At 34.7% G+C, this 848,004-nt stretch overlaps 8 protein-coding genes, 6 long non-coding RNA genes and 1 pseudogene across 42 annotated transcripts; 7 read left to right on the top strand and 8 right to left on the bottom strand.

Moving 5' to 3' along the window:
• Positions 1-4,476: 4,476 nt before the first annotated feature.
• LOC143250933 (uncharacterized) lies at positions 4,477-27,786 on the top strand. The gene is made up of 2 exons (XR_013028441.1): positions 4,477-5,049; positions 14,267-27,786. It is a non-coding gene; the product is annotated as an uncharacterized LOC143250933 (long non-coding RNA).
• A 156-nt stretch (positions 27,787-27,942) lies between these two features.
• LOC143250932 (uncharacterized) lies at positions 27,943-96,163 on the bottom strand. Of its 6 annotated transcripts, none has more exons than XM_076502140.1 (5): positions 96,039-96,115; positions 92,551-92,657; positions 71,373-72,113; positions 42,467-42,751; positions 27,943-40,418 (listed from the first exon to the last, which is right to left on the bottom strand). In XM_076502140.1, the coding sequence occupies exons 2-5, from the start codon at positions 92,579-92,581 to the stop codon at positions 40,201-40,203; spliced, it is 1,275 nt and encodes a 424-aa protein (XP_076358255.1). In that variant the 5' UTR covers positions 92,582-92,657; positions 96,039-96,115; the 3' UTR covers positions 27,943-40,200. The 6 variants fall into 6 exon arrangements, with proteins under 6 accessions (XP_076358255.1, XP_076358253.1, XP_076358249.1 ...); XM_076502138.1 differs by lacking the exon at positions 92,551-92,657 and adding an exon at positions 82,722-82,860 and having other exon boundaries at positions 96,039-96,098; XM_076502134.1 differs by lacking the exons at positions 92,551-92,657; positions 96,039-96,115 and adding exons at positions 77,839-77,921; positions 92,301-92,534.
• Positions 96,164-104,694: 8,531 nt separating this feature from the next.
• On the top strand, positions 104,695-114,274 carry LOC143250931 (ubiquitin-conjugating enzyme E2 variant 2-like). Its single transcript, XM_076502133.1, has 4 exons — positions 104,695-104,825; positions 108,671-108,819; positions 110,917-111,042; positions 113,132-114,274. Exons 1-4 carry the CDS (start codon positions 104,801-104,803, stop codon positions 113,270-113,272), a joined length of 441 nt encoding a protein of 146 aa, XP_076358248.1. The 5' UTR covers positions 104,695-104,800; the 3' UTR covers positions 113,273-114,274.
• A 6,470-nt stretch (positions 114,275-120,744) lies between these two features.
• On the top strand, positions 120,745-180,324 carry LOC143250930 (septin-7-like). Of its 9 annotated transcripts, none has more exons than XM_076502124.1 (14): positions 120,745-121,045; positions 122,115-122,146; positions 145,980-146,265; positions 163,960-164,066; positions 164,396-164,496; positions 164,709-164,843; positions 165,185-165,302; positions 167,046-167,138; positions 167,693-167,789; positions 169,447-169,498; positions 170,041-170,154; positions 172,528-172,663; positions 172,907-173,064; positions 178,672-180,324. In XM_076502124.1, exons 1-14 carry the CDS (start codon positions 121,033-121,035, stop codon positions 178,721-178,723), a joined length of 1,494 nt encoding a protein of 497 aa, XP_076358239.1. In that variant the 5' UTR covers positions 120,745-121,032; the 3' UTR covers positions 178,724-180,324. The 9 variants fall into 9 exon arrangements, with proteins under 9 accessions (XP_076358239.1, XP_076358246.1, XP_076358242.1 ...); XM_076502132.1 differs by lacking the exons at positions 120,745-121,045; positions 122,115-122,146 and adding exons at positions 126,413-126,676; positions 146,612-146,798; XM_076502129.1 differs by lacking the exons at positions 120,745-121,045; positions 122,115-122,146 and adding exons at positions 126,486-126,538; positions 126,678-126,885.
• A 3,032-nt stretch (positions 180,325-183,356) lies between these two features.
• Positions 183,357-200,631, bottom strand: LOC143250929 (uncharacterized). The gene is made up of 2 exons (XM_076502122.1): positions 200,469-200,631; positions 183,357-188,107 (listed from the first exon to the last, which is right to left on the bottom strand). Exon 2 carries the CDS (start codon positions 187,928-187,930, stop codon positions 184,958-184,960), a length of 2,973 nt encoding a protein of 990 aa, XP_076358237.1. The 5' UTR covers positions 187,931-188,107; positions 200,469-200,631; the 3' UTR covers positions 183,357-184,957.
• Positions 200,632-213,848: 13,217 nt separating this feature from the next.
• Positions 213,849-639,901, bottom strand: MESR6 (misexpression suppressor of ras 6). Of its 7 annotated transcripts, XM_076502108.1 has the most exons (8): positions 639,763-639,901; positions 631,283-631,428; positions 617,301-617,450; positions 419,582-420,590; positions 403,518-403,630; positions 271,600-271,818; positions 232,096-232,217; positions 213,849-214,199 (listed from the first exon to the last, which is right to left on the bottom strand). In XM_076502108.1, exons 1-8 carry the CDS (start codon positions 639,838-639,840, stop codon positions 214,189-214,191), a joined length of 1,848 nt encoding a protein of 615 aa, XP_076358223.1. In that variant the 5' UTR covers positions 639,841-639,901; the 3' UTR covers positions 213,849-214,188. The 7 variants fall into 7 exon arrangements, with proteins under 7 accessions (XP_076358223.1, XP_076358226.1, XP_076358227.1 ...); XM_076502111.1 differs by lacking the exon at positions 271,600-271,818; XM_076502110.1 differs by lacking the exon at positions 213,849-214,199 and having other exon boundaries at positions 232,095-232,217; positions 271,552-271,818.
• Positions 414,246-440,937, top strand: LOC143250928 (uncharacterized). Its single transcript, XR_013028439.1, has 2 exons — positions 414,246-414,718; positions 439,870-440,937. It is a non-coding gene; the product is annotated as an uncharacterized LOC143250928 (long non-coding RNA).
• On the top strand, positions 441,607-451,197 carry LOC143250924 (uncharacterized). Of its 2 annotated transcripts, XR_013028436.1 has the most exons (3): positions 441,607-442,013; positions 448,232-448,363; positions 450,760-451,197. It is a non-coding gene; the product is annotated as an uncharacterized LOC143250924 (long non-coding RNA). The 2 variants fall into 2 exon arrangements; XR_013028437.1 differs by lacking the exon at positions 448,232-448,363.
• On the top strand, positions 541,133-557,433 carry LOC143250926 (uncharacterized). The gene is made up of 2 exons (XR_013028438.1): positions 541,133-541,596; positions 556,101-557,433. It is a non-coding gene; the product is annotated as an uncharacterized LOC143250926 (long non-coding RNA).
• Positions 576,850-614,491, top strand: LOC143250922 (uncharacterized). The gene is made up of 3 exons (XR_013028434.1): positions 576,850-577,077; positions 604,824-604,951; positions 614,035-614,491. It is a non-coding gene; the product is annotated as an uncharacterized LOC143250922 (long non-coding RNA).
• A 2,490-nt stretch (positions 639,902-642,391) lies between the features above and the next one.
• Positions 642,392-643,024, bottom strand: LOC143250925 (uncharacterized). The gene has a single exon (XM_076502121.1). The coding sequence runs from the start codon at positions 642,881-642,883 to the stop codon at positions 642,392-642,394; it is 492 nt and encodes a 163-aa protein (XP_076358236.1). The 5' UTR covers positions 642,884-643,024.
• LOC143250923 (uncharacterized) lies at positions 643,024-644,518 on the bottom strand. The gene is made up of 2 exons (XR_013028435.1): positions 643,832-644,518; positions 643,024-643,365 (listed from the first exon to the last, which is right to left on the bottom strand). It is a non-coding gene; the product is annotated as an uncharacterized LOC143250923 (long non-coding RNA).
• A 185-nt stretch (positions 644,519-644,703) lies between these two features.
• Positions 644,704-657,965, bottom strand: LOC143250921 (uncharacterized protein KIAA0513). 5 transcript variants are annotated; one of them, XM_076502118.1, is made up of 8 exons: positions 657,815-657,965; positions 654,813-655,628; positions 652,624-652,717; positions 651,964-652,108; positions 651,006-651,150; positions 650,299-650,379; positions 648,765-648,859; positions 644,704-648,388 (listed from the first exon to the last, which is right to left on the bottom strand). In XM_076502118.1, exons 2-8 carry the CDS (start codon positions 655,517-655,519, stop codon positions 648,330-648,332), a joined length of 1,326 nt encoding a protein of 441 aa, XP_076358233.1. In that variant the 5' UTR covers positions 655,520-655,628; positions 657,815-657,965; the 3' UTR covers positions 644,704-648,329. The 5 variants fall into 5 exon arrangements, with proteins under 5 accessions (XP_076358233.1, XP_076358230.1, XP_076358235.1 ...); XM_076502115.1 differs by having other exon boundaries at positions 657,749-657,918; XM_076502120.1 differs by lacking the exon at positions 657,815-657,965 and adding an exon at positions 657,520-657,650.
• A 6,730-nt stretch (positions 657,966-664,695) lies between these two features.
• LOC143250329 (testis-specific serine/threonine-protein kinase 4 pseudogene) lies at positions 664,696-675,954 on the bottom strand (annotated as a pseudogene).
• An 11,915-nt stretch (positions 675,955-687,869) lies between these two features.
• Positions 687,870-846,885, bottom strand: LOC143250919 (CD109 antigen-like). Of its 5 annotated transcripts, none has more exons than XM_076502105.1 (35): positions 846,842-846,885; positions 749,934-750,055; positions 743,789-743,969; positions 742,979-743,147; positions 737,436-737,558; positions 736,229-736,302; positions 735,005-735,044; positions 729,729-729,813; positions 728,052-728,172; positions 726,962-727,186; positions 724,901-725,131; positions 722,124-722,237; positions 721,476-721,538; positions 718,829-719,017; positions 718,292-718,438; positions 715,949-716,089; positions 714,033-714,081; positions 712,663-712,776; positions 708,944-709,049; positions 708,627-708,744; positions 707,683-707,796; positions 706,011-706,094; positions 704,128-704,256; positions 703,568-703,736; positions 702,988-703,176; positions 701,234-701,312; positions 697,579-697,759; positions 696,819-696,911; positions 696,034-696,220; positions 695,007-695,236; positions 694,184-694,345; positions 693,869-694,062; positions 693,396-693,570; positions 692,383-692,488; positions 687,870-689,523 (listed from the first exon to the last, which is right to left on the bottom strand). In XM_076502105.1, the coding sequence occupies exons 2-35, from the start codon at positions 750,038-750,040 to the stop codon at positions 689,330-689,332; spliced, it is 4,683 nt and encodes a 1,560-aa protein (XP_076358220.1). In that variant the 5' UTR covers positions 750,041-750,055; positions 846,842-846,885; the 3' UTR covers positions 687,870-689,329. The 5 variants fall into 5 exon arrangements, with proteins under 5 accessions (XP_076358220.1, XP_076358219.1, XP_076358218.1 ...); XM_076502104.1 differs by lacking the exon at positions 846,842-846,885 and adding an exon at positions 819,173-819,301; XM_076502103.1 differs by lacking the exon at positions 846,842-846,885 and adding an exon at positions 776,725-776,863.
• Positions 846,886-848,004: the final 1,119 nt, after the last annotated feature.

Here is an 848,004-nt window from a genome sequence, read left to right as displayed (position 1 = left end):
CTGTATTGAAAATATGGTTAGTTATGATATATGTAGATAGTTTACTTCGAACAGAAGTTAATACCGTATTAATTTCTTATCATTTTATGAGCCTAAGTGCTTCTATAGCTATAGCACATTATACACTAACAATATAATTTCTCAATGCACAACTCTGTTTCCTCGGAACAGTTCACTAACATTTGAGTTTGCGTATGTAAGAAACGCGCTATTTGAAGTTTGATTGTTTGTTTTTTTGGAATTTCGCGCAAAACTACACGAGGGCGATCTGCGCTAGCCATCCTTAATTTAGTCGTGTAAGACTAGAGGGAAGGCAGCTAGTCATCACCACCCACCGCCAACTCTTGGACTACTCTTTTACCAACGAATAGTGGGATTGACCGAAACATTATAAAACTCTCACGGCTGAAAGAGTGAGCATGTTTGGTGTTTGAAGTAATTTTTTTATATAAAGGAGCAAACGATGCTTTCGCAAGTTGAAACAAAATTAGTTGAGAAGATATTTCGTCCAAACCTTTATTAGAGCGTTTGTAAAACAGCCCGGCATGGCCAGGTGAGTTAAGGCGTTCGACTGGTAATCTGAGGGTCACTGGTTCGAGTCTCCGTCGCATCAAATATGCCCTTTCAGTCGTGGGAGCGTTATAAAGTGACGGTCAGTCCCACTATTCATTGATAAAATAGTAGCCCAAGAGTTGGCGGTGGGTGGTGATGACTAGCTGCCTTCCCTTTAAATTTACACTGCTAAATTAGAGACGGTTAGTGCAGATAGCCCTCGAGTAGCTTTGCACGAAATTCAAAAACAAACGTTTGTAAAACAAATATAGTGATTTTAATTTTATACAATATATTTCAAATATGATATCTTTTTCAAATTAATCAAAATTTTCAAAGAACTGGAGTTATTTTTAACAATAATGTATTAAAATTTCAGACATTTTGATAATAAACTAAATATCGCACCAACTATGTTGGGGGATCTAAATACTTTTACAACATAAGATTATAATATATGATGAGAACATAACAATAGTAAAGGCTTAAGAGTGTATCATTGTTTTTAATTTTCTTCACAACTTTCCATAAAATACTGTCTTTATAACCAGTGGCAGCGACAGGGGGGCTTGACCACCCAAAATGAGCCAAGCCCCCTTAATATTGTTACCTACATATATTTATAAAATATGGAAAACACAATCGTCGTTGTTGCTTAACAATTAACATCAAAGAGACATAGATCTGTAGAGCTCAACGTCTTCATCAAGACGGAAGTGTGTGTCATGCGTCTCATAGCAACGTACTGAATGCACTGAGACTCATGCGCTGTATTGCCGCTCCCTGTGTAATGCCATTCTATCTTGAGCTTTGACGAAGATTAGATAACCACGTTGATTTCAAGTTACAACAGAACAGGCGCACTGTTTTAAAGTAATATTGACTATAAACACAACAGGATGAGAGATAGTTAGCCTTACTTTTCCTCAGAGTGTTTTAACTTCACATGGGATAATTCGTTTTTGCTATGTAAACTATGTATTTATGTTATATTTCTTTTGATTTGTGGCTTTACTCTTAATGATATATTAAATGTTCAATCTCAGCTAATCTTGATTTTCTTTATTATTATGTATTACCTTAGGTGGAATTTAGGTGAGCTTCCTCTTTTACATATACGCATATTTTCATAAACAGATTATTTCTAATTTGTAATAATGAATTATTAATCAGAGTATGAGTTTCCAATGAAAACGCAGTTTAAAATAGCACACCTTTTGAAATGTACCTTGGTATTTACAGTATTATAATTTGGTCTGTAATTTATAGTTACAGTTTGGTCTGTTGAATTGTTTTATTGCATCACAGGCCTACAAATTGTGTGTTTGTTCTTGTGATTCTCGTGTTCTTACCAATCGAATTACATAATTAGGCCTAGATGTAGGCTTTTTCAGTAGCCGAAATGTACATCTTTTATATAGGCGTGCTTCTAAGCTTTTCGATCTAAGCGATAGTTCGTAAGTATCAGTCAGTAGGCCTAAGTATACATGCAAGTATCGTGGCAACAAGATCACTCTGTGACTGCATGTTTACAGCTTTCAGGTTCACGTAATCAGAGATTACCAATTTGCAAACTGAACAGTCCACATAAGTGGTTGCAAAAATCATTCCCCCCCCCTATCGGGTGTCAAAAATCTACGCCCCTGATAATTTACCATCTATACTTCATATTAATGGCATTTTGGGAAGCCCCTCCACAGTTTACCTTAGCCTCCCCCCAACGAAAATATCCTTGCGCCGCCACTGTTAATAACGTGAAAGGAATCTTGAGGGGTAAATGTATAGATTTGTTATTATGGATACATTTTATTTGTTGAATATTTGCGCAAAGCTACTTGAGAGCTATATGTGCTAGCCGTTCCTAATTTTGTAGTGAAAAATAAGAGAGAAAACAGCCAGTTAACAGTATCAACTGTCAATATTGGGCTATTTTTTTTATCAAGGAATAGTGAGATCAAGCTTCACATTATAACACGAGTATGCTTTGCAATGGATTTCAAACATGCGAATCCCAATTGCGAGTTAAGCATCCTAACCACCAGTTGACAGATAAGTTTTAACCGTAGCTCCAGAATTGCTCTGATTTTTCAAAGTAATTTCCCACCCGTCTTCTTTGTCACTTATCTCCAGATTGATTTTATTATTTAATAAATTACAATTTTCACTGTCTTGTAACTTTTATTTCTTTGTTAGTTATCACAAACACTCATTTTCAAGAGATAAAAGTCCTTAAATGTATCACTTATTTTCTCACAAGTTGATGTGTAATAATTAACCAGCAGTTATATTTTTTTTTACTCTCATTCGAAAGAATCAGTTTTGTTCATAAAATGAGCTCTCTCTATAACATATTTTATGTATTACTTATCTTCATGAAAATAGGCCTTTTCTTGTTTTATTACCTGGACGTTATACTCTTTTGATTTCTTTTCTCAATAGCTGTGTCAACTGCTTTTCTTCATGGCCTAGCGCGTTAAGGCGTGCTCTTCGTAATCTGAGGGTCGCGGAGTCGCGCCAAACATGCTCGCCCTCCCAGCCGTGGGGGCGTTATAATGTTACGATCAATCCCACTATTCGTTGGTAAAAGAGTAGCCCAAGAGTTGGCAGTGGGTGGTGATGACTAGCTGCCTTCCCTCTAGTCTTTCACTACTAAATTAGGGACGGTTAGCACAAATAGCCCTCGAGTAGCTTTGTGCGAAATTTCAAAACAAACAAGCTTTTCTTCATTTTTTCTATTAATTCGGTCATGTTAACAAAATATTTCACCTTAACAAAAAACTTATATCATAATTCAATTTGCTAATATCTTGTTCACTTTTTTATTAGTTCGTGGTTTCAAGACGATTCGAAAACACAAGAAACAAACGATATTCCAGTTTATCTAAAAGGCCTGGCATGGCCTAGCGCGTTAAGGCGTGCACTTCGTAATCTGAGGGTCGCGGATTCGCGCCCGAGTCGCGCCAAACATGCTCGCCCTCCCAGCCGTGGGGGCGTTATAATGTGACGGTCAATCCCACTATTCATTGGTAAAAGAGTAGCCCAAGAGTTGGCGGTGGGTGGTGATGACTAGCTGCCTTCCCTCTGGTCTTACACTGCTAAATTAGGGACGGCTAGCACAGATAGCCCTCGAGTGGCTTTGTGCGAAATTCCAAAACAAACAAACAAACAAAAGTTTATCTAAAATAAATGCTATTAAATAGAGATCGTGATGAAACAAAATGTCGGCCTTAACAATCGACTGTTTAAAACTACTTTTAAAATACCTAAATATTAACAATAACTATTTCACAACATTTCTTGAGTAAACATAAAGCTTATTTTCGTCATAAAGCCGTCTAAATCGCTATATACGTACAGGTTTATAAAGTGAATCAAAATTTCAATATTTTAGCGAATTTTCACTAAGTGACTATTCCAGACAAGTATACAGAAAAAATAGGAAAGTTATTGCTCTAGTTCTCTCACAGAACTCTTTCTTCTAGAGTCTCAAAGATTTCTTTCTTGTATCGAAACGGATTCTATTATACATACATACATACATACATACATATACACACACACACACCACACATAATTGAAATGTGTCACTTCGGGCATATAATTATATTTGAGGTTAGGTTAGTAGAGATCCTCATGAGAAATAACATTGAATCGGGTATTCGCGCACCTCACAGTTGGTATTTCTGGTGCACAAAAATATAGCTGACGAAAAGAAAAAACGAAATATAATAAAATTATTTTAAATTTTATAAATACAAGTGGGGATCAATATACACGTAACCTAGTCACCAGTAGTGATATAGAAAGTTTCCATGTTACAAAAGGTATTGAAACATAAAGTAAAAACTACAAAATTGAATTACAGAAAAGTGAAAAAAATATTATATCCCTACTTTTGCTCAGTCTAATGCTTGTTTGTTTTTGAATTTCGCGCAAAGCTACACAAGGGCTATCTGCGCTAGCCGTCCCTAATTTAGTAGTGTAAGACTAGAGGGAAGGGAGCTAGACATCACCACCCACCGCCAACTCTTGGGCTACTCTTTTACCAACGAATAATGGGATTGACCGTCACATTATACAGCCTCCACGGCTGAAAGGGCGAGCATGTTTGGTGCGACAGGGATTCCAACCCGCGATCGTCAAATTACGAGTCGAACGCCTTAACCCACCTGGCCATGCCAGGCCTGAGGCTAATGCAATTGTTATGATTTGCTAAAGTAAGTGTTTTAAATTTTAAGTAACTCAGTTTTCTAGTTTTGATTTTCTTGTACAATAAATAATTACATATTTATTTAGACCCTTCAGGAGACAAAACAACTATAATTTTGTTTACAAATTACAATTTAAAAATTCAAATGTTTGTAACAATTTTAGTTTTAAAAAATAAATTTATTAAATAACACAAAATTATCCGTACACCGAGGTCAAAATCAATCTAAGTTTCGTAGCTCGAAGTTAGATTTCTATTATTTCTTCACACTTAGAAGTTGAAAAAAGGTAAGTTATTAAATTATGAAGTTATATAATTAAATTTAAAACTAAAATTTTGGTAACAAATGAAATAAGTAAAACGAACTTGAGGTAAACTTTTAGTTCGTAATAAAAAGTTTTTTGTCTTTTGTTTAAATATATTACAAATAATCTTAATTTGCAGCTTTTCATTGCGTTACATTTAGGTAAAGAATGGAATTGAAAGATACATTTTTTGAGAAATATAAATATTATATCAAAATCCGTATTCAAGTTAAAAATTAAAGAACTAATATACAGTCATGTGAAAAAATTAGGACACCCTATGAAAGCCTGTGTATTTTTGTAAAAATTGTAGATATATGGATATTTAATCTAAGTTGTAACAATACTGAGAGATTAAAGTAATATAACTAAACAATTAAAACTGAAGAAAAGACTTTTCAAGATCTGTAAAATGTAATTCTACAAAAATGCATATTCTAACTGAGGAAACAGTTAGGACACCCCCACATTTATTCCCACTTAAAATGGCTCAACTCATACACAGGTGTATCACACCAGGTGCACGTGATTAGAAGATCGTTTCTTAGCATTGTGAGTTAGGCTTGCCCTATTTAAACCTCAGACATTTAATTTGGTGTGCTCCTGACTGTTGAAATGAGAGCAAAAGAGCTGTCTGAGGCTTTCAGAAAGAAAATTGTAGCAGCTTATGAGTCTGGTAAGGGATTTGAAAAGATCCCAAAAAATTTTGAAATCAGTCATTCCACTGTTCAGAAAATAGTTAACAAGTGGAGGGCTTTCAAAACAACTGCCAACATCCCCAGGTCTGGTTGTCCAAGCAAGTTCATCTCAAGAGCAGACTGCAATATGCTAAAAGAGGTCTCCAAACACCCTAACATGTCATCACGGGACATACAGCAGGCTCTGGCTACTGTTGATGTGAAAGTACATGCTTCTACAATCAGAAAGAGACTGCACAAGTGTAACTTGCATGGGAGGTGTGCAAGGAAGAAACCTTTGCTCTCTAAGAGAAACATCAAGGCCAGACTGAAGTTTGCCAGAGAGAATGTAGACAAAGACCAGGACTTCTGGAATAATATTCTTTGGACAGATGAGTCCAAAATTTAATTATTTGGACACCAGATCAGAGGACATGTTTGGCATAAACCAAATACAGCATTCCAGGAAAACAATATCATACCAACTGTGAAGCATGGAGGTGGAAGTGTTATGGTTTGGGGCTGCTTTGCTGCAGCAGGACCTGGACAGCTCACAATCATAGAATCCACCGTGAATTCTACTGTGTATCAGAGGGTGCCTGAGGAACATGCGAGTCCATCTGTTAGAAAATTAAAGCTGAAGCAGAACTGGACCCTGCAACACGACAGTGACCCAAAATACACCAGTAAATCCACCAAGGACTGGCTGAAAACTAAGAAATGGAGAGTCCTGTAATGGCCGAGTCAAAGCCCAGATCTTAAACCCATTGAGATGCTGTGCGGTGACTTGAAACGGGCTGTACATGCAAGAAATCCCTCAAACATCTCACAGCTGACAGAATTCTGCATTGAGGAGTGGGGCAAACTTTCTTCAGACCAATGTCAGAGACTGGTAGATGGCTACAAGAAGCATCTCTCTGCAATTATTTCAGCCATTATTATTATTATTATTATTATGGTTATTAGGGGGTAGGGTGTCCTAACTTTTTCCTCAGTTAGAATATGCATTTTTGTAGAATTACATTTACAGAAGATCTTGAAAACTCTTTTTTTCAGTTTTAATTGTTTAGTTATATTCCTATAATCTCTCAGTATTGTTAAAATTGAGATTAAATATCTATATATCCAAAAATGTTACAAAAATACACAGGCTCTCATAGGGTGTCCTAATTTTTTCACATGACTGTGGGCTTAAACAAATTCTGACAGGAGCAGAGGTCATGGAGATCAGAAAACTATATTTTCAATTAACAATATTTGAAATTTTTATTTAGAAATTGTATAAATAATTCATTTTTCTTTACTACAGTGTTGTTGGCTTCTTACCTTAAATATCTTTCTTAGGAAAACATAAATGTTTTTACACTCATTACACCTACGAGAGCCCTTTTTTGTGTGGTATAATTGTAAAGCAACTTTTATTTGCACAGATTGAAATTATTATATTTATTGTATTTAGCTATTCCTGACATTTTGTTATAACTTTTGTTTGAGTGATAATAAATTACAATTACATAATTATTATGCTCTTTCAGGTGATGTTGCTTTTAGTGTAAAGTAATTGCTAATAATTATTAGAAAAACAAATTTTGAAAAAAATAACTATGATGTAAGAATGGAAATGCCTAAAAGTACAGAAACAAGTCGGGATGAATACACAAAATCATACAAAATCCCAATATAAGTAGTCACATTTTTCCAAGAACAATTTTTATCTACAACTAAATGTTGAATTCCTTTCATTTGCATGAATTCAGGTTTCAAGAAGAGCATTTAAACTTAATAATGCTATAGAGTCTTACAATGGCTAATTACCATAAGCTTGTTTGTTTGTTTTTAATTTTGCGCATAGCTACTCGAGGGCTATCTGTGCTAGCCGTCCCTAATTTAGCAGTGTAAGACTAGAGGGAAGGCAGCTAGTCATCACCACCCACCGCCAACTCTTGGGCTACTCTTTTACCAACGAATAGTGGGATTGACCGTCACATTATAACACCCCCACAGCTGAAAGGGCAAGCATGTTTGGTGTGACCTGGATTCAAACCCGCGACCGTCAAATTACGAGTCGAATGCCTTAACCCACCTGGCCATGCCAGGCCTGAGGCTAATGCAATTGTAATGATTTGCTAAAGTAAGTGTTTTAAATTTTAAGTAACTCAGTTTTCTGGTTTTGATTTTCTTGTATAATAAATAATTACATATTTATTTAGACCCTTCAGGAGACAAAACAACTATAATTTTGTTTACAAATTACAATTTAAACATTCACATGTTTGTAACAATTTCAGTTTAACACCTTAACGTGCTTGGCCAGGCCGGGCCCACCATAAGCTTGTAACATTGACTCAGTGGCTACTAATATAGGCATTTTTATATGGTTTTATGTAATCATCCCTACCTTGTTTCTGTAGCTTTTTGTACTGCCATTCGTACATCATTATTTCTTTCAAAAATTAATTTTACTTGTTTCCCCTCTTCTTCTTTTTTTCAAACAATACCAGTGAATATTAAAGGTGGAATGAAAACATTGTAAATGCATATTTGAATATACAGATATAAATTTAAACTTTAGAAGGGTAGATCCCAAAGTATTTTGCTGCTAGTTATAAACTTGCTGATTTCTGATGTATACTGTTATTTTAAATTATCTTAAGCATTAATTGAATAAATCTATGTTTGAAATATTATAAAAAAAAAAATACAAGTTAAAATTAAGTTACTTAAAACTGCCAGCTGTCATTTTCAAGTGTTTCAGATATTACCCTGTGATTATATACTGATTTAATTTTTTCAAGTTAAATGTTTTGGGACCACATGGGATCTATTGGTTCACCTTGACTGTTTCACACGCTAACCTTAATTAACTTAAAGAAAGCCTTTAAAGCCAGCCCTTATAATTCATATACTTATCAATCTATATATTAAACTCATTTAAATTTACTGCCTCTACAACACCTGAAGGCATCCCATTCCAAAATTCAACCACCCTGTTACAAAAATAAAACTTTTAACTGAGGATGGCTCCTACCCTGTCAAAATTTATATTTGTGTCCCATAGTCCTACTGTTCTCATTGTTAGAAAAAAACAAAAAACATAAACACTATAATTTCTCTATACAATCTTAAACATCTCAATCATATCCCCTTTCCTAACTCTTCTTTCAAAAGAAAACAGTTTGGGAAATTTCACCTTCTCATATGACAATCCCTCCATCCAAGGCACTGTTCTAGTACCCCTTCTATGAACCCTTTTCAACAATTTGATGTCTTTCTTAGGGTAAGAAGCCCATGACAGAACACAGTATTCTAAATGTGGCCTAACCATTGACCTCTTGAGTGAAATTATAACATCTTGAGACTTGTATTCAATACTTCTTTAGATACAATCTAAAATCCTGTTTGCCATACCACTAGCAACAGAACACTGCTTGAATGGCTTTAAAGACATCATTATTACACCAAGATTCTTTTTTTTTTCATAACATTGTTAAGATTATTCCCATCTATATTATACTTACAGATCAAAACATAATAACCTATATACATTATCTTGCATTTATTACTATTAAATCACATCACCCATTTGTTTGCTGAACTCAATAAATGATGTAAATCCTTTCATAAATCAGCAGCATCCTCTGTACAGTCAGCAATACCTGAAACTTTAACACCATCTAAACATTTAACTAATTTATTGACTATTTCTTTATCTGTCATTGATGTAAATCAAAAGAGCAGTATTCCAAAGACTGAACCCTAAGGTACCCCACTTGTGACATTAATCCAGTTTGACTGAACTCCATTTGTAACAACCCTCTGCTTTCTTTCATCCAGTCACTTTTCTATGTAATTTGCTAACTCATCTTCCATACCCACAGAGACAATTTTTATCACAAGCCTTTTATGTGGCACCTTGTCAAATGCTTTCTGGAAATTCAGATAAACCACATCTACACCCTTACCATCATCTGGACAGCAGTAACCTATTCAAAGAATATCAAAAGATTTGTAAGGCAGCATTTTCCCTAAGTAAAGCCATGTTGACTATTCAATAAATACTAAACTTTGTTAAATGACTTTGCAAAGCATCTTTTAACAGACTTTCCAACACCTTTCCTACAACCTATGTGAGACTAATGGGTCTGTGATTACTGGGATAATTTTTATTACCTCCATTAGAAAGAAGAGTTGCATTAGCTAACTTCCAATCTTCTAGTACCTGCCCACTATTAAAGGACTGAAAAAAAACCTTTCTCTGCCTCATTCTTTTTGCATTTAGGTTTTCTTGGCTCTAACCACTATCTAATTCTAGTTTGTTAATAGTCCTAGCAAACAAACCAGCCCCTACTATATTTAAATGTAAGCTATTCATTCCAAAAAAAAAAATTTTTTTTTCCCCACTGAACTGATCCTACAAGGCCAAGCCTAGCATTTAGCTCTAGTGACCTACTTATAACTTCATCTCTACAGTTAATTTTGGACAGTATCCCTGACAATATTAAGTTATTTCCTTTTTCTTTAAATGCATTTATCAACCCTTTGTTCTTATCAGTTAGCCCTTCTGATCTACCTTTCTCCACATCATCAGCCACTACATGCACCACAAAAACTACATTTCTGCTCACCCCCTTTATTATATCTTCTGCTCTGTCAGTTATTTTCTATACCTGTACCTCTGGGTAGCATAATCCAATTTTTTTTCTACTTATTTACCTCACAGACTATTCTGTCTACATGCCTTATCTAAGAAATAACTGGTAACTATAACCTCTGTGTCTTCCACATCCTTCTCTGACACCTTTGTCTTCCTTCCCTCCAATAATTCCTCATTTGTAGAATCCAAAGGGTGAAATTTGTTGCTCAGTGGAATAGGCTTATTATAATCAGATTCATTACTTTTTACTCTAATAGTACTTTTCTAATTTCCTGATAGGCATTGTTAGCTAATGTAACCCTTGCATGTAAAAGCTCAAATTTCTCTTGGAATCCTGCTTCCATTTCCCACAGTCTACACTTCTCTTTATTTATTGCCTCTACTTCAATTAATATTTCTCATCCATCTTGCAAACTATAAAATTGCACATGTGTATTACTAGCTTCCTTAAAAGTACATGTCAGTCCTGAGTTCCTAAATAAAACCAACTCATTTGTACCCATTACACCTAATAAACTTTGAATGCTTAACTGCTATAATAGTCTTAACAGTTCTCAAATAAAACCAACTCAATACACCTAATAAATCATGAATGCTTAACTTTACAATGTTGTCCTTCACCAATTATGCCCTCTAAAAATGCATTGGTATCTAAATTTTTATTGAATGTAGCCTAGTCAATTACTTCATAATTTTCAAATGCAAAGATTTGTAACTGCCTTATAGTGTTTGACAATAGACTTCTAATTACCTACCTGTACGAATTATTAACTTGTGAAGGTAACTTTTGATAGGCCAGATAGCTTTCTGTCATGTTGATCTTTCTTTTAAACGTATAGAATAGTTGATAATTACTATAAGAACATAAGTAAATATTTTTCAGATTATTATAACTACCTTTAATAACGGCATTTGAACATTAAATTTTGGAACATGAGTTATCAAATATACTTTACTTAGTGCACCATAACATAAGTTTACTACATTTCAGATTTTTTGTTTAATATTCTTAATTTCTCACCAATTTTCAAACTATTTATTAAGTACCAAAATTAAATGTTCTGATGTCAATCGATAAAGGTAATAAAAAAAGGGCTGAGAAAAACTAAATTTAAATTTTAAATGCAATAGACTTCTAATTCCAGACCTACCTGTATTTGTTTGCCCAGTAATTACTTGTTATTTTGGCTCATATTAACTTGTGAAGGTAACTTTTGATAGGCCAGATAGCTTTCTGTCATGTTGATCATTTTTTCATTAATGATTAAAGTTAATTTTAAAGTGGGTGTTTGTATAGAATAGTTGATAATTACTATAAGAACATAAGTAAATATCCTTGAATCAGTGATGATCAATGGGATAAAATAATTGTGCAACATTTCCCAATCTTTTGAAACTCCACTTGTTGAGTAACAGTCTGAATTTATATGTTATCAACAAAATGGCGGCTGGTTTGGGCTGAGAAATAAAAATACATTTATTTACAAGTAAGCCTGGTATGCCTCCAATGGTACTTTTCCATCACTGTTTGTTTCTCAATTGGGTAAGGATGGAGAATTGACAACGTAATTGTCCACAAAGGCCCCTTCTTCAGAACAGGTATATACAAATAAGTCATCGTCAGGTTCACAAAGAAAGATGGCTGGTTTAATTTGTTTTCTACATGTTTCATTCTGTCATTGTTATTGGTTTCTTTCTCTACTTCATGCTTTTTTTTTATTTCTTCAGTTTTGGAAGCAAGTCAAATAAACACAACATAACCATAGAAAACACTCAAATACTAAATAAAGAAACAAACATAAACAAATGCAAAATTAAAGAAGCCTTACTTATACAACAACTTAAACCCAAAATAAACCAATATAAAGGAATGCCTTTATACCTATATTAATAAAATAAATAAAATTATATATTCAAACATCTAATACCGCCCTCTACATTTCGACACACAGTTACACAACCCCTTTCAAACATGTGGTCAGCTTCCGGTCAGTTACCTCTTTCTTTGTGAACCTGACGATGACCGAAGAAGGTAGGTGCACTTATCAGACAAAGAATATGTTGGAAAGGAATCCAGCTTTCATCTTTATGTGATCTTGCAGGCCATGCGAACAGTTCGTTTCTTGATTTCTTCATAAATAACACCAACACATCGGAATGTTCATCTGATCTATCTTTTATGTTTCCCACATACCATTCATGATTGTATATGCATGCCACATATTTTCCTGTCTGATAATAGTCATTGCTATCATTAGACCCTATTTGAGCTGCTGCAGCATCACTTTCACTGCTACTACCAACAGTTACAACTGTGTACACATCATCATTTGATAACCTGCTCATATAGAATTTGTTGGTAGAATAAAGTTATGATGTGACCTAATACCTGTCACAGTTTTGTATTTTTCATAGCACTCAAGTAGATCAAACTTTACACAATTCTGCAGGACTGATTCCTGATTGACAAGAAAGAAATGAATGCCCTGAATGTGGTCCTTTGCCCAATAGTACATATCAGAGACACTTATAATTTGATTATTTATAGGCAACTGAAGGCTTGCATGAGCCACCAGCCTCTTCACTGTACCCCCAACTCCATCGCATGGACTTTTCCCATGACTGGTGGCAAAAAATGCCATTCAGCAGACAACTGATAATCTTCAAAATGATCGCAAAGTTTTTAAAATTTGTGTATTGCGAAGCTGCACCATCGCTGTAATAAATTATCATTTCTGTGTTTGGATATTTCTGTTTAACATGGTTTAGTACTGTGGTAAAGAAAGCATGAACAGCTACTGTGTCATGTTTCAGACAATCTCACAGAACACACATGCTAACAACACTGATATCTTCTGAATTTGATTCTCTGAAGTACATTACAAAAGAGTGTAGTGTTGCCTGAGAATTATCCCAGTAGTGCCCCTGCACAGCATCCTGAACTATAAAGCTATAGTTTTCAGCATAGTCTAATAACGTTATAGCTGTGTTAGGACTGAGGTCATTTTTCAAGTAAAAACGTATGGTCAGAGGATACTTTAAAAAAAATTATAACTCAAAAAGTAGGTTGAACACCATCTTGATTTTTTTGTAGATCATATTCAGAAATATAAGAATATATGGCGAAAAGGCTGAATAACTGGTGACATGGTCAAACTGTAGCCTAAAGTAGGGCTATTTTTAGCTAAATCTTAAAAAGTTGCATGCAACTACATTGTTTTACAGGAGATCTAACAGACTTTTAATTACAACAATTGCTGATTTATCAACTAAGTTATAGGAAATTTGAAAAGAAAATTCAGCTTTGTATCATATTAAGTCTTAGAGTTATGGCTAATTAAACAAACCAATGTTTTTTATGATTTTGGGTTTTCAGGTGATTTTACAGCCTTACTGTGCAAATTCTAAGAGAGATAAACTTGGTTTGAGACCATTTTTGAATTCTGCGAGATAAATTCAGTCAGTGTAGCAAATTTCAGCCTTCTACCACCATTACTCTTGCAGCTTTAAGCAGCCAAAGTTGCCCAAAAATGAAAAAAAAATTAACTAAATTTTACAGGGTTGTAAATCACAAACTATTACAGATTTTGATCTAATACTTAGCAATTTTTCATTATATGGGTAGATGAGCACATGTGAATTTTTTCAAGGCATTTTGTGGAGGTCACCTGCAGCCTCCTGGATGATTTGACATGGAATGATCCTTTGTTGATCTTGTCTTAGTCATATTTATTTAATATATAATTTATTTAAAAACTACATCTATTAAACTGCCTTCTTTTACTTTCCAGTCTCTTTCTTAGTGATTTTTATAAATTTCTACTTCTGTAAAATTTTTACTTAATTTTCCATTTATTCACTATTTCAGTAACTCCAGTAAATTTCTGATATTGTTTCACGAGGTCATCTCAAAGGTCATCTTTTTCCATGTCTATTTTCTTCAAAATAACCCCACTTTTGATGCAAGTATTGTATACATTTTTCTTTTGGTAGGGGAATTTTAAAATTATCTTGTGAAAATAATTCAATGTTTAAGTACATGTAACAATAACAAGTTAGTTTTATATATATGTGAAAAATGGATTGATATGAGAAGAGAATGCACTGTGTAGAAGAGCAAACGACGTTCGCTCCTCTACACAGTGCTTTCTCTACCCATACCAAGCAATTTTTACATATTTTTCTCTACAAGTGGGTTTTCTCATCATCACAGATTAAATTGGTTTTATTTTCTCTTTAACAATCCTTTACCAGCTTATGCACTTTGTAACTTGAGTCAGTTGTATTATTGTAACCAAGGATTTCATAAACTTAAGTAACATTTACACACAGTGATCTAAAATGAAATTATCAGCATTGCAAGTATAATTGCTCGTTCCTGTGGAAAGCTATTGGGCCTGCAAAATTTTCTGGAACTGTATGACAGTTCTACAGTGATATATTCATACTCGACATTTAGTAACATTCACCATCCATGAGTAAAAGGATTTCATTGAAATTTTAGTTTAAAAATAAACTATCACAGCTTTGATTTTCTATTGCAATGCTCATGAGATTTTCACTAAAGATAAATTATTTTTTAAATATGTTTTTCAGTTTTTGTTTTTATTAAACTATTTTTGTAATTTTTATTAGTTAAACCTGAAACATTTTTTGAAAATTTCAATTCTTTTATTTATTGCTCAGCTATAAAACTGCATACTTATAAAAATTGCCCATTCATGATTGGTGATGGTTGGTGCAATAGTTTGAGATTCAATTGTTGTACATATACCTTGCAAGCTCCATCACAATATTAATTTCATTATCAAGTGATGTAAAATTGCAGTATATGCTGTACAAAATTTCATGAGATAATGAATAATTTGGATAAAGTGTTGGAAATCTGAGAAACCACTTTTAAACAATACAGTACAATTTCTACATCTACAGCACACTTGCCAAGAGAATAAGTCCAGAGTAAGGCCTGCATTTTAATTTAAAGAAGGTTCATGAGAAAACGTATCTCCATACTGCAAATACTAAAAAATAACACCAATGTCACACACAATAAAAAAAAAAAAGATTATTAATATGAAATGCTTGTAGTCTTCTTTGTGAACAGGAAATTTTATTTTAAAAAATCTAATAATTGCCATAATTAATTATATATGTATTTTACAAGGGCACACTTGTTAGTACAAGTTTATAAAAATAAAACTACTAACATTTCTGATTCTAATAGCAAAGTGCTTTAATTGTTCAGGTAGTTGTATTTGTCCATTCAATCAACATCTCAATTTAAAGATGAGGAAATTAACACAATGGTTCAGAGTTCAACTACTGTGATAGCAAGTGCAGGTTTCTTTATTGCCTGATAAAGTGATATGTAATCACTGTATTGTTAAAAATAAAAGGACTACCTTAAAATAGTTTTTTAGGGTGAGTCAAAACTGATAACTCTGGAAATTTAAAAATGTAGTTAACCTTTCCAAATAAAGATGCTTCATGAAAGTGGAGCAATTTGAATACACAGTAATTACTAAACGTGATTAGGTAATTTGTCATTGTAAGTCAAGTATTGTACAGAGTTCAACCACTATGATGCTTGATAAAAATAGTGATATATTAATATGTGCATTGTTTAAAAAAAAAAGATAAAATGACTACCCAGACAATAATTCTTTTATACAGTGAGTCAAAACTGATAACTCTAGCAACTTACAAAAGGTATTGCATAAGTTATTGTTGGCCATTCCAAATAAAGATGTCATACAAATGGAACTATTTGGATATACTAGGATGAATTAGGTAATTTGGAAAAGTAAGCCAAATATAACAATGATTTTTTATAGATTAATTACTGAATATTTTACATTTGCACCAGATGCTACTTATTACACAATCATGTTACGGCAGATACAACAAATTTAAAAAACACACACCTTTGTTAGTAACAATAGATATCAAAAATAATTAATTTACATTGACCACTATATAAATAAAAGTATCCATTACATATATGAAGATTACCAAAACTCCCCCCCACCCATTTTAACATGGGATAGTTTGTCGTTTTTTTAAAGTAAAAGGTTCAGCGATTAATCAACAAATAAATTGTAGGTGGAAGGTTGTGCTATTTTAAAAAAGAAAATTTGTTTATTTACTTCAACTGTATGATCAACACAAGAGTTTACTTGCATATAATATTTTTTGTAAAATAAAAGAGTAATTTAACAATACAATCAATTTCTAATCTACACTGATCTTTACCAATTATACTAAACTATAAAACATTTCCTGAGTTACAAACATAAAGTATATTTTCAAATTAAAAAACAAAAAACATGAACATGTAATTATGAACAAATAAAATTATCATGAACTCCAGAAAATCTTTCAATGTTTATTTCAGCAAATAGAGATTGTTTTTTTAAAAAAGAAAGTTTTGAAAGATTCTCTGGAATTTTAGTCATTACATTTATCCATAATATTTGCATGATATTGCAGCAAACATTATATAATGGGAGGGATACATGCTCCATTTCAGCCTTTACATTTAGAAGAATATTTACCCATAACCTTCATCAACTCCACATAAAAAGTAATATTGATATGTTACATTTTCAAATTGTTGATAAAATTTCCATACACTAATATACAAATTTGGCACCATGCCCATACTCACTACCTGAAACAGTTAAAATATATAAAATCAAAATAAAAAGCTCAATTTCATTGTCTTTTGAAATTTCTAATATTTATAAAAATATTTTCATTTGGATAGAAGACGTGAAAAGTGGACAAATGTCTGTCCATGTTGATCAGTTATAATTTGTGGAGTATTCCTTGTCTTATTACAATAAGGTGATGCATTACTTCGTTATTAACCATTTGATTCAAGCCTAAATTTACCAAGATTTCATCACAACATCTGTGACTCAGCATCACTAAAGTGAGGAGTTCTGCTCAGCATTGTAAAATGATACTTAAAATATCTTTGGATTTAACAGAACAAGGATACATTAACTATATTTTAAAGTAGGCCCTCATACTGATTACATTCAATATACATTTTTATTTATTGGGATTGTTAGATCTAATAGATAATTAATGAGATTCTGTTTTTTACTTCATATTAAAATAACAATATTTTAGATAAAATTAAACGAACAGAAATCATCATAAATATTATTTATAATACAATAAAAAGTTAACTGGTAATTTTGTTACTTTTTAGGTCAGAAAAAAGTATGAACAGTAATACCTTCTCACCCTATGTTATTCATAATCGGTTCTGAAAATTTAAGATTGGGAAACAACTGGGGTCGTGGAGTATTTGGACTTAGTTCAGACAAGCAGGACCTATGAATATTGCTTTGTCTCTGAAGCTCAGAATTCATTCATTGCTGTTTATATTGTAATTGTCAAATTGAACATTCAACTTTGGAAGCTATTATGCCCTCCCTTTCAAACAATTTATTTTTAGCCTTACATTTTTCCCTTCACAATAATTTTACTTTACAGAACAATATTTCTTTCTTCAGATCTTTGCTTATTCAACTTATGCATATCAGTATTACAGGTTATGATATTTTAATATGGGTTATCAAGTTTAATGTATTTTTTTAATACTAGGATATAAAGAAAAATTCAACTGTATGAAGAACAAGGCTATATTTTCATTTCTTTAGCTGTCATGTCATGGAATGACACAATGTTCATTGTTGACAAAGTTTAGTAGTTAGGATAAAACATTTTTCATCATGTTTATGTGAAACGAAAGTACAAGTTTATGCTTATTTCACCAAAATGTCATTCGAGACGTTTTTCTTTCAACCGTTGGTTAGTCAATATACAAATTATAAAATCACATAAATTTCATGATGAGAAAGTTCTTTGAGACAAAAGTTTAAAAATGTATAATGGTAACCATTTTGAAACATTGTACACTTGTTACTGGTTTAAAACCTATAATTTTTCTTCATTACTCCTTCAAACTATTATATTTTAGTTTTTAAATAATTAATATTAATAGGTTTGATACTACAGTTTTATTAGGTTGTTACAGTAAATAGTGATTCAATATAAAAACTTACTTAGGAAAATGTGTATATACATTCTTTATTGAGCCTATTTCTAGTTAAAATAATTTTCCTTAATTATACTTAAGATCTTTTCCTAATAAAAATTAAAATTATTGATGTTAATGCAAACACACAAGATCTTTGTTGTTATTTGGTATAATTTATGTTCATTCAATTATATAAAATTAACTTTATTAGTCACCATATATATTTTTCCATAGTTGCTTTGCATCAACCAGGTAGATAACTTGTTTCGTTGAGTTCGTAAGGTTCCAAGCATTATTAGTGTAAATCAATACTTTCTTAGATACTGCTATACGAAGTTCCCTTGATCATATTGACAGAGCACAAGTGGGGGAAGTTGATTCCCTTCAGCAAAAACTCTGTCACCGATTCCAGATTTTTGATACAGGGTGTGAAAACTATTAAAAGTATGTACCAGCCAGCACAAAATCCAGCCACAAAGAAGGATACGAAGATCAAGACGATAAACCAAATAATTGACCACAAGAAGTTGCCTCCTTCACCAGAACCCATCTGCGAAACAAAGAAAATGTAATACGTAGTGTATAAATCATTCTACTTTACTGGTTTGGTAGTTGTTTCGTGAATTCAGAATTATAATTATGGTTTCAAAAGCCACCAATATAAGAGATAGCTCTAATAAATTAATATCTCTAAATTAAGCTCTTATGGTAATAATAAATTATTGGTTACTCATAATAGTCTACGACAAACTTCAAGATTTCAACTGAGTACTATGTATTAGGATTAATTATGGGATTTGGAATGAGATTTGAAATGGGGTCACGTTAATCGCAACGCAAGTACATATAATGATTAAACTTTGTAGAACATTGCATTGTCTAAAACATCTGATGAAGAAAACCCCGTATAACATTACATTTAAAATGTCTTCTTTACTGTTAGTAGTACTATTAATTATATAAAGTTGATAAGTATTGGAGTTTTAATTCGAATGTTAAGTAGCTTATCAAAATTTCCAGTTAAGAAATATAACTCTTGGTATATGAAAATGAAATGTTTTAAAACGTAACTTACGTAGGTCTAAGCGTAACTATGTGAATATGTAACACTCACCGTATATGCCTTTATTTTTCTTGTTAGTACTTAAATCGCAAATCCCGTAGTGATGCGTTTGACTTCACTAAAAGTTTTATGTGTTTAATAAAAATCACGTGAGAATGACAGCCCATGTGGATACAACGTCACATGATGTGCGTGCGTTTAATACCAACAGATTCCAAGGTCAACGCCTTTTTGTAATCAGTTTTGTCGAGTTTTATAACAGGTAATACTAATCACGTTGATTGCTTCAGTAAAACAAAATATGGAGCATATGGACCCAAATATTTCATTAGTAAATAACTTACTAAATTACCTTGGAACTTTCGACTTCAGCAGACACAAAAATTTCTCAAAATATTATGTAGTATATCGCTTCATCCTTATCAATACATAGTAAAATATGAAATATTAAAACTTGAAAAAATGAATTTTTAAAAGTAAACAATTTGAATAATAAGATGACGATGGTATTGTTCCTGATAAGAAACCTTGTATTTAGTTGTATCTCAAGACTGCTGGTATTAAAACTTTTATTAAAATAAAGTAGAGAACAACGTTTCAACCTTATCAGATCGTCTTTAAGTTAACCTGAAGATGACCTGAGAAGATTGAAACGTTGTTCTTTACTTTATTTTAATAAAAGTTTTAATACCCAAACCAGCCGTCTGAAGATATATTTTTATTTAAAGTGGGTTTCTCGTCATCACGAATTACTCGTATATAATTTTACTTCTTTTATATTGAATGAGCTACCTAGACAAATAGTTTACATGGGATTTTTGATAAGTTATTAAGGCGTTAGCGATTATATATTGAAAATAAAAATTATAGTAAAATTAAAAATAAATAAATATTACACCCAAGAAAAAAAAAGTTCAACCATGTCCAGAGGTCGTATAGAAGACGGCGGAGATCTCTCTCTATTATAGGTGTTTGGGTATTGATGTTTATATATCCAGGAGGGTCAGGTTTCGTCTACCTCTTCCTCCTTCCTTTAAATTTTGTCTTGCAATTGTCAAGTGTATTTATACATTGTACACGAGGCCGGAGTAACCTGAGTAAGTGCCCTTTCAGGACAATGTCCATACACCATCTACACATACACTTGGTGTAAATAAATCATTTCTCTTTATAGTTCCATAATTATTTGCACTTTCATAAGTTAGGTATTAATTATAAAGCATTTACATAAAAACCCTTTCAGTGTTTAGTAATGAACCCCTATACTAATGTGGAGTCTAGTTTATAGGTGGCCTTTTTTCTCTTTTTTAAAGTATATTTATTTAGAAAATATATATTCACTGGGGAAAGGTGTTTAGGTCTGTCCTCATCATGTATACGGTACCTGTCGAGCTCACTTACTAGTTCATTTTTTCTCCATTTTTTGTCAAAATAGTTTATTGTACTATGTAGGAGTTTATTTGCAATTGTTTCTATATGTGCGTATTTATATATGAATTCAGATGATGTTGTTCTGGGTACTTTATAAGCTGTTGTGAGTAATGTATTTTGAATTGTTTGTAGTTTTGTTTGAGGTAGTTTTTTACTCGCATTTATCCATGCAGGGGCTGCATAGTCAATGACGGGTCTAATGTAAGTTTTATATATTTTTATGTTAGATGCCGTTGCTCCACTATTTTTACCAGTTAGACTCCTAGCATTGTTTGTTCTTCGCCATATATTTGTTCTAATATTATTTATGTGGTTTGTCCACGTTAGTTTTGAGTCGAATGTAAGTCCTAGAAATTTTGCAGATGTAGCAGTCTGAAGAAGTGCTCCATTCATTTAGATCTGTGGTTGTGCTTTTTTTATGTTTAGTTAACTTAGTGAATACTACTAGTTGTGTTTATTTTGATTCTATATTTTTGACAATATTCACTTATTCTGTTTAGTTGTGGTTGTATGTTTGTGGCTGCTATTGCTAGTATCGGTGCACTTTTCCAGACTGCCACATCGTCTGCGAACTGTGAAGAGTATACATTATTTGGATCTTTTAGAGGAATATTAGTCACGTGCATGATGAATAGGATAGGGCTAACCACCCCTCCTTGAGGAACACCATTTTCTGGGGTGAAACACTGAGAAGGTTCCTTCAACGTTAACTCTACATATTCTGTTTTCCAGAAAGTTAGATAGCCAGTAAATAGTTCCCCGCGGTAGTCACATTTCTTGCATTCGGAACCGGAGGCCGTGATACCATACAGTGTCGAATGCCTTCTCTAAATATCGAGAAAGCAAGCGACAGTGCATTCTAGTTTATTAAAGCTATCAATAATTGCTTCGGTTAATTTAACTAAATGGTCCATAGTTTGTCTGAATTTTCTGAAACCGTTTTGTTCTTCTTGTAATTTTGATGTTATCTCCAAGAATGTGTAGTCTGTTACTGATAATTTTTTCAAGAATTTTGCCTACACAGTTGGTCAGGCTGATTGGTTGGTAGCTATTTGGGTTATTAGCTGGCTTTCCTTCTTTATGGAATATTAATATGTTTGGATGCTTCCAAGAAACCGGGATATAACCAGAGTATAATGATAAATTAAAATTGCTGTGAATGTTCAAATAATTTCAGAGTGCCTTTTTTTTTTAGAAAGATAGCTTGTATACCATCTTCTCCTAGAGATTTATTTTTAATATTTGTTATTGCTTCTATGAGTTCTTGTACGGAAATTGTGTTTGTTAGTATTGTGTATTCGTTTGTGTTGTTGATTTGATAGTTATTTAAGTTCACCGGGAAAATTGGTTCAAATAGTTCACTGTTGTTTGTTATAAAAGTATACGTTCATGTCTTGTGTGTTTTAAACGTGTTTTGAAGTTGTTGTTTGAATATTTCGACTTTTTCTTTATTTGTATGTGCTGTAATATTATGTTCTATCGGTGGGTATTTTCTTCTTGCTGTGTCTCCATTTGCGAGTCTTTTTAGGTGTGTCCAAAATTGTTTCAGATCTGTTTTTTCATCAAGTTGAGATCTGGTAAAGAAAGTTAGTTTTGAATTTCGCGCAAAGCCACACGAGGGCTATCTGCAGTAGCCGTACCTACGTTGAATCAAAACGCAAACACGTGCTACGTTTTCAGATATAGAACCAGGGACTCTAAAAAGTTAATAAACCAGGTCGGAAGTAATATCTACATTATTTTCTTAAGCTGCGAATTCCTATTTTAGTGCTTGAATGGCTTCAAAGAGAAATTTGGCAACTAACAATTAAAAAAGTGATAAAATATCTCAAACTATTCCAATAATTAACATGAAAATAGTCCTATAAAGTGTGCGGGAGTTTGTGTTGTTGTTTTTAATAGGATTGCTAAGATGTGAATAAAATATTCGTAGCCTTCCCCCCCCCCTGTAGGGTTGTGAATACTAGTAACATGAACAACTGTATTAATTTCGTCTAAAAATATGAAAGTCAACGTTTTTGCCATTAGAAGTATTTTAGTAGCCTTAGCCGTTGAGCGAGGAGTTATGCTTTTATGTTTGTTTGTTTTGGAATTTCACATTATAACGCCCCCACTGCTGGGAGGGCGAGCATGTTTAGGGCGACGCGGATGCGAACCCGCGACCCTCAGGTTACGAGTCGCACGCCTTAACGCGCTTGGCCATGCCGGGCCTGCTTTTATGTTCTTTTAAAATGTGAAATTAATGGGAAAAAACCCTATAATGAACTACTGTCGTAACTTGTGATTAATTCAAGTTAAAAATAATAAGTAACCGGTCTTAAAAATTTAATAAATAGATGATATATTATTAAGGCAGACAATTCACTTTTTGGCATAAATTTGAAACTATCTTGAGGAATGACTAAAATGGTAACACTTCACATAACTGTGTTGCCTCTATCGGCAGTGAAAATGAAAAAAAAAAAAAAATTGTTGGTGAATGTTTCAAAAATACCTTTACTACTCCTAACCTAGATATATCTGTCTACTTTAATTAGCCTTAATTAATGACACATAACCTCCAACCACCTTGATTATACACCAGTGTTTCCCGCTGTAATCTCAAACGAAATTTCTGATCCTTCTCACGACAACACAAACAGGCCATTTATGAATTCAAGAATTAATATATTCCTCAAAATTTTCTAAAACTATCCTCTGGCGAAGACCTCACCAGGATCCCTTCCATAGCAGCACTCCTGAACAGCGTATTGTTTTAATTGTGTTACCTTTTTTTTTTTAACCTTTTTCTTTCTTTCTGGTATTACTCCCTTACAAGGAAATTAGCTGTTAACTGTTATCCCCAAGAAAGAAACCATGTCACCATGCATTTGCGAGTTTCTTACCTTATGCTTACTAAACTTATTAATAAACTCCCGAAGAAAAACAAATATCCACAGAATTGGTATGGCATCTAGGAAACAATAATTCAATAACCTTATTTAAAACAAGCCGCGACCCGCAAAACATTTGCACAATTTTTCATCTCCTCCCTGAACCTTCCATGTTCTATCATTTTCGCAAACGCCATTTAAGCTGTGCTTTCTTGCGAGCATTATCTGTTAAATCGGTAAATGCTGGTCTGTTTGAAAAAAATTACGCGGTCATATGAACAAATTCACGTAGACCAAACTCTATTCAACAAAATTACACGTAAACACAGCAAATTTATAAATGTACATAATATGACACGGTTTTAAGAATTGAAACAAAGAAACTCACAAAAACGAAGAATAAGACCTGCAGTAAAAAAAAAAAAAAGTTGCTAAAAGGTGTTTATAGCAGTGTATGAAGGGAACAAAATCTAAATTATTGCAATGCAAAGTTGTAATGAAAGCAAACTCAGCTGATTATGTAGAGACGTCTGAATGACGTTAGAGTGATAAGTTCATCCAAACCATATACTTATTTAGACCTAAATAAGTCGTGAAAGCTCATACCAATCGTATTTAGTGTATGTTCGTCTTTTTAGGTAATTACACACGACTTAAGTGTTGTTTGTGTGGAATACTTTGCAAAACAAAGTTGAAGTCGAAGCCATCAATGTCGGTCAGTCATGCACCGTACTCATAACACCAAAAGTTTGACTAAGCAAAGAACAGGTAAAGTGATTTTGAATGAAAAATCCAATATGCAATCCTGACTACTCAGACAAAGACTTTTTTTAACAATATGAGATTTGTATCGTTTGATCGCGAAATTTGCAAGAAAAATTTTGGACAGACAAACGCAACCATATTATTAATGTAGATATTCAAACTATGGACCATGAATACAGACGAACCGTAGATAATGTGAACAGTTTAACCGAAACGGTTTTTATTTTTGTAAGTTAATTATAACACTGTTGTTTTCTGAGATGTCGAAAAAAGCTTTTGACTCTCCCTGGCTTGGCAGACTTAAAAACCTACAAGATGCCACCCATGTTTCTGAGGAGGATCTCAAGTTTCGTAACAAATCACTCTACCAAAGTGTGCATTAACAACCCTCTTGGAAGTTCTTCTCATTTAACGCCAAAGCCCCACAAAGATCAGTGTTAAGCTCCTTGTTATAAATATAATGTACTTGTTAACGACATCCCACTCCCTCTGACCGCCAACTCCTGCATCTCAGTAGGGTGATGATGTAATGGTTTGGAGCGCTTCTCGCGACCTCAGATTTGCAGCTAACAGTTTGATTTCTCTCAACCAAATTACACTGTAGTGTAGCAAGTAAGTTTCTCAATACTTCAAAAACGTAAGTCGTTTCTCATAAATGTTTAAATACAGTCAAGTTAAAGCTATGCGACACAATCAAGCTTCTCTATATTAACGAAAATTTAAAAAAATATGCATAATAGGACAAATTAAGAACATATATACATATGCGCACAAACACCATACTAACGAAAACACATAGATTATATGGATAGAAATACAACATTACACTCATCGGAATGACGAGTCTATACGCATAGAGTTATTGTGACCCTGCTAATAAAATACGAATGATGATAACTCTCAAAATTTTTAATCATATTTTTCGTAAACTGCAAAAACTACAGAAGCTCATATAATTCCTCACCTTCATTTCTACATGCTACGCTGATAGTTTTATGCTTTGTTTTGAATTTCGTGCAAAGCTAGTCGAGGGTTATCAGTGCTAGCCGTCCCTAATTTAGCAGAGTAAGACTAGAGGGAAGACCCATCGCGAATTCTTGGGCTACTCTTTTTCCCCACGAATAATGGGATTGACCATAACATTATAACGCCCCCTGGGGCTGAAAGGGCGAGCATGTTTGGTGCGACCGGGATTCGAACCCGCGACTCTCAGATTACGAGTCGAGTGCGTTATCCACCTGGCCATGCCGCACACTGATAGTTTCAATTATCTTCCCAGTTAAATAAGACTGATGAAATTAGCTGCAGAATTTTAATAGAAAATTTGAGAAGAGAAATTTTCCTTCTGCACAGTTTTCTATCATAGCAGTCATTTCCATCTAATATTAATATATACTCCCCTTTTAACTTATTAAATAAAAGCTAATATTTAATTATCTAGCGTGTTGTCAGTTTTAAACTGACTTTACGTATTTTTCACTTAAAAGTACAAATATCTCTGTTGTTTTTCTTAAAAAAAGTTGCTTTAGAGCACTGGGCTTGTAAGACTTTTCAACCAGAAAAACAAACCCATCTTCTCCACTTTCTATTTAACACACACACAACAATGGTTTGATATTGTATTTACCTATGTCGACTAGATTTATCTTCACTTCTAGTGGCACAGAGATATCTGCGGACTTACGACACTAGAAACCGAGTTTTGATGGTGAGGATGGGAATAACACACAGATAGCCCTTTGTGTAGCTTTGTGCTTAACTACAAACACTAATTATTATTTTAGAAAGACTAAATTAATAATGTATTAATGTTGTAATATACTTATACCGCGAGCAGGGCAATAGAAAATTGTAAATTTTAAAACACCCTGTGTGCTAATTCCGGAATTTCTGCCAAGTTGGATAGTTATGCATATTGCATCCCATCTAGATTGATAAGTGTTGGTGTTGTATGAAAGGCCTTTCACAGAATGTGAGAGACATACTATTATATATTGTTCTTTTCTTTAATTCGTAAGTTCTTAAAATTGTAAAACATGCTCGAAAAAATTGTTCTACCGTTAACTTGTAAACGAGTCTGGTAGTTAAGGTGTTGATATCCAGCTTCGAACATGCTTGTCCATTTAGCTGTGAGGATGTTATTTCTCATCAGTTTCAGCTGTTTTCAGTAAATAATGGCCTAAGAGTTGGTGATGGGTGCCACTGTCCTATTGCCATATCTGTAGTAGACAGTTCACAGTTGAGGACGGCAACAAATAGCCTTACAAGTTCTGACATGAACGAACAAACAAAACTTATAAATAGTAGGCAACTTTCTGCCACTCATATTTATTTATTTTTGTATTAACTCACGTTTGGGAGGTTACAGCACACTAGTCAAATTAATAGGTATCACAAAGGCACATATAAAGTGAAATGTAGTAAGCTTGAGTAACCAGGCTTTCATGAACTTGCAGTAATAGACATTATTTTGTAAAATTGTATTTTCAGCTATTTAATACAAATAAACTTTTAATTGGTTTCATATTTACTAGTTAAATTCTTTTTGTGTCTTAAAGAAACACGATGTAGTACTTGACTTCGGTTTCCTGTGACTCATCTAATTTCTGAGTAATAAATATTTTGCACATTCCCCCTGGACAGTGTGTTTATTGGAAATTAGGCACAAAGCTACAGTGATACACACCATGCATTTTTGTTATATTAACAGTTTTATTCTACGTATATCGGTTTCCACCCAACAAATTGTCAAGAAAACTCAAATTATTTTAGCTACCTTTGTCATTCCTTGTATCTGACATGTCCTTGGATAGTACAGTGATAATACTGCATTCTGTGTAAGGATATAAAGAGTTTTGTTTTGTAATGTAGTTCAAGTGATATCTTGAGATTAGAATCTCTTTTTGTTTTGATGGAATTGGCCAATAGTGACATAAGACTAGTGAAAAGGATAGTGTTATATAATTTGGCATATAACACAATGATTTTTCTTTCCAAAATCTGTTTGGTAAGTGACTTATAAATGTTTGCTTTTTAAACAGTAACACTTTCTAAAGTTTTTAACCTGTAACATTAACTAATTCTTATGAAACATCTTAGGTTCTTAGAAGAGTTTAGAGCTAACTGTTTAGTAAAGTCTAATGGATACATTATTTTGATTGTTGTTGAGTTTCAATAAAAATATGTTTTCACTGTATGTTTTACATTTTGTCCAGTCTTTCTTTTTCATACCCAAAGTCAAATAACTCAAAATTACTTTATAATACACATTTTGTTCAATCTACTGTTATTCTTTGGACCTATTCCATTGCTCTAAGGGAAATCAGTGTGTTCTGAAAGAAAACACAACAGGGACCCACTTTTTTGATAGTTAATATGTTTAATGAGTCAAAACATTTAAGACTACAATTTGTGAATCTATTTAGTTACTAAGAGTGAAACATAAAAACTTAACTTACACTTCACCACTTAAGCTTAATTACAATGAATGTAAACCATTTCTGTAACAAGAGAATGTATAAAGCTTGAATAGCTTTCATTATTATTATTTCGTTACTAACTTACATACAGCAATTATCTTTTTTATGTATTCAAATACATGAGTCTAAATATTTGAACTTTTGTTTCAAAAATTATACTGAAATACCTAATCTGGCTCAAGAACCAATTTCTCCTTTTTTATTTTTATTATAATGGTTACACAATTTTACAAACATATATTACAGAAGCATTTAATTTCTTTAAAAAATGAAATCTTATAACTTTAAGCCTGTGACTTTATTCATCAAGTAATCATTCTGTGGTAATCAAAACATGTTTAATACAATAATTTATAGAATATACAGCTCATTGTGTGCAGTAACACTCCATTTTGTATTTAATAGTGATATGTTGGCAACTGTGTATTCCCTTTCATCATAAAGATACTTCTTAACTTTCCACACATTGACATGCTTAGGGTTGCAAACTGTACCCTTGAAGCTTGTTACTACCAAGTGTGAAATGGAAGCATCGATTCCTTGTTTATTTTTTATATCCCTAAACAACATTAACTTTCTTGAAGATATCTTTCCAACAAACTCTCTTGAAAGTTGTATATCATTGTAAATAGTTTATAGTTCTTAAAACGTTCTGTTTGGGTGTGACAAATGGATCACTTAACAAATTAGATAAATTTCTTCAACATTTATTTTACAGAAGTTCTTCTAATGCAAAGACAGGCATTATGCACCCCTTAAGCACATTACAGATATGTGGTTTTGTTTTTACCCAAGGAAACATTTTCTAACTACAATTTAGATGACAGCAAAAAGTGCAAGAGGTTAGGAAACAAAATTCTCTGATCATGGAATGTCTGGGGGGGGGGAGACTTCATTCCTGGTACCTTTTGTATAGGGGTTCAGCTCCTAAACCCCACTGGGAGTGACACCCCCAGACTCTCTAAGTGCATAGTTATTTATTTTCAGCCAGTGTTCTGAACAAACAAAAACATTAGCCTTTAAATGCATGGCATAATAGGTATAATATTGCCTAATCTAACACCAAACTTACAAGACTAAAAGAATGAAAAAACACAGATTTATATTAAAACATGCATATATATATATATTTTTAAACGTTTTGTACAGAGAAAAATTTCAGAATATGTAGCTAAAATTCACACTATATTTTAATAACAGCTTTTTTTTTCCTGTATTATAAAACTGCTACTTTATGTATGTGACCATACAACTCTTTTGTGCTTTTTGGGTGTTGGCAGTCACAACATTTATCTAAAGGACCATAATTATCTTCTAATTCAAGAAAATCTTAAATATAGATGTATTTAATTACTTTTTACTAAATGCTCAACAATAAATATATATATATATATAAACACAATTAGTATTACGATATATTATAAAAGATACAAGCTACACCATATTACCTTTACTATATTTTATCAAGGAACAAGCATAAATTGCACATAAAAATATTTTTATACTAATGCAGATTATCTGCTAAAATTGTTTAATCTTTCATGTCTATCACAAAATATTTAATTTTGTAAGATATGCAAAACCTTTCTCTGTCCAATTCAAACCATATTTTCTTCAATTCTTTTTTATGGCCACATATTGAACTAACTATAACATATTTCAGTCAAGAAAGCATACTGATGGAATAATGTTTGCCTGCAATAAACATATCATGTTAAGTTTTATAATGTCACAGTTCTTATATGGATGTTTTATTCACTAAAAATAAAATGCTGTGTTTAATTTTGAGGTTATAAGTCATATAATTAAAAACTTTCCAGTTGTGTTTCCAAATGTTTTGGTTATTCACCACAGAATCTCAATAAGTGGAAAGATACATTTCAGCAAAAATAAATTTTTCTTAACATATTCATTTTAGGTCAGTTTTAAAACCAATAAATTAACTTTTCTAGACTGAAATTGCAATTATAAAGTTCTAATGGCTCTAATAAAAAAAAACAAAAAAAAATGAAGTTTAAAACTAACACACAACAGATTTTAAGTTTCATGATGTTTTTAATATAACATTTAAAGAGTCAGAAAGAGAGTCTCTTATATTTACAATTAAAAGGAATGTAATGTTTAAAATCATTGCACAATAAATAGTTATTATGTCCTAAAAAATATGCTACACATGTTTTGGTATTCTATAACCATCTTCAGGAGTCACAGTAAAGGTATTGTTGGAATTTGTATACTCACATAATTACTTACATTCCTATAATGCCACCTAGACTTAAGCTATTCAGAGTTACAAAACATTTGTTCAGTACTTTTATTATTTCTAGACCTGGACAAGCTTCCTTGTTTAATACAATATCTTTGTTTTTTCAAATCTCTCAGTACCCTTTAGATATTTTTCACTACACTACAAGGAAATATTCATTCCATTTCTTATGAGGTTTACTTTACTACATGAGCATCACCATATTTAACCTAATTTTTTACAATCAAATATTACACATTTACCTCAGAGGTTGGTTTTTGGAATTTCGCACAAAGCTACTCGAGGACTATCTGTGCTAGCCGTCCCTAATTTAGCAGTGTAAGACTAGAGGGAAGGCAGCTAGTCATCACCACCCACCGCCAACTCTTGGGTTACTCTTTTACCAACGAATAGTGGGATTAACCGTAACATTATAACGCCCCCACGGCTGGGAGGGCGAGCATATTTGGCACGACTTGGGCGCAAACCCGCGTCCCTCAGATTACAAAGAGCACACCTTAACGTGCTAGGCCATGCTAGGCCCTTACCTCAGAGATAAATGGAACAGATAATTATACATGCAAGCTTCTCAAATATTAGGTTTGGACCAGCTGTACACTCTGAAAGGTGCAACTGAATTTTGGAAACTTAGAGTAATATTTGTATTGCATGTTTTACTTTTTTTTTTAGAAAGAAAAACAATATAAAAAGTGGATTTTGAAAGAGTTCTATACTGAGGAAAATGCTTAGAGGTCTGTAAATACTTCCTTACTCACCAAAGGGATACAACTTTGGTGAACTGTCAACATTCATATATCATCTTGAGTACAAGCACAATATGAAGACTGTCCTCATCACCATTTCTGCACTTTCTCTTTCCACATTTGGTGACACCCAAACTCCAGTGCTGTCCTACTTTCAATAAGCCAGCCAAACTTCTGCAGAAATTAGTGCCTGCCAACTTGACTACAGTAGATTACATTCCCTTTGCCACCCTGACTAATAGCATAGAAATAAAGAATGGGTGGAAAGCCCAAATATTGAAGATGTCTGAAACAGGAAAATACATCAAAGCAAAGGTCATTTTGTTTATAGAACAGCTTCAAGAAGATATGAAGCTTAAATGCAATCAAAAGAGAGATGCAAGTGAGAGATTCTCCTCATCATTGATGAATGATCCTATAAATGAAACAGAAGATTTGTGTGCCTTAACATTCATGCTGTAGGCAAAACATGTATAGACTTGGCATGACTGGAGTTAATGGTAGCATGCCAGTTACTAAGGCAGTTGGCATTGTTACCAACACTGATGGTATTTCCACAATGAAGAAGATAGGTCAATTGATGGGTGTGAACCTCTTGTTTTACCACAGCCATGAATTCATCTGGCTGTTGTTAATGCCCTCTGTAAAAGAAATACATGTTTTTTGTAGAATAAATGCAAGGCTTTCTGAACCTAACAATGGTAATTTTGTGGGATTATTTCAGATAAATATAGATAATTGATAAATTTGATTATCCAATGCAAGAGCATGATTGATGCATGAAAAATGAAGAAAACTATGACCACTATTTTGGACCTCATATTTAGAATTAGTTAATCTCAGAGTTAGCATTGCAGATAAAGAAAAAAATCCAGAAGAAAGTAAAGACAGTAAAATACTTTGTGATCATTCTTGATTGTACCCTTTATTTGAGTCACCAATAGCAAATATTCTCTCTCTTGTGCTCTGTTGATGTAATTTCTGAAGAAATGAAGGTTATGGTGAATTTTATTGACTTTCATTCTGTCCAGGGAGCAAGCAAACAATGACTACCAAAATCTTTCATAGCTGCACTGAATGGAATCAGCCTTAATATTACTGATTGTAGAAGACAAGGCTATGATAATGGTGTAAATATGAAAGGTCAGAACCAAGATGTACAGGCATGCATCTTCCAGATAAACCCCTGAGACATTTTTACTATATGTGGTTGCCTCAAATTAAATCTTATGCTGGGAGATATGCCAACTGATGCAATTCTGTTCAAACTGGTATAGAGAACTGAAAGAATATCATGGGTGATAAACCTGCACATCACAAATAAGTACACACAGCTAACTAACTGTGATAGAAGTCCATTCTTTTGTCATGAAAGCTTTGAAGAGTGTCATTAGAAATGAATAAACAAGCTTTTCATTTGTTACGTATGAGAAATATTTTTTTGAATTCATTTTTATAATTGAATTTGAACTCAAAACACACATGTAAAACAAAAATGCAGGGTGCTTTAATTTGATAAAATAATATCGTTTGTATTTCAAAATCTAATGCTTTGTAAATATTCATGAGTAAAAATAAAATAATATTGAATAACAACCTCCTTATTCATTTTTCCTTACCAATATATATAATAGTCATGTATCATATTGGTCCCACAGACCCATAAAACATAAACCATATATGAAAACTTATAAGAACATGTATGGTAGGCCACATGCAAAACTGTAATGTTTTAATCGAAAACCATAAGGAGTGTGGACTCGCACTGCAAAAAACCTAGTTTCAATACCCGTGGTGAGCAAAGCACAGATAGCCTCTTGTGTAGCTTTGTGCTTAATTCCAAACAAACTAAACCATAAGGAGTGTAAGAACTCAACTCCATTCCCTTAATTAATTTTCCATGTTTGCTGGCTAGTTTAATATCAGCGTTTGGATTTTTGTCCGAGAGGTGGGATATCCTCAACACATTTGAAAACTATTACAACTGGCATCATCTGCCATGACATTAAAAGTGACACCTAGGACTGACAATTAAATCTTCACCAATATCTGTAATGCTTATTTTATATTGTATTATAGTGCTGATTTTAATTGCCTATTAACAATTAATATAATTAACTGTATATATATATATTGAAGCTATTTATTTAATTTATACATACATATATATACAAACACGTATATACAAAATTTAAAACTACTAAAATGGCTACTGCTTCACAATCCATGAAAGCTTTAGAACTGGTTTAAAGAAATCCTCAGTTGTTAACTACGAAAGAATTTTCATCATACAAGAAATGGATGAAGAAAACAAGTGTACAAATAACTATAAAGATGATGATTATTTAACGACAAAATTTTCTTTTTATCAACCAAATTTATAAACCCTTAAATCTGTAAAATGCTTATGTACTTTGGTGAAAAGGATAAACATGTAGTTCCAATGATTAAAACAGATGAATACTGTGGCTAGGAATATTAGTAGTTAGAACAAAATGCTTTGACATATAAGGAATGAGAAACTGTGTTCAAACTCAACTGGAAAGATTTATTTTTTTCTAATTTGTTACACTTTATTTTTTGTAAGTACACTTGGCCTTGCTATAACAGTCCACTATAAATGAACACCATTTTTCTCTGTATAAATACAGGCCAAATTTAGGATAGGGCCACCTGTATTTGTACTGATACACATACAACAATCATACCACTGAAGCATGAAAGAGAAAATATTATACCATTGCTAAGAAGTTGAAAATCATCAGCAAAAGCAAGGAAAGTGTTGCTTAAGTATCCTTTCCAGAAATAACGTGAATTGCTGAATCCACACTTTTTAAGGTGACTTAAAGATGAAGAGAAGTTGAGAAAGGTGTCAACTGAAATGGATGAAGGTGGCCAAGTAAGCAAAATCTCCAAAAATGCTGAAAATGCAACTCTTGACAGTCATATATATGTGGTTCATCCAGCAGAGAGGTGAAGGTGTACCTGTATCTAGTCCTATTATTATAGTTCAGACTAAGATTTGCCAACAGATAAAGGAAAATATCAGCATCTCTCAGTAGGTTGAAGCCAGCACATGATGGCTAGCAAGATTCAAGAATTGGGATGGCATTTTATGGCTACTCTATGACAAAAATGACGGTCTGCAGATGATCTAGCTGTAACATCATTTCCCACTGAATCAAAGAAGATTACTGAAAGAAGAGGACACACTGAAGAAAGAACCTACAACCTGATGAGGTGTTTCTGTACTATAAAATGTTACTGGAGAAGACATTAGTAACAAGAAATGAAAAACAAAATATCTAAATTTAAACAGATAATAACAAGGTTGACATTCTTGTTATACTGCAAGAAAATTGGTAAAAACAAGCTGACTTCAATCATCAATGGAAAATTTACTGAATCATGCTGCTTCCATTGTCTGAAATTAAAATCACTAATATGCTAATACTCAAATAGCATCAAACGCTGGATAATTTATTCAATTTTTTGAAAACTTCTTTCATCACAAATTCATATTAAATGTTAGAAAACATCTTAGACAGAGCAAACTACTAAAGAAGATCATCTTGCTACTTGGCAACTGCCCTGCACATCCATCCCCAGAGAACTTGGCAAAACGGATGAAAAATCAAAGGTGTCTATCTATCTGTTGAAAAACACAATTCTGAAAACTCAACCCCTTCACCAAAGTATCATATGGACCTTCAAACATAGCTACAGAAGAGAACTGATCAAAGAATGGTGGATGGTAAGGATGACAGATGATGAGATATTGGCCAGTGTAACAGATCCAAACCCTCAAGACGACCATCAAGCTGAAGAGGATAAGACTGAGCCACTACCATAATCCCATATAGTCATTCACCACCTAGAAAAACCATTAAGATGATTGGAAACCAACAAAATATCAACTGTTGCAAATGTGACACAGCTTTGGAACAATTTGTATGTAGCAAAGGCAGAAACAAGGAATTTATGTAAACAGTTACAAATTACCTATTTCTTCAACATGTGTTTATCCATTCAATAAATAGACTACAATTCTGTCAATTGTGTACTTTTCAAAATATTTTTCTGTAATCTCTACAACTCAGAGATGACTGTCTGAGGATTTAAATAGTGTGATTACATACCATTATTCATTGTTATTACCAAAAGAAATACAATTTAATTTATTGAAATAGATTGTTTTCATATTGTTACCAGAAGTCTGTTTATATCAGATGATTTATCTTTTTATTTGTAGTTCTACATTATTCCAGATATTGGTGGTCTGGGGCTTTCAGAAAGACCTTGTTATAAGATGTTCTCACAATATAGACCCTGTAGATCACATTATAGCTGAGCCCTAGTGTATTACTTAACTTGATAGTTTTCAAAATCTAGAAAAATTATACACATCTTTTTTCCAGTACATATAAAGTAAGCAAGCTACTAAATGCTAGTAATATTGTTCAGCTGTAAGAACTTGAAGAGTAACAACACAAGTTGTACTAATCTTTCAATTTTAAGAGCTAAGCATTGTGTACTGCAAGATGATGTCTAACTGTAATATACTTATATGTACAAAGACCAAATAAAGAAAGAAAATGCAGGCTTTTGTTTGTTGTTAAACACCAACTTGTATTATGAACTATCTGTGCTATGCCCACTGCAAAATGTTAGCATTATAAACCTTTATGGTTACCACCAAACTACGGGAGGAAAAATAAGCAAGCATTGCAGTCAGATGAAAGTACCGTTTGTTGAAGAGTGTGAGTTACTGTTTCAAAACAAGAAGTTAAAGAAAAGTTGAGCAGTTCTTGTGGTGAGACTTCTAATACACTATAAATAGCTTTAGTTATGAAGGTAAAGTAATAATAACAAATAGACTTAAGAAACGAAAACCTAACTGACGTTTGTCGTTTCTGTTACCTTTCAAACTAGTGTGTATATGTTTGTTTTTTAATTAAAAACAATGAGGAAACAAATAATATAATTTATAAATATATAGTACTTATCAACTAATAACACAAACAGTAAAGTTTCATATGACATAACCATAAATTATCTTTAAATACTAGCATCTTCATACCTATACTGTAAGTGAAGGCAACCTTAAAAACAATAAAATTTTTACTTATTTAACATTTAAATCTGTATTCAACCAAATAACAAAGTTTAAACAAGTAAGGGTCTTTCTAAGATACTAAAACAACAGTTATTTGTTGATATCATGTGAATATTTAAAAGAGAAAAGTGAAAGTTAATGTTTTCCTAATATAAAATATACTTCTGATAGATACCTGTATTCCTCATGCTACTGATCAAGAGACTTGGATGCTACTAGTCTTGAGCTAACTTCCACTTAAATTCGTGTGTTTAATGTAACAGGCAGTGGTGAATGATAATGATATGATGTGACAGTATCCCTTCATAAATAGGATGGTGATACACCCTCCACATACAGTAACTTCACATAAGCATTTGTATTTGAGGTAATTTCATTCTTAGATAAGGCAAGAAAAAAAAAAGGTATACCAGAAGGGGAGAGGTGAATATCAATTGGAAATACATTTTAAAATTAGGGAAGCATTAACTTCTGAGACAACACCTCACTTCTACACACAGAACAGCTAGAATCTGTTAAATGTGGATGAGCTCCCTAAAAAAGTGCCCAAATGGGAAACCCATGGAGTAAGACATCTAATGGAAGTGGTTCCATAAGGTTGCAGCTGTGGGATATCAACTATGTCTTGTATTAAACAGAGTACACTCGTTGCCAGGAATGTGAAGGGGGGAATAAGCAAAATAGCCTTAAGTGACACAGGAATGGGTAGAATATAAAAATGGCCAACTGAGCACCTGCACAAGCAGTCAGCAAGTCAATAAGTGTAATGTAGTTAGGATGTGAACAAACAGTATGAGGGATACTTATCTTGACTTTACTGGACAGACTAGCTGCAGGAGGAGGGCACATGAACTGTACTATACTAAGCCCAACAAGAGAGGAATTCTTCAAGATTTACCACCCAAAAAAAGTGGCGAGGAACTGTTAAGCGACAAGGATCTCTCATGCTCCACTGGAAGAAAACTTGCAGTGAAATGACTGGAGAAGTGCCCAGCCTCATGATCCACTTTGAGGTTGGAAAAGACAAGAAACCAGGGAAGATAAGTTGCTTCAGCCCAGGTCTCCAGTAAATCAGGAACATTACCAAAAATGTCTGAGCAAAGAAAGAGAGCTGGACTAAATCATGAACATAAAAATATGTAGGCATACATTAATAAGGAATATATCCCACCCCATCAAGCCCCAACAGCAAAGGAGTCAACTAAAGACAGACAGAGCATGATGAAGCACCTCTGACAAAGGGTAAAAAGGAAAAGGTGATATATAATGGTAGTGAGACAAAGACAAAGCTGTGAAAACTTGGCACTAGAAAATGAAACAAGGAGTATTTTCTCCAAGCAGGAAAAAGGTGATCCCAAAGATTGGAAATCTAAAAATAAAGAAGGAAGAAAAGCTGTAAGACAGAATACAAGAATCAAAAAGATAAGATGATGAGGCAAGGGTGCAAACTTATCCAAAAAAAGAATCAACACGAACCTTAATATCAGACAAGGAAGGAAATAATAAATAGTCCTGAATATTAGCTTTGTGGAGTAAAGTATGAAAAGAATTATAACACACAAGGAAAAAGATAAAAAGGAACATACTTGAGATATATCCTGAAACAAAGTGAAAGGTGGAGGATTATCATTGATTGATAAGGCTGTACCCAAAGCAAAATCAAGTGGAGGGAATGGTAGATCAAATTTGTCTTCCTCCTGGTCATTTTGAAACTGAGAGGAGGAGTTGGTTGGCTGGTTAGTTGATTTAGTGTTTTATGGCACAAAGCAGCATCTGCACCAAACATCTGGTAAAATGGTAAAAGTAAAGTAAGTTGTAGTAAAATTCATAAAAGGAAATGAAGGTAAAACAAAACAGAGTTTAAAAACATAAATAGCATAAAACCAATGTTGACATCTAGTCTACAATGTTAAGAGAGAAATTACAGTAAGAGAAGTTGTAAAGGACTTTCAGTAACATAATGGTAATTATCATAACCCACCAGGAAGACTAACAGGTAAGTACAAGAACCACCATCAGTCACCCGAAGTTGGCCTTTCCAGTCCTGGTTCCGAGTTATGTGTCATTATGGCCATTTTCAAAAAGTGAAGTAATAAAAATGTTAAAAGAAGTGTAGCAAAATTTTAATAATAACTCGCCAGAATGACTAACAGGTAGTTCAAGCAGCAGCAAGATGATGAATGGGATCCAGCATCTTTAAGGCCAAGGGTCTGGCAGAGCCATAGGCCAGTGATCCATAGTTGAGTTTCGATCAAATAAGAGCACGATATATCTTTAGCATAGAACATCAATCTGCTCCCCAAGTGGTGGTAGAGAGGACACAGAGGATGTTTAGTGCTCTTGTGCATTTGACCCGTAGCTGTTTAATGTGTAGTATAAAGGTCAGCTTATGGTCAAAGATAAGCCCCAAGAACTTGGTCTCAGGGACCACAGGCAGTGCAACTTCACTGATACAGAGTTCAGGATCAGGGTAAATACCCCATTGGTGGCAAAAGTGCATGCAAACAGTTTTAGAGAAAGAGAAATTAAAGCCATTTGCCATGGTCCACTTCAATACACGATTGAGGGCAGTTTGTAGCTTCCGCTTAATATATCTCACGTTTGACGACTGACATGAGATATGAAAGTCGTCGACATCGAGCTCCTTTTGCAACAGTAAGAGGGAGTTGTTCAGTGATGGCATTAATCTTTATAGTGAAAAGTGTGACACTCAAAACACAGCCCTGAGGGACTCCACGTTCCTGTAGAAAAGAACGGGAAAGTGTTGAACCCACTTGAACTTGGAATCTCCTGTCCATTGAAAAAATGTTTTAATAAAAATGGGCAAATGGCCACGTAACCCATATATATGGAGGTCTCGCAAAATGCCATACCTCCATGTTGTGTGATAAGCCTTCTCAATGTCAAAGAATATTGATACAAGATGTCGTTTGAGAAAGACTTCTCTGATTGAAGTTTCAAGTCAAATCAGGTGGTCCAAGGTAGAGTGCTGTCGTCGGAACCCACACTGGGTGGGCTGAGGGGAAGAGATGGTGGCTGAAGGCCTAATAGCACGAGGAGTCTCACAACAAGCTGGCAATGGCTGTAATTGTGTAAACAGTTAACAAGTCTCCAGAAACCACAGTAACTTCATCACTTTCACAGGCTAAAATAGATGTTATCATCACTTGAGAAGTCATGAAAAATTCAGTGCTTTTGCAACTAAAGCTAGTTTAAAATGAAAAATAAAGTTCACATATGCTTGCTAATCTGGGAAAATTTAGCAAAAATGAAAAACATTTAAGAGCTATTGTCACATGTGAAATTAAGTGGGAGTTAGCTCAAGGCGAGTTACATAGCTCTCTTGAGCAGATCCACGAGGAATATAGGAGTGCTATTTGCATATTTTGAAGTATAGTCTTGGAAAGGAAAAACTTGACTCATTGTCAACTTTAAAAACATGGTACAAGGGTACCCATACAAAATACTACACTAAAACAGCAACAATAACATTATTAATGTGCATAAAATATTATAAATAGCACTGGCACAACAGGTATAAAATAACTGAAAGTCATAAAAACACCTTACTAATTAATGTATATATAAACATCAGTTTGAGCCTAAAGTTTTAAGGCTGACAACAGTTATAGATTTATTTTCAGATATATTTCATTTTTCCATATTTAACTTTTAAATTTTTATTTTTCTTAAATTTCATACATTTACACTAAAATTTAGCTGACTGAGAATGCACATCTTTGAAAAACAAGCAATACCTCCACTAAGTATTGACACAAAAAAATGCATGTGAATATTTTCGTGCTGTATTGCTTTGTATTCATACATTACTTCCATATAGCACAGTGCAGTCTCAGATTTACTGGACTAATAAAATAATTTTTATAGTCATTACACATGGTTTTCACACAGAACCTGTGTCTCATTCAGTACTGGACTTAAAGAAATTCTAGGAATTCAAACATGCCCTGTGTTTCATTTTAGTCACTGATACTGTAATAAGATTAACCTTCTTAAATAACTCCTGGTGAAGGACTTTGCCATTCAGGTTTGAAAGAATTAGAAGCAGGCTGCAGGCTAAGTTTCATAGGGTTATTATTGTTGCTTGGTTGTGAGACCTTTGTATTGGTGCTTGGAGCATTATTGGACACACTAAAACCAGCGGTACTGGGAATGTTTAAATTGCTATTAGGTACCACATCTCGTTGCTGTCTCCCAGAACCTGTGGGAGCTGAAATTGTTGAGAGATGTTAAATCAGTTATGGTACACAAAATATCATTTTTCACAGAGTATTTTAATGTGATAATCCAACAAAAGTTGCAGTAGTAATTCCTAAAGGCAACCCATATGCTAACAAAATAAAAGGTTTTTGATTCTGCATAAATTTAATTTCTTTTCATCACAGTATTAATTTTAAAATACTAAATACAACAGTGAAGATAAACTTTCATATTACCTTAAAATGGGAATTGCTGATGATTCTTCATTGTTAAACAATAAAAAGTGTGTTATAAACTGAAGTTAAAAACAAGTAAAGTATAAACTTTGCATCACAAAAATGTTTTTCTCTTACAAATGAATTTTATACAACAATATAAAATTGAGCAATATTTGACAGTCATTAACTCTCTAAAAGACTAACTGGAAAAATCAGTTCTTATGAAAAGTATCTAAATCACATCAAAGGAAAAGTAAACTGATACTTCAGAAATACAATTATTACATTATCCATAACTTTAAATGCGAGAAATTATATTTGTGTGACAACATACAGTTAGACCTCCATACACTGATCATAACTGTAGTGACCTGTGACTTCGATTTAATATCCTGTTCAAGTAGCTGTTTTGTATAAGTTCGTTACAAACTATAAAACTACAAATTCACAGAAATGATAGGACTCTTTAAGATTCCTTCTCTTACTTTTTTTAAAAATTATGTGCAATTAAATATGAAACAACCTTGTTTATTAAGGAATGTTTATACTAAAAGATAATTTTGAATTATCTTAACAGTGTTGCTAAATAAAAAAAATTGCCAGTTGATAATATTTTTGTTTCAATTCTTATGTAAATGGTAGTTGTTATTATATTCAGATTAATAACAATGATGTTTTCCATCACTCTGTGCGACACTTCATTACATTTCACTAAAGTTACAACAGGTCATAGTCAAGAGTCAATCTCTGTCTATTCCCAGGTGGTACCTAGGATTTGATGCAGAACTCCAGTTTAATGGGCACAAGTCAATAAGAATGGTGACAAGGTGCCAGAAAATCACAGGTTAACTTCTCACTAATAATCGATACTCATCAGACAGCTGGATAAACAGAAACAATTAGGGTGGAGTATTTTGTTCAATGACACAACAGCACAATTCAAGCCAGCTTCGAACTCACAACCATTTCATTACAAGTCTAAAGTATGAAACCATTTTGCACACCAGTTATTAAAATACAAAACTGTTATCAATCACCCTGTGCTACACTCAACCACATTAGATTCTTAGTTACAACAGGTGAAATTTTCAACTTTTATTTCAATTTACAAGAGTTTGTTCATTTATTTGGAAAAGAAATGAGTGCTACAATTCATTATAATCTCATGACTATAAGACTGATTGTTCTGTGCTTGTTTCTTTTGATGAACTATATTTTGTATGAAGGAGGTCCCAGGATGAAAACATAATGTTTGCATTGACTAACCCCTTTTATTCTTTAACATTTCTCCTTCTGTTACCATATTTAGCATATTCCTTATTTCTAAATGTCTTTTCTGTTTTGATTTTAACCAAAGTTATTTCCAGTTTCACATGTACCTTCTTATTACATATGCTCTCAAAATTTTTTTTAGTTATTTCACACATTTCCACTAACCTTCTACTTGAAAACATGATTTGTCTTACTCTTTGAAAATAACATATTCACTAATGATATCATAGTTGTTTCCATGGGTTTAGAATATAATTTTTTTAGTGAAAAAGACAAGACTTAGTGAAATATACAAGTGTTGTTGTTTTTAAATGTTTTACATTAAAGTTATTTTATTCAGTCACACAAGTTTCTAACTAATTAATAAACTATAACTGCGTGCCAACAGCTGGTCAATTCTATAATTTAATTTTCAAAGCAGTGCTGGAATAGATTTTTATTTTGAAATTTTGAAAATGCTGGGCACATACCAAGCTTAAAGAACCACAATACTGTAAGGAAGTGTGGAATTATTAGGAGATAATCTAAAATTAAATTATGCAACTAGTAGACTTAGAACAATTCTCACCTGTGTGAATGCGTTTGTGCCGAGACAGCTTGTCCTTCCTGTAGAAACCTCGTCCACAAAAGTCGCACGTGTAAGGACGTTCTCCAGTGTGGATCATGGAGTGGCGAGTCAAATGGTTCTTCTGGGAAAAACCTTTCCCACAAATATCACAATGGAATGGTTTTTCTCCAGTGTGGGTCTTCATATGGTCCAGTAGCTTGCAATGGTAGCTTAACCCATTACCACAGACTTCACAGGAACAGTTCTTTCCTGCCTGTGTTGAAGGTGTATGAATTCCCAAACTTCCTATCAAAATAAAATCAGAAAATTAACATAAGCTGCAATTTTAAGTACGCATAAACAATGTATATAATACTGTGTCTCAACAACAGTGTTAAGTATTTTTACAGAAACACTAATAACACAGTCTGAAATGGCTAAAGTTTTCTTCTTCAATCTTTATTCTCTGTGACCTTCCTCATCATTTCCTCAGCTTATCTTTACTAAGTAATACAAATGCTTATTGATAAATACTGATATACAATCTCACGACATATACTTTCCAGAAGCACTTGTTAACAATGAACATTTGAAGTTTGAATATCTGTTGATATAAACAATATTATACATTTTGATCTCCATTTTAAGTCGTATTCCTTGAAAAAGCAGTACAGGTTTCATAGTTTGTATACACCATAAAAAAGGAATAACAATAAAAATGCAGCCCTTTTAGAGGTGTTTACTTAACAGCTATTAAAATGAAATTCTCTTTAAACTTTGATGGTCCAATAACATAATATTTCAAGCATCTCAATTCATTGAAATCTAGGAATTTGAAATTGCCAAAACTAAATTTGCTATATATACTTGGGGATAAAGAGATGTGCATCTCTTTAGCCTTCAAAGCCAAATGTAACTAAACAGGGTATTGGTATTATTCACAACTGTTATTTATAAGGAAGTTTTATATAATTTTCTAAAGTACATGCAGTTAGAAGTCCCAAGTCTCTAATGAAAATACTGAAAATTCAAATTATTTAGATCCATTATTTTTTTCCCTATACTATGAATCAAACCACAATGGTTTAACCGTGAGAAAGGTACAAGGCAAACTATCAAAAATTCTGATCATATTTTACAAATAAAAAAACATGCCAGTGGAAAAAAGTACATTGTTTAATGAGAAAAATATATTTTGTGCTAGTATAATTTACATTATTTATAGGATGCATTCTATCGTGATTAAAAAACAATAAAAAGATGTACGTGGTTAAACATATAAAACACAAACTAAAAGCAGAATATCTACTTTCAGTTCCCTGTTACATGGTTTCTTTGATACACCACAAATTATCTTTTGATTCTGAGTCATTTATTTAAAATAAAAGACATTTCAAGAACTTACTGGAATAATATTCTAAATAAGTACATTTTGGATGGTATTACTTTTGTAAATAAAAATAAATATTTTCAAGTTATACTTGAGTATATGTTTTTTTAGTTGTGTTAAATAAAAACAATAAAGTTAAAGCACAAATTAAAAGTTTTGAATCCTTAAAAATATTTTAATAAAAATCATGCTTTCTACATAAAAAATTCATGAATACTGAACTAAAACATATCTTTCCTTATTCATACATATTAGTTTTTTAAAAGTAATTACATGCGATGATTAATTATTAAATATCTTACTTAGGATATCTAAAACACTTTTGTCCATATTTAAATTATTTTACTAATATATGTTTCTGTATATGTATAAAACTGGTACAATACTAGTAGAAAAACATCTGTGTTTCTAGTTGAGAAAAACTTCAACAATTTTGATATGAACTTTTTAGTATTCAGCTTGAATGAAAAGAATGCTACAATGATTTCTGTGGATAAATGAACTCCATATTTTTAAAAAAAGTTCATAAATTTTATATAAAATGCTTTTTTTCAATCAGCTAAGAAATTAAATAAACATCAAGAATTTTGTAAAGTGTTTTTATTTAAAAGGGGCAATTCATTAGAGTGGTAGTCAGAAATTCTTTCTGAATTATTCAATATCCACAAATTTTCAGTTATGAAAAAAGAAAGCTTTTCATATGAGATGTAACTTTTTCAACACATATTTAACATTTTTCAGAAATAGTTTACAGGTAAAAACTGCTGGATGAATATTTCCTTCACTATTATTATTTGTTACAAGTAGTGGAATAAAAGTTAAATTTTAGATATTACAACACATAAAATTAAAATTTCATTATTTGTTTTTCTTGTTTATCTACTTGTTAATTTATTTCTATGCTTACACAACTATACCATGCTTAGAGAGATCTGACCAAATAATGTTGTTTAAACAAAATTAGAGCATTTGGAGTGGCTAAAATTATTTATAGTACATAAATTTTAAAGATAGATATATTTGACTGTGAGAAATGAAGCTCTCCAACAAACTGTAAATAAGGATGCCATAAGATGTGTGTATTAGGTGTACTTGGAAGTTTATGTTAAGACAAGAATCATTGGCAGTTTAAACACAATATAAAAAAACTCATGTTTTTACAACATCAGTATATCACTTATGATAGTTCTTGGCACACTGCATACTTGAACGTAGTAATCCTAAAGACTCAAATTGTGAGGGGGCAGCTTGTGCAAAAGAAACAAAATTACTGACAAGACACAAAGATTGTTGTACTAATCTTATAATGTTTACTTCCAATACAAAACATCCTGCTGTCATACAGGATTACAAATATTACCACGATAACAGCCAAAACAAGTATTTATCATGCACAAATTTCTATATATATTATGTAAACATTAATAAACTTCATTTGCAGCAAGACCACTAAAGGCTTAAAAAAACTATATTGAACTTAGCTACCACATGAAGTGTCTGTTAGTTATTTGTACAATTGCTAATGTATTTTTGCAACATCCTAATGCTACAAATATTGCAGTGAAAAATTGCTTCTATACATATTTAGTTAATAGTTACACAAATGTTTACCCATGACAAAAACAGCTACTTGAAATTTAAGTGAAATGCAAGCATATAAATCAGTCACTTTCTTTTACAACAATATTGGATATACCATTATCTTTTTCATAATTTTAAATCATGTAGTATATATCCAGATTCTTCATAAACATAATAAATAAAATGACTGTGTGAGATTTTACCATGCAAATTTTTAAACATAGAATAAAATATATATGGTAAGATACTATTAAGTTCTACATTTTCATTTTAGAGCCGTTGACAAATCTTTAACAGTGATGTATTACAACTATTACAATAAAAACTAACGTATCTGGAAAATTGCACTTTTAGACACTCTTAACAGCCTTGTCTCTCCAGAAAATTAAAACATAAAAAGACAAAAATATAATGTAAACTCAAAGACAGACTGTTTGATATGAACTTTAGTTGTTTTAAAATTTCCACACCTTTTCAAGTACTGCAGTCTAAAACTGTACAGTGTAACTGAATATAAACAAAATCGTCTTGTGCTATCACTTTAGTTTATCAGAAACAAACTATTTATTTTATCTTGGAGACCTCGACTACTTTTTACACATTTATAGTTGACAGCAACAACTTTTACTGGTTTCTGTTTCAAGTTATTTCATGAAAAGAAATGAATTTATTTTATGAATGCTAAAATTTGTGAACATAATAAATTAATTATAAGTCTATTACTACAACAAAAAATATTTATTTAAGTATCAACAGTGGTAGTTATTCATTCATTAGTTTTTAATATTAAGCATTTTCAAAATACCCATTCTTGATATTAAAATATCTACATAACAGAGTTCTTTATATATATATATATGTATAGTCCCAAATGAATTTATAAATTTCTTTTCTATGTTCCTTCTTCAAAAAAGAAATAGCTTAGATTCCATTTTTTATTTTACAATCAAAAACTTTCAAATGAAAAATAAAAACAACAACTTACAATTAAAATAACCAATTTTAGTTTTCACAAAGAAATGAAATACACTTTTGGATTATTTTACTGATGTAGTTTTCAAAAATGCATGATATTTTACCAAAATATAAACCATTTTCAGTGGGTAGGTATGGCCAAGTGATTCACTTCAAAAGTAATAAGACCAAATTCAGGCAGAGCATTGCTCTGGAGTGATCCAACCTGATATATATATTTTTTCTTTTAGATAACTATTTTCCAAGTTATCATACTCTTGTTACCAATACATGGAACAGAAAGTTTCTTTATTTTATACATTTTATAGGATATACAATATATTTTAATCTTGTATCCTCAGTTATTTTTTTTTTGCTATTTCAAACTTCAAAAGTGGGTTACACAAAACTCATTCATCACTTTGTACTCAGTATTTTCACTCCTTTGACAATCCATCTCATTACTCTTACTCTATAATGATGTTATGACATCTTAAAAGGGTGAACCTGATTCAATATAAAAATGATTCACAAGTTTTCAACACTTTATTCCCAACACCACAACTTGTATAAGACTTTGTGAAAATTCTTAAAAAGTGGGTAAACAAAAGCACATATGAAATGTATAAAATATTCTTATCCTATTCCATTTATCATACCCATTCTTTCACTTTTCATTGGCCATTCTAGGAAGTTAGGTAAACTATACAACAAATAACTTTGTAACTCTTACATCATCTCATTGTCTTTGAAAAATGCTATGCAGATTTATAATGTATTATATTATAGTTCAAAGTCAAATAACAATCAAAAAGTATCTGTTCTTCTCAGCAGTTTTTAAATTTGAGCTTTTTAACATTAAACTTGCTTCTAACATTTAATGGTAACAAGCATGAAAGCAATGTCTGCACTGTATCGATACTAGAGACTTGTAAACTATAACATGTTCGTACTGATACACATGTTGGTCAGCAAGCTAAAAATTCTACACTCATCAAAATATCAAATTTAAGTCACCATTTTCTCTGACACGTCTTTTCTTGTAATCTCAGTTTAGTAATGGAGAAAACATACGATGCTAAAATAGTAATCATAAACCTGAGATTTGTCTTTTTAACAGTTTACTTTCAAAGTACATTCATAACTATGTACTGAAACACAATATGCAGCTACAAAGTTAAGCCTTATCTTCATTTACCAAGCCATGCAGGAACCCATGGGTAGAATACTAGATATCAATTGCAAAACTAATAAGGCAAAAATAGTAGGAGATTTTCTTACTTGTACTAACTATTAAAGTGTCTTTTAATTTAAATTAGTAAACTCTGAGTTTGTGATAATAATATTTATGGAATAAAGTTTTTAATATGAATAGCTATAAACTGTTACTTATTATTGAGAAAGAAGCTTTACAGTTCTGTATGTTTGTAATTATTGTAGAAATACAAATGCAGCTTTTAAATTTCATTCTTTATAGAGGAAGTTTCTGGGAAAAAGTACCTATATTTCAAGCCTGATATAACTTTTAACATGGACATGTACACAAACCTTGCATTACATATATTTTCAGAAATTTATCTGGTGTACATATGAGAGCAGAATAAATTTACTTCAAGAAAACCACATATTAAGTAAATAAAATACACTGTCATTGATGCCACTGGTTGAAGGTTTTTAAGTAAAAACAAGAAAAAAATTGAATTGAGCTGAAATTTTTCTGACAAAGTATGACTTTAAACAAATACATCTCAATGAGATAATATTTTAAAAACTGTAAATAAATTCTGTTTACACTAACTGTCCCTGTGTGGCAGCCTGATAATTTAAGTCCACAAATGTAGTAAATCCAGACATTGAGGTTAAGTGAGTAGAAGAAGTGATTCCATTAATAAGTTTACTGTGTCCTCCTTCATGTTTTGATAGGCTTATAAAATTTGATGGATTTTGTAAGGCGGCAATAATAAAATACTAGACGTGCCTTAGATAAAATAAGGTATTAATCCATAACAAATTAGACCTAGACTTACTTCTGAAAGCAACACGAAGAAATGGTTTCCCATACCTTACAGAGTTTGCTTGTTTCAAGTTTCAAATAATATTAAAACAAGTGTTTTTCTATTTTCTGTTATTTTTCATATAAAATTAAACCTAGTATATGGAAGATTGTTTATAAACTGCCACTGACAAAAATTAACAACTCTAGTTCTGTATCTTATAAAAACAACAAAAATCTTTTTTCTGTTTCTGTACTTCATATAATCAAAGTAATTTTTTTTGTTGTTTTATAAACAATATTTTGTTGTAAAGAGGAGGTCTTAGGAAACATGAAACAAAAACAAAGTGGACATCCATTATGAACACAACTAAACTAGAACATCTGCAAATCAATGAGCAAGAAAAGGGATTTCAAAGAAGGTGGTACAATAAACATGAAGACAAACATTTGAAAGAAGAATGGGTAAGTGCATGTAGGACCACAATGAGATTCCAACCATGGAGTGAAGCAGGGGGAAAATGCTGGGAAACATGAAAGAAATAGAACAATATGGACAAGACTGATGATCAGAAGACATGAACCTATTTCTATTCTTAAAACGTGGCTAATAAAGCCACTCAATAACCTGCAATAGAGAAAACAAAAAGGTATCTGTTAAAAATAGATGCCAAATAAGGAACATTAGGTTGAGAAGGATAATAACCACATCAGACAAACCAACAACAGGATATGTACTACTGACAAGGAGGAAGGATGGGAAGTTAAGGTAGCTACATGATGTGAAAATCTGGCTCTTCTGGTGATGGAATGGTCAAGAGCCACAAGTAAAGATGGAACGTAAGAATGGTACATGCCTGAATAAGGCTGACATGGGAGCATTAGAGTTAAAGGAAGGAGGCAAAACTAAAAGCCAGTGCAGCAGTGAAAATTGCATTTGAGCCAGCTAATATGGAAAACACCTTCCAAACATAATATGGAATGATATGATTGTTTTTATTTTGTTTTTGAATTTTGCACAAAGCTACACAAGGGCTATCTGCATTAGCCGTCCCTAATTTAGCAGCATAAGACTAGACAGAAGGCAGCTAATCATCACTACCCACTGCCAATTCTTGGGCTATTCTTTTATCAATGAATAGTGGGATCCACCATTATATTATAATGCCCTCATGGTAAAAAGAGTGAGCATGTTTGTTGGAATGGGGATTTGAACCCACAACCCTCAGATTACAAGTCAAATGCCTTAACCACCTTGCCATGCCGATAAATTATGGCAAGGACATAAGATAGGAGGCAAATAGGAAGATAAGCACATAGGTACTAACTTGAACAATCCAGACTAAGAGCATCAGCTGACCCACCCAAACTGGGGAAGCTGTGTAATGAAACGAGTGGCAACAGTTTCAAAATCTGGAACACTCCACAGAGTACACAAACTCTGAAAAACCTGAGGATCTAAAACCCACTCTGTAGGTAAAATATAGTCAGGGCAGAATGTCTGATCCATGACAAGATTCAGGGCATCCAGATGAAGACATGCCAACAAAGTGACATGATGCCTGTGGGCTCAATGTAGAAGATATAACATTTGAAAAACAGGTCTTGCAACTGAGTGTCCCCTAACCTGGAGATGTACAATACTACTATAGAATTTACGGAGTGCATCCTCACCAATAGGTCCTGAAGAGCCAACAGGAAGTGAACTAATGCTAGAAGAATCACAAGGAGTTGCCTCTCCCAAACCAGAAAAAAGAAGCATCTATAAAAACGTGACATTCCAGACATGGGAAAAGAGTGTTGTCCTTATCAAACTACCAGGTACAGCCAATCTGGAAGTATTTGTCAAGACAGTTTGACACAAGAAAGTAAGGTTAACAGTGGTTCTTGCATGTTTGGCTGACAAATTTTCAAATGGTGTTGTACATGTGCAACTGAAAGGTTGGATGGATGAAAGCAGTAAGAAATTGTGGATACAAAAATTTTGGAATGAGAAGCCTGGTGGCACTAAACAGAGAAAAAATAAGACTTCTTTTGTGGGATTCTTTCAGCACACACATCTTGTTGATTCTGTTAAGCACTGTGTATGTACTGAATGCAATACAGTTTTGGCTATGATACCAGGTAGTCAAACAGACAAGTCTTTCAATGACGAAAGACAGACACTGTGAGTGCTCGAAAAGGAACGTAAATTCACTGTGACAGGAAATGGTAGTTCATTGGGTCAAATCATCATGTCCATGTTATAGAAAGACAATTCAAATTAGATGGGACAGAGAATGACATAATACAAGTTAACAAAAAAGAGAGAGACTGGTAACAGAAGTATTGGTACTATCAATGACATAGCTGATGAATACAAAGATAATGTCTACAATGATGACATTATATATGATATCAAATAAATAGTTAATTATTTAGTAGTTTAAATGAAAATGAGGAAACATTTTATGGATCTCAAATAAAATTCAAGACACTGTACTGAATTTATAATTACATTTCTGCTTATGATGACGAGAAATCTACTTGAAGCAAAAATGAATCTCAAGATGGCTGGTATGGGTATAAAAACTTTTATTAAAATAGAGAACAATGTTTGGACCTTCTCAGATCATCTTCAGGTTAATAAAGAGAGTTTTCAAACTATCACAGTTTCCTTAATGAGTATTGTTATTAATTATTTAACAGATTATTAAATAATGGTTATGAAAGGGCACAGACACTGGCAAAAGAATTAGCTGCAGAACTGTAGGTAGAACATATTTTTTAAAAGTTCAAGTGTGAGGTGCAAGAAAAGACAATTTAAGTATGAGAATGAGTGTTGGTGAAATTCCTAATGCAGAAAATCGAGAAAGCCTGCTCAAAAACCATGTGTTTAACATAAAAGTAGACATAGCCATAATTTCTTTATAAAAAAAACTGAACAGCTACAAAAGTTAAGTAATTCATGGGGATCTTTAAGTAACCTAAACAATTTACCAGGTTAAAAAACAAAAATTAACATGCAAGTCAAAATGTGGAGGATGAGTTATAAAGAATTAAGCAATGTTAACTGTTGCAACTTACTACCTGAATTAGACATTGCAAATGCAGTATTTCTCAGAGACCAAAAGTCCCTAAAAAACAGATTTATCAACACTAACAAGTTTCAGAACATTAGGCAAAATTTAAGGCTTGCATTATGGATAAAGCTAACAATGCGAATAACTGTGCCCATGGGAGAAGGAAGCTTTAGCATGCTAAAACTTATAAAGACATACTTAAGGTTTTCCATGACACAAGAAAGGTTGAGTTCTTCACCAATTTTGTCAATGGAAAATGAGCTTGTCAAAAATATAACTATTGAAAGTGCAATACAAAATTTGCAAACTAAAATTGATAAAAAAATATCATAATTAGGATAATGTACAGATTTGAATATTTGTTGTTACATTTAATTTTCCATTTATTTGCAGTAAATTATTTATTCTCACTCTAGTTATTTATAATCATTTAAAAAACACTGAAATGCTAAAAGTCTCAAGTTTCAGTTGAGATTGTATATGGATTTGAATGTCTGTTGTTAATTTTTTTTAAGTGCTTAAGTGCTTAATTTTTTATATTTGTCTTTTTCAAAAGTATTAAGCTTTGTCCCTTCATCATTAATCAATCATTCACAAAATTTCACATTCCAATTTTATTCACATGATTTCACACAATTAATAGTTCTAAACAGCAACATTAATAGCCACCCTCCCAAAATCAAGTACAATACATTAAACCAACATGATGCAGAAAATTATGCTACAAAAAATCTCTAATGCTATAATTCAAGCAATAAAAGCAACAGCTCCCAACAAAACTATTAACTAAAATCTTCTTCTTTGAAAATAACCCCCAACACTCACAAATTAATTATGGATAGAAGATAACTTTGATACAACATCAGTAGAACACACAATATGTTTTTTAAAACATTATTAAGAAAAATAATAAGATGAAGAAAATAATAAGAATCCAACAACTTTCTGTACATCTATTAACAAATCCAGACCTAACTCTACATTTTTTGGGGATAAATGCAAATCCGTTTTTAATGACAAACTTGTTAATACAAGTTCAAACATCAAAAATAACAGCAGCCCAGCCACAAGTAATACAAATAGTATGTTGAATATCACAAAAATACCTTTGTAAACCCAAACTTAACGTAATTCAACTCACAACATTTTGCATACATAAACTCTCCTGTAAACAAAAACAACAAAAATATATCTATTTCCCACACTTCCCTGTGACTTAAACCAACCCAGAAAACAATGATATCTGTACAGACTCATTTTCCTCTCAGAAATTAAAATAAACATTATAAAACTTAAGTGCACCATGCCCTGGAAGGATGGTATGAACAATAAGAATTATTGTTATTTTCTAAAAATAATATCTTAAAAACTGAGTGACAACTCCATCATGTGGAAATCAGCTATAATTAAAGTTACACTGAAGAAAAGCAATGAATTAAAACACCCAAGCAACTACAGATCCATAAGTTTACATAATACAGTCTCAGTGAACTTATGGGAAAAGAAAAAATCCAACCAAATACTTAGTTTCCTTGAAAATAATAATATCCTTAAAAATATTCAAAATGCCAGCCAATGAAAAAGATTCAACACAAACCACTAAGTATGACTAATGAAATATATTTTTCAAAGATTCAATAAAAAACACCCCACTGTAACTATATTTCTCAATGTCAACAAAACCTTTGGCAGCAGTAAAAGTACAAAAGTCACTCGATCAAGTATCCCTATGGTGTGACAGGTGGTTTGTCACTTTAAACCTCACCAAAACCCAAGTAATAATATTCCATCACAAAATAGGTAGAAAGCGTAAGCAGCTAAACAAGGTTAAGCTTCAATTATACAAAAACTTCAATTGGATTTTCAAAAACCATTAATTATTTAATTATAATTCTCAATCAACAATTAATCTGGACCAATTGTTTCAAATAATTCTCCCAAAATGTTAACAAGAAAACAGCCTACCTCAGCTGTAATAGTAATTCAATTATAACTATATACAAATCCTTTATTAGGTCTAACATTATACCATAAAATTCAGGGCTACCTGACCATGGAAAACTATTTACATAAACTCCCATACACATTAAAATTCTCCAAATCATCAGCAACCTCAGCTTCATGGCAAAAATACATTTCCTCCAATAATATGATAGCCAACACTTAAAACTACCTCTTGTTTATAGTGTAATGTTCCCATATAACTCATAACAGTTTTGCTATTTTCATCTCATATTGTCATATATGCCAATAACCATACTATTTTTTACCTTCCAGCAGCAGAGCCAGGTCATGGTCAAGTAGAAAATTTGGAACATAACTATGAAAGTGGGTCTGAGGTATTCAGGTACCTCCATTATATTGGCCTAGGCTAGCCAGCAGCACTACAAGGTAACTACAGTGTTTTGGGGGGAAGGGTGGGGGCTAATTCAGGTCCACACATGGGGTACATGCCACAGAATACGCTGATGCTGCAACCATATGGGCTTCATACAGGGCAACAGGAATGAAGCATCTGCTTCACTTATGGGCTGCTATAAACTTGCGAGAGCAATGTTCATACCTTGCTAAGCAGCAAAGATGGTAGGGCTGTCATTTCAAGCTCATAGCTTGATAGATGTCAACCATCCCATGTTACCAGTATTTTTCCAAGCAGCAAAGTAATCAGTGCCAGGCAATGGCTCAGCAGATCAAGGATAGTAAACAATAAGTGGTCAGCCTCTCTCTCTCAGAACTGAGCAGAGTACATATACCTGTGACAGTATAAAGGGGATAGGTTGAATTCCTGGATCAACAGAAGCAGGAACTATAGTGTACCCTGCTATCTTTCAAGCTTTCAAAGTAAGACCCACTACTACAGCCAGTGAATACCAACTTCATTCTTTCAAATTGCAATAGATTAAGTATTAAAGAAGTAGATCTCTAGTTCTGTTTAAGAAATGTTCCTTAGTGAATATAATTTTCTCTGACTCTGAATGTGGCATCCTTGGGATAGACATATTGTGGAAGTTATCCATCAATTTTTTGCCTGTGTTAAAGTCAAGCTGATGATCTGATGGAGTCATCCAATGTTGGTAGATCAAACTCAAGAAGAGTGGATTTCATAAATGTTTATTGCTGGGGAAATAACAGTACCTACATATACAGAATTGTGTTCTTTGTTTTATTTTGGACATTCTATTGTGTCAGTACCACATACTACAATAATAGAAGTCGGGGAAGAAATACAGTTTGCCTGTCCAGAAAACAAGCAACATTAACTTAAATAGTCATCACTTCAACAAGAGATAACATCTCAGGGTTGTTTTGAAATGATATGCAGTTGAATATCTGGTAGGATATAGATATAGTAAGCAAAATGGAAGTAACCAACATTAGTGGTAACATTAAAGACTGTATTTAATGCAACATGGCTGCATACAAGTATTTGGCTACCACTACATTTAAGTTGTTGGTTGAGGACTGGTTGAGACAACCTAGACCCACTACATAAAAGCAACTCAGTTTTTTTTGTTAGTTGAATATGGTAATTTATTTGTGAGATAAGATGTTGATTGGAAGAAACAGTGGCTCAGCACCACACAAATATTGGCAATGCACATCTAATAAGGCATCTGCCATATCAGTTTCTTTGGAACACAAGGGTGGAGGCCAATGTTAAAATACAGCAGAGATTGTAAGAAAGTGTCACACAACAGTTGGGAAGTGCTTGGTTACCTCCAGTAGTCTCAAAATAAAGATATGGCAAAGATGTGTTGATTTTAGATGAGTGAATGTTGTAGCCCTCATTAATGTGTTTCTTTTACCATGAACAGATAATATCAAGAAACATTATGATTTTCCACTTTATTCAAGTATTTTAATTTGGCTTCTTATACAGAAAAGTTAAGCTGGATAACAAGAGCAGGTCTGAACCTTTTTTTTAATACAAGAGGAGGCTTGAATAAATTCTACATCGTACCATTCATTCTGTGTAAAGTTATCTGCTACTTTTTGAGAGGCTAATAGAATTTACAATGGAACTAAACTGCAACGAGAAATATATTTGATCTATGTAATTTTAGTGTTTGGTTGCATTTTAAAATCTGAGAACTTAGAAATGGTGTTTCATTTATACTATAGGTAACATAACCTATAAAACAGCAAAGATGGCTACAGTGATAGATTGGCCTCAAGGTGTGACATTGAGAAGTCTGCAGTTTCTTTAATTTATTGTCTCATTACCAACATTTTGTGGTCAACTTCTTCAAGACAACAGCACCGTTTACTGTCACAAGAACTGAGATACACTTTGGATGGAATAAAAAATGTGACCAAGCATTTCAATCCCTAAAGCTATAATAAGCCAACAATAATGAAATCATAGTGTTGTCACAGTTGTAGGAAAATAAAAATGTGTAATCACATATGCTTGTTGTATGCTCCTAAATAGAAACTGTACAATGAAGAAAGTACTGTCTACAGTTTTGATTTTTATTAAAAACACTATTGCCATGATTTTTGTGGAAGAAGATTTGCAATCCAGGTGGATTTTGCTGAAATGATTAATAAACTAAAAATCTGGTAAAAATATGGACAACAGCACACTGGATCATACTTCTATAAATATATGACTTTGTTACAGTGCATCACCTGATTCAGCAATACAAAAATAGGAATGGATTATCTCACTGTACAGTGAGACCTTGTCCATTTGTGGAATGTCCAGATCTTCAGTACTGTGTGGGAGTCAAAATGATAGCTACTTCCACTACAGCACAGACAAGCTAATGAAGAATGAGATTCTAGTGGCTGATAAATCCCAAAATCAACACTCCAGGAGCTCTTCGCTGTGCAGCAGTGTGAAGCCCAATGTGTAATAATAGAGGAGCACAGCACAAATGCATGTAATTTGTGGTACATGTACAGTCAATTGCAAGTTCAGGAAAGTGAGCTGTATCATTGCTTTAAATCAACAAGACATGATTTATAGACTGATGCAGCAGGTGGTTTTTAGATATCTATGGCAAAATCACTCCAGATTTTGCTCAACAGAAAAGTTGGAGGGCACAAATTATTGACCTGCATTTGTCCTAACATTTGATAGTAGGTCTTCTGTCATATGGAAATTGAGGTGTTCAGCACTGAATACTCTATGTGTAGCACAGAGAAAGAACTGAACAAGACAAGGCAAACTTCAAGTGGGAATTACTGAATCTTCTCTGCAGATCATAGCCACAGATATCAATATTCCATTCTTGGAGGCTGGAAATTTATTGACAAATATTCACTGTATTTACTTCTCAAAGTAGGCCAAGGCTTAAGCATTGATTAATATATTAGCAAAATTCACAGCTAATGTTTTGACAGAGGACTGGAAAAAATGGTTCAAAGTACTACAAAAAATAAAAATAAAATAATAATAAAATAAATAAAAATCCACATAGACCACAGAGCTAATTTCAACAGCCAACTGTTAGCACACTTACCTTATCAGCCCTGCCTTATAGTTTAGATAGAATAATGGGTAATACAGACTTTATAACAGATGTTTGCAGAGATGCCAACTATTTCAAATGACTGAGCCCAGACAGAGCCCTTTATCATTTGCAGCTACTAGGCCTGACCAATGTCTCTAAGCTGTTTATTATTATTATTATTATAACTATTATTATTTATTACTACTATAGATTGTTCATTTATGACTGTTTTGTGTATTTAATAAATAAATTTTAAAAAATTATTTTGAAATTCTTTTTCATATTCTGAATTCTTACTCATAAATGTTGTTATCTGCACCATTTTTGTCTACACCTCAGCATTTTGTTGGTGAGATGCTGATTTAGTATGTCTGGAACAATCGTATATCTGCCATGCGCCACAGAAAAATCAATGTGACAAACTGTACAAAACGCATGACTGTCACTGACTTTTAATGCAATGACTGGATATTTTGCACTATACTCTATCCTAAGTTTCTGATTCACAGTTTTAGTCCTTTTAGATTTGCCAGAAACAAGACAATCTGGTGAACGAGGCCTCTTTTCAATGTGAGCGGTGCACTGGTGTTTCTAAGCCGCTTAGAAAACAAGAAATACCCATCTACACGAGCACTGATTGTTAGACAAGCACTGATGATGTAACTATGGATTCCCCCACGTACCCAGTATGAAGAAGTACCGCACTCAAAATATTGGTAGACGTCGGAGATACAAATATTTTTTTTATTTCAAGCACAAACATGATTATTGCAAGTAGCCATTTGGACTATGGCTTTTATTTATTATCAAAATTTATTTGTATCTCACTAGAAATTTTCTTTTCACCCCTTTCAAGCCTTGGGGGAACAATTTATCACTTTATTGTATAGGCCTATATAATATGTAATAATTTGGGAGTTGCAACAAGTTGTAATATTTGTCTGTATGAGCATATAGTCGTAATGTATACACCAAAATCGTAATGATTATGCTCAAATCGTAATGGGTGGCATCTCTGTGTTTGCAAAATATGTTATTCCTGACAGGACCACCTGGAATGAACACTTGCCATCCATGATGACAGCATACAGAGCAACAGAATAAAGCTCTACAGTCCATTTGCCAAATATTATCATGTGCAAACAGGAAATACTATTCCATGTTCTTCTTCATCACAAGAAAATGCCCCATAACATCTGCAGGGAAGTACATCAGATTTACAAGCTACAAGGAAACTGTGTTTCCTCTGAATGTGTATTTCTGACTAATCTGACCTTTGATTAATAAATGTTCATTTTTCCAAATTTTGTGAGTAATTACTTATATGGTGAAGCCTGAAAAATAAATAAGTAGAGTTTTGCAATCCCTATATGATACTAATAAAAGTACCAAGTGTAGCTTCACAGGGTAACCCAAGTGTTACAACAGAGATTCATGTGGTAGCCACAGATAATTTATTATAAATTACTCTAATACTTGACACACATGAGAGCAGAATATATATAGAGCAATGCATGTATATAAATAAATACATGTGGTCCAATGTGCACGTATGAACATTACCTAAAGTCATCTATAAGTGTTTTATAAACACTGACAAATCAATTATACAAATAGTCAACAAACAGGTGGGACACAAAGGTATTGATTGTGGCATTACGAACTGATGAATGTAAAGTTAACTAAGGTAACTGAACTGAAGAGTATTATTGGGAAAATACAGTGCATTTATTGTTTCATTAATATTGGTAAGGGAATGTTTCAATTTTGATGTTGAATTATTTGACAGGTAATGAATTTTCATGGAGGATATAAAAAATAAATCAAACCATAGGACTGAAAGAAAGTTTTACCTGGGGCTTTAAAGGAACATAGTTTTACTCACATTTCTCTATAAAGTGTGGTGCAGAAGTTATTTCAAGTGGCTCAATTTGAAATATTCCTAAGCATGTGATATATCAGAAGTAAATGAAATTCACAGACAGTAGTTTAGATATCATGACAAATATGAACATGTATGCAGTATTTTATTTGGTTGTGATACGAATATTTTTAGCCATGCAGAACATTTTTAAAAAGCACATGGTTAACATATTTTCTTAATGCTGCTTTATCACAAGATGCAGTATTAGACTGAAAATGTAGGCTAAGCCTGCATTAAGGTACTTTGCAGCCCCTTGAATAGGATACAAGCATATTTAAAGTTAATTAAAACATATTCCAGTAATTACACAATATGAATTAATTATTCAATGTTAATTAGAATATGATACACCTAACTTTTAAGTATGTAAAATAGTAGGGCCAACTAGTATCTAAAAACCTAAAACAAACTTTTAGGCAAGATAAGGTTAAATTAAGTAATATAATGATAATAATAACAAATTTTTTTCTACAAGATACACTTGCTAGGACTGACAGTTCATGAACAGCACGTTTTATGTAGTTTGGTTAGTATAACATTTAATTCATGTTACCTCACATTTTGACACTTCTAATGGTGGAAATTTTAAAAATCATGGTCTAAAAGGCAATCAAACAATAACATTTAATTATGAACTGATTGTATAAGGTTAAAAAGCTTTAAACTATTTAGTGTAAAGAAATGTTTCCTACAACAATACGAAGTAATTGTAGAAAGAATAAATGAGAATTTTGTGTTTTGTATGGTGGTTATGAGGTTGGTAAAACTGTTACTCAATATTGAGTAACAACAGAACAAATAACAGATAAAATATAAAGATTTATCAAAAAGGAGAGAGTTAAACTGATGGTCTGGATCATCAGTAGAGCCCCTCATCACTTGTGGCCCTGATGTAGACTGTAACTGTACTAAGAGAAGACAGAAAGTAACACTCACATGATGAAAAGACCTAAAACTATTACACAACTTGTAAATGGAAGGAAGACCCTTTGAAAAGTCATTGAAAATACTTGCAAAAGTTAATGATCAAAGGTTAATGGTTAGTGTTACCCAACTTGAATATGTAAGAACCAGATGCAATCTTGACCTCCATTTTTTTCTACTGGAATCACTTGCTACCTGATGAGGCCAGTGTCAGATTAACAGAAATAAAAGAAGGAAGAATAGCTAGAAGCCATTTAAATGGAAACTTGTTAAAGCCTTTGTAACTGATAGTTTTCATTTTTGAGGACACGTGTTCTGCTAGCAACATAATGCAGAAGTACGTGCAAAGTCCATGATGTGTTGTTCAATCAATACAACATCACAGTTTATGATCATAATTGTATATTATGATTCCCGTTACACTTCACTCTTGCCTGAACTTTTGATCAATTATAAGTCACTCAATATTACACTTAAATGTGGACTTTCAGTGTGTAAGGTCAGTCTTAGGCAATTTCTTTTTGACTAGTCAGTGACTTTTCAACCTTTTTGATAATTTATTGTTGCAGTTTACTCTCCCTTTTTTATTGTACTTAATGATGGATCTATCTGTACTGTCATTCTTCAAAGCCTCTGAATTTCTCCAGGTTACTCAGGACTTCTCTCTTAGCAAAAGGACTGATGGTACTGACAAACTTAGAACCTTATGTACTGAGTTGATGCTTACTGTGACTGTGTCAATGGATGAAGATATGTTGGATATAGGAAAGCTTGCCGTGTTTGTTGTCAGGCTTGCCCTGAGATTATCAGGAGCCATACCATCCCTTCACCAGCTAAAGACAAACTGAAGGTTGTCCCCATCATTTACACTTTACATTTCATCAACTCCTGAAGAGCCAATCCTACAGACAGCTCAACAGCCTTCAACATTGCTGCTTTCAATGCCAACAAATGAAAGAAGTGGAATCTGAAAAGATGCAGGATCCAGTGATATGTCCCTTCAGAGGATGCACCATCACATCCATAAATGATGGAACCAAATGTGCTCACACAGTCCTTCCAAAGGCCCAGAAAATCTTCCCAACTCTTAGATCACCTTGAGGGTTGACCAAGTCTCAGAATGAAAAGAGCAAGATAAGTTCCCAGAAGGCACAGAAGCCATGACCATCCAGTTTTACTTTCCTTCCATGACCATAACACCAAGAGGCATTCAGACAAGTCAATCAGCTTGGCCATCACTATCATCACAGACAAGAAGCTTCTTGATTAATGAGGGTGTGCCAACATCATGGGCAAGATATTACTAGTAAAGAAGCCTTGGAAATAATCCTATAGAATGCAGAGACTAAAATACCTAACAAGGACATTCAAGGCAATCAAACACCATCCTATGCTAGAGAATATCTCAATGCTCAAAAGCACTACATGACAATTGACAATGACTGGAAAAAGGCATAAGCCCTCTACACCTGAGGAAGAATTGAATGAGGCAGAGGGCAATACTTCTGAGAAGATATGGGAGGGAAATGTAGTGGCTGCAAGTTAGGTTAATCAACAATGATAGAGTCATTAAATAGTCTCAGAATGATCTAAAGGCCTTAGTGGCAACTAGCCACAAAACTACAACTGCTCTAGAAAATCTAATAGTAGGGTTAAAGTGATGGGAAGAAAAACTTCAACTACCTCTGGGCAAGTTATGTGCAATGTATATGTTGTAGTACAATTTAAGAGTGCCTTCTGTCTTTTGCATATGTGTGTGTGTGTGTATATATACACACACACACCCCACACACATTTATAGAATGTTTTGCAATAAGCTCTTATTCTTTCAAACATACATATATGAAAAAATGGTTTTAAAAATTTTGCAATTTTATTCTATGTGTATTTTTCTACATGCATGTATAACAAGTCCTTATCTGCTTACAAACGCAAATATGCACGAGCAAGAAGTGGCTATTTTAATTTTTTTTATTATCATACTTCACTTTATGAATAAAAGTTTAATAGTAAATGGAAATTAAAGGGCTGTCTTTTATTGTTGTTTGTTACATATTGTATCAGATTTTATTTTCAGGAGTATGTGTGTGTTTTTCTTACAGCAAAGCTACATCAGGCTATCTGTTGTGTCCACTGAAGGCAATCAAACCCCTGATTTTAGTGTCTGAAGTCTGGGGACTTTTCAGGTGTAAAATTAGTCCTCCTTCACTAACTTATGTATTATTTCATCAGTTTATACTAATTTTAAACTAAAGTCAATAAAAACAGTTTTCTTCTTTTCACTGCATTTCATTTTCAAAATATAGTTAAAAGATTATTGTTAATATATTACCCAGTATTTTGAATCTTAGTTAAAGGGATATTTTATATTGAAGGGCTTTAATATGTCACATCATCCCTTCTTAGAGTTTTACTTTATGAGGTAGTTATTTATACATTACATTTCTCTGTTAAAGGATATTTTCATGGATTTCTTTGTATTATGTTCAACGTCAGTGTTTTTGTATAGTATTATGTTGTATTTTAGACTGAGTTACAGGGTGTTTCTTTTGTTATGTATTACGTTGATTTAAAATTATATTTCAATGATTTTGTTTTAATTCACAAATTATTAAACTATTTGTTATTGTGAAAACAAATTTGGTTATTTAATTCAGCTGTAATTCTTTGCTAAAGGTTTGTGTTGTTCATGTGGTATTTAATCATTCTTTGGAACACAGGAAAGTAAAGATGTTTCTTTGCCATGTTGCTAGTTTATAGTTCATTGGATTTAGTTTAATTATCTATGAAGCCAAACACCCATTTTTCTTTTCACAAAAGCTGACATGGGCTGTTGTTAAAGGTTTTGATAAATATATCTATAAAAGAGCAAGATTCAAAAAAGATGCTGGAAAACTGAAAAATTACCCTAAACAAATTACTCATCTTATTTTCAAACTGCTTAATTTTTGCAGTCAAATCATGTTGGTACATAATTATAATTTCAATTTGTATGTTAATTGTGTACATAATGCAATACATATATTTTATATTACACCACTACGCTCAACTTGTAGAAATTGTGTTGTTCAGTCTATTTGCACAGGCCCTTAGATGTTATGGCTTTTCAGAGACAATGAAGGGTGTATCAACAATATGAATATTTAAGGATTGACCTTTCATTTTACAGATTGGAATTATGATAACTAAATATATAATTAAGCAAGCATGCATTTGACAATATGACAACCAACACAATGAATATTTGAAGTAATATATTTTTCATTTTCTGGTGAAGGAAACATCAAGTCTTCCATGGCCCCAAAATGTTCATCAAATGTAGCATTGCCTTTTTACAGAGAGGAATGACAAAAATTAAATGATTGTACAATGGACTATACTGGGTGCATAATTTATCAAGACACTAACAATAAGGGACTATACAATATACAAACATGGACATCTGTAAGTCTTTGGTTGGCCCTTGATGCTGGACAAAACAAAATAGCACTCTAACTACACCCAGGCACAGTAAAGACAGATGGATTACTAGTTATCATCCAAGATGGCATACCAATAGTCAGAATTGGAATGTGAATAAAAAATGTTACAAGCTCAAGGAAAGAAAAGCAACATGCAGCAAAGAATCAATACAAAAACAGTACCAAGAACCATACCTTTGATCACATGCAGGACCTTATGATGCAAAGACTTCCAGTGTAATATGTTGTTGGCACTCATACTGTGGAAAAGCTGTGCTGTGTAAAGTGGCCCCTAAAAACAAACAGCAGTTGATTAAAGAACACAGAACACATACTCAGGAGAGTAGTTGTCCCTGAACACAGCATTACAGTAAATGATATCTCCTATCACATTCCATGCATCAATACCTTCAAAGCACTACGAGCCACTAATCTCATAGCCAATTCACTAAATATTTTTGACAGAGCACTTACAACTCTGGTGAAGCAACTGGAAGTCAGTCTTCTTCAAGATCTAAGAGGCTTTTTAACCAAATCTTTGACAGATCAATATTTGCAATTTCTGAATGAGTTGGGGGAACAAAATTCAAACAACTACCAATCAAGTACCTTGAAAGTTAAACACTTTGTTTATGTACGTGTTTCCTTTCTGGACCAAACTCATATATCAGTTTTCACATACGCATCTACAGTACGTCTTGATGATTCATTAAAAATACCTTGACAATAGCAGGCATTCAGCAAGGTGTATAACAAACAAGAAACTCTGCAAAGAGCAGCCAAAATTCTGAGAGAAGAGGCCAAGTCATGCAAAAGAATGTTGCAACAAGATCATATGAATTTATTATTCAATTCTACAGCCATTTTGATATCAGGTTCCATATGTGTGCCTTCACTAAATGTAGCAGAGTTACAGTTGATGATACAACTACCAAGAAAAGTTTGGTGGTGTCATAGCAGCTTCTTAAAAATACCTCAGGTTTGTAACACCTTCAGCAGTTAGCACATCTTATCACTTGCACAATAAAAAACACAGTAAGGAGCTTATTGTCCTGAAAAAAAGCTTTGGGCAGGGTATCAACTATAACAGCTTACAAAGACAACTCACATATCACACTGTAGAAATACTTTAGCAAGTAGAAGAAGATGGCATTTACATTCCAGAAAACAGGTCGTATGATAGCAAAATTTTTTAGTCTTTTGCCATGGATAACTTGGATTATCAGAATAAGACACTGGAAGAAGATAGCTTTCATGCAACTACCACAATCATCAATGAACAACCTGAAACTGACTCAGCATGTAAAGCTTCATCTGTTGTTAGCATCCCTTGCTGTACTGATCAAAACAGGACTCGTCAAACTACGTGAATCTTCCATGTTTACTTGTTACTCAACAGCAAAAGACAGACAAAGAGGTAGATTGCTCAGTAACATTCCAGCTATTGATGACTTTGGAACTTCAAGTGAGACCACCACAGTTGACCTGTTTATGTGGCATATTAGACATGTTCCTTTTCAATCACTACAAATAGCAGATGATATTCTGGAAGGAGAAGAATGCCTACATGGGTTTCATTTAATGCCTTCTCCCCCTATGGATTTTGTAGTTTTAAAGGATGAGATGATACAGCTGGTGAAGATGTCTACCAAACTTGGCAACAAGCAGACAGTTAGTTATCAGTGGTGATCAGGCTATGTATGAACTGATCATGATTCTCAAAGTAAAGAATCCAGATACCTTTGGGAGGTGACTTTGCTGCTGGGGGATTTCATTAAGCCCACATCTACATGAAAGTAATTTTTAAAAAATTATGCATGGGAGTGAAGCAGATAAGTTATTGATTCATGTCAAGTTTGTTCATGAAGGAATAGTTAAAAAATATTTAGGGAGAAAGCAAAATACTACTAGTCTCTTCAAGCATTATGGGTCATGAGTGAACATTGTGGCATATCTTCTAGGAAGAGTTTGAAAAGTGGTTTGAAAAACAAAACAGTTATGAGTAAATGATATCACATGATATGCTGAAAGTCTGCTTGAGAACAAGCCAGAAGAAAGTCAGAAACTCAATTTAATATAAGAAACACAACCAACATTAATGGACTCAGAAAAAAAAGGAAATTTCAAAGAGACATTGGAAAACACTCTTGGAATGCATGATATATTCTTTTGATTCATATATTTGCAGCATCAAGGCAATTGGATAAGCCACTTGAGTGAATCCAACAAGATGTTTTCATATTTAGTAGCAGCTGGCCATTACAAGCATGGACAACAATTGCTGCCCATTATGTGAACAATATGAAACACCTGACAAAAATAAGCCCTGATGTTCATGAATAGAGCTTCATGAGGGAAAAGGGTTGATGGACACCACAACACTACACCATTAAGACATGCTCTTGAAACATACATACAAATATACAAATGTTAAAGAAGAAAGTAAACTCAGTAGAATAACATTGAACATTGTAGCTCATAACAATATGCCTGCACAAAATCAATAACTGCATCAGTGAGCACATAGATCAAGGAAATGCTTAACACTTCATCCCTCAAAATACAAATCATCACCACGAAACAGGTCAAACAAGGATTGAAAATATTCTGACATGGTGTTAAATGTAATTGCTGTCACAAAAGTGAATCCTTTCACATCAAAATCTATGTAACTGATATACATTGTAAGTGAACAACACACACACCTGAAAGTTAAATGACTTCACTGATATCAAAGCCAGTCAACAGACCAAAACATCTACAGTGAAGCTCATAATATTTCATAAACAGAATAACTCCAAACCACCAGCAAGAAAATCTTCAAATTCAAGTAAAAGCAATGGCATTATCACACTAATATGAATGACACAAGTCCTTACCAGTAGTGGTAATACTGACATGGTGGTTTACTTCCAACCATGAGTGCAGCAATACACTGTAGGCACTATTCCATGATGACTACACCTTGACGAATGGAAACAAGACTAGCATGGTGAAAGTTCTCAAAGAGGACACATAGACAGAAAGCCAGTCTGAAAGCTGATGTAGTTATCAATGTCATGTACGTGATACATCATAGGTTATTCCAGAAAAACTGAATTTGAAGCTGCTGCTGATAAATATAAATAGCAACTTCATCATGATGTACCAGAAGAAACAAATGTCATTCACTTTTGTTGTGATACCTATAAAGAACCAAGCATAAAATCAGGAGTCAGACAAGTGAGATCCCATCCTGTCAAACATGCAAAGCTAACAACCACTTCATGACTCCTGATTACACTGATTTCTTTACTGAATCTGCATATAAATTTGGTTTATTGAACTATTTGTGCACAAAGTGGAGCAGTAATGATGTTCATGGTTGTACCATGGGTACTACCTGACTCTATTTGGGCAACAGCTTTGATGATGAGACCACATCTGTACTCTTCACAGATGGACCAGTCTTCTCAGTTCCAGATTTGGAAGCAACCCAAGAGGAAGACAATGCACAAATCATTCTGCACACAATATACAGTGTACAGACTGAAGAGATAAAACCTGTGGTAGTCTATGCTTATGACACTGATGTCATGGTCTTATGTTTCAACATTGTTAAGACAACTCAATGTATTGTAGGTTTGAACCAGCCAAGACAATTACTTGTTTGTTCATGACACTGCACAATGTATGAAAATATCATAATGCAAACTTAGTGGGATGAATAAGGCAAGTTTCCCATACTTCACAAGTAAAAACACAAGTTAAAAACTTGAAAGAGGAGACACCTTGAAGATTTTGCTGAAAATGAAGACCAATGTACTTTAACAGACAACATTACAAATACAGCCAGAAATCTTCTCATTGAAATGTCAACAAAGAAGAAAGATATGCCGATACACACTCTTGTAGAAATAACAGCCAATAAATTCCTGAACAACAATTCAACCTTGCTCAAGTTACTTACAGTAAAATCTCTTTCCTCTTACACCTCAAAACAGCCTTCCTCTGCATTTATAGATAAATGAGTTCATGTTGCCTAACCAGTCATACCTCCTCTTAGAAACTAAAAATGGACATTTGGTAAAGAAAGCATTGTTCCAATAATGATAACAGCAATGCTATGACCAGACCAAGTAACACAGTCTATATCATATAAATGTTTGAAAGGATAAAACTGAACCTGTTTGTGTGAAGATAAACAAGTGCAATGCTACACTGAGCATAGGTGCACGAGGCCATGGAGAAATATTCTCATGTCAAGTACTTCCAATAAATCCCCTCCTCAGCAGCGAGTCAGATAACTGAATGGAAGTTTTAGGGGCTTGTGAATCAATAAGTGCTTTTCAGAATATAACACACTATTAAGATTGCCTTAAAAGGAATGCCAGTAAGTTATTTTACTTTCTTTAATGTATCATTTTTTCATATAGCTCTCCTCTACTATACAAAATATATGTACTTTAATATAATGCTGTGTGATGTAGTCTACACCATTTCAGATCAAATTTGATAATAAATAGCTATGTAAAATATTTTTCATTCTTGTATTATCAATATGTAAGAAGCGTATATCTGTTCATTTGTTAAAACGATATGACAGCAATCTCTATTTTTAGTTCTTTTTAACATTTAGTGAATGATTAAATAAACCATACATATTTTGCAAAGAGAAACACTCATTTTTTTTTCTTGTTATACTACTTGATATAAAATGCTCTCAAACATTTCCAGTAACTGATCCCTAAATGTTATTCACCTAAAATGTGTCATATAGGGGTAACAGAAGAGGTTGAGCACCAACGTTTCACAACACCCCACTTCCATTGGACCCCCTTGGCTCCCTGGCTAAATATTAATTGTCAGTTTGAACTCAAGCAAGAAACAGAGAGGATAGAAAAAAGTGTGATATGTTTACATATCATATGGCTTTTTATTATGGTATGTAATACAGACATTTTAAAATTTTTCATTTAGCTTGTTACAATGCAGTTCTGGCATGAACACATGTTCCATAACACTATTGAACTTTGTTTTAGCTGCCTGTGTTTCTTTACTTCACAGCAGATAGCACAAACTTTAACTGCAAAAATGTTGCAATATCCTTTCACTGGTTGGGTGGATATCTGCATGTTCCAGCTGATAAATGCTGTAACAAAATAACCAGCAACTTGGTGACACTATAACAAAAAACCATATGAGATTTCTTAACAGATCAGGATCTATGTCTTTTCTCACTTCTATCTGATTGTTATCATGTTTAATACTGTAGGAATTCATCTTAAATGATCCAGTAAAAGTGACTGCCTAAGTGTCTACACAAAAATGCTCACTGTTTCCTTGCTTTGTAATGAATATTGTTTTCACTTTCCATCAAATGTATCCAACATGTTTGCTTCTCACACAGCTTAAAGCTCATATGATTTTGAAATTTAGATTATTCTCAAAATTTCCTGTTTTATCCTCCCAGTATTATTTTGACATCTCTGATACTTGCATAGAAATCAGTTTATGTGAGAATACCACACAGGTACTTACTCTGAAATTATCACTGCAACAACAGCTTTCAGTAACATCTAATTTATGGTGGGAAAGCAGAACTTATGTAAGGTCCCTTATAACCTGCACAATAAGACGTGAAGAATTATCGATCAGTGATGCATATATAAAAGACATAAGAATATTTTAAGTTGCATATATTGTTCGCAACAGAAATTACAATTTAACAAGGAAAGATTTTTCAAGATTTAAGATGCAAGTTTTTTTTTGTTTATTGTTAAGTATAAAACTACACAATGGAATACCCTTACAGTGTCTACCCAATTTTTTCTGTTATAAGCTATCAAACTTACTACTGAGCCACTGGGGTCTTCAGATAAGTACCTGTTTAAAATTCATTTTAATTCTAAAAATGTAAAAATTTGATGATTTTAACTATTTTATACTTATGTCTATCTTTTGGAGAATCAGGATTATAAGTAAAATGTCTTCCATGGCTTAAAAAAATCTTTAAAAGTGGAGAGAAACTTCTCAATCACCATGTAACCCACAGCAAAATACAAGACTAAGTACAGAATAATCCCTCAGAGTCCTAAGATACTTGTCTTCGTCTATTTTTACTGGTAAAGTTTGATTCAATAAGGTTAAGTATAAATTGGTAAAATGGATTCCTCATGAAGTAATGTTTTCAAATTTCAGATTACAAAAAATTTTAACTTCAGTCTGAATAGCCTGAGGAGCAATTGCTAACTCTGTATGTTATTCTTTTGTATCAACTTAATTTTCAGTCTCAGATATACAATTCTTGAAAAAAATGTTTTGTAATATCTGAAAATACAAATTGCACATTTTATGTCAAATAATCTTTTCATGCAAAATGAATTTCTAAAAGAAGAAAGCAAGAAATCATACTGGATCCTTGTTGCCTATTTTAAATAAGCACAAATTTATACAATCACCCTAAACAAAATACACAATTTTTTTCACAACCTTATGCTATATAACTAGCAGCTTATGTATACATACAAGCAGATATTAGGTTGAGGAATAATTCGTGAGCGTTTTTAAATAATTTCATTCAAGCATTACATGCAAGACTATACAATACTTCAATGCATGAACACATTACACCCAAGACATTTATTATGATACTTTATTACATGTAATACCTAGGTATATAGTATGCATTGTTGTAAACAAAATTGCAAGAAATTAAATGCGAAAAGCAGATGGTGTCGAAAATGTTCGATTTTGTCCACTTGACATTCCATTTAATGAGCTGAAATGAAAGCAAAAATTAAAGACATATGAAAATTAAACACACCATCTATTAGAGCAAAAAAATATCTACCAAATGACATGAAATAATTTGCGAAAGCGTTTCATTTATGAATATATTTTTTTAACTTGAAAAAACGCTCACGAATTATTCCTCAACCCAATACTTTACAGTCAGTGCAACCTAACAATCCAATCCCCTTTGAAAAAAGATCTTTTCTTTGAAATTAAACAGCAAATGAGGTTACTTCATAAAGAGCACGTGTCTTTGGATGTCTTTGTGACATACATACATATACAGGGTGTTCGGAAAGTCACTGTGCAGTTGTGTAATCATATTTTATTCAGTCTATTTCAAGCCAGCAACTGATAGTGGTATTTAGAAACAAAATAAGAAGGATCCAGGCCTGTATTGATGCCAACAAGGGTCACTTTCAACATTGTTTATAGTTGTCATTCATATTTACCTCCTGTATTCTATATTGAAACATGCATGTTAATAAATATACAAGTGCATAGTGACTTTCCAAACACCCTGTGTATGGCATGGTGAGGAAAACCTTGTAAAAAGTTTAAGATGTATCATAAAGCAGTTATAACGTTAATCATTATGGAGAAAAAAGTATATTACCAGGTATTTTTGACAGAAAACAATACTTTAAAACTTGTACGTTTTGTTTTTTTAAAACATATATGTATATAGGAGACAGCAACGATGACAAATGTTAAAACAAATTCAAATTTCTAAAGATGTAAAGTTACATAAATGTTTCTTTATAACTATTTCTGTGAGATCACTTTCTTAAAATGATAGTTGTTGCTAAATAAGCAAGTTTACAAACTATCTCATTAAAATAACATGTATTGTCATTACATTAAAATAGGGACTAAAAACTAATAGATATATACATATAATTCAAGGTCAGATCTATTCAGCTCCAATCATGATAAAAGGATAATTTGAAAACAAAGGGAATGCAAGCCTGCCTGAGCTTGAAGCTATTCATCATTGACCTTCAAAGGTTGAAGTTGTTCAGTTAGCTTCTAGTGGAAAACTTTTGCATTTATGTTTGAAGGGAAAGGTTCTGAAAAATTTGAGGATGACCTGGGGATTGGGCTTCACAGAGTTGCTGCTGATGGTGAGATTGGGCTGCAAGTGTTGGATGCTGGTGTTGTTGGTTCTCAGGAAGCTGTTGGGTCCCAGAGCTTGGTGCTGTTGACTGGTTCTTGTTGGAAGTGTAACTATGTAAATGGCGAGAGGAGCATTTATGTCTCTTCAAATCTCTTTCTTCAATAAACCTCTTTCCACAAATGGAACACGTAAAAGGCTTTTCCCCACTGTGCATTTTAAAGTGTCGAGTCAACTTATCTCTGCGATAGAATGCCTTACCACAGGCTAAACATATATAAGGCTTCTCACCTGTGTGAATACGTCTGTGCCGAGACAGCTTGTCCTTCCTGTAGAAACCTCGTCCACAAAAGTCACATGGGTAGGGACGTTCTCCAGTGTGGATCATGGAGTGGCGAGTTAGGTGATTCTTCTGAGAAAAGCTCTTTCCGCAAACATCGCAGTGGAATGGTTTGTCCCCAGTGTGGGTCCGCATGTGGTCCATTAATTTACATCGATAACTAAAACCGCTGCCACAAATTTCACAAGAACATGACTTTTCTCCATGAGCTGAACGCATGTGAACTCGAACCCTTTCTGCTGACACAAATAGCTTACCACAGACTTCACAAGGAACTGTTCTTTCACCTTTGGTGTGATGAGAGAGATGGGCTTGAAGTTCATAGGCTGTCTTAAAAGGGACTTTGCATGCTGGACAGGGCCAAAGTCTGTCTTTCATGTCCTCCTGCTTCTCTACAGCAGCAACTATTGCTGCAGCCTGAGCTGCTGCAGCAGAAACCATCTTGGTTGGGTCTACTCCTGGAAAAGCAGAAGTTGTAGAAATACCAGTAGCAGCAACGAGTAAATTTCGACTACTTGTGCCATAATCATTATTAGCCAAAAATGAGTGTGTTTTAACACCCGAAGTACGGTTTCCAGTATTAGAAGTCTTTGGCTTCTGAACATCTTCTTGTGGTTGTAATGGTGTAGTTGAAGTGGTTGGGGTTCCCGTGTTGGGGTGAAAATTTGGCAGGTGTGAACGAGGGTCAAAACCTAAAAAGAAATAATGAAATGGTTTAAAATGAATGCTCAGTGCAGTACAGCAGTTTTGTTGTTTTTTAAAAGACTGAAAAGGCAAAATAAAAATTCAAAGGAAAATATGACAAAAAACAATTTTGGCATTCAAACAAATGTATTCCATTTGACACAAAATTGATTATAATTCAAACAATATTTTAAAATTAAAATCTACAAGTAAATTCAATGATAAAAATGTTTTCAATATATATGAAAACAAGAGGCAGATATTCTTCTTTCCTTTCTTTCATGAAGGAATACCATCTCATCCTACCTACTCAGAATCCACACAAAATTAGACAATTGTTGTTACTCTATTGTAATGTAAAACTAACTATCAATAAAGGATCTCTAAATGCATAAATAAGTTCCAAAACAATAGCACTTTATTTTGGTATGCCCCATTATATGTTTATTCATTACCACCAACAGACTGAGTAATTTTATATCAGATTTGTTTATTCACATTTTTACATCTTTTATGACTGCAAGTGTGTAAGACAGTTCCCAATGAAATCACGAACCAATTATTTCAATACTAGCAAAAGTACCTGGCTTTTCTAAAGTTATTGAATTCTTATATTCAACATGATTATATCAATGTGTTTTAAAATACCAAAACTATTTTAGTACAGGAGATTAAAAATATTTTAAATATATTTCAAGTTCCCAGAAACAAAAAAAAAAAATTGGTAAAAGTGTGATGATAATAAAATTATTATAGATAATTATAGCTGCCACTTTATGTTATGTGACCTAACCTATTTTATAAGCCAGTGTGTGTTATTACCTCACACTTGGTTTCTCAAAATAAGAAGAGTTATAAAAGCCAAAATGCATTTATTCAGATAGAATAGTTCATTTAACATCTGCCAATTATGGTTTTAGTGACAAGGGTGCAAGGGGGTTATAAAGTGGGTTGCCATGAAATCTTTTATGTTTAGTGAACATTGGAATGACTTAAAGAAATTAATAAATATGTCTAAAGTAAAGACAGTTTGAGATAACCTAGCCTAAAGCCAAGTGCATAAAATATAAAAGGTAAATAAAAATATTGACCTAATTTAACCTTAAATCGTTTATGAATTTAACCACCTGAGACTTTAACAAATCAACAAATTTTATTTTCAATTTTGTAGTTTATACATTTCATTTTATACTTTCAGTACCTAGACTAACAACAATATTAGGTTATACTTCTGTTGTTAAGCAACATGACAGAAAAGTCATTGTTGGAACACATTGTTACCATATATCAGAAGTTGTTATACAAGGTACCACATCTTTTCCGTGTGGTTTTTTTGCAAGCTTGTCTGATTAAAAGGGATGTATGATTGTATGTCTTTGATTTGTATTTGCAACATAATAAACCACTTCATTGCTATGTGGTTTTTACTAGCTTGCCTCATAAAAAGATGTGCACATGCAAGCATGTGTTTAAAAAGTAATAAAAATAATACCCAAATGCTCACCCTCAGAGTCCACTCTGTGTAGATGCAAAATTTGAGGTTTATAGGTTTTTCTTATTGGGGCTACAGCAGTTACACAAACACACATATCTGGGTATGATATCAAATAAAACTTCACACTTGATTTATTCTTCTAAATAAAAAATGGAGCTTTACAATAAATAGATGCTCAATAAAAAAAATGAACATTGAATGTAATTTGGCCAACAGAATGAGTGAACACTAACTACTGATCAAAACAAAATCATTAATAGTGTCTATGATGCTCATTTAGCAATGATGAAAGGTATTTTTTTAATTAGATAGAAGCTAAAAAAACAAGTAAACTATAATGTTTATCCATATAAAAGGAACATCTGAAATCATTTAGCTCTTTAATTATGCAATTCAAAATAATACTTTAATTTTGAATATGCAACAACTATTTAACAGGCTATCTGTGCTGGGGGGAGAGAGAGAGAGGCACAATGAAAATATAAGCAGTTAAGTCCACTATCAATACTAACTTGTAGCCAATGACAAGTGTCAGTGTGATCATATAAGAATACCATATTTAGGCATACTATTACAGCCAGTAAATCATATTAGTTTACAATGGTTCAAGATATAACACAGGGGAATAGAATAATGCTGTTTTCATTTGCAGTTAACAGATAACTAACAAGTAGAACTAAGAGATAAATATGTAATGTAATTATTTTGCTTTCCTCATTTACAATGAAAACTAAATATACTAAACAAGGTCCAGTTTTACAGATAACTGTTCAGAGGTCATCAGTTCCCAGTGCACGAAAAGTTGAGGTACACTAAACTGTAAATGCAAAAAATACCTTTTTCATTACATTGGAGAATGTGTATGTCAAAAATATGAGAATGAAGTTGAATGGTCAAATAAATAAGATGGAGAAGCTTCATATAAATAAATACTATGTATGAAAAACATAGAATACCAAATCACTTATGTTTTCCCTGTAATGCATTTTTGTAATACAATGGTGTGAATAAATTACCTTGAATATAAAGATGACAGGACTTTATTGAAGCCTTTCATTGAAGGTATTGATGCTTAATAAATTGAATTCATGCCACCAGGAAGTAATTTGTATAACACTGATAGTTTGCATCTTTCACAAAACCCAAATAAATTCAGCCAAAATCTAAACTATCTTTTTTTCTTTTTTGATTTGTAAGAAAACTATTAGAATTGTTCCAAAACATACATAACTTAGAATTATGGAAGGAAAACAAGTTTCATATTTTGCTTTTTATTTTGTAAATTTCTCAAAAAACAAATATTTGGTAACCTAGATTTTTGGATTAGGCAAATCAGCATAAAAAACGGTTATAAACTGTTACTCAAAACATGTAAACTGGTAAAAATTTGACAAGTTAGTGAATAAACTTTGTCTTCATAAGTATATTAACTAGTGTTTGTCTTAAACTCTGAGAAAAACACTGAACCCTTTTCAGCTACCTTACTTATTCATGCAGAGCAGTAGTTTCCATATTGTGTGTTGTGACACACTAGTGTTATAGCAGGTTACTAGGGGTGTCATCAAATGAAGAATAATTAAGACCATAAAATAGAACTCTAAAAAAAAAAAAAAAATGCATGGGACAGCAGGGGTGCCATGCAAATCAAGGTGAGTTAGGGTACTGTCAGTAAAAAGTTTGAAATTGTTGTCAAAGATGTTCTTTTCACAGTAATTACAAGTTAACAGTTTTTTTTTTAAATTATTGTTCTGAAAAATGAATAGAGAAACATTCAACTAGAAGCATCAACTTACGACTATTAATGAATACGTTAGATTTGATCTTGTTAAATTAAAAGATTGTTTAACTCTGTTTTCTAAAACAAAAAGATTAAGTATTTATAAATTTTTTTGTGTGAATGAACAATTTGCTTCAGGAAAATGTCATTACCAACAGCCAATCAACAATACATTTTAGTGATTCACCATTTGGACATTAGCCATGGTCTATTAAATTAAGACCAGCATGATAACCACAAGGCCACACACTCAGCCACTATATCTAATGACAAAATTCATTGGTAACACATTAAAAGTTATTTCACACAATACATTCATCTTTATAAAGTGAAGATTATTTTCTTGTGCAAATTTAAAAATTCATAGATTTCAGGACAATATTAAACTATCTATTTTGCAAAATAAAGATGCACAGACACATACACTCAAACTATTTCACAGTAAAAAATTATAAAAACACTGCTTTTTCCCAGTACATACTTTAATGTATCAGTTGATAGCTTTTCAGTGATGTTGAGTATCAATTTGGGATTTACGAGTCATCACAATAATACATGTTTCCAAAACAGGGCGTTCCTCAGATCAAATTAAAACAATCATATTTCTTCCATATACATATATATCTATAAATAAAGCAAGCTTCACACCAGATAAAAACAACTGTATTGCTTGCTTGGAGGTGGGTTGGCTGACTGAAAGCAGGAGATAAATGATGTATAAAAATCTGTCAAACAATCTTCTCAAACTATAAAATTTCTATCAAATATTAAAATACCACTGAATGTTGAAAATTCAGCTACACCTACTATCACTTAGCATTTTCAAAGCATGTCATCTTATCATTTTGAATAGTAGTGATCAAAATATACTTTATCTAAGTTTGTGATGTGAATATTTTTGTTTCTTCATTTCTTGTGGTTAGTTCACAATAAATTTCAATCCTACCATTATTCCAATTGAAAATCAAGGTTAAAATAATTTGTTACCAATTACAAATATGAATGATGTATTTACTATTACATAATGGTATTCTGAGGAATGTGCATATTTTCAAAGGTTAAGACAAACCAAAAATATTAAGCTTGCATTATAAGTTATTAATGTTACATTGTATGAAATGATAATAAGCAAATTATTTAATGTTAAAAATCAAAGTTTCAACCACTTTCACCTGACTTAATATAAACATTTTTGTTTAAAGGTTCTGGATTAACATGCATTGTTAAAAGAGCTAATATTGAGGATATGTTTGTTGTTTATTTTAATTGTTGTTTTCATCCCCATGGCTGAAAGGGCGAGTATGTTTGGTGTGACGGAGATTCGAACCTGTGGCCCTTGGATTACAAGTCAAGTGCCTTAGCCACCTGGCCATACCAGGCCTTTAAGGATGTGAAATTTGATTGTAGGCTAAACCAGAAATTAGAGACCATGGTAGAATTGCTGGGGTTGAGAAAGAAAATTGTCGGTACTGGCAGTTGGGCTCAGATAGGATCCTGAGCATGAATTTCAGGAAGATAAAAAAGGTAGCAGGACAAAAAGTTTTAGAACAATACATTTAGGGATAGTGAGCACATTTCATTAAGTAATACATTTCAGCCATAAGCTAACAAAGAAACCATTCAGACAGTACAGTATAATTCTGCCAAGTTTATAGAGGTCATACTTGTCAGTGATTCTTTGGTAAGGCATGTGAACAGAATATCCTCTGAGCACACAGAAGAAATACAGTAATACTGTGCTATCCAGGAGCAAGTGTGAAGGACATATTGACAGAGAGAGTGAGATAATAAATGGAGTTAGCAGTGATGCAGTCTTTGTTGTGTACATATTGCCTAATTATATAGGAAAGTTAGGTCAGAGTAGCTAACTGATAAGTAGAGGGATGGGATGAGGGATTGATAAATGCACATGAAAAAAGGCCTGTACCCAATTTTTTAGAGCTACTGCCATATTTAAATTGTGGAGATGGTATACTAGGTTAATCACAAGGGCCAAATGTTACACTTAGGTTAGTGTGAAATGAAGAGAAAATTAGCTGGTTAGAGTTTCAGAAAAAGGAGTTTATAGAATGGATGGCTTACACTTAAATATGGCAGATGCTAGTTTGTTTGTTGTTTTTCTTTTTTTGTTTTTTGAATTAAGCACAAAGCTACACAATGGGCTATCTGTACTTTGCTCACCACAGGTATCGAAACCTGGATTTTAGCGTTGTAAGTCTTTAGACATACCGCTGAGCCACTGGGAGGCTAGTTTGTTTGCAAGGGCTGTTAACTCAACTGTAAGGGCATTTTTAAACAAGGTCTCGACAATGGTGAGAGCTAAGATAAACTAACACAAAAAATCAAGATATTGGGAAAGGTGTTTTGTGGAAATAAATTACAAACATAACATATAGATAAGGTAAGGTATTATTGTTGTAATGCTAGAAGTACAACAATAAAATAAAATAAATGACCTTACAGCACTCGCCTGAATGGAGGATTTTGACATCATGAAATAACTTCAATGTGGATACAGACAGTTTTGATGACTTGCTTTCATGTCTTGCAATAAATAACAATATTAAAGGACAGAAAATGATAATAAAAAATTAAAATTATATGTGAAAATGCAAAGACATACAATTAAAAATAAACAGAAGACAATGTTTTAAGATAATTTGTCAAAATTTAAAAGGTATGTAAATTTTTTCTATTTCTTAATTTTAAACATTTCATTGTATTTATACTCCACTAATGATAATGATTACCATTAATAATTTCATACAGAAAATGAAAAAAAGACATATTTACCTTAAAAACTGTGATATTAACTTACAAGATTCTAGGGGTTATACAAATAAAATTTGAAACTTCAAGATAGAAAATAACATTTTTGTATTCATGTTTTGTTAATTAAACAAGCAGATAGACCCATATACTTATAGTTAAGAGACTTGCATGCATATATTCTTGAGCAACTTCCACTTACATTCACATATGTTAATGTGAAATGTGTTGGTACATGACAGCATCATCTTATGATAAAAGTATTTCACTAACAGTGCATAGGGAGAGATGCTGCATTTGTAGATTCTGTCACCCTCCAAGTTCATGAGGCACCAATTCAGTTCATGATAAAACATGATATTAAGTAGGAGTTACCTCAAGGCAAGTAGCATACAAGTCTCTTAAGCACATAAACAATGAAGATAGTTAAAACTGTGTGGAGAAGCGAGTTATTTCAGAATATATATATTATCAATTATACTGCATATGAAAATTAACATTTACACTTGCTGATGCCTATGTGGTAGCTGTATTGTTTCAAAATGGCCACTAGTGAGAGTATCAATTCTCCAATATCTGAAGTTCCAAGCCACTGAGGGCACTAATTTTGCTAACTGAAATTACAATATCAAACAAATGCCCACAAGTATTTGTATAAAAGATATCAGGCATGTCATACAACCACATTGACAAAAGTTAAACAGATAAAGTACCAATTCAAAAGCAAATTTAACTGAAAGCAGGTAATTAGCAAATATAGATACAAAGAAGGGTTTGTTAAACACCTAGGTTAAACTTGCTAACTGGATTTACAATATTGTAATGTGCCACCATCAAATGCATTTGCTTAAAATGACCTAAAAGTCCTTTTAAAGATATTACTATGCTCATTGGTAAAGGTGAATGATATCACTGATGAATGGAAATCTTATAAAATGTCATATAGTTACAAAATGTTACATTGCACTTAATAAATATAAGAAAAACAAAAACTTTCAGCACATTATTAAATTGAAGTAACAGCTCTTTGTCAAAGTTAAGCTTATATATTCAAATCATAACTTATGGTAGGCTTTATTATCAAAAAAATAGCTGTAATGTTAGTAATACAATTCTCATACATTCAACTAGTATTCAGTCATTTTTACACATTAGCACCTATTTAACAGCTGAATAATTGACATTTTTTTATCATTCAGCAGGAGCAGTTCATCTTAAAATGTATTACAGAAAGTAGGAAATTATGTAAAATGGAAGTGATAACTTCATTACTGTAAAATAGTAATAACACTAATAATTGTGATTCATGATGACGAGAAACCCACATGTGGTGAAAATGTATTCTCAAGATGGCTGGTATGGGTATCAGCACTTTAATTAACACAAAGAAAGACACAAAATATCATGCACTCAAAGTACCAATGAGCCAGAGGCAGCTGATCCAAGCTGCCCTCATGAGAAGCCAACAGAGTAAAGGTGCTGCTGAAAAAAAAAAATCATATTAAATTCTCACAAGAATCTCCAGAACTGCCTACAAGTGTAGCTTCAGAGCTCCCCAGAGTAACACCACCACACCAAATATATGTCTCAATCTCACTTCAGATAAGGTCACAGACAGCCTCAAGCAAGAATGCCCCTCTACTTCATGAGCAATACCAGATATCAGAGGTGGGATTGAAAAGACCTGATTTTGAGTAAACAAGAAAAAAGTCACACCAATGCTTAGGTGGCCAAAAGAAAAGAAAAAAACCCTAGCAGTTGAGTACTAGCTACAGTGTGAGAAGAGACATGTTTTGGAAATTCACAAACACAACAGATAAACTTATTAAAAAGTCATTTCTACCCACACACTAACAGCACTACAATAGTATCTTTCTCAAATCATGCACAATGTGTGTGTGTGAAATACTAGCAAACAACCAGAGCACATGTACTGCACGTGCCTGAAAGAAAAGTGTCTTACTGCTGCTATTTTCAATCATCAAGCCTTAACCTGGCAATGGATTTTAAAGTTGTTTTCAAATATTTACAATACTAAAACAAGCAAAATTAAAATATACAATAAAAAAAATGAAATCTACATAAATAGGGGATTTATTATTTCATTTTCACCAATACCCAATTCATTACATTTTTTTAGATTAGATCCCTAACTAGAGACAAAAATATATGAGCCAACATATATAAAAAAATCATTAAACAGTTTAAACCTATGCAAACAGGCTCAGTTCACTGGACCTAGTCGGTACGGAAATATTAACAATTACTATAACTCCAAATTTACTTTGTGTATTGTCAAGAAATTTAATAATCTTTTGGTATGTTGTAAAAAACAAAATCAGATTTTTTAATAAAGTACTTATGAAGTATTCTAGCTTGTCAATACATGAAGTTTGAGTTTTTGATAGTTAAATAATGTGGACATTGCATGGTACAAGTAATAAATTTAGTGTAAATTGAACAATTTATAATGCACGTTTTTAATATTCTGAGTTAAGAAACTTGAGCTTATATAATATTCAAAGTTGATTTATTAACTATATTTTTATGCTAAGTTTACTGATATACATTGATAAAAAAGTCATGATATGCATTTTAATCCTACCTATGTACCTAAAGTTGTATCTCAGTTATTCTTTTAATGGAATTTTTTCATTTAAAAATTATGAAAGGTAAATGCCCTTTATTTTATTTTGAAAAAAGTGAAAAAAGAAAGAATATACATTATAAACAAAATAATATTTAACTAAACATATGAAAAACAAAGGAAGCAAACCATTTTTAGTCACATGCATGACAACTTAAAACAGTGCAAAACATACTGACCTTGTCTGATGTATAAGTTACTATCTTTGTTATCTGAGAGAGTTGAGGGAATTACACTACTCATCAGTAATTGTTCTGTGCATGCTTAAAAAACACAATACAGTGTGTATTGTCAAGTTTGACTTTTGTCCTTAATGTTAAGCAGGATAAAAAAAACATCAGATTTAACTATCAGAATATCTTCCTACACAAATAGTACAAATCTGAACTCATTCAAAACCTGCTGCTTAACACTTGAATACACATTTCAATGCTAGACATTCAGAGATTTGCCATAATTAAACATTCATCTCCCAAAATAATATATATATGTTATATATCCAACTTACACAAGCCCTGCTGCTTAACCCTCTAACAAAGAGAGAATAAGACAAACCCAAAGGCAAAGCATTTTGAGCTCTGCAATAATTAGCCATCTTCCTAAACTGTATATGTATATATCTGGATTCATCCAAACTCTGCTACTTACCTTTCTAACAAAAACAAATGTTCCTTACATAAATGCTAGACACTTAGAGCTTTGTCATGATTAACTCTCCATATGTGGGCTCTGTCATTTTGATTCACTTTTTAACCACCATGTAACCATGAAACTATACACAAGTTTTAACAAATTAAGTAATTCATGAAATCTGGCAAGCTCTTACTGAGCATTACAAACCTTCTGTAAACAAGTAATCAGATTTTTTTGTCAAATACTTTTATTGAAGATCTTTATTTGAACCTATGGAGTTATAATCTGATTTAGATTGTGATAGAACTGAATATAAGATGATTTTTACATTTTAAGCATGCATATCTTGCTGAAATTTTTTATCTGACCTAACAAGTTTCTAATTTTTACATTTCAGTTACTACTTTGTAACAGTAAATAAGAAATTTAACAATCATGTGTATATATCTTGTACTTTATGTAGTAAAAGTTATCCCTAAATTTTGTTATGGTTAATGTTAGTGCTTTACTGAATTTTTATTTAACTTATGAGTCATTCCATGTCAAATCATCCAGGGGTTGCAGGTGACCTCCACAAAATGCCTTGACAAAATTCACATGTGCTCATCTACCCATATAATGAAAAATTGCTAAGTATTAGATCAATATCTCTAATAGTTTGTGGTTTACAACCCTGTAAAATTTAGTTAATTTTTTTTATTATTTTTGGCAAATTCATTTTTGGGCAACTTTGGCTGCTTAAAGCTGCAAGAGTAATGGTGGTAGAAGGCTGAAATTTGCTACACTAACTGAATTAATCTCACAGAATCCAAAAATGGTCTCAAACCAAGTTTATCTCTCGTAGGATTTGCACAGTGAGGCTGTAAAGTCACCTGAAAACCCAAAATTGTAAAGAACATTGGTTTATGTAATAAGCCATAGCTCTAAGACGTAATATGATACAAAGCTGATTTTTTTTTCTAATTTCCAATAACATATCAGTTGATAAATCAGCAATTGTTGTAATTAAAAGTCTATAAGATTTCCTGTAAAATAATGTAGTTGCATGCAATGTTTTATAACTTAGCTAAAAATAGCCCTACTTCAGGCCACAGTTTGACAATGTCACCAGTTATTCAGCATTTTCAGATTTTTACCATATATTCTTACATCTCTGAATATGATCTACAAAAAAAATCAGGATGGTGTTCAACCTACTTTTTGAGTTATAATTTTTTTAAAGTATCCTCTGACCATACATTTTTTATTTAAAAAACAATTCAGTTCAGGTGTGTGAAATATTGTAGATAACTCACAGGAATTATTTGGGTCCCAATCAGACAGACAAGGTCTCATGTCTCATCACTGGAAATACAGGGTTGTGGACCCAAAGCTAGATCCAAGGCAAAGTGATTAAGGCAGAAGGACAACAGTGGGACATTAATGGATCGCAACCTGAAAGTTATAGAATGTTTTATATTGAGCCACTGGAATTACAAAGAGAAAGCAAGCAACACAAATGTATACAAACCCTTGCCCAAATCTAAAAAAGCACAAAATGCAACAAACCAAACACAGAATTGCAGGAACTTTCTCATCTAACTCAACTTTAAAAAACATTACCTGGCATGGAATTATGAATAAAAATCCTATTTCCCTCACTGAGAGATAAGTCAACATTTCCTACCCCCAGAATTACAAGGAGGATGTAGAACAAACTAAGTCAGAATTACAAGCAGTTGAGGACCCTCTTTTATGATTATACAAATGAAGATAACTACCAAAAAAGAAAGGACACACTCAACCAGATAGCTAAGTGTTACCTCTAAGCTAGAATTAGAAAGAGATTCCCACATAAAATGGTCCTGCTTATGATACATTGTGGAAAAAAATAACCATCCAGGGTTATTGGCTGAAGTGGAATAATGAGTTCAAGTGTCATTCAGAAGAAACAGACCTCTGTCCACCTCTCTCTATTGAGTGGAACCTGGGAATGGTAAGGGCTCTCATGCTCCACTAGAAGAAATGGGGAATGATAACTCATGCTGGGGAGTCCCAAGGAATAATGCTCTGGAGATTGCACTAGATGAACCATGTTCTCCATTTTGAAAAGTAAACTAAGCTCAATTTATGCATTCCAGGGGTTAGCAGGGGCAGACAAAAATCCCCTTACACTGCACTTATGATAGTCCACAAATAGTTGTCCAGTAGTGAATATAATTGTTTACCACCTGGAAAGTTGCAAGGTGGTCTTGCAGAACAACATTCCATCTCACAGAACTCAATGCTCACTGGAATTTTTTTAAATTGGTCTATGGATAATTAGTGTGGATTTGGAAGGAAGCATATCTGAGTGGGATCCAAATTAAAATGATGAAAGTTCCTGACAAAGAATAGAAATAAATGGAAAAAAAAGTGTTGTTCATCTCTATCACAATTTCATTACTGAGTGGAAAATAGCACTGGGAGTAGCCAAAAATTATCCAAGAAAGCAACTGCCAAATGATGTAAATAATGAGATATAAATGTATTAGTCATAGTCTACATACCAGCATGTAAAATCTCCTCCAGCAAACAAAGAAACTGAGCCACCAGGGACATTGAATCATATTGAACTTGATGAGATAGCATCCAAAGAAGTCTCTGCTCCTCCAATGAAAGCCCAGATTGACTAATACAAACTGACTGACAAACCCAACCTGTCAAAGTGACAGGAGATAAGAAGAGTCCCAATGGAGAAACAAATGATACGTGAACCGTTAAGCTATTCAGTATGTACAACATAACTACAGAGAGCCTGAAATTAGCATAAAAAAATGAGCTGGATCTGAGCAGCTGTAGAAATGAGAAACAGAGGGAAGATTAACAGGAGAGAAAGTGTTATCCCCCTTTCTTGCTGCTGAAGTTTTGGGTAGAAAGGACCTATCTCCTATCAGAACGTAAGTGAAACAGTAAAGAGACCTGTGAACACAAATCACAAACATATCAATGTCTACTAGCCAACAACATAAAAAATAAGTCTCAAGAGAAAAGTGATTAAGGGAATATGATGCCAAAGGTTCAAGGGGTGGATGGAATAAAACATGCAAAACCACTGTGAGATTCCAACTGGGAATCTAAAAGGACGTTGAAGACAGATAACCCACAATGATTTCAGAATAAAGGAGAAGACTGGAGACTAAAAACCTTTACATTTTCCATTACAACAAAAAGTAGATAATAGAGTTGCTTTATACAAAGAAATGGATAAAAGCACCAAACCTTTGTTATAAACAATGTCATAAATAAATAAACATGCTGCACAGTGGGACAAGAAGGATTAAACTTGTGTCTGAAAGACTACTGACAATAAGTAAACCATTTCAGTTGATAAATGGCAAAGAAAAATACCTAATGAACTGCATTACTAAAGATGCCACCCAACAAGTGAATCCCTGATGTTATGCAATGGACCACATAGAAACCAGACATTAAGTCAGAGAATGCTGATCACTGGATGAAAAATGTCCAACTGAGGTTGATGTAAGAGAGATGACCAGAGTGGAGGCAGGAGTTAGTAGATGCAAAGTTAAAGGTAAAATAGTTCATGTGAAGTTCTACCAAGTGGTGGGAAGAAGCTAGAAGCCAGTCATCCATATAAGGGTGAGTGTTAATTCCAAATGAGTGAAGATGACATAAACAATGTGACTCTCCAACAAAACACAAATAGGGTGGATGCAAGGCAAAATGGTAGAGCATAGAATTTAAATTTAAATGTATTTTTACTCATAAGATTTTTTAAAGTACTCTTGTAACTTTACAGTTACAAGAAAATCACCATTGCCAGTCAAATATAAACAATTCCCCTGTACAATAGCAAAATTTACTTTTTTAATTGTAAAAGATCTCAACTATTGGTCCTTGTGTAAATCTGTGGGTCCCATCTCATTTTTTGATCATCTAAGTAGCATAACCATAGAGAAACACACTAACATACAAGATCGGCAAACCTCGATTTTATGAGCTTGTACTTCTCAACTTTGTTGAAAATCCTCACTATGCCAGATACTTAAAATACATAGTTATTATTTGTATGGCAAAATCTAACTAATAACTTCGATTTCACAGAAACTAAAGTGAGAGTTAACTTTTTGTGTCACATTTCAGTAGACACTTTTTTTTTTTAGTTATTCTCTCTCAAAAGCTAACTTCAGTTATAGGGAAAGTAACACACAATAGCAAGACCATAATAATATATTTTGTCATAATCACTTTTGACCATATAGTTTTAAAGTAGTCTAGATAAGTCAAATTTAAAAAAATAACATTTTGTAAATTATTAACTTGTTTATTTATAGTCCAGCAACTTCAAATTATATTTTTATATCTAGCAATTTCATTGATATAAAAATTAAAATGGTTGAAAATAAACATTTCAAATTTTTAGAGTTATAATTCTTTATCACTGTATTTAGAAAAACAATTATAACTTTAGTTAACAGAATGCTCATTTTCAAATTTTGTTAAAAAGCCATTACTTACACAGTCATACCATCTGCACTTTCACTTATTTTAGATGTAAGCAGTATGAAAAATATCCTTCTCAGAAAAATTCTAGCTTTCAAACATTATAAACTGATTCTTTAACAAGTCTGTCATAAAAGCTAAGTATGTCTCAAACAAAACCAGTTTTAAGGAAAAACAAATCCAGAGATGCCAACTATTTCAAATGACTGAGCATAATGATTATAGACAAAGCCCTTTCACAGTTTTAGTCCTTTTAGATTTGCCAGAAACAAGACAATCTGGTGAATGACGCCTCTTTCTTTCCATCTTGTGAACGATCTCATTGATATTTCTATGCTGCTTAGAAAACGAGAAATACCCATCTATGCGAGCGCTGATTGGCTGACAAGCACTGATGATGAAACTATGGATTCCCCGATGTACCCAATATGGAAAAGCACCACACACAAACTGTTGGTAGACATCAGAGATACAAATATTTTTTTATTATTTCAACCACAAACATGATTATTGCAAGTAGCCATTTAGACTGTCTTTTATTTATTATCAAAATTTATTTGTATCTCACTAGAAATTTTCTTTTCACCCCTTTCAAGCTCTGGGGGAATAATTTATCATTTTCTTGTATAGGCCTATATAATATAATAATTTGGGAGTTGCAAGAAGTCATAATATTTGTCTGTATTAGCATATAGTTGTAATGTATACACTACAACCATAATGATTATACTCAAATCTTAATGGTTGATGTCTCTGCAAATCTCTTAAATTTTATACACACTGTTTGTGTATGGAAATGCCAAGACACCAAAGTTTACCAATAAGATTTAACAGTTGTTTATATTGTCGTATTATCTCAGAAATAATCAGTTATTGGCTGAGACCTTTTCTGTACTACTTTTGACTTCAATTATATTGATTTCAGAAACTCTCCAATAGGCTTTTATGGTAATCAACAGCTTAATAAAAACATTCACATCTAATATTTATTTTTTTATACTATAAGGGCCTCTGCCTTTTTTTTAATTAATTCCTGGATAAATGTTTGGGTGGTTGATCCCCTTAGATCTTCACCAAATTATACAACATTATTAGCTATTAATCTTTAAAAATATGGATGTAGGGGATTTGGCCCATTTGACCCTCTATCATAAATCCAAACCTGCCTTTACATTAAATAGGACAGTTATTAATTACAGAACCTTCTAAGACCCTCTCCTAGTTCTGTATCTGTTTAAACACAATTAAATAAGTTATTAATATATGAAATAAAAAAAAAAGGTGGAGAGAGTAATCCACTCTTGACCTATCCCCTAAATTGTACTTGCTTATTTAACATTAAAGAATAGATATAGTAATTTCTGAAAAACATGGAGCATGGTCTTAACCCACTACACTTCCTTCCCCAGATCCGTGACTGTCCATATGGCATTAATAAAGAACATAGTTACACAATAAAGTAGCTGGAGAGTTGACAGTGGGTACTGTCAACCAGTAGTTGTTTCTCTTGTCAGCAATTGAAAATTACTGACAGCAGCAAAACAAATATACTAGCTCTTCAATAACAAAGACAGAGATAGCAAGTTTAGCATCAATGATAATTCAGCCCTGAACTCTCAAATCATGAGGCATTCCTCCCATTATGTAGCTTTGTACTTAATAATAAAAGAAAATAATGGCAATATTTTGATTAGTTATTTCCATGGTAACCATTACGAATTGTAGTTTTGATTAATCACTTGCTGGAATAATCAAAAGCAGTAATAACCAAAGCATCTAATTTCAGTTAGTTGATCATTTTTTTGTGACAATTTAATCTTCATTTAATAAATTGTTGGAGTAATAAAAAACATTAAAAACCTGAATCATTAATTTTGATGAGTTTATTATATTTGTGGCATTATTTGTAGTTCTGATTAACCTATTAGTTCTTTTGACACTAACTGATGTAAGTTCTTCTTCTAGGTAATTGATTTAATTGTCCAGCTTTACTCACAGGTAACACTGCACAACAAAGTTTTTGCTTCTTGAACAATGTTGGGTGTTCCTTATAGATTTTTGGCCGCTGATCACGAAAATAACATCCAAATTTGCTCATTATGTACCATTTCATCGAAATCTTCAGTTTTGCTACATTGGAAAAACGATATCAGGGCAACTGGAATCCATCAATGCTTGCTGACTACTGTTGGACACTGCAACGTGATGCACCGGAAATTGAATACAAATGAAAATCAGGAGCAAAACAATTTTAATTATGTTGAACTTGATAACATTTTAGAAACATAAAGGCAGTTAAATATGTTATTGCGAGTAAACAGTTAAATGACTATTTCTCAGAGTTCCCACTTGATGAAGCCAAACCAAAACTATATTTGTACATACCCACCAGGTACCTGTCACAATCAGCAAAAACTTTTCAAAAACCTGTTGTGCAGTGTAATCAATTAATACAGTTATCACCAAATTCTGCTCCTAGAAGTAAACAAACACAACTTAAAAAACAATGCAAAAATTTAAAGATATTCCCCTCTACTAGCACTCAAACTGCTAGTTTGTTTTAATTGCTGTAAAGCAAAAAATGCTGACTTGTACAAATGTTAATCTAAAAACATGTCCATTGCCTTTCTTTATATGTTTGGGTATCCTCTGTGAACTATTCCAAAGTTCCCAAGAGATTTTGACTTGAATCCAGTTTTAAGAGTTTTATCACCAGATTGATAGATAAGAAGTAATGCTACCATCAAATGGATTTCTGAATCAATTTCTATTCTTAAACTGGTTTTACCACAGAACAAGTAAGCCAAAGAAACATTTCAAAGTTTCTATTCTTAAACTGGTTTTGCTACAGAACAAGTAAGCCAAAGAAACATTTCAAAGTTTCTATTCTTAAACTGGTTTTGCCACAGAACAAGTAAGCCAAAGAAACATTTCAAAGTTTCTATTCTTAAACTGGTTTTGCCACAGAACAAGTAAGCCAAAAAACCATTTCAAAGTTTTTATTCTTAAACTGGTTTTACCACAGAACAAGTAAGCCAAGGAAACATTTCAAAATTTCTATTCTTAAACTGGTTTAATCACAGAACAAGTTTTCTTGCAAAATGCATACATTATGTCACCGAGTTGCAAAATATTCTAATTTTGACCTTGCAAAAACAAGGTCATTGAATTTATAGCAATATCAGTCAGGTAGCACAGTAATAGAAACCACTTTTCATCTATAATATACACTGTTAGTGTTAAGCTGCATTCTAACAAAAAATATGAAGTTTATCTTTCAGTTACAAAATGGAATTTAGTACTTTCCTGGAAGACAATTGGTCCACCTCTGTATGTAGCAAGAATTTGTATGTAGATCCAGTTTCTGCACATACTGGTAAACAGCCTGCTTTTCAAAGCTCTTGATTTAAAAAAAAAAAAAAAAGTTAACATTTTCTTACTCTGAAAATGTATTTTCAATAGGTACTAGCCTTCTCTAACACAAAGTTATCTTGATTTTCTTTCTGCCCTCTAAGAACTGCTGCAAGTATTTTCATGCTATGCACACTAGTCTATATACTGCACCAATTGTGCACCACAATTGAAAATGTACATATGTGATAATTCACCACCAATAGTATTGCACCAGTTGTACTGATGCAGTTAACTCCCTCTGGTATTCCTACTTAATCCTCACTTTTTTTAGAACTGGTAAGCTCTAAAAAATAAACAGTGGTAGTGAGAAGGAAGGATAAGAAGTGATAAGTAACTGTCAAAAATACATTTTCAGTGTAAGAAAATGTTGACTTCCAATACAGTCTTACTCCTCTCACACAAAGCTGGAATCACACACTGGAAAGATAGAGAGGCCAGTGCAGGTGCTCAGCATTCAAACCAAGTAGAAAGCAACTACCCAAAATGCATCAGTGTGCTCTCAGATGAATCCAAAGCCTGTAATTAATCTAATACAAGTTAAAAAATAAAAGGATGTGCAAAAGTGCTATTTGTTCAGAGAGGTGCAATTTCTAGTAAAATACAAACTGAATGAACTATGTATATAACCAACCTCAACCAGACAGCAATGCTCCACAACTCATTCTCCGCATTAAGTTTGGTTTTGTTTGAATTTCACGCTTAGCTACACAAGAGCTATCTACACTAGCCTTCCCTAATTTAGCAATGTGAGATTAGAGGGAAGGCAGATTGTCATCACCACCAACTGCCAACTTGTGGGCTACTCTTTTACCAATGAATAGTGAGATTGATCATCACATTATAATGCACCCCATGGCTGAAAGGGCGAGCATGTTTGGTGTGATGGAAATTCAAACCCGTGACCCCGAGATTATGAGTCGAGTGCCTTAACCACTTGGCCATGCTGAGCCCTCAGCATTAGGAGGTTGATGATCCAACCAGATAAAAACAAATATAGTGTAACATTAATATGGTGACTAGGACACATGAGCCATGTTGCACATGCTCATCAATCCCAACCATAAGTAAACAGCATGTTATACATGAAGGAAAGGAATTATGAAGAAGTTAGCAGTTGGCCTAAATTCAACAAACTTATACAATCATGACAGGATCAAGAAGTACAACAAACTGCCTCTAGCATTACTGGGCCTTGGTGATGTCTCAACTCAACCTTAAGGACAAGGTGGTATCTCTAAATGGTATTACCAGTAGAAATAATAACTCACCCAACCATAAATGTAGGGAAGAAACATGCTGCATCTAGTATAATAAGGAGGACATAGACCATTCACTCAAACATAGGAATAGCATATGTACTTGCCTTTACTTGCATAATGAGACAGATGAAATCCCCCAAACACAACTTCAGAACCAATGAAAGAACTTCCTGCAGCTGGAATTAATGAGAAGAGGGGCCTGTACTACATACAACCATAGGAACAGGGCAGTGTCATCTCAAACCCAGTATTATGAGGAGAATCCCTCATACGTTGGTCTTGTTCCAACCAACAGCTGCTCATCTGGAAAGAGCATCCATGGGAAATGAGCAAAAAATCATGATTCTGTATTATAACGTAAAATAATGCAATGCACTCAGCAAATGGGAAGTAATGATAACACCCTTCTTCCTCTGGGAAAAGAGAGGGAGAAGTAAATGTGATGGGGAGTCTGAAGGAACATCACACCCAAGAAATTGCAAGTTGTGTCTGCAAGTCTCTATTTTAGAAAGCAAATTGATCCCAATTTATTCAATCTAAGGGTTGACAGGGATGGACAGAAATCTATTCTCCTTTACTCATGAAATCCACGAGTGATGGTCCACCAATGAGTGAAACTTACTGATACCTAGAAACATGTCTGTACAACACTGGGTATTCCACCAGTGGTTTTGTGCAAGACCCCATCTCTACAAAGAGCACTATAACATAATCAGTAAATAGTGCTGGTTTGAGGCAAGATCCACCACAAACTGGGATTCTGTTATCAGTGGTAAAAAACAAACAAAGGAGGGTCTCTGAAAAGAAAACTTATGCAAAGGGAGTGAAAGACCCCAGTCAAATGCAAACAGACAAGTGAGAGGGATTATATCCATCTGAGGAAGATACAGCCAGCTTGTGCAGATAATGAGTGAGAAAGTATTTGGAAACAATCTACATTCCAGCCTGTATGATCTTTTCCAATGGATGGTGAAGGCAATCAACCAGACATGATAAGATAACAAATTTGATAAGAAATGTTGTGGAAATATCGAACTTTCATAGATAAGTCTAAAAGGAGGCAGTACACGACACCTAATACTGTTAAGAGAAAAATGAACAAAGATGCTGATCAGGATTGGAATAAAAGTATGAGTGAAAGATGAAAGGTAAGGAAATTAGTGTGAAAGCCAAATTTCCTTCAAAGGCAGCATAAGTATTGGGGAGAAAGGACCAATCAGGATGCATGATGCAAAAGAGGAATGGGAGAGGAAGCAACTAACATTAATGACAATTTCTGATCAATGACATGGACAAGCAAGGAGCAGAAGAAAATAGGTCCTGAGAGAGAAAGATAGCACATGTAACACATAGACACAGATTCAAAAGGAGGATGGCAAAGGGCACATAGAAGACCACGATGAGATCCCAATCAGGAAAATCAAAGGAGCACAGAGGATGTATGACTTGAAAGGAGTGAAAAATATAATCCATATTTTTTATTAGCTTAGCTTTCATTTAGTTTCAAAAATAAAAATTCTAAAAAAACTGTCAATCTTCACTTGTCATGTAAAACACCTTTCAATTTGTTTTTCTCTTTCCTCTTATGGGTTTCAGTAACCAACCAATTAGAAACATAAATAACACAAACTGACACTAGAATATAAAATGCAAACCTCTCACCAGAATAGCAAAATAAAAATAAATTTATTAAGCAATATGTGAAACTTCACCCACCTCATAGTTCTAAATAAATCCATCTTTACTGTGTCCTTTTTTCACGGGCATGTTTATAACCAATACAAACAGCATCTTTCTGGCTAGTACAATTTTATCATGGTTGTTTCTTTTTGTGGGCAATCTAGACAACTTGACTAAAATGGCTCATGTGTGATCATTATTCTTCAATTCTGGGCAACTAACAAATTTTTAAAACTATTTATAAATTAATTAGAAAGTCATTTACAAAATTACAGTTTGCACTCACAAAGATCCAATGGGTCATGCACTTTGATCATGGCATTTATATGCTAAGCACCAACAACTGTAGTCAACTGGTGTTTGATAGAAGAATCACAGGCTCAAATGGGTAAACTACAGCAATAAACCCATACAATTTAAAAAAACAGATGTGAAATGGTTAACAGTAACAACTGTAAATAAAAGGTCATTAAAACAACATAATGATCTAATCAAAGAAGGTAAATCTATTATTTTATTTCATATTTTTCCAATTTTACATTTCATTGTCCATCGATGCTTTCAATACAGTTTGTGTCAGAGTAAATTAACCCTTTCATGATGGGTCAGGGGTCAAAGGCCATGTCATCGTGATTGTTCACTCGCATTCAAATTTTACTGAAATACTATTTTAGGAATTTATATTAAGAAGTTTGTTAACAAGTTATAGATTATATTTCAAACTTTAATATTATATAGAAGTTAATTTCTTAATTTAAAAGTGTATATTAAAAACACACTTAAATATTGATTTCTGTGGGTCACGTAATGAATGCAGCACTGGTTAAAATGAGATGTTTGCAATGTCAAAATGCAGTCTGCAGTTTTCTATGAACTACAAACTTAAATAACCAATACTGACAAGGTAGAATATCAAATCAAAACCTTGTATCTTTTATTTTGCTGAGATATGGCTTATATACTGAATCAAACACATGCTCTGTTCATATGTTTCCATACACTTACTTCGATATGTGACGTGAATAAACAATCAACAGCTTAGAATTTTCCCCTCATGGTTTGCTCAGCCATTTTAATCTGCCTAAAGGCTACCATGTTCTTTTGAAACAAGATTTAAAGGAAGTAGGTTGCATCTTTAATCTGCTACAAGTTTCATTTTTTAGACCTAATTACATCAATAGTTATTAAGCTTGATAAATTACAGTGAATTCTATGGTATTGATAGAGCAATTTATGATTTTTTGCTTATTCAACTGTTTATATAAAAACCCTAAAAATTTTTGTTTAATATCCTGCACATGCAAAGTTTTAAAAGGCTTATCAGCCTACATACAGCAGCAACTGATTTCAAAGGGTGTAGCTAGAAGACATAATTGTTTGCTTTATTTATTATTTGTTCTATATTTTAAGAAAAATAAGTAACTTACTTCTAAATAGAAATAATCTATATACATATATGATGTATAATAATTGAAATGTGACTATATATTACAAAATACTGAAATACGGGCAAAACAAGGTCAGTTTGAAAAGAATAAAGTAATAAGTGCACATACATCTCATAAGTACAAGCTATATAATGTCAGCCAAATACAACCAGAAGGTCAATATAATAAAAAATAAATATATAATGTTGTGAGACAAACTACTCAAACTATACATTTGTATTTTTGTATTACAATCTACAGTCATTCTGGCACAAAATAAGCCTAATGTATATTCATTTCTTCTTTTTTTTTTGATGGTTATGAGATTGGTCAAATTGAGAGATCCCACATAGTTAGAGTAGAGAAAATAAGAGTTACTGAAAATAAATATTTGAAATGTAGTTAGGATGTTTTAGAGATTACATAAATTATATTTGAGATCTTTAAAACAAAAATATTTTCTTAATCATAACATGAAATCACTTCACACTCAAACTAATAATGAAACAGACTCAAAATTTCACAAACAAATTAATAGAAATACTTCATTAATAAATCTTTCTTCGTGTACAAAAAACTTGTAATCATTACTAAACATCTGCCAGATTTTGTGAAGATACATATGCTGTATCAAAAATTATAGTATAAATATTTAATGTGGGCAAATGTGTATATGAACTTGTGTATATTTTACTGAGCCCATTGTGAAAGGGTTAAACAACAGATAAAATGTAAATCTTTACAATTTTTTTTATATCTATTTACAGAATTCTAGTGGTCATGTAAATATAAAATGTAACAAAGGAAAAATATATTTATTCTTTCTATGAAAATCACCTTTCACCCATGCTTTCTCAGTAAATGCTTTGTAAATTACTAAATAAGTTTCTGGTACAAATACAAACACTTTATTAAGAAACCTGATTTTGTGTATAACAGATTTATACCAACTTATATAAACTCACCAAAATTTGTGAAGATAAACTCAGTCTATTCAGAGTTACGTATAGTTTCACAATTACAAGGTAGTGTCAAGGTGGATCATATCAACCAACATTGTATGGACACAGTTATATTTCTATACCATATTATATAGTATAATATTCATTGTATGTAACATACACTAAACTTCAATAAACAAACATAAATGCAAAAACTTGTGTGTAAACAACATCAGGTTTAGACTGGATTTTTCAAAATACTTAAAACATTATTAATAATTCTCCACATCAATCAGTTGTTTTTATATAGGTCTCTGTTGATGTGATTTTGTTTTCTCAATATTTTTTTGAAAATTCATAAATACTTTAAATAAAAATATATTTCCTTAAAATATTCACTTTAATTTTATATAAATTTGGTCAATATTCTTTTTAATTACATTACATAAAAGAGAAAAGTAATTTCAGTTAGACAAGTTGCCAGTTAGGCACATTTGGAATGTTATGAATACCCTTAGTGTCCTTATCTAAAAAATAAATTATTGGAAATAATTCAAAGGAAAGCTACTGGGATTAATCCAGGGATGGAAAGTTATTTCTAGTATTAATTAAAGAACTGGTACATCAACAAAGTAAAGGCCTATAATTTCTTTATGGTGTATTATGAAGACATTGGCAACATGGGAAACAAATTTCAGATTTGGAAAAAAGAAAGCTTAAGATTCAATTTTAAAGTTTTATTTTAATAACAGGGTGTGTGGCTTGTGGAATGAGTTTTGCCATTACTGGCATTTGTAGTAGTGAAGGCTAGCACTTGGCAAGAATTTACGAGAAAAATAAATGGTTTCCCGAAAAATAACGGGTGTGTTTACAACGACTGTTTATCAGAACCAAATGGTTCATCATAATATTTAATGCCAAAGACGAGTAAATTTCTAAGTCAACAGTTCAATAAAGTGGACTTAACTGACAAAATGAAATTGCCAATTTTAAATTATACACATTTACGTTCGACTAAATCCTCCCCAAAAATTTTACCTTAAATTGCAGTTTTTTATGTGTAAAATTCAACATCAAATTCAACTGACATCGAAGGGCAATGATATTGATAGGCTTAGTTGTAGTGTAATTTTTACACTAAGAGACTAATTAAATTTTAAAAACTAAGTCTCAGGGTATAAATAGAGATAACTGTTACTAAGGTAGTAGTGTTACCCACTCTATATTTATAATTAATTAAATACGATAAAAAAAACTCGATCTAGTACCAATGACAGTGCCATAACATATTCAAATACCAACAATGACAATTCAATCATCAAATTTTCTGAAAAACTTAAATTATCGCGTGTATGTATATTGAGTAACAAATACAATACGTAAATTGAATGTTCAGTAATTCTTACCCGGAAAAGCCGCTTGAAAAACAAATGTAGGTGTACATACAACCTGCTCCGGAGGAGAAGCCATTTTGCAATCGAAAATAGTTAAAATTATTCTGATGCTCCCCAAAGTGAAGAGACGCTAGGTTACACTATTGAGGCATTTCTGTTATATGTAAACCGTTTACAAATTACATTTTTAATTCGTAATTCTTTCATTCATTATAGTTATTAAGCTGCTTCAAGAGTCAGTCATGTGAAATCCATATTGTGTTTTTTTCAATAAGCTTCAAATGATGTATGTAAATATAATTGTTTTGTTTGATTATTAGTAACTTAGCAAAAAACTATTTGTGCTGTGCTTTTACCGATAAGTTTTGAAACTTGCTCGGCCAAAATTCGGAATTCAGGTAGTCCAGTGTGTATTTTTCTAAAACAAAAACAAAAAATGCTGTTCCCAACAAGTTAAATCTTGTTTTTAGTGTTATAAGTCCGCTTATATTACGCTGTATTATTGGAGGTGAAGCGGGTGTTTTGTTACTCACTTTAGTTCAATTTGAAAAATATTGTTTATAACTGAAGGCGCAATCCCTAGTAAAATACAAACTGAATGAACTATGTAGATAACCAACCTCAACCAGACAGCAAAGCTCCACAACTCAATCTCAGCATTAGGTTTGGTTTGTTTTGAATTTCGCATAAAGCTACACGAGAGCTATCTGCGCTAGCCATCTCTAATTTAGCAGTGTAAGACTAGAGGGAAGGCAGATAGTTATCACCACCCACTGCCAACTCGTGGGCAACTCTTTTACCAACGAATAGTGTGATTGACTGTTACATTATGACAGTTCCACGGCTGAAAGGGCGAGCATGTTTGGTGCAACAGAGATTCGAACTCGCGACCCTCAGATTACGAGCCGAACGCCTTAACCTACCTGGCCATGCCGGGCCCTATCAGCATGGAAATAAATATTTATATTAACTGAAATATACACAAAGGCAACATTATATTTGGAATTCACATAACATTCATAACATTTTTTATTGACAAATGAATGTTTTAGAATTCAACGCTTCTTGTTTGTTTGTTTGTACTTAAGGACAAAACTATACAGTGGGCTATCTGTGATCTGTCCACCACCGGTATCGAAACCTGGATTCTAGCGTTGTAAGTTCGCAGAGATATCGTTGTGGCAGAACTGAACAGAGAAATTTCTACAAAAGTGAAAATAATCATTTTATTATGAAACTTTTGGATTGTACTTAACCCATCTTCAAAAAAATTATTTAAAAAAATTATTAATAGATTAAATTATATATTTTAAAGCTGTCGTATTTTGGTAAACATTCAAATAAACTGACAAAATACAAATACAAATCTCTTTATAGAAACATAAGAGTTGAAAATATATAAATACGAAAAATATAATAAAAATAATTTTATAAAAATAAAGATATATAGGTAATTTAGATAGTTATAGTAATATAGAGAAAGTTAATGTTACAAAAAGCATTGTAACAAGAAAGTTAAAACTAAAAAAAAAACTGAGTTACTTAGGTGTGTGTGTTGTTGTTTTTTTATAGCAAAGCCACATCGAGCTATTTGCTGTGGGCCTGGCATGGCCAAACGCGTAAGGCGTGCGACTCGTAATTCGCGGGTTCGCGCCCGCGTCGCGCCAAACATACTCGCCCTCCCAACCGTGGGGGCGTATAATGTGACGGTCAATCCCACTATTCGTTGGTAAAAAAGTAGCCCAAGAGTTGGCGGTGGGTGGTGATGACTAGCTGCCTTCCCTCTAGTCTTACACTGCTAAATTAGGGACGGCTAGCACAGATAGTCCTCGAGTAGCTTTGTGCGAAATTCCAAAAACAACAACTATTTGCTGTGTCCCCCGAGGGGAATCGAAATCCTGATTTTGGCGTTGTAAATCTGAAGACATATCGCTGTTCTTTTGGGAAACGAGTTACTTAAACATAATATATATATATATTCCTATATTGGCAGACCATTATATTAGTCTGAGCCAAAGTATAGATACAATTTTGAAAATTTTAAACAACACAGTTTCTGTAATTTTGAATTTTTTGTTTTAATACTTTTTATAGCACTAAACTTTCTACATTACTGTGCCTAGTTAGGTTATGTATGCATTAACCTCTACTTGTCTTTATAAAATTAAAATATATATATTTTATTATGCTTGTTCGTTTCCTTTTTATTAGCTACAATTTTGTACGTTAAAAGTACCGAATGTGGAACGTGGGACTATTATCCTTTTACTATTGGAAAGGAATTACCTGGACCCTACATGGAAAAGATACGTGAAATAATTAGGTAAGTTTCATCATTTTTTCTTTATGCTTGTCTGGAGAAGTAACTTACTTTTATGAATCTTCTTTGAAACAGTAAAATTCTTATTCACTCTATAAACACATATATAGCAACTTAGGCAGCTGTATTAGTACAACAATTATTGTTAAATATGTAATGCAAAAGTCTCGCCTATTCTTTAAATTTGTAGAAGATTCTCGAGTGTAAAATTAACAATGTACAATGTATGTATGTAAAATACTAGTGATTGCATGTACTATTGCCAAATGAATTTTCGAGAACCTTGCCTAATGATTATAAAACATAGCTTTCGCAACATGCGAAGAGACAGTATAATATTGTTGGTTTATTACAGTTAGTACGCTATATACTTCGAAAGCTATAATTGTGATTAATGCATATTAATCGGAAAAGATTTCGAACATTATAAACCGTTTAAATTCAAACAATTCACTTCGGACGTTGGTATTTCAACAAGACATTAGATATCTTTGTTGGAGAAACGGTTGTTTGTTGCTTGTAAACGGTGTAAGGCCTGTCAAGAATAGATAGCTAGCTTGTTTATCAACTTAGAATTAATTCGCTCATCGTAAACCGTCGCTAAAATATTCAGTTTCAGACCAGGTAGAAGACTTAATACTATTTGTATATTTGTAAAACTTTTGTATATAAATCATTATTTGTAATAATCGTTATTATAAATTGTATTGTTATTGGTATATTAAAATATATTTGTGTTAAGAAAGAAAATTCTGTGTATTAACCTTGTTTGCAAACATGAATTTAATACGTATTGACATTCAATTAACTTTTAAATTAAAATAAAAATTTTCAGTTTTTGAAATCTTAATACGTAACACAATAAATCGTGAGCTCATCCGATATAAATTATAACATGTAAGAAGGTGTTTTGTTACTGTCTTACGACTTTCCCGCTTGCATATTTGTGCCGCATGTGTGCGTTAGTGTAAAGTTTAATTATTACTATTTTGTTGGCTTTCCCTGTTGAATATCTGTGCTACAGTTAAGGTTTTTGAAAATAATATGTTGGCTTTCTCGATTGCATATATATTCTGCATTGAGGTTTTTGCTTTTACTTTTGTTGGCTTCCCTGCCAATACGTGTCTCCTGCAGTGAAGCTTTTATTGATGATTGTCGGTTTACCTGCCTGCATATGTGTACTACAATGAAACTTTTCGTTAATACTTTGTTGGCTTTCCTTTTCGTACGTGTGTGCTTCAGTGAAGCTTCTTTAATACACATTTTTTTGACTTCTCTTACACAAGTGTATTGTAATTATATTCGTTATCACTAATTTGTTGAGTTCCCGTTTGCATATATGTCACAAAGTTAAGCTTTTTACTTTTACTTTATTGGCTTTCTCGCTTACATATGGGTACTACAGTGATACTTTGTTGGCTTACCCACTTATGTATACTGCAATGAAGCTTTTTGATATTACTTTGTTACCCCTCCTGGTTGCATATCTGTACTACATTGAAACATTTTTATTTCTAATTGGTCGGCTTCCTCATTGTACATGTGCACTAAAATTAAGGTTGTTTCTTAATAATTTGTTGGCTTTACTTCTTGCACATGTCTACTGCAGTGAGATTTTTGCTTACTTTTGTTGGTTTCCCTGCTTGCTTGTATGTACTACAGTGAATCGTTTTTGTTAATAATATTATGGCTTCCTATTGCGCCTAATAAATAATCTGGCCCTGCTTATATTTATATATATTGTGGTGAAGTTTTAATTGGTTTCTGTGTTTTCGTATGTGTACAGCGATAAAGCTTCTATTACTATTATTGGTTCCCGACTCGCATATCTATACCAAAATGAAGCCTTTATTACTAACTATTGGCTCTGCTGCTTGCATATATGTGTACTGCAATGACTCGTTTCATTACTACTTTGTTGATTTTTGCGCTTGCATATGTTTATTTCAGTGAAGTTTTGTTGTTTTTGGCTTCTCTGCTTGCTTATATATACTGCAATGATTCCTTGTTTTTTAATTTCGCACAAAGCTACTCGAGAGCTATCTGTGCTAGCCGTCCCTAATTTAGTAGTGTAAGACTAGAGAGAAGGCAGCTAGTCATCATCACCCACCGCCAGCTCTTGGGCTACTCTTTTACCAACGAATTGTGGGATTGACCGTAACATTATAACGCCCCCACGGCTGAAAGGGCGACCATGTTTGGCGCGACGGAGATGCGAACCCATGACCCTCGGATTACGAGTCGCACGCCTTAATACGCTTGGCCATGCCGGGCCCTATACTGCAATAAAGCGTTTTTATTACATTATTGTTATTACTGCTGTCATATATGTATATACTGTAGAAAAAATTTTCTTTGTTGGAAATTAATTTTCTTTCTTTCCTCCATACGTGTACTGCAATGAAGTTTTCACTACTATGTGTTTGAATATGTGTATTACAGAGAAGCTTTTTGTTACTACTCTGTTGACTTCCCTGCTTGTTTTCATGTTCTAAAGTGTAGCTTTTTCTTAGTACTTTTTTGTTGACGCTTGTGTTAGTGTATTGCAGAGAAGTGTTATAGTTTGTTGTTTTTTTGTTGTTGGTTCCTCCACTTGTGTAGATGCACTGCAGGGAGTCTTGTATGGAGTGTTTTACAAAAAGTCCTTAATGGAAAAGAGGACTTCAAAAATTTGTGGTAAAAACTTGCTAGTTTTAAGATTGGAATGCAGTCAGTTCTTCAATCTGTTTTGGGATAAATCATTTGTAGTTTCCTTTAACTTATAGTTTGATAAGGAGCATGAGCTACTTGAATCTAAAAGTATTCTCAGAATTTAATTTTTGCGTAAAACGTTTGCTCGTTGCAGGCAGAGTAGAATAAAGAAACCGTGATACTATTCTCAGATTTTTTTCATGGCATTCCTGGAATCACCTGATCCAAGAGGCTGTATACTTCAGAGAGTGAAAAACAGAATAGATACTTTATATTTCTATCTTATGTCAGGCAACAGTTTGCGTTTTTTGTTTTGTTTTAATTTCGCTCAAAGCTACTCGAGGGCTATCTGCGTTAGCCGTCCCCAGTTTAGCAGTGTAAGACTAGAAGGAAGGCAGCTAGTCATCACCACTCACCACCAACTCTTGGGATACGCTTTTACCAACGAAGAGTGGGATTGACTGTGACATTATTTCGCCCTCACGACTGAAAGGGCAAGCACGTTTGGTGCGACGGGGATTCGAACCCACGACCTTCAGATTACGAGGCGAACGCCTTAACCCACCTGGCCATGCTGAGCCTGTCAAGCAATAGACATTGGAAATATTGCAAAACTTTCCTTTCTTTGTCTCATAGTGTTGAGAGGATCTTTTTTGTATATAAACAGTATAATACATTGAACGAACAAAACAGGTCTCTTAATACTAGGATAGCCATAAATGATCACATTAGACATGCTCGAGGACATTTTCAGGGACTTCTAATCAAGAACGGGGAAAAGGTTTTTACCCTTGAATGACAGAATTGTAGTTACTTTCTGTAGCTCATCCACGTCTTCTGGTGAGACTCATGACTATTCTATGGACTACAAACATCACTAGGTTTTACCCATTGTCTCATTTGCTGTTGAAGCTGTCAAACAAATAGAAGCTGTCCGCTGGTGTCTTCCTCCTTTCTTAATTTATCATAAGTAACAATGACCAAAGTCAGGATTAGGTTATTCAGGTTGTTGAAAGTCTGGAAGTTCTAAAGAGTCCATTCCATTCTTGGATTTACTAGAGTACACACAACCTGTAATGATTCTCAGTAATTTTTTGTCCAGTTATTCTTTACGAGTCTGTATCTGTAATAAAATCAAATTACAGACCTTTGTGTCGTTGGTGAAAGTCTGACATTTTAGAAAGGACTTATTTGTGTTTTGACATCTCTCTTTGACAGTCATTTAACCTCAAAGACTGATTCTTCTTTTAGGTCATAAGTCCTTTAAATCGTGTAAAATTTTATTTCCGAAGTGCAGTATTTTAATTTAATCAAACAAAAACAGATCATACGGTCATATCATCAAATTTCTCTTTTCTACCTGTTCTGTGGTATTCAGAAATACAAAATTCCTTTTAAAATAATTTGATAAAAGCAACAAAACAACGGGAGGATTTGACAGAAAATGTGCCATAGTGAATTAAAATTTTCTTACCTTGATTGATTTTGGAACAAAGAAAGAAATTGGACACAATGTACAGGACAGTGAAACAATTTTTGTTTATAACTAAAAAGCAATCAAAGGAATACAAGTGTTTTAGTGGCATTATTGCTGTAAAACTCTCAGATGGATCTTAAATTTACTTGTTTTTAAAATATTGTATCAATATCTGTTCTAGACTGAGAAAACATGACATTACTTATATATATGAAAAAAGTAACATCATTCCTCTCAAAGTGCAGGTGCACCCCTGTTATAAAATGAGGGAGTTTGTATCCTCAAGATATTGTCTAATCTTCCAACGAAAAAAAAAAATCATGTTCTATTTTTGTATAATATACTCCACTTACAAGAACGTTTTTGAACGTGAAAGTGCATGTGATGCTAATTGAATGTGTAAATTCAGTGTAATCAGGATGAAAGGAACATGGTGACTTCTTTGAAAGACATTTTATATTATGACTACATGCGCAATATGTAAATATATTTAGAAAACTGATATCTCAAATAAGGGAGCGGTAAACATATAGTATGTCTATATACCATACTCACAACGAAAACTGCAAAAAAAAGAACACACAATTATTGTGGAGTAATGTTACTGTGTCTTCTAGAAGTCATACAATCAAACCCAGGCTGATATAATGTTGATAAAGCATGGCCAATTCCAGAATCATCAGATGGTGCTGTGACGCAGCGGTGGTTATCATTCCAACCAAAGTAAATTTTACACACTAAACAACAAACATGCCGATGACGATAAGCTATCACAATCATTTTAAGGTATTTTTATCTCTCTTGAAAAAAACACACTAAAGTACGTGAGAGTAACCGTTAACAGAAAATGCAACATTCTTATCAAACGTTAGCCAGATATACAAAAAGGGATCAAAACACTAAAGGCTGCAAAAGGGAAAAGAACGGAAGACATCACGTGCTTATGCTGTGCTAGTATTTTACTACTGAATACAATTACATATAAAATATCTCAGCAGCATCATAAAACACCACCAGTGCTTCGAAACAGATTTCTACACTAGGATTTTGCATTCCATTACTGAACCACTTCCATTTTCAATTAGAGAATTCTATTTCCACGATGAAATTGCTTAAAAGGCATCTCAGGAGAAAGTTATGAGTATAAATTATCGTACAGTCACCTCTGAGATAATTCGTCATCACCAAATTTCAGGTGTTCCCTTGTAAAAAAATACCTGATGCCACTGTGATCTGTAGAAATCAGCGTAGAGAGATAATGTAGAGATTAAATAGAGTCAAATAAAAACACATCAACATTTATTTAAAGATTATGGTGTACAATCACTTCTTATCATAGTTATTCAATAACTTAAGTGCCATCTCTGGGCTACTTTTTTACGAACGAATAGTGAGATTCATTGTGACATTATAATGCTTTAATGGCTGAAAAGGTGAAAATGCTAAGTGACAGGGAATTGAACCCGCAATCCTCAGATTAGGAGTCAAGCGCCCCAGCCATAAGTTAATTAAACGTCAATAAACAGATACAAGTAATTAAGCAGCACAAAACTGTTATGAACATAACATACGACAGAAACGTATAAAGTGAGTTTTATTGGTGGTACTTTATAATAAGTCGTGTATTTTATATGTAGTATTTCACCATTAAAAATAAAGTTGTTACATAATGTTAATTTTTCCGCATTTTCAAGTACTGATTTACGATTTAACCACATTTTTCAATTATAATTACCTTAATTGTTTTTATCAATATCACATTATATTATTTTAGTGCGCTCTAGACAAGTTTATTTGTTTGTTTGTTTTTGAATTTCGCGTAAAGCTACACAAGGGCTATCTGTGTTAGCCGTTCCTAATTCAACAGTGTAAGACTAGAGTGAAGGCAACTAGTCATCACCACCCACCGCCAACTGTTTGGCTACTCTTTTACCAACGAATAGTGGGATTGACCGTCACTTATAACACCCCCACGGCTGAAAAGGCGAGCATCTTTGGTGCGACAGGGATTCGAACCCACCACCTTCAGATTACGAGTCGAACGCCTTATCCCATTTATCTTGCTAATCGTTTGAGTTAACATTTATAGAATTAATATGTAGCTTTTTTCTTACAGTATATTCGTTTTGTTAGAAAATATTATTTTGTAGTATATATAATTGAGTTAATATGATATTTGTATGCGTTTAAACAACAAGAGAAGTATATATATATATATATATATATATATATATAAACCAATTGGACGCAACTTATCCGCATACTACTTTAAAATACAATTACAACATGGCGAACTGTGCTGGCGGTTTAGGTATTTTCACAAGTTCTACCGTTTTGAATACTAAATGAAACTAAATTTTTGCAATTCAGTTATTCTTTAATATTAATTGTAATTTGTTTGAAATTATATATTTATGCATACAGAGTTGTTATAATTCTGTGGAGTTTATGTTTGTCGATTTTATTGCTTATAATAAGTTATACACTAATATTAATAATACAGTACTAAGTATTATATTGTACAATACTATTGATACTGTGTTGTGTAATAACTAGTAATAAAGTAAATAATTTATAGGAGTATTATTCTGATAAGTATATGTTTAAAAATTCGAGCTGTGATTAGTGATTATTGAGGCATAACGGTCGTAGTTTAAAAATTCAATGTTTGCTTACGCGTGTGAAAGATTAACTTCTGCGAGAACAGTATATGACCATTAAGATGAGACTATAACTCAAAAAAAGATATTAAATAATTTTTTAGACACCAAAACAACGTTAAATAATAATCTCAGTGAAATGTGATCATAATGATCAGGTTTTACCAGTTAAAAAAAATGAAAGTGTAAATTATGTTGGAACGTCTTTAATTAGATAGTGTTATTTAAGTTACGATGAAAGTTGAAATCGCAAAGTATGTTAGTACAAAATTATACTATTTATGTCATAAGAATTAGTTTTAGCTAATTTTTTAAAATAATGGTTGAATTTTAAATTTCTCTGGAGAAGCTTTAGTTTATGAGTAAACATGTCTATGCACATAAACAAAATTAAATGAGATTGTATGATTTTACCAAGACATAAAGATCACAGATAGAGTTAGTGTGAAAGTGTTTATATTATTTGAAATATGTAGAATTACATAATTGATCTTGGAACTTGGAAAACGTATTAATTTTGCACAACAAACACTGGCATTGTTGAGAAGAATTGATATGTGTGTAATTTTTAAAGTTGATGGGAAAACTTAAAGTATTTCATTTTTCAAAATGATTCTGAAAATAATATAAAAATGTACTTTCTACATTCCTAAAAATAATTACTGTAAATTTATAAAAATATAAGAATAAACATATAGCTAACTTTTAACAACTCTCTAAAAGTTATAATCTTCAAAGTAATTTTGTAAAACCTTTTTCAAACAGAATAATATATAAGAACTGCTTTATTCAATCCCAGAAATAATCAACTCCTTTTACATGTCTTAAACCTGTAAGTTTAAATTCATCATTAAGTTTAAATGTTTTTTTGTTGTTTTTTTTTTTTTTTACAAGTAAAGGAATTGCAAAATTATTGCCTTTTACTAGTTGTTTTATGTATGTAACTGATAAAAAGTTTTGTTCACTGTGGAAGGATCATGGTCTTCAGTTGTATTAAATAACAAAATTACTACCACAGTTTATAAAAAAAAAGTTAAAAACATATTTTAGATAATGTTAACTTGTAATTAAGTGATGCATGGCCAAAACTTCATAATGAAATTTCTTAATCTCAAGATACATGCACAAATGCACATAGTTAATATAAAGGCTACAAAATGGAATATAAGAAAAAAAGAACAATCTAATTTGCAAGATAATTCATAATAATAATATTGAACACTTCTCCAAAAAATATTGTTAATTCACAAATAAGGTGGTACCTTTTAATAATAATAATTTTAAACAAATCTCTAATCTAACATCAGATGTTCTTCCTCAACAATCTAACATTGAATTGTAAGGCTCTTTTTTAATAGTTGAGTGACTTGGAAATGAAGAAGGTTTGCTCTAAAGTAATATTAGTATTTTTAGCTTACTTCCTGTATAATTAATAGAATTGGGAATGAATTCATTCAGATTTTCCAAGTTTGAGTTTAAGATAGTTAAAAACTAGGTTAACTTTGTATTGAAAGTATTTAAATCTTTATTAATGACTGTTAACTAAGACATTAATAACCAACATTTGTGTATTCAAGATTATCATTTTTGGTACTAAATAAAAGTAGCATAATTTATTTGTTTGTGAAAAGTTGTGATGTCCAAGAGAGAATAAAAACAAGAGTTTGTGTTTGTGTATCACTTTAGGTAGTTCATTAAGTATCCCTTCATAAAGAAAAAGATTAATTGTATCATCTGAAATGAGAAGTGTAGTAACAGATTTTATTTAAGAAAAATTCCTGCATCAAGATTTTTTAACTTTATGATTATTACTTAATATTGAGATCACTGTTATCATTTTGATTTTTTTCAAGCTACATAATATAATTACAGTGAAATTGGGTTTTAAACTGCTAAAAGTATTTAATTAGGCTATGCTTTCCATTGAAAACCATACTAGAATAATTGTAATTTTATTAGTGAATTTCAGTATTTAGTTCTCTGCTTTTTTTGTAAATCTTGCACATTTTAATAAGTATTTTATTTTGGTTTTGTTTTTAAAGTTGTATTTATTTTTTCTAATTAAATTGTTCAAGGAGAAAAGTTTTTTTTTTATACAGAATAATCAATAAAAGATCAGTTAGGGTTGTCAACACAAGTGAAATTCTAGAATGCTTTTAGTTTAAAATTGTGGATTATGGAGTGAGGCTTAAGCACACAAATTTATTTTTTTAATATAAGAAAGCTAAGGGAAGCAGTTTTGATTCAGGTGTTTCACAATGATTAGGGGATTTAAAATTCCTAACTAATAAAATATGTTGTTTCAGGAAAGTTAAAATTAATGTTGAATGTAAATATTTATCTTTATTTATTACATCACATTATCTGAAATAATTTATTTTTATTCTAATACCACATTAAAGCATATGGTATTATAGTGAAAAATTATAGTTTTGTCTTTATATTCTAATTTGTTTTTGAAATAGGTAATTAATACATCAGTTGTGTTAAGAAACATAAGTAACATGCAGATGTCACCTATGTTTCTGGTTATGTTTGAAACACTCTTTTTATTTCACTTAAAATAGTCTAAACTTAGAGTGGATGTGAATGTTGTTATCTGAATTTGAACAAATTAAAAAAAAAATTGTTTGAAAAACTGAGAATTTGCTCTGAACTTCAAAAAAAGTTTTTCATATGTGATAGACTTGTAATAATTGACTGTATTTGTATGTAATAGTTCTTTTTTTTTCAACATTATAAGTACACCAGTTGTGCAGCTACATGAATATTATATAAATTTTTAATATAATAATATATATACAAATCTAAAAAGAAGAGCTTTAAAGCAGCTTCTTGCATTTAATTTGAATAGGCCTCACTTGAAATACTGTGTTCAGGACTGGCACCCTTACAAAAGAAGATATTTTGGAAAGAATGTATATTGAGCTGCTTTCTACATCTTAAAAATAATGACCTAACAAGTAGTTAAGTGTAGGTTAATTAATTTTAAAGGCATTGATAATACATTTTGTAAGGTTTCTTTTTCTTGAATTAAAAGTACCAATTGTGGTATGAATATGAGTACATGGTTTAGAAATGTATACTGACAAGTTTTTTTTTGAAAATAGAATTATTTCTTTACTGCAATTGTTAACAGGTAGAGTAATTTGATTATTTGGATTGTCATAGCATTTTAATGTAGAGGATGTAGATGTTAGATTTAAATAAATTACTGTTTGTATTTTTGGTTCAGAGATATGGATATAGTCAATGAGTGATAAAACTTTGCTATTTCTTTGTTTCTAAATTTATAAATAAAGATTTATAAGTGAAATTAACAAGATTTTAAAAATAATTTTATATACTTGTTTTGCATTCATCTTTATAACCTGTCTTACTAAAATCTTTTTTGTTATTTTTATAATAGTCTTCACATAAGGCACTTTCATGTGCCATACTTTCTAAGAGAAATTTGTTAGACTTGTATTTTTAATTAATTTTTTTTTTTAATTAGGCGTTGTAGTTCCTCGGAACTTTCGCTTGCTCGAAGAATTGGAACAGGGCCAGAAAGGTGTTGGAGATGGCACTATTAGCTGGGGGTTAGAAGATGACAGTGATATGAGTCTTACATATTGGACAGGCATGATTATAGGTCCACCTAGAGTAAGTTATTAAAATGTAGAGGAAGGTTAGAAGATGAGAGTGATATGAATCTTACACATTGCAAAAACAACTACTGTGGACTTTTAGTTAATAAAGCATCAGCAGGCCTGTACACAAGAGGATTTTAATTTATGAAATTGAAATCCAACAAATAATCATGCTTGTACTTCAGGGGTTTTTTGGGGGCATATGACTGGTTCAAGCTGTAAAATGCTAATGTTTCATCAGAAGAACATTGAAAATGTTAAGTACCTTAAGCAGCTGCACTATAACTACATAAGAATAATTATTTTCATCACAAAAATGGGAAACATTTGAGACCATTCAAAAGTTCTAATTAATTAATTTATAAATCTACTCGCAGTTTAAAATTCTTGAATAAGAAAAATCATTTCTTGACAAGGCTTTCTTATAATAAATTTTGAATATTCCAAAACATTTTCACTGTATGGTAACAAATTGCAGTGCTAATAATGAAGTTAACTTTTTAACAGATAATTTGGTTGCTTTAGCATGGTGAACTTCAAATCACACAACAACAGAACAGTAGAAATGATTCTTAATGTTGTTTACAAATAGGTTTTTTTTCAGGTGTATTACTAAAGAAAAACCAACTGGGAAATAAACTTTTACTTGTACCCTGAAATCATAGTAATATATTTCTGTACATTTGATTAAAATGCTTGAGTAAAGCTAGTGATGACAATTTGTCAGTTATGATGAAAAACTTTCCTTGTCATTTTTTAATGCCACATTACTACCGATGGTTATCAAACACAGATACTGAGAAACATTATACTTAACAAAAGTCACTAAACTTGCAGCAAACATTACAAGACAGAGAAAACTGATGTGCGATGTATAAAGTAGGTAAGTGTAGGGTTTAACTTTGCACATGAATCGGTTGGCTAAACACACTGATACCTATCTCAGTCAGTGACGTTAGCTCCACAGTAGCTCATAGGCCCTTGAATATCAGTTTTATCATTCTTTTCTATATTAGTGTTATCAGTCTTTCCTAAATTTGTTTGTTTCAGATTAAAATTTTGATTAAATTTGTTTTTGAGTTTATTCTTCATATGAAAAATGTGAGCTACAAGTTCCAACCCTTCATTTTTAGTCTGTGACACAGAATTATTCTGTTATATAGCTTTACACATGCAGTATTTGATATTTAAGTATATTTGCTTCTTGCACTGTTTTATTTAGGATTTAATTCACAAATGGGAGATTCTCATCATGCATATTTTAGTAAAAGTAACATTCTCTTGTCTGAAACTTTTGTCAAAATTTTGCCATTTTCTTTTGTTGAATGACCAATAGTTATGTCCAAATGTTTTTAGGTAATTTTGAAATAAGATGAGAATAATTGGTGTTATTTTGTGTCATAAATGCAGTAATGTTTGTCAAGCCAGAACAATGTATTTAAATTAAATCTGTGTAGCGTGAAATTTTATGATGCAGCACAGATTTTTCTTGTACTGAATTAATTATATTTGCTTTTCATACCTTAAACAAAAAATATGTCCATGTAATTCCATTAAAATTGGTAAGCCTCCCTCAAATAATGGTTAGGTAAAAGGATAATTAACAATGGTTTTATAATTGTCCACAGAAAGTTCACTGTAGAAAATTAAGTTAAGTTACTATTAAAACTCTTTACTTTAGATATAAAATATGTGGATGTAATAAAGAGATCTGTAATACGTTTTGAAATTTTGTTGAATTTGTGTACATTGACACACTAATCCAACAGTCTTAATGAACTGTAAAACATTCTATTGTAAGCAAATAAAGTAAAATCTAATTAAGTTGTATGCATCAAATCTATCAAACATAAAACCTCTGAGGCTACAAATTGTGATGAAATGCTGCAGTGAGAGTGAAAATAATTTCATTGCATAGTTTTTTTAGCTGGCTTTGTGTATTTAATATATCTGTAGTTAGAAAAGCATTTGAATAATGTTTCAAGTACTGAATGAAGAGTTGCTGTCATGTTGTGTGTAAGAGAGTTGCGAGTTTATTATACCTTGAAGATTGTGTTTTAGGACATTTTCCAAGAGTGTAAGCTTGTATTTATAAAGGTTTTCTTTTCAGACTCCATATGAAAATAGAATTTACAGTTTAAAAATAGAATGTGGCCAGCATTATCCCGAAGAACCACCTTCTTGTAGGTTTTTAACAAAGATAAAGATCAATGGAGTAAATGAAAGTACTGGCTTGGTAAGTAGCTTAACATTTATTTTATACAGTTTTTAAAATTTTTCAGTGACAACACTTGTGGAGTTATCAGGTTTCTTTTATGGATTTTGTATTCTTTTAAACACTGATGCAAGTTACGTGCGTATCTAGGTGTGTGTTTTCAGTTTTTCACTCTCTCTTTTTTGTGTGTTTGTTCTTTACCTTTTATCACACGTGGGAATATTTGAACTCTTTTAGTGATATATTTCATTCATGATCTCAGTTTCTTTATTTTCTCTGTTTAAGAGAGCCCTGCATGGCCAAGTGGGTTAAGGCATTTGACTTGTAATCTGAAGGTCATTGGTTCAAATCCCTGTCACACCAAACAAGCTCACCCTTTCAGCCGTGGGGACATTATAATGTTCAGTCAATCCCACTCTTCATTAGTAAAAGAGTAGCCCAAGAGTTGGCAGTGAGTGGTGATGACTAGCTGCCTTCCCTCTAGTCTTACGCTGCTAAATTAGGGAAGGTTAGTGCAGATAGCCCTCATGTAGCTTTGTGTGAAATTCAAAAACAAACAAACTTTTTGTGAGAAAATGGTTACGATTAAAAGTTAACTAGATGTTTTATAAAGCATCTTCATAATTACTTCTCATTTTCTTGTGTTAGTGATTATGTAATCACTTTATAACAACAAAGACATTTCCCTTATTGTATTTAAGTGATGTTCCTTTGAAGTAATTGTTTGTTTCTTTTTTTGAATTTCATGCAAAGCTACATGAGGGCCATCTGCACTAGCTGTCCCTAATTTAGCAGGGTAAGACTAAAGGAAGGTAGCTAGTCATCACCACCCACCATCAACTCTTGGGCTACTCTTTTGCCAATGAATAGTGGAATTGACCATAACATTATAATGCCCCCATGGCTGAAAGAGTAAGCATGTTTGGTGCGACAGGGATTCAAACACGCGACTCTCAGATTTCTATTCGAACACCTTAACCCACCTGGCTGTGCTGAGCCTTTTTTCAGCATTGGTACCTTTGTGAATTTTTGTTACACTTTTAATGTTTATTATCTTAATAAAAAATATAGAAGCATAATTTCCTATCCCTTGTGATAGACTAGTTTTTACTTCACCCATCCAGGGTACGGGTACACCAGCTAGTCAGATATAAAAGTAGTTAGATTATCATAAACATTGTATTGCTGTTCTCTTTGTCAGTTGTTATGACGGGGATTCAAACCTGTGACCCTCAGATTATTATTCGGACGCCTTAACCCACCTGGTTTTGCCGGGCCGGGCTTTGAAGTAGTCATTGGTTTATTTTGTATAGTAGAAAGCTGTTCAATTACATGATGTGTTTCATATGGACACTAGATAATCACTTGCACATTCAAATTGTGCCAGAAAAAGGTGTTATATACCATGCAACATGTCCTTCAAGCAAATGAATCGAGTGCTGTTTTCACTAAGGTTTCAGGTGTTGTAACGTAACCATTCTTGTGAGACTTGGTATTAGGCACAGGATATTGTTGGTATTAGCCTATATAATAAATACTTTTATTTGCATTTCTTTCTGGAAATTATGTCATGAATGATGCAAGTTAGTTTAAGTTTTTCAGTATACCACAATTATTACCATTATTTCAACTAAAAGATTTTAGTGCTGCCCCCTTGATTTTATACATCATAAAACATGTTTTGGTATTTTTTGTCTGAAATTTTTCAAGGAATTTGAGTTTGTTGTTCTTATCTTCTAGTTTATCTGAGCACTAAACAATAATGTTTGTATTTTTATCTTATTTGGCAAAAAAAAAAAGGTAAATTAATATTTGAAGAGAATTGTTATTAATATATGAAGGCACTAAATAGGTCAGTGTGGGAAAGCTAATATAAAATTGTGTTTTTATTATAGTTATTATTACTAATGATGTAAAAAACACTTCAACTAAACATTATGCAGTTTTGTAATATAATTATTTATTTTCTTCCTACATAATCATAATTTTTTAACATACACAGTTGCACGAAAAACATTTTTTACATGTTTTTTTTTATATACATAGCATTACATTTATTAAACTTTCTATGTACAGCATATATATATCATGTTTAAATTTTTTTCAACAGGTTGATAGAAGGTCAAGTACAGTACTTAGTCGTTGGCAAAGAACATATTCAATTAAGACCATTCTTCAAGAACTTCGTAGAGTCATGACATTGAAAGAAAATCAGAGACATAGTCAGCCACCAGAAGGCTCCACATTTTAGTAAAACTGGATATGTTGAAACTGGTTACAGTTAACAGATTGTAAAATCATACAAGAACTTCGTAGTCTTTGTACTACAATGAATGAGTGGATGTATACAAACTGACATCGACTGAGTAGAGTTCCATTTATGTCAGTTTGAAATGTGGACCACTTTTATTTCAGTAATTAGAGTTTTGTATGTTTTCAGTATCACACTAAACTAATCATAACGTTATGATGAAAGTGTAATTTGTACCCTTAAGTCTCGATGACTGCAAATAATAGGTCACAGCATCATCTTGGACAAAGTGAACCAAGAAGCCCTAATTTATGTTTCTTAAGTAATTGATGCTAAAATAATATCCCTATAAGATCATTTGTATTTCCAGGTGACTGATGGATCTCAGAGAAAGAAATTATATTTTATGAAAGGAAGATAAGACTTTATATTTTGCTGCAGCAGTGTGGTTTTTATATAAGAAAACCATTAAACATAGGCTACAGTGATCAACAGTTAAAATGTGCCTGTCTTGTGTAATTGAACACATTTTCAATTACTGAGATGATTTGCTTAATTGTTTTTGTAATAACCAACACTGCTGTAGATGCAGTTTCTTCTTCTTTTTCTTATAAAATGCTAGTAATTTATTTTTTCAATATCAACTGTTGCTTTATTAATATAGAACCCTGAAAAAATGGGCATTGTCACTAGTTTGTTTGTTAAGTGATTTTGATTTATAGGTTCTAAGCTTCTTTCTTTGGTCATTTTTATAAAAGTAAGAATTTGAGTTGTAAACAGAAATTATATGAAGTAAAAGAAATGTAAGTCCCATTCCATCTATTCATTTCTACCCTTTGTCTGATTTTATTTGTTGTTTCAAAATGTTTCTAGCTTTATAAAAATAAAGAATCGGGTAAAAATATCCATGTTTTGGATTTTGGAAAACTCAAAGAAAAGAGTTTTAACCACTATGTATGTGAGACAGCAGTCATAAGACAATAAAAATGCTTCAACCTTTAAGCATAGTTTCATTTTTCATCACAATTGACTGTATAGCACAGAGAATCAGTAGCCGTCTTGTCAAACAAAACAAAAAAAGAATCATTTCATATAGACCTTTGCTCATAAAATTTGAAGACAAAAAATTGACATCACATGTAACTTAGCTTTTTGTTGAATTATCAGCCATTTAACAATATCTAGAAATGACCAATTTATTTATTTTTTGAAACAAGCTTGAACTGAAGGCATCATTCACCACATACAAGTCCCCACTGAAGTGTAGTTTATCAGAAAACTAATAGCAAGATAGAAAACTTGACATAAGTATAATGGTTGAAACGGGTTTTGTATCATTCAATTGGAATTTTTTTTATTTTCACAGGAAAAAAACATTAAGAATATATGACATTATTACACACACACACATAAAATACACACACACACACATACGTACATATACACGTATATATATATATATGTGTGTGTGTTTATTTTAAAGTACACTTGTTAATAGTAAAACGTTCAGACATTCATTTTTCCAAAAATTTCAAACTTGGTAGGGTGATCTATTGTGCACTGTACCAGAAGTACAAAATGTTTAGTTTTACAAAACAATTTGTGTTCAGGTTGAGGAGAACAATGGTGATAAGTTAATTTCCAGAGTAGTTTGATGTACAGTATGTATATAAAGAAAAACAAAATCCAATAGTTTAATTTTACAATCTTTAAAAAATAGCTAAAGAAGTGATAAAACTGTCAAAATAGTCTAATGATGAAATGACATATCTTGTAGGCTTGAAAATATTTTTGAAGTTTTCAATGACAAATTAATTTGTCAAGACTGCTGTATGTTTTATAATGTCACTTTTTTTTTTGTGGCATGATTTTTTGATTTGACCAAATTTGAAACAACACGTCAAATTTGGAAGGACTGAATACCAAAAATATATGTAAAAACGGCTCATTTGGGTTGATAAAATATTTTACGTGGAGGAGTGAACAATGTTTCAACCTTCATCGGTCATCGTCAGGTTCACCAAAGAAGGTCGAAACGTTGTTCACTCCTCTACGTAAAATATTTTATCAACCCAAACGAGCCGTTTTTACGTATATATATATTTCTCTACAAGTGGGTTTTCTCGACATCACTGAATACCAAAAATGTGAAACTACAAATCTTGATGAAAGTAAACTTTGCTTTCTTTTGTAAGAGCAAATAGAATAAAAACTAAATTTATTATCACAGTGAATTATTAATGGAAAGTACCAAGAAAGAGGTTGGGTATTTGTGTAAGGATACTTAAAGGCTAAAAAATGTTCTGGTTTGAACATCACACAAAGCTGCACAAGGGCTATTTGTGCTAGCCATCTCTAATTTAGTAATGTAAGACTAGAGGGAAGGTAGCTAGTCATCACCACCCACTGCCAACTCTTGGGCTACTCTTTCACTAACGAATACTGGGACTGACTGTGACATTATAATGCTCCTACAGCTGAAAGGGTGAGTGAATTTGGTGTGACTGGGAGTCAAAACCAATGACCCTCAGATTATGAGTTGAGTACCATAATCATCTGGCCATGCTGGGACTTCTGTATATGTTAGCTGCCATTAATTTTGAACTAATTTACTATATAAGGAAGACATTTAGTCAATAACACCTGCTGCTAACTCTTGTACTCCTCTTATTTGATCATCTAGTGATGTTTTGTCATCATCCATATAAAGAAATCATGGTCACAAAGTACAAGTGTAATTTTTTTAAAATTGTTTTAGCAGTAAAAAAACTTGAATGCTAGACCTGCAGATCATTGCTGCTCTAATCACTGTGGTATATTTTCTTCAAATGTGATTCGTTATTTTATTTTTGATGTAACATTTTAAACAGAGGTAATGATTTACTATCATCAAATAGAATAAGAAACACAAACATTTTGTCATCATGAAAAGCCCACAGAAAATCTGCTAATATTTCATTAGTGAAAAGAATTAGGAGTCTCAACTGAAAATGAATAAACAACAGGTACGTAAAATTTGAGATTGACAGAACAAGAGATGGAAAATTGATTATCTGTGTGATATATAGACATAACTGTGCATTTTCAGTTTTCTCATTTGATCTAGAATATATCAAAATTTTCACTTATTCTAGGTATATGCTGTTTTTATATAATACATAGTGAAGAACGTTATTAGAATGAGGTTGTTCCAGCTGCCTTTGTTCTTTTGAATTCTCTTGGTAGTAATGGTTGGTCTGACTGATAACATTTACAGCTGTAAGTTTTCACCTTGTGCCCGAAGGTTGACATCAGTGTTGTCCAATGTTTGAATGGGAATTAATAGTTGTGGGTAGCACTATCTGTTCTGGGTAAGTATGACAGTACTGATTCAAGTAAGCAAGGCAAGATTTGGTCTGCCTAAAACATCATCTTGAGTTAATTGGTCAAGATGGAAATACGTTTTTAAGATCTGATTTAACATGATAAGTTCACAACTTTTGTTGAGGCAGTTGTTTAATATGCAAGGAAAGTACATGCATTGTGTTTGAACAAAGATAATTTTCCTTGAAAATCTCACTTTATTACCAGTTCAATTGGTACTTAATGCAGATTTTTTTAAATAGAATTCAGTATCACTTCATAATTTATCTAGTACAGTCTCCCATTTTATAGTAGACCTACCTAATTTACATTTCATGAATTCAATTTATCTTAAGGTACCATGGAGTAGGTAAAAAGGAGATATTTTGGTGCAACGACTACAGGATACTACTGTGGAACAAAGGTTGCTAGAACTAAATCAACACCTTTATGGAGGCATGTAATGTGATTATTGAATAAATTTAGAATGAACCAACGTATTTTAAAATTGTATATTAAGATATTAGTAAATGCGTGTTATGCCTGAATACTATAATTTTTAGGTTTTTTCAGCCATCAGTGAAATTTAACTCGACAATTAAGTAATTTTACACGCACAATGTTGTCAAGGAGAGGGTTAACTTTCTCTTGCCACTATAAACATAAGATGAATAATGCAACCAAAAAAGACATACAATTTAAAAATTAATACCATTTAAGAATGAAAAACACAGTTTATAGTTAAGTCATATGATGATAAGAAAACCTTTAGTGATTCAATAACATATAAAAATTGACCCTTTAAAAAGAAATCCCCCTTTAGCAAAGATGTGAGTACACACACATAAATAAAAAAAATTCTATAATGGTAATCAGTATGTAACATGTACATATTGTTAGACGATAATCGTGAAACAAACCCTTTCAGTATAGCACAAGAAACAACATGTAAGAGTAAAATTAAGACAGAGCAAATCACCTTCCCTGAGTTACAAGACATTATATACATATACATATATATTTGACACAAAAAGGAAATAGTACATTTGAAGTGAGAAATAAAACAACACTGTCAGGGAGTAGATGGCACAAGGTGATGCTGGTTACTATAGAAAGAAAGCAAGTTGATGTTTGGAATCCAGGTGCTTTATTTGTATCAGTTACAAATAGAGTTTGAAGAGAAAAGACCTTTTAGAGTATATTTAGCATTTAGTGTTGAGGTAATCTACCTTGTGAGAAGGAAAAATTCAATACTGACTATTGCATAACTTGGAGTGAGGACTGTCTGTTGTTGCACATGGTTATGGATTTTACCTTTTCTTTTTTCCTGGATAAATATTTTTATTTTTTTACCAATAGTTTGTCTGACCTATTCATTTTTCACACAAAATGATCATTTATTTTAAATACTTTTAATCACAAGAAGTATCATAATTTGTCAAGTCAGATTTGGTTGTTATTGTAGATAATTCTTCCTGGTACATGTCAGGAAATAGGTTTTAACTGAAAGTACCACATACTGCAAGGGATTTACTCTACTTTTGAAGCTCTGTCTGGATCAATATGGTTTTCAACATTGGATCTGAAGAGTGGATATTGGCAAATGCAAATCAACAGAGCAAGTAAAGAAAAGACAGCCTTTACCAAAGCAAATGGATTGTGGCAATTTGTCATGCTACAATTTGGATCATGTAATGCTCCTGCTGAATTTCAGTGACTAATGAAGCGTATTCTATCTGAGCCATCATGAGACACTCTCCTCATCTACTTATTAATAATGATTATAAAATGGCTGGGGAATATTATAAGTTGGTTGATAAAAGATAATTTGAAGCTGAATCCAAAGAAGTATGAAGTATTCCATAAACAAGTGAATTTCTTGGAACACACATCCAACGTAAGTGTATACAAATCCACTGAAGACTGGCTCAGTCCAGAATTGTAAAACACCAAATAACCAGCAGAAGGTGATAGGATTTATTGAACTATGCTATTACTACCATAATTTTATAAAATCTTTATGTGGCATATTTCATCCTCTACACAAATTGCTTGTGAAACTGAATATGTTTTGTTGGGCTGTTGATTGTGAAAACACATTCAACAAATTGAAGAAGGAATTGATCACTACTCTGGTATTGACATATTCAATTTTAGAGAATTATTTCATTTTGGATACAGATGCCAATGACTTTGCAGTGGGAGAAGTTTTGTCACAATTACAATACAGAGAAGAACACGTGATTACGTTCTACGTAAAGGTGGTTTGTTTTGGATCTGAGTCACTTCCTTCGATATCTGTATAAGTACAAGTGCATACTCCAGACAGATCACGTAGCTATGAGTTAGCTAGTGGATTATTGTAATTCAGAGGGCCAATTAACAAGATGGCTTCAAAAACTTGAGAGGCAGAAATTAAACATTTTGCATAACCACAGAAAGGACCATGGAAATGCTGATTCATTAACCTGAAGGCCATGAATTATTGATAAGAGTAAACACTGAAAAAAGGAAAGCATGTGTTTTCTTACAGCAAAGCTACATTGGGCTATCTGCTGAGTCCACCGAGGGGAATTAAACTCCTGATTTTATTTTGGTAAATCCATAGACTTACCGCTGTACCAGAGGGGGGCAAAAGGAAAGCAAAGTATAATGAAATGCAGCATTCACAAGTGGCGATGAGGAATTCATGTGGTCCAACACCAAAGTGGAAGCTGCTCAAGCAATACATACGAATTTGAAACCAATTATTCAGTGGCCAAAGTATGGTGTTTAAATGCTGTAATGATTAACAGTCAATCCATAAAATCCAAAAACAAATATGTATTAGCCACAGTAAGATTTCTTATGCCTATTAGAGAGATTTTTATGCCAGAAATAGGAAGATATCAGTGGAAAGAAAAACTACTTGAATTGGTACTTCCTTAGTCTCTACATTCTGAAAATCTCTAAAATTTCCAAAACATTCCAATAAATGAATACTCGTTATCAGAAAAACACTGGAACAAGTAAGAGAATGATTCTACCGGGTTGAGTGCTTAGGGTCTGGGGATAATTAGTGTAAAACACACGAGTTCTGCTGTGAGTGAATAGGTCCACAAAAAACAACAAAAACAGCATAAGCAGCCACAGCAGTATTGTGTTGGAGCACCGCTTGAGGGAGATGTTGGCGTACTTGGCTCTCTGCTACAGAGAAGCAATAGTAACAGATACGTTATAGTTGTGATGGGCTATTTCACGAAATTGCCAAAACCATATATTCCATTCTTGACCAGGAAGCAAAAAACTCTCATAAAGAAATTTGCCTCAAATTTGACACGTCTATGGAACTTTGAATTAGATTTGTTTGGAGAAATGTGTCGGATGATCTTTGGGATTAAAATAACTGTCGCATGTCTCAATGTTTCTTTCATTTCAGCAAATAGAATATTGTTTGCATTAATACAATTGGCCCGGCATGGCGAGGTGGGTTAAGGCGTGCGACTCGTAATCTGAGGGTCGCGGGTTCGCATCCCCGCCGCACCAAACATGCTCGCCTTTTCAGCCGTGGGGGCGTTATAATGTAACGATCAATCCCACTATTCGTTAGTAAAAAAGTAGCCCAAGAGTTGGCGATGGGTGGTGATGACTAGCTGCCTTCCCTCTAGTCTTCAACTACTAAATTAGGGACGGCTAGCACAGATAGCCCTCGAGTAGCTTTGTGCGAAATTCCAAAACAAACAAGCTAGCACAGATAGCCCTCGAGTAGCTTTGTGCGAAATTCCCCCCAAAAAAGTATAACTTTTTATTTCTTTTTACACAGATAATGTTTTGAAGAGGTAAATACTCTAGAATAATCTTTCTAAGCTGTCGACCTATGAATACATTTTATACTTAAAAGTGCCTTGTGTATTTTCATTCACAGATTTTTCTATCACATACTTAAAGTTTGAATATAGTGGGTTAACAAATATTTATTCTTTGAATTCATAGATGACGCAACCAGATCAATCTATTATTGAAATAATTGTGTTCGCACTGTGGTCAGAGCATTGTGTAGAATAATTAATAGTTTTTTTTTATTTAATGTTTACTTTTTTCAGGTTTTGCGAAACATTATTATAATTCTCAATATATTTCTTTTACACGTTTGCAGAATAAATATGGAGAGCATTGTAAACAAAACTACGTGATAATCGGAAGTAGCCTCCTTGCTCTACCCACGCACCTAAAGTCCTAGAACTGTCACATGTCTTGCTTTCATTGCTAAGCAACTGTGAAGAGCTTATTGATTTTATTCCATTCGGACGGGATCACAAACATGACTCACACCTTCTTTGGTGTGTACGGTTTAGGTGTAGTCTTAAAGTGTTGTTAATAATGTAGCCTTATTTAATATTATTAATATTAGGTTGACAATCAACATTTAGATTAGAATCATGCATAAAAGTGGTAAGTTATTTTTTTAATTTAAGGTAACAATTTTAACGGTATAGATATGTAAATAGTAAAATAGTTATAAGTTCCTGGACTGTATTGTATTCTGACACTGTAACAATGGCAGTATAACATTTTTAAGTTCCAATGCACGGTAACACTGGCTAGAAAGCGCTATCCGCCGGTCCATCTTGGATTAAGTATTGTATAGAATGTGTAATTCCAAATGTTAGTCACTGTAATTTTTGAAGGTATTGTTTTAAATATTAGTGAATTCATTTTTAATACCATTGCATGCTTTCTAATACGGACAGTCATCACAATTTCCTTAATGATCTAACAAATTAATAAAAACTAATACTGTTGTTACTAATCATCCTTAGGTTTTAGGCTATAAGCTTATGAAAACTAACACGCATTACATTTATATGTATGTGATCTTATTTTAATAAACCAAAACATCAGTGAGGTAATGAACCCTGTCTTGATGAAATCACGCTAACTTGCTTTAATGACTCATTTATAAATGGTTGAGTAATAGGTTCTATAACACTTGCTTACAACACACTGAAATTTCCGGACTTAACTTTTTGGAGTGCTCTTTGAACCATTAACAGAAATAGGTGACAAACTATTAGGAAATTTTATTTGTCTACATTCTACATGTTATGTATAGCCCTCTGTTTTCCAACTTAGTTGAATTTCGTTTGACTTTTTGAAATTAATACTTTGTTTTCCAACTTTTCTATCTTAGGAATTTATCAATTTCCAATAAATTAAAGGTTGAAATTTTCTGTTCTACCTACAATGTATAAGGATTGAAAACTTGCACTATTCTGATTTTTGTAAAGTCCTCAAAATCTGTGATTATTATAATAATTTTACAAGAGAAAGAGATGATTTCATGAAGAATAGATTACATCTTTTTCAAGGTTACTTTGTTGTTAATCACAATATCAATACTTGATACAATACTGCTTAATGGTCACTTGTTTCTACAGCTTTCTTTTTTCAGTACTAATAAATAATCTTTTACCATCTTTGACATGTCATTCTTCTAACTATTTTTGTTTTATAATTTCAGAATATTCCAGTTACTCATCCAGTAGGCATTTTGGTGAGTACTTGAACTTAAAATGGTGCATAAACTTCTTTATGTTCACTAAACCACAATGATAGAAACAATAAAATATTTGCATTTTTACATCAAAAAACTTGTGTGCATGTGTAACAATGTGAGGCTGGTGGGAGGAAGGGGTGTTATAATAAACCTAACATAGTCTTTAATATATTTTAGTGGCTTATATTTGTTTTAAATATAAACTAGAAATGTAATAAGTGTCATATCTTCTTGTCAAAAGTAATGGCAGAAGTTAACTTTTTTTTAATGTTTTATAATACCACAAAATTTGTTTTTAGCTAAGCTTGAATGTACTGCAGCAGTTTGGTGTTAAAATTTTGAAACATTTTCTACAGAATTATCTGTGGGGATAAAAAAAAATTAAAAAAAGGGTGGTTTTTTTAGTTTGTCCTGCAGAAATTGTGAAGTAAGTATGTTTCATGTGGTATAATACTTAAATATTTGTGTCTGCCTAGTATTATGTAAGAATTTTATAACAGAACATTTCTTTAGCTTTGTAAAGTATTATGTTTGTGTGAATATCAGATTATAAATTTGGCAAATTTTGAAACATCTTCTTTATATATTTCTCCAAAATATTTTAAAGCAAATGTTGATTTGTGTACTTGCACTTCATACACTGATATACACATTGTGTGATAGTAATTTTTACCTAACTTTTGTGTTGGTAGAATGAAATTGTATAGAATGGTAAACACATTATGTGATGGTAACTTTAAGGCTAACTTTTGTGTTGGTAGAATGAAGTCATGTGGACTAATAAAGATGCTGAAATTTTTATTTACCCATTATTCAAGGGATACTAAAAAGAGCTGTGTTGCATGCTTTTATAACCAATATTTAATATACTACCATGCATTAGTTGAATTTCTCAAGAAAACACATTGTTCATGTGCATTGCAAATGAGTTTATTGCTAACTTTAAAACACTGGTGGATTTTTGCTGCACATGTGAAAACATATAATGGTATTATTTAAGATGTGGGTATATTAATATCAGTTTTTTAGCCCCACAATTAATCCTTTTGCATATGTAGCCAAATCAATTGAAAATAAGAATACTACCCAGAAATCTTTCTGGTGACATGCATGTTGTAACAATGACTTTCAGAGGCTAATCCACTGAATCTGTCAACCTAACAAAACACCAATTACAAATGCAGCATTCCATCCATTGTAATTACACATAAAGATTAACTCTTCTGATCAAACTAAATCTAACAGTTATTGTTTCCAACATTCAAGTATAAAGCTCCATATAGATGCTACACTATTTCATAAATAGATATAAGAATGCTTTTTTGAAATCTGTTATTTATATTTATGTAGACTGGGTAATTAACTCAATTAATTGATATAATCAGTTAACTATGAGCATTAGTTGTAACAAAAATAAAGTAATCAAATTTCTAGAGGTAAACACAAACTTGTATGTGAACACAGGTTACAACATTTTAGATATTTTATAACTTGAACTATTTGTTTTTAACTTCTATCCTTTTATTAAAAATGTAATTTACAACTGCTGTTACAATGAATGCTAATTTTTCCAGGTATGGCACCATGGTTAATTCTGCAAAATGCCCCTTATAATAATTTCTTAAGTTCTCAGTTTTAAATGTTGCACATTAAAGTTTGCTTATGATACTCTTAAGCAGTTGTCACTAAGTATTTTCGTTGTTATCAAGCAGTAAATTAAGTTATATTAATACAATCTGCTATTTTTAAATAATGAATAATATATGATGTTACATGTTTATAAATTCTACCAATAAAAATATTCTATAGCAAATACAAACAATACCATTTTATGTAGTGTGCACAAAGTGAAGTAATCTATCTTTTTTGTTGGTTTTTGTTATTTGAATAAACAAAACTAAAAAATTAGGTTTTTTTCAAATAGTTGATCAGATGTATGGAAGGTTAAGAATTTTGTTTTGCCAAAAGGGCTCCAGCTTAAGGTGCATTGAAAATAAAATCTTTATAAAACTTATTTAATATTTTTACATATATATATATAAAAAAAATTATTGCCTTCACAATATCCAAAGACAACTCATTCCAGAAGCTAACCACCATTATAGAAAAACAAAACTGCCTTAGGTGCAGATGATTCCTGTTCTGTCAAAACACTATTCCTCTAAAGTTCACAGTGATCTTCTAAAAATGCCAGTTGATATTAGTGAAATAAAATTGTGATTAACCTGGAATTTTTAGTGAATTTACAGAATAACACTATTTTAGTTGTTGCAGACCTACATCAACTACATCTCATGAGTGTTTGTTTAATAAAATACACTCTGAATTTTAGAGCACTATATGTACTTTACTGTTAAAACCCAATCTTCTGAACTGTTTCAAATAATGATACTGAGGAATATTGAACTATTAGAGGTCATCTTAAAAACTTCATAGGATATTGTACACTAGTTGGTTGTTTTTGGAGAACATTTTGATATATGTGAAAATACTCCTTAGATCAGAAATATATTTTGTACAGTTTTATTGAACTTATTCAGCTGCTACTAAACATACTGGCCACATATTTATCAAATTGGATAGTATGAAGTTCCTTCTTACAAGCTCAGATTCTTATTTCTTAGATCACATCACAAGAAATGGCTTCAGCCTACCATGATAACAAGTAGACTTGTTGTAGCTATTCATTTTATACAATTTTAGTGTAACCATTATGAAAAACATTGTACTTTTTTACTGTTTTAGTTACTAAATATTTAAATGATTATTTCCTAATGAGGGAAGGTTGACAAATTTTAAATATTTTCATTTTCAAAATAATTGGTGTTTTTCAGTGAAAGTTTATTTGTCATGTAATAAATGAAGTTAATTGAAATAACAATCTTGTGCATAGAAAACATCAAGAAATATCTTATTGTAAATAGTTATAATTTCCTACTTTTAAGTATAATGTTTACTTCTATTTCATATGTTTTATTTTAATCTACTTTATAGAATGTAAAGAAGCAATCTTATGTGTAACAGCTTTTCATGAGAGATTTTGCTATTTGATTTCATTATTTAAAACAAATACTACACAAGACAGAATTATTTCATATTATTAGTAATATTGTCGTTTGTAACTTTTGTGTGGCACTTGTCGTTAATTGACTAGGGGTAGAAAATTAGATTTTGGAAATTAAGTTTCCAAAAGTTTTAATGCATTAGTAAATACATCCTTAGTATGTCAGGGAAAAAGTAATTTGTTTGGTCAGTCAATTCAGAATAGTGTGTGTGAAGCACATTTTGGCATACAAAACATGCCAGTGCTAGGGGAGTCTGGGGGCATGATCCCCAGGAAAACATTGAAAAATGGGTTTCTGGTATTTAGTCTTGTATTAGTTTTTATTATAATTTATTGAACATATTAATTACTTACAACCATTTTATGATTCACAAGTATATGCTCACTGGCACTTATATTAACTATAGTTATAAGCAAGCACAAACAGATTACACGTAATTTATTATGCTTTGTCATACTCATTAAAACATGCTACTAAAGTCTATATATATTAACTTAGAAACAATTTTTGAGGGGCAAGCTATAGTTTAAAAAGTTTTACAGTTACTGTGACAAAATGTTGGTCCAACTGCTGCCTAGTCTTCTGGACCTGCTCAGGCACACATGTGTATGAATTTTCACTTAAACATGTACACGACTATGTACATGGCCTAACCTAGCTTAAACCCCTTTAAAATTGAACTGAGTAATGACTTTCTTTGTCAGAATATTATTAACTACCAATATGAGAACTAAAACGCACAACAAAGATATTAAAGAATGTTAAAATGGAGAAATGCTGCCTTACCCATTTTTGTATATATTGACCGCAGTATCAACAATGTATTTTAATTAAGGTATGCAACAGTGTAAAAGATTCGTTTGATTACAAGTGGTTGTTTACCCACGTTTCTATAGCTTTTGTAATAATAACTTAATGAGCTTGTGAAGTTGTCAAAATTAAAAAAACAAACAAACTAGTAACCTGAAACCTGATGTTATTTGATCAATTTAATTGTTATTCAGGATATTTCGAAATATTTCACTTTATATGGATATTTAGGTTTTATAGAATAACTTTGTTTTACGTACATATGATGTGTCGTATGCTCATGGCACAATTTGAAATGGAAGTTTGCTTTTTGTTTTTCGCAAGCAGTATGTTTGTTTTTGTAAGATAACGATTGGTTACAAGTAACTGCCTTAACGTTATATTAACATCCTTAGGGGTGGAGTTGGAAGTACATAGTACGCTGTAGTGGCAGATGTGTGTGGTTTCCGCTTGTACCAGAGCTGTTTCTTTACATGTGTGGGTAAATCGCTTTACAAGCACAGTAACCTTTTTGTATGTATGTTACGTTGTGAATTTTTATAGTATTTATTGTACAGATTATCATAGAGGTTTTGTTGTTAAATTTTGTACCTTTTTTTACCTTTCTTCCACATGTCATCACCCGTTGTGAATATTGGACTCCATCAAACAGTAAGTGAAAATATTTATTATAAACAGTATTTTGCATACAGTTATTAATATTGTAAATGCTACCCATTTTGAAGGGTTTACTGTAGTTTATGGTTCAAACGGTTTAATTCTTTAAAATGGTTATTTTCAATAACTCGTGATAAAAGTAGAGAATCGTAACTGAACTTTGACCTAGGAATAATTGGCCTAATTTGACATATCATCTTAAAGTATGCGTTATCAGTTGTATGTATATATATATTTAGTATGATTTAAAATGTATGGATTCTTCATTTGGATATCTCGATGTTATCGATCCGCTACTAACAAGACTTGTAATTATTTAAGTTGTATAACTCTGTTTCAGTTTTTGGTAAAAAGTCATTGGGAGTTTAGAGCATTAACGGGTGGGCTGCTTACGACAATAAAACGTCACAACAATTGTATATGGAACACACAAATTTGTGAACCAATTTACTTCTGTGTTTGAGCCGTTTACAATGTATTGCTGAATATCAGACAAATTTTTGTTCTTCAAATGTATTTCGAACGTATGAAAATTTCCAGTCTGGATTTTTCCTTATTGTACTTATTCATGTTTCAATGGACTTTAAGTATTATTGCGGCATTTTTCTAGGTTTCTGTTGTCAGATGGCGCTACGTTAGGTCATTTGTTTTCTTATTAACATAGCTTTGTTTAAGCGCACAGCTATACAATGGAATAGTTTCCCAATGGTTTGTTTTTTTTTTTTTTTTTTTGGAATTTCGCACAAAGCTACTCGAGGGCTATCTGTGCTAGCCGTCCCTAATTTAGCAGTGTAAGACTAGAGGGAAGGCAGCTAGTCATCACCACCCACCGCCAACTCTTGGGCTACTCTTTTACCAACGAATAGTGGGATTGACCGTCACATTATACACCCCCATGGCTGGGAGGGCGAGCATGTTTAGCGCGACGGGGGCGCGAACCCGCGACCCTCGGATTACGAGTCGCACGCCTTACGCGCTAGGCCATGCCGGGCCGTTTCCCAATGGCCCAGCGGTATGTCAGTGGACTGGCACCGCTAGAAATCGGGTTTTGATACCTGTGGAGGGCAGAGTACAAATAGCCCATTTAAAAAGTATGAATTTTTAAAAGGAATGAAACTTTATGTATTTCATGTTTTATTTCTTAAATAAAAGTTTAGAAAATAACGCCAGGATGCGCACAGATCCCTGTTTTTTGCATAGTTTTTTTTTCTTATTGAAATATTAAGAAATTGTAAAGCAGATAAACCTCACAAGTTATTGTACATATGGACTGTAGGGGATAGTTTCGTTTCAGATAAAATTCTTTGTTAGAGATGTTTTCCTACTAAGTTCAGAAAATAATCTAAAAGGTGTGTAGCTTTCAGTACCAGATGTTCATAATTTAAAATAATAGTAATAACATGACAAGTACAAACATCATAGATCCGGCATGACCAGGTGGTTAGGGTGCTCGACTTGTCATCTGAGAGTCACGGGTTCGAATCTTCGTCACACCAAACATGTTCTTTCAGCCGTGGGGGCGTTATAATGTACAGTCAATCCTACTATTCGTTGATAAAAGAGTAGTACATGAGTTGACGGTGGACGGTAATGACTAGCTGCCTTCGCTTTAGTCTCACACTGCTAAATCAGACGGTTAGCGCAGATGGTTGCGCGAAATTCGAAAACAAACCTAATTATTTGCGAATTGGCCCTCAGCCTAATGTTTGTTTGTATACTAATTACCTAAATAAATGTTGTGCTTTTTTTTTCTCAAAAATAATATTAGTTCATCGCGAAAATAGTATCGATAAGGATATTTGCCTTTTCACGTGGTAAGAGGTTCGTTTGGTCAGATCTTGGTTTTTGAAGATAATTTCATTTTGTGCGTAAACTCGTACAGTAAATAGTCGTACAGTAATTAGACGTACAGCTAAATTTCCCTGAATAGTGGGTTATATCTAGTTGATTATTTGTTCTAAGTGTGTGTGTAAACGCATACACGCACTCGTATATATTTATTTCACTTACATGAAACTGAAAATGTATTTTATATAAAATTAAAAAACAAATTTCATTGCCCAACGTTGGATGCATAAAACAATCATGTGTCGGTATCATACTGTTTTCCTAAGTAATCATTACTATAACAATATTACATTCTATAATTATACACATAACGTCGGTGGTATTCCAGAGATTTAAAATTTAGTTGATGTCATATAGTAATTTTATTGCTAATATTTATTGAAAATCAGAGGTGTAGGTTGAACGTGTGTGTGTTGCACGCACTAATCTTAATGATCACCTCAAATCACCACATTAGAAGTTGGGACATCAAAATAGGAAAACATAACTACCTTTGCTCTTCATGTCCGAGTAACTATTTTGGAAAGGTGGAGCCGGTGTAACTAATTCTGTGTGAAATTGGCAAAGTTCCCTCGAGTTAGCTTTCGAACCATATATATTTGTGAAACAGTAAACTTTGTTATTGTAACACTATTCAGCTGCCACGTTTTCCCGGGGCTATTCTGTTAAATGTACACCTAAACAGCGACTTTGTCACAGAAGTTCCTATTCACTGAACAGTTGTGGTCGTATATCTGTCAGCATTGGCAACACGGACACTCGAGTATTACCTCGAATATCGGACTAACACAGCAATCTCGCTTTACTCGTCAGAAGTCGGTTCACAGAAATTTGATCGTTTTTAGTGACGAGAAGTTTTCGCTATGTTAGGTTTTACTTTTTTTAAACTTAAAAAATGGGGGTATTGCTTTCATTCTGTATAAAGTAGTTTTAACTTTATAGTTTTTCTTGATCAATTTAGACATACAACGTCCAGACAGTTTTGAAGTTATAGGCGTTAAGCTACATCCAAAGATGCATATAAGAAACGTATGTTGATGGGGTTCAAGTCTGTAACATTTGTTTACATTTTCTGTGCGATTAGTACATATCTATTGGGCCAGATGGTTAAGGCACTCTGCTTGCAATCTGCGGGATGCAGGTTCGAATCCCTGTACCACCATACATGCTCGCTTTTTCAGCCGTGAGGGCATTATAATGTAACAGTCAATCCCACTGTTCGTTGGTAAAATAGTAGTAGTGACGACTAGCTACCCGTCCCTCCAGTCTTACACTGCTAAATTAGTAACATCTAACGCAAATGGTCCTAGTCTGGCTTTGCGTGAATTCATAACAAACCATATCTATTTCTTCATTCTCTCATGATCAAAAGTGCAACTTTGATAATGATAGAACGTGAGTAAAATTCAACTCGGATTCTATGCATGTAAAGTAGTTCACGTAAATAGTTCGCTCGAAGAACCTGTTTTGATGTATTAATGCCTTTAGTATATGATCCATCATCTTAGTCTGATAATCTATCTTCAGGTCATAACTGTTATTAACAAAATGTATATGCGTAGAATGAAGAATTATTCTGGTTTCATATACTATGAATTATAAGAATCTGCATCTACTCTAGTTTTTTGAGAATCGCATACGGCTGGACATTCTCTATTCAAAACTTTTAAATTGCTGACGAGTCGTCGACCGAGAAGTGGCTCGTTGACAGATTTTTATTCATGATGACGAGAAACTCACTTGAATTAAAAACTTATAAAGACGGTTGGTATGGATATTAAAACTTTAAAATAAAATACAGAAAAACGTTCCGACCTTCTTAGGTCATCTTTAGGTTAAGAGTTTCTAACTAACCGTTGCTGGGCGCATATCTTAGGCACGAGAATGTTAACCTGAAGATGCCCTAAGAAGGTCGGAACGTTGTTCTGTACTTTATTGTAATTAAAGTTTTAATATCCATACCACTTATCTTTAGAGTAAAAATAAATTATTCAAAGCTTTAACAAGTCTGTATATGATACTTTAATTCGCAATAACTAAGATTTTTTGATGTAGTGTAATTCGTAGTGGTAAGTGTTAGGCATGAAAATTCTTAAATACAGAACTTTATTACATTCTTATGTGAATAAGTTAATGCAACAATGCAGCCCATAGATCTGCTGTTTAGCAAGTCAGACGCCCTTTTCTCTAAAGGTGGACACAATGTGACCATCGTGATTTATTTTTACAAATTTCCTCAATTAAAGAAGCTAAATGTTAGCAAAAGTATTGCCCCCCGCTGGTAGTCAGGATTTCTCTCGGTGGACACAGCAGATAGCCTGATATGGCTTTGCTATAAGAAACCACACACACACACACACACACACACACACACACACACACACACACACACACACACACACACACACAGTTAAAGTATTATTTTTCATTGTAAAACAATATAATCAAAATTAACATGGCGAAAATGTGGACAGAGATCAACTCATTTGAATTTATTTTTACACTTTTTCTCACGCGGCTTTGGCTCATTGGTGGAACTTGGAAGGACACTGGCAGGATCAGGGACTTAAAGTCGTTACATTTAATATAAATGAAAGCTGTGTAATGAAAACATTTTCAATAGGCCAAATTCACCTCTTATTCACTGTACGGAATCATTTTGTTTCCATGGGTATTTCTTACCTTTTAATCTCGTGGTTTAATCCCTTCTTCACAATATTTTGATATGTTGTGAAGTACTTTATGACAATGTTTTTTTTTGTTAAAACTAGTTCGAACACTGACATCTGGGGATTTGGCATTATGGTACATGATGAGCTAATACCAGAGTTTAATTTATTCTTTTCAGTTGATTTAAAAAGAATAATCACATGAAAAATTGAAAATATTAAAATAAAATTAAGGTCTTTCTTAAATTATCTTAGAATAGTCAAACATACTTAAGTGGCTTGTGATAATCGTATTTGCGTACGTAAAACCATTTTTTAAATATTCATAACAGCATACTCCAGACAAAATAAATAGTCCAGTGTTTGTCCTTTAACCTTATTGAACTAAAATTGGTGTAAGGTTTTCGTTAATAAGATAATTAATTGAATTAGAAATAAACTTTACCTCCTTGTTTCAAATGATGAATGTAGTTTAAGATACAAGAGTGTGAGGTAAGACGGTAAAATGATCACTCCTATATTGTATCAGTTATGGCATCTAGAATAAATTTTATGTGACCAACCGATGCTAACGTGACCACGTTTATAAACACACTGATGGACAGGTACAAATGTAAATTATCAAAATGTGACTCGTTTTTTTTTTTTAGAAGAGCTTTGATCTAAGGTAAGTCCTTATAGTTTTTATGGTCTTGATGTAGATGTTTCGGGGAATTTCAACAATGAGGAATTATGGGGAATCTAGTATGATGTAAAAGAAACAACTGTTCAAGTTCGTTAGTTTCTTTATAACATGCTATTGCTCTTTGAGTGGCTTAGGATAAGATGCCTCCTCAACTCTTGGGGGGGCTTGGTATGGCTAGGTGGTTAAGGCGCTCGACTCGTAATCTGAGGGTCGCGGGTTCGAATCCCTATCACACCAAACATGCTCGCCCTATCAGCTGTAGGGACGTTAGCATGTGACGGTCAATCTCATTATTCGATGGTAAAAGAATAGCCCAAGAAATTAAAAAATAGACAGCTCACGGGGCCGTCTTACCTCACACTAATAACATGTATTTCCACCGCAGGTTTTGACCACAATATAGTTATTACCACACCTTAGTACTCATTAAGTACATAGTTTATGTGATAATGTCATGACCTTCCAGATCCCTGCCGAAGCATTTAAATGATGTCTTAATTAATTTAAACGCAGCGTTTATTTTAATTTTTAGTTTTAAAAATTAGATGGGGATATTTTGCCCAATATTTGGGGTCCGTTTTATCCTATTTTATAGGTAAAACTGATCCAAACCATTAAAAATATGTATTTTGTAATATATAAGAAAAGGTTTGTGCAAAATCTTTTATTTTAGCAAAAGATGGCGTTCAGTTTAATTAGTGAAAACATAAAACATGAAAATGGCCGTCTTGCTCCACCTTCCCCGAGTTATAATTACTTTTGCTTTTATATTTATGTGAATATTTTTTGATTTAAATAACTGAATCATTGAGTGGCGCTGTTGTATTGCTTACTGAGTTGACAGTCGGATAAAAAGCATCTATTAACTGGAGTTACTGTGATAGTTGAAGTGCCTAGGGATATATTTATACTGGATGTGAATAGAACTCAAAACAACTGTGTGTTTGTATATTTTTTAAGTCCCTGCTACTAACAGCATACATTGTTATTACGGCATATTTTATTGTTTATCGTTTTGTGTTCTACACTCAGAATTACCTCTTTAAAGAAAAACAGAACTTGGTCATGGCCGAAAAGAAAAAAAACAGCAAAAGTTTGTTTGAATTTTTAGTTTATAACAATATTGTAAATGTTTTAACATTCCACAGTGCTCGCTGTCGTACGTAAAATTTAAAATCTCATCGCAATAACTTATATTATTATAATAAATTGAGTTGCAACCACAGGTAAGAAAAGATCGATCTGCTATATTTGAAACAGTGAAATTATAACATCTTACATAAATTTTTGTTTTTATTGTGAGGTTTAGAGAAGTAGTTTGAATATCATATGCACAGTCGTAATTGTTTTCTGCCGTGCAAAAATAAGTCGCGAAACGTAAGTATTCAGTAATTTGTATATAAAAGACAAACGAAAATTTATCATTTATATGACGTATAATTTAAATGGAAGGTGAGTAAACAAACAACTGTTTATTTTATATTAGTGTAAGGCTGGTAAATTGAATACTTCATTTACAAGAAAATAATTGCTTTACAGTTGAGTCGTACATTGCGACAGTGCATTAAATGTCGTCTAAGAATGATACGAGTCAAACGTGCCCTAAGCCTACTTTGCGCTCATTAATATGGTGTAGCATATTTAAGTTGCAACTCAACTTTGTGCGTGCTTTTTCTAGCAATCAAAATTTATCTTTTTTTAATGTATTCAAATATATGTACGTGCAATTCCATAATTCACTGATGAAACTAGTCGCGTAATTTCTGTTGACGAAACAATAACATCAAACTCTTAAGACATACGATAAACTATGATCAGACTGACCTTAGTTTTAATTTATTAAATGCTACAACACCAATTTTACAAACTTGAAGATGTGTTTGTTTACTTGAAAGCATGCAAGTGGCCAAATTTTATCTACAATATATATATATCCGTCGGACTAGCATTGGCGTTTAGGCTTAATAATCTTTCACAGAAAACACTGGAAACACGGCCAATAAAATTAGAATAAGTGTTCTCTTGGAAGAAAAATGCAAATTTGACTCAAGCCGGCCTCAATGAACATCTAACTGGCATTTTTGTTTCTTCTCAAACAGTTTTGAAACAGTAGAATTTTATAAGAGTAAGACAATATAATACGTAACCTTAAGAGCAGTGGTTTTCAACTGGGTGAATGGTTCATCCAAGGAATAAGGAAATCGGAATCGGGGGGAATAACAGGTTGAGTATTATCCAGTTTATCAATATAAAGTAATTATTATAATTTATTTTAGGTGTAGTTTGATAAATACATTTATTTTTGTTTATTTTATGTCGTAATCATTCAAATTGTAGAATGATGTACATTTAAATTATAGCAAATAATTTTGCTTGTTAATTGAATAAATTTTTGTATTTTTTTCGAACTGTTGTGAAAAACTTGCAGGGGGTGCATGGTATTGGAAAAGGTTAAGAAGCTCCTTAAAGGATGCTTATTATGACAAGTTTAAATTACTTTCCTCTCTTTATGGAAGCGGGTTGGACCTGTGTTATGATGGTTGCTTTCCATAGTTCAGACAGACTTTACTATATATACAGATATCGTCATTTCATAGACGTGTCTATAGTATGCGTAATTTTAGAGTAGCACCGGTTCAGTGCTTATTTTGTATTCAGTTGAATCCGTACAAGTAGTTTATTATATGGAATATACTTTCAAGTTTTTCTTCTTTCATTTCATTTTCGTACTCATTAGTCATCTCTCTCTACATTGTAACCAGTTCTGGATGTGTATGGAGACAAAGGTTATGCTGTTTGTGTGGTCAACATACTCATGTTGTTAATTAAGGAGGTTTACGAACATGACTTATGTTGAGTCAGTCATTTTACGTCTTATAGTTGTCCCAGGCCATAACGTAAGTATGGCATTTTTTGAACAACACTGATATGATACACAAGCTATAATATAGAAACTTAAACATTGTATCTAAGAACGGCTGGTATGGGTATTAACACTTTTATTGATCAGCAGAGAACAACGTTTCGACCTTCCTAAGTCATTTGCATGTTAACCGTTCTTAGATACATTTTTATTTCAAGTGGGTTTTTCTTTATCAAGAACTACTTAAACATGCTGTGCCTACTTTTGTGTCACATATAGAGTCGTGAATACCAGGTGACTGAATAAAAAAAAAACAATTAACAGCTCTAGATGCAAAATACATGTCTGTGATGTTTTAAAAAGGACAGCTGTTGGGAGGAGTGAATGAGTCATCAGAGCCTAGTTGGTTACTTGAATGATACACGACTGGAAGAGGGTGATATATGTAACATTTGGCTTGCAAGAAAAATTGAGGATCTGCCCTGAAAGAAGCTGATACTACGTGAAGTTCAACTATATGAATAATGTGTTTCGTTTGTGTGAACTCTGAGTGAATAAGTTACTATTATACATGTCAAAGTTCATTTTGTTACCATTACATTACATCAGATACTAGGGATTCATTGTTAGGTAAACTTAGCTATTCACCACGCTTTATATTGAACCATTCACCAGATATGTTTATAATAAAAACAACACTTATTTACCTTTGTTTACTCGTATTTCAAGCATAGTGTTAGTGAAAGGTTATCTAAATCGTAATTTATTTTCTTTGTTTTCACCAGTACATGAAATTGTGAAATCACTTACTGCTGAAAAATTATGGATAATTAATTGCGACTGTCACATGTTATCCAAACACCCTAAGTATTGTAGTCTGTTGGTGATGAGTAAGAAAACTGTATATCTAACCAAAATAATTAATTTACATTTCAGTTCTACATAGGGCTTGTTTTATTTTCTTTGCTCTTTTGTGGTGGTTAGGGCGCTCGATTCGTAATCCGAGGGTCTCGGGTCCGAATCCCTGTCGCACCGAACATGCTCCCCCTTTCAGCTGTGGGGTTGTTATAATGTGTCGGTCAATCCCACTATTCGTTGTCAAGAGTAGCCCAAGGGTTGGCCTTAGGTGGCGGTGATGACTAGTTTTATACTGTTAAATTAGTGAAGGCTAGCGCAGATCTCGTATAGCTTTGCTCGAAATTCAAAACAAACAGACAAACACTCTTCTAAGCAATACTAATGAACCGTGAATTCGGTGAAACTACTCTGTTGCAGCGGTAAGAGTGATTCAAAACATATATTAGGCCTTTACATAATATTTTCTTCACTAAAATTAAAGGTTTGGTGAAATAAACATATTTCGCTGAATAATAATGAATAATTAATTATGAATGTATGTTAGATATTATTCAATCGTCTAAAGTGTTTTAGCTCGTTAGTAGTGAATAAAGGACTACACATCTTAACCAAACAAAATATTTTATTAGAAGTAGTTTTGAGAGCTGAGATATTTTACCACGTGGGGTTGAACGAAAGTTTCGTTGCGACAAGACCTTATATAGGTTATCTTCTCTTGACGATAACCTTCTTAAGACTTGAGACGTTTATACTAGAAAGAACTTCAGAAGTGACGTTAATATTAATCCAAGACGGGGGTCATCTTAACTCTGGTCGGGATAAGAGTTTTGAAGATCTGGAGAAAAGCCAAAATTTTAGTGAACTTGCCAAACTTAACATGTGATGCATTTGATCACACTTCAGAATGGAACCGAAGAAACGAGTGCATTGCAGTTTTCTTAAGCTTAAAATGGCTTAAGCCTACTTTCTACTTTTGATCTGGTGTCATGTCTCAATGCATAACATAATAAGTAATTGTTATTTATTTAATGTTCTCATGAGGAAAAAAAAACAATTTTATTGTTTTTAATTTAGTTTGGGACGTGAATAATTAAACGTTTTACAAGTATAAGTTAATTTCTGTCAACACATAAGGCGCCCTCTTTGAAAGTTTGACCACAACTGAGTGACGTATTTTCTTTCATTTTCTAAGCTTATTTATTTAGCAGTTATAACTGACTTGTTCGAAACACTTCTGTACTAAAAAACCTATACCTTTTGTCAAGAAGTAAGAAAACGGTGACACGATGCACTAAGCGTACTTACACACGAGTTTTTTTTCAATCAAAATGCATCAAGTGTATTCCATTATGTAGTAAACATTTGAAACCTTAAGTTTATTATTCAAAAGGACTTTCGAAGTGATGTAATTAGTGTCATTGAAAGAACATTCAAGAGGAATTTTAGTTTCCATCGTGATTTAATAACTTCATGCTTGAATTTTTTTTTTCCAAAACAACGCAGTTTAGTCTTTAATTGTAACTTGATTAGCTTCGTTGTAATACATTTATTTTGAGATACATTTAAGTTGAAAACTACGTACTTGTGTGTTTCTGTCTTAGGTAAGTAGTCATACTTTAAATACAAGCAGTTCTTTAAGTGTTTAAAAGCATTTCAAAAACGTCTTTATTTTTTATCACATGACTATTTAATAGAATCTTGTAAAATAAGTAAGCAGTAACAAAAGCATTTATATAAAATTTATATTTTGGTGTGTTTGAAACAATAACAAGCTCTTTGAATGGGTGCTCTGTAAAATATTAGGAAGTAGGTGTTTCGCGCAAAATAATCAATTCGAACATGAATGACAAAGCGCATATAGCATTGTATTTTTCTTTGCACGTTGTGTAGCTGTATGTCTGCGGACTCGCGCTGTTAGAAAACGAGTTTCGATACCCGTAATACAGGTAGTCCATTGTGTAGCTTTATGCTTAATTACAATCAAATAAATTTTCTACATGTTAATATTATCATCCGTATACTGTTTCGTTTATGTATATTTATAAGGACATAATAACAAAGTAAAACATAATTGGTATCATGACATTATTTAAGATTAATTATTGACGTAGCTTGTACTTTTGATCAATAAGGTGTAAACATGTAGTTACCATCGATTTTTAAATAAATACTACCAAAAAGACAATTTATTTTACAGACCTGTAAAAACTGTTTGATTTCGAGTAGTGATGATTCTAGACCATGGTATTTATCTAATTACAGGGTAAGCTCGACGACTTCTATATTCGTCACTGATATTTGTTAGTAGTTTGATCATCAGTAGCTCCATGTTCTTTTAATACCTTCTCATTGTTATAACCTCTTAACGAATGTTTTGTAACTGATTCATAACAAATTAAAGTGGCTAAAGTTCGAAGGCAGAGTGCAACATGTCTCCGACATGTAATCCTAACAAGGCCAATTTTGACACCAGAAAAATCCTGAAAATCAAAATATTTCTATATCATTGTTTGGGACTTACAAGGTCTTTATACCAAATCCCATGTTAAAGTGTGGCCGAGTAATTTATCAAAACCGCACAAATTATGCTTTTTCTGGAAGTTCTAATCCCTCAAAAATACTCAAAACGGGAAAATCCAACTTTTTACATATACCAATCTGTTGGGCGCAACAAAATTTAAATATGTGGTAACTATCACTTTGATTATAATAGATATGACCGCACCGGAGCCCAAATTATGCATTTAGGGGTTGTTTGATATTAGCCCCATAAAATCTTTTGAAAAAGCCTAAATCAAAAACAAACATGTTTTGGGCATATTGGACCAAGGTATAACCCTACCAAGTTTCAACTTAATTCACCAAAAACTGAAGGAATGACGGTCAGTTGTAAACTATTTAGAATAAGAAAAAAAAAAAGAACAATTGTAATTCAGTGAAGCGGACAGTTTGTTCTGCTACATCATCCTATAATGAAACTTTCTTGAATGATACTAGAAAAACCCTTTTATAACGTGATGTGCAACCTCCAACTTCGTGAAATTTTTATCCTTTGCGCGTGTAGATTTGCGATAGGGGTCACGATTTTCCCGTTTTACCTCCGTTTCCTGTCTGGGTTCATAAATAACGTCATGAATACATCACATGCAGCTCTTATGCGCTGGCGCCATCCATATTACTGTCTGTTGTATGTCCATGTAAATACTTCGCAGGGTGTGGATGGATCTTCAACAAAATTGGTATGGAGGCTCATGGAGAAATACACGCATTTTCAATTTTGCATTTTTCGGTTTTTACGAGTGTTTTGTGTTTGTTAACTACTACTTCGGCCCTTTTTGACAGATCACCAAATTTACAATGAAGGTTTGTTGGGTCTTTGAGAAGATATACGCAAAGTTACAATTTCCTATTTTGTGTTTTGCTATTTTTATATGGATGTTTTTGGTTGTTTTTTTTTCTTAAATTATATTTAAAGGAAACAACTTTTATGTCCTAAGATAGCCTTTCATTAATCATGAATGTGCATAACTTTTGACCATGGTACGGGTACCCCAGCTAGTCTTTTTAATCGTTAACCGAGACTTCTGTAAATCCCTTTCTCTCTCTCTCTCGTTCACTGTTTTTTACTGCCTGACGAAGAACGTCTGTTCGAAACGTCGCACAAAATAAAAGTAGAAAATGTTTTAATTTAGATGCATAAATTTATTCTTTATTATTTTTTATCCAATTTTCTTGCATCTCGCGGAAGAACAATATTACAATATTTCACACTAGTGTTTCCAGTAGTCTTCTATTTCTTCAACACCTTTACTAAATTTGTTATATATAGGTGGACTGAAAATTTTCGTGTATATGTTTCGCACAACAGTCCCTAATGAAATGCACATGTAACTTCAGTGGGAATAAACCTATTTTTGTATACAGAAGGGTCTTCAGTATGGTATTCTTAACCACACCTCTGACGTAAGACTGGCAGATAACAGGAGACTTGTTCAGGAAGTGATTCACACAGTAAATATGAATTTTGAATTCGACTGAGTTTAAATAAGAAAGAGATAGAATACCGTGTGATAAAGTAAAAATCTGTTAGTTACAAGAGCACCGAACAGTTGTATATCAGTGTAGCTGTTGATTTGTACATCTGTCTTATGTCTACAATTTTCTTGTTCAGAGTGAGAGAACATAGTATTTTACAGAAGACTATAATACCTTTTTCTCTCGATTCGCACGTGTTACCATATCACTGATGGTTATTTCCGTAGAAAAATAAGGGAGAATATCACCTGAACTTCCAATGGAGAAGACCGCTATTTGCCTTGATGTGATGTATCCTAATTTACAGCAATCATTCCCACGAGAATGTTAACGTGACACCAAAAAGTTACGGTGTCCAACACGATCGCCACTAGCCACATGTAGTAAAACTGCTATTGACCGGTGCCTTATTGGTGCTTTATTGTTATTATCTGTGTTTTTAAATATAATTACTTCCAGCAATAAATAATTGAAAACATTATTGTGTCTGTTCCTGCACCTTCTATATGTATAAAAATACAGTTAATTTGTTTCTTGTCATGTGGTGAAGTACCCTGCTGGTACAGCGGTAAGTTTACGAATTTGCAACGCAAAAAGCAGGGGTTCGATTGCCCTCGATGAACTCAGCAGATAGCCCGATGTGGGTTTATTGTAAGAAAATACGTACACTCTCTTTCTCTGTTAATACATTCTTCAGTTTTGGTGATTATGAAAAAAAAAAAAAACTGTTGGACACCGCTACCATAGGATAATAATCCAGAACAATAGGTTACTATATATGTCGAAGGGAACTTAGCCACATTATTTTACTAACGTTCTGTTGTTAAAGCTACACACCTCGCTAGAATTTTGAATGAGCAAAAAAAATTGTTGAATTTAACTTTTTGACCAAATAATGTATGAAACTTGTTACACGTTTGCTGACCACACCAGTAACATGATTTACACGTGCATGATAAATTAGAAACTCTTTACAACTGACAAATTGGTCCGCCATGGCCAGGTGATTAAGGCGTTCGACTCGTAATTTGAGGGTCGCGGGTTCGAATCCCCGTCGCACCAAACATGCTCCTCCGTCCAGTCGTGGGGGCGTTATAAAGTTACGGCCAATCCCTCTTCTTTAGTAAAAGAGTATCCCAAGAGTTGGCAGTGGGTGGTGATAACTAGCTGCCTTCCCTCTAGTTTTACACTGCTAAATTAGGGACGGCTAGGGCAGGTAGCCCTCGTGTACTTTGCGCAAAGTTCAAAACCACCTGCTAATACTTCAGTTGTTTGTTTTAAGGTAACAGGAAAGGTTTACCAAATGTTGCTCTTCCAATGCTCTAGTACTGAAACGACACTGTACTAGTTACAAATACACACCCCTTACTACAGGAAAATTTCTCATTAGGAGAGGAAGAGACCAATATTTGAAGAAAAAATACGTGGTATTTTGTTGATGATCACTTCATCCCAGGTCCATTAACATGCACGATTTTCACTTCAAGCTAATGCTCTGTTAATATCCCCCACCACACCTCCATACATAAGTGATTCGCTTTTGTTATTACTGTCTTGAGTTGCTATCATCAACCGCACGTTTTCCTCCCCCCCCCAAATAATATTAAACCCATTTTCAACCCCTAGAAGTTTCGTAGATTAATACGTGGATGGCATTTATACTAAGCCTGTGATGGTTCTTGCACACAAGTAAAAGTTTTAGTGTACCAACTAGTCGTGAGAGAATAGGTATGAGGAATAGGAAAATGGCTATATTTTGGGTACGCAGTTAGATGAAGAAATGTCCCTCGCTAGGTGGAGTAGTGGTAAGTCTGAACTTGAAATGCGAAAATTCCTGGTTCGATTCTCCGCGGTGCAAACAGGAGATAGTTGTTAAACAAACGAACAAAATGAGAATATTTGTGGTTCAGCGTTAATTCTGAAAGTATTTGACGCTAAAAACCAGGTTAGGCCTGCTAGCTGGGGCACTGGACTCGTGATATGAGGGTTCCTTTTACCGAACATATTTGCCCTTTTAGCCGTTGGGGCGTTATGATGTGATGAATGATTAATCATTCTATTCGTTGGTACAAAAGTAGCACAGTAGTTGGCGGTGGGTGGTATTGACTATCATTGGTAAATTACAAACCTTACAGCGTTAATTCTGAAAGTATTTGACGCTAAAAACCAGGTTAGGCCTGCTAGCTGGGGCACTGGACTCGTGATATGAGGGTTCCTTTTACCGAACATATTTGCCCTTTTAGCCGTTGGGGCGTTATGATGTGATGAATGATTAATCATTCTATTCGTTGGTACAAAAGTAGCACAGTAGTTGGCGGTGGGTGGTATTGACTATCATTGGTAAATTACAAACACTAACGCAGATAAGTCTCGGTTTGCCTTTGGGCGAAATGCAAGACAAAACAAATCATGAAACCGGGTTTTAATAGCTGTAGTTATTACAGCACATAACATCCATTGTATAGCTGTGTACTTAATGAACAAATAAACGAGGAAATATTGATAATAGCAATATTCAGTCTGCATGTACGTTCTTCACGTTTTATGCACGTAATGTTAACCTTAAATATTTTAAAAACACCGGTTGTAGCTAAAGATAAAGAAGTGAGTGTATATTTATGGTTATAACTCATGCGTTATTATAAGGAAGACAGTTAAGTTTCTCTTTCAGAATTAAGATGGAGACTGAGAAAGCTGGGTAATTCAAGTAATCTTTGTGGATGAGGCACTGTGATGGGTGCTTTTAGTCTGGAATATTTCAGTAAAAGCTCCGGTGCTGACATGTTTAAACTGTCATATGCTCTCACAATTTAATCTCGTGCTCTTAGAATTTAAGGCTCTCGCATTTAATGAAGAAAAATAAGAGACTTCGAACCTACGTTATAAGTCGTTCAGTGTTTCTTGGTAGCAGCGTCATATAACCGGATATAATGGCTCGATAGCGGCTTTCTAAAAATAACCTTTTTCAGTGCGAAGCTCCACTGAAATTGCAGTATTGTAATTATAAGAAGAAACGTCATAAACTGTGCACGTCTTAAACTGCTATGGATGAACAAGTTTTGTCGCAGCTATAAGTGTTTTAAGCCTTCTCAAAAGATAACTTTCCTTTAACGTACCACAGGTGTCATTTTCTTAGTTCCATTTTCATTAAGTTAACAGTGGATTGTTTGACATCGTTAAAGGCCATTGATTGATAGTAGTTATTCCAAATCTTCAGCCAAGATGTTTGAGTTGCAATTACTTTGATTTCATCATCATCAACTATTGCCATCTTTATTCAATGTTGCTTTTCATTCGAAATATGTATATTTATTTTTTTTAAATCTCAGCATGATATTTTCATAATATCTTGAAGATTATCTGCCTGCAACGTTAGACTAAAGGCTATTCAAAAAAAAAAAAAATCTGTTCTTAGTTTACTTGATATATGGCTAAATTCTATATAATAATTAAATTAGATTGTTAGGTCCGTTTCAATTACAATTCGTGTCTCTTTGTCAAATCAAATGTACACGTTCTGCTGCTAAATAAACGTGAATGGCACTTTATACGCACATTGGCTACTCAGCAAAGTCGGAGACTTCTAGGATTTTAGCCATAGCCGTTCCCAATTTTAGGGTATAGAACAGAGAAAAGGCAGCTGCACAGCAGCACCCGCACTGCAAGGTCTTTATCCTGCTTTGAACTGATAACTGATAGGATTAATTGTTATTCTTAACAATACGACCACAGCTGAAAGTGTGTAGCATGTTTATCAGTATCGCGGAGCGAATGTCAGCGCTTTCACTGTGTGACCTGGACGGCTAATCAACAGACCATATCTGGATAAAAAATATAAACAATTGGAAGATAGTTACATTCTTACAGTGTAGTTCACTCAATGGTTTATTTGATATTAATAGAAGTAGAATGAAGTTGATAATAACCTTATGGTTTCAAGTTTATTAACCCTTATATTTGGGAAACTAGTGTAATAACAAGTTTTATCTTTGAGGACTTGGGATTAAATCTGTTTGAAATTATTGAGGACGATCTTTCGTTTCCAAACATCCCCATCTCTCATCGATAATATATCTAAATCATATGATATAATCAACGCTAAACATTTCAGATTTTTAAAAAATTCTGATCAGTAGCATTTAAAGTAAAAATCTCCGATTCTCAAAATATTTTTAATATATTAAATTTATGTTTTGAATATATGAAAGTATACTTTCTAACAAATATTATTGTATGTGAAAAAAAACGAAAGTGAAAAGAAACTGCAAGACTGGGGCTAGAACCCATGACCTTTGACAATTGAGCTATCCAAGAGTAAAGTCGTTTCTTTCAATTCGCTCCTAATATTTTCTACCTATGAGTGTGAAACGTCGTACTGATTCGTCTCTGCTTTCTGTAGAGAAAAGTTAGCAATAGAAAATAATGAATTATATTTGTAATTAAATCCTACTCTTTTGACGCTTTGGTCAACAAAAGCAATGAAATTTGTGTGTAGGATAATGTTATTTGCAAACAAACGTAGATATGTCGACAAAGAAATTAGATAAAAATATCCTCTTTTTAGTGCAGTAACGTTTTAAGCAGTCAGTTGAAACCTGTGTGTTTCGATACCCATGGTGGGCAGAGCACAGATAACTCATTGTGTAGCTTTATGCTTAACCAGAAAGAAACATTATTTTGATAAATCTCGTGCAAAGCAACTTGAGGACTATCTGCGCTAGTCGTCCCTATTTCTAAGCAACAAATGAAAGGGAAGGCAACTCGTTAATACCATCCACCGCCATATCTTGGGCTACTCTTATCGAATAGTGGGATTAGATCGACATTCGTAAGGTGCGGAGCGCAATTTTTTTTTGTTTTTCTTTCGCTAACCACAGATCTTTATATCCGCATACCGGCACGCTATCTACTGGACCATGCTCTCCCGACTTGTATATACAAATAATATAAACTAATTGACAATGTGACAAATACAATTATATAACGTGTCCTGTAAGAAGTTGACATATTGAAAGAAATTTTGCTATTCTTTTTTTATAATGATTCGTGTTCAGAAACAATAGTATCTGTTCGTAGTTCGATCCCTCTAGTGGGTACAACATAAATGGTTCATTGTGTAGCTTTGCGCTGAAGCAGACAAGTTTTGACTCTTACATTTTTACGTTGTCTTTTCAGAAGTCAAAGGTGTTTTGCTAGAGAATATTCTGTTGTTGTCGTCGGAGTGGCCCTTATATATCGTGATAGTATTTTTAACTTTGTTCGTTAACACATCCAGTTCTTAAAGTATAACGTACTATCGTAACAGATTGTTCATTACGGAATAACCAAACGTGCGCACGCATGACGTTAAAACTTCTTACATTTGATTCTGGTATGAAGTCTAAACGGAAATAATTTTTATATGCAAAAACGGCTCGTTTGGGTTGAAAATATTTTACATAGAAGGTCGAAACGTTGTTCGCTCTTCTATGTAAAATAGTTTCTCAACCCAAACGAGCCGTTTTTGTATATAAATTTCTAAACAAGTGGGTTTCTCGACATCACGGAAATAATTTTTATTTTTCATTGGCGGTTATCAGTATTAAGTTTGTTTTGTAACTAAAAGACGTGACACAGTTTATTGGTTTCATTATATCGAATTTTAATAGTGTTTTATAATCACTTGCACAGAATAAGATTCTGACGGGTGTCTTTGTGTTGTAAATGTCATGAATTAGTAATTTTGAAGTGGAATATTTTTTTTTTAGTGTGTTTAATTGTATGCTTATGTTCTACCATGAACGAACTAGAAGTTCATACATGCACAAGTTATTGTTGCCTTCACATTGTGATAGGCTTCTATGACCAGCAGAGACGTCAAACAACCAAATAATTCGTGTCGCATCGTAGGTTTATTATTTGTTCTTTTAATTATTGGAGGAATCTGTTCTGTACCTGCAGCGTATCTGTTCTGAGCTGTTTCAGGTTAATTCCCCGAAATGTGTATTAACTGTCAATCTGTCGCATAAGGGACGTTATAAATTTGCACTGTCGTGACGTCAGTAACACGTGAACATGCCATGAATCACGAGAAGAATTATGCACTTACACATGAACTTCAAAAGCAAGAAATAAACGTATTTTTACTCTTAATTTTGGTTTTATTTAGTCTTGAAACAGAACACTTTGGAGACCCATCGCAAATGCATCTAATGCATTTTAATGGATTAGGGAATTATTTTGAGGGTCAGTTTTAAAAATGACAGCTTATATAGCGGTTATACGGAATTTAAAGTATTGTCCATAAGGGTGAACATATAAATAAGTTATGTATATTAGACTTTTGCTTTGATTTTGTAGACCTCCAATAAGCGAGAACTATTCTCCCGACAAGATGGACTTACGTCTATGACTTCCAATACGTTGTCCAATTTTTCCACTACCAGCACGTCCGGAATGACTAGCTCAGGCAAAGAAATTTTCTTGAACAAGGAGAAACGAAACGGTACAAAGGAGAAAGACAAAGAAAAGGAGTCAGCTACATCATCTAACGACGTTCAGGGTTATGTTGGTTTCGCCAACTTACCGAATCAGGTGTATCGAAAGGCCGTTAAGCGGGGCTTCGATTTTACATTAATGGTTGTCGGTAGGTAAAATACCACATACCTTGATACTAGTGTGTAAAATTATTTCTTTAACTCCATGTGTCTGTAGATAACTAAACTAGTAAATTGTAAGGATGATAATGAAGTTCTAAAAGTGAAACTATTTACTGGAATACCGATCGTGTATCGTTTTTAATTTTTGGACTTTTTTTTTTTTACACTTTGCTACAACTGCGATACAGTTTTTATATTTGGTTTTATGTGTACGGTATTAAATATTAGTACTGTAACTGTAGAAATGAGACGGTGATAATCATGCTTTATATAAAATAAATTTTGGAGACAGCTTGACTTGGTAATAAAACTTAATGAATAACGTTTCGACAGGATTGTACCACATCAAACAAATCAAATCCTGGGAAGAAAGAAACATTCACGTGTCAAAGTTATATAACTCAAAGTTCTGAAACGTCGACGTAGCGGCTGAATTATCATGTCACTGGTGTCCTTGGTGTCGTGAATATCATTGAATCTTTAACACCTTTACTTCACAAAGCCACCATGTGGTACAGCGGTATGTTAGCACAGATAGCTCATTGTGTAGCTTTGTGCTTAAATACAAATAAACACATTAGTAATGTGATGAGTATTAACACATTATTCAGTTAAAGCAGACGAGAAAATAAATGATCGATTAGCAATTATTGATTTACCAATTAAATTCTAAAAATACAAAAATCAAATTCAATTAATTTCTAGTAAAATTCACAGTGTAAGGAATTAGGTGTATATTTATTACATTCGTAAAAACATTTAATTTTGAATGGTGAAGAATGACAAACATCAACACATGTTTTTAGTATTTTGTCTGTGCTCAAAAGTAGTTGTTAGGTTCATCCTTCAGTCAGTTAATTAAAAATATTTAGTGTGAAAATTGTGATCTCCTAACTAGCTGGTTCACTAGAAACGATGTTTGAGGCTCTAGTGTTATATACACAATTGAGTATCGTGTTTTCGTTAGTTAATAACCGAGTACTTTAAGAATGTTTGTTTTTTACCCTAGTATTACCAAGTTCGATTGATTGATCACACCTCAGTATCCAATTAAAAAAAAAAATTGAATCCTAGAATTACCGAGTTTTGAATGCCTAACAACACTAGTATTTTATCAAAAATAATTCCAACCCAGAATTACCGAATTTTGAATGAAAAATATCATTGAAAATTTAATAAATTTTTCAACCATGAATTTTCAAGTTTCAATTGATTAATATAATTTTGATTATTTCATCAGAAAGGATCTAAAGGGCTTTGTCTACAAGTGTGGAACATGTTTGATAACCACGTTTTGTTTCGTAGGTCTTCACTGAATATCTCGTCTAGCGTTCCGAAGCAATGCTTTTAAATAAGTTACAAAGAATTTAAACCATTTACGTTAACAAAATTCCTTTGATGGATGTTTTCTTTCAAACAATGAAAGAGGAATTTGTATGCGACAAGTACAAAAAGTAGTTTTCCCTTTGAGGAAGAGATGAGTTGTTCGAAACTGCAACGCGCTAACTGATGTTCACTGTATAAAGAAAACTAATTTTACTGTAATACAGGATGTTCGGAAAGTCACTGTGCACTTGTATATTTATTAACAGACATGTTTCAATATAGAATACAGGAGGTAAATACGAATGGCATTTATAAACAATGTTGAAAGTGACCCTGTTGGCATCAATACAGGCCTGGATCCTTCTTATTTTGTTTCTAAACACTGCTATCAGTTGCTCGCTTGAAACAGACTGAATAAAATATGATTACAAAATTGCACAGTGACTTTCCGAACACCTTGTATTAATAAGGGTACATTGTGATATCAAAATCGAACTTTGTCTTATGCACAGTGACTTTTCGAACACCCTGTATTAATAAGGGTACATTGTGATATCAAAATCGAACTTTATCTTATCATACATTATGCTTTCATCAAATTAATTTTAGCATTACTCTGTATATTATTCTTTTGAAGTGTGCAGACAAGAATAACGTTACAATAATGTACGTTCTTTGATAAAATTAAAAGCATCAATACATCTTGTGTAATAAATCTTTACCGATCTACTCATACTATATTTTTTATTCATTTTATCAATTATTTTTATGACTTTGGTTGAATTACTTGATAATGTACTGTAAAATTCCTATTAAAGTCGTGGTAATTTGATTTCTTAAAGTATTTGATTATGTTGTATAAAATGCAATGAGGCCAGGTAGTTAGGACGCTCGACTCGTAATTTGAAGGTACCGGGTTCGAATTCCCGTCACACCAAAGATACTCGACCTTTTAGCCGTGAGAACGTTATAATGTTCGGTCAATCCCACTGTTCAAAAGGCCCGGCATGGCCAGGTGTTTAAGGCACTCGACTCGAAATCCGAGGGTCGCGGGTTCCAATCCCCGTCGCACCAAACATATTCGCCCTTTCAAACGTGGGGGCGCTATAATGTTTCGGTCAATCCCACATTTAGTTGGTAAGAGTAGCCCAAGAGTTGGCGGTGGGTGGCGATGATTAGCTGCCTTTACTCTAGTCTTACACTGCCAAATTAGGGACGGCTAGCGCAGATAGTCCTCGTGTAGGTTTGTGTGAAATTAAACAAAATAAAACAATGGCATGTTATTAATTGTTTATGTATGAATCTCCTGTTCTTATTCCTTTTGTAAATATTACAAAAACAACACTTAGAACGTGATAAAAAGATGTATATTTGAGAGCGGATGGTATTAATGTAGAAAACAAATATATTAACTTTTTCATCACTACGTTTGTAGATAAACAATTTTTTCAGCGCCAAGTTTATTTTTAGATGCACAATAGAAAAGATATCCAGACCTTTTTAATATTTCATTACTTATTTAAAACTGGTAAACGTTGGGTAATTTTTATTTAATATGTATGTCTTTGCATATGGTTGTACAAAGCTCTAAACTCGCGTGACAGTGATCCATAGGGGTTATAAACGTCATAATGACAGGTTATGTATATTATAAGATGTTTTCTTTTAAAAAGGTTAAACAAGATAAGGATTAAAAATAATCTGCGTTTTGTCCTATTCACCTGATGATATTTAGTGAACTAGTTGTACTTGAACGATTTAAATTAATAAATTTTGAGTTGTATGTGACACTTTATAGTTTGGATGTTGTGCTTAACAAACACTTGGCAAATAAAGAACTGATGTGAACACGTGGTCGAAGTTTGAAAATGAGGGTTAAGATATTTTTGAATTTGTGCTTACTGAACAGATATCGAACAAAAACAGCCAACCTTAGGTAATTGTCTTGAACTGTTGCCACTTGTGTCTTCATATTTGTTTGTTTTAGCCGTACAAAACTAAATATTACTTTGTTACACAGGCGATTGTCGTACTTGAGTACATTTGTTTGATGGTGTACTAAGTATTTTTTGCATCTCACGATTAATACTATGATTAACAAACGAGAAAGTTGTAACTTTAAGTGTTACCTTTTATTAATAAGCTTAGACTTTTTCGGTAAATCATAGATAAGCTCGACTTTGTTTTATAACAGGAAATAAACGCATGTTTAGAAATAGTTCCCTCCTTTTTGACTAATGTTGTTTCGAATGTATAATCACGAAAAAGGAAAGATCGTGTGGCATATGAGGTATTGCAAATTTTAGTTTTAGAACCTTTAGTTTTAAGTGCATTCATTGTCCAAACCGTAAACAATTAATTCTTTAAACAAGAATAAACTTAAAAAGGCCCGACATGGCCAAGCGTGTTAAGGCGTGTGACTCGTAATCTGAGGGTCGCGGGTTCGCATCCCCGTCGCGCCAAACATGCTCGCCCTTTCAGCCGTGGGGGCGTTATAATGTGACGGTCAATCCCACTATTCGTTGGTAAAAAAAAGTAGCCCAAGAGTTGGCGGTTAGTAGTGATGACTAGCTGCCTTCCCTCTAGTCTTACGCTGCTAAATTAGGGACGGCTAGCACAGATAGCCCTCGTGTAGCTTTGTGCGAAATTCAAAACCAATTTTGTTTTCTTGTATGTCAAGCAAATTTCAGAATAAAAGTTAATTGCCTAGTAAAAGTATTCCAAAATAAAATCATACTAAAGTATTTTTGATTTGAGCAAAAGCACAATTTGATAGGGGGACGGTTACCCAAAAGCTAAATCCAACACACGTACGGAATAGTACGACAACTGATTTTTTTGTTTTACAAAATATAACTTAATATGTTTGTTTGAAATATTTTGTATATTTCTTTGGTGTACTGATTATAATCGCCGTATTTCAAGGTGAAAACATAATCAATTTTATCGTTTCATTAAATAATATAAACAAGGAGCGATTAAATTATACAACGTTAGGGTACTCCTACAAGTTAAAAAAAAGTGGTGTCTATAAATTTTTATTATATTGAAATTGTTTTATTATTATTATGATATGTGTATTATTAAAAAGAAATAGACATTTTGAATTGGATATAAACTACTGTTACACAACATATTGACAAGGGGTGACTTGGTGGATCTGGTTATCAAAATCTTCGCTTATCAGTAAACGTGCAATATTTTTTTCAACACGGTTACCTATGATGTTTGGTGTGTGTCTCTAAGTGTCGGCTTTAGCATGTATTGGGGGCCATAAGCCGTAGGATGGTTGGGACATAGGCACACTAGCATGTTACTGGTCGCGCGCTTTGACAGATTGCGGTGGATTTGTTGCACGCACTGCTTAATTGTGTTTGATTAATTATGAGGTATTAAAATACAGAACACGAGATAATTAGTTGGTATGGGATATCGTAAGGTCTCCTGGAAGTGAAAGGATTAGGGCTACTACTGGTCTTGTATATATTAGCCCTTGTGTATAATGTTAGAATAATATACAATGTTAGAATCAATACACAATGTTTTGACGTGAAAAACGCCATCTTCGGGAGTGAAGTTGCGAGCCATGAATTTCTCATTTTATATTTTTTTTGAAATATAACCTAACCTGTCCATACTATAGCATTTGTTAATAAATATCAGAACATGTCTCGACACATTGTTAGATATAATCCGGACCTTCATCTATTTAATTATTATTTTTAAGTTTCATTCTTTCCAGTGATTCACGAGTATTAGTTGCTATAATACCTTTAGGCTATTGCAATACAGTTGTTTTTTCCCTCATAATATGCTATATTGGATTTTACTTGCATGTTCTGCTATAGCCCAATTTTCTGTTTTATTATTTGTCATTTTTTATATAACTCTTACGTTATTTTGAATTACGTTTTGTTTGTCCAATATAGATACACACACATTCGCATTCAGTTAATGGTACATCGTCTTTACTGTTGCGCCAAATTTCTTTTATCTTGATTATCGATTTGAATATGTTTGTTCTGTTTTTGAATTTCGCACAAAGTTGCTCGAGGGCTATCTGCGCTAGCCGTCTCTAATTTAGCGGTGTAAGGCTAGAGGGAAGAGAGCTAGTCATCACCAACCACCGCCAACTCTTGCACTGCTCTTTTACCAACGAATAGTGGGATTGACCGTTACATTATAACGCCCCCCACGGCTGAAAGGGCGAGTATATTTGGTGCGACCGGAATGCGAACCGGCGACCCTTGGATTACGAGTCGCACGCCTTAACCCACCTGGCCATGCCGGGCCGAGACTCCTCTTACGCGGAATATCATTGCTTTCATATTCCTCACTTAGTGGTTCAGCGGTTAGTTTACAAGCGATTCGAACGCCTTAAGCGACCTGGTCATGCCGGGCACGATTTAAATATAGAGCGAAACGTTTGGATATTTTGTATATTCTGTTAATGCCCCAATACCGCATTTTCACACTATTGATCTTGCGTTAAATGGCCGTCACTGGTCCCTGACTCATTTGATATTATCAGTACATGATACTGGTGTGGCTATACTTTAGAATTATACTGAATAATAATTCTAAAAACCCTTGAGTGATCCAAAGATAATTATTTTAATAAGCTGTCAGTCACATCCACCATACCAGCCAGTGCCAAAGCGGTCTTTCGTAAGTACCAGAACGCATTATGCCGTATTTTATACAATAGATGTGGTGGAACTACAGGCGCTGTACATGCACGCGCATTTATATATATTCCCAGCTCTTATAAACTGTACATGTTATGGTTTGAAACAGATTAAGAAACTGAAATGTAATTATTATGGACTTCATCACTCGAAAATGTGATATGCAGATACCTTAACGATAATGAGAGAGATAAATGTTTTGAATTAACTACTGCGTATTAAATGTATTTTAAGATGGTATAATTTAAAATACGTGTAACTTCGTAGCACGAGCTTTTAATTAGCGTGTGCTATAAAATGTTTTTTTGAAAACATCAACCAACTCACACGTTTGTGGTACTTTGGAATAAACATAAGTAATACTTGTATTTGTTTGTGTTTTAAGATTTTGTACAGGTATTTTTCGAAAATGGTTAACCTATGTCTTTTCATAAACGAAACAAAAACTCTTTCCAGAGGAAGGCGTAATAACTGAGTTCTTTTTTCAGTTGTATGTAAAATGGAGCAGGAGTTGGTTGGAAACACCCAGCTGCTTGTGTTGCATAGTATACCGGTTAGGGCGCTTTACTCGTAATCAGAGGGTCGCAGGTTCGAATCCCCGTCGCACCAAACGTACTCGCCCTTTCAGCCGTGGGGGCGTTATAATTGACAGTCAAGCCCACTGTTCGTTGGTAATAGTGTAAGCCCAAGAATTGGTGGTGTGTGGTGATAGTTGCCTTTCTTGTATCTTACACTGCTAAACTAGGGACGGATAGCGCAAATAGCCTTCGTGTAGCTTTGCGCGAAATTCTAAACAAACCATGAATTAACAAAAAGTAACATACCGAAGTTGATTCAAATCGACTTACCAAGCGAAAGTATTCCGGTTAGATTTTCTTCTACCACTATAAGCCTGTAAATGCATGTTGTGACATATAAATTTTTCGGCAAAGAAAACAAGTATAATATTGTTAAATTGAATGTTTTATTCCCATCAGTTTGTGTTTTTCTGGTTACTCTTGATGTAATAACATAGATAGTTCTAGAAGTTAATCAGATCACCCTTTTACTTTTATTGGTTTATACATGTTTCAGACATTTCATAAATTTTATCATTGGTATTCCTATAAAAATCACAATAAAAGTCCTTATTTAATAACATTGTGACAAACTTCTCTACACAAATCCTGAAAGATTCAAGATTGTTCTGACACAAGTGACGAAATGTCTGAGAACTATCATGAGGAACATTTCCACATGGTGGTGGAACATTTCAACGTCAACCACTAAAGGCTGGGTTGAGACATGTCTAAACATTAACATGGATGCGAAGCAAACGTGGCAAACGTATTTCAACATCTACAGGAGTGTGAAACGTCTCAGGACAATAACACAAGACTGCTTTATCTAAAGAATGCCCTTTCGACGTTTTCCGTTACTTGTGACAGGTACGATGAACTTCAAAGAACCTTCCTGTCGGATATCGCATGTTCAGCGTGTCACTCGAAAGTTGTTACCAAAGAAAAAGTAAAATTCAGAAAAATCAAAACAAAAAACAATTAATAAACAGTTGCTGTAATGAATCTTAGTGACGCTGGGTAAACTTTTGCTTATGGTTTCGCGGAAGTAGAGGTGGAGGCAAGGGGGGACTGTTTCCGGCGATAATCCAAAAGGCCGCATTTTGTTTGTCAGGAAGTTTATCATCATCGTATAGTCAAAGTAACATCTGGAACTCTAGCAAAAATGCGCATGCGCCGCTAAGAGAGAATTGAACCAAGAAAGTAAAAATTGTATGGACTTGGTGAAGTTCAGTGATAAACATGAAGACCCCATCCTCTTTACTCTTCGCATAACCATTATTAACAGTTGGTACAATGAATGCTTAAGTTATAAAGGTTTTAATATTTATCTGTTCATCAAATGGATTTTGGCTTGTATTTTGGTTCTGATTATCAATTTTCCGCGTTGATTAAGGATATTGTAAAAGTAATATAAAGGTAAAGAGCTAACGGGGTTCTGGAAGGTTTTCTGCTACAAAAAAATCATGCAAAAGTTATTTCCACTCACTAAGGCTTCAGTCAGGAAGGTTTCGTTTGTTGTTTGTTTTGTAAATTTCGCGCAAAGCTACACGAGGGCTTTCTGCGCCAGCCATCCTTAATTTAGCAATGTAAGACCAGAGGGAAGACAACTAGTCATCACCACCCACTCCCAACTATTGGGCTGCTCTTTTACTAACGAGTAGTGGGAATGATTGTAACATTATAACGCCTACGCGAGTGAAAGGGCGGGCATTTTTGGTGTTAAGGAGATTCGAACCCGTGACCCACAAATTACGAAGAAAATAATGACTAATTTGATAATTAGAACCTATACTTTAGAAACTAATTTTTTTCACATCAGTTTTTAGAAAAGCACTTACAAAAAAAACAAAAAAACATTTAATAGATGGAAAACGGGCAATTTTGATTCGGACCATCAGTTATTTTCATATAACTTCTGCACATTGATGTAGTTAAATTTCATATAATTTATCAAAAATTCGTGGAAAGATTACCAAGCTGCCTGAAAACCCCTAAATCATTCACTATATATTAACAAAGTAGGCTTAATACAACTCTGTGTATGTTTTATAGTTTGTATACTTGGTTCTTCAAAGAAACAACCTTGGAATTAGTCGCAAAATAAAGTAAAATGAACCCAACTTAACCGTCAGAAGTTGGTGTTTATCTGAAATCAAAGACTGTTCTAGTCCTCATCAGGTTCCATCTGCACAGTAATATAAACATACTGAGCTAACTGTAATAAACATACGATGTTTAATTGAGATAAAACAATCAAAATGTATTTTGATGTTTAGTATACGTGTTTCTATCACGTTACGTGGTGTGTTCAGAATGATAGAAGTAATTTAGTTCTCAAAACGATTATGCAAGAATAAGCGCGAATTGCACGAGCAGTAACTTGGCAACGATAAAACCATCAGGTCAGAGGTTGTGACGTGTTACGAGTTGGACTGTGTCTCTCTGTATACTTTGATACTACCTAGTTCAAATAGATAGTTATGTTGAGGCTAGTAGGAATCGTACTGCAATTTGGGTTTTGCAATTCTCGTAATGATATCCCTGAAATTCCATCTCATAATTAGCCCCCTAAAATCCCAGCATACACGAGTCTAGGCTCGTGTTTGTGATGGTGAGCATATCTTGAAGGTTCTGTGTATCGTGGAGAGTTTGCTTTGAAGGAAAAGGTCCAAGCAGAAATATAACCCAAAATAAGTATTGGTGAGTAAGTCAGACCCTGATTAGTTGTTTGTACAAACTTGACACCATGGATCGAACAACAAACATGGTTTTACGTTTTATATCTACTATAGTTTCGTTTGTGAAGCTTGTAATTTAGTAAGTGATGTTCACCGAAAACAATGTATCGCGAAATTATGTTACTTAACTGGCTTAATATGCCTCCATTCTGTTTTGGGTTTCAGAGTCTCTCTCCTTATTCAAAGGCTTCGATGTATCGATCAGTCTCCCCGAAAACAAACCGCGTTTGGTCCCACTAATTTGTGGGTGAAGGTATGAATAGTTTCCAACGAGATTCGATCAGGATCCGAGAAAAGGGCAGTAAATAACATATAATCCAATGTCGTATTTGGGTTCAGCAATCCTTAAAACCTGTTCCTTACCCCTCCACTCCCACGTACATAACGCCTGTGTGACCCATCCGGCGTGTTTTAGCCTACCTTGATTAAACCTAGAAGGAAGGCTTAGTTATATAGATAAGGACCGATTTTGCCATCCGGCCACTCCAGTTTGTTTGCCAAGTGTAGTCCTGCTTGTCCCCCAACTGTGAGAGGATTTCGCGAACAAATTCACACACGCAACATAATATAGGATGATCCATGAAATGTGAACGTTGTTTGTTTAATCTGTTAGCTATCATCTTAAATTATTACAGATCTGTCACTCACATGAAGGAGAACTTGTTCTACAAAGGAAAAGTATATCTTTTAAAACCGAGTTATGTGTCTACTTTATAAACGATATCTGATCGAACCAGACCTCTACGGTGTTCACCACCACCAGAACTGAGAAGAATCAAAAGACACATTACTTTTTTTTTTTTTTGAAGTTGGAGAAATGTTTACTGAACTTTGCCACAGTTCATGTTACTGTAATATGTGTATATTTATAATCTTAAAGTATGCATTAAGTTTGTTTAAATTTCTTTGTCTGAGATGACTGCGGGTTGATATCTCGAAGTCGATATTGTAAAGGAATACATCAGGATAATTTACTACATAGTGACCAAACATGAATAGTTTTGGTTTAACAACAACTGTTTACAGAGAACGGGATAAACTTAATAATGGTGTTAATCAAGCACTGAAGTTAGTGGTGGTTATAATAATGATAAAAACCGTGATGAAGAACTTTATGGTTTGTCGAAGAAAAATAACGAGATTACAATTTGGAGCTAAATTGTTAAAGCTTGAATTGATCGATTACTGGACATCTAGCCATGGATAAAGTGAGATAGATAACCACTTAAGACTACTATGTCCATAGAAAATGCCACAGCAGAAGACCTTTAAGATCAAGTTCTACAGATTCTTGTATTTTATTTCAACTTTCCCAAGCTCGTGTGGACCATAATTTATTACCAAAACACTACAAAGTTGGTGCAGTTGCTCAGAGATTCATCGTTAAGTGAATCTAAATGTGTTATATAAAATTGTAAAAATCTACAGGTGAAAACAATGAAAAATATGCGATAATATGACAACACGCGACATCTACCATATCTAGACGACAGTTTGCTTGTACAATAAAATGTACCAATGAAAAAGAGAAAAACGTAGCAAAACCATTTAGTGATCAGCGTCTTGACCAATCATTCGTGGTTCTGTTTTCAAGTTTTATGAATCGGCTATTTTAGAATGTTGTAACATTGCATGTTTTGAGTGTTGTAGAAAATCGAGGTTAAAAGTTAGACGTAGAGCAAGAGGGTTACGTTTGAAACCTTAGTTCATAATACTGAAGTAACGAAACATTGCTTTCATATTTAGGATAACTTAAGACTGACAATAATTTTAGTCAAGCTTAATAATAACCTCACCAGCTAACCTCATAATCACTTTATCTACTTACTTAATAATCATTTGGTTAATTAACCTGCTACATGTCACAGCTGGCCTGAAGAACCCCAGTATTAGTAAAAGGCCTCATTAGTTTCAGATGTATCAAATATAGGGTGGGTGACACGTTACATATTTTCCTTTGTTTTCACTCGTGAGTTATTAGAATTAACACTCATCACATCAGTTAACTTCATAATCACTTCATCAAATTGCTTAATAATCAGATTATTAAGTAGCTTAATAACCAACTCATTAACTAATTTAGTAATGAACGAGTTCTCACAAAAAAGCGTAGGTATGGTAAGTTATCGTTTATTGCTGAAATCGTTTAAAATGTACATTTATTTAAATGGTAATTATTCGTTTGGTTTGTTTTGAATTTCGCGCAAAGCTACATCAGGGCTATCTGCGCTAGCCGTACCTAATTTATCAGTGTAAGACTAGAGAGAAGGTACCTAGTCATCACCACCCACCGCCAACTCTTGGGCTACTCTTTTACCAACGAATAGTGGGATTGCCCGTCACATTATAACGCCCCCACGGCTGAAAGAGCGAGCATGTTTGATGTAATGGGGATTCGAACCCTCGGATTACGTGTCGAACGCCTTAGCCCACCTGGTCATGCCGGGCCGTAATTATTTGTATAGTTAAACATATTCATTAGTTTATCGCGGAAGCTCTGTAGATAAAGTTTAAAATTGTGTCCATTGACGTGTGTGGAGTTAGTTTGGTTTTGGAAAAGAGTATTTATATTTGTAATTAATATCGGAACTTCATTATTAAACATAACACAATCATAAGAACGTAAACTCGATTGAACTTTAACCTTTTACCCTTTTGTGTGTTTCTGGTCATCACTGATAGTTTCTCGATTGTTGCAAACAGGCAATACCAAATAATATTTTATGATATGCGTCTCATTGTCGTTTTTAAAAACAAAAATTTCATTGATTATATGTTTCTATGTACTCTAAAACCCCATACTTTAGGCCTGGCATGGCCTAATTGCGACTCAGTCCTCGCGAGTTCGCGTCCGCGTCGCGCTAAACATGCTCGCCCTCCCAGCCGTGGGGTGTATAATGTGACGGTCAATCCCACTATTCGTTGGTAAAAGAGTAGCCCAAGAGTTGGCGGTGGGTGTGATGACTAACCCCTAGTCTTACACTGCTAAATTAGGGACGGCTAGCACAGATAGCCCTCGAGTAGCTTTGTGCGAAATTCTCAAACAAACAAAAACAAAATCCATACTTTATCGACTGGTGCCTAATCACTGAGTGACGTCAATGATCATCAGAATGTTCCAGAATCTTTAAGTGTTCGTTGTGATGCTGTTTGTCACCTGCTGGAACGTGGCAGGTCAATACTTTAAAACGGCTTTCAGAATCTAACTTTAATATTTATTTATTCGAAAAAATATAATTAAATATCATACTAAAACAGCTGTTTAGAAGAGTTCTCGGAAATCGTGAAGCATTTTTAATGACGTGTTTTCAATCCTGGTTGGTCCATCTTATGTCATGCAAAGCATTAGGGTCGCAACACACTGATCCGACGAATAACGAAATATGTCAGTTGGCTGCGTAGTTTTCGAGTTTTCGATCGCATGATTCAAGCCACAATTTTGATTACGTATTGAATGAACGCTGTATGGATCTGTAGTCCGATAGTAAATAATATTATAATGTATTGGCTCAATTTTTAGGCACTGGGTCAATTCGACTACGCTTTGAATTGAGGCAATATGTTACGGCTCTAGGCTACTAACCTCAAGATGACCTAAGAAGGTCGAAACGTTGTTCTCTGCTTTGTTAGTAAAAGTGTCAATACCCATACTAGCCGTCTTAAGATACCCTTTTACTTCAAGTGGATTTGTTGTCATAACATGTTGAATATATTCGGCTACAAGTTAGATCAACGACTTTGTTTTATGTGGTTTGTCGTGGACCGTGTAAACAGTCGTAAACCACACGAGCAAAAATGTGGCTTTATTAGTTTAGAAACGTGTTTAAAAAGTAAATGGTACCTCTATGAAACCCATACTAGTACCAGAAATACGTAACAGGTCCAAGTTAATTCTGAACAAACTAGTATACACAATGTTCATGTTTTAGTATTTAAAATAAATGTTTAAAAATTTATCTTATCCAGCGAAAAAAGTTGTTTGTAATTATTGTTTTAAAGTTAGAAAGAACACGGGATAAAAAATGTTTAGCAGGATCCGAGGGCAAATTCTGAAACTAGCAACACAGAAATACATAAATATCAAAATATATTCAAACATACCGAAGTCCGTCTGTGGTCTATCGCCTTCCTCAAGGCCGTATCACACGTGTCATCTCGAAGAATTCACAGTTATGTAGAAACACGTGAGCGCCATTGTATAAATTACATTTACGTGTACGTTTAATAATGATGCTAAGAACACAATTCTTAAGATGTGCAGTAATAATATTATAGATAATAGTAAGTGTTAGAAATAATAAAACAAATACATATTTATTCCAAATATAACAAAGGAAGATTTTTTTTCTACTTTCTGTAGGATAACTAGAAAAAAAATGTTCGTACACACGTACAAAATTAAGTAAGGGGTGATGTATTTTATGAAATATTAATCCCACCACTGTCACTGTTTGTTTTTTAATACTAAAATGTAAAATGAGCAACTGAAATTACGAAAACGCCGTATTTTGTAACTAGCCTTCTATCTAAGTTCAAAGGTTAATTTCGGTAAAGTCTGAAACCTTCCTGCCAAAACAAATTTTATACGGTCATTATTATGTATATTAATATCCACCTATATGCATATTTGTATGCCAGTAGTTATAGTTTGTGCCTGCTTTCAAGGAATTCGAGCCCGGACATAATTCTGTCATCGTCATGCGATATGCCGCCGAATACGCTTCGAAGACTTTTCATTGTTCAGCAGTATGGCTGCGGGTGTCTTTAGATGGTTCTATGTTGCTTGGTTGGTAGTTCTAAATTCAGATTGGCGATGCCTGAACAGCCCATATGTCGTATGGTAGTGCATACGAATGTTTTCAACAAAGTTTCTCAAGAAAGAAACTGATTATTCGGATTTAACATCGTGATGACTATTTGTATATTCATGTGGAGAAGTATGCTCAGTTATAGAAGATTTGCCCCTTGTTGTAGTTCATGTATATCTTACTTGTAGTGAAATACTGTTACCCTAGGAGCGCACGTGCTTCACCGTCTTAGAATGACATACAATGTGACGTCTGAGAATCCGTGAAATGCCCTTACTCTGAAAATAACCATGTTTTCACCAGCTTTGGTATAACATTAACTCAGTGTAACGTCTAACAATAAGTGAAGCATAACCAGCCTCTGTAAAAATGACCACATTTCGCTATATTCAACGCGATGCATGGTTTTGATTAATTAATTAATCAGTGTTTAGAATTTAATCATTGATCGACAAAAATATTTTAGAAAAAAGAAAGATTAAAACTTAAACTCGTGCACTTCGTCAATCAGCTTGGGTTTTAGTATCATAAAAAAGTATAGGATAGATTTCATCCTAAGAATTATTGAAATAATTAAGTGGTTAAGGCACTCGACACCTCACTTGAGGGTTGCGGGTTCGAATCCCCGTCACAAGCTGTGGGGAAGTTATATAGTTATGGTCAATCCCACTGTTCGTCGGTAAGAGTTGGCGGTGGGTGGTGATGACTAGCTGTCTTCCCTCTAGTCTTACACTGCTAAATTGGGGACGGCTAGCGCAGAGAGCCCTCGTGTAGCTTTGCGCGAAATTAAAACGAAAAACGAATTAAATTGTATAAGAAATAAAGTATAGAGAGCAATGAATGTGATTATTTTTTTTAAAATCACATATAGAAAATGAAACTCCAATGGTAAATGGAACTATTCTTGACAAATGTGACACACACAGTGTTCTGTTATGTTAGCTGTGTATAATAAAATAGAATGGCATTGAGACTTAGTTGTGGATTTTCAAATGGAACACTTAATTTTGTTATTGCCTTATTAATGACCATATTGCACAGCACCATCTAGCGGAGTAAACTAAAAAAATGCCAGTGCATAACTGTGTAGCAGCAGTGTCAAGGCCCAGTGGATTGGGCGCATAACTCGTAATATGAGGGTCGCAGGTTTGAATCCCTGTCACACCAAACATGCTCGCCTTTTAAGTCTGGAGGGCATTATAATGTCGCGGTCAATCCCACTATATGTTGGTAAAAGAGTAGCCCAAAGGTAGGCGGTGGTTGGTGATAATTAGCTGCCTTCCTTCTAGTCTTACACTGCTATAATAGAGACCGCTAGCGCAGATAGCTCTCGTGTAGCTTTGCGCGAAATTTTAAACAAACAAACAGCGTCAATTGTTTTCTATTTACACTGACAAATGCTTCGTATTATCAGTTATTTTTTTTTGGGACGTGACCGCTGTAGTGGGTCACGTCATTTACGAGAGAGTGGAACTGTCAGTAACGTTCTAGAATATTGTACTATGAGATTCTGTTAACCTAACATCCAGTCTTCTGATGTAACAACTTTTGCCGTGTCGTTTGGTTCCCTAATTACAACACCACGTGGCATTATTCTCCCACGACCACTTCGGAAGAGATTAAGGAGCTGATATAAATGCAAGTCGCTGTAGAAACTTTTATGCTACTTGACTTTCTTTCTGGCAAACGTAGACGTCACTGTCAAAACAAGTTAAACTTTGCACACTTAAATGCAATTAAACATTTATAACATCTGTCGGATAAAGGTATTGTATGATGATTATCAGTAATTAATTTCGTACCAGGCAACAATTGTATTTGTTGATAGCGTATAAAAGGATTGATATTCATCAGTACATGCAATAGAAAAATAACGGCTTTGAATAAAATATATCAAGAAGGAACTTTCAGTAGTGAATCTTAAATTAATTTTGACTTGTCTCATTTTATCACATTAGTATTTTAAATTAACAATGCTGTCTTAATACATTTAAATTTATTAGTTTGCTAGTTCATGCACATTTTTGGTGCTAAAAGTTATTTCTATGACATTGATAAAATCAAATAATGCTGACTGAAAGTGTGAAGGCAGTATTTTAGTTTTCGGAGCTAATTTTTAGTGGATAATATATTTGCATCTCTGTTTAATATGATTTGAGTAATCCATGATTGAAACATCGCTTTTAAGAAGTCATCTACTTTGTCTAATATGGTGCTCAAAGCCATATTTGGCCATCACTTTGAAACTAGTGAAGTGGTTCCCATTAATTCTCAACGTTTATGGCTGGTAATTAAGATTCCAGTTGCTGACAAACTTTATTCAAAGTAAAATGAACTTTGCATTCATGGAATATGCATGATATCTCAACCCTATCAAAACACCTACGCTGACGTATAGCATGCTATTCATACCTCGTATACGATGATCCTTCTTATGTATATTTGCTACAAAAAGTATATTTGACTTTTTAAAACAATATTAACAATTGATACTTGTTAGTACTTTTGGCTGACCCGAGCGATAGGTTGAATGGCTACATGTACAGTACATCATGCATGACTGAACTTTGGATTTATTACATTTTGTGGTTTTTCCATCCTCATAGCAATCTATAATTTTTTCTGTCTGAATTTCATAAAATTTATTATTTTTGCTATCTTGTATGCACTGCTACCGTATTATTGCTAATCTGCTTTCCTGATATCTTTATGATTACAGTTTTCTTTCAAAGCTTTATACTTATAACAACAAACTGTTTGTGTTAGTATAGTAATTTTCAAAGTTTATTTATGTAGGCATGTACAATGTGAACATAACACTTTGTGAAGAAGGTTGTTTAATTTCTTTTGCCCTATCTACTTATTGTTATGTGTCATTCACCTAGAGTTGCATCTTTTTTCTTCCAATGCAAAAGATAGTTGCATGGTGATTTATCGTATGTGAAGTTAGACAGCTGTCTTTTCTGCTGGCAGTCAGGTGATCTCTTAAGGTAATGACCTATCACATGTTACATCAAGAATCACATGTAGCATAGATAGTACTAATTACCCTGAATAAGTCTGTTTTCAAAGATTTAAGCCACATGAAATTTCTTCAGTCTGGAACAAGAGATCACCAATGTTAGCTGAAATAGAACATCTTCAAACCTAATTCTCCAGTAGAGGCATTGTGAACAAGTAGAATGTATATTTTCACTGTGTTGTTTGATTTAATGTAAGATTGATTGTATGCTTGTGTTCAGTTTCCCTTTATTTCTTATTAGATATTGTGACAAATCTCCTTACTTAATAGACTTGTTTTGTCACTCCTATTAGAAATTGGTTTTAACCTGAAAATACCACATGTTCAGTGTGTCTCTGGGTAATTTTGACAGGAGAAATGTATCTGTAAAGACTAATGTTTTAGAATACATAAAAACCTCGGTAAGATAAAAGTACTTATAAAGGTTAGTGTTTTACAATGCATGAAAACCTCTGTATCATAAGTGTACTTATTATGATTAATGGTTCAGATGAAATGGTAGCAGTTTATTAATTGTTTATTCGTTTATCTTCTCACAGGAGAATCGGGCCTTGGGAAGTCAACTCTAATTAACTCCATGTTTCTGACTGATATTTATTCAACTGAATACCCTGGTCCATCCCATAGGGTGAAGAAAACAGTAGAAGTAAAAAAGCTAAATTAAATATTTAAATTTCAAACCTGTTTGATAAAAAATTTTTTTCAGTATCAAATTTATTATATATATTTGTATTGCTATATAGATCTCCATTTTGAAAAAGATATGATTTCTATGCTGACTTTTTGCACATACAATACTGAAAAATATAAGGATTATTTGGGATGTAATACAGTATATTATTATTATTTTTTGCACAAGCTTGTGTTTGAAGAATAATGTCTCCCAACATAAATATTTAACAATGAAACCATCAATGAAAGATATAAGAAAAAAAAAAGAATAATTTCCATATGTTTTTACTCTCTCTCTTTCAGGTTGAAACAACAAAGGTCCTCCTTAAAGAAAATGGTGTGAACTTAAGCCTCACAATTGTGGACACACCAGGGTTTGGTGATGCTGTAGACAACAGTGATTGGTAGGTTTCAGTAAATTAAACTAAAAAAAATGTTAACAGTAGGAAGTGTTTATTTATTAGCTTAGTTTAAGTAGAACTGCGAAAGAAATTGAAAAAGTATATTGAAAATGAAATGGGTACGAATTTGCAATAATGTTAGCAATAAATCGACATTAAACTGTATGTTATATCTTATAACATTTAAAATTCTGTGATATTTTTCTTTTTCACAGCTGGCAACCAATAATAAATTACATTGAAAGTAAGTATCAGGAATACTTGAATGCAGAATCCATGGTTCATCGTGGAAGTATAGAAGACTCTAGAATACAGTGCTGTCTCTATTTCATTGCACCGTCTGGTCACGGGTTAGTATTATTAGTAGTTCATTACAAAAAGTCTATTTTTGGAAATTTTCTAATGCAGTTTCACTGTTTTTTCTGGGGTGTTTTTTTTTTTACAATAAGCTACCCTGTTGTTAATTGCAATATTGTGTAATTTTTGTTTGTAATATTACTGGAAAAGTAACTTATTTATAATTAATATTAGTTACTGGTTAGTTTTGAAGAGCTGTTATTTAGGACAAACAAGGCTTCAATTTCTACTTTGTGCTGAAAGTAAAATGTTATTAAAAATATTGGTATGTATGCTTTATGTCAAGTTGTAGTGTAGGAGTTTGTTTTAATACTTTAACTTCTAACCACTACAGGTTAAAAACTCTTGATATTGAGTTTATGAAAAGAATACATGACAAAGTCAACATCATTCCTTTGATAGCCAAAGCTGACACAATGACATCAGAAGAGTGTGCCCTCTTCAAAAGGACGGTAAGTCGGTTACCAGTTTTAAGGTTTTATTTTAGTAATTTTATAAACAGTGTTATAACATTTTGGTTTTGTACAATATTTTGAGCAAAATATCACTGGTGTATTAACTTTGGTGTTACCTTTTGTTTTTACATTAAAAACACTGTATAAGATTGAAATGTACAAGGAAAAGGAACTTTTTGTGAACACCCAAGTTATTACTGAGGTAGAAGTAAATAAATGTTATTTCTTGATGAAAAATTTCTCTTAGACATGGAATAATGAAACTGACCTGATGCCATCTGACATAACTTAGTGTTTAGGTTTCACATCTATATATACTGTAGGTGTGTTTGATGATCTAAATGCTAATCAAGCTTTTCTAAGCTTAAATAATCAATAGTATTATTGGAATCTCCCATTTTTAGACATTAGGATATTTCTAAATTAATGGATAAACTTTTAATTTTTCTGTATGTAGGTTAAGTGGATATGTTAGAGTAAAATGAATGTTTAAAAGAGAAAATACATGGTAACAACAATAACAAATAAGAAACACACTTCATTCTGCAGAGTGTATTTTAAAAACTTAAGTTACTGGAACTCTATATTTTCAGTACTGTTTGAAGAAATTTTTACAATATAAGTACTTTATTAGTAAACGAAAATATTATGTATAGAAACTTAAAACATGTTTAAATTGTATAAACACTAGCAGACAACTGTAAAATATTTGTGGTTAAGTTAGTATCTTCATGAAACACTACTTCAATAGATACAGGATTTCTAAAATAATACAAGAGAATTATTGTTAGACACTAAAACTTACAAGTCCACTTGTTCTAGGCCTAATACCAATTAAGCCTTTATGAAGTATGACCTATTTTCAATGAAGAGATAAATTAATGCTGTAACTCGTATTAGTTTAGCTTGGATTAAATTTTACCACGCTTAATACTATCAAAACAAACAAATAATCTTATGTTATCCTATAACCTATCATTAGACTTTAAAAAAAAACAACTTTGTTAACCATTTCATATCCAAAATATGTGCAAAATTATATTTATACCCTCCTTTGGTTTACATCTATTAAAATGGAGGGTGCAAACCTGAGTGCTTAGATAGCAAGGTACATGTGCATTTTTACGACAAGCAAAAACTTAGAATTATTATAACAGATGTTTTGCAGAAAATACACAGATCTGGTGAAGACCTAAGTACAAAACACCACAATGTTATTTATCTAAGTGGTCTTCAGGCAGATATAGTTTGCAGATGCATTGAAACCAATATTCTACTTTCCTTAATCTGTTCTTTAGGCATGACCTACACTTGTGAAATTGTCAAGTTATTTCATTGTGCAATGTTACTATGTTGTGATTGCTGTAATTGTAAATTTGTTTAAATATTGAAATTTCTTAATTTATGATAAAATATGAGAAATATACTTTTAAAGAATGTTCTGGTTGTATAAACAGTATCTTATTAATCAGATTTAATGTACTTACCCTTAATCTTAATACAATATTTATTTTATATATTTGACAAAATGTTTTTGGTTAAGAAATTAAGACTTGTTTAATCAGTGGAATTATTCTAAGTGTGAATAGTTGGTTTGTTTTATTATCAATGCATTTATTGTTCATTTCTCTATTACTCATTTGTATTATCACAGTTGAAATAAAATGACTCCATTGTTAATACAATATTTTTATGCATGAGATTTCACGTAATGAAATAAATTTAAATAAATACTTTCAGATACTTAATGAGATAGCACAAAATAAAATAAAGATTTATGAATTTCCTGACTGTGATGACGAAGAAGAAAAAAAGTCGCACAAGCTCATGAAAGTAAGTTCAGTTATAAGTTTGTTCATTCATAACTTCATTGTAAGAAAACAAAAGTTTGATTGTCAGTGTTATCAATGTCCAGGAACACTTAAAATAATCTTTTAAATGCATACATTGGTTGTAAAGCAATATGTTTTTTTTCATTTATGTACGTTTCACCATATGGTTCTTTATTTATGGAAGGAGTTCTTTGAAATGCTGAAGAGAGTATTTCTTTTGGATTTTTTCTGAGTATTTAGCATGTTTACATTTCAAATTGTATCCAGAATTGGGATATATTTGTTAAATTTCATGTCATATTGACTTTATTCAATATCAGGCAGATTGAATAGGCTGTGAATTGATAAAATACTGTTTCTTTAGATTGAATTTTTTTTCTTGTTAAATATTAGAAGTAAATACAAAATCTCATAATAAACTCAACCATATATTTAATAGCATTGTAAAATTATAAAATGAATGTCATTAGTAGTTAGTTTTACTCATTGCTTAGCCAGTTCATGTTTAGTAGTTTCTTAAATATGAACAGTGAAAAGTTCCCATTTTTTAATTAGGCTCGAGTACCATTTGCAGTGGTAGGAAGTAACACTTTAATTGAAGTAAATGGGAAGAAGATACGAGGAAGAAGATATCCCTGGGGAATAGTAGAAGGTAAACGTATTATGTCAATAATTATTGATTTTCTTCTCTGTTATATTCTACTCACTTTTAGTACAAAATCTTCTAAAATAGTATGTCTCTCATAAAATTGTAATAATAATAATAAAGATACTATCTTAACTTAGGGAAATTGTCCAGATTGTGAGTAACTAGTATTTTCTGTTATGAGATATTGTGTTGTTTCTCTGTTAATAATATCAGAGTCACCAGGTGCTGTTAACTGTATTTATTTCTTAAACAACGAGTTAAATTTATAAATATAATTAAAAAAAATAAATAGAAGTTATGATAAGAAAATCCATTTTATGGTCATTTACATAAAATATCGATCATTTGTAGCTCTAATTTTTCATGTTTTAACTATCTTTGTAGGAAATTTTCTTAAAATGTTAAAGTTCTTGAAATTAGCTGATGAATTAATAATAATCTACATTTCTGTAAAATTAGGCTTGCATAGGCTTATACTTGTGTCTCTTACACTTAGTGCAAGCAAACTAGTATTTTTTTTATTTGTAAATAAAATATATTAAGAAACAAGCTGAATACCTGTCAAATGACAAGAAATAATGATTCGTTTTTCTTTTCAAAATTATATCCAAATGTTTCAGGAACATGTTTTTCTAAACATTAATTATAATCTTGTAACAATGTGTATGGAGAGGGACTGTTATACAAACATTTTTTAAGTGATGCTTGATTAGAATTCTGATTTTTCAAAGACATATTCCTACTTTGTCAATTGTATGACCATGCAAATTAACTGTGATGGAAAGGCAGTAAATTTATTATGAATTTTGGGATCTTCTCTTCAAACTCATTCCTGGTTTGGGCACTGTTAGCCTGCTGAACTAAAGAAGCACACTTTACTTTAGGTGTTTTCAAAATTGAAATGTGCTGTGGATAAGACATATAGGTTTATTATAGAGTTGTAGCCAAGTGTTTTGATTAGACAAAATTTGGTGATGTTGCATCAGTGTATCTCCTTGATAACCAAGCAAATGTAATGGGAAATTTTAGTCTGTTATTATTTGTTTGTAATTTTAAACATGTAGTGGTTCAGTGTTATTATTTACCATGATCTTTCTCAACCTATTCTCAAGTCTAGTTATACACCCAAAGTAGCACATCATTTTATGTACATAGTTAGCTGGAAGAATTTTAAAAATACAAACTTACTTTTTCATGACAGAAAGCACTTTCATTCTGTGTAACTTGTGAGTCGGTTGGCACTGTAATGGTCAAGATATCAGTGCAACAGGTGGACAGACAGATTTTTGTCCTTGTATGTTTAGAAAATAGAGTGATAAATGATGAAACTTGTTCACAGTTTCAATAGAGTGGCCACTGATCATTTATTTGTTTGCTAAAATATTCAACAAAGTGTATTCTTTTGAAGAATATTTTTAATCTGTTGTATTTTTTACAGCCTTTATTTTTCAATAATATTTTATCCTTATTTTAGGTTATTTAGTAGCTTTTGATTATTGTTATCCAGATAAGAATTACCAGAAATAATTCTTAAGTATATGTAACATGAAAGTTAACTAAATAAAACAAACCTTTTGTAAAGTGCATCATTCTAGTTACATGTTGAAATTTGTAGTTTAATGAACAAAAATCTTATTGATAGTTTTTGTTTTTTTAATAGTGGAGAATTTGGAACATTGTGATTTTATTGCTTTGAGAAACATGCTGATCAGGTGAGTCGTGTAATTTGATTTGAAGATGAGCTTTAGACAAAATGTCAGTTTTTGTTGATTTTTTTTCTTTCCATTTTATGTTTATGTTCACATCTAACTAAAGTTATAGGACGGTCACTTAGTTGTGTCAACCTATTGCAGTTTATATTTATTTATGATTTGTATTTTACAAAACTTGAATCCTTTAATGAAACTTAATATAATATAGTGTGATATTTACATAAATAAAAAATAGTTTGACTATTGTTGTACTGTGATGTTTTTGAACATTATCAATAGTTTAATTGGCTTTTCAAAATACCAAACAGCTCAGAACATAATGCATACTGGTGTAGTAAATGTGTGTTGTTTCTTTCATAATTTTACTTTAATTTTCAAGAGACATTATAGTGTGCATTTATTACTGGATTTATCATTTCATGAGAAATAGATAATGCCAAGAAATAAAATGTAAAGTTAAAAATATCTTTGGTGCATTTCTTGTTAAATTAATGTAGTTAGTGTTTGAATCAGAATTAATTGAAATCATTCCTCTGCTGTAGGACCCACATGCAAGATCTGAAAGATGTTACTAATAATGTTCATTATGAAAACTACAGATGTCTTAACCTTGCAGGTGTTGGAGCTGATGGAACTTCAAATGCTATACCAAACAAGTTAGTCTTTCAGATTGTGTTCGTTGTTATATATTTGTCTCATAATAGCTGCTTTCAAGATTTATGAAAATCTAGGCAATAACTTTCTTTAAAATTCCTGAAAAAGTTCAGTCTGAAAGTTAAAAAATGAAGTTATGAATAAGGGAAGTAAAACTATTCTTCAGCATGTGTTCTAAACATTTAACTTTGCCACATAAGAAAGTTTTGGATTTTTACTGTTGTGCTATTTTATAAATTAGTTATATATAGTTGATCTTGAATTCTGTAAGAAGTGCTTGATAGACAGCAAAACGTTCTTATATACAGGACAGTTTTGCCAGTACTACTATGTCATTGTAAAGAACAAACTATGATCGCTTTTAGTGGGTGACATTTTCCCATTTATTTACTAGGTTTGAAATAATAACCACTGAATTACAATCAACATTTTATTAGTGATTGTGTTTTTTAAGGTTTCAACTAAAACCACATTAAAATTTACTTCATTTTATGATACCATAGGTGTGAAAAAGTGTTAGGACAATGTCAATAATTAGATTTCAGGCTACTTTAAAAGAATAATGGAAGATAAATCATTGTGAAATGCAAGATTCTATTAATTTTCATATTTAGTACAACAGAAGCTCAGTGAAAGTGCTTGAGTTCAGCAAACAGTTAATATTTTGTGTGTGTCCCTTTTGCTTTAAGTCCAGACAATCTTTTAGGCATTGTTGCAATGTATGTAACCAAAGTGTCCTTTGGAATTTTACTCCAAATGTCTCCTATACACTCCAAATAATTTATTAGGAAGTTACTTTTGATTTGTCAGGTTTTTGATCTATCAAATCCCAGATTTGATCTGCTCAACTAGGTTTGGATCAGGGCTCTATGGGAGTCAGTGCATCATTTTGAATGATTCCAGCAGCTTTTCTCTAAAGTAATTTTTACATGGGTTGGGTGAGTGTTTGGAGACAATGTCTTCTTGATGGTAGAATCCTTTACTGACAATACACAAACCACTGGATTATCATTTAATTGTACTTCTGCTGGTCCATTATTTCATCTATTTTGCAAATATCTCCTGTTGACTCAGCAGAAGCAAGCAACCCCCAAACCATCACACAGTCCCCCCCATGCTTTGTTGAAGATGCTATGCAATGAGGTAAGTATATTTCATCTTTCTTCTGTCAACTGTACAACCTACACTTAGAACCAGATGTTTCAAACTTGGACTCATCTGTCCATAACACCCTTTTCCATTTAGCAAAGTTTAGCTTCTTGACAATATTGAGAGATCGAAGTAAAGGTTTTGTAATTGCTACATGATCAAATCTTCTATTCTTTGAGTTTTCTTGACACTGTAGGTTTGGACACTTTTCTGTCATTTGGCGCGTGGTCGTTTATCTCATGCTTGAGATCAGTGGCAGTCTTCCTTCTATCCTACAAGCTGCACAAACGTAGGTACTTAACATCAGTATCATGGAGTTTAAATGTTCTGCCTCTTCCTTTCCTATTTTCAAATTTACTTGTCTTGGTCTCACAATTTAGGGTGTACTTAACAGTGTATGGGGATCATTTCAAGTTTTTAGCAATTTATCAGAAAGTCCAACCAGCAACATGTAAAGCTTTTATGTGAACTCTCTGCTCTACTTACAGTTCTCTATGCTTTTTGTGCTGTGGCATGACAACAAAACTTAATATATAGTGTTAAACACTGTTTTTATCAAAGTTTATTTGTGGAGTGCTATTAAATTGATTTCTTCTGGCATACACCAACACCATATGCTAGCTTCTTTCTATATAGTCAAGACACTGCATGGGGTACCATGACAGTTATTTCAGACTCCAATATTTGATCAGTGTGTTCATTCAAGCAAAACCCTTATGACATGTCTTCATTACAAGTAAACAGGAATTCTAAAGAATAAGCATTCTCACCCTGACTCATTCAGTTGTCAACATGGATCAGTAAAACATTATCATAATTTTGAAATTTAAATTCTGTAATGGCATGGGAAAATTAGTCCCATAAAATGGAAAAAATAGCAAAATATTCTCTTGTCCTAACACTTTTGGCACAGTACTGAACACATGATTCTACTCTTCATTCTAAATTTGGGTGTGAAAGCTATAGAGGTTTAAGACTTACCTGAAGATGTTTTATAAAGAAATTTAGGTTGATTATTATTAAATAAAAACAGTAATGATCATAAATCAGATACAAACCACAAACTCTAAAAGATTCTTATAAAGTAGTGCAGAGGACAATTTAAATGAAGATGTTTACTTTTCATAATGTTGAATAAAAACATACATTTAATTTCCCTTCTGACATTTTATCATTTCAAATCATTCTTGTTAATTGTATGTTTAAATTTTTATTTTACCTACAAGAAATCCTCTTTCACAATTGGAAGAAGAAAAGAAGGAACACGAATTAAAAATGAAGAAAATGGAGAAGGAAATGGAACAAGTTTTTGAAGTAAAAGTGAAAGAGAAAATGCAGAAGTTGAAGGATTCTGAAGCAGACGTAAGTAAAAAATATAATAATTTGACAAATGTGTTTTTTATACATAGGATATTTTAACCCCGTATGATAATCTATATTACCTACTCTCTTTATATTTTGATTATTTCTGAAAATCTTTATTTTTTTTTTTTGCTTCCTAAGCATTCTGTGTTTCTCATCTCAGGATATATTTGTTTTAAGTGATAGTTTCAACAGCTCTGTGTGTTATAATGAAATATAATCATCTCTTTCATTCAATAACAGCTCCAGTGTAGACATGAACAAATGATTAAGACCTTACAGCAGCAGAAGAATGAGATAGAAGAAAAAAGAAAACAATTTGAAAAAGAAAAAGCAGCATTTGAAAGTTCTAATGGAGATACTACTATTCACAAGATACATGTGGATTCCAACTCAAAAGAGTAAGTCTCTTTTCTTAAATGTTAATATATTGGGATATGACTTTTTCTAATTTCGCCATCAAGGCTTAGCATAGATTAATATATGAAAAGACCAAGCTGTAAAACATAAAACAGTCAGCTTTGTAATGTTATTCCTGATAGGGGATCTGCCTAGTATGATGTGAGGAAACATTCCAGATTTATGGCTGTGGTTCACATGAGACATATACCATAAAAATCATAACCTAGCACATAATTATTAGAATTAAAATTAATTTGAATGAAAATGTCGTAAACGTTTAATTCACAGATCAAAAATCGGTTCATTTCTGCACAAAATTTACCTTGGTTATATTTAGTTATACCTTTTTAAGTGTATGACAATGAAAATGTATTTAGTAAACACTATTTTACAGCACTACATTTTGATGTTTAAATGTGCAATCAGTGTGCAACATAGTTACTACAGTATTAAATGAAAGAAATATCAGAGCTAGGGTATCTGTTTAGGGTAAAAAATAGTTAAATACTTATTCTGCAATATTTGTTTAAACTTCTTTTTAATTCCATATGTGAAATACATGAATTATACAAGACTAATTATTTTGTTCTAAAAATGCTTACAAAAATATTCATGGTATGTTACACCAATCATGGTTTGTAAAATATTGAAATTTTAGTTTTTTATATTTTATTTTCTCACAGGTAAGATCTTGTTTGCTGAAGTGGTTATGGTAATGAAATTGTTTTTTTTTTTTTTGTTGTTGAAGCATCACAGGTTTATTGGAGTTGAGCTTTGGAAACTTCTTATTTGTTTGTATAGAACATATAAAAATCCATTGTATTATATTTGTAATATCTGTAGTGGATAAAAGTTTCTTTTGTTAGGTATTTTGAAAGACTTGTATAATCAATATGATTGCTTGAATGTTTTCTTGAAACATTCATAGGCCTGTGGGTGGAATAAAGATCGACACTTCCTCACTTACCAACTTATCACAGTCTGTGTCTGCTTGTTGCTGCCTTATGTAAAATGGCACTCAGCTCTGTATTGGTACAGTCCGTGGCTTGCTAGAATCAAATAGTGTTTACTGCAATTACCTTATATTCTGCTCTTCTTGTATGCAATTTTATAAATGTGTTTCCAGTTATCAAGTTGAGTATAAGTAAGGAGAAATGCAAATTCAGTAAAGATTACTTGGCTGTTTGTAACATCAGCCCTCAATAGGTGCTTATTTCAGCCAAAATAACTGTTGCTGAGTTGGATCATAAAAATAGGTCATACATATATAATATATATAAATAAAGAAATTTCTACTAGAATCCAACTGTGATAAAATTCAGTAAAACTAAAAATAAGGTTGTTGGAGAATGATTGTACATCAGCAAATGTTTAGGTTGACATTGAGTACATTTTGCTTTAACATTTAGCTGAGCCAATGTATTTTACAACACAAAGGGATATTAAGAGTTCTATTTTGTTACAAGCTGTGATGAACAAACTAATTTAATATTTATTATGCAGCATATTTCCTGACAAATTCGATAAACATATGTTATCAACTCTAGTCTGAGATAACCGTAAAAATGCTGATTTAAATACTTTTACAACATGTCACAAATGTTTAAAACAAAACACCTCAGTTGAAATATATAGTAAATTAAATTCAGAATGGAATTTATATGAAAAGGTAGACAGAATGAATCACACAAATTGGCATACAGGAGATGTCTGAACAACAAAAAAAAATTTTTTTTTATATATTGAATGTAATCACAAACTTGTTAACATGATATAAATGTAAGATATAGTTAACAATTTTATGCTTTGTTTGAAATTTCAAGGTATAACTTTTTGAAATTGTTCATATAAACATTTCGTTACAGACTCTCATTTAACTATCTACATACACAGTACTATTCTATAGATAAAATAGTGTATCAATGACTTTTTAAATTCTACAGGTCATCTTATTTTCTCTGAAAGGCTAGTAACTTCTATGATGATAACACCCAATTAATTCGCTCTAGTCTCTTAACTGTCAGTGATGATAAGGAACAAAATTTTTTATATTTCATTAACATCTGGCTTTAAGTTTACAAAAAAAATGTATTTTTTCATAAAATTTTATTATTAAACATGTACAACTTTAATTAAATATCCTGTGAAACAATAAAAACAATATTTTGGTAATTCAATGAGAGAGATATTCCTCTTTACATGCCCTCAGCTATCTTATTCGAACATTTAAAATTTTCCATAATTTGTGACGGTTTTGTCAGACACCATGAGCATTATTGAGATATTTGTTGTAATCATATTTGAATTGTAATCATATTTGCTTAGACTGAATAACAGTTCTCTTACTGTAAGCAACAAGAACTAGGCTATTTGAGCTGTCTAGTGACAGCGGACATCTTGTATATTACACAATGTACATTATCAGTTGAAAACATTCTGAGTAGTAATTTTACGTGGAAAGTTAAATACTTTCAACAGTCTTAAGATCTGACAGGTTTAAAAAGTTGTGTTTTAATAACATACACATCAATAAGTAATGTGGCATGTGTGATTTTCACTAGCTAACTATTAATAATTAAATAACAAGGTGTGTTACAGAAACTTCAAGATTTGTTCTTTATTTACCATTATATTTCCTTTTTGGTATCTTCCCTGTAGTCTGGATATTTTTTGTGGATGCCTTTCAAGAAAGGTTTGTATGTAAAGTTATAAAGCAATATGGTTGTGATATATGTTTGTGTGTTTTGATTTCTCAAAACAACAATACACTAACAATATCAGCTTTACCATATTCTGTTTAACTTAGCATTTAAACGAAGTATTTTTTTTTACACGTTATAGTTTTTAATTGCTTTATTGTCAAACATTGCCACTATAATTTTAGCATTTATTTATGTACTCATTGTATGGAATTAAAAAATGCAGTGTGAAAAGATTCGACAAGTAGCTGGTAAAAATCTAGAAGGGGTAACTTGGCATTGTTTTGTAATCAAGACCAACACATTGTTATTTAATTATCTTTTAAATGTGAAACTAAATATTTCTATCTTATTTTTATCGGGTAGGACTGTTTTATACTTTTAAACTTTAAAGAGAAAAAAAAATACTTCAGTGATGCATACTTTACAAATGTGGGTAGAATTTGGAAATAAGTCAATATTTATGCATTTTGTACTTCAAGAACATTTTATTACGTTTTGAAAATTTTTTTCTTATATTTAACTGTTGTGCAAGTTTTTATTTGTAGTATAGCATTCAATTCATAATGATTTATTAACCTCAAATGTAGGTTAATGTTTATATAAGTTAAGTTTCCAGTCACATGGAATTGTTGTTTTTAGGTAATTAATATTATAAACAGTTGTTACTAGGTCTAAAAATATATAAAGAAAGGCTAATTTTATATACATTAATAACTAAAACTTAAACAACTAAAGCAACAAATTATTCACGTGTTTATGCAGTGTTGGAACTCAATATTAAGGAAAAATTCATTTGCTATTGGGTGAATTAAACAAAGAATTGCATTGTTTACTGGGTGAAATATATCTACACTATTATTTATTGTTCTGGGACATTTCTAGTGTAATGTAACATTCCAGGAATCCTTATCTCTTCCACTACTTCCTTACAGTCATGAGTTACAAAATATATTTCCTGTGAAGACATAAAACTTGTATTAAATACCTGAGGTGAACTATAGATGCATTAACATTTATTTAAGTAAAAAAAAAAAAAAAGAGAGCAGATTGTTAAGCATGGTATTTGGGGGTACTTGTAGGAAGTTTGCACAAGCATGCTCAATATAAATAACTTTTTGCAGTAGTGAGATAAATGATTATCCATGTGTCATTGAATTTCACACAACTTAATATAAAAGGAAAGGAAACTTGTATATCAAAAGTAATACAGTTGTAGTCTTCATTTTTGACCAATTTTTAAACAAGTGCAAGGGTTATAGTATTCTTATAAGTGAACTATCTTGTTCCATATATATTTTTTTAAATGTAATAATCCTCATTCTAGTTTACACTACAGCAACTAATGCTTGATTTGACATTATATCCTTTATTTTGTTGAAAAACTAAATCCTAAGCATAATTTAACAAGTCCAATCTCATATTTATGTAACTGAAATATTTACATCAAACCAGTGTTGAAGACATGTTAAATTAAAAATCCAGTTTCTGTTTTTGTCTTATTCATCACCTAGGTTATGCTTTTCATTAACATTAAAAAGATTTAATGAATCTAAAATAGAATGAAATAATGTAAGAAACCAAACTGATTTTGTGGTGGTATTCAAGCTATTTCATTTTTAAATTTAAGTGAAGCTCACTTCCTCTGGACATATCTTGCAATCTAGAATTCTTTAGTACAGTTAGCTTGTGGAACTGTTTTGTGATCTTTAAAGCATATTAAGTTTTTTTTCTACTGTAATTGTCTCTAAAAGATTGCAAGTAGTCACACTGGGGAGGCAAATCATTAGATATCACTGAAACAATCTAGCACAAAGTGCTAGGAAGCTCAAATCTCTCATGCAGTTTGTGAGATCATACAACTTGCCTGAAACTTCTGTGAAGAAATTATTATTATATTGTTATTTTTTTTGCCAAGTTTTTAATGTAATATTTGTTAGTTACTAACATCTGTGTATGTAATTCAAAATATTTTTGAGGTTTTTGTAGATGCATCACTAATTGCTTGCTTGAAAAAGGTAAAAATAAAAACAAGTATATTTGATGTATTCAGTTTACTTGTTGAAGTGTCGTAATTCTACATTTGGTACGGGTGCTGTAATTTCTGTGTTTTCATAACATTTGTATTTCATTACCTCCTATTATAAAAACCCAAGACCTGTCACATGCCAGGTAAACATTCTGTCAACTAAACTAAATGGTTAACCCTATTATACTTGATAGTATGCCTCTTTCTAATAACTCAGCCTACTGCTGTTCTTTCACTCTCAGACAGAAGTCTTATCCTAGTTCATTGTTTCAGGATCATGAGATGCCCCATATCTGACACCAATGTGGTAATTTCTATCTCTTCACAATACAGGCAAGACAAGCGACCTACTATCCTAACTACAAGGTTAACCCTTCATATTTACACGCAAACCACTTTCTAACACCTTGTACTCCTACATGTGCGTGCTATATTTAACTTTTACTAAAGCTTGTATATTTCATCCATAACTGGAATTTCACCTTACATTTACAGAGATGATTAAAAGACATCATTACAGGAACATGAAAAATATTTATAGAGGATTTAAAAAATATACACATCTAGCAGCCTCTCAGTAGTTTTATTTATCACTAAAAACATTACGAAGTTGAGAGCATTTCTTCTATACTCAAGTAAAAACTTTACACTATTTGGTGATTGTGGTAGTGAAAATATGTTATTGAATTAAACTGCTGTTAGTTATCTTTCATCAGCATCAATGTTTAATCCACTACTCTGTATCATACAAATCAAACAAATTGCTTTGAAATACAAAAATAGCTAGAAACAAATGTTTTATCATTTTCATACCTCTTGGTAATTTTGGCTGTTTATAAATAACCATTGTTGAAAGCTGTGTTATGTTTGTGTTACAGGCATTTGGAATGCAAAGAGAAGAAAAAGGAAAAGAAGAAAGGCCTATTTTAACTGTTTTTTCAAAACATGTACATTCTTTGACCACAGCTACCATCTTGTCTCACATTTCATCCAGATTATGACTTATCTTAGGGATTCCCCCCTCCATTCCTGTCATCTCAAGGACCTAAATGTTGCATGTCTGAAGCTAACCTTTGTTGTGGAACAGTGCATATAAACACAGCCTGTGTGTGTGTGTGTGTATTATTTTAACTTTAGGTTTAGTTGCTAATATCCATGCCTTCATGTGTAAAAATACCTTTTGTATTGTCTTGAATTTTCAGATGCTAATATCTGAACTTGCCATATTACATTTTCACAAAAATGGGGTACAATAAACTATTTTAAATCACTACAGATCAATATTTTTGTAAGAACAAGTAGCACCCTTACACATTTCAGTAATTGTTGCTAAGTATGTGAGTTTTAAAGTGTAATGGGTTTATTTTCTTATAGAGTAGTTTAAAGTTTCTAACAGTTTTAACCTTGTAACCAAATGTACTGTGGTTGTGCACAGTTGTATGAAAAACCTGTATTTATGTAATAAACAAGGTACATTTTTTTTTTATATTAGAATTCTTACAAGTTATAAAAGCATTTAAAAAGAAACTAAGTTCTCCACTTATCTTTCAAGAAGAGGCTAGAACAGGTTCTAGCCATTTTATCATGCTTTAAGTTGTGGAAGTTACAATTGAAATTGTTTGCTATTTAGTTAGTATTATGAAATCAAGACAATTATGGAGAAACTAGTGCTCTTAGTTTCAGTGCAAAATAAAAAAAAAAAAATAATCTTAAAACACTGTACCAACAGGACTACATATATACATAGTTTAATATGTATAACCATCTCCTAATGTGAATACATAAATATAGTTTGTTACAAACTATTATAGTTCATCCCACATGAAAACTTTTCATATCACTAGTACATTCAAGAAATTAAACAGTTTCAGAACATAATCTACTTATCTATCCAACTCAAATGCTAACAACGCTCTTGACTTTTGTTTTATGCTAAGGTACTTTTATATACCAAGGTTTGGTATCATTTTTTAAATTGCCTCTCATTTTGATATATCCCCTACATTTTACATAAATCATAGGAAAATGTTTTTGATGTAGAAGATTGAAAATCTCCAGCCACTTGTCAATACATAGAATTTCTCATAATATTGAATATTTTAGAGGTTAAGTTGTAGCAATAGTTGGGTGAAGGGAATGATAGTAAACTACCTGTATAATCAAGTGTGAATAACATACTGTCTTGTGGTGTGTTATATAAAACTGAAGCATATGCACACAAGGAAGTCTAAAGTTGTGTGTACATTGCAGTACAGTTGGACATTTGTTCCTTCTGTCTTCCTTGATATAATGCACTGAACTGCGACATATAAATTGTTTTCAAAGTACATAGCAATAAAATAGGTACAACTTACTTTTAGATATTTGTCTTTTGTTTTACACTTCCAGTGTTATGATACAATGGGATATAAAAATTTGTAGTATGTACTTAATGGAACTGTGTGATGTAATACTTCTTACCTTGTAATGTTGTACAATTTTTCCTTTTATAATTTTTATTTAATGGAATAAATTTAAGACTGTCAATTTAATTTAAGCCTAGTCTTTCCTTTTTTATAAAAAAAAATCATGGAGCATAGTTTTCATATTAGGGTGTGATATTTTACACTACGTAATAAATGTTCTCAAGTGGCTCAGTGATGAACGTAAGGATTTTAAACATTACAAAGCCACTTGAAGGCATTTATTACTCACATTAGAACTGAATTAAAGGGCTACTATCATCACACTTGTACTGAATCATATTTATTCTCTTTTGTATTGAAATTAGTGCTTTTCCTTCCAAAAACACATTTCTAATATCTTTGTCATCTGAATTATTTCTTACAAGTAAGTGTAATAACTAACTATAAAGAACTACAACTTCCACATACAAAAATATTAGACTACAACTCTAGCAAGTATCTTAATGATATTACACAATTCAAACTTTAATTTAAACAAAACAGGAAAGAAAAAAGCAAAATAAAATGTTGGTCTGTTCTGATAATTTTGTGTAATAGGCTTCCTTTATTTTATTTATAAATGAAAGCTGGAAGAATTTGGGTTACTATTTATTAATTTTTCTTAATTAGTTAATGGGGTTTTTAATAAATCAGTTTGTTTTTTCACAAAATGTTTTAAAAATTAAAACTACAGGTAACATTAAACAAATTAATTCATGAGTTTTAAAGAGATAAAGCAGTATGAATTCAATAAATAGTCTTAATCCTACAGTAACAGCCAGCTTTTAAGAAAAAATCAGCTATACATTCCTTTACTTTATCAAAAAGTAAGACACTTTGAAAAATGAAAGTTTTAATTGCACTAAAGTTAGTTTTTGTGTAAAGGCATGCTTCACAAAGGAAAATATAAACCATTTCTAGGGGTGCTTACACATCATTTGATATTTTAAGATAAAATGCATATCACAAGCTCAAAGTTTTAAGGAAGTTATACATTTTTCTTAATGTTTTGCATAGCCCTGAGAAGAGGTGAAAAAGTAACAAACTTCTTAATGGTCTTTTTCTTAGTCTAATAGTAAATGTTAATTAACACCGGATTATTGCACAAAAAGCCAAATGATAAAAAACAAATCTCCATTGAAGATTTACTGATTCCTACAAAGTAAACTGAGAAAAACTCACAAGAAACAGGTAAATTGTTTTGATATTGCGTCTTTCAAAGAGAAGTTCTACATGCAAATATAGAAAATTTTTGTCCCTAAGAAACAAATGTTTCCTCCTCCCCCAACTGAATTTTAAACAAGCTTGGAAGACATTTTTCAGAATTTTGTCTGTTTATAGTTAAGCACAAAGCTCCACAATAGGCTATCTGTACTCTACCAACCATGGGTATCAAAACCTGGTTTGATCATTGTAAGATCACAGATATGCCACTGGGGGGCATAGGAAAGGGTATTTATATTCTGCACTTCAAACAAACTAATTCTATATTATTAAAGAACAAAAATACAAGTAACTTCCATCTTTCATCAGATTTTAGCTCTAAGTTAACAGGCATATCATTGTAGGGTAATAATTTGGGTCAAATATTTTCTCTTAGCATCATGAGGAAACTTCATTGGCATCTTCTATACAAGTAAACACACTTTAATTTCCCCCTCTTTGAAAGACAATTGTAGGTCCTCCTTTTCTTTTAGCTCTAAATGAATTTAATCTTACTTCTGGTTCCTATAATAATGACATCTTTCAATTAAAATAATGACCCACTTTATTTTTTTGCATCTCTATGAATATTTTTGTGTGGGTCTCTATTTTAACTACATGAAACATAGATGGGTTGCATATAGTTTAATGAGAAGAAGATAAGCAAGGGATACACATTTATTTTTCATAGTTATTTTACTTTTTACAAATAGTACAAGTCAGTCTTTAAAAAACACCATTAAAAATTGTTTAACAATTGCTACATCACAGCTGATCTTTAGGTTTGAAAGTTGCCTTGGTAGTGTTTTAGGACTAAGTTATCAGGTAATTAATTTGTGTTCTCAAATCTTCTTTTTCAAACATACTATTTATCAGAAACCTAATATAGCATGTAAAGTTACAAGAAAGCATTTCAAGGTGACTCGACAAGACACTCCAATCTTGTACCTCTGAAAACAAAAAACTTAACCCCACCCACACACGTGACCAATCTTTCTTGTTCCAAAGAGCATGAAAGATGCACATTGGTAAGTGACAACTTTAGCCTAATTAGTAGCTGGTAAAAAAAAAGTATTTTATCCTTTAAAATATAAAAGATTCAATTATGACTTATGGAAACAGTGACTCAATGTGCTTGTACTTTAAGATGGAGAACTGTTGGAAATTTCTAATAACTTACTAACATGCCACAGTAAAAATCAAGACAAGGAAACAAGTCTTGCAGACAATGTAGAATACACATTACCTAAAAGTTAAGGCACAATAGACTTTACGTAACATACATCATCCATACTGTCAGGTTGATTTTGTTAATGTAGACATTTGGGTTCTAAAGTATTTCCAACATTATGTTACAAACTTCAAGAACATCCACCTGTTACTCTCTACGAATACTTTAAAATCTCATCAGCTAGGTTGCACAAAATGCACAGGTATCAAAACTCAGATGTTATATAATCCTCATCAATACAATCAAAATTTATTATTATTATAGAGAACATTCAGCAATTTTATGTTTCTTTACCAATGAATAATGTATTCTGTCCAAAATATTACAAATACCCTTCACAAATTTTAGAGCTTAAATAAGTTACTACAAACCTGATAATTTTGTTTTCTTAACATCAGTAACAGAATGTAGAGTTCTGTTATAAATTACTATATTACTTTAAATGGCACTTAAAAAGATAAAAGGAAAATATTAATTAATACCTCCAAATTTTGACAAGTGACAGTCATAGTACCTTGAAATGAACAGAAATTCAATCTTGATAAACTATAAATGAAATAAAGAATACACACCAGTAAGACAAACAACACTCAATGATACTCAGCAATAAATTTGCTGTTTTTTCTGAATAAAGAAGACTGATATTCCATAGCCAGGAATTTTCTACTGCACTTTCAAATGTATATTATTTCAATTAAAGTCATTATTTATTACAAACAACAGATTTTATGTACATAAAATATATTTTTGCAAAAATGTTTGACTTTCTACAGTTTATAAACAAATACAAAGCATAAACATAGGTGATATAAATTTCTTAGTGACTTTGCTAATTTTATGTGAATCAAAAAACATCTACAGGATTATAATGATAAAAAGGAATAAAAGGTTGAGGTTTTGAAAAATCAGTTACACAACTATGGATTCCTGGGAAACTCTCATCATTCACCTGTAGCTTCTGGTTTTATAAAAACTGTACATGTGTGTGTGTGTGTGTACACCACAAAATATATGTATGTATATAGATATATGTTACAGAATTTCTAAACATACTGTTCTATTGATATCACAAAGTGTCTTATCACATCAAGACCTGTTCTGTTACAGGGCAATTACATTTGTATTTTAATAAAAGTACAAGAAAATTGCATTTTTGCATCCATTTTTCAATCAGAAATTATTTTTCTCCAGTAATTATTGGTGGACCTATATGTGTTAAGTATATTAAAACATCGAATAGACCTCATCTTTTCTCTGAACCTCGCGACATTCGTCTATTAGAAACTTGTGCAAATTACACTAAACGTGAAAAATGAAAAGTAAAATACTTTTTTCTGAAACAACAACAAACCAAGGACCAAGTAATAATAAAGTAATATTTTTTGCATAGGCTTCTGCTATTCTGTCATTTGTAATTTAAATTGTAACTAAACTTTATATACATGGACTTCTCTTTGGTGACCAAGAGACTGTCAGTTTTATGTTAAATTGTTTAATCTATCACCTAAAGGTAACTTTCAACTGTAAAACAAAAACATATTTTTATACTGGCTTTAAGGCATTTTTTAAAACAAAAGAAAACAATTATTTTCAAACAATCAGATTAATCAGCTAAACACTTTCATAACTTGATATTACCCAACTTAAAATAGGTGCTATAACTGTACTATATGTTAATGAAATGCATGACATAGAAAGTGTGAAACAGAAAAAGACCTTCAAAGTATTAACAGTGATGACAAATGAAATTTATGATCTTAAGCCAATGATCTACCTCTGAAGGCACTTTACCCACTTTGTATGTTACTAACCATAAGAGGACATACTTTTGAAACTATATATTTCCATAGTAAACTGACAGTTTTAGTGCTAGATAAACAATGAATGAGAGTGGGTTTTCACCACAAATATTTTTCCTTTGACTTAATTAGTGATAACCAATTTTATCACTTACTTAAAAAAAGGTCTAAACATGTATATCAATTATACATCCATGAGAACAAAAAGAAACAGTCATGCCTATTACAAAATTTCTTCACTTATCCTAAGCTTACCATAAAAGTTTGAATTTATTATTTTTTGTGGTATTTCATTATGTAGGCTAGCTTTCTAATATTTCTTAAATGTTGAATCTAAGATTTTTAGTTTTTGTTTGTGAAACTAAATTGCTTTCAAACATTACTTTAAATATACATTTTTCTGTTTTTACTTTACTTGTCCCTCACACTTGGCATTCCAACAGAATTTATGAAATCCATAACATAGATCTTATTTGTCCGACTGTAATTATGTGTCTGCAGTGTTTTTCTTGATAGTTCCAATATGAGCAGAATAAACATGAGTTTGAAACTGTCCATAAAAGTTGAAATGTGCTGAACACACTGTACACTTGTAAGACAGATTTGCTGGTTTCAGTTTTATTTTATGCTTTTGACTCATATGTACTAACAACTGGCTAAAATAAACACGGCCACAGATGGTGCATGTACCGCCATCCATTTTCTTCTTTGCTAATTCTTGCAAATTTGTTGTGACTAATCCATGAGCTCCAAGAAGATGTCTCTCAAGCCCTTGATCTGTGAAGAACCTCCACTGACACTTTTGACAATTCAGAGGAGGTCGATTTTGAAGGATCTTTGGTTGGATTTCTACTTTATGAATCAAATACATATGACTTCGTAAATGTCCTAGTTGTTTCACATATCCATCACATATTTCACAAATCACAAATGTATTTTTTAGACTAGGAAATATTTCACTGTTTGCTTTTTCACCAGAAATATGCTTGGGCATCTCAGTCAAATGTGGTCCTTGAAGCCTTGTTGGGACTATATTTGAGGAGTTTGTTTTTACAAATTCTGTTTTTTCTGAAATATTGTCAATCCTTGATGGATTTGGAGTACTGTTATCTACAACCAGTCTAGTACCACTTGAATTAGACACCAAAGTGTATTGTGGAGCATATAAGTTAGAGAAGCAGCTGTTGCCACTTTCCACAGGAATAATTTTTCCAGTATCACTTATTAATTGATAAATTTGATTGGCAGGGAAGGGGATGTGAATTGATGGTGAATTCTCTGAATTTGCATCTGTACCACTGTTACAAGAAGATGTACAAGAATTATCAACACTATATGAAAGTGGTCTAATATTACTAGATGGGTAAGGGTTCAAGTACAAATTATTTGATGTAGGGCACCAGGTACCCGTAGGCCTAACACGTTGTTGGTACAAATCACAATGACCACCAGCAGCATAACAAACACTTTGTGGCCTGCTAACTACTTTCTGGAAAGGTATTGCACAACATTTCTGGTTACATGGTGGGACCTTCTTAGGACTTTGTGATATGCCAGAATAATGGGTTGATTCTTTTCTACATGATAAAAGATACTTTTCATAGTCTTTGATATCATCCATAGTTGTCAGCATTGAAGACTTTGCAGGAGTATCTTGGACAGATAAGTAATATCCATGACGTTGTTTCTGACATTTGTTTAAATGGCGTTTAAAGTTTTTTTTGTTATTTGTTTCAAATGGACAATGTGTGCAGAAATAAATACTTGAAGAGCTATCTATCTTTCCTTTTCTGTTATGCAGTGCTTCTATATGAAACAAAAGAGCTTTGGAGTCTTTTGTGCAGAAGCCACAAAAGTGACATTTATATTCTTTGCGTAACAATGAATCCACTGTTGTGCAATGTTCTTCTAAAGCATGTACAGATTCTGTCTTAAAATCACAAAACTCACATTTCTTTAGAGGGAACACAAATGGTGCATTAGCACTTCTGACTTCTTTGAGCATTTTCTCATATAGCTCAAGATCTTTTGCAATCTTTTGCATCATTCCTTTCTTCCTGATCTGTCTTTTTTTGTATTTTATTTGATGTTTTAAACACCATTCTTGAGCCTGGCTTAAGCCTATGCCCAATAAAAACTTACACGAACTACTACTTAAGAAATCCACTGGAGAGTTTTTTTTTGTGAATTTTTCAATTAAGTGATAATCATTTTCATCCTGCTTGTCATTTTCATTACAAGATGCAGAACCTGACATTTCATAAGAACATTTTTGTGTAGGAAACTTGTCTGCCTTTTTCAATAAGAGTGGTGTAATCATTGTAGGACATTGCAGTAGGGCTTCATTTTTACGTAGTTTAAAATGCTTTTGTTTAGGTAGTCGTACTGGAATGTATTTTCCAATGACAACCTTGTCTTGAAAAACTGCTGGAAATCCAGCCTTTCTTATCATTTCGTTGAATGCCTCATCAGTAACTAAATTTTCGTAACATGTATCAATGTATGAACATTCTTGATCTGAGGTGCTTGCTGATATGTTGTCTTTTCCTTCACAGCTTAAAACCAAAGAATCATTTTTACCAGTTTTTAACAATACAGAAATTTGACTATCTGAAACATCATTATTACTGGGTAACTTCTCCTGGGTGGTGACGTCACCCAGAACCATAGGTTTACCATTTCTAGTTGTTTCTGTACCTTCCTTTATTGTTTGTTTCTTATTTTCTTGTACTTCATCATTACATGGTAACTTTTCTGACAAAGACACTCCTTGTGTTGGTAGTTTTAGCCCTTGTGAGAAATTATCAATATCTTTATTCCTATTTGACTTAATGCCTTGGTATTCTTGACAAGAAATGGACTGGACATTTTGACAATTTAAAATGTTAGATTTTATTGTATTTGATGTATCAAAAAACTTTTCTTCGTATCCATCCAAGTTACTAACAAGAGCAGGAGTTGTATTTTTAGTCTGAAAACCTTCCATAACTTTAGAAACTGTTTTTAGTTCACATTGTTCAACATTAACCTTCAAATTACAATTACTGTTCCACTTTTTGCTATTCTTCAAAGCTGTAACTTTCCAAACTTCAGAATTTGAGTTCACAGAGGTTTTTACACTTTCATTTGTCTTTGAGAAATTCTTTTGTAATTTGGCAAAACTTTCAGGGCTATTTCTTTTCAGGACATTATGTGAAACTGGTGAAATTTGTCCTTCTTTCCTCATTACAAAAATATCTTGTTTGCTTCTGGTATACATACATGTCTGATCAAATTTATGTTCAGTCTCTTCAGATGGCACAACTGGTTTTTCACACATACAGGAATCTGTGTTCAAGTGTGAATCTGTTCCTACCACAGCAGTTACAATGCATGTCTGGAGGTTACTGTTAGAAGGACTCCCTTTCAATGACAGCTTACTTCCCACAAAACTGTCTATTAAACCATCCATGTTAGCCATTTTTATGTGTATATACAACTGGGATCATGTACTATATCCAGATTTCTTGTGTTCTTCCCTGGGTTCAAAAGTTTCAACCGTTTTTGTTGGGTTTTTTTTTCCCCTAAGGGAAGGGAAGAGTATGTGGAAAACAACAAATACCCAGGTTGGTAAACTATTTTCCAAATCTTGATGAATCTATGTGAAAGTATGAGACACCAGTTTTAATTTATGAACATAAAAGTTAAAACATGACAAACATTTCTATACAACACATAGGCAATATATACAGGGGTATGAACTAATGATTTAATTTAAAACTGAACACATCTTCACTGATATAAAATCAAATTGTAGGAACACAAATAACATACTAAGATATAAATAGAAGTATAATTTCATATTCATAATTATAGTTGTACATTTCCAAAACTCTACACTGCCAAAAACATCCTTGAAACACCTTAATATGGTGAACTAAAAACCATATCAGTCTTTATACATACAAAAACAGAATATTATTTAATTTAATACTGAAATATTTTGTTGAATATCAGTTAAGTAAAGTTATAAATATAAAAATGATTAACTGAAGTATTTCAGACCAACTGAATTAAAGGCTTAGCCACATATACTGTAAACTTAAAAGACAATGATGTAGAGTAGGCCTATTATCTCAATTAACTGATTACTTATGAACATCAATTAAAGTTTATTAGTATCAGAAATATAACTGATTATTCAAATTTATGATTAAATTAATCAACTAATCAAAATATTGAGATTAGTATTTCTTATAATAATTTTGATTAATTCAAGGTTTTGCAGCTAAACTGATTAGTCATAATCCAAAATAACTAAATGAAATTAGTGTTTTCAACTATTAAAACTGTCTTCGATTATTCCAATTATCCAATTCTCATGAAAAAAAAGTCGACTGGAACATAATTGATTAACATGTTCACTGCCAAGGATGTAAATGTACACTTACAGCATTCATTTGCTTTTGCTTATGACACATGCATCTACAACTAGTTCATATCCCTAACTGTCATTTTAAATGCCTACCAACAAACACACTGTGTGGCAGTGGGCTCTAAGTATAGGTGTCCCATTTAATATTTTCATGTACATATGAGTGGAATTGATGGACATGATGTCATTGTATTAACCTTACTCAAAAACCATAAGATGGTCTAAAAAAATTTGTATTCATATTACAAGTGATTCTACTAAACTCTTATTTGTATAATTAATACTCTTGAAACAAAATGACACTGAATGATTTTTGTCACCAAAAGATAAAGATAATGAAACATTAGCCAACAAAATGCAAAATTTATTCAAGCAGAAAATGCAAAGATTCAGTTTAAAACTGTGAAGTGTATCCAGAATCACCTGGGCTTTGTTTGGATACATGTTTTGGTTATACCATCATCCATGTTACAATGGATTGTTCTGTCTAATCACAAACTGTATATCAGTGGTAGAAACTGAAAGTATTTCATTGGCCAATCAATAATATTATGCTGTGATACTCACTTAAAGGTTACTGTAAAATACGACTTTTAAATAAGAGAGGATACATAAACACTAATGGTGAAGTAGTAAAATGGTTTGTGTCAAAGTTACTTAAGTGAAACAAGCAGTAAGTACCTTTACCTATTGCTTATAAGTTGAAAGTTATAAACCTTTGCTTGTGTCTAGGTTGAAAAAATTAAAAATGCTGTTTACTCACAAGTGATGCTGAACGTAAGGGAGAAAATTAGTGTGACAGTACAGTAAACAGTAAGCCTACTTTAACTAACCTACCATAAGCTAGGCTAGCCTAGGTATATTCTGTGAATATGAATGCTTTGCTTCATTTTTCATAATTTTTTGTAAACCATTTTTCTTAATCATGCTAAAAAAACATAGTCCAATTTTCAAATTAAAATCTTAAATAGAGTTAAAAAGATCAATGGCCCTTAAAAATTTAAAAACAACTGAGGTGGACAGTGTCACTATTGCCAATGATACTGTCCAATGTCAAGGGTGAACCCATGGTAAAAATGTTTAAAATAGTGCCATCACTCTCAATTGTAATGACAGAATGACAGTATAATGTGGGCTATTGTGACCTGAGTGTCACACAGACCACACATTGGTGCATCAGTACCAGATAAAAAAAAGTGATGAGTTAAAAAAACCTGTGACAAATGTGTAGCCCAGCCAGAACAACTTCCTCCTTATGATCCTTAAGAAAGCAATACAACAAAAAGCAATAGAAGGTTTGACTTGTTATTTTGTCGCTCACTCCAAGTCAACTGCCAACTGGTGTGGAGCCGAGCCTTGAATACAGGACCATAGTCCATGTATGGGACAGGCACAGCTGTAATAGTGCCAGAGCAGACAGACTTTTCTGCAATGTCAGTATGCTCGTTCTCTCTATCACCCACTTCTATCCAGCTTTTCCAGATACCAGGCCAAGTTGATTTTGAATATCGATGAGAATAGGGTGAGAACTAATGTGAAGTGATTCCAGGAACAACAGAGAGCGAAGCAAGTCAGTATAAATAAAACAGTTCACGTACTGCATAGCTTCTATGTGATCCAGGGTGAGAAAAATGGCATACAATTCAGCAGTGAACTCAGAAGTTGTAGAAGGGATTCTGTGTGCAAAAATCAAATCACAACACACCATGGCAGAGTCCACAAAGTCACTTGTTTTTGAACTATCTGTATAAATGGAAATGGAAGTATGGTTGGAAAGATGTTTAACAAATAGAAGACAATACTTTCAATTGGGAGTATCTGCCTTCTTCAGATGACTCACAGAAAGGTCACATCTGGGGATGGTAATAATCCATGGTGGGGTGGGCTGGTCAATGGATACAGCTATACTATCCAAAGACAGACTCAATTCATTCAACTGCACCTGGATATGAAGGCCAAACCAAAAGGAACAATGGTGGACCTTCTATCCTGAAAATGCATGACCCACTGAGGAAGTAAAACAGCCCCAGGTGGGATGCTGTGGTAAGGATAGAAGTTTTGAAGCATACAGTAAAGACAGTTGCAAATGGAAAAGGTATGGAGGAGGTTCATGAAACTAAGTGTACAAACTCTGGACTGGAGAAGTAAGGAAGCCCTTTGTGCAGAGCCACAGCTACTGAGGGTGAACAGGGTCTAACACCTTCAAGGCCAAGGTCATGGCAGAGCCATACACCAGAGACCCATAGCCCAGTTTTGATTGAATTAGGACATTGATCCACTACCCAAGAGGTGGAAGAAAATGTTCATTGCCCTTGTACACTTGACATGTAGCTGCTTGATGTGTGGAATAAAGTTCAACTTACTGACATGAAATGTGGAAGTCATTGACATAGAGACCATTTGCAACTGTAGGGAAGTGAACTGTTCACTGATGGCATTAATCTTTATAATGAAAAGCATAATACGTAACACTCAAGACACAGTTCTGAGGGGCTCCACATTCCTGTTGGAAAGAACAAGAAAGTGTCAAACCCACATGGACTTGGAATCTCTGGTTCATTAAAAAAATGTTTAATAAAAATGGGTATATGGTCATGCAACCTGTATGAGTGGAGGTCTCTAAAAATGGCATACCCACACATTGTATTATAAGCTTTCTCAAGATAAAAAATACAGAAACAAGTTGTCACTTGAAAAAGTTGAATCAAGTGGTCAATTGTGGAGCTCTGTTGTTGGAACCCACACTGAGTGGACAAGAGAAGGTTGTATGATTTAAGGAACCAAACAACATGAGCATTAACCATCCTCTCTAAGATCTTACAGAGACAGCTCGTTAAAGCAACTGGATGGTAGTTTGAAGGAATCTTGGGATCCTTCCCAGTCTTAGGAAAAAGGAGTACAATAGCATGGCACCAAGCATCAGGAAAAACAACCTTCTGCTGGATCTGGTTAAAAACAGCAAGAAGGACAAGAGAGAGAGATGACACAGCTTCTTGTAATGAATATCATCAGGTCCGACTGATATACTACCAGACTACTAAAGAGCAAGCTTGAGTTTCACCAGCATAAAGAGGCAATTATAGTCCTTCTTACAATCAGCCCAAAAGGAAATATGAAATCACTGCCAGTATTTTGATGGCTAATAATGTGGGAGATGAAGCAGAAGTGCTAGATGCATGGGAAAAGCTTTCACCAAGAGTATTGGCAATGCTCAGGGCATCAGCAATTTCTTGGCTATCAGGGAGTATAACTGAAAGGGGCAGAAGTACAGTGCCAACTAACCTTTTGAATTGTGTCCTATATGACTTTGGAACTGGTGGTAGAAGAGATGCTAGAGGTGGAGTTAATTCAAGATTCCTTCTGGTTTTGATATCTGCCTTGCCAAGCATGTGCATGGGCCTGTTGAAATGCAATGTTGTTTAAAAGTGCAGGATACTTAATTTTTTAGCTTTCCTTGCCATGTGGCAGGCAGGATTTCACCTGGGATGGGGATACTGTGGGAGATGTGTTGAGGTTTTAGGAATACACTAAGCAGCTGCCTAGATGATAAAGTCAGCCACTGCTGCCACACAGATTGACTAGGAACATGAAAATCAGTATAAGAACCAGTAGTGAAGAGAGATAGGTTGTGATCCAAGAGCATATGTTCTATGGAATGACCCCTCCCATCAAAAGCAGTACCACCCCATAGGGGATTATGCCCACTAAAATACCCTAGGATTAAAAAGGGAGATAGTAACTGCTCAACAAGAGCATCAAGGTCTGACTGATCATAGTTCTCTTCAAAAGCTGGGTAGAGAACAAATAATGATGGTATGACCCAAGGAAGTATGGGTGGCTACAGCCTCCAATGGTGTATCAAGTGGGTACATGTTGATCAGCTAGCAATGCCACCCCACCATGCACTCATCCATCATATAACCTGTCATTTCTGTGCATAGAGAACTACCAAAGTGTAACTGTATTTACAGGTTTCAGAAATGTTTCCTGCAAGGAAAGACACAATGGATGGTAAGAATCAATCAAGTCCTTCCTGTCATCTATATCTGAACGAAAACCCCGACAGTTCCACTGGATCAGAGTAACCATTTTTATTTATGTGGAGGAGAACATGGTGGGGAGCCCTTCTGTTTTTTACCATGTTTGTTTTCTTTATTGGGGGAAGGTCTATTGATCTCCATGGATCCTGCCCTGGGTTGATTGGATAGGTCTCTATCTATGGAAAAAGATTCCAGCAACTGAGAGCATGAACGGAATTGTCATTTCACTTCTCAAAGCTGCAGAAGAAGATGGACCCAAGGAAATACCTGAACCCAAAGCCAAAGGAAGTGGAACTTGGTAGTCACTGGAAGGAGTGGGAGGGACAGAAATGGAAGAAGACAGTTTTATCAACTCTTTTAATCATAGAAGACAAAAGATTCTTCAATCATAAACTTACTTGCTGTTGATTCAATGTTTACATACCAATCAGTGACATTTACTTCAATAAAATGATACTTGTATTTAGTCATTCCACTTTCTTGTTAACTATCATCATAAATAAATGGAACAATACTGATATTTTTAGTTAAAATAACCTTCATGGCAGGTTGGTTGGTTGTTTTATGATGCAAAGCAACTACATTATCTGTGCCAAACATCCAGTAAAAAGTTAAAAGTCTAGTTTTGATCGAATAAGAGCCAGATATATCCTTAGCACAGAACATCGATCTGCTCCCCAAGTGGCGTTAAAGAGGACACGGGGGATGTTTAGTGCTATTGTACATTTGACCTGTAGCTCTTTGATGTGCGGTATAAAAGTCAGCTTCTGGTCAAAGATAAACCCCAAGAACTTGTCTCAGGGGCCACAGGCAGCACAACTTCACTGATACAGAGTTCAGAATCAGAGTGAATACCCTGTTGGCAGCAAAAGTGGATGCAAACGGTTTTAAAGAGAGAGAGGAGAAGTTAAAGCAATTTGTTGTGGTCCACTTCAGTAAACAATCGAGGGCAGTCTGTAGCTGCCGCTCAATATACCTCACGTTCAATGACTGACATGAGATGTGAAAGTCGTCAATATATAGAGCTCATTTCTAACAGTTCAGTGATGGTATTAATCTTTATACTGAAAAGTGCAACACTCAAAACACAGCCCTGAGGGACTCCAAGTTCCTGTAGAAAAGAACAGGAAAGTTTCAAACCCACCTGAACTTGGAACCTCCTGTTCATTAAAAAATTAATAAAAATTGTCAAATGGCCATGTAACCCACACATATGGAGGTCTTACTAAATGCCATACCACCATATTGTACCATAAGCCTTCTTAATGTCAAAGAATATTGATACAAGATGTTGTCATTTGAGAAAGGCTTCTCTGATTGATGTTAAAAGTTGAATCAAGTGGTCCATGATGAAGCGCTATCATCAGAACCCATACTGGGTGGGCGAAAGGAGGATGTTTGATTCACGGAACAAAACAAGAGGAGCATTAACCATCTTCTCTAAGGTCTTACAGAGACAGCTCGTCATAGCAATTGGATGGTAGTTTGAAGGAATTTTGGGATCCTTCCCAGGCTTAGAGAAAGGTAGGACAATAGCCTGGCACCAGGCATCATGAAAAACATTCTCCTGTCAGATACAGTTAAACAATCAGAAGAATAGCAAGAGAAGCAGGAGATAGATGGCACAGCATTTCATAGTGTATATCATCAGATCTGACCAATGAAGAGCCAGTGTAAGTTCCACCAGTGTAAAGGGATGATTATAGTCACAAAAAAAAAAATCAACTCAAAAGGAAAGAGGTGATCACTCTGCCCAAGTCTTGATAGCTAAACAGGTGGAGGAAGAAGCAGAAGTGCCAGATATCTGGAAAAAGCTTTTACCTAGAGTATCAGTGATGCTCCAGGTATGAGCTACTTCCTGGCCATCAGAGAGCACGATCGAGAGAGGGGGACAGGATTATACTGTCCACCAACCTTTCACATTTTGTGCCATATGACTTTGAAACCAGTGAAAGAAGATATGCTGGTTGTGAACTTAATCCAAGAGTCCTTCTAGCTTTGACATCTTACTCACTGAGCACATGCACAGGCCTGCTGGAAAGCGATGCAGTGTGAGAGTGTGGAATACCTACAAAAAGTATCCCAGGCCCATTTGTGAGCCTTTCATGCCATGTGGTAGGCAGGATTCCATCATGGATGAGGATATCGTGGAAAATGTATCAAGGTTTTAGGAATACATTGAGCAGCTGCCTGTATAATGCAGTCAGTTAGTGCTGCCATACAGTCATCTACTGATGACTTACAGATGATGGCAGGATCAAGTTCTGCAAGAACAGTGAAAGAGGGCCAGTTTGCTTGATCCAGCTTCCACCAGGGCACACAGGTCAGATGGCATTGACCACAACCAGTTTCTCTTAGAAATATAGGAAAATGATCACTGCCTCATGGATTATTGTCAACCCTCCATGAAAAGTGAAGGGGAGCAAACTGAGAGATCAATATCAGTAAAGGACAGACTAGGTGCATGAAAATAAGTATAAGAACCACTATTGAAAAAAGAATGGTTATGATCAGGGAGATGGCAACTGTTCAATGAGAGCATGATATGTCTCTCCAAATGACAGGTACAGAGAACAAACATTGATGGTATGACCCACGGAAACACGGATGGCTACAGCCTCCAAGGGTGTGTCGAGTGGCAAAGACAGGATGGACACATGTTGATCAACCAACAATGCTACTCCTCCATGCACTCATCCATCACACAGCCTGTCATTTCTGTACAATGAAATCTGCCAAAAAGTGACTGTATTGGCAGGTTCCAGAAATGTTTCCTGCAAGGAAAGGCATACAGGATGGTAGGAAGCAGTCAGTATTTTGGTGTCATCCAGATTAGAATGTAAACCTCAACAGTTCCATTGTATCAAGGTGGCCATTTTTATTTATGTGTAGGCAAACTGGGTGGAGAGCCCTTCTGTTTGTGACGTCTTTTTTCTTTGTCTTTACTTGATGGAATGTCTGTTGACTTCCATGGATCCTGCCTTGAGTCGGTTGGGTAGTTCTTTGCTATTGGAAGATGATTCCAGCAACTGAGGAAGTGAACAAATGATCATTTTGCATCTTGAGATGGGAGATGAAGATGTACTCAAGAAAATATCCATACCTGGAACCAAAGGAAGTGGATCTTGGGGTTTGCTGAAATGTATGTTAGGGACAGAGATGGGTGTTGAGGTTGATTCATCAACTTTTTAACCATGGAGGTCAAAATACTTTTCATTTGGTTTGATAACAATTCTTCTGGAGGCACAGAGAGATCCCTCTGCACTCTCACTGTAGTAGTGGAATGAAGTGCAGCAGCATACATCTGAGAAGTGGTGAACAGCAACTTTCAAGCCTCAGGGTAAGTATTATTTTGAACTGTTTTCAAATTCTGCAACTCTTTTTTTTTTTCCAACCATTTAGGGCAAGAACTAAAGTAGGATGGATAGGAGCCATCGCAATTGACCCGATGAGGGTCTCTTTCACACTCATAGGCATCGTGGTCCTTGCCACCTCAACAAGCACACGTCAAGGAACCACAACATGATGTCTTTGAGTGACTAAACCTCTAACACTGAGAGAGTTTGGAATGTATGGCTATGCCTTGCAATTAAGATAACCTGCCCTGATGGTGGCAGGTCAACATGTTGATGTAAATGTCAGAATGAGGACATTGATCAGCATCGTAATTCCATCTTTGTGAGTGGAGATATGCTTCACTGCAAAAATTCCTTGGGTGGAGAAATCAGCGAGAAACTCTGACTCGGGGACGTTCTTCAAACCCCTCTCAACAATAACTCCTTGTGATTAATTCAAAGTAGAATGAGGCATAACCTCAATAGGCATATCCCGAATTGCCTTTGAATGCGAGAGGAGTTCACTGTGTTGAGATGTGGATGTTTCCACCAATATGTCACCAGAACATAGCTTCTTTACTGACTTTGGAGAACCAGAAAATCCCTCTAGTCCCTTATGAATGAAAAAGGGAGACATCTGCCCTAAAGGTTTGTCTGAAAGAGAATGTAATATAAGAAAATGAGGTACAGATGTTGAAGATTGCTGCTCAGAATCTTCAAGATGTGGTTGTTTACCTATGGACTGTTTTTCATTATTTTATTTAAGTTTTCATTTTGAGAATTTATAATAAAAAAAGAATATTTCAGTGCCCACTGACCCAACCCACCACGGAGCCCTATGAGTGGATAAATTACAATACCAAACAAGGACACTACAGCAACACCAGGGTTTTGTGAGCACTAAAGCCAAACACCAGCATCAGATACAATGTCCAAAACACCTGTTGAGAACATCCAATACTAGTACTTGGTTGACCCTAGCCCAAGTGAACCAACTTATATGATCCTAGGGGTGCCACCCCAAGGCTGCCCGTCTGCAGGACTTCAAGGCCAAAGTGGTGTGTTAGGGTTGGACTCCTCAACCACCAGGATCCTATCCTCCCCTTCATGGGTCACCATATATGGCAAAAACGTGAGTGGATGTTTAGATCCCACAGGAGGTAAACTGAAAAAACAGAACCTTCCCCGGGATGTCCCCTCACCACATACAAAAATTCGTACTGAAGGGCTTTCAGGGCAGAAATATTACTTCCTATAATTTAATGAACATCACCAACACACATAATTTAAAAATGAAATGACTATCTTTCACTAAGTTAGTATTTTACAACTGAAAGAGTTCAATCATGCTTCCATGTTTCTGCTGTAGAGCTAAACAAAAATATATCCTGGCCAATGATAACCATCATACAGAACTAATAACAAATTTGATTCTCCTTTGCCTAATTTTAAAGACAATGGTTAACCAGTTTCAAGAAAGTTTGGCAACTGCATACATTCTAAAAACTAAACTTGAGACATATGGTAACTAAAAGTGATAGATATACAAACACATCTAATACTAAAATCTATCTAATTATCTACTACAACACTAAGGTAATTACACTGGCCTGCAGTCGTTTTATTGTACTGAAATTTTTTTTTACACAATCTACATTAATTCCTGTACACTAAATCTGAAAATCATATAATTTTCTCCATGACGTACAGATTTTTCACCAAACATCATATGTACTTTTACATAAGTGAATAATTTTCACTGAGAGTGCATCACATTTTGTTATGATTAAAACACTGACAACCAATGGCTATAGATTTATCTAGACCAATTGAGACGTGATTTCTATCTATCATTCTAGAACCTATGAGAAACATACCGATATCATAAAAAGCATCATTTCTAGATAGCATTTATTTGTGCTTCCACTCTAATATTATTTTTTTCTTTTCAATATTTATTTTCATTATGGCACCAAAAAGTTGTGTAAATGACCCAAACATTCTCTATTAGTGGTAACTTTGTTGTAAATAAAAATGCAAAATTTAACAGAATTCATTTAAAAAGTGTATTATGCATATTTTGGACATAAAATGGAGATAAAGACACATCAAGGGTTAGGCACAAAGTAAGTGTCAGAGCTGAGACAATGGACTAAAAGTAAGACAAAGTCTTTGTCTTTTGGAATTCTAATGGTTTGACATGAACCTACAAACCATATGAATGACTTATTTCTGCTTATATAACGTGCAAGACTACAACACTCAAAATAAAAAGGACATTTCTTATCCAAACCTTCAACCTGCTGTGAGATCTCTTGCTCACAGACCTGATGTACCTGTACCTATTCCAACAGAGAATCCTGATATAGTTTCATTTCATCCTGCATCTGATGTCAAAAGGCATCATGATACAGATTGTTTTCAATTTGAATTGTTTGTTTAACCACAACTTCTCACACAAGGTAAACTTAGTGATTTCAGAAAAGATGTGGGTCTTTTAAAGGATTCTTCAAAGAATTTTGTGATTTGAGAAAAGATGTGGGTCTTTTAAAGGATTCTTCAAAGAATTTTGGGTCCACACTTCAGGCTGAGAACTTACTTTCTCAAGGAATACCAATTTAATGGTACAGACATTGTGAGAAAAAAATTTATACAAATTTTTTTGCAAGAAAGTTCACTGGTTTATCACAACAATATTGTTAAATTAATACCAACGCTAGGAGCTGCAGTCTGTGTACCAAGCGAGTGTTGATTGTTCATTGGTTCCTCCAAAAGTAGCTTAAAAGGTGTTCTCCTTTACAATGGTAACACATATGTATCTATTCCCTTTATTCATTCAGTTCACTCAAAGGAAACATAAAAAAATTCAACCTTGTTCTTAAGTAAAGGTCAAACACAAATAACCTGTTTGACTACTTGTGGAGACTTAAAGGTCCTTTGTATTTTGTTGGGTCAACAATCTGGTTACACAAGTGTCCATGTTTTTGTGTGAATGAGACAGCAGAGCACAAAATCAACACTGGATAAAGAACTAATACCTGTGCAGAGTCAATCTGATACCAGGATAAAAAAACATTGACTGTGAAAGTTTGGTTTCAATAAAGAAAGTCATATTACCTCCATTTTACATAAAACTAGGCTTGATGAAACAGTTTGTAAAGGCTTTACACACAGATAATAACAGTTTCAAGCATATATGTAGAAAGTTCCTAACTCTTCCAGAAACAAAACTTAAAGAAGAAATTCTTGTTGGGCCTCAAATTAGGATAAACAGTTTGAAATGACAAGGAATGTTGAAAGAGAAGCATGGATTGCTCTTAAAGGTGTTATTGGAAAATGTTTTGAGAACAAGGACCCAAATTACAAAAATATTATCAATAAGGTGCTCAATAAATTTAAAGAGTTGGGTTGTAATATGCACTCAAAAATTCATTTCTTATGCTTGTGTATTAACAATCCCAGTGTCATAAGTAAAGAACAAGGGAAAAGGTTTCACCAAGATATCAATGGAGAGGAGATATCAAGGAATATTGAACAAAAATATAAACAGGATGAATGAGGTTATATTTTCATTTGACATCAGTGTTCTTTCTTTACCTTCAGTTTGTTTGTGTTTTTGTTAACAAACATAATAATAAAAAATGTTCACTGTGGTAAATGGAATAGTAATTTGACCAGAGTTTCTTTCTTAGTAATTTATAAAAAGTCCTTACTTGATAGAACAAGTCAATACTATTTTTGAAATCTGCATAGTTTAATTATGTTAAACAAAACAACTTTTGTGAAGTTTACATTTGTGGGCTTGTGCTACAACTTCTAAACAGGTAAATATTAACATAGTTTGAAATTACAACCCTGGAATAAATTAAACCTGCACAGACTTTAGTAAATAGTACTGGAATTTGATCTTTGAAACTGAAGTGCATTCTGCACTTACGTGAATTTTGCTCGGTTCTAACACAGCTTTATATATTATACTTACAAGCCAAGGAATCTAAAAGTAAAGAGTACTACTATAACACTTCACACTTTCTTAGTAACTTACGCTAAGGCTTAGTAAGTAGTCTAGAATCCAGAGACCTGGAAATTTATCGTTAATACAACTGTTAGGCTTCGTAACTATACAGTTAGTTAGTTAGTTAGTACATCATCTAATCCCTTCCTATTTTTAGTGTAGGTTCCTTTATTTGAACTTGAAGCTTCACTTACCTTTCAAAATTGTCTACGATTTGGAAACTTTTGTTTGATGAGCATATGATACTTAAATTAATTAAAACAAACAGCTGATAATAAGAAAAAATAAAATGATTCTAAATATACAACTCGAACTTATAAATTTCACGTTTCTTCTTAAACTGACATGGTCTAGTAGGGTCCTCTAACGTAGAAATATTTTCGACGAAAATAAATAATAAATTTCTTAGTGCTTTTTAGCACTTTATTCCTTATTTTTAAGCTTAAATACGGCATAAGTTACTTGAAGAATATAAATAAATAATACAAGCCAAACCAAAACATAAAGAACTGATGTTTTATATATTGAAAGCCCACTTGTTATCTTTTAGGTTTTTATAAACAAAATTAGGCATTATTTCTTAATGTGTGTATTTGTATATAGCTAAATGACTGGTCAAATTGACAAATCTCCAGGTGGCCAGTAATGATAAAAATCGAGTTTTGATATGCGCAGTGAACAGAGCACAAAATAGGCCCTTGCATAACTTTGTGCTTAACAAAAAAGAAGTTGACTGTTTAATTACTTTGTGTTTTATGGCATTTATACGAAGTTTTTCCTTAACCATCACTTTTATTTATGTCGATTTGCTGTTTTTCTGCTCAATTGATAGATTAAAAGGTAACAAACCTTCAGCTTTATTCAGTCTATTTTAGTTGCATATCGTTTTTTGTTTGTTTGTTTTTGAATTTCGCACAAAGCTACTCGAGGGCTATCTGTGCCAGCCGTCTCTAATTTAGTAGTGTAAGACTAGAGGGAAGGCAGCTAGTCATCACCATCCACCGCCAACTCTTGGGCTACTCTTTTACCAACGAATAGTGGGATTGACCGTAACCTTATAACGCCCCCACGGCTGAAAGGGCGAGCATGTTTGGCGCGACAGGGATGCGAACCCGCGACCCTCAGATTACGAGTCGCACGTCTTAACACGCTTGGCCATGCCGGGCCGCATATCGTTTTTACAAGAACAAAATTATCTTACAGGTAAATATTTTTTGTTTCTCGTGCACTTGGCTTATCATTGTTTAACTACTGCAATGCTGTCTAAATTAATATCATATGACAAAAACAACAACAACAACAGTCAAATAAAAAATTCAGTTTAATTCCGCATTACAGTTTTCGCCGTTCCAGCTAAAGATCAGTTTAATTATGCGTTATAGTTTTTTTGCCACTTCAGGTTAATATTATAAAACTATTAAACGTTTTAGTGATGTAACCTGATGCGAAATATTTGCACAAAAAACTGCTGATGGTATTTCATCTGGTAATATTTGTTGGCATTAACTTCCTATGTGGGAAAATATAACTAATGAAATTAAAGAACTAAGTTTTCAGTATTTCAATTCGTTTTTTAGGAAGCGGATATACCGTTAAGAAATTCTAGAACTAGCGATGTTTTGTAGATTGAATTTGTTGTCGGAAAAGGTGAGGCACGTGTTAATTGGGTGGGGTTCAGAAGACAGGTCAACCTGAAATATATGTGCTCTTCGCAACCTAACTTCGCCCATGAAGATAATTTTGATTTAGCTCTATTATATGTCACACTGTCCCACCTTCCACAATTAAGAAACTTTGGAATTTTTTGAGAAGGATTTGAGAAGGGTCCGGCCTGAAATGATCCAGTAATTTTGTGATTATTATTGCAAGCTTTATGACAAATTTGACGTAAACTCTCACACAAACGAAAAAGAGAGAATCAAATGTTTCATTTTTGGGCGGAGTTGTTACTATTGTTTTTATTGGTTGTTCTAAGTATTGTCCATATTCTGAGTTAACAAAAGGATTAAAGGGCACAAAATAATGGTTGGCTATCCATCAAAAGTCAAAATTTGTTTTCTTCTATGGCTAAATATTTTTTAGATTTTGTTATGTTGAACAATACTGTAGTTAACTCCTGAATGGTGTCAAGAAAACACGTAGCTATAAAAATTAAAGATGAAAATACGTAGCTCTGTGGGTCGCGGGTTCGCATCCCGGTCGCACCAAACATGCTCGCCCTTTCAGCCGTGGTGGCGTTATAATGTGACGGTCAATCCCACTATTCGTTGGTAAAAGAGTAGCCCAAGAGATGGCGGTGGGTGGTGATGTCTAGCTGCCTTCCCTCTAGTCTTACACTGCTAAATTAGGGACGGCTCGCATAGATAGCCCTCGAGTAGCTTTGTGCGAAATTCAAAAACAAACAAAAGGTATAACTCGAGAGCTTTTAAAAAGGTGAGGTGACGTCATAGTAAAACCACAATTATACACGGGATTGTTTTGATTGGCTTTCAAACAATTTTGGCAGGTGTGACTTTTCCTGTTTAATACGACAGGAAACGAGAACGTTAGATGAAAACGTTTGTTAGAAACGTGAAATATTACACTGGGGAACACTCATTTTGTTGCATTTAAAAAAAGACCTTTCTATAGTCAATTCGAGTGTGTTGATTTCAAATCTGAAGTCGGTTTTTGTCTGCAAGCTACAGATTTTATGCAATTTGACATTTTTATTTATTTTTTAAGGCAGACCATTGCGTTTTCCTTTGGTCCAGTCTCGAAGCATTTCCTCACAATTGTGGCACACAACATGAGGAGCCCATTGCTTGTCTTCATCACCAAGATGAACTTCAAAATAAGCCTTGTAGGCACGCTTGACGAACGAGGATATGTTACGTCTCTGACGATTGAGTGTGTAGCATCCACATATGTAGCAGAAGGCCTCAGGCTTGTTTCTGCAATGATATCTATTTTTGGAAGCTATGTTTGATCTGAAACAAAAGAAGAATGATCAAAATATTAGAAGCTATCTATATATATGGACGTGAAAATGCTTATACATGGTTTACGCAAGTTCACATTTGTACAATTTCATTAACCTCAAATTGCATACAAACTAGAGCTTGTAGAGAAAAACTAATTTCAGATTTGAAATCAGCGCCTAAAACTCCTTCAGAATCAGTTAAAATATCCAATGCAACTCAAAGTTACTGAAAAAGTGTTCCCCAGTGTTATTAACAAAGTAAAATAAAGATGCGATATAAAAATCGATTAACAAGAAAAGGGTAAGTCGATAAGCCTAAAGAGAAGAACATAAATATTAAGAAAGATAAATAAATCGTGAGAAAAATATAAAAAAGCAAACAAAAGAAACTTTTATTTTCAGACAAGCAACTAATGAATGGTCATACATAACTGTTTTTAGGATCTATATTGATTTATTCTCAGGTTGAACGGTATTTAAATTGGTAATCTAATAGCTGATTTTACGGTGTTATTCTTAACAACTACGATAAAAAGAACATGGTAAGAAATATAAAAAACGCATAAATTTCCAATTGTGGGTAAATTCACTTTTGATTAGGAAAAAGGTTGAATGGAGTACTACAAAATGCAATAAAAGCAAATGTAATCTAGAAAGTTGTTGTTTTAATTAAGCACAAAGCTACACAATGGGCTATCTGTGCTCTGCCCACCACGGGTATCAGAACCCGGTTTTTAGTGGTGGAAGTCCGCAGACACGCCGCTGAGCCACTGCGGGCAATCTAGAAAGAGAAAATTAAAAGTGTAGAAGGTAGGTTTCTTTTTTTGTTTTGGAATTTCGCACAAAGCTACTCGAGGGCTATCTGTGCTAGCCGTCCCTAATTTTACAGTGTAAGACTAGAGGGAAGGCAGCTAGTCATCACCACCCACCGCCAACTATTGGGCTACTCTTTTACCAACGAATAGTGGGATTGACCGTAACATTATACCGCCCCCACGGCTGGGAAGGCAAGCATGTTTGGCGCGACGCGGGCTCGAACCCGCGATCCTCGGATTACGAGTCGCACGCCTTACGCGCTAGGCCATGCCAGACCGTAGAAAGTAGGAAGTGTAAAAGTATATATAGGGGAGACCGGAACGAATTTAAATACAATAATAACGGATATCGATGTGATACATTATATTGTGCGTCAACTTTTTGAAGATACTGAACATTGTAGCAAAAATAAAATTGTTAAACTGATTTGCTTTGAACCTAATGTTAATAAAATAATACAGACCTATTATAAATAACATGTAACTAAGTTCATATTTGTGCCAATGTTATATTTATGACGTCACCTTTAGGCTTGGCCCAGCATGGCCAAGTGATTAAGGTATTCAACTCGTAATCCAAGGGTAGCAGATTCAAATCCCCGTCGCACTAAACATGCTCGCTCTTTCAGCCATTAGGGGGTTATAATGCTCGATCAATCCCACTATTCGTTGGTAGAAGAGTAGCCCTAGAGTTGGCGTTGGGTGGTGATAACTAGCTGTCTTCCATTTACTCTTACACTGCTAAATTAGGGACGGCTAGCGCAGATAGCCTTCGTGTAACCTTGCGCGAAATTCAAAACAAACCAAACTGAAGTGGTGGGTGTCAGGGTTCGTGTCCCTGTTCGGGTGATGTTAAGTTTTCCTAAACTCATTTATTTAAGAATAAACAGAATTAAGAGTTCAATTCTGCAGAGAAGGCAGATGTTGTTAATACAAGTTGCTACTTATCCTTGAAATTGGATGAAAAACGAATTAATATGCGAACTAGATTGGTACATCATACATGATGAAGTTAGTCCTAAACATCTCTCTCCGGTCAATATATATTTTAAATGTAAAAAAATAAATATATAATAAAAATGTATGTATATATATGTGTACATACAGTGAACTTAAAAAATAATAATATAATAAAAAAGTGCCACCAACAATCTTAGCATCTTGCTGATAGGGCAAAATACCGAGAGAGAGAGAGAGAGCGGCGTACGTCATGATGAAGATCGTCCTGAACATCTTTTCTCGACCAACACATATTTTAAACACAAAAACAAATTAAAAATAAAAATGAATAAATAAACAAATATAAAATGGAGGAAAAAAAGGCCACCATCAAACTAGACTTCCAACTGATAGGGCAAAATAATATCGATAAATGTACGAAACTAGTACATGGACATTGCCCTGAGAAGGGTCAGAATAAACTCTGGCCCTAAAGCAATATTTATACCAACCCACAACGCATGATCACGAAAGTGAATGAAGGAGGAAGAGGTCAAAGTGTACCTGACTCTCCAGGGTACATAAGATCACTCAAATCCCGAGAAAGAGAGAGAGCGGCACACGTACACTCGTATTACAGTATCCATTAGTATAAAACTTACCTTTTGTCTTTATAAAGTGACCTGTCTTGTTTGAGCCGTAGTCGACTAGTATTTGGTAGTATATAATAACATTTCAGTTATTATACATTATATAAGTGTATAGATTATTACTATTTACGAATAAGTTATTAAACGCTTTTTTAAACATAGAACAATAAATAAATAAGTAGAGCAAATAATTATATCTTCTAGATACAAAGACCTTTGTACCAGTTTTCTGTTTGCAAAACCTTTTTAAGGTTTGTACATGAAGGATGTTAAAAGAAATACTTTCTTTTTAGGTTTTATACACACATCAGAAATAACCAAAAAATTGTATCTTCTAGATACAAAGACCTTTGTACCAGTTTTCTGTTTGCAAAACCTTTTTAAGGTTTGTACATGAAGGATGTTAAAAGAAATACTTTCTTTTTAGGTTTTATACACACATCAGAAATAACCAAAAAAATCGATACCACAGAATTTTGTCACAATTTATCGAGCTTAGTAACTAAGTATTATTTTATTTAAAAATATGTAATTTCGAGCAGACTAATGACGCAATATACTTGTATTCTTGGTTCGAAAGAACAACGTTTCGACCTTCCTAGGTAATCTTCAGGTTAAGAAAGAGTGAGTTTGCAAGGGACTGTTGCCGGACACATCTTAGGGACGAGAGTATAAACGGATATGGGATTGTAGAGGCGCTGCAGTTGGATGTTAGGTTATTAATTAGTATAGGTATAAAGGTATTTCTTTATATTGCTTTAATTTTGTATAAGTTCGGCTTCTTTGATTTTGCGTTTGTTTATATTTGTTTCCCTATTTAATATCTGGGTGTTTTCTATGGTTATGTTGTGTTTATTTGATTTGTAGTGTTCAAAAACGTGTGAAGGTGTTTTTTGAATCTAGTTTCCATTTTTCTGCTTGTTTCTCCAATATAGAAGTCGTGGCAGTTGTTGCATTGTATTTTATAAATTTTGTTGGTGTTGTGTTTGTCAGTGTAATTTTTACACAATATAGACTTTAGTTTTGTACTTGGCTTTTGAATAAATTTGGTTTATCCTGGAATGTTGCGTTTTGTTATATATATTTTCCAGATGTTGGTTATTTTTTCGCTGATATCGGGAACGTATGGTATGCAGCAGTTAAAGTTACGACAGAAAGTGTTCGTACCCCTGCGTCTTGAGTAGTTTTTCCTCATAACTTAAAAAGTATCACGATTAGGATAATGAAAGTATAGTGTATTATAAATATTATACTAACACACATCTACATAAATTTTTTATGTAAGTTGAAGGACAAATAAACTGTTTATAAATAAATAACCAAACAGTGGCAGAAAGTGTTTGTGCGTCTACTTTAATGGTCAGTTGTGTAGCCTTTCAGGTGAGTTACTTGGAGCAATCTCTTCTCAAGCCCTCCATGATCGTTTGATAGTACTCGACTGGTATTTTCTTCCATTCTTCTTTGCAGAAGGCCTCCAACTCTTGCAAGTTTTTCGGATGACGCTGATGAACCCTGGTCTTCAACTCATGCCAAACGTTTTCAATTGGGCTGAGATCGGTTGACTACGATGACCACTCCAGAACGCTTATATGATTCCTCTGCAACCAGAATTGCATATATTTCGATGTGTGCTTAGGGTCATTGTCGTGCTGGAAGATCCAATGATGCCCAAGCCGAGCATCATTCTTGATATAAGTGCCTAATATATCAACGCACTCTTCTTTTTTCATGATTCCGTTGACGCGGTGAAGGCTGCTTACACCAGAAGAGCTGAAGAAACCCCATAGCATGATCAAGCCACCTCCGTGTTTAACTGTAGGGACAGTGTTCTTTGGAAGATTTCGTTCCCCCTTCTTACGGAAAATATAGCGAACATCATTGAGGCCAAAAAGCTCGATTTTAGTCTCGTCTGACCAAAGAATAGTCTTCCAATAGGTAAAGGGTTTATGTACATGCTTTCTTGCACACGTCAATCGTGCTTCTAAATGAACAGGCTTTAAATATGAAGTTCTACGAGGACGGCTTGCTTTGAACCCAGAAGAGCGTAACATGTTCGTAGCTGTAGAGGTGCTTACTTCAACCTCAATTTCCTTTACCAGTTTCTGTAGGTTATTACGTGTCAAACGAGGGTTCCTACTAATTTCTCCGAGAACCTTCCTCTTGGTTCTCTCTGGAATTTTGGTGGGGCGTCCGGAACGAGGAAGGTTAGCAGTTGATCCTGTAAGCTTAAACTTGAACAGTAGATTTCGGCACATTAAGTTGTGTAGCAATACAGGAAAGAGACACACGAGACATGTATTTTACAATAATTCGGTTTTTTAAATCACTGGACAGTTGTTTCCTGTTCGCCATGATGAGATGGCGCTAAATTGCCGGAAGTACATTTTTTGCTGGCTAAATTCCAATAATTATGAACCCAGTGTCTAGTTCTAGAATGGTATAATGTAGTTTATTCGCCAAACTAAACAACATTTTTACGGGAATATCAGTTTTTTCACACGTTCTGAACTGTACGAACACTTTCTGCTCCTCCTATTTTTGGTTATTTGTTTATAAACAGTTCATTTGTCGTTCAATTTACGTAAAATTTATGTAGATGTGTCTTAGTATGATATTTATAATATAATATACTTTCATTATCCTAATTGTGATACTTTTTAAGTTATGAGCAAAAAACTACTCGGGACGCAGGGGAACGAACACTTTCTGTCGTAACTGTAAGGTTTGTAGATTGTTGTATCTTGGGATTTATTATTGTTTATATTGTCGGTCTAGGTGTGTGAGTATAATTTTTTCAACGGTGTTTTGAGAAAATTTGTTGATGTTGATGAAGTGTTGTTTTATTTCCTTGATTTCACCGCTAATTTTATCTGGTGAACATAGTTTTGTGGCTGTGTTTATTTGTTTTTTAATATATTGAGTTTTCGTTTTGTTTCATGTGCTGAGTCCCAGGAAATGTATAATCCAGTATGGGTGATTTTTCTCTAGATTTATGTTTACAATGTGTATCGGTTCTAGCGATCTTGAGGTTAAGAAATAATATTTGGTTAGTTTTTTTCCTGTTCATAGGTGAACTTAATGTTGGGCTGTTTTGAGTTAACGTGACTGAAAAAAAAACCTAAGTGTGTGTTCTGTAGATTTGAATCGAGAAATTGTATCGTCAACATACCTGTACCAGTATAGTGGTGGGTGTGAGGCTGAACTGATCGCTTGTGATTCAATCTGTATCATAAAAATGTTGGCTAGAACTGGTGACACGGGATTCCCCATACTTAGGCCATTTGTTTGTAGGTTATTCAACATAAAATTAGAGCCTGAAAATTTAATTAGAATCTTAAACCAAATAGATGATACACTTCCTGAATCCCCAATGAACGTATATTTACTTATGATTCATTCATCCGAAGAGTAAGTGTGAACATAAATGATGAAACATCTGTGACATTTGATCCTGTACTATCAGTTATACTTGGGTTTAGTATAATCACACGATAACGGTGCCGACTATAGTATTATATGCTGATAATACGCATGGTGGATTTTATTAACTCTATGTTTACTTAGATATTGTGGAACCTAGTATTGTTCGTGATGCATACGTGCCACTGATATAAATCATTCAAGTTAAAGGCCAGGAGGAAGACATGATCACTAAAACATTTACAAATTGTCAATACAGACAAGTCTCTCAAACAAAAGTTTCAAGCTATATAGATTGATAAAAATGATACTGGTCAACCTATCTCATGTGAAGAAGGAAGAGTGATCATAAGAGGTCTTTACAACCAAGAACCAGACGTCTATGAAGCATATTACAATTATCAAGTGGAAAACGGTTTACTTTAATATACTGGTAGTCAGTGGTAACGGAGACACGGACTGAGAGACTTTGTAAGTAAACTATTTCGTTCTATTATTCCATTTCTGAGAAAAGGATCATTAGTCTTAGGAAAACAAACAGTTAAATCAGGTATTAATTTAGAATCTGATGTCATATAAGGAAAACCTTTGTCAATACTGGAAAATGACAAGCGATAGAAGAAGCTCAGAATATGGTTAGAAAAATTCTACATAATGAAAAGAAGAAAGAAAGAAGTCTCATGTCCAGAACTAAGAGATGAAGAACACTGACAAGTAATCATGACTCTTACTACCACATGAAAAGTCCTGTCAGTGTACAAAGTCTAAACTAGACTTATTTTATTTCCCTCATACACAAACAGTGATTGATAAAAGTCAGTGGACTGAATAACATTCTCTATCTTGAGTGACTGACAGAGGACCTATAGAATTTTCTATATTGAGATTAGATCCAGCCAAATCGTATGTTCATGTAAAGACAAAGATTATCAACCCTGATGGTGCGGATATAAAAAAGGATGAAGACACTTCTGCACCTGCCAATTTGTTACTTCATTTTCTGTTTTTTCAAGTAGATGTATAACTTAATGATAAACAAATTTCTTCATATCATAATCTTTATGCATGTAAGGCCTACATAGAAACTTTACTGAGTTATAATGGTGAAGCTGAGAGAAGTCATTTGCCAACGTGGATAAAACATACAGAAAGCAATTTTGATGATGGCAGGAAAGATACAATCAGAGGTAGACAGATAAATAAACAACATGATCAGCCATTTACATTCAGATATATATTTACATTACAACTTCTTCCCTAATTGTGTAAGTTTAAAACCTGACTCACACAATGTTGAGAATCATTTTGTATTATATCAAATGATAGATCGGAATTCAAGATTGTGTTACATGTTTGTTTCTATGCAAGAAAAGTTAAGATCAGCCTGTTATTCACACTGTCACATGGTAAGGTGTTTCAGAAAGGGAGAGCTAAATATCCTATGAAATATATAATGCGTAAATCATTTTCGATTCCCAGGAAACTTACAATCATCTTTTGATAATGTTTTATTAGGTCAAGTACCAACACTTCTTTTTATAGGATGTGTTGATAACGACGTATTTAATGGATTTAGGAAGAAAAACCCATACATTTTCAAACATTATGATATTAATTTCATGGCAATCAATATGGATGGAAAATAGCTATCCACCCGACTTTTACAACCAGATTTTGAAGCTGAACTGTATGCACGAAGCTATGAAACATTATTTAGTGGAACTGGAAAACATTTTACAGATCAAGGAGTCGATATGGTGTATGATGAATATTTGGAAGGATATACATTCTTTGATCTTTCACCAGATCTACCTGCTGAAGATTGTCACGATAACTTGGTGAAACAGGGAAATGAAATGCGTTTTGGTAGTGTTTTACCTAACACTATAGATGTTACAGAACATGCAGAATTTCAATCAGTTTTAGAAATCGATCAGTTTAGAAACATTATAACCAATATATAATAAAACCTAAGTCGATTAGAAATTTATTAAATACTCTCGTGGGATTTGTCCAGTGAGTTTGGAGGTGTGTTTGCTAGTGATTAACAATATGCAGAGAAATAGTTATGGATCGTCGGCCTGTATCCAGTAGCCATGAATCTGTTTTTATTTAGGTCGAAATGAAAACGATTTGTTTAAAATTAAGCACAAAGCTACACAATGGGCTACATGTGTTTTGCCCACCACGAGTATCGAAAAAAGAAAATATTTTGATTAATTAGAACTACTTCCACGTAATTTTAATATGAGAAAATTCATCAAGAACTGTCCAACGTAAACATACAACCAAAACTTACTGCAAGGACCACATTCCTCTGTGTGTAGACAATATTATATATATTATGTTTATTGTCATTGTCAACATGTGTCAAAATGAAGACTCCTATCTACATTTGGGTCTCCAAAAGATAGTAATGATATATTTGTTCAGGATATTGTTGTAAAACGTTTTCGTGTAAATAACTTCTTGACAGATGTACCTTTTTATGTCAATCAGATTGAAAACTCTTTATTGTGAGAAAAGAAAATATTAAAAAATATATTGCGTCCAGATTTTGTATTATAATAATATTACTGAATTAATAAACTTTTGTTAAGGCATGTCTCGGACTCGTGGTACATTTACGCAATCACTCAATATAACATCAGCTATATGTTGTGACAACTCTTCAAATTATGATACAATAAAGAAATACATTCTCTACTTTGTAACGTAATCATCCATCATGGTCGCTTGTCATGGTGACCTAACAACACACTCTCTAGTAATACATTGTTCAACTATGACATTATGGTCACCTGTCAGAGCGGTCTAGCAGCGCGTCCCTGACGGCACGTTCTCTGGTGGTAAAACTGGAACTATGATATTGTCGTCTTTAATGACATCACCCCCTCTCCCGTAAGGCAGCTAATTAGTGTGAAGTGGCATCCACTGGGAAGTAAAGTGCCATTCTAACTACTACCATCAAATGGGACCCTGGATGCAAAAAGTATTAGTTTGATATACAATACTGTGCAAAAGTATTACGACAAAGTCAGAAATTAGATTTCAGGCTACTTTCAAAGAACATTGGTGGAACATCAAAATGTTACTAATCTTCATATTAATTACAACAAATACCCAGTGGAAATGCTTGAATTCAACAAACAGTTAATATTTTGTGTGTCCCTTTTTATTTTAATAACTGTAGACAGTCTATCTGGCATTGTTACAATACATTTAATCAAAATGTCCTTTGAGATTTTATTCCAAATGTTTCTAATATATTCCCACAAACTTATTTGGACGTAGTTTTTGATTTGTCAAGCTTCAAGCTATCAAATCGCAGATCTTCTCAACTGGGTTGAGATCGGGGTTCTGTGGGGGCCACTGCATCATCCGAATGACTCCAGTAGCTTTTTCTTAATTAAGTAATTTCTGCACAGGTTGGATGAGTGTTTTGTGTCATTATCATCTTGGTAGTAGAATCCTTTATCGATAATACGCAAACCACTGGGTATACCATGATAGATCAGTATCTGGTGGTACTTGTGCTGGTCCATTAGTCCATCTATGTTGCAAATATCTTCTTCAGCAGAAGCAAGTAACCCCCCAAACCATCACACTGCCTCCCCCATTCTTTATGGTAGATGCTATGCATTGAGCTAAGTACCTTTCATTTTTTTTCTCTGTCAACTGTACAACCTACACTTAGAACCAGATGTTTCAAACTTGGACTCATCTGTCCATAATACCTTTTTCCAATGATCAACACTTCAACTTTTATTCCATTTAGCAAAGTTTAGCCTCTTGACAATATTGAGAGATCGAAGTAAAGGTTTTGTAAATGCTACATGATCAAAGCTTCTATTCTCTTTGAGTTTTCTTGACACTGTAGGTTTGGACACTTTTCTGTCATTTGGCACGTGGTCGTTTATCTCATGCTTGAGATCAGTGGCAGTCTTCCTTCTATCCTACAAGCTGCACAAACGAAGGTACTTAACATCAGTATCATGGAGTTTAAATGTTCTGCCTCTTCCTTTCCTATTTTCAAATTTACTTGTCTTGGTCTCACAATTTAGGGTGTACTTAACAGTGTATGGGGATCATTTCAAGTTTTTAGCAATTTATCAGAGAGTCCAACAGGCAACATGTAAAGCTTTTATGTGAACTCTCTGCTCTACTTACAGTTCTCTATGCTTTTTGTGCTGTGGCATGACAACAAAACTTAATATATATAGTGTTAAACACTGTTTTTATCAAAATGTATTTGTGGAGTGCTATTAAAATTGATTTCTTCTAGCATACACCAACACCATATGCTAACTTCTTTCTATATAGTCAAGACACTGCATGGGGTACCATGAGAGTTATTTCAGACTCCAATATTTGATCAGTGTGTTCATTCAAGCAAAACCCTTATGACATGTCTTCATTACAAGTAAATGGGAATTCTAAAGAATAAGCATTCTCAGTTGTCAACAGGGATCAGTGAAACATTACTACAGTGCTGAAATGTACATTATGCAATGGTATGGAAGAATTAGCCCCATAAAACCGAAAGAAAGCAAAACATTCTCTTGTGTAAACATTGTGCTCACTACTGTAATTTACAAGTGGACCTTTCAAGATGTGAGTCACGCAGCTGTCAGTTGTCCAATCTTTATGTTGCCAGCAAGTTGTCTTCACTCTTGTCAACAGTTAAAAATTAGTGAAACTGGCAGAGAGCCTTAATATCTTTGTTATGAGAAAGATTGGGCGAATACTTGTACAACTGAAATAATTGAAAATGATAATAAGCGGAAACTGCAATTTCAATTGGTTTATTGTTATTATCATGATAATCGAGTTAATGATAATTTCAATTACTCGATTGTTGGAGTAATAAGAAAAAACAACAACACTAATAATTGGAAACACCAGCTACGATTAATCGATTTAATAGTAATTTCGATTATTCAGTTAGTTTACGTAATTGTTGCTCATAGATAATTGATTAAATTTGCGAACACTAAGTCAGATGTAATAGTAATGTCGGTTTTGCACATTTCGAGAAATGGGTTTTGTAGAACTTTTTTAAAACTTGTATCACTTCTGGAAATGTCTGGTTTTTCTGGTACTGCACTCCAACTCAGTTTTCTTGGTGTCATTTTTGTCCTAGAAACATAAGAAACTAAATTAATTTCACCAGTTTTGGTTTAGTTTGTTTTGAATTTCGCGCAAAGCTACACGAGGGCTATCTGCGCTAGCCGTCCCCAATTTAGCAGTGTAAGACTAGAGAGAAGGCAGCTAGTCATCACCACCCACTGCCAACTTGTGGGCTACTCTTTTACCAATGAATATTGGGATTAACCATCACATTATAATGCCTCACATGGCTGAAAGGGCGAACATGTTTGGTGTGACAGGGATTCGAACCCGGGACTCTCAGATTACGAGTCGAGCCCACCACTTTTGGAAACTTCATATTCATTGAACCTCATTCTCTTGCAACAACCAGAAACATATACACTTACACTGCTCAGTTATTAAGATATTATCCATACTTACATAAAAAAAATACACGTCACTTTGAAACATTTCTGATTTACATATAACTTAAACATTTTTAGGCTTTTGTTGGACAATTTTGTTGTTACTGCTAAGTTAACTATGAAGTTCAGTATTCTTTTATGGCATTATGTAATATTATACAGCTGGTAATATTTTACTAAACTACATCAAAGTTAAACGCATATCAATATTACTTTACTTTATTACAAAATATAAATTTTGGAAATATCAATATGAATTTATAAACATACAGCCTATTTGTGTAGTCACTGTTGTCTAATTTGGTGTTGATTTATAAACATACAGATTATTTGTGTAGTCACTGTTGTCTAATTTGGTGTTGATTTACAAACATACAGATTATTTGTGTAGTCACTGTTGTCTAATTTGGTGTTGATTTATAAACATACAGATTATTTGTGTAGTCACTGTTGTCTAATTTGGTGTTGATTTATAAACATACAGATTATTTGTGTAGTCACTGTTGTCTAATTTGGTGTTGATTTACAAACATACAGATTATTTGTGTAGTCACTGTTGTCTAATTTGGTGTTGATTTACAAACATACAGATTATTCGTGTAGTCACTGTTGTCTAATTTGGTGTTGATTTATAAACATACAGATTATTGGTGTAGTCACTGTTGTCTAATTTGGTGTTGATTTACAAACATACAGCTTATTCGTGTAGTCACTGTTGTCTAATTTGGTGTTGATTTATAAACATACAGATTATTTGTGTAGTCACTGTTGTCTAATTTGGTGTTGATTTACAAACATACAGATTATTTGTGTAGTCACTGTTGTCTAATTTGGTGTTGATTTACAAACATACAGATTACTTGTGTAGTCACTGTTGTCTAATTTGGTGTTGATGTATAAACATACAGATTATTCGTGTAGTCACTGTTGTCTAATTTGGTGTTGATTTATAAACATACAGATTATTTGTGTAGTCACTGTTGTCTAATTTGGTGTTGATTTACAAACATACAGCTTATTCGTGTAGTCACTGTTGTCTAATTTGGTGTTGATTTATAAACATACAGATTATTTGTGTAGTCACTGTTGTCTAATTTGGTGTTGATTTACAAACATACAGATTATTTGTGTAGTCACTGTTGTCTAATTTGGTGTTGATTTACAAACATACAGATTATTTGTGTAGTCACTGTTGTCTAATTTGGTGTTGATTTATAAACATACAGATTATTTGTGTAGTCACTGTTGTCTAATTTGGTGTTGATTTATAAACATACAGATTATTAGTGTAGTCACTGTTGTCTAATTTGGTGTTGATTTATAAACATACAGATTATTAGTGTAGTCACTGTTGTCTAATTTTGTGTTGATTTATAAACATACAGATTATTTGTGTAGTCATTGTTGTCTAATTTGGTGTTGATTTATAAACATACAGATTATTTGTGTAGTCACTGTTGTCTAATTTGGTGTTGATTTATAAACATACAGATTATTTGTGTAGTCACTGTTGTCTAATTTGGTGTTGATTTATAAACATACAGATTATTCGTGTAGTCACTGTTGTCTAATTTGGTGTTGATTTATAAACATACAGATTACTTGTGTAGTCACTGTTGTCTAATTTGGTGTTGATTTATAAACATACAGATTATTCGTGTAGTCACTGTTGTCTAATTTGGTGTTGATTTATAAACATACAGATTATTCGTGTAGTCACTGTTGTCTAATTTGGTGTTGATGTATAAACATACAGATTATTTGTGTAGTCACTGTTGTCTAATTTGGTGTTGATTTATAAACATACAGATTATTTGTGTAGTCACTGTTGTCTAATTTGGTGTTGATTTATAAACATACAGATTATTTGTGTAGTCACTGTTGTCTAATTTGGTGTTGATTTATAAACATACAGATTACTTGTGTAGTCACTGTTGTCTAATTTGGTGTTGATTTATAAACATACAGATTACTTGTGTAGTCACTGTTGTCTAATTTGGTGTTGATTTATAAACATACAGATTATTTGTGTAGTCACTGTTGTCTAATTTGGTGTTGATTCGTAAGTACCTTAAATGGTGTCGAGTAAACAAGGAAATGCATACAGTTTTAATCTTGTATTTTTATTATTACCTACAAGACTGTTTAACTGGAAATTTAATATTTCAGTGTGTTTGTGAGGAAGCTTTAAATTTGGATAAGAGATGGCAGCACATAAGTAGAACGAAAACCGCATAAACGCTAAACGATAGCAAGTTTTTTTTAATCAATCAGAATTATCTTCGAAATTGAAAATATATCTTACGTAGTGCTGTAAATTACTATTATAATTCCCTAGTTAATATTTCAACGATACATTTTTAGCCAAACACTTCACATCACGCACCAAGATTATTTTTTGCACTTGTATTTTATATTCATAAGTTCTTCACAATTTCGTGATGAGAAACCCACTTGAAGTAAATTTTTATCTCAGAACGGCTGGTATGGGTATTAGTACTATTACTGATAAAGCAGAGAACAAACAATGTTTAGACCTTTTCACCTCATCTTCAGCAGACCGTAATCTGAGAGACGCGGGTTCGAATCCCCGTCACACCAAACATGCTCGCCCTTTCAACCGTGGGAACGTTATAATGTGACGGTCAATCCCACTATTCGTTGGTAAAAGAGTAGCCCAAGAGTTGGCGGTGGGTGGTGATGACTAGCTGCCTTCCCTCTAGTCTTACACTGCTAAATTAGGGACGGCTAGCACAGATAGCCCTCGAGTAGCTTTGTGCGAAATTCCAAAACAAACAAACAAACAGGCTTTCCATCATTTCTAGACCGATGATAAACCTAGTCCTTTAATAACCTTAACATGTTCCAACACTTCGAAACTGTATCGACTTGGTCCTTTTATCATCTCAATGTTTTCCAACAGTTTGAAATAGAATCACACTAATTTCCTGTTTTATATCCAAGATGTAAGTCATTTTTAACACCAATACCATTCTGGTGATAATAAATACGTATAGCTTTCCCAGGGAACTTAAGAATCACAACATATATATGAGTACTGTGTAAGGATGTAAACAGAGATAGAGAAATAAATACTTTGAGTTAAATACTATTAGTAGAAACTCTAATGAGCAAACGCAACGCTGTTAATAAGTTGAACTAGAGTATGATCTGGTTTCTGTTAAGAATATCAACATCTTTTTGACATTTTGGACAAAGAATGCAGTTTTGAAGACACAATGCTCAAATCATAACGGTTTAGTTTTGAATTTCGCGCAAAGCTACCCGATGGCTATCTGCGCTAGCCTTCCCTAATTTGGCAGTTAAAGACTAGAGGGAAGGTAGCTAGTCATCACCATCCACCGCCAACTCTTGGGCTACTCTTTTACCAACGAATAGTTGGATTGGTCGTTACATTATAACGACGCCCCCACAGCTGAAAGGGCGAACATGTTTGGTGTGACGGGGATTTGAACACGCGACCGTCAGATTATGAGTCAAGTGCCTTAACCACCTAACCATGCCGGGCCGAGTTGAAATGTGTTTTTTTTGTTATTTCTTATTTAATGTTTTTCAATTTACATGTACGTATTATAAATATTATTAAAAATCATTTATAACGATTTGTTTCTATCAGTGATGTCGAGAAAACCCACTTGTAGAGAAATATATATGCAAAAACGTCTCGTTTGGGTTAAGAAAATATTTTACATAGAAGAGCGAACAACGTTTCGACCTTCTTCGGTTATCGTCAGGTTCACATGTTGCGATGGGTGCTGCTGGCTGTTTTTCTTTAGTCAGTAGTTCAAAACTAGGAACCGTAATATCTCAGCTTTAGGGATTTCGTACCCGAGAGTCGCGGGTTCGAATCTCCGTCACACCAAACATGCTTACCGTTTCAGCCGTGGGGGCATTATAACGTGACGGTCAATCCCACTATTCGTTGGTAAAATAGTACCCCAAGAGTTGGCGGTGGCTGGTGATGACTAGCTTCCTTCCCTCTAGTCTTTCACTGATAAATTAGGGACGGCTAGTGCAGATAGCCTTCATGTAGCTTTGCGCGAAATTCAAAAACAAACAAACAAACACATCTCAAGTAAAAAAAAAAAAAAAAGCAACGTATCACAATCTTTTGTGATATTTTGTGTTTTATGAACTTGGCCAAAAACAAATGACACAGTGCCTGGCTAAAGAAATATGGGTGTAAACTACAGAGTGGAAACGGTAAAATGTATTTATGTGTGTGTGGTTTCTTATAGCAAAGCCACATTGGACTATCTGCTGAATCCACCGAAGGGAATCGAATCCCTGATTTTAGCGTTGTAAGTCCGTAGAGACTTACCGCTGTACCGGCGGGGGAAAAATGCATTTGTCAAATCACTTCACAAGTAAAATCAGTCATAATAAATGGACCAGTCATATAAAGAAGTAATACTATACAATAAAAGCGGACAGTATACATAAAATGCCAAGCTCTTAAAACATGTAATCTACAATAACAGCCCAGTTATCTGAAGACGTATAATTATGTACAGATCCCACACTGTTTGTAGTGGAATTCTTGGGATCCTACAGGTTCAGGTTGATTTGTCCTCTTTCTCCTTCCTTTGCTGATGGGTTGTTGTCTTCGTAAGGCGATCGTTGCGCCATCTGTGTAGATATTTAACGTTTACGCCGGAACATTAATTAAACAAGGTCCAACTGGGACACAGCTGTCCCCGACTTTTATCATTCATGTTGCTCTTAGTTCTTGTTACAATTAAGAAAACAAAAAGTGGAACTGTTGGGACAAGTCAATATCACTTATTAAAATTGTGGGTGACTGACTATACCAGTACTAAGAAGGTATAAGAAAGGCCTGGAGTGTGTTTTCATTTCTCACTTGAGTCCCAGCTCAAACGCCCTCTCGAAGTCCACACCGTTGCTTAATACACACATTTTTATGCAGTTTAGTTTTGTGAATGAGTAATTTTGCAAAATTATAGCTGACACTGATTATTATTTTTTTAATTTTTGCAAATTTCAGAAGAAAGTGTTGGCTTTCGTCACCCCAGGGAAAAACGCAGTACACGTTCAGTATGCTTACGATCGTCGCTATTCCAAGAAACATTCAGAAAACAGAGCTATTTCCTCGCTCTAATAGACGTAAAAAAAACTAAACTTCATTTCTCAGCAACTTACACCCTCGCTTCTGTGTCCCACCCGCGTAAAATGTACACAGGATTTAGTGGACCGAGGATGTGTGGAACAGGTGGCAACCACAGTATACATCTTGCCAGTAATTGCTTATTACTACAGACCTATTTTTAATGTAAATTTGGTGATTTTTTTTTTCGATCGAGACAGGAAGTGTAGTAATAATAATAAAAACAACAAACGGGCGAGATTCCTTGTCGAGAGTTGTATATTAACCCGACTTAAGAAAAGCCAACAACTTTTCTATTACACTTCATAGGGCTGGGTTTTTACAGACGCACGACATCCGGCAAATCACTATATACTTACACTCCCAGGGGCGGGACAGATTTGAAGAAAGGTCTGCCATGACCTAATCCCACGTTTCTTTATGAATGGGTTGTTCAATATTGTTTGTCAGATGGGAAGTGCGGATGAAACAAGCGTTATCACACACATTATTTTAGACATAAAATAATAAGACGAAAGCCAGTCATACAGGTCAACATAATACCATTGAAAACAAAAGTCTGTAATTAAGCGGACGTGAAAAAATCGCGAAACCTTAAAGTGTGTGAATTAAGATGCAGTAAATGGAAGCAAACACGATTAACTTTATTTTTTGCCGATAGGTGTCTTCTCTATTTCCTTTTTACATCATTCAAGGTGTTTTCGTTTTGTTTTGTTTCTGAACTTCACCAAAACTGTCTGTTCATACCCGTCTCTAATTTTCAGTTGATAGACTATGTGGTCAACAGCACTCATCGCCAACTCTTAGGAATCTCTTTTCTGATTGGATAATGGAATTTGACCATTAATCTCATAGCGCATTTGCAGCCTCAAAAGTGCGGAACGTGTTGTAGTGGTAACGAGTCGCGAACCAGGGATCCCTCGACTCACGTCATGGTTACGCTAACCAATCAATGACGCCTAGCTCATAAAGAGTGGCAGCAACAAAAATACCATACAAGTTACAAGTTTTCCTCACCTGAACCTGTATAAGGACACTTAAATTGTATGTTTATATAAAATTGTAATAATAAACGAGTTCCTTATTAGAATCCCTAACTGTAATAATTATCTTGTGTTAATCTGTTTTGTATGATTGTAAGTCCTTGTAGACATGTTACAAGGATATTAATGAAACTCACATTGTCTCTTAAAATCAATGGAAACAAATACGGCGCGACTTTTTGTGTTGACTTCTTCATATTGCGATATATAGTATAGAACAAATCAAACAGGCCCGACATGGCCAGGTGGTTAAGGCACTCGACTCGTAATCTGAGAGTTAAGAGTTCGAATCCCCGTCACACCAAACATGCTCGCCTTTTCAGCTATGAGGGCGTTATAATATGACGGTCAATCCAACTATTAATTGGTATAAGAGTAGCCCAATCTGCACTAGCCTTCCCTAATTTAGCAGTGTAAGACTAGAGGGAAGGCAGCTAGTCATCACCACCCACTGCCAACTCTTGGACTACTCTTTTACCAACGAATAGTGGGATTGACCGCCACATTATAACGCACCACAGCTGAAAGGGCGAGCATATTTGGTGTGACGAGGACACATTGAATATAAACTAGAAATACCAGTGTACAGTATTGAATAGTGGGATTGACTGTAACATTATAACGCCCCCACATGGCTGAAAGGGCGAGCATGTTTGGTGTGAAGAGGATACGAACCCGCGACCCTCAAATTACGAGTAGAGCGCCCTAACCACCTGGCCATGTCGGGTCGGCACTACAAATAGCTAAGGTGCTTGTCACAGCGCTTCAGAATCGTTTTACCGATAAATAATTTGTATTTGAGGGTATACTTGTCTCCTACTCTCAAGTGAATAAAACAGCTCACCAGTTCAATACAAATTGTAAAACTTTGTGAGGAACACACACGATGTTTGAAAGATTTGTGAGACAAGGTTACAAAGCGTCACCTAACACTGTCGTTTTTTTCGGGTTACTCTTTGTATCAGCATATATTACTTATGAAACACGAAGAGATATGATAATGTAATGCCTGGAGAGGTAGGCAAGATGAGGGAGGTGATATGCCACTTGCATTAATGCTTTCTGTCATACATTGTATACATCACTACTAAGTTATTGAGTTTCACCGTCAAACTTGGAAAGTTTATATCTTCCACCTACTGCACAGAATCACAAAGAGCTACCAAGCTGTGAAGTCTTCCGCTAGAGGTCACCATCTACGCAAAGCCTATTTATGGGGTTTTTTAGGACGATTGATCAGTGAGACCTTGCGAATAAAAAAGGGGTGGGCTACTTTAATGAATGATTGAAGAGGGTAAAAAGTTCGTACACCGTGCATGTTTAATTTTAATTATTAACCAGGAAGAGTGAGCAGAAATTGGTTTCCAGGTTTTGTTGAAATAATCCAATGAAAGTATTTCTAAGCTAAGTAAACTCCAAACGTATGAACCAAGTTAATTAGAAAACACTGCGACATAAAATATTAAAAAAAGAACAGAGCAAACTATGATTGACCCTCAAGTGGTAAGTTTACGAACTTGAAACCCTAAAATTTAAAGCTCGATTCTCCGCAGAGAACACAACGTATAGTGGATTTGCGTTATTAAATAAGTAAATAAAAATATGAACTCAGGTTACAGTTAAGGTACGACCAGCTATTTTTTTACCCTGTTGTTTGTTTTATAAAAGACAAAAACCGGACTTAAAGAAAATAAACTGAAACCCTCAAACAAATTAATAAGTTTTGTATGTTTTTGAATTTCGTGCAAAGCTGCACGAGGGCTATCTGCGCTAGGCATCCTTAATTTATAGGAAAGACAGCTAGTCATCACCACCCATCGCCAACTCTTGGGCAACTCTTTTACTAACGACAGTAGGACTGACCATCTGGTTATAACGCCCCCACGGCTGAAAGGGCGAGCACATTTGGTGTGACGGGGATTCGAACCCGTGAACCTAAGATTACGAATCGAGTACCCTAACCAGGCCATGAGTGAACACACAGAGAAAATTATAAACACGTACAAAATATTTTTACTTGAGGGCATTGTATTCAAGCCATTAAATAAATAATGAATGAGCAGACATGAGAAAAATCGCCTATTTATCCTTTACCTTAATTCTAAAAGAAATCTCACTTTGTTAAATAATTCTCGATATCAGTCCAATCCACTAAAATGTTTCCTTATTTTCGTTTTTTTTACCAACAAATAGTGGGATTGATCGTACATTATAATGTCCCCGCGGCTGAAAGGGCGAGCATGTTTGGTGTGACGGGTATTCGAGCACGTGACTCTCAGATAACGAGTCGAGTGCCTTAACCACCTGGCCGTGCTGTTAATTAGTAGTATAATTTATACAACAATAACAATATAATCCGTCAGTTTTTTAGTGTTATAATTTATACAACACAATCTTACATATTATTTTGAAATGACTTTATATTTACGACTCCTTCATTTTTCATATTATTTTCATAAAAATTGACGGAGAAAAAATTGTTTTAATGATTATTAATTATTGGTTCGGGAATTATCTCATGTAATAAATATATTTAATTTATCGTGATTTCAAAACCTATTTTACTTAACTCTTCTTCCAATAATTCTAACCTTGTTATACCGGACAAGCACTAACTGCTAGGCCCGGCATGGCCTCGTGGATCAGGTACTCGACTCGCAATCCGAGGGTTGCGGGTTCGAATCTCCGTCACACCAAACATGTTCGTCCTTTCAGCCGTAAAGGCGTTATAATGTGACGGTATATCCCATTATTAGTTAGTAAAAGAGTAGCCCAAGAGTTGGCGATGGGTGGTGATGACTAGCTGCCTTCCCTCTAGTCTTACAGTGCTAAATTAGGGACGGCTCGCGCTGATAGCCCTCGTGTAGCTTTGGGCAAAATTCAAAAACAAAACAAACAAAACTAACTACTAAGGGAACTCCGATAAAAAGCAGGTATGCTTATAAAGTATCACTAAAGAAAATGTGGAATCAACTATAAAGAAATTGTTCCTTCTCAAATGACTCATAAAAATGTCAAGTGTGTATGTGTTTTTTATAGCAAAGTCGCCTATCTGCTGTGTCTACTGAGGGAAATCGAGTCCCCCTGATTTTAGCGTTGTAAAAGCCGTAGACTTACCGCTGTCCCAACGGGGAACATGTGTTTGGTGGTTAAAAAGAAAGGAGTTAAATGCCTACTTACGTCACTGGTTGGCTTCTACCAGTCTTAACAGTAGGAGGGGCACGGATCTTGCTTTATACCCTTATCATCGTGAATTTCTAGGGCTTGCGCAACAAGATGGAGATAGATTGAAGCAAGAGTTGTATAATTTATCAAAGTTTTATACAAACACGAAAGGTCAAACCTTCCATTTGCAGGCTAAACTAAGCAATACGAGACAGGGCCTGCAAATATCTAGGGTTAACTTGCAGTCATTACCTTCAGTGGACTTTGACTTCTTCGTGACTCGGAGGTTATAATAATCTTAATAACGAAAAAAAAATCAAATTACCATTATACTGCACATGAGCAATCATTATTCAAGGGTAACCTCCTTCTCATGTTTTTTTTTCATAATTATTGCTTCAATGATAAAAAAATTAAAAGATTTGGGAACCATCTAATCGATAGGTGTGTTATACAAGATAGAAAAGCACGTTAAGATGTCGCTGAAAAATCAGTTCACGCTGCACCCGGTAGATCACGAGATCCAACAGCACCTTGAAATAAATAATAATGTAACATTCTCATCCAAATCACACAGTAAGTTTGTTTACTAACTCAACCTATGACAACACTGAAAATAAAATAATACACTTCTACACGTGTAAATATATTTAATCAATATTAAAAAAAAAACACATCACGATAAATGAATAATAACGTATCTGGTCAGATTGGTTGTTTGTAATTAAACACAAAGCTACCCAATGGGTTATCTGCGCTCAATCCGCCTTGAGTATCGTAACCCGGTTTCTAGTGTTGGAAGTCTGCAGACATACCCGCTGTGTCGCTTAGGAGAGGCGTATCTGGTCAGACATAAGTATTACTATCACAGTGTTGTTTGGGAAAGAAGTAATCTAACTAATGCACAAAAAGTTGAACTTTTGTGGCATTTTTCAACTATTATATTATATATAGCCTTATTTCAACAAAATTATAGAGGGAAATTCATTAATAAGCTTAATATTATATTTTAATATTTTTAAATTTTACTCAGGCCCAAATAATGAATAATTTGTACGAATGTTGTGCGAGGTTTGGCATGGCCGAGTGGTTAAGGCGCCAAGCTCGTAATCTGAGGTTCGTGGATTCGGATCCTCGTGACCGAATACGACCCACTGTCATCACTAGGGTTCCTTTTTACGAATGAATAGTGGGATTTACCGTGAAATTACGACTGAAAGAGCGAGCGTATTCGGCCTTTTTATTTTCATTTGGCTATAATCGGGCTACAAATTTGCAGTTAATAAACATTAAAGGCAGATAAAACGACATACTTGATGGTAAAATAAGTTGAGCTGGTTCTTTTTCTGGAAATAAAGCTATATTCTACTTTTATAAACGCAGCTTTTGTAAATAACTATTATTGTTTGTTTGTTTTTGAAGTTCGCACACAGCTACTCGAGGGTTATCTGTGCTAGCCGTCCCTTGGTTTAGCAGTGTAAGACTCTTGGGCTACTCTTTTAAACAACGTATAGGGGGAGTAACCGTCACATTATAACGCCCCCACGGCTGAAAGGACGAGCCTGTTTGGCGCCTTAACACGCTTGCCCATGCTGGGCCTAAATAAATAACTATTATTAGGATATTTCTCCATTATGTTCCAAGCATGCGATTAAAAAACAACAATAAAAATTTCTATCTCTTTGTTGTCGGTTGGAGTTTGTCAAAGCCCCTCACAATCTACTGATATAAATCGTAAGTTTATAACCGAAAAACAAGCCATGATAAATATTATTCCGATCGTCTGCTCTTCTGACCAGCTGTTCAACGGATTTTTATCACGCTTGGAACGATTTTAATTTACGTTTTTATTACACTATCAAATTAAATATCTTGACAAACTCAGATCCAGTGTAAGCACGTGCATAAGACGTTTTCCAGTTGAAGAGTTTTAGAGAATACAACTTATTACTCATCTGAGCCATTTTAACAGAAAAAGTTAAACGTAAATGTTTTATCAGGTTTAACAGCCATTTATATATTTTTCTATGTGGTAAGTAACTTTATTAATTCCAAGGTCTATATTAATAGCAATGGGCTTAACCATTTCTAGCTTAAAACATAAATTAAGATATCGTACTGACGAAGGGAGCGACAGCTGCACGTGCATAATTTATATATTTTAAACATATCAGTTGAATTACCCCTGGATTAAGTTTTTTTTTTCTCTGTGAGATAACTTGGTGTTTGCAATTAAATAATTTTACAACTATAAAGTTCTTGTGACGATATTTTGTACATATTCACACCGCAAGGTTGTTTGCTTGTATGGGCTTGGTTTGTTTTGAATTTCGCGCAAACCTACACGAGGGTTATCTGCGCTAGGCGTCCCTAATTTAGCAGTGTAAGACTAGAGGGAAGGCAACAAGTCATCACCACCCACCGCCAACTCCTAGATTACTCTTTTGCCAACGAATAGTGGGATTGCCTATCATATAATAATATCCACACGGCTGGTGAGACAAGGATTCGAACCCTCGACACTCAGATGGCGAGTCGAGTGCTTAACCAGCTAGCTATGCGGGGTCTTTATTCATTTTAATGGAGTTTTTACGTTACAAGCTGCTGCATTTAAAAACCATTTTGCGAATTGTATCTATTACCAACACCTATAGCCTTAAATCTAGCAACACCCTCCCCACCTCACACCTGGTGGCTCAGTGTTGTAAAATGGCATTATAGATTGTTTTCAGTTAGCTGAAACATACAGTAAAACCTGTCTAAGCCAGAAACTGCATAGAACGAAAAACTGGGCAAGCCGAAAATATCAAAATTTTGTAGCAATACCTTAAGATTTCTCTTATAAAACGCCCTCTATATGACGGAACCTGCATAATCTTTCACCTACCTCATCTATCGTGATACAAGTAGGATTAGAACCTGGGTATGGCGGAAAAAACTGTTTTTGATTAAATATTAATTTCTTATTTAATTAATAATTTCTTTATAAATATTAACAAATTCTTGTTTAATTAATAATTCATTTAAACATTAATAAATTCTCGGACATTTTGTTACAGTAAATATTGGTTAAATATATTATGTTCTTTTTTCTGCCGTCATTATTCCGTAGGTCGCTATCTGAAAGAACGATTGACTGTACTTTTGGTCGCATTTGCTGATGTAAAACGAGAGAAACCATGGGTAATAGGTAAAAGTGAAAATCCGCGTTGTTTCAAAAATTTAAGAAAGAATCAACTTCATGTGTAATGGAAAGCGAATAATAAAGTGTGGATGACAAGTGCCATATTCGAGGAATTTTTAAATCAATTAAACAACAGGATGGAACAAGAAAATAGGAATATTCTACTTTCCCTAGATAATGCAACCTGTCACCCAAAAGTTCAACTTTCAAATGTTCGTTTAGTCTTTCTACACCCATGTACGACGTCAGTTCTACAGCCACTAGATAATGGAATTATGCAGTGTATAAAATTGAAACACAGAAAACTGATGCTTCAGCATATTGTTGCAAACATGGACGACTATAAGACAGCATCTGAAATGACCATGAAAATTGATGAGTTGGATGCAACAGCACTTTTAAGTCATTCAATCAAATTCGTCAAAGATGAATGCGTAATAAAGTGCTTCTGAAACTGTGAATTTATTCTTGATAATGGCGGAAATTGTGGAGAGATTGTTTGTTATGACGATTCTAGTGAAACCCAAACTCTGATTGAGAAGATTGAGGTATATGGTTCTGTGTACGTTGAGAAGAATGTTTTAACAGAAAGTGATGAAATTGATTTAAAATCCATAATAGAACCGCAAGATGGTTACAATGTGAGAGATTCAGAAGATGAACAAATGGAAAAGATGGTGAGGAAATAGAAATTCCAACTTCATCGCAAGTGTTAACTTATATTAACGTTATCAAATTGCGCGCAAAAATGAAGGAAGAAAATAAAGTTTCATGAAAAGGTCCTAAAATTGGCGTTATTTTTAACCGGATGAAAAAGCCCATTGAAAACGAAACACTTTAAATTGGACACTTTCGTCAAATAAATTTGATTAAGATTTTGTGTAGTTATGTATATTTTGAATGTCTATTTTTGCTCTTATTCTAATAAATATAGCATAAACAGTATAATAACTTGATTCACAAACGTCTTACACCCCTAGAGATAAGCAAGTGTAACGTTCCGCTCAAAAATTATGTATAATTAAGGGAATACATGTTCACACTGTCTAAGCCGGAAATTTCACTCGGTTTCGTGCGATTTAACTGTATATTAAATGACTAACATTTTCCACTTTATTTGTGGAGACATTATCTCAGATATGACAATATGGTTATGGCGTTCGACTCGTAATTCGAGGGTCGCGGGTTCGAACCCGCGTCACATTAAACATGCTCGTGGGTGCCATGGGTGCGCTATATTGTGACAGTTAATCCCACTATTCGTTGGTAAAAGAGTAGCCCAAGCGTTGACGGTGGATGGTAATGACTAGCTGCCTTCCCTCTAGTTTTACACTGCTCAATTAGGGACGGCTGGCGTTGGGTCTAGTTTAGCTTTGTGCGAAATTCATAAAATAGAAAAACATATTTTATAAAATTTTGCGGTGGGTCGTTAAAAATTTCTTGAAGTTCAAGCTAATCTGGACACATTTTTGTCGCGATCAAAAAAAAATTCTATGAAATTTTCTCATTAATCTGCGGTAGTTTTGCGGGCGAATGTAAATTTGAAAATTTTGGCACGTTTAAAATCTGATGAAAAAATTACGTATGTTTTGAAATACATGAATAACTTATAAACCCGGCACTAACGACAGCGTTTAGACTTTAGTAGAAATGTTTTTGAAATGCATTCATTACTTATAGGACATTTTTATTTACGTATGCAAATTCGAGTACGTTCAAGCGTTGAGCAACACTCACCGGACCATATTTACATATGCAAATAAAGTGCTTCACAAGCTGAAAACTCAACAATCTTCCACAGATGGCGAGTGGGCACAGGCAAACTCAAGTGTCGGGGTGCAAACAAAGTATACCCTGCTTTCGTCACCCCAGAAGTAAAAACGATACGGCCACTTTTGGTATTTTTTCTGTACAATTAGTTAGGGATTTAAACGTCAGCGAACTGCCAGACTGCGATGTCGTATTTCTGAGAGGCTAGAACGGGAAATAGATTACACGAGAAACTAAAAGAGGCTAAATAAGCTTGAAAATTAGTATTTGCATGACAGTCAAGCTATGATTTCATAACTTTTAGGCTCCGGCATGGCCAGGTGGGTTAAGGCGTTCGACTCGTTATCTGAGTATCGCGGGTTCGAATCCCCGTCGCACCAAACATCTACAACGCCCTTTCAGCAGTGGGGGCGTTATAATGTTACGGTCAATCCCACTATTCGTTGGTAAAAGTGTAGCCCAAGAGTTGGCGGTGGGTGGTGATGACTAGTTGCCTTCCTTCTTGTCTTACACTGCTAAATTATGGACAGCTAGCGCAGATAGCCCTCGTGTAGCCTTGCGCGAAATTCCAAAGAAACAAACAAAACAATCATAACTTTTAAGATGATTGTAAGATAAGGCAATCTAAATGAAAAAGATATTTATTGCGACAGCTTAATTTTAAAAAAGCGTAAATTTGTTGTTTGGACCATTCTTAAACAAAGTGAGCAACACCACGAAAAATGTATTTTAAGCAGCTTCCAACAAAATTATGATCAATCATTGATTTGTTGGTTGAAAATAAGCAGAAAGGTATACAATGGGCTAGCTGTACTCTGTTCACCACTGGTATCGAAACCCGGTTTCTAGGGGTGTGAGTCCAAAGACATACCGCTGTACCACTAGGGTGCACGATTAATCAATATCTATATTTTATTGAAGCATTCTTGAGGCAATAATTCCACATCTGGAGATATCCCTTAAAGTTGGGTGATTATTATGATACAAAACGGTTTAAAATAGGATATAAAAGATACGTTTGGTGTTTTATGGCGCAACGAACAATAGATTTTTGGAACAGGGTTGCCAATATCAAGCCGAATGTTTTTTTTTTTTTTTGGGGAGAGCAAATGGCTGTATCTGATCCGCGGACTGCAGATCGAAGCTCCGCCTACCCGTCCCAACTGAAATGTTTTTTTTTAAGTAGTCAAATACTGGATATATCATTGAAAAAAGTATGTCTGCAGCTGTGTTACTATTACAAAAGCAATTTTAGTTGTTTTATTATTTGTTGAATTTCGCGCAAAACTAAACGAAGGCTATCTGCGCTAGCCGTCCATAATTTAGCAGTGTAAGACTAGAGGGAAGATAGTTAGACATCACCATCCACCGCCAACTCTTGGGCTACTGTTTTACCAACGAACAGTGGAATTGATCGAAACGTTATCGTGCCCCCACGACTGACAGGGCAAGCACGCTTGGTGTGACGGGGATTAGAACCCCTGACTCTCAGATTACGAGTCGAGCGCCTTAGCCTCCAAGGATGGTCATGCCGGGCCTCCTTTCATTATAGGGCTCTAACGTTGTAATTTTTCGTTGCTATGTTCTTACATCTGATACTTTCACAGATATTCGTTCGGAAGTACTTTATTTTCTATCCACCCATCACTCGTGTGTTGCTCAAACTGTATATAATAAACACTACAGAGTCGTGTTTGACTTATTTATGAAGTTCAGGTCTGAGGCCCCTTCTATAAAATTATCCAGTCCCAAGTCAACATCCTACGAATGTGTTTTAATCGCCTAACAACTAAACCATAATTTTGTTGTTTTAAAAAGTTTCAGGATAATATAGTTAAGACCCCAGAGGGCAGGTTTTTAACAAATCACGACTTTGTCAGTCGAAGCGTAAAAAAAAATAACAACAACAAACTACAAGGTCACGATTTTCTTGACCAAAGTATGAAACTTTTTAATTAAGGTAACAGCAAATACAGTGGTTGAAGTGAAAATTGATTAAATAAAACTATAATTCCCCGAGTGGCATTACACGTTTTGTTTCAAGAAATCGTCGGTAAAATAATCTTAAGGTATTTATTATTATAAAAAGAGAGACATCGTGAAGCAGCCATTTGACAGCAATTCTATTCATTTAGCATTTTTTTGGAAAACAAGCCTCTTGTTATAGCCAGTGAATTATAATTTTCTAGCAACAGAAGGTTACATAATTTCGTATTAGTTAATGAATGAAAAAGACATAAGAACCCTGAAGGGGGGGGGGTAATATAGAAGATAAGATATAAACGACAACCTTATATGTTATTGCCTGAAGTACGCATGCCAGGTTTGGTGGTTTGGTTTGTTTTGAATTCCGCACAAAGCTACTCGAGGGCTATTTGCGCTAGCTGTTCGTAATTTAACAGTATAACACTAGAGGGAAAGTAGCTAGTCACCACCCACCACCAACTCTTGGGCTACTCTTTTACCAACGAATAGTGGGATTAATAGACACATTATAACGCCCCCACGGCTGGAAGGGCGAGCATGTTTGATGTGACGAAGATTCGAACCCGCGACCCCCGGATTACGAGTCGAGTGCCTTAACCACCTGGTCATCCCGGGCCTCCAGGTTTAGGGAGAATTAGTCTAGTAGTTCGACAGTTATAAATAGTCAACCACACAGAGGAATGTTCAAAAGCATTGTATATAAAGACTTATCTACGAATATGTTATCGTGTTACTTGGTGGACAATCATATTAAACAGAACCATTTTAAACATTTCATAATAAAATTACAGGTTTTTGTGGTTAAAATAAAAGGTGGATATACTTATGTGGAAATTATATGAAATTTTTTGTTTTTATTTCACTATCTCCCATGGGTTACAATGTACAGAAAGCTTGTTAATATGGGTTTGTATACCCCGCTTGTACAGCGGTAAGTCAACGGATTTAAACCAGTAAAATCAAGGGTTCGATTCCCCTCGGTGGGCTCAGCAGATAGCCTGATGCGGCTTTGCTATATGAACACACACTCACACTATTGTGATGGGCTGTGTAGATCACGTGACTAAATTAGTTGTAAAAACTTGAATAACACTAACACGATTGTGTGGAAAATCCTTGCAGTCAGTAAAGTATCGTCACGCATATATAAAATAAACTCTTAACATCATTTGAAACACGAAATGTTTCAAGTACGCATGCTTTGTAAGTAGAAATGGAACCTCACCATCGTTCACTGTGTAGTCTAAAGTCACGTTCAGTGTTCCATAGAGCTCCTCTATCATGTGGAGAACTTCCTCTTGAATAAAATCTACGTCACCAGGTGGACAGTAGTCATCGTGACTTGACCTGTAGAAATTATTATTATTACTATTCAAACCACTAAACAAAATATTATCTTAATAATAAAATAATACACATTCATTTATACTTTCAATTAATCCAAAACGAAACACACTTTTCCTTATTTTGAGTAAATAAGATTGCCTTTAATTACAGTTTCATAGATGTTAGTTTCGTATTTTCGCGTAAAGCTACAAAAGGACTATTTGTGCATAGACGTCTTTAATTTTAAGCTGAAAACGGAAGTAAAGGCAAACAGGCAACATAATATATAGCCAACTTTCGGGTCACTCTCGTCTGAGAGTTTTTTGTTGTTTTTTTTTTAATTTCGCGCAAAGCTACTCGAGGGCTATCTGTGCTAGCCGTCCCTAATTTAACAGTGTAAGATTAGAGGGAAGACAGCTAGTCATCACCACCCACAGCCAACTCTTGAGCAACTCTTACCAACGGGATTGACCGTCATATTACAATGCCCCCACGGCTGAAAAGGCGAGCATGTTTGGTGCGACGGGGATGCGAACCCGCGACCTTCAGATTACGAGTCGCACGCCTTAACCCACCTGGCCATAACGGGTCTCGTCTGAGAGAATAGGTCTCCCGGAGGAACAGCGGTAAGTCTTTGGGATTTATAATGCCAAAATCAGAGGCTCAATCCCCCTTGGTAGACACGGTAGACACCTCGATGTGGATTTGTTATAAGAAAAACACACTGCCAAAATAGATTTGACCGTCACTCTTATAGCACATCCATAATCCCAAAGAGTGGATAGGGTTTTCACAAGATAACAGAAATTGTGAACCCCTGGATACACTAATCACTGTGCCACGCTAGTTGACACATACAACAAAACAACACCAGCTAAACCTAAACATCGCAATTCTTGAGTTACATAGGATGCGAAAATGAAGCATATTTTATTATTTCTTTGCTGTTACTTTCGCTGACAGTAATGGTCAGAATGTCTAATAAATCTAATTTTATTACTTTTAATTCTTAGTTTTATTATTATCATATTATTATAGAGGTCGTTTTACAACTATGGTAATCAACTGTGTGATGAACATGTGTTTATACGATTGACTGCTTTTAATACATTATTGTAAAACAGGTGGACTGTGTGCTCTTTGTTTATTGTTGAAATTTATCGCCAACAATTCATCACAGACACCTACTGTAACAAATATTGCCCACACATTTACACCTAAAATTTGACGCTCCAAATAGGTAACTTTCAACGATCGAAAATTAATAATAAACAAACGAAGTTGAAGCTAATAATAACTATGTTTGATTAGCACCTGAAAGCTGGGATTTAACGTTGAGTGATAAAAGAGAATTGCATTTTAATAAACGTTTAGTGAGAATCTAGAGAGTTACATGGGTTGCTATTTGTTATTAAATACAAAACTACACAAAGGGCTATTTGTGCTCTGGCCACAACGGGTATTCAAACACGGTTTCTAGCATTATAATTCCGCAGACATACCACCGTGCCACTAGGTGGCAGATTATATAGGACTGATTATAAAGTGAGAGGATCACTGTAATAAAGTGTTGAGTGTGAGCTTGTGAAGGGGGAGTGAGGTTTGCAGATGAAACAGCTATTGAATGCTAATAATGAGAAATTTTAAACATGTACGGTGAAGCTGTTCAGATGGAAAGCAGTCAACCAGAAGCCCCCCCTCCCCAATGCTTTGTCCGACACTTTGAATCGAATAACGAGATTTACTATTTGTTTTTATTGCAAAGCCACATTGGGTTACTTATTGTATTCCCCGCGGGGAATGAAACCCTGGAATATTAACGTTGTAAGTCCGGGAACTTAACGTCATCCCACCGTGGGATCAAGATTTATTGTTATTTTTATAATGCGCCCACAGTTGAAATCTACAGAAACTACACCCAACTCGTCTGAGAGAAATTATATAAGTTTATATTGATAATTCCGTAAGAAAACATACACACCACATATGCTATGTTTACGCAATATTAGTATTATTCAGTGCGTACTTGAACCTCTTCCGGAAAAGCTACATTTAGCTTCTGGGAATTTTGTTCCCTGCGCTTGAAAAATGTTACTTATTTGAACAAAATTAAACGAAACAAAAACACCAACTTTTAAAAAACCAGATATATGAAGATCATGTTTACCGACAAGTTGAACCAGGACTAAAACTATGAGTGATTTAATGTGCAGAAAGAAACAGACTTACAAACTCAGGAGAGGCAGATGTAACTGACAACCGGAAGTCATAAAATTGCGTTTTGTTTTCGTTTAATTTTGGATTCTCGAACTACAGTAACAATTCCGTAATTTAAAATATTGATAGTTCACATTTTTGTCTGAAAACAACAAAATATTGGCAGTTCATTCTTCACACAAACAGGTAACAATGTCTTCAAATAAAATATCAGTTATAGTCTTCTTTTCCAACATCGATATTAATGTTAAATAAAATAGCTTTTGTTCATCTAAAGATTAGGACTTCGAATTAACCGGTTAGGTTCCGTTTATAAGTTACTTGCAATATTATAAAAGGTGAGCTATAGTTCAGCATGAAGAACTACCAAGCACATAAACAAATTAGTTCGGTTTGCTTGGAATTTCGTGCAAAGTGAAAGACTAGAGGGAAGGCAGTCATCACCACCCACCGTCAACTCTTCGGCTTTTCTTTTACCAACGAATAGTGGGATTGACTCTCACATTATAACGCCTCCACGCCTTAAAGGGCGAGCATGTTTGGTGTGATGGGGATTCGAACCGTGATCCTCAGATTACGAGTCGAACGCCTTAACCACCTGGCAATGCACATGAAGAAAGTGGACTGTAGTTCAACATTAAGATCATGGAAGCACATCAAAAATGAGGAGTGTATTTCAGTATGATCGATGAGAAATAAAATAAGGATCACCTTTAAGTACTAAGAAAGGAAACAATCGAAAAAGGATTGGTTTGTTTGGCTTGTTTTGAATTACGCGAAAAGCTACACGATGGCTATCTGCGCTAGCCGTCCTTAATTTAGCAGTGTAAGATCAGAGGGAAGGCAGCTAGTCATCACCACCCACAGCCAACTGTTGGGCTACTCTTTTACCAACGAATAGTTGGTTTGACCGTCACATTATTACGTCCCCACGGCTGAAAGGACGAGCACGTTTGGTGTGATACAATTGGAAAAGGAAAACTATATTGCAATATGTGGAATAAGGGACACATTTACAAACGTACGTGGAGTACATTTCCTGAATGTGGTAGCACATTTTTTAATATTGATATCTAGCTTTTCTGAATTGCTACTCAAAATTAAAAAGAAAAACGTATTTAGGACAAATAACCAATTTCTCCAAAAAACAACAACAAAACAAACATTTCAAATATATTTCAATTAATTAGAAACAAACAGAAAAAAAATCAAACGTTAAAATTATAAACTCCTCTTTTTTTTTTCTCGGAACACAAACTTATACAAATGAGTGTGAAAGTTCAATTTCCATTTCCGTGGAAATTCAATTTCCATTTCCATTGAAAGTTCAATAACTGATTAAAAAATCAACAAACACCTACCGAACTTTGATTCGCAATGTGGATAATTGAAAATTGAACTCATCCAAGATTAAAACTATTATTATTAGAGTTGTTACCATGAACAAAGTATACGATTCTTGTTGTCAAAACGAAATAAAAATAACAACAGTAATATTTATTATTGCAATCATATTCCACAATAACTTCAGTTAAGATCTGTCTGTAATATACAATAACTGCTTACAGAACTTTATCCTGAAGAGGCTAATTGTGCTACTTTTGGTATTCAGCGGATATTACATCACAGACACCAGAAGGTAGAATTGTTTGTTTGTTTGATTTTGGAATTACGCACAAAGCTACTCGAGGGCTATCTGTGCTAGTCGTCCCTAATTTTGCAGTGTAAGACTAGAGGGAAGGCAGCTAGTCATCACCACCCACCGCCAACTCTTGGGCTACTCTTGTACCAACGAATAGTGGGATTGACCGTCACATTATAACGCCCCCACGGCTGAGAGGGCGAGCATGTTTGGCGCGACTCGGGCGCGAACCCGCGATCCTCAGATTACAAAGCGCACGCCTTAACGCGCTAGGCCATGCCGGGCCTCCAGAAGGTTGAAAACGGAATGTTTAACCAAAGCTAAACAACTGGATACTGAGTCTTGATGTTGTTGTTTGTTATGAAGTACAAAATATCTCATGATGACGAGAGACTCGCTTCAAGTTAAAACGTATTCTAAAGACGACTGGTATGGGTATCAAAATTATAATTAAAATAAAGTATAGAACAACATTTTGACCTTCTTAGGTCATCTTTAGGTTAACAACTGACCATTGCCCGGCAGTTGTCTTACTCTCGTCCCTAAAACATGTGCCCGGCAACGGTCAGTTGTTAACCTGAAGATGACCTAAGAAGGTCGAAATGTTGTTCTGTACTTTATTTTAATTAAAGCTTTTAACACCCATATCAGCCGTCTTTTTAATATAATGGGCTATATACACTCTACTCATTACGGGTATCAAAACTCGGTTTCTACCATTGTAATTCCGAAGACAATACCGTTGTGCCACTATAGGGGGTACAGGACTTGTAGTTGCTCTAAGGCCTTTTTTCTTGCCGATAAGCGAAATCACGTTTAAAGATGAAAGAAAAAATAATTCAAGTACAAGATAAAACTTATGGCCACCTGGGGGTTCTTAATAATTTTTACTCGCTCGTCACTATTTAGTTGGAGTTTCGCGCAAAGCTATACTAGGACTATCTGCGTTAGCTGTACCTAATTTAGCAGTGTAAGAACGTGAATGAAAATAATGCTTTTTGACATTGCAAACTAACGAGATTAATTTTTAAACATTATATTATGATTCTTTTCCCCATACGTATTTTAATACAGTTCTTTCTTTTTCTCCCGGCTAGGCGATGAGGGCGCTCGACTCGTAATCTGAGGATCGCTGGTTCGAATCCTCGTCACACCAAACATGCCCGCCCTTTCAGCCGAAAGACAGACAATCCCACCGTTCGTTGTAAATGAGTATCCCGAGAGTTGGCGGTCGGTGGTGATGATAAGTTACTTTCCCTCTAGTCTTACACTGCTAAATTAGGGAGGGCTAGTGCAGATAGCCCTTGGCTTCCAGTGTCTGCGAACTTATGCTGATAAAAACTGTGATTTGATACTCGTGGTGGGCAGAGGACAGACAGTGTAGATTTGTGCTTAATAACAAACGAACAACAAACAGATAGTTCCCGTGTAGCTTTGCGCGAAATTTCAAACACACACACACACACACACACAAAAGTTTCTTCCACCATCGTGAAACGCCTATCAGAATCACTAACAGTTAATGCGTATGTTATTGAATTCACAGGACAGAATGATAGGCTTAGCCTAACGCAAATTTAATTGCGTTATCATCGGAAGTTTATTTACCTATTGCTTAAAGAAGAGGGTGTGAAGGTAACTTTTAAAACAGTCTTAAAATGCCAAGGATTCCAAGAGACATCCTTAATCATACACTAAAGGATTCCAAGAGACATCCTTGATCATACACTAAAGAAGTACGCGGAGGCAAAGTATGGTTTTTTTTTTATATAAAAAGCTACTGTGACGCAGAAGGCACAGTCCTTCAAGATTCTAATGATGCAATCCTTCAGAATGATTTTATTTTGCAGTAAAATACAAGATTCTTTTTTATAGCTGAACGATACAGAAAACTAATCTTTATCAAGCTGTAAGAAATATTAGCAACAACTACAGTAAATGTATTTATAGTTTTCTGGTTCATCTCTCACTTTGTGAACAGAAAAAGCAAGGCCAGGTATCACATATTAACGTCAGCTACTACTAATCTAATTGTGTTTGCAAATAAATCAAATAATAATTTGTTACTTTAGCTAACTGATTTTTTTGCCTTACCTTTTATATAATTAATTTATGTCATTCTAGTCATTTTAGGGTCAAACATTTACTTTAAGCCTAACTAAGAAGAATAAAAGAAGAGGTATCCCTAACTGTTATTAAGTATTAATCGAACACACTACAAAAGCAGATAAAAGCACATATAATTTCATGACTTACATCAATCTATCAATTTTTTTCACACAGCTGACGAATTCATAACGTAAGGAAGTCAGAAAAATTACTTCGTAAATTTGGAAAAAATATATTTATTTTTTGTTAAGTACAAAGCGCTCTACAATGGGCTACCTGTATCGTACCAACCTCAAGTATCGAAACCCGATCTTTATTGTTATAAGTCGTCAGATATTAGCATACGGCCCAGCAACTGCGGGGAGGGGAGACGAGAAAAAAGGGGCCTGAAAGATCTGAGAAATTTAAGAATTACCGACAATGGTATTAAATGTAGGGAACAGAGTTATTTTTTATGGCGGAGGATTTTTGTAGTTACGCCACTCTTCTCAAATTTACCACCGACTCACCGAGAGACTTTAAACTAGATGTCAGTACAACAGTTTCTATTTTGATATATTTACTTTAATACTCAACATATATATATATTAAAGTGTTCAAGTTCCCTACTAGATTCTTTTCCTTGGAGTCTCAAACCACAAAACATTCTATTAACAAAGGTTGTCCTTCGACTGGTAGGATTTTTATTTTTAAATTTTAAGACACTTCACAGTTACCAAGATGAAGCTTTATTTATATGCTTTTGATAACAAAATTGAACCTCATGTTTCATTTTTAACATATACATACATTTTGTTTAAACTTCGTGTAAAATAAACACTAGGAAGAACCTAATTCTGAAACCTGTAAATCATAGGTGGCGCGACTGGAGCGCATAGAAATTGGGTGTGAGTGTTAAGCCACATGAAATTATAAAATATCCTAAAGGAGCGAAATAGTCCAGTTTAAACATATCTATGTGATGAACTTGCGCTTCGGTGTCTGCGGATTACAGCCACGAGTGTTAATCCCTCGAAATGTATGTCTCATCGAATAGTCGCATAATATAATACCAGCTAATGCAGAAGGAAATTAGCTCTCGAACCGAATGTTAACATATTCAATAATGCAATGAAACTCTTCAAATACACCAGGCTTAAAATTCTTTATTTTCTTCGCTATAAAAAGTTATTACTGTTTCTGTTTTTTTCCTTGTAAAAGACCAACCCCATATGTACGTACGGTACAGGCCTTGATGGGCTCAAGTGTAGGGGCATGTTCATACAGATACTAGTACAGCGGCAGAGATAGTTGAAAAAAAAAAAGTTATTTCACGGATTTTAACGCGTTTTATCGCCTGCTATGTCACTTTTTATCTGCCGATTAATGCTGGAGAAACAGTTCAGAAATAGGCAAGTAAAAACTAATGAAACACTTGAAGCATTACGACCAAGTCACTCGAGGGGTTGCCTACTCAATTCATGTATGAAGATTATAGGACTAATTATAACTCGTTACATTCCCGGTAATTCTACATCATGTCACTGGGATGGTGTAGACAAAATAATTACGTTTACTACAAATAATAAAAAAATAAAATTGACATCTATTAACTGCATTACTTTATTACAACTGAACAAAAACACAAATACTACAACAATAAAAAATATTTGATTTTTTATAAATAAACGGCTTTTTAGCGTGTGCTTTAAGTACTTCTATATTTTTAACCTGGTTATATCAATTCTCCATCCATCTATCCATGAAGTTCTGGACGCAAACAATAACCGTTTTACCTCTTCTTGAGTTATGGTTTTGTTTTGAATTTCGCGCAAAACTACACGAGGACTACCTACGCTAGCCGTCCCTAATTTAGCAGTGTAAGACTAGAGGAAAGGCAACTATTTTACCAACGAATAGTGGGATTGACCGTCCCATTGTAACACCCCCACGACTGAAAGGCGAGCATGTTTGGTGTGACGGGGACTCGTACTCACAGCTCTCAGATTACAAGTCGAGTGCTTGAACCACCTAGCCATGCCGGGCCTTTTATTGAGTTATGCACTCTACAGTTAAAAACCGCTGAACGCAAATGGCCCTTGAGTAGTTTTGCGCGAAATTAAAAAAAACAAAACATAAAAAAGCAAACACAAATCGCTGACTGATAATTTAACTTACTCAATAGTAACATTTCTAACGAGAGACGGCTAACTTAGTCAGAAAATAACGCAACATTTGGAGCACCTTCTTGTGTTTTGTACATCAGTTAAGTTCACAAATTTATTTCTTTAAACTATATAACTCATTATGAAAAGCTTGTAGCCAGTAAAGACTAGTTCTACTATTACTTTATTTTTCCATTTCCAAGACATAAACTGAAGATGAGAAAACGGACTTTACAAAATAACTTAAAAGTACATTTAATACATGAAACAATATTTTTGTCACATAGTATTCTGCAATAAGTTTTATTTACCTTAGAACACAATTCAATTTCAGCAAAAGCTTTCGAAGATAACTACTAGATGCCGCGAGCATCGTTAACACAACGCAATACTTGTCACCCCCACAAGTGTGTCATGTGTGTTATGTTTCCAATTCTTTTTCGACACTACGTTGTTACACTGAAAATCCTAACTGACAGAACAGATAAATGTTTTCTGTTTGTATTTTTCAACATATCATGAACAATTAGTAATTCACATCTCGCTTGAAATTCGAATCACGTATTTGAGGAATGCAGGATAGTTCGAAGATAATAACAAAGTAAAAATGACTTTAGTTCTAAGTAGTTTATTTCTGAAGTGTTATGTATGTGGAAGGTGGGGTGAACCACGGAACACATTTAATAAAAATTAATCGAACCTGGCTAACAACATAATAAAGAAAGTAAATATATCAGAAAAAAATTTATTAATTTAAACCCTCTATTTTATATAACACATTCTATGTAGCAGAAAATCACGAATATTCGAATATTTTGTTGATTGTTTGTTTGTTTCGAATTTCGTGCAAAGCTACTCAAAGGCTTGCTGCGCTACTCGTCCCTAAGTTAGCAGTGTAAGCCTAGAGAGAAGGCAGCTAGTCATCACTACCCACCGCCAACTCTTGGGCTACATTTTTACGAACGAATAGTGGGATTGACCGTCACATTATAACGCTCCAGGGCCGAAAGGGCAGGCATGTTTGGTGTGATAGGGATTTGAACCCACGACACTCAGATTACGAGTCGAGTGCCTTAATCACCTGGCCATGCCAGGCAGTATTTTGTTAAAGTCTTTAAATTAATGTAAATTATCAGATTAATATGAGATTAATGGTCTAACCTTATCACTTTGTGAACCTGACGATGACCGAAGAAGGTCGAAACGTTGTTCGCTCTTCTATGTAAAATATTTTCTCAACCCAAACGAGTCGTTTTTACATATAAACTTATCATTTACGATTTCCTGACAAGAAAATCTTTAAGGTGGGTCTATATTATTGAAGTTTATTTTTATGGTTACAATTATTATTAAAAATAAATTAGTATCGAAAAGACATACTAAACGTATTTATTTTTACGTACACTAGTAGGAGGTAATTTTATCGCGAAAATAACACTTCAAACAGACCGACGAAAAACATACGTTTTGTTATAAAACGTGCGTGAGAAATATAGGTAAAGGTAAATATAGATAAATGAATAACATGGCGAAGGTGTGCGACAAACACTGGATGTTACACTTGGAGACAGAAACTGACTGGTAGCTAGACATGTGTCAGCTAGAAATACAACTGCAGTTAAGTGAAAGTATTTTAGGACTGGTAACTGGTGTAAGGAGACAGACGTCGACACACAACTCAGGACTGGTAACTGTTGTAAGGAGACAGACGGCGACACACAACTGTGGAAAGGAAAACGTTGAGACACGCGTCATCCGCTGTACGAACCTTACAGACAGGAAGGAGGCTGAACAAAAGTAAGATCTTAACAGTAATCAGGGTAATGTGTAGACCCCTTCCTTCCAGTGGTGTTGTGATCCTTTCAGGTCGACACCGGTAAATGTCAAACGTCTTATAACTGATGATTCTGTAAAGTCAATGTCATAATTATATTATCCCTTTCAGGTCCATTGTCCATTTATGTTCGACGTTTAGTACCAACACAAGGAATTGGGTTTGTTCTGAATTTCGTGCAAAGCTACTCGAGGACTATCTGCGTTAGCCGTCCCTAATATTAGCAGTGATAAACTAGACAAAAGGTATTTAGTCAACACCACCCACTACCAACTCTTGGGTTACTCTTTTTGTTTGTTTGTTTTTGATTTTCGCACAAAGCTACTCGAGGGCTATCTGTGCTAGCCGTCCCTAATTTAGTAGTGTAAGACTAGAGGGTAGGCAGCTAGTCATCACCACCCACCGCCAACTCTTGGGCTACTCTTTTACCGACGAATAGTGGGGTTGGTCGTCACATTATAACGCCCCCACGGCTGAAAGGGCGAGCATGTTTGGCGCGACGGGTATGCGAACCTGCGCCCCTCAGATTACGAGTCGCACGCCTTAACACGCTTGGCCATGCCGGGCCTGGTTACTCGTTTTCCAACAAATAATGGGTTGACCGTTATATTATAACGCCCTCATGACTGAAAGGTGACGGTGATTCGAATCCGCGACCTGCAAATCGCGAGTCCATCGCCCTCGCCACTAGGATAATTCTTCCCAACTGGACGAATGGTCCACCCAGGGTTGAGTGAGATCAGAATCAGGGTTTTAAAGAGAATGATGGGGCGAATAAGCATCTTTAATTATACAACAAGTTCGAGAACAAAGAAGTCGTTATTTATTCTAATTATGGTTTGATAACACGTTTATTTTTGTTTTATTTATTCTCGTTTTCATGTGATGAATATTTACGTCATAATAAATAAATTTGCCTTTTAATTTAGTACTTTTTGCTTGTTTTTTCAAACTGCGGTGAGTGAGTAAGAAAACTACAGGGTTAAATCATATTGATAAAGGTTGAGAAGCACTTAACTGGATTATGACAGGTTTTTGCATCGAGACACTGGTAATTAAAGAGAAAGAAAACAGATCAAAATATAAGTGTATCTTGACACGAAACCCAAAGAGAATAATTATATATTCATATCAATACTAATGGGAGGAAAGATAGTTATTTACATGCTATCAAAAGGGAAGTGATATATACTTTTACATGCAACCAAGAGTTGTTAAGTAACTCAATATTCGGACACAACTTTAAGAGAAAATGTAAACAAGAATGGACGGATTAGGTCTACAAATTCTAAGACAGAAATTTACAGAAATTTTAAACAGAAGAATGGGTAGGTATAGACTTACAAAATCATAGACATATATTTACAAAAAATGTAAACAGAAGACTGGATAGTTGCAGGTCTGCAAAATGGTAGACACAGATTTACAGAAAAGATAAACAGAACAAAGTTTGCAGGTTTATCAAATCATAGACAAGAAGGAAAAATATTTGTTTTACCTGTTGAACTTCGCGCAAAACTACGTGAGAGTATCTCGTTAGCCGTCTGTTATTTTCAAGTGATAGACGAAAGGAAAGGCAGTTATTCAACATCACCCACCGCCAACGTTTTAGCTACTCCTGCCAAAACGAAAATGTGATTTCACCATCACTTTTATAACGCATCTACGGCCCCGTGTGTGAATCACTATTTATTTCAATTTCTTTTGGCTCTAATGGGACATGAACCACGGACCCTGAGTTATTCAGTCGGTTACACACACCATCGGACCGCGCGCGATCATAGACAGAGAAATATGAAGTATTGAAAACCGTAGAAGTTAATTACTTCAGACAAAAAATTATAACACAGTTGATTTGGAATATTTGCAGAAGGCAAAAGCAACTAACAAGTTGATTGAGATGATTATAGACAAAGATTTAAACATACTAAAGAATTAGAAAAAAAAAGGAAAAAAAAAGACCCCAGCACAACCCCTATTATTACCCCCCCCCCCCTTTCAGAGTCAAACATTCCAAAACCGCCCCTTTTTTTCAAGGACTGCCACGTGCAGCGAACCAACAGATTACTATGGTGAATTACAAAAATAAAGGTGTTGTTACAACAAAAGAATTTCGTAAGTACTTCCACGCAAAATCCACACAAGGTTCTTAAATTCGCTCGCATTCGGTGTAATTTTATTACTCAGAAAAAGTGAGTTTAGATTGATAGATGAAAACGTTTCATTGTGTGTACCTTTGCAACTCGTACATTATCCCAGAGAATAATTGTGCCTTTCGACCTACAGAAATACCAAAAACTCATTCACGCCACTCGTATAAAAAAGACAAAATACTTTGGACTCTTAGGTCATAACACGACAGCAGAATTCGCGTATAACGGTCTGTTACAAGACATGTGTAGGAATTGCGAGGGAAGAAGTAATTGATAAAAGTCTGAGAACTGATAGGGATGGAGTAATTGGTAAAAAACGGGCCAGAGAACTGCGAGGGATGAAGTAGTATTGGGTTTCACCAAACTGTAATGTATGTTATACAAGCTTTGTTTTGCGTAACTGTTACAACTAGATTACGCAGTCGTAAACTTGAGGCTGTTATGCGTTGAACTGAATAAATGAGCCACAAATAATCACGAAACCATTCATGCCTAAATTTTAAAAAAAATATTTGATGAAGATTAACTCGTTATTATTACTGGTATGAATATCGAAGCACAGAACTACCCATCGGATTTTTAAATTTTCACAAACTACTGGGCCATCAAATTGGTTACAAAGTTCATTACATCTCTGATGTAGTCTCGCCTCGCCGGTGGCTCAGTGGTATGTCTGAGAGTTTATAATAACAAAAATCGAGAATCAATATCCACGATGAGCACAGCACTGACTGTTTGGTGTGACAGGGATTCGAACCCATGACCATCAGATTATGAGTCGAGCGCGCTAATCATCTGACCATGCTGGACCCACAACACAGTTACTTCACTGTGTAACTTTGTGCTGAATAACAAACACATACGTCACGTACAAATCAAAACACCAATACTGCTATTAATCCTATAAATTAGTCCTCATCAGACCTCCTATACATTTTGTAGAAAATGAGATAATTCACCCATTTTTTTTTTGCCAACTATTTAACTGCTCATTAGTTATGGGCCATACTGTCTGATACGTAAATAAGTGTTGTTATTTGTGATTAATCACAACTTAGTTTTCGTAGTATTTTAAATTATTCAAAATAAAAACTACGAAAGTTTCTATCACTCTATTCAATGTTGGAAGGAGTGTAATACAATATGCGTAGACTACAAACAATGAGATTCATGTCTGACGAAACCATAACGAGAGGAACAGCTATGTAAAGATTAGCTACAAAGCCAATGTTGCGTACAAGAACAAATACCCCTGGTTTATGACATATGTGAATGTATAAAACGCGTCCTGTTACCGCCAAAATAAAAGTCGTGTTTTGAACTTTGGGTCTTAGATACTTTAGAAATGTGAAATTCACTATTCGGGAAGACGGCTATCACTTAAGAGTTGAAGATTGGTGTCTTTCCTCTTTAGTCTATCAATTCAAAATCAGCGACGGCTGGCGCAAACACTGAGTAGAGTTTTGTAAACATTCGTACACAAAAATTTCCGCTGTAGCTGTGTAAAACCTCTGTACTATTTATTCTCACATCTATGTATCGATTATTTGTTCACAGTGCAAAACTGCATAATTGACTTTCTACACGCAAGTATTTAACTCTAAAAATTTTTATGAGCCATCACTCAAGCTGACGACTGGCCCAGTACTCATTTATTGAGAAGGATTGTTGAGACAGCGAGTTCGCCTACCTGATCCCGGAGCGAGTGAAGCGCCCACAACAGGAGAGAACTATTACCATAGTTATAAGACACCAAAGTCACATACAAATTAAAACAACAAACAGAAGAAATCTATCAATACTGTTATTAATCCCGCTAATACCCGCTGGAGGTTCTTCTGTTTATTGTACATAGATATCAAGTGATTTCACTCATCCAATTAGTCCAGTTCTTTAGAGATAAAAGCATGAAATAAAACAGAAGGTAGGTAATACGTCGTCCGTATACAGATAGTACTCGGAATAGAAAACATGTAGGTAAATTGAAGATTAAATATTTTCCAAACTCACAAGGTGCTCTTTAAAAAAAAAAATAGCCACGATTTCTTTAATCATGAACACGAAATAAAAAACAAAACAACTACACACATGCTCCGTGATTTTTTTGTATAACCGCATGTTGTAGGCTCACTCTTGACTCTCAGTATAACCTGGTCAGGAATCGTTTACAGTTTGCACAGTAATATGTATTCTTCCGAAAAAAAAAAAATTACACATCTGAACTTTACTTTGTGTAATTTGGAACAGATGTTCCTGACTTGTGTGCCCTTTACTGTTGTTTTTCTTTTAGAATATCAGAGCTATCATGGAAAAAATACTTAGAAAATGAAGTTTGAAACTGGTACAAAATTCGATATTTTATAGGAATCATTTATTTCAGATTATACTCCTGACTGTTATATCTGGCCTGTCTTAGTGACTATACTCCTGACTGTTATATCTGGCCTGTCTTAGTGATTATACTCCTGACTGTTATATCTGGCCTGTCTTAGTGATTATACTCCTGACTGTTATATCTGGCCTGTCTTAGTGATTATACTCCTGACTGTTATATCTGGCCTGTCTTAGTGATTATACTCCTGACTGTTATATCTGGCCTGTCTTAGTGATTATATCTGACTGTTATATCTGGCCTGTCTTAGTGATTATACTCCTGACTGTTATATCTGGCCTGTCTTAGTGATTATACTCCTGACTGTTATATCTGGCCTGTCTTAGTGATTATACTCCTGACTGTTATACCTGGCCTGTCTTAGTGATTATACTCCTGACTGTTATATCTGGCCTGTCTTAGTGATTATACTCCTGACTGTTATATCTGGCCTGTCTTAGTGATTATACTCCTGACTGTTATATCTGGCCTGTCTTAGTGACAGCCGATCTACTTTTCCTTCTTCTTATTATTTCCGCTAATAGTGCTGCTCAGATGAAACTTTTGAACGAGCCCCTAGTGGCACAGCGGGGTATGTCTGCGGGACTTACAACGCTATAAACCGGGTTTCGATACCCGTGGTGAGTAAAGCACAGAGAGCTCATTGTGTAGCTCTGTGCGTCACTACAATCAAAACTTTTGAAAGCTGCCGATAAAACACAGTCACATGACTTGTTCTTAGCTGGCGGAAATTCTCAACCAACGGCGTTTCAGTAACACACGTGCAAGCCTTTTGATACACGTGAGTAAAGTTTTTTTTTGTTTTAACTTGGCATTCCTTTGAAATGCTGTTTAACACACAACGGATTTAACTTTCCTGTTGTCACAAATTTTAAAATTGTGATCAGATGAAAAACTGTTATTCATATGTAGATACTGAAGATTTTAATGGCGGGTATCGTATTGGGGTACGGGTACTTTATTAGCGGTGGCGTATGGAGGTACACAGTTCGGGATTGGGTCATACATGAAGCAATATCCACATTATGGGACGTGTTGTGATTAATTATCCCATACTGCCAATCAGAAATCAAAATATCCAACATAAATCTGATCTCAGCCGTTTCTTAAGACGATGAAACTCAAAACTAAAAAAAATAAAAAATATTCTCTCTATTGTGTGTTGCTAAGAGAGAGAGAGAGAGAGAGAGAAAGAAAAACCTCTTTGACATTATTTGTTATGGGTACAAAACCATTGACATACATACAGTGTTACGGCTGGAGTAAATTCACCAACAGAATAGCGTAGGCGATGACTTACTTTCTTTGGGGTTATAATAATATTTGATATTTCCTTCTGCCATTGCGCATGCATCCTGTCAGTACAAAACACAAACTAGGAACCGTGAAACGGGTTTTTACACTATTATTTTACCGCTTTTAAAGCTAAACTTTAACCGGCTTTTTTTCGTTTCTCTCTCTCTTTAACTTCTGTGTACTGTTTGCGCTAGGCTACATTAAAATCAGAGGGGCCTCAAGAGGAAGGCAACATGCCAGGCTAATGAACCGAGATCTGACGCGGCGTACTTCGGTTCTCAAACACACCAGGGGAAAGGTTTGTAATTTTGACGGGGCGAGATGTAATAAGATCCGGACTAACCTCGAGCGTCTCGCCGGTTTTTGATGAGGAACGTTGCTTCACGAACGCGCTATACGGGAGTTTGTCAATTACCCCAACTAGCAACAATGGGACCCATATTTTACTTTAAAGAAATAGCTGTGCTACTTTATTTGGATATTTTAACAAGAACAGAAGAAATATTTACTAATAAGGTAAAAGAGCAGTGTTTTACAATGACAGAGCAGCCTATTTCAGTCAATGAGAAGAAAGATAGTAAAATCCGTGTGTTTTATTTTAACAAGACTAGTTATATACATAAAGTAATACGTCACATTAACTTAATGAAACTGAAATGCTCGAGCAAAAAAATCAAAAAAATCTCACCATGCCACGAGGGGATATATATAAAGAAACCAATGTCTGCCCATTACTTCAAGTGCACATACCAACTGTATGGATATTAAAGAAACGAGTTGAGCTCTGTTGCAAGATTACCCACGAGAGAAACGTGAAATTTCAAGCTGTGAAGAGGACGATCGATTAAACTTCGGGTTCATAATTACCAGCGTGGCCAGGTGGTTAAGGCATTCGACTCGTAATATGAAGATCGCGGGTTCGAATCCCAGTCACACAAAACATGCTCGCCCTTTTAGCCGTGGAGGCATTATAATATAACGGTCAATCTCACTATTCGTTGGTAAAAGAGTAGCCCAAGAGTTGGCAGTGGGTAGTGATGACTGGCTGCTTTCCCTCTAGTCTTACACTGCTAAATTAGGGACGGCTAGCGCAGATAACCCTCGTGAGTCCAATGTAATTAAAAATTAAGTTTTATATATTAAACCGGTAGATTCTCGTTGTATTTTTCGTCGTTTACAAAAACTCGTAAAAGTAATTATCCCATTAGGCAAAATAATTCTGATACATGCACTTACAATAGGAAACTTTTAGATTTGTTGTTTGAACAGTTTTCTTTATTTAAAGCATTAGAAAAAAAAAGAAATTAATATACCTATAATGAGAAATAGTTTGAGATCTTAGAACAACAGTAATATGTAGACGTGACGAACAAATTTTGACGTGTTCTGTACACCAATATTCCTTTGCAAGATTGGTTTTATTGAATTTCGCGCTAGCAACCCCTAATTTAGCAGTGTAAGACTAGAGGGAAGGCAAATAGTCATACCACCCACCACCAACTGTTGGACTACTCTTTTACCAATGAATAGTGGGACTGACCGTCACATTAAAACGCATGTTTAGTGCGACCGGGATTCGAGCCTGTGACCCTCAGATTACGAGTCGAATGTTTTAACCCACCTGGCTATGCCGGGCTGAGAGGAGGGAAGATGTCTCTTCCCGAAAATCAAATCAGATCTTTTCCTTAAAGTTTTCGGACAAAGTCTGAGAAATCCACCCTACTCCTCTGATAAAAACTACGGACGATTTTTATCTTCTCAGTTCTTTACATTGGATATGTGCGTAACACGTGTGTACGTGCTGTTGATGGAACGTACGTTGATGATTTATGTCAACAAAATTATTATTTATTTGAAACAACAACAATAAAACCAGTGTTAACGCTGAGTTTCCACACACACGTATTTCAGGTCATGTAAGAACAGTGACTTCCTACAACGAATGAGGTTTGGTGTAATACATACACATGTAGCTTAATATAAGAAATATATTGAAGCGCCAATTGTTGTTGGTCTTTTTCCCTTTCCGATGTTCTATCCACTGACTCGCTGTGAAATCTATATCCTTGGAAATGAAGTGCACTCGCACCTAACTTTACCGCCGATTTGAGAGCAACAACTAATAAAGTTAAGCCCGTATACAACTTAATAGCGTACAGCATGGATCTCACAGTTAAGCCCGTATACAACTTAGTAGCTTACAGCATGGATCTCACAGTTAAGCCCGTATACAACTTAGTAACGTACAGCATGGATCTCACAGTTAAGCCCGTATACAACTTAGTAGCGTACAGCAAGGACCTCACAGTTAAGCCCGTATACAACTTAGTAACGTACAGCATGGATCTCACAGTTAAGCCCGGAAACAACTTAGTAACGTACAGCATGGATCTCACAGTTACATTTCAATAGATACACATTACTGAGATGTACTGTCGTTGTTACTTAAGTTGAAGGAAAATCTCTTACATCTGTCTTAGCCACAAGTTCTAGCTCCTTAGAACAACTAGTTTATAAAAAACAACAGGCACGTATAACCGCTGGCTATCATATATCATTACTTCAGTCGTTTAATTTTAAGATGATTGTTCTTGTTACTGGGGTATCTATACGATATATTCACCATCACGTGCAATTAACATCTTATGCGAATAGATGCAAAAGTAAAAGTTGTAAAAAATTGCTTTTTTACACATAGTTTTCCACACTTTATGCACAGGCAAAATTTTTGTAAAATTACAAAGAGAGAGAGAAAACATTTTGATTGTATAACCCGAACAAAACATCTAATGTTACACTCCGAACAAGACTTTCATCTCAGAGTAATGTCAATAAGACAAGTATGTTATATTTACTGTACTATAGAAATCACCAATGTTACTAGACAAGTAAACGTCATTCTATACGTAACTCGTCTACACGTAGATAAAAAGCCACTTCCTATGCATAAATAACTTGCATTATATATTTTTTCAGGTGAAAAACTTGTCCCAAAGACAGTGACCTTCTCTGATCTGTAAAATGTACAAGCGACAACAACTTTAAATGCTGAAAACATACTAAGCCTATATGTACCATTGTAACTAGTGTGACTGGCTTCCAAACAACGGGCGTTAACAATATAAAATGAATATTCTGAGTTTATTTCAGTGAAAGGAAAGGACAGACTAGAAAACTGAAGGATTAACAAAATATTCACTTCTTAGTTATATATATGTACATCTGTGGAGATTCAATAGTTTTTTTAAAAAATGCATTACGTGACACACGACTCTTGTGAGATTGAGTTGTTAATGTTGTCAGACTGACTTCCTGAAGCAGTATTTTAGATCCCTTTACTGACTTTTTAAGAGTAGATGAAATAAAAAGTTTCAGATGGAGAGTTTCTTTTAACTCTGTGTTCACAGTTGTGTAATGTGTTTAAATGTTGGAAAAGTTTCCTTCACCCAGTTGTTACAGTTAATGCATTGTGTTTAACTTGTTGACTGCCAGGTATTTCAGCTGCTACAATACAACTCTAATGCTTCTTCATTTTATAACTTTTTCGTGACGCTATTTTTGATCGAAAGTGAAACAATTTGTAAGTAGGTCAATGCATGTATGTTGCTGACATCTAGCGTTGAATCCTACGGTTAATCCTACTATTCGTTGGTAAAAGAGTAGTCCAAGAGTTGGCGGTGGGTGGTGATGACTAGCTGCCTTCCCTCTAGTCTTACGCTGCAAAATTAGGGACGACTAGCGCATATAGCCCTAGTGTAGCTTTGCGCGAAATTCAAAACAAACCAAACCTTATTATGCATATAACCTCTAACACAAATCCCCACATCAATATAACCATACATTAGGTAAACTGCGATTAAAGAACCTATTGTACAATATTTTACATTAGCACGGGTCAACAATTAGAAAATGTGCTTTTACAATCCCTCTAACACCACTTAACACTATAATGCTAAACTTTGTGTTTTAAAATTTTTGCACAAAGCTATTCATAAGTTACAGGGTGTTCAGAAAGTCACTGTGCAGTTTTGTAATCATATTTTATTCATTCTATTTCAAGCCAGCAACTGATAGTGGTATTTAGAAACAAAATAAGAAGGATCCATGCCTGTATTGATGCCAACGGGGGTCACTTTCAACATTGTTTATAATTGTCATTCATATTTACCTCCTGTATTCTATACTGAAACATGTCTGTTAATAAATATACAAGTGCACAGTGACTTTCGGAACACCCTGTTTTGCTGAGTTTGAAATGGATACATAGCTACTTTGTAATCATTAGTGAATTGTTCCGTATAAAATATGGGTCAATTAATTACACAAATTAGCTTCAATTCATTGGCTGGTTACATTTCATTAAAAACAATGCTAAGACTGGGGATATTTCATTTTTTTCTCCAAAGCTAAAACACTGAAATCCTACATAAGCTCCATTCCTCACGTGTCTCACGGAATGAATGTTTCCTGTAGATTGACTGAACCTGTAAAAAAGTAGCATCTCTCATTTAAGGTCAATGCACCCCTCGTATGGTTCGAAAAATAATACATGATATTAAGCCACAACGTTTATAACTATGTAAAGAAGGCATATTTAGTTATTTTTAGGTTACGTCGATATATCGGTGAGAAACAGACATACGCAAATGTTTTCTGTTTTGTTTTTTTCACAGCGCGGGAAGTTTTTCGTGTGTCTGTAACAGTGTGTTATCCTAAGCAGTTAAGTGCAAGCAAGAAGCGCTCGGACAGCTGCACGAAGTGCTCGTAAAAGCTATGTTCTCAACTGCTTACGTAACACAGGCTCTGAATATTTCCTCGATACATCACAGTTCTAGTGTAAAATGACACAGTGATATTGGTTGGTATGAAGCAACCCTTCATTATTTAGTTTCTTCTCGTGATGTTAACTTGATAGAATAAAAAGAATACTGTATTCTACATAACCGTTTCTTATTGGTTTAATTATAACTTACGACTTACCCGTTTAACAAAATCGGTCACTCTCTAATCCCAATATTCTTATTTAGTCTTTAATAAACAAGCTTAAAGAGAATAAATATTGGTAACAGTAACTTCATTTAACATTGTACTGTCACATTAGTTATATAAAACTGAAGAATATTCACATTGAGAAACAAACACACGCTTTAAGTAAAGTGGACGTTATTCATCTAATATTTAATAGCATCTTAAGAACTAATTTCAGGTATTCTACACTAAAAAAAATAAAATAACATTAAATGAGAGGTTTCAACCCATAGTTACAGTAGGACAACATTAATAACGAATTGGCATTGAATATATCAGTGTTTATTGTTTGTATACTTAGTTAAAACTGAATATCTCAGTGTTTATTGTTTGTATACTTAGTTAAAACTGAATATCTCAGTGTTTATTGTTTGTATACTTAGTTAAAACTGAATATCTCAGTGTTTATTGTTTGTATACTTAGTTAAAACTGAATATCTGTGTTTATTGTTTGTATACTTAGTTAAAACTGAATATCTCAGTGTTTATTGTTTGTATACTTAGTTAAAACTGAATATCTTCAGTGTTTATTGTTTGTATACTTAGTTAAAACTGAATATCTTCAGTGTTTATTGTTTGTATACTTAGCTAAAACTGAATATCTCAGTGTTTATTGTTTGTATACTTAGTTAAAGCTGAATATATTCAGTGTTTATTGTTTGTATACTTAGTTAAAACTTAACTGCATTAAATAAAATTCCATCAAATTTAATTTCTTTAAGTCTTAAGGAAAAGAAATCTTATGTCTGTCTTATCTGTATTTAATTTAAATTTGGTGGAGTTCTGACGTAAAAGGCCTGATAAGATTACCATCTGGACATCCCAGAATGATGTTATAGTCAACTTATATAACGTGGATTCTACTGCATGCCCACACACACACACACACACTTCACGTGGGAGCAACCTTCATGTCACGACTGAGAAATCGACATTAAATAATTTGTGCAAAAGATGACGAAGCAAAGGTTATGAACGACAAAGAAAAAGCCTAATGAAAATAATAAAGAAATCGTATAAAAAAGAACAACAATAAAAGCAAATAGTATATATACAGCAAGATAATCGAACTTTACAGTTTCGAAGTCTCATTAACAGAGGTTCTACGAAAGCTGAACTCGAGTAGCTCTAATGTTTATTTCAATTTTGAGACTTAAATCAAACTATGACCTCGGTTGTTACTTTGTTTTGATTTTTATAAAATACAACAAAGGCTGACGAGCGACAGGGGAGATGGCGGCGATTCTCTCTCTTTCTCTTGCAATATGAGAAGCTTCGAATCTAGACTGAACGAACGTCCATTAATTAATAACCCTTTCTCTACTAAACTGTGCTGCATTCTGTTCAGCTCTTGCTATCTCCCCATTGATTCGAAAGTTATCTACTTAGCCGAGAATATTCTCCGTGCAACACATGGTCATGTGAAGCATGCGAATTTTTTTATATTTTTGTTTTGTCAGAGTGCAGCATGCATTGGCGTTTCCACGGATGTTGTAGTTGATAATGGTCGCCAGATGGCATGCCGCAAAAAACAAAACAAACACCAGTGTATAGTATATAAAAATAGTCATTCCTACGGTAAGGTAAACACTGGATATTTAGACATATGTTATAAAAGCTACAACATCTTAAACAATCAACAGGAGAAAGGCAATTAAAAGTTTCTTTTAAAACTTAGGGTTGTTGCAGCTAATCAAACCTTCAAGTAACTGGTGATATTTAAATTTGAAACAATAGTAACTGCAGAGTTGTTACTAACCAAGAAAACACACACAAAGAGAAAAAAACACACTCTAAACGTATATACATGATAGAAACTGCTAACTTAAGCATTGATTGATTCAGTTCCAAAGCAATATAATACATTTTATACATATTTCTATTTACGAAAGAGCTACTAAGACTATTTTGTATCACTGATCAGTAGCATAACACCATCTACACTAATGAACTGACTATCACTCTTACAACAGTTTATGGTACGGAGAATACTTTATAGCATCGCACCCGACTCGGCAGCTCCGATATCCAGAGCTCTGACACACGGGGCCACATATGTTATATAGCCGATTCTCCGTATAGGGATAAATTAGTAGACAATTCTAGAGTTCAGTAATGAACCAAATTTCAGTTAATTTCGTGTTTGAAAGCAGAAAGAAAAAGAGTATATTTAGCCATATTGAACTTGATGATCGCCATAAAGGACATATATGGTCAGATTGGCCCTGGTGGTTACTCGTGGGCAGTATATCTCACTATACTTGTCATACTCCTGTTGACTGGTTTCACTGATGCTACCCTTAATAAACAAAATATCTTCGAAAACTAAGAGAAGTTACTAATTTGCGTAAGTTATTTATAAAGCCTTTCAAAGGTAGCACTCAAATGTATGAAAGTCATTATAAACATCTTTCAGAGTTTCTTGTTTGTTTGTTTGTTTTTAATAACAGACACAATACAACATTTTCATTAAGCCTAACAGTTGTGATTATAATTATGATCGGTTTTAGATGTTTTTCTTTCAAAATCTCTCAAGTTCGGTTGGTTGCTGGTTTGAAATCAGAAATGCGTAAATACCGCATTTTAGATCATTCACAAGTTTGTCACAAGTCACTGCACAATAGGCCGTTCGTACGATACCAGAACTCGTCAGCTGAAAGTGGTCTGTGAGAGCTAAAAACCTACCTGAAATGAATTTCATTACTTTATCAGCTTCGGCGTTTTGGACCATAAAGGCTATTGAGTTTTAGTTTTGTTTTTCAATTTTCTTTTCCAGTCACGTAAAAAAAAAACGCCAGGGTATTTTTGGCGTCACAAGAAAATCATTATTGCTCTTTGAGTAATGTGGTTTTTGTTTGTTAGACACGATAGGTTACGTGTGCTCTGCCTACCCCAGGTATCAAATCTCGATTTTTAGCTTTATAATTCCTCAGACCAATAAGGCACCAAGAGGAGAGAATAGTGTGATGTATAAGCCTTTCTTTTTCCTGTTTCTTATAGGACATCACACTATTTGAGCTCGAGTTTAAATGATGTAATAAAATCAAAAATGGTCTGAAAACTTTGCTAAACGAGAGGAGGTTAGTAAACATATTACAATGTTTGTTTGTTTTTTGAATTTCCCGCAAAACTACACGAGGGCTATTTGCGCTAGCAGTTTCTAATTTAGCAGTGTAAGACTAGAAGGAAGGCAGCTAGTCATCACCACCCACCGCCAACTCTTGGACTACTCTTTTACCAACGAATAGCGGGATTGACCCTCACATTATAACGTCCCCACGGCTGAAAGGGCGAGCATGTTGGGTGCGACCGGGAGTCGAACTCGCGACCCTCAGATTACGAGTTGAGTGCCTTAACCACCTGGCCATGCCGGGCCTATGAAAAAGTAAAATACTTCACAAACAGGGAAGTGTGTGTGTGTGTTTCTTATAGAAGGTTTCGAAGTAATCTACCAACTAACTAACACACATAAAAGTGTGTGTTCTTCTAGAAGAGCCATGTAGGGCCATCTACTGTGTCCACCGAGGGGAATCGAACCCCTGATTTTAGCATTGTAAATCCGAAGAGACCGCTGTCCCACCTAGGGACAAGCAGGAAAGTATATTAAAAGAGCAAATATTTTGTATTAAAATACATGTTTGTTTATATAGTTAACTGTCAGACGTATTTGTTTTGTCGATGGAATTATATCACACTAGACGTTTGAATAATCTTTTATTTTCTTATAAAAACAACTGCTCATTAGGGCAGTAAATTGAATTTCACTTTAATTCTCACGTACTTGTTCCATTATTACAAAAACTCAAGACAAACCAATGTTGCCATGCCTCACTAAGACTATGTAATTACATTTCTCAAGGTAAAATATACACTTTACTTTGTTATTTTTAATGCAAGAATAGCGCAAAGGGGAAGACAAAAATTCCTAGAGGTGGATGAGACTAAACATTTTAAAACTTTCGTAAAGGTCTTGCATTGTTATACGCATAATAATTGATCAAACGCAATTTTATAAATAAAGCACCCTATATGTGGCCAATTATAAACTACCTAACAATCTCGACAATGTGTTTAAAAATGATTAAACAAGGCATATTCATAGCCACCACTTCTTTATACAAGAAGAAGTAAACAAACAAAGACAGATAAAAAGAAATTTCCTTATTGTGTTGAATAATTGAATATTAGATAGAATGAAAAATTGAGATAATAGAATAAAATGTTGAAGCTTTTAATACTGAAGTAAAAATAAGCCTGTGTTTTTCTGTGTAAACGTTGTATGTCTACTTTGGTTGAAGGTTTTACGTTCACGAGATCGTGGTAGGCTATTTAATAAAACCCTGAGGACGCATTTCTGTAAATTTTGAAAGCAGTCTACCATTTGAATTTTTTTAAACCACATCTTGTATTTATTTGGTGACATATGGAAAATGTCTACGACTATACGAAGTCAGTGATACGAAAGAAAACAAGCGATTATGCAATGCACGTGACATTTGGTTTACTACAGTAATTGTTACAAAGCACAATGCCAAATTCTAGAGACGTCACTGAACAAATAGAAGCTCTGTCCACTACGTGTATCGAAACCCGGTTTTTAGAGTTGTAAGTCCTCAGACATACTGCTGAGCTACTGGCGTGCGAAACAGCCTGGTAAGTATACAGTTGTGGACAACTATCTAGATGAAAAAAGAACGTAAACGCACACGTACAATTTATAGAACATGTGGATAAAAATAGATAAAAAAACATGAAATTAATATGTAGTTAGCACAAGATCAAATATCCAAATGTTTTTATTCTAGGTTTTACTCTTCATAATAATAAGTGTATATATTTCAGCAAAATAATTGAGATAATTGTTCTCGTATTATAGATGTCACTATCAATCAAGGAGGAGTTGATACGTTTTGTTCCCACGAAACACCAAACAAGAGTTCATTCTTGTCTCATATCCACTGAAAATTAAACAAACTGATCCATATATTACATCCGCTAAAGATTAAAGAAAAACTGATCCACGTATAACATAAACCGCGTATTACAAGAATTAAACAAAAAACGTATTACTGACTGAAGGTTCACGTATTATATCCACTGAAGGTTAAACAAAACCTGATCCACGTATTATATCCGCTAAAGTTTAAACAAAAACTGATTCACGTATTACATCCACTAAAAATTAAACAAAAACTGATTCACGTATTACATCCACTAAAGATTAAACAAAAACTGATTCACGTATTACATCCACTGAAGGTTAAACAAAACCTGATCCACGTATTATATCCACTAAAAATTAAACAAAAACTGATTCACGTATTACATCCACTGAAGGTTAAACAAAACCTGATCACGTATTACATCCAAAGATTAAACAAAAACTGATTCATGTATTATATCCGCTAAAGATTAAACAAAAATTCACGTATTTCACGTCACGTATTATATCCACTAAAATTAAACAAAATTGATTCACGTATTACATCCACTGAAGGTTAAACAAAACTGATTCACGTATTATATCCACTAAAGATTAAACAAAAACTGATTCACGTATTATATCCGCTAAAGATTAAACAAAAACTGATTCACGTATTATATCCGCTAAAGATAAACAAAACTGATCCACATCTTCAATCCAATAAAGATTAAACAAAAGCTGATCCATATCTTATATCCACTACAGATTAAACAAGAGCTGATCTACATCTTATATCCACTAAAGATTAAATAAAAGTATTAAAACTCAATTGCTCCCAATGGCACAATAGCATGTCTGCAGACTTACAACGCTAGAAACAGCGTTTCGATACTCGTGTTGGGAAGAATACAAATAGCACATTGTGTAGCTTTGTGATTAACTACAAACAAAAATCAAGTTTTAGCGATATAAGATTTCAGTTTACCACTGAGCCACCAGAGGGCTCATAACATGTTTTAATATGACAGAAACTAATATCCATAAAGTTATTATACTTTCAACGTTTTAAAAAAAATAATAATACGATATATTTGTTTGTTTGTTTTAAATTTCGCGCAAAGCTACATGAGAGCTATCTGTGCTAGCCGTCCCTAATTTAGCAGTGTAAGGCCAGAGGGAAGACAGCTAGTCATCACTACCCATCGTCAACTCTTGGACTACTCTTTCACCAAATAATAGCGGAATTGATCGTTCATTGTGACGGCCACACGGCTGAAAGGGTAAGCACATTTGATGTGACGGACATTCGAACCCGCGACCCTCAGAATTGCAAAGAAAATTTATTTTAAAATGTTTTAGAAGTAATACCAATTAAATATAACCGACGACAATTAGATTTATATAAATGAGCAACAATCAGCCAGAGCAACATTTTCAAACTTTAAGACAAATGACCGGCACTATGCGATGATTTACCCTCTACCGGGACAAATTCTGTGGGCACTCATGTCTAGATCTTTGGAGGGATATAAAATGTGGATCAGTTCTTGTTTAATCTTTAGCGGATATAAGATATGGATCAGTTTTTATTTAATCTTTAGCGGATGTAATACGTGAATCAGTTTTTGTTTAATCTTTAGTGGATATAATACGTGGATCAGGTTTTGTTTAACCTTCAGTAGATATAATACGTGGATCAGTTTTTATTTAATCTTTAGCGGATATAATACGTGAATCAGTTTTTGTTTAAACTTTAGCGGATATAATACGTGAATCAGTTTTTGTTTAATCTTTAGTGGATATAATACGTGGATCAGGTTTTGTTTAACCTTCAGTAGATATAATACGTGGATCAGTTTTTATTTAATCTTTAGCGGATATAATACGTGAATCAGTTTTTGTTTAATCTTTAGCGGATATAATACGTGAATCAGTTTTGTTTAATCTTTAGTGGATATAATACGTGGATCAGGTTTTGTTTAATCTTTAGCGGATATAATACGTGGATCAGTTTTTATTTAATCTTTAGCGGATATAATACGTGGATCAATTTTTGTTTAATCTTGAGTGATATAATACGTGGATCAGGTTTTGTTTCAGGTTTTTGTTTAATCTTCAGTGGATATAATACGTGATCAGGTTTTGTTTAACCTTCAGTAGATATAATACGTGGATCAGTTTTTATTTAATCTTTAGCGGATATAATACGTGAATCAGGTTTTGTTTAATCTTTAGCGGATATAATACGTGAATCAGTTTTTGTTTAATCTTCAGTGGATATAATACGTGGATCAGGTTTTGTTTAATCTTCAGTGGATATAATACGTGGATCAGTTTTTATTTAATCTTTAGCGGATATAATACGTGGATCAGTTTATATTTAATCTTTAGCGGATATAATACGTGGATCAATTTTTGTTTAATCTTTAGCGTATATAATACGTGGAACCAGGTTTCGTTTAATCTTTAGCGGATATAATACGTGGATCAGTTTTTGTTTAATATTTAGCGGATTTAATATATGGATCAGTTTGTTTAATTTTCAGTGGATACGAGACAAGAATGAACTCTTGTTTAGTGTTTCATGGGTACAAAACGTATCAACTCCTCCTTGATTGATAGTGACATCTATAATACGAGAACAATTATCTCAATTATTTTGCTGAAATATATACACTTCTTATTATGAAGAATAAATAAAAACCTAGAATAAAAACATTTGGATATTTGATCTTGCGCTAACTACATATTAATTTCATATTTTTTATCTGTTTTTATCCGCATGTTCTATAAATTGTACGTGTAACTATAAATTATAATCAGTAACTTCTCTAGAATTTGGCAATGTGCTTTGTAACAATTACTGCAGTAAACCTAATGTCACGTGCGTTGCATAATCGCTTGTTTTCTTTTGTATTACTGACTTCGTATAGTCATAGACATTTTCCATATGTCACCAAATAAATACAAGATGTGGTTTAAAAAATATTCAAATGGTAGACTGCTTTCAAAATTTACAGAAATGCGTCCTCAGGGTTTTATTAAATAGCCTACCACGATCTCGTGAACGTAAATCCTTTAACCAAAGTAGACATACAACTTGTACAGAGAAAAAAACAGGCTGATTTTTACTTCTGTACTAAAAATGTCTAACATCCAGTAAGGACTTTTTTTCTCCCTGGTGATCGTGACATTGGTATGGCTTATTCTCACAAGCACCATCAATCATGCTTGATTCTTATATTGAATACAGTCAATTAGTGTCTTGTTTGATAAATGAATCTTGCCGATAGAGGGGTGTCGTGTACATATCGGGCCTACTTTATGAAAAACTAGGCTGTTGATCTACGAGCGTTGAACCTACATTCTTTCTTCGCTACCTTTGTGATAATTAATGTTGGAAAACATATGAAATAAGAAGGTTGTTTTAACTATCGTTCATTTTATTTATATTGTTAAGTCTTTGTCTCGAAGAATTTGACGTATTAGTGTAGAATCTCAAGGTGAAATTGTGCAACGATTTTACCAACATTCTTATTTAATTATTCATGTAAAATAAAGTATGCTGTGACTCATTGTTTGTATTAAAAAGTCTGCGAAATGATACACTAGAAATAACTTCATGAAGCCATCCTTAATGTTAAAGTGACATGCTACGGAGGAAGGTAGATCAGCACGACAGCAATCCCTTGTTTGGCTGAATGGTGGGATTTGATAGTTGCTTTTATAGTGGATCCAAAGTAGGGATGGCATTTTTATGGCAACAGGATGAAAAATACTATCATTCGGATTAACAGTTCGGGGATGCCAAACTAAGAGCATGCCTAAACCTGTACTTCTCATTTCTGTGATGCTAACGAATGTGAACACTAAACCTAGATATAAGAAATACAGTGATGCTAACAAATGTGAACACTAAACCTAGATATAAGGAATACAGTGATGCTAACAAATGTGCACACTAAACCTAGATATAAGGAATACAGTGATGCTAATAAATGTGAACACTAAACCTAGATATAAGAAATACAGTGATGCTAACAAATGTGAACACTAAACCTAGATATAAGAAATACAGTGATGCTAACAAATGTGGACACTAAACCTAGATGTAACAAATATAGTGATGCTAACAAATGTGAACAATAAACCTAGATGTAACAAATACAGTGATGCTAACAAATGTGAACACTAAACCCAGATATAATAAATATAGTGATGTTAACAAATGTGTTTGGTTTGTTTTAGGAATTCGTGCAAAGCTACATGAGGGTTATCTGCGCTAGCTGTCCCTAATTGAGTAGTGTAAGACTAGAAGGAAGGCAATTATCATCACCACCCACCGTCAACTCTTGGGTTACTTTTACCAACAAATAGTGGGATTGAGAGTCACATTATAATGTCCCCACGGCTGAAAGGGTGAACATGTTTGGTGTGACGGGGATTGAAACCCGCGATCCTCAGATTATGAGTCGGGCGCCCTAACCGCCTGGCTATTCCGGGCCTAACGAACGTGAACACTAAAACTAAGTATATTAAATATAGTAATGTTAACATACTGTTCTACATTCTTGTCTATTTCCATTATTAAATTCGAACAAACATTTGCTACGTACACCACGGGAATAGGACTACAGATTTTAGAGTTGTAAGTCTATACACTTACACCTGCCCCACCGAAAAACAACGGTATTCAAAATCATATAAAGATATTAGATATCTTTGTTCTAACGACGAAACTGAGACTTTCTCGCCATATTTGCGTGTCGTCAGTTAATAAGTTCAAATTGAGGTGCAAGTGATAAAGTGGAAGTTGCATATTATTATGTTGGGTAAGTAAACATATTGAGAAGCAACAAATACACAAGTAAATGGTTTCGTTTTTACGATGAAACAAAACAATAAATACAGGTTTAGAAGTAGATTTTTGCTTCAAATAGAAACTGAAAGTCAGCTGCCCTTCAGACGTGACAATAAACTCTTCCGCCAATCACGAGACGACTGTTGAAACGAATGTTTTACTGTTCTTATTTTCACAGTTGTTTAGGTATTTTCCACAAAAAAACACACCGTAAATAATAAGTTAACGCTCCTTATGCTTTAAATGGGCCTTGGTAACCTATTTCGAAATTAAATAGATATATGACACAACAGTTACCCACTGTCGAAGTAATTAACATATATAAAAAATACAGTCTTTCTTTGCAATTAAGTACAAAGCTACACGATAGGCAAGGGTATCGAGATCTGTATTCTAGCGTTGTAAGTCCGAAAAATATAGACGAAGTTAAGATATAACTTGAAATGTGCCTGAATAATAGACATATATTTTAAGCACATGGGATAATCATTTTGGTCTTTTATTTCGTTATATGTGTATTTTGAACACGTAAAATGGTTTACGTGGTTCATATTATTTTCCGACTTGTTTAAATGTAAACCAGAATCCACAATGCTAATAAAATACCTGTTTTAAAAGTAGAATTCTTAATTCAAAACACTTATTTTATCACTTTTAAATGTAAAGTTCGAAGTAGTAAGATGGAAATTTGGTGTTGTTTGTTATTAGGCACAAAGCTGCGCAAAGAGCTATCTCTACTCTGTCCACCATGGGTATCAAAACCCGGTTTTTAGCAGTATATATCTGCAGACATACCGCTGTGCCACTTGGGACAAGATGGAAATAATTTTAATAGAGAACACAAGAGGATCGGTTATTTTCGGTATGTGGATTTTGGTCTTAGAGACCTGTAAAGGTCAGGTGCGTGATTGACCTCTTCTTCCCTCCTTGATTTTACTTTAACTGAGACCTCTAATCTTTTTATTTTCTGTTTATCCTGTACCTTTCAGGACCATGTTCCATGAACTTTATCATATAGCCGGTGTGGGTGAAGCTCTGTTGTGGGGCGACTCATTTTTACTTGGTTTTAGATGTTTTGTTTCTTGGGCTTAAAAATAAGTGTGTAATGTGTGGAATAATAGGTATAAGGTGGTGTTTAGCTATTTCTATTAAAAGTGTGAAACTGTCTTTACTGTATTGTACTGTTATATGAATTCTAAGAATGTATTTTTAATTGCTTCATAGATGGGATTTTCTCGGTTTCAAGTATGTTTGTTGGTTGAGTTCCGTGATTTGATTTTTGTTTCGTTGTACATGTGAACTGTTTTGTTAGCATTAGCGTTTCTTGATTTAGTGGTTGTGATTACGCTCTACCTCAGTAAGTGTAAAGAGGACTGGTTATCATGTTCATCATTTCTCTCATCGGGATTTAGGTCCTGGAGGCCTGGGAGGACCAGATGCTAGTTCCATTACATCTTCCCTCCTGAAATATTGTTAATTGTTTGCTGGTGACAGAAGTTATTGTTTATGTTTGCATTTCGCGCAAAGCTACTCGAGGTCTATCTGCGCTAGCGGTCCACAGTTTAGAAGTTACAGACTAGAAGGAAAGCAGCTAGTCAATACCACCCAGTTCTTGGGCGATAAACAGTGGCAGTAACCGTCATATTAAAACGCCTCCATGGTTGAATGGGCGAGAATTTTTAAGGATGGGTTCGAATCCACAACCTTCAGATTGTGAGTCGAGGGCCCTACCTAGCAGGTCACGTCAGACCTCGACATGACATAACAGTTCTTGTACACGCAACACATGCTTGACGTTTGTTAATGTATTAGAGTTACTGATGAAGTCCATGTCTTTATTGGCTTTTTAACCACATTATTTCTGAACTATTTATGTACCAATTTACTATGTCTTTGTTGGTTGCACGTTCCCTATAAACACAAAAACAAACAGAAAAATGAAACAATATAGCATCATTTTTGTTATTAACCTTGCTAATTAGTGGTGGAGTTCCCCTATGTTTTATGCAGGTGGTTATGCTTTTTATCTTATTGTTTGTCAATTTTTATAACGAGTATCATGACAGGAAAAAAAATTACTTAATTTGAAGCCAGATGTTTATCCCAACAGTAGCGTAACGTGTGCAAATAAGTCACTTATTCAAGGGACAAGCAAGATCATTTTGTTATTGTTAGACTCAAATGCCAGTCCTGACTTGTGTGAAGTTATTTTTTTTAAATCTACAAAAGGCTTGCATCAGTTGCAGTAGGACAAATGGTAATAGCAGTAGAAACAGTAGTTAACAAGGCACGTCAAATGCCTATATTCGAAGAAATGTTTGTTTGTTTTCGAATTTCGAGCAAAACTACACGAGAGCTATCTGTGCTAGCCGTCCCTAATTTAGCAGTGTAAGACTAGAGGGAAGGCAGATAGTCATCACCACCCACTGCCAACTCTTCGGCTATTCTTTTACCAACGAATAGTGGGATTGACCGTACCATAATAACGCCCCCAAGGCTGAAAGGACGAGCATGTTTGGTGTGACGAAGAAATGTAAGCTGTAAAGCAAGTAGGTCTTACACTTAAGCATCCGAAACCTCGAGTTTGTTGACCGCTGGAATTTTTTAAAATACCTTTTTTTAAATGACAGAGAGAAAGGTAAAACCGTATAATTTGTTGTCGTCTTTGTTTGAAATCACAAACAAATGTTGAGCAGCTCAATGGACAAGATGTGTGAAATTTACATTATTTTTGCATTTTAAATTTGATGATCTAAAATCGTACAAGTTTTTTGGGTTAACGGATAGCATTTTGCAACGAACTATTCAAAAGCATGAACCAAGTTCACGAACTCTTAAGGGTATGTATGAGCTAAGCTTCTTGAACCTTGTTACCAGATGAGTAGCTGGATAACCATGAAAAAACGCATATCCCACCGAATGATGTACACAAAACTCACTTGTGAGAAAAGCCATTTTTATATAACTGTTCTCTTCAATAGTCCGGTCACAAAAAATAAAAAAAAACTTTTATGAAATACTTTAGAATATATTAAAAATGTATGAAAACATTTAATGTTTATTTATTATACATTTTGATAACATAACACTATAAATCAAAGTCCTGTTTTTTTTTTTTATATTATTGTAAATTTACACAGACATTTTAAGTGACCAGAGCATTATATAAACCCAATACGTGAAGTTAACTGTGTAAATTATTCCGTGATTTAGCTTTCAATTAGTTTAAACACTTAAGCAACTGCAAGTTATTAAGAGCTACTTGTGGCTTGGGTCTTTTGAAAATATTAATGCTCAGTCACTTAATATCAGTCTGGTTTTCAAATTATCAACTACAGATGAAGAACCCTCTTGAATATTCTTCAAGGATGAACTCGACTACTCGAATGACGTTTCTTACAGACTTTCTTTTATACAAATAGAAGTTATTGAATTTCATTGTTAACGTGTAAAAAATAAAATAATTGACACTGTTAAGGTAGAATACACTTGGGTCAGAAAGATATGTTCAGGTCTGGGATTTATAGTTTCCAAGAAAGAAATACATCTTGTTATTAATAACATTGAAAAAAAAAAGAATATTGATAGCTTTAAGGCACCTGAACCATCCAGAAACAGACTTGCAACAAGTCACACCTCAGTTGTAGTAACGGAGAGAGGGGGAGTTCACAAACACAAAGATTAGTGGAAAAAGCTGTCCACGTGGCCTAGGCAACAGTACATAACATAATCAAGAAGTAAAATGGACACAATTCACATGTACACAATACTAATGTCTAATGACAAACAAATTAGTTATAATGATGCTTCGCTAGCTTTAAAACGGTCCCCTGGTGAAACAGCGGTAAGTCTACGGATTTTCAACGCTAAGATCAGGGGTTGGATTCCCCTTGGCGTACACAGCAGATAGCTCGAAGTGGCCTTGCTACAAGAAAAACACAAATAAGCTTTAAAGAGGCGTTCCCATATAACAACTGTTGTTCTAACAAATAAGTTATAAGAATAGTGTTACGACCACTACTGTGTTTGTGTTCAGCCTATCTGATGTGTTTGGATTCAGTGAAACACGTCGTCAGCAATAGATATGGATATTGAAAAAATATTATAAGCCTAATACTAATATCTACCGACAAATAATTTCGTTATACCGTAAATATCTCCATTCCTCCAAAAGACACATCAACATTAAAATACAAAAATGTAGAGACAAGAGTTTTATTACGAGAGTGAAATTCTTTTATTCTACTAGTAATAATTTACGATAGAGACGTCTTAGTTTTGATAATGCTGTTCATACAAGTTTGTAGTTATTTTGTGGATTAGAACTCCAACTTGAGGAGATTCGTTTTATTAATAGTCTGACTCAATTTTTTTACCAATTTTCTTTTGATTTTCTCCTTCATTAGAAGTAACTATTTTACCATTAGTGACGTAACACAGTGAGTGGTGATTTTCGAAATGTGGTACATTGTGAGATTGAGAACTCAAACCTGACATTGTTAACTCTTGGATATTTTTCTTGTCGTTTCATATAAAAAGCTTACGAATTTACGTCTACCAAGTAGATGTGCAACTTATCGAGATGCTTCTCTTACCAGGGTATACTACTTTACTATACCAGTCCCAGATTGTAATTTTTTTTATACTGTGGTTTTGCCACCACAGCGATGCCTTTTGTTTTTGTCCTTGTCGTCTGAAACTCTGTTTACGCACACAAACACATGCATCACACCACGCATGTGCGGTTAGCTCTAACGAAAATCCTACAAATAGATATGGCCGAAACAAGCGCTAAATTAGTTGTAAGTAACGTTGTTTTTAGCATAAAGATACAATTGGCTATTTGTGTTCTGTCCACCGCGGGTAATCGAACCCTAAATTTTAGTGTTGTAAGCGCATAAACTTACCTCTGACCCACAGAGAGGGGCCGAAAATGACGTAATATTTACCAAACGAAAAGAAAACGCAGATATAATAATGTAACAATCTAATATTCCCTTTCCACGTGGAATTCATATTGGTTGAAATTGATTTAAATAAAAACCGAACAATCAAAACGTAGTAATTAGCAGTGTTACACTAGTCACTTCCCGATTGTTAGACGTAGACTGTTGGCCTTGCTAACCAGCTTCTTATGATTTATAAGACGCTGAGTTTGGTCTACAGAATTACACTGTCACCGGATGACGTCTTTGTAAGCGATCGTAAATTAAAGCCTAGACAGACAAACAAGAATGACTCGACAGTATGCTCTTCATAAATCATTACATGATACAGCTGAGGCCTTAAAACTACATTCGTAATGTCTTGTTTAAGGGTGAAAACTACAAATCATGCTATTCCTTGAGCAATCTGGACTGAGTGGAAATTCTCTTTGAACTTCAAAAATAATTTAACTCGTTAATTTTAACAGCGTTTTAAGAATATCAGCTGTCACTTAAGCCAATTAAATTATACACTAAGACATATTGATATTTGTTAAAAACAACACAAAACGTGTAATTACAGACGAGCAGACGTTCTGATTTTGGATTAGAACAAGTTAACTAGAGCTGCTAGCGGAAGGAAGGGGACATGTTGGGCAAAAACATGAACTTTTCCACTAATAAAATTTACCCCAAATAATAATATTTTGGTAGGATATATTGACACAATTACTTCATATTTTATGTTTATTTAATATTTTAACAATATTTTGCCTCAATATCGTTCATCCGAAAATCAATTATTTCAAACATACTTGTTTATTTTGAATTTTGCGCAAAGCTACTCAAGGGCTATCTGCGCTAGCCGTCTCTAATTTAGCAGTGTAAGACTAGAGGGAAGGCAGCTAGTCATCACCACCCACCGCTAAACTCTTGGACTACTCTTTTACCAACTAATAGGGGATTGACCGTCACTTATAACGTCCCCACGGCTGAAAGGGCGAACATATTTGGTGCGAGGAGGATTCGAATCCTTGACCCTCAGATTACATTCAAGCATACTAAGCAATAAATAATTAATATTATGTAACTTTAAAATTTCCATTCAACTCATTGCTCCTTCACAGGAGTGCTAGGGGTAATGTAGGGAAATTTTAATGTAAATTTGAAAGACACCGGTTGTTGAAATATCGCCCCCAAAAATAGCCCAAATGTCGCGTGTGGAACGTTACCTTTCTATACAATTATATAATGCAATCCTGGCAGTCCAGAGTTTTATTAGCTACGTTAAACGTATTTGTTATCCTTTTCCGATAGTGGAATTGTTGATAAAAACTGCAATTGCTCTGGTTTCTCTCTCTGATACTCACAAATACCTGTATATATGCAGGTTTTACTCACTTTCTCTTCTTACACTTGATTTGCGATTCCACAGATCGGCTGGACTTTGTGTGCGATCTGACACAAGTGAAAGTCTTAAGTGTCCTTTGAACGTCACAGGTACTGGAGATGTACCTGAAATATTTCCCGGACAATGTAAAACGTTTCGGAAAACTGTATGATTTGTTGATTCCGGTAGATTTGGGGGTGAATAGAAATGTCGATGCTTTCGTACAAAATAAAACGAGACTACACACACAGCAACAAATTTAGTACAAGTTGGAAAGAGATTTGAAGAAGAGGGAGAGAGAAGAAAGTAACGAACAAGACGAAACGACATACGAAACGTCGAGTACTGGACAGTAATCTTGTGTTAATATAGGAAGACCATCTTCACGAGTTTAAGACTTTTAATGTTAATGAAAATGTCCGATATATAGTCATAGAATTACAATACGTGGATCTGCTGGCTAAAATGGATGGGCATACAATTACAATATGTGGATCTGTTGGCTAAAATAGACGGTCATACAGTTACAACGTATGAATCTGTTGGTTAAATTGGACGGCGATGATCTCATTGCACTGGAAAAAAATCATCTTTATGGATGCCAACACAACTTAGGAATCGCCATTGATCCAGGAAGTGGAAAATTCATTACATCCAAAAGGAGAAACAATTATTCAAGCTCAGGTCTTTGTAAACCTAATTCCTCACATAGAAAGTTTTGTTGATAATGGAATGTTCTGCTTTAAGTTTTCAGAGCTAGTCAGTTATGTGAACAGCGTCTCCACTCATATTGCATTTTAAAAGGGGCTAACAATAACCACTTTTCTCAAGTTATGTCTGTAACAAGGCCAGATGGAATTGTACAACACTGTGTAGCTACGACTATCTCAGACCTGCACATTATACTGTGTTTTTGCAGCACACGACACATTTTCATTTTCTGTAACAGATTTGGCTTACCTCTCCACGTGTGAAACAAAGAAAGGGACAAGCCATATAACAGCATCTGGTCGTTCTGTCTTTGTCAAATACAAATAACAGTAATGTAAATAAACATGGCATGAATTATTATCATATAAACTCACACGTTGGTCAGATTTTGTTTCAGTTCGTAATTATTTTTTTATTTCCTAAGTATACTTTTGTTCATGTAAATAGTTCTTCTATTGATCATTGTTACAGTTTTAGGGGTTTCCTTTGCGGTTTTAAGGTTCTAACGTTAAATGGATGGAAGCCATGAGAAACTCCACCTTGGCTTCTACATATGATTTTCAACCTCCGACCTCTTACTGACAAAACTGGGCTTCAACCATTTAGATTTTGGTGAATCCAACAGTTTAGGAGAAGTGGTTTTTGGGAAATCGTCGAGTTCCTCAAGAGATAAGGTGAACGATGTTACCCTTGTTCAAACCTCAGAACCGAGACGATTTCTTTGGCACCACTTACCGGTTGGGGTGACCAGTGGTTTAGAAGGAGCTAGGAGACACAAAGAAACTCACACATACACTTAATCTTATTATTTTGGCAAGACACTACGTTCTCCGAAACAAACTCAGATGAATACTGTCTATCCTCACACACCTAGAACGTTTGTATTTCTTGGATTATGATTTTTATGCTTCAAATAAATCTTTGATTAAAGTAATGTTTCAGAGTATTGTAGACGGATTATTAAAATTTTGAATAATGGTATCTCATTCATTGACCAGATGACATTGGAGACTTTGATATTCTGCAACAAGGATTTGACAAAAAGTCCTGTACCTATCACGGATAGAAATGACAAACTTCAGTCGAGGTTTTGACAAAAGATCAATGCCTAGTATATTTAGAAATAATAAAATTCCAGTACATATAGTTAGGATTAGGCAGGAAAATATTGTGCTTGTTAGGATCAGAAATGACAGGACTCTAGTATATCTAATACAGGTTTTGAGTGGTTTCGTTTGTTTTGAATTTCGCGCAAGGCTACACGAGGGCTATCTGCACTAGCCGTCCCTAATTTAGCAGAGGAGCCGGCGCTGAGCTCCAGTTTCAATGGCAACACATTCCTCCTCGGCGGGATGCCACTCCATTGCGAGTTAACTCCCAGCTAGTATTCATTGTAGAATTGGGTTGACTAAAGTAGTTGTACTAAAATGTCTTATGCAAGGACAAAACAACATGGGGCTCGTGAATGAGTCTCGAACCTACAACCATTCCGAACCCTTAACTTCGTAGCCAAGTCAGTTTTTCACAACTTACGCCTTGCTATATGTGTCTTCAGTTCTTTAAAAACAAACAGAAACGCAGTAAAAGATGCACCTTAAATATACACTGTTGTGTGGAAAAAACATATCAACGTACTGTATATTTATACCTCTATTTAGTTTCCTTCATAAATTGACATTTGAATAGCTGAAATGTGATTACTATAAATGTTTTTTAAAACTTTACTCAGAAATGGGGACTGTGTTGAAGTCAGTTGAAAATATCAAGTGAGACTGACCGTGCTATCGTCACTAGTGACGGTCTGGGAAGTCTTTTTAAAAAATCAGTTGTTTTCTCCACTAGATGGCGAATTTCCTCTCTACTACTGACGTGATGTGGTAGTTCGGTATCGTCACATGTTAAGCCAGCATCGTGGAGTAGCTCCAAGTCAATAGGTGGTGTCTCATGTGGCACACCAAATCCCAGCTCTTCCAATAAGTGGCGCATTTCATCTTTACTGCATCAAAAAGAAAAAGAAGAGGTTCAAATAGTGGACATAAAGTCTACGTTTAATAAGAGGACAAAGCTTAGGGTTTCCATTATGCGAAAATGTCTTGAGACATAAACTCATGTGACCCAGCTACCTGCGTAAACAGTCAGAAGATACATGTCTTGCAAAATATATTGTAAAACATGTCTCACAGATAAATCAAAATATACTTATTTTTATTGTTAACATTTGAATTTTCACGCTAAGTTACGTAAGAGCCATCTATGCTTAGCCGTTCCTAATTTTCAACTGATACATAGCAGCTAGCCAACAGCAGCCACCCCCAAATAATAGGTGGAATTTGACAGTCATTGTTATAGCGCATCCACGACCGGTCGAAAATCCATATTTTTAAAATATTTTAAATACAATGTTAAAACAACAAAACATTTTTTCCTATTATTCTGCCTTCTGGGTATACAAATCAGCGTTGTTAGCTTGACGTAACATTCCATATGCGTTTAGCTTTTATGTAATTAACATGAGGGCTCGGCATGACCAAGTAATTTGGGCGCTAGAGTTGCAATCTGAAGGTCACGGGTTCGAATCCCCGTCACACCGAAGATGCTCGCCCTTTAAGCTGTGGGAGTGGGCGTTATAATGTGACGGTCAATCCCACTATTCGTTGGTAAAAGAGTAGCCCAAGAATTGGCGTTGGGTGGTGATGACTAGCTTCCTTCCCTCTAGTCTTACACTGCTAAATTAGGGACGGCCAGCACAGATAGGCCTCGTGTAGCTTTGCGCGAAATTTCTTTAATTTTTAACTTATTGCTCACCAGTCAGTCTGCGTAGGTGTGTCCTTTTCTTAAGTGTCTGTAAAAGAATTACCGTATTTCCCAGTGCACCCCCATTTTCATTAGTTAAATTTTGATAAAAGATAAACATAAGAATAAGGGCACAGCACTTCCATCAATCGTACCAAGATGTTTCGTGAATTGTTTTGTGACTTACGGTAGTACATGAATCTTCATACCCATTTCTTGATTTATGTAAGCTATATATTTATCATTTCTACCTTAAAAAGTGTATCCCTTATATTACCACTGGTTCGTTTTTCTTATAGCAAAAGCCACATCGGGCTATCTGCTGAGTCTCCGATGGGAATCGAACCCCTGATATTACCATTGAAATAGCTTTATTATTACCAGTAATAAAGTTATTCTAAGCCTATTCAAGGAGTGCCATTTTTAATTTTTTGTAGAAGCCATAACATGGACTGTGTTAAAGAGGTTTGATTTAGTTGAACTGTTACAGATGAATCCTACCGAGAACAGGTCTGTGTTTGAAATCGTTACACAACCAACAGCTGATCAGAATGGTCTAAAGGGGACCAAAACAAACAAATTTTGCAAATAGCTGCCGTTACTGGGTTGTGTTTCCGCAATTTGACTTTTCATATGCTTTTATGATGCTGCCTTAATATCATGGTCGTAAAAATGTCATTATTTGACGAAAAACAAACAAATTAGATCTCGACTGGTTTACCATAGCCTCATACAGAAGTGTCAATGAATTTTGGGATCATTTATGATTATCTTGTTTATTTATTTGTTATTACGTAAGTTATGCATTTCATTCTGGGTCATATAGAGGAGCTTGGATTACTGTGTAGTATCTTAACGCTTCCTCTAGAGCAGGGGTTCTTAACCAGGTGCCCGCACCCCTAGGGGGTGCGAAGATGATTCCCAAGGGGTGCGAGGATGCCCATGAATAATTAAAGCAAATCTATATTTTTACATAAGAGTATGCTTTATATTTCTCCTAAGAAGAAACATTGAAATTAATTTTTTCATTATGTACCCTGAATTTTTGTCTTGGTATGCTGTATGTATGAAGATTAAAAAAATTTTTTGAATACATCAACTTTGTATTTTTAGCTTTTTTTATATTTAAGTTTCCAGGGGGGGTGAGAAATGATTACTGATTTGAAAGGGGTGCAAACACTGAAAAAGGTTAAGAACCACTGCTCTAGAGTGAGGTTTAGGCCTACGTGCAACGTAACCTTCGGCCTGGAAGGCACAGGAAAAATTTTTGACACTTATTTTGGGGGAAAAAATAGCGTCTTCGGCGCCGAGAAATGGGTAACTTTTCGCTGTCTGAAAAAAATTTAGACAGTAACTTATTTATATTTCACATTTATTAATTTTACATAAAATATCTCGATAGAAGTGAAAACAAACAATAACTTACTTTTTAGATATCGAAATAATAATGTGTAACTTAAGGTTTAGTCTCACACTAAACAACTTTCCAACGAATTTTAGATTCAAAATACGTTAACTACCAGTTATTATCGAAATATTCACGCGTCTTTTATAAGTTAACGAATGTTCGATGGGGTCCATCGTGAAATTAATTCCTGGATGAAAAATTACGCCCAATTTCTTCTTAAGTATTAATACGTTTTTAACAGTACAGACCTCGTTTTTAAAAACAGCTTTAACCTTGGTATACAAAAACAACAAACGTACAAGTTAGCAGAATAAGATTCTTACTCTAAATATTGTCGCATCTGATCTATAGAATCATGTAATAAATTCCACATTCTATTCTAAGGTATAAGTAGAAGTTAGTAACACACATCGCATTCTATCCACAGGTGCGTACAGAAGAGAGTAGTTAGTATACACCATATCTTATTCACTGGTATGTATAGAAAAGAGCAGTATACACCACATTCTATTCTCTGGTATGTATAGAAAAGAGCAGTATACACCACATTCTATTCTCTGGTATGTATAGAAAAGAGCAGTATACACCACATTCTATTCTCTGGTATGTATAGAAAAGAGCAGTATACACCACATTCTATTCTCTGGTATGTATAGAAAAGAGCAGTATACACCACATTCTATTCTCTGGTATGTATAGAAAAGAGCAGTATACACCACATTCTATTCTCTGGTATGTATAGAAAAGAGCAGTATACACCACATTCTATTCTCTGGTATGTATAGAAAAGAGCAGTATACACCACATTCTATTCTCTGGTATGTATAGAAAAGAGCAGTATACACCACATTCTATTCTGAGGTGTGTACAATAAAGAGCAGTATACACCACATTCTATTCTGAGGTGTGTACAATAAAGAGTAGTATACACCACATTCTATTCTGAGGTGTGTATAGAAAAGAGCAGTATACACCACATTCTATTCTCTGGTATGTATAGAAAAGAGCAGTATACACCACATTCTATTCTCTGGTATGTATAGAAAAGAGCAGTATACACCACATTCTATTCTCTGGTATGTATAGAAAAGAGCAGTATACACCACATTCTATTCTCTGGTATGTATAGAAAAGAGCAGTATACACCACATTCTATTCTGAGGTGTGTACAATAAAGAGCAGTATACACCACATTCTATTCTGAGGTGTGTACAATAAAGAGTAGTATACACCACATTCTATTCTGAGGTGTGTATAGAAAAGAGCAGTATACACCACATTCTATTCTGAGGTATGTATAGAAAAGAGCAGTATACACCACATTCTATTCTGAGGTGTGTACAATAAAGAGCAGTATACACCACATTCTATTCTGAGGTGTGTACAATAAAGAGTAGTATACACCACATTCTATTCTGAGGTGTGTACAATAAAGAGCAAAATATATCATATTCTATAGAAAATATAGAAAAATATATAGAACATATATAGAAAATAGTATATACTAGACTCTTGTCAAGTGTGTATGGAAAAGAGTGGAATATATCACACTCTCTTCTTAAGAATGTATTGAAAAGAGTAGAATGTTCGACATTCTATTCTTAAGTATGTATAGAAGAGTTTATTATATACTACATTCTATTGTGAGGCATGTATAGTAGAGAGTAGAATATACCGCACTATATTCTCAGAACTGAGAGATCGTGTTTAAAATTATCTCTTCGAAGCCAATAGTTCAGATGTGCGTATAAAACCCTATATTATTTAGAGAATTACCCGGATTCAAACTTCTTTTAAGCAAAAAACAACAGACTTGGTCTTACCACTCTCAGTAGCCTCCATCGTCCCGTTTCCCCTGGTCGTAAACAGTTTAAAAGTTTTAATTTCTTTATGTCACGTTAGTGTATCGTAGTCCATTCTACGAACAGATAAGTAAGTATTCTTAGAAACCAAATCTTAACAAATAACGCTCATTATAAGATAATATGTTTCCTTTTTTTAATGAGAAATTCAGTAATAGAGTTGAAAACGATTTCATTAATTGTTTGAAAATTCCTAAAAACAAAATCCTGAATAAACAGCCTTCTCCAGTCCAACGGATGAGAAAGGAAAACCTATACGACTTATATACATGTTATTTGTAGTATGTTTGTTTTTTTTGAATTTCGCGCAAAACTACACGAGGGCTATCTGCGCTAGCCGTCCCTAATTTAGCAGTGTAAGACTAGAGGGAAGGCAGCTAGTCATCACCACCCACCGCCAACGCTTGAGCTACTCCTTTACCAACGAAGAGTGGGATTGACCGTAACATTATAACGCCCCCACGGCTGGGAGGGCGAGCATTTTTGGCGCGACAGGGATGCGAACCCGCGACCCTCAGATTACGAGACGCACGCCTTAACACGCTTGGCCATGCCGGACCAATAAACATCATATTACGAAGCTGCTTCCACAGCTACAAAACTTTAAATATTTTAATAAAAGAAATCTTTACAGGTAAGTAGCTGTTTACATTCTGTTTGATTTGGCGCGCTCATCGTTTGTTTGTATCAAGTTCACAGATTTACCAGTAGGTACTTGTTAAAAGTGCATTAATGTAAGATATTTCACTCACGCCTGTTTAGGTCTTTTGGTGAAGCTCTGGATTTGTTATAAGAGTGACAAATACTTCCTTACCGTGGTTAGTGGATGGTAGGATATCGCTAACTGGTTGTCTTTCCTCTGGTCAGTACTACAAAATGACGGACGTCGTCAGATAGCTTCAGAAGCTTTGACGTAAATATAACACAAATATCGCTTTTCCTCAAAACAATCTCTGTGCGCGTTGAAGCGGATATTCAGGTATCGTACGTGAAATTCTAAAGCTACCCCTTCAAACCAAGGTCAATAAGAAATAATTCAATTGGTGTGCAAGATATGTGAGCTATAGGTTAGGGAACTTCTTAAATAAAAACAAAGTTATCTTTAGTAACATTACGTACTTTATGTGTAGAAACCTGAGCACGTTATAAAAGGCTACATTGTCTCGTGTTTTTTTTTTATGGTAATATTTTTGGACCACTCCTACTTACACTAAGTATCTGAATGTTCGAAAGTTCAGTTAAATAAATTTCTACGGTTAGAAATCACAACAATCTTAAATTTTAAAGAACAAACTACATCAAAACCAGTAGCTTGGAGACCACACAAAAATATAAAAATGGAGAAATATGTTATAACAATGGAATACCGTTTCATTGGAAATATGTTATAATGGAATACCGTTTCATTGGAAATATGTTATAACAATGGAATACCGTTTCATTGAAGAATAAAACTACGAGAGAATATTACTCATAATTTTTCACTTATCATCCAAGCCATCTTAACCTCAGTAGTTGGGGTTAATTGTTCCTGACATCTGTATGTCACAAGGATTATCCATAAAAATTAATTGATAATATCCTAAAAAGTATCTAAATGGAAGAGTTCCTCACATAAGTAATTAGCACGTATTCTACGAAACCGTGTGGTTATTTATATCAGTGGTTGTTTTGATTATTTCATTGAGCGCAAAACAATAATTCAAGTTATAAATGTCATTTTTTTTTGAGTAACGTCGACTAAAAGCAAATAAAATTAGGACAATAATCAAGCTTATGGCTACCGCTGTACTTTCTGTATAAATATGTCAAGGTTAACATGTATAATGTATTCTACGTGAATAACATTTCAAACGAAGCATCTTAACACACACACACACAGATTCATTTATTTGTAACCTAGTTTTCAATAATTTTGTTTCCCTTTTTTTTTGTATACCGGTTTCGTAGCCTAACCACCTCCAGTAAAATACGTAAAATAAATACGATATCATGCCATATTATGTACGTAGAAAAACGCAACATGAAATTTTGGCTGTCCACATTCCGAGCTGTAAGTAATTCAACCATAAAAATGTCAAAACGTAGATATTATAATAAAAACATATCGAAAGACTTTGATAACATTTGTAATTGCTCGTGCAAAGGAACTATGATGTTTATGCTGAATCCCCATGAAAGTCTAACATAATACTGTTCATAATATATCTAGAATGTGTGTTTGTAAGTCATCAGTTTATGGTATGTGATTTTAATCACTATACACTTCTATATATTACAGGATAGTTTGTTTTGAATTTTGCGCAAAGCTACTTTAGGACTATCTGCGCTAGTCTTCCCTAATTTAGTAGTGTAAAACTAGAGGAAAACGCAGCTAGTCATCACCACCCACCGCCAACTCTTGGGCTACTCTTTTACCGACGAATAGTGGGATTGAATATAATATTATAACGCCCTCACGGCTGAAAGGGCAAGCATGTTTGGTGTGACGAGGATTCGAACCACGACCCTCGAATCACGAGTCGAGTGCCTTAACCGCCTGGCCATGCTGCGCCATTAGGGGATAATATAACTTTCATAAAAACCGAAACAATATATGAAGTTTCATACGAGTGATGATCTGTTGTCTAGGGTTGTATTTTGGAAAATGAATTTGCGTTCTTGTTATTTTCAAGTAAGTTGCGAATATTCATTTCATTTAGAAATCATTACGTTTTAGTGATGTTACTTACGTACCTTAAGTTGAATTGATCATTCTTATAAACAATCCATCTAAAAAGCGTTATACTGACTTTTACCACACCTTTTGTGTTAAGGATGCCTTAGTATTATCAAAACATTTTGAAGTATGCGATAAGGAGGTGATATCTTTTAATTACTGGCTTTTAAACTGAACTGTTGGTGGTTAGAGAAACCAATTCTTTTTCTTTTCTCGTGACAATAAGATATATTCAAATTGTAGTCCACTAGGAAGAAATCTATATAGGAAATACGAGTTATTAAACCGATTTTTATGTTTACAATTTCACGTATTTTTTATTTTTGGTGTTTTGTTTCGTAAAATATTAAAAATAACATTTATACACACTTTATTCATTTGTATAGGGGAGACAGGTAGAAATTCAAGTACTAGAACAGTAGAATATAGACATTTTTCCGTTACATGTCTACCAGCAGTTTAAAGACACAGAACATTGTAATGAAAATAAAACTGTTACAATTATTTGTCGAGAACCTAATATTAATAAAGATAAAATAAAAGAATCTGTTTCAATAAAGGGATAAACACTTTTAATATATAAAACACAAGAAGTAAGTTTATATTTATGCTAACTCAAGATTGTATAGTGGATGTCACCAATTGGGTGTACTTAAGTGTCGTGTACAATTGTGCTGAAAACCTGAGATGATGCACGTTAACAGTAAAGAATGTTGTTTATTAAATGATGCATTTCTATCCCATTTTAGCTGTATCTGAATTTTAAGTTTTACAATTTGCAGATGGATTATTCTTTTTTAGGTTTAAACGAAAGTCCTTACACGTTTGTTTTGTGTGTACGCACGTATTAAACTAGTAGATAGAGGTTACATCTAAAAACGAACGCTACTTTTTTAGACATCTCTGCTACAAAGATACTCTCTACCATTCCCACTCTAGGATGTGTTAGTGCATTTCCTTTGTTTGTACTGTGACGTTTTAATTTTTGAATATGTTTATTGACTCTTGAAACATGTATGAATTTTGTGTGTGTGTGTGACTTTCTTTGTGCGACGAGGCCGAGGAATTGAGCCCTAAAAGTATATCCGAAGATAGCTTGTCATATCAAACAGATTTAAAAAGGTATACATGGAACAATTAGTGGGTAAGGGGAAACTTATTATATAAAAAAAAAAATCCACCCGAAGGAAAACATTGGAGTTAAGTACTGCCCTTTCCAAGTCAGGAAACAACTCCAATCAACGTTCACGATTTACTAGCTAATTATGTCGGTGACTTAGATGTTATATAGAAATATATCTCCCTGGGGGTGATATAGGAAATGGAAAATGGGAATAGTCAGTATTACTTTCAGTTATAACGATAACTGTGAAGTTAGAGGCAAACGGAAGCTGTAATTGAAATTCTTTGATGCATGCAGACAACTCCATGTTGATAACTATTGTACATTGTACGACCTCTCGCGCTTTTCAAGGATACGAACTTAAACAAATGTAAGAGAGGACAAACAATAGACGAGATATGCGATCTTCTGCCTATAAGATATATCCTGGCTTACTCCACGTTGGATCTCAGTGATGAGACTGAGACCTTATAACACTAAAAAGTGGGTTTCGATGCTTACGGTAGGCAGAGCACACATAGTCCATTGTATAGCTTTGTGCTCAACAACAAACAATCATAATGTGGCTTATCTCCAATAACTGTAGTAGTGATTTTTTATGACAATTTTCATGCAGAGCTAAACAAAGCAACGTATAATTCTAAATTGACAAACTACAAAGTAACTTTTCTCAACTCATGGGTTGCAACCCAAAATTAGGCCGTCGGAATGTGTGAAATAGTGTTTCTTTTTTTTTACTAGGCTAGATATTGTTTGCACTAAAGTTGCTTACTAAGACCGTCAATGTCTACAAATGGGTCCTGAGACAAAAAGGTTGAGAATCAATGAACTCAGGGTAGAGACAGCTGGTGAACAGAGTCCACACTTAAATATTGACTTACTTTTCGTTGATCGAACTGGGTTTTTGTTTGTTTGTCTTTTGAATTTCGCGCAAAGCTACACGACGGCTATCTGAGCTAGCCGTCCCTAATTTATTAGCGGAAGACTTGAGGGAAGGCAGCTAGTCAACACCACCTATCGCTAATTCTTGGGCTACTCTTTTACCAACAAGTAGTGGGATTGACCGTCACATCATAACGCACCCAAGACTGAAAAGGCGAGCATGTTTGGAGTGATGGGGATTTGAACTCGCGACCCTCAAATTACTAGTCAAGTGTCTTAACCACTGGCCATGCCGGACCATCATATAGAAAGAGAGAGATAAAATAGAACGAGGATAACCGAGTGCTTCGGGTGAATACTGATATAACATACAAAACACACATGCCCAGAATAAAGGTTACAAATATACATATATATATTTAAAAGACACGATAAAATCTAATTAACTGAAAACTCCCTGTCTGTCCTGAAAAGGACGAGATTAGCACTGGTGAATTCTCTGGTCAGCACGTTTTTTCATGAAAAACCATAAACACTTTTCACAACAGAATTTAAAGGCAATTTGTGACCTTTCACCTCAATATTGAGGTTAAAGTCATGCTATATTGTAGCCTGTTATTTCACGACTGAATTTCAAGTCAGGTTGTAACCTTTCATTTCACGATTCAAACTACCGAGGTTCAACACTTTCACTGCACGACGGAAGACACAATGCAACCTCACATGTCAGTCAGGACGTAGGTCAAACTTAGATTGCCCTCTAGTTTCACTGTTACAGAACTTTTGTGCTCAGATCACGCGTTTCGTGTAAAAGTGCCGTTAGACCACTATTCTTATACAAGCTTTATACATCACCCTTCGAACCTTGACCCTAAATAAATGACATTTTAGAAATACGTAAGTACAGCAATGAGAACAAAACATAAACAGTCCTTAATGTTTAGTTATTTATGAAACGATCGTGGACAACCATCCAATCATTTTAGAGAATAGAAAATACAAAATTTTGAAACTCGTGCGAACCTAAACTGGTTTGTTTTTTAAAAAATTAAGTTCTCAAACAATATGAGATGTCAAAGTAGGCAGGATAGAAGAATAGTCTATACCATCGAGTATTTCCTTTGTGTGCCTTTTAACCCGCCTCGCTTAAACCCCTGCCAATAGCAGCCCAGCACTGTGAATAGGTTCGACGGAGAAGCCAATTTCGATTGTTGCTATTGGGAAACAAGTTGACGTTGTCGAAAGGAGATTCACGCTAGCCCTGACGAACGTACGCTACTCTATTGGCATATTACCATTCATTGAGAATGAGGCGGAGAAAAGAGAGATGTGCATACATATTAAAGGTACAACTAATAATTTTGACACGTTAACAATCTTGTCACCCTTGTTATGCGTTATTCCAGTCAAGCACCACTCAATGAAATTCACAAAACACGTCACTTTACTAGATCGATGACTGACTAGAAAAGCATCTGAGGTTTATAGTGTTATATTACAACCACTTGCGAACGTAACATACTCTGCGAAAGGTTTCTTACATCATTCTCTGCAGATCCTAATATGAGCAGGACGTCTTATTCTATATTTGACAATAACTGATTTTTTTAAATAATAAATATATCGCTATACTGGAGTCTTTGTGGCTAGACTGATAAATGTTTTTCAACTGAAGTCGGTGATCACACACACACAAACATATCAACTAGAATTATGTTACTTTCTCACAAAATAAACCTATATCTATACACACGCTGAATATCCAACACTTGTTCATGCGTGGCTTTTCTTAAACGTTTGAAGTTAATACAACAATTACATGAGTACAGACAAATGAATTTTCGAAACGATCATTTTGTTATTGGTAAAAACTCACCATTCACACACGTTATTTCACACTCATAATTCATGTGTCATCCTGGACTTGACAGTCTTGGATCTTCATAGATTCTTATTTCTTCTAACATGTTACAGTCTCGTATACTAAGCCGTCATAAAATGTCCAGATACTCACTGATTTGTCTTCCTTTCTTGTAACATGTCCCAGTCTTGTGAACCAAACCGTCATAAAATGTTCAGATACTCACTGATTTGTCTTCCTTTCTTGTAACATGTCCCAGTCTTGTGAACCAAACCGTCATAAAATGTTCAGATAGTTACTGATTTGTCTTCCTTTCTTGTAACATGTCCCAGTCTTGTGAACCAAACCGTCATAAAATGTCCAGATACTCACTGATTTGTCTTCCTTTCTTGTAACATGTCCCAGTCTTGTGAACCAAACCGTCATAAAATGTCCAGATACTCACTGATTTGTCTTCCTTTCTTGTAACATGTCCCAGTCGTGTGAACCAAACCGTCATAAAATGTTCAGATACTTACTGATTTGTCTGAATGCTGGAGATACTCCAAACTTTAAATTATATTTTTTGTTGTCGTTAAACGTCGTATATTTATTCCCATTTATTGACCTCATTCGTTATAAGAAAATTACACAGTAGTAACAATGCAATCTGAAGATGAAAACTGGAATTTTTATTATCCAGTTAATAAACCAATCTATATGTTGTATATTGTCAAAATGTAGATTCATATCACAAACTGACGACAGATTACAGTAGTAACGCTGTCTTGAAAAGCATTTAATACACTATCAAATAGTGGATTTGTATCATACACTGACGGCAGATTATAGCAGTACCACTGTCTTAAAAAAACATTTCTTACACTATCAAATAGTGGATTTATATCATACACTGACGAGAGATTACACAGTGGTTACAATTCCTTTAAAAACAGTCGATGTAGTTTCAAACGTGGATTCATATTCTAAACTGACGACAGACTACACAAAGGTAAAACTATCCTCATAAATGAAAATCACTTAATATACTAATGACCTTTCTATGCTCACAGTTTGGTTTAATGTACAGTTAAATTTTAGGTTCTTAAGTCTTTCATTTTGATATGAGAACAATAACACGACTATACAATTGTGGTTCAGTTGGCAAAACACTATAAAAAATAAAAATAATTTTTATTGCGAGTGGATGAAGCGAGGGTTAGGTTTCTAATGAGTCGTGTTATTGAGATCAAACATATCCCCGCAATTGTGACAACTCGTAAAATATTCCTGTCCTTAACTGTCACGTTTGTCCACACAATGAAACAATAAAAAACACACGCATGTAAATTATACTTACGTGCACGTGGACGTTTTTTTAAAGTTCAGTTTTGTTCAATCACTCCGTTGTTGCGTGGCAAACACTTGTGTTATGAAAATATTCATACTTAGAATTGAGAAGTATCATTCGTGTTTAATGGCATCGCCTCTTTCGTTCATTACTGAAATACAAGCAGCAGTAACAGTCCACATCTCAAGATCGTCTGTAACTTTACATATGCGTTAATCACCAGCTGTCGTGAGAAACTGCCTAGCTTGGTAAGATTTATCCAGCTATCTTGCAAATAGAAATGTCAGGAGCTACGCCGAATGACTGCGCACACATACACATATATACCTATTAATTACTTACGTTAATATATTCAAGGTTCAGCAGTCAAACCAAATCAATATTATGAGACCCATGACTACAGGAAGCGCAGTAAATCATCTCATTGCTAATGAATGACCTAAGCTCCCTATATTAACTGAAATATAAAAGCAATACTGAACAAGATAAAGATTAAACAAGTTATTTTAATTATGCTTTATATACACACAAGCCTTTGTCGAGGTCAAGGTTCAAGATCATTTACAAAGAAGAAGGGCCCGGCATGACCAAATGGTTAAGGCACTCGACTCGTTATCTGAGGGCCGCGGGTTCGAATCCCCGTCACACCAAACATGCTCGCCCTTTCAGCCGTGGGGACGTTATAATGTGACGGTCAATCCCACTATTCGTTGATAAAAGAGTAGCCCAAGAGTTGACGGCGGGTGGTGATGACTAGCTGTCTTCCCTCTAGTCTTACACTGCTAAATTAGGGACGGCTAGAACAGATAGCCCTCAAGTAGCTTTGTGCGAAATTCAAAAACAAACAAACAAAATAACCAAAGTTTTAACAAAATTATGTTCACCATCGTAAGTTTGAGTCAAGCAGATAATCCTGTTCTGATAAGACAGATTGTGTTGTGTTTTTTTTTTAACTATTTAAAACACTCTTAAGCCTAAACGTCAGAAAATAAGACTTTCGATGAGCTATATCAGATATTTCTGTTTGGTGGTTAAGGTCAGAACGAATATCAGGTAAAACAGGCTAATGGCTCATGTGATAAAGTTTCTGGAGCAAATGGAATATCCGATATGAACGCCTTAAAATCACTACACTGTTTCTTAATTATGAAAACAACAACACCCATGTTTAGGTTTCAAGTGTATCTTAATTTACTTTTTTGCCAAAACTACAGATAATGGTTCATATACAATACAGATTGGTATGGAGAGTAAAAAACGGTGAGATGTTCGTATTAGGGTAACACCGAGGTGAGTCAAGCATGACCTAGTGAGTGGATATAAACTTCCACTGGTCCATTACAGCAGCCCAAGAGATGACGATGGGTGCTGAATACAAGCTGTCTTTCCTCTTATCTATAGTTGAGAATGAAGGACGGCTATCAGAGACAGCTCTTACGTAATATGGCGAGAATATCCGAAGCAAGTAATTAACCAACGATGTTAACTTTGTTACAACAGAAAACTGCATTTTATGCACGCTGTTTTTATGTTTTCCATTTATAATGTTTCATGATGTTTTTAGTGTCCAAAGTTCTCTAAAATGGCTCACTTTTTTTAAAAATGATTTTAATATTAAGCAAAATTAGAAACTGAAATATGCTCTTGACAACTGCCCACAGGAAGCTAATGTTTTTAAGCATTATGAATATCATACTTAAGTGGACAAAAAAGTACCTCAACTTGGTCCAAAGTCACTCCATTATTCTGTAGTGTTCTGTATAACCCAACAAAAATGCCTGAATATTTTTATACTACTTCCCTACAATTGAAGGAGACAAATGTAAAATTCCTTTACTACCTTCAGTTTGTTCAATTTATCACAAACGACGACAATGGTAAACATAAAACTGCGATGAAACCAGCCATAGTTATAGTTTCCGGTTTTGTCAGTCTAGATCAGTACTGTTTCCGCCTTCTTCCCATCCAATTACGGTCATAGGTTGTGTCTTTGATATTTCAATTTAGATGTTTCGTGCTATTTACCAGAGTGAGTTTTGGCAGGATGTACATTAAACCTTTCGGGCAATTTAATTATATGTTAAAAGCGACATGGGAACTGTCATACAGACATACGTAAAACCCACGGCTGACAAACCGTACTTTCCAGTAAATATTATAAAGTAATACTTAAAATAGTTTGGATTCCCAAATTACACGAAATAACACACTAATTAATACAGATTTATTGACGAAGATACAAAAGTTACGACGAAGAATTGTTCAATTGTAAACGTAACGGTCTGAATTTTTTTTAAATACGTTAAAGAGCAATTAAACACTTACTGTAATATTACACCATGTAACAAAATTTTTACTTTTTCTTGTTCCTGTGCAGAAAGTGTTATTTCCCAACTGCTTATGCCTAAAGTAAATGGAAAATACCTATTTTTCTCTCGAAACTTTGCTTTTGTGACCTGGGAGCGTATAACGAAAACATAAACATGATGGGAGACTATATTTGGGGTTGATACATGAAAGTGATTTACATTACAGTCAAAAAATCTCGAAAAACTACTCACTTCTAAACATTTTTGTATAATTTTAGTAGGAATTGTTTGTTTGTTTTTTGAGTTTCGCGTAAAGTTATATGAGAGGCTATGTGCGCTAGCTATACCTAATTTAACAATGTAAGACTAGAGAAGGTAGGTAGTCATCACCACCATCCGCCAACTCTTGGGCTACTCTTTTACTAACGAAGAGTGGGATTGATCGTCACATTATAACGCCCCCACGGCTGAAAGGGCGAGCATGTTTGGTGCGACGGGGATCCGAACCCGCGACCCTCAGATTACAAGTCGAACGCCTTAATCCACTTGGCTATGCCAGGCCCTTTAGTATAAATACATGTAAATCTTGATTCATATGTTGTATTATTCAGACGTTTTTTTTTATATAAGAAAATGTGCAAAGTTGCCCGTTTTTACATAGAAAATAGGTTCATTTCTAAATTTCGTTATCCAGGTCACAAAAGCAAAGTTTGAAGGGAATAACGGTCATTTTCTGTACTTTTATATCATAAGCAATCAAAAAATAACACATACTATCCAGGAACAAAATTTGTATTACATAGTGTTATGAAACAAAACTAAAGGGTTTTACTTAAGTTAGTTTGTTTTTTTATTTTCGCGCACTAGCCGTCCCTAATTTAGCAGTGTAAGACTAGAGGAAAGGCGGCTAGTCATCACCACCCACCGCCAACTCTTGTGCTACTCTTTTACCAACGAATAGTGGGATTAAACGCAACTTTATAACCAACTCTCCATGCCGGGCCTGGTTTGAAAAGCAAAGCAACAGAAAGTTTTGGCTTCAGTAACCTGTATACTAGCTTTCCTATTGATAATATTAAAAACACCTTTCACTGATAATATTTAAGCCTGGCATGGACAGGTAATTAAGGCGCTCGACTCGTAATCTGAGGGTTGTAGGTTTGAATCCCCGTCACACCACACCAAACAACCTTGCCCTTTCATATAAAGTACCATTGTTGCACGTTAAAAGGATTTTTGTAGTGCACTTACCGTTATTTTTTGAAAACATATTTGTGAAATTTAGTTAACCAGTAGTAAAGTAACGAATTTAAACTGATGGTATATGTTACTATCACTTGCGGACTCATACGTGTCCAAACTTAAATCTTCCAACATAACAAATCTCAGTAATAAACACGATAGTATAGCTTTGTACACCAGTTGATAACTAATTATCAAAATTTCTTGACAAGGCCGAACAAATTTATTTTCCAGAGCTCACTCCTCTAAAAACAAACAAGTTGAGAAACAACCTAAGAACTAAAACTCTGATTATTAGCCCTCTTCTGATAAACCAGGAACGGCGAAACCATAATTGAAGTAAAAAATAAGATCAATAAATACCAAGTAAAAGTTATTTTTTTTCTAATGTTATTGTCAAAATGTCTTAATCTCTCCAGCATGCATAATGAATTCTGAACAATATCAAAATGTTTGTTGGTATGCTTTTGAATTTCGCGCAATCTATCGTGGTTTAATCATTGGCTGGGATTGTTTTGAAGGCTACCCGAGGGCTATCTGCACTAGCAGTCCCTAATTTAGCAGTTAGTCATCACCACCCACCGCCAGCTCTTGGGCTATTCCTTTAACAACGAATAATGGGAATGACTGTCACATTATAACACCCCCACGGCTGAAAATGCAATTATCTTTGGTGTGATGGGGATTATGAAAACGTTAGTTTTTGTTATTTACTTTAACTGCCATATACACAACTGTTGGAACTCTGCTTTCTCAGTCTTATCAATGCCATTGAACTTTGTCTAATCTTATCGCGTTCACTTCCGACTTTTCACAAATGAATGAACTTCATCTAATACTTCCTGTTCCACGTGTTTTGTTAAGTGACAGAAGACAGATGACGTACGATTAGTCGCGCTTAAATACACCTCATAGCAATTTAATATATAATAGTTTTATTAGTTTTTTCTGGATTGTTCAAGATAATTTAGAAGAAGGAGGCAGTGGTGTTGTTGACTGTGTTTTTCCATATTTTAAACTAAACGATTGATTTTTGGAAATACAAGCTTTGGTATGACCTAATGTGGATGTGTGACTCCCACCATAAATTTCTTGAGTGTAAATATTTGACGTGAAATGCGTCAGTTTCGAATTTTCTGGACTTGAATAAACTAAGAGAAATTTTCATAGCTAAGTTACTTAAATTTTATTTATGAGTTGAGCATATGAAAGAATGTAACCTGAAAAGCGTTATCGAAGAAATAAACAACTATAAAGAAATAAGCTGATTGGAATTTGCATTATTTTTTACCAAATAATAATATCATAAAAGCGCCCAACAATAAAAATAATTGTAACATGATATTTACATACAAAACATTTTAAAATAGTGGAAGTTCTGTTAATGGGAATGTCCGTGCTGATCTGGATTGTTCTGAATTTCATGCTAAGCTACATAAAGGCTATCTGCGCTAGCTGTCCCTAATTTAACAGTGAAAGACAAGAGGGACAGCAGCTAATCATCACAATCCACCATCAACTCTTGGGCTATTCTTTTACGAAAGAATAGTGGAATTGACCGTCACATTATAACGCACCCACGAATGAAGGGGGCGAACATGTTTGGTGGGAAGGGGATTGGAGCCCACAACCCCCAGACTGTGGCCTATTTATATAACTACAGCTGTTCCATTCGTTCTATGATGCACGTGAAGCGTAAAGTATGTTATTTGCAAGAGACCATTATTTCTAAAAATTCCGATTTATACAAATAAGAAGTAAGTGATTCTAACTTTAGCCGCATGTACATAGATTCTCGAATCACTGGAGTATTTTTGTTTCTTATAAGATTTGAGTGGCTTCCCGTTTATTGGAAAAAATAAAATAAATATTTTACATCTATGCGACCAACAGTCTGGGAAACTTTGATCTAAGTTATAAAAACAAAAGAGGTCCTCATGGAGGTTTTGAGCAGTGATACAGATTTTTTATTCTACTGGCTTTTATGATGTTTGTGAGGTGGTGTTTCAACCACCAGTCAGACATACAGTAACTGAACCTTACGGGTTCGAATCCCTGTCACACTAAACATGCTCGCCATTTCAGCAGAGGTGTTATAATGTTAGGGTCAATCCCACTATTCGTTGGTAAAAGAGTAGCCCAAGAGTTGGCAGTAGGTGGTGATGACCAGCTGCCTTCCCTCTAGTCTTACACTGCTAAATTAGGAACGGCGAGCGCAGATACTCCACGTTTAGCTTTACGCGAAATTCAAAAGCAAACTAAACTTTATATGTTTATTTATATAGTATAAACCCAAATACAAGGTCAAAGATAAGCTAAAAGTTCGAACGTTGAACCGAATTTATATTCGCTACAGATCACTCATGGGATTTAAATAAAAGCTTCATAAGTTCATAAACAAGTAAAAACCCTAGTCAGCTAATTACCTTTCGAATATGAGAAAACATGAAAAGTTTGAAAGTTTAAATTTGTGGTTCATCAAGAATCACGAAATTGAGAGTAAAATCTTTGAACAATTTGTTGTTGGAAAAGTTTTAACTCTTTCAAAGACAACTCGGGAAACCTCCACGAATAATAATAAAAAAATTCTCCTATTTAATCCGAGCAAACCGTTTCTTGCCGTATTTTTAATTTTTTGCCCTAATTTATTCTTACGCTGTCATGTATCACAATAGGTTATCAGAAAGATAAATAAAACTTCCCATTTTTGAACTTACTTCAGGAAAACGTAACACGGAAAGGGGTAGTGTATATATATATATTTTAGCAGTGTAACACTAGAGGGAAGGCAGCTAGCCATCACCACCAACCGCCAACTCTTGGGCAATTCTTTTACCAATGAATAGTGGGATTGACCGTACATTATAACGGCCCCATGACTGAAAGGGCGAGCATGTTCGGTATGAGGGGGATTCGAACCCGCGACCCTCGGATTATAAACCGAGTACCTTAACTACCTGGCCATGTCGGGCCCTGACGAGGGGAAAAGCACCCCGTGAGCACCACCTTATAAGTTATAATATATATAACTTATATATATTAAAGGAGTGATCGCCATTTTTATAACGCGCCAACAGCTTAAAGTGCGAAAAATATTTTATGGTGTGATACTGATTTAAACCTGTTTGACGCTCTAGAGCACTAGACTGTTCCTGGGTTTGTTGTACGTTTTAGTTGTAAAATAAAATGTGTAAATTTAAATAGTTGTTAAGTTCTTGATACGTCAGTGAGCCAGCTGTGATTTGTCCACCGTGTGGAATCGAACACCAAACTTCAGTACTGTATGTCCAGTAACTTAGCGTTCACATATTTTGAGATACCTGGTTGCAATGCTCCCCTAACTGTATGCAGAATATCTTGCAGTTCGTAAATTTATTTTATAATTTCACGCAGAGTTACACGAAGGTTATCTGCGATAACCATCTCTAATTGAGAGGGAAAGCAGTTAGTCTTCATCACCCACAGCTAACTCTTGGGCTACTCTTTTACTAACAAATAGTGTGATTGACCATAATACTATGGTCGTAAAAACTCGTAAGAGTAAATTGTACGACTAGGCAAAATAATTCTGATACATGCACTTGTAATAGGAAACTTTTAGGTTTGTTTGAACACTTTTCTTTATTTAAAGCATTAGGTTTTTTTTTTTTTTTTAATTTCGCGCAAAGCTACTCGAGAGCTATTTGCGATAGCCATCCCTAATTTTGCAGTGTAAGACTAGAGGGAAGGCAGCTAGTCATCACCACCCACCGCCAACTCTTGGGCTACTCTTTTTACCAACGAATAGTAGGATTGACCGTCACATTATAACGCCCCCAGGGCTGAAAAGGCGAGCATGTTTGGTGCGACGGAGATTCGAACCCGCGACCCTCAGATTACGAGTCGCACGCTTTAACCCACCTGGCCATGGCGGGCCACAAAGCATTTGGGAAAAACAACAACAAAAAAACCTATAATTAGAAATAGTTTGAGATCTTAGAACGACAGTAATATGTAAGACGTGACGAACAAGTTTTGACAAGTTCTGTACACCAATAAACTTTTGCAGGATTGGTTTGTATTGCATTTCGCGCAAAGCTACACGTGGGCTATCTGCGCTAGTCGAGATTACGAGTTGAGTACCTTAACTACCTGGCCATACCGGGCCTTCCTTTGTAGGAAGTATTTTTGTTTTTTGAAAATGAGAACTATATATAAGGGCTGAGAGAAATCGGTTTTTATTGAGCTATTAAACTCTGCTATTAAGAAATGTCATTTAAATTTTAACACTGTACTTACAATCAAACAGATGCTGTTGCTATTGGTTCAGAATTAGCACGTTATTAGAAAACTTTTTTGTGTATGTACATTATAATAAAGACAAGCAATGCCGAAATAAATAATTGTCCATAGGATTTGAAACCTGTTAGACATCACAGGTATGCTGATGATACCCTTGTATTTTAAGGAAAATATAATATGCAAATTATTCTTAGAATATTTTAGCCAAATAATTTCCTTGTGCCAAGTTTACAGTAGTAGAAGAAAACAGATTAAATGTCTTTTTTTAATTTTATATTCTCATCTTTGGTGGATTTATCATAAACCTAGACATTCGCAGTGAAAATAACTATTGAGTCGACATGAATACCACAATCTCTTGTTTTCTCACTCGAACTGCTTATATCCTAAATTACTTGTGGATTTACATAACATACAAGTCACACGCAAAGAAAAAAACAAATGTAGTTTCACAATCGCTAACTGCTTCTGGGGTTACCTACTTATTTTACATTGAACAATGAGTGACTAAAGACATTGTTGTTGCTTTGTTTACACCGAGTGTGTAGTGAGACGGGTAAAAACATGATGTATGTCAAGATAACACAATAGTTAGAACGTATAGAAAGTGGGGGAAGGAAAAATAAGCCAATAATTTGATTTTTATTTGTGAGGAAAAGAACTACTATTTCACCTTCAGTTTCACAACTATTATAAAACCTTTATGTTGATGTAATGTCCATTTACCTCAAGGAACTATCCAAGTCAACAAAATGGTGAACAACTGTGTGTTTCAGGAAACTAAAAGTCAGCGACATGGTCTATACACTTGCGTGTGTTTCAGTGAATCCATGGTCAGCGACAGATCTATACACTTATGTGTGTTTCAGGAAATTAAGGTCAGCGACATGGTCTATACACTTGCGTGTGTTTCAGAAATCCATGGTCAGTGACAGATCTATACACCTATGTATGTTTCAGGAAATTAAGGTCAGTGACATGGTCTATAGACCCGTACATGTTTCAAAAAACTGAGGTCAGTGACAGATCTATACACCTATGTATGTTTCAGGAATTAAGGTCAGCGACATGGTCTATACACCCGTACATGTTTCAAAAAACTGAGGTCAGTGACAGATCTATACACCTATGTATGTTTCAGGAAATTAAGGTCAGCGACATGGTCTATGCACCCTTAATTGTTTAAGAAAAGTAACGTCAGCGACATGGTGTGTACCAATGGTTCTCAAATGGGTACATGGTTCACCCAGAAGGTTAATGAGAATGATAGGGGTGAGTGGATAAGTATTACCGATTATACAACACACTTAAAGAGCAAAAAACAATATTTATTATAATTTATTCTAGTTGTAGTTTAATAAATACATTTATGTTGTATTCATCCTAATTGTAGTGTGATGTATATTTAAGTCATGAAAACTAGGTCTGCTTGCTTATTAGTTTAGTAGTTTTTTGTTTTTTGTACACGAAATATATTTATGGCAAGAACCCACAAACTACTACTCAAAACTACTTGTATACCGTAACATCAAAATGTCTAATGTTATGACCACTGTTAGTTACAGAAATTACTCTATTGTGTTTCAGAATATTTAGTCTACACTGAAGTGGTTTAGACATTCTGGCAACAAAGTTAAAAAATAAAGACTTTCACGTCACAGGTAATAACTAGAAACGTTTGTTTTCAGCCAACGTTTCGCCATTGCTGCTTCATCAGGTCTAGTGTATATAAAATAATTTTGTTATTGTTTTACTCTTATGCAAATAAGGGATTATTACTCTAGCACTATACAGACCTTGATATTGATAAGAATGTGTAGTTGTATAAGTAATTTGACTATTAACCAAAAAATCTGTGAACTATAGTGTATATGATGATCCAGTTAGTTTGTTAAACTATAATGTATATGATGATCCGGTTAGTTTGTTAAACTATAATGTAAAATCAGTTGTTTGAACTATAGTGTATATGATGATCCAGTTAGTTTGTTAAACTATAATGTATATGATGATCCGGTTAGTTTGTTAAACTGTAGTGTATATGATGATCCAGTTAGTTTGTTAAACTGTAGTGTATATGATGATCCAGTTAGTTTGTTAAACTGTAATGTATATGATGATCCGGTTAGTTTGTTAAACTGTAGTGTATATGATGATCCAGTTAGTTTGTTAAACTGTAGTGTATATGATGATCCAGTTAGTTTGTTAAACTGTAATGTATATGATGATCCGGTTAGTTTGTTACACTGTAGTGTATATGATGATCCGGTTAGTTTGCTAAACTGTAGTGTATATGATGATCCAGTTAGTTTGTTAAACTGTAGTGTATATGATGATCCGGTTAGTTTGTTAAACTATAGTGTATATGATGATCCGATTAGTTTGTTAAACTGTAGTGTATATGATGATCCAGTTAGTTTGTTAATCTATAGTGTACACAATGATCCATTTAGTTTGTTAAACTATAGTGTACACAATGATCCATTTAGTTTGTTAAACTATAGTGTACACAATGATCCATTTAGTTTGTCACTGAAATACGAGTCGCGAGTTGATCATACGGTACAGTTCTGGATTTCTTAGCTGGAGGGCTGAGTTAGGAGTTGTGCGATACCGCACTATATTCTACGCTCTTTACGGTTTATTTTGAATTACGCGCAAAGGTACTCGAGATCTATCTGCATTAGTGGTCCCTAATTTAGCAGTGTAAGACTAGAGGGAAGGCAGCTAGTCATCACCACCCACGGCCAACTCTTGGGCTACTCTTTTACCAACGAACAGTGGGATTGATCGTCACCTTATAACGCCCCCACGGCTGAGAAAGCGAGCATGTTTGGTGTGACGGGGATTCGAACCCGCAAGCCTCAGATTCTGAGTCGAGTGCCTTAACCCCTTCGCCATGCCGGTCCCGCTCTTTACGAAGGGGGTAAGTTAATAAGAGTGACAGAAAATCTCTTAGCGCGGATAGTGAGTGGTAGCTGCTGTTGACTGACTCCCTTCCCTCTGATAGGTATATCAGAATCAGGGAGAGTGGAAGTTACTTGTTAGAATCAGGGACAGTGGTAGTTATCTTACAAGGTTTGCCATAAATATAAATAGACGTCGTAAAATTGTTATTTTCAGTGCAAAGCTACACATGGATTATGTGCGCATTGTTCACCGCAAGGAATCGAACCTTAGAATTTTAACGTTGTAAGTCTATAAACTCACCGTCGACTACTCAAAGGACCACTATAAAATACTTTATATCTAGAAGGTAACCAACCGGGTGGATTGTCAACTGGTTTTATTTGTCTGAAAAGTATCCCACCTCAAGCGACTTACAAGTTAAATGACGAAAAGAAAGTGCGAGTTAACCGTTTATATCAATTTAAATATTTTAGCGTACGAAAAAATTATGTTTAATTCACTCTACGTTTAGATATCTTATTCCGTGGAGAGTTTGAAGAGTTCCCTGGAAATATACGAGATAAACTGGTTTCTGTTCACAGACATGAGTGCCAGTCAGAATTCGATACATATAAACAGTATCAGGAAGCTACAACAAACCCTGAGCATAAATACACACATGACTGTATTATCTTACAGTAATTACAGTGGAGTGCAAAAACCAAGTGAATTATTGATGACGGTCAATAGATTCTTACTTACGAGTTTTACATTTAATCTCGAAACTGTCCGTGAAATCGATAAACGTTTTCACGAGCTATGGAACAACATTATTCAACCCGTTAACGTTCCCCATAAAATCAATTTTTTTAAAAAAAGAGAGAAAAGACAGACACATTTAAAAACAGACACGCGTCTGTAAACCACTTAACACAGTTCAACAAGGTTGGCATGGCAACAACTTAAAAATTAAAAGCAATGTATTTGACAGAGGTATTCTATGTGGTAAAAAATTGATTTATTTTGCGAGATAATCGACACTATTTGCTGCACAATTACACTCTGATTTTATAGCCTGTGACGTGTTTCTACATACGTAACATTCGTTCATCGTTATTTCACTAGTGTAGTTTTCAAAGCTATTAATTTAATCCGTAAGCTTGTTTGTTTTTGTTTGTTTATGGAATTTCGCACAAAACTACTCGAGGGCTATCTGTGCTAGCCGTCCCTAATTTAAAAGTGCAAGACCAGAGGGAAGGCAGCTAGTCATCATAACCCACCGCCAACTCTTGGGCTACTCTTTTACCAACGAATAGTGGGATTGACCGTCACATTATAACGCCCCCACGGCTGAAAGGGCGAGCATGTTTGGCGCGACCGGGATGCGAACCCGCGACCCTCAGATTACGAGTCGCACGCCTTAACACGCTTGGCCATGCCAGGCCAATCCGTAAGCATTGTGAGTATAGAAAACCAAGAAGAAATTCCAATCGATTCCCCTTTAATATTATTTCACTGAAACCTGTATTATACACATGATTTACTTTCAAGGCTACAAAATGACTTTTCCAATTTTTTCCCTATGGTCAAAATTTTGTGATTCTGTCAAGTCAACTTGTTTGTAAAGTTGTACGGCAACTGAAGGTTCCAGTTTTAATGTGATACAAATAAATAGGTGCGAGCGCTGTTTTACGGTAAGACTTGTCTGTGCGATAATAGTTGGTGTGTGTGTTTTTCGTACAGCAAAGCCATAAAGGGCTATCTGCTCAGCCCACCGAGGGGAATCGAACCCCTGATTTTAGCGTTGTAAATCCGGAGACATACCGCTGTACTAGCGGGGGGCGTAATAGTTTGTTATAAGAATATACAAACCGATTTGAAATGTTTTAAAAATCCGGTGGAATTTAAGAACGAAACATAAGATTCTGTTTGTTTCCCCCCCCCAAAAAAAAAGGACCGTTGGCTATTAGGTCCAAATGTTTTGCAAATTTAAAATAGTAATAATAATATTAATTTAAAAGAAAAAACGTTATGGAAGTAATTATAATTCTAAGAGCGTTTAATCTTTGTTTAAGAGCTTGGATCGAGCCCCAAATTTCTGAATAATAACTTTTCAAGTTTAGCGCTGAGCTACCGGAGGAAGGGTTTGTTTACTTGTTTGGAAATGATAACAAAGATACCTCTGCTCTATCCACCACGGGTATCGAAACCTTGTTTCTAGCGTTTTAAGTCCGCAGGCATATCGCTGTGCCACTGGGGAGTCCGGAGGAAAAGACGTTTGTATTCTGCGCTTGAGACAAAAAAGCTATTACGGAATAATTCTATATTATCATTTCGGTTATGGTTTTTGTATTTCGCGCGAAGCTACACGAGGGCCACCTGCGCTAGTCGTTCCTAATTTAGTAGTGTAAGACTAGAGGGAAGGGAGCTAGTCATCACCACTCATCACCAACGTTTGGACTACTCTTTTACCAACGAAAAGTGGGATTGACCGTCACAATATAACGCCCCCACGGCTGGAAGGGCGAGCATGTTTGGTACGACGGGGATTCGAGTCGAGTGCCTTAACCGTCGGGCCGATACTAAAAGGTGGAAGTCAGTTAAATTCTCGTTGTCTGATAATATAGGGCCCGGTATGGCCAGGTGGTTAAGGCACTCGACTCGTAACCTGAGGGTCGTGGGTTCGAATCCTCGTCACCCAAACATGCTCGCCCTTTCAGCCGTGGGTACGTTATAATGCTACGGTCAACTCCACTATTCGTTGGTAAAAGAGTAGCCCAAGAGTTGGCAGTGGGTGGTGATGACTAACTGCCTTCCTTTAGTCTTACACTGCTAAATTAAGGACGGCTACCGCAGATAGCCCTCGTGTAGCCCTCATATTGCGAGTCGAGCGCCTTAACCACCTGGCCATGCCGGGCCATTTATTTGTTAACATAGACCTTTCTTAAGATAAGCAAATTGTAATTTACAATAATTCTAATCAATACTAAAGTGGTACTTGGATTGATGTAAAACTCCATTTTTGGGATCCATTTTGATATCAAGACCAGGAGCGCTAATGGCTTGAATCCTCACGAGGCGGTTCTTATTCCTAACCCACCCACCCCAAATTTTAACCCTTGAATTATTGTTTGTTTTTTTTAAATAAAAGAGAGTAAAGTAATATGACTTAACTGTACAGTTTATTGTTTTCATACCTGTTGACTATATTAATGAAAACAATGAAATGACTAAAAACACTCAAATACAGATAAACGAAACTGTATTACACTTTATATTGTTTCTCGATGAAGATACTGGTAAGAAGGCAAAAAAACTCACAATAAAAGAAAATTACTATTTGATTTAGAGAACAATACGTTGTATTTTTTACAAGTACATCGAACACGACGTATTCAACTTAGAAAACATTACGTTTTACTTTTTACAAGTACACTGAACGTTACTTCAAAATAACCCACTACCCAGTATGAAAATGGATTAAACTGTTGTGACGTTTGATATCCTAGTCATTATGTGCTCCGAGCGAATGATGGTATTAGTTTCAGAGTCGGAGCACCTTTTGGTAAAAGGAACTAATTTATATAGTGTAGTACATGTTAGTGTGAAACGGCTGATAGTTATCTTGTTGATGTAGATCTAATTTGTCTTGAAAGCTGCAAGCACGAATGGCCACAAGAAAAACACTTTCAACATGTTGCACATTTAACAAACCATGTGAAACTTCAACTTTTCCTCGTAATTCAACTTAACTTCACATTACTTTGTAATTTTGTTATAAAAATAAGAAAACTTAAGAACACACCCAAATAACATAAAACAATTAACTTATATATAATAAAATTTTGTATTTTGTTTTTGAAAGAAAACGTATTTGATCTCAATTGTCAAATATAATTAATTAAATAATACACGATAACGTAGTGTCTGAGCCAATCTTGCATAACTAACTAGACACCACGGTCTTCGTTCAAGTGTAGGTTCCAAACAGAATTCCGAGCAACATAAATATGTAAGTAAGCAAACTATATTTTTCTGAAATTTTAATGTGAATTTCATTAATAATAGGCCCGGGATGACCAGGTGTGTTAAGGCGTTCGACTCGTAATCTGAGAGTCGCGGGGTCGAATTCCCGTTGCATCAAACATGATCGCCCTTTCAGTTGTGGGGGCGTTATAATGTGACGGTCAGTCCCACTATTCATTGGTAAAAGAGTAACCCAAGAGTTGGCGGTGGGTGATGATGACTAACTCTGCCTTCCCTCTAGTCTTACACTGCTAAATTAGAGACGGTTAGCGCAGAATGCTCTCGAGTTACTATGCGCGAAATTCAAAAACAAATATTAACAATATTTTTAGTTTCTACCATACATTTATTACCGTGAGAATTATTTTGCGTGGTTGGCTTAATATCTAAATTTAGGACTAGTCTTAATCTCACAAACTAACTAAATATCATGAGATATTATTGGAATTATGGTTGAAAACACCACACAGAGAGGGTGATGAACTAATGAACTACTTTCATTACTGATTGACATTTCAGTTCTAATCTTTACGAGTTACTTCATTTGTTCAGACGTTCATAATAAACACATGAACCTTGTTCATATTCAGGTATTGATATACTAGTGTTTCTGAAACGTTTTGACAAGCATTGTAAAAGTTCCGTGAAACAGAGACTAACATAACTGTAACCAGGGAGGATCCCCAGTTTGATACGTTTACTCAGTCTGGTTTAGAACCAGAATAAATCATTCAAATACGGTACCTACCTTTCATAGTTATTGATAACATTACTTCTTTAATACGATTAAAGAGCTCGAAAGTCGTACTCTGGTGAAATAACGAAAACAATAAACATGAAACGTAATAACTAAAACTAGTCATCCAAATTTATTTCGTGTTTGTGTTTTCTGATATGTTCATGAAGTGCAACGCACACACATAAAAACACGTTTTTTGTTTGCTTCCTGATGTCAAGCAAAAAGGACACTTAATATTGGTTGAAGAATTTAACCTATTATAACTGTGGCTACTGGCCTGTTTTGTCACGTTGCAAATCTACGGTGATTTTAACTGGATACAACTTGCTACGTGGACAGTCTTTAAAGATAGTGTTTTCACAGCTAATTTCTTTCACTACTTCTCTATGTATTGGTCAATGCTGTTTGAAAGAATTAAAACTCTAACTAAGATGTGTGAACAACAACAAAACATCCGAGTGCAAAGTAGAATCTATTAGATATTTTTCGCGATTCGTAGATCTTATTTTTATCCAGTGCAAAATTACTTTGTACTGGAGATAGGTGAAAAACTTGAAGAAAAAAAATCATTAAAAAAACTAGGTTAAGTCTTGCACATTTTTAAGATACATAATTTAACATGCCGTTTTTTCCCTATGTTTCAGCCTTTCCGATTTATATACAGGGTGTTGGGAAAGTCACTGTGCATTTTTGAAAGCAGCGATAACAGTATTCATTCAGTCTATTTCAAACCAGCAACTGATAGCGGTGTTTAGAAACAAAATAAGAAGAATCCAGGCCTGTATTGATGCCAACAGGGTCACTTTCAACATTGTTTATAATTGTCATTTATATTTACCTCCTGTATTCTGTATTGAAACATGTCTGTTAATAAATATATAAGTGCACAGTGACTTTACCAACACCCTGTACAATGCGACGGAAGGAGTGTACTACACAGCAGATATTCCATATATTTTGTCCAGACTGTGAACAGAATTATCACTACACAGCAGATATTCCATATATTTTGTCCAGGCTGTGAACAGAATTATCACTACACAGCAGATCTTCCATATATTTTGTCCAGGCTGTGTACAGAATCATCACTACACAGTAGATCTTCCATATATTTTATCCTGGCTGTGAACAGAATTATTACTACATGGTAGATATTCCATATATTTTATTCTGGCTGTGTTCAGAATGTTTACTACAAAATATAACTTCATATATAAAAACGGCTGGTATGGGTAGAGAAAACTCTATGAAGAGAAGCGAACAACGTTTCCACCTTCTTCGGTCATCGTCAGGTTCACAAACCTTGTTGTTTTTCAAATTCATACATTTTAGTTACAGTTTTAATCCTGACGATGACCGAAGGTCGAAACGTTCTTCGCTCCTCTACATAGAGTTTTCTCTACCCATACCAGCCGTTTTTACATATATATTTTTCTCTACTAGTGGGTTTTATCGTCATCACGGAAAGTAAAACTTCCATATATTTTATCCTGGCTGTGTACAAAATGCTTACTACACAGAAGAACTTCCATATATTTTATCCTGGCTGTGTACAAAATGTTTACTACACAGAAGAACTTCCATATATACTTTATTATGGCATCGTACAAAATGTATATTACTTATAGTGTAGACGAGTGATTAATCAAGGATAATAAATATTTACTAATGTAGAAAAAATACTGGTGACCTGTTTGACTAAGCTTCAAATAATGTTCAGCTTTCTTCAATACTGGCCATTAAATACAGGGTTTGTGACCGAAACTACCTCTTTATAATATATAGTTTTTCTCGACCTGTTTCTTACTCAGTTCTCAGTTACAGATGTAAATGAACAACCCTTCATTACATGTGGTTTAACGACAGCGTTAAATACAAAGGGTGATATAGGTGTGGGGCGTTGTGGGCTTGAGCACCCACATCTCGCTCTCCTAATTTCTATTTCTATATCTATTGCTACACTTTTATTTCTTATGTGAGACTGGCGAATGGAGGTGAAGACTGATAGACAGTGTATCCATACCCGCAATGTGGGTCCTACTTCAGCAGTCACCTCCAACACCTAGGTACATTTTATAATCATACATTATAGTTTGTATCCTGGGATATATTTGTTTTTAATTACTGCAGCGTTTGTTTGTTTAATTTATTTTTGTTTCGGCTTGTTTTTTTAAGTTATAACAAACTGATATATATAGATTGATACACACACTTTTGAACAAAAAATAATTAATATCACGTAGCACCGGTGAAAATTGCAATCTACAAATACGTTCTACAAAAACAATAAATCGTGTAAAATGCCGCATAAGCGCACAAAACGTTACTACATCGAAATGAAAACATAAATAAAATTTATATTTGCATTGTTTGGTTCATAATTTTTGCACAAGGCTTAACAAAGAGCTATCAACACACAGCCGTCCCAGATTTTGAGCTGATAGACGAGACTGAGGGCAAGCAGAAAAAAGACACTTACTACCAGCAATTTTGAGACCGAATGGTAAGATTTGACTGTCTCTCTTATCAAGCATCCACAGCCCTAAGAAGGAGCTCGATATGTCACTTTTTTTATAACACGACACGAACAACGTGTTTATTATCAGTAATCCGTGATTCAACGTTTGTTTCAGCTGATTAGAATGCTTCTTCCCGAATTTTCCAATTAAATGAGAATTTAAACTTCAGGAGATGATGGCTACTTATAATCTCCTTAAAACAAGTTAATTTAGACTGACAGATGGGCGGGCTAATCACCTGGAACCTGTAATTAATGTTATTATCCGAAGAGATAATCTCTTTGGTTTATATCAGTTAAACAGATCAAAACGTGGACACCAGTGTGTAAGAACCATGTCTTCACAAGTTGTGTTTGAACTTGTTCCATCACCTGAGTGCGTGAGGTTTGTAACAGTTGATATCTTCATGTTTATTTACGTAAGATATATAATTGTTAAACCTTATTCACGAAAACATCTGGTAAGTAAAAAATAATTATTAAATACTGTTGATGAACAGATATGAATTAAACGACATCCTGGGCTGTCTCTAAAATGTTTTTTTTTTCTTTTGAGGGGGTTAAAAGGTTTGTCTGGGGTCAAAGGTTTATATCTGGGTTCAGTGAATTTAGTCCCACTTATCTGTACATCAAAAATGGTTTATTATAACAGGATAACTGCTCTGGTTGTGACAAACATACGCCCTTCTTGGAAGAGTCCACATCCATTGTTCAAAATTCCAGACAACCTGTTGACTTGCTTTACGCATCAGATGTGGACATGACAAAGTTCGAGGATTTTCATTGGCTAGAAGTTACTACTTTTAAAGGTATATTGATATTTTAGAAGGTTTATCTGAAATACAAAGATTAAGTTTTTCAGTGGGGATGAATGTTGTTATAATTATCGAGATAGGCAGCTAATATTCCAGTGTCTATTATGTTGAATCTCTTTTATAACTTCTGTTTTTGTTAATTATCTATTCTATATTCTATTCTTTTGATGGACAGTTTTATTGAATTTGATAAAATAAAGTTAGGTACCATCTCTAGATGAATATTGGAACAATAACTTATATGATGTTTTACCATGAAATACTAAGATATTGATAAACCCAGAAAATATCTGTGCAATTCCCTACCGCGATATATTTGCAATTAGTAAACTTAGAAGTGTTCCATGTGGTATTATACCTAGATAAGATGTTAGAAAGCTATACGATATTTTACCTTGGCAGGACGATATTGGTAAGCCAAAAATTACTCATTTGATATTTTACTGTGGTAGGCCTTTGTTTGTAAACTCGGTAATTCTTTAAATGATATTTTATTTTTGTAATACAAGAGTCCTTTTGGTGAATGTAAAAATTATCCACACGATATTCTGCTTTGGTAAGATGAAACTGGTAGACCCAAAAATTATTCTACGTTAATACTACCATTCTGGTAAGCTCGAAAAAAACAAACTGATTTGATTTGTTTTGGAATTTCGCGCAAAGCTACTCGAGGGCCACCTATGTTAGACGTTCCTAATTTAGCAGTGATAGACTAGAGGGAAAGCAGCTAGTCAACAACCCATCTTCAACTCTTGGGCTACTCTTTTTAACCAAAGAACAGTGGAAACGTCCGCCACATCTTAATGCCCCCCTGGCTAAAAGGGGGAGCATGTTCGATTAACCATTTGGTCCCGGTAATAGTTTAAACGTATTGATTTTTAAAATACTGTTTATAAAGTTTATGCATTTAATTCTGGTTCTCATATCAAGTATAGGTCTTCTATCAAGTGGAATTTGTTTCTAATGTTTCATTATTTGAAAGTGTAAACAATATACACAATAAATACTGCAATAATTAAAACCTCTTCTTCACGAGTCACATAAATTGTTTATCTCGATTATTTGAACATTTATTTGAAAGAACTGGAATCAAGCACCCGAATAAGTTTCCTTTAATAAGCTGACATATATATGTGTATGCATGTCTCTAATCTCACAGAGTTACTGTTCACAGAAGTTCAGAGACACATGGAATAATTTGTTTTAAATAACGCTTCAGAAACTCAATTTATAGAAGAAAAACAACACCAATGTGCATGCTATTACCTTACTTGATATGAAAATGATTTTTTCTCTCTGTACTGTGTCCACATTTCACTGTCAGTGTATTAATAAAAAAAATTTGTTGGTACACGTTTTACACACAAACAAGTACAATTTTACTACAAACTAAAGTGAATTACAGAAAGCTAGTGGAAGCTAGTTTTTAAATCCCAAACAAACGTAAACCTAACATTAACGACTGAATCATAAATCAGAACGAAGAGACGTTACGTGCGTGTGAAGTTGAGGGCTTTTCATGACAATCATAATTCAAATTATACTGAAAATATCTTTGATCTGTCATAAAGTGGAAGTAGAACCTATAATAAAAGTAATAATCAGACGTTGAACAAAAAAAAAGTTTGTTAAGCAGCTGGAAACATGATAAAAACTGGAAGAAGTTCATGATTACAATAAAAAAAGGTTAAACTATGTAATAAAAGGAAGTGGAATAGATTCGTGAGTTCTGTAAGAATTGTAATGTATGATAAAAAACCGGAATACTTCGTAAGTGTTTTAAAAATTGACATAAGATATAACAAATACAGTAGACACAAGTCTGTTGTAAGAGCCAGTAAAATACGATCTGAAAAAAGCGTTGAAACATTTTCTAACTGCTATGAAATCGCAACATCTTTTGTTGTTTTAGGGCAAAGCTAAACAGTGGGTTATATGTGCTCTGTCTACAATGGAAATCAAACATCGAATTGCAGCGTTGTAAGTTCGTAACACTTACCGACGAACTGGTTTGTTTTGAATTTCGTGCAAAGCTACTCGAGGGCTATCTGCGCTAGCTGTCCTTAATTTAGCAGTGAAAGACTAGAGGGAAGGCAGATAGTCATTACCGCCAACTCTTGAGCTACTCTTTTACCAACGAATAGTGGGATTGACCGTCACATTTTAACGCCCTCACGGCTGAAAGGGCAAGCATGTTTGGTTTGACGGGGATTCGAACCCGCGACCCTCAGATTACTTGTCGAATACCTTAACGTCCTGGCCATGTCGGACCATGAGGTACTGTTACATGTGATAAAGAAACTTGTATAAATTCGCGACTAACGTAAACAATATAAATATATGATAAACTAGAAAAAGTAGGTAATTACTTTGAAAATCACCACGAGATATATAATGAACTGGTAAAGGCTCTTGTCTACTTTGAAAATCGCCATGAGATACACAACAAACTGGTGAAGGCTCTTGACTATTGTAAAAATCGCCATGAGATATATAATAAACTAGAAAGTGCTACTGACAACTGTGAAAATTGCAATATAAGATAAATTAAAAATTACTGGTGATAATTATAATAATTACACCGTTTCAAATAGGTTGCTCCTCTATAGACAAAACACCAACAAAACAAGTATTTCGTTAAGGTACATCTGTCCATACGCATGGCACGTATCTAACCTTGGAATTACCATTACAAGCTCCCAAGCTTATCTGTGAGTATCAGACGTGAGAGTCTAGTTTGGTTTGTTTTGAATTTTTGAATTGTGAATAGCTGCTATAACCTTATCATATTTTGTACAATCTTCTAGAAAAATAGTGGCATAAGCTTCTTGTGCTTTGTAATAATAATGACCATTTTTCGGTGGGCCATTTCATGGTTCAGGCAACCTTCTCAAAATGTTGCAAACAGCTATCAACTTTATTTTCATTGAATGATGGTACTTTAACATATCGATCAAGTGCAAAGTTGTCATTTTGCCTTAGTCAATTGGATTTCAGTCTAGTTTCCATTTTTTTTAGCTTAAAGTTCTTTTTTGGCCACGAGAAGTTTATTTCCTCTTTCAGTTTCGATACGAGCTTGTTCTATTTCGGCGTCGACACGAGATTGTTCTTTCCTGGCATAAACACGAGCTTATTCAAGCTCGATTCCTTTTAGCTCTAGCTGAATCTCTAAGTTATTTTTATCACTCAAACCCGATTGGCCATTTGGAATACTAAAATATTCTCCTAATACTTCATCAGAGAAGAAATCATCGACTAATACCTCAATAATACGCTTCTTAGTTCGTTTCTCATTGATTTCTGAATTTCTAGTTCTAAAACTTTGTCAATTTTGAGCAATTCACTTTTGTTATATTTTTCTAGTTGTTCGAAAGAGGGTGATTCAAAAAAATCTTAATAATCAGGTATGATCAAATCATGTTGACACTGATAAATAAAAATTGAATTGAATTATTATTCGAGTTTTAAATTAGATGGAATTTTATCTTTGATTCAAATCGCGGACGACCCCTCGATTTATTATGTTACGCATTACAATTTAAAATAGCCTGAAACTGCTTTAAATCGTAATTTAGAAGTTACATAAATGTCGATGTGTGATAATTACCAACAAGACTGATACATACAGTTTGTTTAATACAAAATGCTCGGCATGGCCAGGTGGTAAAAGCCCTCGACTTGTAATCAGGGAGTCGCGGGTTCGAATCCCGGTCGCACATGCATGCTCGTCCTTTCAGCCGTGGGGTGTTATAATGTAACAGTCAATTCCACTATTCGTTGGTAAAAGCGTAGCCCAAGAGTTGGCAGTGGATGGTGATGACTAGCTGCCTTCTCTCTAGTCTTAAACTATTAAATTAGGGGCAGATAGCCCTCGTCTAGTTTTGCGCGAAATTCAAAAGAAATCAAAATTTAATATAAACATATTTTATACAACTATACAAATAATAAAACAATTTACAATAACGGTTATTACAAATAATGATTGATATACAAGAGTTTTATAATTGAGTCCTCTATCTGGTCTGGAACTTCCTTGGTATATTATGGAGGGTTCATGATGACCAAATTAATCAGTGATATAGATGCAACTCACTTAACGGGGAGCTAGCTAGCTCTGCGTTCTTCGTTGATCACATACCAAGATTTTCACCGCTGAAGTTATATAATATCTATACAAAAATACCAATGTACGATATGAATCCACTGAAGTTAAATGGTTTGTAATGTTCGAAATCTGTAAACGTTCCTACTCAAATATTTAAAGTTTCCCGATTAATAAGCTTTAATTACGGCTGTAGCTTCCGAGGTTTACAGTGCGCCAACTATATATAGCAAAGTAATAACATGGGCTGTCTCTTGGAGCGTTGCGTTGGTTAAATTTGTGGGCGTGAAGAGAGTTTCTAGAAATTTCAGCCTGCACAACAATACAGACGATACACTAATGTTTACGTATACATATATATTGTTGATTCTTACATTCGAGATATAACAGTATAAGTTATGTACATTTCTAAATATAAATTTAACTTAAACAAACTTCAATATTAAAACAGATATATGATAGTAAATCCGTGAGAAAATGAAAGGAGTGCAACCTTTACGTATCTCTAATATTTATTGTATAATCCTATGAAACTGGTATATTTATATACAATAATGTATTTTCCTCGTGTATTGAAAGTAACACAATCGCCACGTAATTGTATGGATTACTCCATTATTTTATAAAAAATCGTTGATTTTATAAACGATTACGTATTTCTCTATTGAAACTGAAAATAGTATAACCATTACGTAGTTGAAATAACTAACCCATGTCTCTTTGGTGATGGAGGTCTGTTTAAACCACAGTGTAACGCTGTAATATAACTTCGATCAACATAACAGTCACGTATTTGTAATAACTACTCAATAATGTTAAAAAATTAGAAGCTATTTAAAAATAAAGAACTTTAGTTTCTTTTATTATCTGGGAGGTGATGTAGATGCAATTCACTTAATAGTGAGCTAGCAAGCTCTGCGTTCTTCGTTGATCATACATCGAGTTTTTCACCGCTGAAGTTATTTATAAACACGGCAGATTCTTTAAATGATTACGTATTTCTCCACTAAAAACAGTATAGCCATTACGTATAGTAGTATTAATTAACCCATGATTCTTCAGAGGTGGACGGGTTTTGACTGCTGTAGTATAACTTTGATTAGTATAGCCATCACGTAGTTGAAATAATTAACCCATGATTTTATGGCTACGTTTTGCGGTGAATACGGCGACAACTTAGAACTTACTGTTGATACTGCAGCGACAGTTCTCTTCCTACGACCCCAATAGCCTACAGTGGCTCAATCCACTTCGGATGGCATTTACACACGTGAAGACTTTGAACATAAAGGGTTAAAGAAAATTTTGCTGGTGTAACCTTTGTGTCGCTTTGAAACTATTATAACATCTCTGGGCATTTGGATTCTTTCTTTGGGTAAACTAAAACGTGTAGCGGAGTATCATGCGTATTATACGCCTAACATTATACCTGGGGATGTCATGTTTTAATTATTGTCGCTGATTTGGATCCACCATGTTATGAAATCACATTTAAAAAAAAATATAATGTTTGAAATAGATTACATTCTATCCATGTATTAATGGCCTTTTGTAAAACAAAACAATATTTTAATTTCGAAATAATCAAAAAATATTCCCTCGACATAAAAAGCAACATGAAATTACTTCACCAACAAGTGAACGTTGATCGGTTACTTTATTGAAAGTACGGAGGAGGGAACAGCCACTATACTATACCTCACAGGCACGCTGTTGGTACCGTTTTGCGACCATTACGGCGACAACTTACAACTTACCGTTGATGCGACAGCGACAGTTCTCTTCCCACGACCCCGACAGCCTACAGTGGCTCAATCCGGGATAGTATTTATGCACGTGAAGACATAGAACATAAAGGGTTGAAGAAAGTTTTGCCCGTGTTACCTTTGTGTCGCCTTGGAACTATTATAACATGTCTAGGCAGCTGGATGCTTTCTTTGCGTAAACTGAAGCGTGTAGCGGAATATCATGCGTATTTTAGGCTTACAAAATACTCGATCTCAGCAAAGAAGTATAGAGTTTACACCGCACAGATGACTCGGCTACACAGAGAAAGGAACCACAGGAGTATATTTGAAATGATTATTGTACGCCAGGCTGCACACCTCCAATAAATAAATAAATAATTGTCGTTGTTTCTACTGGATGAGGTGAAATACTGTTCAAAAACGTTGGCCGGTCCTACACCACGCTGTAATGCTAGGACAGACCCTGTAGCATAAAGGTCGTTGGTATCATCTCTACTTCCAAAAAACTAGCTTGGACAACTGCGCTTGCTTTAAAGTAGAACTCTACTCAAAGTGTACGAGGTTAAGTTTTTTGGCTGTATTATCTTCAACCAGAGTAAAAGCGAGAGTTTTTGTTTTTGTTTTTAAAAAGAAGACACTACTTAGTTGTGTTAGAGGACTGGTTGGACAACACGGCGGGAATTCAGCGACTTGCCGATCACAGCCTTTTGATTTATGTTGAAAACTTCTTTTAAACAGGAAAAGAAGATTTGTGTTTATCGGAAATGACGTAAGAAATAATGAAAACAAGTAGTGCATTTTCTGTATGCTGCCAACTCGCCATCTTATTTAAAACTGACATTTTAGAAATCATTGGTGATTAGCATAGGTAGGTTAGGCCACCACTGGAAGCTACCCATAAAGATTAGATATAATAGATATGCACAAATTATTCATAGTTATTTATTTCTGGTCTGTGACATAAGAAATACTTTCTGTTAACTTGACAATGTGCAATGCTAAATTCCAAAGACGTACAATGCATGGCGGTTCTTGTTAAAATAACAATGCATTGTTACGCGAGTTCTAAACATCACAATTATAGTGTATGACATATCATTTTAAAGAAACAATGTACAGAAACCTGTTAGGGTGAATTATAAACATTACATTCGTATAATGTAATAATTAAACCATGATTCTATAGCGGTGGAAGGTCATTTAAACGATAATGCACTGCTGTAGTGTAACTTGGATCAGTATAAACGTCACGTAGTTGTAATAATTTTACAAGACTAGACGTTGTTTAAAAAACAAAAATGTTATAATATATTTTATTATACACTGACCTCTAACATCATAATTGTGCATTGTTTGGCAGTTTCTGTTAAAGTACAAGAATAGTTTAAGGAGAGCCATAAATATTAAATATCGTTTACAGTTTTTATTAGGGTAACGGTATACTATACACTCTAAGCACTTGAATTTCAGAGCATTTTCTGTTCAAATGGTGAAGTATGGTTATTCTAAGATTGGTTTGGTTTATTTTGAATTTCACGCAAAGCTACACGAGGGCTATCTGCGCTAGCCGTCCCTAATTTAGCAGTGTAAGACTAGAGGGAAGATAGCTAGTCATCATTATCCCCTGCCAACTCTTGGGCTACTATTTTACTTACAAATAGCGGGATTGACCGTCACATTATAACGCCCCCACCGCTGAAAGGGCGAGAGTGTTCGGTGTGACAGGGATTCGAACCCGCGACCCTCAGATTAGTTATTCTAAGAACTGAATATAATGATACTGTAATATTTTGACAGCACACAAAAAATAATTGTTTTCTGGAATGTTCTTCGTTCATGAAACGTTAAGCCTTCCATTAGAAGAAAGACTGTAATAAGCTGGAATGTTAACTTCTGAACCAATGGTGTATAGATTAGTTCACTGTCTATATATAGACTACAAATTAGATACAGTTGTACATATGGTGCTCTTCTTCTTCATCTAATGAATAACAATAGATTTTGTTTCATTTGTTTGGTCTTAAACATAGAACTATACAATGGGTTATTTACGTCGAAGCCGCTGAAGGGATAGACCTTTTAATACTAGTGTTATAAGTTATAACGTTTGTCAATGAGCTGCTTTTTTACAAAATACTCGAAATAAATAAGCGGCTAAAAATGTAGACAAGTCAGGTTATTGTTCTTTAAGCCTTAAACGGATGGGAGTTTAACCGTCATGGAAATATATACACGCTCGCTCACACTATTTGTCATTCACAGCATTATAGAGCACGTGTTTTATAATTCTAATCTGAGGAAACTTGGAACTTTGAACGTGAGTATTTCGCTGTACCCCGCTCTCAAATTATGTTTTTTAAGCACATAAGCTGGTTCAAGAGTACTGGGAAATTTCGCCATTAACAACGAAGATTTGCAACTTTCGAGTAGTAGTCACTTAGTCGGCTAAATCACACTTCGATAGACATAATCGCTGTTCGAACTTCGATCTCAACTTTAATTTCTTAAAAAAAAAACAACAACCCCAAACTGAAATTTGAAACAGATATCACTACATCATCAGCATTTAATATCACTTTAAATTGGGATTTTGTCTAGAATATTCCAACGAGACGGAGACTAGATAAAGATTAGCTTATACTGTAAACCACATGGTTGTATGAATGATTTTTGTTCCTATCGTTTTTTAACTGTAGTATGAGGTAGTGAGGTATCATCAAGTGTATTGTTATATTCTGTGTTTTAGGAAGTTTACTGTATTTCAAGTACGCTCTTTCAATTCTGTTTTTACTATACAGTCCATCCAAGCAAAGGGCCACAAGACAGTGAATTAGTAAACAAGGTTTAGTGGTTGTTATTTCATACTTCAATCCATTCTTCTATCGTAACACACAAATTAAAATAACCTTTAGCAGCACATGCAGAAATCTTGCTCACCAGTCTGAGTTTACTCCACGTTTGTAGTTTCGTTTGAAACTAAAGGGGGATATAACAATATCTTCTGAATTAGTTTGCAAAGACAGAAAATTATCTTCCCAGTTGTTGTTTTTAGTGTCAACACAAAAACCGTAAACATTATTTTCTTAGGTACAAAGATAATAAACTTGAATACAACTATCTTATCACTGACGATGTGTGTGTCATATTCTACAAAACACGTAGTACATCAACTATGTTTGTGTTTTATGAGCGTTCAATGCTGGTTGAACGTACATATTTTGTATTCTCTGCCACATTAATAACATCCAGTTATCTCTTTCTCATTAAATACCATTCAGACCTTAAAGTATGAAACCAAACGTGATTGTCTTTGATAAGGTAACGATTTCTTTTTCAGCAGATAGTTCCAATACAAAAATATATTTAGTATATTATCTTGAACCAGACGTATTGTACGGGTTTTGTTTGATTATACGTTCAAGTTTATGGTGATTAGAAGAAACAGAAGGTTTTTGACTTCAGATTTATTGGAACATTCTACAAAACACTTATTTCCATTATATATATATACATATATCGAACACTATTTATTGTACTAATTCATTAGGCGGTTTATGAAATCAATTTATTACAGAATCGTTTTCATAAAATAAGGTGTTATATAACACTGTCAGCTTTCAGGACTATATATTTTGGGCTTTTCCTTCATAATTATATGATATGTAGGTAGGCTATACTTATTCCACTGAATTGTCTATGTTCTGGTTTTTAAAATGTCGTACATAACGTAACTCGATTACCGACAACACTGTAAACCTCTAATGGCTGTTAGCGCGCTTATCTTGCAATCTGGGGGTGGCGGGTTCGAATCATCAACACTGAACATGTTCGCTTCTAGTCATGGGGGCATTATAATATAATGATCAATTCCACTATTCGTTGATAAAAGAATAGCCCAAAAGATGGTGATGGGTGGTGTTGACTGGCCGTCTTCTCTTTATTCTTTCGCTGCTAAACTGGGAATGACAAACGCAGATGGCGATCGTGTACGTTTGAGCAAAATTCAGAACAAACCAAGTATATCTGTAAACAAAGAAAGTAGCCGTAAGCACCTATCTCTCTGACTACAACCGTAAATAGGAGAGGTTGTTGCTCTTTCTGTGTTCATTGTACTCAACGGAGAGACTTATAATTGATGCGATATGTGTTTTATAATATCTGATGTTTTTTAGCTGATACATCGTTAGCGATAAGATAGTGATATACGGTTAAGTTACTTCAGCACATATAAATACGTTAACTTACACGTGCTTTCACTTTTGTAAAAAAACCTTTTTGTGTGTTCGTTCCACTTGACTTAACTTCCATCTATTCAACCAACCTTAGCTGAAAGGACATTTGACACGCTTTATGTTTCTCAAAAATGACTGCTTTCGAAAGTGTTGACAGTGTAAATACATGTAATTAATATTTGGCACAACTGTCGCTTTTTTAATATTATTTTACATTTTAAACTGTTTCAAACTTTCTACTGTTTTGTGATTTCTACACAAATAAAAAATACGTGAAACTATTTTTTACCTCGAACAAAGATCGCTCTTAAACATTATTAAGTAACGAAGTTTAAAGTAATTTTCCAATGAGAACTCTACTTAAATAAGAGCAAATGTTCCACTATAGTTATTGTCTTCGTCTCTCTAACAGAAACTGTGTACAGAAACTATAAACGTGTGAATTTGATAAACATACCAACAAAGTGATAACATCTTCCAGAAATAAGCTTTTCTATTTATCGTCAAAGCTCTAAAATATGTGATTTGTTTTGTTTTCGCGCAAAGCTTCACGTGGGCGATCTGATCTCTAAAATATTTCACTGTAATATCAAGGGATATCTATTTACATATAACACGTTTTTTGTTTGCTTCACGATAAAATTACAAATTTACTATTTGGTATTTTCCAATTTGTAAACCTACTTATAGCAAATGAAATTTCAGCGGTGTATTTCATGTCAATGTTAATGTTTCTTTATCTTCTTTCTGATAATAGCAATGATAAAAACTTAGGTCTTCATAAACGTAATTCTGCTCTAGAACATTAACCATTCATCACCTTTCAAGAGAAGACTCGTTCTTCAACTTCTACTGTGGACCCGGCATGGCCAGGTGGGTTAAGGCGTTCGACTCGTAATTCGAGGGTCGCAGGTTCAAATCCCTGTCGCACCAAACATGCTCGCCCTTTCAGCCGTGGGAGCGTTATAATATTTCTGTCAATCCCACTATTCGTTGGTAAAAGAGTAAACCAAGAGTTGGCGGTGGGTGGTGATGACTAGCTGCCTTCTCTCCGGACTTACACTGATAAATTAGGGATGGCTAGCCTAGATAACCCTCGTGTAGCTTTGCGCGAAATTAAAAAAAAAAAAAGCAATTATACTGTTTACTCGTATTATACAGCGTATTTGAAAAATACCTTTACCTATATTGATCTTTCTGTTGTACGTGGTACAGTAAATATTAGATTAATGAAGTTATCAGAAAAAGGAAAACAAAAAGTTTGTGCAAAGTAATGAGAGAAGTGTGAACCTTGGACTATTATGTTTGTTTGTGTTTTGAATTTCACTCAAAGCTACACGAGAGCTATCTGCACTAGCCGTACTAATTTAGCAGCGTATGACTAGAAGAAAGGCAGCTAGTCATTACCGCCCACCGCCAACTTTTGGGCTACTCTTTTATCAACGAAAAGTGAGATTAACTGTCATATTACAACGTCCCCATGGCTGAAAGGGCGAGTTTGTTTGGTGCGACAGGGACTTGAACCCGCCACCCTCGGATTACGAGTCGAGTGCCTTAACCACCTGGTCATTCCGGGCCTTTCACTGTGTGTATGTACTGGGATCATACATATCTATATCTGTGTGTATATATACATATGTATATAGAATAAATCGAAAGTCCAACTACACAAGTATGAATACTCTAGATTTGACGAAACTTTGCACTCGAAAATGTTGCTTTCGGTTACATGTTATATTGATATTTAATAATACATCACGAAGGTTATACTATGAAACAAAATTTTTACTTTTTCTTGTTCCTGGGCAGAAAGTGTTATTTCCCAATTGCTTAAGCCTAAGGTAAATGGAAAAGACCTATTTTTCTCTTCAAACTTTGTTTTTGTGACGTGGGAGCGTATAACGAAAACATGATGAGAAACTATATTTGGGGCTGATACGTGGAAGTGATTTACATTACAGTCACAAATCTCGAAAAACTACCTACTTCTAAACATTTTTGTATAACTTTAGTACAAATACATGTAAATCTTGGTTCATATGTTGTTTTATTCAGATATTATGTAAATGAAAATGTGCAAATTTGCCCATTTTTACATAAAAAATAGGTTAATTTCTATATTTCATTATCCAGATCACAAAAGCAAAGTTTCAAGGGAATAATGGTCATTTTTTGTACTTTTACAACATAGTTAGTTAGTTATCACCATTAGATTCCATCAGGGAACATAGGGCCGCAATCGCTTGCGGATTCTTCAACAGGTATTTAAGTGAGTAGGTTGTCAGACCACCGCACCGAGCCATCCCTAAATTAGCAGTGTAAGACTAGAGGGAAGGTAGCTAGTCATCACCACCCACCGCCAACTCTTGGGCTACTCTTTAACCAACGAATAGTGGGATTGACCGTCACATTATAACGCCCCCACGGCTGGAAGGGTGAGCATGTTTGGCGCGACGCGGGCGCGAACCCGCGACCCTCGGATTATGAGTCGCACACCTTACGCGCTAGGCCATGCCAGGCCAACCTTTACAACATAAGCAATTAACAAATAACACGTACTATCCAGGAACAAAATTTGTGTTACCATAGTGTAATTTGTTTACTTCATATATTCGAGTAAAACTATAGAAAGGGAATCTGCATCTTACATTCTTACCTTTGACCTGTCAGACAAAGAGAAGACAGCTAGTCAAACCAATCTACCGCCGACTCTTGGGCTATTATTATAAGTGAATAGTCAGATTTGGCCATCACTCTTATAACTTACCTAGAGCCCAATACGATAACGCGCCATTTTTCTGTTGTGGTAACCGAACGTAAACCATGACCTCTCTGCTCCATAGTAAAGCAAGCAAACACCAGGTCATATTTGATGCATATTAAGAAATAAAATATCGTTTTGAAACACAATAAATTAGATAATTGCCTTTTCTGCTACAAGTAACCACGTGAAGGCATGGACACTGCAGTATTTCCTTATTATTTAAGTTCCTTCAAAGTTACAGCAGAGTTGTTGATCCACAAATTTACTTCGGTTAGATCAAAAGAAGAATGTTTTCGAAATTAACCTCACGAAATTCAAAGCAACGACCAATAATTAAACAAATTAAACAATAATTATACGTGGTTCTTTGAGAAATGCAAAAAGAACCCAGACGATATAACAACACAGTTTCATAATGTCATCTATTCTATCTTAAACTCTTATAGCAATAAAACAAAAAAAGGCGTCCTCGTCACCACGTCTCTGCATACAACTCTCCAGTATTTCAGAAAGGTTCAGTCCTTGTTTTATCAACCCAGAACACATTAATGGGTCTGTTGTCAACTTTTGTTTTCTTTAGACAATTAAACAAATAGCACGTTTACACGTGAAATATGTAGTTCTTTGGCTAGAACATTGCCATCTACACCACTCTTTTTACAACCATTTTCAAACAATCCTCCTGTTAATTATAGTTACAGGCTTAGTACATTTCGTATTTCTATGATCTTTGAAGAACACCCATGAAAACAACCATTTTCTAACAATACACTTTAACTTTTTATTGAGTGTATAGATATATTTGGTCTAATTTTACTACTTCATTCTAAATTAATATTCTAAATCATGGCTAATTGAGAAGTTTACAGTCTTTGTATAATGTTATCATCTTACAGGATATTCACTAAATAAACTCCACTGAAACAACAAGGCTTGGTAATTTAAAAAGGTATGAAAAATAAAAGTACCATTACGAAAACAAGCATCAAACATGCTTAAGCTACATTTAATCATAGTACAACTAAAGCAGTTAAAACTGCTTTGTTTATAATTACAAAATAGTATGTGTCTATACATACATATGTGTAAACTTGAATAAATATGACACACGTAACCCAATACTATATTGAACGATATGATATTAAACTTATATAAAGTCCCGTAGTGACACGGCAGCATGTCTGCGCACAATGCTAGAAACAGGTTTCGATACCTGTGGTGGGCAGAATACAGACAGCCCAGCGTGTAGCTTTTTTCTTAACTACAAACAAACAAACTTTTTATGGGTCGTACAAAATGCAATCTGAAAAGGGTACTAAATCATATTGACCTGAATACCATGGGCAAACATTGAATACCATGGGCAAACAAGTTGAACGGTACTGAAGATAACATGCATAACAGGAACGAAAAGGTTGGACCAGACTGAATATAACATGAAAAACAGGAACAAAAAAGCTGAACTAGACTGAAGATAACATGCATAACAGGAACGAAAAAGCTGAACTAGACTGAAGATAACATGCATAACAGGAACGAAAAAGCTGAACTAGACTGAAGTTAACATGCATAACAGGAACGAAAAAGCTGAACTAGACTGAAGATAACATGAAACACAGGAACAAAAATGCTGAACTAGACTGAAGATAACATGAAAACAGGAACAAAAAGGTTGGACCAGACTGAAGATAACATGAAAAACAGGAACAAAAAGGTTGGACTAGACTGAAGATAACATGAAAAACAGGAACAAAAATGCTGAACTAGACTGAAGATAACATGAAAAATAGGAACAAAAACGTTGGACTAGACTGAAGATAACATGAATAACAGGAACAAAAATGCTGAACTAGACTGAAGATAACATGAAAAACAGGAACAAAAAGGTTGGTCGGGACTAAAGATAAGATTAATAAAATGTATTACATTGGTTTATGGTTTGGTATGAATTTCGCGCAAGAATACACGAGGGCTATTTGTGTTAGCCGTCCCTATGATACTAGTGAAATACTATAGGGAAGGCAGTGAGTCATCATCACCCACCGCTATTGTTTGCGGTTAGTTTGTTTTAATAGTTAGTTAGTCATACGTTGTTGTTTGTGGTTAGTTGGTTTTAATGTTATTTATCCATTATTGTTTTATGGTTTAGTTTGTTTTATTGGTTTTTCGTCCATTATTGTTTGATTTGTTTTGAATTTCGTGCAAAACTACACGAGGGCTATCTGTGCTAGCCGGCCCTAATTTAGCAGTGCAAGACTAGAGAGAAGGCAGCTAGTCATCACCACCCATTGCCAACGCTTGAGTTACTCCTTTACTAAAGAAGAGTGGGATTGATTGTCACATCATAACGCCCCCACGACTAAAAGGGCAAGCATGTTTGGCGTGACGGGGATTCGAACCCGCGACCCTCGGATTACGAGTCGAGTGCCTTAACTACCTGGCCATGCCGGGCCTGTTGTTTGGAAAAAGGTCGTTAATAGAAACTTAATTTTACCTTCAGGAGATTTAAACTTAAATAACTGTTAGTACTTAGGTAGGAATTTCTGTGTGAAGGCATTAAACAGCCACCTGGAAGTTTAAAATAAATGAAGAGGAATAACATACCTTTAGTGCACAGTGAAATGTTTAACAGAAGTTGATACAGTTTTATCACATTTAAAATATTAAACTGTTTTAATGTGGGTTTTCGTAAGGCAAAGCACATCGAGCTGTCTGCTGTGTCCACCGAGAGGAAACGAACCGGGAACAAGCTATTTTAGCAGAAGCTACTTTAGCTTTGTTATGATCAAAATGTTAAACTTTGAAAGTACGGGGGGTGCTGTTAGCTGTCTGTGTTCCCTCTGGTAAATTGATCAAAATTAGGGAAAGCAACTTAATATTGGATGAGAAGAGAGATGCGATGGTAGGGGATCAAGTGCCATTCACGTTAAAAATCCTAATTTGTCTTCCTCACAGTCAGGATGACATATTGGAGTCAGTTATTTTGTTTTTATAGTTTTTGCGCAAAAATACATAAAGGGCTACGTGTGTGAACCTGTTCTTTTTTTTTTTTAACCTAGTCAACAGAACTAACCACTTGGTCAATAACTCTAGCTACGAATTCTTGGATTACTACTGTCTGGTCAAACAGTGGGACTTATTACTGAGCCACACCTGGCTCTCAGACTATAAAAAAGTACCTTTTTCCTATATTAAACATTCACATTTTAAATAACATTGGAACATTAAAACAATAATAAAAACTAGCGAGATAATGCTTAACTGGACACGATCCTCTTATGAGTCTTTTTTCTACCTTTAAAAGAAGACCGAGTGACGTAAATACAAAAACGTTTAATGACCTAAAACTGAAAACTGATTTGTCTGAAGTGCACTATGAAACTCGTAAAACTCCAAGTTCTATTATGCATACTATTTCTGCGAGATTAAAGCTGATACCGTGATGCATTACAAACTCTATTTTAAAAGATTTTTCACTAAATTATCCAAACGCTAAGAGCATCAAATACGCCCTAAACTTGCACGGAAGCTACACAGACCGGCTTGACATTCAAGTGCGATGAAAGCTTTAGGGCAAAAACGCTTTTACAGACAGAGATGACAACTTGTGTTTCAATTAACGAGTTTATGATCTGAAACAACCACTATTAATATATCGCGATTTTTGCTTGTTCTTCTTGAGGTTTATTTGACCAGTTTAACGTTTTCTTAATAAATGTAGTCTTTCTTCTGGTGAAAATCTGCAAAACTAAAATACTAAACATATAACCAAACTGGTAACCAAGACTTCCGTTATGATTCAGTTAAACTTCTCTAACTTTGATCACCAAAAATAAATATGAACTATGTAAAACAAATTACATTTAATCTAATTTTGTGAGTGATTTATCATTGTTAAGAATACGATACTAATAAGAGGTTTATGCTGATGTAATTACTAAACAGTTTTAACAGGTTATCTTAATAAATGTAGTAACTTTGTAAGAAATTCGTTCTTGATAAATGTGAAAATCTGCAAAACTAGCGAAATACTATCAATAACACTTATGTACATCAAACTGGTAAGTCTGGCCTTAAAGATACTGACTTCCGTTATGATTCATAATAGGTAATAAACTGATTTATAATTTTACATAATAAATAGTAAGGTATGTCGGGGAACTACATACACAGTGATTGGTCTAATTTTACTTGTGAACTCCAAACACATTGACTGACCTATAATTTTAAATAATAGGTTATAAGGTATGTCAAGGAACTCCATAGACATTGACTGACTATAATTTTAAATAATAAGTTATAAGGTATGTCAGGGAACTAGATACACAGTGACTGATCTATAATTTTAAATAATAGATAATAAGGTATGTTAAGGAACTCCATACACATTGATTGACCTATAATTTCACATAATAAATAACATGGAATGTCAGGGAACTATATACACAGTGACTGATCTATAGTTTCACATAATAAATAATAGGGAATGTCAGGGAACCATATACACAGTGACCGATCCACTATACACAGTGATTGACCTATAATTTTACATGATAGCTAATAAGTTATGTTACACACAAAGTGACTAATCTGTAATTTTACATAATAGGTAATAAGGTATGTCAGAGAAATGCATACACAGTGACTGATCTATAATTTTATATAATAAATAATATGGTATGTCAGGGAACTACACAGAGTGACTGACCTATAATTTTACAAAATAAGTAATATTTGGTATGCCTGGCTTTAACTATCCACAGTATGATTGTTGTTATTATTGTGTTATTTTAGAGGAAAGCTACACAAAGGGTTACCTATGTTCTGTACATTTCGGGGAATCAAACCTCATATTTTAATGCTGTAAGTTTAGATAATTATCACTGAACCTATGACTTTACAGGATAGGTTTATGAAATGAACACAACAGTCATAAAGAAAGAACTTAAGACTTAATCCACTTAAAGTAACGTAAAACTGATTTAAAGATTCAAATTACAATTGCTCAGATTTTCTTCTTCATTATAAGCCCTGAGTTAGAAAGATTTATGCCAGTATCATAGTTACACACTATAGTGCTTTTATTACGTGTTGCTTCCAGTCAGACACACTATAAATAACAAAACAGACACCAAGTTTAACTTGCATCTATAAACTCATTGTGACGTCATAGTTCGGTTTCTGTAAAATACTTTATTATTCTGTACAAAAAACATTGAACACAGGTTTATTAACCAGATGTTTTTAATTTTTATAAAATCCTGTATAAAATGGTTTTGATACATTTATTCAGCACATTTGAAGAAATAACTTTATTCTTCTTGAGATGGCACAAGAGCAGCTTACAAATGTTGAACATTTCAAAAGTTTTACTCCAATGTGAAACCCACTCCCATTTATTTTTTTATCTCTGTTTACGCCATAATTCAGTCAAAATCAGACAAAACTGGTTGCTTTTCCCGACTACTATACGAGTTTGGAATTAGAGAAATCCAACAGTGCGCTAGCCGTCCCTAAATTAGCAGTGTAAGAATAAACAGAAGGCAGCTAGTCATTACCACCAACCGCCAATTCTTGGACTACTCTTTTACCACCGAATAATGGGATCGACCGCACACTATAACGTTCCCACGGCTAAAAGGGCGAGCATGTGTGGTGCGACAGGAATTCGAACCCACGACCCTTAGATTACGAGTCGAGTGCCTTAACCACCTGACCATGCCGGACTTGTCGCTGTTGTAACGCATGTGCGGTTTCAAAGTTCGAAGCGCAGGTTTTTATATTGTTTTAACGGTATGGGCATGCGAACCACCTAACCTTAGATACACAGTCTGTCACTCGAACCGCTGGAGCTCGTGGTTTGTCCCCTCAGCTGGAGAGCATAACAACAACATTATACAATACATTATCCAATAAAACATGTTTCTTCCTAACACCAGTGATTATTTTCGAACGAGACCAATGACAAGAAACGGTTTATCCGCGCTGTTTCTTCCCCGGTTAAACATGTATATACACACACACAAATACAATTAATAAAAACCTAAAAGAAAAAAAACCTCTTGGTGATTTTTCATTTTATTTTGTAAATAAAAAAAAACAAACCCAAACTTTTCTTTTATAAAACGTACAGATCTCCAACCACAGTAACTTTGAAATATCCAATAAATGCATCCAAATAGTGTCAAGCAAATGTATTCATGTTACTTTGTACATGATTGTACAACCCATTGTAACCATTGTACGATTGTGGGCAACTGGAGAGTGAGTATGCTTTGCTTTCTTTAAATTTTGTACATTTTGCTATATTTAACTTGTGTACTGTGTTTTGAATTTTTACTTTTGTACAATTTTGCTTTGCTTTTAATTTCTGCTTGCTTTTTGTACAGTTCACATGTTTATTAAAATTGTATCTGTTTAACTTTAATCTACTTTGTTTAATTTTTGTACATTTTTGCTTTGTCTGTGTTTTTTTCACTTGTATAATTTTGATGTGTTTTTCTACTTTTGTATAATTTTGCTGTGTTTTATTTACTTTGTATATTTTTGATTTTTGTTTTGTAATTTCTGTACACTTTTCTCACTGTCACCATTTTTGTCATTATTTCATTGTACATTTTGCTTTTTGTACAGTTCCTTGTTTTGCTTTTGTACATTTCCTTGTTTTTTCAATAAACACAAATGGGCAACTGCAGAATGAGTGTAAGGTGGACATTGTGGAAGAAAGGTCATACCAGATTTTCAGTTTTCTAAGTGGTGCAGCAGAAACTCATTATAAAGTTACAACGTTTCCGGTATCCTAAAATAAAAAAGCAAGTTCCATACCATGATATTTCATATGTCATGGACATAACTGGGCAACCTATTAAGAGCTGATATTTTGAGAAATGTTCGTAATTCTCAGCCAAAAATGGCGCTGGTTTTCTTACCTCATGTGATATCGTGCTTATTATTACAACGTAAATACATCTACTTTTATTTATACAAAAAGAAAAATCGTGTGATTCACTCTAGTCTTTTAATCACACACAACAACCATATTATGCTGTTTTGCAACTACTTTACACTATACACATTTAAAATACTAGATTATACAAAAATATTTAATAATTTAAGCTACTAATAACACAATTCTGCGATGGTTTTATTGTCTTGAAATGTTTACATGTTTCGTTGAATACGAAAATAATATCCATTCTCCTCCATCACGTAGGCCTGGCATGGCCAGGTGGGTTAAGGCGTTCGACTCGTAATCTAAGAGTCGCGGGTTCGAATCCCCGTCGCATCAAACATGCTCGCTCTTTCAGCCGTGAAGGCGTTATAATGTGACGGTTAATCCCACCATTTGTTGATAAAAGAGTAGCCCAAGAGTTGACGGTGGGTGGTGATGACTAGCTGCCTAGTCTTACACTGCTAAATTAGGGACGGCTAGAGCAAATAGCCCTTGTGTAGCCTTGAGCGAAATTCAAAACAAACCACCATCACGTACAGAGTTTTCAAAAAATGTCATAACGCAATATACAAAAGAAAGAAAACAACACGTAATTTTCAAACTAAAACACGAAGGTTTCATTTACACACACACAAATCAAGATGGATGAAGATACATCTTCATTTGGCATCAATGTTCTTCCAATTTCTTCAGTTTTCATGTATTTTTGTTAACAAACATAACAATGAAAAATGTTAATTGTGGTAAACGAAACAATAATTTGATCTAAGTAAGAATTTTTCTTCGCGATTTGTAAGATATCCTTACGTGGTACAAGCAAATGAATATTATTTTCGAAATCTGCGTATCTGAATTATGTCAAATCCGTTATTAAAAGCAAAACAAATTTTATTAAATGTAAATTAGTAGATTTGTGTAATTATACATAAAATACATTCTAAACAAAAATACGTTTAATTTCTGAAGGAACTAAAATAAGGGTTAATGAAATCAAAAGGTTTTTTCTTTCTTGAACAACACTAACCAATACAATGTTAAGTAATTTTGTCGTAATATCTAATTAATTAAATCACTCACGTGTTAAAAACTGGCTGATACATGGATCTTACTAATCAATATAAAGTTATTCAAGTATTATTAATAAACTACCATCCATTGTTCTAATTAATGTGAGATATCCGTGTATTATTAAAACACTTGTCAATACAGTGTTCAAATTATTGTAAGCGATCCAAACATTATTAGTAAACAAAAAGTAATGTTCTAGTTATTGTGAAAGATCTACATATTATAAAAAAACAATGTTCAAATTACTGTAAGTGACCCACATCTTGTCTCAAATCACTAAATCTACGTTTTATGTATCTCACCGTCTTTCGAATATAACATCTGATTCATGAAAACGACACAAGAGTGAAATCGATAGACTGAAAGAAAGACACCTTGTCAAGACGAATCAGTGTGTACTTTTATGCACACACTAACTCATAGAAATGGAAACAAAGAACATTCGTCACCCGTTACTGGATTATAAACTAGTTTCAGGTAAATAAATTTCACTAGTCTGTCTGTCTGTCTTTTTTGTCTTAAATTACTCAATCTATGTTTGGAAAGGACAAGATAGATTACAATGTAAGATTTAAATATACATCTTGGAAGTGGGAATCCCGAGATAGCGACGTAAACGAATCCTACATCATCACCATCAGTAATTCAACCTGATTTGTTTATTTTTGTTATTTGTAACAACCTTCCTGATACTGATAGTTTTCATACAGACTTGATACTCAGTGATAAAAGGAGAAAACAAAATATAAGCTTCTTTGTATTTTCCACATTATAAATATCTTATTCTTGCTAATAAATGACAGCTAAAGTTCTGGTTTTGGTAAGCTATTTCTGAGGCCAGGTAGTTAAGGCACTCGAATCGTAATTTGAGGGCCATGGGTTCGAATCCCCGTCACATCCAAACATGCTCGCACTTTCAAATGTGGGGGAGTTATAATGTGACAGTCAATTCAACTATACGTTTACAAAAGTGTAGCCCAAGAGTTGGCGGTGATGGTGATGACTAGCTAGCTGCCTTTCCTCTAGTCTTACACTGCTAAATTAAGAAAGGCTGACGCAGATAGCCCTTGTCTAGCTTTGCGCAAAATTGAAAACAAACCAAACACACTAGAGTATTTCTAAGAGCTAGTTCAACCACTTGACTCCTGCATAATGTCAATCAAGACTATTGGTGTGGCAACTGCGAACTAGTTAGTATTCGATTCTGTCTTTTCACAGCTGCATTAACGTTTTCGCGTGGCGTCCGTTTCACGTGCGTTCGTTCGTACAAGTCTTTCGTTTTTTTTTGTTCATCTTGTAACGTTCCACATTTATAAATGCATGTGTGTGTTACTGCAAAAGCCATCAAAGAGAAATCTACGAAAATAAAAGATCTTACAAAGGATTATTTCTAAAGTTAAGCGGAGATAGGTTGGAAAAGACAGGTGTACAGGAGCTGTGAATTTTCAAGGTTTAGAACAAGTTGTACCTTTAACTGAAATACCAAGAAGACATCTGTAAGTACGACGTTTAAGTTTTCATACTAATGCTTTTCTAACATTTCACACCTTGAGATCTGAAAATGTTTGTTTTCTTTCCAGACAAAAGAGAAAGGATACACAAATTTTCAGTGTAAAGTATTCTTATCTGGAGATAACTTCAGATTAAAATATCTGCGTTTTGTGAAAATGTGTGCAAAATTCTTTGGATTCAAATATTTCCTGTGTATGAAGAGTTGTGATAACGTTTTACATTTTGAAGATTTATCAACACTGTGCGATCTTAAACACCTGCATTTTGGATATTTATTAACATCTCATAACATGAAACAGCTATCTGACTTTTACATAAATGTATTAGTATTCTGTAGAATCAATTATTTTCGCTCAGAGAATTTTTTTTTTTATATTCCTCAATAAATATGGTTACTATAGTTACCCCAACAAGCGCAAAGCAGTCATCTCTACTGTTATAGTACAGTTGTAGGTTTCCAAAAACAAACTCGTAACATAACAATGAACGAGGCATCAGTTGTATACGGTAGCGCACATGTTATCATCAATATTTTTTTACCTTATCCCAAAAGTTTTCCATTGTTTAAATGCTATGTTAATGTGTTTCCATTCCCACAAGCAAGCCCGGCACCACCAGGTGGTTAGTTAGAGCATTCGACTCGTAATCTGAGGGTCGCGGGTTCGAATCCCCGTCGCACCAAACATGCTCGTCCTTTCAACCGTGAGAAAGTTTTAATGTGACGGTCAATCCCACTATTCGTTGGTAAAAGCAGCCCAAGAATTGGCGTTGGGTGGTGATGACTAGCTGCTTTCCCTCTCATTTTACACTGCTAAATTAGGGACGGCTAGCGCAGATGGCTCTCGTGTAGCTTTGCGCGAAATTCAAAACAAACAAACAAATTCCTGCAGGCGACCTGTTGCAATTATGAAATGTCTCTTTATATTATTGTTTGTCGGATGTGTTACCCGAAGCGTCATTGGATGAGGTAGTAGTCCATCAACAATTTTGATGAATAAAGGACTATTTTTCACTTCCAAGCGTTTTTTTCATAATGTAACGATTCAGAAAACACTCGGCACAAGGCACTATAATGGGAGAAAATTTAGTTTTCGTGACTAACTGATTTATTTTCAAAATGTAAAGTTTTATCATGAATGCCATTTGAAATTCCACATTCATCACAATGGATTTCAATGTAATTTACCGGTCTTAATACTAATTAATATACACGAGGTTTAGAACTGAAACAAATGTAACTTATATCTCAGAACGGCTAGTATGGGTATTAACAATTTTACTGATAAGGTTTGTTTTGTTTTTTTTAGAATTTCGCACAAAGCTACTCGAGGGCTATCTGCGCTAGCCGTCCCTAATTTAGCAGTGTAAGACTAGAGGGAAGGCAGCTAGTCATCACCACCCACCGCCAACTCTTGGGCTACTCTTTTACCAACGAATAGTGGGATTCACCGTAACATTATACGCCCCCGGCTGGGAGGGCGAGCATGTTTGGCACGAACCCGCGACCCTCGGATTAGGTCGCACGCCTTGCGCTTCATCCTTTGATAAGGAGAGAATAACGTTTCGACCATAACCTGAAGATGGCCTAGGAAGGTCAAAACGTTGTTCTCTCCTTATCAGTAAGTGTTAATACCCATACCAGCCATTCTGAGATACATTTTTTATTTCTACTGGGTTTCTTGCTGTCAAGAAATGTAACTTTTATTCGATAATTTTCAAGAAAGATAAACGTAATATTCGTTATGGACTTAAAGAAGCTTTGTCATTTTATATCAAATGTTTTGTTCCTTAGTTGTTTTACTTTTAGTATTGTCTTGAACAAATCAGAAGTAAGCTGAAATTAAAATTTAAGTTTTAGGTCTAAAAAAGCCTCAAATTTCATATTACAGCATCTTAGCTCTCCCCCCCCTCTTCCAGGAAATCAAGCAGCCCCTGGACCTCCGCTTATTTTCAAAACTAACACCACCACCGTATGGATGAAGTAACCATACGCTAATAAATATACTAAAGATGAACAAAACTGAGAAGAAACAGTGATTATACAATCGTTTTGAATCGTTACAAAAGTGTTTTACCAGCTTTAGTAGTGGTTCATGGAGAGTGTTGTGGCGTGCGAGAGATATAAGGATGGATCTCGGTATGAAAATGATATATTAAAAGTGTTAAGAACGCCGCACACGTACATATATGGGTATGTGTGAATTGTTTTGCCAGTAATTACATATCCACGAATTATTCACACAACTGTTTCGTGCTAATCTCGCTATATTTCGACATAAAAACCATCAGCAAAACAAACCAGTCACGTTGTCGTGCACTTATAAATTTCCTCTTGGTTAATGAGGTATTTTAAAATGTGTGGTAAAACTAAAACCCACCCACTTACGACCGATGGGATGTCTTCTCATCAGTAGCATTGATGTGGACAGTGGCCTTAGATTAGAAAAGTAGGAAGAGATACAACTTTGATCGTGTTAGAGCACTTCACTTGTGCACGTGTGAATCGCAAGAGAAAAGATACTTTCAGCCTACTGGATAAGACACTGATTAGAAACTTACCGTGAATTACCGTAGAACATAAGTATGCACTGATTATATCACTGTTTTCAGCCTTTGTTTTAGTAACATAAAACGCTTACTCAACTAATTTCTTAAACTTTATACGAACAGAACAGCTTTAGTGACCTCTTGAACTTTATTCTTATGAAGAGACAAATCTGCAGTAACGTTTTGAACTTTATTCTTATGAACGGACAACACTTTACTGATCCCTTGAACTTTATTTATGTTAATACTATTAACATAGCTTCGGTCATGCTAACCAACAACACTTCCACAATTTCTACATCTTTAGTTATGTACTCGGAGATTGGCCTCACCTATTTGTAACTAATCATTATGTATGATCGTAATGAAACTAAACTGTCAGAGAATTTACTCACTCCTGTCTTAAACATTTGTTATCATTTTGTAACCTAGTTAAGTCTATTTTCATTGCATAAGCTGAACATCTACCCATTCTACCCTTCTAGTTACCTAGTTAAGTCTATTTTCATTGCATAAGCTGAACATCTACCCATTCTACCCTTCTAGTTACCTAGTTAAGTCTATTTTCATTGCATAAGCTGAACATTTACCCATTCTACCCTTCTAGTTCAACCCAATCAGTAGTGAACACGAGCTGTTGGTACAATGATAAGTCACTGCATTTTGCTTGTAGACAGACACTGCTTTCGTATTTCCAACGAGAAAACTAAGACTTAAAGACTGAAATAAATATAGCAGACAACATCTCAACCGTTCTTCTTCTTAGCTTACGTCACACATCTAACTGTGTTTATTTGTGTAAGAAATGTCACTTCCTACTATTTGCTATAATCGAAACAACAGGGATAATATTTCAACTCTAAATAAATCAAATATAAGCAATTAAAAAGTCATTCAAGTGCAGCATTTACAACAACATGGTGGAACTCGTGTCCTTGTATGAAATAGCTAGAACTGGCGCGATGGAAACGAATAATTACTAAAAGAAACGAAGAAGGTGAGAAAGAGGATCTTCTGACCCTTCAATGAATAGTTAATACCAATTACAGACTAATCAATTACTTTTTATTGCTACAAATACGACTATGTACAATAAGAAGTTGAAATATGTACATTGACTTGACGACAGTAAAGAGGATAAAGTCGTATCACGTACGACTTCACAACGAGATGAGTTAGTTTTTAGTTACGTATTAGGCCCAATCCTGTATTGTTATGTATACTGAGGGATGAGTACGGGTACTGTGTGTCCGTTTAATTTCACAATTTATTTAGGTATTTGTTACATAACCCATCTCGTAACCCGAGCGTTGTGGGTTTGAATACCTGTCTCACCAAACATACTCGCCCTTTCAGCCGTGGGGTCATTATTGCGTGACGGTCGATCCCACTATTTGTTGGTACAAGACCTGGCGGTGGATGGTGATGACTAGTTGACTTCCCTCTAGTCTTACACTGCTAAATTAGGGACGGCTAGCGCAGATAGTCCTCGAGTAGATTTTCGCGAAATTCAAAACAAACAAAAACAATACATAACCCAAAAATTGGATGAGTAATAATAGTTTTATGAATATAAAACAACATTAAGAGTTTAGCAGCTTTCATTTGACTATAAAATGTTGTAACTGTTACAAATCCACACGTCCATCACCAGGTGATGTTTTTATTATTATTACTAAGCATAACGCTTCTCAATGAGTTGTCTATGCAGTGCCTTCGCGGGTATCGATGTCGTAATTTTAGCGTTATGAGCCTTCAGATGTACTACTACGAACCACGTTTTGAAGACTGACAATGCATATGCAAAGACTTTTAAGTACACGACGTTCTTTAATCTTAAAAGCAAATGATTTGTGATTGATAAAACCGAAGTTTTGTTAACCAACGATGTTACAGCAACGTAAACAAACGGATTAGGGAGACGGCATGTACTGTTTTATAAAATATATTGGAGTTTTATACCTAGCCTCACCAGAAGTCACATGAACTCACTAGTATTTATTAGTCTTTCAAGAACTCCCCCTGTGCCATTTGAAATTGTTGGCAAATAGAAACATTTAATTTTCTCTGCATGCGACCCGGAGATACGTAGTGAATGTACCCGAGATGCTGTCTCGGACGAGCTTTAGTAGCTAGCCTACGTAGTCACATAGCCTGAAACTTAACAAATACGTATGGTTTGAGTATTGTAGCTAAACTACAGAAGTGGGGTCTGAAATATGAAGTGGGTTCAAACTAACAGCTAGAGTACAAATTGAAGAATCCAGGTGTTTGTTAAAAGGTCAAGAAATGGTGAACTTTTCAGCCAGGAGTCCAATAAACCATATTGAAACGGGTCGTGATGGTAGGCCCTGTGAATATCGACGAACATGGGTCACAGTAACTTATATCATACAATCCCAGCCCTTAATAAAAAACAAACAAACAGGAGTTTCGAAATTGTCCTCCATCTGACTTCCCTAAATCACAACAAACAACAGGCTGTGATATTAGCCAATCCTGATGCACTAGGACTCGTTCTGACAAACCTGCTTGCAACGTTTCTCAACAAGATATTAATTAATTCTTTCTGCGTACTTTACTGCAGAGTTTATTAGTTCGTTTGTTTTCGAGCAAAGTTACATTTGTCTGTCTTCTGTGTCCACCGCGGGGAATCTAATCTAGGACTTCAGTATTGTAAGTTAATAAGATTAACTAATGTCTCATCGGGAGGCATCTTGCAATGTAAATATATTTAAAAAATAACAGTAGTAGCCATACAGTGGAATTTTGGATGTCTTAGTGGTTTTAATTTCTTACTTGGTAACAGCTGTATATTGCACGTATTACTTGCTAACAAACGTACATTGCACATCTTACTCGGCAACGGCCGTATATAACATGTATTACTTAGTAACAGCCATTCATTAAACATCTTGCTTAGTAACAGCTGCATATTACATCTCGTACTTGGTTACAGCAGTAAATTGAACTTTTTTACTCTTATACTGAACGTTTTGTAACAGCAATTTACTGAACATATCACTTGGTAACGTTCATATATCGGACGGTTTATTGGGAACCATTACAGTATACTCAGCAGCTGAACACTAAATATCGGAGTATTATTTTTCCAAATAATCCCTTAATCCATTCATCTTCACCTTCATCTTGTTTACATACCCACCGATCTTCATCCATCATCTAATTATTCGCCTCCTGGTGGTATACTGGTAAGTCTGCAGTTTACGACGCTAAAAATCAGGTTTAGATACCCGTACTTAATAAAAACTAAACCAAAATCTAACTATTCACTCTGTCCATCTGCTCATTTACATATAACCTCTATCTAAACATTCAACCCACCCGTTACCCACTGATCTCATCAGTGTATCCATTCACTCCATGCACTCACCTCTTCAATCACTTATTATATTACCTGAAAATGAAAAATAATAGCATTTACAAGTAAAAATACATATACAAATAATGTATAGTAAAATAACATAGACAATTGTTTGTATTAGTGAGAATACTACGGTCGCTACTGTGGTTAAAGTTAACGTGGTAAGTAATATTATGTTAAATGAAGGTGAAATGTCTCTGCTTTTAACAACACCAAACAAGTTTGTAGTTAAGCACAAAGCTAAACAATGAGTTATCTCTGCTGGGTCCACTACGAATGTCGAAATCTGGTTTCTAGCGTCGTAAGTCAGCAGAGACTTTTACTTCGATACTTTTACTTGTCCTCTTCAGTTGGGCTAAAGTGAAGACGTGTAAGTATGGAAACCTGTATCCTTATAAATTGTTTGTTGTACAATAACAGCGGATCCAAACATTATTTTATATTAATTTACACGGGATCTTGTACTTACCTACTATTATTTGTTGTTTTAGAACAAAGCCACCTAACAGGCTATCTCCGTTCTGTTTATCGTGGGGTTAAAACCCCGAACTTTAGCACTACAGATGAGCAAGTATCAGAAACACGTGTAGATTATTAGGTTTGTTTTGGAATTTCGCGCAAAGCTATACGAGGGCTACCTGCGTTAGCCGCCCCTAATTTAGCAGTGTAATACTAAAGGAAAGGCAGCGCGTCATCACCGCCCACAGCCAACTCTTGAGCTACTTTTTTACCCACGAATAGTGAGATTGACCATAACATTATAACGCCCGCACGGCTAAAAGGGCAAGCATGTTTTGTGTGACGGGGATTCGAACCCGCAACCCTCAGATTACGAGTCGAATGCCTTAAACACCTGGCCATGCCGAGTCCCGTGTGCCTCAATCTTATTGGCAAATATCATAAATGTGATACATATTGACATTCAATTAACTTATAAAATCAGATTAAAATTTCCGACTATTTGAAATCATAATAATGACAATTTATATTTGATAACTCAAGTGTATGTTTGAAATAATTCTACCTTCAGCTATATGTCACCTAGATCATACCTATTTTCGCTGTTAACAACAACCTGTTGTTAATTCCAGTAAGTGGTACAATGACTTAAGAGTGGTTTCATAGTTTCTACTTTACAAAAAAGCCCTCGGCACACACGTGTGAACCATTGCACTATGTAACAAAAATTTTGTTCCTGGATAGTATATGCTATTTCTTAATTGCTTATGTTGTAAAAGTACAGAAAATGACCATTATTCCCTTCAGACTTTACTTTTGTGACCTGGATAATGAAATTTAGAAATGAGCCCATTTTCTATGTAAAAACGGTCAAATTTGCGCATTTTCATTTACAAAAGGTCTGAGAAAAACAACATATGAATCAAGATTTACATGTATTTATACCAAAGTTATACAAAAATGAACAAAAATGTTTATAAGTAAGTAGTTTTTCGAGATTTGCAAGTGTAATGTAAATCACTTTCACGTATCAGCCCCCAAATATAGTCTCCCATCATGTTTTCGTTATACGCTCCCACGTCACAAAAGCAAAGTTTGAAGAGAAAAATAGGTCTTTTCCATTTAATTTAGGTATAAGCAATTGGGAAATAACACTTTCTGCACAGGAACAAGAAAAAAGTAAAAATTTTGTTACATAGTGTAATACGTAACGTACGTAACATGATAAATTGGAGACTCGTTTGAAATAAATTAACATACGTAACAAGTGTCACAGCGAATATTAATGTAAAATCAAGTCCTAGCCTTGTTTGAGTTTTTATTTTAGACAAAGGGTCGCAGTTGTAGTGCCGGACAACATGTCACAAGGTTTAACGATAGCGTCGTTATGATACCGAATAACCAACGCAATTTCAAGTGTGACAGCCAATTCTGTTAGTAAGTTCAAAGTTGGACAAAGGTTATTGTGCCCGCAGGTGCTGTTAATTGTCAATTTCGGTCAGTGATTCAAAATTAGGAATGATTGTATTCTAAGGGTCTCTAACCTGGCTATTTGACCCACATTGCGCACATTTACATGGCATTATCTTTATCATGCATAGATACCCCAAATACCCGACCTGACATGTGGGAAGAACAGTTCAATTTCACTATATTATTTAAGAAAAGTAAATAAATTTAAGTGAAACTCAAAAAGCTAGTTTTAAACTATGTATTTGTACTGACATACAAACTTCTTCATTTATTTACTCTAGTTTGCCATGTGAAATGTAAACTACTTATACAGTTACTACATAAAATTTGAACAAGAATTCATTACAAAACTGAAGGAAAGGTAGAAATTCAAATATCAACCCTTACAGCTTGAGGATAACATACATAATAATGAAGCTAGGAACCAACACAGAGTTGTTTAATATGATAAACAGGTATCCTCTGGTGAAACTCAATAAAAGTTGGTGTAAAGAAACATATTCAATGTTTAAAGAAGATGACACCAAGAAGCGAAAATTTAAGAAAATAATATTATCTAATGACGAAAGTAGGTAAAACCAATGAACTCTTATCTAAACAAAAGTGTATGGGTTTACTTATAACTTACAAACTTACATGTACCCTTACGGCTCCGGAAAAGTGACAAAGGGAAGGTCGAATTCGAATCTGATTTCTTCTATGCCGTCATCGAGGAATATTATGTTTTTCCCTCGCGTGTTGACGTCAACTAATTAAATATAAAAATCAAACATTTCGAAATAAAACTGAATACATTTTGTATTTATGGCAAAGCTACTACAGCTATCTGCTATCGTACCCAATTTTGAGCTACTGACCAGAAGAAAGGAAGCCAATTAACAGCACCTTGCCATCCACACTAAGGAATTGTCTCACAATTTGTTTGTTTGTTTTTTAACTTCGTGCAAAGGTAGACGAGGGCTATCTACGCTAGCCGTCCCTAATTTAGCAGTGTAAATCTGGAGGGAATGCAGCTAGTCATCACCACCCACCGCCAACTCTTGGGCTACTCTTTTACCAACGAATAGTGAGATTCACCGTCACATTATAACACCCCCACGGCTGAAAGGGCGAGCATGTTTGGTGCGACGGGGATTCGAACCCGCGACCCTCAAATTCCGAGTCGATCGCCATAACCAACCTGGCCATGCCAAGCCCACTCACAATTTAAAGTGCAGGAAATATTTTATTGGATCACATACCTCGCCTGCTTCTAAATCCAGAGTTCCACAACATGAACAACCTGCACTTAAACTTGAACGAAACAATCTACACTTAATTAGAAAATACAATAAAAGAGGAGGACCATGATCCAGCTGAAAGACAACAACAGAATTTAATCATGGGAGAGAAACCAACAACATTCTAAACAAGACCAGCAGAAACAGGTAGTTTATATTCTATATTTAAATCAACAGAGGGAAAGGAAAACATTCAAAAGGAGACAGATATTATTCTATATCTAAATTAAAAGAGGAAACAGTCTGAATAAAATTAAAGTTTTGTTTTGTTTTTAAATTTCGCGAAAATCTAGAAGAGAGCTATCTGCGTTAGCCGTCCCTAATTTAGCATTAAAGAAAAGACAGTCAATAGTCACCCACCGTCAACTTTTCACCTACTCTTTCACCAACGAACATTTGAAGTGACAGTCACATTATATGTGTGTTTTATTTAGAGCAAAGCCACATCAGGCTATCTGCTGAGCCCACCGAGGGGAATCGAACCCCTGATTTTAGCGTTGTAAATCCGGAGAAATACCACTGTACTAGCGGGGGGCGTCACATTATAACACCCCATGCTTGAAAAAACGAGCATGCTTAGTGGGTTGATGATTCGAACTCGTCCCCCTCAGATTGGTAGTCGAGTGCCCAAATCTGTCAGGGCAAATGTCTAGAGAGAATATGAAAGATTCCTAACCGGGGCGGCTTAGTGACTATTGTAATGGGATGTGGATCAGAAGGTCCAAGGCTCGAGTCCGCAATATACTGCTGAACTTGTTATGTATTTTCTATCAGCCAGTCAATACTCTCCGGTGGAAAAAACGCCACCATGTAAGGCCTGAAACAAGACGAAACAGACATCTTATAACTTCGTATATTTCAGAAAAAAAGGTTTGTTTGCAATTGAGCACGAAGCTACCAAATGGGTTACCTGATCATCAGGGGTGTCGAAACACAGTGTATAGCGTTGTGAGACATACCACTGTGCCACAGGGGACAAACACACACAAAAAGGGAATGAAGCAGCAGCACTAAGTTAAATTGTGACGTTTCATTAAAGAAATCTTCATATTATAGAGTATTTAATAGACAATAGATTGAGGTGTATCTAAGTGAGAAATACAGTTAAGAAATACATGTCGCGATAACGCTTGGTAAGAAAACAAAGACAACTGTTTTCAACTGTTAAATAACACCGGTTCCTTCACAGAAATAAGTTGACTGTTGGATCAGACATATTCCAATTGACTTTGAAATATTTGTTTGGTATTAAGCACAAAAGTACATAATGTACCTTTTGGGAAATGTCCGCCGCGTGTAACTCAACCCTACATTTTAGCAAGTCTGGAAGTTTATTTGTTTATATAAAACAAAACAAACAAATAAAAATAAAAACCGTATAAGTGTGTCTCATGCACAGATGCTGATAGATATTCTGTTCTGTACTATATACGTAACGTATGTTCTGTAAACAACGATCTATATACTGTACATATTTGGTTATCTTGCTACAAGAACGGTACGGAATCATATGGACAGAAATGATGAAGAAAAGCTAGATTACCATAAACATAACTGACGCACAGAAGAACGTATTCATGTGTTTGTACGATGTGAATAAAAGCGAGTTATAGTTTCAAATATAGCTAAAGGTAACTACTGTGAACATCTGTGTGATGTGATTAACGTAACAAGAACAATCATATACCACGTGTCTGTTTAAAATAAACCAGCCCTTGTAGGTTTGCTAGCAGAGTCCTGTTATATCTTTCACTTTAACATATAAAGTTATTGTTTTGTTGCCTTCGTGCATCATACAGTTGATTGGTTTGTTTGTGTGTTTGTTTTTATGAATTTCGCGCAAAACTACACGAAGGCTATCTGCGCTAGCCGTCTCTAATTTTGTAATGTAAGACTAGAGGGAAGGCAGCTAGTTATCATCACCCACCGCCGACTCTTGAGCTACTCTTTTACCAACGAATATTTGGATTGACCGTTACATTATAACGCCCCCACGGCTGAAAGGGCGAGCATGTTTGGTGCGACGGGGATTCGAACCCGTCTAAAGCCCAAAGTGATGTACTGGGGTTGGACTCCTCAATCACCAGGATCCTCTCCTCCCCTTCACGGGTTGCCACACACGGCAAATAGGTGGTGGATGTTTAGATCCCAGAGGAGGTAAACTGTAAGTACAGAAACTGCTCTGGGAGGTCCCCTCACCTTGTGCAGGAATCCACTTCGAGAGGTGTGATTATACACGTAAAGTCTATAAAATAAATCTAAATAAATATAATAGTGCTGTCTGTTGTCTGTCCATGTAACTACTTTGGAGTTTGGTATGGAGGTTCCTGGGGTCCATGGGTAGATACATACATACAGCCTATTTCACAGTTGGTGTTTTGCAGTTTTTAAAGGCTTTTTTTTTCATACAGTTACATATAAGGAAAGCAACTTTCCGAGTCCTCAGAAGATAACCTTTACTAATCATGAAGTTACATAACTTCTGACTAGGGAACGGGTACTCCAGCTGGTAAGACAATAAAATAAATCGCCAAAGAAATAAAGAACTGATTATCGTTTCCCCTACTGCTTGAAATTTAACTGTCATGACAAATTATATGATAATGTCAGGTTTCTCTTTTTTTTTTATACAAACTACTAATATACATATGTATAAAATTTTATCATCAACTTATTATATATTCTGGTTTTTGTTTTAGTAAGGAAGATTGTTTGTTTGTTTTTGAATTTCGCACAAAGCTACTCGAGGGATTTCTGCGCTAACCGTCCCTAATTTAGCAGTGTAAGACTAGAGGGAAGGCAGCTAGTCATCACCACCCACCGTCAACTCTTGGACTACTCTTTTATCAACGAATAGTGGGATTGACCGTCACATTATAATGCTCCCACGGCTGGGAGGGCGAGCATGTTTGGCGCGACGGGGATGCAAACCCGCGACCCTCAGATTACGAGTCGCACGCCTTAACACGTTTAGCCATGCCGAGCCGAAATAAGGAAGAAGAAGTATTTATTTTTTCTGTTGCATTAATGATGAAACCATACTGTTATTAACCAGTTATGAAATTTTAATATGATTCAATGAAACGAACCAACACAGCTAAAACGAGTTGTAGGCGGCAACTAGAATTAATTCACTTTTAAATAGTTTGCATGTTTGTTTGTTTGGTTTTGAATTTCGCACAAAGCTACTCGAGGGCTATCTGTGCTAGCCGTCCCTAATTTAGCAGTGTAAGACTAGAGGGAAGGCAGCTAGTCATCACCACCCACTTTTAAATAGAGACTATCATGTGAATTAATTATATGCCAACAATGAGCTTCATTGTTTTATATAAATAAGCACAAAAGTTCTCCTGTAAATATAACTAGGTGTAATAATAAAATATTTGCTTCGTTATCAAGTTAATTTGTGACTTTGTGTTTTATGATACTATTCATGTCAATATTTGATACACAAGTACCATTAGATTTTTTCTACAACTGCAATATGTATATATAGTGGTTATTCGTGCACAAGACCATATGTTCCTGAAACAGACCAATTTGATACAAAATGATCTAAGGATAAATTAGCTTAATTGTGAAGTGTGTTGTTTTTTTTTAATTTCGCGCAAAGCTACATTGGGCTATCTGCGTTAATTGTCCCTAATTTAGCAGTGTAAGTCATCGCCACCCACCGCAAACACTTGGGCTACCCTTTTACCAACGAATAGTGGAATTGACCGTAACTTTATAACGCCTCCACGGCTGAAAAGGCGAGCATGTTTGGTGCGACGGGGATGCGAATCCCTGAAGTGTTACTCTGAATGTAGGACTATCTGTTGATGACTAACGATTAATTAGTGTTTCCAACTGAATTTGATTACCAGGACTGTAGGACCACCTGTTGATAACGTGCGATTAATTCACGTCTCCAAATATCACAAGGCGCTGTGCCAAATTGACTGTATTTGTTAGTTTTATTTCACACAAAACTATTCGAGGGCTATCAGCGTTAGACCTTCAGTTTAGACTACAGGGAAGACAGCTAGTTAACACTTACCTATTGTCAGCTCTTAGTTAATCTTTTAGACCCAACAGTTTGATTTGACAGTTACTGTTATAAGAGTAGCAGGACACAAACCATGTAACACCAGCTGTACAATCCGTCACATTAAGCATTTGGTCACGCTTGATTCTATAAGAAGGACTGATAACTTCTCTTAATGCATATTGGACTCGGATATCTTAAGTAGTTATTGGTTGGTGAAACGGACGATGTAATTGGTTATGAACAAACAGATCGAACTATAACGCTGTACAAAAGTGTTAGAACAAAGTCGAAAAGTAGACTTACGATAACTTTCAAACAATAATGGATTGTAAATCACAGGTGAAATATCCAAAATGTATTAATCTTCATATTTGAAGCAACAGAAACTCAGTGGAAGTGCTAGAGCAAACAGTTAACATTTTGTGTGTCTGGTTTGTTTTGAACTTCGCGCAAGAGTAGAGGGAAGATAGCTAGTCATCACCACCTACCACCAACTCTTGGGCTACTATTTTACCACCGAATAGTGGGATTGACCGTCACATTATAACGCCCCGACGGCTAAAAGGGCGAGCATTTTGGTGCGACAGGGATTCGAACCCGCGACTCTCAGATTACAAGTCGAACGCCTTAACCCACCTGGCCATGCCGGACCTAACATCAGAGAAGTTATACGATAAGTTATAATTTTGTTAATTAAAGTACCACCTATGATTTAAATACGTAATTTGTGAAAATCTATGCTATTTTCCGTATGAAAAGGTTACCTCAATTAGGAGTTTGGCATATTATTACAAATACTAACAAATGTCTGTCTCATATCATACGCACCCTTAGAGGTGTCACTTCAGCTGTCTGTTTTATTCTTTACACACTAAGAAACTACATCAGACTTGGACTCTTACGTCTGTAACACCCTTCTCCAATCATCAACAGTCCAGATTTTGTACTTTTTAATAAATTTTAATCTATAAACAATATTTATAGATCAAAGTAAAGTTTGTTTAACTGCTACACAACCAATTATTCCACTCTGGTTGAGTCTTCTTAATACTGTAGATCTGAACACTTTTCTGTCATTTGACAATGGTTGTTTATCTCGTGCTTGAGATCAGTGGCTGTTTTCCTTTTCTTTCGAAGGCTGCGTAAACGAAGATACTTTACATCAGTATAATTCAGTTTAGGTGTTCCATCTTTTCCTTTTCTATTTTAAAATTTGCCTGTCTCAGTCTCACAATCTAGGGTGTACTTGACAGTGTTTGGGGAGCATTTAAAGTCTGTAGCAATTTGTGAGAGAGTCCAACCAGCATCATGCAAAGCTTTCACGCGAACTATCTGCTCCACTGACAATTCTCTAAATTGTTTTGGACTGTGACATCACAACAAAACTTAATATATAGTGTTTAACACTGTTTTTTTATCAAAGTTTATTTGTGGAGTGCTATTAAATTGATTTCTTCCAGCATATACCGATACCATATACTAGCACCTTGCTAACTTATTTCTATACAGTACATTTGATCGATATGTTCGTTCATGCAGAACGTTTATGATAAGCCCTTAGTACAAGTATACAGAACTTCTAAAAATAAGTTTTCTCACCCTGACTCATTAATTTGTCAACAGGATCAGTGAAGCATAATTTTATTTTTCAGACAGAATACACTTACAACAGATACACCAATGTAATGTTACTTTCCAAAATCACACAAGGTAACACAAATTTTGTTCCTGGATAATACGTGTTATTTGTTAATTGCTTATGTTGTAAAAGTACAGAAAATGACCCTTATTCCCTTCAGACTTTACTTTTGTGACCTGGATAATGAAATTTAGAAATGAGCCTATTTCCTACGTAAAAACGGTCAAATTTGCGCATTTTCATTTACATAAGGTCTGAGAAAAACAACATATGAATCAAGATTTACATGTATTTATACCAAAGTTATACAAAAATGAACAAAAACGTTTAGAAGTGAGTAGTTTTTCGAGATTTGCAAGTGTAATGTAAATCACTTTCACGTATCAGCCCCCAAATATAGTCTCCCATCATGTTTTCGTTATACGCTTCCAGGTCACAAAAGCAAAGTTTGAAGAGAAAATAGGCATTTTCCATTTACTTTAGGCATAATCAATCGTGAAATAACACTTTCTGTCCAGGAACATGAAAAATTAAAATTTTTGTTATATTGTGTAATACAAAAGAAAATGGTTCGTTTGTTTTTAAGGATATTACATAATATTGTCATCCTGTAAAACTGCAAGCACAAGGAACAAAGTAATATTTTAAGACTGTAGGCAGACCAAAATAATGTTATATTCCAAGGTATCATATCGGCCAAAATACAGGCTAGATAAAAGTAAAGAAACATACTAAAACAATGTAATATTCCAATGTGAAGTAATGTAATGTTTCAAGACAGCTGGTATACCATGTTATTGTAATATTCCATGATTACATTCATGTCACAGTACTTATAAAAGAAACACACCAAGCATAACTGAATAATGTAAAATTATGGTGATTTAACTGCTCCTGTTGTGGTCATACATGAACATACCCAGATAAGAGGATTGTGTACATTGTGGTCATATGTAAACATGTCCCATGTGTGAGATCTGTGTAGACTGTGACCACATACATGTATGAAATCTGTGGTATGGCTAATATACTGGTGGAAGTATTCTGCACACTGTACACGCATCCTTGGGTATCTACAGGTTTAGTTACTTGGTTAAGAGTCACATATAACTATCCTTAATTCAGAACAGTTAATCAGTGGGAGGACAATCAGTCAGTTGCATCAACAGCCTGGTGTGCAGTTGTTCTTAAACGAAGAGCGGTATTTACCGCTGCAGTTATGATTCCAAATGAAAACGCAGAGTGTGTTCAGGAGCACATCGCGACTCGAACCTTAGACTTTTCGAAACGAAGTTACTTCAGTCTCTGCATTTCTAAATGCCCAAGGATATTACAATATACCAAATAAGTATACTCCACGGACAACGCCAGAATTCTTTGATCAACAAATCAACACGGTGTTCTAGCAAGGTGACAGTTGCTTCTTTGAAAAATGAATGACTTGTGTGTGGTTACAAAGTGGCAATATTAACGTCTTGGAATGGTAGGCCTAGGACCTAAGAGCTAACACAGTAAAAACTACCGAAACAGGTCAAGTAGGTCACAATTTTAAGCAGTCATCATCTTGGCAAACTAGAAATACATATGGAAGTACTTTTGCAGTGTGGTGCGGGTATCGTTAACAGAATTAGAGATAATAAATACGCTAATAAAACTCACTGTTCATAACGATTTTTTTTTTAAACATACTTCACTGTCTCTAGAAACACGAGGTTTATTCATCGGTATATTTCGCCTTGATTGAATATACGCCAATTTAGTTAAACGAAGTCACTGTAGGTTACATTTAATTTGCGATGATAATCAGTAAAGTTAGCATTTTTAGTGATACAACAAGACAATGTGTATGAGTAGGGTTTGGCATTATTTGTAATCAGACAATTAAATATTCTTCCGTTACATTGTAAAGTGAACTGGGAAAAAACTCACGTCGGATTGTTACTTTTTAGTGCAAGGTTACATAATGGGACATATCCATTCTGTGCATGACGGGAAATAGAACATCGGAGTTTAGCATCGTCACATAGGAAACTTAGCGATTAGCCATCTGAGGATGAACTCATCAAAAGATTGCAATACAGAAAGCACGAATTTAAATAATTAATAGCGAGAGAAACTTGTGGTATAAAATGTTTAACATCGCAGACACAAATACAGACTGATATAAGTAACAGAAATGTTTGATATTTATAGTAGATTATTATAATTATTTTGTACTATCTATATATGTAGCGCATAAACCTACTTAGTCCAGTTGTACAGTTCTATTTTTAACCTATTTTTCCGTACTCTAGGGCCGTAAGAGCGCCACGAATTGGCGGTGATTATTGTTGGCTAGCAGCTGCCTTCCCTCTAATATGTTACTTCACAATTCGGGACGGTTAAAGCAGACAGGTACTGGGTAGCTTTACACGAATATCTGAAATCAATCAAAAAAAAAAAAAAAGAAACCTATTGAAATACAGATAATAAAACATAAATGCATTAACGTTTTATCAGAATCTAAACTCAATTAATCGTGGCGCAAGACAAAGACATATGGTTATTATTAAGTTTTCAACGGAAGTATTTCGTGAAGTTCTCAACCTTGTAATAATAACCGTTGTATCATCACAGCGTCTTGAACGGGAACTAATTATCATGTTCTTTTCTCCAGATGCACGGTTAATGAAGAGACTCAAACTGTGACTTTTATTAGGATAAGATAATTACAATTAATTTTCCTTCTCACATCAAATCGTTTTTTATTGGGAGATTAACATTGATTTGCGATTCGATGCTATCGGTGCTGAGTCGAGTACAGGAAACCACCTGTTTATTCAACGTCTTAAAACCTTTAAGTCGTCATCTTACGAGCTTAACGACTTAAACAATAAGATGCTTTTAACACGCAACCCGCCAACTGGAGATCGTAACTTACAATTATCACGTCCATCACAGTTCAGTTCAATGTTCCATTTTCTTGGTCTGGTACTCTTAATTATTTCCTGTGGGCGTAAACATTGCGTGGGAAGTACAATTACTAAACTACTATTGTTCGAGCTATATTATACAAACAAGCAGCAAAGCGATATTAAAATATTCTGTCGAAAGAAACGGCAAAGAAACGTAATTTATGTGAAGTATCATCACAAGTTCATCTCTTTACAGTTTTGTACGTGATTAATACAAAACTGATATTGAAAAACAACATAAAAATGCTTGTTTTCACTTACCTCTTAGCTCCTCGTTTAATACAACCAACAGCCGTTTTCTATCACGATTACAGAATACTGGAATAATTACTAAATGCTGAGAAACTATAAACTACACGCAAAAACAGCTCGATTGGTCATATTTGAAGTTAAGCACAAAGCTACACATTGGGGTTTCTGTGTTCTGGGTATCGAAACCCAGTTTCTAGCTTTGTAACAGATTGTTTAGTCATGTTTGAGAGATTGAAGCAAAATTATTTATTGTTTAATTTAGTTTTTATGAAACTACGTCCATGCTTATAATGTAACAATAATGGACGTAGCGTGTACATGTGTATCTACATACGTGATCAAAATAATAAACACAAAGAAATATATTAAAAATAATTTCACACTTTGGGTATTCAAGATTCAGACAATTAAATATAACAGTGGTATGTGCAAGAACCATTTCTTTATAACATAACACAGTTTTATATAAAGGTACATAATGAGAACATGACTTTCACTAGAACTGTACGTGAGGGTTTGATAATATATTTATTGAAGTGGTTTAAATACAGTACTAAAAATTAAGTTCTTAGAAAAGTGTGTTTTCTTCAGTAAACGATAGCACTTTTAATATATGCAACACAGTGCAGTTCACATCAGCACAATCAACACTTTACCCGTAAAGCACTTCTCACAAAAACCTTTCTCTTTTAAATGTCCACTTTTTCTAAATTTTTCAATGAGTTATGAACACTGCTAGCACTTATAATTTTCATGGCTTGATATTTGATTTTATCATTATAAGGATATTTTACTTTTTTTAACATCAACGCACATGTCACTACCTTAAAAAAAACACAACAACAAAAACAAGTTACTTTAAACACACATTTAATAGAACGTACATTACTTTTATAGGTTAGGGAATACAACATAAAGCAAAAAAGAGGCACAATGTGCTGCATGTAATGTGTTTACCATATGAATCGAACCCTGACTTACATAATAACGAGAAATCCATCTGAATTGAAAATGTATTCTAAAGAACGACTGGTATGGGTATTAAAACTTTAATTAAAATAAAGTATAGAACAACGTTTCGGCCTTCTTAGGTCAGTTGTTACCTGAAGGTGACCTAAGAAGGTCGAAACTTGTTCTTTACTTTATTTTAAAGTTTTAGATACCCCTATCAGCCGTCTTCAGCACACTGAATTTTAGTTTTATAAATCATCAGACATACTGCTGATGATTTGGTGTATAATTAATAACATAACATGAGCCACTTAGGGTATAATTAAAAACATAACATGAGCCACTTGGGGTATAATTAACAACATAATATGAGCCACTTGGGTTATAATTAATAACATAGCATGAGCCACTTGGGGTATAATTAAAAACATAACATGAGCCACTTGGGGTATAGTTAACAACATAACAGTAGTGGTATTCTTAATCTATTGTGTAAAGTGTGAACTGTATGTTTGATATAAGTTTGATTTTTCCTTTGAGTTATGCCCTTTTTGTGTAAAATAAGTGAAGTTTTGCTTGTTGGCTCTGCTTTGAATTAATTTGCCATTTTTATATATTTATTTAGGTTTTAAAATTTAGTGTTCTGTATTCACTTGAACTGAGCCTCCAAGGACTGAATGTTCGAACATTTTATAACATTGTATTAGACCATATCGAACGATGTATATTGATTGATCTGCAGGTTAAATGTATTGAGTCACAGAAGTTTTGACGTTTATAGTACCGAAGCCCTCACTTCGAGCAGCGCCCGGCATAGCCAGGTGGTTAAGACCCTCGATTCGTAATCTGAGGGTCGCGGGCTCGAATTCCCGTCACACCAAACGTGCTTGCTCTTTCAGTCGTGGGGGTGTTATAATGTGACAGTCAATCCCACTATGCGTTGGTAAAAGAATAGCCCAAGAGTTGGCAGTGGGCGGTGATAACTAGCTGCCTTCCCTCTAGTCTTACACTGCTAAATTAGGGACGGCTAGCGCAGATAGCCCTCGTGTAGCTTTGCGCAAAATTCAAACCAAACCAAACCAGTACTTACAGTTGTATACCTCGGTACGTCGCACATTTATTGAAGAAGTAGAAATATCATATGTTGATGATGGATGTGATTCAGTAGGTCAGGTGTACACTACGGTGATACGTGATTGGTTGTAGTTAGTTTAGCAAATTTACTGAGAGCAGTAGGCGTTATTTTTTTGTTTAAAGGCTTTGTTTTCTGTGCAAACGTGATTTTTAAGGTAAATTTGACACCCAAAATTTGCTGTGTGATGTTCATCCTACACTTAAGACCTCATTCAAAAAATATACACTGGGGGTTATTCACAAAATAGAAACTGGGAAGCTATTCATCAACTAGAAATCGAGAGATTGTTTATCAAATAAAATCTGAGACACAATTCTTAACGTACAAAACAAGAGACTATTCATCAAGTAGAAACAGAGCAATTAATCAACAATTATAAACCACTTAATAAACAAAAACTAGAAGACTATTGAACATACAGAAACTGAAAGACTATTCAGGAATCAAATAAAATCTGGGACACAATTCTTAACGTACAAAACAAGAGACTATTCATCAAGTAGAAACAGAGCAATTAATCAACAATTATAAACCACTTAATAAACACAAACTAGAAGACTATTGAACATACAGAAACTGAAAGACTATTCACGAATCAAATAAAATCTGGGACACAATTCTTAACGTACAAAACAAGAGACTATTCATCAAGTAGAAACAGAGCAATTAATCAACAATTATAAGCCACTTAATAAACAAAAACTAGAAGACTATTGAACATACAGAAACTGAAAGACTATTCACGAATCAAATAAAATCTGGGACACAATTCTTAACGTACAAAGCAAGAGACTATTCATCAAGTTTGAATTGAGAAATTACTCATCAAGTGGAGACTAAACACACCAAATACAAATCTATTAAAAAACATGGTTTATGTTAATTTCCCGATTTGATTGTGATTTTTAAATAATAAAGTATTGTTCGAAAATTTGACAAATTAATCGCTGTTCAATGATTCATATTATGATAAAAATATCTGGTCATTGTCATACCAAGTTATGAATTTCATAGGACGTAGCTGAAAAACATCTTAATAAACGAAATATGAGTTACACTGCGGTTGGGCACTCGTACGTAACAGAAATAAACTGTACTATACAGATTAATTTAACTATTATTCGTTTTATAAGAAATGATTATGAAAACAAAAGTGATCAGCGAGGACACCTATGGTGAATTTATTAATGGTGCGAAACATTACTACAAATGAGAAGATGCACTATTATCCTGCATGTGAATTCTCTGATTTATTATACACTATATCTCCGTTCTGCCACTTAGTACTTTGTTTCCAAATGACCAGGACCTGGCATGGCCAGGTGGGTTAAGGCGATGACTCGTAATCTGAGGGTCGCAGGTTCGAATCCCCGTTGCACCAAACATGCTCGCCCCTTCAGCTGTAGGGGCGTTATAATGTGACGGTAAAATCCCACTGTTCATTGGTAAAAGAGTAGCCCAAGAGTTGGCGGTAGGTGGTGATGACTAGTTGCCTTCCCTCTAGTTTTACACTACTAAATTACAGAGGACTAGCACAGATAGCCCTCGTGTAACTTTGCGCGAAATTAAAAAAAAAACAATAAAAAAAACCAAATGACCTGCCTGTCATACTTACGACAATTCTGTCAAGCTGTCTAATCACCGTTTGATTATCTTAAGTTTTAGATAAACTAGAGACTGAAGAAAATCTATACCGTAAGTTTGTATACGAAAAGTCCTGGTAATAAGTTTTTCCATTAGCTTCATCGCTGGTCAAGATATCATTTCGCCACATTTGCTGTGTGCTTGGGGCCACTGCCTGGTTGGTAGATGAATTGCAGTCGTAATGGGAATGGAAAACGGATGAGAGTTTGCTCGTTTTTTCCAGCAGTCAAGGATTCATAAGTTTTGTGTACATCACCGACACCGCTTGGTGAGATGCAACAAAAAACTTGTACTGGTCCAGGACCATGTTTTACTACAGATATCGTGCATTGACTGTGACGTCATTCCCATTTTCGTCGTCGAACAAACTATCTTCAACTGCCACTGAACACTTTTATCTTTGATTCATCTGTAAATAGCACAAGCCTCCAACTTTGTTCATCTCGCTACATGTCGTCCGATAGCCATTCCTACCTCTTCTCAGCAACGGTTTTCGAGCAGGTACACGCCCGGTGACACCACTTTGTCTTTACGTGTATCGTAATGTCCCTGAGGTTAATATTCACATCTGTATTTACATATGGGCAAGATCTACGTCGACTACCACGTACGAAAACATGACCTGAAACTCTTGGAAAATTTCGGATTTCCACCCAGACTACATTATTATTAACGTATCCTCATGAGCTCCTACCCTGCTGTGATTTTTCGCACTGGTCATGCAGTTTTTCTGTCCTAGAAACCACGACTGGCTTCTCATTATTATTACAATGTGTAGATATTCTTAATTTTATAAAATATCAGCTAGGAGTACTTACTTGATATATTTAAAATAGTTAATACCAAGGTTTGTTTTTCTTTATTGTTTATTCGACATAGATCCTGAAGTAACAGTTATGTGAAATACTACGCAATGAACACGTTTTCATATGAAATCATTCATGTTTTCACAATATTACAAAGAAATACAAAACCAGTTATAATTTCTAAAATACATCTCTGGTGTATTACACAGCTTTAATGTGCGTGCGTGCGTTTATGAAAATATATTCAAAGTACTTAGATTGCTATTTTCAATGAAAACTGTCCTTTATACGACATATGTATTCAACCGTCAGGCCAGAGACTCTTCCCAGAGTTAACGTTCCCAAGTTTTGAATATTGACCAAAGGTCGTAAGAGCTTTGTCATGTTTGATAACGAAACATACTGTTACTCTTATAACGTAACCACAACTATAAGAGTAGAGGGTATTCAGTGAAATCGCGGTGGGAATCTCGAAACTTTCGATCCACAGTAGGACGTACTAGCTTTTAGGCCACGCCTGACCAACATATTTAAATTTACAAACCGTCTAACAAATCCAACATTAGCAGTATCTGCTACATTATCTATTTAACGTGTAAAAACATTACTGTTTAAAAATGTGGCCGACTAAATGAACAAAACGTTTCTTAAAACGGCCTGGCATGGCCAAGAGCGTAAAGCGTGCGACTCGTAATCCGAGGGTCGCGGGTTCGCGCCCGCGTCGCGCTAAACATGCTCGCCCTCCCAGCCGTGGGGGCGTATAATGTGACGGTCAATCCCACTATTCGTTGGTAAAAGAGTAGCCCAAGATTTGGCGGTGGGTGGTGATGACTAGCTGCCTTCCCTCTAGTCTTACACTGCTAAATTAGGGACGGCTAGCACAGATAGCCCTCTAGTAGCTTTGTGCGAAATTCCAAAAACAAACAGTTTCTTGAAACACATTGAAAGGTTTCTTGGCACTTCTGTCAGCTATTTTGTTCTTTTTTTCTTGTCATCCAAACTAAATAAAACTATGACTTCATCTTCCTGAGATATACAGGTTTTGGTTGTTTTGTAGCAACATCATTTATGTCACGGAATTAACTCGATATAAACCACCCTATGTGGCGGTTACCATTGGTATTACTCGCTAAAACAAGTGGTGTACTCTGCAAAGAACACACACCAAAACACCCACGTGTAAAACAAATCAATTCCATTTGGTGGAAGGTAAATTTCATGTGTTTATTTAATATTGGTGGCACCGTTAATAGTTCGTTTCTCTTACATTAAACATACGTCTTTCGGACCCTCCTGTAATATCACAACTCAAAACTCGATTTTGACAATTCTAATGGAATATGAATTTTATTTTGTTAGAATTTAAGCATAGAATGACAAGTGAATAGCCCGGCATGGCCAGGTAGGTGATTAAGGCACTCGACTCGTAATTCGAGGGTCGCGGGTTTGAATCCCCGTCACACCAACGATGCTCGCCCTTTCAGCCATAGGGGTGTTGTAATATGACTGTCAATCCTACTAATCGTTAGTAAAAAAGAAGCCCAAGAGTTGGCGGTGGGTGGTGATGACTAGCTGCCTTCCTTCTAGTCCTACGTTGCTGAATTAGGGACGGTTAGCGCAGATAGTCGTCACGTAGCTTTGCGAGAAATTAAAAAAAGAAACAAGTGGATAGTATTAATTTTTGAACAGAGATGATTTTGAGTTCTTTTTGTCAATCAGAACAATATGATTAGTGCAGTTTAAAGCCTACATTTATGGATCCTTTCGACAGTTAACTGGATGATTCAAGCCTAGTATTATTCGTATTTTGAGATCGTTGGTGTGGAAAGACAAATCATTTGTTACTTCACGAATATGAGACCCATACTTCAGTAAAAATATAATATTTTCCAAACACACCATTAGTTCGGGTAGATTAACGACAAAAGTCCATCCAACATTTTTCATCAGAAAAAAAAAAAAAAAAGAGAACGTATTGCCTTCACAAAAACAATGATTTACTTAATTGTAAAGTAAGATGTCAATTTCACATCCAGAAGTTAAACATTACAGAATAAGTGATGAAAGATATTTAAATGAATATTTTCTGAAATATTGAGGCGTAACAATGAAATAACTATCCACAACTTTAACATTCATATCCGGATAAATACAAAATTTTATTTAAAAAAAAATACTACTATTATTATTCGTTAGTCAAAAATATAAGTGGTACATTGTGAGAGAAAACTATTAACACGCATTTTTGAATCTTTAGTAGCAATATATATATATATATATACACACACCGATCTTTCAAATTAATAATGTAGTAACGGACATTTCTTGCAAAATAATTGTTTATGGTAAATTAAACTATTTTCTGTTAATGACTTTTAAACTGATAGTTTCTAATCTGTTCATCATGTTTCAAGATGTTAGGAAAACACATGGGTTCAAGAATTCAGTTTAATGTTGTTGTTTGTTTTTTAATTTCGCGCGCAAAGCTACTCGAGGGCTATCTGAGCTAGCCGTCCCTAATTTAGCAGTGTAAGACTAGAGGGAAGGCAGCTAGTCATCACCGCCCATCGCCAACTCTTGGGCTACTCTTTTACTAACGAATAGTGGGATTGACCGACACATAATAACGCCCTCACGGCTTGGAGGACGAGCATGTTTGGTGCGACCGGGATTCAACCCGCGACCCTCGGATTACGAGTCGAACGCCTTAACACGCTTGGCCATGCCGGGATTACTCAATTTAATGTAAAGATACATAATCCCATAACTCAAGCGCTTTCGAAAGACGAACCTTTCTTTTTCGGGGTCAAACTTATTGTTGTAAAATCCATTTCTTGTCCCTGCAATTTTGTGCACACTATTTACAATATTATGAAAAGAACAAAACATGGCCAGGTGGCTGCAGGTTTGAATCCCGTCCCACCAAAAATGTACGTCCTTTTAGCCATGGTGGCGTAATAATAATCGATCAATCCCACTCTTCTTCTGTAAAAGAGTAGCCCATGCGTTTGCCGGTAGGTGGCTTTCTTCTAGTGCTTTAGCACCCCTCCCCAGTTGCACAGTGATAGGTCTCCGGACTTACAAAGCTAGAAACCGAGTTTCGATACTCGTGGTGGACAGAGCACAGAGTACCATTTGTGTAGCTTTGTGCTTAATTCCAAACAAACAAGTAAAGTCTGGTCCTGTAGTGGTAAATTAGGGATAGCTAGCGCAAATAGTCCTCGTTCAGATTTACGCAAAATTCCAAACAAACCTATCGAAATACGATATATCCAGATGACTTGCAACAACTACACAAGAAAACACTGATTCACTAGTCGACTTTTCATCGCTCTGAGTAAAATACGACCAGTCGAAAAGATATGGTTGGTGTTGTTTAGACAATAAGTGTAACGTTAAGGCTCTTACCTTTAAAATATACTTTCTTTGTCTTGTTTAGTATATTTTAAAATGCTGTTCAGTTATTGGCTCTTACGAGTAACTGACTAATTTATATGCGAGTTTCAATTCCTTAAGATTACGCCAGTAGGAAATCATCATAAATCTTCATAAACTACGTTCAGTACAGCCCAGAAATTTCATGTTTTTTGGTGGTTTTTTTTTAAATTTCAATTTATCATAAAACTTATTAGCTGTTCACTTTTTCCTCCTGAGAATAATAAGCAACTGATACGCATTTAATGCCTATATATCTCGCGGCTAAGGAAAGTTACAGGTACCAATCACATATTTTCCAACATTTTTTTACATGAATATAGTAGTGTAATTAAAAGCTAAGCCTAACTTGATGATGAAAGTGTTCTTTATGTAATATATAGCAATGCCATAACAAAATCAACTACGCTCATAAGTACAGTTGTACTTAGTCATGATATTTTACACCTACACCATGCCTCATAAGACACATAGGATAAACCAACAGGTCACGTGTTCCAGTTATTCAGACATAACTATCCATGATGCTGAACTGTTGACAAGGGGGAGGCAATAGTCAGCAGGACCCACCGCCTACACTGCTGCTCGTAACCGGTAGTTAAATTGAAAGCTGCTTTATAACGCACCCCTGCAGTTGAAAATACGGAACGTATTCGGCAAAATACTTAAGGCTTGAACCTTAGATCTTATGATCCTTTGCCCAACCCCAAATTGCTCAGGTGTACAAATACACAGGTTACAGAACGCTTGAAACACTGAGGTTAGGTGATACTACCATTTTATGTCAAGAAAACATTTGTCTCCTTTAGACAGTGCGTTTCGTGTATCATACGATATACATTCTTATCATATACTACAAGTACCCGTTTCACTTTCCGGCTGCTTGAGGTATACAGAGTACATTTTTGTGAAAAGGGGCCGCGAAACACGAACCATATAAACTAACCATTAAGCCACACCACATCGCCCATGGGTAAAATTGTTCTAGTAGATACTACCAGAAGACTGAAGTTGAACTTGATATGCGAGCAAACAAATTATAACTATATTTCTCACCGGAGAAAATTACAGAATGCTTGGTCTTAGACGTTATGGTACAATACGGTGTTTCAGTGGAACATCTACCTGCGAAAGGAAGTTCTGACTGAACGTTTTGTTTGGAGAACAGGAAATGAGATGCAGGAATGTTGTAAAATCGAAGGTGGAATAAGAAAGTTGTGAACTTTTGACACAGTTGCCTTTAGGTGTGTTTATATATCATACAGTGTTGATTAGGTGTGTTTATGTATCATATTGTGTTGAGAATAAAAACAAGAATAAGAATGATACTTTTATAATTTATTATTATTAAAAAGTACATGAATATTTTTTATCATTAGTAGCGCAAGTTTTTGATTTGATAACTTATGTACAAACTTATATATTAATTTGATATATAATTTTTATATACTGCTATTTGGTAAGCGAAGCACAAGTGCTTGCAAAATCACTAAGGAAGGATGAAATATGTCACTTTGTTTTTTTTTAATTTCGCGTAAAGCTACATGAGAAATATCTGCGAGAGCCGTCCCTAATTTAGCAGTGTAAGACTAGAGGAAAGGCAGCTTGTCATCACCACCCACCGCCAACTCTTGGGCTATTCTTTTACCAACGAATAGTGGATTGACTGTCACTTTATAACGCCCCCATGACTGAAAGGGCGAGCATTTTTGGTGTGACAGGAATTCGAACCCGCGACTCTCAGATTATGGGCCGGAGATATGTCAGATCGAACCATTTATTAAGAACCAATGTGTTCCTAAATTCGAATGACTTGAGGTAATAAAGACTTCTTAAGGTTGACAACAGAAAATCGAATAGTACATTTAGACTGCGAAGGTTACGTGGCAGTTATATATATATTAATTTGTTATAAACAAAAACAAGCCAAAACAAAAATAAAAACGCTGCTCTAATTATGAATTACTCTCACATTATAGCGTGTACCCTGAGAGTCTCTCAGTTAGTACAACTTTTCTATTTATTTATGTTTCGGATTGGTTTTAGTTATAACAGACTAATATAAATAGTCAGAGGTTCGGATTTGCTCTTTTTAACGCAGTTCTTCCTTTTGATTTTGTATACTTAACTCTATTAATATTAATTTACTCTAAATATATATACACACTGAATCCCCCACTAATCTTCAGGAGAATCGACGAGTAATGAATAACTAATAACATTGATAAAGATCTCTTGTTAAAACGTAGTTCAACTGGTTTACGTTTTACATACGAAGCAGACCATTTACTTATAGCCTCATACATGAATATAGTTCCCATGTTTTATCAGGGAAGGTGAAGTGTTAGGTAACGGCCTCGTACAAATAGGTATATTGTTTTTATCAAAGTAGGTAAAGTCTTGGATTATGGCTTTTTGTGTCAATCACTCTCTGTATACGCTGTTTATTTATTTATGTTTTAAGATATAAAACTTAGATAGAATATAAAACTTCACGATAAGACATAAACAAACGAGTTATAATAATTGTCATTTTGTCAGTAAATCAAACGAGTCCTTCTATAGCTGGTGATATTTAAATATTATGGCGAGTTGAGACTTGTATCTCTTATTTAAACATTTGAGCTTATTCCATGACGTGTTTATAGATGTCAGTTAGATCCGGAATTAGTGAATTACAAAGAGACCAAAACTTTGATCTATTACTGTTACATGCCAACAGTAATCCAAACTGATGTTGTTAGTTGGAGGGGCGGGGTTAGTAGCATTCCATAAATACCCCCCAATTACCAGTTTTTAATACAAGAGGTATAATCCGTTCAAGTGATATATCTACAAAAAGAGCAACAACATATGATGTGTGATTCATTTGACAAACTAAAGAGTAAAGACACTCGAAAACAATAACAAAACATACGTTACAAAAAGCAGGGTCATACATACACGTATGATAAAAGTAAGTAAAAAAACAGCTTATATTTTATGAGATTTACAAAGAGACCATGACTTTCAAAGCAGCAGCATGGTTTTAAAAAATATTAAAATGAAAAGGAAAACAACAGAAAGGAAGCCCACTTGGTTCATTTGGTAAACTAGTGGAAGTAAAAAGGTAAGAGAAGCGCTTTATTTGAAGTTAAACACAGAGCTTCCCAATGGGTTATCTGTACACTCCCCTACCACGGGTATCAAAACCCGTATTTTATCGTTGTAAGTCCGCAGAGATTCCGCTGGGGGGGTATTTGGTAAAATAATAGCAGTAAAAAGGGAGAGGGAAGTGGTTTATTTGGTGAAAGGGTGGAAGCAAAGAGAGAGAGAGGTGGTTTATTTGGTGAATTGGTGGAAGTAAACAGGGGAGAGAGAGGTGGTTTATTTAGTGAATTGGTGGAAGTAAACAGGGGAGAGAGAGGTAGTTTATTTGGTGAATTGATGGAAGTAAACAGGGGAGAGAGTAGTTATTTAGTGAAGTGGTGGAAATAAACAGGAGAGAGAGGTAGTTTATTAGTGAATTGGTGGAAATAAACAGAGAGAAAGAAAGTTTAAGTGATAAGTGGAAATAAACGGAGAGAGAGTAGTTTATTTAGTGAATCAAGTGGAATAAACAGGAGAGAGAGAAGTAGTTTATTTGGTGAATTGGTGGAAGTAAACAGGGGAGAGAGAGGTAGTTTATTTGGTGAATTGGTGGAAGTAAACAGGGAGAGAGAGGTGGTTTATTTGGTGAATTGGTGGAAGTAAACAGGGGAGAGAGAGGTGGTTTATTTGGTGAATTGGTGGAAGTAAAGGGAGAGAAAGAGAGACGGTTTATTTGGTAAAATAGTGGAAGTAAAGGAGAGGGAAAAGTGGTTTATTTGTTAAAATGATGAAGTGTGAGAAGTGTTATTCAACTATTTTGTATCAATAATAAGAATTTTGTAAAACTGCCGAAATATAAACGTCATTGTTCCATGAGGTAGCGTAAATATCAATTTTTCCCAGAAAATTCAAACGGTTTCTAAGAGAAATATTGATTCTACGAACAGGGAGCATCATCCCTTATACTGTTGCAAACAGTCTCGGCTCTTGCTATTCCTAGAAGGTTTTTGGGTAAAAGGAGTAAAAAAATTGATTTTTGCAAAAGTTCATACAGTAAAAGTGCCCATATATGTGTTTCTTCATTCGTCTTCCCAGACTACGTGTGTGTAAGAGGAAATATAATTTTTCATTTTACTGAACGAGGAAAACCAGAGTTTGATGTTCACGATAAAAATAATCAGCGAAATCAGCATCTTGTAGCCTGTATACAGTAGAACAAATTCATTATAGAAAAACTACACAGAGAAGTCTTTTCAGTCACTTTTCAACTACGTAACCTACAAATATAGGTCTTATCTGTTTGGTGTTATCGCTTTATCAGGTCACTTCTCAATTACGTAGCCTACAAAGACAGGTCTTATCAGTCTGGTAGTGTCATTTTATCAGGTCACTTCTCAACTAAGTAACATACAATGACAGGATTTATCAGCCTGGTGGTATCACTTTATCAAGTCACTTCTCGACTAAGTAATCTACAAAGACAAGTCTTATCACTCTGGTGGTATCACTTTATTAAGTAACTTACAAAGACAGATCTTATCAGACTGGTGGTATCACGTTATCGAGTTGCTTCTCAACTAAGTAACCTATAAACGTTTTATCAGTTCGGTGGTGTCATTTTATCAAGTCACTCCTCGGCTAAGTAATCTAAAAAACAAGTCTTATCAATATGGTGGTATCACTTTATCAGCTCACTTCTCAACTAAGTAACTTATAAAGACAGAATTTATCAGTCTGGTAGTGTCATTTTATCGAGTTGCTTAACTAAGAATCCTACAAAGACAGGTTTTATCAGTCTGGTGGTATCACTTTATTAAATAGCTTACAAAGACAGGTTTTATCAGTCTGGTGGTGTCACTTTATTAAATAACTTACAAAGACAGGTTTTATCAGTCTGGTAGTGTCACTTTATTAAATAACTTACAAAGACCGGTTTTTATCAGTCTGGTGGTATCACTTTATCATGTCACTTCTCAACTAAGTTAAGAAGTTAAATAAAAGTAAAATGTTCGAGAGATGTTCCTTGCTTGATGACGTATTCTTAAAAAAATAATTTATAATATGTTATTTTACCGGGAAATATATATTTCTGTTCTGCCTGCTTTCTCTCTCTCTCTTTGATTAAAAAAATGTTTAGTGGAAAAATGTTATTATTATATGCATATACATATATGCATAAAACTAACTACTCATGACCAAAAAGAATAAAAAAGGTGTCGTTGGTTTACTCAAATAAATAACGTTAAGTTTTACTAATACAAGAAAAGCATTACAGCTGTTACTGTTTATAAACAGACGGACATTTAAGTAACTGGTAAGTAAAATGCCCAACAAAATATATTTTCCATACATTTATTATCAAACGAAAGATGTTCTTGAAAAGAAGTGAAATAACACAATAAATATTCTTGAAAGAAGAAACAAATGGTTATTTTGCTTAAAACTGCACAACGGACTATCTGCGTTGTGCCCACCGCAGGGATCCGTACACGAATTTTAGCGTTAGTAGTCATCAAGCTTAACGTTGATATACCGCAGCGCTATTTACAATGAAGAGTTTCACATCACCAAAAGTTTCGTTTGTTTTGAATTTCGCGCAAAACTACACGAGGGCTATATGCGCTAACTGTCCCTAATTTGGCAGTGTAAGACTAGAGGAAAGGCAGCTAGTCATCACCACCCACCGCCGACTCTTGGGCTACTCTTTTCCCAACGAACAGTAGGATTGACAGTCACATTATAACGCCCCCACGGCTGAAAAAGCGAGAATGTTTCGTGTGACGGAGATTCAAACCCGCGACCCTCGGATTACTTGGTCATGCCGGGCCCATAACCAAAAGAACGAGAGAGTCAACTTACTCTCTATATCTCCCGAGTTGGCACACTCAGCTGTTTATTAATGAATTGGATAACGTATGCTTAAGTGGTAAATTCAAATATCTTACTCTTTTTATATATCTCATGTTAACACACCCAAGTATTTATTATTAAAATCGATAAGGTATTCTTAAGTGGTAAACTCAAATTCTTGCTCTTCTATATATCCCATCTGGTTAGCACACTTAACTGAAGACGATAACATATGTTTGTGTGAAAAATTCAAATTCTTACTCTTCTGTATACACTGCTGGCCAAAATCTTAAGGCCAATGAACATAAAGAATATATATCCATTTTGCGTTGTTAGAGTCAACCACTTATTTGAGTAGAGCTTCGAAAGATGAAAATAAGAAAAGGGAAAACGTTTTTAGCATTTAATAGGAAAAATGTGAACACTGTGTAATTAGCCTAAATACTAGCTGGTCAAAAGTTTATGACCACACTGAAACGAAGCGTTAATCGGTAAACACGTAACGAAATTTAGTCATTTGTGTTCAAGTATTAGCGTTGTCAACATCTACCACTGATATCTCCTGTGTTACATTGGGTAAAAACATGGCAAAGTCTAAAAAGTTGACACAGTTTGAACGTGGCAGAATTGTCGAGCTGCAAAAGCAAGGTCTCTCTCAACGAGTCATCGCTGATGAAATTGGGCGTAGTAAAACTGCTGTTGCAAATTTCTTAAAAGATCCTGAAGGATACGGAACGAGAATTTCAAGTGGTCGGTCCAAGAAAATTTCGCCGGCGTTGAGCAGGAGGATTCGACGGGTTGTCCGGCAAGACACCAGCCGATCGTCGAACCAGATTAAGGCCCTGACGGACGCAGAATGCAGCTCAAGAACAATAAGACAGCCTTTAAATACCGTAAACGTCTTCAAAGGCCCGCCTCTTTGCACACCACGAAACAGCTCGGTTCAACTTTGCTGAGAAGCACCAAAGATGGGACGTAGGAAAATGGAAGAAGGTTTTGTTCTCTGATGAGAAAATATTTAAGCTGGATGGTCCAGATGGCTTCCAACGTTACTGGCACAATAAGGATATCCCACCGGAGACATTTTCTGTATGACACAGTGGAGGAGGTTCCATCATGATCTGGGGTTCTTTCTCCTTTCATGAAACAATGGAGCTTCAAGTTATACAGATGTGTCAAACAGCAGTTGGCTACATTGGCATGTTGGAGAGAGCATCCTTATTGACTGAAATCCCTCGCTTGTGTGGAAATGACTGAATCTTTCAGCAGGACAACGCTGCAGTCCACAATGCCCGCAGAACAAAGGACTTTTTCATGGCGAGTTACGTGATTCTTTTGGACCATCCAGCGTGTTCGCCCGAACTGAACACCATTGAAAATGTTTTGGGGTGAATGGCAAGGGAAGTCTATGGAAATGGACGTAAATTCCAAACAGTGCAAGATCTTCGTGAAGCCATCTTCACCACTTGGAATAACATTCCAGCCAGCCTTCTGCAAACGCTTATATCGACCATGCCAAAGGAAATGTTTGCAGATATTCGCAATGACGGCCGTGCTACTCACTACTGAGACCACTTGTTGGGAATTTCCTACCCTGTTTAGGACGTCTTTTTGGTATGGGTTTAAACTTTTGACCAGCTAGTATTTAGGCTAATTTCATAGTGTTCACATTTTCCCTATTAAATGCTGAAAAAGTTTTTTATTTTTATTTTCCCTTTTCTTATTTTCATCTTTCGAAGCTCTACTCAAATAAGTGGTTGACTCTAACAACGCAAAATGCATATTTTTTCTTTATCTCACTGGCCTTAAAATTTTGGCCACCAGTGTATCTTATGTTAGCACACAGAAGTATTTATTATAGAAACTGATAACATATGCTTTAGTGGTATATTCAAATTCTTATTCTTTTGTATATCTCGTGTTAGCACACCCAAATGTATATTACTAAAGATGATAAAATATGCTTAAGTGGAAAAAGAAATTCATACTCTTCTATGTATCTCATGTTAGCACATAGAAGTATTTATTACTGAAATGGATAAGGTATGCTTAAGTGCTAAATTCAAATTCTTACTCTTCTATATATCTGATGTTAGCACACCCAAGTATTTATTTATAAAGATGATAACATATGCTTGAAACTGACGTTTGCCCGAATAGAACAGATTTATAGCAGCTTTACCGAATTAAATGGTAAATATTCAGTAATTACACTGAACTTATAATAAACAGGAGTTTAGCATAAATAACTTGTGTTAAGTTAGAAAAATTATAGTTGCAAAACAAAGATATGTCACTTGCACTAAGATTAATTTTCGTAAACAGTTCGTGTTTTTCTTAAACATCAATTATAACCATAAAAATGATTTAATGTACATACAGTTTTCTGCCTTTACTTTTCTTTCTCGAAGACGTTAAATTCATGAACTGTATTACTTATATGTAAATCTCACAACTGGTCATCTCATAAAATCACGCACCTTAATAGTTAAAATAATAAAGCAATAAAAAAAAAAAGATTTAGAATATTTGGTGCACGTTGTAGTTATCCATTAGCGAGAAGACAATAACAAATAAATACTTGATAACTTGTGATTGTGAATGTGGAAAGTGGCGCCAAATAAGAAAAGAATGTAAAATATAATGACACAGACAGGAAATAACTGAGCTTCAGCGAAGGCCATGAAAGAAAGCTAAATACGTGAGTTGGAATGCAGAGAGAGGGTTATTATTTTAGAAAGAAAAATCATTCTCTTAATGATTTTTAACGTGCAAATTCAAAATAACTGCTTGAAAACAGCGTTCATTAATTCAGAAATATATGGTGAAACATGCAACAAAACTAGTTTTTTTTTTCAAAGACGTAATTATACGAAATAAAACAACGTGGCTTTAAACGTGGCAAGAAATTATTTTTGAAAAACCAGTTTATGTAGGAATGACTGCTTGACAAGTGAACTGGCGAATGTTTTCATGATAGATTATAAGACACTTTAAATGAACGATATAAGCAAACTCAAACAAATGTTATGAAATAAATTACAAATGAACACCATAGGCAAAATTAAACGTGTTTAAAAAAACATTTTTGAACAGTATAAGCGACCTGACACTTGTGTGAAACATTCATTAACCTTATTGTTTATAAATAATTTGGGGAACTTATGAATAAACGCAGTCACATAATATGTTAATGCTGTTTGTTATTTAGTAGTCAAAAGGAAGGTTTCACTTATTCATATACTAAAAACGCAATGAATATTAAAAGCTCTGGTTTAGTGTCTTTTCTCTGACAAGATGCCTCATGTTAGTCTGCGTGAATACAACAATTAACGCTGGTATGAAATGCAGTCTGCTCAATCAACACTCCACACCAAGTACTATTCAAAATTTCCCAAGATTCATTCACTCAGTGTTTGTTTACTGTTTGTTTGAATTTCGCGCAAAGCAACTCGAAGGCTATCTGCACTTGTCGTCCCTAATGTAGCAGTGAAAGTCAAGAGGAAAGACAGCTAGTCATCACCACCCACTGTCAACTTTTGGGCTACTCTTTTACGAACGAAAAGTGGAATTGTCTGTCACATTAAAACGTCCCACGGCTGAAATGTTGGACATGCTCGGTGTGAGGGGGACTTGAACCCGCGACATTCAAATTGCGAGTCGAGCGTCTTGACCACCTGGCCATCTTGGGCCTCATTCACTCAGTAATTAATTAAAAAGATCCCCTCTTTCATTCTTCATCAACCTCTCTTTCACACAATACATACTGTTTCGTCCTAACGCTTCACAACTCCTCAAAAACCTAAGTAATACGAACTCATAATTCATACGTGAATAATGATAGCAAAATTTATTTATCATTCTATTTACCCAAATATTGTGGTTTTCTCGACATTTTTTATCCATATAAACTATCATGATACTTAAACCCTTTCATTAGACAAAGTTAAACGTCAGGTAAATTTTACTTCTGTGAAAAACAAAACACTGTGTTAGAAGTCTTCCATTTTTTTTTACATCCAGTTGAGGAATATATCCGGAAAGGTTTTTAAATATGTATTAAAACCAGATTAATTCTATCGGTGCCATGTTATTTTCCAGGTACCATTGACAAAAGGGAAGCGCTCTCTCTCTCTCTCGAATTAGAGACATATGAGGAAGCTGTTATTCTCAACAAGGGGAATTTCTAGAAGGATCAAAGCAAGAATGAAATTTTCATTATAGAATATAGTTTGTTATGTTCTTTTTCAAAATAACTTTCATATTAGATAGTGTTACTAGTAGCTTTACCACAATACCCTTCATGTGTAAGAAATACGTGCCAATTTCTGGTTCGTTGATAGTTTTTAAACAATATTACTCCACCAGTATCAACTATGGTGGCACATACGTACTTATCCAAGTAACAAACAGTAATAATATATATATGCACTAATACCGTGTTTCTCATCCACTGGTTTGTCACTATCACCTTGTCGGTCAGTGGGAGTTTATGAAATAAAAACTGATAAAATATCCATATATATACACACATCGTAATGGTGATTGTTGTACTTAATTTGAGCGATCCGCGACAGTTTAAGGAGGCAACAAGTCGATTCCTGGAAATCGAAAATATTGAGAAACGCAGCAGCAGTAAATAACATGCAGACATATAATATACACGCCTTCCCATTACAGGTATGTACATACACACTAACTTACTGATCCGAAAGAAATCATTCTAAAACATTGAGATATATGAGTCTATTTCACTTTAAATATTTCAGACTCGATAACATCTTCATCTGTTAGCAAACTTTGGTTCTCACACTCGGTGGTTTGCGTTTCGTTGACACTAAAAAACAAATAAAAAAAATCGCGCTCAGCATTTTGGGGCCCTTGGTTGCCAAAATATCGTCAAATAACATTATTCGGTCTAACAAGAGCAGCCCAACAGTTATTCATAACTTATGATATTCATTATTTCCAAGGGTAATTCTAATGGTCATTATGTAAAGCCATGTATATACCAATTCACGAACAGAGATAGCAAGCAATTTGGGATAATAACTGGAAATGACTTTTTGTTGCAAACGTCTTTCGAAAGTTTCAGAGGAAAGACTGACAATAATATATTATGCAAATCACAAACGGTGTGACGTTAACAAAGTACACGTGTGAGAAACGTGACGTTAGAGCAGTCTGTACTTGTCAGTCGGTACACTGATTCCGACACTCACCAAATACAATTCTAAAATGTGTTATATCTATGTCAGCTTTCTTAACTGTGTTATATCTATGTCAGCTTTCTTAACTGTGTTATATCTATGCCAGATTTCTTAACTGTGTTATATCTATGCCAGCTTTCTTAACTGTGTTATATCTATGCCAGCTTTCTTGACTGTGTTATATCTATGTCAGCCATCTTAACCGTGTTATATCTGTGTCAGCTTTCTTAACTGTGTTATATCTATGCCAGCTTTCTTAACTGTGTTATATCTATGCCAGCTTTCTTAACTGTGTTATATCTATGCCAGCTTTCTTAACTGTGTTATATCTATGCCAGCTTTCTTAACTGTGTTATATCTATGTCAGCCATCTTAACCGTGTTATATCTATGTCAGCCATCTTAACCGTCTTATATCTATGCCAGCTTTCTTAACTGTGTTATATCTATGTCAGCCATCTTAACCGTGTTATACCTGTGTCAGCCATCTTAACCGTGTTATACCTGTGTCAGCCATCTTGACCGTGTTATATCTGTATCAGCCATCTTAACCGTGTTATATCTGTGTCAGCTTTCTTAACTGTGTTATATCTATGCCAGCTTTCTTAACTGTGTTATATCTATGTCAGCCATCTTAACCGTGTTATATCTATGTCAGCTTTCTTAACTGTGTTATATCTATGTCAGCTTTCTTAACTGTGTTATATCTATGCCAGCTTTCTTAACTGTGTTATATCTATGCCAGCTTTCTTAACGATTGTTATATCTATGCCGGCTTTCTTGACTGTGTTATATCTATGTCAGCCATCTTAACCGTGTTATATCTGTGTCAGCTTTCTTAACTGTGTTATATCTATGCCAGCTTTCTTAACTGTGTTATATCTATGCCAGCTTTCTTAACTGTGTTATATCTATGCCAGCTTTCTTAACTGTGTTATATCTATGTCAGCCATCTTAACCGTGTTATATCTATGTCAGCCATCTTAACCGTCTTATATCTATGCCAGCTTTCTTAACTGTGTTATATCTATGTCAGCCATCTTAAATGTGTTATATCTATGTCAGCCATCTTAACCGTGTTATACCTGTGTCAGCCATCTTAACCGTGTTATATCTGTATCAGCCATCTTAACCGTGTTATATCTGTGTCAGCTTTCTTAACTGTGTTATATCTATGCCAGCTTTCTTAACTGTGTTATATCTATGTCAGCCATCTTAACCGTGTTATATCTATGTCAGCTTTCTTAACTGTGTTATATCTATGTCAGCTTTATTAACTGTGTTATATCTATGTCAGCTTTCTTAATTGTGTTATATCTATGCCAGCCATATTAACCGTGCTATATCTATGCCAGCTTTCTTAACTGTGTTATATCTATGTCAGCTTTCTTAACTGTGTTATATCTATGCCAGCTTTTTTAATTGTGTTATATCTATGCCAGCTTTCTTAACTGTGTTATATCTATGCCAGCTTTCTTAACTGTGATATATCTATGTCAGCTTTCTTAACTCTTATCCGCATCTCTATCCCTGTAAGGGTGCGGTACTGTTTGTTGGTGAAAAACCAGCTACAGATGTCAGTTAGTTGCTTTCAGCAAGATTATTAAGTTAAAAACAAAAAGCACAGAACTGATCTATTAATATCTTATAAATAGAAATTTCACAACCGCTTCGAATATGTTTTCGTTCTAATTCCATTTGTTCGAGTGAGTGTAAGTCAATAAGTCATTCAAGCATTTCAGTCTACAGAGGCAAACAAAGTAATATAACTGTTAAATCATCCTTTAAAATTCCAACTTTTATTAGCAGATTATGATATAATATTAACAATGTTTATCTGCCATGAAAGAAGAAACGGTTATTTTGCATACATAGAATAAACTGAAAGAATAAACAGTTATTTTCTGTACATAGAAAAAGTAGAAGGAAGAAACAAACAGTTATTTTGTATACATAGAACAAGTTGAGAGATTTTGATTTGCTTTGTTTGGAATTTCGCGCAAAGTTAGACGAGGGCTATCTGCGCTAGCCGTCCCTAATTTAGCAGTGTAAGCTTAGAGGGAAGGCAGCTAGTCATCATCACCCACCGCCAACTCTTGGACTACACTTTTACCAACGAAAAGTGGGATTGACCGTCACATTATAACGCCCCCACGGCTGAAATGGCGAGCATGTTTGGTGTGACGGGAATTCAAACCCGCGACACTCGGATTACGAGTCGAGTGCCTAAACCACCTGGCCATGTCGGGCTTTTCTGTAGAAAGTATCATTAACGTTCAGGTTAAACAACCTCCATGGGGAACAACAGTTGCTTTCACAGCTTTACATTTGGTAACAATGACAAGTGCATAGAGTGCATTTATAAAATTCCGTTTTTTTTGTAGTCGTTTTACGCTAAGCAAACAACGCGGTGGGTAATACTGTAAGTACATTCACCATAGCAATAAATACATAATTTAGCAATATAAAATAGCGAAGGTTGATTGGAAACTCCTAAAGCTTACTAACCATTATTAAGTGAATCACGTGTTGAAACTTCCTTCTGTCAAGAAGACAAGGAAGTAATAATATTTTCCACACATTCACTTAACCCCACAACACTTAACAAACAACCTAGATAAGATTAAATTTGATATGCCACTTTATATTTGATAACTCAAATGTATGTTTGAAATAATTCTACCTTCAGCTATATGTCACCTAGATCATACCTATTCTCGCTGTTAACAACAACCTGTTGTTAATTCCAGTAAGTGGTACAATGACTTAAGAGTGGTTTCATAGTTTCTACTTTACAAGAAAGCCCTCTGCACACACATGAGAACCATTACACTATGTAACACAAATTTTGTTCCGAGATAGTATATGTTATTTCTTAATTGCTTATGTTGTAAAAGTACAGAAAATGACCATTATTCCCTTCAAACTTTGTTTTCGTGACCTGGATAATGATATTTAGAAATTAACCTATTTTCTATGTAAAAACGGGCAAATTTGCACATTTTCATTTACATAAGGTCTGAATGAAACAACATATGAATCAAGATTTACGTGTATTTGTACTAAAGTTATACAAAAATGTTTAGAAATGAGTAGTTTTTTTAGATTTAGGACTTTCACGTATCAGCCCCCAAATATAGTCTCCCATCATGTTTTCGTTATACGCTCCTTGGTAGCGGCGTTCAAAGTCTAGTATATCTTGGAGGAAACGCTCGCCTTGCTCCTCTGAGTATGCTCTCATGTACTCCTTGAATTTATCAAGATGAGCGTCAAGGATATGGACTATCAGGGACATCCTGCAGCCCATTTTGTTGTAGTTCTTCATCACATCCTAAACCAGTTCCACATAATGTTTGGCCTTGTGATTGCCCAAGAAGCCCCAAACCACTGCGATAAAGCTGCCCCAAGCTTTTTTTTCCTTCCTACTGAGCTTCTTGGGGAATTCTGTGCACTCCAGGATCTTCCTTATTTGTGATCCAACGAAGACACCAGCTTTGAGCTTTGCCTCAGACAGCTTAGGGAAGAAGTCTCGAAGGTACTTGAAGGCTGCAGAGTCCTTATCAAGAGCTGTGACAAATTGTTTCATAAGACCCAATATTATGTGCAATGGTGGGAGCAACACCTTCTGGAGGTCCACTAGTGGCTCACACTTGACATTGTGCCTTCCCACAGAGAACTCAGTCCGTTGTGGCCAGTGCTTCCTCTTGTAGTGCGCTGCGGTGTCCCTGCTGTCTCAAAGGCAAAGACAACAGGAAAACTTGGTAAAGCCTCCTTGGAGACCCACCAGGAATGCCACCATTTTGAAGTCTCCGATAACCTCCCAGCCATACTCATCATACTTCCAGGCTTCTAGCAAGGTCTTGACTCTGTTGTATTCCTCTTTGAAGTGCACCGAATAAGCCAGGGGAAGAGAAGGATACTTATTCCCGTTATGGAGCAATACAGCTTTGAGGTTTCTGGATGAACTATCAATGAAGAGGCGCCACTCGTTCGGGTTACAGGCAATTCCAATTGCCTCGCACAGACTGAACACATTGTGGCAGAGCCCATCTTAACGAGTGAAGAAGCTTGCAAAATGTCGGTGACGCTTCCTCTGACTTGCGCACTTTCATCTAACAAAGCCCACTCCTTGAGCCTAGATGTCAAAAGCTCGGCATTCAACTTTGTAAGACCAAGATCTCTGATCAAGTCATTGAGGTCTCTTTGATTGGGGTAGTACGGGTTTGTCTCACTAGCTGCACCTCTGAAATATTAATCTGGATCTTCAACGTCTACCTCCTCTTCTGATTTGTTGTTCTCTTCTGAGGATGGCTGCTTTCTCTCTGGCGAAGTGAGTACAGGGAGCTCAGGGCAGTGTGGCTCTGGGGCGATGGATGATGGAAGGTCGGGATACATGATACTAAATTCATTCTTGTCAGCCCGACATTTGGAAGGGTCCACCGTGCAGAAATAGAAACTGCTTGAGTGATCAAGTGGGTTCACGCCAAATTCTTGAAATAGCGAACTTCATGGCTCTCTTCCCTCTATGTACCATCCTGCAAAAGAGCAAAATAAAATTATTATGAAGAATAAACTTATTTCATCCACAACTAATGTGTAAGAGGTTCATGCAAAATATTTTATGTGTGATATTTTTCTATACTATTAAACATTAAAAAAATTAAATTTTAAATGGTCTAAAATTTGTGTAATATAAAATCTTACTTTTAAGCAAGCAAAAATTGTCCGTCTTACCTTCTGGAGTTTTTTTTGCAGTGCTCGCAGGTAAAATGAGGTGCCCAGGATTTGTTTTGATCCCCGACAAGCATGCCGAAATATGTCTTGTAGGCTTCAAACATTTTACCAGATACTGTCACAGAATACTTTTTCTCTCTTGTCTTGATACATTGGCCACATACACAGCAAAATGCGTCTGGAGAATGCTTGCAGCTTCTTGATGCCATCTCTGATAAAATCAGATAGGTCTTTGTGTTCACTTAGGCAGTTAGAACTAAATTGGAGTGGTGAGCCCCTGTATATATATATTACTATAGAAAATTTTAAAAGGTTTTTGAAAATTCTCGTGTATTCTACAACATTCTAGAAAATTTTTGTAAGTTCTGCAACATTCTAGAAAGTTCTTGAAAATTTTTGTAAGTTCGAGAAAATTCTTTATCACTACTCAGCACTGAATCTACCTGGAATGTTCTGGAAAATGGATAAATTTGAACATTTCATGACCCAGGTCACAAAAGCAAAATTTGAAAAGAAAAATAGGTCTTTTCCATTTACTTTAGGCATAAGAAATTGGGAATTAACACTTTCTGCCCAGGAACAAGAAAAAGTATAAATTTTGTTACACAGTGTTATCGTCAATTTTAAGGTTTTATGATATGTCTCAAAACAAAAACTACGAATGCTTTGTTAGATGAACGGGTCCATTTAAAGGCTTCATTTATTACAAACTTTAAAGAGAAATAAAGAGAAAAAGCATCACAATGACTCCTTTTCCGTCCTCTCACTTGAGTCACAATGCCCCTTTCCAGTCCTTTCATTTGAATCAGAGTAGCCCTTTTCCAGTTCTCTTATTTGAGTTACAATAGGCCTTTTTCAGTCCTCTTACTTGAGTCACAATAACTCCTTTTCCGTCCTCTCACTTGAGTCACAATGCCCTTTCCAGTCCTTTCATTTGAATCAGAGTAGCCCTTTTCCAGTTCTCTTATTTGAGTTACAATAGGCCTTTTTCAGTCCTCTTACTTGAGTCACAATAACTCCTTTTCCGTCCTCTCACTTGAGTCACAATGCCCCTTTCCAGTCCTTTCATTTGAATCAGAGTAGCCCTTTTCCAGTTCTCTTATTTGAGTTACAATAGGCCTTTTTCAGTCCTCTTACTTGAGTCACAATATCCCTTTTCAGTCCTTTTGTTTGAGTCAGAGTAGCCCTTTTTCAGTTCTCTTATTTGAGTTACAATAGGCCTTTTACATTCCTCTCACTGGAGTCACAACACCTTATTAAGTCACAATGGCACTTTTTCAGTCCTCATAATTTTAAAACACCAAAACACACTATATTAAACTTTTTATGTATTTCTAGCAGAGTACGTTCTGAATTCAAGAAACATTTATAATTAAACATAAACACTCATCACTGTAAATAAAATTTTAAAAATTGTATCTTAAATTTATAGCAAGATTATCTTACAAACTTATGGAAACAAAACAATAGAACAATCCAAGTCAAGTGACAGCGATACGCTCCGGATAAACTTGGGTTACTGTTTTATTAAACCTATAAAGCGAATAAAAAAACAATGTGCTTATGTATCAATAGGGCTAGCAATTAATATAAAATATAGAGAGATAGCAAAATATATTTTTGGTGTGGTTGTAATAAGAGAGGAAAGTATATGCTACAGTTATAAACATTGAACGATATTTTATATAACTTGCGTGTACAGACTCAAGTAGGTGTAATGTGAAAGTTCAAATATTTGTAGGAAATACCTTAAAAGTCAGATCATCTCTAGAAATGAACATTCTGCAAAGTTGTGCTATTTAAAAAGGTTAATAAAAGTTGTCAGATGCCTTATTATCAGAGTATTTCAGCGAAACTCATTTGAAAAGTCCGATTTTTAGCACGTGTAAGTGACACGATTTCACCAAATGATTCGTTTGTTTTTAAGCGCAAAGCAACAACTATCGATGTTGTTCTCACCGCAGGGAGCGAACCACAAATGTTTACTTTATAAGATTTCAAACGTAGTTCTAAACCACAGAGATTCAAAATACAAGTAGTCTATACACTTACCTGTCATGACGTTTACACATCTAAATATATTTTATTTTTAAATATTAAATATTACAAATTATACTACATAAGGTTGAATTATTAAAATCAAATAAAAAGTTTCTCTACTCCGACAAAAAGATATATATATAAAGCTTCTCTGAGTCACCACAATTTTGAATAATTAAAGTTGGAACTTGAATACTTTGTTCATGGTTTGGTCTAAGGCAGCTAACATTTAGTTCATTTGTTTCAAATATTCGCACAAAGAATCCACGAGGGCCATCTGCGCAAAGCATCCGTAATTTTGCATTAAGTCAGAGGAAAGAGAGCTGGTCACCACTACCTATCAATCAACTCTTGAGCTATTCTAACTAATTACTGGGATTTGACCTTCAGTCCTATAAAAATCCCTGGCCCGAAAGTGTGAAACGCAATTTCTGGACAAAAGAATACCAAACCATGAATTCTCGAATTCACAATTTCGCACACTTAATTTTAGTAAGCCACACTTAGCCCCTAACATTAAGTGGAACAAATTATCCTCGTTCGAGTGACAATTTCCTGTTGTTCTATTTTACTACCCTCGCACTTTACAAAACACATCAGATAGAAAGAAAAAGGCTACCACGTTTTGCTGGTCAAATGCCCTTCAGTAGAGGAACATACCCACAAAGTGTTGCGAGTACTGTAACATAATTTACGAGAATATTTATTATTAAAAGAGAGAGAGAGAGAGAAGAAGAAATGAAGCAACATCATGATGTTAGCGCTGACTTTTTTTAAAAAATTGACCTTCCGAACTTTTTTATTATTATTTCAAACGTAACTTACATGTGTTTACGGCCTAAGATGTATCGAAAGTGTCAGCATATCATACAGACGAATAAAGTGTTTATTGATAACGTCATGAAGTGAAGAACAGAGAATGTTTACGCGAATTTTGATTACTCTCTCTCGGGTTTTGGGTATCATATATACCCTTTGATCTCTTCCTCTACTTATATAGTCATGCAGCGTTGGTTGGTGCTAGTTACTGCTTTAGGGTCAGAGTGGGCTAAATTGCTTCGACCCTTTTCAGGGTAATGTCCATATACTGGTATAAATTTACAGATATTATTTTGCCCTATCAGTGTGAAGTCTAGGTTAATGGTGGCCTTACCCCCCCTCTTTCCATATATATATGTATATTTATTAGTATTTTATTTTACTATTATTTTTTTCATTTATTTATTTTTATGTTTAAAATATATGTTGATCGGGGATAGATGTATAGGACTATCTTCATCGTGTATGAGGTACCTGTCTAGTTCGCATAATTATTTTTCATCCAATTTTTATCAAAATACGTTATTGTACTATGTATGAGTCTATCTGGTATGGTTGGTATGTTTGAATATTTGTGTATGAATTTAGATGATGTTGCTCTGGGAACTCTGTATGCTGTTGTGAGGAGTGTGTTTTGTATTGTTTGTAGCTTGGTTTTAATTGTTTTGTGACTTACAGTTATCCATACTGGGGCGAACCACAAATGTTTACTTTATAAGACTTCAAAGTACTTCTAAACCACAGATCTTCAAAATACAAGTAGTCCTTACTGGTGTCACTGATCAAATGTATGTTTTGTAAATTTTTAGTATATTGTCAGTTGATGCTCCACTATTCTTGCCAGTTGGACTCCTAACATAGTTGGTTATTCGTCAGACTTTAATTTTCGTTTAATTTACATGGTTAATCCATGTTAATTTTGAATCATAGGTGAGACCTAAAAATTTTGCCGATGTGGCAGTTGGAAGTAATGTTCTATTCATATATATTTCAGACTGTAGTTTTTTGTTTTGTTAGCTTTGTAAAGACGACAAGTTGTGTTTTTGATGTGTTTATTTTTATTCTATATTTTTGACAATATTCGCTTATTCTATTTAGTTGTGGTTGGATGTTTCTGGCTGCTATTGTGGGTATTGCGGCACTTTTCCAGGCTGCCACATCATCTGCGAACTGTGAAGAGAATCCATGATTTGGATCTTTCAATAGCATATTGTTTACATAGATGATGAAGAGTACAGGGCTAACCACCCCTTCCTAAGGGACGCCAACTTCTGGAGTAAAGTAATCAGAAAAAGTTCCCTCTACATTTTCTATTTTCCAAAAAGTTAGATAACTAGCGAATAATTCCATGTGGTAGTCCCATTTCATTTATACGGAACCGTAGACCATTGTGCCATACAGTGTCAAATGTTTTCTCAACGTCAAGAAAGCAGGCAACACTGCATTGTTTTTTGTTAAAGCTATCTATCATCTCTTCAGTTAGTCTGATTAAGTGGTTAGTTTCTGAATCCATTCTGTTCTTCTGGTAATTTTGATGTTATCTCTAAAAATGTGTAGTCTGTTACTGATTATTCTCTCAAGAATTTTGCCTACAAAGCTGGTCAGGCTGATTGGTCGGCAGCTATTAGGTTTATTTGCTGGCTTTCCTTCCTTATGGAACATTAATATATTAGCGTGCTTCCAAGAAACTGGTATGTATCCTGAGAATAGTGATAAGTTAAAAAGTGCTTTTTGGTGGTCAAACAATATCGAAGGATATTTTTTAGGATTTTTTAGGAGGATGGCTTGTGTCTCATCTTGACCCTTGAGATTTTTTTTATTGCTTCAAGAAGTTCATGCATGGATATTTCTTTTGTTAGGTTCGTGTCTTCGTAGTTTGTTATGTGTCTTGTGTTTGGGAAAATTGGTTCAAATTGTTCATTGTTTAGTATTTTGACTTTGTTGTAGAAATAAGCATTCATATCTAGATCAGTATGCGTTTTAAATGTATTCTGTAGTTGGTCTTTGAAAGCTTCGGTTTTTGCTTTATTTGTGTATGATATTGCATTATTTTGTTCAAGTGTAGAATATTTCTTTGCGGTTGAATTGACGTCGTTGAGTCGTCTAAGGTGTGTCCAGAATTTTCTCGGATCAGTTTTGTCATTTAATTTTGAGCAGAAACTATCCCATTTATCTTGTTTTTGTTGTTTTATTTGTGCTATAATCTGATTTCTTATATTGTTTATTTGTGTTTTGGTTTCTCTATCTCTTGTTATCATGAATTATTCTCTTAATTGTCTTCGTTTTTTGATTAGGTTTATTATTTAGGAATTTTGTTTCCATGTGTTATTTGTTATTTTTGTTTCGGTATTGTTTTATTGACCGCTTTCTGAAGACACTCCGTTATTGTTTGACAGTAGTTATACAATTCAGTATAGTTTTTTACTTCTTCTATAATAGTGGTTCTTAACCTTGTTGGAGGTACTGAACCCCGGAAGTTTCGTACATGCATTCTCATGATTTTTTTTTTCAAATTCGAAACATAAGTAGATATTTTATTAGTGCACAAAATGAACCATGCATCAGTTGCACACAATATCACTGTGTTCAAAGAACAAAACCAACAAAACATGAATTTCACACAAAAACAAAAATATAACTCAATGAATATTTACTGCAAATCAATGTGACTTTTGCTGTTGCCTTTCAGAGACAAGTTCAGAAATGCGCGGCTTCACCTTGGCAAATGTCACTCTCATATTATTTTCGCAACAAAGTCTGTTCCTTTACTTCGTTTTTATGTCTACCATCATCGAAAATGATTGCTCGTAAAGATACATTGTAAGAAACGGTATAAGTATCTCAAGGGCTTTCTCAGCAATAAGAGAGTACGCTACGATTTGGTGACATCAAAACGTTGAGAGTGTTGTTGTTCTGAAAAGTTACTGTTGAACCTGGCTCTGCTGAAGTTCAATGATTTTGTCGAGGTATTCATGATTGACATCTGCTGGCGCAACACTAAACGTGAACGGCTGTCTCACCCATGCTGGATATGACTCTCTGGTGGTGAAGTATCCATCGAGAGACTTTGCGAGCTTATCTAAGTGCATGGCAATTACTTGCTTCAGTTCCCCGGCTACAGAAATGTTTCCGATTTCAGACACATCTTCGATCTTACTTACATAGTCGTCCAGCAGAGGAAAGTTTGCAAAGTTATCATTCTCTGTTCGTCGTTTCCATAACGGTAGATTTTTTTGAAAAGCCTTCAGGTTTTCTTCTGCTTCAATGATGTTGATTCCACCGCCCTGCATCTGTTGATTGAGATGATTCAGAGTATTGAAGATATCGGCCATGTACGTCAAAACGAGAATGAACTCAAATTTTTCGAAGCAATCTGCATGACAATGTTGGTGCTCTCGCAAAAATATGGCTAATTCCACACGCATGGCAAAAACACGATTCAGCATCTTTCTCCGGGATAACCACCGAATGTTAGAATGGTACAGAAGTACCTCGAATTCAGAGCCCATTTCATTACACAGCTATTTGAAGATGCGGTGCTTCAGGGCACTATTTCACACAAAGTTCATCCATTCCACTACAATTTTTAATACTTCTGCCAGTTTTGAAGGCAAAGGTTTTGTTGCCAATGCATGCCTATGCATAACACAGTGCATTACAATGATGTGTGTTGCATCGGCTTTCACCAGCGCACCAAAACCAGAGTTTCGTCCCAGCATGACTGGAACTCCGTCCGAACAAACTGCAAAAACCATATCCCACGAAAGATCATTGTGTCTGAAGAAGTCATCCACAAGTTTCTTCACGTCGGTTGCCTTAGTTGTTGTTGTAAGAGGTTTACAAAATAAAAAATCTTCTTTTATCTCGTCGTTCTTCTCACAGCGCACGAATACAAGCTGACTTAGATTGGAAACGTCGGTTGTCTCGTCGAGTTGAAGACTGAATTTTGCTGAGCTTGAAATCAGATCTGACATTACTTGAGCCAAGATGTCATCTATTCTGCTGCTGATGGTGTCACTTGAAAGAGGAATTTGGGATAACTTATTTTCAGCAGCTTTTCCCAGCATGATATTTGCCATCTTCAATGCAGCTGGTTTTACATGTGTTTCACCAATGGTGTGTGATTTGCCCTGCTTTGCGATCAAGTACGCAACTTCGTACGATGCTGTGAGGATCGGTTTATCGATGGGTACAAAGCCGAGTATACGCAAATTTACCTTTTCATCGAACCTAGCTCTCTTTACCTTGAATTCAGCAACCGTTGTGTTCTTATATTTCCCATCTCCATGCAGCTTTAGGGAGTGTTCTCTTAGTTTTGCCGGTGCTAGACTAGAATTGCTCAACTTGGCATTGCAAATCATGCATTGAGACGACTGACTCTCATCATGTTCTGTTATATACGTGAATCCATATTGTTCGTATTCGTCCGACCGTTTTATATTTTTGCTCGACATAGTTAGTATGAAGAGAATGAAAGATTAAGAAAAAAAATCACAAATGACGCACGATTACTACAGTCACAGGTCGACTACTAAGCGCACGAAGTTCCCTGCAGTACAGATATTAAGGTCAAGTGATGTGACGTGATCAGCCGCAGCCAATGATGGCCAAGTGGAGAATAACGTCACGAATCATACGACTGGAGTGAACGGATACACACACACACAGTGTGTGTATCTTGACCTCCGCCGAACACCTGAGACTGACTCACCGAACCCCTGGGGTTCGATTGAACCCAGGTTAAGAACCTATAACGTTATTAGGTAACTGATTGTCTAATTCCTTTTGATAGTCTTGCTAATTTGTTTTATTATAATCGAATTTTTCTTTTCTGTAGGTTGTATTTTTATGGGGAGCGAGATCGAAGACACAACATATTGGTGATTGGTCACTATCAACATCTCTTCTCACTTGAAATGTTATTAGCTTTTGGCTCATATTGTACGTGCTAAGACACAGATCTAGTGTGCCACTGGTGTTAGTGGCATACGCTGTGTGAGTGGGGGTGTTATCACATAGTGGGACCATATTATCCTCATCTATAAACTGTAAGAGACTTCTTTCATTACTGTTTGTATAGTTGCATCCAAAGTTAACATTTTTACTGTTGAGATCTCCAATGACTATAAAGTTATGGTTGTGGAAAAAGATGTTCTTGAGTAATGCTGTGTCTAGTTGCTTATGGGGTGAACAGTATATTCCTGCTATTGTCACTCTTGTTTTGTTTGTTTGCAAAATATCCACAGTAATATGTTCGTTGATACTGCTCATACTGATTTCTGTGACTGATAGATCTGTTTTATATAGCATTATTATGCCTCTATTTTCATCGTTTTTGTTTATTCTGTCTTTTCTTACTGAAAATTTGTTTGTTTTTGAATTTCGCGCGAAGCTAAAAGAGGACTATCTGCGCTAGCCGGCCCTAATTTAGCAGTGTAAGACTAGAGGGAAGACAGGTAGTCATCACCACCCACCGCCAGCTCTTGGGCTATTCTTTTACCAACAAATAGTGGGATTGACCGTCTCATTATAACGCCCCCACGGCTGAAAGGGAGAGCATGTTTTGTGTGATGGGGATTCGAACCTGCGATTACGAGTCGAATGCCTTAACCACATGGCCATGCCGGACTCATTGAAAACTTACGATGAACTCATGGTAACAATAACAATAATATCGTGACATATTGCGCGCGCACACACACACACACACGTAGAGAAAGACAGATGACCCTTTATTCAAAATTGTTTTGCAAAGGTATAACACTTATCACGAACACCATGTGTCAAAAAGCATGTAATGATAAATAATCAATTTCAAAATGCTTAAAACTAAATATTATAACGTGTATAATAAATTGTGTCTGTCTTGGGAAGAGGGGTACACTATTCTCATTACTATATACTCTGCACTTTTGGGAGATGACGGCGTTACCAGAGTAACTGTCAAATACACTCATCATTCGATTAGAGTAGCTCAAGAGTTGGTAGTGGGTGCTGTTGACTGACTATTTTCTTCTAACCTGCCAGTGAAACTAAAAACAGACAAAGTAAATTTACGCAACTGTACGTAACAAACCAGACCAAACCTCAATACAGAAGATAGGAAAACAAGATTGTTACAGCTAAAAAAAAGCCACAATCATTAAAAAACGGATGGAAGATAAAGAATAATAGAATATAATTAAAGTACAGTGGTTACTTAAACCTTATTGTGTAGTACTGTTATTAAAAGTTCTAGATTTCTATTATCATCTCAACTGGCACGTAAGTATCAAGACAACTGTGACGAATCTCAGACTTCCTTTAACACAACTTGGGAGTTTTGTAAGAACGATACTATTCTGAATTAAAAACAGGTTTTCAAGCTTGCGTCGACTGTCTCGCATGAATGATCGAGATTTGAACGGTTATATTTTTCAAGCATGCCAAATTAACGAAAACTGGTAGAAAAACGTCGCGTTTCCTCATCAGTTTGATTATGGGTTCTTCAGGTTTTCTTTTTATCAGCGCAAACCTACACAACTGGTTATCCGTCCTCTGTCCATCGTGGGGAAGAGAACAAGGAATATTAGCACTGTAATTCTGTAAATTTACCGCTAACTCACTAGGAGGAACGTTTCTTATAAATACTGCGGACTATTTCGCAGCTCCCAGAATTTATTTCCAGGGTTTTTATCAATAATTGACGACACAAAGTTTTAAACAAATCTACAGAGTTCAACTCGTCTTGACATTATGCCTACTTCATTTGTAGTAGACTATGTCATGCTAAGCAGCATTTGAGCTCCATCGGCTTATCGCATATACGTCAAAGTCGCGAAAATATTGTAATATCTCTTGCAGAAAGCTCCTAGAATGTAATATGAATGTAATATCTACTAAAATAGTTGATGATACACAGTCTCCATCGCAGTTAGTAACTACCGATAAAAAACTCGTATTATTATTGTAAAATAGCAGCAGGTATAGAACTATTTCATGCGGAAGGCTATTAGGCCTGCGGCCTTTTCTGGAATCGTCCGACAATTCTACAATAATTTACTCATACTTGATATTCAACAATGTTTATCATCCATGAGAAAAAGGATTTTATTGAAATTTTAAATTAAAAATGAGCTATCATCACAGAGTAGATATTTTATTAATGTGTTTCTTTGTAGATGGTTACCAATAAAGGAGCCTTTTTTCCTGTTGCAACACTCACGAGATTTTCACTAAAGAAACACAAATATTTTTTGAAGTTTTTGTTATTGTTTTATATTTAAAACTTGCTTCTTTTATAATTTTTATTGCTTAAATCTAAACATATCATATTTGTTGAAATTTATAATGAGTGATTTCTTTATCAGCTATAAAAATATTAACCAGTTTTGATTATCAGTTTTTTTGTTTTGTTTTGAATTTCGTGCAAAGCTACATGAGGGCCAGCTGCGCTAGCCGTCCCTAATTTAGCAGTGTAAGACTAGAAAGAAGGCAGCTAGTCATCACCATCCACCGCCAGCTCTTGAGCTACTCTTTTACCAAACGAAGAGTGGGATTGACCGTCACATTTTAACGCCCCCACGGCTGAAAGGGCGAGCATGTTTGGTGTGATGGGGATTCGAACCCGCGACCCTCGGATTATGAGTCGAGAACCTTAATCACCTGGCCATGCCGGGCCTTGATTATCAGTGCAGTAGTTTCCGAAATCTGAGTTTTGGACTTTGCTTTTTTATCAATTTCGAGCAAAGATATATAGGGGGATATCTGCGCTAGCCATTCCTAATTTAGCAGTGTAAGACTAGAGGGAAGGTAGCTAGTCCTTATCACCCACCGCCAACTGTTGGGCTACTCTTTTACCAACAAATAGTGGGATTGATCGAACTTTATTAAGCCCATACGAGTATTTTTGGTGGGATGGAGATTCGAACCCGCAACCCTCAGTTTTGGACGTACACATCAGAAGTTCCATTATAATAATATGCAGTATTCACCCCATGAGGCATGAGTACTCATTTTGTTTTCTGTAATGTGAACTTTTTTTACTGGGTCCGAATCTACAAAAGTCTTCCGCTAGTTTAGCGTTAAGCTGGAAGGCTTATAACGTTAAAATTTTCGGGTTTCGATCTGCGTGGCGAGCACAACATAAATACCATTTTAAACCGTTTTGTTGTTGTCTATTATATTTCATCAAAGATATAATAAATAAATCAACATAGCTATAAGGCAATATATATATATATATATATATATGACACTTAAATCAAAACCAAAATATTCATGGCCAGGCAGTTACTGCTATTGACTCGCAATCTGAAAATCATTCTTTGGAATGCCCGTTCCACCAGACATGCTCGCCCTTTCGGCTGCAGCAGCGTTATAACCTTACGGTCAATCCCACTATTCGTTGGTAAAAGAATATCCCAAGAGTTGGCGGTAGGTGGTGATGACTAGCTGCCTTTTCTCTAGTCTTTCACTGCGACATGAGGGACGGTCAGCGCAGACTACCTTCGTGTAACTTTGCACAAAATTCAAAACCAAACCAACAAAATTATTTTATTCCAAATTTCAAATATTAGTTAGATTTTTTAAAAAAAGTTTATAGATGTTTATCTCGAAATATTAGTTACTATTACTTTGTTACCCAAACAAGTTAGTTATAACTAATGATAGAACTGTTTTGCTTTCATTGTATCAAAAAACGTCAGTTTCTGTGTCATCCCTCATAGGTTGGTTTGTTCAGAAATGATCTCAAAGTTAAACAAGGACAGGCAGCGCTAACCATCCCTAAGTGTAAACTGCTCTAAAGGGAAGCATCTAATAAACAGCTACTCTTGGGCTATTGTAATAGAAAATTCGTAGTTGGTTGTCACTATTATAACGTATCCACAGTCTCAAACTATGTTGTGCGATCTTCTTATTTTCCCGCCAATGCGAGGCACAGGGTCTCAGATCGAAAGTCCAGTACGCTACCCACGCAGCCACACCTGGCTCAGGTAAGAACTAACAAGCTATCTTAAAATAACTCTCCATCGCTCTGAGTATACACGTACAATTCAATGATAAGAATGTATTGTGTGCTGAACTCTGTGCACGATTAGTCGATATGATTATGAAAATTTACAAGTAATAACATAATTCAGAGAACATACATATACGTATACATACTTATTTCTACGCGCAGCATGTAACCATGTGCTCAAAAACTGAAGCGTGTTTGAGAGTATAAATGAGTACTTTATTCTTTTTCTGTACTTCCACAAAGGAATAACAATTAAAACTTCCATCGCAGGGATTTTTTTTCAGATTGGATTATCTGCTCTCACCATCGTGATGAATCGAAGCTCAGAATTTTAGTGTTGTAAGTCCATAAACTTTCCGCTTACCCATCGGGAACTATAGTATCGCATTGAAACAACGTATTTGACCATTTGGTTTTTGTTAACAAGCAACAGCTATCGCTTATTTTTTAAACCAAAACCAAAATACAACAACTTTTGTAAGGAAAATATTCCCATGTCTTCTTTTTTCAGCATCTTAAAGATGCATAGTTTAAATAATCTTGTTTGTTTGTTTTCTGTAATCACAATTTATTCTAACAACCGCCTTCTTGGTCCTTCTATGAACTAACCTATTGCGAAACCTTGACAAAGAAACCAAGCAGGAAACCAAAAAATATACAAGAGTTTAGAAGACATCGAGAGGTTATCAAGTGGTTCTATCAATCGGACAAAGTACAGCGTTCAAGCATGCTCGTTTACCTTGGCCGTGTATAATTAGGATATTATAATCTTCTAGGTTCTCTTTAATATAACTGAAATGCATTTCTTGGATAAACTTACCAATGCAAGAGCTCAGGCTGTCGTTTATTGGCAAGAATACAATACGCATATTTTATTGTCTAGCAAAGAGAAAGGAAATTGTATTTTACTGTTTTGCTTTCTTTTTATCACTGAATACCAAGTCTGTAAGAATGTTAATAATTACAAAACTGTGTGTACGAATTGCAAGACTAAAACGGTTCAAATGGCTTTACTGGCGGTAAAAATTCGTCCATGGTATAACTTCGCTATCCAAAGACTCCCCTTCCAAAATGCAGGTGATATACGTTATATAGGCATAATTAAAAGTTTTGTATATTTAATACCCCCAAAACAACCTGCTTTGTTTTATAATGTTTCTTTGGATCTAATTTATCCGAAGCAAAATATTACAATAAAAAATTCCAATAACACTCTAGCGCTTTCAACAGGAGGACTGGTTTTCTTCGAAGGTAAAGGAATTTTAGTTAGAAAATGTTTTTGAACCAGGATGCCTTTTATCATTAACGTAGTTTCTGATAACATAACACGCTACCAGCAACTACAAGATTCCATGTTCAATTTCATTCACATCGTAATCATGAGAGACCTGAAAATGGAAGCAATATACGAAGTAACAATATTGTATATCTACCCACTAAGAAAATGTGCTCGATCTTGAAATAATAGTAGGAAATCAGACATATTTATAATTCCCAGTAACAATGACATTTACCGCAATGTACTTTGTTCCACTCACTTTTAGTCTTCTAATGATGAAGGATGCTTTCGGTATTTAAACTTCTGTAAACAGACATCCAATCAGCTAAGTGTATTCTTTTTGAGTCTTTGAACTAACGTATTTGCATGATGCTAGCTTTTCCACAAACATTTCTTCCTGCAGCTAGTATGTACAAGTGTCATTTCGCGAGACAACACGACCTAATGGTCACTTTGCCACGCTACGTGTTAGTTTGGTTTTGGTTTGTTTTGAATTTCGCGCAAAGCTACACGAGGGCTATTTGCGCTAATTTAGTAGTGTAAGACTAGAGAGAAGGCAGCTAGTCATCATCATCACCACCACCCACCGCCAACTCTTGGGCTACTCTTTTACCAACGAATAGTGGAATTGACCGTCACATTATAATGCCCCCACGGCTGAAAGGGCGAGCATGTTTGGTGTGACGGTGAGCTACGTTTTAGAAGTCCAAGGTTCGAAGCATTACCTACCGCTGAGCTATCTTTCCACTTTCAGCTGAGGTCGTTATGACTGTGACTGTAATTACAGCAATACGATTTGCTGATGGTTGCTACTCGCTGGTGAAGTAAGAGGAAGATAATTTACACTTAGTTATTTTTTAAAATAAGAACACGGACATTTTTAACTTTTTGTCCTTCAGTTCTTTTTATTGGATGCATTGAAAAAAAACTGAATTAATTGAATGCAGGTCAAGTGAGTAGGGAAATAAAGATTTATCCTACTTTGAGATGAAAATTAGTTTTATTTTTGTCATGGAGACAGTAATTTTCTTACCAAGTGCAAGAATAAAACCAAAAGCATATATTACAATAACTAGCAGAAATACCCGCCCTCCGGGCAGGTAAAACAGTATGTTCCTGTGGAAGGCTATGGGACCTGAGGCCTTTTCTAGAATTGTCTGATAATTCTAGAACAATTTACTCATAATTGGCATTCAACAATGTTTACCATTCATGAAAAAATGATTTTATTTAAATTTTACGTTTAAAATGAACTATAATTACAGCGTTGCATCACAGAGTAGATATTTTATTGAAGTATTTCTTTATAGACGCAGTTATCAATGAAAGAGCCATGGTTTCCTGTCGCAAAACTCACGAGATTTTCACTAAATAAACACAACTATTTTTTAAATTTGTTTTTGTTCGTAATTTTTATTGGTTAAATCTTAAACACGTCATTTTTGTGGAATTTTCTATTGGTTTATTTATTGCTCAATTATGGAAATACTGTTTAACTATCGTGATTATTCATGATTGATGTGGTAGTTTCCGAGATTCGAGTTTTGAACATATACATTGCAAGTTCCATTACAATAAGAAAAACTAAATACAAGATATAGCAGATATTACAGTAATACCCAAAACACAAGAGAGAGTGAGTGTTTTCTTATAGCAAAGCCACATCAAGCTATCTGCTGAAAATAAAAGAGATAACAGATCTAACCAATAAAAGAGCTAGTGTGTATCACGTGATGTTACGAGTGATTTCTCGAAACAGGAATTGTAAAAGCAAAATGCATTTATCCAAAGAAAATAGTTCGAATACTGCTTGTCCATTTCGATTTTTATTCATTAAAGTGCAAGAAAGCCGTAATGGTGGGAGACCGTTTTGAAACCTTGTAAGTGTAGTGAGTGTTGTATAATAAACCTAAAGTAAAAATGTAGTGAAGCATCACATGGCCTAGAGCCAAGTACATAAAATTTATCATGAAAGCAAAAATATCGATTCAATTTCAAACTTAAATATTTTCTGAATTAAGTTATATTTTGTTATATCACCAACGTTTTTAATAAAAACAAACCTCTTTAATTAATGGAGACCCTAAATTAAGAAATTAATAAATATTTATCCAGTTTTGTTGGGTATTTTTTCATCTTTCAGTATACAGACTGACAACAATATCAGGTTATACTTTTGTTGATAAGGAACATGACATAAAACCCACTGTTGGAATGTAGTGTTACAAAAACGCACTGATCCCTCGATATATTAGATGTTAATCTAACTGATTTTTATAAGTAATTATTCTATGAACTACCTGGCTCAGAAATGAGTTTGACTGTCTCTACTGCACTTTTCTGTCTTTTTGTTGATAAAGTTTAATTTCACAAAATTTATTTTTTTCAGTTAGCTATGAAATGTGAGGTTAAGATATATATATACTATTTGAACCGTCATTTTTGACGGGATATGCGTTTGTTTTTTGTTTTTGAATTTTGCGCAAAGCTACACGAGGGCTATCTGAGATAACCGTCCCTAATTTAGCAGTGTAAGAGTAAAAGGAAAGCAGCTCGTCATCACCACCCACCGCCAACTCTTGAGCTACTCTTTTACCAACGAATAGTGGGATTGACCATCACGTTATAACGCCCCCACGGCTGAAAGGACGATGATTCGAATCCTTGAACTTCAGATTACGAGTGGTGCGCACTAACTACCTGGCCATGCTGGATTTGTTCGTTTGTTTAATTTTCGCGCAAAGCTACACGAGGGCTATCTACGATAGCCGTCCCTAATTTAGCAGTGTAAGACTAGAAGGTACAACGCTAAAATCAGGGGTTCGATTCCCCTCGGTGGGCTGAGCAGATAGCCCGATGTGGCTTTGCTATAAGAAAAACACAAAACACACAAGATGAGGAAGGTAGGTAGCTAGTCATCACCACCCACCGCCAACTCTTGGGCTACTCTTTTGCCAACGAATAGTGGGACTGGTCGTCACTTACAACGCCCCTACGGCTCAAAGGGCTAGCATGTTTGGTGCGAAACGGATTCGATCCCGCGACTCTCAGATTACGATTCGAGCGCTCTAACCACCTGGCCATGCCAGGCCGAGATATACTCTAGTATTACAACAATACACTAAACACAAGATGTAGCAGATATTTAAAAAATAGACAAAATATAAGATAAAGCAGATGTTACAATAATACAGTAAATATAAGATATAGCAGATACTGCAATAATGGACTACATACAAGATTGTTTGTGTTTTTTCGTATAGCAAAGCCACATCGGATTATCTGGCGAGTCCACCGAGGGGAATCGAGCCCCTGATTTTAGCATTGTAAATCCGTAGACATACCGCTATACCAGCGGGGGACAAATACAAGATATAACAATTATGATAATAATAAACTTAATACAACATATAGTAGATATTATAATAATACATCAAATATAAGATAAACACATATTGCAATAATACACCAAGTACAAGATACAGCAGATATTAGAGTAAAATATTAAATAGAAGATATATATTACAATAATACATGAAGTACAAGATGTAACAGGTATTACAATAATGGACTAAAAACAAGATATGGAAGTGTTCTGAAAGTCGTTAAGCCTAAAAAGTTTTATTACTTAGAAGTCATATTAAATAAGATTTTGTAACAAGTTCAACCTTGGAGTTTATCAAGAATGTTTATGATTGGATAGTCCAATAACTACGGCTTAAGTTCATCAGTACAACAGAGCACAACGAAACTTGTAATAAAGTCACGAGAAATCTTTATTGGTGTGCGTACTACAGCTGTAAAGATTTATCTTGATTCCAAAGTTCTGACCAGTAATGCTATAGAAGTCTCTCTCCCTCTGACAAGTAAAAACAGTAAAGCCACAAAGATCTAGATCGACTAGATTAGTGAGCTGTAAAGATGAAGATATATCTTGGTTTGATCAATAGAGTTCTAAAAAATCTGTATTGATATGGTAAGTAAAGTCGTAAAGATCTCTCCTGATCCAATCAGCAATGCTATGAAAATTCTACCTTGGCCTAAGAAGTAAAGTAATAAAGTACTATACTGGGCTAATAGTAAGGTAATATTCTGGTCCCAATGCTCAAATTAATAAAGTTATAAATATTTATAGGTCTGATGCTGCCAATTTCATTTTATAAAGAACCACGGAAACGTGTATTGTTATAATTACTATATTCCAAACGAAATGACAGCTTAGGAAACGTTAACAGTAAAAAGGAACGTTGAGCGACATAAAACCTAAATGATGAAGCTTCTTAACTTGCGATTGGAGAAACATCATTATTTTTTTCAATTTCAATCTAAAGTTATCAAAGCTCACCTGATCTCCAATATAAATCAGGTAGAGGTAAAAAATCTAAACATGTTCAAGTAAATGTTTTGAAAGACTGAGCAATATTTTCCAGTATTTGTTTACCCTTTACTTTTCACTTACTAATACCACGTTCTGATGCCTTTCTTTTAGTTTTGTTTTAAATTTCCGCTCAAAGCTACAAGAGGGCTATCTGCGCTATCCATCCCAAATTTAGCAGTGTAAGACTAGAGGGAAGGCGGCTAGTCATCACCACCCACTGCCAACTCTTGGGCTATTCTTTTACCAACGAATAGTGGGATTGACGGTCACATTATAATGCCCCCACGGCTGAGAGGGCGAGCATGTTTTGTGTGACGGGGATTCGAACCCGCAACCCTCGGATCACGAGTCGAGTGTCTTAACCACCTGGCCATGTCGAGTCTCGGATTTCTTATCGATCTCACACTTTTGTGTTACGTAGGTGAATGTGTATTACACGTAAAAATGAAAGGTTAATCACTGAGTTGCATGGACTTGGAAATATTTTAGCTACCTCACTGCACACGTATATAACACTTACTTGAGCAGCTCATTGGTTGTTTGTTTTCTGATACTCGCGCAAACTTACATAACGTCTATTTGAGCTAACCGTGCCTCATCTTGAACTGTAAAACTTGAGGGAAAGCAGCTTGTTAGCAGCACCTATCGCCTGCCCTATTCTAAATAATGGAATTTCACCATTACTCTTATAACCCACACACTGTCCTGAAGTGCGAATCGCAATTTAAGGTAAGTGGTCGCGATTCGCGGATTCTCGGTTCTTGACGTTGTTAAGTCGTGACAGACTCGTTCCTGTTGTAGCTTTGCGACTGATTTGAGTGAAGCGACTAAAATTGATGTTGGTTACCGTTGTCGCTATGTGATAACTGATGGTAGGGCGATTAAAACTGATGTTGGTTACCGTTGTTGTTATGTGACGACTGAGAATGGGGCGGTTAAAACTGATGTTGGTTCCCATTGTTGCTATGCGATGTCTGATTTCATGTTGGTTACAACTTACCACAGACGGGCAATAAGAGCTGATACCGAGTTGAAGTTTGAATAGTTTATGGCTGACGTCAGGTTCGGAGTGTTTGCATCTTCAACATACATGGAAATAAACTCATGTTGGTAACCTTCATGTTAGAAACCATTGAGTTTCAACCGTTCAAAATTTATTTTTCGCTTCTATTTAGGCCCGGCATGGCCAAGCGTGTTAAGGCGTGCGACTCGTAATCTGAAGGTCGCGGGTTTGCATCCCCGTCGCGCCAAACATGTTCGCCCTTTCAGCCGTGGGGGCGTTATAACGTTACGGTCAATCCCATTATTCGTTGGTAAAAGAGTAGCCCAAGAGTTGGCGGTGGGTGGTGATGACTAGCTGCCTTCCCTCTAGTCTTAAACTGCTAAATTAGGGACGGCTAGCACAGATAGCCCTCGAGTAGCTTTGTGCGAAATTCAAAACAAACAAACAATCGCTTCTATTTTTTTCTATTTTACTCTTTGCTGTGTATTTGCAGATGAATAACGTACAGTAAAATTACAATGCATACACGAACAGTTAGCAATTGAGCTGAAGCATATGGTAGGCTAGCCTATATCGTTAACAAAAAGACATATCCTGTTCAAATGCATAAATATATGATACATGACGTTGTAGAAAGGAAAAAAAAAAAAATTACCGTTACTATCAGCGATTCTCGTCCTGCCCTCTCACCAGATGCAGAGCCCTCTATTCGTTGGTGAAGATCAATTGTACTAAGACCCCGCCCACTTCAACACTACTTTAGTACAGCTTCACCCGCAGGAGGCGGGAAACGAACTTATTATACGTAAATATTTTGGATGCATGCAACTTGCGTCGAAGAAGATCATAGTTTCCTGTGTAGCAGTTAAGCAATTCCAAACGTGGTTCTTCGCGAATCAGCTCTTTTTACAAACGTAAATAGTTTACGTTTTAGTTTTATAAATAAATCAAATGTTGGTTATTTTTTATTTTGTTTTTTTAGTTTACTTTAGATATACGCATGTGTTAACGTGACTTATACAAATAACTTAAGAAAATACCAAAACTTGTCCTTTCAAATTACCTACATAAATCTGTAATCGTGAAATGTATCTTGTGATGTCAGAAGTACGGAAAACGCAAAGCAAATATGGACTACCAACTGATGTACAAGCTCTTCAATGACCCATTATATTTTAGGTTTGGTTTATTTTGAATTTCACATAAAGCTCACGAGGGCTATCTGCGCTAGCTATCTCTAATTTAGCAATGTAAGGCTAAAAGGAAGGCAGGTAGTCATCTCCATCCACCGTCAACTCTTGGGCTACTCTTTTATTAACGAGTAGTGGGATTGACCGTCACGTTAGAACGCTCCCACGGCTGATAGGGCGAGCATGTTTGGTATGATGAGGATTCGACTCGCAAGTCTCAGAATGCGAGTCGAGCGCTCTAATCACGTGGCCACTGAACAACAGAGAATCAGTAATTTAAAAAGAAACCCAGAAAAAAAATCGTAAGTGATTTTACACGTGACAAATAAATAAACTTACTAGTCCTTTCTTCATTTACTTTGACCTGCTATTTGGTTTGGTTTGTTTTGAATTTCGCGCAAAGCTACACCAGTACTATCTGTGCTAGCCGTCCCTAATTTTGCAGTGTAACGCTGGAGGGAAGGCAGCTAGTCATCACCACCCACCGCCAACTCTTGGGCTACTCTTTTGCTAACGAATAGTGGGATTGATCGTTACGTTAAAACGTCCCCATGGCTGATAGGGCGAGCATGTTTGGTGCGACGGGGATTCAAAACCGCGACCTTCGGATTACGAGTCGAGTGCCTTAACCACCTGGCCACGTCGAGCCATTATTTTGAGGAATGTTAGTTTAGTATAAGAATATTTTTATCTTCCCGTATAAATATGATTTAGTATCACATATAATCTTTCCTACATTAAACATTTCTCTGCAACAGAAGTTCCACTTTTGTTACTTTTGTCCAATTATGCCGCTAATGTTATATGTTTATAAACTATAAGTTAATAGAAAGACGAAGCGCATCCAGTAAATAACGTGCCTGATTGTTCAGCCGAGAATCCCTGGTTTATGTTCTGTTTATGGAAAAAAAAAGTTAAAAAACGCGCTCCGCAAATTGAGACTGTGGGTGAATTTACAACAGTGGTGGTCAGATTCTACATCTCGATCATAGTGGCCCAAATGTTGGCGGTATATGCTGTTGATTAGTTGCTTTCCTCTTAATTTTTAGTTCAAATTTGGGAATGGTTATCTGACCCTGATAGTCCTTGTGTAATGTAGTGCTATATTTCGAACCAACCAACATTCAGGGGCGAATATAATTGTGTAGTCAAGTGAAAAACTAAAAACAAGTTGCTGAATTATTTTACTGAATTACGAAACAGGTTTGTTTGTTTTTTAATTTCGCAAAGCTACTCGAGGGCTATCTGTGCTAGCTGTCCATAATTTAGCAGTGTAAGACTACAGAGAAGGCAGCTAGTCATCACCACCCACCACCAACTCTTGGGCTACTCTTTTACCAACGAATAGTGGGATGTTAACATGTGATGTTAACATGTGAAATTGCAACACATAATTACAAGAAATTCATACAGTAATTACTGTGTGAAATAGTTTCAAATAAATAACGCAATATGAATAATCGTTTATGAAATATGTTTTTGTTCCATACATGTATTAGGCTTAGATCATCGTTTTCAATGTACCAACACAGGCAATGCATCAGGGTAGTATTAAAAAGTAATTAACTCAACAGGGTAATATTAAAAAGTCATTTAACTCATCAAAGTGGTATTAAAAATTCATTTAACTCATCACAGTAGTATTTAAAAATTCATTTAACTCATCAGGATAGTATTAAAAAGTCATTTAACTCATCACAGTAGTATTTAAAAATTCATTTAACTCATCAGGGTAGTATTAAAAAGTCATTTAACTCATCACAGTAGTATTTAAAAATTCATTTAACTCATCAGGGTAGTATTAAAAAGTCATTTAAATCCTTAGGGCAGTATTAAAAATAATTAAACTCACCAGTGTAGTATTATAAAGTCATGTAACTCACCAGGACAGTATTACAAAGTCATGTAACTCATCAGGGTAGTGTTGCAAAGGTATTTAAATCATCAGGGTTAGTATTACAAAGAAAGTGTGCTAAAATGAATCTCAAGAACAGAACAGTGTGTAATTAGGTGTCTCAAAAAACATACCACACATAATTAAACAGATATCACGAGGTATATTTCAGAAACAACAAAAAGAATATCAGGGATCACATGAAGTTACAGGACACAACAAAACACTATAAGGTATATCAGGATCTTATCAATTATACCCCACAACAAAACACCATAAGGTACATCAGAATCTTACCAATTATACCACACAGCAAAACATCATAAGGTATATCAGGATCTTACCAATATACCACACAACAAAACATCATAAGGCATATCAGGATCTTATCAATTATACCACAACACAAAACACCATAAGGTACATCAGAATCTTACCAATTATACCTCACAAGAAAACACCATAAGGTACACCAAGATCTTACCAATTATACCACACAACAAAATACAGCAGGTCAAATTACATCGACTAATTATAAATCGTTTCGACTTAGTTCTAACCGTTCATTGAAGTATATACTAATGATCTGTGTTTTACTTTGGGTCAATATTACTACTGACACTAAAAGAGTTTATTACAAGTATATGAACGTATTTGGTGGTAGGGGATGAATCATCCCCCCTCCTTTCATAGCAACAATCTCTCCAGATTCTCCCAATATTTGTCTCGCATAATACTGGTTCATCTGGTTTATCTGTAGACCGAAATCCGTATTTTTTATCATTATCCTTCCCTTTTTATCCTTAATTTTTATAATAACGACTGACCTTTTGACAGACAAGTGTGAAAATGATTGCAGAATAATTAGTGAAGAAGGAAGGATTGCAAATCACCAAAAAAATATTTTAAAATATCGGCAATATTTAGTTGCCAATGTTTAGTTATCGGCCACTTCTTAACTGTTGATAGTTAAATGTTTAGTACTGTACACACTTCTGAACTGTTGAAAGATAAATGTTTAGCATTGTTCACATTTCTGAACTGTTGAATGTTAAATGTTTAGTACTGTACACACTTCTGAACTGTTGAAAGTTAAATGTTTAGTATTGTTCACACTTCTGAACTGTTGAAAGTTAAATGTTTAGTATTGTTCACACTTCTGAACTGTTGAAAGTTAAATGTTTAGTATTGTTCACACTTCTGAACTGTTGATAGTTAGTTATATGTTTAGAATTGTTCACACTACTGAATTGTTGATAGTTAAATGTTTAGTATCGTTCACACTACTGAATTGTTGATAGTTAAATGTTTAGTATCGTTCACACTACTGAATTGTTGACAGTTAAATGTTTAGTATTGTTCACACTACTGAATTGTTGATAGTTTAATGTTTAGTATTGTTCACACTACTGAACTGTTGAAAGTTAAATGTTTAGTATTGTTCACACTACTGAACTGTTGAAAGTTAAATGTTTAGTATTGTTCACACTACTGAACTGTTGAAAGTTAAATGTTTAGTATTGTTCACACGACTAAACTCTCGATATTTAAATGTTTAGTATTGTTAACAGTGGAATGATTAGTACTGTTCACACTACCGAACTGCTGATGTATGTGCAAGAGTTTGTATGTATTCCTTTATAGCAAAGCACATCGGGCTATCTTCTGAGTCCACCGAGGGAAATCGAGCCCCTGATGTTAGCATTGTAAATTCGTAGAATTACCGCTGTACCAGCGAGGACAAACTGTTGATAGTTAAATGTATAGTACTATTCACACTACTAAACTGTTGAAAGTTAAATGTTTAGTATCGTTCACAATACTGAACTGTTGATAGTTAAATGTTTAGTATTGTTCACACTACTGAACTGTTGACAAGTAAATGTTTAGTATTGTTCACACTACTGAACTGTTGATAGGTAAATGTTTAGTATTGTTCACACTACTGAACTGTTGATAGTGAAATGTTTAGTATTGTTCACACTACTGAACTGTTGATAGTGAAATGTTTAGTATTGTTCACACTACTGAACTGTTGACAGGTAAATGTTTAATATTGTTCACACTACTGAACTGTTGACAGGTAAATGTTTAGTATTGTTTAGTATTGTTCACACTACTGAACTGTTGACAGGTAAATGTTTAGTATTGTTCACACTACTGAACTGTTGACAGGTAAATGTTTAGTATTGTTCACACTACTGAACTGTTGACAGGTAAATGTTTAGTATTGTTCACACTACTGAACTGTTGATAGGTAAATGTTTAGTATTGTTCACACTACTGAACTATTGACAGTAAAATTAATGATTAGTCACATGCAGAAAACAATATATTATTATATTCGTCAAATTAATAAACTTAGAAGAAATAGACAGTTTACACATTTAGTTTCTTGTACTTTCGCACCAATGGAAAAAAATAGCAACAACAACAACTTTGTTTTGTAACAGTTTTAACAAGAAGAAACTTTCGGATACAATTTCATGAAATGATTGACCCCGTTTTGACACGGCCTGATATCTTCGTGTGTACGCTATACTATATATTACGAACATTACTGAAGTACAAACTCTGGTGTTCGTCTAACTAAAATATTTATAATATGGCCATGTAAAATCTCTCAACTAAAACCTTTATAATGGGGCCACGTGAAACGCTAACTAAAACCACTATAACGTGGCCACGTAAAACTGTCTAATTGAAACCATTATAGCGTGGTCACGTAAAACTCTGCCTAACTAACTAAAACCTTTATAACGTGGCTGTGTAAAACTGTTTACTTAAATCTTTATAACGTAGCCAAGTAAAAGTCTATCTGGAACCATTATAGCGTAGTTATGTAAAACTCTGTCTAACAAAATCTTTATAACGTAGCCAGGTAGAAGCCTACCTAACTGAAATATTTATAAAGTGGCCATGTAACTCTCCGTCTAACTAAAACCTTTATTGGCCAAGTAAAACAAAGTGTAACTAAATAAAATCATTGTGAGGTGGCCACGTGAAACTCCTTGTCTGTTTGTGTGTATTCCACTTTTTTTCATATTGTTTCAAGCTTGACTTGCAGCTCAAAAATTGTACAGGTAATATTTCATCTCACTGAATGTTAAAAACTCGCAAGTTTCCTGGGGACTCTAACCCTGGACTCTATTGGAACCCCTTTCTCCCGGTCTAAAACGATCCACCGCTGCGGATTAAATATGTACATACGTATGATCACGTGACTTTACTACTGGTGCTAAAACTTACCGAAAGGCCGTGGGGTGTATAATGTGACGCTGTTTGCTGGTATTCGGTGGGTGGTGATGAACACTACAATTTGCGAAATTTCCAAACAAACAAACAAACAAAATTCTCATATCTTGCCATTAAGATTTCTGCGCATTATCGTTTTATGCAAAAAAAAGAATACCGCTTTTACTACCCTACGGCCGAATGGATCAGCCCAGAAATACATTTACGTTTAGCCGTAAGTATTTCTAATGTGTGTTTTTCTTATAGCAAAGCCACGTCGGACTATCTGCTGAGCCTACCGAGGAAAGGCTGCTAGTTATTACCACCCACTGCTGACTCTCGTACCAACGAAGTAGGATTGACCGTCACGTTATAATGTCCTCATGGCTGGAAGGGCCTGCATGTTTGGTGGGACGAGGATTCGAACTCGCGACACGCACCTTGCGAGTCGAGCGCTCTAATCACCTGGCCATTCCAGCGAGAGGGAATCTAGCCCCTGATTTTAACGTTGTAAATTCGTAGACTTACCGCTGTCCCACTGGGAGACTCAAGAACTCACAATATTGATGCAACTAATTTATTCTTATGACTTATTCAGCCAAACTAGCTGTTTAAAATACTAAACAAAAAATGTGAAACTCAATAGCCCGGATTAGGGGAATTCCGCCCCAAATCAATAACCTCGTAGAAGGATTGAATAATTTACAATCATAAATTATTACTATCAATGGTACGCATTATAAAAACCCTCTATAAATGCAGGATCAGTGTGCGAATAACAGACATTTCCAAACACCACCAGTAATATAATACTGTAAAACCAGTCTTGTATGGAAGAATTAAAGGGGTAAATGAACTTCATGAAAAGGCCGTAGAATTGGAGTTCACTTTTAACCGCATGAGAAAGCCCATTGAAAAAATGAAACAGTTGAAACTGGACACTTTCTTCAAATAAATTTAAGATTTTGTGTAGTTATGTATATTCTGAATGTCTATTTTGTTCTTATTCTAATAAATATAGCATAAACAGTACAATAACTTCATTCACAAACGTCTTTCTTCCCTTGAGTCAAGACAATATAACGTTCCGCTCAAAAATTATGTATAATTAAGGAAATGCATGTTCACTGTTTAAGTCGGAAATTTTAATCGGTCCAGTGCGATTCCGCCTCAGACAGGTTTTACTGTGTATACTCCACTATTACACGAAGCCTAGTCCTATCCTATCGATTTCCCCTTCCCCGGGATTACTAATGAGGGGTGGAATTTCCGAAACAGGTATAAATCATTGATATTTGGTAAGATGAACGATATTTCATATTTATTTATTCATTTATTTGGTGGAGGGTGGAGGAACACTTAAGGGTAGGTTGATATTTATTATTTCAAAACCACTGTTGACTGCTACTTATATATGCATACGTTTTAAAAATTGTCCCCTTTGGGCTTTTGTTTCACTGCTTGAATATCTTCAAAAATATATGGTATATGGTGGACTTACTTGTCTCTAAGATACCACATGTACTGTCCACAGGTAACAGATTTATTGATTTATATTTTTTTTCTTACACTTTACCATCATAAATAATTATTGCTGAAAATATTTATAATGCCATCCAAATTATAAATTAACAGTGATAACCACTAAACAGAGAGTAAATCGTAAATGCATTCTGTGAAGACTGTTTGTTTTGGAATTTTGCACAAAGCTACACGAGGACTATCTGCGCAAGCCGTCCCTAATTTAGCAGTGTAAGACTAGAGGGAAGACAGCTAGTCATCACGACCCACGGCCAACTCTTGGGCTACTCTTTTACCAATGAATAGTGGGATTGATCGTCACATTATAACGCCCCCACTGCTGAAAGGGTGAGCATGTTAGGTGCGACGGGGATGCGAACCATATGTACTGTTTTCAAAGTGTCAGTTCAGTTTTGTGAAAAAAATATAACACCGTGTCTTAAAGCATCCAAACACGCTATACATATTTGTTATTAAGCTGTTTGTTGCACAAATTTTATGTCTTAATGTCCCTGGTGGCACAGGGATTCGAACCCGCGCCGCTCAGGTTGTAAGTCGAACGTCTTAACCCACCTGGCCATGCTGGGCCGCTGTGAAGATAATTATCACTGTCTATTTTATGCATAAAAAAGGCTGAAATTGAATTGTTCCTAACAAAGAAAATTATTTGCATATTTTACGAACTTAAACAAGTGAAGGCTTTAGAGCAGACTTGAACAAATTATAGTGAGTGTTCCATAACTTAGTGGAATACAAACCGAGGACGAAGTGATTCATGATGACAAGAAACCCACTTGAAGTAAACATTTATTTTAAAGACGGCTTTAATTAAAATAATATGCAGAACAACATGTCGACCTTTTCAGGTCATATTCAGGTTAACAAACAGAGTTTACAACTGACTCTTTCCGGGCCTATGTCTTAGGGATGAGAGTATTAACCTAAAGATGACCTAAGAAGGTCGAAATGTTGTTCTGTACTTTATTTTAATTAAAGTTTTAATAAGCACACCAACTGTTATTATAATACAAATCGAAGGCGAGACCGGAACAGTGGTAGTTAGAGAAAATAACAGACCGGTTATTTGTTGAAAACCATAAAGTCACACATGGAACTAAGTGTGCGCTACCCACCACGGGTATCGAAACCCGATTTTAGCGTTGTCATAATTACTGTTGAGCCACAAGTAACAGAACAATAACTGTAACATAGATGCTGTCAAAACAAAAGTTTTGGTTACAAAATGAATAATAAAGATGCATAGGGATGGCTGTCATAGGTGTGTAATAATTAGAAAAGTTAAAATCTTCGTTGCAGAAATAAAAAAAAATGTAGAAAAAAACTGTACTACAGTAGCGTATATCAAAATATGCAAATTACGATCTTTTTATATATATTACATATCTATATGGGCCCGGCAGGGCCAAGCGTGTTAAGGCGTTCGACTCGTAATCCGAGAGTCGCGAGTTCGAACCCCAGTCGCATAAAAAAAAAAAAACATGCTCCCCTTTCAGTCGTGGGGGCGTTATAATGTGACGGTCAATCCCATTATTCGTCGGTAAAAGAGTAGCCCAGGAGATGGCGGTGGGTGGTGTTGACTAGTTGCCTTCCCTCTAGTCTCACAATGCTAAATTAGGGACGGCTAGTGCAGATAACCCTCGTGTAGCTTTGCGCGAAAATCAAAAACAAACACACACATATATATATATTTAAAACGTACGAAGCGAAAAGTTCTTAAAATAAAAATAAATTAAAAGACACAACTTATTATAAATAATGTTTCAAAACTGTTCTGTATATGTCAAACGTTCAGTCCTAATCTGTCGTCTTTTCATGTTATTTGAAAAAATCCGCTTTAAATGAAAACAAACACTAAATGATACCGATAATACCTCTTTTGTTCCAATAATTGCCGAAATATAAACTGTAAAGTTTTACAAGCACTTTTACAAAGTATCCTATAAGCAAATATTGTGGTCACAAAATAAATTCGTCTTAAGAGCTCTTGAGAAAAAAAAAAACACACACAAATAATAAACACGTAAACTACCACTTACGTTAGAAGGTATAAACCACTATACTAACAGTTACAAAAAGAAGGAGTACATTGTAATAAAATGACTTTATAGCTTCAACACGTCGTTATAGTCTGTGTCTCCATACAGTTTCCATTGCAAAAGGATCCGTCGTTAGGACGTCACGTTTGAGTCATAGTACTCCTTCCTTGTTGCTTTGTATAGTCCAACAAATGTAAGAGTTTCCTAACGCTCTTGGTCCGGCATGGCCAGGTGGGTTAAGGCGTTCGACTAGTAATCTGATGGTTGCGGGTTCGAATCCCCGTCGCACCGAATATGCTCGCCCTTTCAGCAGTGAGGGCGTTATAATGTGAAGGTCAGTCTCACTATTCGCTGGTAAAAGAGTAGCCCAAGAGTTGGCGGTGGGTGATGATGACTAGCTGCCTCCTCTCTAGTTTTTCACTGCTAAATTAGGGACGGATAGCGCAGATAGCCCTCGTGTAGCTTTGCGCGAAATTCCAAAAAACAAACCTAATGCTCTTTCTACAGCTCAATCGCATAGAAATCAATAGGCTACTTGACTAGTATGTCTTCGAATCAAATAGCAAGAATATACATTTCATTCTCCACCTGCTTGAGGTTGAATGGATATGTCGTGAAAGTAATTTATGCCATTTTTCCAGACTGGAATCTTTGACTATGTCCTGTAATATTGCCTAGAAAACGTGCACATCTTTAAACACTCACCCTTGTGTTTGTGGATTCTCATTTATTACAAGACATTGCACTTTTCTAACTACGGCTTCGATACGACTTCTTTTTGCAAGTATCTTTCTTGATGGCCTTAGTTCCCTTCGTTGATCAATATTTCTCTGTTTTTCAGTACAGATAAGCATAATGAATATCCCCAGTTTGGCAATTCTAAATCCTCGATCTAAACATAGCCCTACAGTTGAGTGTATGAATATTTTGTTATTACATACCGTTTCCCAAAGCGATAAAGTTTCACTTGCATTACATTACCTACACAATGACAAACAATATTTCTAATACGACCTGTTTCACCTTGACTTTATATCGGCTGTGTTCTCAAGTGACTTGCTAGTTTGCACATTCTAAATCAGTTTAATATAACAAACTCAGTCTTCTGTATTTAGAGGCGTACTAAATGCATAACATTATATTACTATACACAAAACAAAAGTTGTCTGATGTTGGGTTCTTCGGAGAAACACCACACAAGCACACAAAGAAGGACTTCATATTATCAACAAACTAACATATTCTACAACTTTAAACAATAGCAACAGAATAAACCGTTATTCTGTATCTCAGAATGGCTGGTATGGGTATTACCACTTTTATTGATAAGCAGAGAACAACGTTTCGACTTTGAGAGTCATCTTCAGCTCATCCTGAAACCTCGTCATCAAGAAATCCTTATTCTGCTGAAGATCTACAACAAAAATGATATCATCTGGCATTATTAAAATTCACTATTAGAAAGTGTGCTGGGAGTATTGCCTGAATTAGAAAGTGTGCTGGGAGTATTGCCTGATTCGCACACATATAAAGATCGTAACATAAAAAGGATTTTTAACTAGGATCATATTAATAAAACAGATTTTGGTGTGGATATAATTTGTACAAAGTCGATAGAAACGTAAATGACGTTTTTCAATGCAATGAATTATTTTTCGTTTAGCGCAACGTTACTAAATGGACTCTCTGTACGCCGCTAAGATCGAACCTCAAATTCTCGTTTATTAGCCTTGTATGAAGTGTTTCATTGAGCCACTCATATTGTAACTCCACTGGCAACACAAACACGTGTATAATTTGTACTGAAGTGACTCTTAGAAAACAACAAGTACAATGTTCGATACGTAGATTTGTGAACCATAAATATATGAGTGTTTGTGTGTAAATATATACATAGGTCATTGGTAGTTAATGGACAGATATGAACCTGAAATATGCCAGGCCACAAAGAAATTAATTATCAGTTTCCTTTCCAGATGTTCAAAGTAAAACCTATAGGCACGATGGTAAACTGGTGCAGTAGATACACTTGAACTTTGAACATTGTAAAACACGGCAGTTTTGGTGTAATTGGGAACAAAAATGGGATTAAGTGATAGCAAACAAAAAGAATACATGTATTTTGTACAACATAAACATAACTTGTTGATGACGTAATCAAACGAATGTCAACAAACAAACAAATATATATAAAACACCTGTTCCCCCCTTGGCCATTCTCGCCTCCATGTTTTCTTACCTACCTCGTGCACGTGCGAGCCTTGACAGGTTCAAAGAGACCTTCAGGGTTCTACCTACTAATTAACCTTCAAAGGGCGTAAACGTGGACAGCAAATTATAGTCTTATTCAATACATTGATACAGCGTTGAGTGAAGGTTGTGATTCAAACCATTGCTCGGTATGCGCGTTTGAAATATTTAATAGAAGCTTTGTTTGTTTTAAGCCTAACTTTAATGCTTTCTATTTAAACAAATAAGACTCTCCTGTTATAATAAATTATAACTTTATGTTCTGCAATGATATGTTTTATTCTTTAATATTAATAGACGAAACAAACAGGACTGCAGACAACAGACCATTCGCAACGTTCAAGAACAGGTTCTATGCGATACCCGCAACTGCAACACCTCTGTTTTGATATTTTGGCCCTTTATTAATAATTAACATTTAATTAATTATTTCTCAATTATGTAAAAAAATCAAACAAACAAAAATTTCACAAACCTGTGCCTCCAACGCTGACTTAGCGAGGCTGATGGGCAGACCTGCATTACCAATGCATACATAAAAACTTCTTGGTTCGGTTTAGTTTTGTTTTGAATTTCGCGCAAAGCTACACGAGGGCTATCTGCGCTAGCCGTCCTTAATGTAGCAGGGAAGGCAGCTAGCCTTTACTACCGACCGCCAACAACTTTTACCAACGAATAGTAGGATTAACCGTCACATTATAACGCCCCACGAATGAAAGAGTGAGCATGTTTGGTGTGATGGGGATTCGAATCCGCGACCCTCGGATTACGAGTCGAGCGCCTTAATCACCTGGCCAAGTATTATATATTCACATGATTGTAAAACGTTACATCCTCTCAATTCAAGAAGATGATTGTTGGCTCGTACAGTTAAAAACATTAAGTTGCTTATATTAAAAGAGTGAAACTTTTACAACGAAGAACTACATTCACTTAAATAAATAATGTACGTCTTTTATTATTATTTTTTATCGTTAAAGATACGCGCTTCGAAATAAATAGAAGATAAATTGTCAAGTGGACTATTATTTGCCATACCGGTAATAAGTTACAGTTAAATTATACCTTACCGAAAATAAAAATAATGACTACAAAAATGAGTTAAAAATGAATTTATTAAAAAATCAAAATTGAGACTGAAAAAGACGACAATGAAAAATTTGTCAATGTATGTTTGTTGTTTCTGTTGTTAGTTTTACTTCAGTAAAAACAGTTGCTGGAGAAATGAAATAAAGGTAACCGAATCTTTTGATGCATTACACAAGTTTTATTCAAGTCAAAAATTGATTGCCACACAGATGTGTTTGTTTGTTATTTTTAAGTACAGAGCTACACAATGGGCTACCTGTGCTATGCCCACTACAAGTATTGAAACCCTGTTTCTAGCGTTCCAAGTCCGCAGATGTACCGTATCACACAGATTGATCACTCCACTAGGACTAATGCTAGTCTACTGAATACTACACGGTGCAGCAGTCAGTTAAAATTATTGGTTAAATCAGATCACTCAAGGTCGATAACAAAACCAAATCCAGTAAAAAATGTGCAGAATTTTATATAAATAACAGACTAGCGCAAAAGCACGTATACAGTTGTCTGTGAGCTTTAGCTATTGAAGGAAAAAGAAAGGGTCAGCGAAAGATGTGAATGATCAGACGGTTACAGTTATAGGTGACTCTCTGTGGATAGAATAGTCTGTGGGGTAAATAGAATCAGATTATACTATCAATGGGTGCAATTGAGGATATAACTGACATAGCAGAAGAGTAAATAAGGAGGGTTAGCAGAGATGCAGTTTTTGTGGTGCATATAGCTAATTAATAAGTACAAGGGGTTGATAAAGACTTTTAAAGTAAAAGACCATAACTCTACTTTGTCAGGGATACTGCCCAGAATTAACTGCGTGGATTAAGTTATAAGTAGGTCACTAGGACTAAATGCTAGGTTTAGGTTAGTATATAAGTATAAACAGCTTGGTTGGTTGGGCTTGTGGGATCAGTTTTGTGGAAGAAAGAAGTTTTTTTGGATGGTTTACATTTAAATAGGATGAGGGTGTCTTGTTGGCTAAGGCTATTAACTCAGTCCTAATTGTAGGACTAGACAGTGGTGAGGGCAAGGGTAAACTAGTATAGAAGTAGTTGTAGGGATAGGCTTAACTGTTATTATTGCGATACTAGAAGTACAAGAAATAAACAGATGACTTCAGAGCAGTGGTAAAGAAGAAGAATTTTGATATAATGGGAATAAATGAAACATAGATTTTTGAAATACAGGCTTACAGGAAATTTAATATGGATAGAATATTAGAGAGTAGGGGAGGAGTGGCTTTATATGTAAAGTACGAGTTACATCATGTTGAAGTTAAAAATAGTAAGACAATAGCAAGGAAGTTGAATCCATTTGGGTTCCTATTAATGGTTATAAAGATAAAAGGCTTTCAGTGGGAATTATTTACAGACAATCAGGTAATACTGATGACATTAATGAGAAACTTTACAGTGAGATTAAATTTTCAGCTGGTAGTAAAGTCTTAATTTTGAGTGATTTTAATTTCAAGCATACAGATTGAGAAATGCTAAAAATCAATCCATGTGGGTGAAACGATTTTGGAAACTGTTCAAGATGGAGTTCAGTCTAAATGGAATAATGTCCCAAATGGGGCACATCTGGGATTAGTCTGAGCACTTGTGCCATTTTAGACTTAATTGAATACCACAGATAAAGAAATATTCAATAAAGTACTTAAATTTGCAGATGATATTAAAATCTTGGGTGTTTCAAGCTGTGAAGAGGACACTACTGCTTTATAAAAAGATTTAGATTTATTATGTTGGGCAAATAAATGGGTGATGAGTTTTAACTATAATAAATGCAAGTTTATGCAAGTGGGTTATCATATTTTGAATTATAAGTATACTTTAGATGAGAATAACCTTAACAGTGTTATGATGAAAAGGGATCTTGGTGTAATACTCAATCAGCCATCCAAGCAACATGTTGTTGCTAGTGACAGGGCAAATAGGATTTTATGTTGTATTTACAGAAATACTGAATACAAGTCTAAAGTGGTTATAACTTCATTGAACAGATCATTGGTTAGGCCAGATTTAGAATACTGTATTCAGTCCTAGGCTCTTTACCTAACAAAAGACATTGCATTTTCAGAAATGGTTCAGAAAAGAATTACTAGAATGATGGCTGGAATGGAGGGGTTGTCATATGAGGAGAGGCTGTAATCTCTCTAATTGTTTTCTCCTGAAAAAAGAAAGAAGAGTTAGAGAGGATCTGATTGAGATGTTTAAGATTGTTAAAGGAAATGATAGTGTTGAAGCATCATGTTCTTTATACTTAACAGTGAATATAATAGGACTAGGGGACAAAAATATAAATTTTGGCAGAAAGGAATCATCTTCAGTTAAGATAGTATCATTTTTATAATAGGGTGATTGACATTTGAAATGGGTTGCTTCTGGATGTTGTAGAGGCAGTAAATTTAAGTGAGTTTAAGATAAAGCTTTATAAGGATATGAATTATAAGGTCTGGCATTAAGATTTTAAAAATTATTTTAATTTATATTAGAAGATGGAAAAGCTGAGATAGATCAATAGGTCCATTGTTGTTCCAAAATGTTATGTTATTCTTCTGGGGAGAACTAAAGGACAAAATGTACAGTAAGAAATCATGAAATGTTGAGTATATGAAGGGTACATTACAGACACATTTACAGAACTTCATGGACAGACAGACATGGGTCAGAAAGTTTGCAGAAGTGTGGCAGGCAGACTCCAGGATTGTGTGAACAGTGACGGGTTTCAATTTGAACATCTGCCAGATTAACTTTCCCATAATTCCACATCACATGTAAAGTGCCTTTAAATAAATTATCAAGTATATAATTTAAATACATTATCTATTATGAAATGTATACGTACTTTACCAAAGTGCAATGTAGGCCCAATAACATTAGTTACATACAAGTCACCTTAACAGTAAACACCTTTGTCTTTCCTTTTTAACAATTACATTTAATTATTTATTCACTCTGGCTACCAATGGGATAAAATCTGAAATCTAACCTGGTTTCTGTAAAAGGGATTAATATATATCTTTTGATTAACATAATCTTTTAGGGAACACATATATCTAAAATAATTAGAAGTCTTTTCCTTAAGTATAACTATGTTTAGTCCCTCTACCCCCAATTTCTTCTTCTAGCAATGAAAACACAAGGAAATGTCACAAATCATCCATTTTTTTCTCCACTATTTGGTCATCCTTTGTGACTGATATAATTATTTCAAGGTTGTTTTAATTCATCCTGCACATCTACTTGAGGACATGTACCCCACAGGTTGGGAACCACTATGATTCCCCATAAGATTTTCTCCACTCTACATACAATGTTTTTAATCTGTTGATAAACCAAGCTGTTTATAAGTCCATAATTTTGTTAGTTATAGAATGCCTACTTACTACCATAAGTCATACACACAATCGCATTAATTACTCCTGGAATGAATTTTACACAAATAATACTTTCACCAAATATTTTTGGGTCCTTTATGTTGAGTGACAAACTAAGTATTCAATTAAAGGGAATAAGGGAAACCTATCACATCAACAAAGTAAATGTTTTTTTTATTCGAACCATTTTACACCACCTGACAAAACAGAAACATGTCAAACCACATTTTATTATTTGCATCAATTCCATCATATTTTTAATACAATTCAATTTTTCTAAAAACAATTTTCATTTGTTTTTCTCAAAATTTAATACAAATTACCAACTTCCTTACTTCCCATTTCTTGATGTAATTTTTTCTAGTAATTTTAATTTTCATGCAAGAAATAGTAGTCCTGTTTTGGGTGAAACAAGTGATTTGATTTAATTGGAAATTGATTTTATAAGTGACTTACAATTTTCCAAATAAATCAAATCACTTGTTTCACCCAAAACAGGACTATTATTTCTGGCACGATAATTAAAATTACTAGTAAATAATTATATCATATATCATCAAAAACTTTCAATAATACAAGAGTCAATCATTCACAAAACAAAAAAAACACACAATGATAATAATTTGTGTTCAAAAACCACTTTTGATTAATTACAGAACAAAGGTGGTACATGGAACAACAGTCAAACTGTTTCATGAGCAACCCAGAAAAAGATCTTTTAATACTGTACCATTATTTATAGGAATAATGTAAAAACCAAGATTGGTGACTGATAAGGGGTATCCAAAAATAACGTTAACAAAATTATACATGTAACTTATGAACATACTTTTAGGATCTCCCTGTGTAGCAAGTTGTCCTGTTATTGTAATGTCAGAGTCAAATAATGATAAGGTAATTCATAGGTGAAATAGCACACAACAGATGTTATACAAAAATTCTTTTAATTTTTTTAATCTTTTGTTTAAACAAAACCGCCAACAGAAACTGCTAACTTTACTTTCAAATACTGATGTTACTACAAAAATCGATGCTCACAAACTAGAGTTTACAACTCATAGATCACGTGATTTAATTATATTGGACACCTTAATTTTAGAAAAAAATCTGAAGAATTTTAAAAAAGTTTTTTGTGTATGTGTGTGTGTCTGTGTGAGAGTTTTTATAAATTCGTAGCATATTACGAAAATATACATTATACACGTTATTCCTTTATTATCAGCCCTCCACACACTGCTCTCCCCAGGTTATTTACTAATTTTTACTGTGGTATGTGTTTCTTCTCAAGACTCAGGTCATCGGCCAGACAGCGCACGGGGGTGCTTGTGTAGTATGGGGGGTAAAGATAAAGAATGGGGAGAAAGAAAAACACTAACTGAAGCCACCATCACTTTTGTTGTTGTTGTTTTGTCGAGAGGATGGTGCAAGAATAATGTATTATGCACAGAAAACGAAATAGATGCGGACAGTTACTCTGTTATCTTTTAACCTTCACTGATACAGACAGTACAGACATAACGTTAGATAAATATCCTACCGTTTTGATCCCTGGGGGCTAGTTTCTAAGTCGCCACCTGCTCTGACGTGTTGAATCAACGTTTCCAAGTCTTGAAGTTGGTTTTCTCTGGCAGCTGTTGCCTCCAGCAAGTCCTGCCAAACAAGACTGAAGTTTTACGATACGCAGACATCATTGATAGATAAAATGCCCCTTTGTTTTTTTTTTTTCCACATTTGATTCAGGTTAGTCATTATATAAATCCCCAAAACAAGTCTTTATGAACAGATCCGTAGATGTAAACCTGCTACAGCAATAAGAAACTAGGTCTGCAATGGTGGGTACCGCATATAGAGAGACACGTAGAAATGTAGATGGTTAGCGAATACCATAAACTACTTGAAAGTCAAACTGAACTTGAACTAACGCTTAACGAAATCATATTATTAACAATCTTATTGTATAGGCATAAAAATAAGCATAACATATTGTTAATAATCTTATTGTATAGGCATAAAAATAAACATAACATATTATTAATAATCTTATTGTATAGGCATAAAAATAAACATAACATACTATTAATAATCTTATTGTATAGGCATAAAAATAAACATAACATATTGTTAATAATCTTACTGTATAGGCATAAAAATAAACATAACATATTGGTAATAATCTTACTGTATAGGCATAAAAATAAACATAACATATTGGTAATAATCTTACTGTATAGGCATAAAAATAAACATAACATATTGTTAATAATCTTACTGTATAGGCATAAAAATAAACATAACATATTGTTAATAATCTTACTGTATAGGCATAAAAATAAACATAACATATTATTAATAATCTTATTGTATAGGCATAAAAATAAACATAAACTACTGTTAGAAACAGTAATTACGTATACTAACTAAATTACTTTAATACTAAACAATTCTTATGTGAAGGTTAATTCACTTCGATATACACGAATTGCATCACACTTATAAGTACGTTCCAAAAATAATATGTTTCATCATTCCTAACTGCAAACACTGTTGATCAAAATACATAATGTTCTCAATAAATAACTAGCTACTAAGTTATGTGTGTGTTTTTCTTACAGCAAAGCCACATCGGGCTATCTACTACTAAAGTATTTAAACAAATTTTCTGTTTTTAACGTAGCAGTATAGAGGGACATGAACTAGGCCTTCCTGTTTAAGTTCTCAATCGGTTGTATTTTCTGTTTTATAGGTGTGGTGTAATTATGGTATAAAATCCCAGTTTCCATGCACGAAGTCACAACCTACACACTTAAATTTAAAGATGAACGTTCAGTTAGACATTGTCTCCGCTAGGGTGTTATGTGGGTGTACTTTATTTCATTCAGGGCGAGAGTTTATTGCCGTTAAACAGACGAACTTCAGGTATGTTGATATTGAACCCACAGTTCAAGCTTTTCTAGAAAGTGTACTACAACGCCACCGTCATGACAGAAGAGGAATTAATTTACTCTGTTCTTCAAAAAGTACAATAGATTATTAAAGAAAAAAATCGAAATTTTAACATAAGACTCGTCTAACAATTGTTGTTGGTAGTTACAATACAATTAACGAGCCAATTTAATTTGAAGTTTTTATTGGTGTATGCGTGTTTTCTTATAGCAAAGCCATATTGGGCTATCTGCTGAGTCCACCGAGGGGAATCGAATCCCTGATTTTAGCTTTGTAAATCCGTAGACTTACCGCTGTACTTGCGGGAGGCTCTTGGTGTATGAGGATTACCAAATACGCATTACGGAATTATCTTTGTTATCTGATTGATTTTTAAGTTTTCAATTTTTTTTGCGTGCGTGTTCGTGTGTCAGTTTATTTTTAATATGAAAATTACATTAAAAACCGTAAAATAAATTTTCGAAAGCCTGCAGACTATATTATTATTAGTTTCATTATGAGCCCGTGTATATAACTAGCTGCCATTCGGTTTTTCATTAACTTCATGCAAAATATCATTCAAGAAAAAGAAACGCAAGTTTGGACGAACTAAGGCCTTCGTGCCATTTCAACCATAATTAATAAACACGAAAAATATCAGTTTATGCGAATGGAAACAAGGAACAAACAGACACATTAGGGATCGGCTGTGAAGTAACAATGATTTTACTTGACCATACAACTAATAGAAAAACGGCTGTGACGTAACAGTGGTTTTACTTGATCTTACAACAGGTAAAGAAACGGCTGTGACGTAACAGTGGTATTACTTGATCTTACAACAGGTAAAGAAACGGCTGTGACGTAACAGTGGTTTTTACTTGACCTAACAATAGATAGGGAAACTGTTGTTACATAACAATGGTTTTATTTGACATCACAACAGGCAAATTGTTTTGTGTGTTTTTCTTATAGCAAAGCCACATTAGGCTATCTACTGTATTTACCGAGGATAATCGATCCAATGATTTTTACCGTTGTAAATCTGTATTCTTACCGCTGTCCCAGCGGGGAACCACAACAGCTAGAGAAACGGCCGTTACGTAACAATGTCTTTACTTGATCTTACAACAGGTAGAGCAACGACAGTTAGGTAACAATGACTTCTTTACTTGATCTTACAATACGTAGATAAACGGCTGATGTGTTTTTGTTTGTTTGTTATTAAGCACAGATCTTGTGGTTTGTTTGTTTTTGAATTTCGCGCAAAACTACACGAGGGCTATTTGCGCTAACTGTCCCTAATTTGGCAGTGTAAGACTAGAGGAAAGGCAGCTAGTCATCACCACCCACCGCCGACTCTTGGGCTACTCTTTTAGTAAGGATTGAATAGTGGGATTGACAGAAACATTATAACGCCCTCACGGCTGAAAGGGCGAGCATGCTTGGTGTAACGGGGATTCGAACCCGCGACCCTCGGATTACGAGTCGAGTGCCTTAACCACCTGGTCATGCCGAGCCAAGCCCAGAGCTACACAATGGAACAAACGATAGCTGTCTGCAGACACACCGTTAAAAAAAAAGTAGAATAGAAAATTCAAATACGTAACGCCATCCGTCTGGTTTCGGAGCATTTATAAATAGTATGATCCAATACTAGTGAAGATAAAAAATACTAGTGAATATAATAATACTCAACATATAGCGTAACTTGCCTATTTTGGGAAGGAATAATACTTTTACAGACAGAAACGAAACCCAAATCCACGAATTTAACAATCACATTAACAATATCGTAAAAAAAAAAGGGGTAAAATGTATTGTAGTGTGTAGTTGTATCTTCTAATAATGGTTAGGGTGGTTATGTTACAGGTTATCTAAACAAAGAATACATTTTTGTAACAGTTGTAAAATGCCCTGCAGACACCGCTGGAGACGGTCGTCGCTCGCACTTTGTCGACACACTCAGTCCATATGTTCTCACGTGCTTGAGAAACAATAAGCCAGCCTAAACATCCAGTTGGTGAGAAGAACAAAACGTTTTTAAAACTTGGGCTAGATCTTCATAAGAATCCAATAAATGAACTGCTATAGAAAATGAATGGCCTCGAGAACAAAACAGACTTCCAAACGACAAAAACCACGTAACGCAAAACAAGATTTACGATAGGCCTCACGAACGTGATTCGGGAAGACAAATTGTCTCCTTCTTCGGGTTCGCCTGCCAGCCACGTGAAGACGTTCGTAAAAGTTTTGTTATATACTCACGTTCGTATAGAATACATTTAATACTACCAGTTACATACGTGGGGGGACGACCCCCAGAAATATTTTCGGGGGAGCGGAGGCAAAACATACATGTAGGGATCAGTTTTTACAGTGTAAGTAAACAGGCTAAAAAATATGTGCATAAACGCAAAAATAAGTTTACAGTTTTAAAATAAATTACTAAAAATATTTAGTTCAACTACGAGGTTAAGTTTACATCTTACATGCAATTTTTCTGTGAAATGTACGGGAATGGAGGCAAATCCCCCGTCTCACCCTTTCCTGTGGGCGCCCATGCCTCTCTCAATGATTAAGCTGGTAATAAAACAATTTGAATGTCACTTAAATGTTGACATGAAAAAATGTTGCACTTTGGCATTTTCCAGACACTAATACTGTGTTTGTGTTACAAGAGAGATGTTTTCACCAAAGCTATTGGTCAAGACACTTGGTGCTCTTGTAACATATACATATTACAGAATTGGTTTTTCGTTGTTTAAAAACAAGAGTTTTTCTACGAAAGATGTTTTGGTACTGTTGGTATCACTAAATCAGTATAAAATTACAAGAAAACGAGTTCGCTGGTTCGGGCCCCGGCATGGCCAGGTGGGTTAAGGCGTGCAACTCGTAATCTGAGGGTCGCGGGTTCGCATCCCCATCGCGCCAAACATGCTCGCCCTTTTAGTCGTGGGGGTGTTATAATGTACGGTCAATCCTACTATCGTTGGTAAAAGAGTAGCTCAAGAGGTGGCAGTGGATGGTGATGACTAGCTGCCTTCCCTCTTGTCTTACACTGCAAAATTAGGGACGGCTAGCACAGATAGTCTTTGAGTAGCTTTGCGTGAAATTCAAAACAAACAAACAAAACAAATCGCTGGTTCGTCAGTTTGGTTTGGTTAATATAAGGCAACAGTAATTATCAGCATACAGTGTTAAAATTAATAACATAATGTTCATAAATCTTTGCTCACATTTTGATATGTTATAATATAGATAAATTGATGAAAACTTACGTAATACTAATTGCATCTTAACGAGTAATCTATCTGTTGTATCTCAGCAGGTCTTAAAAGCACTGGTATTGAATGTAAGGTATTTTCGGGGCTGAATACAGCAGATATATTAGCATGATTGACATTTTATTACATGTTTTTCTTTGTTTTATTATTAATAATTACAAATGTCCCACGTGAATACTTTATGATTTAACTATCTCCACGTAAAAAACAAACAAACTCGCAGTATCTTTACTGATGGGGGGGGGGGAGGATTCCTTACGACCCATCTTGTAAGAATAACATATAACTAGAATACTCAACAGAGCAGTCACTTAAACAGCATCCGTGAAAAATGATAAAATAGCTGTCGGTTGTTCTAGTTTTATCACTCACAAGCTCTTAGCGCTGGTCCAAAGTTATCGTGGGTCTTACATCGAGTCATCGTGTATGGGACATATGTGTTTTTGAAAGATGTGCCCAAAAGCATACACGCATGTTGTGAGAGACTTGTGATACAAGGTTAATTCATGTGCTCTATATTCATTCAGTTGTGTTCGTGAATTTGTTTGTTTACGTATTCTTTCCACACTTTTGGAACTAGCAGGATCAAATTTTACAAGAGGATTCGGGCTGGTCCGAAGGATGTGTGTGCCTGTAATAATTATGTAACTTACCTCGCCTACAAAGGGGGCTAAAATTCTTCCAAAATATTACCCAGGTGTGATGATGAAGTTCAAAGTCACTAAGCCCGAATCCAGCATTGGATATCACCCCTCTTCCCATCGGACTCTGAGGGTGTAATGTTTTATACTCTCAGTAAGAAGTTGGCGCAACCAAATGCGGCACACATGCTCAAGTATGAGGAGCAGATGTTCTAATGAGGATTGTCTTCGGGCACAGACCTCCCCCCCCTTTGTACTAGCTATAGATACATTTGGTGATAATGGCGAACTTTATGAAAGGTTAAAATAACGATAGTTCACATTGTTCAAAATATTCTATGCGTGTCTCTTACAGTTTCAATTGCAAGTTGGCATACGTGAGAAAAAATTATATACACACAACGACGATAAATTATAGAAGGAACCTGTTACTTCATTTTTTAGTTGCAAAATACATATATATAAGTAGATAATGGTACTGCTGTGATACTGAGTGACAAAACTGTCAGCAGAAGGAATGTTTGAGTGAATGATGTTGGAGTGTGATGGTACTGCTGTGATACTGAGTGACAAAACTGTCAGCAGAAGGAATGTTTGAGTGAATGATGTTGGAGTGTGATGGTACTGCTGTGATAGTGAGTGACAAAACTGTCAGCAGAAGGAATGTTTGAGTGAATGATGTTGGAGTGTGATGGTACTGCTGTGATACTGAGTGACAAAACTGTCAGCAGAAGGAATGTTTGAGTGAATGATGTTGGAGTGTGATGGTACTGCTGTGATACTGAGTGACAAAACTGTCAGCAGAAGGAATGTTTGAGTGAATGATGTTGGAGTGTGATGGTACTGCGGTGATAATGAGTGACAAAACTGTCAGCAGAAGGAATGTTTGAGTGAATGATGTTGGAGTGTGATGGTACTGCTGTGATACTGAGTGACAAAACTGTCAGCAGAAGGAATGTTTGAGTGAATGATGTTGGAGTGTGATGGTACTGCGGTGATACTGAGTGACAAAACTGTCAGCAGAAGGAATGTTTGAGTGAATGATGTTGGAGTGTGATGGTACTGCGGTGATACTGAGTGACAAAACTGTCAGCAGAAGGAATGTTTGAGTGAATGATGTTGGAGTGTGATGATACTGCGGTGATAATGAGTGACAAAACTGTCAGCAGAAGGAATGTTTGAGTGAATGATGTTGGAGTGTGATGATACTGCGGTGATAATGAGTGACAAAACTGTCAGCAGAAGGAATGTTTGAGTGAATGATGTTGGAGTGTGATGATACTGCGGTGATAATGAGTGACAAAACTGTCAGCAGAAGGAATGTTTGAGTGAATGATGTTGGAGTGTGATGGTACTGCTGTGATACTGAGTGACAAAACTGTCAGCAGAAGGAATGTTTGAGTGAATGATGTTGGAGTGTGATGGTACTGCTGTGATAGTGAGTGACAAAACTGTCAGCAGAAGGAATGTTTGAGTGAATGATGTTGGAGTGTGATGGTACTGCTGTGATACTGAGTGACAAAACCGTCAGCAGAAGGAATGTTTGAGTGAATGATGTTGGAGTGTGATGGTACTGCTGTGATACTGAGTGACAAAACCGTCAAAGCAGAAGGAATGTTTGAGTGAATGATGTTGGAGTGTGATGGTACTGCGGTGATAATGAGTGACAAAACTGTCAGCAGAAGGAATGTTTGAGTGAATGATGTTGGAGTGTGATGGTACTGCTGTGATACTGAGTGACAAAACTGTCAGCAGAAGGAATGTTTGAGTGAATGATGTTGGAGTGTGATGGTACTGCGGTGATACTGAGTGACAAAACTGTCAGCAGAAGGAATGTTTGAGTGAATGATGTTGGAGTGTGATGGTACTGCGGTGATACTGAGTGACAAAACTGTCAGCAGAAGGAATGTTTGAGTGAATGATGTTGGAGTGTGATGATACTGCGGTGATAATGAGTGACAAAACTGTCAGCAGAAGGAATGTTTGAGTGAATGATGTTGGAGTGTGATGGTACTGCTGTGATACTGAGTGACAAAACTGTCAGCAGAAGGAATGTTTGAGTGAATGATGTTGGAGTGTGATGGTACTGCGGTGATACTGAGTGACAAAACTGTCAGCAGAAGGAATGTTTGAGTGAATGATGTTGGAGTGTGATGATACTGCGGTGATAATGAGTGACAAAACTGTCAGCAGAAGGAATGTTTGAGTGAATGATGTTGGAGTGTGATGGTACTGCGGTGATACTGAGTGACAAAACTGTCAGCAGAAGGAATGTTTGAGTGAATGATGTTGGAGTGTGATGGTACTGCGGTGATACTGAGTGACAAAATTGCCTGTAGAAGAAATCTACAACTCCAACATCATGCATTCGAATATTCCTTCTGGAGACAGTTTTGTCACTCAGTATCACAGTAGTACCATGATACTTCAACAGCTACAATATCATGCATTCGAACATTTTGATACCGAATGACAAAATTCCTTCTTGTAGAAGGAATGTTTTAGTGATGTACAAGTTGAGTGTCACAGTACTGATTTGGTATTAAGTACAAAATAGTTTGTTTTTGTGAATTTCGCTATTCGAGGGCAATCGGCACTAGACGCTACTAATTTTGAAGTGATAAGTGAAACATTACGATACTGAGTGGCAAAACTCTTGTTTACGGAAAGTATCTTCGAGTATCTAATGCCATAAATGTTGATGAGGATAACAGTGTTATGCACAAAGGATCAGCACAAAGGGCTACCTGTGCTCCGCTTACCACGGGTGTTGAGGTATCTAATTCCGCAGACATTCCGCTGTTATACTGGGGGGGGGGGTACATAAATATTGAAGTATAACGGTGTTGCTGAGGTATTTAGTGAGAAATCTCTAGTCTGGAGAAGGTATGCGAGAGTCAATAATATAGTATGAGGTTTGTGGAAATGACAAGTCTTGTGGTATGTCACTCAACCAAAAACAGCCACTAAAGTTTCCTGCAGAATCTATTAAATAGCATGAAACCAAACACAGTCAACATGACGTTAAATGTTTATATATCAAAATACTTTAGAGGCATATTAAAGTACAAATTATTTACTAAAGTTATTAAATTTGTGTTACTAAGCCTAATATAAGTGATAAATGAAAACAAAACAAAAACACAATATACAAACTTTCAGCAACACAGATCTGTGCTGTTGTATGAATACTTTTATCCTATATAACATGAAGCCCGCGTTTAGCAAGCACATCATTTCTCTCTGTTTCTACTAGTGAGAGGAACTAGCTAATCTTAATTTACTGTAAAAATTATAACATATGGTTAGGAAGTTGTTTTAAATCGTGTTATGCAGTAAAGTAGACCACAAAGAAGTGGTTACGGTGATTTGTGAAAAAACAAACAAACATACAGATATATCGAAATTCACAAAGATTAGCATTTGTGTGAGGTAAGTCGTTTTAATTTGGTACAGGTCTACGTATTCACAGATATGGCACATGTCTGCATAGCATGCCACAATTTTTAACCGTCGCATATGTATACTTTCATTTCGCACATAATGTATTTGTACAATATACAATTTTAGGCAGTGGTTAGAACATGCATAAATTTTAAAAATATATATTTATATTTCCTCACGCATTCGTAACAGTAGACATATATAAACAAGCCCCTCCTCCGTGACGTGTTCTTTTAAGCGCGCAATTAGGAGTGGACACAACGAAATAAAAGGTTTATCACAACTGCATGGTAGCAAATGAAAAGTCTGTTTTTAGCGAAGTAAGTGAAACCACCATAAAAGGCAATAGCTTTCTACAATCCAAACGGATATTCACATGGCTTACAGCTCTTTTGTTCTTTTTTTTTTACCCTCAAAGACTTTAGGCCAGTAATAGTATGCGGGAATTGATGCATCTCTACTATTGTAAGCAATTTCAGTTTTTGTATTTTAATTTGTATGCTCATTTGGATCATACATCCATATCTAAGACTTCTATTTTCTCATTAAGATGAGCCTGACACACACCTGTGTTGAAAGCGGATGTGAGAATCCAGTCACCCATAAAAAATAAAAAAAAGAAAGAAAGAAAAGGCCGTTCATTATAATTCCAAACTGCACTTTCGATGGCTTAAATTCAGACTTAGAAACGGTGCGGGGAGGTAGAATTTGTGATCAAAAAGGTAAAACACAAAAACGAGCTGTAAGAACAGAAACAAAAATTGTCTTTGTTTATTGGTGGAAAACATGTTCCTAAAGCTAATTATAAGGAATGCTTAAAATTAAAGGATTTAAACAAAGTTAGCAGCAGACAATAAAAATCCTTAGTTGGAACTAATAATCACTGAAAACAGTACAACAGAAAGGGAAAGTACCACGATCAGCAGGGTGCTGACACAAGATAATCACCCACAACCATCTATTTAACAACAACAAAAATATTGTGTGTGTGAATTTTCAAGTCTCATATTCTTGTCACTTTATCTTCAATAAAACTTTAGACTGATTTACACAGAGACCGGAGTCTCTTCATTAATGATATACTTATTTCTAACACAGCATTTGGCTGAAATTTTTCTCCAAGACAACCCCCTCCCCATCACTACGACTGCGCAGTGTGCTACTAGAAACTGTTTTGTTTAATATCATCTCTTGCTTCATTGCGGCCAATTCCCGACAAATGCGTTGAAGGTAATATGCAAAAAAGTTATACTGCCAGATGACTTTAGTCCTGTTGCTTGGCGATTGGTTGGAGTTATACGAAACTAACCGCGAATGGATATCTAGCCAGGAGGAAGGAGGTACCGTCAGAGCGAGTTATCCAATCCAGAGTCTGTTGTGGAAAATGCTTGACAGTACCAGCGGGGAAAGCTGGCGCTCGACCCGAGATAGACAAGGGCAGATAGATGATAAAGGCAGTTGCTTGTCTGCGTTGGCTGTGGAAAGACTGAGCGATTCGAGCAGAATTTTTATTATTTTTTCTTAACAGTTTTAGTCTTTAATGCTGTAAGGTGCGGTGGTTTGGGATGTCATTCTTGGCACATAAGGAGAATAAACATTGTATCACGAACTCTGAACTACAGCCTTACTGTGGATAAGAACTGGGAAGCCATGGAGGTTCGGCTTAGTGTTCGCTGTGCGAACGCGTCTTGTCGCAAAAGAGGAAAGCCCGGTTTCTTTTGGCAATGCAGCAGCGTTCCAGAAACACATGACGTAAGCACATATTTGTCCATTTTAAAAAAGAAGCTTACTTAATAATAACTTTTAACTTTAAAACTTCTCAAAGTCTCCAAGATAAACGACAACGACTGAAGTGACACTTCCTTTCATAGCACTAAGTGAACAGTAGCAGTAGTTGAACAGTTTATCTTGACAAATTAAAAGATTTAACCCAAGCAAGAAAAGTAAACTATGGAGGTATGTGAAAAAAAAAAACTTTGCAGAAAACCAGATTTGTCATTCAGTTGAAAGATTGTTTAAAATCAAATAATTTAGCCCTAAAAACTTGTGCAATCCCCCGCTAAACATCCCAATCTTCGCTCAAGCAAGAAAAAAGGGTTAGTGGAGTCGAACCGAAGAGTTCAAATGGAGATATTAATTGGGTTCTCGAGAGCGAGGTATGGAGCTCTTACAGAGTAGTTTTAAACGTAGGAACTTCATACCATGCTCGCGATGATTCCAAGTCCACACCATCAAGGCTAGTCCTGACGTAACATACCAAATATCCATCCCAACGACGAGTACAGTTAGGCCTAACTCGATTACTTTTCACGTCGTTTAGTAGCATACGTTAACGATAATTTTCTTTAAATAATTATTAGTAATAGCCTGTAATTACACAGTTACAGAATGATATAACCAACCAGTACGGTAGAGGACGAAGAACCAATAACACTGAAGTAAAGGTAAGAAAGATGGCTTACATTTGTTGAATAAAAATGCAAAATGTCTTCAGTTAAAATATTATAATTTATAGTTGGATATTAAGTTGATTTGCACTTCTATACTTCACTCTACAAGAAAAATAATGCAATTTCTGATTTAAAAAAAAGAGAGAGTTATAAACCGTATTGTTCCAACGTTTCGTAAACGTTTCGTCGACATTATACAGGCTCACATAATTATCTTAACTATTTTTAACATAGAAAATACAGAAACATATTTGGGGTTTATCTTCGTCAAATAAAGTTCTTATATAATTTAGTTGGTGTTTCTAATTACGCTTTGTCCTAATGCTAGTGAAGTCTCCAATGTATTGTTGGATCGGTGTATATTTGAACCACTTAGCAATAGTATTTCTTTAAAAGTATGAAGTGTAAAATATGTACCTCAAAATAAAATATCTAAAAATTATAAGCACCGTTAATATTTTTATGCCAAGAGAGGAAGAGCATTAACATGAGTGCTATTTTTGTGTTCCAAAGGATAATTTTTCCCTCGCTCGTTGTCGAATTGAGCTTACAGGTTTCATATTCGTCACACGGTTTGCTACAGAAATAATTATATTTGTGCTTAGCTAAACGAAGTTGACGTTCTAATTCGTACAGAGCTTTTTTACATTAAAACTATAAATCCACGTTTGTAAACTTAGACTGGACGTTTTAGTTACTATTAAATCTGTATGCTGTAGGTTTCTTTACGGAAATGTAATACATACATGCAAACATACAAGTAAAACACTGGAATTTCAGTCTGTTTTCGTTTTATCAATTTCTTCTACGGGTTTCGTGACTTTGAGGGTCGGTCACTCTTCAGGTAATAGTTTTACTGGGAATTTTTCCTTTTCTATCAGTCTTAGTTTTCACAGTTTCCACTAACTTCACACAATAAATTTCTTCTACTCACTTATTACTACCATGAAGAGTAGTGACTTTTTAAGCAATGAAACCGGTAGAAGCAATGGATGAAATAAAAGGAAAATTACGATATTTCAGTGTTTTATTATTTGTACCCACAGGTGTATTTTGTTAATATTTTGGAGGAGCACGAAGTACTGTATAATTCAATGTATTATAAGTAATACATACGTCTAGTAGTGGAATACTTACAGAAGTTCGATAAATAATAAATAAATCTTGTCATGGAAAAGTTTTTACGTACAGATGTACGATTCGTTACTTGTATCAAGAAGTGACATTATTACACATGTAAAAGGAGAATACGCAATGAATAAATTAATATATGAAGTAGAATAATTACAAAAATAGAAGGAAAATGCATAATAAATCGTATGAGTGCAATGAATACAAATATAAAAGTGCAACAATAACAAATACACGAATTGCACTAATTAAAAATGGGTAGAATCTGCCTTTTCTGTTAATATCTGCAATATGAGTTGCATAGAAAATAGTACAATGGTTTGGTTTGTTTGGAACTATGCACAACGCTACACAATGGGCTATCTGTGCTCTGCCCACCACAGGTATCGAAACCCGGTTTTTAGTGGTGTGAATTCGCAGACATACCTCTGTGCCTCTTGGAGGGCCAATAGTACAATGAACGAGGTTGGTATTCTGAATATCTAATAAGGTTTGATTTTACTTTCGAAAAACTGGAAAATGAAATCACTTCAAACAATACTTTCGAACAAAGTAGAATTTTTGTTATCAAACATGGGTATGACTTTAGTTATCACAAGCAGTCTAGTTGTTTGTTAGACTTCGGATATTCAAACAAAACAAACACTGTTTGTGATAGAATTCTTAAACTTTCATCTGGTATACTAGACAGAAGACAGCTGATCACCTGTATTAATCGCCAACTCTTAGGCTACTCTTTTCTGACTAAACAGTGGAACATTATTGTCACCCTTATAACGTACTGACTCTGAAAGTACGGAACGTGTTTTTGTTGTGTTTTTTTTTAAATAAGAAGACAAAAACTACTGGCCCAAACTCAGCCCTATTAGCTTGCTGAGACTGGCCATTATATGCTGTTCGCAAGTTTCTTAAAGTAAATGGAATATCCAACAGAATGAGAAACTCGTCTCACAAATATAGAAACGCACTTTCATTTCTTATGATACAAAATACATAAACAAAAATATAGGCTTAAGTTTTACAATATTTCGTTTAACTATATAAACTAAAGTATTAGTCAGGTAGAAACGTTTAGTTTTTATATCTATCAATTTTATATAAAAAAAAACTCGTTAAAGAATAACTAGAACACATCAATTATAGAAGGAACAAGGCTTAAAGTTGTGGGTACGGCACCTACACTTTGGCTGGCATGTTTCACCTCCCGCGAGCGGACATGTCGGGTTGCATGTCAGCGCACGCCGACGGTCAAATTGTCGGAGTTTTTATTTTGTGATTCAACAAGCACTAGGGATAATTGGAATTCCTATTTTTTGTTTCAGCTAGCAACACGGTTATCAGATATTTTTATTTCAGCTAGCGGCACGGTTATCAGATATTTTTTTGTTTCAGCTAGCGGCACGGTTATCAGATATTTTTTATTTCAGCTAGCGGAACGGACGGTTATCAGATATTTTTTTATTTCAGCTAGCAACACGGTTATCAGATATTTTTTGTTTCATCTAGCAGCCTGGTTATCAGATATTTTTTGTTTCCTCTAGCAGCCTGGTTATCAGATATTTATTTAATTCATTTATTCATCTAGCGGCCTGGTTATCAGGGTCATTATTTTATGATTCAACTGCCGCTCAGGTTATCAGGTTTCTTATTTTATGGTTCAAATAACGGCTAGGTTATCAGGATTTTTATATTATGATTAATTTAATTTTTGATCCAGAGTATTATTTTCTCCGTATCAATACTTTCATTATTTCGATTTGAGAAACTAACTTTTAAGTTTCCTAGCAATTCTTGAATCTTCTCAAAGCCAAAACATAACTATCTACTATTTGGTTTGCAATTTAGAAATATTCTGTATCTGTCACATAATTTAGGTATAAACGTTCAATACAGTTAAATTCGGCAAGTTCGTTTTCTTAGTAAAGTATCATAGCGTTTTTTTTTTCGTGCTGGGAAACGTAATAACTGACATTTATTCAGCTTCGATAAAGGAGACAAGATTTAAATCAAAGTAATTGCACACGTACGGAAGAAGAAAAAGTGCATACCCCTAAAGCGTTATCGAACAAGTTTTTTTACGAAAGCTCAAAATAGAATCCTGCTGGACCTATTACACAGGAATGTTGAGGTATGGTGCTGCCATCTGCCACTTATCAAGGGACAACTTAACAACGTTTTCTTTCTTTTTTCCAGAGAGAGTACGTTCCGTAGAACAGGCCTTGATCTCTGTCCTTCCTTCCCATGAGACGTTCACTATAAAAACAACTCCCACCACCAAACTATACAATTATCTTCACGTCTCATTCTGCCTCCTTTGCCCCTTCTTCGTACGCAGTTTCTATCTCTTTTCTATTTTTAATTTTTTCGGCGAGGGTAGTTTTGGCCTATATAGGTTTAGTGAACCGAACCTCTTAAAGTCTGAACGAGGTAGGACAAATGTAGAGGGCACCCAAGCAAAGAATTACGAGTTAAGGAAAATCATGTAAAGTTAAAACTCCCTTGATTGTTGATAAACTGGAAAATATGTGGAAAATAAATAACGAATTAAAAAATAGAACTTTTTTTAAAAAATTGGCATGAGATACAGAAGCGACCTCTCCTGTTGCTTGCTACAAAGTTACATGTAAATACCACAGCGACCTCTCCTGTTGCTTGCTACAAAGTTACAAATAAATACCACAGCAACATCGAGGAAGGGGCAGCGAAGAACATGAATTATAACGTTTACTTGAGACTGAGAGGATTTCATGTTGGACGCCGTAGAGAAACGCTCAAACCAGAAACTGGTCACGGTTAGTTTCGTTAAGTCGACTCTTTTTTTAAAAGACTGGACTATTTCTACTATAGGATATGAGTTCCGAATTTTATCTATATAAGCCCTGATGTTTACTGTTGAACCACCATAAAGGCATACAAAGCTATAAATATCCAGGCGGTTTTACGCTTGCAACATTTCACGATAATTCATGCATCTTCCACTATACTGTGTAGATAGACAGGCAGGCGTTAGTTTGATATCGAGGCAATGTATCTATTTGTCTGAATTAAATTTTATTCAGAAACACTTATGAGATCTATCACGTCTAACTTAAAAAGGGGAACCAAGTAGAGGTTTAATAACTTATTTTCACTAAGTGAATTTCTTCATGTAATATATGGCTTCCTCACAATTCAAAAACAACAACAATAATTTGCTCTATCATTAGACTGAGCTCCGCAGTTTCGTAAAATGATAGGTTTGTTATAGTGATTGCCACAAAATGATATTTCTATATATCGTCTTACAGAGAAAGAGGCAGACCTTGAGTAACTAAAACTCTCAAATTCTCAGCGTTTGTATTCTAGCATTGTTATTAAAATAAGAGAAATAAAATTGTATTTACAATACCAGTTTTCTGAAGTTGGCATCGATCCAGAGCAGAGCACAGAAAATTTTCTAGAATGATAAATTAAGCCCATGACCAATCAGAGGATTTTTCTGGAATGCCGAAGAGAGTAAATAATGCATTTTAGTGCAAGGTAACAAAATAAATTATATTTGCTAAATTGTTGATTTGTTCCATCCTTTCCTATTTTTATGGTAATCGCTGCCAATCACGAACACTTATCAGCAACGTTTCAAAAACTGAGACCTCTGGTGATGCTTACCTAACTGAGGTATATTCGAGTGTTACTTGAATTTCTCTTTAGTCAAATGAGAAGTTTGGACTAGCTTATGTTTCTTACCTGTACATTACTAGTTGCAGGCTTTTCAAACTGATAGAGTCGTTTTAATTTTTCAAACTGGAATTCCGTAAACATAAGTTTGAAAGGGTTTTGGGTAGAATAGAAATCTAAATCAATGTCTAAAACATGACCGAACCCGGACTCCATGTTTCTATGTGGCATTTGTCCTTTTATTAGATTGTCTTCAACTTTGCTATAAGGACCTACTTTTGATTCTCTAAATGATAAGAAACTTGCCCTAGATTTGGTATTCTCAATCGGGTCGGCCGGGTTATGATGTCGATCAATTTCCCCTTTTGTTATACAGTGCTCGTGCACCAATTCTTGGGATTTCAACGATGATTCAGTTTTTCTGCTATTTGTTTCCACTTCACTTTTTAACCCGTCTACTGCGCCTTTTTGGACATGAGGAATAGTGTCTGGCAGGCTGTGTTTTGTGCTCGAAAGCTGAGCGACAGAAACGACTTGCGGTTGAACAGAAGCACACGAGGCTGTAGCGCTTGTTTGTTCTAGAGTCTGTAAGAAAGTCTGTGACATACCGTTGTTCTCCTTGCTACTGCTTATTATAGGGGCAGGTTGAAAACCAACAGAATGTTTCTTATTTTCCCGGGAACAAGTTCCTGGATTTTGCCCCGGTATTTCAAACTGAATGGGATACTCTGCCTCAGTCCCCTGTTGGGAAGGGGACTCAAGATTCTCCAAACCTTCTCTGGAGTATTTTGCTTGATCCGTAATATGGCCATGTGAAGCCCCTGGGGTACGGGGTGCGAGTGACCTCGGTTCAGAAGTTGTTTGACGAGTTAACTTTTTGCGTGACTCTTCGTTCGTGCCGGAGGATAGCAAGTTGGTAAGATCTGTGTGAATGGCCGTCAAAACATCGTGTCCAGTGTTTCGCCCTTCGGTACCGCCAACGGTACACACTCCAAGGGTGATCTCCCGAGGTCTCTCCAGATCTGTTGCCGGAGCGTAAAGGAGCTCGCTCACGAAGTACGGCTCTGTGCACGTTAACCTAGGGAAATAAGAAGTGGACATATTAGAGCCAGGTGCAGTGTATGTTACTGTTATTAAAAATACGAACGATGGGAATATTTAACAAATCACAAAAACATCGCACACCTGCTTTTAAAGGCATGGCGGAAATCGTCACGTGCACAGCTTTGACCACAAACTGACCACCAGCTGTTACTTCACCTCGTTATTAATCGTGAATATTCAATACTTGCTATGATATCAATCATATAAAACTTGAAACTAGTAAGATATACCAACAGAAGTTCCCCTAAGAATTTGTTAGCTTACACTTTTTCTTTATCTTTCCTTGAAGCACAAAAAATAAACCAATTAAACAGAAGTAAAATATTGTCCAAAATGTGTGTGATCAGCAGCATTACATCTTGAACTTTGACACTTCAATAATCTTAACTATAACCTCACACAATTCTGATGCTAAGCTGATAAGTTAATAACAGATGTACGTTTCTCTGTTTTAAGTGCAACGATAGACAATGGGCTATCTGAGCTTCGCCCACTGCAGAGCTTTATAAGCCTTAAGCCTACTACTGAACCCCGGGAGAATTATATTTGAAAAGCAAGTTATTAACAATGTACTAGGTTAAAAGAAGAGTAGGGTCTGTTTTGAAGATAAGCGCAAAGCTACACAAAACAAAGGACTATCTGTGCTCTGCTACCACGGGTATCGAAACTCGGTTTATGGCGTTGTAAGTCCGTAGACTTATCGCTGTGACACTGGAGGGCATAAGAGTTGGAAATCATTAGAACGATAAATGTCTAAAGTTATTAATATATACCTAAACAGAATTCAAGGAAGGTGACTTCATACAAAACAATAAACTTCAATTATATGAGTATGTTGTATGCTTTTATCAGGAAGTTAGGATTAATTGACGTTAAGCCTAGATTTAGGTAAAAAACCCGAGTTTTTTTTATGGGATTAAGAGTTGTTGAGCCGAGGTTTAGATAAAGATATTTATGAGTTTCTTATAGGATTACGTGACATTCAACCCCGATTTATATAGAATGCAGGAAACCTATCAATAAGTTAGAATTAAGTGACCTAGTATCCAGATTAGATAAAGATAAGGAAAAATGGATTAATATGGTAAGGTTCATGTATTAAAGTATGAATACATATTGGTATGACTTGTATTAACAGTTTACGTTATGGTAAGATTATTATTATTATTATTATGCCACTCGATTCCATGAAGGAACATAGGATCGCAATCGCTTGCGGATTCATTAACAGGCTGGTTTTTTTAAGTGAGCAGATTGTTAGCCTATTGCACAACCCCCAACCAGGAGGAGAAACCTGAGCCGTCCCTAATTTTGCAGTGTAAGACTAGAGGGAAGGCAGCTAGTCATCACCACCCACCGCCAACTCTTGGGCTACTCTTGTACCAACGAATAGTGGGATTGACTGTAACATTATAACGCACCCACGGCTGAAAGGGCGAGCATGTTTAGCGCGACTGGGATGCGAACCCGTGGATTACGAGTCGCACGCCTAACGCGCTCGGCCATGCCGGGCACCTATGGTAAGATTAGGTTAAGAATTGAGTGGCAACAAAAGATCATCTGAACACAAGTTTGTGGAATCTTGAAAAGTCTAGAAATAGGTTTAGCATTCACAGATTCCTGATATGAATGATCATATGATGTAATTTTTGCCATATGCGATATTCACTCTCAATTTTCTTTGTTGTTAAGCGCAGAGCTATACAATGGGCTACCTCTGCTGTGCCCATCTAGTACATCGAAACTCCGATTTTAGCGTTATAAGTATTCAGACTTACCGCTGAAGTAGGAGTACAGTAAACGGGAATGAACCATACTGTTCTAAGCAGTTCTTTTAAAACAACCATTTAATACTGAAATTATGTTTTAAAATTAAGTATGTTAGAAGGTCGAGTACGTGTGAAATCAAACTTGGTTGAAGTAATAAATAACAAAGTGTAATTTTGTCTTCGTTACTTTACACGACGCTAAGTAAACTTCCTTTAGTTATACAAAGAAATTACTTTCAACGACCGTCTTAATAACCCTAAGAGTTCCTGACACTGCGCATCGTGTTTGATAACATCAGAAGTTATTTTTGGACGTTTTTATTTCAACACAGACTCTTATTGTACTTTATCAAAGAATTACATGATTTAAATGCCTTTCATAGCAGTGTCATTCCCACAAATACGAGAGCTAGGCCTATAACACGGTAGTTTGTAAACGCCATTCTGAAAATGGAAAACGAGGCCTAGAGAGACCACACCAGAATTCCAAGCGAACCAAGCAAGGAAAATTAGCAGTCTTATGGTACTTCATTCAATGTTCTACCCACCTAATTTAGTTAGTTATTGAAGTATATATGTAGATAGATGCCATTTGCACTGTGTCTACCGGGAATATCAGGTCCCGATTTTCGGTGTTATATACTTTCAAACTTACCGTTTAGCCACCGGGAGCGCAGAGTTTGTTGTTGTTTTAATAAAAATTCTACACAACGAGCCACGCCCACTACAAACTTACTGTTGACCCACCAGGGGTCAGAAGGCAAAGACTTAGAACGTAAATCAAGATTCAGATAAAGTTAAATAATCATCTATGTAGAGTTTTCTAACGTGTTTTAGACTGATAACAAATACCTGTAGCAACGCCTGTAAATGTTCTACACTTTCAAATGCTCTACTATTATAGTGAACGAACAATAACTCATGAAAAACTAGCAGTCATCTCTAATTATTATTTTTTTTTTAATAGAATATGTCTCGGCTTTAAACGTCTTTATTGAGAACAAAGGTAAAAGGAAGGTTTAATCTACATGAGAAATAAGACGGTTGGGATTTGACGTACAACTGCAATCATGATAGCTTTATTACGAATGAAGGCCAGATAGAACGTGCTATTAATATGTCTGCAACATTACATCTCTTTGAGAGGGAAAGACCGGGAAACGAGTGTGTAGCGTTTTAGGAAAACAAAAGTCGACTCGTGTCATGGGACCTGGTTGCTTATTAAGGAAAGTGTAGCGCGGAATACAAGAGCCGGTTATGGAAAATAGAATTGTTATCTTTTAAAACCTGTCATTTATATCTGTCGTAAATAGTTACTTCTGCATGCTTGCCATTCTTCAATGTGCATTTCTAGTCCATGTTTACACGATGCTATGTATAAAGTTAGGCTTAGTTTAGTGGGTATTTCATAGATACTAAATTCCAAGCACGCAGACCATCATGGTATTAGTCATTCCTTCATTTTAGCGTGTATATTAGAGAAAGAAAGAAATTATTTGATAATAGGCAGACCACCTCCCAATTTTGTATATATTTATAAGCCCACCAACCTAATTACGTATGCTTAATTACTAAGCACTGCATTTTCCAAGACTGTTCTCGATGTCACATAATAAATGATGGGCAGAACTTTATTAAAAGCCATTTTCTTTTCTCCAAGAAAACATTTCGAAACTTAAGACTGAAGAGCCATTTAGTCTTGCATTACAAGTTCCTCTAAAACAACTACTGGATGACACACCTTATTTACAAATAAGGAAGAGACAGCTAATAACTGAAGACTTTCGATAGATATAAATATGATAAAATCTAATGATTAATTACAGTATTCATATATTATTCAAGGACAAAAACTACGTGTTTATTTTTGAATTCGTAAATAATATTAAATGAGTTTTCAGGTAATACAGTTGTGTAAGTACAATACATGTGTATATATATATCTAAATGTTACACTTTCTGGGCATTTCCGATAAAGAAAACATGTTTTCAGTGATTGGACAATTTCTGTGGAATGTGACTACGTAACACGTTTAAATTAAGATCATTTCTTTCTTTATCATAGTCGAAACTACAGTTGAAGGTTACTGGCTTTTGTCCCCCGCTGGTACAGCGGTAAGTCTAGGGATTTACAACGCTAAAATCAGGAGTTTGATTCCCCTCCGTGGACTCAGCAGATAGCCCGATGCGGCTTTGCTATAAGAAAAAACACACACTGACCTTTCTTGCACGTGTTGTCAATTATTATATTTTCAAAACGTCCTAATTTCAAAATTAATACTGCATGTTAATCGGGAAAATTAGTATTAGCTCAAAATGTTTACATTGTAATACATTTTACATGAGCGAGCTTGCAAAGCCTTTTGAAGGGAAGGATTAAGATAGACATCTCATAATAACAGTATGAAATGTATTATAATCACATCTGTGAAGGTTTTCACTTATTAAACGTGGATTTCTTTGATATCATAAGTCTATATGTTAGAACAGCACATCTTTATTCCTTATATAGACACTCAAGACCATTAAAACGATTTTTAGATTTCACTATTACGAGTTTGTCTCTTAACCGATCGTGGAAACATCATCTTAAGTCTTATAAATGGATGAACGCTCTTTATATAAATTTAATTTAAATACAGGTTTCTGCTTTTAATTAAACCAGAAACCTGTATCTTGAACTCTTGCATCTAACTAACAAAGCTATTACTGTGTGGTTGGTGGAAACCTGATAACAAACAGTTAAGTCACACAAGAACACGTTCTGGACGGTTATAAAACCTGAAATTAGAGATCATGAAAATGGGACATGCCTGAGCTAAGTCTGACATGAAGCTTTCATACCACACAGCAAAAAAAATTTGTGAAACCGGTAAACGCGTATAAAATAAAATGAATACATTAGGTTTAACGCTTATAGACAAAATAACGTATAATGAACAAATATTTCTTTTTAATGATGTAGTCAATGGAAAACATGAATACTGAATATCAAATTCATTGCTCATGATGTTACATTAACGTGATTTGATAGGAAATTACATTCATCCATTTGGAAAGACGCAGTCTTATGTAACTAACCACAGCTACCACATGGAATACTGGAAAGGTGTTACTTACCACCAAAATTATTTTCAATAATTTAACCGATTTGGTTTCAACAATATAACAAACTGGCGCACGAAAAGTAAAATTTCCGACTCTGTTTACAGTTTAACTGTACTCAATTTCAGAATACGTTGTCGGAGCACAATAATATAAGGTGTGTAAAAACAGGCTTATTTGAATCCACAACAACAAATTTTGGAGATGAACAGTCTGTTTCTAGTAAAGCACAAAGCTACACGAATAACGGCTATCTGTGCTCTGCCCACCAGCCGTATCGAAACCCGATTTCTAGCGTTGTGAGTTCGCTGTGACACTGGGGGGCTTAGAGATGAAGGTTTCGGGAACTGAGATCCAGATGTAAAGAATAAACATGTCATATACAAATGGAAAAGTCGAGTCAAACACTTTAAATTATCAATCGTATAGAAAATAACTGTTATAATTAATAGAGGAATTCATTTGCTTAAGCAAGCAGGCTTAAATGGTGTTCTTTCAAAGGTTCAACAGTGGCATGAACCAGTATTTTTCCTTAACCTGTTGACTGCCAAGCTCAAAATACAACTCAAATGCTTCTTCATTTTGTAACCTTTTTCGTGACGCCATTTTGCATCGAAAGTGAAACAATTTGTAAGTAGGTGAAATGCATGTATGGTGCTGACATTTAGCGTTGAAGTTAGGTATTATTGAGAACGAATTAACTCGTTCGTGGCACAGTGTTACCGATCGGATTGGACGAGTTATCTCGTCTATGGCTTGTTTGTTTGTTTGTTTTGGAATTTCGCACAAAGCTACTCAAGGGCTATCTGTGCTAGCCGTCCCTAATTTAGCAGTGTAAGACTAGAGGGAAGGCAGCTAGTCATCACCACCCACCGCCAACTCTTGGGCTACTCTTTTACCAACGAATAGTGGGATTGACCGTCACATTATAACGCCCCCACGGCTGGGAGGGCGAGCATGTTTGACGCGATTCGGGCGCGAACCCGCGACCCTCAGATTACGAAGTGCACGCCTTAACGCGCTAGGCCATGCCAGGCTCGTCTATGGCACTGAACAGGTTAATCATTATAAATATGAAATCAATGTTCTATACACATCCCTATCGGTAAACACAGCATATATAGCCTGGCGTAGTTTTACCATAAAATAAAAACACACACACACACACACACACGTTCTGTTCATATATCTATACATAAAGACTTGTTAATATGTTTGCCTTATCATCTATTTATCAATAATTTACAGCATAAATTAGCAAATGCTGTTACTTTATCAAAAATTTGATAGTTTATCCTGTAAGTTGTGTAGACGTTTAAACTTCTAATTCTTGATACTTGATACATTTGATCATCACTTAATTAGGATTTTTTTTTTATTGTTAGCTAGAAGTGGAAACAAAAACAACAGAGGAAGTGGCGAAAAAGTAAAGTTATAAAGTGTTTATCAGAAACAGACGAGCTTGGAAAATATAACAAGGTTTAAGAAAAATCTAATGATTTTGAAGTGTTTTTTTTCGTTACTTATTTAACAAAATCGTAATAACGACGAAACCATACGGTCGCGTTAACTTGGTCGTGCTTGTCACTATCTTGTAACTGCGTGAGCAAAGCCATAAAAAAAAAACCGTCTTACGTGCTTCATTTACTTCCCCCTTTTCATAATAAAATCATGTTTTGTATATTACAAAACACAAGCCTGATGCAGAACACAGGTTCAGTACAAATTAATTGACAGTTCCCACGTCACTTAATCTCTCTCATACAAGGCACAGGTCGGAGTACTGAGTGATTTACTGAGTAATAAAGAAACTGCTGTTTTTTCCACTAGGGCGAATTGTTTTCTTCTTTTCTTTTCTGGGTTACATCAGGAATTATGATCTCAATTAATATGGCCTTCATATAATGGTAAATATGTTGAACGTAATATTACAGATAAGTATTCATTTTGTTATATAAATATTCAAGAAGTTATAATTTAGAATAACTGTTCGTATGTTTAGATGGGTTAGCTGTAAGGGGTTGTGTAATAAGCGCAGAAGCTGAAACCGTGCATACTACTGAAGCAAAAGTGGCCAACAAATTATAGGTATAATATAAATTAACGATGATATACAAAAATAATTCTAGCGTAATGTGCATACGTTTGACTGCAAGTACACAGTGCTTAATAATATTAATTTTAATGTACGACACATGTACAGTATGAACTAATGCATATTTCATATCGACAAAACCAAGGAAATAAAATGCTGTCTTTTTAAATACGAAACACGTGTGTCTTGATGTCTGTTTCAAATCCTTATTTATACAATATGTAGATTTTAAGGGAAATATCAGAAACGTTCTTGGTCACGTGATCAGAAAGGATCAATAACAGACGCTCAACTACGTCAAAGTCTATTCCTAATAGCAGTGGAATTAATTACTTATAGAAACTTGTATATTTTCTGTTCTGCAGATAGCACGTACTGTTCTCCAGGACCAAATTACAGCTTGACTTTAGTTCAAGTGAACTGAAGTAATACTGACGAGAGTTTTTTTTACAAAGAATTACACACAGTCAAGCACCGTCCGCTGTTAAGTCAATAATGTAAAACAGAGCATCACAGTAACTGTATAAGTGTAACACTACACACTGAAAACACATGTAAAAAAAAGGAAAAACAACAACTCATCATTATAATTAGGACGTTAAATGCATAAATCTATTTATTTTGAAGTGTAGTTCTTTAATGTACATCGTGAATACATGTATCTAAGTTTATGCACTTAATTTAATGTGCAGAACTGTTGTACAAATTACTTTGAATGTTCTAAGTCTCAACAAGTTGTACTTGGTTTATAATAATAAACGTTTATTCTGTGTATATACTACCTTAATCGGAGTTTTACTCTTAAACTCTATCGTAATTATTTTGTGTACAGATAATACATTTACAACATGTTTCATTTTCTGCTTAACATTCACAGTGCATTGATCAATATACACCCCAAGAAACTTTTTCCCGACTAATAATATTAATTGCACGTTATTCACATAGATTAAGCAGAACGATGCAGTTTTCAATTTGAAACTGACCCACAATAAATAGTAACTGTACGTGATTCAAATAGACTCAGCAGCATGGCCCAGCTTTCAATTTGAAACTGACCCATAATAAATAATAACAGCTGTATGTAATTCACAGAACCTTATAAGAATGACCCAACATTTTATTTAAAAGTGACCCATAACAAATAATAATAACTGTATTTAATTCATATAGACTCAGCAGAATGACACAGCTTTCAATTTGAAATTGATCCATAGGAAATAATAATAACTGTATTTAATTCATATAGACTCAGCAGGATGACACAGCTTTCAATTTGAAACTGATCCATAGGAAATAATAATAACTGTATTTAATTCATATAGACTCAGCAGGATGACACAGCTTTCAATTTGAAACTGATCCATAGGAAATAATAATAACTGTATTTAATTCATACAGACTCAGCAGGATGACACAGCTTTCAATTTGAAACTGACCCATAACAAATAATAGTAACTGTAAGTAATGCACATAAAATCAGCAGAATAACCTAACTCTCAATCTGAATTTTGCTTGAAACAAACAATAATATTAATTGTACGTTAGTCACGTGCACTCAGTAGAATGACTGACCCAACTTTCAATTTGAAGCTGATCCATGACAAATAACAGCTCTATACCACTGACATATATTCAACAGAATAACCCAGCTTACAACTCCAAACTGATCCACAACAAATAAAAAGTATCTTACGATAGAAACAATTAACAAAATTGTCATTTTAAAGTCACGGCGCAATATTCAAAACCTAGACATTACCAAGACATCAATTCATCAGATTGAAAAAATTAAAATATTTTTGAAAAAACTAAAAACAGTTGAAAATGTTTTTATTATAAAATTCATTCTGCTAATGCTTTGTTTGTTCTATATAGTTCTACCTAGGTAGGCAAGCTTTCATTTTGTTATTGATTTGAACATACTATAAAACAGTTTTCAAAATTTTAAATTCTAAAAATCTTCCCTCAATTTTTTTCGTATGTAAAACGCCTCATTTTTAATTTTAAAATCATGCAATACACACAGATTACACGTGGCATGTGATGGTTTGGTGGTTAAAGAGCTCCAGTGACAACTGGGGGGGGACACAAAATCTGTGGCCGAATATACCCACCCTTTCAGCGTTGGGGACGTAATAATTTAACAGTCAATCCCACTTTTACATGGCAAAAAGTAGCTTAAAATGTAGCAGAGGGTGGTATTAACAAGCTTCCTTTCTTCTAATTGGTCACTACAAAATTAGGGACAGCTAGAGAAGATAGGTTCGAAGAGCTTTGCGCGAAATTCAACAAACAAAATACTATTCGGTTTTAATGATACTATGAAAGCGTATAAAATAAAACAAACAGCAAAGCACATGTAGCAATAACATAAAAAGGACTAGCCTTTTCTAGTATGATCCAGTTCGGGAACTGCGTCTTCCAAAAATAACCTACCTGCTTTCAAACAAGGGTGATAGTGTAACTTTGAATGGTTGTATAAATTGATAATACACAGAGAGAATAATCGTTTCTAAGGTGATATTCAAAGGGCTGTAACTAGTAAATACACAACTGCAATGTTAACACTAGTTGAAATACGATAACATCTGGTCGAAATTGTTACATTATAACCATGGATAACGTGTTTCAAAATGTGCACTGACTTCAGTCGTGGACACCAACAACAGGTGCAACACGAAACTTAGTTACGTGTGGAATAACATAAGAGAGTAGCCATTACAAGCTATTCATTTCTTGTGGAAAGGAAATATTGTGCACGTAACAAAAACAAACTTAGAAACACCATCGAAAGACGGTTTGACCACACGAGTCAATGTAAGTCCTCTCATCAATTGGACAGCTCGGCAGTTGCACACACTAAAGTCTCACGTCCAACTTTAAGACGTTCCATCAGAAGGTGAACCGTATGCCTTAGGCAAACTTGGTATGTTCAAGACATTTGAAAGCAAGATAAAATTTAGTTTACCATATTTGAAATATGGTAAGAACTAGTCCTAAATATAATTCTAAACGCAGAGAAAAGGTTTCATATATAGTTTCACATTAAGACTGAATAAACATACCTCTAGAAAACGAGTCTAAACTACACAGCTACCTTCTTTCCAGTAGTCTATGTTCTCGCAGTTCATATTTCAATTTTGTTGGTCACGTGAGCTAACATCTATTTTAAAGGTGTTATCTTGGCTGTCTCATATAAACAGAAAAGGATCTTTATAAAGGACTACATTTGTGAGTGACGTACTCTCTGCTTCTCTAATTCATCTCTTTTTTTCATAGTCCCAGCTTTATTAGTATTTCTTATCGGTTAATTGCTACCACCTCGGTAAGAAATGTGAAATTATGAAAAGTCGATTACCAAATAATTAGAAAAGTATTAAAAGCAAAAATTTCTTCACGAACATTTTAGTAAATAATAAATATACATTAATGAAGTCATCAATTCAACAACTTATGGATTTACAACTTGCACAAAAACGTGAGAGTTTGTTCACTTTCAACAACATCGTGAAAAATCCTCTAAGAAACAGAGCCTTAGAAGAGAGTAGAAACAGGAAATATGACTTTCAAAACGTCGTCTACCGGTTTAAACGAAAAACATGATTCAGATATTCAAAAAAGTTGTCTAACGCTGAAACGAGTTTTAGACACTATGTGTGTGTGTATATATATTTATGTATATTTAAAATTTAAATTAACAGGACCAACACCCCGGATTAAAATGATAAATTTCCTGTATTTAAATCAGGCAATATTTAAGTGTCGCCATATGAAATCATCAATATTTACAGCTATTTTGAAGTACAGAAGTTTACGTATGTTTTTTGTGATATTCATTAGTATACCAATCCTCGCTCCTTTCAATTCCTACTCAGGAATTTCGTCATCAAGCCACCAGAAGATTTTATCGTCAAGTAACTAGATTTTATTCTCAAGTCACTTGAGTATTTATAACAAGCTCCACAGAGACGATGACTGTAAGCTGGTTCAACAAAAAACAATAGTCTCTAGCTGGGACAGCGGAAAGTCTTCGGATTTATAACGCCAAAATCAGGAGCTCCATTCCTTTCGGTGGACACAGCAGATACCCCCATGGGGTTTTGCTATAATAAAACACAGAATATATAAAATATAAAAGTTACCCAATCAGAATGAATAACTTCAGTTTGGTTTGTTTTTGAATTTCGTGCAAAGCTACACGAGTCGAGTGCCTTAATCACCTGGGCAATATGTTCAATTACCCATTTCTGTTTATAGACTGACTGAAAGATTTGAATTAGCTCTGTAAGTTTAAAACGCTTCAAGTATTATTCAAATGTATTATTCAAAGTATAAAAGAGCTGAAGAAATAAACGAATTTATCTTATACTCGCAGTAATAATAGTTTCACTGGAAACTTTATATACACAAAGCACAATAAAACACTAATGATATTTTATAATTATGAAAACAATTTCTATTGCTGTAACTATATCATTTATCACATATTTTCAACCTTAATTAGCTCTGTTATTGTAGGCCCGACATGGCCAGGTGGTTAAGGCACTCGACTCATAATCCGAGGGTCGCGGGTTCGAATCCCCCTCACACCAAACATGCTCGCCATTTCAGCCATGGGGGCGTTATAATGTAACGATCAATCCCACTATTCGTTGGTAAAAAGAGTGGCCCTAGAGTTGTCGGTGGTGGTGATAACTAGCTGCCTTCCCTCTAGTCTTAGACTGCTAAATTAGGGACAGCTGGCGCAGATAGCCCTCGAGTAACTTTGCACGAAATTAAAAAAGAAACAAATCGTTATGGTATTATAATTTCACAAAGGCTGTTATGGTAGTTTTCAGTACCCCACCTATATTTTTTTCTTTAATATGCTTTTCTTTTTGTTGTCGTTGAGTGATATAGCGGTTTTAAATTTCTTACACCATTTTTTGTATGTTTGTTTCTGCGGAAAACTGCACAACAAACTCCGGATTTTATCGCGTTAAATTTTCAAACTAACCCCCGAATCACCGGAGAATTTTTCATTCCACGTGTATTTATAACTTTGTACAGTTTGTAATCCATAAACAAATGTGTCACAATCCTTATTTTATAAGCTTCAACAAATAATTGTAAATTTCCATAAAGATCCGTCAGTAGCTCAGTTTTTCAGCTAATAATTTCAAACTCCCATAAAGAATAAATGTATATTGCAATTTATATTTCTTGAGGAAATGTTTATTACAGTTCGCACTTCTTGAAAATAATGCACATCTTATATTTTACAAGAAATGTCCATTTTCTTAGAAAATGTACACTACATTTATATTACAACAAGAAATGCAATCTATAATTCATGTTTCCAGAAGCAATGGACATTACAGTTCACGTTTCTATGTTGAAGTGCTGTACAGTTGCTATTTCTACGTAGAAATGTACAACAGAGTTAATATTTCTGCGTAGAAGTGAACAACAGAGTTAATATTTCTATGTTGAAGTGAACAACAGAGTTAATATTTCTAGACTGAAGTGTACAATACAGTTAATATTTCTAGGTTGAAGTGCACAATGGAGTTGCTATTTCTAGGTTGAAGTGTATAATAGAGTTTATATTTCTACTTAAAGGGGAATGATACACTCAATAATTTTAGTTAAAAGCACACAGTAATGTTTATAAGATGTCTAATACAGTGTATATTTCGAGAAATAAACGTAATTTCAACTTGTGCAGTCTGATGTGCACACATTTTAACCATTGGCTCAAGTTGCACTTTGAGTACATTACTCCTTTATCGTTATTACAGGGACCATATAATACACATATTACCATACAGTTTCAACGAGGCTTATCGAAGTTAATTCTAAAAGTTCAGTTGTGGTTGGATAGAATGAAGTATTGTTTTCTTATGTCTATGTAAATTTTTGAAAGGCTATTTGGTTCCACATTAGCATACAACTTTCAAAGGGAAATTCCCTCTTTACTTAGGTGTTATTAGTCAAATAGGAAATGTATGCATATTTAAGATTATTGAGCTACTTAAAAAACAAACTTGGGATTCCCGAAGAAATTTTTCAACAGCTAATTACCTAGGAAACTATATTTATGTTTTATGGCGAAAGTGTACCAAATTTAGCGAGTGATTTTGTTCGAAAAACATGAACCTTTTGCGTATATATTTTCCAGATAATACACACTTCTTAAAGCATTGCTTACGAAACCAATAAATACAGTTAATATAAGTGTATGAAGGTAACCATGTGAGATGTAGCGTATTATTATTTGTGGACCAAATTACACAAGGCAATTGTCTCGATCCACTGATCACGATTAGGAGGATGGGGGAAGAGGGAAGGAAGAACTGAGATTCTGCTTGTAGATTGATGAGAAAAAAGGATATACGGACACTTTTAAAATAAACGCCCTATTACTACAGCCTATCATTTCTTTAAGGTTTCACTGGACAAGCACCGAAGCGTAAGGAAAATAATAACCAAGACAGCAGCTCTAGGTACAGAACTGTCCAGAAAAGTTTTCTGATTAAATACACTTTCCACCAATCTTATATAACAAAACAAAACAAAAACGGATCTGTGAAATAGCTGCCCGAATCAACTAACTTTCTGTTAGTGGATTTCTTTCTTTGTTTTTTTCAGTATATAATATTAGCACGTGAACGACAACATTGTAGAACATAACAATTACGTCAGGGCCGAAATTAGGGTTAATTACGCTCCTGTACTGGAAATGCCATACTCATGTGTACATAGTTTAAATATGTCTCAGATTCTTGCGTAGGAGAGAATATTGTGCTAATACAGTAGTAACTATAAAAACACGATTAGTAAGTATAGAGATGTGTATTACGTAGGATCTTATGATGCTCTATGTTTGGATTTAGTTCGTGCATACAGAAAAGTATACAAATAAATTAGTAAGACAAGAGAAGAAATGCGGAAGTCTGTTGGCCAGGTCTTAAATTAGTGTAATACATTTCTTATCTTGGGTAAATATAGACAGACGCCAGTGAACGTTTCTGCCTAGGTTTACAAATTGGTGACACATTTAAACAAATTTAGTCAAACCACACATTTAACAACAATAAAAAATTTGATTCATCAGTTTCATTTTATAAACATTTACTGAGAAAGCTTAGCTAGCTTAAGAGTTGTAGATACTGTAAGAAGTATGAACGAAATTCATGGCGGTTTTGGGTCGCTACACGTACACGTTAGTCTGCAAAATATATTTCTTTGTTATCGTTGCCTGTTAATCAGAAATGGGTTCTCGTGTTTCATATGTAGAAACATTGAATTTTTCTGGGTGTGTATGTTTTCTTATAGCAAAGCCACGTTGGGCTATCTGCTGTGCCCACCAAGGGGAATCGAACCCCTGATTTTAGTGTTGTAAATCCGTCGAATTTTTCTGGTGTGGGAAAATTTGGCGACTTCGTTTGATATTTGATAACTATATTTTATTATTATTTACCCAACTCTTGGTGTCGTTCGACTCCTGGTTGATGGCCTGCAAGGTACAGGCCTTTTGACGACAAACTGAACGTAATGTTAACCCCAAAGATTTCCATATAAAGATCGCAAACCCATACAAAACTCAAGTTTTACCGCGATGTTATTTTCAGATATAACTGATTGTGTCATATACTGATAGTTACTTGTATATTTCAATTGAACAACATCGTTCTTATGTGTCCTGTGAAATGGACTATTTACAGACGTGTGTCGAGGTTATACGCCTATACGGCGTAAACAACATTTCGCGCTGTTTGTCACGCAGCTTTCAGTATTGTTTCACATTTATACAGTATACAAGATCGTCAACAGATGTATTTTGAGGTTATACGCTATATGTAACTAATACTGAGGCTATACCGACTCCATAAATATTCGTACTCTTATACAGGTAGCCGTTGACACTTAATAGTAAACTTCTGATTAGAGCAAGCTACCGACTTAGAGCAAAGCAAACCTTGGTAACGCACGTAGTTGTTTAAATATATTTTTCTCACTTGACGATTAAATAACATTGTCATTAGTTGGGTATCTTCACCGTGAAGAACACTTTTGCTCCATAAACCCAATAATATTTCAACAGGTTTAACCCTCTTAAAAGGTTTAGATTAATCTTAGATCCATATACCAAGGTGACAATGCAAAACAACTTATATAATAATAGTATAATAATAAAATTAGACATTTTCAACATTCTAACCAATACGATTAATGAAAGTAGCATTAAAGAAATAATAAAGCGTGTATCTCATTTTATACAGAACACATAAACTTAGTTGTTAGCTTCAAGTACTGTAGCAGATTTAATGTTAGTTTACAAGCTAAACTTTACCCGTCCTGCTCAAATACTAAGGAAAGCCTATTGAATGGCTCCGACAATGTAATTTTAGAGGAACCAGACATCTGAGATAAACTGTTACAACACCTGCTACAAGTTAGGTGTGGAATCAAGTAACAGGATATTACCAATGTACTGGAAAGTAATAAAAAGGAAATGTGTTTGTGTGTGTGTGTGTTGTTTTTTAGCAAAGCCACATCGGGCTATCTGCTCAGCCCATCGAGGGAAATCGAACCCCTGATTTTAGCGTTGTAAATCCGGAGACATACCGCTGTACTAGCGGGGGGCTAAAAGGAAATGAAAGAAATTGTTGAATCGTACAACAAATAGCTTGAGTATTGGTATTGGTACTCTAATTAAAATATAAGAATGTTAAATATTAGAGGAAAGTATTAAACATACCGGAATAGTTGTCTAACACAACTAATCTGATTTTAACAACACACGTGAAACAGGAAAAAGGAAGTAATAAATAAGATTAGATATGTAAAAATCTGAAAAGTAATCGGGAAAAAAAAGGTACACAGAGCTCAGTGCCAATAATATGATTTAGCAAAGGAAGTTACAACATGATAAATAAAGCAAATAGCAGAAACCAGCAAAATTTAACTAATGACGTAATGTTATACCACATATAGACTGTTATCAAGCTAGCATTAACCATATGTCATAAGACATTAAGTCAACCCCAATCACGGCCAATGCAATATAACGGTTTATTATTACCTTAAACAATTTCAAAAGAAGTTCAAGTGTAGACGAGAGGGCTGTTAAAAGGGCGTAATACTCTGTGAAACCCTGTAATCCATATGGAATAGTATAATATTGTTGAATTATCCACAGAATTAAACGAAATTTGCATTTATGATACGATAGGAGAAATCCCGTTTGTGTAAACATCTGGAATATCTTGTACCGAATAATAAAGGTTGATCTGTCTAATATCCTGTGAACATTGTAACATAATTTGGTATACTCGTATGTATTTGGAATCATTTAACACCTGTGGAAGGAATTAATTACAGATGTGTGTTGAAGTTGCACAACATATATAGCTGTTCGTATTGTTTGTCACGTAGCTGTTGCTACTGTTTCTCATTTAACTGTATAAGAAATTGTTTACAGGCATGTATATATCATTGATTAATGCCCCAAAATCTTCATTATAGGCATAAAACATCATGTGACGATGAATCAGTAACAATTCTCATCAAAATCTTATTAAAGACAGAACAAGTAGTAACAAATTTTGCTAACATTTTACTGAAGACACAAAGACAGCAATAACAACTGTTATCAAAAATTTGACTGAAGACATAGAACAAGTAACAACAATTCTTGCCAACATTTTACTGAAGACATACATGATAGCAATAACGATTGTTGTCAATATTTTACTGAAGACATAGAACAAGTAACAACAATTCTTGCCAACATTTTACTGAAGACATACATGATAGCAATAACGATTGTTGCCAACATCTTACTGAAAACATGGAACAAGTAACAACAATTCTTGCCAACATTTTACTGAAAACATGGAACAAGTAACAACAATTCTTGCCAACATTTTACTGAAGACATACATGATAGCAATAACGATTGTTTCCAACATTTTACTGAAAACATGGAACAAGTAACAACAATTCTTGCCAACATTTTACTGAAGACATACATGACAGCAATAACGATTGTTTCCAACATTTTACTGAAAACATAGAACAAGTAACAACAATTCTTGCCAACATTTTACTGAAGGTTTGGAATTTGAGAATAAGTAAAAACATTCTTGTCAACATTTACTCAAGACATGGAACAGAACAAATAGCATAAACTACTTTTGAGGCTTCTCTGTGAATAACTAAATAGAAGGAAATGTAGTATTCTAATATTAGCTAAGCTCACATATCTTTGACAAAAATAGTAACAATACACAGTATCAGAGTACAAGTTGAGAATGAGTGAAAATATTCTGCCATACAACCTAAAAAAACAGCTAACAACAGCATTCAGGGAAAAGTTATAAATGTTAATTTTGATATCATAAACAGTATCAATACATACAAAACTGGTAACACGAACGACATACCAAAATGAATAGCTAATCATATTCACTGGCGAATGATATTAAAGCATTTTTCTCTAACAGGCAAAGCGATTGGATTACAAAAGTTGATGCTGAAACCTTTTCACCAATCGAATCAAAACATATAAGAACTAGCTGGGATCAGTCCGGCATTGCTTGATATATATATATATATATATATATATATTATGTTATGTTTCTATTTTTTCCAGTAAAAAGCAGATTTCGAAATGCAGTCGGGAATTTTGTTTTACTGAAACAGATTATGTTTAATCACCCAATCATGGGCTAACGTGAATGAACAACTCAATTTTCGGTAAGTGGACGGAATGAAATGTGCAATGAATACGTTCACAATTCAACGACAGCTAAACCTCCTCAATTTCCCCTCAGTGGCACAGCAGTATGTCTGCGGGCTTACAACGCTATAATCCGGGTTTCAATACCCGTGGTGGGCACAGCACAGATAACCCATTGTGTAGCTTGGTGCTTAATTACAAACAAACAAAGATGACAGGAGGGTAATTATAGATAATTTACGGTGCTAATAGTGTATCACGAGACTTGAACAATGATATGGGACACAGTATAACTATATATAATCACAATATCCATATACGTTTAACGTGCGTTATAATACTTTGTCTGGAATATAGGTCATGTTGTAATACACCAGTACGAATATAATTAGTCTTACGCGTACAGAATGCCGTAACAAACCACGACAAGAGAGCGAAAAGCTTTGACGACTCCACGGAAGGACTGTTATGATGATCTCCCTCTTGCCAATCACTTTCTCTCGTCTCTTTCTGGGTACTAGGCCCAGGGGAAATTTTTTACCTCCTCTCTCTCTCCACGGAGGGTCTTACCGTTAATTACTGTGCAGAACTGAAGCCATTTGTAATTAATGTTAGTAAACTGACCTGTTCATTTCTCACAACTTTATATATTCCCTAATTTACTGTTAGGGGTCTTATGCTTTGTTGTTGTTGTTGTTTTTCAACAACTGTTAATAAAATACTACTTTGCTTTAAAGTGATACTAATGTTACGAAATATATGTACACAAACTTTGTTTTGAGTGAAACTGTTTCTTCCCTACATATAAATACAGGGTGTTCGGAAAGTCACTGCGCAGGTTTGTCTGTTAATAAATATATAAGTGCACAATGACTTTCCGAACACCCTGTACAAAAAAGGAACTCGTAAACCCGTTATAAGTACGTTTCTTATACTCACACCGGAATTAAAAAGTGATAGTAATTCTTTACTTTGTGACCCCTGGTGGCTCAACGGTATATTTAAAACTAAAAAATTTCGTACCCATGACGGGAAAAGAACAAATAGCCCATTGTGTAGCTTTGTGCTTAACAACAAATAAAAATATTTCGTTCATATAAATATATGTATATAAACAGATTTCTGATACAAGTGACAACAACTTTAACTAGTAATTTTATTCTAAAATATTATTTTTATCTTCCCAAAATACGAGACTGTAAAACTACAGATATTCCAAAAGCTGTACGGCAGAAAACACCCACACAGACAGCAAGCTTTTCTGTAGAGATATATACTAGTCACAAACATTTAGAGACAGTACAGTTTGTTTAAACGTGTATTTTAGTTTATCGTTTGTGTTTTTTTTTCTAATTTAATATACTTACTGTAGAGGCTTACACTAATCCAGTCACCAAGAGAAGTGATCCAAGGTCTGCAAAAAGTTAGTTTTAGTTGATTTGGGTATGGTGTTTAATGCTGAGATAATACTATGTTTATGAAAGTTTTTGCTGAATTTGATTTGTGTGTGTGTGTGTGTGTTTGAAACGTGCTCAAGAGTCTAACATTGTTACAGGTGGAATGCATCCAAGCCGAGGTGGAAAAGGTCATAAGGGTGTCACAATCTGTTGTTAGTGGGTTATGGAACAGATACCTGCACACAGAAGGATACACAAGAAAGATAGATAAAGGTCGCTGAAGGATTACAGGTGCAGTAAACGACCGATATCTGCGGAAGTTTGCTCTTAAAAACTAGGGGGCACTAGATACGAGTCTCGGCTAGCCACTGGAGTGCGTGTATCGTGTCTAACGGTCAGGAACAGGTTTTTAAGCGGATGGGTTATGTTACAGAATACCAGTTAGAGCCCCTGCACTAAATCCAAAGCATCGATCAACGTTTGCCCAAAAGCATGTCACCCGGACCCTGTACTGTTTGCCGATGAGAACATGTTCTGTGTATCGACGTGTGAAGGTCTGGAGAAGTGAAGCTCAGTGATATTCGGTCTGTAACGTTGTCCACCATGATGGTCTTGGGTGATATCTGCATGTTGTGGATGGAGGACCCCTAACAGCCAGACGTTACGCGGATGAGACCCTGATACCTACAGTTCTCCCTTTTGCTGGTGTGTCGGACAGGAGTTCATGTAACATCGGTCCTCATGCTGGTGTGTCGGACAGGAGTTCATGTAACATCGGTCCTCATGCTGGTGTGTCGGACAGGAGTTCATGTATCATCGGTCCTCATGCTGGTGTGTCGGACAGGAGTTCATGTATCATCGGTCCTCATGCTGGTGTGTCGGACAGGAGTTCATGTATCATCGGTCCTCATACCGTCAGAACAACGCACCATCTATTTCAGGATGAAAGAACAGAAATATTGGACTGACCTGGTAAGTCACCGGACTTGAATCAGAAGATTGTTCGCGTGCTGTGTGTTGGGGAGAGCAGTTGAGAGACAGACTACCTGCTGCTTCGTAAGCCATCCAAACTGTCATCAGCAGTGTGGGAAACAAGTGAACAGAAGTCACAGACAACACTTACCTAAGACTCAAAAGTTTGTTTATCTCAGTGAGTTATTTTGTATTTCATATTTGCTTGGTGTTGTTTACATGTGGTATTTATAATAAACAATACTCAACGTTTCGATGTTTTTTGTTCAACTTTTGAAAAACAAACAAACCTCGTTATTGTTTAATTTTTGTGAGTAGTACATATATAATACATAAACATACGAAAAATGTATATACATACACAAACACGTATTATATATATAGCCGATCATTCACGAAGTTCTTTATCAATAACCTGAAATATAAAACAGCTGAATCGTCAACCAGGAACTACACAGTCCACAGAGAAGTCTGTGAAACTGATAAATACAAACAAATGGACAAACGTTATGATATGAAACTGTTTAACAGACAACCAATGATATACGGATAATAGATAGAATAGTGTATCCCATACTTAATATATTTTCGATAATATAATTCGGATTTCTCGAATGCTGAAATAGCCACGGCTTCAATCCTTTGCAACTTTAAAATCACAAATGGCATAATCATTTGTGTGTGTGTGTGAGCGAGTAACTTGCTTTTTAACACATCTTAGGTAACACTGATTAGATAAAGAAGTTCAAACTCCTTTCCAGTGTCGTCATCTTATGGAAAAACACCATAGTCTGTTTATTCGATACCTTTGTTCTAGCGTTTGAGGAACAACGACATTACAAGCAGTGCTAAATCAACTCTCCCAGCGCAGGGCTTATATACTGCCGGCAATTCACTTAGCCTCACGGCTAGGTGACAAAAACACTGGCGAGTTCAGTGGTGAATGCAGAAAAAAAATAAAAAGCGGGATCTAACCGCGCATGTAGCAGTCTCGCCTTCGGTGGTGTAGAATTTCCAGAGAACGACTAACCTGTTTTTATATCATCTTTATTTATAAAAGTTCCCCATTTTTTAAAAAAAAACTCTCGTCATCAGTGTTTGCCCTAACGGGGGGGGGGGCTAAAGCTCATTAATCACGAGGGGAGGGGAAGCTAGCTCCTTTATCAGACAAACAAGGCGCAACCCGTTCGTCACTAGCTGTTCCTGTACGCGGCGTCGGTAAATCCAAGTTCGTTTCTAGTATGTCTGGACGGCTGAAACAACTGGATATTTATCCTGAGAGCAGACCCTGACCGAACTTAAAACATGGCTATCAAGGCGACTTTCAAAGGTAGGTGTGGTGCGCGCTCCTGTTGGTCTTGAAACCATGCTGTGTTAGAAAATACACAATACAGAGAACAAAGATTCGTGGTTTGAATATTCATCTTCAAAACTGAATATTCCTACAAACAAAGGTAACGATACAGGACCTTTTCTTTATTTAAAAAAAATGTCCACTATTAAAAAATATACCACGATAAGGCTGGTTTGGTTTAAAAGCTTCTTAAAATCACTTACGCAACAATGTTTCGCAATGACGTTGAAACTTGTTGCATCATAAAAAAACCTTAATTCGGTTTCACACTTTTTAAATCACATTACAAAAAAATAGAATTATTGAAACTTCAATCTCATGTAGGCATTATTTTAACAATGCACTAATTGTACTAGAATAGACATAATAACCCAGTTATCACAGTTGCTATATAAGTATTCAACAAGGCTAGAACACTACTGGAGGCTGTACTTCTGAAAACTGTTATCAATATATCAGAAAAAAACTGACATATTACGACTGATCTGAAACAAGCAAAGGTGTCCTTAAGAGCTCGCAAAGGGTGATTCAACGAAACTCTGTTTTGTGTTTCTTAGAACAAAGCTATATTAGGCTATCTCCTGTGTCCACCAGGGATATCGAACCCCTAATTTTAGCGTTGTAAATCAGTAGACTTACCGCTGTACTAGAGGGGGACGTTGAACGAAACATACGTTGACCAGCTACGTACACACATTGTTTCACTGTCAAAGTTACACATTTTCAAACAAATAAATTACTGTTTAAAACTCAAATTATTGATTTCTTTATATCATTCACTGTTAAGTGAGGTCCACACAGTTTTTATACCGTTCATTGTTAATGAGGTCAACACGCGGATTTTATATCATTCATTGTTATAGTGGTCCACAAACTTTTTTATACCTTTCAATGTTACTGACGTCCGAAAACTGTTTTCATACTGTTCATTGCTAGTGAGGTCCACAAACTGTTTTTTATACTGTTCATTATTAGTGAGGGTCGGAAACTGTTTTCATAACATTAATTGTTAGTGAGGTGCACTAGTAATTGCTATCCAACTCCCTTGTTTCTCTGCTTAAAGGCTCAGAACACTAAAAGCTGGGTTTCGAACCCTGCTGTGGGCAAAACACAGATAACCAATTTTGTATCTGTAAAACAAAGAAGCAAACAAATCACTAGTAAGTCATATTATATTTCCCGTAGTGATTGTAAACTTAAGCCTTTTTTGGTGTTGTTTACGTGAAGAATAAAACAGTGTATATATATATATATATATATATATATATATCATTAAGAAATTTACTTCAACGGTTCTTTAAAAAACAGAACAACAACAACATAGGTCTGGCAATACGTAATCAGATCAGTAGGTTTTACATGCTTGTAATAATGGACACTACAGTATATTTTACATACAAAAATATAAGTGCCTCAAGTCTCCTGTTTGTGGCTCTATGCCAAATATATTTTCAAAGTCATGTTGCTATGGTTACTAGAACCGTAACATTACAAAAAAAATATATATAACATGATTTCGAACAAGTATTTGAAATCGATAAGAAATAATGTTTCCCTCTTCCATAAAGTAATAAAATCGTCCTATTTTTTGGTAACGTCGATCAAAACAATCGTAGTTTTTCCAAATGCATATTTTGAAGTATTTTTAAGGTAATATTAGTGTGGTTCTCTCTTTGTTGTTATGAAAGATGGAAGAGATCAATCACAAAACAAGAATTAACACAAAATAAATAAATCACAAAACAAGAAACTCTAACCCAAGCTTCAGAAAATAGACCTTTAAGGTTCAGAAAGATTTTCTTTCGGAAATAGTTCGGGTAATTGGTTTTTTTTATTGGTTATTATGAATAAAGTACCTTAGTTTAATATATTATTTGCACAATATATACCCACATTTCTCTACGTTAATTTACCTACTCTATGAGTCTTAAACAACAATATTATTTAATCACTGGTGCTTCCACTAGTAATAACGTTTTTAGCATATATACTTTTATTACACAGATTATTAGCACTGTAAGCATAATACGTGTGTTTAAAATTATCTCAAATCATTCGAGCTGGTCAAGTGTCGTGAGATATTCTAGGAATTACAATCTAAAATATCGTTACTGGTGAAACAATGCATTCTAATCTTTATAAGTAGAAACATAAGAGGAGTATATTTAATTAGCTATACTGAAGGCCAGGTTAGCGTTTGGTTTCTCTCTAAAGTGATAGCTTGTTCCGATCGCAAGTTACTATTAATGCATACAGTTCTATTGTTTTCAAAGTATTACTTACTGCTTCTTGTCTATCTTAAAGCGTGAGCACACATTATTGGAAAATTATTTCATATTGTTAAGGAAAGATTTAGTTACGGTAACGTATCTCTTTATTACCTAAAACACAAGGTATAACAGTAATAATTCAATTATTATTATTATGTATATGTGTATACACATATATATAATATACATACATATATAGTTCAATAAGTCAAACTTCTCCAACAAGTTATAAAATACTCTCACAGGTGATATCTTGACTCAGCCCATTATATCCATAATAGTGCAGAATTTAAACCCGAGCATTTACTTTCAAACAAAGTGAGAGTTATTGTCTAGACTCTTCAAAAACAGCTCTCACAAATAATTGACCGCTTGTTACAGGATATTTGAAACTTGACAGAGTTCTTTGTTTATCTTGGAAGCATGAATGACCATGTATAATAGACTTGCATTCAAGAAGGAAAAGTCACGTGGCATCCTCAAGAGATACTGAAGCAATTGTGCATTAAACTTTGAGGTATATATGAGTAGGTTACCAGTTGTTACTACATATATCCCAGGTTTACAGGCTAATATAAAAAAGTGTAAGGTACTGGTTGTCTCTTGCACATCTAATACTATAAGAAGAGCAGGGGTGGCGTCAGCCACTTCCTGGTGAAGACACTGAGCAAGGATTACCTCTCAATAAAGCAAGCACGAAATGTACCTTCCATGACAAAGTGAACACGAAACACACTGCCAATAAAGTAAGCAATAATAAGCATTTTGTAAATGTAAAATGCTGTATGAATGGCAATGCCAAAAAGAATGCGAACAAGAATAAAGCGATGACACAACTATATACAGATCATCCATATGCAACTTTAAATACTCAAATTTAATGCTACACTGTAAAATGCACGAGCACGAAATGATTACGAGGTCGGTCGAACTAACTGACCTCGTAGCGAGAGTCTATAATAATAAAGATATATTTTGTTTGTTTCGAATTTCGCGCAAAGCTACACGAGGGCTATCTACGCTAGACGTCCATAATTTAGCAGTGAAAGTGTAGAAGAAAGGCAACTACTCATCACCACCTACCGCCAACTCTTGGGGTACTCTTTTATTTGTTTGTTTTTTTATTTTCGTGCAAAGCTACACAAGGGCTATCTGCGCTAGCCGCCCCTAATTTAGCAGTCTAAGACTAGATGGAAGGCAGCTGGTCATCACAACCCACCACCAACACTTGGGCTACTCTTTTACCAACGAATAGTGAAATTGACCGTCACATTATAGCGCTCCTGCAGCAGAAATGGTAAGGATGTTTGGTGCGACGGGGATTGGAACCTGCGACACCACTTAACATGTTTTGACTCAACTTGGTTTTCCTTGTACATAAGTCCTAGACTCTAAGTTACACTATACTAATACCTACCCCGATATAACCATGATATTATGATAAACAAACTGCATACCAGCAATCAAGAATGTATAACTTTCAACTGTGGTAATATTAAAGTCAAGTATACATTTTACATTTAAACATTGAATGTTAATATTGAAGTCATGTAAGGATGGTCCACGTGTAGCTGTATTATCTCTTTAATATTGTTTGCATTATTTTTTGGCAATGCTATCCTTACATCCTTTTAAATTTACAAAATGTAAATTTACCCCTGACTGAAAGTTAGTGGATAGTACTAAAACGTGTAATAACATTTAATGGCATGTGTTGTTTTTTTTACTCCTTCATTTTATACATAGTATAGGGGCTGTCTCCTTAAAGACATCTATTATAATGTACAAAGCACTAAGCATTCTACATGTTACAGTCATCTAATGCTCAACTGCTGTCAGTTGGCAATTCTTGTTTCACCCCTTCAGTATTTTAAGAGAACACTAGACTTCTGTAAAAAAATCTAATTTCAATGGGTAATGATAACATCGTTTACACTAGAACTATGATTTCTTTAAAATTACTAATAATTACTACGATTAAGCTATGACATCATGCACTACACAGGTACACATAGTGTGTATTTAGGTTTAAAATTATGTTAATAATAAAGTAGTTGCAGTTTTCAAGTAGTCGTACTATTATCTCGAACTGAAATAAGAAAAAAACAAAGATGAGCAACTTGGTGGGTTTTCTGGTTTGGTATCTTAGCGATGGCTTCTTGTCTTCTTGTTTGGGGGGACTTTTTTGATAGAGAAACAAATAAAAACAAGTGTCAATCATCTTTTAAAGTAAAACTCTCTTTCTGTCATCGTTGATGTTTTAGCGTGAATATTTGTATTTTACTTATTAAGAATGTTGGCTATCCATATACATAAGGTCTACAGACTCTTGTAATAAGAAACATCGCCAGCGAAGTGTTAATTTATAGTTCCGATCCATACTGATAGCTTGCTTGGACCAGAAGTAAACAATAATAAGTAGAGCTCCCTTTTAAAAATAATGAACTCCCAGGGTAAATCTATAGGTTTATAGCAGTAAGAACTGGGTTTCAATTCTGCAGCCGGCACGCCCCATTATGTAACTTTGTGCTTAATATTGTACATTGCTGATGAAACATGAGTAAACAACCGAAAGGATACTTTTCTAATCACTATGGAAAAGCAACAGCTCTAGAGATTTAACCATGGCTAAATCTAACAGTGAATCTGGATTTTCTCTGACATTCTTAGCCAAGGTTTAGTAATATCATAAAAGAAGCAGAAATATCTGTTTCAAAATATTCCTAGCCTTGTCTGTTCGATCACTTTTTTGTTGTTTGGACAGAAATGCACTGAACAATATATATCCTAACTGGGACATTTAAAGTATATGTTAAATGGAGAACTGAGCTGAATAACATACAAACATAGTTGGAATATTAAAATATATGCTAAATGGAGAAATCTGCTGAATAACATACACTATTGTTCAAATATTAAAATATATGCTGAGTGGAATTGTGCTGAATAACATACATTATTGATGGAATATTTAAAATACCTTCAAAATGTGTGCATGTATGTGCCATAATACACTTTATGATTTATTTTATCCTATTATCCTACAAGAACATATCTTGCCGTCAGCACAAGGTATCATAATTTTTATTAAAATACGTTTCAGGAACGTGATCTGTAGCAATGAAAATATGACTTCTCTAATATTACTTCTCAAAAACAAGATCCTTAGATAACAATGTAGATATGATATGCAATAATTAGCTTTCATGAGTTTGGTTAACAGCTATACACCATGGTTGTGAGCTAGGTTTTCCTTTTTGATACACGTGTTTCTAGTTATATGTTTTTTCGCTGCAAGCCTAGTGTGGCCCATTCTGTCTGACTGGCACTGACGTAACTCAGCTTAGAAAAAAAGAAACATGTTAATGACTTATCTCTGTTTCTTTCAAATCTCTCCCCTCTCCACCGATAAATAACAATAGGGATTTCACTTTAACACGAGCATGCTAGCTAGCAGTTATAAGATATCAAAACTTTCCACTGTGTTTCATCTCATAACCCCTTACTTATGTCATACGATGTCTTCCAACTGGCATTCAAAACAATGAGGTAAACTTCACTCCATGATTGTATTATACAAAATCTTTTAACTGACGTTCAAAACAATGAGGTAAGCTTAACTCTCTGAATTTGTGTTACACGAGGTCTTCTAACTGGTATTCAAAACAATTTGGTAAATATATATTATTGATTCTTTTCGATATTAGATATTTCAATTTTTGTTTCAGACAAGGTCAAAGTAAGTTATCTCTCGTTTACCTTTCTTGGGCCCTGAAATAAATGTTACCCGGTATTCAATCGACTTAGTAATTTGAAACGATATAAAACTTTAACTTTACGGTAGAAAACTTAAGGTAACAGCATTGCATGTAAGCAAGCTCGTGTTTTGTGTGACGGTTCTTCTAACTAAAACAACTTTCTTAGCGTGTACGTCGGAAATAACGACAACCACTAATCTACCCGACCGACTGACGCCGATAAGGCGCCATCTACACCGTCAGAGGTTCCACACTAGAGGCCCTGTAAACATTGTTCTCAAAGGTCTTGCACGTCAAGGTAAATTAATATTTGAATGTACAACTCTGAGTTATTGTACAAGTAGCAAGGATTCGAACATCGTTATAGAGTGGTTGCTTTTGAAACGATAAAATTATATTACTGTTTGGAATACCAAGGTTTGCTACATCAGAAATGATGAAATTATATTATTGGTCAAGACGCCAAGTTTTCTTACCCCGGAGCATTGTAACTCACACATATAAAAACTAGTTTTTGTTTCTTTTTACTTATCACAATAACAACATCCATACAGCATAATGTAAAGATTTATACTTATTCAGAATCGTATTTGTTTTTAAACTAAATTTCACAAGTACATTGTAATTTAAGAAATCATAAGAAACAACGACAAAAAAAGATAAACATTGTTAAGCCTTTTCTTCGACTAATTCCTGAGGATATGAGAAAAAATAACTGACATGGACAAGCCAAGTTACATCGTGCTTTAACTTCTGTTGCTGAATTCCACTGTTTAAAAGGGCAAACTGTTTTACAACAATAGTTCAACAAGCAAACTGTTTTACAACAATAGTTCAACAAGCAAACTGTTTTATAACAACAGTTTAAAACATAAACTGTGATATAGTGATAGTAAAAGACATACTGTTATATAACAGTAGTTTAAAAAATAAACTGTTATACAGTAATAGTATAAAAGATAATCTGTTTTATAACAATAGTTTAAAAGATAAACTGTTTTTTAACAATACGTTAAAAGACAAACTGTTTTACAACAATAATTTAAAAGATACTCTGTTTTATAACAGTAGTTTAAAGAATAAACTGTTTTATAACAATAGTTTAAAGAATAAACTGTTTTATAACAATAGTTTAAAGAATAAACTGTTTTATAACAATAGTTTAAAAGATACTGTTTTACAACAATAGTTTAAAAGATAAACTGTTTTATAACAATAGTTTAAAAGATAAACTGCTACAATGTATTGGTTTAAAGGACAAACCAATACACAGCAAGAGTCTTATAAATAAAATGCTGCATAGCAAGAGTTTGAAACACAAATTGCTACTTACCAAAAGTTTAAACAAGAAGGAATCCTTTTAGGTAGAATTAGAATAAATTAATCGGTAAGAACTTTTTTTCTTATTATTAACTATATCTTTTGTGCGCTAGCAATACCAATTCGATTTTATTACTCATCAGGATCTCTACCAGCCTACCCTCAAATTGAAACTATTTTAGGAAGAATTAGAATAAATTAATCTGTGAGACCTTGGGCGTGATCAAATACATCAGTTTAAAGGATTTGACATCCTCGAGTCCAAAACTGTAATTAGATATAAAATCGGTCAATATATGGCAAGGCTAAAGGTTTGTATTTAAGGAAAAGAGAGAGCCGTTCCATGAGCCGCTATGCCGCGGCTGAAAATTATAAAACAACAATAGGTTAAAATACAAACTTTCACGGCATGCTTAAAGGCTCATGATGCAAAGTAAAAATGGTCTAAAATTCATAAACAGCTATATATAACGTAAGGTTAAAAATCTACACATGCTTCTTTTACTTCAGCTAATTCGTTACTACCACATGTAAGATATATACGTGCTGGTTTTATTTAATATTTTGTTATTTAAAATCCATAATTCGATACTACCACATGTAAGATATATACGTGCTGGTTTTATTTAATATTTTGTTATTTAAAATCCATAATTCGTTACTACCACATGTAATATATATACGTGCTGGTTTTATTTAATATTTTGTTATTTACAATCCATAATTCGTTACTACCACATGTAAGATATATACGTGCTGGTTTTATTTAATATTTTGTTAATTAAAATCCATAATTCGTTACTACCACATGTAAGATATATACGTGCTGGTTTTATTTAATATTTTGTTATTTAAAATCCATAATTCGATACTACCACATGTAAGATATACACGTGCTGGTTTTATTTAATATTTTGTTATTTAAAATCCATAATTCGATACTACCACATGTAAGATATATACGTGCTGGTTTTATTTAATATTTTGTTATTTAAAATCCAAATTCGTTATCACATGTAAGATATTACGTGCTGGTTTTATTTAATATTTTGTTATTTAAAATCCATAATTCGTTACTACCACATGTAAGATATATACGTGCTGGTTTTATTTAATATTTTGTTATTTAAAATCCATAAAATGATTTATATAAAATGATCCATACGCGTGGACAGTTTTAATACCATGATTCAGAAATAATATGTATACAAGGAAGAGAAGCTTACATAACATGAAACAAACCAAAATACCTTGTTCAGGTTCTTCTATGTAATACACATTAAAAAACAATAATAAAACAACACATTCTATAAAGTTTCTTGAATCAGCAAGTTTTTGAAGTACATTTTTATTTTTCGTTTTCTCGTGTTACAGGAACGATAATACCTAACGAAATCAGTTTATAATGAAGAAATGCCCCGAGGCCTCGAAAACGTTGCTCAACCCAAAAAGAAACAAACCAAAAGGCCAGTGAAGGACATATTGTAACACTGCACGATCTTCCCAGAGTCCCAGGCCTAAAACAAGGGCCATTTTCACTCATTCACGCTTCCGTTCTTTTATCAGCATTCTTAAAACACCACTAAAATAATTTTTGCAGGGTGGAACAGCACTGCCAGGCACGCACAGACACAGATGATACGAAGAACTGTACCCACCCTATCTGTGACGGTGAAACTGAGAACAAACTTAGTACACTCCTGTGTTCACATATCTGGTTTCAAACCTTAATATATGTCTTAATGATTATATCAATATTTATTTCCAATAAAAGTTTTAACCTCCTTGACTTAAAGTACTTAAAATAAACAAGTTTTTGTGCCAGTGCTACCTAATTAATTATATCGATGAAATTATCACCATTTTTTGTTTTAAAAAAATCCAAAAATTAAACTTTGCATTCTTAGCATTTTTTTTCATACAACCTCGTATTTTGTAAAGACATGAGGTTTTACTTTATAACTCTCAGACTGGTGACTGTATGAGTTCTATTACATCAGTACGTCTAATTCGACCAAACTCATGACGAACAGAAAACAAACAAACGCAGATATATAGATCCATATACAAGACACATCTAGTTCTTACAGTTTAAAAAAACTGTATTAGCCACTGTAGCAGGGACTCAAGGTATTGAAAAACAATTATATTAATATGTATTTATAAACACACGCACACACATCTATATGTATTCAACAGAGCATGAAGAAAGAGATTTGTTAAAGTTGGATAAAACTGGAGAAGTTTGTTTGTTATGAACTTCACCCAATGCTACACGAGGACTATCTGCGCTAGCTCTCCCTAATTTAGCAGTGTAAGACAAGAAGAAAGACAGTTGGTCATCACCACCCACCGCCAACTCTTGGGCTACTCTTTTACAAACGAATAGTGGGATTGACCGAACATTATAACGCTTCCACGGCTTAAAGGGCGAGCACGTTTGGTGAGAAGGGGATTCGAATCCGCGACCCTCAGATTACAAGTCAAGCGTCCTAACCAGCTGGACTGGTTCAAACAAGGATAAAATGTAAAATAAAACACTTTCGTATGGATATTGTAAAAAACAACAACAAATGTATGAATTCAACTTCTCAGTGCTATTCAACTTTCTAAACACGCATTACTTTGACGTGCAGTCTTTCTCAAACACTAAGGCTTGGTGGTAGCGCTGAATAACGCAGCTACCTCTCAGTGTTATGCAACGTTTTATAATTTTTGTACTTTACCCACGTATACAAATGTAAATAGACGCAGACATCACGACAAAAAGTTTGAATTCTGTATATCAATTTCTTAAAATAATTTATTTTCCCTGAATGCGGCAGATAACACTTACATCCGGGAAACTTTCATTATAGTTTATTTTCTAGTCTTTAAAGAAATGGGTTGAATATATGTATATATTATTCCTTGCCAAGTAATATCCAAACGTGTATCTAACTTACTTTATATTTCTACCAAAGTTCATACGCCTACTATCTGTACAGACATAAGGTGCTGGTTTCACCACCAAAGTGTTGTGTTTATCTTCTGTTTCAATGAAAAACCAAACAAAAACAACTCTTAAACCCTTATAATCTTATAGAATAATTGAATTCTTTTATAAGTATTTGAACAAACAGAGCAACTTTTGTTTCGCGCATTTAATACTTAGTTCAATTGTGCATTATTAACGTATATAACGTTCTCCTAGAATGGCGAATATAGTTTTTTTTTGATAGGCACAGTAATAAATAAATAAATATGAAAGAAGAGACGTATATGGTTTCTCAGTTGATTAAAGAAGTCTTTATATATCTAGCGTGGGATTACAGTTACATACATAAAAAAACAAGTATTGGCAAAACCGTTTCCCGACTGTAAAACTGCGCTCGCTGTTCGTAATATCAGAGTAACTGTCATTATTGGAACAAGGTATGACGGTCCCTGACCAAACCGGTCGTTACACAGTAGTCAGAGATACTGATCTTTTCAGCTGTTTTTTATCTCTTCTTCTCCAGTGGCAAAACGTGTACAAGATCAGAATTTTTTAAAAACTAGAATGTTCATACTATTATAGTTTCAGAGAAAAAAACACAAAAAAAACGTTTGCATCACTTAACCAAACAGCTAACATAGGGGAACAAATATCAAAGTAAACAGCACAGTGTTTAACAATCTTAACACCTGTACTCAAAATATTTAATTAATATATCATTTTAGATTCTTGCTCTTAACTCTTCTTGAAATTTAACTGTACAATAACCTTGTTATACGTCCAGTAGCATAGCGTTATGTCTGTTGGCTTAAAGCGCTTGACATCGTGTTTCAATACTCTTGGTAGGCAAAGCACAGACAGCCCATTTTGTAGCTTTGTGCTTAACTACACACAATTTTTTTTTTAAACAACAACCGATTTCAACTTATCAGGTGTCAGAATTTTGTTATCAATGTAAATCAGTACTTTTATTTTCGTTTCGTAATATGTTCGAAGTTTTATTTATTGTAAAGTGTTTTTCTTTATTTATATGCAAAGTGTTTCAAAGTTAATTCACCCATAAAAACTTGGATTTCTGTGTTGCTTGCTTATATTTACTGTAAGCCTAAAAATTGATTGAATACATTTGTTCGCCCACACAAAACCTTACACACTATGGCCTAAATGGTAAGGACAAAGATTCTTCTACATCATCACCAATTTTAATCTGTGGATCAAAAGAAATGAAACCAGTCAGCAGCACTCGTCTTATAAGTCAACTACTCGTAACCTATTAACTGTACCTCAAACAATGCACCTGAATGTCGAAGTACGAAGTGTATTTGATAGACACACTTTTCGAACTTATAACCCTCGGATCGTCAGTCCGATATTCTAATACTAGCCCACTTTCAGGATAACATCACAATATTTTTTTGTTTTGTTTGGTTATGATGTACAGTCCTTTCTTTATTCACCACTAGGGTGCTGCAGCGAGGTAGCGAATCAAAAAATATATTACGACCTCTACATTATTTTTCTTCGAAGAAATTAATGTTTTGGATGAACAAAATAAATTCACAAAATAAATAAATAAACGTTTTGTTATGTTAAAGCAAAAAATGTGGTCACAGATAAGCAACTGTGGACATCAGCTGAAATAAAACTAGAGCTAAGTTAATCTGAGGTATGAGGTATCGAATCAAGCATATCTCTCGTGTTATTGTTTTATATCCCTAAGCCAGTTTCTATAAAAACAAACAAGATAAAACTCCATAAGATTGTTGTTGTCTTTGTTTCAAGCGTTTAGCCTCTAGGCTGGACGTATTAAGAAAGAATGATATGAAACGAATAATTTATATAAATGATTTTTATTGAATTTGCTGACATCTTCTAAAACAAATTGTCTCAATGTGTTCAAAAACTATAACTTATTACTCTACATGGTGACACGTTTAGAAACTTACACTACTGCAAATTTTTGTAACGATTGCTGTTATGTGTGACATAACATTAAATAATAGAAGTTAGACAACATTGCGCTTTCATCCTAGTTTCAAAAACATATGAACACTTTACTAAAATGACCACACATCTTCAGGAAAAGTGGTACGTTTATTCAATATTTCGCCTCACAGCTTCTAGATTGTTCTATAAAAAGCGATAATCTGTACACAGAGGAGTTATAATTATAAAGCGTAATATTTAATAAATGCAGCATTTTGTCACGAAATCTTATGACAGTTTGTATACAGCACTCCCGAAGACATTCTAAAGCGAAACGTTTGATAAATGTAACACATTTACGTTGTCTTATAACATTATAGACACAGCACTCACAGACTTCATAAAGCGAAACGTTTGATAAATGTGACATTATTTCGTTAAGACTTATGACACTCCAGACATAGGAATCGAAAACGCTATAAAACGTACATCTTATTTCGTTATGCATAGAATTATCTTACAGTGAACTTGTGTAATTGACGAAGGTGAGGCATTATCATGTGTCAAGTGTTACATATGAATTGTGGCTTAAGTAGAGAAATGCGGGTAATTCTAGTTCACAGTCAAACACAAACTGATCTACACAATTTAGATAACACATGAAAAGCTTTAGGTACTTACAGAGAAAAAGGTTCATTTTCCAAGGCACCTAAGGAGAACCGAGGTTCTGTATGAGTTCTTGAAGACAAGTTATGACAACGTTATTAATAGGTAATATATCAGTCCATGGAACAAAAAACATTCATCTCTTGAATAAGACAGGGTCGACTTATAAAACATTTATGCAGGAATAGTTTTGAGATTTGAGTTAGAAATAGCAGATATTTGTTTGTATTAAGAATTTTCCATCAAATCTATCCAAAGCAGAGTAAGAGTGTAACAGTCTACGTTTTAGCTAACATATTTAGAGGGAACAGCACCTACCGCCGACTCTTTGGCTAATTTTGTCTGAACAAATCGTGGAATTGTCTAAAAACTATTCATAAAGTTTCTCTTTATTCTTTTATTCACTTTGTCTGCTTAGTAAATGTTTACAAGGTTGAGAAAATTGGAAGTTCATGACGGTAAAACTATTGCAATAAAAATTCACAAAAAAACATTGTTTTATTTATTATAAGGTACTTTGCAAGAATTACACCTTTGCAGATCTAGTGATGAGCTAATCCTTGTAGATGGGCCAACGAACCACTCTCATAGCATATGTACGATAGTAATATGTAGAACAAAAACAATTTGATAAAATCAATAATTTTGTAAGTAAAACATGCTCGGCATGGCCAGGTAGTTAAGGCACTCGACCCGTAATCTGAGGGTCGCGGGTTCGAATCCCTATCACACCAAACATGCTCGCCCTTTCAGCAGTGGGGTCGTAATAATGTGACAGTCAATTCCATTATTCGTTGGTAAAAGAGTAGCCCAAGAGGTGGTGGTGGGTGATGATGTCTAGCTGCCTTCCCTCTAGTCTTACACTGCTAAATTAGGGACGGCTACCGCAGATAGCTCTCGAATACATTTTGCGCTAATTTCAAAATGAACCAAATTAAGTAAAACACAAAGTTACTAAAATTATTACCGATACCGATAGTATTTTGTTAAATATTTATCTTTCTGTCATGGATCTACAAGTAGATTCGTGGGTAAATCGTTTAGAAAAACGTGTTTAAAAAACTGATATAGAACATATGGACTCCAGTTGTAATTCTAGGGTTAACAAGCAAAGTTGATTTCGTAGTGAAGTTCTGTTTGTTTCATAATGTGCGCACAAAATAAACACAAAGCGTAGTCTCTGATTTTCGAAGCCACAGATTAGCGACAAGGGAAACTGTCAACAACTTCCAAACATCAAATGTTACCTGATAATGCAACCATAACTTCACACAGTACAGAATGTGTTTTTTTATGCAACGCACACACCGTATAAACCTTTGAATCATCGTCCGAGTACGATAAGCAATATACCACGCCAGGCGGCCCTTCGTATTTAAGGAAGGATTGTTTGTTTTTGAATTTCGCACAAAGCTACTCGAGGGCTACGTTTCCAGTTTCATTGTCAAAAAATGGCAAAGTTTTGAAAACGAAAAGGCTTAACTTTTGTGGCAAAGATAATGTACACTGCTGATTTTTTAACCCATTCCCTAAAATCCTATTTTTACACAACTGTGAACGAACGATCTGGAGGAAAAGTAACTGCAGGTCACGTGAACATATGAGAAACTCACATGCACACTAACAGTGTTACACACACAAAATAAACTAACGTAATTAATAAGTCTAAAACTAAGAATCAAAGCAAGTCTCTTTAAAATTGACTTTCAAATGATGCAGGCTAAAAAGTGTACAATATTTCTACTCAAACATCCTTTACTTTCAAATGATGCAGACTAAAAAGTGTACAATATTTCTACTCAAACATCCTTTACTTTCAAATGATGCAGACTAAAAAGTGTACAATATTTCTACTCAAACATCCTTTACTTTCAAAATGCAGTGTACAATATTTCTACTCAAACATCCTTTACTTTCAAATGATGCAGACTAAAAAGTGTACAATATTTCTACTCAAACATCCTTTACTTTCAAATGATGCAGACTAAAAAGTGTACAATATTTCTACTCAAACATCCTTTACTTTCAAATGATGCAGACTAAAAAGTGTACAATGTTTTTTACTCAAACATCTTTTACTGCCCCCTTAATTGGTTTAAAACCTATTCACCAGCTTTCTCTTTATTATTTTATTCACTTTGTCTGCTTCACAAGTATGTAAAAGGTTGATAAAATAAAAATTCATGATGGTAAAACTACTACAATAAAAATTTAGAAAAAAATATTGTTTTATTTCCTTCAGCGTTCTTTGCAAGAATTACGACTCGTGGTGTGCTTACCCCTGTAGAGGGGTCAACAAACCCCTCTGTTCAAAGAGGGGTAAATAAAAAAGGAGATAAACATTTCAAGTGACATGGTATTAGTCTATCCAACGTTGTTTACAGACATACTGAAGGACCTAAGTGGAAGCATGACCTTCAAATGAAGACAGAAAGGTAGATCACTTACCAACGCGGGTCGGTCCTTGCCTCGGTCTTCAGTATTAAAACCATTAAAACACCTGGCATACATTTAACACCTGGAAACTCGATACAAAAAAAACTAAGCCTAACATTATGTGATTTCTATCGCATTAGAGAGAAAGGACTGCGTGTACTCGTGAAGAAATCATTATCTTCCACTTCCACGCTGGATAATTATACGATATCTTAAGAGCTAAACATATGGTCCCGTTACTTCACACTGGTCTAACGAAAAGCATGGAACGCTTGTCGGTGTCTTTCAAAAACGGCTGTGTAAAGGGTATATATAAACACATACATTCACAGATATGTTTAAAGTTAACTATTCAACACAGAAAAGTATAAATGTTATGTGTAGAAGCCACGATGGTTATGTTTCACATAATGTAAAGTTGTTTTTTACATTAAAAATATTTTTCTCATGATCAAAACAGAAATCACACTGTGCATTATATGTTATATATATTAATGCAGTTTGTTTCAAATTTCGCGCAAAGCTACACAAGGGCTATCTGCACTAGCCGTCCCGAATTTAGTTGTGTAAGACCAGAAGGAAAGCAGCTATTCATAACTACCCATCGCCAACTCTTAGGCTACTCTTTTACCAACGAATAGTGGGATTGACTGTCACTTATAATGCCCCTACGGCTGAAAGGGCAAGCATGTTTGGTGTGACGGGGATTCGAACCCGTAACCCTCGAATTACGAGTCGAGTGCCTTAACCACGTGGTTATGGCGGGCCATATATAAATATATATTCTCTGAATAATTGTTTTTATGTTTTGTTAAACTTAGTTTCAGAATGAAGTTGAGGTTTGTAAAGGAAATCAAAATGACCAAGGTCAAAATAAGTAAAATGTGACCATTATTTGAGAAACCTCCCGTTCTCACATATTGGTACTGTAAGGTACAATATACACAAAATATAGTAATATATAAAATGTAGTTCTTCTTCACTTTCGTAATTTAATTTCGAACAAGAAAAAATCTGAAATGCAACAAACTGTTACTGAGTTGCAAACTCACCAAAAGTGACTCTTTAACACCGAAAGGAAGTAGAGCTATTGGCTGGGACCCGGCATGGCTAGGTGGTTGAGGCGCTCGACTCGCAACCTGAAGGTCGCGGGTTCGAATCCTCGTTACGCCAAACATTCTCGCCATTTCAACTGTGGGAGTGTTATAATGTGACGTTCAAACCAAATATTCGTTCGTAAAAGAGTAGCCTAAGAGTTGGCGGTGGGTGGTGATGATTAGCCGTCCCTAATTAATTTAGCAGTGTAAGACTAGATGGAAGGTTAGTTTTGCATGAAATTCAAAGAAACAAACAAACAAAAAAGCTGTTGCTATTCAATGGCAGTACGTCTGAAGGCTTACAATGTTAAAAACCGAGTTTCGATAACGATGGTGGGCATAGCATAGATAGCCCTTTAAATAGCTTTGAGGTTAGCGACAGAACAATGAATATTGTGAAGAGTGTCTTTTTTCCTACTTATACCATGATTCCATCTGATGGTTTTAGTGTATAACACAAGGTTCAAGACCATATTTAACCCATTAATATTCAGTCGATAGAGGAGAGCATAATCTCGTGATAATTTGAATCAGGCCTATCACTAACCAACTTTCTATTTCCTTTCAAATTGTAAAGCACTCGTTTTCTCTTTTTTTTTAACACAAGTTATATCTTTCCTATTCACTCGATCCCGACCTATTATATAAGGCAGTTACTTAACGAATGATATTCTAATATTTTATTAATTAAAAAATCCAATGAACATAGAGTAATGTATGGATAATGGAAATTTTGTATATTCTTCCTAAGTATAAAAGCTATGCTTTTTTTATAACCCAAATTGCTTATAAAGGCGGATTAAATCTGTCTCGGTGTATTGTCATAACCTACGAAGAATAGAAGCCAACGCTTCTTAGTACGGCTTCAGTCTCTGTTTATACGCACTACTGAAATATATACAAGATAATAGAACTTTCTGACAGTTGACATCAACCCTACGCCTTAAAACAACTGACTGAGAACGCCCCAGAAGTAGTGTAATAAGGAAAACTACACCTCGCGAAGTGAAAATACATGGGGGAAGGGAAGAGGGGGGGAGAAGAAAGATCCAAGTTTGAAAGCCTGTGGATCTTTTTTCACGATTCGACCTTGCAGGAGTTTCACTCCCTCCATGACCTAATATTTGTAACACAGGCTCCTCAATAACAAAGAACAGAATTCTGAAGAAATTACAGATGTGTCTGGTATGATGGTTGTTTTCATTCTATCACATTCCTTCTTACTGGCCAGGGACGGCCAAGTGATTAAGGCACTCGACTCGTATTCTGAGGGTCGCGGGTTCGAATCCACATAACACCAAACATGCTCGCCCTTTCAGCCGTGGAGGCGTTATAATATGACGGTTAATCCCCCCATTCGTTGGTAAAAGAGTAGCCTAAGAGATGGCGGTGGGTGATGATGACTAGTTGCTTTCCCTCTACACTGCAAAATTAGGGATGGCTAGCGCAGATAGCCCTCGTGTAGCTCTGCGCGAAATTCAAAAACCAACCAAACAAACAAACAAACAATTTCTTCTTTCTACCTAGTCTCAAACTCTTCTCTCTCATTCGTCGTTTTGGTTTTTGAAGCGGTATTTTGGCAAATACGATGGCAGTTACACACTTTCAGCTACGTCACGAGATTCCATGATAAACTATGCAATAAAATTATACACAAAATACTCGTGTGTCAAGCTAGAAGGAAGATCGCTTGATGTAGGAAAACGTAGCTAACTTTTAAACTATCAGCAAGTTTTATTTCGTGTCATGTTTGTTTCACATGTACAGTGACTACAACTACAGCCGAAGAAGTGACGCTGAACGTTAGAATAAGTTGAGCTTTTCCACGCCATATGATTCGCGTTACACGTTGCATGAACGTAAAACACAGGCACGTGCACATGACGTAACACGAAGTCAGTATATATGCAGAATTTCGGTATATCACAGTATTTGCTTAGTCACCGTGGAATGGATCGAACACTTCGGTTCGTACATGCTCAAAATGCACAGAGACGTGCGTAGGAATTTGAATTTGGCCATGACTGGGGCCAGGAGAAGGCAATATTAAGTATATACGAGCACGTACAAGTTATAGAAACACAGGAACATTCATCGCATGCACAGAACTAAGTAACTAGCATTTTACAATCACTAAAAATACTTAAACGAAACAAAATGCGATGCATCGGCACAGTTATCAAGAACGACCATTCGTGCACAACCTTGGATAAAAATTACTTATTGAATGTGAAACTGAATTTTATATGGTAGTATAAAGAAAAATTACAACTTTCTGAAGTGGATGTCAACACTACTTAAAACCTCAAACCTAGAACTCCCGAGAAGTAGTCTAATAAGGAATATTACACTTCGCAAAGTGAAACTAAAGATAGAGTAAAACCCTGGATAAATGCATCACTGATAAAGATCAACATTTCCAAGATGTAATACTATACAGATAAAGACCAACACAACCAAGATGTAATACACTACTAATAAAGATCAACATAACCAAAATGTAATACACTACTAATAAAGATCAACATAACCAAAATGTAATACACTACTGATAGAGACCAACACAACCAAGATGTAATACACTACCCATAACAACCAACATATTCAAGATGTAATACACTACTTATAGACTAATTTAAAGAGTTTCTGTTTATCTTTATAATCCATGAAACGCCTTTTCACTGTGTTACCAACGGTGTGTTTTACTAGCACCACAATATGCCCTTATTACTACACTAGCATCTTTTTATTATTGTATAGTTTACCTTTATTACTAGCATGTTAAGGTGTTGACTACAAATGTAAAGATAACCTAGTTAATGTCAAAACTAGAAACTATGGGCCTTTCTGTGTACTTAGTAATTTACATAGCCGATGTTAAAAGTACAATACATATCAGACTATTGGCTGTTGTATCATTTGTTGGCACATTAAGGGTTTACTCTGCATTTTATCTGTGTTGGTGCTTTATTTCTCTTGGAAAAACTTTATATATTAAATACTTAGGATAAAGTGCAATAGGATGGGCCTCCTCATCCTTTAAAAATCCTTGTTCATCCATAAGAAATGTACGTGATTGAAGATGTTCATTAGAAGGTACTGAGTTCAGACAACAAAAACACTAAACCTTTCTTATTACGGAATACTTTTAGTTTGCTAAAAACACTAAACTAAAATGTAGGTAACTCAAAGAGTGAGGTTAAAAATTAAACGTAAACTTCACTAAGACGTAAGTTTTAGGTCACTATAGGCCAGAAAATGACGGAAATTAATTAAAGTGAGTTGAATAATAAATAAGAAGTCATAAAATAATCTGTAAAAGTAAAGTCTAAACAATGTGGTATTCTTCTGTGTGGGTGAAACTGTTGTTAAGCTCATGGCTAAATGAGTTAAGGGTACGTCTAACATAAGTGCACGTGACTAGTGCTTTTACACAAAGTTATTTCTTTCTTTAATCATTTTCACGAAAAGTTACTCAAATAGCTGCTTATCAACAGTGAGTCGTCCATAATTTTGAAATGTTAGGCCAGAGTAAAAGTAACTTGTCAACAGTGGCCGAGTCGGCTTTTGAATTATTCTTAACTGTCAGATTAACAGATTATTGGGATATGACAGTCACTTTTTATAATGCACGTCTTTCACATAGTTCGGGGTATATCTGTGCAGCATTGAGTTAAAAACGACCAAATCTCGGATTAACGTTCGAAAGCACTTTCAGGGATCACACGTAACAAATGTTTTCTTACAGCAAAGCCACATCTGCTGAATTCACCGAGGGAAATCGAACCCCTGATTTTAGTGTTGTAATACGTAACAAGTTGTGCATGAAAACAGTCCTGACAATGTCCATAGTCCTATACATTTTTTTAAGATTAATTTTAGCTATTTAGCAGAATTCTAAACATTTCCTGTTAACACGAGTGTCGGAACGTCACAAACAAACAGTGCTTTGTATAATGGGAAATTTCAGGTAAAATATCCAGACCATAATTATAATTTGTGCCACTGTCTAAAAATTAATTTTAAAAATTTTCGCTAAACAGCGTTTTTGTACAGGTTAATTATTTTCCACGTGTTTTTAAGTCATCCGGCGTAATTTATAGAAAACATTAAAAATAAAAAACAACTGTTTTAGTATCTGTAACATAATCAAGTAATTACAACCTTTTCAGACCAGTTCAAAGATATTTCCGACATTTTGAGAGAAGGACTAGCAATTGTGTTGGGGCTTCAAGTTCAAATCGTCATTCAACCTCAAAAGTAATTACTTATCATAAAAACTCGCGCTATCTGTTTATCGCCTCCTCCCTTTTGTTTTCCTATATCAAGTTTTGTTTTAGAAAAACGCCTGGCTAGCAGTATAGCTTTTCTCCTTATAACCAGGAGAGAGACACGAACGCTGCAAACAGATGGAAGGGGACCATATCTTTCAAAGGCCTCTTTCATCTACTGCTTGATGGTTTACCGAGTAATGAGTACGAGCGGAAAGAAGGTGAAACGAATCAAGAAGACGACGACAAGGGCTTCATAGTCATTTCTGGATCATCAGCAATAAAAATGATTTAACGTCATTTAGGCTCGTCACAGGTCTTGTCAAATAATACACTTGTTCCCTCTCAACATTACGTCGTGAGCATACAGATGAAGTAACTGACAACTTTAAGTGTAGATTATCGTACTATCGCTGGAAATTTAACACTTTTTAGTATGCGTGACTGATTGTGTACTAAAGTTTCGGTGAACAGAGTATTGTGAATGAATTTACTGATGAACAACGTTATATTATAATAAGAAACAAGTGAAAGTGTTGGGCTGACAGAGCCTACACAACCTTAACGTAGTTTCGCACGTTTGTTTGTTTGTTTTGGAATTTCGCACAAAGCTACTCGAGGGCTATCTGTGCTAGCCGTCCCTAATTTAGCAGTGTAAGACTAGAGGGAAGGCAGCTAGTCATCACCACCCACCGCCAACTCTTGGGCTACTCTTTCACCAACGAATAGTGGGATTGACCGTCACATTATACGCCCCCACGGCTGGGAGGACGAGCATGTTTAGCGCGACGCGGGCGCGAACCCGCGACACTCGGATTACGAGTCACACGCCTTACGCGCTTGGCCATGCCAGGCCCGTTTGTTCTGTATGCATCATCGTTGGCCTCACTGATACAATTCTGTAAAATAGAGTGAAAACCACTGTCACTGTACTGTACAGAACTGAAGGAGTGAGGCCAATGATAATGTATACAGAAGAAACATTACGGTTCGTTCTAACAGCGTGAGACGAGAAAATTTAAAAATTTAGTTTCCAAAATATCAGATGGAACAATTGTAATTATACCAATGTGTGCTACGCGAGATATATAAAACTTCTGTATGTTGTGGAGAGATATAACACAACGGATGGTTGGTATGAGGAGCGCGAACTAAATGTTTCAGATACCAACAGCATATTAACATATACGCGAGTTTTTTGTTTTTTTATTTCGCGCAAAGCTACACGAGGGCTGTGCTAGTCGTCATTAATTTTTCAGTGTAACACTACAGGGAAGACAGCTAGTCATCACCACCGACCGCCAACTGTTGCGCTACTCTTTTACCAACGAATAGTGGGACTTACCGCACATTATAACGCCCACACGGCTGAAAGCACGAGCACGTATGGTGTGACGGGATTTGAACCCGCGACCCTCAGATTACAAGTCAAGTGCTTTAACTATCTGACCATGACGGGCCTATAACATGTGTACAAGACAAAGCTTGTTGAAACAAAGGATTGGATATTGGAAATGGATGTCCTAGAAATGATAGAATACTATCCAAGTTATCAGTTCTTTACCCTCTTAGAAACTGTGTATACTGTTACTTCTATCAACTATCTATATTCTAAAAGACAAATGTAATTCAGTCCTGTTTCTATATTAATTATTTGTTTGTTTTTGAATTTCGCGAAAAGCTAGCTGTCCCTAGTCACCACCACCAACCGCCAACTGTTGGGCTACTCTTTTACCAACGAGTAGTGGGATTGACAGTAACATTATAACGTCCCCACGGCTAAAAGGGGTGAGGATGTTCAGTGAGATAGGGATTCAAGCTCGCAACCCTCAGGTTGCTAGTCGAGCGTCGTAACCACTTGACCAAAAAGGGCTTTAATATAGGTATGAAATGAAAGCGAGATATTGTAAACACTGTACACCATGGACCATCCATCTGTGCCGCAGTGCCTTAACTAGAGCCTTAAAAACATTTCAAAGGCGATATTGTACAAAAATTCTACATAACAAAGCTTTGTTCTGTCTAGCACGAATATGTAATGACAGTAGTCAGAATGAATGGAACAATTCACTCATACAATGTCAAAGGTCAAGTGTTGCTATCCCACACACAAACAAAAAACAAACAAGCAAGTATTATAGACAACACATTTGTGTACATACTGAATCTTTATATCACAAAATAAATCCAAATCCCTAAATAAACGTGGATTTAAAACGAGGTTAATAAAAAACATCCAGGCGTCATTTTTTATTAAGTTCATTACACTCGTATTATTCAATAGTTCGAATAATTTGTAAAAACTTGAGTTACAGGGATTATTCACCTATATATTCAAGAGGTTATGTAGGTGGGTCTAGACATTATAAAATATGATAAAAATATAGCTGTTTTACTGCAAGGAATCAAACTCCACATCTTAGCACCATAAATCCACAAATCACCACTGACCCAAGAGAAAAAATATAAAAGTAAATGAATGAACACCAAGAGAAAAACAGCACTCGTATAAGTATTATACATAAGAACACAAGACAGAAAATATATATATATTTAAAAGTCTGGTCACAAAACAATCCAATCACTCTGAACAGGAGGACAAACTTTCCATGCTAATGGTCTTTATTTATCCACACAAGAGGCTTCTTGTGAGTCCTTCAGATTTAAAGTTCAGTTCTAACAAAGCCTCGGTACATAATCTATAATATCACAAGCTTATCTTGGAAGAAAAAAAATTATAGCTTAAGATTAACTTTCTAATTACCCGAACACTGGTTCAATGCGTGGCTTTAATAACAAAAACCCTTTGCGGTAGTACTGTAGAAGGTTCTAGAACTCCTTATGAACATTACCATAAACCCGTAGCCATGAGACGCAGTACAAACGAAACTATTGTACACAGAGAGATAAGAACCAATTAAAACAAGTCACAAAAGCAAGTTTCAGCTACATGCCGTAACTGCAGGCGATCATAGAAAAATAGAAAGTGAAGGCTAAGTGTGTCAGATTATGTGACGATTGTTACAAATTATCGTATAAATCACGATATCTTAGAAAACACAAGTACGACTAAAATAACGCAGTGAATACTAAATGGGATGAGTTCTAAAGTCACGATCACAAATAATAAAGAAAACTAGTGCTCTATTATAATGTTTCTAAATAAGGAAAATATAAACTGTGGTGGTGTGAAACGACAACTAACTCGTCATTGTTTCTTAGAAAACACTAGTACGACTAAAATAACGAAGTGAATACTAAATGGGATGAGTTCTAAAGTCACGATCACAAATAATAAAGAAAACTAGTGCTCTATTATAATGTTTCTAAATAAGGAAAATATAAACTGTGGTGGTGTGAAACGACAACTAACTCGTCATTGTTTCTCAACTTCAATCTGTTAACCTTAGAATTAATGGTGAGATTCTGCAGCTTTTTAAAAACTTTTTTCTACATTGTTTATGCATCAACTTTGTTGGTTACAGAGTCCCTAATAACACATTAAAATTCCACTAATATTATATTTAGTTCTACTAATCACTGCTTGGTGTGACGGAGATTCGAACCCGCGACTCTCGGATTACGACTCGAGCGCCTTAAACACCTGGCCACGCCAAGCCTAGTAACTTAATGGAACTTAAGCTATGATATCCCAGAAGTAATTTAATGGAGCAAATCACAATAACAGTTTGAGCTACGATATCCACAGAGAAACTTAATGAAACAAACCACAGGAGGAGCTTAAGCTTTTTACAAAAGAAATAATCTAATGGAATAAATCATAATAGAAGCTTTAATTTTAGTACCAAAGGAATAATTTAATGGAACAAATAACATCAAGGGTTTAAACTGTAACACTCAAAGAGTAATAGAATATAATGGAACAAAGTAATTTAATGGAACAAATGTCAGCAGGTTTGAGCTGTAATACTCAAAGAGTACTTTAATGGAACAAGTGACAGCAGGAATTTGAGCTGTAATACTCAAAGAGTACTTTAATGGAACAGAGAACATCAGGGGTTTAAGCTGTAACACTCAAAGAGTACTTTAATGGAACAAGTGACAGCAGGAATTTGAGCTGTAATACACAAAGAGCATTTTAATAGAACAGAGAACATCAGGGGTTTAAGCTGTAATAATCATGGAGTAATTTATTGGAACAAATAACGGTAGAAGTTACTAACTAGGAAACTTCACAAACCAAATAAAAGTGGAGTTTAAACTATGAATCTCACCGAGCAACTTGATGTGTCAACGTATTAAAAGTATTTGAGAAAAATTACTAGTTGAGATAATATTACACATCTAAGTTCACAGTTTTAACTTAATAGTTCGGACCTTTTAGTTTTTGTTTCTGACAGATAAACATGCAATCCAACGACCATTCTCATTTCAACGATTTGGTGTAATAATTCAATTACAAAAGTACCAGATATTACGCTATAATTATTTATCATTCACAAATTCGTTAGAAGATTATCTGCGTGTTCAACCGATTGTAGGACCCAAAACGGACAGAAAGCACGAAATCTTATGTGATGGGATGTCTTGTACAGCTAAAGAAAAGTAATCCATCATAATTAATTCTTTACTTATTTGTATTTATGAGGGGAAGGGGGGAACAATAAAAAGCTAACTGTCGCTGTCCATTATTTTGAACTACTGACCAGAGGCAAGACAATCAATAGAATTCTTTGTTTGCTATTGAATTTCGCGCAAAGCTACGCGAGAGCTACCTGCCCTAGTCATCCCTAATTTAGCAGTGTAAGACTAGAGGGAAGGCAGCTAATCATCATCACCCACCGCCAACTCTTAAGCTACTCTTTTACCAACGAATAGTAGGATTGACCGCGACTTTATAACTTCCCTATGGCTGAAAGGGCGAGCATGTTTCGTATGACGGGAATACGAACCCTCGACTCTCAGATCATAAGTCGAGCGCCCTAACAGCTCCACACTAACAAAAGTACACTCACTCTTATGACGCACCCAAAGCTTAACGTATGGGGAATTTGTTTTTTAAATATCACGCAGATTCCAACCCGGCTCGTCAGCTCCAAATTTTAAAGCTGAACCTCTTGGTAAGCGTGCACCCATCATAATCAATATAAAAATATTTCTAAACACAAATTAATGTGTGTATGTGTTTTCTTATAGTAAAGCCACATCATTTGTTTCTCTACCCCAAAACAAGAAACCAAACCCATCAAATTGTTCATCTTTCTTCTTCCTGTATCACTCGAGATAATCCTAGAAATTTTTTATCGCTAACTTCAGTTTAAACCTAAATTCATTATGTGTGTTTCTGGGCAGGGTACTAAGTCATAACTCTAGTGTAAACGGTGTTCTTATTATTACCACTTGAAGTTAGCTTTCGTACAGAATCTTATTCCTTTAAAAATGTTAAGTACAGGGTTAAACAGGAATCACCACGAAATAACAGGTGGACATTAGGTGAGTGTAATATGTAGAATATTCAATGCTTTGTACACTGTACATTTGGTGCATTTAAGGAGCCAACCCCTATACTGTGTATGAAGTGAAGGATTAAAACAAGTCAATACACATAATATTAAATTTTATTGCACACATTCATATAATACAGTGATTTTAACTCAGGAGAAGAAAAGTCACAAAACAAGTAATAACAACATTTTGTAAATACAAAAAATATAGGGATGGTAGTGCCATAAATAATGCAAACATAAAGACAACACAGCTATACACAGATCATCCATGCATGACTTCAGTGTTAACATTTCATGTTACACTATAAAATGCATGAGTACAAAACGGATTCGAGTCGGTTAATTCGATCGACCTCGTAGCGAAAGTCTGTAATAATCAATACATGTTTTGACTCAAGTTGATTTTCCTTGTACGCAAATCCTAGGCTCTTTGTTACACTATACTTATTCCTACAATGACATAATTATGATATTACGATAAACTGCATATCAACAATCAGGAATAAATAATTTCCAACTGCAGTAATATTAACGTTAAGTTTGCATTTACAGTGTAACATTAAAATTTAATATTGAACCTATGCACTTATTCTTTCTTACACTGCCATCCCTACATAATTTTACATTTACAAAATATGACAGATTACTAACATTGATTGTAAAACGTAAGCTTTATGAAGAAGAATTGTAATAGAAAACAGAAATAAAAGAAAAATAAAATAATTCCAATTCTGGTGCCAAAATATTTAATCGACTCTAGTTTAACTCTCCTGATTCAGGAATACTGTTACTTTTATTAATGAAAGTAACTCCAGCTTTTGTCAGCTTCCACCTCTTAAAATAGTCCTAAGTTAAACCATTACAGGATTTTTAATATTAACGCGTGAAAATAGTCAGATTAAAGACCAACTGCTCTATTAACCGTTTGTCTTGTCAATCATGAAACTTAATCTACTAGTCTTTAAAATCTACGTCTTGTCAATCATGAAACTTAACTTACTGGTCTTTAAAATATACATCTTGTCATTCATCACACTTAATCTATAGGTCTTTAAAATCTACATCTGAGTACTAGTAAAGATTTTTTTTTTATATTATCAACCGTATGTTACAACACTACCTAACACATTTCAACATTCTGCTGCTAAGATGAATACCCTATATTTTGTAAGGATAATTTTCATTTCAAAATTTGTTACACAAAATCAGCAACTCCTTTACGACAGTGCTCTTCAAATTTTTGTCACCCACACCTCCAATGCACACTTGAAACTATTAAAAAGCTGTGACACAGCACTCACTGCGGGTGTCATATTAATCAGTATAAGAATAGAACGACACACAAATACCTGAAAATACGACAGCGGGAAACCAAATTACTTGCGATTATATTTTCTCTGGGTTGTTGCCCTGATAGGGGATCTGAATTAATATCTGAACATTTGTGAAAGCAATATCATCTTTTATGTTACGTTCAACATTTAACAGTTGTCCCAAACATAAATTAATAACAACACCATAAATGTGGAAGTGGTTCACCCAAAGGACCTAAATACCAACAATTAGAAACTCGGTTGTTACACTCAAATTGATACTCTTCTTTATTGTTGCAACATGTTTCTAAACGACTATTATTTATTTATGATATATCTATGATACGAGGCTCAAGTATAAATTTAAAATATTACAGCACGTGGTTTAATGATTTTTAACACTAACCTTAAATGGCAGTTGCAAGTTCCTGAAACAAATGTCACCGATCCTGCAAGTTCGTCTTAACTGAACCACAGGTAGAAAGCTCTGTTCTCTTTTACACGAACAACCAATTGCAAACATAGAAATATGTTGTTTTTCACGTGCACTTCTATTTGCAAGAATAAAACTCTGTAACTTTGTACTACCATTTGCAAGTATAAAGACATGCCCTCTTCTATATGAACTACCACTCGCAAGAGCTAAGGTGTGCTTTGTTAGAAATGGACGAAGACAATTGTAACAAATCAATCTTAATGTAGTTGTTAATAATTTGAAGTGTTAATGTAAACTTGTTTCTTAATTATTTGCCTATTTTGCATAATTAACAATTAAAGTATGATAATAACCTGAATAGCAACTCAGCCGCTCCTAACTATAGATAAAAACCTGTCTTGTTCCCGTTTCTAATGTTTGTAGATTAACAAATTATACTAGAAACGTTTTTGAACGTGTTCTAGAAAACGTAAACTGAAGACTAAATGACCTAGTTACGTTTGATTGAAAAAAAAGGACGTTTTATTTTAAAAACTTCTATATCCTAGCGAAGAAAAAAACTAAAAAATTTAAAAACGCAAAAGTGATCCAACTTAAATAATTCTTTGTTGATTTTAAATTCAGCAAACACGGAAAATCGAATGCATACATAAAGTCCACGTGCTACATACATTTCACGAATATTTTGCGTAACTTGAGACAGTTCGAAGAAGGGGAGATTCGCCTTACGACGTAAGAGCAATTCTTTATCATTAAATTTAATTTCGGACCCCCATACTCTCTCTCTTTCTGTGCCCTGCGTTAACAACGTAACCCTATCTTTGGTGAGCTTCGCCGGTACTGATGACTCACACCATTAGTCAGGCGTTTCTTTGTTTCCAGTTCGGACATCTTCCACGTTCGTTTACAAACCGTGAGTCAGATGCGCTGTTTTACAGACAGGGATCAAAGGGTTTAATCTGACTCTGGTTCCAACCGCTAGTGGTACAGGATGGGAGCGGGTAATAAGTTTTTGATCAAGTAACAGCTAGAGTGGCTTACGAACGAACCCACTTATTTTGCTTGAGGCATACAAGTTAGCTACTCAACACTATCACTAAAGATATATCTAAGGTCAACTGAAAATACGTTGAACATGCATACAAAAACCACGTGAATGTTCCAGTCGTGAAATATTGTACTCTAACTAAAGACAGATTTAAGGTCAACTGAAAATACGTTGAACATGCACACAAAAACCACGTGAATGTTCCAGTCGTGAAATATTGTACTCTAACTAAAGACAGATTTAAGGTCAACTGAAAATACGTTGAACATGCACACAAAAACCACGTGAATGTTCCAGTCGTGAAATATTGTACTCTAACTAAAGACAGATTTAAGGTCAACTGAAAATACGTTGAACATGCACACAAAAACCACATTAACGTTCATAGTCGTGCAATGTAAAGCTGCGATCTTTACTTTAGTCGTGAAATATTGAGCTGTGATTTTTACCTCAGTTGTGAAATAATGAAATGTTGAGCTGTGATTTTTACCTCAGTTGTGAAATGTTGAGCTGTGATTTTTACCTCAGTCGTGAAATGTTGAGCTGTGATTTTTACCTCAGTCGTGAAATATTGAGCTGTGATTTTTACCTCAGTCGTGAAATATTGAGCTGTGATTTTTACCTCAATCGTGAAATGTTGAGCTGTGATTTCTACCTCAATCGTGAAATGTTGAGCTGTGATTTCTACCTCAGTTGTGAAATATTGAGCTGTGATTTCTACCTCAGTTGTGAAATGTTGAGCTGTGATTTCTACCTCAGTTGTGAAATGTTGAGCTGTGATTTTACCTCAGTTGTGAAATGTTGAGCTGTGATTTTACCTCAGTTGTGAAATGTTGAGCTGTGATTTTTACCTCAGTTGTGAAATGTTGAGCTGTGATTTTTACCTCAGTTGTGAAATGTTGAGCTGTGATTTCTACCTCAGTTGTGAAATGTTGAGCTGTGATTTTTACCTCAGTTGTGAAATGTTGAGCTGTGATTTTTACCTCAGTTGTGAAATGTTGAGCTGTGATTTTTACCTCAGTTGTGAAATGTTGAGCTGTGATTTTACCTCAGTTGTGAAATGTTGAGCTGTGATTTTACCTCAGTTGTGAAATGTTGAGCTGTGATTTCTACCTCAGTTGTGAAATGTTGAGCTGTGATTTTACCTCAGTTGTGAAATGTTGAGCTGTGATTTTACCTCAGTTGTGAAATGTTGAGCTGTGATTTTACCTCAGTTGTGAAATGTTGAGCTGTGATTTTACCTCAGTTGTGAAATGTTGAGCTGTGATTTTACCTCAGTTGTGAAATATTGAGCTGTGATTTTTACCTCAGTTGTGAAATGTTGAGCTGTGATTTTTACCTCAGTTGTGAAATGTTGAGCTGTGATTTTTACCTCAGTTGTGAAATGTTGAGCTGTGATTTTTACCTCAGTTGTGAAATGTTGAGCTGTGATTTCTACCTCAGTTGTGAAATGTGAGCTGTGATTTTACCTCAGTTGTGAAATGTTGAGCTGTGATTTCTACCTCAGTTGTGAAATGTTGAGCTGTGATTTTTACCTCAGTTGTGAAATGTTGAGCTGTGATTTTTACCTCAGTTGTGAAATGTTGAGCTGTGATTTTTACCTCAGTTGTGAAATAATGAGCTGTGATTTTTACCTCAGTTGTGAAATGTTGAGCTGTGATTTCTACCTCAGTTGTGAAATATTGAGCTGTGATTTTTACCTCAGTCGTGAAATAATGAGCTGTGATTTTTACCTCAGTTGTGAAATGTTGAGCTGTGATTTTTACCTCAGTTGTGAAATGTTGAGCTGTGATTTTTACCTCAGTTAGTGTTTTGAAAAGTTAATGACACGCATTTCATTTGAAACATTTGTTTCCACCTACATTTTCACTGATGTTTAAGGTCCTTCACCGCTATACTGTTTTCTCCAGTTACTTTTACATTTGTAGGAGTTCCGCGTAACTGATTAAAAGCGGTATTTTATTTGTAGCAGTTAAATTCTGTTGCAGGTGAATAATTTGAGTTAAAAAACAACAACATTTGTTGTTATATTTTAAACTTTCAAAACATTTAATGAAGTTTACACAATAGGTTATAAGATAAACACTAATATTTATATTCTATACCCACACAATATTCAATAACGTTTCAAGTTAAAAACATTAATGACTTATTTTGAAGCATGTAAACAAAACTCCGAAATTCAACCTTTGAGTAAAACTGATTCTTCTCTAATAATTACCAATTTGCAACTAGACGCTCTAATGTCGGTGTTTTGTCCTTTTCTACATCTATAACTTGCGAAAAATTTGTAACCAAGCACTCTAATGTCATTGTAACGAGTTTGGTTAGGTTTGAACTTTGCTCACGGCTACACGAGGGCTATCTGCGTTGGCCGTCCCGAATTTAGCAGACTAAGACCAGAGGGAAGGCAGCTAGTCATTACCACCCACTGCCAACTCTTGGGATACTCTTTTACCAACGAATAGTGGGACTGCCCGTCACGTTATAACATCCCCACGGCTGAAATGGCGAGCATGTTTGGTGTTATGGGGATTCGAACCCGCGACCCTCGGATTACAAGTCGAGTGCCCTAAGAACATGGCCATTGTAATGGGATTGTTAGATATTCTCAACAGTGTAACTAAAGTAATATCATTTTCTTTTTCTTTATTCCTGTTATTGTTAAGTAGCAAATGAAAAAACATACATTGTTTACATGTTATTCGTGTGACTGGAATTACAACACAGCTGTGTTTATTGTTACTTATTGGTTATTAATTTACTAATTGTGAATGTAGAATTTAGAATCATGTTGAAAAACCTTCCGCATCCGCAACTTGTATATCCTATAAGAACAAGATAATGTGTGAAACATTCGGTGAGTTCGTAAACCCTACGACGGTTTCGAATCATTCTAGTTGTGTCACATAGTAAAACCTGCTTATAAATGTTATTGTTCCTTTCTTAGTGCAAAACTACACAACAGGCGGTCTACAAAGGGGAATCGAAAACAGGATTTTAGCGTTGTAAGTGCGTGAACTTAATGTTAATCCACTGGAAGACTTTAAAGGTGTCACCTTGCTGGCGTACACAGTCACTAGTAGACTGTATGTGTCACTGTACTACCGACGTATTTAGTTCAAAATGCTGGATAACTAGTCCATGAAAAACATTTGTACTCATGCATGAGAGAAGAAATTACCAACCAACCAACTTCAAAACCGCGAGCAAAACGGATTAAAAAAAAAAAACTGGCCATGCGCAGTTCATCTATTAATCAGTTCCTATGGGTAAAAAAAAAAAAAGTTACACTTCGTTTGTTGTTTAAACTAAACAATGAAGAACTTTCAATACTTTTAGACTGAAAGAGGCTTAAATCTCCAAAAATAAATCTTTTTTGCTGTTTATACAGCGACATCTTAAGTTTTCAATTAGTAACGTTAATAAAGGTAAATTGTACAAAACGCACTTCCTTAGAATTCTAAGTAAAAACAATAATTCGTGTTTTCACACGAAAGTATCGAGTACAACATGGTAATATGCAACGTACGCTACTGAAGACCCAAACAAAAATTTGTTATTCCAGTTACCGAGAGAGCAGTGAAAAGAAAACAAAATATGAACGTGGCAATCTTATTTCAACATAAAAAGTATTTATTTTAATTACGTTTATTCTTTACTGAAAAGAGTAAATAATAAAAAGGCTTACTTAATACAGATAGCAAGTATACATCCGTTACTTTGAGAATTACGATAAATTACTTGTTTCATTCAGGTTTTAAGCTTCAATCTAATGTTTCCCGGATATCCAACTTCTGATTTTTTGTACGTCAAGAAACTGACGTTAAGAAAATAGCCGAAACTAACTAGAGGCACTCATGTCTTTTCTTCAGTACTTGGTGCTACATGGTGTTCGGAAAGTCACTGTGCACATATATATTTATTAACAGACGTGTTTCAATATAGAATACAGGAGGTAAATATGAATGACAATTATAAACAATGTTGAAAGTGACCCCTGTTGGCATCAATACAGGCCTGGATCCTTCTTATTTTGTTTCTAAACACTGCTATCAGTTGCTGGCTTGAAATAGACTGAATAAAATATGATTACAAAACTGCACAGTGACTTTACGAACACCCTGTATAACCGATGACAGTATCATATACTGATATAATTCTCAGACGGATTTATATACATAACAAAAAATAAACAAATTCATACCAGTTACAAACATTTAGCTTCAGTTTTCCATCTGGTTATGGCGTATTGTTTTTCGATAACGTTGCTATCAAACAGTCTATATTTCACATTCGCCGCCGCCCGGCATGGTCAGGTGGTTAAGGCACTCGACTCGTAATCTGAGGGTCGCGGGTTCCAATCGCTATCACGCCAAACATGCTCGCCCTATCAGCCGTGGGGGCGTTATAAATAACAGTCAATCCCACTATTCGTTGGAAAAAGAGTAGCCCAATATTTGGCGGTAGGTTGGGATGACTAGCTGCCTTCCCTCTAGTCTAACACTGCTAAATTAGGGACGACTAGTGCACATAGCCCTCGTGTATTTTTGCGTGAAATTCAAACCAAACCAAACATTCGCCGCAGCTAGGAAACGCCAAACATATTTCCAAAATTTATCATTTTCAGCTACTTACTACGTGACTTTCTCTAGCTCATGGATGGGGAAAAAAAAAACAACTTTTGTAATAAAAGATTCAAACTGCACGTTGTCTCTTGTCTTCTTCTATTTACACTCTGGGCTTCGTATTCCTTCACTTTCGTCCAAATAAATTATATTTCTGACTCCAGAAAGATTTATTAAATTTACATTATATACCATGTTTTCCAGTTTCTATTTAGTACATTTTTCGTACATCACTATCAACGCATCATGTTGAATAATGGCTATAAATCTGGGTCAACGAAATATAGTATTATTTACATGATTGCTAAACGCTCATTATGAACCAGGTAACTTTAACTTTTCTGTGGTAATGTTCAAAAATAATAATTGAATAACATGCTTAAAAAAAAACAACTATAGACGTTGATTCACGATCTACATGTCCATCATCTAACCACTGACATCTCCGTGACCTGAGCCTATTGAGGTTAAATACCTTGACTCTCTTGTTACAATTCAGTTGAAGTCAATTTAGTTGGAAGTGCATATGTGGCCTGAAACTGGTTTGTTTCGAATTTCTCTCAAAGCTACACGAGTGCTGTCTGCGCTAGCCTTTCCTAATTTAGCAGTGTAAGATGAGAGGGAAGGCAGCTATACATCATCACCCACCGCCAACTCTTGGACTACTCTTTTATCAACATGTATTGGGATTAATAGACACATAATAACGTCCTTACGGCTGAAAGATCGAGCATGTTTAGTGTGACGGGGATTCGAACTTGCGACCCTCGTACTACCAGTCGAGGTAGTAGTCATACTACTTTAACCACCTGGCGATGCCGGGCCTGTTTTGAAGAGAGGGATGTGTGTGTGTTTGTTGGACGGTATTGATAAAGTAAAATAACGCGCGATTCTGTATGACTTAAAACAACCACTTCACAACCGGTCATCACTTCACACCGAAGACAGTGAAAAAAAAAAGTAAAGTAATTTAAGAACACTGTGTCCGTTGCAGTTTAAGAACCTCTCATGGAACCGTAAAGAAATTAATTCACATGGATTTAGGTTTACAAAAGTGACATAAGAGCTACGTTCACATGCTTTCTTCAAACCTCACAGCATAACATAAAACCAGGTGATAACAGACGTAAGTGCTGCATCTAGTATGTGACAAAAGTAACTGTGTCACACCTTGGAAGAGGAGTATGTTTACTGAACGTCAGTAAAAATCTAGACTGTGTAGAATATTGAAACATTTCAAAAAATGGTGCAAGCATATCAAAAGTTTTTCCAACGAATTTATGTTTGTTTTTGAATTTCGCACAAAACTACTCGAGGGCTATCTGTGCTAGCCGTTCCTAATTTAGCAGTTTAAGTCTAGAAGGAAGGCAGCTAGTCATCACCACCCACCGCCAACTCTTAGGCTACTCTTTTACCAATGAATAGTGGGATTGACCGCACATTATAACGCTCCCACGACTGAAAGGGCGAGCATGTTTGGTGCAACCGGGATTCGAACCCGCGACCCACAAATTACGAGTCGAACGCCTTCACCCACCTGGCCATGCCGGGCCTACGAATTTATGAACAATGAAATTACATCTACAATCGTAAGGTAGGTTGATATACGAAGAGTCGAGAAAGATACCCAAGTACACTCTGTATGTTATTACATTAAAGTGTTGATATCACTAAGCAATTAAAAAGTGTCATCTTTGTACGATATGGTTTCATCAAGACAAATTATCCAAACAGAAGTTGAAGTCAAAATTTCAATTTCTCAGCGAGATAAAAGTATGAATGGAAATTCACGACTTATCAAGCATATCTTGCCATGTGCAAGCATATCTTCTGGACTTCTGTAACATTGTGTTGCTCAAACGGTCCTTCTGGAAGTCATCATTTGCTGACGATTGATTTCAAGAAGACTCCAGAAATAACCTATACACGGTTGATTTCCAGAAGACTTCAGTAATAATCTATATACGGTTACCTTCCAGAAGACTTCAGTGATAACCAATATACGGTTACCTTCCAGAAAACTTCAGTGATAACCTATACTATCACACATGTAAAATTTGCTATTCCACAAATTCGTCTTCGAAATCAAAAAGAAAGATCAGATTTTGAGGTGATTTTTATTTTCCTTTCAGTTTACGACGAGCTTTATAAAACTCTGCGCAAAGTCAATCGCTTGGTTTATTCATTTTATTATCATTCTCCAGGTTGCGACAGTTAAAGTAAATTTGATCGTCGGCAGGTGTTTCAGAAGAAGTAAAACTTAGTGTGGCTTTAAAATAATAATATTTAATTGTTAAATTTATACACAATCATCCTCCTATTCATCTCATTTTTTTGTTGTGACACTTTAGCGCAATATTACAGGATTTACTTCTTTTTGTCTTGGTCAGTGACACAAGTATGGCCCGGCATGGCCAGTTGGGTTAAGGCGTGCGACTCGTAATCTGAGGGTCGCGGGTTCGCATCCACGTCGCGCCAAACATGCTCGCCCTTTCAGCCGTTGGGGCGTTTTAATGTTACGGTTAACCCCACTATTCGTTGGTAAAAGAGTAGCCCCAGAGTTGGCGGTGGGTGGTGATGACCACCTGTCTTCCCTCTAGTCTTACACTGCTAAATTAGGGACGGCTAGCACAGATAGCCCTGGAGTAGCTTTGTGAGAAATTAAAAAACAAACAGACACAAGTATTGATAACGTGGCCCTTTTGAACAATCGTATAATATTTTTTACATAGGTATGAAACCAGTGGCATAACAACTTTGTGGTTCAGCGGTAAGCCTAAGCGCTTACAACAATAAAAATCAGGCTTTGATGCCTGTGGGAGTTAGAAAAACGGAATTTGATCTAAGCTACTTTCATGATTGCAGTATAAAATTAGATGCATGTGTTTTAAATAATTGAAATTATTTTTGTGAAACCACATATAAGTTAAACAAGCTCTGTACTTTCTTATATTATACGCTACATTACGTTTTCTACAATACTATATATATGTATATAAAACGTTTAGAATTGGTTAGAATCAGAACCTAAACTCTGATCTTACACAAAGGGCCTCTTGAGCAAGACCTGTGCTATTTCAACATATCTTTCGTTAAAATACGAAATGGAACTTATCAGATTCATTGTGGACGAAAATATCGTCAATTTCGTATAATGGCTTCATCAAGTTTTTAGCCCATTTCAATATACTATTTGGATGACTATATTGTATCAACTATTTGGATGACTGTATTGTATCAACCGTTTTAATACTTATCATTAGACTGTATGGATGTCTTAGACATATCTATAATGAATTTTGGATGACTTAGACATATCTATAATGAATTTTGGATGACTTAGACATATCTATAATGAATTTTGGATGACTTAGACATATCTATAATGAATTTTGGATGACTTAGACATATCTATAATGAATTTTGGATGACTTAGACATATCTATAATGAATTTTTAACGATGGATGAGAGGGTATGTTTTAACTAGTACGTTCGATAGTAAAGATATGGCTGCCATCTTTGCATTAGTTATTTTATTATTTCAAGTAAATTCCATTTAATAATGATTCATGACTAATATAGCAAAAACAACAATAAAAAGCCGATAGTTGAAAATAGTCTGTTGTTCAAGGGTAACTATCTCATAATACACTGTCCATCCTCACATCGGTATTAAATGTTATTGCCAAAGGTCATAAGATTATACATATACATACATATTTATAGTGGAGTTCAAATAGGTTATATATATATATATATGAATACTGTAAATATGAACTTCTGTACTATTAGATTTGAGGTCGTATTTTTTAAAATATTAACATGGGTTTTAGAGCGCATACCCCACATACATATCATGTTAGGTAATGTATTTAAACATTCACTCAAACACACATGCACTTATCCTCGTATCAAAGAACTGCAGTAATTTATGTAAAGTCTCAAAGAAGGAACGTATCGAACGGTACATGTCAAGCTCCCCTTATTTTATTATCTGTAAGGGGATCAAGTTGCGTCCTGTCTCCTGGTCCCCCTTTCCCTGTTCTCTACTTAAATTACCTGGTACGTTCACAGCTTGCACCTGCTGACAGTAAAAATGTCAACAGCCCGTATTTAGATCTCGCCTACCCGTGGGCGATGTTAAGTGATCTTCCCAGGCAGAATCTTGAAAGATCTTAAACGCCCAAAAATGAAATAAGCTATTTATCGTACATAATAGAATGAGGAACTCTCACACTCCATTACACATACAATTTTAAAACTCACCCCACCGATACCTTACATAAATTATCGTCTTACTAGCCGAGAATTATTTAATTGCAGGCTTTAGGAGAAAGGGCGCTTTAAAATACAGTAGAGTCGCTTCATGAAGTAAGATTAAGTTAACAATCTAATTTTGTGTGCTACAGTCACGTCACAACTTCTTGGAATCTCAAACACTGCTTGCATCAAAGTTGGGTTTTTGTTCGGTATATGCTTTATTACTATCAATCTTGCATGTTCTGTTTCCTTTGATATATTTTAAAACAAAAGTTTCTTATGCGTATTAGTTCTTAACACATAGTGCTTACTAGGCTTCTCTGAGCCTAATTTGCAATTAATTAAGCTGTTCTACATTTTTAAACAGGTACAGATAATATCTGCGGAAATGACCTCTTACAGCAATGTTCATAAATACATATGTATATGGCGTGTACACATCTCTTGTTATCCACTCTTTATGAATATGAAGTTGTCCTACAAGACACACTGAAGTGTGTGTGTGTTTTATAGATAAATGTATTTTTCAGAACTAATTGTATACATGATACTTTACATCAATTACTTTCAGCTTAAAATACGAAGATGTAACAATCAAATCGCCAAACGCAGTGCCAATGATTTCTGTGCATTCTAACTGTTGAGCTGGGTGCTGAGAAATGGTTTTGCTCTAGAAGGCTTGTGAAAGGCATGCAGAACAATGCTGTGCTTTGATATACCATCCACATGAATCCTTCTGCAGGATCCAAAATATGCTGCAGGTCTAATGTCAAGATATACAGTGAGACAAAGCACGAGCAAAAATAGCGACCTGAACTACAAATGACATGTTGACACTCCAAAATCGTTTTAATAAAGCATAATCAACCTGCATATGTAACATGATCTAACACAATATAACACACATAGGGTGATACGCCTTTCACCTATGTGCAATATATAAGACTAAAAACAATGTAAGACGAATTGTAGATTGGTTTAAAATATTCTACAAGTATTATACGGATACGAGTTGAAACTACAAGAACGAACATGCTTTTCAATACCGTTTCACTATTATAGGTGTTTTGTGGTATGAACTGAACTTCATAAAATGACGAATTTTCTAAATTTCTGTTGAAAATAGAGAGAGAAAATATCTATGTAGAGCCCCTTTATTATAATTATGCACTTTTCATAACTATTTTCTTCCGTAAAATCACACAATAATAAAAACGTCAATTTCGCTTAGGAGTAAAATCAGAGAGTACAAAAATAAAAACTTAAAAAAGTGACAGACACGCACGAGCGATGTGTATATATAGTATGCAGTCTTAAATAGTCACGTTTCAAACTGGTCACATATATGTATAACAGGAATTCAACGCCACGCACAACTAAGCGTATTTGCCGTTTAAATTATGTATACCTTAACGGGTCCCAGGTTGAGGTTAAAATCACGTACGTTAAAACTTACTAAAACAATAAAGGCTGTTAAGAAACACTTCATTACCGACAAATAGCACTACACCCAAAAAGTGCAAGATTTAACTGTCCGCGCTCTAATAGCCACTTTTTACATGTACAGATGACAAAATTCGTGTCTTAGCCTTTCTGTACTACCCAACCGAGAAACAGTAGCTCAACACAGATTAGAATACCTATACCTAACACTAGTACAAAATATAGTCACGTTATCATCTGCATTTCTGTTTTTGTCCTCACCAAGCTTCACGTAAATTATGGTGAATTTTACTTCAGAAAGGTGGAGAAAGGGTGACAGAAAAGCCCATGCGTAAAACACGATTTTCACTATCGCAAAAAATAAAATATAAATAAATCGTCGTGAAATGCTGTCAAATCGTTAACTTTATGTAACACACAGAAAATTGGTCTTCATTTTACTTTTCTGTCGTACGTATTTTTCTATTAAAATATCGACAACTGACTGGTAGTAGAATGTATCTTAAATCCAATATAAAATAAGTAATATACCGCATTGAGAAACGTGACACTTGAAATGCACAAGAACCACGCTTTAAAACTATCTTTTTAATTATTAATAAAAATATTTCCAAGGTCGAAACATGCAATTCACAGGCAGTATTTGTTTTTGTAAGCAGACCGATAAGGTAATTTAGTCAAATTCTTGTTTTAAAATTAGTTATTAACCAACTTTTTTTTTTTTTGCTCGAAAGATCTGGAAAAACAAAACTGAACTAAACCTAAGCCTAATTCCAAATATATATATAAATATGAGAATATTTAGAAATTTGTGTTAAAAATTTTCACTTACACGTTTCTCTTTTAACCATCTAGTATCTTTTATTACATAGCGACTGAATTTTCAAATCGCACAGATTCTCAGTATTTCCCATAATGTACTGTAACGAGGTTTAACAAAATGAAGGCGCCAAAACGCTATTAGCTAACTTGCTGTTAGTCTGTGCAAAATTAATTTTCATTCCCATCAGGAGAATTATACTAACAACAATAATAATCTTAATAGAGAGGACAATATCACAATACGGTAACACACTGATATTCTATGGAGTTTAAATGAAAGAAACGTGAACTCGAGTTGTTACCTTTTCACCAACGTATTACTACAGTGGGATATACAAATAGTTGTTGGAAACGTCCATAATATCAATATCTCGATCTCAATAGAATATTCTGAAATACGAGTACGTAAGAGAGGCATGATATACAAAATGCCAATATTAATATAACTTTCTCTGTAAAGACAATGATTAGCAAAAACTACTCTGTTATAAAAAATTTAAGTATGTATGCTACATTAAAATGATTTTGGAGCATCACAACGTCGTTGCAGTCCATGTCATTGTATCAGGTCTTGCTTTGGCTGACTAGTGTGTATCTTGATAGCTTTCGTTTCGTTTGTTTTGAACTTTGCGCAAGGCTACATAAAGGCTATCGGCGCCAGCCGTCCCTAATTTAGCAGTAAAAGACCAGAGAAAAGGCAGCTAGTCATCACCACCCACCGCCAACTGTTGGGCTACCATTTTACCAACTAATAGTGGGATTGACCGTAATATTATAGCACTCCTACCGCTGAGCATATTAGGTGGGACGGGGATTCGAGCCTGCGAACCTGAGATTATGAGTAGCGCACTCTAACCACTTATCCTTGCCGGGTCTCTTGATAGTAGCCCTGCAGTATAGTTTCCATTGCAAAAATACTAGGTCTAAAACACATCACTCAGAAATGAATGCTTTCCATAATCCATCTAGTCACAAGAACGATGTTTTTTTCTAGCGTCCGTTTCAGTAGTGCGGCTGCAAAGGAGATATCTTTAAAGCTACGTTTAGCGGATTGACTGGCACGTCTTCACATATGGGATAGCATAAATACCCGTTTTATACTCCAGTTGTTTGAGAAATGCCACACTGAACAAATCTGTTTTGAAAGCACTTGTGTTAACGTGATTTGTATCTTTTCTCCAAGATAAAGATTCTTCTTGACTATGTTGCATACTGTTGCCAGTAGCACGTGAACGGTTTTTGCCACTGATCTTTGTGTTTCATTATTCTCGCCTGTTACAAGGTACTGCTTACCACAGCTTGGATACGACTTGTTACAGGTCCCTTTCTTTATGGTCTCTGTTAATCTATAGTATCTTGTTTACCAGTGCTGTTACATACAAGGGATACCCTTCGCCTTGGAAATTCTAAGTCACCAACATGAACACATCTTTGTAATCTGAGTGCATAAATGCATTCCTTCGGAAAGGACTGTTATATAAAAGCGATGATTTTCAAAACAATGTCTTCATACTGGCTGTGTTTTTTACGTAAATTGCTGATTTTCACACTTAAAATCGTTTTAGTATGATATACTCAACTCTCTGCAATTCATAAAATAACACAATATCGTGTGTAGTAGTTAGAGAAAAAAGTAAACAACAAATTGCTAGAAGCCTTCGTACGGGAAAAACTGGTTTCGACATATTTATGTGTCCTCAGATATCAAGACTTCTGACAATCTGTCCCTTTTTTTTTTGTTCTCCCATGTAATTGAACCACTGTTTTCAGATTCCTTTCTCGTAGATTACAACCCTGATATCAAATACAAGCAGAATTAAATAACAGGACGCATATATCGATACAAATATATCATTCAGAGATGATAATGTCACCGAGCGCCGAACGAAGTAAAATGTTATGGTTACGCCCTCGAAGTAATGCCAAGTGCAGTGTGCATGATGTGTGTAGAGTTAAGATATATTTTCATTTTGTTGGTGTTTTTTTTTAATATTTCCAAGCAGAAATTAAATCATTTCATATTAAGAAACTACAAAGATTTTATGTGTATTACTTGACAATTAAATTGCATAAAAGTATTGTTTGTTTGTTGATAGTTAAGCACAATGCTATACAATGGGCTATCTGTGCTTTGCTCTCCACGGATATCGAAACCCGCTTTCTAGCAGTGTGAGTTTGCAGGCGTATGAGGACACGCAAAAGTATAGCCCGTAAGTAAAAGTGTGTGTGCTTTAGCTGCTTTTGTGAAGAATAGATGATTTTGAATCAAAGAATACATAACATGTTTCATTTATCATTATATACATAACAATGAAATAAAGCTTTAACTATTCTGACTGTGCGTGTGTTTTTCTTATAGCAAAGCCACATCGGGCTATCTGCAGAGCCCACGGAGGGGTTTGGTTTGTTTTGAATTTCGCGCAAAGCTACACGAGGGCTATCTGCGCTAGCCGTCCCTAATTTAGCAGTGGAGGACAAGAGGGAAGGCAGCTAGTCATCACCACCAACTGTCAACTCTTGGGCTATTCTTTTACCAACGAATAGTGGGATTGAGAGTCAAATTATAACGTTCTCACATGTTTGGCTGACGAGGATTCGAACCCTCGACTCTCGGATTACGAGTCGAGTGGCTTAACCACCTGGCCATGCCAAGCCCCCACCGAGGGCAATCGAAACCCTCATTTTAGCGCTGTAAATCCGTAGACTTACTGCTGTACTAGAGGGGGGAGGCAACTATTTTGAACTTGAAACTAAAAATTCCACTTAAAAATTAGGCAGATATCTACTAAGGTATAAAAGATGAACTAGTCCACATGTAGGGATTTTGGAAAATTCGGATATTTAAATGATATTCGAAAATATATAAATATACCCAACACTAACTCGTACTAAGTCAAGTATAAATACTGGCTATAAACCTACAATGGTAAATATACATACATAGATCATAACAATTTTCAGATTTCATGCACACACATTAAAAAAAATTTAAACAGAACTTAAACCACTAATGGACGTACTGAAAATATTTTAACAAGCCGTTGTCCTCGTTATCACAGACATTCACCTGACAGTTGCACGAATCTTTGATTGGCGGCCTATACAATTTATCAGATTGCTGCAAATTGTCATGGCGTACGATAAAAACGGCTAAGAACATCAGAAATTGAACCGTTAAAGATATGTTTAATTTATTCGTTTAAAGACGTATATTAAAACAAAGATATGGTGAAATTTTTTCCAGTTAATAAAGACAAAAAATTTTAGATAAAAGAAATTGTGGCAGATATTAATGATGTGAAGCGGCCTTATTTCTGATTATTCCTGGTCATCCGCATAATAAGAGAACAATACTTGAAATCGAGGCCAAATAGATCTTACACACACAGTTTGTTTATTTGTTTTTTAATTTCGCGCAAAGCTGCACGAGGGCTATCTGCGCTAGCCGTCCCTAATTTAGTAATGTAAGACTAGAAGGAAGGCAGTTAGTTATCATGACCTACCGCCAACTCTTGGACTACTCTTTTACCAAAGAATATTGGGATTGGCCGTCACATTATTACGCCCCTACGGCTGAAAGGGCGAGCATGTTTGGTGTGACGGGGATTAGAACCCGCGATCTTCGGATTACGAGTCGAGTGCCTTAACCACCTGGCCATACAGGGCCTACACACACGTAATGGGTCGTGAAATACATAATTACGGCCAAACGTGACCCAACAGTTTGTTTCCAAACTAGGATTCAGCGTTTGTGTCTTGCAATCGAACAAAAAAGCAAACAAGGCTGAGTTGCGTTCATTTAAGCTGCTATTTTCGTTCATTTAGTTCTTATCTGCCAATAATGGATTAAAGCTTTATACCTCAATAAATATTATTAAGCCTAATTTATAAACGAATTTTGAACGGGGGTTACAGGAAGAGTACCGTTGTGATAAACGTCTTCACCAGTTGGATTAACGTACCCTCGTTACCACAATCTCTAATACATACTCTCGTGCTGGTATGTTGGCAATGACTGTCAATTTCAACTTGAAAACTGTTTCAGCATACCTCTGGCGAAATGACGTGATGCAAAATTGACCCTCATGATCCTATACACCATTTTATTTAAAAAAAAAAAAAAAAAGAGAGAATAGATTGTACATAATCCTTATACTTAGCATCAAGTAATATGTGTGTGCGTGCGTATACCATTTTCATGTGTATAAAGTGAAGAAATGTTTCACAATCAACTCATAAAAACTAATTCTCTTACCTGTATTGCATTGTAGCCAATGTCTCCAATTTGATAGACACGTGTTTATTACGTATAAACCTGTTAACATAACGAACTGTAGGCATGTTTCAATCAACAAAAACATTCCCTCCAGTGGCACAGCGGTATGCCTGCAGAATTACAACGCTAGAATCTGGGTTTTGGTACCCGTGGTAGGCAGAGCACAGACAACCCATTGTGTTTAACTTCAAAAAAATCCTAAAACAAACATAGGTGTGTACATTAGGAGTCATAACGTTGGTTACAGAACACAATACTAATCACGCTTTTTGCAGAACATAAGATTGATTACCAAGTAATAAGGTTGGATACATAAGAAATACTTACAAAACAAGACATTCCTCAGACCAGCTACGGAAAACAACATCAACATAACTGGTTACTAAACAAACCAGTAATAAAGCTGGTTACAGTACAAAGTAATAAGTCGTTATAGTTACAACACCAAATATCATACGACCAATTATAAAACAAAATACAGTCAGTTACAAAACCAAATGTCATAAAATCAGTTTAGAACAAAATACTGCCTATAGAGTTTTATTTTTTTATTTTATTTTTTGGAATTTCGAGCACAGCTACACGAGGGCTATCTGCGCTAGCTGTCCCTAATTTAACAGTGTAAGAAAGGCAGCCAGTCATCACCACCCACCGCCAACTCCTGGGCTACTCTTTTACCAACGAATAGTGGGATTGACCGTCATCTTATAACGTCCCCAAGGCTGAAAGGGCGAGCATCTTCTGTGTAAGGGGGATTCGAACCCACGACCCTCCCTCAAATTATGAGTCGAGTCCTTAACCATCTGGCCATGCCGGGCCTCTGGCAAAAGAACAAAATACTAATAAAATCAGTTATAGAGCTGCTGATAAATTTGGTTATAAAACAAAATACAAATAAAACCAGTTATAGAACAAAAAAATAAATCTAGCTATAGAACAAAATACTAACAAAACCAGTTATAGAACAAAATACTGATAAATCTAGCTATAGAACAAAATACTAACAAAACCAGTTATAAAACAAAATATTGACAAATCTAGCTAGAGAACAAAATACTGATAAATCTGGCTATAGAACAAAATATTAATAAAACCAGTTATAGAACAGAATACTAATAAAACCAGTTATAGAACAGAATACCCACAGAGTTATATGACTATTTGCACATCAATGTCCTCAAGAAGAAGAAATGTACAATAGAATAAGATCCTCGTGGGACGAATCACAAAACAACATACTTAGAAGATCTTTAATGGCTGATTATAAGTCGTTATCGTCCAACGTAAGTTAAACAAAGGGATATCCATGCCTACTTGTCCACAGACAGCAACATTAATTATTGGTTTCACAAAAAAAATACTCAAGACCAGTTAAAAATATTTACAGAACTAATTATAGTATAAAATGTTAATGTTTCTAAGAGATGGGGGGTGTGTGAAATCGTTTACGGAAAGGTTCATTACAGACATTTGTGAAAGGTTTGTTGTTCTAGAATTTCGCCGCCTTTTGAAACGTTTCTACATTTGATCTGTGCCGACAACTATTGTTCTCTTAGACAACTGGAAAAAAAATCAATTTAGGCTTAACATCGTAAAAAACTCCGCACTGGAAGAAGAGGAAGTTAATAAAAAAAACACATTATTTTCTCACAGTATCTCGGACCGTCTGTCAAACATCCTTTTCAAATAAGTCACTAGTTCTGCCTAACAGTTAATGACAGTAAATGTTATAAAAGTACGAAAAACAAAGTTAAAAAGTATATATATTTGTTAAGGACCCAGCGTTTTGCCAGTCTAAGTGTCAAAGCATATACCTCCACCCCCTCAGGCATTACTGACTCTCATTACGTTCCGCCCATTTTATATAATAAGAACCCAAGGACTTGATGGGGTTTTAATCACCACGAGCATTGAATTCATTCATAACCACGTGACATATACTCTACTAGTCCAAGCACAAAATAGGTTCTCTTCACAGACAACATTGCTTACAGAAACTCGTTTTAGGTTCACAACAACAGTACAATTTCCCCCAAAAAACTTGTTATTACAATTATGCACATAGCTGCTGAATCGTCATAGCTTTAGTTACTATGGAACAGGAGGTTCTCCCCTTTACTCACGTTTTACTAAGCAATTCCGTAAAACGTTTTAGAATCAATAATACGATAAAATTCGTCAGAAACGTGGCTGTGGCCCGGGCTTTCTTTTCCTTTCTTCAAGCAAATACATTTAGATCACGGAGTGTATTTAAATACGACTACCTAGTAAACTTTAATCAGGTATATTATTTTGTCATTTTAAAAGTGTATATTATTCAGAAAAAAGATACAAACAAAAAGAAATGAATACTAATACTAATATATCGACCCTATACGTATGTACATATGGAAAGTGAACGTCCAAATGTTTCTGTGTATCTATTCACAAATACACTAAACCGAACGTGTTTTTACGTTTAGTATGTCAGGCAGCAGATCAAAGGGTCCGCGGTTCAAGACCGTATGCGTGATATAAAAGTAACTATCCGTAACATTTATTCAGTTTGAAGAGACGACAAAGCCTTCGTGACAACGAATACTGATGACATCCTGCCCTCTAATCAGTAGGTCAAAATTAGGGACGGCTCTAGCTGAATCTTAGGGAGTCCTCATGTGGCCAATTAGTTAAGAAGCACGTAAACTGTAGTACAGATTGAATACCCCAGCCCAGTTTCACAGATATAAATTTTTTACATTTAGTTAAAATCCAAATAATGCTATAGATTAATTTTAATTCTTATGTCATCTCTTCACAATGACATTTATAAAATATGGTATTATAAATAATATTTCCAGATTTTTAGTGATTTTTGTTCCCAAGACTATCATAGGAACTTAAAAATAAGAATGCTTTGTTTGTTCATTGTTTCTAAAAAAAATACTTGTCACAGGAAAAAAGTTAGAAGAAACTCGCTTAAAACGGTTTTAGATAACAAAAACCTATTATGAGGCATCTACCAAAAATGGAATAAAAATAACGACAAAATCGAATATTCATTATACAACATTTACGTAGGGAGAGCTGCTGGTGCTACGGCATTATTTTGTCAATCGATTTCCTAAATATCATCCAAGATCGAGATGAACATTCTTCAAAAGATAATGCTTCACTTATTCAAGACAGTTCTTGGGGTACGGGTCAATATGAATGTTGTACCAGATAAAAGTCTGATAGAACCTTATTTGTGTGTGTGTCGATTTTGTCTTTTACTCAGTTCATCCATAAGACAGTTGAATATAACAACTAAGTGTCTAACCTCGTTCTGTTCAATTAGACCATTACATTATACACAGATGAAAAACATTTTGCTCTGTGTAAGAGCTGTAAAAACGCATATGTGAAAGCACAGTTATAACATGTCAATCATACTCTATCTGTCACATTCAGTGCCGATGAGGCCTTTCGGACAACACTGGGAGTTACCGGCTAACTTACATACGAACAAGCAACATGCAGAAAGAACTCGGTACGTTTTACTCGTCGCATAACTTTATAGGAAATTCAATCACGTAATTCATAAAACATAACGAGTGAAAAATTACAACTTTAACAACCGGTTCAGTATCAGAGTGACATCGATTTGATTTTTTTTACAAGGTCTTATCCTTGACGATCTGAAATTACTACATTAGGGATCGATGTTCCACTTTTCCCTCAGTACTTCAAGCTGATACACACAAAAAAGAACTATGGATAAAATATACTAGACGTCTTTCATTGAAAATAAAATTAAAGCTTACGTTGATATGGCATCTCTTCTGCCATTAAATACGTCGGAACGCACACACGTGTAATTGATGGTTTAGACACCTTATTAACCCGAGTTCCTTTTACAGATTTATTGCTGGCATCTTAAACAAGTTATATACAACGTATAAAATAAAAATATAGCAAACACTAAGAGTAACATGAGTTAAGTACTATCAGATCTAGTGACAAGCAGTAAAGTTTCAAATTTAATAGGATAAAATAAGAGGGAACCATCAATAGCTACGGTCCTTGGAATTCTTTTAGGGAGGATTAAAGTAATTTAATGTATGAAACCTCCCCCCCCTTTATTAGCTATATTTTTGTGAGCCAGTCATACCAAACGTGGGGGGTTACCGTACACTCGATTATATTTTATTGCTCATCAGGATCTCTATAGCCCACCATCAAACTGAAATTCTTTCAAGAGGAGTTATAATAAATTACCAATGAAATCTTGGGCGTGATGAAATATAGCAATCGAAACGGTTTGACCTCCTGAGTCCAAAACTGTAATTATATCTCAAATCGGTTAAAAGATGATGGAACTATTAGCTAAAAGTTTGTACTCGAAAACAACAACAACAAACTCAGAGCCGTTGTATGAGCCACTATTACGCGGTTAAAATGACGCCCAGTTTACGTATAATTACAGACATTTCTGAAAGTGTTTGTTTCATAATTCATGGACGTTCAAGAAGATAATAATTAATAATTATTACATTACCACTATCTTATTACTAATGCAATTACTGAACTGAATGTATATATTATCACGTACACTTTTCACAGTATCATTTTCTTTAAGTTGACTTGGCACTCTTATACAGAGTGTTCAGAAATTCACTGTGCAGTTTTGTAATCATATTTTATTCAGTCTATTTCAAGCCAGCAACTGATAGCAGTGTTTAAAAACAAAATAAGAAGGATCCAGGCCTGTATTGATGCTAATGAGGGTAACTTTCAACATTGTTTATAATTGTCATTCATATTTACCTCCTGTGTTCTATATTGAAACATGTCGGTTAATAAATATATAAGTGCACAGTGACTTTCCGAACACCCTGTAGTTGTAAAACACTAAATCTTATTTTCTTTGAAATGAGGATATTAACACCTTAATTAGGGCTTGTTATCACACATAATAACTTGAATTCAGTATACGTACGTTTATAACCAAACACAAGGCTTATGTAAGATTTAATTCTAAATATCTAAATCTTTGTTTACAAGTAACTAAAATTACTTGACTAATATTAAAGCACAATTTTTAACTGGACATTAATGTTCAGATTAAATAATGCATTCATATCTTAAGGTTACGCTGGTTTCACACAAATATGTTATTATTCATACCTTATTTTCAATTATATATTGTGACTTAACTTTTGGAAAGCAAAGTTTTAGGATAATTCATAATATAGAGCGTCAAATTGCGATAAAAGGTCTACTATCTTTCTTAATAAACTTAACTTTAGAGCAGCTTTGTTTACTCATAAAAAGTGTGAGGAGCACTACGACTCCATTAATAAAATTAAACAGCGAAAAGAATTACATAAATGCTTCCTACACTTCTACTAAATGGACTTATTTTGTATCGTTTCGGCCTTATGGTCACTTTAGGTAAAGAATAAAATACAACTGACTGTGGTAGACAAGCAGTTGCAATTCTTTCCTTGCCTTAAGTGAACCTAAAGTAAAAAACATTGTAAAATAAATCCATTTGAAAATAGCGCAGGAAACATTTTTTCCTAATTCTTTTCGTCAATTAATTCTATTATATAATTAAAATACCAATCTGTGATTAATGACAAAACAATGCCAGTGTTTCACCTTCGAAGCAACAAAACATTCACATACAACAATGTAGAGAGCCACAGTGATGCTCACCCAAACATATTGGTTGAGAAATAGCTAAACAAGGTAAGATTTGTAGTACCTATTTTGAGGAAGTTACACCACAATCATCTAAATATCTCCATGTACCCGATTTCTTTGTTAAGGTTGAAAGTTTCTACACGGTATTGCTGTCACGAAAGTAATAAATAACAAATATATCAAATATATGCTATTCAAAACATTTCATCAAGGGTAGTTTGTGTTTTGAACTTCGCGCAAAACTACTCGAGGGCTATATGCGCTAGCCGTCCCTAATTTAGCAGTGTAAGACTGGAGTGAAGGTAGCCAGTCATCACCACACACCGCCAACTCTTGGGCTACGCTTTTACCAACAAATAGTGGGATTGACCGTAATATTATAACGCCCGCACGGCTGAAAGGGCAAGCATGTTCGGTGCGACGGGGATTCGTACCCGCGACCCTTAAATTACGAGTCGAACGCTTTAACCCACTTAGCCATGCCGGGCCCATTAAGATTTTTTTTTTTTTTAAACTGTGTACATAAAGAAAATTTGCAAAGTCCATACAAAACAGAAAACATTAAATAAATCATTGAAAGCTTATCTGATCAAATATAAAATATTCAAAAACTATATAAAGCACAATTCATGCCAGATGTCTCAATAGCTAGCCTTTTGCATTTTACATATGAATAATATAATTACGTAATACAGCTTGTTTCACAATTGCTGTGTGTCACACAATATAATTATTACTAAACGTATCAACTTTCTAAACAAAACAAAATTCGAACACAATGACACCATAGCTGGAAGTTCCAACACTACAATATGATGTTACCAATACGATATAAATACGATAATTCATTTGGCAGTTTTAAAACATGAATGTATTGTGGTTGAATTTTTTTTCTCCAATTTACAATATCGTTGTCTGTTTTCAGCAAATACACCACCATATGTTGTTCTCACTTTTAAAATGATCAAATCAAAGAATATTAATATAATTAAGTACGATGCTGATAAAATGAAATGTAAACTACAAGGACCAACAATCTTTCAAAATATTACATACATTTCATGAGCTGATAAAGTCAAGTTTTGAATATTTGACAAGTTCCCCCACTCTACTCAAAAGTCACTAGGCTCGACATGGCCAGATGGTTAAGGAACTCGACTCCTAATCGCAGGTAGAAACAGCGGAACAGCCATAACTATAAATCATTAGCCCATCTGCATAAATGGTTCGAGTCCTGCTGCCGCAATACGTGCTCCTCAGTTTTGGGTATTGGGTGCATCATAAGAGCGAAAATCGGCAAAATTCTATTATTCCATCAGACAAGACTGTACCAAGATTGACGGCGGGTGCTGTTGATGATACGTGATATTACTATAAATGGAAAAGAGAATTTTCTGCGAAATGCGAAGTTATTGGTCATCCAAATGAAATAATTATACATATAAGCAAAGAATATGCATCTTTCAAAACTTACAAATGAAAATAGAAATTGACGAGAAAGGTTGTGAAGGCGAAAAGACGTTTATTTATAAAGTAAATTCGCGCGAAAGGAATCTGCTTTTCTCGTATGACAGCACAGTATCTAAATTTGTCACTATGATTACGATCTAGAATATCCTGGTTGGTACGAAAAGAAAAGAAAACAAATTATTTCTTATCTGGTCGTCACTAACTCACGAAAAACTATATTGTCAACAGAGATTTGTTAAATTAATGCATACCAGTGAAATATTATCTATATTTTTACAGGATATATATCTTCATATACGCATTTATCGACCCTTCATTTCACTGCCTGCAGTCTACAGACACTTACAAAACTTATTTTTCTTCAGTTCCCTGAAAAATAAAATCTTCCTCGCTATCCAACCATCAACCATCTTATCTGTCTTCCTATCCAACCATTTTACTGTTTTCTTATATCTAGCAATTCCATTTTTTTTTCATTCCTTACCTAACTATCCAGTCATATTACTCCGTCATATATCGCTAACCAACCATCTTTCTCCTTCTGTTTCTTACCAAAACATTTTTTTTCTATGTATCTTTTTATCCAATTATATTTCTCTTCTCTATCTCTTTAACCTGTCTTTATCCTTATCAATATCGAAAACATGTCCTATTACACCTTAAGTACATTTACTACATAAATAATATTCTGTCCGGGTATGGCCAGGTGGTTAGGGCGCTTAACTTACACTCTAAAGATCGCGGGTTCGAATTGCCACTACACTAAAATCCTAAAGCTTTCAGCCATGGGTACGTTATAATGAAACGGTAAATCTAATTATTCGTTGATAAAAGAGTAACCAGGAAGTTAACTGTGGGTAGTGATGACGACTTGTTTTCACTCCACTCTTTAGTTACCAAATTAGGCACAGCTAGAGCAAAAAACTCAAAACAAACAAAAATCTGCGTTTGAAACGTCATCCCTTTCCTCTAACACACCATCTGCAACGTCATCCCTTTCTCTAACACACCATCTGTAACGTCATCACTTTCCTCTATCACACCATCAGAAACGTCATCTCTTTCCTCTAACACACCACCTCACGTCTCTTTCCTCTAACACACCATCAGAAACGTCTCTCTAACACACCACCTCTAACACACCACCATCTGAAACGTCATCCCTTTCTAACACTAACACACCACCTGTAACGTCATCATCACTTTTCTGAAACGTCATCCCACCACTAACACACCATCTGAAACGTCATCCCTTTCTTCTAACACACCATCTGAAACGCCGTTCTTTTCCTTTACCACACCATCTGCAACGTCATCCCTTTCCTCTAACACACCATCTGTAACGTCATCACTTTCCTCTATCACACCATTTGAAACGTCATCCTCTATCACACCATCTAAAACGTTATCCATTTCTACTATCACAAAATATGAAACGTAGTCCCTTTCTACTATCACAAAACGTTAAACGTAGTCCCTTTCTACTATCACAAAATATGAAACGTAGTCCCTTTCTACTATCACAAAATATGAAACGTAGTCCCTTTCTACTATCACAAAATATGAAACGTAGTCCCTTTCTACTATCACAAAATATGAAACGTAGTCCCTTTCTACTATCACAAAATATGAAACGTAGTCCCTTTCTACTATCACAAAATGTGAAACATAGTCCCTTTCTACTATCACACCATTTGTTCACGTCTTTCTCAAGCACCATAGATCATTGTATTCATTTACTGTCTTATCTAAAACATCTATTTTTATTTCTTTACAACTCAATTTAAATGAACTCGCATTTTCAATGATTAGCCTCAGGACACTTCCCACTCTTCATCTGTCTAATAAGCAGCTGTTTTTGTTTTATTTTTTAATCATCACTTGTGATAACTCCACACATTGCAGTAACCTATGGGACGCAAGCCATATGGCTACGGATTCATAAACTGTGATGGTTAACAATCGGGCCACAATCAACTTGTTGCAACTGCTAATTAAATAAAAAAAACACTACCCGTCATAAGAAACGTGTAACACATCAAAAGAGAAATAAGAGATAAACTGACAAAATACTTTTATAAATGTCCGACGATTTTTTTATACTTTGCAATGAGAAATATAACGAATTATTTGATGCGTATGTTTTTAAAAAAAAAAAAAACAAAATTATATCGGAGTTTTAAAATTATTAATAGATTCTTTCTTACCAATACAGTTTGAAATGAAATCAAAGTTGGTTTCTATATGGAAGATATACAGATGTACAGTTCACTTCGTAGAATCTTGTTATCTGGGAAGTCAAAATCTAATAATATTGTACATTTCATTTGTATGTTTGTAGTTAAACACAAAGCTACACAATAAGCTATCCATGTTATGCTCACTGTGGGTATCGAAACCCGGTTTTTAGTGTAATAAGCTTCCAGACTTACCGCTATGCCACTGGAGGGCGAAGTAACAAATAGGGCGTCACGTTTAACTCTGTAAGAAAACATCCAAATGTTTGATAGCTGTTGTTCATGATTTGGAGTGATGGACTAGTAGAAAAGCAGCTGGTCAATACCACTCACTGCCAATTCTTGGACTACTCCATTCGAATAGTTAAATTGACAGTCATATTATAACGCCCCATGGCTTAAAGGATGAGCATGTTCGGTGGCACGAAGGTTGCAGGTCGAGCATCTCTAACCACAAAGTAGTTTGTGATATCGTGTAAAGTATATGTTACAGAAGTGCCTCAACACGTTCTACCTTTTTTTAACTTGTTAGCCAGATTCATCCTTGAAAGGACGAACATCGTTAAATTTGTTCTTCTGCTGGTGCTTACCATATAAAACGTGACTTGGATTTTTTGCACTGTTACACAGATTTGGTGTGTGTTTTCTTATAGCACAGCCACATCGAGCTATCTCCTGATTCCACCGAGAAGAATCGAACCCCTGATTTTAGCGTTGTAAATCCGTAGACTTACCGCTGTACCGTTGGGGGGGGGGACAGATTTGGTAGATAGCATGAATATTTCTTGATTACTGTAAAACTGTTGTAGGAACGTTAAATGATGTGATAAACAGATTGGATATGGTGTTCATCTTGACTATTTCAAAAAATATTATTTTTTTGGTGTTTTGACTTTCAAAAAGGAAATAGAGAAAAAGAAACTTTATAGCAAAATGTAAGAAAAAATATTCTATTATTAAAGGATTTATATGAATTTCAAAACGCACATAATGAACGTTGAGGCACTTCTGTAACAGATACTTTATCCATGTATGGAACAAGGACAATTAAAACGTATTTACCCTGAAAATACGATTCTATTGTTGAGTTAAAAGAATATGAGAAATCTTAATCAAAGCACATATCAACATGAACAGCAAGCTCCCTCCCTTTCACGTTTATACACCCCAAAACAAATACATTGAGAGTTTAGGATAATGCTGCATGGATAAATCTAAAAGGATTAGTTACATTTTACTGTTAAACTCCATTTCACTGTTGGAAATTCGTTGCTTGTTTAAAACAAATAATAAAAAAACAAATTTGTTAAGGTTATTTTTACGTGGCAATATTATTTCATAAAGAACTGTTTGTTTGTTTTTAAAATTTCGCGCAGAGCTACACGAGGGCTATCTGCGTTAGCCATCCTTAATTTAGCAATGTAAGACTAGAGGGAACGCAGCTAGTCATCACCACCCACCGCCAACTCTTGGGTTACTCTTTTACCAACGAATAGTTGGATTGACCGTAACATAATAACGCCTTCCGGGCTAAAAGGGCGAGCATGTTTGGTGTGACGGGGATTCGAACCTGCGATTATGAGTAGAGTACTTTAACCATCTGGCCTTGCCGAGCCCTAAAGAAAGTGGAATAACTTGCCTTGCTTAAAATTACGACAGGGTCAACAGGATCAGCAAGTTTTTAAAACATTTTTTTTTCTAAAATATTTATGCACAAAAATGTTTGCAGGAATATGCCAGTTACGTGAACGCCAATAAAATAAAAAAGGTACTGTCAATTGTTGCTGGGTTCTCTTCATCTATTTTACATAGTCAACTTGTTATTTTAAGTTTTTGGTGAGTTCTTTACGCTGAATGTAATAACAGACAAAAATCATAACATTATTCACAATTCAATGCATGACCCCAACCGTACTGAATGGTTCAACAAAATCAACAGATCAGCAGTTACAGTAAGGACTCTTAGGATCATTCTCAAGAACAATGATGGCACCAGTGATCGAAAGATCATACCTGTTCTAAATACAGTCCTCCGAATCGTAAAAGCTGTAAACTCAAAATAAAACAAACTATCAACAGACCAACTGTTTCTTAATACAGATAGGGTCAGCAACTTCATTTAACTTCATAACTCAAGGTCATGACATTCTAACCAAATTCTCATATTCTTTTGTGTCATTAATAATTGATTCATTTTGTGATGGACAACGCTACTGAATGACTTTATGTAATATTTTGTATATGTTAAACCTCACCCACGATAATCAAACGTATACAATGTTTCCAATTTCTACACAGCAACACATAAATTAGTAGTAGTACTAGACAGATAGCCTCAGGCACGAGGACTGTTGCCGTAGTAACTAACATGGGCTGCTTTTGTAAACTGTCATTCATGTGGTATGACGAGGAAAAGAGGCGTAACCAGATGCTGTTTTACAAGCTTCCCAAAACAACTAATTCCGGGCAGAATCCTGCTGAGCTACATTGTTCAGCCATAATTCTCATTCCCAGGATTAATATTCATTTTATCACAATCTTGCAAATCCGTATACCTTAAAATCAATTACGGTTCAGCACAAAAGCACACGTTAAATGGGAAATTATTGTTCACAATGGCCATCAACGATGGACTACTGAGGCAAAGTGAATCCACCTGTGTTAGTTTGTAGCACAGCAAAGAAAACACAGGTAACCTCAACAAAATAAAAATTATTTTACTGTAACTTTATCAATTTGTTACGCTTGTGAAACACACTGTACATAGAGGAATCAGTAACACACTCATAAATGCACAGTGAGTCTCTTCCCTCGAGAACCTAGTGGTTGATTTCAGAGAACTGTCACTATTGCGATAAGGTAATTTTCACGAAACATATGGCTACCATTTTGCAATTCAAAATCAATCAGTTGTTTGGAAGGCCACAGTTGCACAACTTTTCACTTCTCGCTTTCTCAACTAACAACCGTACAAGTTTGGAGTCACTGAGATTTCATCACAAAAATGGTTCTCCTGAACTTTGTCGAACTAAACAGCTTAGAAATCAAAGGTCACAAAACCTTTTTAGCATTGGTTTCTCAACTAACAAATTTCAAAGGTCACAAAACCCTTTTAGCACTAGTTTCTCAACTAACAACTGTCATAAGTGCAATAATCAAGTATAAACTCATACAAGGTGAACATTATTCGAAAGCGTGTGAAATAAAGATTGCCACTTCCACTATTTCAGTGATTGTGCAAATCAGTAACTGTCTTAACTGCTGGTCTGGCAGCTAATCACAGCCATAATGATCAGAGGATCCTCATCGCCGTAATGGCCGACACCTGAAGCTTTCCAACACTTCTTCAGGTGTTTTCTCATCTGCTTCATCGAATATATTCAGATAATTGCTTTTATATTCATCATCAGATAAGCCAGGATGCTTTACAACAATCTAATCTTCCTCAGACAAGCTAGTCTCAATCTTCCGGCCAAGCCATGACATGAGAAATTAGTCCATAACATACAGTTTGCAGATTATCTGTATGCGTCCTCGCATCTTGTGAGTCCTGGACCTCAAAGGACATAGACGAGTTGAACTAGAACCAAAGGGCTTTCTTGATGCATCCATGTACAACTGCCAGACCAGATTTAGTCTTCAACCTAGAAAGTTCCCTCTTCTTGATTGTTTTCTTGTACAGATGCTTATCCAAGTTCCTGGCGTGCAAACTTGTGCTGTCCTCAACTACTTCTTATATACTCCTGAATTGTACTATAGTGGAAACAATACAATTACGTCTACAAGAAGCACCATTTCCTGTCCAACTATGAGAATCTTAGGCAAACAACTTCTGTTGCACATCATAACATAAGATAAGTGTTTGGTCCAACCATCCAGGATTAAAAGCTTGTTCTTCACAGTCTGTAACAATTATTTTGTTGAACCATCTAATTCTGGATGTCTGAAATGTTCTACGAAAAGCTCTCGCTGGGCGAGGTTCGGAATTTAGTCATCAGTAACATTGATTGTTATGCGTAGTAACATCTTTAATGCATTTTAACTCAACTTGTCGTTTTAATCAGAGCTGTCAATGAGGAAAAAGTCTCACTGTGTGATGAGATAGTCTCTATGCATTTCTATGTTCCAGTCCCAGATGATGTCATTTATATTCTTGCAATTACCGGCAATAGTAAAACAATTTTTGTTCGGTTGACAATCCAACATTATAACTCAGGGTAAAACGACTATTATTCGTTAGCAATGAAATACTTCAAACAATATTGTTCCTTTGACAATCTAACATTACAAATAATATTGTTCTGTTAGCAATCCAACACTACCAGCAATGGGAAAACGATTATTGTTAGATTGACAATCCAATACTATAGGCAATAGTAAAATGACTACTGTTCCATTAACAATCCAACACAACTAGTAATATTGTACCAGTGACAAACACGACAAACAATATTATTCCACTGACAACCCAACACTACAAACAATGACAATGCTAGCAATATAAAATTTTCCTGCTCTCGTCAAAAACGCATTAAGAGAGGTATATGTATTGTCGCGGTAACAAAGACAATAAGTTCCACCGAAATGTATAGCAATAATATTTTATTTGCCTTAAGTAAGTTATCTTGCTAGAATTAATATAACCAAAAGTTGCTCACATCTGAGTTCTTTGGTCTTCGTTTAATCTACTGTTGACATCACATGCTTTCAGATTCACTTACTTTAAATATTATTTAACAACATTTCTAGAAATGGAATTCAAATGTTCATCAGTCAGATCTTGACTCTTAATTCATTATGCTTGTTACTGAGTTAGGCATCGATCATTGTCATAAGACTACAATAAACTACGAATTTTGTTATTTAAGAAAAACAAAACAAAACTGACAGTCGGAATACTGTTTATGATGTTTGCCTTTTTCTTTTACATAAAATAACTTTTTTAAAAGAGGAAACCGGTCAAATTGTAATGCACATCCGGTTTTCTTCGGGTCAGTCGTGGAACATTACAGTTTTGCTACATTAAAGTCAATCGAATATACAAAGAAAATGTCTTTTTTCTTCCTTTCTCTTCTTCTAAGAACAATCTATAACATCCGGTGTGTCGCAGGAAGCCGCTAATAAAAGAAACATAACTCGAGAAACAAGAAGACTTTATATTCTCCTTCTGTGTATATTATGGGTTTACCTAGTGGGGGTACTTACGAACGTAAGGCGTGATACAAGTTCATTTCAAATGTGTGCGGTTAAAAATGGTTTGACATCAAGCGTTGTTTGGCACCTCACAAAAAAGTACACACTTGTTTTATCCTGCGAAAAATTTCAAGAAAACATTACAGGACATAACGATGATAAAACAGAGGATATTCAAACACTGCTAGTGAATAGAGCAAGGATAGCTATGAGAGCTATGCTTCATTGTGGCACAGTGGGTGCCAACTTTACTGAAGTCGTGAAAAAATTATTTATACTTCCGTTGTGGAGCAGGTGGGTGTTCTCAAAATGTATTATTGAGTAATAATTATATATATATAAAAATAACAATACTCTTTGTTGGTCTAAGAAATATAGTTTCTTCAAATTTATGCGTCTGTTTATAAATAATTGATTTAATCTCTTTCGAAGCATTATCTACCTAACTACCACACATACAAACAGTTCCTAAACAGTATGTAAATTTTTCGACATTGGTTTACTGTAGAACTTCTTCCAAAAGACTGCAATTCAAGTATAATTTCGTCTCTCACACAGAAATTAATTTTCCGAAATAGATATTTCAGTTTAGTTTAGTTGCAGTGACACACAAAGTTACACGATAGATTATCTGTGCTCTGCCCACCACGGGTATCGAAACACGACTTCCAGCTGTGCCACTGGGGAACACATATTTCAGCTAATGCTCCTTTCACGGCTGAGACACATTTGTAGGTAAATATTTTTGAAGTGACGACTAGTTTTCTTTCACTTTTAAGCACAGTGTAAGTCCGGAAAATTAACTTGAATATTTCTCACGCACTGTTCATTTATACTGAAATCTTACAAACCGTGAGCCTAGCGTTAGTTTATACTCGATAGAGTAAATGCCATAATATCTCAAAAGTGGAATTTTTAACCCGAATGGCATCTTTTGCACAATTGGCCTAAACGGCCATATCAGAGACCCATATAATACTTATAGTTGCTCTTAATTTTAAACTACTGACCAGAGTATCCACCACCATGTAAGGGCTTTCACTGGTTCTTCGAACTGAATAGCGACAGTCGTTGTAATGTTAATAAACGTGCCGATAGCTTAAAGTGCAGAGACTGTTCAGTGACACCATGTCTCAAACCCCGGGATCCTTTGATTTTAAACCTGGCGAGTTAACCATTAGGTCCTGTCTGCCTTGTCCATAATTGCTCGAACCCCTGTAATACCTGTTCTTTACATAAAACATGTATAGTACAGACGGAGATACTGTGACTTGGAAAAGTATTCACTACTGTAAGATTTCTACATTTTATTGTGTCTGAGCTTGGAATCATGAAACGTTCAAATGGGACTTTATACTTAGAATCTACACAATATACTCTAAACGGAGAAAGCTAACAAAACGCTGATATTATACAAGTAAGTTAGATTTTCAAAGAAAATTAAATATTCACAACTGCATAAGTATTCAACACCTTCGCTACGGCAACTCTAAAGCAGTTCGGATGCAAAAACAAATTAGTGCGAAAGGTCGCAAAATAGTTGTTATGGTCTCTGTCCGTGTGTAATCAAAATAGTTTAACTTGACTTCAGCGTAAACGCGTCTGTTAAAGTCACTACTACTCACACGGTGGTACAACAAATAAACCATGAAGACTGAGGATCTTTCCAAACAAGTCAGGGATAAAGTGTAAGAGAAGCACAGATCAGAAGAAGGTTACATGAAAATTTCAAAGTCGCTGATTAACCATTTGGGTTACTATGAAGTCTACCATTAAGAAGTGAAATGAGCTTCATACCACCAGTCACTACCCACATCAGGCCATCCTTCCAAACTAAGTAGCCGGGCAACGTGAAACTCGTTAGGGATACCACTGTAAAGTTAATAGTGACTTTAAAATATTTGCAAAATTCCATATCTGAGATGGGAATTAGTGTTCATTTGTTGACAATATTTCGGTTCCTACACAAAGCTAACCTGTATGGGCGAGCGGCAAGGAAAAAGCCATTACTGAAAATGAATCGTCTTAAATATCGTATGAAATTTGCGTGTAAATGATACTGAAGACATATAACAGAAAGTTTTGTGATCAAACGAGATAAAAATTGAGCTTTTTCGTCTAAGTTCAAAGCATTACCTCTGGTGCAAACCAAACACAACACATTAGTGAGTCAACACAATCCCAGTTGTCAAGCATGTTGGGAGATGCATCATGTTATGGAGGTTCATCTCATCAACATGGACTTGGAAGCCTGCCAGAAAATGGATGGTGCAAAATATAGGCGAATCTTAGAGAAAAACCTGCTTGAGTCAGCCAAAAATCTAAAATTGGGTCGAAAATTCACAAATTCACCTTTCAGCAGGACAATAACCCGAGGCACAAGGCCAAAGCCACACTGAAGTAGTTTCAAAAGTAGAAAGTGAACGTCCTGGAGTAGCAAAGTCAAAGTGCTGATTTAAATCTATTAAAATATGTATAGAGCGACTTGCAGACTGCAGTCCATCAACGATCTCCAACAAACTTGCCAGAAGTGGAGTAATTTTTCAAGGAAGAATGAGCAAACATTACACAACCTCACTGAAATAAGCTGGTAGATATATATCAAAAAGACTCATAACAGTAATTTCTACCAAAGGTACTTTCACCAAGCACTGACTTACGGGGCTGAATACTTATGCATTCAGCAAATTTCAATTTATATATTTTCTTTACAGGTTTTGTTGACATTCAACCTCCTTCAGACAGACATAAAACTTTTAGGTTTGATCACTAAAAAATTAATAATGTGACATTAATGGCAGGGGGTGAATATTTTTGCAAGGCATTGTACAACAGTAAATACAACCAGAGAAAGGGGGCGCGAACTTCATGAATTAGGAGTGAAAAAATGTGACATCATTATGTAAACTACCTACCTCACAGTTATGTAAAACAAGGACATATACCTCTAAATTAATTAAGGCTGAGGCATGACACCAAAACGAGGCTTAACTATTCAGTTTGAAACCTCTGTTAAAAATTGACCACAATCATTAGTGGAGAACAACGATGAATTTATCGAAATTTCAAAACTTAACAACAAATCATACATCATCTGGATACGCAGTCGAAGTTTCTTCCTTTAATAACTGTTTAGTAATGATAGAATAACATCCGTCACCAATACACAAAAACAAATGGTTAACGTAATGTAATTCTAAGCCTTTCCTTTCATGATAAAGCCGAGTCAGGAACTTTTAAGTGACACAAAACCTGTCAGTTTCACTTGAAAATGTCGTATATGAATTTTTGAATGTCTCTATACTCTACAGAGAGACAGAATAAGGGGGAAAATTATTACACTTTCGTTAATGATTTCTCGTAAAAATAATTACTGGAAAGAAATCACAACAAAAAGAGAGAGTACAATAATTTACACCTTTATATTTCTTTGAATCATCCCGTGCATCAGAAGTCACAAAGTTTGAATAGCTACACAATAAACGTTTATTACCGCTGATTACCCCCTTATCTCACCACAATACAGAAACGACATAAACTGTATATTTGAAAAGATCGGTTACTTATCTAAAAACACATACACACACAGAGGAAGTGAAAGAGGGTGTTATCCTATAGAAAAGATGACGTCATAGCAAACATGTAATACAGGTATTCGTAGGTAAAATGACAAGAGAGCTACCGGATGCTTTTAGAACGGAATAACTCATATTAAGATCACCGGATGTCTCAAAATAAAATAAAGAGTAGGCAACACATAAACAGTTCCATCAAAACTCCTTTAAATCCGTCTGTTTTACAGTAAATTGGAAGGGAAGAGAGGCGGTGAAGATGGAGAATTCGATGCTTTGAATTCAAGCGGCGTCTTTGTACAATTGATAACAGGCCCGGGCGGATATCCTATTACAAAGTAATAATAATTCAGTATTCGAACGGAAACGGTTGAATATGCGCCTAAAGGGCCTTTTGTTTATCGTACGTGACACTTTTTATGTAGAATACTTACAAATAAAGCCTGACACGAGAAAGGTGTACTAGAGGGCGTTTTGCTTATTCGTAACTGACGTCACGAACAAATATTAAAGTGGGGGCGACGACTTCGTACATGCTGTAAAAAAAAACAACCAACAAAAAACAAAACGGAAACTGGAGGTGTTCTCAGCACCTACAGCCTTATCGGTGTGTCAGACATAAAAAATAAAAATGATCAGTTATTACAGTCAATCAACCATTATAAAGCAACAAGAGGAAGACGTATTTTAAAAGTTTCTAATGTGTTAAGAACCGACATTTTTTTCCTAAAGAACGTGATCTTCTGCATATTTTCATCATACAGACGTTATTCAAACTTTAAAACTTCCACTGTCACAAAGAGCAAGTTTTTCGTTCACAGTAATTCTCGGAGGACGACACTGACAACCATAATAAGTCCGAACTGTGTTTATCTCGACCAGTGCTAAAAACAGCAAATTATACGCCTAAAAATACTTTTGAACATAAAAAAAAAGTCAATTGACCTGAAAATTTTTACTTTCAATGAAAACTTTGGTGGAGGGGACGAAAGGAGAAAAATAATAAAAAAAAAACACAGAAAAAGACGCGTAACGATAGGGAAAAAAAACAACTTATCCGTGAGTGTCTTGAGGGCACGGAAGACAGGTTTTACAGTTTAAATAAACAGTTGGTTAGGAAAACACCTGCATTCGGTTTCCCCAGATGATTACCGAATTCTTTGTTTGTGCAATGGGTGTTTATCATACTTGTCACCCTTTCCTTGTGCATTCGTACAACTATCGACAAGGAGAGGCAATCAAGCCGTGTGTCTTCACGCCCTCTAGTGTTGTTTATCTATTGTTTGTGTTTGAACGTAAAGTTATACAATGGCGTTACCTACGCTGTGTCCACCACGGGCACCAAACCCCGATATTCAGCGTATAGGTCCACAAATTTACTGTGGAACTACTTCGGTAGCTTCTCCATGTGAAATACATCGAAAACAAAATTAGACCTACTGTTGTTTGGAAGGGATATTTGTAACGTGGTCTTATAATCTAGATTTCTTGTTGTTTGAAAGGAAATATCTGTGACGTGGACTTGTATTGAAGGTCTGTTGTTGTTTGGGATGGATACATGTTAGGAGGACTTGCAATCTAAACCTATGTTGGAGAGATATTTGTTACGTGGACTTATAATCTAAACTTGTTTGATAGCGATATCTGTCACGTGAACTTATAATCTAGAATTATTGTTCTTGAAAGCGATATTTGTCATTTCAAATTATAATCTAAACCTATTGTTGTTTGAGAGGTACATTTGTCACTGGACATATAATCAAACCCTACTGTTGTTTGGAAGGAATATGTGTCACGTCGACTTACAAATCTAGATTTATTTTTGTTTGAGAGGGATATTTCTCACGAGGACTTATAATCTAGATCTACTGTTTCTTGAGAGAGATATCTGCCGCGAGTACTCGTAATCTAGATCTACTGTTGTTTGAGAGAGATATCTGCCGCGAGTACTCGTAATCTAGATCTACTGTTGTTTGAGAGAGATATCTGCCGCGAGTACTCGTAATCTAGATCTACTGTTGTTTGAGAGAGATATCTGCCGCGAGTACTCGTAATCTAGATCTACTGTTGTTTGAGAGAGATATCTGCCGCGAGGACTTGTAATTTGAATCTGTTGTTACTTGGAAAGGACATCTGTCACGTCGACTTATAATCTAGATTTATTTTTGTTTGAGAGGGATATTTCTCACGAGGACTTTTAATCTGAACCTGTTGTCATTTGGAAAGGATATCTGCCGCGAGGACTTGTAAGATAATTAGGAGTTATAAACGTAACATTTACTAAACTGATTTCTTGAACATATATCATCTTATTGCAAGTATTGAAAAATAACAGGAAGAATAAAATGAAGGACATATAATAAATCGAGACCTCACAAAATTAAAAATAGCAAAAATATGTGGTTAATCTGATACAATGGTTCACAAAACAGGGGACTCTGTGAAAAACATTCCATAATGATGGAAGCAAAAGTGTTTGCATCCATCCATCACACGGAGTAGATTATAACTTTTCATATTCCTCATGAGAAATGGAAAGTTAAGGGGTACTTTGATGCTTTTAAATATTAAGCAGACCTCTAGTGTTGTTTATAAAATTAAGACGAAATACACGTTTAATCAAAGTGATATGAGTTAGGGTACCGAAAAGTTTGCAAAAATGCTATTGTTTTCATAATGTAATAAAATTAATAATACAATAACGTGTAATAACGAAAACAAATATTAGTTTTACAAGTTCGCTGGTTTTGTAAGTTATACTCAAGTTTATACTTGAAGAAAGTCCAAGAAAGTCCCTGGAAAATATCCATTTTTAGGAAGATGGTCGCGAGACTTAGCATTTTCATAAAAGGATTTCCAGGGTGTTAAAGTTAGGCAATTAACCACAGGTCTGATACGTCAATAACACCTTTGTGATTTCTTGATGACGAAAAACCCATTTGAAATAAAAATGTATCACAGTTGTTGTTTTGAATGAAGCACAAAGCTACAAATGGGCTATCTGTGCTCTGCCCACAACGGGTATCGAAACCCACTTTTTAGTGATGTAAGTACGCAGACATACCGCTTTGACGCTGGGGGGCAAAATGTATCTCAGAACGGCTGGTATGGGTATTACCCTGAAGATGACCTAGATAAGTCAAAACGTTGTTCTCTCCTTATCAATAAAAGTGTTAATACCCATAACACCCGTTCTGAGACACACTTCACTTTCAGTTAAGTTTTCAAAGATTTACCAAAGGTGTAGTATAACGTAAGGTCGAGAAAAAAACAAAAGCGTTCGAATGAAGACAAAATGTAAACTCCATTTTCGAGTTGTTTCTAAGCTCATTACATTGACGACCAATAAATACGCAGCGTTCTGCAATTATGTTGTGAAATAAATTACGATTTAGTTGGCAAGGTGTGAAGTATTAGATCACATAGTGTGATTGTGTGTTAATGAATTTCGCGCAAAGCTACACAAGGGCTATCTGCGCTAGCAGTCCTTAATTTAGCAGTGTAAGACTAGAGGGAAGGCAGCTGGTCATCACCACTGACCGTCAACTCCTGGGCTACTCTTTTACCAACGAAAAGTAAGATTGACCGTAACATTATAACGCCCTCACGGCTGAAAGGGTGAGCACGTTTGGCGCGATAAAGATTCGAATCCGCGACCCACAGATTACAAGTCGAAAGTCTTATAGTCACTTGGACATGCCGGGCCCACGTAGTGGGTATAGCCAACAGGACGTAACAGAAGAGGTTAGAACTGCGGTCTGTGAAACACGTGGAGACAATTCTAAAACCATGTTTTCGAACATCTGTGGATTTTCTTTGAAATAAATATAAATTCAGAGCTTAAGTACGTTTCGTTGACAGAATCTAAAATAGCTTTTCATTATTGGTTATCTATTATTATAAAAACTATTCACGAAATATACAACCTTCCAATAAAAGTTTCCTTGACAACATGCCTATTTTTTACAAATCTCAGAATCAAAGGTTTTTACTGTGTTCACTGTTCATAGAGTAATAATATAATGTTTGACCTTAAGATTTCCTTATAGTAATTTCTAATTATTGAAATATTATCATCTGTGTTCATTGTACATAAAGTTATAAAGTAATGTTTGTTCTTGAGATTCCCTAATAGTAATTTCTAGTTATTGAAATATTAACATCTGTGTTCACTGTACATACAGTTATAAAGTAATGTTTGTTCTTGAGATTTGTGTTCACTCTACATACAGTTATGAAGTAATGTTTGTTCTTAAGATTTGTGTTCATTGTACATACACATGTAAGGTAACGTCTGTTCTTAAGATTTCCTGATAGTGATTCCTAATTGTTGAAATATTAACATTTGTGTTAATTGTTCATACAGTTATAAAGTAATGTTTGTTCTTAAAATTTGTGTTCACTGTACAAACAGTTATAAAGTATTGTTTGTTCTTGAGATTTCCTGTGAGTAATTTCTCGTTATTGAAATATCAACATCTGTGCTCACTGTACATACACACATTAAGTAATATTTGTTCTTAACAATTCCTGATAGTAATTTCTAATAATTGAAATGTTAACATCTGTGTTCATTGTACATACAGTGGAAAGGTAATGTTTGTTCTTGAGATTTTCTGATAGTAATTTCTAGTTATTGAAATATTTGCATCTGTGCTAACTATAAATACAGTTATAAAGTAATGTTTGTTCTTAAAATTTATGTTCACTGTACATAGAGTTATAAAGTAATGTTTGTTCTTAAGATTTCTATTCACTGTATATACTGTTACAAAATAATGTTTGTTCTTAAGATTACCTGATAGTAATTTCTAATTATTGAAATATTAACATCTGTGTTAATTGTACATACAGTTATAAAGTGATGTTTGTTCTTGAGATATCCTGAGAGTAATTTCCAGTTATTGAAATATTAACATCTGTGCTCACTGTACATACAGTTATAAAGTAATGTTTGTTCTTATGATTTCCTGATAGTAAATTCTAGTTATTGAAATATTAGCATCTTTGTTCAATGTACATACACATATAACGTAATATTTGTCCTTAAGATTTGTGTTTACTGTACATACAGTTATAAAGCAATGTTTCTTCTTAAGATTTGTGTTCACTGTACATACAGTTATAAAGTAATGTTTGTTCTTAAGATTTCCTGATAGTAATATCTAATTTTTGAAATATTAACATCTGTATTCACTGTACATACAGTTATAAAGTAATGTATGTTCTTGAGATTTCCTGACAGTAATTTCCAGTTATTGAAATATTAACATCTGTTCTCACTGTACATAAAGTTATAAAGTTATGATTGTTCTAAAGATTTCCTGATAGTAATTTCTAGTTATTGAAATATTAACATCTGTGTTCACTGTACATGCAGTTATAAAGTAATGTTTGTTCTTAACATTTCCTGATAGAAATTTCTACTTATTGAAATATTAACATCTGTGCTGACTGTACATACAGTTATAAAGTAATGTTTGTTCTTGAGATATCCTGATAGTAATTTCTAATTATTGAAATATTAACATCTGTGTTAATTGTACATACAGTTATAAAGTAATGTTTGTTCTTAAAATTTGTGTTCACTGTACAAACAGTTATAAAGTAGTTTGTTTTTGAGATTTAATGTGAGTAATTTCTCGTTATTGAAATATCAACATCTGTGTTCACTATACATACAATCATAATGTAATGTTTGTTCTTGAGATTTCCTGATAGTAATTTCTAGTTATTGAAATATTAACCTCTGTGTTCACTGTACATGCAATTGTAAAGTAATGTTTGTTCTTGAGATTTGTATTCATTCTACATACAGTTATGAAGTAATGTTTGTTCTTAAGATTTGTGTTCATTGTACATACACATGTAAGGTAACATTTGTTCTTAAGATTTCCTGATAGTGATTTCTAATTATTGAAATATTAACATTTGTGTTAATTGTTCATACAGTTATAAAGTAATGTTTGTTCTTAATATTTGTGTTCACTGTACAAACAGTTATAAAGTATTGTTTGTTCTTGAGATTTCCTGTGAGTAATTTCTTGTTATTGAAATATTAACATCTGTGTTCACTGTACATACAGTTATAAAGTAATGTATGTTCTTGAGATTTCCTGATATTAATTTCTAATTATTGAAATATTAACATCTCTGTTGATTGTGCATACAGTTATAAAGAAATATTTGTTCTTAAGATTTGTGTTCACTGTACATACAGTTATAAAGAAATATTCGTTCTTAAGATTTGTGTTCACTGTACATACAGTTATAAAGAAATATTCGTTCTTAAGATTTGTGTTCACTGTACATACTGTTATAAAGAAATATTTGTTCCTAAGATTTGTGTTCACTGTACATACAGTTATAAAGAAATATTTGTTCTTAAGATTTGTGTTCACTGTACATACAGTTATAAAGAAATATTTGTTCTTAAGATTTGTGTTCACTGTACATACAGTTATAAAGTGATGTTTGTTCTTGAGATTTCCTGATAGTAATTTCTAGTTATAGAAATATTAACATCTGTTAAAAATATACATAAAAGTATAAAGTAATGTTTGTTCTTGAGATTTCCTGACAGTAATTTCCAGTTCTTGAATTATTAATATCTGTGCTCACTGTACATAAAGTTATAAAGTTATGATTGTTCTAAAGATTTCCTGATAGTAATTTCTTATTATTGAAATATTAACATCTGTGCTCACTGTACATACAGTTATAAAGTAATACTTGTTCTTAAGAATTCCTGATAGTAATTTCTAATAATTGAAATGTTAGTTTACTGTGCATACAGTTATAAACTAATGTTTGTTCTTAAGATTTCCTGATATTAATTTCTAATTATTGAAATATTAACATCTCTGTTCATTGTGGATACAGTTATAAAGAAATATTTGTTCTTAAGATTTGTGTTCACTGTACGTACAGTTATAAAGTAATGTATGTTCTTGAGATTTCCTGACAATAATTTCCAGTTATTGAAATATTAACATATGTGTTCACTGTACATACAGTTATAAAGTAATGTTTGTTTTGAGATTTCCTGACAGTAACTTCTAGTTATTGAAATATTAACATCTGTGTTCACTGTACATACAGTTATAAAATAATGTATGTTCTAGAGATTTCGTGACAGTAATTTCCAGTTATTGAAATATTAACATCTGTGCTCACTGTACACACAGTTATAAAGTAATGTTTGTTCTTATGATTTCCTGACAGTAATTTCTAGTTATTGAAATATTAACATCTGTGTTTACTGTACATATAGTTATAAAGTATTGTTTGTTCTTGAAATTTCCTGAGAGTAATTTCTAGTTATTGAAATATTAACACCTGTGCAAACTGTACATAAAGTTATAAAGTAATGATTATTCTTAACATTTCCTGACAGAAATTTCTACTTATTGAAATATTAACATCTGTGCTCACTGTACATACAGTAATAAAGTTATATTTATTCTTGAGATTTTCTGATAGTAATTTCTAGTTATTGAAATATTAACATCTGTGCTCAATGTACATACAGATATAAAGTAATGTTTGTTCTTGAGATTTGTGTTCACTGTACATATAGTTAGGAAGTAATGTTTGTTCTTGAGATTTGTGTTCACTGTACATAGAGTTATAAAATAATATATGTTCTTGAGATTTCCTGATAGTAATTTCTAGTTATTGAAATATTAACATCTGTGCTCACTGTACATACAGTTGAAAAGTAATGTTTGTTCTTATGATTTCCTGACAGTAAATTCTAGTTATTGAAATATTAACATCTGTGTTCACTGTACATACAGTTATAAAGTAATGTTTGTTCTTATGATTTCCTGATAGTAAATTCTAATTTTTGAAATATTAACATCTGTGTTCATTGTACATACAGTTATAAAGTAATGTATGTTCTTGAGATTTCCTGACAGTAATTTCTAGTTATTGAAATATTAACATCTGTGCTCACTGTACATACAGTTATAAAGTAATATTTGTTCTTAACAATTCCTGATAGTAATTTGTAATAATTGAATTGTTAACATCTGTGTCCATTGTACATATAGGTGTAAGGTAATGTTTGTTCTTGAGATTTCATGATAGTAATTTCTAGTTATTGAAATATTAGCATCTGTGTTCAATGTACATACAGTTATAAAGTAATGTTTGTTCTTAAGATTTCTATTCACTGTGTATACAGTTATAAAGTAATGTTTGTTTTTGAGATTTCCTGATATTAATTTCCAGTTATTGAAATATTAACATCTGTGCTCACTGTACATACAGTTATAAAGTAATGTTTGATCTTAATATTTGTGTTCACTGTACATACAATTATAAAGTAATGTATGTTCTTATAATTTGTGTTCACTGTACATATAGTTATAAAGTAATGTTTGTTCCTGAGATTTCCTGATATTAATTTCTAATTATTGAAATATTAACATCTCTGTTCATTGTGCACACAGTTGTGAAGAAATATTTGTTCTTAAGATTTGTGTCCACGGTACATACAGTTATAAAATAATGTTTGTTCTTGAGATTTCCCGAGACTAATTTCTCGTTATTGAAATATTAACGTGTGTTCACTTTACATACAGTTATAAAGTGATGTTTGTTCTTGAGATTTCCTGATAGTAATTTCTAGTTATTGAAATATTAATATCTGTGCTCAGTGTACATAATCTTATAAAGTAATACTTGTTCTTAAGATTTCTCTTCACTGTACATAAAGTTATAAAGTAATATTTGTTCTTGAGATTTCTTGATAGTAATTTTTAGTTATTGAAATATTAACATCTGTGTTCACTGTACATACATTTATAAGGTAATGTTTGTTCTTGAGATTTCCTGATAGTAATTTCTAGTTATTGAAATATTAGCATCTGTGTTCAATGTACATACAGTTATAAAGTAATGTTTGTTCTTAAGATTTCTGTTCACTGTACATACAGTTATAAAGTAATATTTGTTCTTGAGAGTTCTTGATAGTAATTTTTAGGTATTGAAATATTAACATCTGTGTTCACTGTACATACAGTTATAAAGTAATGTTTGTTCCTAAGATTTGTGTTCATTGTACATACACATGTAAGGTAACGTTTGTTCTTAAGATTTCCTAATAGTGATTTCTAATTATTGAAATATTAACATTTGTGTTAATTGTACATACAGTTATAACGTAATGTTTGTTCTTGAGGTATCCTGATAGTAATTTCTAATTATTGAAATATTAACATCTGTGTTAATTGTACATACAGTTATAAAGTAATGTTTGTCCTTAAAATTTGTGTTCACTGTACAAACAGTTATAAAGTAGTTTGTTCTTGAGATTTCCTGTGAGTAATTTCTCGTTATTGAAATATCAACATCTGTGCTCACTGTACATACACTTATTAAGTAATATTTGTTCTTAACAATTCCTGATAGTAATTTCTAATAATTGAAATGTTAACATCTGTGTTCATTGTACATACATTTATAAAGTAATGTTTGTTCTTGAGATTTCCTGATAGTAATTTCTAGTTATTGATATATTAGCATTTGTGTTTAATGTACATACAGTTATAAAGTAATGTTTGTTCTCAAGATTTCTGTTCACTGTACATATAGTTATAAAGTAATGTATGTTCTTATAATTTGTGTTCACTGTACATACAGTTATAAAGTAATGTTTGTTCTTATGGTTTCCTGACAGTAATTTCTAGTTATTGAAATATTAACATCTGTGCTCACTGTACATACAGTTATGAAGTAATGTTTGTTCTTAAAATTTGTGTTCACTGTACATACAGTTATAAAGTAATGTTTGTTCTTGAGATTTCCTGATATTAATTTCTAATTATTGAAATATTAACATCTTTGTTCATTGTGCATACAGTTATAAAGAAATATTTGTTCTTAAAATTTGTGTTCACTGTACATACAGTTATAAATTAATGTTTGTTCTTAGGATTTGTGTTCACTGTACATACAGTTATAAAGCAATGTTTGTTCTTGAGATTTCCTGATAGTAATTTCTAATAATTGAAATGTTAACATCTGTGTTCATTGTACATACATTTATAAAGTAATGTTTGTTCTTGAGATTTCCTGATAGTAATTTCTTGTTATTGAAATATTAACATCTGTGTTCACTGTACATACAGTTATAAAGTAATGTATGTTCTTGAGATTTCCTGATATTAATTTCTAATTATTGAAATATTAACATCTCTGTTGATTGTGCATACAGTTATAAAGAAATATTTGTTCTTAAGATTTGTGTTCACTGTACATACAGTTATAAAGAAATATTCGTTCTTAAGATTTGTGTTCACTGTACATACAGTTATAAAGAAATATTCGTTCTTAAGATTTGTGTTCACTGTACATACTGTTATAAAGAAATATTTGTTCCTAAGATTTGTGTTCACTGTACATACAGTTATAAAGAAATATTTGTTCTTAAGATTTGTGTTCACTGTACATACAGTTATAAAGAAATATTTGTTCTTAAGATTTGTGTTCACTGTACATACAGTTATAAAGTGATGTTTGTTCTTGAGATTTCCTGATAGTAATTTCTAGTTATTGAAATATTAACATCTGTTAAAATATACATAAAAGTATAAAGTAATGTTTGTTCTTGAGATTTCCTGACAGTAATTTCCAGTTCTTGAATTATTAATATCTGTGCTCACTGTACATAAAGTTATAAAGTTATGATTGTTCTAAAGATTTCCTGATAGTAATTTCTTATTATTGAAATATTAACATCTGTGCTCACTGTACATACAGTTATAAAGTAATACTTGTTCTTAAGAATTCCTGATAGTAATTTCTAATAATTGAAATGTTAGTTTACTGTGCATACAGTTATAAACTAATGTTTGTTCTTAAGATTTCCTGATATTAATTTCTAATTATTGAAATATTAACATCTCTGTTCATTGTGGATACAGTTATAAAGAAATATTTGTTCTTAAGATTTGTGTTCACTGTACATATAGTTATAAAGTAATGTATGTTCTTGAGATTTCCTGACAATAATTTCCAGTTATTGAAATATTAACATATGTGTTCACTGTACATACAGTTATAAAGTAATGTTTGTTTTGAGATTTCCTGACAGTAACTTCTAGTTATTGAAATATTAACATCTGTGTTCACTGTACATACAGTTATAAAATAATGTATGTTCTAGAGATTTCGTGACAGTAATTTCCAGTTATTGAAATATTAACATCTGTGCTCACTGTACACACAGTTATAAAGTAATGTTTGTTCTTATGATTTCCTGACAGTAATTTCTAGTTATTGAAATATTAACATCTGTGTTTACTGTACATATAGTTATAAAGTATTGTTTGTTCTTGAAATTTCCTGAGAGTAATTTCTAGTTATTGAAATATTAACACCTGTGCAAACTGTACATAAAGTTATAAAGTAATGATTATTCTTAACATTTCCTGACAGAAATTTCTACTTATTGAAATATTAACATCTGTGCTCACTGTACATACAGTAATAAAGTTATATTTATTCTTGAGATTTTCTGATAGTAATTTCTAGTTATTGAAATATTAACATCTGTGCTCAATGTACATACAGATATAAAGTAATGTTTGTTCTTGAGATTTGTGTTCACTGTACATATAGTTAGGAAGTAATGTTTGTTCTTGAGATTTGTGTTCACTGTACATAGAGTTATAAAATAATATATGTTCTTGAGATTTCCTGATAGTAATTTCTAGTTATTGAAATATTAACATCTGTGCTCACTGTACATACAGTTGAAAAGTAATGTTTGTTCTTATGATTTCCTGACAGTAAATTCTAGTTATTGAAATATTAACATCTGTGTTCACTGTACATACAGTTATAAAGTAATGTTTGTTCTTATGATCCTGATAGTAAATTCTAATTTTTGAAATATTAACATCTGTGTTCATTGTACATACAGTTATAAAGTAATGTATGTTCTTGAGATTTCCTGACAGTAATTTCTAGTTATTGAAATATTAACATCTGTGCTCACTGTACATACAGTTATAAAGTAATATTTGTTCTTAACAATTCCTGATAGTAATTTGTAATAATTGAATTGTTAACATCTGTGTCCATTGTACATATAGGTGTAAGGTAATGTTTGTTCTTGAGATTTCATGATAGTAATTTCTAGTTATTGAAATATTAGCATCTGTGTTCAATGTACATACAGTTATAAAGTAATGTTTGTTCTTAAGATTTCTATTCACTGTGTATACAGTTATAAAGTAATGTTTGTTTTTGAGATTTCCTGATATTAATTTCCAGTTATTGAAATATTAACATCTGTGCTCACTGTACATACAGTTATAAAGTAATGTTTGATCTTAATATTTGTGTTCACTGTACATACAATTATAAAGTAATGTATGTTCTTATAATTTGTGTTCACTGTACATATAGTTATAAAGTAATGTTTGTTCCTGAGATTTCCTGATATTAATTTCTAATTATTGAAATATTAACATCTCTGTTCATTGTGCACACAGTTGTGAAGAAATATTTGTTCTTAAGATTTGTGTCCACGGTACATACAGTTATAAAATAATGTTTGTTCTTGAGATTTCCCGAGACTAATTTCTCGTTATTGAAATATTAACGTGTGTTCACTTTACATACAGTTATAAAGTGATGTTTGTTCTTGAGATTTCCTGATAGTAATTTCTAGTTATTGAAATATTAATATCTGTGCTCAGTGTACATAATCTTATAAAGTAATACTTGTTCTTAAGATTTCTGTTCACTGTACATAAAGTTATAAAGTAATATTTGTTCTTGAGATTTCTTGATAGAAATTTTAGTTATTGAAATATTAACATCTGTGTTCACTGTACATACATTTATAAGGTAATGTTTGTTCTTGAGATTTCCTGATAGTAATTTCTAGTTATTGAAATATTAGCATCTGTGTTCAATGTACATACAGTTATAAAGTAATGTTTGTTCTTAAGATTTCTGTTCACTGTACATACAGTTATAAAGTAATATTTGTTCTTGAGAGTTCTTGATAGTAATTTTTAGGTATTGAAATATTAACATCTGTGTTCACTGTACATACAGTTATAAAGTAATGTTTGTTCCTAAGATTTGTGTTCATTGTACATACACATGTAAGGTAACGTTTGTTCTTAAGATTTCCTAATAGTGATTTCTAATTATTGAAATATTAACATTTGTGTTAATTGTACATACAGTTATAACGTAATGTTTGTTCTTGAGGTATCCTGATAGTAATTTCTAATTATTGAAATATTAACATCTGTGTTAATTGTACATACAGTTATAAAGTAATGTTTGTCCTTAAAATTTGTGTTCACTGTACAAACAGTTATAAAGTAGTTTGTTCTTGAGATTTCCTGTGAGTAATTTCTCGTTATTGAAATATCAACATCTGTGCTCACTGTACATACACTTATTAAGTAATATTTGTTCTTAACAATTCCTGATAGTAATTTCTAATAATTGAAATGTTAACATCTGTGTTCATTGTACATACATTTATAAAGTAATGTTTGTTCTTGAGATTTCCTGATAGTAATTTCTAGTTATTGATATATTAACATTTGTGTTTAATGTACATACAGTTATAAAGTAATGTTTGTTCTCAAGATTTCTGTTCACTGTACATATAGTTATAAAGTAATGTATGTTCTTATAATTTGTGTTCACTGTACATACAGTTATAAAGTAATGTTTGTTCTTATGGTTTCCTGACAGTAATTTCTAGTTATTGAAATATTAACATCTGTGCTCACTGTACATACAGTTATAAAGTAATGTTTGTTCTTAAAATTTGTGTTCACTGTACATACAGTTATAAAGTAATGTTTGTTCTTGAGATTTCCTGATATTAATTTCTAATTATTGAAATATTAACATCTTTGTTCATTGTGCATACAGTTATAAAGAAATATTTGTTCTTAAAATTTGTGTTCACTGTACATACAGTTATAAATTAATGTTTGTTCTTAGGATTTGTGTTCACTGTACATACAGTTATAAAGCAATGTTTGTTCTTGAGATTTCCTGATAGTAATTTCTAATAATTGAAATGTTAACATCTGTGTTCATTGTACATACATTTATAAAGTAATGTTTGTTCTTGAGATTTCCTGATAGTAATTTCTTGTTATTGAAATATTAACATCTGTGTTCACTGTACATACAGTTATAAAGTAATGTATGTTCTTGAGATTTCCTGATATTAATTTCTAATTATTGAAATATTAACATCTCTGTTCATTGTGCATACAGTTATAAAGAAATATTCGTTCTTAAGATTTGTGTTCACTGTACATACAGTTATAAATAAATATTCGTTCTTAAGATTTGTGTTCACTGTACATACAGTTATAAAGAAATATTTGTTCCTATGATTTGTGTTCACTGTACATACAGTTATAAAGAAATATTTGTTCTTAAGATTTGTGTTCACTGTACATACAGTTATAAAGAAATATTTGTTCTTAAGATTTGTGTTCACTGTAGATACAGTTATAAAGTGATGTTTGTTCTTGAGATTTCCTGATAGTAATTTCTAGTTATAGAAATATTAACATCTGTTAAAAATATACATAAAAGTATAAAGTAATGTTTGTTCTTGAGATTTCCTGACAGTAATTTCCAGTTCTTGAATTATTAATATCTGTGCTCACTGTACATAAAGTTATAAAGTTATGATTGTTCTAAAGATTTCCTGATAGTAATTTCTTATTATTGAAATATTAACATCTGTGCTCACTGTACATACAGTTATAAAGTAATACTTGTTCTTAACAATTCCTGGTAGTAATTTGTAATAATTGAAATGTTAACATCTGTGTCCATTGTACATATAGGTGTAAGGTAATGTATGTTCTTGAGATTTCCTGAGAGTAATTTCTAGTTATTGAAATATTAACATCTGTGCTCACTGTACATACAGTTATAAAGTAATATTTGTTCTTAACAATTCCTGGTAGGAATTTGTAATAATTGAAATGTTAACATCTGTGTCCATTGTACATATAGGTGTAAGGTAATGTTTGTTCTTGAGATTTCATGATAGTAATTTCTAGTTATTGAAATATTAGCATCTGTGTTCAATGTACATACACTTATAAAGTAATATTTGTTCTTAACAATTCCTGGTAGTAATTTCTAATAATTGAAATGTTAACATCTGTGTCCATTGTACATATAGTTGTAAGGTAATGTTTGTTCTTGAGATTTCATGATAGTAATTTCTAGTTATTGAAATATTAGCATCTGTGTTCAATGTACATAGAGTTATAAAGTAATGTTTGTTCTTAAGATTTCTATTCACTGTATATACTGTTATAAAGTAATGTTTGTTTTTCAGATTTCCTGATATTAATTTCCAGTTATTGAAATATTAACATCTGTGCTCACTGTACATACAGTTATAAAGTAATGTTTGATCTTAATATTTGTGTTCACTGTACATACAATTATAAAGTAATGTATGTTCTTATAATTTGCGTTCACTGTACATATAGTTATAAAGTAATGTTTGTTCTTGAGATTTCCTGATATTAATTTCTAATTATTGAAATATTAACATCTCTGTTCATTGTGCACACAGTTGTGAAGAAATAATTGTTCTTAAGATTTGTGTCCACGGTACATACAGTTATAAAATAATGTTTGTTCTTGAGATTTCCCGAGACTAATTTCTCGTTATTGAAATATTAACGTGTGTTCACTTTACATACAGTTATAAAGTGATGTTTGTTCTTGAGATTTCCTGATAGTAATTTCTAGTTATTGAAATATTAATATCTGTGCTCAGTGTACATAATCTTATAAAGTAATACTTGTTCTTAAGATTTCTCTTCACTGTACATACAGTTATAAAGTAATATTTGTTCTTGAGATTTCTTGATAGTAATTTTTAGTTATTGAAATATTAACATCTGTGTTCACTGTACATACATTTATAAGGTAATGTTTGTTCTTGAGATTTCCTGATAGTAATTTCTAGTTATTGAAATATTAGTATCTGTGTTCAATGTACATACAGTTATAAAGTAATGTTTGTTCTTAAGATTTCTGTTCACTGTACATACAGTTATAAAGTAATATTTGTTCTTGAGAGTTCTTGATAGTAATTTTTAGGTATTGAAATATTAACATCTGTGTTCACTGTACATACAGTTATAAAGTAATGTTTGTTCCTAAGATTTGTGTTCATTGTACATACACATGTAAGGTAACGTTTGTTCTTAAGATTTCCCAATAGTGATTTCTAATTATTGAAATATTAACATTTGTGTTAATTGTACATACAGTTATAACGTAATGTTTGTTCTTGAGGTATCCTGATAGTAATTTCTAATTATTGAAATATTAACATCTGTGTTAATTGTACATACAGTTATAAAGTAATGTTTGTTCTTAAAATTTGTGTTCACTGTACAAACAGTTATAAAGTAGTTTGTTCTTGAGATTTCCTGTGAGTAATTTCTCGTTATTGAAATATCAACATCTGTGCTCACTGTACATACACTTATTAAGTAATATTTGTTCTTAACAATTCCTGATAGTAATTTCTAATAATTGAAATGTTAACATCTGTGTTCATTGTACATACAGTTATAAAGTGATGTTTGTTCTTGAAATTTCCTGATAGTAATTTCTAGTTATTGAAGTATTAACATCTGTGTTCACTGTACATACAGTTATAAAGTAATGTATGTTCTTGAGATTTCCTGATATAATTGCCAGTTATTGAAATATTAGCATCTGTGGTCACTCGACATAGTTATAAAGTAATGTTTGTTCTTGAGATTTGTGTTCACTCTAAATACAGTAATAAAGCAATGTTTGTTCTTAAGATTTGTGTTCACTGTACATACAGTTATAAAGTAATGTATGTTCTTGAGATTTCCTGACAGTAATTTCTAATTATGGAAATATTAACATCTCTCTTCATTGTGCATACAGTTATAAAGTGATGTTTGTTCTTGAGATTTCCTGATAGTAATTTCTAGTTATAGAAATATTAACATCTGTTAAAAATGTACATAAAGGTATAAAGTAATGTTTGTTCTTGAGATTTCCTGACAGTAATTTCCAGTTCTTGAATTATTAACATCTGTGCTCACTGTACATACACTTATAAAGTAATACTTGTTCTTAATACTTCCTGATAGTAATTTCTAATAATTGAAATGTTAACATCTGTGTTCATTGTACATACATTTATAAAGTAATGTTTGTTCTCAAGATTTCTGTTCACTGTACATATAGTTATAAAGTAATGTATGTTCTTAAGATTTCCTGATAGTAAATTCTAGTTATTGAAATATTAGCATCTGTGTTCACTGTACATACAGTTATAAAGTAATGTTTGTTCTTGAGATTTCCTGACAATAATTTCCAGTTATTGAAATATTAACATCTGTTCTCACTGTACATAAAGTTATAAAGTTATGATTGTTCTAAAGATTTCCTGATAGTAATTTCTAGTTATTGAAATATTAACATCTGTGCTCACTGTACATACAGTTATAAAGCAATGTTTGTTCTTAAGATTTGTGTTCACTGTACATACAGTTATAAAGTAATGTATGTTCTTGAGATTTCCTGACAGTAATTTCCAGTTATTGAAATATTAACATCTGTGTTCATTTTACATACAGTTATAAAGTAATGTTTGTTCTTGAGGTTTCCTGCTAGTAATTTCTGGTTATTAAAATATTAACAATTATTTGTGAACTTGAACGATTTTTAATATTTCCGTTTTCTGTTTGTTTCGTGTACACACAAAACAGCATTATGTTCAAATAACTCAGTGCATTACGGAGGTAAACAACTTGTGTAATTATATCTGTATTATCACTAGTTTCCTATGGTGAAAACCTGTTTGACAGTATAATCATTGGTTTATTGTGGTACATACCTGTGTAACTGTATAATGTTTCGTTTATTTTAGTAAACACCTGTCTAAATATATAAATACTGGTTTAGTGTGTAACTGTACAATCATAGGTTTAGTGTGATAAACAGTTTTGTGTAACTGCATATTCATTGGTTTCGAGTGGTGAACACCTGTATACTTGTATAACCACTGGTTTAGTGTGGTAAACATCTATGTATCTGTACTATCATTGGTTTATTAGAGAACAAAACCATTTTACTATAATACTGTTGGTTTAATATGGTAGAAACCTGTGTTACTGTAAAATTATTGATTTATTGCACTAAACACCTGTGTACATCTATAATCGTGGTTTGGTATAGTTAACACCTGTGTAACTGTAAAATCACTGGTCTACCTTGCATTTGAAAGAGTCCTGTTAGATCTATTTACATGTTTGAAAATATAAGTTCAAATCACTTTCTTTTTCTGGAATGAATTGGGATTTTCAACCTTACCTTTTCGTTGTTTAAACGATCAAATTAGGGACCCCTAATTCTCACAGATGGCCATCTATAATTCTTAAGTAATGATTATAGAAAAGTAAGGTACCACCCACCGTCAACAAGGGCTTTTTACATTCAAAAATGAGGTTGGCTATCACATTTATAATAACACGCCAGCCACAATAACCTTTTTTTTTTTTTTTTTGTGAATGACACGGCAAACAATGTGAAATTTTAAAATATTAAAATTAGCAGGCTAATATGGTAATGTATTTTTATGTTTGTTTGAAATTAAGCACAAGGCTACACAACGGGCTATTTGTGTTCTTCCCTATATGGGTATCAAAACCCGGTCTCTAGCGGTGTAAGTGTGCAGACTTACCGCTACGCCACTGGAGGAAGCATGCATGTTTAAGAAAAATTCATAAAGGTAAACTTTCAAAAATTTAATAATTGCCTTAGAAACTGTACTTTGGTTAGGTATAATTCCTGTGTGGTTGCCATATTTCTAAACACTTTAGTTTTTGAATAAAATATAAATATGCGGGTCCTCGAACTCAAGTTCCTCTCGGTCGTTCGGCTGTTTCCGTGACATTTTACAACTATGACGTAATTGTTGCCAAACACACTTCTATAGATATTGTTTTGAATCCATACATGACCATTTTATAAACATGAGGAGAATATTTTCAAATCAGTCAGCTTGCAAAATAATATTATTAAAATCAAAATTATACTGATGATTGGTAGAAAAACTTGAAAACAAAAAATATGTGCAACTGAAACAAACATATCATTGGGCTTTGGAAATATTGATACACTTAAGATGACTAAGTATGATCATAGTTTTGGATAAACAGTATCTTTAATTGTAGGTTAAACACAAATGTACTATTTTAGGTTTAAACGCATCTTGAAAAATACACACTCGTGACTTGGCTCCTCATCATTCAAGTCAACAAATTCATAGTATGATGCTTCCAAGACATCGATATTCAGGCAAGTTCCATCAAAGCCTTGAGTCTGGGTAATGCACTCTTCATCTTTTAATCGGTTTGACACCTTGTCGTATGAGCGACAACAAACGCACTCTCCCTGGTTGGCATCTGCTCGCATAAACCACACCTACACCTTGCACAAACATACGAAATATGTCATATAAATTGTACATTTATGGTAAATATTAAACTAACTATTCAGACTGCTACATCCAGTTTGATTTTATAGACAGAATTATGACGTATAATTGTAATTAATTTTGTTACGAGTCATAAATACCCAGTACAATGATTGTGGAAAGGCCAAGTATTAGTTGCCAAAGTCGGCAAAGTATAAACAAATAAAACACAGTCTGTTATACCAATAATTTATAAACACCAGGCAGGTTTCGAGATGCTTAAAACTGCACGTGAAATAATACAGACCATATTTGTTGTCATGACTTAGGCTTACCATTCTTCCACTGGAGGTATGACCGACTCACAACCGGCCTAGGCGCTATCAGTATCACTCACTGGAACTTGTCAGATCTGTGTCAAAAGTAACTGTTCTAGGTTCGTTCAGAGTAGGTTCAAATTGATATGGCGCTACTCGACAACTGTTCAGAACACAAAGTCAAAACAGACTCCGCCTCTGTTTCTCCGTATGCACTGGCCATGCTTATTTACATTCAACACGCTGGCGTTGGCGGTTTATTTGGCAACTATTACGTCACAGTACTGACTAGCAAAAACTAAAACGTTCGGATTGCCGCTCGGAAAGGGCTCTTTCTGCACCGAGTTGTATGTTTCATTTATTAGCACATATTTTTCATAAAAAATGTGAACCTGTAAAATTAATCAGTATGAGTAGTTTTTCGACTGCAAAGTTTTCTATTTTCTGTGAAATTCACCTTTAAGATTTGGTTTGAAATTCGCACAAAGCTGCACGAGAACTATCTGCGCTAGCCGTCCTCAACTTTTCAGTGTAATACTAGAGGGAAGGCAGCTAGATCCAAATATTAAAAGTATCATGTGATTTAATACGTTTTTTTTACATAATTACAAAAAACATCAACTATATCTGAATATTTGAGTTTAGTGAAAAAAGAAATAGAATGATATTCGAACGATCAGTTTAGTACTCGATTCAAATATATCTTAAGCGTTAATTAAAAATATATTTATATTCTGCATAATAAATTATGTATTAAAAGATATCTATATGTTCACTAAGTTATGTAGATAAAGAGAAGCAAGTGCGGGTTCTAAGTGATTTTTACTGTTGTAGCCACATCAAAACAGTTCATAAATACAAACTTTTAGCCCATACGTCCATCATCTCTTGACCGATTTGAGATTTAATACAGTTTTGAGTCAGGAAGCCAAAACTCTTTCGACCGATGCATCGGACCATGCTCAAGGTCACATAGAGTAATTTACTATAACCCTGCCTTAAAGAATTTTAATATGATGGTAAAATCGTAGATATCTTGATAACTATTACAATCAAATCGGGTATACGATACGCCCACGCTTGCTCTTACTGGAGCAAAAATACACATAATAAAAAGGGGGAAAAGTTTCATACATTAATTTACTGTAATCCTGCGTTAACGAATTTTAAGAACCGCGGCTATTGAAGTTTCCCTCTTGTTTTCTAAAGGCTTTAGTGTAGCTTTTCTTCCCACAAATTTTAAGCTTATTGACGCAAAGATACCTAAAAGTTGCAACAAATCCGGTACAATAAGATAGCAACAATGAACTATTTTGCTCATATTTGTAAAAAGTTTGTATTAAGTTACCCGCTCAAACTGCTAATAATAATACGACTACGAAGCATAATATTACGTGACACTTCTTCGGCATTCAGGAACAAAATTGAAGCAATTTTTTACATACATTAAATTTATTATTGTACATGAACTAACAATACACATTGCATTATGTTACGATTTTTTAGTAATTCGGAACAATACTGGAAACACAAAACATTATATTCATTTCAATATAACAACCTATTGGTTAGAGAATTTGGCGCAAAGATACACAAAGAACATCTGAGTTTGCCGTCTCTGATTTTGAGCTGACACACCAGCTAATCAACAGCATGTACAACCGGCTCTTCGGAGAATTTAACTGAATAATGAAATCTGAAGACTTTTATACCGCAGTCTCCTGTCACAAAGTGGAGAGCAAGATCAAAGGCTCGTCGAAACCACAGTTTGACGTCACCACCGTTATAACAAACCGGCCTTGTAAGTCTGTAATTTAAAACTTTTTTAAAAAAATATACAGATATAATTATAATAATATTCACTGGTAATTAAGAACATAATCTAAATGGTTTTGAGAAGGTTCGTGTTTTTTCTTAAATTTTCGTGCAAAGCTACACGAGGGCTATCTGCGTTAGTCGTCCCTAATTTTGCAGTATAGGAATAGAGGGAAGGCAGCTGATCATCACCACCTTCCGCCAACTCTTGGGCTACTCTTTTACCAACGAATAGTGGGATTCACCGTTACATAATAACGTTCCCACGGCTGATAGAACGAGAATGTTTGGTGTGACGGAGAATCAAATCCACGACCCTCAGATTACGAGTCGAGGGCCATAAACCACCTGGACATACCAGAACGTGTTTTGAGGACTCGAAAACACCATTATATCGGAGGGATGGTGTAATTTCACAAAATAATTTTGCTTTATTGTAAATAATTACATTATAATAACGAATATTATTATTCCAGATTCGATAAAAAAAAAAAATCCTTTGTTGTGAAGCAAGATTACTCAGACATGGATTTCTGCCATCCTTTATGTGACTGATCTGTTCAATGACCTCTCACATATGCATGCAGCTGAGACATGAAAGTTCGACAAACTAAAATGGAATTGATTGGGAGTAGCTGACCAGTTCTGTTAATCGATAACAAATTCGAATCAGTAGACAATGTTAATATAAATCGATTTTATGTTTAAAATTAAACTAAAACGTCCTTGTGAGAAGATATCACTTGCTTGTTAACGTGGATTTACTTTTCCTTGTATTTAATCACTAAATTACAGGATGGGCTAACTGTGAGAAGTGCCCACCGCAAATATTGAAATCACATTTTTATAATAACCTGCGCCAGCTTGGGGCTTATTCACAACTAAATAACAATAGTTTTAACAATAAAAACAAGGCTTATAACGTTAAAACTAACGAAGACCAGACTCAGATTGAATCAGAACAATAGTCTGGTCGGCACTGCATGACCAAGCGGTTAATGCGCTCGACTCGTAACCTGAGGGTCGCGGGTTCGAATCCCCGTCGCACCAAACATGCTCGCTCTTTCAGCCGTGGGAGCGTTATAATGTAATGGTCAGTCTCACTATTCGTTGGTAAAAGAGTAGCCTAAGAGTTGGCGGTGGGTGGTGATGAGTAGCTGTCTTAAGCTAACATATAATGAAATACAAGTCTTGTGTCTGATAATGACACAAGACCTGTATTTCATTATATGTTAGCAAAATTTTGTTTGTTTGTTTTTTGAATTTCGCGCAAAGCTACTCGAGGGCTATCTATGCCAGCCATCCCTAAAATAACAATGTAAAACTAGAGGGAAGGCAGCTAGTCGTCGTCATCGACCGCCAACTTTTGGGCTACTTTTTTACCACCAAATAGTGCAATTAACCGTCACATTATGACGCACGGCTGAAAGGGCGAGCATGGTTGGTGTGACGAGGATTTGAACCTGCGACCCTCAGCTTACGAATCCAGTGCTCCAACCACATGGCCATGGCCTTCAGAGTGTACAGAGTGCGGAAGTACAAGTTGTTTTTATGGCTCATATTCACGGTTATCACAGCAAGCTCTCTTGTAAGAACAATGAACTACACTGCGTCCAATATATACTTTCTCTTTGCTTGTACAAAATTAAAGATTTCCTCGAGGGTTTTCCTGTGCTATCATTAATTTACTGGAAAATTGATTTCGAACTCAAACCTTTCCCTTCAGCATATTTCAGTTGAATATTGGGCCACATTAATTCTTCATCATCACTCATGAATTTCACATCTTGAATTATATAGCACTGTGCAAAAATTTTACTACAAAATCAAGAATTCAATTTAAAGTTATTTCAAAGAGCAATGGAAGGTAAATCATGGATGTGACATAAAAATTATATTAACCTTCATATTTAGTGCAACAGAAACTCGGTGGAAATGCTAGAGTTCATCAAACAGCTAATATTCTGTGAGTCACTGTTTTGCTTTAATAACTATAGACAGTCTTTCAGGCACAATAATGCAACATATTTAATCAAAGTGTTCCTTGGGATTTTATTCCAAATGTCTTTAATACAGTCTCCTAAAGTTTCTTCAGAAGAAAGATTTGATTTGTCAAGCTTTTGATCTATCAAGCCCCAGATCTGCTCAAATGGATTGATATTGGAGCTCTGTGGGTTCATTGCATCATTTGAATGATTTCAGCAGCTTCCTTCTTAACTAAATAATTTCTGTATAGGTCGTATCTTCTTGACAGTGGAATCATTTACCAATAATACACAATCAATTGGATATACAATGACAGATCAGTACCTGATGGCACTTGCGCTGGTCCATTATTGCATCCTTTTTGCAAATATGTCGTCTCAGTAGAAAAACATCCTCAAACCATCACACTGCCTCCCCTTTGTTTCATGGTAGTTACCATGCATTGAGTTTAGTATCTTTATACCCCCCCCCTCGCTGGACGTACAACATATGCTTTGAAGAAAATCAAATTTGGACTAATATGTCCATAACACCCTTTTCAATGAGCAACAGTCCAGTTTTTGTAATTTTTAACACATTTCGGTCTTGTTTACAATATTTGTAGATCAAAGTAAAGATTTCTTAACTGCTACACGACCAAATATTTCATCATCATTGAGTCTTCTTGATACTGTAGATCTGGACACTTTTCTGTCATTTGGCACATGGTCGTTCATCTCATGCTTGAGATCAGTGGCAGTCTTCCTTCTGTCCTGAGAGCTGTATAAACGAAGATACTTACCATCAACAACATTGAGTTTAAATGTTCTGCCTCTTCCTTTCCGATTTTCAAATTTACCTGTTTCGGTCTCACGATGTAGAATGTACTTAACAGTGTTTGGGAAACATTTCAAGCATTTATAGTACAGTACAACCAGCATAAATTAAAGCTTTTGTGCGAAATATGTGCGCTTTTTACAATTCTCTACGTTTTATGGACTGTGGCATGACAACAAAGTTTAATACGTAGTGTTAAACAGTTTTTATCAAAATTTATTTATGGAGTGCTTTTAAATTGGTTTCTTCTAGCATATACTAGTACCATACACTAGCTTGCTAGCTTCTTTCTATATAGCTAAGACACTGCATAGAGTACCATGACATTTATTTCAGACTCTAAATTTTATCAGTGTGTTCATTCAAGCAGAACCCTTATAACATGCTCGTTTTACAAGCATGTGAAAGTTCTAATAAATGATAAGAATCTTAAAATTGTCTCATTAACTCGTCAACAAGGATCACCGAAACATTACTAATAGTGCTGAAATTTACATTCTGTAATGACATGGAAAAATTAGCCCCATAAAATGGATTTGTTTGTTTGTTTTGGAATTTCGCACAAAGCTACTCGAGGGCTATCTGTGCTAGCCGTCCCTAATTTAGTAGTGTAAGACTAGAGGGAAGGCAGCTAGTCATCACCACCCACCGCCAACTCTTGGGCTACTCTTTTACCAACGAAAAGTGGGATTGACCGTCACATTATAACGCCCCACGGCTGGGAGGGCGAGCATGTTTGGCGCGACTCGGGCGCGAACCCGCGACCCTCAGATTACTAAGTGCACGCCTTAACGCGCTAGGCCATGCCGGGCCCCCCATAAAATGGAAAGAATGACAAAATATTATCTTGCGCTAGTCCTTTTGCACAATAATGTTGTACGTTAGGTTTGTGGTCTTTACTGCCCTCCTCGTTTTCATTAACACACTGCATTTTAAATAACACGTGAACATTTACGTGGTCCTGGTAGGCATCCATCTTTGTGATTTTGTTCACTTTTCGGCAGTTCATGCAGGACGTTGTGGATCCATCCTTCCTTTTCAAGAGCACAATAAGTGATGCCCAATGTAGTCAATGGTTCTGTCAGCCCTTGTTCCTTCCTGGAAACTATCATCCTGGTATGCAAGTGCGACTCGCCTCACTAAATGGCACAGTGGAGCTGCAACTCTTGTATCGATATCATGAGATATTTTATTTGTATAGACTAAGTCATGAGGACCACTATAGAAGGTAGCTTAATATTACAGGAGCATGTCATGCAATCTTTGACATTAATCATCTGTAAGTCCTCCACAGCTACAGTCAAATAGCGCTTGTAAATAAAGTGGCAAGCTGTCCTTATGTGAGGAATTGATATCAGACCTGCTATATCTCTCGTCAAAGGTAACTACATTTGATGTTCTCTAATGTGAAAGTAATACCTGCACATCTTTACACTTTGCAAGGTCTTATACAGACATGATTCGAATTTTACGGTTTATTGTGTTCATGGACCTAATTATGACAGTTTTATTCTTGAGATACACTACAATTCTTTCAAACATTAATCTTCCAGGACATGGTGGAGTATTTGATTTACTATGACTCAGTCAGTAAGTGTAAATTTATTAATATGTCCTGGTATGGGTTTTCACTTTTTGGTGAGACAATGACTGATCTCCTTGTTATAACCGGAATTTTAAACTCAGACTTAGAAACTGCTATGTAGTTTACAATAATTTCCTGGTCATTCACTGCGAATCTTTTTGAAGCTAGCCTAACTTCACATTCATATCTCCCCATTAAATCAGTTCCCAATATGTCCCTCTTTCTGAATATCAATCATGTCATGAGGTGTGGATAAATTACCTTCAGTAAAGGTACCTTCCAACTTGCTTTTTGACAAACCTTTATTTGTGCTCGCTGTTGCATCAATCCACTTTCTGTTATCATTGTTGAAGATAAGTTCACAACTTTAATAACCAAATCTTGTCAAACTATTTTACCAGTAGAACACGTGTCAACCAACATACTGCAGGCTTTCCATTAATAAATAAGTGGATTGGTTTCTTTCAATAATGAACTTCCTAACTAATTCGGGAAATATGGGGGCATTTTTAGTATAATTTTTTTCCAAAAATCCCTTTCTTCTCGATGTCATGTTAGCTCTTTGTTGTTCCTTTGATCTGGTTGGGCTCTGTCTTTCTGACTTACAGTCTCGGATATACGGACCATGTGCTCCACAGTTACAATATTTTCCTTTTTCTGACTTTATTTTAGACAACTGTTTATTCTATACAGACATTTATCTGGAGTTTGGAGTCATATGTCCTGTTTACACATTAACCACCCATTGCCTTGCAATGTATTTCTTCCTCTCTGTGTAACGATCTATCTAATTAACATTTTTAGTTCTTCTAGACTATCGTCAGAGGGGTTTATGTTTCGAATATTACAATATCTGATTGTTTCGTAACTTCTAGAGAGTGTCTTTAGTAGTTTATTTGCGACTTTAATAAATTCAAATATCATCTGCAACTGGAAAGCTTACTTTACTGTAACATAGTTTTCATATCCTCGTCTGTTGTAACGTCTATACATTGGCCACGTGCCAACGAATCAGTCATTTTTCCATTCTACAAGTTCGGTTAATGTCCCTATTCCATCCATTCCCTGTTCTGGAACTATGTTCTGGATACTTCCTTCTAGTATGTTAATTTACACCTGGTGGATAACGAAGTTGACAGTTGTTACCGCTCTCAGTTGAAATATTGCTTAATGTTGTCAAAGCTGTTTCTTTTCAATGGCCAACAAGAAAGAATGCTTGCTGTTCATATTCCGTTCTATAAATCATTTTGAAAGGAGGTTGGTATGTCTCTCCTAACACCTTTCTATCATAATCTGTTGTTGTTTTTTTGTTCATCGATTTCGTACAACTGGCCAGTTAAATTCTGGAACTTAATTTAGTTGTGTCATGGCCAGAGTAGTCCAGAAAGGTCATGCAATCATAAACGGCACAACAGTAATGGTAGCACGTTAGCCTATTCCACATGTAATGGTAAATCGTGTCTTAGGTCGAAATTCTTGAGCAGATGCAGAAAGATATATTTGTTTTAAATTTCGCGCAAAGCTACGCGAGGGCTATCTGCTCTAGCCGTCCCTAATTTAGCAGTGTAAGACTAGGGGAAAGGCAGCTAGTCATCACCACCCACCGCCAACTCTTGAGCTACTCTTTGACCGTCACGTTATAACGCCCCCACGGCTGAAAGGGCGAGCACGTTTGGCGCGACGGGGATTCGAACCCGCGACCCTCAGATTACGAGCCGAACGCCTTAACCCATCTGGCCATGCCGGCCCGAAAGATGTATGAACGGCTTAACCTTTGCATTTACTAATTGTTATGTTCTTTTTAGTCTGTCATTGATGTTATGCTAATCAGGTTATAATAGTATTTCTGTGGCATTCCTTCAGTGTTGACGTTAGAGTCTTTTGGTAAATCTTTGATATATTTCTGTAATTATTCAATATTATTGTCGTAATTCCTCTGTATATTTTAATAGCTCGTCAATCTTGTCTTCAATCATGTTTAATTTCGTTTTCAATATTGTCTGTTTTTTAATTATTCTTATAAATTCTACTGTCTTGTCTCTTGATGTTTATTTTTTATATTTTCTTTCTTTTTTGTAGTTCTTAATTTAATTTTTGTTCTTGACCTTCTTTTAACTGTTTCATAATTTCTCATTAGGTTTCAAGCTCGCTTCGCGATCAGGTTGTCGTCACGTTCACGTTGAAAATTGGCCAAAATTCAATTTAACTTATACCCAAATAATCCCACTTTTGACACCAGTATTATAATGCGTTCTATTGTTAGATATGTTCATCTCGTTGACTTGGTTAAACTAATGTCAACGCCGTGTAAGGACAGCAAGTTAATTTATTTCATCAATAACATTTACTATGGGCTATCTTTACATTAACGCAACTTATAGACCTAACTGATGCATTTAATACAAAATTTCTTGATTGATAACAAATACTGATTAATCTTCTGATAACTTTAAAGAAGCACCAAGTCTTACTGAACAATTCTACTCGATCAAGGAAACTTCTTGATTTTTAGCTAACAAAGAAATTAATGAAAATTTAGCTTTCAACAATATTGTACAGTGGTCTAGCGTGTATTATGATAAAGTATAGAGAAATAGTCTAGTTTGTATTTTGATAATGTACAGTAAAGCATTATCGTCTGTATTATTATGACGTATAGCAAAAGAACCTAATGTGTGTGATACGATAATCTACACAAAACATTCTACTCTGAGATATGATAATTTATAGCAAAATATAAAGCTAGTCGCGGGTTACCTGCACTAGCTGTCCCTAATTTTGAAGTGATAGACTAGAGGAAAAGCAGTTAGTCATCACTATTACCCACCAACTCTTGGGCTACTGTTTCCCACAAATAGTTGGATTGATCGTAACATTATAACACCGCATGGCTGAAAGGGCGAGCAAGTTCGGTGACGAAATTCAAGCTCACGACTTGAATATTACAAATCGAATGCCCTAACCATCAAGTGACAATAGTCCCGAGTAAATCATAACTTTTATTGTGATGATCTGTTTTAAGACGTAGTTTGTTAAATTATGAGAAAACAGACTAGACTGTACTATGATAATATAAAGTTTGTTTGTTCCTTTTGAATTTCGAGCAAAGCTACTCAAGGGCTATCTGCGCTATCCGTCCCTAATTTAGCAGTGTAAGACAAGAGGGAAGGCAGCTAGTCATCACCACCCACCGTCAACTTTTGGGCTACTCTTTTACCAACGAATATTGGGATTGACCGTCTCATTATAAAGCCTCCACGGCTGAAAGGGCATGTTTGGTGTGACAGGGACTCGAACCTACGACGCTCAGATTACAAGTCGAGTGCCTTAACCACCTGGCCATACCTAGCCGATAATATAAAGTGAAACAAAGTAAGGTATATTAATGTAACATAGTAAAATATAGATTGTATTGGAATCATATTAACAATTAAATTATAGCATTTTGTAAGCATACAATTAAAAATATTCACTAAAGAGGTTAACGGAAAAACAAGACAGTTTTATGTCGTCTTCAAGAGTTATTTGCAGTACAGCTGTTTTGATTATTTATACATTTGTTGCTAGTCACGTGATGTTATGTTTTCATGTTACTTACATAACTTACTGGCCGACCTTCACAACACGTCACGCCACGTACACCAAAACAATGACTTGCTAGATTTTCGTCCCTGTTCGTTTTTGTTTTAATGTTATTATTTTCAACACGATTCTCTAATATTTACCATAGCTGTAATATTGTGAGACTAAACTAGAATTACAGTCTTATCAAATAAAACTGTGGATTTGTTGTTTGTAGTTGGTGTATGGCGTGATCGACTATCGAGGTTCCCTGGTCAGTTATGTAAATAAGGTAAAAACATAATATCACAAGACTTTCAGCAAACGTGTATGTATTGAAAATAACATACTTGTAAATAGCTCGTGAACAAGATGTGGAAATATGTAGTGTTTTTAAGTGGTAGTTATTGACGACTTTAGTAAATATATTTTAATTGTGTGATTAGAAAACTTTAATGACGCATTTGGTGTTATGCTAATATATAGCGATCCATTATGGCGATGTGTAAATAAACAGCCTGGTTTATAACTTACAATGGAAATACATTAAGTTAATTGCATACTGTTTAGTCAAAACACATTTTCGTTCCACATGTTTCGGAGAAATAAGAAAAATTCTTAATTTCTCTCAACGAGAGGAATTATGATATTTAGATAATTAGGTTCGATATACTCTTTGTTCTTTGTTTTTCTGTTAATTACAAAACTACACAGTGGGCCATCTGTGATTCTCCCACCGTGAGTATCAGGCCCTCATATTTTGTGGGTATAAGCCCTCAAATTTCGCGCTATGCTAAATGAGGGGGTGGGGGGCTACATACCTATAGCCAAGCTATCTAAAATAAACACTGATATGGCGAAAATATTCATCAATAGTTTTGATTCATACGTATGTAAACTAGAGGAAGTTCACTTGCAGAAATAATTATAAACAGGTAAAATATACCGAAGAGAATATTAACTATCCAAAAGAGAATTTAAGTAGTAAGTATTTGTTAAGAGGTTTGTAATAAATGTCTATATTAATTTGAAACTGTGCATATCCGAACTAGAATACAAAACAATAAATATGAATATAATCATACAATATGTTGTAAATAGTTAATATTAACTACAGTTAATCTCAATATTATATGTGAAAAGGTTTCTTTTGAATTTTCGCGTAAAATTACACGCACTATCTACGCTAGCCGTCCGTAATTTAGCAATGTAAAACTAAAAGGAAGGCAGCTGGCCATCTTCCACCGCCAACTCTTGGGCTACTCTTTTACAAACAAATATTGGAATTGACCGTCATATTATTACGTTCTTACAACTGAAATGGCGAGCATGTTTGGTGTGACAATTATGAGTCGAGAGCTCTAACCACCTGACCATGCCGGGCCACATCGAAAAGAAATTTATCTTACATATATCAATAAAATAATTTTATTTGGTAAATATCGAAGATAATATATGAAGTTAAAAATACCAAGATAATTTAAAATAGTAAATATTTAAAAGAATCTGGAATAGTATGTGTGTTTTATAGTGTGTATATTTATAATGTGTGTATCTTATAGTATCTTTGTGTCTTATAGTGTACGTGTGTATGTGTGCTTTATAATATGTGTATTTTGTAGTACGTATGTTTTATACTGTTTGTGTTTTATAGTAATTATGTGTATCTTACAGTGTGTGTGTTTTATAGTAATTATGTGTATGTTACAGTGTGTGTGTTTTATAGTATTTTATGGTTTGTTTTTTTATATGTGTGCAGTGTGTGTGTTTTTTCTTAGCACAGTGTGTGTGTTTTAAGTAAGTGTCGAGCTAGTGCGTTTTCTGCCACGTCGAGCTATCTGCCGAGACCACCGAGGAATCAAACCCCTGATTTTAGCGTTGTAAGTCCGTAAACTTACCGCTGTACCAGGTGGGGACTTGGAATAGTAAATATACGAAAGACGATCCAAGATAGTTGTGAGTAAGAGAATATGAGCAAGTAAAAATCCAGAACAGAACATAAAATAATTTGTATTTAAAAGAAATATTTAATATTGAAAACAGTATCTGAACAGTAAATAAATAAAAGAAAGCCTTCTCCTCAATGACTAAACGATAAATCTGCATAGTTATAACACTAGAAATTGAATCTCAATACCCGCTATGGACACAGCACAGATACTTTACTGTGCAACTTTGCTCTTAACAACCAACTAGGCTTGAAAATAATTCAACCAATATATATTTTTTATATATGTATTTAAAATCGAAAACTAATTATTCAAAGAGAACAAACGTAATAAAATCTGAAGTGCTGAATATCTAAAAACTTGTGTTTGTTTTAATGCAAATCCACAGAACAAATTACCTGCGTTCTATAGATCAGGGGAAATCGGACCACGGATTTTAGCGTTATAAGCCCATAAACGTACCGCTGACTCAGTGGGGAATTCGGTCGATTACACGAAAAATAAATAACGAACAGCTGACGAAAAATAAAAATACACTTTTGATAGATACACACACTCCTGTTACCAAGAGCTATCTTCGTCAGCCGTCACCTAATTTTTGACCCAATAGACTAAACAAGAGACAGCTAGTTCACTGTAACCACCGCCACGTTACCCTCATAACACACCCACAGCCCACAGTGTGGAGAGTGGTGTTTTTATGGCATTGGGTCGCGAATCCTCAATCCTCGCATTCAAAGTCTGGGCACCTTAACTATTAGGCTACGCCTGATCTAAAACTCAACCAACGGTTAATTTTCTCAAATGTCATAAAAACACTAAAACTTAAGAGAACGTTACAGTCAAAATCAAAAGAAAATTCACGAACTCGAGGGTATTAACATGGTAAAAAATTAAAATTAGTTGGTATGGTAAGAGTAAAAATATTTTTTTTAAAACCTCACGAAAGGTATGAAATAGCGAAGATCCGGTATTCAAGTTCAATTGACCAAAACAAACGTAAAATTTCTAAAACGTTAGTAAAATAAGAAGAAACACTACGGTGGACAATTTTAACAACAGAAAGTGACTTTAGTAACAACAGAGTTATTTACGTTTATTTAAATTTTCTTTCGAAGTCTGTCCAGAAAATAATGTTGTAATGTTACAATAAACCGCTACGAGAAAAAAAAAAAAAAAACCGTTAAAACTCTGACATTCTGTTTCCGTAGTTAGATATTTAATATTAAAAACAATACTAATAATTGTTTAGTCAGCTCCGTAGTCTTTATAGGACTGTTCGTCTTCCAACTATTCGAGTTCATTTCGTACACATGACGTACCATTTAATATCTTTAGTTTAACTGATAAAAACGAAAGAGATAAAAGTGGGCGTTACCAATACATAACAATAAACAAAGATAAGAACTGACCAATGGCGGCTTTCGTTTCCATTACCAAGCGCACTCTGGCGTTCAAGTAGCTGATCTTATTCACTTAGAGGATAGTCAGAGATTTTATCCAAATATTTCATCACTTATTGCTAAATTGTGTAAAAGGGTAAAATTACATACATTAAAACTTAGCTGTTATTGTCAGAATCGCCATCGCTCGAACCAATGAGAAAGACTTCCCGCAATTTTCTGGCTAAACTTACGTAATATTTAACTGTTCTGTTTCTTTATATCAATAATATTAGATTCAGTCCGTTTTCTCCCCTTTTTACATTTTAAAAATAATTTATTTAGAGAAAATCTAACAAGTGCAATAGACGAGTTACGATGCTAGTTTGATTTTAAGCACATAACTGGTTATGTTTGCTGAGCTCATCACGAGTATCGAAACCTAATGTTTAACGTTACAAGCTCTCAGACTTGCTCTTGAGCCAATGGCGGGAAGGGTAGAGAGCAGTTTGATGATTTAAACTTGTCTTTAATTAACTGAAGGCAGACTCCATCTTCATTTTGATTTTATACGTTCAACGTTCTATAGCACTAATTTTGACAGCGAATGTGAAGTAATTATTAGTTGCAATTTTTAACTTGTCTGTATGTTTGAACGCTATATAAATACTAAACCACTATGGTAATAAAGTATAAAAATTACCATTATTCACATGGCTCATATTTTATTAAATTGACTCAATATTTTATAAATTACCTTAAATATGACAATTCTGCTTATTTGCTGTTATATATATATATATATATATATATATATATATTTAGTCTAATTCTTGTGGAAAGCGACGGCGGTGCGAAATAATTTATGGCGTAACAAAAACAGATGGATTAATAAAACAAACAGGGTTAGTACATATATATGGAGTTACATAATTAAGCGAAAATGATTTGATGAAAATTGGTCCAAAAATAAGCTCGTACTTAGAGATTTTTTTTAAGAGTAAACAGCTGGTTACAAAGAACTCCAAGTTTTTTCTCAAGAATGCTAGTTTATTCCAAAAAACAAACAACACTCACACACCTTCTGTAGAGTGCAACTCTTTAACTACATTACTTTGGATATTGACAGAGAAATGTGTTAAGACCATTCAGCCAAGCAAGTTTCCGCCTATTTTAACCGATCATTTCGGGAGAGAGAGAGAGAGAAAAAAAAAGGAATAGAGGCTATCTTAGGATAGATAGGTCACTCTTCTTAAGTATATCTGACCGTATGTTCGTTGGCAGCTTTCTTTAATACTTCGAGAAAAAAAAAAAAGGCCCATAACTCATTACACCGCCTATTGCAGATTATGAGCGACCCTTTATGGTATCGGTCGGCAACAGCTGCAAGTCGTCTAACCTAAATGATTCCCATTGTACAGTACTTACACAGAAAAAGAAAAATTTTAAAATGATTAACAAGCCACATGGGAACTTATAGATACGAACAAAGGTTAAGAGCTTTTCTCTTTTCACAGTGAAAAAATAAAATAAACGTGTGTGTATATTATTCTATTCCCAGTCACACAAGGGGTTATCTGTGCTCTGTCTGGCTTGGTGATAGCTAAACTGAGTTGTTCGATTTTAAAACAAAAAACTGCAAGGGCTGACTTGTTTTGTTGCCTCAAAATTTCGTTGGCGGTTAAACACAGATTACATATCAGATCCTCTTTGAAAAGCATTTTCCGGGAATGTGTATGTGCGCGCTGCCATTTCGTTAAACGCGAAATTAGCACATATTAAACTGAATCCAAAACACGAGTAATTTGTAACGGAGTATTTTGGTTTGTTTTGAATTTTGCGCAATGTTTGTTTTGGAATTTCGCACAAAGCTACTCGAAGGCTATCTGTGCTAGCCGTCCCTAATTTAGCAGTGTAAGACTAGAGGGAAGGCAGCTAGTCATCACCACCCACCGCTAACTATTGGACTACTCTTTTACCAACGAGTAGTGGGATCGACCGTCACATTATAACGCCCGCCACGGCTGAAAGGGCGAGCATGTTTGGCACAACCGGGATGCGAACTCGCGACCTTCGGAGTATTTTAGCAGGATGTTTATATTCATTTATATCCTGTTATATTTTGGTTTCTGCTACCAGTAGAATACAAACCAGTGGAATATCTCAACATTTCTTTGAACAATATAGGATGTGAGTTTGGCAAAACCAGAGATATCACTGGCAAATTACTAAGTTAGTCAGTTATTTGGTTTATTGCATTGCTCTAGGTTTGTTTATAATGAAGTATTACATATAACCGAAATACTTTAAGTAGGAGAAAATCATATATATTTATTTTAGATTTATTCTAAGAACATGTATGTAAAAGTAAAGGAAAATATGATAATATGTCCAAAACACTACAGTTAACATATCCAGTGCCAATGAGACCTTTCGCCAAATACCAGGTCTCGTTGACTTGACTGGGATACAAGAATTTTATCTTACTTCAAGTGCTTCTCTTAAATCTAATACTTGGTTAAAGACAAACTCACAGCATTGCCTTGATAGTACGAGTTTCTAATAATAACATACACGTCTTAGTCATTTTATTACTTTAAACAACAACTGAATGGTGAAAGTTGTGAGTCAAACATTCTAGTATTCACACATATTATAGATGTGTCAGCATACTAAGATCCAAGTATCTATCACATGTGGACACACTTTAAAACAACATTTTAATTAATCCAAGCTTGCCGCAGCAATCGCCACAAATTACTAATTACAAACTCTAACATTACTCTCATAACAAAAAGACCAAAACTTACGTCATCAATACCTCACCCTACACACAATTACTACAGTTGCTTATAATCCCATTTTATAGGTTTAAACGGCAAAGCCTGAAAAGAGGGGGTGGGCTAATTTTTGTTTTAATTTGGCAAGGTTAGAATTAATTCGAAAGTAATGTTATGAAAAACGCATGTTATTAAAGGAATTTCTATAATTTTATTGTAAATTCGTAATAATTAATAAAAATCTGATCTAGATAAGAAAGATAATATTTACTGGTACTGTACAAAACAAAGTATAATTTTCCGCCATTCTTGGCGTATTAAAAGAAGGGGGGACAAGCACACGTGTGGCGATTGAAAGTTGAAGAGGGGGGTCTGTTCTTTCAGTCTCAAGGTCAAGGGCAAACTATATCGACACAGACATTAAGAATAAGTAGACACACAATTCATCACCAAACCAAACCGTCTGTTCCTCCATTAAGTACAGATACCAACAGGCACGCGGACTTTTTTTTTTTTTTATTGTACATCCCCTTCTCAATTCCACACCCTCTCATCTGGTTTTCCAGTACGGTAAGAACAGGCAAAAAGTTTCAGATGGCCGTAAGACATGTTACGACAACAATCTTTTTCGATTTTTTTTGTCACTTGTAGACATACTGTAAGCACAAACATTTGTTCATAAATAAAGAGTAAAACGTCAAATGTTGGTTAGCTGAAACAACAACAACAACAAAACATAACTTCAAACACGGAACATGTGAAACATCATTACAGGCATAAAATATTCATAGAAAATAATAAATTCTTGAAAGACGCACTTACCTCCTAGTAGGAAAAACGGGGGATATACAAATGGTCTATATAGACTATACGGTTCTGAATGTTAATAATATGTGAGTGGGAAGCAACAGTTAAACTACAGAACAAATATCAGACAAGACAGCGTCTAGAAAGAAGAACCATGTACGTCTTTTTACCAGATTATTTTAACCTAGAATAGAGGCAAAAAGTGGTCCAACTTGGCACAACAGATGGCGTGAAAGCTGCAGAAAGATTCCCATTAGTTAAGAGTAACCTGGTACAGCTAACAGTACCTAAGCTAACATAGGCTTGGCATATATATATATCCTATACACAGAGACGTTACTAGCTCCAGGCGGGCGCGGCTCCGGGAACAAAGGGTTAAAAGGGTTGGACTTACAGAGCCCTTACAGGTCTTCAAGCTGAACAGCCAGGCTTGTAAGACGCGACGCAGAAAGAAACAAAGGCAGCCATGACAGTGATGGTCCAGAAGCTTTTGGCTACATCAGTAAGTAATTTTATAAATTTTTGGGGTTGTTTCGTACCACACATTATACTATCCGAGATCTTGAGTTTCACCATAGATTTACTAAAAGGAAATGTATCCTGTCCATTTGAAAAACCATTTGAACTAAAGGTCAACTCAGTATAAAGATAAAACCCTTTTACTGATGTAAATAAGATAACAGATGTTTTACGTTGTCGATATCTATCTCTACGTTATCGGGTAACACAACAATCTATGTGACGTAGTAAATGTTAAATGTTCTGTTAACTAGTTTCCACAATTATAGGTCTCCAGGCAACAAACAGCCACCGCTGATCATTAAAACCTGAAAAGTTTTTTTTATATAAAATACTTACTACTGTTCGCTATTAATACGTACGCAACATATCGTTAAAACTACCATTAAATCCTAGCGATTCGGTAGCAAACAGTGATTAAAAAAGACTTTTATCACTGATGAGTGAGAACTAAGTTATGGAAACAGTCGCCACTGACCGTTAAGAAGTCTCTTTCCACTGGTCAGTAAGTACTATTTTATCACTATTCATCACCGAGAGGCAAGCAAACAACTAAGGAGACTCCTGCTATTGATAAATCTTATAAGTATTGACCACCGACCTTGAAGAAAATCTGTCTCTACTGATAAAAAAGAATTACATTTTTATTAATGAGTGCAGTGCAGCAGGAAGCTAGTGACAATTAAGAATGTTACCACCGGTCAGTCAGGACAATATTATTAGAGCTGATCACTGAGTATAGATAGTTTCCACCACTGACCATTAACAAGAAGTTCCATTACCGGTAAGTGCTAAATTGTTAGTGGTGACCATTAAGTAGTATAGACGATACAAAAGGCAAGCACTGCGATCCACTGACACATGACTTCAGCTAAATAAAATATTTGACTTGCACCTAAATACTGCGTTTTGGAAAGTAGCTCTTCATTAACGACTAAACATTATTTGAGTGGTCCGACCACTGCTGTGAAACAATGTGACACACGATATGTGTAAAGCATGTCATTCCTAGGCATCTCTGGGGGCACGATCCCCCCCAGACAACTTTAGAAAACTTAATGCCATTTTAACTACTAATGCTGTATACAAACAACGTAATGCACTGAATTAAAAGAAGCAACTTTAAATACATGACATGAAGAAAGTAGTCAGGACATGAGTGGTCTGAGTGACCTCACTGCTAACAACGGTTCTGCTTCCTCGGTTTTAATATTAAATCCGTTGAACAGATAAGAAGTTGAAGTGAATAGTGTTAATGAAACTACAGTTTTGTGCAAGATAAAATGTTCGCATTTAACTTAAATAATAAAGTAATAAGCGTTTTAGGAAATTGCCCTAGAATTTACCCCCCTTTCAAGTGTTATTTGTTGGTTATTTCTCCATTAGTTTATATATAGTTATATTTGTCCAACATTACATGGTATCACTAAAACAAGAGACTATTTTCACTCACAACTTTACTGTTTCTGTTTCAGTATTTCTGCCACAGTTAATTATTTTTATATCAAATATGTAAACACAAATGCCCTGTTCACCAAGAAGTTTATAAAATACTGGTAAAAGGCAACATTTTGGAAGGAAATTCAGAAGACGTCAACCTATGACGTCATCACTCATTTCATCACGTTAATAAGAAGGGACAATCGTCAGAACTTGTTACATTTAAGATATATGTGCGCTAAATCAAGATTATTAGATCTCCTTTAAAACTGGTTTTTGATGCGAAAAGCAGTTACAACATTCAGCATGCTTGTTTAATAATTATAAACATTATAGTATTTTTCGCTTCCCCCGAAAACAAAAGACAAAGCTGTAGTGATTTTCGTGTGTGTTTATTATGCGTGTTCTTTTGATGCGTATTTATTCCTTACAATATTTCAGTGAAGTTACGTTAAGTACTTCAGACTCAATATAAATTTAATATTTTGATTTATAAAATTTAAAACAGGTGACAGGCAACATACAAAAGCAAGTTTTAGTGTTCAAGCTTAGACCTAAACAAACCACTATTCTTGAAGACGTACCAGTACCAGTTCAGAGCGTGCTTAGAAAACAAGTTTAGATACAACATTATGGTTATTATCTCTCGTTGTTTCTTACATTTGTGGCCATTATTGTGAATGTTTATACACATAATTTCCCTTTCATAAGTGCGTATTTCATTTCCGCCCACATGGCTTGAGGGTATTATAATAACAAGTGGTTTTATCAGTTTGTGTAGTGAGTTTATTGAAATTATAAAACAACCTCAAGAAAGATCATATTCAGTTTATAAGTTGATCCAAGCAAATAAAGCACTGATCAGTTCTTTTAAAGACGAACAGTTACACCGTAGAGTATAACAAATTTTCAATTACGTTGACAAATATATAGAATATAACAAGAGTTTTTAACAATGTTGATAAAGCACAACACCATAGAATATAACACGAATTTTTAACAATGCTGACAAAGCACAGCACTGTAAAGTATAAGAATGATTTTAAACATAACACAAAAGAGTAAAACCTGTATCTCTAACTATGTTGATAGAGCACAACACTATTTTTAACAATACCAAAAGCATAAAGTTATAGAGTATATCGAATTTTTAACCATACTAATAAAGCACAACGTTATAATTACAGAGTGTAACTGAATACAGGATTGCAAGTTGGTTAATTGACCAGTTAAATTGTATCAATATATCATTTATTTTTTGACTGGTCAAAAAATCTAAAACCACTGTTAAATATTGTAAATATATGCGTCTTAGTACAAGTTTTTCAGTTAATTTTATATCCAAAATTCCTTCTCCTTCGGTATAGATCTTAGAATCACATCTATTATAAAATAATTCAAAATGTTACAAAGTTTCAATCAACACAATAAAAACTGTATTTATAGTTTCATTGTCAAATGTTTCTTATATATTTTTTTACAGATGAGATGTTATACGAATGTAATATAATGCATGAGCTCAGTAGGTTTTTATCTCTTCAACAGTTGAATCCTTTGAAGGTAAGCGATGTCATACTGTATGTCGTAATATAATATCCTTCTATTTTAAGTAGTCAACAGCTATGACATTTCTAACTTGCGTTGCAAGTTGATTACAATAATATATAAAAAAAAAACAAGTGACCGTTATTCACTCTAACACTTAATAATATTATCTATTCATCATAAACATGGTGTTCTATACAAGCAGTCAGGTTTTAAAAAACAATAAATAAAGTGTTTGACTATATTTAACATTATGTAAGTCGTAAAGTTCCCAAACGTTGATATAATGGATAACTGAAGTAATAGTTAAATACAACATTACAGAGTTCAACTACTGATAGATAATAACAGATTTTGTTCAACATTGCTGCTAACGTACAACAGAACATATTTTTAACAACGATGATAGAATACAATGTTATAGAGGGTATAACAGATTTTAAACATTACTTGCAGAGTAAAACACTACAAATTATAACAAATTCTCAAGACTGGCAACAGAGAATACTACCCTAGGTTTAACAGATTCTCAACGCTGCTGATATGTTATAACATATTACCAACATACTTGTATAATAAATGAGTAACACACGGATATGCCTAAAAACCTTTACAAATACTGTTCATACTGCAAGCCTAACAAGTATTTATAATTACGAGAGCGATTGTTTGTAGCTACTGGTAGCCAGCACCCTGTCGACAAACTGGTAACCAGCAGTAAAAATGTATAAACATAACTGATATAGACATTCTCTTACTAAACACCACTGATAGACTGGCTGTCAACACTAAGTACAACAATAAGTTCGAAAAGTGAGAGCAATTCTTTAAAAATGATGTTTACGGTGACATTAAAATCACATCTTGAGAAAGTTGTTGTTTGGAGAACATGCTGTTGTTGTTCCTCTGAAAAGGTTTCAACGGAAAACTCTGATATTCTGTTTTCTTTTGTGTAGCTGACGGAAAAATGTCCACTCAAGAATTTTCTAAAATAAATGACAACCACTTAAGCGTTTACCGTAAGCTGATTCTACCGATAAAGATGTTAATGTGAGTCAAAATACAAACTAAAGAAAAGGAAATAAGTCGAAATGTTTATAGCTAATAATTTTTAAACTCAACACCCGTCCATATATAAACTAGTTTCTTAACCCAATAATGTTAACCATAACTGAACATTATTTTGATTAAGTTCTGTATTTTGTTCTATGTTTGTATTAAAAAACATATTTCATTACAGGGATAATTTTTTAGTTAATTGCTTTTCTGATTGGGTGGAATTTTCACCGGCGTTTTTGTATTTAACACATGTTAAAATGTGGTACTGTGCTCAAGTTATAAAGATATACAGAACGTTACGTCAGTTCTTGCACACAACATTGTCTAAACGTTGTTTATTTGTTTAGTGTTAGGAGTAAACTGACAACATACGTTCTCATGGTGTCTAGTTCTGAAAAACAAACTGGTAGGACCTTTCAAAAATTGTTTATTAATTTTCGTATTTCAAATCGAATAAAACAGTTTTAAGAAACTTCATTCAAAGTGGGATATTTTCGGTCATTACAGGGAAATTCTGAATTTCGTTTTACTTTAGTGGGTTTCCTTAAAACATTTTTCATTAAAATGCTGAATTTTGTAAAAGGATCCTAAAACCGTGCTACTTGTAGTTTTTCCTTGATTTGTAATATTATTTACAGGGTCTTTGTAGTACGTTGTTTTATATATGACGATTTCGTGTAACTTACAGATAGGATCTCAACATTTTACATGTAAACTAACCTTCCCAAGTTAATGAAAATATTCAATACTCAAAACCACAAATTACAGAACATGATCCATGACATAACTAGGTGGGAGAAGAGTTTCTATGATCAAAGAGTGGAATACCAAGAATCCCTGAGATAACTAGGTGGGAGAAGAGTTTCTAAAATAATTTTTTAATCAAAACACTCTGACATAATTAGTTAGGAGAAGAGCTCTAAGGTCAAAAGTGAAATACTAAGAATCCATGACATAGATAGACGAGAGGAAAGTTCCTAAGATCAAAATTTAAGCCCGAGATTACTCGATGGGAGATGAGTTCCTAAAGTCAAGAATTTAAAAACAAAAGATAACTGGCATAAATGAATAGGATAAAATATTCCAAGTCGACGGACAGCTATGACTACCTTACCTACCCTGATCTAAAAGCAGTTAAAAATATACCTCAAAGTACCGACTTATAGAGCTGTATATATAATGAATAAGTGTAACCATAATAACAATTATGATAATTTATTAATAGAAATAACAAGCCTGTTTACGTATCGACACACACACATACGTATCTATACATCTATATATATATAAAACCAAAACATATACAAGTTTCTACCTGTGCATACTATAAGTATGTTATATGTACATACTTTTAAGTAATATTTATTTAGTTTGGCACGGCTACTGAAATCATAAAAGATTTATTAACCAATTAAAACAACTACTGGTGCAAATTAAATCAACTTTTTTTACTATCATCAACATTACTGTTTATTAATCGAACGTTAATTTTCCAACATTGCCTAAGCCTTAATAATTAGTTTGTTTGAAATTAAATGTAAGCAACGAACTTGATTACGTCACCGTATGAGCACTTCAGTCGAACTGCTCATACTGTTAGAAGAGCGAATAAGAACCATAAATGGAGACACAAACAGAGGGTAACGTTGTACATTAATAAGCACCTAACACTCAAGCACTTAGCATGACCCACGTGAGGAAAAAAACAAAAACTCACTGGGTTTATATACAGTCACATGTACATTAGTGTTGTTGAAGTACGTTAAAGACACCAGTACGATATCAATTATGTTCATCTGAGAGCGGATCGATTAAAGGCTACTGGAATTGCGAATAATATGGAGCAAAGCTTGGTCTTGCGCAAAGTATGGCGGATGAAACTTAACGGAAGCATCCGGAAGAACAAAATGAGTAAGATGAACAGAAACGATGGAAATCATCTTCGCAACACATTCATAATAACTGAATTGGACGCAAAGTTAAAGGGCATTTATCTATGTACGCAAGGCCTACAAAGTTAAGTAATTATTTTGAAAACGTTAAGAACAATTTTATCTTAATTTGAGCAAGCTTATGTTAACTTAGAAAAACAAAACTGTACACACAAACCAGTTTTTTATCTTAATTTGAACAAGCTTATGTTAACTTAGAAAAACAAAACTGTGTACACACAAACCAGTTTTCTATCTTAATTTGAGCAAGCTTATGTTAACTTAGAAAAACAAAACTGTGTACATACAAACCAGTTTTTTATCTTAATTTGAGCAAGCTTATGTTAACTTAGAAAAACAAAACTGTGTACACACAAACCAGTTTTTTATCTTAATTTGAGCAAGCTTATGTTAACTTAGAAAAACAAAACTGTACACACAAACCAGTTTTTTATCTTAATTTGAGCAAGCTTATGTTAACTTAGAAAACAAAACTGTACACACAAACCAGTTTTTATCTTAATTTGAACAAGCTTATGTTAACTTAGAAAACAAAACTGTGTACACACAAACCAGTTTTTTATCTTAATTTGAGCAAGCTTATGTTAACTTAGAAAAACAAAACTGTGTACACACAAACCAGTTTTTTATCTTAATTTGAGCAAGCTTATGTTAACTTAGAAAAACAAAACTGTGTACACACAAACCAGTTTTTTATCTTAATTTGAACAAGCTTATGTTAACTTAGAAAAACAAAACTGTGTACACACAAACCAGTCTTTTATCTTAATTTGAGCAAGCTTATGTTAACTTAGAAAAACAACAACTGTGTACACGCAAACCAGTTCTTTATCTTAATTTGAACAAGCTTATGTTAACTTAGAAAAACAAAAACTGTGTACACACAAACCAGTTTTTTGGCACGTGAAGACGCAAAATGCCTTGTTTTATGAATATCATAAAGTATACAATTATCTCAGAATAACACATTAAAAGTAAATAAATGCGTATATTTAATTAATATATATAATTAATTAATTTATACTGAGTTTATCCGATAACGAAGACTGCTGCACTACATTATAATTCTTGTCGGGAGAACGTTCACAAGGGATGGCGTATCCTTGTAACAATTACAACACTTGCTATAAAGAATAAAAACGCAATACAGATAAGACCTCAAACAAATGCAAGAAATAGATCGTTGTATCTGTCACATTTCACGCCACTTACTGAAACGTTGTATGAGGTGGTTAGAAGTCAGTCTTTGAACACTTTACTGATGTGACAGACAAAAGTCAAATGAACAATAAAAAGTGGAGACAGAAAAAATACGTTGTATAATTTCAGCCGAGTGTTGTTTTAAATATACTATAAACACGCACGTCACGGAATCGAATAAGATGGATCGAATTCGAATCGTCACATCGCAACTGAAGCTCCCTTTAAGTGACACTATCACACAAGAAATGTGAAGTATTTATTCTACAGGGTGGTCCGTAAGTTCCTACCCATCCATATGTTATTATATTATATTCAATTACGCATGTACTATAAATTTGTTTATTTTTTTTTCAGAGAAATATAGCCGATGTAAGCCAATTTACACTTGAAAAACGTATTGTGACAAGTACGTCGCATAATATTATGCAGCGAGAATGAGAAACAGCACACAGATACACTGGATGCATAAGATATATGGATGGGTAGGGACTTACGGGCCACCCTGTACTTTAAATATTTCAAAATGCCTTAATAACCTATTTTATTATCCTCCTAATTTAGTTACGCAGGGCAAACAAACATAAAATGAAATATACATCCTAAGCATTCAACACATACATTTTAACCATTCTGTCTTCTTCTCATTCTCCCCTTTCTGTCTTTACCAGCCTCAACTGGAATGTTGTAATTATAAACACTAAAGATACAGGTTGGCAGTCTTCCAATATGAAAGTTTCTCTTTTATCTTTTCAGACTTTGAAACAAAGTTAATGTTGGCTGTTCCATCCTTAATCTTGGTAACAAAGATATATATATATAAATTCCTCTTGCCACAAATTCATATTTACGTTCCTATTTACGTCTACGTTTTTAAAACTACCACTGTTGTCCAGTTTTGTCATCACCAAGAAGAAAATGTTTTGGACAGCATTTAATCACATTCGGTTTCTCTCTTCACTTCTTTCATTCTAAATTCAGTCCACACGGATATTTGATGATTTTTTTCTGAACCAATAATAAACACTTACGGTGTACGGTTAATACGAAACTCCCCACACATCTGAAACACGATTTAATTTTGTGCGACTTATCGAACGTCGTTCATGTTTGTTACCCCTCTACTACTAGGCATGGATCATCAGTCACAAAAGTAATGCTATGACTTAGTTGTATATGCAACAAAAACAAATCGCTGCCAACTTTTGTTGTTATTAACACTGTATATTAAATAATTTTACTGTTTCTGATCTAATCGAGAGTTCGATGTTCACAATCGGCACTGTATCATAAAAATAAACATCTAGATGTAATTAGAACATGATAATGTTAGTGTTGTTCATTCTGATACGAATTTTATACTTGGTATAAAACTATCTAATTTAATATAATTATATAACAAATAATATTTCTGTACAATTTCAAATTTTTGTCTCAAAGGAAGACTCGATATATTTTTGTTTAATCAAACAAGCCTACCTGTCAAATTTAAAAAGAAAAAAATGAAAATAAAATAGGCTGTGATATATAAAAACAAAACCAATATTTCTGGACTCTTTGTCAGAAGAATATTAATTTATAAAGGTTTTCTGTCCAATTTTTCCACCCGGACCACTTATAAAAACATTGGGATCAAAACAGGTTTATTGTTTGTCACAAAATATTTTTACTAATTTAGTAGGCTTTTGGTATAGGTTTTGTTTACAATTAGACTAAAGCACTTTGACTAGTCCTGTTTCAACATACACGTGTGATTCAGGTTGTTTGAAAGATAGAAATTTTATAGGCTAATTTTACAGAAAACAGAACTGCATTCAAAATATATGTTTTAACTGGTTCACTCATTGGTAGATCGAAGCGTAGTCTTAATATAAATAGTACCGATATGATATATTTCATCAAACCTCCCATATGACACAGATAAAGAGAGATAGATATAAGTAGATACAGATAGATAAATATACAGATTTAAAGATAAATATTCGTTGTTGTAACATATATCTCAACAACGAATTATGACAGGAAAGCCATTTGGCCCAAACGTATTGGATAAAATACACCATACAATAACAGCAACCAATCAATACATGTCCAGGCGTGGTAAACCACGTGATACGTCATACCGTTCTTGACAGTTGCGCATATGCAGAACGCCTTACTTAAACTGTCTCAACAAATATTCTATTTCCCCTTCGTACATAAAACAAGTGTATTGAAAAAAACAGAAGGTAAAGTGTACCTGGGTGTCTCCAAGTACATACTTCAAATACGAATATGATTCAACAACAATGCTGTTAAATTACTTCACAAGACGCCCTTGCATGAATCAACAACAATGCTGTTAGGTTACTTCACAAGTTGCCTTTGCATGAATCAACAACAATGCTGTTAGGTTACTTCACAAGTTGCCCTTACAACCTTGAACAAAACTACATATATAACCGTATACACAAACATATCCCTTAACAGCAAACCAGAGAACAAACATTGTCACGCAATTCACCGACTAAATGGCCTTAAAAAAACAAAACAAAAAAAAAAAACACTTAGAAAGTTAAACACCAATAGACTCGTATATATAAATAAACCCCAGTGCTGATGTTAAGGCGGCAATATAAAAGATATTTCACAGAGGGTCTAGGTGTGAACATGAGTAACAATAAAAAATGTTTTGTTTATCCAACCAGTAAAATACGTTACGGTGATCAACAACTGGTCCAGTTGTGCCTTTTGACTGGATCCTGTTTGAAAACAGAGTTAACACTAAGAAGGAAAAAAAAAAAAAGCTATTTTTTATGGCGTTTAACAATATCATAAAAACTGTTCTGAATTGTATCCGATTGTAGTATTACTAGATAGTTTGAAAACAACGACAACGGTAATTGAGAATAATGTTAGTATAATCGAACAAAACAAGACTGGTGCAGGAAACGACTGGTTGTTCTGTTGTCGCTGCTGTGTGTGCGCGTTTTAAAGCAGAACTACAAGATACGATCTGTCCAACACTGGGAACCGAAACCTGGATTTTAAGTGATGTAAATCCACGAAAATTAACACTGACAACTAATTAATGAGAATAGGTTTTTAATCAAGATATCACAGAAAGAAGCCAATCTATAGGAGAGTAATACATAAAAAGAAATCAGAAAATCCTATATAAAGTAGTGGACTAGAAAAAGATACAACGACTTACTCATCCTAAGAACAAATACAGGAAACCGAAATAATTTTATTACACTTCAATTCATAGCACAAGTTCGACGAATAAATACAACCACGTACACGATAGAAGATAACTTCTAACTAATACGTACAAATGAGATAGAAGTTTCAATTTAAGTATAAAACAGAATAATAACCTGTCAGTAAACTTTAGGTAACTACATCAGTCATATATAGCTTGGTCATCACATTGTAAAAACAAAAATTTATTCAGACTCTGGCACAGTTACACTTATATTCAGCCCGTTCAGAATAGTTTTAATACCTGTATACCTACTTTTACAACATTCACGCGTGGCTAAAAATTGAGGTTGAAAATATATAAAACATGGCCTAAAATAAATAACACCAACTCCTTCAAACACATGCCTTCACACCTAATAAAAACGTTCTTAGCAAATAGAGAGTCGGCTACGCACGCTTTATCTACTGGTTGGAACTGAACCCCAGGTTTTAGCGTTGCAAGGTCGAAACTTACCACTGACATAACCGAGAGACGAAACTAAAAAACATGAGATCAAATTATTCATTATTAGCCATACATTACGTGTAAATGTGTGTCGTGATGCGTTTGTATTACGAGTACGAAAATAAAGTGTTTTATTTTAAAAATAGACAGATAGACAGCAGATCTATAAATAATAGAAAATTATTTACACAGGGAGTCAAATGAGCAGAAAGACAGATAGAGAGAAGCATAGTTTAAAAGCTGGATGGGCATACAAGTTGAAACACCAGTAATACTAAAGAAAAATTATAAACAGAAAGAGTTAACACCCATATCTGATTAATTGAAAATATATTTTGTAGTTCATTACATTCGTAAAAACGGTATCAATATGACACCTGATTGGTTGAAGTTATTTTTTCTAGTTAATTACATTGGTAAAAGCGGTGTCAATATGTTTATTGAATGCGTCTGACAAAATATGAAAACATTCAGCTTTTGTGGTTCTCATCGCTGCATTTCTTTATAAACTGATAAAAAATACTGATTGAATGTTATTCGTTTATTATTGTTTTTCTCATAAAAGCATGTTATATATTTCTACTACGAATAAAATTGTAAAATAATTTGATCAAATATGCTATGAACGAAGGTTGGTTTGATTGGTTTCAGAATTTCGCTTAGAGCTGCGCACGTGCTGATCTTACTTTATTTTCTTTTTGTTTATTTGTTGTTTCGCACAAAGTTATACAATGAGCTATCAGTACCGCCCCCCCCCACTAGTGAAGAGATCTAACTCGATTTTCAGGCTTTAGAAGCCCTCAGACGCACCGTTGACCAACCAGATGACAGGGGTGATGCTGTCACTAATTCTGAACTGATAGACTAGAGGATAGCCTACTTCTCAGCAGCACCCACCGCCTTTTCTTAGGCTACCATGAATCTTCGAATTTACAATTCGACCACGCTTACCGATAGTTTACACCTGGCTCTGCTATGGAAAAAAATAAATACAGTGGTACCTCAGTTCTCAATACAGTGGTACCTCGGTTCTCGAACGACTCCCTTCTCGAACAATTCGGTTTTCGAACATATTGTTTGAGAAAAAAATGTCTCGGTTGTCGAACATAAACTCGGTTCCCGAACCAAGCTGTCGTGGCCCGAACCCCCAAAATAACCCGACTGATAACCCGAACGACTCTTCGACCATTTTCGGCTCACGCCAAGCTTGTTCAAAACATTTGACCCGCACCTGTCGCTCAGTCCACATCCCCGCTAAAATCTGCTGTGAACGTTCTCGTTTTTCTTTTTGTTTTGTTTTTATTGTTTTTCTAAATATTCCGGTTAAATAAGCCACCATGGGGTCAAAGAAGGATAATAAAAGCAGCAAACCAAAAAGAAAAGTTGTTAGAGCCACAATAGAGGTGAAAAAAGATCTCATAGCGAAGTATGAGAGTGGTGTTCGGGTGTTTGACCTTGCTACACAGTTTGGTATGGTGAAGTCTACAGTCTGCACCATATTGAAAAATAAAGAGGTCATCAAAGGAGCTGATGTTGCAAAAGGAGAGACAGTTCTTACGAAACAAAGATCACAAACAATGGAAGAGGTAGAAAAACTGTTGTTCATTTGGGTAAACGAAAAACAGTTAGCTGGTGATAGCATTTCTGAGACCGGCATTTGTGAGAAAGCAAAGCAGTTGCATGCTGAACTCCTGAAAAACACCCCTGGAACGAGTGCTGATACAAGTGATGCCTTTAAGGCTAGTAGGGGTGGTTTGAAAAAATTTAGGGAGAGAAGTGGCATACATAGTGTGATGAGACATATGGGAGGGCGCCAGGCATAAACAAACCTCATTAGATAAGTTTTTAGTGAGAAATAGGTCCAGTGAGTCTCAAGCAGGTTGTAGCGGTGCAAAAAGACAGAGAAAGAACCCCAGAAGGAGAGTTACCTGACGTTTTTATGGAAGGTGACTCCCCTCCAAACAATAATAACCCTCCTACTCTCCACGTTCCTCACCACCTTTCACTTACGCCATCAGCTCTCCTCAGCACAGGTAAAGTGCAGTTAAATTTTCATTTATTGTGTTTATAATTTTTGTGGTTGACATGTAAGTATTATTATACAGGTATAAATTAGCAATATTTTTACTTAAAATGCTTCATAATGCGTAATTTTTGGAGGTCTGTAACGGATTAATTTAATTTACAGTATTTCTTATGGGAAAAATTGATTCGGTTTTCAAACATCCTTCTGGAACGGATTAAGTTCGAGAATCGAGGTACCACCGTGCTATCAGGTTTTACAACGTAGCACCTGAATAGATGTATGCTAGCCACAGGTAGAAATGACGTTTGACATCTAAATATTCAAGTCACTGAAAATGTAGGAAAGAATTAGGTTTATCAAAACGTTAGTAAATGGAAGACTAACTGGCTTATAGGGTTTTTTAAAACTATCACTTTTCTTACTAATGGTGTTGTACGCGTGTAAAGCTACATTACGGGTTATCTACATTTTGTCCACCGCGAGGAATCAAACCCCAGAGTTTAGTGTTGTAAATCCCGTGCACTTAGCGCTAACCCACGGAAGTGATTTTCATATTAATGAAGGTAAGGTTTTGTTTGTACCGAATATTTGCTCATAGCTAGACATGTGCTATCTGTGCTAAGCCGTCTGACATACTAAAAGGAGTTACCTAGTCAAGAGCACTAACTGCCATGGCTTATCTGAATAGATAAAGTGACTCAATTATCCCTCTTACAAAGCAACCACGGCCCCAAACTTCAGAACAAGCTTCTGTGCCAACGAACCGCATGCCACTAACCACCTGATTCACAGTCCGAACACGCTAAACCATAACCTGCCCAAAGAAGTTTCTTCGTCATAAAAAGGAAACACTCCAAACTTAACTCCAAATTTAAGGTTATTATAAAGAACTGCAGTAAATGTAACACTCTTTTAAACCACTCGGTCACAGTTAACCCTTTCAGTACCGTTAGGTTATGCTTGTTCCACTGGTCAGTTAATGGCATAGCTGTATGTCTGCGGCCTTAAAACGTTAGGAACTGTAATGTGCAAAGAACAGATAGCCCATTGTGAAACTTTATGCTAAACTTCGAACAAGTTGTCCCACTGTACGTTTATGCGAGACTAGTGAACAAGTTATCCCTGCGATATTTTAACATTAGAATGTATGTAGAATAATAAATAAATATAACCCAACAACAGTGCCTTCTGGAACACAAGAACAGTTACTACTTGGACACATGTAACCCAACAATAATGCCTGTAGAACAACACTTAGTCCAACAACAATGCTTGATAAAACCTAGGACGCGTGTTACATATGCAAATTTCAGAAGGCATACACGCGGAAAATTTCCAAATATGCAAATAGGATTTATAAGTACTTTTAAGATTACGAAAGTTTTACTCAAAGAATTAATGGTCGACTGGCTAAGAAACAATGTTGAAACCACCAATTATTTTGATATTAACTTTTAATATAAACTACAAATTTAGCCATTCAATTTTGTATACTATTATTACCAAATAATATTTTATAAATAATATAAAAAGATAAATAATTTATCTTCTAAATTCTTTACTAATTTTCTCAGATGGAGCCACAGTGAAGAATGAAGCCATACCATATTAGGCGAACATCTACTAATCAAATCCACTTTCTTCTGAAAAGGAGTTGTAGTCACACCATTTCAAAGGAACAACTACTCTTCACGTTCAGAGTCACCATGAAGAGTTTTAGTTACATCATCTTACATGGAGTCATCGTGAAGGCTGTAGTCACATCACTTTAGAGGAACAATTGTTATCCAAATTCAGTTTAATTTGACATGAAATCACCGTAAAGTTGTAGTCGCATCATTTTAGAGGAACACCTAATTATTAGGTTCAGTTTATTTTGTCATAATTCACCAAAAAGCTTGTACTTGCACATAGGCACACACTAATCAAGTTCGGTTTCTTCAGAAGTTGCCGAATCAAGAAAGTGTCCGACAATATTCAACATAATACAGTTAAAGCAAAATCGTCGATTTGCAAGTTCAAAAATCGGACAGGTTGGTACAATTATGTTTGAGGCAGAAAAACAAGAAACATTGTTCAGGGTTAAGGTACACAAACTTAACATGTTACAGGGACAACAGGTTTCAACCACGAGCAAGTTTCAATAAAGAACACATCTGCTACCCCCCATTTCAAAGGTAAAAGATGAGAGACCTCTTCTTGCCATCATTAATAGTGTCACTACAGAAGACGGCAGCAGAGACGATTTTTCACGACAGGGTGCTAAGCCTTACCTGTTGAGCAACAGACTCCCTTATATCACTCCACCACACAGCATGGAGCGTGAGATAAATTTTGTTTGAAAATTTGTTGTGTTTTAAAATGTCGGGAGATAAGAAATATGTTTCAAGTTATTCATATTTTATTTACAGTCTAAAGACACGTAAATGAAGTGTTGTCACAACTTTTCTAAATAAACAACTTCCTATCGTAAAACACAAAAGTTGAAAACCAACAACATGAATACGAGTTACTCGTTTTAAGAAAGCCAATGAAGTATTTTACTGCCACAACCACATATATTTGTTTCCATCTGGAGTCTATACCATTATCATACGAACTTCGCGCAAACCTATCTGCTATGTCCACCGCGGGGAATCGAACCACACATTTTAGCGTCGTAAGTCCGTAGACTTGCCACTGTTACACCGGTAGACAAACTTGCCAGTAGTAGGTTGCTTAAGTAGTTGGTTCTTTAGTAAACTTTGTGTGATTGTATAGCAACATAATAACGTAGCACAAAATTTTTATCTTTATTCGCATATCAACTTTAGCTATTACTTTAATGTAAAGAACTCATGTATTCCCAGTGGTTATCATCTGTTTTACAAAGAAATTGAGGACATTAAAAATTATTACAAAATTGTTTTCTATTTGTTTCTTATTAATGGAGTTATTAAGTAATTCTTGAACAAATGTACACCTTCAATATTGAAAGGTGTGATGCACCGAAATTAATATTATTCGGTAGGCTACCATGTTAGGTTTGTTTTGAATTTCACGCAAAGCTACACGAGGGCTATCTGCGCTAGCCGTCCTAGAGGGAAGGCAGTTAGTTATCGCCACCCACCGCCAACTCTTAGACTACTCTTTTACCAACGCATAACAGGATTTACTGTGACGTAATAATGTCCTCAAGGCTGAAAGGGCGTACATGTTTGGTATGACGGCGATTCGAACCTACGACCCTCAGATTATGAGTCCAGTTAGTTATCGCCACCCATCGCCAACTCTTAGACTACTCTTTTACCAACGCATAACAGGATTTACTGTGACGTAATAATGTCCTCAAGGCTGAAAGGGCGTGCATGTTTGGTATGACGGGGATTCGAACCTGCGACCCTCAGATTATGAGTCGAGCGCCCTAACCACCTGGCTATGCGAGGAAAAGCATCAAACCCAGGAATATTGGCATTCGCCGAGCCTAATGTGGTACCTATTTTCATTTTTACTCTCACTCAGAAGAGTACCTTTCCTTTGAACTTAAAAGTGATCAAATGAGGGCACTTTTATCTCACAAGTTGTCTTTTGTTACCATGAGCTCACTTGAGAAGAAGTTATGATTTTTTTAAAAGGTGAATGTGTTTCTGTAATGTAACAAATTTAAATTGCGAATGTTTCATAAATTAAATAACTGCTTAACTAATTGGCTTTCTGAAAAAAAGCTAAAAGAGTTTACGGAAGGAAGATACAGAATTTATACTTGTATATTTCACCCCCTAATCTTGTATTCACAAACAACTCAACAAGAGTTTTATAAAACCTCGAGTTGATTTGGACAAAAGAAGCATTAATAATCATTAAAAATCAGATAGAAATGAGATCCCAGCTCGAGAATCTGCCAACCTCTGAGATTAACCGAGAAATCTCAATCATAATATCTGTCTACATTCTAAATATTTATCGCAAAAACGTAATACACATCACAGTCTTGGCTGTTTTTATTGAATACTCGCACAGAGTTACTCACGAGCTATCTGAATTAGCCTCTTCGCCGAATGGATGGATTTACTCGTGGCCCTTATAATGTACCCACGGCCCCAGAATGTAGGCACACTTTTTATTTGAAGTAGCAAAATGGAAGTCAATAGTTCAGACTTGAAAATTTTGAAATAATTTAAGACTTACGTGAATTTTAATTGATCACTGAAAAAAAAAATCATAATAAATTGGCATTAGTGATAGAAATTAATTCGGTTTTTCGCGTAAAGACAAATATCAAACTTAGAGGGAGTATGTACATTGTGTCAATAACATTACGTCATTTCCTTTTTTAACTGAAATAACAGCGTGCGTATATTCACGCACATGATACCTGAATGGAGTTCTAGAGTAGTTTCGGTTTGTTATATCTATAATGACATATAAGAAACATGAATCATAACTTTTTTATACTTTACGACGACTAAAAATGGATTTCGAATTGAGAAAAATCAATTTCTTTCTATACGGTGTTTTAGTAAAACGTTTATTATAAATATTTTTGTGTGAGACTACTAAGAAAATGTAACGAAACCTTTATATTAGGGTACATTCAAGACTCCAATTGGATCGGTGGGACAAATAATCCAGCCCTCCAGACGGCTTCAACAACAGAAACCACACCTTCAATAAAATACTCTATTTCATACATACGCTTCCACAGTCATTCATTATTGAAGGAATATTGGGAGAAAATCACTACATCCGGCTGTGCTACAAAACCTTTTAAAAGGTCTTTCAATGTTTTGTAAACACACCCTTCAAATTCGTGCTAATGTATGTATAACTTTTTCCAAAACTCCCTTTCAAAAAGATTGTATCTCTAGAACAACAGATCCCACTATCCACAAACTCTGCTTCGACATATTACGATTCCAGACCAGTAGATGTCGATTTTACATAAACTCTTATTAGAAAGGCCCAGTATAGTACTACTTCATAAAAACAAAACCAATACTCGTCACTGAGTGTGTTTGTTTTTTTTACCATCTTTAGCTTTTTCATGATCAGTTGATTTAAGCAACATTAAATTTGATTATTTCAGTTTAAAAGTGTTCATGTTTATACAAAGAAGTGTCTATATTATTATTTTCAACCAAAATGTTTCACAGCTTCTGTTTGATACGTATACTATAAGTGTATTACTGTTTCTGTATTTATAGAAGTAACAGTCACTTCAATTAAATATTTAGTTTACAGTGATAAATGGGCATATGGTGTAAGTTGCAAAATATTCTGTTTGTTCACTGCAATGTATGTAACAATCTTCTATTTAGGTCACTGCAAGTTAGTTATAACAATATTATGTTTGCTCACTGCAATGTATGTAACAATATTCTATTTAGGTCACTGCAAGTTAGTAATAACAATATTCTGTTTGTTCACTGCAATGTATGTAACAATATTCTATTTAGGTCACTGCAAGTTAGTTATAACAATATTCTGTTTGTTCACTGCAATGTATGCAACAATATTCTATTTAGGTCACTGCAAGTTAGTAACAATATTCTCTTGAAGTCTTTCGAGACCAGCCATACTAATAAATGCATCACGTAAATGACCTAACTGCTAAACACGTAATACTAAGTATACATAGTAATACTATGTACGTCACAATATGGTTCGACATGGCCAAGTGGTTAAGGCGCTCGACTCGTAATCCGACGATCGCAGGTTCGAATGCCCGTCACGCCAAACATGCTCGCCCTTTCAGCCGTGAGGGCGTTATAATATTACGACCAATCCCATTCTTCGTTGGTAAAAGAGTAGCCCAAGAGTTGGCGGTGGGTGGTGATGACTAGCTGCCTTCCCTCTAGTCTTACACTGCTAAATTAGGGACGGCTAGCGCAGAGAGCCCGCGAGTAGCTTTGCGCGAAATTCTTAACAAACGACAGATTAAATCCGTACGTGCTTTCTGACAACCAGTTCATAAAAACCTACATCTTTGTCAAATAAAGAGTTTAATAATTAGAAATAAAAACCCACTACGTAAGAAATAGCATCCCTTAATTCGAACGTCCAAGCATCACTCTTATGTTTCCATATGGCATAGTTTGTTTTTTTCATTAAAAAAAAAATTTGATATACTTCGTGTGGAAAATTTTGGTGAAGCATCACATGTGTAGAAATCACACATTCATATTAGGTAACAGAAAACAAACCGGCTTTCTAATAGCATTTGAGTCAATACTCAAACATAGAATCTCTGCGCTGAATGCCATTATTGGGGCTACAACTAAAATCTATTTTGAAAGTGAAGCATCTTCAAATCTCGTCAACACTATTCTGCCTCTAATTCTCATATAAACTTGTATAACCTACAAGTGGCGCCATCTAAGATCACCTGTATAAATTATTATTATTATATGTTTTAAAAGCAATTTCATTAATTTGAACAACAATCAAGAACTCTCTTGCGCGTATGTCACAATTAAGCCAGACATCACAAATTAAGTGACTGTAATAATTCAGTCGGTTCTGTATTTTAATATCCAGCTTGTTAATCGTACTTTTGTTATACTATTGTGCTGATACAACCTATGTGAAAACAACATACGATAAAGCTTAACGTTAGCCTTTGCCGTGAATGTTTCAAAAACATCTTACACAAATGATAACAGATATATGTTGATAGAAGAAAACCACAATTCGATAAATATTCTAATCACGTAAAAAGCCTGTAATATATCACTTATTTCGTTACTTGTCACACTGACACATCAATTGGACAGATCGCCTGGTACGCTCGTGTTAATTTATATTGAATTTAACAACACTTTTACGAAACCCTAGCTCCACTTTATCTAAACTTCCAATCCAATTTGCTTGTTTATTTTTGAATTTTACGCAAAGCTACACGAGGGCTATCTACGCTAGCCGTTCCTAATTTAGCAGTGTAAGACTAGAGGGAAGGCTGCTGGTCATCACCACCATCACCAACTTTTGGGCTGCTCTTTTACCAACAAATTGTGGGATTGACTGTCACTTTATAACGCTCCCATGGCTGAAAGGGCGAGCAGGTTTGGTGTGAGTGGGATTCGAACCCGCAACGCTCAGATTGCGAGTCGCGCGCCCCAAACCATCTGACCGTGCCGGGCCTCCAATAAAATAACGCTATACCCAAAAAACAAAACCCATTTTACATACAGAAATGAAGAAATTCTTTCTGAACAGGAAGTTTGCCAGTTATTGTTAACAACTCAACTTCACACTTAATAGTCTGTTAGTTTATGTAACAAAATAAAGTTTTATGTCGTTGTTTTTGTTTGGGGGGGGGTGTACAAAACTAGTGACTTTCAGAAAACATTATTACAACACCTACGTCAACAGTCGTCATCCTGGAGTGCCGAATGGCCGACAATACAAAACACTTTGTATCACATATCTTGACTTCTAAGAACCCTAGAAACTTGATTTTAAAAGTCATGCCTCACTACTGGAGTTAAGAATGATTATAATGGTGGTTATGAATTTCAAAGTGTCCGCCTTATTGAATTTTAAAGTGACAAGCGTTCTATTCTTATTGATGGTAAATCTGTACTTTCACTGCACATTGGAATCAACCTCTAACTGTCCCCGATGGTACAGTGGTATGTCTGCGGGCTTATAGTGCTAGAAACTGGATTTCGATACCTGTGGTGGGCGGAGCACAGATAGGACTTTGTGTAGCTCTGTGCTTAATTACGAACAACAATCTTTAACTACATACCATCACTATCAGATTTAAGGTTACCATAAGTAAGAATTTTCATGTGACATCCATCATCAGTTTCAAATAACCAATAATCTGTAACATGCTTTGCAAAAATCTTTCAACTTGGCATTTCTAAATTTAATTTCAAAACGTTACTAAAATGATAGCAAGAAGTAAGGTTAGATTTGAAAAAACCAGCAAATTAGGCCTATAAACACATATATGTAATTTCAAACACTGGTCGTTGGATTGGTTGGATGATTTGAAGCAAAACTATACTGGGTTCACTACTGTATCCACCGCAGAAAATCGAAACCCGGTTTTTAGCTTAAAATTTTGTAGACTTAACGCTGTCACAGCGAAGAACAATTTCAAAAGAATCGACCTTTTTAAGTCAACATACAGGTAAATACTTCTGGAAAGTTCCACTAATGGGTGATAAGTGAGAAACACATGCTTTTGACTGAAGGAAAATTTCTGTAGCGTCATCAGTAATCAAACGCTGATATGAATGGGAAGTCTACCAGTTTTATTGACAAACTCAAAATGGAAGTCTACCAGTTTTATTGACAAACTCAAAATGGAAGTCTACCAGTTTTATTGACAAACTCAAAATGAAGATAGGATATTTAAATTTCGCGCAAAATTGCACGAAGGCTATCTGAGTTAGTCGTCCCTAATTTGCCAGTAAAAGACAAGAGGAAGGATAGCTAGTCATCACCACCACCGCCAACTTTTGGGATACTCTTTTACCAACAAATAATGGGATTGACGACCGTTCATATTATAACGCCCCTTCGCCTGAAAGTGCGAGCATCTATGGTGGGGCAAAATGAAGGAAGTGATTCAGCTGCTGTTTTCCTAACCATGTAGATACAAGCAATGATACTTTTTAAACTTTCGCCAGCCACACGTTCAAGATTCTGACCCAAAACGATTATTTACCAACCTACACAAAAATAATTTTAACTATTCTAGAAACCACCACTGCAAAGTAGGTGAACTGAATCATGTGTACAAGAACATGATAAGGACAGAGGAAATTCAAACAGATGTCTCATAGTGGGTGGCATAATTGTAAAACCCGTCTGGAACTTAGATGCTTTCAGCAATGCATGTATTGCACTTTACACGTGTCAAAGCTTGTACTTGCAACTTCTATGTAACTCGTTTTGAATCCGGCAACCTACTTCATTGAGATAACTCTGTGGAAGCAACAAGATGATGGTACAGGGATGGTAAGGTACTCGCGAGAGAATATAGAACAAAATAATCTACCAAAGTTGGAGATGCAAATTCATATATTGGAGGCAATAATGCGAAAGATTCTTTCATCCTGTATATTGCACAAACGCTTATAGATATTGCACATCATCGTAGCAATACATGAAGGTGTCATGTCAGAGTTGGAAATATGAGTCTTGGTATTAGCTCATAAAAAGAGGTTGCAATGGTATTGCTCTTACTCGCAGTAGAAGCAGCAAAACACAGATTTACTGTTCTCATTTACAGTCAAGAAACAGACGTATTGCTTTTTACATCAAGACTTCTTAATAATAAAGTAGCTGTGGTGACTGGTACAAGTGACTAGCGTCAGTTTATTACATTACCAAGTATTTGGTTTGGTTTGTTTTGAATTTCGCGCAAAGCTACACGAGGACTATTTGCGATAGCCGCACCTACTTTAGCAGTGTAAGACTGAAGGGAAGAGAGCTAGTCATCACCACTCACCGCCATCTCTTGGGCTACTCTTTTACCAACGAATACTGGGGTTGACCGTTACTTTATAACGCCTCCGCGTCTGAAATGGCGAGCATGTTTGATGTGATGGGGATTCGAACCCGCGACCCTCGAATTACGAGTCAAGTGCCTTAACTACCTAGCCATGCCGGACCGACCAAATACTTGTGGTAAATAAAACAAGATTCTTATGCCCTCACTGTGATAGAACAGGCTACCTCAACGGTAAATTAAAAAAGACATCCGTTGAAAGACATATTTCAACTCACAGAACCTCAGATGGACCTCATTCAAGCACAAAAGGCACTGTCCTAAGGACTGACTACCACCAACACATGACTCTGACACATCTGGTGAGTATTGCCAACTGTACTGGAGAAGGCTCTTCTTCATCCCACTCTTCCAGACTCTCAGGAACGTGGCTGAAGATGACGGATTGTATGATGACATAATTGTCCAAGGTTGCACCAGCCTCAATAGCTGTTGTCGAATTAGTTAGACGAACCTCTGGTGCCAGTAACCCAAACTCAGTGAATCAGAATTATAGTAGATCAGTGAGATGTTTCTACTAACCAAAGATTTAGTAAACACGCCGGTGTGAGCCGAACATGGAAATGTACTAAGATATAAACAGCCATCTAGACCCTGGTGTATTTATGAGTACGTATTTGTGTACGACAGAACTTAGACAAATGATAAATTTGGAATTCAAAATGTCTGTATGAAATATCTATTCATTGTACACACCTTGAAACAAGTTAGTTGTGAAATCTTCTTGAATCTAAAGCAGGAATATATTGTTTATAATAACTTCGAAGTAAAAGTAACGAAAAGTGTATAATGATATTTCAATAGCGCCAAAACTACTATGTCCAGTGTCGATGTGGCCTTTCGTTCAATGCGAGAGTTCTTCCGGCTGACTGGGATACGACGAACAGAGACGTGGTACATACGTCATCTACATTAGCAAAGTGCTTGTGCAACAACGTTTTCGATGTGAATTGGATTAAGTTGGTGAAGTATAATTTCCATCAGTTTGGTTTATGCCACAGTATAATTAGGGTAAGAATTTATAACACTTTATTTTAACACTAATTTGTTTTGTTTTATAAGATTGTACCCAAAAGTACATATTGCTTCCAGAGAAACTATAACGTAAAATACGTGTAAACATGCACTAATACAAAACGTTTACAGAATTTCAATGAGATTGATTGGTTGCTTGTAATTTAGTTTGTAATTTACATAACTGACTGGCTATCTGTGCTCTACCCACCACAGGTATCAAAAGTCTGTTTCTAGCGGTGCGAGTACGCAGGCATACTGCTAACGCCATTGGGGGACATTTCAATAACAGATAAGGGATTCGTGATTCAGTCGTGTGAAACACGTAACACATCACTGAGGTAACCACTGTAACTCATTCATGCGACTGTTGCTATGATGTTTAATCAACAATCTAAGACAAATATTTTATTATGTATTTGAGTTTCACTAACATCTTACTTCATAATTCTCCTCCATACAGACTAGATATACTTCCGCAGGGTCCCTAAAAACATAAAATTACGAATGAAAAACACGTTCCTTCCTTTTGAAGTTCATATCTCATGCTATGTTGTATCCTACACAATGCACAATTATGCTCGTTCACGGCACGCGTACGATTTACTGACGTCACTACAGTGCAAATCGCAACATTAAGCTTCCCTTATGCGACATCGTTATAGCGTTTATTGGCTGACAGACAGATAATACACTACTGTATACTAGTTCGAGTTGTTAAAACAGGTGATTCCTCCAGGCGACATTCGGCCCTCTTTCGGGGAAATTGCAATATTTCGTACTTCTAATACATCTCGACTTTTTTTACGTATGGAATCTAGTGCTAATAGTACAACCAAATCCACATACTGATACCCTGGTTATTCATAATTAATTTATCATATTATTCAATTGTTGCATTCAGCCCAAAATTCAGCAGAAACCCGATTTCACATAAAATCAGCCATGCTGCATTAATGAATTCATGAAACAATGACGTAAAATCATACCCTATAGAATGAAATGAAAACAGGGGAATAATTTCTCTTTAACGAAGGATATCTCTAACCTCATCTAGCTGGCTTGGTCTCGCTTTCATAGACCTAATTAATCACCTAAACTTAGTCACCATGCTAGAATGATATTCGTCTTTACAATAAAACAACATATTTTAAAGGAATATTATATTAGTGTTAAACTGTTAAAGATATTTTAATTTCCTACAAGAATTTTTTGCGATTAAAGACTTCGATCGAGAGTATCATGTCCATCCAAAGTGGCATAGCCAGGTAGTTAGGGATATTCCTAACATGTCTAGCAGGCTGACATAGCTAGGTAGTTAGGGCGTCAGACTTGCAAGCTGCGTGTCGCAGGTTCCAATCTCCATCTTTTCAGCCGTTGGAGCGTAACAACGTAATGGTCAATCCCACTATTTGTTGGGAAAAGAGTAGTTCAAAAGTTGGAGGTAGGAAGTACTGACCAGATGGCTTCCTTCTAGTCTTTCACTACTAAATTAGGGATGACTATCGCAGAGAGTCCTCGTGTTGCTTTGAGCGAAATCAGAAACAATATTTCTAGTCGTTCGACCAATATATGAGACCTTGACTCGTAATCCGAGGGTCGCGGTTTCGAATCCCCGTCACACCAAACATCCTCACCCTTTCAGCCGTGGGGGCGTTATAATGTGGCAGTCAATCCAACTATTCGTTGGTAAAAGAGTAGCCCAAGAGTGATGACTAGCTACTTTCTCTCCAGTCTTACACTGCAAAATTAGCGACGACTAGAGAAGATAGGCCTCGTGCAGCTTTGCGCGAAATCCAAACCAAACCAATCGACCAATATAACGTCATCACTCAATCTAAATCGAGCCTTGGAAGCAACTAAAAGAGTTATCATGGTGTAAGCATTCATGAAGAAGGATAAAAACGATTGTTGGAGTTTTTAACACCTTGTATTTATACGATTGTTGGAGGTCTGTTTTTAACACCTTGTTTTATCTGGAATGCCACATATACAACAAAAACAGTTTCTTCCTTCGATTAGCTTCTGATGTGCATTCCTGGCAAGGATGAAAGACAATAAAGGTTTAAAATATCGAATTGTTTTATATCCTCTTATATCCATATAAATACAATCACTAGTTGTTTGATTCTATAAATGCTAACAGAAACATATATTTTAATTAATTCTGTAGTAAGAAAATACAACACATCTACTGACAAATATTATAATACATATTTCTTTACGGCGATTCATACCTAATATGTGTGTTGCCTGTGCATTTGCAAAATAAACAAATAGATCATTAAAGCATTATTTTCATATATTCTGTCGAGCACTTAAAACAACACACAGTGTTCTCGTTTAGTTATCAGAACAACCTTCATACGTTCGTTAACTCAAACCTAGTTATGATAAACTACATTAAGTACATTCTGCGTGTGTGCTGTTAGAATGTGCAGGCACACACATATCTTTGTGACGGTGGAAACCAAAGTATCATAACAAAAGTGCCACCTGAGTACAGAATCCCACTATTTTCGTTCCTAAGCAACAGTGGCTGTACCAACCTTGTACACTGGATAAACAAATGCTTTGAACACATATATATGTAAAAACGGCTAGTATGAGTTGAGAAAAAATTTGTATGTAGAGGAGCGAACAACGTTAAGGTCGAAACGTTGTTCGCTCCTCTACATAAAAAAATTTTCTCAATTTTTACCAGTCATTTTTACGTATATTTTTTCTCTACAAGTGGGTTTTCTCGTCATCACAGATGATCTGAACACAGTAATCAGACCTTTGCGGTCGGTCACATTACATGTTTAGAGTTTGATTCGTAGTATATTACATTCGTGTTTGGGACGAAGCAAAAACAAGCTACTAGTGTCTGAAAGATGTATGCGATTCTGTCAGCTTAAACTGATAAACAGTAAATAACGAAGGTAGCTCACAAACACAGCAGGGAAGCCGCAAGCAACACGCTGAGAATATAACTTCTGCAACTTGTTTACTGGAAAGAAAGTGACAGAAATTTCTGCGAATTATTTCTTCTTCCTCCTGTGTTGTTCAGTGTCGGTCATAGTTCGTTGTACAAACAATCCTTGCAGTGTGAAAGATTTAGGACTTGTGGTGGATTTTATGTCAAGTTTTTTTCATTTATAATTCCTCTTGTTCATACACTCTACTAATCATCCAATTTTAGTTACCATTATGAAGTGTTACTCATCCTTACATTTAATGAAGATATTCTACAGGAATATAATGTTCGTGTTAGACTGTCAAAAATATTGTTTTTTTTACAAGAATTTTTTTTGAGATCAAAGACTTCGATCCACAATATATCTTCTTTTTGAAGCCATTCTTTAGCAAGGCTTAAGTTAACCATTGTTTACTGATTTATTACATTTCAATGTAAAAATGTGATTGTTCTTGAAATCAAAAGTATAGGACCGCAAAATACTATCCATCAGTAGCAAATATTTTTCTTTTATTTACCATATCCAAACACTTCTCACAACATGTCTCTTACAACTACTACCACCATGTTCTATAAAAACGTCTGATTCGTGCAATAGCATTAACTGTTTTCATCGTAGTGGTTTCTTTACCATTACATTAACAATATTGTTTGTGGGGGGTACTTGTTCCAGGTATCTGCAGTTTGGTGCTTTTTGTAGATATCCATCCCTCATTAGATATCTTTTCATTCTCCGTTTCCTCTTGTTTACCCCTTTGTTCTTATAAAAGACCATTCTGCACCCACAATACCTGATGTTCCATGCTTGTTTACTCACACGAGACATCACCTCTGGATTTCTCTCGTCATTCAAAAATTACAAAGTCTTGTGTTGTACTCAAAAATATCTTATTTAAGATACATGTGCGTTTGACCGAATGAGTTTTCGATTCGATAATGCATTTTATGGATCTTGGTATTCTGGTTAGGGTTTGATTCTCAGCATATGCAGTAATGCGTTTCTTCAAAGATCTTTTCACTGTGTCCTACAGTTTCTCTCATGAGCAGAGGAACAACTTCAGGACGTCTACAGCAATATAAAGGACTAGTATCTCCATAAGTTAATCATGCAGAAGGCTAACCCTTTCCACTGTGAACATCACACCTCCAAATGCAACACCATGAACATGACACTTCCAAAAGTTAAACATGCAGAAAGTTATCACCTTAAACCGTGAACATTATTCCAGGGTCACAGCCCACAAATAGTGATTAGTCATCAAAAGGTGCTTCAGACAGGTTGCCTTTGCTTTAACACTCGCAAGGCAAACACCACTTATTATCTGTTTCAATCAAACGGAAAAAGAATGACCGCCCCTATAACAAGCAGCGTCCTCTTTGGGAAGTAAACAAAACCCAACCAGACCACTAAAATTTAAAAATTCTTTACAAGTGAAGCAGCGCACCAGTTCTCAACATGAATACAGTTAGTGCTGTATATCCTTACAATTGGTAACTTCAAAATATTGAGAGACCAAGTTCCAAAAACTAACGACTCTATACCAGCAACATTCCCTGTCAGTTCCCTACTCCTAATGGTTCATTCCAAATTAGGGTATGTCAATTTCCTCTGTCTCGCTGTGTTGAGAGACAACTCTGGAGCAAGTTACCAAGAGCGTGTACAACGTGCCTTTTTCCTGCTACTTATAATACACCACATTCTCAAGATTACCTACAGTCGTCAAGTCACGCTTCCATCATGTTGTATTCTATCTGTGATGCAGTGGGCCATTTCAGGCCGTTAATGACATCCATAATTTTCACCACGCTAACACTCAGTTTGACATTATGTTGCATTTTGCAATATACATTAGGTAAATTTATGTAAACCACACTTCAGAACTGTTTAAAACATTCGGTTAAAGTAATGAATAATGCCATTTGAAATTCATAGCTTGGTCCAGACTTTAATTTATATTTAGTTAAAATATGGAGATACTTAGCAAATAAGGTTCTTATAAAGTTATTTTTAAACTGAAAAATATGTATCATGATGACTGAGACCTTAAAATACCTTCCACGTTATTTACTAAAGTTTTCTACGTAACAAATTGCCGTATGACTCACAACCTGAATAATGTCGAATGCGTTGAATTAGTGCAATTCCAGTCATTTACCACAGAGAATAACTGAACAAGAAAGAGACATCCGTTCTTGGTTTATATATTAAAAAAAAGTGTCATAATAATACGTCGACCATAACCAGCTACGATTTGTTTGTTTGTGGATTTCGCGCAAAGTTACACGACGGCTATCTGCATTAGCCGTTCCTAATTTAGTAGTGTAAGACTAGAGAGAAGGCAGCTGGTCACACCATCACCCACCACCAACTCTTGGGCTATTCTTTTACCAACGAATAGCGAGTTTAACTATCACATTATAATGTCTCCATAGTTGAAAGAGCAAGCATGTTTGGCGTGACGGGGATTCGAACCCGTGACCCTCAGATTACCCTAACCACCTGGCCAAGTCAGGTCCTTCTTCTTTGTAACTATCATACATTCTACTTCAATACAGTTGATACTTAAACTATTTTTCTACTTTTTAATAAAAACTTGTTAAAAGACGTACTTTTGTTTCTCGCCCATGAATGTCCAGTTCTTCCAACACTGTCACTAACACCACATGTTTCACTCCATCAAAAGTTCTGGTATAATAAATAAAACACAAGAATACGTCATCCTTCATTTCTACTGACCTCTCCAAAAACATTTGTACCGTAATCTTCAATAAAACCACACTGAATATCCGGTTTTATTACACTTCTAGCTCTCATCATCAACACAACTAAGGATCTTTGTCACATAGCTCATTAAACTAATGGTTCAATAGTGTTCAAATTGGCCATGGCAGGCCAATCAGCCATGGAGACAAAAGATCAGAAAAACAGCGGTATGTGCTACAGGTCACGTGAATGCCTTAATTGAATGACTGCAGCTGTTGACAATTTGGTTTGGTTATCAATTTCTTAAAAAACGTATTTATAAAGTGTGGATGTGATAATCTAAGGCTATAAACAAATAAATCTTAGCCATTATACGTAACTAAGCAAAATTTTGTTCATTTGCAATTCCGACTATTATATTTCTCTTTATTTTTCGCTACGCAGTACTATTTGTTCGTCTAAACACAACTAATTTAACAACAACAAAATCGATTAATGGATACTTACCACTTCTGTACTCGAATAAACCTCAGGTGCCCAAGGTTTGTTTTGCTTTATCGCAAATCCACGCAACAAGCTATCTGAGATCTGGGAAATGAATCCCAGATTCTAGCGTTGTAAATCTGTAATCTCACTGCTCTTCCACTGGGGAAATTCCATTAAAGTAAATATGAAAGAAGACAACTTGAAAGTGGTTTGTTCTGTTTTTATGTGGTTCAGTGCTATGTAACACCCAGAAGAACTGATGTACATCAGCAGTAACGAAAACGATATTTTGCCAATACCTTATTATTTGTCCTCATACAAACCATAGCTTTAGTTAAATAAGAAACCCCGCAGTAATTTGCTATTCATGTGCTTCACGTTGGACTGTTTTGTAGAATATGTGAAATTGTTTATTATACACTTAAGCATCTTGATGTTCTGTGGCTTTCAATATACATTAGCCGACAAGCAAACATTTTCATGATTTAGAGAACTCGGGAATTTCTACTCTTTTCTTTTCCATCCAATAATTGCCAGTTATAAGCGAAAAACAGACGATATGATCGTATTTAAAACTAAAACAATAAATCTAATGTACTGTAATCACACCATTCTCTGACGCAAATAAATCTGTTGTCGGGCAAACAACACATGTACCTCAAACTTAAGAACATCTTTAATAAGAAGGCATGTTTCTTTGAACACGAATTTATTGTAACTAATCAAATACATATAAGCTGCATACTCAACAATACACCAATAAGATTAAAGGCTTACAAAGCAGGGTTCGAATTGCGCTGAAGATAGCTCAGATTGTGTTTGAACTAAACAAACAAAATATTTATTTACCTCCAAAATTGTTGTTTGTTATTAAGCACAGAGCTACACAAAGGGTTATCTGTGCTCTGCGCACCAAGGATATACAAACCCCGTTTCTAACGGTATAAGTCCGCATCTATAGACCTATAGAGCACAGGATAAAACAGGTAACCAGTGGACAACTTGCATACCCTACGAAACTCAGGGAACGTTGAAACACAGTGGAACAGCCACATAATTCGCCAGCCCTCCATTCGCCAGGTATATATTTTTCTTTGGACACAAATAGGGTGTATTTGTTATGTGTGTTGTCCATACACCTGACAGAAACCCTGACAGAACTTAAGGAGGTTACACTCTTTTGGATACACCGTATTCTGCTCTTGTGGATTGTAGTTAGCACAGGTGCTTATTAAGAATAAAAAAGAAGTTGTACAACATCTCAAGATGCATCATTTCTGGGCCATCATACATATTCACCATGTAAAATAGATCCATCATTATATTCACCATGTAAAATAGATTAAAAGAAACATCACACACACACACACTCCGCAAGAATTAATTATTTTCCTTACCTATAAGCAAGCCTTTTAATTGTCGGGTGTGTTTCTGTACATCAGAGTCATAAATTAGTTTACTTATCCCATTAAATTCTGCTGAGACCTTGTTAGCCTAGATTCACAACCAGAGTTTATAACCAAAGCCAAGTATCAATAATCTTCTTAAGGCACATTATTCTGGCTTGGTACGTTACAACAAACGTGTCAGCTACAAAGGCTGATCGAATCCCATTCGAGTTGATTCTTCTATGGACTATTATAGTGCGCCCTAAGTTTGATACTCCCCCCCCCAGTGGCACAGTTGTATGCCTGCGGACTTATACTGCTAGAAACCGGGTTTCGAAACCCGTGTTGGGCAAAGCAGGTTCAACTAAGTACATTATATAGGTAAATGAATGTTCCGATATACCCTAATGACTTTGTAATTAAGCACAAAGTTACACAATGGGCTATCTGTGCTCTGCCCACCACAGGTAACGAAACCCAGTTTATAGTGTTGTACGTCAATAGGCATACCACTTGCCCTAATGGAAACGGTTTCTTTGGTGTTTTTTTTTTAGAATGGAGAATGAATATTGTGAAGATAAATTCATAAATAGGTTATTTGGAATTTACAGTTTCGTCAACCAAGTTGCTTTTTTACTCTTATTTTCTTGTTATTAATGTCCATTTTTTTACTTATTTCAAATTGTATAAATGTAAAGTGTATCATTTCAATGTGTGAACTCAAATTATTTATTAACATAAATGTTCATCGAATAATGATTTTACTTTCAAGGTATTATCTTCTGAATAACAACGCTAGTCACAAAACTACCCTCTGAATAACAACGCTAGTCACAAAACTACCCGAAAACAAAAGTAGTAGTACCTAAAGGAATTTTTTTTTTTTAAATAAGTATACGGTTTTTGTTTTTACATTCCAGAGCATTAAATTATCTGGAAAGCGTGATAACCACAGCTCAAAATAAAACAAACACATTTATGCCGCATCAGACATGGCCCATGTTTGTTTGTAGACGTTGCTGTCACAAAAGATATGGTGTTACATTAATAACTTTGCTATACATTAAAATAATCCAATCCATCATTCGATTTACCACCATTTGTCACTGAATTATACAAGCTTCGGAGAATTCTGCACTTTCTCTTTTGTGTTTTATTCGCCAGTGTAAGAAGTACAAAAAAAAAAAATCAGTCAAAAACAAGCAAACAACCTGCATTTCATTCGATAGGTTTGTTATCAGAAAATATACTGGCAACCGAACAAATATAATGAAACTCTTTATATTCGAACACTGGTTTCTGTTTAAGTTATTAATCTCACACATAATCTACACCTCAGGTTTAATTATCTGTAATGATGCAGACGTGGTGTAACATCTGCTGTCTAGTATGACTTTTATCAGAAAGCGCAGATGTTAAATAGCGCACATCTATTATATGTTTACACTGCAACGAACAGTCAAGATCGAACCCGCTTTGGATCACTATTTAACACTATTGTAAATATTACACGAAGAGAAACCTCAGCTTTTATCAAGAAGAAATGGACCATCGTTTAACACTTGTAAATATTAGACGAAGAGGAACCTCAGCTTTTATCAAGAAGCAATGGATCACTGTTTAACACTATTGTAAATATTAGACGAAGAGGAACCTCAGCTTTTATCAAGAAGCAATGGACCACTGTTTAACACTATTGTAAATATTAGACGAAGAGGAACCTCAGCTTTTATCAAGAAGCAATGGTTCACTGTTTAACACTATTGTAAATATTAGACGAAGAGGAACCTCAGCTTTTATCAAGAAGCAATGGACCATTGTTTAACACTATTGTAAATATTACACGAAGAGGAACCTCAGCTTTTATCAAGAAGAAATGGACCATCGTTTAACACTTGTAAATATTAGACAAAGAGGCACCTCAGCTTTTATCAAGAAGCAATGGATCACTGTTTAACACTATTGTAAATATTAGACGAAGAGGAACCTCAGCTTTTATCAAGAAGCAATGGACCACTGTTTAACACTATTGTAAATATTAGACGAAGAGGAACCTCAGCTTTTATCAAGAAGCAATGGATCACTGTTTAACACTATTGTAAATATTAGACGAAGAGGAACCTCAGCTTTTATCAAGAAACAATAGACAACTGTTTAACACTTGTAAATATTAGACTAAAAAGAACCTCAGCTTTTATCAAGAAACAATAGACCACTGTTTAACACTTGTAAATATTAGACTAAAAAGAACCTCAGCTTTTATTAAGAAGCAATGGACCACTGTTTAACACTATTGTAACTATTAGACGAAGAGGAACCTCAGCTTTTATCAAGAAGCAATGGACCACTGTTTAACACTATTGTAAATATTAGACGAAGAGGAACCTCAGCTTTTATCAAGAAGCAATGGATCACTGTTTAACACTATTGTAAATATTAGACGAAGAGGAACCTCAGCTTTTATCAAGAAGCAATAGACCACTGTTTAACACTATTGTAAATATTAGATGAAGAGGAACCTCAGCTTTTATCAAGAAACAATAGACCACTGTTTAACATTTGTAAATATTAGACTAAAAAGAACCTCAGCTTTTATCAAGAAGCAATGGACCACTGTTTAACACTATTGTAACTATTAGACGAAGAGGAACCTCAGCTTTTATTAAGAAGCAATGGACCACTGTTTAACACTATTGTAAATATTAGACGAAGAGGAACCTCAGCTTTTATCAAGAAGCAATGGATCACTGTTTAACACTATTGTAACTATTAGACGAAGAGGAACCTCAGCTTTTATCAAGAAGCAATAGACCACTGTTTAACACTATTTTAAATATTAGACGAAGAGGAACCTCAGCTTTTATCAAGAAGCAATGGACCATTGTTTAACACTATTGTAAATATTAGACGAAGAGGAACCTCAGCTTTTATCAAGAAGCAATGGACCACTGTTTAACACTATTGTAACTATTAGACGAAGAGGAACCTCAGCTTTTATCAAGAAGCAATGGACCACTGTTTAACACTATTGTAAATATTAGACGAAGAGGAACCTCAACTTTTATCAAGAAACAATAGACCACTGTTTAACACTATTATAAACATTAGACCAAGATGAACCTCGGCTTTTATCAAGGTAAAGTGAACAACTGTTTAACACCGATGTAAATATTAGGCCAATAGAAACTTCAGCTTTTATCAAGAGACAGTGGACCAATATTTAACACTGATGTAAACGTTAGGTAAAGTAGGATCAAAGATTTTATCAACAAACGGTAAAATTCGCTTCTTTTGATTTTGCACACCAAACATGTACAAATCGCTATCATTCTATATTCAAAATGTTACAACAACGGAAACATTTATTAAAGTAATGAGAAGCAATTATAAAAAATTATATTTGTAAACCACTTTTTCCTTCCAAACATCTATTTAAGTAATAAATGTGAAATATGTGTTTAACTTTTATTTACACATTGAAATAAGTTGTTGCGTTGCAGAAATGTGCAGAAAGGAAGGGTTCAACGAAGTTACCCTTAATTAAAAAAAAAAGTTATTTCTTTCCTTTATGGTTCTTCAGCACAAAGCTACATAATAGGCTATTTGTGCTCTGCCAACCACGGGTATCTAAATCCGGTTTTTAGCGTTGTAAATCCACACCCAGGCCACTGTGCCACTAGAGGTGTAGAAAAATGTTAAGCGAGATTATACACGAAATAGCTTTAACTCAACAATGTGCTGAGGTCCAGTGGTAACCTATGTAATCTGTATAAGTACCTGGTTCAGGTCAGTTGTCTAGGTCCCAACTGATATGCTATGATCCAGTGGTAGCCTACGTAATCTGTGTAAGTACCTGGTTCACGTCAGTTGTCTAAAACCCAACTGATGTGCTACAGTCCAGTGGTGACCTGTGTAATCTGTATAATGTACCGTGTTCACGTCAGTTGTCTAAAACCCAACTGAAATGCTACAGTCCAGTGGTGACCTGTGTAATCTGTATAATGTACCGTGTTCACGTCAGTTGTCTAAAACCCAACTGAAATGCTACAGTCCAGTGGTGACCTGTGTAATCTGTATAATGTACCGTGTTCACGACAGTTGTCTAAAACCCAACTGATGTGCTACAGTCCAGTGGTGACCTGTGTAATCTGTATAATGTACCGTGTTCACGACAGTTACCTAGGTCCCAAATGAAGTACTAAGATTCAGTGGTCACGTGACCTATGTAATTTGTACAACGTTCCTCGTTCACGTCTAGCGGTGAGCTTTCAGACAAGAAAAGGTGAGCCGCAGAATTTTGTAAAAAATCTCATGATAAAAATAATTAAATGAATAAATGAAACGTGTCATATATATAGATATATAGATATATACAGATTAGTTCTGTGGACAGAATCGAAAATCAACAAGAGCATCTGAGATCGGTGAAGCTCGGAGTTGCACCGTCAACCGTTTTCACCGGGATAGAGACTGTTCATCAAAACAAGTCCAGAAAGTAAGTTTTGTTTAAATAGTCTGAGGCACTGAAATAATCTGCTAAAGTAAGATACCCTAGAGCTGGGAAAGGCTGCGAAACACTGGCTTAGGGCAAAGATGTAGAAACATGCTGGATTACAGTTAAAACATTAAGTTAAATACATCAGCGTATCTGGAATGATGCAAAATGAGCAAAACTTCATTTTATAACAAAATAGTGCCTGACGAAATACGAAAAAAACTATCAAACTCAACTAATACATTATTGTATTGCGACAAACACTATCATTTTTTCCATGAAGATTCGTTACTGCAGGTGCATTCTTAACGAGAAAAGAATAAAATATCAAACAACCGATGACGTAAAATATTGCTCATTACCATTATACGACTTTGCAATTACATTCGACACCTCAAGCTTTAATCCATCATAACCTACATAAAAAAAAAAAGTTCGTTAGATCCGTTTATGTTACCGCGGCTGATTTCGGCTAACATAGGCATGCTTATGTCACGAAGGGGGGTTTCGTAAAGCCAGGTGGCGGCCACAGACCTAAGGAAAACTTACTGTCCTAGGGGGCAAGTGGTGAACCGAAATGGCAGGGTGCCATGCGAGGAACACGAACGCGTACATAGAAGATTAACTCTGGGATCTAGTGAGCACCCAGAACATACCATGCTGAAAGCACGTGCCAGGGGTCTAAAGGCAATGCTCTACCTACTAGTTTTCCTGTTGACTCGAGGTTGACCTTTTCTCTCGAGCTTGGTTTGGTTTGTTTTGAATTTCGCTCAAAGCTACACGAGGGCTATCTGCATTAGTGGTCCCTAATTTAGCAGTGTAAGACTAGAGGGAAGGCAGCTAGTCATCACCACTCACCGCCAACTCTTGGGTTACCCTTTTACCAACGAATAGTGGGGACTGACCGTCACATTATAACGCCTCCACGGCTGAAAAGGCGAGCATGTTTGGTGCGACGGGGATGCGAACCATATGTACTGTTTTTAAAATGTTAGTTCAGTTTTATAAAAAAAAAAAAAAAAAAATGCAGTGTCTCAAGGCATCCAAACACGCTATACATAAGCGGTTTGTTGTACTCGTGCACATAAAATTATGTCTTAATGTACCCGGTGGCACAGCGGTATGTCTGCGGACTTACAATGGTAAAATCCGTGTTTCGATAACTGTGGTGGGCAGAGCACAGATAGCCCTTTGTGTAACCGTGTTTAATTATAAACAACAACACCTGTGTCTCAAAGGAGTGTCACAACATCCATAACAGATATACAAATGCACTGTTCTTAAGCTATTTGTTCTGTTTATGTACAATACTGTTTCTCCTGTTCTGGTACAATACTGTTTCTCCTGGGAGTGTCACAGCATCCAAACAGAACATACACATGTATACGGTTATTAAACAGTTTTGTTTATGTACGAGAATAATAACATAAAGTCTCTGGGGAGTGTCACGACATCCGAAAACAATCTGCCTTTGCTCAAAGCTGTCGTCATTGTGTCACACGTAAACAGATTATTTGTCACATGTTAACAATCTTGCTATACAGTTGCGAGTACTTTTAGTTTAGTTGTTCTGTCGCTCATGTAAAGTTGAGTCCAAGAGACATAACTTTGAAGTTACTTGTACCTACTGCTACACTGCTACACAGATATGGTGTGTTTGAACGTAACAGGAACTGCGACGTAAATTTTCTTGAACTAACAGAAGCACAAGCATTACAATCCGTCATACAAACAGCATATCCTGTACACTCGATATGATAAGAATCCTTAGTTTTAATAGCAATTACCTTGACATGAAATTCAACAATATAGGAAAACCTTCAGATCGAAATCAAAGAAAATAGTTTCGAGTTCCATTATTTTTGCGTAACAGAGCGTGACACTGCATGTTAACAACAATAAGTTAACAGGAAATTACTTAACAGTACGATTCATCAAAACAACCACATGATGTTTTTTTTAATGCCTTCTTTACAAGACAATGCTACTAGTTGTGCGCGATTCTTTGTTCCAAGGCGTTGAAAGTGTTCGAAGAGAATGTCCTCTCTCAGACAACTGAGGTACTTTTTCTTAAATCATTAGTAGCCTTAGAGTCTATTTGTATAAAGACGTAAATACGTACGTATGGTAACCACAATTATTGTCTGATATACATGAAAAGTAATCAACGTTATTTTCCCATTGTACTTAATATAATTTTAATTGATATCCCAACTTACTTTAAAATCAAATTAAAAAAAAGCATAATGACAGAGACATAAATATTTTTTCGATCTAAACACCACCAATCCAGACATATAATGAAATAATGACATGAAAAAAGGAACTTTTTAAAGTTTTCACAGCCTACTATTGTTTGTTTGTTTTTGAATTTCGCGCAAAGCTACTCGAGGGCTATCTGTGCTAGCCGTCCATAATTCAGTAGTGTAAGACTAGAGGGAAGGCAGCTAGTCATCACCACCCACCGCCAACGCTTGGGTTACTCTTTTACCAACGAATAGTGGGATTGATCGTACATTATAACGCCCCCACGGCTGAAAGGGCGAGCATGTTTGGTGCGACCGGGATTCGAACCCACGACCCTCGGATTACGAGTCGTACGCCTTAACACGCTTGGCCATGTCGGGCCATCACAGCCTACTAACTTATGATCAAACTACACTTTACAACTGAAAGTTACACAAATATCTCACCAGCAAATGGTTTATTGTTCCATTTCTTCTCCCAAGTTGATGTTTTAAAGGTTTCAAGTCTTTATTCTCAGTTGACTAACAGATATGTGACAAAGATAGTTACGGTACAAATCAAACATTGTTATCTCGTTATCGTAACCTTAAGTAACAAACAATCAACACCATGATTTATATTCTGAAAACGTAACTTTATTATTATTATTATTAGTTAATGGTTTGTTTTGAATTTCGCGCAAAGCTACACGACAGTTATCTGCGCTAGCCGTCCCTAATTTAGCAGTTTAAGACTAGAGGGAAGTCAGCTAGTCATCACTACCCACCTACAACTCTTGGGCTACTCATTTACCAGCGAATAGTGGGACTGACCGTCACGTTATTACGCCCCCACGGCTGATATAGAGCGAGCATGTTTGATGCGACGAGGATTCGAACCCGCGATCCTCGAATTACGAGTCGAGTGCCCTAACCACCTGGCCATGCTGGGCGTATTAATTAGTGACAACTGTTTTTAATCAAACCAAGTTTGTTTTTAAAGACACAACATATTAAAGTTCCATGAATGAACTTACTGACTTTTGATAGCAAATCATTATTAGGCTTAAGATTTCTCTTGAACTTTTAAATATGGATGTTTAATGATACTGACGCACTGACTTGTTTTTATTTTTGAATTTCACGTAAAGCTACATGAGGGCTATCTGCGCTAAACCGTCCCTAATTTAGCAGCTTTTTGATCTCCAAAGAATCTAATGGTGAGCTGATAATTTTATCAATTTTAAAAACTTCTGTTGTTTCTAGAATGCTTGCAGACGAATGTTGGAAATTTGCACATAGCGTCATCTGGTGTTGGTAGCTAAAGACACGTTACATTGGATAAGTGTTTCAGTTTAAATATGCACAACGCCACACTCAAACATTGCATTAAGCGAAGTGATATCGTGTACTACAATTAAAGAGGTCTAACAAATCTAAAGGTAGGCAGTTATTAATAATTATTTACATCGAAACCAATATTTCATCGGAACTATATCAGAAAACTTCGGTGTTATATGGAACAGGAATTGGCATACGCATGGAACTGTTTTGTTGTTTTTTGTCATACTGGTGTTCGCTATATTAGCATGTTTATTCTAAAACTACATACATATATACACACTTTAACACTATTAATCCACGTACCTACGTAGTGTGTGTTATTCACAGAGTTTAGTTTAAAGTATGCTGGGAGTGACATGTCGTGTGTTGAAGTTATGTCCAAACACCTTTGGCAGATTACATTATGTAACAAATTTTTTACCTTTTCTTGTTCCTGGGCAAAAAGTGTTATTTCCCAATTGCTTATGACTAAAGTAAATGGAAAAGACCTATTTTTCTCTTCAAACTTTGCTTTTGTGACCCGGGTAATACAATTTTCAAATTTACCCATTTTCCAGAACATTTCAGGTAGATTCAGTGCTGAGACTTCAATGACTTGATCAGAGTTCTTGTTCTAACAAAGTCGAATGCCGAGTTTTTTATATCTAGGCTCAAGGAGTGGGCTTTGTCAGATGAAAGTGTGCAAGTCACAAGACAGAGGAGGGTCACTGACATTTTATTAAATGTTTCTTCACTCGTCAAGATCGGCTCTGCTTCTGCCACAATGTATCCGGTTTGTGCGAGGCAATTGGAATTGCCTGTAACGCGAACGAGTGACACCTCTTCATTGATCGCTCATCCAGAAGCCTCAAAGCTGTGCTGCTCTATAACGGGAATAAGTATCCATCTCTTCCCCTGGCTCATTTGGTGCACCTCAAAGAAGAATACAACAGCGTCAAGATATTGCTAGAAGCCTGGAAGTATGATAAGTATGGCTGGGAGGTTATCAGAGACTTCAAAATGGAGGCATTCCTGATGAGACTTCAAGGAGGCTTTAGCAAGTTTCCCTGTTATCTTTGTCTTTGGGACAGCAGGGACACCGCAGCGCACTACAACAGGAGGCACTAGCCACAACGGACATAGTTCTTTGTGGGAAGGCACAATGTCATGTGCGAGCCACTAGTGGACCTCCAGGTGTTGTTCCCACTATTGCACATAAAATTGGGTCTTATGAAACAGTTTGTCACAGCTCTTGATAAGGAGTCTGCAGCCTTCAAGCACCTTCGAGACTTCGTCCCTAAGCTGTCTGAGGCAAAGGTCGAAGCTGTTGTCTTCATTGGACCACTAATAAAGAAGATCCTAGAGTACAAATCTCGAAAAACTACTCACTTCTAAATATTTTTGTATAACTTTAGTATAAATACATGTAAATCTTGATTCATATGTTATTTTATTCAGACCTTATGTAAATGAAAATGTGCAGATTTGCCCGTTTTTACATAGAAAATAAGTTAATTTCTAAATTTCATTATCTAGGTCACAAAAGCAAAGTTTGTAGGGAATAATGGCCATTTTCTGTACTTTTACAACATAAGCAATAAAGAAATAACACTATCCAGGAACCGAATTTGTGTTGCATAGTGTTATATATGTGTCTATATACATTGTATCGCCAGTTAATATTGCATAATCACTAGTTTTCCAGGTACACAAAACTCTCAAAACAGCCGTAGAAATAATGTAGCTATGTTACAAATAGACTGCTTCATGTTAATGTTGTCTCGATTATTAAAGAAATAAACGGTTTGATATAAATTATGAAGCAACAACAAAGAAAGTAACGTAATCATTTTTAGATAAACTACTGATCCTTTGTACTGATTCACGCCTGTAACTATATATATAGAGGATCCGCATGTTTGCTATAGCGAAACATTACACATCTACGCGCTCTCCATCGCGGGGAGTCGAACTTATCAGTGAATCCCCTGGCGACTACTGATATGCAGATTTCGGACAGGTTAATTTTTTTTTTACTGTGTTAGCCTCTGTAATGTCACCTTCAAAATGTTAATGATGAGCAGTTATGTTTTTATTTCATAATACAAAGCATTTTCACGTGCGTTTTAACGGTAACCGAAAAACATTATTCTGTAATATTAGGTTGAGGAATAATTCGTGAGCGTTTTTAAATAATTTCATTCAAGCATTACATGCAAGACTATACAATACTTCAATGCATGAACACATTACACCCAAAACATTTATTATGATACTTTATTTCATGTAATACCTAGGTATATAGTATGCATTGTTTTAAACGAAATTGCAAGAAACTAAATGCGAAAAGCAGATGGTGTCGAAAATGCTCGATTTTGTCCACTTGACATTCCATTTAATGAGCTGAAAATGAAAGCAAAAATTAAAGACATATGAAAATCAAACACACCATCTATTAGAGCAATAAATTATCTACCAAATGACATGAAATATTTTGTGAAAGCGTTTCATTTATGAATATATTTTGTTAACTTGAAAAAACGCTCACAAATTATTCCTCAACCCAATATAATGTTTTCCGTAGAACACTCAAGGCCATCAACAGTGTGTGACAAATGATCATACCTTATCATACTTTTTTTCTTTTTGCTTTTTCAACAAACCTTGTTTATCTCAAGACCTGTAATTTGATTTGGCTTAAAATGTCACTACTGTGTCATTTTGTATGATCTCACAGATAGATGTGAAGTCACTTGAGTCTCACAGGTTTTCTGTCCAATCGTTGGCTGGTGCGTTTGTGATTAAGATCACATACGCCTGTGAACAATATAACTATTCGCTTTATTTCGTGAAAACAAAAGTACGAATTACAAAAACGCATAAAGCAGTCTACAAATGCAGAGACAAAACTTCGACCACGGCTATTCAGGAGTTTAGATTATTTTTTACTTATGAAGCACAAAGCTACACAATGAGCTAACTCTGTTCTGCCCACCACCAATATTGAAACTTTTTTTTCTTTTATAGCTTTATAAGCCCTCAGACTTTCCACTGGGTCAGTGGGAAAGGAAGGTCAGATGTAATGGACAACTTAGGGCATTAGGAAACAGTAGTCATTATCAATTCATCTGGCAGATTTTACAAAAGTTTATTGTAACGTTCTTTAAAAAATCGACGTGGCAAAATTACATCTTATATACAATAAGAACGTGGATTAACAAACACAAACAGCGCCTGAAATAACATGTGTGGTCTACTCGCATAAGCAGGTTTGATTGTGATCGCAAGTGAAAAGAAATGATTTATTTCAATACAGTTACATAGACGTAGAAATGCCTTCTTAAAATTGTAATACTGCCTTAGTTACACTTACTCAGCCCTTGCATACAATTTAATTGAACGACCGGCAAGCTGTACAAAGACATACCTGTCCCAACTACTGATCAGATAGACAAGAAGAACGGCAGCCATCAACGTTCGAGCTATTTCTGTTCAACCGCATAGTAAAATTTGACAATTCATCTTATAACGCACCCACAGCCCCAAATTCGAAGTGATTTTACGTACGCTAACGAGAAGCGAGCCATGAATCCTCGAATTCGTAGTCCGGATATGCGTTCGGACCATGATGCTGAAGTTGCAGCTAACTTTATTGAATAATGTTACGGTACATCCGTGTAACAAACTCACATACATTTAACCATATCTCGAAACATCTGTTATTTTTTTATTTTTTCCACAATGGGACAATCAAGAAAACTCATCCAAGCTCGAGTCGAACTGGCATGGCCACATGATTAGGGCACTTCTTTCGCAACCTGCGGGTCCGGGCTCGAATCCTCGTCACACCAAACATGCTCGCCCTTTCAGCTGTGGGAGCGTTATACTGTGAGAGTCAATCCCACTATTCGTTGGTACAAGAATATTCGAAGAGTTGGCGGTGAGTGGTGATAACTAGCTGCCTCCCCTCCAGTTTTTTGAGTACTAAATTAAGGACGACTAGCTCACATAGTCCTTGTGTAGCTTTGAGTGAAATTCACAACAAACAAACAAATCAAGCTCGAGTTGTTGTTTTTTTGTCAATAGGATACGTAACAAAAGACGTCATTCGAGGGTCAACATCCCGTAAATGAAACAATTATATTATATATAAAACCACTGCAGAACACATTAGTTACCCTATGTCACCGAGTTGTATTTATAACAATGATATCATCTATAAAAAATAAAATAGTAATCGCTTATCCATGGTACACTTTTAATTCTAAGATCAGCAAACACTAGAATAAAAAAAATAGTAACAGAAACTGAAATCGTGTCGTATTTATTCATTTGACACAAATTCTTCATATTACCTTTTACTTTCTGCTGTATTTTAGTGATAAAGGTTGAAGCCTCAATCACTTCCTGTCTGATAAAGATATTGTTGTTTGTCTCGGAGATTTTGTTCCTAATTTTCTACAGACAGGCAAGAAGGGAAGACAACTAACTCGCTAAAGATAAGAACTGCTATGTCTTATGTTACTATTAGATGACCGAATAGTGGTATTTAACTGTCACATTAATAATGCATCCACAGCCCTAAACTGCGGAGCACAATTTTGCAAGCCAGAACTCATCAAATTCAGTATCAATTTTGCTGTTCCTCATCAAGACCCTGAGGGAAGAAATAATAGTATAAGTTATGACGGAAACAAGACATTAGTTATTAACATTTTTACACTAATGTGTAACGAGGCTTCCCAACAGATATACATCATGATCATTACTGGGTACAGAAAAACAAATGGTAGACGTTGTCTTCAATAAACTCCGAGGAGTAACAGCTCCGATAAAGAACATGGTCTCCTGATAAGCACGAGAAGGAGCAACTCAAATAAAATACAAAATGTCTCCTGAGAAGCCTGAGGAGAAACGACGCAAATAAAATAAAACATGTCCTCTGGCAAGTCTGAAAAATAAGTTAATTGTTTGTTTTACAATTTCGTGTAAAGCTACACGAGGGCTATCTGTGCTAGCCGTCCCTAATTTAGCAGTGTAAGACTAGAGGGAAGGCAGCTAGTCATCACCACCCACCGCCAACTCTTGGACTACTCTTTTACCAACGAATAGTGGAATTGACCGTCACATTATAACGCCCCCAACGGCTGAAAGGGCTCGCATTTTTGGTGTGACGGGGATTCGAACCCGCGACCCTCGGATTACGAGTCGAGTGCCTTATCCACCTGGCCATGCCGGGCCGGAATATTCGGACGAATAGTGGAAAATGAATACTGCATGCAATACGTTGAAAATAAACATTGAATAAACCTTATTAATGTTTTCATATTCTGTTAATTGATTCACATAAGTATTGTATATCTTACCTAATTAATGCATTCAGAGGCTTAAGGTTGAACCAAAAACTTAGAATAATATATTTAAATACTCGTTAATAAGTAAGATATATTTGACTTTTATTACACCCTTACAGAATAAGCGAAATGCTCTAAATACTGTTTTGAGAATCTTTTTATCAAAGTTCACAATACAGAAATGACTTTCTAGTAGCAACGCCTCTTTCGGGAGTTTTGGCACACGCTTTATGAAATGGACTTCTTTTTTACTGTAGTGTCTGGTGTACTCGTGCGTAGAGGCTGCAATTTTCTCTTCATGAACGCTCGAGGTAACAAGCCATGAAAAAATTGTATGTCATTATCTCTTTGTTTTCATTTCTAACTTGGGTAGATATAGCATAAACACCATCTCCATAATACGCTCTGATCGTAATTCCATAATTATCTCACCTTGTGCTTTGGAAAATAAATATGAATCTTCGAAACTATTTAGTACTTTTTCTTTGAGTGATTATTTAAAACTTTCTTACACCAAATCGCTTAGAAAATGTAACAATAATGACTACATGGCGTAGAATGCATTGCATACAACAATAAGACATTAGTTCCTTCGACATATGTTTCAGTATCTCTTTATGAATAAATACTTCAAGGCGACAAAAAATATTATACCACATTAAGAACACAAGTCTAAGGATCATCCCTATGTGGTTTTGGGGGTTTAGCCCCATACAAAAAGGGAAGAACCCCTAAAGACGCTTTCGGATTATATCAAGAACGGCATTTCCTAACTTTTGTGAAATTATATTTCCTGACCTTTGGTAATTTTTTTTTTTTTTTCTATTTTGAGTTGAAAATATTTTAAGAGAGGCAAACGTATGCTGTGTTCAAAAATGATTTGTCGTCCACTTTATAGTTTTTGGCTAATCTTTAAATTTTCCAAAAAACACAAAATAAAAAATCGAAAACAACAAAGCAATATTTAATCAAAATACCCGACTCAAATAATCAATAATTTTTATGCGTAATAGCTTATCTATATAGACAGTTTGAACAATAAAAAAATATTGTCTAGTTCTCAATTAACTTGAAAAGAAACTCACTCACTTCGAACTGCCTATGCCGTAACAAAAACCATTAACTTCGTTACTATGCGCAACTTTTCTGCGCAGAGCACATGATATTTCATCTGTGCTATAAAAATATGAGGGCAATCTAATTCAATCAACCCATTTACCACTCCATCTCTCGCTGAATGGGCTTATGTTCACAACTTAGAATGTTGTTATCATATAACTGAAGAGCTCGGGGAATTAACTGTGTGATTTACTTGAATAGGGCTGAATGCCGCCTGAAGAGGTCACCTGTTTTAACCACTCATACCACTATACAGTAATGTATTACCTGTTTACCGATCAGTCAGTAAACATTAAAACGTCGTAACATAATGGAAGCTTAATGATGCAATTCGTGCTGTCATAGAGTCAGTAAAACGTGCGTATGAGATGAATCACGAGAATAATTATGCATTCTATAGGCTACAGCATAGCATGACATATGAACTTCAGAAACAAGAAATAAAAATATTTTTACTCTTAATTTTTGTCTTAAAACAGAACACTTTCGGGGACCCTACGAAAATATGTCTGGTATTAATCTCAATGTAAAGTATTACACACACATAGGTGCCTATATGATACTTACATTCAGTGTAGTGAAGTGCTTTTTATTCCACTTCGATGAATTTAATCTACTCGAAGAAGTCCGTCTCCGAGTACCATTTGTAAATATCAATATTTTGTTGTTCGTTTATTTGTCAATTTGGTGCAAAGCTGCTATATGTGCACCAACTGTCTCGAATTTGGAAGTGTAAAGGAATGATAGCCAGTCAGTACAATCTACCGCTAGTTTCTGGGCTACTCTTTACTCAAAACTATTGGATTAAGTTTTACATATAGTGTCCCCACAGCTAAAAGGGCAGTCATGTTCGGTGACGGGTTTCGATCCCGCGACTGCAAGCCCAGTATCCTAGCCACCAGGAATTATCTCGAACTTCAATAATAATATAGCAGTGAAACAAAATCTTTCATTTAAATTTGACAACTTTCAGTCGAAGTAAGATTTTACGTTTATGACAAGTCTTAGAGAATTTAGTTTGCACACAAACACGCGGAAGGATACTTTTATAAGGATGAATGTGATCGTCAGTTTCATTTTTGAAGGAGACTCGCAGAGTTGAGCCTACACTCCAAGTTTGAACCCTTCTATTATAAAAGTTACAAAACGTGAAAGAGCTCGAGACATTCCTATATCACTATTATTACGAATGGTGTATGAAAAAACCAAAATTAGGTTCCAAAATAACTAAATGAAATTGGTTAAAAACATGAAATAAATTCACTGATTTCTTAGGTTTCGTTGCATATCGTCTCTTCTAAAGCATTAAGTGTACAGTGTTCTTATGCGACAGTGTAGGTATCCAATTTAAAAAAAACCAAAAAAACCTGTAAACATATCCACAGATAAAAATGTAAGGTTTTCGATTCTTTCCAATTCAATATGAAACACACAAGACAAAGAAACAAGAGGATAAAAACATCTTAATGTTGATGTTATCATTAAGGACAAGTTTTAAAATTTACAATCAAAGTTTATACAGACAGCTGACAATCTGACGTATAATTAGAATTCGAGCGTGACACCTTGCAACGACCCGCCAAAAACAACACTAGCACATAATATATGACAATTATATAATAATACAAGTTACACACTCATTTGGTATAATACGTGGGGAATAAAAAGATGTGGGTTTATAGACTGAACACTCTAGGGGCAGTATGTGTGCGTTTTCTTATAGCAAAGCCACATCAGGTTATCTGCAGAGTCCACTGAGGGAATCGAACCCCTGATTTTAGCGTTGTAAATCCGTAGACTTATAACCATACCAGTGGGGGACTCTCTAAGAGCAGAACGAGAAGTTACAGAAAAATATTGTGTAATCTGTAAGTGTAAATACGTTTTGGACGTAAGCATACAAAGTAGCAGCTTGGTGTAAGTTCTTTTTCAATTTCTTGTACTTGTACACTGTTGCCCAAAATCGTAAGGCCAATGAAGAACATAAAGAAAAAATATGTATTTTATGTTGCTAGACTCAACCACTTATTTCAGTAGAGCTTCAAAAGAAAATAAGGAAAGGGAAAATAAAAATAACAAAAACTTTTTAGTATTTAAGAGAAAACTGTGAACACTATGAAAATAGCCTAAATACTAGCTGGTCAAAAGTTTAAGACCATACTGAAATGAAGCGTTAATCGGTAAACACATAAGTCATTGTGTTCAAGCACTAGCGTTGTCAACATCTCCCACTGACATCTCCTGTGTTACATTGGGTAAAAACATGTCAAAGGCTAAACGTTGACAGAGTTGAACGTGGCAGAATTGTAGAGCTGCAAAATCAAGGTATCTCTCAACGTGTCATCGCTGGTGAGAATGGGCGTAGTAAAACTGCTGTTGCAAATTTCTTAAAAGGCTCTGAGGAATACGTAACGAGAATTTCATATGGTAGGCCCAAGAAAATTTCGCCGGCGTTGAGCAGGAGGATTCGACGGGTTGTCCGGCAAGACACCAGCCGATCGTCGAACCAAATTAAGGGCAGGCCCATACGGACGCAGAATGCAGCTTAAAAACAATAATAAAGCATCTACAAGAGAAAGACTTTCAAAACCGTAAACGTCTTCAAAGGCCACGTCCCCTTCCACACCTCGGTTAAACTTTGCTGAGAAGCACCAAACATGGGACGTAGAAAAGTGGAAGAAGGTTTTGTTCTCTGATGAGAAACAATTTAACATGGATGGTCCAGATGGCTTCCAACGTTACTGGCACGATAAGGATATCCCACCGAAGACATTTTCTACACGACACAGTGGAGGAGGTTCCATCGTGATCTGGGGTGCTTTCTCCTTCCATGGAACAATAGAGCTTCAGGTTATACAGGGGCATCAAACAGCAGCTGACTACATTGGCATGTTGGAGAGAGCATCCTTATTGACTGAAGGCCCTCGCTTGTGTGGAAATGACTGGATCTTTCAGCAGGACAACTCTGCAATTCACAATGCCCGCAGGACAAAGGACTTTTTCATGGCGAATAACGTGATTCTTTTGGACCATCAAGCGTGTTCACCCGAACTGAACCCCATTGAAAATGTTTGGGGGTGGATGGCAAGGGAAATCTATAGAAGTGGACGTCAATTCCAAACAGTGCGTGATCTTCGTGATCTTCACCACTTGGAATAACATTCCAGCCAGCCTTCTGCAAACGCTTATATCGACTATGCTAAAGCGAATGTTCGCAATGACGGCCGTGCAACTCGCTAGTCAGATCACATGTTGGGCATTTCCTACCCTGTTTAGGGCTTCTTTTTGGTATGGTCTTAAACTTTTGACCAGCTAGTATTTAGGCTAATTTCATAGTGTTCACATTTTCCCTATTAAATGTTAAAGAAGTTTTTTTTATTTATTTTCCCTTTTCTTATTTTCATCTTTCGAAGCTCAAATAAGTGGTTGAGTCTAACAACGCAAAATGCATATTTTTTCTTTATCTTCACTGGCCTTAAAATTTTGGCCAGCAATGTATATAAACCTTCTTTTTATGAAGTCAACGAAACATTACTAAAACTTAATACTACTAGCAAGTCCCATTTTATCATTAAACCTTAATTCAAGCCTAGTACTGCTTTTTTTTTTTTCAAAACATAAAACATAAAAAGATTAGACGAGTAGATGCTTTCTTGCTTTCTTTTTTCTGTCTGTAAATAATTCTTTTATCGGACTTACCATCTATTTATTTTCATGCTCACGCGAGCTAGCCGGTCAGACAAAAGAAATATTATGGGATACCTGATCCGTGTGAATCTTAACTATTAACCAGAAGGCAAGAAATTCAACCAGCACGCCAACTCTTTAAAACGATGAACGAAATTATTACTTTTATAAAACGCCCACAGCTGAAAATCCGGAACAGTTCGCGTCTCGAAGCCTGAACCGATGGCCGTCTGTTACATAAGTCAGGCCCGGCTGTAATATAAAATAAAACTCGCTTTTCGATCGCGGATTGTTCATCACAAACAACCAAAGATATCAGGGTGTTTGTTGCCCATTTATTTTTTTTGTAGCAGGTAGCACTTTTGACACACTTCAGCAGTCAACAGGTTGTAGAAGAAATGGACTTCTTTCATACATTCTTGTGAAACATCAGAAAATGTAACAAGCGTGTTTGACTGTTTATTAAACGGCTTTAAACAGTCTCATTAAAACACTGCTTCACAGTTGTATGTGTGCTGTGTTTTTTTCTTATAGCAAAGCCAAATCGGGCTATCTGTTGTGTCTAGCGAGAGGAATCGAACTCTGATTTTAGCATGGTAAATCCGAAGACTTGCCGCTGTCCCACTGGGGTAGTGCTTCACAGTTACTATAACTGAATAGCGTGTGCAAAAACAATATACATTTAACTATTACATGAAGGGATACGAAAATGAGAGACTTCGTGAAGTGAAAAATGAAATATTACATTACGTACACATCTGCATGTAACTCGTGCGTTCAGATAACATTTAACGTTATAAAGTCATTTTATATAGCTTTATACGCCAATAAAGGATAATTAGAAATAATATTAATTCAACTACGACAAAGAAAAACCACTCATGTGATCAAATAGTATCGTTCGTCGCCTCACTCTCAGGCGAATCTCTTGGATCTATCGTCCCAAGGATTCACATCCAGACACGTTAACCAAAAGGCCCTTGAAATCATACATGTGTTTTTCACAATGACCTGTAGCACATCATATAATTCAAGATGGTTTGACTTCAAGATGAATACGTGTATAGTTTTTGTTTTGTATCATCAACTAATGACCTTCTTATCTCTCGAATCAACAAAACTTTTTTTTGCTTGATGTTCACATAAGACTGAATTATGTTAACTAGTCCTCAGGTAACTAAGAGTAGTGCAACGGCTGTTCTGTGAAAAAGAAAAACAGAAAAAAAAATACAGAGAGGAGTAACAAAATAAGACTCGTGAGGTAGTCTGTGCGACTGTTCCTTAAAATTTACTATTAAAAACAAAGAGGAAGCTGTTACGTACTTCATCCACAAGTGTCTCTGTTCAATCTTTACATCTTATCACTGTGTTCACCATGAAATCAAAAACGAACTTGCGCCTGTTCTACTAATTATATGTTTACCTCGAGCACATGTCACGAGAACCAAGACTTATTTTCAAACTGTTCTCACGAGGTTTTTGCTCTTCTCCTTTAGCCTCTGTCGGTACTTCTTTCTTTGATGCTGATAACTTCAACCGTCACAAAATAATATTAGTGCTAACTGACACACGGGACAGCTTCCTTCTGTAGTCCTTAAAAGAAGCGAGCTACAGGAAACTTAGGTGGTGTTGCATCCACAAAAAACCCTGTTGCTGTACCAATGTGTTTGGTCCTGTACCGCATGGTTAACTTTACCTGATCATATCTCAAGCTTACACATTGCACATTTGTTTCCTTAACCCTCACCACATGTATAAACAAGTTAAAGTTGGGGCGGTATTCGTAAATATCTTCAATCATTTCGTAGCAAAGTCATCAAGATGGCCACTGCTAACGCTTATAAACTCATAACTATCCAATTATTTTATATAAACTTCAAGTTCCAATAAAATAACACATTCAATAATACGTAGAATCTCTGGAATTAATACAAGACATCACTAATTGGCTAATATAAATATCTTAAGCCGGTTAAACCTCGTAAACTATTATTGGGATTATGGCCAAAAATATCGCTAATAGCGATACGTCCGACCTAAAAACGGTCCACTTTATGCAAAAAAAAACAAAATATTTCTTTCGTTATCATCATTACTGGGTTGATTTTTAATTCCGATGTATGTAGGTAACTTTCAGTAGAAGGTAATATAATATAAATGACCAGCAGTTAAATTGACGCTTAAGTATAAAAATTCATGAATTATCCATTCTCACTAAATACAGCTATATCAATTACAATAAATTATGAGATTCATTCAAATGTTACTACATTTACTGTCTTGAAATATTACATTCTAGCAACTTTATAGAAACTACAGAGGACTGTTTAGAGCGACCCCTATCGGCAGTATAGACTATTTGTTAGTTATTAGGCTGTTTCTAGAGTTGAAAGAAGTAACATCTTCATTGGTATTAGACTGGCCACTCAATCACTTCTCCCAAAGAAGAAAGCTTTACATCGTAATATTATCGGTACAATACAACAAGTTAATTAATTACTTCTCTCAAGGGTGAGAGCTTCACAAACTAACTTTGTGGCTTTATAGAGAAGGTGATAGGTTATTTAGTTGTAAGTCCCAAGGGTGAGAGCTTCACAACCTAACTTTGTAGCTTTATAGAGAAGATGATAGGTTATTTAGTTGTAAGTCCCAAGGGTGAGAGCTTCACAACCTAACTTTGTAGATTTACATAGAAGGTATTAGGTTATTTAGTTATAAGTCCCAAGGGTGAAAGCTTCACAACCTAACTGCTGACTTAACTGCTGTTTAATCATCTATATCTTTCATTTCAAGTTAAACTTTAACTCTATGTTGGAATTTATTTAAATCTAAACATAACAAATAAAAGGTGTCTGACACATAATATCAAACTGGGATAAAAACTGGAGCATTCAATGCAGAATGTTTGAAAATCAAATCAGTTCTTTATCACACGATCAAGTGAACCACTGTAGCTCTAATGAATACTTAGAGAAAGTCTTCAAGGTTTACCTAACTCTTTCTTTCAGCTTGAATGGGACAAGTTTTGTATGTAAGCCTATCATTAAAACTTGAATGACTTAACCCTTCTGAGAATCAGACTAACATTAAGAATCCCGCAATTGGTGGAGAAACTAATGACGTCATAACTTCTTCCAAAATATAGAGAACTGTATTTTGAGGTACTAAAGGTCAGATTCACTGAACAGAATTACAACAAGAAACAGAGCCAAAACTATGTGCTTTGCAAAAATTAAAATATTAATTTAAAATTTTAAATACGGAGAAACGTAATTCAAATTTTTGAGATAGATTTTTGATCCAGTTTACACAAAGATCATCTTTAACATCAGAGAAATCATAGTCATTCTTATTTTCTAGAAATCTATTCAACTTTGCAAAATGTGTCAAGTCATTGTTTCGTATTTGTCCGCAAGGAGGTTTGGTTTTAATTAAAATTCATAAATAGACTGTGATTGCTCGCTTACTATTTCACCTCTTCCTTGAAGCTTCGTATTCAAATCATTGTGGTGAACCATCATGTCGCAAATCACATTGCCATGACAAAGTTTCAATTTCAGGAAAATTTTCAATCTTACCTTTTTCAACAAGAAATTCTTTTATTTGAGGAAATAAGGAAGTAAATCGTCCAAGACTTTTCCTCTACTTAACCATCTTACATTTGCAAAATCAGTAAGATCATCAAAAGTACAGTCACTGCTTTTCTTCAAAGACTTAAACTGTCTATGGATGAGAGAGCTTCCACTTCTTATATAATTCACAATTTTTATAACAATGTTCATCAAATTTTTCAATTCATCACTTTTAGACATCTAATCACACAAATTTTCCTGATGCAAAATGCAATGGAAAGATGGCAGCGTGAACTTCACATTATTTTCAATTAAATACTGCTTTGAAAGAGTAACAAATCCTAATTTCGCACTAGTCATGGAGCACACTGTTGTGACAAAGACCAGTTTTTAAAAAATCCAGTTTGAATGTGTTTGACATTTCAAGAAATTTTTCAAAGATTTTTTTTCACATGTTCGATCTCGTGATCCACAAAGGCCGAGCATTTTTTTTTCTCACTTGAAGATCTGAAGTTACATTTCGAACCCAAAATATCAACTGTGCAGTGTCACTAACATCTGTTGACTCATCTGGTGCTGAAGAAAAATACAAACAGTCTTTTAGTTGTTCAAGCAACAGATTTTCTATGTCTTTCGCTAACTCTAGCATTCTGCAGACAATTGTTCTTCGACTTAATTGCAAATTATTTACCATTTGAAGAATATCATCTTTTATTTTTGAATCACAATTCTCTAACAGAGTTTCAATGACCACAATTAATATTTCTTTCACTAGTTCAGCATCAGAAAAAGATTTATTTTATTCAGCTAGAATCCAAGCTACTTTATAGCTAGCTAACATAACTCGTTCTATCGATGATAAAATCTTTTAAGGCCTCCCTTTTGTTCATGAAGTTGTGCTTTCAGACGGTTAATTTCACTCATACGATTTTTGCTATCAACTGAAAATTTTACATCAAATTCGTTGCGAAAATTATTAAAGTGTTGTTTAAGATTGTATACTTTATTGTTCCTAAAAACGTTGTTACAAAAAAGACACACTAGTTTAGTATTTGCTTCTATCACTGTAAATTTCAATTTCCAACTTTCATTAATCTCGTTTCACATTTTTACAGTCACACATCACTCTCTTATCAGCAGTAATACCAGAATCAATTAAACTGTCTTTATTTTCTGAGTGTTCACCACCATCTGGATTGTTTCGTTTTTGAATTATTTACTTATCCACATTATGGGATTAAAAACAAAATATATTTAAAACACTTGAAAGTTGCACAAGAAAAATATGTTTGCAAGCGCATGCAAAACAACGCACACTCGATAACAAACATCTAAACCAGACTGACGTTACCAAATGGGCGGAGTCTGTAACAGTGATGAGGCGCGCGACATTAGCGATGACGTGAGGCAGTGCAGCTGCTGATCACCAAATTTACGATACAAAAATAAATGACGGAAAAAGTTTATTCCAAAACTCGAGCTGGCTACAATTATACTATCCACTGGTCACATAGAGTTGCACACCCCTGCTCTATACTTTAATGTTTGATACCGAATATATTTTTCTCATATGAAACGTTCAAAACTGTTTTTTTCTCCAAGGAAGAAAGGACTTTTATTTCTCTTCGTGTGCTTGTCATGAGCGAATATCAATACATGCGATTTTTTTGTTATTTAGCCAACATTACTTTTGTACCTGAAAGTCAATTGTTTCATCGTATAAGTTATGAGTGCGAGGACGAAACGTTTAAAATGGGTTTGTTTAGAATTTTCATACAAAGCTGTCATATAGTTGTTCCTAATTTTGAAATGATAGATTAGAAATCAACAATACGCATAGTTTGTCAATAACAATTGGGTTACTTTTGTCAAACTGATATTTGATCGTCACTCATGGCACCAAAGTGCGGCGTGTGTCACTGCGACAAGTTGACATCAATCATGAACTCTTGGACCCATAGTTCAATTCCGCTTACCACTAAGGCCAGGGCTTCTCGACAAGGGTTAAGAAGATCATAATCGGGGCGAATGTTTGTTTTGTTTTTTTTAATTTCGCGCAAAGCAACATGAGGTCTCTCTGCGCTAGCCGTCCCAAATTTTGCAGTGTAAGACTAGAGATAAGGAAGCTAGTCATTACAACCCACCACCAACTCTTAGGTTACTCTTTTACCAACGTAGGACTGACCGATACGTTATAACGCCCCCACAATTGAAAGGGTGAGCATGTGTGGTGTTATGGGGATTCACACTCGCGACCCTAAGATTACGAGTCAATCCACTAACCACCTGGCCATGCCGGGCCGTCAGGTGAGCAAGTATTATCAATTATACAACAAATTCAAAATAAAATAAAAAGGTTATTGGTTATCATTTATTATACATCAAATTCATGAGCAAAATCTTTACAAAAGTTATTACTTATCATTTTTCTTGTTCTAGTTTGATTTATATTTAATTTATAATAAATAGTATATATTTTAGTTTGGCTTTTTGTTTTTCCGATCTGGGGTTAAATGATGTTGAGAAAGGTTCAAAACCACCGAACCAGGCAACACACGTCCAGTTTAAACGTTTTTATGTTGTTAAATTTTGTGCAAAGCTACACAAGGTTCAACTGCATTATTCGAAATTATTTTGAAAGTAATAAACAAGAGACAGATAAGCTAGTGGACACCGCTCATCGCCAACTGTTGGAGTGCTCTTTCATAACGAAAAGTTGGATTGATCATCGTATTACAATGCGCCCACGGCTGAAAGGGCAGGCATTTACAGTGACGGTCAAGTAAATTAAATATTTATCACCAGAAGAAAAAAAAAAAAAAACGCGCACGCGTTCATATAAAGATATACGACCTTTTTATAATATATATTTCATAAATAAACATGGCCGCCCACGGTAGGCCACGCCCCGCAGCTATTACCGCGGTATTTGGCATAATAATCACTTGTTAGTCTGGGCCACACAGGATTCGGGTTATTACAATTTTAGCTTCACCTCACATTTATTCTCCTACATACCTCAATATTTCAACTCGAGGTACGACGATGCACCAATAGCATTATGTCATCGTAAACATCACTACATTAACTTCAGTTCGCTGAACACATAATTTTATAGCGTATTCAATAAGCTCTCCAGGCCCGGCATGACCAGGTGGTTAAGGTGCTTGACTCGTAATATGAGGGTCGCGGGTTCGAATCCACATCCCACCAAACACTGGGGCGTTATAATGTGACGGCCAATCCCACTATTCGTTGGTAGAAGAGCAGCCCAAGCGTTGACGGTGGGTGGTGATGACTAGCTGTCTTCCTTCTAGTCTTACACTACTTAATTAGGAAAGGCTGGTGCAAATAGCCCTCGTGTAGTTTTACGCGAAATTCAAAAACAAACGAATAATGAGCTATTGTGGAATCTTTTGGGGAGATTTAAACAAATAAATGGCATTTTATATATCACTCCACTTACCTTCTGTATTTGCATCTATTCTATTGCTCATTCATTTGATATCAACACCCCAAAAAATATTTTGTTGATAGTATATCATCACGTCTCATAAATCACTTACAAGTATTAAAGTTTATCAACTATAATAAAAATAATGGCTCAAAAAGAAAGTGAATTATGTGATCAATATTCTGGCCTAACAATAATCGTTAGTTTTCACATTTTGTCACGCTTCATCTGCATTTGTTTGCTATTCGTCTGGCCTAACAATACTCGTTAGTTTTCACATTTTGTCACGCCTCATCTGCATTTGTTTGCTATTCGTCTGGCCTAACAATACTCGTTAGTTTTCACATTTTGTCACGCCTCATCTGCATTTGTTTGCTATTCGTCTGGCCTAACAATACTCGTTAGTTTTCACATTTTGTCACGCCTCATCTGCATTTGTTTGCTATTCGTCTGGCCTAACAATACTCGTTAGTTTTCACATTTTGTCACGCCTCATCTGCATTTGTTTGCTATTCGTCAAACCAACTGGTTGGATGTGCGCATGTCACTCGTGCTTAAACATGTTTGTATAGATACGTATCGCATATCAGTATCTTATACCTTTAAGTCAAGTTAAAAGTTATCTAATACTTACGTATAATTATGGGCTCGTTTAATTTCAAAAAAGAAAGTTGCTAATTAGTTAAATTCGCGTTAAACATGTGCACTCTGTGTAATATATAAAGGTGGTTTTACTTGGGCAATTCTCTTTAAAATTTCTAACTTACTCGAAATTTTTCAACAGCAAAAAATATGATTTCTCTCCTAGGAAGTAACTATTATACAGCATTTTGAACTAAATACGGGATATTTGTAAGACGTACTTCGTATGGTTGTACGTGTAAGCGATTAACTAAACTTTTGCTCCGGTACGAATCAAACATAAACTTGCCAAGACATTGATTACGAAAACTGTTGTGAATGGATAAACAAAGTGCTTTGTAAAGATATGGGAGAGTCACGTTCTGAAATATCCTGTTCAAAACGACTGTTTCAAAATTTCGCCCGAAGCTACATAAGAGCTACCTTCTCAGAAGTGTCCCTAATTTTAAACTGATAGATTTTTTTTAATGTCCTTATAAACTAAACTTTCGAATCTGCCATTTTTAATTCGTAAAATGAATTTCAAATTCTATTTTGTATTTATGGTAAAACTACCAAATGTTGAACTGATGACCAAATGGAAGGCAGCTCGTCTCAACATCAACCACAGTGAGCTGTTGGACTACTCTTACTGCTCGAATTGTAGAATTGACTGTCATTCTTATAGCGCAACTAAAATACCAAAATACGGAGCATGTTTTTGCAGAAGGAGAATGAAAACCATGAACCAATGGATTTACAGTCTTGACAAGCTAACCCAGTGCCGAATCAAGACGATCTTAAGGCTTAGGCACCTTCTGTTCATAGGCCTACCAGCTGTATATATAAATCTAAAAGATAAATTATAGATATATATATCATAAATTCTGGTTCGAAATTTAGTAGGCCCTAAGCACTGTGCCTAATAAATAATGCGGCCATGAGCTAACCAACAGTTCAGGTGCGGCCTGGGGCCATTTCGTAAATGTGTTCACAGAGAAAAGAAATTGAATATCTTGTTAGTTAAATCGTTTTACCAGAATTGTACAAAATCAAACAACTGAAGGAAGTTTACATTTCGTAGAGGGAAATCTTACATCACACTACTGTGAGGGATTAACATAAATAATTGGGTCTTTAAGAGATTTTCTTTCAAAATTTTTAAACTTTAGTATGAAAGAGGAAAGCGATATAAAACACATTTAAGGCTAAAGTGGACGCAATCCATTCTTGCATTACTTATATTATGGATTAAGATATGTTTTATTTTGATAAGTTGATATAACACTTAATACCTCAAAAGGGGTATTTGTCAGGATATCACGTTTTTATTGTTTTTTTTTAACATCTGCTCTCTTAAACTGTCTTGAACATTAAAGACGTCCTGTTTATACAAAATTAATGATTGTTCTATCTTTGCTTTATTAACCTGCTATTTTGAAAAGGCCTACGTTACTTTGAGGCGTTGAATACGACTACATTATTTTCAAAACATCTGTATTATTCCGAAAATATTTATTTTTAAGAAATTCAATATTTTGCCCCGACATGGCCAGGTGGTTAAGGCACTCATAATCCGAGGGTCGCGGGCTCGAATCCCCGTGACACCAAACATGCTCGTCATTTCAGCCCAGGGGGTGTTATTATGTGACGGTCAATCCCACTATTCGTTGGTAAAAGAGTAGCCTAAGAGTTGGCGGTGAGTAGTGATAACTAGCTGCCTTCCCCTAGTCTTACACTGATAAATTAGGGACGGCTAATGCAGATGGCTCTCGTGTAGATTTGCGCGAAATTCAAAAAACAAACCAATCATATTATTTTTAAAAGTACGACTATATTATATTGGTTTTAATACAGTAAATCAGATTGTTATTTTTTATGAGAAGAAATGTTTTATATTTTTAGTTGGCTCTACAAGTGCAAAAGAAAAATAGGAAATTATGAGTAATATTTTATCAGTTAAGTTTGTAAAATAAAATTTTATTTTGGTTTCACACAGATAAGCGTTTCGTGTAAGAGTTATTACTTAGTACATTAAGTAATCTGACATTTAGTAATTATTTGGTTTTCATAACAACAGCTATAGAGTTAATAATTTTAAATAATATGACAAATTTTCTATATGTAAAAATAGCTCGTTTGGGTTGAGAAAATTTTTATGTAGAGGAGCGAACAACGTTTCGACCTTCTTTGGTCATCGTCAGGTTCACACAGAAAGAAAGAGGTAACTGACCGACAGCTGACTACATGTTTGGAGGCGGTTGTGTAACTAAGTGTAGGAATGTAGAGGGCGTGCTTAGGGTAGACATGTTTTTTTACATACATTTGAATTGCTTTGAATATATATATATATATATATAATTTACTTTAACTCAAGCGGATTGTGTGCTGTCTGTTTATTGTCCAAATTTATCTCTAACAAATCACAGGTACCAACTGTTGAAGAATATCAGCCCACTCATATACATATAAACCCTGATAGGTTATTATTTTTCATGATATTACTCTCAGACCTAAGAAAGATGAGGTTAATATTTTTTTTAATTCAATTACCTCAAATACACAATAAATTAAGAGATAAATACCATTAAAAGTAAACTAGAACTAACACAAATGTCAGTAAAATATTAACTATTTCCAAGGCCCATTTTCCGGATTATTGGATGACGTCAATTTTATTTAATGACAAAAATATCTGGTCCTTAAGGGACTTTCTTTACTGTTCAATTTTTAAAATACTCTGAATCGTTTTTGCTTTATAAGAAATTCAATGCAGTAAACAAAGATATTTTGTCTTATATAAAGAAAAGACCCCTCGTGGCACAGCGGTATGCCTGCGGCCTCACACTGCTACAGACGGATTTCGATACCCGTGGTAAGCAGAGCACAGATAGCCCATTGTGTAACTTTGTGCTTAATTCTAAATAAACAAAAGAAAAAAATAATTTGTAACAATAAATACTTCCAACATAAAAAATTAAGTTTCGTTTCTGAGTTTGCTTATCGATTAAATATTAGTTTAATACAAGTTTAAAACCTACAGAGTACAAATTGTTTGATGTATAATAATGAATTTCTCCAACAGTGAACTAATAATTTAAAGTCTACACGGTAAAAACTGTTTGTTGTGTAACAATGAATACTTATAACAAAAAAATATTGCTTCAGGACCTAACCACGTGCGTTCTACATGACACAAAAGGTTTCTAGATAACTGAAACTCTGCAAAAATATATGTTTGTTTAGTTGAGTTCTGAGCAAAACTACCTGAGGGCTGTCTGCTCTAGTCGTCCCCATGTTACAAATGATATGCTATAGAAAAAGCAGTTAACCAACTATAATTAAATAGTGGGATTATCCACCACATTACAACGCCACCAGGCTGAAAGGGGGAGCACGTGCGGTGATGAGATACAAATCCACGACTCGCAGATTGATATTCGAGGAAATTCAATGGTGTCCAGGGACACATAACTGATAAATTCCCACTTGCACCCAATATACACTGCAGTGCCCATTCCCTAAACTTGGCAATTTCTGATGCTTGTAAAGAAGTTCCTGTGCGAAATTGCATGGGAGAAATTTCTAGCATTGAAAACTTTCTCAATACAACCAAACGAAAGCACGTTTTGGCTCTTTCGGTGGAGAATAAAGCACCTGAATCGAAAAAAAAGTTTGAAAGGTATCTGCCTCACACGGTGGGTTGAGAGACATGACTCAGTAATTGTCTTTCCAGAATTAATCCATGCAGTTTGCAGATACCCTTGAGACCATATCAGGTTGGCAAGACAGGGATTCTGCCATGCAAGCCAATCAATTGTTGTGTTCTATAACACAGCCAGAATTCATCATCACTCTACTTACCATTGCTAAGTTGTTTTCCTGGACCGTCTGTTCAGTCACAAAACTCTCCTTACAAACTTCATATGGCTACAACCATCAGGGTCTATCACAGAACGGTCAGAACCTACAGCACAACAATGTGACCAAATTAAAGAGTTGGTCAATATATACAAGGCTGACATTGACAGCACTTCACAAGCTGCAGTAGGTGAACTTAGGGTTTGGTACAAATCACTTGCGAACAACAGATCAAAAAATGTCATAGATGCATATGCAATGTGCAATGCAAAAATGATCCCAGTCATTTCTAGACTGTTGAAAGTATTTGCCACGCTGCCTGTATCAACGTGCTCAGTGGAGCGTTCGTTTTCAACTCTCAGAAGACTCAAAACGTATTTGAGAAATACCACCACTGAAGATCGATTGAATAGCCTGGCCTCATTCTACATTCACCGTGATATTAAAGTTGAACCAGACTGTGTTGTAGATGTCCTGGCAAGAACGAACAGGCGTTTGAGCCTTTCATAGATATTCGATTGTATTTCTCTAGTTCTGACAAAACTTGCTGTATTAAAAAGAGTGTTCAATCAGAAATTTGCATTTGACCATTTGTTGTGTGTGAAATTATCTGCCATGCAATCACGGATCTTTATGAAACTTCACAGGGGGCAACTAAACTTGTCTAAGAAGTTTGGGTTCAGGGGCGTAGCCCATGGACATACAACAGACAGTGCTATTATATTTATATACAGGGTGACCCGTAAGTCTCTACCCATCCATATATCTTACACCCTTTTGCAAATTAATTGAAACAAATGGTCACTTTACAATATTTTCAGCATGGCGGCCGGTGTAGGCTCGCTGGACCCGCTGATTTCCTTTAATAGTCATTTTTTTCACACAGACGGCGTCATTAGCTGTGTTTTGCACTACGGTCGATCTATTTTTGGGATATATACCAAAATTTTAAAGAATATTACGTCATTCGAAATTGCGTCAGAAGGGTAAGGAGACCATTCAAAAAACAACTTCTTACCAACTCAGTGAAGAAAAAACGGTATCAATAGGGTCTGAAATTCAAGAACTGGACGCAAGAACAATGGAGGAAGGTGTTATTCAGTGACGAGACTCATTTCTTCGTACAGGGTCAAAGAAGTCTGCATCTTCGCAGATCTCCAGGTGAAAAACTTCGAGAATCTCACATCAATCAGTTCGTAAAACATCCCTTGAAGATGTTTTAGGGCTTTTTCAGCTACTATGGCGTCGGAGGCTTACATATCGTAGAAGGTATGACGCGAGGACCACAGAACATCGAAGTTTTGCAAAGAGTCGTCGTTCCAGAATTGAAAAAGAGATTTCCAGATTGATCTGGCTCCGTGCCACACATCGAAACTTGTGAAGAATTTTATGACTACAACGCGAATAAAGGTATTGGTCTGGCCTGGAAACTCTCCGGATTTAAATCCTATTGAAAATCTTTGGACGATTTGTAAAGACTTCGGGGCAAAAGGCTGTACTACGAAAGATAAACTAATTGAGGCCATAATTGGTGTGTGGTGCCGCGATACAAAACTTAGTAAAGATTGCAGTCAACTCGTGGACTCGATGCCAAATAGGATTAATGATCTTCTGAAAAATAAAGGCGGCCATATCATGTATTAATTTGTGAGTAATTTTTGGATTCTCAGAAATAAAACGCAAAAAATTGAAAAATTCGTAATTTTCCGTCTTGTTTCAATTAATTTGCACAAGGGTGTATATATCCAGTGTATCTGTGTGCTGTCCCTCATTCTCGTTGCATAATATTATATGATCACAATACGCTCTTCAAGTGTAAATGGGCTTACACCAGCCATATTTCTCCGAAAAAAAAATATATATATATAATACTTGCGTAATTGAATATAACATAATAACATATGGATGGGTAGGGACTTACGGGCCACCCTGGAGATGTAAATAGGTTTTAATTATTTTAATGAAAGTTTACCTTAAAACTTTGTTTTGGTGTATCTTTTTCACGCTCTTTAACTTCGCTAACTTAATTTTGGTAAGTATTAAGAAAAGATTAAAGATAATTTAAATAAATCCCATTTATTTCTATAATAACTGCATTAAGTTTTAAGTTCCAGAATCAGAGTGCGGGAGTTCATACATTTTTGTATTATTGGACATATCACGTGAAACCTAATTGGTGGCTATATAATGTAGAGGACATCAGGCTAGCAGCTGCCTTGCCATTCTATACAAAGACACATTTTTGTTACTTCTGTAACAAATCGCCAGTACTTCTGTATCTTCTGTAAAATAAACATAACAACGTGTAGACAAGAGTTTTATTGTTCAGGGCAATGACTGACTGATTGCACTGGAACTATTTCTACTATAAAAGACAGGATAAACACTCATGCAAAACACTGTTGTCACACCTTCAATTTGTAGTATTAGATTTTGCAAACATTAAACAGTTGATTTTTAGTTTATTAAACTTTCATTATAGTGAGGTCCATTTGTAATGAGTACATTAATATAAAAACTTGTTTTCCAGGAATACCTTGGGGTGTCTGCGACTTAAAGGAGATTCCGAGAGATAGAGAGAGCTGTCGTATTGAAAAACACAAGTTTGTGTACAGGTAACACAAGGCCTAACATGTGTTCATATGAAAGTAGCTCATGGTAAGTGTTAATATGGATACCCTGGCTCTTGCAGTGCATTCGCTTCCAAAAAATGTATTCTGTGTCGAATACCCGCATCTTCTCAAAGATTTTTATTGTGAAAAGACTTTACGTAGTTATTGCTTCCAAAACTTTCCTTAAAAGGTTTTACTGTGGGTACTTAAGTTTTTTTGAAAAGCTTTCCTTATGGATACTTGCAGAAATATTCATTATGCATCGTGGTTCCTAGAGAGTTTTATTGAGGCTAGGTAACTGTGAAACTCTTGACTTTTACTGGGAGTTTCTGTGCTTTAAGTGATACAACTTTCGATTAGTTCAAACAGTTGTACGAATTTGTATTTGTAGTCTTAAATGTTTTACCCTTAAAAACTGTACTTTAGATTGTGGTCACCTCACGGATATAGGTTCTAAAGAATGTTTTTTATAATTCTAAAGAACTCTAATTGTTATAAGTGAAAATTCTGAATTATAGCATTTAAAGAATTCTAAATGTTATTAAGGAATATCCTTCAGAAACGATTTTCTGGAGCGTTCTAAACAAACGTCTTGTGGAGGAATTGATCACATGAATATAAGTTGACAAACAAGGATATGTGTATATGACAAACAAGGATGTGTGTATATGATCAGTTGATTGACTAAGGAAGCATATTATACCAATATAAGCTGACAAACAAGTTATACACACAATAAAGGAATTTATTTTACGAAGACAGACCGATATTCTGCCGAAACATGTAGTATGTTCCCACAAAATATATCTATTTATTAAACTTTTAAGTCGTTGTTTGTCAACTTATTTTTACATTGCTATAATATGCTTTCTTACTCAAGAAACGGCTCACACTGACCAGATGGTTAAAGCGCTCGACCCGTAATCTGGGGTCCCGGGTTCGAATCCCCGTCCCATCAACCATGCTTATCATTTCAGCCATGGGAGCGTTAAAAATGATGGTTAATCCCATTATTCGTTGGTAAAAAGAGTAGCCCAAGATGGTGATAACTAGCTGTCTTCCCTCTTGTCTTACACTGATAAATTAGGGACGGCTAGCGCAGATAGCCCTCGTGTAGCTTCGTGCGAAATTAAAAATCAAACAAACAACCAAATACGTTCCAGTTAATATGACTGGTGATAATACACTGTTTGAAATATCGGAAATAAGTCGCTTGAAGATATTTCAAAAGGTGGTATATAGAGTTAAGAGTTACGGCAATGTAACTTTACCTCCGCGGTATAGCGTGGCACTGTTCCCCCCCCCCCATGATATTACAAGGGGTTGATTAGTGAAATCATAAAAAAAAATCCACGGGAAATTACTACATACTGTGGTGGGACAATCAAAATGCAATTGTTAAACAGTTGAAGAATCAGTTGTAAAATGAGGATTGTAAACACAGACTTCAGAACTGTCTAACTACTAAAGTTAAAGCTGTTTCACAAAGACAACTGCAAACCATTCGTCATATAAATAATAAGTTTCGGAAACACGAGGTAAGATCAATATATGTCAAGTTTCATACCTTTGTCCGTGTCTGTAGAAAGACACTCTTCATAATCTCGATCGCAGACAGCTTTACTGGAATTCTTTCCATGCAAACATATATTTTTATGGTAACATAATGTTATTACCAAATAAGGAGTTCGCACGCGAAAAAGGCTCATGGCACGCTTAAATATCACACGACTGTGCACGAGAAAACAATTTCTGGCTCGAAAACCAGAACTGAAATCCTTTACTGTTAAATAAACTAAAAGGTGATTTTTAATTTAAGTAATGTTTTAAGAATATCTTAAGAGAGAATAAAATCGTGTGCTGGTATTAAAGTTAATTATGTTTTGTGTTGCTTTGTATGCGATGCTTCAGCTAAACCTAGTTTCTTTTAAACACTACTTCGCCATCATAAGTTGAACTATCACAGTTAATTACCTGTCAAAGTATTTTAACGAAATCAGCCTCTTTTAAGACAAATAATTTAAGCACTCACAAACCGACAGGGTTTTTTTTTTTTTAACTTCATCAGAAAGCCAAAAGCGATTTCGTTTGGCGGGAACAAATGAATATGAAACGCACGCAACATTTTTAACATTTCAATACTATAGCGCAGGCCTAATTATTTAGTTGGTATGTACACTTAAATCTCCAATTATAGGTAGTGGTAATTAAAATCAAAACTTAAAACAATTTTTAAAAAGGTTGACAGCATCTGTTTGAACTCACAACTAGGCTAACTATTCACAATAAATAACAACTTATTCCAGTTCCGTTTAAAGATAATAATACCCGGATGATGTTTTCATTTCATTCTGTGAGACGTTTCGTAATCAGTTTTTCTTCTTATTAAAAAAAAAAATCCACGGTCTGATAAAAGTTCTTTTCAATCGCTAAAGGTAGATTGATTAATGTAATTAGTTTATTAAAAGAAAAAACAATCGTATTATTTATTATCTCCGAGAAAACTCGTTTTATTTCTTCAATACTGCAATATGTATTAATAATATCACGTGCCACCAGATGTAAATTAATTCTCAAATTTAACTGTATAACTCAGACGAATGAAAGGAGAATCACTGTTATGACACAACTTGTGAATACAAAACAACCGTACAGTAAAGGTGAAACTGTGGCGTAGACAGTAAAATCACCACTTTTTTGCAAGTAAAAATCGTCTGGTCATACCAGCTGACCACTCAAAATGAGCACGTGCAAAATAATTAATTTACAAATAATCTAAGTCGATACCGTTGATTACCAAGGTTCCAAGAGGTGGCGCTACAGATGATCCCGAAACGTCACATCCATATTTCCCGTCTTTCCAGGAGAACTTCTAGATTTTCGTGACCCGCTCGCGCATGCGTGCGTACGATACACGGATTTTTTAGCCTTTCATTGTATATAAAGTTCACATCACCTTTTTTTTTTTTTTATAACGTGGTTATAAAAACTCCAGAGTATACTTACTTCAGATATATAACAGTAGAGAGAAAAACATTAAAACTTTGCTACTTGTTGGTACACAAAGATTTATTGAATTTTTATCAAAAAAACATTTTAAAACTTTGCTACTTGTTGGTACACAAAGACTTATTGAATATTTATAAAAAAAACACATTTTAAAACTTTGCTACTTGTTGGTGCACAAAGACTTATTGAATATTTATAAAAAAAACACATTTTAAAACTTTGCTACTTGTTGGTGCACAAAGACTTATTGAATTTGTATCCAAAAACAGATAATTTTATTTATTTAATTTATTGTCAAGATATAATGCATTAGACAATCACCAACACATAAAACAAGACGGCCAGACCAAGGTTATGTTAAAATATATCATTACACAGCAGAACCAAGCAGTGTGGATCACGTGCTCGTGCACGTTCTTGGAGTCCCTGTATTCTTCCATATATATATATATATTTTCGAATCTCCTGGCTTTTCTACGTTCGCGGTTACCGTGTATACTACTACTATCTCCCGAGTTTTGAACGTTCCGTCAAAAAAGGTGACAAAAAAGCGCTTATTACACAATATAACTATCATCGAATCGAACCAATAAGCAACGATATACAGTTTCTAGAGAATTTCTTTGAGTACGAATTAATCAAACCTCGGGTTATCCCCGTTATTTAAATATTCCAGTTCAGTTACACGCCACCGATATCCAGTTTCTGCAGCGCTTTCTTTGAGTACAAATTAATCAAACCTCGGGTTATCCCCGTTATTTAAATATTCCAGTTCAGTTACACGTCACCGATATCCAGTTTCTGCAGCGCTTTCTTTGAGTACAAATTAATCAAACCTCGGGTTATCCCCGTTATTTAAATGATATTCCAGTTCAGTTACACGTCACCGAAATCAATATGTTGAAATGAAACAAATATTCAAATTTAAAATAATGAAGATAAAGCCGGTTGTACAAGTATTGTAAATCTCGTTAATCAAACAAGCTAAAAATTGTTTGTTCCCTTATAGTTTCTGTCTACGCTTAGGTTTGTTGGAGTTCTCTTGTCTTTGTTTGTTGTTAGGCACAAAGCTACATAATGGGCTATCTGTGCTCTGCCTACCACGAATATCAAGCTCGAATATGTAAGCTCGTAGACCTGCCGTTGTGCTACTAAGAGGCAAATGTGTTTGTGTTCTATAGCAAAGACATATCAGGCTATCTGCTGTATCCACCGAGGGGAAACGAGCCCCGATGATAGCTTTGTAAACCGGTAAATTTACCGCTATCCAACACGGGAACCTGCATTGGTGCTGACTTACGTTTTTGTAAATATTACAATAAAAATGTCACGTTTTAAAACTAGCCTACTAACACTGTTCAAAACTCAAAATATACAGAATTTTGTACATTATACATTTACGATACATATTAAGCTGTATCTCAGCAAACATACAAAATACGACATATATATATTCTAGGGAAAGAAAGAACGAACTCTTGAAGCTGAACAAAGGGAAACAACAACTCACGAGAATATGCGTGAAATTATACCCACACAGCGAGTACACCTGCTGGCAAAGAATATAAATAACGGGATCTATCACTCAGCATGAGGTCCATTTTTAAAACGATCTTAAAACTCTAGATGGACCAAGAAAGCTCTAATTAAGGCTGTTGGCGGTTCTGCAAAAGGGAAAAGAGGGAAAGGGGAAAAGAACAGTAAGTATGTTGCTTCATTACAACTTGACGCAACAGAACCTGTCCCTAATATGTATGTACTTAAAAACGGCTGGTATGGATAGAGAAAGCACTAGTAGAGAAGCGAACAACGTTTCGACCTTCTTCGGTCATCGTCAGGTTCACAAAGAAAGAAAAAAAGGGTTACTGACTGGTAGCTGACCACATCTTTAAAGGCGGTTGTGCAATTGAGTGTAGGATTGTAGAGGGCGTGCTTAGATGTGGAATTTATTTATTAATATAGGTATAAAGGTGTTTCTTTGTGTTGGTTTACTTTGGGCTTGAGTTGTTGTATAAGTAAGGCTTCTTTAATTTTGCGTTTGTTTGTTTGTTTAGCATTTAGGTGTTTTCTATGGTTATGTTGTGTTTATATTAACCTAAAACAAGACAAAATCATTAAAATTCTAAAAGCAGATAAGGAAACGCTATAGTAATAATGAACACGAATGAATACATCCAAAAAATGAAAAACATTCTATCAGACACAAATAAATTTAAACCAATACACACAAATCTAACAAAGACACATGAAACACAACTGAACAAATTAATACTACAAATGAAAAAAGCCAACACAGTTTCACAAACACTTTATTCCTACCTACGCAAGACCGACCACGCACACCGCAAATATACGGCACCCCCAAACCTTTCCCTAATATGGTTTATCCACGATTCTTAAGTATGGAACGCGAAAAACAAACAAACAAACCTACACTAATAAGTGTTTCAAAAATTTGCGGAAAGCTAGCTCTACAAGAGCTATCTGCGCATAGCCGTCCCTAATTTTGAACTAACAGACATGAGGGAGGACGTCACAACCACTTATCGATCACAAACTATTTAGCTACTCTAATCCGATCAAATAGAGCGCTTTGGCAATCAGTAATATACGTGCAACGACGATCTCGTAGCGCGGAGGGTGTTTTCGTGGTAACGTTTTGCGAATTATGAATCTTCAAATTCACTGTCTTTCGATGCTAACCACTAGACCACGTTCGGCCAAAATAAGTTTATGCTGTACATATTTCAACCAGCTCATTAGATAGGGGTCTCTGAAATCAAATATTTCTGGAAAATGTAAAACCATCTTGGAGTAATGTTTTTCATAATACATGCCTTTTATCCACATTATTCTTCATAAAATATTCCAGACAAAAAAAACTAATGTTTATTTTTAACCAAATGACATAAATTAAAATTCAGTGATTTACTAATCAATTTAACTCTAGAATAGGAATACTGCAAAATAAATACATTTGTTGTTTCTAGTTACGATTGATTTTATTTTATGAATATATTATTCAAACAAACTCGCAGTATTTCTTTCGCTCTCTTATAAAACGTTTTCATATTCTAATGAAACAACCAACACGTTTCTAATAAAGGAAATCTTAACAAAACTTTAAAATTACGAGGATGAACTTAATAAATACTATCGAAATCTATTTAATAAATTTCAGTTACACATGTAGTTGTAGTTTTACTTACGTTATATTTTCAAAATAATTAGTTATTTCTGAGTTGTTTTAAACACGGAATTGTACATGAGAAACGAGTCATCATCAGCGCTGCCATCTAGTGGTGAAACAGCTAATTAGACATGGTATTTCGATTTAAAATGAGGATTATTCTCACGCTTTTGCAGAATCAAGATTAATGTGAAGACAAACGTACAACATTTACTGATCTAATAACATTATTTTGTAAAGTAAATTACTCGTTATATGTTAGTTTTCAAATAATGACACGCAAGTAGTGCGCAAACTCATAACACGGGTTTTTTATCTAAATTTTATCATTCAATTAAAACGTTGTAGTCGCAGGCCTTATTTTCAATGTGCTTAGACTTTTATATTGTTGGTTCCCAAGAGTACTGATGACGTACATTAAGTGCATAGCTTAATATCTGGCATACAGCGATACAAAGCGAGGTTAGCTAGGATTAGATTTTGACGAGGTTGATTAATCGTCAGGTCAACCACATGTACAGTTACTGAACTGTACATCTGGTGTTTGTGTTTTCAACTAGAAGCTAATAAGATTCGAGTTCCCTCCCGTATATGCGTGAAAAGTTATGAAACAAGCTTCTGAGCAGCGTTATTTGTGCAGTTAGGCCTACAGTTACTCACTGTAGACCTCATACAAGTAGTAAATCTTATATTCTAAGAAAAAAACACCTTTATTATCATTAAGTGGACTAGACTCTGCATCCTTCTTTGTTTACTAAATAATCCAAAAAGAAACTGCCCAACAACAAAAACCATTACAACAGTATTACTCAAAAATATCATTTCATTGTTGATGGGGTAAAGCATATATATAACAGATTTAAAAATACCCAATTTCAATATTTCGAGTATCCTACACTTGGTTATTTCATTAAATTGTTCAACAACTTACGTGTTCTTCTTGATTTCTCCACGAAGAACTACAAGAGAGGCAACAAGGCATCACTGTCCACTGTAAACCCTTTGCCTACTCTCATCATAATAAGTGGTGAGATTTGACTAACACGGTTCTTTTCTTTCTACAGTAACAGAGCGTGAACAACGGAACCTCGATCCCACTGAGCCTCAAACAATGTAAATAAAATGGTTTGAAAAATAATATTTAACCCTAGCAACTACACCAGGGCTGTAATGACTCTCTTTGCTCAGCAAAGACGGTTCTTCCTGAAACCATCCAATCATTCAGATAACAACTGTGTTGAATTTCACCCATCCATTGACAACAAGACATTAATTAATAGCTTTGCAAACAGTAACTGTACATAAATATTCGATATTCTACCCCCGCGCGCAGATAACGACCGTGACGTCATTAAACATTCTAGTCAAGACTACGGTTCACACAACCATCCAAATGTGGACTGTAATATCATTGGACCAAACATCAAATTTCCAGATAAAACTTATAATGTCACTTAGTCAATCACACCATCACTATGACTTAACCATCTAGTTAAGACTGAACTCAACCGTTGTGTTATTTATACATCGAGATGAGAAATTTGATTTTAATCAAACACCACCATTTTAAGAAATAAACATCTAGAATGTCAACACGCAACGTGTATAAATCTGTACTGCCCTTACAGTAAAAACAACAACAACAAAAACTTCTAAATAATTTTGAAAACTATGTTGCTGATTACCACTAAATGATCGATGACTCTTGTTTTCGGTACATTTATTTGAACTCAAAGCCAAATTTTTCTTTAAATCGGAAATGGGATTAAATGGATATTTTTTTTTTACCAATTTTGAAGACTGTATGAACATAATACATTTGAAAGTTTGGTTTGGTTTTGAATTTCGCACAAATCTACACGAGAGCTAGCTGCGCTAGCCGTCCCTAATTTAACAGTGAAAGACTAGAGGGAAGGCAGCTAGTCATCACCACCCACCGTCAAGTCTTGGGCTACTCTTTTACCGACGAATAGTGGGATTTATCATCACGTTATAACACCTCCACGGCTGAAAGGGAGAGCATGTTTGGTGCGACGAGGATTCGAACCCGCGACCCTTCTTCGAGTGCCTTCCTCACCTGGCCATGCCGGGCCACATTTGAAGGTGTAATCAGTTTCGTTTTTTCACGGTCGTGGTCATTTTACAAGTCTGAAAAATGAATACGGTGTAATGTGGTTGACTTGGTTTGAATTATACGCAGAGCTACACGAGGATTATCTACACCAACCGTCCATAATTTAACAGTGAAAGACTAGAGGGAAGGCAGCTAGTCATCATCATTCATTAGGTTACTATTTCACCAACGTATAGTGAAATTAACCGAAACATTATGAAGCCCACACGGCTGAAACGCTATGCGTGTGTAAGTGTTTTGTTATTGCAAAGCCACATCGGACTGTCTATTGTGTCCACAGAGGGTAACAGAACCACCGATTTTAGTGTTTTAAGTCCAAATACCTGACGCTGTCACACGATCTGAAAAGGACGAGCATGTTTGGTGGGAGGGGGGTTTGAACCTGCAGATTGCGAGTCGGATCTGGTCATACTAAACTATTGTGTTTAAACGGGAATTAAACAAAACCACAATCAGTATTATACATGAGTAATAATTTCGTTTTTTAGAAGTTGGAACGACACCGTTTATTTTGATTTAACGAAGCTTTCCGGGTGAGTAAAAGGAAAAGAAAACATTATTTATTGGTGCAAAATATCATTAATTCATCTTCATTAGCTAGCAAGACGATCACGTGATAGTTTTTTTTTGTAATTTAAAAGTTAATGTTTTCACTCACTATGAAAATACATATTAGTGGTAGAAAGTACAGCTTTTCGCTGGTATACACAAAAACCTGTTGTTTTTTACGGTTTCCAAGTTTCAGCTTCATGTAGGCCTTACCGTTGAATTTTTTTTTCTGTTTTGTTTCTTCCAGGCTCTATAATTATGCTGGGCTTGTCCAACACACATAAAAATCAAACATCAGTCGCCATGTGCTTTGTGCAAAGCATGATGGGTACAGTAGAAGAACTGATCTTAGTCTCAAAGTACGAAGAGAAACGTTTAGTCGAGTTTTACGCTCAACGGAGTAAAGGTAAGCCGAACCTTTCAACAAGGAGAACTGAAAACCGCTTCTCAGGGCACCTGACCTCTCCAAGAGTTATTACAAGCTAACCACAATTCTGAAGTCGTCCATTGCAGGCTTCTCGACAGTTACGGCCATATTTCAACGACGACCCACGTAATAAACTACTCCACGTTCGTCTTGACGACTCTTATGGGCCATTAAAACGGTGACCTCTACGACTGGTCACCTGCCTTAAAATTAAGAGTGTATGTATTCATTTTTTAACGCCCTCTTTTGGAAAATAAATCTTTCAAAGTATGTTGGTTGAAACAACAAATTCAAGAGAGTCTGTTGCATTCCAAATAACACTACCTGTAGAATGTAGATTTTAAGTCCTTCAAAATACCACTTTAATGTAATATTACTATTCTTAACAGTCTTCATCTCCATATTAATCAACAAAAGTAATAGAACATGAAAGTTTACGTTTACTGAAAAAAAAAAAACTATTCACTAAACTAAAAGAAATAATGATAGTAATACTGGGATATTAATGATTACGGTAATCATGAAGTAATTTGTAATACGAGTCAGTAAAAGGCTAAAAGTCACATGACCTACTGAAAGCCCTTTAAATTTTATAGGAAAGTCACGATTTTAATGAACCCTAATAACAGACCACACGTTCACCAATAGCTCAGGCTAACACAAAACAAACACTGCATAAAACTGGTAAAAAACAACTGATTCTGTGTTGAAAAATGAACAGCGATGCCCCCCATATACACTCAATGAAAACATTTAATACATTAAAGTTCATATGAGGAAAAGTTCCAATGCCAGTACGTAAAAATATTGCTGAAAAGTGTATAGGATAATATGATCGAGAAAACAATAAAAATACGTATATATGAAACAATTTGAGAGCACAAACGTTGTTAATATTTAACAGCCTGCGAGTGGAAATAAAGCGACGTTAAACATTCATTGCATGTTATTACGCGAATGTGGTTTTGACGAATTGCAAAGAGCAAATACGTCGATTCCGTATTAATAATGAAACACGTATTCGTTTTATACCAGTGGTTTCTATAAATAATGCCACGCCTCAGAAAACTGACTGATGTCACTCACCTCATGAAAATGGTCACTGAGTGACTCCGTTCCAACTGATATAATGTATAACTGCCATCTGATGCAAGGTTATATAATAACTTACCCACACTTTGTTAACCGTGATGAAGTGAACCCTAGACTTTAGCACTGTTCAGAAACTTAACGCCGGCTCATCCAGGGAGAGGCATAATATACGAAAGGTAGATTAAAGGATATTTATTTATGGTTTAAATATCTGAATATTGGGTGTGACATTGCGAATTATTAAAATAATAACAATTTCAGTACACCGAGAAACATGACACCGACAATGAGAAAATATCTAAATGTTTTTGCATGGTGTTCCAGGGCTCAGCTAAAACACTGTTTTATTTTCCATAATTTCCTGACACACTCTGTATTAACTTTTATCTACATATCTCCATGATCAGTGTAATGTATATGGAACCTATTTTGTAATTTCATGAAAAACAATAGATACATGTAATGTTCTATCTCTGTGAAATGGATATTTGTAGTAAAATATACTTTTTTACATTATACCTGGTCCTCGTACGAAGTGTGACTGTTGTGGTCAGCATTTTGAATAAAGAACTACATGTATATATCTCATCCTATTGTAACTAACTTTAATACAAGTAACGGAAGCGACTGGAACTTTAAACCTAAACAATACCTTGGGCATACGTTAGCTAAACGACTGAACATTCGGGTATAGGTGTGTCTATTTTGAAGTACTAGCCAGAAGGAAGGCAACCATTCAGCAGCACCCACCGCCAATAAAACTTTGTCCATTCATGGAAGGTGCCGCGTGTTCCCCAGACTCTTCTATACCTGTGCTAACTACAGCACCAGGCCTAGCCTGAAGAAAATGGTAGATTTTAAAATGTTTATCTTAACCAAACCCTCATACTGTTCATGACATTTACTCTTCAAAATTCCGCAAAATAAGAAGGATTTTCGTTGAGTCCAGATTACTCAAACTGTTCTTTTCTTGCTCTGCTTTGTTTCAACTTAACACAAACTTTAATATGTTATTTCAACAAATTCCCCCCATTGCTATAAACACCAAGAACATATTAGTTTTTTTCTCTCTGGTTTGGTTTTTAAAAATTCCTATAAATGTGCCTGTTGTCATACATATCAAGTCATTCATGCCAACATTTCGCGTAGTGAATACACTAAATTACCTATGTCATGAGGTTATTACGTTACATTGGTTGAACAAAAAACATGTCTACATATATCGCATAAAGACATTAATTTTAAGATATCGTGTTTCACTAGTTGTAACCACGTGTTGAGAGAGTCCTGCAATAAAACGGGTATGCTGTATTTTTGAAGTGGGGGTAATAAACATTTCAGTTTAATGTAACAATTAATCAAAGGTTATAAAAGCTCTGTGTAAAAAGAAAACAAGAATGTTCTTAACAATGAATTATGAACAAAAAAAACTCCTGTATAAATAGAATAAATTATAGATTTACAGAAATTGTGTGCATTCTCTTTAAAAACTCTGAAGTTACAGTAAAATGTTGAACTTGATATCACGAACTCTTTATTATGTAGGAAACACAAAGTTACATAATCCTATTTCCTCTCACTGCTACCGAAAAGCGAGAAGTTTAAGTACAAACTTCCGATATGCTGCGCTTGGAACATGTAATAAATGAAATATCGTTACTACAAGTAAAACACATCACTAGTGTTGGATCACCAATATTATCCCTCAACTGTGTTTCTAAACAAAAAACGAAAATTGCGCGTTTTAGATCTTGTCTTATCTTATCTTGTCCCACTGTTTGAAACAAACACCTTCACTTATCACTTTTCTTCTGTCTTCACCCCTAAGAATAAAGTTAAAATAAACTCACCCAACTTGCTCTGTTTCACTCTGCTATCCTACCAAGAAGTAATACATATCACCATATAACCGAAACCAAAACTAAACTCGCCGTTTTTCTCGTGTTATTTTGTGCCATCCTATATTTAGAAGTGATGAATCGATATGAACTCACCGTACTTGTCCTGTCCTTTTGTGCCGTCCTATTTGAAAGTGATGAATGCCATCCTCCACCTGACGGGACCACGACGGCTTTACCCAGTAGATATTCCGGAAATGACCAGCTAAGGCCGCAGGCAGCAACCAATTTTCTATGTTTACAGAGCTGAGAGAGTAAAAAGATTCAGTAAGCAATTCACTAGTAAATAAATGTAAATGTTTTAATAAACAAGAGAGGGGGGTCGGAATAAGTTCACTAGTAAATAAATGTAAATGTTTTAATAAACAAGAGAGAGGGGGTCGGAATAAGTTCACTAGTAAATAAATGTAAATGTTTTAATAAACAAGAGAGAGGGGGTCGGAATAAGTTCACTAGTAAATAAATGTAAATGTTTTAATAAACAAGAGAGAGGGGGGTCGGAATAAGTTCACTAGTAAATAAATGTAAATGTTTTAATAAACAAGAGAGAGGGGTCGGAATAAGTTCACTAGTAAATAAATGTAAATGTTTTAATAAACAAGAGAGGGGGGTCGGAATAAGTTCACTAGTAAATAAATGTAAATGTTTTAATAAACAAGAGAGAGGGGTCGGAATAAGTTGTTGTTAATTACAATTTTAGTAGGAAAACTAATAATAAAATAATTAAATATACATAGCGAAAAATAGAACGAAAATAATGACGTGGGCAGAAAATCGCTCTTTGAGAACACCAGCTTTAAGACCATTCAAACAAACCAGTTGTTTGGGGAAAGTCGTAAAAGAAATAATAAAATCCAACCGATATAATAAACAATTATAGGTTACAGTACTGAAGACAAAACATTTCTTCACTCTTGGAATAAAAACATACAAGTTATTATTAAAATCCAATAATAAGTTTTTCAAACATATTAACAACTGACTAAAAACATGTTAATCAAGTCAAAAACCGATAATTATGAACAGCGAAAGAAATGTGAACACTGTAACAAGGAAATGTGAAGGATTTGTTTTGAATTTTCACGTCAAGCTATACGAGCCGTCCCTAATTTAGCAGTGTAAGGCTAGAGGGAAAGCAGCTAGTCATCACCACCCACCGCCAATTCTTGGGCTACTCTTTCACCAGCGGATAGAGGGGTTGACCGTAACATTATAACGCTCCCATAGCTAAAAGGGCGAACACGTTCGGTGAAGTGGATTCGAACCCGTTAACTGTAAAATGCGAGTGGAGCACCATAGCGATCAGGCCATACCAGGTAAAGATAGGAACTTCAAACATAAATAGTTGTATCATACATTCGTTCATTTGACTCTTAAAACATCCATTTTTACCTATAGTAAAAGTAAAATTTTTACTTCATTAGAATAATATGACTTCTTACTTAAATCATGTTAAGTTAATGTATATACTTAGGATGGTTTGTGTTTTTAACTAAAGAAATTTAATGAGAAAATATCAAATCAGTTTGGAATATATATATTGATCTTTATTTATTAAAGGGAGATACCAATAGGAAATGTTGTTACAGGACAGCATCAAGTTTTTGCTCACCATCTCAGCTGACATGTAAAAATTTTCGAAGTTTCAGTATTTTTTTTTTGGTTTTGTTTTGAATTTCGCGCAAAGCTACAAAAGGGCTATCTGCGCTAGTCGTCCCTAATTTAACAGTGTAATACTAGAGGGAAGACAGCAGGTCATCTCCACCCACCGCCAACTCTTGGGCTATTCTTTTACCAGTGAATAGTGCGATTGACCGTCAAATTACAATGCCCCTACGGCTGACAGGGCGAACATGTTTGGTGAGACAGGAATTCGAATCCGAGACCCTCAGCTTGCGAGTCGAGCGCCCTAATAAGGAAAGAAAGACATAAGGTAATTTAATTTATCACGGTACTGTTGCATAATAATCACCAAAAACCGTCTCCCAGAATCAGACTTACTCCACGGTAAATAGCTGACACTGAAGGTTCCACATTCTGCCAGGTTTTATGCGTAGGGATTATTTACATTATGTGTCTGTGACTTGTTGGCGATAAATTCGAACAATTAACCCACAGTACACAATTTACTTGTTTTAAAATTATGTATTCAAAGTAAGTAAATGTTACACTATTAGATATCACAGTTGTTTCTAAATCTCTAAATAACCCATTTTTTCTTGTCAAAAGTCCACACAAGTTTGTTCAGTTACTTCAGAACCCAACTGACAAAATACTATTTTTTACTCTGTTTCTTTCTATATAATCTGCGATAAGTTAAATTATTTTATCTTGTGGGTTAAAACAAGTTGTATTCGGGGCTTTAAATAATTGTCTCTTTTTTTTTTTTTGTCAAAATCGACACATTAACTTTAGAATATCCCTTGACAGGACAAATTATTCTCCTTTGACTATGTTAAACTGTGAAACTCACTTCAGACATTGACCATTATGGCTAAACTAACAATCACGCAGTATAACTTTTACTAACTTTATGCTTTCTGACGTAACTTATTTTACGCTCACTTGGTCGCCTATCTATATCCATCGTCCAATTGAGGCCAAGAACTTTCTACAAACTACGAGACGAAATGATGTAACAATAGTCACTTTCGGCAACAATAAAAAATACAGAAGGTTCGAGCCTATGACGTCAAATTACAACAACTGAACTACACACACAATGTATGACTTACCGAGTTACATTATGAAACATGTCATAACTAATACTTTAAAAAAACTAGCTTTTAACAATCTTGTTATGAAAACTAAATAACCATTAAAGTAGCTCAATAATAACTCTTAAACTGAACCGATCTGTATATCCAAGAGTCCATTTCACTGTTCTAAAGCAATTTTTCCATTGGGTTAAAACTGGATATAAGAAAACATTTTTCTCAAGTGGAGAGGAAGAGGGAAGAGCACAATGCACGCACAATGCGAACATGGCGGATGGAAGCATTGTATTTTTGGATGCAGCAATACCCATCATGGTATACATGGAATATCGTTAGATGTGTTTGATTATGCTGAAGATTGATTGTTATATTATAATGCCTCCACGGCTGAAAGGGCACGCATGTTTGGTATTATAAGAATTGAATCCGAAGCCCTCAGATTACAAGTCGAGCGCCCTAACCACCTGACCATGCAGAGGGAAGATTAGGGTGGTGGCTATGGAACTCGACAACCATTTTAACAAAATATTCACTCTCAGTTATTCTACATTTATTTTATTGGTCACGTTGATCAGGGTGCTAGACTAAAATAAAGAAATAAGAGTAGAAATATTTACCTCAGGAAATCTGTGAAAATCATATTTAACATTCCATAAAGACAATTATAGTATACTGAAAAAAGTTTACTTTAGTAACAGAATACACTAACAACTAATTTGTGTGTTTGTGTTTTTCTTATAGTAAACCATATCGGGCTATCTTATGTGTCCAGCGAGGGAATCGAACCCTTGATTTTAGCTTTGTAAATCCGTAGACTTACCGCTGTCCTAGCGAGGGACATTTATCAGAGTATCATTACAAACACTTTAAAATGTCTGTAAAACACAATGTATTTTTTAACAATATTACTGTCTATCACCTCGCATGTATTTATATTTTTATGCCCTCCAGTAACGCTGCAATGTCTCTGCACACTTACAACACTGGAAACCGAGTTTCGATACCCGTGGTAAGCAGATCACAGACAGCCATTGTGTAGCTTTGTGCTTAATTACAAATAAAGAATTTTTTTTTTTTTATAATTGTTTACTAACTCTTGGCGAGCCGAATGTGGCCTGCAGGCCGTCAGTTGAAGAGCCCTGATCTACACTGGTAAACATACGACGAACAACGAAAATCTTCACACTAAAAACGAATGTTGCACATTTGTATTTATGAGGAAAGTGCTTCACTGTTTTTTACTTACCAGTATAAAGCAAAATTACTTGTAAAACTTTTTACATGAATAGTGCACCTTAACAAACCAGTTTTTAAGAAGTTTTTTGGTTGGTTGCTTTGGTGTTTTATGGCGCAAAGCAACTAGGCTATCTGCGCCAAACAACCGGCAAAAAGTAAAAATTATTAAAATTCATAACAGGAAATTAAGATAAAACAAAACAAAGTTTAATTTCTGAATTAAAAACGTAAATAACATTAAAGTCGTTATTTACATCTAGTTTACAGCGGTAAGAGAAAAACTACAGTAATACAAGTTGTAAAGGACTGTAATTATCAAACTCGCCAGGATGACTAACAGGTACGTTCAAACAGCAGCGTTAGTCACCTGAAGTTGGCCTTTCCAGTCCTGGTTTCGAATTATTTGACGTTAAGGCCATTTTCTAATTTCATTTCGAACTAGATCTACTTTGATTCTTAAAAGGGATCACATTAAAAAAGATATAATTTATAAATTAAAAACTTAAATAACATTAAAAAGATTAATGGTTCTTTAAAAAAACTAAAAACGTTTCCAAGGTGGACAGTGTCACCAACGCCAATAACACTGTCTAACGTTATGGATAAACCTTGGGACAAAACATGTATAAATTGGTGCCTTCGTTGACAGTCGTAATGACAGCAAGACAGTAAAATGTGGCTTACTGTGGCCTGAGTGTCACACAAACTACACAGTGGTGCATCAGTCCCAGATAAAAGAAAACAATGAGTTAAAAAACTGTGATCAATGTGTAGTCTAGTTAGAACAACTTCCTCTTTCCGATCCTTAGGGAAGCAAGACGACCAAAGTCCAAAAAACGGTTTTATTTGGAAAGCTTGTTTTTACGTAGCACACTCCAAGTCGACTACTAACTGGCACAGAGCGGAGCCTTGAATACAGGACCATAGCAGTGATAGTGCCAGAGCAGACAGATTTAGCTGCGGTGTCGGCGAGCCCGTTCCAGCGAATACCAACGTGGTCTGATACCCAGAAAAACTGGATAGAAGTAGATGTTAAAGAGAAATAGGTCAGTCGGTTTTGAATATCAGCGAGAACAGGGTGCAAACTAACGTGAAGCGATTCAACGGCCAGTAGAGAACTAAGCGAGTCAGTATAAATAGTGCAATTTGAGTACTGCTTACCTTCTATGTGATTCAGGGCAAGAGAAATGACATACAGTTCAGCAGTGAACACAGAAGCTATAGAGGGGATTCTGCATGCAACCACTGAACCACAACAAACCATGGCAGAGCCCACACAGTCACCTGATTTCGAACCATTTGTATAAGTAGGAATGGAAGGATGGTTCAAAAGATGTTCAGCAAATAACAGACAGTATTTCCAATTGGGAGTGTCTGCTTTTCTCATATGACTAAAAGATAGGTCACATCTGGGGACCGTAAGAAGTCATAGTGCGATGGGCTGACCAGTGGATACAACAATATTATCCAAAGACAGACTAAATTCATCCAACTACACCTGGATACGAAGGCCAAAAGAAGCAATGGCCGATCGTCTGTTCTGAGAAAGCATGGCCCACCGAGGAAGAAAAACATATCCCAGGTGGGATGCTTTGATAAGAATCAAAGTTTCGAAGCACATCGTAAAGACAGTTGCAAACGGCGGAGGTGCAAAAAAGGTTCATGAGACTGTGTGAATAAGCTCTGAACTGGGAAAGTGCAGAAAGTCCTGATGCAACCTGAAGTCCTTGATGATGAATGGGGTCCATCTTCAAGGCCAAGGTCCTGGCAGAGCCATAGACCAGTGACCTATAGTCCAGTTTTGATTGAATAAGAACACGATATATCTTTAGCGTAGAACATCGATCTGCTCCCCAAGTGCTGGAAGAGAGAAAACAGGTAATGTTCAGTGCTCTTGTACATTTCACTCGTAACTGTTTGATGTTGGTATAAAGGTCAGCTTACAGTCAAAGATAAGCCCCAAAGACTCTGTCTAAGGAACAACAGGTAGCACAACTTCACCAACACGGAGTTCAGGATCAGGTTAATACCCCATTGACGGCAAAGGTGCATGCAAGCGTTTTTAGTGAAAGAGAAGTTAAAACCATTTGTTGTGGTCCAATTCAGTAAATGATTGAGGGCATTCTGTAGCTGCCGCTCAATATACTTCATGTTCGAAGACTGACATGAGATGTGAAAATCGTCGACACAAAGCCTGTTTGCAACAGTAAGAGAGAGTTGTTTAATGATGGCAATAATCTTTACACTGAAAAGTGTAACACTCAAAACACAGCCCTGAGAAACCCCAAGTTCATTTAGAAAAGAATGGGAAAGTGTCGAACCCACACGGACTTGGAATCGACTATCCATTAAATTTTTTTCAATAACAATGGGCAAATGACCATGTAACCATTATAAATGGAGGTCTCGCAAAATGCCGTACTTCTATGTTGTATCATAAGCCTTCTCAATCTCAAAGAATACTGATACAAGATGTTGTCGTTTGAGAAAGGCTTCTCTGATTGACGTTTCAAGTCGAATCATGTGGTCCATGGTGGAGCACTGTCGTCGGAACCCACACTGGATGGACGAGAATTGGTTGTTTGATTCGAGGAACCAAACAAGACGAGCAGTAACCATCCTTTCTAAGGTATTACAGAGACAGCTCATCAGAGCAACTGGACAGTAGTTTGAAGGAATCTTGGGATCCTTCCCAGGCTTAGAGAAAGGCAGGGCAATTGTCCAGTGCCAAGCATCAGGAAAACATTCTCTTGCCAGATACAGTTAAAAGCAATCAGAAGAATAGTAAGAGAAGCAGGAGGTACATGGCGAAGCATCTCGTAGTGTACATCACCACGCCCAACCGATGTACTGCCAGACCAATGAAGGGCCAGTTTGAGTTCCAACAGTGAAAAAGGGCGATTATATTCATAGAGACAATCAACTCGATAGGAAAACGGTGATCACTCTGCCAGAATCTTGATGGCTAAGAAGGTGGACGAAGAAGCAGAAGTGCTAGATACCTTGCAAAAGCTTTCACCTACAATATCGGCGATGGTCCAGATATCCGCTACTTCCCAGCCATCGGAGAGCAAGATCGAGAGGGGGACAGAATTATATTGCCCACTGACCTTTCAAATATTGTTCCACATTACTTTGGAACTAGTGATAGAAGATATGTTGGTTGTGAACTTAATCCAAGATTCCTTCTGGCTTTGGCGTCTTACCAACCGAGAAAATACATGGGCCTGTTGCAAAGCAATGCGGTTCAAGAGTGTGGGATAACTACGAAAAGTGTCCCAGGCCCGTGGAAAACGTGTCGAGGTTTTAGGAATACAATGAACAGCTGCCTGTATAATACAGTCAGTTACTGCTGCCACGCAGTTGTCTATTGATGACTTACAAACGATGGCAGGATCAAGTTCTGAGAGAGTAGTGAAAGAGAGCCAGTTGGTTTGATCCAGCTTCCACTGGGGTATGCGGGAGCAAACTGAGAGATAAACAGCAGTAAAGAACTGACTAGGTGCATGAAAATAAGTACAAGTAAGTACTGAAAAGAGAAAGGTTGTGATTGGAGAGCATACGCTCTACAGAGCGATCTCTCCTCCCATCAATAGCAGCACTTCCCCAGAGGGGATGATGTCCATTAAAGTCCCTCGGGATTAAAAAGGGAGACGGTAACTGTTCAAGGAGAGCATCAAGGTCTCTCTCGGTGAAGGTAGATAAAACAAACAGTGATGGTATGATCCAAGGAAACATGGATGGCTGCGGCCTCCAAATGTGTCGAGTGGCAAAGACGGTGGGCACATGCTTATCAACCAACAATGCCACCCCTCCATGCACTCGTCCATCACACAGCCAGTCATTTCTTTACAAAAAAAAACTGCCTCAAGGTGACTGTATCAGCCGGTTTCAGAAATGTTTCCTGTAAGGAAAGACACACAGGATGGGAGGAAACAATCAGTGCTTTGATATCATCCAGATTAGAACGTAAACCTCAACAGTTCCATTGTATCAAGATGGTCATTTTTATTTATGTGTCAGCGAATTGGATGGAGAGCCCTTCTGCTTAGACCGCGTCTTTTTTTCTTTGCAGTCTTTATTCGAAGGAGGCCTGTCGACCTCCATGGATCCTGTCCTGGGTCGATTAAGCAGGTCTTTGAAGTTGGAAGAGGGTTCCAGCGACTGAAGGCATGAACGAATGATCGTCTTGCATCTTGGTGTGGGAAAATAAGATGTGCCCGAAGAAATGCCTGTACCCAAAACCAAAGGATGTGGATCTTGAGGTTTGCCAGAATGATTATTAGGGACAGAGATGGATGTTGACGTTGATTCATCAACTTTTTTAACCATGGAGGTCAAAAGACTTTTCATATGGTTTGAGAACGATTCTTTTGGAGACACAAAGAGACCCGGTGATGTATATGTTAAAATGAGGGCATTGGTCGGCATTATAACTTCATCTTTACAAGTGGAGATACGCTTCATTGCACAAACGCCTTGGGTTGAGAAACCAGCCAGAAACTCCGACTCGGGAATGTTCTTCAAATCCCTCTCAACGATAACTCCTCGTAATGAATTCAAAGTAACATAAGGCATAACCTCAATAAAAATATCCCCAGTCGCCTTTGAATGTAAGTAGACTTCACTGTGTTTAATTGTGGATGTTTCCACCAATATGTCACCAGAACAAAGCCTCTTTACTGACTTTGGAGAGCCAGAAAATCCCTCTAGTCCCTCTTAATGAAAAAGGGACACATTTGCCCTAAAGATTTGTCTAAAAGAGAATGTAGTATAAGAAAATAAGGTACAGGTGTTACAGATGTTGAAGATTGCTGCTCAGAATCTTCAAGACATGGTCCTTTACCTATGGACTGTTTTTCACTATTTTATTTTAAGTTTTTACTGGAGGATCCATAATAAAAAAAGAAAATTACAGTGCCCACTGACCCCACCCACCACGGAGCCCTACGAGGAAACGCACTACAGTCAGTGCCAAACAAGGAAACTGCAGCAATGCCAGGGTTTCGTCAGCATTATACCCAAACACCAGCATCAGATACAATGTCCACAACACTTGTTGAAAACATCCAACGCTAATACTTGGTTGACTCTAGCCCAAGTGGACCAGCCGATTGACCTTGGGAGCCACCCGAAGGCCGCCCGTCTACAGGAATTCAAGGGCAAAGTGGTGTGTTCGGGTTGGACCTCTGAACCACCAGTATCCTTTCCTCCCCTTCACGGGTCACCACGCACGGCAAACACGTGGGTGGATGTTTAGATCCCAGAGGAGGTAAACTGAAAGAACAGAACCTTCTCTGGGAGGTCCCCTCACCATGTACAGGAATATACATCGAGGGGGGGGGTTAAAGAAGATTTTAAATTTACTAAAGAACAATACATGTTATTCTCATTATAATAACGAAATGACGATGAAGTTTTGAAACATGACAACAGCGTTAAAACAGCTAATCTTGTGTAACCATAAATGTTCGAATATTAAGACAACATGAAAGTTTCTTATCTAGCATAACCCTAAATATCGAAACATTAAGATAACATGACAGTTTCAGATAATCAGGCTTGCTAGTCTTATGTAATATAACCCTGAAACATTTTTGATAACGAATATCCCTAACCTTATCTTGTGCAATCCTAAATAAATCAAGTAGAAAAGCGACCTGAAGTTTAATTCACACAAAATGCGCCTGAAGTTAAATTCACACAAAATGCGATATCCCGTTTTCCGCAAAATTACGACCCTCAACACATAGTTACAAATTTGCACATAACACTGAATTACTTGAATAATCAGTCAAAAAAAAAACTCGATAAAAAAGCATATATCGTGAGTTATAAAATTTATGGTAGATTTAAAGCTATGGTCAGCGAACAAAAGCAGCTGAGATAAGCCAATCTTGGTTAGTGCAGTACACTGCTGATTTCCATTTTTAATTAGACTGTTTATAATTGCCAAAACAAACAAACAATGACAACTTCACAGGGGCATACATTTCAAAAGGAAGTGTAGAAACAAGCTTAGTGTACGTGGGCGAAAATCGTGACGAAATATACATTAATAATAAAAAAGAAAAGGACTACATCACCTCACTTGGTTATAAAATAATCACCATATTTTGTACCTATCTCTCACTAAACAAACAAAAATTTATAATACATAACAACTACCATAACTTGCTAATATTTTTGCACCTTTATGTTTTTTATGTCCTTCTTTATAAATAACCAATTAGGGAACTGCTAACAGCATAAATAACCAATTAGGGAACTGCTAACAGCATAAATAACCAATTAGGGAACTGTTAACAGCATATTTCTATACTACTTCCATGCAAACAAACTGTTCCAGTCTCTAGGGGTCACAGAATAAAGCACACCAACATTTGTGACCACAGGTTATTACGGCCAAACTATCTTTCTTTTACGGAAGCGTCCCCCCAGCTGACAAACGATGTCATTTGTTATATTAGTAGTCTGACGTAATATTTTCGACGACCACTAGAATTATTGTCTTTGTGTTCTAACTGTACGTGGCAGGAAGGGATCTCACCTTCAGGACCACCCAAAACTAGAATGATAAGGACTTCTAACAAGTTATTATAATTGCTGGATCCCTCCCGATCTCTTCTTCTCCTCCGTTTCTCAAATAATGTCTCGAAACATATTTCAGCAAAAGCACACAGCATTTAACAAAGTTGGATATTTAGTCCCTAGATTTGAACGCACAATTTGTCACAACTAGTAATAAATATATATAATGCATTTATATAATATACAAATTCTTCATCTCCATCAAGTACTTAACTTTTTTTTTTGAAGGAACACCAAGTGTCTGAGAGAAAGCTAACTTCAAGGGGTAATGATAGCATCGTTTAAACTAGAATCATGACTTGGATTGTTAGTAATTATTACTAATACTTACAAAAACAGATATTCCCTTTGATAGTACGTCACTGTGGTTGATAGTGGTTTTGGGTTTTGATTTATTATGTAATAAAATGTAATAAAAGAAGAAAAAAAATCGAACTTTTTGATATGATATTTACAGACATTCCCAGAATTTGTAACTCGGTCACTATACAGATACAGTTATAAAAGAAAATACTGTATAGTATTGTAAAGTTCTGATCATATGTTGAGGAAATGTTTAAAATACCAGTTTCATAAACATTTCTCTATATAGGCAGTGCTGCCACCTGCCTTATAATATAAATCAAGTGCATATACTAGACCTCAATAACTATTTTCAGGTCCAGAAGCCAGTCCAAAAACTAAGGAGTCAGGTCCAATATAGAAAAGTTATTGAACATATTTTAGATCGGTTGTGTGGTTATGGTATGAAACATACAGTTTTACACTAAAATAAAAACAAGTGGTTTATTATTAAACATTATTATATAGCATGTATTAAAGATAAAGTTCAGTATTTGCAATTATTTAAAAAAGTACAATAAATAACTATAACTTCGATGATTCTTGCAATGAATGAAAGTGAAATAGAAATAATCAGCAAGATATCGATAGATCAAACAGGTTGTTTCAGAATATACCTTTTGGTTTGCCAAACCTAACTTCACTACTGTTTGCATAGGGAAGTTTGGGTTATATTTTTATTACTTTCCTAGCAATAAGTGCATGCTAATAATCACATGATATAAACAACCACTTCATAGTATTGCCTGAACTAACTGCCTATGGACCCGTCTAAGTTTGAACACACACGTTGAATTGAGAAAGAAAACAAAAACAAAACGGCACAAAATCAGTAATGCACTGCGCAATCGCAGTGTTCCATTCTTGTAAAAAAACATGATGAAGTGCTGAATCCGCCATTAAAATCCTAGAAACAAATTACGATTTATGACTTAAAGAGCACAAAAATAATTCCGAACTTCCAAGAGTCTAGAACTGTTCTAGATCAGTTTTATTTCGCACAGCCCTGCGCACAAACAAAATGGAAGAAAATACGAGGAGTCGCAGTGAAATTTTTAGTCGCCACGGCGACTTGGTAACAAGAATTTATCGAGGCCTGGCCTACAAGAGCAAAAGTTTCTTGGCACTGAATTTGTAACAGTTTGTGTACATTACTAACTCTCCGCTATTGGGTATGTCATCCTATATTATACGGGAACTATTACATTTTGGTAAGATGTGAAGTACTACATTTTGGCTAACTGATACATTATTAATAGGTGAACAGTCGGCTCAAAGTTAGCAATATTAAACACTTATTTAAACTTATTGTTTTAACATAATAACCTATAATAGGATATCTGCTCTACTAAAATGGTAATATTTCAAAAGTAAGAATAATCATAATCACTATGGAACACTTCGTGTCGTCAACTGCGTTCACACACTTCTAAACAATTACTGGTCGTTATGACGACAACAACAACATGTACATAAACTGTGTATTGTAAACATGGACACACTGGTAGTTTGTGATACGTTGATTCAGTTATGTCATGAAATAACAGCTTTATTCTACTTTAACCATGGTCATCAGTTCAGATTTCAGATGTTCGCAGAGACTGGTCTTTTAAGATAGCCCAACTAAACATATTAAATTCGTACTCTGTAAACATACATACGTTCACTACATAACATGTCTTAATATCCCATGCATACATATATATATATATATATATATATATATACACACACACCATATAGCAGGTAATTACATGACGGAACTTTTTTACATTACGTGGTAGATATCTACTTATTACATATATACATACTAACTACATGGTGAATATCTACTTATTACATATATACATACTAACTACATGGTGGATATCTACTTATTACATATATACATACTAACTACATGGTGGATATCTACTTATTACGTATATACATACTAACTACATGGTGGATATCTACTTATTACGTATATACACGCTAATTACATGGTGGATATCTACTTATTACGTATATACACGCTAATTACATGGTGGATATCTATTTATTACGTATATACACGCTAACTACATGGTGAATATCTACTTATTACGTATATACACGCTAACTACATGGTGAATATCTACTTATTACGTATATACACGCTAACTACATGGTGGATATCTACTTATTACGTATATACACGTTAACTACATGGTGGATATCTACTTATTATATCTATATACATACTAATTACATGGTGGATATCTACTTATTACGTATATACATACTAATTACATGGTGGATATCTACTTATTACGTATATACACGCTAACTACATGGTGGATATCTACTTATTACGTATATACACGCTAACTACATGGTGGATATCTACTTATTACGTATATACATACTAATTACATGGTGGATATCTACTTATTACGTATATACATACTAACTACATGGTGGATATCTACTTATTACATATATACATACTAATTACATGGTGGATATCTACTTATTACATATATACATACTAATTACATGGTGGATATCTACTTATTACGTATATACACGCTAACTACATGGTGAATATCTACTTATTACGTATATACACGCTAACTAGATGGTGGATATCTACTTATTACGTATATACATACTAACTACATGGTGGATATGTACTTATTACGTATATACATACTAACTTAAATTTCACTGAAAGGAAAACTACAATCACTAGTTTTAACTATCACTTCTTATAAAAACAATCTAATTCAAAAAGCAACGTGTCTCTTGGAACCTTCTGAACTTACACAACAGTGACTATAACATAAAGTATCATTTCTTCTTCTAAACAAACAAATCAACTTGTAACTTTATGTATTATTTGCCCAGTGTTTCAGCTCATAGCTTCCCTCAGTCCCCTCCAATCAAAACAACATGCATTCTTAAAATATAATTGACCATATTAGCTCTAGTAAGTATGACTGTAATAAAAACCCATACTTGATAAACATAAGTCTAAACAGAATATATATATATATATATATTCCATGATAAACAGGAACTAAGATAAACGTGAATATGAAAAATGATATAATCAAAGCATTTGTAATTACACACACACACATTTGTGTGTATATATATATATATATATAGCCATGATGGAAAATGTAAGCATCCAGATATTAAAGCTTGGTCCCACATTAAAAAACTTACTTGAAAATGTAATGTTTGTCCCATATCCTGTCGAGATCAAAATTTTTAGGCAGAAGAAGATCAGGATGAGAATCTAGATGAATAATCGTTCCGTCTGCGAAGGGAAGAAGTTTTCTCCCAATAGCTCTGTATATGTGGTACAGTACCTGGAGGGAGAAAGAAAGAGATACATTACCTGTGGAAACAACAACTGATGTGTTGATGACAAATAATAAACGATATTTTTGGGAGGAGAATAGCACAATATTTGTACAAAAAATTGCCCTGTTTATGTGGTGCTGTAACTATACAAACAGTAGCCCTGTTCATGTGGTACAATAACTGCACAAACAGTAGCCCTCTTTATGTGGTACAGTAACTATACAAACAGTAGCTCTGTTTGTGCAGTACAATACCTGTACGAACAGTAGCTCTGTTTACGTCGTACAATAACGGTACAAAGAGTGGCTCTGTTTATGTCGTACAATAACTGTACAAAGAGTAACTCTGTTTACGTCGTACAATAACGGTACAAACAGTAGCACTGTTTATGTCGTACAATAACTGTACAAACAGTAGCACTGTTTATGTCGTACAATAACTGTACAAACAGTAGCTCTGTTTATGTCGTACAATAACTGTACAAACAGTAGCGTGGTAAGTCTAAAATACAATTTTTAATCCTAGAATTACTGGGATCGCTGCCCGTTTTCTTAAACAGTTTTCCTTAATCACTCATGAGCTAATGTGCTTGAGAGTCTATGACTCTACTGGTTTCAAGGTCCCTCATGATATACCAATCACGCACAAAAATGTAAGCAAAAATAACATCAACAGTAGAATTAATTCTGCTATTTAATGAATTTTTTATGTTGAAAACAAGTTTATACATTATTTAGGTCAATTCTGTATTTTGATGTAACAAAATAACAAAATTACCCAGTGTGTCCATCCAATCATTAATCAAGGTATGAAAACAGTCAGTAATTCTAGTTTGGTTACTGTATTCAAAAGAAACAATGCAGATGCTGTATAATCACTTCACACATCAAACAAATAGATTATTTAATACAATGTTTAAAAGCGGTACTGTGTGTATATGAAAGATAGTCACATTTCATTGTCTTATACTAACTTCAAGTTGGGTACTGGACAATGTTGAATTTAAAAGGGGTGCAACTTGTGCAATTGCATGAGGGCCTTGAGCAAAAATAATGAAGCTTCAATACTGAATCATTCTAAGAAGGGGGCTTACAGCATCACACTATTTCACGGGAAACTCAAAAGGGTCTATATGTGTATCTAGTACTGGCTCTTTGTCATGACGAGAAACTCACTTGAAGTAAAAATGTATCTCAGACGGCTGGTATGGGTATTAACACTTTTACTGATAAAGTACAGAACAACGTCTCGACCTTCTTAGGTCATCTTCTGAAAATTTACAAACAAGAAATATATTTTTTCTTTCATTATTTATAAGTTTTATTAAGTTGAATTTAATGTAAAGTTGACTGCATTTTCTTGAAATAAACTTTCAGAAAACAATTTGAACTGATATTAAATTATATTGGTCATTTAAAGCGCCAGATGGCGGTGAGAAAGCAATATACCAGCTTTTCTTCCACACGCATGAGCCTGGCGTTTGAAATAGCGACTTTGTACCTTGAATTTAGAATAAACTGTAGACATTTACGCAAATTCGAAGTTTATAATTTTTTCTTCCAAACTGCTTTTGTTGGTTCTCACATAATGTAAAAGGGATGACGTTAGTGAGCCACGCATAATATCATTTATCACTTCAAACGATGACTAATAGTGTTTCAAACTGTCCAGTACGTTTTGAGACTTCAGTCACTTCCATAGGGCGGGCAATACGACCCTTTATAACCCTTACGATGATAACGAACGTGTCCAGAGAGTTAACCATCACATAAATTAATTTTATAAGAACCTGTTTGGCAGTCTTACAACCAAAGACAAGCATGAACAACGAACAAATGATTCTACAGTTAACGTTAACCCTTTCAGTTCACATTATAGTATTAGTTGAAATAATATTAACAAAACATGTTCTGAGAAAGTAAACAACATTAATTATTCACATTTTCTTTGATTGTCTGTCACAATTTATCTTAGAAGCATAAGAACAAAAAACCGAAGTACACGAGTTCTAGATTGTTAACTTGAAGATGACCTGAGAAGGTTGCATATCGGCTGTCTTTAGAATACGTAATAGCTAATTTTGTGAACTTTTCTTTTGATTTAAAATATGACAAGACAGATACAAGACACCAATTTTAAAAATAAGTTGGCAGAATTGGTATATACAGTGTCGTCATTCAACCGATAACAAATTAATTTATATTTGTTTTTTGTGGTAAATGTACTAAGACTATTTGCTGTCGTCTCTAATTTTCACTTATTGACCAGAAGGGGAGCAACAAGTCGGCAGAAGCCTAACACAATCCACACTAAGAGACTGACTTTCAATCTTATAACACATCAAAGCATAAAGTGGGAGGCGTGGCTAGGCGGTTAAGGCACTCGACTCATAATCCGAGAGTCGCGGGTTCGAATCCCCATAACACCAAACATGCTCGCCATTTCAGCCGTGGGGACGTGACGGCCAGTCCCACTATTCGTTGGTAAAAGAGTAGCCCAAGAGTTGGCGGTGTGTGGTGATGACTAGCTGCCGTCCGTCTAGTCTTACACTGCAAAATTAGGGACGGCTAGTGCAGATAGTTCTCGCGTAGCTTTGCGCAAAATTCAAAAACAAACAAACAAACAAATATAAGGTGAATGGGAGAAGATAGTTTGAGGTTTTGTACCGGATTCAAACCCGGTTCACCAACTACGCAATCTGAAGTTCTACAACATACAAAAAAGGATGATGAAAGTGAACGTTAATTACCCATATAAGAAACAGAGTTGGGAATATATATATAATACACAAGTTGAACCTTGAACTGAAACAAATTTGTCCGCTACACAATCACGACAAAGAACAGAAAGAACGATTACTTGATTAGTGCATACTTATTTCGAATGACGATAATTTGACTGAGACGCAATAATACTTTGTGATTATGTATTACGATTAATGAAAGGAAACGATTTTCACAAGACTCTTTACTGTTTGCGATATAAATACACATAACAGTTATTCAAATGTATTAAAACGGTTATTACACGAAGCTGGTTATGATAACTTTCACCTTATCATCGTGTTACAATATTCTAGTTGATTTAGTTACACTGCAATGAAATATTCTAAAAATCAAAATAAAACTTATAATGAACACTAGTTTCCTAACGATATCTAAGATTTAAATAAGCTATATAAAAAAAACAATGGAATAATATTAGTTTTCAATTTCAGATAGGAAAGTCAACCAATTACTTTTACTCTTCTGGCGTTTTAAATGCGTATTCTCATGTAACACGAACACAACTGATAAATTTGTCTTCATATATTGTTAGCCTTATACCTAATAGCTCAACAGCATATCTGTAGCCCTACGACACTAACGATCGGGTTTTGTGGTGGGCAAAACACAGAGAGCCAACACTGAAGCTTTGTGTTTAAAAACAACTAATTTAAACTTTATTTATTATCACAACCGTTTTCTTTTAGATAGAGAGAGGAAAACATCAAAATCCTGGACAACACTTCCTGACATCCGACATTCTTAAAGCATCTGTGTGTAAGGGGTTGGATCAATAACACCAACATTTTGTTGAACTGGTATGATAAAACAAATAGAATCATGAAAAAAAAAATACATCGTACATAAAGGTATGAAGAAAGTGGTTGTTCACATCCCTAAAAGCACTGGTGGTTGTCATTAGGCATGGCCTACTGGTTGTAGCACTCGACTCGCAGTAGTCACGGGTTCGGATCCTGTCTCTGAACAAGCTCGCCCTTCAGCTGTGATGTCGTTATAACGTGACGGCCAATCTCGTTATTCATCAGTAAAAAATAACCTAAGAGTTATCGATGAGTGGAGTGGGCAGCTGCTTTATCATTAGTCTATCACTTCAAAAGTAGTGACAGACAGCCCTCAAGTACCTTTGTACAAAAAACAAATGAACATATTCTGACGCGATTAACGTACGTCAGACGTTCTTAAAGTGTGGCCTATTGACCACTTACTGTTCATACGTGGTAACAGTTAGAAAAAGGAAGCATAATTTTTGGTGTTTTTTTTTTAGGGACAGCGGCTAATTGTCTCTCATGCTGATTATTAAATATGCCTTTTATTTTATAACTAAGACAGGTCGTAACTTGTTGAAGACATTTAACCTTCTCCGGTCCTTATCCTATTTCTATATTATTTATGTTACAATGAAATAGTTTATCAGTATGACCTTGTAGCATTACGAAATACTGGATAACTAGTATGGATGACTGAAAGATGAATATTTCTGTATCGTAAACTCAAAATTAGAAAACATATTATTGAGATTTTCTCATCCAACATGAATATCATGAACACTGATAGGCTGTGAAGCATGTTCAGTATCGAAGTTTAATATGTTCCATGGAAGAACAACAAGTATCCGATTTTTATTAGAAATCCAATCATTTCACCATAATTCCTTATAACTGGCATTCAATGTTTGCAACATTTTTTTTTCTATGACAAATTAAAGTGGATAATTTAAATGTTTTCAGGTGAATAGTTCGACTTTGAAAAAAATGATTTTATAAGGTTGTCTTTAGAAACACTTTTATTCACTTATAATTTTGTTAATCTATAAATCATATACCAGTGTATACAATCAGAAAATAGACGATTGGACTAACAATTTACATAACATAGAGGGGCAAAATAATTAATTTGGATATTCTCGTGGCGCCATCTATTAGACAAATAACTTTTAAGAAAAACTTTACTTTCATATTTACATAAATTAAAACTATTTTATGGAAGATTTTTATGAAACAAAATACAACCATGATTTTCACAACAAAATCAGATTCTTAAAACATTCAAGTTATATATAGTGTAACAGCAAATTCATATACATAACATTTCTACAATGAGCAATTATTTTGTCGAAAGTTTTAATTTATTTGTCATATTTGATAATCTGGTATTTGAAATAATTAACTTGAACGGCAACATGTGCAACACGTGCAGGTCCGCATAAAGAGAGAGTGTCGCCCAAAGCAAATATTTTTTTCCTGCATCCACCTCAACGTGATCGCAACATAAATGAAGCCTTCGTATGAGTTACGTAATTAATTCCGTGATTAGTAACATGATCGCCCAGCCCTCTTCTGTGATATCTCTAACTGGCGCCCCAACATTACAAAATTAAACAAAACTTTAATTCGAATTTTTGTTGCAGCTTGCGTCCGAGGTTTCATAGATTTGCCGCCCTAGATAGCTGCCTACTATGTCTATGCTTAATTGGGGCCATTGTCACACACGGAATAGACAGTCAAAGATCTCAGTTAAGCCTATCTATCTTTAATTTACAACTGATAACCAGATAGAGCTCACCAATTACAAACACCCACCATTTATACGGTTACTCTTAACTTCATGAGGGGACTAGCTGTGATGTGGAGATAACTGAAAGTTATGAATAAGTTCAGTTGTACACAAGGGTTCACAACTTGAACTTCTTAATCCATACCCAGACAATACTGTTCCAATACACTTTCACCCAAACATAAAAACAAAATGTATGTAGCATTAAAACTTACAAAATTTGCAAAGCATCACATTAAATATTTATTCTTTCCATCAGTTATTACCTATAATAATAATATATAAAACATTGTCATAAAAACAACTGAATCTAACTTTTTTTTATTCTTCTATGCCTTCATTTAGGAATTTTAAGTAAAAACAACAAGGGCCATCAAGTCCTTCAGGATTGTCTATGGAGACCCAAACTTAAAGTAATATTTTACACCCACTCTTACATTCACGTATGATTCAATATTATTTATGGCAACTAATGCCATAAGTCGAGCACCCACTTGTCTTTAATAAACAGTACAAAGAAATCAGAGGTCATTATTTTATCAATTTCCTTGATAAATTTTAAAATAATCATCTCTCACACTTTTTATTTCAAGAAAATGCAAGCAAAATATCTTATCCTACCTCTATAAAAGAACTCTTTCATTTCTGGAATATTTCTGTTAGCACTCATCCGAGCCCATTCCAAAATCTCAAAACCATTTATTAATAAGGAGAGCAAAACTTTACACTGTATTCACAGTGAAGTTTAAACTAGTGATTTGTATAGAAAAATAATTATCTCTTTTCACAAGCAAATAATAAGCACATAAGGATCTATTAGTTTTACAACTAGTAACAAAGCACTGCTTTGGTAGCTTGAGTGACTTGTACACCAGTATGCAGAGAATTTTATTTAGTCGTGCTGTTGGATGTATTCTTATTGGTATCAGCCATGTGATTCAAAGTATGATAATCCAAATGCATTACTTTGCATTTAGCTATAACTAAAGATAGTTTGCCATATATTTGTTCAACTTACCAACTAATCCAAGTCATTCCATAATATCTCAACATTCTCAATACAGCTAGAAACACTCAATGACAACAGCAAATTTAACTCTTTTCTACTAAAGACTTTCCTATTAATATAATTAATGTAAATTTAAAGAATTATGGGTTCAAACAATGACTTTTGAGGCAAAATTATAATAATCCTTGTTTAGTTTTAAAATTATCAGACGAAAACTAAAACCTACAGTTTAGTTTTAACATTACCAGACTAGAACTAATGCTTATAGTTGTTTAGTTTAACATTACCAGACTAGGGCTAATACTTACAGAACTTTGGATTCTTAGACCAAGAATATTATAATTAGGCTTCAGTTTGATCTTATCTGAAGCAATAGGAAAAATGGAAAAGACGAATGTTAAAACTCTAACCAACAAAAAACACATGCAAAACAAAATTCACTTATTCTTCTCAGAGCAGGGAAGTAAAAAGGAAAAAATTGTAGATTTACAAAACTGTTAAGGATATGGATAGGTTACACTTATTGACTGGTGTTGCTTTCATATGAACAGTGAAAGTGAATTAATCAGCTAAATAGCTTTTTGTAATCTAATTCATTCTTAGCTTTCATATCTATTAACAGTCTCAAAATATTTAACACACAATTTTTAGAATCCTACACAAAGTACAATATACAGTGTTAAAAATGAAATCATGGTTCATATTTATCAGTGCATCAGAATGTTAAAATCACTTGGTGTTAAAATCCATAACAATTGCTAAGAACAGCAGAAACCAACAGTTATTTTTCTTCACTTATAATCTCACATACCACATGCTATACATGTCATTAGTAGTCATTAAAAACCTTTATTAATACATTTATGTTCAAATGAGCATTTAAATTACATCAGTAAACAGCCTAATTTATAAACAGTGTTGTCTTTTATATGAGATTCAACTACAGTTAGCTCCAATAATCATCAGTATTATCAGACACATTAATGATTATTATTAATGACGTACACTGCTAAAGTAAAAAAAGAAACTGAGTTCTTGCTTCAATATATATAGCAATCGTGCATTGAAAAGTAGAATAATGGACATAGATTTACTATAATTATAACCAGTCATTCAACTCATAGAGGTTACCTTCTTCAAGATAAACAAAGTAGAAAATTCAATCCACTTTAAATACACCTCTTCACAATTATATAATTATGTGTTGTTTTTTTTCATAACTATGCTAACTATATAAACTGTATCGTAACAAGAACAAATAATTTCACAAGTTAATAACTTTAACACTTAAACAGCAGGAATGTTGTTGGTAGCAGCATGATGGCTACCATTTAAGGGTTAACATAAAGTAAAAAAGTCTTCATCTAGACTTCTAAAGCTAAAACATATCACTTGTATCATTCATATTTGTATTTTCAACCTCATTCATTCCCACACTCAAACAGATAACTCAAAGAAAGACTGTACAAACCCTGTTATTAATATAAATTCTGAACACCTGATAACAGTCCTCCTAATCATTTTTGCTTTGAAAAGAATTGTAAACCACAAATTCAAAGCAACTCATTTCTGACACAAACAGTAAGAGACTAATAGTAAATAGTAATACCAATAATAATGTACTTCATTAAGCAAAATATTTCATAATTCAGTAGTAAATGAAAATTTGTCTCCAAATCTACAGTAATTCATTTTAAGACTAGGATTTTCATTTATATAAATTAAAATATTAGATATTATAACAAAAGCATAATATTAAATATTGTAATACATAATCTGTCTATCGTGTCTTCATAAAATTCGACTTCAAGAACGTATCAATGACACCAGTATCACTATGTCTATGAAATTTCCATATCATTAAACTGTGTAAAATTCTATATCAAAAAGATAAAACTGTAAAGTTCTCCTAATAAGGTATTTATATCTACATTAAACTTAAGATGTTTTCAAACTTTATACATTTTTGTACATGCTAATGAAGTACAAACCTCATTGTGATCTTCTACGACAACAACAGGTAAAGGAACCTTTTGCTTCTTGAACATAGGTATTCTTTTTTCTGTCATTCAATATTTAAATATTTCGCATGTAAACATACAACTTTAATAAGACGCTTCGATGCTGAGGTTTAGGTTTACGTTTCGAAACTCAACCTCCCGCGTGTTATAAATACAAGCTAGCGACATCTATGTTTAATAAATATATCGTAATAATATAACTTGAAATAGTATAAACAGACTGATTTTTCAGAAAACACGTGTTACGTATTATGTTTTAAAATATGTTCCTAAAACTTTTTTGTTAACCTGCTAGACTTTTAAAAATACACTTGCATCTTTAATAAATAAATAAAAATGTTTTACATGAATAGTAACTGACTTGGACAAATAGATACCCAAGGATAAGTTTTTACTATATCATTTGCAATAGTATTTTATTAAACTTCATTAAATCAATGTAGATTACTGCGAAATTCAGAATGTTAACTTCATCGTAAGCACTAAAGTGCATTGTTTTAATGAAGCCTAATAACATTATTCCAAATGACAGAGTAAAATCTTATCCTTGTCCAAGCCAATTATTAATAATGTAAAACATTATTTATTAAAGACGCAAAATTAGATGTTTTCATTGTTCATCTTCGCCATTTATAAACAAAAAACTAACAAGCTATTTTTGCTTTTTTTTACATTTTAAATGGCTGGGTGGTTGGAGCGCTTGATTCGCAATATGAGGGCTGCGGATTCGAATCCTTGCCACACCAAACATGCTCGTCCTTTCTGCCGTGGAAATTGACCTCACATTACTCGTTGGTAAAATAATAGTTCAAAAGTCGGTGGTGAATGGCGATAACTAGCTGTCTTTCCTCTGGTCTTTCACTGCAAAATTAGGGACGGCTAGCACAGATAGCCCTGTGTAGCTTTGCCCGAAATTCAAACCAAATACATTATAAACAAGTAAAGACGGAATTAAAAGTGTCCACACAGGGAAACATTATGATTAATCAACATACAAGCCGTTTCTGGAAAAAAATGGGCTTGAGTGATCAGCTGACTTTTTAGCATAAATCTCAATTCAGATTAGTTTCGTGTTAGATATCTGAAATCAATTCCTTTGTTAAGTTCCTCACTCTAGTAACACAAAAGTGTATCTGCGAACTTACAACTCTAAAAATCGGGTTTCGATACCCGTGGTGGGCAGAGCACAAATAACCCATTATGTAGCTTTGTTTATTTACAAACAACCCACCCTTCGTGAAAATATATATACGTCGTTTCTTGTCAAAGATAACTTTCTTTTCAATTAAAGTATCATAAATGTGCTGTCCAACTTAAATTAAAACAAGTTTCTTTCTGTTCTGGTTTGGTTTGTTTTGAATTTCGCGCAAAGCTACACGAAGGTTATCTACCATGGCCGTCCCTAATTTAGCAGTGTAATTCTAGAGGAAAGGCAGCTTGTCATCACCACCAACTCTTGTGTTACTCTTACCAACGAATAGTGGGATTGACCGTCAAATTATATCGCTCCCACGGTTGAAAGGGAGAGCATGTTTGGCGTGACGGGAATTCGAATCCGCAACCCTCAGATTACGAGTCGAGTGCCCTAACCACCTGGCCATGCCGGGCCCCGTTGAAAGAGCTAGATGAAAATGTCGACGTATGGTCCAGAAGTGGAAGATAGAATTAGAAAGGAGGACGAAATGAAAAAAAAAGTAGAAGAGTGACAGTAAATCTTCCACAGACAAAGAATCTCCAACAGTCATAAATGTGGTTGCTGTGAGAAATTTCGAGACGATGACATTGTTTGATGTTTCGAATTATGCAAACAATTATAGATGATATTAACTAGCCTCATTACGGAGATAGAATCTTGCAAATATGAATTCACTGAAACTACAGATGTGAGGGTTGAGAAACAACGTGTAAGGTAACTAACACAGCTTGTTGTGTACCACTGTTCAGAAATGAATAAAACTCGAAAATAAAGAATAGGAATGCACAAACAGAAACAGCGAGTACATTGAATAAAATTAAAATCACGCAATTGTTTTCAAAATTGAAGAGGAAAATTAAACACGTTTGTTAACAGCAGTGGTGTTTGGGAATATAGTTAATTTCAAATGCAAACATTTATGAAGATTTACTACACATGAGAGGGGGGTGTATTGTCCTCCTAGTATTCTTGTGCAGTTACGTCAAACATGAGATTTAGGTAAGCTATAGAGGTTTTGCGTGAACCTATTAGTGTCACGTGACCACAACGAGGTTTGTAAACATACCGCCATATTGGGTGGCAAGTGTCCCGCATGACTGAACGAGTTAACAACTGCTGTATTCAGTACTATTCACATGTAAATGGTTGCTGCTGGCTTTTCATCACTTGTAGCACACCTGACAGGTGCTGAAAAGGCCAGGTATGAGGAAAAAGTGAAGGAACTGGGTGTAGGAGACCCGTATATGCTCCCGCCACGTGTATTTACGCCAGTAATATCCAGCCAAGACAACGTTGCTCAGAGTCAGACTGTTGCGGAGTAGATCTGCCAAATATTACATATGGTGACATTTATATATATTTGATAAACAGGACTTCCACCTATACAAATGAAAGTCTAAAAGGTTACAAAAGCCTTGATGCGTACAAGTACTTTGTGGCAGGATTTGTACAGAATGTCCAGATAACCAGGGCAACGTCGGATAAAGTCATCATTACAGCAATACCTAAGAGGTATTTGACAGTATTATGGGGCTTGTAACTTGAATAGGTGTCTGCTCGTGCCTGGAGGTCTGACGGCCGCTGTATGAATATTTCGAAACAATCAATGATGCAGGAACACTTTGAAAACTTCTCACGAAAACACACGGGCAACGTCATTCTTAGTTCCTCTCTCTCAGGCCAGAAAACAAATGTTGGTACCAGTCGAATATGCATGACATTTATGACCTCCTGAAATATACGTGATACTGTTGAGGTGTGCAATCCAAATATGTATCCTAAGAGCTGCAGTGGCACATCCAATCGCAGTCTCATGAGTGACTGAAATTGTTGAAATTTAGAGACTGACTGTGTATCTCGGAAATATCTGTAAATTTGGTTGAATATGATCATCATCACTGCATATGACGGCAGACCTGTACAGTATTTGACTTTCTCGTCGTCATTTGCAAAAGTAGCATCTTCAAAACAGTTCGCTTTTGCTATACTTTTATAGTGGAGGACTTCATTCCGCAACTGTTGGCATTCAGATTCAAGTCAAACTAAGTCTGTGAATGATATTTCCGTCTGCATACATGTCTCAGTTGTATATTGTGATGCACCCAAGTCAAAATTATCACATGTAGCTTCAAGTTCATCAGCAGAATCAGTACAGCTGCTATCAGTGGCAGCAGTGCCAGCAGATTCTATGAAAGCAAGGTCAAGCAGCCCAGCAGCAGCTTCATGTCTCTTTTGTTGTTCTTTTCTCCTTTTGGTCACTTCTTTCCTGTATTCATATTTACACAATTCAGCAGCTTTCCTTCTCTTCAGGGGAGAACGTGTAAAACGAAATATGGAAGATACATAGTCAGGTGATAGGGGATCATCACTCTTCGTCCCTGAAACAGAGTGCAATAATTTAGTTAAGATATAGATCTACAGGCATCATCAGATAATATTTATATATATATATATAACAGATACACTGTACACTTTTAACTGAATATATATATATATATATATATATAACAATATGCTGAACATTGTTTAACAACTGAATGTACAGCCAACAAAGTAATTATTTGCACACTTTAAATCTTGTGCCAGTTGTGGTTTTCTGATGAATCACTTAAATTGGTCCTTTAAGAGATATTAACATTTTGTCTTAATGTACAAATGGCTATATAACCTATTCATCATGAATGATATTGTTCCTTCAGTAAATTTACTATTCAGTTATTTAAAAGTAAAAGAAAAGTACGCAAAAACATTTCTTTGACTGGTGCTGCAGTGTGTTCTGCTGTACATATATCATGCATGTAAGTTTCAATTTATTCAGCCTGGCTATAGATGAATTATACATACCTGACACAAAATGTTTACTACAAAGTCTGGTGTGCTCTGTGGGTGTCCAGGTTTTCCTATTGACAGCTGCAATCCATCGTCTTCTTCGGTCGAGATCTTTAGGAAATCTGTAATATGACACATTTTCCACCTGTCCATGTCAATTTGAACAGTTAAATGCACAACACGAGTGTACCATCGCGCACATTTGACTATGAATCACCCTTGTGTTGGAATATAAACACGCCGAGCGTGCCACCCATCATGGCGGTCAGCAGTAACTAGGTCAAGAGTGACGTCACACGCAAAACCTCTATAGTTCATGAGTAATGTTGTGTGCTAAATTTCAACATCAGATGCAAGATAAAATAGCTACTATGTGCTTAGACTACATAGATAAGCGGAGAGAGATGGAAACAATATTTTTAACGTTTTTATAGGGACGTTAGCTAGAGGTCATATGATGAGGTTTTGGTAGTAAGGCTAGAAAGCTCGAAATGTGACGTTACGAAAACCTCGAGAGAAACAAGGCTATAAATACGAGAATCGCCGAACGATTGAGTTAGTGAGTTTTACGTCAACGCGAGTGGTTAATAGTAAACTAGAATTTATTTTTTCCAGTCATTCATAAAAGAAAACTCCTAGTATTTGGATTCATGTGATTATCGCGTATATCCAGTGACTTCACTGAACAACCGTGAAAATTGTACAAATAAGTTTATTTTTACATTAGTGGTATTACAATTAAATGGTATTTCTTTTAGGTCTACATGTTACAACAATCTACAAATCAAGATGGCTTGTAGATACGTCAAGGAAGAAATAAAAACTAATCTTTCATAGTTATGTGGATTGAAATTATTTTAATTAAATAAAGTAGCCTACAGAAGAAACCATGCAAACATCCTGTTTATTAAATAATTTTAAATGCTACAAATTCTCCCTAATATATTTTTCATTGCAATAGCACTTACAACATTTATAAAACACTTGATTATTACCCGAGCTTATGAACTAGATTTACAATCAACAGAATTTTGAAAATAAGTAACTGCCCGATACATTTCTTAATGTTCACCAATTCTGAACTATTATAAACATATAATCTATAAACCATGAATACCAAATAATTTCATTAACAGTGTTGGTATATGCCAAGTGATTCTTCCAACACAAATACAATTAATCTGGAAATGAGGTTTTTCTAATTGCTGGGCTGTTGTTTGCATTAAGTTCCTTGTGCTAGTAAATACAGTGGACAAAATTTTTGCCAAATAGTGCAAAACACTTAAAAGTGGAAATACAACAAAATCCATTTAAAAGTGGAAATACAACACAATCTATAATAGTTTTGCAAATGAAGAAATATTTCATTGGGACACAAAATTGATTTAACGGATAAACTTAAACTACAATCTAATCAGTCTGTAAATCAAACTAGTGGCTTCCAAAAAAAATGTATCTAAAATTGTACTGCATCTCAGAGACATGTGGATAAACACAAGTTCCCAATAAAATGAAATTCAAATAAAACCTTAATATCCAATAATAAGGTTTACAAAAAAATGTTAAAAAGCACACATTAAAATTCAAAGTACTCATTTTCAATATACGTTTTCCACATTTTGCTAATGATTAAATATACATATATACATGGACCCTGATTTTAAGAATTACATTAATAAATAAGTGTAGCTCAGAGTAGTATCCCCATGGTAAAAGATTATGGCCAAAATGATATATATTCAAGAAGAAATGGCTTGGACTTGCCTGCCAATACACGTAATAACAAATTGCGACTGTTAACAGAAGGTTGCAGAAATGGACAGATATAGTTTGAAATGCTTATTACAGACTTCTCACTTTTAAAATACTAACTTATACTCTTACTTACAAAAATAGTTTACATTTTTCAAACATAAAACAAATACATACAAAGAACAGTGAAAACTAAATTACTGGCCCAAAACTATTGATTACAATATAACTTATGATCACAACAATAAAGTTCTCCAAACTTTGCAAGAAGAAATGGAAAAAGAACAAAATAGAAACATCTAACTTTTGTATCATATTAACATTTTAAAAATTTAAAATTAACATTCTTAAAACAATATGTTAAAAGATGTCAAACAAAATTTGTAAATGGCTCCAGTACTAAGGCTATTGATTTTAACTCTCTCTTCAAGAAACAGTTATCCATTCAAGTACACACTGATAAGGACCATTTAAAATTAGCTCAGATTTTGCAATAAATAATTTTGAAAGCAGTTTTTTGTTGTGTTTTTTCAGAAGTTAACAGTTGATAAAAATGTCTGCATTTCTTACTACTGAAGTAAAATTTCCTTCTTCAATAAATAACATTTTTTCAACTTTAAGTATTGATGAATTAACAGTTATGAATTTATAAATTATCACATATTACAGTTGTGAGTGTTAGTTCATAACAAAATTAAATATAGTTTTGTATTATCTTCAGAACAGGTTATTATTATTGTTCCATGCCAATAACATAAATAATAAAACATCTATTTCAAAGCAGAATTCAATAAATATAACTGAAATAACATTCAAATATATGTTGGGGGAAAAAACACCTTCATTAACCAATTTGAAAACTAACCCATTGACTGTTGACTTGCAATATAGTCTGCCTCCAGCAGTGAAATGAGTGTACCTTATATAGTGAGCAGCTTGCAAGAATTAGACATTCTTAAAACAGCCACAGTCAAGGGGTTAAAACAATTATTGTAAATCAGTATTGAAGCTGATATAGACAAAATTCTCTTCACTTTTTCACAAATAGCACTTAAGTATAACCACATCATGGCAAAGCTTCAAAAATATGTATATACATTTTTTCCCTTTAAAACACAAGGTAATATATCAGTTGTTTATATTCTTGAAATAAACAAGGACTTTATTTGGCAGATGGAAAGATAAAATCTCTCTTGTCAACTTCATGGTTATGAAGTACATGAACAAACAAGTTTCTGATATTTCAAGATAATAAAATACAAGTTTCTTCTAAATATACTATATAAAATATGAGATCACACTACTATATCCAAGTTTACCTAAAATTTTATGTAGGAAAATACTTTATTTACGATCTATATAACAAATGTCAAACATAATACGTGAAAATATTAAACTATGAAATCTGTAGAACCAGTTGCACAGCAGCACTTACACAAAATCAATAATTAGTTAATCCTAAAACCAGTTACACAACAAGGTTTAAATCAGCAATGTAACCAATTTTCCACCAAAATATTTTTGAAATAACGGTTGTTTTCAATGACTCAAACAATCATTCCTAAAGATTGGCTTAGCATTTTAATCAGCTTAACTCACAGATTTATACAAGATAAATCCATGTTTTAAATAGTTAAACACTAAATAAACAAAAACAATGAGTATTACTTGAGAACATTAAGTGCATTATTGAACAACTGGTAGATAAAGCTAACCTATTAACAACTTGATACAAGATACTTGTGACACAAGTTCCCTATAGGATATGCAGCTTTGTGGGTAGTATATAACAGTAAATTAATGGAATACTTTTTGAACTATAACACGTATTGCTTCAGAACAATGACAGCAAATATTCACCAAGAGCAAACTATAAGGATTAAATCTATAATCCAAAGCTTGCAATATACATTTCTTTTTACCCCTTTCTGGAAAAAAGTTTTAACAATAACTGACTCCTTTTGTTAATTTTCAACTTTTGGTGTTTTAAGAATGCACTAGATTTCCATGCATACATATGGACAAATTTTTATTTCATAAAGAAATTCTACACTCACTACTTCAAAACAAGAACTTTGTGAACCAAACATCGAGTACATCAGTAGCATTGCAGTCAAGATGGGAGTTCTCTCTAAAGTCCAATAACAACAGCAAATCTAATGTAATATTATTAGTGTTGCACTTGATAAAGCTTTCTGCATACAGTTCAACAACAACAACGTAATATACATCACTCATATTGTACTTAAAGGTATGGGCCTAGAGTCTGAAGAACAAAAAAATAATGAAATATGTCACTAGTATTGTGCAAAAGAAAGTTCTGTCCAAAGCCCAATTACAATAAAGCTAATATAACATAGGCCACCATCATTGGAAACATTTCTGTCCAATACCTAACAACAGTAGCTGTTATGTGACAATAAGGGTGTAAAGTTCTACACTAAACTGTCAGTTTACATTTTAAATAATTACATAATTAATGTTGTACAACAAGAATAGACCTTTTAAAGAAACACTAGAATAATTACCCATTTAAAATAACAAACAGTGATACAATATATGTTTACATTCTCTTATATAATCATTCTATGGGAAAACACACACAACTACATGTATTAACTTCATGGTTCTAGCATAACATCGATTGATATTTGATATATTTAATAGGCCTGTTTTAATTTTAGACTTTTTTTTAAAGGCCAAGTTATGGTTATTCACAAACAACTGGACTGGTTTTAATAAGCTGGAATGAAGCATGGTGTTATCTTCCTCTGCCTTGATAAATCCGTTCAATATTTTCTCGAAGTAGCTCAACTTGTTCTGGAAGTACAGAATTATTTATTTGCTTGTTTCTTAGAGAGAAAAAAACAATCCATCAATTTATTTTATTGGGGAACAATCTCCTAATTAAAAGAAAGTCAATTTTAATAGGTCCAATATAATAGTTAAAAAAATATCTTATTCTCGTGTGTAGAGGATCTTTATAAGGGTTCATAAAATGTCATATTTGGTTTAAGTTTTATAAATTAACCATTTAAGAAATGTGCTCTTCGAATTAAAAATCTTCACTGAATAGCATTAGATGTACAAATAATACCACGTCAAGAAGCCTAGTATAACAATCAGTTCAAGTACATCTTTAATTACACATAAGCATTACCATAATTATATTTCTATTATGCATATAAAACTGTACCTGATGGAAGATTGGCAATGGTACTTTGCTTCCTGAGAAATTCCAGACACAAGGCTTTACTTAAACCAAAGGCATGCATGTTGTGAGTGAATGTTCTGAAACATGCAAAAGTGACACAAGTAGTTTGGAAAACCAATTATTTGTCAGTTGTTTTTCTTTCAGAATGTTTAAAGCAGAAATTAAAGTACAAAAGGTGTGCATGTGAGAAACAGTGAATCAAACATATATAAACTTAATCTCATTTCACACATCTTAGTTCCATATCTTGTTTTATGTCTGTTTTACAAGATTATATAGTACTATTTCAAGTTCTATAGAAAGGTTACTGTACTGGAACTTCAAGGAATCTAGAATTCCATAAGTTAAGATAAAGTAATTTGCCAAATTTTATTTTTTACTTGTACCTTGGATATAAATATATCCTAATTTAATGGTAATAGTGTGAGAAAAATCTTACTGTCTATTAAAATTGCAGTTGAATTTAGCAAAGTAGACTCTCCGTTACTGGATCATATAAAAACTAAATATCTTTTCTGTTACTTTATTATATTTTAAGTAATAGTATGATTTAAATCATAATTTACAACCTGAAAGACATGTTTATGCAAGTTATAAAACAAAGTGTTTATTTTCAAGATCAAAGTAATTTGTATTCAGTTTTATAATACAGGAAACAGAAACCAGTCAGCTGTAGCAGTTGAAAAAGCACCATTACTTGTTCTTACCTAGGAAACATGTGATACATACTTCCTGAAATAAGAATTACAGCTGAAACTTTCAGGTAATTAACACTAGATGGAAGCAAAACATTTCTGAAATTGGCAAACTAAGTTTAGTATTCATGCATGTTCCAAATAATTTGTGGCCCACTAACAAGAGTGATTATCATAAAAAACAACAACCACAACAAAATAGTTTTTTTATTCAATAATTTTTTCCCAAAATTTTAATCTTGCACTTGTTTACTTTGACTCACTTCTGTTTAACCTGTTCAGTGCCGTAGACGAGATAACTCGTCCAAGCCGATCGGTAACACAGTAGCATAGACGAGTTAATTTGTTCTCAATAATACCCAACTTCAACGCTAGATGTCAGCACCATACATGCATTTGACCTACTTACAAATTATTTCACTTTCGATCCAATATGGCGTCACGAAAAAAAGTTACAAAATGAAGAAGCATTAGAGTTGTATTGTAGCAGCTGAAATACTTCGCAGTCAACAGGTTAAAGGCTAAATTACTTTTAGAATAGGAAACCAGGGGTTTTTTTTATATAAATCTTATTTTTGTGAACATTTCATGAAAGAACATTAAAAATCCAATTATGTATAAATTATATTTCCCATTTTTATCAACATTAATAATGTTTGAAAACTGTGGTAAAAAATAAGCTTCAGATTTGGAAGATTTTTTTAACACAAAAAATATTTTTGGAATAAGGAAAGTATTGTATACTATTTTACTTGTATTTAAACAGAATATTGCAATTGTTTTGGTAATTTGTCATTTATAACAAATTTGCATTCTTTTACCCTAGTTGACCAAATGTGATGTTCTCTTGGAAACTTGTCTCATCTCTGATGTCTTCAAGACTAAGATGGTTCATTTCATTTCTAAAAAAAAAAAAAGAGAGAAAATTCATATTTTAATACACACAAGGTGATGCTATAAGTGATGCACATCACCTTCTAGCTTAAGAAGAAATACACTGCATGGTTTCAAAATTGATGACATGAAACTTTAAAATAGCTTTAAGAAGAGAATATATGAAAGGTGTATGTGGATTCATATAACCTAACATCTAATAAAAACAAAACACTTTTGGTAGTTTAGTAAATTATAAATTAGAAAAGAAACTAAAATAGCATATGTTTTGGTCTTACTGTAGCTAGTAAGAAACATTTTTAAAATCACATATTGGCAAATAAAAAAAAACAAATTGCAACATAATTCAACTGAAGTTAATTTTCTTGAAAGTTACAAAAGTAATTTTCTTTAAAAGTTTGTAAATATTTAAATTCTAGTTTAGATGTTCCAGCACAAAGCCACATTATAGGTTCTGTGTTCTAGTCACTGTAGGACACCAAACCATAGTTTCTAGAAAGCAAATGAAACTTAAAATTCATGTCAGTTAGCTGCAGACATATAGTTATTATAAAAATGCAATGATTTCTGTTTTAAGTGCTTCTTAAAAAATTGAAATACTATATTACATATTACCATAACATTTGCTAAATACCTAGTAGGCATAGGTCTCAAACTTCTTTCTTTCTGCACAGCATCAAAAAAAGCAGCATTCCAAAAACGAAGTGAATGCCATATAGGTTGTTCCTTGAGATATTTGTACAGGTATTCTTTGGTAGATGGACCATTTCCCTGCAACACTAGAAGATGCAAAAGTGGAAATATGTTAACCAATACTTAAACTAACATGTATTTATATGTTCATATAGATGAAATTACAATCATATTTTATTCTTATTCACATTGAGTCCAAAACAATAAGGCTTTTCATCTTTCCCTTCTTTGATCAGTTGGGATACATATGATATAATACTAGAGTTCAGTCTAATATAGTAATAAGAAAAATACAACAAAAAACAAACTGAAATTCAACTCACTTTTCTCACTAATGAAAATACAAAATATTTACTGAGCAAAAAAGTCAGTAACTTAAATATACAAAACTTGTAAAAAAATTTTAAAGTTAATTTATAAAAAAATATCAAATGCAATATCATTGATGTATCTAATCAAATAAAACTCAAAGTGTATAAGTAGTACTGAAAATATACAACAAAGATAGTCTCACTTTAAAGTCTTATAGAACCATGCAGTTAGAAAGCTTGGAGAAAATAAGTTATTGCACAACAAACTACATACAGACCACCAAAAAACAAAGATGCATAAGGTTCAGTATGTTTATGATACAAAAGTAATATTCCACTATTGTAACTAATTTTGGAAGATAAATATGAAACATTTGTTGCCCCCAAGTCCTCCGCTAGTAGAGCAGTAAGTCTACAGACTTACATTGCTAAAATCAGGGGTTCAATTCCCCTCAGTAGACTTAACAGATAGCCTGATGTGGTTTTGCTATAAAGAAAACACCCCCCTCCCCAAATAGTTTAGTGAATAAATAAAACTTAAAATAATGCTATCATGATAAATGGTAAATTTGCTTAGAATTCCTTCACCTTCATGAAAAAATGTCAAACACATATTCATTAGGGACTTGGCTGGTGAAAAGTCATCTGCTTCTCCACATTCAAAGAGAACTATTGCAAAATGCTGGACAAGACTGTAAAAGGTACTTTCTGTCACCCTCTTATTATGAACTCTCTGTAGATAAGAGAGATCAGTTTCTAAATTATTAGCATTATTATTTTTAATAGAAACAAGAGGATCTTGCACAGAATGTTTGAAACTTAATAAATTGATATAAATGATCAGTCTTATTATTTAAATAGTTGACTAATGAATGAAAAGAGAAAATGATACATTACAATAAAATGAATTTTAGATAGTTTAATTATTATGTTAGCACCAAATAGTAGATTTATAGATATAACTTGTAATGGTCTTCAAAGAATCAAATGATTTTAATACTTTCACACATCTAAGTAGATGTATATGTAGAAAGAACGGCACAAATATGAACTGGAATAACAGATTTATAAGTAAAAACTATGGTTTCAGGAATGCAAGAACCTAGTTATCAGTTAAAAGAATCAATGATCCCACCCAAGAGTGATGGTAAAATAAAATATTCCAAGAAAGTGTGTTCTCAATGCTCTTGATTAAAAGAGTAAAAACAATCAATTTTGACACAATTTCAAATAAAGATTTTAACTTACTTGACCATTGACACATCTCGCAAACCAAAGTCTGCCAGCTTCATTTTGACACAACTCCCCAAATTTAGCCTTTTCTTCAAATGTAATACTAGAACTGGAAATAATATAAAGTGTTAAACACACATTTCAAATATGTTCAATATTTGATACATACATAAAAAATATTATATCTTGAGAGAGAGAGAGTGTGTGACTTACATGTTCTAAAAAAAAAGTTACTCATGCCTGTAAATTACTTTGCTTTTGCTTTATGTTGATCGTAATGATATATCTGAGTAACCATGATGTACAGTAGTTGGTTTAAGTAGTTAGAACATATTCATGTTATATCTTAAAATGTAAAAAGGAAGAAACATATATTAACATGTATACTGAACAAGTGTACACACTTCTTGTAGATGAAAGTTTATAATCTTTCTTTAAAAATTCTTCAATAATAGTCAAAAGTTTTCTTCACTTTCAGCTTGTGAATTAACTTTCTCTTATTGACATAACAGTCCTTACAGACATGATTACAACACTGTACTTCCCACATAAATCATGAAATCAAGTGAAATGTGAAGCATGCAACATTAATGGAGTTCACTTTGAACTTAAGCACATGCACTAGTTGTCAAGCTATTTCAATACAGCATAACATTAGTATATTTCTCATTTATGGCTATAACATCAGCTTAAGCAGGATACTGTTGGAAGTGCCAGATTAGACATGCATAGCAGAATATAAAAATACCATCACAGCACAAAGTATGCAGCATGAATATATGTACAGTAAAAACATTGAATACAAAAAGACGTTTTAGTGTAATTGCCACACATTTTCTGATTGGTCCTGTAGTGTATAATTTGCACACTCCTGCTGCACATTATTTCTGTTAAAATTTATAATGTGAAGTTACAATTGTCAGTATCAAATGTTGCAAACCAAGACAGGAAAATGAACACATTTTACTTGCAAATACTAATATCTGGCAAGTATTAATAACTTTCTGCTCACAGAATAATGCCATGTAAATATACTGGTTCAGAAGATGTTTCACAGAATAATGCCATGTAAATATACTGGTTCAGAAGATGTCTCACAGAATAATGCCATGTAAATATACTGGTTCAGAAGATGTTTCACATTTTTCTATTCTCATCAACCTCAATTAAAAAAACAAAAATTACTATAAAAAGCAGTAATTAACAAAAGGGCTTTCATTGTGTGCTGTGATTACAAACATCAGAGGTCTAACCATGAAAATTATAAACTTTACATACTATGCTGCTATTAGTATTAAAATAAGAAACAGCAAAGGTCCATGCACCAAAACACATGCACCAAAACACTATTAGTAACATATCCAGTGTGACTGGACTCCATTAAAAGAAACAATTGCAATCTAATTAACTAGTCTTTCTCCAGCCATTACATTATTTTCTTAGTTTTGAGTAACACTTCAAAGGGTTTTAGAAATGTAAAAAAGACCTTTTCTATCATCTAAGTAACAACATCTTTAACAGAAAATAACAGATAAGTAACGTAAAATTATTCTTTGGTTAATATGCGAGCCTTCAGTGTATTCCACTAACTTCATAACTTTAAATAAAACTTCCTAGAATCATTTCCACTACAAAAGTAAAAAAACAACAAAAAAAAAACTGGTTTACAGTTTCACAGGTAACTCTTAAAACACCCATCCTTTAAAAATAGGAGTAACACTGATAAATGTCCAGTAACTTAATTATTAAAAAAAGATCTGTATATCCGAGTTTAAAATTCTGATGAAATCATATTCTTGCTGTGGTTTTAATTTATCAGTCATACCACTAAGGTATGATATTTACATTACTTTGAATCCATTGCAATACATCCCATAGGACACTTAGGTGTCAGAAATACTGTTAATATTATATCTTGAAGAAAAATAAGAGAACATTTAAAGTTCAACAATTTTTGTTTATGGCAAGGTTTTATTTTTAAAAAATCCACGCATTTATTCAAAAGTCTTATCACAGATTTCCTAACTTCTTATACAATGAAGAAAACAGCTCAGTGAATTAGCTGCTACAACTAGGATGCACATGCAAGTCAAGTCATAAAGTTACAATTTCCTACATGCATGATGTAAATAATCCATTACAATATTAGAACATCCACATTTTTCCAATAGTAATTTTAGTGAAAATAATTATTCCATACTCACTTGCTGCAGAAAATATTTTGCACATAACTTTTCATGAATTTCATAGCCTCATTATTGATGTCATCAGATCGACTATCACAACTGATGCTGGATGTCCAAGAATGTAGGGAGCCATCTGACCCAGATATACCAATCCCAAGACTCCTTCCTTCTGGAATGGACTCTGTGTCTGATGAATCAACACTGGTGCAAGGGCTATTTCCAAAAGTGTCAGACTCACTCCCTATGCCTGCAGAGTTTGAATGTCGAAAAACATAAAAAGGGTCAAACTTTCTTGGTTGCTCACTAGATCCAGATGGACTGCTTTGGCCATTAACATGTCCACTATCAATAGTATCTAAAGACTCATTAGAAGTATCTCTGCTACACATACTATGCAATTTGGGAAACTGTGGCGATAATGGTAGATGACATAATGGCTGTCCGTACACAGATCTGTCTTTTTGACCAATTGCTCTAACTTTTTTAGAATATTTTTTAGTTTCCTGTAGAAATTGCTTAGCAGTGGCACCAACATCATGACTATCAATTGACAAAGATGGAGAACCAGTGCATGAAGTTTCTGAACTGTGGGGTAGAGAGTCAGTATCTGATCTATCCAATTCTAAAGAGAGAGCTGCTTCAATTTTAGAAGATAACTCACTAAGAAGACCATAGTTGTTGGCAAAAACAGAGTTGAAAAAACCTGTAGGCTTTTCTTTAGACATTCTGTTACATGCAATTCATGTTAGTAAAAACTGTCAACCAGCTTTTTGAGCAAGTCCCTCAAAGGAAAAATATTGGACAATATGTGGAATCCAGATTTTCATCTACTTGCTAAAAGAAAAATCAGAGTATTAATAATGTTTACTCTCCATTTCTATTTCAAGTTTGCAACAGATTCCATTTTACTGGTATTTTTCAAGAGTAGAAAGCACATTTTGTCTTAAGTTAAAAATGTTTACAAATATTAACAGATTCTTTTAACTTTCAACAATAGAAAAAAAGTAAAAATTTTCTATAGTTTATCATTTTCAATTTATAACTTAAGAAAAAATATCACATCTTAATACACATTATTAAATGTAATACAAAATAATATATAGGTATCATAATTCGAATATTATAGCAATTTAAAATATATATAGAAATTTATACAGGCTATGTGAATCAATATATTTAAGTCCTGTAATAAACCCATTTCAGTTAAAGTAATTATACACAAACAATAAAATTTAAGGTCTCTCTTCAAGAGGGATATATTCAAACTTCAATCCTTTCTCCCTTACCAAACTGTAGGTAATTGATTAAATGTGATCAGGTATCCAGATCTGCCTCTTAGGAGAGGCTTTCAGAATGGTTTCTATTGATAAGAGTAAAGTGGTACATCAACTGGGCAGCAAAATGGAATGCATTATATTCTGCCTATTTAAGAAGTCTCACCTCTTATGTCACAACCAGTTAGATCTAGTTAATTTATTTTAATAAGTTGCAATTAGACTTCCGATTTTGTATTTCTTTCAGTTTCTAACTGAAACATTTTTGGTTAGGAAAAAAAAATCTTTTACCATTGGTTTATGGTTAGTACCAGCAAAATTGTAATTTTCCATAAAAATTAACACACCTCTTCAGGAGGAAGCAAAAACATGTTCACACAATTGTATCAATTACACAGAAAAAACAACAACTGTGGTAATTCCTTCAAATACTTTCCTAGAAATTTGTTATATCAAGAATGCATTATATTACTCAACACAAAATTTTAAGATCAACCTCTTAGGTGTGAAAATATTAGAAACTGATCAATATTTTATAGTTTAAACTATACTATCATTTAAGACTTATTTTCAATTAAAGATTATAACCTTTGTATGGACAGGAAGTAATCAGTCTTTCTACTGTACTCATTGATATCGTCTATGAGAAACTTTGGATCAGAAGTCTTAAGAATAGTAAATTAATATATATATTATAATTTTGATTATGCAATTTGGCAATCTTTGTGGTGCAATAAACATTTCAACATTTTAACAAATCTACACACAGCTTTAAACTATTAAAACTAATTACCTTGAAAGAAAAAGTGCAACACAAACATGTTTCAAAGTTAATCTTCCAAAGTCAAATACAAAGAGAGTTCTCTGCACATGTCTTTGATCTTCAAAGTTCTAATTAATGAACAGTTATGTACTTCTGCAAGTATTATATCTCTACACTACATAAATTAGATAAATATTTAAATAATGCACATATGCCACTATCTTCTAATTGTAACATTAGTTAGGTACAAAATGAAAGTAGTCTATTGCTTTACAGTCACTATAGCAATACTATGCTAGAACACTAAAGTACTTAGCTATTTACAGTTATATGTTAGTAATATTTGGGCATCTTTAAAGTTGGTTGGTTATTTTCCTCTTTGATTGTAATAAATTATTACCAGTTAGGTTTAATCAAACTTTTAAACAATTACTACAAATTCTAATCATTTAAAATCACAAGTTCATCACTGATAACTTAAAGTTTATATACGAACAAGAGAGACTGCAGAAAAATCTCCTAAACTAGTTAAAGTTTAATACCGTTGTGTGTTTCACGGTAGTCACTACTGTGCTATAGGTTATATTACCAGTTACTTTTCAAACAATTCAGAATTATTTGACTGACTCTGTAGGCCTATTAAGTTTATACTTTATTAATCACAAGATACGATAATTCAATACTTAACCATTTAAAACTTCATTACAATCGATTTATTTTTAAACTACAAGACCGGAGAAGTTTAAACTCTGAATCTAACAGTAATAGTAACATTAATAAACTAAAACCGGCGAAATGAACAATTATCGTCATCACCCACTAGCACTCGGAAAAACGATTTACCTACGAATTGTTCGTTATTTAGTAACGATAATTACACATTTTTTGAAAAATATGTAACTGTCTAACATACTCACCATTAAAACTAGTAAAATTAAACACTCGTTTCTAACCAATCTTTGCCTTTTACAATTTTTACATACGTGACAGTTTTCCATAGATTATGCAATGCCCTCTACTGGTTGGTGTAGGTCATGTTCTCCAGTACTTGAGACCAAGAACTTTTCCTTCCTGTCGTCTATTAATTAGGTCATTTTTAAAGAAAGCGTACGGGAATTACCCTTTTAGTGTGCACTTTTCTGCAAGCAATGTACGTACAAAAAAAGACTATGTTTCTAAAAACATAACAAGCAAGTTTTGATTAATATTATGACTACAATGATCTTTGTAGTAAAAGTATGTTGGATAAAAAAGGTAGAGCATATCACGTTAACAGACAACAAAACGATAACGTTTTGGACAAATATTTCACAAAAGTTTCACAAATTAGTAATACAACAATTTTTTGTTCGGCACAAGAAACATTAACTCTCGGATTCACAATCTTGTATTTTTACTACTGTCCTGGCATGGCCTAGCGCGTTAAGGCGTGCGCTTTGTAATCTGAGGGTCGCGGGTTCGCGTCCGAGCCAAACATGCTCGCCCTCCCAGCTGTGGGGGCGTTATAATGTTACGGTCAATGCCACTATTCGTTGGTAAAAGAGTAGCCCAAGAGTTGGCGGTGGGTGGTGATGACTAGCTGGCTTCCCTCTAGTCTTACGCTGTTAAATTAGGGACGGCTGGCACAGATAGCCCTCGAGTAGCTTTGTGCGAATTTCAAAAACAAACCCTCTAGTCAAAATTAAAGATGGCTGTCCCAAATATTCCTCGAGTAGAATTGTGAGACATTCAAAATAAATAAACGACCAGACTGGAAAAAAAAAAACAGCAACAGCAACCTATGTTTGAATTGTCTAAAATTGAATCATTTTCGTTGAATCAAGATCAAATCGTTTCTGCTGTTGTGTGCTTCTGGATTTCAGGGTTTAAACACATCAGCAACATTCAGAAATCAGTTTTCATTACAATGAAAACTGTAGTAGAATATTTTCCTTGTTCATTTTAGAGCATAAAATAAGGTACAACGCAATACTGAACAGTGTATTCCAACTGGCGTGTAATCAGAATATTTCGCAAAGCATATTTTCTAATGTTTTAATTATTGAACATAATATTTTTTATAGATTATAAATAGATCCCTGTCCACTTTTCTTACAGTCACCAAAGGTCAGGCACATCAAAAGAGTATGTTTGTGGATTTTCAAAATTTGTTGCATCTTCTGTTCTCTTCAGAATCGCTGGAGTAATAAATCCTTGTGTCTTAAGTGCAAAATATTATGCCTTTGTGTACTGAATCGCATTTACACAGTCTTAAAAATTACACTTTCGGAACAACTTTTTTCTCAGTACCGGCACACACTAAAGTATACACTTAAAAATCCCAATAGGTATGTTATGTATTATAATAATACACAGTTTTTGTATCTTAACATACTTTAGTAGACATTTTGCACAAACACACATTCAGAGATTATCAATTTTAATCTTGTTTTTGTTTTTAATGTATAACGTTAGATCGTAGAATAACATTATAAGTTTGTTTATTGACAGTGTTAAGTATGGTAAGTTGAGCCTAACTAAATTAAAGCAAAAAAACGTACACAAGTTACAGAGTCAATTTACCTCTGTATAAAAACAATATTGGCTTACTCAATACAGGCCTAAAATTGATTTACCATTTTGGTGTCTATAATTAGAGTTATTCCGTATGATTCTAAAAATACTGCATTTAAAGAAGTAATCTTGCAACGACGATATTATCTTGACCGCAAATATTTTGCGAGTTGCTGCTGATATCCATAAAATTTTAAAACTACAGACTTCTACCACAAGTTACGTTTTTACGAACTACATTAACCTGTTTACCAGTTTAATTAATGTCAAAACTGTAATTCACTTCTTGTGGCGTACCTCATCAACATTTATATTCCCATCAATCTAAACAGATGTTTTCATAAAAGAAAAATAATAACAACAATGAAACAGATGCATTTTGAAAAACAACAACATAATATAACAATAAGCATTGGTGAGTGTTTCTTGGTAAAAGCCCAGCATGACCGCATGGTTAGGAAACTCGACTCGTAATCTGAGCGTCGAAGGTTCGAATTCCCTTCACACCAAACATGCTTGTTATTTCAGCTATGGGGACGTTATAATGTTACAATCAATCCCACTATTAGTTGGTAAAATAGTAACCCAAGAATTGGTAGTCAGTAGTGATGACAAGCTACCTTCTATCTTGTCTTACACTGCTAAATGAGGGACGGCTAGCGCAGATAGTCCTCGTGTAGCTTGGCGCAAAATTCAAAAAAACAAACAAACAAAATTTCTTAGTAAACGTCAGTCCTCAAAATACATGGAACCTGCATGAAGCCCCCACACCCTCACCTAGTGATTCAGCTTTAAGCTTGAGGGCTTGTAACGTCAAAATTCATGTTTTGATTTCAACAGTGGAAACAGCGTACATATCTCATCGAAGTGCAGGTTTACACTTATTAGTTAAACTAACTCATCAAATTCCTATAACAACTTTATGTTCAGATAGAATATAATCTGAGAAGAACTCCTATTACATTGGTTTTTACAGTACCCTTACTGTACTTTAAATTACGTCGTAAAAGTTAATAGAGATCACTTGAAAAAACATCTATACAAATCAAAAACACAAAATCCGAAATTTCAAATTAACATGTATCTCCTCATGAACCCAACAAACCTTCAAGCCAAATCTGGTAAGGATCCATCAACAAGGGGCCAAGTAGTGGGAAAAAAACACGCAAAAATGCCCGTAAAACGAGCATAACTGAAAATTTGTATGTACCACCGCATTGAACTAATGAATTTCTGTATTAATATCGATGAAGATTCATCTGCGCCATACGGAGTAGTGACGTAAACATGAAATAAACAAATGACAGAACTATTATACATAATATAATATTGTCTGTTTGTTTTTAATTAAGCACAAAGCTACATAATGGGTCATCTGTGCTCTGCCCACCATGAGTATCGAAACCTGGATTCTAGCGTTATAAGTCGGCAGACATACCACTCTACCGCTAGGTGGCTATAATTTAGTAATTTAAAAAAAATATTTTGTCAGATATTTGATTTGGAGTTATACGTATAATATGGTTATTTTTGACTGACTGAAGATTTGTTTGGTTGTTTGTAATTAAGCACAAAGTTACACAATGGAATATGTGTGCTCTACCTACCACCAGTATCAAAACCTGGATTCTAGCGACATAAGTCCGCAGATATACTACCGTGCCACTTAGGGGTCGGATTGAATATAAACCAAATTAAAATGATCTGAGCTCCTTCAGATGGTTGTGATAGTAGACCAGTTTTGAATCAATTATACCAACAATTATTTGAACAGGACTCCTTAGTTGATTCGAATAACCACATACACTTGCTCTAATACAGAGCTTTAAATTAAATAATCTGAAATCCTTGTAAGTTGTTTTGTGTTTATTTTCCGATATTTGCTCAAAATTACGCAAATTCTAGTTGTCTGTAATTTTGATCTGATAAACTACAGGGAACGTGGATAGTAAACAACTACCTATTACTGTCACTCTTATAACGCAGCCTAGCATGGCCTGGTGGCTAGGATGTTGGACTCGCAATCAGCGGGTTTGAATCCCCGTCACTGAACATACTCGGTGTTTCAGCCGTGGTAAAGTTATGTGACTGACAATCTTACTATTACTCAAGAGTTGAGTAGCTACCTTCCTTTTAGCCTGGCCTGGCATGGCCAGGTAGGTTAAGGCGTTCGACTCGTAATCTGAGGGTCGGGGGTTCGAATCCCCATCGCACCAAAACATGCTCGCCTTTCAGCCGTGGGAACGTTATTATGTGATGGCTAATCCCACTATTCGTTGGTGAAAGAGCTGCCCAAGAGTTGGCGGTGGGTGGTGACGACTAGCTGCTTTCCCTCTAGTCTTACTCTGCTAAATTAGGGACGGTTAGCGCAGAGATCCCTCGTGTAGTTTTGCACGAAATTAAAACAAACAAACAAACAAACAAACCTTCTCACCTACCATTGTTAAATTAGGTATGGCTAGTGTAGCTTCAAGAACAAATAAACCCTTAAAACGAGCCATAGTTATTATTTTCAAACTGTAATTTTTTATATTTATTTCTGGGGAGGGTAAGAGGTTGCAAAATCCAGACCGACAGTTCTATATATCGGCTGGCTAACCACTGAGCTACGCTTGATTCTTTAATGAGAAGTGTCAATGGACTGCTCATTGTCCCGGTATTTTAAAAATTCTTGCACTGGGAATGTGAAAATAATATTTAGAAATAAAACGTACTTGTTATTTTTATCTCTCATAAAACTACACAAAAATATGATTTTTATTCCATTTTTATAGCACTAGGCAACTGGATATCTTTGCGCTTTTCATCATTTTTTTTCTCAGGAGAACAAGTTACCGTAAATTTTCCGTTAGAGTGCAGTAAAGTCTTTAAATGCTTGTTGAGTTAATACTACGTGTAAGGTGAGAAATACTCGTTAAGTATAGAGTAATAATTAACATTATAAATAGTAGTGAAAAAGTTATCTTTTAAGTATAAATTTGAATGTTGAACTTATCTTACGTTCTAAGGTTTAAAACTGCTACGATAGTAACTAAAGTGTAAACCTTTCCTCCTAACGTTTTTCGGATCCCTTCAAATAGCTATATAAATAAATATAAAAATTTAAACGGTACAATGGGGTATTTGTGAATCATGATCAACTTAACAGTATACTGTGGTTATTTTATGCGAGGGCGTTATACAGTCATGTCATGGGTTTCCTATCTTTTCTGTTAATATTTAGTTATTCCAAGTTGTTGATTGTGTAGGTTCCGCATTGTTATGACAGCAACTTGTAATCCAGGGTGTTTAATATTATCTTATTGTAACAACCTCAGCCACTTCTTCTTTTGTTAGATGACGTCTTCCACCTTCAGGGACATTTCAGTTTATTCTGAACCTGTATTATAACTGGAATACCCTTTTCTGGCCGAACTATGATATGGTTTAAAACTGGTGGGTGTTCAATGCTGTCAGGGAATAGAGGTTACGAAGTAATGACGTCTGTTTGGTAAAATAAAGCAAGTGTTTGTTTTTGTAATGAAGCACAAAGCTACACAACGGGTTATCTATACTCTGCCTACAACGTTATCGAAGTCCACCGAGGGGGGGAGGGGGTAAACAAAGCAAGGCTATGTTCGAGATCCAGACATACCTTCGTTTTCAGTTTTATACGGGCTTTATTCATGTCTAGCTCAGCAGAAATTGGCTTGAGACACAGAAAGCTGTTAAGGTTAGTTATTCACCAATTCGGCAGAGGTGATAGTCCATGTGTCTATGGCGGTATGAAACTGATTTTTATGTCGTGTTGAATAAATAGTATTTTTACTATTATTTAAATGTGTCCAGTCTGCTTATTTTTCATGCAGTTTAAAATTCAGTCAAATTATTAACTGCAAAACAATCCTTAAGTATTGGTTTCTAAAACATAGCTTTTGGCACTTGAACCATATTTTTTTATCGTTCTAAATCCATGTTTTAATTTAGATTTAAGCTTAAGAACACCAGAAATTAAGATGAAGTACGTTGATAAAAGTAGGCGTAAAGTAACTAAAACATTCGTGAATATTGGTGATCAAAACATTTTGCAAAGTGGCTAAAAACAAGGCTACATTATAATTTATAGGCAAAAGAATCAGTGAAGTGTTGAGTCAGTTTTACAATGGTAAAGTGCCAGTTATTCAGTGAAGTATTTGAAAGTGAAAATGACATTTGTGAAATTAGGCCTACAACTGCATAGACGTTGTAGTAAGATTTTAGGTTAAATAAGAAAGAAAACATTTTGTTATTGTTACGTGGACTGGATCTGACGATATTTTTGTAATTTTTAAAAAATCAACCCAAGAAAACACTAACGTTGGAACAGTGTCAATGCGAGATTGGTATCTATTCATGAAGGCTGTGATAAATAATTAATTGTGGACAGATAAAATTTTCGTCACTGTTAAAATTATAAAACAAGTAACTGCTAGATGTGGGATATAAGATCATAGTTACTCGTATTACGTTAAACTAATTCATTATTAGACAGTATGAGGGACTGTTGTATAAAAATGTGAAATTGTTTTTGAAAATCTAACTACAGTGGTAAAGCGTATAAAATAATAAAAAATATAGGAATTTTTTATAAATGCTGTTGTTACTAAAAAAATTAGACTGATGTCGACTTAAGTTGAAGTAACGTTCTGGATTCTCTTGATTTTTTTCTAATCATGTATTTTAGTGTGCTTATTACGATTTAACTTATACATTTATTATCTCAAAGAGGGACCTGGCATGGCCAAGCGCGTTTAGGCATGCGCTTCGTAATCTGAGGGTCGCGGGTTCGCGTCCGAGTCGCGCCAAACATGCTCGCCCTTCCAGCCGTGGGGGCGTTATAATGTTACGGTCAATCCCACTATTCGTTGGTAAAAGAGTAGCCCAAGAGTTGGCGGTGGGTGGTGATGACTAGCTGCCTTCCCTCTAGTCTTACGCTGTTAAATTAGGGACGGCTAGCACAGATAGCCCTCGAGTAGCTTTGTGCGAAATTCAAAAAACAAACAATCTCAAAGAGAAATCTTCATTATTAACAAATTAATTTTTTGTTTTGTTGAAATCTAATAAGTTAAAATTAAAGATTTCTAACAACTCTTTGATATAATAAAATAAAGGTTTTAAATTTGGAACATAGAATTAATGCATAAATTATGCATAATTAAATCCTTTTTTATCATTTCTTTGCTGACTTATGTTCTACCTGACTTCTCAGGATCTCGAACACAGTTGTACTAAGGATTATCTTGAATGTTTCTAATGCTTATTCAACAGGAGACGGAAACTAATATTTCATTGATTAAATTTCTTCTAATGACACGAGACAAGTTGGAAACTCCACGGGTTTCTGCATCATTTGAAGTAACATTTTACGATTGGAGTCGTCAAAAGGAAGTTGACCGTGGATCATTGCAAAGAGAATTACTCCCATACTCCAAATATCTGCCAGATTTGGAGTATAAGGAACACATTTGAGTATTTCAGGACAGGCATAAGCGTAACTTCCACAGAATGTAGAGCTAAGCGAACCTCGTGGGACTTTGTTAATTATTTCATGTTCAATTTTATTCACAATTTTAGTGAAAACAAAGCCTGTAATTTTGAGCACGTCTTTGCTGTTCATAAGAAGGTTTTCACACATAAGATCTCGATTAACAACCCTCTGTCAATAAAAAAATATTTTAAAATAATTTACCAACGTAAAAAACGGATCATATATTAAATATTATTAGGAAAAAAAAAGCAAATAAGAAGTATAGAACTTTTTTTTTCTTATACCTACCGGAAAATAAATGAATGAAATAAAGACAATTTCCATTTCAAAGTTACTAAGATTTCTAACAACTCTTTGAGATAGGAAAATAAAGGTTTTAAATTTGGAACATAGAATTAATGCATAAGCATAGGCGTGGCCAAGGGGGGTTGGGGTGAATACAGCAAGTTTTGTCAGAACTAGAGAAATACAATCGAATATCTATGAAAGGCTCCAACACCTGTTCGTTCTTGCCAGGACATCTACAACACAGTCTGGTTCAACTTTAATATCACGGTGGATGTATAATGAGGCCAGGCCATTCAATCGATCTTCAGTGGTGGTATTTCTCAAATACGTTTTGAGTCTTCTGAGAGTTGAAAACGAACGCTCCACTGAGCACGTTGATACAGGCAGCGTGGCAAATACTTTCAACAGTCTAGAAATGACTGGGATCATTTTTGCATTGCACATTGCATATGCATCTATGACATTTTTTGGTCTGTTGTTCGCAAGTGATTTGTACCAAACCCTAAGTTCACCTACTGCAGCTTGTGAAGTGCTATCAATGTCAGCCTTGTATATATTGACCAACTCTTTAATTTGGTCACATTGTTGTGCTGTAGGTTCTGACCGTTCTGTGGTAGATCTTGTTTGTAATAGACACATATAGTTTGCAAGGAGAGTTTTGTGACTGGACAGACGGTCACATATTTGTGAAAGAAAGTGATCAACAAATGGTACAAATACAGCAATACGAAAGTACTCCTCAGGGCTAGTGGTTTGTGGGTTAGCACGGTACATCTGTCTTTTAGCCTGCCTTGACATTATGATGTCAATTTGCAGCTCGCTACACAGAGTTTGAGCCTCACAGAAAATGTTGTTAAATTCATTCCCAGTATTATTTCTGAGTGAACGGATTAAATGTTCCACTATTTCTGCGTGATGCATCGCAGCACCTAAATCAATGTTCTATTGCTGCAGTAAATTTGCACAGAGGTAAACTAAAGGAAAACAACTTAGCAATGGTAAGTAGAGTGATGATGAATTCTGGCTGTGATATAGAACACAACAATTGATTGGCTTACGTGGCAGAATCTCTGTCTTGCCAACCTGATATGGTCTCAAGGGTATCTGAAACTGCATGGATTAATTCTGGAAAGACAATTACTGAGTCATGCCTCTCAACCCACCGTGTGAGGCAGATACCTTTCAAACTTTTTTTTTCGATTCAGGTGCTTTATTCTCCACCGAAAGAGCCAAAACGTGCTTTCGTTTGGTTGTATTGAGAAAGTTTTCAATGCTAGAAATTTCTCCCATGCAATTTCGCACAGGAACTTCTTTACAAGCATCAGAAATTGCCAAGTCTAGGGAATGGGCACTGCAGTGTATATTGGGTGCAAGTGGGAATTTATCAGTTATGTGTCCCTGGACACCATTGAATTTCCCACTCATAGACGCAACACCGTCATACCCTTGTCCTCGCAGGTAAGCCATGCCAATACCATATTTTGTCAGATTGGTTATGATAACATCAGCCAAGTTTCTGCCTGTCACATCAAAAACGGGTATAAATTGCAAAAAAAAAAAAAAAAATCTTCAACAAAAATTGCAACAGAGATATTTGGCATGCAAATATCTAAAACACAGCAAAAACTGTTCAATGCCTGAAATATCTGTTGTTTCATCAGCTAATATTGAGAAACACTTTGCAGCATTAACCCTGTTGACCAAAGCATCAAGAACATGAGTATTACAGGCATTGATGATTTCATTTTGAATTTGAGGACTCAGATACGTAGCATTCCTCTTTGTACTCTTAAGGCTTGCTGAAAGCTTGACATCACCCTTTGCCCTGTAACGCAAAATTGCCCGAAAATTCCTATCATTATTGATGGGCTTCTCATCAGTTTCACCAACAAACACTGGACCAGAATCATATTTTGCCCTCAAAGCTAAACCCTGTCTCTCACACAGCAATACAGTATCAATAATAGGCATTAAATATTGCCGGTTCTGTTCAATTTCTTGCTTGTAAGTTGCATCAAGCTGCAAATGCTCAGATGAACTTGTGTTTACGACCTGTAGAAAATTGTGAGCTTTTTCTTTGCTGTCTTGGTGGTACTGTTTAAATCCATGTGCCTTAAAGTATTCAACAGCTTTCTTTCAGTTTGTGTATGGAAATTTCACTAGTTGTCCCAATTTCTGGCTTCCAACATCAGCTCCATCAAGAGCAAAAAGACAGCAGTACTTGCATAAAGGACCCTTTGCATGTTGACTGTAGAGTAGCCATCTCCACTGTGAAAGCCAACGATGCTGAAAACGCAGCTTTCTTGGACCACACTGGGGGAAAACATGATCACTCCCTGGCTTCCAGGCATTTTCAAGGAGGCATTTTTTTGGTTTCAGCGTTTATCTATAAGATACAGAAAGATATAGTTCTAATTAAGTTATTTTGCACATAGGAAAGTTTGTTATGAGAGTACAATAACTTCAAAGAGAAAGACTTAGAGCTGTACTTCACAGAGCAGGCCTAACATCCTGTGGCTGTAGGCCTACAATCATTAGCAGCAATGAATATTCAGTCTAAAACTCATCAGAGTGTTTGCATGATTTTTAATACAAAATTAATATAATGAGGAGTCAACCTATCTGTTTACCAATGCTGACATCATCTGAAATGTAATTTCCAATGTCCCAGACTGGGCCTGAGGTGGTAATGGCAGCACTGATAGAAGGCTGTAGTGATGACTCTGACAATTCAGTTGACAATTCTGATTCAACCTTATTGACTGGAGCAGATTGATCAGGTTCAGCCTCATGAATGGGTTTAAAGAACCCATGCAGTGTATTTTGCTTTTTCAGGCTTGACATACTGAATGATTGTTTATCGCAACTTCTGTTTGTCAACGTCACATTTACAGTACCATTGGCGCCATCTATAGTGAATGATCCACTATAGATGGCGCCAATGGTACTAGGTTAGTGCCACGGTGCTACCCACTGTCAAGTTAATTCTTTAAATCCAGGGAATCTGAACATACACTGTCCATGATATTTGAATACAGATTATAGACACTATACGTATATTTTGCACTCTCCTGAGTGACTCTATATTTTATATGTTGATGACAGGACTCTAGGCCTACTTTGCTGGGCCTGATAACTTTAAGTTATATATTATATATATAGGTCTATATATTTATATATGATTAAAAAATAAGACAAACACCTCAGTGTGCCATTTTGATATTTGCTAGAAAGGTGGTCTCAGAATGCATAATTCAGGCTTTTCTTTTATGTTTTTCTTAAAATATTTTCCGGGGGTTAGCATGGCATGCCTGCGGCGCTTGCATCAAGCACTCAAACTAACCCCCCTCCAAATGGCCATTTCTGGCTACGTCCCTGTATATAAATAATTTGAATTTACTATAAATCATTATATTTTCACTCTTCTAAAAAAAAATCTTAGCGGTTAGAATTTGTCACATCCATCTAAGGTACTAAAAATACTGCCACTCGTTGAGAGAGAGGTAAAATACTAAAATCTGGAGATCGATTCCCCGCTGTTGATACAATAAAATGTTCGGTGCGGCTTTGATTTAAAATAGTAGGCCCAACATGGCCAGGTGGTTAGGAAGCTTAACTCGTAATCTGAGAGTCACTGGTTCGAATCTTCGTCACACGAAACATGCTCGCCATTTCAGCCGCAGGGGAGATATAATATGATGGTGAATCCCACTATTCGTTGGTAAAAGAGTAGCCCAAGAGTTGGCGGTGGGTGGTGATGACTATCTTTCTTCCCTCTATCCTTACACAGCCAAATTATGGGCGGCTAGCGCAGATAGCCCTTGTGTAGCTTCGCGCGAAATTTTAAAATAAACATTAAATATCTACTACACTTTGAAACTATCGTATTAAATCGAGACGAAAGAATTAATTTTTATACATCTAATTAAAGGAGGAAGACTCCCTACTGTGTTAAAAAATTATAGTGCTGGTATAATTCAAATCATTTGTTGAAATCATAATTTTTGTCTTAAGTTATTGAGAGAAAAAACATTCAACAATCTAGTTTGAATTGTTTCTGATATTCGTACAAAGCTACAGAGAGATGTATAGGCGCTAGGTGTGTTTAATTTTAAACTGATATATTAGAAGGAAGACAGCTAGTCTTGAGAACCCACTGCTAACTTTTGAGCTACTATAATTGAATAATTTGCTTCTACTGTCACTCTTGTAACGCGCCTATGACTCCAAAGTGTTGTTGTTGTTTTGAATTAAGCACAAAGCTACACAATGAGCTATCTGTGCTCTACCTACCACGGGTATCAAAACCCGGTTTTTAGCGTTGTATGTCCGTAGACATACCGCTGAGTCACTGGGGGCGACTCCAAAGTGCCGAAAACAATTTATTTGGCAATGGAACGTGATCCATTTGGATCCAAAGTTGTACGTTTACTATTAGGTCACCCATGCCTTTCGACAATTGAATAATACATTATCACCTCAATATTATTGAATAAATGACGCTATGACTTTTGTTTGTCTTTATTGTTGGTTGGTTGTCGTTGAGCGCAAAGCTACAGAAAGAGGATTGTTTATGTTCTGCCTCCCGAAGTATCGAAATCGGAATTTTAGCGTTAAAAGTCCCCAGATTATCACTGGTCCACCGCAAGGGAGCGTTACTGCTCTAGTATATTTTCTTCCACACTACCTACAATGTTCGTACTGAGTTAATTATAAATAAAATGCCATTTTAAAATTTTACCAGAGACACTTTGAAAATCATAAGTTCTATTCGAAACAAAAAGTGTTTCACTTTTCTTCATTGTTAATTAACATGTCCAGCTTATCCCTCAGTGAAGATATAGTAGAGATCATTTGTTTGGACAGGGATCTCTGATCTTTACAATATTCCACACGCTAGCGTCTATTTTATTAAAATAATCAACCTCGCATCTTGTATATGACCATGCCATAACTTAACTATAATTTTTAAAGCTCTGTTTGGTAATATCTGACAACAAGTTAAAAATACAAACATAAGGAGAAAATGTAAAAATTATATTCCAGTAAACAATAACAAAAAATTACGCACACAACACTAGACTTTTTTTTTAATTTATTAACGTTTATACGACTCTTAAAGGTCCGGTATGGCCAGGTTGTTAAGGCACTCGACTCGTAATCAATGGTCGCGGGTTCGAACCTCAATCACACCAAAGATTCCAGCGCATACAGCCGTGAAGACGTTATAACGTGACGGTTAATCTCGCTAATCGTTGGTAAAAGAGTAGTTCAAGTGTTGGCGGTGGATGATGATGACTAGCTGCCTTCCCTTTTGTTTTACACTGCTAAATTATTGATGGCTAGTGCAGATATTCCTCGCTGAGCTTTGCGTGAAATAAAAAAGCAACAACAATAAAACAAATGGCGGAGCTACAAGCTAAGAGTTTATACTTGAAAACAAACAAAAAACTAAGAGCCGTTCTATGAGCCACTATGCCTCAGCTAAAAATTAACTTTCTTGCCTCAAAATGGCTCCTAGAGATTTGTTACTTATTTATTGCTAAAACAATACAACTGTAAATGCATTGAGCATACTACCAATATTATTTATACGTTAATAATTCTCAAACCAGTAGCATGAAATTATCAACCAGAGTACATATTAGATCAGAGAAGAGCGGGTGTTGTCTGGTTGGACTGGTTATATCTGGCTTTAATGTCAGTATTACCTATGCTGATAACAACATCAGTAAAACGTTTTATATTCGTTCAAGTTATTGTAATGTAGTACGCTTGTAGTTTTTATACTCCACATTGTACGTAGAACCTCAGTGCATCTTTTTGTGAAAGAGATTTATGTAAAGTAGAATATACTAAAAGAAAAAGCGTACAGTAATCTTTTCCACTAGCGGAACAGGTAATATATTAAGGATACAACCTTTCTTACCTTTTGATGACTGCGACAGCCAGTGACGTGGGTAACACATGAACCCTGAGAAAGAATAGCATTATTGTCCTACTTATGTTATATTTTCTCAGTCTGAAACAGAAATCGACCAGTTTCTGAGAGCTCTCAAACCTTGAGAAAAGGTGCCATAAATACACTCGTTTCTGTCTTTAGATTAAATTCGAAAATTAAACAAAGATCATTCTACTCTATTTTATTTGTGTTCAGTATCTTTCTTTGCTAAAATAATAAACAAATTAAAGATTTAGACTTTCTCCTTCATATGTTTTCTGTCGAACTTCCTTTTGATTTCCGGAATTTATCAGATTACTCTTGGAGAGATCCTGAGAGTTTATAGAGCGTACTATTTAAAACTCACTAGAATAGAAGCACCATACTGTGTTAAAATATTCTACAGGTAAATATTTTTCTTAAAGTGTTTTAATGAACCGAGCCTAATTTAAGAAAAAAATATTATATTATTACTGGAAGAGGAGATTTGGGGACCACTTACATCTTGGGGAAATTCAAAGTTTTGAAAATTTATTAAAAGCGAAAGAAAAAGAAAGTTCTGTAGTTTTAGAAAAAAATTATATTTTGTTGGTGTAGTAAATATACATACCATTTACTAGTTTGCCATTTGTTTTATACATTTTCACAAGGAAAGCAGCCACAATCAAAGTCCAAGATTTAACTACCATTTTTCTGATGCGTCCAAGGATTAAAGTTTAGGGAATATTTTATGGTGTCAAACGGATTCGAAGGAAACTCGTCAATTCTAATGCTCTACCACAGAACCAACTGCGCCTCAATAAATTTCAAGAGCAGTCTACTAATTTGATTTATAGAACCATTCTATGCTGTTAATAACCGTGAAAAGAGTGCACCGTCAATACGACAAAGAGGAAAAAATAGACTGCAGAGTGTAGTGCAAAAGAAATCGCTAGATGGCGATTCAGAATAAATATTCTGCTGTTGAGATTATTATTTGTAAGATTTGCAATAATAGACAGAATTAAGTAAGATTAACTGAAGGGGTAAAAAGGAGTCTTTATATCCGAGTAGGTAAAATATAGGAGCAGTTGCTGTTACATTACAGAGAGATAGTTAAGACAACATTTTGGATGCTTGGTCACGCGATGATAAACGCTGATGACTTTAGGCTGGAGATGTGAAAGCAATCACAACTGTAGGTTGAGATAGTGCTTGCCACCATATTTTTGATCAATAAAAAACACTATTTATTTTACTAAAAATAAGCAAAAAAACCTTCTAAATAAGTTTCAGAGGGCCCTTGTTACAGTTTCTTTTAGAATATAAACGTAATTATGTTTATTTTCACTAGTAAATAAAAAGAAAACGTAAATAACTTCGTTACTGGGAACTATCTTGAATTGTTTGTGTATAAAGGTTATAATGGAATTGGGCTCTGAAATGTGGGTTTTGTAGTCCAGAAAGGTTGGCTATAGATAAGACTGATTAATTAAAATTTTATTTTTTTACGTTTTTTATTTCTTTCGCCTAATCATAAGCCACATTATACAGAAGTTTTATTTCTTTTTCCTATAAACTTAACTTGTTTCTTCGTCATTTTACATGAAGTGTTTTATTTTATTATTAAGAAATGCACTTGAACTCGTGGTATAAAAGGCAGTTTATTTGTTTGTAATTAAGCATAAAGCTACACAGAGTGGTGTGCTCTGTACACCACGGGTATCGAAACTCGCTTTCTAGCGTTGTAAGTCCGCAGTGCCACTGGGGATGAAAAGAACTCCATGTGCCGCAGCTCTTGACGTATGCATGGACTCAAGAACTTATCCAGTTAATAAATTTGTTTGTTTAGAATTAAGTACAAAGCTACACAATGGGCTATCTGTGCTCTGCCCACCACGTATCGAAATCCGGATTTTAGTGTGTAAGACCGCAGACATACCACTGTGCCACTGGGGGGGCCGGTTAATAAAACTTCGTAAGGGTGACAACGATGAAATATGGTTGGATAAATGAGTTCTGTTTTCTTCACATTATGAAACTCCAAACGCGTGGCAGTACTAAAACTGGGGCGGACATGAGAAGGATTAACATTTTGTACGTGATCCTCTGTGGAGTAAAAGGAATTTAGTGTATTTCATGCTTTGAATTTGTTGAACTAAGTTAAATTAAGAAGAGCTAAGTTAGAAAAATATATTAAAATGTAAACTTTGTACTAGTGTGACCTTAAACACCTGAAACTGAAAGACTTGGATGGAGGGGAAACCTTCCAGAAGCTAGTAGTTGATATAATATTTCAATTAGTTGGTTAATGCCATATTCTATGTATATAATGATATTTATCCGTTAAAGTTAGTCGATTTCAGTAGGTGCATAACATTAATCAACTAACTGTCAAGCTGAGATAGGGCTGTCTGATCGAATATTTGGCGTGGAAAACTCCATGAAGGAACATTACTTGAACGTGAAGTTGGACATCAACTACAGATTATGTGTATTACTTATGAATAATGATAGTTTCGATGAAATGTCTAACCATATCCTTTTTTCCCTGGAAATCATCAGGTCTAGTTTGAAGTAAGAATCATAATCCAGTTAATCTTTTTCTATTTGCAAATTCTTACAATTGCCATCACACTTGTAGGCCTTGGAACATTCAATCCCATGTTGTTGTGTTTTTGCAGTGGCATCGATTATTGCAGCTCTTGATACCCCAAAAGACAGTTAGGTCTGCAATCGAATTTGCTGCTGTTTCTTCCAAAAGCCTAATACCAGTAAACCATCATCACCATATTCTAAACCTCTAGTAGCAAGAGATGGTAGACGAAAAATGAGGTGCATTGTGTGGATCCAGAGAAACATTTGCAAGTTTACCATTTCAATGTATATACTAATATTTGTCAGTTTGTTTGGTTTGTTTTGAATTTCGCACAAAGCTACACAAGGGCTATCTGTGCTAGCCATCTCTAATATAGTAGGGTAAGACTAGTAGGGTAAGACATTACCACTCACCGCCGACTCTTGGACTACTCTTTGACCAAATAATAGTGAGATTAACCGTAATTTATAACGCTCCCACGGCTGAAGGGGACGAGCATGTTTGGTGTGACAGGGATTCGAACTTATGATCCTCAGATTACGAGTCGAGCGCCCTAACCATCAAGCCGTGACATTACTCTGAACGAGGTTTGCTGATTTCACTGCTGTAACGCTGGGAGTGAGGGCGAAGAATTCGGTAGTAAAATACATGAGATCAACGTTAAATACAAGGGATGATAGTGGACACACGTACGTATGTCACTTGCTATTATATTTGTATATTTCATCAATAACTCTTTTTCCTACCACTGTGTAAATTTTCTTTGACTATAACATCATTTTGTTACTCAATTCCCTTTTAACTATCGCCCCCAATGATACAGCGGTATAATATCTGTGGACTCACACCGCTAAGGGCCCGGCATGGCCAAGCGTGTTAAGGCCAAGTGTTCGACTCGTAATCCGAGTGTCGCGGGTTCAAATCCCGGTCGCACCAAACATGCTTGCCCTTTCAGCCGTGGGGGATGTTATAATGTGACGGTCAATCCCACTATTCGTTGGTAAAAGAGTAGCCTAAGAGTTGGTGATGGGTGGTGATGACTAGCTGTTTTCCCTCTAGTCTTACACTGCTAAATTAGGGACGGCTAGCGCAGATAGTCCTCGAGTAGCTTTGCGCGAAATTCAAAAAACAAACAAACACACCGGTAAAAACTGGATTTCAATACGTATTTGTGGCGGAGAGAGCGCCACAGATAGCCCATTGTGTAGCTTTGAGCTAAATTCCAAAAAAAACTTTGACTTTTTATCTCTCCCTGTTATATTTACTTCTTCACTTCGAATTATCTTAAACAGAACAAGTAGTTTCGGTTTTAGGCACTATCTCACCTGTTCGTTGTTTTGATCAACTTAAAAAGAAACAACAGTTTTGTGTTTAACAACTTTTGCAATTTCTATTTCCCTTGGTAAAAACTTCGTCAAATAAGTCGTTCGATGTTTTTTTATTTGGAGATAATTTTTACAGCAACGTCCCGATTCGAACTGATGAGAATGATCCTTTACCTAAAACAATCCTGATGGAATAGCCCTGAGCTTCTAGTACTGTTTGTTTCTCACGAAATTTTCATGGCGTCGAACATTGCGAGTTTGTTAAGATTTATATTTTAGTATTGACATTAGGATTTTGTTAAACCATTGTTGTGCATGTGAACCCTTGACAACTTAATGGTGGCTGTTAGTCATGTAATAATATCGACAACAATAAACAAGCGATGAACAATACGTTACATGTGATTGGTTTATTTTGTAGCCATTCAACGCTGTTTTAACAATACTTTTGCTAACTCAGCAGTTAAAATTCCTAATAAATGTAAAGAATTTTGTTATCCTAGAAGATACTTGAAAGTCTAATAAGCCTTACGACCAATTTTATGACGTCACAACACATGAACCAGCATAAACACTACTAAGATACCTTGTTTATACTAGAAAAGCACCTAGCACACTATAATTAGAACCACCACATGGTCTGAAGCACCATATAGCTGTAGTTCTATTATCTTCCTATAGGTGCTTTTATGTCCTATTGTATCAGCTCAGTCAAAAAGCTGTCTTGGTTTTTGGGAAGAAAAACATTCTTGCACGTATTACCAGACAGAGAACATTAACAGCACAGACAAAATTTATGAAGAAACTCAAAAATGTTAAATCAAGTGTTACTTCTCACACTTTATTATTTATGTTTGATGATCTACAGCTGTGTCCATTTCACCATACTGCACAGCTGTGTCCATTTCACCATGCTGTACAGTCGTGTCCATATTCCCATGATATACAGCTGTCTCTATATCTCCATACTGTACAGCTGTGTTGTAACTTTGTGCATCTCCCACAATGGTCGGTTATTGGTACACCGCAGTTAAGTGGTGAACCAGTCTTGTACATCATTACTTTAATAAAACAATAATGGTCGGCGTCATACTACTTGTATTACAAGTGTTTTTCTTTGCGTCTCAGGAACATATGAATATTTTCAAGTACAACTTTGAACTGTTCGTTAGTTGCTCAGTGGCACAAGCTGTAAAGCTCCGGATTTGCAATGCCAGAATCAGGATTTCGATACGCGTGGTAGGCAGAGCCGAAATAGCCCATTGTGTTGCTTTGGACTGAACTAACCAACCAAACAGACTATTCTTTAGCCTAACATAATTAGTTGTGAACCTGCGATGAACCGCCATGGCGAAATACTTTGAATTTTAATAAAATACTTTGGAGCACTTGGTTTGATTTTTAATACAGTGTTATGTAATGTGTTCTACAGTCCAGTCGCTTTTCAAACACTTAATTTCGTTTGAGTTGAACTACTGACTAAGTTTTGTGTACACGTTACAGGTTTTACACTAGAGAAGGACATTTTTTTAAGAACTAGTACGACTTATCAATAGCTAATGCGATCATTCCCAGGTACATAGATAGATTTTAACGTGTGTTTGTTTTTGAATCTCGCCCAAAGCTACACGAGGATTATTTGCGCTAGCCGTCCCTAATTTAGCAGTGTAAGACTAGAGGGAGATCATCGCCAACTCTTGGGCTACTCTTTTACCAACGAATAGTGAAATTGACGGTAACATTATAACACCCCCACGGCTGAAAGAGCGAGCATGTTTGATGTGACGGGGATTCGAAACCGCGACCCTCAGATTACGAGGCGAACGCCTTAACCCACCTGACCATGACGGGCCCTAGATTTTAACGATAAAGAAGGTGTTTGTATTGAAATCGATATTCAGCTATTTAACAAGGTTTTTATTTTAGAGAAGCGATAATAATTATTTATGGACATCAATTCACCTAAACTGACAGATGATTTATCGGTAGCCAAACAGGAAAAAAAAAAAAAGACGAATTTAAATATGTAGAAGGTATGTGAAATATTTATATATTAATGTCTGGCGAAATAACTATGACGAACAAAACGACTGTTTTTTATTTGTTTGTTGTTGTTAATTGTTAGCGTGATGTTTATATTTTATATGGCGACATTTTCTTCACAAAAACTGTGGTTATTTTTGTTCAAATATTCTTGAGCTTTGGGAAGAGGACATTGCTGTCATTTTAACCTGATATTCAAGTTACGCCCTGTTTCACTTATGTAAAAGCCTGGGCAACTGTTCCAGTTCATTTTGTACATGTTTACTGATGGAGTAAACTCGTTATGTATTTTCTTAACGGTGGGATTAATTCCCATTCCAGAGGTAAAAATGAACATAGTCGTGATGTTAAGGTTATATTTACGAGTTAGTCGTTTCCAGATTTCTGTTAGAGGAAGTGTACTATTTTATATATCTGATATAATGCCAGTGATTAGAGTTCCTTTATTATATGGAGTGTTTTTTTGGTTTGTTTGTTCAACACGTTTTGTTTTTTCTTTAATAGTTTCTGTAAGTACTGCAATAGGGAATTTATCATACATTATTACTGCATTACAGAAAACACCAAAACTTTAGTTTCATAACCAGCTCCGTTTTAGCTCCTTTCGTGAAGCCCTCACTTTGCGTGTTCCAGACTTAATAAACTGTTGTTTTTAGTTGGTTTAGATATTAGACAAAGATTCGCTCGGTATGAATAAATAACTTAGATGAAGCTTGAAAGTCACGGGTTTGTAACTAAAGACAACCCTGATAATGAAGAAGTAGGTTTAACTAGCTGTGATAAAATTATGGGTACTTCTGAAGAAGTTAAATATTGTTGTTAGTGGTAATGTTGAATTTTGACCGCTGTTAGGCCTTCAAACACTCTATGTTATCATGTTTGAAGAAGTAATCTCACCACGACCTGACGTATGATAAAGTTTCATTTTGCCTTTTCTTTATGAACTGGAAATTTTATACATGCGAAAACTTTACTAAGAAGTGTGTTTGATGAACAAGGACAATCCGAGACTGCGTTCTACATCTACGTTTCTTTATATCATCTAATAAATGAAAATTATAATACTTGTAAGACTTGTATATGGTGGGTGTGATAGTTTTAAGGTAATAATGTAAATTAAACAAGGGCAAATTCAGGAGTTTGTAAAGTTTATATGTGGGGGGGACTCTAGACCTTTACTAGTGCTATTGCTACTTATATCACTTTCATTGTTTACTTCACTTCTAAGTTTATATTCCTTGCAACATAATTAAAGAAATAAATTTAAAAAAAAACCAATAAAAGTCACTCGGGTTACAATCTACGATATAGCAAAATTTATGTAAATTCATAATTAATGAAAAGTTATCTCAGGACATGAAGAGTTGATTTCCTTATATGTAATTGTAAAAACTGCAACAGTGCTTATGTAAAACTGCAAGACAAAATGTGAAACCACAAACTTGATGGCCCGGCATGACCACGTGATTAGGGCGCTTGATTCGTAATCTGAGGGTCGCGGGTTCGAATCCCCGTCACACCAAATATGCTCACCCTTTCAGTGACGGTCAATCCCACTATTAACTGGTAAAAGAGTAGCCCAAGAGTTGGCAGTAGGTGGTGATGACTAATTACCTTCACTTTAGTCTTACACTGCTAAAGTAATGACTGTTAGCGCAGATAGCCCTCGTATAGCTATGCGCGAAATTCAAACAAACATACCGCAAATTTGCCTGTGTCTTCGTACGTTTCCCCCAACAAACATTCATGCTAAATTTGGTAAAAATCCATCAAAGGGAGGCGAAGTAGTGGTAAAAAACAAAGCAATAAAAGCTCATCAAAATTGGAAATCTGTGTGTATTTCCTCATGGATTCAATAAATGTTGGAAATCTGTGTGTATTTCCTCATGGATTCAATAAATGTTGGAAATCTGTATGTATTTCCTCATGGATTCAATAAATGTTTATACCAAGTTTGGTGAAGATCCCATCTACAGAAAGTGAGGTTGTATTAAAAAACGCAAAACTGTTCATGTGTATGTGCTCCCCCCCACAAATTATGGTGAAGATCTATCCACATCCGGCGAAGTGGTTACACAGACAGACAGAGAGTACTATATTTATATAGATACAGTCGTAACAGTAGTTACATATTCCCTTATTTTAGACAATAGCTATAGCAAAAACCTTTCCATCATCAGAATTCTAACTTTCACAGAATGAAAAACAGAATCTGTATAACAAATATTTGATGAAAATACATGTCTAAATACTTGAAACAGTGTTAATCTGAGGGAGAAGCCAAGGTGTAAAAAAAAGTTACTATAGCAATATTCAATCGATGTTCATAATGTTATTGACTAAGACCGTAACCAGATTGTTTTAAAATACAGAAAACCTGAAGAAAAGCTTTTAGGGTAATTCATATGTCAATTAAATAAAATTTGACATATTGTTTCTTTTAGCGTTGCTGAATGGTAATGTAATAACGTCTGGTTGTTTTGTTATTAATTTCTAAACAAAAGAGTTGGAGGGATCAGAACCTCTTCCTTTTATAGGTGATTATTTCAGGATATATAAATTTTATATTTTGTTATTAAAAAAGGTCTTGTGCAACATATAAGAATATAAACCTGAAATGCTGTTTTAACACACCTCTTTAATAATCAAAATCCGTTCTGAAATAGTAAAGATTTCGAGGCGACATAGGTAAAATGACTTTAATAAAGTCACCAAGTGACATTTAAATAATTTATTGTTAGGCCTTAACTGCTTCACTACATTAGGTGGATTTCACCAGTGTAAAGTGATCACTACCTCCATCAACCCATGTTATCATCTTCATTTTTATTGGTCATCGGTAGATGTTTGAAATGTAAGTTTGTGACATGTAGCATAACCTATGCTTTCTACCCACTTTAGCAGTATATAGAAATAAATAAAATCGATACAATCATTTATTTAGTTTGTACACCTGGTCCAAAAAGTCATTGAGATTGCCTTTTTCTAGTTCTTTTTTTTTGTTCTCTTTAGTAGAACATGTCTATTTTGCCCTAGAGTATATCACAGTCACATATAGCATCTGGATGGAAAGGATTAGCAACTGTAACATCCTTTGCTGGCCGAGTTGACGTTGTCTGAATGTTATAAACGGACAATTTTGCAGGAGAACAAAAAGCACATGGTGACTTTGTTCACTAGGCAAAGAAAACAAGTTTATTTGGTGATCCAGATGCGCTTTTTTTAGGCCAGTTGTACTAGGTGATCATAATTAAAAATTAGTTGTTTTTTTTTAGTTCTACAGAAATCATTCTAGAATGAATCAAGGATGTGGAACTAAGCACAAACTAGTGGAGATTCGACTGTTATTCTGTTTGCGAAAGTACGTACGCTGCGTTTTATGTTTTGATGTTCTGTAATATAGATTACGTTCATTTTTGTTAAGTTTTGTCCACTCTCATTATTTGACGCACACATTAGTAAAACTCGATTATCAGATTCAGAATTACTCTCCTTATTTCCCAAGCAAACCTACTGTTATTAGTTGGTCCAACTACTTAAAACTTGTTCGAAAATATGTTTTCACCCGAAAATACTACACCAGATCTCATAAAACCTATTCGAAGTTCATTTTTTTATTGCCGTACTTTATAAGTGAGTTATTAAAAACGGAGATAAATATAAAATAAATGTATTAACTTCAGAATCCGAATATAATTTTTTTTGTGATCTCGTTCTCTCATTACGAGTAAACTTGAAATTTTGCTTACAAATTATATGACCTATATTTATTCTCAGAATATTTTATTTTGACAATCTGTCTGTCTGTTTTGAATTTCGCTCAAAGTTACTCTAGGGCTACCTGCGCTAGCCGTTCCCAATTTTGCAGTGTAAGACTAGAGGGAAGACAGCTGGTCACCACCACCCACCGCCAACTCTTGGGCTACATTTTACCAACCAATAGTAGAAATAACTGTCACATTCTGACGCCACCACGGCTGAAAGGGCGAGCATGTTTGGTGTGACGGGAATTCGAACCCACGACCGTCAGATTACGAGTTGAGTACCTTAAGTACCTGACCATACCGGGCCATTTGATTTTAAAAATTTTGATTTTGGAGGCTTCCAAAGTGACTCATATTCTGACTCGTATGTAACCGAACTCACCAATCTGATCAAACATATTAATTTTCAACATGCTGCTTCTTTCAGTTTTCAAGATTTCTGATAAAAGGTGGCCCGGCATGGCCAGATGGTTTAAGGCGTTCGACTCGTAATCTGAGGATCGCGGGTTCGAATCTCGGTCACACCAAACATGCTCGCCCTTTCAGCCGTGGGGGAGTTATAATGTGACGGGTAACCCACTATTCGTTGGTAAAAGAGTAGCCCAAGAGTTGGTGGTGGGTGGTGATGACTAGCTGCCGCCCCTCTAGTCTTACACTGCTAAATTTGGGACGGCTAGCACAGATAGCCTTCGAATAGCTTTGTGCAAAATTATAAAAACAAAAAGCAAACCTGATAAAGGCTTTAAAGGGGGGAAACAATATGAAAACAGGGAAGTTTTTACTTAATGCACTTTATTTTATTAATAAACCATTAGATTTTTATCTAATACACTTTATGTTAGACAGCGAAAAAATACCATAATAATTAATCGGTAGTAAACAAAATTCAGTTTTAAACATACTGCTAACAGTTGGAACACGACAACGTCTCAATCTAAACTGCTTGTTCACAACTAATTCATAGATGCCAACTATTTCAAATGACTAAGCGTAATGATTTCAGACAGAGCCCTTTATCATTTGCAGCTACTAGGTCTGACCAATGTCTCTAAGCTATTTATTATTATATTATTATTATTTATTACTGCTATAGGTTGCTCATTTATGACTTATTTTGTGTATTTAATAAATAAATTAAAAAAATCTTTTGAAATTATGTCTTATTTACTTCAGAAAAACAAACATACTGGTGAAACAACACTGAACATGCACAAACAGTGAGCAGAAAAAGCCTTTGTGTAAGTACTAGTTTATATCATGTTTATGACACTTATTGTAATAGTTTCGCAGCTGTTGCAGCCTTTGCTTTCATGAGAATGTTTCTGGATGGTTGGGAGTTATAACAACATTGTCCATCTGACTGCATACACATCTTGTGTGCTATAATACTGCTCAAAACTGAGGTGCTCAAGTTTGGTCTGAACTTGCTTTTGTTTTTAGTCACTAAAGTAAATATCCTTTCACTGTTAGCATTAGAGTGGAAGATTGTAAGAATTCCAAGCATAACCCTACACAGAATGTCATACTTCTGGTTGCCATTTCCATCCTTAACTGTAGACAGCTGAACCCAAAACTTGTCAACATTCAACTGAAGAACAGTTTTTGAGAAAGTATCAATTTGATAGTTCAAATATTGCCCTTCCAACTTGTCAATAGTGTCGTGCTCATGTGCATTGACAAAAACAGGATACCTGTCTGTGAAGCGTAGGGAAGAGAAATCTTTGTTGACTTTCAGTTTTGGATCAGCAACCTCTGTGTGAATCAGAAGTTCATAATTTAGAGGGAAATGTTTCATCATGTAATTTGTAGCTGCAATATAGTATTTCTTGACACTGGTGTAGAAGCTGATCAGGTCCAGGTCCTTTTCATATTTAAAAATGTATTCCTTGGCAGTATTTCCAATAGAAACTGCCTCATCAGATTTGTTGTGAGAATTCATTGTTGTAATCAAGTTCAGTGATGTTGCCTTCACTGGCTTGATGTATCTGACAAGTATATTTTTAACTTGTGTAATCAGAGTTCTATGCATAATGTGTATGCAAGATTCTTCTCTTTGCAATATAAAATTGGCTTGCTCAAATAGAGGAATTGCAGACTGAAGAAAAAGACAAAATAGCAAGTTCATTTTGTTGTCCAAGAAAACTGTTAACTTATCTAACTTGCTCTGTGCATAACTTTTCTTGGTTACTTCCTTGCTAGCTTTCGTTTTCTTCTCTCTTTTCATTGATTGTCTCTTCTTTAGTTCAAGGTCAGACTGCCTAAACATATATTGAGTTATATCAAATGTTTTTTTGTCTGCTTTTGGAGACTGTTGTCTTGTGTTCCTGTGTGGCTGAAAGGATATCCTGACTTTTTAAGTCTTGCTGCCTGACTGAGCTGCACGTTTAGATCCTTTTGAATCTAGTTTTTCTTTTTCACAGTGAAAATACTTCTTCAATGGCTTCCACATGTCCAAAATTCTATTGAGGCACACCCCAAGTGATAGCCATCTTGTGTTAACAAGTTGTAGAATTCTTCTTGTTTCTTTGTCATACAGTCCTTGAAACTCTTTGAAATGTTGTTTTCTGCTAGCACTTTTGTCCAGAAAATAGTAGATATCTATCAATATATCAGAAGCTGGGCAGCAATATTCATGAGGTGACAGGCACAGCCCATGAAGTATATGCTAGGCTGTCGTCTTGAGATGTGTCCCATCACACCTATACCAGACATAACTGAAGCATTGTCTGAAGAAACACTAAGACAGTTTTCCATGGAATTTTCCTCTTTGTCTCTCCTGTTGATGCTTCTTTTCCATTCCACCATTGCCAAAAGAGACAAACAATTTTTCCAAGCAAAGATATATATATATATATATATATCTTATATTGTACAACCACTGGATACAGTTTTCAGTCATCCATGTCCAGGCATGCCAATGACATTTATGAAAAAAAGAGGAAAAGGTATATAGCCTGGTGCCAGAGCTACAGCTGTGCCTGACTAGAGGGGTCCGGGGGCATGCTCCCCCGGGAAATTTTTGAAAAATGGATACTATTTGGTGTGATTTGGTGCAATCTGGGACATAATTTCTTTATGTTTTTTGACATTGCAATGTTAGAAAAGTACACAATATATATATCATATAAAATAACAAAAGGAAATTAAAAGACTAAATCAAACTAATAAAAACTATAACTTTCATTTACAGTTTTTAGCAGATTGATTTATTCTTTTAATTTGCATTCATTTTTTAGAAGATATATCAAAATATCTAAAATTAAAAAATAAAATAAAAAGTAAATAAATGAAATTTAAGATTGTTTATTTGCTATTTATTCAGTTTAATTTTTTTCTAAATCAAAATATATTAGTAATATGAGTTAATAAAGCCAAAATAACTCAGTAAATATTTTGAATACAAATCATTTCATTATTATCCTTTTTGTCATCAATAACATCATCAACTACTGGTATGCTGCCAATTAAATGTTTTACAGTCATTGCCAATAACTACTTCTCTGCTGCATATATTCCATACAATTTTCAAATCACATAAAATTACTCTTTTGACTAATCATGACTACCTACAGTTCAAATTGTTCATCTATGCAATCTTGTCATTATACTACTGGTACCTCAATGTCAGTGAATTTTCCATTCTTTCACAAATTGACAATACAAACTAAAACAGCATATGAAGGAAAGCTATGACATTGCTTAAAAATTCAACTACTGATATGGTTCAATATTAAACTACTGATATCAGGGATATGCCTCAGAAATTAAATTTTGTACAGTCACTGACATCAACAACTACTGCTCTGCTGCATGTATTCCATTAAAATTTAAAATTACTTAAAATTACTCTACATGACTACCTACAGTGAAACTTGTTCATCTATACAATCTTGTCAGTAAATTACTGGTACCTCAATATCAGTATATTTTTCATTCTTTCACAATACAAACTGAAACAGCAAATCAAGGAAAGCTTTGACATTGCTTCAAAATAAAATTAATGATATGCTTTAAAATAAACCACTGGCACTGTATGCTGCAGATAATAATAAAATGTTTTTCAGTCACTGATATCAACTTCTGCTCTGCTGCATAAATTACAGTCAAATTTCAAATAACTTAATTTCCTTTAATCAATCTTGGCTACTTTCCTCTTTTTCGAGACAAGGGTTTCCAGTGCTCTCTTCCGAGCTTTTTTCTCTCCTTCTCTGAATGGGCAGCTCTCTGTGCCTCTGCGGCTTTCTGGACTTTTTCTTTAGCCAAGATGGCTGGGCCAGATTTCACAGAACCATAGGCCTCAAGCCTTTCTGCCCTTTTCTTCTGATTCTCCCTCAGCTTTGAGGTATATTTTGAAGTTGCTGATCTAATGTCCTTACACATTCTCTTGTCTACAGTATCTAAACATTTCAATCGCTGTTGTTTCTTTGGAGCGTAGAGAATATTTTATCGTCTGGTATGCACACGATACCAGACCACGAGACCTGTAACGAGACGAAACGAGACTGCCTCCAAGATGGCGGTCAGATTTTTTTTTTTCTGCAATAAACATTGAAAAAATACGATTTCTCCTCAAAAACCACCTACCCGGCCCCCAAATCCTTCATATTTTCTCCTCGAATTTACACGAATCTCGTGGGTGATCGTTGGCCGTTTGAAAACCGCGGAAATCCGCGTTTCAGCGGGAAAATGGCACGCATGCATGTCTGTGGATCCATCTGTGGCTAAACTGAAAACACTGTAAGTATGCTTGAAATCATTTTGTCATATTCACAACCCAACATTTGTACAATGGCTGTAGTTTTGGTTCCAGCACAGCCATATTGTTTCGCTATATCAGTCTGAGAACATTTTTCTGAATAGATGTCTTGCATGATCGGCTACAGCTAGGGGTAAATTATGAGCAATGACGAATGCATTTATGGTTTCTTATTCTGAATTCTTACTCACAAATGTCGTTATCTGCATCGTTTTTGTATTCGCCTCAGCCTTTTCTTGGTGAGATGCCGATTTTGTATGTCTGGAACAATCGTTTATCCCGCCATGCGCCACAGCAAAATCGATGTGACAAACTGTACAAAACGCATGACTGTCACTGACCTTTGATGTAATGACCGGATATTTTGCACTATACTCTTTCCTAAATTTTTGATTCACAGTTTTAGTACTTTTAGATTTGCCAGAAACAAGACAATCTCGCTATGCCGCTTATAAAACGAGAAATACCCATCTACACGAGCGCTGATTGGCTGAAAAGCACTGGTGACGTAACTATGGACTCCCCACGTACCCAGTATGGAGAAGCACCGCACTCAAATTATTGGTAGACGTCGGAGATACAAATATTTTTTTATTATTTCAAGCACAAACATGATTATCGCAAGTAGCCATTTGGAATACGTCTTTTATTTATTATCAAAATTTATTTGTAACTCACTCAGAATTTTCTTTTCACCCCTTGCAAGCCCTGGGGAAACAATTTTTCACTTTATTGTATAGGCTTATATAACACATAATAATTTGGGAGTTGTAACAAGTAATATTTGTCTGTATGAGCGTATAGTCGTAATGTATACACCAAAATCATTATGATTACGCTCAAATCGTAATGGTTGACATCTCTGCTAATTACGTAAAAATTATGTCGGAGTAACCAACGAAAAAAAAAATAACGTTATTTAAATCATTCGGTTTTTTAAAGTTTCATTCTTATGCCATTGAAACACGGGTGTACCCAGGTTTCTTCTACCATAACCCCTAGTTTAGATATGTACTACTTACGTTGGTATGTGAAGAACCTTTTAAAGCATCAGATTGTTTTTACTCGCTATTAAATACCCTGCTTTACAGCAAATTCTGCAAGTTTTATGATTGGTCTGCTGTCGCTCTTAACCCATTCATCAAATAATGTATTCTACAAATCAGTACGCCATAAAATGTAAGAAAAGAAATAGCAGAATAATAAACCTATTAGGATACCAGTTTCCACAAACTTGTACTGCTGGTGGGTGGCTCGGCATGGCCAAGTGGTTAAGGCGCTCGGCTCGTAATCTGCGGGTCGCGAGTTCGAATCCCCGTCGCGCTAAACATGCTCGCCCTTTCAGCCATGGGGGCGATATAATTTGACGGTCAATCCCACTATTCGTTGACAAGAGCAGTCCAAAAGTTGGCGGTGGGTGATGATGACTAACTGCCTTCCCTCTGGTCTTACACTGCTAAATTAGGGACAGCTAACGCAGATAGCCCTCGAGTAGCTTTGCGCGAAATACAAAAAAACAAACAGATTCGTGAAGAAAATAAAACCAAATTTCACTTCACAAAAGAACTCTGTTAAATTACTTTCTTTTTCATGTTTTTAGTTGGTAGAATTAACGACGTAAGTCTGCAATATCATAAAAACTGCTTCTGTTTGTTTGTTTTTAATTTCGCACAAAGCCATACGTGGGCTATCTGCGCTAGTCGTTCCTAATTTAGCAATGTAAGACTAGAGGAAAGATAGCTAGTCATCACCACCCACAGTCAACTCTTGGGCTACTCTTTTACCAACGAATAGTGGGATTTACCGTAGCAAAATATAATGCCTTTATGGCTGATAGGGCGAACAAGTTTGGTGCGACGGGAATTCGAACCCGAGACCTTCAAATTACGTATTCGATCGACATAGCGACCTGGCCATGCCGGACCTGTAGTTATAGTAAAGCTATTAAGGCTAACTACCATCGTCCCTAATTTTGAACTACTGATCGGAGTGATGGCAGCCAGTGAACGGCATTATACCACCCACGCTAGGGGATTGACTGTCACGCTTATAACGGATCCACATCTTAAAATGCGGGAGATATTTCCTGATATCGCACAGACTCGATCATGGTTCCCCAACTCCGAAATCAAGAGTTCTACCACATGGCAAACCTACAAAACCTCGTTAATTAAGAACAATTTGTATATTTACAAAACAATAGGTTGGATATATTATTTGCATACATTAATCGTTAAAAATGTCTCATGTTTGCATGTCAGTATGAACTGAGCTGTACACTGAGTTATATGTTAAATTAATTATTTAATTAATATATATTAGTTATACAGAAGAGAAATAAATAAAATAATAAAACTAAAAGTTCCATCAAAACCATTACAGAAACTACAGGATAATGTGCACAAAATGTTTTTTTTGTGTGTGACCTAATACATTCTGAAAGTTTGGAAGTCTATATACAAGCTTGTGCAAGATTATGATACTTTTGATTGGTTTATCTTCACATCACATAAACTACCTGAAAAACCTGAAAGTAAGTTTATGCTTAAATTGTATATATTTATCGTTCATAGTACATAGAGTTCCCATTTAGTATACTTTCTTTGGGGAAGGGTTTGGGAGTGTACCTTTTACTGAATGTCCCAGCAACTAAGTTATGATGTCTAATATTAACATGTTTCTCAGGAGCCATGGGGTGTCTTTACATCACAATTTATTGAATATTAAAAGTAAAATCAATCTGGAAACTGGTTTTGGACATATTGTTTCAAGACAACTTTTCTTTTGTTAACTGATAAATTTTTAAGTGAAATACAGTATCCTCAATTCTCTATACTAGCTGGTACTAAGGTCTTCCAGCAGGTAGTAAATTCTGTATATATCAACAAACCCACATTATCAACATCATTAAATAAGCAAGTGCCAATCTTTCATACTTCACCTATTACCTTTTTATGTTCAGCTTTCACTTTAAAAGAAGGTTGAAGTATCACTATAGTCAGCAGTAGGATTAACATACAGGAACACTTTAAAAGCAGCTCAAAACATAATATTGTACTCGGCTCAGTGCACAATATCTGCCAAGGTGATTCTAAATGGTTCCTAAATACCTCAGTGTGTCATTTGGAGACTTCCATGCTTTTTGTGCTTGGCTGTTGAGCTCGTAATGCACTGACAGATTTCAGTCACCTCACCACTTCAAATCACTTTTCATAGCCCCAATGCTAAATCCCCCACTGGCTCGTCAGGGGTCTGTTAAAATCCTACTTTCTTAGTTCTTGCAATGTTATAAGATATTACACATGAATGTGTTTTACATATTTATGAATCTGTATATATTTCTGGCTTTTATATACTTACCTTGTGTGAGGAAGTACAGTAACTGCTCATAAACTGTTTTTTCTCTCTCTGATACTTCCACGTCAGTTCTCGGACATTTTCGTGAATGTTTTTAAGGTGAACAATTTACTGGTGACAAAATGATGAGAGAACAAGATGTTTTGAAGTCTAAATGAAACCATAAGCTTAGATCAAACTTCTACGTAAAGAATCAACACTGAGAAATTTTGTCCAATGCATAAGCTTGTGACCGTCTAAGAAAAACCAGCTGTTATTCTTTTCTTAATTCAAGAAGGCTGTGCACAATAAATCCTCACTAAGCCATTGAACCTATTCTATAAACATTCGGTCTCTTCCACACAGTATCCCTTTAAGCATTTTTCTGATGTTTGTATACTAATATGTTCATATCTCCATTGAGCCAGATAATACAATGCACACAAAATATACTGGAACGAAGCCTAATGCCACATGGTTTCTTTGGATGATGGCAGATGAGCTGTAACTTTGATCACAAGGGCATTGGTACGATCCACAAACTTGACAGATGTCCAAGGAATGAAGATTTGATGTATCAAAAATTGTCTGATTGTAACGCTCTGAAATGAAAATGAAGAAAATTAAACTGAAAATAAAATTATGTTAATATTTTCGAATAGCAAAGAAGTAATTCTTAATTACTGCTGATAGGAAAAACAAATCAACTTAGCAGAAAACAATTACAATTCTTTTTTTTTAATTTAAATCACTGTGAAAACTGCTAGTATTTTGATCAAATTATTTTCAATGAGACCTGATCCAGTGAATATTATATTTTCTGAAACGTTAAAAATTTTCTATTTAGTATAAGTTGAACCATTTTAGTGTTTTTGTGTTTTGGTTTATCATTTGGATGTCAAACATTTATGTCTGTTAACAGAGATACTATTAATTAGTGATAGGTGTAAATCATTTTATTAAAACTAAAGCCCTTGATTCGAAAACATTACTCTTTAGGTGTATAAACATACTATGTGTTTTCTACCACTCTGTAATAACATAGGAAATTCCTACAACTTGCTCTGTGTGTGTTTTGTTGGATTTTTTTTCATAACAATTTGATCAAAAAAAGATATTAAACTCATTTAATTTCACCTGACCATTGTATGTTGCCATTTACCTAAATTATCAGCTTTTATCTTCTAGTGGGAAAGATAGCTGTATGGTCATCTATGCTGTGAAAAGTTATACAAGTGTTGTTATTTTTAACTAGTGGTTAGGTGACCAATGTAGTTCATGGACTAGTTATGTGTGTAGCGCTAGTTGCTCTGAGTAGGCCTTATGCTAATGATTCAAACAGTTAACAGAACTTGAGTTCACTGTGTTAGGTCTAACTTTCCAGTAAAGACAGTTGGTAAGTTGTGACAAATATACACTCGAATTGTATTTTAAAAAATCTGTTCATTGTGACTTTACGCATGTGTCTTGCCTCTCTTTGTTTTTTAATCATGGATTCGACATATTCCGCACTATACATCTTGTCGAATTTCCCGTTATTAGAAGACCTCTTGTAACTTTATCTAGAATCAAGCTTACACGAAAGTACCACACTCTCTATAACTTATCCATATCATCTTAAATAAGTATTGTTATGTGTGTTATTCTAGTCTCGTGAATTCACAACCCACGAAGCAACTTCCTGTTCCTACTGTACGGAGCTTCAGTCAGAGGGGTCTTTACTTAGAAGTTTGTTTGTTGTGTATTCTGCGCAAAGCTACACGAGGACTATCTGTGCGAGCCATCCCTCATTTAGCAGTGTAAGACTAGAAAGAAGGCAGCTAGTCATCACCACCCACCGCCAACTCTTCGACTACTCTTTTACCAACGAATAGTGGGATTGACCGTGACGTTCTAACGCCCCACAGCTGAAAAGACGAGCATGTTTGGTGTGACGGGGATTTGAACCCCCGACCCTCGGATTACGAGTCGAGTGCCTTAACCACCTGGCCATGCCGGGCCCACGTAGAAGTTTACTTAAGTTAGAGACGATTTTAAAATTTCAATTTAAGTTGTCACCTTTCATTTATTAGTCAATCAACATTTTATTTTACAATTAATCACATCAAAAAAACGATCTGTATAATTTGATATAATTTAGGCTGTAAGTTTCTAAGTAATCTATTTTATTAAAAACATATTTTAACGTTTAATTTATTTGTTAAGCATAATCTAGAAGAACAATTCATAAAGCAGCAGAAAAATGGTGCAAGATCAAATACACTTTTAAGCTTAATAAATTATACTGAATGTAATTATAGGGAACACGACTTGACATGTGTGCCTGACAAATCCAAAATGTCTTCCCGATCCTTGATATAGAATTTTATTCCAATGTTCCTCCTTAGTTAGACGGTTCATGAAAGGTGCTGGTTTAACAAGAAAGCGGCACTTGTCAAGCCTTTATCGAACATTTATCTTCTATTTACCACATGACACATATTTCTAGGGGCGTAGATCCTGGGGGGGGGGATGGAGGGTATACATCCCCCCTTCATTTTAGGTGGGGGGGGGGTATGGTGCATACAATCATCTTCCCCTACAGTTTGGTCTGTTGAATTGTTTTATTGCATCACACGCCTACAAATTGTGTGTTTGTTCTTGTGGTTCTCGTGTTCTTACCAATCGAATTACGTAATTAGGCCTAGATGTAGGTTTTTTTCAGTAGCCGAAATGTACATCTTTTATATAGGCGTGCTTCTAAGCTATTCGATCTAAGCGATAGTTCTTAAGTATCAGTCAGTAGGCCTAAGTATACATGCATGTATCGTGGCAACAAGATTACTCTGTGACTGCATGTTTACAGCTTTCAGGTTCACGTAATCAGAGATTACCAATTTGCAAATTGAACAGTCCACATAAGTGGTTGCAAAATTCATTCCTCCCATCGGGTGTAAAAAATCTACGCCCGTGCATATTTCGTATAATACCACTTGATAAAATATATGTTAAAAAAAAACAAAACTGACTCCAGACGTTATGGAAATCAACAAATTTATACTTTAATGTAGAACAGCAAAGTGAATTGGATACAAAATTTTACTTCGGATAAAATAAATTTAAGCATGTTAATATTAACTCAGTTGGAGGCCGTTCTATGGTTCTGATCAAACATAACCAGTGTCTCTTATGTTAATTGATTTTCACCATCTCACGAAACCGGTTCCTCAATTTTTCATGTTATTACACACGATGTATTTTGTCTTCAATGTCCTTTAGTGTTTTCTTCAGAAATCATCGATTATGAGTAACATACATTTTAATGGTGTATTTTGTCACAAAATACTTGATTGTTAAATTTAAGCGAAATTCCAAAAAAAAAAAAAATTTCTACAATTTAAAATGTTTAAAATTTGTAAGAAATAGCTAACACAGCCATTGTAACAATCACGAGAAAAAAACAACACTGAAATTATAATTACCTGGTGCGTAATAGTCATAAACCTTGACTTCCAAGTATCTCGTTAAGTTTGCTACAGGGTACAACCGATGTACAGTGAACGTAACACAACTTTCATAAGCATTTAACTAAAATAAAAAAATAATATTTTAACTTAAACAGAAATATTGGAGAATATGAGTGGAGTTCTTAAATCTAGTACCAGAAAATTAAGTTTATGTTAATCAAAACACCGATACATAAAACACATTATATTTTAAACAATGGAAGTGAAGACATGTATAGTTTTAGTGTATTAACTGTTTGTAGTGTTATTACTGTCACACATTTTATATTAATGTTTCTCAAACTGGGTCCACAAATAAAGTTCTCAAGTTACTAAAGATTAAGAACCACCTTTAAAGATTAAAGTTTGTAATGCTATATTTTGTCAATATAAGGCATTATTTCAGAGGAATTTATTAGTTTAACGTATCTGTTGTGTTTGTTTTTAAATAAATGCATTCACAGATTTGCCACACTGGGCTATCTGCTGAGTCCATTCCAATTCCGACTGAATTAACGAAATATTAAGTATATACGCTGGTTTTGTTTTGTGTTTGACTTTAAGCATTTATATACCTTATATATAAGTTCTTCAAATGATTATAATGTTTAAGTATTCTTTTTAGGTCTAGGTTGGAAACACTTTATTTTAAGAACCCTCGCGAGAATTATTTTTATGATACTGAAGTAGATTAAAAATAAAAAAATATTTAGGCAATCAAAATAATAATAATTGAAGGAATATTTACATAATGAAAATATTTAAAAAATTGAAGGAATATTTACCTAATGAAAATAATTAAAAAATTGAAGGAATATTTACATAATGAAAATAATAAAAAATTTAAGGAATATTTACATAATAAAAATTTAAAAAATGAAGGAATATTTACATAGTGAAAATAATAAAAATTGAAATAATATTTATGCAATCAAAATAATAAAAAGTTGAAGGAATATTTACATAAGAAAAATTGAAGGAATATTTACATAATCAAAATAGAAGAAAACCCTTCTTGTTCTATAGTTTGCTTGCCGCAAGTTTTTAACTTGACCAGACTGAACATAGCTGTCAAGTTCACACTGAAGAACTTCATACCCAGTGGGAATATCCATTTCTAATACTGTTAAACCACTGGCCTGGCTCTCGGCTTGGTTGGTCCACCTTCAGAAAACAATTAACAGTGTTAACTTCTTTCCTGATTAGGAAGTACAAGTCGGGTGTTGAAAATAAAAATAGTCCATGCATTAGAATAACTTTACATTGTAATGTTTACGAAATAGGAGCTTAGGAGTTTGAAACTGAAATATCCATGTAACCAGCAACCATTCTTGTGATAAGTTAAGCACTGGTCTGAAAGAAGACAACTGTACTTCTGGTATGTGTTATAATCCTCAATATTCAACGCTCTTGTAATTATCATTACAGAAGTAAAAGTCAAACGACTGCTCAAGAAGCCTACCTCTGACAGGTCTGGAATGTTATGTGTGAACTGTTTCTTCCGAAAAAATGACCACGGACCAATAAAGAGAATGCGTTAACTGGTGGCGAGGTCAGTAACTTCGGTGAATCCACATTGTATTGACTAGATAATTGAACTATGGCTCGTCCAAATCCTTGGACCTTTACAATAACAGCTCCCCACCCATTCGGTATCTTCAAACAAAAGATAAAATATATTTAACAACAACAAAACTCATTTTAAAATATCTTATTCGTGGCATAGGTGGTAAAAATAATTTCAAATATAAATATAACTTATGTTTTCCACACTCACCTGTATACTTTGGAATTTTGAAAGACTGTCATCTCCAATGTGAAGCTGTCTCACAAAACCTGGAGTTGAGGATGATTCGACTGTAAGTGTGATATCAGTAACATCCCCCTGTCCTGAGTGGACACTGTATTCGGTTAGCGCTTGGATGGCCAAAAGGGTATCCTGGAAGAAATTGACCTCAACATAATTAAGTGATTCGCAAACTTATAGTTCCAAATCATAAATTACCATACAGGTTAAAAGAAAAATCAGTGAATTTCGATGTTTTAAACAAAAAGCAATTGATTACGTTACATGACGTCACCTGTTATTTACCGGATAAATGTTGGTGACGTCATCATTCATATTGACAAAACACTGTTCATGGAGCTGAGACTCGTGTGACGTCATTGCTCATACTTGCAAGTCTATTTTTTTAGCATTTTTTTAGATATGTTAACAACGCTGACGATTAGCCTCTTCCAATCAAGTTATTAGATTAAAAGAAATAAATAATTATAGGTATATTACGATAATCGAGTTTGATTACGTACAAAACCATACCCCAAAATAAAGTTTATTTCATCAAACAAAACAGTTGTTGTTATGTAAAATAAGAACAAATGCATGATTAACATCTCTTTGCAACATGGTTCTGATGCTATATCATAAAGATTAAATTGGTCTGTATTAGTTATTGCGAATGTCGTGTGTGTACTATATCCCCCAGAACAAAGTCAGATTTTTAGTCATCACCACCCCTTTTTGGTCCCAAATTTCGCTAGTGAGGTCAGGTATATATGGGTAAGCTCGTATGACAAATATGTACATCAGACGTACTTACCTGAGTGGAAGCCCATCCGCCATCATGTGACCTTTGAAAGACCAACCATTTAACAATCTCCTTCTGAATGACTGCCTGTCTTGCCACGTGCACCAACAGACCGTATGCTGTTGTCTCAATGTTGCAGGCCTCGTATTTGTGGGATAATTTAGGTAAAAGATACGGTCGATTGTTTACTATGGAAGTTTGAGGAGAAGGAACAGGTTCAGATGCCCAATACCTCATTCCACCTACAATATATAAATTAAAAATTCAATTTTATTCACACACTAGATAATACGTGTTACAAACAAGTAATTTTTTAAACTAAAATCAGTCTATTTTATAAAAAGGAAAGAAATGAAAGGAAAATGCTTATGTAAAACATATCCATCTAGTGGGAACTATATTATTAAAATCATATAACTACATAAAAAAAATATCGCACGTAACATATTTGATAACATTAACTATCAATAGTGTCATAATATTTTTTTAATTTTTAATAATGTAGTATCACAAAGAATGTATTAACTTAACGTTTACTTTTTAATCGATGTTTGCATTGTGTTATAAATTTATCATTTGAAGAGATTTATTGATTCTTGAAACTTTTGGACTTAAGATATTTACAAACGCGTTCGATTTGAAATAAAGTTTATAAACGCATATGTCGAAGATTATATATATATTACAACCATAAAATTATTTAAACCATAAACAAAATACCCTGCATATTTAAATATACATGTATATTTACTGTATTTTAAGCATTAAAACATACAATAATTTTTTTATCTGTGATATTAACATTAAAATTAACTTTTATTATAATAATTACAGATTGTTTTGTTCTAATAGTTTTCATTTATCTTATATTTCCTAGATGGCGCTCTATCTAAAAATTATAAGGTAGAGGCAGATACACTAGCAGTATACACAGTTATATTTTACTTATTCGGACAATGTATTCATTTAAATTAGTTAAAATACATTTTGCTAAAAAAAATCATTATAAAAACTGAACAAAGAGGTTCGTATTTTTTACTCGATTCTTTCAGCTTCCAGTCCAGAAGATTAAACACTTCATCACCACGGTTACTAAGAGACAGCGTTAAAGCATGAGCTACAATAGCTAATTCAAAGGGATCTTCGTAGCCCTTTAGAGTATGGATTGTCTTCTCAAGATACCTCTGTGCTGCTGTTCTACTTGCTAATGCTCTTGCTCTCAGTTCCTGTATAAAATAATAAACAGTGCTTGATAATTAAGAGACTAATACACTATTAAATAAAGCGACCCCTTGTGTCACAGTCATTGCCGAAGCCAAACATATCTGTCAAACAAAACACTATTAAAACGATTGTTTGGCCAGAAGTTTGATCTACAGAGTGGCTCGTAAGTCCCTACCCATCAATATGTTATCATGTTTATATTCAATTATGCATGTATTATAAATTTTTTATTTTTTTTTAGAGAAATATGGCCGATGTAAGCCCATTTACACTTGAAAATGTCTCACAGAACATGGCGTCACGCAATATTATGTAACGAGAATGAGGGACAGCACACAGATACATAAGATATATGGATGAGTATGTACTTACGGGCCACCCTGTATAGAACTTCTTTGAAACAAAGTGGCTTTAAAATACACATGTAAAGCCGTTATTTTCTATAGAACTCACGGTTGATACAATTACCAAAAATATGGACAAACATATCAGCTGATACTGAAAGAATTCTCAAATGAAAGGTTTATAGGATATTTTAAAATTAAAATAATTTTCTGTACTATTTTTGTTTTATTTTCAAACTTTCATTTTAACACTCACTCCACTTAAGTCCTTCACTTCAAACAACGTGATGAGAACGTGCGCTGTAAGAGAGAGATTTCTGTGACGTACAATGTCTCCAATTCTTTCCATCTGTGAGAAGAGGATAAATACATGAAAATTCATATTGAAATTACTACATCTAAATCAAACTTCCTTGATTAATGACACGATACGAAGCGCTAGTTTAATATAGTGATTTGGACAAGAACAGAAATTATTGAAAATCCAATTTTAATAATCAGAAAACAGCACGCAAGTTGTTGGAAACGTAATTTGCATCAAAATGTATTTTCACAAAAGAACAAAAGAAGAAACACATGCTTAATAACAATAAAGAGTTTGTCTAGATTTATCTTCTGTTTAAAAATATCGTAATATAGCATTAATTGTATAGAAATTCTACCAAGAGATACGCAATTATATCGTGTTATTTGTCGGCTTACTTATATTTGTGGTACTTATGTGAAATACAAATTGTAGGTGAAAATTCCAACCAACTGTAATGTATTTATTATCTCGTTTTTTTTTTTTTTTTGGTTCTCTAGAATACTTTTGAAATTATATATGTACAAAAAACGCATGTAAAAATCCCACTCTTACAGAATTGGAATCCTGTTCACTATACCGTTTAGGTGTACTTTATTCTTTGAAATTTGTATTTATTGTTTAAAATACAAGAAAACACAACTATACTTATATATATATAATACTTGTATCTAGATATCTAGAGTCCAATCCTATTTCCATATTTACTTACTGTCGAGTTCATTTTCCTGTCATAAGGAAAGAGGCTTAGTTCATAAAATGCGCCATCTGGTGATTGGTAATTTAACAACCACTTGATACCTTTTGAAATTACTGTTGGATCGATGAAAAGAAAGTTTTTCCAATCTTCCAAGACTGCTTTGTGAAACACTTGAACACAAAACGCGGTTAACCTACGAAATAAAAGAATTATAACAACACAAATTGGAACCTAGTGAATAAAATAATCATTTATGGTAAAAATTAAATTTACGTATAAAAATAACAACAATTGAACCGTTCAAATCTCACCCAACTGTTAAGTCTACGAATGGTCAATCCAGGCATTTAAAATATTTGGAAACGATACAATGCTCAGAAAAAACGTTACTCTCTACATCCGAGATAAAATTCAGCCTAAGTGTTCGTGTTTTTGTTATCGTATACAAAAAGGAAAGAGATTTTCGTAATTTCAAACCGTTAGAATGACACATACAAAGATTATTGACATCATGATATCAAAACGTATTGGAACCTCACTAAATCCGTGATCTATTTGACGACTGTGAATGCTGACAACAGTCAACAGAACAGTTGTTATCACAAAAGGCTAGCCAGGCATGGCCAAGTGTGTTAAGGCGTTCGACTCGTAATCCGAGGGTCGCGGGTTCGAATCCCAGTCGCATCAAACCTGCTCGCCCTTTCAGCCGTGGGGGCGTTATAATGAGACAGTCAATCCCACTATTCGTTGGTAAAAGAGTAGCCCAAGAGTTGGCGGAGGGTGGTGATGACTAGTTGCCGATTCCCTCTAATCTTACGCTGCTATATGAGGGACGGCGAGTGCAGATAGCTCTCGAGTAGCTTTGCGTGAAATTCAAAACAAACACAAACGGCTACGTCTAAAGGTTGTAATGTTCAAAGCACAACATTATTTTAGAACAAAGGTTACCAATGTCGAATTCAACAGTCCCATTAGACATAAATACAGCTATTTGACCAGTAAGTTTTCATATGGAATAGTCCAAATACTCGTTTGATCCTTCATTGACTAGAGGTGTGAGACGGTTAAACTGGAAGCCTTACCTTGGTAAGCCCACACCCTGTTGGTTTCTTTTCTAGACGGAGAACCTTTTTGGACTATGTTGCGTGATATTGTCTGGACATTTTGTGGAATCTCATCTGTTAAAGAACGCCACACTTGGCTTAGGCACGACTTGGATACGACTTCTTGCAAGTTTCTTTTTGAATGGTTCTGGTTCCAGAAGTTTATTTACATTAATTTGTTTTCCACTAACATAAAGTTTGTTTGTTTTTGAATTTCGCGCAAAGCTACTCGAGGGATATCTGTGCTAGCCGTCCCTAATTTAGCAGTGTAAGACTAGAGGGAAGGCAGCTAGTCATCACCACTCACCGCCAACTCATGGGCTACTCTTTTACCAACGAATAGTGGGATTGACCGTAACATTATAACGTCCCCACGGCTGAAAGAGCGAGCATCTTTGGCGCGAAGGAGATGCGAACCCGCAACCTCAGATTACGAGTCGCACGCCTTAACACGCTTGGCCATGCCGGGCCCCTAACAAAGTACAGAATGTAATCCCCTGTCGGAAATTATAAATCTCCGATTTTAACACATCTGTGTTACCCAAGTTTATGAAAATTTTGCGTCCCAAAATGATCTGTTTTTGACGACATAACAGTACACAAGACACAATAGTGTTGTGGTAAATTTTATAATTTGCCAGACTGGAGCATCACCATCCAGGTGAAGATCTCACTGATACCTTGAGACTACTCACATTAATACTCAACTAGGCTAAAGCCTGTAAGAATGAAGAAATAAGAAGCACTGTTTTCTCGGTTCACATATATTACTGAAAGAAAAGTAGTAAATCAAATTATTTATAAATCAAGCTGCAAGAAAAAACAACCACATACAAATTACTAGCGTTGAAACAAACTTTAAAAAGGCATATTTTAATAATTTACTACAGTACATAGCCCGATGTGATTTTGCTATAAAAAGCAACAACAATAATTTACTATATTTTGACAGCAGTACAGTGTTAAAAATTTTAACTTTTATACGTTTTTCTATACCTGCAGTCCAACACGGATAACTAAAAAAAAAAAAAAAGCGACCTGCATTGCATATTATGTAAACAATAAGCCTTTGAAAATATGCACGTTTTAAACACACAGTATAATTATAAAATACATTAAGTGCCTTAATAACTACTCGACGTATGACAAAAACATTTCATTATTTTAACGCTTTGTCACCTGCTATTGAGGCAGTGCTATGGTACGGTGCCTGATGCTAGTTCCAGAGAGAGAGTGGCAGCATGTGCTGGATGGATTGACTGAGGGAGTTCTACCAGTGAACACTAGAATCACAAACAGTCAGTGTTCGCCAACAGTATGAAAATTGTAAAACCCAATTAATTTTAATTTTTATATTCTTATTTTTGGAGATTCGGGAGCTAGCTATAAAATCAGGTGCCAAGACAGTAGTTCTGATACATCTGTTCCACCGCGACTTTATACTGACTGTAGTTGTACCGTCATTTAATGATATGCATACCTTAAATCATTTTAAAATGACATACTGAATTACCTGTATTTATTTGATATTGATATTTAAAAATAGAACATCAACTGGCAAAAACTAATTAGCCAAACAAAATGTATAACCTTATAAAATCATATCTTAGATATCAAAGTAAACAATACTTCAATTGTAAATCACTGATTCTTTGCATATTCAACATTTTTCAAATAGTCCTTAACATACATATATTAATATTTCAACAATACGCAAATAAGATAAACTCAACTCTTAGGTTAAGCCCAGAAAACTGGTAATTTAGGTTAAAACTAGTAAGAATAGAGAAATATGAAGCAATGCTTTCTCAGTTTACTATCATATTTGAAGTAAGATAAAACAACACAATAAAAATTGCAATATATACTTCGATTATATATATATATATATATAACAATTTCGGGGGGATTAATGTAGACATACGTGACATATCGTACCAAATTCATCATATAGAACTGCACGATTTAGATAAGTTCAACACTGAGATACCTTTCTTTTGCAGAACTAACAAAAACGAAATAAAAACTACAAAATGATTAAAGTAAATGCTGGAGAAACAATATTTTTGGGTAGAAATATAAAGAAGCATTACGAATGATTAGTATTTAGGCTATAAATGTTTATTATACAGTTCAGTGGGCATATAGAATATTGTATATATACATACTTTCAAAGACAACAATCTATGATGAAATTACGTTTGCATGAAAATAACTGGCTGTGAAACAAGTATTTAACCATTTAAAAATGACGTAATATAACTGTTAACTGTTTTATCTTCATGTTTCAATTACATTTCTTCTTCCAGACTGTTGTTGTTTCTGAATTAAGCACAAAGCTATACAATGGGCTATTTGTGCTCTGTCCACCACGGATATTGAAACCCGGTTTTTAACGTTTTAAGTCCGCAGACATGTCGCTGTGCCACTGGGGGGGGCTTTTCGTCTAGAAACGAAATCAACTACCCCAATGTTCATTAAGACGTGTGAAATGAACAAGAAACGAAGTTCGTTATTAAGTAATACGGCTTTCCACGCCAATGACACACGTTTCTCAAACTTACCAGACACTGGGTTTGTTATCCCACCGGAACATTCGAAATGATCCGTCTTCGTTCTGGTAACGGAGCTGATTTTGATAACCTGTGAACAAGAAGAAATTCTCAACAACAACTTTCGTTTTTAAACCCGATGCATACAAATAAAAACAAGTACAAAACACAGACCTGATATTTCTTAAGAGATTGTTTATTATTCTATTAAAAACACATATTTTCGGTTGTTATAGTTTATCTTCAAAAATATTAAGAAGGTACGTCTGAAAGAGATAAGGTGTTCTAATGCATTCGTGTCATTTATCGTTGAATATTTTAACATTTTATTATACGTATGATATTTTGAGATGCCTTCGACTGAAACAATGATCCTATATTTACACAGGAACTTCATGAACATGAAGCGTTGGTGCTAACAGTTCATTCTCATGAGCTGACAAACTCTTTAAAATACGAACGTGAAACCCAATATATCGTTCTATTTATTACTTCTCACTGAATATACCGGTTTCAAGATATTCCATCAGTGACCCTGGACAAGTGTAAATTAAAACGTGTTTTATATAGTGATGGAACGTACATTATATACTACACAAAGCCAATCCAGTCTCGTTATTTCGATTTAGCTTTGTTTAACAAGAGTTACTGGTGGAGAGTGAAGCATCTCAAAGCCAGTATAACGCAGTGATAAGTGATAAATCGAATGCTAGATTGAGTTTCACATTTATCAGCAACTAGTTACAGCTAACTGTAGCAACACACGACTTCTTGAATATGTTTCTTGTTACTCGTCACTTTCAACTGTTATATTAATTAGTCTCTCTAATAAACAAGAAAAGGCATTGAATATCTTACGTCTTTAGCATTCACAAGTACAGCTACCATAACCACAAGCGTCGGATTAATAAGACCTAGTGCTCTCTATACAAGGGAGTTTCTGAGTTAAATAGTAAAGGAAAGTCTAGGTGAAAAACAGACAGTTGGATGGAATGAACTGAAGTAACATATTCATACAACTGAAATGAAGCATCACCACCTGAAGTTATTTGTTACTTATCGGATCCTGAAGTTGACTGCCTGCTTTTTTGTTACTTATTTGTTACCACACGTTAATGATATATGCAAGTGTTACCACACGTTCATGGCATTTCCAAGTGTTACCAAACGTTAATGATATTTCCAAATGTTACCACACATTAATGATATATACACGTCAATTCCAAATAATTTTAATAAATGGTAATTTTTCTTACCCTGTATGTGTATTTATAGCTTAAATCGTATCCTTGAAAAAAATAACCAATGTTCATTTCTTTCTCACAATTTACATACATTCAAAATGATGTTTAATAGACGATGCACAAACATTTCCAGTTGAAAAGAAAACTTAGACCTTTAAATAGGAATTCCACTTTTAGATATGAGCCCGTAATCCGAGGGTCACGGGTTCGAATCCTCATCACAGCAAACATGCTCGCCCTTTCAGCCTTGAGGGCATTATTACGTTACAGTTAATCCTATTATTCGTTGGTAAGAGAGTAACCCAAGAGTTGGCGGTGGGTGGTGATGACTAGCTGCCTTCCCTCTATTACTGCTAAATTAGGGACGGCTAGCGCAGATAGCCCTCGTGTAGCTTTGCGCGAAATTCAAAAACAAAGAAACAAAATAAACGGAAAAGAAGGGCATTTCGACCGTTGGTCTTAAGCCTTTGTTGCATGGTGGAACCAAACAATTTTCGTTAATAACAAGAAACAAAAACAAACCTAAATTTAGGTAATGCAGCGCCTCTCTCTCCAGTTCCAGTATCTTATGATTTGTCCGACGGAAATACAGAAGAGCATATAAATTGGCAGCAAAGTTAAACATGTTCTGCTCTCCACCGTCACACGGTTTACGAAGTAAAGTTGTCGAGTTTAGAGGCATGGTCGAGAAAGCAAGGCCTACAACACCACCTGTAAATGAGAGACAAACGCTTTATTACGTATAAATCTTTATTAAATAGAAAAAAATATATAATTATATAATTTCGTACGTTGTTCCAGAACTACTTATTATTAACTGTAATGTTAAAACTTTCTAATTTACTGTGCTTTTCACGATTTTATAGAAATTATAAAATTGTACGTTCTATGGACGGCTCCTGTTACGATTTTCTCTTTTTATCCCAATACCTAAACGTCCGTATCTTTTATAAAATCTTAGGACAGAATCTAGTACTAAAAAATTGCATTCTATTACATCTTAGTGTCTAAAATTTCAGTGAGGCAAGAAATATTAACTTATAATTTATGTATATAGAAAATTCAAGGTTAGGAGTGGAATAACTCAATAAAATCTTTTTACCTGAAACTGTTAATTTAACTTTATTAGAGCCATGTACATAAGGTTGTTCTTTCTGACCAGATAAAAACTGTGGCTTGCTAAGGTTAGTGTCTAAATACTTGATGAAATAAGACCCATGGCTTAGATCGAGAAGAAGAGAAGTGTGATGATGTTGAGCGATTCCATCAGGCTAAAATAACAAACACAAATTTGAATGAGTTGAACACACTGGGCTAACTTTAGAAAAAAAAAGTTAAAAGATAGCAAAATATAATTTATATATAAATACTTAAATGTACGATTGAAGGTTTTATGACGAAGAAAAACATTAAAAATTAAAGTGATATCTTCAGACTTAAGTTTACTAACCTGGAAACGAGACCACACAAAGTATGCTAAACGATTTTCCCATCAACATAATTCGTTAGGCCTAGTTATTGACAACTGCTTTTGTTTTAAAAAAAAACAGAAGTTCGACATTGATAATCAAAATTAAGCATCGAAAATATATGATACATTCATATTTTATTATTAATTATTCTAAATATTTATTACTGAAAACAAACAATAAACACACTCACTTCTACTTTTAGGCGACGGATGATCATTTCCTTAAAATCTTGAGTGTTAGCCATAACAGTTACGTTCAATTCCCCTAGGCGGCGAGGCGCAATTGGTAGGTACGTTACTTCACATTGTCCTGGGGTAATCTTAAATAATTTTGTGGAAAAAAATTACAAGTATATTTATAAAAAAATAATTCCATTTTTTATTGTTCTTAAACCTCTTACTTTTCAAAAACTAGTGGATCTTGAGAGAGTTTTTGCTTTATAGAGTATAGATTTATCATAAATAATAATGATTAGACATCTTTAAATATTCTGGAATTTACACAGAACAAGAAAAATGTAACTTGAAAAATAAATCGCATTATTAATGATCGTATTACCTTCTCAATTTTACTTCTAGAAGGATCATTTTAATCAAATCTAGACTACACTTGAGATTTACGAACAGTAAATGGAAATAATGTGTTTAAGGAAAATTTAGAGAATTTAAAAACAAGAACCTTCAGTTTGGATAATTCATTAAAAAGTCATCCTAAGTAATAGAACATTAACAAATTTTCAAATAAATTCATATTTAGTTCGAGTTTACTTTTACAACAGGAGGCATATTTATTTGATGCATTAATGTCATATTCGATTCTTATGCACGAATAAATAAAACCCTCTCAAAAATCATGGTAATAATCGATAATACTAATTTAAAATTCAATATAAATTAAAATATAAAGCAAATACTTTTATCTGTTATAATATATCTATTTGTTGTAAAATAACTCGTTTTTTTTTTTAGTTTCAGAAGCAGATCTCTTGTAAATAAATTATACAAATATAATAAATATTGCTTGTTATATGTCCAAGAAATTACATCGAGGGTGTAAATGGATCTTCACCAAAACTGCTATGGGATTCATTAGCCCCGTGTGGGGGTAAATACAAATTCTTGGTGTTGCGTTTTGTGGTTTTTAATGCATTTTTTTTTTTTTTTTACTGCTACTTCACCCACTCTAGATTGATCTTCACCACATTTGGGATGGAGGTCATTCGGTCTTTGTCAGAATACATACAAATTTACGGTTTCACATTTTGTGATTTACAGTTTATATGGACGTTTTTCGTGTTTCGTAAGTATACTTAATTATATATCTTATGTCCTAAGATAACCTTCCATTAATCATGAATTCATATAGCATCCGTCCAGGGTACGGATACTCCAGCAAGTGAAACAGTATTATTTGATAATATAAGAAAATACGCAGAAAACATTCATGATGAATAACAATAATGCAAAAGATCGTCTCGTTTACCATTGTAAACCGTACAAGTTTACTATTAAAAGAACAATGTGTGTGGGAAGTGTTTTTAAACCTCATTAAAGTACCAGAAAAGTACGGAAGAACGTCATTAGATACGTAAGGGAGAGATAGGAATGTCATCATATACGTAAGGGAGAGGTGGGTGGAGCTAGCTAGTAGTATGCAAAGCAAAGGTAAAGTTATTTGGAGAATGTATCTATCATTCCTCAGATAGTAGCGTTTACGCGTTAACTTTTTTGGTGCGATTTTTTTTTCTCGAAAACATCGCTAGATATGGCGTCTCTTACTTGATAAATCTGTAGTTTTTTATCAATTCATTTGAATAACAGTATTTTGTACTAGAGCTATTTGGGTGGCATTACGTATCGTATAGTACGTTTGATCCGCTTCATTTAACCTCGCGGCCATTTAGACGGCTATCAGATTCGTTTAGGATTGTATATTCATTTTTACACGATGCACAAGTTTTCTAGGATTGTTTAATTGTTTGTGGAGTAGTTTCTATAAATGTATACCCAACACCACGAATGTTTTAATAGTATAACACACAAAAGAAAAACCATGAAGTAAATTGACACTAACCGTTACGTGATGCTCCATCTGTGAACCGTTGGTTTCCAGAGTAACAAAGTCGTAATCTTGTGACTTGGCTATGCTTACGAACACCTGTATAAAATCAAAGTGTTACGATTCTCTTATAAACACATAGAAACAGAAATCATAGAACGTGCTAATGTTATTGAAATGAAGAATGGCCAAACTATGTTGGTTCACTTGTTCACTTTTCCAAAATATGACTGCAATACCACTTCCCTTACAACACATGCTCAGAGAAAAAAAACTCGTTTACCACAAGTTCATGAGAGTTGATGGAATTATTATCAATAATAATTATTACTAAACAAGATAAACACATTATCCGTATCCCTGTGTAATCAAGTACGCTACATATATTTACGTAATAACATGAACCATAAAATTACCATAACGTAAAATTATACGTTAGAAATTCTCTTTTAGGTGGTCTCGACTTTATCAGGCAAACAGCTGCTTAAGATGGCAAATAAAAAGGTTGTAATTATTTTTCTGTTAATAGAATCATCCATCTGAGGTTTGTTCTACGTCACTTGTTCTCTCTTACAGGCTTAAGAATCTAACTGGCTATTTAGAATGCAAATACATATTTCAGTAAATCACAGTCACTTGTCTTAACATATACAGAGACTAAGTTGGAACTTTCACTTACTAAATATTTTTTATAATACGTTTGAGACAAACAGTAATTTGCTTTTGGCTTACCTCAGTCTCCACTGATTTGTAGTTACAAACAGTAATTTGCTTTTGGCTTACCTCAGTCTCCACTGATTTGTAGTTACAAACAGTAATTTGCTTTTGACTTACCTCAGTCTCCACTGATTTGTAGTTACAAACAGTAATTTGCTTTTGACTTACCTCAGTCTCCACTGATTTGTAGTTACAAACAGTAATTTGCCTTTGGCTTACCTCAGTCTCCACTGATTTGTAGTTACAAACAGTAATTTGCCTTTGGCTTACCTCAGTCTCCACTGATTTGTAGTTACAAACAGTAATTTGCTTTTGGCTTACCTCAGTCTCCACTGATTTGTAGTTACAAACAGTAATTTGCTTTTGACTTACCTCAGTCTCCACTGATTTGTAGTTACAAACAGTAATTTGCTTTTGACTTACCTCAGTCTCCACTGATTTGTAGTTACAAACAGTAATTTGCTTTTGGCTTACCTCAGTCTCTACTGATTTGTAGTTACAAACAGTAATTTGCTTTTGGCTTACCTCAGTCTCCACTGATTTGTAGTTACAAACAGTAATTTGCTTTTGACTTACTTCAGTCTCCACTGATTTGTAGTTACAAACAGTAATTTGCTTTTGACTTACTTCAGTCTCCACTGATTTGTAGTTACAAACAGTAATTTGCTTTTGGCTTACCTCAGTCTCCACTGATTTGTAGTTACAAACAGTAATTTGCTTTTGGCTTACCTCAGTCTCCACTGATTTGTAGTTATAAACAGTAATTTGCTTTTGACTTACCTCAGTCTCCACTGATTTGTAGTTACAAACAAGCTTACCTCAGTCTCCACTGATTTATAGTTACAAACAAGCTTACCTCAGTCTCCACTGATTTGTAGTTACAAACAAGCTTACCTCAGTCTGCACTGATTTATAGTTACAAACAAGCTTACCTCAGTCTCCACTGATTTGTAGTTACAAACAAGCTTACCTCAGTCTCCACTGATTTATAGTTACAAACAGTAACTTTAATTCCAATTTGTTCTCCTTCTTTACATACTTCTGGCATTTCGACGTTCGTAAAGAAAGACTTCACATTTGAAAACTAAATAAATAAACATTTGTTTTAAATATGTAATTGTATTTAACAGGTTTTTGAAAAAAAAACACCTCATGGTCCAGATCGTTAAAACAATTTAAATTAATGAATAAACTTCGAACTTTAAGCTATTTAAAAATGTTCTAGAATAACCAAGATATTTTCAATGCTCTGCTGGTTTTGTGTGTACTTATTAACATAGCTTTAGGCTATTTGCTTTCTGCTAAATGATTAGGATAATAATATTTTTATGACATTATTAAATGCTGCTTTGTTTTGCAAATTTAGGACACCAATGCGTTAATTTTTATTTAGTTTCTGTAGATCACATTGGTGTATGGAAATCATATTAATACCAGAGATAAACGTCCTTAAAACGCCAAACTGTTGTTGCTTTGCACAGTTAGTTTTGATTTATGTTTTACTTAACATTCCTGAAGAAGCTGTCAAGCGAAACGTTGAGTGTTTAATTAACTCTAAACAACAATTTGGTATTATAAGGCCATTTATTTCTAGTATTAATACGTTGTTTTGTTTTGGTAGACTAGGACAGTGATAAATTGCTTTGATTTTGTAAGTTTAGGAAAGCAGTATGTTAAGACATTTGACACACGTGATAATAATTTATGTTTTTCTGATATTCACGAAAAGCCACACAAACTATACCTGCACATAGTTGTATACATGCATAATAAATATTTAAAGTTGAGTCTGAAATTTATGTTCATAAAACCAAAAACAAATTTGATTTAATTTAAACTGTAAGTTTCAACACAGTTTTAAATTGTTTGTTAAGATTAATTTAACGTGTTAACTTTTTGCGATTTCATACGTACTTCTAGTAAAGGAGTAAGAATTCCAAAACCCATGTTGCTGTTCATTCCAAAGGCTGTGATTATCCAGTTTGTTGGAATGTTAGATGATGGAAAGCGAAAGGTTTGATAACCTTGAGAGCTATTGGATAAAATATATAAAAATAATCAAAATTTGAAAACAAATCTAAAATACAATAATTTAAATTTGAACAAATGAAAGAGGTTAATAGTGTCTTTTTATTGGGCCTAAAATTAATTTTTCATTTGATTTTACCTGTGTTTTTATTTCTACGTTTTTATGCATCAGAAATAAACCTAAGTTATGGCTGAACTCTCACCCAATATTGATATCTTTCCACAATCGTGAATTCTCATATATCTGCCACAACCGGCTTCTCCGATGTAGTTTGAAGTGTGTTAGGTTTAAGTTACTCCTCACAGGACCTGGAAAACAAAATAGCATTTAATCTTGTGTGATGTACGAATCCAGAAAGGTTTATTAAGCCAAGACAATTATTTTGAATGTGAGTTTTTAGTCTCTTTGTTTTATTTATATAAGTGTGCAAAACATTTCTGAGTTTGGCAGAACAAGTGTATATTGTTATGGCATTACATTACATGTAATTACTTCGAATCGTTACAACGAACAACAGTTTATAGAATAGCTAGCTCTGCACTCGGGGAACATATAATGTCACAAACGAAACAGTCAACGTGATTACGTAGTAGCACGTGATTCAGACTGTTGACTGTTTGTTACCGCTCTCCACCCTTTGTACCACTCTTGTTACAACATGGTCCTGGCATGGCCAAGTAGTTAGGACACTTGACTCGTAATCTGAGGGTTGCGGGTTCGAATCCCCGTCACACCAAACATGCTCGCCCTTTCAGCCTTGGAGGCATTATTATGCTACAGTCAATCCTATTATTCGTTGGTAAATGAGTAGCCCAAGAGTTGGCGGTAGGTGGTGATGACTAGCTGCATTCCCTCAGACTTACACTGCTAAATTAGGGACGGCTAGTGAAGATAGCTCTCGTATAGCTTTGCTCAAAATTAAAAATAAACAAACACACTGCAACATATTTTCTTCGTTCTTCAGTTTCCATACAGGTTAGTACTTCCATCAGTTTCTAAGAGATTGATATTTCAAACAATAATTTAAACCTGAAATGTCATTATATTTCAGCTAACTGATAAATTTTGTTTTCAGCACATCCTTATTGACAGTATAAATGGTTTAAAGAAATAATCGTTGTTCATACGTCATTGAATTTTGTCCTAAAATCTCACAGTATTAACAATTACTTCTGTTTCAAACTAGATATTTTTATTCATAATTTCAACATTGAGGAAAAAATTGTTGAGATGAAAGACACTTAAAAACTACTTCAGCAAACTTTTTAAACTTTTGATCATATAGTTGTTTTCACCTAAAAGTTTGTATCGTTAGGAAATGATCATTTTTTGCTAAGAAATTCTACAATTCTACCAAAACATCAGTGTTTTAAAGCTATTAAGAATTTTTTATCATCTTCTGTGTTCATTATTAGGTAGATATTTATAATCAGGACTAACTTTTATGGATCATAAAAGCATTGCTAGTTCATTGGTCTTCAAAATGTTCAGTAAACTTCATTTTTCACTTATCTTGAAAATAATTATGTCAGAAGGTGTGTTGAACTGTTATAATAAACAAAAATCATGGGATAAATTAATTTGGGAACAAAAAATAGATGTAATATCACACTCTACTATTGGTTGAGTTTCTTGGTACAAAGTAAACTAATGGTGGAGTTTGCACTTACGAGTCTCAAACCTTAAACTAGATTTGCACTTTCACTTTGAAGTTGTAAGTGCCCTATAAAAGAGATGGTCAGTTCTCACTATTTGATTAGATAAGAGAATCACAAGAGTTGTGGGTAGGTGTTTTTGAATGAATATCTACCTTCTGATCTGTTAGTTCAAAAGTAGGAACTCAATTGAATAGGTTTCATATTCCCCAAATGTTTACTTGCAAGACTTGTAAAATGGTAGAACATAGGTGGGCTTTTTGAGTAAAAAGTAAACTACCAGTGGAGTTTCTCAATACAGTGTGCCCACCAGTGGCACAGCAGTATGTCTGCAGAAACCAGGTTTTGATACACATGATGAGCAGAGCACAGATAGCCCAATATGTAGCTTTGCACTTAACTCTAGGCAAACATCAATACACTGTAGACTACAAATGGAGTTTCTCGGTGCATACTACACTGCAAGTGGAGTTGCTTAGTGCGCATTACATTACAATTGGAGTTTTTCAGTACTTGTTACACTACCAGTGGAGTTTCTCAGTACACATTGCACTACTGGCAGAGTTTCTCAGTACACATTACACTATTGATAGAGTTTCTCAACATACATTACACTACTAGTAGAGTTTCTCAACATACATTACACTACTAGTAGAGTTTCTCAGTACACATTACAATACTGGCAGACTTTCTCAACATACATTACACTATTGATAGAGTTTCTCAACATACATTACACTACTAGTAGAGTTTCTCAACATACATTACACTACTGGCAGAGTTTCTCAACATACATTACACTACTAGTAGAGTTTCTCAACATACATTACACTACTGGCAGAGTTTCTCAGTACACATTACAATACTGGCAGACTTTCTCAACATACATTACACTATTGATAGAGTTTCTCAACATACATTACACTACTAGTAGAGTTTCTCAACATACATTACACTATTGATAGAGTTTCTCAGTACACATTACACTACTGGCAGAGTTTCTCAGTACACATTATACTATTGGAGAGTTTCTCAGTACACATTACAATACTGTCAGAGTTTCTCGGTACATGGTAGTCTACTAGTGAAGCTAAGCATATAGTATTGATATATATACTGGAAGAAATCAATTTAACAGGACTCCACAAATAAACCTTCATAAAAACATTGTTTAACAATACATATTAAGTTTTGTTATCATTCCACAGTCCAAAAAGTGTAGAGAATTATCAGTTGAGCAGAGTTCACACAAAAGCTTTATGTGTTGCTAGTTGAACACTGACCAATTCCTGCAAACATACAATGTTCTCTAAACACATTCATTAAATACATCACAATAATGCTTGAAACACCGTCTGCAGTTAGAGAAAAATGGTGACATACAAAATATTAACAGTTTGCTGAACTCAAGCAATTCCATTGAGTTTGTGGTATTAAATATGAAGATTAATAACATTTCGATGTTTTGCCAGTGAATTACCTTCAATTGTTCTTTGAAATTAGCCTGAAATCTAATTTTTAATGTTGTTCTAACACTTTTCCACAGTACTGCACTTCAGCTATTGTCTTTTTTTGTCATTGTTCAACAGTCATTCTAACAAGCTTTAAGTTGTTTTACTGTAATATTGATAAAGTGAATTGTGCTTGAATTAACAGATTATCAAACATGTTGTGATAAAGTGTAGTCAACACAAATTTATTCTCATCAGTTTAAGTTACGAGTTACAAAATACTTTAAATTCCACTAACTTATAAATTTCATAAAGTAAAAATAATTCAGATTAAATCAAATCTTGGGTTTTCACCATGATGAAATGATCAGAATTTTATCTTTAGATAATTATTTTAATCTTGAAAAGAAGAAATCCCTATAATTTACACAAAATGCTTGTCTAGTGTCATACAATGTATATGACACTGTATATACACTGTATATATGGTTTGGAGACTCTACTGATAACATGTAGTGTTGTTTTGTTATTAAACACAGAGATACACAAAGGGCTATCTGTGTGCTGCCTATCACGGGTACTAAAACCCAGTTTCTAGTGGTATAACTCCACCAATAAACAACTGTGCCTATGAGGGAAAATATGTATTGACCATTGAACACGAACTTGTGACTGAATATATTCAAACTAAAAGATGTGAAATGTATTTCTTGATTGGATACTCAGATGCTAAATTTAGAACAAAAACAGGAAACAGTGATTTTAATGATGTATAAATCAGGTTAAAGTTTACTTTATAATGAAAGAATACTTGCATCCACTTTCATCTGAACCATCCTTACAGTCCAATTGTCCATCACATTGTTTCTTGGCTAGATAACACATTCCATCCAAACAAGATGCGTAGCCTTTCTTACTGTTGCATCGATCTGTAAGAAATGTGTTTTATCAGCCATTTTCTCAACTAAGATGACTACAAATTATCAACATGGCAAACAATACTTAATTAAACTGGCTAGAAAATTAACGCCACTGAGATTAATTATGTAAATGGGAATAGTTTCAAGACTTTTCTTTAAATAAACACCCCATAAAAATTACTCATTTTCAGAAACGACTTTGCAATACTTAATTTAATGATATGTCTAAAAAAGTAGTTTTTAAACACATTTTAATCACAAGAAACATTGATTTTGTCTAGAAGAAAAATAAACCAAAAGTTAAATCCATACAAAATTTTCAGTAAAAATCTGTCAGAGTTGTGAATCTAAATTGTTTCTAATAATTATTTCTATGTTTATACACAAAACTTTTTATATTTTAGTTGTGTTTTTCCAACACTCACGTTTTGAGATTTTTCATAAAACAAACTCTTTAGCTAAATGTTTGTCGCGTGGTGCGTTATTCACAAACTGCCATATTAGATTTAGTTTGTTTAGAAAATAAACAAGTTAATCTAACACCCAATTCAATAAGATCAGGTATAATGAGTTAACCTGTTGACTGCCAAGTATTTCAGCTGCTACAATACAACTCTAATGCTTCTTCATTTTGTAACTGTTTTCGTGACGCCATTTTGGATAAAAAGTGAAACAATTTGTAAGTAGGTCAAATTTATATATGGTGCTGACATCTAGCGTTAACATTAGGTATTATTAAGAACGAATTAACTCGTCTGTGGCACTGTGTTACCGATCGGCTTGGACGAGTTATCTCGTCTACGGCACTGAACAGGTTAAATTTGGTGGTTCTGAGGACTGTTAGTTAGTTGGTTGACTTCTGAATTTCGTGCAAAGCGACACGAGGGTTATCTTAGCATAGTCGCCCTTAACATTAAACTTGCAGACCAAACTAGAGAGAAGGCAGCTAGTCAACAACATATACCACTAACTCTTATACCGCAACGACAGCCCTCAAGGAGGAAGCGTGTTTCCCTTTTTGTTCTTTTTGTATGTGGCAACAAGTTTTGTCTTCTGATTTATAGTCTGGGCACGTAAATCACATACTCACACCTGGCCCAGGTACCTTTTGTTAAGCTGCGATAAAAAGTGTTTTAACACCTCATTCAGTTTTGCTGCATGACCAGTTCTTGTATGGATGTAGAACTTTCGAATTGGAAATTATGTTCCGATAAAACGTTTGTTAGCCATTTAAAATTCCACACTAAACACTAAACTTTACGTACCTGGTTGACTTGTTACATTTGCATCTGTAAACACGATCAAGTTCGCATACTGAAAATAGAATTTTGTTATTATAATTTTTCAAATTACATCCTCAAGATAATTAATTATTCTTGAATTATGAACGCTACCACGTGTAATAAAACTACGAAACGTAGTGACTACAGTACTAAAATTATTTTAAGAGAACATTTTAATTTTTAGAATTGGTATCAGACCATTTTCTTCACTTATTTTATTTAAATATACGACAACGTTTCTTGGTTAGGCTGTTGATATTTCTATTTCTTATATGATACATTAATAACAATATTGTCTACGTTAAAACCCAAGACGGAATGTCATTAATAACAATATTGTCTACGTTAAAACCCAAGACGAAGTGTCATTAATAACAATATTGTCTACGTTAAAACCCAAGACGAAATGTCATTAACAACAATATTGTCGACGTAAAAACCCAAGAAGAAATATCATTAATAGCAATATTGTTTACGTAAAAACCCAAGACGAAATATCATTAATAACAATATTGTCTACGTTAAAACCCAAGACGAAATGTCATTAACAACAATATTGTCGACGTAAAAACCCAAGAAGAAATATCATTAATAGCAATATTGTCTACGTTAAAACCCAAGACGGAATGTCATTAATAACAATATTGTCTACGTTAAAACCCAAGACGAAGTGTCATTAATAACAATATTGTCTACGTTAAAATCCAAGACGAAATGTCATTAATAACAATATTGTCTACGTTAAAACCCAAGACGAAATGTCATTAACAACAATATTGTCGACGTAAAAACCCAAGAAATATCATTAATAGCAATATTGTTTACGTAAAAACCCAAGACGAAATATCATTAATAACAATACTGTCGACGTAAAAACCCAAGACGAAATACATCACAACCTTCAAGGCTCAATAAAATATACATATATCACATCTGTTTTTCATAATAAAGTCCTGTTTTTTTTTAGATGAACAAGCTTTTTGATGCTAAAGATAAGGTTGCGACTCAACTCCATGTATGTCAAACCTCCGCTAATAATTCGTTAATTTCAGAACAAAATAATCACCATTATAATCAGTGATGTCGAGAAACCCACTTGTTGAGAAATTTATATGCAAAAACGGCTCGTTTGGGTTGAGAAAATATTTTACATAGAAGAGCGAACAACGTTTCGACCTTCTTCGGTCATCGTCAGGTTCACGAAGAAGGTCGAAACGTTGTTCGCTCTTCTATGTAAAATATTTTCTCAACCCAAACGAGCCGTTTTTTCATATAAATCACCATTATAGTAAAGGTCCTTGATTCTTCTTTCGACTTTCAAGCTCGGCCTGTTTTAATCTAAACTTAACACACCGATCATTGCTAATGCTAAGTTTTTAGCCAGCTGCTAGTGATATAAAACAAACTGTTTATTCACTGAAAAGTATTGCTCGAGATAATGAAATTATAAAAACAAAATATTAAAAATGTACGATCACAAACACGTTCTATCAACTGTATGTAGAGGTAAATAAATTAACAGTAAATGAAAATTGTTTGTTTTGTTGTTAAGCGCAAAACTACACAATGAGTTAGTTACTTGTTCTGTGCCTACCACTGGTATCGAAACCATATTTTTAGTGTTATAAATCCTCAGAGTTTCCATTCAGCAACCAAGTCAGACGTAGAGTAAACAAAGTATTTGATTTTAAAAGAACAAGTCCTCTGGTGGGTCAGCGGAAAAAAAGTTTACAGGCTTACAATACTAAAATCCATGGGTCAATTCCCCGTGTTGGACAGAGTGCAGGTAGCCAATTGTGTAGTTTGCGTTAAAAATAAATAAACAGTGGAAAAGCAAATTCAACGAAGTTCCACTTGAGCATACATTTAGTTGACATTACACAAAATGCTAATTTTACCTGGAAAGTTCGCTTAGCATCAATACCATACGTTGAAGACGGGAAGTGTAGTATTTCATTAGGTTCCCCCTCTCTAGAGCGGATCACGTGCATGAATGTGCCATTAGCGGAGCCGTCGAAAGTTGCCATTTTGTACAACATCTGAAATACAATGTTTATCTTTTTTATTAGTTTGTCTTCTTCTTTTCCTTCTGCTTTCAAAACACGTCACTATCGTAGAAGTTTTGTCTGAATTCAGAATAGGGAATAAGGTTTAAAATGCTAATCATATTATGTAACGCGGATGAATTTCGAACAATATAGTTCTCCAAAGGAAGGGTTTCAATCACAAACAAATAACGCAGGTAAATCACAAAAGTTATATCAAAAGAAAATAATAAAATATGTTACGGTAAATATAGCTGATAAAAACAAACATATACTTGAAATGTCATAAAAGTATTGGTAAATGACCAAAATTATGATTAATTAAGCATATATATATCTATAGTTTGGACAACATGTCCTAATTCTAATTTATGTTTCTCTGATTAGACAGCAGCAGCTCTTCTCGTAGGTTTCACTACGTGTCAAACTTTGTGTTTAGTTCTTTAAGCACAAAGCTGCACAATATCCTCTCTGTTTTAAACTTATCCTAAGGATTGAAACACATTTTATCGTTACAAGCTTTCCTTACAAATACTAAGCCATCGGAAGTTCTGTTTGTTTGTTTGTTTTGAATTTTGCGCAAAGCTACTCGAGGGCTATCTGCGTTAGCCGTCCCTAATTTAACAGTGTAATACTAGAGGGAAGGCAGCTAGTCATCACCACCCACGGCTAACATATTTGGTGTGACGGGGATTCGAACCCGCGACCCTCGGATTACGAGTCCAGTGCCTTATCCACCTGACCATGTCGGGCCTTCGGAGGTTCTTTGGGGTGACATAAGCTAAACGAGAAGATGTTCATGTCATACAGTGTAACACTAAAGTGTCACTTAGCAGTCAGGGACCCATGTCCCTAAGATACCAATTTTATTTGGTATAAAACTTAAATATGATTATTTTTTCCCAATAACTTTTAAAGAACAACATCAGTGACTAAAATACAAATATTTTCAAAGCTTACATAGTTACATTTTATTGATTATATACATAAAAAATATCCCCAAAACATTTCGGGGAGAGGTCCCCCGGATGATCAAAAGTGGGGAGGACAGACCCCCTTTCACCATGCACCATGGGCTACAGAGAAGTGTTTTATGTATATTTCAGCAAGACTTTGTTTTGTACTAAAATAATTATTTTTGTTTGTTCATGCTTGATAAATGAAGACGGTCAGTTTAACATAACAACACTGTTTATAACTTCACCTTTAATTGGCGCTTAGTGATAACAAATTTTGATGCTAAATCAGTACGCGATAGATGCGACACTGAATTTTAAAGCCCATAAACTTATAGTTGAATGTGTAAAATGTGAAACGCTAATTGATGAATTTACTCAGACCACGGAGCATAATTCGAATCGAAACAGTTACTAAAACTAAAGCGGACGTGACGTAAGAAGAAAAGCCGACATCGAAGAAACACGGACATTCTTTTACTCAACTTTTAAAGACATACTCAACAGTGACTGGAATCATACAGAGAACTTTATAAACAAACGCAGTCCTCGTGAATAATTTTAGATCAAAACCGAGGATTCATGGTTTATACCCTGTTACCACACAATTATGCTCAGAACTTTGTAGCAGTGGACGCTTTTAAAAGAGATGTAGTTATATCTTATTATTCGATTAGTGTCTCTCCACATCTACCCGACATGGCCAAGCGTGTTAAGGCGTGCGACTTGTAATCTGAGGGTCGAGGGTTCGCATCCCGGTCGCGCCAAACATGCTCGCCCTCCCAGCCGTGGGGGCGTTATAATGTGACGGTCAATCCCACTATTCGTTGGTAAAAGAGTAGCTCAAGAGTTGGCGGTGGGTAGTGATGACTAGCTGCCTTCCCTCTAGTCTTACACTGCTAAATTAGGGACGACTAGCACAGATAGCCTTTGTGTAGCTTTGTGCGAAATTCCAAAACAAACAAACAAATCTCCACATTTGGCAGTAGGTATTGTTGGCTAACTGCTTTCCTTCTGGTGTAGCAGTTCAAAATAGGAACGGCTGTAGTTTTACGCAAATATTCGAAACTCGCGTAAATTTCAGTAAGTTGAGAATGGTTCAGTTATACAATTTCTCAAGTTTTAAATAGTTTAAGATCCTACTTTTTAGGGAATGAAAAGAGTTCGACAGTTCTTTGATTGCTAAGAGCATTCAAAATTCTCCAATCGTATGCATGTGGTAATATGACGCTAAACTTACATCATCATGATTGAGTTCATTGCTTGAGTGCATGTTGAGTAAGGTTTTGTCGATTCCAGAAACGCCCACGTAAGTGCCCGGAAGGCCACTGACAGTAACTTCCACTGTTTCTTCATCGGTACCCGTTTTCTTCAAATTCACTGTGAACTAAATCAATGAATAATTTCTACTAATTACATCAATATTTAATTTCTTCAACACACTGATAATTAATGTTGTTAATCAAGGATAATGTGCTAGGACTGAAAATCGCATTTTACCTAAACGCTAGAAAATCAACATGGCTGTACAATACACGAGTCATCACATGACTGTTTAAATTAACCAACCAAGTGCTTAATGCCTGACTAACTTAATATTCGGTTAACTTAGAATAACAACGGGTAGTTTAGTAGACACAAAACAAAAGTTATGAGAACCTATCATCTTGGTTGGCCCGAATCTGTTAAACCATTCTCCAGTCAAATGAAATGATTTAGATAACAAGAAGAAAACTGATTTACCGTCTGAAAGAGCGCTGAAATGTATAAAACTTACATCATTTCTGGAGAATCCGTCAACTGGAAACGTCAAACTATCAGCAATAACCACGCCCTCTCGAGCAATATCGTAAATCACTATGGTAGCAGTGGGCGTCATTTCCGGAGTGATTGCCACGGCGAAAGTTTTGATACTTGATGTCATTTTTTCTTTTCCAGCCAACAATAGAATTCCTTTAGAAATAACCTGCAAATAAATTAAAGTGTGAACATCAAACTAAGCGTAGTCCTGACGGTTTTATATTGGACATCAAACTAAGCCTAGTCCTGACCGTTTTATATTGTAACTATATGTATATATAACAACCTTCTTATGACATTTATAACGAGATAAATATTTTACTGTATATAAACATTCCCAATCACATATAAAAGTTAAAAAAATTTTAAAAAAGTTAAAAGAGAAAAAAAGTTTTCTCCCATTTTTCTTTTATTCATGTTTCCATAAGTTCCGTACAGCTGTGTTATCCACATTGCGAGGCGTATTTTCGTGAGCTTCGATGTCAGATACTTTGATAGGTGGCGCTGCAATAATAACCCCTTTTTTTTTTCCGACAAGGTAAAATTATCATACCCTTTTGACCTTTTATCCTATAGAACGGGGGGTACTTTCGTAGATAGTGTGCTCAGCTTTCGATGTAAAGTTTTGAGTAAAAGTGAATAAGTACAGAGTACTGTAGAAAAGTGTTAGGACAAAATAATATTTTGTAATTCTTTCTACTTCATGGAGTTCATTCTTCCATGTCATTATAGAATGCAAATTTCAACACTATAGTAATGCTTCACTGATCCCTGATGATAGCTGAATGAGTCAGGATGAGAATACTTATCATTCTTTAGAATTACCCTAAACTTGTACCAAGGACGTCATAAGGGTTATGCTTCAATAAACATACTGATCAAATTTAGTGCCTGAAATAACTGTCATAATAACCCATGCAGTGTCTCCAAACACTCATTTAACCTATGCAGAAATCACTTAACTAAGAAGCTGATGAAGTCATTCAAATAACGCAATGGCCTCCACAGAGCCCCAATCTTAACCTAATTCAGCAGATCTGGGATTTAACAGATAGAAGAAACTTGACAAATAAAAAGTAACCTCCAAATAAACTTTATTGGAGTATATTGGAAAGATATGGAGTAAAATCCCAAAGGAAACTTTAATTACATGTGTTGCATCAATGCCTGAAAGACTGTCTGCAGTTATTAAAGCAAAAGGGGCACACAAAATATTAACTGTTTACTGAAATCAAGCACTTCCACAGGTTCTGTTGTAATAAACATGAAGATTAATAACATGTTGATGTTTCACCTGTGATTTACCTTCCACTGTTCTTTAAAAGCAGCCCGAAATCTAAATTTTGACTTGTACATTGTACAGTACTGTACCTCTCAAACAAGAGTATTAGGGTTACGTAAAATGATAATATATAGAAGTCTGCTTAAAATACAACATAGACTTAAAGAACTCGAACACCAATGAATGAAAGTCAGTATCTTTGCGTATACTGCTTGGCACGCCCGGTATGTAAATCAGGAAATCCTCCAAAACACGCTCCGCATTTTGGGTCCACGAACGAGCACTTTAGTAAAGTAATGATCAAGTTCCACTATTCAATCACAAAAATATGACTTAAGAGTTGGCGTTAGGTGCTTTGTGCAAGCTACATTCCTTCTTGTCTATTAGTTCAGAATTAGGGACAGCTATGCGTAGATAGTTTTGTGTAGCTTTGCACGAACATTTTATAACCGACAGACAAAGTTCTGCATAGTGGAATTTGTTCCATTCGAGATAAATTAATCTACATTTAAAAGCATTAACTTTATTGTACCTCGATTTCTGGAATGTAAATCATTACGAAGGAAAACGTCTCATCTAAGTTTGGCGAATAAAATACACTTATCTACAATATAATAACATTCGTGTTTTACATTTTTTTTTCTCAAAAATGGGAGTTCTTCTTTAAACATGAAAGGAAGCGTTATCAGTGTAGGGATGGAACGGATTTTCTTTTTTATACATCATCAAAGGTTGGATAGCAAACGAATACCTGGCAGAGTAGTTCTGTGTCTAGTGTATATGCCGCTTTTCAGCTATTCAGAGCGTCCCAAAGTAGGAAACCTGCTAATAGGCAAAACCAAGATTTCTTATTCTTGCTCGTCATTATCTTTCTTCAACAGGCCTAGTGCCTACCTGATTCTAATGGTAACAGTAATGTTATCACCACTTAATAGAGCAAAGTAGTCTTCACGAACTCTAACTACCTATTTTATTACTATTTATTTTAAGCGAAATTTATAAACCTTTAGAATACACTTCAATCCCAGTTACCAACGTGCGCCATCTTATGAAAAAGTAATCAAACGTGTAAAGTCGAGATGGCTTAGTCTGCTACGTGATCATTAGTCAGATCAAGTAATATGTCCATTTCCAACCTTATCTTGTTGGGTTCTTTTTTTCAAGTTCAGTACCTAATCCTACATAGCTTACTATAAGAAACTCTCACATTTAATCAAAGATTCTAAATGAAGTATCCAAATGTCAGAACTACATGATTTCCCAGAATTCAAAAAGAAAAACCACAAATACAAAATAGAAGAAAGAAAACGTTTAAAATAAAAGATAAAAATCCATAACTTACCACATAAGAAAAGTTCTCCACAAAGTAGTCAGATCTGACGTGGAAAATAACAAACTCCCTCACCTGCTCAATTAAAATAACAGAAGTGACACAGAGAAATGAATATTTAACTTTAAACTTTTCTTCGATACCTTCGAAAGTTGCAGATAATTTGATGTCGCTACTGTTAGCTAGAAATTAAGGGTTTACGATTTATGGGAAAGTAGACACTAAGTAAAAACTGTGGGAACTGACTTTTATTAATTATTTACTTTTAAAAAAATATTGATAGTTTGTTTAAAAACAATTTTAAAGTGATTTGGTCTATAACTCACACCGATGTATTAATTATATCATTTCATAAGCTTTAGAACCTAATTTTGAGACTTATTTGATTTTGCGAAAACTTAATAAATATTTTATTAATTACTTGGAAAAGTTGAAGTGTGTTTTTGAACAATTTAGGTAAAAGATAATTTGTATTTGAAATTAGCCAAAGACATGATATTATAAATATTTTAAAACGACAATATTAAAGTATTATATTACAGAGCTCTCGCTAGGTTGTAAGTACAGACTGCAGCAGTTAAATATATTGACGTATTTGGTTTAAACAAAAGCAGTTCTTACTTGTACATGATGTCAGTATTGCCTTGTCTCATTCCTTACCTTGGGATGCTTAGTACTTGTAGACACCTGAAGATGGCGCTCAGTAGGAGAATAGGATGAGTAAACAAGAAGATCGGCTGCTGCCCTCTCTCCCGTTTCATCTTCATAATAAGCCTGAATATACAAAAATAAATGTAATTGTTAACTGAGGAGTAATTATAAAGTTAAATAAAACAACTTCTCTCTTCTTCAATCTGTGTGAAAACATAAAACTTCTGAGTAGCTCATTGTGAACACATTTTAAATTTTAAATACGTATTAGAAAACTCTTTAATCCAACCAGTGAATCGTTCAACAATTTTTACTGTTTTAAGCTTCAAATATTTTATAAAGATCGTAAAAGGTTTTTCACGAGTCAGGGGTGACATTTTTATTTAAAAAACAACAACTAATTAATCCGGTTTTTCTAAATTTGAACTGAACTTTATAGTAATAAAAATTGCCTAAAATGAAAGCATTTTCCGCACTCTTTTAGCTTTGGTTGTGGCTTTGAAACCTGATTTCATGGCGGTAAGGCGACTGATATCCGTCAGCGCATCACGGGCTTAATGGCCAAGCACAGAAAGCACAGAAGTCTTCAAATAACACACATGCGCATTCAGGAACTGTTTAGAATCACCTTGCTACATACTGTGCAGGAAGAAGCCGGTAAATATTATGCTTTAACTGTTTTCATAGTATTCCTGTTTGCTCATCCCACTGCTGACTATAGTGATATTTCAACCTTCCCTACCTCCTCTTAAAGTGAAAGCTAAACATAAAAAGGTGATAGTAGAAGCACAAAAGGTTAGCACTTGCTTAATTAATGATGCTAAGAATATAATTTTATTGATATATATTGAATTTACTCCCCTTTAATATTCAACAAATTATGTAAATTCACCCTTTAGCTCCTGGGGGACGTCATCAAATAAAATGGCAATTTCATTTAAATACAAATTTATTAGCCTAATATTAATAACCTTTCAAGTTGCTGTGGGGCCTATTAGGCCCCACTTTTCGTAGGAGTGTTAAGACGTCCCTGACGTCCCCCAGGAGCTAAGGGGTGAATTTACATAATTTGTTGAATATTAAAGGGGAGTAAATTCAATATATATCAATAAAATTATATTCTTAGCATCATTAATTAAGCAAGTGCTAACCTTTTGTGCTTCTACTATCACCTTTTTATGTTTAGCTTTCACTTTAAGAGGAGGTAGGGAAGGTTGAAATATCACTATAGTCAGCAGTGGGATGAGCAAACAGGAATACTTTGAAAACAGTTAAAGCATAATATTTACCGGCTTCTTCCTGCACAGTATGTAGCAAGGTGATTCTAAACAGTTCCTGAATGCGCCTGTGTGTTATTTGAAGACATTTCATCAAATGAAGTGGCAATTTCATTTAAATACAAATTTATTAGCCTAATATTAATAACCTTTAAGTTGCTCTGGGGCCTATTAGGCCCCACTTTTCGTAGGAGTGTTAAAACATAACTTGTTTTTTTTTCTATCAGGAATGAAGAGTAGGCTGAAAAAAAAAGACAATAGAGTTCAATCTAGATAATGTGAAGATGGGCCAATCCAACACGTGAAGCTGTTTGACATTTTGGGGGAGATAAGCAACAACCTCTTCCAAGTGATGTGCTTCTTTGTTTTTTGAAGTTCGCACAAAGATACTCGAGGGCTATCTGTGCTAGCCGTCCCTAATTTATCAGTGTAAGACAAGAGGAAAGGCAGCTAGTCATCACCACCCACCGCCAACTCTTGGGCTACTCTTTTACCAACAAATAGTGGGATTGACCGTAACTTTATAACGCCCCAACGGCTGAAAGGGCGAGCATGTTTTGGTGCGACCGGGATTCGAACCCTCGACCCTCAGATTACGAGTCGAACGCCTTAACCCACCTGGCCATGCTGGGGCCCAAGTGATGTAATTCGGTAATTTGTCTACAATTCGTTTATTGATTGCGTGAGCCAAGTTTCCTTATTATGGTTTAAGTATAATAGAGGGGAATTTTTTATCAACAAAATTATTTACGTTTTACTAAAAGCTTATTACCATAAAGTCGTCAAACATTAAAATACCGCTTGACTAATTTGATATACGGAGAGACAACAGAAGGGAAGTAAAATGTTTCACTTGTGATTACTGTCTTCGACATTTTGTTATACGTCATCAAATTGATGAAAACGTTTGTTATGCTTTATTTTCATCACGAAGAAAAAAGTTGAAGATCAGTAAAATTCTTTAAAAAAACAGAAAACTAAACAAACACTTTGAGTGTTTAAGAGAAAGAAAGAAGATGGACAAAAATCGGTGTAAATAAGAGAAAGAAAGAAGATGGACAAAAATCGGTGTAAATAAGAGAAAGAAAGAAGATGGACAAAAATCGGTGTAAATAAGAGAAAGAAAGAAGATGGACAAAAATAGGTGTGAATAAGAGAAAGAAAGAAGATGGACAAAAATCGGTGTAAATATTTTACAGTTTACTAAAAAGAAAATAATTAAAATTCTATGAAAAACTTTTCACGGCATTCAAGAGAAATAAAAAAATAAGCAATCTGTGCGATAACACAAAATATTATCTGCACTTTATGTTTGGGAGTGTTATAAGAGTGATACTCAATCCAACAACGTGAATGGTGGATGGTACGATCAGTAGTTCAAAACTGGAGATGATGGCAAGTAGCCTAAGTCTTTGCCGTTGTTTCAAAATACAAAGCTAACACCGAGTAGTGTGGTATGGTTAATCTGTTAGTTCAATAAATGCAGTTTTCAACATTTGACTGCCTTACCTCTAAACTAAGTGTTTTGACGTTGTTCAGTAACGTTTTTCCTCCCACTTCAGCCTTTAAGTCGAGCTCCAGCTCCCAGACTCCCGGATGAACAGGTGACAAAAGTTCATGTTTGATGTCCAGAACCTCTGACGTGCCATTTATCAGGGTCAAAATAGGCTTAATGTTCAGTTGCTGAGTGGACAAACGCCATGGTGGTAATGGTGATCCGTCATGGTAAGATACTGCAAGCTGATCAGAAAGGATATAGTTTTCAATAGGTTAACTTAAACAGTGTCAGGAAAACATTCTAAAACGTACACTGACTGTAGCAGAAAGCAGGACTTATGAAGACAACAGAAGTCCAAAGGGGACCGCAGTATAAGAATATGTTTACACCACGTACATGATACAGCTAGCAGCGGAGATGAGTACAGGAGCTATTGAAGCTGTGGTATCAGGTCGGTTCAAAAATAGGCTCGTAAATTTTAGTTTAATTATTTTAGTTTTCAAATGCGATCGTATCAGGCCCGATATAAAAATTTAGTCTCAATCCCGTCTGACCTTTAATGCGCCCCCGGCTACTATCATGTATAAACTTCACGCAGTAGACATAAAAATTAGATAAATATTAAAATTTCACAAAAAAGTAGGGTTTCGAATACCAGTTAGCTCTGAAACTACAGTTCATATTCACCTGACCATCACAACATCTAATGACATAAATGGATCGAACGTCTACCTGAAAGATCACAGTATGGTTATTTTATCAACAGATATGTCTGTCATTAAAAAAGTTTCAAGACTTTATAGATGAATTTATATTAAATTTTGTCGAAAGCGTAAGAATTATTTCAAGAAAATTACGAGTTTGAACTACATCTAAACTAAAAACAAATTAAATAAGAGAAGTTGAACATTTCGGGATAAAGTAAGACAAGACAAGTTGTTTTTTAATGTTGAACGTTAATACGAACACAACAAACGGTTCGACGAATGAATAATTCCTTCTTTCACGTTTACTCACGATAATGATAAACGGGCTCTTCATCGTATATCATCACAGTATTGTAAAACAACGATAAATTAACAGAAAAATAAGGGTTGAAAAAGACAGGTGGAAGTACACGGATAATAAAACAAAGGTAAATTAATAGATAAATAAACATTGAAAAAGGTAGTTGGATGTACACGGATAATAAAACAAAGGTAAATTATGTAATAGAAAAATAAGGATTGAAAGTGGTAGTTGGATGTACACAGATAGTAAAACTCAGTGGTATATTACTAGAAAACACCTTATGTAATAGAAAATAAGGATTGAAAGAGGTAGTTGGATGTACACAGATAATAAAACTCAGTGGTATATTACTGTGGTACAGCAGTATGTCTCCGGATTTATACTGCTGTAAATCGGGCTTAGGTACTCGTGGTGGACATAACACAGATAGCCCTTTGTGTAGCTTTATGCTTTATAACAAATAACAACAACAAGGAATAGAAAACTAAGAACTATAGATGGTGTACAGGAGCTGTACTATTTGTACGTTGTTCAAAGTCTTCCTAAGTATCTGATGAAGTTATGAATGCTTGTTGATGTTGTGAAGTTATTTACATAATGTTTAGGGACAACATGGGACCTCTTGGTCCATCTTTACTGTTCTGTCCTCAAAGCCAAACAAAATATTATAAAAATATTTAAAGCCAACCCTTATCTTTCGTACATCTATCAAGGTTTTTTTTACTCACTCAAATTTACTGCTAACACAACATCCGAAGACCAACCCATTCCATAGACCAACCGCTTTATCTGCAAAATATAATTATCTTAGCTTTTGTGTTGCCTAAATCTAGATTTGTATCCCCCTAGTTCTATAATTCTCGCTGTTTAGTATAAAAAATGTTGATATGAGGTTTGTGGTTAGCCACAATTATAGAAATATAAAATCAGGTGACACTAGTGGTCAAATTTTGTGAGTATTAACTTAAAACTAAATCTTACTTAATCTTAAATTAATTACTTAAGTTATTAAAATATGAAAACAAATATATTTTAGAAATTTACAAAGTTCAAGTACGTACGTAAGCTTTGAAAGGCATGGACGGTTTGAATACTTGAGGAGAAGAGCCAAGGAATTGAAGTTTGATGCTTGAATTAAAGATGACGGACTCTGCAAATCCACATGCTACACGATCCAAGAAAGGTTCACCAACACAGGCCGTCACCCGGACTTTGGACCCCCCTATCTTTGAAACAAGCTGATCTAACTCTTGCATCTTGAATTGGAAAGTGGCAAACCCTTCAAACTGTAAGAAAAAAAATTAATTGGTGAATTTAAGTCACATAACACCATATCCCATTGTCTGGAATTTAACCAGTTTTCGAATGGTTCAATTCTTATCAATATTTTCATCAAAAACATTATTTTAAATCTTACAAACTACAAATCCGATCGCGACAAATCTCTGAAGCTTTTAAACAAACAAAACCAAAACTATTCAGTGTAATTATGCTACAAATATATCTCCATTGAGAGTACCACATAAATTCTCTTATTAATATCTACATATTTCTTGAGATATTACTAGATTTACGGCCGAAAATATCGCCAATAGCGAGAGTGCCATAAAAACGCTTTTAACTTAGAATGCCACATAAACTCTCTTATTAACATCTAAATGTTTCTTGAGATATTACTAGATTTACGGCCGAAAATATCGCCAACAGTGAGAGTAACCAACTGATATAAAGTTCATATTTATCTTCACAGGTAAAAATGTAAAAACAGTTTGGGTAATTAGCTGTACTCATTAACGGATATTTTTATTATTATTATTTGCCTAAGTAGGTAGCCTGCTCTGATCACAAGTTAATGTTTATTCCATGATTTGCAGAATTTTCAAAGGACATTGTTGAAATCCGGTATTAACAATTATGATTCCAATTTATATTTGACTTAAGCTAGAACTGAGAAGAAACTTAATGTATTTTAACGGAACCAAAAATAAATCTCACCTGTTTTATCCGAACCAGTACAAAATCAATTTTTAATCTGCGGAAGTCAGAATACTAACATATTTAAGATTAAAGTAAATTTCGTACTAAAGTCCATTTAAATATTCTATACCTATGAAACGTTATAGCATTGATAATATTTCAAAACAAACGTACAACATCGAGCACGTGCTGCAGCTCTGGCGAATGAGGTTGGCTTTTAACATCGTTCACTGAATGCTCCATCACTGTTGTTGTAACTGTCAGATTTCCATGAACTAATGAACCTCCTGAGTAACTGGTAAAAAAAATTATAAAGGTGGATTAAAAATAATTGAATATAATACATTAATGGTGTTAACCGATAAAAGTAATTTCCTGTATTATTCTCTTTGTTTCAGAATTTTGTCCAAAGTTACCCAAGAGCTTTCTGCGTATAACTGGCTCTAATTTTTAATGAAAAGAGTAGAGAGAAGGCACCTAAATGTCTTTAGAGATATTACTATATTTAAAGCCGAAAATATAGCCAACAACACACAAGAGCACCTATCTTCTACTTTTGGGCTGCTCCCATCTAGTAAAGTAAATGGATTTTTCATCACCCGTTTAGTACGCCCACGCCCTCAAAGTGCAGAACGCATTTATACTACAACGGATTGAGGACGAGATTGCGCCAAAATCTTTTATAATAAAAGTTAGATATTCTGAATAGTATATTTTAATGAAACTGTCGTCAACTTGTTGCTGAGCGCGTTAATTTGATAACTGTTCTTTCAGATATATTTACATTTTCGTCTATCATTTTTTTGTTATACTTGAAATTTCGTTTGTTGTTGTTTCTCTGCGATTTTTGGAACAGAAGCGACCGTTAAAAAGCCAAAGCATATCTAGTAAAAAACAAGTTAATAAACAACTTATACAAATAATCGACTTCAAGCTATAAATGTCGGGAACAGACAAAATGGACTACATAAAATGTACGGTTATACATTTCTTTTGAAGACAGTGCTATGAAAACATAAGTAATAATTTTGTTTGTTTGTAACTAAGCACAAAGCTACACAACAAGCTACTGTACTCTACTCACCACGGGCATCAAAACCCGGTTTCTAGCGGTGGGAGTCCGCAGACATATCGTTGTGCTACTAGGGGCCATAAGCAATAAAGCAAACCTACTTAATCCAATTAATTCAGGTAAAAAACATAGAATTTGACTTTTGTTATAAAGTATAACAAAGCTTCATGATGAAATACTGGTTTGCTAGTTCTTCAGAACAATATGTAAAGTTAATTCAAGTGAAATGAATAAATCAAACCTAACTCTCATGTTCAGCGATTACAGTGATAAGAATCACAGTTAAATAACTTAAGTTAAATCACACCAAAACAGTTGTTGGTCAAGTTAATTATGGTGTGAAAGGAAAACGTCTACTGCTATGCCTCTCGTATCCCAGTAGGTCTGATGAGCTCTGGTATTAGACGAAAAGCTCCTCAGCACTGGATGCAGCAGAGATGAACTGCTTGATATACTATTACAGTTTTTTTACATTTACTTGTAATTTTCAGTAATTACTTAAAAGCCCGTAGTACTTAACGTTTATTGTAATCATGTCATCAAGACACTTGTGATTATTTGGAGATAATAGCAATAATTGTACATTATTTTATTTCAAGCGTTTTATAATTAAACACAACAAAGTGTTAGAAGTGACGATCACACGCACAGTCAACACACGTTTCAGATTTATTGTTTTCGATTTACATTACATGCTGTACGTTTCAGTTTCTAACTTATAGCCTAAAAATAGAAAAATGCAGCTTTTATACGTTTTTTGAGGTTTATTTTTTACTTACTTGGCTGTGACGTATCCCTGTATGTAGTCGTTGGTGTCCATAAAGAAAGCTGGTATATTTAGGTTTACCTCGTATGGGGTCCGATCTAAGACGGCGATAAAGATAAACTACAATATTCAGGTGTCGCCACAATCTATTTCAAGTTTAAATGCACAGTAATTATTAAAGCTTTTGAAAACACTATCCATATTATCACCAGTAATGAATCCACTTAACTGATTTGTCTAGTCCTAGCTATTTAAAATGTGTTCCTGCCCAAACTATTCTAAAAGGTAAGTGAGAATACTGTGAACCTTCACTAATTACTAACAAAGACTTTGTTAATACTGTTCTTATTATTTCTTGAACTGTCATTAATCGGTAAAAAAATAGGATTATCCATTTAATATGTGAAAAGTTTATGTACATGTCGCCCCAGTGGCATAGTGGTATATCTGGGAAATCACATCGCCAAAACCAGGTTTCGATACCCCTGGTGGGCAGAGCACAGATAGCCCATTGTGTAGCTTTGTGGTTAATTCTATAGCAAAGGTAAATGGTACAATAAATAATTTTCATATCGATGCTTATGAGATTTGGATTATGTTTGCATTTAAACGCAAGTCTGTTCAACCAGCATTTTGCACTGGGGTAACCACGTGGTTTTTTTAGCGTTATAATTCCTCAAGCTTACTACTCAACTACAGAGGGCGTATTTTTAGTTTTCTGGTGGTAAACGTAAAGTATTAACTTGGTTAACATTAAAACTAGAAAGTTAATGTCGTATCTTGTTAGCTAGCTGGATCACTTTAAGCTCTGCCATGTCTGCTCAGTACTCATTTTAAACCTGTTTAAACACTAACAACTGCTAAGTGTTCCCTCTAGATCAGTTTCAACACTTGCTTATACGAAGTATTCTAAACATATGTATAGAAATAAAAAACCGAGTTTAAACATAAGAACCGTAAACATTTTATACACTACACCTACTGGTGGTAATATTAAAACTATCAACTTTTTTCAGAAACATTGTTGTATGATATTTACGTTAAAAAGCACTTTTCTTAAAAGTGTTGAAAGATATGTCACTAAAAACCCGCTTTGTTCAACATTTTGTCGCGTTCTTAGTCCAAATACCTAAATAATTATAAAAGCTTTTATTTCAATCACAACAGTTTGGTTGTATCATTGCCAGGTGGTGATTCGAGGAAGGATGATATATGATACTATCATAACACGATGCTTAATGCAATATATTTTCTTGAATTGGTTCCACAATTATGAGAGGAAACGTTAAAGTTTAACGGCAATTTTACTGCATTCGTTGGTGTTGTTATTGACTAGTCTTTGCATATTCCCAAAATTAATTTATAAATATGAAAATTTCAATTAAAAGGACACGTGTTGTTCGAGTTATTGTCATCTGGAATTAATACCGAGCGGATACAGCTCCGTTTTTCAGACTTCACGTAACCGTCAACTGCTACACTTCTATCACTTTTATATAGACAGGTGGGTTAAGGCGTTCGACTCGTAATCTGAGAGTCGCGGGTTCGAATCCCCATCGCACCAAACATGCTTGCCCTTTCAGCCGTGGGGGCATTATTACGTAACAGTCAATCCTATTATTCGTTGGTAAATAAATAGCCCAATAGTTGGCGGTGAATGTTGATTACTAGCTACTTTCCCTCTAACCTTACACTGCTAAATTAGGAACGGCTAGCGCAGATAGCCCTCGCGTAGCTTAACGCAAAATTCCAAAACACAAAAAAACACTTTTACGTGAGGATCACGTTTTCATAAGTCGCATCTGAGTTACTACTGGGTTTATTATATAAATATTAGAATACTTCATCTAATTTCCACGTAAAAAAATAATCAAATCCCAAAATAATCTGAAAGTCCAATCTGAAACAAGCACGAACCGAGGAATAGTAGTAGCTTTATAGGTTTTTTGACATAAAAATCGTGAGTCTTGACGTAAAAACAACGACATTGATTGACATTAACGAATAGTTATTGATCAAAAGAAAAAAAACAAGTGGTGTCCAGTAATTTTCGCAAGACACCAAGCTATTCGTATTTGTATAAAAGACAGAAGCTACTCGTACAGCCGTAACTCAGAATCTTACACTTATAAGTGTCTACATCTTTAGTGTATTTGGTTCAATATTAATTAAAACAATTTTAGTAAAAGGCATTTTCTACTTAAACGTCACCTTACACTAAACGTCACGTGTGCTAAACGACCAAGTCAGAAATCCTTAACATTCAAGTACAGATGTCCCTAATATTTAACTACTGACCAGGGAAATATAGTACTCGTTGCCAGCAACGTTGTTTTCGGTTAATGAAATCGAATAACAAAATTTACTGTCACTGTTCTGAAGCACTCACATCTGAAAATATAAGGACTGTTTTAGCAGCGTAACGAATCAAACATTGATTCTTTGATCGGTAGTCCGCTAGCTCACAGATTCTCTTAAAGTTGGAACTAGAAAAGAAGATATCATATATTACATATATCAAAGAAATTGTGATATTGAAAGTCAATAAGTAGATCTGGATCAAGCTTTGACGTAGTACTGAATTTCATTAGTTACAGTACACCAGATTTTCATTGGAGGATGACTACTGAAAAATTCAGCCATCTTTCGTTTCTAAACAAATCAAATTACTAGTGGAAACTTAATTGCATTACTGCCCTCTTACGTCAGAGATTGTTACTAGACCTGGATGAGCCATACCCTTAAACGAGCGTGCTTTATGACTTTATAAAAGACAAACAAGCAGATAGATAGATAAAGCTTCGCGATGAAGGACAGCTGCCATTTATCCGATTCAGAGGAATCTTGACTTATAAACTGTAATATCAAAACAAAGATACTTTATGAAACCAATTTTGGCGTGCTTAAAAGAACGTTTCGTAACATATTTCGTGGTATTTTAAAATGGCTCAGAGTATAAGCAACACTTCTTTTTAATAAGTTAGGCAAATTTCAAATTCCTTTTAGACTAAAACAAACACATACTCGCATTTCTTTCTTTTTTTTCCCATCTTGATTGGTATAAACCTTATGCTGTTGAACTCAGGTTTAGTGATTTGATAATTATTTATAATTTACCTAAAAAGTAATATCAATCGAAACAAAAGATGATAATAAAATGATAAGTTTTCTGTCAGATGCTTGAGTCCATTCTGAGAACAGATTAAACAAAACGAGTAAGTTATTTGATATCATAAACATCGCATTAAAGAAAATAATTTTTTCTTAAGATTCTGAAGAGACCATAAAGAAAATCCATGAACATACGTTATTTCGAAGTCTTGCTCTATAAAAACAGATACTAAAAAAGCATATTTAGACTCGCGTGTACACTCTAATAACGTCACGTTAGATCGTTAAAAATGATGCATTATGTCGGAAAGCGTTCTGTGTCGCTAATAACAACTTTCAACGATTTTTTATCAACCTAAATCACCACCCGACAGTTTTATATCCAGATATGTTCTAGAACCAATTAATATTCAAGAAATAATTTCATCCCTTGAATCACTAACCTGGTGGTGAGTTTTAATAATGGCGACATAAACTCCTTAATAATCTATAAATGTACGTTAATGTTTCTAACTAATTATAACATTAAATAAAAACATGAATGAACTGATCACAACCATAAAATGTTGGCACAGCTTTTTTGTTAAATTTGTATGTTTAATTTTCCCCTTTGTTCATAAGCTATCACTACTGAAGTATTTTTTTATAATGTTATTAACTGAAGTCTGTTAGGGTTACCGTTGAATTTTTAAAAATAAAATTAAAACCCTGTTTTTGAAATACATGGGCATTAAATAAATAAAGGTTAAATTGCATGGCGAAAAAATTTAAATATTAAATACAAGAACAGTATTAGTAGAAAAAAGAAAGTTAAAATGCGGTTTGGGCAGAACATTAACTGTAATTATTTAGCAATATTTTCTTGTTGAATGGTTGCTCTAAAACCAGCTATATTTCGCGTATTTCTTATATAGAGGTTAATCGCATACATGCGGAAAGGTCTGGATAAAATTATTCTCATTTCATACTTGTCAAGCTAAGGCTGAGACTTCACAGAGGGCGCTACTTCAGTTTATGAGTGGTAACGGATAATATACATTATATATTTAAAACGAAAGCTAAAATAGTTTCAAGAAAAGAATTGGTAATTTACACTGCAATTACTTTCAAAACAAATAAGTAAAATGGTTTTCTCACGTGTAGATAAAAAATAAAATATAATGGCCCTTCAGTAGCAATGTAATAAGATTCTAAACACGTTTTGCAACATCAATCATAAACTGTGAAGCTCACCGCTGGGCCACCAGGGGATTGATTATGAATATCAATACGTATCATGCCATATTTTCGGAGATTTATGGTTGAAGTTAGACCATAATTATATAATAATTATTAACATACGATAAGTGAAATAAGATCCACATCTTGATAGACACGCTACATCTATCAGGTTAGCCTCAATTCACATCTTGGTAGACGCACCACGTGTATTAAGTTAGCATCAATTTGTAAGCCTAATGTGCTTACGGTGTCTTACACGTTACGAAACAAATATGAATTAAATATTCACTATGAATACACTAGAGTGTTTGATGAATAAAACTTATATTTTACTGTTGGCACATTAACATCTATAAAATACACCACTTGTACAACAAGTTATAAGGCGAAAAATAAACAAATTAATTTAAACAATACAAACTGAATAACAGCAGGGGTGTATTAAGGTTAACTAGGGCTCTAGGCTAACAGTTTTTTGTGTGCCCATTCGCTCCTCAATGGTCTCCGGCTGGTACAGTGCTAAGTCTACGGACTTACAACGCTAAAATCAGGGGTTCGATATCCCTCGGTGGGGTCAGGAGAGAGCCCACTGTGGTTTTGCTATAAGAAACACACACACACACACACACACACACACCCTCCTGAATGACTCACGAGGCAAATCGTTTATCAACACAAGAGAAAAAATATATAAAATATTGTGAAATTGATTGGAATTTGTTTTTATTATATCAAAATTAAAGTTGCTTCGATTTTCTCTCTTAAAATGTACTCCTTTAATTTGTTACACTCTAGGCCTTGAAAGCCTTATTGGTTAATATACCCTTGTACTTCATGGGTTTCGGTGACACAGTATTTGAAAATATGTTAATAAGCAAATATACTAGATATTATATACTAGTTAACATCAGTTTAACATTATTTATATCAAAAACGTATTTTAAACTTCCAACTTACAGTATTCTTCCACCAGGAAGGTTTTTTCCCCAACTTGTCCCTGGAAATTTAATAGAAACAATTACCAAACTTTAAACATACTATTCTCATGCAGGTAAACAATGTCACTGTACTAGCCATCATCAATAACTTTTTGGAACATTTGTTATGTTTATAAATGTGTTGCAGCTGGACAGCTTTAGAGTTCTAAGTTTATTTAAATCCAGTCTTAGTTCCGATGTTTTATTATTATTGTAATGTCATACGTACAGCACAGGTTGTTTTTATTTAGGCCTAAAAGGCGATACTAAGTTACGTCTAAAATAGACATATTTGTAGTTGAACCTGGTACTGTAATTTTTAGAAAGCTATCTACCTGCCCTAGTGCCTGCAATTTTTCAGGATATGCTCTTAAAATAGGTTGTTTCCAATGTAGTCGCTTTCAAAACTGTAGTTAAGTCAAAGTTCAGCATTGCCATGCACAAAGGGAGAAAGCAGAGCTCGCTCCCAATAACTAGTTTATGGTAAATATATATGTATATTATATACGTCTTTGCTTAATGTGGGTCCCAGTAGCGGTCAATTTCACTCTCTTTACGAGCTTCCAAAGTTCAGTACTAGCAACACAAACAGTAGCACGAATATTAAAATGGACGTGCTACTGTTGGAATATATATATATACAGATAAAGCATTTGCACGGATAAAACTTTTTCACAACCGACTAGGTCTTCAGTTAATTCTACTAGTCACTTGCTAAACAACGTGATTAATCCATAAGAAATCCTTTCTCCAGAGGTCGTCAAACAGCAGTATAGTACTTATAAATAAAACAAATTCATTGTTATAATTTATAATCTAGTGAGAGTAATCGTTTCAGTTGTTCTCAGCACTGCTAGTAGAGTCACATGACCTTACGTATTTATTTCGTGCTAGGATTTATAGATATAAAACAACAACGAGAAATGTTTAAATTATATTGAAGGAAAGTTTAGAATATGGGTTAGGGAATACAGAGATACCAGTTTCTGTTAATGTGAGTTAGCTTTTGGTTAATACATTGAATTTGTAATTGACGCTACTAGAAATAGTGAAAACAAATCCTTTAGGATAAGTAAAACATCTTACTGATAAGAGCCACCGATCAACGGCCTGAATAAAACGAACGAATTACAAGTTTTTTCTTTCCGTTTTTAAGCGTGATGTACAAAAGATATGACCTGTTCATCAGTTTTGTAAATCCTACCTGTGCTACCACACGAATAGTCCAAGTTCCAAAAGGAGGCTGTTCGGACAGTTGGTATTCCAAACTCACAGCACCTAAAAGTAGTTTAAAGAAAAATGTCATAACCCAATAACTTTTGGTATTAAATGGAATGATAGCTGTTTAGTTTGTTTATTACACTATCATACGTATTAACGTGATTTACCTTGTGTAAATGTCCCTTTTATTACAACGAAAACTGGTTACTTTGCTCAGAACAACAGTAGCCCTATATCATTTGCAAGCTATGTTTTTAACATCAGGTTGGTTCTAACTTATTGCAAATTTATGTTTCAACACTAAATACGGGTTTATGTCGCTCATTGTTTTACACTTGAAAAACTAATAAGTATGTTGTGAATCCTTGTAAACCAACTGATGAACAAAGTTTATTTCGTGATACATAAGTGAACAAATTAGATAAACGCATGAAAAGTTGCATTCTTAAATGATTACTAGAATGAGGGAATAGAAACGATACCATATTTTACGTCATATGACACATTTTTCCCTGAACAACAAAATGCATCTCACAGTTTAGCCTAAGCTAATTCTACCTAGCCTTTCCTGAGAAAACTTTACATTAAAATATGAAAAAATAATGTGTACAAAGATAAACGATTAGGCTTAATAGTAAATAAAAACGTTGCTAACGTTATGACTGGGTTTATAGCAGATGATTGTCATGCAAGACGATTAGCGTCAGTATAGCCGAGCAGTTCACCTGGTTCTTCAAGGGTAAACAGTATTTCTGAATTCTCATGAAAACTACTGTCTACTACCGTTTCTATTTATAATGAGCAGCAGTTTCCAGGTACCTGCTCACGTGCAAAAGACGCACTGGCTGTCTTCCTTACTGTCTCGTCAGGCCAGTACAGTTCACTCGCTGGGGACACTTAATATCCACAACGAACACCAGCGGAAATACGCTTGTCATATGAAAAATAATCTTTTGCTTACGTCTCTCACCCTGGAGAGACTAATAGTGAAATGTGTTTGTTTTTTTCTTATTGGTTAAAAGAATCTCATGAAAAGACAAAAATGTTTTTGATAGACTTAAATATTTTTTTCCGAAGTAATCTTTGCTAAAATATGAGTGATTCTTGTATGTCTGTGCACCTTACGTGCTGTAAAATACAATATATGAAATCCTTAAAAATAGAATTGTGTCAGTTAAACTGAAACTCACCTAGGTTGGTCTGACGAGAAAGCCATTTTTTCATAATTGTTCCTCTTGGGCCTAGCATGTACACATCTAGTGCATCCGAATAGACTTTGAGACTTGTGGTGATGGGTATTGTTCTAAAACGAACTGTCCAATAATGAAAAACATTTAAACCAAAAACTCAACAATATTTCATATGTCTGTTTCTTCATTGTATGTAACATCTTTATAGTTTCATGTTAGTTTAAACAGGGTTACGTTAAATTACTGCATTTATTTTGTTCGTGATATATTTCAAAGTCACTCATACAGTAACAGGAAAAATTGAGGCAAGACACGACGATACTTTAACTGCGTTATTTTAGTGTTTTATGGAAAACTATTAGTGATTCTTCTACATCATTAAATTCATAACATCGTGCGACGAAACTTCACACAAAGATATATATAATTTATTCAATGTGCAGGTCACAAACGATAAAACAAAACACATTTGGAAAACTTCATTGTTTGTTTTGGACTTTCGCATAAAGCTACTCGAGGGCTATCTGTGCTAGCCGTCCCTAATTTAGTAGTGTAAACAACACATTATAACGCCCCCACGGATGGGAGGGCGAGCATGTTTTGGCGCGACTCGGGCGCGAACCCGCGACCCTCAAATTACGAAGTACACGCCTTAACGCGATAGGCCATGCCAGGCCCTTAGAAAACTTCAATAACTTACAGTGATTATAATTATCTGTATTTGTATATCAGAAACCCAATCTTCAATTTTTTTTTAATATTGTTATGCCATTAAAACTTTCTTCACGACCTATAATTAACACCAGGCGGATTCAGATAAGTTTTTTTAAAGTTAAAAAGTATTGGTATTTCAGTGGAATTCCGAGATACATGAAAAAAAAATTGTTACATAATCTTTATGATAAAAGACCTTCGAAAGTCTAGTGTGAAAAGGAATAAATTTAGAAGTTTATAGCTGGTTATATAAAAGACATAAAACTCGATGATTAAACAAAATTAAAGACAAAAAACGAAAAATAAAATAATTTAAGTCGATGATACACAGCGAAAGTGAAGAATAATTAAACAAATTAACTGCAGGTAAATGAAAATAAAACTTGTTTGAATTCAACTGGATTTAAATTGCACTTTAACTTAATGTAAAAACTTACAGTAAATGGAAGCTTTACGTCTCTGATACAAAAAAAAAAAAAGAAGAAAACCGTGAAACCGTACTCTACATGCACTTTTAACCTATTCGAAGTAGAAATTAATGTCTTTCAATGTGATAGAATAAAATTCTCAATTCGTATTTTCTCCAAAGCTAGCGAATCAAATACAAGAATCCAGGTGTCTCTCTAATCCATGTAACATTTGTAAAATAACATAATATGTAAGTGATGTTGTATATATTATAATCAGCCCACGAAACAACTGGTGAAGTTATAACTGATTCATTTTATACAGAGTAACACCTTGGGCTAAACGTACATCATTTGAAACTAGATTTACTTTTTCTGAGCTACAATATTCATATAAATTCAAAATTTTCATTTACTTTTACACATATGCGCGTAGGCATATACTATGCGAAAATAGAATACATGATATCTACATATCACGTTTTTAGTATTTTACTGCAGATGAGGAAAGCCACTGTAGTGCATAATAAACCAACTAAGAAGTAAATGAGGACTCAACACAAAAAAGACGTTTTATCAAATAAACCACGAAACAAAGTTGTTGTTTTGTATGGTGGAGCTGTGTTTCGAACTACCTTAGACGTGTTACTTACAATATGTAAAATGGCGCTTGCGTGTGAGACTGCGCCCTACTCCCGGAGAGTAACTCAGATGAGGTCATCCTTAGAAGTTAGTTGTTCTACATACTTCAGCAGGTAACGATAAAAAATTAACCATGCATGTTTGTGCAGCCCATATACGGTGACTGGTCTGGTCAGGAGAGAGTAGTAATAACCAAACCTTCGATAATTAAGTCATCGTTTTGTGACTCGGGCTGAATGAGCAAGTGATGTTGCTCAAGACATTGCCTTGTCTGGTAAGCTAGTCACTGGTGTAGACAGTAAGAAGGCATTTCACAAGCGTGATGTATTGAGCACCAGTGACTATATCAAACCACCATCTTTGATAATCCAGTTGTCAAGATGGCTCCCACACCGTAATAAAAACACTGCTCTATTCTGTGGTGGATTACAAACGGTTTCATGAAGGGGTATTTGACAAACACAGGTGTATCTACTGTCTGAGAATTGTACAAATCTGGTTTCCTTTGAAGAAAAGTGTACTAAAGGATAGGATAGTGTGATGCCCACTTACGTTATTTCTTGTAGTCAGAAGAGGTTTCCGTCTAGCTACTTTGACATACTCTCTCGTCTGTCCTGTAGCAGCAGTGGCTGTTTGACGTGAGTTTTCGTCACAGCACGAAAAGTCCATTATGTTGATTCTGGACTCCAGTCCGTGCAGAAACCATTGTTTTCCGACATGATTAGAACAGCGTTAAAGCCCTATTCATTGTGGACAATGGTATCTCGGGATTTTTTGTTGACTTTGATCGCCTTCCCATGGTATTGATGTGACTTTGTTAAAATACCGCTCATTTTCGTGGTACTGCTGTACCATTCTATAATCTTTATAGAGATATACCTATATTTATATTTCACGGTTACTTCTAAATTACGTTATGGGGATAATCTATTTGTCTTCTCGGGGGGGGGGTCTATATACTTAATTTTAAGCTATGTATATTTAGCTATGTATTTCAAATAATTTCAGTGTGTTAAAAACTATAACTGCTTTTATATTCAACACAAGTGACAGGTGCACTTATACCAAGTCAGGCATATTTAGGATGACTATCTCCAAAAGGAAAAGATTATAAGTTTGATGCTAAACGTTTTTTGCATCACATGATTGTAAAGAAGAGAAATCTCTCAGAAGGTGAATAGTTTATTAATTCTCCGACTTCGTGAGAGGAGCGGGAGTTCCATGTTCTTGAGGATATACCATTTTCATGTATTCTTTTTTGTTTTCATATAAATTGTAGCTCACAGTATTATATGCATATATACCCATTGAATCGGGCAATTTGATCGATTAATGTTAAAGTCTGATATTTTCAATTGGCCAAATATATACCAGCGGAAACGCTGAGAACAGTTAAACAAAGAGAAAACAATGACAAAAAAATTACATTTGTACACATACAATCCAAATAATCCAAATATTTACAAGATAATCCAAGCATTAAAGGAAATACTCCACGGATCAGAAAAATAAAGTCTACAAAATCTGGCTAACACAACTTGGGTGAAAAGCCAGAGACAAGCCCCTAATTTGAAAAGAATTCTTACAAATTCGGAGTTTAAGCAGTCAACCAAGGAACACGGGGCCAAACGATGCGGTCACCCAAGTGACAAAACATCTGAACTCATTCAGGAAAGTAAAGACTTAAAATTCAGAAGTTCAGGAGAAACTTTTCATATTAACACAGAGATGGACTGTACATAAAAAAAAAATCTAATATATTGTATAAAATGTGCAGGTTGTGGATTGGATTATATTGGGGAGAGCGGAGACCAATAAAAGAACAGAATGACTCGTCACAGACAACAGGTAAATCACCCAGAATTGCGACTAATCGGACTGAGTAAACATTTAGACCAACATGCAAAGGAAAAACACCCGAAATTCAGTGTAATACCATTCTATAAGATTGGAAAAGATAATGAACAAACCATGGAGAAACATTTTATAATGCATTATGATCAATGAAGCATGAAACGCGTAACTGTAAATAAACGACCTTAATACCGTCATGTGAAGCTTCAATTTATATATATATAAAACCACTTCGATTTTATTTAATAAAAACCTTCACAAGAATTACTCTAAATTCGAAAAACGATAGTGAGTGTCGCTAATTCAATCGCTATAAGTAAGATATTCATAGAACTTCTAGTTTTTGGAAGTACCCAGTAAAACACAGATAAAGTTGAACTAAAATAAAAAACTGTCGTTGACTTAGTGTTAATTTGTTCGCTAGCCTAAAACGTTTCAATGTTAAAAAAATAGCTATTTACCACAGAATCTTGGTATTCACGCGTTAGAAAAACATTTCTCAATATTTCCGGTTTTCGTAGACAAGAGGGTTTGAATTGTTCAAAACACATCAAAATAGACCGTTTCAGTAGTAACATAATACTATAACGAACATCATTTACAAGAAATAGCAGTGTGAAATTTGTGGACAAAACTGTAAGGACAGTACGTGACTGGTGATTGTTGCTATACGCTTTACAAGTATTCGTGTGCGTATATATTTATATCTGTAATTTACTGTTACGAGACTTGTACGTGAAAATGGTAGAACTCGGAATGTTCATGTCAAAGATGCGGTCAGAGTTAGTTTAGTAAAGCTTCCAAATATTTTAGAAATTGGCCACTACGCTTTTTGGGACCTTTGCACAATGTTACACAAGGTTATCTGCGTATAACTGCTCCTAATTTTGAACTAATAGACTAAAAGAAAGGCAATTAGTAAAGAGACCCACCGCCAACTTTCGAGATACTCTTCTGACAGAATAGTGGGATTTGTTTGTCTCCCTTTCAGTGCATGCATGCACAGCTCCAAAGTGTGGAGTGCACGTTTTTTTCAGCAACAAATAACAAACCACGAATCCTTAGATTCACAGTCTGGGCACGCCAATGACTTGACCACGCTCGGCCTGTGTTTGTTTGATCGTATAAACTAAGCGTTACGCCTGTACTGTTTTCGTTTTTCATGATGTTTTTGCATCTCAGTAACAAGTTTTCATTCTGCTGGTAGTTATTGGTATATACGCAGTAGACACTGGTATGAGATGGTAAAAGTTTAGAAGTTATGTCTTATATGTCTACTGATTATTTATATCTGTTTCGTTGTTCTTAAGCTCGTGTATGTGCGTTGTTAAATAAGAGCTGGCAAAGCTTGAAGTTGATATTAGATGTAGAAGCTGATAGTGATTCTTAGTTATGAAATTCGCGTGTTGTTTACGCTGTTTATATTTATGTTGCTGTTTTTTATTCTAACGTACATCTACGATTTTTTATAGAACTCTATTAAGAAACTACGCTCATTTTTTAAATTAAAATATTAAATTATAGAACTCAAGCCACGCAGTCATTAATTATCTAAAGAAAAGAATTAACTGTCACAGAATCTTTTATTTTTAGGTTATGATATCTTCTATCTTTTAGCAAGCGGACCACACTTGACAATACAACTTGAGCTAAAGATCCGTTACATTTAGCATAGTTTAAACAAAGAAGGACAGTCATTACTTTAGTGATATAAAATAAAAGTATATCTACTTACGTTTGAATTTCTATCTCAAAGTGCGTTGTCTGTAGATTTTTCGTTTTAATACTGATACCACTAATATGTCCCTTTTGTACTCACAGTAAACTCGAACAGACAGCCGAGAAGCGCGTGTTTAAGCTTATCCATCATTAGACCTACTCAGTTGTAACCTTACAATGTCATCAGAGTCTACACATTAAGCTTACCTATCTGTCCCTGTCGGTAGATAGGGCTGTCCGTTTGGACAAAAATTGTCATCGATCGCTGGGAAAACTCCAACAATGTTTCGTTGACAAACGCCGTTCCTCCCAGCACCCCATTCATGTTGCCTTCCACCCGTAGTTTGTACACCCCTGGCAGACTGTTTGGTGGCACCTATAGAATACGTAAATATTAGTTAAGGCCACGAGCGCAGGAACTACGTTTAAAAACATATTAAATAATCCTCATTTTCCAGTCCTTCACGCCATCTATTAACGGACACTAAACCAACAAAATGTTTAAAATTACAAGGGAACAATTAAAAAACATATCCCATCGTGCTTCAAGTGAACAATATATTTCTCACCCTTGCGGGAAAGTGGAACATTTTATGTTTTACATTTGGTTGCTTATTTGTCAATCAAATATTAAATACTTCAGGTACTAATATTCTAACGTCTTTGTAGTGACCGATTTTAACGCCTCTTTCTTGGATTCACTATTCAAGTTTATTAAGTACAGGTAAAGATTATAATACCAAAGATATAAACAGGTCGTCGTACTCTTCGTTTTGTTAATTTTTGTTTAAGGTCTTTAACGCAACAAGCATCATAATCTCGTGAGGAACATTCATAAAAAGCATGTTAAAACTAAACGTATACAAATTTTTCTTAACACAGAAAGAAGTCCGTGCGTTTTAAAAACATCTTGATTTTTGTGCAACAGGAATTTGTTTTGTTAAAACATGCCAAGGAACCAGTTCGAGAAGATTGGTTTTGCTATCATCTACAGTTTGAAATGTTTAGATTGATCACCTTCAGTAGTAAGGTTTCAGGGATATTGGACTTGTATTCTTTCGTCGTTGAGGCTAAATCAACGCCGTCTCTCTCAATAGATGCCTTAACGGTGATTGGAATTGAGGGTCGATAGACTGTTACGTACACTCTGTACGGCTGGCCTGGCCGAATAACTTTTGAAGCCAAAATAAAGTAGGTCCTAAGATAAAAACAAACAAACAAGATTAGCTTTGTATATATTTTGTTTAAAAAACAAAACAAAAACTTACCTTTATAATTTTTTATAAGCCCAGCATGGCCAGGTTGTTAAGGCACGGGTTTGAATTCCCGTTGCACTAAACATGCTCGCCCTTTCAGCCGTGGGAACGTTATAAAGTGACGGCCAATCCAGCTAGTCATTCGTAAAATAGTCCAAGAGTTGGCGATGGGTGGTGATGACTAGCTGCCTTCCCTCTAGTCTTACACTGCTAAATTAGGGACGGCTAGCGCAGATATCCCTCGTGTAGCTTTGCGCAAAATTAAAAAAAAAGCAAAAAAAATACTCTTTTATTACAAAAGGATAGTACCAAAATGTGCGTTTTAATAAGAATCTACCCTATCCCCTAGTGGCACAGTGGTATGTCTGCGGAATTATACCGCCAGAAACCGGGTTTCGATACCCATGGTTGGCAGAGCACAGAGAGCCCTTTGTGTAGCTGTGTGCTTAACTACAAAACAGTCGATCAAACCTTCCTCACCTAAAAATCTTTAATGGATAAAATGTCCTGCCTTTGACATATAAGTGAGCTGATGGACAGGGATTCAGTTTCTCTGGGGTGTGTTAGTGATTAGCATTCCCCTTGTGTGAACACGATGATTAGTGGTTCGCAAGTCTTCAGTTCTTTTTAAATGTCTTGTAAAGTAGTTGCATCAAATACTTCCTTTGACTAAGAAGTCAGTTTACTATCAGTAAGCCTAATTCCAATAGTTCTGTTCCTAAATTTGAAACATTCCGTCATGGTAAAAGCAATACCACCAGCATGAAAGGCGGGAACCTTCTGTATTATATCCGATGCTAACGAAAAGAGTTTCGTGTGCTTGTTTTATAATAAAATCACATTGGGCTACCTGCTGTGTCCACCGTGGGTAATCGAACCTCGGATTCTAGCGTAAACATGCCTTATCCTACCAGAGAACAACGAGAAGTCAAAATCTGTTTTTAACTTTCTTGCATATAAAATAGATGTCCGAAAATTCCATTACCATATACTAAATGTCTGTACCCCTTTACATAATACTTTCAAAATGTCCTCCCTCAACAGTGATACAAAACTAAAGACGGTAAATTCAGATCACACGCGGAGCAGTGAGATAACGTAAGGAAAGCGATGGTATTTTCCCTCAATGTTACGATGAAAATCGATTTTTTTTCAAATGAAAACCTGTATTTCATTAATATAACGTCAATGATCATGCACGTTTTGGAAATGCACATGAAACATTTGTTGCGCTTACGTGCTTTACTCAGTTTTCAAGGTTGTGTCAATATTCCATATATTCGAATTTCGTATTGATCAACAAACATTTCATTTGCGCCTCGATACACAAGGTTTTTCGTATTGTTCAAATGAATTTTCACTTATGCATCCGTACACGAGCCCTTTCGGATTAATCAGCTAAAATTTCACTCGTGTATCCGTACAGGAGTCTTTTCAGATTAATCGACTAACATTTCTAAAAACCTTGTTTTCCAGGTGGTTACGGCCCTCGACTCTAATCCGAGGGTCGCGGGTTCGAATCCCCGTCACACCAAACATGCTCGCCCTTTCAGCCCTGAGGGTGTTATAATGTGATTTTCAATCCCACTATTGATTGGTAAAAGAATAGCCAAAGAGTTGGCGGTGGGTAGTGTTGACTAGCTGCCTTTCTTCTAGTGTTACACTGCTAAATTAGGGACGGCTAGCGCAGATAGCCCTCGTGTAGCTTTGCGCGAAATTCAAAACAAGAAAACCATACCTTTATTACATGTCCATCTCTGTCGTTAGTAAATATTTAAATTGTATAAACTAGTAACTGCTAATCATAGTACTCATGCCTCATTGAAAATAATTTAGAAAACTGAACAGTTTGAAGAAAAACATTCTGGGAAGTGCTAGACGGGAAACGTGTTCTGATTGTGTTAATTAGTCACACACAACTCATGACATCAGAATTATTCAATACACAGAGATGAAAATGTTCAAAAGTTTTACTCATCTGAACTGTAGTGTTTTTATATATTAAAAGCAGCTTCATTTACTTAATAAACATTAAGAATCCCAGTTTCCCAATACTACATTAAAAAACTACTTCAATTAAGTTATTATAAAAACCCTCACATACAATCCTCACGAAAGTTGTGTTCTTCTTACAAGGAGGGTATTTTTATTTCAAAATGTGTTCTATTATGAAGACATGGTTGTTGCACATACCATAGTTCCTTTTCTAATTGTCTGAATCTTGAATACCCAAAGTGTGATTTTTTGTATATATTTTTTATTTTGGTGTCGTTCAATAGACGGAACAGGAGTCTTGGTTACATATGTAGGTACTGACATACACACTGTATCCACTATAGTAAAGAACGCACACAGGATAGAATCAGTCAAATATCCCATAATTATTTTATGGATTACTTGTTTTTAGGTTCAAAACATCGAAACAGAATTAATAACTCTTGAAGATCTATTTGACTCATTAATCTTTTAGGAACTGATTTATTTTAAATCTGAAAACGTTCATGGTACTGATATGTGATGAGATTTGACAAAGGCGGGAGAGGGTCATTCATAAGTTCATTTGATTAAATTGCTAGATGTTGACCTTTTGTCCATACCAAAACTTAATACATCAAACCACTTAATCTTAATATAATTTAGAAAAGGAGCCAATGATATATAGCCATACATTAAACGTGAAAACTGGTTGTTCAGACTCGATCACATGTTCTACATGGTTCTATTAAACTGAGTCTTATTATGAAGTACATGTAATTACAACTGGAAATATAAAGAACAGGTGATGTTCGAAACACATTATTCGCAGGTATTGTGTTTGTGTACCTGTTAAATGCTTCTTTGTGTTTTAACTCGAAAGTGGTGCAAAGCGCCTTACACTTTGACAAAGAACGTCAAGCTTCACAAAAGATGATTAAGTGGGCGCTCGTTTGAATTCAAATGTCGCTTCAATAATCGTGAGTCAACAATTAAAAAACAGGCGACTAGAGTTGCATATTGTTTCAATCATCCCATCTTAGCACTTCACTAGCCTACGAAACAGACATAACCAGCTGAAACGAAAACGTGGCACGCAGCAGGTGGTAAGCCACGGTGTCAGTTGAATATTTTCTGTTTCGTTGAAACGTAAACAAGTAATCAGGAACTTTTTATAATTAGTGACGTCAGTAGTTTCTCTGACATCCACTCGACCTTCTATTCAGTTGATCGAGCGACCTCGTGTGCGAATGTGTTGAATTAACAAAGAGGCAAACAAATATATTAGTACTTAAGCACCAAACACAACAGGCAGTCCCAATTGCGCGTTTTTTTACAAGGCCATTTACTCTCCTCTCACTTAGCAGCGCCCTCTCGAAGGTGGTCTAAAATTCCCATAAATCTTGTCTTTTCTTCTTTCCTAAGACTAATTAATTGATGCTAAAAACATTCAACTTCATATCACATAAGTGAACTGTAACACTGAGATCGAAAGCAAATCATTTGTTACTTGAATAAAACCTAATAATTCTTTTGACGTTTTTCGTCACTGTGGTGGGAACGATATACGTGCTCAAAATTTAACGTCATTTTAAATATATACACGCAATACCCAGGTCCACTACCTAGAATAAATTCGATACAATGCCTAATCGTAATTTACAGTTTATACTACCCACGTGGACATACGTTTCTTTATCTCTCTGTCTTAGCGTGGCTTAGTGATTAAGGCACTCAAATCGGAATCTTTGGGACGCGAATTCGACTCCCGTTAACGATCATGCTTACCTTTGCAGTTGTAGAGGAGTTACAATGTGATGATCAATCTCACATTTCGTTAGTAGATGAGCAGCTCAGTAAGTGGCTGTGGGTGGCGTTGACCAGCCGCCTTCCCTTTATCAGTCACTTCTAAGCCAGCACAAATAGCCATCGAGTAAATTTGCGCGAAATTCAACAAATTCTCTATTACACACGTGTGGTCTTTAATACATTAGATATGCTTCTAACACAGTATATGAAAAAACCATATAGATATTACTTTTGTGAATCTACTTCTGTGTGTACGTGAATACACGTACAGAACAAGAGAACACAATGTGCATCAAATGCCAATATCATTTTTTCATACAGCGTTGTCATTGTTTTATCTCATGACTTCCATCTAGCTGGTGTCTTATTCTTGTGAGAAAGCTCTAGCAAACTTAAATTTGTTTCTTACTTTTTGGGTTAACTGAAGGCTGCAGCACCGACCGCTCCCAGTGCTACAGATGTAACTGGAGAAGTTAGGGAACTGTAGTGATGTAGCGCTTACTTCATGAGAAGTTTGTTTCGAAGGTTTTACATAAGGATATCTTTGCACAACCGTCCCTAACACTGAACACTAGGAAAGTAATGCATTCATCAGTTTCTCTTGAGATACTCTCGTTTAATCGAGTTAATGTGACGATAGCATCTACACCCACACAGTAAGGGGGAACGGAGTTAGTGCGGCAACGGGTCGTGAGCCAAGAATCCTCGAATTCACAATTCAGACATGCTAACAACTTGGCCAGTCTGGCATTCTTGTTTTATGATTAAACTTTAAACATCTTAGAGAAGTAGGAGGAAGGAAGTCAAAACCAGTAAATCCCATTATCAAACACTATATTTTAAAGGAAGTCAACACTAGTAAATCTCAATATCGAATACTACGTTTTAAAGAAAGACAACACCAGTAAATACCAATATCAAATCTTGTGTTTTAAAGGAAGTCAACACCAGTAAATCCCATTATCAAATACTATATTTTAAAGGAAGTCAACACTAGTAAATCTCAATATCGAATACTACGTTTTAAAGAAAGACAACACCAGTAAATACCAATATCAAATCCTGTGTTTTAAGGGAAGTCAATACCAGTACATTTCATTATTAAATCACGTATTTTAAAGGAAGTTAATTGTTTGTTTTTTAATTTCGCACAAAGCTAGTCGAGGGCTATCTGTGCTAGCCGTCCCTAATTTAGCAGTGTAAGACTAGAGGGAAGGCAGCTAGTCTTCACCACCCACCGCCAACTCTTGGGCTACTCTTTTACCAACGAATAGTGGGATTGACCGTAACATTATAACGCCCCCACGGCTGAAAGGGCGAGCATGTTTAGTGCGAATGAAGTTAATACGAGTACATCTCAATATTAAATCACATGTTTTAAGGAAAGTGAATACCAGTACATCCCAACATTATCTAACCCGTTTTAAACAATGTGACATAAACGAGTTGCTTTACTGCCTGCCATTTTTTGTTTTGCTTTTAATGTTCGAGAAAACTTGTAGAAGGGTTATTTGTGCTAGCTGCCCTTTATTTTGAACTGATAGACTAAAGGGTACGTAATTAGCTACCAGCACCCACCACCAGATGTCACGCTAAACTAAAGAAAGAGTAGGATTTCATGTTTCTATAACGCACCTGAAACTCAAGTGCAATTTTATAGAAACTATACGCGAACCATAGACCCAATGATTCATAGTCCGCCATGTTTATCAACAGATATTGTAAGTTAAATTAATATATTTTGATTGTAAAATACTTTATAACCGTTTTACCTTTTCAAACATTACCAGAGTTTGCCCTTTAACAAAGATGATCAGATTAAATGTAAAGAAATGCAAAAAAAGGTTAAAAAACTTCCCTAACTAGAAACCACATCAAAAACAATTTCAAAACATGTAACGGATAAATGAGCGTTGTTTTTTTTATTTGCTCAAATATGGTTCTGAACTTTCGTTTCTTTTTCTATAAAGGTTAGTGATAAATTTGGAAGCAGGTGGAGTATGCGCAATAAAAACAATAAAACATCCCAAATATAAAGAACGTACGCATTATAGCACGAACGTCGCAGCGTTTCGTCCAAACAAGTAATCAAAATGGACAATAACAAAAACTCTGAAACTTACGGGTCATTTTGAATGCGATGTATCTTCACTTCGTTCTCCGTGAAATCGTTTTGAAATAAACCAGGAGATGTCGCTATTGTTAACAGAATGAAGAAGGTAGAAATCATCCTTGAAAGCTTTCACTGTGGAAATAATAAATAGATTAGTGAAATCTATAAATTATGCAGAGTCTCGTGTCTCGAGCAGATACAAAAGGATTTTTTAACTTTATATACAAAATCTTAATCAAGAAAACCCTTAATCCATATTTACTCTCACTGAATACCAACAGTCTTTTCAATCGTTTCAGTTTCTGGATAATATTCAACGAACAGTAATTTAATTTTGATGTAGGAAACGTATAAGATTCAATGTTATCTTATTCATCTTATGCACAGTTTTATACGCTTAGTTCTGGTTGAAGGTTACGTTGCATATGTCAGTTTCTGCTCAGAGATCATGTTGCATACGCCATATTCTGGTAGAATGTCACATCAGGTTCTGGCCTAAGACGATTTTGAATTATAATAGGTTTTTCAAATAATCATAAAACAACTCTGACTCGAGAATTCAATGCATAGAGAAAACCTGAATGTGGAGGACTTGGAACTGCTTTTAGGAGTGAAAGAATTTCATTGTGTAGCCTCCACAGGAACACAGAAGAACTTCATAAAGTAGCCTCCACAGGAACACAGAAAGAGCTCCATTGTGTAACCTCCACAGGAACACAGAAAGAGCTCCATTGTGTAACTTCCACAAAAACAGAACGTTACTTTGAACCGCACATAAAGATTGTACTTTTCTAAAAATGTTTGTGACCTTGTCTTCATTAGTATGAATAAGTGTCTAAATGAAGGAGAAGAACCACGATTTGTTTTATACTTGTTTATTTTAAACATATTTTGTCTCCCATATAGTAATTATTATATTACTGACTTTTCCAAAGAGGTTATATTAACGAATTATCACAGATGAAAACCTAGCCTATCTGGATCAAAAGGGATACCTTCTGTATAATATAGTGTTAGATTATGAACCAAAATAACTGTTGTGTCTTTTTTTTTTTTTTTTTACACACACGCATATAATGTTTCGGTTTGGATGAAATACTTTATCATCTGTGCAAACCAAACCTTTTAGTTGTATATCTTATAGATTAGCATTGGCTATTTAGATATAGGTAGAGCCTTGTGCAAATTACCAGCCAAGTGCCCTTCTTTAACAGAATCGGACCAACAGGGTGGCATTTATTTAAAAGTGTGTTGTCAATGGTCATTAGCGAAAAACGTCTTGTATAGATTAAGCCTAAACGGTTGCTGGATATTTACCAAGTATAAGTTATTAACGCAAGTCGGCACCAAAATACTTACCAGGTATAGGTAATTAATAGAAGCCGGTAGCGTACGACTGGGGCGTTCCACAAACTATGGGCTTGTTTGGTTTGAATTTCGCGCAAAGCTTCACGAGAGCTGTCTGCTCAAGCCATCCCTAACTTAGTAGTGAAAGACTACCAGGAAAGCAGCTAGACATAACCACCCACTGCCAAAACTTGGGCTATTCTTTTTACCAACGAATAGTGGAATTGATCATAATGTTATAACACCATCACGGCTGAAAAGGCGAGCGTGTTTGGTGGGACAGGGATTCGGATCTGTGACCCTCAGATTGCGAGTCAAACGCCCGGGCCATCTTTTCGTAGCGTCCCGAAGTTTGGATATTGCAACTCAGAGAAGAGTATTTTAAATTTCAAAGATATTTGATTTGATAGCTTAACAAATTCATCGACACACAGCACTAAAATAAGTAAACTAGCTATATACCTGTCTCTTCTATAATCTCCACTGGATAGAGAATTAAAGTGGTTGAAAAAAAGATAATTTAGATTCTTTAACGTCCTAACTTAAACCGACTAAAATTTTTTTAAATATTTTTTCTTTTGACAGTAACATATTTTATGTTCTTTTTTATATTACAGAGCGTTACCCTAGGTTTCAAAAATACAGCACTGGTTGAATTTTACAGCCGAACTAGAGGATTCGAAACTGTTGTAACACGCCATCTGTTATTGGGAGGAAAAATAACTTTTGTAGTTTAATAAGCTCTGCGGGTCGCGTCCTTATATAGTAAACAGTAACGAAATGTTGCTTATTCACTGTGAGGGATAGAATCTCCCTCTCGAGCTATTGTGCAGTCCCTATTTCATAAACACAAAAGACTAGAAATATCAAAATACATCCAAGTGAGTTTTGTATGGTCTAATCCAGCACCTGGTAGGCGTAATGTTCTCTCAGTTCAGAATCTGTGTTTGTTAGTTTAAGTGACGAGAAAAGTACTTAGGATAATAACAGTCACCAGCTACAGACTTTATTTTCGTCTCGAAAGCTTCGTAGAATCAGATTTAATTGGTAAACCTCGCGCTATATAATATTTTCATAAAGAACACAAACATAATTAAGTCTAACATAGAGAAACAAATAGAAAGTACAGTATTGCTCTTTCTATAATTCCTAGTGACTGATTCGTGTGTCGGGACTAAAGGTCCGAGGTTCGCATTGGGATGCTTCGGGACTAAAGATCCGAGGTTCGCATTGGGATGCCTCTGAACATGCTCTATATTTTGATTTCTGGGTGCGTTACAGCAGGCTCCTAGGTTGAACAGCGGTAAGTCTTCGGATTTATAACGTTAAAATCGGGAGTTGATTCACCCTCGTTGGACACAGCAAATAACCCGATGTGGCTTTGCTATGAAAAACACGCACGTGCGCGCGTTAGAAGAATGACAGACAATTCCGTTTTTCGGTTCAAGTCAAACAAAGCCCTTTTGGTGACTGGTGTTATTGACTAGCTTTTTTCTCTCTCTCTGGTCAGTAGCTCAAAATTTGGGACAGCTACACCTAAACGCCAAGGACATCTGACTTAGCTATTTAACTCATGTACGCATACAATGATGCTCAGGTTGAAAATGTCGATAACGCGCCGTTTATTTAACTCCCATGATTTTGTTACACATCACTGAGTAAACACAATGAGAACAAAGAGTTGTAAATGAAGCTGCCAAAAAAAAGTTCACTATAACAGTGTTACCTTATCATAAAGATATGTGTATATATTTTAAACTATCATTGTGTAACCTTATCATGAAACCATGTGTATATATTTGAACTATCATCGTGTTATCATAAAACTATGTGTATATATTTGAAACTATCATTGTGTTACCTTATCATAAAAACCACATGCACATATTTGAAACTATCATTGTGTTACCTTATCATGAAACCATGTGTATATATTTGAACTATCATCGTGTTATCATAAAACTATGTGTATATATTTGAAAATCATATTTGAAACATATCATAAAAATCATATGCATATATCTGAAACTCTCATTGTGTTACCTTATCATAAAACTATGTGTATATATTTCAAATTATCATTCTGTTACCTTATCATAACACTGTGTGTATTTATTTGAAACTGCTTGTTTGCTTTTAAATTGCGCGCAAAGCTACACGAAGGGTATCTGCGCTAGCTGACCCTAATTTAGCTGTGTAAGACTAGAGGGAATGCAGCTAGTCATCACTATCCACCGTCAACTCTTGGGCTACTTTTTTACAAACGAATAGTGGGATTCACCCTAACGTTGTAACGCCCCCACGGCTAAACGGGCGAGCATATTTGAATCTTTCATCGTGTTAACTTATCATAAAATTATATGTATATATTTGAAAGTATCATCGCTAAATGCCCCACCTATTTTATTTAGATTATTCGGTTTAAGTTAAATATTAAACTATATCAAGCTAAGAAGTAGGAAAATGTACAAAAAAAAACGTTTCTACTATATTGAAAATTAAGTGTCTGTGTCACAATTACTTGAGAAAGCGATTAACCTTTTATTTTTACTTATCTTATTTCATGTATTATTAATGAAAAAAAATATAAAAAATAAACCTGATGACTAACATATTCAATTTGTTAAAAATGTTTTTTTTTTTCAGTTACTGCTAAGAAAATTTCAGTTTCACTATCTAACAATGCTATTAGGTTAATTTTATAAAAATCTATTACCCGTCTTTGTTTCGAAATGTGTTGTTTTTTATAGCTCAAAACTGCACAAAAATACTTTTTATGTTCTGTTCATCGTATAGAACCAAGTCTTGGATTTTAACGTTGTAAGTTCATAAACTTATAGTTGATACACTAAACGAACTTTAATTTTGATCGCCCGCGTCGCGCTAAACATGCTCGCCCTCCCAGCCGTGGGGGCGTTATAATGGGACGGTCAATCCCACTATTCGTTGGTAAAAGAGTAGCTCAAGAGTTGGCGGTGGGTGGTGATGACTAGCTGCCTTCCCTCTAGTCTTACACTGCTAAATTAGGGACGGCTAGCACAGATATCCCTAGAGTAGCTTTGCGCAAAATTCCAAAATAAACAAACAAACATTAATTTTGATTGTTTGCTTGTTTGTTTTAATTTCGCGCAAAGCTACTCGAGGGCTATCTGTGCTAGCTGTCCCTAATTTAGCAATGTAAGACTAGAGGGAAGGCACGCAGTCACCACCACCCACCGCCAACTCTTAGGCTACTTACTCTTTTATCAATGAATAGTGCGGTAAGTTCGGTAAGTTATTTTTAATATTATTATCAGTTTAATGGCTTATTAAGTAAATAAGATAAAACTGAACCAAAGTCATGACTAAGAACTTTGAATTTATATTTATATTCATGAGCGTCTAAACAACTGTGTCTCGAAAAAACATTTTTCATCAGTGCCATCTATCGACGACAATGTTGTGTGACAATCTTTCAGAGCTTTGAGGAATGAATAGTACTTTTAAAAGCGAGGCGCTACTCACAGATTGTGACGTTGAGGAAGAGGTTATGAAAGATGGACAAGTGCACTGAGTGCGAGAGTAGAAAGAAAAGTAATAATATAACGTGGAGATGTTATTTTGGTTCAAGAATACATTTTTATCACAAGCACCTGCCACTCAATCAGGGATGTGAGATAGGCTGGTTCCTGTCTATATGGCACAGCGAAATATGAGTGAAACGAATTTGGAAAGGAACGTTAAGGTACTATTATGTAAACTTAAGTGTAGGCTGAGATCGACAAGCACAAAAGTGTAGAATATTTTCGTACTTTTTTTTCTATACACTTAGGCTACAAAATAATATCAATAAGAAATAGGTTGATACCACTGAAACTCCTCTACATAATCATGGTTGTAGAAAACGTCCAAAGTAGGAAGGGGAGAGGGTATTTGGGAGATCTGCTTTTCATTGTTGGAAACTGTTGTTAAAGTTATTCAGACAGATTACTGAGTGAATTATATTTTAAATTCTATCACAACAAGTATCTTATGAACAGCAACTCGGTGGATGAGTATATAAATTATTGTCAGCCTCCATCGACTGTGGTTGTGGGGGAAGCAAAGTTTAGTTTCGAATAATCATTTTTTATATAATGCTTGTTTGTTTGTTTTTGAATTTCGCGCACAAGGACTATCTACGTTAGCCGTCCCTAATTTAGCAGTGTGAGACTAAAGGGAAGGCAGCTAGTCATCACCACCCACCGCCGACTCTTGGGCTACTTTTTTACCAACGAATATTGGGACTGACCGTCACATTATAGCGCCTCACAGCTAAAAGAGCAAGCACGTTTGGTGTGACGGGGATTCAAACTCGCGACCCTCGAATTACGAGTCGAACGCCTTAACCCACCTGGCCATGCCGAGCCTTATATAATGCAGCATGTGCTCATTTGCTTTCCAGGTTCCCATCCCAGTTTATAGAATACGTTTAAAAAATCAGTTTTAAGTAGTATGTCAGAGAGAAGTGTATTTACGCGTGTGTATGTGTGTGACTACTTCAATGCTTTTTGTACCGTCTTGGAAGCGTTATTTCAAACAGCCCGTCAGTGTACTTAAATTGGTTTGAAGTTTTTATTTCATAACAGAATAAAAATAGCGTATACGTATTCAGTGAAATAACCTCCGCATACTAGCACTTATATAACATACCATGAATATTTTGATAAATAACCAAGAGCGTTTACTTCAAGTTATTTATTTTACATAACGATGACGTATAAGACGGCCACTCTCCTGAAACTTACTATGTTGAACTTTATAACCGAAGTTTGCAGCTGATTCGGAAAATTTATTAAGTTGTAAAATATCTATAGGGTTTTGAGTCCATTTTACTTAACCTTTACTTATAGGAACTCAAATTAATTTAAGCTGTTATATGGTAAAGTAAAACGGATTCAAACACCACGGGTATTATATACACTTAACCGTTATTAAGAGGCCTAATGGTATTTATTACTTTGGTTGCTGACTCAAGCTGTGTTGACGAGTTTTGAATAGGTGAAACTGCAGTCTACAGCAAAGGGTACAGCCAATCAATGAATGTATTAAGCCTCAACGTCACAGATCATCTTTTCAATTTCATCTCTGGTGAATAAAAAAATGAAATCCTTAACGCATATATATGTATCAACATCGAAAGGCTGCAGAGCTGTTCTTAGAACTATCTGTGTAGTTCGTATTTCACTGATCGCGAAATTAACCAGCGTACAAGAATTTAAACATAGGTCTGCCAGAAGACACATCTGTCTTATGTGTTAAATATCAGTAAAACAAACTGTGAGACGAAAATAATTAGTTATTTTTACTTGAAAGAAAACGCTGTTCTAAATATAGTCCCATGACAATATATATACATAGCCGCTAGAAAGTTAAATTTGTATTCTCTTAAACCCAACCAAATACAAAATAGTGGTAAGAATAGTAATAATAAATATTTAAATATTTTATTTATTTAAAAGGTTCGTTACAAAAGATGTACTTAAAAATTACACATTAGATGTATTCCCTTCTTAAGCATGTGATTAGATCTATAGGCCTACTGTTCAAGAGGTTAAGATATTCTATTTGTGATTTTATTGGAAGACGTACATCTCAACATTAGGAGACTTCCTCAATAGTAACAAGAAAGTGTGTGTGTTACAGCATAGGAGATTCCCTCAATAGTAACAAGAAAGTGTGTGTGTTACAGCATAGAAAACTCCCTCAAGAGTAACAAGAAAGTGTGTGTGTTACAACATAGAAAACTCCCTCAAGAGTAACAAGAAAGTGTGTGTGTTACAGCATAGGAGACTTCCTCAAGAGTAACAAGAAAGTGTGTGTGTTACAGCATAGGAGACTTCCTCAAGAGTAACAAGAAAGTGTGTGTGTTATAGCATAGGAGACTTCCTCAATAGTAACAAGAAAGTGTGTGTGTTATAGCATGGGAGACTTCCTCAAGAGTAACAAGAAAGTGTGTGTGTTACAGCATAGGAGACTTCCTCAAGAGTAACAAGAAAGTGTGTGTGTTACAGCATAGAAAACTCCCTCAAGAGTAACAAGAAAGTGTGTGTGTTACAGCATAGGAGACTTCCTCAAGAGTAACAAGAAAGTGTGTGTGTTACAGCATAGGAGACTTCCTCAAGAGTAACAAGAAAGTGTGTGTGTTATAGCATAGGAGACTTCCTCAATAGTAACAAGAAAGTGTGTGTGTTATAGCATAGGAGACTTCCTCAATAGTAACAAGAAAGTGTGTGTGTTATAGCATGGGAGACTTCCTCAAGAGTAACAAGAAAGTGTGTGTGTTACAGCATAGGAGACTTCCTCAAGAGTAACAAGAAAGTGTGTGTGTTACAGCATAGGAGACTTCCTCAAGAGTAACAAGAAAGTGTGTGTGTTATAGCATAGGAGACTTCCTCAATAGTAACAAGAAAGTGTGTGTGTTATAGCATGGGAGACTTCCTCAAGAGTAACAAGAAAGTGTGTGTGTTACAGCGTAGGAGACTTCCTCAAGAGTAACAAGAAAGTGTGTGTGTTACAACATAGGAGACTTCCTCAATAATAACAAGAAAGTGTGTGTGTTACAGCATAGGAGACTCCCTCAATAGTAACAAGAAAGTGTGTGTGTTATAGCATAGGAGACTTCCTCAAGAGTTACAAGAAAGTGTGTGTGTTATAGCATAGGAGACTTCCTCAAGAGTAACAAGAAAGTGTGTGTGTTACAGCATAGAAAACTCCCTCAAGAGTAACAAGAAAGTGTGTGTGTTACAGCATAGGAGACTTCCTCAAGAGTAACAAGAAAGTGTGTGTGTTACAGCATAGGAGACTTCCTCAATAGTAACAAGAAAGTGTGTGTGTTACAGCATAGGAGACTTCCTCAATAGTAACAAGAAAGTGTATGTGTTACAGCGTAGGAGATTCCCTCAATAGTAACAAGAAAGTGTGTGTGTTACAGCGCAGGAGATTCCCTCAATAGTAACAAGAAAGTGTGTGTGTTACAACATAAGAGACTCCCTCAACAGTAACAAGAAGGTGTGTGTGTGTGTGTTACAGCACATGATTGTATTTAATGGTTCGGCTGTGGAGTATATTTATGTTTGAGCTATTAACGCAATAATAATGTGAAAATCTAATACAAGTATTCATAACGTCCTCTGTTGTTAAGTTAAAGGATACATTACGGTAAGCGCGAATTCTAGCCAACTTTTCACGAAACACACAGATCTCCTTCGAGTTAGTTTCTCATTACGTTAAATTTAGTTCCATAAAAAGATACTTTTATAGATTACACTATCCTCTTAGAGTATAAAAACATGGGGATCCAGCTGTTCTAAAATTAGACGTACATGTACTAGAAATGTAGTGGTTTAACGAGAAACACTGGGACTAGCGGTTTTCGTTCTTCCCATTGAAATAAAGTCACTTTTGATAAGCTTGCAAACCATCTTTCACACCGCCGAACATATTAGTCATCTGTTCTTGTGCAGACACTCGAACAGTTTGATGTTAACTATAGGTCGAAATCCTGTTTCAAACACGTGTGGCATCAAATTCATCTTTCACATTTTCAAGCGCATTTGGAGTTAGTCTGTAAACAAGCTTTACGTCAGTGTTAAATATAAATTGGAACCATCTTTTGAACATTATATGACTTTATTCTATGCGTTCAGTAAAAATAGGGCCCTGCATGGCCAGGTGGGTTAAGGCGTTCGACTCGTAATCTGAGGGTCAGGGGTTTGAATCCCGGTCGCACCAAATATGCTCGCCCTTTCAATCGTGGGGGCGTTATAATGTTACGGTCAATCCCATTATTCATTAGTAAAAGAGTAGCCCAAGAGTTGGCGGTGGGTAGTGATGACCAGCTGCCTTCCCTCTAGTCTTACACTGCTAAATTAGGGACGGCTAGCGCAAATAGCCTTCGTGTAGCTTTGTGCGAAATTTAAAAAAAACAACAACAAACAAAACAGCGCAAATGGTGTCAGTAATAAGTTGAAATCACGAACTTATTTTTGTGTTGGTTTATCTACAAGCACCCAGGTACTTTAAGATCTGTAATGTACCTTACTTAGTTTGATTAGGATATTGAGAGAAGTTAGGATCTCAGGAGACGTCTGACAACATTAAAACATTCCTTGAGACCCTACTGCGTGATGTATTATTATAACTAGGTGATACATTAGATAATTCCATAGGTGTTAAATGTTAGCTAGATCTGTGTGTGAGCGTTAAATGTAGAAAACATAACAAATTTACCTTTTATACGATACTTTGTACTGAATTTGATAAATCGATAAAACAAAACTATGTTGGAAACTCTGAGCAAGATTAAGATATTATATTAGCTCTGAAATAATGTTTTGAGTATTGATGTACAAGAAAAAAGTTTAAAATGTTCTCGCTTTCGTCGGTGCCTGCGAATGACATACTTCGAATGACATCTGCCATGTCAAATAAGTAAAACTAATCACATGATAAACAACATATGATGTGAGAGGAAATATAATGGATAATATTATGTAACGTTCTTTTTCCGGCACGTGGAGGTGGCTAGATTTGAACCAACAGATCGTTCTTTTGAAAGTACACCAATCTGTGTTTTATAGTAAATAGTGCACTAAGGTATTTCTCACAGCGTCCCCCGTTAGTACAGCGGTAAGTCTTCGGACTTACAACGCTGAAATGAGGGGTTCAATTTCCCTTGGTGGACACAGCAAATAGCCCGGTGTAGTTTTGCTATAAGAAAATTTGTTTGTTTTTGAATTTCGCACAAAGTTACTCGAGGGCTATCTGTGCTAGCCGTCCCTAATTTAGCAGTGTAAGACTAGAGGGAAGGCAGCTAGTCATCATCACCCACCGCCAACTCTTGTGCTACTCTTTTACCAACGAATAGTGGGATTGACTGTCACATTATAACGCCCCCACGGCTGAAATGGCAAACAAGTTTGGCGCGACGGAGATGCGAACCCGCGACCCTCAGATTACGAGTCCCACGTCTTAACACGCTTGGCCATGCCGGGCCGTATAAGAAAATAAACACACATTTCTCACAGCATAAACCAAATATCATGTTCTATCAGTTTTTTTTTTTCTATATGCGTACTTGAACCATTATTTAACAAAAGTCTGGGTGTCCACTTACAACATGCAAACCGCTGGACCAATTGACACCAAACCTTAGGAGCCAGCATGAAGTGAAATCGGTGTTTAGATGTGACCGACCTATGTTTACCTCAGAAACGTTAGCTAGTATACAGTTCTTCACGTTTACGACGGTGAACTCTATCATTGTGCTCACACTAATATTTTCACTACCTAGTAAGACTGCCACGTTTACTCACCCCGCTTCAGAAGAGCAGCCAGCAGGTGTGTTTAGGCGGAGTACGAAATTACAGGTTTGACACATAACTGCGAATTAAATTTCACTTAACTCTGTGGGAATCTTTTCGAAACGGCAAAAAAGCTCCTGGTCGGTTGCAAAGTTGAATTGCCTAACTACCCTAAGTTCACGCACGCCACTTCTCCGGCCTGGCACAAAATGCCAATTAATAAGTCATTATTATAATACGTATTGTGATGAGAAATGGGTGACTAACAGAATTACGTGTTAACACACTCAAACACGTGGACAGACTCCAGTATATTCACAGTTAATTAGCTGTTTCGGGAGCTTTAAAACAATGGCAATAGTAGAGCCCCCTGTCGGCCTCTGTCAGGTGTAGCTAGAAAAACAGAAAATCAAAAAGGCTTCAAGTATTCAACCTCAAAAGTGCTATGGAAACTGAAATACGTTATCTTTGGAAAGGAGACGTGTGTTCGTCAGTGTGAGCAGTAAAGTTAGGTCTTTACATCAACCAAATATACCAAGAATCTATACAAATTTCGCAAACAAAGCCGGGTGATATTAATTTCCACAACACTACAAATAACGTATGTACGTATTGGTGAATAAAAAAATATAACAAAAAAAACATAAGAAATTACGGATCCATTTGCTGTTCTGGGTTCTTAACTCTTGATCTGCTGTTAAGCCCAAAGCCACACAATGGGATATTTCTGCTCTGCCAACTGAAGGGATAGAGCTCCAAATACTAGCGTTATAAGCCCCACGTTGATAAGGGACTATCTGCTGTTAAGCTCAAAGCCACACAATGGGATATTTCTGCTCTGCCAACTAGAGGGATAGAGCTCCAAATAAATAACATGACTATCTTTTAATTTAAAAATAACATGAAAAACAAAACAACACGACATTTTGCATGATTAAGAGTCTAAAGGCAACAAACCACAACATAGTTTTCACTTGATACATTGGAACTTAAAAATACCTTTATTGACCCTGAATATAACAAAGTTATTTTTCATATTCTAAGCAGGCTATTTTTAAAATCTAGTTGCATCTTTCCGCAGAATGTGGGTTGAAGTCACTTTGTCTAGGTTACTTTTTAATCATTGGTTTTAAATTAAACAAAAAAAAATCAAATGATGGCTTTATTACCAAGAAGTACTTGACTTAGCTCCCAGGGGTTCTGATAGCCAACAGAGAGGTTCGTTTTTTGTCTTCAGATGGCTGTCAGTTATAATTTTATAACAAACATCGATGAAAGAAAGTCAAAGCATTGGCTTTTAAACCATATTGACATTATGTCACATTTTTCTGTTTTCTTTTATATTACACGGAGGAACTTGTAGCACCGGTTTCTGTTTTGTTACGTATTAAACTTGTAGCACTGGTTTCTGTTTAGGTTTTACGTTTGATTCAGAAGAATGTAGCGTTTCTATCGATAACATAAGCCTTGATTTTATTTATTTTAAAAATAAAACTTACTGGTTAGAAAACTCTTGGAAGGTTATCCAATTTTATAATAACGTTTGCTGTTGTTGTGAATTAAACACAAAGCTACACAATGGGCTATCTGTGCTCTGCCCACCACGGGTATCGAAACTCGGTTTTTAGCGTTTACGTCCGCAGACATACCGCTGAGCCATTGGGGATCAATAACGTTTGAAATACTACTATTATAGTGACTCTACCTAACAACAGTATATTCTTTTGCTACAAATACGAAGAGCAGGTCAGTATCACTTGTTGAAATTAGACACGTGTCAGTTCTTACTGGGCACGAGTTCGTTTTCCGTAAGTTTATTCAAAGGACTTTAAGCTTTCAAATATATGAAAGAAAATTAGAAAATATGCTCATGCTTAAGATTTTTTATACCAATTATTGTCTAAATATAATCAGCGTTGAAATTTCAATGGAAAATTCAGTTAAAAAGAGATTGAAATATATTTATTCATATGTAAACGATATCAATAAATCTTGTAATATTTTGTTATTCAACTCAAGTCCTACCTGTATCTTTACAATTCAAATGAATTATGTATATAGTTGGTTATGTTGTGAAAAAAAAACAAAGTGCAGAGAGATAGACGGATTGGAGATTAGAAACGTTTGTTTGTTTTGAATTTCGCGCAAAGCTACTCGAGGGTTATCTGCGCTAGCCGTCCCTAATTTAGCAGTGTAAGACTAGAGGGAAGGCAGCTAGTCATCACCCACCGCTAACTCTTGGGCTACTCCTTTATCAACGAATAGTGGGATTGACCGTGAAATTATAAAACCCCCACATCTGAAAGGGCGAGCATGTTTGGTGCGACCGGGATTCGAACCCACGACCCTCGGATTACGAGTCGAACGCCTTAACACGCTTGGTCAAGCCGGGCCGTCTATGGAAGTTAATTACGTATTAGCCCGGAGCAGATTGGAGATTAGAAACGTCTAGGGAAGTTATTTGTATACTGGTTATCTGTTGTGTCTGGCAGGGGGGATCCGACCCCGAATTTAAGCGTTGTAAGTTTATATAGTTAACAAGTTAAACAAGTATACGTTACACAATGTTTCTCACTTTAAAGCTAATACTTTAATTAACTCTAGACATACATCACCACGAAATTATATGAACTCTATCTAATTCACTCGAAAATTATTTTAAAAGAGTTACGTAACTAATCGTCTATCGCTCATTTTTGCTACGGGCTGGGAACCTGGTTAAACCCGATTTAAATGGTGTTAAAATATTTAAACAAGTTGGAGTTGTTTTCATTCTCTAGCTTTAATAAGAAATAATTCCACCTCTTATGATAAATATAGCCAATTCCAGTACAAAATATTTTTGCTTTTATCGTGATTAAATGCCTACCATAGTAAAGTAGTAACGGTTTTTGTTTTTACTACAGGTACATTAAAAATAATTAAAATCACGCTTGACCTCTTCCCATCCTGGTCCACTACAGATTTCGAAGCGGCGCGTAAAATAACGTTTTGGACGCGCATTTTGAATGGCTCGGCTCACAATCTAGGAAACATTTTGAATCTAGTGTAAGCTGCCATTGGCCAAACCAATCTAGAATTAAACAAAAAGGTTTTCTGGAGGGTTAAACGATTGATCTGAAATACCACTTTTTATTTATATTCAGTTTTATTCACATCTGTTTTTATTTGCATCCAATTCTAGATCCGGACTCGAGCGACTAAAAATACTGTGATGGAGAAAAAAATAGAAATTTCAACGTAATTTTTACTGAGATTTAGATTCACTTTCAAATTTATTGATAATTCGACAATAAAAAAAACGGGTTCACAAAACAGACAGGCAGATATTCTAATATTTCAACCAGTCACAATCTTGAGTAATATTCATTGTTTAGAACTTAGCAGTCTTCACAGTCGTGCATCTTGAAAATGTCCCCCGATGGTACAGGAGTTAAATCTACGGATTTATAAATCAGTGGTTAGATTCTCCTCGGTAGACTTAGCAGATAGCCCGATCTGGCTTTGCTACAATAAAATGCACATACATTCAGAGTTGAAAATACTTGATAAAATAGAGTTTCAACTTTTAATTAATGGTTTCAGTAAATAGATGAATATTGTAATCCACATACAAGGCGTTCCCGTTTAGCGTCCCTTAAAATACGTTAGTCGTTGACCCACAATGTTATCAACTTTCTCTCGAAGGTTAGAACTGAATGTGTCCAGTAAAGAATGGAATCACAGCGCTCATTATTATTATTGTTTGTTTGTTTTTTAATTTCACGCAAAGCTACTCGAGGGCTATCTGCGCTAGCCGTCCCTAGGTTAGCAGTGTAACACTAGAGGGAAGGCAGCTAGTCATCACCACCCACCGCCAACTCTTTGGCTACTCTTTTACCAACGAATAGTGCGATTGACCGTCACATTATAACGCCCGTACGGCTGAAAGGGCGAGCACATTTGGTGCGACCGGGATTCAAACCCGTGACCCTCAGTTTACGAGTCGAACGCCCTAACCACCTGGTCATGTCGGGACCCTTAGTATTATTATCAATTAATTAACCAACATACTGTCTGAGGGCCGCGGGTTCGAATCCTCGTCACACCAAACATGCTCGCCCTTTCAGCCGTGGGGACGTTATAATGTTACGGTCAATCCCACTATTCCCTGGTAAAAGAGTAGCCCAAGAGTTGGCGGTGGGTGGTGATGACTAGCTGTCTTCTCTCTAGTCTTATGCTGCTAAATTTGGGACGGCTAGCGCAGATAGCCCTCGTACAGCTTTGCGCAAAATTCAAAAACCAACCAACATAATTCACTCGTCTTAAAACTGCAACAAATCTGTCTGGCAGCTAATTTCATACAACCTAATGTGGTTTAAGTGTAAAGGTGTTTGATTAGGTGTCGTATTGTTTGAGAAACGTAATTGTCACAAATATGTACATATTGCACGTATAACTTTATTATGCTGTGTTGTTGCATATATTTATTGGGTTGCCAATGTGTGTGTATATAACAAAGATATGCACGTCATGCATATATATTGCATGGTGAGTTTTTATATGAAGACTTGAATAGCTTCTGTTCGAAGATAAACTTATGTTTTACTCCTATATGTCACGACTTTCCAAACAATGCGTGCACAACACGGAAAACGAACGTAGGTAAATCACCCACTAACATCATAACGAATAACCTATCCTCGTCAGTAGGGCCAGCTGGGTAAGGCATGATCACGCAAAGTTCCCCACACCATACACTTCCATGTGATGACAGGTGGACAATTATTCTTCTATCATTTCGTTTAACGAGGGTTTGACATGCGGTCTTGATTCGCATTATATAATTCGAAATGTCTCTCTAAATGAAATATACAACCGAGATAAACGTCTAAATTAACATATATATTAGGCGAACTTACTTTTGCAGCGTAAAACATTAAATTACGTGTTCTGTCTATCTGTCCGTTTATGACATCCTTGCATAACTACAAAAACGTACATTTTGGGTACTTGAGTGTAATTTTAGAGCCTTAAAAATCAACTACACGTTACTGTAATTGAATTTTTATATTATTCCAGGTTAATTGAAATTCACAACTAAATATTTATTTGGGACTGTGGTTATTTTCTCTTCTGGAAGAGGTAGTGATCAAGGCGAGTTATATCTGAGCAGTAAACTTCAAAAGGAATACCAGTTTTATGCAAATCGCAGGCCCCCTTTGGCCGAGCTCAAAATGCAAAATAAATCTTATTATAAGGTATAGTTAGTCAGCACATGTGCGTCTCTGAGCTGTAATTCGACTGTTGCACGTGGTCGCATCGGTGGAATCTGAAATTGGATGTCAAACTCGTTGGCCATTTTCTTAAATGTAATAAACATTAAAATATCCACTTTATTTATATTCTTAACCCTTTTATTTTATTTTACATTTATTTCTCCGAAAGGGGACCGAACGCCATCTGGACGGGTCGTGTGTTTTAACCACAGTGACGTGTTGTATGTCAGTCAGTCAGTAGACAATAAAATTACGTTACATAAGGGAACTTTAACGTTGCAAGTTGTTCTATCGTGAGTCAGTAAAACGTGAGTATACCATAAATCGCGAGAAAAATTATGCGCTTTGTAGGATACAACACAACATGATATATGAACTTTAAATAAGAAAATGTTACTCTTAATTTTGGTTTCATTTATTCTTGAAAAAGAACTCTACTGGAAACCCTGCGAAAGTACATCTTGTATTATAATATAATGTTGTATTGTTGTTGTTTTTCCAGTGATTCGGTTACAAAATAGATGTCACATTCACTTCTTCTATCGTTGTAATAAACAAACAGCAAGCACGTGCTTCAGGTTGTCAGTTAGTTTCTGTAAAAATAGAAATGTAACATTGTGATTTCCAGAATAAAAAACTAAAACGTTTGTCACGACACTTTGGACTCTAGTGTGAAAGAAGTAAAACACTAGTTCCTTATTCACACGAAACCACAAAAATGTCCAAAAAATTTGGCAGAAATAAATAGGAAACAAACGAGCAAGTACAAAAATGAAGAAAAAGATAAATGCGATGACAGGGAGACGTGTGTATATTACATAAACAGACAGACGTACATACACCTTGACGTATAGAGAGTCAAGGAAAAACGCTACTAGATCTTAGTTAGATCGATAGACATACATTCTTTGAAGTTAACGTAATCTTAATATCTTAATGATATTACCTGATTACCGACGTCTTCCGAGGCTGGGCAGGAAGTGCCTTATTAACTTCCTCCGGAAGTACGTAACGTTGAGAGTGCATTAAGGAAAGCCGATGGTTGATTACTATCATTGCTATAAAGACAGCTGTAACTTGTACGGAGTACCTCTTCACAAATGAGCGTACACACATACACACATATTAAAATAATCCTTCAAACATAAACAAACACACACTCGCAAACAGAAATTAAATGTGCTCTTACATACAAATACACTCGCCCACGTTTTTACATAACCCTGTATAAAACAAACAAGCATATAAAATATCCACGTGTCGCGTGAAGATCAATTTTATCAACACGTTGCTGGAACTTCCTACCAAATTATCGTCAACTTTCTCGATTAACGTGTTAAAATAACAGTGGCTAAAACTAGTTAATAGTGAATCCAGTCATCTAACAAAAGAGAAATAAAAGATTTCTCAGGATCTTTGCACGATCGCGTATATAAAATCTCCCTGCTGGATAAAACTATAAATGTATCAAATATAATAGACATGCGCTATATTTTTAGTTGTTTCACAAGTTTGTATCCGATGTTCAATCCCTTCATTATTAGTTACATAGTTTTTATACGAGCTCGTGTGCGTCTTCAAACATCCCTTCTTTGGCTGTTATAATATTCTGTTATTACATTTGACTGCATGAAGCTTATCCGCTTTAACTGAAAGCAATTTGATATTCTGCAAACGAGTAAACTTGTATTTCTACTTTATCTACTCGTGTGCGTCGAATGATAAGTCTATAAAAATATTACAAAAAGCAATATTAACACGACGAAAGGGTGAAAGGATAATATGCAGTTACTACAAACAACACCTACTGAAACTTTTTTTGAGAGAGATTCAAGTGTTCAGAATAGTATCACTGTTTGTATTTCTGTCGTTCATCTATCCACCTTTCTTACATTTTTTCAATAAAATACAGATAGTTACGTATGTATGAACATAAGAGTCATCTTGTTTGTAATGACGAGAATTACGGTCTTAACAATAACACGAGATAGAACTTATTTCGTTACCATGCAACCGTGTGTACAAATAAATAAACTTCGAACTGTGTCTGAGGCCCACCAGTGACTCAAAGGTAACTTTTTAGGATTAGAAGCTAAAAGTGAGGGTTCGATACCCATGGCAGGCAAATCACAAAAGGCCCATTGTATACTTTTTGTGCTTAACAACAATAAATCAACCGAAGTGTATTAGAGAGAACTGAGAAGTTGTTACTTTATTTTACAGCGCCACCTATCCATGTAGTTTATACAATAACAATATAAAAAAAAGGACAACTAGCACGTACTTCATTTTTACTCGTTATAGCAAGAGTTGATACGATATTCTAGAGTTCAAGCAACAGATATATAGATATAAGTATCATATAGTTAAACAGATATGCTTGGGGAAAAGATAAAACAACTTTCATTTATAAGAAAACTATTATAGAAATGACAGAATGTTGCAAGTGACACACTTGACTCGTTTTGAAACTGGGTTTCGCTCGTCTGACCAATCACACAACGGAAAGACTGAAGCTTTACCATAATAGGTTATCCAGTAAAGGCAGCCTTCGAGGTTATATACACCACGTGCGTGTGTGTGATTATCGTGCACACTCGAAATGTCGACAGTATCAGAGAAAGAAGTGCATATTGTTTCTCTGTTAAGCTCTGCAGTACAGGACGCATGCGTAACACGACTTCCAAAGATTGTATCAAAAGTAACTTCTATTTCCAGATTATATTAAAGTATCGCATCTGAAGTGACTTTTTCGGAGCTTCTGAGTTATTTTTCCATTCACTTGTTTCTACTGTTTTTGCCTTGCATTGCATATCGTTACATCATTATATATAGATGAAAGTTCACAGTGCCGAAGATATGCACATGTTACACACGGCGTGCACATGGGACAAAACTATAGGGCGAGTAGTTGCTAAAATGATTTTACAGTCTTTCAAAATATGACGTACGAAAATATATTTAGAAACTCTCAGGACCTGCTAATGTCATTTCCTCTTGTTCCGTACATTATCATTTGGCTGCTGTGTAGCTGAAAGACATGGTAGTTACCCTCACCCTTAATTCTCTCTCCTCCTCCTAGGGTGATCAATATGAGCAAGTAGAGTTAGGAGAAGGACCAGAGAAGTATGTGATAGTCCTATGTAAGAAACCACAAGAAGGACAGAGTCGTATCTTTGTAGCTTTCATTTTAGATCTTTGTGGTCTTCAAAGTGTTAGCAATACAGTTTTTAAAACCATAATATTTACGTTTTTCTTTTATGGAACTGTAGATAATTTTTGCTTGTTTTGTTTTGTTTTTGAATTTCGCGCAAAACTACACGAGGGCGACTCTTTTACCAACGAATAGTGGGATTGACCATAACCTTATAACGTACCCACGGCTGAAAGGGCGAGCATGTTTGATGCGACGGGGATTCGAATCCGTGGCCCTCGGATAACGAGTCGAACGCCTTAACCCACCTGACTATGCCGGTTCTGTAGCTAATTTAGAGCTTACTTTCAAAAACATATTACAATAGTTCGACGAAAATTACACGTTTCATTGTCCAACGGAGCGGCCTGCAGTTTTATTTTTAACTCAAAGTCGTTTTGGCAACGGAATCTTCTTATTGAAACCCAACACGCATATCCTCTAACAACAACAACGTCTCTTAACTAGAAATCGTAATACAGACTGACACAACACTAAAACAACCACTGAATGGCATTAATTAATCCATAAAACTCACGAACTACCTTCTGTCTGGTCATATGGACTTTCCTCAACAACAGATTTGTTAACCTACTCGTATTTATGTGGTTTGGCATTGTCTTCACTGCAATACAGAATAATAACCTTGTTATAATCGAGCTGGTGATATTTATGTCCAAAACTCGGATCTCGGAAACTACCGCATCGGTCATCACCAATCATAAGTGGTAATATTTATATAACTAGGCAGTATTTTTATAGCTAAACAATAAATGAAACAATATAAATATCAACAAAGATGACGTGTTTGAGGTTTAATTAATTAAAAATTACAAACAAAAAGAGTAAGTTTTAAATGTAAAATGATCAAAAACAAACTAAAAAAAAAACGTTTTATTTAGTGAAAATCTCGTGAGTGTCGCAATAGGAAACCAAGGCTCTTTCATTGGTAACTGCGTCTATAAAGAAATACTTTAATAAAATATCTACTCTGTGATGTAACGCTGTGATTACAGCTCATTTTTAAACGTAAAATTTAAATAAAATCATTTTTCTCATGAATAGTAAACATCGTTGAATATCAAGCATGAGTACATTGTTGCAGAATTGCCAGACGATTCCAGAAAAGGCGGCAGGCCTAATAGCCTTCCAGAAACAATAGCAGTCGTATTTACTTGGTTGGCGGATATTTTTTTATTTTAATAGTAAAAACAGCGCGATATTAAAAAGATTTTTTTTTTTCTAAATCCGGCATTTTACACACTCTACTTAAGAAACGGAAAGCACAAAGATTGTGCCATAAACTGGTTCTTATCAAATACTTAGAGTAAAACACCAAGTTCACATTCGCAACTTTATAAACCTAATCATTTAATGAGCTGAAGAATAACAAAGATCACTGTGTAAGGATTTCCTACAAAGGAACGCAGACTGTGAATTAGTATATGGGTGTTATCTGTCCTTTAAACTATGACCTAAAGTAACAGAAAGAAAATGCCCAAGAGTAAAAGTACCAACTTCTAAAGTGATTACTTTTAAAAACACAGGGGTCAAAATATTAGAGTCCAAGGTCACGAGTGGTGGGCGATTCTTGGCGATACAAGACAGAAACCTGTGTTACGAGTAAATATCAAATAATATAATTAGCGTAATGCAGTTTAAGTGTTATGTAAATAGTGCTAAGGGTGTTCTATACCGCGATTTTCTAGTAATGAGCCAGGACAAACGTGGTTATGAGTTGCAGTGGGCCCAGCATAACTCTGACTGCCCTAAACTATCGGATAATCAACTGGATCTGTGAGCCTTTATTGTTATGTTGAATGACAAATGGCCGTGAGGTGTAAAATGTTGGAAATTCTAGGCCTTTGTTTCGTTAGATATAACCACAGAATGGTTACATCTTATGTTTGAAATGTCAAACGTTTCGTTGTAGAATTTAGTTTATTTGTATTTAAATTTACTGTGAAGTAAATTAAACTTCTATATAATAAAGTTAAGGTAATTTCATAAATACTTATAAACCTCATTATTTCCGTTCGTCGGTAGAGGGCGCATATTGATGTAACACATAAAGTTTGTTTGTTTTGGAATTTCGCACAAAGCTACTCGAGGGCTATCTGTGCTAGCCGTCCCTAATTTAGTAGTGTAAGACTAGAGGGAAGGCAGCTAGTCATCACCACCCACCGCCAACTCTTGGGCTACTCTTTTACCAACGAATAGTGGGATTGACCGTAACATTATACACCCCCACGGCTGGGAGGGCGAGCATGTTTAGCGCGACGCGGGCGCGAACCCGCGACCCTTGGATTACGAATGGCACTCCTTACGCGCTTGGCCATGCCAGGCCAACAATTAATGAGAATAATAAATAATAATAAATTATTAAATGTAACCAGCACATAGTCGGTTCATTAGTAACCACAATACATTCGCTTCGTTAGGTTTTAAACGTTTAGTGGATTTAAAAACTTATGTTAAAATATGTATGAATTAATTATATAACTTTTACTGAAAAGGACGCTTCTACCAATTAATTTAGTTTGTTTATTACGAATAGCGACAGACTAAAGCTCTTTTGATATAACTGTATTTTTCTTGAAACATCTAGGTTGTTTTTGTTATTTTCGGAATGACAAAGAATTTTTTTAAATCAGTTAAAACTCACTTACCTCCACATTAATGTTGTTGTATTAGTAATTACGCTTTGAAAAGTTTTGAACAATCTTAGCTGTCCACACCAGAAACACTTCTTATAACGTTCGTCAAGGAAAACAAAAAGAGACAAACGTGATGGATTAAAACAAGTACAAAATACAGCGCGAAACGTTTGAACTCAACACATTCCCGCAGAAAACAACACGAAAGAGTAAGGTAAAAGTAAATGAGAAATCATGGACCACAAACAAACCCATCACAGCCCGTAAGTGCTGGGGATATGAGCAGCTGCGTGCGACACACTCTTATATCAAGCGTCTGCTTAACGGTATTGGACATCGGCCATGTTTGGCCCGTGTGACAATATTATGGGTTGATGGTATTATGTGTCCCACACGTGTGACGTCGGGTACATAAGTAGAACCATCTGGCAGTTACAAAATTGTTTAAGTTACAGATGGTCCTTTTGTCGGGCTGGTTATCTCTATCTTCATTCTTTCAGCTCTCTCTTCCTCCGCTGTAGAATGGGTTACGATTTAAAATGTATCGGATTTATAGCGAATGCGTGATTTTAGTTTTCAATTTTATTAATTTATTCATTTTTCTTACTTTTACAGCTGCTATTTTGTTTGCTATATATATAAAACTGTTAATAGCAGGAAACTACATCTGGTATTGAAACAATTATTAGAGAGGTCGACGGCAAAAACTTAGACACCAAACTTGAACTGGAATATCTTCAGACAAAGAATTCTGGTGTTTGGTTTTGTTTTGGTGGTAACTTTTATTTGTGTTATAACGAAAGCTTGACGCAATTCAATAATTCTTTGTTTTGTTTTAATCATTTCTGACTAATTTTGAATCAAGTACTTTAAAATACGAAACCTTGTGCTGTTTCTATGGACTTTCTCTTTTGCATAGACTTACTTTAAAAAAAATGGCATGAAGATTTTCCATAATAACCTTTCTGAAGTTCTCTTGTTAGGCTCACAATATCAATTTCAAGTAAAGTATGTGTTATTAGCTTGACTAGACTCCTGTGTCATATTTTGGGATAGTAATGAGGCAAGACATGCCCATCTTGACTGTTTGCCAGCTGGATATAACACACGTTAACTTGTTTATGCAAGATAAAGGTTAGATAGAACTGCGTAGTTGAGATATGTAATTTTGAACATGCAAGACGTATGAATTGTGAACTTGGAGCACAGGTTTACTTTGGTGCAAATTTTAGTGGTAAATTTGTTTGATACTATGATTGAAATATGAATTTTTAACTTAGCGAACTGTATACCAATCCATGCCATATCATAAAATACTCCCCACACTTTAAGCTGTTTGTGCGTTATAAGAGTGATAGTCGATCCATTATTATAAAGATTTCGGGTGATAAGAATATGTAATATTATACTCATCGGCAGCGACGCAGTTTGTTTAATCTCTTAATTATATACACCTACATTTCTCAAAATATTAATACCAAAATATTACCATATTACCATAAATATTAATATCAGAATCAATGCGAAATAACATTATATAAAATACTAAATTAAATATATCAACCGAGGAGACGTGAAAGCACCCAACATTAAGTCAGTCATAGCTTGAAGGCACTCATCCAAAACAGGTATGACGTGGAGGCACTAAACCAAGGCATGACGTGGAAGCACTTTACGCTAAGACAAAGACAGATATAACTTGAAGACACTCAGCACCAAGACAAGTAGAACATAAAGGCACTTAATACCAAGCCAGGTATTTTGCATTCATATAGAGCTGAAAACACGTTGGCTGGCAGACTACGCCGGTATAACAATACAATAACAAATGAGTTGTATTCAAGTGTTTTAATGCGCCTCATTTAGATAATAATACCCTCGTACTTAATGAAAGTTATACACATGTTGGACTATGAATAGTATTATGGCATGACGTGACTTAAGGGCTGGCAAAATCGATAGTTCAAACCATGTGTAGAATCACATGACCAATTATTTTCTACCCTTGATAGTCATCGTTTAGCTGACGTCATTTTATGATGGAGAGTATATTGACAAGTATTAATTGACATAATTACTGTTGTAACAGGTATAATGTCAATCATACTTTTGCGCAAAGTTACGTAAGAGCCATATGTGTATAGTTTTTCGTAATTTCGAACTGATAAACTATATGGATTCAAGTCAGAAAAATCAACACCCATCACCAACTCTTGTGTAACCGAATTATAGGATTTGACTGTCACTCCTATAGTACACCCTCAGTAACAAAACGAGTTTTAGAACAACGAAACACGAACCATGAACCCTCGGATTCACAGTTTACGCAGGGCAATCATTAGACCATATTCAGCCTTTTTATTCAGAGGTTATATGTTATACATGAGGACTACATATACAAATAAATGTTGATTGGTTTTTTATGCAGACAATTTCTCTGTTTTTGAAATGATCGTACACACAAATGCGTTGCCCAAATTTCTTTTTCCCCCCACACAGTAATACGTAATTCAGTAGACACGTCAGTTGGTGTTATGACAATATACAAGTAAGTGGTATGGTAAAACAAACAATTGAAAAGTCGACATTATATTATTTGATTTTCTTAGCACTGTCCGAGGATGTCGTAACATCACGCCTTTATTTTCTTAGAACCCCAAACATTTTCTTGGTCCAATTCATTACAGCTTTGAAAAGAAAGAAGTTCCCAAGAAACCTATGGCAACACCGCTGCTTACAACAGTGGTAAAGGTTACGAAACCTAATTAAAAACAGGTATAATAAATTCACGTACACAAGTTTGTTTATTCTGAATTTCGTGCAAAGCTACACAGGACTATCTGTGCAAGCTGTTCCTAATTTAGCAGCGTAAGGCTAGAGGGAAGGCAGCTAGTCATCATCACCCACCGCCAACTTTAAGGCTACTCTTTTTACCAACGAATAGGGGTTTTACCATTACTTTATAACACCACCACGACTGAAGGGGCGAGAATGAAAGGATTCGAAACCGCAGCCCTCAGCTTTAGCTTGGGAGGCAAGCGCCATAGCCCCCTGGCCATGCCGGGTACCACATACATATGAAGTTCAACTTTTGTACTGATTAAAACAAAATATATAAATGTACATGAAATACTGTAATACTGTCCTTGCATTGGCTTTGAACCTCATCTATCTACTTATTTTATAACAGTATAAACACACAGAAATGCTCTAAAAATGAAAACGTGGTATGTTTGATACAGCACCATAGATACCGTACTTATATTCTGATAAAATTCACGTTCCTCTTACACGTGTTTTTCCACGTAGTCAATATCATATTGTAGACCTAAGTAACTACATGATTACACGTTGTAACTGGCATCATTTTATTCGCGTAGTTACTCTATATTAGTTTAGTACATCCTCCGCTTCCCTCTTCATGTTATTGATCCACATGATGTAATGTCTAAAAACGGCTTACTTTTATACATTCAGTAACAACATACTCTATTATGATTTGTATCTATACAGGATTCCGTCCGGTTAGTAACTGTAGAATCCGGAAATCGAGAGAAACAAATACAAACCGTATAAAGGAAATCACTGTGTTCTCAACTAGATGGCTACAGGTACATTTGAAGGCGAAAAATTATGTGTATCATAGACGTCAAACCTCAAACTGATTTAGAAAACTAAAACGGTCTAAAGAAGGACCAAAGAAGAGAAACACCATTTTATATTTTAGCAGACACACGGTGATGGTCATTTAAGCTAGAGAGCACAGGATATAGAAAATAGAAATATAAATAAATTAATAAGATAATTCCTAAATCAAAATAAGTCATCTCTATAGCTCAAAACTAAAAAAAAACAACAACACATATATAACACGAATTAATGAAGTCAATTCTATAACTGGCAAACTGACTTGAAGTGCATAATGCTATAAACCAAAACATAATAAAACTTATGACGCTTAGAATCTTTGGTATTAGTTAATACTATCGCTGTTAACAGTACTCCTGGTCGTAAATTGACCCCTTTAGTGGCTCAGGGGCAAATCTGAAAGCTCACACCGTTAGAACTAGGTTTTCATACTCGTGGTGGGCACAACACAGTTAGCTCATTGTATAGTTTGCACTTAACAACAAAGTCGTAAATTCAGTATTATCTTACAAAAGCTTAGAAGATTTCGGTCGATCCTAAAACCAATCACTACCGTTAATCAGATTAAAATTATCTGTAATATTCACGGCTTTTTTAAATACTGTAACCAGTACTATTTATGAAGCTAACAGCTAAGAAAGCTGAGGTATAAACTACACCATTCTCTTTTACAAGGCCCGGCATGGCCAAATGTGTTAAGGCGTTCGACTCGTAATCCGACCGTCGCGGGTTCGAATCCCGGTCGTACCAAACATGCTCGCCTTTTCAGCCGTGGGGGCATTATAATGTGACGGTCAATCCCATTATTTGTTGGTAAAAAATTAGTTGGCGGTGGGTGGTGATGACTAGCTGCCTTCCCTCTAGTCTTACACTGTTAAATTAGGGACGGCTAGCGCAGATAGCCCTCGAGTAGCTTTGCGCAAAATTCAAAACACACACAAACAATTCTCTTTTATGAAATAATAGCTAAAATTATACATGAAACTGAGCATGTATTTTGTAGATAGTGAGAAATCAACTGGAAAAGAAACACTAAACAACTACAGTAATATTTCAAATATTAACACGAGTGAAAAACCCATAATCCTAAGTAAACTATCCTTCATACAGTTGTCAGGTTTCTGGCATTTCAACAAACTTTATTGTTGTTGTTGTTGTTGCTACTTTCATGTTTTACGTGTTTTTAAACATTGACAACTTCGAAATACATTTACCTGAATGTAAAAGACGCCTGAAAAAATTATTCATTTGTTATGCAATATAATTATTTCAGAAGACATTCCTACAAGATGTTTTTAATATATATTCCAGGTCTGGAACAAAAAAACAACACATAAAACGTTTTTATCAAATTTGCACAACTAAGAATTCTTACCTTTTTATGATATTATCCAACTGCCAGTTGTGACACTAAACATACAACGATTGCGCAAAGTGTTTTACTGGAGAGACAGTGATTGCCAGACTCACGTGGTAACTTTCTGATCCATCAAATTCTTTCCTGCTTATCGCTGCTTCGTGCTCAAGATATAAACCCAATACAAGTTTTACAGCTCAGAAAAACTTGTGTTTATATATCATTCAGATGTAACATTATTCCAGTGATCTCTTTAAGAACAATAAAAAGCCTATGTCGCTGTTAGAACAAATACCGTTGTATCAAAAGCCGCAGAAAGCTAATGGAAGTTGGAATTACACGCGCGTTTTAAATCACCACTAATCACTTAGGAGTCCACAATTAAAAGGACTAAGGGGTGAGAGTTCGCAATGTAACAGAAAATACAAATAACGTGAAACTAGACCTCTAACGAATTTACATGAGGGATGACCACAACTCACGTTCTTCTTTTGTGAGTGCCCTCTAACTCTGGAAGGTATGAACTAAGTCGTGCACGCAAAGCAAAGCACCTGGCTTCCCGCTTCTCAGTTCGCGAAAATGACTAGTGGCGCCACCAATGAGGATGTGGGTCGCCTGCGGTTAGTTCAAAATTCTGTATGGTCTGAGACCTCTATTGCGGAACAATCAACTTTGGCATCTGCACGCGCATCATAAAACTGTCTTACGTATTCATTAAACACAAAAGACAGAACTTTATATATATTAATTTATCGTTTTTAAGTGTAATAAACATGTAACTATTTCATGTGCGAATAACAGTTTTTCCATATCTAATACAAACAAAATAATTTGTGTTTAGAGTTTTATAAAAGTGAAAAAAGTTGAAATATTTTTAACAGTTTAATTAAAAGATCAAATCACAAATGTCTAAGCACAGTAATAAAACAGAAAAACTAACCTGAGCAGATTTCTGGTTGTTTTGTCTTTTTTTTTTTTTTTTTCCAAAAGTAGTAAACATTTCAAACACTTTTAACAGATTAAAAGAACAAATCACAAACCACCACCTGAAACGTACTGATGCATACTATGTTTGTTGAAGAAGGCCTTGTATCTGTGGCTGGCAGGTTCAGATTTGGGGTACCACAGAAAATCCTGCGGAATTTCATACAGCGAACATAGCGTTAACGAGTAACTTCTTTAGTACTTGGAATGTGGCGTTTTTACGTTTTACTCAAATCAAGACCAAGAAGATAAGACATTCTAGTTACATGTATCTCGATGAGTAAACAACAGGACATTCTAGTTACAGGTATCTCGATGAGTAAACAACAGGACATTCTAGTTACAGGTATCTCGATGAGTAAACAACAGGACATTCTAGTTACAGGTATCTCGATGAGTAAACAACAGGACATTCTAGTTACAGGTATCTCGATGAGTAAACAACAGGACATTCTAGCTACACGTATCTAGGTGAGTAAACAACAGGACATTCTAGTAACATGTTTTAGATGAGTAAACAACAGGACATTCTAGCTACACGTATCTAGGTGAGTAAACAACAGGACATTCTAGTTACATGTATCTAGATGAGTAAACAACAGGACATTCTTTTACATGTATTTGATGAGTAACCAACAGGACATTCTAGTTCCATGTATCTAGATGAGTAAACAACAGGACATTCTAGTTACATGTATCTAGATGAGTAAAAAACATGACATTCTAGTTACACGTATCTAGATGAGCAAACAACAGGACATTCTACTTACACGTATCTGGATGAGCAAACAACAGGACATTCTACTTACACGTATCTGGATGAGCAAACAACAGGACATTCTAGTTACACGTATCTAGATGAGCAAACAACAGGACATTCTAGTTCCATGTATCTAGATGAGTAAACAACAGGACATTCTAGTTCCATGTTTTTAGATGAGTAAACAACAGGACATTCTAGCTACACGTATCTAGGTGAGTAAACAACAGGACATTCTAGTTACATGTATCTAGATGAGTAAACAACAGGACATTCTTGTTACATGTATTTGATGAGTAACCAACAGGACATTCTAGTTCCATGTATCTAGATGAGTAAACAACAGGACATTCTAGTTACATGTATCTAGATGAGTAAAAAACATGACATTCTAGTTACACGTATCTAGATGAGCAAACAACAGAACATTCTACTTACACGTATCTGGATGAGCAAACAACAGGACATTCTAGTTACACGTATCTAGATGAGCAAACAACAGGACATTCTAGTTACACGTATCTAGATGAGCAAACAACAGGACATTCTAGTTACACGTATCTAGATGCGTAAACAACAGGACATTCTAGTTCCATGTATCTAGATGAGTAAACAACAGGACATTCTAGTTCCATGTATCTAGATGAGTAAACAACAGGACATTCTAGTTACATGTATCTAGATGAGTAAACAACAGGACATTCTAGTTCCATGTATCTAGATGAGTAAACAACAGGACATTCTAGTTACATGTATCTAGATGAGTAAACAACAGGACATTCTAGCTACACGTATCTAGATGAGTAAACAACAGGACATTCTAGTTCCATGTATCTAGATGAGTAAACAACAGGACATTCTAGTTCCATGTATCTAGATGAGTAAACAACAGGATATTCTAGTTACATGTATCTAAATGAGTAAACAACAGGACATTCTAGCTACACGTATCTAGATGAGTAAACAACAGGACATTCTAGTTCCATGTATCTAGATGAGTAAACAACAGGACATTCTAGTTCCATGTATTTAGATGAGTAAACAACAGGACATTCTAGTTCCATGTATCTAGATGAGTAAACAACGGACATTCTAGTTACACGTATCTAGATGAGTAAACAACAGGACATTCTAGTTACATGTATCTAGATGAGTAAACAACAGGACATTCTAGCTACACGTAGGAGCTTTACCAAATTTCCCTGTTATCTTTGCCTTTGAGACACCGCAGCGCAGTAGAAAGCACTGGCCACAATGGACCGAGCTCTTTGTGGGGAGACACAATGTCAAGTGTGAGCCACTAGCGGACGTCCAGAAGGTGTTGTTCCCACTATTGCACATAAAATTGGGTCTTATGAAACAGTTTTTATCACAGCTCTTGATAAGGAGTCTATAGCCTTCAAGTACCTTTGAGATTTTTTCCCTAAGCTGTCCGAGGCAAAGGTCAAAGCTGGTGTCTTCGTTGGACCACAAATAAAGAAGATCCTGGAGTACACAGAATTCTCCAAGAAGCTCAGTATGAATGAAAAAAAAAGCTTTGGGCAGCTTTGTCACAGTGGTTCGGGGCTTTTTGGGCAATCACAAGGCTGAAAATTATGTGGAACTGGTTGAGGTTCTGGTGAAGAACTACGACAAAATGGGTTGCAGGATGTCCCTGAAAGTCCATATACTTGACGCTCATCGTGATAAATTCAAGGAGAATATGGAGCATACTCAGAGGAGCAAGGTGAGTGCTTCCACCAAGATATACTGTACTTTCAACACCGCTACCAAAGAGCGTATAACGAAAACATAATGGGAGACTATATTTGGGGGCTGATACGTGAAAGTGATTTACATTAGAGTTGAAAATCTCGAAAAACTACTTACTTCTAAACATTTTTGTCCATTTTAGTATAAATACATGTAAATCTTGATTCATATGTTGTTTTATTCAGACCTTGTATAAGTGAAAATATGCAAATGTACCCGTTTTTACATAGGAAATAGGCTCATTTCTAAATTTCATTATCCAGGTCACAAAAGTAAAGTCTGAAGGGAATAATGGTCATATTCTGTACTTTTACAACATAAGCAATTAAGAAATAACACATACTATCCAGGAACAAAATTTATGTTACATAGTGTTATGGAAACTAAATAACATATTTCGTATTCTTCTCCTTCAAAAAAAAATTCTATCTATCTCTGTGTGTGTGTGTGTATATATATATATATATAACGTTTTAGATCTACTTTATGAACACAACATAACTTATAACATAACTAAATTCCCGCGGAACAGCAGTAACTTTGCGGGTTTATAACGCTAAAAACAGGGTTTTGATACTCTTGGACACAGCATTGATAACCCATTGTGTATTCTTGTACTTATGAATTAAAGCTAAATAACTTGGCCCGACATGGCCAAACGTGTTAAGGCGTACGACTCGTAATCCGAGGGTCGCGGGTTCGCATCCCCGTCGCGCCAAACATGCGCGTCCTTTCAGCCATTGGGTCGTTATAATGTGACGGTCAATCCCACTATTCGTTGGTAAAAGAGTAGTCCGACAGTTGGCGGTGGGTGGTGATGACTAGCTGCCTTCCCTCTAGTCTTACACTGCTAAATTAGGGACGTCTAGCACAGATAGCCCTCGAGTAGCTTTGTGCGAAATTCAAAACAAACAAAACAAAAGCTAAATAACTTACTCCAAAACGTTTGCGTTTTGAGTCTGTAGGTAACTCAGAGATACATTTCTGTAAATAGTAAGATCAATTGTAACATTTATTTTTCTATTTCGATCTGTCATTTGACAGTAAAGTTTCTATTGAACACGCTGTTGAGAGATACTGCAAGCTAGTGTTTGACACAATTTTATAAAAATGCGATATTTTGACATAATAGTAATATCTTAGAGGTTCTTACAATATACCGAAACCTAATGATAAAAAATACACCTCATGCCTTCAGCTTCACAGATAGGAAACAGCATTCACACACAGAAATATTTCTTCTCAGAAAGACATTTCAAACACGCAGCTTGAGTCACGAATATTCCTGGTCTTCGTGCTTGTTTGGCTTCACAGTCACTAGTGTGACTTCTCTCCCAACAGATAAAAGCTCGACTCACTGGAACTCATTTATCAATATTTTTTTACTTATATTTCTAAACATCAGTGTTATTGGCCGAAGTCTTCGCAGATTCTCTCGTTAATTTATCTTATTTATCTGTTATACTTTAACAATTAATATTGTGAATGATAAAGTGATATAAGTTGCATCATCTATAAATCATGTTCCTGACATATACAGATTTTTTGTTAACTTTTAACCAGTTACTTCTATTAATTCTGTAGTAAACTAGTAAAATTTTCTTTAGCACTTTTAGATTATTATTCCACGTAATAAGACAAGTAAACCAGCGTGGGGTCCAAGTCAAAACGTTTTTAGAAATAATGCTTGGTAGTGGCGTTGTTTTAACATGTATTTCTAGTGGATTGTGGCCATTTAATGATTAGTGTGAGTAATAAAAGTATTTGTGGTGTAAGAGTTTCATAACCACATGATGAGTTGGCACTCAATGATCAGTGTAGGCGTGGCATAATGTATTGATATTTCATGATTGGTGTGATTAATTTACAGAAACATCCGATGCTGGTGTTTCATAATCGTTGTGAGAAACCCACAGAGAACGAAGTGTCGGTGTCCAACGGCTGATGTGAGAAACTCACAAACACGGGAGTGCTGGTGTTCAATGACTGGTGTGAGAAACCAACAGACACTAAGCAAAATTTGTTTGCAAAATAACAAGAAAAATCTAGAATAAGTTAAAATAAAGGCTGTATTAAGATCTGGTTCAAACAATATATTCAAAAACTATCAAAATCACACCTGAAGACAAAACTTGTATGATATTGGTATTTGAAACATTTTATTGAAACAATCAGGTGAATGTTTTACTATAAGCAGGCTGGATGATCCAATTCCATTTTTAATCCTTTCTTCTAAAGAAACATTTGTGTGTCTACTGGAAAAAAATAAATTATTATGATGAATGACAGGTCAGGAAGCTCTCTAAAGTTCATGCACAGCTGTCCCTAATTTGAACTACTACTAACCAACAAGAAGACAACCAGTAGCACTCACCATCTACAAGAACTTTTTCCGGCTCTTTCAAGTAAATAACGGGATTAACTTCACTCTCCTGACGCACTGAAATTTCGAAGTGTGTTCAGTGGCATAGAGGTTCGAGCCCTGGACCCTTCGATCCGCAAGTCGGTGCTAAACCATTAAGCCACACTTGGCCATGCTGCGATAGTACCCCACCTTTTATCGCATAACTGTATTGGTACAAATAAACACTCTGATTCGAAGTTATCAATATTATTATATCACTTTCGTCCAGTTTAAGTCCTTCTTAATTGATTTATGAATTACAAGGTAATTTAGGGACAAAATTCTACTAAATTAACGACTGTTTATTACTACCTTTTCAACTGAGTGAGGCTCTGCATGACCAGGTGGTTAAAGCGCTCGACTCGTAATCCGAGGGTCGCAGGTTCGAATCCCCGTCGCACCAAACATGCTTGCCCTTTCAGCCGTGGGGGCGTTATAATGTGACGGTCAATCCCATTATTCTTTGGTAAAATAGTAGCCCAAGAGTTGGCGATGGGTGGTGATGACTAGCTGCCTTCCCTCTAGTCTTACACTGTTAAATTAGGGACGGCTAGCGCAGACAACCCTCATGTAGCTTTGCGCGAAATTCAAAAACAAACAAACAACTCAGTGAAAACATCAGTTAATTAAAATTATTACCATTACCCTTCTTGTTCTAATCGTATATGCCTAATGAATATATCTGAACTATATTACACACCTTTGTGTTCCTCTAGGTATATTGATGTTGGATACATTTGACAATTCTGCTCTTCATATTTTAGTTATCCTACCCAGTTTCTCGGTTACTCTCTTGTGAAAAGTCAGTGATGACGTAGAATTTGCTTCTAACAACGTGTGACGTGAAAAGGAGAACAGAAAAAAAAAAAAGTATCACGTGATACATGAATAATTATTAGTTTGGAAATAAAATAATAAGTAATTAATGATTAATTTGGGGACGTTTTTGTTTGGAAAGCTCACATCTCTCTTATGGTCTGAGATCTTTGGCAAGATATGTATACAGCAGTTACTTTCTGTAACCATTATATTGCACGTTGTATTGTTGACCTCACAGATGGACATGTATCTATATGCATGTGTGTGTGTATCTATACATATATATATATAATCCATAAAGTATGTTACACATTGTCATCTTTAAGTCATAAACTAGTATGTATATAAGTGGAAGCCTTAAAATTATGTGTTATAAGTAACAATCTTAAAATCGTATATTAACACGTGTGTATACCAGATGTACTTCCGAAGGAACTCTGAAAGTGTCCTGCTTCAAGAACAAATAAAACCTAAATTAATAGTAAGATATGTTTTCTTTCTTTCTTTTGAATCTCATATGTCGTGCCGTATTGTAGCCTACAAAGTGCATAATTCTTCTCGTGATTCATGGCATACACACGTTTTACTGACGTCACGACAGAATAAACTGCAATGTTAAGCGTCTCTCACGCGACGTCATTGTAGTGTTTATTGACTGACAACATACTCTTCAAAATTACGCAGCTATGGTATTTTTTTTCATAATTTACATATGACCACGTTACTGGATATAAAAAACTTTGGACTTATAAGAGTTACTAAATGTCTAGCTCAATGTTATCTGATTTATAATATTTGACTTAGTTCGTTTCTTTTTGTTTGGTAAGTCATGCAGCAAGACAGTCTGATTAATGACTCGCCAAAAGTTTGAATTTTGCTCAAAGCTACAAGAGGGACTATCAGCACTGACCGTTCCTAATTTAGCAGTGTAAGACTAGAGGGAAGGCAGCTAGTCATTGCTACGCACTGCTAACTCTTGGGCTACTCTTTTACCAACGAATATCGGGATTGACCATCACATTATATCGCCCCCCATGCCCAAAAGGGCAAACATGCTTGGTGCGACGGAGAGTCGAACCCGCAATCTTCGGGTGCCATAACCACCTAGCTCTGCCGGGCCCTCACCAAATGTACATCAGTAACGTCTAACATCCTCTTCAATGGTGTTATTTTAAGCTGTCTTTACTTTAGCTAAACGCTGTATAATGTGTTTCTTCTACGTAATTAGAAATTCTGTGGTGCATAGGTTCAAACTGTCAATTGGACGGCCTGGCATGGCCAAGCGTGTTAAGGCGTGCGACTCGTAATCCGAGGGTCGCGGGTTCGCGCCCGCGTCGCGCTAAACATGCTTGCCCTTTCAGCCGTGGGGGATGTTATAATGTGACGGTCAATCCCACTATTCGTTGGTAAAAGAGTAGCCAAAGAGTTGGCGGTGGGTGGTGATGACTAGCTGCCTTCCCTCTAGTCTTACACTGCTAAATTAGGGACGGCTAGCACAGATAGCCCTCGAGTAGCTTTGTGCGAAATTCCAAAACAAACAAAACAGTCAATTGGATAACTACACATTTTTGCCACATAAAAATCAAAAGCCTAGTAGTTACACTTAATAGTCTTTAAATCAAATATTAGTATAAGTATGCATGGTCGTCTTAAAGTCACGTTATTGTACAATCATGTGAATGTCTTGAAATCATGTACTAATATAATAAATAGAAGTTACAAGGCGTATATTTCAGATTTTATTTTCTTAATTGTAGCGATTTTAAAATACAGTATATATGTATATACATATATTGTGGTCTTGAAATAAATATTATTATTATTTATGTAAACTTTGAAATAACGTGTCAATACGGAATACGCTCTTAAAAATCATTTATTTATATACTGACGATCTCGAAATGAGTACAGACGAGATTCTTAAATTCCTATTTTAACGTGAAAGTGATTTGGAAATCATTTGATAACTTATATAAAAATATCGAAATTATATCTCGCTGTACGTTACTACATTGCAGTGACACTGTACGGTGTAAGCAACAACAAAAAACCAAATGCTGGCAAACATTGAAATTGTGTGCGTGTTAGTTGACGGGAAAATTTTGTTGTTGTGTTGTTCTGAATTAAGCACAAAGCTACACAATGGGCTATCTGAGCTCTGCCCACCACGGGTATTGAAACCTGGTTTGTAGCGTTGTAAGTCCGCAGACATACCACTGAGCCGCTGGGGGGCCGGAAAATTCTGAAGCCACTAGAAACGGTAAACTACTACCTTTCACATGCTAGCAAACTTAACACTCTTGTAATTTCACATTTCTCATGTTTTTCGCGAGGTCAGTGAAAGTCAGTATATCAGTAAACCTTGAAAAAGTATTTGTTACGTAGTAATTTTTCAGCTCGTTCCAAATTAACTCGCCTGCTTCAGCCATGTTATTAGTTACCACCGATGGTGTCGAAAGTGGATTATTGATGCGTGAGAAAAACAAGTAATCCTATAAATCTGATAAGAAATTATATGTTACGTCGACAGACTCACAGTCAAAAACGTGATCACTTCTTGTTGCATCTAAGCTGTGATACGAGACAAAGTACAATACAATAATGACAAAATGTTGAGGAAAACTAAACTTCCAATTAATAAGAAATGTGGAAAATAGAAAGTGAAGGAGTGAAATGGATGCGCTTCAAGATACAACAATTCATCAGGTTTTTCTTTCTGTAAACAGTTAACCTAATTTCATTAATTTTGTTCCAGCTATTATGTAAACTGTTAATATTTTTAAGAAGTCTATATATGAATCCCTTTGCCCGTTGACAATGATTGATTTGTTATTATGCACAACGGGCTATCTGTGCTCTGCACACTACGGGTATCGAAAGCCGATTTCCAGCAGTATAAGTCCGCCGACATACTACTATGCCGTTGAAAAGAAAGACACTTTTATACGCAAAAATGATAAATTAAGCGGTCTAATATGTACATTTATTAATGAAAATAGTAAATAATTACTACAACATGGATAGCATTTCAATGGGTATCCGTATCTCGTCACACAACTCACTCTTTCACTCATTTAAAACTAGAGAGAAACTATCATATAAGAAACCCTATTTATTAAAGGGGTTGTGGACGACAAAAAAATCGGGAAATGCTGTCGAATGGTTCTTGCCCTATAATAGTAAGACAGCAGTAATAATACGACAAGTAAACAGGAGATAATTTTATTTCTATCACAGTGTCCTTACAAGCAAACAGGGATCAAACATAGCTCCGATTAGAGGATACCAATGAGTATTAAATGTCACTCGGAACAGTTTGTTTTGTCAACATCAACAACTGTATTTAGTGAACATTTCAGAAGGGTCTGTAGTTCAGTGATTCTCAGCATAGATTAATTAGTGGTGTAAAAGTCGAATAACTTGTTGAATAATTAATTTGTGTATATATATATATATCACAACCAACAAAGAATGTGTGGTTTCAGTATAAGAAAACCTTATTTTGTAGAGATCGCCAACCAAATTAATAAGTTACGATATTTTTGTGATAATTTGTAACTCCCTCTACAAAATTTAATTAAATTACACACGAAGAATTTCGATCGTCCGTTATTAAAAATAACTAAACAACAAATTTTCGATCCTATAAGATAACTTTTTCGTGAAATAATTAGGTTTGTTTCGAATATTCGCTCAAAACTACGCTAGTTGTTCCTAATTTTGAATTAATAGAATAGAGGGAAAGCATCTAGTTAATAGCACCAGATGTCAACAGTTAGACATTCTAATCGAATAGTGGGAATTCACTGGTTGATGTGTTTCAACTGTGGATTTTAAAGCTGGCGAACGGGTTTCAATTCTGTGTGATACTAGAAACTATTCCCCAAACTTTGAACTGTGGGTGCATTATTAAAGCCACAGCCAATCTCTTAGCTTGGATGGTAGGTTTTAAGGTGATGTTGACTGGCACCCATAACCCTAAAGTATGAAGAACAATCTTGCGGCATCGGAAAACGAACCATGAAATTTAGGAGTCTTAACCCCATATGGTAACCAAATAAGTAACACCCGCTCCAAGATCAGTTGTAAACTTACACTAATGTGCGTGGTTTTGTTAAGACTTGTGCCAGTAAAACATTTTGCATTCTCAAAGAGAATAACTCGTTGCTATGGTGTGAACTCCTTTTAGAAGCTGGCGAAGTATAAATTTAATTATAACTATGCTTTCTATATCGTAAAATATGTTCACACCATGACAGTTGTTGTATCAGATAACTTATATATAACATGTAATAGTGTTCCGACCATTGAAGAGCTCTGGATTGAGCGAAACACGTGGTCGGTAATGGAAATGGCAAATATAACATGTTTGGAACACTATTATCATATATTCTGCTACTTCTTGAAAGTTCCTAAGGCATTATATAAACAATGCACTGTTTAAAAACATTAGTGGCCCAATACTAATGCCTTATGACAAATATAATTAAAATAAATTACTTTAATGCTAGAAATAAAAATAACCCAATAACACCCAAATTCTTGTTTTTATTTGATCACGTACTGAACCTTTCGCTCTAGACCTTTTTCTAAGCCATTCCACTAAAACGTAAACAAAACTCACAAAATTTCAAATGGCTTAAGTAATGGCTTCTTTATTGTACTAATATGAGCCCCTCGCTAGTACAGCGGTAAGTCTACAGATTTACAACGTTAAAATCAGAGGTTCGATTTCCATCGGTGGGCTCAGTAGATAGCCCGATGTGGCTTTGCCATACGAAAACACACATTCTAATATGCACTAAATGAATTAAATGAAATAAAGTGTTGTTGAAACATAGCGGTTTGAACAATTAGATTCACCTATTGTTAGCTGTTGTTGAAACATAGCGGTTTGAACAATTAGATTCACCTATTGTTAGCTGTTGTTGAAACGTAGCGGTTTGAACAATTAGATTCACCTATTGTTAGCTGTTATTCAGTTAAGTTAACTGTTACCCTGACAATATTACCAAAACACGGAATTAACTTTGCATTGGTAATTATAAATACTTGAACAAACAGATTGATAAAGCACAAAAATTTAATTTTATAAACTTACCATAAAGAATTAGGGGCACCTACAAATACAGAAATAATCCTCATTTTCAAACAATAACTGGCTCGAAATGAAAGCACGACTACCAAAAGGCTACTTGGAGCGCTAGATATTCGCAGAAGTTACGTTTCTCTGTTTTGTTTTCTGAATTTCGCGCAAAGCTACACGAAGGCAATTTGCGCTAGCCGTCCCTAATTTAGCAGTGTAAGGCTAGAGGGAAGGCAGCTAGTCATCACCACCCACTGTCAACTCTTGGGCTACTATTTTACCAACGAATAGTGGAATTGGCCGTCACATTATAACGCCCCCACGGCTGAAAGGGCGAGCATGTTTGGTGTGATGGAGATTCGAATCCACGACCCTCAGATTACGAGTCGAATTCCTTAACCCACCTGGCCATGCCCGGGCCCAGAAGCTACGTAAGCGTTACTCTGTACTACAGCTAAACTTCACAGTTTCACTTTGTTGACGTTTTCTATTGCTGTTTTTTAGGAAAGGCTAATCATTTAGCAAGTTATAACACTGGCTATATTTACATGTTTATTATTACTTTAAAGAAACTATATAAATTTTACTAATATTCTTCGAGTAAGACCAGTATTCCCAGTTAGACAATAAAATAATCCGATTAAAAAGCCGCTGTTATCGATAGTGCTAAATTGGTTGAAGAAAACATTAAGGCTAGAATATCTGTTTCGTGGATATCTTTATCGTATGTTGTATTTTACTTTACAATATCTTTGAGTTGTTGGATTGTTTGCTAGAGCGAGATAAGAATTTAAACCTAACATGTAAACCTAATAGTAGTTTATTTTACCCTTCTTTTTCTTTCCTTTCAATGGCCAGGTGGTTAAGGCGATCGACTCCTCATCTGAGAATCACGGGTTCTAATACCCGTCGCACCAAACATCCTTGTCTTTTCAGCCGTGGGGGCGTTATAAAGTTTCGGTCAATCCTACCATTCGTTGGTAAAAGACTAGCCCAAGAGTTGGTGGTGGATGGTGATAACTAGCTGTCTTTCCTCTTCCACTATTAAATTAAGGACGACTAGCGCAGATGGGCCACGTTTAGTTTTACGCGAAATTCAATAACCAAAGAATCTCACTGATGACAAGAAAACCTGGTGAAACGTTAGAAACAAAATACACCAAAGTTTTACTGTGTGAAATCGATAAAATAAGTCTTATGTGAATTTTAAATAAGTTATTACTAACATTTAATTGATAACTTTACTTGGTACTGTTCCAAAGTCAATTTACAAGTAAAAGCGGTGAAGTAAATAAACCCACAAACGACAACGTTTCTCTAGAAACATTGAAAACTTTACTTTAGTCCTTACATTTATGGTTCATAAATACGTGTATCAGATTTCTAATTCGAAGGCTGATTAAATCCGCTACCTCATTATAAACGGATCTGCTATTAACTGTATTATTTCAGCTACGAATGTTTTTTTTGTTTCCTCTATAAGGTACAGCAGGTTTGAATAGGGGGAAAAAAAAAGAAGGTGGAACACAATTTTTCGGAAAGTGGATGCAAACAAAGGACTGTGAATTTAAAGTCCGGCATATTAACCACTGGGCCACGTCCAGCTCGCGCTTAAGAAGGAACGCAGTTTCCATTTATAAAAAGGTCATAACGACAACAAATATTCCAATTGTAAATGGAACAGATTAATGCAGTTTAGATGTATATAAAATTACAAACAAACGAACCTCTTGTTGGAACACAAGTAAGTAGAACGAAGTTCCGCTGGATGTCGCAGTGCACGCGCGTGTGTGAGAGATAAGGGTTGATTATTATCTTTTCCAGAGTTTATTTTATTTGATAGATAAATGAAGTCATAGCTTTCTTTAAAATGTCCTAAAACGTGTGCCAAAGTGTTTAAGTTGTCAGGTCTGTGAAACATTTTGCTGATCTAAATCAACAATGTGTTATTATTATTCTGTTATTTTCGAACGAGTTGAATAAACATGGCCACTGATGCTTTACAACTCTGATTCAGAGCCAAAACCAACAGCAAAACTCTCTAGGAAACTTCTTTTCAAACGATATTATCTGTAAATATGGAAGTAGTTCAGTGGTAAAATATGAGGTTTTTCTTCTAAAATACGCACAAATTACATTGTTTTTATCCATACCCTCACAGGATATGTTTTTCAGGTTAGTTAGTATTCGCCTAAAAATCCTTCTTTATCTAAAGACTATTTACCTAAAGTACTGTTTTAATAATCATTCATATCGCTTTATGTTTCTCGTAATTATGGAAGCATTATATTTCTATGAGACGATTTGAAAAAAATAATTTTCTATATAGAGAGTGGAGTTGTTAAAGATCGTCTGTTTGTTGTCTACCGTCAGAGCGGGTTTGTTAAAGATCGTCTGTTAGTTGTCTACCGTCAGAGTGGGTTTGTTAAAGATCGTCTGTTAATTGTCTACCGTCAGAGTTGGTTTGTTAAAGATCGTCTGTTTGTTGTCTACCGTCAGAGTGGGTTGTTAAAGATCGTCTGTTTGTTGTCTACCGTCAGAGCGGGTTTGTTAAAGATCGTCTGTTAGTTGTCTACCGTCAGAGTGGGTTTGTTAAAGATCGTCTGTTAATTGTCTACCGTCAGAGTTGGTTTGTTAAAGATCGTCTGTTTGTTGTCTACCGTCAGAGTGGAGTTGTTAAAGATCGTCTGTTTGTTGTCTACCGTCAGAGCGGGTTTGTTAAAGATCGTCTGTTAGTTGTCTACCGTCAGAGTGGGTTTGTTAAAGATCGTCTGTTAATTGTCTACCGTCAGAGTTGGTTTGTTAAAGATCGTCTGTTTGTTGTCTACCGTCAGAGTGGGTTTATTAAAGATCGTCTGTTAGTTGTCTTCCGTCAGAGTGGGTTTGTTAAAGATCGTCTGTTAGTTGTCTACCGTCAGAGTGGGTTTGTTAAAGATCGTCTGTTAATTGTCTACCGTCAGAGTTGGTTTGTTAAAGATCGTCTGTTAATTGTCTACCGTCAGAGTTGGTTTGTTAAAGATCGTCTGTTTGTTGTCTACCGTCAGAGTGGGTTTGTTAAAGATCGTCTATTACTTCATCTACTGCGTGGACTGATTTTTATGTTCACCTTTGTTGACCTGCCACAGACGACCACTGTTTTTGTTTTAATTCCGCTTATGATATTTTCCTATGTGGTGAAAAGGACAATAAGCAAAAAAATAATAATTTTGTTAGAGGTTAGAAACGAATCATTAAATCAATACTCTTAATTGTTAAACGTAAGAACCGTATAGGTTATGAAGATACGAGCAACAAAGATGTCTAATATATGCAATATTATTGTAATCGAGATATAAAAATCACTTTAATGATCCACAGTACAGTCTTATATTTAATGTTAATATTACCCTAACACCTGTAGGTTTCACAAGGTTACTTTATTTATTATTATTGTCTTACTGAACAAGATAAAAGCTCCTTTTGGTGGACAACATATAGTGACTTTTTGTTCTCAAATTTGAGATGTTTTTTTAAAAAAGCCCGTACTTCTTTCTCTCTCATAGTTATCTATATAAAAAGAGAAAACATTTAATGAACCGAAAATGTTAATAATTAATCAAGAGAAACGTGCTTTTAATGAGTTTCTGACATTTTTTGTTGTTCATAATGTTATTGATTTCCTTGAAAGGGAACCAAAAACCGCTTGAAAAAATCATCTGTTTTAACCACTCGTACCACTATACAGTAATGTGTTGTCTGTCAGTCAGTCAGTAGACACTAAAATGACATCACATAAGGGACGTTTGACATTGCAATTTGTGTAGTTATGATATCAGGAAAATGTGCGCATGCCGTGAATCACGAGAATAATTATGCACTTTGTAGGCTGCAATACGGCATGACATATGAGTTTCAAAAGTAAGATATAAAGTTGTTTGATACTCTTAATTTTGGTTTTATTTACTTTCGAAACAGAACACTTTCAGGGGCCCTGCGGAAGTTCGTTTAGTATATACATGCATTGTTCCACTGCTCTTTCTTGTTTCCGGGAAATATCTTAAAGTAAAATGCATAAAGATAATGATAAAGGATGTGCTCGATAGTTCTCGTCTCGGCCACAACGGCAGATAAAAATAGAAAGATGACCCTCCTGCTGACTCTGAAGTACGTCATAAGATACTTAAACCACGTGTGGGTTCAGTAGAAAAATTAGGAGGGAAAAAGGTAAAAGTTTAAAGATTAATTACAATGTTTTCTTATTCCCAGTTTTTCTAACTTAAGTAGCCAACCACTACAGCTCAAGTATCTTCTATACGAGGACCAGCTTGAAGTACGAAATTACACTCCTGTTAATGATGAAATGTTGTGTGGCTGATAGAACAGTCTAGATTTTATAAAATGATTTTTCTTAAAACTTATTACATAATTTTTATCCTTATTTTCTCTTTGCATCTTTCAAGCACGTACGAACTTCCCACGTGTATATTAAAAAGCCTAAAGCTTTAAAGGGTCATTACTTTACAGAAATGTTACTTATAATAAAGGGGAAAATGATGTATCTCGTTTACATATTATACACAAAACTCAGAAAAACATTCAAAAACCATCAGAGACATAAATAGAAGCACATTTTAGAAAGACGGAAAGTATAAATGATGGATGAAATACTACGAAAAACAACAGCAAACTGTCAACCAACGCCGAAAGAACTGATGAGTAACAAATAAAAAGAGAAGTGTAAACGTCAGTCAGTTCTCCCTGAACATTACAAAAATTGCAGTATGTATATACATAAAAATTAAATGGCCAAGGAACTGTTCAAAATTAATTAATGGAATAAGATTAATCACATATGATCAAATGTTCGTGTGTGTAGAAGGGCTTAAAAATTAACATTGTTAGCAAGCACCATTACTTGAGCGACAGAATGATCTAAGCGTACACAGTGACTGCTGATGGGCTAACCCATTATTATCTAATTATACACAGTGACTGCTGATGGACTAACCCATTATTATATAATTATACACAGTGACTGCTGATGGACTAACCCATTATTATATAATTATACACAGTGACTGCTGATGGACTAACCCATTATTATATAATTATACACAGTGACTGCTGATGGACTAACCCATTATTATCTAATTATACACACTGACTGCTGATGGGCTAACCCATTATTATCTAATTATACACAGTGACTGCTGATGGGCTAACCCATTATTATCTAATTATACACAGTGACTGCTGATGGGCTAACCCATTATTATCTAATCATACACACTGACTGCTGATGGGCTAACCCATTATTATCTAATTATACACAGTGACTGCTGATGGACTAACCCATTATTATCTAATTATACACAGTGACTGCTGATGGGCTAACCCATTATTATCTAATCATACACACTGACTGCTGATGGGGTAATCCATTATTATCTAATTATACACACTGACTGCTGATGGGGTAATCCATTATTATCTAATTATACACACTGACTGCTGATGGGGTAATCCATTATTATCTAATTATACACACTGACTGCTGATGGGGTAATCCATTATTATCTAATCATACACACTGACTGCTGATGGGGTAATCCATTATTATCTAATTATACACACTGACTGCTGATGGGGTAATCCATTATTATCTAATTATACACACTGACTGCTGATGGGGTAATCCATTATTATCTAATCATACACACTGACTGCTGATGGGGTAATCCATTATTATCTAATTATACACACTGACTGCTGATGGGGTAATCCATTATTATCTAATTATACACACTGACTGCTGATGGGGTAACCCATTATTACCTAATCATACACAGTAACTGCTGATGAGCTAACCCATTATTATCTAATCATACACAGTAACTGCTGATGGGCTAACCCATTATTATCTAATTATACACAGTGACTGCTGATGGGCTAACCCATTATTATCTAATTATACACAGTGACTGCTGATGGGCTAACCCATTATTATCTAATCATACACACTGACTGCTGATGGGCTAACCCATTATTATCTAATTATACACAGTGACTGCTGATGGGCTAATCCATTATTATCTAATTATACACAGTGACTGCTGATGGACTAACCCATTATTATCTAATTATACACAGTGACTGCTGATGGACTAACCCATTATTATCTAATTATACACAGTGACTGCTGATGGACTAACCCATTATTATATAATTATACACAGTGACTGCTGATGGGCTAACCCATTATTATATAATTATACACAGTGACTGCTGATGGACTAACCCATTATTATCTAATTATACACAGTGACTGCTGATGGACTAACCCATTATTATCTAATTATACACACTGACTGCTGATGGACTAACCCATTATTATCTAATTATACACAGTGACTGCTGATGGACTAACCCATTATTATCTAATTATACACACTGACTGCTGATGGGCTAACCCATTATTATCTAATTATACACAGTGACTGCTGATGGGCTAACCCATTATTATCTAATTATACACAGTGACTGCTGATGGGCTAACCCATTATTATCTAATCATACACACTGACTGCTGATGGGCTAACCCATTATTATCTAATTATACACAGTGACTGCTGATGGGCTAATCCATTATTATCTAATTATACACAGTGACTGCTGATGGACTAACCCATTATTATCTAATTATACACAGTGACTGCTGATGGACTAACCCATTATTATCTAATTATACACAGTGACTGCTGATGGACTAACCCATTATTATATAATTATACACAGTGACTGCTGATGGGCTAACCCATTATTATATAATTATACACAGTGACTGCTGATGGACTAACCCATTATTATCTAATCATACACACTGACTGCTGATGGGCTAACCCATTATTATCTAATTATACACAGTGACTGCTGATGGGCTAATCCATTATTATCTAATTATACACAGTGACTGCTGATGGACTAACCCATTATTATCTAATTATACACAGTGACTGCTGATGGACTAACCCATTATTATCTAATTATACACAGTGACTGCTGATGGACTAACCCATTATTATATAATTATACACAGTGACTGCTGATGGGCTAACCCATTATTATATAATTATACACAGTGACTGCTGATGGACTAACCCATTATTATCTAATTATACACAGTGACTGCTGATGGACTAACCCATTATTATCTAATTATACACACTGACTGCTGATGGACTAACCCATTATTATCTAATTATACACAGTGACTGCTGATGGACTAACCCATTATTATCTAATTATACACACTGACTGCTGATGGGCTAACCCATTATTATCTAATTATACACAGTGACTGCTGATGGGCTAACCCATTATTATCTAATTATACACAGTGACTGCTGATGGGCTAACCCATTATTATCTAATCATACACACTGACTGCTGATGGGCTAACCCATTATTATCTAATTATACACAGTGACTGCTGATGGACTAACCCATTATTATCTAATTATACACAGTGACTGCTGATGGGCTAACCCATTATTATCTAATCATACACACTGACTGCTGATGGGGTAATCCATTATTATCTAATTATACACACTGACTGCTGATGGGGTAATCCATTATTATCTAATTATACACACTGACTGCTGATGGGGTAATCCATTATTATCTAATTATACACACTGACTGCTGATGGGGTAATCCATTATTATCTAATTATACACACTGACTGCTGATGGGGTAATCCATTATTATCTAATCATACACACTGACTGCTGATGGGGTAATCCATTATTATCTAATCATACACACTGACTGCTGATGGGGTAATCCATTATTATCTAATTATACACACTGACTGCTGATGGGGTAATCCATTATTATCTAATCATACACACTGACTGCTGATGGGGTAATCCATTATTATCTAATTATACACACTGACTGCTGATGGGGTAATCCATTATTATCTAATTATACACACTGACTGCTGATGGGGTAACCCATTATTACCTAATCATACACAGTAACTGCTGATGAGCTAACCCATTATTATCTAATTATACACAGTGACTGCTGATGGGCTAACCCATTATTATCTAATTATACACAGTGACTGCTGATGGGCTAACCCATTATTATCTAATCATACACACTGACTGCTGATGGGCTAACCCATTATTATCTAATTATACACAGTGACTGCTGATGGGCTAATCCATTATTATCTAATTATACACAGTGACTGCTGATGGACTAACCCATTATTATCTAATTATACACAGTGACTGCTGATGGACTAACCCATTATTATCTAATTATACACAGTGACTGCTGATGGACTAACCCATTATTATCTAATTATACACAGTGACTGCTGATGGGCTAACCCATTATTATATAATTATACACAGTGACTGCTGATGGACTAACCCATTATTATCTAATTATACACACTGACTGCTGATGGGGTAACCCATTATTACCTAATCATACACAGTAACTGCTGATGGGCTAACCCATTATTATCTAATCATACACAGTAACTGCTGATGGGCTAACCCATTATTATCTAATTATACACAGTGACTGCTGATGGGCTAACCCATTATTATCTAATTATACACAGTGACTGCTGATGGGCTAATCCATTATTATCTAATTATACACAATGACTGCTGATGGGGTAACCCATTATTATCTAATTATACACAATGACTGCTGATGGGATAACCCATTATTATATAATTATACACAGTGACTGCTGATGGGCTAACCCATTATTATCTAATTATACACAGTGACTGCTGATGGACTAACCCATTATTATCTAATTATACACACTGACTGCTGATGGGCTAACCCATTATTATCTAATTATACACAGTGACTGCTGATGGGCTAACCCATTATTATCTAATTATACACAGTGACTGCTGATGGGCTAACCCATTATTATCTAATCATACACACTGACTGCTGATGGGCTAACCCATTATTATCTAATTATACACAGTGACTGCTGATGGACTAACCCATTATTATCTAATTATACACAGTGACTGCTGATGGGCTAACCCATTATTATCTAATCATACACACTGACTGCTGATGGGGTAATCCATTATTATCTAATTATACACACTGACTGCTGATGGGGTAATCCATTATTATCTAATTATACACACTGACTGCTGATGGGGTAATCCATTATTATCTAATTATACACACTGACTGCTGATGGGGTAATCCATCATTATCTAATTATACACACTGACTGCTGATGGGGTAATCCATTATTATCTAATTATACACACTGACTGCTGATGGGGTAATCCATTATTATCTAATTATACACACTGACTGCTGATGGGGTAATCCATTATTATCTAATTATACACACTGACTGCTGATGGGGTAATCCATTATTATCTAATCATACACACTGACTGCTGATGGGGTAATCCATTATTATCTAATCATACACACTGACTGCTGATGGGGTAATCCATTATTATCTAATTATACACACTGACTGCTGATGGGGTAATCCATTATTATCTAATCATACACACTGACTGCTGATGGCGTAATCCATTATTATCTAATTATACACACTGACTGCTGATGGGGTAATCCATTATTATCTAATTATACACACTGACTGCTGATGGGGTAACCCATTATTACCTAATCATACACAGTAACTGCTGATGAGCTAACCCATTATTATCTAATCATACACAGTAACTGCTGATGGGCTAACCCATTATTATCTAATTATACACAGTGACTGCTGATGGGCTAACCCATTATTATCTAATTATACACAGTGACTGCTGATGGGCTAACCCATTATTATCTAATCATACACACTGACTGCTGATGGGCTAACCCATTATTATCTAATTATACACAGTGACTGCTGATGGGCTAATCCATTATTATCTAATTATACACAGTGACTGCTGATGGACTAACCCATTATTATCTAATTATACACAGTGACTGCTGATGGACTAACCCATTATTATCTAATTATACACAGTGACTGCTGATGGACTAACCCATTATTATATAATTATACACAGTGACTGCTGATGGGCTAACGCATTATTATATAATTATACACAGTGACTGCTGATGGACTAACCCATTATTATCTAATTATACACACTGACTGCTGATGGGGTAACCCATTATTACCTAATCATACACAGTAACTGCTGATGGGCTAACCCATTATTATCTAATCATACACAGTAACTGCTGATGGGCTAACCCATTATTATCTAATTATACACAGTGACTGCTGATGGGCTAACCCATTATTATCTAATTATACACAGTGACTGCTGATGGGCTAACCCATTATTATCTAATTATACACAGTGACTGCTGATGGGCTAATCCATTATTATCTAATTATACACAATGACTGCTGATGGGGTAACCCATTATTATCTAATTATACACAGTGACTGCTGATGGGATAACCCATTATTATATAATTATACACAGTGACTGCTGATGGGCTAACCCATTATTATATAATCATACACAGTGACTGCTGATGGGCTAACCCATTATTATCTAATTATACACAGTGACTGCTGATGGACTAACCCATTATTATCTAATTATACACACTGACTGCTGATGGGCTAACCCATTATTATATAATCATACACAGTGACTGCTGATGGGCTAACCCATTATTATCTAATTATACAGAGTGACTGCTGATGGACTAACCCATTATTATCTAATTATACACAGTGACTGCTGATGGGCTAACCCATTATTATATAATCATACACAGTAACTGCTGATGGGCTAACCCATTATTATCTAATTATACACAGTAACTGCTGATGGGCTAACCCATTATTATCTAATTATACACAGTGACTGCTGATGGGCTAATCCATTATTATCTAATCATACACAGTGACTGCTGATGGGCTAATCCATTATTATCTAATCATACACAGTGACTGCTGATGGGGTAACCCATTATTATCTAATTATACACAGTGACTGCTGATGGGGTAATCCATTATTATCTAATCATACACAGTGACTGCTGATGGGGTAACCCATTATTATCTAATTATACACACTGACTGCTGATGGGGTAATCCATTATTATCTAATCATACTCACTGAATGCCGATGGGGTAACCCATTATTACCTCATCATACACACTGAATGCCGATGGGGTAAGCATATTGCAACCTAATCATTCATATTGAATGTTGATGTTTTTAGCCATTATTGCTTAACCCTTTATTTACAGACTCCACATGATAAATTATGTATTTTATTTTTACTCATCAAATATAACCACGACAGTATAAGTTGAGATCGTATTTGATTGTTTGGTTTGAAATTAAGTACAAAGTTCCACAACAGGCTATTTGTGTTCTGTCCAAAGTTTCTACCGGTATAAGTCCGCTGTACCACTGAGGACTGAATGTGAAAGTGGTTAGTGTATTTACTAATGTATTTGCTATTTTCGTGTATTTTTCGGTTCCTTTGTTAAAAAGATCTTTAGTTTTCTTTGATGAAGCCTTCTTTCTATACCAGACAATACAAGTTTCGATAAGTTTAGCAATAATTACCTCAGTATATATTTTTTTATTAATAGTGTTTAATTAATCTATATAGCTTGCGGAACTTCCACATAACTTTGACTGCGTGATCAGTAAGGAGACATATAAGCAAATATATATTCATTTATTTAATTCATCACGAGACCAACAAAATATTACGTTGTAACGCAGCAGAACAGACGTGAATCACACAGTTCTTCCTGGAACAGGCTTATGAAACATGCTACATTGCGGACAAAGTAAATACATTCCTCTCCTGCACGTGATAGTAGAAAAAACACAAATATTTTGTTAAAATAAATCAACAGACAGTAACCTCGCTACAGCAACAAATCGTGACGTTAATTATGGCCATTGCTTTTGCATATCTCTACAACCCACGAAAGCATTCGTCGGAAATAAACAACTGGTGATGCGTAAGATCAAACAAATATACGTTGTAAAAGAAAACAATAACAACGAGCTAAAAACAGCAAAAAAAAAAAAGTCGGACAAAAGATTCCAGCAATGACGAAATGGATAAACTGTTTAAAAAGAGAAGGAAAGCCATTTTTAAAAAATGTAAGAAAAACTAGAAAACATTTACAGTTTTATAGATGATTTTGTTTTGAGTATACGACCTGCTTTAAGAAGGTTTGTAAATAATACAGTCTGATATAGGATGATATTTAGATAGGAAATGTGGCTCTTTAAAGTAATATAATTTTGTTTTGCATTTAATTAGGAGATGACTTAGCGAAGGTGGTGGCCATTGAAACCATAAAATCTGGAAAATATCAGCTTTGATAATAAATAGTACAAGGGAAATTATGACGTTTACTACGATTTGACCTAATCAATATATAAAAAATACCTTCCACATAATTAACTATCTCACAAATCAGGACCACAAAATCGTGTCTGTTACGATTCCTGATGGATCTTTGACATACTACCTGTGCACGAAGTTATCTAAATGGCGCAGTACTGACTCGCGATCGAGTAAACTGGCACGTGAATATGCAAATACACTTCTAAGTGACGAATCACTTGAGTGACCCACAACTGTAGGGAAATAAGAGTTAAACAAATAGTAAGGGCTGAAAGTATAGATAAAGTTTTGTACGTTGTCACATCCATACTTTTACATTTTTTTAAACAACTGTCCTACGCACAAATAAAACAGGTCACTCAAGATATAATATTCCTCGATGTAGTGTTTATCTGTCGTGATTTCAGTCAAACATTTTTTTTAATTTATATGTTTTGCGTGCGTTTACATTTAGACCCCAGTGGCACAGTGGCATGTCTGCAGATTTACATACTAAAAACCAGGTTTCGATACCTGTGGGGGGGGGGGGGCCAGAGCATAGATAGTCCATTGTGTACCTTTGTGCTTAATTCTAAACAAACAAAGCGTTTACATTTAAATATAGAAACATCATAAAATGCGAAACTAAAAGGTTAAAGTTTTCGGATTCAAACGTTTTCACTTATGACAGTGTAACGAATTATATATTTATTTTATTTTTGATGTTTGTTTAGGTTATATGTGTATTTAGAAATGCATGTAATTTATATTGCTAAATAAATATTGCAAAAGTCCTGCCCGTTCTTCAAATTTGTAGAAGATTTCCCAGCGTAAGAATCAACAACGTATAGAAATATCTACCTAAATACAGTATTGTTGGGCAAAATGAACTTTCTAGAGCCTCGGTTTAAAGTTTATAAATCGCAACACGAAAGAGACAGTTTAATAATATTGTTGGTTCGCTACAGTCAGTATACTATAAACCTCGGAAGCTATAAGCGCCTATTAATCGGAAAACTACAGATATTTGACCGGGAACGTTTATAAATTTCGAATATTATAAACCGTTCAACTTCAGTGAATTAATTTCGTGCGTTAGTATTTCTACGAGGACATTATATATTTTTGTCAGAGAAAAATCAGGTTGTAAACGGTGTGAGGCAGACCATAAATATAAACTCAGAATTAATTTACTTAAGGTGAACCATCAATAAAATGCCCCCCAGTGACTCAGCGGTATGTCTGCGGACTCACAACGCTAAAAACCGGGTTTCGATACCCATGGTGGGCAGAAAACAGATGGCCCATTGTGTAGCTTTGTGCTTAATTCAAAACAACAACAACAAACAATAACATACTCAATTTCGACCAGACAGAAGATTCTGTAGTGTTTGTAAGTTTATAAAACTCTGGTAGACAAATAATTATTTGTTATAACTATTTGTAACAACTGTTATTATAAACTGTATTGCCGTTTGTGTATTAAAATATATTTGTGTTAAGAAAGAAAATTGTGTGTATCAATCTTATTGGTAAAACATCAGAAAATTGATAATATCGACATTCAATTAACTTCCAAATTAAAATTTCCTGCTATTTGAAATCGAAATACGCTAACATACGTAACACAATCAATCAGAGACGCGACCGAGATATTATGATACCTAACACGTACGTCACAACACCGAAATCAAGACCGACTTAATAACGTTATAATAAGTTTGTTAAAACTATAACATATCTTGTCAAGTAAAAAAACGATAAATCTGCAAAACCGACATAAGTGAGAGTGTTAAGAATATTGATAGGATGTGTCTTTTCTTATAGCAGAGCCACATCGGGCTATCTGCTGAGCTCACCGAGGGGAATCGAACCGCTGATTTAAGCGTTGTAAATCCGTAGACTTACCGCTGTACTAGCGGGGTGCGAATATTGAGAGGAAGTCAGGTATAAACACAAAGGTTGGAAACAGTATACTGGAACATCTTCCAGTCACATGTTAGATTATACAAGTACTCTGATGGTTAAATAAAGAAAAGAATTTAGGTGACAAAGTAGGTAATTACGGTTAGAATCCGCATAAGTATTTGTAAAAGCGGAAATGGAACATTTTGTTTTTATTTCAGTTTTTACAAATGTCAAAATGGAAGGAAGGGGAGAAATAAGTGAGCTCAGGGGTATATTCGTGGGCTGTATTACATTTACATATTTACAAACGAAATAAAACTATAAGAAGGCCCGGCATGGCCAAGCGTGTTAAGGCGTTTAACTCGTAATCCGAGGAGCGCGGGCTCGAATCCCAGTCGCACCAAACATGTTCGCTCTCCCAGCCGTGGGGGCGTTATAATAAGACGGTCAATCGCACTATTCGTTGGTAAAAGAGTAGCCCAAGAGTTGGCGGTGGGTGGTGATGACTAGCTATCTTCCCACTAGTCTTACACTGCTAAATTAAGGACGGCTAACGCAGATAGCCCTCGAGTAGCTTTGCGCGAAATTCAAAACAAACTATAAGATCAAGTTTTACAAGGGTAGATTTTTTTTTTACGGATCTAATAAACAGTTGGATTGAAAGGAGGAATTTTATTAAGAACTCGCGCTTTCGTGCACCATGAATTTTATTGTCAAACTTTGAGAAGTACCAGTAATCCAACTTCTTTAGACAAATTTCCTAAAATGAAGCCTTCCTTACTGGATTCTGTTTTTACTTTGCTTTCTCTTGAGAAAAGATTTTCCCTTCGTCTCAGCCCGTTAGAAATAAGCTAAACAGTATTATATCTATGGTGTTTTGGAACTTTTTTCTTTACTTTCCACGGTGATATTATATTCACAGCTTTTCAGCTGAATAATTCACAAGAATAAACCAGTAACATCAATAATGCATATTCTGTTAACATTAAAATAACCTATTCTGTTGTGATTTCACATTTATGTCAACAATGAAATAACATATTATGTTGTGATTTCATATTTCTGTTTAAACAAATAAGAAAATCACTCCCCACTGAACTTGATAGGTATCTAAACTTTTAACTTTGAAATTGAAAATGCTTAAAAATATTTTGAAAAAAAATCAGATAGCTTCAGGCGAAAAGTATCTGTTTACTTTACAAAGATGAATAAAACCTTCAGAGAATGTGTCTGTTTGTTTGGTTTTGGAATTTCGCTTGAACCTACAAGAAGACAATCTGCGCTAGCCGTCCCTAGTTTAGCAGTGAAAGACAAGATATATCATCACCCACCGCCAACTCTTGGAGTACTCTTTTATCAACGAGTAGTTGGATTGATCGTAACATTATAATGCTCCCACGACTGTAAGGGCGAGCATGTTTAGTGCGACAGGGATTCGAACCCGTGACCCTCAAATTACGAGTCGAGAGCTATAGCCGCCTAGCCATGCAAGTCACAACGAATGTGAGAATGAAACTTTTAACAAGAACTCCAAACCGACCTCATTGTTCGCTTTCGTCCTGCTAGTTAAGGTCAGCCGATGTATGGGTAATAATGACACATTTAATGGGTCATCAGTAAAGCAAGAGGTGGCATTGTGGCTAGTGAATGAACGATAATTACCCTCGCTTGATGAAAGTCTCAGTTCGGTGACCAGTTAGAAAAGCGACAATGAATTCTGTCACACCATCTTGGACTTAAGATAAATCAGCAACAACAACAGAGAAGAGAAGGATTAATAAACAAATATAGTTCATACTTTCCACTCATTTTTCAAAACATTTGAATGCGAAGCGACAGGAGACAAACAGGAAAACATTGCTTCATGCTGACACATTAAAACCTGTTTTACAGAGTTCCTCCAGGCAGTTTTATTTTGTATTTCCAGATGTCAAAACCATCAGGCTTCCTAACTATATTTCCGTGACTACATTCCTAAAAGTAGAGGTGTAAATTTTAGGACATTAGTATATTTCAATGTTAATTAACTTCGTGGAATTACGGAAAACTAGACTTTTTTTTTAATATTTTGAAAAGACTTTAGTTCTTAATAGAACTTGTTGTCACGATGAAATATACCGGCAACTAAATTATTTTTAACACAGATACCAGGAATTTCTTTAGACATTTGTCTTGTAACTTGAAAATATTTTTACCATATTTTGATTTTTTTTAACTTTAGTTAAAACTTTTCTATACGTAATCTATCTGGTAATCTTAAGGTCGCGGGTTCGAATTCTAATCACGCCAAACGTGCTCGCCCTTTCAGCCGTGGGGGCGTTATAATTTCGCGCAAAGCTACACGAGGGCTATCTGCGCTAGTCGTCTCTAATTTCGCAGTGTAAGACTAGAGGGAAGGCAGTTAGTCATTACCACCCACCGCCAAATCTTGAGATACTCTTTTACCAACAAATAGTGGAATTGAACGTCATATTATAACGCCCCCACGGCTGCAAGGGCGAGTATGTTTTGTGCTACCGGGATTCGAACCCGCGACCCTTGGATTACGCATTTAATATGTACTTCGTCATTATCGTCTTTGAGTGATAAACAAAAATTATGAATCAAAATCACTCCAATAAATCTCCGAAATTGTTTTTGGATAGAATGAGAGGCTACATAAATTCATTTTAGGCCTAAAGTAACCCGACTTCGATTTATTCAAAAAGTGATGCCGCATACTGTGATTAAAAATACATTGCTAACAAACTCCTTGATTCATAAGAAACAGCAAAACTAATTCTATAAGATATATTTGCCCAAATAAGTAAACCATTTGAAATACGAACTCATTTATTCAAACCATGATCTTAATTTACCACTAAATAAATTCTTGAACATCCTGAATTGGTCACATGAATGTTAGTTTTGTATTCGCAGGGTGCTATAGTTCTGTACCATTAAATATCGCCTTCGGGTTGTTGGACACCTTTTAAGATAACTTTTAAGTGCTTAAAAAACAAAGTATTTTTGTTTATCTACATATAAAGTGTACGCCGGTGAACAAAAAAAAACAGTATATTAAAAAATGAATGAACAAAGTATTTGATATGTCATCCAACGATCAACTTTAGGTTTGGTATAAGTACCACGTTTGTCTCTCCCTGCAACTAAACGTTCTTTATCTGTCTCGTCGTACGATTACAATTAATATATGCCTATCACCATCTACGACTAAACGTTCATTGCCGATCTCCCCCGTATGACTACAAATATTATTTTTCTATATCTCCCCTAACTATGACTACAAATATTATTTTTCTATATCTCTCCTAACTATGACTACAAATATTATTTTTCTATATCTCTCCTAACTATGACTACAAATATTATTTTTCTGTATCTCCCCTAACTATGACTACAAATATTATTAATCTGTATCTCCCTAACTATGATTACAAATATTATTTTTCTGTATCTCCCCTAACTATGATTACAAATATTATTTATCTATATCTCCCCTAACTATGATTACAAATATTATTTTTCTATATCTCCCCTAACTATGACTACAAATATTATTTATCTATATCTCCCCTAACTATGACTACAAATATTATTTTTCTATATCTCCCCTAACTATGACTACAAATATTATTTTTCTGTATCTCCCCTAACTATGATTACAAATATTATTTATCTATATCTCCCCTAACTATGATTACAAATATTATTTTTCTATATCTCCCCTAACTATGACTACAAATATTATTTATATCTTATATCTCCCCTAACTATGATTACAAATATTATTTTTCTATATCTCCCCTAACTATGACTACAAATATTATTTTTCTGTATCTCTCCTAACTATGATTACAAATATTATTTATCTATATCTCCCCCGTATGACTACAAATATTATTTTTCTATATCTCTCCTAACTATGACTACAAATATTATTTATCTGTATCTCCCCTAACTATGATTACAAATATTATTTATCTGTATCTCCCCTAACTATGATTACAAATATTATTTATCTGTATCTCCCCTAACTATGATTACAAATATTATTTATCTGTATCTCCCCTAACTATGACTACAAATATTATTTATCTGTATCTCCCCTAACTATGACTACAAATATTATTTTTCTCTATCTCCCCTAACTATGATTACAAATATTATTTATCTGTGTCTCCCTTAACTATGACTACAAATATTATTTTTCTGTATCTCCCCTAACTATGACTGCTCTATACCTATCTATCCCTATGGCTACAAATGTTCGTTGTCTGTTATTCTCTAAGGTTTAATCTTCTCTATGCCTATCCATTGCTATTGTTCTATACCTATGTATACAAATCTCACAGTTTAATACTTACATATATTTGGAAAGTTATGTTTATATTTTGAACGAAAGAAACAAGTTCACTTCACAACGAACTGCTATGAAGCAGCGTAAAAGCCATGATTTTTTTTTACACAACAATCACTGATTTTCTTTATTATGAAAAATTAAGTTGGAAAACGCTGGTATGCCAGTACATTTTGTTTGAAGAAACTAATGAATATATTACCAGCTTTATCCTTAATAACCAATAGAAACTTATTTCCTTAAAATAAAACAAGTAAACAAATAAGGCTTAATAAACGATCCACCTCCCCCCACAGAAAAAAATATTTATGTGATCAAATGAGTTACAAAACAGTCTTGTTACTTGTATCTTTACATCTATCTGGATTTAAGTCTTGGAGAGAACAGCGTGGTATCGACAATGTTTAAAGCTGGCGCCCTCTAACACGTCATATTCTTTTCCTGTGTTGTGCTCGCAGCTGACGTGACAATCTTAGCATGCTAAGTTTAGTAGCGGAATGCCGAACAAAAATGAGGGTAAATCGCGAAACCCTGTGCTCTCTAGAGCCACTCTGCGTTTTAAAGATATCTTAAGCCAAAGAGCAGGAACAGATGAAACGAGTTGTTTTTTGTTTTTTTTTCAAAGTCACCTGCAACAATTCTGTTTTTTCTTTCGCTCTGTAAGCTGTTTAAAGTTTCTAAGAAGATTTCATGGAAGGCTTAACGCTTTTCTTGCAACAGCTTCTGTGGCTAATCCTTAATTTTCGTTTTGGACACGTTGTGAGGACCACGACTTTCTGCTTGTTTCGGATCTATAGAGAATTCATTAGGAGATCCGTGATATACCGATTGCACGTTATGCATTCCATGAACAGGTGCTGGCTGCCTCGTGGCGTTCTCTTGCACCTGCCAGCAATTACTGGCTCGTGAGGAGTCAGAAAAACAAAACAAAATGACAGCCTAATGAGGTTGGGGACGGTTTGGTGCCGTGGGTGTGTGGGGTTCCTGCCTTCAAGTTTTCATCAGGTTCGTATCTAGCACAGTCGGCAAAGTTCCACAGATTATAAGAAATGAAACAAACGGAACTCTCGTTATTCCCTAACTGGACGCCACCTGTCGCCTACATACGTTACACTTCTTCATTCTGCATCAACAATGAAAGCATACGAAAAATGCTTTATAAAATTTTGTTCAGATCTAATAGGAAAGATTGGTTTTGTTTGAGTAATCCCTGATAACGTAAAGAAATAACATCGAATATACACTTCAAGTAACGTTAGCTTTATCTGAGAACATATCTTCTCTGTTTATAAACTTCCTTTAGTGAGTAGCTGTCCCCACTCCGCAACAAGTTGAAATATTTATATTATTAGATTTACAGTTGAAGAGCAAACAGCTAATAGATAGTCAGATTATTAGTCTAGGTAGAAGCGTTAACCCTCAGTATTGTCATAAACCATCTTTCACAGGTCACCATCTTTGTTTCGACAGTCTTTCTTTTCTTCATCTTTTGAATTTAAAATAAACGTAATTCGTAATTCAATTCATTGGGCCTATTTTACCTGCATATTAAGTTTAGAATTGTCTTTAAACCTATGTTTCATTTAAGTAATTATTTTGAATGTAAGGACAGATTCCTATAACGCATTGCTCTTACGTTATATATAAATTTATATGTCCAAGGTCTAACTTTTGCTATTCATACTCCCAAGATGTTGAAGTATTTTAAAGCGACACTTGTGTCACAATCCTGTAATCAATCGTTCACCCTTCGCCACTGTTTACAGGACTGTGACACTGTCGCTTTAAAATACTTCAACATCTTGGGAGTATGAACAGCAAAGAAATGCTCAGTACTAATGAAAATTTGTGGATACACAACATACGTCCTGAATCACATGTTAATCAAACAGCTTCACATTCCTTCCTTTATCTGAGGTAACAAACACAGTCACAAATCCACCTTTATTTGAGGTTACAAACACAGTCACAAATTCACTTTTGTCTGAAGTTACAAACACAGTCAAAAATCCACCTTTATTTGAGGTTATAAACACAATCACAAATCCATCTTTATTTGAGATTACAAATACAATCACAAACCCATCTTCACTTGAGATTACAAACACAGTCACAAATCCACCTTTACCTGAGGTTACAAACACAGTCACAAACCCACCTTTACTTGAGATTACAAACACAGTCACAAATCCAACTTTATTTGAGGTTACAAACACAGTCACAAATCCATCTATTATCTAGGAATACACAGTTTGTTTAAATACCATACACATGTTTCATTACATGCAATAACGATTTATTTTAGTTTCGTGATACCGTTTTGTGCCCTGAAAGTATGTCGATATTCTTGTGCTATGGAATATGACTCGTGGTAATAAAAGCACACTTCCTTTCTTAACCTGAAGATGACCTAGCAAGTTCGAAATGTTGTTCTCTCCTTATCAGTAAAAGTGTTAATACCCACCAGCCGTTCTGAGATACAAAATTAGAGGAAGAAAAAATTCATTTCCTCGTGAACAGGAGAATACGTTGGTGCATCAGTAGGGAGAGAAACCATCAGTTTTTCTAGCAGATTGTGTTTATTAGTTTTCTTACCTAACTGAGAAATAAATGCCTACTATCGTCAGCAGTGTTTCTCCATCTGAGCGGTACTGCCCCCTAGTGGGAGATTTTAAAATTCCGAGGGGCAGTAAACTTTGAAGGGTCTGCAGGGAGGCAAAACGTGTTGAGGGTTTCAAAGTTGTATTTGCTAAAATTAAACCACACGTATTATATTATCTATTATTGTCTTAAAGTTTTTATTTTAGTAAAATACTTTAATGGTCTAAACATTTATTAGAAGGAGATATCAGCGCCAACTGTTTGCTGAGAGGGCGCTGCGGTGATGTAAGAAAACAACTGGCTTAGAGCCAACAATCTTTAAATCTTTTTTTGTTTTGTTTTTGAATTTCGCTTAAAGCTACACGAGGACTACCTGCGTTAGCCGTCTCTAATTTAACAGTGTAAGACTAGAGGGAAAGCAGCTAGTCATCACCCCCACCGTTAACTCTTGGGCTATTCTTTTACTAACGAATAGTGAGATTGACCATCACATTATAACGCCTCCACGGCTGAAAGGGCGAGCATATTTTGTGGGACGGGAATTCGAACCCGCGACCCTCAGATTACGAGTTAAGCGCCTTAACCACCTAGCCATGCCAGGCTCTTTTAAGCTCGTGAAAAACTAGTGGTTTGGATTGTAGTTCTAAGTTATATATGCTTGCTAATACGTAAGTATGTAAAAACTTATTAGATTAGAACACAAATGTATAATGTGGCGGTTAACCCCACTATTCGTTGGTAAAAGAGTATCCGAGGAGTTAGCGGTAGGTGGATAGTGATGACTAACTGCCTTCTCCCTACTTAGGGACGGCTATCGCAGATAGTCCTGGTGCTACTTTGCGCGAAATTCCAAATAAGCTACACACCTGTACAGGAAACCGTGTATTTATTGTAGTAGAGATAAGGTAGGCTAAATAATTTCACATGATTTTACTATTTAAGAATTAGTTTCGTATTTTACAAAGATCACAATATTCTACGACATTCGTTAATTAATTGAATTCTAATTTAATATTAATTTCCTGTGTCACTTAATTGTCATACGTAAGTCTAGTAACAAAGTGTTCGAATGTTATTGTTTTTATTAGGCAACAGGTTATATGTCAAGTGAGCCAATCTCCATTTCTTCCTTTTTTTCGTTTGTTTTTTACAGCTTAAACAATCTTTTATTGTCGATAAAAATAAATGTGCTAACATTGTCACATTAGATTATTGATAGGTTTTTGTTGGTATATAGAGTACCACGTGGTAATCTATCTATCTTTATATATATATATATATATGTATACGTTATATAAAGATATTTGTAATAAAGTGAAATATATTTACGTAATAGGAAAACCTGTTGAACAACAAACCACATTTATATCTCATGCTCACGTGTTCATAATGTACGTGATCGTTTAAAAACTGTTACAATCATTTTCAATTATCAGCCATTCGTTTTTCAAAATTTCCTTTATCCGCGAATGAAATCATCGAACGAATGAACAAAACGTTTTTTTTTTCTTTTTCAAAAGCCCACCCACTGGTGCACAAGTTATTACCTTTACACATCTGCCATCTGTTCATTATTAACGTTTAAAATAACTGACGGCCTTTTGTTGTTGTTGTTTTTTTGTTATTAACCTCAAAACCACAAAATGTTTTATCTGTGCTCTGCCCACCGCAGAGAACTGACCCTTACTTTTAGCATTTTCATCCTTTTATTCACCATTAAGCCCGTCATGGCCAGGCAGGTTAAGGCTTTCGACTCGTAATCTGAGGGTTGCGGGTTCGAATCCCCATCGCACTAAACATGCTCGCCCTTTCAGCCGTGAGGGCGTTATAATGTTACGGTCAATCCCACTATTCATTGGTAAAATAGTAGCCCAAGAGTTGGCGGTGGATGGTGATGACTAGCTGCCTTCTCTGTAGTCTTACACAGCTAAATTAGAGACGGCTAGCGCAGATAGCCCTGGAGTAGCTTTGCGCGAAATTCCAAAACAAACAAATATTCACCATTACGTCACACAGGAATGCAAAGCATTGGTTTACCTAATCCTATAACTGTTCTTCATTCAAATATCGATGGTGTGCTCGTGTTATTTTCCTTCCTCTTCAGGTAACACTTTTACAGTGACGGATTTCCTATAGAACTTCAGTTCAAGGTAGTGTCAGAAAAATTACAGGTACAAGATTTTTTGATTCAATATTGTTTTTTTATTATTTATTTGATCATACTGGTACACAAATATGTACATATTCCACCTCCAGCACTTCCCAAATATGGCGCTCAAGTTTTCCTAGTTGTTGAAAATTACCGACGTTAGCAACTGGGAAGTTTATATATTATTATGCAGCGAATGGAATGTTCAGATTTATTAAAGATGGAATGTTCAGATTTATTAAAGACGGAATGTTCAGATTTATTAAAGATGGAATGTTCAGATTTATTAAAGATTCCCAGAGTTTAGATAGATAGTCTCACTGGCCATCTGTCGGGAACTAAAATACAAGGTCTTAGTTGCTAGCATTTATAATTTATAGACTTAGCAGTTGCAACTTGAGTAAAGATTGATTGTTTGACCCAAGTAGTGGACGTTGTCTGATCCTGGTAGTGGACGCAGGGAATAAAATTCTCTTGGAAATGCTCACGTTTCATGCTATTTAAGAAGCTGATAACAAAATTTGAAAATTTTAATATAATTCCTATGTATTATAATATATATAGACTAACAAATGCTTCTAAAGATATTCCTAAGTAACGTAGGGACTTTTCTCCGAGGCAGCGTATAACCTAGAGTAATTAATGGACACGCTTGCTGGCCGTTACATAGAATAATTAAAGGTCACGCCTGCCAGACAGTACCTTGAAAGGTGCACCAAATCTATGTTAATCACGACACTTCAAAGTGCTGATACTAATTATTTTTGTATTATTTAAATAATACAGTTTGTAATTTACTAGTTTTTCTTATAATCCCATTAATAGATCACAATGAATGAAATCGTAAATATTCTAATTTAGTGTTCGATTCACAAGAACTTCCATCCGTCATCAATAACCAGACTACAAGGGAAAAAAAACAACAAACACTTTGTTTTTTTAATTTCGCGCAAAGCTACACGAGGGCTATCTGCGCTAGCCGTCCCTAATTTAGCAGTGTAAGACTAGAGGGAAGGCAATTAGTCATCACCGCCCACCGCCAACTCTTGGGCTACTCTTTTACCAACGAATAATGGGATTGACCGTAACATTATAACGAGTGTTTGGTGCGACTGGGATTCGAGTCCGCGATCGTCAGATTACGAGTCAAACGCCTTAACCCACCTGGCAGTGCCGGGAAAAACAAACAGACTTCTAATATTGCATAAAGTTTGTAGAATACTTTATTGTCATATGTATTTGAATCATTAAATTAATAATTTTTTTCTCATATATATATTCCTCAGAGGAATAATCATTACTGTGAACATTGGGACCGTAAAAGCTGATGAGTGTTTCTCTTGCATTTCTTCAGAGGAAATTTTATTGGCACAAATTTAATGATAAGAAAACTTCATAACGTTCGGAATGAAGCGCAGATAATGGTGACGCAGTAACGTTAAGAGAGAGGTACATAAAAATAGTACACGTGGTTTATTTTAAAAATAGCATTAAACCTAACACTAATGTAGTTAAGCTGAATGTGAAAATGTTATATTTTTGTGATACGTCAGTGTGAACGAAACACCGTGAAAAATTTGTCACTCTAAATACCGGACATCAATCAGAATAAGATTCTATATTTTTGTGCACGTATACAGGACTATTGTTATTCTTTCAACTCCTAGTAGCTTAACAGTGAGCTTGTGAGCTGATTTCTCTACAATTTGGGGTTTTGATCTCAGCAATAGCCATAGAAGATAGCCCATTATATAGTTTTACGCTCAACAACAAAGAAAACACTTTCAAATTTATGCTTATTTTCAATTAGCATATTGGAATGTCACAGCCGTTACTGGGCGTTAAATTATTATCCGTCATTTATATCAGTTTCATCAATACGCCATTCTTCTTAAATGTGAAAACAAGTTCATTTTCTATCCCAAATTAGCTATAGAACCAGAAGAGGGCGTGACGCTACCACTAAAGGCAAACCCCGTTTAACACTTTTGGCTATCGTCTTCGGGATCGCAGCAGGTCCGGTGATTAGTTATTTTTTATCAGTGTTTTGTGATCGATAGATAAATAAAGACACTCCTTTGATCATATGGTTACACCCGTAGGCTTGCCAGTTTATAAGTGCTAATTAGGGAGTGATTTGTTTTGAGAAAACAGAAGTAAGAGAACCAAACTTGAGGGAAGGTCTCTTTCACGAGACACTTTTACCGGAGAGAAATAAATTCCACCACAAGGTGCTAATCATATTTCATTGACAAATTAACATCGAAAGTATTTTAACGTTTCTCAAGTTATACATTAACAGAACACAGAAACGAGTAACTTAGATAACTCTTTGCTTTTAAAATGGCACATTGAGAGCTTTTAAAAATGTATATTATCAAGGTTCTGAAAATAAACCGATTTGTAGAACATTCACTAGAATATCTACCACGTCAGGAAAAAGATATTACATGAATTCAGCTTGACATGAACACTCTCTTCTCATCCTTACGCATCTATCTATTCATGTTGTTACAACACACGAACCAAGCCGGTAAACTGAAATGATTTGCCAGCTACGATACTAAACAAATACGAAAAAGAAAAAAGCAAGAGCCCCCACCCCTCGCTAGTACAGCAGTAAGTCCATGGATTTACAACGCTAAAATCAGTGGTTCAATTTCCCCTCGGTGGGCTCAGCGAATAGCCGGATGTGGTTTTGTTATAAGAAACACAAACACACAAAAAGCAAGAAACATGTGCATAATTTGTTGCAAACCGCTTGGAAATGTAGCAAATTTTCGTTTGTCAGTTATTTAACACGAAGGCCTAATACTACGTACACACACGGTCCTACTAAGGCGTTAGTTACAGGTGTACGTAGGAGGTTCGATACAGATCTTGAAGGTGTAACCAAGCAAAATAACGGGTGTTTTTTTTCAGATGTTGTAAGTTGTGTTTTGTAGCCAATATCGTTTACACTTCTGACAGAATTAATCTTGATAAATAGCTATTAAAACTGTACTCCCAGTAACTGCGTTAGCTGGGGAAAAAAGGACATTCACCCTAACCCTCTAGCGATTAACAAGGAGAGACACAACTTCAATTGAAAATCATAAATAAATCTAAAAATGTATCCAGTATTGAACCATGGAAAATGTCGCCTATGTTTGTTGAGTTATTTCACTAATTGATAAATAACACGTAATGTTTAAACTGTTAACTGAAAAGTAACTCGTAATTTTAAACTGTTAAGTGACAAGTTACACATAACTGTTAACTGACAAATAATACGCAATGTTTAAACTGTTAACTGACAAGTAACACGTAATGTTTAAACTGTTAAGTGACAAGTAACACGTAATGTTTAAACTGTTAAGTGACAAATAGTACGTAATGTTTAAATTGTTAACTGACAAGTGACACGTAATGTTTAAACTATGATCCTATTTAGTTGGTACAAAATACCCACTCGCTCATTTCTCCAGCAATGAGACTCTAGCAACGTCTCTGCATGCGACTTGGTCACAGTCGAATTCTAGTTATAGAAACACACACACACATAAAACAGTGGAAAAACAACATTTGACAGTTACCATTAAAATAAAACAGATGTGTGTAATATCACTGGAATAATTAGAAGAATCTGCAGTTAATATAAGACTTTTGTTGGTTACTATTAAGATAAAACAAATGTATGTAATACCACTATAATAACAATATAAGACTTTTGTTGGTAACCATTAAGATTTGTAAAAAATGCACCAGTGGAATATTTAAAAAAATCTCTAGTGAAGGTAAGACGTTTATTTATTATCATTAGAACCAAATAAATGTTTCACCATCTTTGTCCAGTTTAAAGACTCTTCATCTGTAACATATTTTCCTGAAATGTTTAGAGATAAAAGCACTTTTATCTCAGCGTGTCACAGAGGTGAAAGACAATTTATCATTAACCCCAAAGGCAAAATATAATATCAGTGTATCTGTATATAATTGACTTATATTTGCTGAACTAATAAATATTGTATTTTAAAGTCTTAGCTTACATGGTCGTGAAGGAAGTGATTACATAAGTCAGACTTTATGAATTAAGACTTTAAGTATCATTGATGGTTTGTACTCAAGAAACGGTATTTTATTGATGGTTTGTACTCAAGAAACGTATTTCATTGATGGTTTGTACTCAATAAACGGTATTTCTTTGATGGTTTGTACTAAAGAGACGGTATTTCAGGATTTCATCAACAAATTAACATTTTAATTTTAATTTTTTAACGTTAGACTTTATTCATAACTTCCATATAACCAGGTTTTATATGGACAACTTATTTAATCGTCAGGTGCCCTCAAAACTTAAAACGAGTCAAGAACTATAAGGGTTAAAATAGTTAGGAGGAAGATGGCCTGTTATTCCAGAGCTCGAATTGTCAATCGAAAATCGTATAAGGTTTACATTAAAAGGAAAGAAAACGATAATAAAGAAACGTTAAACCGAACTTTGGCAATAATAAAAAGGACAATATTTAATTCAATCTGGTTTTATGTTGTCATCAATATACGTACATACAAATGTGCGTGTGAATGTATGTGTTAAGATTTAACTTGTATAGTAACTTCATGCTAACCGATATGAAATAGAATTATGTTCCAAAACTATTGTATTGAATGGATATGAATTAACTATTTCAAAAATGACATCAGCGACTACTGGTAGAACAATATAATAATGTGTGTGTCCAACTGTGGAAGATTTAAAGCTCAGTGAACAGAGGAGGGACAACGTGGGTCTTCAAGTCTCTGTTAGGTCAAGAACAACCCCACCAAAATTTCTATTTTACTACATTATTTACTCTGTAGAACAGCCTCTAACAACATATCATTATTTTTCTTAAGAGCACACGCTCAAACATAACTTCTATTAGCTGACATCACATAAACAAATTTTCAGTAGAACTTCTGTTTAGTGACATTAATTTCTCACAAGACTAAAATCTCTAATGAAATTTATATTTAAGAGTCCAACATAAAATTTTGTTTACTAATATTATTTACTTTCAAGAAGGCTTGGCATGACCAGGTGGTTAAGGAACTCGACTCGTATTCCGAGGGTTGCGGAATTCCTGTCTAATCCCCGTCACACCAAAAGGGCTCGCCCTTTCAGCCGTGGGGGCGTTATTAAGTTACGGTCAATCCCACTATTTGTTGATAAAAGAGTAGCCCAAGAGTTGGCGGTGGGTGGTGATGACTAGCTGCCTTCCTTATAATCTAAATTAAAAACGGCTATCGCAGATAGCCCTCGTGTAGCTGTGCGCAAAAGTCAAAACAAACAAACAAACCTTCAAGAAAAATCCGAAAAAAATTATCTTAAGTTTTAGACTCTTTACTTCAAATGTATTCAGGTTTTACACAGTAATTATTCAAGATATGAGAAAATTATTCGATTGTTAGAGGAACTTATTAACTGACAGTCTTGTTTTACTCTAAAAAGTGGCCAGTGGTGGTAGTGTCTTAATATTCCTAATGAATTACTAGTATGTTGTTATTCCCAATTTATGTTTAGATTTTGGAGACTGTAATAGCTAAAGAAGTGTGTTCATTAATATGAAAAACATGAGCAAAGATTTTCTATGTGAAGTATCACGAACCACGATATAAAACGTTGAGAACCTCACGTATCAGTGTCTATTATATAGTTTTTCATTGTACGTTTTTTGTTTTCACTCCAGTGAGCAGCTTTAAACCGTAAAATGGCAACTGTGCAAAAAAAGGTTCAATGGATCGTTTAGCGTGAAGAGACCAAGTCAATGAGTATGGTTCAGTGTAATTACAGGTGCAAATACAGGAAGAACGTAGAGGAGTATGTTAAAGGTATCGTGTGTTGCATACTTCTAGTAAACTTAATGGAGTGGAAGGCCAGAATAAGGGCGCCATGCAAGACACAAGTGCTAGAATGATCAGAGCATGCGCGAAAATTTAGGAAAACGTCAAATAAAAGTGACTTATTAATTTTATATAGATGTGTGTACAGATTAGTATCTAGAGGGAAAGGAAAATATAAGAGCAGATAAAAAAAAATAGAAATCTCGTCATAGTTTTATTAATTTTGTAGCTCAAAAGATTAACTTGTAACTCAACTTCGTTATCGTGTGAGACACGTTCTATTTAACCTCCCTTCCTTAGTATATAAATGACCTTTTGATCAACTTCACACGCATGTTACTTATCTCTCATTTACCTTCTTTTTGTGCAGTATGGCTTGAAAATCATTTCCATTTAACCTTCTACTCTTTAAATTGTAAGTTACCTTCTAGTTAACCTCTCAGACCTGATACTTATAAATTATCAATTTAATCTCTCTTTCCTTAACTTGTAAATACAATGCCAATTAACCTCCCACTACTATTACTTGTAAATCATATTCTAGTTACCTCACTCTGAATATAAATAACCTCATACTCTAATTACTTGTGAATTAGTTAGCCTGTCTATAAATAACTTTTCAATTCGTCTTCTATTCCTGTTACTTGTAAAATACCTTTCAAATTAATAACTGTTACTTGTAACTAAACATCTATTTAACCTCCCACTTCTTACGTAACCTCTGGTTGTGTTATCTAAAAGTAGCATTCTCTTTAACAAATAGCCACCGGAAGCTGGCTCAGCGACAAGTCTGGTGGCATATAATGCTAAAAACTGGGTTTCAATACTCGTGATGTACACAACACACTCAGTGGTTCAGCGGATAGCCTGAGGGCTCATACCGCTAAAAACAGAACTTCGATATCCGTGGTGGGCACAATACAGATAGCCCATGGTGGCACAATACAGATAGCCCATGGAGTAGCTTTGCGTTTAACAACAAATAAAAGAAGTCTTGAACTACATTTTCTCATTATTAAAGATATTTATTGGTCGAAAAGATACTGAAAGCAAACCTGAAACTAAAACAGACTGACTGAAGAACATATAACTCATTTATTAGGTTTTCTCAGCTTTACCAACATTTTCAAATCGATTATAAGAATATGTATTAATATAATTTGTTACTAAATATAAAAACATATGAGAAAAAAATATCATTTGGACTTGTTTGAATAAGACACGGATGTTTTACGTCATCTATCTCGAAACTATGTGTATATTTAAGTTTGCTAAAATAAACAATGTTGTGCCCCTGTGTAAGTTAATGGAAAGCAATAGATATATTGCATTATGGAGTTATATATGCCATATATATATATATATATAATCAGAGACTGACCAACATCAAGTGAGGCTCATCACAGGTCTTCAACGAACTTCTGTTACACGTTTGTGTCCCAAACTAATTTCCAATTCTTCCTTATTGGAATCGTTTTGGTTACTCTGGGTATTTATCGACAGCACTTATCAATAATAATAAACAGTTCGTAATTTCGACAGCAACACGCTCTTGAGTAGTTCCGAGCACGAGATACGAGTCTGTCGTGGATTCACGTATCACCACCCGACAGTAACCGACAGCTGTCTTAGGGGTTGGCGAGTTACCGTCCTGGCCAGCTGGATGCTTACGGTATTGTTACTCAACGCGTTCTCTTTGCATTTAGCGTTCAGCCTCAACTCTCTTCAGTTTCACTTTTACACGTTTGTCACGCGCTGGACGCGTCTGGATATTGTTTCTTTATCACTTTGACAAGCGTTTGGCACTCTCAATAGTTACAAGAGTTCGACTGTCGCGACATAAAATTCCCATTATTTAGTGGAGTCATGAGTTCTTAACAGTAGCTTAATTTAATGTTACAAAACTGTAATTAAATAAAACTAAATACAAGTAAAAACAGTAATTAAATAATAAGCAAGAAACAATGAAAACTAATAAAATAGTTTTCAATAACGGGAGTTTTTAAATTATTAAACAAGAAGTTACAAAATGGCCTATCTGTGCTCCATTCACAGGTATCGAAACTAGATGTTTAACGTTATGAGCCCTTAGAATTACCATGAAACTACGGAGAGACTTAAACATAGCAACAACTAAGAAAAACATAGTTTTTTTCAAACATATATAACAACAGTACTGATGTAATAGTGTTATTTAACTATAAATAATGAATGTTTCTGAAAAATAAGTTGTAAGATATGAGTAAACAAAGTTTCGGTTTTTGCTAAAAACTTGGAATATAGTTGGATATCACAGTTGGCACCGTTTAATGCAGTGCAAGATCGACCAGTATTGATACCTTGAAGACTTTGTAAAGTGACGAGAACTGTTTCACTCGGTTTTGAAGTGATGGCAGAGTATGGGCTTGGGGACGAGCAACGAAACTATTTGATGTGATTGCATTGTGTCAATCTGGTGTTGGATATGCTACGTATCTGTGAAGTGTCTACATATCTAAATAACCACTGATACCAAAAGAATACGCTCCACTCTTGTCCTAGTATATCGGACTGGAAGTTTGAGGAGCTGGTGTTCGAGACATAGTTTCAATTTTGGTTAAAAGTATCTCTTTCAGTGGTAAGTACCTGTGATGGGCAGAGCATGGATAATACACAGTGCAGCTTTACTCTTCATTATAAGCATACCAAACCGAAAACATTTCGCCAGAACATTATTTAACGCCATCTAGTAGTGAGCATTTTAAGTTATTATCACTTCTTTGTTTTTTTGCTCTTTCAATTTTTAACCTAAATAAATATTTTATTTATAACAATGGAATATCTTCTTGTGAGTATTTATACTATATTTTATTTATATTATGCACCGATACGTATTGTACAATGAAAATTAGTGTATTTACTCTCTTTTTTTTCTGTTAGTTCTTTACAAAATATTGTAACAAGTAAAAACAGGCTGTGATATGAAAACAAGTGAGTAATTTGAGGATTAAAATTATCTGTTTCCTGTCTGGTATATTCAAGTTAAAATTTTTCGATATATGTTTTCATGATGTTGTCCCGAATTTTCGTATTATTAAGTGAAAGCAATATCTTAAAGTGTGTTATGGTGCTAACAAGAGGATATCAGAAAGTGTCTGCATTTACAATATCCAGTTTTTAATGCTGACAGTGTGTGTTTTCTTATAGCAAAGTCACATCGGGCTATCTGCTCAGCACAGCAAGGGGGAATCGAACCGCTAATTTAGAGTTGCAAATCCATAAGCACACCGCTATACTAGGGAAGTCCTTACTGATATCAACTTAATTATTTTTTTTTTAAATTCCTGCCGACATTGTAAATATTTCAAGTTGTAGAGTGAGGTTAACAAGGAAGTAGAAGTTCGAAAATACAACTAATAGTTAATAAAAAAGTGCCACTGAAAATAATTAAGTTAATTTTATCTAGTATCTAAAGAGTTAATTTTAGAATATAAAAAATGTGTTAAAATTTGATCTTGTTTATAAAAAGATTATGTTATAAGATAAAAGTGCAGTGAGAAAAAAGTATCCAAAGAAATTAATTAACTTGTGAAGGAAAATAGAATAACTAAATTTGTCTAACATCTTGAGAGTTAATAATTGAGTTGTAAAAAAACAACAACAAAAAAACAGTTAAACACTCTTTGTTTTGAATTTCGCGCAAAGCTACTCAAGGGCTATCTGTGCTAGCCGTCTTCAATTTAGCAGTGTAAGGCTGGAGGGAAGACAGCTAAGCATCACCGCCCGCCGCCAACTCTTGGGCTACTCTTTTACCAACGAAGAATGGGATTGATCGTCATTTTATAACGCCCCCACAGCTGAAAGGGCGAGTATGTTTGGTGTGACAGAAATTAGAATCCACGACCCTCCGATTACGAGTCGAGTGTCTTAACCACCTGGCCATGTCAGGGTTAAACACTTAACCTAATGTTTCAAATAGACAAAATATGTAGCGAGAAAATGCATTACAAGGCATTAGTAGATGTAATGGGTTATAGACTATATTAACAAAAGGTATAATTATAAATTGAATGACAATGAAATGTGCTGGGGGCTAAATCACGTAGCGTCAAAAGGTGCAATGAATTAAATTCATTGTATTGAAAAAAATAATATGTTAGTTCTGTGAAATATAAAAACATATTGAATCGATGGTGCCTGTTAATATATATACATAATGGATTATTTTTATATCATTAAAGCATAGGGACTGGGCGTGGCCAAATGGTTAGCATTCCTGATTTGTGAATTGGATGTTTCGTGGCTCACGACCTGACGGCGCGAAAAAGCTCGCTCCATCCTTTGGAACTGTGAGAACTGTAATAATGTACCTGAAATTACACTATTATGTCACTAAATAGTATCCCGACAGTAGGCTGTTAATACTGTTGGCGAGATGCCATATTTTTGTAGACTGTCAATTTAACATTTAGTGACGTCTATGCTCAAGTGACGCTTGTGTCGCCTTGAGCTAAAACTCTAAAACAAGCAAACGCACGAATAACAGCGTGTATTCGTTCGAATGAGGTTGTTTCAAACAGCTCTCTAACATGTGAGCTAATCTATAACCCAACAATAAAACCAGAAAAATACTTTTAAAATGTAGCTTTTAATCACAAATATACATATGGAAATTTATTATTCAGTAGTGTATTCCTTATGGTTATGTCACACTGGTTGTATATTGATATACAAGTACACACTTTTGCTTAAAATCAATCGTAATTTTCCGGTTTAAAAACCTCCAGTATTGTTAGAAGTCAAAGGTATCAGTTTATTTTTGTTCATTAACTAAACAACTAATTTTGAAATTTTTTATCTTAATTAATGAATTACAATTACCGTATTTTCCGCCTAATAAGCCGAATTTCTGGCCCTAAATTTTGGACCTGATTTTTGGGGGTCGGCTTATTGGCCGATCACTCCTTTCGGAAATTTCTTCTTCTTAGGAAATGTTTTCCTTTTGAAAATTACCATAGGCGGTAATTTTGTCCCATCAGCAAAGCACGTTAAGACTACAGTGAAACGTTGTTTCTGGAATTTCATTGGTTACCTAATTACAGTGAGTGGAGCCAATAACGAATGACATATTGATTCCATCTCTGTCTCAATACGACACGTTCTGCTTTACTACAGAACGCCAATGATCACACACAACATGCATGCTGATGCTGAAACGAGACTAAGAAATCATTTTGAAGAAACTTGTCACTTCTTAAAAATGGCTTCGGCTTATTGGGCGGTAATAAGCAAAAACCCTCATTTTCAGAGCTGAAAATTGGCCTCGGCTTATTCGGCGATTCGGCTTATTAACCGGAAAATACGGTATTAAGAATTTCGGGTAGCATGCTAAACGTATCGGGCCTGGCATGGCCAAGCGTGTTAAGGTGTTCGAGTCGTAATCCGAGGGTCACGGGTTCGAATCCCGGTCTCACCAAACATGCTCGCCCTTTCAGTCATGGGGGGCGTTATAATGTGACAGTCAATCCCACTATTCGTTGGTAAAAGAGTAGCCCAAGAGTTGGCGGTGGGTGGTGATGACTAGCTGCCTTCCCTCTAGTCTTACACTGCTAAATTAGGGACGGCTAGCGCAGATAGCCCTCGAATAGCTTTGCGCGAAATTCAAAACAAGCTAAACGTTTCTTTTTGTTTCTGTTTAAAACCAACAAGAGCTGATGAGGGGTGACAGAAAACAACAGAACAAATGTAACATTAGTCATCATTCATAGGATATCGGTAATAATACACTGTCAGAAACAGTGACGATCTGACATTTTCATTACATTTAGAAATAGTTTTGTAGGACTATAGTGTATAAATAAACCATCCCTCGTTACTAGTTAGTAAAACAACGCTTTCTTCCTGATATGTTATCACGTTTTGAACAGTCAGTAGTGATTATTTCTTTGTGATGAATGACGTGGTATCTAGTGGTACCATATACATTAACATAGTATTGTAGCTGATGTTATATGGTATAGTGTTGAGTATATATATTATTTTTTTCACGGGTTGTGGCCCAAATACTAACACAGTGTTGCAACTGACATTATATACCATGAGTATTGGAGGTATATTTATACTCCACGAATGATATCTTTAACTTTAACACGGCACTATAGCTGATGCCACAGGTTTTTATACACTAACACAGAATAACATCCGATAAGCAGCGTTTTAAATACCATATATATAACAATGCAAACGTATATTCCTGTGTCTCTTGATGTGTTAAAACATATGCTAAAACCAAGTAAAACAGGTTTGGCATGGTCTTCTACAATTCTTCGAATCGTTTTGACATTACCAAACCCCGGAGACTTAAGAAGAGACAGGGCTCTCGAAAGTGAAACCCTCTAATACCAGCTTTGCTTCAATTTTGTGAACAGCAATATTATAGAAGGAGGGAGGGGCTCACTTGTAGTTTTAACGAGAACTATGTTCATAATTGTAGTGTAGGTTTGGTTACTCCTCTTAGAAAGTATGTTAAAATTTGCAGCATTATATAAACAGCTTTACAGTAACAAATAATTAATCTCTGTAATATATCACGTTATCTACGTTTATTAGTTATTAAGAACAACGTGGTATCAGCTACTCGTATACATGATTTCAGCTACTCATATACATGGTATCAGCTACTAATATACATGGTGTCAGCTACTAATATACATGGTGTCAGATCTCATATAGATGGTTTTAGCTACTCATATACATGGTTTCAGATACTCGTATACATGGTGTCAGTTACTCATATACATGGTTTCAGATACTCGTATACATGGTTTCAGCTACTCATATACATGGTTTCAGATACTCGTATACATGGTGTCAGCTACTCATATACATGGTTTCAGATACTCGTATACATGGTGTCAGATACTCGTATACATGGTGTCAGCTACTCATATACATGGTTTCAAATACTCGTATACATGGTGTCAGATACTCGTATACATGGTGTCAGCTACTCATATACATGGTGTCATATCTCATACAGATGGTTTTAGCTACTCATATACATGGTTTCAGATACTCGTATACATGGTGTCAGATACTCATACACATGGTTTTAGCTACTCGTATACATGGTGTCAGATACTCGTATACATGGTGTCAGCTACTCATATACATGGTTTCAGATACTCGTATACATGGTGTCAGCTACTCATATACATGGTTTCAGATACTCGTATACATGGTGTCAGCTACTCATATACATGGTGTCATATCTCATACAGATGGTTTTAGCTACTCATATACATGGTGTCATATCTCATACAGATGGTTTTAGCTACTCATATACATGGTTTCAGATACTCGTATACATGGTGTCAGCTACTCATATACATGGTTTCAGATACTCGTATACATGGTATCAGATACTCGTATACATGGTGTCAGCTACTCATATACATGGTGTCAGATCTCATATAGATGGTTTTAGCTACTCATATACATGGTTTCAGATACTCGTATACATGGTGTCAGCTACTCATATAGATGGTTTTAGCTACTCATATACATGGTGTCAGCTACTCATATACATGGTTTCAGATACTCGTATACATGGTGTCAGATACTCGTATACATGGTGTCAGATCTCATATAGATGGTTTTAGCTACTCATATACATGGTTTCAGATACTCGTATACATGGTATCAGCTACTAATATACATGGTGTCAGCTACTAATATACATGGTGTCAGCTACTAATATACATGGTTTTAGCTACTTATATACATGGTATCAGCTACTCATATACATGGTATCAGCTACTCATATACATGGTGTCAGATACTCATATACATGGTGTCAGATACTCATATAGATGGTTTTAGCTACTCATATACATGGTTTCAGATACTCGTATACATGGTTTCACATACTTGTATACATGGTGTCAGCTACTCGTATACATGGTGTCAGCTACTCATATACATGGTTTCAGCTACTCATATACATGGTGTCAGATACTCATATACATGGTTTCAGATACTCGTATACATGGTGTCAGCTACTCATATACATGGTTTCAGATACTCGTATACATGGTTTTAGCTACTCATATACATGGTTTCAGCTACTCGTATACATGGTGTCAGATACTCGTATACATGGTTTTAGCTACTCATATACATGGTGTCAGCTAAAACGTCAAAATTCCCACCTCAAAAAACACCTTTTTTTTCTGTAAGAGCCATCTATATTTATTATTAGTGTTGTGGTCACCATAGGATATAATCCCATAGACTAATTGATGAGTCAAAGGGAACAATTTTTAAATAGAGTTTTCATCAAAACATTAGGTAAGATGGTTGTTTTCAGTTCAAGTAGAACCATAAGTTTATGATATAGCTTCTTTGTTCTTTACCAGATCAGGGTAAAGATATTTTTATAGAGAAATAAAAATCTCGCAAACATTATACTTTATGAGACTAAAAATTCGTTCTAATGCCAATTAAGTTTAATTTTAGGTAATTTTCAAACGCAAAAATCAAAGAAACATTGAAAAATTCAAAGTTCGGATTTCAGTTTTGTTAAAGTGTTAGCTACAATTTGATTTTAATATGAAGTAAACAGAAGTGTACGTATCGCACAGAACAGTGGCTTCTTCAATCGGAAGTAATAAATATAATTTATACAGTTGATACGACTGTAGTTAAAATGTGTTCTGTTGTGCACAACTGACAAGTATGCAACCCTTTATCACGTCTTCAAATGATAATATTTTTAGTGCGGAAACAGTTAAGTAAGTCATTCAGGATATAGATATAAAATATATGACAGAATGGAGGAACTGCAGTACCAATGTGGGTCAAGGGTCAAAAACAATATCCAAAATAAAAACAAAAAAATTAAGACTTGTAACAAATTCTAATGTATAGAACGTCCGGAACGAACGAATGTTATTAAAATGATTTTTTTTATTACAAAGCTTCGACGAGTTCATCTTACTAAATAAAATAAATGTATTATTAAATGTACAAAATTGGACAAGCACTTATGAAGTCGGCCAAAAAGAAATATATATATATATATATATATAAATTAAACGTGTTTTAACTGATAAATCTTGTTTAAAATTCCCATAAGCCTTTCAAACAACATTTTGTATCACGTTCATTGTAAACGGCCATATTGAATATTTTGGATGTATATGTACAGCAAGATGTATCAGGTACCTGTTGGTGGGAGATATGATGGAAAAAACGTTTACTTCCAGATCAACTCTTTTTCAGTTCGATAGTCATTTCCTCACAAATAATCTCTAGCAAACATTAAGGGTATGGCCCTTTAATTAGTACACAGGGCTGGTGCTTTGGATCAAACAAAATACTGGATTCTACAGTGTTCTCTATTAGTAGCAAAAATGTATACTTCCCCGATTTGCTGACCTAATCGTGAAGGCCTGGAACATTGTATACATAGTGCTAACATCTTTATATAACAATGATCCATCACGTGTACGTTTTTTCATTCAACGCCTAAAGGTAATTTTCTCATCCATATTCTTAACCAAAAATTCTAAAACAAAATAGCCATGTCCACCATCAGACAGTTTCAAGTTACTATACAGAAATACGTAATTAAAAAAACGACCTTGAAATAGGGCATGCTTCCACTTTTTAAAACAGAATTTTGGCTTTGGATTTAAAGAAATAAGTTTTAATTAGTTAAGTGAGTTAATTAATACCTTCCACAAAGCTGAGTACGCAGTTAACATTTAATGACGCCAGTGGGGATTTAATAGCAACAGATAAAAAACAAACAGACGAACCACCTGCCGACGACGGCCAAAGCTTTCCTCGCCCACCAACCAGAAAGCTCTTTCCGGCCTGGCGTTTCCATAGCGATGCCAAATTTAACGATAATCTTCAGCCCCCACAGTCACCACCGTACCATCATGGTGCAGAAGAACCACTCTGAATTACAACCAAACATTTCCGGTATTTCCACAGACCTTCATCGACATAGCCTTTCTGAAGTGGTCTAATGCTGTCTTCTTTTCCTTTCGGATTCCACCAGAGTATTTATTCAGCATCCTGGTCGTGAACGTGGGTTTTCTTTGGGTACTCCTGTCTCCACTCCCCACACCAAAGTACTTCCCTGAATTCTAGCAGTTTTGTATCCTGTGATCCCAACCCTGAAAAGGTGCTGACCCTACTTCATTTCAACCCACCCCTGAAAAGGTGCCGACCCTACTTCAGTTCAACTCAATATTAACGCTAATTTAAAAAATCCAGTTTATTAAAAATCTTGTCCCTACTCATTATAGAAACATTAATATTTAAACGCGCGAAAGTTTAATCCAGAAACTCACTACTTGAGTACCAGCCTAACACATACCACTCAGACAAAGACCAACTATCCCCAGCCTCCCAAGCGCCCTCTGGACAGAAGACACCTGGACCGCCTCCTCTGACTTTCTTCATGGTCCACCGGGAGTTCTGTGACCTCTGTCCTATCTCTTTTCACTGGCTAACTTTTGCCAAAACAACTTAAAACTTAATCCCTTATTACACGTGCAAGGTTGAAGGGGAAGAGAAACTCCCCAGTTTGGAAAGACAGACAAACATAAAGTTTGTTTTTTCGTCCTTGAAACTAAATTACTGCCACGTTTAAATAAACAAATAAGAAGTGTAACATTATCTAATATTGTCTTTTATGGAATTTTTGCTTCTTTAAGGGGATTATCATCAAGTTTAGATAATATAAATAAATATTTATAATAATATAAATAACCTTTGGATTGCGAAAGATTGCCTACTTTGGAGAAACAAATAAAATATTAACCAATCTTTCATAGTCATCATGTTACATGTTTTTGTCAGCATTAAGAATTTTAACTTTGAATATTGAAATTTTTGGAATTTTTTTATTATTAATATAAAAACTATACGTCCCTTCTCGATCTCTGAAACATGGACATAATACTTAACAGTTTTTGCATGTAAAGTTTTATTCGATTTCCAACTTAACAAAAACCTTATGAATGTTTGTTTTCCACTAAAACTCACATACACGTATACAAAAACACATAGAGACGCCTATTGATAAAACATTTACCAGGTACCACCAGCTCTGTTAGTGATGAAGAAGTAATTTTTATAACACCATATTACTTCATTTATGAGTATAATTCACTGTTATCATGAAGTTTCCCGTGTTACTCACTCAACCATCGTGAGTGTCAGTCCTTTGAGCCACCTTGTAGTTTTCTAGGTACATGCAAGTTACTTGAGATACTATCTAGTTTTTTGGGTGTCAGCCATTTGAGTCACCTTGCAGTTTTCTGGGTACATGTTAGTCACTTGAGATACTATCTAGTTTTTGTGGTGTCAGTTATTTGAGACACCCTGTAGTTTTCTGAAATGTCATAACTGCATAACTCATTAAATAAGATATATATAAATCGTCACACCAAAAATCTACACCCTCAACCAACTAGTCATACAACAGAATATGAAGTTATTCGACCAAACTAATCAAAATTAATTGGAACGTAAAGTGACTGAATGCTAATGACAAAACAGAAATTTCGTAACAAACAATAACGCATGTGGTTATTTAACCAATCAAAACACAATTATACAACAATTTGGAAAACACTATGTGCTCTCCAGTGGCACAGCAATATGTCTGCGAACTCATACCTCTTGAAACCGGATTTCGATACCTGTAATGGACAGAGTACAGATGGCCCATTTAGTAGTTTTGTGCTAAATTCTAAACAAAGAAAATACTACGTGATCATCCGAGTGACTACCATCCAGAAATTACATTATCATCCCATAGAACTAATATTTAGAAGCCCCCCGCTGGTACAGCTGTAAGTCTACAGATTTACAATTCTAAAATCAGGGATTCGATTCCCCTCGGTGGACACAGCAGATGGCTTGATGTGGCTTTGCTATAAAAAACACACACACATACAATATTCAGAAATTATATTACCATACTTAAATACCGCCCCATGCAACTATTACTCATAAACTACGTATCTTTGGCCAGCCAACTTGTCGAGATTTATCTCGTCTTTTGGTTACCAGCATCTAAGATTCCAAAACTAGACAATCTTGTTTTCAGTTAATATATTCCAAGAGGTGCATTGTCCATTTAGAAGGCATAAAACTAAGAACGAACACAAGTTCTTGTCTGTTTGTTTTGAATTTCACGAAAAGCTACACGTTAGCAATCTGCGCTAGCCGTCTCTAATTTAGCAGTGTAAGACTAGAGAGAAGGTAGCTAGTCATCACAACCCACCGCCAACTCTTGGGCCACTCTTTTATCTCAGAGCCGAACGCCCCAACCACCTAACCATGTGTTCTTGCCAGCCAAGAATTGATCAGAGAAAAGAGTCTTCCTTTCAGCCATGAACAGAACAACGGCAGAGTTTTATTGTCAGCCATGAAAAGGACAACGGACAAAGTCTAGTTTCTAGCCAGCAACTAGACAACGGTCACGGTTCTGTTGTCATCCATGAACAGGACAGTAGATAGAGACTTGTTCTTAGCCATGATCTGGACAATTGACACACTATACATTTGTTGTTACTTGTAAGTTAGAAAATAAACCAGTATTCATTGCAGCTCTCATGCAGAGAACGTAAGGATACGAAGCTCCTTTAATTTCGTCTGAATAGCCTGATGGAAAGGGTGTTTCGATAAGATGAAATGTGTTCTTTACTGATGGTATTTAGGCTCTCAGAAGTAGGGCCAGGGTTCATTCAATAAAATGACTGTCCAATAAAACTAATGACCAAATGTATAAAGTAAGTACTTTTAAGACTAAAATCCATTGATTAATCACTACGCTACTGAAGAATGTGTTATGTGATTGAAATGCAACTGACAGCGCAATCTGGTAGCAGTCTTATCACTTGGTGTTTTTATATATTACACAAATAATCTAATCTTCTTGATGGCTTACAGTTCGTTTGACTGGCGTTATCATTTTCCAGAATGAACTTACAAAACAAGTTATGTGTTATCCATTTTTTTCCACTCAACACACAACGCTGTTATTGATTACATTAGTGCCCAGATAAAGGATAATTCTATGTATTAAGAGCAAATACAGGAATCAAGTGATGGATGACGATAATGGCTGGTCACGATTTAACTTGCAGCGAGAATAATTGGATAATAAGTCAATAAACTACAGCAACAATGTGAGATCATGATATTCATTTAGTGTGAAAATTTTCCAAAATTTAGCCCCCCTTCCCCCAAGTGTATGTACGAAACAGATTCTGATCTTCTACTTATGGTAGTCTTTGTATATTATTAATTTCAGTTCCCATATATAGTTTCGTATATGCTAATCACTTGAGTCGTTATGCAATTTTCTGTGGGTTAGTCAGTGGAGCTAACTAGCAATTTTGTTACTTGGGTATTTATTTTACGGTGTGTTAGCTAATATGACATAATGTTTGGAGACAACAATAGACCTATTTATTGATCCACCAAGGCTGTCCCATTCTTTAGTCTAAACTAACACTGTTTAATAAATAAATAAAACCCTTCAAGGCCAGACCTTATCATTCATATAGTTATCAAGCTTTTTTTAAATTCACTTAAATGTATTGCCTCTACAACATCAGAAGGCAACCCACTCCAAAGGCCAACCACCCTGTTAGAAACATTAAACTGTCTCAGCAGAAGATGACTCCTACCCTTGTCAAATGCTTTCTAAAAATTCAGATACTCTAAATCTAAACCCTTACTTTCATCTACTTAAGCAGTAACCTTTTGAAAGAATGTTCAAAAGAATGATTTTCTCTTAGTAAAACTGTACTGACTGCCCAGTAAGTTTCTAAATGTTGTTAAATGACTTTGCAAAGCAAATTATGTCAGACTTTTCAAAACGTTTCCCACAACTGATGTAAGACTAATGAGTCTGTAATTATTGGTACAGTTTTTACCATCTTCCTTGAAAATAGGAGTAACATAAGCTAACTTCCAATCATCTGGTACCTGCCCACTATTCTAGGCCTGACAAAAATTAGTGGCAAGTTGTTCACATATCCAATGTTTAACCTCCTTTAAAATCTTTGAAGACTTATTGTCTTTTAAATTTCTCAGTTTTTCTTAACCAGTTCAGAATTAATGCAGTCATCTAGTTTGATCTCATTTCCCTTTATCAACTGTTCAAGATATGGAATATTGTTTAAATATTCATCAGTAAATACTAGAGAAAAGGCACAATGTAATAATCCAGCCATCTTATAATTATCAAATACAAACTTTCCTTTATCATCCATCAAAGGTCCTACTTCCATCTTAACACCCCGTCGTACCAAACATGCTCGCCCTTTCAGCCGTGGGGGCGTTAAAATTAAACGGTCAATCCCACTATTCGTTGGTAAAAGAGTAGCTCAAGAGTTGGCGGTGAGTAGTGATGATTAGCTGCCTTCCCTCTAGTCTTGCACTGCTAAATTAGGGACGGCTAGCACAAATAGCTTTGTGCGAAATTCAAAAACAAAACTATTAAACCACCTTCACATTTTGTTTACCCTAAATGTATGTAAAGAAATTCATACTGATTTGTCATATTTAGTGAAAACCTTTTCTAAATGCATCCTTTTGTTTGATGTTCTAATTTTCTGTTTCATCAACTTTATAATTCTTCTATAATACCAGGAAGTTTAAAATTCTTACATTTATGATGTTTATCTTTAATTTTATCTCTTGCATCCTTCGTGAGCCAACCTGTTTTTTTTTTTCTTGCAGCCAGCTTTTTATTTCTATAAGGCATATGTCTGTCTTAAAAAATTGTCCACATGTAATCAGTGTGTCCAAATTTCTCAGATGCCCAACTTACAACACATAATTCTTGCCGTACCCTTCGAAATTTACTTTTTTTAAAAAGTTTATAGCCAAAATATTACTATACCTGGTTTCCATGTGTAAGAAAACATTGAACTAAATAGAGCAATAATCACTTGCACCCGAATGTTCTATAATTTCCACCCTCTAAACCATTTCTATACTAGAAGTTAACATTAAATCTAAAATATTGTTTTTAGTGACCAGTGGAGAAATAGTAACCTAAGCTACAATACAGTTCTCTGTGTAGTAGTCCTCTGAGACGTCGTGTAATTTTAAGTGTCTCAGTTAACCCATCACGAAGTTATTTGGATGTCAGTCATGCAGTCAGCTAAGTGTTACTCATATGAAACATCATGTAGTTTTTGAGTGTTAGTGTCATGAGTCATCATATAATTTCATGTATGCTAGTCACTTGAACCACCATATAGTCATAAGGTAATATAAATGCTTTTTATATCCGAATCATATTGTTTCTGTACTACAATTTTATTTAGTTGTAATTCATTTCAAGTTTTTTTTTCTTCGTCTTTGGCCGTTCTTCCAGTCGTTCTACTGAGAAATTCAGTTTTCTGTTCTGATTCAGCTCACTCAATTTAGGTTAAATATTTCACGCGAATCGTTATTATTCAACTTGCCATTTGAGTTAAAATTAGCTTCAGTTACTGTCCATTGTACAAGAAATACCAGGAAATATACAAATATATTCTACACCAAACAAAATCTTCTAAGGTTGTTCACAACTAGTACCAAGTGAAAATTAAACGAAACTAAAACCGGTTCTTTACTTGAAACCGACATACCTAACTAGTCATTTAATATCATGTTACTCTTTAATGGTGAATAGAAATAGGAATGAACTGCATGGCGAATTAGACTACGTTATGTTAGTTTAATGTAAGGTGTAAGAATGGAACTGGATAACACTAGAATAGTCACGTTTTGTTCAGGCGAGGTCGGGACACATGTGGCGAACAAGGATGTACAATGGATATTGTATGTTTATTCTGTAAGGATTCCAAACTGTATTGTTTCAACATGTCCTAGAAATCTTCACTTAGTTATATACAGGAAAATATACGTCATGCTGTGCTTTATAGAGACAATTTAAACTAGATAATACTTTAGTTTCTCTCAGCTATTCCATGCCTTTTTACAGAGAATTTAAACAAAATGATATTTCAAATTTCCCTTAAGTTACACTACGGTTTATAAAATTTATCACTGAAAGTACCTAATTAATACTCTTTATATTCAGTCAGTTTCATCATCAGATTCCACAAGTATGACAGTAATTATATTCGACGATAATTATTTAAATAAAATAACCACAAACCTTAATAATGTTTCTTAATTTTTGTGCTTGTTATAATCTGTGATGTTTCAGTCTCCGTGTCTTTTAGGCGTGACGGCGCCCGAAACTACTTCAAAGGCACGTACGAGTGAAACACAATACGTTGTTCAGAGGGCGACTAAAGTAAAGCAGTCGAGATAGATTTTCATCAAAACACAGTTTTAAGATCCATAAGAAACATCTCACTTTGAAAACTTTCAAGTCAGCAATAATATTTTATTTCTCTCTATATTCTTCCCCCCTCCTTTTATGAGAGTTTCAGCATTTCGTGTTTTTCTTTGTCATCTGTTTCATAAGACAAGCGCTTGAAGAAAAACCCGTTTGATAACAATAACAAAAAACAAAACAAAACAAACTCGACAAAGATAAAATTGATCATAACTTGTATGAGTGCAGTATTATCTCACATAGAGCTTCGCATAAATCATTCATTTCGTTTCTTTACGTTGAAAAAACCTTTTTTCTGTGGCTTTACTGTTATTATTTCTCTCTTGTCTATAGACGTCGCATGATAACTTGTGTATATGTACATAGTTAGTATTGTAGAATATTATATTTCTGTTGATTTCTTCTGAATGTTTTGTACGCTTTGCATCTTTGATTCATACGCAAGAAATTAAAACAAGTATGATTTGATTTCTTTTCGATCATATTTTGCTCAGGAAATTATACGCATCTTTATTCTTCCAATTTGTCTTTCGTTTTCAGTGTTACGAATCTTGACACATTTTGATGTTTTTTGTTGTTGTGAAAGCCTCATCACGTCCGGTCATGCTCGATCTTATGATCGTACATTTTGGCAATAGTGATGCAGTGTAGTTTCCATTGGAAAAGGATCTACCGTAAGCCTTTCGTGTCCAAAGCACATCAACCCTCCCTGCATGCTTTCCATAACAAGATGATAGTTTTACAGTGCCAGTTTCAACAGTCTTATCACAAACAAATCCATTGGTACTGCATCCGAACATTTTGTATCTTCATACAGAATAGTATAAATACTATTTCAGTCTGCAGCTGCTCGAGATATGTGATGGCTAAACCAATATGCTAAGAAAGTAAACTGTGTGCACGTGATTTGCGCAGCTTTTATAAACGGAGATTCTTTTTGATTAAGTTGCATACTGTTTCCTGAGACAACTTTGGTCAAAGAACTTCGTGAATTCTCAACCATCACAAGAATCCTCACTTTGCTTACAATGTCACAGGTACGACTTTTTGAAAACATCTTTCTGAATGTTCCTGGTACCATATTCCAATGTCATTATGTATAAAAGAAATCGAAGTCTTGGAAGTTTTAAATTTACGATTTTAACACATCTCTATTATGTAAATGTAAGAACATTTTATGTTGGAAAGGACAGTTACATATTGTGCCCAAAAACGATCTATTTTCGGTGACATCACAGTACCAACAAATCATCAAACAATGTAAAGATGTAGTTCTGATACAAACCATTTCACTAGAACTTATGTGTGCTGTATTGTCACGTGACTTGTTGATTTTCGTATAACGCAATGTACTCAACTATCTGTACAAGAGCTTTGTTCACCACACATGAATTACTTGTTTCAGAGCTTCGCACGAAGCCGCTGAATGAACTAGCTGTCCCTAAGTTTAGAGTCGAAGACAAAAGAAAAAAGAAGCTACTTAACAACTTAAACCATTAACACATGGACTACGATTGTCTGAAAGAATAGTAGAATTTGACTGTTAAGCACCCACAGCCTCGATGTAGGTTGCGAATCTTAAATTCTCGGATTTACAGTTCTGGTTCGCTAGTTATGATGCCAGACCCAACCATACGAAATACTGAAATATCATATGTTAGAAACGTATTCTAAAAGTGTGAAAATAATTAGTGTTCTTATGATATCGCTAGGCTGTGTTTTTGTTTTCAAAATTCAGACTAATTACAGGGTGTTCTAGTAAAGGAGTGGTAAAATATAATGTAAAGCGGTTTCGAAATGTCCTTAACAGAGTCACAACACATCTTAGATTAAAATTGCTGTTGGCTATTATTTATTCTACACTTACTGTATTTAACATACGCAACCCTAGCAAGAGGTGATTTTTCGTAAAAGATATGTTCATATATTGTACAATACTGCGAACCTGTAGATTATATTCGTAAACACTAAGAACAATTATTGGTTCATTTTTCTACGTTTTACAACAATAAAGGGAAATTGTTAAAGACATATAAACAAATGATATTACTGTTATTATTTTATATTTTTGACAATTATTTTGTGATAGTTTGTTTCCTGTTCTGATGTATATATACAAATTATTGTTAATTATTTTATAACATTTTCAAAACATAAAATCCATTGGAATTTGTGTTGTTTATTTCAGTTAAGCACAAAGCTACACAATGGGCTATCTGTGCTCTGCCTACCACTGATGTTGAGACCCGGTTTCTAGCAGTATAATTCTGCAAACATACCACTGTGCCATTGGGGAAAATTGGGGAAAAAATAGGACTCCGAGCCACAGTTTTGACCATATGTTTTGTGGAATACATTTTCTTTCTTACCTTTAAAATAAATGAAATCACTATTAATTAATGAGTTTGCTATTTTTAAGAATCGTGTTTCTTAGTTAAATTTTTGTGTTTTTAAATCGTAGAAAAATTATAATAAATTATCTAATTTATTGCTGAAAAATAGAAGGAAAAAAGTGAGTAATTTGATTATGTAACGTTCTGAGGTTCATTGATTTAACTCAGTAATAATCTGGTAGGATATTCAAGATCACAGGGAGCTCCATCAGGAAATTTGTCGCGAAGTAAATTAGAATTTTTTGACTTTAATGGAGTTGTGAAAAAGACAAAGACTTCAATAAGGTGAATAACAGTAAACATATTTATTTATTACACGAAACACAATAAAAGCTACAGGTGAGCAGATGGTGAACAGAGAGCCTTTACTGGAGATAGAAATTTTAAAATGGTATAACCTTTTTCATACTGATAAAACATAGCATTTATGCAAAAAAAAAAAAAATAATAATAATATTATGTTTTTCTGAGCACGTGGGCTATCTACGTCACTGTTGATTATTACTGTCAAATTATAAGGAGGATTGTATTCTCAAGGATGTCGTCTCACCCTTTAGTGAAAAACATTGCTGCCTACTTTCAGTTGGTTTGTTCAACTTTACAGAAGCACTACCCATAAGAAGGCGTACGTGGCACCATTAATGAATAGCGTAGAACAATAGGCAACAGGAGTGAAAATAATTTAGTCACTTCATTGAGTAATATTTTACACAAAACATACGTAAACATAAATATTTATCGAACGCAGTTACGTAAAGAGACTAGAGAGCGCACAGCACTTCTGCATACTACAACTGTAATTTTTACAAGTAGTGAATTACGTTTACACTTCTTCTAACTTGTGTATTAATACTCAAGTTCAATCGTGGTGAACCTGTACTGTATACTTTTTGATATGCATAGCCTTATAATTCTCAACATTCCCATCAAGGACTGTAGTTTCGAGAGTACTTTATGGTTCTAAAACGTTTTGGTAAACACTTAACTTCTGCTGAAGTGGCTTATTTTCTCATATTTATGAAGATTTCCTGTGCTTTTGCGACACTTCAACTTATGATATCTCTCCCTTTTCATGAACACCAAGCACGCTCACCCTTTCAACCGTGGGGGGCATTATAATGTAACGGTCAATCCACTATTCGTTGGTAAAAGAGTAGCCCAAGAGTTGGCGGCAGCTGGTGATGACTAGCTGGCTTCCCTCTGGTCTGACACAGCTAAATTAGGGACGGCTAGTGTAGATAGCCTTGTGTAGCTTTGCGCGAAATTAAAACAAACAAACAAACAAATAAACCCTTTTCATGAACGCTCCAAACATCTAAGTAGCTCAGCAACTGAGTTTCGGTACTCGCGGGCGGCACATCTAGTGTGTATTCGTTTTGCTTAACAACAAACCGTAATACGCAAGCATCGTGACTTATTAACTTAATGGAATATAATTGAACCTATGAGTGCTTGCCACTTGTATATAATTTAAACCTTGAAGATGCGAAGATGATATGTGCAGTGATTATAAACGAGTATTCAATTTCATTCGAAACAACAGCTGTTATTATGATACAGTTATTTTGCGCTTTAATTTAGACTTAGAGCATGAGAAACAGACCATCAATTGGCAAGATCTATTGATTTTTTTTTTTTACTTTCAAAGCTTTCCTCTTGCAAAAGGAAAATTATTCTAATCGTTAACCCAATTAGTTCTTTACAACAAATCCCCAGTTAGTTAGTTAGTTATCACCATTAGATTCCATCAAGGAACATAGGGCCGCAATCGCTTGCGGATTCTTCAACAGGTATTTAAGTGAGTAGGTTGTTAGCCCACTGCACCGAGCAGTCCTTAATTTAGTAGTGTAAGACGAGAAGGAAGGGAGCTAGTCATCACCACCCATCGCCAACTCTTGTGCTACTCTTGTACCAACGAATAGTGGGATTGACCGTCACATTATGACGTCCCCACGGCTGGGAGGGCGAGCATGTTTGGCGCGACGCGGGCGCGAACCCGCGACCCTCGGATTACGAGTCGCACGCCTTACGCGCTTGGCCATGCCAGGCCAAATTCCCCAGTGGCTCAGTGGTATGTCTGCGGACTTCCAACGTAGCTTTATGGTTAATTCAAAAGAACAAAGAACTTTAGAACAAGATGGAATCCTTGATAGTCGCGGTGTTTGAATTTCTTTCAGGTAAGATTAAGTTAGTTTAGGAGACTCCCCCCACCTTTTATTAGCTATATTTTTGTGCAACAACAATACCAAGAGTTTTGGAAATGTGATTGACGCCATAAACCAGCCCTTCCGCCAATACAGCGGTAAGTCTACGGATTTGCAACGCTAAAATCAGGAGTTCGATTCCATTCGGCCCGATGTGGCTTTGCTATAAGAAACACATACACACGCCATAAACCAGAACTAAATGTGCTTACGGTGAACGCCAGAAATAAGAATTAATGTGGGTGATGATGGTTGTCTAATAATCAAGTTATGCATTCGAAATTAATTAAACGTATCTGATTTCTCTTCAAGTCTCTTCTGTCAGATCTGCCCACGTGTTTGCTGAGAAGGATGGTTAAACTTTTTATACAATTGTATCATACTTCTATTTACACTTTATCACAATAAGAGAAAATGTACACGTTACAATACACGACTCGGTTTAACTGAAAGTTTAATCATAATACCAATATTTACAGTGTAGTGTGGTTAACCAGAAATTAATGTGATTAATATTAATAATTAAGATGAATCTGTTTAACTAAAGTTTATACAACTAATATTAATAATTAAAACAAGTATGTTTAATCCGAACTTTATAATATTAATATTAATAATTAAGATGAGTCTCTTTAACCCGATGTTTACATTATTAATATTAATATTTAATACGATCCTGTTTAACTCGCAGTTTATACAATAGGTATTAATAATTAAGATGAATCTGTTTAACCCAGTGTTTATACTACTGATGCTAATAATAAATATGAATCTGTTTAACCTGAAGTTTATATAACTGGTGTTAATAATTAAGATGAGTCTCTTTAACCCGATGTTTGTACTATTGACATTAATAATTAAAATGAGTCTCTTTAACCCGATATTTATACAGTGCTGTCGATAATTAAAATGAGCCAATATTAATCATTGAAGAACGTAGCACGCTATTTTGGGTGGGTTAAAAGCTGTATATAAATATTAATTTCGCTGTGCAATGCAACCTTCCACATCTTTAGTATAGTCTTAAAATAGGTTCAGACCCTGAGTGCTTATCCTGAAATGCCTGTAACATATACAGAGTAAAAATATAATATTTTGTTTTTGTGACAAGCATTCCAGTTCTGTGAAATATGTAGGCATAACGTTTATGATTTACCACGCTTTTATTACTTTCTTACGTCGCTTTAATCCTCTATTTTTAGGAATAGTATTTCAAAACCAGCATTACTAAAATATATTTAAAAATTCAAAGGTATGTGTTTTGAAGTTAATAAGATTCATATAGTAAGAACTGCATAATGAGAAAAACACATTTAGACCTCAGTGTTATCCATCACGTCAAATTTTCTATAGGCTCTTCGCCCCCTCACAAAAGTTAGTGGAACATATTAATCTTGTAAATCACTGTCCTGTGACATAAGAAAAGAAAGCACGCTGTGCACATACTATATCTCTTACGACTTTTATTTAAAAAATCTAACGTCTTCAAAATGATAACTTTCGAGATAATTAGAGTACAAAATAATTCACACTCTTGTTTTAACCGATTGTAACAGGCAAGTAAGTGATACCGTAACGCGGTTACGTCTGAGTGTTACTTTGTAGTAAGGGGTCATTACATTACGTTCTCAGTGGCTCGGCTGTAAGTCAAAACGTACATATCAATACAATTCAAGGTTTGATCACTGCGAGGACATAGCGTAGAAGGTCCATTCTGCAGTTTTGCAAACATTAAATGACACAAGTTTATTTCTATAAATAGGTTTAGTTGTTGTTTCTAAGGTATTCTAATTGTTGAAGTAAAATCGGAATGAAACATTAAAGCACAGATATATAGTTAGTCCCCACAAATATACGACAATTGTAGCATGAGGGACAGAGAAAATCATTAAAAACATTCGTCCAACAATCATGTTTCATCAAGAAAACAACAGTTATATGTGTGTATATATACATATATATATATATACAAATGTCTGTCATTCACGCTCTATATCTCCTGAACTCCACATCGTAGAAAAGTATATATATATATTTATATATATCAAAAGTTTTTCTTTTAAGAAAAGATTAGACGAAAATTATTAATTTCTTTGTTATTCCTAAAGTTTCATATCGATATCAGCATCAACTGCTCATTATTATTATGAACAAAACTGTTTCTTTTTCTTGTGAGGGAATTTTACGAATGAAACGAGATTTCCTAAGTTAACCAACTGAAATAAATATTTCCAAGAGAGGAGCAAGAATGGAAAAATACATAAAAGAGGAATGTGTATGAATATATATATATATCTATTATTTCTTCGGCTTACATATATATATTAATTTCGGTATCATATACACACCACTATCAAAAAGCGCTCAATTCGGTTGCAGTCTTTTCTGGCGCTCAGTAAAATGATAAGGAATGGTGGCATCTATCGTCGAAAAAGATTACTAGGCTACTTAGTGAAACTGAGATCTCAATTGCCCTAGATACACTCTCTACATTGAACCAAAAATACTTTTGCCAACAATGCATTGCAGCTATCTTTTTTGGATGAAATCAAACGCAGTGCAGTTTTCCTTAATGAAATTACATACTAACTTACAAAAGACGGTTCTAAATGGCTCACTAGAAAACCATATTGCACGTACGCTCTGATCCAAGTCTTGACTGTACATTTTATATTTATTCAGCATTAATTTTAGGAAAATTACCATTAATTTTTTTCAATAGACATTTGCAAGTTAATGAATAAAACTACATAATGAAGACAAGGAGGGTTATATACATATTATTCTAAGAGATGCGTTTTTAAAACAAAACTATGAAGCATAATATTACAGTATAACCAACTGATATTATTCCTCATTTTAAAACAAATGCTAGATCAATTAACTGTATCAAGTCTTCTCCTAAAGCACGTTACTACACTTTCAGTCAATAGGTTTTGTTTGCCCATTTCGAATTTCGCGCAAAGCTACACGAGAGCTATCTGCGTTAGCAGTCCCTAATTAAGCAGTGAAAAACTAGAGGAAAAGCAGCTAGTAATCATCAACCAAGGTCATCTATTGCGTTACTCTTTACCAATGAATAATAGAATTGACATTCACATTATAACGCCCCAGGACTGAAAGAACGAGCCTGTTTGGTGGTGCGAAGATTCGAACCTGCGACTATCAGATTGTGAGTCAAGTGCCCTAACCACCTGGCCATGTCGTGCCTAATTAACAGGTTGTTCGGCAGTAAGTTTATGGGATCATAAAGCTAATACCTGGTTTTGACACCCGCGATGAGCAGAGCAGTTCAGATAGCTTTGGTCTTAACAATAATTAATCAACCAAGCTAGTGTGGAGATAATTTTTTACAATGAAAATCACAAGTATAAAAGGAGCTTTATAAAGGTTGGAATGTCTTAAATTCTTTACAATTTGACAAACTAAAAAAATATGAATGCTTTTTTCATTTATATTGAAACATAAAAAAATTAAAAACTTATTTGTTTTATATTAAAAACTGGTATACGATGGGTTTCTGAATATGTTTGTTTTATAGCAAAGGGATATCTGCTGTATTGAGCGAGAGGAATCGAACCCCTGATTTTAGCGTTGTAAATCTATAGACATACTGCTGTCCCACCAGAGGACAGACAGACATTAAGGGTGTGACGTATTTCTTTTTACATGAATTTGCAAGTAAACATCTTGTACACGTGTATGGACGTCATAGTCTAAATAAACAGAAAATAATATCTTGGTGAAAGCAGCTCATATTTTATTGTTAGGCCTAATGCAAATAAAAAAAAAGCTGAAACCTTTTCTAGGCGCAAACACGTTTCGGAGTTTTATTGATTACTCAAAATCGTCTACAAATTTATTTTGTGTAAAGAAAACATGTATAGGTAAAAACTAGGAAACGACTCGAGTGTTGTACTTTTGATTTTCGATATAATAATAACCATTTATTCCTTCATACTTTTACAATATTTTATTTCATTGTTAACCGATTAAAGTATGTTTTCAGATAGGGTTATATGCTAATAAAACCAAATTCAATTTTAAAGATTTGGGGTAAACCCTATTACATTTGAAACGAAAGTACAGACTTGAAATCAACTGGTATTTCTGTAGAATCCGCAGACACGTCCGAGTGTAGAAAGCAAAGTCTGTGATTTTAGCCAAAACTTCCAAAGAATAATCAGGGATTTGCCGCCTCACAAGCGCGTTTAGAACACCTGTTTCCGAAAGAAACCGCCACGTTCTCACACATTATTATCTCTGTAGGTGGCTAACCGCCTGCAGGGTCGTGAATACTGGTAGAACCACTTATGTAATAACGAAAAGATGTTTGTAATTTTGACTAATTAGCTAAATTTCTCGCTTATTAACTGTTAGTAATAGAAACATATTATAAACTCGTGTGACCAACAACTTAGCAGAATAGACGATGTTACACCTGCTGAAATTTCTCTGATCTTTATTGTTTTTGTTGTTGTTGTAATGGCTGCCTGCAAAATACATAGAAGGCTTGTAGGAATTTAAGATACGCCCCCACAATAACCATAAAATGAAAAGTAAGTGAATTATTCCATTCAAATTTTCTCGATATGTATGTTTCAATGTGTTTGTGTGTGCTTGTACGAACTGGCTCATAAATAATTTTTTTGTCGCTACTATTATTTCCAGTTCTTCATTATGACCAGATTGGGTGTGGTTTACTGGCTTGGCCAGGATACGATTTGAAAGTTCCAAAGTTCCAAGATTCAAACCTGCGATATGTCAGTGAACACGTTAATAGGACTTATTCATTCTGGATGTTTTTTCTATGATAAGCAGCTACAATTTAGGTACGGTTATACCTGAATCTTGGGACTACTAACTTGTTCATTCAGCCCCATATTGCATAAGGAGCCTTTCAGGTTGAACATGCGAAAAAAACATCATGACCAGTTATGACAAAGTGAAAAAAAATCACCTTCACAAAACGAATGCTTGAAGATTAATAGTCATTCAGTGACACAAAAATTGACAAGTGACACAAAATGTGGAGCAGAACCATCAATTTTAACAACAACAACAATGCGCAGGAAGTTGCGAAAAAAATGAATATTGGAAGTTGTTAGCCGTTCTACAAACCACCAGTTTTAGCTTCTAGCAAAAAAAAAAATTAAAAAAATGGCGGATATTTTCAAGACGACAATGGTCCATCCACTGTGATGACGTTGTTTGATTAGTTTATAGAGCTCGAGGAGTTTCACCATCTTATGATAATTATTAAACATTTTACTTTGGTGCAATATTAAAACAAGTGCTAACTTTGATATTTTCTATTGCATACACATATATAAATGTGTATTTATACGAAGTTCTCACTTTATAAAACCCAGAGAAACGCTTTAAAATGTACAGTTATAATAATAAACCATGATGTTATTGTTTATAACAACATAATAGATAATTCTAAGGAACTTCTTTTGATTTGTACACTCTTTGGAAAGTGGGTTCGTGTAGGGTGTAATATAAAAATTCACATATTTCATTTTTTTCTTTTTCATTAGCTTTAAAGGGTTTTGATTGAGCACCTGTTCAATAGATTATTGATGATAACTATCTAGGACTCTAAGTGTTTTAAGGATCTTTTGTTACCTCGGATGTTTTTAGCCCAAGAAGGTACTAAACGGATTCTACATGTATAGCTATCTTTTATTACAAGGAATCTTAAAGTTCTTTCTTCCCCTTGAATGTTTTATGGCCAGGTAGGGTGCTAAACGGGTTCTTGATTAGTTATATATGACTACAAGGACTTTCCAAAAATCTTAGATTGTTATAAAACCTCAATAGCCAAATGTTATTTTTACAGGATCCAATCTTTAGTGTGGAGTGGACCACTTGAATCATTTTAACATAGGAGTGTGACATGGATGTTACTAACAGTAATTTTGTGGTAACACTAATTAACAAAGTCATTAGACTCTAAGAATCTATTTACACTATTTTCTAGAATTGTACAAATGATTACGTATGATTGCTGCTTATTTTTTACATACGAATCTTATCTATATTCCACTGTTCTATACGAAAATACATATACAGGCACACAGATGTTATTTATGATATATTAATACACACACGTCTATATATATATATATATATCTGAACACAGAAGTACTTTTCTAGAGCTACGTAAAGGGATGTCTAATCTTCTTTAGACCAGCACTTAAACCATTCTAATCCCTCAGTGGCTTACAGTTTGATAGATTTGCCTGAAATATGAAATACTAAAATAGTTTTTTTAGAGTTCTAAAAACGCCATTAGTTGTCCTTGGGTAGTTATTATACACCCCATTAACTTTGTGTTAAATATACATGTATATGTAGTTAAACACATATAAGAAGACGTTAATTTAAAGAACGTCACGATTTATTTATTTGACACAACACTTTTGTTAGAAACAGAAGCTATACGAAACTTGTCGAGTACAAGAACTGAGATATAATAATATCATCTGACACCCACTATTGGTTTGGTTTGTTTTGAATTTCGCGCAAAGAAAGCTACACGAGAGCTACCTACGCTAGCCGTCCCTACTTTAGCAGTGTAACACTTGAGGGAAAGCAGCTATTTACCAACCCCACGGCCAAATCTTGGGCTACTCTTTTACCAACGAATAGTGGGATTGACTGTAACATTATAACGCCCCTATGGCTGAAAGGGCAAACATGTTTGGTGCGACGGGAATTCGAGCCCGCGACCCTCGGATTACGAGACGAGCGCCCTAACTACCTAGCTATAACACTAAGTATCTTTGTTACATTCAACAAACTGGCCGAAGTTCAAATTCGTTTTCTCTTTCAGAAAAAGCTGACACATATTTCTTTATCAAGTTCTAACTTAATCTAGAGATAAGATCACTATAATAGGACTGATAATATTATTTTACTGTTATTTATTCCCAACCCTATTCATAAAAATCTCCACAACCCCTATTCTATATCTTCCTTTCTGCTGAACAACGATTCGCGTCTTTGCTTGAACGAAGGAAAAGCACATCGAGTTCGACAAGTTAATATCTTAATTGTAAAGTTTCACGTTTCATCTGAAAGATTTAGATAGGATCTTTTGTAAAGAAACCTTCGACAGTTGATTTTGACGAGTTTGTCAGTAAATAGTACGCACGTAATACACCAATTATACACCCACAGCGTATCGTAGCTATATAATACCTGTAGTTCCATGACTATCAAGCTACATTTTTCTCTTCGTTTACTCGTGACAGGAAACAGGAAAGGAGGAAAAATGACTCGAATGGAATTCTCAGACTATAATAATTATCTCTAAACTGAGTCACACGTTAACGTTTGGAACTGTTCAGAGGACTCTGGGAGCTAGAGTTCTAAATCACGGTGAAACTAGAAATATTCGAAAGCATAATCACCATAATATTTCCAAAATCACTCATATCTCGTTTCAATTTAACTGGAAACTGCACTGCATATTTACTAAACCTATAATCCACAGTATAACCTAACTAATATAAAATAAACATAATTACCTTTCTCTTCAGCACTAACATTTCATCAGTCATATACAATTACTGAAATATTTTTTAGATATGTGTGTGTGTGTGTGTATGCGCTTTCTTATATCACAGTTAAATCGGGTTATCTGCTAAGTACACCGCGGTGAGTCGAAACCCTGATTTTAACGTTGTAAATCCGTAAACTTACCGCTGTACTAGCGGGAACTGATTTTGAATATATAAAGAAACTACTAAATTTGTCCGAAACGAGATAATTTTTTATAAAGGCAAAACACAAGAGATGACAAAAAACGTGATTTTGATACAACGTTATGCTTGGTCTTTTTTTCAGTATGCTTAAAATATTTTTATGGTTCGTAACGTTTCAAATCCTAATTATTTAATGTTGGTTGTACAAAATAAACAACAGAGAAACTTATTCGGTGACACATTTTTTTAGATAATTCCGTGTACAAAATTCGCAGCCAGGATGCGTTAACAAGAAGACACATACGGATAAATATAGAAATTAAACCAATCAGTACAATAAATAAAACGATAGAATAGCCGACTTACCAGCTACTGTTTTCCTATTTCTGCTGTTCAGCAAACGCTTGTGTTAAATATTGGTGACCATGTGCCTTAACGAGGAACTCGAACACGGAGTTAAATAAAGCTATACTGACGTTGTAAAACATACAACTGAGTTCTACCTTACTGGACAATCAGTTGTAAAACAATAACTCACAACACAATTTTTTTCCTACCTTAGGATAAGAATATTGAATATAAGAAATATCAAATCAATCAAATTCGCAGTTTACCTTATAATAGTAATCATATGACCGCACCAAACCTCAGGTATTAGTGGAAACACCTGTGTTCTGATTGTTTTTATAACCTTATAATCATTGATCGGTTTCACTTGACAACGCAGACACGATAATTTTTCATACTTTAATTATTGTCTAGCAGCGCCATCTTTAGTGCTGAAAGGTAAAAACTCGAATCTTCCCTTTAGAGAATCACACTTCCCCCTAAACCAGTTTGTAATTTTTTTGTCTCATAATTCATTAAACATTAAGAATAGTATGTATGTTGCACAATAAGTTATTGTTTTCGATTATCAATATATTACAAAAATTACCAGCTCGTATAAGGTTCTCTTTCCCCTTTTTGTCCACCAGTTATGATTGTGATTAATAGACAATCTATCTAAGCTGTAGTCATTCCTCGTTAGACGTTGTAGTTGTCCGTCAGGCAAGTCCAGTATTTTCTGTTCTTTGCATACCGTGTCCATATGATTCCAACTTTCGTCGTTATACGGTCCCTCCATCTTCTCTTTTGCCATCCCTTAGATCTCTGCTCCATCCTAGGTTGCCATTCCATTGTTATAATGTCCACCTATTATCCCGTCAGAGCTTCTATAAAGAATTACTTTATTTAACATTTTTTATCTTAAAACTATTATTGTTGTTGTTTGTTTGTTTTTACAGCAAGACTACACAATGGGCTACCTGCGCTCTATCCACGTGGAGAATCAAAATCTAGAACCTTACTACTGATACGCCGGGGACTTACTATACTGATTTGTAAAAAGCCAGTTTTGATTTCAACGTTACTATAAATAAAAATATTATGGAGTCCAAGCATAATTAGCGGTAGGTGGTGATGACTAGCTGCCTTCCCTCTAGTCTTACACAGCTAAGTTAGGGACGGCTAGCGCAGATAGCCCTCAT

Source organism: Tachypleus tridentatus, chromosome 5 (assembly GCF_004210375.1).
Source record: "Tachypleus tridentatus isolate NWPU-2018 chromosome 5, ASM421037v1, whole genome shotgun sequence".
NCBI classification, from domain to species: Eukaryota; Metazoa; Arthropoda; class Merostomata; order Xiphosura; family Limulidae; genus Tachypleus; species Tachypleus tridentatus.
The sequence above is the reverse complement of the archived record's forward strand: the minus strand, read 5'-3'. Positions and strand labels throughout refer to the sequence as shown.

What these genes read in the sequence shown, in the direction of transcription:
- LOC143250929 (XM_076502122.1), bottom strand. Translation starts at nt 187,930, where the DNA reads ATGGCTAACATGGATGGTTTAATAGACAGTTTTGTGGGAAGTAAGCTG.
- LOC143250919 (XM_076502105.1), bottom strand. Translation starts at nt 750,040, where the DNA reads ATGATTTCTACCTTCTTCATTCTGTTAACAATAGCGACATCTCCTGGT. An exon ending in CTACCGACAGGGACAGATAG is followed by an intron (nt 737,559 to 742,978) that starts GTAAGCTTAATG and finishes ATTATTGGACAG; the next exon opens with TTCGTTTTAGAACAATACCC. An exon ending in TGCAGCACGTGCTCGATGTT is followed by an intron (nt 727,187 to 728,051) that starts GTACGTTTGTTT and finishes TTTTTCTTACAG; the next exon opens with TTTGAAGGGTTTGCCACTTT.
- LOC143250925 (XM_076502121.1), bottom strand. Translation starts at nt 642,883, where the DNA reads ATGATGATCATATTCAACCAAATTTACAGATATTTCCGAGATACACAG.
- LOC143250921 (XM_076502118.1), bottom strand. Translation starts at nt 655,519, where the DNA reads ATGTCTAAAGAAAAGCCTACAGGTTTTTTCAACTCTGTTTTTGCCAAC. An exon ending in CAAAATATTTTCTGCAGCAA is followed by an intron (nt 652,718 to 654,812) that starts GTGAGTATGGAA and finishes TATTATTTCCAG; the next exon opens with TTCTAGTATTACATTTGAAG. An exon ending in TTTGACATTTTTTCATGAAG is followed by an intron (nt 651,151 to 651,963) that starts GTGAAGGAATTC and finishes TGCATCTTCTAG; the next exon opens with TGTTGCAGGGAAATGGTCCA.
- LOC143250931 (XM_076502133.1), top strand. Translation starts at nt 104,801, where the DNA reads ATGGCGAACTGTGCTGGCGGTTTAG. An exon ending in GAACTGTGCTGGCGGTTTAG is followed by an intron (nt 104,826 to 108,670) that starts GTATTTTCACAA and finishes TTTTTTAATTAG; the next exon opens with GCGTTGTAGTTCCTCGGAAC. An exon ending in TGATTATAGGTCCACCTAGA is followed by an intron (nt 108,820 to 110,916) that starts GTAAGTTATTAA and finishes TTTTCTTTTCAG; the next exon opens with ACTCCATATGAAAATAGAAT.
- LOC143250932 (XM_076502134.1), bottom strand. Translation starts at nt 92,323, where the DNA reads ATGGATTTATTTAGAACTATGAG. An exon ending in CCTCCATTCAGGCGAGTGCT is followed by an intron (nt 72,114 to 77,838) that starts GTAAGGTCATTT and finishes ATTTCTTTTTAG; the next exon opens with GTTTTGACCCTCGTTCACAC. An exon ending in GCACAGACGTATTCACACAG is followed by an intron (nt 42,752 to 71,372) that starts GTGAGAAGCCTT and finishes TTATTTTGATAG; the next exon opens with GAAGTTTGGGAATTCATACA.
- LOC143250930 (XM_076502123.1), top strand. Translation starts at nt 126,459, where the DNA reads ATGTGTGTGGTTTCCGCTTGTACCAGAGCTGTTTCTTTACATGTGTGG. An exon ending in GCACAGTAACCTTTTTGTAT is followed by an intron (nt 126,543 to 145,991) that starts GTATGTTACGTT and finishes ACCTCCAATAAG; the next exon opens with CGAGAACTATTCTCCCGACA. An exon ending in GTGCCCTCTTCAAAAGGACG is followed by an intron (nt 165,303 to 167,045) that starts GTAAGTCGGTTA and finishes AAATACTTTCAG; the next exon opens with ATACTTAATGAGATAGCACA.
- MESR6 (XM_076502108.1), bottom strand. Translation starts at nt 639,840, where the DNA reads ATGACAGAAAAAAGAATACCTATGTTCAAGAAGCAAAAGGTTCCTTTA. An exon ending in GACAAACATTACATTTTCAA is followed by an intron (nt 617,451 to 631,282) that starts GTAAGTTTTTTA and finishes TTACTCTCTCAG; the next exon opens with CTCTGTAAACATAGAAAATT. An exon ending in AGCCCCCAGGGATCAAAACG is followed by an intron (nt 271,819 to 403,517) that starts GTAGGATATTTA and finishes TTTTTGATGCAG; the next exon opens with TAAAGATGAAATGCGCCACT.